The sequence below is a fragment of the Sus scrofa genome, chromosome 8 (assembly GCF_054392235.1).
Source record: "Sus scrofa isolate SSC_HxYL_T2T_F1_AM1 chromosome 8, Sscrofa_HxYL_maternal_Yorkshire_Landrace_v2.0, whole genome shotgun sequence".
In the NCBI taxonomy this organism is placed as follows: Eukaryota; Metazoa; Chordata; class Mammalia; order Artiodactyla; family Suidae; genus Sus; species Sus scrofa.
Window position 1 is genome coordinate 8,463,689 of NC_139390.1, and position 1,153,433 is coordinate 9,617,121.

General features: G+C 41.8%; 4 protein-coding genes and 1 long non-coding RNA gene across 76 annotated transcripts; 1 reads left to right on the plus strand and 4 right to left on the minus strand.

Moving 5' to 3' along the window:
- Positions 1-24,532: 24,532 nt before the first annotated feature.
- Positions 24,533-585,884, minus strand: RAB28 (RAB28, member RAS oncogene family). 50 transcript variants are annotated; one of them, XR_014811779.1, is made up of 12 exons: positions 585,598-585,884; positions 581,067-581,163; positions 575,587-575,675; positions 567,356-567,485; positions 510,289-510,392; positions 504,860-504,937; positions 413,977-414,101; positions 405,975-406,036; positions 239,358-239,397; positions 46,752-48,691; positions 46,327-46,401; positions 28,019-30,137 (listed from the first exon to the last, which is right to left on the minus strand). XR_014811779.1 is itself a non-coding variant. In XM_021100271.2 (8 exons), the coding sequence occupies exons 1-7, from the start codon at positions 585,670-585,672 to the stop codon at positions 495,988-495,990; spliced, it is 663 nt and encodes a 220-aa protein (XP_020955930.1). In that variant the 5' UTR covers positions 585,673-585,884; the 3' UTR covers positions 493,704-494,651; positions 495,983-495,987. The 50 variants fall into 50 exon arrangements, 10 of the variants coding, with proteins under 10 accessions (XP_084826755.1, XP_084826754.1, XP_084826756.1 ...); XR_014811776.1 differs by lacking the exons at positions 28,019-30,137; positions 46,327-46,401; positions 46,752-48,691; positions 405,975-406,036 and adding exons at positions 157,942-161,029; positions 164,682-164,879; positions 169,977-170,048; positions 238,946-239,065; XR_014811777.1 differs by lacking the exons at positions 28,019-30,137; positions 46,327-46,401; positions 46,752-48,691; positions 405,975-406,036 and adding exons at positions 157,942-161,029; positions 232,029-232,064; positions 238,946-239,065; positions 335,733-335,852.
- A 55,572-nt stretch (positions 585,885-641,456) lies between these two features.
- NKX3-2 (NK3 homeobox 2) lies at positions 641,457-645,720 on the minus strand. Its single transcript, XM_003356860.5, has 2 exons — positions 644,621-645,720; positions 641,457-643,173 (listed from the first exon to the last, which is right to left on the minus strand). The coding sequence occupies exons 1-2, from the start codon at positions 645,084-645,086 to the stop codon at positions 642,629-642,631; spliced, it is 1,011 nt and encodes a 336-aa protein (XP_003356908.2). The 5' UTR covers positions 645,087-645,720; the 3' UTR covers positions 641,457-642,628.
- A 14,283-nt stretch (positions 645,721-660,003) lies between these two features.
- BOD1L1 (biorientation of chromosomes in cell division 1 like 1) lies at positions 660,004-717,144 on the minus strand. Of its 7 annotated transcripts, none has more exons than XR_014813624.1 (27): positions 716,783-717,144; positions 710,783-710,907; positions 704,807-704,997; positions 703,722-704,336; positions 702,698-702,847; positions 700,223-700,389; positions 698,726-698,834; positions 697,949-698,087; positions 696,651-696,723; positions 688,014-693,990; positions 685,858-685,922; positions 684,615-684,699; positions 682,034-682,077; positions 680,508-680,565; positions 678,790-678,854; positions 678,034-678,106; positions 676,746-676,831; positions 674,884-674,968; positions 674,445-674,518; positions 673,030-673,105; positions 672,917-672,951; positions 671,175-671,220; positions 669,029-669,078; positions 668,847-668,931; positions 668,279-668,432; positions 664,771-665,138; positions 660,004-661,400 (listed from the first exon to the last, which is right to left on the minus strand). XR_014813624.1 is itself a non-coding variant. In XM_084973852.1 (26 exons), the coding sequence occupies exons 1-26, from the start codon at positions 717,017-717,019 to the stop codon at positions 661,283-661,285; spliced, it is 8,979 nt and encodes a 2,992-aa protein (XP_084829978.1). In that variant the 5' UTR covers positions 717,020-717,144; the 3' UTR covers positions 660,004-661,282. The 7 variants fall into 7 exon arrangements, 4 of the variants coding, with proteins under 4 accessions (XP_084829978.1, XP_003128904.3, XP_005656554.2 ...); XR_014813623.1 differs by having other exon boundaries at positions 672,917-672,948; positions 685,858-685,925; XR_298893.4 differs by having other exon boundaries at positions 685,858-685,925.
- On the plus strand, positions 716,671-1,050,529 carry LOC110262057 (uncharacterized). 17 transcript variants are annotated; one of them, XR_014813627.1, is made up of 12 exons: positions 717,230-717,583; positions 718,779-719,181; positions 750,830-751,387; positions 752,451-752,571; positions 768,578-768,715; positions 824,291-824,395; positions 935,977-936,080; positions 949,865-949,991; positions 952,708-952,832; positions 966,056-966,215; positions 1,036,773-1,036,927; positions 1,049,730-1,050,529. XR_014813627.1 is itself a non-coding variant. In XM_084973854.1 (9 exons), exons 1-5 carry the CDS (start codon positions 717,518-717,520, stop codon positions 945,511-945,513), a joined length of 393 nt encoding a protein of 130 aa, XP_084829980.1. In that variant the 5' UTR covers positions 717,230-717,517; the 3' UTR covers positions 945,514-945,601; positions 949,865-949,991; positions 952,708-952,832; positions 958,531-958,684; positions 966,056-967,046. The 17 variants fall into 17 exon arrangements, 3 of the variants coding, with proteins under 3 accessions (XP_084829980.1, XP_084829982.1, XP_084829981.1); XR_014813625.1 differs by lacking the exons at positions 717,230-717,583; positions 718,779-719,181; positions 952,708-952,832; ... (1 more) ...; positions 1,036,773-1,036,927; positions 1,049,730-1,050,529 and adding exons at positions 716,671-716,845; positions 945,477-945,601; positions 958,531-960,399; XR_014813630.1 differs by lacking the exons at positions 718,779-719,181; positions 750,830-751,387; positions 1,036,773-1,036,927; positions 1,049,730-1,050,529 and adding an exon at positions 976,629-979,212.
- Positions 1,035,429-1,050,828, minus strand: LOC146400305 (uncharacterized). The gene is made up of 2 exons (XR_014813638.1): positions 1,050,545-1,050,828; positions 1,035,429-1,037,080 (listed from the first exon to the last, which is right to left on the minus strand). It is a non-coding gene; the product is annotated as an uncharacterized LOC146400305 (long non-coding RNA).
- Positions 1,050,829-1,153,433: the final 102,605 nt, after the last annotated feature.

Genomic DNA, 1,153,433 nt, shown 5'->3' on the forward strand with positions numbered 1-1,153,433 from the left:
TTATCCAACCATGGGGAATTTGACCATCTTTACTTATGTCTGTTGATCATCTGGATTTGCTATTGACTTCTGAATTAATTGGTTTAAAAAAGTATTTAAGAATCTAGGCCCTGAGTTACACTACCTGTGTTTGAATCCTGTGAGATCATTTTTTTTCTTTTTTCTTTTTTTCTAAATTATGTTTGTTAGATTGTGTTATTAGGTCAGTGTCTTCATAAAATTATGCAGGGGCTTTTCCATGATTCTTACTACTTTAGATATTTAGGAAATATGGGAATTCAGTTGAAGTCTCCTAAAAATCATCAAAGATAAGAATAGAAGTATGAGTTCCCATTGTGGCTCAGTGGTTAACCAACCCAACTAGTAACCATGAGGTTGTGGGTACCATCTCTGATCTCACTCAACGGGTTAAGGATCTTGCGTTGCTGTGCTGTGGGGTAGGCTGGCAGCTACAGCTCTAACCTTAGAACCTCCATATGCTGCAGGTGTGGCCCTCAAAAAGATGAAAAAGACCAAAAAAAAAAAAGAAGAAGAAGAATAGAAGTAGAAAAAATAGAAGTAGCTCACCTTTGCTCTCTTTCCTCTTCATCTGCTACAAGTTTGAGATCTTTGTTCTAACTCTGTTATTTGGTCAGAATCCTTCCTTTAGTAATTTCTTCAGTGGTATGAGTGCCTCGGAATATTTCAAGAGCTGTGAAAATCTTGCCTTCATCTTATCTGGAAGTTATGGGTGTACGATTGAAGGTATCAGTTCTTTTCTCATCAGTATATACAAATGCTATCCCACCATCCACTATTTTCTACTCTTTCACGTAAGGTGTCTAACTATCAAACAGATGTGTTTTCCTTGGTAGCTAAATTGCTCTTTTGTTTCTGGAGAATCTTCTCATCTTTATCCATGAAATTCATAAATTTTATCAGGTTGTGTAGGTATTTTTTTTTAATCCAACCTCCCTTTTATTCTAAAGATTCGGTTTTTTTGTCACCTTGAGAAAACATCCTTATGTTGTGTATGGGATTATCGCCTATTGTCTGTATGTTTATTTGATGCTATGTGGAAATCCTGTTATCTGTATCTTAGTTTCTTCATACGTCTCATCATTTCCCTTATGACTTCCATCTCTTTGAGTTTTGCTATGTACTTTCAGGTGGTTCTTTCATCTGACTATGTAGGTCATGAGTTCAGAGTTTGACAGCACCTGTCCTTTTTTTTTCAACTTGCCTGTTAATTTGTTGTTGTTCAAAAGCAAGCCTCTTACTATGTGAAAATCCTGAAATGTTCTTACTAGTTCAAGTTGTTGGCTGTCTCCAGCAATTCTATTTTGCTCTGTTCCTGATATGGAGGATCAGTGCTTTCTCCTCTCTGGTCATTGGCCCTCCTTAAAAGTGTATTTGTGTGTGTCTGGTGTTTATTGGAATTTGCTACTGGTCCTAAGTAGCATCAAAGAAAGGTAAACTATCCCCCACCTCCATGGCTGGAGCAGGTAGCAGCATGCTTGTAGCCGGTCTCCAACTGGGATCCCAGGACAAAGTCGGCCTGATCCCTGGTCTTCCTGAATGAACACAGCCTCAGGGTCAGAAAGCTCAGCCTACCTAATGAGCTTCTTTTCCATGCCATAGTATGGGAAAGACTAAGTACACTAATCTGGGGACGATGTTTATTTTCTCTACTGCGTTCCTTGGATCTCTATGGTCTAGGTTCTCCCCAGGACTCTTCACATTTCAGTCCTTGCTCTAGGGCTTCCTACGGGTCCCCAGGTTTTATCTGATCTATGTGTAAAATGTTTTGTTCCAGCTCTTCCCCCTAGGTCATCAGCAAGTGGAAGAATTTTCTCATTCTCAGCTGTGCCCAGACTCTTTGACGTCAGGACAGGCGCATGGATCAGCTTGGGAGCAGAGAAAATGAAAATACACTCAGTTCATCGTCTTGCCAGAGTCCTCCAAAAGCTTGCATTACCAAGAAAGTGATGCCAGAGAGGAGCTGCTTCTTTCCCACCTTCCTCACATCAACCTGGGATCTTGAAACAAGCACATATTTGTGTGTATTCCCTGATTTCCCACTCAAGAATGTAAGCCCCAGGAAGACAGAGGCTTGGTTGATCAGGTGTACTGCTGTACCCCATTCACTCACCCCCAACCTGTTCTACTACAGCTCTCCTCGTTGTAGGTGATGGTCACACTAGACTTTTTTATTTTTATTTTTTTGGCTTGGGTATAAAAAATGGTTTTTATACATATATATGTATAGTACATATTTATTTTACAGTTTTGTTTTGGCTTATTTGTAAACAATTTTTAAAGGTTATACTCGATTTACAGATTTTAGAAAATAGTGGCTATATTCCTAGTGGTATTCACGATGTCCTTGTAGGCTATGGAAATGTATACAACATACAACATTTACTGTGGGGAGCTGAATTGCGCCTGAACAAGTTACCTCATAATAATCTGTTTCCTTTGTTTGAAAGTATTTCTGAAGGTTTTTTTTTTCCTAAGAAGTACCACTTAATTACAATAGTTTTGATATTTGAACCCCAAATTATTTGGGCTATGATTTGCACATTTTCTTCTATTTTTCTATACAGATAGATTTTATAAGTACTTTTCTTTTTTCTTTCTTTGTTATTTATTTTGTTTTTAATTTTATGGCTGCACCATAGCATATGGAAGTTCCCATGCCAGGGATTGAATCCGTGCCACAACTGGGACCTAAGCTGCTGAGGCGGCAATGCCAGAACCCACAATGCCAGGCCAGAGATTGAACCTACACCTCTTTAGTGACTTCAGCCACTGCAGCCAGATTCTTAACCCACTGTGCCACAGCAGGAACAATATGGAGTCATTTTCACCACTGTCTTTCTCCTTCATTCATCAGCCAAATCCATCAGAAAATCTGTAAGCTCTATCTTCAAAAGATATGGAGTTCCCATCGTGGTGCAGTGGTTAACGAATCTGACTAGGAACCATGAGGTTGCGGGTTTGATCCCTGGCCTTGCTCAGTGGGTTGAGCATCTGGCGTCGCCGTGAGCTGTGGTGTAGGTTGCAGACGCGGCTTGGATCCAGCACTGCTGAAGCTGTGGTGTAGGCCAGCAGCTGTAGCTCCAATTGGACCCCTAGCCAGGGAATCTCCATATGCCGCAGGAGCGGGCCTAGAAAGGGCAAAAAGACAAAAAAAAAAAAAAAAAAAAAAAAAAAGATATCCATGACCTGGCCACTTCCTCTCACATTCATGACACATTCTGGCTCTCTCCTCTGGCTCTATACTCCCTCCTAGATTATTAAAATACTCCTTTCTGGCCTCCAAGTTCAACTCTTGCCCCTCACACTGTATTTTCAGCACAGCAGCCAGAACTGTCCTTTTACAATGTACGCTGTCTGTTTAACAAGCAAGCACATGTACTGAAGATGTGCAGTGGACCCCATTCCATTCAGAATACAAGCTGACCTCGTTACAATGACCTCCCCCAAACTCTCCAGTATTTAAGCCCACGACTTTTCTGAACCCATGCTCTGCTCTTCGTTCTTGCTCACTTTGCACAACCACACTGATGCTTTCCTAGTCTTCAAGCTTGCCAGGTGCGTTCCTGACTTGGTGTTTTGCACGTACTGTCATCTCCGCCTAGAATGTTTCCTCCAAATAGCCACATAACTAATGCCTTCATTATGCCAAGATTTTGCTCAAATATCAGCTTCTCAATGACATATACCCTGACCAGTTTCTCTTCTTTTTTCTGACAGCTTCATTGGGGTATAGTTGACGTATTAAAAAAAAGCACATATTTAAAGTGTACAACTCTATAGGTTTTATGACTATTCCTGGGGAATCATAACCACACATAAGATTGTGACCATATTCATCAACACCCAAAGTTTTCTCATGCCCTGAATCTCTCCCTTCCACTCCCCTCTCTCCCTTCTGACCTTTCTTTCCATCCCCAAGGAAGTATTGTCTGCTTTCACTAACAATAGAGTAGTTTGCTTTTTCAAGATTTTTATATAAATGACATACAGCATGTAGTTTTCATTGTCTGAATGCTTCCACTAAACTTAAATTTTGAGATTCACCTATGTCATTTTGTGCATCAATCTCTTTATTTTGCCATGTAATATCCCATTGTGTTGATACGCTATTGACATCTGGACAAACATTTGAGCTCTTGCCAGTTTTTGGCTATTACCTAAAGAGGAAAAAAAACTGCTATAAATATTTGTGTTCAATTCTTTTTATTTTTTTCTTTTTAGGGCCACACCTGTGGCATATGGAAGTTCCAAGATTTTGGTACCATCTGTAAGAAATTTTTTACCTGCTTCAAAGTCACAACAGTCATCTCCTGTTTTGTTCTAGAAGTTTATAGTTTTTAGTTTTAGACTGAAGTATATGAACAAATTTGAATTTTTCTTAATGTGGTATTAGTATGGGTTAAATTTTACTTTTTGTACATAGATCATGAATTGTATTCAGCACAATTTCATGACAAATACATCTCTTTTCCATAAACTTCTTTTACATCTATGTCAAGAATCAGTGGTCCATTTGTGTCTGAGTCTATTTCTGGACTCCATTCCATGATGTGTTTTCTGTCTTTGTATCAAGTTACCTGATTATAAGAGCTTTATGTCTTGAAATCAGGTTGTGTGAGTTCAACGTATTCTTCATGACCACCCCTCTAAAATTAAAATCTGCCCTGCCCTCCCTCTTGCTTTATTTTTTCTCTTATACATGGAATATGTTACCTTTTAATGTATCATGTAATTTATCTTTTTAATCTAGTAAGCTCCCACTACAGTGTCAGATCAATGAAGGAGGGACTTCTTACATTTTATTTTAAATACTTATAGATCCCAAGTGCTTAGAACAGTGCTTAATATAGAATATGTTTTCAAGATCTATTTGTTGACTGAATGAATATAGAACTAGACCATTTTTTTAAGATTAAAGTATAGTTGATTTATGTGTTGTGCCAATTTCTACTGTAGAGCAAAGTGACTCGGTCAGAAATACATTCTTTTTCTCATATCATCCCCCATCATGTTCTATCCCAAGAGATTGGACAGAGTTCCACGTGCTGTAGAGTAGGATCCCGTTGCTTATCCATTCTAAGTATAATAGTTGGCATCTACAAACCCCAAACACCCAGTCCATCCTACTCCCTTCCCCCTTCACCTTGTCAACCACAAGTCTTAGAACCAGAACTTTGAAAGGCTGAAAAATACTTTAAGAGACAATTTTATCCAATCTCCATGTATTAACAAATGAAGAAACAGAGGTATAAAGTCAGTGCTATGTAACCAAGGGGTTCCTACTTAATCCCTGAGCTCACTTCCAAACCTACTGTCTCTCATCCAAGCAATACTGAGCCATTCATGACTTTGCCAATGTGTCCTCTATTTAACACTTTTGCATTTTCCCACAGTCTGGCATTTTTATCTGAGATGCACTTTCCTCTCCGCTTGTTTTGTCAGTTTGAGTATCACCTCCACCTGGAAACTTTCCCACATACTCAAATCTGATTTAGATTCTCCATCTCCCAGCCTCTGTACCTCCAAAGTATGGAATGTGACCCCTAAGTTTACTTATTTTTTTTAAAGAGAATATTCTCTCTGAAGAGGATCTTGTCTTATATAATTGAATATTCACACTGCCTGGCACAATTCTTAGCATGCAGTACACTCAGTTGAATAAATAAATGCCGACAGGTCTATCTTTCAGAGAATGGTTGAAATTTATCCCCATCCCATTCCATATTTATAAACTTGTCAGTTTTGTATTTCGCATGAATGCTTGTGTGTATTTGTCACTGTTATTACATTTTATCAAGTTTTGTCTTAACCAATAGATAGGTGTAGCAAATGTGAAACTTATTTCTCAAATATATGTTTTAATTGTTTTCCTTACCCAACAAAGAGCCAACAAAAGTAAATAATATCAAGCATGCTCATGAAGTTCACGCTTGTGGTCATAAAGGGCATATTTTTAATATTGGCCATGCTGTATGGTAGAAAAATGACAGAATGCTGTAAACCAGCTGTAATGGAAAAAATTACAAATAATTATACAAATTAAAAAAATAAAATATTTTAATTACAAATTAAAACACAAAATAGACAGATTCTATATCCAACTTTCTAAAATTATATTGCACAGGCTGACACGGGATACTTGAAAACACGTTAAGTTTTTTTCACTGAAACTGACATCTAAAATAAAACTGCATCTGAGCACGACCAGTGCACACACTCCAGGCAAAGCAATCTATCAATTCAGACTACCAGCCCCAGGCAGGTAGTTCATCATTCAACCAGAATAACAACATGAAGAGTCCTTGACAAATGCATTAAGAAATCTATAAAATATCTAGTATTGTATCTTGTCAACCTGACGTTGCATATGAGACCCCTTAGTCCAGAAATAATTTGTAATAAATTTGTCATTGAAAAGCTTCTCAGTTTAGCTATTAAGTGGAAAGGATATGGACTAATAATAAAGACCAGTTAAATCTCAGAACCACTACCTACCTGTGGGATTTTTTTCATTATTTTTTTATTCAAGTATAGTCGATTTACAATATTGTTTTAGTTTCAGATATATAGCAAGGTGGTTCAGTCATATAAACAATTCTTCCAGATTATTTTCCATTATAGGTTATTAGAAGATATTGAATATGCAGTAAATTCCTGCTATACAGTAATATAGTATACTTATCTATTTTATGTATAGCAGTTGGTATCTGTTAATCCCATACTCTGAATTTATCCGTCCCCCCTTTGTGTCCCCCTTTGGTTACCATGTTTGTTTTCTATGTCTGTGAGTCTGTTTCTGTTTTATATGTAGATTCATTTGTACTATTTTTTAGATTCCATATATAAGTGACATCACATAATATTTGTCTTTCTCTGTCTGACTTACTTCACTTAGTGTGATATTCTCTAGGCCCATCCATGTTGCTGCAAATGCAATATTTCATTCTTTTTTATGGCTGAGTAATAATACATTGTGTGTAAATACATACATATGTGATATATATGTGGTATATGATACACATGGATATAAGATGTGAGATATATATATCCATTCATATGGACGTTCCAGGCTAGGGGTTAAATTGGTGCTATAGCTGCAGGCCTGCACCACAGCCACAGCAACACCAGATCTGAGCCATGTCTGCAACCTATCACACAGCTCATGGCAACACCAGAACCTTAACTGACTGAGCAAGGCCAGGGATCGAACCCACATCCTCATGGATACTAGTTGGATTTGGGAACTCCCAAACCCTCGTCTAACCCTCGTCTAACACTAATATATCTATAGTGTTAAGCACTCTCTATGGAGTTTTCTCCCCAGCCAGCCCTCCCGACCCCGATGCCATATGCTCATCATGCTAGTTTTGACTCTACCAATGTCATGAGAAGGTCCCCTTAAAGAGAAAGTTCCCACAGGTTGGGCTCCCTTGGCATCAGGCTCTCTTCCACTGTGTATCTTGCCCACTAGACTTTAACTTCCACTTGTGCAAAGACTGTATAGAATTTTCCTTATTCCTGTACACCTTGCCTGCCACATCACCTGGCATTTTGTAGGGACTCAAATCTTTGCTTGCTAACTGCATGAATGAGTAAATGCCTGAGTGAACAAATGAATGCCTACATTTCTTTTTTCAAGGGTCATAAACTATAAGTTGTGTTAAACCCTTTGCTAAAGGAACACTTTCAGGAATTAGAAACACGGGTTCTAAGAAGAAGAGACTAGACTTTTTCTTGCTGGCATTCCCTTCATTTTTCTTTCCTGGTGGTCCCTTGGATCCCAGCCTTTGGAAGTCCTGGTGCCAATTTGTCTCACATTAAGAATTGATGTGCTCCATAAACTACCCGTAATGGACTCGAATGTGGCTCTCGGGCTTTCGTGTTCACTGTGAGAACCTCCTGCTCTGCTTACATAGCATCTTTATTATCCGTGTGGAGTCATGGAGTCCCCACATCAGGAAAAGCTAGATGTTTCCTCCTCAGAGACAGATATTTGACTCTATTGCTGCTCAAACATGACTTTTCTACTTGAAGTATCAGAGAGATTTGCCACTGCATTTCTTATCTCAAAACACCAGGAAAGAATTTCCCATACATCAATTTAGCAAATATGTCTTGAGGGCCTCATATAGTCTCAGACTTCAGTGGACCTGGAGAGACCGTCTAGTCAAACTTCCTTATTTCACCGAGAAAATCACAGAACCTCGAGAGGCTCCTGACCTCAAATCCATTAAATAATTTTCTATGCATGAATATAAAAATGTGTAGTACGCTCTCCCAATCTTCAACAAGAAAGAGGTCCAACGATAAATAGGCAGCAATAACATATTTTGACTAACTAACACAGTGCCTGGTATATAGTAAGCATATAATAATATCCTCTTAAATAAGTGAATGATTAGGTGAATAAATGAACATGTCAATCAGTTAAAGAATGCAATATAATATTGTACCTACAAGAGTTTATATTTATGTGACTATTCATTAAAACTGCTTCCCTTATCTAAATATTAGGTTGATGAGAAAAAGACAGTTTGTTATTTGCTAACTATTGGAGCTCCCATGTTTCTCAGAGTACATGGAACACAGAACAGTTGGTCCTAGTTATTTATAGATTCTATATTTGCAAATTTACCTATTCCATACAATTTATCTGTAATCCTCAAACCATTATTATTGTTATTCATGGAACTTTGGTCAGTCACCGACATGCATAAAGTGGCCACAAATTTTAGTTGCTTGGCACACAAGTTCCCAGTTGAGGTCAAACAAGGTGACCCTATGCCTTCTTGTCTCAGCTCTTACACTATAAACAAATATCCTTTTCACATTTAGGAAAAGCTATTGTGATGTCCCAGATTACACAATTTCAAAGGTTTTATTGGTGATTTCACTGTTTATATGCCCCCCAGTGTAGTGTTGAAATGTTGTCAAGGGTCCCTTAGTGCGAGAAGCCTGTGATGGGCTTTACAGACAGAACACTTGTCTTAGATAAGCTTCATTCAGGTGTGAATTACAGTAATGTTGGCTGTGAGTTCAATGGTGATGAAGCAATAATATATATATATACACACACACACACATATATATAAATATATATATACATATATATATACATATATATAATTAGATGCCCTTAAATGGAATAGCACATAAAACAAGATTATGTATTGATTGGTTGGTGAAAATGAAACCAGAGGCTTGCAGGAACCTAATGCTGTATTTCCTCTGGGAGCAATAGCAGAGGAATTCGGTGATTGCGTTACTTTTAAACAACATAACTACAAAGAATATTGAGTATCAACTGTATAGGTTCAATGAGTATAGAAGGGAGAGAGAGAGGAAGGAAGGAAGGAAAGAAGGAGGGAAGGAGGGAAGGGAAGAAAGAGGAAAGGAAGGAAGGAGGAAAGGAGGAAGAAAGCTCATGCTAGGTGGGAGAGAAAAATCTCTCCATTTAGTCGTTCTAGTTGCCTTTTAGGGAAGCAGATTCTACGTGCTTTGGACAGTAGAGAACTCATCCTGCGGCTTTTAAACAAAGCTTCTGAGGAATCCTAAAATACCAACCACCAGGGAGATGTTTATCTGAGAGCTTAGGTGGGGGCTGAGAAAACAAACACCTTGAATGTGTTTGGTGTTAGGGTGGAAGGCACCAGGTCCTCCTCGATCGACTTGTGGAGTCCCTGCCTCCACTCGCCGCCCCCCGTATCTAAGAAGACCTGAACTTAGACCCTGAGTGGAAGGGGAAAGTGTGTGCTGTTTGTACAGCTGAAAACAAGATGAAAAACCCCAGGCCCCCTCTCACACCCCATTAGGCCCTGAAGTCCATGGAGTGTTGCACTCAACACATAAACACTCTGCTTGGGGAAGCCGTGGTCCGGGTGTGAGAGGGCGCGACGGCATCTTGGGGAAGAACAATGGCATCTCTGTGAGAGGCAGGCATCCGCCTCCAGCAGCCCCTGCCCCAGGAGGCATTAATCACGACCCCCACCTGTGTGCTTCAGGAAACCCCCACGGCCTTTGGGGACTGATGACGGGACAACAGGTAAGAGGATAGCCAATCAGAAAATAAACACTCTTGGACCAAGGAGTGAACATCCCGCTTTCCCTCTCCAGGGTGGCAGAGGGAGAGAAAAAGAAAGTTAGGGCACATGATAACTGGGCTCCAATCTAAGCTCCCAGCAGAGCTGGTGTGGCACTGAGTAGCTGAGAAAGGTCTCTGGCCTTTCTGCGGCCCTACTCTCATAGTTCCTAGGAGGATGGTGGATGTGACTGTTTGGGTTCTGCAACACGGACAAGAACGTATGGAAAGCCACTTGTGAGCCATGATTGACCAAGAATTGACTACCGTGCCTGCTTACGTCAATCCCTGGCCTCAGCAGGGCGGTTACATTTATCCAGACGTGGACACGAGACATGGAGAGGAGATGTGTACTCCTTTGTCACATCCCTCCCCTGCACATTGTTCCCGCCCTTTATAAGCAGAAGGACTCCTGACAATCGCTGCTAATGCCACCCTGGGCTCAACCCTTTCATTCTGTATGCCATAAGGAATCTCTCTTGCTCTCCTGACTTGGCCTTGTGCATCCCTCCCTCAGCAAACCTAACATACTCCTCTGCCCATTGCTATCTGCCTGATATTTTCTCCTACCACATATGCTTTCTCCAGGGATATTCTTACCTTTCTAGGAAAAACCTCCCAGGTCCTGTTCTCAGAGAAGCCTTTTCATTTTCCCAGCCTACGCCTAGTGTTTCACACCCTTCTCGGTATCCCCTTTGCAGGCCATAATAACACTTTTATTAAAGGACTTTTTCATGGTATATTGGAATTTACATGCCTGCATTTACCCTCTGCTTCTCAGTAGATGGTCATGTCTTTCCACTTTCTAAGTTAATACAGATTATGAGAGTGGAACCTCTAGTTTATCACCTTAATCTCTGCAAACACAATTCTACAGGTACACTCATTGTGTTTGCAGCTATTATGGGTTAATTGTGTCCCTCTGAAAGATGCTGGAATCTTAACCCCTGGTCCCTACAAACCTGACTTGCCTGGTTGTTTTGTCTTTGCAGATGCAATCAGGTTGAGAGGAAGTGATACTAGGTTAAGATGGGGCCCTAAATCCAATGAATGGTATTGTTTTTTTCCCCCCTTTTTTTTTCTTTCCCTATTTTGGTCACACCCAAGGCATATGGAAGTTCCTGGGCCAGGGATTCAATCCAAGCCCCATCTGTGACCTATCCCACAGCTGTAGCAATGCCGAATCCTTTATCCACTGCAGCACAGTGGGAATTGCAGTGAATGGTATTCTTATAAGGAGAAGAAGATTTGGAGATTGCTGTGGACTGTGGAGATTTGCTCTGTCCTCTCCAAATTCAGATGTTCAAACCATAATTTCCCTACATGATGGCATTGGGATGGGACCTTTGGAATATAATCATGGTGCCTTCCTGATGAGATGAATTCCTTCTAAGAAAAGGCACCAGAGAGCTTTCTCTGTCTTTCTCTTTGTAAACACAAAGACATCATCTGTGCACATAACTAAATAATGACCACCTACAAGCCAAGAAGAGTCCTCAAAATGAAACCTTCCCCACTGGCACCTTGATCATGAAATTGGAACATTTTACATCAATTATACTTTGGTAAAAAATCCTTATCACTATCGTTTAATAATAAAGAAATCAACATGCTAAAAAAGAAAGAAATTCCCAGATGCTAGAACTATAATTTCTAGTGTTTAAGGTACCCAGGCTATGGTATTTTGTAATAGCAGCCTGAAATAAGAGGGAAACACAGGAAAATACACAGAAGGAAGAAATCCATGTGAAGATAGTGGTAGAAGACGGAGTGATGTCACTATAAACCAGGTATTTCCAAAGATTGTTAGCAACCACCAGCAGGTCGAAAGCGACGGGAGGAATGCTTTGCTAGATCCTTCAGCAGAGTGTGGTCTTGCCGACGCCTTGGTTTCTGACTCCTAGTCTCCAAAACCGTGAAGGGATCATGTTTTGTCGTTTTAAGCAACCCAGTTTATGACAACGATAGGAATTAGGGCAAAGGTATGTCCCTTTTCATTCTTCTTGATTTGACTGACCTTTGGCTCCTCCCTGTTTTCCTCTGGGATACAGGAATAGAACCTGATTGAACATTTCCCTCTCTACCAGCCCCTTCCCTGTAGCTGATGTAAATGTTCCAGTCTCCTACATTTAAAGCAACATTAGAAATGCTCTTCTGGGACTCGAAGTCCCTGTCTAGAAAAAAATAACCTCTCCTTTTCTCATAGCTAAATTTCTCAGTATGAGTCTGCTCTTGCTGCCTCCAGTCCTCAAATCCTATTCACTCTCCATCCTACATGGAAGTCACTTGGCAAAAATCATGAATTACCAAACTCCATCCTTTCTTTGCAACCTTTAGCCTACTCTGCTGCATGGGTTAAAATCTACCCATATCTCTTTTTGTCCTAATCTGTTTGGGTGGTTATCACAAAATACTACATACTGGGTAGTTTATAAACCACGGAAATTTGTTTCTCATAGTTTCAGAGGCTGGGGATTTGAGACAAGAGTAGCAGCATGGTCCATCAGGTGAGGACCCTGTTTCTAGACACAGACGTCTTGTGCACTCACACAGGGGAAGGGGCATGGGAGTTCTGTGGGGTCTCTTTTACAAGAGCACTGATACAATTCATGAGGGATCTATCCTCAGGACCTAGTTACCTCCCAAAGGCCCCACATACCAATACGATCATCACGGCAGGTTAGGATTTCAACATATGAATGTGGGGCGCCAGAAACATCCAAGCCATAGCACTTTCCCGTGGCTTCTGTGATAGAACTTTATTCAATTTGCCTCTAAGTTCATTTCTTTCTCAGTTTCCTGGCGAACCCTCTTTCCTCTAACTTACCCTTATTTGTTCATAGGACAGTGTTCTGACCTCAGTCCTCTTCACGTTTTCCTTCACATACTCTCCTTAATCAATTCCATCTACAGGACATCTTCAATGATCATCTGTTGAGTAGTCCTTAGAGGTCTTTCCTGAACAGGCTTTCTTGTTTGTTTCAATATGCATAAGCTGAGAATGTTCCAAATCTCTAGGTTCTAATTCCTCTTGACGAACGAGGTGAACGTTAGATTCACTCACCTCTTCCTGCGTTTTACTATAAGCAATCAGGAGGAACCAGGCTGTTTCCTCTGCGCTTTGCTTGGAGAGTTCCCCATCCGATATCCAGTTGCACTGACCGCAGTTTCAACCTTCAACACCAGCTCTTGGACAGAATTCATCCAAGTGCTGTGCCACTTGACAACAAGGATGGTCCTTCCTCCATGTCCAAATGTGTGTTCCTTACTTCTGTCTGAGACATCATCAGAAAGGTCTTTATTGTTCATATTTTGCAACAGTCTATGCAGGATTACTTAGGCATTTTTGCAAAAGATTGAGGCTTTCTCTACAGCTCCCCTCTTTCCTTTTTGGGCCTTTTCCAGAACCATCCTTAATGATGCACTGATAGAAATATATGCTTTCACAAGCTTGCACCCCAAGATTCTTCTAACTTCTATCCATTACTCCGTTCCAAAGCTTCTTCCATGTCTTTCGGTATTTGTTACAGCAGCACCTCATTTCTTCATATCAATTTCTATTTCAATATGTTTAGGCTTCCTTAACAGAATACCATTGGCTGAGTAGCTTAAACAACAGAGATTTATTTATCACAGTTCTGGAGGCTGGGAAGTCCAAGATCAAGGCATTAGCAGATGTGATGTCTGATGAGGGCCAGCTTGCTCATTTATGGATGGCAGTCTTTTCACTGTGTCTTCACATGGACAAAGGGGAAAGGAATCTCTCTGTGGTCTCTTTTATAAGGGCACTGATTTTGTTCTTGAGAACATGATCTAATCACCTTCAGAGGCCCCAACTCCCCAAATCATGATATTGACAGTTAGAATTCCAATATGTGAATTTGAGGTTTGGGCAGGGGAGACATTCAGCCTATAGTGCTATTTATTCAAAAAAAAAAAAAAAGCTTTGTTTTGGGCACTATTAAATTCCTAGAATATAAATACATTAAATACCATGTGACATTGTATGCTCTTCTGAAGAAAATGAGCTCATGAAGAAACATCAGTGCAGTGCAATAAATATTAGATAAAGTAGGAGCACAGAAAAGGGAGACATGAGAAGCAAAATATAAATAACTGCAAAGATGCATAAGTGTCTCTTATGGATAGAATATTTGATGCTTGCATTTGCATATGTTAGCTAATTAGTGAGAGAAAAGATCATAATGACATGTGATCTTTCAGCTGGCCATGACTTTGGTCATTGTTCATTCTAGCTTGCTCTTCTAGAAGTGAACAATTTCTTGGTCTGGAATAGGCTTGGATAAGTGTTATGGAAGAGCTGAAACTGACCAAAAACTTGACATCTTCCTCAGACCTGAATAGGCTTAAAAGTGGAAAAGGTTATTATGGAAGAATTCCATGCAGTAAGAGATTACATTCAATAAAACCTCTATCACTCTAAATTTAACCATCTTTTAAAAAAAAAAGTTCTTAAAAAAATAAAATCCTGTATTATTAACTAGCATTTTAAAACTTACCACTTGACCTTCCTGGCATTCTTAGAGGTCTCCTAGCTTTTTTTTTAAGCAGTCATTATATTATATTAATTATATTATATTATTACATTATAAAGCGTCAGTAATCTAAAACTATTCCTACATAATTAAAAATCTTACAAAATGGGAAATGATTAACTGTATCAGATTTTCCAAAATGTGCACTGATTCTTTTTAGTGAAAAAAGTTTGCATCAGGAATAAATTCAAACACTTGTGGTTAGATACTTCATTAGACTAGTAACAGTAACTTGGATTTCAATCATAGCAAAATTGGCACATATAGGAATTCTTCACAGAGAATGGAAAAAATTTAACCTTTTAAACAACCACCACTTGAGCTCAAGAGCACAGCCTTCTCTTTGATAACCCCAAAGGAAGATCTCATTCCTTATCATCTATAAATCACAACTAATACTTAGCATCCTTAACAAGCCAGCTCAGACCCTACAGTTGTTCTGCTTATCCACTGGTTTTTATCTTCAGTTCTTGCTCTCAACACAGTGATCAGCTGTGGTCAGACTAACACACCCAGTCTCTCTCAGCACAATGGACAAAATGCAAACCACCCTAAACCCAAACAAACTAGCCTGAGATGCCACAATACTAGGACAGAACTTCCACATGCTAAGTTCACTGGATGCACCAAGCCCTTAAATCCTACTTAAAGATTTTTGTAGAAATCAAGAATATCTTCCTGCATGAGATGTGAGAAAAGCACTGTGTTTCCTTTTAAATCTCTCACCAAAAAAAAAAAAATGTAATTTTCATAAAGAACAGCCTCAGAAGTTCATCCAAAACAACTTTTGCTTTAATCGACTCAAAATTAACTTGTATTTTGGAGACAGCCATTCCCAATGATTTACAAATAAAATCACTGCCAACCATATTATTTGCTTAACAAATGGCTCAAATGCAGAAAGGAAAATTTAATACAATTTGGTAAACTGTTTTTGAAACAGTACATTAAAAAATGCAAAACCCTAAGAAACAGTGTACCAAGTACACTATGTACGATATACCTCTTTGATTTGAAGTGGTGAGAATTTCCAAGAAACCCAATCCCTGTTTTTCAGAATGATTTGCATTTTAATCTTCCGCATATTTTGTGAATTATGAGGAAGGGGCTTTAGACTGTTCTCAGCTAGGATGGACAATAGCACTTTGCTATGGAAGAAGTCTTTCTAAAACCCAAAGTCTAGGAGTTAATGAAACTGACTAGGATCCATGAAGATGCAGGTTCGATCCCTGGACTTGCTCGGTGGGTTAAGGATCCGGGACTGCCATGAACTGTGGTGTAGGTCGCAGACATGGCTCAGATCCACAGAGTTGCTGTGGCTCTGGTGTAGGCTGGCACCTACAGCTCCAATTCGACCCCTAGCCCGGGAAACTCTGTATGCCGCAGGTGCGGCTCTAAAAGACAAAAAAACTAGAAGACCAAAGAAAAAAAAAAACCCAAAACCCTGAAGTCTATTTGCTGAATTCTGGTGTGCCTGTCTTAACCTCCCTCACATAAAAGTACTTGGCTCAGTGGAGTTCCCGCTGTGGCGCAATGGGGATCGGTGGCGTCTTGGGAGTGCTGGGACACAGGTCGGATCCCCGACGATGGCACAGTGGGTTATGGATCCGGCATTGCTGCAGCTGCAGCTTAGGTCACAACTGTGGCTCAGATCTGATCCATGGCCTGGGAACTCCATATGCCATGGGATGACCAAATAAGAAGAAAATATATATATACTTAAATGTATCAACAATTTGTGCAGCTGGATTGATTATCTAATGCACTCCATTGTACATTAAACTCGATGTTCTGGAGAAGCAGTTGAAAGCCAAAAGTGGACATTTTCCTGAGTCCTTATTTGGAAGGAAAATCTGCTTTTGAATATTGAAGCAACTAAATATCACATTGTCATTTACAGTATTTAATATATTTTCTCCTTTTTTATATCAAATAAAGTCAGATTTGCATTTTCTGAGGGAATTTTTTTCTGCAACCTATACAGTATTTTGAAAAAGACTTATTATATTCTTTTAAATCATCCTTGAATACACTCTTCCACTGGATACTTTGGTTAACAGAGATGATGATATATTTTCTCAAGTATATGATACACTTGAGCATTAGCCATCTGGGGTAGATGAACAGAGAGGCTTTCTTGGGCTTCTGAGAGAGAGGTCTTCTGACTTTTATGAACATAAGCCAGGTTTTCTCTCTCCTCCAAGTCATGAATGAGAATCCTGCACCCCAGGCTATTGACAGGCATATTATAATCATGGGAGAATTTGCCTTAGGACAGAATCAATGACAGATTTTGATGATACCATTAAATGCTGGACTGACCAGTCTTGAAGCCCACATACCTCTGAAGTCCTTCTCATATGAATTTATGTTTCCATAATGTTCAGAATAATTCAAGTTTAAATTTCTATTACTTGCTGCCAAGAGCACTCCAATAGACACTCTTACTTTTCCTGTCTATTTTTACATCAAACCCTAAAATGGGAAAAGCTGCAAGACTCCAGCCCTCTCAAAAATATGGAGTAGAATTCTATGTTGTTCTCATTTCCCACTGACTCCTCTGATAAGAGGAGCAGTGAATATCTAGGTGGAGATTTAGCCTGAGTGAATGTCAGATCTGACATTCACAGTCTCTTCTTCGCTGATGGGGAAAGGGAGGCCTCTGTTCACACTGTTAATGTAAGATACGGTATGAGCAGGTGTCTGCTCCCTCTTCAGGCAGCTTAGCTCCCATGTGCCCCACTGAAGAGCAGATAGAAGAAAGTAGAGAAGGCCCCACAGTGCCTAGTCAAGCTTGACCAGCAACAAAACAGGTGTTACACATTTTTTTGTGCCTTAGATACAAGAGTACAGTCACAATTAGTTCAGAATCAAGGAGGATTAATTAACACCTTCAATACCTGGCAAGAGTGGTTATATCTGAGTACTAGGGGTAGGGGTAGTTACCTGCTTTCCAAAATAATAATAATAATAATAATAATGAACTTTTATATAGCAGGACTGTCCTAAGTATTTTACGCCTGTTGTCTCTAATCTCCACAAAATTAGATAGGTAGATATATAGATAGATATAGATACGTATACATAGATGAGCTAAGATTCAAACATTGAGTAGTTTACTAATCATAAACAACACTTAGTTTAGAATCGAGGTCCATGTAATTCCAAGACGTTTTTCTTACTCTAATAGAAAAGGTTTGTAGGTTTGCCACGTATTTAGTTTGTGCCTCTGACTTGACATAGCCAAAAAAGAAAAAAAAAAATTCCTACCTTTCGTGGAAATACTGATTGGATCTTTCTTTGTTATGACTTATTCAAAGTCTACATATTAGATGGCATACTTTTCCTGAAACAGACTGTGCACCTGTTCTACATATGTTAGCCATTTCTTTCCAAGAATATTGCAATTTTCCAGAGAAATTGCCCTGGCAGAGGCACAGAATCTTGTCACAAAGGGTATGATAAAGGCCATGGGATACAGGCTCCAGAGAAAAGGTCTTCCATCACCCGGTAGCCAAGAGTAATCCACAGGAAGCAGCACAATTGCAATATGTTTCTAGGGGTTTGCACATTCTTCACCCAGTCCACAAATGTATCCTGATGAGGTTCAAGATTTGCAGTCAAAGTCTGATGATTAGAGCTCTAATCTACCATCCATCACAAGATATGACTGGCAGGAGCCACATATATTATTTTCTCCCTCTGGAAAACTGATTTTATGGCCTTTTGACCCTAATTTTAAGGGTATTGGTGAGGATTATTTAAAATAATAAATATATAAAATCAAGTGACATGGCATAATTAAAATTTACATTGATTGCCGTCTTTCGTGTCTTACAAAAGATTAATTTAAAGACCTTCTAATTCAACTTCATATTATTAATTTGAGAAGGTATAAGGAAATAGGAATAAGCAAAGTAGACAGGTAGATAAATAACAAATGTAATACACTAGAAATAAATAATTCATTAAAATCATAAAATGAGATATTTATCCCTTCTTTAGGTTGTTTATAATCCTATAACATTTAAAACAATAGGAAATATTAAAATGGAAAATAATATGATTATTTATATATGTAAATAATATGCACACAGAGAGAGAAAGAAAGAAAAGATATGTGAATTTAGATAAATAGCTAGATGATAAATAGATACATAGATACTACCCCATTAGGTAGACAGACTTATAGACAGACAGGTAACTAACTATAGGCTTAGCAGCTTTTCTTCTGCACTCTCTCATCTCCACACAATCTCCACTAGGCCACTTGGATTGCAACTGTTTATATACATCTCTCTAAATCCATCATGTTTCAGTTATCTTACACAAAGGGATGATGTGGTAAATAATTTGTAGTCAAAGAAAAATAATTTTTTAGTTGAATTTATTTTTTTATGGCCACATATGGAAGTTCCCAGGCCAGGGATTAAATCTAAGCTGCAGTAACAGCCTACACTGCAGCTGCGGCAATGCTGGAGACTTTATTATTCCACAGCACCAAGGTGGGGATTGAACCCAGGGCTCCACAGCAACCCAAGTCCTTGTAGTTGGATTCCTAACCCACTTCGCCACAGCAGAAACTCCCCAAACTAAATTTTTAAGGTGATGTTTAGTGTGGATTTTGTACAGATGATAAAAACAAAATATTGTGACATACCAATGCAGACTTCTAGAAAAATAGAGCTGAGAATAAAAAAAAAAGTATCAACAGATGGTAGAAAAATAGAATTTTTTTAAAATACAGAACTAGAAAGATTTTTCTGATTTGTATTTCATCAGCTCCTGGTACTCTTGATAAAATCCCATGATATCATATTCATAATTTGATGCAGATGTCATCCTTGTTTGCTGAAATATAAACAATATATAATACTTTCTCCATATTTTAGCTTCATACATTCCTAAAACTTCCTTTTGTAATTGCTTACATAAATTCCAAGTTAAAGAAATGGACTGGAAAGACATCTTGGACTGGCTAGCCCTTACGTAAAAATTTCAGACAAGAATTTGGAGCCAGATGTCAAGAATTACCTTATGTAGAATTCTTTCTTAGCCAGGCTTTCATCCATCCAGGTGTGGTATACAAGAAAATATTAATGTTACTTCAATATTGTTTGCATGCATTATAAAACTCTCTAGTGCAAGGAAAGGTTTAGTAAATTTATAGCCATTGCCATTCTGGGCTTGAATGTTACTGCTATATTCATATTCAGTTAAAAAAACATATTCCCTGTGTATGCACATTGCACAGGTTAAACGAGTTTCTGCCTCCACTACAATATTTGCCACACTCTCCATCTATACATCTCTATGCATCTATCAAATTGATTGGATTAAAATTAAACTCAACTAATCATTAAGAGATGCAGGGGATGCAATGGGATGCAACAGAATATACTGTTGCTTTTTGTTAAATAATGATTTTATCCATCTATTAATTCAGAAAACAGAGACCTATAAAGGCCATGAGACCAATGTTACTAAAATGCTACTAAGTGTCAGGCACTTGGGTGCTTTGTAGATAAATGATATGAAAGATAAATATTGGCCTAGCAAAACAATGTAGATTGATGCACTCTCTTTATAACAGATTCAAACTATTGCATTTGGAATGGATACGCAATGAGATCCTGCTGTATAGCACAGGGAACGGTATCTAATCACTTGTGATGGAACATGATGGAGGATAATATGAAAAAAAAGGAATGTGTATAAATGTATAGCTGGGTTACTCTTTGTACGGCAGAAATTGACAGAACATTGTAAATCAACAGTAAAATAAAAACTAAAAAAAAAACACATAGTAAAACATGATTTCTTAGGAGTATGTACAAAAAAAAAAAAAAAAGGAAGGACTTTTTTTTCCCCATGGCCTTGTCTTTTCTCCTTTGTTAGGCATCAGTTTCATTGAAGATGGGGAGTTTGTATTATTCAACTTTGTTTCTCAGCATAAAAAGTATTAAACTTTTTTGAAATGTGTTTTTCCTGTGTGTGCCTGGATGCACAATGGCAGGGTGATACAGGAAACAAAAAATTAAACCTTTGTATGTATTTCCTTATGTATGTGAGTGAATACAGAGGGGGATAGGAAGGTTGGCAGAGGGGTGGGGAGTAAGGAGACAGATGTGTCATAGATACAAGAAGTCAGTGTGACATCAAGTAAAAGGCCAGCCGAAGAGTAAGAAATCCAAGATTTGTCCCACAGACGGAGCAAAGCAAATTTTCTCTTTGCATCTCAACTTTATCACCTAAATCAATCACTTCCCTGCTTATATCCCCATAATAATTATTAGGAGAATTAAGTTAGGATATATATCCTTATATTACAACACATGCAAACACACATACATAGGTAGCTATATATCTGTAACTATATAAATACTTAAGAAACTGTGGCAAAAATTGTCATCAACTAGGGGAGTTGAACTTCCATATGAAAATAAATTTCAATCCATAAGCCAAGCTGTAATCGATGGCCTCAGAAGAGAACGTCTCAGACAAAACAACCAACAGATTTTTGCATTTTTAGTCACCTTTCAAGATATTATCAGGCAGTTCTTTTAGTGTTTACACAAAAAAATAAAAGGCTTATAAAACTGTCTTTTCCAAAGAAATAGTTTTTTATCTATTTTACAAAAAAAGATTCTTACCTTGTAAAACATGAGCTCCTACTCTATTTTTTCATCCCCGAATGTCTTGGAACACAAAGTATGGATTCAGGAATATAATAATTCTTGCTAGATCTCTAAGCTGTCAGAGTCTGGAATAGTTTCCATTCCAAACTCCTAGCACCATGTTTTCAAATGCTTACCAAAAAATGCTCCCAGTATGAAATTTTGCATCCTCAAATCATTTTGAAGTAATTTGGCATTAATTAATACATGTCAGCAATACACTCACTAAGCATCCACTCTGGGTAAAGCCTAGGATGAAGCCCTTTTAGAGATGTGGTTCAAAGAGTAAACTGGGAGTTCCTGTCATGGCGCACTGGTTAATGAATCTGACTAGGAACCATGAAGTTGCAGGTTTGATCCCTGGCCTTAATCAGTGGGTTAAGGATCCCGCGTTGCCATGAGCTGTGGTGTAGGTCTCGGATGCGGCTCAGATCCCACATTGCTGTGGCTCTGGTGTAGGCCGGTGGACAGCTCCAATTGGACCCCTAGCTTGGGAGCCTCCATATGCCGTGGGAGCGGCCCTAGAAAAAGGCAAAAAGACCAAAAAAAGAAAGAAAAAAAAAAAAGAGTAAACTGGCTTAGAACTAACAACTCTGTTGTCAATTTTTTCTATAACAAAAATGGAAATCATAGATACAAAATTTCTATGTTTCAGTTTTCTTTCTTTTTTTTTTTTGCTCTATTTTATTGGTATTGAGATATAATTCACATAACATGGAATTAATCCATGTAAAGCATATAATTCAATGCTCTTTAGTATATTTGCAGACTTGTACAAGCATCACTACAATCTAATTTTAGAACATTTCACCGCCCCCCAAAGAAACCCCATTCCTGTTGTTAGTAATCCCCCATTCTCTCTCCACTCTTCATCCACCTCGGGGAAAACACCAATCTATTTTCTGTCTTATGGGTTTGCCAATTCTGGACAATTCGTGTAAATGAAACCATTTTGCATGTGATCTTTTGTGACTGGTTGCTTTCACAGACATGTTTTCAAGGTTCACCCATATTGTACCATACAGTAAATACTTCATTCCTTTTTATAGCTAATTGTATTCCACTGTGTGAATATACCACATTCTGTTTATCTACCAAATCATTTAATGGACATTTGGGTTGTTTCCACTATTATGTAAATAGCTGCTATGAACAATTCATGTACAAAGTTTGGGGACATTTTCTATTATCTTGGGTATATACCTTGGAGTAGAATTGTTGGATCATAGGGTAATATTTTAAAGAACTGCCAAACTGTTTTGCAAAGATGTTACACCATTTTATATACTTATTAACAATGTGCGATTTAATCTAATGTTATGTTAAATAATAAAATGTTTTTTCCTTATTTCATAATAAAATAAATTTACTCACTGACCTCCCATTACTCTGACAAAGCTTCTATTATTCTGATATTTGTTTTTAAAATAACATCCTTTTTGTTACTTTTAATTTTTTCTATATTGTGTCTTTAATTACCCCTATTATCCAGCTTTCATTTTTGAGACAATTTTTTCATTGTTTGGGGTTTAAACATATTAATCAATAGTCAAAGCAACTTATAACACTTTGACCCTTTGGCTATATTGAGATTTTGTTGTGGTCAATTTTTGTAAACAATCCAATCTGTGTATTTTAGAAGTGAATGGTATTTTTTCTTAATGAGCTATAGACATTCTTAGAAAAGTGTTAACTCCCTATTAGTAACAGTGTAATTTCTTCTCCTGCTCTTAACCTCAGTACTAGCAACAGTATAAATTCTCCTCCCACTCTCTATTCATAAGTTTACTGGGAAGATGTATGCACTAACTCATATACGGTTTGGGGGGAAAAAGACTGGCATATTGAACAAAATTGAATATCATTAGCTCTTTTTATCCAGTCACATTAACGTTAAAATCTCCTTTTACAAGTCTATCTCTGTCAGAAAAGGGAACCCTCCTGAACTACTAGTGGGAATGTAAACTGGTGCAATTACTATGGAAAACAGTACGGAGGTTCCTCAAAAAACTGAAAATAGAGTTGCTCTATGACACAGAAATCCCACTCCTGGGCATCCATCCAGACAAAACTATAATTTGAAAAGATCCATGCACCCTCATGTTCACAGCAGCACTATATACAGTAGCCAAGACATGGAAACAACAACCTAAATGTCCACTGACAGATGAATGGATAAAGAAGTGAGTATATACATATATACTCCACACACACACTGGAATATTACTCAGCCATAAATGAAAGAAAATAATGCCACAATAATATCTGAAGTAACATGGATGGACTTAGAAATTGTCATACTAAGTAAAGTAAGTTAGACAGAGAAAGACAAGTACCACATGATACCACTTACCTATGGAGTCTAAAAGACGACATACGTGGAGTTCCCGTCATGGTGCAGTGGTTAACGAATCCGACTAGGAACCATGAGGTTGCGGGTTCGGTCCCTGGCCTTGCTCAGTGGGTTAACGATCCGGCGTTGCCGTGAGCTGTGGTGTAGGTCTCAGATGCGGCTCGGATCCTGCGTTGCTGTGGCTCTGGTGTAGACTGGCGGCAACAGCTCCGACTCGACCCCTAGCCTGGGAACCTCCACATGTCGTGGGAGCGGCCCAAGAAATAGCAAAAAAAGACCAAAAAAATAAAATAAAATAAAATAAAAAAGTAAAAGACGACATACGTGGACATATCTGTGAAATAAATAGACTCACAGACATAAGAGAACAGACTTGTGATTGCCAAGTGGGAAAGTGGTTGTGGAGGGAAATATTAAGAGTTCGAAATTAGCAGATGCAAGCTATTGTATATAGGATGGATAAACAACAAAATCCTACTGCATAACACAGGGAACAATATTCAATATCCTGTGATAAACCATAATGGAAATATATATATATATATATATGAAATAAATACATTACTATATATATATCTGAATCACTTTTCTGTGCAGTAGAAATTAACACTACATTGTATATCAGCTACACTTCACTAAAATAAAATTAGAAAAATTTCTATCCCTGTTGATTTCTTCTCAGGTCTCTAAAATAGTTCACTCATGTATTCTGATTATGTACTATTTAACTTATATTTACTCATGTCGAAACTTCATAGCTGAATACCTTTCATCTTAATTTAATAATGGTAGAATGATAGTAATACTGTTAATTTAATTCTAACTTGTCTGACTCTAATGTTAACACTTTTTACTTTCTTTTTGTTTCATGCTTGTGTGAAAATAGAACTTCTTTTGTTTTCAAAATATCTTTCTAAACCACTTTGATCATGTCAATATGTCTAAGCAAATACTGTTTGATTTTATTTTTAATCCATCCTAAAAATTAACGTCAGCTGACAGGATAACTTAGATTAATAATCTTTATTATTGTGACAATTTGCTATCTGTTACGTCATTTTATGTTATTCCATTTTTGCTTTTCTGATAATCATTTATACCATGCAATTTACTGAATGGATATTAAAATTTTCATATGACTTGAAATTGTATTTTTACTCTATTGTGTAAGTCAAAACAAATTTAGAAAAGGCAAATAAACAAAAAGGGATTTTTTTTACATTTATAATCTAAAATTTTACTGTCTGTGGAAACAGCTATTGAGGATATGCATCAAATATATTTATTGCAAGCTTCTAGCAGTTGGGAATGAAGGGTAAATTTAGAATTTCCCATGAAAATGCTGACAGACACTCTTAAAAGAGTCATTTTCATGGAAATTATATATCATGACCACCTCAATAATTTATTTTCAATTTGACTCTTTTATGATAGTTTTCACAGAGATCTGGGGTGGTCAGCTCACTGTCTCCCACTGGCACTTCAGTTCTTGGTTCACAACAAGGATTATATGTGAGTCTGGGCTTTCAGAACTCAATACCTTAACAGAAAATAAAATAGCATATATATAAATTAGATCACCTAACTGGAATTGAACAGTCAGTGTTTCCTAGTTCTTGAAACAATGATTGTTTCCTTTAGCATATAAGAAAAAGAATATTTTTCCAAACAGACCAGCTAAAAAACAATTTGGATTCATTACTGCTACATATGTATAAGCCTTATAAAAAGTATCTCTGAAGTAAAGACAATAAAAATAGTCGCCCAATATCCATCTCTATTCTTTCCATGGACACAAGACATTTGTAGCCTGGGGGCCAGAACAGAGAATGAAGATTATATTTCCAAGACACTTTGCAGCTGGACGTGGCTGTGTGAAAGATACATGTCAGCAGAGGTGTCACAAGGAAAATGTAAATCATTTTACAAGTAAAACTACTTACACAGATAGTCTTTTTCATTTCTTGTTCTGTACTGCTTCTGGAACATGGAGACCATGCTGCTTCATGAAAATAAGGGCCACTCTACCAAGAATCTGTGGAGTTTCATCTTCACCAGGCATGGTTGACCTCTGGGCATTGAGTGAGAATGAGAAGAAACATAGTCTCTGGAGCTGGATATGAGAAAGAATCTGTGGAGTTCCATCTTCACTGGGGATGGAACACCACATGTAGCCTATGTTCAAGTCCTGGCTCCTCTACTCACAGGCTGCAAAAGCTTGGGAATGTTAAATACTCTGTCTCAGTTTCTTCATTTATAAAACGAGAATAATAAGATCCCATAGAGTTCTGTAACAGGTAAATAAATCAACAAATGGAATGTACTCAGAATGGTGCCTGGAACATAGTGAATGCAAGAAATCATCAGACATTTTTGTCCCTTTGAGTGAAATAAAAGTTCTTTCATGTTAAAAAATGGCTATTTATTTATTTCTATTAGTCACAGTTAAACTTACTTTTAATTAAGACATCAAAGTGACATCCATTGCAATTTTGATAAAATGTAGGTTTAGCTTTTTTTTTTTTTTTAGGACTGCTCCCATAGCATACGGAGGTTCGCAACCTAGGGTGCGAATCAGAGCTGTAGCTGCCAGCCTGTTCCACAGCTCACTGCAGTGCTGGATCCTTAACACAATGAGAAAGGCCAGGGATCAAATTTGCATCGTCATGGATGCCAGTCAGATCCGTTAACCACTGAGCCATGACGTGAACAGTGTAGGTTTTTTCAATGTATTTCTAAACTAAGTCCATAAATTTTCCAACTTCTCCAAGGATACCACAAGGAAAATATTGAGAGGAAACGAAAAGAAAATTAGCAGGTTTAGTATTTGTATACTTTTATTGACATCAGATAAATGATAAACTTGTCATGATACTTTTTATTTTTCCATTCCTCCCAAGAGTCAAAAGTGGTCTTGGCCTTTTTCTAAGTCACTTTTCTTCTATAATATGCATTATGTACACACATATATGTGTCTACACACACATATACGAGAATGTACATGTATACTGTATACATATATATATCTGACCAGGTTGTAGATATTTCCAAGGTATTATTTGGCCTTCAACACATAGATTTTTTTTTTAAAGAGAGTGAAAAAGCATAAGTCATATATTGTGATGAAAATGTTGTCAAAAGTACTATGTTTAGCGAAAAAATTTTGGTTCTAGTCTCTTAGAATATGAAACATATTTAGAAATAAATTATTTAATTGAAACTTCTGTACCATATTGTTTTAAATTTATGGCAAATACATTTTTGTGACAAAAATAACACTGAGCACTTATTACATTTTTCTGTAATTTTTTACTTATTGGCTCCATCTCTATTTCCCAGACTGAGCACTCTTGCAAGGATTTTATTTTGTTTCCTTTTCCGTATCTCATTAAGTAGCATTCGATCTGATATATAGCTAGTGGACAACAACCTACTTTTGAGAGAATGAGAAATAAATGGGTTTCATAGGTTTCCAGAGCTGGTAGTTATCCCATTATACTGGGGAGAAAATCAAGGCTACAAGATGTAAGAAAAAGACTTGCCTGACAACCTAAGGGCACTTGAGGGTAGGAACAAGTCAAGAGTTCAAGTCCCCTGCTTCTCAACCCCATAGAACCTGTTTAATCCCCACCATATGTCTGAAATTTTAGGAGTTAGAGCTTTTATTTTTTTTCTCTTACTTTTTGTAAGTGGTGCTGAATGATGAAAAAAGGGGGGGGGGGGGAGAGGAATACAATTCAAACTGCCAGTGATGAAAATAAATTAGTAGGAGGCATCGTGAAGGTCTAGGAATGAATACCCATGCATGGCAGCAAGCATATGTTTTTCCTGGCACCCTCTGACTCTGAATGTAAGCAAGCACAGAAGTTGGTATTTCACTACTTTGAGCATTTGTATTACAGCGTTTGTATATGTCAGTGGTGTGTAGGGAGAAAGATTAAAAAGAAATTTCTTGTTATTACATATTTTGAAATGTTCTATATTCCTACTGCAAGGTTTATTTTTAGTTCCCTTTCTCAGCATGCAATTCTGACAATTTGGAGATAGAAAAATCTCTAACAGACACAGATTCTTAGGCATATATAATATGTGACATGGGCTGCCTACATTTGAATCCTGGCTTCATTCCATGGCTGTATGACTTTGAAAAGTAAAATAACATTTGGAGTCCTTGTTTCTTACTATGGAAATGTTAAAAATAATACAGTATCTATCTCACAAAAATGTTTTGGGTGTTAAACCAGATAATATATATAAAGCATTTGTCACAGTGCTTGAAACTTTTAAATATTCTATCACTTAAATATTTGTATGGAACGAGTGACCTCAAAACTTAGTGGGTTAAAACAATAGGCATTTATTATTACAATTTACAGGTCCATGGGATATCACAGCGTTGGCTGACCTGGGCTCATTGGGATGACTCTGATGATCTTTGTGGACAAATGCATCCCTCTGAAGGTTGGATGGGGCACTCTGCTCTAAGCTTAGACTTGGCTGGGCAATTTAATTGATGTAGCTTTACTCCTATGTCCTTCATTCTACCCCCAGTATTAACCCAGGCTAGAACATGCAGGCATGTTCTTCTCAAGAAACTGATGGAATCAAAGGAGCAAGCAAGCCTAACGTGCAAACACTTTTCACAACGTTGTTTGCTTCATTTCTGCAAACATCTACTTGGCCACATCAAGTCTCATGACAAGATCAGGAGTAGAAATTATCCCTCCAGGCCACTGCCCTTGGAATGGATGCACTGAAAATTTTAAATGCAAAGGACATGGATACAGGGCAAGAAGACAAGTTGGTGCCAATAACACAATCTTACAAACTCTTAATTGCACAACACTGGGTCATATTAACTCCACCATTGACTTCCCAAATCTTTGAACGTAAAATGCCTTATTTCTTCCTAAGCTATTGAATTGCCCAGAGCACTTGCTAAAAATTTCTGACTTAAGTAGTCTGAGTCTTGGTGCCTACCATAAAAAGTATCCAACAGCTTAGCGAAGGTAGACTCTTTGTCACCCGTCAGAAACTGGAAACTCAACAGCACATCTCCCATTATCACACTTTCAGGAGGCTTCTTTTCAGCTCATTCTCTTTTTGAAAACTTAGCATTCTTATCATAGCTATACTCTTAAGCACATTCAACCTTTTAGCCTTTTTTCTCTCTGTTCTTCGGATTGAGTAAATTCTATTGCTCTATCTTTTGAGGTCACTGAATCTTCTTTCAACTTTTCATTCTGTTTTTGCGCTTGTCTACTGGAAATTTCTATCCACTTATTTATATAGATTCAGCTTCTCTGTTCAAATTCTCTAATTTTTTCATTAGGATCATTTTTTTCTTTTAATTCCTTGATATTTTTTCTTTATTTTTGAAGGTATTCATAACATATACTTTTAAATCTTGGTCTGCCGTATATAACATGTGGGCATGTTTAGTCTCTGTTCCATTTGCTGTCATTTTTCCTGAGTATGGATCACGGTTTACTGTCACTATGTATGTCTTCAAATTTTCAGTGTAAAACTGAATAGTTCAGATACTATTGCAGAGCTATTTTGCAATCTGTGTGTTGTTCTGGTTATTCTGTTCATCTCTTCCATGATATGCAGCATTTCAAATCTTTACATACTTCTTACAGCTTCAGGTTGTTGCTATTACAACCCAATCTCTTTGTATTATCCCCTTATATTTATAATTTGGTAACCATTACAGATTTAAGTAGTGCTTCTACTCATATTTTGGAGTTTATCCTCTCTCAGGTTGTTTGATTCTGGAAATTCCTCTGCTAATTCTCTATCTGCCTCAGTCTCTGTTCTCTGATCCTTTAAGCCAATAAGGCTTTTTAGCTTTTTGCCATGTGAGCTACATATTTGGAAAATACACTTAATTAAAAAAAAAGAGCGTATTCATGGATATCACCCAGTACAGCTCTGTCTTTTAAGGATAGGTTCTATTATTTCTCTTCTTGCATTTTCTTTGAGTCCTCTCAGTATAACCACTAGCATGCACAATCAAACAAGGAATTGCACATAGTATATATTCATACATTGGACCCTGCTCTCTTCTAGAATTAGGTTCTTGGTTTTTTACACCCTGAGTAATGAGGCTGTGAGTTTCTGCTTCCAACTCATGATGAGCGTCCTGCAAAGACAAAGCCGCAAGCTTTCAACCGTTTCCATTTCCTGTTGAAGTTTTTTCTGAAGATGAACTATCTTCTGGCTTCTGTCTCATTTTGGACACTCTCCAGTGTCTTACTAGTTGTTTTTTTATGCTGTGTCTAGACTTTATATCAGTGATCCACAGAAGGATTCTTGAGAGCACTTCACTTTACTTCCATACCATTAGCTCTCTGCCTTGTCAGACAATGGCTACAATGCTGGCTCACTCCTCCAGGGTATTTTTAAAGATAAAAGCAGGACTCCAATTATTCACAGCAACATGGATGAACCTAGGGGGTATTAGGATAAATAAAATAAGTCAGAGAGAGAAAGACAAATACTGCATGATTTCATTTATATGTGGAATCTAAATACAAAACAAACCAAAAAAAAAATACAGAAAAGAAACAGAATAATAGATATAGAGAACAAACAGGTGGTTGCCAGAGGAGGTGAAACGAGGAGAGAAAGAGATGAGATACAAGCTTCCAGCTGCAAAATAAATGAGTCACGAGTATGAAATGCACACTAAAGAAAACGCAATTGATAATCATGTATAACATGTTGGTATGTTTGGTAACAGACGGCAATTAGGCTGATCGTGGTGATAATTTTTAATGCATAGGAGTATCAGATCACTGCATTGTGTACCAGGAGCTAACATGGTGTCGTAGGTCAATTATACTCCAAAAATAAACAAACAAAGTTATAGAAAAAGAGGTCAGATTTGTGGTTATAGGAGTCACAGGGCAGGGGGAGGGAGGATTGGATGAAGGTAGTCAGAAGGTACAAACTTCCAATGATAGGTAAGTACTAGGGAAGCAATGTGCATGATAAGTATCATTAACTTTGCTGTACGTTATATGTGAAAATTGTTAACAGAATAAGTCCAAAGAGTTCTCAACACAAGGAAATTTTTCTTATTTAAGTTTCTATCTATATGAGATGATGGGTGTTCACTAAACGTGTGGTAATCTTTTCATGATTATGTAAATCAAGTCATTATGCTTACGCCTTAAACTTATATATTGCTGAATGTTAATTATATCTCAATAAGACTGGAAGAGGAAAAAAAAACATAAATAACATGCCAAAGCTATTAGTCAACAAAGAGTGCTCAGAAGTTTGACAGATTAAAAAAAAAACATGCCGTTGAATGGCAAACCTCTAAGTTTTAAAAGAACACTGAGGAATGATGCTGACACACAGCTCTGGGAATCAGGAGGGACACAAAATCAACCTCGAAACATAAAGAAGAATCAACATTCTTAGAAGGCTGCAGCGGACATGATATTTCCCTAACCGAATTCAGTGAAACGTAGGAAGCGTAAGAAACACTCTAGGAAGAGAATGAGAAAATAGTAGGCTTCTTTACCATACAACTGTTGATAATAGTAGAACAGCACTTAGCAATAAAATCTGGCATCAGGGGAGTTCCCGTTGTGGTGCAGGGGAAATGAATCTAACTAGTACCCATGAGGATATGGGTTCTATCCCTGGCCTCAATCCGTGGGGCACAGGTCCGGTGTTGCCATGAGCTGTGGTATAGGTCGCAGATGTGGCTTGGATACCGCGTTACTGTGGCTGCGGCTGGCAGCTATAGCTCCTACATGAGCCCTAGCCTGGGAACCTCCATATACTGCAAGTACAGGCCTAAAAAGGAAAAAAAAAAAAATCTGGCATGGGAAACTCCCAATATCCAGATGCTGTCATATAATAGTTGTGTCATGATGAATAGGTATCAAACTTGTCGGTACTCCTTTGGAGCACACAGTATAAACCCAATAAACAGTTGCTACTATACTGTGGAGCAAGAATTCAGAATGCAGGGGGCAAGGTTTTGGGTGGAGAGGAGAAATAAGTGTGAACAGAAAGGAAGCACTGACTATAACCAGGATTCAGGAAATGGGAAAAATGGATAAACAGCAGTTATAAGGTAAGTAGAGCAAGACGACAGAGGTGAGAGGGAAGTTGGATTCAATCTTGAAACATATTTATGAAGAAATTATGTGAAAGTCGTGGAGGATCACCAGGTCTCATGGAAGAATAAGAACTGAATAAATCAATGGCCACACTCCTTCACCCTCACTCCTTTCTTCCCCCAGCTTCTCAGAGATGCTAAGCTAGTCATGTACCCCCCATTCATAGAGGACATAGGGAGGAAGACAATGACCAGAGAATATTCTTGGGGTCTCCCCCCTCATTCCTCCAACTTGACTGAAGGCCATCTTTATGGGGCCATCTGCCTAAGGGAACTAGGCAGGACCAGAGTGCCACCTGGAGAAACAAACAAAAAGGGAATTGCACATTAATGAGGCCTGACCAGAGTCCTGAATTCTGGGAGGGAAAATAATGGAGCCCTAGGAGTCCTACGCTGTCTATCCCAGACCTTTAATGGAAGAGAAAAGAAAGTATTTAGAGATTCAGCATCTAAGAAACAATCAACCAGGATTTCATTTTGGATTATTATGAGCATTTTGCTACATAAAATTAGTGTATTAGAGAATATTACGATTTCCTTGTGGCTTTAGTATTCCAGAACACAAAGACTATGAGCATAGAGATCAAAGGTATTCGTACTCTTTATGGAGAGCAGGGTATCTTTAAGCCTAAAATTGGCATCTAGTTGTTATGAAGACTATGTCGTGTGATGCCCGAAAGCCTCATTTAGGGAGCCAGACATCCTGGGTTGGAATCTCGAAGGTGCCATTTAATTGCTTTAACTTGTTTTTATCATTTAAACTTTTCATGCCTCAGTGATTTTTTTCAAAAAAATGTAGATAACGATGATAATGACACAAAACTTTTCCTAAGAACTAGATAAATTAATATGTATATATAAATGCATAGAATATTAAATGGTATATTATGACATATAGTAGTTATTAACTGATTTTATTTAAAAATAAGAAAAAGGTCATAAATAAATCGTAAAGTCTCATTAACTCTATGCAGAAGGGTAATCAGACTCAGCATCATAAAGGACTCGGTTTGAGTGTTAGCCTATCCACTTGCTAGATGCGTCATACAGGGCATACCACATAATCTCTGTGGATCTGCTTCTAGCCACAGGATGGATAACTTCCTGCCTCACCTATCTCGTTCATGCTAAGAAAGTTAAGACAGATAGTGGGTTTGAAAGATCTTTGCAAACTGCAAAGTGCTGAACAAAACATAGGTGCATTGAAAGGAAGTATCTTTAGCTTAAAAAAAAAAAAGAATCTTGGGACCTTTTGTGCACTGTCAATAGGTGTATAGTCAACAGTGTACCCACCAACAGTGGCTGCAGCTACTGGGAAAAACAGTATGTAGTTTTCTCAAAAAATTGAAATTAGAACTTCCATGTGATCTAGAAATTCCATTTTTGGATATTTTTCCAAAGAAATGAAAAGTCAAAAAGAAACATGCATTCCCACATTCACTTTAGCATTATTTAAAATAGTCAAGGATATATATATATATATATATATGTATATATATATATATATATATAATATTATATTATATTATACTAATAAAATAACTATAATATTATATAGTATATAACTATATTATCTTGTCATAAAAAGAAGTATATCTTGCCTTTTGCAACAACAAAGATAAAACTTGAGAGCATTATGCTAAGTGCAATAAAGTCAAACAGAGAAAGACAAATACTGAATGATCTCACGTATATGTGGGATCTAAAAAATAAAAACCAATCTCATAGATACAGAGAACAGAATGCCATAAGTGATTGTGGAGAGTGGGTAAAATGGGTGAAGATTGTCAAAAGTACAAACTTTGTTATAAAAAATAAATAAGTTCCAGGGACATAATGCGTAGTGTGGCAGGTATTATTAATAATACTGAATTGAATATTTTAGGATTCATGTGTTCACTTTTTCCGGATGAATTGCTCAATTATATGATAGTTCCATTTCTAGTGTTTTTTTTTTTTGAGGAATCTCCATGCTAATTTCCACTGTGGCTGCACCAATTTGCATTTCCACCAACAGTGTTCATGGCAGCACTATTCACAACAGCCAAGATACGGAAGCAACTCAAGTGTCCAACAGGCAAATGAATAAAGAAAATGTGGTTTTCACATACAGTATAATATTATTCAGCCATAACTAAGAATGAAATTATGTCACATGCAGCAAAATAGATGGATCTAGAGAATATTATGCTCAATGAAATGCAATAAGTCAGAGAAAGACAAATACTGTATGATAGCACCTATATGTGGAGTTTAAAAAAAACAAAAACACCAAAGTGTACATAGCTAAACAGAAACTGACTCTCAGATATAGAAAACAGACTAGTGGTTGCCAGTGGGGTGAGGGAAGGGGGCCACCAAGAAAGGAGTATGGGATTAAGAGATACAAACTGCTATGTTTTAAGTGGATAAGCAACAAGGATGTATTGTACCGCATAGGAAATTATAGCCATTATCTCGTAATAACTTTTAATGGAGTGTAATTGATAAAAAATACTGTATCACTATGCTGTACACTTGAAACTAATATAATATTGTAAATCAAATATGCATCAATAAAAATAAAACAAATTGGATATAATAATAATAACTTAAAGAATAAAACCCTACTTTGTATTTGAAAGTTCCTAAGAGAGTAAATCTTAAAGAGTTCTTATTATAAATAGTTGTAACCATATATGCGGATGGATGTTAAACAAACTTATTGTAGTGATCACTTTACTATATACACATATATTGAATCACTATGATGTATACCTGAAACAAATGTAATGTTATATGTCAATTATTTCTCAGTTAAAAAAAATGAAAACAAAACCTAGAGGGAACTTAGGTAATATTTTGAACTCAATAATAATACATATCGAGACTTGTGCAGGCAAAACAGTATCATAGGGATAGGAATAGCTTCTAAGGCACATACTTGCTTTAAAAAAAGGCAAAATAAAAAGAAAATAGAAGGAAATAATAAAGAAAAGAGGGAGTTCCTGCCGTGGCTGCGCAGTTAGCAAAACTGACTAGCATCCATGAGGACACGGGTTCAATCCCTGGCCTCGTTCAGTGGGTTAAGAATCTGGTGTTGCCGTGAGCTGTGGTATAGGTTGCAGACATGGCTTGGATCCTGCATTACTGTGGCTGTGGTGTAGGCCAGCAGCTGTAGCTTCAATTGGACCTCTAACCTGGGAACCTCCATATGCTGCAGGTGTGGCCCTAAAAGGACAAAAAGACAAGAGAGAGAGAGAAAGGAAGGAAGGAGGGAAGGAAGGAAGGAAGGAAGGAAGGAAGGAAGGAAGGAAGGAAGGAAGGAAGGAAGGAAGGAAGGAAGAAAGAATAATAACTGAGATAGAAAAAATGTGCAATAGGAACTATCACCAAAACTAAAATTGGTGCTCTGAAAATCAGTAACATTGATGAAACACTCTGGTGAGACTAATCAAGATAGAAGGCACACAAAAAGTGACATCAGGAGTGAAAGCAGAAGTTCCCACCATGACTCAGTGGAAATGAATCTAACTGGTAACCACGAAGACTCAGGTTTGATCCCCGGCCTTGCTTGGTGGTTTAAAGACCTGGTGTTGCCATGAGCTGTGATATAGGTGGCAGATGCAGCTCAGATCTGGCATTGCTGTGGCTGTGTCTGTGGCCAGTTCTACAGCTCCAGTTCGACCCCTAGCCTGGGAATCTCCATATGCCGCAGGTATGGCCCCCAAAAGACAAAAACAAAAACAAACAAACAAACAAACAAAAAACAGTGAAAGTAGAGGGAGTTCCCTTCACAGCTCAGTGGTTAACAAACCTGACAATGATCCATGAGAATGCGGGTTTGATCCCTGACCTTGATCAGTGGGTTAAGGATCTGACATTGCTGTGACTGTGGTGCAGGCTGGCAGTTGCAGCTCTGATTTGAACCCTAGCCTTAGAACTTCCATATGCCACTGGGAGTGACCCTAAAAAACAAAAAAAAAAAAGAGTGAAAGCAGAAACACATTACAGATCTTGAATACATTAAAAACCTAGAAAGATATTATGAGCAAGTAAATAGCATAGATAAAACAGACAAAACATCCTTTTCAAGCAATATAGAATATCTTTCTTCTGAGACTGAGAACAAGACAAGGACACATGGTAACACGACTTTTCAGTATTGTTCAGGACTACTAACTATGTAGCAGAAAAAGAAAAATCATATGAATTAGAAATGAAGGAACATAGCCCACTATCTGCCAGTGGTATGACTGGATGTATTGACAATCGCAATTAGTCTACAAGTAAATTATTACAAACAGGAAATTTTATAAATTGAAAAATCTCTGGATTTAAAAATTATTTTGGGAAAATCAGCTTGATTTCTATATATTCACAACAAAGAGAAAAAATACATAGAGATATATACTTGATATTCAGAAGTATCAAGTATTTATAAATAAATCCAATAAAAGATATGCAAAACTTCCTCAAATTAACAGATAATATTCTATTGAGACATTGCAGAATATCTAAATTAATTGAAATATATATCCTCTTTACGGATTAGAAGGCTCAACATTGTAAAGATGTCCATTCTCTCTCAGGCTCATGTACAATAGAATCAGTGTCAACCAAAATTCCCCCCAAAGTTTTTGTTGTTGTAGTAACAAAAAATGAATTTCATTTCCCCACAAGGATTTACCGGGCGGAGTCACACCACATTTTTGTCTCAACTGAAGAGTTCCTTATATATGCCCTCTCTTATTCAAAGCCCTTGCTCTATATTTTCATGCTAATTACAAGATGCCACACAGTAGCACCTGCCTTTCACTACTGGATTATGTGAATCCTTAAAATAAATAATGCCAGGTCTTATGTTTTAACTGGGTGTTTGAGAATATGGAACAGTTTAAGGTTACACAAAATTTACCAAAAAAATGAGAAGAGGGAAAATGAATTCACAAAAATTCAGTAAAAATATTTCTATCTTCACAGATGACCACATCCTGGTACAGAAATGAATTTCTAGAATTCAGGCATCAGGGATCCTTTTACAAAAACGATGGAATGTTTCCTGAAAATCTCTGCACATGATAGACGAGGTACAGACATAAAACTGAACTTGGCCTTGTGTGAGTGTTCTTAGTGGGTTCTTAAGATTCAGCATTTATAAATCCCTCGTAATGCCTACAATACCATAAAGCAAAGAGATATAAGTAGACAAAATGCCCTTCTGTTTTCTTAACAAGTCTAACCAATCCTTGTGGTATGAAACCACATATTAATAATCAAACCAATAATTTTCCATGGGAAATCCAACACAATGCTTATTTGGTACTATCTTAGGTTATGTTTTTCTAGAGTGATGGCTCACTTATTTCTACCAGCTCTTTTGTGGAAGTCATTTTTGTTGTTGCTATTGTTGTCTATATCTGTTAGGAACGCAGACAGCTGCAATTAATAACATCCGAGTAGAAATAGCCGGAACTCATTTATAGTGCTCCAATAACAAGAAATCTGGAGATAGGTAATGGCTATTGATGTTGCCTTAGAGGCAAATGATATTAGGGCTCGAGTTTAACATCTCTAAGATTAACTTGACCTCATGACTACCAGTGGCAGCAAGTGTACCAAGTATCACAAGTACATTCAGAGGCAGCATTGCGAATGGGTAGGCAGGATACAAGTAGATCATGGAACAGGGAATTTCTCTTTGTAGGGCTTCCTGTTTTCACGCAGGAAAATCTTTTCCCCGAGGGTTCCCAGTCATTCTTATATCTCATCATCCAGAACTGGGTCCCATATTAACTACTTCCTAGATTAAGTAGTTGAGCTTACCTTTTCTGATGTCTGAACAAAACCACGATTGAAGTTATCTTGGAGATAGGAAAGTACCAGCGTTGGCCATGTTTGCTTTTTTTTTTTAATTTACATGTTTTTTCCTAATTTTATTTATTTAATGAATAATTCAAAACAATAGAATAATTTCAACTAGAACACAAAAGATGCTTCAGATTCCCCAACTGTTAACATTTATCACATTTAATTTTCATTTTCCCTTTCATCTCACATGTACACATACTGATTTTTTATGAAACAGTTGATATTAATTTGTAGACATTATTCCCTATTATCCTGAATGCTCCAGTATATACTTCCTAAAAAACAAACAAAATCTCTTACATAACCTCATTACTGCCCTCAAAATCAGGAAGTTCAGGAATTCCTGTTATGGTTCCAAGGGTTAAGAACTCCAATGGTGTCCATGAGGATGCTGGTTCAATCCCTGGCCTTACTCAGTGAGTTAGGATCTGGCTGCTGCAAGGTGTGGTGTAGGTCACAGATGCAGCTTGGTTCCCACATTGCTATTGCTGTGGTGTAGGTTGGCAGCTGCAGCTCTGATTTAACACCTACCTATCCCAGGAACTTCCATATCCCATAGGTGTGGCCATTAAAAAGAAAAAAAAAATAAGGAAAAAAAATTATAAAAATCAATTCAAATCAATGCAATAATTCCTCATGATTACATTTAATTATGCATTTGGAGAAGCAATGTCACAGAACTGATTCTGTGCTCTCAGAATCCTGATGTGCAGTATACAGTATTGATTTGTCCCAGTATAGGTAAGATAAACTATGACCATATGGTTAAATTGGAGTCTGCTAGGTTTCTCTACTATACAATGATTATGTATTTCTTCATAAGTAGTAAGTATTTTATTAGGAAATTCTTTGAGACTATGAAAATATCCTATTTCTCTTTAAACTTCTCTTAAAGAGAAGTTTAGAAGATGATCTTACTTTAACCAGTTTAGAGATTGATGATCTTACTTTAACCAGTTAACATTATAATGGTTATCTTACAGTGATTTTAAAATTATATTAACTCCATCTGTGTTTATGATTTGTCATTCCACTATTAAGGAAGAATTTTCTCTTCTTTGCATTAATTCGTTATATCCAGAAACTAATGGATTCCTACTTAACTCAGTAGATTCAGATCCAATAGTATTATATTGATGCTTGGTGTGTCTAAATTTCCATCAGTGGAAGCCCATCCAAACTGACTTCTGTATGCCTTTGATATGCCATCATGATTCTTTGAATAGTTCTTTACCATCTGTCAAAATAAGTTGCTCCACGTTCAACATATATTTTTGTAGACCCATACTCAAAGCCATCCATTTTTCCATGGAATCCTCATTCCCTTCAGTGAGAATGATACTTGTAAACCAACATCTGGTCTCGGTATCAACATTTACACATTGCTTCTCAGGTCTCATTTTTTTTCAAGCCCTCTTAATAGACAGCTAATAAATATGTATGCATCTACCTAAATATTTGTCTCTGCACATTTACTTTTATATTCGTTTATATATCTATAACTATTATTGAAAACCATGTGTTTACTCTGGCACCTCCAATTCTAATCTAAACTTTAGGGTAATCTAGTTTCCCCCTTTTCCATATTTCTCTCTCTCTTCTCCAATAGTGAGAATCATGGCTCCCATGATCCTCATTATATTAATTTATTTGCTCGAGTCTTTTTTACATAACCAATCTCCAAGCAAGACTGGCTCTTGACCTTGGCTATAGCATCATCTTCTGTCTCAGTCACGACTACACTATAGGCTTCCTGCTGATCTCCCCCTGCCCTACTGGACTGGCCATCTTTTTGCTTGGCCTTTTCCTTGCTTCAGTTCTGGTTATACCAGCTACTCAGCCTCTGATTGATATTTTTTCTCTCATCATTTCACATACAAATGTTTTTATACTGTGTACCATAATCAGTTTTATAGAACTACTTTGGCACAAATCCACAGAAATAAACTGATGGACCCATCAGCTGGAACATCATCACAAGCCCATGTGAACAATGGCAGGCACATAGATTAATGGGTAGAAAAGCAAAAGCACAATAAAATAAAACAAAATGTTTGTTCAAATCTTAACATTTCTTTCACCAGTGAAACACTGTTAAACATTATACCAGAGACATTTTCCCAAGCCTTCCATATTTAATACCTGCCTCATTTTATATGCTATTATAACAGGTGCCTACTTTGTCCAGGTACCTGTCATCTTCTACCTAAATGTCTGTTTGTCAGTCTCTCCAATAAGCTTTGGAACTCTTTGAAGATGAGGACCGACATCCATTTCCATATCCCCAGAGTGTAGTCTAGGGCATCATACACTGGGATTTGGTAAATATTTGCAGAATCTCTGAGTTATTTAATGACTAACTAATAACCATTAGTCAAAATGAACGCATGCAACCCTCAACGGAATGTTCTAAAATTTTTTGCTTACCGTTTTTCTTTTAGAGAATGTGTATTGTTTTCCTCTTTATTACACATCCTCAATACATTTCAGGAAGCCTCTGTAGCACCTCTTCTCTGCATCAGGCCCTGTGCTTGTAGCTGCTATCTGAACACATTTTCCTATTGGCAATGACTCTTCAAATTCCCAGAGGCCAGACACTTGACTCAGAAACAGAGATTTTTATCCACCGCCAACATCCTGGTTTGAGTTGAACTCAGAAAGGTCAACTTTTACAAAGACTGTGCAAAACCACAACATTAACGACTTTTCCAGAGTTCTCCAAATTCTGCTTCACCTTCATATCCTGCTAATCCACATTTTTTTAACTTGTGGACACCAGAAAAAGCAGTTCTTGGTATTGATTTTGTTTCTCCCTCTTACAAACCAAGTTCTCAGATATCACTTTTAACTTGAAATCAAAGTTAGCGTTAAAATTTCACAGACTTCACATCTCTTAAAATTTGATTATCTGAGGCTTCCAAGTACCTATCTGAGAGGAAGAAAACACTATATTAAAGAAAGATGTTAAATCATAGGACAATTCTGAAGCAACTCTGTGAGACAGCATATTCCCATCTAGAAGATATTCTCAGTAAGAGAAGATTTCTGAGGGGGTCTCTGTTCTCCTCTTGGCCACCACAGCATTGGAACTGGGGCTCTGGGTCCCCCTATACCTGTGCTTCCTAAAAGGATAGCTGCTTGCCATACGGGAGTGCTTGAAATGTGGCTGTTCTGAATTGAGATGTGCTGTAAAATATACACCAGATTTTGAAGACTTGGTTCAATTAAAATAAATCTAAATTACCTTAGTATTAATTTTTAAGATCCATTGTGGGTGAAAATGAATTTTTGATATATTGGTTTTAATAAAATACATGATAAGTTGTCATTTCTTTTCTCTGTTCTGTTTTATAAGAAGAGTTTGAAAGCATAGTCTTCACCCACCTCACACTCTCTTCGCAAGAGGACAAAGACTTCAGTTACCAAGGTTTAAAAGGATCTCTATATTGCAAAATTCTGTGGTCACGACCTATTTTTAATGGATTTGATCTTAGCATTATTTGACACAGGTGATGACTCCCTTCTTTGAAAACCCTCTCTTCTCTTGGCTTCATTGACCCTATACGCTTATGGTTTTCCCTTTCGCCTCAGTGGGGCTTTTCTTGGCTGATTCCTTTCCTTCTCTTTGACCTCTAAATTTTTTTTTTTTTGTCCTTTTGTTATTTCTTGGGCCGCTCCCAGGGCATATGGAGATTCCCAGGCTAGGGGTCTAATCGGAGCCGTAACCACTAGCCTATGCCAGAGCCACAGCAACGCGTGATCTGAGCCGCGTCTGCAACCTGCACCACAGCTCACGGCAACGCCGGATCGTCAACCCACTGAGCAAGGGCAGGGACCGAACCCGCAACCTCATGGTTCCTAGTCGGATTCGCTAACCATTGCACCACGATGGGAACTCCTCTTTGACCTCTAAATATTGGAGTGACTCTAGGCTCAGTTCTGGGACTTCACCTCTCTTCAGCATTCACTCTCTCACTCACCCAGTGTTTTAGTTTTAAACACCACTGGCGTGTATCAAAGAATCCAAAATGTTTCCTCTAGCCTTGCAATATTTCCCAAATTCATGTAAACAACAATCATTTGGTATCTTTAGCTGGCTACCTAATACACACCTCCAACTTAACTCAGTTTTCTCTCATTCTCCCTTAGCTCATCCTTTCCGGACACCTACCAAAGTTCTCACTCTTGGTAGATGGCACCTCCTCTGCCACCTTGCTAAGCTCTGTGTTTAGAATCTCACCTCTCTTTCTCTTATATCCAATACATGAGTGTATTTGATTAACTCAACCTCTGAAGTACATCTTTATCTTCCCTGGCTACTTCCTGGTCCAAGGTATCATCTTCTATCACCTGAATTGTTTTAAAGGTTGACCAATTAGATTTCCTGTTTCCATTCTTACCTCAGTATAATCCACTCTAGATGCTGTGGGAAAGCCATCCCTTATCTTACAAATTAGATCATGGCAGATTCCTACTATAAAGTTTTTACCTTAAATGTTTCCTACTGCCTTAGGATAAAATCCAGACTCCTATCTCTGTCTATCCTCAGCTTATTTCCTCACAATCTATTTTCCAACTTTAAAAAAATTGTTTTATTAAAGCATAATTGATTTACAATGTTGTATTAGTTTCTTCTGTACAGAAGACTGATCAAATATATATGTTATATACACATATTCTTTTTCATATTCTTTTCCATTATTATTACAAGGCATTCAATATAGTTCCCTGTGCTATACAGTATGTCCTTGTTTATCCATTCTATAGATAATTGTGCATCTGCTAACCCTAAACTCCTGCTCCATCCCTCCCTCACCCTACTCCCTTCGTCTGTGAGTCTGTTTCTCTTTCTTAGATAAGTTCATTTGTGTCATATTTTATTTTATTATCTTTTTAAGGTTGCACCTGCAGCATATGGAGGTTCCCAGGCCAGAGGTCAAATCAGAGATGTAGCCACTACCCTACATGCAGCCATAGCAACACCAGATCCTAGCCATGTCTGCAGTCTATACCACAGCTCACAGCAATGCCAGATCCTTAACCCACCGTATGAGCACAGGGATCGAACCTGCATCCTCATGGATGCTAATCAGATTTGTTTCTGCTCTGCCATGATGGGAACTCCATTTGTGTCATATTTTAGATTCCACATATACATGATATCACATGGTATTTGTCTTTATCTGACTTACTTCACTTAGCATGATAATCTCTAGATCTCTCTATGTTGCTGTAAATGACATGATTTCATTCATTTTATGGCTGAGTAGTGTTCCATTGTGTGTGTGTGTGTGTGTGTGTGTGTGTGTGTGTGTGTGTGTGTATGGAGGTGGGCATATTATATGTTACATCTTCTTTATCCATCATTCAATGGACATTTAGGTTGTTTCCATGTCAACTGTTGTAACTAGTGTTGCTATGGACACGAGGTCTTTTCCAACTCTTAAACCATGCTCCAGATAATCTCGCCTTCTGAAAGTCCCTCAAACACACAAGAATGTTCTTCCTGCCTGTTCCCAGTGTTGATATTGCTTTTCCCTAATCTTTTCATAACTGGCTCCTTCGTCCCATTGCATTTCCGGTCCATTGTCATTTTTTCAGAGACATCCTCCTCATTGCCCTATCTCAGTCATACCTGGTCACTATTTTAAATAGCCGCATATTTTAATTTCCTATTTACCCCTAATAATTACTGCACAGTATTTTCTTATTCATCTTCCTAATCGTTTGACTCTCCTTGGTATTAGACAGAATCTTTTCTGCCCTACTCACCAGAAGATTCCCAGTGCCTAGAGCAGGGCACCTACTGAATATTCAAATATTTGTTGTTGGATAAATAATTGCATCATCTTATTCACTAGCACAGGGGGAAAAAAACTGAAAAATCAGTGCTATTGGGGAAAGATATCAGGTTTCATAATAAACTTAATGTTGTGTTTTCAAGTCTGTCTCCTTTAATAGATATTCACCTCTTTGAGCCCACCTACTTGTTTTCACTTTCAAACAATTTTGTCCCAACTAGCTTTCCGTGGTGTTCAGTATAACAGCTATCAATCACGTGTAGCTAATAAGAACCTGAAATGGGACTAGTGCACTTGAGTAGCTGAATACTTAATTTCATTCAACTTCAATTTAAAAAGCCACATGTGACTAGTGGCTATCATGCTGGATAGAGCAGCTCCAGAGTGAAAGCTCCTTCAAGGCCATTTCTCTGTTTCAGTTCACTTCCATATCCTGAGTACCAAGCAACACAGGTGCTCATTAAGGCTGGTTAAAATATTTGAATCAAAGGCAGAATATCAAGAATTGGGGGCCTTGCTAGAGAAGGGGCAGGGAACCTAGGTGTTGTCTCTGTGGCAGAGAAAGGCCCCATACTGTGTCTCTCTTTCCGTGTCATCATGGAAACAGAGTAGATTTTAGGAATTTCGAAATTCAAGATGTTCACCTGATTTATACAAGCTGTGTGACCTCAGGCAAGCCACATTACCATCTCTGGGCTTCTTTTTTCCTCACCTGTGAAATGATTATATAAAAGAATGTAGCCTCTAACTCACTGGATTTGTATAGGAATCAATCGATGCCAAGCATAGAAACACCTATCTGTAAATTGTGAAGTGGTCTGTAAGTACATAGTTCTGGTATTAGTCCTGCAGATTGGTCTTGTTGGCAGATAAATATTAGGAGTCAGTTATCAAACATCACATCATCTAGACAGCCCTGGCCCTAGAAATGTTGGCATCTGCTCATTTTACTCCATGATGGAAAAAAGAATAAATAAATCATAAATGATTAATTTAGACTTCCCTCCACACCTCCCGTTAACAGCTCAAAGTCCCCACCACACAGCAGGCTCAGTGATGAACTGGTGTGGTAGAACCTTCAAGACGGCGGCTAACCCTTCTCCAAGTACAACCAGCTGTGAAAACAAATTTAGCCCCACCAACACTGCAAAGGAGCAAAGCTTTTTCATAGGTTAGAGATATAAAGTTCACCCCATTCAGAGGAATCCAAACCAAATACCAGTGGCTTGTGGGGGTAAGAGGATATTAAGCATAATAGACAGACTATCTGCTAGTTTACTGAAGGTGGAGGAAGAGACATTTGTCATAGTTTTGCTAGAAAATGAGACTTTATCAAAGGGAGAGAGGGTGAAAGGTCACCGGTTCTATTGCTGCGATTATTATCTTTGCATAGCTGGAGTGGCAAAAGAAATGATCCCAAACAGAGCAAAACAAAACAGACCTCACCGAAGCACTTCAAGATGAGCCCCAAGAAGCCATCACACCAGACCCACTGGCTTCATCTTAATTTATCATCCTGGTCCTTGTTGACAAGAGTTGATTGGCTTCTCCATCTATCCATGCTGCAGCAGGTTTCATGGTGGCAAATCACTAGGTAGACACTGGGAATGCTTATTTTTTGGGAAGCACTCATTAGAATAAGAAAGATACTACCCACTGAGCAAGGCAAATTCAATCCTGTCTTTAGAGATTTAATTTATTTCCTTCCCTTACCTGAGCTGATAGGAATAGTGTTAAGAAGAGACATCAGAAAGCTCACTCTCTCCTTCTTTCTCCATCTGTACCAAAGAGGGGGTCATATAACCACACAGTGAGATGGCCTACAATCCAATAAGACTGGAGAAGATGGCTCAGAGAGAAACCTACCTTGTTATCACCTTGATATTGAAATCCAGAAATGTGAGAAAATAAATTCCTGCTGTTTTCAGCCACAGCTGAAACAGCTATATTTGTTATGCAGCCATAACAGACTAATACACTTCTTAAGACAGCTCACCTGGGACTAGTACACAGAATACCACACATAGTTATGTGTTCATTACTTGTTGAATGATTAATATGTCTAGTCATTTTGGATCTTTCTGAGCTAAAAAGGTACCCACCTTCTCTTTTAGGAATGAATCTGTCTTAACTGTCTCTGCTGAACCTGTCATAACACATTACCCCTCATGTTGTCAATGCCCACTGATTTGTCTGCCTACCACCAAGGATCCTGGGAGACAGGGATTAGATATTATCCACACATTGTCATAATTAACATAAAGCAAAGACCCTCCCACACTGAATTCTTTCAATTTCCAGTGGCACACACTCAATTAAAAAAAGGCTATGTTTCATGTCTTATAAAAACCTATAATGGAAAAGAAACTGAAAAAGGGATTTTATAGATATAAAGCTAAATCTCTTTGCTGTACACCTGAAACTAACACAACACTCTAAATCAACTATACTTCAAGAAAAAAATGGCATAGTATAAAATGTGACATTACTCCAAGTGCTTAGGACTTGGGTTTGCTAGTTCCAAGGGCTCTGAAATCGGTGTCCAAACCCCTTCTTCAAGTTGCCCAGTTCAGATCTTCTCTGAGAATTCACCCAGTTTGGTGACAATACCCTTATGTGAGTACACATGTTGGGGCACTGCTGGGCTGGGATCAAATGTTTCCTGTTGGACTGGGTCTCAACAGCCCTTGGAGGGCTCTCAGTGACCCCTAGAGCCGGTGTGAAAGTGGACCAGCAGCCAGATGGCTTCATGTTTCCACATTCCTTTAGCTTGTTTTCTTACTGCTGCAGATACCCAAGAGCATCCCAAATCCTCAAGAGATGAGATTTCATGAAAACCCTTGTTACCTTTGCAAAGCAGGAGAGATGAGCTCAATGAAGCAAGTGAAGATTTGAAACCTATACCAAAGGTTTTCAAGATATCTGCAATGATATAAAAGAAATACACAAATTAATGGTGGGTCTCTCTCTCTCTTTTTTTTTTTTTTTTTTTTTTTTTTTTTGGTCAATATTCGGTTCCACCTGGGGACAAAAGTGCCACACATATCCACCCCTGAAGATTAAGACAGGTCAGAGATCACACAGTTGTGGCCACATAAACAGATTATGCTGTTTCCTGAGACATCGTTTATGTTGCAGCTGCCTCTTTGGAGGATGATCGTGAATCACCTTGTTCTCTCTCCCATTTGATCCGACACCGTGTAAACAAGCAATGTTGAATGGGAACAAAAACGTTTCAGGCAAATGATTTCAATACAGTTGAAATGGCTTACCTTGTATAACCAATTTGCTTGCTCCGTATACTTATACTAATTCCTTATACTAGGAAGAAGCAGTTCTGGGGGTGAATAAGTCTGAATCAATAAATGATAAACAATTATTTAACACGAATTACATGACAGGCATTGTTTATTCTTCCCCGCGTACAATCTCGGTTCATCCAGCCACCCTGGGTGGAAGTGATAATAGTACTACTTTCCATAAAAATAAAACATACCCCAAAACCTTTACTAAAAGGGCAAAGTCAGCATTTGAATCCCTGTCTCTTTAAGTCTAAGTAATTAATTTACCAACTCAATGAACACATAATTGTAATTAGCTATGTTAATATCAATAACTTTGCATGAAAGAATGATTACCTAATTTTATCTTATTTTATCTGTTTTTGAACTAAAGAAACTGGAAATAAAGAAGTTGAAGAACTTATTTTCACAAGTCTCAAAAGATTAAGTTTAGATATTTTCTCTCATAAAGAAATCGAAGGATGAGAAAAATCAAGCTTAAGATATAAACTAGTATGATGAGGATGAAGTGTCAATAAAATATTACAGTGCACCACCATTTGAGATAAGTTGATTTGGGACCACAAAAAAATAATAATATTTCTTAGAGTACATACAAAAGACTCTACCAAGAAATCACAGATGACTCTGGTATCAGCAAAATTCTCACTGACAAAAAGATAAAAGTAAAGATCAAGATGCTGAGAAAGACACTGCTAAACAAATAGCCACCCAGATAAAAGAAGCATTTGGTTTGGTTTAAATAGTGGTGATAAAGTTGGCAAAACTGCAATAAGAGCATTGCTTTAAAGATGTGTGAAATCTTTCTTGGGAGTGCTTCCTGTAAAATTTATCAGTTTAGGGGAAATTTTTGGAAGTGTAACTCAGCAATAAAAACCCTGACATTTGCAGATTAGATCTGTCTGGAATAATATTCCAATCCTGGAAATACCATGTGTAGACCTTGAGAAATTCACCTATCTCTCTGAGCTCTAGGGGAGGGGGATACTCATTACACCTACTTTATTTAATATCATGACAACTGAATGAGATAATCATTCTAAAGCACACGGACAACACCGAATGTATAATATTCCTGGAATAAACAGAGAGAATAAAATTACTAAATGAAAACAAACTTTTATTATTTATACCATGGCATAAAATGTTATTTCATTTTACTTATACTATTACAATTGTATTTAGATGATTTTGGTGTTGAAATCAGGCTTCTACATCTTGCCTTTTTTGATCTAATTTCTCTATGAGTAGCCTAAACTTAATTTTGCTGGAACATCATTATTAATCAAAGTAACCAGCAAACCAATAAATATTCTGTCACAGATGTCAATCATAGTTACAAATCAGCACTATGACATTTGTTGAAGGAGATGGATTGATATCACCAGCAAGGGAGCAAGGAAGTTATTTACAGGGGGAAAAAAAAGCATCAAATTAAGAATTAGCATAATTTTGGTCAAATTTTCGCTCAAGTTCCATTGTCTCTCTGAGTCTTAGATTCCAGATCCAGGCACAGGTAACTTGGGTAAAATTATATGTATGATCACTTCCATTTCTCAAATGGCAGTTATTACCATTTTGAGGTTGCTTTAGTAATATCATACAAGTATTAGTAACAATTATTATAAATAATTTGGGGTCTACTCCTTCCTGAATCACTGCTTCAGTCATTAAACCCAATTACCTCATTATCTAAATTCACATGGCTTATAACCCTGGAAGGCATGTACAAGAATGGCTTTGAAGAAACCAACATGTCACTTCATGCTTTCATAAAATAATCAAAAGTGTAAGGCCATACGGTAAAAGGTCCAAGGTTTGCCGCCTCCTTTCTCCAACTGTGACTTCCAGTTCTGTTCCACGTCTTGGAGTATTTATTTACCTTGAGCTTAGAGGAGACAGTGCAGTCCCTGAAAGGGATGTGGAGAGATTCAGTTCTGAAGAGGGACTTGGGAGAAAACCATCATTCGTGCCCACTGGCATTTGGAAGACCGTCGAACTATGGGTTGGGCAGTTTCTTGCAAAAAAGCATAAACAGAGAGTGAGAGTGTGGCCGAGTATTTGACTTCCCCTCTGACTTGGAGCTCTCAGCACCTCCAGCTCACCATCTGCAAGATAGATCATCAGAATGCAACAGACCATTTATTCGGATGACCTTGTTTTACTGATGGAGAAATGGGGGCCCTGAACGTGAAGTAATGTGCCCAAGGTCACAGAATGAGTTAGCCTTGTTTCCAGTCAGAGACCACACTCTCAGCGAAATCTCCTTCCTTCGTTTAGGTCAAGCAGGAGTTTGTGACAAGGAAGAATTTGGATCATTGTAATAGGGCACTATTCACTCACCTTGCTGTGTTTCAGCCACGCAGTGAATTTCGATTAGGGGCTTTACTTGCAAGCATTTTTATTCAATAGCTGTGTGTTTTCATTTTTGCTTTTGTTTGGTTTTTGGTTTTCTAGCTTATGGGTTACCCTCTGTTCCCTTCTTTGTAAAAACAACAGTAATAAACTCTAGTTTATGGAATCATTGTTGCATCAAAAGAAAATGTGATAACATATCCTAAGGAGTAGAGCACAGTGCCTGAAAAATAGTGGAGAGTCTTTAAAAATCCTTTGCTTTTCTGTTGACTCCCCAGAGGTTGTGATAATCATACTTCACTCTTCAACTTTCAACCATTTTTCATAAAATGCCCAGAGGTATTTCATGAAAATGCTGTTTTTCAAATATTTATTTTTTTCAGTTACATGGTAGATAGGATTTCTGCTAAAAACACACTCTGCCAGGGAACAAAAAAGGAGTTCTAAAAATAATTATTTTGAGACCTCCAGCTAAAAATAGTAGAACACACACATACACCTATAAACACACACTATACCTATATTCTTACTTTCATCCCCTTTTCCCAACCCACTCATACCCTTCAAAAAACAAACAAACAAACAAAGAAAGCACTACAAAGATAGCCAAAATATTTTTAAAAGCATATATTCATAAGGACCAAGAGAATGGCATAACAATTTTGGGAGCTGGAAAGCAGATGCCTGAATTGTAGTAACTAACTTGGCAGACCCACAAAAATAGATTCTTAAGCTGGCAGTGAAGGAAGCCAAGAAGCAACTTGATTTATACCACAGAACTCCCAAAAGGCTCAGAAATTGACAGCTTTACATACCTCTGGTGATGGGAGAAAACCTGAGAAAAAATGCAAAAGAAACGACTGAAAGAAACACTGTTGAAAAGCCATCAGATGATTAGATCACCTTCCTTTGTTCAAACAGCTTTCCACTCATCCAGCTAGAAAAGAGGAGCTTATTCTCTAAATAAAGTAAAACAAAATCCTCTGAAAAGACAGACACCAGGCACCAATGGGCACAGAGATGGAGGAGCAATAGTGAAAATAGGGAAAACAAGGAAAAATTTACCTACTCAGTGTTGAGACATGGAAATTTCCCTGTCCTCTCTACTCTAAGCTTTCAGAGTGCTGGCAGCTAGACTTATGTGTTGGAGATTGAAAGAATCCTCTCTAGAGAATTGGACTAGTTTAAGAGGAAAGACCTAGTAGTATTGACTTCAGGGATTGAACAATGACAACAGCCAGGTAGGTCTCCCTATTGTAAAAGAGCCCACTGACAAGCACAAAACTTCTAATCAGATATCAGTGCCATCCTTATAAACTGGAAATCAGTCTAGGCATCTGTCATTGAAAAAGTATATAATACAAAAGTCAGACTAAAGAGAGAGAGAAAAAAAGAAATTAGAAGAAAGAGTAACCACACAGCAAGAAGAGAACTTAAAATACTATCATTGGTGTCTTCCAAGGTATAAAAGATTATATGAAATCTACAAAATAGGAACAGGAAGCTATGAAACAGTAACTCTCAAAGAGCAGCAAAAATGCTCTTACTATTATGAGAAATATGAAAGAATTAGAGAAATATGAGAAAATATGAGAGAAGGAATTAAGAAAAACAACAGAAGCCTTTAAACATAAAATCCATTGTCTCATAAAAAGTAGAACAAAATAATAGAAATAGAAAATAGATGAAACAAAAAGTGCCAAATTCAAGAGATTCAATATGCAAATATTAGGAATTCCAGTCATATAGTATAAAATTTGAAGATAAAGAATGAGCGATCCTGCCGTGGTACAGCAGAAACAAATCCGACCAGGAACCATGAGGTTGCGGATTCGATCCCTGGCCTCGCTCTTTGGGTTGTGGCTCCCTGAACTGTGGTGTACGTCACTGACACGGCTCAGATCTGGTGTTCCTGTGGCTCTGGTGTAGGCTGGTGGCTACAGCTAAAATTAGACCCCTAGCCTGGGAAACTCCATATGCCATGGGTGTGCCCCTAAAAAGACAATAGACAAAAATAATAATAATAAAAATAAATTTAAATAAAGATAAAAAATGAACCAAAGAAATAATTAAACAGTTTCCAAATGTGAAGCACATGAGTTTCTGTTTCAAAAGGCTTTGTATAGTTCATAGAAACAAACCTGCACCTAGACATATCACCAAGTGGGAATGTAAATTGGTACAACCACTATGGAAAACAGTATGGAGATACCTTAGAAAACTATACGTGTATGACCCAGCAATCCTACTCTTGGGCATATATCCAGAAAAAATTTTCCTTGAAAAAGACACATGCACCCATATGTTCATTGCAGAATTATTCACAATAGCCAAGAGATGGAAACAACCTAAATGTCCACTGACCAATGAATGGATTAAGAAGATGTGGTATATATACACAGTGGAATACTACTCAGCCATAAAAAAGAACAAAATAATGACATTGCAGCAACATGGATGGAAATAGAGACTCTCAGACCAAGTGAAGTAAGTCAGAAAGATAAAGACAAATACCATATGATTTCACTTATATCTAGAATGTAATAAATGGCATAAATGAACCTTTCCACAGAAAAGACATGGAGAACAGACTTGCAGTTGCCAGGGGGGGAGTGGGAGGGACTGGGAGTGACTGGGAATTTTGGGTTAATAGATGCAAACTATTGCCTTTGGAATGGATAAGCATTGGGATCCTGCTGTATAGCACTGGGAACTATGTCTCTTCACTTGTGATGGAACATGATAATATGAGAATAAAGAATGTATATATGTATACGTGACTGGCTGACCTCGCTGTGCAGTAGAAAATTGACAGAACACTGTAAATCAGCTATAATGGAAAAAATAAAAACCATTATTTAAAAAAAGAAAAAAAAAAAGACATACCACCAAGAAGTTTCAGAATATTGGAGAAAAAAAAAAAAAAGGTTCACAAGCTTCTGAATAAGGGGCCAGGTATTCCAGAGCAGGGGGCGAATTTTAGATACAGGATCAAGAATCAATACAAGGCTGTACTTCTCAACAGGACCACATGAAACAAGAAGAAAATGGAAAAACACATATAAAAATTCTAAGGGAATATGTTTTGTCCCCTAAGACTCATATGCATAGACAGTCTATTGATTTCATAGGAAGATACAACAAAAAGGTATGCTCAGCCAGGAAAGGTCTTAAAATCCCCAATTATGTATTCTTTCACCTAGCAGATTTGATTTGCTTTATCTGAAGGAGGGCATAAACCAAGAAGGAGGATACAGTGAGGTCTGGATCCAAATAGGTGACCCCAACACAAGAGAGAGGAAAAAAAAAAATCAATCTCCAGAGTGAAAGGAGATGATGGGGTTGTCTGTGTAACTCATCCATAGAAGAAGCAGGCCAGGGAGGGGCGTAGAGGAGCGGAATACTCTAAGAGAATAATTTTTTTCTTCTTTTTTAAATTTTTATTATGGTTGATTTATAATGTTGTGCAAATTTCTGCTGTACAGCAAAGTTAGCTCACATATACATATATAGGTGGATAGATAGATAGATGCACTCTCTCTTTTTTACGGTATTTTCCATCATAGTTCAGGAGATTAAACATAGTTCCCTGTTCTATACGGTAGGGACATGTTGTTTATCTACTAAATCCCAAATGTAATAATTTGCATCTACTAACCCCAAACTCCCAGTCCAACCCACTCCCTCCCTCCCCACCCTGGGCAACCACAAGTCTGTTCTATAGGTCTATGAGTCTGTTTCTGTTTTGCAGGTGGGTTCATTTGTGCCATATTTCAGATTCCACATATAAGTGATATCATGTACTTGTCTTTCTCTCTCTGACTTACTTCACTTAGTATAATAATCTCTAGTTGCAACCATGTTGCTGTGAATGGCATTATTTCAATCTTTTTTGTGACTGAGTAGTATTCCATTGTATATATGTACCACATAGAAGATAACATTTTTTTAAAATACCTAAGGTATTTGGGTGTATTCAAAGGAGATTTACACAACTGGCAGGACTTCAGGGTTGAATTAATCATGAGCACATGGAAGATAAGCAAATGAAACAAAAACGAAAAACAATTTCATGGGTAAATATTTGCAAGAAAATAGACAATCATATTGTGTTATATGGGTCAACCAGGAATAGCTTATGTATAGTAATAATAATGTAATTCTGTACATTGAATTAAACAAAATCATTCAAGTATGTGAGGAAAATAAAGCAATAGAAAATATGCAAAAGAGTAAAAAGAGAAAAAAAGAGGGAACTAGGAAGATCCTGTGTGGCACAGTAGATTAAAAATCTGGTGTTGCTGTAGCTGTGGTGCAGGTTGCAACGGCAGTGCAGGTTTGATCCCTGGGCCAGAAACTTCCACATGCCTTGGGTGTGGCCAAAAAAAAAAAAGGAACTGGTGATCAGGATGGTGGATAAAAGAAAACAAATTTCCATAAATTGTAAAGCCAATGTACAATGTATAAAACAAAGATCTAAAAAATAATTATGCATTTAAAAATATAGATACAAATAATTTAGCTTTAAAATATTACAAGCAGTTGCCTGTAGGAAAAAGAAGTCTAGGGTGGGGCAGGATCATACTTTTCCTAAAAAGTCATATATAACTACTTGATTCTTTCCAAACATACACATGTTTTCTTTTGATAAAAGTAAAATTATATTAAAAGCTAGTTTTCTAAACTTCCTCTCTAAGACTTTTGCCATATCTATTAACTGTAACATATTAGTTACCTTTTTCAATAGCCTCCTTTGTATTCAAGAACGAACCAAAACCTCCTCTAATCACTAAATTTGATGTGCTGTCTCATAAGTTTCTTCCAACACATATTAACTTTAAATCCTCAACCCTAGAATTAAGAAATGTTCGTTTATGTACCACCAGGAATCATCTTCCTTTAGTTTCCACCTGCACACCCCACAGAGAAAGCACTTTGAACTAATCGCTCATGAAAGGCACGTCACTGCTGTGCACTCACCACTAGAGGGAAATATTGGTCTTTTTACTAAATGCAGTCCATTGGAGAACAGCTTCAGGAAAAGGATAGGCATTACAAAGCCATGGCCTGTGTCATTTTTCCCTTCTCAGAGTGTAAAGTACCTGAGCCTGAGTGGACTTTGGCGTCCCTCTAGCTCAAGTCTCTCTTTCTCTACTAGAAAGAAACCAAGGCCCAGAGATGAATGGTGCTTTCCTAGGTCATGGGATAAGGATGTGAGAACCTCTGTGCTGAAGCCAGTTTCCTTATTTATCTAAACTGGGCAAATGGAGAATTAAACAAGAGAATAACTCGAAAGAGGTTACTGGAAATGTTCCCATCAAGGCTCCACGGAAATGAATCTGACTAGCATCCATGAGGACGCAGGTTTGATCCCTGGCCTTGTTCACTGGGTTAAGGATCCGGCATTGGTATGAACTGTGTCACAGATGCAGCTCGGATCTGGCATTGTTGTAGCTATGGTATAGAGTGGCAGCTACAGCTCTGATTGGACCCCTAGCCTGGGAACCTCCATATACCATGGGCGCGGCCCTAAAAAGCAAAAAAAAAAAGAAAAAAAAACCAGGTAGTTTTTTCATGTAAGATCGTTGACCTGGGGTGTGCTGATAAATATTAGCCCATGATGGAATGTTTGCCATATGCTGGGACTTGAATATCTTTATTCTTCATTCTTGTCATGTGGAGTAAGAATAATCATTCTCTCTCTTCTTTAGATGAGGAAACTAAGGCACAGAGAGGTTAAGTTATCTGCCCCAAATCACACAGGTATTAGCAAAGCAGTGAATTCATGTTGGTAGCCATCATTTTTATTGCTTACCCACGGAAGGCATGACATTTATTGGTTAACATGGAACCAGCTACTTCTTCTCTCTGGGGAAGTGATCTCACTTCGCTTTTTATTTTGAAGAGATGATTTGACCCACTGACCTCTGAGGCACTCCAAAATTCCAGCCTGCTAAGTAGAATTGTGTCAAGGGCTGATTTCTTTCTGATCCCAATGCCTGTCTCAGTGCCTAGTTCAGAGGACTGGTCCACTAAATGTTAAATGAGTCAATAAATACAATCTTAATTATGTCACAAACAAATCGGTTGCAGAGTAAATGTATTCATGTCACATCTCATAATTTATATAGTTTAAGAAAACCCCACCAAAGCTATCATTGTCTTCTTGGTCTCTCTTAAGACTGTGGAATTGATCCAACCAAACGCCTAATTCTTCCTGAATCTCTTCCCCCACACTCCTGCCAGTTTGTAGTGCAGTTTTTCAGTCCATAAAACACAATCATGTCACTGTGCACATGGGAAGGCTCCTAAGCCCACTGCATTGTATCATTTCATGAGCTGACATGTCACCGCTTTGCAGAACACCTGGAGTCTGTATCATTTATTGCTTTGGCTGGCCAAGTCCTCATCCTCCTCATTCACAGAACTTCGAGCTGGTTTAGTTTACCATTTCTCGGAACACTGGGGCTGAGGCGGGGGGGAGGCTCTCATGCAAACATGGAAATCATGTTCAAAGAGAAGGGTTTCCTAATGCAGTTTACAGCTGGGGAAATTTCCTCTCAAGGACTGGGCGTCTCTCTGCACAGAAGGAAAGCATGTTCAAAGAAGAATCCCTATAGATTTTCCACCTCCCTGCTGGAAGATTGTAAGTCATTCCACGCAATTCTAGGAGTTCGGAGGGTTGAAATGCCCCTGTCTCGCCGCCTTCTAATTCATCGTCCACATTCTTTTTAACACTGCCTTTATTTTGGTATACAATGCTGTGAATTTTAACACAAGTACAGCTTCTTGTCATAACCACCACAGTCAAGACAGAACAATTCCATCGCCTCCCCAAAAGTGGTATTTCTCATGGACATATCCCGTCCTTTTCTCTAATCTCTGGAAATCATTGATTTATTCTCCATCGCTATAATTTTTTTCTTGATTGAGACTGTTATATAAATGTGATCATAGAGCATATAAACTTTGAGACTGACTCCGATCACTCAGCATATGCGTTTGAGATTCATTCAAATTATTTTGAGTATCTATAGTTATTATTTTGTATTGCTGAAAACCATTCTGTTGCATGGATGTACCACAGTTTGCCTGACATTTACCCACTGAAAGATATTCGACTTGTTATCAGGCTGGGGCAATTATTAATAGACCTATAAACATTCATATGCAGCTTTTTTGTGTGATATAAGTTTTCATGACTCTAGGATAAATACCTAGGAATAGATTTGCTTTGCCCTATGCTAAGCGTATGTTTAATTTTTTTTTTTCAGCTACCCCCATATGGAAGTTCCTGGGCCCTGGGTCAGGGACCAAATCTGAACCAGACCTGCAATCTATGCCACAGCTGCAGCAATGCAGGATCCTTAACCCACTGCACCAGGGATCAAATCAGTGCCTCCACAGAGACAAGCCAGATCATTAACTCATTGCACCACAGCAGGAACTACCTATCTTTATGACAAACTGCCGAAATGTTTTCCAGAGTAGCTGTATCATATTGCATTCCCACCAGCAATATATGAGAATTCCACTTGCTCTGCATCCTCTCCATACCTTGGTATTATTGGTATATTTTTTGAAAGATTTTTATTTTTTCTATTATAGTTGATTTACAACATTCTGTCAATTTCTGCTTCACAGCAAAGTGACCCAGTCACACACTCACAGACATATATCTACATTCTTATTCTCACATTATCCTCCATCACGTCCCATTACAAGTGACTAGTTATAGTTCCCTGTGCTATACAACAGGATCTTATTGCTTATCCACTCCAAATGCAACTGTTTGCATCTGCTAACGCCAAACTCCCACTCCATTCCACTCCCTCCTGCTCCCCCTGGCAACCACAAGTCTATTCTCCAAGCCCATGAGTCTGTTTCTTTTCTGTAGAAAGGTTCATTTGTGCCATTTATTAGATTCCAGTTCTAAGTGATATCATATGGTATTTATCTATCTCTTTCTGATTTACTTCACTTAGTATGAGAGTCTCTGATGTCATCCATGTTGCTACAAATGGCATTATTTTGTTTTTTATGGCTGAGTAGTATTCCATTGTGTATATATACCACATCTTCTTAATCCATTCATCTGTCAATGGACATTTAGGTTGTTTCCATGCCTTGGCTATTGTGAATAGCGCAGCAATGAATATAACAGATGCCCGTATCTTTTTCAAGGAAAGTTTCGTCTGGATATATGCCCAAGAATGGGATTTCTGGGTCATATGGCAGCTCTATATTTAGCTCTCTGAGGTACCTCCACATTGTTTTCCATAGTGGTTGTACCAATTTATATTCCCACCAACAGTGAAGGAAGGTACCTTTTCTCCACACCCTCTCCAGCATTTGTTATTTGTGGACTTGTTAATGATGGCCATTCTGACAGGTGTGAAGTGGTACCTCATAGTAGTTTTGATTTGCATTTCTCTAATAATTAGTGATGCTGAGCAATTTTCCAGGTGCCTGTTTCTCATCTGTATATCTTCTTTGGAGAAATGTCTATTCAGGTCTTCTGCCCATTTTTCAATTTTTTTTCTATTGAGTTGTAAGTTGTTTCTATACTTTAGAGATTAAGCCCTTGTCAGTTGCATCATTTGAAACTATTTTCTCACATTGCATATGTTGTCTTTTTGGTTTTTTTATGGTGAAAGACTTATATGATGAGAACTATAAAACATTAATCAAGGAAATTAAAGAGGATTCAAAGAAATTGTAAGATATTCCATGTTCCTAGATTGGAAGAATCGATATTGTTAAAATGGCCGTATTACCCAAAGCAATCTACAGATTCAATGCAATCCCTATCAAATTACCAATGACATTTTTCACAGAACTAAAACAAGCAATCCAAAAATTTATATGGAACCATAAAAGACCCAGAATTGCCAAAGCAATCCTGAGGAACGAAAACCAAGTAGGCAGTATAAATCTCCCAGAATTCAGAAAATATTACAAAGCTACAATATCAGTAATTTTTAAAGCATTCTAATAGTTATGTACTGTTTTCTCATGGTGGTGTTAATTCACATTTCTTATGGCTTATGATATTGATTATCTTTTAATGAACTTGTCTTCTGTATACCTCCTTTGACTGTGTCTATGCAAATACAGCACCATAAATAAATAAATGTTTTTATTTTCTCATTATTGAGTTTGGAAAAATTGCATATGTGTTCTGTAGAAGTCATTTGTCAGATATGCAATTTTTAAACGTTTTCTCCTAGTCTATGATATGCCTTTTCATACTTTTAGCAATTTCCTTCAAAAAGTAATTTTAAAAACATTTTCGAGGAATTCCCATTGTGGCTTAGCAGGTCGAGGACCCAAAGTTGTTTCTGTGGATGCAGCTCTGATACCTGGTCTCACACAGTGGGTTAAGGATCCAGTGTTGCTGCAAGCTGTGGCATAGGTCACAGATGCTGCTCAGATCTGGTGTTGCTGTGTCTGCGGTGTAGGCTCCATCTGCAGCTCCAACTCAACCCCTAGCCTGGGAACTTCTATATATCATGGATGTGGCTGTAAAAAGGAAAAATAAAATTTTTATAAAGTTCAATTTATCATTTGAAAAAATTATGGATTGTGCTTTAATGGTAATATTTAATAACTTCTTGCTTAAAGCTTGGCCACAGAGATTATTTTAAAAATTTTATTATTTATTATTCTACATTTAGATCTCTGATCCATTTTGAGTTAATATTTGTATAAAGTGTGAGATTCGATTGAGGTTTATTATTTAGCATATGGATAATCTATGTTTTTCCAAAACAATTTATTGAAAGACTACACTTTCTCTACTGAATTGCCTTTGCATCTTGGTCAAAATTAATTGACTATGTGTGGCTCTACCTGTAGATTCTCTTCTGCTCCACTGATTTATATGTTAATCCCTCCAATACCACAAGGTCATGATTACTGTAGCTTTATGTAAGTCTTAAAATCAGGCAGTATGACTACTCCAACATTACTCTACCATTTTGATAATTCTAGTTCATTTATCTTTGTAATTTTAGAAACATTAAGTATGATGCTACCTATAGAATTTTTTGTAGATGTTCTTTATAGGCTTAAAGAAATTCCCTTCTATTCTTAATTGGCAGAGAATTTCTGTCATGACTAATGCTGTACTTTGCCAATTATTGTCCTGCATATATTGCTATGAGCATATTTTTTATTGATCTTTAAAAACCCCTGCTTTGGTTTTTTTTTTTTGGTTAGGTTTTTGTTTTTTTTTGGACACATCCACAGCACATGGAAGTTCCCAAGCCAGGGATCCAACCTGTGCCACTACAGTGACCCAAGCTGTTGCAGTGAAAACAACAATACTGGATCTTTAACATGCTGAGCCACAGCAGAACTCCAAAACTCTAGCTTTTTGTTTGATTTTTATCTATGATTTTTCTGTTTAAAATTTCATTGATATCATTCCGTATGTTTATGATGTCCTTTCTGTTCTTTGTTTGGGTGCATTTTTCTTTTCTTTTTCTAGTTTTTTAAGGTGGGAACTTAGATTATTGATTTGAGATCTTCCTTCTTTTCTAATTTTTAATTAGTTAATCCTATGAACTTTTCTTTATGAACTACTTTAACTATATCCCACACAGTTTTATATATTGTGTTTTCACTTTTATTCAGTTAAAAATGTTGAGACTTCTTTGATCATGTATTATTTAGAAGCACATTTTAAAGTGTTTAGACTTTCTCCTATAATCTTTAATATTAGTTTCTAGATTAAACTATCATGGAATAAACTTTGATTTCCAGCATTTTTAATATTTCCCTCTGTTTTGTAACCCAGGATATACACTATCTCAGTGACTCTTCTGCGTTCACTTGAAAATAATGTGTTCTTCTCTTATGGATGGAAGAGTATTATAAATGTAAAAAAAAAGAATCCAGTGATTGATGCTATTATTCAGTTCTTCTGTATTTTTGTTGATATTGTGCCCACTAATTCTATTAATTAATGAAAGCTGAGTTGAATTATGGAGAGAAGAGATTATATACCCTAATACAATTGTGGATTTGTATACTTCTCCTAGTTCCGTCCAATTTTTTTCCTAAAATTTGAAGAGCTATGGTGAGGATTTTTCTTTTACGCATTTGAGATTTGTATGTCTTCTTGGTGAATTGACTTTGTTTTTATTCTGTAATGTCTCATTTTATCCCTGTCAGTGTTCTTTGCTCTGAAGTCTGTTTTGTCTGATATTAATACAGTTTTATATTAACTCTAATTTTTGATTAATGTTAGCATAGCACATCTGTCCTCTCCTTCCATTTTTATCTTAGTGTTATCATATATTTGAAGTGAGTTTTTTAATTTTAATTTTTTTGTCTTTTTTTGGGGGGGTGCACTTGTGACTTATGGAAGCTCCCAGGCTACAGGTCAAATTCGTGCTGTACCTGCCAGCCTACACCACAGCCACAGCGACATGGGATCCAAGCCGCATCTGTGACCTATGCCACAGGTCATAGCAAAGCCAGATCCTTAACCCACTAAGTAAGGCCAAGAATCAAACCCAAGTCCTCATGGATACTAGTCATGTTCATTACCGCTGAGCCACAATAGGAACTCCAAACTGAGTTTTCATTTGAAGAGAATACTGTTAGTGTGGTTTGTCTGAAAAACTTCTTTACTGATTATTTTAGAGTAGGTCTGTTGGCAAAAAATTCTCTTAGTTCCCCTTCATCTGAACATGACTTTATTTCATCATCTTTTCTGCAGAAACTTTTCACTTGACAGAGAACTCTAGGTTAATTTTTCCTTTCTTTCAGCCCTTTAAAAGTGTTGTTCCACTTCCTTCTAGCATCTATACTTTCTTTTTTTTTTTTTTTAATTTTATTTTCCCACTGTACAGCAAGGGGGTCAGGTTATCCTTACATGTATACATTACAATTACAGTTTTTCTATACTTTCTGATGAAATATGTATAGCTATTGAAATAGTAATTTCCCTAGGTAACGCATCATTTTTCTCTGTCTCCAAGATTTTTTCTTCGTTTTTAATTTCTAGTACTTTATGATGTGTCTGTTGTGTATTCGGGTTTTTTAAAATTTTTCATTAATCTATTTCTTATTTTGTGTTTGCTTAACTTTTGAATCTGTACATTTACAGCTTTTGCCAAATTCAGGAAGTTTTTCTACCATTATTTCTTCAAATATTTCTTCTGCACACTACTTCTCATCTTTTGAGACTTTATTCCATAAAGATTAGGTACTTTTATATTTTACTATAGGTCCCTGAGAAACTGCTCATTTAAAAAAATGTTTCTTCTCTGAATTCTTCAGATTAAATAATTCCTATTGATCAACTTTAAGTTTATTGATTCTTTCCTTTATCATCTTTATTCTGCTTTTGAGCCCATTCTAATTCCATGGTTAACATGTTTTTCTGCTTTAAGTTTCTATTTGGTTCTTCTTTATATCTCCTAGTTCTTTGCTTAGACTTTCTATCTTCCCATTTGTTTCAAGATTGTTGACTTGACCTTGTTCAGGTATTTTCAAAATAGCTATCAGATAGTTCCAACATCTACTTTTGCATCTTTTGATCCCCTGTTCCCCTGGGAGTTGGTATTAGCTTGATTCTTCATATAATGATTAAATTTTGGACTGTATTCTGGATAGTTTCAATTTATGTCATGAGATACTGGGTCTTATTTAAATCATATGAAATATTTTTGTTTTAGCATATCTATGCATAGTGTGTGGTGTGCCCAGGAGTTCACAAACAAGTTTCATTGTCATTTTCTGGAACTGCTCCTCGCTGAAATCTTCTCAGAACTTCCCCATTTCCTAAAAATCCCCTTTTCAGTGTCTAAACTGAGAGCTGAAGTCTTAGTTACTCCAGTCTCCTGCAGTCCTATTGTGACAGCACGCGTGTCTGGGACGAAGATGTGGTAGACAGAGAGAGAGAATTGAAATGGGGGCATTTCCTCCCTCCTGGAAGCACAGCTTCTCTGATCAAAAAGGAAGATTCCACTTCTTCAGAATTTTAGGTGTTTGCAAAATATGAAAAATTGACTTTTTAATTAAAGTATAGTTGATTTACAATGTTGTGCCAATATCTACTGCAATTTCTACAGCAAAGTGACCCGGTCATATATATATATATATATATATATATTTTACATATATATTTTTTTTTTCTTTTTTGGCTGCCCCATGGCATATGGAGTTCCCAGGCCAGGGATCAGATCTGAGCCACAGCTGCAGCAATGCTGGATCCTTAATCCACTTGGCCAGACCAGGGATTGAACCCTCGTCCTGGCATACCCAAAATGCCATCAATCCTGTTGCATCACAGTGGGAACTCTTATTCATTCTTTTTCTCATATCATCCCCCATCATATTCTATCCCAAGAGACAGGACACAATTGACATTTTTAATAAGATTGTTTACTCCATTCTTTCCGGCCATTAAGAAGTTAAGTTTTCAGGACCCAAGCCAAAACTAGAGTGCTTCTCCTGGAATTCTCTATCTCTTCATCAGCCCTCATTTCCAAGTTCTGGGCTGTGTCACATCCAGGCTGGGGGACAGCAGAGTGAAAAGGAACCAAAAAACTCACTACTAGTTCGGTGGTAGTTTGAATTCTGGTCTTCTTCCTTCATCCTCCGGCAACACTTTATTTTACAGAGTCTGCAAAATAACGCTTCCCCATGCATTATAGTCAGGTTTTTTAGCTACATTCCATAGGATAGCAAGTGTAGATCTGCTTAGCCTGTATTACCCATATCTGAAACCCCTGCATTGTTTGTAATTCAAAAAATATTTCCTTTAAGTTTCCTCAGAAGGTCCTTCTATGTCCTGCCTTTGCATACTTTGCCAGTCCTTGTCCTTACCAAACTTCAATAAAATCATCGAATTGTTCTACATTATCGGTACATTGCACAAAACCAGAGACACTTGGAATGAAATGTTAATGGAACTTCCCCAAATTGTGAAACACAGAAGCCGTACAATTCCATCAGGGTTTTATACCTATCCTCCCTCCTCCAAATCTGTCCAGTTAACTCCTTAGATTTAAACATTGAAATGTTTAAGTGTTGGCTTGAGGTTGAATTCGGTTTTTATCTTCTATTTACACCTTCGATGTTCTGGACTGTTTAAGAATGCTTATCTGACGAGCTGTAACTTCTATTAAGGACCGTGTCTTTTTTTACCTGTGTATTTCCAGAATCTAGAAGAAAGTGGATTTTTCATAAATGTTTGTTGAATAAATAAAGAAAAAAGAAAGGAATGAAAATTAATTGAGTGCTCACTTTATAAATATTGTTCTTATGTAATCTGCACAATCTTAAAAGAACATAATTGTATTAGACATGTTTTGCAAGTGACTGTCCTTCATGTTTCCTGTCCATAAACCTTTTTAAAGGTGAATTGCCCTAACCCAAAGCCTCTGCTGTCACAGACAATTGGATCCGGATGGGCATTTGCTCAAGTTCAGCTTAACCAAAGGCTGAATAACATCCTATGGCTGGAAAGAAAAATATGAACTAAGCCAATCATCATAAGTTTTCGGGAATTTTGGAATTAGGAAACTGAGAAAAATGTAGCCAACTGAAGCCAAAAGGCCACATACAATTGAGACTAAGGTGACAAAATTGTTTTGTTCAACCTGATGCAAATAAAATAAATGAGTTTATAAGGACAAGTAGTCATACATATAGATAAACAAGATGCTTTGGGAATTTGGAGAGACACTGTGTTATTATCATTATTACCATTTAAATCCTCTGCCCAATTTTTAATTCCTCTCTGATGTCCTTTTTATTTGCTTCTACCCATACTAAGTCAATTGCTGTCCACGCTTTATAATTTAGTTCAGAAACCTAGTAAATACGGCATACATGAATTGTTAATTTACTCAACAAAATCCCCGCTAACACTACAAGTCCACCTAAACTTTATTGATATAACCCGGTTGTTTTCTCCTTTTATTACAGTCAACTTCTCCTCTGCAAAGCCACACCCTCTATCCTATTGCCCAAGCAAAGACTTTGTACTCGAAAATATCTTTTTTCTTTTCTGAAGACTTTTCTCTCTCTTTACTAAGCTTCATCAGTCAATATACGCAATCTATTACACTGTTCTAAAATGCGACTCTCCCTTGATGCCATAGTCCCCTACAGCTCTGACTACATTTGTCTATTCCCCACAAGAGCAGAAATCCAAAAGGTTGGCTGTCACTGCTGTTTTCAATGTCACCCCTACCTCTCCCCAGAAATGACTCTTCTGAGGAACTATAGTGATCCCCATTTCTGCTACCAAGTTCACCATGATTTCACATCTCTTTTTGTGGAAGTAATTGTTTCCCTTGCCTTTTACATTATCACATTGACTTGGCTCTTCTTCCTCCTAACTGGCCACACCTTCTCCCCTTTATTCCTCGCTAGCTCCTCGTCCTTATCAATTGTCCCTTAAAAGTGGGAGAAATGACATTCCTATTGTGGCTCAGTGGGTTTAGAACCCAACTAGTATACATGAGGATGCGGGTTCCATCCCTGGCCTCACTCTGTGGGTTAAGAATCCATTGTTGCCACGAGCTGTGGCATAGGCTGGCAGCTGCAGCTCTGATTCAACCCCTAGCCTGGGAACTTCCATATGCCATGGGTGCATCCCTAAAAAGACAAAAAAAAAAAAAATAGTGGGAGAGCTTTCAGGGTTGGATGCTGAGTCCCTGCCTTGTCTATATCCACTCAATCTTCCAAGACAATGGCAATTGGTCACATAGATTTAAATATCATCCAGAGACATCTCCCACTAAATGTTAGCCACTCCTTCCTGGAACCAGAAATGCTAACTAGGAGACTATTATTTATTATTTTAAAGGGAAAAAATCATAAGGTGTTGTATGTCAATTTCAAACCCACAACTTATTTTATAAAACACAATACAATGTTTACATACAAGTAATAAACTGTTATATAAGGTGTAAAATTGTTGAAATAGTGCCTCCTGATCAGCAAACCATTAAAATGATGTTAACAGGTGCTTGCTTTGTCTTCAGCAGCCTGACTTCTCTACTATCTAAATAACACTATCCAAGAAATGCACCCATTTGTTAACACTTAGAAACTTTTAACATATTTGCCTGTGTGTTTGTGTCTGCCGCTTAGAACTTCCCCTGTACCTCTGACATCTTCCTACACTCAACTTGACACACAATACTTATGCTCTTGTTCTCACTTTCTCTTTCTTTCCTATACATAACACACATGTGCACACACACGCTTGTTTCTCTTAATCTTCCCCTAATTAGCCAAAGTCATCACCATCCACCAAGATGTTTAAAGCAAAAATCTAGGCATAATCTCTGATCCCTCTTTTCCACTCAATGCCAATATTTAATCCATCAGAAAATCTTGTCAATTGTATACACAAAACATGTCCTGTGTTAATTCCTTCCCCCACCTCCAGTAGAGCGTCATAAAATCATGAGACCCAAACAATAATTTTAGCTTGTCAGAGTTATTGGAAAAGACTCCAAACTGGTCTCTCTGTGTTGATTTACTGCTCTGCCACCATGTTTTCCGTTGAGAAGCCAGATGATACACTCCACTAAATCATTTCAAAGACTTCCTAGTTTTCGTAAGATAAAACACACATTCCAAAGTCCAAGTTGTGTAGGGGAGTGGCTTGAGAGGAGGGGTCCTGAGGCCTGTTCCTTCAGCATCAGTATCAACCCCAACTCAAGGACCCCAGAGTTGCTGTGCCTTCCAAGATCCCCAAGACCCCACAGAATATACTGTGAAAATCTGGACTTTCAAAAAGTAAAGCGAAAATTATTAAAATGTTTTAAAATTATGGTAAAGAATAATATTAATAACAGTCACACCATCAAAATGTAAAGCAAACTGGAACAAATCTAACAAAATGTGCCTAAGATCTTTAGAGAATATTTGTTAAATATTTACAAATAAAAATAGTAAAACTTAAATGGAGAGAGAAAACAGGATCCCAAGTTAAAAGATTAAACATCATGAAAGTGTTATCTCTCCTTAAGTAAAGCTATTGTAAATGTAATTACATCAAAGTATCAACAGAAATTTCAACGAAACTTAAAAATTGATCCTAAAATTCATAGGAAAACTTGTAGTCAAGATAACCAGGATGGGAAGCTCCCTGGTGACCTAGACATTAATAATTTGGCATTATCACTGCTGTGGTTCAGGTTACAGCTGTGGCTTGGGTTCGATCCCTGGCCTGAGAACTTCTGCATGCCACAGGTATAGCCCTCTCCCCCCCAAAAAAAGATAACCAGTTGATTCTTTTTTTAAAAAAAAATAGGGGGTCTTAGCAACTAAATATCAATAATTTTATCAATTCATAGCTATTAAAATATGGAGTCAATGGTTAAATAGACCAATATTTCACAGCCCTGTAACAGGCATATATGTATGTTGTATATGTGTATATTTGTAATTTGACACATAACTGATAGCTGATTATTGATATTTAACAGAGCATTGAACAAACTCCTGCTTACTTTTCAATTGATTGACTAACTGAATAAATGAACAGAGGATAATCAGAGTTTTTTTCATTGTGGATCATCTAGCCCACACCACATAACTGGAGCTCAGGGGTGGCTATCCCCTGTTAACATCCCTTCTTTAAAAGAAAAGGAACAGGAGTTCCCATCGTGGTGCAGTGGTTAACGAATCCAACTAGGAACCATGAGGTTGCGGGTTCGGTCCCTGCCCTTGCTCAGTGGGTTAACGATCCGGCGTTGCCGTGAGCTGTGGTGTAGGTCGCAGACGTGGCTCGGATCCCGCGTTGCTGTGGCTCTGGTGTAGGCTGGTGGCTACAGCTCCGATTCGACCCCTAGCCTGGGAACCTCCATATGCCACAGGAGCGGCCCAAGAAATAGCAAAAAAAAAAAAAAAGAAAAAAGAAAAAGAAAGAAAAGGAACAAAATGTCTAAATGAGAGTAGAGCAGGTGGAAATTACAAAGGGCAAAGACTCTCTAAAAGAACTGCATATGTTTAAGCATGAGGAGAGTCAGACCTCCTTCCAAATCTACAAGGCAATTGTCAAGTGGCTCTACAGCAGAGCTGCATTCCATGTACACAACTGAATGGAGGTTGATTTTGTCTCAGTGGGTAATGACTGCACTTTGTCATAATGGGAGGACGTGTGGAGTTATGGAAATAGCAAGAGTTTGGAGTCAGTCAGGTTCAAATAACCACGGTGTGATCTGTGACCAGTCACTAAAGCTCTCTGGGACTTGATCATCTTGTCATTAAATTCGGGATGACCAGAGGCAGAAAAACATAGCAGTAAAAAGTACAGATTCTGGATCCCACTGCCTGTATTTAAATTCACCCTGTAGCTGTGTGAATTTGAACAAGCTGTTTAACCTCCCTGAACATAATAGCAGAAATAAAAGAGAACACTCAGAGTATTTGGAAAGATTATATCACTTCATATATCGAAAGTACGTAGAAGAATGCCTGGACCACAGTACACCTTGAGAGTGGTAGTAGTAATAGCAGTAGAACCTGCCTCCAAATATTATGATGTGGGGTATATAAAATGATGCATATCAAGGTTCAGGCACAGTGCCTAAAACATCTAAAGTGCCCTTTAAAAGTTATTTCCGTTCTTCTCCTTAAGCTGTCTACAAAAGGAACAAATGCCCTCCAAAGGTGGTGAGTTTCCCATCAGCAGGAGTATTCAAGCAGAATTTGGTTAACCACATCTCCAGAATATTACAGGGAAGTATTTGAAACTAGGTAGAAAGGCGATCCCTGAGCTCCCCTTCAAATTAAAAACTCCATGATTAAATTGGAAACTTTGGGAAGGTCTGTCAAAAGGGAATTGTGGGTAACCAAAACTTTCCCGAAATTTCCAGCTCATTTTCCAGGATAAATTCAGCTCCCATCTTCCTACACAGCACACCAAATATTAACGCACACACACATACACACACACATACACACACACACACCCCACACACATAAACACACGCATGTACACAGAGGCATCATTCATATGTCAGTAGCATAAATCTTTTCACCACAATGACTGCGGTTGTCAGTGAAAGAAATACTCTTGTTCAGTCCAATGCACTTGGGTAGCCCAAATAAACAATGGTATAATACCCAGCATTTATTCAGCACCCTTTGGGGCAAAAGCTCACACTTTATACATATTTCTCGTTTATCATGGCCACATTCCTGGGAGACAGGCTGCCCCTCAGAGAGGCAATGGGGTTGGGCTTTTGATTCCAAGCCGGGCCGACGGAGACTGTTGCTTTCTGCACATTAGAATGTGCAGTACTTAAATGTCCTTCAGCCTTCTTGGGCCTGGTTAAGTGGCCTTTCATGACAGACTTCTGATGCCCCACTGGGAATCACAGTGCCTCTGGTCTCCGCTGTTTCTCTTCACCACTGGGGCTTCTACCCTTGTAGGTTAAAATCAGACTCCAAGTAACAGCTTTGTGATGTCCTCCAGCAATAGCGCCCCCTTGAGGGTGCTACAGTATTTGCATACAGCTGGGGAGCAGCCTGCAGGAGCTTTGGAGGTCAATATGAATCCTAGGCTATACCACTTAGTACCTACGTGACCTTAGGGAAATTACTTAACATCTCTTAGCTACTTGACCTAAAAAAAAAAGGCCCTGAAGACATAATTTTCTAGGCTTCTAGCATGCTAACATAGAATAAGGCATGTAAATCCCCCAGCATGCGTGTGTTTATGTGTGTGGTGTGTGTGTGTGCGTGTTAATATTTGGTGTGCTGTGTAGGAAGATGGGAGCTGAATTTTTCCTGGAAACTGAATAAAAGCATCTCCTACTTTATATGCATCATCTTGCCTCCTGGTTACCAAGCTCACTGTTTCTGCACATCCAGTATTCCCCGCCCCACCACTCAGCCCCCATCAAACTCATGCGTTGAAGTGCTAACCCCCAGTACCTCAAAATGTGACTGTATTTAAATGGGACTCTTTAAAGAAGCAACTCAGTTAAAACAAGGTTATTAACAGGGGCCCTAATACAACATGACTGGTGTCCTCATAAGAGATTAGAGCTGATACCCACGGAGGGAAGCCCCTGTGAGGACATATGCAGAAGATGGCCATCCATAGCCAGGGAGAGAGCCCCCAGAAGAACCCAACCTCGCTAATATCTTGATCTCACACTGGAAGCCCCCAGAGCTGTGAGACAGTACATTTCTGTTGTTTAAACCACCCAGTCTACAGCAGCCTTAACAGACTCATACGTCTAGTTTGAGTTTACACCCGTAAAGAAGCCCCAGACCTCAGGTCATGAGACCCCCTTGAAAGACGGGGTGAATAATGTCCCAAGTTTCAGGAAGATATTAAGCGAACAGAAGTGTAATTGCACATGGGAAGTGAGTTGGATAAGCCCCTTGGTGAGAGAGCAAAATCAAACCATTTTCTCCATAGGTGGGATGAATCAGAAAAATCACCAGATTTGCACCAGAAGTCAGAGTGGGAATCCCACCTTTACTAAAGGTTTAGCTGTGGAACTTTGATAGCCGTTCATTTCTATGGGCTTCAGTTTTACTCAATGAATTCGCTTCTCTTTCATGCCAGACCATCCTTAACAACCTGAACCAAGTTAACAAACCTTATTCATTCATTTCAAGCTACTGGTTTCGTTCAGTCACTGGCTTATACAAATGATACGTCGTCCTCAGATGTGTAGAACTTAGAGATTCTATTTGGAGTTATTCTCAAGCCTTCACTTCAGAGTTAGATGAAAAGACAAATGCTTCTTTCAATAAATATCACCGTTATTACATAAAGAGAAGAGATGTCCTAGAATCATAGCAAAGGGATCTTTTGCTTGGTACTTTCTAACATGGGAGTAGACAATACGTAACATTTTCATGAACAGTCAGATTGATTCCTACATGCTTTACAGAGCTGATGTAAAATAAATGTTGAACTGAGTGATGTACGTAATTCTTGAGGTATATTTTCAGAAAAAAAATATTTTTGGAGACAAGAGAATTATCCTTCAACCTTCATAATCAGCACAAAAATCATTGCTACCCTGAAGTTACCCATCTGTGGCAAGTGACCCTAAAACTTCTCCAGCTTTGTTCCTGTTCAACTTAGTTTTCATAAGTATCCTTCCTTCCCACTCAAGGAATGTATGGGAGTTCTTATGTTTTTTTAAAGGCAAATCTCTGGCATTTTATGTGCTGCTATTTTCTCATTACAGCTAATTTTCTATCAAAATAATTTGCTACCTACCAAGTGAGTTTTGAGAACTAATTAATGTGTTTTAAGTGCTATGGGTTTCTGAGATGAAAGTCTCATAAAAATTTCATGTTGTTTTTATGTTCCGATTCAATAAAAATTGTTAGCAAAAAAAAAAGTGCTTTTAGAGGCACTTTTAAGCCTTTGAGACTTGATCACAAAGGCAAAGGAACTCCTATTCCACATTTTCCCCCAGTACGTTTAAGAATCCTACAGACCAGCCTCACACAGGGCTTGGAAAGCTCCTGTTTTTGGTGCTTAAAGGGCTGTCAGTCCACATCCCAGCTCAGTTACTTGCCAATTTTAGCAACTAAAGTGACTCTGAGGTGTTACTTTACATCTCTCAGCCTCAGTTTCCATGTTCTTAATTGGTAAGATGGAAACAGTAATAAAATCAACCTGACAGAACCACTGTGAAGATAAAACAATAGCTGGCAGGTCTGAGTGTGGGGTTTACACGGCAGATTGGCATGTGTGACTCCCTCTCCACTTAAAAGCACATTTTCTCTCCTCTAGACGCAAGAGTGGCGACTATTTGACTAAATTCCCAAATATATATTAAGCACTTATTATGTACTATAGATAGTATTTGCCCTCAGAATCTCCTAAATTAGCCAAGAAAGAAGCTTAGCTATAGGGCAGTGCCTTTAAGTTGGGTCAACTGTTTTAGGCAATGAGGTCCAAGCCGCAAACGCACACACGCACACACACCCAACACCCCACCCTTGCAAAACTCACAGTTCAGTGGGGAAGGCAGACGCAAAGAGGGTAAATGAATAAATACATATAGAATGTTAATAGTGATCAGAGCTAAGGCTATAAAGATAAGAAAGTGAACAGAGAATGCCCGGTATGGGGTATGGGTTGTAATTTTAGTTGGTCAGAGGTGTTTCACCAGAAGATGGCATTTATGTAAGTGTGTGAAGGAACTGACATCTTTCATCTTGGTCACCTTTTCAGTGGCAGGTTATGACAAGTGCCAAGTGGCATAAGATGCTGCCAAGAGTCTGAGGTAGGGATGGGTGTTCCCTTCACAGTGCCCAGGTTACACCTGCTCATTTGCACCTGGAAACCAGTCACGATCCTTTTAGAACCTATTCTCTGTGCTCGTCCAGTGGCCAGTATCACTGAGAGCTAATAGTGATAAAGATCTTTGAAGATCGTGGCCATGAATCTGTATCTGACATATTTAAAAACATACCATTTGGGCAATAATACTGAAAACATCAGGTCAATCTTTTACACCGTTGCAATCTTAGGATTTTTCAAATCCATCTGCATATAACTTGCTGAGATTGAGAGCCCAGAGGGTCTAATATAGACAATCTGTTCTGGTAAAAAAAAAAAAAAAAAAAAAAAAAAAAAAAAGCCCAGGGCACACGGCCAAAAAGACACAGAAAATAAGGGCTCAGAAGCCAAGCTCTAGTTCTCTCCAGTTTTTCTCTGGAAAAATCCATGTGGCTTAGACATCCCATCCTATCTATATGAGACGCAACCCTGGAGGAGAAAACACAAGATGTGATCAATTTCAGTTTCGCCATTCCCCCAGTAGAACCCAGCTCTGCCGTCTGCTTAGCTGTCTCACCTGGGCCTGGAGGAGTTGTGAGAAAGAACCGATTATAAAAAATTTCCCCTTAGGGTTGGGTGGCCTGTGCGAGCTGGGGTTTCTGTACAGCACGACTGTGGTTTGGGCTAGCTCTGAAGATTGCCAGAATGCTTGCAGGGATTAAAAACAGGAAATCCAATGATCCACATAAATGATATTTTCCTAATGGTAATATTCCACGCATTTAAAGAACACAAACCCTAGAATTGTTCAGGGAAATGGGACCCCTCCTGGTCTTCCTTTCATGTCAATAACTCCACTGTGTGAGTCCTCTGTCATCTTCGCACACCCACTCAACTTGGGACATGTCAACTTAGCAATTTGGGTGTTAAGAGTGTGGCCTTTACTGCTTGTCCCAAACTTGTGGGGTCATTCCACGTTTGACGGCCCACCAAAGCACTTTCAAAGATGTGGAGATAAATTTCAAATGTTACAATACCAGGTATCCCAGTCTCAGAATTTTGTGTTCAACTTTACATATGGATAGTTAACTGGGAGTCTATCTAGCAGACATCACACAGGGTACTCTGGGGGATGAACAAAGTGGCAAAGCTGTGCAGCCCACCTGTTTGTAGCATATTATCTAGCATGAAATTTGACTCAAAGTATCTAGTTCTCTGAGAGGAATAAAAGCTACCTGAAAATTTCTGAAAGGCAATCTGTACTCATGATCAAGAGCCTTGACAAATATTCTTATTCTTTAAATTAGCTAATCTTTTAGAAATCCATCCCATTGAAATTATTAGAGATATATGTATAAAGGTTAGTCTTTGAACCACTATTCACATTATAAGAAAAATGGGAAAAATAAAAATATTTCGTTATAGGGAACAATGAATAAATTTTGACACATCTATAAAATGGATGATTACGCAACCAATAAAATTATGTTTTTCAAGGATATACACCAAAGAGTTCCCATCATGGCTCAGTGGTAATGAACCCGACTAGTATCCATGAGGACTCAGGTTCGATTCCTGGCCTCACTAAGAGGGTTAAGGATCTAACTTTGCCGTGAGCTGTAGCATAAGCCAGTAGCTACAGCTCCAATTTGACCTCTAGCCTGGGAACTTCCATTTGTTGCAGGTGAGGCCCTAAAAAGACCAAAAAAAAAAAAAAAGAAGAAGAAGAATATACACCAAAAAAACTACTTATGCACTAAATAACATCATACGAAAAAAAATCAGGATACAAAATTATCCTGTAAGTAAGATTTCAAATTTTTGTCCTTGACAAGCAGTGTGCGTACACATTTGTGTCTATTCTTGTATTCAGAAGATGACAGCAGACATCACTAGGTGGTGCTATCAGTGGTGTTTCTTTTATTCTTAAAAGGAGATATTCTTTTCACGCAACACTAAGCTCTGGGTTATATGATATACCATTTTATTTCAGAGTGATATAAACCTGGTATGGACATAGCACAGCCCATGGTCCAAATCCAGCCCATGATCCGTTTTTGTAAATAAAGCTTTATTTGAGCCATGAATGACAGCCATGGACATTCATTTACATATTGTTCATAGTTGCTTTGGGACAATGAGAGTTGAGTCATGCTCACAGAGGCCATATCGCTCTCAAACCCTAAGAAAAAAGTGTGCAGTCTGATCCCTGATATAAATGTAAATCAATGATTCTCAACAGGGGGGTCTTCAAGCTGATAAGAGACTTTTGTCAATGTCTGGAAATATTTTCAGCTGTCATAATTGGGAATGACAGTGGTGCTCCCATTATCTAGTGGATAGAGATTAGCAATGCTGATAAATATCTTACAATAAGCAGGACACCTCCCTACAACAGAGGATTGTCCAGCCTGGAAGGTTAACATTATCAAGTCTTGGTTAATCTGATATAGACAAAGAAATAAACCATTCTAGTGTTCCCATCAGATTACGAGGTTTGGCCAAACCATACCTTCTGAAAACCCTTCACAAGATGAACTTTTCATCTTTGTGGATGAAAACTGAACTTAGTCCTTTGTCCTTTTGTGATTTTTAAGGGCTATTTTATTCATTCTTATTGCTACTAGTTAAAAAGTGTTATTCTTTCTGATCTGAGGAAATCGAGTTATCTTAAGAATAGGAAATCACCAGAAATAAAATGTTGCTATTAGAATACATAATTTTTTATACATTTTGAAAAGGTAGAGGAAAGAATTATTAAAAAGCTTAAATATCCATTTGCATATATTTTGGGCCCTATCTTGTTCTGGAGGAAGTAGAAATATATATTTTTAAAAGCAGAGAGACTGAAGTATAAAAGAGACTGGTGTATTATCTCGTTACCTTTAAAAAGAAAATATGCCCCAATATGTGATCAATTTTTGAGAATGTTCCATGCACACTTGAGAAGAATGTGTATTTTTATTTTTTTGGATGTAGTGTCCTGAAAGATGTCAATTAAGTCTAACTTTTCTATTGTTTCCTTTAGGATCTCTGTTGCTTTACTGGTTTTCTGTCTAGAGGATCTGTCCATTGATGTGAGTGGGGTGTTAAAGTCTCCTACTATGATTGTATTCCCATCAATTTCTCCCTTTATGTCTGTTAATATTTGTTGTATGTATCTGGGTGCTACTATATTTGGAGCATATATGCTGACGATAGTAATATCCTCTTCTTGAATGGATCCTTTAATCATTAAATAGTGTCCTTCTTGGTCTTTCTTTATGGCTTTGTTTTAAAGTCTATTTTGTCTGATGTGAGTATTGCAATTCATACTTTCCTGTCATGTCCACTTGCATGAAATATTTTTTCCCACCCCCTCACTTTCAATCTATATGTGTCCTTTGTCCTAAAGCCCAAAATACCCAGAATTGTCAAAGCAATCCTGAGAAACAAAAACCAAGCAGGAGGCATAACTCTTCCAGACTTCAAGCAATATTACAAAGCCACAGTCATCAAAACAGTGTGGTACTGGTACCAAAACAGACATACAGACCAATGGAGCAGAATAGAGAACCCAGAAATAAATCCTGACACCTATGGTCAATTAATCTTTGATAAAGGAGGCAAGAGCATAAAATGGGAAAAGAAAGTCTATTCAGCAAGAATTGCTGGGAAAACTGGACAGCTGGATGCAAAGCAATGAAACCAGAACACACCCTCATACTATGCACAAAAATAAACTCAAAATGGCTGAAAAATAAAACATGCAGTCTGTTAGACTCAGTGATCTTAATTTAAGGTGGAAAGATTGGTTAAGACGGTTCTAGGACTATGTGTGTTAAATCTGGAGAGAGTGATTATAAATTCTGTTGGTATCCAGCTATTTCTCTTAATGATTCAAAGGCTCTTCCATATTTCAATAACATGCATGTAACTTTCCCAGTGTCAATGAGTCAACCAATCTTCTGAGAAACTAAATGAATACCTATTTCTGAAACAGGTAAAACTGAAATAAGGAACAGTTTGTTCACCAATACCCATTACTCTATGGTTTAAGTAGATCTTGAGACACAGAGGTCTTAGGGCAGCACTGCAGCTACAAAGCTCCACCAAGTTCTGGGCCCAAGTTAAGCCCAAGTATAATATGAGCAATTTCCTCCTCTGTAGAATGAAGATCATAAAAACCATGTTCATAAATGTACATAAGGAGTAATGAGTTAAGTAGATGTAGATACAGATAAAAATCTAGATATAGATACAGATACAGATATAGCTAGATAATTGTTTGGGTCAGGACATAGTAAGTTGTGAGTGCTATATTAGTATTAACTATCTGTTGTTATTTTTCTACCTAATGCTCCAAATCATTCTGTGAGGACACGTACTAATAGACCTATATTTAAAATGTGGACAGAGGAGTTCTTGCTGTGGTACACTGGGTTAAGAATCTGACTGCAGCAGCTGGGGTTGCCGAGGAGGCTAGAGTTAGATGCCTGGCCCTGGGCCATGGGTTAAAGGATCTGGTGATGCTGTAGTTGTGGCATAGGTTGCAGCTGCAGCTCAGATTTAATTCCTGGTCCAGTAACTACCAAATGCCATGCATGTGGCCCTTAAAAAAGAATTACAACAACAACACAGTAAAACATGAACGTGGATATTAAGCAGGTTACCAGAGTTCACACAGCTAAAAAGTGATGAGGTCAACATAGGACTATTTTACTCCAAAAGACTGGGAAGGCAAACATACTGAGAGTAGTGTCAGAATAGCTTTATTGACCCAATTTGATGATGATCCTTGACAGCATGCTAAAGGAACCTTCAGGTACTTCCCTAACTCTTGTGTTTGACAGCCCAAGCCTGTCCACACACACCTCCTTCTGCCCCCGTCAGACCCAAATGTAGGCTGGGCCCATAGTGATCCCAATCTGCCATGGCGGTCCTTATGTTCTTAAAGTCTGCCCTGAGTTGAAATTATTTCACTCTATGTGCCTTGCCCTCATTTCAAAGGCTTCTAAGGTCCCCATTTTCAGGTTACAAAAACAGCCCTAAAAACCAACTTCTGCCAAATCGCAAGTAATTGAGCAAATTATGCTTCCTAATCACCCATCTTTCTTTGCATCTCAGCCATCAAACCCTCCTCCTGACATGTTTCTTGGGCCTCCAGCTTTCCAGCCTCTTCTCTGGTGTCATTCTAATTGGCATTAATAGCTTCAGTAAAATTCAGGCATCAAAAAGACCCCACCAATCAGTTTATCCTTTGACCCTGAGCACTGGCTTCTCCGTCAAGTTCAGGCACTACTAATCCACCTCCTGGTTAGTCTGGACAGCTTATTTTGTCTGCACCTTTTCTTCTTCCACTAAGAACTAAAATGATGACCATCTGCATTCATTAAAATGTCCCTTCCCCTTGCTGCCCCGTAAACCTGCCATGTGAGGCAATGTCTGTAACTCCTCCTGGACCTTTGCAAGCCGTCTTCCCTAGAGTGACCTGCAGAGTGTAGGGGCATTCTCTGTGGCCCCCTCCCCCATACCAGCCCTTTCTTCCTCACACCTGGGAGGTGAAAAGCCAGACTCCTTTGCTGAGCCCTCAATTTCATCACATTTTTTTCTGTCCCATGGTGAAAGATCAGACAGGTGGCCAGTCGAGGTCACTGCCATTGCTGTCAAAAAGTGAAAAACAGAGGTCCTTGGAGGGGATAAAGCTTAAGAGGATTTTTTTGTGCTCTGCCTGCCAAAAGTAATCCTCCCCAAACCATGCCATAAACAAAAACATCCTCTTTCCTGGAAGAAATGCATCAAATACTTGAAAGATATTATGACTCTACCATTTTCTTTCTTGGAGTAGTCAGCCTGCTTACATGTTGGCAAGTGTCCTCACTTTCTCCCTTCAAATTCAAAGAAGATTCAGTTCTTTTCCAGAAGCAGTGAGATATTTTCATCCATGTACAATATCATCATAAGCCCTAACAGCCTCCTGAAAAAAACATCATGTGGCAGAAGATATGCAAAGGTTATTTTTGTCCTGGGAATATCAACCCTTTGTAGTAACCCTTTGGGATAAATGGTGTTTTGACTTCTCACATAACAAGAAGAGTCACCATTGTAAGATTACCGACATCTCATAGACTAAGGGTCTGAGTTGGAGCACATATAGCTGCCTTACTAATTTAGCCCACATAATCATGGAAGAAATATTTCGGCTGGTCCTCCAAGAAGGAAAAATGTTTAGTCAGATGAAATAGGAAAAGGGGTGGAAGGAGATATTCAGGGAAAAGGAAGGTCATGAGCAATAATAGGGAAATCCCTACAGACCCTCCCTGCTCACCCCACCCCACTCCTGGACAGAGAGAATATTTGGAAAGTAGAAGATACTGGGACTTCAGACTCAGAAAGGACTGGATTTTCAACCTAATTTCAACATTAACTTGGACAAATTGCCAGACCATTCTGAATGGATTCTCTTCTCTGTCAAATGAGTATTGATATGCCTGAGATTTATTGCACTTATTTCTCACAAGATTTTATATTTCATGAAAACAAACATGCTTATAATCATACGTAAATGAAAATATTCTTATGATCACCCAACCATAAGATGGTTATCCTTGTAACCACCTTATGTATCATTGTTGCATTACCTGTGACAAAACGGAATCAGAATCTTACTCTGAAAATGTAGCTAGTGTGTGTTGGAGTAAGATGTGGACCTTGGCAGATAAATCTCAGCACTAAAATTCCTGCTGGCCCCCTCCCTATCTCCGAGCCTCCGATGATGTATCAGATGGGGGGGTATTAACGTAAGTAGAGCTGACCCTGGGGATTAGCATTCACTTTGCACTGTTTGCTTCTCATCCTTCTTCACCATATTTTCTGCTGTCTGTTTCAGCCCTACTACTGCCTGCAGGTCTTCCCTGCATAACTTTTTATAAAAGGCTTTTCTACTCTGAACTGGGGCTCAACTGACTTCTTGTAGACTGATCCTTGCTGTGGACTCAATTGTTGCCTTTCCCCCCTGAAGTAGTTATCCTTTAATAGATGGGAATGGAGATATAGAGACATTTATGTGAAGAGCTTGGCTAAAAATCAATCAAATAAGAATGAATTAATTTAATTAGATCCCCTGAGATTTCTTGAGAATGAACAAAATTCCAGGCATGACTCCTAATGGCAAGGAAGTTATGAGGCACATACAGGAAAAAAGACGACACACACCTACAGATCAAAGAGTTCATTTTCGAGAACAGAGAAGAGGCTGAAGCACAGAGACATATAAAAAGTGTTTGGAGGACTTCCCTTCGTGGCACAGTGGAAACAAATCCGACTAGGAACCATGAGGTTGTGGGTTCTATCCCTGGCCTTGCTCAGGGGGTTAAGGATCCGATGCTGTCGTGAGCTCTGGTGTAGGTTGCAGACGTGGCTCAGATCTGGTGTGGCTACGGCTGTGGTGTAGGCCAGCAGCTGCAGCTCCAATTATACCCCTAGCCTGGGAACCTCCATATGCCACAGGTGTGGCCCTAAAAAAGAAAAAAACACACACAAAAAAAGTTTTTTGGCTATAAACCTGGAAAGAGATTGATGTAGGAAGAGTGATGACGGAGTGAATGGAGGAACTTGAGAACTGAGAAATGTCTGGGGAAAATGATTTTTTTAAAAAGGAGAGTGAAAGGGGCATGATGTCTGCCACGAGGTTCTGGTTCAGGAAATTAAATGGATTTACTAAAATAAGGCATAGTTGGAACCATACTTGGGGCAGGGTTTCATGGACAGAAAATGATGAGTTCTCGTCTCACATCTTAAGTGTGACATCAGTCTGAGCCCTCATGATGGGAAAGTCCAACAGCAATTAGATGTCTTAGGCTGGAGATTCAGAAAGGGCTGAAGATGCAAACATGGGTCCTGACAACTAAGAGGAGGCTATTGGCTTGAGCCTTGTAAATCCAGTTCTTTGGCACTTTCTAGGAATTAGCTATCTGTTTCTGTGTACAGACTGGCTCCAAGGAATGGTTAACATGAGGGCTTGTCAAACAAAATGCTTTGCAAAATGAAAACCTTGTAGGAAAACCGGCAGATCATCCCACTGATGACAGGGACAGTTATATAAGCCTCTATGCTGGAAAGCCACTGTGCCAAGCCTGCTTTTTTTCTGCTTAAGTGTGAATCCTCTCTGGCCTTCCAGCCAAAAAACATCATCCTGCTTCCCATTTTACCAAAGGCTTTTAGCAAATAGAAAAGAAATTGCCAGATTGAGCTGCGACAGCCTCACTGAATTTGATAAATAGAGCTTGCCTTTCTGCCAACTGCTCTTTTCCATAAAAGGCTTAGCTTCATAAAATGGTAGAGATGGGACATTAATAATAGGGTGCTAATATCTGTGCTTACCATATTCTGGGGCATTGCTAAGCACTTGACATGAATTATCCAATTTAATCCTCACAGAAACCAAATGAGTTTGAAGTATCCGTTAGTTACTGCCACCATAATGCTATGTAACAAATCATCTCAAAATTCAGTGGCTTAAAACCATAGTCACTTATCATCCCAGGTCAGTGAGTTGGCTGGGCTGCCTCTGCTGCTCTAGCCTGAGCTTCTCTGGGTAGCTCCTCTTCTTACTGCACGTGTAGGGTCACTTCTGCTGCATATGTGTTCATGCTGCAGTCCAGGCTACACGAGCCATAGGGATAGGTGCCAGGGAGGACGCCAGGATTAGAACTGGCACCACCTCCCTTCTACCCACATACTATTGTACAAAGCAAGTAACATGAAAGAACAGGGGCTAATTGTTTAATCTACCTCTATCATTCCCATTTTACAGATATAAAATTCTGTATAGAGAGATGTTAAGATTTTTTCCTTTCATTCATGTACTTATTTTTTCTTTTACTAAAAAAAAAAAAAAGCGATAATATTCCATGGAGTTCCTGCTGTGGCACAACAGAATTGGTGGTGTCTCTGGAGCACTAGGACGCAGGTTTGATCCCCAGCATGGTATAGTGGGTTAAGGGCCCAGCACTGCTGCAGCTGTGGCATAGGTTTAAATGGGGCTTGGATCTGAGCCCTGGCCTGGGAAGTCCATTTGTTGCAGGGTGGCCAAAACAAAACAAAATGAAACAAACAAACAAAAAAACCCTGTAATGTTCTAGGTAATGTTGCCAACACTTCTAAGCCAGAAATTCATGACATTGTCCCTGTCTTAAAGGATCCGACGGTGTGTTCTGTGAGAGACAAACTTGGAGATTCATCATTGCAGCAGAGGACAGCAGTTTTACAACAGAAATCTTTACAAGATGTTAGAGACGAGGAGGAATAACTTATTCTGCCTGGCAGAGCTGGCAGGACTCCACACATGAAGGAGATGATGTCAGAACAGGGTCTTTCAGGAAAAAGAGGATTTTTTTTAATAAAAGAAGGGAGAAGAGTACATTGTAAAGAGAGTATGTGTTCTATGATAGGTTGTTCAGACAAATAAAAATCCATGAAAGTACTATAAGCAGAGGAATGACATTCTTGCCGGAGTACAGAGTTTTCAACTGCAGGAAGAAAAGTGTAAGAAGGGGAGATATCCAGAAAAGTCATAATGAAGTGAGGTTGGAATGAGGGCACCCACTTTAACACATGGGGAGGCACAAGTGTGGGCATGTCCATACACACATGTGAATATGTGCACAGAGAGATATGCATATACGCATACACACATACATGCACAGACATAGAGACACACATATATGCACAGACACATACATAGATACATACACACAAACACACACACACATAGAAGTATACAAATATATGCACATACACTTATACACATACACACACAGAGACCAATACTCTCAGCATATTTTTTAGAAGGAGAAGGGAAAAAAACATGGAAGCAATTTCATCTACTTTTTCTAATTGCTCATCTGATGGCCCTGTGGGATAGGATTTCAGCCAGGGTGTCACACACTGTGAACTTCACCCTGTAACCTTAGCCACTTCTCTCCCTTTCTCAGGTGTGTGTCACTCTCCCATGGAAGCCTCCCTTATCCTCGTTTCTGAATTGGCACCTCAGGGATCCACAGAGACATCTTCGTAGTGTCTGCATCATAGGATTTGCAGACAGGAGGCTGAAAGTCCACCGGGAGGTATCCCATCAGGACTCTGGGGCTCAGCCCTGGCAGATCAGAGGTCTCAGCCTCCTGAGCTGCACCACTGGACAGGAGCGAAACTAATAAAATCTAAGTGTCTCATGTGCCAGGCATGGTGCCAAGTACTTTATATACCTAATTTTATCTCACAGCCTTAGGAAATGGTCAGGGGAAAAAAAATCCAAAAAGAACAAAAAGTTTAAAATGCCTATTTTTTTGGTGAGAAATAGTTTCTGTTTATTAATTACCTAATTGTGTCTGATTCCAAAGCCCCCTGCATTTTAAATAGATCAGACCCATCCCCAAGGGCACGAGTGTCTTGAGCCTGAGTGTTTTGCTAAGCAGACGGGCAAGTCTAGTAGAAAGCAGAGGGCTGCAGAGAGCCTGGCTTTGAATCTCAGCCCTGCCTTGCATCTCTAGAGCAGCAGTGGGCACATCCCCCAACTTTTCTGAGCTCCAGTTTCCTGATACCCAAAGTAGAGATAATTAGAGTTATCTGTGGGTTTACTGTGAGAACTAAATGAAGTGACATAGAGAAACTGTCATCTGATCCTAGCAGCACAACTTGATTGGGATTGGTATACACGGAGTTCTCCTTGGAAGAACCTGGAGAGAAGGGCGAGCAGTAGAACAGGGAAGAAGATGGAGCTATGCAAGAATGTGGGACATATGAAGTCCAACTTCAGCCTGAATCCCAGGAGAGTTTTGGAATGTAAGTTGCACCACAGAGTCCTTCTTGCCTTAAAACAAGAGAGTGGGGCTTTTGGACCCCTGCTTCAGCAAATCAGTGTTCATCACAGGGTGGGCAAGAAGGGCTTCACCCCAGACTCCTCAGCTTAACATCCAAACTCCTCTGGACAAAGTAGCTTCAGTCACTGAAGGGCAGTCACCAGGAGAATGTTGCAGGTGTGAGCCACTGGTGGAGCACCTGCAACACCTTGAGGTGAGCACATTTACCAAACTGGCTCCAGGGATATCTGGTGGGGTACCAGCAATACTTGTTACAGTCCACACTTGCCTCCTCCAGGTTTGTGTCATTCTCACATTAAGTTCATTTCATCATGCTGCATGGACCTGCAGAATTTGATTGGCCCCCACATAGGGCGGTCTGCCCCCCATGTTGAAACACAGAGAGGAAAGAAACTATCGTATAAGGGAGTTATGTGATATTGTGGTCCTGAAGATCAGTAGTCCTGGTTTCTGATCCACAGCCTCAAGGGTTAATTTTTCACTCTTACCTCCTTTGTAACCTCTGTGACCTAAGTAGATTTTATTTTCTTATCTGTGGAAAGAAGTCATTAATTGTAATGAGTTCAATAGCGTACCCACCCACCCTCCAGATAGGTATCTACCTGGACCTAGAGAATGTAACCTTATTTGGAATTAACGTCCTTCAGATGTAAATAAAGGTCACCAAATAAGATTATTTTGGATTAGGGTGGCCCTAAATCCAAGGATGATTATTCTTTAAGACATCAAGAAAGAGAGAGAGACACACAGAGGGAAAAGCCGTGGAAAGACAGAGGCAGGAATGGCAGTGCAGCCACAAGTCAAGGAAGACCAAGGACTGCTGGCAGCCCTGCAAAGCTAGGAGAGAGGCAAGGAATGGATTCTCTCTTTGAGACTCCAGAAGGAACCAACATTGATGACACCTTGATGGTGGACTTCTAGCCTCTGCAAATGTGAAAGAATGCATTCCTTTTTTTAACGTTTATTTATTTTTTATTAAAGTGTAGTTGATTTACAAGGTTATGCCAATTTCTGCTGTATAGCAAAGTGACCCAGCTCTGTGTGCGTGTGTGTGTGTGTGTGTGTGTGTGTGTGTGTGTGTGTTCATTTTCTTATATTATCTTCCATTACGGTCTCTCCCAAGAGACGGGATATAGTTCCCTGTGCTATTCAATAGGACCTCATTGCTTATCCAGAACAAATGCATTTCTGTTGTTTTAAACGCCCCAGTTTGTGATCATTTAGGAAACTGACACAATAACCACGTGAGGTTATTGTGAGGAATAAGTTAGTTAACGCAAGTATATAGGACAGAGGCTGGAGCAGAGTAGAGACCTTTCAAGTGTTTGCTTTCATTGTGGTCATTAGAATTGTATAAACTCAAATGCACCCAATGGCTGTCAAATATTATTCATTGCTGACTGTGTAAGTATATTGTACAACCAGAGTAAAAGTATCACTTTGGAAGCCCACACTTAATTATAATTAGAAGACACATAGACTGGACTTTGCAGGAATAATTCCAATTTTATTAAGTCTCACAATAGATCATGCATAGTATTTCTCTCTTAGCAGCTGCTTACTACATTTGGAGTCATTCAAATGGAATTCCCTGCTTAAATTTGACTCTCTGAATACACATGCAAGGTTCTTGAGGGTCTGATCTGTCCCTACGGACATTACTTGAATTAGACTAGGTTTAAGTATCATGCCTTACCCTTTCCAAAACTGAAAGTCTGCATTTCATGTGCAGGCAATGCAAGTAAAAATACATGTTAATATGCCAACGTTTCCACGATTCCATATTCTACAATTTTCATGATGGATTTTTCTAAATTTGAAAGGATGAGTAGAGAAAGTTTTGTTTAAGTTCAGGGGAAGAAGGAGTTCCCATGTGGCTCAGTGGGTTAAGGATCTGGCTAGTTACTGTTGCTGTGGCAGGAGCTGGATCCCTGGGAATTTCTGCATGCCATGGGGGTGACCAAATAAATAAATAAATAAATAAATAAGTTCAAGGGAAGGAAAGGTTTCTCTAGGACACCATTCCTGCTCCTTTTTTATGCACCAAACAGTGGTGGCCTTACCCAATTTCCAAAGTGCTGGAGATTATTTAGGTAAACTCAGCTATTGGCAGTAATGAAGGTCTCAATTCAAAACCCTCTTTGGGGTAAAGTGATTCAGAGTGAGAAGTGTTATGTTTGATTACTTCTCACTGTGAAATCCAGATTTTGCACAGCTATAATGTTCCTTTTTCAGGAAGGCTGGCAGGGCCAACATTTGAGTCTAGTTCAGCCATGCCTAATGCTATATCCTGTCATGTTAATTCCCTCTTTCATTTCTTCCTTTACTCACCTTTCTTCCTTTTCACTTTGCCTTTTAAGATGATTTGAAGGCTCATTCTTAACCTAGGATTTAGAATCTCTTAATTCAGTTTTTGAATGTGTCCAAAGGCACTAGAGCATTTTTATTTTATTTTAATTTGTGTTTACCAAAACTGTATCATGCACTCCATCAGGCAGTGGGCTCCTCTGGGCTCTTTCCAGAAAATTAAAAACATAAATTAAGTATAAATGGCCAAAGCCACAGAACAAGCAAGCCTTCTTAGTGTCCACAGAGAGGAGTTCTATTACCACCCCTTGCTTTAGAGAAGAGGGAAGTTACCTGTAATTCTTGTTTTCTTGAACGTGTGTATTTTATGATAGGTCCCCATTCACCACCCTGCTTTCCCAGAGGAGTTCTTAGATGCTTGATTTTTTTGGCTGCAGAAGAACTGGCAGTGAGGGGTTAGCACATTCTTACGACCCCTGGGGTAGATACATTGCAGTTCTAGCAAGAGTTTATACTCTTTTTAACTGTTTTGGGTTTTAATTTTTGCCTTGAGCTGTATATTAAAAGAAGTCCTTTCTGATGAGAATAACTCTCACTTAGGGAGAAATGCTTCCCAAAAGATGCCATGTCTTTATTAACAGAACCCCCTCCTTTAAAATAATTACAGTAAGACATGTAGAGGGAATGCGAACATTTTTTAAGACCCCAGGATTCCTCAAGTTTCTTCTCTATTACCTTGAACTTGAACCATGCTGTCTAATGTATAAGGACAAATCTCAGCCTTTCTCCCTTCCCAAGACTAAAAACTTACTGAAGCAGGAGTGCTAATTCATCTCAACCCACATGGCATCTCTTATTGATGGATAGTAGCTGCCTGTTGAGGAGGAGTCGAGGCCAGGTGCAGACTCAGCAGGAAGGAGCATGGTGATTGATTAATGATGTCTGCCTAGGTGAAGGAGGAGGAAATGGCAGCACATGTGCCATGGACTTGCCATTTCTAGTAAGGACTGTATTTTATTCATCTTTGTATCCTTGTGCCTAGCATGGTGCCTGGCACAGAGGTGTGCTCCATAAATATTTGTTGTACTGAATTGAACTAAATTTTCCACCCAACTCCCTCTTTCTCTGAGTCAAAAGGAATGGTAGTGGTAAGAACATTATTGGTGGGAAGCAATGGTGGTGAGACACCCTTCGATGGGTCGAGTTCTTATGGAGCCAGTAAGCCCAGGTACACTATAATCTGTTCAAGTGCTCTTCCATGGACCCAAGGTCCCTCTACTATGAGAGATGTTCATTGCCTTCAAGTCTTTGCTGTCACTCTGTTACCTCCCCAAGAAATTAAATCATGGCCTCCATCTGCCCAGCTGCCAGGTGCTGTCTTGCTGGGACACATCTTTTAGTATCCCACCATGGCTCTGCCATGTAACAGTAACCACTGATAAGCAGGAATCTTTTGCTTGTGTGATCTAACCATTGGGTTAGACCCTAACACTCACTACTCCACCTCTGAGCTTGGCACATCCTTCAGACCTTGGGCTGAAAACCAACCACAATCACAAGTCTGACCTCTGTGTCTGTGAGTCTGTTTCTAAGGGGGAGTGGTGGGAATGGGATGGATGGGGAGTTTGGGCCTGGTAGATACAAACAATTACATTTAGAATGGATAAGCAATGAGGTTTTACCGTACAGCACAGGGAAATATATCTAATCTCCTGTGATAGAATATGATGGAAGATAGCATGAGAAAAAGAATATTCTTGCCTTACTATTGCCTGAAGTCTGGGAGAGTTATGCCTCCTGCTTGGTTTTTGTTCCCCAGAATGGCCATCATTAATATGTCCACAAATAACAAGTGCTGGAGAGGGTGTGGGGAAAAGGAAACCCTCCCGCACTGTTGGTGGGAACGGAAGCTGGTAAAACCACTATGGAAAACAGTATGGAGATACCTTAGAAAACTATATATAGAACTACCATATGATCTAGCCATCCCACTCTTGGGCATATATCCAGACAAAACTTTCCTTTAAAAAGACACATACGCCAGCATGTTCATTGCAGCACTATTCACAATAGCCAGAACATGGAAACAATCCAAATGTCCATAGACAGATGATTGGATTAGGAAGATGTGGTATATATATACAATGGAATACTACTCAGCCATAAAAAAGAACAGAATAATGCCATTTGCAGCAACATGGATGGAACTAGAGACTCTCATACTGAGTGAAGTAAGTCAAAACGAGAAAGACAAATACCGTATGATACCACATATCTAGAATCTAATACATGGCACAAATGAACCTTTCCACAGAAAAGGAAATAATGGACTTGGGGAATAGACTTGTGGTTGCCAAGGGAGGATAAGGGAGTGGGATGGACTGGGAACTGGGGGTTAATAGATGCAGACCATTGCCTTTGAAATGGATAAGCAATGAGATCCTGCTGTATAGCACTGGGAACTATGTCTAGTCACTTATGACGGAGCATGATAATGTGAAAAAATAATGTATATATTTATATGTAAATGAGTAACCATGCTTACAGTAGAAAAAAAATACTGTATTGGGGAAATTAAAGAAAAAAAATATATATGTGTGTATATATATATATGTATATATGAATGACTGGGTCACTATGCTATACAGTAGAAATTGGCAAAACACTGTAAATCAATTATACTTTAATTTAAAAACTGCATGACTTCATTGCAAAAGCATGCAATTTCTGAGCCCATTCAACAATACTTTGTTCTCCTACCTCCTCCCACGCCCATTGTTCATCATCATCATTCTTCCCTGACTTACTATTTTATGCATCCAATACCCCCACAGTGACACAATCTCCATCATATTTGATATAGCAGTGAAGTGAATTATATACTTGGAGTTGAGAAATCCTGGCTTAAGTTTTTTTCCCCCTTTCGTATTGAAAAATAATTGATATACATCATTGTATATGTTTAAGGTGTACAGCATGATGTTTGATTATATACATCATGAAATGATGACTCCAATGAGTTGTTAATATTCATCTGATATAGATACAATAAAAAGAAAAAGAAGCATTTCTCCTTGTGATGAGAAATCTTAGCATCTACTCTCTTAACAACTTTTCCTTATATCATGCAGCAGTGACAACTGTACCTTATATACCTAGTACCTTATAACTAGAAGCTTGGACCTTATCACCCTCCTCCACTTCCACTTCTCCCTCCTCCCCACTGACTTAAGTCTTATCTCTCTTAGTGTCTATATGACCAGTTACAGACATATTCTGTGGTTTGTTTATATTTTTTAATTAAAAAGTCAAGAGCAGATAATAATAGCACTTATCTCAAACGGTTTTCGGGAGGATGAGTAATAATATATGTATTATATCTAGACATTCAATTATTATTATCTCATCCTAACACCACCCTAGAATTAAGGGAGTAGATGAGCCCTCAAAATATATATAAAAGAACCTAGTGTCTGATCTGTAGGTTAGCATAACAAAAATGTCAGAAAGGCTTTGAGACCATATTTACGAAACGGCAAGACTCATCAAAAGACAATTGTGGAGTTCCCGTCATGGTGCAGTGGTTAACGAATCCGACTAGGAACCATGAGGTTGTGGGTTCGGTCCCTGCCCTTGCTCAGTGGGTTAACGATCCGGCGTTGCCGTGAGCTGTAGTGTAGGTTGCAGACGCGGCTCGGATCCTGCGTTGCTGTGGCTCTGGTGTAGGGCAGGTGGCTACAGCTCCGATTCGACCCCTAGCCTGGGAATCTCCATATGCTGCGGGAGTGGCTCAAAGAAATAGCAAAAAGACAAAAAAAAAAAAAAAAAAAAGACAATTGTAACCTCCAGCAGAAAATCAGTTTTCTGCATTATTGACTAAAGACGAAATCAGAGAAATTAAAGGGATCTTTGGAGAGTAGTACATAGTCTTAATTTATATCACCTTTCCTCTTTTCCATTATCTTACTGGATCCCCACCACAATGCCCCCATTTATAGGTGAGGCTTTTGAAGCTGAAAGGTGTTAATGAGCTTGTCCATAGTCAGATTCCCCCTAAATTATGGACCTCAATCCTATTTCCATGTCTTCTACGCAACCCTCACTCCATGTCACCAGGTTGTTTCCTTGGTCTTAAACACGGTCACCACCAAGTTGGTTGAGGAAAGCTTGGAAAGACAGAGCCTGCTGCCCTGCCTGAGGATTTGCTCTCCTGCTGTCCGAGGCTGGGTACATGAAGCAGGAGAAAGATGGGTCTCAGGCTGAGCAATGGTAATCTGTTCCCTGTGGACAGATAACTTCAAGATAAAAGCTGCATCCTACTGAATAAAAGGTAGAGATCACCTATTTCTCATTCTTGAGGTCCAGGCAACGGCCAGAACTACACATTCTAAGAAATGTTTCTCAGAGTCAGAGAAAGGAGGGGCACCAGACCAGAGGGCAGTATTTCCTGTCAATGTCCCAGAAACCTTGGAGCTGGAATCCAGCCTGGTTAAAAGATGAGCCTGCACACAGGGGAGGGCCCTGAGCCAGGCCAAAGCCAGACCAAGCAAGATGATTGGCCAGAGGAAGCCCGGGAGGACTGCCCCCATTTAGGTGATTCAAATGACCTCCACAGTGCATGTTGCTCTTTCTCTCTTGGTCTTTCTCTCTGTCTGTCTCTGTCTCTGTCTCTCTCTGCTCCTCTGGACCCTGAGTTGGTCTGTGCTTTTTCCACACCTATCTTCTCTCTCTCTCTCTCTCTCTTTTTTTTCTTTTTTGCTTTTTAGGGCTGCACCTGTGGCATATGGAAGTTTCCAGGCCATGGATTTAATCGGAGCTGTACCCACCAGCCTACACCACCGCCAGAGCAACACAGGATCCTTAACCCACTGAGCGAGGCCATGGATTGAATCCTCATCCTCAAGGATCCTAGTTGGGTTTGCTACCACTGAGCCTCAACAAGAACTCCCTCTTCTCTCTTAAAAAGCACTTATTTTCCTCACTGCCCTCAGTCTCTTTGCACAATTCTTTCTCCAAAGGGACAAGTTCTAGGGACCATCATCAAGTGGTTAGGGTTCAGCATTCTCACACCACAGCCACCCAAGAACACACAGACTTTCCACCAGGAGCTCATCCTCTCCACACAAAGATCCTGGTCTCAGACCTGTCTGAGTAGACCCTGACAATTGAAGGAGCTTGGTGTCATCACGTCATCAGGCCACAGCCAGGCTCAGCATGCCTGCCTCTGCAAAAACACACCTGAACAAGCATCAGGAGAAGGAGAACACGTCTCCCCACCCTGGTGTGAAGTGTTTGCTGGAAGAAAAATAACAAAATGTGTCTGCCTTGAGGAGGCAAACTTCAGCTGTACCTGTTAAAGCAACAGTGGCCTTTTTCAAATGCACCAAGAGTCCAGCACTTGGGTTTTTCAGCAGCTCATCAGAAATGTCTTTGAAGAGAGATGGTTTCTGAGAGGCAGCATCTGAAAGCAAGTCTTCAGCCTTCCCATAAAGGAAAAATTACTTACCAGAGTTGCCATGCAGAGAGCATGTATGATCTTTGTCTTGCCTCTTGTGATTGGAGGGCAGAGATGCAATGGTTGTCTGCTTAACAAAAACCCACTCAAAATAGCTTCATTTCACGGGGGTTGTGAGATTGTTGGGATTATTGGAAAAACAACAGTGAGTCTTGTGAAACATAAGGACAGAGGCTGTCACTGGGCCTCAGAATTTGCTGAGGTTCATAAAAGGAAAATTTTTAGGATCAAGACTCCTAATTTCTCAATCTCCCTCATCATGCCCCCATATACTTCATTATTGTTGTCATTTTATTTTTTGTTTTTTAAATCTCTGCTTCTTGATATTCATTTATCTTTGTATACAGGTTACATATGAAGCAGGCATCCTAGCCTACACACCTCACTAGTTAAGATATCCCATGGAGTTGGCAGAAGCCATTGGGATCCATGAAGTATTTCAGGATGAAAGAAACTAGTGGACTCAATGTTATTTCCCCTGAGTCAGGTATCCTCATCTGCAGAGAAAGGGAGTCCAAAAAAATGCAAAAAAAGATCACAGGAGTCACCTGTGTGAATGGGGTCTGGACTGCTCTCACAGCAGGGTCATGGGCTGGTAGACATCCTAAAGATATTCAGACAGAACCTCCTATATATTCACAGCAGAAAGGGGCTTTAGCAACACATCCACTGAGAAGTTCTCAAAACTCACAGTGAACTTGAGAAATGAGCTTCTTCTTCAGAGGATGAAAAACATCTCAAATAGGTTAACTGGCTCACAGTTACACTTCGTCCAGCAAAAACCATGAAAATCAACCCCCACCTCCTTTCTCCCAGGAGCCCTCATAGAGAATCTGCTACCTGGATGGATGTAGCAGTGTCCAGGCTCGAGCCCACCACCTGCAGGCCTATAATCCTGATAGGCAAACACAGGGAGAACAGATTCATCTCTTTGGGTAGGCACACACTTATGAGCTCACAGGAACTTGTGAAACACAAGATATCTCTCTATTCATCTACAAGATGTTCCACTGTCATCCATTCAGAATTCCCAAGTAACCCAGATGTATATAGTCTCCTGATGAAAAGCCTTCCATAGGAAAATAGATGATCAAGTACATGAAATCAGAATAGGATATTTCTTATAGAACTCAAATATCTCAGCCAATATGTCAGTGGTATTCTGATGTATAACATGCATCTATATGATTAGAATGGACCTGCTCTTGGGTCCTGGTGTATTGTGTCTTGGGATCTAAGCATCCTCTATTCAGTGCACCTCTTGGGATGGCTTCCTTAAGATTCATCTCCATGACTACCCTTTTCCTTATCTTTTGCACACATCTTTTTTTTTTGGATAGATTAACCTCTTTAATCACTGCTTTCACTCAGCTGGAATCTAATATATCTTCTCAAAAAAATTTTTTTGTGTGTCTCTCCTCTGACCCATTTTTCTATCCATTTTACAACTTGACTCTTGGAGGGAAGTCCAGATCTCTGCGTGTGCTTCAATCTTGCTGTGTGTACCCAGCACCACGGCCCAGATCTACATATTTAAAATGCAACTGAAAATTAAAGCCATTACAGAAGCTTTCCAAATGGGCAAATATTTGCCTCAATTATTCTATTTACAATTCCAAAAATATTTCTTCTGTTGAAGTCTGTGTACAAGAAGTGGCTCCAAAACCATTTTTAAGGGAGTTTTGACATCAATGAAACGTTATGCTGGCAAGGCAAGTAAAGTGCTTGATTAATAAAGAGTCTCAGTGTTTTCAAACACATATTCCAAGCAGCCTCATTTGAAGAAAACCACAAACGGAGAATGCTTTGCTGCTCACAGTCACAAGGGGGTTGTGTATTTCATTCCCGCTTACACAGTCCGCTTACTTTGGAGCTTGGGTAGGAAAGAAACATAGCCAGCAGAAATAAGGCTACATTCAGTGACCCTACCCTTCCACCCATTGGCCTGATGGGAGAACTTTTTTACCCCTCTTTGCTACTGTTTTCTTAGTTTTTAACCTTTTAATACTTAATAATTCTCTAAAAGACCATCTTGAGAGAAGAGGGTGCCTACCTTAAGACCTCATTGTGTTAGCGATTGAAGATTCTGAGATTCCTAATTTCAGAATTTCCAGGCAGTGGTGTTGGCATGCTATACAGAAACGTAATTGAGCATGTTCATGTTAATTACTTTGAAGTGCTTTCCTCTTTTCCAGTGCTTTACAAAAATACAGCAACTTAAATTGGGTCATTATTTCATGTGTCTAAGATTCTACTCAGCTACTTAAGGCAGCCATGGAAATGTAGTCTGAAGAATTAATTAAAAATGGGTTCCTCTACTTCCTAATATAGGGGGAAAACAACCAAGTAAAAAATAAAAAGCTTCAATGGAAGAATATATCAGCAATGTAATTACCAAAAGAGGGACACCAAATATTCAACTTTAAATTGGCATTTCATTCTACTAATATATTTTGGGTGCCAACAATATGCCAGGCATGTCAGTTTTATTTACCAATGCACTTTATTTAATTCTCTCAGCAGCCCCACAAAATAGAGAATCACCATGCCAGTGAGGCGCAGAGAGGTTAGGTCACTTATCCGAATTCACGTATCTGGTTAATGGAGAGCAAATCTAGTGACACAGAGCTAAATTGCCCAACAAATGTCCCAACTCTCCACCATGCTTTCCAGGAGCAAGATATAATTTGGGATAATAGCCCACAAATCTGGCTATGATATGTATATTTGCCTAGATTTTAATTTATTCCCACTAAAACATTCACAGGAAAAATAACTACTCTTAAAAAGCAAATGTAAGTGTAAGTGTATGTGTATTTAGATTTGCTTTTATGTCCTCCACTATTAAGGGAGGATGAAATGGACAGAGAAAGATGAAACAAGTTTTATTAACGAATTTGTTCAATGATACAGGCCACCTTCCAGACAAGATGATGTGCTGTTAGAAATCTAAGATGGCTAAAACAGTCTAGTTAAGGACTTACAATCAGAAGAGAAAAGAAGTAAGGCCATTTAGTTCATTCTTCCATGCCATTACCCAAGATCTGATCATCTTATATTGAGCTATTATAACAAAAATCTCTTTTCCTACCTTCACTCTCTCCTATCCTAATTAATCAGGTTGTTCAAGTTGTTTTTATTTCCATCATATGCCATTTATTTATTGCTCTATAACAAAAGTACCTCTAAATTTAAAGGCTTAAAACAAAAGCCATTTTATTTGTACATCATTCTGTATCCAGCATTCAAGTGGAGCTCAGCAAGAAGGCTCATCTCTGCCCCATGTTTACTGAGGCTTCAGCTGGGATAGCTCACATCCCTTGAGACTGCCTGGAAAATCTGGGTCTCTCTCTTTTCAAGGTGTCACCTCCAGTAACTTGACAGGGACTGGAAGATCCAAGACATTTGCCTTTACATCTGTGGTTTTGGTGCTGGTTGGTGGCAGAAATGCCTTTGTTCCTCCCTCCTAGTCTTTCTCACATGGCTTCTTTCTCCACAGAAGACCCTGGACCATTTTATACAGCATGTGGTTCTTCCTCCAGACAAAACTGAAACATATAACTCCTCTTAAGACCTATGCTTAGAAGTCCCAGAATTTCATTGCCACCACATTGTATTGATTAGAGCAAATCCCAAGGGCAGATAGATGGACATGGTGGGGACAGACTCCACCTGTTCTGGGGAGGAACCACGTGCACATACAGGAATGGGAGGATTTTCTGGCAGCCGTCTTTTCAGCCAACTGATTATACAACATATTCACCTATTCAAATATCTTCAATGGTTCTTTATTGCTTAAATAATAGTACCAAACACTTTTTCCAGGCAGTCAAGAAATTCTGTGATATAGGGCTTAAATTTCTAGTTGTAAATAACTCTTGAGTCACTTTTTACATTGAAACTCTTAACTAATCAATTCACTATTTATATATGAATCTATATGGAGTATATAGTAGTATATGGAGTATATAGTATATAGGAAGGGTATACTTATTTCCCATATCCTACTTTTTATTCCTGAAATTAGTCACTCCCCACTTCAGTAGTGGACATGTAAACCAGGCCTAGCCAATCAGAGAATACCCATCCCCGTGGCTACAGCATAGATTCAAGAATAGTAATATCCCTAAAGCAGAACCAATCAAAATATCTCCCTAAGAATTTTGTGCCACAATCTGGAAAAAAGCATGGTTGTTACTTCTAAGTTTACACAGACAAAGCACAAAGAAAGCTTGGAACTTACATAGTCATCTTGAATGTCACATGGAGATAGCCTTCCTGAGAAGGGTGTTAATGCAATGAAAAGCAGAAACAAGCAATAAAGAAAGAGGAGGAAGCTTTTTCTTCAGATAGTCTTAACTCATGGACAGCTTTGGGTCACATGAGCCAATCCATCTTCTTTGATTAATTTGTAAAGTTTGTGTTTTATTAAATCAATAGAATCATGACCAACACATCATTTCACGACATCCATCTTTCTATCTCACAGAACCACAGGACATTGAAATATTCCCCCAGAACCCTCTCAGCATCCAGGACCTTGGTTCTTGAGCACTGCCCTCTACCTATCACATCAAGAGTCAGTTCTGTTTTCCTGGTTGATGATCTCCTTGATTTCATTTAATGCTGACATTCAACTCCATATTTCTTGACCCTAAGAAATATGTTTCTCCTCGATGATCATGTTGACTCTTTGCCAGATTTTCTGGTGCCAAACAACCTATCAGGTCTAGAGCAGCAGACCAAAATACCGCAACTTCTAACTTCACCCTTCTCTTCATGCATTTTCATCCTTGATTTTCCCAGAATCAACCAAACTCTACAAATTTTACATGCCCCTCCAAATTCTACACATTTTAAATTCTCTCCTCAAAGGTTCTTCTCCTTTTATATCTCAAAGAGTAATAAAAAGAATGAGAGTTTGAGTTTATATTTTTCTTGGAGTGCTAATGGTTTTTGTACACCTGATGCAATGCATCTTTTCCCTGAGAAAAATATAAATGATCAAAATTTACACAAGAAGTCTTAGAAAGCCTAAAGTGCCCAATAGCCATGAAATAAGAGGGGAAAAAAACCCATAAAACAAATGACTTTCCAAAAGGCTCTGATTTCACTTAGTTCTATGTCCCCTTGATATCAATTTAAAGTAAAAGATTATTTATACAACATTTAAATTGGTTCAGAGACTACAAAGAGGAACTCTGCTAAACTTATTAAACTAAACTAGAATAAGCATGATATGAAAGTATAACAAAGTGAGTCTATAATTAAAGAGGAAAATAATGCAAGTATACATTTTACTTGTGAGCGTGGCATGAAATCCTTTATAAAATTCCAGCACAGTTAGCCCACAGCATGGTAAAAGGAGAAAACAATGTTTTCAGGTATATATTTGGCAATATGTCATTTTCATCCCAGAGAAAAACTTTTAGTAAACTAAGAATAAAAAGACATTTCCTTAATAGAAATTACCCCAATGAATAGAGACATTTCTCTTAAAATCAAAAGAGAGATAAGCCACAGTTCTGCAATTATTATGTTCATTTGCTTCTGAATATATGATCTACACAACGAGATCTTAATTGATTTTCACACATTTTAACTCTAAAGTCCGAGCCTTCTATGTCATGTTAAGCCTCATGACTGCACATCCTTGATTTTCAACTAGGCAGCATCCTTCCCTTCTTCGAAGAGCAACACTTCAAGAATTTTTCTGGGAAAATATCTCTCACATATTATGTATAATCTTAATGAGTCTATCAATCAGGCCATCCAGCCCTCTTCTAGGACACACAACCATCAATTGGACTTTCCTTTTCTTTCTCTCTCTACCCCCTTTCTCCAAATTCTGTGGAATTTGGATCTTTAATGGAATGACCAAGTGTGCTAAATGGTTCAAACAGATCCACCCTGAAGGGTGTGAGCTCCGTAGACCATGCTTTAATTCCTACAGGTTTCCTATTCCCATCCTTCCCGAGGCCTCATTTTACTGTGCCCTTTCAATCTATGAGTCATTTTCAAATCCTTCAAATGCTGTGAATAAATATATTTTTAAAAGGTATTTTGCAGAGTTCTCATTGTGGCTCAGCAGTAATAAACTCGACTGGTATCTATGAGGATGTGGGTTTGATCCCTGGCTGCACTCAGTGGGTTAAGGATCTGGCATTGCCTTGAGCTGCAGTGTAGGTCACAGATACAGCTTAGATCCCGCATTGTTGCGGGTGTGGTGTAGACTGGCAGCTGCAGCTCCGATTCCACCCCTAGCTTGGGAACTTCTACATGCCACATGAGTGGCCCTGAAAAGCAAAAAAAAAAAAAAAAAAAAAAAAAAAAAAGAGACATTTTGTTAAAGTGAATGGTTTATGTACGTCTGGTGGCTTGTGAAGAACCTTGCCGTGCATATCTGTATTTCCAATTAACTAAGCTAGAACTCTGGGTTCCTGTCTTCTCCTTAGCCCACATAGTCAATCAGTCGTCATATCCATTGATTTTTAGTTGTATGATATCTGGGTCTTCATTTCCTCACCTCTGCTGCCTATTTGAAGTCATCATCACCTCCTTCACCAACTGTTACAATAGCCTCCTAACATGTATGTAGTCTCTTCCCATCTAATCCATTCCATCAACAGTTTTCAGACTAATATTTTGCTAAGGATATCTTTGATGATACGACCATTCTGTCTCATATCCTTATATGACTGCATGTTTCAAACACAACAAAATCCAAAATCCAAAAGATAACCTGACAATACCAAACCTACCATGTCAACTCTCCCTTTTTTCCATTACATTTTCTCTAGTCAAATGAAATCATGTGTTATTCTCTTGAAGAGACCATGCAGTCTTGCCCTTCAACCTAGCCAAAGTGTCTTTTCCTTTTTCCATAAATTACAATTGCCATGTATCCAAGTCTTATATTTGGACACCCACCATAATCACCACTTACTTCTAACAGCTCCCCAGAGAACTGAAAATCTCATCTGCTGCTGCTGCATACCCCAGTTCTTCACTTCGACCTATCTTGGCACACTCGGTGCTTTCTATCTGTGTTTTATTTAAATATTAAATGTGTGCTATCTTTCCTTCTAGACATAAGCAAGCTCTGTGTCCTGTTTTTCAGGACAACTAGGATAGGAAAAGTGGACGGTTAAGCAAGAATGGAAGGCTCGGGCCAGACTAAGGTATTTCCTAAATTCAAGCCATTAAACTTGGGAAGATAGATAGGGTGTGGTCACTGAGAATATTTCTGAGAAGTCCCTGTATGCATGAAGACGTCTTTGAGCTCCTAAATCCATCCGTGAATAGTGTGGTCACAGCCCAATAACCAATGTGGTCAGCTGAAAGCACGCCCATGGCCACACATGTAAAAGGGACTGCCAAGGATGATGATAGCAATGCCACTGTTCAAAGGAGCTAAATACAAAATTCTCATCATTCTTTAGACTTAACACCTCTAAGCCGTCTTTGTTTCCTTAGTGGATGACATATCTCAAACCTCCAAAACGACCTAATATCAATGATCATAGAGGAGAGTAGATTAGGAAAAGGAGAGCTCAGACTTAGCATCAGACAGATACCAATGTCACTACTGGCTCAGCATGTATTAGTTATATGACTTACTGGTCTTTTTCTTTAACCGTGAAATGAGTATAAGGGTACAAAGATATGCCATTCTGAGAATCAAATGAGATCATGCATGTCCGATATCCACCACAGAGCAATTTTATGTGCTCTTGTTAATAGCTTCCTTGCTACTATATATGTATTTATCTCAGCTTCTTTCTTTAAAATAATACTGTGAGGTGAACACTGAAAAACTTGTATACACTAAAGACGGGTACCGTTGTAGAGCAGGCTAAATAATTGTCCCAAAGATAGCAAGTCCTAATCCCTGGAACCTTTAAATATTACCTTATATGGAAAAAAAAGCATCTTTGCTGATGCAATTAATTAAGGATCTCTGAGACGGGGAGATTATCCCAGATTATCTGGGTGGGCTCTGAAGGTGATCACGTGAATGTCTTTCTCAGATGAAGGCAGAGAAATGTGCCTGAAGAGGAAAAGGCAATGTGATCATAAAAGGAGAAACTGATGTGATGGAGCCACAAGCCAAGGAATGATGGAGCTGCCCAGGGGGAGGGGGAAGAGTGGGATGGATTTGGATTTTGGGGTCCATAGATGCAGACTATTGATTTTGGAATAGATTAGTAATGAGATCCTGCTGTGTAGCACTGAGAACTATGCCTAGTCACTTACGATGCAGCATGATAATGAGAGAAAAAAAGAATGTGTACATGAGTATGTAACTGGGTCACCATGCTGTACAGTAGAGAAAAAATGTTAAAAAAAAAAAAAGGGACAAGGAGCAGATGCTCCCATAGTGCATGTGGAGGGAATGCCACTCTTCTGGTACCTCGATTTTGGTTCAGTGACATGGTTTTCATACTTCTGAGCTCCAGAACTGGGAGAGAAAACATTTCTGTTGTTTTAAGCTATCAAGTTTGTGGTAATTTTTTATAGCCTCCACAAAAAACGAATACAGACTTTTTTGACCCCCCCCAAAAAAGTGTAGCATTACTATAACAAATACGCAAAAATGTGGCATTGGCTTTGGAATTAGAAATTAGTAGGTGTTATAAGAAGCTTGAGATATGTGACAGAAAAAACCTAGGTTGCCTTAAATATACTATTGATAGAAGCATGAAAATTAAAAGCATCAATGATGACGTCTCAAAAGACAATTGGAAACGTTAGTGGAAACTGAACAAAGGTGTTCCTTGTTACTAGGGGCAAAAAACATCGTGGTACTGTGTTCTACTGCTGTGTAGGAGGCAAAATTGTCAGTGATGAACTAAAAAACTTGGATATTTAGCTGGGGCTTCCAAGCAGCTTGTTGAAGGTGTGGTCTGGTTCCTTCTTGCTGCTTATAGTGAAATACAAGAGAAAAAAAGTTGAGGGTGAAACAGGTAAGCCCCCCCCCAAACAAACAAACAAACAAAAAAACAACCCAGGACTTAAAGATTTGGGAGGTTCTATTCATATTAAAGCCTATTCATATTACAAAAGATGCTAAAATTAGGAGATTCGCTATCAGAAAAGCACGCTCTGAAGAGAAAGATAGTTTGCAGCAGGATAATACATTGAAGATAGAAGCTAAAACAAAGCAAAGGAATGTCATAAAAAATGAAGCACTGAGATCGAAGGCAGCATCAAAATATTTAACTTTGGACATAATTTTTGGTTAAGAGATGCATATAAATTAATAAATTTGTCAGGGGTAAGGACAGCAAAGAGGATTATTTCACTTCTGATGATCTCGTGAAATGGAGAGGGGTGTGGGGAACATTATTTGCTAAAAGCAAAAATTGTAGGTGGCCATGTAGAAAGCTCCAGAAATGAAGGTTAAATTATCTTTATTGATAATGGTGATAATGAAGATGACAAAGATTAAAAGACCAATAAATGCCATTATCTACAGCTAATAATTGCTTACACAGTTACCATGCTAGACACAAAACTGAGAATTTTTCGAGTTATTACTACACATAACTATCACATTAGCCCTAGAAAATAGATCCCATTGTTCAGTTTAATGTGTGTTATATTTTGTTATAAATATATATAACAAAGTATGTCATATGTGTCATATATCATATATTATATGTAATATAATAAAAGTAAATATATAGAGATATTATATTATATATAATAAAATAAGATAATATTTATTTTTGTGATTCCTATTTTATAGATGTGCAAATGGGCTCTGAGGATTTAGGTAAATTGACAAAATGCACATACATATAGATGGCAGTCCATGGCATCAATTCATGGTCTGTTTATTCTATTTTCTTAACCATTATATGACATCTGCATCTTAAAACATTTTCTCAAAAAGCCCTCTCAGAAGTCTGCATAACTTTCTATCAGTGCTCCTTATCTTCTCCAATTGACACCATCTGTTCATATCCCTCTCTCTCCAGAAACTTGCTCTTCATACTGTGGAGTGACCTTCCATTGCTGACTCCAGCAGGCACTTATATGCCCTCACCTTCCTTGACATACAGTGCTATTCACCTCTCTTGTCTGTGCACTGCTTGTCTCCACGCCTGCCATGATGACACACTTCCTTTTGGTAGAGCCTGGCATGCCACTTCTTGATGAGTCCAGTATTTAGGTTCTACTGGGAGGAATACTGATGTGGCGGACTCCAGAGCTGGTCCTCCTGATTCTCACTATACCACAGAGTCACTGAGTGGCCTTGGCTACACTCCCCCTTTCCTCTGCACCTCCATTTGCTCCCTTCCAAATAAGGGAGATGACCAGAGAGTCTAAATCTGCTCCCACAGTCTATAATTCTAAGTTCATAAAAAGCACATTGAGAAGGAGAAATCTTGGCTGTCTGCCTCAGGGAAAAAATAATTAAGATATCACTTTGCAAAAGGAGTAAGTGAATTTCAACAGCATCATGCCTGCCTCTGCCTAGAGTTGGCTGCCTCTCAGTCCTGGGCTCCCTTTTGGACACTATAAATTATCCAAGGACAGCGGCTAATTGACACAGTTGAGAGGAGAGGGATGCAAACAGTCCCAAGCTTGGAGAGTGAGACCTCTGTGGGGAGGTTAATAGAACTGGAGCAGCTCAGGGTTGAAGAAGGGCCACTGAAGGGAGCTGTCATTCTGCCGACACATTCATAAAAGATATTGCGAGAAGGGCAGGGATCAATCTTCTTATTAATCAACAAGGGCAGAATGAAAATTAACAAGCTGTAAGCTGCAATGAGGAATATTGAAGCTAAATATCAAGGAAAATGTTAGACCACTGGGAACTATTACTCAACGAACCAGACCACTAAGCGAAGCCATGAAGTCACTCTAATTGGGGACATTCAAGGCAGAGATACACATACGTCACAGGGAAAGGAGTTCCAGGGGGAAAATGAGGGGATGGACTCTAACAACCTCAATGCCCTCAGTGTAACCAGACCTCAACTTTAACAGCTCATTGTAAGGTTCAGTGTCAAGGTGGAGTGGGCTGAGATTAGTAGTGGTAAAGTGGAGATGAACACAGAACCAGCATGGTTCTAATAGTTGAGACGATGGTTTCTGGAGTTTTAATGAACCGGGTTCATTCTTTGCAGAACAGATACAGATACTGACTCACAGACTTTGAAAAGCTTATGGTCTCCAAAGTTTGGGGGGGTGGAGGAATGCGCTGGGGTTGTGGGATGGAAATCCTATAAAATTGGATTGTGATGATCATTGTACAACTACAAATGTAATAAATTCATTAAAAATAAAATAAAATAAAATTCACCAAGACCACAAAAAAAAGAAATAAAATAAAAATAAAATTTAAAAAAAATTAACTAGGTTCAAACCTTAACTCTTCTACCTACTAACTTACACAGTTTCCTTTTGAGATGCAAATCCCTTGGCTATAAATTGGGGACCACACTGACCATTTTGTAAAGGCTGTTGTAAAGATTAAATAAATCCATATCCATGAATCACTTAGCATTGCCTCTGGAACATGGGAAGTCCTAAGCACATGATATTTATCATGAAAGCAGGAGCTCTCTGGGATGAAAAGTGAGGCAGAGGGAAGGCTCCCGTCCCTAGTTTACTTTAGTGGCTGGTTCTTGACTTTTGAGGAGTACAGGAGCTGAGTGTCCTGAGCTGATGCTAAACCTCTGATTGTATCTTCCCTGCTGAGAGCATCAGAATTGGAAGGAAGCCTTTTTGAGATTTAATGGGGCCGCAGATGCAGAAGGCAGAATACTTTCTCGAAGTGCTCATGAGCTGGGGAGTACCAAGAAGCCAGAACCTAAGAAAGGACTATGACAGCATCCAAAGTCCTTTGAGAGCATCCAATCCAATTGCAGCCGGAGTAGACGCTGGTGCTCTGCAGCCCACCACAGGCATGAACACTCACTGTACCAAAGCCAATCTTACCACTTTCTGCCTTAGGAAAGGACCTTTGCTGAAACTGTGGTATTAGTAAAATTGTGAAAAAAGTACAGCCCAAAAAAGCAGATTTGTTAATGCCCTGATGTCAACCCTCAAACAACACAGAATAAAAGTCAATGGATAGATCGCCCTAGTTTCCTGTCCTTTGGGCAGAAATTCTGGGATGCACGGACTCCTCAGAGGTCTTCATAGAACCAAGCCCCTATTGCCTGCAGCAGAAACATCCATCCTATCAACTTTTCATCTTGCTGTCAGTCTCTCCACATCCTCTTTCCAGCTCCCCGAGATTACTTACTTCCCAAATAAACTACCTGCACTCAAATCCCTGGACCAGGTTCTGCTTTTAGGGGATCCAAAGAGAGGCAGTGTTTGATGGAGCATGATAATGTGAGAAAAAAGAATGTATACATATATGTATAACTGGATCACCTTGCTATACAGTAGAAAATTCACAGAACAGTGTAAACCAGCTATAATGGAAAAAATAAAAAGCATTATAAAATTTAAAAAGTTTGAAAAAATGGACAAAAATTCTCAAGGTCAGAAATAGGTGGGGGCTTTCAACAGAGAAACTTTGTAGAATAGGACTTTCCGTGATTAATACTCTAGACGTATTGTCCTCAATCTTTAGTTTTGACCATATGTCTATTTGGGTTTTTTTAATTTATTTATTTTTTTTATATAATGACTTTTATTTTTTTCCGTTATAGCTGGTTTACAGTGTTATGTCAATTTTCTGCTGTACAGCAAGGTGACCCAGCTACACCTGCATGTATACATTCTTTTTCCTCATATTATCTTGCTCCATCATATAGATGCAACTATTGACTTGGAATGGATTAGCAATGAGATTCTGCTGTGTAGCACTGGGAACTATGTCTATTTGTTTTTTAATTAAGCATTGTCCATTCTGATATGCCTCCACCCTCCTTACTGAGGTGAAAGCAAAAATCTAACACTTTCGAATGCCTTCCACCTTTCTTTTGTCCCCCATTTCTCATGGTCCACATTCAATATTGGCCCTTTAATCAATATTTTTCTAGTTCAATCTACCCAAACTTTTGCATTCAAAGATTTAAAAATCATTTTGACCTCAGAATTAGTTCACATTTCTTTCAGCTGCATGTGTATATATGTATTATCTTCTTAAGGACTAGGAATAGAGTCACACCCAGAGGACTATCGCTTTTATTTTAATGGGTAGACTTGTGTGTTATGGCTACTCCTAGCTGCAAAAGAGGAATGAAATTTAGTATTTTCTTCTTCTAGAATGGAAACAAGCAAGCAAAAAGGAGTAAGTTATCACCACTTAGTGGAAAAGATGTCCTATAGTCTTTCTCATCAGTTGAAAATTTCAATCCCAGGATTCTGCAAAGAACTACAGACACTGCGTTTTATTCAAAGAAATTGTCACCTGCTAGAGATAATTTAAAACTCCCACAAATATATAGGGGAAGAAATACTAATGATCCTTTTTTCATAAAATATGCTGGTAGTGGGGTGCCTGCCCTAATGTATCTACCAATGTATGAGATAAATAAGGAGGTAGAATTTTATTAGGGATATACATAGACCTTTGAAGTACAGTGTGAAAAGTGAAGCAAGCGTGGTGTGCATACAACATTGTGGGAGCAGGGAATCGTGGAGAGGCACCTAACCCAGTTCTCTTGGTGGCATTCAGAGATGCCTTCCTGGGAGAGCTGCGTAGGAACTTAACAGATAAGTGGATTATAATTTTTTTTGTTTATTTTATTTTGGGTGAAAAGGAACCACTGGAATTCTAATCAAAGGAATCTGAATCACTGTTTTAAAAGAGCAGTCTGGGGGCACCGTTCAAGATGGTGGTATAGAGAGATTTCCATCTCACCTCCTCCCATGAACACACCAAATCTACCATCATAGATAGATCAATTCTATCTGAAAAAGATCTAAAACCAGCTGAACAACTCCTCCACAACAAAGGATAAAAGGACCACATGGAGCTGGGTAAGAAAGGCAGAGAAACAGCCTCACCAAAAAACACACACTCAGGGCAGCAACTCCAATTGAGAGAGATCTCACAAATAGAGAACTCACTAAGGAGCAAGGAGTTCATGGCTCATATCAGGCATCCCATCATTTGGAACCTGGACCAGATAGATGAAAACTCCAAATAACCAGTTTCAAAAGCCACCAGGGCTTATGGTTCAAGAGACCCAAAAGGCAGTGGAGGATGGAAAGTAAACTCTTAAAGAGCTTGCATACTGCATTCACTCAACCCAGGGCTCAGCTCAAAAGCAGCAGTTTAGAAAGTGCTTAAACCATTTGTGAAGAAGATTCATTAGATAATGAATGGATGACTCCCAAGGGTGCAGGGTCTGTTGGGACTTTCTCCATGGACATGTGCACTTTCTCATCCCACCTAACTAGTTCTGGTGCTGGCAGGCCCATTTTTTCATTCCTTCTATGTTGCTAGCATCAGTGGGCTTGCCCTGTGCCCGTGCTCTTCCGTGGCCCCATAATAGCCAGCATCCTTGTCCCAGGCCCAGGCCCCACTGCAATCCTGCTGAAGTTGGTGAGTTTTCCCCACCCAAGTGCCCTCCCATGACCCCACTGCTGTCGGTGGGTTTGCTCTGCCCACACACTCTCACATGGGGCTCTCCCTGTAGCCAGCAGACTTGACCATACCACAGGTATCCCTGCAGCAACCAGAGCACCCACCTCTTCTCAGGGCTCCTCTGTGGCCCTGATGAAACTGTGGGCCCACCTTGGCCCTGGGCTCCCCTGCAGCCCCACTAAAGCCAGCACCTACACTCAGTCCACACAGGGGATGCCCCTTGATTTCCTGGCATTGGTGGCCATGGGAGTCTCTGTTTCTGGGTCTCAAAGGACTAAAACAATCAGAGAGACAGTTCTTGGGCTCCTACCCCAGGATACACAACACAGACAGCAGACTGAAAACACCCCATTCTTCTTATGAAAAGGGCCTGTTTACTTGTCCTGGAGCTTCAGCCTGAGGTGCAGATTTCAGGTTTACCACACATCAAGAGGCCACAAAGGCGCTCTCAGGGAATGTAGGCCGATGTTACACTCTGCTTTGGCCTCACTAGAGCCCATCAGTACCTCCCAAGAAAGACACTTAAGCACTTGTCTAGAGTCCCAATTTTTGCAACTGTTTCCAGGAGGACATTTCCAAATGGCCTGGTTGGAGACCATAAAAGGTCCCAATAGTATCTCAGGGGATGTATAGATTTGCATAGTTTAAAGGTGGCTGCTTGAGGGTCTGGGTTCCAATCGGCCTGAAACTAGGTGCTGAGATCTTTCCCCTTGGAACACTGACAGGGCTTGGAATAACACTGGAAACTGGGACCTATCATGATTAAATCAGCTGCTTAGATACTCACAAAAGTTTGAGAGACAAGCAAGAGCTAGGGCAAGGTTGAGCAATAAGTTTCATCAGCTACACAAGACCACTCTTTCAAGACTGGGTAAGGTAGAGTTTCACTCAATACGTAGAAACAAACAGAGACAAGCTACATGAGGAAACAGAAGAGTATGTTCCAAATATAAGAACACAATAAAACCCCAGGGTGGGCCTTAAGGAAATGGAGATGAGTAATTACCTGATAAAGAGTTCAAAATAAAGTTGCTCACTGAACTCAGAAGAAGACTGGTTGAACACTCATCAAAAAACAAAAATAAATTATCAAACAGAGATCACAGAGCTGAAGAATACAATAATTGAACTGAAAACTGTCTAGAGGGGTTCAGAATCAGACTAGATGAAGCAGAAAAACAAGACAGATCACTGACCTGGAAGACAGAGCAATGGAATTCACCCAAACAGAACAGCAAGTAAATAAATAAGTAAATAAATAAATAATAAATAAATAAATAAAATTTTAAACTTAAAAAATTGAAAAAAAATTATTTTAAAAAATTGAGATAGATAGAGAGTTTAAGGAATTTAAGGGGTAACATTAACTATACTAAAATTATAGGGGTCCCAGAATAGGAAAAGAAAGTGAAATTGCAGAAAGCTTATTTGGAGGATATAATGTCTTAAAATGTCCTTAACTTAGGGAAGGAAACAGACATCCAGGTCCAAGAATCATGAAATTCCAAATAAGATGAACCCAAAGAGATCCATGCCAAGACAGATCATAATTAAAATGTCAAAATTAAAGAAATACATTATATATATATATATATGATAAAAATGAATTTAAAACATTTAAACAAAGAAATAGATAACCTAAATAGACTGCTTACTAGAACAGAGATTAAATCAGCAATCAAAAAACTCCCAACAAACAAAAGTCCAGGGTTAGATTGTTTCACTGGTGAATTATACCAAACATTCAAAGAAGATTTAATACCAACACTTTTCAAACTATTCCAAAAAATTGAAGAAAAGGGAACACTTCCAAACTCATTTTATGAAGTCAGTATTACCCTGATACCGAAACCAGACAAGGATACGAAAGAAAGAGAGAGAGAGAGAGAGAGAGAGAGAAAGGAAGGAAGGAAGGAAGGAAGGAGGGAAGGAAGGAAGGAAGGAAGGAAGGAAGGAAGGAAGGAAGGAAGGAAGGAAGGAAGGAAAGAAGGAGGGAGGGAGGGAGGGAGGGAGGAAAGAAAGAAAGAAAGAAAGAAAGAAAGAAAGAAAGAAAGAAAGAAAGAAAGAAAGAAAGAAAGAAAGAAAGAAAGAAAGAAAGAAAGAAAGAAAGAAAGAAAAAGAAGGAAAGAAAGAAGGAAAGAAAGAAGGAAAGAAAGAAGGAAGAAAAAGAAAAAGAAAGTTAAATATTCTTGATGAACATAGATGCAAAAATATTCAACAATATAATAGCAAACCAAATTCAATAATACATCGAAAAGATTATACACCATAATCAAGTGGGATTTATTCCATGGATACAAGGATGGTTCAACATCCACAAATTAAGCAGTAATGATACACCAAATTAACAACATAAATAATAAAAATCATATGGTCATGTCAACAGATGCAGAAAAAAATTGACAAATTTCGATACCCGTTCATTATAAAAACTCTCAACAAGGTGAGTATAGACGGAACATATGTCAACTTAATAAGTCTGTATATGACAAATTCATAGCCAACATCATACTTGACAGCAAAAGGCTAAAACCTCTTTTGCTTAAGTTCAAGCTTCCCATTCATTAGTGAAGTATAGATATTAAGTAGACAGTCTAGTATTCAGAGAAAAGTCTAAATCTCCTGGAGAAGTATGGGCTCCCTTTATGGGAACTTCCATGATGTCTTTACCACAAAAATCTGACTTTTAAATCCTCCTCATTGGCATCTTATAGGTATTTCAGCATAGCTCTTATCCAACTCCACCATAATTCTCTTTATCTGCCTTTATCACCTGCCTATAAACTTGTTGAACTCAGTGACTACATTTTTATTTTACCTTTGCATTACCATCACAAGATCTAGCATAGGATAAGAGTGTCACACATATTTTTTGGTGGTAAAAAATATTTTGTTTAAAAATAAATGGGCATCAGAGTTCCCTGGTGGCCTAGTAGTTAAGGATTCAACATTGTCACTTCTGTGGCTTGGGTTATTGCTATGGGATGGTCTGAGAACTTCTGCATGCTGCAGGTATGGCCAAAAAATAAAATATAAAAAATAAATGAGTATTCCTGTCAAGTAGGAAAAGAGTAATAATAAGTAATAATCATCCTTATCATTTATATTTTACAGATGTTGCATGTGGAATGTTAGGGACTCACAGTCCATCTACAAATTTTAAATATTTATTCTCACCACCGTATCTTGCAGAATCAGGTCCAAAAAAAATACAAAATTGACTAAATTGACTTGTTTCTATGGTGTCTAAAAAGAAATATCTCATTTGCTTAACAGATTTCTCAGACATGTTAGATACAGTAATAGAATGACCATTTCTGATTGTCAAAGCCAGCTGGTTACATATGTTATTAGGTAAGTTTTAATAATATTTAATTAGATTGGATTATGGAAGAAAACATGTCAGGACTGGGGAATATTACCAATGATAGTCCACACGTATCTCCATCTCAAATACCATTTTTATTCTCTTAATATTTTAAAATAAAAGAGCCAATCTTGGACTAGGTCTTTGTGCACCACTTAAAAATAAAGTTGGACTTTGGGCCACAAAATTTGATCGCTCATGTCCACATAACGTTTCTGAAATAGAGAATAAAAATCTCATGTTGAAAATCTTAGGAGATATATTGTTTAATTTAGGAAACTATTCAACATGCAGTAAGACGTCCAGATAACAGATTTTTAGCATAGAAATTGTTTATTTTGCTTTCCTTTTTTAAAGTCATATGTTCTCTTAAAGATTTAGTAATTATGACTGTATTATTATTACAACCAATACATTATGTTATTTGCTTGGGATTTTCAAAGTTGTGGCTTTATAGTCAACATCAATCTGTAGCCTGTTCCAGTTACACTCATTTGCAATGATTAATTAACCTTGCAGAAAAATTGACACCACCACTGGGAATATTTTTTTGTTGTTATTTTTTAATCATGCTTTCTTTTGTATTTAACTGCTTGTGTCTGTATCTCCCAAGGCCATATAATTTAATACTCAGTGATTTCAGATATATTTCATTGGTGGGAAACCTTATGTATTATTGCTAATGTAAGAGGAAGACTTAGAGAAAGCCAAATGGAATTTAGAAAGTATCATGCCATGGTGTCAAGCCACACCTACTAGAATACTCTGCATTTTTTCCTGATTATTTTTCCTTAAAATAAACTAAGTCACTTCCATGAAAGAAAGGCACTCAGGCTTGGTTTTCTCTGAAACCACTCTCTGAATTTCTATTTCGTCTTCTAGGTGCTTTCATTTTTCACGTTTTTCCCAAGCATGGAAGGACTCAAAATATATTCCTTTTCTCACAGGTAAGAAAACTTGGATTTACCTGATTTTTTTTTTTTTTTTTTTTTTTTTTTTGTCTTTTTAGAGCCACACACATGACATAGGGAAGTTCCCAGGCTAGGGATTGAGTATGAGCTGCAGTTGCTGGCCTACATCACAGCCACAGCAAAATAGGATTCTATCTGAGCCCTGTCTGTGATCTACACCACAGCTCATGGCACTGAGTGGGGCCAGGAATCAAACCCGCATCCTCATGGATACTCATTGGATTCATTACTGCTGAGCCACAGTGGGAATACCTGCCTGAAAATTGAAGCAGTATGAAATGGAAGGGAACAGACAAAAACGCCTGAATGCTGATTCCTGATCTGATGGAAGCCAGTTCATTCATCACAGACTCTGAAATCCCACCTCCTCACCCTTTCAAATTCTTAGGCCCTTTCCCATCATCTTCCTTTATTAATCTTCTTTGTTTAAATTTTAATCAAGCTTTTTATTTCTATACAAAACTGGTATAACTTTTGTTTGTTTTGGACTTGATACCACTACAATAGAATAATGATGGCTGGCATCTATTTTTATGAGAAACAATGGCTAACACCTATCCATCCTATTACAAGTAACATTGTTTCCTGCAACATCTATCACCTAACTAGAAGACCATGTAATTTTTAGTACAAATTAAGACATTTTAAAGAGGAAAAAGAGGACTATTTATAATTAGCTGGGATGACAGCCATAGGGCAGATTTCCCCAAGCATACCTGACATAGGTCACCCTAGATACAACTAAAAACTCAAAATACAGAGAGCGATTATATTTCTTCCCCTAGGACTCTATATTTTGCAATTAGTTTATTCAGGATACACCACCAGGACGGTGCAATGTGCAAAGTTTAAGTATTCTTTAGTAAGGTTAGTTATGTCTACCTTAAACTTTTTTTGTGCTAAAATCATTAGTGGTCTGTTCTGTACAGCTTTGAAATTTTTACTTTAGGTCTTCTGAATGTCATAGAATTTCAATGAGGTAGACAGAGACTAGAGTCCATATGTGCATTTAGTAGGCTCAGAGGTATCAGATTAAAAAAAAAATGAAGTAAAGTAGAAGGAACACTAATCCTGGAGTCACAAGACATGTATTCGAGCACTGGTCCATTATTGCTTTGTTTATAGCAGCGCTACCCAAAATGTGAGCCGCAAACACTTTAACCCACATGCCTTGGGAGTAGACTTATGGAAGATTTCATAGAAACTCAGTGAAATTTTTTTTAATCTATTGAAGTGAATTTTAAACATCATTTATATTTTATAACCTTTTAATATTTTTAAATTCTGTTTTTCCTAGTAATTTTTTAGCTTATAAAGCATTGGTCTGTGAAAACTTTCAAACTTTAAATATAAATCCTTCGCTATATCTCATTTGAGAAATATTGGGCTCCAAATTATCATTCAATGACTTAAGCACACTAGATTTTAGTTTCTTCACATTTAAAACTGAAAACAATACATCATTCCTTTCACAGTGCTTTCAAAAATAATAAAAAATGTATTGATTAACATTTGTATATATCCTAAGAGTAGTGATTTTCACCTAAGCTCAGTAGTTTCCCCGGGAACTGACAGAACTTCAGCTAGCAAAGATAGGACTTGGCAAGCAGTTTCAGCCCTAAACTCCTCACGCCCTCTTCATGCCAAGCAGGTTTGCTTTCACCTTTTTAAAGTATTGGTTTCTGCTTTAAGATTGCTATTAAGGAAAACTGTCCATTAAAAAATATTCCAGCTTTCCTCTAGAGCATATATATCTATTCTCTCACTTAATCCTCAAAATAGTTGTGTGATGTTGGGATTACTATTTTATAGGTAAAAGAAAAAGCTTGTGCAGTGGTCAGGATCTCAGCTGGCAAGCGACGGATCCTGACATCAGCCCAGCCCTTAGATTCCATGCCCAAGTCTCTTCCTGGCAGCCTGGCAAGTACAATAATGCCCTACAGTGGCCAGTGTATTTTCACTTTCTTTCCACTTCTATTTTTCCTTGCAAAGTCGTGTTTCATGAAGACAAAAATATGTTTAAAGATCACCAAATGTACATATTGTGCTCAGGAAAGTCAAATTTATATTTCCTAAGCAATAAGCACAGAAACATTTCCCTATTGAGTCCTAACCGTGTGTGTGTGTGTGTGTGTGTGTGTGTGTATGAGAGAGAGAGAGAGGTGGGGTGAATTATATCCTCCAAAAATGTGTATGTTCAAATTCTAGCCCTCAGGACCCCAGATTATGACCATATTTGGAAAGAGGGTCTTCAGTGAGATAATTAAAATGAGGTCTTTAGTGTGGGCCCTACTCCAATGTGACTGTATCTTTACAAGAAGAAACTGGGACACAGACACCAAAAGAGGGAAAATTACATAAAGACACAGAGAGAAGACAGCTGTCTAACACCAAGGAGAGGGTCCTGGAACAAATTCCTCCCTCAGATTCCTCAGAAGGAAACAACCCTGCCAACCACTTGATCTTAGACTTCCAGCCTCCAGCGACTGTGAGTCTATAAATTTCTGTTGCTATGCCCCCTAGTCTGCAATACCTGGTTGTGAAAGCCCTGTCAAGCTAAGGCAGCCAGTGTATGACATTTGCAATAGCAGCGTAGGGGGCCACTCCGGTTACATTTTATGTGTCTATTAACAGAAGCTCATCATGTTAGCGTCTGTCCCACATATTCAGGAATCACTCTGTTCACATTCCAAGGCAAGCAAGTCACAATTTTGAGCTGCTTCTTTTTTTTTTTTTTTCTTTTTCTTTTCAAATTCTTCCTTTGCAGAGGAGGGCTGGAGCCCATAAACAACTACCTTGTTAACAGGAACTGAGCTTCATTTCGAGGCTAGTGAGCCAGATGTCTCTGAAGGCAGTGTGCCTGGCACTTGGGAGACGATTCGAAAGGCATTTGCCTCTGCAGACCGTAATATTTTATCTCGAAAATGGAAGAGGAAGGAGATGATCTCTAAGGAAATGTGTCACAGTTATAAGACCAATGAACTTGGAGGACCAAAATTGAGTCCAAGTCCTGACTCCATCACTGTCTAGCTATGTGATACCAGACCAGTGCCTTAGCATCTCTGAGTTTTTATTTACCACTGAAATCACATTGAGGCTATGAGCACAAAGGAAGTCGATAAATGTGAATATATGTGGCACATCGATGTGTCCAAATAAAAGTTGTTTTTATTTTCATTTCAGCTCTGAAAGGATAGGCCTGTAATCATTTTGATTAGATCAAATAATATCTCAAAACACACTTTGAACTAACATCTAAAGGGCAAGCAATATTCCATACAGGTAGAAAAAAATCGCTTTAGTCACCCTGCATTTTTTTTCTTACCAAGATATTTTAAGCGGCAAGAATGATGTCTTCCGGACATCACCATGACATGCCAGGACATGATGTCAGTTGGTGTTAAAATCGCTTGTCATCTCCTCTAATATCCCCCTTGCTGGCTGAGTTGTCTTGGATATGTCAGAAGCGATTTTACTAGTAACAAGCATCTCCTAATTCTTGGCCGAGAGACAACCCACTCTTAAAGAGTTTAAAATGCTGCTTTGGTTGGTTATAATATAAACTAGAAAACTATCCCTCAATTTTCTGCCACTAGAAATAAATGCAGATGCCTTTAACTTAAGATGAGCCAGATTGATGGTATTAGATTCCCCCCCCCCAATAAATGGTGAGATCCAAATAGTTTTGTTTTGATTAGAGTATAATTGATTTACAGTGTTGTGTCAATTTCTGCTGTACAGCAAGGTGACCCAGGCATACAAATATGTACATTCTCTTTCTCATACTATCTTCCATCATGTTCTATCCCAAGAGAATGGATACAGCTTCTCTGTGCTGTACAGTAGGACCTCATTGCTTATCCATTCTAAATGGAATAGTTTGCATCTACCAGCTCTGGATGGATTCTTAATACTCATAGCCAAACCTTTGGGACAGACCAGACTCCTTATTAGATCTGTTTCTTTTACTTTAGCCTTTGTGCTCTGTGGCCTATCCTTGGTCACACTGGCTCTGTATCTTTTGTAAAAGAATGTTGCCTATAGACTGAAATATACAGGACAGCCTATTCTCAGGGCTCTGAACCGTAAGAGTCCATACATATAGGGATAAAAAGTTGCAGAACAGAGACTAGCACTGGTTTTGTAGGAGGTTTATTGGAGCATCACGACCTGACCTACGTGGACAGCTGTAAGAACAAAGGATACCTACACCAAAAAGTTTACAACAAACACCCACTCATCCACCTTTTATATATATATAAAAGGAGCCTGAATTCTGACTGGGGTAAGATGGTTCTTTGAGACATGAATCTGCCGTCTTCTCAGTCTACTGGCTTTCTGAATGCGGTCATCATTTTTTTCCCCCAACAGTTCATCTTCCTATGTACTGGCCTGTCGTGATGCAAGTAGGACAATCTGGACTCAGTACCACTACTTCACTTGGGCTGTTAGAATCCAACAGACTGGGTGGAGTATTAACAACAGGAATGTTTTTTCACAGTGCTGGAGGCTGGGAAGTCCGAGACGAAGGTGTGAGAAGACTCAGTGTTTGGTGAGGACAAGCTTCCTCATAGAAGACCATATTCTGACTACGACGTCATACGGAGGAAGGGGTGAGGGATCCTTCTGGGGTCTCTGTTGTAAGGATACTAATCTCACTCACGATGTCTCTGCGCGCATGACCCAATCACCTCCCCAAAGCCCCCACCTCTTAACACTCTTAACACGATCCCATTGGTGGGTAGAATTTCAATATGTGAAGGTATGGGCGCCATAAACTTCCAGTTCGTTGTACTCATTGTAACTGGAAAGCAGTGAAAAGGAAGAAGACTAGAAAAAATTCTAACTTCAGTTTTTGAACCAGTGGAGTGGATGAAGCACCCTCCCCCAGGCACTGTCCAGCCTTTCATTATCTTAATAATGGTCTGTGTGGGATGCTCGTAACAGGCAAGATTTGGGATGGAGTATCAGCACACTGTATATGTGACCCTAGAATCCGGGCCCAAAAGTCATCCAAAAAGAGGCAAATTTCACAAGTTTTTTTTCCCCCTCATTTCACAAGCCCCCTGGACACAGAATGTCCTCTGTGAACTAGCCAGGAGAAAGAAATCCAGCTTTACAGTGCATGTAATCTGGAAAGCAAGGAAAGAAACATTTAAGCTGTTATTCAAACAAGTTTCATTCCAATTACTACTTTCCTCTATGTCAAAATCAATTATTCTCACGTTTGACACGGCCAATACTTGCCAGGGTGATTGGGAGATCTGCCTCCATATTTTTCTCCTGATGTTTTCTTTCGGGGCCGCTTTTGCTTGTGGGTTGTTCTATAGTGTTGTTGTTGATTTTCCCACTGCAGCCAGCGCCATGGAGTTGCTTTTACATGGCCATAAAATAAAATGAACATACACAGGAAAGGGAGCCTTGCTCAAAGTCAAGTACTGGATGGCTTAGCTTAATATGTGCTCAGTTTCACAAGCAGAGACCTGTTTATTCTCATTGCTTAAAGACGCAATGACCACTTGCTTTGTGACATCCCCCATGCTAGCACTGGGCCCCAGCCAGACAAGGACTGACAGGCCAGGTCATTTTTGCCTTGTGACCCTCGTAGAAACGCTAGTCCCCAGACAACTTTGATGGGCTAATTGCAGCAGCACGCTGAGTTAATCACACCACGGTTGGGCGCCTGTCAGCACCTCCATGACGCTATCAGCTGGGGCTGTTGAGTCCTCATGACATAGAGAAAAGGGAAGTGAAAAGAAAGAGCTTAAGTATTTCCTAATCTGTGACGATTAAGTCGAATTTGACCAAAGCTCATGCAGTCAAGTCAGACTCCTTTGTGTTCTATAGTATTGAATTGCCTTGTGTTATTTTTTTTACCTTGTCTTCTGAAAGTCAGGCATGAATTTTAAAATCATGGTCAACAGGCATGTTTTCAATGGTTCATTTTTTTAAAAACTTATTCAGCTGCAACTTCTAAAGTGTTCTCAAATCATATATTATTTCCTTCCCTTACCCTAATGGACACCAAGAAACTGAATTTAAAACTCGGTGGGGTGGGAGTGGGAAAATGTGCAAAGGGTCAAGGAAATCTCTACTTTGTTTCTACGTTACAGGCAAATGACTTCATTTCTACCCTTTGTTTATTTTCTGCTTTTGTAATCATTCATATTCAAGCTTTCATTCATAGTGTTTCCGCACATTTGTCTTAGTTCTAGCTACTCTAACAAATTATTGTAGACTGGGTGTCTTAGGCAACATTTATTTTTTACAGTCCTGGAGATTGGGAAGTTTAGGATTGAGGTGCTGGCAAATTTGGTGTCTGATGAAATCCTGCTTCCTGGCTTGCAATGGGCTGTCTTCAACCATGGCCATATTCATAATCTAATAACCTCCCAAGGCCCCCCTACAAATACCTTCCCACTGAGAATTAGGACTTTAACACATGAATTTTGGAGGGACACAAACACTCAGTTGATAGCATGCTATTCTTGGCCCCTCAAAATATGTGTCCTTCTCATATGCAAAATATGGTCAATTCATCCACAAACATGCAAAGTCTTAATTCATTCTACCATGAACTCTAAAGTCCAAAGTCTTGGAGTTTCCATCATGGCTCAGTGGTAATGAATCCAATTAGCATCCATGAGGATGTGGGTTTGATCCCTGGCCTTGCTCAGTGGATTAAGTATCTGGTGTTGTTGTGAGCTGCAGTGTAGGTCACAGAAGCGGCTGGGATCCTGAATTGCTGTGTCTATGATGTAGGCCAGCAGCTGCATCTCTAATTCAACACCTAACCTGGGAACTTACATATGCCATAGGTGTGGCCCTAAAAAGCAAAAAAATAAAATTAAATTAAAAAATAAGTAAAGTCCAAAGTCTCATCTAAATTCTAAATATATGAACCAGATATGGGTGAGACTCAAGGTAGAATTTGTCCTGAGGCAAAATTTCTCTCCACCTGTGAATCCATGAAACCAAACAAGAAATGTGTTTCCAAAACACAATGATAAGATAGATCTAGCTTAGACATTCCCATTCCAAAAATGGTAGAGAAGGAAGGGATGATGTGTCCCAAGCAATTCCAAAACCTACTAAGGCAAATTCTACTAGATTTTAAGGCTCAAGAATAATCCTCTTTGGCTCAGTTCTCTTCCTATCAGACCCACTGGGGTGAAGGTCCTGCACCTGAAGCTCTGCCAAGTGCAGGTACTACCCTCAAGGCTCCAGGTGGCCCTGCCCCAGAGTTTAGGTAGAAGTGGTCTAGCCTGTTGAAACCAAGGTGATGTCCTAACTTTTGAAAATGAGGAGGAAAACTTGATGAACTCTGAGTCATTCTTCCCTAGTCCTGAAGAATAGTTCTGGGGTCTTTCCTATAAAATTCAGGAAGGTCAACCGCCTTCCTCTATTCCATCCTGTCACCATTCACTTCAGTTTAAATGGGCAGTGTTTCTGCTACAGTAGCTGATTAGGTCTCTATTTCACACCTACACTAGTCTCTTTATCAAATGGTTGGTCCACCACATGCTTAGTGTTCTCTTCCAAGCATGCTTTCTCATATTTTGTAATATGGACAGGAAGATAATTTTCTGAATCTTCAAGTTCTTGTTCCTTTTTGATGAAAAATTTCATCTTCAATTCATTTGTCTTTTCTCAAATTATGCCATTAGAAACCAGGAGAAACCAAGTCACTCCTTGAACTTTTTGTTTAGATAGCCCCTCAGTTAAAATCCATCACTTGCAAGTTTTACCTTGCATGAAACACTAGAACACAAACATAAATTCAGCCAAGATATTTGCCATTTTATCACAAGAATTACCTTTTCTCCATTGTCCAATAATATGTTCAGCATTTCCTTCTGAGGCTTCACCAGAATGTCCTTTACCTGCCACATTCTGTTCATGATAATTTACTCATTCTCTAAGAAGACAGAAGATTTCTCAACAGATTTCTTCTTTTCTTTCTGCATCCTCACCAGAATCACCTTCATGATAATCTTGGCTTTCTCTGGCACGAATCTCCAAACTTGCCCAGCCTTTACCTTTCATGCCATTCCAAAGCCACTTTCCCATTTTCAGGTATTTGTTACCACATTCTTCATAGCCAATTACTATCTTAGCTCAGGTTACTAAAACAAAGACCATAGATTGGATGGCCTAAACAACAGACAGTTATTTCTCATAGTTCTGAAGCCTGGAAAGTGCAAGATCAGGGTCCCAGCAGATTCCGTGTCTGATGAGAGTGGTCATCCTAGTTTGCAATGGACATTTTCTTTCTGAATTCTCAGATTCAGTGTCTGCTGAGAGAGAGACCATCTCTCTCGTGTCTCTTCTTATAAGGGCACTGATCCCATTCATGAGGGCTCCACACTTATGACCCAATTACCACCTAAAATTTCCACCTCCAAATACCATCACACCGGAGGTTAGTGCTTGAACATATGAATTTGGGGGCAACATATCCAGTCTCTGGCAGAATTGAAAAGGGTTGCCTGATGCCCACAGTTAGTTAAGATTTATTGCTCTCCAAAAGAGTTTTCTCCCTAAATACACACACACTCATATATGTATATGTACATATCTATGAATACATATGTATTCTTTTCTTTTTATTGATTGATTTTAATGAAATATTGTCATTAACATCATATGTTAACTTGAAGATTTATGGAAAATAAATCTTGAAAAACTTAAATATTTACGGAAAATTGAATATTTATCCCACATCAAGATCTTACTCTGTTAAAGAAGCTATTTTCTGAAACTCTTTACTTGCAAGATTTGTTTGTACGTCTATGACTTGGCTGTAATTGAAACAGACACCAGAAATATAATTGCCTTACCCCACATTTCATATTTTTTAATTTGTCCAAAAGAATGTCTGAGACTCACAGTAACTCAAGTAAGGAAGTACTTTTTCTTATCTGTTTTATAGACAAAGAAAGTCATTTAGAGACAGAGCGATTGGGGTCTTTTGAAGCAGGAGCATTGCCTGTCTTGTTCACCTCTCATCCCTCCAGTTAGTACCTAGTATACAATAACTGCTTAATGAATGATTACATTTCCACTAACCAGTTAATTTTAGAAAATACACCATCCTTTACTGTTAGTACTCCTATATTTTTGGTCTTCAAACTTACAACCCTGTGCTAAGTGTATATAAGCTCATAGGTTCAATAATGTGCTGCTTCAGATATAAATATTGTATAAATATCACCATTTAAAGATTTTGAAAGAAAATTGTAAAAAAAAAAAAAAACAGAATCATTACCATTAGAAAAATAAGAATTTCCTTTGAAGGTCTTGACATTATCATATGCCTTTAAGTTGTTTATAAGCTACATATGGGAGGAAGGGAAGAGGGACATATAATGTTTTGGTGACTGTGACCGTAGAAGTTCTTATTCTGACTCCCTGTCCATGCTCTTTCTTCATTAGCTCCTGCTTCTTTTGCCCTTTTGAATTGGAGTGTTTGGTTTCTTTTTGCTGTCAGGCACCTAATCTGGACTCTTGTGATGCTTGCTAAGAGCAACTTTCATAGCCTGGAAAAATTTTTGAGCAAGCACTACCCCTAACTACCTCGGAGATACCCACTGAGAAACCCAGAAGCTAGAGGTAGTCTGGTCCCAAGTAAGAGGCAGACCTCTACCCCAGAGGTGTTTATTTTTCTTTTAATCAATTAGTGAAGCAACACAGACATGCAGAAATGCCGAGGGCCCTCTCCCAAAGCACCAGTGGCGTGAACTTAGAGAAACCAGGAGGATCCCCTGGTGAGTCCTGGCAAAGCTTGAGACAGCCCTGGGCTTTCTCAGCTCTGAGCTCAACACTCCACAGCTCACCCCAAGCCCTTCCCAGTGAACTCTGTCCCATTGATATTGGACATTACAGGAAAAGATAATAATCACTCTTCCTGGCCCCCATGGCCTGAAAAGGGTGGATAAGCATGTGAGCTGCTGTCTACCCAAAGTTGCAAGGACATAGAACCCTTGCAATATGTAGACTAGGAATAGACTCGGAGAACAGAAGAGGTAGCATGGAATGACCCCTCTCCATGTTCCCTTTCACTGATGGTTTCCTATCCATTACTGAAGGACTCGTGTGATGGGATCGTACGCCTTTCCCAGGCTGCTGCATCATTTCTTCAATAATTTTTATTGCTAGATGCCTCTACTAAAATATAACCCAAAGTGACCTCCCATTGTCCATTGTTGTGCCCTGTGGAGGCAAAACAGAGGAGAATTTATCCTTCATTTTCCTAAGAGCTCTTCAAATTTTTGACAACAGGAGTCCCACAGCTGTACCCCTTCTTCTCTCGGGTTACTTCATTCCTCGTCCTGTTCCATCATGGTGTTCACTTTCACTGAAACAGCTCAGCATGACCACTAATGAACTTCAAATAATGAATGTATTTTTAATTTTTATTTTTATTGTAGTATAGTGGATTTACAGTGTTGTGTCGATTTCTGCTGTACAGCATAGTGACCCAGTCATACACACATACATTCTTTTTTTATGTTATATTTTAGTTCTTGTGCTACTAACCCCCAGGATGCATCCGAGGAACATGATCGGTCCCACCTTGGAATATCTCTCTTGACACAAGTTTTTCCCAGTTTCCTGCCCACCATAGCATAGACACCCTCCTGCACTGGTCTTCCCTGCTTTAATCTCCCAGTAAGTGTTAACATTCCTCTGGGTTCTAATGGGAACGCTCCTTCCCTCTCACCTCATGAGCCTGCCCACAATAAATTCATCCATGCCTGTGCCTCAACTCACATCTAAATATGGATGGTGCCCAAACATCATATGACCATATCCAGCATTACAAAAAAAACACCTCGCAGGAGTTTCAGATTCCATACGTGCCAAACAGAAATTGCCTTTCTCACAAAAATGATTTCCTCCTCTTCTGTGTTCTTGCTCTTCTCTTCCTGTGTTTCCCAACTTAATAAATGGCTCTACCATTTCTCTCAATGCCACAATGAAAAAAACCTAGCAGTTATCCCGACTTGTCATTTGTCCACAATTTTCCAGCAAATGAGGACAGAAAAGTAGCATTTTTCTTTTCCAAAGAAAATAGCTTTTCTTTGTATATTTATCTCTGTGTATTTACTTAGGTAAATATATGCAAATATGGCTGTGGGAGGATTGTCTGAGAAGACTTACTATTGTGTGTTGAGATTAATTTCAGTGACAGATAAAAGGTATATTTTTCATTCCATTCCATTTCATAGCATCTTCCTATAAATATAGAGCTTTGATACATGCAACAATTGGTTGTGAAGTCAATTTCTGTCAAGGAGAGGTGAGGCAACAAGGCAAAGTTCACAGCTGAGGCCAGGCACACTTTGCCAACAGTTAGCTTAAACAAGGAGAACTTTGACACTTGAAATAAGGGGAAACCTTTTCATGAATCGCTGCTTTATTGAAACCTTGCCCAGCAGATGCAGTTTAAGTGGAAAGGGAATTTCTGCTGCTGTTTATAGGACCACAGGGGTCAGATGTCAACCAGGGTCTTCTTAAGATGGACTGGAGGAGCTTGCTGCTTCGATGTCAGTCTCCATATTTTCACTTATGACAACTATTTAGGAATTAAATAACTCTGTTAAGGAAGGCATGATGCCTTTTACAGCCTGCAGACCTGAGCGGTTGCCATGGTTGTGAACTTCAGAGTTTCCACAGCATTTCTAAATATTTGCAGAGAACCATTTCCTGCTTTGAGAATGACAAAAGTCTAACTTGGAGACTGAACATTTTAGTGCTGGTCAATTATTTCAGAAGAGTTGTACTTTGTTGAAATCCACACTCAAATATGCTACAACAACATTTGGGGCTTGGCAAGCTTGCCCAATCTAGGAGGTTCAAAATAAGGACTAAATACTCCAACCTTAGAGCTCTTGGCAAGGGTGGGACAGCACAGTGGTGCTATTACATAGGAGACCATTCTCTGAAAGCAAGTGGTGAAAATTGGGCATGAAATCTTCTATTCAGGAGAGTACAACTTAGTATTATCCTAAAATGCACATGATTAGGTGGATACATTCAGATAGAATAACATTTCCTCCCCAATCTAGCCTCTTCACCTTCAGCTGCCTCTCCAATGATTACATTGTTCAAATTCATAAAATTTACCTTATTTGCCTCCTTTTGCTGCCAAACGTTTGCAAACCGTTGCTAGGACCTACTGGAAAATCCAAGAACGAAATGCCCAGTGTCTCACTTTCGCATGAGATATCAAATACAGTCACTCCACAGAAAGGAAGTAGTAGCTCTCATTTATTAAATATTTTTCCTGTGTCATATTCCATACGAAGTTCTTAGCAGACCTTATCTCTTTTATTTTCACAAGTACTCTGTGAAGTAGCATTTTTTTAAATAAGGCCTGTACTCTGCTAGAGTCCAAAAAAGAGTCAAGATAAAGATGTCCTTAAATTTATTCTCTGAAGAGGTAATTTAAAACTCAGAGTAGTTAGATAAACTTCTCAAGGGCATACAAATGAGGAGCAGAAGAACTGGGTATTTTATCACAATAGACCCAACTTTAAGGGTCATACTATTTCCACCACACTATCAATAGGAACTGGAATCATCAGCAAAGTGACCAGTGGCCAATAGTAGAATTGAGGGTGATGAGACAGAGCTTGAGCAAGGAGGAAGCAAGAAGCAGCTGCCAGATGGAAAATGCAGAGCCAGGAGTGAGAATAACCTCTTTTTTCATATATACCAAAATGGGAGTACAATTGGCATTTTGGATGGGATAGTTCCTCATTGGGCCGGACTGTCCTTACATCGCAGGATGTTGCCTAACACACTCCTGGGATACTTAACACCAGTAACATACTTTGATCTTGACACAAAAACACTATGCACTTCCAAAGGTGACCTAAGAGGGCAGCACTTCCCAGAGTTGAGAACTCTGCTGAGTGGAAGGGGAAATGTAATCTTCATAATTAGAGATATGATTATCCTCATTTTACAGGTGAGAAAAATCTAAGTTCAAGTTCATACTGTTGGAATGGAACCTATCAGTGAATGATAATAAATGTTTTTCTCTTAACCCAATGACACCATTGCCTGAATCAGTTTGGTGTTTATCTTCTCGCTAAGACCATAATTTACTTTACCTAAAGTGTTATTTTGTAAATACACATATAAATCATTTGCTTTCTAAAGTAGGATGAGAGTCTTCCACATTCTCTAGAGCATGATAGATACTCAAATAATCCGCCTAAGGCAATTTTCTATTTAATCGGCTAAAGACAAAATTCTAAGGAAAGCAGAACAACCCTTGATCCAGTTCTGTTTGAGAAATGGGAAAGGTTTCATGAAAAGGTGGTGACATGGTGAATATTAACCTTATATTTAATATCACTTTAACCCTATATTCAACTTTTTTGTCTTTTTAGGGCCGCATCCGTAACATATGGAGGTTCCCAGGTTAGGGGTAGAATTAGAGCTACAGCTGCCAGCCTATGCCACAGCCACAGCTATGCAGGATCAGAGGCACATCTGTGACCTATACCACAGCTCACAACAATGCCAGATCTTTAACCTACTGAGCTAGTCCAGGGATTGAATCTGTGTCCTCATGGATGCTAGTCAGATTCGTCTCCACTGAGCCACGATGGGAATTCCTATTCAATATTAATTTAAGATTTAAGATGCAACAGTGTGTTGATAGATTGGAGAGGGCATTGTGATGGAGAATAAAGCAAAATCTTTGCCATTGTACTCTAGAAGAGTACACACTTAGGTGGACCAAAGGGTTATTTCCAAGTGGAAGAGTACTTTAAGATTTCTGCAGAGCCCTTGGGTTATACCAAGCAATGATGTACATCACTTGTCAGTTGACTCGGCCCTGCTTTTATCCACTTTTGCCCTTGGACATGAGTGGCGCAAAATGATGATGCCCCAGCTCCAAAGCCTCCGCTAAAGCATATGTTTCCAGTGAGCACCCATGAAAGCATGAGCTCCCAGTGAACATAGGTGGGACAAAAACTCAAAACTTAGGGTCCAAAACGTGTACCAGATTTCAGTAAGGCAAGGAAGGTAATGCTCACGCCTTCCTTGGGATGTTAATACAACTACCCCAATCCTAGACTCCTCCATGCATCCTTTCTTGACAAAGTTCTTCTTTTTTCCCCCTCAACTGGCGTATTTCTCACCACCACCACCCTAAATACATGTTCTGCCCCTCTCTGCCCTACCCTTGCCCTGGAATGAAGCTCCTATGTATGGCAGCTCCCAGGCTTCTCTGCCCTCTAAATTTCTGTTGGGTACAGCCATTGGGAGAGCCAAGCCGGAAATCAAAGGATAGGTGGAAAGAGTGGTGGAGCATTTATTCCTTCCCGCTGCCTCCCTGAATTGCTAATGTGGTTCTGGCAGTGGTTCTAACCCTCCTGGACCATGGTTCCCATAGGCATTTATTCCTCCACAGTCTGGCTCTCCTTATCTCTTTAACGCTGCTTCCTCCCCTGGCTCCTTCAGATCAAGGGACAATAATGGTTGCCCACCATTCCTAGTCTCTGGGTGCCTAAACTTCACTTGTCGGTTCCCTTAAGCCTGCAGAAAACCCTACACCTTATGAGATGGTTCCTCTTCATTAAAGTTTGCAAAGTTGAACCATCTAAGAAGAATTCATTTTTTCATAAGGACTGGCCAACCTATCCTCCCTCTTCTCCATCCATCTGCCTTGGAACTGTCCATCTGTAATTAGAAAGTGCTGCTTAATCCCTGGCATCTTCACAGAATTTTCATGCCACCTTGCCTAGAAACCTAGCTGACTCTTTCCAAGTCCACTTTTCCTACAGCCTTTTCAAGTAGAGGATCTTTTATCTCACACTTCATATGGCTTAGAAGCAAGACTGTCATTACAACCTCCAAGCCACTATCCACCCACATACACAGTAATAGTGAAGGAATCTCTATAGCTTAAATAGTCGTGCCATCTTTTTTATCATCATCTTTACCAACTTTTTACTGTCATCAACTGACCTCCAAGTTACTTCCTCTCATTCATTTAAGTCTTTAGCTATTAATTCAATCTTCTTACACAGTTTTACACTTGTCCTCATTTTTAAGTGACATAAACATTCATCCACTTATCCAAAAAACATTCCTTGAGTAACTACTGACACCCATGTTCCAGTTGCTAGGGATGCGGTGTTTAGTAAGAGAGAGTAAATTTCCTTCTCTGATATACTAGTGTGAGTATGGAAGACAAAGTCAGTGTATATTAATTATTGAAACATTAGCCCAACCATTGTCACATGACTATGTGAATGGGGCTGTTAAAATTGTATAATGCAGTAGCCCTTAAGCCTCTCCATACCTCATTTGCCCAACTTATAGTGACTTTTTTTCCTCTTGACTTTACCTACTACACTAGATTCTGTCATCACCAGAATCTTCACTGCCTTCAATATCACAATTTTTTTTTTCGTTTTAGGGCTGCACCTGCAGCATATGGAGGTTCCCAGGCTAGGGGTAGTATCAGAGCTACAGCTGCCAGCCAACGCCACAGCCACAGCAACATGGGATCCAAGCTACGTCTGTGACCTACACCATAGCTCAGGGTAATGCCAGAACCTTAACCCACTGAGCAAGGCCAGGAATCGAATCCACAACCTCATGGTTTCCTAGTCAGATTCACTTCTGCTGCACCATGATGGGAACTCTAATATCAAAAATTCAAATATAGACTTCTCTGATCTCCATCTTCCATTCTGGGGATCACTTTCTCTAGTGACCTCCTAGAAGTTGTTCAGGTTAACTTGACCTCTGATCTATTGCTCTCACAGTTTTCTCACTATACCTTCACTTTTTTGTGTCTTCAGGACAAGTGTGAGGGCTGAACCTAAAATTCCACATTCAACCAGAGATTATTAAGAGGACTAAAGTGGTCTCAGGTGACTGGGGCTGATAACATGGTCTTTCCCCTTTGTCCAGCAATGTAAGGGTAACACTGCTTTGAGACATTGTTCATCTCTGGGTAACCCCTGTTCAATGCATGACAAGTCTATCACCTATGTAATCAAAGTCTTGCAACACTCTCTGTTTAAATTCTTCTTTTTTTTTTTTCTAGGGCCGCACCCACAGCATATGGAGGTTCCCAGCCTAGGGGTCTGATCGGAGCTGTAGCCTCCAGCCTATGCCACAGCCACAGCAACGCGGGATCCGAGCTGCATCTGCAACCTACACCATAGCTCATGGCAATGCCAGATCCTTAACCCACTGAGAGAGGCCAGGGATGGAACCCAAAACCTTGTGGTTCCTTGTCAGATTCATTAACCACTGAGCCATGACGGGAACTCCCCTCTCTGTTTAAATTCTTGAAGTTGCTTTTGTATTCTCTCTAGACCATGACTAACATACAAAGACCAACAAGTTTGAAAAGATGCCTGACTTCAATAATGTCAATAAGTGAAAATTAAAACCAAATTAACAAAAAATAGCACAGAGAGGTCTACTCATTGTTCTGTAATAACCCACATGGGAAAAAAAGAATGGATACATGTATACATATAACTGAGGTTTACATAGTTTTTGCTATAAACCTGAAGTTAATACAACATTGTAAATCAACTAAACTCCAATAATTTTTTTAATTTTCTAAACATTTTTTTGAAAAGTACTTGACCGTTTTTACAATAATAATTTTTCCAACCCAGGAGCATGGAATATCATTCCATTTCTTTAGATCCTCTTTAATTTCCTTGATTAATGTTTCATAGTTCTTAGCATATAAGTCTTTCACCTCCTTGGTCAGTTTATTCCAAGGTATTTAATTTTTTGGGTGCAATTTTTAAAGGTATTGCATTTTTGTATTCCTTTTCTAATATTTCATTGTTAGTATACAAAAATGCAACCAATTTCTGAACATTAATCTTGTATTCTGCTACTTTGATGAATTCAATGATCAGTTTGAACAGTTTTTGTGTTAAGTCCTTAGGGTTTTCTATAGGTAGTATCTTGTCATCTGCATACAGTGACAATTTTACCTCTTCTCTTCCAATTTGGATACCTTTTATTTCTGTTGTTTGTTTAATTGCTGTGGCTAGGACTTCCAATATTATGTTGAATAAAAGTGGTGAGAGTGGGCATCCTTGTCTTATTCCAGATTTTAGTGGGAAGGCTTTCAGCTTTTCTTCATTGAGCATTATATTGGCTGCGGGTTTGTCATAAATGACTTTTATTATGTTAAATTATGTTCCCTCTATATCCACTTTGGTAAGAGTTTTTATCATGAAGAGATGTTGGACTTTGTCAAAGGATTTTTCTACATCTATTGAGATGATCGTGTGGTTTTTGACTTTTCTTTTGTTAATGTGGTGTATGATGTTGATTGATTTGCATATGTTGAACCATCCTTGTGCACCTGGGATGAATCCCACTTGGTTGTGGTGTATGATCTTTTTTATATACTGTTGGATTTGGTTGGCTAAAATTTTGTTGAGAATTTTTGCATCTATATTCATCAAAGATATTGACCTACAATTTTCTTTTTTGGTGGTATCTTTGTCTGGTTTTGGTATTAGGGTGATTGTGGCTTCAAAGAATGTCTTTGGGAGGGTTCCTTCTTCTTCAGTGTTTTGAAAAAGTTTAAAGAGGATGGGTATAAGTTCCTCTTTGTATGTTTGGTAGAATTCACCCATAAAGCCATCTGGTCCTGGACTTTTGCTTGGAGGGAATGTTTTTACGACTTTCAATTTCATTTCTAGTGATTGGTTTGTTTGGTTGATCTATTTCTTCCTGATTCAGTTTTAGTGGGCTGGAGGTCTCTAGAAATTTGTACATTTCTTCTAGGTTGACAAATTTATTGGCATATAATTATTTATACTATTCTCTTACTTTTTTTGTATTTCTGCAGTATCATGATTTCTCCTTTTTCATTTCTTATTTTGCTTATTTGTATTTTCTCTCTCCTCTTCTTGGTAAGTCTAGGGTTTATAGATGTGAACTATTGCCTTTGGAATGGATAATCAATGAGATCCTTCTGTATAGCACAGGGAACTATATCTAGTCACTTATGATGGAGCATGATGGAGGATAATGTGAGAAAAAGAATGTATATATGTATGTCATTTTGCAGCACAGTAGAAAATTGACAGAACACTGTAGACCAGCTATAATGGAAAAAATCATTTTAAAAAATAAAGACAATGGTTAAATAGTAAAAAAAAAAAAAGTAGTCGATATGACAATAGAAATTAAAAAATACAATTTAACATTATCTTATATTTGTGCATACTCAGCACTTCTACACCAATAATTAGAGAAACTCTTGCCTTTGAGCAACAAATCCTTGTCCAAAAATTGCCATATTAAAAGAAAATTAATAACAGAAAGAAAGAAAGAAGAAAGAAAGAAGAAATAAAGAGAAGAAAAGAAAGACTGAAATAAAGGGAGAAGGGAAAAAAATAAAGGAGATAATTCTAAATTACCATTGATAATCATATGGATGATAAATTATTATATACATTATTTTTTCTCTAAGTGGAATACTATACAGCAAAGAAAAGGACTGGGGTACAACTTCCTATGGAAAGAAGAATATATATAGAATATAGTTCATTTATATAAAGCTTAAAAACAAAATTAAGCCACATATTGTTTTATAAATATATGTGTATATATATATATATATATACACATATATGTGTCATAAAATTATGTAAAAACAAAGATAAATACAGTGAAGAACACAGCATTAGGTTAGGACAAAGACCCACAGGTGAATGCATTGCCATTTCCAATGCACTAGACTTTTGAGTTTGATGGTGGATTAATGGATTTAATTACTATGCTTCATAATCATCCACACATATATGCATATTTCATATAATTCTTGTATATATCAGATCATTTTTCTTATTTTTATACTGCCAGTTCTTAGACTGGAAATCAGGAAACACTGACTCTCTAAAGTAGGTCTTTTCTCTCCCAGATAGCTCATCATCCTATAAAACTTGAATATTGTAAAGATGGATTATTTTTATCATCCTTTATCATTATTTCATTTTTTTTAACTCCATGCCACTGAATTTGAGATACTGTTAATCTCTCAGTGGTTAGTACGTAATTGTTCAATGCCTCAGTTTCCTCATCAGAAAACCGAGGAGCTGACACTGCATATCTCAGGAGGGCTTTTGTGAGGAAGAAATCGGATAATTTAAAAAAGTGTTTTGTGGTGTCTGGCATAGAGAATCATCCAAAACACAGTAGCTCTTTTATTATATTACCAATATATATAATTATATTCTCACACAAAAATTAATTCAGAGAAAGCACAGTGGACATGGCAGAATTTTTTTCTGAGAGGCCTCCTTATGTGAGAAAGAACACTGGCTTGTGTAGTCATGGAATCATCTCAGGTAAACTACCCAAAAGGCATTAGCAAGAATTTTTATTGTGTGGTCATGAACTTTGACAGAGAATATCTCAAGTTCAAGCAGAGAAGCTAGAAGGAGATGGTCTTGTGGTCAAAATCAAGTTTGAACAGAAAAAACTAGATGTCATTCATGCACCTCCATTGTTACCGCCACAAACCTGGGCATTACTTTCACCCCACTGTGTCTTCACTTTCAAGTCTGTATAACAGCTTAAGAGACAGGGCTCTGGAGTTCTCTGGTGGCTCAGTGGGTTAAGGATCCAGTGTTGTCACTGCTGTGCCCTGGGTTCAGTCTTTGGCCCAAGAGTTTCCACATGCCAAGGACGCAGCCAAAGGAAAAACAAAAGCAAATAAAAGAAAGAAAAATAAAGGAAAAAAACATGTGCTCTGCAAGCAACTGCTAAAGATCATGTCTTGGGTCCACTACCAACCAACTGTATGACTTGACTTAGTAGACTCCCTAAGTCTCAGTTTTCTTTTTTATAGTAAAGTATAGCCACACATAGACTGCTTGAGAAGATTATATGATACGATGTTTATGAAAGACTCCACCTACCCAACGGCAGGCATTCAAAGTGCTCAGCAAGTGTTTTGGCTGTCACCATTATCTATATCCATCATGGAAGCTATTTGAAACCTGAAGGCCGCTTCTCATTTGTCTTTATAACTTGAGGTCCTAACACATCCAATATACAGGGCATTTATTCTTGCATTCTTGTTGATCACAAACAACATGTTTAGGTGTTCAAATGAAACTTCATCAGAAGATCCTTGAGAGCTAATTGGTGCTGGGCTCTTAGTAAAATATGGCTTCCTTAGTAGTAAGAAGGAAAAAGTCTATATTTTTAAAGGTTTCATGGACTGCCAAGAACTGTTATAAAACAACATTTTGATGAGTTATACAGTAAATGAATCAGAAACATATGAGCTTAATTTCCCTGAAAATACATGTGGGTTTAAAAATGAAAGGAAAAGGATCTTGGCACACTTTTCTATGCCAAACCCAAAATGTTAGAAAAATATTTTAAGATATTAAGATGCACAAATCCTAAATGCAGTTCAATTTGCTCATCCTTCAATGGCCTACTCCCAATGTACCTGTTGAGTCTGATCTGCCACAGTTATGAGGAAAACCTTAAAAAAAATGTATTGGCATAGAACAGAGAGCCAGAAGTTCCAAGTCTAGACCTGGCTCTGCCGCTGACTAACTGTGGGACTCCAGATTAATCACTTAGCCTTCCTGGACCTTGGCTCAGGGAAACAGCCCATGATTTGCAGACCTCACGGAGTTGTTGGGAGCTGTTAGAATGGGAGTTCAAGAAACAATGTTAAATCCAGGATGATGGAGACCAGGCGAAAAAATGATATTGTGCCCTCAGGATGGAGCAAGTGTCCAGATAAGCTCAGATCTATGTGTCAGTGTGAAGCAGGCATGCATAACATGGCCAGCTACAGATAAATCTTCAGCACATATTAAGCCAGGACTCCATGGTATATTACCTGAACTACCTTTGCTTACTGGTATCTTCAATTCCCTTAACTCTCCAGCAACCTACCTCACCTGCAGAGTAAAACCCACCACCCAGGTGGCTGGACATTTCAGATGAATGGTTTCCAACCTCATCTGGACCCTCGGCTCTTCTGTTTCCCTGTTCTTTTCCATTGTGCAACTTCCAGACTCATCAATGAATTTGTATCCTTCTGTTAAAACCACCATCCTCTTATCTGCAGTAAATTGAGGGCCAACAGGTATTAGCTAACACCCCATGCCTATTTTTGTCTATACTCACCTGTATTAGTTAACTATTGCTATGCAACTAATTACCCCAAAACTTAGCAACTTAAAACAACATGTATTATATCACAGAGTTTCAGAGGTTCAGGAGTTCAGGAGCATCTTAGTTGGACGGTACTAGCTCAATAACCGTCACAATGTTGCAGTGGAGCTCTCAGCTGGGACTGCAGTTGGGTGCAGTCTACTGGGGGGGGTAGAAGGATTCACTTCTAGGCTCTCCACTTTCAGATTAGTTGGCAAGTCTCAGTTCTTGGGCCAGAAACCTCTGATTTGCACTGCACAGGCCTCTCCAAGGTTTCTCAATTGTTCTCAGGACATGGCAGCTTGTTCTCCCCCAAGTAAGTGACCATAGAGAGAGGGAGAATACCTAAGACCTGAGTTATTTTCCTTTATAAACCAATCATGGAAGTGACATACCATCATGTCTTCCATATCCCACACAGCTCAACCTTGGTGTAATATGGACAGAGACAACGCTAGGGTGACATATCCGGAGGCGGAGACCACTGGATGTGGCTTCCACAGCATCTGAATTCTCATCTAGATGTGCGCTTCAGCTACCCTGCTCTTTGAGATCTGGCTCCATGACTTTATGCCTCCCCTGGGCAGTTCTTCTCTCAGTCACCACCACCCCTCCGTCTTTTGAAAGTATCCTTTCCTTCTGTTGACTCTCCACCCTCAGCCTGAGAACATACTTTTGTGTGACCAGCCCCAGGAGGACTCTAGAGGACCTCAGGAGACTACACACCCAAAGTTCCTTTTTTTTTTTTTTTTTTTTTGAAGAGAAAGGCTTACCTCTTTTACAAGGATTAAGGCTTATGTCACTGGTTGAGAAAAACAACTCTGCCACCCTCTCCACAGGTGATTAAAGCATTAAGTGAACAAAACATAACTCGGTAGGACTGGACAGAACAGAAGTCAGCCCTATCTGAAATGGCTTGGTGACATTGTTCCCCCAATAATGGCTTCCTGATTGGGCAGTGGCAAACCTGCCCCATGAAATCATTTCTTTTGCAAAGAATAAGCCTTAAGTAAAAGAGAGAAGTCAGGTCATTTGGAGGCAGGATGTAAACTAAATGATGTGAATAAGCTATTTCAGTTCCTTGTGGCTCTCATGCATTTCAGCCTGTAAACATGGGACCCAGGGTATCAGAAGATTTAAAGAGATGCCATTGCTTGTTTCTACCATATTCTTACAATTTCTCGCAATTAATATTCCATTATCAATGGTAATCTAAGCAAACTTAAAATCCCTGGTTTTTCCATTCCAAGAATTTTTTTTTCTTTTTAGGGCCACAGCCACAGCATGTGGAAGTTCCCAGGCTAGGGCTCCAGTCAGAGCTGCAACTTCTGGCCTATGCCACAGCCACAGTAACACCAGATCTGAGCTGCATCTGTAACTTGCACCACAGCTCACAGCAATGTCAGATTCTTAATGCACTGAGCTAGTCTAGGAATCGAACCCACATCCTCATGGATACTAGTTGGGTTCATTTCCACTGAGCCACCATGGGAACACCCATTCCAAGCAATTTTTAAAGTTCTCTGATAGTTTTCCCTATCATAGAATTCCAACGTCTTCTCCACTATTTTCTTCTGTAGTCAAGACGAATCAGAGAAAATGATCTATATTTCTGCCTCTAGACCCATACTACTTTTTTTCAACCTTCTCTGTGTAGAAATATTCTACAGCCCATGAAAGTCCAAAGCTTCTATATTTCTTCATGCCATATTCCTTTTGTTTCTTTCTTATTTACAATTACGTGTCCATGAGCTATAAGGTAAGCAGTATGTTACTGAAAAACACAAACCACAGTGACTTAGCCAAATATAGGTCTAAATTTTTGCACAAAAAGGAAGAAAGGCCTCCCATGGACGATGGCCAACGCAGAGGCTCTACTCTTCCATCAGGATCACAGGTGCTCTGGCATTTCTGCTTAAACATCCTTGAGTGTGGCTTCTGTCCTTGTGCCTGTGGTTGCAAAAGGGCTGAAAATAGCCGTTTCACCTCCAACATTGCATCGGTATCCAGGTAGAAAGAAAAAAGGCAAAAGGCATGTGCCACCTGAGTCTTCTGAAAGCCCCCCAATAAAATCTGGAACAAGACAAGGGTTTTTTGTTTGTTTGTTTATTTTTTCTTTTGAGCTAGGAAGCTTATTTCTCTGAACAAAATCAAGATTTGGCTGATGTAAATAAAAGAGAAAATGGAGGTTGAGGAATTGTTCCACAGTTTCTGATTCAAGGAATGCAAAACAAAATGGACATTGTAGTGATATGTATCAGGCAGCAACCGTGTTTCTCTGAATCTGTTTACGAGCAAGGGTTTGGGTTAGCGCGAGCCATAACGGATATTTGGACTACATTGGAAGGTAAGAGCGAAGCAGCAGACATATTCCTTTTACACTTGGGTGGTCTGGGCAAGCTACCAGGTACAGTTATATTCACTTACTTGTCACTGATGTCTGCCATTGTTTCTGTGTTTGGCACTGGTACTGAATTTAGCAGGGCAGAGAGTCTCTCAACTTTCCAAAACAGAAACAATGACAGACATCAAGTGTTTGACCAACTTACAGAATCACATAAGCTCAAATCCCTAAGATAAAGATCATAATCTCTATTATTCTTAGCGATTCTGATTCTCTGATCAAATAATGACTGATTAAAAAACGAAAAGAATCCTCCACTTTGTAGACGAAGAAACTGAGTTGTCTGGTGATCCCTGACATTAAAGCAGAGAGAAAGTTTCCAGCTCAAAGTAGAAAAATATCTTCTGATAACTGCACAGCATGGAGAAGAGAAAAGAGGCATGGGTTCTGAAACTGGAAAGTGATTGATTTACACCCCAAATCTGAAACTTACCAGGAGCTTGACCTTGAGCAATGCAACCTTTCGAGGATCTGGTTTTCTTTTGTATGACAAAGCTAACTGTACACATACTTTTGGTGGTTTTGTGGGGATAACAAACAATATATGTAAGAAGCCTAGCATATATTTAGTAAAGAATAGGTGTACCAATATATGATGTCGGTTCATGCAGACTTTCCATTACACCAATAGATAACACATAAAAATATCCTTTTAGTGTTGTAACAGGGGACTCACATATCATAAATGTAGGAAACCAACAATGAGGTATATTAAATGATAAAAGCAGGAAATAGCCACATATTTGATGTAAGGCAAAAATGTCCTTTCCTCTGTCTCTCTCTGCCTCCCTCCCACTCTCACCACCACTTCAGCATGGGTGCTTAACAAGTAACTTTATCTTCTCCAGTGCCCTTTAATTGCCTTAACGATGCCAAAACAACTTTAAAATTAATTAATAAACAGATAAATACCTTGTAAAAATGAACAAAGAACATAAATGGGAAATTTTCAAGAGACTAAACGTTTTAATGCCAGAGTCATGTATTAAATTATGTTCCTCTGAGAAGGAAAAACACAAGATGAGCCTGGAGCACCTTGCAGTGCCATAAAGTAAAGAAAGAATCAAAAAGAAAAAGAAAAAAGGGAGAAAGAAGTGAAGGAGGAAGGGAGGGAGGGAGGAAGGAAGGAAGAAGGAAGGAAGGAAGGGGGAAGAAAAAGCAAACACACTGAAACGATCTGGATACATAAAAGTGACACAGGAGACAACCAAAAGAGCTCTCGACGGCCAAATCTGGAACAATCTGAGCAATAAAATAAAGTAGTTATTGAATTATAGCCTAAAGTATTCAATAAATACCCATGAGGTTATTTCCATATAAATGGATGAATGAATGAATGAATAAAGACAAATCTTCCATGTAGAAGAATTCCAAATAATTTATGTAAATAACTGCCTTCAAGGAGATGAAGGATAACTTCTTACTCCTTCAGGGGAGGCTGTGCACAGAGACTTCCTTTGAATGCATACAATATGGGAAGGGAGAACAAAAGAATAACTTTATAGTGGAAGAATCCGACAAGCACTTCAATCAAGTAATCACGGTCAACATCAGGATGTATGAATCATGTCGAGAGCATGTCCCTTGGACGTAAGCAGTGAAAATGTCACTCTACCTCTGTTACCGTCCACATAACCCTTGCATAATGATGAAACATCAGGCAAATCCCAGTAAAGATATATTCTACAAACACCTGAATAGGACTCCTTGAAACTATCAAGGTCATCAAAAGCAGAGAAAATATAAGGAACTGACACCAGCTTAGAGGACGCTATTGAGGCATCACTATTAAATGTAATGTAATATTCTGGATAGGGTCCTGGAGAGAATGACATTAGGTAAAAACTAAGAAAATCTGACTTAGCATGGACTTCAGTAATATCAATGTATAGAGAGTATTCACTAATTTTAACAAATGTACTATACCACAAGTTAATAATAGGGGAAAGGAGTGTTACTGGAATTCTCCACTAGCTCTGCAATTTTTCATACATTTGAAACTCTTTTTAAAATGTAAAAATATCGTAATGTTTATTCTTATTGTAAAAAGTATATAATTATTAAAACATATCATTTTTCACATATACTGGCAAAGTTTAAGTATAGAAATTTGGTAATTGATTATAAAATAAGCACTTACATACTGGAATAAATTCATGCAATTTTTCTAAAGGGTATTGTGAACACACTCTGATTTAGCAATCTCATTTCTAGAATTTATTCCTATATGCTTATCACATAACTGAGAAACATACAAGGATGTTTATTGTAGCTAAATGCTTATCAATATGGGACTAAATCAGTTCTGCATGCATACATCCAACATTCTACAGCCACCAAAATTATGCACATGTAAACATTATATTCATATCACATCATTTATATAAAAATTTTAATATAGTCCTACTTGTGTAAATATTGTATGAGCCTCTGTGTGTAAACATACACACACACACATCTATACGCATATATATATGGTAAACAACATATTAGCAGTAGTTAGTGGAAAATAGTGGGATAAAGAGTTATTATAATTTCTTTTAATTGATTATTATAAGGTATAATAAATCTATTTACTTTGTTAAAGCCATATAGTTTGGGGATTTTAATTTTAATTTTTGGACTCCTAGGAGTTATGTTACCTTCATAAATGAGTCAGTATCCATGAGCCTCTTTTATTTATTTATTTTTTAAATTTTATCATGAGCCTCTTTTAGCCCCAAGTTTAAAGCCCAAGGACAGTTCGCAAAACCCAGCTCCACTTTCTGAGTGCAGCGCTTTGCACCTTAAATAGCTGGTGGGCAAAAATAAAAAATAAAAATAAATAAAAAAATAAAAAAAAAACCACTTGCAATGGGAACAGAAGGAAGCTGAAATATTAAGTAGTTAAACAACTTGACCAAGGTGACACCCTTAGTAAGAAACCTCATCAGGACGCATATACTGATCTGTTTCTTCCAGAACTAGCATTTCAACCACCGACTGTAATTCTGGAAACAGAGATTGCTCGTATCTTAACTCTGCCACGTCCCAGCTATGTGGGGGTACAGCAACACAATAATCTCTCAGAGCTTCACTTTTATCATTTGTAAAAAGGAGGTAACTACACCTAGTTTGCAAAAATCATGTGAGAGAAAGAGTATGGCCCAGAATAGGTGCTTAATAAATATTTATTGGGTAAATGGATGAAGGGATGTAGAGACAATGAATGTTAGCTAAAGAGAGCATGATGAACAGTTTTGCTGGCATGCTAGTGGAGAAACAGCTTCCTAGTTATGAAACATCCTTTACAGGGATTATTCATCATAAGATATAGAACTGTATACATTTTACTCACCACTAAGTGGTCCTTTTCTCTGTCACTTTGACCTCTCTCGACAATGTTCATACTTTCTTTAATGCACAGTGTAAACTCTTTAAAAAGTTGTTTATTTTTTTTCTTGGAAAAAAAATACTACTTTCCCTGATTGGCAAAATAATGAATATATTATATGGGTAGTTAAAACTAACTTTAAAACTATATTAAAAGAATTGTGATGATTTAATAACTGAAATATAATTAACAATAAGGATGCTTTGACACTAAGAGCCTGTCAATATAATATCTAGAAAGATACTTAAACCTAATCTGAAATACCTGGCAAATCTAGAAAAATTTGAAAGCAAAACTGCCACTCAAACATTGAGGCCTTTCATCAGCTGATTGCAATTGAACATACTAAGGAAATAGCTAAGAATCAGAATTACTTTCCCATTTTTATGCCAGTATCTATCTATTACACAGAAGCATAAATTAATGTATAAAAGTTGATCTTCACCAATTTTTAAAAATGAGAAAATGTAATTTTTAATTTAATAATTGCCTCTAAAGAGTTATTTCTTCAAAATAAGTAAAATCTTCTTTTGAAAAGGAACACAAAGTTGAGAATCAAGAAAATGAATTAAAATTCCTTAGCATTTAAACTTTCCTACATGAAAAATTTCCACAGGCTGATAGGGATGAGCTGAAACTCCGTGGTGGGAATCGCTGCTGTGGGTTTATCTGCAACAACGATGGTTAAAATCCAGGACCTTTATGACCTGTTCAGTGGTAGGTTTACATTGAAACTGTTATAAATTATTACAGAGGTGAAGCCAAGCCAAACAGTCCAACATAAATATATCTGCAGACACACTGGCTACTATATACTCTAAACACTGTCGGTAAATGAATAAACAGAACTTTCTAAATCATGTTAGAAAATATATTTATTCATGAAATCAATAACTTTTATTTTTCAGTTTGAGCCCCTTCATAAAAAAAAAAAAAAAGACCTATTATATCTAATTTTTGGAATCTGTAAATCTCAAGGACTCCCAGGCAGTTCCTTTGCAATAATGGCCAGAAGTTCACACTTCTCTGAGTGGTGTGTGAATGTTTTTCAGTTTGGATACTTTACTAATCTCTACCTGTTGAAATTGTTCCACTGCATTACACACATTAAATATTTAAGCCCCACAATTTCTGCAGACCAGCTCTACATCTGTATGAAGGGACAAAAAAGTATAATTAGACAGTCTGATTTTCCTAGGGCTTAGGGGAGAGCAGTGAGACTGCTGGCTTGCCCATACGGGTAATCATAGCTCACCAGAGTAGACCAAATTTTGTGGTCTGGTTTTATTTGCCTAGTCATATAACTCAGGGCTTTAAGTCTGCACATTGTTGACCAAAACATTAATTGTGGCAAAATAGTTTGTGTCTGTCCCGAAGAGTAAAACCAGAATAACCCACATGTAGTGACCATGAATTAGTTAAACACGGAGAAAAAAAGCCCCAAACCTCTGAAGCTCAAGTCAATGGGAGGTCTGGTGTGGAAGACAGTTCAATAGAAATGAGGTCGTTGGGGAGTGGGGGCTGCCTGTTAAAGCAGGAGGAATGGGAAGTCAAAGCTTTCTGGTTAATATTTCTTTCTCTTTGTGCTCCAGTATTAATCAATGTAATTGTCTTTCTCTGTCATCTGAATTTTCTTATCTATTAAACAGAGCCAACTAGTGATAATCTGCAGCCCACTTTTCCTAAGAAGAATTTGCCTTCACTTTTCCCTCTAGTGACAAGGGAGTATCTATGAAATTTTGATACAATCAATGAATGCTGTACACGGGGGAGAAAACCAAACACAAAATATCACTCTGGCTACCCCAGGATAAGGAAGATTCCGAAGGGGAATTAAAAGAGAGATACTTTAAGTCAAACACATCTGATTCAGGATGCAGGACTCAGTGTAAGGATGAAGGTTAGTGTTAATCTTTTCCCCCTTTCTGTTTTAGGCGCTTTTTCAGAAGGTCCGCTTTGAAGCCAAGCTGGAGACAGAACATGCCCTTAATCCCACATTATCCAGGCAGGCATCAGGACATCAATATACTACTTTAAGTTTCTGTGAGCAAGAGAAGGCTTTGTCTTTTTAAAAATAGCCTCAGCACCCCAAAGGGTGAAAATGCTTACTGGAGACCTAGCGATGTGACATTTAATAGTGGTAGATTATGAAGAGCTCCTGAGTGATGGACATAAACCTTCAGATCTCTAAATGCCATCCACTGTAATGGGCCAAAGAAGTTTTTTTTTTTTTTTGGCGGGGGGGGAGTTCATTTTTGCCCTAGCAGAAAGTTTTTAAATTATAGGAAACCTATTTTTCTTGGGTTTACAATAGAAATTCATGTTTAATCTCATGAATGGCTTTTAGAACAAGCTAGATTTATTCATTTCCTAGGACTGTGGCAACGAAGTACCACTAACTCGATGGCTTAAAACAATAAAATCTGTTCCATGCCTCTCTCTCGGCTTCTGGTGGTGACCAGCAACCCTTGGCATTTGCAGGCCTTCAGCTAAAGCCCTCCAATTTCTGTCTCTGCTTCCCTTCTTGCATGGCCATCTTCTCCTTGTTTGGCTCTCCCTTGATTTTTTTTGGAAATGTCTGCATCCGTGATATATGGAAGTTCTTGGAACAGGGATCAAATCTAAGCTACAGCTGTGATGTGCACCACAGCTGCAGCAATGCCCAATTCTTAACCCACCACGCTGACTGGCAATAGAACCCACACCTCCACAGTGATCTGAGCTGCTGCAGTTGGATTCTTCACCCATTGCACCATGGCTGGAACTCTGGTCCTTTTCTTATAATAACAATGATATTGAATGCAAGTCTTTACTCCAAAATGATTATATCAGCAATGACGATTTCCAAGCAAGATTGCATTCTGTTAGCACTTCAAAGTGTCTTTCCCCCCCCCCCCCGAGGGGGCAGGATACACTTCAACACATAGCACTAATCTATGCACCATGCTTCCTTCAGTCTATAGAAAGTACTTCAACCTTCAGTGCTTGTAACCAGCAGTTCTCATACTGTGCACCCACTTTCTCTAAGACCCTTTCAAGAGACCCATGAATCAAAACTATTTTTATAATAATATTAAGTTATTTGCCTATTTTACTCCTATGTTTTTCATCACGGTGCAGTTGACACCTCTAGATTCTTTCTGATATGTGATGATGTCACCCATTATTCCAATGGCTCGGAGAATGTGTGTTTGTGTATTATCATGTTTTTCTGGATTTTTCCCTTTTTCCGTTGATTACCTTTTTTCTTAAAATGAATATAGAACTGTTTAACCAAAGCCTTTTGTCCAGGAGGTGATGTATATTTTTCTAACGTAGTTTTGGAGAATAAATGTGTGCGTTTTCAGAGGTTAACTTAAGCTTATTCTAGGAACTTTAACATGTTCTTATCAATTTTCTTTGGATATACCTGCTGTAATTTTCAAAACCCTTTTTTAACCAAAAATCATTTCCTTGAAATTTCTAAATGTCCCTTGTACTTACATAAAAACACAGCAAGAAATAAGTACGCTTTATTTTATTTACTTACCATTGTACTTTAGGATAGAGACTCCTCTTATAAAAGGAGATTAGAAGACTTTTTCTCTCAACCTACCTCTACACTATCCACATCTACCTCTGCTGAAAAAAAATGAAATTGACATTTCAGAGAGCTCTCCGACTCATGCAAGAGACAAGCATACCACAGAAAATCTGGGGGAGGATTAGGAAAATATGTAGAAAATTATAAATAAAAGAGTCTGTGACAAAAAGTATTTTACTTTATTATGTCTCAGCAACACAGAATTCACCCTTTAATAGTATCATCCAAGATGCCATTCTGAAATTAAACACCCAGACTCTGAGATGTCTTCTGAAATTGAGATGTTATTCCGAAGTTAAACACCCAGAGTTTGAGAAAAAGAAATTAAATGTTTTAAATGAAGGCACAATGAACCCTTTGAGTCAACAATGGTTTGCTACAGCTTTTCAAACTAAAATGAAAAAGTCATCCAAGCACCTTAGAAAGTAAGTTATCTGTTGCATTAGCTAAAGGGGGGCTCTCAATAGCTAAGAGCTTAATAAAACCTTGTAGAGCTGACATTGCTGAATGCCGGCTGAACAAGAGGTCAGTAAAAGAAATCACGGCACTGTACTTTCCAACAACACAGTAATTTGCCAAATCAAAGATGTGACTGCAAACATGAGGAGTGAATTAATATATCAACCGCAGAATTAGATTTAAGCTATTTTTCACCACTGTTCATTTGCAGGAAACTTATTCAAGTCAGGGGCGGGGGTTAAAGCCAGTTTTACTCAGAATGACCTTAATAAAGCACTAAAAGTTGGAGATTTTAATAAATCTCAACTCCTGAATACAAATCACGTTTTAACATTTTGTGTGGTAAAATGAGAAGTATTCTGAAATGACTTTTGATGATTGTCTCTAGGGTAAATAATAATACAATTTTTTGAATCACAAGTTGAACTACTGCTTTTTTTATGAAATACTGTTTATTCAAATTTGCTTATTTGACAAACATCTTCTTGAAAGTGAATGAAGTGAGGCTGTCTAGTCAAGTAAAACATAGAGCACTATGTGTTGCCAATGATAAAATTCGAGCTTGAAAGTGAAAATTCGAATTTCGGGAATGTCACATTCTCTACCGTGACATGAGAAGCTTCTCAATCCTTAGACTTTTCTGATAAGATTGGTGCTGATATTAACAAACGCAAATCTTAGTATTAATTTAGATCCGAATAATTCAATGACCTAATATTTTTTTAACTGACCATTACACAATGTTTCAAAATCATATATGGCTATAATTTATATTCAAAGATCAAGACAGACCAATGGATTTTAGTGTAATAGAAAACCAAAATTCATCAATATAGTTTCAGATTATACATTGCAACCGACCTTTTAGAAACTACTATTTGGCAATTTTACTGTGAGACCAAGAATAGCCATTTTAAAACCTGATTGCAATGCTCTTTTTTCTCAGCTAATATATTTGTGTGAGGCTGAATTTTCTGCATATACTTCAACCAAAATAATGTATTACAATGAATGAAAGAAGAAACAGCAGAGAAGCTCTCTTCTATTAAAACAAACACCAAAATGGTCTTCAAAACTATGAAAGTCTTCTCACTACATAGGTTTTGTTTTCAAATATGATTTTTTCATAAAAGTACGTATGTTAGCACTTTGCAATTTAGTATTGTTATTTTTAAGTGAATTAATATATATTTTATTTTTTCAGTTTTCAGTAAATAAATGCAAATAAATATGAATGGGTAACATCTCTTTGGGGTCCTTAATGTTTTTAATTCTAAAAAAGATGCTGAGATCAAAAAGTTAGGGCATCATTGATAATCTTTCTTTACTCCTGTCCTTGCTCTTGGAATCCAACTTTGTTTAAATGCTTTCTATCCTTTATTTCTAAAACATAACTCTAAGCTCCTACTACTATAGTCTATGTGGGAGATTACCCTCTCATTCACAGAATGCTTGATCAGAAGGAAAGGGACGATGAGGACAGGAAAGAGAAGGGGGAAGAGGAGAGAAGAGAGGAGAAGGAAGGGATATGGTTGGAAAGTAAGTACCCTACCTTCCCCCTGATTTTCCCCCACGATTCAGAAACAAAAGGGTTAATACCTAGGAAGCAAGGAGCCTCCAGGACCCAGACCCAGTACTAAAGCGACATCTGTTCTCACCTACTGATGCTGTGCTCTACTTGCTGTTAAATATTTTTAATCGTTCTGGCAAGCACGATGGTTGAGAGGATTAAGTAATACAGCATATGAAAAGGGCTAGCACAATGTCTGGTGTATAAATATGCCCAGTGAATGTCAGAAATTATTACAAACAAGATTTCCTCACCCTACTCCTCACAGTCACTGAATTTCTCGACCACCCTCTTGAGCAAGGACTATATTTTGCCTTATCTTTTTAAAATAAACTATCATCAGTTCTGAATCATGCAACAAGGGCTGTAAACAACCGGATGATATTCCAAAACAATGTTTGCTTTGAGATGCAGCACACCTTCCAAAAAATCCCCGACAAAGTGTTCAGGGCATATGCATACCTTCTAAGCATTGGCTTTGGTTGCCCTTTGCCAGTTGCAAAAGGAAAAAGAGCAAACTTGCAAAAATACCCCCGAGAGACTTCTCGGTATTTGAGCCTGGCTCAAGGCAGAAAATATGAAAAGCCCTGTGTGAAAACCTGTCTCTGGTTAGAGACCTCTGGCCAGCAAAGACTGACCCTGGTACTCTTCATAAAGCAAACAAGCTTCTGAAAACCTGGCCACTCATTCCCGAAACAACTCAAATTCCAACACTGGGAATTTGCTTTTTACTAATACAATTTCCTCTTAGGACACAGAGAATATCCCAACTAGGGCATTTTAGATCCCCAACTCTTCCTATTTTACTTAAGCTGTAGGTGTATTTACACAAAGGTTTGGGCAGCATTAAACCACAGCTCGTCAGAGAGGTCCTGGAAGCTCAGAACTAACTCATCCTTCCCCACTTGAAAGGCATCTTTTGGCCCAAGAATTAGCCAAAGGAGTTTCCGGTTCATTTGGAATCCAGGTCTCTAGTACAACATGGCTTTTTGCTTTTTTATTTTTCTTCCCTACCTGTTCAACCAACAAGCAAGCTAAGACATTAAGTATTTTTCCATGGCTCTCCACAAATGCAAAATGCTGCTTCTGCTCACATATAAATGAGGCCTTACAGTTTACAAAGTACTCTCTTACCTGTTTCCTCATTCATCTTCACAGAAGCCCTGAAAATGAGGTGGATAGAGTGCCAGTTGTTGTGGGGTAAAATAAAAACAACCATATTTGGAGTTAAAAGAACTGAGTGCTGGTAGCTAGCTGTGTGATTTTATATTACTTAAGATTTATGTCAACTCTGAGAGACAGAAAATATAAAATTGTAGAGACTCAGACAAGGCAGATGTCTATTCAGCGCTCATACAACCCAATGCAAAAGCAAGAAGTCCAAGTCTGGTAAGGTTATGCCTTATGTTTTATTATTCCACTATTCTCAACATGTGGCCTCTGCCTCATACCTTCAGAGAGTTGCTTGGACTTTATTCATCCTGTCAAAATCTCAACCCCATCAGAAAGGAAGAGAGGATAAAAGAAAAGGAGAAATGTCTATTTAGGTCTTTGCCCATTTTTCAATCATTTTGTTTGTTTTGTTGTTGTTGTTGAGTTGTATGAGTTGTTTTCAAGCCAGTAGACACATGAAAAAATGCTCAGCATCACTTACTATTAGAGAAATGCAAATCAAAACTACAATGAGGCACCACATCACACCCCCATCAGAAGAGCCATCATTAACAATTCAACAAATAACAAAGGCTGGAGAGGGTGTAGAGAAAAGAGAACCCTGCCTCACTGTCAGTGGAAATGTAAATTGATACAACCACTATGGAAAACAGTATAGAGTTATCTCAGAAAACTATAATATAGAACCCATATGATCTAGCAATCCCACTCCTGGGCATACATCCAGACAAAACTTTCAGTGAACAATATACATGCACCCCTATGTTTATTGCAGCACTGTTCACAATAGCCAAGACATGGAAACAACCTAAATGTCCATCGACAGATGAATGAATGAAGATGTTTTACATATGCACAATGGAATACTACTAAGCTATTAAAAAGGACAAAATAGTGCCATTCGCAGCAACATGCGTGCAACTAGAGATTCTCATATTAAGTGAGTCCAAAAGAGAAAGACCAATACCATATGACATAATTTATATGTGGACTCTAGAATATGGGACAAATGATCCTATCTACAAAACAGAAACGGATTTCGGACATGAAGAGCAGACTTGTGGTTGCCAGGGGGAGGGAAGAGGGAGTGGGATGGAGAGTTTGGGGTTAGATGTAAACTGTTACACTTGGAATGGATAAGCACAGGGAACTATGTCCAATCTCTTGAGTTAGAACATGATGGAAGATAGTATTAAAAAAAAAAAAAAAAAGGAATGTGTATATACGTAGGAATGGGTCACTTTGCCATACAACAGAAATTTAAGACTATAAATCAACTATAATTTAAAAATTAAAAAATAAGAAAAGAGAAAGAACATGTGGTTTAGAAGAGCTCTCCATGCTGCCATATCAGCATTCCACTTATATCCTATTGGATAGAACTTGAACCTCAGGCCAGAACTAACTGCAAGGGAGGCTGAGAAATATCATTAGAACAGCTAAAAGTCACAGGTTATATTGGTAAAGAATAATAAATAAAATACTGTATATCAACTATACTCTAATTTAAAAATAAAAAAAGGACAGGAGCATTCTAGGAAGAGATTTGACAGTAAATATTGATCACTTAAAAAATGAAAAATAAAGATTAATAGAAAAAAATGGACTTTGAGGAACAACCAGTAGGCTCTGCTACAACCTCAAGCAAAACACATGGACTCTCTGAGCCTGTTTCTTTATCTGAGAGGTACCTAAACCCCTACTTCATAGACAGGACCAAGAGCAGGGCTGAAGCATCTGACAGGTCACTGATCACCAGCTTTGGGGCAGATGATACCTAGGCCAGGGACTATTTTTGTAGTATGTGAGCTTCCAAGACACAAAGTATAGATTAAACAAGAATCTAGGCAGGAGAATGGAGGTCTCAGTGGCAAGCACCCAGTCAGGAAAAGGGGCATTTTTGGATGGGATGAAGATGGAAATAAAAGTGAGTACCGAGGAGGTAAAATTAAACCAAAGATACTGTGATGAAGTGGTGAGGAGAAGGGTGAGCTTAGATGACTGCTTGAAACTGCAGCTATTTAGTAGCATTAGATATTTATTTATCTTGGATGTTTGTTTATAGGGGGTGTGTTTCTAGAAGAATCAACCCCGTTTAAAAATCTAGGATCAGTGCAGGCATAAGAATTACATGAGAATGTTTGCAAAGAAATTTTTAAATGGTATAGTGCCACTCATATGTAAAAAACAATAGTAGTAATATGAGTAACTAATGCTATGTTATTACTTTTTGTGATTATAAGTGGAGATAGTACCTTAAAAATCTCAAGTGTTCAAAATCAGTGTTTCTGATGATAAGACTTAGAAGCTGCTAGAGACCAGTGGCCAAAGAAGCTTACCCATTTCACTGAGAACACAGTTCTCAGCTGCCCTTCTATCCTAAGCAAGAAGGTAGCTCTGCACTGGAATTGAGGAGACCTGGTTTCCTGAACAGCATCCACTGCTTATAAGCCTTGTGGCCAGTTAGCCAAACTGGCCTCAATGTACCTGACTGTAAAATGAAGTGATGTGTGCTTAACCAAGAGATAAAGTTCAGTTTAGATCCTGGATCTACATAAATATTCACAGAATAATTTATACATGTCACATGCTTTGCAAGAAGCCAACTGGCTATAATGTATGACCTAAATATAAAGTGGTATAAGGCTGTGATTAGTTAGAAGTGTAAGTAGGAAGGCAGACTGCCTGCAATCCTGGCTTTGGCTCTTGCTGGGTACATGATTCTGGCCAATTCACTTTTCCTTTCTGTGTTACAGTTTTTGTCATCTGCAAAAGGAAGATGATAGGACCACTGATGCATATGAAGTCCTTCTGGAATAGTTTCTGTATGTACCAAGTGTTCAATACATGTATCAGTTTTCCCAGCACCACTTATTGAACAAGCTGTCCTTTCTCCATTGTATATCCTTGCCTCCTTTGTCATAGATTAGTTGGCTGTAGGTGTGTGGGTTTAATTCTGGGATTTCTATCCTGTTCCACTGATCTATATTTCTGTCTTTGTGCCAGTACCATGCAGTTTTGATGATTGTTGCTTTGTAGTATAGTCAGTCTTAAGTTTGGAAGCCTGATTCCTCCAGCTCCATTTCTCTTTTTCAGGATGTCTTTGGCTATTCTGGGTCTTTTGTGCTTCCAAACAAACTTTAAAATATTTTGTTCAAGTTCTGTGAAAAATGTCCTTGGTAATTTGATAGGGATTACATTGAATCTGTAGATTGCTTTAGGTAGTATAAGCATTTTGATAATATTAACTCTTCCAGTCCACAAGCATGGTATATCTTTCCATGTCATCTATTTGTGTCATCTTTAATTTCTTTCATCAGTGGCTTATAGTTTTCAGAATATAGGTCTTTTGTCTCTTTAGGTAGGTTTACTCCTAGGTATTTTATTCTTTTGGATGTGATGGTAAACAGGATTGCTTCCCTAATTTCTTTTTCTGCTCTTTCATTGTTAGTCTATAGAAATGCCATCAATTTCTGTGTATTAATTTTGTATCCTGCGACTCTGCCAAATTCATGGATGAGCTCTAACAGTTTTCTGGTAGAGTCTTCAGGATTCTCTAGGTATAGTATCATGTCATCTGCAAATAGTGATAGTTTTACTTCTTCCTTTCCAATTTGGATTCCTTTTAGCTCTTTTACTTCTCTGGTTGCTGTGGCTAGGACTTCCAAAGCTATGTTGAAGAGTAGTGGCGAGAGCGGACATCCTTGTCTTGTTCCTGATCTCAGTGGGGATTCTTTCAGGTTTTCACCATTGAGAATGTGTTCACTGTGGGTTTTCCAGTCACATGGAAAAGAATGAAATTAGAACACTCCCTAACACCATACACAAAAATAAACTCCAAATGGATTAAAGACCTAGATATAAGACCAGACACTATAAAACTCTTAGAGGAAAACATAGGCCAAACACTCTCTGACATAAATGACAGCAACATCTTCTCAGATCCACCTCTTAGAGTATTGACAATAAAAAGAAAAATAAACAAATGGGACCTAATCAAACTGAAAAGTTTCTTCACAGCAAAGGAAACCCTAAACAACACGAAAAGACAACCCACAGAATGGGAGAAAATCTCTGCAAATGAATTGACTGACAAGTGATTAATCTCCAAAATTTATAAGCAATTTCTGCAGCTCCATACCAAAAAAACAAACAACCCCATCAAAAAATGGGCAGAAAATCTAAACATACAGTTCTCCAAAGAAGACATACAGATGGCTGAGAAACACATGAAAAGATGTTCAACATCACTCATTATTAGAGAAATGCAAATCAAAACCACGATGATGTACCACCTTACACCAGCCATAATGGCCATCATCAAAAAGTCTACAAACAATAAGTGCTGGAGAGGGTGTGGAGAAAAAGGAACCCTAGTACACTGTTGGTGGGATTGTAAATTGGTGCAACCACTGTGGAAAGCAGTATGGAGATTCCTCAGAAAACTAAACATAGAACTACCATTTGATCCAGCAATCCCACTCCTGGGCATCTATCCAGAGAAAACCACGACTCGCAAAGACACATGTACTCCAATGTTCACTGCAGCACTATTTACAATAGCCAAGACATGGAAACAACCTAAATGTCCCTCGACAGAGGAGTGGATCAAGAAGATGTGGTACCTATACACAATGGAATATTACTCAGCCATTAAAAAGAATGAAATACTGGCATTTTTAGCAACATGGATGGACCTAGAAACTATCATGCTAAGTGAAGTCAACCATACAATGAGACACCAACATCAAATGCTTTCACTGACATGTGGAATCTGAAAAAAGGACACAATGAACTTCTTTGCAGAACAGATGCTGACTCACAGACATTGAAAAACGTATGGTCTCCGGAGGAGACAGTTTGGGGGGTGGGGGCATGTGCTTGGGCTGTGGGATGGAAATCCTGTGAAATCATATTGTTATGATCATTATACAACTACAGATGTGATAAATTCATCTGAGTAATTTTTTTAAAAGCCAAAAAATTAAATAAATAAATAAATAAAAATTTAAAAATTTAAAAAAATACATGTATCAGCTAGTATTTTTCTTAATGTTGTTGCAGTTGTCCTAACAAAGCAATTGTCTGTTCTGCCCACATATAGTTCTTATCCTTGGCTTCACCATCCACATCCTTCGATGGATGCCACTCAGGGCAACCACTATAGGACAAGCAATAAACAAAGACTTGGGAATCCCCTATTTCTTACAAACAGCCCTGGAATTGCAACTGTTGTTAACAGAAGAAACAGATGCTTTGTCCAAAGTGACAATGTTGACAGGTAGTAGTCCTGGGATCTAAATTGAGGCCTCTCAGTCTCCAACATCATGTTTTGTCAGACTCGAACTATTTTATTTTTATAGCCCTATGTCATCTTTGTGGATTAGTTGGAAAATTCCATGCAGAGGAATTCTGGCTGTCTCACCACTAGATGCTACCTACAGGGTAAGGCCCAGGGTCTTTAGCATAACATTCAAGCCTTCCCACCTCTAAGCTTGTCTAAATTTCCAATCCTATCTCTTCTCCTTCTCCTTCACTGCTCTGTCATGTGTATAATCCCATCCCTCATTGAATTCTTCACTGCACTTCAAAAGGGGTCACCCCCCATTAACCACCTGCCTCTGACTTTGCCACCAATTCCACTTTCCAGGCCCCCTTCTCCTCTGCCCATGCTATGTGATAACTCAGGCTTCTCCTTTTAAGACTTACCTCTGAAAAGAAATATAACTTATAGAGGGATGGTAGAATAAGTGAAAGCTTCATTGAAACCCATTCCAGGGAGTTTCTGTGGTGGCTCAGTTGGTTACAAACCCAACTAGTATCCACGAGTATGCAGGTTTGATCCTTGGCCTCACTCAATGGGTTAAGTATCCTGCATTGCTGTGGCTGTGATATGGGCTGGCAGCTACAGCTCTGATTCCACCCCTAGCCTGGGAACTTCCATAGGCCACAAGTGTGGCCCTTAAAAAAAAGGAAAGAAACCCATTCCAAATGGATCTTTATTAAAATAGCATCTTTCTACTTTGATAGAATGGCAGTAGGGTATGTATTTGGTTCCTTTCCTATGAGGTATAAGTCTCCCCCCAGATTTCCAACTGAAGTCTCATTCTTCCAACATTCATCAACTTTGGACTGTGTGCCAAATTTACTTAGAGAGAGCTGACCCTCTGAAGGTGCAGGGTACACTGACTACATCTCTAAATATGTGCAATTATTCCTGCTCCCTAAATGTAGCCTGGGTATTTATAAAGATAATTTGAATTTCTAACAAGAGCTAGGATTGAATATAGCAATTTGAAATATCTGAGTAAATGCAGCTAAAGACCTTTTTGTGCATCCTAATTTCTAGTTTGAGCTCAGTTTTCTCCAACTGCTCTGTCAAGCATAAGTTCAGCTTTATCAAATCTCTTGGGGCTGAGTTGTATATGTGCGCACATAACTATTATATTTTAGTTTATGATGCATTCACTCCAAATAACCACACATACCTGACCTCATGCCTGCTTTGGGAAAATGGGACAAACAGGCTCAACATACTTGTATTACATGTCCTGGAAGTGAAATAGATGAGAGAAGGCAGTTTTGTAATTTCTTTGACAAAGGATGACCCTTTGAACTCTTAAAAAACAATTTTAAAGATCCCACATTAGAGCAATATCTTATCAAAGCTGTGGAAAGGATTTGGCGTAAGAGGGTTTATAGTTTAGTTTAAGGAGTATTTGACGTATAAATGGGCTCTCAGTAAAATATAAGACTCTTGGTGTTACAGAAAGAGCACAAGGGTGAAGTTAGGCCTGAAGATAAATTCCAGTTCTGCTACATGCTGTGTAACTTGGAGCAACTATCTTAAACTTCATGAAACCTCAGTTATTTCAGCTGTAAAATGAGAATAGTAATAATTTCAAATCCTTAAACGAGCTGTAATCATTAAAAGACATCCTCTATGCTACTTGCCTTGGAACCTAGAGCCTTAGCAAAGATATAAATATAAAGAACAGTAACAGAGAGAGGAAAGCCTGTCCTATGACTGGCAGACAGCTAAGGCTGAGTAAGACCTCAGCTCCTGAGTCCAGGTTCCTGTTCAGAAAGCCCTGTGGCCTAGTCATGACCCTCTCAGAGGTCATCGAATTCAGAGAAACGAACCAAAATTCACAGACTATAGAAGCAGATAACAGAATGCTACTGTAACTGGAAAGTTGAACTTGAACCTACCTTGAAACATGGTTGGGATAGCCATTTATCAAAAAATGTGAGGGGGGTCCTTACTGGTAGTTACTGAAGAAAGCTGAAAACTCTTCAAAAGAAAATGGAAAAGTGTGTGTGAGTGTGTGTGTGTGTCCAGGTGTAGATAGGTAGGTAGTAGTTCTGAAAGGGAAAGAAAGAATAGAGAATTGAGGGAGGGTAGAGAGAGAAATGACTAAAATGATGGAAAAACATAAAGATATCTAAGGTCCAACTTAAAGTTACTTGGCCTGAACTAAAGTGCCATTATCGCAAAACTGCAGGGAAAGTTTCCATGCCTAGCTGGTCTTATGTGTATTGTACATTTCTTATAATTTCGAAAGAAATTGAGTTTCCTGGTTCTATGGAAGATAGAGAAACAGCCACAAGACACAAAATGAGGAAAGATAGCGAAAGATAGCAAAAGATAGTCCTAAAAATGTAAGTCTACCCCCTTTCCCCCACCATGAAAACGTCTCAGATATATTAGGAAGAGTATTAGACCTTTCCACAAGCCATAGAATGGAGAGTAAGACAATCTTATCTAGAATTTATAGGGCAGATAAAGATACAGTTTTTTGTTTTGTTTTGTTTTGTTTTGTTTTGTGGCTGTACCTGTGGCATATGAAAATTCCTGGGCCAGAGATTGAACCTAAGCCACAGCTGCAACCTATGCCACAGCTTCAGCAATGCTGGCGCCTTTAACTCAGCCAGGCCAGGCAAGGATGAAACCCCCACTTCCTAGTGACCTGAGCTGTTGCAGCTGCAGTCAGATTCTTAACCAATTGTGCCACAGTGGAAACTCCAACAATGTAACATTTTAATGAGGAAAAATATGTACACCAGGAATGAGTTGCTTGAAATCTTCATAAGTGAATGCTTTCTCTGTCATTATCCTCCTAAGAAACCTGTGTCTTAATCATAAGTTTATTTTGATGAGTGGAAAGTCAAACAGCAATGTAATGATCTTAAGGAAAGTTCTCTAAGATAACTTCTAGATGTTCATAAAATAAGGATGACTTTGGCAAATTAACTTAGGTTGGCACTTTTCCCCCTTTTCATTTTTCTTTCTTTCTTTTTTTCTTTCCTTTTTTTTTTTTTTTTTCTTTTTTCCCGAGGCTGTGCTTGTGGCATATGGAAGTTCCCGGGCTAGGGGTCAGATTGGAGCCACACCTGCCGGCCACAGCAACATAGATCAGAGCTATGTCCTCAACCCACACAGTGGCTTATAGCAAGCCAGATCCTTTAACCCGCTGAGCAAAGCCAGGGATCCAAGTTGGGTTCATTACCACTGAGCCACAATGGGAACCACTTCTTTTCATTTTATTAATACCACTATCTATGATTTAATGTTATCATGCAGGTATAGCCCAGACTTTGCTAGAGATCTCAGTTTAAGGCAGCCCTTTCAATCCCAACCACCAGATTGGAATAACCTCTTGAGTCATTTCAACTCTGTTATTTTAGGCTGATTCTTTCAGGGCTGGCTAATTTCCTTCACCATGTGCTGACTTTGTAGTTTAGCCTTCAGAGGATAATCTTATTTCTTCTTGTTTCCAAATCTTGCTATAGCTCTGAATCTGGAAAACTAGTGTAATGAACTTGGCACCTTATTGATGGTCAATAAATATCAATCCTTTCTTTTTTCTTCGGGGGATAAAAATACTATTGCAATCTATTAATGAAGAAGGATTTAATAAGTGCTGGAAGAGAGTAGTGAGTTAATAACAAGAGCTCCCTTATAAAATATACTGGGAAAGTAAGTTAAGAACTGTTATGTGTTTTATGTAGAAGACTAATAATATGGATTGCAACTTGAGTCCAAAGGTATTGTTGACTAAATGAGAAGATTGTGAACTGTATTGCAATATATTAGGAGAAAAGTTTTTTTTTATTCTAAAGTTGCCTGAAAGTTAACATGAGTTAATAAGAACCCAAAGAAAAAAACTTCTCATGCCACTAATATATGTTCCCACCATATGTTTATATTTACACATCTTTCTCTTCTACTAATTTGTGAAAATTCTTTAAGTCAGGACCTATTTCTAATTAATCTTCTATCCCTAATATATACCAGTGCTTATTTCACAATGGTGCTCAATTGACGTTTATGGAATATATGTAGAATATACAACTGAAATTTCCATTTAAGAAATTACCTTGTCAGTGGAATAACTATATCCACTTTATTCTATTACTATGTAAACATTCAGCCCTCTTGCTGCATTTCTCTCCAGGGGCTAATATTTCTCTTCTTTAAGTTTGGACCTTTTGTAAAGGAATAAGGAAATGAGGTTTGGAAGTTGAGGTGGGATACGTAAATTTTTCTCTTAGGTTTGATTTTTTGTTTGTTTTATTTTGAGAAGACTACTCAGGATTTAAATACTGAAATAGTTGCTACCTATCAAAACAACTCCTCCAAAATGGAATAGAAAGAACAAAATAAGCAAAGACATTTGGCTGATACAGCACTCTAACAGACCCAGAGAGTATCCACTTCAGTTGCCATGTATAATGATGCTGCCTAAACCTCCATGTCACAGGAGAAAAATAACATGGCCTTCCCATGAATTATGGGATGGCTCTAAGCAGCTAGCACAGGAAGGAAAACAGAAAACAAACACAGGGTTCCTGGATGGGGAAGAATGGGAGAGAAATGAATATGAGTTGTGTGTCTACTTTGAACCAGGTGTTATGTACAGATGGTTTTCTATGGTTTGGTTCAATCCTATAAAAAAAAGACATCATGTTGATTTCCATTCTGGAGATATGGAGCCTGATGTACTCACAGTCATACAGCTAGTAAGTGGCTGAAAAGTTTATGTGTGTCTGGCTGGCTCAAAATGTCTATCTCTTTTTACTAAACCAGTATTTCCTATGTATTTTTGAGTCGCAGAACAGCCTTGGGCACTAGATTCAAATATACATTTCCAAGGCTCCACCTGGAGCTCTTCACTGAATAAAATTTGAGATAGGGCTTAAGCATTTGCACAATCACAGCCAGAGAGCTTTTATGACCAGGCAAAGTTTGAGTCTCCTGCTGAACCAGTATCCAAAGCCTCAAAATATCCCTGAGTGCCAAAATAGCTCAAGATAGATAAGGGGCAAAAAGATCTTAAATATTTCCACCACAATTTCCATTATCTCCATTTCCTTCCATTTTTTTATCCATATCCTTCATTTTATGAACACTAAAAACATGTTCATGTCATGTCAACTCAACTTAAAGCACCTCTTTCAACCCACTGGCCCTACCAAGACTTGCCTATCCAAAATTTTTCACATTGGAGAGTATTTAGGTTAGTCAATTGTATTCTAGAAACTCTAGGCAAAAAAAAAAAAATGAATGAATCAAATGATTATCCACATTAATGTGGTTTGAAGGGACCTGACCTTCTCTAACTTAACTCTTCATTTCTATCTATGGCTTTTTGTGTCTCTGTTTCAGTTTTCTCATCTCTATTTCTCTGAAATTTGTGTGGGTAAGTTGTGAATCTACCTCTTTCCACTAAGCTTTGAAATGCTTAGGAGTTCTCATTTATTAAAGAAAGCCTTCTAAGACCCTCTATATAAATAGACTACTCTGGAGGAGTCAACTTTTAAGTCAGGTTTGTGAAACATTCCTCTTGAAGTTCCCCTAATAACAGAGGAAATTTTCCTTGTGCCTCTGGTTGCTGTGGAAACAAAACCACAGGATCTATCAAGTAGGATTTATCCCAGGGATGCAAAGATTTTTCAATATCCACAAATCAATCAGTATAATACACCACATTAACAAGTTGTAGAATAAAAACCATATGATCATCTCAATAGATGTAGAAAAAGCTTTCAACAAAACCCAACACTTATTTATGATAAAAACCCTCCAGAAAGGGGGTATAGAGGGAACCTACTCCAACATAATAAAAGCTATACATGACAAGCACACAACTAACATCAATCTCAATGATAAAAAGCTGAAAGAATTCCCAATAAGATCATGAATGAGACAAGGATATCCACCCTTGTCACTTTTATTCATCATGGTTTTGGAAATCCTAGCCATGACAATCAGAGAAGAAAAAGAAATAAAAGGAATTCGAATTGGAAAAGAAATAAAACTGTCACAGTTTGCAGATGACATAATACTACAAATAGGAAATCCTACAGACACTACCAGAAAACTGTTAGAGCTCATCAATTAATTTGGTAAAGTTTCAGGATACAAAGTTAATATATATAAATCTATTGCTTTTCTACATATTAACGATGAAAATAAAAAGAGAAATTAGGGGGAAATTCCATTTCCCATCACACAGAAAAGAATGAAATACTGAGGAATACACTTACCTAAAGAGACAAACTAAAAGAGGTTGATGGAAGAAATCAAAGATGACACAAACAGATGGAAAGATATACCATGCTCTTGGATTGGAAGAATCAATATTGACAAAATGACTATACCACCCAAGGCAATCTACAGATTCAATACAATCTTTATCAAATTACAAGTGGCATCTTCCACACAACTAGAACAAAATTTTTTAAATTTGTATGGAAACACAAAATACTCCAAATAGCCAAAGCCATCCTAAGAAAGAAAAATGGAGCTGGAAGAATCAGGTCCAAGACATCAGACTATAATACAAAGCTACAGTCACAACTCAGTATGGCACTGGCACAAAAACAGAAATATAGATCAATGGAACAGGATAGAAAGCCCAGGAATAAACCCACACATCTGTGGTTAAAAAAGCTATGACAAAGGAGTCAAGAATATACAATGGAGAAAAGAAAGTCTATTCAATAACTGGTGCCAGGCAAACTGGACAGTTACAAGTAAAAGAATGAAATTATAACACTCTCTAGCACCATACACAAAAATAAACTCAAAAGGGATTACAGACCTAAATATAAGACCAGATATTATATATATATAAACCCTTAGACAAAAACATAGGCAGAACACTCTCTGACATAAACCACTGCAATATCTTTTCAGATCCACCTCCTAGTGAAAATGAAAACAAAAACAAAAATGGGACCTACTAAACTTAAAAGTTCTTGCACAGCAAAGGAAACCATAAACAAAATGAAAAGACAACCCACAGAATGGGAGAAAAGATTTGCAAATGAAGCGACTGACAAGGGATTAATCTCCAAACTATTCAAACCCCTGCAGCTGAGTATTGAAAAAAACAAACAACCCAAACTTTTGCATTTGGAATGGATAAGCAATGAGATCCTGCTGTATAGCCCTGGGAACAATACCTGGTCACTTGTGATGGATCAGGATGGAGGATAATGTGAGAAAAAGAATGTATATATGTATGTGTGACTGGGTCACTTGGCTGTACAGTAGAAAATTGACAGAACACTATAAACCAACTATAATGGAAAAAATAAAAATCATTTTTTAAAAAATGGGTAGAAGATCTAAATAGACATTTCTCCATCTCCCCATGGAAGATATATGGATGGCCAAAAAATACATGATAAGATAAGCAACATTGTTAATTATTAGAGAAATGCAAATCAAAACTACTCTGAGGTACCACCTTACACCAGCCAGAATAGCCATCATCAAAAAGTCTACAAACAATAAATTCTAGAGAGGGTGTGGAGAAAAGGGAACTTACACTGTTGGTGGGAATGTAAACTGGTACAACCATATGGAAAACTATGGCAGTTCCTCAAAAAACTAAAAATAGAACAACCTTATGATCTAACAATTCCACTCCTGGGGGTCTATCCAGAGAAAAATCATAATTTGAAAAGATGCATGCACCCCGATGTTCACTGCAGCATTACAGCTATTTACAACAGCCAAGACATGGAAGCAACCTAAGCGTCCATTGACAGAGGAATGGTTAAAGAAGATGTGATACATATATACAATGGAATATGACTTAGCCATAAAAAAGAATGAAATAATGCTGTTTGCAGCAATATAGATGGACCTAGAGTTTATCATACTAAGTGAAGTTAGTCAGACAGTGAAAGACAAACATTATATGATGTCACTTATATGTGGAATCTGAAAAAAAGGATACAAGTGAACTTATTGGGGAACAGAAACAGACTCACATACTTTGAAAACAAATTTATGGTTACCAAGGGTATAGAGTGGGGCAGGGGGATGTACTGGGAGTTTGGGTTTGGCATATGCACACTGCTGTAAATGGAATGATTGGACAGTCAGGACCCGCTGTATGGCACAGGCCCTCTACCCAATATTCTGTGATAATCTGTATGGGAAAAGAATCTGAAAAAAACAGAAGTATATATGTACATAACTGAATCACTTTGTTGTATAGCAGAAATTATCACAATATTTTAAATCAAGTATACCTCAATAAAATTTTAAAAATGGAAAAACCCACAGAATCCTACAAAAAGCAGGAAATTCATTTCGTTTTCTATTTTATTTTAAAACGTGGTAGACTTGGCTTTGATTTAATATCAATTAAATATATATCCATATTTGCTTCAAAGCAAAAATTCTATTTTCTGAGTATCTTTAAATAAAATCGAATCCCCATATATTAAATAAATATGTATCTATATACACCTCTACACATACCTTTCCTTATCTAAAGGTTTTTCCGGAGTTCCCATCGTGGCTCAGTGGTTAATGAATCCGACTAGGAACCATGAGGTTGCGGGTTCAAAACCTGGCCTTGCTCAATGCGTTAAGGATCTGGCGCTGCTGTGAGCTGTGGTGTAGGTTGCAGATTGTGGCTTGGATCCTGCGCTGCTGGCTCTGTTGTAGGCCAGCGGCCACAGCTCCGATTCGACCCCTAACCTGGAAACCTCCATATGCCACAGGAGTGGCCCAAGAAATGGCAAAAAGACAAAAAAAAAAAATAAAAATAAAGGTTTTTCCATCCTTGTGTACAGATTATGATAGATGACATTCATCTACCACCATGCAGTAACACAACGGCCTAAATAAATTTGCCAGATCAGTTAACTTTCTAAGACAATGTGACCAAGACAGGCATGCTTTAAATAGGAAATTCCCAAGCAAGGAAAAGTTCCAGAGGTTGCACAGACTCTGATGCTGAATGTTAAATCTGTTGACCCAATCTACTGACCAGTCCATTGGAGGAGAGGTACTACTTGGAGCCAGACTCTGCTTCCCAAGTCTCTTTCAACTTCAGACCGAGGAGTCAAGCCTAAATGATTTTCCAGATTACATGTTGCTTCCACAAAAACTGTCACATCTGATCTTCAGAACTGAAGTAACAAAACAATGTGTTACCCACAATGAACAGAGAAAAAAAGGAGGAACAGCAAGATTATAAGACCTGCCCAGAAACATAGATCATCCTAGTCTTTCTCCACCCTCCCATATTTCTTCTCGACCCAGCAGTATCTTAGATATTTTCTTAAGTATAAGTCGCATTTAGTAAATTATGGCTGAACTGATTCTATTATTCCAATGTAACAAGACCGTGAGTGCAAAACTAAGAATTACTACTCAATTCTTTTACCCTTCTGACTCTGATATCATTACAAAAATTCATGCTGTATTGCAAAAATGCTAATGATAACTTGGCTAATAATATTTGTGCACCTCCCCACAAACCAGCTTTCAGAGTACAGATATGGAACAGGGCACTGTCCAACTGAAACAGCTCCTCCAGAGTTATCACTGAAAAATCAAAAGACCATATTTTTAAGTTCCCAAGGGCTAGACTGAAGTCAATATTTGTAAATATTAACTACCATATTTTTTCTTTTAAGTAGTCCAATCTGATAACTAGGAAACCAAATTGGATTGATATCTGTGTTAAGAGAAACGCTCCATTTTCATGAAATGTGCTTTTTAGCCAGAATGGATGGGAATATAAAAAAGAGGCACAATCCAGCTCAAAGAGGCCTTGACTCTTTATCGCCCATCAGTCAAGGTGAAAAGCTCACTGAAACTCCAGTGAGATTGAATTTAACATAAACTTCCTGAGCGGAATTCCATTATTGCTAAAGTAACTAGAAGGAAACCATTTAAATATTTTCCAGAATGCCAATATTAGGGTTTATTCAGCTTTTAACTAATAGAATTTTGAGAAGCATTTATCCTCAAAGTGTCAAGAATTGCTTAAGCTTTACATCTAGAAAGAACATTAAAGAGTGTTATTTTCAAACTTCCTCCTAATGAAAGACTTCCTAATAGAATTGAACCACAGGCTTCTTCAAATGTCCAGTAATGATCACTACTTCCCAAGAAACTTCATTCCATTGTTGGACGTAAAATTATGTTGGTAGACACAAACCGAAGGAAATTGTGACGGCACACGACAGTCCTCAGCCAGAGAAAAGAAACGGTCGACATACTTCGCAGATACTTTTTGTAGTAAAGGCTTGATCTGGTCATGGCGAGATCAGTTAATAGTTCAAACATCTGCTAGAAATCTCATTCAGTTAAAAGAAAAACATGCAATAAGTTCTTAACTCACCCACTGATAATTTTCATTTTCAGAATATAGAGGAAAAGAAATACTGTGTGAACGTTTTTCTTAAGAAGTAATTGCTGGTTATGTGGAAATGATTTGAACTTGAAAAAAAGGTTTATTACATTATATTAAATTTCATGTAATTGAGAAAATCAACATGGTACAAAATTGGACATGAGGCAACTATCAAAAAGCCAAAGGGAAAAAAAAATTCTGTGTAACTTCAAGATACTTTCAAGGTATGCAATCACGTATCCTATTACCTTTTTACTATTTGCTATTTGTTGGACACCTACTGTGTGCTAGGCTCTGCAACATGCCAGGGAATGAAGATGATAATTTACTCTCTAAACAAAGGTGTTTTCAATCTAGCTGAGAAGACAAATAAATTAAGTTGTTCCCTCTTGATATAACACTGCTCCTGTACACATTACAGGATTTGGGCAAGGAGTTCTCTGGACTTCCTCATGGTTTTATGTCAATGATTCCAAAATAGTTACAGGCAACTCCATCATTTGTCTGAGGGTTTATTCCAGTCTTCATTTGAATTCAACATAAACAGTTTTAAAACACCTCTAATAAGCATTCTAGAGGTGAGTGAGAGTGGGAAGGAGAGAGGTAAGGAAACTAATATGTTTAAGTGCCTAATATTATTAGTCATAATTACACTGGTATTTTACATTCAATATCTAATTTCACCAAAAGAAAAAGCCCACTGAGCTAAGTATTATATCAATTTTATGGCTAGGGAAACTAAAGCTGAGTGGATTATACCACATGCCTGCAATCACATACTAGTAAGGACATGAGTAATGATTAGACCCTTTTAAATTCTTAGCAAAACATCACATTGTAAGGCTAAGAACAATCTATTTTCTGGGGCTGGAAAACTGCTTTCTGAGTTCTACTTTCTCTGGGTCCTTTATCTGATTTTATCCACACAGATACTGTCCGTTTGAGGTTAATTCAATAAAGTCTCCAACCCACACTCCAAAAACATGTACATCAAATTTGGAGATACAAAGATGAATGACACATCCTGGTTCCTCCCTTCAAGGAGTTTAACTCCAGTCTTTACAAAGTTAACTTTGCCTCCTTTGAAGCAACATGTTAACGCAGAAATGGAGAACAGTGCAAATGGGTTTGATGCGGCCGTTCACGGAGCCATGGCTAATGCCCTCTGTAATTGGACACCTCCACACTCTCCTCTCTCCCACCAACTCCCCACTCAGCCACAGGGACATTTTTCTCAGTCCCCAAACATATCATGCACCCTTTTTTCCCAGGTGATAACATACCTTGTCTTCTTTGGTTCCTCTGATCCCATCACTCTTCCCGGTACCACTGACACCCCTTACTTGATTAACTCCTACTCATGTTTCAGAACAGGTCTCAACCTGGAACTCTTCCAGTTGGCAATAGGTTCCCCTGCTTGTTTTAACCATATTACCTCGGGTAAGGCATGGTGAAGCCAGATGCAGATCAAGAGACAGAAAGCAGAAAGAGTTTTACAGGTTTGTTATTCATAGCTCCCTGGGGAAAACACAGCACACCATGCACAGCCACATGGGAACCACACAGGTCAACCATGAGGCAGAGAGAAAAAGGAGAACTGTGGGCAAATACCTTTATCATGGTATCTATAGGAAGGAATGAGTAAGGCGGGGTAAGCAGGCTCAGGACTGTCTAGTTTGAACAGCTTCAGCAAGCTCTGGACATTGGAGTTGTCCCTGATTGTCTGTACTTGCCCCTGGGGAGATTAGGGTGGGTTTATCATGACTCAAAATGTGAAAGGCCAGTAAGGAAGGTGAATGGAGGTATAGACTTCATCAACTGCTCAGGAGAGAAGCTGACTGGTCTCTTGCCCAGATCTCAAATTAGGTCAAGACAGCATTTTTAAAAACTTCTCTTCAGTGCTTCCTCTCAGACACCTTGGATGACTATCACAAAGCTTATAATTCCTTCTTGAGTTTTTTTGTCTTTCCTACTTGATTAAACTAGCTGTGAGGACAGAACCTTAGTATGAAGCATTTAGGAGATGCATGACAAATGTTTTGAATGAAAGGTAATGGCACTTAACTTGTGTTTTGAAGGATGAGTAGGAGTTCCACAGGAGTAGGTGAGTTGAGTGGGAACCCTAGGCAAAGGGAAGTGTAGGCAAAAACTTTGAAAATGAGCTGGAAAATGTTAGTTTTGGAATGACGAATGGTTTTAGGTTTTTTAGGCTAGCATTCACGAAGAAACAGCAAAGCATAATGCAGCTAGAAGAGATACCTTGAGGTTTGATTCAGAAAAGCTTTATGTTAGGCAAAGGAATTTGGATTTTATCATATAGACAATGGAGAGTCATTAGGTTCCAGCAAAGGAGATGGCCAGACCAGTGGGTTACTGCTCAACATGAGGGGGGATATAGGAAAGAACAAATGTCTCCTATTGTAAAGAATCTGTAATGCTCAGCTGGTGCAGTTCTAAGTACAAATGCTCTTACCTTTGCTATCAGCCCTCACTCTGAGTTCATTGCGGGGTCTATGATGAGACATGGGGCCATGTGTTGATGAACCCCAAATAAGTTACAAAAAACCTCTCAGCTCTTCTACTAATAGACTCCATCTTTTCCCAGTGTAACATGAGTAGATGAAAAGGAACCTGCAAAATTATAAATAGTGCATATTTCTAATTAAATATAATGCTTAAATATATAATTGCTGAAGTCACAAAAGACTTGGTCTCTAAGCAAGCTTTTAGTATCTAATGACTCTACAACTATCTTTAAATGACTGATGAATAACTATCCAGCTCTCTTAAGGAAAAACCGTACATGGTGTGATACTGTACCATAGTTTATTATTTTTCTTCAGACACAGACATGACACCATAACATTAAGAACTCATGTCTTTGGCCATATTCAAATAAATAAAATACACTAAAAGCCATAATCTGTGACAGATTGCAGGGTTTCCATAAGAAAATGAAAATGTAGATGCAGACATCTGATTTGCTCCGTTCCTTCAAGAACCCTTTGCAGCCTGCTCAGTGCGAGACACAAAAGGCTTTTGTGACGCACATGCTGTGCATCACAAATGGAGAGCCCGGGCCAAAGAAAATATACAGTTACCAGAAGAATAAACCCAGGATGAAAAGCACAGAGGTAGCATCAATAGAGGTCCAATACGCCATTGGCCCCATCTGGTTAGAATCACATCATCAAAATTAGAGCTGGAGTAGACCTTCCAGGTCATCCCATCCATCCCCTTGCCAACACAACAATCATCTTTTTGAGTACCAGGTCCAGTTCAATTTCATATGTCTCGAGAGACAAGAATTCCACAGATTTTGTGGGCAAGATATTTACCATATTTAAAAAGGCAAATGTAGTCACGGTTGAGATTTCAGTCAGTAAAATAATTGCATTCAGCCTTTGAAAACCTAAAGGATTGACTTTTTTTTTTTTATGTAGAAATTCTCTCAGTGGAAAACAAAGAGATTGGTGCCTGGAGAATCACAAGTGAGATGGAAATGAGAATTGCTGCCAGTCATACAAAGATTTAAGAGAGCCTCTGTGTCAGGGAACTTAATAGAATCATTCCAAGGAAATTCTAGTCAATGTTCAAACCCTTCTTCCATGGTATTTGGGGCTGGAACAGTTGTGATCAGGAACCAGCCAATGTGTTGGGAAAAGAGATGAGCTGGAAATTAAGAGTTATATTTTCTTATCAGAGAAAAGATGACAGGCTATTTTCTCTTCTTTGGGAGATGGTGGAAGAAATAAAGACAACTGCATATTAATAGAAATCCTATGTGTAGAGTCAGAACACATGTCCAACTTTCAAGGGTCTGAATGTAGGATCAAATATATAGCCAATGTATACATTTTTTTTCTCATATTATCATGCTCCATCATAATGACTAGACATAGATCCCTAACTAGGTCACCATGCTGTACAGTAGAAAATTGACAGAACACTGTGAACCAGGTATAATGGGAAAAAAATAAAAATCATTATATAAATATATAATATATATTTATAATTATATAAATTATTATATATATATATTTAGAGAGAGAGAGCCAATGGAGTCAAGAATTTGGAAGTAGAGAGATAAGATCTAGTATAAACAGTCTGAGGTCAAAAGGAATGAGAGGCTCCTAAACGATTACCTTTGAGTCATTTTAAAATTATTTTTATATAGTTAAAACTTTTGTTCCAAAGAACTGTTATATGGTATGTATGATGCGTATATAATTAGAAACACTAGGGTTTCTGAGTAAAGCATGAGATGGAACTAGATGAGTCAGGAACTCTGGAGCCATCATGTCCAAACCCACCTACCTCTATGGAGAACCTTGCCTTACTTCTGGGGAACCCTTGGAATTTATTTAAAATAGCAATTTTCAACTGTAGAACTAACAATTATGTTGAATATTTTGTGGTGGGGCTTGTCAAAAGGGAGGAGACACAGTTCTTAAACTCTGTCCATGGAACTGAGAGCTCATTTTATTTAAGTCAACATCTTACTTCTTTGCACAAAAAATGTAGCTGGTAAACTTCATAAGTCCTACAATTATACATGTCTCAGAAGGGCATGTGATGAGTTGCCTATGAATATTGTCTGTGTCTTGCCTTTAGGTATCAACAAAGCAGCCCAGCCCAGCCTAGCTGGCTCAAGGTGGGGAATATTGCTAGAAGATAGACTACTACATAGAGTTGAGAAAAGAGATGAGAAAATAGCCAAACTCAAAAACAATAGACAAATTAAAAAATGAAACTAGTCAATAACAGGATTTTGGGGGGTGAAACTTGGGTACTAATGATAGAGCCAATGTTATTGTTCTCCTAAATGAAAGGCACACATCATCCTTCTTGCTTGCTAACAAAGATATGACTTGTTGGATAATACACCTTCACCCACCCAGCCTTGTGCTTAACTAGACCAGTCATAGTAATTCTATTCCCCTTGCCAATAACTGACTTAAGACAGGGAGTATGATGCCATTGTGGGCAAAGGGGAGGTCTGATAGGAAGCCTCTGAAAGATGGCCCCTCTTTTCCTAGATATCTGAACAACTAGAACTACAGCAGTGATCTTAGGACCATGAGGGAACATACTGAGTAACGATGCTGACACAGACCGCTTGAGTCCTTGATGTCATGACTGAATCACTAAATTATCCAACCTTGGAACTGCCCTAACTTGGGATTTTTCTTTAGAGGAAATCTGAGCTTTTTTTCTCCTTGTTTTGGATAGTTGATTCAGGAGAGATTCTGTGAGTGGCAAGCTAAGCATCCCAGTGATAGTGGAAAAAGCAACTTTAGAACCCAACTCATAACCATTATCCCCTTAGGCATTTCTTGTATGGGTTATTTGGTATTTATCACTGAACTGAAAATTTTCTCAAAGCAGCAATATTCATTCCATAGAAAAGGACCAAGAAATGATGAAAGAGAAACATGGGCTGATTTTGCGAGATGAAATGAAACTTTCATCACAGAGTTTAAGAGATAGTTTAAATATTTATGCATTCTGTCTAGTCACTTATGATGGAGCATGATAATGTGAGAAAAAAGAATGTATACATGCATGTGTAACTGGGTCACCATGATGTACAGTAGAAAAAATAAATAAATAGCATATTGGGGAAATTTTAAAAAATTAAATAAATTCTAAGATGCAATTCAAGTAAAAAAAAATTTATGCATACTGGACTGACCTAGACCAAGTAGGAAAAATAAAAATCTTGGGGAGAAACTAAATAAAATAAATCAATACTGTCTGTGAGCACCTTGAGGGCAGGTACCATGTCTACTGTTAGGTATAAATTACCCAGCAATATGTCTGGCACATGATGGGTGCTCTATGAATAGAAAATAAAATAACAGAAGAAGATTGGGGATCTATAAATTAATACTTATTCTTAATTTCATCCAAGTTTCATTTCCCAGTTACTTATGGCATATTTGAGAAGATAAGCCTGTTTCAAGAACTAAGTCCAAACATTAGAACTAGTTAAGCATTAGCTGTTAATGTGTCATGATCATGAGAATTTTGGGGCAGAGATTATTGACTATTCATTAAAATTGAAATACATGTTCATATTACAGTAATGTGTATATGTCAGTCCCAAATCCCTAACTTATCCCTTCTGCCCCACAGTTCCCCTTTGGTAACCATGAATTTGGCTTCAAAATCTTTGGGTCTGTTTCCATTTTGTAAGTTCTTTTGTGTAATTTTTTGTTAGATTCCACATATTAGTGATCTCAGATCTCAGACAATATTTGTCTTTCTCTGTCTGACTTACTTCATTTAGTATGATAATTTCTAGGTCCATCCATATTGTTGTAAATAGCATTATTTTATTCTTTTTTATGGCTGAGTAATATTCCACTGTATACAGGGACCACATCTTCTTTATCCAATCCTCTGTTGATGGGCATAAAATAGGTAACAAGGACCTACTATACAGCACAGAGTAATCTACTTGATACTGTGTAGTAACCTATATGGGAAGAGCATTGAAAAAGAATGGATATATTCATATGCATAACTGATTTACTTTACTATACACCTGAAACTAACACTAATTTCTAAGTCAACTATATTCCAATAAAATTTATTGAAAAAATAAAAATCCATATTCAGCTTCCCAGGATGGCCCTAAGAATCACAACGAATAAGTCTAAAACCTATGGGCTATAAGCATCATGGCTCACAATGATCTGCCTCCAATGATCTTTCCTAGACTTGGACCCACACAAGGCCACAGTTTCCAGACTCTCATGCATGATATGGCCACATGACTAAATTCTAGCCAATATAATGTGAGTGGAATTGGAGGGTGCCATTGCTAGGCACAGCTTTCAAGAAGCAAGTATGTTGTTTCCATACTCTCCTTTCGCTGTCCTATCAGGTGGTAATGAGAGTGCCAGAGCCACAAGCTAGATGCTGCCTGGGTCTAGAAATTACTGTTGCCGATGAACAATTAACACTACCAAAAATAATCTGCTACTTAAATTAACCTCATATATTCTGCCATGTTTTGTTACCATAGTTTTACCTACTTTAAATAATGCAGCCAATCCATGCCTATTTGGGTTGTGAGCACAACACCAGCCTCATCAACATCTCTGAATGATAGGGAGAATCATGGTTTAAAAAATCTGCAAATAAAATGGATGTGTTTGCTGTTTACAATGCTTTGACATACCTTAGTTGGTATAGTCCTCCCAAGAACAACGTGAAGTAAGTAGGGAAGATATTGTTATCCTCATTTGAGGAGAGAAACCAATTTTAAAGGAGATTAGACAGATTGTCTAAATCCAATGAGAATTAGACTGAGAACTAAAGCAAAAATCTTTTGATTTCAAATTCTTTGCTATTCTCATAAGTATGCTGAATGTCTGCCTTTAAAATCTTTTCTTGATGGATAGTTTTGTTGCAGAATAATTCTCAAGGGATTAGGGATTATTTTAGAAGATTCCACTCTCTTGAATTCTAAATATGGAAACTAAATATAGAAAGCTTTAGCATTCCAGAGGATTTAGCCATAAAGTTGGCTCTACCATGGATTATTTTTCTTTGTAGAGTCTCTCGGCATCTCTGACTAGAGTGACCCCCCCGCCCCACGGAGGTCACTGAGCTCATTCTCCTTCCATAAAACAAAAACTTCTCTGACACATCACTGAGAATTGGTTGGTCAGCCTCTACTTGATCACCTCTAATGCTGGATCACTCACTACTTCAAAAGGTTCTCAATCTGTTTGTTGGTAGGGCAATCAACTCATTCCGGTTTTCCATAAGAGCTTTTTCAATTTTATAACTGAAATTCCCCAGGACTTGAAACCCACTCTGTCCTGACCAAATCACAAGGGTCAGTGACCCTACAATTGTTGAACAATGGAGTTAAAGCCCTCTTTTAATTGACATGAAACCTGCATTCCTATAACTTCTACCCGGTTCCCTTGCTTTGCTCTCTTCAGGGTCTGTTATTCAACCAAGTTTCACTTCTTTCTGACTGCTGGATAGTCTTTGGTTTTCTATAGTTGCCAAAGGCTACATAAAACCACTTTCCGGCATTGCTTTAGCATAAACCACAGGATCCACAGATCATAGTCTAAATTTTAATCTTTGGGTTTGACAGACAGGGCCTGATGACACACTAACAGCAACTCATATTCCCTAAATCAATTATTCTCCCTACAAGTCTCTAGTGTAAGCCTTTGAAAATTGTCTTCCTGGGTCCCCAAGCTGAGTATTATGATATGATTATTGACAATGGAAATGAATGTACCTCTATTATAATCTATAATTTTATTAATTAATACTAATTGATCCTTGAAAGTTCCCATGTGGCCCAGTAGTTTAGAGATCTGGCATTGTTTCTGCAGCTGTGCAGTTAAATCCTAGCACAGTTAAGTTAAGGATCCAGCATTGCCACAATTGTGGCATAGGTGGCAGCTGCAGCTCAGATTCAATTCCTGGCCTGGAAACTTACATACAGCACAGGTGCAGCCATAAATAAATAAATGAATAAATCTTTAACAGAAGATATTTATTTTCTCAATACATGCTCTTGAGAAAAAAAAATAATTTTCTTCAAAGTTTTCACCATTAAGCTTAATGTGTCTCTGAGATTTGAACTCCTTGTTTTCTTTTCTTCTCTCTCTCTCTCTCTCTCTCTCTCTCTCTATATATATATATATATATATATATACACATATATATACTCTCTCTCTCTATATATATATATATATATATATATACACACACACACACATATATATATACACATATACATGCACACATAGATAGATAGATAGATAGATAGATAGATAGATAGATAGATAGATAGAAACAGTTTCTGCATTATCGTGTACTAAGGGACCATCAAAGCCAGGAAATTCATGTTTTATGAGTTTTCCCCAAATCAAAGCAACAGGGTTATGGTCAATGTCATCCCTTCGCTTCCACTGTGTTCTCTCAGAGAGGTTCTTTGGGGATAAAATAAACTTTTTGCAGTGAAAAGCACATCTATCTCATTGCTTTCTTTCCTGATGAAAATTAAACTGGGATCCAAAGAGTTCATAAGTCTTCTGCTCCAAACCAGACAGGTCTCTTTATGCTATTTTGACTTTCTTACCACTTATAACATCTACCTGGTAGAATAGTTCATAAACCTGGTTCTTGGATGTATAATTTCTGTAAGTAGCATTTTTTTTTAAGATTAGTAAAATCTTACTCCATTAAAGTGAATTTTTTGAGAAGCAAATGTTTTAGTTTGATCGTGCTTTGGGAAGGTTAGTAATACAGTCTTATGAATGGAGTAAGATTTTTAATGCTAAATATTTTTTAATTATAAAAGGTTAGAATGGAATGGGACTTTGGAGCTCAGTTAGATCAATCACACCCATTTTACAGATGGGAAAGCTGAAGTCCAGGAAGGATAGATCATCACACTAATGGTCAATGGCAGAGTTCCTCTTTTTTTTTTTTTTTTTTTTTTTTTGGTCTTTTTCTTAGGGCTACACCCACAGCATGTGGAGGTTCCCAGGCTAGCGGTCACATTGGAGTTGTAGCCATTGGCCTACACCACAGCCACAGCAACGCCAGATCTGAGCTGCATCTGTGACTTACACCACAGCTCACAGCAATGCCAGATGTTGTTGTTTTATATCCATAATATCTATATCTGATTGTTACAAATCTGACTGTGATTCTAACTAAGCAAATTTAGAAAAAATAACAAACTTTTAATTTCAGTTTTCTCAATTTTAGCATTATCTGCATAACCTAACAATGTTGCATGTCTTTGATAAACAGTAATAAAGAAACTTATATTTGTAACTATGATTTATTGTGCTCTTACTCTGTACCAAGTGTCTGTTGATGAATTTATGTGCTATATCTCTTCATAACAGTATAAGTTGGTTTTTATTATATACACTTTTACAGTTAAAAGGAATTGAATCCCACAGAGGTTTAAACATTTCCCAAGGTCACAAGCTACTGCAAGGCTTCTCTATCCAGTATAATCACCCCCTTTTCCAGCCCATATGAAGCAAAGAGGTATTTGATGATGTCTGGAGGCATTTTTTAATCATAAAACTGAGATGTTCTTCACATCTAGTAGGCAAATGCCAGAGGTGCCACTAAACTTCTACAGTATACAGGATAGACCCTCTCTCTTTACACACACACACACACACACACACACACACACAAATAATTATTTGGGCCAAAATGTCAATAATGCGGGGGTGGAGAAACCTAAAACTAATAAGTGACACAGTGAGGATTCAAATCTAGAGAATGTGATTCCAGTATGCACGTGCAGTATTTGCTCTCAAAATACATGTGTAATATTAAATATTTCATCAAAATATTGATAATAATAGTCTATCATTTTGCAAAAGTTTGTGCTCACTTAACAGTTTGTTGGAGCTCCCTTTGTAGCTCAACAGTAATGAACCTGACTTGTATACATGAGGATGTGGGTTTGATCCCTGGTCTTGCTCTGTGGGTTAAGGATCTGGTGTTGCCATGAGCTGTGCTATAGGCTCAGATCCCATATTGCTGTGGCTGTGGCTGTCGCTGGGGCTGTGGCCAGTAGCTATAGCTACAATTCAACCCTTAGCCTGGGAACTTCCATATGCCATAGGTGCAGCCCTAAAAAGAAAAAAAAAAAAAAAAGACAGTTTGTTGAGTCTGAGATATAGGACTGACTAATTCTGGGTGAATATGGCAAAATCATTTGCATGTGCTACCACAAGTGCTGGAGCCTAAGAGAATCTTTGTGGTCAAGTCCATCCTAATAGGGCATCAATACTTAAATGAGTATTTTGAAAATCAAAGTTGGATCACATTTTATTGAGGGAGGTGCTTTGCAGAGACTGATAGAACTGAAATTATACAAGTAAACTTGTGTGTGCTTGATATTAAAATATTTTCCTCAAGCATCTCTTATACAATGAGAAGGGATTGGTATGATTATTAAAGTTGGAACCCAAGGTTTGCACCCAGAAAGATGTCATCCAGGCTGGCATAGGCTTTAGTGAAATAAAAGTTACTAGCTCCATGCTGCACCCCGGGCAGAGTGAAAGCTGCAGCACCCTATCCTGGTCCATTAGTTCCCTGGTAGGTGCCCAGCAAACTCTGAGAGACTGATGAAGAAATCATGGCTTAGTGAAGCCAGAGCAGACTAAGAACAGAACAATATTTTACTGTGGTGCCAATATGCAACCTTTAGACTAGAGCTAACGTCTATAGCTGCACAGTTTTTCACTGGTGAAGCCAAGAAGGCTACAAGACCATTATTACACTCTCGTAATTTTCATGCTAATTTGAAAAATAGCCAACAAGTCTGTTAAGAATAATGAACTATTTGTTTATTCATTAAACATTAATAAAACACCTACTATGTGCAAGAGTACTGTGCTAGATATAAAAGGAAAACATAGATTAGTCCTTTCCTCAAAAAAATTATAACATATTGCAAGAAGCAGGCAGATGGTATGGGAGAAGAGAAAAGAAAGAAAGGGAATTGAAAACAAAATGAACTCAGCTATAAACAAGTTCTAACTTTTCTTTGTTGGATTACCTTAGGAAAGTTACTAAATATTTTGGAGCTTGGTTTCCTCCTCGGTGAAACAGGCACAATCATATTGACTTTCTAAAAGAACAGAAAGTGTTTTTTTTTAAGTGCTATAATTGAGAAGTAAAATGATGAGTATTCATATTCTCTCAAGTTCAGATATACCCCAAAGAGATACCCCGGGTCTGTGTCAGCCCCAAAGAAGCTGATGCTAGGAAACTCCACCCATTCTCCCAGCCAGGGATGCTCCAACCCAGAAGAACCAAGGGAATCTGGACCTCAAAACTGGGGACTAATAGAAAGAGATTTGATCCAGCCACCAGGTTATCAAAAGGTAACATGGACAGGTGCAAAGTAAAAGGAAATAGAGTGCCCAGTGCGTTCCTTAGGTGACAGTCTTTGAAAACATGTCTTGGCTGATGGAATATGGACAGTGAACACGATCTTCATGTGTTTTCATCTTTAGACTTATCTGTGTATCATTATCACTCCTGGGGCTTGTCTATAAAAGCAGATGCCAAGCCCCCACCCCCACATCAATGAATCAGAATCTCTGAAGGCTGAGCCGATAACGATGATATTGGAAAAGCATTTCAGATGATGCTGAAGTAAAGCCTGGTGTAGAAATCTTGGTTGTAGGGCCATGGGATTAGGGTGAGGGATGAGAATAAAACCTTTCACTTCTGGTGTAGGCTTCTCAATACACAAAACAATAATCAACTCTAAGTTGATTTGAGGTCACACGTGGGAAGGCAGATCCTTCCGCTGACGATATGACTATTAGTCTGCTGATCTGCCTGGATAGTGAAATACCATACCCCTCCCTTCACGATGCCCCCACCTCTGGGAAGAGCACTGCATTTTCTTCTCTAACTCCTACATGCATTCACACATCAGATCCTGTCAATCCAACTTTTCTTCATATTTTTAAGCCCTTCTCATCCTCTTTTTTCCATTTCTAGTGCCTTAGTTCAGGTCTTCATCATCTCATTTTCTAATTTTGGAAGCTCATTTTACTTGTTTGAATAAATAGATGAATAAGGTTAAAAAAAAGAAAAGAGAAAATTGAGAGCCAGCATATAAAGCAACTACTACATGTAAATCTTGTGCTAAGATCTTCATACATTACAGTTTTAATCCTCCCGACAACTTCATGAATTCAGCTGTCACGTCAGGCTACTCTACAGAGAAGAAGGTGAGATGATCAATGATTATTTCCAATGTCACACGGCTGAAAAAAAATGGCAAGGCACTTTCTAACGTCCAGTGCCCTTTCTACAGCAAAAAGCATTTCAATGAATTTCCCAGTCATTGCCAGCTTGTCCTTCCTAAAGTCTGTTCTACATTCCAACAGCTTTACATAAATTTCTTTTCATTGGTTTCTTTCCCTGAATGGACACCGGGACCAACTGTTCCCTATCACTCATCTATTATATTTTCATACACTCAAAGCCTGAGAACCTCTTATAATTTTCTAATTAATCAATCATTCTTTCCTACAGTGAATTCAATTTTCATTGGTGCATCAGCCACAGAATGCTGGCACCATCCCTGGCATTGGGGGATAAGGGTCAGGAAGGCAGGAGATGACAAGTTCACTGCCTTTGGAGCACTTGAGTCCAATAGAAGCTTGACAAATGACAACCAGGCAAACCAGTTAAGTGCATTCTCCAAAATCAAGTCCTGAAATAAATAGGAAGGCTGTGTGTGAAATGAGGCAAGAGTCCAACAGCCCTCTTACCCAGCTGGGCAACCTCTTAGAGAAATAAACAGCATCCTTTTAACCATCCAGACAGGCTCATGGTTGAGCCGATTTATCTGTATCATCTACAAACAATATTTAACTTAATCTAAGGCAGAACAGGAGCACAAACATTGAGGTCCTGGGTCTGTAACCATTTTTCCAGCACTGCAATGTTTATGAGAACATTTGAGGCCAAAAATGAATTGTGAGTCGTCAGCAGACATTAGCCCTGCTTGCTGGACGCCAGGTCCTCACTTATTCATATGACATGCACCTCAGAAGACCTACACTATCCAGCTGTCCTTCAGGGGGTGTCAAGTCAAGAGCTGATGGCTCTGGGATGAGCTGCCCCTTTCACTCATGTTGTGATGTTACGAAAGCCACGTGGTCATTCAGTCTCATATTGGTCAAATGTCCAACAAGGGAGTTGGGCCAGATTTCTCTAAAAAGCTCTTTCAGCTTCCCAAATTGAGTGTTTCATTGGAATGAGTAGTTCTAAGAGAGAAAATACAATCTATCCTTACCTGAAAAGCTACAGACGTAGTCTGAGGGGAAAGAGGGTCTTCACCCTCCCTCAGTCTCTGAGTCACCTGTGTATGTGATTGCCATGTCCCTCAGTGCCAACTAGGAGTGCACTGGTGCTTGGCATTCTCTTACTCCTATGTGTCTGTCATGTGTTACCACTAACCCTTCTTCTAGGAATTTCCTTTACACTCAGCACACCAACATTCCCGGGTACCATACTGTGTGTTGGGGAGAATTATCAGGTAGTACTATGCCAAAACAGGAGCCATGGAGTCTACCTCTGAGATGCCAATGAGAAATCTGAAGATAGAGGCCATACAAGAAGCAACCTGAATGATGTCCCCAACTAAGTTTGCGTCTCCATGAGCAGGGAACATAACTGTTGTAGCTGTCTGCTCACCACTCATACCCCCTCCCTCCAGTAATACCAACCTGATCTCTTTTTCAGCAACAATCTCTCCCTCATGCTCAGCACATATAGTTTTGGAGAGGACATAAGAGTCAGACCTTAACCAATGACAGGGTCTATGCCCTGAATATAGTAACCAGCTCAGCAATGGGTTCACAAACTATCTAAAGCTGGTACACATAAGATAAAGGGTAGAAAGAGAATTCTTCTCCTAAGACTACTCACAAGGATGAAATAAGTCTGGCAATGCCAGGAGATATCACATGAAATATTTTTTAAAAAATAAAGGAAAACAGAGATCAGAGATGGAGAAAATGAATCCTGAGCATACTGGTGATATCTTTTGATACAGCTATGCCTGAAAATGCTTTTTCAGTTATGCTAAATGGTGAATCCCTTATCTGTTTAAGCCAGCCTCCATTGGGTTTTTATTACATGACTAGAGAATCCACAACAAACATTGAAGGTAAGCACTGGGACTCATATGCTTACTAGAAATTTTCAGTAAGTGCTTTTTGTTTTTGTTTCTGTTCTTTTGCCTTTTTAGGGCTGTACCCAGGGCATATGGAGGTTCCCAGGCTGAGGGTTGAATCAGAGCCACAGCTGCTTGCCTACACCATAGCAACAGCAACTTGGGATCCAAGCCACATCTGTAACATACACCACAGCTCACAGCAATGCCGGATCCTTAACCCACTGAGCAAGGCCAGGGATTGAACCTGCGTCCTCATGGATACTAGTTGGATTCGTTTCCACTGAGCCACAACGGGAATTCCACAGTAGGGGTTTTTGTTGTTGTTGTTTTTGTTTGTTTGTTTGTTTGTTTGACAGATTTGATGACCTCTAAGATAGCTTCCAGTCCTATCACTCAGTGGCATGCTTTAAACTAATCTATCTCCTAAAAAGCAGCAGAACAGGCAGAACAGGAACTATGAAATCAGACTGACCTGAATTTGAATCCCAGCTAACCCACCACCTCATTCCCACAACCTAGTTACTTAGCCTCAATGAGCTTGTGTGTTCCTATGAAATGGGGAGTAATCCTATGTAGTTTGAAGAATTTCTTTCCAGGATTAAATTAAAATACCGAGGACTGAACATGTGGCCTACCACACAACATGCAGTTGACAGATGACAGCTGTCACTACTTTGTTGGTCTATGGAACCAGAAGCCACATCTAGTAGTGTCTAATCTGAGAGTAATATTAAGTTCCTTCCAACTTCAAAGCTCAATGTAATTTACAATTTTTTTTTTACCTATTAGCTCATACCTCCCTATTCCCAATACTTAGAAGCAGTAAAATTGGGTATAATAACCCTCATTTTAGAAAAGAAGAAACCAAGGTCTTACAGCCAGTAAGAAGCTGGGTCAGGACCAAAGTCACAGCCTTCTGACCCCAAGCTCAGAGCTCTAACTTCCCAACCCTGCAGCCCACAGGCCTGATGCCCAGAACATGCGTCATCATTCAGAGGGTCCACCACACACACATAGAATGATAAAGCTAGAAATGTCATTGGCAATCCCAACCTCCAATCCCCCAAAACATCCACTAGTATTGCAGTTAAAAGTGTAGGATGAAGACTAAGAAAGCCTGGGGTTGGAATGCACCCATTTGGGGCTTTGTGGCCATAAGCCAATTAAAAAAAAAAAAAAAGTCTTTCTGAGCTGCAATTTTCTTATCAGTAATATGAGCCCTATGATTTCCTACTTCTTCTGCTTGAGAAGAAAATTAAATGCACATATTCTGGTAAAGAAATTAGTATAATGTTTATCACATGGAAACCTCTTTGTGAGAGGCATAAATATCAAAGCATTGTTTTAGTTATTGGTATAAGCCCGGATTTTCAATCACCAGTGCTTTGTCCACTCCTTACTATCTTCTCATGCTATAAACTTTAAAATACATTTATGCCACTGAGGCTAGAGACTGTCTCTCTTGTCTTTGTACCCTCCCAAAATCAATCCACATTTCTTGAATGCCACAATTAACGGCATTCACGGGAATTATTGCCTGACAAGGATAACGATCTCTGAGTTCCGTTTGTTTGTTTGTTTGTTTTGTCTTTTTAGGGCTGCACCCTCAGCATATGGAAGTTCCCAGGCTAGGGGTCAAATTGGAGCTGCAGCTGCCAGCCTGTGTCACAGCCACAGCAACACAGGATCCTTAACCCACTGAGCAAGGCCAGGGATTGAACCCTTGTTCTCATGGTTACTAGTTGGGTTCATTATTGTTGAGCCACAAAGGGAACTCTCTGACTTCTGAATTCTTATGTGGATTCCACTTCCCTCCACCAAAAGGGACTCCAGAAATTGAAGAAGGTGAGAGTCTGAATCATCCATTCCTATTCCTTCAAGGGTTGTTTCTTTTTGTGTGGTTTTTTTTTTTTTTTTCCCTTTCTGTTTACCCCTTATTCCTTCACACACCTGCTTCAGACCCAGCTGAGAGACAGGGATGGAGGTTCTGGGTGTGGGCCCCATTAGAGAAGATTTGAGCTTTATCCTTTGCTTGTATTCTCCACTTGCTATTTGTATTAAATTCATTTGGGGACACATGCTACAAAGCACAAGAGGTCTTTTTGATTGAACAGTGAAAGGAGCCTATTAGAAATGTGAAATCATAATTTCTGGAGGTTTGGGGACTTAAAAAAATGTGGACAGCTGTTGGCTAAAGAACTGAGAAATGTTTAAGTCAGGAAAATATCCTAGGTAATGGAGCTAGAGAGCCTAAATCAGTGGTAAATACTGCTAAGCCATCATTACACACTAAATAGTTATTAGTCATCTCTCTGTTTTTAACGGAAAGCTTAAGGGTCTAAAGTCCAAAGCTTAGACTCCATTCTCTAACAAATCAAAAATCCCATCCCCTCCAATAACAGAAACCTGCCAAGAGAACATTAAAGGTCAAGCTAAACCCACAAAAGCAAAGCGATGCCGATTTCAAAGACCCTGGGTGGAAAATACAATTAAAAGTCACCAGTTCATTCTGAGTAGGAGAGAAGATTGAGAGCTTGATTTAAGGTCAGGAGCCCAAGGGGGAATGGCAAAGGGAAACAGGAACCCCAAGCCAAACCATAAGCCGCGTGGCCTGGAAACTCTCAAACTTGGCGGGAGCCTTTCCCCTCCCGGCCCCCTCTTGGTGAGTGGGTCACAGTGTGGTTGGAATGCTGCGTCGCCCCCACGGGACCCATATTGGGAATCTAATGTGAGGACCTGGCCTCCGATGGATAGATGTGCCATGGACCTGGCTCTCTCCCAGGTCCGCAGTGATTTTCCTGTATTACCCTGTACGAGTCATTCACCCGGCCCTGCCCTAGTTTTACCTAATTACAAATTAATTTCTCCTAGTGAGGCCAAGCTTACAAAGAAGCTACATTTCATGGTTTTAAAGATGCCAAAAAGGCACCACGGGGACTTCAGGCCCAGCTCTCTAAGATTAAGATTTCCCATGATGCTTTTTTCACCCGTGCCTGAAATATCATCACGGAGGAATCTATTTAATCTAAAGACTTTTTTGAATACCTCCTTCATGCCAGACATTGTGCTAGGCACTCGGGATGTGGGAGTGAGCAAAACAGACATGCATCCTAAGCACAGCGTAATTGGAAGAAACAGACTGACTTAAACAGGCGAATACACACATACCTACCTGCACACGGAGGGCCTCTGCAAAGTTATCGAGCAAATCACTCTGGGAAAGATTAGAAGTCTGCATCGTAGGGATGGTCATTAGTGAAGCCCCTGAGAAGGTGATTTTTGAGCTGAGATTTGCTGTGTGCTGTGAAGACTGGGCCCATGCTCTTCTGGGTAGGAAACAATCTGGAGCGTGCTAACTTCTGGGGTGGGAAGGAGCTCGTGTGTCCCCAAACAAAGGGAAGGAGGCCTTCAGGGATGGAGCACAGTAAGGGAGATGGAAAGGAGCTGAGAGGAGAGCATGCAGTAGCCAGGGAGAGGTCAGACAGGGCACAGTGGGTCGCTGCGGGACAACTGCATATTGGACTGCCCATAATAGAAAGCCAGGAAAAGTCTAAGCAAGGGCTGACGTCCTCTTTCTCAGCAGAATGGATGTGAGAGTGGAGCGAGAAGGACAAAGATCAACGCCCACGTTTATGGCAAGTTATGTGACAAAGGCATTTTCTGGGATGGGTAAGCCTCTGAGCACATAGGCAGATTAGATTATTGCCCTACAGCCTGAATAAAAAGGAGCCCAGCCACCCCAGATCCGTGTATGTCATCATATTGTTACTAAGTCTGGTTTGTGATACACATCACTGTGGCCTTACCTGAGTGAGGAAGAAATCATAAGGTTCAAAGGAAATCATAAATTCAATTTTTTAAAATCTTTTTAGGACCACACCCACAGCATATGGAAGCTCCCAGACTGCAGGGTGGGGGGAATCCGAGCTGCAGCTGCAGGCCTAAACCACAGCCACAGACCTGGATCCAAGCCAGTGCTACAAACTTCACCACAACTCAGAGCAACGCTGGATCCCTAACCCACTGAGCAAAGCCAGGGATTGAACCTGAGTCCTCATGGATACCAGTCAGGTTTGTTACCCCTGAGCCATGACAGGAACTCCTGAATTCAAATCTGAAATGTCAAACTTGAGAGAGTCATGAAATATTTAAGTTGGTATCAGTCAGAAAATTGAATACATGATTCCTTGGAGGTGCAGCAGAGGTCTCAGATCAAGATAAACCTTTTGAGGTCACCAGCACTAGAATGATATTTAGGTCTAAGGGTGTGGGTGAAATTATCCAAAGGAAGTGCATAGAAAGAAAGGTAAAAATGTGCCCATTTCTCAACCACAGGGTCCTTCAACATTTATAGGTCATGAGGAGACTTTAAAGAAGAAAGAATTGAACCAAAGAACTGCTAGGAAAGCAGAAAGGCACAGCTTTCAAGAAAGGAGATTTTTAAAAATGGAGAATGGTCAACTCTAATTGTCCAATATTAGTATGAGACTTTATTTGTTTCCTATTGCTGTTATAACAAATTACCACAGTTAGTGGCTTAAAAATAACAAATTATTATTATCTTACAGTTTCAGAGATCAAAAATCTGGGTCTGACTGCACTAAAGTTAAAGTGTCAGCAAAAATGTATTCCTGGAGGCTGCAGGGTAGAATCGGTTTCCCAGTCTTTTTCAGCTTCCAGATACCACCCACATTCCTTGACTCATGACTTCTTCTCTAGCCAAATCTTTTGGACTCCGACACTGACTTTGTGCTTCCCTCTTTTATTCAGAAGGATCCTTGTGACTACGCTGAGCCCACCTGGATATTCCAAGATCATTTCCATATCTGATTAGCAACCTCAAATCCATCTGCAACCTTAATACACCCATTGCCCCATGCAGCGTAACATAGTCACAGGGGCCAGGAATCCACAGGCAGCTTTGGGAAACCATTCATCACCAAGCAGGATGAGCTTTGCTTCTTGAGAAAATGGATAGGTGTTTCTGGAAAAGTTGAAGCCTTATACTACGTTAGTTTCCCAGAATATTGAGAGAGTGTCTCCTTTCTACACAGAATTATATGAAACATTTGAGGAATCAGAAAAAAACATAGACCTAACTGTAACGGGAATCCCCTTCAGTTACTTATTTTAAACAATTAATGGTTTCCAACCATGTAAGGGATAAAAGAGCACAGAGTAGGAGAATCAAAATGGACAAAATGAATATTGGAACAAAGAGGCATGATCCAAGAATGTGAGAACTTTGAAAATAATTCTAACAAAAATTCCCAAAAATATTTGAGAAAAGATCATATCAATAAAATAAGCACAGGTTGATATAAGGGGATTAATCAGAGGAAAAGAAAGTATTTATGGAATTTTAAAATATGATGGCTGAATTATTTTTTAAAAAATTGAGTAGCATAGTCTGAGAAAAATACCTCAGAATACAAAACAGAAACAAAAAAGAAAAAAGGAGTTCCTATTGTGGCTCAGCTGTAATGAACCCAACCAGTATCCATGGGAATTCAGGTTTGATCCCTGGCCTCGCTCAGTGGATTGAGGATCTGGTGTTACTGTGGCCATGGTGTAGGCTGACAGCTGCAGCTCCAATTTGACCCCTAGCCCAGGAATTTCCATATGCCACGGGTGCTGCCCTAAAAAGACAGGAGAGAAAGAAAGAAAGAAAGAAAGAAAGAAAGAAAGAAAGAAAGAAAGAAAGAAAGAAAGAAAGAAAGAAAGAAAGAAAGAAAGAAAGAAAGAAAGAAAGAAGGAAAGAAGGAAAGAAGGAAAGAAGGAAAGAAGGAAAGAAAGAAAGAAAGAAAGAAAGAAAGAAAGAAAGAAAGAAAGAAAGAAAGAAAGAAAGAAAGATGAATAAAATAAAGACTTAAAGGATTAATCCAGAAGGGCCATCTTCCCTCCAAAAGTGTTCTAGAAGACAAGAAGAGAGAGTATGAAGGTCTGGAAAAATGGCTTTGCTCATTTTTTTATTTTTTTTTATTTTATTTATTTATTTATTTATTTATTTTTGCTCCAAGACATCAAGGCAATAGCTATCAAGCTCTAGGGGAAATTTTTAATTTGAACCTAGATTTCCATCGAAAGTCACAATATTAAGTGTGAAAATAAAATAAAAATAATTTCTAGACATTAAAGAAATCAGAACATTTGCCTTCATGCAGCCAACTGGTGGGAAAAAAATTCTTTATGATGTATTCTAGCAAAACAAAAGAAGATGCTATAAGAGGAGACTGTGTGATTAATTCAGGAATGATGATAGAAGTTGTATTCTCCATCTCTTCCTAGGAAAGTGGTGGACCAATTTCCTGGCTCCGCTTCATCTAGATAGGACATGTAACTGCTCCTGTCAATAATCAGTAGTCAAGTCACAGAAAGAGAGAAACAGATTTGTGGTTGCCAAGTAGGAGGGGGAGGGACTGGGAGTTTGGGGTTAGTAGATGCAAACTATTACATTTAGAATGGATAAGTAACAAGACCCTACTGTATAGCACAGGGAACTATATCCAATCTCCTAGGATAGACCATGGTGGAAAATAATATTTCAAAAAGAATGCATATATATATATATATATATATATATATATATATATGACACAGACATTATGCTGAAATTGGTAAAACATTGTAAACCAAATATAATTTAATTAAAAAACTTAAGGAAAAAGAAGAAGTCATGTGTGTCACTTTGGGCCCTTGGAGTTAGAAGAATATGTGTCTTCTCCATCACAAGCTTTGCCAACCCACTGGCTGATTGCAGAGGAGTTCAAGATCCAGAAGACAGCTGAGATACCTTATGGAAAGCTCTGTGTCCAGAACATCTGCAGGAAGCAGAGTGCTCCTTTATCCCCAACCGAATCAGGATGTGAAAAATAGACCTCTATAAAATTAAGCCTCTGAAATTTGGAGATATTACAACCTTAATCCTAGCCTGATTAACACAAGAATATAATGGGAAAAAATCTGGAAAAATGGCTTTGCTCATAAAGCACTAAGTCCCAGTTTGAACAGAATTTGGAGCATTTTAGTATTTTTATCATTTAAGAAAGTTGACTTTATTAAACAAAGAATGCAATTTAAAAAACAAGGAAATTCTATGTAAATGGTGAAGCAAGTGTATAGTTCCTCTGTCAGAAAATGAAAGAAAACAATTAGAAACACCAAGAAAAAGTAAAGGATATATAATAAATCACAGTTTAAGTATAAAATAAAATATGGCATGATATTGGGCAATTAAAATATAAAAGAATATTTAAACTTAACTTGGTATTATTCTCTGCTGATTCTCAACATAGAAGTATATTTCCTTCAGTCTGAGTCAAATACTACCATTGGGTTCCATGGGGGTTGCTGTTACTGTATTGACATTGTCATTATACTGTAAAGGCTAATTGTTTGCTTTCAAATTTTTAGAATCAATTTTAGAAAAAGCAAAAAACACTTTAATATCATAAAACAGGATGTGCACGTTAAAACTCTGCCATTGGGTAAGAATTACGCAGCTGACACAACTTGAGAGCCGTCAGGAAGAACGGAGGTCAAGAGTATGGTAGGCCTAAAATTCCTCTTTGTAAATGCCAGGGCATCAAGAAGTGCTTTCTAAATCTGGTGGAACAAGAAGCCCAGTTTTAATTATAACAGTTAACAAAACCGAGCATAGTGTATGTGATCCAAACTCCCAATGTTTCTCAGCAAAGAGTCAACAGAGATATATGTAATAATAAATTGTTTAATATTATTTTAGTAACCATTAGAAGAAATAAATAATTCTACTAAAGAGTGGGACTCTGGAAGGACTAGGGAATAGCACTAATTTTTTACTTACTACTGACATTCAGTTTCTCAAAGAATCTGCATATATTACTTTTATGGTTCCATCACCTAAGACTGTGAGAAGAGGAGACAGGTGTGTATGAAAAGGGAGAGGATAAAGATTTCAGTTTAGACTTGTTGAGTCATTTGTTTGAAATCTGTAGATCAAACACAAGCATTTACTATAAGCTCTCTTATATTGGGATTATAGAAACACACTTAATACACAATGGAGGGCTTTAGTGTACTCACTTTGAAATTTGCCCTTTTATTTTGGGAAAGGAATTTTGTGTTCAAAGTTTTTGTCTGTTCTCAAATGTATGCATTTCTTTGACGTAGAGTAATAATGTTTAAAAAAAAAAAAAACCAGCAATCCTTCCGTTGCTCATCATAAAAATCTCATTTTAATTCATGTCTTCTCAAGGGCTTACATTACTGAAATATTTTATAAAAAACAATGGAGCTCTTGGATTGGTACATTTCTTAGAGTTTCTTGAAGTCAAGTATCATGAACCCAGTTTGTCATTCAATTAATAGAAGCCCCTACCTTCACAAGCAACACAGCACACAGTAACTCGTTGGTCTTATCCAAGGAAAAAGGCACAATAGAAAGATGGGAACACAGGTCCAGACTTTGGCAGGGACAGAGAGGTCAGGATTAAAGAGTTGTCTTTGGTGGTTATTAAAGGGCTGATAGTACAAGCCATGAAAGAGACAGAGACCAGAGGGAAACCAGATGACAAATAATAACAAAAAGCTGGGAGACAGTCACCCATGAAGATGCAGAATTAAGAAAAACAAAGCACAGGAGTTTTCCTATGGTGCAGTTTGTTAAGGATCGGCATTGTCACCGTAGCAGCTCAGGTTGCTGCTATGTCACAGGTTTGATCCCTGGCCTGGGAACTTCCACATGCCCCAGGCACAGAAAAAAAAAATTATATACATACATATATATACGATGGTAAAATTTTTATATGTACACATATATATATATAACATATATATATACACACATAGATATACATATGATGGCAAAAATATGAGAATTTTTTTTAAAAAGAATAAAGCACAAAGACTAAGGTGATATTTGAAGAAATAAGATGCAAAGTCACTAAACTATGAGTTATTAGAAGGCAAGAGACTGTCATTATTGACTTTTAATTCCTAACCCTCCTCTCTCTAATCCCATTAGTCACTTGATCAATGATTATGAAATCAGATAAGAGAAAAATGCATAAGGGATGAAGATGGAGAGACAATTTCCACTAGACCTGGATAAAATAAGTACTGAATAAAATCCTCTATAAGGTAGGACTTTTTCCCCTCCCCACCCCAGCAGGCAATTAGAGCTCCTTCTATATAATAATCAACAGGAGTTCCCGTCGTGGCTCAGTGGTTAACGAATCCAACAAGGAACCATGAGGTTACGGGTTCGATCCCTGTCCTTGCTCAGTGGGTTAAGGATCTGGCTTTGCTGTGAGCTGTGGTGTAGGTTGCAGACACAGCTTGGATTCCCCGTTGCTGTGGCTCTGGCGTAGGCTGGCAGCTACAGCTCCGATTGGACCCCTAGCCTGGGAACCTCCATATGCCGCGGAAGCGGCCCTAGAAAAGGCAAAAAGACAATAAATTAATTAATTAATTAATAAAATAAATGTTCAAAAGAGGTGAGAGGGAATGAATAAATAAATGGGGACCAGGAAGAAGAGAGACAAGGGCTGACGGAGTGAATTGTGAACTAAGATTAATTTAGGAGCCCAGCATTTGTATTTCCATTGTTGGCCTCAAGTGCAAAAATCACAATTATTTGCAGTCTATAAAATACCACAAGCAACCAAGATGGCTCCAAAATGAGGACCCACTATGGGCCTCCTCAGGCATTCTTAGTTTCTAGTGTCACACTTTGTTTTAAAGTGCCCCAAGGCACGTAAGTGTCTGTATCAGACTGTCCAATCCCTAGACCAAAATTGCTAGAGGTTCATTTATGTCTTCAGAAAATGACCCTACATCATGATGTTGAGCAGAAACAAATAGGACTGTTCTTTAGTTTAAGTGAACAAATTTAGCAGAAACATGAAGTCATTGTTTACCTTAGGTCATTCAATTGGACGGGATGAATAATTAGCACAAATACAACCATTTCACCCCCTAGATGCTACAGCCAATTTAAGACTATGCAGGCAAAACTTGCTTTATTGCCCCTAATTCTCTAAAGTGACCCATGAGTGTGGATCAAACTGTACCAATATCCAAAAAGCAGCAGAAGAGCAGGATCTGTATGAAGTACAAACCTACTTGATGCATTTACTTCCTAGGACAAATGGACTGATTTCTGACCAGAGGTAGGGGCTGAGAGAAACCACTGCTGTTCTGAATTGATCAGACGGTCCCCCAAGACATGTATGATCTATTCCCAGGGAGAATTTTCAGAGTCTGCTTCCATCTGTGGGCTCCCATCAGTTTGGGGATTTAAATCTCTCTATATTTGGAGAGAGAGACAGAGAGGAGAGAGACAACTCTTACTTCCTCATCCTTGCAAACCCTAACCCCTCAATTCTTTTCTTGGGAAAACGGATATCAAAGTATAGTAGATGCTTATTATTTGTGGTCATTAGGTTTTATGAAGTCACCACAAAGACCGGTGTAGTGAATACTGAGCCATTACTCTTAGGGGAAATACAAAGTTAGGTTCCTATAAGCCTCTGGTCACAACATCTCCATCAACTGAGCCATATATAAACGTGTTTTATCAAGACACCTCATTGAATGTATATTGTTGGTTCATTAGCATTGAACTCACAGCCAACAGAGCATTGAACACCCACACCCGAATGAAGCTTATCTAACATATGACGTATTTTCTCTGCAAGGCACATCATTCTTTTTGCACTTAGGAACATTAGCCAGTGTTTCCATGCTAAGCTTGAGGGTCCATTTAAACAGCTAAAATTGCACCAAGAAGAAGCACAAAAATATGAAAAGTATAGCACTGAACAGACTGTGAGAAGGACACTTCTCTACAGAATGAGCTGAAACAAGAACACAGAGCGTTTCTTAGTTCGAACTCAGTTGGAAAAGTGCACGACAGGTGACTTAAAATTTGTTTCCATTCTGCGTTCCTTCACAAATGACGGTGGAAGCAGCATGAGTATTGATTTTGGTGTTATAGCACATTTTAGCAAGTATGGAGTCTATCATTAATGAGGACCTGTGGTAATTACAAAAAAAAAATCTAATATCCATCAATCACAGCTTGCCAGGCACTGTTCTACACTCTTCAGGTATTTACCTCAGGTAATCGTCACAAGAATCCACTCAGGCAGGAAGGATTCCCATCCCCAGATCACAGACAAGGAAACCATAGGTCAAAAACCCAAGGACCTTCTTGCTTAGAAGTGGCACCAGCATTCAGTCCCGGCTGTGTGACTCCGAATCTGTGCTCACGGGAGTTCCTGTCATGGCTCAGCCGAAACGAATCCGACCAGTGTCCATGAGGAAACGGGTTTAATCCCTGGCCTCACTCAGTGGGTTAAGGATCCAGCGTTGCTGTGAGCTGTGATGTAGATTGCAGACACGGCTCGGATCCCAAGTTGCTGTGGCTGTGGCATAGGCCAGTAGCTGTAGCTCCAATTCGACCCCTAGCCTGTGAACTTCCATATGCCTCCAATGCAGCCCTAAAAAGAAAAAAAAAAAATCTGTGCTCTCAGCCACATCCTCTGATGCAGAACAAGTCCAATCCCTGCTCTCAAGCACATCCCTTGATGTCTTTTTCTCAGCCTGGCCCACCCATCAATATGCTTTCCTAAGTAAAATAATCACACTCCTGAGCTCGAATTAATTGAATTAATTTGAACACTCCCTGAGGGGACAGAATGAGGCTAAAATCAGTTTTTGTTTTCAATGGCAATAATTTCTTTGTTCTTGCCAAATACAGACGACAGTTACTATGTGTGAGGCACTGCCACCCAGCGTGGGGGTTACCAGGCCTGTGAGGAACAAGCAGCTACAAAAGTGACGGAAACTGCTGACTCTGAGAACCCCCAGCCCTCGATACCCTACTGAGGAGACTCAGTTCACGTTTCATTATGTGCATTTGCCAGTTGTACATCCCTAACCCATGGGGATCTCTGTCCTTCAGTGGTCATGTTAGTCCAAAGATAGAGGGGGCAGGGGGCAGCATAGAGCCGAGTGGGGAGGGCGTGGAGCCCCTGCCCATGCTGACCAGTCCTCACCACCATCTTCCATCTGCCCCACTTTCCTTCCAACTCACACAGCTCCAGATGTGGGACAACTGTGATCCTTCCGCCTCTCAAGACAGGAACCAATTGTTCAGAGAAATTGTGGCCTAACAGGTAAAGAGCAAAAGGTAGATGAAAAGTAAGTCTGACCTCGTATCTATGAATGCGCAATTCGCCATTTAAAATGTGTTTTAAAAACCATTGAAAAATGCCAAGGTATATGGAATAATTGGCCAACAGGGACCTGCTATACAGCACAGAAAACTCTACTCAATAGTCTCTAATCATCTAAGTGGGAAAAGAACTGAAGGAGAATGGATGTGTGTACAGGTATAACTGAATCGCTTTGTGTACAGCAGAATTTATCACTACCTTGTAAACCAACTATACGTCCATGAAACTTGAAAAATGAAAAAAATTAAAAATTTTTTTAAATGCAAGGGGATTTTGCATTGCATCCTCACATCCCTGCAGGAAAAGCATTACTGTCTATTTTATCAAGACTTATACGGGATCAATGATTTCCCCCAGACACATGACTGGAATCACATATTCTTGCATCTTAGCCCAGCGCTCTTCTTACTGCCTTTAAACAGGTCTAATAAAGAAGCAGTGCATCCAAGGGCAGTGGCTCAGCACAAGCAAAGGCCCACAGTCCCAAGGCACTGTCACCACCCAGCTGCTGATCGCTCTTAATCCCCTTGGCAGATATTCGTGGACCCCTCTCAGGGTGCCTGGAATATAATACTACAGTGGACAAAAGAGCTCCTGGTACCCTAAGAAACAGCTTCTGGTGCCCTAAGAAGCACCCTGAGCAAGCCACTCAAGATGAGATAAGAGGGGCAAGGAGATATGCAGGTGTTAGGAGAGCAGGTAACTGGAGGCCCTCACCCTCCCAGAGAGTCTGGGGAATGCTCATGTGGCTGATCTTTAAAAGTGAGGCCAGGTGGCAGCTGCTAGGAAAAAGGTGCAAAAGCCCAAAGGTAGGAATGATTTTGGAAAATCTAAGAAGCTAAGAATTCAGACACGTGAAAGAAACAAAGGGGGGGGGGGGGGTCATGAGATGGGACCAGAAGGTTAGGGCCAGATGTTGTAGGGCCTTATACCACAAGGACCCAAAGGCCTCCATACACCGAACCAGCCAACGGGCCTCTCAGCTGTCAGGGGTCCCTAGTTGGGGGGAGGAAGGCAAGCCTATTAAGCTCTTTAATCTCTCCCCCCTAGGTCATTTCCTCCAGCTACAAATGAATCATACAGTTCCCTTCTCCCCGTCCACATGGCCTGGGTACCGAGGCTTGGAGCGAGGGCCTGTTTTCCAGGTGCAGTCTCACCAGTGCCATATAAAGGGGGATTATTCCCCTTCCTGCAGCTTGACTCCTAGCACAGGCCGGCCCCAGCAGGGTCAGCTTTCCTCACAGCCAGATCACATTACGAGCTAATATCTAATTTGTAAGTACTGTATCACACCTCGGTTTCACAGCAATGTGGCTTCCAAATGAACGTTCACTTCTTTCTCCTTCAAAATTAACTGCCTGCCCTACAGTGAGAGAAGGAGCATGGGATGTAGCACTGGTCAAATAAATTGGAGAGGCCCTGAACCGCTCTCCGGCCACTGGGGTGTAACTTCATCTCCTAGTTAACAATCTGTAAAATGGGGTCTTAATTCTTTCTGCCATTACAGAGCTGCACAGAGTCCAAAATAAAGTGGAAAGTTTAATTGAATGGAATTCACATTCTAATACCAGCTTTTCCACAAACCGTATCTCTTGTCTTTAGTCTCTCCATCTGTAACATAAACCAAAGGAAATCAATGGACACTAAGACCCCCTTTAAAAATAACATTCTTTGCTAGAAGATTATTCTGGGAATTCTCAAACTCGAAGAATTGGTATCACTGTAGTTATATTGCTAAATTTCTTAAGTGTCAAAATTCCTGAGATTTATGAAGAAGAGGCAGAGGATAGGTAAGAGTAAACACTATTTTGGTAGAGTAGCAGGATGGTCCCAGTTCTTCCCAGCCCCATATCCATGCCATAGAACCTTAGAGGACATCCACAATGGCCTCATTTTGGAAAACGTGATGGTGAGTATGATTCAAGCAGATTCCAAAAAAATACTTGAGTGATTGGGATTACTTCTCTTCCCTTCTTCTCTAGCCATGCAATAGACAGGCCCAGGCTAACCCGCTAGCCCCAAAAGAGGGTGAGGAGCGTGTGGAACAGAATCAACCTAGAGACACATGAGCAAGCCCAGCCAAACCACAAAGCCATGAGTGAGCCCAGCTGAGTCCTGCTAGGCCCATCCTAAATAATCTGATCCCTGCCAATGCGACACTGACTTTAGGGGCAATTTGTTACCAGGCATTATTTTAGCAGCTGATATATGTCTGGACCTAAGTACTTCACAATTTCTTCAGTCCACAGGAAAAAAAAAACTCATCTCCATCTTGTCTCTCCACTTCATATTTCAGAGCTTTCCTCTGTCTTCCAGATAAAGGCATGTCTATCCTCTGGACCAATCCTAACCCAACGTTCTCCACCCCAATTCTCTCCCTGACACCCCTCCATCCCTCAGAAGGGTTAATGCATCTTGACATCGCTAAGGGTGACTTTTCTTAGAGAGGTGGATTTAAAAGAAGACCTCGGTGTCTGAAAACAATTGGCTGTAACAACCCATTCTGCTTGGGGGGGTTAAAAGAAGTGTCCTTTCTCTGATAGTTACCAAAGGATTTTTTTAAAAGAAAAAAAAAAAGAGGGACGAACATCCTAGAACTAATCTTGACCAGTTTATGGGACTGTCACCTCCTACAGGATGTTTATATGTCTCCAATAAATTATTTTTTTTAATTTCCAGTTCCTTTAATGCAGAGGTGGTATAAGCATATTACATAGAATTTATAACAATAAGCATTCAGTGGATGAACATTAAAATGTGAATGCACTTAAGTAAAAATATTTTTAGAACTCCAGTATTAATATATTCCATCAGACAAAACACTCTCTCCATCATTTTACTTACAATTATATACTGAGGCATTTTCAGAATATGTTCAGATATTTGGGGAAAATATGGATAGATGGATGATGAGTGGATGAATCTATCATCTATCTATCTATCTATCTATCTATCCATCTATCCATCTACCTATCTATCTACGTATCCACCCCTCTATATGCCAGATATGCTCCTGGGGTAAAGGACCAGGACCACATTCTATTCTCAGTCCATGGAATGTTGCAAATGCTTAATAAATATTTATTTTTATAGAATGACCAGCTGGATTCATTAATGGGTCTCCCAAATTTATATTTTTATTAGAACAAGCCTCCCCTTTAAATTTTGATTTTTAAAATAAATGAAAATGAGGAGTTCCCATCATGGTTCAGCAGAAACAAATCTGATTAGCATCCATGAGAACACAGGTTTGATTCCTGGCCTCACTCAGTGGGTTAAGGATACCGTGTTGGCTTGAGTTGTGGTGTAGGTCGCAGATGCAGCTCAGATCCTGTGTCGCTGTGGCTGTGGTGTAAGCCAGCGGCTATAGCTCCGATTTGACCCTTAGCCTGGGAATCTCCATATGTCGCAGGTGCAGCCCTAAAAAGAAAAAAGATGAAAATGAAAGAAGAAGTTGTGATCACATGCCTGTGAGACAATTCTTTCCAAACTATGCACATCATATGATTCTGCAGAGTCGTGTGCCAGGAAAGGACACTATGGTGTAAACATGCAGAGACCAGAATAGCCAGGTCAAAAGACAAGAGGCAGGTCAAGGTCCTCCAGGGATCCTGACAAATAGTATGCATCTTTCTTACCCAAAGTTTGAAGCAACGATGGGCAAAATAAGGACGTTGGAAGATAGGAGATAAAACATCAACTGGATGACTAGTAAAGGTCGGATCTATGAGAAACTGAAATTTCGCACAATAAACTCTAGAGTTATATACAACGGTACACACCTCACTACAGGCTGTGCTGGACTACCACACAGGAGGCAAATCTTTACAAAAATTGTCTTGCTTGGGGCAGCAAAGAAAGCAAGTTCTTCCTGTAGGAATCTGGTTTCCAAGAGAGAAGTGGGGAGAGAACAGGCTATGTGCATCCAGTCTCTTGTTCATAACTCAGTCATCAGAAAACCCTTCAGGAAGAGCTGGAGGGGCCAGAAGCATTACTCTCATGACATCTCTCCACATTTCTACTAATCAAATCTCAGTCCTCAAGAGGAGTTGGGGATGGGCAGAGCTCTGATGAGAAAGGGTGAGCTTGAGACTACAGGTTGTTTGGTCACCTACTGATGGGTGGATCAAAAACTAATGATCTTGGATCAAAGCCCATCAACGAGTTGGTTAACAAGAAGGTTCGAAACACGTCCAGAAATTCAAGATCTCCCAGATACTTTCTCTTGCTGCAGGCACCTTTTCTACTTCCCATTCTTTCCCCTGAGCCCTGACAAATGTATTTCCTCTGTTCTTACCATCATAACACTGAATGACATCATTCTCCCTATTCTTTTTTATAATCAACATCATCTTTGCACAGTATAGACATGCCTTATTGTTTTATTAGTTATTTTATTTTATTTTTAGGGCTGCACCTGTGGCATATGAAATTTCCCGGGCTAGGGCTCAAATTGGAGCTGCAGCTTCCAGCCTACACCACAGCTACAGCAACGCGGGATATGAGCTGCTTCTGCAACCTATACTGCAGCTTACAACAACACCAGATCCTTAACCCACAGAGCGAGGCCAAGGATCGAACCCACATCCTCATGGATATTATGCCAGGTTCTTAACCCACTGAGCCACAAAGGGAACTCCACATTATTGTTTTCAATGACAGGATTCCATCCTCATTTTTTGGATACTCATGCATTAAGTATTAAATTTTCAAGAATCTCTTTAGTATTTACTATTCCATGGGGCAGACTATAAAGAAAGAAGTATATGTGTTCTCATAGAGTTAAATGCTGCCAGGGAAACTGAGGGATAAAAAGTATTGGGCATTTCCAAACTTTGCTTCTGAAAGTGCAGCAGTCTGACATTGATGACAATACCACACATTGTAAAATCCCGGAAAAAAGGTGAACTAGGCCACCCCTATTTTGGTCACTTAGGTGAGTAAAATCTTGCATGACGTGATTTTCATGTATTCTAGACCTATTTGGAATTTATCCTTGTTTGAACAAGGCATCATCTTTTCACACTGAAAACTGGGACTTTATTACATAGTTCATGTCAGAACTGCCCGGAATGGTAGTACTATAATACAGATCATTTTTTTCTTAACTACAGCTTTTGGTTCTCCAGGGTCATGTGTTTTAGGAAATCACTTGCTTAAACTGTTTTCTTCTTCGGTACTAACAAAATGAAACAAACATTGTTTAAATATATATTATATATATATATATATATATATATATGTATATATATACATAGTATTTATTAGAGTGTAAATATGTAACTCTTTATCTTTTGTCTTATCTTTATTGAGATATTATTCACATACTATAAAATTCACTTTTTCAAAGTGTGCCCTTCAGTGATTTTTAGTATATTCAGAGTTGTACAAGTATCACCACAGTGTAACTATAGAAATTTTTTCTTTCTTCTTTTGTTTTTATTAGAGTGTAGTTGATTTAGAGTATTGCGTCAATTTCTTCTGTACAACATAGTGATTCAGTCACACACACACACACACACACATATATATACATCCTATTATCTTCCATCATGTTCTATCCCAAGAAATTGGACATAATTCCCAGTGCTATACTGTAAGACCTCATTGCTTATCCATTCTAAATGTAATAGTTTGCATCTACTAACCCCAAACAACCCATCCATCCCACTCCCTCCCGCCTCCACCTTGACAACCATGAATCTGTTCTCTATGTCTGTGAGTCTGTCTCTGTTCAGTAGATAGGTTTATCTGTGCCATAGTTTAGATTCCACATGTAAGTGATATCTTGTGGTATGCATCTTTCTCTTCTGACTTACTTCATTTAGTATGAGAATCTCTAGTTTCATCTATTTTGCTGCATATGGCATTGTCTTGTTCTTTTTTATGGCTGAGTAACATTTCATCACTCCCCAAAAGAAACTTCATACCCATTAGCAATCACTCCCCACCTCCAACTCCCTATTTCCAGCCCCTGGGTACTATTACTAGGCTTTTTGTCTCTATAGATTTGCCTATTCTGGACATTTCATATAAATGGAAGCATGTAATTGTGGTCTAATATGATTGGCTTTCTTCACTTAGAGTAATATTTTCAAGATTCATTCTCCTATTCTAGGTACTTCATTCCTTTTTATCACTGAATAATATCTCATTATGAATTTATAACATGTTTTATCCATTCATCAATTGATGTACATTTAGCTTGTTTTCACATTTTTGCTTTTATAAATAATGCTATTATAAATACTTGGGTGCAAGTTTTTGTGTAAACATATATTTTTACGTCTTTTTCCCATATGCCTAGTAGGAGAATTGCTGGCTCATTCTCTTTTACCTTTGAGCAAGGGAAAAAAACTATGCAGGTTGGGGGAAAAAAGGAAAATCCATGCAGTGAGCACAAAATCCACTGAGTGCCATATGGGGGTAAATTATTTTCTTTTTCTAAGGTAACAAATTACCACAAATTTAGGAGCTAAAATAGTACATTTAAAAAAATATATTTTACAGTTCTGAAGTCCAAAATGGGTCGGAAGAACTGCATGACTTCTAGAGGCTCCAGAGAAGAATTTGTTTCCTTGCCTTTTCCAGCTACTTGCCTTTTTTTTTTTTTTCTCATAGCCTCTTCCTCTATCTTCAAAGCTAGCAGCGTAGTATCTTCAAATCTCTCTCTCACCTCTGCTTCTGTCCTCACATCTCCTCCTTTCACTCTCCTGCCTCCCCCTTATAATAACCCTGTGATTATACTGTAAACACCCAGATAATCCATAATAATCTCCTCATCTCAAGATTCTTAACTTAATCCCAACTTCAAAGTCCCCTTTTCCATGTAAAGAAACAGATCGTGGGAATGAGGATGTGGGCATCTTTGGAGAAGGGTTTCTTATTTTGTCTACAATAGGAAGACGATCATAAGTTGTGATTTTTTTTTCACTCCAGGTACGTTGGTCCATTGGTATTATAAATTTGAATTACCCAAGCATACAAGTTAAAATTAATTTTTATTTTATAAGATGAGAGAAACTTATTTGCTATTTTCATTTTAGATAACTATGAATCTTAGTGCTATGGAAATAGTTAATCAGAGTGGTTATATGAGTGAGTACTTGAGTCATATATCTGGAGATCAAATCCTAGCTTCCCACCTACCGCTAAGTGAATCTGGCATGTTATTTAAATCTTCTGTGCCTTGGTTCCTTTATCCATACAAAGGAGAATAAAAGAATATTATTTAATATACTGGCTTTAAGAATTAAATAATACATGCAAAGTACTTTCAAGAGTGCCCAGACTACAGTAAATGTTAATATATGCTTACTATTGTAAAATTACCAAGAAACAGTTTTACGATGAATCAGTAAGCCTAAACCACTTGAAGCAACGAAAATGCATTTCTATGGGAGAGCTTAAGTGATTTACTGGGAAATTTTTCAGCTTTGTTTCTTTATAGAAGACTATTTTTCAGGTTACCAGTTTCTAAGATTTTGAGTCAAACCAGCTGTCCTTGTGCTAAAATGTTTGGATATCACTAGAGATTCCAAGACTTATAATAGAGAATGAGGCTAGAGGTCTTCATCTAATGCCCTGTTATGACTTTAATCCCCCCAAACAGCACAACAGTCACAATTAACACACTAGTGGCTGACTGAATGGAGTACTTACTAAGTGCCAGAAACTGTGCTAAGCACTTGATAGGATTAATTCACTTTAATTCTCACTCCATCCCTATGAGGTAGATAGTAATTTACATTTTACAAAGGAGAAAACTGAAGCACGGTGTTTAAGCAGTTCTCTCTACACTGCACAGACTGGTAAGAAACAAACCCAAGAGTCTAAGCTCGATCACTTGTTCTTAGGTGTGTGGATCTTTCCGCTAAAAAGATCATGAACATGGTAGGTGAGAGCCATTTGTAGAGCCAACCTGCCTGTGTTCGAAGTGACAGGTGCAAGCTAGGCAACCATAGGTAAATTGCTTACCTTCTCTGTGTCTCATCTGTGCATTAGTGGTGGATGTAACGTCTACCTCAAGTGGTCACCATGGGGAGTAAATATGACCACATTTAGTACGTTGCATCACCCACAGCAAATGCTCAATAAGTGCCTCTATACTGGAACAGGTTTCTTTTGAAGTAAAGTTCTGACTTTTCAGTATCTCCAAAAGTAAAAGAAAGTGAATTCTAGCACCTATGCTCATATTGCCTCATATTTGCTTATGAACTCATGTTTAATCCTCAACAGACTTCCTCTGCATCTTCTTACCCGCTCATTCATTCATTTGTTCGTTGTCATATTGCTTCAACAAAATGTTTTGAGCCTCCAGGATGGGCCCAACCCTATATCATAGGTTCTCACATTTCATCATTATAAAAACCCCTATGCAAATGGTATTAATTGTCTCCTTTTTTTCTGAGGAAGTGGAGACTTAGGGACACTAGATGCCAGTAGCAGAGGGGAAGTCCTATAGAAAAGGCTTTCTTCCACCCAGCAAACATTCACACCATCCTTTTCCCCATCAGATTGTGGAACGAACACGGACCGAACACACACAGCTGACCACGAGGTCATCTTCAGCCAGTTGCTACTTATTGATCTTCAACAGTCTATTTAATATGTTTCACGTTCTATATCTGCAAAACAGAAATGATAATATCTACCCTTCAGGGTCGTTGTGTGAGCAACTTCGTATATTAGCATGCCTAGATGAGATGAGGTGTCCAATAAATGGTTACTTTTTATTGCTATCATTTATATCTATTTAATAATAGCTTGGTAAAACTTAGCCTGCTCTTTCTAATGAAACACTAATATGCTCTTTGTATAGAATGCATTAGGGAAAACTTTTCATCTAAGTTTTTTTATTTTAATATAAATGATTAAAATGTAGCCTGGAACATTTTACACATCTGTTATAAAACCTCTGGGAGTTATCTGGAAGAAAAGACTTGAATCCAAAGCAGGTGTCTGGACAGGACATATTGGTCTGTGTGAAGGGCTGGACTTCCCTCAAAAGCTCACACACTAAGGAAAAAGTCCAAGGGAACTGTGAGAAAACAGTAATTAACGACTACAAACACTGCTTCCAGTCCCCATGACAAAGTTTCTATACAGAGCCATAAAGAGTTCAATTCCACATTTTATATTCTCCCCCAAATGTAAAGCATCATTAACCAAAAGGAGTAAAATCCTGATAGCACAAAGCACCAACTATGAGTCAAACATACTAGGCATTTTACCTCATTCTTTATCCATACAACTGGCATGGATTGAATTACCCCGCCTCCTTCCAAATTTATCTTTTGGAGCCATAACCTTCAATGACTTTATCTGGGTATAGGGTCCTTGCAGATATAATTCCTTAAGATGATGTTATCATACTGGGCCTTAACCCAATATGACTTCTGTGTTCCAAAGACAGGAAATTTGGACGCAAACACAAACACAGGGGAAAATACCATGTGACGATAAAGGCAGAGATTGGGGTGATAATTCTACATGCCAAAAAATACCAAAGATTGCCAGCAAACCACCAGAAGCTAGAAGAAAGAAATGGAACAGATTTTTTCCTCACAGCTGTTAGAAAAAAAGCAAGCTAGCCAATACCTTGATCTTGGACCTCCAGCTTCCAGAACTATGAGACAATAAATTTCTGTTGTCTAACCCACCCAATTTACAGTGCTTTGTTATGGCAGCCCTAGCAGCGTCACAACAATCCACAGAGGGAAGTATTATTATTCCCATTTTTTGGAAATTTATGTTTAGAATATTTGTCTGTCTACCCCAAGGAATCAAGGCAAGTGATTGACAAAGTCGACAGTATAGCCTTATTCCAAAGTCCACACCTCTGGGCATTGTAGGTTTCACCCTCCACCTTCCTTCTATTCTTTATGAAGACAAAGGGTGTTCCTTGTTACAATGTCACGCTGGATAGTGAAGTTTTCTCAGAAACCAAGTATGTTTTGTAGAATAATTATTCACACCCGTAGGACAATTGACCTGTCCCGGTGGAAACTATCACAACCCATCAATAATCAAAACAAACATTTAAACAGTACTTTGTAGCACCTACTGGGGTTGGCTTAGGTTTTCACGGGTGTCCCAGTGAGGAGAGGTAAGCATCAAAGAGAAGGAACACAAAGAGGCTGTGGGATTTGCCAAAGCAAGTGAGGTAGTGGACGTGTGGACAAGCCAGCACAGGGACCAAAAGTTTCTAATCCACCATGTTGTCTTCCTACCATGAACACAAGCCTTACTTGCTGCTTCTGCATCCGATAGATTTACTGCTTACCAGTATGCATGAAGAGTACCGGGTTGTCAGCGTACCCTAACAGAAAAAGCATAGCCATTGGTGTTGGATGGATGTGAGTTCAATTCTCAGTTATATTCAGCAAGACCCTCATTTTCTTTAACTGTAAAGTCTATTGTGAGGATTAACAAGATAAATATAAAAAGTAGTCCACAGAGAATGCTGCTAAATAAATTGCATTGCACTCTTCTCTTCAAAAAAAATACCCAGCTTAATCCCAGCTTCACCATTTATTCTGGGTTCTATCTTGAGCTCATTTTGACTTCCTGTGCTCATCTGTTAATTTATATGTACCCAGGTTGTTGTGTTGCATAGATGCAACAACACTTTCTACATTTCTGGTTCTACACATATGCAAGCAATTAATTGTAAGATATCTGAAGAGATATTAAAAATGCCCAGAATATAGAAGACATTAAATAGATATTTGCTTAATCAATGAAAATTATTACAGCCCACCCAAGATTTAAAAGAACTGGTCATGATAAACATAAGAAAGATAGATTTCACCTATACAGTACCTACTTTGGTGAGAAAAAGGAAGAGAGCCCATTTACTCTGGAAAACAAAAAAACCATAACAAATGCTTTGATTAATAAGAGCATCTCACAACTTAGTTTCAATTTTAACTAAAATCCAACAGTTTCGTTTTAAAAAAACACCCTCAGGGCAGTTTCTTTTAAGTTAACTGTGATTTTAATTTGAAATCCTCTCATCCCCTGGTTTAATATTACTACAAATAAAACATGTTTTAAACCATGTTCCTATGCAAATATTTTTTTTTTAGAAACACATATAGATGTGTCTCGGAGGAATTCAAATAAATGTGTTGAAATTATGCCTAATCTGGGGTGATACCTGATAACTAGAGATGCTAGGAAGACATATCTCATTGTTTTCCTTTGAAAACTAACTTCAAATGATGACTGAGTGTTCAAAGTCATACCTATTAACGCTTGTACATATGGTATTAATTCTACATTAATTCTGTCAAAAGTGATATCATAGTTAGAAGGTCCAAATGATGACATCACTAAAACAACTTGGTTTTCATGAGTTTGGGACCAGTCAGTGCCAAAATCCAGTTCAATCTATTCATCCGTCTATTCTGACAAGTTCAGTTTAATTAGTTCATGGCCTCATAATGAACAAGAGACTGGCTTTCTGTCCAATTGCCAGAACCATTTCTATTCTCTTCAACTTAAGTGCCAAATGCTTACACTACTTTGCCCAATTTATACCTTTGCCTATAATTACTGGTCCCCAAGGTGTGATTGTCCTTTTTCATAAGAGTTTGTGCAGCTGCCAACATGAAGTTGTAAATAAATTGTAATACCGTTGCTATGAGGTGTAAAAATCCCACAGCTCATATCCAGAGCCTTGTATAATAAACGCAAGTAAACATTCCATTTCCTGCAAGTGATTGTGGTCTGTGACTAGATTTAGAAAACAGGGCAGTAAGTCATCTTTCTTTAATGAGTCGTTGAAAACAAAGTCGTATCCCATGAAACCAAAACCTGTCCTTGACAAAAACAAATAGTTTATTTGTAAAAGACCCTCCAAAGGGGGACAGATTTTTCTGTAGCTCATGATCTGGGTTCCATTTTCGCAGCCACAAAGTGCTTAAACAAGAGCAGCCGCACTCTTCCAACAGCACCGACTACTCATGAAGCTCAAAGATTGATTTTCTCATGAGAGACAATGTGCTATAGGAGGAAAGGATCAGAAAAATCAAATGTAGAGGGACCCAGTTTATGGCTTATTGTTCTACTTACTAACTGTGTGCTCTTGGTCTTCTGAAACCTCTGTGCCTCACTTTCTTGAGCTGTAACCTAGGGCGAATGATGGCTACTAGGCGGTGTTGGTGTAATCATCGAATGAGATAAACACAAAGCACCCAGCAACAGTCTTGTCCAACAGTGAGCAACACAGAGCCATTTCTTCCTCCTCTTTCTTTGGAGCAGACAAAATACTCTGCCTCTCTTGACTTCAACTCGACCAACTCATAGCCTACTGTGTGGAATGTGCTGCTGCCAAGGAACAAGCCATATTTTTTCCAGCATCACTGTCCTTAAAATCCCTAATGACGCTTTCTTTTACAATTGCCTCATTTGTGAAAAGTGATCAAGACTGCCAAAATGATCCCCTAAGTACAAATTCTAGTAATTTAAAATTCATTAAGACTGTTGGAATTTTTTTCATTTTATTTCTTAATCAAAAAAGTTTAGTTTATTGATTATTTTCCTGGCTTAATTGTAAGATAATGTAAGAAAATGAAATACTTTATATCAAAATCTTATCCTATGGCAATCAGAGAACCATGAATTCAACTTAAGTGTTAAAAGCATTTTACATCTGAACCAATTAGTTCAAGAAGTAATTGCTAATTAAGGTCATTGTGTGTCCAACGATAGCCTAGGTCTTACAATGGAAATTAAATTAATCAAAGTTAACAATTAATTCCATTGTGGCAAAGACCATTAACGCTCCCAAGTATACATGGTTTCTCCATCCATGTGTACTTCCCAGCTTCTCTTGTAGTTAAGTTTTAGTTTGGGATCATATGACTAGTTCTGGTCAATCGATCATAATTGGGAGTGATGTGTATTCCTTTCCGTTAAGTATATCTCCTCCATCTCTCTCTTTTCCAGTTACAGAGATCTTGGAAAACATGTACCAGATGACTTAGAGCAAGATGAAATACAACTCAATCATAGAATTGTGTACCAGCAGATTAGATATTCATATCAAGTATGTGGGGGTTGCTGTCTTTTGTGTTAATTATCTGTACCTTTCTACTAGATCACAGTTCATAGTTCACCTTGCTTTGTGTTCTAGAGAGGTTATCCTGGTTTACCAGCCTTTACCAGTCCCTGGGTACACTTGGGGTCACATTCAGTCTTCCCTTAAAAATTATACCTTCCCACTAAGCTGTGTTTGGGTTTCAAGGAGTGTTTCTTATTTACAGTTACCATGGGAAATTCACCAGACAAGGCATCATTGTGGTCACCACAGCCTCCTTGACTGGGCACCACTTTCACTCCTACTTGGTCCCACCATGTCTGCCAGGCACCATGTCCCAAGGCACCGGTGTCCCTATTGGTTTCCTGTAGCTGCTTTAACAGATTACCATGGACTTGGTGGCCTAAAAGAACAGAAATGGGAGTTCCCATCATGGCTCAGTGGTTAACAAATCTGACTAGGAACCTTGAGGTTGTGGGTTCAATCCTTGGCCTTGCTCAATAGGTTAAGGATCCAGCATTGCCATGAGCTGTGGTGTAGGTCACAGATGCAGCTTGGATCCTGCATTGCTATGGCTCTGTAGGCCAGTAGCTACAGCTCCATTAGACCCCTAGCCTAGGAATCTCCATATGCCATGGGTGTGGCCCTAGAAAAGACAAAAAGATAAAAAAGAAAAGAAAAAAAAAGAACAGAAACGTATCCTCTCACAGTTTTGGAGGGAAGAAGTTAGAATGAAGAGGCTCTGTGGTGCCTCTGGAGGTGAATCCTCCATTGCTTCTGGTGGTCCTGGCACTCCTTGGCTTCCTTGACTTGTACTCTGCTTCATCTTCCCATCACCTTCTCCTCTGTATGTGTCTTATTCTCTGCAAGGACACTTGCTATTGGATTGAGGGTCCATCCAGATAAACCAGAATTATCTCTTCATCTCAAGATCCTTAATTTAGCTATATACGCAAAAGTCCTTTTTTCCAAGTCAGGTAACAGTCACAGGTTCCAGGAACTAGAACTTGGACATTTCTTTTTGGAGGCCAAAAGGCTTACTAAAATGTCTTCTATGCTAACGTGAGCAACAGAGAACACCCCCTCCCCCATTTGAGTGCCTTCAAATAGCAGGTTCTAAAGCAGAGTTGCCTTGTTCCTCCACATCTTAAGAGTTCTCTTTTCGGACTTATAAAATGTTCTTTTAGCTTTTTTACTAGTATTTCCCATTTCCCTAAGATTCGAACATAGATCATAGGCAAACTGACCAACAGGAAGTCTTTAGACACTGATTGTCAAGGCTGCGTCCTCAAGCCAAAATTGTCTTTGGGAAGAACACTTCCTACCCTAAACACACCTAGGTACCTTCTGGCCACTTAGCAGTTCATTAGCCCTTCATCAGGATTTTGACTTCTAGGACCACTCAAAATACAGACTCAAACCTAGTCCTCATGTAGAGTTAGTTAGTTTGTATCTCTCATTCCCATGACACTCTGAAATGCTCGTCGCTATCATCCCTCATCCCTCTTTGCTTAGCTCTCAGTGTGGGTGCTTTATTAACTTTAATTAAAACTGCTCTGAACTGACAAGCTAATAATGCCACATTTCAAAATCAGGTATTGAATCACCAATATCCCCATCTTGAATAATTAGTAGTTTTATGACTGTAATTAAATGTATCAGAGCAGAAACGGACCTTCAATCATGTCATGAGCCTCTGTTTATAGACGGGAAAATTAAGATCCCAAAATGGTAAGTGACTCACTCAAGATCGCCCAGCTATTCAATGGTGAGTCACAATTACCAGTTTATGTGTGAAAGGTGTCCAAGAACATTAGTTCCAGGTTAGAAAACCTGGCTCTGAATCCAAACCCTGACACTTTCTAAATGTTGGAAACTGTTCCAAGGAAGTCCCACTGCTTTCCTCAACTTCAGCTTCTTCTGCAGCATGGAAGTGGGTACCATCCTTCTGATCATCTGTGCAGTTCAAGGTACACAGCACAGGTGCAAAATGCCTTGTAAACTATTCCCAACTAGAATGAGCTCCTCGATAACAAAGAGCATGTAGTGTCCTTGATTGCCACTCCAGCATATGGCTCTGTGACTAAAACTGGGATAGTGTTTGGGAAAAGCCGAGCAAATGATCAAATGAATGAAGCAGTTAATGAAAACTTCTGCTGTGAAGGTAGAAGGTAGTATCAGCCTCCAATAAAACAAGACTGTACAGAAACAGAGCTTAAGAGCATTGTCTCTGAAGCCTGACTGCCTGGGTTCAAATCCAAGCTCCAGCACTTACTAGCTGTGCCACCTAGGGAAAATCACTTAACCTCTCTGGACTTCAATTTCTTATTGGTAAAAGGGAAGAGCCTTGGCACTCACCATATGGAGTTAAGGTGAGAATCACTTTATACAAGCCTGGCACAGAGTGACTCCCGATAACAATTTTCATTATAAATTCATGTTGATATTTTTCCTGGAATGTATTCTAGTCCAGCTTCCCTTTGTTTGTGTTTTCAATCCAATTTTGGCACTCTGCCATTATCACACGTTTCCATATGTTTTATCCCCTTTTGACTTATTAAAAGAAAGTGAATATCATGGAAATCTTTGTATTAACATATGACTATTCACTATAACAAAAGGCACACAGATAGCCAAGGATAATACATCAAGATTACATCATGTTGCATCAAAGTAGCCCTGTGATACTGCAGGAAAGTGCAGCTTTGAAAGAGGACACTGGAGTATTAGGCACATTACAAATGAGATTTTCATAAGCTCTCCCAGGAGTGATGCAATTTAACCTGAGGTTCTCACTTGGTCTCCCAGTATTCTTTTAGAAATGCCATTGTCTATCTAATCTGTCCTGAGCATCAGTAATGCCATAATTTTACAGGCAACAAATGACTACATATTTATAACTGAGAGCTACTGCTATGACTAAAGAGAAGGATCCGTCCTCTCTAGATGTGCTTGATTGGCACTTTACCTCTGCATCCACATGTGCATCCATCTCACAGATTTATCCTCCAAAACTCAATTCAAGGGTCCCTTGTCACTTCAAAATAATTCTATACTTGCTATTCCTCTACATATTTGGTTACAAAATCCAGCAAGGAAGGACCCAAGTCTGATGTATATTTTTATCTACAGTAACATAGCACAGGGCTATGTCAGAAGGGGCTCTTTCAATGAAACAAAATTCCATGAAAAAGACTTTTAGTTAAACTTGATGGGTTAACAAGCAGAAGTACCAACTATTTTTAGGAAAACTATATGAGGTAAAAACGTGAAATTTAAAGAACATCAAAATTCCCTGGTGGTGGAGCAGGTTAGGGATCTGATATTGTCACTCTTGTGGCTCTGGCTGCTGCTGTGGCACAGGTTCAATCCCTGGCTGGCCATGGGTACAGAAGAAAGAAATTTGCTTTTCTTTTGGCCATGCCCGTGGCATACAGAAATTCCAGGACCAGGGATTGAATACAAATTACAGCTGTGAACTACACTTTAACCCATTGCACTAACCTGGAGATTGAGCCCATCCTCAATGACTAGAACCACTGCAGTCAGATTCTTAACCTACTGCACAGTGGGAACTTCATGCATGTGCTTTTTTTCTTAATGGATTTATTCAGTAACTAATGCATCAAGAATTTTTGAGCAGGTATTTTTGTAATCACTGGAAACATAGGGATAAATAAGAAATGATCCCAGCCTTCAGGAATGCTGCAGTCTGTTAAAGCAGACAGGCACAGAAATATAGAATGATAATATCATGTAATAGAATACTCATAGCAAGGCATTCCTCTGTATTTTTCCCCAGGCTGCCCTTATTACCTTTTAGCCCTCTGTTCTCCCATTCCCTACACTGAAGATCTCCGGGGAATCCCTAAAATACTGGAAAAGTAGATCCATCCCAAGGTTAGTTTCATATATTGTATTAACCTTTCACCATTAGAGTAAAATTTTATGTTATTATCTGTCATCCTCTTCCCCCTCCTCTTGGTAGTTGCCTTTTTTGAAAAGTCATATCACTCTCATAAAAGCTGCAAGATAGTCCATGGCCCTATCTAGACCTACTTCCTGCTACACTTATTTTTACCTAGTGTGGGCTTCTGACTGACAGAAACCAAGACAATGAGAAACTTCCCTAGGACTTTTGGTCTTGGGATCAGAAACATTAAGATTAGTTCTCTGATGGGCAAATGATTTAGGATGTGAATTTTAGGGGACCATTTTTGGAAGAGAGCCAGTCTACATCTAGAGTCCTCCATATCTAACTGCCCAATTACAGTCACCTCTTAGACATCTCAAAACTACTGCAACTCAATATATTCAAAGCCAGGCTCATATTCTTTGCCCTAAATCTGATCATTTGCCAGAGTTCATTGTTGCAATGAGCACACTAACCCACTTCATTATTCCAGTCAGAAACTTAGGATTTTTCTTAGGTCCTTTCTTTCCCATGGTCCCACAAAACCCTTGATTGCTTGCCCCTATTATAATCACTCCTAAATAGTTCTTTACTTTGTCTTCTTTCTTCTTTATTTGCCACCTTCAAGCTTAGGCTACGAAAGCTCCTGAATGATCTACCTGCATTCACTGTTGCTCTCCTATAGTCCATTCCTCAGGAAATGGTCAACTTTAATTATTCCCCTCTCATAACTAAAATCCTCTAATCTCTCCCCATAAAGCAAATGTCCAGCAGTGCTGTGGGCTTCATCTCATGTCACCGTCTTTTTTCATGCTCAAGAACACCTGCCTTTTCACAACAGGACTTCTCAGCTTAGTCATCTCTACATCAAGGGAAATACCTCTAACCTCCATGACCAAGTCAAGTCTCTCATCATCAGCTCTTGTATCACCTTGTACTGCTCAGAGACCCAAAGCAACCTGACAGCTGCAATGTCTGATTTACTTGTGTGATTATCTGAATAAGGTTAATCTTCTCCCCCAAAATCCATGAAGTAAGGACCAAGTGGGTGAGGGTCAGGCTTGCTCTCTCTCTCTCTCTCCATTGTGTCCCTAGACCCTATCACAGTGACTCATACAATGCATTTCAAAATATCTGCTGTGCAAATGAATGCAAATGTATTTCATCGTGACCCTTATTTTGTGTAATTTGTTCTGATGACAGTAGAAAATTGCAAACATTTCAGAAAGATTGAAACAAAAACAAATATTATAGAAGCAATTTCTCTCAACTTTCCTTAAAAAAACATCAGGCATTTTTAAATCATGGATGAGTTAAGTGCCAAATCCAAATCTCCATCCTTGAAATTCATAGACAAAATAAGCAGTTTGAATGACTCCTTTTAACCAGCTGGTTGACAAGGTTGTTTACCTTTACTATCAATTTAAACTGTCTATGAACTGACCCTAACACTACATCTGACTAATAGTCATCATTCAATATATCTTCATTGAATAAATACGTGGATGAATGAATGGGTAATTGCACGTAGATTTTATTAGAAGTAAGTGCCACATTTAGAGAAAGGGCATGAGGAAGAAGAGGGAAAGATGTGGCCTGCAGGGTGTTTTGGTGTGATGAGGAGAAGTCTGGATGATTTCAATATGGTCCTGGCTTTGCTACCAATGTGATGTGTGTGACCTTAGGAGAGCCATCAACTTCAGGCTTAAATTCCTCTTCTCAAAAGAAAGGAGTTCAACGTACATCTCTAAAACCCTAACCAGCACTTACCTTCCAAGACTTCCAAATCTCTTTGATATTGGCTACTTTCTGATTATTTCATTATGTACACAATGTATTATATATTTCATATGTATATATAATTATATATGTGTAATTTTTTTTTCTTTTTAGCACCATACCCACAGCATAAGTAGGTTCCCAGGCTAGGAATCTAACTGAAGCTATAGCTACCAGCCTACAGCACAGCCATGCAGGATCCGAGCCATGCCTATGACCTACCCCACAGATAACTGCAACGCCACATCCCTGACCCACTAAGCGAGGCCAGGGATCGAACCCACATACCCATGGATACTAGTCGTATTCATTTCTGCTGTGCCACAATGGGAACTCCCTATATGTGCACAATTTTAAATTTCAAGTTATCCAAAAGACATTCTAAACTATTTTTGAAGTAGTAGGACTTATAATACCACAAAAAAAAAATTATGAAGCAAAAAGCCAAAATTATGTCTCCACCAGAAAATGCTCATAATTACTACACACTCACCCCAATGTTGAAAATGAAAGTGGCCAGGGCAAAGTGTGCCAGAGGCTAGGGTACTTTGCCAGCACTTCCCTTTAATATCATTGAGAAGTTGGCCAGTAAACCATGGCAAAAATCACTGGTGACCTGCCCAAGAATAATAAGCACCACTACCTGATAGGAGTGAATAGCTTCTTCCAGTTGGCTTCAAGGGTTTCCTTTTCTAAATAGCTCAAGACTTAATACGATACACAGTTTGTAGATTTTGGGAGCAGTTTTTCAAGCCTAAGAGGATGTTGCCTCGGATAGTTGAAATGCACCAGAGGGAAAATATCCAGTCTCCTTTCCGCTAGCAAAGGGCGCACCTCATGCTATTTTGAATGCCTTGTTTTTTAGGAAATGGGCCTGTCATTCAGGTTGAAGGACACAGTTGCGTGACTAATTATGTTTTCCTTTGCAAACTACTCCACCATCCATTATGCAAAAGCCTTAATGAACTATTTCTAGAGAGGGCATACCACAGAGTCTTTTCTAGGAAAACAGTCAGTGAGTAAATTTAGAGCAAGAAGGCCAGCCCCAATGCCATCTTCTCCCGTGGCCTTCTCATTGGTAGAATCAACCTCTCTGGGTTTTGGGGGGTTTTTTTAGTGTTATCAGGATTCATTGATGATTCTTCTATTCATATGTTTAGGTTAAAAAATAGTTATTTTATTCATACATTTAGATAACTAAAAAAAAATTAAAAACACAGTTGATGAGAGACCACAGGTCACTTGACTATGGTGTGACAAGCCTTTATTCTTTATAGTACCAGCTAAAAATTGGTACTTGCCATCTGCCTCTACAAGGATTAAGCCATTAGCCACTGCAGCTGCTGACCTTCAATACACCCTGAAAGGAGGTCAGGGGAGAAAGCAGGAATAAGGCACTCTGTGCTTGGGTGAAAACTGGCAGAACAAGCCTTCAGTTAGTTAGATATTTTCAGGAGGTTATGAGCCCAAATTCTTGCATCTTCCCTTACCTAGAAAAGCACTAAAATCATTAATGGTGACATCTTCTCCTCACGACTAGCAGAAAGCTTCTGCCGAAACGTGTGCTTGACGGCAGGTACCCTCTCTTCACTAAAATGATATATATACATAAAATGGCCTTCCCCCTTGCCTCGCTGGAGCAGTTTCTCAGCACTCTCTGAGATACTGTTCCCCAGGCTATAGTCCTCATTTTGCCCCAATTAAAACTTAACTCACAATTCTCACATTTTGCTTATTTTTTCAGTCAACAATCTTAAGAGGAAATATGAATATTATCCCACCACAGACAAAACAGAAACATGATTCTTGATTCAGAGTTCTAAAGCCTATTTCAGGTACCACTGAGAGTTGCATGAATTGGCAGACTGTTCTGTAACTTTTTAAATTCTAGACTATCCATCACAGCTTTGAAGAACATTTTTGTTTTTTAAACAGCTTCTTGAGGTATATTTCGCATATAAAATCCACTCGCTTCATGTGCACAATTCAATGATTTTAGCTCATTTACTGAATGATATAACCACCACCATAAATCAGTTTTAGAAAATCATCTCCCAGTAAGATCCTGTGTGCCATTTATAGTAATTGCCACTCCTACCCCTTGCCCCAGACAACCACTGATCTACTTTATGCTTCTACAACTATTCCTTTTCTGGACACTTTATATAAATGGAATCATAATATGTGGCCTCTTGTGTCTGGCTCCATTGATTTATCATAACGTTTTTGAGGCTGATCCATAGCATAGCAAGCAGCTGCACTGTATTTCTTCTTATTCCATTGCATGAGTACACTGCATTGTGTATATCCATTTTCCAGCCAATGGGCATTAAATTGCTTCTACTTTGGAAGCTGTCTTGAATAAAAATGCTATAAACATTTGCATGCAAGTCTGTGTGTGGGCAGTTCTCTGGGGCAGATACTTAGAAGTGAAATTTCTGGTCTATTTAATGCTTTTATTCAATCCTTCCACACAAATTAATTCATTGGCTATATATCTATATAAGTAAACCATGCCCTATGGACGGATATTAAATAAATGAAATGTACTTTCTTGTGGGGGAAATAAGACAGGCAGACAGAAACATATAAAGTGATATCCTAGAGAGGTAGATTTTGGAGGTGGGAGAGATTAGGTTCAGTAGAAAAACAGGAAGATTTTCCAGATGAAGCAGCACTTATACAGAGACCTTGAAGAATAGAGAGGATTCCAATAGCTGGACATTTCCAATGCAGATACTTTTATGCTAAACCCCCAGGGGTGTGCTTATTTATACATAGTGTGAGGAAGGATAGTCATATTGATTTGAGGGTTAGGATTTATGTGCTGCTTGGCTCCTTGGCTTAGGATTTAGAGAGGCCCAACCCAATCTCTCTCTAAGAGTATTTCTAAATTCTCAGATCCCTGGTTTTCTCATTGGAAATAAGAACCATCTCTCTCCTCTTGAATCTCTACTTCCCTTCCCATCAACCTGCCATAGAGTTTAGGAAAGAAGTCCTTGAAGCCCAAGAAGTGGTTCTTGGAGGGACATCAATGCAGGCTGTAGGTTAACAACTCTAAGCATAAAACAGATAATGGCATGAGACCTCACCCATTGAAGGACACACTGCACTCACATGCATCCGGCTGACTTAGAAAGGTCTCCAAGGAGGCGTGCCACTATCACAATGAAGCAGCTGTCCTCTCAGTCAGTGAGATGAGCCAAATCAAACAGTACTCAGTAAGGACACACACCCCACCCCCACCCAGGCCACACACTCACACACTGCATCAAGTCAAGAACACATCTAAGTCTGTGAACACAGCCAAACATGAAACTAATCAAAAAGGATGGGGCCAAGGTGGGAAAGTTAACTGAAAGAAAAGTCAATCAAAATGTTTCTCAGTTGCCTTGTTTACTCGGCATTTTCTGGTTTACCCACTTTTTGATAAATGAAAGGTATTGTCTATATACAAACAGCCTGAGTTTGGTGCACCACCTAAAAGAATTTGATCTTTAATTCTTTGTATAGAATTCTGCTGTATAGAATCCAATTTTTAAAAAGATGAGAATTTCAATTTTGGATAAGCAATAAAATCGCTGAAGTTTAAAGGATTAGTTGCTCATGGTGAGATAAAAATAAATGTTAATGTGCGATATTTGACAAGTCCCAAGACAATTTGTGTTATAAGCCTACATCTTTGAAACACGTATAATAAGGGCTATTTAAAAGTTGAAGGAACTGGCAGGGAGATCAAGAGACTTGGTCAAAGTCCACAGAGCACTTTAGGCAGTGACATACAGGCTGAGTTGGGGACTCTGTTTTCCAGACTCCGAGTACAACACAATTTCTTACAGATTCTATTTCCTATGACTACATGAGGAAGCCTGGAGGAAAGGGAAGGTATACTTTTTTCAACATCAGTCTTTGTTACATCAAATATTTGCAGGTAAAGTCTCTTCTCAAGTCACCTGAGGGTGGAGTGGATAAACCTCATCTGATGTTCAGGACATATGACTACTACTCTACCAATTTGTGCATTGAACTTGACTTCCTTTGCAACTTTCTAAACTCATTATGAATGTATGTGTGTATGTGTGTATCTAGGTATTTCTGTGTGTCTGTGTGTGTGCTTTAAATATCAATCTACTACCATTAAAAAACAATGACCAAGGGAAAAACTAGTCAGGTAGAAGCCAAGAACAAGGAGAAAGTAATGAACCCAATGACATGTCAGGATCAACCTCTCAGTTAAAAATGTTAATGTGGGTTTTGAACTTGGACATCTTTGGCCCAGAAGATATAGAACATGTGAAAAATCCATATGGAGGATAGAGAAGCATTTTTCAGAAAATTAGGATCTGGGCTCAAGAGAGATGAAAATTTCTTCAGAGGCTCTTGCCAAAGGACCTCATTGAGGACACGTGGACAGAGACCAAAGCAGCTTGTCAGGCCGCCTCTGCCAAGGAACAGAGTATTGTAAAGTAAGTTTGTCATGCATCTTAGTAAGTACAATCCAAGACTCTAGGATATTATGAAGATTAGAAACCTGAAACTTTGGAGAGGAATAGAGATTATGTTTTTACTGTTTATAAAACTTAAAGCATTGAGCATCTTAATGTATAACTGTGCTGATATCAAAGGAGGTGAGCTTGGAAATGTAGCCTCCATCCCCAACTTGTTTGAGGCTGAAGCTTTGCTGCCATGGTGACACCTCAGTCTCTTATTTCTTTTCCTCTTCTCTGGTTCCACTTTTCTGGAATATGTGTCAGATAAGATCTGAGTATCATTAATAATAAGAAGGAGAAGGCATTACAAATCATTTGCCAACATTTGATCAAGAAAGTCGGTTCATTTTTCTGAATCTCAGGGTACTCAATTAAGCAATCTAATTAATGGAAAACCAGAATTACTAGGGTATAGGTCATTAGATTTAAGAGAGGTAAGGCATTCCAGAAGGTAACTTCAAATGGAAGAATATGCCTCCATCTACGGCGTTGGTCATTAGAGCTGGACCCCAAATCTTCACAATTGACAGGAGCCATGGAGAGTCTGCTCCAGCCAGGGGAAGGGTGCTGTGATTCCAGTCACATGGGCCCTATTGCCACCATTGTCCCAGAATTTCATGTCTTCTCCCTGCTTTGGAAACCTATCATCTTTGGATGTGAGACTCATACAGACGTCTTTATTTGAGGTCCACCCCAAATTTTTATATCTGGAAAAAAAATTAGAGTTCCTGCTATGGCTCAGTGGGTCAAGAACCCCAACATAATGTCCATGAGGATGCAGATTCAATCAGGTGTTGCCACAGGCTGCAGTGTATGTCACAGATGTGGCTCAGATCTGGCTTTGCTGTGGCTATGGCGTAGGCCTACAGCTGCAGCTCCAATTCAGTCCCCAGCCTGGGAACTTCCATATGCTGCAGGTGTGGCTGTAAAAAGAAAAAAGAAAAAAATATATATATATATATATATTTGGCTGAATATTGGCTTAAATTCAGATATAAACCAAGATTAAATCTCTAAATATGAAAAATCTAATCTGATTCACGATTTAGGGCATATAAGCCTATATCTACTCTAAGTCCAGATTTCGCAAGGTTAAAAATAAACAAGAAATTATGAAAAGCCTGACAAGTACCAGGGAGTATTCTTGGAGCAGCAATTACTGCACCAAGGGCAGGGGTGATTCTTTTGAGGAATTATCTCTATTGCCTAGACAAACAAAAACATTCTGCTACAGGAAAAAAAAAATCTTAAAATCATAGGGTCAGATTCACAGTAAAGTGGGTGTGAGGTGCAGTGAAAGAGAAAGTACTTAACTCTTGGGCCTGGGACCATGGGGCTCGGGTACAAATTTCTCTCTGTGCCTCAGTTTCCACAGAAATAAAATGTGAGCAACGAAGAGTACCTGGTGGTGAGACTGTTGTAAAGTGAGATTGTTGTAAATTTACAAACACACATTAAAGGACCTCCCTCAGCATGTATGATATTATTATAACAAAGATAAGAACTCTTTTTTTAGATTTTTAGTTTTTTAATTTTTATTCCATTTTAAAGGTTATTTTCCATTTTCAGTTATTACTAAACAGAGGCTATGTTTCCCATGTGGTACAATAATACATCCTTGAACTTGTCTTATACCCAGCACTTTTTACCCCCTCCCCCCATCATTCCTACGTTGCCCCTCCCCCCTTCTCATTGGTTGCAAGTTTGTTGTCTAAACCTGTGAGATGGAGACAGTAACTCTTCTTCATCACCTCAGCTCAGGTGTGATGTCATCCCCAGCGCCTTCCCCCAAATCATCCCTACTCATCCGTGACACTCTTCCTCTGTGCCCCCTTATAACACCCCAAGTCGGCTACCTGCCAGCACCTGCTTGACTTTGCAGATATCACCACCATTATATTGGGCTCACCACTTTCTGTGAGCCCATAAAAGATAGAACCTGAATTTTATTCATCCAAGTAACTCAGGACCCAAGAGCAGGGCCTGAAACAAAGTAGCCATTTAATTGTTGACTAAAATGACCCTCAGCAAACATTTATTGGAAAAATAAATATTTAACTGAAATGGTAATGAATCAAATCAGAGTCTACTAAGAAAGCCAGGATGACCCAAAAACACTGGTACTAGGCACTTTGGTTCTAGAAAACAGGAAAATGCCACAGCTGTGACTGTGTTCTCAGCAGATTCATGGCCCCCTTCTCTGCTGCAGCCTTACCTACAGAAACAGTCAAGATCAAGAGTGGCATGTTTTCTATTCCACATACAAGGCTTTGGTCACACAGTCTCCTCTTGGGCAGGAGAGTCTATGTCAGCATGGGATATCTGAAGCACAATTGGAGTGCAAGTCCCAGACGGAGGGGGGATAGATGTTGGGCGGCTGTAACAAGAGCTGACCATTACATTGGTTCTCCTCTCAGCAATCGCATGAAGTACCATGGAAGGAAAGAGTGAGACTCGGCAAGTTTAAGCAAGCAGTCCCAGGGATTTGAACAGAGAACTTGCCTGAGTTTACAGCCTATGAGCCTCACTATTACAATTTTCCCCATGGTGGCAAAATTTAGGCTCTTTCCACTACAAGCAAATTGAGCTGGACCCTGAAAGGTGGGTGGGATTCCAAATGGCACAAACATAAAGGAGAAAAAAGTGGGAAATGACTGAGCCATTTGCTGTGGCATGCATTTGCTATTTGCAGTACGCCCTTCAACTAGTCTCCTTTGTAAATGTTACAGCAAGAAAAAAGCATGCTTGGAGTTTCCTCTGAGACTCACAAACATTCTACTAAAGGGAAAGCAATCCAAGGCAACATTTGTTTAAATTAAAAATAACAATAAAAAGAAAAACTTGACATCTATTCCCGGCCAAAAGGTTGAGCATTAAATAACATTTAAATTTGGCTTTGATAAAAAATGTATGTTGTTTTGGATAGCTGTATTTAAGCAATTTTTGCAAGCCTCAGAGGGAACTAAAAATGCCTTAATTGCTTCCTCGTTTTTACATACTCTATTATATGGAATTTCAGCAGCATCTGTCACCAAATTACCAGTATTACAAAAACATTGTATATGTTATACATGGAAGAACCTCAAATACCTGAAAATACCTCCAAGCGTTTGAGGAGCCAGTTGAGCATTTTTTAAATGTATTTAATTTCTAGTTACGTCTGGGTATCTGGGACACACGTAAGGACTTTTTTTTTAATTAAAAATATGGAATTTTCCATTGAAATCCCCCCTAATCAACATATTCACAAGGAGGGTAGCTATCATCTAAAAAACAATAGTTTATTTCTTTGATGTTTTACAATATTAAACCTTACATCAGGGATTAAAAAGATAAAACAGCAGAGTTCCCATTGTGGGTTAAGAACCTGACTAGTATCCATGAAGATGCGGGTTCGATCCCTGGCTTCACTCAGTGGATTAAGGATATGACATAGGTCGCCGATGCGGCTCTGATATGGTGTTGCCGTGGCTGTGGGGTAGGCTGGCAACTGCAGCTCTGATTGGACCCCCAGCCTGGAAATTTCCATATGCCACAGGTGCAGCCATAAAAAGGGGAAAAAAATACAAATCAGGGAGTTCCCTTGTGGTGCAATGGGTTAAGGATCCAGTGTTGTCACTCCAGTAGCTTGGGTCCCTGCTGTGGTGCAGGTTTAACCCCTGTCCTGGGAACTTGCACATACAACCAAGGAGAAAAAGGAGGAGGAGGAGGAGAAAGAGAAGAAGAAGTAGGAGAAGGAGAATATGGAGAGGAAGAAGGAGGAGGAGGAGGAGAAGTCGGCAAAGCAAGCGAGTAAGTGGTGAATGAAAATTAATATTTTGGGAACACCTACCATATGCCAGGCAGGCAACCAGGCCCTTTCCACTTCCATATCTCCCATGTGGGTTAAGAACCTGACTAGTATCCAAGCCTCAGCTCTCAGAGAGCTTGACTATTGCTCATCTCATCCAAGAATATCCCCCTTTGGAGGTGAGGGAACAGGAGCTGAGAGGCAATTTGCTCAAAGCCATGTAATAAATAGCAAAGTAATGAAAGTGTATTTTAACCTCCACAAAGTAGACACAAAGCCTTTGCCCTTTCAAAACAGAATATGTATTTTTACAAGAGCCTATGACCTTGAGTCTCCATCCCTTCCCCACCCCCGCACCCCTGATAATCTATAAGATGAAAATCAAACAACTAGCCATTGGTATTCTGCCCCCTGGTGTGAGTTCCAGCCTTTACTTGGTGACTCAGTGACCAACACATGTGTCAGCCCCATAGTTTGCTCCTCTCTCTGATCTACTACATCTGTCATGGGATTGTCACATACTTCTACCACCCCATCCCATGGCAATCCTGAAGCTCTGAAGATGTATTCCTGATTCTCTCCTCCCCATGAACCCTGAACTTGTCACCACATTTTGACAGTTCCATCTGCAAACCCCTCAAAACAGCCCAGCCCTCTTTCCTCAGCACACGATGCCCTCGTTTCATTCCCCACTACCCTCCTCCTGCTTCCTCCACAATGCTCTGAGGGCTCATAGGGCCAGGCTGAGTCTTCCTGATCACGCTGTGCCCACGCCTAGCATGGAGCCTGATGTAAGACATGGGCTCAGCCAGTGTTGGCTAAATGAAAGAGTAAATGAAGGAATAAACATATTACATAGGCTAGCAGATGGGTAAACTCTCTGGAGTAATAACAAAGCGTGACAAACAATATTATCAACTCCAACCTTTCAAAGTCCTTTCCACTTATGCATCTTTTCTGTTTCTGGCTGTTCTCTTTGCTCCAATCAGAAACATTTGTTTATGGTCCCATGAGTTCACATTTTCCTGCTTCCCTGATAGGCTGGCTCTCTCCTTGGACCTAGAGTACATCCAAACTATATTTGGACGGATCCCATATGCACAAACCCTCACAGCCTGGCCTCAGCTTTCCTACATAAACGACTTATCCAATGAACCCAAAAGTCAAGGTAAAATACAGTTGCTATTATAAATACTTTTTTTTTCTCTTTGTGTAATCAATGCCTATAAGTTTCTCAAAGGCCAGCCAGTTCATAGTTACCTCCGCTATGAAGAACCGTCCAATCTGCCCCCCGCGCTGGTTTCTTCTATTAGAATTCCTAGTTCATTTATCTTTTTTTTTTTTTTTGTCTTTTTAGGGCCATACTCGTGGCATATGGAGGTTTCCAGGCTAGGGGTCTAATCAGAGCTGTAGTTACCAGCTTACACCAGAGCCACAGCAACACAGGATCCAAGCCACGTCTGCAAACTACACCACAGCTCACGGCAATGCCGGATCCTTAACCCACTGAGCGAGGCCAGGGATTGAACCCCCAACCTCATAGTTCCTAGTCGGATTCATTAACCACTGAGCCACAATGGGAACTCCAGAATTCCTATTTCATTTAGATGTTGTATCAATCTGGGTCCGGTCAGGAAAAAAAGCAAGCCATGCCAGGGAGCACAATGGGATGATGCAACATAAGGAACTAGTTAACACATTGTTGGAAGGGCTAAAATTGCAAATAGGGACACAGTGAGACCATGCAAAGGTTAGACATGGCAGGAAATCATTATTATTGCTGGGCCAGAGGGGTGACAGTTAGAGCTTGTGTCACCAGAACTCAGATTCTACAATCAACCCTGAAGTGGGCATCCACCTGCAGCTGTTGGAACCATGGTGAAGCCATGACGGCTGCCAGCAGAGAAGAGAGCAGACAGACTCTGCCATTCTCACATCCCTTGCCAACCCATCTCCTGCAAGTCCCTTAACTGACCAGTTGATGAGGGAGGCTGGCCATAGAGTTTGCAGAGGTCACTCCCTGTGATACAGAGCAAATAAGGGGAAAGGCATGGAATGATCTATAGACAATAAACCTGCTCCAGGCAGATATTGCCTTATGCATCTGTGTGTCCTCAACACCCAAAGCAGTGTTCTCACCTGGGTCTTTGTGAATGAGCAAAAGAAGAAGGAGGAAGAGGATGAGGAGAAGGAGGAGGGGGAGAAGACTGCAATGGTCATGAATGAGAAATGTGATAATACTTTTGAGCAATACAAAGAGTTTTTCAGTCTGTTGGAGGAAGTGCAATCTATTCCTATTAAATCTTTTGTTATTATTGTTGTTGTTGTTGTTGTTTTTGTTGTCTTTTTATGGCAGCACCCTTGGCATATGGAAGTTCCCAGGCTAGGGGTAGAATTGGAGCTGCTGCTGCCAGCCTATGCCACAGCCACAGTAATGCCAGATCCGAGCCACGTTTGGGACCTACACCACAGCTCACAGAAACATCAGATCCTTGACCCACTAAGTGAGGCAAGGGATCAAACCTTTGTCCTCATAGATACTAGTCGGGTTCGGAACCCACTGTGCTGCAACGGGAACTCCTATTCCTATTAAATCTTTAGAATCTCAATGATTACTAACTTATAGCTTACTAACTGCTCTCTCTCCCCCTGCCACTTCTATTTTACCATAATGGTTCCAGGTCCCTATTTCTTTTTTATTCATTATTATTTCCATACAAGCAAAACTGGCATTGTATATATTTTTAAATATTTATATATTCTTGTTTGATGACATGGTACTCATTTCAATGACATTTTATAACATTGTTATTTTTGCAATGGAAATCCTGAGCAGAACAGCTCAAATCACTAAGGGGACTCCATGGAAGAATGCCGGTGTCTAGCATATGGAATTCCTGGCCCAGGGATAAATCTGAGCTGCAGCTGCAGCCCACACCGCAGCTGTGGCAATCCCAGATCCTTTAGCCTCCTGCGCCAGGCCAGGGACAGAGCCTATGCCCAGGTGCTGCAGAGACACTACCAAGCCCTTTGCGCTACAGTGGGAATCCCAGAGCTGGGTTCCTGCAGTGGGAAGACAGCAGAGATGGAAACTGTTCCTGCCTCACTGCCCACTCCTCCTTGTGCATCTGCTTCGTCCTAGTCCCTCACTCCTCAGGCAGCGGCACCAATGGAGAGTTGCTTCTCTCCCTGATCTCAGTTCCAGGCACCCAGAGAGATACTAAGTGCAGTTTTCATTCTAAAGTTCCTGGAGAAGCATCCTGAAAGGCCCAAGTTTAGTCAGGCATTCACCCTTGGAACAACTGATGCTGCGAAGGTCCAGGACCATGTGACATGAACCTGGAATGTCTCATGGGCACCATGTGGAGGGATTAAGAGATGGGGTCAGTGCCTAGAAAGACGCATGGAGTCCTGGGCAGCTGTTCTCACTGCAAGCCTCAGTCAGGGACTCTAAGGCAATGTTATGTTTTGTGAGCATGTAGTCTCAGGAGATGGACAGAACGAGGCTAGAGTAAGACGCATTTGAGAACCTCTGCAGGCTGCACCTCCTTTTAGAGAGTCATGGTGCCGGTTAGCATATTAAAGGCTCTGAGAAGCCCTGCAAAGAACCCAGCATATGCCAAGTCTTGACCACAGGTACCTCAGAACACTGTCTCTCCCAACTCCTGGAGACCTGCTGTTACTTCAGGTTGACTCTAACAGTTATCACTCATAGCCCCCCTACTCTGGCCCCAATTTTCTCATACAGACTCCTTGAAATCAGCAAGTACAGTCAGTGCCTTCACCTGCCTTTCAGGTTCACACACCTACTTAAGTCATTTTTGTCCTATCTATTTCATTATGACATTGACATGCCAATGGGTTCGAGCTTCCCGGCAGTGGGGACAGGATCCATCAACCAGATGCTAGCCCTTTTGATCTGGTCACCGACTGTCCCTGAGCCACCATGTGTTCACCTCTAAGAGGATGTCATAATACTTACACCCAAAAACAGAAACTGAGTAAGTAAAAGTGGCACAAAATCCAGCAAAGGACCTGGCAAGCAGGAAATCTTCAAGAAGCAGGCGTTTCTTTTCAGTGACCATAGGCCCCAGACGTACACGTATCATTTAGAACTTCATTTTGCTGAATTCAAGGTCAGGGTCTTTATCCGTTTCTTTTCTTCTTTATCCCTCGTTCCTTGCTTTCTCTCGTGAGGACCTCTCTCTCTCTTTTCCATCGCTTCACCTGGTTTACTCTTTTCTTCTCGCTTGCTTTCATCTTCCTAAGGCAGCGTCCCTTTAAACTGCAAAGCATCTGTGACATGAGAAAAAATGCCCACGGGTGAAGGGTGGGTTCTGAGCACTCTCAGCAGACATAGGATGGAGAATTCAGGAAAGAGACCATGAGGCCAGTCGTGGACAGGACTTGAAGTCCTGAGCATTCTGAAGACTTCTGGAAGGATTCTCCAGATGTCAGAGAACTAGGAACATGGATCTCTGAATCCCTCTGTTTTCATATTCAGAGTCACTCAGATGCTCAGGACACGCTTGGAATCGCTAAGGCACCTCAGCTATCAGTTAATTACTGAAATTTTCCAACTTTTTCTATGCAATATTTTCCTTCTGTTTCCTCCTCCTCCTCCTCCTTTAGCTTCTTCTTTTTTTCATTTTTAAGAGGAATTCACTTCAGAGATGCTCATTGTGTCTTAGCTCCTCCGTCAAAAATTATTTCAGAATATACCACTAGAGTCATGACAAAAGATCCAACTTCTCTCTTTTACCCTTTAAAAATCATGTGAAAATTAGCTTATAGAAATCTATAAAAGACCTGCTATATGCAAGGCAGCATGATTATAATTTGGGGAGATTTTTCTCTGGGTACCTCAAGGTATTTAGATACTGACTTGACATGCAAAAATATATGTGAGAAAAGTCCCTGTTTCTGTAGTGCTTATGTGTTTCTAGTAAAAGAGAAATTATAGGAAGACAGTCCCACAGGAAACTGCTTCTAGTAGAGAGACTTAAAAGCACCTGTAAATATCATCTCCATTCCCTACAACCACAAGATGCTTACTTTGAAGCCATCTCCTAATTACAAACATTCCACCATACTGTTCACAACACCCATTTCTGAGGTGCCCACATTAATATTTGAGACAATGTTAAGAAACAAAATGAGTAGAAACAAAAAATTGTGGTGTATTTCACAGAAGGCCTGGATTCCTAGCATCCTGAAGAGAGGCCAATCCTACCTTCTCAAATGTTTACATTTGTCCTACAGGTGAGCAGGAGTCTAGCAGATAGCAAAGGGGCAGAAGTGATATAGGGCAGGCAGAGAACAAGGGGGCCAAACAGTTCCGTCACTTCTGCTCACCAATGTTCTGTTCCTCTGAGGTGGATTTTACTGTTGTTCCTAGACATGTCCCCACCATCCTTACGGGTGGATTGCACATATCCTCCACTCCACGGGTGCTGGGTTTGACCATGTCATTTGCAAGTCGACCTGATATGTGTCTCATCTACACAGAAGATTTTATTTATTTATTTATTTTTCCGCTGTACAGCATGGGGACCGAGTTACACACACATGTATACATACACATACATGTATACATACTTTTTCCTCCCATTGTTGTGTTGCGATATAAGTATCCAGACATAGTTCTCAGGGCTACACAGCAGGATCTCATTGTAAATCCATTCCAAGAGCAATAGTGTGCATTCGTTAACCCCAAGCTCTCGATCCCTCGCACTCCCTCCCTCTCCCCACGGGCAGCCACAAGTCTATTCTCCAAGTCTATGATTTTCTTTTCTGTGGAAACATTCTTTTGTGCTGTATATTAGATTCCAGTTATAAGTGATATCATATGGTATTTATCTTTCTCTTCCTGTCTTATTTCACTGAGTATGAGAGTCTCTAGTTCCATCCATGTACACAGAAGATTTTAAATCCATTGTATGCATTCCTGCAGGCTCTCTTCTGCTCACTTCTCTCTGCCATGAAGACAGCAAGTCCCTAAGAAGAGCTGCTACTTTATTCAACTTCCTGGAAGGCAGCAGACCCAACGTATGAGGAATACACATGTGTTGTTACAGCCTTTGAGATGGGGGGTGTTGTTTTTAATGCAGCAAAACTAAATCAGGGAGTTCCTGTTGTGGTTCAGTAGGTTAAGGACCCAACCTAGTCTCCATGAGGATGTGGGTTTGATCCCTGGCCTCACTCAGTGGGATCCGAGGTTGCCACAAGCTGCAGCATAGGTTGCAGATGTGGCTCGGATCTGGTGTTGCCATGGCTTTGGTGTAGGCCTCAGCTGCAGCTCTTATTCAGCCTCTAGCCCAGGAATTTCTATATGCCACAGGTGCAGCTATAAAAAGAAAAACAAAAATCTGATTCACATGAACTTTGCTTCCTTTATTCTCTCTACCTCACAAAAAAATATTCCATAGTTCTATATAGTATTATGCATTGAATGTAATACTAAGAGCTATCACTTCCATAATTAGTTTCTTTTTTTTTAATTTAAAGCTAAGCCAATGCTTCTATAGCATTGATTTTTCTCATTTCTAGAAGAAAAGTGGCCCAACAACTCTTCCCAAAAGAGGTCTGCTGTGTCATCTGTTCCATGACAGTCACATAGTTTTATAAGTGGTATTGTACAGTTAAAAGAGAGTAAGTGGAGAGCACGCAATGTGAAGGAAACACAATGAAAAAGAATTGAGTTCTGGATCTTGTCAGTTCTGACACTAAAAATAAGATACACTCTGACACGGGTTAAAGTCTCCTTATTATATGATGAAGGAGATGAAGAACAAATCTCCACAATCCTTCCTTTTATGAAATTATTTTAATAAAACAGAAACAGAATGAACTCTCAGATGCATAAAAACCTCTTGTATCTTGTTTATCATAGCTCCTCTGTATCCAGCCCAGAGCCAGCCATGGAATAGGTATTTTTTGAATGAATAAATGAATGAAAAGCACAATTATGAAACATATATTGAACATTACTCTGTTCCAGGCAAAGTGGTAGTCATTAATATGACAAAGATGAAGGAGATACAGTCCCCAACACATAGGAGGCAGAGATAAGCTTAAAACTACTTCAATAAATTACAGGGAACACGGTGACAGGCATGAGGCAATAGAAAGGACCACAGAATAGCCACCCAGCCCAGCCTGGCATCCAAAAAGGCTTTGGGGGAGTTCACACTGTGGTGCAAGGTTAAAAGATCTGGCATTGCTGTGGCATAGGTTGCAACTGCAGCTCAGATGTGATCCCTGGTCTGGGAACGTCCATATGCCACAGGGGTTGTGGAAACAAGAAACAAAAAGGCTTTTTGCTTTTCAAAATATGTGCCCTCTATTAAGAGTATTTTCAGAGTCATATTTGAGAAGTAGCTATTTAGGGATTACAAAATATCAGTCAGGTGAGATGTGTCCCCTTAAGTACCATATAAAAATGGTTCAAGAAACTTAAGAGGGGCAGGAGGATAATAAAACCCGTGCTTCCATAAATTGGAAATAATGGAGAAAACAGAACTCCTCAAACCACTGCCCAAAAGACATCCCAAGAGATGGAATTTAAGACAAGAAAAGATTTTTTTTAAGCTGGGTGTGAGGTTTGATCACGATACACTTAATAAGGAGTCAGTGATACTCTATTTATAAATTATGTATACGGTTTGTTAGAAGAGGACTGTGGAAGGGTCTCATTCCAGTTGAAAAATTTAGAATAAGAGATGAACTCCTAGTAGCCAGTGGTTTCAAGTACCATTATTTGACTATTTCTCTATTTAGAACTCCTCCAAACTTATATAGCATATTACCTCTAATTAATAGAGTGTTTATGCGTTAAAGTTATTTGCTTGTGACTATAGTGAAATTTCCAGGATTTATGACAGGAACATTTTAGAACAGCGACATGTGTTTCCCTCTGATTTGTATAGCTTCATTCATTATAATTTTTCCTGATGTTTTGCCTACCATATTATTAACTTCCCCAAAGCAATGAAACACCAGCTTGTCTTCTCACGGCCGAGAAATGAGAGGAATAATTATGAATGTGGAAATCCCAGTGAAAACATGCTTCTTTTGAAAAAGGCTAGTGGTCCAAGAAGGAGTTCCCGGGATTTATGGAGACCATTTAAAAAAAAAAAAAAAAAAAGGCAAACAGGCAAGAAAACAGATGCATTTTTTTTTCAACCAGCATCTTGGACACTCCATATGCAGGGAAAGGAAACTATATATAGAGAGAGAGACAATAATTTATATTTCACTGTTAAGTTATAAAGTCTGAATAAATCATCGCAGTTTCAAGTGTGTGCCATGCAAAAACACTGAATCGCTGTAAAGTGTTCTTTTCAAAATCTAAGCGTTTGTAAGCAAGGTGTTTGATTTGTGACTGACTCCGCGGGCCACACCAAGATGCGTTCCTTGCCACTCTAGGCTCCTTATCTTCCAGTGAGGCAGGGGACAACGGTGCCAGGTCGACTCCAGCGCCTGTCTGTGCAAAGCTGTGGGGCAGTCTGGGAAAATAGTTCCAGCCTGGGCTGCAGATCAGCGGTTATTTTACAAAGAGCTGGGGCTGACAGGACCACGCCGTCATTTGTGTTTATTGTTCGACCAGGTGTCGGGGGCCATCCAGGACCAACCAGGATCCTGAGAAGAAACTGGCAGGGAAGGGGGATGGGGTGCGGAGAGGACAGAGAGGATCCAGGGCCATGGGGGCGGGGCGGGGGGGCGCGGCTAGCTGGAAAGCGGGCCCCCTCCCTCCTCTCGGAGATGCTGTTTGCATTATGACATCCTGCCGCCTCCACTGTTATCTCTCACAACATCACAGCCTGCTTGGCACCCTTACCATCCGGGTGGCCTCTCATAAAAGGAAAAAAACAGAAACCCTTGATTTACACTCCTCCTTCAGAAAGGCTCCCTGCCTTTCCACCCCGTGTTGCCATGTTTTCCTTGCCTACCCTGCTATTTCGCTTTCGTTAACGTGACCCTTCCATTGGTCACTGGTTCCAAAGGGGCATATTCGCTAAGAGGAAGGTTCGGTTGGAAAATAATTCCCCATCTCTATTCCTCCTCCCTAAACCTGTGCCTCAAAACTGCTGCACAATTTGAAGTTATTTCTATCCGTGTCATCGTGGGAAAAGAAGGATAATTTCCAAAGTAAAGGTCGCTTGGGTGATGAGGTTGGTAGATTGTATTTTTTTTAGCAATTTGCTTGATAACACGACATTCACCATTAAACTTTTGTAGGTCTCAAAGTAAGATTTGGGGGTTTCCGGGACTCCTGAGTTTCAGTGGTTTATCTTTCAACCCCTAGGCTTTTGTGGTCATTTTCATTATAAATTAGAGTTCTGTAGCAATGACACAAATTCATCTTTTTACAAGTACCTAATAGCTGGAAGCAAGGCCAGCTGGGATGCTTAAGCCCACACAAGTTAATTATTGAAATTAACAATCCAGAGGAGAAGGAATGGAACAGCTGACCTCATTACAGTACTGGGACAAGAGATCTCAAAGAGGAATGGCAGTTTTCATCAAGAAAGAATCCACTTCTATTCTAAACTTGGTTATTCTCTGATTTTTGAGAAGTAGCTCCCAGTACAGCCCACACTGCAGGGTTTCCCAAAAGAACTTATGATTTTTAAGTTTTTAGATTAAGTAATCAACTGTGCATACTCCAAGGCAAAGGCCTAACTGTATGATACTCATTGCATTTTAGGGAAGGAAATAGGTTTTCTGAAGTCAAGTGTTATTATAAGGAGAAGGGCTGAATTGGGATAATTTACCTTGAAACTTCCATGCAAGGATCAGTCCAGGAATTATGCTGGAGATCACTCAATATCATGTCCTCATGTTTCAGAAAGCATGGATCTAGTACGTCCCTAACATTTAGAGTATAAACAAAATATCATTGTGGTAATTAGCCTACAAAATGGTCTCCAGTGATGTCTGCCTCCTGGTATTCAACCTCTTGTGTTAGATTTTGCTGATAGGCTTGCACCTTGCATCTACTGAATAGCATTTGGCAAAAGTGATGGGATGTCACTTCCTAGATGAGGATACAAAAAGACTGTAACTTGCTCTCTTCTCTTGTGACCCTCTCTGTCTCTCTATCCCCCCACCCGCCACACAGAGCCTTTACTCTGGGGTGTGTAAGCTGCCTCGTTGTAAGGGGCCATATGGATAGAGCCATGTGACAAAAACCAGTGTTGACATTAAACAGACGTTTGAGTGAGGCTGGAAAAAATCCTCCCATCTCCCAGTCCAGCCTTGAGGTGTCTGCAGCCTTAGCCAACCTCTAGACTGCAGCCTGTGAGAAACCCAAGGCCAGAGAACCAGATAAACCTCCCCCAAGTTCATTCACCACAAAAGCTCCAAGGTAATAAAGGTTTTTCAAAGCTTCTATTGTTGGGGATGATTTGTTATATAACAACACATAAATAATAAAATAACCCTCTTCCCAACTTTAAGATAGTGTCTCTTTAAGTCACTGCTAAGACCTACTCTAAAAACTCTAGCTGTCGAAATAAGACCATTGATTTAAAAAAACACAGATGAATGGATAAAGAAGATGTGGTATATAAACACAATGGAATATGACTCAGCCATTAAAAAGAAGGAAATAATGCCAGGTGCAGCAACGTGGATGGACTTGGAGATTATTTCTCTAAGTGAAGAAAGTCAGAGAAAGACAAATACTATATTACTTACATGTGAAACCTTAAAAATGCCACAAATGAACTTATTTACAAAGCAAAAACAGACTCACAGACATAGAAAACAAACCATAATTACCAAAGGGGGATGGGGTGGGGGAGAGGGATAAATTAGGAGTTTGGAATTAATAGATACACACTACTATATATAAAATAGATAACCAACAAGGACCTACTGTGTAGCACAGGGAACTCTATTCAATATCTTATAATAACCTATAATGGAAAAGAACCCACAAAGTGTATATATATACATATATATATATATATACACAAATTATATATATAATATATAATACCACTTTGCTACATACCTGAAACTAACACAACATTGTAAATCAACTATATTTCAATAAATATTTTTAAAGTTGAAAGCCTAAGATCACAAATGACCTTGCCATGACTTATCAAATCTTCCCCTAAATTATATGAAATCAATAAACCTCCATATTTTATATGCAGCTCTTATCCTCTCACACAGAACATATAAAATTGACTGACTTAGCATGTTTATTCTTCATCTTCTTTTTCTCTCATTAGACGGTAAACTCCACTAGGTCAGGGATTTCGTGTTTTTTTTTTTCACTCATATATCCCAAGGACTAAAACCAGCAGTAGGTTCATTTATTGGGAGTTGCCCCATAAATGTTTCATGAATGAACAAATCTGACATGGTTTAATATCAAATTCACAAATCTCCAGTCGCAAGCCATAAACCATGATGTTCCCCAATCTTACCTTCCACTTCCCAAGTTTGGAGTCTCTCCCCATCAGTTCCACCTGGGATGTTCTGTGTCTCAGGTTGCAGTTCCCAGAAACACACGGTGAGACCAGGACGAGTGCCCAAGAGAAACCAGTGGGGGAGCATGACAGTGAAGAAGGAGCCAGGCAAAGGTGTGATTCCAGGCACTGTCCCAGAGAGGGTAACCTCAGCTATTCCCATTGGGGAGCGCCTAAGTGTAAATTATGCCTCCAACTTTGTCACAATCCTAGGCCAGAGAGTTGAGTTTTCATACTCCCATGCTAATTAGCCAACAGGTAGTCACATGCCCCCAGGATATAAGCACTCAGGTACTTCTAGCTGTCTGCAAGTATAGGGAGAGCCAAGGGCAGGCCTCCAGTGAAGAGACATGGGTACAATCTTTGGAGCTCAGAAGCTGGGAGATGGGAGCAAAGAGCCAGGAATAGGATCCAGGGAAATCTGGGCAGAGCCCCACCGTGCCTCCTACACCCAGGTTTTCCCCAATTTATTTTACTGATATCCTACTCGACCCTCCAATAATTCTTTCTCTATGCATCTTAGCACCACGCTAGAACCACACATACTGCCTTATTATTTTTCATTAAGTTGCCTCCCTTTGATCATAAAATCCATAAAAACAGAGGTGGTATGTCATATGTATTTGCTCTTCCTACACCATGTTGTAAATAGTTTCCATGCTCCTGAATATCTCTAGACTATAAATGCAGTGAAAGTGAGGACCAAGAATTTTTATCCACATCTGTCCAGTAACTATCACAATGCCTGGTACATAGCAGGCACTGAGATAACATTTGCAGAATAAATATAAATAAGTGCATTACAGGAGTTCCCACTGTGGCTCAGCAATAATGAACCCAACTAGTATCCATGAGGGTAAGGGTTAGATCCCTGGCCTCCCTTGCAATTTAAGGATCCATCGTTGCTGTGAGCTGTGGTGTCGGCCGGCAGCTACAGCTCCGACTCAACCCCTAGCTAGGGAACTTCCATGTGCTGCAGGTGTGGCTCTAAAAAGCAATAAATAGATAAATAAATAAATAAGTTTAAAAAACTAAGTGCCTCATAAATTACAGAAAAATCTCCTAGCTCTTATGCCAGAATACAGATAGTTATAGGTAGGATTATTCCATTTTTCAGAAAGAAAGGCTTATTTGTACAGATTTTCCAACAACCTGCAGGCTAAATAGGCACTGAGCAATGCCTATCTCAAGACCAATTTGCTTTCCTCTAAGCGAGATTGATTGATGACGGATTAATAAGCAGGGTAGGAATCTATTTGGCGATCGAGATCAGCAGACAAACACAAGGTGCCTCATTTATTCAACAAAGTTACTGCGAGTTGATTTACTCAAGGAAAGTCCTAATTGGCACACTTATTGAGCATATAAAAGGTAATCAATAAATAATTAACTTTATTGAATTGAATTATATAAAATTAATGGAAATGTTTGGTTTGAATTGAAATAGATTGGGATCGTTTAAGTCAAAGTGAGTTTTATGGTGTTTTTTAGCCCCTGGGTCCCCATATTTTGTCTAAAATTGGTGCCGGGAGTACAAGTGGAAAGGAAGGTGGTAGTCAGGATGCTGACTATAAATTCCTGGCTTTAATTCATTAAATGTGTCGAGTAACCTATAAACAGGTCAAGATTCCCAGAACCCTGTGTTGTAAACTCATCTTAAAACACGAGTCTGCTAAATTCTGTACACTGTCCTTTTTACCCAAACTCCTTGTCATAATTCCACCCACCCCCAACAAATCTACCATTTTCCTCACCATTCTGTCTTTAGAAAGGACAAGATCCAGACAGTCTAGTTTGTGCAAAACTGGGAAGGACTGATAGAGAGCTGCTCAGCCCAGCTCTTGTCCGTGCCATCCTTATATCCCCTGTCCAGTATGTGCCCATGGGGACTTACAGCAAACACTGGTGACTCTGCCTTAAAGCCTGACCGACAAGATGGAAAAAAAGAATGAAATAATGCCATTTGCAGCAACATGGATGGGTCTAGAGATTCTCATACTAGATGAAGTCAGACTGTGAAAGACAAACACAATATGATATCACTTATATGTGGAATCTTAAAAAAGGATACAAATGAACTTATAGGCAGAACAGAAACAGACTCACAGACTGTGAAAACAAATTTACAGTTACCAAAGGGGGCATTTGGTGGGGAGAGGGATGGACTGGGGGATTGGGATTGGCATAGGCACAGCAAGGCATATGGAATGAATGGCCAATGAGGACCTGCTGTATAGCACAGGGAATTCTACCAAATATTCTGTGATAATCTATACGGGAAAATAATCTGAAAAAGAATGGATGCGTGTATAACTGCATCACTTTGTGGTACAGCAGAAATTGACACTGCGTGGTAGATCAACGATATGTCAATAAAACTTTTAAAAAAATGAAGCAAAAAAAAAAAAAAAGAATCTATGGTCCATGGAAGTAGCTGTCAACCGCTGACAGATGAAAGTGGTAAGATAAGTTCCCTAAGCACCTCACTCTTCTGATGGGACAGCTCTGGAAAAAATGTTGAGTAGGAGTCAGAATTTCCCAAAGGGCTTCAGCTTTGGTTGCCAATGGCGGTCACCTTTCCAACAGCAAACTTCTCTTGGTTTCCTTTTCCTTGAATCCTCCCCACTCCTACACCGGTGCTCCCCAGAATCATCTCCAAAATAAACTGCTTCTAGGAGGATGCAAACCTAAGTTGTGTTACTCCATTTGGGGGCAATTATAGTTTTAAAGCCAAAAAGCCAGACTGACAGCCCAAAGGGATACCAGTAATGAGAGCATTTTAATAAATAAGATAGTCCTGTAAGGAAATTAATTGCCACACAGAGCCTTCTCAGCAGCGTCTTTGGGGATTGGTCACATTGTCTGTTGACATAACAGGCAGGCTGGCGTGTTGGAAAGGGCACTGGCCCCGGTGTCAGGAACCTGGATTCTCATGTCACTGGCACCAACTCAGCCTTGTCCTTCTCTCTGATCCCTTTGATCTTCAGGTCTTCTCTTCTGGAAACTTACAAGATTGGGTTATTTGATCCCCAGGGCCCTTTTGGGCTCCCAGTTCCCATGAATCCATGGAAAGGGATGAAGTGCACGGCACCTCTTTAAAGGTATGTTCCACAAGTCATTAACAAACAAGCAAACTTTTCACACAGCACGGGCTCTAAGAGGGACTGTTTAATTAGGCACACGAGACATTCCAATCTGTCTAGACAGGCTTCTCTTTTTCCCCAGGATGCCTTCGGCCAGGCTTGCTCTGACACTGTGACAAGGTATCCTTTGGCTGCAGAGAGAGATTTTGTTGGGTGATAATTCTGATGCCATAGAGTCAGCTGTGGAACTTTCTTTAGTTTTAATGCTGTTTGTCTTTCCAAAGGGGAATCAACTGGGGGCAGTTACTCAAGAAATAGCCAAGAGGCAGTTTGTGCACAGGAGTCACCAAAACATAGCTGCTGGTGCAGCCCTCATGCCTGTCTGTTATCACAAGATACTGATACTTTTAGTTACTGCCCCTCTCTTCCACCTCTGACCTTGGGGGAAAAATGCCTCAATATTGAAAGGGAACTTCCACATCATTTAATTAGCACTCCCCCATTCCCACCAAACACAGCAATTCCTCCCAAGATCTTGGACGAAAGTCTTTGAGCAGAAAAAGTGACTCCTGGGAGTTCCTGTTGTGGCCCAGTGGTAACAAACCCAACTGGTATCCATGAGAACACAGGTTCAATCCCTGACCTCGCTCAGTGGGTTAAAGATCCAGCATTGCCATGAGCTCTGGTGTAGGTTGCAGAAGTAGCTTGGATCTGGTGTTGCTGTGGCTATGGTGTGGGCCAACAGCTATAGCTCCAGTTCAACCCCTAGCCTGGGAACTTCCATATGCTGCAGGTGTAGCCCTAAAAAGACACATACAAAGAGGAAAGGAAAGGAAAGGAAAGGAAAGGAAAGGAAAGGAAAGGAAAGGAAAGGAAAGGAAAGGAAAGGAAAGGAAAGGAAGGAAAGGAAAGGACAGGAAAGGAAAGGAAAGGAAAGGAAAGGACAGGAAAGGGACTTTGGGACACCCAGATTCTTTAACACTCCAATTTGAGTTTTATGACATACTGACATACAGACTGTAAATTCCTTGATCTTCCAAGTGAAATGGGCTTTAAAACTGCGTGGACAATATTGGTCAACCTCTAAAATAAATAAAATAAAATAAAAAGCAAAACAAATAAAGGAGTTCCCATTATGGCACAGCAGAAACAAATCTGACTAGGAACCATGAGGTTGCCAGTTCAATCCCTGACCTCACTCAGTGGGTTAAGGATCCTGCATTGCCATGAGCTATGGTGTAAGTCACAGACACAGCTCAGATCTGGCATTGCTGTAGGCTGGCAGCTGTAGCTCCAATTCAACCCCTAGCCTGGGGACCTCCATGTGCCACAAGTGTGGCCCTAAAAAGAAAAAAAAAGGAAATAAAAAATAAATTTAAAAAAGACAATATTGGCAGAACTCATCTGGTCTGAGGGTTGGAGGAATATAGGAAATCACTGTCAGTAGTTGAGAAGAATTTTCAAAGGGCATCCAGTTGATTAGATCAGCACAACTCAATGCATGTGACCAAAACCACTGGGGTTTTTTTGTTTGTTTTTTTTGTTTTGTTTTGTTTTGCCTCTTAAGACTTTCTTCAAATATTTTCAGAGTAGGAAAATGAAACAATGTCTGGAACAATGACCTTTCATTTCACTCGGAGTTCTACCTTATTAAGTCAGTAAACACAATCTCAATTCAGTGACTGTCTTCCCAAAGCACTATTTTCATGTCAGTCTTCATCCAAGGCTGGATTCCGTCTCCCATCCTCACCCCTGCTAAAGGCGAAGTGGGCAGCTGTCCTTGGTATATTTGGCTTTTATCCTCTTTATCTTGCCTTTTTTCTCCTACTCGCTACTGCTGCTCCACACCTCATAGAAGTCAAAGGGAATGGGCTGCAAAGGAGAAGAGGAGGAGGAGGGGAGTTCTGTGGGTGTGAATGTCGTCATGCTCTCTGCACCCGGCAAATGCATGGCAGCAACCTTCCCCGCGGGTGCTTTGAAAGTCGTTTGGGAGCTCCTCTGATGGACCCTCCAACGAAACTGCTGTGACATGGACAATTCCTCTTCTTCAACTGGCTGCCTCCTCCCGCCCTAGCTTTCTTGGGCATGAGCATCACACCTGTCGTGGTATTTGAGCCTAAAGGCGCTCCCAGGCAGCCCTCCTGGGCAAAATGTGAAAGGGCTCCCGGCTGGCCTTGTCGCTATCGGGTCCATGAAACATGCTCTTCTAGTTCTTCTTCCATTTGGTTACCTCCCAAGCCCCTCCCCCCAAAAAAGTAGTTCCTTTGTGCCTCAGCAGGTCAAGAATACCGCATTGTCACTGCAGCAGCTTAGGTTGCTGCTGTGGTGTGGGTTCAATGCTGGCTGGGAAAGTTCCACATGCTGCAGAGGTTTTTTTCTCACTGTTAAGGTTTTTTATTGTTTTAGCTGGTATAATGCTTGGATGGTTGGCTGCATTATTTATGTAGATTCTTCTTTTTGCATTACATGGCATTGTACACTATTCTGATACATATTCTGAATAGACATACACATATTTTATTCTGATACATAAAATAAAATTCTTTAGAACTGTTATGCCCAAGACACGCAATACTGGATTTATTCAGTTGCTATAGCTTTTCTGAGGTGTTAGCACATGTCAGTTCTTGGTGTTCCCCAACTTTGGGGAGCAGAGCTGAAATTTTATAAGTAGTCCCATTAAAGCCCTCCAAGCATGAGAAAGATGCAGCACCCTGAACCCTTCACTCTCAGCAGGGGAAAGGACTGGCATTCACACTGAGAAACTCACCGCAAAGACAACCACCCATCATTCTTTCTCTCCATTTCCATAAACCTTTTTTTTCTTTTTAGGGCCCCACCTGCTACATATGGAAGTTTCCAGGCTAGGGGTCCAATTGGAGCTGCAGCTGCCAGCCTACACCACAGCAACAGCAACACCAGACCCGAGCCACATCTGCCACCTACACTGCAGCTTGCAGCAACGCCTGATACTTAACCCTCTGAGCAAGGCCAGGGATCAGACCTGCATCTTCATGGACACTAGTTGTGTTCTTAACCTGCTGCATCACAATGGGAGCGCCTCTAAAACCTTTTATATTTTCAAAGTAGACAGAATACAAGGATTATGGGAGGGGCTTCTGATCATCTCCTTGAAAGATTCCCCCAGGGCAGTCTGCCTCATATTCACTTATCTAAAATCTACCAGATTTATTAAAATTGTGTGCCTAAAATTCTCTTCCCAAATAATATCAGTGCTAGATAATTTTTACCAATTGCCTTAGAGAATATGTAATATTTTTAGAACTGTGCCTGAAATTGTTAGTAGGCATTTAACAAATGTCTATGAAACAAATGTATTAATAAGGAATTTTGCATTTATGAATTTGCTTAAGAATTATTTGGGGCTCTCTTGTTTGAAGCTGTTTTCCACATTTTCAGAACAGAGCTTATCACATAGTAGGTACCGAGTAAATATTTGTTACATGAATAAGCTAATGAAGTAATTTTGAAATCTTGTAGAACAAAGTAAGGCATTCGTGATTTTTTTTCTTTTTTACGGCCGCACCTGTAGCATATGGAAATTCCCAGGCTACAGCTGCTGGTTTGTGCCACAGCCACAGCAACACCAGATCCAAGCTGCATCTGCGAACCACACTGCAGCTTGTAGCAACTACAGATCCTTAACCCACTGAGCAAGGTCAGGGATCGAACCCACATCCTCACAAAGACTCTGTAGGGTTCCTAACCCACTGAGCCACAATGGGAACTTCAGGCATTCATAATTTAGTTTAAAAAGCTTTCGTTAAACACTTGCTATGTACCAAGTCTTTGTGGTGAATACTTCTCTCCAGTGTCCCTACCACATCCTGTCCTACCTTCTCAAAACACTTATTAAACTGCATTACAACAGTAAGTTTACATCTCCGCACTCCCCACCTGAAAAGAAATGGTAAAGATAAAATTTGTTTGTTCTCGTTTCTTAGTTTACTTCAAAAAATAATTGACTCTTTTTGTTAATGTGCTGTTTAATAAGATAAAATTTAAAATCCCTTTGAGTCAAGCCTGAGTTATGCATGACCTGCTTTACCGCCTTACTAAAGGTCACTGTCACCAAGCTTAATGACCCAAGAGCATGCAGCACCTCAGGATGCACCCAAATAAACACCCATGCCTTCTCAGAGCTGCAAAAGCAATGGGACTGAGCTGAGTGTGTGGGAAACCAGGTCACACCATGGAGGAGAGGGTCATTAAAAAAACTCACACGCATACATAGTTACCATACAATCTAGCAATCTCACTCCTAGACACATGCCTGGAGAAAACCATAATCTGAAAAGATCATGCACCCCACTGTTCATGGCAGCACTATGCACAATAGTCAAAACATGGAAACAACCTAAATGTCCACCAGTAGATGAATGGATTAAGAAGATGTGGTGTATATATGCAATGGAATATTAGCCATAAAAAAGAACAAAATAATGTCCGCAGCAGCATGGATGGATCTAGAGATTATCATACCAAATGAAGCCAGACAAAGAAAAATATCATATGATATCACTTATATATGAAATCTTTTTTAAAAGGATGTAAATGAATTTATTTACAAAGCATAAATAGACCACAGACATAGAAAACAAACGTATGGTTACTAAAGCAGAAAGAGGTGGGTAGGATAAATTAGGAGGTTGGTATTAACATACACACACTACTGTATATAAACTATATAACCATAAGGACCTACTGTATAGCGCAGGTAATTATACCCAGTAGTTTGGAGCACAAACCCAAGTAACGGATGGTTCTTTTGGGCCCAGGAATTCCCTGGCACGGTTCAAGTTAGTGTGCATGAGAGGCAATATAGCTAATAGTCAAGGACTTGGAAACTGAAGCCAAACTCCCTGGCTTTATATTTTACCTCCACCACTGACTAGTTATTAAACTTCTAACAAGTTCCCTAGCATCTCTGTGCCTCATTTTTTTCTTATTTATAAAACAGAAAAAAAATATTACTTACCTCAAATGGTTATCATGAGAATAATATGCTTTAACACATAAAACCCTTAGACAATATCTGGTACATACATACACTCGCTAACCTGTCATCATGACTTACATTTTTTCTGAAGAAAGAGAATTCTGACCATGGATCCTAAGGGAAAGAATAGGAGATGAGAATAATGGAAGATGAAAAGTTGTCTATTTCCTAATCAACCCAATGAACTTAATCATAACACCTATGAAAAGGCAGCTGAAGCCAGAAAGCTGAGAGGATGTTTAAAGGGACTTGATGAAATCGCAAGGTACTACTCCAGGGTTCAGATGGCAAAGCTGGACTCAGAGTTGGAACAGGGTCATCTTTGTCACGGTATTACATAATTCACCTATGGTCACAAAACTAGCAAATGGTGAAGCTCAGTTACAACCAATATGATAAGAATACGGACGTGTGCCCAAGTCTGAGGATATGAACAGTATCTAGAACACATTAGGGTATAGTGAAGGCCACTTTGGATCATGTAAACAATATGCAGGACACATGGTATGCACTTAACACTGCAGTAAGATTATGACAGGATGCTTCTGTCTTGTGATCTAGCATTGCTTATGATTAGGCAGTATGTTTGGCAGTCTTGCTAAGCCTTGTCCGCCCATCTTGCTACTATCAATCAATTTTGACACTACTTGCCTTACTCTTGAATCATATTTCTCAACCCAGGTAGTGAAGACAGAGTGAGGGGTAGGGAAATATAGTATTCACCGCTCCTAGCCTGTCTCTTGAACCCCAGTACTTCACCCCCATTTTTGTTTTTCTGTCATCGGCTATGAGATTTTTTTCTGCACTGCATCCTCATTCCAAACTTCTCTAGATGTTTAGAGGCCAAAAGATGTCTTTGAGATAAAATGAAGGTAATTTCATTTGAAAGAAACTTGTTTGAAGTTAACATCTTGTTCTTCTGAGTCACTTCTTTCAAACTTTCTTACCCAATTAATTATAACATTCCTTCAGGAATCAGCTAAGCCAGGATTGCCCTTGCATAGCCTACCTTGGCCAACATACACACTTCATTCCAGAAAGAGAAAATTGTCCGTCACCATTAGTTTGGAAGCGCTGGTACCAAGATGATGATATTTAAAACACTCTATGCAAACCTGAGCAAGGCCATTTCTCATGAATGTTGCCACTGAGAGGCTCAAAAAATATTATTACACTGTGTCCTTCCCATCCCGAGAATACATCCAGTTCCTGGATTGGCAATCAAGACTTCAGCTCCCTCAGTGGCTGCTGATGTTTGATGTGTTTTCCAGTCTCATTCTTCTTGCAAAATTGAGTGAAATATCTTCATTACTGTCCCAATGGCCATTACAGCAAATAGGGTGGGTCAGACTGACATATATCATATATATATATATGATTTAGAAATAAAATTTAAAAATCAACATATACATATGAGCTGAATTTGGAAATAAACAAAAGAACTGCAATGCAACCAGAAGAATTCCATTTGTAGAAAAATTCAGATTGGGAAAATAAACTTTATCCCTATTCAACATGGTCTCTGGATCTACTTAATTTATTCATTCATTCATTCCACAATATTTACTCTGTGCCAGGAGAGTGTTTAGTACAAACAAAACTAAATCCTTTCTGCGAAAGGATTTGCAATCTCAAGACTAAAGTGAATGACTCTCCTTCATCAAAAGACTCTGTGCCCCTATCAGCCTAAGAAAGAGAAGATGATGGGTCAAAAATTATGGCTAATGTGTATTGAATCATTGTAGCGTCATAAAAGTGCATTATGAGAATCATCTTATTTATTCCACAATAACAACCTAGTGACATGGGGACTATTATTATCTCCATTTTACAGATGAGAAGACTAAGGTTTCCAGAGTCATGTGACTTACCCAGTAATTAGGTCATTCAACATTTAAACCCAAAGCCTTCTAATTTAGCTTAAGTCATTCCTACTTCGGTTTCAATTGGCCAAGAAACTAGGGTGGACAGAGACTACAAAAGGGAAACAGAGGATGCCTAGTTAACTCATTTACAGAGAACTGAAGGGGAAAAAAGGGGGGCAGAGGAAGGGGGTTACAGGCTGGTAAGAAACTAATAACAAAAAATGAAATTATTGAGATGCCAACAAAAATCCTTTTCAAATTCTCCCTTCACAAAGGCAATTCCACTTGTACTTTGATCTTTGACCTGGACCCATACAATTAATTCCACATCATATTTCTGCATATTGCTCTCCAAGGAGAATCGAGTTTACACTTCCCCCCGATCCAAACCATAACAGTACTTAATTAGGTGATAATTTATGTAGTACTTAGCATGAACTTTTGGCACTTGCTGGAGAAGGCTGTACAAGTGTACACATGTTATCACCTGACTACATCAAGTAACAGGGCCTGGGCATTGGTGAGGTGTCTTGGGCTTTACAAGGTATCAAATGACTTTTATAACCCTGTAGTACCTGGCTTTCTGGTAGGCAGAACTGTCTCTAGTGTGTATTAATATACTGAATATTATGCCCACGTGCACTTAAAACTCTGATTCTGAGCACTTCAAAACAACAAGGAGCCTAGAAAATCGGAGAAACAGATGTTAGATGAATAGTAGGCCTTCTCAGGGTCCATCATTCAACTTTAGGGAAGTGGTGCAACAGCAGAAGGGAATCATTCAAACCCACTCAGGGGAAAATAAACAGAACTTCCCCTGCTGGCAGACATGGTCTGTGGTGATAACAAGACTCCAAACACTTGGCTCCAACTCTCAGGTCCCAGCCTTGTTGATGAGCCTGATGCAGAAATGATTCTTTTCTAGGGCCCCCACGAGAGCTGAGAAGGTCATGACTGTCTGACCCCCAAATGTTGGGGATGCTCATTTAAATAATGCATGCTTGTCAGAGAGGGGAAATCCTAAAAGATGGCAGATGCCTGGACTTCAGTGAGTGTGCAAGCTTGAGTTCAAGCCCCTGGCAAGGTAGAACCAAGAAGACTATCTTCCAGTTGTCATTATGCTCATGAACAAAAGAAGAAAGCATCACCAAGAAACATTCAATTTTGGCTCCTGAATGCTGCATTGCATCTGTCCTCTTTATAAACTAGAATCAGTTCATAGAGAAAGTACATCACAGGCTCGGTCCTCTTTTGTTGACTCCAGGAAGAAACAAGGTGGAGAGAACACAGAATAAGAACTGCGTTCCATTACACGTACCACCATTTCGCTCTAGACCTGTGCTCCTCAGTGGACTAGACAAAGTAGCTCATATCAAAAAATCTAAGACAGAGGGAAATCCACAAAAAATGATTCATACCATAAGTCATGACCCCCATCCATTACTGACAGCTGTTCCCAACAACTGCAGATTGCTCCTCAAGTTTGTTCTTTTTCTGAGCCAGGTCCATCTGGCACATCATCCTTCAGCCCATCTAGGTTGGGCCTTGCTCCAGCGTCGTGGGTTGAGCCTTTGACTTGCTTCCTACAGCTCTGACTCTCTACAGGCCCTATGGACTGCAACTTGAGTGCTGTTCCTGGCTCCCCACACTCCTGCCTGCCTCTCTGAGAGCACCACATCCTTGTACTGATTCCTTAGCTCATCTGGCTCTCTGTTTGGGAACACCCTGCAGAAGCAGAGCTGTGGTCAAAAGGAAAGCAAGTAGAAACGTTGAAATATTCAACTATGAGATTAAAATTGAAAATGAACCCTTCTCCCCCCTTCCTGGTCTATTTCAGTCAAAAATAGAGGTAATATGTTGCTGGTACTCCCCCTACACAAATACCAGAAATCTAGGTCTGGAAGAGTGTTGAAGTCAAGTCTATAATAGTTTCACAACCCATATGTTTGTTCTTACTCCAATAATTATTTTAACATTGAAAATAACTGAAGCAGTGTTCTGGGTGCTGTGAGCAAAACAAAGATGAGTAATGTATACAGTCTTTATGGAGTTTACAACTCAGCTCAAGAATTAAGCTTCTAGTACTTTGGCTACAGCAAATCTAGAATCATAGGTGACTGAGATCTCTGGGGTAGGTGGAGGGTTTCTCAAAGATCACCCAGTCTCATTGCCTGATCTGTCTCTGCTTGAGCACCTTCAGGGCTAGAGGACTCATGACTTTTTTTATTTGAAATCATTTCATCTTTGAACAACTCTGAACATTTTTAACATAAAATTGAAATATATCCATTTGGGGCATTTGCCAATAGGTTTAATCTGGACTCCCTTAGGAAAATCTATGTATTTTCTATTAGTTATGCCAAACATTGGTTATTTAAAACTATTTGTCACCTCTACCCCTGCAAATTTGTTTTGTTTTTCAGACATGAGCTCTAATTCCTTGAATCATTTTTATGCTACATAGTTTTATGTCTCTTCATAGATTATTCTTCTCACTTTTCTGCTCATTCGTTTCAAATAGCCTCTCCTTTTGAGAACATGAAACAATGCCAATATGTGAGAAATGGTTTAATTACAGTAGAGGAGAATGGATTTTTATCTCTTTCCTCCTAAGGACTATGCTTTAGTGATCCAGCATTCAGTGTTTTGAGAACCACAATATACATATGGAGCTTATAGCAACTTAAAACCTTAAGAGTGTCTGTGTGATGACATGACCCATTTGTCTTCATGGTTGGTTTGGATAAGCCAAATATTTACCACAAAATAATGTATCATGAGCCCATTGCTCCAGTTTGTTTTATTAATCCTGGGTTTGCATTCTGGCATCTAACCTTCCAAACTCGACCATTTCCTCCAACCAGATCTTGTGAACTTACGTATCTAGCAGGTTTGCTACTGTATGTAAATGTTAGTGAAGACAGAGCTAAGGACAAAGCTCTAGGACACAATGCAAGAAAATTCCCTTTATTCTGGAAAAAAATCCTCCAGGAATCCACCTCCTTCATACCATCTGTACCTCTTCCACTCTCATCCAAGCTATCATCATATTTCAACAAAGCAAAGCATAATCCTTCTTCCTTCCTCTGCACTTGCCCCCCCCCACATAGTTTATATTCAATACTATAGCCAGAGAGATTCTATTGACACTGAGCCAGATCACCCACTCTCTGCCATCAACCTCCCTCCTCAATCTCGATAAGAGTGGAAGCCCTTTTGACAGCTGGCAAAGTGCACCATTCAGCCTCTCCCACTTCACCAACTGCCATGCTTATCTTCAGGCACTCAGCTCAGCCAAACTGAACTCAATGCTGATCCCCAGACACACCAGGAAAGCTCTGTCTTTGGAACATTTGCATTTTCTCTTTCTTCTGGTCCTTCCATTAGATCCCCCTTGGCTCACTCCCTCACCACATCACGTCATTTCAGTGCCAACTGCTCATTATGGACAACTCTGTCCAATCTAGGCAAAGCTATACTCTCCTAACAAACCTGTCCCTATCCCTCACTTCACTTCTCTCCACAGTCCATTTCAACATCACCTTCTAGTATACAATCATATTCACATAGTTTTCATGGTTATTGACTGTCTTGACTAGAATGTGGAATAATCAAGTGTGTTGTTTACTGATGCTCCTCAAGTGCCCTAGACACATGACCCAAGTTAAGTATTTGACACATATTTGTTGAATGAATGCACAACCCACTAGTGAGATGACTTAATAGCTTTTTGTATTGATAGGTTTCCTTATGCATTTGTTTAGGGAGCAGGAGAATTCCTGGGATGTGTGGGTTTAAGTGGGTATTAAAAAAGAATTTTTTAAATCTTGGGGCACTGGCTAATTCCTATACAAACTCTCTTTTTTGCTTTTAATTTTTCTTTTTCCTATTTCAATGAAGTTACCACTGGTTTTACATAGCCACAGAAGATGGAAGCACAACTTGCATTTAAATAGCTGATATTACATAATTTTCTCTTGCCCTGGTATGTTTCTGGTAAGTCAGTTTTTTCTTCTCTAAGATTTCAGAAGAGCTTCTCTCCTTCCTTCCACTCCCCTTGTCCCTCCTTCCCTTCTTCCCTTCCCCTTTCTTCTCCCTCTTCTCTCCCTCTCTCTCCCTCTCTCTCTCTCTCTCTCTCTCTCTCTCTCTCTCTCTCCCTCTCTCTCTCTCTCTCTCTCTCTCATATACACACACATCCCCCTCTTGACAAGTCAAGCAGCACTTCTGAATATGGTCACTCCATCAAAAATTTTCAAAAATTTTTCTGCATATCTGTATTAGCACCTGGTGCTTGACTGTATCTCCATCACAGATGAGAGGATAGCACAAAGGAGCCAAAGATGATGTTCCATTTCGGAATACCCATGATATTCCCTTCAAAACAGTCCCATGATCCCATTAAACAAGGAATTGAGATGAATTCAGTGTGATCTCTTTTGTAAAATAATTTTGTTTCCAGAGAGATAGTGAGGGTGCTTGATACCAAACATACTGCTTTCCACTGTATTTTAACATTTGCTAATTTTGTGAAGGCTGGACAGGACACTGCATCTCTCTAAGTCTTAGGTATCTCATCTGCAAAATGGGGTTAATATTAATTATTTGTGCCAGGCTCTGTGCTAGATGCTAGTGATAAAGAAAAAAATCCTAGTCCTTTCCTTCAGGATCCAATCCTGGAACAAAGAAGGCAGGACGGAGCATAGCTATACAGAGTGATAACAGTTCTTATTGGAATATAGAGAGGGAGTTAGGGAGAAGGAAGGAAGGGAGCACCCAGATCTGGTTGAGGATGGAATCAGGAGAGGGAGATACTAAGAGATACTTTGCAGGAAATGATGTGAGAAGAGTTATGATTGAGAGAGCCCATTCTAGCACTAAAGCAAAGGGTACATTTAAGGTTGGCATGGAAGATGGAGTCTCAAATCAGGCTCTCAAAGCTTTTTCTCAGGATTCAAGTTACACCTCTATCCCTAAGCCATGCAGGTAGCCCTCTTCTCATTAGCTCTCCTATCTTGACTGAAATGATCACCTTCCATCCTCTGCCCCAACCCATGAATGCTGCAGACACAGACATCCATTATGGGCTATTGCCTACACCCCCAAATCCCACCCACAGATTTAGAGGCTTACCTTCTCTAAATGGCCTCATTAACCAGGCAGCACCTTGGAGAAGGCAGAGGAAAGGCCTCAGGCTAAACGTGTCCTGTGCTCTCAATGAAATTTCATTTGTACATCAATTAAACCATAGACCTAGAACCCACAAGGAACAAAGATAGCCTTATTTTCCATGCTTTTGGAATGATTGTCAGTAAAAGTCTTTGTGCTATCTACTCAAAGATCTCTGAAACCTGGAGATGTCGCTTTAAGCTTTTAACCGCCTTTAAGAGCTAGGACAGGAGTTACAAGCAGGAAACTCACAATTAGGCATCTGAGGTTCAAGTCACAGATCCACCACTTTCTTGCTGGATGATACAAGACAGGTAGCTGGACCTTTCTGGACCTCATTATCTTCATAAAATTGTAGGGCAATGATGATACCTACCTCATAGATGGTTCCAATTGCCTGTCATGTTGCATAGCTCCTGTAACACAGAAAGCACTCAATGAATATCAGCTGGTATTATTTATTTCACTACTTACTATTACTATTAACTAGTTCTTTATCATTTATGTTAGTATTTTTATTTTATTTGGTGTTTTTTTTCTTTTTAGGGATGCACCCATGGCATATGGAAGTTCCAGGCTAGGAGGTCCAATTGGAGCTGTAGCCACCAGCCTATGCCAGAGCCACAGCAACACAGGATCTGAGCCGCATATGCGACCTACACCACAGCTCATGGGAATGCCAGATCCTTAACCCATGAGCAAGGCCAGGGATCTAACCTGCATCCTCATGGATGCTAGTCAGGTTCATTAACCACTGAGCCACAATGGGAACTCCTGTTAATAATTTTAAATTTTACATTTTAATAGCTTCTTTTTTAAAAAAATGACTATATCCCCTCTCCTGGACATTGTGTTGGGTTTGAGAGTTATAAAGAGAAATGAGTCACTGCCCTTCCCCCAAAGCAGTTCAGGATCCAGACGTGTAAAGTAGCAGACAGTATCAGGAGCAGGAATCAGACAATACGTCCAGTAAGGTTGTGGGTAGACTTTGAAAGAGACAATTCACAGAGGTATGGTCAGGGCTAAAGAAACTCCATGGAATGTTGAGGCACCCAGAGTCTAGCACCAGCAGGAAACTATAACCACACATAGGCTTGAAGTGGCAAGAGAGGAAACAGCAATACTGGAGGGAGCCTAGGTGAGACCAGAACCCTGAAATGGGGTCACCTGACACTGCCAGAAGCATCCTGAGTCTGGGAGGGAGGGAAAGAAATAAGCTTTCATCTTTTCTTTCTTTCCTTTCTTTCTGTACTTCCCACTGCTGGACTCAGTCGGAAGACAGAAAGCAAAGAAGCCTGAGCAGAGCAGCTCTCAGAGCCAACTTTCTGGGATAGAAAGGAGGAAAGAAGGGAAAGTGTATACAGGTAAAAGAGTTGGAGGATAACTGACACAAGGTACAAACCACAGTGATTTGACTGTACATAAGTGCTTGTGCTGATTGCTTTGCACAAATCATCTCTAATAGTCAAAACAAAACTGAGAATAAAGTGTGTATTTTCCCCCATACTTCACAGAAGAAGAAGCTAAGACTTCAAGAGATGAAGTGGCTTTTCTAAATCAACACTGTCTAATCTCAATTTGCTCTTTGGCACATGGCAGATACACTTCCATTGGGCTACAGTGCCCCCTTCACATTTTAAACAAATATTTATTAAGTTCTGTAGCATAAACAGTTATATTCACCAGTGAATCTTCTCACTCTGTTTTCCATTCTCCTTGCACAGCTGGGTATAGGCATGGGGCTGATTATACCCAATAAATGAGTGGAGGTTACATATATCAATTTCTAGCAGAGAACCGTGGAGACTTTGCATAAATTTTGGGTCTCTCTCTTTCTTCCACTGACATGGCAGAAAGAGGAGATTGCAAATAAGCAGATTATAAATGAGATTACAAATTCCAGATCACACAGCTAGGAGATACTCAAGCCTCCTTCAGCCTGGGTCCTAAGTGACTGTGTGGAAAATTGCCTACTGATGTCACTCATGGTATATTAGCAAAAATAGGAAATGAAATGGCATGTCAAGTCATTAAAAGTTAGATTGTTTGTTACTCGGCAGTCCTAGTCTCTCCTTACTAACACATGTGCTAACTTTATGCCAACCTTTGTTTGTACAGAGACTTCAATGATAAACAATGGTCCCACTATTTTTTGAGTTTCAGTCGATGTTATATAAAAATGCCCTACAACAAAAGAAGGATGAGTGAAGAATTATTCTGCAAGGAATGAAAGAAATAATGACAGGGCAGTTTAGCTTTCTTGAGTGACAAGTGGAAATTTGTTAGCCGACAGGAGCAGAGGTTACTCTTCTGAAAGAGAAAGAGCATTGCACTAAACAGCATCTAACTTGCAATGTTAGATCGTAAGAAGCTGAAACATCCCACCATTGAATGCAAATCCAAAAGTATACCAAGTTTCTTATCTGATTAGGTCTAGATTACCCAATTGAGTCCAGAGGGGAAAGGGATAAAATGACAGGAAAACCCATGATGAAATGCAGAAAGAAGCTATTAAAAAGCTGAATCAATTTTACTAGCACAGGAGAACCAAAGAGAATACCATATGTTATCACATGGAAACCCAGAAATTGAAAGTGGAACTTGAGTGTGTTGAATTACACAAGCTGGCTCCAGGGTTTGCCATTAGCAGTAATAGTAACAGTGGTGGCAGTGGTGGCTTTCCTCATAGAAGAAGTAACAGCAACTGAGCATTGACTGTGGGCCTGAATGTCATACATGACTCATGTGCATCATTATTGCTTATTTATTCAAAGAGCTACATGCCAAACTCCATTCTAATTACTTTAAAAGTTATGTGATTCAATTTTCATAAAAACCCTAAAAGGTAAGTACTATCATTATTTTTATTCCTCTTTTGCAGATAAAAGAATCTATGACACAGAGAGTTAAGCAACTTATCCAAGGTCTTACAGCTAAAAAGTAGCAGAGCTGGTCTCAGGCAATTTAACCTCAGACCTCATGCTGTCTTGAGAACACTGCTTTATGGTTTCACTAAATTCTCACCATCAACCTGAGATAGTCATATTACAGTGGTTATTATTATTCTCCCATTTTACAGATGAACAAATGGGTTTCAAAGAAAGGTGCCTTTGCTAGTATCCCATAGCTAGTTCATGTCAGAACCCAGCTATGAGACAGATCTAAAGATTTCAGGACCCATGCCCTTATATGGCCCTCTAAGTGGGTTATTAGCCTTGTGTGCCTAAATCTACTTCTAAAAAACTTTGCTTACTGAGGTGAGAATTTCAGTTCATGAAAATTCATGAATCAACACATAGCCATTGAACCTACTGTGCATAAAACATAAATGAGAAGAACATCAGGACATATAATAAACTGTCCCTCACCCAAGGATCTCACACTCAGCTGGAGTCAAGGCACACTCTCTACAATTGTAAAATAAACCTGGAGTACAGAGCAGTGGGGAATAAATCATGAAGAATTACAGAAACTTCCAAAAGGGGCTCCAGGAAGAGAACAAGAAGAATGTACAGGGGAGTGGTTAATGGGACAGATTTTAATGGATGGAAAAGAGACCATTGGGGCACTCAGGCTCTGACCAGGGCAGAAGAGGAAAACACCAGGCTTGGTTGAAGCAGTAGGACACAGGAGAAAGGGTGGATGAGGATGGGCCTGTGTGGACTGCCCAGGTTTCCAAGCTAAGGAACTCTGCTCTGTGATAACTGAGTCTGTTAAAAGAGAGAGAACTTTGACCCAATGGGCCTTGGTGTAAACACCCACTGTGAGGCCACCAGCCTGCTCTCCAGCTTCTTGGAAACACTTCCTCGATGGAGAATCTCTACAGCTTCAGTTATTCTGCCATCACAGTGGCTTATTTGTGAGTCAGCAATGCTTAGGCTTTAAGGAGGGAGAAACAGACATCAGAGGAAAGGCCTCGCATGGGGAGATGTGAGCAGGGAGAAATAGAGATCTTAGAAGCTGAGACAAAGCCCAGGTTATATCTGCTCATGATCAACCCAACCAGAATTTAACCTTAAAAGAAAGTTGCTCTCGAAATGCAAGTTAGTATTATTGAATCGCTCCATTACCATCAGGACTGTTTTCATTTTTAAGCACGTGTGTGGTCGTCTCCACATTGAAGAACTATTCACAGCCAGGGAAAACACCCCCAAAATCATTTTTCCAGGGCATCTGTGCCCTCGTGGAGGCTGCTGCGATGTTTTAATTGAGTTGGATTGAATTTCTATGGAAGGAGCAGAAGTAGCACATTTTCAAGGACTAATAATTCTGTAATTTGGTAGGCGGGGTGTACCTTTTTTGGCACAAATAAGCAGAAGGCATCTGCATTTCTCTGCAGCAGGCGCTCTCATTTGGAACAAGACCAGAACTATCAAAAGTGCATGCTGTTTCTTTCTGAATCTCTCAGAGGACCCTGGAGGAAATGTGTCTAGAGGGGGTCCTGCTGGATGGGAAACATCCAGGGAGATTTTCCAAATGAGGAGCCTAGGGCCTAGGGGAGAAGCCAGAAGATGCTGTTCCAGCCTCATTGAGCCCTTGGTTTCCCGGTCAGCTTTTCAACAGTATCTACATGTTTCACTCCTGGGTCACTTGTTTCTACTGAATTCACGCATGCTCCAGGAGTTGGACACATGGAAGGGTTGATGCAGGAAGAATCAAAGATCAAAGGGCTTTTGCCAGGCACACAAAGGCTCATGGAGACCTTAACCAAGAGATCCCAACACAGAATCTTACGGTAGAAAGAGAGCTGGGTTTTGTGAGGAGATAAGAATTCCATTTGGTTTCTGTGTACCTGGGCCCTAGGAACTGGAGTAAGTAATTTCACCTTTATGCACCTCAGTTTCTTCCTCTGTGTGATGCTGAAGGATCTTCTTGGCTCTGAACTCCCAGTGGGCCTTCAGTTCTCCCCACAGTAAGACTACAATTTACCTGCCCCTGATCTTCCCCTTCCTAATCCCATACCTTAGTTTCTTTCCCAGATTCCTTTTGCCACCAGTCCTTCTGGACTTTCTAACTTGTAAGCAAATTTCCTTGTCTTTCTAAAGCCAATTTTCTCCTCAAGTCTCCTGCTTACCTGGCATCAGCAACAGGGAGCCAGCAGGGAGGGGAAAATCCCACCAGCTCCAGAGTCCCTTAAGTGTTGTCTTGGACAGTACTGCATTTCCAGGGTCCAGAAACAAACTTGGCACATGAGCATTTATAGAGTCATGTGGAGATCTACTCTCAAAGGCAGTGTTTTTTAAACATATCAGATCCTGGACATGCTTGAGGACTTAATGAAAGCAATGTAAGAACCTCTTCTCACAAAGATACCCAGACAAAACTTGAGAGACCAGCAAGAGCAGGCCCAAACCATGATGGCCAAAGAGCATGGCAAACTACTCAGGATTCAGATCATTCTCACCACCAGAAATCCAAAGGCTTAAAACTTCAATTCAGTGCAGAAGCTAGATAAGACGCTGCCTGTGTTATGAATACCTGCTATTATTTTTGTCCTGCTTCCCTTTCTTTGGGGAATGGTCCTTCCCCTGCTCAGTGTGATCCTAAGGGGTCTGTCAGTCATGTGACTTCACCTTTCCAGCTATAGGAAGCATAGCCATGATAGGCCAAGACTGGCAATGATGATAAATCTGGAGGGACCCCCAAGTTGAGCCAATTAGAGTAATTTTAGGAGACTGATACAGATGAAAGAGAGAGCTGCATTCTGTTCTCTGGGATTGCTATTCATTGAAATGTTATAAGCTTAAAGCTATCAGGAAAGATCTTTGCTACCTTGGGGAGAAGAATAAGTCTAAACATGAGATTAAAATAGAAAAAAAAGCAGAGCCAATTAGATCAGTGTTTTCCTGATCTAATTTTTATCCCTCAGTGCAGCCACTATTTCTTTTATACTTGTTGATTTCTTTTATATCTTTAGTTTCCTACCATTATCATCATTATCACTATGATAATTATTTTTTTAAGCTAAATTGAGTGGTTTGGTCACTTGCAACCAAAAGAGCCCTGCCTAATGCAAATGCTAACCCACATTTGACAAAGAACCCTGATCTTGGATCCTAACAAGAAAACTGCAAGAAATTAAAGCTAAAAAAAAAAAAGAAAAGAAAGAAGAAAGAAGAAGAAGTTTAGTTTTACAAAATGACCCACATTTCTATGAGAAGGGTTGTGACTTAGAAGTGCCAGCTCTCAGACTCCTGCTCTGCCATAGATGGTGGGCTGGACAGAAGACTGGGCAGAGGGGAAGCCGGCAGCCATGGTGGAGACTGCAGGTCTAACCCAATGTAAAAGCAATTTGCCACTCACTGAAAGGCACTGGACTTAGGGCTTCATGTACCATCTCATTTAATCACTGCCATGAAATTTTAAAGTTATATATATATATATATACACATATATAAAATACATTTAGTGATGTGTGTATATATACCATGTATATATGCATAAATAGTATGTAGTGAGATACATACACATTACAATAAATAAATTTATATGCAATATATATATATATGGGATATCTATTGATTTATTGATGGATAGATATCCATCACAATGGAAGAAGGAGAGTCTTAAGGAGGCTAAAGTAGCAAAGTTGTGACGCCAGGGTTGAAGACCTGATGCTTTGACTGCAGAACCATTTCCTTTACTTCTCAAGGCCTTGAGGGGAAGGTAGCAAGTTGAAAGTAATCAGTAATCAGTGGAAGCTGAGGCCAAATGCATCTTCAGATAGACCCTGCAAGCAGACTCGGTTGTGCCCTGAACCCAAAAGTAGGGAGAAACAAGACTGGGCTGATAGTTACAAGCAGGACTGTCTCCCTCCAACCCTGAATCTGCCACCCTAAGCCTAGCATGGCCAGGTGCAACAGAAACATTCCTGCTGTCCTCAGAAAGCATATACCCTATACCATTTGGTCATCAGGCACAAACAATCTCTTCTTTTTCAAATTATTGTTTGAATAATTTCCTAATTTTTTACTGTGTGTCTGATATAGAAGGGGGCTTTGCCACTAACCCTATAATCCTACATACTTTTCAGCACTCCAACACATTATGAATACCTGGAGGGCTGGAGTCCTGTGTCAGCCCACCTTGGTGTTCTCCACAGGGCACTGCAATGCTTGGGAGGCATTTAATAAATATTCTTTTGAGAGTAAATACCACACAACAAGGTGCTAGCTTCCCCCCCACCCTTCTATTGTAAAAAATAAGGCAGGAGAAAAGCATTTATTGTACTAAATGATTTGTAGCAGGGAATTTTACTTTAAAGAAATCAGCAAACTCCTATTACTCTAGGCCTATAGCCAGGTCTTTAAAACATTTTGGTTATAGTAATATTTTAACCATATTTTCTATAATAAGATTTGACCTTAATTTGTTCTTTTGCCACCATTCGATTCAACCAATTATGGGGCTGGAAGGAACCAATTAAATGAATTTTAGAAACTGAGACCATATACTCCAAAACTGCAATCCTAGGAGATGTTAATAGATGCTACACAGAGACAAGGGTGGAGGTGGGTGAACTTGAAAGACAAATCCACTACCTATTCCCTTGGTGTTTCACAACATGCCTTAAATGTGAAGGCTCGGAGGAGTCCTAAAGAAAATGATCTAAATCTGATCCCTCAGCATTTATCAACTTATTTGAACCAAATATCAATGAGTTAAAATGAAGCTCATATGGGGAGATAGTTTTGAAACACCTCTTCTTTTGTTAGCTCTTAATAACAGTAAACAAACCAATTGAACAAAAAGTGATCATTTTTTTTTGTAAGGTTCCAGACTTTCCTGGTGCCATGGTATCTCTCTGGTTCACTGTCTTGTCTCCCAGACTTTTCCTCCCAAAAGCTGCAGATCACTGTACCAGGGCTCAGTTAATAAGGATAAAGGCTTATTATAGAAGGCTTATTATAGTTCTTAAGAGCCCAGAGGAGGACACACCAGTGGAGAAACCTGATGGAAAGAATGATCTTCAATGAGGAAGACTCTCAAGGTAGAGGTGTGAGGGGCAAAAGGAAACAGTTTGGAAAAGCAAATGTAATGGCAAGAAAGATGTAGAAATGGGTATGTGTATAGCTGAATCACTTTGTTGTACAGCAGAAATCGTCACAGCATTGTAAACCAACTATACATCAATAAAACTTTATGGGAAAACTAAAAGAAAAGAAAGATGTAGAAAATACTGATACTCTGCACACTGGTCTATTTCCCTGAACTCCAGTACTGAATTTTCAACTAACTCCTGAAGATCTCTACCTGAAGACTCAAAGATCCACTTTGACTCCCAGGTCTGAAGCCAGTTCTGTTGTCCACCACATTAATGAAAAAATACTTCAATAAAATCATTTGCTCCAGCAAACTCAGTCGTTGTGCACTCTTTCCCTTTTGCCCTTTGCTTGCACAAATAATAAGGCAATGGAGAATTAAAATCTGTGGTACGTGAGCCACTTTGGAAAATAGCCTGTTACTTCCTCAAAATGTTAAACACAGAATTAACATATATGGAAATAAGTGAAGACCAACCCAACGGGAAAAGAAAAGACTGTTTATTCAGAGCTTGGTATGGCAAGAGAGTCAGCCACCATTACTCACATTTTTGCGGACACCCAAGGGTAAGCAGAGGAGTTGAAAAGCTTAATAGTAGCAAAAGGGTGTGCCCTGATTGGACGTTGTGGTCATGGGGAAGCTGAAGGCAGGATAACTAGGAGCCTAGCCTCCTACATGATTAGTTGGGGGAGACATAATATGGCTCTTTCTGGTTGATCCTACATTGTAAACCAGGACAAAATTGGGAAAGTTGTTAGTTACTAATCAAATCCTGGGTGTTTGGAGTTAAGTATTACAGAAGTATTATTTAGCTTCCTGGATTGTTGCTAAAGATAGCCATCTTAGAGCAGATGAGTTTTCTGAGCTATTTATTATACAGTTAAGGAGATTGGTTTTCTGGGCATTGCAAGTTAAGGGTCCAAATTCTGTTTTTATATATGTTCTGGCCACTTTCTATTTGTATATTCAGTCTTTCACATCTGACTTAGCAATTCTTTTTTTTTCTTGAAAACTGTTTCTTAAAGTTTAACTGATTTACAGTGTTGTGTCAATTTCTGCTGTACAGTAGAGTGACCCAATCATACATATATATATACATTTCTTTTTCTCATACTACCTTCCATAATGTTTTATCCCAAGGGAATGGATATAGTTCTGGGTGCTATGCAGCAGGATCTCATTGCTTATCCATTATAAATGTACAAGTGTGCATCTACCAATCTCATACTGATTAAGCCATTCTATTCCTGGGTATTTAGTCAGGAGAAATTAAAATATAATTCCACAGGGAAAAAAAATGAATATAAACATTTATAGTATCATCATTCATAATAGCCAAAAAAAAAAAAAAACAATTTGAATGGCATCAATTGATGAATGTATAAACAAAATGTGGTATATCCATTCAGAAGAATATTATTCAGCAATGAAAGGAATTGAATTACTGATAACGTCTACAACATACTTGACCTTAGAAAACATGTTAAGTGAAAGAATCCAGACACAAAATCCTACATATTACATGATTTCATTTATATTAAATATCCAGAATAGGCAAGTTCAGAGAAATGGAAAATAGATTAATGGTTGCCAGGAGCTGGGAGAGACTGATCTGGGGATCGACAGCTAATGGACATGGGGTTTCTACTGGCTATGATGAAATTGCTCTAAAATTAGATAATGGTGATGGTTGAACAACTCTGTAGATAGAATGAAACCACTGAATTGTACACTTGAAAAGGGTGACTTTTATGGCATGTGATTATATCTCAATAAAACTAATTTTTAAAAAATCTGTGACATCTGTATATGCTCCATAGCTCCCAAAGGTCTTTTATTAATTTTGTCAAGCAGGTTTTAGGTAAAGTGCTTAAAATTCAATAAGCCCACTGCCTTCCCTACATTTTCCTTAAAAGCAGACTCGTTGGAAGAATTATTAGTTGGATTTCAGAAACTGATTTTTGCCCACAGTTCTAGAAATCACTCACATGTTTAGGTTAAAAAAAATAAAGGCACAGAAACTCTTCTTAAATTAAACAACAACATAGGAATTTGAGGAAAGAAAAGGTTCAGTTATAAAGTCTGACAATTTACCAAAAATTAGGATAAATCCTGAAATTTTTCTGAATAAAATAGGCCTATTAGTGATGCAGAGATAAAAGGATGAGGTCAGAGGCAATGCCAACAATCTCCCAATTTGAGATTAGTGTTAAAAGCACTTGTGTGCAAAATTGCTGTAAACTTCAAATTAATTCCACACCATTAATTTCCAAGTGCTCTGAGCCACGGTGGCTCTAAGAGACAGATTTTTGTTGGCAGCTGAGCCAGCTGGACTCAATTACCTGTTTCATTTTTAATTTTTCTAAGCCACCAATATTTTCTTTCAAAAAAAAGAAGGAGAGGGAGAATTTTGATCAGTTATCTTAAGAAGCTTTTTTCACCTAAGAAATTGACATTCTGGCTCTTCTCTCAATGGCAGTATTTGTCCGAGGGGTGGAGGAGTCGGGAATGGAGCCATCTTTCAAGAAACTCTGCCAATCAGAATCACGGGGAGAGACTGCAGAGGGGTGGGGGTGTCAGTGAAACTAAAGTACACAATCCCTCTGTTCCCAGAAGTTTATGGACAAAGACATGGAACACAAGAGTGAAAATACGCAAGAACAGAAACAAAATAGAATACATTCAGCATGCTAAATAACAGTAAGGGCACTATAGTAATGCATTTAACATATTATAATCATTATAGTTATTACTTATATAATTATAAGTAATGGTAATGATTATTACAACAACATTGCCATATATCAGCTGAGTCCTTACTATGTGCCAGACTTTCTAAGCACTTGCTGCACGTTAATTCATTTAGCCTGTGTAGTAGATAGTTTATTACTCTCTCTGTGCAGATAAGGAAATGAAAACATAATGTGATTATGTAACTGGCCAGAGTTGCAGAATTAAGAAATATTTGCCTAATATCTGCAGAAGTTGCCAAAACTCATTTCCAGCTACCTTACTTGACATATTAATTTATAGACATATTAATTACATTAGGCTTTTTGTTCAAAAGACAAGACTTTTGCAATTTAGAAATGGTTTCTCTAATTGGTAGTAGATTAATCAGAAATCTCTGAAGCTCTAGAAACTGCAAAAAAAACCTAATGAGACTGATTAGGCAAACTATATAGTAGGGTGTCTACACTCACTTATTTTTTCAGTACACAATTAATGAGCCCTTATAACATACTACCAACAGAGCTAGGCAGAAAATATGATGAAAATGACAGTCTACTGGGAGGGGTAAATCAGAATTTTAAATAGTCTCAAAACTGTTAATTTTTTTAAAAAATTAACTCAACATATATATTGCAAAGTATTTTAACATGTTATTATCTATTTATTGCTCATTAAGTAATTTAAAATGAGGGGAACCCCAAAGTTTCTCAACTATTTGCTTCCTATGATCCAGAACACATTGAAAATTCTAGCGTGAAGAGTAACTGGTTAAGAGTTGAAAGAACACTGTGCTAGAACCCATGCTAAGCACTTTTCATTTCATCCTCACAACAACCCAAGGAAAGAGGTCCTACAATCATCTCCATTTTACAAAGGAGAGCTTTCCCCAGGTCCACAGCTAGTAGCGACAGAGTTAGAACTCTGTTCAATTTGGTGTGATAAAATGAGTTACCACATAATGTCACACAGATTGGCACAAGATGCAGATAAGATGTGCCTCATCTCTCCTGAAAGCAGTCAGGGGAGGCTTCCAAGAGGAGGCAACATCTTGACAGAAAAACAATGTTTCAGATGCTTTCAACAGGTCCTTCAGAAGAAAAACGGATCAAACCAATTTGGACCATGATATTCACAAATTCAGGACTTAGAGCCAGCCAATCAAGTGTCTCTCCATAGTCTCATCTTAATTAGAGAAAATTTGGGGTGAAACTGTAATCTGTCATCTCACATGACATTTTTATCACCTGCTTAACATCTAGAAAACCATTTTATCGCATTTGATCTTAGTTAAACACTTAACATGTACTCTTTACGGTTACAATTCTTAACGTGTTCTGACCATATTAAGCAAATATTTAAGAAACGTTTGGGCTGTTTTTCCATTTTTAAGTATTTAATCTGTGATAAACATATAGCATGTTAAAAATACATTTCATGTATGGTATGTGTTAAGTGTTAAGAATATATTTTTGAACTGCCTTATTTAAGCCTGTCAGACTTTCCATTACAACCTCCTAATTTAAGGGGTTTTTAAACCAGCCATAAAAATCTCTTCATGCTAATATTTTGGGTAAAATATCTCTCCTTCCAGAAGCCTTTTTTGGTTGCTGGTGGTTTGTTTTTTAATATTAGTACATTTAAAGAAAAATTGAATTTGTAAAATCGGGCATAAAACAAAGACTTTTCTCATAGGATTTTAGTGTAGTCTTCTCTATGCTTTTTAAATAATCCACATATTAAAGGCATCTCTTTAAAAAGTCATAGACTCTACCCCAAAATTTAGGAGAGAAATAAAATATGGCTGAGATTGGTACTATCTATGTATTTGCAGACTGCATCAAAATTTAGAAACAAAGATATGAAATAAGGCTGTAGATACTTTCCCTTCCACTTCCAAAACACTTCATAAGCTTTAATAATAATGTATCTACCTTAATTAGCATATTACAGCTTATAGGTAGATTTCATATCCCTTCTCTTACCTGCCCTTCAGGATGCTGGGAGGTAAAAAGGCTTTTGTCATAATCCCCTATGCAAGCAAAGCTTTGGTAGAAGTTAAGTGATTTGCCCAAAATCACACAGCCAATCACTTATTTGTGAAGCTGGAATCTGAACTCAGGTTCCTTTGTTTACTCCACATTATTTTTGGACTCCAGCTCACAAGGGATGGAGCCCATGTGTGACTTGGTATTTCAATCTAATTATTTGCTTAGTCTGATAAAAATCTTAAATAAATAAAATTCAACTCACTGGTACAGTTAAATAACTGGGCCTTTTCCTACATTACTTTCCATTTTTGAAGTCAAGATCATACCAGGAGACAAATTCAGGAAAATTTTCTCCGCTTTGTTTAAGTCAGCTAGCCCATGACCTAAAGTCAGAGGCATCCTTCACATTGAAAGGTAACATCTCTTCTATCTACATCCACAGGCGATTTTAAGAGTTTACATATCCATATGAATGGCCAGTAGGCACATGAAAAGATGCTTAACATTGCTAACTATTAGAGAAATACAAATCAAAACTACGATGAGGTACCATCTCACACTGGTCAGAATGGCCGTCATTGATACTTCAACAAAGAATAAATGTTTCAAAGGGTATGGAGAAAAGGGAACCATCCTACACTGTTGGTGGGAACGTGAATTTGTACAACCACTATAGAAAACAGTATGGAAGTTCCTCAAAATACTAAAAATGGAACAACTGTATGTTCTAGCAATCCCACTCCTGGACATATATCCAGACAAAACTCTGGTTCAGAAAGATGTATGCACCTCAATGTTCATAGCAGCACTATTCACAATAGCCAAGACATGGAAACAACCTAAGTGTCTGTTGACAGATGAATGTATTAGGAAGGTGTGGCATATGTAATAGAATACCCACTCATAAAAAAGAATGGAATAATGTCATTTACAGCAACATGGATGCAACTAGAAAGTCTCATATTAAGTGAAGCAAGTCAGAAAGAGAAAGACAAATACCTTATGATATCACTTACATGTGGAATCTAAAATATGGCACAGATGAACCTACATACAAAACAGAAACAAACTTACAGAGGTGGAGAACAGACTTGTGGTTGCCAAAGAAGAGGGGGGTAGTGGGACGGACTGGGAATTTGGGGTTAGTAAATGCAAGCTGTTACATTTAGAATGAATAAATAATAAGGTCTTACTGTACAGCACAAGGAGCTATATCCAGTCTCCTGGGATTAAACTATGATGGAAAATAATATTTTTTTAAAATGTGTGTGTGTGTCTGTGTGTGTGTGTGTGTGTGTGTGTGTGTGTGTGTGCGCACGTCTATATATAACTGAGTCATTTTGCTGTATAGCAGGAACTGGCACAATATTATAAATCAACTATGTTTAATTTCAAAAAGTAATAAATAAAAAAAAGAGTTTGTGTATCCATCTCACCCACTTAGAGTAGAAATTCTTTGAAAGCCAGGGCTTGACTTATTTATCTTTTTGACTTCTTCTCTCCTATTCTTACCTGCCCAATGCCTAGCACAACGACTAGCGTGTTACAGGGGTTTGTTATATGTTTGCCAATGAAAACGTATATGTGCATGTGTAACTGGATCACCTTGCTGAACAGTAGCAAATTGATGGAACACTGTAAACCAGCTATAATGGAAAAAATAAAAATCCTTATAAAATTTAACAAATAAATTAATTAAATAAATTTTAAAAAATATTTGCCAATGAGTCAATGAAACTCCATAAAAATTGATGTCTGTGTTGTTTCATAAAACATTACAGATGGAGGCACCACACTTACCCACACCAGCACTTCTCAAAGTGCCTTCCCTGAGACCCTATATGATAAATATTCCATGAACAGATAAATTTTGGAAATGCTCCCTCCATAGGAAAGGAATGTCCCATGTCCCCAGAGCTCCCTGAGTGCAGCTCTGGTCATCCTTATTTTCCCACTGGACCAGGCTGACTGAGGGAAGCCAATGGCCTCAGCTGTCACCAGGGAGTCCCACCCCTGCTGCAGGTGGAGCCCAGTTCGGTCCACTGCAGTGGCAGTGTGGTCATATCTAGTTTGCCTGGGGGCAGGTCTCTTTGGCCCTCACGTTAGCCTATCCCCTCAATTTTTAACAGTAACAAAGGTGACATTTTAACCCAAGTATATCATATGCCTTATTTTTTAGTTCTCCATTTGGGTAGAACCTATGGGGGATGAAAAATGCTATTTATTTTTGGTACCCATCAGTTTCAACAGAGAAAAATACCTAAAGTCCCCTGCTGTCAATTACTTTTCCTGCAAACCCATCTTCCTTCCAAGTATACCAAAAATAGCCTCAGGCCTTCAGAGTAATTATATTTATGATCATTCATTTTTTCATTAGTCTAGAGCAAATATTGTGGGAACTCAAGAAAGACGATGTTCCAAAGTCAACCTCAGGGTTGGAATTGCAAGAAAGAACCACAGATGAAAATGGAACTGGAATTAACTGAACCCTGGATACTCTCCCTAATGAGAGCTCTGTACAGGAACCACATATTATACCGTCTCAATATACAGCCTTAAGAAGTTAGGTGGGCTGGACCTAAAATCACACCTTTAGCCGCAGAGGCAAGAAATGCTTCGGGACCCAAGAAGAGAAACCACAATTCAACAGAGACATTGACAACAGAATGAAATGTTTGAAGGTTAATTTCTAATTCAGACATAATGTCAAATAGTAAAAATGTCCTGACCTCATTCATTGACTCAAAAAATATTTACCGAATGCCCGTTATATGCCAAGCACGGTGGGAGAATTTAGAGATGTAACAGTGAGCTAAAGACCAAAGCCCCCTGCCTTCATGACGCTTCCAATCTAATGGGAAGAGAAGGACTACTAAAATAAAATAAGTAAGGTCCACAGAATATGAGAGAGTTTATATGCTATGAGAAAAATAAGGTATCAGCAAGAGCAAATACAGGGGTTTTCTGTAGGGATACTGCAAGTTTAAATCGATAACTAGGGAAAACCCAATTGAAAGCAAGGCATTTAAGCACACACTCGGGAGTTCCCGTCATGGCTCAGTGGAAACGAATCTGACTAGTATCCATGAAGATGCAGGTTCAATCCCTAGCTTCACTCAGTGGGTTAAGGACCTGGTGTTGCTGTGAGCTGTGGTGTAGGTCACAGATGTGGCTCAGATCCCATGTTGCTGTGGCTGTGGCATAAACCAGCAGCTGTAGCTCAGATTTGACCTCTAGCCTGGGAATCTCCATATGCTGTGGGTGTGGCCCTAAAAAGACCAAAAAAAAAAAAGCACACATTCAAAGGAGAAGCAGATCAGAATTAGAACCCATTCTTAGAAAAGGAGCAAGAAAATACAGATGTCATAAAAAGGAGTCCCCTTGATGTGTTGGGTTTATAGAAGAGGGCTACCATAACAAAATACTATATACTGAGCACCCTAAACAATAAGAATGGATTTTCTTACAGTTCTAGAGGCTGGAAGTCCAAGATCAAGGTTCCCACAGATTTGGTTTCTAATAAGAATTTTCCTGGCTTGCAGACAGCCTCTTCTCACTAAATCCACACATGGCAAGCTCTCTGGAGTCCCTTCATTTTATGGCACTAATCCCATCACAAGCGACACATTCTAATGACCCTCATCTAAACCTAATTACTGTCCAAAGGTCCCATCTCCAAATACCATCGCACTGAAGGGTTAGGGCTTCGACACATGCATTTCAGAGAACACAATTCAGTCTATAGCAGGGAACTAGTAAATTTGGAGCTGGAGAGGCCAGTCAGTCATTAAAATCACATCCTTGAAGTCACCGTCAAATTCTCTCCCATCACACTGTATTTTGTACCCATCTGGTAAAGCCTCAGTCCTGGTTCTCTCCAGCTCTCACCTTTCTCAGTGGCTATAGAAAACCACAGAATCACGTCCCCTGAACTCACTTTAACTCTTAGCTCCAATCTTCTCGGGATCACAGCACACTTTGCTACCATCCATTTCAACCACTTCATATTTCCTCCTTCCTCCTCAAAACACCAACGCCTTCTCCCTTCCTTACTCTGTGGCATCCATGTCATCAAGAAAATAAAAGCAGTCAGAAGGGAATTTCTGCATGCCCCCAACGCCCCACCACATCGACCCAATCCCAGCGTTTGTTGTTAGGGTTGAACCATCTCAGTTCAGCCTCTTCTCCTGAGATTGAACCTCACCCTGCTCATCTCCTTAAGGACATCACTCTAGCAAGCCTTCCCACATCGTCAATGTCCTGTCTGTAGTGGATTATTCCCATCAGGCTTCAAATTCCTCCACAGCCTTCCTTTATCTAACTGAAAGAAAATGACACTTTCTTTTCAAGCTTTGACTTCATTTCTCTGCTCTTCTTTACAGCAAAACTCCTTTAAAAAGGTGTCTGTGCTTGCTGTTTCTAGATCCTCTACTCGTATTATCTTCTTCCAACCATTCCCAGTATCTCTTATAGATAATTCACATACAGTAAATTCACTCTTTGGGGATACTTTCTGGTGAGTTTTGACATATGGACATAACCACCTGACTGCTACCACATGGAGACACACAACAGCTCCCTCACTCCCCTCAGCCCCTCATTTCCCTTTGTGCTTGATCTCTCCCCTTGCCCCCAGGGTGGTGACCAGTGATCTGTCCATCTAGATTTACCTTTTCAAGAATGCCCTATAAATAGAATCAAAGCATTTGTGGCCTTTTGGGTATTGCTTCATTGACTTTCTTCAATCCACTTTCACCCCCCACCCCCCATGTGCAAAACTTCTTGTTAAAGTGTCTCCCGATTGCGAGACTGGGTGTTTAAATCTCAGTCCTCATCTTACTTGACCCATCAATAGCAGCGGAAACCCCCATCTTCTGGACCCATCTTCCTTCCCTGTCTTCTAGGCTCTATGCACAAGAAGTTTCTCCCTCCCTCACCAGTTGCTGCTCCTTGGCCTCATTTGCTGTGCCTTCCTCATCTCCCCAACTTCTCATTTCAGAAACCATCAGAGCCCATCCATAGTTGCTTTTCTCTTCTTCACCTACATCCAGACCCATGGCTTTAAGCTACATTGGATGACACCAAAATTTACATCTCTAGCTTAGACCAGTTCCCTTAACCCTAGACTCCTATCCAACTGCCCACTCAGCATATATCTCTATCTACCTACCTACCTATGTCTGAGACCTAACGTTTCCATCACTGATGCCCTATGTTACCTCCCTGTCCTTGCTGCCCCTCTTCCGTTTACAGCCCTCTTCCTCTCACTTAAGTTCAGCTCCTTTCTCTCAGTGTCCAAGCCTTGAGTTCATCCTTCCTGCTCTCTTTCTCTCACACGCAAGCAAACATGAAGGACAGTTCTGACTAGCGAACATTGGGTTGAGTAAATGCTGAGCCTGCCTGAAATGTAATGTGGCAATATCACTACTTGTAATACATTTATTTAGTTTCTGTTTAAGTAAAAAAGTTATTACATTCTCTTTAAAAAATAAGTCTTGTAAAAAATGGGATTCTTTACCAGGAGCTTTTATAGTGAAAAGCTATAAAGTGGATAGTCATACTATAGGGTGAGACTGAGTATCCAGAATTCAACCCCTTCTCATCACCTCCTCCACTGACGCCATCCTCTCTCACCTGGATTGTTGCAATGGTCTATCAATCCATTTCTACCATCTCTTCCCAACATGGTAACTACATAGTGTCCATCTCTGCTCAGAACCTCCTGGGGGCCCCGGGTTCTCAGCACCTGCCAAAGTCCTAACAGTGAGCATTAAGTCCTACAAGACCTGGCTTCTATCATTTCTGTGACTTATTTTGACTGTCCTCCTGGCTCATGCCACCTGGACATATCGTCCTCCAGGCACACCAGGACACTTGCCAATGCTGTTCACTCTTGCTCATATGCTCATTGTCCAGAAGTTCAGTGACTCATCCCATCACCTTCTTCCAGTCTTTTTCTAAATGATACCCTCTTAGCAAGGACATCTGCTATGGTCTGAATGTTTGAGTACCCCCAGGATGTACAGGGTGAAACCCTAACCATGTGATGGTTTGGGAAGGGGGGGCCTTTGGGAGAAGCTTATGTCATGAGAGTGGAGCCTCATGAATGGGATCCAGCGCTACTGAAAAAGAAGTATAAGAAATCTTTGACCCATAAGACAGCTCTCGCCCAATCCTACGGACACCCTGATCTTGAATTTCTGGCCTCCAGAACTGCAAGAAATAAGTTCCTCCTGTTATAAGTGACCCAGTTTCTGGTATTTTGTTATAGCAGCTCTCATGGACTAGGACAATATCATGAACCCTCCCATGTACCATTCCGGTAGCGCCTCACCCCAATACTCTCTATTGTTCTTCTCTAATTTATTTTCCTCCATCACATTTCTTGTTTTCTAACATCCTATAGTATTTATTCATTTCACTTCCTAGAGTATTTATTAATTTCATTTCCAACCTCTCTTTCTTCCAATTAAGTTGTAAGTACCTTGGTGTTTCTACTTTATTCCCCGCTGTTGCATCAATATCAAACAGGGACCCACTCCGCCCATAGCCCTACAGCTCACCACACTAATGACAAATCCATTGTCTAGACTTTCTGGAAATTTGACTCTCGCCCCTAAATAAATCTGCTCAAAGCATAAGAGTGAGTGTGTCTCACTTAGCTCAGTCCTCTTCCTTGACACAGTCCACATTCCCAGCAGTTAGCATAAATGCTTCCACTTAAGCTTCCATTATTTTCTCTGTTTCATCTTCTTTTATGGTTTCTAGTGGGTTTTGAGGAAAAGAACAGAAAAGGAAATGCTCTTTTTATCTACCAAATTTAACTGGCAGCCATATCTCTGTTTTAAAAGTATGTAAATGAATTTTCTTTATGGCGCTTAAGGAAAAAAATAGATAAATTTCTGGGCACATGGCTGATTACAGATCCTACTGTCCATCACAAGGAACTACATCCAATCTCTTGGGCTAGAACATGATGGAAGATAGCATGAGAAAGAGAATGTACATTTATGCATGACTGGGTGACTATGTGTACAGCAGAAATTGCCACAACAATGTAAATCAACTATAATTTACAAACAAAAGAATATAATATCGTGAATTTTCAAACTTTGTTGTTCAGAATCACCTGGAAGTCTTGTTAGAACACAGACATAGAAGTTCTGATTGTGGCTCAGCAGGTTAAGAATCCAACATAGTGTCTATGAGGACACATATTCGATCCCTGGCCACACTCAGTGGGTTAAGGATCTGGCATTGCCACAAAGCTGTGGCATAGGTTACAGATGCAGCTTGGATCCCATGTTGTTGTGGCTGTGGCATAGGCCTAGGTCCAATTTGACCCCTATTCCAGGAACTTCCACATGCTGCAGGGATGGCCAGAAATAAAGGAAGGAAGGAAGGAAGGAAGGAAGGAAGGAAGGAAGGAAGGAAGAGAAAGAAAGAAAGAAAGAAAGAAAGAAAGAAAGAAAGAAAGAAAGAAAGAAAGAAAGAAAGAAAGAAAGAAAGAAAAAGGAAGGAAGGAAGGAAGGAAGAAAGAAAGAAAGAGAGAGAAAGAGAGAAAGAAAGAGGAAAAACAGACATCAGGGCCTGCCCCCCCAGTCAAGGTGTCTAACATAGCAGGTCTGGGATAAGGGCCTGAAAAGTTTAATTTCTTTTTTTTTTTTGTCTTTTGTCTTTTGTTGTTGTTGCTATTTCTTGGGCCGCTCCCGCGGCATATGGAGGTTCCCAGGCTAGGGGTTGAATCAGAGCTGTAGCCACCAGCCTATGCCAGAGCCACAGCAACTCGGGATCCGAGCCACGTCTGCAACCTACACCACAGCTCACGGCAACGCCGGATTGTTAACCCACTGAGCAAGGGCAGGGACCGAACCCGCAACCTCATGGTTCCTAGTCAGATTCGTTAACCACTGCGCCACGATGGGAACTCCAAATTTCTTCTTTTTTTTTAAGTTTAATTTATAACTCATGTCCAGGTAATCTGATGTGGTCTGGGGACCACACCTTGAGAAGCATTGTGATAATCAAAGGCTTTCATTTGAGTTCTGTTGAGTCCTCTGAGGAATGAAAATGGGGGTAGACATGATAACGCATTCTAAGAATTCATAAAATCTTTAAGAATGATAGCAGACCCTCCACAACCAAAATGAGCATGAACAATATTTCAGAGAGGCCAATGCCATGGAAAGGCTCCCTGTCCCTTCCTGACTTCCTCAGGATCTATGTCTCATCTTGACCTTGCCAAGAACTATGTGTAACCTGGAACACGTCATGCCTATAGTTTTCATGCCTGTAGAATGCTGCTATTGGACCATATGGCCTCAATGCAATTACGCACATAATGAATGTGTATTTTCACATGCTCTTTCAGACCCTTCTGTCTTGCACTAAATATAAGATTTTTTAAAAAAGCATTTATTCTCCAGTGATAGCCAACTAATGAACACAACAAGTATCCTGTAGGTAAACTTGAACTCTTCAGGGAAAATGCTGAGTTTTTAGTGCTACTCTCCCTGAGCTTATCTGCTTCCCATCTCTCCATAGAGATGGATGCCCAAGGAAATTTTGTAAAAATATGATAGCAGGAGAGGGGTGTCTGGGCTGCATGTTACCACTCTTTGACAGCTCCCACTAACCTCTGGTTTAAAGGGAGTTCATAGTTTCTGGTTCAAGGTTATTTTAAATTCTAACCCCTGGCTTCTGCCCTCATAGCTTCTGCAGAGGAAATACTTGCTGCTCCTCTTGAGTGACTGCCCTGGGAAGCTCAGCTGTCTTCCCCAATGGTGGGCTCCCCCTTGCTTGCATTGCTCTGACACCAATGCCTTATCCATCTGGCTGGGTTATTTGGGCTTGTCCATCCTGAAACTTCTCTACAGAGCCCTGAGCCCATGCCTCCAAGCACCCTCTAGTCTTCCTCACTTCTCCCGACCTTCCTCATCCCACACAGGGTCACCTTGGAACTTCTAGAGACCCTCCACGTGACCTGCAGTTGGAAGTACCATTGTAGGTCCTCTATCTGCCCTTGGCCAAACCCCACTATTGCTTGACTGCTATCAACTTTCATGCATATTGGACTCTGAAATATTCTCCTTCCAGAATTTCAAATGGAAACTGAAGCAAGCCCTCTCTGCTTTCAGCTTCTCCCTCAGTGATATGTCCAGCGCATTACCCAACATGGGTGGAAATTCAGCAGCGTGCAGGCTCTGGTTCGCTTTTAGCAAGCCCTAGGCAGCATCTTCATCCTCACCTCCTGGCTCTCTTCCCCCACATCAGCATGGTTTTCCCTTCCAGTCAAAACAAATTTACATATTCTTCCCTGTCTTCTCTACATGATGGCCAAGGGCAACTAGAGCTCAGGTACTCAGCCCTGTTTTTATATGTAAGTGGAAGTTTGAGGAATTTAAAGTAAAGAAAAAAAATCTCTTTCCATGAAAAGTAGGCTGTCGAGACTATTATCTCTCTGTGTACTTTAAAATGGTCCAGTATGAAACTCAAAATTGAGCAATGAATTCTTTGTTCTAGTTGGTAGCCACAATCTCCCCAAAGCAATGAATGGTGTTGATTCATTGAGCAGAGGGAATTGCTAGGCAACATAGTTTATGGGGAAGGAAAAATACCTTGTTTTAATATTTTTTGAAAATATTATCCCTGCTACAGGCATAGGAAAGTACACCTGAAAGGGAGGAACAGCAAAATCCCAGAGAGGCAGCAGCAGAAAATTTTAACTGTGGCTAATGCCAGTGGGGAGGCCACAGAAGATAAAGAAAACATAAAATCAGGAGGAGGCAAATGCAATGGATGAAAACTCTGTAAAGTGGAATTCAGAATGGAATTTTTCCTCTTCTTGCCAAAAAAAAAAAAAAAAAAAAAAAAAAGGAGAAACCAGAAATCTCAGAAAATCTCCTCCAATACAGTGTTGAGGGAATATGACACTTTGTGGAAGAAAAACGATAGAAGATATTAGTAGTATGAAAAGCATCTCCCCAAGGAAACTGGAATGTTTGAGCAATGAGTACAATTATAAGGAATCAATAAGAACCTCCAGAGTCAAGTAGAAGCTTAGCAAATTGGAAACCTCTGAGGCCTACTGCTGGCCTTTACCTCTTATTTGACTATGCAGCTTGTGCATGTTTGCACACATGCAATGGAAAAAGGAAGCTGAGGGCATTTCATCATCATATCTAGCCTATATAGTCAATGTTAATTCTGTGTTTTCTCAGCTGATGTTTAATCTTTTAACATGTGTGATTTCCAGTACCTTTGGGTCATAGGAGGCCAAAGAGAGGTGAGCCAGCAGGGGTGTTTCCTGGAACTCTATGGTATCCCTATAGATGTGGAAGTCACCTGATACATCTGAAAGCAGGATTTTTATCTTATCCGTCATTGGATCCCTGGTGTCCAACCTGGTGCTGATCAAATGGCAGATAATCAGAAAATGTTCCACAAAGAAATCACATGATTTGGAAAGTCTGTGCATGAATCTATCACATGTTAAAGAAACAAATTCATAGAATTTGAGCACTTAACGAGACTCTAGGATTCACCTAGAGGATCCAGCTACTTCATTTTAGAGACAAGAAAATTGAGGTCCAAGAAATTAGGAAACTCAGAGTTCCCATTGTGGCTCAGAGGGTTAAGAACCTGATATGGTATCCATGAGGATGCAGGTTTAATCCCTGGCCTCACTTAGTGGGTTAAGGATCCAGTCTTGCTGTAAACCACAGTGCAGGTAGCAGATGCAGCTCGGATCCTGCATTGCTGTGGCTGTGGCGTAGGCCCCAGCCGCAGCTCTGATTCAACCACTAGCCCAGGAACTTCCATATGCCACAGGTGCAGCCCTAAAATGAAAAAGAAAAGAAATTATGAGACTTGCTCAAGATGCACCAGGAAAGCAGTTGCAGAATCAGGACTGGAACTCAAGTCCTTGGTTTTTATTTTTATGCTAACATCACTGTTTTAAAATGTGGTAAAATGACTTAGGTATGGCCAGACCAACGAATACAGAAACAAATGCCATTGTGAAGATAGTTTGTTATAGTCACAGATCTGAAGAGAAGGGGTCAGGCCATGGCGTAGCAAGCCCCAAGGGGAGCGTCAGGGTTGGTCAGGAGACAGAGGCAGAGAAACACGTGAAAGAGCCTTTACTGTGGTATCCACAGAAAAGTTGAGGAGAGGCAGAGAAAGCAGGCTTAGGACTCGCTAGTTTGAATAATTTCACTGGGCCTGGGGTATATGTGTGTTGTCTCTAGTTGCCTGGTACCCAGCTTTGAAGTGATCAGGCAGGTGGATAGTGGTCCAGAGTGTGAGACCCTGGGGATACAGACTCTGGATTGGTCATTGTGCATATGAAAGATGCCCTCCCACGTGAATTATTCTTCAGATCTAGGAATTAGTTAACTCCAGGAAGGGCAGTTCCTCCAGGGTCATCATGGCTCCTGTGTCAAAGCCTCAAAATTCAGAAATAAAAAGACCTGCTTAATATACTCATCACTCTGAAATCATAAGTCTTTGCTGCATTAGAACTGGACTTGGTGGCTTCATCTACCATCTCTTCCGCTCTGCACAATAAAGTCATTAGCACAAGGGGCTTCCACATGAAGTTCTTAAGGATTCTGGGTCCTCGGACCTATGAAAAATGGCTTTTGGATCATAATCTAGACAATCTTTTCTGATTATTTATCTAAAACTAAAAGCAGGAAATGATTCATTTGATTGCTGCCAATCCTGGAGTGTTGCCACTTTCGGCTCAGGAAGAGCCGGCTTCCCTTGGCAGTCCTCACTTGCAGGATGATGAATGAAGTTCTATGTTTGGTGCTAGCTAAAATTTTATAGGGTCTAAAAAAGCAATTTATACATGCTTCAGGAGGTGGCTATATTTTTTTTCTTTTTTAGATAGCTCTTAGTCGCAGCAGGGCACTCAATATACATATATCACATCGAGAGGTCATTTTACAGGAGGAATGAAACTTTGCTCTGTGTGTTGATAAACACGTGCTCGGCTTCCACAAGGCTGATGTATGTTCCGAATGCAGCCAATAGGTATTAGCCGAATTCTGAATTTTCCCAGTTATTTTCACACTTCAGGAACCCATGACCCTCAATGGGATATTGTGAGAAAGAGAAATAGTCAACCTAATAAAAACATTTTCTTGGTTCCAAGAGTCAGTGTTGTCATTCACAAACAAGTGAAGCCAATTCTCTTTTCTTGGAAATCTCAGGCATGGGTTGAATGGTCCTGCATGCTGCCAATAAGTCATCTAAGTTGACAAGGGTCAATGCTCACTCAAAGAACAGTGGCCATGAGCCAAACCAACCAACTTACTGAGCCAAACCAACTTACTCTAAGTGATGAGCACTCCAAACGCTTGCAACCCACCAAGTCTCCTCACTACTGCATCTTTGCTAAGAGTTTTTGGTTTATTCTCTCCCTCTCTTTCCCTATCTATCTATTTGTCTAGGGCCTCAGGTAAGTTATTTCACCTCTCCCAGTCTTTATCTGTAACACTTAGGAGCATAATATTTATCCTCTTTGAGAAGGATTGTGTAATAAAATGAGAAAAGTCTTACGGTGACTGTTACTAAAAATATAATCTATAATATATGTACTTAGAAAAGTGTTTGAATTTGCTGGAGGGCTGCTAAAAGTTCATGAAATGCATGTCCTTTTGCTTCTGGTCTGTTGATCATGCTCAGCCTTTCTTGGAGTTAGTTGTGACCCTATTTTAACTTTTAGTGTAATACTAATTTATACTAAGTTATAATACTAAGATATAAAGCTAAGCTCTAGACAATGGACTATAAGAGAAAGTGTTGTGGCTATTTCCAGGTCTTCTGGTAAGAATTTCCCTTGAAGACCCTGCAGCTGTTTTTCACCAAGCAAACACTCTCGGAAGCCCTGAATCAAAGACGGCAGAGTCAGCAAATGGCAGGAAACTGGGCCTCTGAATTGTCACTGGGAGGGGAGACCCCCTCTCATTGGAAACACCCAATTGAGCTTTACATAAGGGAGAAGTAAAATTGTATTTTGCCCACCTATTAATACTTGGAGATTTCTCTGTTACTGACAGAGCTATATGCTGATTAACATACAACACATTTAAAATACATATATAAAAGTATTTTAAACTATAGACAGAAAAATATGTTTTCATTGTGTTTGCTTTTTTTTTTTTTTTTTTTTTTTTGGCTGTGCCTGTGGCATGCAAAACTTCCTTGCCAGAGATTGAACCAGGCCACAGTAGTAACCAGAGCTACAGCAGTGACAATGCTGGACCCGTAACACACTGAGCCACCAAGGAACGCCCAATTTTCATTTTCTTAATCCTCTATTTCATATTTCTCAAATTTTCTCTAAGGAACATACATTTATTTTATAATTTAAGAAATTACTTAAAGGAGGAAAAACTTTAAAAAAAGAAAAGCATGATGCCATAAGGAAAAAGAAAATAACCTTCCTAATCTGGTCATCACCGGGGCAGGTATGTTCCCATTTCACATTTAATCAACAAATGCAACTTGTACCTTTACCTGATGTCAAGCATTGTTGTTAACTGCTGAGATAGTAAGACTAATAAAATATAATCCCCAAAGAATCCACAGCGTGTCAAGAATCACAGCACAGAGTGATAAAGCTGGGGACCTTGGGAACACACAGAAAAGGGATTGAACCCACACCAAACCAGTGCAGTTTAGATAAGACTTTCTAGAGGGAGGGATACCTGCACAAAGCTGTAACTAGAATTCACAGGATGGACTTGAAGAACAGACTTGTGGCTGCCAAGGGGAAGGAGGAGGAGGAGAGAGTGGGATGGACTGGAAGTGTGGGGTTAATAGATGCAAACTATTGCATTTGGAGTGCATAAGCAATGAGAGCCTGCTGTATAGCACAGAGAACTATATCCAGTCACTTGTGATGGAACATATGGAGGATAATATGAGACAAAGAATGTATATATGTGTGTGACTGGGTCATTTTGCTGTACAGTAGAAACTGACAGAACACTGTAAACCAACTATAATGGAAAAAATTAAAATCATTTTTAAAAAGGCAAAGTAAACAATAAAAAAAAGGCACAGAAATTAACAACATGATGTGTGCTGAGCAGTTAGCTGTAGCTCCGGCCTAAAATTCCAGCCAAACATTTAAACCCACGAGTTTTATTTGGTTTTGTTTCTGCAGTGCTTAATACAATGCCTGGTATATAGTGAGTGTACAGTAAATATTTGTCAAATAAATAATTAAGAATGGACATTTCTGCCAAGTGGTCATCCAGGCTCTGCTTACACCTCCCTTATAATAATGGGCATTTGTGAGGCCTTCCACTCCATCTCTAGGCAGCTCTGGCCACAGAAAAGTCTTCCTTGTATTAAACCAACCAAAAACCCAGTTGTACTAGAGAGCAAATTTACATAAGGGAGCAGGGTCAGCAGCAGAGAGATGGTCTAAAAAGGTGAGGAATAAAGGGATTTGACATTAGCGGAAGAGGGCAAAACCAGAGGCTGTATTTCCACTTTGTTCTTTTAAAAATGATTAATATATTCTTTGCACTTTAACACATTGCTTTGCCAGGCAGGTTCGTAGACTGTTGAGCCATGTTTGCACTTAGTACCAGGCAAGCTACACACTCTACGGATACCCGCCTCCTGGATGTCCTTTGTTCCTTATCCCTCACTGCTCATTGAGCTTTTGCTCAAGTCAGAAAATCTTTTTCACAGATAAGGAAACCCAGATGAAGCCTAAGACGACTCCAGGGATACAAGCCAAGATGTGAAGCTATGTTTTCCCCCACTCTTTCATGTGCCGCCAAAGAGCCTTTGCCCCTCAGAACATCTTAGATTATTGTTCCATGGGAAACTCTGAACAGACATTGTTGCAGTACATAGACTCTTCCTGATCCAGAGCTGAAGTGAGCAAGCTGTGGACTCTGAGGCTGATGAAGCCTGTCTCCTCCTATCTTGCTTTTTTTTTAATTTTTAATTTTTTTATTCTAGTTGATTTACAATGTTTTGTCAATTTCTGCCATGCAGCAAAGTGACCCAGTTATATAGCGAGAGAGATCGTCTAAAAACATTCTTTTTCTCACATTATCCTCCATCATGTTCCCCTTCCATGCCTTAACTCAAGTGTGAGTGAGAGTAGAATTCAGGCACAGCAGCAAGACCAAGGGAGGGGTAATTTTGGAAAGGAGGGTGGTGAAAGAGCTCTGGGTGCTAGAGGCTGATTTCTGAGAGTTTGAAAAGTGCTTGTATTACAATAGCCCTGAGGCAGGGTTTATACCTGGCAAGGTCAGGAAGGCCAGCTTGATGTGGGCTCTTAAAGCACCTCCAATTTGACTGTCCTAGGGCCTGACACCTCCAAGGACCAAAACCAGAACAGGCTGGTCAAGTGGCTTGAGCTGTGAGAGCAGGAGCGAGTGGGGGCAGGGAGCCAGCAGGTTCTGGCTCTAGTTCTCCCTAAACTTCTCGAGCCCTAGTCCCTCTGCTCGCCTTCCCTACAGCTCCTCCAGCGTGTCCTCCCACATGACACAACGTCTCATCCCACTTAACAGTCGCTCAGAACCTGCTGGGTTGGAAACCCAAGTCAGAGTTAGGAAACGTGGGGCTGCCAGGACACTCTGGAAGAAGCCAAGTCCTGTGCAACACCTAAGCAACACCTTCCACAGAAAGAAAAGAGGAAGAAATAAAGGAAGGAAACAGGGACCCTCAAGGAGAAGAAGGCCATGTGAAGACAGACACTCTGATTAGAGTGACACCGCCACAGCCAGTGAATATCGGGCCCCCAGAAGCTGGAAGAGTCGAGGTGTGAAATTAGGCTAGAGGCTTCGGATGGTGCATGGACCTGTCAGCATCTTGACTGAAGACTTCTGGCCTCCAGAACTGAGGAGAAGGAGCCAGAAGCAAGCCAACCATGGGTCCCAAAGGGAGGCATTCTCGACTATGTCACATAGCATGTCTTTAGTTGGAGAAGGTAAAAGACTGAAAATCTGAACTTGCACTCACTGAATGATTAGGAGTTTGATGACGACCTTTGCCATAAAACTCACTCCACCACCTTGTGGAGTGAGACAAGAGTTTGCCTCATTGGAAGCACTGGGGACCATCAATAAATGTTGAGTCTTTTTTCAAGAAGTCTGCTTGAAGAGAGACTGCCAGTGATCGGATGGAAGATGGAGAGAAAGGGTGCAAAGACATTTAAACATGAGTGGGGGAGTTCCCATTGTGGCTCAGTGGGCCATGAACCTGACTAGCATCCATGAGGACACAGGTTCAACTCCTGGCCTCCCTCAGTGGGTTACGGATCCCGGGTTGCCATGAGCTATGGTCCTGTGTTGCTGTGCTTGTGGCTCCAATTCAACCCCTAGCCTGGGAAATTCCATAAGCTGCAGGAGCAGCCCCCCTCCCCGCAAAAAAAAAAAAGTAGTAAAACACAGGTTGGATTTGAATGTATATTCTAAGGGGGAAGAAAGTGGGAGGAGATGGAGTGAGATTCAGAAGGAGAAAGGATGGAACCCTCCTGGAGAACAAACTTGAGGGTGGTTTCCAGAAGAGAGTCAGGGTCAGGCTGGCTTTGTGAACATGTGAGCTGTGCAGTTCAGAAGGGCCCTGAGCTTTGTCTGAAGTTCTGAGGTTGCCCTCTTTAAATGCTTCATAGCTTTATCTTTGGTTTTCTGTTTTGCAAGTGGAGCATTTGCTGGGGGCATGGAGCCTTAGCAAACAAGTTGTCCCACGTCCCTGGGATGGATTCCTAGCTACCCGCTGGGGTCCTGGGTGCTTCCTAGAGTCCCCCTGCCCATCCCACAATCACTTCCATCCTTTGCACAAGGCAGGCACTGGGTCGTGTTGGTAGGGGAAAGACCTCTTTGCTGTTACCCTTTTGTCCCATCAGGGGCCTGTCCCACAGCATCTTGGGCAGGGTAAGGTGGTGGCTAGTTCTGACCCAGCTGGTAGCACCAGGGCTTTCTCTGTGGACAAGGCAATGAAGAACTCTGACCCACCCCCAGCTCATGTGCTGAGTGCATTCCATAGCGGAGGTTACAATCACACGGGCTGGCCTGTCCACAGTGGATTGAGACAATGGGCCAGGGGAGAGAGACTGACCTCCTCCCTGTCAGGGATTTTCATTTTGCCCTGAGCCCCGCAAAGTCCCTGGGGTCTTTATTTTAAACTGAAGTATAGTTGATATACACTATTGGAGGTATGCATGTGCAATATAGTGATTCGCAATTGTAAAGGTAATATTCCATTCACAGTTACTCCAAAATATTTGCTATATTCCCCATGTTGTACAATATGTCCTTTTAGCTTATTTTATTTTATTTTACTTTAAAATGATTTTTATTTTTTCATTATAACTGGTTTACAGTATTCTGTCAACTTTCTACTGTACAGCAAGGTGACCCAGTCACACATACATATATACATTCTTTTTTTCACATTATCATGCTTCATTATAAGTGACAAGATATAGTTCCCCTGTGCTATATAGCAGGATCTCATTGCTTATCCATTCCAAAGGCAAGAGTTTGCATCTATCAACTCCAAATTCCCAGTCTATCCCACTTCCTCCCTCTCCCCCTCCCCCTCCCCCTCCCCCTCGGCAACCACAGCCTGTTCTCCAAATCCATGATTTTCTTTTCTGTGGAAAGGTTCATTTGTGCCATATACTATAATCCAGATATGTGATATCATGTGGTATCTGTCTTCCTCTTTCTGACTTACTTTACTTTGTATGAGAGTCTCTAGTTCTATCCATGTTGCTGTAAATGGCACTATTTTGTTCTTTTAGCTTATTTTATACCTCATAATTTGTACCGATGAATCTCCTACTCCTACATTGCCCCTGCTTCCTTCTCCTCACTGGTAACCACTAGTTTGTTCTCTATGTCTGTGTCTGCTTCTTTTTTGTTATATCCACTAGTTTGTTGCATTTTTTAGATCCCGCATATAAATGATAATCATATAGTATTTCTTCCTCGGTCTGACTTATTTCACCTTAGTATATTTCCCTCCAAGTCCTTTCACGTTGCCACAAATAGCAAAATTTCATTCTTCTTTATGGCTTAGTATTCCATTGTGTATAAGTACTACATCTTTTTTATTTACTTATCTGTTGATGGACACTTATGTTGCTTCTATATCTTGGCTATTATAAATAGTGCTATATATATAAATAGAACATTAGGGTGCATGGATCTATTCAAATTAGTGTTTTTGGGGGAGTGGATATATACCCAGGAGTGGAATTCCTGCATCACATAGTGGTTCTATCTCTAGTTTTTTTAGAAATCTCCATACTGTTTTCCACAGTGTGGCTGCAGCAACCTAATTCCCACCAACATTGTGCGAGGGTTCCCCTTTCTCCACACCCTTGCCAACTCTTGTTATTTATGTTCTTTTCAAGGAGAGCCATTCTGACACAGGTAAGGTGACATCTCATTGTGCGTTTTTGTTTGTTTGTTTGTCTGTTTTTCTTTTTTGGCCATCTCGGGGCACATGGAGTTCCTGGGCCAGGGATCAGATCCAAACTGTAGTTGCAACCCATGCTGCAGCTTCGGCAAGGCCAGATCCTTAACCCACTGTGCTGAGCTAATCGAACCTATGTCCCAGTGCTCCCAAGACATTGCAGACCCCATCTTGCCACAGTGGGAACTCTCATTTCATTGTGGTTTTGATTTGCACTTGCGGGTAGGGTCTTGAGGTGAGAAGTCAAAGCAGGACAGATGAAGCTGCTAGTCTAACCCAGTTGTGACTCAGCATAAACACTTGAATGAATACACAAAAGGCCTCCTTCCCTGAAGCTGTCTCTTTACTCCACAACTCACAGCAGCTTTCTAGCCAGTTTTACATTCTCAATAATGTCAGAAACCTATTTCCAGTGTTTAAAGGGATCACATTTTTTTTTCTCTGAATGTTTCAAAGAATATTTTAAAATAATGAATCCTAATGTACACTGGGTTTTCCTTCCCCGTATATCAGATGTTCCATAAATACCCCGTAGGCTTTGCTGACAGATTGATTGATCCTGGATTTCCACGGGCTGAGCTCCCCTTCATATCTCCGATGTCATGCGCTGACCCGCAGCCCCAGGAGGTGGAGAGAGCACGCTATGCGCCTGCCTGCTCCGAGCAAGAAGAAAGCACGTGTAGTTCAGAATCAGTGTTCTGCCGCCAAGTCCTCCTAATCCCCTGCCCCCTGCTTTGCCCAGCGGACCCCCTCTATGAGATCACCAAACTGCCTTCTGTCCACACTCCTTGAGTTATTATTCCCTTCGCAGTAATTTGCGGGAGTGGAGGACGTTCGTGGACACAGGGGGATTCTCACTTCAAATAAAGCATATCTTCTCTCCATTAGAAATGGAAAGAAAGCAAGGGGAGCATACGTGTGAGGGGACGTGATGGCAGAGACTCAAGTCTTCAAGGGCCAGACCCAGCTCGGGGGATGAGTCATGCTGACTGAGCTCAGGAGCTGAACCGACTCCAGCACTTTCTCTGTGGGCTGCCCCTCCGTCTTAATTAAAGTCGCCTCTGTTCCAGCACTGATGGAGCGAGAGGGCCCCTCGCTAGAGATGGCCAGGGCGGTGTGGGCTGGGCAAGTGACAATCCGATCACAGGAACCCTGTGCTTGAATGGGAGCTGGACCTGGGCTCTGAAGCTGTGCGTCCTGCTGCTGGCACCTGCCTTTTCCCCTCTCCCTCTTCCCCTTGCTCCCTTGTGCTGGCAGAGCCAAAGAATTAAGTCTTTCCTGAGGCAGGCTTGGCAGAAGGGAGACTCTGACATGAAGTCACGTTCCACAACCTTCCCAGGGCACTCCTGGTGTGAGAGTTGACTCCTGAAGGAACCTTCCATGATAAGCTAATCCTGTTGACAGACAGCCAGGAAATAGGTCAGACCTACAACAGTCCTGAGACTCACTACGCTGGAAGTACTGGCTGTGGCTGTGTTCTCTCAGAAATGGAGAACTCTCAGAGACCAAAGGGACCTTTATTTCTTTAGAAAAATTAAAGCACAGAGAGGTAGTGTGAATTGCCATAGTCACAGAGCGAGCAACTAACAATCTAGATTTAATTTCAGGTACACGTGATTCCCAAAAGTGGGCTCTTTTCAATAGACTTAAGTCTCAGAGCTGCTTCCTTAAAGATGTTCCAGGGATTCCAAAAACAACAAAGTGTGTTTCACCAAAAAAATAAAACATTTGTTATTAAATTTTGTGATATACTTATTAATTTTTATTAGAGTATAGTTGATTTACAGCCTGTGTCAATTTCTGCTGTACAGCCTAGTGACCCAGTCATATGGGTCTTTTCCTCACACCATCTTGTAATATTTTTTAATTTAATTGCAAATAGTACATCTGCTGTATCTATACTTCCAATGAGATTCCTACCAGATTTCTTTTCAAAGTCTGAACGGCATCATGTTGAACACTAACATCCCGTGTGTTTGAGGAAAATGAAGAGAACCGTTATTTCAGAATCATTATATTGGCATAGGATTGGACAACAACACAGCAAAATGTAAGAGATGCACGACTGGTCAAGGTACAAAAACTGGGAATGTGCCCCCACCCCGAAGTGGAGGGGGAGGGTGTGCCCCCCCAGGTGTCCCCTCAACTCTGAGGTTTCACGGCTTCAGGTAGAAGAGAAGCCCAAGGTCACACTCCTTCCTCAGAAGCAGTTGCCAATCACTCACCTACACAAGAGCACAGTGGACTCAAGAGGACAACTCAGGAGTCATCCCAGGTCCAGAGTCCCTGTGGGACTCGCCCAGACATTTGCTGCAACTGCATCTCAGCCCCACCTCTCCTTCTGCTCAATTCCCTTCCCCCACTCCCTCGCCCTCCCTAGAAAACCACCTGCATGCAAACCATGAAGTCTCAGAGTATTTCCAGAGAACACCACCCGGAACAGGTGGGTGCAGCAGCATCACTTAGAACGATGAGATCTGTCTTTAAAGAATTGTTCTTAAGTGGAAAAAAAAAATTTAAATACAATGTCCAATGATATATACCAGGAAAGAATGTAGTCAAGTAGGTTACTTCATAAATACACATCTCTGTATACATGTGTATGTATTTATCACAGATGTTCGTTTTTCTTTAAATTATATATGTTGTATTCTTCAAGTATGTGTGCAAAGAGTGTTCTATTTTTTTTAAGCTGAAAAGATTTTTTTTTTAATTTTTTAATGGCCTAACCTGCAGCATATGGAAGTTCCCTGGGCCAGGGTTGAATCTGAGCCACAGCTGTAACCTGTTGCAGTTTGATTCTTAGCCCACTGTGCCACAGAAGGAATGCCCTGAAAAAGATATTTTTCATAGCCACAAACACCATCAATTAAATTGTCTTGTTATGATCAGTAATCACACCTGAGAAAATGTTGCTTTTTTTCCCTATATTAGCAGAGCTACCCTACTCACTACATGGCACCTACGTAAGGCCAAGAGTAAAAAAGCTCTATTCCAATGCAAATAGCCCACATCACTGGTAAAGATTCAACACTAAAAAAGGAAAAGAGATGAAGGAGATGGTAGTACTTCTGTTTCTTATAAGGACAAAAGGTATCTGAAGAAAATGTGACAAGATCTGTTAAAATTGATTGGTGGTTGATGGATATTAGACTTCTCTCTGGGTTTGAGATATTTTATGATTAAAATGCGTAATTTTTAAGAAAGTTCATTCACTTCCAAGCTCGATTCCAACACAGTATCCACAACCATAAAAGAGATACCTGATCTGATTGTTGATCCTTCCATTAGCACAATGTCCATCACCTGGGTCACTTGTCACCACCTCTTGTCATCCCAGTGTTTTCCAGATTATGAAATGTGTGGACTCACAAACTGGATATATATAAGTGTCCCTATGAAAGAGATTGCTTTCTCCATCCTGTATCTGTCCTACCTTGTTTTCTCTGTTCCGTGGAAATAGAAGCCCTGGCAACTACTGGATACAAGGCTGCCTGGAATAGATATATTTTCCACCACTTCTCAAAGCTTAAGTGTGGCCATATGACCAACTTTTAGCCACTGAGATGTGTGTAGCTTCCTGGAAGTGTGTGAAGGTGAAGTGGCAGCCCCTTCTTTGTCCTTCCTCTTTCCTGTTGGATGGAAATAGAAAATGGTGGCTGGAGCTGATGTTGCTATCCTGAACAATAATAGGCTTCCTAAGGAGTGTGAAGTGGCAAGACAGAGAATCCTGGCACCAGGTAATTATCGTACACGAGCCTGGACCCAATTATCTGTTTGCCTAAATTGGTCTAGCTTCCTAAAATCACCAAGTTTAGGAAATGTAAGGTCATTGTCACATGTAGATGAAGTTAGTCATAATAAAAATAGTCTCTAAAATATCATCATTTCCATATTGGACCAAACTTATCTTATACCATAAGTCTATATATGTAAATATATATATATACTTATGACTGGGTCACTTTGCTATAGGGCAGAAATTGACAGAACATTGTAAATCAACTACAATAAAAGTCTTTTAAATTACTCACTTGAATTAGGAGAAAGACAGTGACTCAATTCTAGCAACATTACACTACTTTATAATTTCTCCTCACCTCCTTGCCACTTTTGGCTAGAGAGTAATAAAAGCAAGATCTAGCTTTCAAGTGGAGATTGCCAAATGAACACACATTTAGCACCACATCATCTGAAAATATCACTAAAAGAATAATAAAGGAATGTTTTAAGGCATAGAAAACAAGGTCAAAGAGAATTAGAAAGGAAACAATAGCCACAGAATATGGGGAGCTGGGAAACAGAGGATGGAGTCATAATTGACCTAGAAGATGCCATAGAGATGAGAGTTAGCCACCCTGTACAATGATACCTCTACAACGGTCAGGAGTTAACATCCTCAGGACCCAAGAGAGATGAGAATAAATGTGGATGTGAAATGAGTAGATAGATGGGAGATTTTTTTTTTTGCAAAGCCATCAGATCTCCATATCCTCTCCATTACTTTCAGTCTGACAGTAAATGCAGATTTATTTTCTGGGAAAGGTAAAGTAGAAATCATCTGGTCCAGGAGACACCATGCAAAGTTTAGGTGTAGTGCTCTGAAAACAAGATCACATGAAAATTTACATTCTTATCATTTTCTTAGGCTTTCAGGTCTTTAGAAGCCAAGACTTTATCTCCCAGGTAGGATACTAAAAGACTACTCTCCAAGAAACCCAACCAGCCTAGGAAAACTATCTAAAGATACTCATGTCAGAGAGTCTCCCTATAAAAAGCCTACTTATGGCACCTGATAATAAGGGCCAAGGTCAAACACCTAGCCACAAAGCCTAAGACCAATTCAAAAATGAATCAGGTATCAGACTTCTCAAGCAGGGCTCTTGAGGCTGGAAGACAATGGGGAAATGCCTTCAAATTACTCAGGGAAAATGATTTCCAACTGTGATGGTAAATCTTATGTGTCAACTGCCCTGGATTATGGGGTGTCCAAAAAATTGGTCAAACATTTTTCTGACTGCTTCTCTGAGGGTGTTTTTAGATGAAATTAACATTTAAATTGGTAGACTAGAGCTCTGATTGTGGCTCAGCAGAAATGAATGCAACTAGTATCCATGAAGATGCAGGTCCAGTCCCTAGCCTCACTCAGGGGGTTAAGGATCCATCATTGCCATTAGCTGTGGTATAGGTCACAGACATGGCTTGGATCCCATGTTGGTGTGGCTATGGCATAGGCCAGCAGCTGAAGCTCCAGTTCAATCTCTAGCCCAGGAACTTCCATATGCTGCAAGTGCAGACCTAAAAAGCAAAAATAAATAAATAAATAAATAAAATAAAAATAATAAATTGGTGGACTGAGTAAAGCAGATTGCTCTTCCTGGTATGAGTAGGCCTCATCCAATCAGTTGAAGGCATGAATAGAACAAAAAGGCTGCCCTCTCCTTAGTAAGAGTGAATTCTTCCTGCTCGACTGCCTTTGAACTGGGACATTGGGTTTTTGGCTGCCTTTGAACTCAGAATGAAGCATAGATAGGTTCTTCCTGAGTTTTGAGCCTGCTGGCCTTCAGAGAGGAACTATATCACTGGATCTTCTGTTTCTCAGGCTTTTGGACTCAGACTGGAACTAAACCTTTGGTTTTCCTGGGTCTCCAGCTTGCATACTCACGCTGCAGATCTTGGAACCTGCCAACCTCCAAAACTGCATGAGGCAATTTTTTATAATAAAGCTGTCACTTATCTATATCTATCTATCTAATTAACATCCTATTGGTTCTCTTTTTCTAGAAAACTCTAAAACTTAGGCAGTTAAATATTAATTCAATATGAACGGAGAATAATGACCACCTCATATCCAGAAAACAGGTTACCTGCTTTTCTTCTTTCCTCAAAAACCTAGAAAAGCAGAGCCTCCACCAAGGAGAGTGGGCCAAAAATGTAGGAGTCATGAATATGGGGAACAGAGATACCCACACAAGACAAAAGGATACCCTCAAAAAAAAAAAAAAAAAAAAAAAAAGAGTTCCCATAGTGGCACAGCGGAAACGAATCTGACTAGGAACCATGACATTACAGGTTCAATCCCTGGCCTCACTCGGTGGGTTAAGGATCTGGTGTTGCCATTAGCTGTGGTGTAGGTCACACACACCATGGCTCAGATTTGGCATTGCTGTGTCTCTGGCATAGGTGAGCAGCAACAGCTCCAATTCAACCCCTAGCCTGGGAACCTCCATACGCCGCGTGTGTGGCCCTAAGACAAAAGACCAAAGAAAAGGGAGAGAGAGAGAAAAGGATATCCTTAGGACGATGGCTTAGGTGGGTCCCAATGGCAGTTCTAGAAAGTAGCTAGTCTACTAGGTACGGCAAAGATGTCTCCCAGCTGATGAAAATCGAATGTGACATTCATTCTATTATGTTGAGGGGAGATTTAACTTATTGGGAGAGAACGTGAGACAGACTTAGTAATAGGCAAATTTTTTAAATCAACCAAACAACCAAACAAACAGGTAAGACAAAAGTTCTGTGGCTGAAGGCAAGTATCAACAATACGCCAGGAGTTCCCGTCGTGGCGCAGTGGTTAACAAATCCAACTAGGAACCATGAGGTTGCAGGTTTGGTCCCTGCCCTTGCTCAGTGGGTTAACGATCTGGCGTTGCCGTGAGCTGTGGTGTAGGTTGCAGATACGGCTCAGATCCTGCATTGCTGTGGCTCTGGCATAGGCTGGTGGCTACGGCTCCGATTAGACCCCTAGCCTGGGAATCTCCATATGCCGCGGGAGCGGCCCAAGAAATAGCAAATAAATAAATAAATAAAATACGCCAAATGGCTCAACTACATATACACTGAATTCTGTTTTAACTAAAAGTGTGTTACAGCTATAGATTATGAAATTGCCAACATTCAGACGTGGTTGACCAAGAACAGTGAGAACTTCACAGACTTCAACCTAATGTGATGGAAAGTTACAGATGGGAGATGATGACAGCATACATGTTGACCAAAGGGAGGCATGAAAGAGAGCCATGTCCTGTCTTCTGTTGTAGGAAATCAATCAGTATGGCCTGAAACTGACAAATCCAGAAACAGTAGGGTAAGCATGTTATCGAGATATTTGGAGGCAAATACCCAAAGCAACAACAAAAATGGTGAGAGCTACTTCGGAAGTGAGGTACAGTAGTCATGGGGGGGGACTGTTGTTCTTGTCCTGTTGAACTATTTGCATCTTCAAACTACATTGTCCGTGTAACTGTAATGAAAATAAAATTAAAGCCAAAAAAAAATGAATACCACCTGGAATCAAGGGAAAATAAGACCCTTGCTTCCAATGCTGTAACAAAGCAGTCAGAGCTCCTATAATACTTGATAAGTCCAAAGGGAGTTAAAGTCAACAGACTTCAGATTAGCCAGAGAATCAACTAGATGAGTTCACATCATTTTCTTCTCATGACCCTTTGTCGTACGCTCAAAAAAAAATCTTGCTCAGAAAGGGGCACATGTTTATATATCCAAGCAGAACTTTCACCAAGAAGTATAAATAGTTTGTGATGGTTGAAGGAAACATTCATAGTTAATCATTAATTAAGTCAAAATGAAAACCTGAGCTAGACTAAACAATGATGGAGAATGCTAAAGGATCAGTGAAAACAAATAGTAATTCTACAAAAGCATGTTTTCTTATACATTTTGTTTTAAATCACGTGTCCTACTTACGTATAATGTTTGCATTAAGTTCCCTTAATAAGTTTTTTTCTTTAAATAAAAAGCACAGTTGAGTATGGAAGCCATCTTATTTACTTCCCCATTGACCAAGATTCTAATGTTCCCATAGTTCATATTATAGAATAATAACTAGAGACCCACCTAACACAAGAGAGTTTACCCAAATTATATGCAAAATATTCAGCAAAAAGCAAGTTTCATCCTGAATGGACTAGCACATACAAACCTATAAAGAATGGAAAGTGTTATTAATACAAACGTGTCTTGGTAATTGCAACATGATTGTTAACTTGCCTACAGGAGATAATTTTACTGCTTGCAGAGAATATTTTTAGTAGAATAGGAGAGGCTGGAGCCAGGATGCAGAAGGCTAATGATTATGTAGCATATAAGGAGTTATATGCTTGTATAGATCCCAGGTGTAGATAACTCTACGAAATTTCACATAGTTTTTGGGTCTCTGCTGTGGCAAGGGTTTGATCCCTGGCCTGGGGAACTTCCACATGCCATGGTTGTGGCCAAATAAATAAATAAATACTATATTTTACTATAATGGGATAAGCAAAATAAAATAGCAACAGGAAGATATGAGTTTGCTTTGCTTTCTGGTTTTTAAAATGAATTTTCTTTTGGATGCGTTTCAAACCTCATAAAAATGATCCAAAAGAAAAAGAGCGATTCAATACATATTGGAAGGGAAAAATGAAGAGAAATAAGGAAGGGAGAGAGAGAAAAAGAGAGGAAGGAGGGGTAAAAGTCTGAGCAGTTACACCAGTTGCTAGTAGCCATCTGTGTTTCAGATGAGGAAACTAAGGTCCAGAGGGAGCAGAGGGAGCAGAAACATGGTTCAGAACACAATCTGAGCTCAAGTGGACCGGGCTAATGAATCCCATGCCCTTTGTAACTCACGAGTAACAATTACCCAGATCTGGCACCCAGTTCTTTTGGGAGTAAAGAAAAATTTGAAAAATATTCCTGTACCATTTTATCCAACCAAACTGTTTCTAAGAAGCTGGATTTGGATAAGAAAGGAGTTAGGCCAAAACTGACGATATAAAAGGATATGAAAACAAGACAAGGAGTTCCCACTATGGCATGCCAGGATGCAGGTTCAATACCTGGCCTAGCACAGTGGGTTAAAGATCCGGCATTGCCACAGCTGCAGCATAAGTCGCAACTGCTACTCTGATCTGATCCCTGGCCCAGGAACTCCATGTTCCATGAGGGAGAAAAAAAAAAAGACAAGCATGTAGGGAAATGTTTCTGCCAGCTGGTCAAGCATCTCACATCCTCACAGTGAGAATACATACATTTACTTAATATAGAGAGCCCCTTGGTATTGGCTACATTCCTACAACAAAGGGGAAGTCACTACAGACAAAAACTATTAATGCATCCGGCGGACTCATTTACTTCTGCCTTTCTGAGCTGTGCCTTGGCTCCTGCTAAGGTGCCCCTGAGACATCTCAACCAACACAATGAAAGGTGAAACTATGCACAGCAGATGTGTTAAACCAGGCTAGCACACTCAGAAGGAAATATCACTCCCAAATAGCATGGCCATTAGCAAACAATATAATATTTATTAAGCACTCTGCTGCCTGCAATAGCCTCTTGTAACCAGTAAAGATTAGGAGTTAAAGGCCAGAGGAAACATGAATTTTCCTTTTGTCAGTGCAGACAGGGAGTTCTTTACAGTTTTGCATAAGCTGAAGTAGAGCATGCTCTCTTAGACAGCCATCATTTTCCACATCACCTCAACACCAAGTTATCCAAGTTCCCAGGGCCTTTGGGAGAAGTCATTCCAGCATTCCTACCCCTCAAGTGGTCCCCCAAGTCTAAGTACCACTCCCCTATCAGGGAGTGAAAACGGTTGGAAGTGAGAGAAGTCGAGATTCTTCACAGATGTACATGGAAAAGGTTCTAGTCCCAATTCCTTCAGAGACAGCAGTGAGCTCTGCGTGGCATATAGGAGGCCCCTAATAAATGCTTGCTGAAGTCATGAACAAGTGACTGAATGAACAAATGAAAGAAGAGTGTACCACTGAGAATGGAGTGATGATGCATGCAGAGGAAAGACAACTGAAATAGAAATCAGGAGATCCTGAAGTTCCTGTCATGGCTCAGCATGTTAAGAACCTGACATAGTCTCCATGAAGATCCAGGTTCGATCCCTGGCCTCTCTCAGTGGGTTAAGGATCCGAGTTGCCACAAGCTGCGGTATAGGTCGTAGATGCACCTCAGATCCTGCATGGCTGTGGCTATGGTGTAGGCCGGCAGCTGCAGCTCCAATTCAGTTCCTAGCCTAAGAACCTCCGTATGCCGAAGGCACGGCCATAAAAAGAAAAAAAAAAAATCAGGAAATCTGCGTTCCAACCACATCCATTCAGTATAATCAAGGCATTTAAAGTTAATTTCTTGTTGATATCTAGCTGTAAAGCAGGCCAGACATATGGAGCACAGATGGGTAGCAGTGTATGCAGCACACGTTATTCCCCAGAGACCTTCCACCAAAGACCAGCAACAGACGATGTTAAAAGGCTCTAGCTCCTCATCCCTCAGGTGGGATAAATCTGAGGTACCACTTCTACCTGTCTCTCACCAGCATCCAGCTGGATATCCAAGGTTCTCTCTTGAGCTTCCAATTTACATGCCTACCATGCTGTGGACACCTCCAGGTGGCTGTCTCCCAGGCACTTTAACCTTAATATCCAGAATTGAATTCATTATCTCCCTCTCTGTTAGGATCTCCTACCTTGATTATTAGATGCACCATTCGCTCGCCCACTCAAGTCAGAGAATCAGGATTCGTTGTTAACATTCTCTTTCACTTCCCTTGTGCTCATCCATTTCATCCTTTAAATGCTCCTGATTTTACCTCTTCTCTAAATGACTCCTTCTTTCTCCATTTTCACTACCAGCGACCTGAGCTTCTCTTGCCTGGACTACCATAGCACAGTCCTGATTTCTTTTCCTGCTTCTATGTTGTCCACTCCCACCACCTTCCATCCATCCTTTGCACTGTATCCCTGTTTCAATGCCTCCTCCCTCCATACATGGTAAAATTTCTGCCCTCTTTGCCTTTTTTCATACCTTCTATGAGTCTGCTTACTAGCCTCATTACCATCCACTTAACTTCACAATTTATGCTCTAATAAATACTAAATGCCTTGTTGTTTCCCTATCCTACTGGATTTTTTTGCCTAAATATTTCGTTTTCTTTACTGGAATTGTTTACTATCCTTCCTCACCTGACTATGTCTTCAGGATTCAGAGCATCCATTTTTCCCTTAGGTAAGTCCTTCTCAGCCAGACTCAAGGCGGACTGGGTTGTCTCCCCTCTGTGTGTTCATAGCATTCTAAGCATCAGATTGAAATTATCTGACCATGAACTTTTCAAGGCTAGAGACTAGGATGTGTTTACCGTAACATTCACAGCATCGACTCCATGCACCCAGCCCACAATATAAAGCCAACAAATATTTCTAAAATAATAATAAACTTTGTCTAGCCATGTCATAAAAATATTGCAGTTGTCCAGCTACAGGCTGTAAGCTTTATCCAGCAGAATATAGTCAAGAGCTTCATCCAAGCAGAGTTTCAATAAGTCATTTTGGCAGCAAGGTGGTGGATTTAAGGAAAGGAAACTGTCTTGGACATTGGCATTCTACGCTTTTGCGACTATGATCACAATGTACAATTTTGCATTTGTTTGTCTTCATTTCTCTGCCTCCTTAAGGCAAGTAAATTCCATGTCTATCCAATGCTCAGAGTCATGCCTGCTCTGATTACTGGGAGCGGAGGGGGCTGGCCTGGGAGTAAGGGAAAATGTTTCTAAAACAACTGACTTTTCTATCTTGAATGACAGTGAACGATAAAAGCATTTGCAATGCCCACATCATATTTTATATGCATCAAAATGCATATATGCACATTTTATATGCATATTTTTAAATGCTTCGAAAATAATAATATGGAAGAAATGATATCTACCAAGAAAGGAAGAAATAGATGAACAGAGACATAATAAAGCAAGCAGAGCAAATCGTTAATGATAGAATCAATCTTCCACCAATATATCAGTATTGACTGTAAAATTCTTTCAACACTTCAATATGTCTGCCAACTTTCAAAATAAATGTAGGGGATAGAAAAGCCTTCATGATCAATACTGGTGGTTCCCAAATAGAAAGGAATGGCGATGAGGAACAAGAGCAGGGAATGATCCGTTTTCTCTTCTAGCACTTGAAACAACGTCCACTCCTGCCTCACTCCACAACCCCGGCTGCCACTTCACTAGGGATGGCCAACGAACCATGCGTACCTACATGCCATCGGTGACCCCACCCTTCTCGGCTTCAGATCCAAATGCTCAGTGAACCAAAGCAGTCTATTTCCAATCACATCAGTAATCCAGAGTTTATTGAATGTGCAAAGCAGGGCAGAAAGATTGTCCCTGTTGAATCTTCTTGTTATTCTTGAAACAGGAAGTTGAACTTCCCCACCTGCAAATGAAACTGGAAACCTCGTCTCCCCACCCCCCAAAGGACTGAGGAGAAAAGAGCTTTCAACCGGAAGAACGCCTTCTCAAATATACAAAATACTTTCCTCCTTTCTTAGTACTCAGCAAAAGCATCATCTCTTGCTAAAGATGTTGAAAAGCTACCTAGGAAAACTTCACGATGGCCCCTTAAGAGGAAAATCACATCAATTGTCAAAAGAAGTTGTTATGTCCTGTTCTGCAATCTTCTTGATAGCTTGGATTTTTTTTTAAAGGTTTCTTCCAAAAACACAACCTAAGTCAATGTACCTATTCTCCAGCTTCTGAGATGTGGGGGCTTCTCGTGACTTTGCAAAGAGAAGGCAGTTGTTTGCCTAGCTCAAGGTGTACACTGAGTCTTTCATGCAAATACATCTTTCTACTCCTGTGGCCAAGTACCTTTCTGTTATTGCCGCGTGTTTGTTCAAGTGGTGGGGAAATATTAAATATCACACATTCTCAGCAGAGACCGGACAGTAATTATCAACAGATGGCAGCAGTAGGGGACTGAGAGAGCAAAAGAGTCCTCCCTGCAGGAGGGCTTGTGCCGACCCCCAGGCGACTCATTGGTCACAGACCTGAGTAGATAAAATGAAGTTAACCACCCATTCCTGTCCCCATTTCCTACATTATCTTAACCTTTCCTAGGCATCCATCTTAAGCGACTATTCGAGACGCCCTCAGAAGTGGCAGAAGATGTAAGTGTGTCCTGGGATCACTTAGCCATCCTCCAGAGAAGGGAAGCACCTTTGGGAGGATTTTGAGTGTTTCAGAAAATGCAGAAAATACTGCCTGAAAACATATGTCAGTTCAACAAATCCGTCTTGAAAGGCTGCTCTGTCCTCTAAGCCTGCCAGACAAGGAATTAGGAACTTAGAGATAAAAAGATATTAACCTGGTCCTTGAGGAATTACTATCTAATGAAGAAAACAGTTACTTACAATACAATATCATATAATATGATACAATACAATGCAATACTTACAGCACCCATTGAAACAGATGTACTAGGTACAGTGTTATTAAAAATATTTTTCATGGGAGTTCCCATTGTGACTCAGTGGGAACAAACCTGACTAGTATTCACGAGGATGAGGGTTCAATCCCTGGCCTCACTCATTAGGTTAAGAACCGGTGTTGCTGTGAGCTGTGCTGTATGTAGGTTGCAGACACAGCTCAGATCCTGGGTTGCTGTGGCTGTGGTGTAGGCCAGCAGCTATAGCTCTGATTCACCCACTAGCCCGAGAACTACTATATGCCATGGGTGCAACCCTCAAAAAAAATTTTTTTGAATAAATTTTTTCATGATCATAAATAAGAATATGTATTCTCATACATAAGAATATATTTATGCTACCAATGCATTAGATGACAGGCATTAAGCAGTGAAAAAGACAGGCAGGATCCCTGATGTAATTCTTCACAATCAGCTCTGTCTGGCGTAGAAGTTGATGGGCGTGGTCCAAGAGAGCTGTGTCCAGAAAGCCTTCACGGTGGGGGAGAGATGGATTGGGGGTTTGGGATTAGCGTATGCACACTATTGTACATTGAATGGATGGTCAACAGGGGCTTGCTGTATATAGCACAGGGAACTCTGTTCAATATTCTGTGATGGCCTATATGGGAAAGGAATCTGAAAAAGAATACATATGTGTATATGTATAATCACTTTGCTGTCCAGCAGAAATTAACACAATATTGTAAACCAACTATGCTTCAACCATTTTTTTTTAAAGAAAGAAAGCCTTCAAGGAGAGGTGACATCTGGGCTCAGAAATAAGAATATGTTCACTCTACAAATGCATTAGGTGGTAGGCACTCAGCAATGAAAAGGCCAGGCAGGATCTCTGCCCTAGTGAAGCTTCTCTCTGTAGGAAAGAGGAAAATTAGGAGAGGAATTTTCACAACAACCTAGGAGGCAAGGCCATTCTTTAAGGCGAAGAGGGTGGGGGAGGACTTGCACAAAGACATAGTGGAGCTATAGACTATCCGGCAAGTGGAGGAGTGGAGAAGCGGTTATTGGGTAAATCTAGCAGCCACTCCTTTACTGAGGCATTTATTAACCCAATCTGTATGCCAAGGCACAGACACTGGAAATGAACCCTTCCAGTGAAAGCTTGGACTTCATGAGTTTATTGACCATGAGAATGGTGGTCATTGAGGACAATAATAAATTCCATAGGAACTAAGGCCCCTTTAAGCAGCTGGTTGATTCAATCATGATAAGAACAATTTGATGTTTCTCTTTCAGGCAGTCATAACCTAGACAAATAGATGAGGGAGAGGGGTACAGATGAAGGATTCTATAGAAATCCCATGGTGGCTTAAAAATCACTGCCAGGGAGGAGTAAAAACAAGACAGTTCCCATCTGGTCCTCCCAACAAGATCTAAGAAATATTTAAATCAACAGAAAGATATAGAAAATAATGATACCTTTGTACCCATCACCCAGATTGAACGCACCTTAAAATATACTTTATTTACTATTGTAAAGAAGGAAAACATTACAGGTAGAATTGAAGCCACCTTTATACTCCTTTCTATTCTATTATTATCTATATTCCAGATATAATAATTTTCCCGATGTTGGTCTCAGTCCTTCCTTTCCTTTTTTAACAAATTTTACGCATATAGGATCTGAATTTCTCTGTATTAAAATAGCATTGTTTTGCACAGTTTGTAAATTTTTAAATAATATTTATAAATATTATACTCTATATTTCACTCTGAAACTGACTTTTTATATTTAAAATTAAACTTCCAGGGAGTTCCCTGGTGGTTCAGCAGGTTCAGGAGCTGGCACTGTCACTGCTGTGGCTTGGGTTTGCTCCCTGGCCTGGGATCTTCTGCATGCCATGAGTAAAAAATAAATAAATGAAAGAAGAAAGAAGGAAGGAAGGAAGGAAGGAAGGAAGGAAGGAAGGAAGGAGGAAGGAAGGAGGAAGGAAGGAAGGAAAGAAGGAAGGAAGGAAGGAGGGAGGGGGGAAGGAAGGAAGGAAGGAAAGAAAAGAAAGAAAAGAAAAGAAAATTAAACTTTCAGGATTCATACATGTTATTCAACATCTCCCATATTTTTTTATGTTTTCATTCATCATTTGTCCTAGGGTTCTCCAGAAAAACAGATTGAATAAGATACATTTAAGAGGGAATTTATTATAAAAACTGACTCACAGGATTATGGAGGTGAAGAGGTCTCATGATCTGCCGTCTGCGAGCTGGAGGCCCAAGTGTGCATGTTACTGTAATTCAGTCTGAGTCTGAAGCCCTGAGAAGTGAGGAGCTGATGGCAAAAGTCCAAATCTGAGTCTCGACACCCAAGAACGAGACATACCCATATCTGAGAACAAGGATACCTCAACTCGAGCAGACCAAGTGCATTTGCCCTTCCTCCACTTTTTGTTGTAGTCAAGCTCTCCATGGATTGACCATCCACACTGAGGGCCATCTGCTCCACTCAGTTTTGCCATCTCAGATGGTAACTGCTTCTGGAAACAGCCTCACAGACACACTCGGAAATGATGTTTTACCAGCTATCTGAGCGCCCCTTAGCCCAGTCAAGGTGATATATAAAATTAATCACACGCCATTCTATTGCTTTACATCTTTTGCTCTCATTTTTTGCATTCCCTGAGAAGTCTACATTCCTTTCTCTTTTCATTGGTGGCTTGCAATATATCAGTTGTGTTTATATTATGGTATTTAACATTAAACTTTTATAATTTTCTAACGAGTCTAAGACTACTCCCTATTTATATCCTCCTATAAACATGTCAAGGACTTTATCATATTTTAACTCTCCTTTTAAAGTATAATATCTATCTTCTTTTCTATGTTATCTGGACATTTAGTTTTATATTTTTTTTCATTTTAAGTTGTTAAGATTTTTGTTAATGTCTGTGCTATTTTTTTTCATCTTTTTTATTAGTATTCATTTATATTTTTTAATCATCTTTCTGGGTTTACTTCTCTTTATGTTAAGCACATTCTTTATTGGTTCTTTCAGAAAAAGCTGTGGATGGTTAATTCTCTTAATCTTTGTCTGAAATGTTATTTGAGCTTCCCTCTTAAATGATGGTTTTCTTGGGTCCAATATTATAAACTGACAGTTACTTTTGCTTATAACCTTGAAGATACTGTTCTAATGCCTCTAGCATTTATTCTGATAGGCAGAAATCACTGCCAGTGGATGTCATTATTTTGTTGTTAATTTACCTCTTCTGTTAGATTTAAGACTGGTCACACTGCAATATTTTTTACTGAAGAACAGTTGCTTTACCATATTATAATACCTTCAGGTGTACAATATAGTGACTCAATATTTCGATATATGATATTCCATTTAAAGTTATTACAAAAGAATGTCTACATTTCCCTGTGCTGTATAATACATCCTTGTAGCTTATCTACTTTATACACAGCAGTTTGTATCTCTTAATCCCCTGTCCCTATCCTTGCTTCTCTCCACACTGGTAGCCTCTAGTTTGTTCTGCGTATCTGTGAGTCTGTTTCTGTTTTGCAATACACATTTATTTGTATTATTTTTTAGATTCCCATATAAGTGATATCATATAGTATTCATCTTTGATTTATGTCACGAAGCATAATACCCTTCAGGTCCATCCACATTGTTGCAAATGGCAGAGTTTATCTCTTTTTATGACTAATATTCCATTATGAATATAACATATACATATATTCTTTATCTAGTCATCTGTTGATGGATACATAAGTTGCATATCTTAGCTATTGAAGATAATCCTGCTATGTACTTTGAAGCATTATCTCTCTGAGTTTGCTTTTCTTTATATGATTGGTATAACTTCCCTGTGAAGCCATCCAGTCCTAGACTTTTGTTTACTGGAAGTTTTTGTTTTTTTTTTTTAATTACAAATTCAATTTCACTACTAGTGATCAGTCTGTACAGATTGCCTATTTCTTCCTGATTCAGTCTTGGGACTGGTCTTTTTAAACTTAATATTGTACAATTTTACTGTGACTATTTCGGTTTAGATCTATTTTTATTTATCCTTGTCAGTTCTCCTATCTTTTCTTCAACTCCAGGAAATTCACAGCCATTAGATCTTCAAAAATCTGTTCTTGGGAGTTCCCATTGTGTTCAGTGGTTAGCAAACCTGATTAGCATCCATGAGGACATGGGTTCGATCCCTGGCCTTGCTCAGCAGGATAAGGATCTCACGTTGCCATGAGCTGTGGTGTAGGTAGCAGACATGGCTCAGATACAGCTTTGCTGTGGCTCCGGTGTAGGCTGGCAGCTACGGCTTCGACTGGACCCTTAGCCTGGGAACATCCATGTGCCACGGGTGAACTGGGTCACCTTGCTGTACAGTAGAAAACTGACAGAACACTGTAAACCAGCTATAAAGGAAAAAATAAAAATCATTATAAAATAAAAAATAAATAAAAATCTGTTCTCTACGATTTTCATAATTTTTATTTTTTTACATATCCTTCTAAACTTTAGATAATTTTCTTAATATTATTTTCCAATTTATTAATTGTTTTTCAGCCAGTCCAATCTGGAATTTATCCTTCCTATTGAGTGTTTTATTTCTATGATTTTATTTTTCATCTGTATTTTTTGAAATATTTAAACATACACATGTTCTTGGCTCACTAATAGCCTGGTTTTGTTCCTGATGTATTCCTTTATGTATCCCTGATCATCCTTCATGTGTTTTTTGCAAGTCTTTTTTAGACTGTTTTATTAATTCCATTTTATGTGCCATGACACATCCAATCATGGATTTTATTGACCACCTTTTAATATTTTCATATGTTTTCTAACTTTGGTTTGTGGGTGTATTTTGAATGGAAGTAATATTGTTTTCTCTCTGAAGTGGGGGTGAATATGTCTGTCTCTATGTACTCCTCCCTGTCTAACCTTTTCTGCCTTTGCCTGGCCCCTGAAACTCTTGGCCAGAACTTGGTCTTATGATAGAATCAAGGAGCTCTTGCCCTCAGAGGTGCTCACAGATACAGTCCCTGAGCCAGGAGATTCTTTTGGCTCGTAATTGAAAGGTACACAACATCATACAAACCAAAAAAGCAACAACTTTTCGCACCAGCAGGGAGAACCATATCCTAGCACTTTTGAGAAGCAGGGATCCTGGCACCATTGGGGCAATTTCGTCCTAAGTACACCATAGGGTCTATACTGCAAGCCTCTCCTGCCTCCTTGGGAATCCAGGGTCCATTAGGTTCCACCACAGCTCAGCCCATATGTCTTTTTTATTTTCTGAACCACAGGGATGTCTACCCTATTTTTGAACTATGGTGGAGGATCTTCCCTATTAGTATATTTTATTTATCATTTCTATATCTGGAAAGCAGTAGAGTTAAGTGGCCTCAAAACATAAACTTTAAAGTCTCATCCTGACAGTTATCCACCCTTCAAAAATCAGACGATTGCTCGGTCTCACCTCCTTGTCATGGTCCATGATTATTGCTCTGCTTGAAATACACAGCTCTGCTTCTGCCAAATTAATTCTTCAGGACTCCACTTATACTTTTTTCAATATTTTCTCTGTAATAAAATCCACCATTCCCCCAAGCCCTTTATTTGCCCTTCACTCTTTCCAGATTGTGAACATCTTGAGAGCAGAAGTTGAACTGGTTTTACCTCACATCCCCTTTTAAATTTCATTATGATTGCCTGATCAATACGTAGTGAATGAATTATTAGTGAATGCATATTTGTTTGAGTCTTAGAAAATCCACATGCACAGGGCCTTATTTTGACTTTCCTAAAATCTACCAGCTAGGTTAAAAATTCAAAGTGAAACTAAAACAAATTTTCTCTTCAAGACATCCCAAAATTCTAAACCCGTACTCAGATGTCCCGAAAACATGTTGAGATTCTGCCGTCTTCCAGTTCTGTGAAACCCAAAGCAGTTTGTTCTACTTCCCATTTCGAAAGATAAATAGGATTTGTGGAGAAATTGTGCAAACTTTCCCTGGAAAATAAAAAGATTTCTAAAAAACCCACAGGCAAACTTCTGAAAAGCCAAAATCAACTAGCTTTATTTTACATGCAGAACTTTCGACACCTCTCTATAAAATAATATGGATGATTAAATCTCATTAAAATTTAAGAAAATCAAAGTAGCACACTTCACCAAGGAATATCAGTATATACATATAAGCGTGTTCATATATTTACCTGTATAATATGTGTGTGCCTACACGTCTGAACAAGAGTAGCACTTTTGCAACTGAATGTATAACTGGATGAATGAGAGAATTTAAGCAATAATTGTTTTTTTAGATAACTGACGCACTATAACAGTAAAAACTATTTGTAGTTCTCCGCTACAACGCTTACCACCCAAGACCCTATGAATTTGTAGTACTATCCTTAGAATGGCCTTCCCTACTTTAATCAACTGGATAAACCCAAGCTTAAATGCTGCCTCCTCTGTGCAGCCTCTGACTCCCGGCCATTCCTTATTGTCCTTTCCACACCTTTATCAGGACAAGTATTGGGGTTATTTCTTCACACATCTTCCCTCCATCAAACGGCAGAACACCTAAGGGTAAGACCAAGTGTTTCCATTTCTGAATCCTAGTGTGTATGCTTGGCACTCACTAGGTATGTGATACATTTTTCATGAGTGGATGAATAAAAGCCATAGGTGGAGTTACTCTGCAATCTATTTCTATCAACGAATGAGGCAATAAACAGCTTCTGCTTTATCAAAAGAGTCCTCTGCAAAACACAATCTAAAAGAGCATCTGAAAAATAAATAAATAAAATAAAAGAGCTTCTGCAAAAGTATTGCTAACTTTCAGTGTGAACACCATGATCCTTCTAAAATTAAAAAAGGCACCCCTCCTCTTAAAAAAATCTCAGCCATTTTACACCAGCAAATAAACACTCAAATGATATGTTTTTCCATTAAAAACTCATGGGCTTTAAATTTCTTTTTAATCACAGGCTTTAGTATTATTACACGTGTTCCATTAACAGGCATATCCAATGAATTCCCTTTCATAAACACTAGTAAGTTCAGTGCAAACCAGCCAGGTGATTAATTTATAATTCTTGACACATTAGGGAGGTGGGTTGGAGGTAAGAAGTAGCCAGTAAGCCCTAGGATGGCCTGCCTTTTATGCCAACACCATGGACACACACAGAGAAGGGCCCATGCAAACACCTGAGCACACGTACACATACACACATGCATACACATGCCACCCAAGAACACTCACTGGACTGAACTGGCATTGAATCCAAATCTGACAACCAATGCCTAAAGGCAAATAGCTGAGCCTAAACTGCTGCAGGTTCCTTTTCACATAAAAATAATAATAATGAATAAAAATTGTTGGCATTTGGCCAGAGCCTAATGCAGCACAATTTCTAAATTCAGCATCCTCTCCCCCCACCTCACACACACACTCCCCACTTGCTCCACCACCTCCTTCTTGCCCTTCTAGGCAGATTACTCTAGCTCGAATAAAAAGTCATTCAGGCTCTGCTTCAATCCCTGGTGCCTAATGCATTAGGCTCGCTCCCTAAACTTCAGGGACAGAGATTCACTGTGCAAGAAAGAAAAGAACTTTAGAGTAGAATTCAGCAGCCACTAACTTGCTGTGTGATTTTAGGAGAGTTAATTCCCCTCTCTGAAATACATGAGTAAATTTCCATGTGGGTACATGAGAGCATTGGCTGTGATGATTCCTTTCTCCCCTAATTTTTCATGTAGTAGTTTAGAGTATGGAGTCTGGAACACAAGAGATGGGGTTCAAATCCCAACATTTTATTTGATGTTGAATAGTAATGACCATGATGATGATGATAGAAAGACAGATGATGAGAGATAGATAGGTAGTCACTGCCTCATAGGGATACAGTGAGAGTTAAATGACATATTCTATACAAAATATTTAAAAGAGGGCCTGGCCCATTGTAAGTCCTGTATAAAGGTTAGCTGCTATTACAATACAAATTTAAAAATGATTTCTAAAGGTCGTACGATTAACCCTTTCTGTCTCCTTTTTGTATTTCAGAATAAGCGTGTGATAAACAAAAGCCAAAAAAAATCAACATTTACTTCTGGTCATGCGAGGGAACACTCTGTTCCACCCAATCCCTAAAAACCTATGACTCTTAGAGCTCACAAATCAATTAGGCATGTTGAGAGTTGCTGGCCCTGAGGAAAGACGGGGCAGGAATGGGAGGAGAGAGGCCGTCAGGAGAGAAGGATGCTGGCAGAGCCGGGGGACTTGCACGGAGTCCTGGCCACACAGCTTTTGGCAGCATCCAGGCCTCTTCATCCCTCAATTTCATGGTCACCAAAAATCACACATAAAAAGCCCAATAACTAAATGAATATGGAAACTGAATGGCTTGAACAGCCCGGAGATGTGGTCAGCCCAGGTCACTTTCAAGTTGCTCTGTGACATCCCGCAGTGGTGAAAGTTCAGGGCGCTGCAACGTTCCCCGGGGGACGGAAAGGGGATGAAAACTGTATTTCAACCTCCTGAGCTATCAATGCGGAAACCTTCACAGAATCTAAGTCCAGAACAGAAAAACAAACAGTCTGAATAGTCAATCTTCCAATATCCCAGTTCCAGAGATTTCCTCCTAAATGAGTCACTGGAAACTGCTCTTTCAAAGGCAGGTATTTATTTTCCTTTTATAAAGATTTGAATATATTGCTTAGTAATAATAACAAGGGAAAAAATAACACTGATGTAAACCAAGGCGAGAGGATTGGGCAGCAGGATGATTATTCTTGATCTGTGCTCTTGGCTGGAGCCTAGCGATAGCATGCTCTCCCTTTCTTTATTCCCAGCCCTGACGGAACACTGTGCTGGGAGCCCAGAGCCTGAGGATCTCAGCCCCAGGACATCCACTCAAGAGCTGGGTGTCCCTGAGAAATCGCTTAGCTTCTCTGGGCCTGTTATGTGATCAGCAAGAACAATAGCTCCATTTCGGCCTTGTGTTCAAGGGTTTTAAGCTGCCATCCACCAGCTCCCACCTCCACGGGTCAAAGGTTTCCCTGGGAGATGCTTAACATCTTGCCCGTGCCTTCATCAGAATGGCCGAGGGTTCCAGCAGGTATCTCAGGAAGCAAGAAGAAGAGCTGCAACTCATTCGAGGTGGGAGAAAAAGGAGAGCTGAGAGGATGCCACGTGGAAGTAAGGGATGTCTGTTACACTGTCGTTTGTAAAACTGCAGCTCACTCATGGAGCTGTACAACCCAGTGAACCCTAACGTAAATTATGGACTTCTGTGAATAATAGTATATCAGTACCGGGTCAGCACATACACCACAGGAATGCAGGACGATAACAGAGGAAACTGTATACAGGGGAAGAAGTGTATCTGGGAATTTTCTGTACTTTCTGCTCATTGCACCTGCAAACCTAAAACTGCCCTAAAAATAATTAGTTTACAATGTTTTCAGCTTTCCCTGTCTCTAACACACCTAAAATATCTTACTGTCTTAGTTCTGGCTGAATTAACGAATTACCAGAGACCGTGTGGTTTAAACTGCATACATTGGAATAAAATAGTGGCATTTGTAGCAACATGGATGCAACTAGAGATTCTCACACTAAGTGAAGTGAGTCCGAAAGAGAAAGACAAATTCCATATGCTATCCTTTATACGTGGAATCTAAAATATGGCACAAATGAACCTATATACAAAACAGAAACAGATTCACAGACATAGAGAACAGACTTGTGGTTGCCAAGGCGGTGGGGGGGGGGAGAGGGATGGATGGGATTTGGGGTTAGTAGATCCGAATTATTTACATTCACAATGGATAGACAATGAGATCCTACTGTATACCACAGGGAACTGTATCCAGTCTCTTGGGATAGAACATGATGGAATATGAGAAAAGATGTATATATATGTATGACTGGCTTACTATGCTGTACAGCAGAAATTGGCACAACATTGTCAATGAACTATAATTTAAAAAAATAAAGAACTGTCGGTGTTCTCATTGTGGCTCAGCAGGTTAAGAACCCAACCAGTATCCACGAGGATACATCAATCCCTGGCCTCGCTCAGTGGGTTAAGGATCCGGCATTGCCACAGGCTGAAGCAAAGGTTGCAGATGTGGCTTGGATCTGGCGTTGCTGTCTGTGTGTCTACGGCTGTGGCGTAGGACTGCACTGCAGTTACAATTCTACCCCTAGCCTGGGACCTTCCATTTGCCACTGGAGCACCTCCCCCCTACCAAAAAAAAAAAAAAAAAAAAGCTGCTAAACAAAAATACAATAAAATAAAATAAAATAAAATATGTGGGGGGAAAAAAATCCTACAAATATTACCCACATCTCTGGAGGCTGAGAGGCCGAGATTAGGATGCAGCGCGGTCAGGGGGCCACTGCATAGTCTCTTCCAGGTTGCAGACTGCCAACTTGTCTGTTTTACTGGGCAGAAAAAGGGTGAGTAGCTCTCTGTTCCCTTCTTTTAAGGGCACTAACCCCATTCATGATGGTTCTACCTTGCTGACTTTATTACCTTCCAAAGGCTCCACTTCCTAACACCATCCCATTGGGAGTTGGATTTCGACATATGAATGTTGGAGGGCATGCAAACATTCAGCCCATAACACTTAACCTTGTCCAAAATGATTCCTTTTTTTTAATGATACTCACAGCTATCTGATTCAGCATTGCTGTATTCAGTCTATTTTTAACCTTGGTCCACACATCATTTCTGACACAGACACAATACTGGGATGCAAAATCCATGAGGAAAAAGATGTTTGTGCCTTTTGTTCATTGCTATATTCTCCAGCAATGCCCAGTGCATAATAGACACTGGATAAGTACTATTTGAATGAATGAGAAACATGAGTAGTCTAAAACTCTTTGACAGACCAATTGGAAAACAGAGAACGGCAGGGAAGGTGGGAAATGATCTCAGGCAAAGAAAGAGGTAGGGAAGCTTTCAACTGGTGACCACTCTTCCCCCGAAATTCATCAAGTCTTCCTCCCAACCTCCACACCCATGAAGTCAGCAAGAAATTAACCTGGAACTACCAATCAACTAAAGTCAACTGAGCAGCCTAAGTCAATGGCATGAATTACCCTGGCAAATGCAAACATTTTACAGAGCAGAAAACTGAGGCAGGGTTGCAGAGACCTGACCTAGTTGGTATTAGCTGGCATTTGAACTCAGGCAGTCAGTCTGAGCCCATGAGCCTTGTCCCCTGTGAGTGTGGGCTCTGGGGAGACCAAAGTCCCTTCATTCAGCCGCATCCTCTGATACCAGGGAAGCCACGAAGCCATCAGCAGGAAATGTCTCACACTTCCAAGAACTGTGAAGGCAGGCAGAGCAAACAGGTTTTACGGAATGAGGTCGCTCAGGAATTCTGTGTCTATACATAAGCCACACACTTAATTTTGATGCAAATGGTATATGGCATTTCTGTTCGTTAAATTCCTCAATATAACTTTAGGGTAAGAATGCCCGTCTTGTATTTCATACAGTCCCAGGAGTGCTACGAAAGGGGATTAAGCCACCCAGCAGCACTGCATGAAACTAATTAACTGGCAGAATTTACAAATTCGTACACCATTGTGGTGCTAAGCTCGGAGGACCAGAAGGCGGTGAGAATGGATGCGGACGAAGTCTACGGGAAGACAGAAGGACACGTCAGCTCACATCTGTGGCGAGCGTTTGGTAAGGCGTGTCCATAGGCTTCACTTCATTCCGCCAGCCTGACCACGCTGTGAAAGAGGCATTATTACCTCTGACATAGAGACGAGGACACTGAGGGTCAGGGAGGCAAGTAACTTTCTAAGACTCCTCAGCTCACATGGGGGAGACAAAAAATCAAAACCAGCTCAAGGGGGAAAGAGAAGGAAGAAGGAAACACTAGGAGGCTGGGATTAACAGATACATACCACTATATACAAAACAGATAAACAACAGGATGGGATTAACAGGTACATACCACTATACATAAAGCAGATAAACAACAGGATGGGATTAACAGGTACATACCACTATACATAAAGCAGGTAAACAAAAGGATCTACCTATAACAAAGGGAACTATATTTAAATCCTATAATAAACTATAATGGAAAAGAATCTGAAAAAGTATATCTATACATATACACATAAACACATATTTGTGTGTATATATATATATATAAATATATATGTCTGAATCACTTTGCTGTACACCTGAAACTAATGCAATATTGTAAACCAACTATAGTTCAATTTTTAAAAATCCAGCCCTGCCCAGTCCAAGCTTTTTCATTACATCTATGACCCCTCAACAAGATTATCGTTATTATTAATTTTTTTAGGCCCACACCTGCAGCATATGGATGTTCCCAGGCTAGCAGTTAACTCAGAGCTGCCGCTGAGGTCTAGACCACAGCCACAGCAATGCCAGACCCTAGGTGCATCTGCGACCTATACCACAGCTCATGACGACACCAGAGCCTTTAACCCACTGAGAGGGGCCTGCATCCTCATGGATACTAGTCATGTTCTTAAACTGCTGAGCCACAACGGAACCCTTTGACGAGATTATTTTTTACTGAACACATAATGGTAGAAAAAGAGAGAGAGAAATGAAACGGTCTGGGACATCTCCCTTTCTGTAATAGACAGGTTCCCATAACATCAATTCCAGAGTAAACCTCTACAAAGCAAACTTAAAATTCCTATTGACTCTCTGAGTTGGAAAAATGTGCTAAATTCTTTTAGGGAATAAGGACAGAAGGCAATAACTGTTTATCTCCACTGAAGGCTTACGAGGGGCTAAACACGTTTTGTGCATTATTTTTTCACATTCACAACAAACCTATGGAATATGCTATTATCCCCATGCTGAGAGGTAAGGAAACTGGTAGCATCAAAGGATAACTGACGTGCCAGTAGACACATAGCCAGCCTCAGCCAGAATTCAAACATCGGTTGTCTGATGGTAAGAAAACATCAATGATGATTATTTAAATCTTACTACAAGCCAAGGAGCATGCTAAGCATGTCTCATATATTAACTTCTTTTATCCTCAGAAAAACGCTATTACTATCCCGTTTTATGATGAGCAAACTGAAGCATGGAGAAATTAAGTAAATTGAAGTAACCTGTACAAGTCTACACAGCATGTGAGTGGCACAGCCTGAATTCAGTTGCAGGCAGTTAGATTCCAGTGTTTGTGCTTGTAACCACCACATTCTACTGTCTGATTCCAGGAGCTCTCACATTAATCTTAACTACAATCCTCTCTTAGCCAGAAGCCAGAGAGCTTGGAGTGCTCTCCCTCTCTGTCTCTCTGTCTCTCTGTCTCTCTCTCCCCCTCTTTCTCTCTCTCCTTCCACCACAGCCATGTGAGGACACAGCATGAGGGCAGACATCTGCAAGTCAGAAAGAATGCTCTCATCAAAAACTGAATCAGCCAGCACCATGCTCTTGGACTTCCCAGCCTCCAAAGCTGCAAGAAACAAACGGTTGTTGTTTGAGCCATTCTGTGCATGGTATTTTGTTATGGCAGACCCAGCTGACAACGATAGAATTTGTTTTTCTCGGGCATCTGACAGCTTCAGTTCCATCTGAATTGGTTTTCTCAGCATCATGGGACTTAGTTCCATTCTCCCTTCTACTGGACTATTTTCAGAGGCATGAAAATGAAACAGGTTTGGTGCATCACTGAGACCACCGCTAGTACTTCCCCAGCTGCCGTCTCTCTCCTGCAGAGGACCCTGAGCAGGAAAGTGATCCATGTCCGAGGACTCACAAGAGAAAAACGCAAGGCATTCCTTGCTTCTTCTTCGTATTAGCTATCTACTGCCACATAACAAATTAGCATGCAATTTAACTAATTAAACCAGTAACCTGTATCATCTCGTAGGTTCTATTGATCTAGAATCTGTCGGGTTCCCTGGCTCAGGGTGTCAGGTGTTGGCTAGGGCAGCCTGAGTCATTCTGGCTCAAGATGGGACGGAGGTGGTGAGAGGAATCAAGGAGGATCTGCTTCCAAATTCACTCACATCGTCTCCAAAGTCATCAGCTCCTTGTCCTGTGAGTTTATTCTCAACCTTAGGCTCATATTCCCCAGGGTAAGAGCAATGAAAGAGAGAGAGAAAAAGCAGGCATCAAAATGAAAGCTAGTGTCTCCTTGTAACCTGATCTTGGAGGTGATGTCCCATCAATTCTTCTGTGCCTTAGAGGGGAGTCACTGGGTCCAGCCCACCCTTAAGGGGAGGGGATTACACGAGAGTGTGAACACCATGAAGCTGGGCTCACTGGGAGCCATTGAGAAGCTGCCTAGCACACTCCCCACATTGAAATTCCCTTGAAAGTAGAGTTACTTGTATGTAGTCTTCTGACAGTTGACTCTAGCAGACAATGATTAGTTATCTATCAGATGAAAATTTTATCTCAAGTAACAGGCACCCAAATAGAAACAGGCCTAAACCATGTGGAAATGTATTCTCTCCAATCTCTGCCAAACTGCTGAACTGACAAACTCTCTGATAAGCTTTCAAACCTTGGGCAAGCTGCAGCGTGGGGTGATTTAGGGGCTCAGCCCAGTCGCGGAGCACTCAGAATCTTTCCCTCTCTCCTCTCTGCCATCCCACGCAGAGCCTTCCTCTCTCCTCTCTGCCTCCCACTGCATTCACTCTATGCACGGCTAGTTTCCCTCTTGGTCCTAAGGTAGCTGCCAGCAGCCCCTGGCACAACGTGTTTCCATGGAATATAAGCATGGGCTATAATTATAGTGGGCATTCAAAACACTGTTAGTGTGAAAAGGGCAGACTAATTAATAGTTAAAACAGTACACAAGGCGTAAAGCAGGACTTCCCCAAGAAAAATCAGGACAGCTGCTCACCCTAAATGTCAGTTTCCTCTTCAAAGTAATAGGATCAACTTAAGTCACTGACGTGCCTCTGCACCAATAACAATCTCCAGGGGGATGGTATGGGCTCATTCATTCATCCATTTATCCAGTGTTTTCTCTTTCCTCAAACTGTGAGCATTGAGGACAGAGCAGTGAACAAAACAGACAGACATTCCTGACATATAGAGCTTGTGTTCTAGTTATAAAACGAAATAAGCCAGCCAGAGGATGATGCGTGGCAATAAGAAAGCAAAGAATGGGATTAAGAGCACAGAAGGCAGTGCATCTTTTATTAAGAGGCCAGGGAATATCTCACTGAGAAGGAGCTATTTGAGCAAAGGTTTAAAAAAGGTCAGGAACTAGCTATGGATTGCTGGTGGCACCATATTCTAGGGCTGGGCTTGGGAAGTGGGAGTAGAGAGCAGTGGTGGTGAGGAATGCTATGATAGTAAATAAGGCATTCTGTAAATCCACAGCTTGTACGTTTGGCAGAAGCTCTGAGGGCAGAGAGGGCAAATCCACATCCAGAGTAAGTGTCTATTCCAGAAAGAATAAGATGCTGCCCATTCCATGATGGCCACCTCATAATGTAATCAATCTGCTACCCAGCCTGCTGATCCCCCAGGGGGTTAGTCCCATGTCAGCGACTCAGTGTTGGTCTCGGCTGCTGGCAGATGGGCACTCAGCAGTGGCCATAGCCAGGTCAGCCGTGGGAAGTGGATGTCTGTGTGGCTGAGCCTGTGTACAACCTCCATGTCTGTCACCACGGCCACTTTGCTCATAAGCCCATTGGGAGATGACAGACAGAGGTGGCTGGAGAAAGAGACTGACTATTATCCACCAGATGGATCATTCTATTCACTTAATAATTAAAATCTTCTGTATCGAGGTCACCCTTTGTGAGCCTTCACGTGGGACACAAACATTTGCAGGTTGTTTGCCCATTCAGAGAGATCTGTCCACATGCCTCTTCCCCAAACTGCCTCATCACCAATCTTCTAATCACATCCCATCCAGCCAAACCATTGACCACAGCCCATGAATCCATATACCATCCACGAAAGGGAATAACCAGGAGCACTGTTCAAAGTTCTGCCCACCGGGGGAATTTCCCTTCACCAGTGTCCTTCCGGGATGGCCCAGCGAGGGGCTGTTGTGCGGCAGCTGTCCCCTCTAGGGTGGTGCCTCCATATCAGGCAGAACCACCTGTAAATGAGGAAGAGAAGACTCTTCTGTCAGTTGATCCTAGGAAACTCCTCATGGGGCCACTACGCAGCCTGGGAGAGAAGAGGCAGTGGAGCAGGACTAGGGACCATGGGCATCTAGGTCCCTTCTTGAAACTGTGCCTGGAGAGAGACTGCTGAGATCCAGTTGACATACACAACTTCCATTTGATCCTGGAGTGTGAGCTGTGCAAGCACGACGTTATGGTTTGTGAGTCAGATAAGCCCCAGTTTATGATGGGCAGCTCAGGTCACTTGGTAACTGTGCCTGAGGTTGAGTATTCAGCCTCCACTAAGGCCCGGTGTCAGGCTCTTTATCAAAAGGAGGGTGGTTATCTGTAGCGGATTGCAGGGCTTTGCTTTAAAAGCTGAAGGGCCTGTGCTATGCTTCACCTACAGGGCCCGCCAACGGCTCCAAAGAGCATCCTATTCTGCCATCAACAGAACTGCTGGATCCTATGACCTAAACAGCAGCCTGGACCTGTTGCAGAATCTTCTCTTGTTCTAGGACCCACTCAAAACTACTAGCTGTTCAGGTTACTAGATACATGGGCCAGAATAACACACTCAAATAAAATATAAGCTGCCTCAAAATTCCACAGAGATTCATGAGGCATTGTGCCTCTTTTTTTGGTTGTCCAAGGCGGTAGATGCAATAACATTCCTGCACCTTAGAAGGGGTATCTTGACCCCATACCACCAGACCTGTAGAAATGTCACCGAGGTAGACGGCCCCTGAATTTTTGTTGGATTTATTTCCCACCCCCTGATATGCAAGTGTCTTACCAATAAGACTAGAGTGGTGGCTGCTTCCTGCTCACTAGATCCAATCAGCAATGTCATGGGCCACTGTGACCTCTTGTGGAAGGGCAAGGTGATCAAGAGCCCTGAAAACTAAGTGATGACACAGGACCTGTGAGTCAACAATGCCCTTGAGGTAGGACAAGGGTCATGTATCGCTGGACTTGCCAGCTGAAACCAAACAGCTTTTGGTGGCCAGGACTAACAGGTGTCCAAAAATAAAAAGGCATCTGCCAGATCAATAACTACACTCCAGACACCAAGGGATGTGTTCCTTTGCTCAAGCAAAGAAACCACATCTGGTATGGCAGCTGCAGTAGGAATCTCCACCTGGTTGAGCTTATCATAATCCACTGTCATTCTCTAAGATCACCTGTCTTCTGTGCAGGCCAAATAGATGAGTAGAATGGGGATTTGGTGGAAATTACCACGCCTGCATCTTGCTAATCTTTGATGGTAGCACTAATCTCCATAATACCTCCAGGAATTTAGTCTTGGTTTTGGTTTAGCATTTTCCTAGATACAGGCAATTGTAATGACTTTCACATCCTCCTGTAAGAGCTCTCATTCCATAAATCAGGAAATCAACTTGGGGATCCTGCCAGCTGCTGAGTACATCCACTCTGCTTCTTCGACCCCGTTGTTCATCACAGTAATGATGCCCACCTTGCCTTTGGTAGTTGAGTACTGCCATTTGGTCCCTGTCATCCCAGGATCCAATACAGTTTGGGCTTTGAACAACACAGGCTTGAACTATAGGGGTTAACTTATATGTGGCTTTCTTTCAATAAATACAATACGACATGATCCATGGTTGGTTGAATCCATAGGGAGGAGCTGCTGTAACAGGAGGCCTTAAACCACAACTATGAGCCTTGAGCGCAACTTGAGCACCAACTATGGACCTCGAGCACCCTCAAGGATTGTGGTGTCCTCAGTGGATCCTAGAACCGATCCCCTGGCTATCCAGAGACAGCTGTAGTTTTTTTTTGTTTTTTTTTTTTTTTGTCTTTTCTGGGGCCACACCCGTGGCATATGGAGGTTCCCAGGCTAGGGGTCTAATCAGAATTGTAGCCACCGTTCTACGCTGGAGCCATAGCAAGGCAGGATCCAAGCCGCATCTGCGAAATACACCACGGCTCATGGCAATGCTGGATCCTTAATTCATTGAGTGAGGCCAGGGATTGAACCTGCAACCTCATGGTTCCTAGTCGGATTCGTTAACCACTGAGCCATGACAGGAACTCCCAGAAACAGCTGTATTTCCACTGCATTTAGATTTCCTGATTCAGTGACTGCAAGGTCTGGCCTTCAGAGAAGAGCAATCACAGAACACTTCAGGGATATCGGGGCCCCCCACCTCACAAATTTATTTTTCAAAGTATTGGGCAAAAGTCTGTCTTCCAGACCCTCCCACTGGGTGAGTAGGTCATAAATGACAAAGTCACGCTAACATGCCCATCTCCCTAAGCCTTTGAATCCCTTCATCTACATTAAATCAAGGGAGGTCCAGCATTTCTAATCTTCCCACTTTTGGGGGGTGGGGGTGGGGCACCTTTTTCATGTCCATGTTTCAGTCAACCAACCAAACTAATTGGTCCAGCCCTTCCCAACTCCGTGAGCTACAACATTATGTGCAGAATCTCTGCTTAGTGAGCCCATATCAGTAAGTTCAGCCTGATCCAACTTTATGTTCCTTCCAGCATTATCCCACATCCTTAATATCCACTCCCACACAGGCTGCCCACATTTATGTCTGTATAAATTAGAAAATCCAAGTCGTTCTTTAGCTGTATAACATACCCCCTTATGGGTCACACTTTGTACCTCACCTTTAGGGGTCTTCTGGGAGGTGAATCGATTTAGAGATCTAAAAGCAAAGAGGAAGACTGGTGGTGGGTCTGGAGGAAGACCAGCATTGTCTCACGTGGCTGCCTCGGTGGCAGTGCAAGCTTAATCACCTCAGGTGAGCATGGAGTGGCCTCTTCCACACAGGACGGGAGGGGGGCACTTTCACTGGAGGTGGGGAGGACTCTTCCACTGTCGTAAAAGACGTACCGGCATTTGGGAGTTCAATGACCCCAGCTTATCAGGGTCTTCCCACACTTCCCCATTCTAGCTGACGGGATCTCACTCCTTCCCAAACTATGCTCTCAGTTTAAAAGGAGACATTTTGTAAGGCTGGGAATTCAACTTGTGTTTTAATTCTTCTTATTATGACATTTAATTTTTATAAATCTCAGCCTTGTGGCTTTAGGAGAAAAGGTGTCCCTCACAGCATACATAGAAATTTTGGAGTTACTTATGTTGCACTTGAGCTGGGAATTCAAATCCCTGAGCTCATCCTACTCTTTCACCACTCTGTCCAAAAATATTAGTTGCAACCAGCCAGCTTTATTGTAATTGTTAGCGTTACCAAAATGTTTGAAAGTATCATGTATACAGTCACCCAGATCCATTCTTCTTATAAGAAGTTGATTAAAAGTATCCACTGGTGACAATTTGTGTGTCTCTATTGCTGGATTATGCCATCAACTATTAGTTCTCTCTTTACAGCTGGAGACAGGGTCATGAGCCTCTTTAAATCTAATCAGATTAGAGCACCAACTCCAAAAACCCTAAAGCCAAATCAGAAAATGTGTCCATAGCATTCTGTCCCTTGAATCACTCTTGACATCCATATCTGTGTTAATCAGGGTTCTCCATAGATTTATTATAAAGGAATTGGCTCACACAACTATGGAGGCTGATAAGTCCAGATCCAGGAGAGACAATGGTATAATTCCAGCCCAAGTCCAAAGGTTTGAGAGGCAGGAGAGCCCATGGTGTAAGTTCTAGTCTAACTCTGAGTTTCAGGCCCAAGGGCAACTCAAAGACAGTCAGGCAGAGAGAATTTTTTTTCTCAGTCAACTTTTTATTCAATTCAGTCCTTCATTGGATGGGGAGAGGTCTGTCTACGTTGAGGAGGGTAATCTACTTCATTTAATCTACCAGTTCAAACATTAATCTCAACCAGACACACCATCACAGACACACCTAGAATAATGTTAACCAGTTTTCTAGACTCCCTGTGGCCCAGTTTCAAGGTGAGATATAAAATCAACCATCGCAATACTTGACACACTGTAGATTGTTTAAAAAAAAAAAAAAAAGGAGGAGAAGGAGAAGGAGAGGAAGAGGAAGGGGAAGGAGAAGGGGAAGGAGAAGAAATGAAATAAGAGCATCTGTACCCCCTACCACCCTCTGGTTCCCAATGTCACCTACCCAAATTTCCAGATTTCTTTCTAGAACACTTGAGTCTTCATCATACATGGTTGTAGCTGAACCAGAACAATGTAGCTATAACAAGAGCTACCAATTAATGATTGCTTTACACACCACATACTGTATTAAAAGGTTCACTAAGGCATTGTCCCATTTAGTGTCATGATTAGCTCTGTGGAGTGACACCCTGAGAATAAGGTCACCTTTGAAGTCAGACAGACCTGGGTTTACAGACTGACTTCTCCTTTGACCAGCCGTATAAACTAGACAGGTCACTTGTCAAGAGTCAGCATCCTCATCTATACCATGAGGCTGGTGATACCTCCCCTGTGGGACACCTGTGAGGACCAGCCATCTTGGGTTTAGTGTCAGGCACACAGCACTTCTCCTAAGCAGTAAATCTGATGACTGTCTACCTCACCTTTGGGGGCATCTTACTGCATTGGGCAGCTATAACAATATCCCATAGACCGAGGTGCTTGTGAACAACATGAATTTATTTCTCACAGTTCTGGAAGGTGGGTAACAAAGATCAAGCAGCCAGCAGAGTCAGTGTTTTGTAAGAACCCCCTTCTTTGTTGCAGACTGCCAACCTCTCTCTCTTTCATGAATCCGCATGTGGTAGAGAGCAGAACAAGGGAGCCAGCTCTCTAATGACTACTATAAGGGTGCTGATCCCATCATGGGGGCCCCCACCTTCAAGACCTCATCTAATGCTAATCTCCTCCCCAAAGCCGTACTTGCAATACCATTGCACTGGGGGTAGGGCTTCAATATATGAATTTGGGGGGACAAAACATTCAGTCCATCACAGTGGGGAAACTGGAGGGGTCAGACTTTCAGAAACAATATCCAGACCCTCATGTGCATTGCATGCATGCGTGCATGCATGTGTGTATACAAGCCCACACATGTCCACCTCCCCCATCTGACTGGCCCTCAAGAAGAAGAAGAGGGGCCAGGACAGAGGTCACTATCACAATATCAGGAAAGAGTGAATGGAGCCTAACTTAGGTGGGAGAAGCTGCCCAAAGTCTCCCAGATACAAGGTGATATTTTGGACATGGTGCCTGCCTCCCCTTTCCTCAGTGCAAAGTGGCAAGACGAATTGGCCTCAGTGTCCTAGCCTGCAAAGTGAGGAAGAAGGGAAAGAGTTGGAAATAAAGATAATTCAGCAAGTATTCTATCACATCTTTGCTGTTGTGCAGAGCACGATTCCAGGTTCCAAGAACACAGGGGTGAACAGGCAGCCCTGCTCTCCCGAACCTTACCCTCGAGTGGGAAATGCATGTAAAATGCTTGGGCTGTGAGGATACAATTAACTTCTAGTTCATGCTACCTATTGAGAGAAGGTCAAGTGGTCAACAAAAGCACAATTACTTGTTTCCTCTCATTAAGACCCTGCCTGGACCTTGATTTCTTCCTCCTATTGAAGAGTTAGAATCACTTTTGCAATGAGAGGAATATAAAGTAATGGCAGAGGCTGAAACAGTCAGCATATGAATATCTCTTTCAACTTTGTAGTTGAGCTTAGAACCCTCCAATCCTCCATTGCTCCACCTCCAACACACATCTTAATAACTAATTCCCACCCCTCCCCCCAAGAGAAATGCCTGTCTGTTAACTGGACCAAGGATGCTGCTGTAGCGGGCACCAACAAACTTTTCTGTAAAGGTCAGAAAGCAAATATTTCAGGCTTTGCCAGGCAAAAAGAAAAAATCAAAGATGTTATGTAAGTACTTATCACAAGGGAAAAAACAAATTTCCACAAGTTTTTTATTGATAAAATTCAAAAACTGGGAGTTCCCATCGTGGCTCAGCGTTTACGAACCTGACTAGCATCCATGAGGTCACGGGTTAGATCCCTGGCCTTGCTCAGTGGGTTAAGGATCTGGTGTTACCATGAGCTGTGGCATAGGTTGCAGACGCGTCTCCGATCCCGTGTTGCGATGGCTGTGGTGAAGGCCAGCAGCTGTAGCTCTGATTCAACGCCTAGCCTGGGAACTTCCCTGTGCCACAGGTGCAGCCCTAAAAAGCATTAAAAAAAATGCAAAAATCAAGCACTTTTCTGTGATGTTCTTATGAGAAAAAATATAATTCTGAGGGATAACATTTTGCTTAGCTGGAGTGCAAAGCTGGTGTTTCCTGTTATCAAAATTGATTGCAAATGTTCACCTGATAATTCAGCTCTGTAAGGACATTTGGTTTATTTCATCTTTGAAAATGTACTCTGCTTTGGGTTTTATTTTTTCAACCATTTAAAAATGTAAAAAATATTCTTAGCTCATGGACCATACAAAGACAGGCGGGGGGGGGGGGGGGTCCCCCATCCCCTCCTTGCATAGTTTGCCAGTTTTTGCAATAGAGTCACAGGGTCTATCTTGTCTTGGCCAGGCTGCTAGATGGTTATTTTCTGGATGGAATACTGGCACATTCACCATCAGCTCCAGGTTCTGTTTCCTTTCTAATTATTTAAGATTAATACTATTAATAACTAATAATATCCAGTAGGAAGGGAGGGAGGGAGAGAGGAAGGAAAGAAAAGGAAAAAATACATTTTTAAAGGACTGCTATGCTTAAGGTACTGAGCTAAATATTTTATACATGTCATCTAATTTAATTCTAACAACCCTGTAAAGTGTGTTATAGTCCCATTATACAGATGAGGAAAGTAAAGCTCACAGAAGTTAAGTGGTTGGCCTCAAGTCACAGAGCAAATGAGGGGCAGTGACCAGCTCCCCAGAAGCCCTGGGTCCTTTCCACCTTTGCCTGCTTTCTGAGAACCAGTCAAACCTACAACCCCAAATGCAAATCTCATTTTCATTGTATTCTCGTTGATTTGTTTGTTTTGGAACTTTACATAGATAAATTCATTTGTGCAGAGGCCACCCCTGGGCTCATCCAACATTTTCCTGGAAAACTAGGAGAAAAACTACATTTTCAAGTTCAAGCAGCGTCCTGGCACTGGGAAGTGTTTGAAAAGAAAGGGCTCTTTGTCGCTGGTGTTGCACCATGGACGTAATCTCATTTTCAGCTAATCAATTCATATACAGTAAAAAGCCTAATGTGATTCCTCATTAGCAGAGGGCCATAAAGAAGCCAGTTCCGAGGCTGCACTAAATCCCAAAATGACTGGCACCTCCCTCTTGGCGATTATCAAATTGGCTGGCATTAATCATTTTTAATGACCAATTTGTGTTTTTTTACTTTAAAAAAAATGGGTGGGGGGAAGCCTTGTCTGATTACTGGTGTAAAAGAAAACAAGCAGGTTTAGTAAAATCTCATTAAAAAAAAAAAAAAGTAAGAAAGAACTAAGCAGGGGGAAGGGATGGAAAAAAAGAGAAGCCTGAATCACCTTTGTCAGGTATTTAGCTGTGACCAGCAAAACAGACCTTCAAGAGGAGGTCTTTCAGCAGAAGCCTGCAGGGGGGGCCATCAATGGCCCCTTTATTTGTGAAAGACGGATTATTTTAAATAAATTACAGAGCACTTTCGCTGAATAAACAGCGTCTCAGAGGCTGTGGTGCGCTACACATGCCTAATTGCCCCACAGAAAATTCTAAATGACTCTTAAGCCTGGGGCCGGGCTTTGAGTTTGCTGATAGGAGCTGAGTCCTTGCGGGGGGTGGGGGGCAGAGGGTCTGGGGCTGAAAGGCAGTGCCCAGGGAGAAGAAAACTGTGAGCCTAATCGGGAGTATACCCTTATAATATTTAGGAAAACCACAAGGATGGAGGGTTCCCAAAACTGCACAAGGCGGCCTCAGAAGTGAGCCATCTGCATGTCATTTTTATTTGCGTTTGATATGTTAAACGCCCCCCGATGTTTATGGCATGGAAGACCACTCAAACATTACAAAGATTCCTTGGCCGAAGCAAGAGGACCTTCTCCCTCCTTAGCTTCCCTCCCCCAACACACCCTCCCCTCCTTCCTCCACAGACCCTGTTACTGTCCTTTCTAGGACCAAAAGGCCTACCGAGAGAACTGCGGCTAAATAGAGATTTTTTTTAGATCCTTTTTAAGAATTGCAGCACAATCTGACCTTGTTTTAGAAGCAGGTTAAAGTGATTTATTATGTGAGGACCCGAAGTGACTACAGGCAGGAGTTAGGCTAATGCTGGAAGCAGGAAAGGGCATTTGAGCCCTTCCCAAGGAACCCAGCCCTGGGCAGGGAGCCTGAATAAAAGAGATGATCCAGATCAGAGCACAAGCAAATCAAGTCAGGAGAACAGGTACCACTGTATTTGGTGGGCGGTGTGGGGTATTACTTTTGACAGACGGTATTACAGAAAGTAAAATGACTCTTATTTGTTAATATCCCCCAAAATGAATTGCAACATGCAAGCAGCTACCAGATGCCTTGATGAACAGCAATCAAGAAAAAAAAAAAGAGGGTGTTCCCATGGTGGAGCAGTGGAAATGAATCTGACTAGTATCCATGAGGATGCAGGTTCAATCCCTGGCCTCGCTCAATGGGTTAAGGATCTGGCATTGCCGTGAGCTGTGATGTAGGTCACAGATGTGACTTGGAGCCTACGTTGCTGTAGCCAAGGTGTAGGATTACACCCCTAGCCTGGGAACTTCCATTTGCCTTGGGTCAGCCCTAAAAAGCAAAAAAAGAAAAAAGAAAAAAATAAAGAAAAAAAAAAAAAAAGACAAAGAAGTCAAGCCTCACCAAAAGCATAGAATCTGGGCTTTCTCTTGAGAATTTCCACACATGCTACTTTAATAAGGGACTTACCACCCTCCCCCAAACGTAGCTGTGAAATTCTTCCCCAAAGGTGACACAATTAATTGCATTTGCAGTTAACACAATTATAGCGTAGCTGAAAGACTGGCCTGCACCTAATAAATCTCAAATGTTAAGAGGGATAATCAAGTTGATAAATCATCGGGTTGTACCACCTGAGAAAGTATAGAAAAGCCTAAAATTGAGGGAAAGGATGAGGCATTAATGAGGGATAACAGGGCAGCCCAGCAACCTTCACTTAGTATGTCACAATTATCTTGAGACCTCTCCTTATCATTTAATTTTGCATAGAATGGTACAGACTGCTTGAAAGGTGTTCATTTTGAATTTGCCATTCACTCACTGCCCCAGAAGATGGTTTGGCAGAGTTGTGAGCTCTTAATCTTTCTTCCATAAATCAGGGGGGTTGAGTTAGTTCATCATAATGCCTACACTCAAGGAATTTATAATACGGAGAAGTAGGACATATAAAAAAGAAAAACTGATGCTTCCCCCAAAAAGTACCCATCTGAAATGGTCAAATGTGTAAAATAGTTATAATCTTGGAAAAGTTGCTTAAATTTTCTGAGAATTAGGTTCCTTATATACATATGAGGAGATTACTAATCCTTGACTGTTGAAGAGTATTCATTCATTCATTCATGCATTTGACATTCATTGAATATTGAGTTCAACATTCAAAACGTTGTTTTGGGGATTAAGAACAAAACAAACCAAACCAAACCCAAAAGTGTGTTCAGGATCTGTCTTTATTCAGACAATTGAGGAAAACTAAGAGATGATATGGCAGCAACAGCTTGCTTCCAGATGATAGAAGATCTTGAAGGCTGAACTGTGTACATTGGTCAGAGAGCAGAAAAGAGCCATGGATGGATTTTGAATTCAGCAATGAGTGGTAATACCAGAGTTGGTATTATCACAGGAATCAGCCCTTACCAAAAGGAAGAAAAGGATGTGAAGTGGAAGCAGAGATATATATGTTTTATTGCAATTTTGTAGACATGAATGCAGAACTGGACAGGGCATTTTCAATAGGTTTAAAAGTGAGAGAACAAGAGCAACAGAAGGCAACAGACAGGAGAAAGTCAAATCTAAATTGGAAATGTGAGCTCTACAGCTTGGGAAAACTCATTCATCCACTCATTTAATGATTGATTCAAACTAAATTTCATGAGCAGTATTATAGCCAGATACTATGCTAGAGAATATTAACAAAGAATAGCTTGGCAGTCATGCAAATAAATACATACAGCATGTGTCTTATTTTCTGTATATACATAACAGCACACAAAGAGAATATGAACATGGCTGTGTTGAACTCTGAAAATTCAGGATGAGCCCTCCAGAGGTAAGGTGATATTGGAGCTGAATCTGAAAGATTTCCTAGATAGAAAGAAAGGAACAGCATCCAGGCAGAAGGAATAGCCTGTACAAAAACATAGAAACATGAGCTTGAATATTACATTTAGGACACTTGGAGACATTCAGTATCATTGGATTTTAAGTTGTATGGACAGAAAAATGAAGCTGGAGAGGTCTATGGAAGACAGACCCTGAAGGTTTGTATGTGCCATGACAAAGAGTTTAAATTTTACCCCATAGGTTACAAGAAGACCAATAAATGCTTTCAGTGTTCTAAGCAGGCCAGAGTCATTAATAGAAATAGGGACTTCAGATGGTTAAATTTTATCTGTCTCCTGTATTGATTTTATGAGAACTATAATCCAGCTGTATTTTTTTTTTGAAACAGGAAATTTGGCTTAACTTCAGAAATTATATAAATTTCACCTGTATCTGAATTCAGCAACTTTTTATATTCAAGTTCTTTATAATCTGGGTACCGGAAGGTAGGAGAATGGATGGGAAAGAAATTTCCCTTTATTTATACATTGAAATAAGCAGTTATATGTTGGATCTCAGGAAGGAAGAAAGGAAGGAAAGAAGGGGAGGGGAGGGGAAGGGACAGGAAAAGGAAGGGAGGAAAAGAAATAGAGCCTTCAGATGGAGAACTAACATCAAACTAAAGATGCTGATTTTGATTTCAAACTTGTTGAACTGGAGATACATTCAAATCACCCGTGGGAAAATGCTCAGTATGTAGTAGTTATGGAAATAACTCTAGTGTGTGGGGAAATGGCCAGGTTGAAAGATTAATCTTGAAGTTGCTGAATAAAGACGACTGGTGAAAGTTTCAGAATGGCTAAGACGTGTGGGGCAAGGAATAGAGAGAAAAGATGAGGATCCTGCACTGAATTGTGTATACCCCATACTCTGGAAGAAGGGAAGCAAGCCGGACACCAAAAAGTAAAAGAATGAACCAGCACTGGGGTGGAGGAGGAGAAATCAGCAGGTTCAAGATAATCAAAGGAGAGAGACAAGGACCAATACAAGAGCTGAAAGAACCTACCATTGGACAGAGTCTGCAGGATGCTGAGCTTGGCAAAGGGCCCAAGACTATAAAAACCACAGCGCACCATGGATGTACCTAGAGATTTATCATACTGAGTGAAGTAAGCCAGACAGAAAAAGAAAAACATCATATGATATCAGTTATATGTGGAATCTAATAAAAAACGATACATATGAACTTATTTTAAGAACAGAAAAAAAAAACTCATGGATTTCAAAACCAGTCTTAAGGTTACCACAGGTGAAACCACTGGGGGGAAGGAAGAGTTGGAAGAATGGGAATAACATATATGCTATAGTATAAAACAGGTGATTAATGAGAGCCTACTGTATAGCCCAGGAAAATCTACTCAATAATTGGAAATAGCCTATATTGGAAAAAAGAAAGGACATATTTACGTGTATGTCTGATTCACTCTGTTGTACACCTGAAGCTAACACATCATTGTAAATCACTATACCTCCAATAAAACTAAGTTAAAAAAAGAAAAAAGAAAAGAAACGCAGCACACCAAGTAAAGAAATACTCTCTCTTCCCTTAAGAAATTCAATATTTCACCTGGAAATGCAAGGTTAATCTTCTTTTTAGAATAGAAAATAATAAAAGACACGATATAATTCACTCCATAGTGTGTGGTACCTCCCTAACAGCTGCAGAAAACCTGAAAAGGACAGGTTTTAATATCTAGAAAGGTTCAGGATGAGGTTGACTTGCTTGGCCTTGAAGGACAGGAAAGAACTGGCTGGGGAAACAGGATTACAATAGGCCATTCTAGCAGGAGGAAATTCCTGAGCCAAGGCCAAGAGTCAGGAATGAGTGTGGTGTTTTGACAGGACAGCTCGGAGCCCAGACTGTTAGGGAGAGAATCTGAATCTGGAAAGAGTAGGAAATAAGATAGGAAAGGTTGGAATGGGCTAGAATATGAAGGGCCTTGAAAGTCAGGTGGAGAAACCTGTGTTTGTTAACCCAGCCTTGGGTGGGAGCAGACACATGGGCACACACCTATCTTTAGTTCCATCCAATTCTGAGCCAGCTCATAGGCGTCCATCCAGTCATCCATTCAGCATGTAAAGAGCTAGATGGCAGAGACAGGAATTCCAGGAAGCCTTGAGAGATCAGAATAGCTACCCCCCCCATAATTCGCTCCACCATAATTGGAATGCCAGCCCAGGTAAGACACTGTCTGAGAATTTAGGTCCACAAAGTCCAGGACCAGCCAGTAAGATCATCAACAGTAAGACCCTCTGTAGATGGGCTTCTGTGAAAAACCCATACACCTTCTGTTCTAACTAAAACCTGTCTTTACCCTGAGGGCACTGGCTTCTTATAACTTCCTCAATGGTAGCTATTTACCTACCAAACCCTCAAGAGGGAAGGGGAGTAGGTGTCCTATTTTTTTCCTTATTGGCACTTCCAAGGATTGATTCTTCCTCCCCCCTAAAATCCCACTGCTCCCTGGAAATGGTGATGTGTTCCATCAGCACACACCATTCACCTGCCCCTTTCTTGTACCTGACATTTGGAGGCCATGGGATTAGCCCCTACCCCATTTCTTCATAACCACAGCCTTTGATTTACTGTCCCTCTATCCAGCAATTCTCAGCAGTTACTCTTACAAATGATTCTTCTAATAACCTGGCCTCTCAGTGCCCTGGCCTCGTTCCTCCAATGATCTTGTCTTCCACCTACGCCGGTCATACTGGAGAACCCCTAATGACAAATTACTGTAGCCCCTTCCTAATCCCAACTTCAGGCCCCTGTGTCCCATTCCTCAGCTTTCTCTCATATCCTTCCTTCTCAGTTTCCTGCCTGACTCAGATTCCACAGGCTCTTGTCAAAGCCCTCAGTCCCTTTGTGTCTATCTTCTCTATTGTCCTCACCTAAAAAATGCCAAGCCCCAGTTAGACTGAATTCTGCTTCTGCACAGTTGAATATACTGGTGAAAAACACAAACTGTAGTGATGGACCTCACATTAAGTGTATGACAGCCACTTTCAAGGACGCCTTTAAGGCCACCTGGCAGAGGCACAAGACACTTGCCTTTGACATCTATTCTTCCACTCTCCTGAACAGCCTGCTATTCCTGACCCTCATTTTGGAAATCACCAAACACTCTCAAATGATAATTTTATCAGTCAGATACGGGTGAGACTCCAGGTAGGGAGCCATCCTGAGGCAAACTTCTTCTCCAGCTGTGAATCTGTGACACCCAATAAAATATTTGCTTCCAAATTATGATGACAGGAGTTCCCATAATGGCTCAGTGGTAACGAATCCGACTAGTATCCATGAGGATGCAGTTCCATCCCTGGTCTCGCTCAGTGGGTTAAGGATCCAGCGTTGCCATGAGCTGTGGTGTAGGTCACAGATGTGGCTCAGATCGGGCGTTGCTGTGGCTGTGGCTCAGGCCTGCAGCTGCAGCTCCAATTCAACCTCCATATGCCAGAGATGCAGACCTAAAAAGACAAAAAATAAATAAATAAATACAATGGTAGAACATGCATAAGATAGACATTCCTGTTCCGAAAGGGAGAAATGGGAAAGAAGGAAAGGGTAGTGGGTTCTAAGCAAATCCAAAATCTGGCAGGGCGTACCCCATTAGACCTGAAGGTCTGAGAAATCCTCTCTGGCCCAATGCTCTGCCTTCCAGACCCACAAGAGCAGCATCTCCACCTTTAGGACTTACTGGGTCAGGGGAGCTACCCCAGTGGCTCTGCTAGGCAGGGGTCCCACCCCCACAGCTCTGGGCAGCCACTGTCTGGCCTGCTGAAACTAAGGAGGCATCTCTGAAGGTCTCTGAACTGCCTTCAGTGTCACCCTTCCCTTACCTTGAAAAATAAGGCACATCTGCAGCTAAACGGCTCTGTGGCTCTGCCCTGTAAAATCAAAAAAGTCCAACAGCCTTCCTTTTTTATCCTCTTTTGTCTCTGCATTTCAAACTTTCAGTGTTTCTGCTGGGGTATCGGGGTGGCTAGGATTAGATCCCCAGTTCACACCTATACTAATCTCCTTATCAGATGGCTATTTGACCAGAGCCGTGCTTTTCTCTGCAATGGACAGATTATTCCAAATCTTTAAGCTCTGATTCCTTTTTTTTAAAGATTTTTATCTTTTTCCATTATAGTTGGCTTACAATGTTCTGTTAATTCTGCTGTACAGCAAAGTGACTCCGTCATACATCTATACATATTCTTTTTAAAAATGGACTTCCCATGTGGCTTGCGGCATACCTACCCCACGTGGCTTCTGATTCCTTTTTGATTAACAAGCCCTTCCATTTGTTTCTCTGGTCCCATGTTTTGCCTTAGGCAGTTAGGAGGAACCAAGCTGCTTCTCCAACACTTTACTTAGAAGCCCCTCAGCTAAACATCCAGTTTCAACTCTTGCCAAGTTCCACTTTGCACAAATCGCTAGAACATGAACACAATTCAGCCAGGTTATTTGCCACGTTATAACAAAGATCGTTTTTTCTTCACTGTCCAATAACATGTCCCTTATTCTCACCTAAGGTCTCACCACAACGGCCTTTACCATTCATATTTCTATCAGCATTCCGCTCATGAACATTCACCCATTCTCTAAAATGATGGGGGCTTTCTCTATATCTCTCCTCTTTCCTTTCTGAGGTCTCAACTGAATCCCCTCTGACAATCCCTTCATGGCAACCTTGTCTTTTTGTAGTATGCACCTCAAAACTCTTCCAGCCTCTATCCATTACCCACTTCCAAAGCCACATCCACACTTTTTGGTATTTGTTACAGCAGCGTCCACTTCTTGGCAGTTACTGTCTTAGTTCAGGCTGCTATAACAAATACTATAGACTGTGTAGCTTAAAAAAAAAAAAGTGATTCATTTCACACAGTTCTGAAGGCTGAGAAGTCCAAGGTCTACACACACGTGGTCAACTAATCTATGACGAACAAGGCAAGAATATGCAATGGAGAAAAGACAAACTCTTTAATAAGCAGTGCTGGGAAAACTAAACAGCTACATGTAAAAGAATGAAGTTAGAACATTCTCTAACACCATACACAGAAATAAAATCAAAATGGATTAAAGATCTAAATGTAATATTATACTGTTAAACTCATAGAGGGAAACAGGCAGAACACTCTTTGACATAAATTGCAGCAATATCTTTTCAGAGCTACCTCCTAGAGCAATGAAAATAAAAACAAAAAATAAACAAGTGGGACCTAATTAAATTCAAAAGGATTCACACAGCATAGGAAACCATAAACAAGACAAAAAGACAACCCACAAAATGGGAGAAAAAAAATCTTTGCAAACAAAGCATCTGACCAAAATATAAAAACAACTCATGCAGCTCAATATCAAAAAAACAAACAACCCAATCAAAAAATTGGCAGAAGATTTAAATAGACATTTCTCCAAAAAAGACATATGGATGGCCAAAAAATACATGAAAAGATGTTTAATTTTGCTGATTATTAGAGAAATGCAAATCAAAACTACAGTGAGGTATCACCTTATACCAGTCAGAATGGCCATCATAAAAAGTCTACAAAAAATAAATGCTGGAGAGAGTGTGGAGAAAAGGGAACTCTTACACTGTTGGTGGAAATGTAAATTGGTACAACCACTGTAGAAAACAGTATGGAGATTCCTCAAAAAACTAAAAATAGAACTACCATGTGACCCAGAAATCCCACTCCAGGGCATATATCTGGAGAAAACCATAATTCGAAAAGATGCATGCAGCCCAATGTTCACTGCAACACTATTTACAATATCTCAGACACGGAAGCAACCTAAATGTCCATCAACAGAGGATTAGATAAAGAGGATATGGTACAAATATGCAGTGGAATATTACTCAGCCATAAAAAAAACGAAATAATACCATTTGCAGCAACATGGATGGACTTAGAGATTACCATATTAAGTGAAGTAAGTGACAGAGAGAAAGATAAATATATGATACCACTTATATGTGGAATCTAAAAAAGTAATATAAATGAACTTACTTAGAAAACAGAAACAGACCAACAGACTTCAAAAGCAAACTACGGTTACCAAAGGGGAAAGACGGCAGGGAAGGATGAATCGGCGGTTTGAGATGGCATATGTACACTACCATATATGGAATAGATGTCAACGGGGACCTGGTGTCTAGCACGGGGTACTCTATTCGGTATTCTATGATAGGAGTTCCTGCCGTGGCACATCTAGCTTATCTCTATGGAAGTCCTGGTTTGATCCCCAGCCTGGTGCAGTGGGTACAGGATCAAGCATTGGCCACAGATGTGGCATAGGTCACTTCACAGCTCCAACTCGAGTCCTATCCCTGGCCTGGGAACTTCCATGTGCCATAGGTGCAGCCAAAAAAGAAAAAAATAATAATAATTCTGTGATGACCTATACAGGAAAAGAGTCTTAAAAAGAATGGAGATATATATCTATAGATATATCGATATATATATATAAGTGAATCGCTTTGTTGCATAGCAGAAGTTATCACAACATTGTATATTAGCTATACTTCAATAAAACTTTTAAAAACAAAAAAAAGAGAGAGAAGAAGACGTCCAAGATCAAGGTGCTGGCAGATTGAGTTTTTTTGGTTTTGGTTTTGTTTTATGTCTTTTAGGGCCACACCCATGGCATATGAGGTTTTCAGGCTAGGGGTCAAATCAGAGCTGTAGCTGCTGGCCTGCGCCACAGCCACAGCATTGCAGGATCCTGCGTCTTCGACCTGCACCACAGCTCACAGCAATGCTAGATCCTCAACCCACTAAGCAAGGCCAGGGATCAAACCCGCATCCTCATGGATACTAGCTGGGTTCTTAACCCTTATGAACCATAACAGGAAGTCCCATAATAGGCTCTTCTTTGTCTTGCATCTTCTACCATGTTTTGCAACTTAGCCAAAGAGCAGCGCTAATATCAGCCAGGTGGGGGTGGCAGGCTCTTGCTTTTGGCCCCTCCGAGAAAAACAAACTCCTCCATCTCTCCTTTAGGAGGGTCCCTGCTGTTTTCCCCTTGCTATCCTCCGTTCCTTCGCTGCCTTGTCTGAGCAGCATGCCTCGGGTGGGGGGCTTGCCTTCAGCTCCACTCTGAGCTCTAAGATTACTGTTTTCATTTCCCCGACTGCTTGGTGACCGCGATGTGGCCCTCAGGGTGAGGGAGCCGGGGAGAGGGTGTGACCAGCGGGGATCCCATTAAAATACAGGGCAGTCATGCAAGCCAGGCTGTTTGGCTCCGTCCCGCCTGCTCTTGCCACCCCGCCCCCAAATATGATCATAACAGCACAGAGCTATAAAGTTGCTTTTCATAGCATGCATTGCCCGGCTCCCTAACAAAGTTCTGACTGTCCAGAAGAAAAGGAGGACATTGTAAGGAGGGGATTAAAGGCAGAAGTGGTGAAGAGAGGCGGTGTGGCCTGGTGGAAAGATCCTTACCCACAAAGCAGGACCTGGCGATTCTGGCTGAATTCTGCAGCTAGCTCAGCCAGCTCATGCTCGGATTTGAGGCAAGCCCCTCCTTCTCAGGCCTCAGTTTCTCCATTTGTAAAATGAAGGTCTAGGGTGAGATTGTTTTAATGTCCTTTTCAGCCTCTGAATGCTGGAAAAGTTGCTGCTTGACACCAAGCAAGAGGATGTGATGCCTGCCTGAGTCTGGACCTGCTACTCAGAAGTACTTTAGCCTTTAACCAGCCCTGGGGTCTAGAATGGGGACCCCAAGCCATGGATTTTGAACCAGAGATATATGGGACATTTTAACCTGCCTTAGCGTTCACTGAAACACTCAGGTTGTTTGTGGACTTATACACAGCACAGCTTAAGCCCCTCAAAGATATTAGTAAGCATCTTCTAACATGGGCTAGGTGCTTAATGAATGACCACTGAACTAATGAATGAGCACAGGGAACAGGCTTGGAGTAGGTTCTCTCTCGTCCTTCATTTTTCATTCACTCACTATTTATCAAGTGATTATTCCTGGGCATACACACCAGAGGACGAACAAGACCAAGAGTCTGCCCTCATGGAGTCTGCATTCTAATAGGAAGACACTGAAAATATATGAATGAAAAAATAATTGCTTGCTGGATGGTGATAAGTCCTAGAAGAAAAATAAAGGAGGATAAGGGGAGAAGGAATTCAGAGAGCCAGGGTGTCATTTTACATACAGTATGATTAGGGGAGGACTCCTTAATCAGGTGACCTCTGAACAGAGACCTAGAAGAACTAAAGAGGCAGCCAAGGTGACATTTGAGGAAATTGCCTGCCAGGTAGAAATGATACCAAGTACAAAGTCCCTGGGGCAGGAGTAGGCGTGGTGCATTTAAGAAACAGCATGGAGGTCAGTGTGGTTGGAGCCCAGTGAGCAAGGCAGACATGCATATATGATGATGTCAGATGTTCCAGTAGGTACAGATCGTGTGAGGATTTGGCTTGAACTCTAACGAAGGCCGGTAGCCAGGGGGTGGGTTTGGAGCCAAGAAGAGACACGATGCAGTATGTTTTAAAAGGCAAGTGTTGGCTGTAAAAATTGGACAAAGTGAGGGAAGACTATCAGAGGGGAGACCAATCAGGAAGCCACTGAAATAATCCAGGAAAGAAATGATATTGACTTAGATTATCGCACTGAGGTAGAGGTGTAATAAGGATCGGATTTAGGGCATACTTCTAAGACTGGGCCAATTCAGTTGGCATCTGTCCTGTACCACCACCGCTTCAAGGATTGGTCACTTTTTTCTCCAATTAGATCATAAGTTTCTTGAAGGCAAGGGTTCTGTGTCATATTTCTGTGCATCTACCAAATTCTTGGCCTATTTGTTAAACACTCAATAAACCTCTGCTCATTCAACTCAGTTCAATCAACATTCATTAAGCATCCAGCTCCACTTGATCTCCCAGTGCCTCGAGCCAGCATCCCTTGGTCAATTCATAGCAAACTCCTTCCTTCCTTGTTCCTCAAGCCAAGGTTTTTCTGCTTCCATTCTTTTGGAAAGCAGGGACGGAGGTGGTCGGCAGGGTAAGACAGAATGACAGGAAAGAAAGAAAGAAGTTTAAACACTGATAGGAAATAGCTGTCAGAAGAGAAAAAGTTGAGGAAACCATCAGAGACAGCCAATGGAAAGAGGAAAGTCCTGAAAGAGCCAGAAGAGCTGAGAAGACTTGAAGGAGGTGGAAGGGCAAGGATGCATGCTGGCATAGATAGAAAATGATGATTGTTTTTTATGTGTGGAGCAAGAGCACACAGGTAGAGGTTGAGGTCTGAGAAGAGAGGAGATTGTTGGAACTATCTACTGGAGAAAAGGCAAGAAATTTGAAAATTGAATCAACGTACAGTAGCTAGGTGGCAGTAGGGCATCAATTGAGGTCCATGTGTGTTCATTTATAGTGGCCTTGATGTGTAGGATAATATTGATTTGACCTTGATGGAATGTCAGCAGCCAGGGTTAGAAGCACAGGCAGAGCAGATGATTGGAATCACCCAAGGTTAGCACGTGACAGATGTGTGCAAAACAAGAGTAGAGGCATGACATAGAATTACAAGAGCTGTTGGAGTGATGGAAAGTGGAATCTGTGTGTGTGTGTGGTTGAGAGTAAGGACAAGAGCAGCAGATCATACAGGACAAAGAGGATGGATGAAGTGAAGGACCCAGGTGAAGAACTGAGGAATGGAATGTAAGCAAGCAAAGGGATTGGAAGGAGAGGAGGGTTGTGGTCAGACAGTGGGAGGAGTGACTCTCATGCCTTCTGAGATATAACAGTTCCAGACAATGACCAGGTCCACGATGTAGCCATAAAAATGGGTGAAGGAAGCAGTTTGGAGAAAAAGGTGAGAAGGACAAGGAACCAAGGCACAAGGTGTTAAATGGCTCATGCATGTGAAACACAAAAGCCCTCCCAACAGTGCTTGGGAAGTGGAGGGATATGGAGAGAGGTCCCAACATGTGCCATGAGTGAAGGGGTGTGTCTAGGAAGTGACCCCACAGCTGTCAGGTGGGAAGGCCAAAGGGGGCACTAGTGACTCAGAAGGGGCAACAAGGGAGCAGGCATTGTGTTTACAGTTGCCTGGCTCAGCCTGCCCAGTAGAGAGGGAAGGATGTAACCCTGGACCCCATGAGGAGTTACCGTCTGGGAGAAGAGTCTGTGGAAACATAGGAAGATCTGATTCATATGTGGATACACGGGTATCACTTAAGCTAATCCAGATCAGGTAGGAAATGAAGCTTTTCTGAGTCACCTACATCACCACCGACATCTTTACAGGTCTCCAGGACACAAGGGTCTGGGGGGACAGGTTAAGTGCCAAATTTGGGTATCAACCAGCCACTTTATCATCTGAATACAACCTTGACAGTTGGACTAATTGGAAAACCTGTCAGATTTTGTGGCTCATGCATGAAACTGTCATGGACTGGTGAGGTGGTAACATCACTGTAGTCACTCTGCTGGGAATTCAAACCAGAACGGCATCAAGAGATAAGAAGGGGAACTAGAGGAGATGGGGAGGCTGCTGGGGGCAGGGGACAGGGCATGTCTGAGTCTCGAAGGACATGCAGGCTATGCAGAGATGAAGGGAAAGAAGGAGAGGTTCTTGGTGGAGTGAATACTATAGCCACGTGTGGCTGGGCAGGACCTACCACTGAAGAGCAGTACTTCTTAGAGGACTTGATGGAGTTCCCAGACACTCTGCTTGGTGTAGAGTCTCATATAGTCTCACAGATATCTCAAGGTTGAACTGAAAACTTTGAGGACTAATCTGAATAAGGAGTTTGGACAAAGGTTGTAAGGAATGGGAAGTCATGGGTGGTTTTTGAGCAGATGTGTGATAGGATGGGAGTTGTGTTTCTGGAAGACGTTGCCTGGTAGAAGGGGGTTGACACAGGGAAAGAACTGCAACAAGCAGACCATTTATAAGTCCACTGGGGTTGCCCCAGAGAGAGGCACAGAAGCCTAAGTGGGAAAGGGACTGCTGGGAATGAAGAGAAGACAGCAGAAACAAAAGATTTTTGCAGAGGTAGACACAACAGGTTTTGAAAGCCAAAATAAACATGAGCAATGACTGCAAAGCCTGCTTACTGCATTATCGGTCAAGTACCCTTGAGCATTACCTGGAGGCTCTAAGAGATTTGGGTCAACCCGGAGATTTCTGACTCCAACTAAACCAAGTCAACTGTTTACGCCTTTAAAAGAAGAAAATCAGACACCGAAAAGGGAAACTAACCTTTCTCTCACAGAAGCCATAAACAGCATCCAAATGTGGCAGAGAATGAAACCACCGGCCATGTGTTAAAAAGAAATATGATATCATTAGCTAACAGAGACAAGACCCAACCAGGAAACAGACCCCAGTATTAAAATTCTAGCACAGGGGCTTTTGGAAAATAAAAAATAGACACAGAGGGATAGAAAGACTCTATCTAAAAGGATGAAGTCTGGAGAGATAGGATCTATTGAGCCACAGCTGAGAAGGCGGCCTGGATAGAGGTGACCGAAACTGCGAAACAGCCGCCCAAGGAACAGTTATTGGCCACCAACGAGCCATGACACAAAAGAGACTCAAAACTGCTGCTTCAGAGAGAAACAGGGAAAACAAGAATATGACCAGTCAGGGAGTATCATTTCCTCGAAGTGAGGCCCGGCTCCTGGAGAGCCCCTGAGGACGCTGCTGCCTGCACCCTGCCTTAGCTCTGCCACCAAGGAGCCCCCCAGGTACACAGGGGGGCAAGTGACGGAAATGCCTTTAAACCTCTGACTCCTCATCTGTGTAATGAAAGCTGTCTCTCGATTTCATGGAACTGGAAATGAAGGCAGACAAGGCAGCTGGGGACTACAAGCCCTGTCCAAACCGACTTCGTCTTCGGATTGATTGAAAACAATCTGAATGAGAGTGATTACCATTTGATGTTTTGGACACCACAGCCGTCAAGCAACCCTTGGAACTGGCCTCTTTATCTGAGAAGGCCCACTGGGGTCCTATAAATGTAGAAGCAGAGGAACCTGAAGAAGGACGGTACAGGGTGGACTCCTGGTAGGGGTGTTCCTTCTGCCTCTACAAACTGCTTCTCCTCTTGGCAAGAGACAGGGTTCCTTGGGGCAAGACTGCATCTTCTGATTCTTTACATCTCAAACCACATCTAGAACAATGCCAGACACAAAATAGACACTAAGTGTTTGTTACATGGATGAGTGCCTATCCCAGTGTTTCAGTAAACTCCACTGAACAAGGAACACTTGCCCATCCTCAGCATCTAGGAGATGCTGGACCACTAATCTAGGGTGGAGATACTCAGTAAGCATTCCTTCAATACATAAATGAGCAGAACATGACATTAGTCAGGACTGCATGTGTTCACATCTGAAAGGTTTTTCTGACTTCTCTGGCATGGATAGAATAGACAACGCCCACCATAAAGCCCAAATTTAGGTATATATTTGCATATCTATCCAATATCTCAGCATATCCTATATGCACCTACACATGTGCACACTTACACAATAGCACTGTCCCCCAGGCATGAAGGTCAATGGCATCTTTATCCATTAGCTTTATTTTACTATCACTTGATTTGTAGAAATAGCAAAGTTCCAGAGAGCCAAACAGTAAACGAAAAGAACAATTGTTTTTCTACATAGCGGGCTCCATGCTAAGGGCCCTACAGGTAATCCAGCAGGGAATATTTACAACAATCTTGTGAAGTATACACAACTATTACAGATGAAGAACCTGAGACTCAGAGAGGTTAAGAAATTTGCCTAGAGTCACACAGCCCAACCACTGACCTCTATGCTGTAATACTTCTTTCTATGGATTAGAAAACTAATTTGGGGTGGGGTTTTTTTGTTTTGTTTTCTTTTTTGTTTTAAGTTTTACTGAAGTATAGTTGATTTGGAATGTAGTGACCATTTCTGCTGTACAACAAAGGGATTCAGTTAGACATGTACACACATCCATTCTTTTTCAGATTCCTTTCCCATATAGGTCACAGAATATTGGGTCAATTTCCCTGTGTTATACAGAAAACTACTTTAGAACAGCACTTTCCACACTCCTCTATCAGAGAGGGAAGCCACAACAGGCAACTTTCTTTGGCTCCAGCTTATGTTTTTTGCTGCCTTCAGGCTCTGCGTCACCCACCCACCAACCCCTGATGTGTAGTTGTCCTGGCAATTCTGTGCACAGAGACCTAGAAGCTTTTGAGACACAACAGACTATGTCTGGGCTGGCGTGTAGCCACTGGAGGGGAAGCTACAGGTAGGATCCTATTTCCACCATCAGCCATGCAAATAAGCTGATGCTGGCTGCAGATCACGAACCCGCTCACCAGTCGTTTCCTTAATGACTTGCTAAATTTCCTTGCATCCTCCCAGAAAGTCACACTCCTTCAAGGTCCTGTGGCTCTATCCTGCAGCCCACACTGATAGAACCAGGATTCCTGAGCCAAAGCCAAATCCCAGTGCTCAGCCCTTTGTGAGCAGACTTTTATGTCCAGGGTCACACAGAGGCCTTAGCCAGACCTAGATTTGGTGGCCAGGACCCCTCTGAAAGGGGCCTTGAGGGGCTGCAGTGACTGGAGCCCAGTGCCTCTCTTTTAAAATAGACATTGACTAGGGGGAAAAATGCAGACCCTTAAAGTTGAGAATTATGTTTTATTCGGCAGATAAAGGACTTAAGTCTGGAAGGCAGCCTCTCACATACCTCTGAGTGGCTGCTCCCAAGAGGTAAAGGAGGAGCCAGGATAAATAGGAGTCTGCAACATCAAAAATTTACTGTTAATTAAAAAAAACTAGACATCTCGGGTTAATGAATTTAGTGTTTCTCTGTGTCTAAGAAGATGCAAGAATCTGGGCTCACTGAAATCATTCCTTTGATGGAGTTCCCATTTTGGCTCAGTGGGAATTAACCCAACTAGTATCCATGAGGATTCAGGTTCGATCCCTGGCCGCACTCACTGGGTTAAGGATCCAGAGTTAACATGAGCTGCAGTGAAGGTGGCAGACACGGCTCAGTTATGGAGTGGATAGGGCTTCAGCATGAGCTGGCAGCTGCAGCTCTGATCCAACCTCTAGCCTGGGAACTTCCATATGCTGTAGATACGACCCTAAAAAGAAAAAAAAAATTCTTTTGATATGCATCTTGACTATCTCCTCATCCTGAGTCCCTTTGGGGCACACAGTTGGGGGCTATTTGGGGGCTGCTGCAGTGGCTGGTGGTTTGATGGCTGCAACATCCTTTGTTTACTGATATGGTGCACAGAGGAACCTGATTTCCAATGAAATGTCCAATGGAGAAGGCAAACAAGAGTAAAAATGCTGAGGGTGAAGCAGGAGTCGGGGGGTCCAGAAGGTCTTCGTTGCTCCCCAAAGCATTTGCCCCAAATCCCTATAGCTCCTCAGGATGTAGCCGAAATCCTCCTATCTGGTTCACCCATCCCATATCCTTTAGGGATAAGGTATAGGGAGGTCAGAGAACGTACAAAAATCCCAAAGCCAGCCAGGTGTAAAACTCAGAGCTCCCACACTCAACCCAGGCTCGGCCTGTCACACAACACTGCTTCGGCGTCAGAGGTGAAAAAATTCTCTTATGCTGGCTAGTTCTATTTGTCCCATTGCTAATCATCTTGGGCAACAGTGGTCTAAATGCATTCTACTCCCTTCTGAGGAGAACTTCATTTGCAGCCCGGGGAATAACATCATTCAGTATTGCAGAAAAGTGGGAGTGAGGAAGGATGTACTGGGTTTTCACTACGGCATTCTCTAAAAGTAGCAAACATGCAACTCCTTTGCTTGGAAATAAAACATACAAGGTTTACATGTGAGATGTTTCTTGGTCTGAAATGCTCTTCCTCCAGAACCCCCATGCATTGGTGAGGCTCTGGTTTCTGTTCTATTTGACCTCCTCGTCTGTGACGCCACCTGAGGGACATGTCCCAGTGGCAGCTCTCCTTGCAATCCCCTAATTGGGCAGTTGCTTACATTGGTCCCCTTCTATGTAGTGACCTCCCCAAGTGGAGGGATAGTTAGGGTTCAGTGTACCAAGGCAGCACATGAAAGAGCAAATTTTGCACAAATAATGGAACACATTTCTTTAAAAACACTCCAAGTTTCATACATATGCTGCCCACTCTGCAGTCGCATGCTCTTCTATCTCACGGAATACAATTCTAGAACTTTATCAGCCCTGATTCCTAGCTCTGCCACCTTCTGGCTATGTGACCTTAGCTGGGTCACTCACCCTCTATGAACCTGTTGCCTTCTTAATAACATAATTATAATAATCTGTGGAGTCATAGTGAAGACTAGAGATAATGCATATATACTACCTGATTCGTGGGAGGTACCCAGCAAATGGCAGGCAGCATTTTTTTCCACTAGGTGATAAGCTCTTGTTCACAATTTTGTCACCAGCAACCAGCACAGTGCTCAGTAAGTGTTTGCGACAGTAATGATGGCTTAGTGACTGGTTGACTGAACAAACTAATAACAAATGCTCACGTTGCAAGGGACCTTAACAGTTATCCAACATACCTGCCATCCACCTCAGATCAATATGAATTGATGCACTGATGAAAGGTGGCCATTAGGAGTTCAACAGCACATGCTCATTAGCTCACTACTGCCCATGGCTGGGGTAGAATATAATCAGAAAGACAGGCTTAGAAATCTTACCATGGTTTGCCACCCACCCACCTTTCCTTACTCTGGCCTCCCCTGCTGTGGAGCACATAGTAGGTACTCATTCTTTCATCTTTTTAACAAGCACTTCTTATTGGCTGATTTACTGGGTTAAATGAATGCCAGCTTCTCACTGTGTATAGAGGCAGCCCCGTCATTGCAGGGCTTACCTTTCAGCCAGAGACACACATTAAACAATTACTATGAATTATGGAACGGCAATTACAATAAGCACATCGAAAAAGAGGTACAGGGTAGCAGAGAGGGAGGATAACCAAGGAACATTACCACTCCAGTGGCCAGAGATTTGACGGAAGAAGCCTTGGGAGGTGGGATGGGAAGAAAGGAGGGACAAATGTGCTTTTTAAAACACTAGGAAAGTCACCTTTTTTCCTCCCTGAAAAAAAAAAATCACTCTAACACTCTTTGTCACTGATCAATGATTTATTCAAAGATTGGTGAAACATACGGCCAGGCTCAAGTCCTGAGCCTGCTATTTACCCCTTTAGCACAATGGCCCCACTGCCCAAGCTCAGATTCCTTCACCTGGAACACAAAGAGGGGAGAAGTGGCTACTGTTCAGAGTTGCTATGGAAAGCCAATGAGAGGATGCTTCCAAAGCACTTAGCCCAGTGTTATCACAGGGTGAACCATCAGTCAAAAGTGGTATCCTTGTCATTATCATAATTAATGTCCTGCTACTTCATATCCAGGTGAGGAAGTTGAAGTTCAGAGCAGGTAAACCCTTGATTCAGCCATTCAGCTGATTGAAGGCAGAGGTGACATTCAGCTACAAGTCTCCCCTAAGTCGATTCTCTCAACAAAAAGTAATGTTGTTTCACTTTCTTTAGTCTCATAATCAGAAATAAAATGCTAAATAAATCAACACTGATGCTTTTCCTAGTGTTCAGTGATGATCACGTGGAAAATGAGAATGTGAACTCCAGGTTAGAAGAAAAAAATTCGCTTTTTTTTTTAATATTAATGTACAGGTCTTTTGTGCATAACGTTGTGAGCCCAGGACTGCTCTGGAAGCTGGACAAGCATATAAAAAATAAGACAGGGCTCTTTCCTCAGAAGTTACACAGTCTAAGTTGGATTTCTCCACAAAAGGCCAGCAATGTGGAGTCTTTAAGGGTGGGGGAATTAAGAATTGAAGAGAATGTTTTCAAACATTCTCAGATATTTCTGGTCACTGCCTTACAGAAGGAAAAAAAAATTTTTCCTTTGACCAATTCTTCACCTTAGAATTTATCCATATCACGTATCAACAACAACAACAACAACAACAAATGCACAACCTGAAAGTTGAGAGTGAAGTTTTACTTGGGGCAAAATGAGGATTTAAGCCCCGGAGACAACATCTCAGGTAGCTCTGAGTAACTGCTCGGAGGATGCCGAGGGGTAGCTAGGATACATGGGAGTTTTTGCAGCAAAGGACAATAGCAGGAACAAAAGAGGTCTGGGCTCACTGAAATCATTCCTTTGATAAGCACCCCAGCTCTCTGGGCCAGTATCCAGAGGTTTCACAGCCCTTGGAGGTGGCTGCATTTGCAGCTGGCTGCGAAATCCCACCCCGAAGACGCAGGGGTAAATCATAACAGTGTATGTGATAAAGATGAGGGGAGGTGCATGCAGCCAGGCACACATTTTCCAAAAGTGTGTGACTGGTCTTGTGACGGTAACTACTAGTCACAAAGAACAGACATCACCATGAAGAATTTGGTGTTTTTTTCTAGATATGTGCCCAATAATAATTGGGCACATACAGTCTTCTCCTAAAAATATCTATCTGAAGACCTGTTCTTGTAGTTTCTCCAGAGCCCAGAGCACCTCACTCCTGATCTCCACCCTATGCTCCACTCAGGGGGTGCTGCGTATCAGCAGCTGCAGTGGCTTGTGATTTAATCCACGGAGAGGTTGATGGCAAGTGCCCAACCTCAGTGCACACACTAAAACCAACAAAATAATTTCCACTTGGGTGCTAGAAGCATCAGTAGCATTTAAACCTTTAGGATTTCAGGACATTGGCCATCACAGGAACATAATTCCTCTCAACTTAATAATAACCTAGTAATAGAAACTAATTACAGGTAGGTCAAGAAACAGGCATTCCGACCCAAATAAACACCTTCATGTTGGCCAGACTTCCCGAGACCATCACACATTAAGTCTATTCATTGGCCTTTCAAAAACAGTTCTTGAGCCCCTACTAATAATAGCCAGCCTTAATGAGGGCTTACTGTGGCCAGACTCTTATGTAAACTTCATAACATCTCTATGAGGCAGGAACTATTATTATCCCTACTTGACAGATGATAAAACCTGAATCACAGAGACCTCAAGTAATTTCCCCAAGTCTGCACAGCTAGCCTCAGGCTTCTCCTGGGGATTTTGGGGACAGAGTCCCTGCTCTTTGTCACCAGGCTGTATCACTTCTGAGAAGCAAGGGCACTCTGAATGCTGTGGTCACTGACCTTGAAGAATTTATGGTGTCCAGACAGAGTCCGACACATCAAGGATGACAATAAGGATGTGAGGAGCAGGACCCTATGGGACAGACCCCTCCCCCATATCCTCTGCCGTAGCTCCTTTCCGAAGTACACAGATAAAAGTATCTGATACACATTTTCTGAGTTGTTTTACAAATGTGAAACAACTCACCACTCTCAATGAAGACCTTAACTACTCAATGAACAGGAACACCTAGTCCCCAGGCTTCCTGGAGCCTAAGGATGGTAAATGCTAACCCCTACGGCACCACCACCCTGCGATCTCACAATCAGCCAATTATACTATTGTGCAGGAGCTGATCACAACACTCCACCCCACAACATGGCCTTTAAAGATGCTTTACCAGGAGTTCCCATTGTGGCTCAGCAGAAACGAATCCAACTAGTATCCATGAAGATGCAGGTTTGATCCCCGACCTTGCTCAGTGGTTCAGGGATCCATCCAGCATGGCGTGGCTACGGTGCAGGCCATCAGCTGTAGCTCCATTTCGACCCCTATCCTGGGAACTTCCATATGCTGAAGGTGCAGCCCTAAAAAGTGGGAAAAAAAAAATTTTACCAAAAAACGTCGGTTTTAGGGCGGCGCAAGCCACCCACCTCCTTGCATGGCTCTGCAATCAACCTTGCTCTGCTCCGAACTCTAACATTTCAGTTTGTTTGGCCTCACTGTGCATCAGGCACATGAAACAAGGGAGAAAATATTGAGCTCATGGGTAAATGTGCAGTCACAGGACCAGCTCCTCCCCTCACAACACCTCAGTTATCCCCTCAACAACTCAGAGAAATGCAACGGGTTTCCAATAAGGAAAGCAAGGAGAACGTGAAAAGGGCAGGAATGTAGGCATGTCAGATCACCAAACCAAGGTCAAGCTGTGTGTGAAGGTTGTGCGGGATGGAGCCAGAATTCATGCATCCCTCTTGGAATCACGCATGCTTTCCACTTCACCTAGACGTCTACTGTTTTATAGGCCACACGATGATCAGGGGCATCTCTAAGGTGCCCTGGACACAAGTAAGACAATTTTTTGCTCTACTGGGCGAAGATCAGAAAGACTTCAGAGAAAAAACAGGGTCAGGAAGGAGTATTGAGACGCGAGAGACTGAAGAGGAATGTCCCAGACTGGGACCATATCTGCATGTTCACAAAAGCACAGAGATGTGAAAAACTTGGTCACGCCAAGGAGCTGACATGCAAGAGCTGGTGCTGGATAGCTGGAGTGTGAGATAGACGGTGGTGGGGAGGGGCGGGAGATGAGGAGGGAACGGCTGGGGGCCATTTAATGAGGGGCTTTGCATGATTCCCCACTTGCAGTATATATGGGAGGCCTATGAGAGCTGACTCCCAGCTGCTCCTTGTGTTCAAACCTCTGGACCAGAGATATTCATGCATCTGTTTACTGTTTTGCTCTCTTTCATCTAGCTAAGTAACTGTACACAGAAAATATTTTGCTGACTCACTGAAGAGAGCCTCTGTTCAAGCATAATCTTCCAAGATCCTCAAGGACGTGGACTATGTCATTTTTACTTTTATAATCCCAATGCCTTCCATTCTGCCTGCACATGATACATGCTTGATGAAAGATTGCTTAAAAAGTGGTGGAATGGATGGATGGAAGGATGGTTGGATGGATGGATGGATGATGGATGGATGAATGGATGAATTATTGAATTAATTAGTGAGCAAATAAGCAAAGTGATAAATTTATGGTAGGGGTGGCCCTATATGTAGACAGAGTTACTGACAGTGTACATGTTCAATGTCAGTTCCAAATATGTGCCTCTCTCCAGGGTCCCCAGTCACTGGAATTCTGTCACATGAAGCAATGTATTTCATTCTATAGTAAAGAATAAAAGTGCAAATAATTTGAAGAATTCTCCAATGAATTTTGATTGATTGTTGAAAATAGGAACAAGTAGACATGAACTCACACTCAGATGTAAATGATTGGTCCTGGGTCATTTCTTGACAGGGCATTGGGATAGGAAGGGAAGGGAGAGGATGAAGTCTGCGTTTGTTAACTCCTTCCATCCCATCAGAAGCTTCCACTGAGCCTTACTTTACCATTCAAATATTCAATTTCTTTCAAAAACAGGTACCAGCAAAGACCACAGTGGGTCTTGTCTTTTTCATCTATTCCACAACTCACTAACAGAAACAGCCCTCTTTACGAATGAGGCCAGCCTCTGCCTCTCACCGTAATCTGCCCCATCTTTGTCTTCTCACCCCCTCCAGTGCTCTCCTCTCCCGTCTCCCCATCCTCCAAAATCCTGCCTCGTCTTCTCGGCTACCCTCCTAAAATACCCGCTGTTGGAGGAGCAGCACCAAAGCCCAATTTCTCATTCGTTCTTAACTCTTTGTCATAGTCTTGGCTCCTTGGTCTAGATTATAGGAGCCATATTTTTCCAATAGTAATAGTAATAATGATAATAATAATGAAAATGATATCTACATTGGTTGACCAAGTCCCTTTATTCCCAGATTCTGGATTTGGCACACATTATATCTCATTGTAAGAGGTAAAATTTTTCACGCCCATTTTGGAGACTAAGAATCCAAGGATTAGGAATGGTAAAATATCAACCAAAAACTTGCCCCCCACTTGAGTTCCACCTCTTCTATTTCTATTCATCTCTCCTTCCCCTGCTCAGTATAGCTAGTGGATGATAACCATATTTTGATTTATCATTAGACATTATATTTAAAATGGCAGCTCAGGAAGTTCCTGCTGTGGTGCAGTGGGTTAAGAATCCAACTGCAGTGGCTTGAGTCACTGCAGAGGCTCCCTGGCCCTGAGGGTACAATAGGTTAAAGGATACAGTGTTGCCATAGCTGAGGTATAGGTTGCAGCTGTGGATTGGAGTCCATCCCCGGCCCAGGAACTTCCATATGTCACAGGTGCAGCCATAAAAAAAAAAAAAAAAAAAAAAAGGTAGTTCAATTTGTATAAAACCTCCATAAATGCTATTTTATTTTATTTTACTTATTTTTGTCTTTTTGCCTTTTATAGGGCCACTCCCACAGCATATGGAGCTTCCCAGGCTAAGGGTCTAATCGGAGATGTAGCCACTGGCCTACGCCAGAGCCACAGCAATGTGGGATCCAAGCCTCATCTGCAGCCTACACCACAGCTCACGGCAATGCCGGATCCTTAACCCAATGAGTGAGGCCAAGGATGGAACCCAAAACCTATGGTTCCTAGTCGGATTCGTTTCTGCTGCACCACGACAGGAATTCCCATAAGCGCTATTTTATAATGGTTATAGAGTATTCCACAGAATACATATGTATCAGATTTTATTTAACCCTATTATTGGACATGGAGTTTGCAGCTTTGTTTTTAAAATTGTTAAGGAATGGAATTCCCTGGTGGCACAGCGGGTTAAGGATCCGGCATTGTCACTGCTGTGGCTTGGGTCACAGCTGTGGCACAGGTTTGATCCCTGGCCCAGGAACTTCCACATGCACTGGATGTAGTCTAAATAAATAAATAAATACTAAAAATTTTTTAAAATTACAAGGAGCAGTACCGTGAAAAAATTGTTTTTTCTTCCTTTTACATTATTTTTTTATAATAAATTCCTAGGATCAGGATTACTATGACAAAGCATATGAACATTTTATGACTAGAAATACACATTATCAACATGCGACGGCTCTCATCAATGTACACAACTGCCAGCAATACCTACATAATCCCACCAGCAGCAAAGGGCATGATGGTTTTGCCTACTCATAACTAGTGAGGCCAAACATTGTCTGCCAATCTATCTGCTGTGAATTATTTCATCTAGTCTTTTATACATGTACTTCTTGATGCTCTAATTGCATTGTTACTCATTTGCACTCCCTCTTCATAAGATAGTGTACGTTCTGTGCTGGGCATACTGTCTGTGCTGATCTAAATTCATTCAGCTAATTATACTTATTTTGGCAACAAATACTTTGTAATCGCCCATGATTCATCACCATGCTGGCACTGGGGACACCCAAATGAAAAAGACATGACTTCAAGAAACAGAGAGACTACAAAAAAAAGTCTGTGGGATAAACTCTGAATTCTAACTACAAGGTACTTCTTCCTAAAATGGGGAGTTAGAGCATGAAAAGGGGCATGCTTTGGGGGGGCAGCCAGGGAGTGCCCAAAGGCTTTAGAAAAGGCAGAGTTAGAGAGATTCTGGACATCTTCATGGAAGCTACAAGATTTGAGCTGAGCCTGAGGAAGAGTAGGATTTGGGGAAAAGCACAAAAGGGGGTTTCTGGCCAAGACTTGATGTCCAGAGCTGACATTGCACCTGCCAAAGCAGGCTCAGCAAGGAGACGGGTAGCAGGTGCATCTGGAAAAACTTTTCTCTGTGAGGACCCAAGAGACATTTGTTTGTTCACCCAGCAGTTTGGTCACTATCACGGGGGTCCACAAGAATAAGACCCCTAGGTCAAAGATGGACATCTCTTATCTAGGAGTTTCTCCTGGGAAGTCTGCTAAGCTGACAATATCTTTAACCAGCCAGTGAAGAGCATATTAAATTCTGACCCTTAATGCTCTTCCTGTGGCAAATGTATTCTTTCCCCAAAGCCTGGTTGCTTGGGCTCAGGAACAAAAAGGGATTTGTTTGCTAAATCAGAGATATGAGGATAAACTGCCACACCCTCAAAGGCCTTTGTGAAGTGGGGTAAGTCACTCGGAGCTCCTTAACTTACTTCCCTGTTTAATAAGCTCCAGTGAGCTATCCATGATCTGAAGCCAGCAGAGCTTCTCCACCAGATTGGATACATCCAGTTAAATGCTCTTGACTCCCATTTCTCATTAGATTTGTGTGTCTAAATGACAACTTGGGAGTTCTTTTAATCCAGCCTGAGAGTTCTCACTGTGTACCAGGAGGGAACACTTTTTTTTTCCATAATTCTTTATTAAGTAAGTTAATCAATTTTTACAAAGCTCCAAGGAATCCCAGTAGGCTTGTCCTTGAACCACACTTTGTAAGCTGCCAGCCTTAGTTCCTCAAAACAAATTTTACCCCTTTGAGTCCCTCAGGTCCATTTTATCACAACAAGTGTGTTCAGCTCCTTTCTTGCAGTCTCCCTCTGACATGCCTGGAGCCCCAGGGGAGAATGTAGCTACATTATGGGTCCCAGGAGAAGACAACACTCTCGTCTTATTCAAACATCTCAGAAAACTGAACATCAGAGTTTTGTGGTCGCCCAACGTCCCACAGGCAATACAGAAGCAGCGGCTGGGACAAAAGACCCAGGTTTCCTAACTCCCACTGCATTGCACCACCCCACACGCCGTCCTCTCTCCCTTAGCTGCAAATCTGACCCGGTGTAAGAAAGAAGGAATGAGTCCTGCTAATAGGAAGGAAAATTTTATTCAAACGGGGCCGACAAAATGAAGAGGAGGATCACAGGTGGAAAGGGGAAGAAATGCAAATCCTTGCCATCACAGTCAATTGTAGAATGGGTACCCCAGTAATGGAGAGATCCAGGTGGCCCCCATCTCTGCAACTCCTGGACGTCTGTCCAGGACCCTGCCAATCCCAGGGCGCCACAGGCAAACCACTGCAACTGTGGCCAGCACAACCAACCACATTCGACCCTGACATGGGTCTGAACACATGCACCAGAACGGAAAGAAAGAATGCCAAGGGGGCAGGCGAAGGAAAAAGAGAGGCCCCATTGCAGAGCGGGGGGAGGCCAGTTAGCAAATTAGCCAAGAGTGTGACGGACACAAGAAAACATAATAGACACGAAAACCTGGCAGAAAAAAAGAAATGGTAAAGAAAAGCAAGTTGGTGAAAAATAAACGTCATTCAAAAACACAACAAAACATTTTTTAAAAGTTTATTTTACCTAGAATTAATGACAGGAAAACCCCATAAACGTGGCGCAAAATGTTTAATGCCCCATTGAGTGCCAACATTATGCCATTCATCTGTCCTTGCAGGTGTATTATTTCTAGTCCCCAGGATGAAAAGAAAAGTTGCTTTCCACATCTTTTATAGTACTTAAAAATACATATTTCCAGAGCTTTATTGCCAAAGGTCCTGCTTTCTTCCAGAACCCACAATAACTAATCATGTTACTGCCACCAAGTCTAGGAATTGGAATTAACAGTTGGTGGGAGGGCTTGCTTCCATCCTATGAGTGATCTTTGCTTTAACGACCCTTAAAGTTAGTGATTTCTCCTAAATATTTATTTCTCCCTAAGGGAAAGATTTCTCTAAGAACTTTCTCTATGCCCTAAATATTCACAATTCTCAATTTGTTTTTCTTCTATTTGTCCACTTAGAGTTTTTGCTGGAATCAATTTTATTAATTTCCTTCTGAAAATTAGCAAGTCAGAGTAAATCACCAGGAGCTTTTTCCTCTCTACTATGTAAATCAGCCTGCCTCCAATTTCTGGATGTTTCTTTCAACCCCAAGTCACCAAGGCCTAGATTTACCTAGTTTTCCTCCAAGACTTCTCTTCAAATAAAAAAAAAAAAAAATGGAAAGATGAGAGAGATAGAGGCACAGAGAGAAGGATGATGGAAGGAATAAAGAAAAGGAGAGAGGGAGGGAGAAGGGAGGGAGGAAAGTTTTAAGGTTTTAAACTCAACTTTAAAAATAGAGCATTTTCATGAGGTCCTACTGTACAGCACAGGCAACTATATCCAGTCTCTTGGGATAGACCATGATGGAAGATACTATGAGAAAAAGATGCCATACATACATATGCCTGGGTCACTTTGCTGTACAGCAGAAATTGGCTCAACATTATAAATCAACTATACTTTAATAAAAAATAAAAAAGAATTCATAGAAAAAATTAAAATATTGCATTTTCAACATTGCCTTCAATGGCTATGCTTCTATCATTTTTCTAAAAAGATTCCCGTTTAGGTTCAGAAGACTTCTTTTATAATTAAAGACATTACGTGGGGGGATGAACTGAGGGGTTGGGATGGAAATGCTATAAAATTTGGTTGTGATGATTGTTGTACACATATAAATGTAATAAAATTCATTAAGTAATTTTAAAAATAATAATAATTAAAGACATTACCCAACATTCTCCGGGTCTGTCTTGTCTACTATCAAGTTGACTCTTAGGCAAAAATGTGTGTAGTGTTGTCAGCCTTCCTCAAGGATTCCTTCCTTTTAAAATGACTGGATTAATTAAACCACCATTAAAGTTAGATTTCAAACTCCTGCAGCAACTACTAGATCTATGGTTCCACAAGCATAAGTAGGTCATTTAAACTTTCTGCTTTGACCAAACTCCTGCTCTGCAAAAACGAAAGTGCTAGGCCAGATTATCTCTAAGATCCTTGTAAAGGGTCCTACACACACCTGTAGACTGTTTCTCAACTGAGGGAATTTCTTTTGACTTTATGAGAACACAATATTATTCATCAATTATCCAGGGACTCCACCTCACAATTTTAAAAGTAATAAAAATAAAATAAAATAGAATAATAAAGGCCTGACTAGTCTCCGAATCTGTTTCCAGAACCCCAAGCCTGGAGATGCACTTTAGGTGGCTTTAGGTGTTCTCATTGGCTGTTCTGGTGGCAGCCGGCTTGTTAACTGACTTTTATCGCTTGTTTTCACAACAACCTTGAGACTCTTTAGCGCAAATTGCAATGGCAAAGCATGTTATCCAACTGGCAGTTAGGAAGTCCAGATCTCTGGCCCCAGAGGGAAGGCCAACTCCTTAATTCCAGCCTGATGATGGGAAAAGAGTCATCAGGAGGTTAAGTGACTTATGCAATTGGACGGAGCCAGCCGGCCTCCGCGGCAGGATTCTGGACTCAGAGAACTTGCCTCTTCGGACAGCGTTCAATTCTCCCAGCCGCACTTCTTCCCTGAATGCTTTTTAATCTGGCAGGATCCACAAATGAAGGAAATTGTGGTTTTCACATCAGGATCGAGATGATTTTTCCACTGTGAATAATAAAAGCAGAGTAACCCATTCGTAGCTTCAAAATCTTCCCCTTCCAGCCCGCATTGTTTATTCCTAAGGCTTTCAACAGCTTCTACTTCAAGATGTCAGTTTTGTACGTGTTTGCATAATTCTGCATTTTATTTCGGGATTCTCTGTCATAACCATTCATTTCCCCCCCACCGACTAAGTTGTTGAAAAAGAAAACTGTGTTTCGAGGCCAGTTCAATCCTACAATTTAAAAGCTGGCAGGATCCGTCTTCCTTTTTTCCCCTGGGAGGATTAATTTGCTTCTTTTTTATTCTCGAAGTTTTATGATTCCAAATAAAGGATATAACGGTGCCATTGAGAGTTGGGGAAATGTGGAAGATAAATAGCCTATGTGGGAACTGCTTGAAATGAGAATCCAAGTTTTGGAGAAGGAGGTGGGGAGAGTGGAGACGTTTTTTATCATGTGAGTGTGGCCTGTTAATGATAAAGGAAATTTCCTCCTTCTAATGAGTCTTGCCTTTATAGACTGAAGTGCCGGCGAATGGTTCCATTTGTATCATAAATGTAAAGAAGCTGAAATTGTACTCCCAAGAATGCAATACATTTAATTCCGAAGTTGGGGGAGCAGCTGTTAAAAATGGACTCTTTTTTTTTTCTGGGACCTGCAACAGGCGTCTGGGCTTTTAATCTTGATTTCTTTGCCTGAATGCTGAAACTGTGTAAGAAACATGGTAAAGTCATCTGCAGGAAACTAATTGACCAAGGGAAGTAATTTGAATAAATCCTTTTGGTGGGTTCACCTTAATTAGCTCCCAACTTGGTGGGAGCCATCTGGGTGATGATCCATTAATCCCATTATTTCAAGAGCCCAATTCATCATCAAAGAACTTTTCTTAAGGGCCCTTTGGAATTTTACAAAATAAATTGGGCAAATGTTATTAACCTCCAGGAGCTTATAATGAAGGTCAATGCAATAGACATTTATTGACTAGGCACTGTGTGCAAAGCACTGTGAAGCAGCAGGGCCAGCTAGGGCATGATTCCTACCCTGATGGAGTGCAAGGCAGTGGGGGAGCAAGACTGTGTCCCTTCATTACTCTGCAGTCACACTGTGAGTCTAGAACTCCAGGAGGGAAATGTGCTTCAAACATTTCACAGCACAGGCTACATCTGAATTGGTCCTAAAACAATAAGCCACACAACCCTGATTTAATGCCATCTGTCACAAGACACCATTAAATACACACTCTTAGCATCCTCCCCCTTCACTGAATTAAATCTGCTACTGAGTCCAAGTTCATACTGCTCGCCACACGGCATGTCAATACAGGAGTTGTTAGGGCAAGGAACGGTGACTTATTCAGAAAGCCAGCAGACTGAGAAGGTGATGGACTAATGTCCCAAAGAACCAGCTTACCAGAGTTAGAATTCAGGCTTCTTTTATACTAAAAGGGGACTGGGTGTGGCTGGTTGTTGCACATTCATCAGTGTCAGAAAACTTTGTTCTTGCAGCTGTTTTTGGAGGACAGGTCACGATGTTCCTATAAACCTCCAACAAGACAAATGACTCTCTGTTCTGTAAATGTTTGTTTCTACGTGAATGGGAAAACATTATATCATTTAAGGTCAGGGCCTTGAGAATGGGCTATCCTATATATTTCAGGCTACAGGCAACATTCTTACCTTGTAGCAAAAACAATAAAAGGCAAAGGTTAAAGCAAAAGATAAAGACCCAAGGAGTTCCCACTGTAGCATGAAGGGATCGGTGGCATCTCTACAGTGCCAGGATGCAGGTTCATTTTCAGCCCAGTGTGTTAAAAGGATCCAGTGTTGTTGATGCAGCTGTGGCATAAGTTGTAACTGTGGCTTGGATCTGATCCTTGGCCCAGGAACTTCATAGGCCATGGGGCAACCAAAAAAAATTAAAAAAAAAAAAAAAGAAAGAAAAAATCCAATATGGAGTCAGATTTGTTTTCCCCTATTACAAATCCATTTCCTGACCCTTGACCTACAGAGCCCCAGGACCCTGGACCCTCCCTAGTTCTTTGACCAGATTTCCTATACATCTCCTTGGCTCATACCCTTCCTGCCTGCCAGGCCTCCTCGAGCTTCTCAACCAATCCAACATCTGTCACCTCTCCACATGGACCATTTGCTTCTAAACCACATGGGTGCCCCTCCCTGGTACCATCTCAGCTCAGGGCTCCCTTCCGTGCCACTCACCTTACGTCAGATCTCCTCTTCACCACCACTGTCGCTCTCTCCATAGCATTTATCGCACATTATCATCATTACAAATTGATTTATTATCTGTTTTTCTCCTTGCCCTACCCTACAGTGTCAGCTCCACAAAAAGAAGGAATTTTCTGAGGTGTTTACAGCAATATTTCCTGTACCAGGGCAGTGCCAGGCTTAATCTTTGGTGAATCAATCAATCAATCAATCAATGGAAATGAAAAGATTAAAGCTAGTCATCACCAGCATGGTGGGAGATGGGGAGCAGAAAGAGAGAGGTAAAGTTTAGGTGGGAGAGTGTAGGGGGGCTGGCAGGGAGCTAACAGAAATATGACTTAGTAGAGGCCACAAAAGCCACAATTTATGCTCCAAATGTTTAGTGACTTGGCTTCTAAGAATCAAAGTTCAAGATGGTAAGGAATTTGGGGTCTCTGTCTCCCCTCCACATCCCTCCAAATGTACACTGTTGATAAAGTCCATGCATCTCATTGTTATCTTCCTTACGTGACCAATAAATATTTGCTGAAATGTTTTTCCCTCCAGCAATGGATCCCCCTTCTCTATTGCTAGGTTTTACAATCTTCTCGCTGGGGAAAGACTTTCCACAGAAACGGAAAGCCCTGAAAAGAACCACTTGTTTCTTCCTAAGCATGAGCGAGAGAGGCTATAACTTTAAAATGTGTGGTTTCTGTCCTGTGCACTGTGGTGGACAAGCCCATCTTTAAATGTATCCAAAAATGTCATCTGTCACATTTAAGGGCAGACAGCGAGCCCAGGCCGCCCCACAAAGGTGGGCGCGTTATCAGAAGGCCATCGCAGAGCACTTAATGGACCTCCACTCCTAAATAAACACGGCGGGGGGATGCTGGGGGCCGCCTTACGTCCTGGTTGTTTGTGTGTTCCTGTCAGGCTAGTCAATTTCATTGCCCTGCGCTGTTACATGTACTCCTCGGAATATGAGATTGCACAGATCTGCCTTCCTGGGCACTGGTGGCTAAAATGGGAACAGCTTAATGAATCGCAAGTCAGATTCTGTATATAAAGTCCACATCACAAGGGCATGGTAGGGCCTCTGCTCAGCGCAGGAAGATTTATCTTTCCTGGGTTAGACCATGACCCCGTGGCCCCTCACCCGCCTTTCACACCAATAACAATGTTATCTCGCTCCCTAAAGGGTCCACAGGATCTTATTTGAGGGCCTTTAAAATCTGGAGCCAGATTATTCTTCAAGTGTCTAAATGATGTTTTAATTGCATGTGTCACAAGGAGGTGCCACTTTAACTCTTTCAGGGGAAAGTGAACAATTTCACAAAGACTGCTGAATTAGGAAGAATGCAGGGTCATTGTCTTTGACATCCAAGTCCAAATGCCTGGCTGGCCCAAGAGCACTATATTCATATCACCATTGTCCCTCAGCCAGGTGAGCTCAGACAGGTGTAAAAGTGAGTCTGCATTTAGGGCAGCCCTTCCCCCACAGGTTGCCTCCCAGCCACCCCGGGGTGCCTACCACTCCATCCTTATAGGTCTTTACTTTGGGGCAAATCTTTGTGCTCCTCTCCTGCCTAGAAAATAAAAGTACACCTGAAGGGAGTCATCTGTCATTACAACTTAATGTGAATAAACCTTCCAAGTTTTAGCTGTCAGAAGGTGTGAACCAGAATCTGAAACATCCTTCGAATCCAGGGAGCCTGAGTCCATGAGAACGTTTCAATGTCCCTTGTTCATCATCTTTCTGTCTGCAGCCAAGCCCCTCTCTATCCCCCTAGAACTGCCATAACAACTTCTTAATGGGTTTTGCCACAAGCATGTTAGACTTCCCAATCTTTCTACTTGGGTCCACACTATTCTGTCCAGCAGGAAAGAAGGCCTCCTCCCCATTTCCAGCTCCCTAACTTTCCACCCCAAAGATTCCTCACTTCCTGGGGGGCTTCCTATTTAGTGGAGATTCTCTTCAGAGTCTCTTAAATTAGGAAGTAGAAGAGTGGCCCACTTCTGGTGGGAATCCTGAATGCTAATATCCATAATTTTAAGCCTTGGAAGTTAGGGGGTCTTTTATTTCCCTTGATGAGATCTGCCTGGGAATTCCTTCCCCTTGTCCCTTCTCTCCATGGAAGGTGTGCAATTCCTAGTATAAAAGGGGATACTTCCCAGGTATAAGAGAATCAAGATGCCTGTGTTTCAAGCCTAATGTCTCTTTGTGTCCATTTCTTAGAGAGCAATATTTCTCTGCTTACGGCAAACACAAGAGTATAAGCACATAGTAAAAAGCATCTGACCCTCAGCTTCCATCAAGGAGTTAAAAGGCAATGGTGTGGACTGAGGTTTACTAGAGAGCCCTTTCCCTTTTAAACCGAGCAGACACCATTCAGTGCCAGCTAATTCATTCCAAATCGGAAAGGAAAAGTTGAAGAAGCTCCCAAACCAATCTTTAGGAGAAATATCCTGATTTACAGATGTCAATTTAAATCTAAAGAAAACAAAACAAAAACAATACAGGTCAACGTGAAGCTGTGCCTTAGACAAGCATTAGGATACAAATTAGTTATTTCCTAAAATATATTTTATGATGCTACCTATTTCTTAGACGTCTTGGGCTCCATGGTCCTATAAGTATAGGAAAGAGTGATGTAAATAATGCGAAAAAAAGGTCTCATCTCAATCTCTAATTTATACTAATGTGCACTGTGAGTTTCTGAGAGGAAGATGTAGGTAAGTTTTCCTAAATATCGATGAGCATGAGATCTTTTCTTCTGGGACCATCTCGAGGGAACTCAGAGCCACAGAACAAGCTCGTGGGGGAGCTGGCCCACGAAACGGGATCTCAGAGGCTGCCCAGGCTACTCAAAGAGCTGACCTCAGGCCAAGGACACAAAAGAAGTCTTTGTGGTCCACACAGTCCCAGTCCAGCACCCCGGGCGACAATACAGAACTGTGGGGATAAAGCCCTCGCTAGTAATAAAGTGTCTGTTTGCTAGGCCTTGCAATCTGTCTCCTTTGGAGGGCTCACATTTGACCCCAGTGGGTCTTTTCTTCTTATCACTACAAACTCTAGGTGCAGGGAAAACAGAGATACAAAGACACACACACACACACACACACACACACACACACATCTGCTAGCAACACTTCAAGTTTTGGAGGAAGGCAGAAGTGCAGACGGAAAATGCAGAAATAAGACAATTGCTTTAACCAAGGTTTGTGCCACAGGAAGGAAGGAGGAGACCCCAGGCTTGAGAATCAAGAAAGACTTCAAGAGCTTGCCAGATGGATGGTCCAGGGTAACGGAATTCCAGACAAAGAAATGCCAATATACACACCAGTGCTTCTCAACGAGGGTCAATCTTGCTCCCTCAAGGGGGACATATGTTTTACAAAGTCTATATACATTTGTAATTGTCACAGTGGGTAGAGGTGGGCTTGATAATGGCATCTAGTGGATAGAGGCCAGGGATGCTGCTATAAACAGAGAGCAGCCTCAACAGCAAAGATGTATCTGTCCCAAAAGTGTTGCGGAAGGTATATGTGTCTTTACATCTCTGTTTTCCCTGCACCTAATGTCCCAAATGTCATTCCTGCCAAGGATGAGAAGTCCTGCCATAGGCAAAGCACAGAGATGTGAGAACAGATTAACCTGGGGGTCTGTAAGCATCTGGTGGTACTCAGGGCTGGTAGACACTTAGCTCCCTCTCCCTCCACTCCCGGGTTAGAAACTCCTCAAAGACACTGGCTTGTCTTGTTGGTCTTTATATTTCCAGGATCTAGACTATGAAAAACATAAGATGAATGAATGAGGAGTTCCCATTGTGGCTCAGTGGGTTAAGAACCCAATGTTTTCTCTGTGAGGATGTGCGTTTGATCCCTGGCCTCACTCACTGGGTTAAGAAGCTGGTGTTGCCACATGCTGTGGTGTAGATCACAGATGCTGCTTAGATCTGGCGTTGCTATGGCTGTGGCACAGGCCCACAGGTGTAGCACTGATTTGATCCCTGGCCCAGAAACTTCCATATGCTGCTGGTGTGGCCATAAAAAGAAAAAATAATAATAAAATCAATGCATGAAATTGGTTTCCCAAGAAGCTATGGCGAGAACAATAATGGGAGAAAACAGGTGTATTAAGTTCCTAGAGCAGCCATAAGAAATTACCACAACTTGGTGGCTAAAAACAGAAGAAATGTATTTTCTCACAGTTCTGGGGGTCCGAAGTCTAAAATCAGGATGTTGGAAGAATTTGTTCCTTCTGGAGGTGCTGAGGAAGAATTCTTCCCTTTCTCTCTTCCAGTGTTCCTTGGCTTATGGGAGTATAACTCCAACCTCTATCTCCATCTTCCTAAGAGTCTTCTTTTGGCATCTCTTCTGTGTCTGTGCCTCCTCCTCTTCTTTCTCTTATAAGGACATGTGTCTCTTATAAAACACATGTCCTTATAAGAGAAAGGATTGAGGGTTCACTCAGTGAATCCAGGATGATCTCATTTTGAGATCCTTGAATTCACTACCTCTGCAAAGACCATTTTCCCAAATCAAGTCACATTCACAGATACTGGGAGTTAGGACTTGAATGTATTTTTGGGGGGTCCACTGTGTGTGGAAGGTAGGCTGGGAAGTAGGCACAGGAAAGAAAGAATGGATCCTTCACTGCAGCCAGCATTTCTCCAAGACTTTTGGCCACTTCAGGTTCTCAATAAGTAAGACAGCAAGATAAAATAGTAGGGATGTTTCATTTTGAAGTCTAAAATATGTATGTGCAGAAAACATGGGTACAAAATATTTTCAATGCTAAAAGAGCCTGTCAAGAAGAAAGATGGGGGGAGTCAACAAAACTCCACCAAATTCACATGATACCCCTAGATTTCGAGACTCTGAGATCTGCTCTGGGCAAAGATTTCCCCCCATGCTGTTGGTGGAAAGCCTCATTTTCCTGGGAGCAGAGAGGAAAACTTGAGAAGGTCTCTGCCAAGCTCCCGAAAACTTGAGAAGCTCTCTGCCAAGCTCCCGATGCCACAAGGAACACTGGGTCTCTGTTTCAAATTTGGCCCCGTCACCCTAAATTATCCCCACTTCTTGTCTTGACACAACCTCGAAAAAGCTGCTGCTCAGGCATGGACGCATCAAAGCTGCATGGAGGCGAGAGGGGCATATTTTAAAATGACAGATCTGAGAAGCAAGGCCTCGACCCTCTAAATGAATATATTATTTTAAAGATGGAAATGACTCCTGGAATACCCTGTAATCCAACATTTCTCAATAAATCTCATGTAATAAATTCTCCGCAGGTCTGAAGACCTGGTCCTGGGAAAAGCAAGTGCATCTTGGAGCCGTACTGAAGGGAGAATTAAAATAAGTGCCCGCCGAGGGCAAAAGACCAAGGATGCCTTTGAAGGTGACTCCAAGATCACGTCACCAGAGCAAGCATGATTTTAGAAGAGGGGAGATGAATGGCCGATTTAACTGAGCTGCCCTCAGACCTCTAGTTGGTAGAGATGGATTCTCTCATTTTACACAAATGTGCTGGTTCTTTGTCCCTCTGAAAGACAGGACGCTGGTTGGGAAGGTGTCCCACTGAACAGCTTTCAATGTAATAATACTTAATGCTCTTTTTTGAAACAGTTTCCTCTTTTTCTGAATATTTTCATGGGACTGTAACCCATTTGTACATAAAATTGGTTGAAAGTGACATGTTGAAAACTCCGACAAACACTGCAGCGCACTCGATTTTCAAGGAATATAAAATTGGGCTCTGTCTGACACCTTGAGTGCGCTTGTGAAAACAGAATGTCACATCTCAAAGGGTTATTCTTGATAGTTTAAAAAAATAAAATAAAATAAACAGAACTCTCTAGGCAAACAGCCCCTTTGTACTCCGGTTTCCATGGAAACGCTGGCAATTGTATTTTTCATGGCATGGTCTTTTTCACTTGGTTTTTCGAAGTCTGGCTTAGGCAGCTGACTTAGTGACCCTCAGAATTCAGGAAATAATCTTTATCAAGGCAGCATATGATGTTTAGACAGATCCTAAAGATGATACCCTTACTATAAACCTAGTCAAAATAAAGAAGATGTATAATGGCTAAGTTGGAGGAAGTATACCTCATTTTGTCCTGAGAAATGCTGTTATGATAATCCGTCTTATCCATTGTCCCTATTTGAAAATTCCTGGATTTAGGGAAGCAAATGTAATATTTGGAATCTTCCTTACAGAATTCCCAGTAAAATGTTTTGATAATCCTCTCTCCGGGATGTGGAGCTTAACACTGCTCCCCCCACACACACACCAACCTTGAGAGTTACTGGACTCAATGACTCACTTCTAGAGAATGGATTATAGAGAAGAACAATCACTTTATAATGAGGACAACTGGTGAACACCATCTTAACCAAGTGTCAGGGTTAACATCCTCAATGGTAGGTCAGTGGATCCCATGTCTTCCCTGACGTGACATGATTAGAAGGGCATTTTCTCTGTAGAATTCTTCTCCCAAACACAAAACCCTAATCTAATGATGGAATTAAAAAAAAAAAAAAAAAAACATGGGACAAATCCCAACTGAGGAACATTCTACAAAACACTTGACTAATAATCTTCAAACCTATAAAGAGCATAAAGAACAAGAGAAACAACAGATGGTCATAAATCAAAGGAGACTAAGCAGATTTGATGACTAAATAAAGTTGATTTCCTGGATTCCGTAATATGGAAAAAGACACCCTGGGAGAACTGGTAAACCCCAAATAAAATCTATAGGTTAGTGAGTAGCATTGTACCATAGTGAATTACTCAGTTTTGACAAATGTACCATGCTGACCTGTTAGAGAAATAGAAAAATGGGTGTGGGGCATATGGGAACTTTCTGTACTACCTTTGCAAACTTCTTGCAAAATTATTTTGTAATTAAAAGGTACATATTAAAAATAGAATACCTTAGCACATTTTCAATGTTAAAAATAAAATAACAAAATGAAAAATAAGAGAAAGTGCAATCCTTTTGTGTCCCAAGGTATACTCATTTCAAGATGACAATACTGAGATAGGATTAGAAAAGTGCAAAATCAAAATAAAGATAGAAACAATACAACTGGACACAAGGGTCTAAATCTTAAAGGGAAAAAAAATCAGAGTTAAAAAATAATCAAAAACCAATAGGCATATTGTTTCCCATTGCCCAGGATATGGGTCCTTAAACTGTGACTGGAATCATAATCTTTGAAGAAACTCTGTAAAAACTCAAATTCCTGAGTCCCACCTTCTTGACTATAAATCAGTAGATATAAGATCCAGTCACTCACTTTTCACAGATACATCATTGCCTCTCTGTGGCAAAGCACACAAACTCTGGAAGAAGTGGAATCTCTTTCCATTATTTTTGAATCTTGCCAGTAATGAGCTTTAACCAACAGAATGAAGCATCAGTTACTCTACATAAGTGCAATGATTAATTTGTTGTGTCAGTTTAACTGGGCTATCAAGCACCCAGACAATTAATTAAACATAACTCCATAAAGATGTTACTGGATGAGATTAACATTTGAATTTGTAAACTGAGCAAAGCAGACTGCCCTCCCTAACATGGGTGGGCCTTATCTAATCAGTTGAAGACATGAATAAAACAAAACTGCTGATCTTCCCATGAGTTTTTTTCTTCCCACCTCTATGTTTATCATCCTTTTGAATTTAATACAGAGGGAGTTTTTTAATTATCTTTTTGTATATTCTCTGTTAGTGTGGAAGGGAGCATATTAGAGAGCACACTAATCTGTTTTTAAATTGAGATATGATTGACATTGTGTAAGTTTAAGTTGTATGTGATGACATTTAACACATTTAAATATCACATTATGATGGAGTTCCTGTCATGGCTCAGTGGTTAATGAATCCGACTAGGAACCATGAGATGTGGGTTCAATCCCTAGTCTGCTCAGTGAGATAAGGATGAGGCATTACCTTGAGCTGTGGTGTAGGTCACAAATGCAGCTCGATCCTCATTGCTATGGCTGTGGCGTAGGCCAGCAAGTACAGCTCTGACTAGACCCCTAGCCTGGAAACTTCCACATGCCACAGGTGTGGCCCTAGAAAAGACAAAAATAAATAAATAAATAAATAAATAATACATAAATACATAAATATTACATTATGTTTAGCACCATAGCATTAGCTTACACTTCTATACATCACATAATTATCATTTCTTTTTTGTGGTTAAAAACAATTAACATTTATTTATTAAGGATTTCAAAACTTTATAAAAATTTTTGAAATCTTTTTCCACTACATTATTTTTATTTAAATTTATTTCCATGTAGAAATTTTAAATATGTTGTGAAATTAGTTTTCTTTTCTTTTCTTTTCTTTTTTTAGGTATGAAATGGATTTATTTAGAGAAATACGTATTCCATAGATAGAATATGGTCCATCTCAAAAAGCCTGAGAGGGTCAAATTAGTTTTCTTGTATGTTTGTAATTCTTATCATGTTCTATGGTCAGAAAAGTATTACACATCTGGAGATTAGAGAATTACCTACATTTCTTCCTAGTTTTTTTGAAGTTTCACAAATTTATGAACAGGTACTCTCTCTGGAGTTTACTCCTTAGAAGTCCCCTCTTTCATCCCAGAAAGCCAGTCCCCATGGTATTAAAGGCCTATTTTTTTAATCCAATATGTTGAAAAAAATTTAATTGAACTCTAAAGTACTGTTTAAAGATAAAAATTATATAACTCATCCTAACATCAAGTTTCCTTTCTTAAGAACAATTAAAAACTAAAACGACCTCATAAATGTTAGCAGGTAGCCCCTAAATAAAATATTTGAAATCCAAAAAAATACTTAAGGAAACTCAGATCTACTGCTCAGTATCTATGTGATCTTGGTTAGGTTCTTAACTTTCCTGTGCCTCAGCTTCCACCTCTACAAAAGGGTAATAATAATACCAATCCAGAAAGGTTGTTGAGAGCAGGAGACATAAAGCACATACAGAGGTCACTGAAGGATCTCAAATATCCCTACTGTAAACTTAAAGCATAAAATCTTTCCTCTTCCATCCTACTCTGAGAGGTATACATACTTAAATTTTGCATGTACTAATTGGGACTTGATGTATTTGCTTCTTTTCTTTTCTTTTTTCTTTCGCTCTCTCTCTCTCTCTCTCTTTTGTTTGTTTGTTTGTTTGTTTGTTTTGCATTTTAGGGCCACACCTGTGGCATATGGAAGTTTCCAGACTACAGGTCAAATTCAAGCTGCAGCTGCCAGCCTACACCACAGCCACAGCAACATCAGACCTGAGCCACATCTGCAACCTATGCCACAGCTCACAGCAACACCAGATCCTTAACCCACTGATCAAGTCCAGTGGTCAAACTCGCATCCTCATGGATACTAGTCAGGTTCGTTACCACTGAGCCACAATGGGAATTCCTCTTTTGTTTTTTTTAACCTTTCTTTTTTCCAGTTGTATTGAAATATAATATATATTATAATATATATATTATATTTATTATATAATAAAAATAATATATATATATATATCACTCTATAAGTTTAGGGTGTACGGAATAATGGTTTGATCTGCACATACAGAGAAATGATTACCACAAGTTTAGTTAGCATCCATCATCTCACACTGATACAATAAAAAGGAAAAGCAAAAAAAATTAAAAAATAAAAAAAGAAAGATTTTTTTCCTTGTGATGAGAACATTTAGAATCTGCTTATTTAACTTTCCTGTACTGTTGACCCCTGAACAACATATAAGCAGGTGTTTTTCAATAAATAAACAAAAATATATGTGTAGAATATCACCTGCAAGATTGATACTGAAGTGAACAGCCTGTCCTTATGTAGACATAAGGTGAGTGATATTTAATATAAAATGAATAATGTGTTAGTTTTCTCACTGTTTTGTAACTTTGCTTTCAGGCATACTGAACAGTATGCCTCTCACTTTTTTAAAAGTTTTACTGATGTTTAATTGATTTACAAGGTTGCAGTGATTTCTGCTCTAAAACAAAGTGATTTGATTATACAGATATACACATCCATTCTTTTTCAGATACTCTTCCCATGAGGTTATCACAGGATATTGAGTTGAGTTCTCTGCACTATACAGCAAGTCCCCATTGACCATCCATTCAGTATATAATAGTGTGCATAACAGATTGTCCTGGATTATCCAGGTGGGCCTGGATGATGACAAAGATCCTTATAAGAGAGACACGCAAAAGAGAAGACACATGCAGAGAAATGCAGCCATCAGCCAAGAAATACCAACAGTGCCAGAAGCTGGGAGAGGCAGGGAATGGACTAGGGCCTCCAGAGGGAATATGGACCAGTGCAGACCTTGACTTCAGATTTCTGGTCTCTAGAATTGTGAGAGAAGGAATACACTTCTGTTGTTTTGAATCACCAAGTTTGTGATCATGTGTTAGAGTCACCTTGGAGAGGAATACAAACCTGAGGAGAAAGATGGGCAAAGTAGAAGAAGGAAAAGGCAGAACACAGAGCCTTCCATTAAAGAAACCAAAGAAGTTGAATGGTACCTGGAAAGGCTGGATAAATGGATACATTTTGGGGATATATATATACACACACACAATAGAATATTACTCAGCAAAAAAAAAGAATAAAATAATGCCATTTGCAGCAACATGGATGGATATAGAGATTGTCATACTGTATAAAGTAAGTCAAACAAAGACCAATATCATATATCACTTATATGTAGAATCTAAAAAACTGACAGAAATGAATTTATTTATAAAACAGAAATAGACTCACAGACATAGACAATAAATTTATGGTTACCAAAGGGGATAGTAGGGGGTGGAGGAGAGGGAGAAAGATAAATTAGGAGTTTGGGATTAACATATACACACTATATATGTAAAACAGATAAGCAACAAGGACCTACGGCATAGCACAGAGAACTATAGTCAATATCTTATAATAATCTGTAATGGAAAAGATTCTGAAAAGAAAATATATAAATAAATCACTTTACTGTACACATGAAACTAACACAACATTATAGACTAACTATACTTTAAAAAAAAAAAAAACAGAAAACAAACCTAAATGTCCATTGACAAATAAATGGATTAAGAAGATTTGGTACATCTATACAATGGAATACTACTCAGCCATAAAAAAGAATGAAATAATGCCACTTGCAGCAAACATGGATACAACTAGAGATTCTGACTAATCTCTTACTAGATTCTCACTAAGTGAAGTAAGTCAGAAAAAGAAAGACAAATACCATATATCACTTATATGTGGAATCTAAAATATGACACAAATGAATCTATCTACAAAACAGAAACAGACTCACAGACATGGAGAACAGACTAGTGATTGCCAAGGAGGGGACAGAGAAAGAGGGATGGACAGGGAGTTTGGGGTTTGTTGATACAAACTCTTACATTTAGAATGGATCAGCAATGAGGTCCTACTGTACAGCTCAGGGAAATATATCCAATCTCTTGGGATAGAACATGATGGGAGATAATATAAGTGAGTGACTGAGTCACTTTGCTATACAGCAGAAATTGGCACAACATTGTAAATCAATTATAATTTTAAAAATTTAATAAAAGAAGAGGAATAATAAATGAAAACCAAGAGTATTCATACTCAGTCTGATCACTTAGTGATTTACCACTGAATCCCAACTGGTGTCATAGAATTGTTTGGTGGTATGGAGCCCCCCCGTCCTCTCCCCACCTTCCCCCCCCACCCCGCCCTCCCCTGCCCTACCACAACACACACACACACACACACACACACACTGGAAATGGGTGCAGAAACTTTAGGAAGGATTATGGAAGGACCACTGAACATCTACAGATGGACACTTTTTTTCTTTTCTTTTTTTTCTTTTTAGGGCGCACCTATAGCATACAGAAGTTCCCAGGCCAGGGGATGAATCCGAGCTGCAGCTGTGGGCCAGCACTACAGCCAGGTCAACCCTATCCAAGCCACGTCTGTGACCTACATGGCAGCTTGTGGCAATACCAGATACTTTGCCCACTGAGTGAGGCCGGAGATTGAACCCGCATCCTCATGGATACAAGTTGGGTTCTTAACCCACTGAGCCACAACAGGAACTCCCTAAAGATGGATACTTTGAAAACCAGGTTTCTATTTTTAAAATCATGCTGCTGTGTACTTCTAGTTAGCAAACCCCAATGGGATACCACTGTTATTAAACAGGACCATATTTTTCTATAAATTGGGAAGTTCAAGGTTTAAATTCACAGAGAAACCTTATTTTCCAACTCTCAAGTAGTAAGTGCCAGGTCTGCCACAATAACAATATTGAGAGTTTGGTCTCCGTTCAATGAATTTGACCCTGAAGACAAGTGAAAGGAGGAAAGTCTTCTGTATTGAAATAATCTGGCTCTGCCATCCTCATGATTTGAGATACCAGGTAATTTTCCATGTAGATTTGGCCTGAAACTACAAAGGAAAAGTTCAAACAGGGACACACGTCTCTTTGGCCTAATCCTGTGGGGATGTTTGCCTTGACCATACATTTTTTTATTGTCCAGTTAAGTTTTGGGTAATTCAGCTGATGGGATTTTCAGCCCTGCCCATGGGCTGTGACTCATTCCACCGTCAAATTAACAGCTCTTTTGGAAAATGTTTTTTCATGACTTGGCCAACATTTCCACAGCTTAATTTCATCCCTTTCTTCCCAGAGAAAGTCTTTAAACAAGCCCAATGATTGCACACTTCAGAAGAGCCTTTGTTTCTAGCCACAGCAGATGCCTGACCAACCTGTTGATTTCAACTTTCCTCAGCACCACCCCCTCATGCCTTCACCTTCCCCCCACAGCTGCTTATCAACTCTCTCTCCTCTGCTAACGCAGGTTCACGGCATCTTGAGACATTTAATTTACGGAATTAAAAGATTTTTGTCAAGAGGAAAAGATGCACCAGAAGGGCAAGTCAGGATGCCTGAATACTTTCTCTGTTCCTCTAAGAAAAATGAGATTTTAGCCAAAGGGCTTTTTCTTTCAATGTCTTCATCTGCAACGTGATGAGACTGAATGCAATGATCTTATGGTAACCTTCTATTTATAAAACTGAAGAGCTCAACCCATTCAGATCAATATGAAACTACAGAAAATTTTGTCTACAGAAGTCAAGCAACAGGCATGGCATGATATAGGGTTGACTGAGACCCCTGGGATGCAGAGTTACAGGGTTCTAGCCACTAGATAAGAGGATGCATGAAAAGTGTACTAGTCAGCAATTTCCTCGATAAGGCTGTGCAACAAGCCAGCCCAAAGGTAAGTGGCTATCATCAATAAGTACATACTCCCATGCTCCTGGATCCACAGTTCAGCTGAGGCAAATCTACTTTATACGGTGAATGAGCTGGACTTGACTACAGGCCACATGTAAGACTCAGGCATCCCTGACATGTCTCTCATACACATGGGGCATGCTCTTCTCATGATTACTAGAGCCAAAAGCCAAGCCCAACCACACAAGCACACTGAAGGTCTCTGTTGTGTTCCATCTTCTAGCATTCCATTAGCCAAATCATGCCAGATGGCCACGTTCAAAATCAAAGGGTCTAAGAAGTAGACTCTGCCCATATGGGAGGTGGAGGGGGGGAAGAATAGTCATCAGACCATCACATACAGTTCTTATTCCCTAATTATCTCTTTTGATATGATCCTTTAATATCTATATGCAAAAAATAGTTATGTGCATTTAGTTGACTTGGAGATTAAATAAGACCAGTTTTTAGAATGCACTTTTTAGGAGGAAAAAAAATCTTTAAGAAGTAATTCACCTAGCTTACAATTTTTAGACCCCTAGCCTGGGAACCTCTATATGCCACGGGAGGGGCTCAAGAAAAGGCAAAAAAAAAAAAAAATTTTTTTAGGAGGCCAAAAGCAAGCTATTCTGTAACCATGGCTAGGTGGGTAATAAAAATTAGAATCTGATAAGGACTGACTACATGCCAGGCACTATTTCAGGTTCTTTTCATTTATTTTATTTAATTGAACTCTCCTATAAACACCTCAGCTTGATGTTTTACCACATACAGGATACCCTGAGCAGAATTAATCCTGAAAACATATCTTTCCAAGGCACATTATTTTAAAATGTTGGTCTAAAAACATTTCTTCATCATTTAATCAATTTAATTAGTATTCACTAAATACTTCTAAGTCTTGGTTTTCCCAGCAAAGGCTAAAATAAAGTATTATTATCCACATGTTACAGATCAGGAAAGTGAAGATTAGAAATGACAAAATGGGAGTTCCTGTCATGGCTCAGTTGAAATAAATCTGACTAGCATCCACGAGGATGAGGTTCAAGCCCTGGCCTTGCTTAGTGGGTTAAGGACCCAGCATTCCCGTGAGCTGTGGTGTAGGTCACAGATGAGGCGTGGATCCCACATTGCTGTAGCTGTGGTGTAGGCCAGCAGGTACAGCTCCAATTCAAACCCTAGCCTGGGATCCTCCATTAGCCATGGTTATGACCCTAAAAAGACCAAAAAAAAAAAAAAAAGAAAGAAAGAAAAAGAAAAAAGAAGATTAAATGACAGCTCAAAAGCAAAGATGTGAAACCAGCTATGCCTGATGCCAAAGCCCATGGCTTTCAAACCATATCATGTGTCCTTAGGAAGCATTGAAACTGTTCATAATTCATGTTTGGCTAAAGTTTATAAAATAAAGGAAAGAAGAAGGGGAAATGTAGGAAAGGAAAGAAGGAAGGGAGGGAGGAAGGGGGGGGAAGCAAAGAGGGAAGGAGAGAGGGTGGGAAGAAGAGAGAGAGGTTAGAAAAGAACTGAAAACCTTCCAAAATAGGAAAATTAAACACATTTTAAACAAATCCAAGTCCACAACAATACAAGGCAGTTTCAAGCTATAAACTAAAGAAAAACAGACTGATTTTTTTCTTCCCAGTGTTGAATGTTCTATTGGTAGATTCATCCATTCGTTAAACAAAGAGTGCTACACATCTTGACACAAGTCCCCAGGTGGTAGGAGGGCAGATCCTGCCCGTGCCCTACCCTAGGAACACAACAGAGAGAGCACCAGGGATACGTAATACCCACGCTGGCTTTGAGGCTTAGCAGGTCACCATTTTGCACCAATGGCCCAAAGCCCCAAATCCCAAGCACAGCACTCATGTTCCTATAAAATGTGATCACAGCCTACTTTCTGTCTTCTTCCCCTTCCCGGCCTTACAGTCCGTCAGCACTCAGAGTCTCTCCAGTCCTAGAGTATGTGCCTCTTCCAAGCTCTGTGCCTTTGCACTGGCCCTTTCTTCTGCCTGGAATTCATCCCCTTTCTCCATCTCTGAATTTTCTCTAGACTTTTTCTTACCCTTCTAATTTCCAATCTAATACTCTTATCGGCTCCTCTGTGACACCATCCTGAGATGTCCCGTGGAGATTTAGTCCTTCCCTCCACTGTGACCCCAGGCATCTTGTAAATGTTTCTATTACAGCAGCTATCACAGGCCACAGGATTATGGATCTACAAGGCTGTGACTTATCAAATTCCCTCCACTGAATGTTGAGGTCCTCCCAAACAGGAAACATCACATCCACCTTTGTTATCACCTTGTTGGACTTGACCTAAATCCTAGCAGGTTGGACCATCTTACTTTCTTACAACTTCTATCAGTTTTTTCTTGGCAACTAGTTGAGAGAAGCTTTACTGGAAGAGAGATGAGATATGGTTTTGTTACACCCAAAGATGGAGCCAGGCAACAAGGAGGACTTTGCCGTGTTTCTGCTTATTCCTACCTTTCTTTCGAGAGTCACTTCCTCCAAAAAGCCTTCCCAAACCCAGGCAAACCCTGCCCATCAGGTCAGGACCAATGAGGGGCAGCCACCCACAGAACTATGTTCTTGGATGGGAGGTTAGGTTCAACCTGCTGCTACTCTGAGGCTACACTATCATTTCATCAGCTCAAGGGCTAAAACAGTAGCCAGAAAAGGAGCTCGCTTCTCAATCAAGGAAATGTAAGAGTGTGCATATAACCAAAGAGTCAATGAATCAATGACCATCTGTCAGGTTAAAAGCTAAAAGTCAAGAGAACAGAATGAGGATTTGGGTACAAGACAGGAATGCTCAGGCGATTCAAGAAAGGTTATCTCTTTTATGGGATTTCTTCAAGATGCCAGAGCTAAAACCTTCCTCCCCTCTGTTTCTATGGCAACTGGGTGGCCCTTTACTAGAGCACTTACCTCAATACCCTGTAAATGTTTGTGCCCCTCCCATTAGTGATTTACTTATGAGCCACAATTCTTGTCACCTTCTCCTCTGTATCACCAGCACCTGATATGGAGCTTAGGCCTTCAGAGAAGAGAAATAAGGAGAAAAAGAGAGAAAGATATGGGAAAGGAAGTGAGGAAGCAAGGGAGAGAAAGGAAGTGAATAAGCCTCCCATGCTTGACATGAGAAAAAATGTCTTGATTCTGCACCTGCTAGCCCCAAACCTGCTCTTCTTCTGGCGTTTTTGGTATTTGCCAAGTGCACCATCAATTACCTTGTTCCACTCACTCTTCCTCTTTCCCTCACCCCTCATATCCCCTCCATCAGCACCGTCATGGGCCCCCAAATCCTAAAGCAGATTCAACACCTCTCCACCATCATCGCCACTCCATCCTACTCCAAACCCCCAGTAACCTCCTACCTGGCCTTCCTGCTTCCCCTTTAGCCTTCCTACAAAAGCCAAAGTGATATTTTTTTTTCTTTTTAAGTCCACACCCATGGTACACAGAACTTCCCAGGCTAGGGGTAAAATCAGAGCTGCAGCTGCCGGCCTACACCACAGCCACAGCAATACCAGATCCCAGCAGTGTCTGCAACCTATACCAAAGCCCACAGCCATGCCAAATCTTCAACCCACTGAGTGGGGCCAGGAATCAAACCCGTGTCCTCATGGATAGAAGTCAGGTTTGTTACCACTGAGCCATGATGGGAACTCCTGATATTTTGTAAGTGTAAGTCAGAGGATATCATTTTGCTCACCAGACCCTTCCAATGGTGCCCCGTTAGCCTCCATCCAAAGTCAAAGTCCTTACAGAGGCCCCCAGGGTCCTTTGTGACCTGAGCTGCCTACCCCTCTGGCCTCACCTCCCTCCACCCCTATTGGAACAGCAGGTTCTAGCCACACGCTTTGTTCTATTCTTTGAACACATTACACTTTCCAACTCAGGGGCTTTGAGCCTGATCATCTCAGTCTTTGCCTGGCCCTCTCCTTCACAGTGTTGGCTTCTCAGTGAAGTTTTCCCTGATGTTGCTGGTGAAAGTAGACAGACAAACACACTCCCACACATCCACATACACACACTCACATGCATACAAAAATCACATGCAAGACAAACACACAGACTCACATACATACATACATACATACCTAACATGCATAGACCCTCTCACACACGGGCTTAAGCCAACATCAACATAAAATTGAAAGTCATCTGCACAATTCCAGCCTGGTTCCTACTAAAAATTTGATGTTTTGTTAGTTCTATTTTTCTTTTAAAAAAATGCATTTTTACTATAATTTTTCCAGGTCTATATGTTTTAGTTTAAAGCAAGGATAAACTTAGGAATACAAGACATGTTTCATGTTTTCAAAGTTGTTGGGGGAGTTGCGTTTTAAGCTTCATATCGAGGTTTTATTTAGTTCAGTGGTCTCCCCCAGAACTGAGAGTGTGATGTTCACTTTGACAGCCTGAACCTTAGTAGCAACTGAGAAAAGAAACCTTGAATTTGGGGCACCTGAGAGTTCCGCGAAACTGCGCCATTCTTGTAAACATTACAGGTCTTCTGGAGCCTATGAATTGACTCTATTTAAACTCAAAAGCCCCATGACATGGTTCCCGGAGCCTATAAACCCTGTGATAGCAGGCATAATAACTCCCCTGGCAAGAAATAAGCTTCACTTCCCGCGGCCTATAGAGGACCTTGCCTGACCTTTAATATCAATCAGAGGGAACGTGTGCCTGGGAAAGCCCAGGTCTGGGGCCTGAGACAGAGAGCCCCCAGAACCTCAGTCCCGCCTGGCAGCCTGGCAAATGCCATTAGCACACCTGCTCCTGCCGTGGGAACCCCCACAGTCTCTCCTTCCCATTTCTGGGGAGAAGATATGACTACCGCCCTGCCCCAGAATGAAGAGGCTTTAGTATAATCGATAGAAAGACCATCTTATGCAATTACTGAAAAGAGCTTGATATGGCCTCGACCTTGAGAAGTGCAGAGACCCACTGCACTTCTTTGGGAGAAGCAAAGCCAAGGCAGATAATTTTAATAATACATTTGATCTACACAATACGCAAGAGACCTGGCATACAGTGCTCAGTAAATGTAGCCTTTCCTTGATATTTATAAGCACATAGAACTTACTCAGCATTAGGGTGACCATATGACCGAAGGAGCCTGAGCAAATACCGCTTGGAACTACTGTCCTGGAATAATCATCCCTTCCACCATCAAAAGTGCATCAGAGAGGACAGCAGAGTATATGGTCGTCTCAACCACCATCCTCACATTTTCAGAAGAGGGAACTGCAGTGTCCAGGTGAGCAGTGACTTGCCACACCCACACCCTGATGCCCCTGGTCATTTTTAAAACCCTGGAGAAATTCTGGTATTCATACCTCCCTGTGCTCTCTGAGCACTTCACACCTGGCTTGGGCCCCTTCCTGGGCTCATGGTCTGTTTGGGATTCTTTTGTTTTTGTTTTTGTTTTTTATTATGGCCACAGCCATGGCATATGGAAGCTTCCAAGCCAGGTATTGAGTCAACACCAGATCTTTTAACCCACTGCACCAGGCCAGGGATCGAACCCAAGCATCCACAAGGACCCACGCCACCGCAGATTCCTAACCTACAGAACCACAGCAGGAACTCCTGTTTGGGATTCGGATGGTCAGAAACATCCCTTTATGTTTTCTGAAAAAACCAAATCCCTGAGCATGAGATATGTATGTGCAAGTGGCAATCTATATTCATGAACTGACCAGACTATAGTGATATTCATTATTTACTTAGATTTACAGTAACCTCTGGACACATACACACTGAATAATCAGGAATTATCTGAAGGCTAGTAAATAGCAAAACTGAACTTTTCAGCATAAATGTGAATCCCACTCTCTTGTTATCACATAAGGGCCAGCATCAGATATTTGCCAGAAACTCCACCAAAAGAAAAAAGAAAAAAAGCAAGAATTCAGTAAAGATGAGTAGGTTTTTCTTAGCAGCAAAGCTTGAGGTGAGGCAAGAAGAGATGGAAGAAGTGAATGAGGAAGGAACTTATTTCAATTATTTTTTGGCAATGCCACCAAATAGATATCATTATTTCCACTTTCACAGGTGAGAGGCACCATTGACCCCCTCGAGCTTACCCAGTGTGGTAGTATTCTGATGAGTCAAATTAGTGATCTATTCCCTTTTGCAGATGAGAAAACGAGAGGATTAAGTAACTGATTCAAAACTGTAAAGCCAAGAAGGGACTGGTCAGAATGGGGACCAGCATTATCTGGCTTCCACACTCTTCCCGCTATAATGCACTTCCGCATGCTGGTGTAGCATTCGTGCGGAATTAGGAAGGTGCTAAAGCCAGGCTAATGGGGGCAGATGAAGCTTTCAGCCCAAGATAAGGGGAAGTTCAGTGAAACAAGAGGGAGGAGAAAACTAGAGTGGTTCTGCACACTGTCTGACGTAAGAGAGTTCTGCTGATCTCCTCTGGAAAAAAAAAAAAAAGGAAGTTCAGAAAAAATAAGGTTGTTTTTTATGAAGTACAAGACTCTGAACTTCAGTGGACTCTGGAAGAGAAATGTTGAAAACTCAAAGGTAAAATTCCAGAGTTGAGAACCTGTGACTTCCTTGTCTAGGACATTTGGCAACTATCTGAAAGACATCCCCTGGATACAGAAAACCTGGGCATTTATCATGTCCCATCTCAGCTTATAGTGTCCCCTTGCAGCAAAGGTACACCTTCCTCTTACCTCACAATTAGACACCCTGGCCAAAACCTACCTCTCCTAGAAGTATCCCATTAACCTCGCAAAGCCCCCACATACCAGAAGCTACATCAACCTTTCAAAACCAAAAGGGCAGAGGAGGGAAAAGCTCACAAAAATCTTACAAGGATGTTGAGGTGTTACAGGCGTGTTCTTAGAGGAGATGCCTTTGATAAATCGAGCGTGAGTCTCTGAGAGAGAGAAAAGCCAAGACGTCAACCTCTTCCTCCCCTCAAATTCATGAATCTTCCAGCCCAAGGCAAAAGCATCACTCCATCAAGATCAAAGCTCAGGGAGGTGAGAAGAAACTGGAGGAGAACTGAGATTCCCTTGGGATGGAAGTATGTCTGTTTTATGTAACATACATGGTCTGTGTTCTAGAAAGCACATTGCATAGGAAACCCATTTAATAGTCCCCATAAAATAAATACTTCCTTTGCATTAAGAATACAAAAAGATGGATATGCTCCTTCCTTGGAATGTATAAAGCAGAGGTTAAAAGTTCCACCGTGTTTTTGGCTCATGGAAAATAACTTTGATTCCTCAGCTCAGAGTCCAGATATTTTCTTGGAAGAATCGAACACAGAGACTGAGTATTTGCAAAACTCAGCTGCCACAGACTGTTGTGTCAAGGCACTTGTTGTGTAAGGGCGTTACTTGTCGTGGAAGTCAAAGCAGGCTCCAAAGACTGACTTAAAAGATAATAACTGCACCAGGGAGATTTAATAGTTTGCAGAACTCTGTGATACAAGTTCTTAGAAGACTCTGCATAAATCCCTCATGATTCACAGACCTGTTGAAGTTCCCTCTTTACTATTTGTTATTTAGTGCAAATGGTCATTAACAGAAAGATATTAGGCAATGCTATGATTATGGACAAAGAACAAAGGCTGGAAGGAACTAACTTCTCAGTTCTAATTAAAGAAACAACGAAAAGGAAAATATCAAAGGGCCGTGTGCCCCAGGATACACGTTTCAGCCAAATGCAGAGGTGGGAAGGGCTACTCAGCCTTGTCTGAGTATCACTTCATTCCCAACATCTGCAAAATCTGCAGAGGCTGAATGAGGACAAAAAAAAAAAAAAAAAAAAAAAAAAACAGGCGCGTCAGGTTCCAGGAGACAAGCCCTGGATTAGAATGGGAATCACAGGGCATGGCGTCTGATCTGGGCCCTTCCCTTCTCCTACTTCTGTAAAATGGGACCAACATTATTCGGGTTGTTAAAATCACTTCTTTATTCAGCTGGTCAGCTGTTTCACTCAGTCCTGGAGAAGGAAGGTGAACGCATCGCATGTCCTGCCCACCGGGGGTTCCCAGTCACTGACATGCAAAATAACAACCTTGTTGACAGAGGTAAGGGTCGCATTACTTATCAACCAGAGCAAACAGTATCCTAGGCTGCAAAAATTTATTCTCAAACTTGTACCTTTCTCTCACACAAGCATAGGCTATTACAGCTTGTCTTTTCTGTTCCAACCCCAACCATAATGCCATCTTCCTTTTTTGCTTTTTGCTAATTTTCCACCTTCATTTTGAGTTTATTCTTCCTAGAAATATTGTCTAATCTTGTAAATCCTTTCTTTTTCATTTTTTATTTTTTTCAGTTTTTAAGGCCACACCTGCAGCATATGAAAGTTCCCAAGCTAGGGGTCGAATTGGATGTATAGCCGCCGTGCTACACCACAGCCTCAGCCATTAGGGATCCAAGCCGCATCTGCGACCTATACCACAGCTCCCAGCAACGCCGGATCCTTAACCTTCTGAGCAAGGCCAGGGATCGAATCCACGTCCTCATGGATCCTAGTCAGGTTCATTAACCACTGAGCCATGAAGGGAACGCCTGTAAATCCTTTCTTGAAAAAAGAGGACTGTACTACTCAGTCATAAAAAAGAATGAAATACGGCGATTTGCAGCAACATGGATGGACCTATAGATTATCTCACTAAGTGAAGGAAGAGAAAGACAAATACTGTAAAAGACAAACTCAGAAAAAGAAAGACAAACACTATAGGATTTAATATGTAATATTATAATGTATAATGTTATAATACTGCACATATATAATACACGTGGAATCCGAAATATGACACGGATGACCTTATTTATGTTAACAGACTCACAGACATAGAGAACACCTTTGCGGTCACCAAGAGGGAAAAGGGGGTGAGGGAGAGATTAGTTAGGAGTTTGGGTTAGCAGTTAGGATTAACAGATACAAACTACGGTACGTAAAGTAGATAAACAGTAAGGTCCTACTGAATAACACAGGGAACTATATTCAGTTTCCTGTAGTAAAGTACAACGGAAAAGGATCTGAAAAAGAATATATATGTGTGTGTATATACATATATATATATATGTATATACACACACGTAAAACTGAATCAATTTGCTGTACACCAGAAACAAACACAACATTGCAAATCAACTATACTTCAATAAAAAAATAAATTTAAAAAATGCAGATCGTAAATAAAGAGATCTGTGGGTGTCTCAGAGGAGCCTTCATGAGTCTAGGTCGACTGGAAGTGGCTGGTGTACACACGAGATATGCAAATTGTTAACTGCTGTACAAGAATATATGTTCTTGTGATGATGGTGATAAGGATGAGCATTACCTTAATGTAAAATGTTTTCTATTTGTATCAATATGGAATGCAGATGTATCTAAGCCTTTTCTCACAAAGTGTCTAAGCGACAATGACACAGTCTACACACAGCCAGGACTGGGTAATCAGGTACCAGCCCCTGGGTCTCTGGTTCAATCCTGGCAGCAGAGGAGCCTCACCTGGTAACCTGCTTCTCCAGTCCTATGTTCCCTTGGGACGGAAACCCAAACCCAGTCCCCAGGCCCTGACCTACCTGCTGTTCTGAGACGAGGACCTACCAAAAACTTCTCTCTGAGCAAGAGGCTGGAAATAAGGGAGCAGATAAACACACGCCACTCAGGGACAAGCCAACCTCATGCTGTTCCCTGAGCCCGAAATCCCATCCTGCTTACTCTGCGTCTCTATTACTCACCTTCAAAGTCCAGCCCAGATGCCGCTTCCTTCCCCAACCCCAGCAGCATTGTCCGCCACCATCTCCTTGCACCCAGCTTCCACCAAAGATGCACTGCCCTGTCCTTGTCATCAGCACACACTCTGACCAGCGTCTGGAGGCAGAGATTGTTCAGAACCATTTAACTCAGGCCGGGCACCCTCCCTCAGCAACTAATGTGGTGAATTTCTCAGTAAATAATTATGCCACCTCGTTTTTTCTCCAGTTCTCCTTTTCTTTCTTATAACTGCTTGGGTAACAAATAACAGCACAAAAACTTGTCAAAAGAGAAATCATCAAATGTTACGTGCCAGGGCAATAAGCAGGAATATGTGTTGCTTTTAGCTGAGAGTGAGAACAAAGGTTATCAGGAACACATTTCATTTTTCACCGTGATGAAGAGGAAAGAGCGCAGTATGGCACCAAATGGGTGTGAGTCAAAACCCTGACCCCATGATTTAGAATCTGCGTGACAGTCTGTAAGTTACTGCACCTCTTTGACTCTGTTTTATCGTCTGTAAAAGGAGGACTATGTAGGGGGATTCGCTGAAAGTGCATTAGAGCACTGTAGTCTCTCAATAGCGGTGGCTTCCTTCCTGCCCTCAAATAAGGAAACCAAGCTAATCCCATCTTCCTAGGAGAGAGGAAAATATATATATATGAAAAGAGAATTGAGCAATGTCAGAAAGAGCAAGCATATTTGTAAAAAAGACCCACCCCTGCTCCTGTGGGTATAACTGAATAATTCATGTTTGCACCCAACGCAATTAAATGGCCGAGCCCCACAGACAGCCATCTATGCTTTAGACCTGGGAATTTATATTAAATTTTTAGTGTGCATAGGATACATAATTCCAAAACCAAATACGATTGAGCTAACGATGAAAGGCATATCACTTTTTAAGGTCAAATTTTGAATGTTTTTCTTAACAGAGAATTAGTGTACCAGATACATGTATATATATAAAACTTGAACCATCTGCTCTATTAAAAAAAAAGACATAATGAAAAGAGGTCCAATCATAATTGGAAATAAGAAAAATTACATTCCTCCTGCCCTTTGCTCAGGCATATAGCCATCAAAGTGTTATGCTATAAAATTTAATTTTTGAGTTTTGAATGATTTACTGTGGAGCAGAACTTATAAATCAGAACAGTAACCATTGCTATGAATAGAGATGTATGTTTTTCCAATGTCTAAATGAAATACTTTGAAACTAAAAGACCTGCACAGTTCTCCAAAGGCAGCCATAATTGAAGTTAATCATTCTTGTTTGGATGGAAGGAAACTTACTGACACCTAGGCACCTCCCCCTCCTTAAAAAGAAGTGATCGAATAGTCAGTCATCAGCTCCTCTTAGGAAAGCAGTTAATCATGGTAACATATCATACTATTACAGGTCAGTTTCTAGCCACACTTAACATCTTTGAATGTGTCTTGAGTCAGGTGCAGCGCATCATACGTGAAAGTCTTGTCCACATGTGCTCACTGACCAAGAATCCCTTCCTTTCTTTCACATCCCAATATCCAGTCTAGCAGAAAGTTCTCTACACTCAGACACTCCTGTCCAGTTCCCTGTCCAGCACCTCTCCATCTCTTCCTGGACCACTAACACAGCCTCCTAATTTCCTGCCTGCCCCCTCTGTGAAGAGAGTGTAGGAGCAGGCTGCCCAAAGTGTGAATCGCGTAGTGGTGCTCCCGTTCTTAAAATCCCTCGGTGCCTTTCCATCACAGTTAGCATAAAGGTCAGCCTTATTATGGTGCCTAATAGGACTTACACAAACGTGGTCCTGACACACCCAGCCTTCATCCAGTCCCTCCTCATTGATTCTTCCTATTCTGAAAACATGCCACGTTGTATGTGATCTCAAATTTGTGAAAAATTCTAGATGGACATGGATAGAAATGGATGGGACTTATGTACTGCCATAATGAAAATACAGGCAGAAAAAAAAATGCCAAAGCATTAATAGCCTGTAAAGGCTATAAAGATAACTCTGATGGATAGGATTTTAGGTAATTTTATATTCTTCTCATACGTGGCTGTACATTACCAAATATTGGAAATGAACCTATTTTAGTTCAAAATGAGGGAAAGACATAAGGCATATTCTGCAAGATTCCAGAGAGCAGCACTCAGGCTCTTAGTTACAAACTCACGAAGGATGCAACGGTCTTTAATTTCCCACAAAACAGGAGTAACAGAAGTCTTCGTTACAACTTCTATCACCCTCAGAAGTCTCTCTCAGTGACTGACCAATCAGAGCATTTGTAGAACAGCTGTGCTCTGATCTCTCTGTCCACCACCCCACCCCCCATGCCCAAAATGCAGACAAAGGGCACTAGGAGCCAGCACTGACCACAGAGATAAAGGGCAGGTGCTGAAAACAGCAGTTAGAGTGAAAGATTTTTGCCATCATGTGGGTCATTAAGCATCTGCTGATATTAATAAATACTGAAAATGTTGCATCTCTCCAGATTGATTATAACCTTTGCAAAGGTGAGGATTATATCTCTTCATCTTGTGTGTTCAACAGTGTTTGCTGAGTGCCCCCCTCATGCAAGCATGGTTTGAAGAATTGAGAGCACAGCAGTGAAAGAGACTGGGTCAGGATTGAATTCTCATGGGCAGAGAAAGAAAATAAATCACAAATGATACTAGGGGTGACAAAGGATACCAGAATAGAGAAATGTGGTAGAGGAAGATGGGGTGGATTCTTTAGGTAGAAAACCAAGAAATTCTTCTAGCTAGAAAACCAAGAAACTAGGGCTGAGATAGGAGAATAGAAAGGAACCCAGCCCAGGCCATTACTGTACAGGCAAGAGGGTAGCTGGACCAAAGCCCTGAGGCAGGAATGAGGTATGGAAGAAAAGAAGCAAAACTAACTTGGCTGGAGCTCAGGGCAGGAGAAAATGAGTAGCAATGATAAGAGATGAGATCAGAGACCCACGGGGGCCAGATTATGAAAGGTCTTGTCCATTATGATAAGGAGTCTGTCTTTTTTTCTCAAGTACAGTGAAAATCCATTGGGAGAATTGAAGCAGAGGAGTGAGATGATCTGATCTTGCTTTAAGGGCCTAATCTCTAAAATATACAAACAACTTGTACAACTCAACAGCAAAAAAGCCAACAACCCAGTGGAAAAACGGGCAAAAGACCTGAATAGACATTTCTCCAAAGAAGATATACAGGTGGCCAACAAGCACATGAAAAAATGCTCAACATCACTGATTATTAGAGAAATGCAAATCCAAGCTACTATGAGGTACCACCTCACACCAGTCAGAATGGCCATCATTAATAAGTCCACAAATAACAAATGCTGGAGGGTGTGAGGAGAAAAGGGAACTCTCCTGCACTGTTGGTGGGACTGTAAGCTGGTACAACCACTATGGAGAACAGTATGGAGGTACCTTAGAAATCTATACATAGAACTACCATATGACCCAGCAATCCCACTCTTGGGCATATACCTGGAAAAAACATTCCTTGAAAAAGACACATGCACCCACATGTTCATTGCAGCATTATTCACAATAGCCAAGACATGGAATCAACCCAAATGTCCATCGACAGATGATTGGATTAGGAAGAAGTGTTATATATACACAATGGAATACTACTCAGACATAAAAAAGAACAAAATAATGCCATTTACAGCAATATGGATGGAACTAGAGACTTTCATACTGAATGAAGTAAGTCAGAAAGGGAAAGACAAATACCATATGATATCACTTATACCTGGAATCTAATATATGGCACAAAGGAATCTTTCTACAGAAAAGAAAATTGTGGACTTGGAGAATAGACTTGTGGTTGCCAAGGGGGAAGGGGAGGGAGTGGGAGGTATGGGGAGTTTGGGTTAAATAGATGCAGAATGTGCCCTTCGGGATGGATTAGCAATGGGATCCTGCTGTGTAGCACTGGGAACTCTGTCTAGTCACCTATGATGGAACATGTAATGTGAGAAAAAAGAATGTATACATGTAAGTGTAATTGAGTCACCATGCTGTACTGTAGAAAAATATATATATATAAATAAAAGGTTTTTTAAAAAAAGAAAGAAAAAACCCACCCCTGCTGCTGGGTAGGGAATGGACAGGACACAGAGGAAAAACAGGAGAGAAAATGAGGTCTTGGTCTGGGATGGAGCAACAGCGAGAAGAGAAAGGGATGTCTTCGGGGCTGCAGATGGTGTTGACAGGATCAGCAAGGGACTAAGATATGGAGACATGGAACATAAGGAAAGACAGAAGTCCAGGATGACTCCTAGGTTTACAGCTTATGCACGGGTGTGTCCCCAGTGCCCAGCTCAGATCCTGACACAATGAGCACTTGGTGATCCTTCCAGAGATGGATGGATGAATAAATGTAGAGGATGTTGGTGAGGAGAGCCCAGAGCATTCCACGGGGGTGGGGGAGGGAGGCAGCAGCTGTCTTCTTCAACACTGAGGCCCCATCAGGTGTTTTCCAAGGGTCTTGACAGGAATAGCAGTGAGGAGGACTGGTCCTCGCAGCAGATGGAGTTTAGTGAAGTCAAACAGGCTTGCATTTAAGACCCAGCTCCAACCTTTGCTTACTGTATATCCTTGTATGTTGTTAGCCTCTCTGAGCCTGAGTTTCTTTATCTATAAAATGGGGATAACTATCAAGCTTATAGTGCTGCCTCTCCTCTGCATAGCTTATGCAGCCATGGGTCACCACTTAAGCACTCTGAGCCCCAATTTCCTCATCTGTAAGATGGAACAAATCCTCACCATGACCTCTCTCACAAGACGGTTGGAAGGTTAAGTAAAAATAATAAAAAGCAGATGGGTACATGAATGCTTTGTCACCTTGGGGCCAATCCAGACTACGGTGCCGCTCCACCGTCAGCGTCCAAGTCAATGAAGCTGGGGAAGGGGAGACGGGGCCCCACACCAACCTCCAGACTTGCCTGGAAGCACAATCCCCTGGGACGTCCCAGGTGGCTGGCATCACAGAAGCACAGCCCCCTTTTCACTAAGTCCCACATGACCGACCTGGTTCCAACAGGAGCAGGGCCGTTCCCTCAGCCCCCCTCCAGACAACCATCAGAATGTGAAGAGAAAAGGTTTGTAAAGACCAGAAAGGGGAAGTTGGGGCGCGCTGTGTGGTCTGCGCTGCAGCCTGTAGGAAGAGCACCACATTGTGGGCGCTCCAGCACTAATTGAGGATGACGGGCTGGATAAATGTATTTATAGCTGCAAAACCCAGAGCTTTCTGGCTTGCACCCCATCCTGCTCTAAATGCCCCCACACCTGAGGCCCACTGGGCAGGCAGGCGGCAAGGATAGGAGGTACCAGGGAGCCCCAAGGACCAGATATAAATCCCATCCAGACTTCCTTTCCTAAACCCAGGAAATACCAGTCAATTTATATCTCATCATCTTAACCCTGCAGGTCTGGTTAATGGTTTGACCCGTGTATTCTCTCCTTTTCCAAAATCTTGTCCCATTCCCTCTTAACTTGATTTACTCTACTTATTGCAGCTGCTGACTTTGGCAAGTTTTCTAGCTCTCAACCGACCACTGCATACAGGCATCATCTTGAATGGTTTCCACGGCAGCAAGGGTGCAATTGCTCTGGCTACAAGCTCGAGAAAGTGCCCACTCTCATAACTTGGGCTGGAAAAACACCCTCCCCCCACCCCCGCCCAACCCCACCCCGTTTCACTTTCAACACCCAGGCACACTTTGGGGTGCAGCATGAAAAGCCAGGCTAAAAGGGGCTTATATTTTTACACCATATTTGAGTTAGCTGTTTTATCTGGACGTGAACCTGAGCAGAGAGATGAGGGGGAGAGAGAGGGGCTTTATGAACTCAAAACCAAAATAGACTGTTTAAGCAGGGCTGAGTGAAGTCACTGAATGTGCCGTGGAAAATACTTTCAAGGCATTTTATAAATTTTGCACCCAAAAAACTGCCTCGGCCAGGTCGGACTAGCGGCTTCCAGATATTCAAATCCTCCATTTTTCCGTGATTTTCCTTACAGCTTAGGGACTTAAGAAAACAATGAGAACGTGTCCCAAGAAGTTACATGAGCACGGCACGTAAGCTCACTTTCCCACCAATGAGCCACAAAAATGACGGGATCTGCAAAGAAAGCGACCTTCTCAGAAGGCTTGCTCTTTCTTCCTCCCCTTCTTTTCTTCCTTCTCTTCTTCCTCTTCTCACTATTACCATTAACGTTAATTGACCATATCACCAAGGGTTTCTGCCTCCTGGGCTCCTGGTTTGACTCGTGCTTCTAGGGAAGTGAGGGAGGGTGGAATTGTTAATCTAGAAACCAAACTCAGCATCTGAAGTGGTTTTCCTGAGAAATCCACCCAATCCAAAAATGTCATGAGTTTGACCAGTTTGCTGTGTCTGTGTATCCTGTCTCCTCTCTCACACCCCTCGAATGGAGGCACAGCCACCAGAGGACCCTGTGCCCCACCTATGTGTCTTCTCTCCAGGTCTTTGCTCCTTCTGGTAGAACTCCCAGCTTTTCTTTCAGCCCTTCATTCTCCGTTCTACCCACTCAAGACCTTCCCTCACACCAAGCCTGACTCAGTGCCGCCCCTGCCGCATGATTCTCCCGTCTCCAGCTCCACTGAACACTTACTCTGCTTCCCTTCCACCAGATTCACTCTATCTTGGCTAAGATAGTTGGATATTCCGAAATGAGCATCCTGGTTCTAACGCTTGCTAGTCATGTGATCTCAAAGAAATTAAACTTCCTGAGACTCTGTATCGAGACTCTGTATCCTCTACTGCAAAATACAAATAATGATATTTCTCTCATAGAGCTGCATGAGGATGGAATGTCAAAATATATGTGATTACTCAGCCATAAAAAAGAAGCAAATAATTCCATGTGCAGCAGTTTGGATGGAGCTAAAGATTACCATATTAAGTGAAGTAAGTCAGACAGGGAAAACCAAATATCCACATGATATCACTTATACGTGGAATCTAAAAAAATGACATAAATGAACTTATTTACAAAACAGACTCACAGACATAGAAAACAAACTTATGATTACCAAAGGGAAAGGGGCAGGGATAAATTAGGAGTTTGGGATTAACAGATACAGACTACTATATATAAAATAGAGACAAACCACAGGGACCCACTGTATAGCACAGAGAATTATATTCAATATCTTGTAATAACCTAAAATGGAAAAGATTATATATATGTATATAGCATATATATAAAACATATAAATATATAACATACATGTATATTATATATAATAAAATATATAATATATAATAGAATTATATTAATTATATATATAATAAAATATATAATAAAACTGAATCACTTTACTGTATACCTGAAACTAGCACAACTATACTTCTATCTATATCTATAGATACATATATGTAGATATACACACAGATAATATAGATAATACACACACATAGATAATACATAGATAATGCATACATATATCTGAATACACATAGATAATACATATATGAAGCTCTTAACACAGGGACCAGTACATTCTAATGGCTCAGTAAATGTAAGCTATTGATTTATTACCTTATAGTATAAATGCTTGAGTCCAACCATATTTTTTCTGCTATATCATAAGCTTCTGAATATCACGATTAATATATAGTCTTCCTTTGTATTTCTTACCGTCCTAACTAGGAAACACTAGGACATGTACATAGGCCAAATCATGTGCTTGGTACTTTACGTTTGTGATGGTAGTTTTACGTGTCCCCTTGGCTAGACTAGAGTAACCAAACCCCAAGCTGGGTGTTGCTTCGAAGGTACTTTGTACATGTGATTAACACTCACAATCAAATGCCTTTAAGTAAAGTTGATTATCTGATTCAGTCAGTTGAAAGATCTTCCGAGAAAAGTTGAGGTTTTCCAGAAGAAATCCCACCTTTGGAAGGCAGCATCAGCTTCTGCTTGAGAGGTCCAGTGTGTCCTCTCTGACAGCCATCCCTACAGATTTCAGATTTGGCCAGCCAGCTCTCACATTGTATAAGCCAATTTTCTGCAATCAGTCGATCAATCAATCAATATCAATGGATACATTTCTCTGGTGGAACCCTAATTAATGCAATATTAGTATATGTTAATTTTAGTATCCATACAAGTGTGTGATGGCTAATTTCATGGGTCAACTTGGCTGGGCCACAGTGCTCAGATATTTGGTCAAACATTATCCTGGATGCTACTGTGACAGTGTTTTAGATGAGATTAATATTTAAATTAGTGGACTTTGAGCAAAGCAGATTGCCCCTCATGGTGTCAGTGGGCCCCACCAATCAGTTGAAGGACTGACTGGAACTAAGACTGACCTCCCTTGAGAAAGAGGGAGCAGACAGCCTTCAGACTTGAAAGGAAGCACCAGTCCCTCCCTGAGGCTCCAGCCTGCCAGCCCAGCCTACAGATGCAGACTTGCCAATGTCCATAACTGTGTGAGCTAATTCCTTAAAATAATTTTCTCTGCATATACATTTCCTCTTGGTTCTGCTTCTCTGGAACCCTGACTACTACAGAGCATTAGACTGGGGATTGCTTTTGCAATTGCTATCACTATCAGGATCAGCATTAATATGAGCACAAGGGTTAGAACTGGTATTGGCTTGGTATTTGTATTAGCATTATTAGGATTAGAATTGGGATTGGGATTAGGTTTGACATCCTATTTGATACTGGAAGCTATCAAATAAGAGAGTCCCAAAGGGAAATGATTTTGCAACTTGAATCCTGTGAAATATAAATGCCATGCCTTTCCCACTACCCCCTTCTGTCTCCCAAGTCCAGGGTCTCACACCTGGAAGGTATTCAATAAATATTTATCCAGCCCAAGATGAGCAAACTGTAAGACCTGCAAAATCCAATTTCCTTGTAGTAAGGAGACAGACACTTTAGAGACTTTCCTTCAAACTCAGAGGATTTTCATGAGTCCAAAGAAAGTCTATAAAATCATTTCCACTGGAGCAAAAAAGTCCATGAAGCCAGAACACATAATAGATGAGTCATTGCACATGCATGCTGTAGGTCAAGTAATAAAAGGATAAATGCTCTATGCAGAAAACATCTGAAATATGTACATTATGGATGGTCTTCCTGGTAGCTGGACAACTGCAACCAAACTGAGAAATGGCCCTTTTCACCCATTAGCAATAAATAGTCCCAGGAGACTCTGCCTGTGACAACAGTGAGGGAGACATCTGTTCATCTTAAGTCACATTTTCTTGGTTTGGGGTCTTTTGAGTCAGAAACTTCCCCTTTGTGTCAACAAGGCTTACGTGAATGTTTAATTTATTATACTACATCTGACAGTCCAAGAGGGAAAAAAAAATCATTGGGATTTTTTCATTTCAAATCATTGGGATGATTTTTTTTTCATGAAATAACTATATCCCAACTATCAGATTAAATTGAAAATGCAGTATAAAGACAAATAAACCACCATGATTGATGTCAGCCCTGGTCATTGACAAATACATCTTTCTCCTACATGGAAGGAAGGTAAGAAAGAAGAAAGCCAATGGTTCTAAAGCCCATTTCGCACAGTTAATGCAATGCCCTCCTTCTCTTACAAAAATGGGCCAGGCTCTTCCAAGCCCTGCCATTATTCCTATATTGCTCTTCCACCAAAATCTCGACACTCCTCATTCCCCACTTCTCTGCCTAGAGGACACACATCTTTGCACAATCAGGCTGTGGTTTTAATCAAGGCTGTGTTCAAACATCATCTGAGATTAGAGTTGCAAGATTTAGCAAATAAATATGCAGGGCATCCAGTTAAATCTGCTTTTCAAAAAACAATGAATAATATATTTAGCATAAGTCCCGAGAAATATTTGCAACATACTCATATTTAAAAGCTTTTCCCTGAAACTAACAGAAGTCAACTATACTCCAATAAAATTTATTTTTTAATAAAAGGAAACATGTGAAACTCACTGATTTATAGCAAAATATACCTCTTTCTGTATTTAAACAAAGAAACAAACAAAAAAACTATTCATTGGAACTCCTTGGTGGCCTAGGGGTTAAGGGTTCAGCATTGTCACTGCCATGGCTTGGGTCACTGCTGCGGCATGAGTTTGAACCCTTGCCCAGTAACTTCTACATGCTGAGAGTGCAGCCAAAAACAAAAACAAAACAAAACAAAACAAAAAGCTATTCGTTTTTATCTGAAATGCAAATTTAACTGGACACTATACTTTATCTGCAACAATATTTGGAATGTTTTACCTTGGCTCCTGCCTGGCTCCAGAAAATTCTACCTTAATTGCTATAAGATGTCCCCTTCTCACTTATAAACACACACACACACACACACACGCTCAGTTCCACACTTTCTTCTTCCTGACCACTTCTCCTCACCTTTTCAAGTACCTGTCCTTACTCTGAGCACCTGCTGACTCAACGTCTCTGAGACAGGATATCTACTGAGATGACTAGTGCTTTGTTGCTCTGCTGTGGTATATTCATAAAGAATGAGCACCATTTGTATTTTGGCCTTGGCACATTTTTCTCTCCCTCCTAGATCAGTCCAGCCTTGGCGTCCCCTGTTTTCAGGGGCCAGCCCAATTCAGAAAGTGCTTACAGGTGTTGAGGGCCTCCTGTCTTCTTGGAAAACCTTCATCCCAAGTGCACGCAGCTAGCTTTCCCTGATCGAGGAGGCGGGTAGTGAAGAAGCACTTTGGAAGGGGGTAGAGTGATGCCTAAACAGGGGACAAAGGAGTGAGGCACCCCTCCCTCCTCGCTGGAAAGAAATAATTGAAAGAGCATTCTAAGTGATCTCCCTGCTTCAGTTCTTGCCCTCTACACTCTCCCCTCCTTTTAAAATGGAAATTAGATCACATCATTCCTCAGCCCAGATCCCTCCTGTAGCTTCCATCTTATTCCAAATCCAAGGCAGGGTGTGACCTGCCCCAACATGGTTCATCTCATCTCCATGCCAGGTTCCTGGCTGTCCCAGCTCACACCAGGCCTCTTAGCATTTCCATGTCCATTTCCCTCTACCAAAGATTCTCTTCTTCAACATATCCACCTGTTTGCTGTATCACTTATTTTGCCTTTGTGCTAAATGTGAGGCTTATTCTGACATCCTCCCAAAAGTTCCCATCCCTCTTCCCTACTTTTCTTTCTCTGTAGCACCAAACTCTCTAAGCTTTGATACAATTTGCTTATTTGTTTTATGTGTTGTCTTTCTCTCTATGACTCTCAACCACTGAACATCCCGAGGGCAGGAGTGTCTGTCTGTTTGTTTCACATATTTATCCCCAACACAAAGGCTAGTGCCTGGTTTAGAGAAGACAGTAAATACTGGGGAAGGAGAGAAAGAAGGAAGAAATGAAGGAATGGAGGGAGGGAGGAGGGAAGGAAGAAAGGGAGGGAGAGAAGAAGAGACAGAAGGGCAATCTGAAGATGCCCAGTACAATGAGGATATAAAGACCCTCCTTCCCAGTCTTAGGGGAGGTGTCAGGAGCTTTGAGGGATATAGGTCTGTAGACACAGGTGTACCCAGGATTGAGTTGATTCCTATGTCTCATTGTGCCACTGAATCAGTAAGCCCTCAAGGTGTACAGGGGCCATGCAGAGCATTAGGGGCAACCATGAGGTTGACCAGCTCTCCCAAAACTGTGTACTCCAGAGACAACACATGAGTTATTCTTTAAAGTCTAGGGAAGAAAAAGTAGAGATACAAAAATCCCCAATGAGACTCAATTTTCCACCAATATGTGAGATTGGGGCTTGGAGTCAGAACAAGATTGACTTAGAGAAATGAAAGATATGTATTTCTTGAAAAATCAACAAATACAATCAAGTTTGTACTGGCTAAATTATATATCTGTTTAAAATAGTGTAGGCGTTGAATAGTAAAAATAGTGTAGCAAAAAGAAGTAGACACCCAGATATAGAGAAAAAACTAGTGGTTACCAGTGGGGAGAGGAGAGGTTGGGGAAATATAGGGAATTGGGAGGTACAAATTATTAGGTATAAAAAATAATCTATAAGATTACAAAAATACAAAAAACCATGAGAGAATGCTATGAGCAATTGTATGCCAATAAATTTGACAACCTAGAAGAAATGGACAACTATTTAGAGACTTACAGCCTGCCAAAACTGAATCAAGAAGAAACAGATCAACTGGACAGACCGATCACTGGAAATGAAATTGAATATATCATAAAAACACTCCCTACAAATAAAAGTCCAGGACCAGATGGCTTCACAGCTGAATTCTTCCAAACATACAAAGAGGAACTTATACCCATCCTCTTTAAACTTTTTCAAAACACTGAAGAAGAAGGAACCCTCCCAAAGACATTCTATGACACCGCCTTCACCCTAACTCTGAAACCAGACAAAAATACCACCGAAAAAGAAAACTATAGGCCAATATCTTTGATGAATGTAGACACAAAACTTCTCAACAAAATTTTACCCAACCAAATCCAGCAAACATATAAAAAATATCATACACCAAGACCAGGTGGGATTCATCCCAGGTGCACAAGGATGGTTCAACATATGCAAATCAATCAACATCATACACCACATTAACAAAAGAAAAGTCAAAGACCACATGATCATCTCAACCAGATGCAGAAAAAGCATCTGACAAAGACCAACATCCATTCATGAAAAAAACTCTTACCAAAGTGGGTATAGAGGGAACATACCTTAACATAATCAAAGCCATTTATTACAAACCCACAGCAAATATAATACTCAATGGAGAAAAGCTGAAAGCCTTCCCACTAATATCTGGAACAAGACAAGGATGCCCCCTCTCACCACTGTTATTCAACATAGTATTGGAAGTCCTAGCTACAGCAATTAGACAAACAAAAGAAATAAAAGGCATCCAAATAGGAAGAGAAGAGATAAAATTGTCACTGTATGCAGATGACACATGATCGTTTATACAGAAAACCCCAAGGACTCAACCCCAAAAATTACTTTAACTGATCAACAAATTTAGCAAAGTAGCAGGACATAAGATTAACATTCAGAAATCAATCACATTTCTGTATACTAACAATTAAATATTAGAAAAGGAATACAAAAATACAATACCTTTTAAAATGGCACCCAAAAAAATCAAATACCTGGAAATAAACCTGACCAAGGAGGTGAAAGACTTATATGCTAAGAACTATAAAACATTAATCAAGGAAATCAAAGATACAAAGAAATGGAAAGATATCTAATGCTCCTGGATTGGAAAAATTAATATTTTAAAAATGGCCATACTACCCACAGCAATCTACAGATTCGATGCAATCCCTATCAAATAACCCATGAATTTTTCACAGAACTAGAACAAACAATCCAAACATTTTTATGGAACCACAAAAGACCCAGAATCGCCAAAGCAATCCTGAGAAACAAAAACCAAGCAGGAGGCATAACTCTCCCAGACTTCAAGAAATACTACAAAGCCACAGTCATCAAAACAGTGTGGTACTGGTACCAAAACAGACAGACAGACCAATGGAACAGAGTAGAGAATCCGGAAATAAACCCTGACACCTATGGTCAATTAATCTTGACAAAAGAGGCAAGAACATAAAATGGGAAAAAGACAGTCTTTTCAGCAAGTATTGCTGGGAAACCTGGACAGCTGCATGCAAATCAATGAAATTAGAACACACCCTCACAACATGCAGAAAATAAACTCTAAATGGCTGAAAGACTTAAATATAAGACAAGACACCATCAAACTCCAGGAAGAGAACATAAGAAAAACATTCTCTGACATCAACCTTATGAAAGTTTTCTCAGGTCAGTCTCCCAAACAACAGAAATAAAAGCAAAAATAAACCCATGGGACCTAATCAAACTGACAAGCTTTTGCACAGCAAAAGAAACCAAAAAGAAAACAAAAAGACAACTTACAGAATGGGAGAAAGTAGTGTCAAATGATGCAACCGACAAGAGCTTAATCTCTAAAATATACAAACAACTTAACAGCAAAAAAGCCAACAACCCAATGGAAAAACGGGCAAAAGACCTGAATAGACATTTCTCCAAAGAAGATATACAGGTGGCCAACAAACACATGAAAAAATGCTCAACATCCCTGATTATTAGAGAAATGCAAATCCAAGATACTATGAGGTACCACCTCACACCAGTCAGAATGGCCATTATTAATAAGTCCACAAATAGCAAATGCTGGAGGGGGTGTGGAGAAAAGGGAACCCTCCTGCACTGTTGGTGGGACTGTAAGCTGGTACAATCACTATGGAGAACAGTATGGAGGTACCTTAGAAATCTATACATAGAACTTCCATATGACCCTGCAATCCCACTCTTGGGCATCTATCCAGACAAAACTCTACTTAAAAGAGACACATGCACCCGCATTTTCATTGCAGCACTATTCACAATAGCCAGGACATGGAAACAACCTAAATGTCCATCGACAGAGGATTGGATTCGGAAGATGTGGTATATATACACAATGGAATACTACTCAGCCATAAAAAGAATAACATAATGCCATTTATAGCAACATGGATAGAACTAGAGACTCTCATACTAAGTGAAGTTAGTCAGAATGAGAAAGACAAATATCATATGACTTATATCTGTAATCTAATATATGGCACAAATGAACCTTTCCATAGAAAAGAAAATTGTGGACTTGGAGAAGATACTTGTGGTGGCCAAGGGGGAGGGGGAGGGAGTGGGATAGCTGGGAGTCTGGGGTTAATAGATGCAGACTATTGCATTTGGAATGGATAAGCAATGAGATCCTGCTATATAGCACTGGAAACTATGTCTAATCACTTGCAATGAATCTATAAATGTATTTGTAACTGGGCCACCATGCTTCCATAGAAAACTGACAGAACACTGTAAACCAGCTATAATGGAAAAAATAAAAACCACTATTAAAAAAACAAGCTATAAGGATACATTGTATAATACAAGGAATATAGCAAAATTCTATAATCCTATAAATGGAGTATAACCTTTAAAAATTGTGAATCACTATACTGTACACCTCTGACTTACATAATATTGTGCATCAATTATACTTCAATTTTTTAAAAAAGATCCTATCCAAGTTCTTACATTGCAAAAAAAAAAAAAAATTGTGTAGTGCCCCACCTGCTAGCTGAGTGACGCTGGGTGAGCCCCTCCCTGAGCATGAAGTGTTTCATCTATAAAGTGGTATTGTTGTACTTCATCTATCAGTCAGAATGTTTTGAGTTTTGCTGCAGTAACACATAATCCCCAACTCTGAAATAACAAAGGGATGTTTCTCCATCACACGATATATCCATCAGGGATCAGCTTTGCTCCTCAGGTCATTCTGGAACCCAGGCAGCCTCCCTCTCAAACATCTGGGGGTCATGCCAGAAATAACATGAACTTTGGAGACCCTCTCAATGGCAATCAAGGACCCTCACCCAGAAGTAGCACATATCATATTAGCTTGGAGGTTGTTCTTCAGCCAAAACTAATCACAAGGCCCCATCCAATGAAAAGGGGATCAGGAGTGTGATGACAACATGTGTGCAGAAGAAGATGAGCAGGAAATATTTAGAAAAGCACCCCATAGGAATACCAAAGGGCAAGTGCGAGGGTGAAAAGAAGTAACGTACACAGGTGCATATCACAGTACCTGGCACATAAAATATACACCATGAGTGAAGTTGTGATTGGATCCTTAGAGTCTTGGAGAAGGCAGATACAAAACTTATTTTTATGCCTAGTCCTTAGTTTATTGCCTAATAGGCATTCCTTTAATGAACACTGTTGATTGAGTCCATTGAGCTCTTTCTCTATTTCAGACAATAATCCCTCATGGGGAAAGGGCTATAAATCACACCTAACTTCGGCATAGCTCCATTCCCATGCCTACCCAAACCTGCAGCACGGTATTTACTTAGTGCCTTTTATGTTCCAGGAAGGCAGTATCCCAGCCCTCAGGGACACAGAGTGAAGCAGACAGAGTCCCTGCCCTCAGGGACCTTACATTCTAAGTGGGGATGAGGCCGCAGAGAGTAAACCTTTAATATGTAAGATATTTTCCTGCCTTAGTATTGACAAGCATGGTGCTGCAAAGAAGATAATGTGATATAATGCTGTAGGAAGCAAATCTCTAGGGATGGGGAAGGAGGCAGTGTTAGCTCAGGCCAACAGGGGGGGGATCCTGCGAGGTCCCCGAGCGATGAGAAGATTTGCCACCAGAAGATCCAGGAATTTAAGTAGAGGGACCAGCAAGTGCAGAGAGCAGAAAATGGAGAGAAATGGCTATGTTCAAGAATAAGAAGAAGCATCATTGACTGGGCCCCACTAGACAAGGGGGAAAGGTCGAGGATGAAGGAATCAGAGAGGGAGACATGGTCCTGTCAGCAGGGTAAGGGACTGAAAGTTCATTTGAATTATAGCAAAGAGCAAGTGCAGCGTAGATGGGGTACAGTCTAGGAAACAATCAACAGCGCTTTAACTAACCCACATTTGAAATGCCTAGATGATGGAGCATGATAATGTGAGAAAAAAGAATGTATACATGTATGTGTAACTGGGTCACTATGCTGTATAGTAGAAAAATAATAATGTATTGGGGAAATAAAATTAATTAATTAATTTAATTTAATTTAAAAAAGAAAACATTCAAGCAGAGTCGTCAAACAACAATTGGATATCAAATCTGCAGTTGAGGAAACAGATTCAGATCAGAGATACAAAACCAAGGATCATTACCACAATAAGTCAGAATACAGCGTCTTTTCAGAGAACGCTGACTGGTCTCTCAAGCAGGCACTGGCTGAAAAGTCAACCTTGCTTAAATGAAATAACGAAAGGAAAAGAATAGAAAAGAAAAGAAAGGACGAAAAAAAAAGAAGACTTCTCCAGGGCATGTCACTACCAAATCAGATGCTACTGTTTGAAATAGCAACTATAGAATTTTTAAGCAGAAACTTGAAAGATGATGAATACGGTATTATGACGAAGCCATAAGAATTTCTCGAAAGGGAAACTCAGGAATCTGAAGTGAATTTTATCAGTCAGGATAAGGTAGGCTCTGCTGTGACAACATCAAATCATCAACATATCAGTGGCTTAAAGCAGCAGAGATATATTTTTTGATCACTCAGCATATCCATCAAGAATCACAGTCTTTAAGGCCTGCCATGGTCTCCTTTGCCTACATATCACAGTACCACTTACTGCTCTATCTTCCCTTTAAGATTGCTAGGCATTTTCATATTAGATCCATCCTGTCCAAACCAAAAAAGGAGGAGAGGGAATGCCTAGCAGATTTAATTAGAGAAAAAGAATAAATGTAGCAATTGTTAGATTGGCTTAATTTTTTTTTTTTGGTTGTCTTTATCATCTGTGAGTGGATGAAGAACGGAAGGGGACTAGAGTACAGGGCAGATAAGAGCCCCCTGATATTCCTGAGGAAGCTTGTGCTTATTTTTAAAGATTCTTCAGGGATTCAGACATGTGTAGGCTAGCTCAGCCTGAAACTCATGTTTCATGAAGCTGACTCCTTATGAACCATAAAACAGTTTTCACTTGTCCCTGGTGTTATTTGTAGAAATAGGTATCAGAGAGATCAGAAAATGATTATATATTCTCTTTTCAAAAGGTCCCCCTAAGCACTCTGTTATATTTCTTGGTTAGAATGGCATATTCAATTATGTATGCTTCAAGTTCCTGCCAGTTGGGACTGCCTTCATGCAAAGCTTTCCACAGGTTTAACTTTCAGCTGGAACATAGAAGTATCCATGTTGTTTCAGGGACCTGACTTAAACTTTCTATAAATCCAATAAGTTTGCCATATTTATTTGTGAAATCTTTTCTGACACCTTGTTACAGTTAATCTGCACCCCCAATTACAACCTGAGTCCTAAGAGAGAAGTCTGAATCATTTGTCCTGAGCCACCTGTGACATATCCTGCTCTTTCATGTAGAAGCCCCATTTCTCAGAGTTGTGGCTCAGTAGGTTAAGGACTCAATATTTTCTCTGTGAGGACGTGGGTTTGATCCCTGATCTTGCTCAGTGGGTTAAGGATTCAGCATTGCCCTAAGCTGCAGTGTAGATCGTGGGTGCAGCTCTAATCCAGTGCTGCTATGGCCGCGGCAGAGGCCCCCAGCCCTGGGAACTTCCGTAGGTCATTAAAAAAAAAAGAAAAAAGAAAAAAAAGCCCCATTTCTCAAGGCTGAAAGATGCCAAATTCTAAAAGAAAGGCTCCCAGTTAGGGCACATCCTCAGCCACAAAAATTACAAAAGGTAGAAAAGAAACACTGGGTATAAAACTTTAGATCATAAACAGTTTAAACTTCTCTTTTTCATTCACCAGCCCTGCAAGCAGGTCTTTTTTTTTTTTTTTTTTTTTTTTTTTTTTTTTTTTAATCTCCAATTTACACACCAGTAAGGCAAGGCAAGAAAATCAATGAGCCTGGACTGGTCCCTTCACCAAAAGCCATCCCCATATTAGAAACAGGAAGGAATGTCAGATAATGTCTCACCTCAGCATCTTTGGTCACACTAGGTGAAACTGAGGCCCACCGAGTCAAAATGACTTACTCGAGCTACGCTGGCTCCCTAGCAACAGAGCCAGACCTGAATTCATGCCCTCCTTGAGGGGTCAAGTGAAGTGCTTTAGGCAAGAACTTCAGGTTGAGGGTTAATTTCTATTTGTGACTGATTGTTGACATAGCTTTGGGTAGTTCCCAGCTCCTCTAAGCCCAAGTTTCCTCCTCTGTGAAATGGGGAGAATGATAGTTACTACCATGGAATCGGTGGGGGCCATCATATATATTCCATAACATATCCTTCACATTTTGACATTCCACGTTGTAAGATGACATATACTTTCTTCTATGGGTCTCTTATGGATCTCTGCCCCCTGGTTCCTGCCACAACGCTCCAAAAACCCGTGTCATTTCCTAAGCCATAAGGGCACTAGGAGCATCTTTAGTTTTAATATTTGGTTTTTAACACTAATTCCTGACTCCAAAATTTCTAAATTCTCTTGGAATGTTCTGGGTGATGGGACTGTCTTCGGTTAGAATGACACAAGTCTTGGTGGGCTCCTGCACGGTTCCTGGCGGGGGAGAGAGGGAAGGTCACCAGAAAGACAAAGCCTTGATGAGAAGCTTGGAATTCTCAGTCCCACCCACCCCATTTTCCAGAGAGGGAGAGGGGCTGGAAGGGAAGTTAATGTTTGATCATGTCTACATGATGAAGCCTCCCTAAAAATCCCCAAAGTATAGGGTTCATGAGCTTCTGGGTTTGTGAACATACGGTGGTGCTGGGGGAACGGCATGCCCAGAGAGAGCGCAGAAGCTCAGTGCCCCTTCCCACATAACTTTGCCCTATGCATGTCTCCATCTGGATGCTCATCTGTATCTTTTACCCCTCTCCTTTTATAATAAACTGGTAAACAGTAAGTAAATCACGTTCCTGGACTCTGTGAACTGCTTTAACATACTAGTCAAACCCAAGGACGGGATCATGGGAACCTCTGATCTATAGCTGCCTGTCAGCGACACAGGTAACAACCGGGACTTGCAATTGGCATCTGAAGCCAGGTGGGGGCAGTCTTGTGGGACTGAGCCCTTAGCCAGTAGGATACGACCCTATCATCGGGGAGACAGTGTCAGAATTGACTTAAATGTACAAAACCCAGCTGGGATCACAGAAAAAATTATCTGGTTGGGGGGAAACCTCACGATCTGGTGTCAGAAGTGTTGAGAGCATGGTAATAGGGTTTGAGTAAAAGAGATGCAGAGGCTAATTACTGAGTTTTTCCCAACACACTTCAAATTACGTTGGTCTGCTTACGAGTCCCTTTGCCCCTCTAGACGAAAACAGTCTCAGAAAAAGACTATACCTTGTTCCTCTTTGTGTCCTTATAACTAGCACAGGAGCAGTCAAATATTTGTGAGAGTAGGTTTATATTTAGTCTAGAATTAAATAAGCATTGAATATAGACAAACCTAGCATCTTAATTTATTAGCACTCAAAATAGATCAATCTAACTTATGTTCTGAAGTCCTAGCAGTAAATAAGCATTGCCCTCCTTCCACTCATCCCCCACCAAAGACTCTTTCCTGCTACAGCTTTCTCTGCTCTGCCGCTCCTTCGATTCAACTCCAGCACCACCTTAAAGATTCCAGTTAAGCTGACCGCCTAGATTCTCCAGGTCAGATGGACTTTACTGAATTTCTATAGGAGTTGTCATTTATGCCCCACAATCTCCCAAATCTTTATACATTCATTAAGGGCTGCACCTGCATATGGAAGTTACCAGGCTGGGGGGTCCAATCAGAGCTGCACCTGCAGGCCTACACCACAGCCACAGCAACACGGGATCCCAGCCACAACTATGACTACACCACAGCTCGCGGCAATGCCAGGTCCTTCACCACCACAAGGATGGAACCCGTGTCCTCATGGATACTAGTCAGGTTCTTTACCGCTGAGCCACAACAGAAATTCCAAATTCTGCCTTCTTTTAGATCCTACTAAGTCAATTCACATAGGTCTCATCTATCAAGCCAGCTTCTAAGTTTCTCCAGGTCGAAGAAGTTTCTTCCTTCCCTTGTTTTTATTTTTTAAGAAGAGTATAGTTGATTTTTACTACTGTGTTAGTTTCAGGTATACAGCACAGTGATTCAGTTATTTATCTATAGATATAGATCCAGAGATATTTAAATATGTATGTGTATATACGTATACACATATACTTGTATACACACACACACACACACACACACACACACACACACACACACCTTCCCTTCTTTTAATCCCCTAGGCTCAGAATAGCAAATAAGTTCCAGTCTACGAAACAGCTCTGATCAATTGGTAGGAGCTATCTGGGATTCCACAAAGAAAAAAATCCTGGCTTAGCAGAAAGATGAAGTGAAATATCTATCCTGACTCTCCCTAAGTCATGTCTGGCCTAGAACTGAATACCCAGCTTGTGAATCAAATATTGTCTAGATTTACTATAGCCACCATGTCTAGGAGGCTGTTCTTACACCACACACACACACACACACACACACACACACACACACACACACACACACTGGCCTCAGAAAAGGACGGTTCATCTACAAAAGGATGATCCAAAAATTAAATCTCCTATTTTAAAGATTAAGAAACTCAGATAGAGAACCCTTAAATAGATGGCAAACACATCCGGATGGAACCAAAAGTCAAGAATGTAACTCCAGGTGATATCGCTTATATGTGGAACCTAAAAAATAGTACAAATGAACTTCTTTACATTTTTTATTTGTCCTGATTTTTATTTTTATTCAAGTACGGTTGATTTACAATGCAGTGCCAATTTCTGCTGTTACAGTAAAGTGACCCAGTCATACATACATATATACATTATTTTCCTCAAACTATCTTCCATCTTGTTCTATTCCAAGAGACTGAATATAGTTCCCTGTGCTCTACAGTAGGGTCTCATGTATTCATGCTAAATGTAATAGTTTGCATCTACTAACCCCAGATTCCCAGTTCATCCTACTCCCTCTTTGCACAAATCAGAAACAGACTCACAGATGTAGAAAAGAAATTTATAATTAGCAAAGGGGAAGTGGGGGGTAGGGATAAATTGGGAGTATGGGATTAACAGATATGCACTGCTGCATATAAAATAGATAAACAAGCAAGGATTTACTGTATATCACAGGGAACTATATTCAATACCATGTAATAAACTATAATGGAAAAGAATCCCCAAAAAAGAATGTAGACATATACAGATATATGTATAATTGAATCATTTTGCTGTACACCTGAAACTAACACAATAATTTGAATCAACCATACTTCAATGAATAAATAATTTTTAAAAGAGTATAACTCAATCACTGTTGTCATTCCTCTGCATATTGGAAGCAATAGTCCAAGGGAGGTGGGGAATGGAGGCTAGAAGAATCAGGAGTACCTGGACTTTATCTAGTTAACTGTGCAAAACTTGGGAGCTTAAAAAAAGACATGCAGCTTTTTTTTTTTTTTCTTTAGAGCAACATGGCAAGAATATCAATTGGGAGACTCCAGCCCCTCAGAACTTCTCAACTTACCACACCAGTATTCTAACAGATTCCCCTCTTCATCCTGACCGTGAATGCCCTGGTCAGCCTCCCACCAAAAAAAAAAAAAAAAGAAAAAAGCAAAAGAGCAGAAAGGCCCACGATCCTGCAAGTAGAAATTGAAGCTGCTCTGAGTGCGTGCTAAGTGAGTGAGCACAGTGACAGCATGAGAATATGATGCCTCCATCCCAGACCCTTGGACAGAGCAGAGCTTCACACGTCCCCCAAATCAGGGCTCCTCACTCTCAGGTGAGACATTCCATCTCCCCACAATGAAGTGCTTGCTCTCGGGGGAGCCCCCGGCTCTGCCCTGCACATAACTAGACATACTCCCATTCCAGTTCCCAGGTTCCCTGGTGCAACACTTTCTACTGTAACTGTAAGAAATCAAAATACATAAAAATAGATTTAAAATAAACTATTCCCTAAAAATAACTCGAAAGAGACAATATCCTAAATGAGGGCATTTCTAATTATTCCTCTATTATTTTATTTTTTTTCCTCCAAAGGACCAGAGGGATTAACCCTAGCTACCCTAAAAGGGAGTTACTCAAGATGCTCAATTAGTGGGTGAGTTAAAATTAAACACAGTACCATTTACTGATCTCAGCTCCAGGTACCATGTCAAGAAGTTTACAAATGTCCTTTTCTTTAATCTTCACCACAATCCCATGAGAATCTGTTTGTTTGTTTGTTTGGGTGTTTTTCATTTATTAAATTTTTATTGAAGTATAGTTGATTTACAATGTTGTGTTCATTTCTGCTCTACAGCAAAGTGATTCAGTTATCGTTATATACAAATCTATTCTTTTTCAGATTCTTTTCCCATATAGGCTATTAACCCATGAGCGTCTTTTCCTTTTTCTTTTTCAGCTGCTCCCGTGGCATATGGAAGTTCCCAGGTCAAAGATAGAATCCGAGCCAGAGCTGGAACCTAGTCCATAGCTGAAGCAACGCCAGATCCTTAACTCACTGTGGCAGGGCTGGGGATCAAAACAGTGCCTCCCAGAAATGAGGCAGATCATCAACCCACTGCAACACAAGGGGACCTCCAACACATGAGAGCCTTATTGTCCCCATTTTGCAGATAAGGGAACAGACTGAGAGAGAAGAGTGGTTGGCCGCTGGTCACACACCAAGATGAGATTGCAGTAGGGAAATAGACACACCCAAGTGCAAAATTTAAGGAGGCACTCACTCTCAGGGTTGTACGAGTGCAAGGACATCCCCTGAGTGTGAGCACCCCTTCGGATTTAGGTCCTAGGAGCCTTCCTTGCCTCACCCTAACCATGTCACATGTGAGCAACACAGCAGCAGTGCATCTGGGATTCACACTCACATCCATCTGGTTCCAAAGCCCTGGCTCACACCACCCATCCTGTGTAGAGACAAGCGACTTTACCTAAGATACTTTGTTCCAGGACACAAGCCTGCACAAGCATCCTCGGGAGCTAAGACCACGGGAGCCATGGGAGCCGGCACAGGGGTGTGGCAGGTTCACACCTACACCAACCCTCAATCATGTCATAATCACTGGGTAACCCAATAGCCCGAAAGGAAAAACCATTGTGTAAATAGCCTCAGCGTGAAATGCGAGAGTAGAAACAATCTGCTCTGTGTTGTTCAACCGAAATTAGCGATCCATTTGTTGTGGGACGGAGAGAGGAGCGCATATTTTTCATCAATGGAAAAACCATAACCAAACTTGTGTTTCAATCCCATGGCCAATTCCCAGCCCAGGTTCCACCCTGCTCATGGCTTAAGCCGTAAAACTTGCAATTGCTCACCCGGGGTGGAATAAAACCTGCTTCTTGAGAGCAGTCAGCTTGACGGTCGAGAAGCTCACCATCATTTCTACGGTCTGGAAAGAGGAGAAGGGCTCCGGCGTTTGCCTTGCAGAAATCGTTCTTCCCTGACCCCTGGTTGGTGGGAAGGATGTGTGGGAATTCTACAATGTCTGCATTTGTCAAAATTACCCTCAATTATGAGAGAGATTACCCCAAATGACTCTTTTCCCTTGCCAGCCACGATTTCCCATTGCAATTTTCATCTTCATCTGAAAAGCATTTTTACCAAAAATAAAATGATATATTTAGCTTGAAAATGAGTATCAGCCAGGTGTTAAACATGTGACCTACCAGCGCTGGGCTAACAGACATCTGTCAGAAGCCACGGAGCTGAGGATGGGAAGAAGCTGTGGGGAGACAGCGCAGAGCAGGCGTGTGGGGAAACAAACATTTTGATACACCACACAATGGAGAAGGGTTTCCAAGAGCAAAATGCCAAAGATTTAGCCCAGCAAAACCGACAGAAAATTGGCCCTTAAATTTCTAATGCTGTTTTTAGCTTAGTCTAAGAAAACAATGAAAACATGTTATTTCAATTGGGGTTTCCATCCCAAGTATCGTATTTTCATCTTCCTCAGCAAAGGAACAGAGTATGGTGGAACTGGCCCTGTATGTGAGATGATACTTTGTCACTTTATTTATTTTTGGCCACACCCACGGCTTGTGGAATTCCTGGGCCAGGGATCAAACCCGGGCCACAGCAGCGACCTGAGTCACTGAAGAGACAACTCCAGATCCTTAACCTCTGGAGTCACATAGAAACTCTGCTGTGGCACTTTAATTCTTAAAGACTTGTTAGAGCCGTGAAGCTTTTTGCATCTCCTAGGAGCTGGTTTGAAACACAGGCCCCTGCCTGGTCCCTTCTCCAGAACCCCTGAATCAGAGATTGCATTTTAACAAGATCCCCAGGTGATTTGTGGGCATATTAAAGTCATGCAAGCACTGTGTTAACTCCAACTAGGATTGAGGACGAAGAGCAATGAGATAATAAAAATACAATCATCTCCATGGAGTGATTACAACATTCTAAGCACGGTGTCCTGTCACTCTATCTCCACATGTGGTCATTAAGTTTCTACTGTAACCAGAAAGAAATGCACTACTGTGTCCATTTTACAGATGAGGACGTTGACGCTCTTAATAATTTCTCAAATGTCACTATTTAATACATGGCCGAGCCAAAATTCTTTCTCAGGTCTCTCTGGTACCAAAAGCAGTGTCTTGCCCACTGGGTCTTTGCGTGCGCTTCAGGATGTTCTTACAAAAAAAAAAAAAAAAAAAAAACCCATAACGTTTCTAGAATTCTGTGAGGATAAAATACCACGTATCTCCAGGTAGCTCTGAAATCTTTTCTACATGAATAAAATCCTCCTCCAATCGTTACTCGGAAGTTCCTATTGTGGCTCGGTGGGTTGACAACTGACATAGTGTCCATGAGGATGAAGGCTCTTCCTGGCCTCACTCAATGAATTAAGAATCCGGCATTACTTTGAGCTGCAGCGTGAGTCACAGATGTGGCTCGGATCCCACCTTGCTGTAGCTGTGGTGGAGGCCTGCAGCTGCAGCTCTGATTTGACCCCTAGCATGGGAACATCCATAAGCCACAGACATGGCTGTAAAAAGACAGGAAAAAAAAACAAAACAAAACAAAAAAACAAACAAACAAAAAAAAAACTTCGCTAGAATAATTAAATAACTAAGCAAGAAAAAAAAAATTGCTTGCATTCTGCCCCAAAATTACAGGCCATAAATGTAATCAAAAGCTTGTAAACTATTAGATGCAATTTCATGGAGATAAAAAAAAACGAAATTCTCCCATTTGCAGCAACATGGATGGACTTGGAGTACATTATACTCAGTGAAATAAGTCAGACAGAGAAAGACAAATACAGCATGATTTCACTTATATGTGGAATCAAAATACTTAGCAATAGAAATGCTTATAAATCCATAATACTTATATGTGGAATCTAAATAACACACCACTCATATGTGGTTAATTTAACAAAAAAAGATGCAGACTCACAGATGTAGAGGACAAACTAGGGGGAACCAGTTGGAGGGGGGACAATACGGGGGTGAGAGAGTGGGAGGCACGAACTGTTGGGTGTAAGACAGGCACAAGGCTATATTGCACAACATGAGGGATATAGCCAATATTTTATAATTACTGTAAATTCAGTGTAACTTTTAAAAATTGTATAAAACTATAAATAAAATTCACTAAAAAAAAGTTCATGGAGAAAGAGCACTTCAATGTAGCAGTCCACAGAATATTGTCTTTTGCAGCACCCCAGCAAATTATGATACCAGAATTCATATCATTGATAAGTTCTCTTATCATCGATACAAAGAACTGATAAGCTCTTGTCTTTACCCTCAGACCATGAACTCCTCAGAGGCAATGAAAATGTCTTGTCTTTTCTTTTTTTTTTTTTTTTTTTTAAGGTCCACACCCATGGTGTATGGAGGATCCCAGGTTAGGGGATGAATTGGAGCTGTAGCTGCCAGCCTGTGTCACAGCACAATAACACAGAACTGCATCTGCGACCTACACCACAGCTCACAGCAACACCGGATCCTTAACCCAACTGGCGAGGCCAGGGATGGAACCAGCGTCCTCACGGATATTAATCAGGTTCATTACTGCTTAGCCAAAACAAGAACTCCTTTTTTTTTAATCCTTTTTTTTCCGATCAATTTTAGATTTACAACAACATTGAGAGGAAGACAGAATTACCATAAAACTCTCTACACCCACACATGCACAACGTCTCTTTATCAACGCCCTCCACCAGAGTGGACATTTGTCACCAATGCTGAGCCTACTTCAGCACATCATCACCATCCCAAATCCACAGGGGATGAGGGCTCACGCCTGGTTTTGCACATTCTATGGGTTTGGACAAATGTATAAGGACATGTCTATTATACCACTAACATTCAGAGTAGTTTCACTGCCCTAAAAATCCCTGTGCTCTGTCTATTCATCCCAACCTCCCCCAGCCCCTGACAGCCACTGCTTTTGTTTTTTGGGTTTTTTTTTTTTTTTTTCACTTGTAGCCATCGTTTCCTTTTCCAGAATGTCATAGAGTTGGAATCATACCGTATGTAACCTTTTCATATTGGCTTCTTTCACTTAGTAATATACATTCAAGTTCCCTCCACATCTTTTGGTGGCTTGCTAGCTCCTTTCTTTTTAGCAGTAAATAACATTGCATTGTCTGGATGTTTTATAGTTAATTTATCCGTTTACCTCCTGAAGAACATGTAGGTTGCTTCCAGTTTCTGGCAATTATAAGTAAAACTGCTATAAAAGTCAGTGTGCCAGTTTTTGAGTGGATGTAAGTTTTCAACACTTTTGGGTAAATACCAAGAAGCATGATTGTTAAATTGTATGGTAGGAGTTTGGTTAGTTCTAAAAGAAATTTTCAAACTATGTTTCCAAATGGCTGTACCATTTTGCATTCCCATGAAGCTATCTTTTTTCATTTCACATCCTTAGTTCTTTATACCATAGCATAAAGTCAGCACCAAGCTCACAGCAGCTGCCCAATAGATGTTTGTGAATTAATAAAAGGATAAATGACTTGTATCCTTTTTTAATCATTAAGCATATTTATCCAACAATGATTAATGAAGCACCGATAAATTCATACTTTGAGTTAAGTACTAAAGAACAAAAACCAAAGACACTAAGCTTTAGTTTATTTGTTTTCTCTTTTTTTAATATTTTTAGGGCTGCACCCACGGCATATGGAAGTTCCTGGGCTAGGGGTCGAATCAGAGCTGTAGCTTCTCCCTACCGCCACAAATCTGAGCCCATGTGCACCCTACACCACAGCTCACAGAAACACCTGATACTTAACCCACTGAGTGAGACCAAGGATCAAACCTGAGTCCTCATGGATACTAGTTGGGTTCGTTGCCACTAGGCCACAATGGGAACTCCCAATTTGTATGTTTTCTAATACGTATAACAGAACAGGCTTTGGATCACACAATCACAGGATGCACCCTGCCTTTGTCTTCACGTGAGCCTCTACATGTCTATTCCATCACCTATAGTATGCGGAAAATTAGAGTTACTTTTTAGGGTGTTGGTTGGAGTGACGAAGATGGCATATACTAAATGGAAATCATATGCGTATCACACGTAAGTGCAGAAGTAGTAGCTCTAATCACTGATACTATGTGCTTATGATCAAAGATTTGCTATCTTTTAAACCTTAACAAAAATGGATCTAAGTCCATGTCCTTCACAAACCCACTCTCTTTTTAAGGTGAAGTCAGTTTCAGAGTGGTCCTCCTGAAAGAGAATAAAGGATTATTCTCCAATAAGAAGGGACAGGCATCACCAGTGTCACCCAGCGATCCAGCAGCAAGGAGGCTTGGGGAAACACAGGGCCCAAATAGGCGTGGATAGAGGCATTTCTCCCCTTTGCTGCTGGTGGAGCCTCTTCACAGCTGGTAGGCCTTCAGCAGCAGATCAAGTGGCACTTGGGCAGGCCTGCCACCCCCCAGAGAAATCAAACTCAATTTACTATGACATTATCACGGGGGGGCGGGGGGAAGCAGTCTTTTTATCAGATGTGACTCTGCCAGTGGACATGCTCCCAGACACATCTGAAACGGGAAACTAAGTCACTCGATGGCAGTTCTGATGTCTTCTTTCTATCGCTTTCTCAACAAAAACCAAGCAAGAAATCAAGAAAAGCAGCCTCCAAGAAAAAGCCTCAGCCCTTCCTTGGCATGATCTTCGGGTGCATGTGTGTAGATCCTGTGCGCTTCCCAGCACCCCACATGGCCGGGCCCTGCTCTAGAGAAGTCCTGGCTGCTCAAACAGATGGCTGCAAACTTCGTGGCTTAAAACACAAATGCATGATGGTTCCATAAGTCAGAACTCTGGCTTAGCTCTACTGGTTTTCTTTGAACCAGATTTCTCAAGGCCAAAGTCAAGATGCCAGCCAGCAGGGCTCCTGTAGGGAGGCTATGGGAAGACTCCACTTTCAAGCTCCCTTAGGTCACATGTTCGACTGAGATCTCTGTCCCCCTGCTGGTGGTCAGACGGAAGCCAGTCTTGCCCCCTGAAGCTGCACTCCTTCTCCTGCTTTCCATGTGTCTCCTCTAGCAACATAGATCAAATCCCTCTCCCCCCTCCAATATCTCTGACCCCCCACCTTTTGCTGCATCTTTTGGACTGACCACAGCTGGAGAAGGTTCTCTCCAAAGAGTAGCTTGTGCCCATGTGGATCGTCCAATAGAATCTCCCAATCTTAAATTCTATAACACCAATGACATCTGCAAAGTCCTCTTTACTGCATAACATGACACGTTCACAGGATACAAGGTCTAGGGCCCAGGCACCTTTGGGGAGACACTGGCCTGCCCACCACAGCAGGCTCGTTAGACAACGTTGAATGTGACCTCGAGAGACTGTGAATCCTCCTTTGCTTTATTCCCAAGCATGAGATTATTTTTCCTAACACTGCCCTATAGCTATTGTAAGGATTAAATATATGAACCCAGCTAAAGTGCTTAGAAGAGGGCGTGGTGCCAAGTAAGTGCTACGTCAGTGTACCATTAAACTTTCTGTGCCTCAGTTTCCTCACCTGTCAGATTTGAGTAGTAAATGTGTCTTCAGCATGAGGTGGTTGTGAAGATTTCAAAAGCTAACCCAGGAGTTTCCTTGCGGCTCCGCATGTTAAGGATCCGGTGTTGTCACTGCTTTGGCTCTGGTTACAGCTATGGCACAGGTTTGGTCCCTGGCCTGGGAAATTCCACATGCCATAGGGGTGACCAAAATAAATAATTTAATTTAAAAGCTAACCCATATTTAGAATTAAGCACCATATTCTACACGTAGCGAGGGCTCGGAATGCCCTTGGTGTTGGTTGACAAACAGTAGTCCTGCCTCCTGTGGGATGGAGGAAGAAAGAGCCAGCATCTCCCTCTCCAACCACCCCTTGGCACCTGCATTTCAGGTGCTAATGAACAAATGGCAAGCAAACCCTCAGAGGTCCAGTGAGGACCACGTGGGCTGAGCCACACCCTCACTTGATGAGCTGTCCGTCTCAAGTGAAACATCTCATGTTTCCTCCGTGGGGTTCAAAGAAAGCGGGAAAGTGCTGGCGTGTGAGCACGTGAGCGTGAGAGCACCAAGGGAATGGAAGCTAATGGAATGCCTTATAGGTTTCCTGCCATGGAGCCCAAAAGGCCGTTACATGCTGAAAGGTGTCCTCTCCGTAGCCTTTTATGGTTTAAAATGAATGTGAAAGAGCAGATTTTTATTGGCCTCTTGTTAAAAGCTGAACTCAAGATCCTTGGATCTTGATCTTGTCTTGTTTACAAAGCCCATCCTGACTCAAGGGGGAGTGTTTGCCCCTCCCTCTCTCATGTCCCTGCAGAACCCCCGGGACCTCCAGTGGCAGCAAATCTGTCATTTCATTGTCCTCATTTTTGTTGCAGGTACAAACCTCAAGACAGTCACGCACACATGGATGCAAGAAATGTGACTTTCTTTTCTGGATTTCAATAAAATTTCCACCCTGAGTCCCTGCTCCTACCATGAGACTCATGTTAGTCAAAATCGGGTTTCCCAGCCCTCTCTGCCAGGCATCTAATGCACAATGTGAGGTTGACACCGAACCAAGGCAATGACAGCTACAGAAGGCTGGGAGGATGGCAGGATGGCTGGTCTTCAACTGCCACCCAACCATACCTTCTCAGATGGCATGTCCAGCCTCCAGAATGACCCTCAGTGGCTGGTTCCTTACAGGACACTCCTGGGCCCATTACATGTTCCACCCAGAAAGTGACTTTCCTCTGGGTCTGTGCACACAGAAGCATCATATAATTGGTTAGCCAGACATGCCCCCTGTAGGACCCTTCAGAGCCATCTGCCCAGGTCTCCCAAGTAGCCATTTACACTCAACTCATAAAACTTTTCCTGGAAATAATCCCCAGCACAGGTTTACACACACACACACACACACACACACACACACACACAGACACACACACACACGGCCCTCAACCCCTCTGACTTCTTCTGCCATCCATGCAGCCAGCCCAGCCTGCTCCCACAGCCCAGAAAAGTGAGTGCACCCAGACGGGTCACATGGATAATCACTTAAAACTAATTATTCACTTGTGTCACAGAGATGGCCCCCAAACATCTGGTTCAGATAATCCTCCCCTCCTTTCCCCACCCCAGCCTGAAACGTTCTACCAAATGTTGCAGGAAAAAATACAACCTGCACAGCATCGCAGCTGGTGGATGACCCAACTCCACAGGCTGACACCCGGGAACAAATCTGCACCCGGCAGAGGAGATCTGATTTCAGTGTGGTCGTTTTCCATGACTCAGGGCTGAGCTCTCCCGCTTCCTCCCTCTCCATCACCCCAAGAGAAGAATTTCACCCTGAAATCAGACACTAAACCCTCAGGAACTGCCACGAGGGAAGCTGCGCCAGAGCTTCATGATGCAGGCAATTTACACTTTTCCTGTGATCCTCCAAGGCAGGCTGCCCCATTCATTCATTCCTTTGTTGATTCAATAAACCTTTACTGGGAGTCCTAAGGCATGCCAAGGGAAGCCCAGGGTGACAAACAGTAGGAATTTCAGAGCATGTCTAAAAGATCACCTAGTGCAAACCTCTTTTGCTATAGAATAGCCCTGGAGAGGGCAGGTAACACCTACAGCGACACAATTACTTCAGTAGGGTAGCCTGGACTAGACCCTGGTGTTGCTGACAACTGCCACCCCGGGGGAAACCAAAGCCTGAGGCTCACAAGCTCAGCCAGCTGAGGAGGTCGACTCAGACATACAGACCTTCTCCCTATATTCTCTTTGAAGTTACTCACCATCAGCCCCCAAGACCAAGGAGAAAGCATCAGCTTTATTTTGTGCTGTTGTTGCTCTAGCAACTCCATTCATACCAACAAGGCGGTGTTGTTTATCAATCTGATTGCTCTTCAAAGGAACTTAAAATTTTCTGAACCTCTGGAGCATTCGCCGTGCTAAGATGTGTCTATGATTTATCAGCAATTGTTTCTTTGCTTCTTCCAAGGAGATGGTACCTGCCCACCAAGAAAGGCTTGAAAAGCACCTCAGTATTAGGATGGCCATGCCTCTTGCCTTTGTTGTAATTCTATGGGGCCCCTACAGATGCTTTTACATCAACCGTGTGTGCATCTGCCTCCCCCTCTGGACCACAAGCGCTGTCCCTTATCCCTGTCCTGGTTCACACTCATCCCCTCTCTTCACACACAATCCCAACAATTTTCTAACTCATTTCTCAGCTTCCATCCACTAGTGTTGTTGGAATGATCTTTATAAAACACATGCTTCATCAGGACCTTTTCCCACCCACCCCACTAAACTCATCCTCTTCATGGCTTCCTACAGATAGAAATAAATTTGAAGAACTTCACTGACAAGAACCTCCGTGACCTTGCACTAAACGACCTTACCAGCATCATCTTCCAACAATCCCTATGTCCCTCCTCCCAGCTCTGTGTTCCCACTAAACTAAATGCCACACTGTTCTCCACAACCACTATCTTCTTTTGTGTTTCCACAGCATTCTGCATGCCCAGAACACCTTCCTTCCACACCTCCCCCTGGAAATCTCCAAGCCACCATCACCCTATTCAATGGTTACCATGGTGGTTAACTATTCACCATGGCCCTAAGAAAGGAAACTGGAACTTTCTCTATTTCTACATTACTTTACCCATTTATCTATCACAATGCGCATTGTTTGCTAAACTAAACTGAGAGTTCCTGGTGGAGCTCGGTGTTAGAAGCTAGGTGTTGTTCATCATTCGTGACTTAGGTTCTTGACACAATTATTTTAATGACTCAGTGACAAGACTAGCATCTTTAAGATTTCAATTTCTAATTCCTAACATAGAGACATAGCATATAGTAAACAAATTATATTGCGGGGATAAGGTGTGGAGGAAAGAAAGGAAGCAAAGAAAGAAAAAAAAAGAAAGGTGGAGATGCCAGGTGCCCAAGCTCACCCGTTCCACCCCCTCATGCCCTACCACTCCCAGCATCTGACAGCAACACTGCATACTCGTTGGGTCCCTTCTTAACTTTGGGGTCCTCTGAAGGGGCTAGAGTGATATTTGCAGCTCAAGGCAGAATATTTTCTTCCAATATATTCCCATTAAAGCCATCAATAAATTAGATTAGTGGTTTTGACATTTTCTGCCTACTTGCTGACCTAAGCCTCTAAAGAGAGCTGCTATAGTCCTTTCTTACAGCCCATCTCAGTGTTTATAAGGTGGTAGAAGTTGTGGGACTTACCTGTCGCTGGGCCAAGGTCAGAGGGAGCAAAGCACAGCTTTATTAGACTTTGGAAAGAGCCCAATAGGAGGCTCTTTCTCACATATATATGTCGTAGCTGGTAAAATACCTGCCAGCAGCTTCTAACCCTGCTGAAAGGGAGAGCTGTGGCCAGGAACCCAAACCTAATATATCAATGTAAATCTTATTCCTATCGCATTTTATTCCTTACTCTTTCTCTCCATGGCTGGGCTGTATGAGGTCACTAGGAAATTATTAGCGTTCCCTTCCCCCAGGACTAAGGAACACACTTTATGTTTCAGTTCTTGCTACTCAGATTCACTCTGGGAGGGGATTAGGGGTTTATGTCGTTTTACAGCAGAATCAGAGGCCCCCAGAAATAGGGGTACCTTAAAACACCATCTATCTGAGTTTCTCACTTTACACTGGAGGAAGCTGTGGCGTGAGCTCTCTGCTGTCATGAAGCAGAAGGAAACTGGGTTAAAACGCATCAGAAAGTTGCTCCCCACCTGGTTTTCTCCCCTAAGCAGCAGACTCTTGACCGAACTAGACAATTCTATTCACAGCATCCAGACAGGTCTACAGAAGAATACCTGTGGAGACTTGTAACTCAGGACCTTATGACAGCTGCATTAATTCAAAAGCCCTGACTCCAGGCTCTAACCCAGAGACCAGCTGCCCTTCTCTCAAGTGATAAGCTAAGCTTGTATTCGTTTAAAAATAATCAGCTTCTAGTTCTGGCTAAGAGATGGATGAAAATGCTGAGCTCCAAAGACCGACGAAAGACCCCCTGCTCTGGTCTGCCCTGGATCCTTCTTGCAGACGCTGGTAACTCTCCTCGGGCCCCCACACGGTTCTCCTCTCCTGCGACTGCCACTTCCTCTCCTGAGCCAAAGTCGTTTTTTCAGCTTCAGCTTGTGTTTTTTCTCTAAGCGTCTTTGCTATAGCAATAAAAGGCTAGTTTTACATCTGACAACTTTTTACGAAAACGCTAGATAGGGCGGAAGGTGGCGGGACGGGGGGAGGGGGTGTCCAACATACAAATGGATTTGCTCCATTGGCTGGAAGCAGGGTGACTTGATATTTCCTGTGTAATATTAATAAACACTCGCCCTAAGTGGAGCAGGCCAGGGTTTTTCCTGCTTAACCATTTCATGACTCTGTTCCATGGATGATGTTGGCAGGGAAGAGTGAGTCCTTGGGGAGCTGTTGGGATTTCTTTTTTAATATAGCTTGATCTGATGCAATAACTCTCCGGAAAATAATTTACCTAAATTAACAGAGTGATTTTCCCCTGGACAGTGCTCTAAACCCCAAGCCTAATGAGATTCGATTCCCTTGGAAAACATTCCCTCCACCCGGTGTTAGACTCACAAGGCACTGAGTGAAAGACTTACCGTTATTATTCCATTTGTCATGACAACCCTATGAGATGGATACTGTTATCATTCCTATCTTACGAATAAATATGCTAAGACTTAGGTTAAGCTGTGCGATATTATACGCATGCTAAGTGGCAGAATTAAGTCCACCTGGTGGGTGCTCTAGCCAAAGCAGAGTATTTAATCATAGTACCAAAGTCCTCAGGCACCCATAGTGATGGATACTGCTGTATTTTTTGTTTGTTTTTGCAAAGATAAGAGAACCTGTGCTTTAAATACAAGCCAGCTTTCTTAGAAAGCACGTTTCCCTTCCATGTTCAAGTACCACCCTCTTCAGAATTGACTTGTAACCTCGTGCATCCTTTCAGCTCTGCTGTCTCTAAACATTTTGTCTTCAGTTTTCCAAAGTCTCAACCATTTGGCAAGTTCATTTATTGGCAAAGCTGGAGGTGGCAGTAGTCTGTGTTAAACCCAAAATTTACCTGTGAAGGGGAAGGACTTGAGTGACTTCTGTGGATGAGGAGGGTTAGATCCTGAACAGAGATTCATGTCGGAAAACTCAACTGAAGAGTTCCCGTCATGGCGCAGTGGTTAACGAATCCGACTAGGAACCATGAGGTTGTGGGTTCAATCCCTGCCCTTGCTCCGTGGGTCGAGGATCTGGCGTTGCCCTGAGCTGTGGTGTAGGTTGCAGACGCAGCTCAGATCCTGCATTGCTGTGGCTCTGGTGTAGGCCGGCAGCTACAGCTCTGATTAGACCCCTAGCCTGGGAACCTCCATATGCCGTGGGAGCGGCCCAAGAAATGGCAAAAAGACAAAAAAAAAAAAAAAAAAAACCTCAACTGAACGTCTTGAAAGTCTGGGACACCAACACGTGAACCCACTTTGCCTCTTCCAAATACCCTTGAGTTTTAGCGCACCCTGGTTTTGTAGTTCTTACTCTCTATTCCCAATACCACCCCTTTATATATTTTCTACCTGATTCCACATTTCAAATTTATTTTATTCTGCTGCCTCTGGGTGATGTACTCTAGAGTTGTCTGTTAGAGTCAGTTGATTTACAGAGTTGTTCATTCTTCTCTTTCCTTGCTGTTCTTCTTTCTAAAGTTCTTTTCACTGTTCAAAGTGAAGCATTAATGTCTCCAACTATTACTGATGAATTGTTCATTTCTGTGGGGTTTTGCTTTATGTGCTTCGGGCTCTATTGTTAGGTTTACTTTACATGTACCCAATGGTCATTGCAGTGTTATTTACAATAGCCAAGATATGGAAGAAACCTAAGTGTCCATCAACAGATGAATAGATTTTTTTATGTGGGATATATATATTCATATATGTAATATTTCTATATATGTATGTATATTGTGTATATATATATATACATATGTAGGAATATTAGTCATAAAAAAGAATGAAATTCTGCCATTTGTGACAGTGTGGATGGATCTAGTAAGTATTATACATAGTGAAATAAGTCACCCAAGAAAGACTCTATGTTATCATCTATATGTGGAATCTAAAAAATAAAACAAACGAATGTATATAACAAAACAGAAACAGACTCACAGATATAGAGAACAAATTAGTGGTTACCAGTAGAGAGAGGGAAGTGGGGAGCTGTGAGATAGAGGGAGAAGACTAAGAGACACAAAATACTATGTACAAATGAGTAAACAAGGATGTATGTCACAGCATAGGGCAATATCGCCATTCTTCTATAATAATTTTAAGTGGAGCATAATCCATGAAAATATTGAATCACTATGTTTTACGCCTGAAACTAATGTGATATTGTAAATCGACTACATTTAAATTTTAATTATTATAAATTTAATTTTATGTTTATAACTGATACTTCTTGAGAAATTGTCCCTTTTATCTACGTATAGTACCTTTATTTGTCTCTTGTAATAATTTTTTTTACTTAAAGTCTATTTTATCTCATATTAGCATAGCCACTCGGCTTTGGGGGGGATTACTGTTTGCATGGTGTCACCCTTCCAACCCTTTTACCTTCAGCCTATTTTTGTCATTAAATCTTAGTGTGTCTGTAGAGAGCATATAGCTGGATTTTTTAAAAATCCCTTCTATCTATATCTGCCTTTTAATTGGATTATTTAATACATTTATGTTTAATTAATTACTGATAAGGTCTGATTTATGTCTGTTATTTTGCTATCTGTTTTCTGTATGGCTCATGTTTTTTTATTTCCCCATCCTTAAATCATCGCAGTCTCTTTTATTAAATAGGTATTCTTTAGTCTCATGTGTTAATTCCTTTGTTTCATTTTTTTTTCAATAATTTTCTTACTGGTTGCTCTGGGGATTACAATATATTTTTGAATTTATAACAATTTAGCTCAGATTAATGCCAATTTAGTTTCAATAGTATAAAAACTTTGTTTCTTTATAACACGGTTTCTTCACTCTTCCTTCGTGTTGTTATTTTCATTACAAATGATATCTTTGTAAAGTATGCCCATTAATACTGATTTACAATTATTGCTTGTATGCATTATGTTTTAAATCAAACAAAAGAAAATATAGTCAAGAGCAAAATATATAGTTAAACTGTTTTTACATTTACCTGTATAGTTACCTTTACTGATGTTCTGATTTCTTACACAGATTTGACTTACTGTCATGTGCCTTTTATTTCAGCCTGAAGGATTCCTTTAATATTCTTATAAGGTAGCTCTGCTAGTGAAAAATGCTCTGGTTTTTGTTTATCTTAGAATGTCTTAATTTTACCTTCATTTTTGAGACATAGCTGTGTAGGATAAAGTTGTCTTGTTTGATATTTTCTTTTAATACTTGGAGTATGCCACCCCACTGCCTTCTGGACTTTGTGGTTTCTGATGAGAAATCATTGGTTAATCTTACTGGGGGCCCCTTGTATGTGATTGATCATGTCTCTCTTGCTGCTTTCAAGATCCTGTCTTTGTCTTTGACTATAATGTGTAAAAGTAGGTACCTCTTTTGAGTTTAGCCTATTAAGCTTCTTAGATGTATACATTAAAGTTTTATATTATGTTCAGGAAGTTTTCAGTAATTACTTCTTCAAGTTATTCAAATATTATTTTTATCCTCCCTTCTCCCCCACCCTACACACCTTTTTCAGATTCTTATTATGTATATATGGTTATGTTTGATGGTGTCCCATGGGCCTCTAAAGGCTCTGTTCATTTTTCCTTTTTTTTTTTAATGTTCCTCAATTTGGATAATTTCAACTACCTATCTTTAAGTTTGCTGATTTTTTTCTTCCTGTCTACCCAAATCTGATCTTGATAACTTATAGTGAATTTTTCATTTAAGTTTTTGTACTTTTCAACACCAAAAGTCCTGTTTGGTTCCTTTTTTATAATTTTTATCTCTTTACAGATATTATTAATTTGGTGAGACATCATGCTCATGCTTTCTTGTAGTTCTTTAGACATGTTTTCTTTTAGTTCTTTGAATATATTGAAAATAGCTGACTTGAGTTCTTTGTCTCTTAAGCCTATCAAGGAGTCTTTCTTGGTTTCTAGTGACTCCTTTTTTTCTGTGTAAGGGCCATCCTTTCCTATTTCTTTGCATATCATAAATTTTTGTCAAAACTGAACATTTTAAATCATGTGGCACTCTGGAAATCAGATTCTTCCCCCACCCTCCAACCAGGGTTTGTTGTTATTGCTGTTTATTGTAGTTGCTATTGTTTGTTTAGTGATTTTACTGAATTATGTAAAGTCTGTATTCTTTGACGTATATCAACTCTTAAAGCTCTGCTTTGTAAGCTTAGTGATCAGCGAATTAGACAGAGATTTCCTCAAATTCTTAGAACCAATAAGTCTCTCAGTCTTTGTCAAAAGGGCCTGTGTGCCTGTTGACCATGCCCTCAACCCTCAGTGAGCAGTTAACCATGCTGCCTTAGCCTTTGGTTCTCCCTGGGAGGAGCCTCAAAGTCACCCACAGATGAGAGCTTAGATCCTTCTCAGGTCTTTCCTGAGCATTCACACAGCTCAAGGCAGGCACATGGGCTTCTAGCTTCTCAGGAATGTGTCAAAGCTCTTCAAAGCCCCATATGGAGATGTTATGCTCTAGATTTTTCCTTTGAGCTTTTTGGTTAGTCAATTATTTGCCCCAATTTTTATCTACTATCTCAGGTAGCCATAATATTAAACAACTGTCTTTCGCTGTTTTCAACACTAAAGAAAAGACTTTCCACACAAAGTGAGCTCTAACCCAGCTTAACAAGGACAGCCTTGAGAATGGAGTCTTCCAAGACACCAACAGACAAATAAATAAGGACAGTTCTCTGGAAATGAGGCTTTGAAAGGGTTCCAGCCCTGTTTTGCTCCCTCTAGTGGGTGCAGGATGCTCATTTTCACTGATATTAGAGATAGCTGGTTTTCAAGGTTACCATGGAGCTAGAAATGAGGGAGTGGACATAGGGGAAATTTAAACGCTACTGTTCATATCAACTTTTCATACCTATACTCAGCTGCTTTTCTTAAATAAATAAGAAAAAAGTCTGGGAGACGTATGGTTCCAGGAATTTAAGGAAATCTCTGTCTAATTGTTAGATGATTATTATCTAAGTGTTACCACTAAGCTCCTCGGATTGCTTCAAGACTTTAGTTAATTTCCGTAGTTTTGAAGGAGTTGATCCTGAAAATTTTTGCCAGTGTTTTCAACGCTTTTATGGGGAAAAGGATCTTCAGGGGTTCTCCTTCCATAATGTTCACTGAGGTCCAACTCACATCATTTTATATCAATGTGTCTTTGCTCTGTTTGACCCACTTAAGTGTTTTGCTGCCTTTGCTCTGTTTGACCCACTTAAGTGTTTTGCTGCTCTGTTTCCATTCCTTTCCATTCCCGTTTCCTCACTCTCCACTTTCAATCAAAACTTTTTTCCTACCTCAGATCTTTCAAATATGGCTTCACTTCCACTGTCACTGGCCTTACTTAGAGGTTCTATCATCTCTCACTCAGATTTCTTCAACCATGTCCAAATTTGTTCCTTTGCAGCATGTCGTCTTCCCTTCCGATCTATTCACTACCCTATAGCTAGATGGATCGTTTTAAAATATAAATTTGACTGTGTCTTCCCTTGCTTAAGCCCTTCCATAAATGCATATCACCTACAGGATAAAGTCCAGTCATTACTATAGCAGCGAATACAATGCCCTCTTGACTCGGCTCTGAACTTCCACTTTGACCTTACATTTCTTAACCTAGCCATACATAAATAAGCAATTCTATATAAATTCTGCACTCAGTTATTAACATTCCTGTCTCTTGTTCTCCCAGTGGCTTAATTCATCCAATACATATTTTTCTAAATACCTACTATGTGCCAGGCCCTAGGCAAGGCACATGAGAAAAGGAAGTCAGCAAGACAGGCAGAGTTCTTCTCCCTGTGGATGTCGCATCAGAGGGAGAAACTGACAATAATCAAGCCAGTTAACAAATAAAATGAATAACTTGCAGAATGCTTTAACTGCAATTAGGGAGGACAGCAAGAGGAGAAAACTTCATGAATTGGTTTCAGAAGGAAAGTTCTCTCTAAAAAGAAATATTTGAGCTGAGACCCAAAGGATGACACAGAGTCGATTAAGTCATGAGAGGAAAGCGGCTCTCACTGCAAAAGCCTTGAGACCAAAATGAAACTCAGATAGAAATTAAAATAGGGAAAAATTGTCCCAGAAACCTCCACACATTCCAATGAACACACACACATGCTCACACACGTCCATGCTCAGTTCCTCAAGTGAGTAACTGCTGACTAGACCAGCTGACAGATGGGAAATCCTTGCACGGAGCTATGACAAGGGGAAGTCTGTGGGAAAAGGTGCTGTTATTTAGCTGGCCCACCCCTGTGAGGGAGTCCAAAGTTTCCCTTGGACTCATTCCCACCTGAACTTCCACCCTTATGAGCTAAAAAGGCCTTTCACATTCATGTTTTATACAAAGAAAGAGATGAGGATTAAGTAGCAGCTGCTTAGGGTTAGGTACAGAGAAGAAACACATATATGCTTGGTGGTAAAATGATTGTATTTTTAAAAGAAACTTAAAACCTTCCACCCATGCTTCTCAGAGCTGTGATCCAGTTAAGGAGTGCTGGGTAAGCAAAGCCCTTCAAGGAAGATGGCAAGAGGAAGGAGAAAGTGTTCCACAAAGACGAGTGTCAACTGGAGGGTGGTAGACTCTTGCAACTGAGTATCCAGCTCACAAAGACAGACCCTCTGACAGTCAGGATTTCTTGTAGAAGGAGAACCACAGCCAGGTGATCCTGGAAAATTCCTCCTGATGCTGACACTCTGCATGTATTCATTTTATAAATAACTACCGAGTTCCCACAATGAGCCAATCCCTTCTCTAGGTCAAAAGACACAACAGTGAACAAATAAAGATCACTTGTAGAATTATATTCTAATGGAAAGAAAGATAGCAAGTAAAAAAAAATAAGTAACATTAAACAATGAGTCAGATGTTAGAGTGATGAAGAAAATGAAAGGAGAAAAGGGAATTAAGAAGTGCTTAGGAGTTCCCGTCATGGCGCAGTGGTTAACGAATCCGACTAGGAACCATGAGGTTGCGGGTTCGATCCCTGCCCTTGCTCAGTGGGTTAACAATCCGGCGTTGCCGTGAGCTGTGGTGTAGGTTGCAGACGCGGCTCGGATCTTGCGTTGCTGTGACCCTGGCGTAGGCCAGTGGCTACAGCTCCGATTCCACCCCTAGCCTGGGAACCTCCATATGCTGCTGGAGCGGCCCAAGAAATGGCATAAAGACAAAAAAAAAAAAAAAAAAAGTGCTTAGAATTCTCTGGTGGCTCAGTGGGTTAAGGACCCAGCATTGTCACTACTATGGTTCTGGTTACTACTGTGGCGTGGGTTCAACCCCTGGCCTGGGAATTTCCACATGCCATAGGAGCAGCCAAAAAATTAAAAAAAAAAAAAAAAAGTGCTGAGAAGTTCTGCTTCCAGCCAAGATGGAATAATGGGAGCAAGACCTGCCCTTCCACTTAACTAGAAAACCTGGGCAAAATATATAAAACAATGGTTTTCAAATCACTGGATATCAGGTGATGAAAGATGGGTGATAGACAAGAAACAAAGTGAAGTTACTACCTGGAGAGGATTTTCAGGCTGTAGTGCAAGGAGGAGGAACCAGACAGGAGCCCAGCATCCTCACTGATTTGAGAAGATGGAGCTGAGAGTCTGAGGAGATGAATGCAGTTAGAGTTCTCAGGATAGAGAACAGTCCAGAGAGAAAAGTCTGGAGATTTTCAAAGGGCCCATCTCAAGTATTTAGCAGAGTACGATCAGCCCAGGCACATGAGGGAACTACCAGGATTGGAAAAAGAGCAAGGAACATATGCCCGAAGTGTTCATGGTGTAGCAAGAAGCCTAATGTGATTGTGGTGACCCAGAAAAGAACAGGAAAAGGAGAAACCTTTAGGGTACAGGAGACAGCTCAGGCAGGAACTCATAAACCCTAGCAAAGATGTTGTGTTTGCTCCAATGAGACGGGAGCCATGGGAGGGTTTTGAATAAAGAAGCGTCATTATGTGTCTTGTGTTTAATTTTTAAAAAATCACTCTGACACTGAGTGGAGAAAAGGCTTTAGGAGCCAGGGCAAAAGCATTGGAGCACCTTAAAGGTTACTCTTATAATCCGAGCAAGAGTTCATGGTGGCCATGCCCATAGTATAGGATGGAAGTGGTGAGAATGTAGCAGATTCTGGATGTCTTTGGGGAAAAAAAATAACAGGATTTGTTAAAGGGTTTATTCCAGAAAGAAAGACTGTCTTAGTATGAGGAAATCTTTCAAGTAGACTTGACTTCTCACTTACTCCTTTCTATCCATTCATCAGGTGTGAGAAGCAAACGTAGGGCTTTATCAGAGTAAGACCTTCACCCTCTCTCTTTTTATATGTCTTCTTTTCATGGAACAAGAGTGTAAAGATCCGAGTCTTGGGTTGGGTTTGGGTTTAGTGAAATAGAAATAATTGCTCCCTTTGTAGACTTTAGTCTGAAGTCTAATTAGCTTAGGAAAAACTGGTGTTGTGTATGGCACAGCTTAGCCTTCCAGAGTTCTTTAAGTTGGAATAGGGTCCTGTTGGCAATTACTTCTTGCACAAATTTCCACTTTTGGAAGTTTGTTAGGAGAATGACAAGAACGTGAGATAGGATTCAGGTATTTCTGTTTCCTCTGACCAATTGCCATATGACCCTATCTCCACATGTTGTTTCTGACAAGATGTTATTAACATAATCTATCGCATAATGAGTTAAGAGAAGAAAATTATGTATTCATTTTAACAAAGTTTAAAATAGTATGTAATAAAATCCACATGCCATTACTGTTCATTTTCAATCTTAAAAAAAGTGAATCAGAGACATGACAAAAGATAATCTAAAAAAATTAATTGACCAAATTATTCCTAACTCTGGTATATCAGATGAATTCCTATGAAAATTAAGGGCAAGACAAGAACAATAAGTACCCTTACTTTGTTTTTTGGGTTTTTTTTTGTTGTTGTTGTTCATTTTTTTCCTCTTTTTAGAGCCCCATCTGCATCATATGGAAGTTCCTGGGCTAGGGGTTGAATCAGAGCTACAGCTGCAGGCCTACACCACACCTTGTGGCAATGCCAGATCCTTAACCCACTGAGTGAGGCCAGGGATCAAACTCATGTCTTCATGGGTACGAGTCAGGTTCTTAACCGGCTGAACCACAACGGGAACCCCTACTTTATTTACCAGACTTGTGTAACTTCTGGATAATATCAGAAGATAAAATAAGTAAATAAGATTTTTAAATATTTTATATGCCTTATAAAATATTTAAAAAGCTTTATTTGTTTGGGGAGTATACGTTGTGTACCTAGGAAACAAAAAAAACTTAAATGAAAAACTTTCAAACTAATAAGACAGTTCAATAACATGACAGCTAACAAACATGCATTTTTAAACAGTTTTTCCTATATGTCTAAAATCATAAATTATAAGCCATAATATAAGGAGATCCCTTTAACAATAGTGAAAATATTTTAAATTCCTATGAATAAACCTAAAAAAAATTCGCTGAATCCATATTAAGTACCTATGTGATATTCGTCAAATTTAGACTATAATACTACATATATATATATCCTATGATATATACTATAATACAATGTGCAAATTAACACCTTGATCCTGGGAGAATCAAAGGGAAAGGGGCAGTATTAAGGGCTGGCAATTCAGCTGCGAGGCCATTGGTACATTCCAGACAAGAGATGATAAGGCCATAAACTAGGAGAACTGTAACAGACATAGTAAAGAGAAGAAAATTTGGCTGATATTTAAGAGCTAGACTCTGACAGCGTTAGAAAAACTACAGGAGGTGTTCAATATTGAATGGAGTTTCTAAATAAATTTGTATTAACTCATAGCATAGAAAATGGTTTTGAACGAAAACCAAGGCTTGGGACGGCAGGATCAAAACTTGAAAGAGAAAATGTTTTAGTTCCAAAAGTTCAGGTTGGCATATCAAGAACCAGGCCCCAAAAGATTCTGTACATAATATTAATACTATAAACTGGTATTTTCAAACTGCAGGTTGAGCTCCATTAATGGATTGTGAAATCAATGTGTCGGTTACAACACGTGTGGATTCATTAAGCGAGAGATTAGAATAGAATAATACACCAGAGTGTATTACACATACAAGGGTAATTCGTATTTCCTGAATCTTTGTGTTTTGTATGCTCGTGTGCCTGTGTGTGCACACTCCAACCCCCCGCCGTGTGTGTGCATGTGTTGGGCCTCAACATAAAATGCATTTCTTAGTGTGAGTCATGTCAAAGACTTGAAAATCACTTCCATCAATAATAAATTAGGGGCCACATCGAGAAAGAGTTTAATTGCCCAGCTTCTCAATAGACTAGATGAATGAGGTCCAACTAGGAAAATGTATCTGCTCAGAGGTGACAAGTCATGAAAGAATTAAGAGAAGGTGAGAATTGCAGTGAAAATGCAGCCCCAGGCTGAGTCTTGCAGCCTGAGTTGGACATTTGGGAGAAGGGAGAGACTCCCCAGAAAGAGGAAGAGCAAATGCAAAGATTAGAAGGTGGGGAAATGTAACGGGCATTTAGAAGATAAAGAAGAGGTCCATCTAGCTGCAGCCAAGTTAGACTGATGGAGAGCCGAGGAGACCAAATTGTAAGTTTATCTCATAGGAGGGTTGTTTCTGACCGTCAGTGGGATGTCCTGAAATATTTTTGCTCTGGTGACTGATGTGAAGATAACAGGATGGCCTGGAGGAAAAAAAAAAAAAAAGGAACTAAGGGCAAGAGAATTTTTAGAACTCTCGTAAACAGCTAGGTCCAAGAGAATAGACAAGATTTGTGACCTAGGCCATAAAAATAACAAATTGTATGTATTCTAGAGTGACAACTTAAAAGCTCTTGGAAATGGGCTGTAAGGAAAGAACAATGGGAATGAGTTCTAAGAGAAAAGCCTCCGCCTCTACTTGTTAGCATTACCAGAATAATTAGTAGTATTAATATCACAAATAAGTATGGGAGTTCCCGACGTAGCTCAGTGGTAATGAACCCAACTAGTATCCATGAGGATGCAGGTTCAATCCCAGGCCTCGCTCAGTGGGTTAAGGATCCTGAGTTGCCATGAGCTGTGGTGTAGGCGGGCAGCTGCAGCTCCGATGTGACCCCTAGCCTGGAAACTTCTATATGCCACAGATGCTGCCCGAAAAAGGGAAAAAAAAAAAAAAAAGTATGTTACACTTCCATTACATTTCCTTACCTTAAAGTGTCCTCATATCCATTAATCAATGGATTTCCGTAATTACCTTAAGAGACAATGACAGAATATGTCACTCTCTCTATTTTAATGGTGGGAAAACCATAATCCCGAAGATGCTTTTCCGGACTCTTCTAAAATCACACGGTTAGTGACCGGATTGAATTCATCAGACCTTCTCATTGTGAGCCAGGCGTCTCCCACGAAACCACAAGCCACACCTTGAGCACAGCCATCCTCAAATAATGACCCATCAATGTGTTGATTAAAATTATTCCAAGCATTGAACGGGCTCAATATTTCAGAGAGAAAGCCCATTAGAAAGGTCACTGTGGCTTGGTGTAAGTTTATTTAATAAATATTTTTCTTATTTGGAGGTTTTAATTTTAAGTATGTGGTCTACTCTTTTTGTATGATTATTTGCTCAAAAAAATTTTTAGTCAGCAACACACCTCATAAAAATTTAATATGTTTCAGAGCTCTCTTTACTGTTCAAAAAAGCACAAATCAGGCATTCTTGCCTTTTGAAGGTGGCACCCCTATAACTGGGCTCTCCCTCTGAGGAAGGCGCTTCCCAGCCTCGTAGAGAAATTGCTTTTTTTAAAAGAAAATTACACTCGAATGGAGGGTTGTCTCAGATGGTTTCTCCACTCACAGAGAGTCTGCACATAAACCACCCGGAGGTGTCACAGCTTTCCCAGTCATTGGCACACTTCTTTCTTTAATCTTGAAAAAGCCCTCCTCTCTGATGTATCTTTGGCTTTCAGGGCAGTAGAGCAGGACAAAAGTGACCTGGCTGATGAAGAGCCCTGGGTTTGAGTCACAACTCTGACTCTCCCTGAATATATAAACTTGCATGACTTAAGTCACTTCTCTGAGCATCATTTTCTCATCTGTGCCATAAAGTGGTTAAGCTTTACTTCCCAGGGTTCTTGCATGGATGTGACAGAGCAAACCTGAGGACACTGAGCCTGAAGTGAGTCTCCACTGAATACTTATCACCTACGAGCCTCTGAAAGACATGGTTTGCCAAGAGAGCCATCACTGGGTTCATAGCTTTCCTTACTTGAACTAACACTTAGACTTCCCAGCCATTCTCCTTGACCTGGCCCAGAGATTTGCACCTGTGAGCTCTTACCTGGTCAGAGTCTACAACCAATTGCTTTGAACAATAAGCAAAATGTATTCGTAGTGGAAGAAAATTAGCCCTGACTTCCCCAGTTATGTTGTAGAAAAAAAAAAAAGATGCACAGCCTAAAAGTTGAGAATTATGATGTTTTGGAGGGCAGTTTTGACAGAATTGCTGAATACTTAAGCCCCAGAAGATAGCCAACGTCTCAGGTGGCTCTGAGGGACTGTTCTGAAGAGAAAAGGAAGGATCCAGGATATACAGGAGTTTTTGCAACAAAAACCAGGTAATGAGACATTAAAAGATCACTTTTAACTAAAGAAAACCAAACTTCTCAGGTTAATAAATCTAGCGCTTTTCTGTGTTTGGGAAGATGCAAGAGTCTGGACTCATTGAAATGATTCCCTTGATATTCACCTTAACTATGTAGGGCCTATTCTTCCCCATCCTGAATCCCCTCAGGGTGCACCGGGAAGGTGGTTGCAGTGGTTGACGGCCTGATGGCTGCAACATCCTTTGTTTACTGACAAAGCAGGCAGCATTCTCTGTCCACAGCTTCAATCAAAAAATACTTGTTAAGCACTTTCTATGTGGTCAGCCATTGTTCTGGGCATTGAGGATAAAAAAATAAAGACAAGATGCTTGTTCTACTAGGGCTTACCTTCTATTAAAGGATAGAGGCAATAGGTAGGCAAGCGAGTAAACAAGAAGTTTGTATCAGTTAGAGATTGATATAACATAGAAGATTGAAATACAGCATTGGGAAAGAATGCAGGGAGGTTGGTCAAAGAAGGCCTTCCTGAGGAAGTGACATTTAATCTGAGAATCAACTGATGAGAAGGGCCTGCCCACGTGAGAATTAAAAGAAAAAGCAAAGGTCCCAAAATGGAAATCAGCTTGGCGATCTCATGCAACAGAGCACCATGGTGGTTGGCGTGTTGGGGTGAGGATGGGTTGTTTAGAGATAAGTGTGAGAAAGGAAGAAAGATCACACAGTGCCTTACAGACCAGGGGGAAGAGGCAGAGTTTTGTTCCAAGAGGAAGTGAGCTCACTGAAGGATAGTAAACAAGGAACTGTGATGATATTTTTCAAAGTCCACTCGATCCACCCCTTGTAGGTCAAGGACAAGACAGAACATCTCTTTGATGATATTGTGGAGGTCCAGAAAGGGGAAGGGGGTATCAGGCTGTGAAGTTCATGGTGGAGATGGAGAGAATGGAACAGGTTCTGAATATATTTTGGAAGTTGGATTGACAAGGTGTAGGGGGTAAGTATGGTACAGAGAGAACCAAGAGTAACCCTATAAGGTTGGTTTGGCCAAGTGGGTGAATAGTGGTACGGCTCACTGAGAAGAGGAAAAATGGGGAGGAATGGATGAAGGGACGGAGAGAGGAATAAATGGTGTTATGAAGCAACTGGAGCTCAGGACAGGAGTCAGGACTAGAACTATGTAAACAGGAACTTCTTTCTACCCCCAGGGCTGAGCGTCATGCTATATACAGCCCTGGTACCTCGGCAACTCGAGTTCATGTGGTGGAGACAAAAGCACGCTGCCTTAAAATTTCAGGTCTGTTGCTTGATTCATGAGCCTCTTAATTTCTCTGAACTTCAATTTCCTGTCCTGTAAAATTGGAATAAGACTCTTTAGGAAGTTCCATCGTGGCACAGCAGAAACAAATCTAACTAGTATCCTGAGGACTCGGGTTCAATCTCTACCCTCACTAAGTGGGTTTAGGGTACAGCATTTCCATGAGTTGTGGTACAGGTCACAGATGTGGCTTGGATCCCGTGTTGTTGTGGCTGTGGTGTAGGCCAGCAGCTGTAGGTCTGATTGGACCCCTAGCCTGGGAATTTCCATATGCCACAGGTGCAGCCCTAAAAAGCAAAAAAAAAAAACCCTTATTTTGCCTATTCCACAGTGTTGTATCAAAATTAGATATGTACAGAAAAGTATTTTGAAACTGTAAGCCACTGGTCAAGCATGAGTTTTGTGAAAGGATTATGACCCCGTGTTAGAAGGTAAACTTTATGAGAATAAGGACTCAGTCTATCTTATAAGGGCATCTCCAGCACCTAAAATGGAAGTTCTCAATAAATTTATCTTAAATGGATGAGAGAATAATACCAGATTCTCACAGAATGGAGAACTCAGGGTCATAAATGCTGAAGATCCCATAACATAAAGATGTGATTAGTTTGATACACATCTGCCTGCTCCATAGCCCAGGAACCTATTTTATTCACCTTTGTAGGCCCACTAAAGTCCAGCACACAGTAGGTATGCAATGAATCCATTTCTCTGTGAACCACCAGCATCTACCTCTCAAGCTCTGTGCCTCACCAGATGATGCATTGGGCAACACCCTTCTGCTTCCAGGACCTGCAGACTCACTGTTCCTCTCTCAAACCCAGGTACAAAGTGTGCACCAAAGAGAAGAGGGAACGTGGGAAGCCTTGGGATCAACAGGCACCTCCTGTGAAGAGCTAATTGCCTGAGGCAAGTGGAGTGGGGATGTGAGGATAAAAATACCCACCTCCCAGGACTGACCTACTCATTAGCCTATTCATTAGCACAGCTCGTTCCCAAAAGGGAGTTGTTTTACGAATGAACAAATACATTCATGACTATATATTAAGACACACACTTCAAGATTACAAAGAAGAATTCTTTTTTTTTGTCTTTTTTTTTTTTTTTTTTTTGTCTTTTTGCCTTTTCTAGGGCCGTTCCTGCGGCATATGGAGCTTCCTGGGCTAGGGGTCTAATTGGAACTGCAGTTGCCGGCCTACACCAAAGCCACAGCAACTCGGGATCCAAGCCGTGTCTGTGACCCACACCAGAGCTCACGGCACCACTGGATCCTTAACCCACTGAATAAGGCCAGGGATCAAACCCCTCAACCTCATGGTTCTTAGTCGGATTCGCTAACCACTGAGCCACGACAGGAACTCCAAGAATTCATATATTTAAGAAGATGAACAGGGAGTTCCCAATGTGGCACAGGAACCATGAGGTTGCGGGTTCGATCTGTGGCCTCGCTCAGTAGGTTAAAGATCCGGCGTTGCCGTGAGCTATAGTATAGATCACAGACACGGCTAGGTTCCCCCGTTGCTGTGGCTGTGGTGTAGGCAGGCAGCCATATCTCTGATTGGACCCCTAGCCTGGGAACCTCCATATGCCACAAATGCAGTCCTAAAAAGCAAAAAATAAAAAGATGAACAGGATTATTAAGAAGAATTTCAAGCCTGACATAGACTGTGTCCAGCTATGCCCCTCCCACCACCAACTTCACTGGATACAAGGGCTTGCATAAGCTCTTCGCTTTGAGTGCGGTATATAAAAGACAATGGAAAATGGAAAATGGGAAGCTCCCAGTACAGGTGCTACCTGGAGGCTGCAGTCAGCTCCTAGTCTCTCCAAACATCATGTCCAGCCCCTCTTAGCTCAGCATTTGGGGATTCACTCTCCAAAATTTAAGCTCTTTAACTCAGCACGTAGCATGATGAGAAAAAGGTGGGTTATCTTCCAGGACCCCAAGGATAGTCTCCTTGTCTGGAGCTTGATAAATTCTGAACATGATTTTTGTCTTAATGTGGGGAACTTTCTCCCATGGGTCACAAAGTTATCATGATTATACTGGAACATTCCTTGCATCGTAAAAGTGCATATTGGACTACTTAGGAGTGAAACACCATGATGTCTATCCTCAAGATAGCTAAGCAGAGAAAAAAGAAAGTAGAAGTGGAAAATTGACAAAGACTGCTAATCTCAGTGATGGAAATATGGATGTGTATTATGTTATTCCTAGCTTTCTATCTCTTTGAACATTTTCATTATAAAAGTAGGAATAAATCAGAGTTCAGTGGTTAATGAACCCAACTAGGAACCATGAGGATGCAGGTTCAATTCCTGGCCTCCCTCAATGGGTTAAGGAGCCAGCATTGCCGTGAGCTGTGGTGCAGGTTGCAGACCTGACTTAGATCCAGCTTTGCCACGGTTGTGGTGTAGACCGGCAGCTACAGCTCTGATTTGCCCCCTAGCCTGGGAACTTCCATAGGCCGCTAGTGCAGCCCTAAAAAGAAAAAGAAAAAAAAAGTAGGAATAAATCAAAGCTTTATTAAAGAGGAATATCTATCTGGGAAGATTATTTGAGAGGATTAAGTGAGATGCTAACACAGATGCATAATAGATGCTTAGGAAATATTAAGTCCACTAATTCATGAGTTCACACATAGGCACACACTCTTAGCATCTTCTGCTTTGAAGATAGACTGAAATCTTCACTTTGGGTCAAGACGATAAATTCTATAACTTAATTCTGTTTCACAGCCTTGTATGGGAGTTCTGCATCCGAGATCTCTTAGGCAAAAAGACTATGACCTTTGTAATGGTGGCCGTCCTGGAGTTTCCCATCGACCATATCTTTTTAAAAAGAAGGATGAGGCAGAGATAAAAAGCTGCACCTTTGAAGTGAGACAGCTGTGGGTGTATCCCCATTCCTGCACATAATAAAAGCTTGAAGTTGGCAACTGACTGACTTGGTGGAGCTTCAGTTTTTGTGGCTTCATGGCAAGCTCATCGTGCTGCCCACAGTGATGCCCAGAGGATGAAATAAGCGCTCATGCACTAAGGGGCTTAGACCACAGCACAAGGCAGGTGGGAGCCATGGTAACTGCTACCTGCCCCCAAGAAGGCACCAGGACTAAGCAGAGGAGCTGACTGGGGTTTGGATTTAGGCAAAAGGTGATTATTATACACACAGACCTTTGGTTAGCATCAGTTATTTTGCTTTCTATTTATTTGGTCTTCTTTTCTTGCTTTAAGGAGAAAATGAAAAATGACAAGAAAAGATTATGTCAACAAACAAGCCACTTTTAGGACACATCCTGGAAGCAGGACTCATTCAAGACAAAAGCGACTTCTAGCCCAGTTGGCAAGACAGGACTTGGGGTCCTCATTTTACAGCTCAGGAAACTGAGTCACCAACTGGCCAGAAAGTGAGAGCGTCAAGCCTAGCCCTGGGCAGTGAGGGTGATCCGATTGTGGTGGCTGTTTTGTCTGAACCAAAGTTTCTTGATGCAGAGGTGGGAAGAACAGACAGGACAAGAAAGGAGTGCATGTCCTTCCCTCCTCCAGCCTGGAAGTGGCCAGGCCTCAGGCGAGGAGAACCTCCCAGCTGTGCAGAGTCAGGCAGGATCTCGTGTCCAGTGCCCAGAGTGGCTGATTCACTGAGACAGGAGTTCAAGTATCCACAGTCCTCTGAAGGCCCAGAGCAGAGCTACGAGGCCTCCCTGGGGTTTGTGAATGCTCTGAAACAGCAGACAGTAAATAAGACCCAGGACGAAGGCTCTGGAGCGCTGAGACACTGCTTCTCAGAGAGGCGGGCAGATCAGATTTTTTACTGCCCGCCTATGGGTAGGAGATGCCCATATATGGACCCAAGGCCATGGGGTAGGGATGAGGTCCTCCTGGGACACTCAGTTCACATGCCAGCTCTGCTTTCTGTAGAGGAAGGATGCTTCTGATGGGTGTGTGTTCCTGCAGCCCCGCTGTGTGTCCCGAGACCAGAGCAGCACCTAAGCCCATGAACCGTCAGGAATCATCCACAGGGACCCAAAGAAATGCCCTTGTCCAGAACCTGGAGGTGAGCCCAGGTCTTTGAGCATATAACCTCCAGCCCCCACTTCTGACCCTCCCAGAGGCACCTGCTCATTCATTTGCTCACTCGTCCTTGCCACAAACATCCACTGAACATGACTCCACTCCAGACACTATGCCAGGTCCCAGGGGCATCTGAACACTGCAGCTGATCTCCATGCAATCATTCCTTCACTCACTCACTCATTCATTCAACGGACCTTTCTGAGCATTGCTCCACATGGTAAGTTCTAGAACTGCGGCAGGAGGAAGCAGATCTCCTCCCTGACCGCCCTAAGAGTCTCAGGGTGAGAGGGCATTCGGGGAGCCAGGTGACCTCCATGTAAAGCCCTTGAGCTTGAGCCTCATTTCTTCCCTATGAAATGTGCATTATCCTCCTTCTCCCACAGAGTTACTGTGAGGTTCCGAAGTAAAAGACGCGAAAACTCCACTCCAGTTCCCATTGGTTGGTAAGTGTTCTTGGGGAGAGAGGAGGTTTTGTAAATTCTCCCTAAGCTATTTACCTACAGACAAAGAAGGCACGAAAAAGCCCTATCGAGTTACTTGCTCACAAATGGGGGGAGGAGGAGTTTCATAAAGAGACCACTGTGTCCGCGGTGACTTATTGAGTGTGGGAGGCTGTCAGGGCAGGGCAGAAATCACTTCCACTTACCTTCCGAGAGCGTTTTGTGGTTTACAAAGGCGTTTTTGTAATGTGTACAGCACCTCGGCAGGAGTCAGCCTCGCTCAGGTGGGGTTCCGTCAGGAGACAGAAGGTGCTCACCTGGTTTGCCCAGCCTGGAGGCGAGAAACGCAATTCCAATATTTGATTAAGATGTTGATACCTGAGAGAATACACTCAGAATAACTGAATTCGCACTTTGAGAAAAAGACCTATCTGCGGATCTCTCCCGACCTGATATCAACCAACGCGCACGCGCTGGACGCTGTCCTCCAACATTCCTAGACAAACCAAACGCAGGCCCATCGGTAAAGCGCCTTGGCAGGTGGTAATTTTCCGTTAGCTGAGATCAGGGGAGAATGGGATGGACGAGAGGATGTCACAAGGGAAGGTTTGCTAACCTCTGCCAGAAGAGCAGAAGTTGTGGAACAAAGCCTTTTCTTGTGTACACGCCCCCTACCCCTTCCCAAGGTAAGAATCTCGGCGGGATGGAGGAGGGTCAACAGCAGTCCTGCCCTCTGATTGGATCCTGCTCAGTGCCTCCCTGAAACCTCATTGGTCTCCGGTCCTCCCGTCATCCCGTGATCAAGGGTTTCACCCAACCTGCATCGAACAGACACTTCCTCACTCTGGGACCAAACTGTCTAGTTGATAGCAAGTCTGTCTCTTTGTCTGTAATTGCATCTTTTTTTGGCTGAATGTTTCTGGTTCGCACTGTTGTCTTCCTGATAGCCATAGATAGTACAGCTCTCGGTCATGTGGAAACATGGGGACACCTGTTGCCTTCCTCTAGACACCCTGCAAAGATGCCTGCTGCAGATGTCCCTAACTGCTGGCTGGCGACTTCTGTTTCTTCATCAGTGCAGTGTAGCGGTCACCTGATTATCTAGCAGGAAAGTCTGCCCCTTGTGAGTACGTCACCATGTTGTGTTATTTCCTGTATTCCAAAACCAAAACAAAACAAAAGGCGTGTTCTTCTCTATCTGGGGGAGCCTGTGGCTTTCTTGGTGACCATTTTCTGCTCACTCCTGTGGACTACCCCTCCACAGCCAACACCACATTTAACCTCAAGATAACACCAGGGCGTGGCCAGAACACAGAGCTGTTTAAATTTTTTTTCAAAGGAGGAGAGGAAGCTGGTCTTGACCTTCACCTCATCCTGTGCCAAATGGACTGAGACCCTACAGTCAATCGCTTGGCCTCTCTGACCCTCAGTCTCTTCATCTGTCTATAACCCGGATATTTGCTCTCTCTTCATCTGCACGGGCTGTTTCCACTTAGACTTTGGCCACAACTCCATGCAGCGATCAGCTCTGTGCCTGATGCCACAAGAAATCCAGTCGCCACAAGAAGTCCGCAACTTTCTAGTAATGGTATCTGAAGATGGGTGGAGCCCTGGGAAGAAGGTCAGCTCATGCAGTGCACCAAAGCCTTCCTCCAAGAGGCCCCTATGTTCTAAGGTTCCATCCAGCATCCTCTCTCTCACCATTTCCCCTCCCCCTGAACCCCACCAGCCTCTCCCTATACACAGGCCCCCCTTCAACACCTCCCCACCATAGAAGATGAGGACATGCTCCTTGCTTCTTGAGAACATCTCTGCTCCAGACATTCTTTCTAGGCCTCACTTAAAGGAGTCACCAGACAAAGATGGTCCCTTCTAGAAGGAAGAGGTGAGGATACAAGTCGCTCCTCCTCTCCAGGAGGAATGCGAAGAATAACAACCTGGCCCTCCCTCACCCCACGTTCTGCTGAGGACCAAATAAATGAGAGGGGGCACAAACGTTCTTGGGAAAATGGAAGAATTAATCAAATGTAAGGGGTGATGGTGGTGGTACTCGCAGCCCTGTGACATTAGAGGTGGAAGACTGACTTGTCCAGTGTTTTTCACACACTTTCAGCAACAGAACAAGAAGAAATATATGTATTTGTCATCTAGACAGTACATACACTCCCCCCCCCCACAAACACACAACTGAAACAAAGTTTTCACAAAGCCCACAAAGCCATGTCTGCCTAACTGCGAGCTCTCTACTCTACGTTTTTCCCTTCCGTTGCCTTTTTTTCTCTTTTTTTGTTTTCTTTTTAGGGCCGTACCCATGGCATATGGAAGTTCCCAGGCTGGGGGTCGAATCAGAGCTACAGTTGCCAGCCTATACCACAGTCACAGCAACGCAGGATCCAAGCCATGTCTGCTGCCTACACCACAGCTCACAGCAACACCGGATCCTTAACCCACTGAGCAAGGCCATGGATCGAATCCACATCTTCATGGATACGAGTTGGGTTCGTTACCACTGAGCCACGATGGGAACTACCCCTTCGGCTGCATTTTAAGATGCTACTTGTGGCCCACAAAATTTCTTTCAAAACCCACCAACGAGCCACCAGCCTGACTTAGAACTCTGGTGTGGTCCCACTCTCATTCCATAAACATGAAGAAAACAAGGCTCACGGACCGTTTTATTTTTTAACAAACATGTCCTGCCTACCTACACGCTCACACAGTATGCTAAACTTGGGGAATGACCAGTCCACTCTCTCTTTAAGGACTTTATGGCCCAGCAAAGGCCTGATAAAGAGGCGAGTCTGGGTGATGACTGGCCCAAGCTCACAGCACTCCAGGGCAAGGAGTAGAATTAATACTACCCATAGTTTTCTTTGCTTTTTTTTTTTTAATTGCTTGTTTAGTTTAATTTTGAAAAATAACAAAACTTTTATTCTTATTGTATTTTTAAATATTTCCATTTGCAACCCCAGATGATGAAAAATAAATCATTCCTATAAATGTTCATGACTTTTGCTCTGTGTATATAAATCTGCTAGAGCCTGAGGTCAAAGGAAAGCCGCAAAAGAGAGAATAGTACGCCTTCGAGAGCCAAAAAACACAAGTTTCTAGTTTTTTATAGCATTTCATAGCTTAAAGTATGCTTCTATATAACACTGTGTATTTTATTTTGATATTCACAATAATCCCATTGTTTTATTCCCATTTTATGGGTAGAAAGCTGAGGCATGGGCAGTGACTCATGCAAGGTCATTCAGTCAGCCAACAGCAGGCGTAATAAATCTTTGATAGGTTGTGAGAGGAAATAAAGAAGCAGCCTAGGCCAGGCCCAGATTCCAGGGGGCCTGGGTTTTTCTTGAGGTGCCAGTTACAAAATGCCACTATCCCACATAAATTCAATAAATTTCAGGTCATTATAAAAATCATCTATATATTTCAAAATATCATAAACATTCCTCACGACCTTTGCTTTATCATCCCTTTCCTGGCATGGACGTCTATTCCGGGGTAGATGCCAGAAAGCAGTGCTCCAAGGCCACTCCCAGCTTCAAGTCTCCATAGAAAAGACCCCCAGGGCATAAGCCGAAGTTTCACTGTCTCCCAGCCTCCTCCCAACATGGCACTGACTCATATTCTCTACTCCCAGAGTGGGTTTCCTTCTCCAAACTGTTTATTTATTCCTAGAAATTCTCACAAGGCTAATGACAAAAAAAACCTGGCATTTGTCTAAAAAAGCCCAGACTGCAAGAAAGCACAAAGCCCCTGAAGGGACAGTTGTGTGAACTTAAGCGAGGGGATTTCAAACCCCACTTGCAAATCAGAGCCAGAGGTCATTGTGAGAACTAGACGGGAGACAAGTTCAACTGCAGTTGATCTTTGCAAGACCTAGATCCTTGCAGAAAAAAATAATAAATAAATAGAACAAGTACTTCCATTTGTTGGGCTTACAGAAGAATTCTCTTTCTAACTTTCCTTTGTCTGTCATTAACATACACATATTCACACACAAGCAGTACGAGCCGAATTTGAGATGCATTTCATCAAGAAGAGTTAATAAGTTAATAAAGTTGTTTATAAAGGTCATCTCAAGCCCATGAACCTGCAAATTGTTTTCCATGTAGAGGTAGCTCCAAAAGTTATTATTAAAATATTAAATGCAATGTTATATTTATTTTTTAAATGTCAAATTTTCAGCATAGAATGGAAGAAAAGACTGAAAAGCCAGGCAGACGCCTAAACAAGAAGTGTTTTATGGGAGTCCCTTGGTGGCTCAGTGGGTTAAAGATATGACATTGTCACTGCTGTAGCTCCAGGTCACTACTGTGTCATGGGTTTGATCTCTGACCTGGAAACATCTGCATGCCATGGGCACAGCCAAAATATATATATATTTCATGTGTCACTCAAAGAAATTATCCTATAGGAACTAAGTACCAACTGACCAATGGTAGTTGCATGACCCTAGTTGCATGTTGAGAGATTACTCTTACAACAGAGGAAAAATGGGTTGGAAAAGAACAAAACCAGGTACAGCCTGGCCAAATATTGTAATATTCCAAAAGCAAATGATGATTGTCCAGAGGAGGTGAGAGGAGAAAATTTTCCACAAATCTTTTATGTTTCTGCATGTCTTGGGAGTGAGGCACTGAATGCCCTCTGTTCTGAACTTTCTCTTCAAGGACCTTTGCATGTCTAACTGTCTTGGAAGAGGGTCACTCCAGAAAAAGGGAAGGTCTGCTTGCTGCAAGATGATGATACAGATAGTGTCTCCCCACTCCTCCCAGAGGAAAGAGCAGGCATGCTTACTGCCCAGTATAAAGAATGTGGGTTCCCTAAGCTTGGGGTTCCTCCCTCTCCTGCCATGTACTCACTGTGTGGGCATGTGTCCTCTGGCTATCACTGAATATCCTAGGGGAATTGGGGATTAGGGAAGTGGCACAGTGGTACTAAGATTCTGGCTTCTGCTACTCCTGTGAGTGTAAGTTGTCCCTTGCCTACTACACTAAGATGGCACTTGTCTTTGACCCATGAGATTTATGTCTTCTACTAGCACCAATGAAACCATGGTGGGCTTAACTGCTCACTCACACTTAGGGGGAAATCAACAGGCTTTTCACAGTTTTTGACACTGGGATATACTTGTTATAGCAGGGATGGAGAGAAGAAAATGGGTGTGAAAAAATTTAACTGCTTTTTGGCAATGAGAGAAGAAAAACATTAAATTTTAAATAAATATATTCTCTCTCTTCAAAACCCTCTCTTATTTCCAAGGATTTGTCTGTGAATCTACTCAGTGTTTTGTGGTGCTGAAAGAGGTATAAATTAGGGGGAAATGTGAGGGGCACAGGCAATTATGAGACTGATTTGTATCATAAAGAATCCAGAGTAGATCATGAAACAAAAGGGGAGGGGGGAGTAAAAAGTCCTTGTGTTTGGAAATAGTAGCAAGGGTTGAAGAGTTTTAGAGCTTTTGGGGGGAAAAAAAAGAAAGGATTTGCTCAGGGATAGTTGATAGGTAGGTAAAGAGAGAGAGAGATAGACAGATGTAGATGGATGAATGGATGGAGAGATCAATAGATAGAGATGAATGGATGGAGGGATGAAAAGACAGCTAGTTGTCTAGACTGATTGATTGAAATGGATGGATGAAGAGATAGCTAGTTGGCTAGATTGATTGATTGAAATGGATGGATGGATGGAGAGATGATAGATAAATAGAGAGATATAAAGATTGAAAAAGAGAGAGAGAAAGAGACAAAAATGCAGAAAGCAAATTTCAAAGTTTGCTGTGTAATATGAATAGGACCTGTCTTTAGTTTTGTATGGAATTTAGTGAAGGTCAGGATTATTTAAAATTTTCATTTTTGTTTGCCAACCTGCTTATTTTTTCCCCTATGAATCCAAGCCAAGGTTAACTTCAAGGCAAGAGCTAGCAGGTCAAGATATATGTGGGTTACAGGTTAAGAATTACAAAACAGCAATTTATTAGATGTGCCAGTTTAAAAAAAAAAAAACAGAAATCTATGATAGCACTCAGGTTTCTGGCTTAAATATCTGGTTTTATGGGGTGCCATTTACCACACCACCAGGTAATACAGTAGAGGAGTAGGTTTGAGTGAAAGTTATAGGGTTTGAACTTGAACCTGTTGAGTTGGGAGGGCCTAATGGGTGTGCAGGTGGGGTGACCTGGGCTGGAGTCTGTGCAATGGAGTTGGATGAGAGGCTATTGCCAAGGGTGGATCCCCGGAGCTCCCCACAAAGAGAGTGAGATGGAGGGGGACCAGGAGAAGGGGTTTCATGAAAGTCAGGAGGTCACATGTCCAGAAATCAGATCAGATACTGGTACCAAGAAAGAAAAATTTCAGGCTCATTCCATCACTTTCCAGTCAAGCTAAAAAACAACCAATAAAAATAGCGATGAGATATAAAAGACTTTGAAAAAACATAACCCTATTCCAAAACAAGGTCTAAAGCCCTGCAGGCCACACATGGAAGAGAAACACGGAGCAGTAAGTGGGAAGGGAAGCAAGGCCCGCAGGCTCTGGGCCATCAGCCAGCAGGGGCAGGCGGACTTCACAACTGAGATGGAAAGAGGCCCGTGTCGTGTGATAGGGGCCAGTGTCAGGCTCACTGCAGGAAACCTGGAGCCAAGAGAGAATCTCCCACACATGAGAGGAGCCTGAGAAAGCTGTGAGCACTGCCCGGGGCTATGGCCAATATAGACCACCGCCTGGGTCAGCCGGCAGCAGGGGCCATCCCAAGGCCAGCGGGGGTCCTCTACATGCCTGCAGCACCCTCTGTGTGGTTCTCCCCTCTGCAACACAGACTATGTCCCCTTGGCCTTCCAGGACTCCCAGCTCTGTCATCTCGCCTCAGGGAGACCTCCAGACTCTGCCTGGGTCCCGCATCCCTGCACTGCATCCTGGAAGCTCCAGGCAGCAAGCTGGGAAACCACAGCCCACGTCACGAGCTTGCCTGCTCTCAGGGACCACAGCCCTGTGCTGCCGAATGTTTTGTGTCTGAAAACGTGTTTCTGATATTCTGTCCTGTTTTTTGTTCTATCAAGTGCAAGGTTAAGTATGGTTTCTGTTACTCCATTTTAACCAGAAGTGGAAACTCTTTCTATGACTTTAAGTGCCACCTGTCTGTGAGCTGTTGACCCTCAGTTCATACTTCCAGCCCTTGCCTCTACCCACACTCCAGCTGCCTCTTGATATCTCCACTTGGATGTCTAACAGGTATTCAAACAAGTAACACCTACAAGAGGCTTCCAGATGTATTGCCCAAAACATGTACCTGTTCCTTTCCTCCCTTGCTCTGATTTCCCTTCCCTTAATCTGTAGCATCCACGTCTTCTCGCTGACACCAAGGAGCCCCAATCCTTCCCATTGCCTCACCAACCACTCCTCACTCACACACACAGACACGCTTGCATCCAGATAATCAACAGCTTCAGCCCCTAGTTCACCAAAATACTAAATGCCTTGTTCTCTTCTGTCCCCAGCATTTGTGACCTGGACCTCTCTCTGTACACTCTTAGTATGCTTGCTTCTCATCTTTGTCTCATTTCACATGGTCTGAGATTTAACAAAGCATAAGAGACAATTACTTTTTATGTAACACACACCAGTATTTTCTAGATCCTGCTGGAAATACCGTGACTTCCCTGAGCTCTGTCTTCTAAACAAGACTGAGATGTGCGCCTCCTCCTCCCGTGTATTCCCATATCGTAAATTGAGAGGCCCAAGGTTACCACCAAAGTGGCAGTTCCCACTGCAGTCAGTGCTATTCCTGTTACAATCTGATCTTTTCCCTGTTAATGTTTTTGCCACCATATCAGTCAGGGTGGGCTGGGCTCTGCTGCAGTAACAACCAACCTCCACATCTCAGAGGTTTTAAACACAACAAACATGCAAATGTTTACCTCCAGGGCAGGTAAATGGTGGCAGGACAGGGTGAGGGGAAGGGCTCCATTGTCCTAATCACTCAGCAGTCCAGGCTGAGGGACACTTCAACTACATGCACGTGTCCAGAAGTGAGAAGGGAAAGAGGAAAATCACGTGCAGATTTTTCGTTTCAGCCCAGAAGGGCCACACGTCACTTCTGTCCAAATGTCATTAGCCAAAGCCAGTCACATGGCCATAGGTGATTTCAAAAAGGGCAGGGAAACACAGATCTACCATGTGGAGCAGGATTTGGTCAACAGCCGTAATGACTCTCACACTTTCCCATACAATTTGCAAGAGGAGGTAGGGCAGGAGAAGGAGAAGAAAGACCACAAGAAGAGGAGAAAGATTAAAAACTGATTGTGCTAAGGGATTCAAAGACTTCCATTTTCTTCACAAGAAGTGTGCTCCTGGGTAACTTACTTAATCCTGCGACATTTCCATTGCCTCGCCTATAAAGTAGAACTAAGAGTATCCGCCTCACAGAGTGATTGTGGAGCCTGAACTACGTCATCTCTGCACATGCTCCCCCATGCCTGGCACAAAGTCAAATGCTCAGTCAATAATGATGATCTGCCTCCTGCATTACCATTTTCAAAGCACTTTCAGGTCCATCAGCAGCTCTGACCCTCATAACAAGCCTAAGGTCAGCAAGGGGGGTGATTAGTATTGACGTTTTACAGATGTGGAAATGGAGGTTCTCTGAAATCCAGGAGCCCCGGCAGCTGCCCACAACTACTCACATGTGGCCCAGGGGGCAGGAAGGCTGGACCACAGGGCTGCAGACCCTCCCCCAGTGCTCTTTTTCTCATGGCCTCCTCTCTTCTCCCTCTATTTTCTGGGGTCTTCTTTTAAAAAACCACTTGTGGTGGGTGCTTATTTAGGCATATATCAAAGTGAATGAGTGAAAAATCAGAATATTAACTGGTGAACTCAGCCCAGGCCAGAAGACATAACACCTGTGTTATCAGAAGCCAGTAGAAAGGCCCTGGAGGTATTTCTGGAACATTTTGCACACATGTGAATGCAAGGCTCCCTCGGGCTGCACACAGAAGGCAGACGTGCCCAAGGACCTCAGGGGTTCCCGGGTGGGATCATAACCCTCCCAGAAAGGAGGTAGTTTCCTGCAGGGCTGAATGCATTGTTGCATTTGATAAACATTAAACCATCAGTGGTGTAAAAAGATGAGCTATGCTCAAAGGCAGCTGGAAACAGATGCCACGCAAATACCTTTGCACTTCCATCTGAGGCTGACTTCTTAAAAGTGAAAGTTAGAGCAGGTTCTCTCTGTATTTTTGTTTTTTGGCCACCCCCTCGGTATATGGAAATCCCAGGGCCAGGAATCAAATCAGAGCCAGAATGGTGACCTATGCCACAGCTGCAGCAATGCAAGATCCCTAATCCACTGCTCTGGGCTGGGGATCAAACTGGCGCCTCCATGGAGACAAGCTGGGTCATTAATTCACTGTGTCACAGCAGGAACTCCAAGTTCTGTCTTCTAACAAACTTAGAGAACCCAGACTCTCCAGAAAAACAAATGCAAGCTTGTCGCCTCATCCCACCAGCCCTAGACAACCGCCTCTGGAGGGAGGGTCTCCAGGCTCTTACCCTCCAGTGAGCGCCTATCAGATGCAAGGGAGACAAGTGGCTGGGCTGGTTGAGAGCAAATTCCACCTCCCTTCCCAAAGCTTTGGAGCTTTCCAGAAACCCATCTCTAGAGCCCTTGCTCCCAGCAATTCTGCCCTAAGAGCTCCCACCCACACTCCTCTTTTACTCCTGCCTCATGATGACCTCACAACTGCTCGTTGGTGTACTTCCGATTGTTCAGGGTATAACAGAATACGCAAAAATGCATTCCCCCCAAATTCAGGAGATCCCAGGAAACCTAGGTGGCAGGTGAGGCTGAGCCTCAAAGAAGGGACCTTGAGCTTTGTGCTGGAGGCAGGGGTGGGGGAGCATGCATAGTGGGGTGTAGACCTGGGGGGGGGTGCATGTTGGAAGACAGCAAAGCCCAAGGGGAGAAGCCTGCCGGGCGGGTAGAAGCTGGGTGCTAGGAGATAGAACTTCCGACCTTTACTCCCAAGTCTTCATCAGTGTCACTAACTTCACAACGGTTCCCCAGAGGCACAGATCTGTTTGGATAAATGCAAAGGCCAAGGGGCTATGGTCTGTTTCCCAGTCGGCCCAGAAAGCCAGGATAGTACACAGGGTTACAGTAGCAGAAAGAGAAAAGAGTAAGAGTTTGTGGAAATTCCGTGGAGGACTCTGGATTGTCACCACCAAAGCTCTGGGGGTTCAAATTCAGTCTCCCCAGAGCCCCAAGGGACTGCTGAGTGACTCGTGTGTGTTTCTGTAGCTCAGTCTTCCCTACTGGAGTGCAAACATCTTGAGGGTGGAAATCAAGTCTTGGTTGTCACTTTCACACACCCGCCCCCACTCAGTACCTCTGCACACAGTTGGAGCTTAATGATGGCTGAGGCACTGAGCTGTTTTCACATACCCCTCTACAGCCGGCACAGCGCACTAAAGACCAAATCAGGGACTGAAGGAGCCTGGGACAGCCACCAGGGCCTGAACTGGGAGTCTGGAGAGCGTGGGTTTGGATCGTGTCTCAGAGGTTTGCCAAATATGCCACCAGAACCAGGTGCTTAGGCCCCTGGGCCTCTGATTCCACGTAAGTAAAATAAGCATTACAATCTAATCAAAGGACCACAATATTAGCTACTCGACTGAGTACATTGATAGCAAAAATGAACACAGAAGAAAGTCATAAATTTCATCTTTTTATTTCTATTTTTTTCTTTTATTTAGGGCCACACCTGGGGCATATGGAAGTTCCCAGGCTAGAGGCTGAATTGCAGCTGCAGCTGCCAGCCTACACCACAGCCACGGCAAAGCAGAATCCTTAACCCACTGAGCGAGGCCAGGGAACGAACCCACATCCTCATGATACTAGGCAGGTTCTTAACCCATTAGCCACAGTGGGAACTCCCAAGAGTCATAAATTTTAAACTGTAATGCATATGATTGTTTAAAATTCCTTTTAGTAGTACTGACACTTTGGGAAGGTAACTAGGAAAGAAATGAGTTTCAGGACAGGCCACGCGTGTCTGAGAAAATGTTCTGGGCAAGCACCACCACTTGAACACGATGAACACAGTCCCCTGAGGTGCCTGCAGGAACGTGCCCTGTTCACCACCCTTGCATCCTTTGCCTCCCATGCCCGCCACCATCTCTGTCTCGGTCCCTGGGAGTCTCTGTATCACTTCTGTGTCTCTGTCTTGCTCCCTAACGCTGCCATCCTGCACCCTTGGCTGCAGTATCTGTCTCTGTGTCTGAATCTCTCTGTTTCCATTCCTGGTTTTTGCCCATCATCTCCTGTCCCTCTGCCTCTTTTGGTCCTTCTGTCTCTCTTGGTCTCTCTCTCTCTGTCTCTCACTGTCTTTCTCTTTTGTCCCCCCAAATCTTTGTGTCTCTGCCTCTCCTTGCTTCTCTCCTTCGTCTGTTCCTCTCTGTACCCTTGCCTTCTCTCTGCATCCTCCACAGCCAGGCCCCTGATTCTGTCTCTGTCTCCCTGGCCGTCTCTCCGTGGGGGTCTGTCTCTCTCCTCTTTCATGCTTTATTCCATGTGCTCGTGGAGACAGAGTTTCTGCCCGCGGTGTGACCTCTCACTTCAGCCTCTCCCTCGACTCCCCACACTCACATGACCATTTCTCATCAGAGCCCCTAGGTAGGTATAAATCTCCCTTGTTTTCTTTAGACGGAAGCCGGGGCTTGTGTGCAGCCATGACGCGCAGTCCCAGCCCAGATCCAACGGGCGGGCAGGCACGTGCCTGGCCCTGCCCTGCCCTGGGGGGCGGGTACCCTGGCTCCCCTTCCCTATGGGGAAATCTGCTCAGGGAGGGTCCCCCAAACAAGGCCACCCTGTGGTCCCATAAAACATCAAGACAGCATTTATCTTTCATCACCCTCAAGGCGGTTAGATTTTTGTAGTTTTTGGATTATCCAAACTTTTTTTTTAATTTTTTTTATTTGCTTTTGAGAGCCTCACCCACATCATATAGAAGTTCCCAGGCTAGGGGTCGAATCGGAGACGTAGCTGCCAGCCTACACCACAGCCACAGCAATGAGGGATCCAAGCTGCATCTGTGACCTACACCACAGCTCACCGCAATGCTGGATCCTTAACCCACTGAGCGCGGCCAGGGATTGAACCCACAATCTCATGGTTCCTAGTCAGATATGTTTCTGCTGTGCCATGTCAGGAATTCCAGATTATCCAAACTTTAAGTGCTGACAGTAGAAAGTTTAGACATATGAGAAATAGCAAAGATGCAGAAAGAAAAGTCCCTTGTTACCCTACACCCAGAAGCAGCCACTGCTGTCATTGTGGCATATTTTTGTACAGGATTTTTCGCATGCATTTTTTTAAATTTGTCTTTACGTAGATAAGATCGCATTAGACTCAAAACTGCACAAACTCTTTTGTGGGGCTTTTTTTCTTTTTCTTTATATTTGTTTGTTTGTTTCTTTCTTTCTTTTTACAGCCACACCCGTGACATATGGAATTTTCCTAGGGGTCAAATCGGAGCTGCAGCGGCTGGCCTATGCCACAACCACAGCAACACCAGATCTGAACTGCATTTGTGAGCTATGCCACAGCTTGTGGCAACACCAGATCCTTCACCCACTGAGCGAGGCCAGGGATCAAACCCATGTGCTCATGGATTCTAGTCAGGTTCATTACCACTGAGCCACAACAGTGGTTTTAATAGTTTTATCATTTTTATTTTCTTTTGTCCTAGAAGGCTTTTGGCAAACACAGTTTTCCCTCCTCCCAGGAAGAAAAAAAAAAATCTTCAGTGGCTCTCCATTTCTCACAGGAGAAGCTCAAACCTTTTAACACGACTTGCCACTGTAGCCCATCTCTTCCGACTCCAAAATGCTACACTGAACTACAGCCAGTCAGAGCTCTTCCAGTTTCCCAAATGCATCAGGTCACCTTCTCATCTGGCCTTGGCACACACTCTTCTCTAAGTGTGGAACACTTGCGCCTGAGTTTCCTCATGAATCAGCTTAGCTATCACCTTCCTCTGGAAATTTTCCCTGGTCCTGCAAGTTTTCCCCTCTGCTCCTGACATCCAGGAACAATATCCTTAAGAGTCCATGCTTTCCCTCATAAAGAACTCATCACTGATTGCTGGCTGGTCACTGACGGCTGTCATCCTCGTTGAACCACCAGATCCTAAAGGGACTAAACGACAGACACTGAGCAGGTCCTTAATAAAGATCAACATTAGCTAATTCATATATGAGAGATTCACCAAACCGTTTCCTTAGGGTTGGACCTTTCAGCTGCTTACAGTTTTCCCAGGTGATAAGTAACATGACTAAGTAGCTTATTCACAAAGCTTTGTCTGTGTTTCCACTCATTTGCATAGGCTGGACATTCCCAGGTTCTGTAAAATAACCCAATAGTTTATGCATCACCATTGGTTAATGCTATGTCTCTTTGACAACGTAGGAACCCTGCTATAGATTTCTTTTCCTAAAAGCTTCTGATGGGTGGAAGAGAGTAGGAGAAATTAAGTCCATGGAATTTAAGATTAGAGAGGTTTTACCAGATTTAAAACCATTGTAATTCAGAATGTTTGAGCCAAGAATCCTTATATATCATATGTTTCAATACCCCCAAAAAATGAAGAATTGAGTTATGAGACTTACTAGAAGTCACCCAGCTCTTTTTCTGCTGATGGTACCTTTAAAATCCTCCCCACCCCACCCGAGGTAGCTGTTTTACGTTCAGTCACCTCAAGAGATACAATAAGTTTGGCAAAGGATGGTGGTCAACAGAAGATACTAAGTGATACCGAATCAAAACCAAGATAACATCCCCTGTTTCCTAACTACCCTGCAACCCTAGATGAAATCCTAGACTCTAGAACTATTATTCAACCAGTATTTAGGTATCAGGTGCTGTGTTTTTTTGCTGGGAATGAGAAATTAGTAATAAAAAATCATGAGTGCCCATCCACAGGAGCTCCCAGTCCGTGGAAATGGCTCGCAGTGTGTATAAGAAAGTGACGGCAGGAAGAAGGGGTGCTATAAGACCACAGGGCAGGACACCTAACTCAGGATGCTCAGGGAGGAGGAAAAGGCTGGGGAAGCCGCCCGGTGACTTATCGTTCTCATGTGACAGAGCGAGGGACGATCTGGAATCTGCTAACATCTGCTGGGCCAGGCTCTGGGCTCGGAGTTTGACATGCACTTTGATCCTCTCAACAGCCCTAGGAGGAGGCAATTTTTACCCTCATTTTTCTGATGAGAAAACTGAGGTTTAGCAAAGTACCCAAAGATAACCCTGAGAGTGAATTTTCTTTCAAATCCAGCTATACAACCCAGAGACCGTGCTATTCTTAAATGCACCACAGTGAGCCCTTTCCACTTCCCATGGGGATGGACACACTAGTCAACAAATTTTTAAAACCCTATAGACGCTACAGCAGGCCATGGAATATTCTGGAGCACATAAACTGCCAGGGGGGCACAGAATAGAGACACTAACCCTGTCTGAGAGGAAAGGGGATTATAGGTTAAGGGGGCTTCCGAGAAGAGGTGACGTCTGTCTTAGGGCTTGGAAACATCTTTGCAGAGAAGAGAGAGCAAAGCATTCCAGGACAGGCAAGGAGCAAGCGGAAAGGACCAAAGGCTGTTTTGATGGACGCCAGGCCACTCAGATTGAGTAATGTGTAGGATGAGCAGAAGGGGAGAAAAGTGCCAACAGGGCTAGAGAAGGTCATTTGGCCCCATTTCAGTTATTCATTGGTGAATAACAAACCACCACGAACTTCGTGGCCTCAAGCAATAGAGTCTTTCCTCCCAGGAAAAAGAGTTGGGTAGCTACATTACAATTATAGTACAAAAAATATACAATTATATAATGCATTGTGCCATGTTTCATCATAATACATTAACATGGCTAATGGGCTATCACCAGCTGGTATCAAAAGCTAATTGGTGTGAAGTTCATCATTAATGATAGAGGATTTTATTCTATAGTTCCAGCAGTTCTTATATTAGCTTCCTGGGACCACATCAAAGTACCACAGACTGGGTGACTTAAATAGCAGAAACTCATTATCTCACAGCTCTGGAGGCTGGACGCCTAAGATCAGGCTGACAGCAGGGTTGGCACATTTGGTCTTCCCTCGCCGTGTCTCCCATGTCCAAATTTCCCCTTTTTAGGAGGACATCCGTCCCTACATGGTTACTGAGTTGTATCTCCCCCAGGTTCCTATGTTGAAGTCCCAACTCCCATATCTTAGAATGTCACCGTATTGGGAGATAAGGTCTTTAAAAAGTAATTAAGTTAAAATGAAGCCATCAGCATGGGGCTCTAATCCGATCTGACTGGTATCCTTATAAGAAGAGGAAACTTGAACATGGAGACACTAAGAATGTGCAGATGCAGAGAGGGACAACCAGGTGAAGATGCAGTGAGGGAGAACCGGTGAAGAGGCAGGAAGCAGGAGGGCAGCCGAGGAGAGAGGTCTCCAGAGAAACCGACCCTGCTCTTGATCTCCCAGGTCCAGAACTGTGAGAAAACTATTTTCTGTTGTTTCGGCCATGCAAGGAGTTCCCACTGTGATGCAGTGGGTTAAGAATCTGACTGCAGCATTATGATCATTATACAACTACAGATGTGATAAATTCATTTGAGTAATAAAAAAAATGAAAAAAAAAAAAAAAAAGAATCTGACTGCCGCGGCTTGGGTCACTGCAAAAGTATGGGTTTGATCCAGAGTCCAGCACATTGGGTTAAAGGATCCGGTGTTGCCACAGCTATGGTGGCATAGGATGCAGCTATGGCTCAGATTCAATCCCTGGCCCAGGAACTTGCAAATGCTGTGAGTGCAGCCATTAAAAAAAATATATTAAGCCACACAATCTGTGGTATTTTGTACGGCAGCGCTAGTAAACTAATATACGTAGTTTAAATTTTATATATTCATAAATATATATTATATATCGATTATATAGTATATATAGTATTATATATTAATCCTATATGTATTATTGTATAACATTATATTAATGTATATAATATGATTAAATGTTTATGTTAAATTATATATTATATGTTTTAATATATTAAAGATATATTAAAGTGCAGGCCCAAATGTTTCTACTTGTAGAATTGTGAGATCAGAATATCTCACTTCACTTGTTTGGCTAAATTTTGATTCTCGTGAGAGTCTGTCCTCTGTAGGTTTCTTAAAATAAAGCTCCTGTCACCAGAGTAGCCCAGATGGGTCTCTATCCCCTGCAGCTATTAAAACCTGGTTAAGATTCTCACCAGTTGCAGATCCTTTATCCCAGAGAGATGCAATGTCTGGGGCTTAAGCTGGATTCCTCCATCCTCCAAGGTTGGCCCAACTTAGTATCTTTTTTTAAGAGCAAGCACATCTCTGTGATACCATGTATATGCAGAATCTAAAATATGGCACAAATGAACTTATCTATAAAAGAGAAACAGATTTACAGACATAGAGGATAGACACGTGGTTGTCATGGGGGGGAGGAAGTGGGATGGACTGGGAGTTTGGGGTTGGTAGGTGGCAACTAACGATTATATTTAGAGCAGATAAGCAACAAGGTCCTGCTGTACAGCACAGGGAGCTCTATCCAGTCCTCTGGGATAGACCATGATGGAAAAAAATATAAAGAAAGAACGTGTGTGTGTGTGTGTGTGTGTGTGTGTGTGTATTCTTTGAGTCACTGAGTCACCAGAAATTAGCACAACCATACTTTAATAAAAAAATAAAATTAAAAAAAGAACAAGCACATCTCACGCAACACATAAACTAAGGTTCCCACCTCAGCTGGTCCATTTGACAGGAACCGGCCATTGTGTGGGAATGACCCATCTGACTCTCAACTTAAAATTAAACAATTACGTGTCTTACCAGTTGCCTAGCTTCCTTTTCCCTTTTTTCTTCTATAATGTGTGGCTCTCATATTCTGTAAAACTTTGAAAAGGCCTTATAATATCAACCTAGTCTAGTGCGAAACTATTGGTAAAATTCAGATGATGATTCTTCCAAATGAATTGGTGAAAATGAGGGAAAGAATTTTGAACAGATATAAGCTATATGCTGTTTTCATTACAGTAGCTACCATACATTAAGCCCTTTCTGTCCGCCAAGGACTGTGTTAAGTGTTTTACATTAACATGATTTTAAATAATCCTGATTCCAACACCATAAAGCAGGTAGTGTCATCACCCTCAATTTTCCAGTGAGGAAACCGAGGCCTAAGGTCACATGATCCCTACATGGAAGCGGCACAGCTGTAATAAGACCCTGAGTCTAAAGATGAGCTCTCGGAGTTCCCATTGTTGCTCAGCAGAAATAAACTCAACTAGTATCCAGGAGGATGCAGGTTCTGTTACTCAGTGGTTAAACGATCTGGCATTGCTGCGAGCTGCAGTGTGGGTGTAGATCGCAGACGAGGCTCAGATCCCACATTTCTGTGGCTGTGGTGTAGGCTGGCAGCTGTAGCTCTGATTTGACCCCTAGCCTGGGAACTTCCATACGCCACACCTGCAGCCCTAAAAAAAAAGCAAATAAATAAATAAAGCCAAGCTCTTAAATATATTGCTTTTCTAATACAACCACAAAATGCATGTTGACAGGGGACAGTGGTTCAAGACCAAGTTCAGTGGTTCTCAAACTTGTTCAGGCGTTGTTGGAACACCTGAAAGTCATGCATGATGCCAAGATGCAGTCAGATTCTTCTTTTCGCATTCATGATACAGTTAATTAGATTTTTGGAATAGGAGCAATTTTAGGAGCAAAAAAAAAACAAAAAATACATGTGTTCATGACATTAAGTGTCACTCAGAATAGGGACCCATGGAGGGAGCAGCTGTAACAGGGGGCATGGAAGACAGGAACTTCATCCTTGATTAATCCATCCTTCCTACCTTGTGCTTGGTTTTGTTCCCTATAAGGACCACGAGCAGGGAAGCCCAGAGTGTTTTAGGAATTATCGTAGGAGAAAGACTTAACACTGAGAAAGTTTCATCCAGCAGAGCCCGGGGACCAGAAGGAGACCTCCTAAACTCCAATCTTCCTTCTGCTACTTCCACCCTTACCCCATAGCTCTGTTTCTCCATCAGTGGAAGGGGGATAATATCAGTAAGTACCTCCCATGGTTGTGGTAAGGATTATATAACACATGCGATACACTACAACAGAAGAGTTCCTTTGAAAACATAGTCAATAAACAGTCACTTTCACCCTCATCATCAGAAAACTGCTTTTCCCACAAAATTGGAAAGGCCCTCCATTATTCAGTTTACATCTGAACACCCGTTTCCTGCAGGAGCGTACCTGAACATATGGCTCTAGTTTAAGGTGGATGAGCTACCACCAAGGGTTATGCTGACTCGACACTGATGACCTCAGGGCTGTGGGAGAGGAGGTGGAGGGATCAGAAAATTTTCTTTCAATTAATCTTATACTTTTGGTGTGTTGAAACAGTGTCTGTCACAGTTACAAATTGTTTTAGTCTAAAAAGGTCAAAATCAAACGACCAGGACCTCAAACCTCAAAAAATAAAAACGTAATTTCCTTTGCCACTCCATCCCATGTTCAATAAAGTCAGGGTGTGGGTCCATGGAGGTGGGAGAGACAATAGTCCTAAGAATTATGGTGAAAGAAGTTCCCACTGCTGCACAGCAGTAGGTAAGGAATCTGACTGCAGGAGCTCCCACTGTGGCTCAGAGGGCTAAGAACCCAACATGGAGTTCATGAGGATGCAGGCTGAATCTCTGGCCTCGCTCAGTGGGTTAAGGATCCAGTGTTGCCTCAAGCTGGGGCATAGGTCATAGATGTGGCTCGGATCCAGTGTTGTTATGGCTGTGGTTTAGGTCAGCAGCTGCAGCTCCAATGCAGCCCATAGTCCAAGAACTTCCAAATACCACGGGTGCAGCTCTAAAAAAAAAAGAAAGAAAGAAAATCTGACCGCAGCAACTCCAGTTGCTGCAGAGGTATGGGTTTGATCCCCGGCCTGGTGCAGTGGGTTGAAGGATGGAGTGTTGCCACACTTGTGGTGTAGGTTGCAGCTGAAGTGTAGTTGGGACTCACTCTCTGGCCCAGGAACTTCCATATTCTACAGGTGCAGCCATAAAATTAATTAACCATTATTAAAAAGAATAATTGTGAAAGTGCAGGGCAGTGTGCAAAATGCATAATAGAAAAGAGTTCAGAGACAGATCAAGGTAGAAACTGAATTGCTATTTCTGCAAAAATAAAAAAGTCATAACAATAAGACATCCCTGGAGTTCCCGTCATGGCAGAGCGGAAACGAATCCAACTAGGAACCATGGGGTTGCAGGCTTGATCCCTGGCCTTGCTCAGTGGGTTAAGGATCCAGCGTTGCCATGAGCTGTGGTCTAGGTCACAGATGCGGCTCGGATCCTAGGTTGCTGTGGCTGTGGCATAGGCCAGCAGCTGTAGCTCCGATTAGACCCCTAGCCTGGGAACCTCTATATGCCAAGAGCACAGCCCTAAAAAGACCAAAAAAAAGACAAAAGATTGAAAAAAAAAAAAAAAGGCAGTAAGACATCCCTGCCTTTCCAACACAGGGCTCTTGCTTCTGTGTTTTCTTTCTGATCAGTAGGCTTTGCCTTCTAGAGTCACCACCTCCCCGCACCCCCACTCCCTCTCCTCACACCCTCCCTCTCCCTTGCACAAGGGAGAGAAGGAGCACACAGCACATGGGAGGCGGAGGACAGAGTTCACCCTGTGAAAAATCATTAATCATCTTAAGGTCACCAGCCCTGAACACGTTTCCTTCTCAAGCCCGTCCTGGGGGCGATCTGTCTCCTAACAGGTTTTGTAACGCTGAGTTGTAAAGCGTTCCTGATGAATTATTCTTGGCACTCAGTCCAAAGGCTTGAAGGCTCGAGTCCACCAGAAGAAAAAGCAGACCCTCTCCCTTGTGCCTGTTGTCCGTGGGGCCAGCACAGGGCTCACGCTCTGCATGCTAGCAGAGGGTCTGTGGTCCCCTCTTCCCTGCAGCCCCCACTCCAGGCAGATTCAGGTGTGTCACTGCTCTTGGGAGCAGGGGTGTTGGAGGGCAGGTCACATCCTAGGCCTGCCCCTGTGGTAGCACTCCTCTGGTTAAGGGATGGATTTATATTCCCCTTTGACAGATAAGGAAACTGAGGCCAGAGCTATGATATAGAGTGGCCATGGTAACACAGGATTAGAACTCAGGTATCCAAACTGCCTCCTCTTTTCTTTGCTCCACTCTGCACTGGGCTGTGTGATTCTCCTGATGTGACCAGGTTCCCTGTAGAGCATCATACCACACCACCTTGACCTCATCTAAAGCCTCTGGTCCAGCCTTCTGTCTGCGTGGAGTCCTCCACTCCCAGGTCCCCTGTCCACTTCCTTCTGGTCATCCAGGGCCAGTGTCAGGTCACCTGCTCAGAGAGGCTGCCATGACCACTCAGTCTAAAACAGCCCCCACCCATCTTGATGACAACACCCTATTTTACCTCTTCATAACCCTTCAAACATCAATCTTGTTTATTCATTTGTTTATTTATTCTCTGTGCATCTCTTTGTTTTCCTTCTGGGTCCAGCCCACCCAGCAGGTAAGCTCCAGAAGGGCAGCCACCATGGTGATCTGGTTCTCCACTGTGTGCCCAGCACAGAGAATGGTAACTGGCACCTGGCAGGTGCTCAGTAAATGTTTAGTTCACTGATTAATTAACAAATACGGATTATTAATAATATCTTGCCTTCATATAAAGCCTTTCCAAATATAACTCTATGGATATATAGATGGATATTCATAAGCTTTCCAAAGCATTTTCATAACTACTATTTCACTGTCACTTGTCCCATATGAGGTTGGAAAAACAGGCTTGATTATAAACATTTTATAGATAGGGAAATTGAGAGATTTAGTGACTTTTCCTCCTGACCCTAAAATTAGGAAACCAGGGTTGCCCTGCGACTTGCTATGTAACATTGGGGAAGTCATCTCCCCCCTCCTTGGCCTCAGTCTCCCTACCTTAGACTCAAAGATCTCTAAGATTTCTTCCAGAAATAATAATCTAGCATGGTGGTCCTCCAAATGTGTGTTTGGAACCCTAGGATCTGAGGAGGTGTTCCATGGAACCTTTTGCAAACCACTGTTCTAGGGCTGGCTTGAGGTTTACCTTAAGGCAGGTATTGGATCCCAGTGCAGGTAAGATGCATCAAGGCCTGGTGCAGAGTCAGAAGTGCAAAGGAGACCCACCAACCTCTGCACGGTGCCAGGGATGTGTAGAACCCTCCCCCAAATCACCTCATTTAATCAGAAGCCCTAGGAAGCAGGTGTTCTTCTTACTTGCACTTCACAGCATGGAAACTAAATAAAACTGAGGAAACTCAGAAAGATGATGGGTCTGGCAGAGGATGGTTGCTCAATTGAATGATCTCAAAGGGTTCGTTCATAAACTTTAAAGGGCCATAGAAAACTTATTGTTGCTCTTTATTTGACTTGCCATTAACTATGGGGAGTTGTTTCTTCACTTTCAACTCCAAAAGGTCGAGCAAAGACATCTACTAGTTGAACCTAAATGGGATCTAGAACTCTAGCTGCAAGGGAGTCTGGGAAATGTAGTTCCCCTAGCTTTATGTCCTCTGCCATACAGGATAGCAGGCCAAGAGAGTGGTTATGACACTGTGTTCCAGGGAGCATATTCATCATTCATCCTATGGTGAACTCGGCTATCAGAATCTCTTCCTAGACTCTGAGAGGTCTGAGATGTGAGCTGGGGAATGAGGAAGGGGAGCGTGTATTGGTGCAGGGGTGGATTCCAGGTAGGAGTTGGGGGTGTGGCAATCAGGGTCCAGGATAAAAACACAAACTCTGCCCAGTATTGCAGCAAAAGCAAAAGAGAGATCAAAACTACAATTCAAAATGATACATGGACCCCTATGTGCATAGCAGCCCTATTCACAATAGCCAAGACATGGAAACAACCTAAATGTCCATTGACAGATGAATGGATTAAGATGATGTGGTACATATACACAATGGAATACTACTCAGCCATAAAAAGAATAACTAATGCCATTTGAGGCAACATGGATGCAACTCCAGATTCTCATATTAAGTGAAATAAGTCAAAAAGAGAACAACAAATACCACATGATATCACATACATGGAATCTAAAATATGGCACTAATGAACCTATCTACAAAACAGACTCACAGACACAGAGAACAGACTTGTGGTTGCCAAGGGGAAGCGGGGAGGGAGTGGGATGGATGGGGAGTTGGGGTTAATAGATGCAAACTATTACATTTAGAATGGATAAGCAATGAGGTCCTACTGTGTAGCACAGGGAACTCTGTTCAGTCTCTTGGGGTAGAACATAATGGCAGGTAATATGTGAAAAAAGAAATGTAGACATATGTATGACTGGGTCACAGTGCTGTACAGCAGCAATTGGCACAACACTGGAAATCAACTATACTCTAATTTTTAAAAATACCAAAAAAAAAGAGAGATTAAAAGACAAAAAAAGGAATGGCAGGTGCAATGAGTGAAGGGTTCACTTTCTCAGATTGAAGCCGCCTTGAGGGGTTCTACCCCAGCTTCTCCCACCCTCACCAGGCAACTTAGACACATCCTCTCCCTCTGAAAAGCACTCCTCATTCTCTTCCCTCCAGTTCAACGAGCATGTGGGCCACAATACATGGATGTGAATCATTTGCTCTTGAGGGATGCACTGTGAAAGAGACTGTGTTCATCCCCTGACAGCAACACCAAGCGGCTTCCCCCACTTGCCTTTTGAGCTGTGCTCATTCCACCTGGGAAGTTTGGTAAGGGGCAGAGGCATCTTTCGATATAATTCCAATTCAGAGGAGCACGACCTCATATAACTTTTATCGTATAGTGATTTCTTTCCTAAGGATGAGTATGTATTACTTTTGCAACAAAGAAAGAATAAGTCAAGAGACACTGTCTTGGCAGGGGCGGTGGGAGAGATGACGAGGCAGAGGACTGAGGATTTTCAGGGCAGTGAAAATACTCTGCCTGATTCCGTAAGGGTGGGTCCATGTCACTATACATTTGTCAGACCTGTGCAACATACCTCACCAAGAGAGAACTGTAATGTAACTTATGGACTTCAGGTGGACTTTTCATACATGGGTCAACAGAGGCTCACCAGTTTTAACAAGCCTGCTGTTCTGGTGCGGGGTGCTGATAAAGGGAGGGACTCTGCTTGTGTGGGGGCAGGGTATGTATGGAAAATCTTTTCCCTATGATGTTGCTATGAACCCTAAACTGTCTTAAATTTACATATACACAATGGAATATTACCAGCCATTAAAAGGAACAAAATATCAGCATTTTTAGCAACACGGATGGTCCTAGAAATTATGCTAAGTGAAGTCAGCCAGACAATGAGACATCAACATCAAATGCTTTCACTGACATGTGGAATCTGAAAAAAGGACAGACTGAAATTCTTTGCAGAACAGATACTGACTCACAGACTTTGAAAAATTTATGGTCTCCAAAGGAGACAGTTTGGGGGGTGGAGGGATGTGCTTGGGTTGTGAGATGGAAATCCTATAAAACTGGATTGTGATGATCATTGTACAACTACAAATGTAATAAATTCATTGAGTAATAAAAAAGAAAAAAGTACACTGCCTTGATCAAAATAAAGTTTTATAATGCCAAATTGTAAGATCTCTTTAAATACACATATTTTTGTAGTCACAACTGTCATTCAGAGTTACAGTTCTATCTGTGGGATCATAGAATATTTGAGCCCAAAAGGACCTGGAAAATCTCTTAGCCAAGTAGCATCAAAGCATGTTCTGAGGACTCGAGGCTTCAGGAGTCAGAGAGATGGGAATGAGCAAGGTCTCTCCTCCAGCCCAAACCAAGGGGCTAGGATTTCATCTCCTTTATATGTTGGATTTGCCTACAAGATTCTTTATCTTTTTTGTTTGTTTGTTTGTTTGTTTGTTTGTTTGTTTTGGTCTTTTTAGGGCTGCACCCGAGGCATATGGAAGTTCCCCAGGCTAGGGGTCGAATCGGAGCTGTTGCCACCAGCCTATGCCAGAGCCACAGCAATGCCAGATCTGAGCCGCACCTGCAACCTACACCGCAGCTCATGGCAATGCCAGATTCTTAACCCATTGCAAGGCCAGGGATGGAACCCGCATCCTCATGAATGCTAGTCGGGTTCAGAATGTGCTGAGCCACAACAAGAGCACCAAGATTCCATTTTAAAAAGAAATTTTCCTGTGACACACACACAAAGGTATGAAAACCAGAGAACACACCTCAAGGCTCTGTAGCTTCTGCCGTTTTTCAGGTGGGGAAGGCGAGTTCAAGAGAGCCCAACCACCCCCCTTAAGTCTCATGGAAGCAGAGAAGCAGGGTCTGGAACTGGAAATCTGATGCCTAATCCATTTCCCCCCAACACCCCACGGCAAGAATCCCAGGCTGAGTGGCCCAGACAGACGTGGCTCGGATCCAGGGGTCAGCTCATTGTGGGCGCTGTTTGTTTGCACAACGTAGAACACCGTTTAAGACCTGAAGCTCAGAAACATCCCCTGGCAAGACTCTCTGAGTCGGAGCCCAGAGGAGAGCGTTTCACGAGCTTGTGGTCTGGGACCAACGGAGCCACGGTGAAGACCGGGCGGCTCTTCCAGGGCGGTGTGCTCTGCCGTCCGCGTCACATCCCCCCGAAGAACTGTAAACACAAGTCCACTGTATGTTTTTAAAACGTGAGAAGAAGCAGGATATGCCTGCGTGTTTTGACATAAACTGCAGGGAGGGAGAATGGGACGAGCAGATCGCGCCTCTGCCGAACAAGACTGCTTCCTGCGCCGGATGGTTAATCTCAGGCCTTCGAGGCTGTCGGACAGTCCCTCCACCGAGCCGCCCACACCCACCCGCAGCACAGCGAAGAGCAGAGACCAGGGACCCACACTCGGCTCTGCCATTCATGCTTCGGGCTTTAGTCCTTGGTTTCCTCCGCCGAAAAGTGAGAGGCTTGGCCTAGATCACGGTTTTCAAGCTGTCAAAGAGACTCGGTTTGGATTCATTCTACAAAGTGGGTGTCCTGGTGAGATTTAGGTTGAAGTTTCTGCTACTAACGGGAAGTTGGAAATCCACTGGACTAGGTGTTTCTAATACCTCCTTCACCTCTGAGATATTGCAATTCAGATTTTACTTCTCTTGAAAGTGCTGGAAGAAGTTTCATTTCCAACCAAGAGTGGTGGAGAAAGGCATCTTCTGTCCTGTGCTTGGAAGTTTGGCTGAGCATCTCAGGGTCTGGAAGCTCAATCTTGTTATCCCCCTTCCCCCGATCTATGTCAGATCCTCCTGGCTTGTGCCCTGCCCCTGCCATAAATCATTGCATTGCTCCCTTCCATCCCCTCTGAGCTGCCTGAAGCCCCTGGCTGTACCTTATTCCTGGCTGAAACCCTGGTACTTGTAATCTGATCAATACATGGAAGGTGACTTGCATTCTGAACAACCGAACTTCCTTTCAAAGTCAGCAGTCTGAAGCAAAGCTTTAGGGAGCTCTCATCGTGGCTCAGCCGTAACTAATCCAACTAGCATCCATGAGGATTCAGGTTCGATCCCTGGACTCCATCAGTGGGTTAAAGATCCGGTGTTGTCACCAGCTGCATGTAGGTCAGATATGGCTCAGATTTGGCATTGCTGTGGCTGTGTGTAGGCTGGCAGTTGCAGCTCCACTTTGACTCCGAGGGTGGGAACTTCCATGTGCCACAGGTGCAAGCCCTAAAAGGCAAAAAAAAAAAAAAAAAAATCCTAAAGCTAAACTTTAAATGTGTGCAATGTCCAGAAAAATATGCTGGCCTGGTGTAGAGCCAGCATCCCTTCCATCAGGAAGCAGATGTTGAGCTTCCACGGTAAGCCACACAGGACTCCAGGGCCTGGAGATAAACGGGGAGAATAAAACGGACTCGTCTTCTGAAACTGTCTTGAGAGAAAGCACCCTGAGATGTTTAGCTAACTTTCCAAGCACAAGACAGAAGATGCTTTTCTTTCTCTCTCTCTTTTTTTTTTTTTTTTTTTTTTTTTTTTTGCTTTTTAGGGCCACACCCAAGGCATATGGAGATTTCCAGGCTAGGGGTCGAATCGGAGCTACGGTGCTGCCCTAGCTACCACTGCCAAAGCAATGCCAGATTGAGCCACATCTGTGACCTACACTACAGCTCACAACAACACCAGATCCTTAACCCACTGGGCAAGGCCAGGGATTGAACCCCCAACCTCATGGTTCCTAGTTGAATTCATTTCCTCTGTTCCACAATGGGAACTCTGAAGATGCCTTTCTCGACCGCTCTTGGTTGGAAATGAAACTTCTTCCAGCACTTTCAAGAGAAGTAAAATCTGAATTGCAATATCTCAGAGGTGAAGGAGGTATTAGAAACACCTAGTCCAGTGGATTTCCAACTTCCCGTTAGTAGCAGAAACTTCAACCTAAATCTCACCAGGACACCCACTTTGTAGAATGAATCCAAACCGAGTCTCTTTGACAGCTTGAAAACCGTGATCTAGGCCAAGCCTCTCACTTTTCGGCGGAGGAAACCAAGGACTAAAGCCCGAAGCATGAATGGCAGAGCCGAGTGTGGGTCCCTGGTCTCTGCTCTTCGCTGTGCTGCGGGTGGGTGTGGGCAGCTCAGTGGCGGGTGATGTACTGAGTTGGAAGTGACTTTGGGATTTCCAGTGGATGGGTCCAGGAGACACATGAACAAAGCCACCCCCAGATCTGGAGTTCTGGGGATGGCTTTGTGCTAGGGAGAGAGATTTTGGAGTTAATTTGCATTTGCATGTGTGTATTTTTCAAAGCCCATGATGTGCATGACAACACCCAGGAGAAGACAGAGAGAGAAGAATGGAGGGGTGAGGAGGAAGGAACCACAGGGAATACTCCTATTAGAGCAGCCCCGAAGCTAACACCCCTCTAATGGGTTTTCTCCTCCGTGTGTTTTCTAGGACTTTGCTCAGCAACCATTTTAGCTCCCAACAAACTGCCACAGAATCTTGGCTGTTTCCCCCCCACACTCCCTGACACATAAATAATTCTGTGAACACTCTGTTCATAGGGCCAACATTTAAACCATCTTTGCATCCTTCCCATCTAGCCTGATGTTTAACGGATGAGTAAATGAACAAATGAAATCTAGAAACCGCATCCTTCAAGGAACAATGAAGAGTCTTTAACGGTTGTCTTGGAACCCAAAAGAAGGCTAGCCTATGGTGAAAGGCAGAACACCCTTGTGTCAGAGTAGGAGGAAAATTACTTCTGTTCAAACCTAGAACTGCCCAGTGATGGAGGGGGCCATCCGGTGAGCAGTGAGGTCTACAGCACCGAGGACATGTAGGCAGCGAGGGAAGACCACCTCTCAGGACCGGGGCATTGGGTGGGAGCCCGGTCACAGCCTCTAAGGCAAGCAGCTCCGAGAGTCTGTGGTCTCGACATGGTGCCAGGCAGCCCCCTCACCTGCGCCGATGGCCATCAGAAGGGAGGTCTGCAGCCCATCTTGAAAAACAAAGTCAAGATCTCTGCAGGGGTGGGCCTCATGCTGTGGAATTTCTGGTAGGCCAGTTGACCCAACCTTTCCACCATCACTCTGAGCCCTCAGTACCCGGTCTTTTCCTGCTATATCTCTTCCTTCTCATCACCACTCCCAGCCCTAACCTTCGATAGGAAGTCCTTTGAAGGTAGGGACCAGGCCTTTTATTCATCAGGCAGCGGTGTTGCTGTGGTTAAGAGCATAGCTGTTGTAGCCAGACCACCTTCGTTCCCTAGTCTGTAAACCTGAGACATTCATAGGACTGTTTCTTTTCTTTTTAGGGCCACATCTGTGGCATATGGAAGTTCCCAGGCTAGAGATCGAATCAGAGCTGCAGCTGCTGGCCTACACCACAGCCACAGCAACACCAGATCCAAGTCGCATCTGCGACCTATACCACGGCTTGTGACAATGCCAGATCCTTGGCCCACGGAGCGAAGCCAGGGATCAAACTCACATCCTCATGGATACTACTTGTTTCACAACACTCTGAGCCACAGTGGAAACGCCCACAAGACTATTTTGAGAACTAAAGTGTTAATACACATAAAATGCTTGGAACAGTTCTAGCATGGAGTAGGTTCTCAAAAGTAGTTGGCCACTTTTATTATATGAGTTCCTCCTCTACCCAGCGTGGTACCTGTCAATAAAGGTCTGTTGATTTAAAGCAACTATGACCACAAATAAATTAACAACTAAATATTGATGTTGCAATCACCAATTCATCAACAAACATTGGTTAATTTCAAATAAGCACCCAGTACTGTGCTGGGTACTGAAAAAGAGAGAAGTGGAAAAAAAAAATATGGTTCTTATATTCAAGGATTTTGCAATCTGATAATAAAGACAAATATAATTATTTCTTAAGTTAATAAATATAAACAAAGTCTAGGAAGTTCCCATTGTGGCTCAGCGGTAACGAGCCCAACTAGTATCCAGGAGGATATGGGTTCGATCCCTGGTCTCACTCAGTGGGTCAAGGATCAACTGTTGCTATGAGCTGTGGCGTAGGTTGCAGACATGGCTCAGATCCCACGTTGCTGTGGCTGTGGCATAGGCCTGCAGCTGTAGCTCCAACTGGACCTCTAGCCTAGGAACTTCCCCATGCCGCAGCCTTAAAAAGTCAAAAAAAAAAAAAAAAACCAATTAAAAAATAAAACAGTCTCATGGCCTTACAAAGTAATACATAGGTCAAGCCCTGCTAGTTTTCGTAGGTTATTTGATCAAGCTGTAAATTGTGAGGGCCCTCCCGTGAATGCTGCAGCAGAGAAAGGGAAAATCATATGGGCCTCCCCAAGGGGAAATATTTTGACTTTGTTGAAAAAAGTGCCTTGTTTTCTTAATATTCTACAAGTCGCCTTAAAGTACTCCAATAAGGAGAGATAGGGAGGTGAGCAAAGGGGAAATAAGCCCTGGCCCTGTGAAGCCCACGGACCCTCAACCCTTCTTCAATGTCAGCTCTTTTACCCCAAACTTAAAGCTCGTAGGCAGATGTGGGCTTTCCCTGGGCCAGTCCTGGAGCTGGTCTTCCCTCTCCTCTCATTTTGAAGACCCACACAAATGCTTCCCTGGCATAGAAAGGGACTCTCAAGGGTCCCACCCTCTGACCTACCAAAGGCCAAAGACCAAAGTGGACCTTGGCAATCACACAGAATGGCTGTGGAACTAGGTGCAAATTCACCATCAGTGTCCTCCCACAAGAAAACATAAGCACCATTGATTACTTCTAATAACCACTTTATTACACATTTTATATTCATGAAAGGGCACTGCGAGACGGCTGTTATTATTGCTCTAATGCAAAGCAGATGGGCCTGACAGAGGTGAATGGGACTTTCTGGGTGTGGCCCAGAAAGTTTGTGTTTTCCGGGAAGGTTTTGAGCTGGGGCCAAACCAGACCCAGAAGTTCCCATCCACCCCTGTCTCCACACATGACTTTCATTAACAAAATTGCATTGCTCTTTTCGGGAGAAAGTGGTACCATTACTCTAATAAAAACATGTCCATTATGGATCAATTGCCACCTACGTGGTGGTGGTGAGAAGGACTCAGAAGGAAGAGGGCAGGAACTGGTGAGAACAAAGAAGGGCTGGTCTTGCAAAGGGAGGCCCCAGTCCCAGAGCCTCCTTCCCAAGCCAGGAGCTGCACAGGAATGAGAATCAAACTTGTCTCTCTAGCACCATCCCCCGTGGGCTAATCCCCTGCAGACAGATTCTGGCTCTCAGAGAGCTTCAGTTCCAATCATTAAACCAGCCCAGCCTGCTGCCCATGCCTTGTCAGGGAGGCCAATATGAGCCCATCAGCTGCCCTCCTTCCAGACCCACTTTCTGGGTTCATGTTAGGCTTCCTGACTTTGCTTCCTTCCTCCACCCCAATGATTGCTCCTCCAATCTCTCACCCCATGCTTACATTTTAAATTAAATCTGGGTTTCTTGACTTGGCCGTGGTTAGGTATGCTCCACTCACTGTCTCCACCCACTCCTGGTCTGCTCAGGTTGGCTCCTGCTTCACCAGTGTCCACCATGCTCCACTCAGGCTCTGAAATAGCTTAAGTTTTTGATAACCTAAGATGTGCCCATCTTTGTGGAGGTGTGTTTTTCCCCATACCCATGATGCTCAAGCATTGCGGTGCATGAGATTCACTGAAGAGAGGTAGAAAAAATGAACTCTTAAGTCTTATCTTCAGAAATTCTGATTCCATACATCTGTAATGGGCCGAGAAACTGTGTTTCTTATAGTGGGTGATTCAAATGGAGGAAGGACCTGGGATGCACTTTGCAAAGTGCCCGCATGTGCCTTCGCTGGTAAGTGACCATTTGAGAAACTACCAACATTTTGCATCCATGTGCTGCACAGATTTTCAAGCACTTTCATGGCCACTTATCCTTTCTATCCTCTTTGATTCATTTTCCCACTTTTACGTCCATTTTACAGATGAGGAAAGTAAGGCTCACAGCGGTGATTTCAGCCTCCCGGACACCAGTGCCCCAATCCGGGTCCAGATTCCTGTCTCCAGCCTGAACCTTCCCTCCGATTCCCAGCCTGCGGGACATCTCTGCTGCACATGGCCAACAGGTGCTCTAACCCAACATCCCCACAGGGGAGCGTGCATTCTTCCTCCCCAGGTACACACTTCCTGATGAAGGGTTTCTCCAGCCCCTTAATGTCAGCTCCATCCTCCACTCTATCGGCCCACATCTTCAGTCATCCATCTGCTCATTTGTCATCCACATAAATTCCATGCAAACCTATCTCCCCACCTCCCCCGCTACATTCTGTTCCACCATCATTTTCCTCCGACCACACCACCTTGGTCAGCTGGAGCTGCTGTAACAACTACCACAGACTGCAGGGCTTTAACAACAGACATTTCTTTCTCGCAGTTCTGGAGGCTGGAAATCCAGAATAAAGATGCTGGCCTATTTGATTCCTGGTAAGAGGCCTCTTCCTGGCTTGCAGCCAGCCAGCCACCTTCTTACATGGCAGAGAAAGCCCTAGTCTCTCTTCCTCTGCTTTTTTTTTTTTTTTTTTTGGTCTTTTTAGGTCAACGCCCATGGCATATGGAAGCTCCCAGTCTGGGCGTCAAATTGGACCTATAGCTGCCAGCCTATGCCATAGCCCATGGCAACGCCTGACCCCCGACCCACAGAGCGAGGCCAGGGATCAGGGATCAAACCCACATTCTCAAGAATGATCGTCAGATTCATTTACACTATGCCAAACAGGAACTCCTCTTTTTTTTTTTTTTTTTACAGCAACTGAGGCCTACACCACAGCCATAGCAACACCAGATCCGAGCCGCTTCTGTGACCTACTCTGCCTTACCCACCAATCCTTAACCCACTGAGCGAAGCCAGGGATCAAACCCACATCCTCAAGAACACTATGTCAGATTCCTAACCCGTTGAGCCACAACGGGGACTCCATCTCTTCCTCTTCCTATAAGAACACTAATTCCGCCACAGGGCCCCACCCTGATGAATTGTCTATACCTGACTATCTCTCAAAGGCCCCACATCCAAACACCATCGCATGGTGTGTTAGGGCTTCAATAGAGGAATTGGGGGAGGGCACAATTCATTCCATAGCATCCACTTAGGTTTATTCTCAACCCAGTGGCCACAGTACGTCTATTACAGCGTGAGTCACATCACGTCCTGCCTCCACCCAGACCCTCCCTCCAGTGACTCCCAGTCCCTCTGAGTGAACACCAGACTCCCTACAGGGGCTGCCAGGCTGAGCCATCGGCCTCCTCTCTGCTCTCGCCTCCCACTGCGCCTCCTCCCTCTCTCCAGGCCAGGCACACTTGCCTTCCTGCCATTGTTCCCTCCCTCCCTCCCAGGCATATTCCTGCCTCAGGCCCTTTGCACCATCTGTCTTCCCTCTGCCCTTGATGCTCTTTTCCTAGAGACACTTGTGGCCCAGTTTCTCACCTCCTTCAGCTCTTTACTCAAGCACTGTCCCACCGAAGCCTCCTGAACTCTCTTTAAAATTGGTAACACACACAAATACACCTACCTACACCTGCGTGTAAATACACACACACACACACACACACACACACACACACACTACGCACATCCCTTCCTTGCTTTAGTTTCACCTCTTAATCACTATCTGGCTTATCTAATCACTTATCACCTCCTAACACACGCTATGGTCTATCGAATTGTTTTGTTCACAGTTCCTCGAGACCATCAGCTCTATAAGGGTCTGCATGGTTCATCACCAACCCCTCAGTGCCAGGAACGATGCCAGGCAGACAGGGGGCACTCAACAAATCTCTCCTGGATGAATAAATTAAAGAATAACCCAGGCTTTGAACAGCGTCTTCTCTGCCTCCCCATCTCTCTGCCACTTTAACAGCGGCCGTGGCCTTCCCACTGCCCCTTACCTCAAAGCAGGTGTTCAGAAAAAGATCTGCCCAGAGCCTGTGACTGTGGGCCCTCTGGGGACAGAGACCATGGGTCAGTGACCTCTGTATCCTCCCCCTCATCGGAGCTGGAACCCAGTGCCCACCACATGCCTGGTAACTGTAGGTTGAAGCGTTGAATGGGATTTGGGGAGAGTCATGTGCACTGAAGTCCAGTTTCTTGCCCTAAATGAAAACCTGCTCCCTGTTGGAAGAACTGGCAGCAGAGAGCCAGTGGGAGAGGGCCCTGTGGTCATGTGACAGGCTACTCTTGTTGGGTCCCCCAGTGAGCTCAGAAATGTAAGGAGTAGCATGGCCCCAAGCAAAACAGCCTGGGGGACAGACAGGGCGTATGTCTTGGCTCTACCCACCCACTCTCTGGTCACATTTTCAGGCAACTTCCAAGCCTCAGTTTGCTTTTTAGGGCCACATCCGTGGCACATGGAGGTTCCCAGGCTAGGGGTCGAATGAGAGCTCTAGCCACTGGCCACAGCCACAGCTGCAGCAACACAGGATCTGAGCCACACCTGCAACCTACACCACAGCTCCCAGCAACGCCCGATCCTTAACCCACTGAGCAAGGCCAGGGATCAAACCTGCATCCTCGTGGATGCTAGTCAGATTCATCAGCCACTGAGCCACGACAGGAATGCCCAGAAGCAAATTTTTGATTAGACCTTGCACCTGATAGGCACTCAGTCAGTGGTAGTTTTATAAAATTTTGGTCCCTGAATTTTCAGACATCATCTACTGAGAAAGAGAAGACTAACACACAAGAACAATGTGAGTCAGGGCTGCAGACTAAACAATGCGGTGTTCACCAGGAGAGCTATGGAGGTTGGGAGGAAAGTTGCATAATCTGGAAGAGCCCTGGGAAGATGAGGCACCTCCCTGATCCTCCCAGGGTGAGAATTTAGAAAGCCAGGCAGTGGGAGGGCACTGGCCTGGGCTGCAGCAGGAGACACACCGATTCAGGGCACCATCTGGGGAAGGGAGTATTTTTTTATTATTATTATTTATACCTGCTTCGATGCAGAAAGGATTGGAAAAAGTCAAGACCAAGAAGATTTTATTTTTTCCACTGGACATCAAGACCAAGAATGGGAAGCGGAATCAAGATATTTAGGTCATGGAGGCTACATCCCAGCTATCTGGGAACCATAGACTGTTATACCGCGCATCCTGGCAGCCAAAGGAAAAAGGAAACCAGAGGCAGGTCTATAACTCCATCTGTCAGAAAGAAGGGAAAATTTCATTTGTGCCAGATATTAGATTCCAGGTGCCAGATATTAGATTCCAGATTCCAGATATAAGTGACATCATATGCTATCTGTCTTTCTCTTTCTGACTTACTTCATTTAGTATGAGAATCTCTAGTTCAGAAAAGAAACAAACTCATGGACTTGGAGAACAGACTTGTGGTTGCCAAGGGGGAGGGGGAGGGATGGACTGTGAGTCTGGGTTTAGTAGATGCAAACCATTGCATTTAGAGTGGATAAGCAATGAGATCCTGCTGTGTAGCACCGGGAGCTATATCTAGTCACTTGTGATGGAACATGATGGAGGATAATATGAGAAAAAGAATGTATAACTAGGTCACTTTGCTGTACAGCAGAAATTGACGGAACAGTGTAAATCAACTATAATTTAACTGGGTCACCATGCTGTACAGTGGAAAATTGACAGAACACTGTAAACCAGCTATAATGGAAAAATAAAAATCATTATATAAAAAAAATTAAATGAAGTGTCTAAGCCCAAAGAGGGAAAAAAGAATTTTTTAAAGAAGAAAGAAAGAAAAGACACATATTGTTCTTCCGAAGATGGAATATTTTTCCTAGTGTTGGACAGCGTAGGAAATTTCCTGGTATCATTTCAAACAATGCTGTATCTTTTTTAAAATTTTTGTATTAAGGTATAGTTGATTTACAATGTTTCTTCAATTTCTGTTGTACAGCAAAGTGACCCAATCACGCAGAGTTCCCTGTGCTGTTGCCCGAGTGGCCAAAGCAATATTGAAAAAGAAAAACAGAAATGGAGGAAGGCTTTATCTCTTGAACCAGGTTCATTATCTATAATGAGGTCTACAAGGCTATTACTCAGAGTCTGGCTGTAAAAGATGAAAGTAATACTTAAAATCGAGAAGGACAGAAAGCCCAGAATGACAGCCTCCATACCTCTTTCCAAGGCTTGGACTTGAGTCAGCCGGGCATGGGGCTACCTTGACCTTCTCCTCACCCATGGCCACCAGTGCTGAGCTTTTCAGTGGCTTCCCACTGCTGTTCCAAGATAGTCCCGCCTCCCCACCATAGTCTGAAAGACCTGCACCATCAGGCCCCTGCCTCCTTCCCACCCACTCAGCACCCTGGCGGTCCAGCCACTCTGGCCTCGGGAAGGGTGCCAGTCTTTCTGCCCCCTCCAACCCTTTGTGCTAGCTCACTCTGCCCAGAGGCGTCTGCACCCAGCTTCTCCTTATGTGGCAGGAGTGAGGGGGGAGCAGAAGGATAATAGGATTCTTTTATAGGGTTCTCAACCTGTAGTTCCTTCCTCCTGTGGGCCCGCCCTGCCTGCCCCTCTAAACCAGTCCTCACCAGTCCTCTCCAATTCATCCTCTAAGTCTCTCCTCCACCTGGCTGGTCACGATCTGTCTGTGATTTACTCCTGCCTTTCCTGGGGTATGGGTGTCTCCCCACCAGAATGAAAGAGGGGAGGGATCTTGCCTGCCTTTCCTCCATCACATCCCGACAGCCCTAGGTAGCATCTGACACATGGGAGTTGCTCAACACATAATCTGTTGAGCAAATGAAAAAAAAAAAAATGGTGAGAGCGTGGCATGCAGGCTTTTTTGTCTTAAACCCCAGCTTAAAAGATCTAACCTCCTACTGTACGGCACAGGGAATTATATCCACTCTTTTGTGACAGAACCTGGTGGAAGACAATATGAGATAAAGAATGTATACTCACCTGTGAGTCCTAGCACCTGGCACCATGCCCAGCGCAAGGTGGAGACTTTATTGGCTTGCCTACTTAGGTTCTAGAGTGGGGATATTTGCATATATATATACATACACATATATGTATGACTGGGTCACTTTACAGTAGAAATTGACACAACACTGTAAATCAACTACACTTTAATTTTTAAAATTAAAAAAAGAAAAAGATCCAACATTCAAGAAGATACCCATCCTCAGAAATCAAGGAACCCAAACAACATTCACAGAGCCAGCCAACGTCGGCACTCAGATAGCTCACCGATCTGCAGACAAGGTCAGATTTCTCTCAAGAGCCAGTTCTGGGAAAGCCAGGTTTGCTCTTTGCTGCATCCTGTGGCAGGAGTGAGGGGGGAGCAGAAGGATAATAGGATTCTTTTCTTCCCTGCCTTTCAATCCAATCCCCACAGAAAATTCTCCCAGTGGATGGGAACATACCTCCAGTCCAAAGCACCCGAGAGAGCCACGTGGTGTAACGAAATAAAAAAGAGACACTGTCTGGACGTGAATGAAAAAAATCTTTTACTTGGCCCTTTTCTGGCCCCGGGGTCCACTGGCATTGGTATGCAGCTAAGGGCAACAGCCTCTCTTGAAGGGAAGCTTCCACACCGCCCCCCGCAGAGAGGAGCAGTAACCAGGGCGAGGCCACCCACCGCTGTCGTCCGCAGCCCAGACAGAACTGAAGGCTTATTATCACATCCCGGGTCTCTCTGTTCCCTTTGGTTTCCTCCTTCTTCCCCACACTCTTCTACGGCTCCAAACAGGCCACCTGGTGCCCACACCCAAATTCCTAGTCTCCACTCTGTCCTCCTCTATGCCACATGGAGCTAGGGACGTGACCCAGAAATGTCTCCAGCTGGAGACCAAGGTGGTCAGACTTCATTCCTGCTCGGCTGCATTCAAGCGGTGGGACCTTAAGCCAAACGCTTCCTGCCTCGGTTCAGTCATCTGTAAAACAAGCAAACTCTCCTCATTCATGTACCACCTTCGTGATTTTTATCATTTCTTCATATGAGCTGTTCCAGTCTTTAAAACATGATTATTTAATGTTTGTCTTTTACACCTAGTTACGTGTTAAACAATGATATCATGGGTATCCCCATTGTATATTTTTCTATCATGCGTTCAAAGCATATAACTGTTAAAAAATTCATCCATCTACCACCAAAGGCCATCTTATATTCCATCAGTCCAACATATACACACTTTTGGACATAGTGGACTAACTAACTGATCTCTGAGATAAATTCCAACAACATATAAGTCAAAGTATAATTCTAGAACATAGAACAACTTTGAATCCCTGAAAGTACAAACATTGTGGCTTGGATTTCATCACAGCCATGGTGGTAAATCCTCTGCTTAGTATCCACAGAATCCCAAGTCCACTGTCAATGGTAATAAACCCCAAGAGTGAAGGTCTTAGTCTTAACATGGTAGATTTTTTTTTCAAGCATTTAAGTCCCTAACATGTGTCATGTCTGATGCTAGATACTTTCAGAACAGAAAGAGAAGACATAGATCTGTCTCCTTTAGGTCCAGCAGGGATTAGTCACGTAAACTAAATGTGCCACTGCAGTGTGATAGGACCAGGCTGCAAAATCCCTGAGAGCCAAGACTGAACAGTATTCGCCAATGAGTCATAGCACCTTGGCACTGCCCCCAGCACACCGTGGGGACTTTATTGACTTGCTGAGGTTCTAGAATGGGGATATTTATAAAGTACTCCAGGGGAATGGTGAAGACAGAGATTCATTCTGCCTAAGCAAAGACCTGGAGGAAGTAGAGACCTATGAATCATAAATAAGAGCTGGACAGTGGTTCTCTACAGGAGAGGGACAAGAGCTGAAGATGTCCAGGTAAGCTGGCCACACCAAGGCAAGCAGGTGAGCCAAGGGGATTGAAGTTCAACTGTGAGCAGGTAATAAGCCATGTCACAATGGAGAAAAGAAGCCAGATGGACCAGAGACCTCAGGCTCCAAGGGACAACATGGCAGTGAGGTCCCTGGATTTTCAGGTACTCCAGACTGGGTGCAGAGAAGCCAAGAACCCCAAACTCCAAGAGGTACAGACAAAACAACTGGACAAAGGACCAAAGAAGGTGTGGCCTAACAAGACAGGAAACTTTTAGATGCTAACTGCTCTAGTCCAGCCAAACAGAAAAACCTGCAACCCCCCCTCCTACCAGCAAGGCCACGTGGGGAGCCTGGATGTCCATCCTTGAGAGTCTGTCCCAAGACATCCACCTACTCCACTGGGATGGCATCAGAGAAAGCAAATTGGAGAAAAGGGATGTTCACTTCTGCTGGGCAGTAATGAACTTCAAGAGCCAGAAATGCCACCCCTACTGGCAGTGAAGAGGCACCTCCCTCCTTGGCCCTGCTGCTTGGAGTCAGACCTGAGACCTAGCAGAGAGCCAGGACCTCCACCACTGTCCCGCAATAACAAGGCCACTCTCTGCAGGGTCTGTGGTGAGCAGGAAACCTTAAGCACCCCTGGCTCTCTCAGTCAGGATGGGATCAGCAGAGACCGAGTGGAGAATCCAGACTTTCACCTCCACCTGGGAGCGACAGGGCAGAGCCCTTTTCTCCCAACAGAGTAGTGTCAGAAGAAGCTGATGACAATGACTGAAATAAGATCCAGGCACTCAAAACACAATGCCCATGTTGCCCAGGGTTTCAATCAAAAAAATCATTCATGATCCCAAGAACCAAGAAAATCTCAACTGAAAAGAGAAAGACAGTCCACAGAGGCCCCCACCAGCCTGACACAAATGATCAAATCATGTGCCCAAGATTTTAACGCTGCCATGATAAGGATGCTTCTACAAGCAATTACCGTATTGAAACGGAGTTCCCATCATGGCTCAGGGGTTAACGAACCCGACGAGTATCCATGAGGACACAGGCTCGATCCCTGGCCTTGCTCAGTATGTTAAGGATCCAGTGTTGCCATGAGCTGTGGTGGAGGTTTCGGATGAGGGTTAGATCCCGTGTTGCTGTGGCTGTGGCCTAGGCAGGCAGCTGTAGCTCTGACTGCACCCCTAGCATGGGAACCTCCATGTGCTGCGGGTGCAGCCCTAAAACAACAAAAGACAAAAAAAAAAAAAAAAGAAAGAAAGAAAAAACAGTCTTGAAAAAAATAGAGTCTCAGCACAGCAATAAGAAATGAATAGAAATTTTAGAACTGAAGAATACCATAGCAAAAATAAAAAGGAAGGAAGATTCAAAATGAAGGATCTAATCCAGAGGTCAGGGAACTGGCCTGCAAGCCAAATCCATTCTGTTGTCTATTTTTGCTAATGGTTTTATTGGAACGCAGCCATGCTTATTTGATGACATACTGCCTTATGACTGTTTTTACTACAATGGCAGTGTTGACTCATTGCAACAAAGAGTGTATGGCCTCCAAAACCTAAAACCTTTACCATCTAGCCCTTTAGAGAAAACATTTGCCAACTCCTAATCTAAGCTGCCACCTGTAGAAACTAAAAAAAGAACAAAACCCAGATAAAATAGAAAAAAAATGCAATAAAGAGTGATGATGAAAATTTCAAGAATGAAGGAAAATATTCTGTATGTTGACTCGGGTGATGCTTTCATGAATTCCACATTTTTCAAAACTTATCGAATGATACTCTTCACATCTGTACATTTTATGGTACATAAAATAGGTGTCCAAAAATTACATGGGTCAGATCATGTCACTCTTTGGGCCAGACTCTTCCAATGGCTCTTCTTTTCATTCAGAATAAAAGTTAAAGAACTTTGGCCTCAAAAAATCCCTGCATGATCTGCCCCTGACAGGTGGCATATCCATTCTATTATTTCTACTATTTCTTCAATTTCATCCTCAACTCCCCCTATTGTTGCTTCTCTCAAACGACATTGGCCTCTTTGCCACTGCTTGAAGATTCTAGGCGCTCTCCTACATCAGAGACTTTGCACTGGCTGTTCCCTCTGCTTGAAATGCTGTTCCCCCAGGTACTCCAGTCATTGCCCCCCCATCTCTTTTAAGTCTTTGCTCAATTGTCATCTCAATAAGTTCTACCCTGATGATTATATTTAAAATTACACTCCACTCACCTGGAGAAGCCCTGATCCCCTTAACCTACCCTCTTTTTTTCTTTCTCCACAGTATCACCTTTAACACACTGTATTAGTTAGTTAGTTAGTTAGTGTCTTTTTCGCCATTTCTAGGGCCACTCCCACGGCATATGGAGGCTTCCAGAATAGGGGTCGAATCGGAGCTGTGACCACCGGCCTACACCACAGCCACAGCAACGTGGGATCCGAGCCGCATCTGTGACCTACACCACAGCTCATGGCAACACTGGATCCCTAACCCACTGAGCAAGGCCAGGGATGGAACCCGTAACTTCATGGTTCCTAGTCAGATTCGCTAACCACTGCGCCACGACAGGAACTCCTATAAGTTATTTATTATTGTCTTCTCCCATTGTGCCAACAAAGGAGGGAAGAATCTTTTTGTTTTACTCCCTGATGTGACACAACTACTGGGCATAGTACATGATACATAGTAGATACTTCAAGAAATATTTGTTGAATAAGTAGGTGAACAATAGATAAAGCTTGTGAAGATGACTTAAGTGAAGAGAAGTAGATATAACCCTTCATGCAAATATTAAAAAGCAAAAAAAAACAAAAAAAAAAAACAAAAAAAAAACACTACTTCACTCCTGCCTATGTTCTCTGATTTTTAAAAAAATAATACATCCTTTACTCAATGAGTGGGAAATGTAGCATATTTTCGGTAGGATTTAGGGCATTGTCAAAATGGGAGAAGATTTCCCCCCAAAAAAATCATGGGGTCTCGGTGTATTTTAATGCTGGAGTGGCCTCCACTCTCACCAGACTTTGATTTGAATAGCTATATTTGTATTTACTACTATTGCTGTATCATTAATTTCCAGCACCTTTTAAAAAAATGGTCAAGAATGTGATTATCAACATGTGGAATTCATTTCTACACTTTTTTAAAAAAAATTTATTAAAGTATCGTTGATTTACAATGTTGTGCCAATTTCTTTCCATGTGCCAAATGACCCAGTCATACATGTGAATATACATTCCTTTTCTTATATTATCTTCCATCATGGTCCACCCCAAGTGATTGTCTATAGCTCCCTGTGCTGTACAGTAAGATCTCATTGCTCATCCCCTCTAAATCCAATAGTTTGCATCACCCAACCCCAAATTCCCAGTCCATTCCACTGCCTCCCAGCACCCCATCCACCCCTTGGCAAACACAAGTCTGTTCTCTAATGTCTGTGAGTTACACTTTTCAATTAGGTTGCAAAATAAGAACCAATCCGCTGAGGTCTTTCTACTTTGTACCTTTAGGTACCCTAAACTTTTTGGTGTAACCTACAGAATAAAAGGAGCAGCCTTTATCCTAAAAGGGGGGAACTGCTGTTAGGATAACAGCAGAAGGTGAGTCTAAGAGGAGCTAGTAAGTTCAGCAGGGAAGAACAATCAGCAACGTCGACCAGTCAGGGGCCCATTTACATTCTGTCAACTCTAATCATGATTTGAACTCCTGTGTTTATGTCAGGAATTAATGTGTGTTGGGTCTGCATATCTCAACAGGGACCCAAGCTCAGTCGCTCAGTCAGCATTTCCATATGCAAGTAACAAGAGTTAACTCTGACAACCACCCTTTATGCATCTGCCCAGCTCAGGTCACAGGGATCTTCTGTCTCTGGAAATTCCTCTCCCCACCTAGCTGCCCCTGGCCATCATGTTTGCCCTCTTGATTCTGCATCTCTGGCTATGGCCACCTGAATCAAAGAGGATGCCTGACCCAGACTCCCTGACTTTAGCTAGGATTCCGGGTCAGTCACTGAGTCTTTGCATGTGGTTGCATGCAAACGCTATGATTATTAATTATAGTATAATTAAAAATTATAATTAAAGCTAAGCTATTAAGGCTACCCTGTCCCAAATCATCAAAAATAGGACCCTAATTAGTTTACTGATTATTTTTTCCTGGTTTGTACAATAGTCCTAAAAATAATCCTCAAATTCCTCATAAGCTTCATAACTGGCTTCCCAGGCCCCCACCTGTCCACCCTCTCTTCCTTCCCGCCCTGTTTCTTCCCTAAGCACATGCCTTACCAGGTTATCTCCCAGATCCAGAATCTTGACCACTTTTTCAATGCCTTCAGAGTAAAGCTCAGTTCCTCTTGTGACATCCGTCAGCTGACAACCACCAGCTCTCTCTCTTCAACATTTTACCCTCCTTCACCGGGCCCACTCCCGCAGAGGAATGAAGGCGTCACGTTCCCTAGGATGCTCGTACTGTGACCATGATGCTGAAGATCCCGAGACCTACACCCACCAGTATGGCTGCCATTAGTCACCTGTGGCTACTTAAATTTAAGTCCTTTATAATTCAGTCCACGTAGAAGTTTATTTCCCCCAGTCATGCTAGCCACATTTCAAGTGTTCGAATGGCACACAGAGAACATTTCCAACGTTGAAGGGGATTTTATTACACAACACCTCTCTAAAGTTTTATGGGACAACACTTCTTTCTTCTAATCTCTGTTTCTCCAAGCCTATTCATCCCTTTGGATCATACTCTTAAGTGTCACAGACTTTCCATATGAGTGCCAGATGGCCACATGGTGAAATTACTGTCTTTCATTTATCCTTTTCTCGGTCATTGCTCTAAAGGGTTTACTGTTTGTGTCCCCCACGCCCACTCCAAAAGTCATGTGTTGAAATTCTAATCACGTGATGGTACTTGGAGGTGGGGCTTTGGGGAGGTGATTAGGTCATGAGGGTGGAGACCAGTGAACAGAATCAGTGCCTTATAAAGACACCTGGGAAAACTTCACGTCCCCTTCTGCCATGTGATCACACAGCAAGAAGATGGCCATGAGTGAGTCCAGGAAGTGGGCCCTCGCCAGACACTGAATCTCGCAGCACTTTAACATTAGACTCCCCAGCATTCAGAATGGTGAGAAATATGTTTTTTGATTAAGCACCTCAAATTTTGGTACTCTGTCGTAGCAGCCCAGACGGACTGCGACAGGGTTAAATGTCCAGGTTTGGCTCTTGACTGGATCTCTCTCCTGCTTACCAGCTGTGTGACAGTGAGCAATTTGCTTAACACTTCTGTGCTCAGTTTCTTTTTCTGTAAAATACAGATAAGAGCAGTACCTGCCTGGTTGCAGTATTACAAGCATTAAACAAGTTACTAATATGTATATTAATGGATAATGTTGATGTATGCAAAGCCTTCCACTAGACCCAAACACAGAGTAGCCTCTTGTTTAGTGCCAAGAGCAGCAGTGCTCATCTTGTATCAATATTTGGCTTCAAGTCTCATTTCCTCTCCAGTTCTAGACTCTCCCTTCCTTGAATGAAGGATGCAAGTCTAATTCATCTGTGTTTTTTTTTTTTCTTTTTATGGCCACACCTACAGCATATGGAAGTTCCCAGGCTAGGGGTTGAATCTCAGGTAGCTGCCAGCCTATGCTACAGCCATAGATCTAAGCCAGATCTGAGCTGCATCTGTAACCTATGCTGCAGCTTATGGCAATGCCAGATCCTTAACCCACTGAGCCAGACCAGGGATCGAACCCGCAACCTCATGGACACTATGAGGGGTTCTTAACCCACAGAGCCACAATAGGAACTCCCCTAATTCATCTTTGCACCTCCCACAGTGCCTACCATAACTCCTGCCCTTGGTGGCTATGCTTACCTATTTTTTAAATGAATGACTTAGAAAACAGAGTAACAAACTAACGCACAGATGAGGACTGAAAACCAAAGTAAAAGAATGAGTCTGGAGGAAGGATGTACAGAAATAATCAAGATAAATATCAAGAATCTAAAGATCATCAAAATTCAGGTCTAATGAGGACACAAGACTTGAGCAAGTTCTTTCTGAAGGGTCTTTGTTCCCATCATTTACAGCTGCATGGTAACTGCCAACAACGGATGAGACGGCGCCCTGATACCCACCAGCAGACACCTGGCTCTGGAGCAAAGTTGCCCTTGGGAGGTGGAGGGAGATGAAGAGGGAGGGAGGTCAAGGAGACTGGCTCTGGTGGCAGTGGCATGCCCTCACTTCTCCAAGCTGCTTCACGCTGCAGTGTGCAGGCAACTTCATTCTGACAGGCATTTAGCCGTGGCTCTTCACACCCAAGACTCAACTTGTCTCATGATCCGTCTTCAAAGGCATTCGCACCTAAAGAGGCCAGAACCCCTTTGGAATGCAGGTCCCCTGCCCAGAGGCACCACTGAGCCAGGAGGTGGGAGTGGGAAGGAGGAGAAGAAAGAGAACAGACACCACTGGGCTCCAGCCTACCCACGAGGGCCTTTGCATCTGCAGGAATTTTTTTCATCCACTTCCAACATGTTCCCTTTGATAATAAATCAATAAGTAAGTAAAATAAGACACAGACAGCACAGAAACACCCCTTTATTCTGTCTTGTCACTAGTCTGTCACTTTATTCCATCTTGCTACTAGTGAGGCGTGAGGCATAATCCCAAAGGATTTCCTAAATTATCTCTAAGATCTGGGGGTTACGAGTATGGGTTCTAGCAATGTGAAGAGCCTGGATTTCCACTTCATTCATTCATCCTCTTGACTGAAAAAAAAAATATGCATAACCTAAAAGTGGAGAATTATGTTTTATTTGGCAGGCTTACTGGGGACTTAATCCCAGGAGACAGCCTCTCAGGTGGCTCTGAGGAACTGCTCTGAAGACGTATGGGAGAAGCCAGTTTTGCAACAAAGACCAAATAGAACATCAAAAGATGACTGTTAATTAAAGAAAACCAAACATCTTAAGTCAATGCATTTAGCCTTTGCTATGTATGAGAAGATGCAGGAGGCTGGGCTCATCGAAATCATTCCTTTGATATGTACCTTCACTGGGCAGGGCCAGTACCCTGATTTTCCCCATCCCAAATCCCCTCAGGGTGCAACGGCTGCAGGGGCTGCTGGCATGATGGCTGCCACATCCTTTGTTCCCTGGGATGGCAGGCAACAACCTTTGCCCACAATTCATTCACAGCATGTTCACAGAATTGAACATAAGAGTTCTTTCTTCCCTTCTCTTTCTCTTCCTTCTTGCCTTTTGTCTTCCTTTCCAGAAATACTCGTTGAACATCTATTACAAGCCAGAAATTGTTCTAGGTGCTGGGAAAAGATCTATGAACAAAATAATCCATGGTGAAGCTTGTGTTCTAATGGGAGAGTCAGACGGTACAAAAGGAAAGTGAACGATATTAATAAAGAAGTAAATGATACACTATTAGAGAGTGACAAGTGCTGTGGGAAAAACAGCACAGAGTATGGAACTACTGGAGTGGCCGTGGTGGGTAGGGGCAGCGACCGTGACTCAATGAGATGGTCAGGACAGGTTTCACTGAGAAAGCAAGACCTGAAAGTGCCCAGGGAGTGAGTTGTCCTGGGATATCTGGGGGAAGAGCATAGCAGCTCAGAGAAAATCTGTGTGGAGCTGCTGATGGATGCAGATTTGAGATATTAGAACAGGTTCTCCAAGGGTGGCCTGAATGTTTTCTTACTTAGAATGCCTGCCTCCACATGTTGAGGTGGCTACTTTCCCACCTCGGACTGCGGCGTTGGGCACACCAGGAGGAGAATGTCCATCACGTGATTATTGAACTTCGTCTTTTTTTTCATCTCCAAATAAAAACACCCAAGACTTGCAAAGTAATGCTGAGGCTGAAAGAGATTGTGTCCATTCAGGACACCAGACCAGCCTGGGCACGTGGCAGGACACAACACCTGGCCTTTTTTTTAGTAATCTCTCCGTACAGAAAAGAAAAAAGATGTTGTTCATTGAAACTGGTAAAATTATACTTTGGTTACAGAAATCCTCATACTTCATTAGTTTTCTAGGTTTTTTGTTTTTTTTTTTATCCCATAAACCCCACTGTGGACTCAGAAGACTCCAGAGCAGATGGCCTCCTGTGGTGGCACAGAGATTCATCCTGCTTCAGTCTCGTGGAATCCCCACCCCTCGTGGTGCTGCCAGCATAGGCACAGTGGCGGAAATGAGAGCGGGAGTGTCTCACGCTGGCAGTTAAATGCTTTAGCCCAGAGGTGACACACCTCTACTGTGCTTACAGGCCATTCGCCAGGACTGGTCACGTGACCCCCCAGCAATATGTGGAATGGTGAGGAGTGGCCCTCCCATGGATGAGAACTGTATGTGGCTGACATCAAAGTCCCCCCTCCCCAGAGGTCCATTCAGAAATGACCCTTCCAAAATAGTGTCTAAGCTGGGCTACTGACAGGTTGGACACTGGCTCTGTCCAACTGCAAAGTCCATGCTCTCCCACCACGTTCCACTCTGCTACAGAGGGCTCCTTGGCAAGCAGAAAATTCCACTCAGATCCCAAACGGCTGTTGAGTCAAATCTGAGGCAGACACACTTCCGAGGGCACCACCCAGAATCTGTTCGGGGGAAGCTCAAAGGAGTGTGATCATACACAGGGTGTCAGAGGAAGGGTTCTCCCAGACCAAAGGCCAAGGTAACATGAGTGTGTCTTCCAAGCAAAGACATCACACGTGATGCTCTGGGGCTGCCTCTTCTCAACAGCATCCTCTGCTTATTGTCAGCAACCCACCCACCATTCCTGGTCTGTACTGCTGGGAAAACGGCACATGCTTTGTTCCCTAATCTCTAGTCAAACCAAATATCTGCCTTGTGTCTCTTTTATTGGACAGCTACACAAGGCACCATCTTTGCTCTGGCATTCCGACAGCTGAGCAAAGCCTGCACGTGACTGTCACCTGTGTGTGGAGAGAGTGGCTTCCGCTCACTTAGATCATCCAGAACAGGACTTGGCTGCTCTGGGTCCTGAGCCTGGAGAGTCTCTGTGAACAACAAAGGCTTCCTTTGTAGACCAAATCCCAGTGGGAACAAGCATCTTTTGGCAAATCTCTCCAAGACGGTAATACTGCTCAACAAGAAAACTCAGAAGGGAATTTCATTTGAGACATACACTCCTTAAGGTGGAAGCCAAAAGCCCAGGAGATGCATGCTTTGGAAGAATTACCTGAGTTCACATCTTGCTGCTTAAGAAGAACCCTTTGACTTCAGCACAAGTGAGTCAAGCTCCATTGCCTGCTCTTCATCAGGCTACTTCAAGCCCAGCTACAGAGACAGGATCTTTGAAAACCAGTGTCCTGAGTTCAAGGCCAAGTGCCCCCATTCTAGCTGTGAAACCTGCAAGGAGCGGCTCAGTTTACTCAAGTGTAAAACAAGGATGAAAATTCTGCTCATGCAAAGTTGAATGAGATCAAATGAGACACAGTAAACATCTAGCATGTCTCTGGCCTAAAATGACCATTCAATACCCTGTGCCGCTCTTTAAGTTATGTGAATACCATTGACCTTTGAAAGGAAAGTCACAGACAGTGTGGATGAGGTGACATCAGAGGGTACCCACCCAGTTGGTGGCCCTCAGTGGGGTACCCTTAGGAAATGCATCAGGTCCAGGGTCTCAACCTTAGTCTTTGAGCTTTAGAAACTGGTTTGGCACACACAGAGGATCAATCTCTTACTGATAGGTGGATGAGAGGTCTAATCCTTTCCCAGGAACCCTTCCCACATGTCAAGGGTTAGTCATCAAAGTCATCGCGGGATGAGCAAAATGAGAGCAAATGTAGAGAATGACTGAATCCAGAAGTCATCTAGACCACCATTCTCCAAAGATGAAATTTTCATTTAAATTTTGTGTTTTCCTTTAGATGACAGTCTAAAAGAGCATTTAAGCACATTCTGGACTTGAGCTGCCATATATGGCTACCAAAATTTTAAATTCAAATAAATAAAAATAAAATACATTTTAAAATTCAAGAAAGAACCCTCCTTCACTGTTGGTGGAAATGTAAATTGCTACAACCTCTGTGGAAAACAGTATGGAGGTTCCTCAGAAAACTAAATATAGAACTACCATGTGATCCAGCAATCCCACTCCTGGGCACTCCTAGATGACTTCTGGATTCAGTGAAATAAGTCAGAAAGAGAAAGACAAATACCATATGATATCACTTCATATAGCAGAAATGAACTTATGTACAAGGCAGAAACAGACTCACAGACATAGAGAACAGACTTGTGGTTGCCAGGGGTGTGGGGGGGAGGAACTGGGATGGACTGGGAGTTTGGGGTTGGTAAAAGCAAAATATTGCATTTAGAATAGATAAACAATGAGGTCTTACTGTACAGCACAGGGAACTATAACCAGTCTCTTGGGACAGAACATGATGGAAGATAATATGAGAAAAAGAATATATATATATACTGGGTCACTATGCTGTACTGCAGAAATTGACACAACACTGTAAATCAACAATACTGTAATGAAATTTTTTAAAAATAAATAAAATTCCGTTATTTGGTCACACCAGCTACGTTCCAAGTGCCTGTGGCCACATCTTGGACAGCACAGACGTCCTATTCGATATCGCTCTTCTAGATCACTATTCCATCCGTGGATGTTGCTAAAAGCTTTAAGATTATGAGTTGTCTTTACCATTGAATAAAAGCCAAACAATGTTTCTTTGACAAAGGTCGATGCTAAAAAAAAAAAAAAAAAAAAAAAAAGAAAAAAAAAAAAAACCCAAGACCTTATCTAGCATAATGCGTTCCCAGAAGTAGCAGTCACAGGACTAAAAGTTGTCCTATTGGCAGAGAGGAGAACAGGTGGGTGACAGCAGAAGGGGTCACTATGATGAACCTGTCATCATGAGAATTGAAGCAGCAGAGGCATTGTCTATGACTTAGTGTCCGCAATTACAGTGACAAAACAGAACCGTCGGGATCCTCAGGAACCCCTGCCTCTATTCCTCCCAACCCATTCTTTTTCACGGCCACACTGCAGCATATGGGAGTTCCCGGGCCAGGGGTCAAACTCACACCACAGCAGCAACCTGAGCAGCTGCAGTGACAACACTACCGGATCCTTAACCTGCTGTGTCACAAGAGAACTCCTCTCCCAGCCCATTCAGAAGGTCTCCACAGGGCAGCCCACTGTGCCTGTGAACACAGGGACTGGTGTTTGGGAATGCAGTTCTCTGGATGGTGTGACACAGCCAGCCATTCCTACCAGGCCTGGTGGGTCAGGTGACCCCTCTGCCACTTGCTGCTTTAGAAGCAGGAGATCCCTGTGGCCTCCTCCCAACCTGGGGAAGCTAAGGCAGAAGAAATAACTACCACCTACACGCTTTTGTCTTATTAAGCGGCATCTCCCAGGCATTGCAATGTGCAGCCTTTGCTATTTTCCTGTTGGTGCTTCTTCCTCTGTTCAGGCACCGGCCTGAGTCCCAAGTAGGAGGCAGGGCCAGAAGGCTAGTTAAGTGCTACATACCATAGCCCTACATACCACAGCCCTATGCTGCAGGTGCGGCCCTTAAAAAAAGAAAAAAAAAGAAGAAGAAGAAGAATCTAAGATCCTCTATGTAGAACTGTGTTAAATACATTTGTAAGGAAAAGGGCTTCCTGTGGTCATGTCCAGGTAGTGGGACCCCTTGTTCCACGGGTACCTTCTAGGTGCCAAACACAGTCCAGGCACTAAGGGTACAGCAGTGAACACAACAGACAAACATGTCCACCTTCATGGATTCAGTGCAAAGAGACAAACAGTGAAAGCAAATCAAGTGAGACATACAGTCGGTCAGATGGTGATGAGCGTCAGGAAGGAAAGTGAAGCCCAGGTGGGAGACGGGGAAGGCTTGGGAAGTGGAGCTAAGTGCCGTTTGAAACAATGTTCAGGAGTTCCCATCCAGGCTCAGTGGTAACAAACCCGACTAGGAACCATGAGGGTGTGGGTTCTATCCCTGGCCTCGCTCAGTGGGTTAAGAATCCGGGGTTGTCCTGAGCTGTGGTGTAGGTTGCAGATATGGCTCGGATCTGGCGTTGCTGTGGCTGTGATGCAGGGCAGCAGCTGCAGCTCCGATTAGACCCCTAGCCTGGGAACCTCCATGTGCTGCTGGAGCAGCCCTAAAAAAAAAGGAAGGAGGGAAGGAGGGAGGGAGGGAAGGAAGGAAGGAAGGAAGGAAGGAAGGAAGGAAGGAAGGAAGGAAGGAAGGAAGAAGGAAAGAAGGAAAGAAAGTTCATTCAGGAAGGGCTCCACTGGCAGGGTTACACTGAAGCATAGAAAAGGGGAAGGGAGTCACCAAGCCCAGTGGGGATTCTGAAATTCCTCCTTGTTGAGAGCTCGGCCCTCTCACCTTCAAATCTTTATGAATCCCTTCCGTCTTCCCACCCAGCTTTGTTGAATGTTATTTCTAGGAATCTTCAATGACAAAACAATATCCTGGATCGTTTGGGTTTTTTTTTTTTTAAACATTTCGAATCTAAAATTATATTCTAATATTAAATATGCTCTTTCAAATACAAGAGCCATGGCCTAGAAAGTCTGAGATGCACTGTCCCCAGGTTAGCCTCGCGGAAAACAATACTTACAGCAATAGTAGTCTTCCAAAACCCGCCTTAGGCTTTTGTCTTTTTGAAAAATCTGATTTTTCATATTCTCTCTTACTCAGAGACATTTTTGCAAACGGATTAGCGGCAGGTGAAGGTTTAGTCAAATATATATACTATAGGTATTTCAAACAGGAAAGGAAATACCTGCTAACAAAAGTGTAGGAGGAGCTGAAGAAGAAAGCTAGAGGGCGCTCTCACAGCCCCAGATTCACCGCTAGCGTTTAGAGAGAGGAACCCCAGCGGCAGAGGGAGGTAAGCAACTCAAAGGTAACCCCGAGGCCATTGCTAAGCCTCCCATTTGCCAAGACCCAAGAAGCTGCCTCCCGCTGCCAGAGAAACAAAGGCGATGTGGCTTCTGTTCACCTTGTAGATCATTCCTTAGTGCCTGTGGTCACCGATGAAATCTATTCAGGAACCTCACTGCGGGGAATTCTGGCTCTGGCTTCTGCGATTTGGGGGCGGGGGGTGGGGGGGCGTGAGCTCTTCACCCCAGTGGGTGAGAATGGTACCTACACAGACAGCAGACTCCCTGTGACTTTTGATTGAAGAATGTAGCATGTGCAGTAGCGCTATCCCTTCCCCACCTCCCAGGTTTCCTGAGTCTGCTGGCCTGAGCAAAAAGAGCAGAGAGAATTCTCCCAGTGGGAGAACATAGCTCCCTGTGGGAGTGGCCTTCTGGTGGCCTCCTGACCCAGCACTGGTCCCACTCAGGCAGGAGCGTGGACCAGCACAGGAACCAGGACACCTGCCATTCAGGGTCCCTCCCTCCTTTCCCCTCCTGCTGTAGCTCCATCATCCCATCCTACTTGATGTTCCTCAGAAAGCCCTCTGTTTAATGTCTCTCTCCATGGACCCCAATGGGCCATCAGAAAGCGGCTCAGAGGGGGTTCCCGTCACGGCACAGCAGAAACGAATCTGACTAGGAACCATGAGGTTGCAGGTTCAATCCCTGGCCTTCCTCAGTGAGTTAAGGATCTGGCGTTGCCATGAGCTATGCTGTAGATTACAGCCGAAGCTCGGATCCTGTGCCGCTGTGGCTGTGGCTGTGGCCAGCAGCTGTAGCTGCGATTGGACCCCTAGCCTGGGAATCTCCACATACTGTGGGTGCAGCCCTAAAAAGCAAAAAACAAGAAAAGGAGGCTCAGAGGAGCATCAAAACAGATCCCCAGTTGATAGTAATGAAAGCTTCTCCTCCAGGGCCCCATCGACATAAAACATGCCTAATTTCCATTTTTCTGGGGAGATGTTTTCCATCCATCCTTGGAAAGATTCCTTTCTCCCCTCTGTAGTATGGCCTAAAATATCACTTCTTTTAATTCTAAAGAGGAAGACAAAATAAGTTGAGTGTCCATGTAATTTTGTAAAGGTTTTGAGCCCCTGGTAGGTGCACTGCAGTAGGTTCCCAGGCACTGAGATAGAGGTGAGCGATTGTTGTGCCTTTGAGATTTCCCTGGATTAGGACTCTCCTGAATTCTGACTGATGGACGCTGTGGTGAACATTTACAGATGCATAGCCACAGACAGTCAGGCCGTGATAACATCATATGGTGTGAAAATTACACCATATGATTACACCACATCTTACAGAGCACAGAAGTGTTTTTATTGGTCCCAAGCAACCTGGAATGACTCTATGGGTAGACGGCGTGGATGCAGTAAATCCAAACATAATATGTCTCCTGAAAAGAAACTGAAATCACAAACACATTTATTTTGCAGGGTGAGTACTCAAAGCACACGTGTGTGGATGAAGCAAAAATGTGTTCCTGTGAACAAAACAACGGTTCCATCTTCTTGAGTCAGGCTGGGAGAGTGTTTACTGTGACCTAGTAGGAAGTTCATGCTCTGGCCTTTGGCCCTAAGAGCACCTAAGGTCCTTAACCTTTTTGATCACAGAGTCTTGGAAATCCTGGTGAGTGGTGATGATGTTTGCTACAGCTTTTTTTTTTTTTTTTTTTTTTTTTTGTCTTTTTTGCCATTTATTGGGCTGCTCTTGTGGCATATGGAGGTTCCCAGGCTAGGGGTCTAATCGGAGCTGTAGCCACCAGCCTATGCCAGAGCCACAGCAATGTGGGATCCGAGTCGCGTCTGCGACCTACACCACAGCTCACGGCAACGCCGGATCTTTAACCCACTGAGCAAGGCCAGGAATTGAACCCACAACCTCATGGTGCCTAGTCGGATTAGTTAACCACTGAGCCATGATGGGAACTCCTTGCTACAGTTTTTTACCTGCTCTGTGTGCTTTCCTCTCTCCCTTCTTCTGGCACCTGCGTGGAACTCCTCCTTAGCAACATGTGGTTCTGTAAGACTGTCCATATCAGTCGGCGGGGGGGGGGGGGGGCGGGGGGGCGGCACAGGGTGCTGAAGTGGCCCAGGAAGATCAGCCAGAGTGGCTCAGGGCCCCAGCCTCGGCTAAGGGTGAAGGTGTGACTGTGACCCATACGCAGGACTAAGTCACTCTCTCACTCCTCAGTGGTACTAAGCTGAGAGGTATGAGTGTAGGGTTGCTGGTGGCCTTTTTTTCCACCAAGTCCTAAGAACCTTAAATCAGAATGAAATGAGAGGCAAGCCGAGTTAAGAGGTGGAGAAAGCAAGAAATAGAACCACCATATTCAGCCATTCTGGAAGCTATTAGTGTCCTGGGTAGAAGCCCATGGAAAATAAGCCAGTAAATTACCTTTATGCTCCATGTTCCTCTCTTGTCCAACTAAGAGAGTCCAGGATAAACAGATCCTCTGCCTAAAGAAAACACACATACCTACTACCCGTGCATAAAATAACTCATGTAATATCAGAGGCCGCAGTCCCCCCGGGGACCCTCGGTAAAGAGGCCCAGCCCTCCAGTTTTCTAGATGGGCTTAGAGCAGAGTGGAATTTACAGTCAATAGAAAACATCTTCCTATGCATCGACGTCCCGCAACACGTTAAGACATTAGACCCTGGAAAGGTACATACCACGAGCCATTACTAGTCAGTAACAACCATTAGTAAACAGTCCAAGGGTATTAACTATGATGCAGAATGACCTGCATAGACCTATTTGGTCATAGATGATGGACAAGTGACATTTGGCTCTTAGGATTTGAGTTCAAGCAACTCATTTTCCCCATTTGTACACTTTCCCTATTTGTATAAATGAAAAGTTTGGACATGTTTCCCAAAGCCCTTTCACTAACGGATCTGTTAAATTAACCACAAGTGCTTCTTCCATTTTCGATTATAATATCATCCAAAGCCAAGTCAGAAAAGGAAATATTTCTTCAATGAGCACCACACTTTTCCTTCCCCCATCTGGGAGTCTCGGTGTTATAGAGACTAGCCTGGGTTTCCTCTCCACCAGAGTTGCCTGTTAGAATAGTAGGCAGAGGCGCCTACTGAATAATAAATGCATCCCCTTACCCCACTACTTTTTAATGGCTGTTCTTTAGTTATTCCAGGAAGCCTCCAATCTCAATTAAATTCTCTAGATTCTAGGAGGTTTGGGCTATAAATGTATTAATAAGTATATGTATTCATATGTATTCTAAAACAGGTATATACATATAATTTATAGGTATAATTATATACATATTATACATTAATATATAGTTGATACATATTTGACACATATATGTACTAATATAATCATATATATTAATATATTTTTAAATAAGTATATATATACCTGTGTGTATATGCATATACAGAGCAAAACATTTTAAAATATCCAAATACATGGGAATATTCTCATTTGAGGAATAAAACTTAGATCTTGCTTAGATTTGAAACATGGAAGTATCTTTGTGCTAGAATCATCTTCAGAGAAAAAAATGAGTAAATGAATAACTGTAGCTGAAATATAGCATTTTTCTCTTCAAAATAATGTAATGGCCCTTTCAGAGCCTCATCTATGCCCACCCTGAAGTTTATTCATGGCTGGCAAAAGTGGAGGCACAGTGGGGCCCCAATAAGGCCTATTTTCATGAGAGTACCTGGCAGGGGAAAGCTTATGAGTTCCTTTATACGAGTTTGACCAGAGAGCAATGTGTTTACATCTGGGGAGGGGTGGTCTGGGGGGGGTGGTCTGCTGTCAGTCAGACAGCCCTTAAATCCTGTTTACACAATCCGGGCCTGATTTATGCTAAGGGACTGCCATATAAAAGCAAATACAAGTTGTATATGTATATAATGAAAAACTACTCAGCCATAAGAAAGAATGAAATAATGCCATTTGCAGCTACATGGGTGGACCTCGAGATTATCATGCTAAGTAAGTCAGAGAAAGACAAATATCATACGACATCACTTATACGTGGAATCTAAAAAAGAGATACATGGAGTTCCCGTCATGGTGCAGCGGAAACAAATCCGACTAGGAACCATGACGTTTCGGGTTCGATCCCTGGCCTTGCTCAGTGGGTTAAGGATCTGGCGTTGCCGTGAGCTATGGTGTAGGTTGCAGATGCAGCTGGATCTGGTGTTGCTTGGCTCTGACGTAGGCCGGCAGCTGCAGCTCCGATTAGACCCCTAGCCTGGGAACCTCCATAAGCCCCAGGTGCAGCCCTAAAAAGACCAAAAAAAATAAATAAAAATAAAAATAAATAAAAAAATAAAAAAGAGATACAAATGAACTTATTTATAAAACAGAAACAGATTCGCAAACATAGAAAACAAATTTATGGTTACCAAAGGGGAAAGGGGGCAGGGGAGGGATAAATTAGTAATTTGGGATGAATGGATACAAACTACTATAGATAAAATAGGTAAGCAACAAAGACCTACCATATAGCACAGGGAAGTCTACTCAATATTTTGTAATAACCTATATGAAAAAAGATTCAGAAAGAATATATACACACACACACATATATATATGAATCACTTTTCTGTACACCTGAAGCTAACACAACATTGTAAATCAACTGTACTTCAATTAAATAAATAAACAAACAAACAAAGCAAATACAAGTTAGAAGAATGAGACAAGTTGAGGGCAAGCTGCCTGCCAGCAGCTTAGGCACCAGCTGGACAAGGTGTATTTGAGGCCAGTTTCAGCACCACTGAACAGACCCTGCTAAGTACCAGCAGCCCTGGGGAAATCTTTGACAAGCAACGCCCGGAAAACATATTGCTCTAGAAATCAAGACTGGGAGAGGAACAAAGCTAAAGCCACACAAGGAACTCCCAAAAACCAGGTCCCCAGAGTACATGCAAGATGGACCCCCTTCTTGGGAGTCTCAGTGCCATGTGGAAGGCTTTGGGGGACACTTGGTGGCTGGAGTTCCTCCCCTACTCCACTCCCACCCTCCCCCTGACCCTGCAATAAGGCAAAGCATCTTTTTTTTTTTTTTTATGCTAAGCCAGTGGCATATGGAAGTTCCCAGGCTCAGGGTCAATTCAGAGCTACAGCTGCCAGCCTACACCACAGCCACAGCAACACAGGATGCTAGCCACATCTGTGACCTACACCACAGCTCACGGCAACACCAGATGCCTGACCCACTGAGAAAGGCCAGGGATCGAACCTGCATCCTCATGGATACGAGTCAGATGTGTTTCCACTGAGCTACGATGGGAAATCCCAAACATCTTTATTTTTTATGTTCCATAGCATTTTATGCAGAGAGGCAGCCTATTTTTCCCTCAAGATGGTACAGCCTGGCAGCAGGAGTGCCAGTAAGGTGGGCCAAATGGAGCTCTGCCCAACAGTGGTCAGAAGATAATTAGGACATGGAAACCCTGGGTTGGGTCCTACCATTTCAGGCCCTCTGCCCAAGTCTACATTATAGATTCAAACTGAGACCAGCTGCCAGATTCCCAACTCTCCTTTTCTGGAATCCCTTGTTTCTAAAACAATGCTACACCATTTGCACGGACACTTTTGAAGGGAAATATCCAGTGATTGCCACGGTGACACAATGAGACTGGAATATTCCAGAAACAAATGTATATCAATGGCAATTTAAAATCTTGGGCCTGACATGAAGGAAGGGTCGGCAGGCCTGCTGGCTGGTGGCTGACGCTCCAAGTCACAGTTTTCACTGTCCCCTGGTCCATTATTCAAGAATCTGTCCCGAATACAACTCAACCACAAAATCCAAACAACGGGGTTTAAAGAGAAGCAAAGGACATGAATTGTTATTTCTCCAAAGAAAACACAAAAATGGCCAATAAGCACATGAAAAGATGCTCAACATCACTAGTCATTAGGGAAATGCAAATCAAATCCACAACGAGACTTTAAAACAGATGGATAGATAAGCACAATAGAGTATATCAATGGAACATCATCTGGCCAGAAGCAGGAATGAAATTCTGACACATACTATGAATCTTGAAGACATTACGCTGAGTGAAAGAAATCAGATACAGAAGGACACACATGGTACGATTCTACTTCTCTGAGGTACTTCGAGGAGTTAGATTCATAGAGACAGAAAGTAGAATGGTGGTTGCCAGGGGCTGGGGAGGCCAGGGAAAGGCAGAACTACTGTTCAATGGGAACCGAGTGTCCATTTGGGAAGCTGGGAAAATTCTGAAGAGGGATAGTCGAGGTGGTTGGACAACAGTACGAATATACTTAATGCCACCAAACTGTGCCCATAAAAATGATTAAAAGGGTCAACTTTATGTTATGTATGTTTTGCCACAATTTTTAAAAAAAGAATCTGTACCCTGACATATTTTTCGCATGTCTTTGAACAATAATCAGGTGTTGAGGTTGAGTCCTGGCTTTTGCTGGCCCCATCCATTTGCTGAGATGGATGCCCTGTCACCAGGAAGTGGCTTCAATCACCCCTATAAACAACGTTTATGCCCTGAAGGCTCCCATTTGCTGACGTGACTAAGTGGATTCATGAGATCCTGTGCAATCCAGGCTACCACCAAGTGGCAGAGAACAGGAAGGAACGAAGAAAAATTGGACATCAGTGTCAAAAAAATGTTAAGCCCCTGCCATCTCAAGCGGCTAAAGGAGCCATTAGATGCACGGAGCCTACTGCTCAGGGGTCGCGGGCCTCGGTCTGTTCAGCCCCGTAAATGCATGAGAGGCTAGCTGCATTTATGCAGCACATGTGGTTTACAAAAAGCAGAAGCAGGAGCACAAAAACCACACCACTCCGTATGCATATGAAGCCCTTGTTTAGAGAGGCTCAAAAGGGAAGTCCTTGGTCTATAATATCTCTTCCCTGAAAATTCCTTCTGGGCCCCCTCCGACCTCAGCACTATATAGAGATGTCAAGTGTTTATCCAAGTTGCCTCCTGCTTTCTGTGGCTCAGCCTCTCTTTTTAAATGTGGCTTCTCAGTTCCCTGCCCCTCTCTGCATGTTCTGGCTGCCTTTGGACTCTTTTAGCTGATGTTCTTGTTCATTCATTCTTCTGGTTTTCAAATTAATTTTTACTTCACCTATTTGCCCCAAAGACAGATGAAACACATAGGTACATAAAGGTTAGCAAAATAGATGCAATCAGTACTGAGGAAGAAAGAAAGATACTTAATCTGTAACAGTTAACATAGCTGCTAGAGCTAAACTTCAGAGAGATGCATTGTTACATCAGCTCCCTGTGCCAAAACAAAGACGCCTAGAAGTTTCCAAAGGAAACAAGGCTTTTGAAGATAGTAAATCCTGACATTTCTTACTTTATAAAAGGGACATTGACAGAGCGAGACACTATCAATACTTTTATGGGCTACGAAAAATGTTGTATAGGAGTTCCCATCATGACTCAGTGGTAACAAATCTGACTAGTATCCATGAGGACGCAGGTTCCATCTCTGGCCTCGCTCAGTGGGTTAAGGATCGGGCTTTGCCATAAGCGGTAGTGTAGGTTGTAGACGCAGCTCAGATCTGGTGTTGCTGTGGCTGTGGTGTAGGCCAGCAGCTGCAGCTCTGATTTGACCCCTAGCCTGGGAGCTTCCATATGCCACAGGTGTGGCCCTAAAAAGACAAAAATGTCGAATGGCTTCGTGGTGTTCCAGTTGTTACTGCTTCTGTTGGTAAGACCATTTTCTCTTGGGTTCTATTCCCTTTACAGTGGCCAAGTATTGATCAAGAGCTCTTACGGTTACAAATAATCTTCCACACCATAGTTCCTATTATGAGGGAAAACTCCGGTCCCATGGCAAAGCCAGTGGTGTCAGCCTGCACCATGGATTCCTTCCTCCCCTATAAGTAATGCTACTGTCCAGGTCAGTGGATCTGACCATCAGATGCCTGTGGCCACCTAACCTCTTACTCACTGCCCCCTCCCATTACAGCATCTAAACAATTGAGAAGTGGACAGAAGAGCTACGTGGGATCAATTTTCCAACATGGTTAATGGTGGATCAGCGAGAGGAACTGGTCACAGTGCGATATCCTCTTTCCTCCTCCTCGATGCGAAGGAAGCAGGGCTCGGCCTCTCACCCTCCCTGTGCAGGTACAAAAGCGAGCACCAGAATGCATCTCCTTTATCGACTACCTGTCAGAACACAGGCGGGGACACCTGAGATAAGGCCACAGAGGAAGAGAGAGAGGAGAGGAGAGGACAAGCCAGAAAGCATGCTTGGATGGTAACCTTTAATATGGCAAAACCACCAATTACTAATTTAGGATAGTCGTCTATTTTTTTTAATATTTTTATCACTTAAAAATTAAATAAATAAAATCATTCTATTGCGTGAAATAGCAGATTGAGTCAAACAGCAGATTCCGAGGTGTATCTCCATCTGGATAGACCTGGCTATTTGTTCATTGTTTTCCAGTGAGGCAGACACTGTTGCTTGGCAGTCATGTCTGAAGGGTCATTTCCAGGCCCTACTACCTTAGCTACATTTTCAGTATTGCTCTAAAAGCTAAAACTTGATCTCCTGGCCTGCCCTGAATTAGAGCTGGCCTTGTGACAGTCCAGGTGTGGCCAGCAGGAGACAGGAAATCACCCCTGGGGAAGGAGTCTGTGGTAGGCAGAATAATGCCCCCACAGTTCTCCATGTCTTAAGCACTGGAATTTGTGAATATGTTTCCGTCTCTAGAGAGAGGGACTCTGCAGAGGGGTTAAAGGCAAGGACCTTGAGATGGGGAGATCCTTCTGGATGATCCAGGTAGGTCCCATGTTCCCCCAAGGGTCCTTATAAGTGAAAGAGGAGCAGGAGACTCAGAGAAGGAGATGTGACCACAGCAGCATCAGGGCGATGGGATGAGAGACTCAACCAGCCACTGCTGGTTTTGAACCTTGGAAGGATTCACAAGCCAAGGCATGCGGGTGGCCTCTGAGGCTAGAAAAATCAAGGATATGGATTCTCCCCTCGAGTCTTCAGAAAAAAAGCCCACCCCACACCTCTCCTTTAGCCTCCTGGGAATCCTTTTGGACTTCTGACTCTACCCTTGGGTTGTTTTTAGCCACTGCTGTTTTTGTGTGAAGTCTGTGGCCGTTTGTTCCAGCCGCCATTAGGAACCACACAGTGTCTCTTCCCAAATAAACAGGCTTGCCCTCTCTCTCCTTCCCCCTTCTTGCTGCATGGACTGTGGACTCAAGATCCAGCAGGAGGGCAGCCTTCTTGCAGGTTTCCAGCAACCCCCAAGGATGAAAGATGCATGCTCAGGAGGGCAGAGCAGAGCCAGCATCTCTGGTGGCTTCACCGAGCCACCAGCCCTGGGCTGCCCACCTCTCAACTTCCTGTCACAGGAGACAAATACAATGTGGTATGTTTACGTCACTGTAGCAGGACTTTGAGCAGTGGTGTCCCGGAACTGACTCAACCAGCTCCTGCGAAGGAGGTAGTCAAAATTTTCGGAACTTCATGGGCCAGTTGTTAAACATGGACATTATTAAAAACCAAGTTATACAACCTTACAACCAAATAAATCACATTAAAAAGAAAGTTAATAGACACTCAGAACTCTTTGATTTCTAAGTCTTTTACGGGTTTTACTACTATCTGTGTTCTGGAGACTCTTGTATGTGAAGGGTGGAGACATCATATTTCTCCCAATTCTGTCTCATGTACACAGAATACACTATGCATCATCGCCACGCCACATTCAGTTCCATCTCACTGGAAGCTTACAACCAGCCATGGTGGGAGTAATTGAACGATGGAAATCAGCAAACACTACAAATCAGGGTTTTATTTTTCTCCAGAGAGTTAATTGTTAATAATTTACTGATCTGCCCCTGGATTTGTGTTTCTGCAGCCAAATGCCTTTCTAATTGATGCATCCCTAATGCTTTTTAATGATACTTGTCAGCTCAAATTGTATTTGCAGGGGACTGGATTCTCCTTGTTTCTCTTTTAAATAAAAGATCTGGGAGTTTCCCGTCGTGGCTCGGGCGGAAACAAAGCTGACTAGGATTCATGAGGATGAAGGTTCAATCCCTGGCCTCACTCAGTGGGTTAAGGATCCGGCATTGCTGTGAGCTGTGGCATGGGTTACAGATGCGGCTCGGATCTGATGTTGCTGTGGCTGTGGTGTAGGCCGGCAGCAGCAGCTCTGATTCAACACTTATTCTGGGAACCTCCATATGCTGCAGGGGCAGCCCTAAAAAGACCAAAAAAAAAAAAAATTTAGGTACCAGGCACCATGATAGACTCTTATTTACCTCACATAATCTTTCCTGAATCCCTGAAAGGGAGACATTATAACCCATTTCACACACAAGGAGACAAAAGCTCACAGGAAAGAGGGATTTGCCAAAGACTGGGGACCAGAGAGGGGCCAAGACAGGATCGGAACACACTTTCGACTGACCCCGAGTCTGTGCTCAACCTCCAGCAGTGCAGTGTGCTTGGAACGTAGCAGACACTGAACCGGTGTTTGTGGAGGTATTGAAACACACATTACCTCTTCCTTCTGGATAGTTGGGGACCCAAGATGCCGGAGTGGTGTGCAAGGCGGCGTTCACACCCTATGTGCAAAAAACATTGGTTGGCACCAGGCTACTTTTCCTGAACATCAAAGAGGGCCCTGAAACACTTATGGTTAGAAGATTGAGTTTCATGAAAGTATTAAATTTATGTTTTTTCGAACAGCATCACCAGGGGAGGCACCGTGGTTGCAACTCTCTCATCTTGAAATAGACACAGAGCAATTTCCTCCTTTGCTGGTTGTCAGCCTGGCTCCCAATCTCTCCCCCCAGAGCTGGCAGAATTTCAATGACTCTAAAATTAATCTGCGGGGCAGAGAGTTTGTCCAGTGCCTTGAAATTCTGGGAGCTTTGCTGCGGTCGCAAAGTCGGCGCCTAGGGTGGGAAGCCGGGACGTCAAAGGTCGAATCCCAACTCTTGGCCCAACTGGGAACTTCGGACAATCCTGGGGACACATTCTCCCCTGGTGTTATGGTGAGAAGACCCACAAATTATTCTGAACTAGAGCAATCAGTCACTAACATAAAATGGCTAGACACATTCATGGGGCTTTTAACTTAATTTTTTCAATTTATTTGAATTCTTAAGGAAGACAGACTTGTGAACAGATAAACAATGTGATGTGTGTCGTGAAAACGACATAAGGATTGCGCGGAACCCCAGGTGACCAAGACCAGGGAGGTGGAGAGGGAGGATCAAGAAAGGCTTTTTTGAGATGATGGTGCCTGAGGTTAGGTTTAAAGAAAAACATGGAACTAGATAAGTGAGAAATTAGGGTAGGGGATTACAAAGCAAATGGAGTCACCTACTAAGCAATTGAGATGGTTGAGCTACAAGCATCTCGGTGTTATAAAGCATAGAGTGTAAAACACAGAATGGCAGAGGAATCAGCCAGAGGGGTAAGCAAGGGTCTGAACACATAGGATACATGGATATCATGGTAGAGGACCTGCCGTTTATCCCATATGCAGTAAGAAGCCATCAGAAGCTTTAACCAGGGCGTGACACATAGCCCTGTTTTTTGTTTTTTGGTTTTGTCTTGCTTTGCTTTTGCTTTTTAGGACTGCACCTCCAGCATACGGATGTTCCCAGGCTAGGGCTCAAATCGGAGCTGTAGCCACCAGCCTACGCCAGTCACAGCAACACCAGATCCGAGCCACATCTGTGACCTACACCACAAGCTCACAGTAACTCCGAATCCCCAACCCACTGAGCAAGGCCAGGGATCGAATCCACACCGTCATGGATACCAGTCAGATACGTTTTCAATGCACCACAAAGGGAATTCCCCATATAGCCCTGTTTCCCAAAGGCCCTGAAATCCATGAAAAATTTCTTACAAAAGAAGAGGTAGGAGACGAGAGCCAAGGGTGGAGCTGTGGTGAGAAGAAAAGGGAAGAGAAGGGAGGGGAAGGGAAGGCAAGAGGGCCAAGAATGAGATTCTTGGAAACATCCACATGCAAAGCCTGGGCAAGACAGCCCAGTGCAAGCAGATGGAGACTAGGGGCACGGAGAGATTGGAGGAGGACAAAAACAGACGTCCCGTAGGCCAAAGAAGCCAGGTGGAGAGGGAACGTCTTAAACATGCACCCTGAGAAATTTCCATGGGAGCAAGAGCAATTCCAGTGGAATGGAGGAGTTAGAAGCCAGAATGCCCTGAGATGGAACACGGGATATCCGATTAAGTAATACAGCAGGACTCAAGGTCAAGTGGGTGATGTTTTAGGGCAGGAGAGCCCGACACATCCTGAAAGTGTGAAGGGGTTGAAAATATAAAAGAGATATGGGGTTATCTACTCTATAAGATGCCACAGGAGGTACCCAGGTAGGAGACTGGCAATACAGTAGAGAAAACAGGTGATGAGAAGGTTTCTGAGCCTAGAGAAGATGCAGGCTTGGCACAGAGAATCCTTTGTAAGTGCAGAGAATGCAAAATGCATCATTTACTACAGCTAAGATGCAGGGGAAACCCCCTGCCCAAAAATAGGGGTAGGTTGTATAATTACATCTACTCTATGAAATGTTTTACACTTACAAGTGATAATGGTTATGAAAGTATGCAGTCAAGAAAAAAGGATTTATAAAATCATCCCAGATGAGAAGAATGGAAGATTACCAATCCAAGAATAACAATTGGGTCTTCCCCACTGTGACTCAGTGGTAACAAAACCAACTAGCATCCATGAAGATGCGGGGTTGATCCCTGGCCTCGCTCAGTAGGTTAAAGCATCCCGCATTGCCTGAGCTGCAGTGTAGGTGGCTCAGATTCTGCCTGCTGTGGCTGTGGTGTAGGCCAGCAGCTACAGTTCCAATTTGACCCCTAGCCTGAGAACTTCCCTATGCTTCAAGTGCAGCCCTAAAAATGAAAAAAAAAAAAAAAAAAAAAGGATTACGATTATTTTTATTTTTTTGGCCATGGCCAAAGCATGCGGAAGTTCCCTGGCCAGGGAATGAACCTGCTCCATAGCAGTAACCCAAGCCACAACAGTGACAATGCTGGATCTTTAACCTGCTAAACCACCAGGGACCTCCTACAATCGTTTTTAAAAGAAACTTCAGAAAAACTTCTGGAATATTTAAGACCAACTGTGATCATGTTACAAATATTTTGTGGGTGCTTTTTGGTATTTGTGTTTGACTTTTTTTTTTTGTCTTTTGCCATTTGTTGGGCTGCTCCTGTGGCATATGGAGGTTCCCAGGCTAGGGGTCTAATCGGAGCTGTTGACACCAGCCTACGCCAGAGCCACAGCAACGCGGGATCCGAGCCGCGTCTGCAACCTACACCACAGCTCATGGCAACGCTGGATCCTTAACCCACTGAGCAAGGGCAGGGATCGAACCTGCAACCTCATGGTTCCTAGTTGGATTCGTTAACCACTGCGCCACGACGGGAACTCCTGTGTTTGACTTTTTAAAAGTTTATTGAATTTGTTTTGAAAATTAAAAATAATAAAATTGAAGTAAGCCTTACTTGATAATAGCCGAGTTTTTCCATTAGTATAATTCTCATTCTTCTGCGTTAATGCAAGAATCAGAGCTCCTGATGGCATTTACCTTTGCTAGAAATCTTTCTGCCATCACGCCTGTCATCATTGCTTCTTCACCGTTTCTGTCCCAGCCTTTCCCCTGGAGAATCTGAAGATCGCCCCTGGCTTGGGAACAAAGAACCGCCTCGGAGCCACAGGACAGCTTCTGTCCTCACCACAGTGCAGGTGGCCAAGGTGCCAGGCAACCCTGAAGTCGGCATATGTTTCACTTGACCCTCTCCCTAAGGTCTTGCCTAATTCTGAAAACATAGTTAAGACAGTGCTTTAGCGGGAGAACACAGGTGTTGGAAGGAGACAGACGTGGGTTCACATCTCCAAGCCTTCTTATTAGGGAAAGACAATTATGGAAATGGAACTTCAGTCTCTACGTTGATGTCTAAAACGGGGGTGACAAAACCTACTTTACAGATTTTTGAGAATCATGAAAACACATCACATGTGTATATATCTTATTATGTGCGAATATGACAATATCTACATATCTACATGTATCCTTTATTAACTTTAGAATTTTGCGCTTGGGTTTGGGCTTCAATGTCATCATGTACAAACTATGTGATACCTTGAGCAGGTTACTTACCTACCAATGAGTGGGGACAAGACAGGATCACAGGGGCTGAGGATGGCAGTAAAGACCAAACGGATCACCCTCTAAAGAGCTTCCAGGAGTTCCTGATATGACAAAATAGCATCTTGGGAGCACTGGGACAGAGGTTCAATCCCCAGCCTGGCACAGTGGGTTAAGGATCTGGCATTGCTGCAGCTGCAGCCTTAGGTGGCAACTACAACGTGGATCTGATCCCTGGCCCAAGAACTCCATATGCCCCAGGGCAGCCGTAAATTAATTTATTAATTAAAATAAAAAGCTTCTGGAATTTGTCCATGACCCCCAGAAAAGATGGGACAGACCACTCAAGTTTAAATGGGGCTTGAGACAAATATTAAATTCACTGTAGAAAAACAAAGGCGTATTTCTGGCCTTCCAGAGTTTATGCAGTGAACTTACCTGGTGATTTGGGGAAAAAGAGCAGAATTGTCTGCCACGTGTGGAAGGAAATGGCAAGACTAACCTTTTATTCCATTCCTAATCTAAGGATCTCATTTCACAAACCAGTCAGTAGAGGCCCAGAGAGAAGAAACCAATGGTTCATGGCAAAGCAAAAGTCAGGTCTTCTAGCTCTCAGATCTGCACCGTCTCCCCAAATCATTTTGTTAGGGTTTTACCAAAAACAATAGAATGGGAGGGCCATGCCCTGGGTTAGAATGAACCACAGCACTGAAGCCGTGTTCCCCAAAGCCACTTCCCCAAATACCGCTGATTGAGGGAAGAGTCATCAAGGGAAAGGCAAGGCCAAGTCTTTGCATTTCATCGGCTTCTGTAGTTACGTCAGGCGACACACACCCAGTGCTTCTTAACAGTTGGTCTGAGAGAGTCTCATCTACAGAGTACACTTCTATCAGGTTTGGCCCAAGTCATGATGGCCTAAGCCTATGACTGTCAACTAAGGGCTTCAGCTCTGTGGCCACTCCAAAATCTTTCAACAGGGTTCATTCTTTTTGTGTGTGTGGGAAGATGATAAATATTTATTATCGTTTGAAGCCACATCACTGGGAGCAATTTTTCTAATTGAACTATCATTGACTTATAATATTATACTAGTTTCAGGTGAATAACATAGTGATTTGATATTTCTATACATTACAAAATGATCACCACAAAAAGTCTAGTTACTATCTACCATCCAAATTTACTGCCATATTAGTAACTATATTCCCCATGCTGTATCCCTGTGACTTACTTAAGGCCTGGAAGAATGTACCTCTTAATCTCACTCACCTATTTCACTCATCCTCCTGCCCCATCCATTTCCAAGAAGGTTCCCTCCTTTTTCTCTCTCTCTCTCTCTTTTTTGGCCACCCCACAGCATAGGAAGTTCTCGGGCTAGAGATCAGATCTGAGCCAAAGTTGCAACCTACACTGCAGCTGCAGCATCGCTGGATCCTTTAACCCGCTGGATCTGGACAGGGATCGAACCTGGGTCCTGGGACCTCAGACATGCTGCTGATCCCACTGTACCAGAGCAGGAACTCCCAACGGGGTTCACTCTTAAGGCAGGATTGACTGTTTGAATCTCTGCCAATGAGCCTACCTTGAACATTTGATCCAAGTGACATCGGATCATTTTTTCATCTAAATTATTGTGCTGCTTAAGACTCCTTTGGCTGCAGGTAGTGGAGCCCACCTTGAACTAACTTAGGTGAGCGTGTGAGTTTCTTATAAGGATGCTCAATCTCACTCAAAGACATGTCACAAGTATTTGGACTCCAGGACATACTGTAGCCAAGAGTTTGAATATCATCATCATCCAAAAAAAAAAAAAAAAAATCTGTTTCCATCTTTCCTTCCTGAGCCACTGGGCTCTTCCTAAATTCAGGAATCCTAGAGAGGGAACTAACTGGTTTGTCTGGGTTAGCAACTCACCCCTGAGCTGACAACCTGGCTAGAAGAATGTGAATTGAGAGAGTGTTCCCGCTCAGCCATTTAGGAATGGGGTGGGGACGTACAGGCACCGAGTGTTAATCTTAGCACTTACTAAGTGTAGGGTCTATATGAGGTCCTGGGAGAGAAGAAGCAAGGGCAGCCAAAAGCTAGAGAAGAACCAGATTCCTCCCTAAGGAGCCTCCCATGCTGGAAGAGAAAATGATGTCCTATGGCCCAGGCAGTGTCACCGTCAGGCTGCATAGAGACATTGACATCCCACCCTACACAGGGCTCGGATTCTGAAGTGGGCGAGCAAGGCATTAGAGGTCCATGGTCAAATGCATGTGCCCTAAATACTTGAATCACACACAAGATGTCGGTGGCACGAGACACAAGCAGAACCAAAGCCGACTCAGACAACACACCACCACCCTTCACTCCAGGGGGCATGCTCCCTATTGACAGCTGTCTCCCTTCTCATGCTCTTTTACCAAGTTTGTGGCGTTAAATCCAGAGAAGTTAAACTTACATAGACTGTGGCTCACTAACTTACCAAGGCCACTTAGCACTGAGCTTGAGAACCAGGCTCCAAGCACAGAGTTGCCTGACTTTTTGGTCCATAATCACTCCCTTATACTGGGAACGTTCCTAGAATTAGTTCATCCCTCATTCTCTGAGCCTTTTAAAGACGAGGCCCCCCAAATCCCCCTCCTTGGAAATCCCCGGTCCCCAGCCCAGAGAAGCCCAAAGGACTGCTCAGGTGGGTCCACATGTAGGACTGAATTGGGCTGGACGAAGCTGAATTGGGAGGTCATCCGGGCAAGCACAGGGGGACAGCGATTCCAGGGCCGCTGGTGGGAAGTCATTCATTTTCCTAGGTTGTAAATGCTCTAAAGGGCTTATCAAGGAGAGGTTTACAAATGGGGAGCCTTGCTGTTTTAACAGATTAACCGTAACATATTGATTCATTGACCTGACAACCCCTTTCTATGAACTGCTGCTTTACGCTTGACTCTTTTCCTGGCTGGTAGGCAGATGAAGAGGCCACTGGGCTGACAAGGGGGAGGCTAGCCATCCCCAGAGCTTCCATTAAGCATTTAGGCACAGGCTCTGCAGGCTTTGATATACCCTAGAATCCAGCCAGAACGCACACCTCACTCTTTCCTACACGGTCACCAAAACCTTCCACCAACCCTGCCTAAGGCCCCGTTCTAACCAACCCTGCGCCAAGCCTCCTGTCTAAATAGCACAGAGGCGCACTGCTGTTGCTGCTTTGGTCAAGTATTCAGGTCACAGCCACACTGGACAGGCCAAAAGGGCTGCAAGCACGTTCAGTTATATTTTCTGATGTGGAATAGGAAAATCTGACCTCCGGGACATGAACTAGCGTGAACTCTTCTCACTTCCTTGCTCTCATTTAACCTCCAAACTACTCCAAGAGGTAGGGAGTGTTCTCTTTATTGATTGGATAAGAACACGGAGGCTCAGAGAGTTTCAGTTAACAAAATAGAGTTTACAGGGGGTAGAATCGGAATTCTTAGGTCTGTCAGATTTCAGCAGATTTGTTTCACAATTCCAAGTGGTCTAATCCAGATGCCCTAACGTACCTATGGTGGCAGATTGTTTTGGACACCTACCCAATAGCCACACCCCCCTTTCCAGAACGTCAATTGGCTCAGATATGCTATGGCCATGTGCTTCCCTGAAGACTAGGATGCTCCCCATCCAAGGGGGTGAAACTTGGAGAGTCTGAACCAGCGATTTTCAACCACAGATGTTCATTAGAGTCTTTGGAGTGCGTGCATGCACACACACACACACATACACACACACATATGCGTGTACACGCATGTGTGTGTACACAACAGGGCTCCAACTGAGCCCAACGAAGTCAATCTCTAAGGATAGAACCTAGACATCTGTATGTATTTTAAAGACTCCCCAGTTCAGTCTCAGCCAGAGTCGAGAGTCCTGACCTTAGTCATTTCCCTGGCCATTGGTCTAAGTTAAGCCTCTGATAAAATTCTGGCCAACAAAAGGGGTGAGAAATCTTCTAGAAGGTGGGGCTTTGGGGACATTTTTCTTCTTTATCAAAAGGAGGCATGAAGATGGGATGCGCTCCCTTTTCTCTTTCTGACTTTTGGATTTTGTGCTGTAAAGATGTGATTCCTGGTGTTATTGCAGCCATCTTGCGACCATGAGGGAGCCAGCCAGCCAATAGGCTGAGGATGGCAAAAAAGAAAGGTTAAGAATCTGGGACTTGGTGACATCTTTGTTAAACAACCCTGGAATCACTTTCCTTTAGAATACTTGTTGAGAGAGGGGATCAATGTTCTTAATTGTTTAAGACACTTTAAGTTGGATATTCTGTTGCAGCCAAAAGGATCTCAACAGATGATGCCCACTGAGGAGCTGCACCTGCTTACTGCCTGCGCTACTTCTAACAGGAGCAGAAGTACATCAGCAGCTGGGGCCCACCAGACAGGAAGGCCTGAATTTAGTCTCAGCCCAAAGGACTAATAAAGTGAGCTCTGGGCGTGCCATTAAACAACTAGTTACCATGAGGGCAATTCCAGTAATAACCATGACATTATTATGCACTTACTTCATGCCAGGAACTGTGTAAAGCAAAGGGCTATAAGTATGTCATCTCATTCCATCCTTAAAATTACCCAGTGAGATAAGCATTGTTATCTATGTTTTACACATTAGGAAACGGAGACCCAGAGAAGCTAAGGAATTTGACGGTGTTTGCATAGCTAGAGAGTGGCAGAGACAGGACGCTAACCCCAATCTGTCAGACTCCCAAGATTTTTCTTCTTTCTAGGAGACCACGTTGTTTCATTTCCCTGTGACTTATGATGTTCTGTGTGTTCACACATTCACTGAAGTGCTTAACGATGCGAATAAAAGGCATTCGTCATTGTAATCCCTAATGGAGATAACAGAAATATTAGCGAAAGCTGAAGTGAAAACAGTGCAAGTGAGGCCTAATTTTTTACAAGGCCAAGGAATAATTTACTTTATCACAGCAAAGAATTTTATTTGACAAACGCATACTTTATCATCTCTGGTCTGCTGAAAATGTAAGTTTACATTTTTCCTAGCCATAAAATTAAAATAATTTTGGCTCCAAAAACTGAGAAGAAATCCCATTCTTGGTTCAAGCATTTCCCTGGAAATTTAAATGCTAAATATGGACTGTGAACAAACACCATTCCCGACGGGCAGGGCAGACTCGGAGTCCGTCAGAGCAGGGTTCAACTTCCCAGTGACCGGGTGACACTGGATGAGACATTTCACTTCTCCAAGTCTCCGCTTCCCGATCTGGAAGGTGAGAACGCAACTCCCACGGCAGGCCTGGGGTGAGGGTTAAGCCAGAAGACCCAGGGACGCGGCACAGCCATGGAGATGTGCGGTAAGGCTTGGCTGTTGTGACGACTACGTACAAAGGGCCTGGGGTGGGACCGGAGCAGAGGCGCTCCTCAGGCAGTCCTTGATGCTTTCCCACCATCTTCCCTCTCTTGTTCCTCATCACCAACAGCCTTCAGGGCTGGGCCTCCAAGGAGAGCATGGAAAACACACCAGATGGGGTCCCCTGGGCCCCTGGTGGTGGGAGGAGTCATGAGCCAGCACCCACATCTTGGTTCACTCAGCCTCCTGTCAGCTTTACGGGATCAGCCCTACACCCTGACCCCAAACACAGGGCAGCCCGCCAGTCTGTGAGTGGGCCACCTGCCAACGGAGAAGACGAATCTGAGAAAGTGTCAGAGGATTGGGAGAAGGGACAGAACAGGGGGTGGCGGTGGGGTGAGAGGAAATGGTTAAGCTGGCTCAAGAGCCAAGGGTTTGGAGGAAGCTGGAAAGAGACAACCCCCCACCCTCAACTTTGAAACAAATGAGGGGGATTCGAATCTGGACGGCCAGTGGGAGAAGCAAAAGACGGGACCTCAGCAAGGCATCACCTCACACGGGGGGGGAGGGCTCTCTGGCTGCTTTATTGGGGGTGGTTAGCCAAAACTGGACCCCACGTCACACTGAGAAAAGCAGACAGAAAAGGCCGATAGCTCACATACACGTAGGGAACTGCTTTACGTTTTTGAGGTCCTCGCCCCCCGGGATTAGCGTCTCAGGGCCATCCCGTGATTATCATCCCCCTTTTTACGGATTTGCAGATGAGGCTTCAAAGCTGGCAGTAAGTTCTCGGTCATATAAGGGAAAAGCGGGTACAGAAGGAGACGAATTTGTCCAGGGGTGGCCCAGACAGAGTCCTGGGCCCTGCGTCTGGGCTGGAGCCCCAGAATCAGTAATTTTTTTTTTTTTAAGCTTTCCAGGTGATTCTGGTCACACCCAGGTTTGGAAAGTACTGACGGCATCTAACAAACTCACTGCAGATAAAGAAACAGTGCCTGACAGGGATGGGAGAATGTGCCCACAGTCACAGAGCGGTTCATGGCTGTCTCTCAGTAGACAGTCTCCAGACAGAACTCCTCCCAGCTCATGCCGTGGACTGCTTCTGATAACCTACAATATAGGTAGGTCTCATTCATTCGATAAACCTTCATTTAGTTTTTTGGCTGCACCCACACCATGCAAAGTTCCTAGGCCAGGGATCAAACTCGGGCCATGGCAGCTACCTGCACCATAGGAGTGAGAAAGCCAGATCCTTAACCCACTGTGCCACCAGGGAACTCCTGATAAACATTTATTGAGTGCTTCTTCAGTGCCAGATGCCAGGGAGATACAAACAACAGGGTTCTTGGCCTTAGAGGGTTCATGGTTGGAAGGGGAGCAGGACAAATAGCCTCAGGCTGCAGGGCAGCCTGGTGGTGCCTCCAGCTCAGCTGAGTGCTTAATTTAGCTCAGGGCCTCTGGTGGGGCCTCAGTCGGATGAAAAGCTAGAGGATTCACTTTCACGTACAAGCAAAGAGCACAAGAGTGCCTGGTAACTTCTGCCTGAAGCTGGGGTTGGAAGGCGTTGGGGGTAGGACTAAGGCTTCAGAGGAAGGGAGAGAAAAATAAGGAAAACAAAGGCTCCTTATATGGAAGGTGAGTTACTTTTGTTTTAATAAGCCACTTGTGTGCTGTGACTTTATACAATTCAAGTAAGAATAAACAATTCTGAACTAAAGACTTCTAAGGATATTTACTATGTGTATAAGAAACAATCTGGGGAGTTCCTTTTGTGGCTCAGCGGAAACGAACCCCAACTAGTATCCATGAGGGTTTGATCACTGGCCTCGCTCAGTGGGTTAAGGTTAAGCCATGAGCTGTGGTGTAGGTCATAGACGCAGCTCGGATCCCACATTGCTGTTGCTGTGGCATAGGCCAGAAGCTGTAGGTCAGATTTGACCCCTAGCCTGGGAACTTCTACATGCCATGGGTGTGGCCCTAAAAAGCAAAAAAAAGAAAGAAAAGAAAAGAAAAAAGAACAATCTGACATTACTGAAACACAGTCAGACCAAGATAGAGGCTCCAGGAGAACACCCCCGTAGGCCAGTCTTCCCGACCATTCGACGACCATACATACCTGCCTTTGTTGGTGGAAGTCAGTCAACGCCAGTGCCATGCAGAGGACTACACAGGTCAACGGACCCACGACATTTCCAAGGGGAATTTACCATCTCTCTGGTTGCCAAGGTCATCGGGAAGTGCACACTTTCACTTGCCAGTAGCAGGATAAGTTGCACGATATTTCTGAAGAGCTACTCGGCACATTTTATAAAAATAGCTTAGGAATACTATTTGAACCAGCAATTCTACTTCTAGGAGTTTATCTCAAGGATAAATATGTAAAGGAAGATACAGAAAGATATGCATAGGATATTCAACAAAACATACTTTTATAATAAGAGTGAAAACTTGAGGGGAAAAAACAAATGTCCCAAGGACAATGATTAAATTCTCTTGCTATCCACTTGAAAACCACGAAGCCATGAGAAATGATGATGTCTATTTATGTTTTATGGATTTGGGAAATGTCTATAATACCACTTACTGATGCAAGAAAATATCAAAATGAGTTATTTAATATAACGCAATTTATTTTAAGTGTAGCTTCTGGCCACATGCATTTACGCATATACGGGAGACCATTTTTCACCAAAACGTCAACAACAATGAACAGGGGAGGAGTGATTTTAAATTTTTTTTCCCTCTGTTCTAAGTATTTTACAAAACAAATGATAGAGTTATTTTCATTTGGAGATGAAAATTTTTGAAGAAATTAGGCTAATTCCAACCTGAGTTAATAGAGACTGCAAAAATTCTTTCACTCTTTGTGTTTATAGGCTCCCCTTTTAAATAGATATTCATGTAACCTGTTTACATATTGTCATGAAAATAATTTTTTCATTCATTTGAAACTATTTAATAAGCACCTACTATGAAGAAGGCACAGGGATAGTAACACGTAAGGAGTGTAATGTGATGGCTAAGAAGTCAGGCTTCTTCTTAGCCAGGCAGACCCGAGTTTGAATCCCTGTTCCCTGACTCCCCAGTTATACAACCTTGGACAGGTTATCAAACTGCCCTGAGCCTCAGTTTTCCCATCTCTCAGAGATAATACAAGTACCCATTGTATTAGTCACCTGTTACTATAAAGCAAACTACCCCAAGACTTAGTGGCTTAAAACAATAATAATTATCTCTCTGTTTCTGTGGATCAGGAATTTGGAGGGACCTCCCTGGGTGCTTCTACCTGAAGGTCTCTGGGGAGGGTGCAGTCAGATGAAAAGCCAGAGGGTTCACATTCCAAGCTGGCTGCACCCAAAGGGCTGGCAAGTCAATGGCAGGGATCCCAGGACCAACCTGAAGGCAACCAACACATGCATTAACTGAGATGTTTACAAAAAGCTCAGTATATCTGCGCTGCATCCATTACGAGCCGTGGTGACAATGAGGAGCGCACACAACTGTACCCCGCAAACGAGCCCCAGGAAACTGCCCAGAGACACTAGGTGGTTTGACTAGTCCATCATACAGCCCATTGATTTTTGCGCCGAGAGAAGGAGCACGTTTTCTAACTTGTCTCTTCAGGGTCCCTCTTTCCCTAGAGGAAATCCCAGTGGAGACAGAGGTGGGGACCACTTGCTAGAACAAAGTAGTTGCCAGAGTTGAAGATGAACAGATGTCTCAGAAGGAAGGATGGGGCAGCTGTTAGAGGATTCTGAATGTCAGGCTGAGGAAGTTATTTTCCTTTGATGGAAAAGGCCATGAGAAGCCAAGGGGGCGGGTGTTAGAAGAGTGACTTAATTCAAACTCGTGGGTCAAATTCATTCTCACAGCCGTTGCATGCAGCTGAGGTGGAGGTCTCTGAAGGAAGCAGGCTGTTGGAACAATCCAGGCATCAGGGGATGAGGGCAGCAGTGGTGGACAAGGAGAAGGGGCCTGAGAGACACAACGGCTAGGAGCCCTATCCACGTGCAACCCGTGGATTCGGGTTCGTTAAGGATTAGGGAGGCCACGTGACAAGGCGTAGGTACGAGTGGCTCAGCTGTACGTGCACAGGGCCAACGATATTTGCCCTCCTCAGCCCGAACTCCAGCCCTGAGTCCACTTCAAGGACATTCACTATAACTTGGAAGCAGGACTCTGAAACAAATAGTCTGCCTTTCCTCTCATTTCCAGCTCTCCAGTGTGGAAAAGTGATGACATGAAGGGCCAGACAGAATGGAATGTATGTGGGCCTGAGCTCAGCCCACGGGTCCTCCTCTACAGAAAGTCTCACTTCCTGGGGGTGAGGTGGTGGGAGGCTGCAGGCCAAGCCTTGCTTCCCCTGTCAATCTGTTCTGACCACTCCCTTAGCTCTGTCTAGGGGACCGAGCTGCTCTCAGCATTCCACCCACTGCTTACCAGGATAGACTCTCTCCTGACTCCGCTGATGCCAGGATGCCTTGCAGACTTGAGAGCTGAGACGGTATCACTAGGCACCTGAGCCCCTAAGGTCTAGCCTTGACACTATAATTCTGCTCTCCAAAAAAGTTTGACAAATCATTTTCTCTCCTGATTTCATTAACTTTACATCCAGACACCAGGGTTTACAGTCACAAGGGTTGTGATCTGGCTACCAAAAGGCAGAATTCACCCCATCGATAGGGCTGCTATTCACATCACAGGTCTTATACATTTAATCACCCATTTTCCAGGATAGTAAAGTGACCTGTTCTAACATAATAGTGTGACAGTTTTCTAAATGAGGGAAATAAAGTGACTTGAGAAAGGAACATTTTTTTCTTTCTAATTGGCACAATTTGATATGGGCTAGCAGTGGCCCTATCCATACACTGGCTTTATTTGGCCAATATAACTTTTTTTTTTTAATGATTTTTATTTTTTCCATTATAGTTGGCTTACAGTGTTCTGTCAATTTTCTACTGTATAGCAAAGTGACCTAGTCACACATACATACATACATTCTTTTTTCCTCACATTATCATGCTCCATCATAAGCAACTAGATATAGTTCCCAGTGCTACACAGCAGGATCTCATTGTTTATCCATTCCAAAGGCAATAATTTGCATCTATTCACTCCAGATTCCCAGTCCATCCCACTCCCTCCTCCTCTCCCTCCCACTCCCCCTTGGCAACCACAAGTCTGTTCTCAAAGTCCCTGAGTTTCTTTTCTGTGGAAAAGTTCATTTGTACTGTATATTAGACTCCAGATATAAGTGATATCATATGGTGTTTGTCTTTCTCTTTCTGACTTACTTCAATTAGTATGAGAATCTCTAGCTCCATCCATGTTGCTGCAAATGGCATTATTTTGTTCTTCTTTATGGCTTTATCCCATTTTTAAAGTTCCAATATAACTTTAAAAATGGGAATGGAACAGCTTTAGAAAGGCACAGGCTCTCCAAATGACCCCCCACTTGTTACTGTCTTATACTCTTACCTGCTTTTTATTCATTTATTTACCTAGATAGCCCCTGAGGCCATATGAGTTTACAACTCTGCCATGTGACATGACACTTCATAAAGCAGATGGCTACAAGGTTCTTTCTTAGGCTGGACTGAAATCTTCTTTCTACAGCTTCTTTCTACAGCTTCTGCCTATCCATCCTATTCCTGGAGTCCTATAGGTTTTATACTGGAAGTTGCATCTTTCCTAAAGCCTGGTCTTTCGCCTTTTTGGAGATGACAATCAGAGTCTCTCTAAGGCCTTTCCTTTTCCGTGTTCAGCGTACATCCTTCAACAGTCTAATGTGACACTGGATCCCTTCACCATAACCAGAATGTGCCCCTTCTCAGCAAGGGCTCTCATAAGAGGAAAGAGATCGCAGGCATGGCCTACGCCCTTGCAGTTCCATGTGTTATCCAAGGCCAGCACATTAGTATCCCCTGGCAGCATGCTGGCAACCCCACCCTAAACCTATGGAATCAGGATTCTCCAGGTGGTTCATGTTGCACAAATCAACTCACAGAACAGAGATTCTTTTTGCATTAACACAGTCTAAGACTTCGTTAATCAACCTTTGAAGAGGCAATTCTATTTTTGACCCTGATTCCCATTGTCTAAAATGTTTTTTTTCACTCGCCACTAAGCCACATCTTCCTAGATGATACTACAGTTTTATTGAAGCATTTTAATAGTCTGATTATAGTCTGATGAGTTATACATGTACCTAGACTAAGACCTTAAGGGCAGAACACAGAGCATGCTCATCTCTGTCTTTGGTGCCAAGCAAAGGCCCTGGTGCATAACAGTTGCTTATGTAAAAAAGTAAGAACGACAACAACAAAAACTAGACTAACACTGGCCAAATGATCGAGGAAGCTGAGTTATGCTGTTAAACAATTTGTGGCACTTGATCTGGGGCTCAGTGTCTGGGCCTGGGATTCTCCCACTCGCCACCTCTGCTCCCTCGGCATCAGCTCTGTACTTAGGCAGGTTCTCCCATTGTGTCCTCAAGACACTGCCACTGTTGCTCTGAGCTACAGCCTTTCTCATTCAAGTCCAGTGGAGAAAGCGTCTGTCTGGAAACTTCAGGGGATAGAACCATTCTTCCTTTCTTTTCTGTTTTTCAGAAACCTCAGCGAATGTCTCCTCCAGCTTCATTAGCTCTGCTGGAGTTAACAGCTCATTTTGGAGCCAATCACTGAGGCCAAGAGGAATTAATATCCTAATAGGCTTAAGCTAATAGGGATCCACCCTAGAGCTGTGAGTGGCTAAAAATGGAGGTGGGCTCCATCAGGAAATCAGGAAACTGTTGATGGAAGAAGTGGTGACAGGATGCTGGGGAGGCCACAGACAGATGTCTGCCACAACCTCACAGGTCTGCCTTTCCATATCCTTTGAACCTTGCGACTGTTTTTCAGGATGTCCAACGTTACAGCAATCACCAGCAAGGGTTACAGCCAGAAAACTTTTCTATTTTTAAACAACACACAAATTATTATGCCCCATCACATTGTCTCAGAGATCAACTTTAAAGGGGCCTGGCTTACCTCCTCCTGGAATAATAAAGCAGTCACAGGAGTTCTTTGCGCCACTCCAAAAACCACTCCAGAGCGGTTGGCCACACATAATAGAGGGTGCACTTGAAAGGCAGCATCCAATGACCAGTTCTGGCTGAAAACTTTTGTGTTTTCAAAAGTTCAATAAGCAGCAGAAGTGACCACAATGCGTTTGAAACTTTATAGCATGCGCCTTCAGGAGACAAAGTGCCTAAAACTAGATGGGAAGACTTGTAATTTTTTAAATTAAAAACTGTAGATAGGAGAGGTAACAGTCAAAGTAAAATAAGCATGAATCCTACATTTTTGCTTCAAAAATAAAACCCGAGGTATGGGGAAAACTGTAATATGGAATTCAGAAATTCGCTTTGGCCCTTTGCTCTACTACACGCTCACTGTGCCTGCTTCTTTGAGCCAAAGTCTCTCTCGAGGACTGGTCGAGCCTGCAAAGGAGAGACATAAAACCGACAAGACCGGGACTTCCTGTCGTGGCTCAGTGGAAATGAATCTGACTAGCATCCATGAGGACGCAGGTTCGATTCCTGGCCTTGCTCAGTGGGTTAAGGATCCGGTGTTGCCATGAGCTGTGGTGCAGGTCACAGACACAGCTTGGATTCTGAATTGCTATGGCTGTGGTGTAGGCCGGCAGCTACAGCTCTGATTTGACCCCTAGCCTGGGACTCTCCATACGCCACGGGTTCGGCCCGAAAACAAACAAACAAACATCAAAATAAAACAAACACACCAAAAAACTCAGAGACACAAGGCAGGGGAGGCACTTTACCGTCATCACCTCAGTGATCAGAAGGCAAATTCACCACCAGCAGCCTCTTTGGACACTCGCTGCTCGCTGGTCTAGAGGGTCAGCATGAAAGAGTGGGTGCGCCCACACGGGCCATCACCGCTCTTCAAAAGAACAACATAACACCAGGCCTGGTCAACTCTCAGGAAGGTCAGTTGTGTGATCTTTGCAAAGGAAGGCCACCTAATCCAGTAGCCAGCCTAGTCCACCCTAACTCAGAAATGGTTTGCGGGGATCGTGGCTCTGCCACTTCCTAGAGGACAGAGCTGGTGTAATCAATCGCCCACTCCCTGCTGCCATCAAGTCCTCATGTGCATCATAGGGACAATGACACCGTTCTCTTAGATCACTGTGAAAATAAAACAGCTCATGTGACAAGTGCCTAGAAATGCCCTGGACAAAGCAAGACTACAAAGGCCACTCTCTCTCCTGCCCTCTGCCCAGAGTCCCATTCAGTGCTCTGATTTTATAAATAAACACAAAAGTATTTTTAAATAAATAAAGTATTTTTAAATAAAAAGTCTGATCATAGACGTTTTGTAATTTCTCTCTGCCTCCTCCAGATGCCTATACAATCATTACCTATGTGTTAAGTCATACCTTTCACTACTGCAGTAATTAGGACTGGGGGGGGGGGAACCTTTTGCAAAAAACCTCAAATTTTCACACAGATGTATAAATAATATGAAACGATCAAAAAGGCATGGCCTCGCCCCTTCCTGAATGTAAAACCTGGGTGAGTTTAGTTTAATAGTGGACTTCAGTCAATTACAGCTTTAAAATGGGCAACAGCAAATATCTCTCCTACTAGATTGTTAAGGTCCTTGGGGGTTGAAATCTTTGGTGCTTTTTTCTTTTTTTCTTTAGGGCCGCACCTGCGGCATATGGAAGTTCCCGGGCCAGGGGTCAAATTGGAGCTGCAGCTGCCAGCCTATGCCACAGCCACAGCAATGTGCCACCTACACCACTGCTTGCCACAATGCCAGATCCTTAACCCACTGAGCAAAGCCAGGGATCAAAACCACATCTTCATGGACACTACGTCAGGTTCTTAACCTGCTGAGCCACAAGGGGAACTCTGGGGGTTGAAATTTTTTATTAAACTTTATATTCTCCTCAAGGCCCTCGCGGACTTAGCAGCATGTATTAGAAAGATGGTGAAAGGAAGGATAAACTGAACTATCTTGAAGGGCATGCCACCTTGAAAGGCTTACAAGGCTGCTTAGTTGCTATAAAATGAAAAACAGAAATCAAAATAGGGAAAAATTAGACTCACTGCCAAATAAGTACTGCACTCCCAATTTTAAAAATTTTCAAATCACTCTTGAAAAAGTGTTACCCTGCCCAAGAAACAGAAGATCTACCTAGGGATCTAGCTCTGTGATTCGATGACCTCTGACAAGTTCCTTTAAAAAATTTTTAAAAATTAAAAAAAACATGGTTTTACCTCGTGGCGCCCACCCACGCCCGCCGGTCCCCCCGGCCCCCACACGCTGAGACAGCAAGGAGCGCCAAACCACCAGGTCTTCCCCACCTCTAGCAGTTCCTCTTCCTCTCCAAACTTCAGTGCCCTCAGCCACACAAGATGTGAAATAACAAGTTTTCTAAAATCCCTTACAGCTGTAAAATTACATGTCCAAAATTTCTGCACACTTGAGGCAAGTCTCCTATGAGGAAGGCACCCTGCTAGGGACTCGTGAAAGACGAGAGAAAGAACAGAGCCAGGACTGTCCTTCAATGAGGTCTTGGTCCACGAACAATAAAACACAAGGGCATGAATATCTGCGACCCGCAGCAGGAAGCCTCGGAGAAGTACTCACGTGGAACTGGCAGCTGTGGAGACGAGGAGCGGTTTTGCGCAGGGGCAGTGTTCACCCTGTTTCACTGTGACAAATACAGAGTACCCATGTACCAGGCACTGTGCCTGAGCACAAAGACACAACACAACTGAGACCAGGACAGGGTCCTGCCCTCATGGTGCCTAAAGGCTGGCTGGGGGAAGGCAGGCTTTTGGGGAGGGGGCAGAATTCCAGGCAGAGGGACCAGCGCGACAAAGACAGGAAGGCAGAGCATCACAAAGCAGTGGGAGTGAGTCCGAGGAAGGCAGTACACAGAGAAGAGGCAGGGAGGCAGGATGAAGCTGATACAGAGCCCTGGAACACCAGGCTATGGAGTCTGGATGTGAATCAGCCCAACAAAACACCCTAACCCTAGGGGACTGAAGTTCATGGATCTCCACAAGATCACTGATTTGTACCCAAATACGCTGCATTTTTCTGTAACTAAAGGGAATACCGCTGAAAGACAATTTCCCCAAAGAAGTAATTTAAATAAATTTATTTGTAGGAGAAAAACATCTGAACATCAGGTACACTCCGCTCCACAATGATTCAACAATAGCCATAACTCCTTCTGGCAGTACTCTTACGAGGTCTGCAGGAGAAAGTCCACCTGGAGCATCAGCTGAACATTCATCCGAATTCACAAGGCCCCCTAACCTGAGTATTAAACAATACACAATGACCGCGATACAGTAATAAAAATACAATATCAAATACTCACTACTTTGTGAGCTACGGCTACAATATAAACAATTTAGGCCCTTTTTTAAAAAATGAAAAAAATATTTCTATTATAGCTTTATTTCAAGCATTTCAGTTAGATACAGCTTTATATATTTTCACTCACAAGAGACAGCAAAAGAATGCCTTCTTAAGTATTTGTAGATAAAATATATTACTTGTTTAAATGTTTGCGCTCCGAGGCATACTTTACCAGGTATGAGCTCTGATGAGAGAATGAAACTGTGCTGTGGCAAAATCCTGGCTGATGATCAAGATTTGGATAGGTTTTATATTTGTTTAAAAAAAACTGAGATTAGGGAAAAAAGAAGTGAGGACACAAAGAGAAGCAACATTATTCTTTTTCAATGAAGCAGTCTAATTCCAGAGAATGGGCTTTCCTTGTTGAATTCAAAGTGTGTGGTCCCGAAGTTGAATTCTTTCCAGTCCAAGGAGCTGCCTGTGGCTAAGGCAACACGTAATGATGAAGTGAGTTGAGAGGAAAGTGTTAACTGAACTACAGAGATGGTCACTGATAAAACAAGCTCCTAGAGGTCCTCAGGCCCACACAGAGGCGAAGGGCAGCCGGAACAATCAACACAAAAGAGAAACGCGCTCACTGAACTGCACACATAGAGCTTCTAGGAGGGTTAACAGTTCTTGACATAGGTTCCTGGTTGTAGTTTACAATATCTGCCTTCACCACCCTCTGTCATAAAAGAAAACAGAGTTATTATCAGGACATCGGAACATTTTAGAAAGAGCTCCTTAAAGTCTATTTTTATTCTGTGAACTCTGGTGAACTCCTGGTGACAGACATCATAAATGAAGCAGAGGCTGATATTAAAACAATCAACAAGAACCAATGAATACGGAGCTGGGATTTTTCTTTTATGGAGTCTTCTCTGGGTTTGTGACATGAACTTGAGGTTGTCACAAATCTAATAAAAAAAACTGGCAAATCAATAAGAAAACTGAAGCAGTGGTTGTAACTTAGAGCAAAGGAATTAAAATGAATCATTTACATACTTTAATTCATAGATAAGACCTCACCATTTCAAAATAAATGTCATTATTAATACCTCCATAGATCATTACACCCAGCCATTAATTTTTTTAGAATGTTTATCAACTTGAGTTAGTGACAAGAGATATAAATGTGAAAGAGGAGTCACATATAAAGAAAAAATGTTTTGAGCAACACAACTTTTTTTTTTTCAAATTTTTAAAACCTTTCTCCCAAATCCCTAACTTACTTATGAATAATGATCCTAACAAAATACAGAACAATGAGACATTTAGAAAATTATTTATGTTCACAGTTTTAAAATAATTTAAACCAAAAGACACTTAGACCTTCCTTCCTTCCTTCCCTCGAGCACACACTTCAAGGAATATCTTAAATAGTGAATTCAGCAAAAACCCTAACAGTCCTCTCTAGGTAATAACTTATTATCATTTTTTTGGCCACACCTGCAGCATGCAGCCGTTCCCGGACCGGGGACGGAACCCGCGTCACAGAAGTGACCTGAGCCACAGCAGTGACAAGGCTGGATCCTTAACTGCTAGACCACCAGGGAATTCCTCTAAGCAATAATTTAAATTAAAATAGATCCTTTACTGTTTTCGAATCTTTTACTAAGCCTGCACACACAAGCAGACAAAGAAGGGTAATTCAAGGCAAACTTTAAAAATACTCTTTCAATTACCAAGCTAGTTCAGGAAAAACGGTAATGAATGAATAATGAAATAACTGCCTCAATTCTCCACTTCACTGCACATGTAATAAACACAACCATAAAGACAAATACATTTGAAAGTAACTGAAATGTTATTTTGTTCCCAATTTCTTAAGTCATAAGTCTGCTGGCAAAGAATCAATTTTTCAAAGTTCTGAAACAAGATTTACACAATATTAATTCCCAATAAGGCACAAGAATCATTTGAATGTCTCTCTTCACAGAGAATAAAGAACAAGATAATATTCACTAGTTCTCTCCACCCTCCTCCCCCAAATTCCCATAGTTTACAGATTAATACCTGCACTACTGTACTGAACAGATCCTACTCTGAGCAGAGTTGGTATGTTGATAATCTTCTTCCGGGTACTTCACTATTTCTGCCCTGACAATATGCTGCCAATTCCGTACAACATAAACAAGATGAAGAAGAAAGGGGGAGAAAAAGAAAGAAAAAAATGGAAAGTACGTTCAATGACTGAAAATAGAAAGGAACATCAAAGTAGAAAAAGAAATACACATAAATTTAAACATGTCACAAAAGAAACAGCTGAATATGTGCATATAAAAGAAAGGAAAATGAACAAAGATCCAAGAAACATTATTCTCTACAACACTATTTAATTATTGAAATAGACACATCTACTGAACTCCCAGACAGGCTGTGAGGTCTATTTTTGATATCACAATTATACATAATATATGTAATACCTAGTATTTCAGAGAAAAACCAAGACTTACAGGGCTTTTCTATGCTAAAGTGCAACAAAAATATTAATTCAATTTCCTGGAGTTCCATCGTTCCTCAGCAGTAGGGTCCATAAGGTTGTGGGTTTGATCCCTGGCCTCGCTCAGTGGGTTAAAGATCTGGCGTTGCTGTGAGCTGTGGTGTAGGTCACAGACACGGCTCAGATCTGGTGTTGCTGTGCAGTAGGCCTGCAGCTGCAGCTCCAATTTGACCCTCTAGTCGGGGACCCTCCATATGTCTCAGGTGCAGTCCTAAAAAGCAAATTAAAAAAAAATTTCCTTCAACAAGCATTACTGAGGATCTACTCTGTGCCAGTTGTCTGTACTAGGAACATATGGGTGAATTACACAGGATCTGCTCCTAAGTTGCCGTGGACCTAATGGGAAGACAACACGTACACAGCTAAGTGATCACAGGATAAGTGCTTTACCGGTGGACTTACGGTATGTGTGGGAACAAAGGGGTGATTAATTTCCTTTGAAGGTGGGGAGAGGATCAGAGGAAGCTGTATGTCATTTATAGTTTTTACATTTAATAATATTTATTACTTGTCAAAGACTCTTGACGCTCACTCCCCCACCCCTCACAACACTAACCCCCATGTTTCCAAATTCCATACAGAAATAAACAAGTTCAAAACACAATTTTCTGTCATTAAAAAAAAACCCTGACACAATATTTGAGCACAACAGCTGCTGTTTTCCAGCATCTAAGGGTTTTGCTAAGAATCCAAACTAGTTAGGTTCTTTGACTGTATAACCCTTAAGATGAAAAGACCGCATATGACAAATGTCATAGAACAACATGCTGCCCCAAATTTTTAGCTTTGAAACTATCCTTGCTTTCAAGTATCTTATCTCAGAAATATCTCCATTCATAATAGCGCCTATTAATTGCACAGAGAGAAAAACATGTTAATCAGGCTGCTTCTCGTGATAATGTTTATAAAGACAGGATAAACAACTGAGAGTAAATGAACAGGAAACTATGGTATACTGCCTTGGCAGTATTAACTTCTGGACAAGACGCATGATTTACTAGGCACTCAGCCTGATGCTATCAACAGAAGCATTACCAACTGCCACATGAGGTATGAGGGGGTACATCACTGAAACACTGAACACCATCAGCCGGTCGCCCCAAACCTAATTGTCTCATGCCAAACTATGGGTTACAATAAAGAGACGGGATTTTCATAATCAGTAAGCAACTCATTAATCCTCTAAAATGATGGTTTAAACCCTATCCTATAAACACAACCAGGTTACTGACCTGTGGTCAAGACATTCAGGTCCAAGTCCTGACTAACATAAATGACTTGGGTTTTCACCACTAATTCTCATCAAATTAATGAAGAACTAACAAGGGAACATCTTTCCTGTGGGCCTTGGCTGTTTGACATAAAGCTCTGTACAAAGTTTCTGAAATGGAAGCCAGAACCAAAGTTCTACAGATTCAAAACTTTGCTTTCTGTGAGTATAAAAAGCATAATTCCCATGCTATAAACCTCATGGTAGGTGATTTCCCAGTAGCTGGCTTGCTTATAAGTCATTTGTTCATTGATGTTTTCAGAGAAAATGTTACCTAGAAAACACCAACTTTTATTTTTGGAGCCACAAAGTACACTCAATTAATCTCTGCTAGTAGTCAATCAAACGAAAATAATGAAGGGGCCCCCACAAGGAAGGGAGCTGTGTGGTTGAACACCAGCTTAACCCTTATTTTGTCAGAGTTGTGAGTGGGTAGTGTAAATGGAAGTGTTAGCTATGCATGAGGATAACTAAGAAAGCATCCTAGGAGTTGAGGCAGTAAGCTCAGAGTGGTAAGGTCAAAGAGATGGACCCTCAGGAAGACACTAAAGATAAATTTGGTCAATTCTGCAACCGTGTCTCAATCCAGGCAGTAGTAACATATTTACCATTTTTGCAAGAGTCATAGTTTGTCATGCCCAGGATATGGAGTAGACATACTCTGACAGCTAAAACTTGTCTCACTATCACTCATGCAAAGCAAACCACCCTTCTAGGTACTGGGAACATTCAGTTAAATAATACATGATCTCTGTTTTTGAGATGCCTAAGAGTCTAGCATGAAAAACAGATATGTAAACTATTAAAGAATATTATGATTGATATAAATTCAAAATGCAACAATATTATATATTACCATTTAAAGCATGAATGTAGCATTTTTAAAACCATGGTACTTTACACACAGCAGGAGCTTAAAGAAAGGCTACTTTTTCCTCTGTACAATATGCCATTATAGGCTGCAGTAACATTCCCAACTTTGTGTAAGTTACTTCACCTCTTTGGGTTTCACAATCTCCTAATCTATGAAATGCAAGGTTTATCTACATGGTCTCTAAGAGCCCATCTGATTTTAAAACTATATGAAAAAATAAATTTTAAAAAGAGAATAGAAAAAGAAAAAATGAAATATGATCTGACATGGGTCTCAGCAATATTTTTTTTAAAACTGTCTCCTCAGGCAAGGGAAGTAAAAGCAAAATAAAAAAAAAAGGGACCTAATCAAATTTAAAAGATAATGCGGAGATAAACCATCAACAAAATGAAAAGGCTGCCTACTGGATGGGAGAAGATATCTGCAAATAATATATCTGTTAACGGCTTAATATCCACAACTCAATATCAAAAAAATAAACAATGGGCAGAGGATCCGAACAGGCATTTTTCCACAAAAGACAGAGAGCCAACAGGCACATGAAAGATGCTCAACACTTCTAATCAAGAAAATGAAAATCAAAACCACAATGAGGTATCACCTCCACCTGTCAGAATAACTATTCTCAAAAAGACAAGAAATAACAAGTGTTGGCAAGGATGTGGAGAAAAGGGAGCCCTTGCTGGTGGGAATGTAACTCAGGGCACCCACCGTGGAGAACAGTATGGAGGTTCCCCAAAAAAACTAAAAACAGAACTACATGATCCATCAGTTCTACTTCTGGGTATATATCTGAAGAAAACAAAAAACACTAATTTGAAAAAATGTATGCACTGCAATGTTCGGAGCAGCATTATTTATAATAACCAAGATATGGAAGTCACATACGTGCCCATCAACAGATGAATGGGTGAAGAGGATGTGCCATTCTTCACTGTACACCTGAAGCTAACACAATACTGGAAGCCGACCATATGCCAGTGAAGTAAAACAGATGTTACACACACACATACACACACAGTGGAGTATTATTCAGACCTAAATGAATGAAATTTGGCCATTTGTAAAATTGCCGTGGATGGACCTGGAGGCTATTATGTTTAGTAAAATAAGTCAGACAGAGAAAATCAAATACTGTATGTTTTCTCTTATATACGGAATCTAAAAAATAAAACAAATGTAACAAAACAGAAACAAACTCACAGATATGAAGAACAAACTAGTGGTTACTAGTATGGAGATGGAAGAGGGAAGGAGTGAGATAAGGGAAGGGAATTAAGAGGTATAAAGTACTAGGTATAAAATAAGTAAAATACAGGCTGTCATATACAGCACAGGGAATACAGCCAATATTTTGGCTTCAATAAAAAAAAAAAAAGAAAGAAAAGAAACTAATGCTTAACTAGTTTAAACCAAACAAAGTCATGGCCAGTGAAAATGTCAAGGCTTAAAAAACTCTTCACACTAGGTTTGTATGGAAAAACCTCCTTGCAATTCAGACTGAGAGGGATAAAACAAAGAACTATGCCTTTTCTTCTCAGATTATTCAATCCATTATTGAAGAGCTAAATGCTGGACGTCCTTAGGGAATAGCAGTTCTAAATTTATTTTTTCTCCTAAAAGTTTGACTACTTTGTAAAAAAAAAAAATTTAAACAATCTGGGAAGCTCAGACATCTGTTAAAAACCAGCCCCAACTTTTACACTATCTTAGCGGAGCATAGGTGGGGGGAAAAAGAAGAGAAGAGATATATGATGCAAATAAAACTATAACTAATTGAGAACTGCAAAACATGCATCTAGAGCATACTTAACATATTTGTCTGCCCTCATGTATTCTGAGAGCTCCTTGAGGACATGGACTTTAACTTATTCATCTCTGTATCTCCAATTCTAGTAAACTGGCAAAAGCAGACCCTCAAAAATGTTTGATGTATTAATAAACAGCGTTCCCTTTCTTTTCTCCCTCTTCTCTTCCTTAAAATGCTTGTAAAATGTATTGATAACTCATTTTATACGACTTCCAAACAGGAACAACCTAGGTTAGAACTAAAATAGCAAAATCTCTTTAAATAATCAGTGAATGACACTAAGACTAAAACCCTATTAAAAATATTTGTCACATATAAAAAACTTTTTTTTAATTTGTCACAAATTACTATAGCATCAATTTCCATGTGACTGGTGAGTCTACAATCTAGCTTCTTCTGTATAAAATAATACAAAATACTTTGTTATTTTGTGATGCCAAATTCCCTCTGGAATCTTTCAAAAGACATAAAAACCACTGAAGATAGATGAGCAAGCTCTCTCTCCCTTTCCCTTTCTCCTTGCTGCTCCCATGCTTTCTATATATATATAAAATCTGAACTACTTTGCTTTTAAATGAATTTTCAGAAGACATCAAGTGGCCAACAGGTATGTGAAAGGATGCTCAACATCACCAACCATCAAATTAAAACTACAATTCGATAGCACTTCACAGCTCTTCTAATGGCTGTCAACAAGAATATAAGAGGAGTTCCGGAACCATCGTGGCTCAGCGGAAACAAATCTGACTAGCATCGGTGAGGACTCGGGTTCGATCTCTGGCCTTGCTCAGTGGGTTAAGGATCTGGCATTGCCGTGAGCTGTGGCGTAGGTCACAGATGCGGCTCAGATCAAGCATTGCTGTGGCGGTGATGTAAGCTAGCAGCTACAGCTCTGATTTGACCCCTAGCCTGGGAACCTCCATATGCTGCGGGACCTTTAAAAAAGCCAAAAAATAAAAAAAATTAAAAAAAAAAATAATATAAGAGGTAGGCACTGGTGAGGACGTGGAGAAAAGGAAACCCTTCTGCACTGCGAGTGGGAATGAAAACTGGTGCAAGCCATTGTGGAAAACAATAAGGAGTTTCCTCAAAAAGTTAAAAATAGAACTATCATATTATCCAGCAATCCCACCTCTAGGTATTTATCTGAAGAAAATAAAACAGTAATTCAAAAAGATATATGCAACCCCATGCTCAGTGTAGCATTATTCATAATAAACAAAATATGGAAACAACCTGAGTGTCCACTGATAGGTGAATAAAGAAAATGTGGTACATATATGGAGTGTGATACTATTCAGCCATGAGAAAGGAGGCCACCTGTGAAAAGATGGACGAACCAGGAGCACACTGTGCTAAATGAAACAAGTCAGACAGAGAAAGACAAGAACTGGGTCATAGTTCTTACCTGCAGAATTGTAAAAAGCCAAACTTGTAAAAATGGAGAATAAAACGGTGGTTCCCACCCACGATGAGGGGACAGGACAGATGTTGTTTAAAGGAATAAACTTAACAACAATTAGTAAATAAGCCCTAGAAATATTATGCACAGGACAGTGAGTAAAGAAAACTATATTGTTTCATAACCATCAAACTTGCTAAGACACTAAAACTTAACAATTCCAACTACTAAAAAAGATAAATATGTAACATGACAGAGGTGCTCATTACTGCTATAATGGCAATCATATTACAATATATAAAGACAACAAATTAACATGTCATACACCTTAAATTTACATAATGTTATGTGTCAAATACATTTCAATAAAAAACACTGTATTCAACACAGCTTGCAAGTACCTTTTTAGAAACATCTTTTTAAAATAATGAACTTTCAAAAATGTTTCCACTGAGAAATGTTGTGAAATAAATAATTTAACTAGCAAAGGCACCAAATTCCCTAGTTTCAGGAATGCAGAATGAGGTTTCCCTATGCAAAGGGTTCTGACAAAGATAATAAAAGAGGGCTCAGGTAGCTTGAATTCATCTTCAAATGAATGAATTCAAAGTAAACACCAACAAGCTGCAGAGACAATTAAATCTCATAGCATAACAAGCGAGATGAGGTGCACTAACAAATAAGATGGGCTATAGAGGGAGGGTAGAGAGCTACGTAGTTAACACATCTGACCTTTCTTCAGTTAAAACACTCCTAGAAGTTAAGCCCATCTCTACAGTCCAAACAGTAACTTTATGGCTCTTGTGACTAAGACTAAGCTAAAATTATTAATAAATCTTCCCTAAAATCCTGCCTTTCAGAAGTATCCAAGGAACTCCATTTCTCTGAAGCTGTCCCTTAACTTGAGCATGCCCCACCCCACCCCCCAGCTCAGACAATGTACAGACTCCCATCTCATTGCAGTTGCCTGCGCGGCACCGGCACAGCTTCTTCTCTAGGGGGCGCCCATTATTGCATTGCCCCTTTTTTCCATTCCTCTAGGGAGAAACCTCAAAGTGATCTTGGCCTTCTCCCTTTCATCCAGGCCTTCCACAAGTCCTACCGATTCTCCTTTGCAATGTCTCTTACATCCATTCTTTCCCTTCTGCCTGATTCTGGTCCTTATCACATGAGGGCAGTAAACCAGTCTCCTTGCTTCAATCTCTTTCCATACAGATACACAAAAAAAAAATCCCATTAGATTAATCCTATCTAAAAAGCGCTTTCACTTATTTCCCTGCTTAAAAAACTATTTTCCACTGTCAACATGTGAGATAAAATTTATCAACTTGGCATTGATAAATCTCCACAATCTTTCCTCAAATTCCTTTCACACTCCAACCAACGGTTATTTATTTTAATCAAACTGCTCTTCTGTTCCCAAAATAAAACTTAAGCTTTTCAACTTGTTCATGCCAGGTTCTTTTTCAACTCCCAGTAAATTCTCCCTCAATATAGTAGAATGGAAAGACTAGGGGCTCTGCTGTCAGGAGGCCTGAGTTCAAATCCTCAAGTTACTTAATCTCTCCACAGTCTCAGAGTCCTACCCATAAAATGATGAAGTGCCACCTGCCCCACAGAGGTCCAATGATGATTAAATGATGTAACACAGTGCCTGGCACATAATAAATTAATTTTTTTCACTGAAGGCAGGGACTGCATCTTAAACTTAAATCTCCCTCGGATCTACCACTAAACCACTTTTTATAGTATATGATCAATAAATCATTTATGATTGTGTGATAATCATTCATGGACTATCTAGTTAACCAGGGACAAACCTCATTTATAAAGTGAAGCTAAAAAAGCAGACCTCTGGGGTCTGCCAAGTTCCATGCAATCAAATAAACCATGGTGATTTCTCTTTCTTGTATCCGTCCTCCTAGGCCAAAACCAAGTAACTGCTTTTGTGTCTAGGAACAATTTATGTGGCACAAATATCTAAATGCTGTGCCTGGCCACAGTAAGTGCTGAAATAAATGTCTTTTGAGTAGTGAGAAATAAAAGTTGCGACTTCCAGAGTTCCAAATATTGCAATGAAGTTCTAGAAACAGCCACATCAGCATAACAATTTTCAACTCCTATCTGCTTAAATTGTTCAAAAACACACACGCACGCACATACGAAGAGTGACCATGCAAATAAGACACGGAACTAACTCTAAAACAGTTAAAGAAGAATTTAAGGATGGGGAAAGACTGCTAAACCGTTTCAGCTGGACAGAGCAGGGACAGAATGGAGAGGACTGAGGGAAAAGGTAATTTAGTTGTTGTTTCTAAGCAAATCACCTCTGAAGCTTTAAACTATAGGCTCTTCCTCTGCTTTTTTCATTCAATCAAATATGTGAACCGGCATACGATTGCAGTGATATCTTTAAATGCTTGACTATTAGTACTCACGTTAATTGCTCAGTCTAAGAGAAGTGTCTAGGAATAGTAAACAATTTCAGAAGTCCTCAATAATTAATACAATTAGTAAATTAACAACAAAATAACATCAAGAATTAATATCATTACAATGGAAGATGTTTTAGAGAACAGAGAGCAAAACTTAAGAAAAAAATAATGCTTTCTCAAGGCAAACACTGACAATACCAAATGGAGTAAACGCTTACTAATTAAAACTAAACTTTGATAAAGAGTTGAGATTTTGTATGAAATATAAAAAGGATACTGGACAGCCATCCTGGAAAAAAAATTTTAAAGTACAAAACCATACAGTCAGTACCTTAAGCCATTATTTAACCACTGATAAAATCTGTATTATATTAATCTCATTTTTCCATCAAAAAGGATAAAATGAGGTTTCAAGGGCATTGTAATGTGGCAAAGAGTTACCATCCTCCATCTTCTGCAAGGGATTCATGTGTACACCTTTTCCTGAGGCTTTTAGGGATATATACACGCAATACATAAATGTGAAAGGGTTCAAGAGTGAAAATTAATGTCTTTTAAGAAAGAAATTATTTTTTAAATATAAAGTTCAGTATAATCACCTGCGACTGTTCTATTTCTGCTTTGTTTAACTTGATTCCAAGGATTTCAGCAGCAACTTTCTGAAAACACAGGAAGACCTACATAACAAAAATAGGTTTAAATGATTTAAAACAGGCATGCTTAGGTTACCTTCAAATAAATTGAACTTTCAAAAAAAATGATAAACAGCAAGAACTGCAAAAATATGATGTACCAGGTTATTCCAAAAATAGCTTTATTTGTCAAATACGGCAACATTTTAAATGTAATAATTTTTTAAATGATTAAACCATAATTTGAAAAATTCATACACTTCACTGAACTGGTCTAAACATACACATTTACCCCTAAAAACTTAGGCTTTTAAAGATTTAACATAAGACTATTAACTACAATTACCACATTCAAAAAAAAAAACTAAACTAAAACTACTAGCATTATAAACTCCTCTAAGGTCCGAAAAAAATGAAAACAAATTAGTCTATACTTCACTACATGGGTAAAGTTTCTCTATGTTGGTCTTTAGATCTGGTTTTAGCCTGTCTTTAAAGGTCTTACTTCCCAACCCTTTACTAATCTTTGTGCTTCTCATCAATTGTAATAAGTTCCCTCTACCTCTTGAACAAAACACTTGGTAATCTTACTTTGTCAAACAGAAAAGGAGCAGTTATACTCACTCCATTGACACTAAACAAGTATCTACAAAGCCTTTTCTACAAACAGCCTTTTGTGCATAGGTAGCTTATGCTGGGCCCACTATGACTCCGAGAGCTCCAATCCAGTCACCGACTGTCTGAACTTATCTCACAAGCACTTACTGAGTATTTATCGCAACTTTACCAATTTAACTTTGATTTCCAATCAAAAAGAGACACGTACCCCCAAAAAGCTTATGTTATTTGTACCCTCAAAGAACATTATACATTATAGTTCACTGACGGTCAATGTGTAAGGAGAAATGGGAAAGCCAGTCTGGTAGAATGGAGAGAAAAAGGGGATTGTAAAGGAAAATCAGCAAAGAGATTAAAAGCATGCACATCACGTAAGATCCAGTAGGCCGCTGGAAGGACTCTGGCTTTCACTCTGAATGAAACAGAGAGGGGCTGATGTGACTTCTATCTTAACAATGTCAGTCTGGTTGTTGTATTGAGTATTCATTCCCTACAGAAGATCAAGGCTTAAAAAAGAGAAGCCAGCAAGGACAATAACATAAGAGATGATGGAGGCATGAAACAAAGTGGTAGCAGTGGAGATGCAGTCACCAGGTTATGCATATATTTTGAAAGTAGAACCAACAAGACTTGGTAATAGTTGTGGTATGTCAAAAAGAGAGGTGTCAAGGATGACTCCAAAATTTTCTTGGCTTTAGCAAATGGTAGACAATCTGCCATTTATTGACATGGGGAAGACTGAGATTTGAGGAGGGAATATCAAGAATCGAGTGCTGGATTTGAATTAAATTGAGACTGGTTATTAGACATCTAGGCAGGGGTGCTGGGGTGCATGAGTCTGGAGTTCAGGGAAGAGGTCTGGTCAAGCCATGAGACTAGGTGAGGTCACTAAGAGAGTAAGTTTTAAAAAAGAGATATCCAAGGACTGACCCCTAGAGCACTCCAACATTTAGAAGTTGGAGCAACAAGAAGGAATCAGCAAAGGGGACTGAGAGTACTTAGCAAGGGAAAGCAGGAGGTGTAGCATCTACGTAAAGAAAATACTCAGAGAAGAGAGAGTGATCTACTGTTTTATATGCTGCAGCTAAGTCAAGTAAGATGAGGACTAAGAACTGACCACCAAATTTAGCAAGAAGGAGGTCACACCGACCTTAATAAGAGCATTTAATTAAGTGAAATACCGAGGGCAAAGGGAGTTCCCATTGTGACTCAGTCGGTTACAAACCTGACTAGTATCCATGGGGATGCGGGTTTGATCCATGGCCTCACTCAGTGGGTTAAGGATCCGGCATTGCCGTGAGCTGCAACACAGGTCCAGATGTGGCTCAGATCTGGCATGGCTGTGGCTGTGGCATAGGCCGGCATGTGCAGCTCCAATTCAATTCCTAGCTTGGGAGCTCCCATATGCTGCAAGTGCGGCCCCTAAAAAATAATAATAATAATAAATAAATAAATAAATAAATTTGAGGGCAAAGGTCTGATTGGAACTGTTCAAGAGAAACTGGAAGGATATCTGGAGAAAACTCTTTAAAAACATTCCACTGTAAGTGAGAGAAAGTAAGCAAAAGCTAAAGATGTAGGATCAAGAGCTGTCTTGTATTTAAGATAAGTTATAATATTTTGTATGCTGATAGAATAATCCAGTAGACGGCGGGGGCGGGGGGGGGAACGGATTCAGGAAAGAGTGAGAATGGCTAAGCAATGTTTGTTACTAGGCAAAGAGAAATGGGACTGATGCAAAATGGAGGAGTTGATCCTATCCATGAGCATAGATAGTTCATCCCACAGCAGCCCCAGAGAAGGCAGAAGATACAGGAACAGATGCAGGGTGGAAAGGAGAGTTGGGTAGATTTAGTGGCAGGAGTATGTGAAAGTTGTCTCCTGTTTGTTCCAAATTTCTTATCAAAATCAGACACAAGGTCATCAGCAGAGAGAATAGATGAGGAGGTTTTGAAGATTTGAAGAGAGAAGCTATGAAACAATCACCTAGGAGAAGGGGAGAGAAAAAGGCCTAGGGACACGCATAATTACTAAGGGCCCACTTGAGCTTAGCACTGGTGAACTGTAACCGAAACCTCCAGCATGCCTCCATGCTCCTGTCTCTGATCATGTTCAAATACATACATGTAAGCATATAAAGCTGCAGGTCTAGTTAAGGTTTAGTCAAATGAGTCAGATAAAGTGAACGAGAGGAAAGGGAATTGACAGAATATGCATGTTAATGATTTTGATTGGCTATGAGATTGAAGTTAGGTAGAGAGGAAAATGAGGACATGAAAAGAGGTTAGAGACACTGAAAATGTGTTAGGATCAATGTCTGGTAGGTCCCGAGGGGGTTGCAGACTGACTGGGTTAAGGGCATTAAAGGCGTGAGTTGAAAAGACAGAATGGTGGTCCCCACGATTAGCCACTGCAGAAGGGCTACAGTGATTTATGATGACAATGCACGGGAGTGAGTGGCTGAGGTGGGGTAGAGAACAAAGACACTGAAATCAGAAGAATTACAATTATGACAATGGTAGTATTAGAGAAAGTACAACAGGCTAGGAACTCAACTCCTCAAGTAATGAAGGGAAGTAACCTTGGACTGGAGATGACTACAAGTCTTAAAGTGATTTCATAACAACAAACCATTTCCAAGTTGCATTTAAAAAGAGAATATTGAGGATTCTTAAAGGTGGTTCAACGTAAGTACACAAAAATTACGGAGTGGTTAAACACAAGCTAAAATACTACAATTTAAAATAATTCTAAAATGGCAAAAGATCCCCCAGGCAGATAAGTGAGTGATGGTAAAAAAGTCCAATCCCTGGATGGACTTATCAAGGAGTACTGATATATTACTAAATGATATGAGTGAGTATCTTTGTATTATCCTGGGGGAAAGGGTTCCAAAAGGCCATATTTTTAAATAAGTTTGACCCCCGCAAAAGATTAAATATCCTTTATATTATTTAATATTTACCCTAAGTATAAAAACTTCAGTGAAATCTTATGGGGAAAACATTAAACAGAATAAACCACAGAAAAAAATCCAAACATCCTTTGGTTGAAAATATCAAGAAAATGAGCAGTCAAAAATCTAGGCAGTGGAGAATACTTGCAAAAATTATGACAAATGGTCGTTATCCCTAACATAAAAGTTATGATAGAAAATTCTTTTAAAGTAATAGAAAATTAAAGAGATAATAAGCAGAAAATTAATAAGTAATGTTTTTTTTAATTTCAACCTTAATAAGCAGCTGAAGAAATTCAAATTTAAAAAGCAAAATATTTTTGGTTTACCAAATTGAAAAAGATTTTAAAATAAGTAAGTATATCCTGAATATTAAAAAGGAGTACAGTGATATGGCATTTATTCAATGCTGGCGGTAGTATAAATTAACTTATGCTTTCTGGTGGTAATTTGACAATAGGTTTCAATTCCCTCCAAAGGAAAGAGTCAAAATATCAAAGCCCATGGACAAAATTTTACATTAGAAATTTTGCCAAACTCTACAACATCCCAAATTTGTAAATAATCTAATGCCTAACAATAAGAACTTTGTTGAATAAAGTTTTGAACAATTTATTTAATGGATTATTAATTAAATCTATTCAGTAATATTAAGTGATACGACAAGATTTGCTAAATAAATATTTTTTTAAATAAAAAGTAAAATGAGGAGTTCCTCATTGTAGCTCAGCAGAAATGAACCCAACTAGTATCCGTGAGGATGCAGGTTCGATCCCTGGCCCTGCTCAGTGGGTTAAGGATCCAATGTTGCCACGAGCTATGGTGTAGGTTGCAAATGTGGCTGGGATCTGGAGTTGCTGTGGCTGTGGTGTAGGCCAGCTGCTACAGCTCTGATTTGACCCCTAGCCTGGGACTTACATATGCCACACCCGCGGCCCTTAAAAAAAATTAAAAATACAATGAAAATTTTTCCATGTTAAAAATCTTAAAATTTTTTTGTTTTTTTTTTTGGGGGGGGGTCTTTTTAGTGCCACACCCATGGCATGTGGAAGTTCCCAGGCTAATGGTCAAATCAGAGCTGTAGCTGCCAGTCTACACCACAGCCACAGCAACGTGGGATCTGAGCCATGTCTGTGACCTACACCACAGCTCACAGCAACACTGGATCCTTAGCCCACTGAGTGAAGCCCAGGGATCAAACCCACATCCTCATGGATACTAGCCAGGTTTGTGTCCACTGAGCCACAATTGGAACTCCTCTAATTTTAATTTTTTTATATAGATATTTAGCATGGTTAATATGGTGAGCCCTGGAAAGTCAATCCTTGGATTTACAAATCCTATCGCTACCACTTATTCTGTGTACCCTGGACCACCCCCACTACACAAGCTAAGACTATTCCATAAAATAGAGATAATTAGAGTAGTACAGTGCCCATCACAAAGCAGGCCCTCAGTAAATACAGTCCCCTAGCAGTAGAGGCAGTAGCACTCGTATTTGTGTACATCAGACTAGAAAATAGGGCTAGAAGGAATCATATGAAGTTATGAATGGTCGTCTCTGGATGGGGAAATTATGAGTGATTTACATTTTTTAACTTTTATATTTTTTAATTCCCTGAAATAACCATGAAATTATGTTAAATGAATTATAAGAGGAATATAAACATAATAAACATACACCTAACCTAAGATATTTTGTTTTCAGTAGGAATTAATGTGTCCCAAGAGTTAAGTAATGAAGTAAATATACTTCCTATGAATATTACTAAATAAGAGTAAAAAATCATTTATAATATTCAGTATTCATTGCTTTACTTACAGAGTCTCCTGTCTTTGCTGAGACAAAGTGGCTACTAAAACCATTTTCCTGGCAAAACCTTAAGTGTTTTTCAGGTTTTACTGTTCGCATATGCTCCAAATCAACTAGAAAGGTGAACAAAAATAGAGAACAAAATCCAACATTAGAGTCAATCGATACATTTTTAACATGTTTAAATTCGAGTTATTTTCCAATATGATATCTCAGCTTAGATACTGGCTGTGTAATTTGGGGTAATTTCTTTAATCTCATTATGCCTCAGTCTCTAAATCTAAAAACTGGGAATGTACCTATCATTTACAGAGCTCTTTGAGAATTAATCCATGTTTAGCCACAATGACCAGCACATGATAAGTACTCAAAAAAATGAAAGCTGGAGAAGGGATCAACATGGTGGAGTAGAAGGAATGGAGCTCACCTTCTCTCATAAAAGCAACAAAATTACAACCAACTGCTGAACGACCTTCAACCAAATAAGACTGCAAACTGTCAAAAAAAATATCCTGCTCCAGAAGACAAAGAGGAGGTCACATCAGGACAGTAAGAGAGGCAGTTTCATGATATAAGCAACCCATACCCACCGGGTGGGCAGCCCACAGACTAGAAAGTAACTGTATCAAAAAGACTCACCTGCACGAGTGAAAGTTCTGAGCCCCACGTCAGGTCCCCACGCCTGGGGATCTGGCATTGAGAGAAGACGCCCCCTGAGCATTTAGCATTCAAGGTCAGTGGGGTTTGTGCACAGGAGCTCCATGGGACTGGGGGAAATGGAGACCCCATTCTTGAAAGGCACATACAGGCTTTTATGTGCACTGGGTCCCAGGGCAAAGCAGAGACTCTGTAAGCAGATCTTGGAGGATCTCCTTGGAAAACAGGTGATGACTGTGGCTCAATGCGGGGGGAAGGACATTGGAGGCAAAGGTCTCAGGAATAATCATCAGCATGTGCTCCTCCAAAGGTGGCCATTTTGGAAAAATCTGGCCCCACCCATCAGGGCTGAGAAGCCCCAGGCCAAAAAATAACCAGAGAGGGATCAAAGCCCCACCCATGAGCACACAGGCTGCCTAAAGACCCTGCAGGCACAGAGCCTCCTCTAATCTCACCAAGAGACAAAGCCCCACCCACCAGAGGGGTAAGAATCAGATCCACCTACCAGTGGGAAGGCACCAATCCCTCCCAACAGAAAGCCTACAGCAAGTCCCTGTACCAACTTCAGCCACAGGGGGACGGACACGGGAAGCAAGAGAGGCTATGACTCTATTGTTTGCAAAAAGGAGAGCACACCAAAAATCTATACAAAATGAAAAGGCAGAGAGTTATGACTCAGATAAGGGAGCAAGGAAAAAAAATACAGAAGAGCAGCTAAGTGATCTGGAGATTATCAACCTCCATGAAAAAGACTTTAGACTGATGATAGTGAAGATGATTAAAGATCTTAGAAATAAACTGGAGGCAAAGATTGATAAATTCCAAGAAACACTGAGCAAAGAAATACAAGATTTAAGGATTAAGAAAGCAGAGATGCAAAATACAATAACAAATAAAAATTCTTTAGAAGCAACCAACAGAAGAATAGAGGAGGCAGAAGAACGAATAAGCAAGGTGGAGGACAGACTAGTGGAAATCACTGATGTGGAACAGAAAAGAGAAAAAAGATTGAAAAGAAATGAAGACAGTCTAAGTGAGTTCTGGGACAACATTAAATGCACCAACATCCGTATTTAGGGGTGCCAGAAGGAGAAGAGAGAGAGAAAAGGCCAGAAATATCTGAAGAGATAATAGCAGAAAACTTCCTGAACATGGGAAAGGAATCACTCACTCAAATCCAGGAAGCACAATGAGTACATTAAAACAAACCCAAGGAGGAACACCCCAAGACACATATTAATCAAACTGACCAAAATTAAAGACAAAGAGAAAAAATTGAAAGCAGTTAGGGAAAAGAAACAAATTACAAGGGAACCCCAATAAGGTTATTGGCAGATTTTTCAGCCAAAACTCTGCAGGCCAGAAGGGAGTGGCACAATATACTTAAAGTGATGAAAGGAAAAAACCTGCAACCAAGATTACTCTACCCAGCAAGGCTCTCATTCAGATTTGAAGAAGAAATCAAAAGCTTTACAGAAAAGCAAAGGTTATGAGAATTCAGCACCACTAAACCAGCAAATACTAAAGAAACTTCTCTAGGTGGAAAAGAAAAGGCCACAACTAGAAAGAAAAACATTACAAATGACAGCAGTCACCAGTAAAAGCATACATATAGTAAAGGTAGAAAATCATCCCCACAGAAATATGCACGAAAATCAGAGATTGTGAGAAGAGGAGGGTACAAATGAAAGACACTAGAGAAGCACTTGCAATTAAGAAACCAATGACTGAAAACAATCTTGTATATATATATAGACTGCTATATCAAAACTTCAGGGTAAATGCAAACCAAAAATCTACAATAGATACACACACAAATAAGAAAAAGCAATCCAAATAAAACACTATAAAGATAGTCATCAAACCACATGGGAAGAAAACAACGGGAGAAGAGAAGAAAAAAAGACCAACAAAAACAAACTGAAAACGGTTAATAAAATGGAAGTAAGAACATATGTATCAATAATTACCTTAAATGTAAATGGACTAAGTGCTGTAACCAAAAGACACAGACTGGCTGAATGGATATAAAAACAAGACCCATATATATTCTGTCTTCAAGAGACCGCTTCAGATCTAGGGACATGTACAAATTGAAAGTGACAGGATGGAAGCAAATATTCCATGCAAACAGGAGTCAAACAACACTAGAGTAGCAATACTCATATCAGACAAAATACACCTTAAAATAAAGAATATTATAAGAGACAAGGAAGGACATTATATAATGACCAAAGGATCAATCCAAGAAGATACAACACTTGTAAATATATATGCACCCAACATAGGATCACCTCAATATATAAGGCAACTGCTATCAACCTTAAAAAGAGAAATTGACAACAACACAAGAGGGGGGGTCTTTAACACCCCACTTACAGCAATAGACAGAAAATCAACAAGGAAACACAGGCCCTAAATGATGCATTAGACCAGACAGACTTAACAGATATTTATGGAACATTCCATCAAAAAGCAGCAGAATATACATTCTTCTCAAGTGCACACAGAACATTCTCAGAGACTGATCACATTCTGAGCCACAAATTAAGCCTTGGTAAATTTAGGAAAATTGAAATCATATCAAGCATCTTTTCTGACCATAATGCTATATGACTGGAAATCAACAACAAGAAAAAACTGCAAAGAACACAAACACGTGGAGACTAAACAACATGCTACTAAACAACCAATGGATCCCTGAAGAAATCAAAGAGGAAATTTAAAAACACTTTGAAGCAAATGAAAACAAAGACACAACAATTCAAAACCTATGGGATGAAGCAAAAGCAGTTCTGAGAGGGAATACAAGCATAGCTCAGGAAACAAGAAAAAGATCAAATAAACAACCTAACTTTACACCTAAAGCAACTAGAGAGAGAGCAGACAAGACTTAAAGTTATCAGAAGGAAAGAAATCATAAAGATCAGAATAGAAATCAATGAATAGAAATGAAGAAAACCGGGAGTTCCCGTCGTGGCGCAGTGGTTAACGAATCCCACTAGGAACCATGAGGTTGCGGGTTCGGTCCCTGCACTTGCTCGGTGGGTTGACGATCCGGCGTTGCCGTGAGCTGTGGTGTAGGTTGCAGACACGGCTCGGATCCTGTGTTGCTGTGGCTCTGGCGTAGGCCGGTGGCTACAGCTCCGATTGGACCCCTAGCCTAGGAACCTCTACATGCCGCGGGAGCGGCCCAAAGAAATAGCAAAGAGACAAAAAAAAAAAAAAAAAAAAAAAAACAAGAAATGAAGAAAACCACAGAAAAGATCAATGAAACTAAAAGCTACTTCTTTGGAAAGATCAGCAAAATTGATAAACCTTTAGCTAGACTCATCAAGAAAAAGAAAGGACTCAAATCAATAAAATTAGAAATGAAAAAGGAGAAGTTACAACAGATATTACAGAAATACAAAGGATCAAAAGAGATTACTACAAGCAACTATATGCCAATAAAATGGACAATCTAGAAGAAATGAACAAATTCTTAGAAAAGTACCATCTTGTAAGACTAAACCAAGATGAAACAGAAAAAATGAGTGGACAAATCACAAGTACTGAAACTGAAACTGTGATTAAAAAATTCTGAACAAAGGTCCAGGACCAGATGGCTTCACAGGCGAATTCTATCAAACATTTAAAGAAGAGCTACACCTATCCTTCTGAAATTATTCCAAATAAATGCAGAGGAAGGAACACTCCTAAACTCATTCTATGAGACCACCATCTCCCTGATACCAAAACCAGACAGAGATACCACAAAAACAGAAAATTACAGGCCAAAACCACTGATGAACACAGATGCAAAAATCTTCAACAAAATACCAGCAAACCAAATCTGACAATACATTAAAAGAACTGTACACCATGATCAACTTGGATTTATCCAAGAAATGCAAGAATACTTCAATATGTGCAAATCAATCAGTGTGATACACCACACTAACAATCTGAAGAATAAAAACCATATGATCCTCTCAGTAAATGCAGAAAAAGCCTTTGACAAAATCCAACACCCATTTCTGATAAAAACCCTCCAGAAAGCGGGCACAGAGGGAACCTACCTCAATATAGTAACGACAAACCCACACCCACAGCTAACATCATGTTCAATGGTGAAAAGCTAAAAGAATTCCTGCTGAGATCAGCAACAATACAAGGATGTCCGCTATCACCACTACTATTCAACATAGTTTTGGAAGTCCTAGCCAAGGCAATCAGAGAAGCAAAAGAGATAAAAGGAATCCAAAGTGGAAAGGAAGAAGTAAAACTATCACTATTTGAAGATGACATGATTCTATACCTAGAGAATCCTAAAGACTCTACCAGAAAAGTGTTAGAGCTAATCAATGAATTTGGTAAAGTTGCAGGATACAAAATTAATACACAGAAATTGATTGCATTTCTATATACTAACAATGAAAGATCAGAAAGAGAAGTTAGGGAAACAATCCCATTTACCATCACAACAAAATGAATAAAATACCCAGGAATAAACCTAACTAAAGAGACAAAAGACCTCTACTCTGAAAACTATAACAGGCTGATGAACAAAACCAAAGATGACACAAAGAGATGGAAAGACATACCATGCTCTTGGACTGGAAGAGTTAATATTATCAAAATGACTATACTACCCAAGGCAATCTACAGATTCAGTGCATTCCCTATCAAATTACCAAGGACATGTTTCACAGAACTCGAACAAAATATTTTAAAGTTTGTTTGGAAGCACAAAAGACCCAGAATAGCCAAAGACATCCTGAAAAAGAAAAATGGAGCTGGAGGAATCAGGCTCCTTGACTTCAGGCTATACTACAAAGCTACAGTCATCAAAACTGTATGGTACTGGCACAAAGACAGAAATATAGATCAGTGAAACAGGATAGAAAGCCCAGAATTAAACCCACACACCTACAGTCAACTAATCTATGACAAAGGAGGCCAGAATATACAATTGAGAAAAGACAGCCCCTTCAATAAGTGGTGCTGGGAAACTCGACAGCCACATGTAAAAGAATGAAATTAGAACGCTTCCTAACACCATACACAAAAATAAACTCAAAATGGATTAAAGATCTAAATGTAAGACCAGATACTATAAAACTCTTAGAAGACAACATAGGCCAAACACTCTCTGACATAAACGACAGCAACATCTTCTCAGATGCACCTTAGAGTGATGACAATAAAAACAAAAATAAACAAATAGGACTTAATTAAACTTAAAAGTTTATGCACAGCAAAGGAAACCCTTAACAAAGCAAAAAGACAACCCACAGAATGGGAGAAAAAATATATTTACAAATGAATCGACTGACAAGGGATTAAACTCCAAAATTTATAAATACCACCTATCACTCAATACCAAAAAACAAACAACCCCATTGAAAAAATGGGCAGAAGATCTAAGCAGACAATTCTCCAAAGAAGACATACAGAGACCGAGAAATACATGAAAAGATGTTCAACATCACTCATTAGTAGAGAAAGGCAAATCAAAACTACTCTGAGGTACCATCTTACACTGGCCAGAATGGTCATCATTAAAAAGTCTACAAACAAAAAGTGCTGGAGAGGGTGTGGAGAAAAAGGAACCCTAGTACACTGTTGGTGGCACTGTAAATTGGTGCAACCACTCTGGAAAACAGTATGGAGATTCCTCTGAAAACTAAAAATAGAACTACCATTTGATCCAGGAATCCCACTCCTGGGCATCTATCCAGATAAACCATGACTCAAAAAGACACATGTACTCCAATGTTCATTGCAGCACTATCTGCAATAGCCAATACATGGAAACAACCTAAATGTCCATCATCAGAGGAGTGGATAAAGAAGATGTGGTACATATATACAATGGAATATTACTCAGCCATTACAAGGAAAGAAATAATGGCATTTCAGCATGATAACAGAAATTATCATGCTAAGCAAAGTCAGTCAGACAATGAGACACCAACATCAAATGCTATCACTTACATGTGGTATCTGCAAAAAGGACAGAATGAACTTCTTTGCAGAATAGATACTGACTCACAGACTTTGAAAAACTTGTTTCCAAATGAGACAGATTGGGGTGTGTTGGGGAGTTGGGGTGGAGGTTTGGGATGGAAATGCTATAAAAGTGCTTTGTGATGATGGTTGTACAACTATAAATGTAATAAAATTCATTGAGTTAAAAAAAATTTAAATAAACAACTAATTTACCCGCAAGTCTAAAAAAAAAAAAAAAAAAAGAAAGCTATCATTCTTATTATCTATACAGCTTTAGGTACACTGATAATACTCTAAAAAGATCTACTTAGTGTGTTTAAACATAGTGATTAACTGAAACATGTACTTACCCAAGCATATTTGGTTTGAAAGTTTAATTACTTTAACAATTAGAATAGTTCTGTAATCGCTATAAACTTTAATGTTAGCAAAAACACATTATTAATTTTCTGCTAAAAGATATCTATATTTCATTGTGTTTATTTATAGACATCATTTAATTTCACAAAGATACAAAATTTAATTTTACAAAGCTCATTTGCTTTCCATACCTAAAAGTATTCATTCTGAAAGAGGTAATTGGCCAGGATATATTTCCTTGAATAGTTTGTAGGTGCTTTAAAGCAAAGCACAGTACTCATATCCAATACTGGTTTTATCCTCCAAAGTCTAATTTTTTCAAATGCGATCCTTTATTGAACAGTTTCTCTTTTTACAACACTACAGACCCTATAAGGGTGTTGACTCAATGCTGTCAAATTATAAGGCAAATATATTCACAGGATTTAAGGACAACTAGGCTCTTTGAGTCAATATAGGAAAAAAAAACTTAAACTGATTTCCTGAGGAAGGGACCCAACTGACTTGTAAAAACTTGTAAATTTGCAAATCTAGTAAGCCTACATAATAGTGGCAATTGATTATCAACTAAAAAATGTTCTCATGCTATGTAAAAGGCTTTATTTAAAATTAAATCGAAGGTCTTTAGTTTGTAAGCTCAAGAGATCTTCCTTGAGGAGATTTTTGATCTAATGGGGAATTCCTAAGCCACATTTATGTTGCTTAGCTTGGATAATATGCAGCTTTTTTCTTTTCTGGCCATAAGCTGCTGTTCCTTAAACATCACTGAGACCTTATTTACAAGAAGAGGCCAAAAAAACGTCCAGATACCACAGGCATCAATTTGTAGAAGACTAAAATACTAAGCTATTAGCACTGACATTTATACATCTAGTTTATCAAAATATTGAAGTTAAAATACTTTCCTAATTCAACAAGAGTAAGAACAAATCATGTCACTAGGAAAATTCCCCAAAGAAATCACCATCCAACTGAAAAAAAATAAAGTCTGTCATTCAACCATGTGTGTGCATTTGTCTTTTCTAATGGAATAGTCTATCATTGCTGTGTTTTTCCTTCTTTTTTCTTCTCTCCTCCCGTACCCGTGCTCCACAACTCTAACTACCACATAAGTTTATCTATATGGCATTGGGAGGTTTACTAACCATGCAAAATTTTTTTTCCTAACAAAGATAACCACAAGAGACTATCACTGATCAACTGATAAAAAAAAATTACTCAATAAACATTTATTGAGTACCTGTTATATACTAAGCACTGTGGCAGGCAGTGAAAACCCAAAGATAAAAAAGATACAATCCAGGTCCTAAAAACATCACGAACCATACTATGAACATAAAAGACCATTAAGAACAATAAAAGTTATTTTTAAAAAATTGAGATTCTGGTGAATGGGACAGAAGATACAGAAAAGGCTCTCACAGAACCTGATACAAAGTTTTCCTATTGTGTTAGAAATTTAGTGAGCAACATTTAGAACTCAGTTACTAGAATAATTCATTCTAAATAATCCAGAAATGTAAACTCAGAAGATGAAATTACAGTGAGATACTGAAAAATTCTTCCTCCTATTTTTTAGAAGTGTCTTTAAAATTATTATCCAGTATTTACCTAATATACATGCGATGATACTCTTACTGCTATGATTTAATTTCCCTTTTGTCCTTCAGTGAACCACACCATTTTGCTAGTTCCTGTATTTTATTTTTGAAAATGAAATTAAAATCTCCTAATTGCATTAATCCATCAACATTTCCCACATATTCAGAAAAACAATTATGAAAATGATATAAAAAATGCCAATTAGAGACAAATACAGTTAACATTTTGGTGTACATCCTTAGCTAAGCAACTGAAGGACAAAGGCATTAACACTGTAACATGCAGTTTCTTTTAGCTCAACCATACTGCACCCTGTTTACACATGTGCTTAACCATTTCAAAGGATAACCACTTTATTGATCATTCATTCACTCAACAAATGTATCTGAGTGCCTACTATGTCCAGGCACTGTCCTAGGTGCTACAGATATAATAATGAGCTTTCATTTTAATGAAGGGAAAGAGACCAACAAGTAAATTTTACACTACGGCAAATGCTGACATATTTTATGAAAAAAATTTTTAAAGGTACATTAGAGGAAGTGCTATTTTAAACAGGTATGTCAAAGACCTTAAGAAAGCTAAGGAGCAAGGAAACCTGGGGAAGAGCCTTCCAAGCAGAGGAAACTGCAGTGAGGAAAATAAGTTACCAAGATATTAAGTCTATCTGCTATGTTCTTAAAAATCACATGGTACATAAAAGAGAAGTCTTAAGAGAATGCAATTAATTTTGGCTAACAAGAAGAATTTTAATACAACTTGAGTAACATGTACAATTTTTAGTTTAATAACCTTTAAAAATACAAATTACAGTATTTTATATTTCATAATTCAGAGTTATAACAAGAAAGAGACACTAACAAAAGCACATTTCAGGGCTTCATGGCATACTAACAATCCAGTAAGAAATAACATTTTCTCAGAAATGTAACTAATAATTACATTTTACAGAATGTTAGACCACCTTAAAGGTCTTTTAAAAAATTTGACAGAAGCCTATAAAAACATATTCAATCTCACTGCGCAAAGGAAATGCAAGTGGGGAAAAAAAATGAAGTTTACCTTTTCAAAATGAAAAAGAGAGAAGACACCCAGTGCTGATGAGAGCTGGTACTACTGGCTTTCCTAAAAGCAATTCAAAAAGGTGTGCTGAGCCTTACAAACATCCCTACTTTATGACCAAGTAACACAATTTAAAAGAGTTTATCTTGAGGAACACATTAAGGATGTATAATAAGAATTATAAATCAAGATATTCACCTCAGAGTTATTCATAATATAAAAAAATACTGGAAGCAATATAGATGTCCCAAAATAAAAACAAGTTAATTATGATATAACCACATAATACAATACTCTCTGGACATTAAAAATCATGAACTTAAAGACCAGTAAGTGTGGTTTTGGTGATGCTTTTTTGGATTTGACACCAAATGCAAGGCAACTAAATCAAAAATAAACAGTGGGACCACATCGAATTTAAAAGCTTTCAAGAGAGTTGTGGCACAGCAGGTTAAGGATCCAGCATTGTCACTGCAGTGGCTCAAATCACTGCTATAGTATAGGTTTGATCCCTGACCCAGGAACTTCCACATGCTATGAACATGGCCAAAAATAATAATTAAAAAGCTTTCAGCAAAGGAAATCATCAACAAAGTGAAAAGGCAACCTACAGAATGGGAGAAAATATTTGCAAATCACGTATTTGATTCAAAAGGATTAGTATCCAAAATACATTAAGAAGTCATAAACTCAGTAGTTATATGAAATAAATAATTCAATTCAAAAATAAGCTTTTTTTGGAGTTCGCATCGTGGCACAGTGGAAACAAATCCGACTAGGAACCATGAGGTTGCAGGTTCGATCCCTGGCCTCGCTCAGTGGGCTAAGGATCCAGCACTGCCATGCGCTGTGGCGTAGGTCACAGACACGACTCGGATCTGGTGTTGCTGTGGCTCCAGCGTAGGCCGGCGGCTACAGCTCCAATTAGACCCCTAGCCTGGGAATCGCCATATGGCACGAGCGTGGCTCTAAAAGGACAAAAGACAAAAAAAAAAAAAAGGCATTTTTTGAAAGAAAACATAAAAAATGGCCTATAGATATATGAGAAGATGCTCAACATCACTGATCACCAGGGAAATGCAAATCAAAATCATAATGAGCTATCATCTCACACCTGTTAGAATGACTACCATGAAAAAGACAGGATACCAAAGGTTGGTAAGGGTATGGAGAAAAGAGAACTCTTTCTGCAGGTGGGGATGTAAACTGGTACAGTCACTATGGAAAACAATATGATGGTTCCTCAAAAAATTAAAACCGGAACTACTATATGATCTAGCACTCTAAGTATATAACCAAAGGAAATAAAAACAGAATCTTAATGAGGTATCTGCACTCCCATGTTTACTGCATCATTATTCACAACAGCCAAGACATGAAAACAACCTAAGTGTCCATCAACAGATGAGTGGATAAAGAAGATGTGATATACACACATATATACAATGGAGAGTTATTCAGCCTTGAGAAAGAAGGAAATCCTTCCATTTGTGACAACAGACATGAAACCTGAGGGCATTATGATAAGTGGAATAAGTCAGACAGAGAAAGACAAGTACTGTATGTTATCACTTATATGTGGAATCTAAAAAAGCCAAACTCACAGAAAGGAGAACGGTGTGAGGGTTAGAGAAAATGAGGGGATGTCAGTCAAAGGATACAAACTGCCAATTATAAAATAAATAAGTTCTGGGATTCTAAAGTACACACAGTGATTACAGTGAACAATACTATATTACATACCTGAAAGAAGCTAAATATTAAATATTCTCACCACAAAAAATATTATATGACGTGATGACGGTAGAAATCATTATGCAATATATAAGTGTATCAAATCAACACACTCTACACCTTAAACCCACCCCATGCTATATGTCAATTATATCTCAATAAAGCTGAGAAAAAGACTATCAAGTAAAATACACAAGAGTACGGGATTTTAAATTAAAGAGTACAAAATTACATACAAGAAAACTCCTATGCTGTAAACATACTATATATGTATATACACATAAATAAACGGCAAGAAAAAAAAAAAAAACTCATGGACACGAAGAACAGACTAGGGGTTGTCAAGCGGGAGATGGAGGGAGCAGGACAGGCTGGGAGTTTGGGGTTGGTAGACGCAAACTATTGCATTTGGAGTGGATAGGCAATGAGATCCTGCTGTGTAGCACAGGGAAATGTATCCAGTCACTTGCGATGGGACGTGATGGAGGATAGTGTGCAAAAAACAATGTATGTATATGTGTGACTGGGTAACTTTCTGTACAGCAGAAACTGGCAGAACATTATAGATGAAATAACAAAATTTAAAAAAAATAAATGGGGGTTCCCGTCGTGGCGCGGTGGTTGACGAGTCCGACTAGAAACCATGGGCTTGCGGGTTCGGTCCCTGCCCTTGCTCAGTGGGTTGACGATCCGGCGTTGCCGTGAGCTGTGGTGTGGGTTGCAGACGCGGCTCGGATCCCGCGTTGCTGTGGCTCTGGCATAGGCCGGTGGCTACAGCTCCAAGTCGACCCCTAGCCTGGGAGCCTCCATATGCCGTGGGAGTGGCCCAAGAAATAGAAAAAGACAAAAAAAAAAAAAAAATGGCAAGAGAAATACACCCAAATTTTTTAAAATTAAAGTTGAGAAGAATAAAGTTTTTAAATGACAGCTTTTGCTTTGGACTATTCTTTCAAGGATGTTTGTAAGACAACCCACATAGAGAAAGTATCTCCCTAGGGATAAAGTATAAGTTTATTCATCGTTTGGTATAATAAAGATAATATCTCCTTCCAGAGCAAAGTTCAGAGGTTTATTTGGAGTCCATTATAAAAGATTCAGGTTTCCTAAGTTCAGGATTCATCCGCTCTGATACAAACCACTGCATACAAATCATCTATGTGGGTTCCCTCACACTGTCCTAGTGGAACCAACACAAACACAGAGCTCATCCTTGAGCTATGCCGAGAGTAATAAACTCCTTCCTCTCTGACCCAGGAGCCTCATGCCTTCTGCCAATATGCAGGGTGACAGCAGGCTAACTTGTCAGCTTCTAAATAGGATGACATCTAAGATTCTTCACTGCTGTTGACAAAAAGGAGAGTAAAATAATATATAAGGATAAAATGAGCAGACTGGATAAGTAGTCATCAGCCTACACTACATTTTCCAGCTTGGCTTGAGCTTAGGTGTGGTCACAAGACTAACTTCTGACCAGTGTAATGAGGAAATGACACCCACCTCTAGAGCCGACCTATAAAAACCTTCCATGTGCGGTAGTCCTTACTGTCCTTTTCATGGAAACCCAGGAAGCTATTTGCTGAAAACAGCACTTCCAGAAAATGGGAGGAATTTGGATTCCTGAAAAGGAGACGACCCACTACTAATAAGTAGTACCTGGTTTTGGTCTCTACATAAACAAGAAATATATTTCTACTGTGCTAAAATATTGGAACTTTAGGGACTATCTGTTTATACCATCTAGCATTACCTTAACTAATATAGATTACCTCAATTAATATAAAATAATATAGATTTATATCAGTCTTATAAACAATAAACCTCTCCCTGAGTATATACTGGGTCTTGAGTTGTTAACTAATGGTATCTTGAAGTTATAATTAACAGGATAATAAAATCTAAGCATTACAATTATCTGATATTTTGGTTATTCAAAATAACCAAAATTATTAAAAAATAATGTAATTGGTCATATTCAATGAAATAATCAAAAATTACATTAAATTTAATTATAAATTGAGAGGCCTCCTTTGCATTTTTAGTTACAGAAACAGAAAGAAAAAAAAAAACACAAACTACTGGAGAAATGTTCTTTCTTCTGCCATTAAGTGGCTCAAGTAATACATGAAAAATAGTGTAAAAACAAACATGCATTCTTCTTTGTCAATACATTTTGTTGGAAGACATAAAGATGCCTAAACAATTATCAAGTCGTGACCAATCTTGTATTATCCACATCCCTACTCTTAGATTATTTTAAAGCAAATAAAAAATACTATGTATCTTTCTCCAAGGAAGATATACAGATGGCCAGCAAACACATGAAAAAATGCTCAACATTGTTGATTATAAGAGAAATGCAAATCAAAACTACCATGAGACACCACCTCACACCAGTCAGAATGGCCATCATTAATAAATCCACAAATAACAAGTGCTGGAGGAGCTGTGGAGAAAAGGGAACCCTCCTGCACTGTTGGTGGGAATGTAAACTGGTATAGCCACTATGGAGAACAGTTTGGAGATAGATACCTTAGAAATCTATACATAGAACTTCCATATGACCCTGCAATCCCACTCTTGGGCATCTATCCAGACAAAACTCTACTTAAAAGAGACACATGCACCCGCATGTTCATTGCAGCACTATTCACAATAGCCAGGACGTGGAAACAACCCAAATGTCCATCGACAGGTGACTGGATTCGGAAGATGTGGTATATATACACAATGGAATATTATTCAGCCATCAAAAAGAATGACACAATGCCATTTGCAGCAACATGGATGGAACTAGAGAATCTCATACTGAGTGAAATGAGCCAGAAAGACAAAGACAAATACCATATGATATCACTTATAACTGGAATCTAATATCCAGCACAAATGAACATCTCCTCAGAAAAGAAAATCATAGACTTGGAGAAAAGACTTGTGGCTGCCTGATGGGAGGGGGAGGGAGTGGGAGGGATCAGGAACTTGGGCTTATCAGACACAACTTAGAATAGATTTACAAGGAGATCCTGCTGAGTACCATTGAGAACTATGTCTAGATACTCATGTTGCAACAGAACAAAGGGTGGGGAAAAAAATGTAATTGTAATGTATACATGTAAGGATAACTTGATCCCCTTGCTGTACAGTGGGAAAATAAAAAAATAAAAATAAAAAAATACTATGTATCATTTCATTCACAAGTATTTTCATATGACATATTTTTAAAATACTTTGTTTTGGTTTCATGGAAGTACAAAGCTTTGATTTAGAAGCAACAAATTAGAATTCTGAATCTAAAGCTGTCATTTTCTTCCTTCATCCGGCCCTGCTGATACCAATGGAACACTAACTCCCTAAACTGATGGTTCAAAATTTATTTACTTTGATAACTTCCAGGCTAAAGTGGTCTGTATATTAGGACAGAGAAACAAATTCTGATGGGCAACAGAAAGTAAATGGTGTTAATGAACAACACACAATTCTGATAAAAATCACATTATGTTGAATATTATCATAAGGAAAGTGTCATTATAGCAATTTTTTTCATATCCCAATAGATGATCTTTGTTACTATTTTACCATCTAGAGTGGTAGATTATATGCAATCACTAGTCTCATACAAGAAATAACTTTTCTGAACTTCTCAACTGTTTGCATTATGGCAAATGTAGAAGAAATTATGGTTCTTCAACAATTCACCGATTTACTTTGAAAGGAAGTAGGACATGGTAGTAAAGAATGCAGTCTCCGGAGCCAAAACGCCTGGGTTTGATTCCTTGTTCTGTTACTGTTTGTGGAAGTTGGAGCAATCAATCTCTCTTTGTCTCAGTTTTCTCATCTACAAAATAGGGACAATAGCAGGACCTACCTCACAATATGATTGTAATAGATAAAGTAACTAAATACATATAAAGCACATAAAACAATGACTGTATACAGTAAGGTACACAGTGTGTGACTGCCACATACTCAACAAGTATTAGTTACTGTTACTGTCATTTGTCTACCCATTCCTTTATTGATAAACTTCTTGCCCAGCGCCTCCTGAGCGCTAACTGCTTAGCACTGCGAAGAATGAGAGGAACACATGAAGAAAGATACCACACCATGAAATTCTAAGACCAAGAGAACGACAGTGGTCTGTATAAGACAAATTACAAGAGTAGTAGAGAAAAGAAATTTCTAAACTTTGATAGGAGGACAGGAAAGATCTCACAGAGAAGATGGTGCTTCAGCTAACTCCTAAAGGATGAGGAAAAATTAACCTCGGAGGCAGAGAGGATGGACATTCTTTGCCAAAGCAATGTGTGCAAAAAGCATCTGAAAGAGCCTGGCTTCCAGGAGCTGGTGAAATCAGCAGGACTGGCACATGAGGGTCCTGTGTGGGATGTTAAGTTCACATGTGTGCAAGTAACACTTTTCACCCACCTTACTTCACATATTCACCTGAGCAAAAATGGAAGCACAAAAAGGAAATCCTTGTGGGTGACATATACTGGAAGACCTTCAATTTTCCCCTGCTGGCTTCAAAGCACCTTCAGTAACTACATAGTGACAACTTTTGTTTCTAAGTTTGAGATTACTCAAAAGAAAATTACAAATGACAAAAAAAGTTGCACTCCCAGATTTCAGAAATATGATGGTTTTTTTCTGTTCAGTCATCTTTTACACATAAATAGTTGCCATTATCTATATGATAACTCTAAAAACAGAAGATGGCCAGTTTTATACATGTGCAATTGATTATTCTTTCTCCAAAAGCCATTACAGTCACTGCACTGAATATGAGTCAACCTAAAGATGATGCAGATTAATTACGTAGTTGCAAAAATCGCAGGCTACAAAAAAAATAGTTCAGGTACTTTCTTTAAGGGAAGTAAAACAATACCTTAAAATTCATTGATTAAATAAATATAAACACCTATTATGTGTCAAGCACAAGCAACAAATCAGAGAAGAGAACAGACACTATCCCTCCTCTCACATTAATGAAGGAGAAAGACTGATAAACAAATAAACACATAACTAAACATGTCTGTATAACAATTATAGAAACTGCTGAGGGGGTGCTAATGGAGGGACAGGAAGGAAAATGGCAACTGGGACAACTTTATACGGCAGCTATGGAAGAATTCTTTTTACTGGCCATGCCCACAGCATGGGGCTAGGGATCAAACCCAAACCACAGCAGTATCAAAGCCAGATCCTTAACCAGCTGAGCCACTAGGGAACTCCTGAAAGCCCTCTTTGATCTGAGATCTGAAAGATGAGAATAAACCAACTAAGTTAAGAGGAGTTTGGAGGAGAAACAACCTCACTGGAAAAACAGGACAAGATCTAGAAAAGGAATATGTGTACAGCTGAGAAAAACAAACATAATGAGCAAAGGGGGACATGAGGCTATTACTCAAATACAGCAATGCAAAGCCACTGGAAGGCTGTAAGCAATGGCACAATGAGATAGCTGCACTTTGAAAAAACTACCCTGGCTACTCTGAAGAGAAAGGATCCAGGAGGGCGAAACAGATGCAAAGAAACCACTTGAGATTTCTAAAGCAACCTCAAGTCTGTTTCAAAATGTACAAAATACTTTGGAGCCTCATAATAACCTTGGCAAACAGGTTAAGCATTAATTTAATTTCATACACAAGAAACCTGAGGCTCAGAGTGACTGAACGAATGCCCCGCTGTTAATCATCTACGGAACCAGAATTAGAGATGAGCCATGTGGTTCCAAACCCAGTTAGTGTCTCACAAAGATGAAGGAACATCAGCTTTGGGGATGATCACTTTACAGTCTTTTATTTAGCTTTAATTAAAAGAATAAAGATATACACACTTTAAATGCCTACTATTATTTTAAAAAGTGAACCAGGGAGTTCCCTTCGTGGCTCAGCAGTTAACGATCCCGACTAGGATCCATGAGGATCTGGGTTCAATCCCTGGCCTCGCTCAGTGGGTCAAGGATCCAGTGTTGCTGTTGTGTAGGTCGCAGACGCAGCTCAGATTCTGCATTGCTGTGTCTGTGGCATAGTCTAGCAGCTGCAGCTACAAATTGACTCCTAGCCTGGGAACTCCCCATATACTGTGGGTGCGGCCCTAAAAAAAAAAAAGTGAACCATTATATACCTGGCTACTGCATATTGTACTTTAAAAGTATTCATTAATAACAGTAAATCATAAAACTGAAGTTCTCATTACAAAAGCATTATAAAATAAGATACTCTTTGCCTTACCACTTGATTATATAAAGTCCTTCACAAAGTTTGTTGCTGTACAAATTGTGAAATTACATATTTCAAAACGATACATCATGATTAGCCCACACATGACAAGTGAAATGCCCTTGATAATTTATTAAATTTGATTTACATGTGCTTAAAATTATGTGTATATTTTGACTTCTAAAATATACGCACTAGTGCTAATAAGTCAAGTATATGACAACTTCTCTTTTTAAGTCCTATTTGTTTACTGGCATTCAGGCATTCATATTTAGGATCTCCATTGCACCTACTTATAGGATTATTAATATAAGGAACAATACGGTTTTCAAAGGTATGGTACCAAATGTAATAAATAGCTTAAAAACTATATATCAAACATATAATAATCAGACCTACTGATCAAACGAATACAAAATTTTAAGTCAATGTTTTAATTTCTGAAAAACATTACAAAAGTTTCTATATTATTTTTATAATGACCTAAGAGTTTACAATATTCCTGTTTTCCTAAATATTCATTTTTCAACATGCTATAATATTCTATAATAAACGACTTTTTCATTTAAACCAAAATGAACTCACAGAACAGAAACAGACTCACGGATTTTGAAAACAAATTTATGGTTACCAATGGAGAAACATGATTGGGGGAGAGATAAATTAGAATATAGATATAGAATATAAATATATAGAATAGATAGGAAACAAAGACCTACTGTATAGCTCAGGGTAAATTCTTCAATACTGTGTGATAACTTACATGGGAAAAGAATCTGAAAAGGAATGGATATATGTATAACTGATTTACTTTGTTGTACACATGAAATTAATACAACTTTGTAAGCAACTATATTCCAATAAAATTTACTTCAAAAAAAGAGAAAATATATTACTTCATGTTCTTTTTAAAAATGATAAGTATTGTATAATACTAACCTTTTAATTACTATCTATTCCTTGTCAAAGGGAAGAAAGCATTACAAGAATAAACTATTTATGCTTCTTAGTATAATGATGGCAGAAACAGAATATTCTCTGAAATCATTGTAAAATACATCGTTGTCTAACTTAAGCAAAATACAAATATAGCACTTGTATGGATTTTCACAGTAATTTTTAGGTTATCAAGGAAACATCTAGAGTGTTGATCTGGTTATACTCAATTCAAACAAACTACTTGTCACATTAACTACCTCCAGGAAGTTACTCCAAACACAAAATAAACTGTTTATGCCCCTACTCAGATAGATAACATGACAGATTGTTATTAGTTGAAGACAGATGAAATACATTAATTTGATTGTGAGCATATGTTTAATTTTACCCTGCCATGTATACTCACTAATGCTGTCTTTCTATGATCACACAGTAAATCATACTGTATTAGAAGAATCGCTAATGCACAAAAATAAAAAATTACCAGAACTTGATTTCAACTTTGGAGATTCTTAAACCAAACTTCTTAGAAAATATAACTGCCTGAAAATCACTGGGTTCCACAAACACATAAAGAAAAAGGGAATTATCAAACAAATTTCTAATATAAATCTTAAAACCTCAGTGCAGTTTAACATTTTCCCTAGTTTTTGTATTTCTTTGTGAAATTTATCTTCCTTTTCCCACTTTCTACTGTTTTTAGCGTAACTGTTTGTAACTTTTATTGCTTATTGACTTTTCTCGTTTTGATTCACGTTTCAGGCAGTCTCCACAATAATTCTTACTAGAGAATTTCACACTGGCACAGCACTACATAGGTTTATTTGCAAAGTTCTGCATGAAAGATAAACAGATAGTATAATAAAGTCCAAGTTCACTTATGCCTTTTTCATACATACATTTATATGAAAAAAAGAACTTGCCTTCTCTAGACACTAGTATATAATGGGATCTTGCAAGGAACAGAAGCCGTAGCAAGAACTGCTTCAATTGGCAATTATACTATGGTTATGTAATTGTTTTTCATATTTTCCCCTATTTTCCAGTTGCCCTCAATGACCATATATTAGATCCACTGGGAGAGGAGGAATGATAAAACATGATTTAAAATAACAACAAAAAGTAAACAGTAATAACAAAATTTCCCAATAAATAACAGAATTCAGAGTAACAAGAGCTAACACATATATATCACCATGCTGACTTACAGGCATTTTACACATATTAAATCATTTAATCTTCACAACCACCACTATTTGACAGATGAAAAAACTAAAGCATAGAGTGGATGAATGACTTATATAAGGATTCACTCTAAAAGGAGTAGAGCCAGAACCCAAGCCCAGGGAGTCCAGCTCCAGAGAATGCATTCTTAACCCGCACACCACTGTCTCTGTCTGCACGCAGTCTTCCGAGACTTCTTTTTTTCAGATGACATTGTTTCATTCAGGTCATCCCAAATGGAATAGCTTACTTACTTTCACGGCCATATAATATAGCCTTTGTATGAGCACACCACAATTTATGTATCTTTTCTCCAACTGACTAACCAATACTCAAACTCTTCCCAGTTGTTAGCTATTACCAACAATGAAGCACCATGACCATTGTCAGTACCTGTCACCTGATATATAAGCACAGCAGTCTGTTTAAAATGGTCAGTGGAGTAAAACTGTTGAAAATCAGGGTCTATGAGTATTCAACTTTAAAGAATAATGCCAAATTATTTTCAAAGTAGTTACACCAACTTATAATCCATTCATACCCAGCAGTGGGTATGAATTCCTGTAGATTCACATTCTTTATCACTTCTTGACTTGTACCTTATTACCTACCTGTGGTCTTATTTTGCATGTCCTTGATTAGTGATGAGACTGCACTTATTTTCACACATCTTCGGCCTCTTTGTCCCTCTTCTGTGAAATCCCCTTTCATGTTTTATGTCCCTTTTTCTACTGAATTGTCTTTCTTGTAAATTTGTAAAAGTATAATAATCTTTTTTCAGTTATTGGTGTTACACATACCTTCTCCCAGTTTATCTTTTTGAATCATTTAATGTGTCACTTGATACAAACAAATGTGTTTATCTTACGTACTTGATACATTCAACATTTAAATTTAGCAATTACATCTTGTTTAAGAAATCCTTCCATATTCCAAGATAAGAAATATATCACTTCATTTTTTCCTTCTAAAAAGTTGTGCCAGGGAGTTCCCGTCATGGCATAGTGGTTAACAAATCCGACTAGGAACCATGAGGTTGCGGGTTCAATCCCTGCCCTTGCTCAGTGGGTTAAGGATCTGGCATTGCCGTGAGCTGTGGTGTAGGTTGCAGACGCGGCTCGGATCCCGCGTTGCTGTGGCTCTGGTGTAGGCTGGCAGCTACAGCTCCGATTCGACCCCTAGCCTGGGAACCTACATATGCCGCGGGAGCGGCCCAAGAAATGGCACAAAGACAAAAATAAATAAACAAATAAAATAAAATAAAAAGTTGTGCCATTAACATTTCAGCCTTTAACCCATTTGGAATTAATTTCTGTGTATGGGAGCAATACAGGCACCATTTTCTTTTCCTCCATAAAAATAAACAAATATCTCAGAATTACTTATTAAACATTTTCCTCTTTCTCAAAAATCTTCAGTGCCACTTCCATTACAACATCAAAATTCCCTTCATGTGCAGGCTTGTTTCCGCATCTCTATTCTGTTTCCTTGAATTCTACGTTGTCTCTACCACAGCTATGTATAGAAAGCTTTTATCAGTGGCATGTCAAATGCTCCTCGCCTATAATCCAGGAACATGCTGACTACCCTTGGCCCTTCATCCATCACATAGGCAGTAGACTCAGTTTGCTTAAATACAACACACAAACGGCACTGGGCTTTGTTTGAAATTATGCTGAATTAATAAATCAATTTAAGATAAACTGGTATCTCTATAATACTGAGTCTCTGCATCCTTGAACATGGGAGTTGCCTTCTTTTATTTGGGTCTTATATTTATTTATGCCTTATATTAAAATTGTATAATTTTCTCAACACAGGGATTTTTGATGTAGCTATTCATATCATCTAATAACTTGGTATTTCTTGTCTTATATATGTTTTTCCTTACTGTTTTACAGCATCTAAGACTTAAAGAATGATGTTGAAAAGAGGAGTGGTAAGAGTGGATGTCCTAAACTCGTACCTGATCTTAGGAGGAAAGCATTCACTCATTCACTGTCAAGTATGATGTTAACTGCAGGTTTTTCATAGATACCATTTATCAGGTTGAAGTTACCTCTCTTTCCTAGTCTGTGCAGAGGTTTGTTTTTTTAATACCATGAATGGATGTTAAATTTCATCAAATGCTTTTTATGCATTCATTGAGGTCATCAAATGGCTTTTCTTTTTTAGCCTATTGATATAGCAGATTATATTAATTGATTTTGAGTACTGAACCAGCCTTGCATTTCTAGAATAAATCCTACTCAGTCATGACATAGTATCCTTTTTATATATTGCTAAATTCAATTTGTTAATATCTCGTTAAGGATTTCTTGTGCGAGTCTATGTTCATAAGAGATATTAGTCTGCAGTGTTCTTATGGTGTCATTTTCTGGGTTCAGTATTAGACTAATGCTGTTGTTATAAAATGAGAAGTATTCTATCTTCTTTGGTGTTCTGGAAGGATTTAAATACAATTGCCATAATTTCTTCAATACATGTTTGGTAGAATTCACCACATGGGCCTGTACTTTTCTTTATGAAAACATTTAAAATTATATAGTCAGGGTTTGTTTATTTTTTCACAAATATAGCAATATTCAGGTTATCTATTTCTTCTTGAGGAAACTCAAATAGTTTGTATCTTTAAAGGAATTTGTTCCTTTAATCTAAACTGTCAAATTTATGGAAGCAAAACTTTTCACTGTATTTCCTACTCTCCTTTTAATATCCATAGGACTTAGAGTAAGTTCCCCTTTCATTCCTGATACTGTAATTTGTATCTTCTCTCTTTTTCATGCTCAGTTTTGCCAGAAGTTTATCAATTTTACTGAACTTTTCAAAGGGCCAGCTTTTGACTTCATTGATTTCTCTATTGTCTTTTATTCCCACTTTTAGCTTTACTTTTTCCTCTCTTCTGCTTGCTTTAGGTATAATGTGCCCTTCATCCTCTGCTATCTTGAGGTGAAAGCTTAGGTCACTGAGGTTGAGTATTTCTTTTCTTTCCAAATATAAGCATTTAACAACACTAAACATTTCTCCTCTAAACACTTTAGTGGCATCCCACAAATTTTGATATGCTGTGCTTTCATTTTTGTTCAATTCAAAATATTTTTTATGACTTCCTAATTGATCTATAGCTTATTTAGAAGTAAGCTGTTTTAATTTCCAAACAATTTGGGGTACAAATATCTTTTCCTTTTTTTTGTTGTCTTTTTTTTTTTTTTTTTTTTTTTTGTCTTTTTAGTGCCACACTCATGGCATATGGACATTCCCAGGTTAGGGGTTGAATAGGAGCTGCAGCTACTTGCCTACATCACAGCCACAGCAACATGGGACCTGAGCCACGTCTGTGACCTACACCACAGCTCACAGTTAACACTAGATCCTTAACCCACTGAGTGAGGCCAGGGATCGAACCCGGATCCTCATGGATTCCAACTGGGTTCTTTACCACTGAGCCATGACGGAAACTCCACAGATATCTTTATGGTACAGATTTCTAGTTTAATTCCATTATTGTAAGAGAACATATTCAATTCTTTCTGTTAAATCTTTTTTTATAGGCCAGAATATGGTCTCTCTTGTTCCATGTGCACCAAAAAGCAGTGTGTGTTCTGCTGTTGTCAGATTAAGTGTACTGTAAATGTCAGTTACGTGCAGCTGGTTGATGTCGTTCATGTCTCTACATCTTTACTCTCTATTTTCTACACGTCCTATCGGTATCGAGAGAAGTGCTGAAGTCTTAACGGCAAGAATGGATCTGTCTTTTTCTTCTGCGTTCTATCAGTTTTTACTTTAAGCATTTAGAAGTTCTGTTGGTGGTTTTATATGTATTTAGGATTATTTTGCCTTTTTTGTGAGTTGACTCTGTGATCATCATGTAATGTCCTTCTTTATTCCTGCTAAATTCCTTGTTTCTGGTATTAATACAGCTATTTCAACTTTCTTTTGATGACTGAATTACAGAATATACCTTTTCTATCCTTCTGCTTTTAAACGATCTATATCTTCATGTCTAAAGTAGATTTCCTTAGAAAATAATAAAGTGGATTTCTTATAGGCAGTATACAGGTGGTCTGGTGGGTCCTGATCTTCCATCCATTCTCTCTCTACACTTTACTTGGCGTATTTAGATCAGGTGTTGGCAAACGTTCTCTGTGAAGGGCCAGACAGTAAATATTGCAGGCTCTGCAGGTCATATGTTCTTCACAGCAGCTACTCAACTCCGCCGTTGTAGTGAAAAAGCAGTCATAGACAAGATGTAAACAGATGAATGTGGTTCTGTTCCAATAAAACTATTTATGGACACTAAAATTTAATTTTCATATAATTTTCAGGTGTCGGGAAATATTATCCTTCTTTTGATTTTCTTCCAACCATTTAAAGATGCAAAAACCATTCTTAGGTAGGTGGGCTATACAAAAAAGCAGCATGGGCTATATACAGTTTGCTGACAGTTGCCCTACACCACTGCTCAAATCTTCTGCTTAAAATCCCTTAGTGGCTTTCTATAGCTCATAGGAGAAAATCCAAACTCATTAAAATACTGACTCTTTCTCAACTTCTCCTGCCTTGCACCCTATGCTCCAGCTATGACAAAATGTTACAAATTCCCCTTGTATTTCAGACTATTTCCTAGCTTCTAAAGCTTTATTCATTCTTTTTCTTATTCCTGCACTATTATTTCTTGCCCTTCTCTGCATGGCACACTCCCGCACACCCCTTAAGATTCTGTTTAAGTTCCTGTCGTGACTCAGCAGAAACAAATCTGACTAGCATCCATGAGCACGCAGGTTTGATCCCTGGCCTCGCTCAGTGGGTTAAGGATCCAGTGTTGCCATGAGCTATAGTGTAGGTCTCAGACACGGATCAGATCCCATGTTGCTGTTACTATGGCTGTGGTGTAGGCCAGCAGCTGCAGCTCTTATTTGACGCCTAGCCTGAGAACCTCCATATGCCGCGGGTGCAGTCCTAAAAAGACAAAAAAAAAAAAAAAAAAAAAAAAATTCTGTTTAAGTATTCGCTTCTGCTGTAAAGTCCTCCTGGAAATCAAGTACATTATTCTAGGGAGTTCCCATCGTGGCGCAGCGGTTAATGAATCCAACTAGGAACCATGAGGTTACGGGTTCCATCCCTGGCCTTGCTCAGTGAGTGGGTTAAGGATCTGGTGTTGCCGTGAGCTGTGGTGTAGGTCCCAGACGCAGCTCAGATCCCCCATTGCTGTGGCTCAGGCGTAGGCCAGCGGCTACAGCTCTGATTAGACCCCTAGGCTGGGAACCTCCATATGCCGCGGGAGCAGCCCTAGAAAAAGCAAAAAGACAAGAAAAAAAAAAAGGTACATTATTCTAGGATAACACTGTCATACTGTCGCCCCTACCATCATGCTTGGTACCACAAAGGCACTCATAAATGAACACTTTAAAATATAAGAGGAAACTGAAGACAGTGCTAGCCCAGTATACTGACAAACCAATAAATAAATAAGAAAACCAACCAAAAGGAAAAATGCGTCCTCTAAAAAAAAAAAAAAAAAGGAACTACTTAAGGAAAAGGCACAAGTGCAGATAATTTGAAACAAAAAACTTCTTTTGAAAGAGGAAGACTTCATTCCTGAACCTAAGACTAAATGTAAAACTTAATCAATTTTCATGTATTCTTATTAAAACATCAAATAGCGATCAGTAATCTTTTTTTTTTTTTTTTTTTGGTCTCTTTGTCTTTTCTAGGGCCACACTTGCGGAATACGGAGATTCCCAGGCTAGGGGTCCAATTGGAGCTGTAGCTGCCGGCCTACACCACAGCCATAGCAACTCAAGATCCATGCTGCATCTGCGACCCACACCACAGCTCACAGCAACACCGGATCCTTGACCCACTGAGCGAGGCCAGGGATCAAACCCACAACCTCATGGTTCCTAGTAGGATTCATTTATCTCTGAGCCACAACGGGAACTCCACTCTTTAATGATTAAAAAAGAGATCCTAAGAAAAGAGTGAACTTAACTGCAAACAGAGAAAACAGTCATCTCCACTGACAAAGAATTCAGCTCATGGTTTCAATATATTAAATTATAATTATGAATATAAATGGCAGGGGTAGGGAAGAAGATGGAATAAAGAAAACAAAACTACACAACCATCTTTGGTATTCAGTTTTAAACCAATGCCTTACAATGTATTATACAAGTGATATATTTTAAATAATTCACTATGGTAATACTTCAATGTGAGATATAAATACATGTATAAATAAAAGTGATTTTTTAAACAACCATATCAATAGTAATCTTATACTTTAAAAAGTTATTTCACTAATAATATATTTTACTAAAATGTAATAGTATCTTTGGACCTCTCCATTTGGCATAATTCAGTCAACCATTATTATTACATTATCTTTTATATATGTGTCTCAAAAGGAAATAAAGCATTATAATAAAATCTCATTTCAGGCCAAAGGTGGCATCGATTCACCTGAATGGTTAAATAATTCTGCCTACTGCCAACAAAAAAAGTCAACTTCAAAAATCAAAAATATACCACCTCTGATAGTAAACAAACACGCTGAAAACAAAAGACACACAAACCAATTCCAATGAAGAATCACATGTCACTGAAGCAGGTGTTCAAACTTTAAAGTTGCCAAAAACAAGTTTACGACCCCACTTTAGAATTGATCATATCATATTACACTACACATCTAGAGCATAATGTGAAAATGCGTCTCAATGTTGGCTGTCAAACACTTCTCATATGCCTTTGTCATCATGCTCATTTAAAATGACACTTCTGGGAGTTCCCGTCGTGGCGCAGTGGTTAATGAATCCGACTAGGAACCATGAGGTTGCGGGTTCAGTCCCTGCCCTTGCTCAGTCGGTTAACGATCCGGCGTTGCCGTGAGCTGTGGTGTAGGTTGCAGACGTGGCTCGGATCCCAAGTTGCCGTGGCTCTGGCGTAGGTCGGTGGCTACAGCTCCGATTGGACCCCTAGCCTGGGAACCTCCATATGCCGTGGGAGCGGCCCAAAGAAATAGCAAAAAAATAAATTAATTAATTAAATAAAATGACACTTCTGGAGTTCCCGTTGCAGCGCAGCAGAAACGAATCCAACTGGGAACCATGGGGTTGAGGGTTCGACCCCGGGCTTCGCTCAGTGGGTTGAGGCTCTGGCGTTGCTGTGAAGCTGTGGTGTAGGTCGCAGATGCAGCTTGGATCTGATGTTGCTGTGGCCCTGGAGTAGGCCAGCAGCTAGAGCTCTGATTAGACCCCTAGCCTGGGAACCTCCATGAGGCGTAGGTGTGGCCCTAAAAAGATGAATAAATACATACATAAATAAATAAATAAAAATAAAATGACACTTCTGTCTCACTCTAGGCCAATTAATTATAAAAACTTCTTTGGGTTTTTTGTATACTCTCACCTCACTGTTTTGTTAAGTGAGTCTTTATGGCAAAAAGACTTGAACTGTTCTTAAAAGACTGTGACATCTGTTCAAATGTTTTGAAAACTAGTATTTAAGCACAATAAGTATTTTTTAATACAAACTACTAAAGGTTCAACAGACCATGATATGCCAATGAAGTATTAAAAAGGAAAATATATAGCAATACTAAACAATAAATAAATAAGGAAAAGGAGTCAAAAATATAGGAGAAACAGAAAAATTTCTGGGAAAAAAAAAATGATCTGGTAGAAATAACTCCTTAAATACAGAATCTAATGTAAAAAGTTTCTAATATGGAGTTCCCGTCGTGGCGCAGTGGTTAACAAATCCAACTGGGAACCATGAGGTTGCAGGTTCGGTCCCTGCCCTTGCTCAGTGGGTTAACGATCCGGCGTTGCCGTGAGCTGTAGTGTAGGTTGCAGACGCAGCTCGGATCCCGCGTTGCTGTGGCTCTGGCGTAGGCCGGTGGCTACAGCTCCAATTCGACCCCTAGCCTGGGAACCTCCATATGCCGCAGGAGCGGCCCAAAGAAATAGCAAAAAGAAAAAAAAAAAAAAGTTTCTAATATGAACCCTGGAATAGGTAGGGTGTGTCAATTTGGGTCCAACCAAAGAGTCAGAACCAGCATGGATGACACGAAGAAAGAAGCACTACAGTGGTCAGACCTTACATAACTGTGAGAGCTGTTGGAGCAGCAGGTGTAAGCTGCTGCCCTTGCATCTAGTCTTAAGCCTTAAGTCATTACAGGTCAGCCAGATAGCAGTCAGGGAGGGAACAGAATAAGAAGAACAGGACACACTGGAACCCATGCAGATAGATTGGAACTTATAAAGACAAATGAAATCTACAAGAACAAACCATGTGTGGGGATGACAGGAATGGACAATGACAAACCGGAACTCGCATCTGTTTCTGATCAACCCAAGCCCGATGCCAAGGGTGACCTATAGAAGCATCCCTCGACTAATGAGCTGTGCATGCAGGGCAAGTATTCAGAGATGCCAAAGAGGAGAATCTGACTGGGCTGAAGGAACTGCAGGGCCATGTTCCATCCCACACCTACAAGGTGAGTTAGCAAATCAGCCATAGAGTGTGAGAGCTGCCACAGAGCCTCATACTCAGCACTGACCCTCAGAGAGTCAAAAAGCATGCCCCCCCATTCCACCTCCCTCTTACAAATCCTCCACAACATGTCTTCTGTAACCAATGCTAACTGAACAATATAAGAAAGGAAATGGGGGGGAAGGAATTTCCAGTTTAGCCAAGCTTACCTAGTACAATGTCACCACAGAGAGAAACAGCAGTGCCCCCACGTAGCCTCAAGCTGTCACAAAGGTACAAAGAAAAAAAAAAGGATAGCTATATAGGGTGGTAAACTCCTCTAAATCAGTCCAAAGTAATTCCTTCCTAGCTTCTACAATGGACAAGGGACTCAGTTATTGCCTGTCTATATCCCCTGTTAGAAGCCTGAATGTCTATATGCTACTGATACTCTACGGTCAGGGTGAAGTACACTGCAAACCCTAAGTTTGCCCTCACATTCAAGGTAATAATTGTCAGGAAAATCCAATAACGACCTTCATCATAAATTTTAAAACCCAGATCAGCTACTAATACTACTCAATTCTATCTTTAAATAGGAATAAGAAAGAATCTACAAATCTTAAGAAATCAAAAACATGAATGTGAGGCCACAGAGCTGTTAAACCCTCAAGAAAACAGTCAATGAAAAAAATGAAGGACAATGAAAAAAAATACAAGCATCCTATTCTTGTCATCTCCGACCTCTTCTCACTCTGGCAGCGGAGGCTGAAGTCATGGTGAGAGCCACTGCTCTGTGGCTGCTGCAATGGCTACAGAAGAATCTGGAGGCCATGAGGAAGGCTGACACTCATCCAGGATGGTAATATTCAATATTCTGATAAGGATATAAGTTCAGTAGGTGCATGATTTGTCAAAATCAACAAGTGATACTTTCTCATTTTTACTCTAAGTAAGTCTTTCCACACCAAAAAAAAAAAAAAAAAAAAAAAAATTTGATCTTTAAGTACTGATGCGTAAAATGAAGTGTTTAGGTATAAAGTATACTGTTGAACTAATTTTGAAATGCATCAAAATACAAATGGAGGGAGTTCCCATTGTGGTTCAGCAGTAACGAACCCAACTAGTAACCATGAGGATGTGGGTTCAGTTCCTGGCCTCGCTCAGTAGGTTACGGATCCAGCCTTGCCGTGAACAGGCTGCAGGCGCGGCTCGGATCCTACGTTGTTGTGGCTGTGGCACAGGCCAGCAGCTGCAGCTCTGATTTGAACCCTAGCCTGGGAACCTCCCTATGCTACAGGTATGGCCCTAAAAAGCCAAAAAAAAAAAAAAAAAAAAAAAAAGACTGATGTAAGAATAACAGACAGGTGGACAGTTGTGTGATAAAGCAAACAAAGAAGAAAGTTTACTGTAAATTCTAGACAAGGGTCTAGACCAGTGGGCCAAATCTGCTCTTCTGTCTTTGCTTATGGACCATGAGCTGAGAGCAATTTTTACATTTTTAAGAAGTTGAAAATAAATGAAGTGAATAATTCATTATATATAAAATTCAAATTTCATTGTGTCTATAAATAAAGTTTTATTGAACACAGCTACACTCATGCATTTACATTTTATCCATGGCTGGACTGGTACTATAATGGGACAGTTAAACAGTTACAACAGATGTTATAAGTCTTGTAAAGCCTAAAAGATTTAGAATGTGGTTCTTTTCAGGAAAAGTTGCTGGAGTTCTGCTCTAGTCCGTGAATATATAGGTGTTTGTTGTAAAATTCTTTCAACTTTTCTGTACATTAAATTTTGTATAAGAATATTAAAAAATAACAGAGCAATAATCATAACCTCATTCTACAGTGGCCCATCAGGAAGGGAAAGAAGAGTGTAACAGTTCTCAGTGCTATAACCAGCTTTTCTAAATCCTACCAGCAAGAAGTCATGTGCTTGGAAGTGCAAAAAGGTGAGGAAACTAGAACCAAGATTCTAGTCTTAAAGAAATGTTCTGTCCATTAAAAATCAGCCTAAAAACATTCCTCCATAAACCAGCCAATGAAAGCGTCAAGAAGGTGGGATGTTACATGAAGTCTTAGGTCAAAGAAAGAAAAGTTTAAAAAACATCCATGAAAATGGCAAAACATCAAGCCTTCCCCCATTCTCACTCTCAGTTGAAGACTGGCATCAGTTTCCAAGAGCTACTGAAACAAACCACCACAAAACAGATGGGTTAGAACAAATGAAACTTATCTTCTCACAGTTCTGAAGGATAGAATCAGAAATCAGTGTTGGCAGGGCCATGCTCCCTCTCAACAGTCTTGGGAAGAATCCTTTCTTGCCTCTTCTTAGCTTCTTGCGGTTACCGGTAAACCCTGGCATTACTTGGCATGTAGCTCATCACTCCAATCTTTGCCTCCATCTTCACATGTGTCTGTGTCTCTGTCCAAATGTTTCTGTCCTTATAAGGATATCAGTCACTGGATTCACAGACAACCTCAATCAGGTACAACTCATCTTTACTACATCTGCAAAGACCCTATTTCCAAAGAAGGCCACCCTCACAGGTACCAGAGGTTAAGATTTCAATATATCTTTTAGGGGAAGACGATTTAACTTACAACAAAGCTGTGTTTCCCATTTCATTGAGAAACTAGAAATAATCAAGATACCTTCTACATGTCACCAGATCTACATGTTAAATATCGTATAGGTAGCTGTCTATACTCTTATTAGTATGAATCAATAAACGACCCATACTCCTACCTAAAGTCAAAGCATTTATTTGCACCCTAAATCCTACACCCTTCTCCATTACTTAAGGACATCACTCCAGCAATTCTAACATCTCCCCCCGTATTATCAATTTTACTCACCTCATTCATTTCTATCAGCATGCAAACAAACTTCTTCCATTCTAAAAAACAATTTTCAAACTCGACCCTACTTCGCTTCCATTTCTGTTTTCTGTACAGCAAACTCCTCAGAAGAGTCATCTATATTTAGTATTTCTAATCTCACTTTTGTCCTCACCACTTCGCCAAAACCGATCTTATAAACAATGAATTGATGCTAAAGCCAATAGTCAATTATTGATCCTCTTCTTACTTATCAGAAGCATTTGACATAATTGATTTCTCCCTCCTTGGAACAGTCTCTTCAACTAGCTTCCAGAATATCATACTCAATATCAAATCCAAACAAGTAACATTCTCTGAAATGTTCTATAGGTACACTGAGACATAATACTTTTAAGGCATTCTTTGAAATTACATCAGTTTCATCAAGAATATCATCAAGGTTTCAGGACACAAAATTAGTATATAAAAGACAATCACTTTCCTATATACCAGCAATGAACAAGTAAATTAAAAGCGTTATGCTATTTACATTAGTACCCACAAAAATGAAATATCTTGGTATAGCTCTAACAAAATATTATAAGATCTACATCTTGTAAAAGGTAACATGTATATATGTACATGTAAAGGAAACATACATGTAGAGAAAAACTAAAAAACTCTGATAAATAAAATCAAAGAAAAACTAAGTAAATGGAGAGAATTAAATAAACAGTGAGATATTCCATGTTCATGGATAGGAAGACTCAATGTTGTCAAGATGTCAATTATAACCAACTTGATCTACAGATTCAATGCAATCCCAATCAAAATCTCAACAAGTTTTGTGAATACTGACAAGCTCATTCTAAAATTTATATAGAGAGGCAAGAGACCCAGAGTAGCCAAAACAATTGAAAAAGAAAAAACAAAGTCTGACACTACCCAACTTCAAGACTTATTAAAAGCTCCAATAATCAAGACCATGTGGTACTGCAAAAGAACAGACAAATAAATCACTGGAACAGAACAGAGAAACCAGAAATAGACCCAAATAAACAGTCAGCTGATCTTTGACAAAGAGGCAAAGATAGTCTTTTGTCACAATAAAAATTAGATAGTCATAAAAAAATGAATCTAGATACACACCTTATACTTTTAACAAAAATTAACTCATGGAACTAAATGTAAGTAAAACGATAAAACCTCTAGAAGGTAACATAGAAGAAAACCTAGATGACCTTGGATATGGTGATACCTTTTCAGATATAACACCAAAGGCATAATCCATGAGAGAAAAAATTGCTAAGCTGGACTTTGTTAAAATTAGGAACTTCTGCTCTGGAAAAGACAATGACAAGAGAATGAAAAGACAAACTAGACCTCACCAAAGAAGATTTACAGATTGCACCAACACACAAAAAGATATTCTGCATCATACTGACAGTCAGGGAAATGGTAATGACAATGACACAGCACTATAACCTACTAGAATGGCCAAAATTCAGGGCACTGGCAATACCAAATGCTAGCAAGAATGCAGAGTACCAGGAACTCTCATACAATGATGGTGGAAATGCAAGCTGGTATTGCCCTTTCTGAAGACGGTTTGGCAGTTTCTTATTAAACTAAATATACTCTTACCATATGATCCAGCAATTGCACTCCTTAGTAATTACCTAAAATGTATGTCCACACAAAAACCTGCACACCAAGGTTTATCGCAGCTTTACTTATAATTGCCAAAACTTAGAAGCAACCAAGATGTTGTTCAGTAGGTGAATGGATAAACAAACTGCATTAAAAAGAAATGAGCTATCAAGCCACGAAAAGCCATGGAGGGGCTTTAAATGCATATACTAATTGAAAGAAGACAGTCTGAAAAGGCTACATACTACATGAATCAAACTATGTGATATGCTGGAAAAGGTAAACTGTAGAGATAGTAAAAAAGACCAATGATTGCCAGGAATTGGAGGAAGGGAATGGATAGGTAGGGAGCAGAGAGAACTTCCAGGGCAGTAAAATACTCTGCATGATATCATAATGATGGATACATGCCATTATATATCTGCCCAAGCATTTAGAATGTGAATCATGTAAACTATGGACTCTGGTTGTTTACAATCACCACTATAGGTTCATCAACTATAATAAACATACCACTCCCAGAGGATTGCTAATAATGCGGTGAGGGCTCTGCATATGTGGCGATGGGGGGTATGTAGGAAATCTCTGTACCTGCCCTTCAATTGTGTTGTGAATCTTAAACTGCTCTTTAAAAAGTCCTAATTAAAAAAAAAATTAAAGAATTTCAGCAAGCAAATACTACTCAACCACAAATAGAACAAAATAATGCCATTTGCACCAACATGGATGGACTAGAGACTCTCACACTAAGTGAAGTCAGAAAGACAAATACCATATGATATCACTTATATCTGGAATCTAATATACAGCACAAATAAACATTTCCACAGAAAAGAAACTCATGGACTTGGAGAACAGACTTGTGGTTGCCAAAGGGAAGGGGGAAGGATGGGATGGACTGGGAATCTGGGGTTAATAGATGCAAACTATTGCCTTTGGAATAGATTAGCAATGAGATCCTGCTGTATAGCACAGGGAAGTATATCTAGTCACTTATGATGGAACTTGGCAGAGGATAATGTGAGAAAAAGAATGTATGTATGTATGTGTGACTGGGTCACTTTGCTGTAGAGTAGAAAATTGACAGAACACCAAAAACCAACTATAATGGAAAAAATAAAAATCATTTAAAAAAAAAAAGAATTTCAGCAAGCAGGCAATTGGTTCTGGAGTTAAGCTCCCTTGGCTATTACTAAAATTAAGAACTGAATCCCATATAAAACTAAGTCAACAAATGCTGTTTTCCTCAAATCCTTCAATCCTTCACAGTAATTTAATACAGATTTTTCTATTTCAGAAACTCTAGTATTAGCAAATTCAATCTCTGGCATCATAAAAAGCACACTCAAGAGCCTACCTCAGACCTGTGTGTGTGTGTGTGTGTGTGTGTGCGCGTGTACGTGCACGCATGCAAATGAGCAGGAGGAATTCTTAGAGAAAGGTAAATTTGATCCATATACATTTTTTCAAGATCTTGATGAATCTGGCATAACAGAAGTAACAGAAACACATAACTTCTGACAAAGTCCTGGCAGCTTTGGGATTTGGGGAGGGGGGGTTGTTTTTTGGTGTGTGTGTGTCTTTTTTAACACGTACACAGAGTACTGAGGCAAAAAAAAAAAAAAAACTGGCCATTACAGTAGTCATACTCTGGAGCAGCATCAATTCCGAATCACACACAAGTGATTATCCTCATAGGATTATCACTTTGAGGTATTACTCTCCCCTTCCATTCCCTCTCAACATCTGCTTACACTGTAGCAGTGAAATATGAAAGAAAAATAAAGCTTAGGTTAATGGCAAGATTTGGTTTAAAATGTCACACTGACAACTTTAAGTTTTATGACAATCACATTATTTTTTAGTAGCATCTTTATTATTTTTTATTACTCAATGAATTTTACTACAGTTATAGTTGTACAATGATCATCACAATCCAGTTTTATAGGATTTCCATCCCACCCCCTAACCTCTCTCCTTTGGGAACCATAAGTTTTTCAAAGTCTGTGAGTCAGTATCTGTTCTGCAAAGAAGTTCATTCTGTCCTTTTTTCAGATCCCACATGTCAGTGAAAGCATTTGGTGTTGGTGTCTCGTTGTCTGGCTGACTTCACTTAGCGTGATAATTTCTAGGTCCATCCATGTTGCTAAAAATGCCGGTATTTCTTTCCTTTTAATGGCTGAGTAATATTCCATTGTGTATATGTACCACATCTTCTTGATCCACTCCCTCTGTCGATGGACATTTATGTTCCTCCCATGTCTTGGTTATTGCAAATAGTGCTGCAATGAACATTGGAATATGTGTGTCTTTGCGAGTCATGGTTTTTTTCTGAATAGATACCCAGGAGTGGGATTGCTGGATCAAATGGTAGTTCTATTTTTAGTTTTCAGAGGAATCTCCATACTGTTTTCCAGAGTGGTTGCACCAATTTACAATCCCACCAACACTGTGATAGGATGAGCAGTAATATTTTGAAAAGAACCTTTTTTTCTGAGCAGTAGGCCTCAGCAGTGGGCTTAAAGTATTTAGTAAACCATGTTATAAACAAATGTGTTATCATCTAGGCTTTGTTGTTCCATTTATGGAACACAGGCAGGGAAGATCTAGCATTATTTTTAAGGGCCCTAGAATTTTCAGTATGGTAAATGGGCATTGGTTTCACCTTAAAGTCAGCAGCTGCATTAGCCCCTAACTGGAGAGTCTGCTTGTCCTTGGAAGCCGGGCACTGACTTCTCCCCAGTTTGTGTAAGTCCTAGATGGCATCTTCTTGCAGTATAAGGCTGCTTTGTCTACACTGAAAATCTGCCGTTTAATTTAGCCACCTCTATCGATTAACTTAGCTGGATCGTCTGGATAACTCCTACAGCTTCTATATCAGTACTTGCTGCTTCACCTTGCACTTTGATGTTGTGGAGATGGCTTCTTTGCCTAGACCTCATGAATCAACTTGTGCCGGCTTCACATTTTTCTTCTTCAGCCTCCTCACCTCTCTAAGCCTTTGTAAATTGAAGAGCACTAGCACCTTTCTTTGACTTAAGGAAATGTTGTGGATGGATCATCTTCTATCTAGACCATTAAAACTTTCTCCATATCAGCAGTAAGGCTGATGTGCTTTCCTATGGTTTGTGTGTTCACTAGAATAGTGCTTTTAATCTCCTGTAAGAACATCTCCTAAAAAAAAAAGGTAGGGGGAAGTTCCTACCATGGTGCAGTGGGTTAAGAATCTGACTGCAATGACTGAGACCCTGGGGAGGCAAGGGTTCAATCCCCAGCCCAACACAGTGGGCTGAAGGATCCAGCATTGCCACAGCTGCTGGATGCAGCTATGGCTCGGATTCAGTCCCTGGTTCAAGAACTTCCCTATGCTGCAGATATGGCCATAAAATTAAACAAACAAACAGAAACCTTTTCCTTTGGATTCACAACTTGGCTGTCCGGCACAAGAAATCTAGCTTTTGGCCTGTCTTGGCTTTTGATATGCCTTCCTCACTAAGCTTAATTGTTCTAGCTTTTCATTTAAAGTGACAGATGTGGCTCTTGCCTTCATTTGAACACTCAGAAGTCACTGAAGAATTATTAGTTGGCCTAATTTCAATACTGTTGTGTCTCAAGTAATAGGGAGGCATGAAGAGAGGAAGAGAGACAGTGGAATGGCCAGTGGGTGGAGCAGTCCAAACACACACATTTATCGATTAAGTTCACTGTCTTGTATGGGCTCAGTTTGTGATGCCCCCAAACAATTACAATAATAACATCAAAGATCACTGATTGCAGATAATCATAATAAATAGAACAATAATGAAAAAGTTTGAAATTGTGAGAATTGCTAAAATATGATGCAAAAACAGAGAGAGCAAATGCTGTTGGAAAAATCGGCCAATACTTTACACAGCGTTGCCAACTTTCATTTTAAGAAAAAATGCGGTACCTCCGAAGCACAATAAAGTGAAGTGGAATGAAATGAGGTACGCTCATAACCAGCATTCAAGTGAACTCTCTTTGTGTACTGAGGATGCTGGCCTGAATTCCGAATGCTTGGTGATTTTTATCTTATTTTGAACTAATGTTTTTCTGTTGACCTTTTTCAAATTTAACAAATATGATGCATATGGAAGTGTAAATTTTTAAATTTTTGTAAGATGATAAAGTACAAATGAAGTAAAAAGTACAAATGAACTATCCAGGAATCCACTGGATACATAAAAGAGTAACTGTTTAATAAGAAGCTGTACTTAGTATTGTTAGGATCTATTGGTCTCTGTAATAGTCAAAATATCTGTTGTTAGCTTTTTTTTCAAGTGGATCATCCCAGAAAAAATTTTCAAGTGCAACAAGACAGTCATGACATTCTTGAAGTGATCATTTGTGCTCTGAATTAAAAATAAGGTAGATATGAATAATGTAAATATATAATAATGTTTTAGAGAATTGTCTGTTTAGATCTTCTGCCCATTTTTTGATGGGATTGTTTGTTTTTTTGGTATTGAGCTGCTGAAGGATTTTATAAATTTTGGAGATTAATCCCTTGTCAGTCGTTTCATTTGCAAATATTTTCTCCCATTCTGTGGATGTCTTTTCATTTTGTTTTGGGTTTCCTTTGCTGTGCAGAAACTTTTAAGCTTAATTAAGTCCCATTTGTTTATTTTTGTTTTTATTGTCATTTCTCTAGGAGGTGGATCTCAGAAGATGTTGCTGTGGTTTATGTTCAAGAATGTTTGGTCTATGTTTTCCTCTAAGAGTTTTTATAGTATCTGGTCTTATATTTAGGTCTTTAATCCATTTTGAGTTTATTTTTGTGTATGGTATTAGGAAGTGTTCTAATTGCATTCTTTTACATGTGGCTGTCCAGTATTCCCAGTACGGCTTATTGAAGGGGCTCTTTTTTCTCAATTGTATATTCTGGCCTCCTTTGTCATAGATTAGTTGACTGTAGGTGTGTGGGTTTAATTCTGGGCTTTCTGTCCTGTTCCGCTAATGTATATTTCTCCAAAGAAGACATACAGATGGCAAAAAAAAAAAAAAAAAAAAGAAAAGAAAAGATGTTCAACATCACTAATTAGTAGGGAAATGCAAATCAAAACCACTATGAGATACCACCTTATACCAGCCAGAATGGCCATCATCAAAAAGTCGTTGAACAGTTAAGTGTTGGAGAGGGTGTGGAGAAAAGGGAACCCTGCTACACTGTTGGGGGGAATGTGAATTGCTGCAACCACTCTGGAAAACAGTATGGAGATTCCTCTGAAAACTAAAAATAGAACTACCATTTGATCCAGCAATCCCACTCCTGGGTATCTATTCAGAAAAAAACCATGACTCGCAAAGACACACATATTCCAATGTTCATTGCAGCACTATTTGCAATAACCAAGACATGGAAGGAACATAAATGTCCATCGACAGAGGGAGTGGATCAAGAAGATGTGGTACATATACACAATGGAATATTACTCAGCCATTAAAAGGAAAGAAATACCGGCATTTTTAGCAACATGGATGGACCTAGAAATTATCACGCTAAGTGAAGTCAGCCAGACAACGAGACACCAACACCAAATGCTTTCACTGACATGTGGGATCTGAAAAAAGGACAGAATGAACTTTGCAGAACAGATACTGACTCACAGACTTTGAAAAACTTATGGTTCCCAAAGGAGAGAGGTTAGGGGGTGGGATGGAAATCCTATAAAACTGGATTGTGATGATCATTGTACAACTATAACTGTAGTAAAATTCATTGAGTAATAAAAAATTAAAAAATACATATATTACTGCTCAGGAGTGCCCTCTGTGGCTCAGTAGGTTAATAAATTGACATAGGATCTGTGAGGATGTGGGTTCAATCCCTGGCCTTGCTCAGTGGGTTAAGGATCCTGCAGTGTAGATCGCAAATGGGGCTCAGATCAAAGAGCAATTTTGACTTTCAAGTCTTATTTGTGAAATGTTTTGTAAGGCTACAGTTGCCATAGATTGTGATTCTTCTGATGGATTAGGGCTAAATAAATGGACAACATCCTGGAAATATTCACCGTTTGTGATTCATAGAAAGAGGTCAAAATATCAACATTAACAGGAGTTTGGAAGAAGTTGATGCCAACTCTCACAGTTGGCTTTCAAGGGTTCAAAACTTCAGTGGAGGAAGTTAACTGCAGATGTAGCAGAAACAGCAAGAGAGCTAGAATTAGAAGTGGAGCCTTGAAGATGTGATTGAATTACTGCAATCTTATGATAAACCTTTAATGAAAGAGGAGATGCCTTTTACAAGTAAGTTAAAAAAAGTGGTTGCATGAGATATAATCTGGTGAAGATGCTGTGAAGACTGTTGAAATAACAAAAAAGGATTTAGAATATTACATAAACTAAGTTGATAAAGCAGTCAGGGTTTAAAAGGATCAATTTCAATTTTTTTCTTTGTCAGGGGACTAACTTTATGTTTTGTTGTTGATTTTTTGTACTGAAATAGAGCTGATTTACAATATTGTGTTTGTCTCAGGTGTATAACACAGTAATTCAGTATTTTTCCAGATTATACTCCATTATAGGTTATTACAAGATAATGAGGGAGTTCCTGGTGCAGGTCAGCAGCTTAATAATCCAACTAGTATCCATAAGGACACGGGTTTGATCCCTGGCCTCACTCAGTGAGTTAAAGGATCCGGCACTGCAGCTCTGATTCAACCCCCTATCCTGAGAACTCGCATATGCCGCAGGTGCAGCCCTAAAAGAAAAAGACAAAAAAAAAAAAAAAAAAAAAGATAATGGATATAATTCCCTGTGCTATACAGTAAATCCTTACTGCTTATCTATTTTATACATGGTAGTCTGTATCTGTTAATCCCATACCCCAAATATGTCCCTCCCTCTCCCCTTTGGTAACCACAGGTTTATTTTCTGTATGTGATTGTTTCTTTTTTATATATACATTCATTTATATTATTGTTTACATTCCATATATAAATGACATCACATAATATCTATTCTTCTGTCAGACTTACGTCATTAAACATAACATTCTCTAGGTCCATCCATGTGGCTGAAAATTACAGTACTTCGTTTTTTTTTTAAGGAGGAAATAAGTTCTACTGTGGGCAAAATGCTATCAAATAGTATTGCACGCAACTAAGAAATCTTCTGTGAAAGGAATAACCAATCAATAAGGCAAACATCATCATCTTATTTGAAGAAACTGCCACATTCACCCCAACCCTCAGCAACCACACTGATTAGTCAGCAGCCATCAACAATGAGGCAAGGCCTTCCATCAGCAAATTGATTACAATTTGCTAAAGGCTCAGATGATGATTAGCAATTTTTATCAATAAAATATCTTTAATTGAGCTACGTATATTTTTAAGACATAATGCTATAAGACTACAGTACAATGTAAACATGACTTTTATACGTACTAGGAAACCAAAAAATTTGTGTGATTTGCTTGACTACAATATTCACTTTATCGCAGTGATCTGAAACAACCTACAGTATCTCAAACATATGCTATATGGTTCTAAAAGGCTTGTGTGACAGTCTATTTCTATAAATCAACTCACTTTCCCTTCCTTTGGCTTCCATTATAATTTTAGAAGCTGGAATAGGACAAAAAGGAAGAGGACACCATTTACTTTTAGAAGCATTCTTTCATAACTTGCATAACAAAAAATAACCAAAAAGTTACTCAAATAATCTGACTAATCACACACAATAATCCACATTTTTATATACTAAATATTTAAAGGTAGACTACAAGTTAAATTCCCACTGATTTTTATATTTTCAAAAGAACTCTTATTTTGGTTTCCTCATTAGTAAATAATAAAATCAAAAGATTTCTAGATTATTCTAGCTTCACTTCTATGATTCTTTGAGATTTACTTCTAACATTAAACCATAATGGCTCTGCTTTGGGCTGAACTGTGTCGGCCCTGCCCCCACTCAAATTTGTATCCTGAAGTTCTGACCTCCAGTCCCTCGGAATATGACTGTACTTGAAGACAGGGCCTTTAAAGAAGTAATTAAGGTAAAATCGAGGTCATATGGATGGGCCCTAATCCAGTATGACTGGTGTCCTTATAAGAGGAGATTCAAACACAGACATGCACGAAGGAAAGACCACGTGAAGACAAAGGGAGAAGACAGCTATCAACACACCAACCCTGCAGACACCTTGATCTCAGACTTCTAGCTTCTAGAATTGTGAGAAAATAAATTTCTGCTGTTTAAACAATCCAGTTTGAGGTATTCTGTTATAGCAGCCTTGGCTAACTAACACAGGCTCTAATATTTTTTCGTTATTTAGATCCTCATAGCATAGAAACAAACACAAAAATATGTAAGTAGAACTCATATATCAAGAACTCTAAAATAAGTTCTTAGATTTTTTTTAATCATAAAAAAGCCAACATTACATTCCAAATAGAGATACCGTTGAATTTTCTCAAGACCTACCTATAACAAGACGGAAAGAAGTGGAGGCTCTTTGGAGGGAAACAGCTGGGTGCAAATCTGACTCCATCTCCTACAAGCTATTTAACTGAGGATACTCAAGGACCTCAGTCTTACACAGGCAGATCATTCAGCATGATGCCCGCCACATAACAGACGCTTGAGAAAAGGGGGCATCATGTTACCATCGTATTTTAACAACTCAGCACTGGTCCAAAAGGAACAGCGCTATATACCTAAGCACTACTGGGAGGAAAAAAAAGCACCGAAGTGCCCAAGGGCCATTATCTAATTTTTACTTATAATTTAAATAATAAAGCCCATATAAAATCTAACTGAACACAACAGCTTATGTTGCTTTCAAAAATGGTTAAATACCTGGCATAGACCATAATGAATCAAACATTTAAGAAGGATTCCAGATTTCTGAAAACTTTTCTCAAATATACTTCATCTTAAATGCTACATTTTGCCTGAAATTCAGTCCCCCCATTCATGTATCTAAACCTTACTAGATAGTCTACTAGTCTACACCCTACGAGTCTTGTTTTGCAAAAAACTCAGTGTGAGTTCCACATTCTTCCTAGTCCTTTCCCTCCTGCTGACACGGCAGTGCTAAACTGCATATTGTTCTCCTGTGTACTTTGTGTCCCTTATGTTAATCTTACTTCCACAACGAGGTTCCTAAAGGCTGGATTAATGATATATATGCCTAGGAAGCAGCCATGTGCTCACAGAAAGAACATATTACTTCATGGCTGAACTGTGTTAACTAATTACATTAAAGCTTGCTGTTGTCTCTCTATGCTGCTTAACTTTAAGGTATTTCAAATTAGAGAGAACTCAGAATATGCTTTTAATTTAACATATATATATATCACACAGATTGGAAAGCATCCTAAAGGAATCACCTAATTTAGCCTAATTAATCACCTAATTAATTCTTTTAAAATATTAGAAAAATACAGACCATGATAATACTTACTCTTTTTTCCATTATTAGCAATTTATCTCTTTTACAGTATACAGTGGTTACATTCCCTGAATGATAATGAGATTGTATTTTCACAGTAGCAATTGGTGACATTTCAATAAATCAATGTGCTGCAGTGATACCTAAATAAAAGCTTATTTCACTATAATGATGCTTCCAGGCTTCCCTCAAGTCAGGTGGTTACTTGCAGTTAATGATCTGTGACATGCCACACAAGAAGTCTTAAAAAGACTTATTATCCACTGCATGTGCAACAATATTTGCTTTATGGATGGCTAAATGAATGAAGACATTCAATGTAACTATAAAAGTAAAATCAAAAGAAAACTTACAAGTAACATGTTTTCTTTAAGTAAAAGGGCTGTGACCATTTTCCATTAATACTTAACCTTTTGCTGGAGCAGTGCAACCACATGTAATGCTCAAATCCATAAAGCCCAAGAGCTGTTCTGGGTTAATGCTAATTAACTGCCCTCAATCAAGAGAGCAGTAACTTTCCAAAAATGTGAGATCATCAGCCTCTATTGTTGACATCCAAGTCATATCACAAAACTTAATGAACAAAAAAAAAGACAAATATGCTTATACATAAGTTCACAGTATGTCTTTCAAATTTACATAAATACAACATGAATGTGCCAAGCAAAGAGTTATTATTATGCTGCACACAGTTTTCTAATAATCTCAAACAAGACTTTATCTTTCATAGCTGCCAGACTTTATAAGCATTCACATGTTTACCATTTATACTTTTATTTCATTTACTAGACTCAGCTTTTGTCCACCATATGTCCACTGTGGATTAACTATTCCCTTAGGTACAATTAAGGCCTTTCCATTTGTTGTAAGAAGAGCTAAGTATGAAGGACACAGCCAGAAATAACATTTATACCTCTACCAAAAACAGAAGCACATTCAAACTCAAATGATGGTTTAGGCAGCATCTTTTTTTTTCTTAGACACATGTCTACATAGCAAAATAAACTTGAGATAAAAATTCACGGCAACTATACACCGGCTTTCACCATTCAGACTGAATATCAAAACTGTATCACCTCCATCAACTGAAAATTATATCATGACCTTCAACTGAAATATTTCTCCAGAAAGATATACTTCTAAACTACACCTTAAGTGAAGGGTGGTTTCCAAACAATAATTATAACCAAAAATTTTATTTTTACTTATGTATTTGAAAGACATTCCACAAAAATTTTAATGTTGATGATTTAAGTTAAAAAAATACACACACTGGAGTTCCCGTCATGGCTCAGTGGTTAACGAATCCGACTAGGAACCATGAGGTTGCGGGTTCGATCCCTGCCCTTGCTCAGTGGGTTAACAATCCGGCGTTGCCGTGAGCTGCGGTGTAGGTTGCAGACGCGGCTCGGATCCCATGTTGCTGTGGCTCTGGCGTAGGCCAGTGGCTACAGCTCCGACTCGACCCCTAGCCTGGGAACCTCCATATGCCGCGGGAGCAGCCCTAGAAATGGCAAAAAGACAAAAAAACTGTATCACCTCCATCAACTGAAAATTATATCATGACCTTCAACTGAAATATTTTTTCAGAAAAATATACTTCTAAACTACACCTAAGGTAGTTAAAGTGAAGAGTGGTTCACTTAAAGTGAAGGGTGGTTTCCAAACAATAATTATAACCAAAAATTTTATTGTTACTCATGTATTTCAAAGACATTCCACAAAATTTTTAATGTTGATGATTTTTTAAGTTAAAAAAATACACAGACTGGAGTTCCCGTCGTGGCTCAGTGGTTAACAAATTCAACTAGGCTCGAATCCGTCATGGCCCTGGCGTAGGCTGGTGGCTATAGGTCCAATTAGACCCCTAGCCTAGGAACCTCCATATTCCGCGGGAGCGGCCCAAGAAATAAAAAAAAAAAAAAAAAAAAAAAAAATACACAGACTTAGCAATACCTCTTCCCATTCATTACCTTTAACTAGAAGACAGAATTTGGAGAAATAGTGGGAAACGCAATAGTGACATATTAACACATATAACACTATTACACACCAGCTTTGTATGTATTTAATTCTTATAACAACTTCCTTATAACATAGGTGCTGTTATTATTCCCATTTTACAGATGACAAAACCGAGGTACAAAAAGAATGCATTCTCTACCAATGGTCTCACGTTTAAAGAAGTGAACCCATATCTGAATCTAAGTGGTCTTACTCAGAGGTCTGTGTCCTTGATCACTATGCTATACCACCATCCCTATAGCCAAGATATTAAAGTGCTGGAACACACCATAAAATAAATATCCATAAAGGAAAATACAACTTCTCATCTTTTTAAAATTAAAACTTCGGGAGTTCCCTTCGTGGCTCACTGGAAACGAATGTGACTAGCATCCATGAGGTTCCAGGTTCGATCCCTGGCCTCGCTCAGTGGGTTAGGGATCCAGCATTGCCATGAGCTGTGATGTAGGTCACAGACACAGCTCAGATCTGGCGTGGCTATGGCTGTGGCATAGGCTACAGCTCCAATTCAACCCCTAGCCTGGGAACCTCCATATGCCACAGGTGTAGTCCTAAAAAGACAAAAAAATAAATAAATAAATAAAATTTTAAATGAAAATTAAGCAATTAGGGGCTAAGAGTTTAGTTTTCAAAAGAATTGTGTGGGCAATGTAAAAGGCTTTATTTATGGTCTTATGTATGCTCATGGTAGTTAACTCATGAGCACCAAGTAAGGCTGTTATTAAATGCCTCTTCCAGATGAAAAACGTGGCCTCAGAGTTTAAAAACCTAGAGAAAAAAAAACAGTATTATTTTCACTTTATCATCTCAAAAGTTGCACAGTTCTATCTTTTGCTGAGGTAGAGAATAAATGATTTTCTAGTCATTCATGACAAGGATTTATTAAGCACTTTCTATGTGTCAAGGACTGAGCTTGACAGACAAGTGATGGCAGTAAATCGAGTGAGAAGCTATACAGTATTCTGTCCTAGTCCTTTTCTATTTGTTTGTTTCCCTCAACCCTCCAAAAGGCTTGGGAATTGGGGAAGTTCTCAGACCTTTCATGTTCTACCTTTTCACTTAATTAGAACCAATACAAGAAACTGAGGTGTAAAGAATGGAGGTGACATTCAAAACTATTATCTAAAAACAGAATAAGTTCAAAAATGCAATTTAGGGAGCTCCTGTTCATTGCTGCTCTGTTCACAATAGCCAAGAGCTGGAAACAACCCAAATATCCATCAACAGATGATTGGATTAGGAAGATGTGGTATATATACACAATGGAATACTACTCAGCCATAACAAAGAACAATATAATGCCATTTGCAGCAACATGGATGGAACTAGAGACTATCATACTGAGTGAAGTAAGTCAGAAAGAGAAAGACAAATACCATATGATATCACTTATAACTGAAATCCAATATACACCACAAGTGAATATTTCCACAGAAAAGAAAATCATAGACTTGTGGCTGCCCAGGGGAAAGAGGGAGGGAGTGGGAGGGATCGGCAGCTTGGGGTTAACAGATGCAAACTACTGCTCTTGGAATGGATTTACAATGAGATCCTGCTGTGTAGCATTGAGAACTATGTCTGGATACTTACAACGCAACACAACAATGGGAGGAAAAAGTATGTATACATGTATGTATGACTTGGTCCCCATGCTGTACAATGGGAAAAAAAAAAGAAAGAAAAATAGAGTTCCCATATGATCCAGCAATTCCACTTATGTGCGTATATCTAGAAAAGTTCAAAACTCTAAACTGAAAAGATACATGCACCCACAGTTTTTATGGCAGCACTATTTAAAATAAGCAAGACATGGAGGCCACCTAAATATCCACTGACAGATGAATGGATGAAGAAGATGGGATATACACACAAAATGGAATATTACTGAGCCATAAAAAAGAATGACATAATATCATTTGCAGCAACATTAGTGGATTTACAGATTATCAAATTTAGTTAAATAAGTCAAAGAAAGACAAATATATCACTTATATGTGGGATGTAAAAAATCATACAAATGAACTTGTTTACAAAACAGAAACAGGCATTAAAAACAAACTTATGGTTACCAAATGGGAACAAGAGAAGGGATAAATTAGAAGTTTGGGAAGATACACGCTACTATATATAAATAGAAAAACAACAAGGATTTGCTATATAGCTCAGGGAACTATATTCATATCTTATAATAACCTATAATGGGAAAAAATTTGAAAAAGAATTTACTGTACATCTGAAACTAACACAACATTGTAAATAAACTATACTTCAAAGAAAAAAAAAAAAAAAAAAAACACCACCACCAAACAAAACTCTGGTCCACGTTCCCTCCAACTGCAACCCCATTTACCGACTTCCTTGTTCAGGGGCATTAGGTACACGTTACCTCTGTTCACTGTCTACAATTGATTTGCTTCCCTTCTCTCTTGAACTCATTCTACTCAGCTTTCACCTCCCATCACTTCAATAAACCTGCTTGCCAAGGTCACTACCAACTGCCTCTGAAGTGCTTAATCTAACCATTCACTCCCTTCTCCTTAAAACACACATTTGGCTTCCAGGACACTTCACTCGCCTGATTTTTCTCCTACCTCCACCGGCCAGGTAAAATATGGACTATTTTAATTCCTTTGCTGATCTCTCCACACTTCCCTCAACTTTAAAACATGGCTATAACCCAAGGAATAATCTTTGGACCTCTTCTCGTCTTATACTCACTCCTATGTAAAGTCCTCCCAGTCTCAAGGATTTAAATATCACCAATACACTGGTGACTCCCAAACTTTTATCTCTAGACCTCGTCTTGCCCCTGAACTACAGACTCATATATCCAACTGCTACTAAGCATCTCTACCACTGAGGCTTAATAAGCACCTCAAACTTAACATGTCCAAACCCAAACTTTTGATACTTACCCAAAATCTGTTCCTCCCACACTCTTCCTCATGTCAGTAAGCTTAACTTGAGACTTCCAGATGCTTAAACCAAAAATCTTGGCATTACCTTGCCTCTCCTCCCTTCTACTCCACAACCAATCTATGAGAAAATCCATCCCTTCCTTCAAAATACATCTAGAACCCAACCACTTCTCACTACTTCCCTGTTATCACCCTGGACCATGGAACCATTAATTCTCACCTGGATTATCAAAAGCCTCCTGTCTACCTTGCTTCCACTTTTACTCACTATAGTATATTATCAAAACAGCAACCATAGTGATCCTTTCAAGGTATATAACTTCATTCTGCTCAAATCCCTCAGTGGCTTTCCATCTCACACAGAGTATAAGTCAAAGTCCTTACAACAACCTACACAAAGTCTTTCCTGACCTATCCTTTTCCTAAATCCTTTTCCTTATCTCTTACTTCAATTCTTACACTATTCTCCCTCGCGCGCTCGCGCTCGCGCTCTCTCTCTCTCTCTCACACACACACACACACACACACACACACACGTCTCCTTGTAGTTTCTGAGGGAAAAAACCAACCAAAATACTGCACAGAGGACTTTGCGCCTACTCTTTCCTTCTACCTTGATAACTCTTCTTCCAGATATCTATGTGCCACTTTCTCTCATCTCCCTTATGTTTTTGCTCAAATGTGATCTTTTCAGACTTTCCCTGACTACAATATTTAAAATCTTAACACTCTCCTATAATACTTCTTTTTCTTCTCCTGTTTTTATCTATCTATATAACACATCATCATTTAACATATTATATATTTTACTTATTTATTTATTGCCTATTTTCCTCTACTGGAACACCTAGACAGATATGTGCTCAATGACTATTTGTTGAATGAATGAAATAAATGATTAGAAGACTTAAGAAAGCAAATACCTGATGAACTGCTTAATTTATACTGCAAAAACTAGATTTTCATACAAAACTTTAGGAAAAATGAAAAGTAACCAAATTCTAAACTCAAGAACAAATTTACATTGAAAAGAAACACTATTTTTATCACTCTCCTTGACTTCAGATTATACGGCAAAGCTACGGTAATCAAAACCACATAGTACTGTCACATAGACAGCTCAGCAGAACAGAAGAGAGTATCCAGGAATGAACCCACATACCCATGATCAACTAATCAATGACAAAGGAGGGAAGAACATACAATGTAGAGAAAACAATCTCTTCAATAGGTAGTGCTGGAAAAACTGGACAGCTATATGTAAAAGCATGATGTTAGAACATTTTCTCACACCATATACAAAAATAACTCAAAATGGATTGAAGACCTAAATGTAAGACCTGAAGCCATAAAACTCCTAGAAGAAAACACAGGCAGAACACTGACATAAATCATAACAATATTTTTTTGGATTTGTCTCCTACAGCAAAGAAAAGAGTAAAAATAAACAAATAGGACCTATTTAAGTGTAAGTGTTTTTGCACAGCAAAGGAAACCACTGACAAAACAAAAAGACATCCCACTGAATGCAAGATAATATTTGCAAATGATATGACCAATAAAGAGTTAATATCCAAAATATATAAATATCTCACAGAACTCAACATCAAATAAGCAAAGACCTGACTTAAAAATGAGCAGAAAACCTAAATAGACATTTTTCCATTTGTTAGACAGATGGCCAACAGACACATAAAAAGATGCTCAACATCACTAATTATCAGAGCAATGAAAATCAAAATCACAATGAGGTATCACCTCACACCTGTCAGAAGGACTATCATCAAAACGACAACAAATAACAAGTGCTGGCGATGATGTGCAGAAAAGGTAACCCTTGTACACTGTTGGTGGGAATGTAAATTGGTACAGCCACTATGGAAAACAGTATGAAGATTCCTTAAATAATTAAAACAGAACTATCATATGATCCTGCAATTCCACTCCTGGGTATATAAGTGAAGAAAATGAAAACACTAATTTAAAAAGATACACACAATCCAATGTTCACAGCAGAATTATATATAATAGCCAAAATACAGAAGCAACCTAGTGTTCGTCAACAGATGAACGGATAAAGATGATGTGGGGTATGTATGTATGTGCAAACACAATGGGTATTAGCATGACATTTGCTATTTGCAATAACACAGATGGACCTAGAGAGTATTATGCATAGTGAAATAAGTCAGACAAAGACAAATACTGTATGTTATCACTTACATGCAGAATCTAAAAAATGAAATAAATGAATGAATATAACAAAAAGAAACAGATCACCAGATATAGAGATCAGGCTAGCAGTTACCAGTAGGAGAAAGGGAGGGGAGAGGGGCAAGGTAGGGCAGGGGATTAAGAGATACAAACAATGTATAAACTAAATAAGCTACAAGGATATACTGTACAGCACAAGGAATATAGCCAATATATTATAACTTTAAATGGAGCATAATCTACAAAAACATTCAATCACCATATTGCTTACCTGAAACGAGCATAATATTTTAAATAACTATACTTCAGAAAAAAAATGCTATTTCTAGAGCCCCAAAAAACACTTAAAAGTTGGTCCTCGTACCAGGGTGTGCCCAGCAAATACTAAGAATTCAATAAATCTTGGCTAGAATTACTGCTGTTGTTATTAGGTATAGGTACCTATTCATGAATATAGAAAATGAATTCTTAATAATCTAATAACTGAATGATAAAATGAACCTAAAAAACCATCTCTGCAAGACTAAGATGATAAGATTTCTTAAAATTTGATGACAATGAATAGGTTCAATCAAGCAGACTTACAACTAAACTCAGTTTGGATTATCATGTTTTAGGAACAGTAGGCGCTTATGATTGCCTAGTATAATCCCCTCATTTTACACATGAGGACCATCTTAAGTGATGAAATAAATTGCCAAGGTAATGTAGCTAGATAAAATGACAGTAGTAGGACAAAGTTTTCTGATGCCCACTCTAATGTGCTTTTAATCTACACTGGATTTATTCTACAATCACAGCAAACATAAATTAAAATAAATTACTAAAGGGACTTAAATTACTTTAACGAAAATCTCAAATCTTCTTTTCACAAAAAATGTTTTGTTAGCTATTATTTTATTTAAAATTAATTTATAATTTCTTCTAACACTTAAAATCAGAGATTCATCATAAAAGAAACAGAAGGCTGATTATGCTCCCCTTAGCATTTAATAAATGTTCTCTATCAGAACAATGAAAAGACAGATAATAATCATATAAACAGATTACTACGGCCAAAATGATTGCACAATTCCCCCAAAACAAACAAAACAAAACCACAAAACCCTTAACACTTCTCACTCTAAGTAAACTGTAATACTGTCAAAATGGCTTGTAGTAGACCATCTAAAAAAGATAACTATGAAACAATATAATAACATCACCGCAACAATTGTCAGGTGAAAAATGGTTTTTATTAACATTATGAAAAGGCACTGCTTTGACATTTTCTTCTCCAATATATCGGTCACAACACCAGTATGCATGGAAGCTTATGAAATTAATTAGAGGAAACTACTCAACCAATTAAACTTGAAATACTACCTAAATGTTTTTAAAGTACAGTAGGAGTATGATGTATCAGTAAGAGAACAGCTTTAAGCATACATATAAAAATACTCTCCCACTCAGTACACAAAATCTGATGCTATTAGTATCAGAATAAGATGCTATTAGCATCCCTCTAGTAAGTAAATAATCATTGCTCTATTTGACAAATTTACATGTAAAGAGAGGAAAAAGAAAAAAAGCAATAGTAATAGAGCTGTTAGATCCATCTGAAAAAGACACTTGGATCTGAGACTCTGGGATTACTATTCCCAGAACAAAAACAACCAAAGTATTAAAACAAATGGGGAAGGGGAAGAATGTTTTAATGCAGACTGTATAAACAGAAAGAACTTTTCAAATCCTCAGAACAGTTTTTGTTTATAAATTGTAAACTCCCTTAAGCAAACTGGCAATAGTAACTCACTCGTTCACATTGTCATAATACTGTAGATGATAAATTTTATAGAAGCTGAGATGAATCCTTAAAAACAGGAATCAAAGTAAATGCTACCTACTTCATAGTTTCACATTTCCACTCTCCAGATAAAATAAGAATTTTTGAACATCCAAAAGAGTCACAGCATAGGCAAGCACTTTCATGTAAATTCCAATGAAGTTCTTAAAGCTAGACATATAACCATCTCTTATACTCCTCTAGTACTAAGAATAAAGAATAGGGTTTTTTTAAAGCCTTGTGATAATTTTACTGAGAGCATCAGGAAAATTTTCAACTTAAAATTTACTTGTTTTACTAATACATTTCCACTGAGTTCAGGGAACACAACTTAGAGGGTACATTAAAATGTAACCTTTAAACCTCACAGTGTAAAACATCACTTCCTGGGCAGAGATAGTACTCCAAGAACAATCAATCACTGCTAAGAAGAATATACACTCAACATTGTTAATTAGTGTTGATGCACTCTTCTCTATGCCCTCATCTGTCATGAAGATTGTTTAAAAATCTGAGTTATTAGTCTTTATTTGGGAAAGGATCTGTTTAATATCTTTAAGAGTAGAAATCATTCATCCATCCACTCTGTACTGGAGCGTGATTATTCCTACTCCCAATACAAGTTACTGATAACTACCACCCCTCCACTAACTAAGAAGCTATAAATCAGGAAGGGGGCAGCTCCTATGCAACCCTGTTAATTTCTGTTTACAATCTATCCAACTGAGAATGTTAGCTAGTCAAGGGAGAAACTAGGTGATGGATCAGATAGTAGGAAAACATAACAGCTTAGAGATAGAAAATAACAAAATGACAAATTAAAATGCCACATGGTTATAAAACATGGATTGAACATAAAATTAAGCTTTAAAAAATTAATATTCCTGATTATTCAGTTCATTTTAATCTGAACCTTCCCTGAAATACTAAAAGAAAAATTTAAATTGTATTTGAGTACAGATCATGATTTTTCAATTAAGCACAAAAATTTTTTAATTTGCAAATAAAAAGTTGAAAGTGTAGGTTTCTACCATTAAGTAAAAGTCACAAAGTAGAAAAATGAAGCAAAATTCTTAATAGATTCCCTATATCTATGTATGTATTTTTCCTTATTAAGAAAACCATTTTTCCTGAATAACACATCCTAGGCCATAAACACTTCTAATTTTAACAGAGTCTTCATAAAAAGGCTTTTATTCATTCATTCAGGCACTATTCTAAGTGATGAAGTCCTTGGCTTTCACAGAGGTTAAGTTTTAGTGGATAAAGACAGACAAGAAACAAACAAGAAACAATATGAGATGACACTGAGACTATGCAGATAACTGAAACAGAGTGTCCTGAGAGAAAGTGACTTGATGACTCATTTTAGATTTGAGTGGTCAAGGAAGGCAACTCTGAGGAGATGACATTTAAGATTAGATCCAAATGACAAAATGGAGCCAGCCAAGCAGAGACCAGAATGAAAAGCATATCAAACGGAAGGAACCCTAACATACAAATTAACCTGGACTATTTTAGGAACAGAAAAAAAGACAAACGTGCCTTACACATATAGTGAACAAGAGAGTATTTAGTAGAAAATGAGGTCTGAGAGGCAGGTAGGAGCCAGATCGCCTAGTGCTCGATAAATTTGGATAAGGAGTTTGGATTTCATTCTAAGTGTGGTGAGAAAGCACTAGAGGGTTTTTTACAGAAAACACATGTATTATGATGTCCATTTGGGAACTGGATTATATGACAGCAAAGCCAGCAGCAGGAAAAACAGTCAGGAAGATAGCGCCATAGTTCACAAGAGAGAAGATGATGGTGTGTTAGGCCATGGTCAGGTCCACCTGCAATAAGCCCGTAATAGGTATACATATATTGAAAATTCTGAGGCTCTGCAGCACAGCCTCTGATCAAGTGAGAGTGCCTCAATGCTGAGAGAGCCAGAAAACCAGGTTTTAGGCTTGGTGGGTTTGGTTCCCTGAATTGCAGAAGCTGCCTTAGGTGGTAATACCATTGCTTCCAGGTGCTTATGTGGCTGTATCTGCAGCCTGTCAGACATCTCACTGCAGACATCCTCAAACTTCAATGAACTTCCATAAAACACACAGACTAAGGCAGATGACTCATCTTCTTTCCCATTTTGAAAGTTACTAGGAACAATTTTTTACCTCACTAGGGAAAAGTATGACCTTCTAATGAAAATCTGAACATAACTGTATTTATTAATCTCAACAATCAAACAATGCAAACAAAAGTCAGATTTTCACAAAACTTGAAGATGAAGAGAAAGAGAATAAAATTAAAACCAGTCATTTGGTATTTGCACTCTCTTTGGTTCAAATTTTGTGCAAGTTAACAATGGCTAGTTAAATACACGTATGGCACTCAAGAATGTTTGGTGAGGAGTTCCCATCATGGCTCAGCAGTTAACAAACCCAATTAGTATCCATGAGGACTCGGGTTCAATCCCTGGTCTTGCTAGTTGGGTTAAAGATCCATGAGCTGTGGTGTAGGTCAAAGATGCGGCTCAGATCCCACATTGCTGTGGCTGTGGCGAAGGCCAGCAGATGCAGCTCCAAGTCAATCCCTAGCCTGGGAACCTCTACATGCTGTGGGTACAACCCCAAAAAGACCAAAAAAAAAAGAATGTTTGCTGAATGAATGTCCAACCCAACACACAGAGAACTAGCACAGTAAAAAACAAGGAATTAAGTGGTACCAAAGAAATTCTCTAGGAACAATTTTCTTCAGGCTACTTTTATAAAATACCTACCCTCAGCTCTACTAATTTGAATCTGTTGATCTTTCTAACTGATCTTAACCACACTTGATTCTTCATTTAAAGTAAATAGTACAAAGAAAGAACACTAATATTTCATCGCCTTTTAGAATTGAATATACAATAATTTAAGTACAGTTGACCCTTGAGCAACATGAGTTTGAATGGCACAGATACACTTTACATAACAAAGAATGCAAACATGATCCAATGTTGGTTCAATCCATCAATTTAGACCCGTGGGTAAAGAGGAACCACATTTATAGAGAGAGGACTTTAAGTTACATGGGAATTTTTGGCTGCAGGAAAGAACCATGTCCCTAACCCTTGTGTTGTTCCAGGGTCAGATGCATTATTCACATTAGAGCATTATAAACTGAAACAATTACCTTACTCATTATCAATCTTATTTCATTAAAGCAAGTCTCTTCCTCTGCTCGCTGTATCAGTAACATACTTTAGTTACTCTTTATATTTAACCACAATAAAATGCAACTTTTACAAAAATAAACCCACAATTTGTCTTTACCTAAAACTATCCTCAATCCTCAGCCCAAATTTCTGAGTTTACTATATTTTAATAGAAAGCAAATGATTTTATAACTTGCTAATTATAAGCTCCTTCTATGGAACAAATTCACAGACAAACACACTGAATGGACATTTTCTCTCTATCCCATCCTTTTGCTAAACTTTGACTAAAAAGGTGGCTGTAAGAGACAGTATTTTCATAGCCTACACATACTCCTTTTCAATATACGCTTTCTACTCAAATTGAAAAGACTAGGACATAAAACTGAAGTTTTAAGAGCACATTTCGGTAGAAGATGACTCGGTAGATAGTGATCATAATAATCCAGTTTCAAATGTCTTCCCATCGTGTTTCTTTGGCTTCACCTTTAACCAAATATGTAAAGGCTGGGTTTTTTGGTTTGTTTGTTTTTGTCTTTTTAGGGCTGCGCCCGAGGCATATGGAGGTTCTCAGGCTAGAGGTCAAATCAGAGCTGTAGCCGACGTCCCAGGGCAGAGCCACAGCAACGCAGGATCAGAGCTGCATTCTCAACCTAGACCACAGCTCACAGCAACACCAGATCCATAACCCACTGAGCAAGGCCAGGGATCAAACCCGCAACCTCATGGTTCCTAGTCGGATTTGTTTGCACTGTGCCACAAGGGGAACTCCATAAAGGCTATTTTTTAATATGCTTATATCCCCCCAAAAGAAAATGCATGCATACCACTCTAACGCAACATTAACTTGGAAACACAAATTGTAAGATCATTCACTACATGATCAAAACGATCATATGAAACTAGGCCAGTGACAGATTACCGTAAATAATATCCAGGAAAATGTTCACCTATAATTGCTTAATTTTACATATAGAACATTCTGTGTGACTACATACTGTATTATATGATCTCATTCTGAAAGAAAGTATTACGAACACAGGAAAAGAATTAGAGCTAAGCCAAAAGTGAAAAAATTCTTTTGACTTCCATGCTACTAAGTCTCAAACATAACACAGTAATAATTTTTTGCATAAATTCATGTAACTTATATAAACATTTGTTTTTAAAACCTAGGAATGGCATCACCAGCACAGCCCAATGGTCCATCTAGTCTGACATCCTGTCTTGGACAGTAACCAATGACAGATGCCTCACAGGATAACATAAACACACACTGTATATAATTATGCACCACTACACCGTTACTCCATGTGGTAGATTATATCCTGAAAGAAATTAAAACAAATCCCAGCCCCTACCGTTCCCTACTCTAAAATTTCCCAAAAGGTAAAGGGAAACCTCCGATAAAGCACAAATTTAACTATAATACAACCAATGCTTTGGTGACATGACAAATGACTAAGAAATGATCTCCTAAAATGAAAAGTTGCACTAAGAAATAGAACTTAAGGTCATCAAATCTTCTGATTTGTAAAGGGAGAGTTCAATGAATTGAAAAGTATCTGATTCACTCAATTAGATCTATAAAACAGATGAGCCAAATTTAACTAAAGCTTAAAAAAAACCTGTATCATTTACCCATGCCATTCATTTTGTGATATATAATACCGTTTGCTAGAAAGTATTATAAAATTTATATTTTTAACTCTTCAGAGAAATGATATTCACACCTGTTTTGTAATGGTTTTAAAGTAAGGCTTGGATTTATTAAATGTTCATCTTAAGTATACAAAACCACATAATGAAGAAATCGTGGTTTGGTCCTTCAGGAAGTACTATTTCCTAAACAATTACAGACAAAAAGTACACTATATTTTTAAAGACTTTTGGAGAAGATAATTCTCTTGGTAGTATACTTGGGTATTGATTTAACAATGCCTATAGTCAGGAAACGGTTCCTGACCTGAACTCTCTGTGGTATAATTTAAATTCATTTTCTCTTCCTCTGACCTCAAATAAGTTGTAGAAGATTAGGTCATATCATCATATTTTACATATTTGAAGACCCTATTAAGGTTCTCTTTTCTAGGGTAACTGCACTGCAGGACTGTGAACCAAATAACAATCCTGCACTAAATTCGGTCTCACAATTTTTATATGCTGAATATTATGGCCCAAGAGACAGATCTCAAAAATTACTCACCCATCGTTTTTACTAGGCATGTTCCTCCCTAATACACTCTTTCTCCAAAAAACATATATATATACATACTTAAGAACCTCAAAAATTCAGAAAAGAGAGGAGAACAAGGAACAATGCACACAAAATTCCATGCAAACACTGCTTTCTTCCCTAGAACAGGGTACCGTTTAATGAAATGTATCTCTCAATATATCTCTGGGACAGAGCTGAAGCTGCAGTGCAATATCATAAAATCTGCAGCTGTGTTGCTGTTCTTAATGGTCCACACTGCTTCCTTCGACCACAGGAAGCCAAAACATACACTGTCAGAACAGAACTTACCTTAACAAGGAATTGGTCAAAGCAGCAGAGCAGTTACGACAGATCAAGCATCAAAACTGTTACTGAAAAGATTGTACACATCTTTAGGAATTTTGTCCTCAAGCAACCTGCACACTCCAAGAAAGCAGTATCTATTTATGTTTCCAAACACGAAAATTTTTTTAGGAATAAAAACTACAGGATAAGCAGATAAACTTTACTATACATAAGTAAACATTAATAACTTACTTTTATTGCCCACCAAGGCAACCAGTGGCTGAGTTTCCGACTCCTCACTCACTTTCTTCACCACAGAATACCAATCTTCTAAGTTCTCAAAGCTTTGATGATTTGTAATATCATATACCAAAAGGATTCCCTGTCACAAGAATTAGAGAATATTTCTAATATTCCACTTTAAAAAAATTACTAATACTGAATATTCTTAAGTAACAGATATGTCTAGTCCAGAGTAAAAATACAAACATGGACTGTATCTGATTTCAATTTGGTTATTAGCAGACAGATAATACTAAATGTCTTCATTCAAGATAAATCCAGCAATTAAGATACAAGGCAAGCTAAAGAATAATTTTAGCATACTGTAAGTGGTCCCCCAATAAGATATCTGAGATGTACTTGGTAAGTTACAATAAATAAAAGAAAATCCTATCACAGAGGTGGAAAAAGCTACAAGGTCTACTATTCTGCTTGTCACTTCCATGAAGTCAAACATTTAAACCTTTCTGTAAATAACCATCTGCTGCTCTCCTTTTTAAATACTTTCAAAAATGGAGATTCCATGACATCCCTTGATAGTCAATTTCAGTGTTTAACACAATTTTCTTTAAATAAGTCGATTTCCTCTTTTGGTTCTCTGTGCATCTGGAGAACAACGTGAGAGCGTATTACTTGTAATAACCCTTCATGTACTTGAAGATAGTTAAGTAACTCCTTTACCATCTCCTTTCCAGAATAAACAAACTCAATTCCTTAAACTTGCCTCAAAGGACCTATTTTCTATCCCTTTAATCATAGTTGTTGGTTCTTCCCAGGACATGCTACATACAGTTTTTTGACATCCTCTTTAAAATAAGCAATGTAAAACTGGACATGATACTGTAATAAGAGCCTGAACAAAGCCAAATATAACAGAGGGATTGCTTCCTGCTCTTATAGATCATATTCTTTTTAATATATCCTATTATTTTGTGTGGGAAGGAGAAGAAGTATGTACACACAGAAAAATAATAGTGCCACATTCTTGACTCTCATCCAATCTGTGGTCAAACACTTAATACAAAGCTCTGCATATAAGTCTGAACCCTAATGGTATTTTTATCTCCTTAAGTTTTAATCATAAATGCTGACTACTTTTTTACACCTACTATTTACCAAACAGATACCTGGATCTTTTCAATAATCCCCACAACAATCATCCAAGACTGGTATTATTATCCTCTTTTTACTAGTAAACATGAAGTCACATGGAGCCAGGATCTGAATCAAGGACTGAATGAATATAAAGTCCACTCATTCATTCTACAAACATTTGTCTACCAACTATATGCCAAGCATTGTGCTGGATACCAGGGATATGAACTCCAACCTCAAAGAACCCTCAGTCTTGCAACAAAGCCAGGCACATAGACAAGTGTATAACACAGAAGGCATGGCCAATGATAAACATTACTCAACCAGTTCCAGGCAGAGCAGCCTTGAGGAAAGGAAGAGAGAGTGTTATCTGTAGCATTTGCCAATTTCTGCAATGTACTTACCTGTGGCCATTTTCAAGCTACCAGTGTCACTTGACTGAACACACTTAGGTAGGACACCACTACACAGCATTTCCGCTATACAGATATACTCAACATAAATAACCACAACAGCATGAATCACAGAAATATATAGTAAAATAATTAATGACTGATGCATTTAGATCATACAAATCTTTTTTAATATAATTTATGAGTTTATACATAATTTTTAATCATGAATGTATTCGACAACCAGCTCACAAAAATTTCCAAAAAGTTAACAACTGACTCTCCCAAACCGGTATAAGCCTACTACTATTATGACCTTCCAGTACTATGCTCTTTTTTTCCAGTTTTATTGAGAAATAATTGACATACATCACTGAACAAGTTTCGGGCATACAGCATGATGGTTTAATTTATATAAATCACATGTTCTTTTATTAAACTACACTGGCCCCCAAGTCATTCAGCTTCTCTGGGTCTCAGGTAGTTTGCCTCTAAAATTAATCACAGAGTAAAACAGTTTCTAAGATTTCTTTCAGTTCAATTATTCTACAATTTTTATGCAAAATCACATCTCTGATTTATTTCAGGAACTTATAAATCTATTTTTGTCTGTCTCCCCAAATACTCTGAAATAATGCCCAGTGCAGAAGTATTTGAGAAATGAGCATATTCCCACTTTTCTTATTAAGAATAATGTCTCGGAATTGGCCTCTCAACAAAGCCAGTATTCAATCTATTAACTCCAACCGCAGTTGACATGAGCGATACAACATATTACGTTAAAAGAGCTCTGTCCTAGAAGAGCTCTGTCAGATTGCCTTTGGACTGCAGTCCTCACCCACCTATATGATACCTGCCAGGCCTGAGCGATTAAGCATAATAATAAAAATAAACTTACTTTAAAACTAACATCCTACATAATTGCTGGGAACTTTTCCTGCTATTATTCTGAACTAATATGAATCACATTTTGAAGACAACTTTGAGGTAGTTTATACTCTCATAAACTGAGTCTTGACCTATGAGCCTCTTAAACCTTAAAATCTTTAGAATTTAGAACCCTTCTAGTTAATATATTAAAATATTCATCTCAGGAGTTCTCACTGTGGCTCATCAGGTTAAGAATGCAACATAGGTGTTCACGTCGTGGCTCAGTGGTTAACAATCCGACTAGGAACCATGAGATTTTGGGTTCAATCCCTGGCCTCGCTCAGTGGGTTAAGGATCCCGTGTTGCTGTGCCTGTGGCGTAGGCCGGCGGCTACAGGTCCAATTAGACCCCTAGCCTGGGAACCTCCATATGCCGCAAGCGCAGCCCTAGAAAAGACAAAAACAAAAAAAACCAACATAGTGTCCGTGAGGATGCAGGTTCAATTCCTGCGTTAACGATCCTGCATTGCTGCAAGCTGTGATGTAGCTTGCAGATGTGCCTCAGATCTAGGGTTGCTGCGGCTATGGTGTAGGCCAACAGCTACAGCTCCAATTTGCCCCCTAGCCTGGGAACTTCCATATGTCACAGGTGCGGCTGTAAAAACGAATAAACAAATAATTTTAAAAATATTCATCTCAACATGGGTCAATATCTGAACAGAACAGAATATATACAAATAACATGGCCAGCATCTCTTGATAATCAGTACTAGACCAGAGATACAGGATAAAAATTAAATACCACCGATTTAGACCAGGAGTTAGTAAACTATGGCCCCCAGGTCAAATTCTGCTCAAAGCCTATATATGTAAATAAATTATTGAAACAGAGTTGCACTCACTTCAGTATTATTAATGGCTGTTTCTGCACTATGACTGCAGAGCTGAGTAGCTGCACCAGAGACAGTATGCCCTGCAAAACCCAAAATATTTTCTATTGCAAAAAGTTTGCCAATTTCTCATCTAAACCAATATGCCCCAGTATTCTTCAGTCAGCAATATCTATGAATTGTCCTGGACTTATAAAAAAGATAGAAGGATAAACAGCTTTTCATTAATCTAGCCACCTACCAAGCCAAACATCTATCAGTTCATATATCTCTTTCTCAATACTACTTAATGTAAAAATTATGATTTTATCTTTGCTCCTAACAAGACAATTTTGTACCAGTTTTGACATACACCAATGTGCTGAATATCTGACAAGGGAAAATGAGAAAACCAAAGACATTAACATACAAAAGAACTTCTAGGAGTTTCCTGATGGCTCAGGAACTTCAATTCCAAAACCGCAAGTATTTTTTCTCCCTGATTTATACAACAAATAATCTCCTTCAGTTTTTAATTACATAGAGAAATGAATGAAATCATATAGATTATACAACTGTCATAACAACGTATACTTTGCTATTTAAGTACAACCTGTAAGAAGGAACACTAGTGCAAGAGAGGTCTGTAAAGACAGTTGGTTATAAATTGGCAAAAATCCAACTAAAGAATTTGTAGTAAAAGACAGCAGAGATTCTCAGGGAGTCCAACTTTGAGATGTGCTCTCTCCCCAGATGTCATTCAGGCACCGTGTCCTTTTGTTAGTGGTCAACAGGGTGGCTCAGCTGTGGGGGGCACTGGCACACAATAGTAGTTGTGTTTTACCTCACAAATGACTACATTTCATTGAGTTTATGCTCAGTAGAGCAGTGTTTGCAAACCACTTAGATTCCAGAAGGGAAAAAGCTACAAAAACGAAACATCCAGTCCTTCTCTGAGGTTTGTTATTAGCCTCTGTTAGCCACAGGTTACAGAGCATTAAACACTACGTACTGTGTGTTTGCTCGTAACCACTATGCAAAATAGCCTATAACATCTTTCTGAAGACTCCTCGAAAATTTTAATTTAAAATCTAGGAATTTAACTGGGACAGAAGTCCTAAAACTACTTCTTGACAAAATGCCTAATTCTTTCTTGGATTTCAATTCAATTCCATTTCAACCAACACTATTCAACACACTATCACTAAAATTTAAGGCTACCAATAGGGAAAAAGTGAAGAGGATAAAATAATCAGTTTTATTTAGATCTAAATTAATATCCAGCCTAAAAATAAGCTTCTTCCTGTATGATAAGAAATGCTTTAAAAAAAATAGATTCGTAGCTTAATAGCCCAGATATGTGTAAGATAATTCCTTCTAGACACATAAGTTAGAGAACCTAAAACAAAGTTCTAAACAATACATTATACTGATGCCCTCAAAACAGCCTGTCAAAACATTTCTTAAAGATTTCTATCCTGTAGCACAAAAATTCAAGTATTTATGAGGTGGGCAATATACAGCATCTACAACGACTCTAGAAACAGTAGAGACGTACTTTGAAGAATACTTATATAATTATATAAAGTTATTAAATGCTATTAAAATGTTTATGAAAGCACTGTTTCTTAAAAGAATTGTCTCCCTCAATTTATGGTGGTGAACTGTAGTCAGAGCTTCTCTGACCTGGGTGAAAATTTTACATATATTTCAACAAAAGAAACCACTGGAAAATATACTTTATTGTATTTTACATAGCACTTAATTTAGAATCTCTGGAAAGCAGAGAACATTTATATTATCATTAATTTATGACAACTCATTTTATCACCTCGGAACTCCTACTTTCCTGGGACAATCTCATGAAAATGTTCGTGTACTTCCTAGAAATACTCTACTATATATATATATATTTTTTTTTTTTTGTCTTTTTGCCTTTTCTAGGGCCACTCCCACGGCACATGGAGATTCCCAGACTAAGGGTCTAATAGGAGCTGTAGCCACTGGCCTACAGAGCCACAGCAATGAGGGATCCAAGCCGCGTGCAACCTCATGGTTCCTAGTCAGATTCATTAACCACTGTGCCACGACAAGAACTCCAACTACTACCTTTTTTTTAATAAAACAGGGTATTTGCTTTACAGAGATTGTAAGGCATAAACAATGGAAGGCACTGTCAGAAGAGAAAAAAATCAACATGTACCTTCCAAAGAGAAATCTTATGTGACAGTCTTTCTCCCAAAATATGAGGTATGTTAGAAAAGAATTGAGATATTTTAATAAACTCAATTATTTCAAAAAAGATGGAGATTTTTTAAATTTCTACAAATTTGCCATTGATGTCTGCTGACTTTAAGCAGCTATGTAACAGCATAAAACACGCTGTAAAGAACAGATGTGATGAGTTCCCACTGTGACACAGTGGGTTAAGAATCCAACTGCAGAGGCTTGGGTCCCTGCAGAGGAACAAGTTCAATCCCCAGCCCAGCGCAATGAGTTAAAGAATCCTGCATCACTGCAACTGCATATAGGTCATGTTGTGGCTCAGATTCAATTCCTGGCCCAGGAATTTCCATATGCTGCAAACGCAGCCATAAAAAAGGGACTGATCTGAGGGGATGGTCACACAACATTGTGAAGGTACTAAACACCACTTGCCATATACATTAAAAATGGTTTTATATTACGTAAATCTCACGTCAACATTAATTTCATATATTAATTTTATAATATTAGTAAAATTTAAATTTGTATAAATCAAATCTTTGAATGATTTGAAGTTAAGGTAAAATTAAGAGAGCCCAATCCATAAGCATTATCTTTCCCTAATTTTTAGGTGAAGAAAAATTTATCAACTGTATGTTATATTACTATCTACTCTGATGCATAAACTCTTCCTGTTCTCCACTAACTCTAGACAAATGCATAAAACCATAAAAAGCTATTCTACTTGACATTCAGAGTCAAATATTAGAAGGCTGACTAATCTAGTTTTCATTTTTTTAACCCAATATGTGTCCTTGAAAATAGATTTTAATGGAGCAAAGAGGAAAAAGATTGCTATTTTCGAATCCCATCTTACAACTGGGCGAATGAAACAAAGACTGTGGCTTCCCACATGTCTCTGGCCAGCAATTTTTCTTTAGCTTAATATCTCCTTTAAACATAATCAGTTTAAAAGAGAAACAAACAACAATGAAAAATCCAGACACAAAAATCTAAGACATATTTTTTAAGAGAAACATTAACAGGTATAAAGTATCAAGTCATACGGTCACACATGAAAATGAACAGAAATATTTTCCAGGAGACAAAGAACAATGTAGAAGAAAAGGGAAAGAAGTGTTCTAAGAGCCAAGTCTATATAACAATAATGCAAAAAACAAACCTCTAGGCCCTTTATACATGATTAAAAACCATATAAGCCTCATCCTTCTCTGACCACTTTAGAAAATAATTTAGAATCTATCTTCCATCCAAAATGAAGGAAATGTTATTTGTTAAACATTAAACGTCAGGGAGTTCCCATTGTGGCTCAGCAGGTTAAGAACCTGACTGGCATCCATGAGGATGTAGGTTCAATCCCTGGCCTTACTCAGGAGGTTAAGGATCCGGCATTGCCTCAAGCTGCAGCATAGGTCAAAGATGCGGCTCAGAACTGGCATGGCTGTGGACAGGCTGGCAGCTGCAGCTGTGATTTGACCCCTAGCCTGGGAACTTCCTTATGCCACAGGTACAGCCATAAAAAAAAAACAATCAAAATTCCTATAGTAGAGTGCTTAAAATTCTCTGTCCTCATCCTCTAGATTCATTTCTTATGACCAAGACAGTTCATATAACCAGGTTATGATTCTCCACTTAAAACATCAAACTCTAATAAAGAAGTAAGTGAGGATTTTATAAATATTATCCCCCAAGACCTTATGATATGAAAGATACCCACTAATTAAAAGTAGAAGAAAAAGCAAAAACGGCATGTCAGTAATTAATTTTAAGTATGTTAATTACTAATATATTTGCTATTTGTATCATAATTTCAAAACTTATAAATTATGTCTATATAAGCTCATATTGCCAAAGAATTTTTATTTAATTATTCAAGTGGTTTTTCTTACTCTACACAGATTTCTTTCTGAAACGACACCATACAAGACTATCATGTTAGGGAGTTCCCATCATGGCGCAGCAGAAACATCCAACTAGGAACTATGAGGGTGTGGGTTCGATCCCTGGCCTCGCTCAGTGGGTTAAAGATCCGGCATTGCCATGACTGTGATGTAGGCTGTAGACGCGGCTCGGATCCCACATTGCCATGGCTCTGGTATAGGCCGATGGCTACAGCTCCAATTCGACCCCTAGCCTGGGAATCTCCATATGCCACGGGAGTGGCCCTAGAAAAGACAGAAAGACAAAAAAAAAAAAAAAAAAGACTATCATGTTAAAATATTGTGTGTGCTTCATATATACAGTCATAGTTTTCTGATACAGTATATTGATATACTTACTAAATCTGAACTATATATACATATTTAATAGACTAATACATAGTACAAAAATATATAGACATATAAATATGTTTTTGTCCTTATAACTTAAAATGAAATTAACTTTTTTCCCTACTATAATTTTCATTTAATTTATATATTCTATAAGTAGTCAATATGACCCAATCAGTTAGTAAAATCAAAATATCATTTATCACTGCATGTATTCAACTGCTGACAACAATAATAGTAATATAAATAACATATGAAAACTATTGGAGTCACCTGGTTCCCTGACCCAAATCATTCCAAACATGATTTGGGGGGATGATGAAATCAAAGGATCGGCATAAATATAAAATTAGTCTCTCTATATATCAGATAAAAATCAAGGTAGAAAAAGAATGCGTGTGTGTGTGTGTGAGTACCTCCTTGTGTGTGTCTGTGAGGGACATATTTTCAGTACTGGAATTCACAGAATTCATTTCATACCTGTGCTCCATAGATATATTTATCCAGCATTTTGCCTCCAATTGTCTGTCCTCCTATGTCCCAAACTTGAAGAGTAACATTCAAGTTTCCTGGAATATAAAAATAAGAATACAAAAAAAGTTAAGTAACAATATAACAACTGAATACAGTTTTACAAAACATTAGGTCACAATGATAAACTCTGGACCTAATTTGTCTTTTATTCTGCACGTTCACCTGGTCACATATCTGGAATTGTTAAATAATATTGTCAAAAGAGATCAAAGTGGGGAATTTAGGTTTAGACCTTACTCCATTTCCAAGAAACCACATTTATAATCACTTACACAACAAAAGAAAATAAAGAAAGCTTTAATTCATAAACTTCTAAACCTTAAATAAAATTTTTCCTTTTTTTTTTTTTTTTTTTTTGGCTTTTGTCTTTTTAGGGCTGCACCCATGGCATATGGAAGTTCCCAGGCTAGGGGTCTAATCGGAGCTACAGCTGCCAGTCTATGTCACCGCCACAGCAATGCCAGATCTGAGCCATGTCTGCAACCTACACCACAACTCATGGCAATGCCGGATCCTTAACCCACTGTTCAAGGCCAGGGATGAAACCCGCAACCCCATGGTTCCTAGTCGGATTCATTTCTGCTGCACCATGATGGAAACTCAACCTTAAATAAAATTTCTTAAATATAAAATAGAATGACAAAGCATTTGTATGTAGGGTAAGAAATATAATTTAAAAATAAAAAATGAACTTTATATACTAACCTATCCTATTGTATAAAGAGAATTTTGGTATAAGTTCTAAACACTACAGTTTCTAAAACTTACAGATTAACAATAGACTAAAAAAATGGTCCCAGACTTTCAAATGAATTTTTAAATTTGAATATCAGCTACTACACACAAATAGTAAACATAATTCAAAAGTTACATGTTTTCAAACTTAACCTATAAAATAAAACCATATTTGACAGCCCTCGTCAGAACTGATGCAGGATATACACCCAGTATATCACTAAATATTAGGATGCATTGAAGCCTGTGCAGAGCATTTCAATGAAACCAATTATATTTTCATAACATATAATATTATATAATAATATGCCTTCATAAAAGTGTAACAAATCTCTTCCCCATACAAGTATTATAAAAGCATTCTAAAATACTAAAAGACAATCTTTGAAATTTTTTGCCTATGTTGCAAAATATTTACTTGATTAAAAAATTATGAGAAGTTATTTTCTATTCTTAATGCAATTAGTGACTAAACTATAAAATTTAAAGACCACGTCTGATATGTTCTGCAAGTTTAATATTTCAAACTATTTCTCCTAATAAAAGTATGCGGTTTTCTCCAAAGGTAGACAAAATTTCAATTAGCACCTTCAAAACGAGCTCCACACCAAAAATGTATCTTTCTGAATGATTTGCAAATCAGGAAAACTCAAAACTAGTCTCACTTCAAAAACAAACAAAAAGATGATATTGACATGAATTTTTATACCAATGGAGAACACTAAAATCGGGGAACGTCAGTCACACCATTCAACTTTGCAACTGAAAAGGAAAGTAGGACACCAGATTAACCAGCCAAGTTCTACCCTTAACTCTAAATTTCGTTGGGTTTGCATCACAACCTCTCCATTATTTGGATGTAGGTCTGTTCCATCTGCCAACGTGCAGAGGATTTACACGAGGAACTCCCATTAGCATTAATAAGAGCTACTGAGGTTAATCACCCATCATCACTCCCACATACACATACTTTCAACGCTCACAGTAATGACTGAAAAGTTCTTAAAGCTCTATGAATACAAAAACCAAAATGTCACAGGCCAAGACTCAGCCAACAACTTGTGTAAACCCAATTTCTTAAAAATCTAAAATCCACATTCAAAGTTCATTCTCCTACAATGTTGTCTCAAGCAGGTGAGAAAGTGCTATTGTTACTTGAAGTGTATCAAAGAGTTTCAGAGATCCCAAGATAAACAGGCGATACTCTATCCATTTTACTCATAAAACTCCTTACAGTTACGTGTTTACTTCAAAAAACAGTACTTAACAATATTAAACTTTTTTGAGTAAAATTTTAGGCAACACTTAATAGAAAGCATTTAATCCCATTTTCTTCAAAGCCATTAAATTCTTATCACTTAACTTCATATCAAGAAATATAAAGTATTTTTCCTTTAAGTTTCGATATTTAGTTCTGATATTCAGATCCCATCTTATCTATAACTTTAAAAACATGATCTTCATCACATGTTTCAAACTCTAACTTCATCATTTCAAGACTCTAAATCGCTTATTCAACTGCCTCCCATCTAAGAGGTTTATATTCATGTCTTTGAGTATATTTTTAAATCCATACCTTTCCAAATAAACACTGTTTTTCTTGGTTGGTTTGTTTTTCTTTAACGTACATATTCAGTGCCTCAGATAAAAATAGGTATGCACTAATAACCCACTAATCACAATGCTAGCAAAAAAAAAAAAAAACCTACAAACTTTTGCTATCATTATAGCTTCAGCAAATGATATTAACTTCATAGTTACTTCATACATCTCAAAATAAATTTTTAACTTCCACATTTGAAACTTATTAAAAAATAAATAAGTGGCAGTTCCCTATTTGGCAAACAAAATAACACAGAATTCAAATCAATATTCCTTTTAGTTCTTACAAGCAAAAACGTATGAGGTGTTCCAGTATATATTCAGAATGACAGGTCTATAAAGCTACGTAAGAATTTTCAAATAATATTGAAAATTTTTAAAAATCAAGAATTCATTTAACATAAATTTCTAAATAATAAAGAATGTTAAGGAAATTGTCAGCAATCTAATCTCAAATGCAAAATGCTAGAATAGTCCTGCTCCTCTGTAAGAAATTACATTTAACTTGTGGAAAAAATAAATAAATAAATGAGGCGACAAAATACAGGTAAGTTGCTCTCGGTATGAATCAAAGCCACCAAGAGGATTCAACAGTGACCTTGTAAAAGTACACTTGGTGCCTTGGTTAACCTTACTTAAAGTGCTGCAGCGTCAGGATGGAACTAAAAACACAAGTCTGCCCACTTCTTGTACTAAAGACTTAAAAATCTTTTTCACAGTAGAACGCTGTTTACTGGACTGTACCCACAAGCTTCCTGAAAGTATTTTGACTAAGGTTCTTAAGAAGCTCTATCAGCAGAATCTCTGACTAACAGATACACTATTTTAAGCAGTAAAATCTGCACAGTGGTTGCATCCAGACTATACAGCATACCAGATCATGAAATACACTAAAACGGATGAGTATTTGCAAAGTAATGACCTTGAAAACTTGCATGAAGAGAATGTCAATAGATGGACAGGAGGTATTACACCTCTAACTATCTGAATGGACAGAAAACTTACTAGAAAACAAACAAATATTAGATTTGCCTTCTATGCTGCTGCACCATAAATTCAATAATGCTGCCTGTAATGTTTTAGCAAATGATACAATTAATCATTTGACACAAATTAAGGTTAAACTATATAAAGGGTATACTATAAGTCTTTCAAATTTATTCACCTCATTTCTTAATGTACCTATTAATAACATAAAATCAAGTTACATTAAAACAATTTTTTTCTACTAAAATTTCTACCATAATTTTAAGTCCATTAAGTCAAATAAAACCAAATGCCTTTAAAAACATTTTTTTTTTTCTGGAACTCTGCCCATAAAAATAAAAACTTAATCAGAAAAATTAAAACATACATTCATTAAGAGTATACATTTCCTAATGTCATTTTTTAACCTAAGTACTTTCTAACTCTAACTATAAAATCTATTATAAATTTGGATTTCAAAAATACCAAAATTTTTTTTTAAGTCATCAAATTTTAAAAATTGAGAGTGGTGTAAAAAAGATCAGAAATCATCATATATATCACATACATAAAACGTCCAAAATCAGTCCTAAAATGTTTTTAATGTTTGAATAGGTGCTTGCTCCCTTATTTAAGTCTTTGAACCGAAAATCAGAAAAATTAAATAATATTAATAACATGAAATTAGTGCTTTTGCTAATTAGCATCAAAACAAAATAGTCAATAAATACATATTGAGGTTCTCTGTGCAACAAGTGGCATCTCTAAAAAAAGCAATGCAAAAATAAGTTTTCGGTATATATATTATGTGTTTATACATGTACTCTACTAGTGACTGCTGCAAATATTTTGAAAGCAGCATTAACCTATACATGCCAGTGAGAATAATATAAATGAGATTTTCAGTTTTGAACACCTTAAGAGTTCTGAGTGAGATTTTCACTTAAAATACAAATGAAACAAAATATGCATATGTTTCTCATTAACCCTCCTTCTGAACAATAACTTAGTAATGCAAAACTGGAATTCTTTTCTCAAGCTATATCTTCTAACTTATTTTTCACTGATAGCCGAGTACCAACAACCATCACAAAACATAACAGAGTATATTACTAGTGAGATATGCAGAATATACCAACAGTTTTCATTAACTGCTCTAAAGCTTTCAGAGAGTTGGTTATCTGACAGATGGGAAAGGTTAACATATTTCAATAATATCAGAATTTATTAAACTCCTTCCCACTATATCACTCATGTTCCAGTATATGAATCTGACACTACACTTGCAACTGTTTTTATTCAAATGTGTTTCCTCAGAGAGGAGAGAGATGGACTGGTTTATGAAGACAATCAAGATAAACTAATTTTAATGAAATACTTTAAACATAATACAAGCAATCACAAGTAAATAGATGGAGCATTTTAAAGCCCCAATTGTTCAGAAACTAACTTAAAACAGAAACCACTCTTTTTTTGTTATTATTTCCCTGTATTTCCCACAAAATGTGCTGCAACTGGCATCTAAATAGTTTCTTTGCAGGGTGAACTGAAACATCTTGAATGCTCAAACTGTATTTTTATGAGTGCCTAGGGACCCTAAATTTTAGTGGTCTATTAAATGCCAGCAATTTCATGCTGCCTTGCATAAAACAGCATTCACATATTAGAGCACAGAAGTTCCATAGCTACATTATACTTACGTTCCAACTTTCTCCCAAACAAAAAAAGCTGAAGCAGAGGCTAATCAAAATACTATTTAAAAAAATAATCCCTTCCAGCCTTCTCACATTTAGTTTATACAATATCTGTTGATAATTATATGGCATTTGATTTTTTTTTAACTTTAGAATTTTATAAGCAGCTATTGTTTATCTTCAAAAAAAAATGTATAGTGGCCAAAAACAGTGAGAGAGTGGGAAATACACAAAAGTTTTCCTCACATCCATGGACAGTACGTCTTCATGGTAGATGCTGATGAGAGTTAACCTCCCTATGATAGACTTTCTGATTACATATATTTTCACATTACAAACGGTCCCCAAATTTATTTTACACATTTCTGCTTATGTCTTTTATTGTTAGATATGCACAATTTTCTATGTTAAGACACTTCAGTCTCTTACCTGGCAATGTTATCCTTCTCAAAAAGAAATCCAGTCCTATAGTTTGTTTGTACTGTTTCCCAAAAGTTTCTTGAGCAAAACACGTAGCTAAGGAGGTCTAAAAAATTGATGCACAAAATATCAAAATTAATGTCTTTGTTTTGAAAATGTAAACACAAAATCACTACTAAATCTTATTAAGTAATCTTAATATTTGCACTCCCATTAATCCAACAAGCAACTTTAAGCAGCTCTAATTAGTTACAAGGGGAAGAGGGACTTAATCATTCCACCAGGTAAACTTCACTTGCCAACCAGCTATCAGTGGCAACAACAGACTAATCGGCTAAATCTCTTTAAATCCCCTGTCAAGTTCCTTCCTCCTTGCTGGAACTTAGAATTCAAATAAATAAATATATATATTACAGATTTCAGAGAAGTTTCACTTCTGAGTTAAACATTATGAGTAGTTTGTGCCCTCAGCCCAGAAGAAAAAGTACTAATCAAGGAGAGGAAAGCCTGTTTATAGAATTTGCCTTCTCCCCCCCACCAACCCAAGAAAAGTATCTAATTCTTCTCTATATTAAAAATGCTAAATAAAAAAGAATCTGTAGAATGGCTGAGAGTATTCATCTCTTAAATTAAGAAGTGGATTTTTTAAATTAATATTAATCAGGCAAAAATAAACATACTTCATCTAAGAACCATAAAGCTTACAAGTTATAAGAACATTATAACCAGAACAGATAAAAACTCTGGAGTTTCTTTAGAGTACCAACTTTAACCAAAGCAAAAGAATAATCACTCTAGTAACAGCTGAAGTAACTCAATAACTCAAAAGCTTCTGAAACATTTTAAATATACAATTTATTTGTAAACTTCCCCAAAACGATGAGAAAGAGAACTTCATGAAGTTTTTATGCTCTACAAGAAAGACTCCTAAAGTTAAGGAAAAACAGCCCTTTTTCATTTTAAAAGTTAAAATTAGATGGCAACTCCAAAAACAATGAAAACCAAAATAAAATTTCCAAGATAGCTTATTATAATTAATTATGACATAAATACAGTAGTACAAAAGAAAACCTGGCCCAATTTCAATTCCTTTAAACAAAAAGACCTAAAATTCCTTTGACATAAGAATTGTTATTTTTCACATAAATAGCAATATGCACACCCTTTTAAATACTCAGCATTTGTAAGAAATGTCTAAAATATTTGGTTAAATATGTATTGAGTACCATAGGAAAAATGTTTTGGCTAGATTCTGAGAAATAAACTTGCCACACCAAAATGAAAATTTATTTAAATTCCTTGATAATATATAAACTGAGGGATGGCGGGGAAGGTAAGCATTCCTTTTGTTTTTCATTTGGCCTTGTTTACGCCATTGAGCTTCTTTAACTTAGAGCACAAAATCAACTGTAAAGAGGCTTAGAGTTTTTAAAAAAATAATTACCACTACTTATACTGTTAGAGATATTTGAAAATGTTTAATGTATGTATGGTTAAAACATTTTTATAAGTCAAAGAGAAACTCAGGCACATGTAACTTCAGCATAATGTCATGTAAGGTAACTTTTCACTTTCATTTAAGTTTCTCAAAATTCAATTCTTACATTAACAAATATTCAGAAAAATTTGGTTTCTTTTCCTTAAAATAAGACTTAGAGATTTTGAAACTCCACCCTCACACTTTTGAGGGAAACGTAAAACTAGAATTTTCAACTGGAATAGAATATAATCTGTCGAAAGTATAGGTAACTGGAAATAAAGAATATTAAAATGGGTTTTTACATCATCTCCAGACATCTTAGCATAAAAATTAAACAGAGGAGCAACTGAATAAGTGGGAGGCACTTCCTCTTTAATTATCTAGATATCGTGCTATCTTTCACATTCAATAATTTCTCACAAGTCATTGTATAAGTACTTTTCTTAAAACAATTATGAAGTGAACACCATCAACTATAAATGTAACTTTTTTATCTGATTCTTTATAGTTTTTGTTTGGTAAACTTTTACTAACAATTTTTAATCAGAGTACATGTATTAATACTGAAAAAACACCATGAAGGAATAATCTGCCTCAAAAAATCTTAAGAAATATGTAATAAAACACAAAGCATGAGTCAAAACAGGAAAGAAATAGAAACACGTGTTAATAGGAGGAGGAGCTAAATTTCTCTTGCAGGAACTCTTAGTGGTCATCTCAATACTCTCCTGCTTCTGTCAGGGTATATAAAAATGCCCTGAGTTAAAAGTAGCAAGAAAAACTGAGGCAAAAAGAAAATGGCCAGAAGTTAAATCAGGATACAAATAAGAACTAAAGAGAGGCTGAATTCATAAATGAAAAGGAGGGTAAAAGAAATAGAATGGAAATGTCGGTAGCTGCCAATAATACACCAATAATATGAAAGCTGAACAGTGTATGGGGGGAAAAAAAGCTTGATATACAAAAAACAAAAAAAGCTTAATTTCTGATGCTGGTATCCAGAAATTTCTGGCAGAAAAAGCCTTTACATTTTAAAATAGATAAGATGACAAAGACTAAATCAGAACACCATAAAGAGTATCACTGTTATCCTTTGAAGTGCGATAGCCCTAATTCGACAATACAAATTGGAAAAAAAATGCTTTGTCCTACACTAGATAGAATTTTAGACAGAGAGGAAAAACCCTAATTATCACACTAAATTAGCAACAAAGGGAAAAAGTGTGAAAGGCCAGATGAAAAACCTAGATAGGAAATTGTGAACAAATTTCAAAAGAGAAATGCATGAATGATAATGGATGAATATTGGGATAAAAAAAGAATTACGATAGAACGTAGGATAATGGACATTTCTGTGTCTTCATACAAGTGTATTAGTGTTATAGATAGTCACTATAATTTAAACAGGAAGTAACTTCAGTTATAGTTAACCATAAAAATATTTGGAAAATGAAAAACTAGAAGTCATTCAAAAGAAAGTACAAATGAGAAAACTATAAAAATATCACTTAAAATTTTTTCTTAATAAGGATGTTAGAAACAATGCTGATTTATTTAAAACAATTCATCCATTCAACATACTGTTATAAATGTACAAAAAATACTTCATTTAAAAAGCGACTTAAATTCCTTCCTTCCTCAAAATGTTTAAAAGTAATCAGAACATATTAAGTTGTTTTTCCTCAACAATAAAAATCAATAACAAATACCAAGAATGGCCAGAGTGAAATTAACAAGAGTTCTCCAAATTTTACATATGAATGACACGTTTCTCGGGGCCCTAGCAACGCAAATCTGAGGGAAGGACAGGAACAGCTGTGCAGTGACAACTGCCAAGGAAAACGCAGCAAGCAGTCCTCACCACAGACACCCGGGTCCAAACTACACCCGTAACACAGAAACATGAAGGTGAAAACGGAAACCCTGCCTTTCCGAAGATTCTTGTTGGGAAAAGGGATTGGGAGAAGAAAGAAGATAAACTTTAGCAATATTCCCAGGAACAGTGTTGACGCGACTAATACAAGCAACAGGTGTGAAGGTTCCCAGGGCAGAGGCTTTTCACCTTATTTGGAGAATGGATCATAAACCCCTTTAAGACCTTATGGACCCTCTCCAAAAAGCAAACGCAATGTTCATTCCATTTCAGGAGCTCCACAATCCTGGGTTAAAAACCTTGCCTATAATGTAAGGGGACTGCCTACCAGATATTCATACACTCAGTCTCATTCGCTCAACCAACTGTCACCAAAGGACAGACTTTAAGTCAAGGATCCCCTCCTCAGGCTGGCAGCTCCGCCCTCAGCATCCGGCCCAGAATAGGAGCTTAACAGACTTTTGCTGAATGAATGCTTGTGTTGACAGGTGCTGTGCTGGTAACAGAGATGAACAGGTATGATGCTCTAAAACAGGAACTCACGTTTACTGAGTGCACACCATGTGCGGAAAGCTTTATGTGGACTTTCGCATTTAATGGAGATCTGCACACTTCACCCTTCAAGGCGACCTTTATCAACACACCCATCTTACAGACGAAGCACAAATAGGATAGCAATTAGCCCTCCAAGGACCCGACCAGTGAGTGCTGGAACCCCAATTCTCTCAGCCAGGGAAGCAGATGCAGAGTCAGGCTCTTGGGACCTCCCAGTGCAGTGGAGGCATCAGAAACGGTAAATGGGGGGAAAGGAGCAGAGTGACGTGAACCAAAGAAAAAGAGGTAAGCCGCTTTGGCGGACCCCTGCCAGTCCTCAGAGGCGAGAGGCTGGAAAGCGTCCCAGGCAGACGATGCTGGCTCGTGTCTTGAAGAAACAGGAGTTCGGGATCCGGGCAGAGAGTTAGGAAGTGACCTTTGTGAAAATAATAATAGGAATAATAGAGAGAGCCGGATAGCTCTCGTCGGACTTCACCGAGCGCCTAATTCGCGTCTGGCCCCAGGCCACGACCTGGCGGATCCCAGCCCACGAGCCCCAGGGCTCGGGGATACAGGACGAGAGGCGGGGAGGAGGCTGGAGCCGCGCCGGGGTTCCCGCAGGCCTGGCACGGAGGGCCCACTCGAGGACTGACCTTCCCGGAGGTGCCGTCCCCCAGCACGACGATTTTCAGTTGCCGGTCCTGGCTCTCCTCCTCGGAGTCCGACATGGTGTCCCAGGAACCAGGCCCGCCTCCCCTCCCTCTCCCACTCCCGCCGAAGGAGTGCAGGAAGGGAGGGGGTCTCCGGGGGCGGGGGAGAGGAGGAAGGGCGGCTGCGGAGGGCAGGGTCCCCCCCGCCCCGGCGTCTCCGCGGGCGCTGGAGCTTTCCTGGGAGAGTCACTCGCCGGGCGCCATCTTGCCCGCCTCCCCTCCCCCTGCGCGCGGCCCCGCCCCCTGCGCGTTACGTCGGGCGCTCGCCCCCCGCCCCTGCGCTAACCCGCGCCCACTGTGAGCCTCCTAGGCGCGCCGGACCATCCGCCGGCCTGCGAGGAGGGGGCGTTCGAACGCCGCAGGCGGGACGGGGCGCCACCCTCGCAGGCTTAGTTGGCGGAATTTAAAAAAAGCATGTGTATCATTAAACTTGGGTAGAAAAATGGAAGCAGAGCAATGCACAGATGTTCTATGAATTTCTCTCGTTTACATCTCCCCACCCCCCCGTGAAGGTCCCTGATGCGAATGGTTTAGCCCGAAGGGGCGGGAGGGGGGTGTGACGCCCGGGCTGCGCGCCGCGGTTGCCAGGGAAGCCAGAGCCGGAGGAGAGGCGGAGGGGCGGGGCCCGGGGCCGGTCTCAGGCGCACAGGACGCCGGTTGCCCAGCGGAGCGCGCAGTGGTGGGGTCTCTGGAGCCGTGCGAGCGCTGGGGGTCACACCCCAGGAAGAGAGGTTGCGCGGCCGAAGAGAGGGCGGTTGCTGAGGACGTCGCTGCTGGGCGGCGGCGAAGCTGCCGTAGTTGCCGGGAGTGGAATATAGCTTTGATGCTGCCTTCTCTTCGCCTCTGAAACCCTAGGGTTCTTCGTACAAACCACGGAATCCGATGGTTCTTACACGAAAGTCATAAGCTAGAACAGCAGTTCTCAAAATGGGGTCTGGGGAACCCTGAATGTCTAATAAAGTCAAAACTATTCCCCTGATTAATTCAAACAACTTTTTTTTTTTTTTTGCTTTTGCTTTTTTCGCGTTCATGCTCTCACAAATATACATAGAAGTTTTCCAGAGGATTCAAGATGTATATGACATAACCACTCTGACAACTAAGGAAGCAAGCCTGTGCTTGTCTTTCTCATTCAAATCCTTCTCAGGATTCATTTCAATACAGTAATGATAGCTGTAATTTACGTAAGCGAAAGCTCTTTGGGATCCATAATAAGAGTGTAACAGGAGGTTGTGAGCCCCAAACGTTTGGAAACTGCTGTTTCAGACGGATGATTTCAGTCTTGTAGGGTAGGTCAAAGTCGTAAGTGAAAATTTCAGTATAGTGATATAAATTCTGCAATAATCCACCTACTACGTTCGTCTCCTCGTGAGTTACTTTACAGGGATTATCACGTTCGGTCCTCATGGAAACCCCATAAAATAGGTAAAATTATCTCACTTTACAGATGAGGACTCTTAAGTCACCAAAAGCTTGTCTCAAGGGCAGTAGTCCTGGAAAGGATAGGGGAATTCAAATGAGACAGCAGTACAGTGTAAAGAGGTACCCCTCCCTGGCAGCAGCACTGAAGTTCTAATCACAGACCTGCCCTTGCCAGATGTGTGACCTGGAGTCACAATTGCCTTATCTATAAAATAGAAGCACTACCTCCTTCATAGGGTTGTGAATAAATGAAGTAATCACTGCAGTGTAACATAACATAATACCTGCCATATAATAAGCACTCAGTACTAACCAGTATAATTATCACCCTCACCTTCCTCATTAGACCTGGTCCATATTGGAGCATCACTGCTTTCTACACATGCTACCTTAAACAGGATTCCTGTGTAGAACCTCCATCCCTTCATCTGTAGATAAGGCTATCCAAGTAGTCACTCCCCAGGTGCTGTCAGATCCAGTTCTTACCCTAGTCTCCACCACCAATACCAAGGACTTTCCACATCACTGGATATGTTAATGAGAATTAGAAGAAAAAGATATGTGAAAAACTTTGCAAAATTATTTGTTCATGTTAATCTGAGGAATCTGCTTCTAATGAAGACAGATTTAACCCCTTCTTGTCCAAGAAGGCAGTTAACCTGGCAGCAGTTGGCTTTTCCACTTTTCCTTCACAGAGACGGTAATGTGACCTAGTCTGACCAATGAGACAGAAGAGGATTCCTCCTTTGGGAGACATCTGGGAAAGATTTTCCCCTCTGATTTAAAGGGAGAAGAAAATAAAAAGGAGAGATGCAGAAAGAAAGATCTCTCCCTCCCTTCCTTTGCTGTCATTTGGGTGAGAACATGATGCTTGCACCTGCTACAGCCTTCTGCACCGCACTGTACTGGCTTCTGGTCATGGGAGATAGTCCTCAGGTACTTTAGCGATGTGTTCCATCACTTGGAGACAAAAACATCCCAACTGATACAAATACTTTGGCTAAAAGCTAGAGTTAGATAAGGCCCTAGGACTGATTTTCATGTGTCGTTTCATACGAAGGGAAATCCAGAAGAAAGCTTTGCATTTTCTAATCACCAATTTCCTAGACAACCCCTCTGATGGAGAGACAGATTCATCCATTTACGTGGATACAGATTCATCCCTGAGACAGTATTGCTACATGAAATTAAAATGCCAATTGCGTTGTTTTTGTTTTTGTTTTCATTTTTGTTTTTTATGGTTGCACCCGAAGCAGAAAGTTCCTGGGCAAGGGATCAAATCTGAGCCACAGCTATCACCTACACTTCAGCTGTGGCAATGCCAGATCTTTTAACCCACTGCATTGGGCCAAAGATGGAACCTGTGCCTCCACAGCAACCTGAGCTGCTGCAGTCAGATTCTTAATCCACTGTGCCACAGTGTGAACTCCCAGCTGCATTCTTTAAGTGAACATATTTTACACACTTAAGGCAAGATCTAGGTTGGAAATTTGATTTGAAAACTTGGAGCCATATATATAAATTAAATATATATACACACACATATATACATATATGTGTGTGTGTATGTATGTATGTATTCCTTTTGTGTAGAAGACAATCTGAAGCTTCACTGTGGTGCTTTACCATTCTAAAGAGAAATAGAGTTGATCCACAGAAAAGAAAAATGTCTCTGTGGAGCCTCTGTAAAATGCCCATGAAAGGGTCATAAACTAAGGGAATCTTTTTCAGTGGTCTTACAACAAATAAATTAACAAAATGCTCAGGGAAGAATTCTAGAAATTTTTTAAAAATTGAGCTCCTTTAGATAGAAGTAAAAGTGCTACACGAGATAAACCTCTCTCTACTATCTGTAAAACCATTTTCACACCTAAATTTTAAAATATATTTTCGAGTATCCCTAACAGGTGATAAAGCAAATGTTGTTGGACTACATCCTATTCAAGGAGTTCATCCTCTCATAAAGCAACTTGGACCATGGACATATAGGCCTGATTATTAGAATGTTCTTGCTGAGATGAGCTGAAGTCTCTCACTAAACTTTCCAACTAATGGTATTGGGTGTGACTTTTGGGATAAAACAACTTCCCCATTCTAAAAGAAGATCTTCAGGGAGTTCCACTGTGGCTCAGCGAGTTAAGAACCTGACATAGTCTCCATGAGGATGACGGTTCAATCCCTAGCCTGGCTCAGTGAGTTAAGGATCTGGTGTTGCCACAAGCTGCTACAGCATAGGTCACAGATGCAGCTTGGATCTAGTGTTGCTGTGGCTTGTGGCATTAGCCTGCAGCTGCAGCTCCAATTCGACTCCTAGCCTGGGAACGTCCATATGCCACAGGTGCAGCAGTAAAAAGAAAAAAAATTTAAATTAAAAAAAAATAAAGGAAGGAAGGGGGGCAGACACCAGAGGTAAGAAAGGCTACAGCTCTATTATCTATAAAAAGGTCACCACACCAAAAACTTATAAAAATGAAAAGACAGAGAACTATAACTCAGATGAGGGAGAAAGGAAAAACCCCAGAAAATCAGCTAAGCAATGAGGAGATTCTCAGCCTCCAGGAAAAAGACTTTAGACTGTCAATGCCGAAGATGATGCAAGACATTGGAAATAAACTGGAGGCAAAGATGGATAACTTACAGGAAACACTGAGCAAAGAGATACAAGATATAAAACTTAAACAAGAAGAGATGCAAAATACAATAACTGAAATAAAAAACTTACTAGAAGCAGCTAACAGCAGAATACAGGAGGCAGAATGAATAAGCGAGGTGGAGGACAGATTAGAAGAAATTATGGATGCAGAACAGAAAAGAGAAAAAAGATTGAAAAAAAATGAAGAGAGTCTCAGGGAACTCTGGGACAATGTTAAACGCACCAACATCCGTATTATAGGGGTGCCAGAAGGAGAAGAGAGAGAGAGGGGACAGAAAAAATATTCCAAGAGATAATAGCCAAAAATTTCCCTAACATGGGAAAGGAACCACTCACTCAAATCCAGGAGGCACAGCGAGTACCATATAAAATAAACCCAAGGAGGAACACACTGAGACACATAATAATCAAACTGACCAAAATTAAAGACAAAGAGAAAATCTTGAAAGCAGCTAGGGAAAAGAAACAAGTAACATACAAGGGAACCCCAATAAGGTTATCGGCAGATTTTTCAGCAGAAACTCTGCAGGCCAGAAGGGAGTGGCATGATATACTTAACGTGATGAAAGGAAAAAACTTCCAACCAAGAATACTCTACCCAGCAAGGCTCTCATTCAGATTTGAAGGAGAAATAAAAACCTTCTCAGATAAGCAAAAGCTGAGAGAATTCAGCAACACTAAACCAGCCTTACAACAAATACTAAAGGAACTTCTCTAGGCAGGAAAGAAAAGATCAGCAACAGGAAACAAAAATTCCACAAATGACGAGGCTCACCAGTAAAGGTATATATACAGTAAAGATACAAAATCATCCATGTGCAATTATACCACCAAAATCAGAAATCATGAGAAGAGGTGGGTACAAATACAGGACACTGGAGATGAACTTGCAATTAAGAGAACAACAACTTAAAACAATCTCATATACATATAGACTCTTACATCAAAACTTCAGAATAACTGCAAACCAAAAATCTACAATTGATACACAAACAAGGACTCTCTGGTGAAGAAATATATCTCATAGTAAATAAGTGCATAATCCACCATAAAGGAGGTCATTTGACATCATTCTTGGAATGCTGAACTCTTCTTATATCTGATTCTGATTTCCTCTCCATCAAAGAACTTATGATAATTATAATTAAATAATGCCACTGTACAATTAAATAATACAGTTCTACAATTGTATTATTAATAACCAGTTCTCTCCATGGTACAATGTAAAGTCTATAATGTCTTGTTTATCACATCACCTAGAATGGTGTAATGCCTTTACTGAAGAATCAATGAGATGGAACAAATTGTGAGGACATATTTATATAGTTACACTGTTTTTTAACCAATTTATGCATTTTATATTTTACTTATTTTCAGAGGGTGTATTATTTTTGTTATGCTTACCAGTTAAGTTATTCTTTTTACTATGCTATATAAAATATTTAATGGTATATAAGGCTTTCTTCTTTATAAATTTTAGTTGCATAATATAACAATTTAATATAATGCTAATTTTTAAAGTAAAATTGAAATGTAATAGATAAAACTAAGTTGTAAAGATGAAAGCCATAAAATTGGGATAAAGTATAGAATAAATTTCCTATTTGTCTCAGCATATTTTCCATTCCACTTCTCCAGTGGGAGTCACTTAATCTGTTTCTTAAGATCCATGTTATAATAATCTGTGTGAATGTAATTGTGTGTAAATGTATGTATTTTATTCTGTAAAAAATAAAATTAAAATAAATAAATAAATAAATAAATAAAGGAAGGTCTTCAAATTGATTCTCTATTATTAATGATTGATTTGACAGATATTAAGTGAATGCCTACTGTATGCCAGGCATTCTTGTTCACAGCTCTTTGAAGCAATGAAGACATACCTGCAAGGGTTCTGCTCCCATGGGACTTGCAGTTTGGTGGAGAGGTGTAATGGACTAAAGATATCAGGTCCCAGTCCCTGTTTTCTCTTTGATCCAGACAGAAAAAGAGAAGGCAGTGTGACCACAGAAACAGTGGAATGATGCAGCCACATGCCAAGGAATGTTGGCAACCACCAGCAGCTGGAAGAGGCCAGTGAATTCTCTTCCTTGAGCCTCCAGAGAATGGAGGCTTGGCAACCCCTTGGCTTCAGACCAGTGAACAATGATTTAGGGATTCCAGCCTCCAAAACTGTAAGAGAATACAATTTACGTTGTTTTAAGCACCACAGTTGCGGTAACATGTTACAATGACCACAGGAAACTAAGACAAGGAAGAAGATAGGAATTTAACAAATCAACAGGAAAATTTCAGATTCGGATAACAAAGATACTAAAACAGCTGATGGATGAGATAAAGAATAAAAATATCTGAAAGTTTTTTTTCATCAATAATGAATGTGAGAAAATAGTTAGTGGATCATCAAGTAAACTGATTTCAAAAACTGGATCTCTGCTAACATCTCAACAAATCCAACAGTCATGCATCATTTTTCTTTAAACTTTTCCCAACATTTCATAATTTTGAAGATGCAGAGCTAGGACTACAGTTACAAGTAAATATGGATTTGGAAAGATAAAAAATATGGTTAAGGTCACTAATTATTAGGGAAATGCAAATCAAAACCACAACAATTTGTCACCTCACACCTGTCAAAATATCTATTATTAAAGAGGAGAGAGGAGTTCCCTGGTGGCTCCATGAGTTAAGTAAGGATCTGGCATTGTCACTGCTGTGGTGCAACTTCAGTCCTTGGCCTGGGAACTTCTACATGCCTCAGGCAGGACCAAAAAGAAAAAATAAAAAAGCAAGAAATAGCAAGTGTTGGTAAAGATGTGGAAAAAAAGAAAGCACTCACACATCTTTGGTACAACCACTATGAAAAACAGTATGGAGGTTCCTCAAAATATTAAGACTAGACATACCTTAAAAGCCAACTATCCCACTTCTGGGTATTTATCCAAAGAAACCAGAAGCACTAATTAGAAAAGATGTATGCACCCTTATGTTCATCACAACATTAGTTACAATAGTCAAGATGTGGAAACAAACCAAGTGTCCATCACTGGATTGACCAATAAAATGTGAGATATGTATATATCATCACACATGGAATATTACTCAGTCATAAAAAAGCATGAAACCTCTCCATTTGTGACAACATGGATAGACCTTGAGGGTAAGTGAAACAAGTCAGATGAAGAAAAATACTGTATGATTTCACTCATATATGAAATAAAAGAAACAAATAAAAGTGAACAAACTAAATAAAAACAAACATGTAGATACAGAGAACAGAATGGCGATTGCTAGATGGGAAGGGTTGAGGTGGGGGAAGTGAAATGGGTAAAGGGGATCAACAGTATGGTGAGGGATGGAAACTAAATTTTTGGTGGTGAGCACAATACAGTGTGTACAGAAGAGGAAGAGGTCAGAGGCTGCCATGACATTAAAGCTTGAAGAGGAAGGCCTGAGGAGGTGAGATCCAGACTTTTGCTTCACTGCTACTGTTCTTCAGAAATACAGAGGAAGGATCTAAGAAACTAAGGGTCAAACAGACAGACACGGAGAACAGATTCGTAGCTGCCAAGGGGGAGGGAGAGGCAGTGGGAGGGACTGGGCGTTTGGGATTGGTAGATCCAAACTATGACATTTAGAATGGATGGGCAATGAGGTCCTACTGTGCAGCACAGGGAACTATATCCAATCACTTGGAATGGAACATGACAGTATGAGAAAAAGAAATAAGTGTGTGTGTGTGTGTGTGTGAGAGAGAGAGAGAGAGAGAGACTGGGTCACTGTGCTATATGGAAAAAACTGGTACAACATTGTAAACTAGCTATACTTTAATAAAAAAAAAAATACAAAACAAACACACAAAGAGTCAAAAGTCTGAGGAGGGAGATCCGCTAGCTGCTACTGGCTATGCTTTTGAAAATGAGTAGAGGTGTCCCGCAGAGCTGGAACTCATTTCTGAGGAGAGAAAACTATCCCACTGTTTCTGGTGCCTCTAAGTGAGCACAGTGAGGCTGGTTACGGGAGTGTGGAAGGAAGCTGGAAACTGGAAACCAGCTTCTGCTGCTGAGGTGACATGCCATTGTTGGAAGACCATTGATGGGATAGTATCACATGAACAAGAAAGAAAACCCCTTCTGCCCCTTCCTACCTTCCAAACTCCCTCTAAGGCTGCTTGCCATTGGCAGAAACTAAAAGGAAGCAAGCTAGAGAAAGAGCAATGTAGTTTGCAGAGTCCTCATAAGACAATACAGAAGGAGGATTTGGAGCTTAAAGACAAAACGTTTTCAAGCAACACAACACCAACTGTTGAGGAGGATGTGGATTGACGGGAACCCACACGTTTCTTATAGGTAGTGCCTGGAACCATTTTAGAAAACAATTTGTCATTATTTTGCACAGTTAAAGATCTACATCCCTTGTGAACCAGCAGTTCTATCCTGGATATATACTCTGAAAAATCCCATACATCAATACACCAGGAGTGACCGTCCTGGCTCAGTTGTTAACAAACCTGCCTGGTATCCATGAGGACGCAGGTTCGATGCCTGGACTTGCTCAGTGGGTTAAGGATCTGGCATTGCCTTGAGCTGTGGTGTAGGTCATAGACACGGCTGGGATCCTGTGTTGCTGTGGCTGTGGTGTAGGCCAGAGGCTATAGCGCCCATTCGAACTATAGCCTGGTAACTTCTTTTTTTTTTTTTTTTTTTGTCTTTTTGCCATTTCTTTGGGCCACTTCTGTGGCATATGGAGGTTCCCAGGCTAGGGGTCCAATCGGAGCTGTAGCCGCCGGCCTACGCCAGAGCCACAGCAACGCGCGATCCGAGCCGCGTCTGCAACCTACACCACAGTTCACGGCAACGCCGGATCGTTAACCCACTGAGCAAGGGCAGGGACCGAACCCGCAACCTCATGGTTCCTAGTCGGATTCGTCAACCACTGCGCCACGACGGGAACTCCAAGTCTGGTAACTTCTGTATGCCATGGGTGCAGTCCTAAAAAGACAAAAAAAAAGACCAAAAAAATTTATTTAAATAATAAATACACCAAGAGAAATGTGCAAGAATTTTTATAAGCTCATTTCATTTGAGAAATAATCCAGAGTTCTTTCAATAGAGAAATAAATAGATTTTGGCATATTTACATACGGAGATATTACATAGCAGGGGAAAATGAACTACAGCTATCTGGATTAAACTTAGAAACATAATATGGAGTAAAAAAAGCTAATCCCAAAAGATTACATACAACATAGTGCCATATTTATAAAGCTCTAAAACGAGAGCTCAAAACTAAACATATATACATCTGTTTATGAACATATAAGAGGAAAATCATCCAAAAAGATAATAATAAACATAAAATTCCAATTAGTAGTAACCTCAAAATGGGACTAAGAAGGTGGATGAGATAGGAGAGGAACAGTCACAGTAGGGATTAGATCGTCAGTATATGAATTGTGTCTCCCTCCCCCAAATTCATTTGTTGAAGAGCTTAGCCCCAACGTGAATATATTTAGAGATAGGCCTTTTAAGAGGCAGTTAGGAGTTCCCATCATGGCTCAGTGGTAACATACCTGACTAGTATCCATGAGGATGCAAGTTCGATCCCTGATCGCATTCAGTGGGTTAAGCATCTGGCATTGCCCTGAGCTATGGTGCCAGTCGCAGATACGGCTCAGATCCCATGTTGTTGTGGCTGTGGTGTAGGCTAGCAGCTGCCACTCTGATTCAGTCCCTAGCCTGGGAACTTCCATATGCCTCAGGGTGTGGCCTTAAAACGACAAAAAAAAAAAAAAAAAAAAAAAATCAAACTTTAAAATTTTAAAAAACTGAGAATGTCTTAATGAAAAAAAAAAAAAAAAAGAGGTGCTTAAGTTAAATGGAATCATAAGGGTGGAATCCTAATCCCACAGAATTGGTGGCCTTACAAGAAGAAGAGAGATCTCACATTATATCCACACGTACGGAGGAAAGGCCATGTGTAAGCACAGCAGGAAGGCAGCCATCTGCAAGCCAGGAAGAGAGCCCTCACCGGAAACTGACCCTGCTGAAACTTGATTTAGAACTTCTAGCCTCCAAAATGGTGAGAGATGGGAGTTTCCATCGTGGCACGGCAGAAATGAATCCAACTAGGAACCATGAGGTTGCGGGTTCGATCCCTGGCCTTGCTCAGTCAGTTGCAGCTCAGATCTGAGGTTGTTTTGGCTGTGGTGTAGGCCAGCAGCTACAGCTCTGATTTGATCCCTTGCCTGGGAGCCTCCATATGCCAGGGTGCAGCCCTAAAAAAAGACAAAATGGTGAGAGAATAAATTTCTATTATTTAAGCCATTCAGTCCACAATATTTTGTTATAGCAGCCAGCCCAAGCTGACTAAAATAGATTTGGGACACAATAACATCTACAGCAATATCCAAAAGGAAAACAAGTGGTAACTGCCTAACTTTTAGGTATTAGAAAGAGAGGAGAACTTCTAGATTTTTAAAATATCATTAAACTAGCATGATGAAAATTATGTGGAATAGGCACTGGAATAAATTCCTTCAACAGAGAAGTTTAGAAAGTTTCCAATACATCACAAGTTAAATGGATAGTAGGGGGTGGTATTTCCAACCAGTGCGGAAAACATGACATTACTCGTGGTATTAATTTCTAAAAGTGAGGAGCTCCCACTGTGGCGCGGCAGGTTAAGAACCCAACTAGTATCCATGAGGATGTGAGTTCAATCCTTGGTCTTGCTCAGTGGGTTAAAGATCCAGCATTGCCACAAGCTGCAGCATAGGTCGCAGATGCAGCTCATATCTGGTATTGCTGTAGCTGTGGTGTAGGATGGCAGCTGCAGCTGCGATTTGACCCCTAGCTTGGGAACTTCCATATGCCACAGGTGTGGCCCTAAAAAGAGAAAAAAAAAATTTTTCAAGTGAAAGTCTACCTTATTCCTTACTCTAAAGTGAATTCCAGAAAGACAAAGACAAATACCATATGATATCACTTATAACTGGAATCAAATATACAGCACAAATGAACATTTCCACAGAAAAGAAAATCATGGACTTGGAGAATAGACTTGCGGCTGCCCAGGGGGAGAGGGAGGGAGTGGGAGGGATTGGGAGCTTGGGGTTATCGGATACAACTTGGAATGGATTTACAATGAGATCCTGCTGAGTAGCATTGAGAAGAACTATGTCTTGATACTTATATTGCAACAGAACAAAGGGTGGAAAAAAAATGTATACATTTTTTTGTATACATTCGTCCCCATGCTGTATAGCGGGAAAAAAATAAATAAAAAATAAATAAATAAAAAATAAAGTGAATTCCATGTGAAATTAAAGCATATTTTTATGAAGCTATAACAGACTAGAAAAAAATAGTAAATATTTATAACCTGGCTTGGAAATATAAGCATGGCCTGAAATTCAGTCAAAAAATTAAATATTTATAATTTGCGTATATAAAATTTTAACCATTCATGTGGCAAAAAAGTGAATGAATTAGGATCCTATAAGTGTTCATAAAAGATAGATTAGATACTCACTGAGGAAAAAGACTAGAAAAGCTATACATAATAGTTAATCTCTTTGAAATTATCAGAGAATTGCCAAATTATGGCATGAATAATTATGAGAAAGGAAGCCCCAAGAGAATTGCCAAATTATGGCATGAATAATTATGAGAAAGGAAGCCCCAAGAGTAGAACTCCCCAGTGGAAGAAGGTATCTTCAATATACATAATTTCAAAGGGACTTGTATCTCAACATGAAAAAGTCCACCTAGTTCAATCAGAAGCAGACACGAAGAGCCCAATAGAATATTGGACATGACACTTGGATAGACAGTTCACAAAATAGCTAATAACATTAAAAATTTCTTAACTTCATTAATAATCAGGTAAGTGCAAAGGAAAACCACAATGAGCTACCACTACACCCTCACCAGAATGGCTATAAAATTGGGAAGACTAACACTTCCCAGTGTTAGAGATGTGGAGCCATTAAATGGTCTGTGCACTGCTGGTTGGAGGATAAATTTCGGTAGTCACTTCAGGAGCCTGATGATGTAGTCACATCATCTGCGAAAGCAGGATATACGTGCCCTAGAGTCCAATAATTTCATTTCTTAGTATCTATCCAACTAAGATGCATCCAAAGACAGGCACGAGAATGGTGATAGCAGCACCATTCATAATACCCCTCAACTGGCACATATCCAAGGGTCCATCAACAAGTGAACTGTGGTATATTCATGTAATGGGACATCATGCAGCAAAGAAAATGAATAAATTGCTACATGTTACAATATGGAAGAATCTCATCAATACAATATGGAATGAAAGAATCCAAACATCAATGACTACTTTCTCTATGATTCCATTTAAATAAAGTTGAAAAAAAAACCACAAACCTGTGGTGTGAGAAAGCAAAATAATGGTTACCTCTGGGGAAGAGGAAGTGGGTAATGATGATCAGGGCGCAAAACAAGTTTCGGAGTTCTAGTATTGCTCTATTTTTTTTAATTTGGTTGTGGTCACGTGGCTTTGTTCACTTTCTTATACTTCATTAAAGTATATTCTTAAAATTAGTGCAATGTTCTTCTGTATGTTATTCTTCAAATTATAAATATACATATATATGGTTGACGGTAAATGCATAGTAAAATTAAATCTAGCAGAATATAAGTCAAGTTACTTATAGCCATTAATAGTAGCAAGATTATAGAGAACTATCACTTTCCATGTTATATATTTCTGTATTTTATAAATTTTTTTACAATGAGCATGATGGGTGATAATAAAAAAAATGAAAAAAATATATCAATAACAATAAAGACGAAATAGTTACCTACGGTCCTTTGACAGCGGGCAGATGAGAACTTTATTGTGTGATAAAAGGATTCCACTAATAAAGAAAACCTTTTAGTTTCATCATCATCTAAGAATCTTTGTTTGAAAAGAAAAAAAAAAACTGTATTTGTAACAGAACCCTGGGCTGGTGTGTGCGCTGCAGTTTCCCAGCTGTCCACAGTTCTGCCTCATTGCTTGGGGATGTGCTTCACTGATTCCTAAAGCATAGCTCCAGACAAAACCAAAAATTTGTAAAGCAGGAGAATTCTCAAATCACCTCCACAGCTGTGAAAACCAGACCTATCACAACTTCCCAGGGAGTCTGGCGTGGTTAAATAAGATAATACATGTGGAAATGTTTTGAAAAATAGAAGTTATAGGATAAATGCAAAGTATTACTTGCAATTTGCTTGCGGGAGCTTCTGGACATGAATCTCCCTGACCATCACGAGCTAGCATAGAGAACTCAGTGATTCTAAGGAAACTCTGTATTTCCAGATTTCATGGACTGGCAGTGGTACAAATGTTCTCCAAAGCATAATATTCCTTTACTTTGATCCCTTTTGAACCCTTGTTTTACCTGTGTGTGTGTGTGTGTGTGTGTGTGTGTGTGTGTGTGTGTGTGTGTGTCTTTTCAGGGCCACACCAGAGGTATAGGGAGGTTCCCAGGCTAGGGGTCTAATCGGAGCTGTAGCCGCCGGCCTACACCACAGCAACGCAGGATCTGAGCCGGGTCTGTGACCTACACCACAGTTCACCACAAAGCCAGATCCTTAACCCACTGAGCAAGGCCAGGGATCAAACCTGCAACCTCATGGTTCCTGGTCGGATTCGTTTCCGCTGCACCATGAAGGGAACTCCTGAACCATTGTTTTAGACAGCTCTTCTCTATAGTGTCACTGCTTAACCTGTGATGGCTCTTAGCTGGATCATCTGGGTTTCCAGTTTATTAAATTTTTTTTTTTTTTGTCTTTTTAGGGCCGCACCTGTGGCATATGGGAATTCCCAGGCTAGGGATCTGATCAGAGCTGTAGCCACCGGCCTACACCACAGCCACAGCAACACCAGATTCAAGCTGCGTATGTGACCTACACCACAGCTCACGGTAACGCCAGATCCTTAACCTACTGAGCCAGGCCACGGATCGAACCTGCATCCTCAAGGATACTAGTCGGATTCTTTATTGCTGAGCCACGACTGGAATGTCTCCAGCTTATCTATGTTTTTTAAATTAGATTTAAGACATTCAAACAAGTAAGACAGTACTATAAAGTATTAGCTTAAACTTAAAAGCAAGTTCTTTGAGATACTAGTCCCATGAATTGCCATTCACATAAAGTTTGGAAACAGCTATAGCTACCCCACTTTTGGAAAATGACAATGCACTTAAAAGCATAACATCCTCTGGGAAATACTGTGATAAACTATCCCTTTGGAATTTTTAACTCCAAATTTCCTGCACTTATTTGACCAAAGTAATATTTTACTGATATCGTATAGAACTAATGTTGCATAAAACATTATTTCAGAATCCCTACCTTAAAACAGAAAAACTCCAGGAGAAAAAGAAATCTTAAAAGCAGTTAAGAAACTGATTTTCAATGCTTAAATCTTCATTATACCAAGTTCATATGGAAAAGACTTCAATTTCTCCTTATATATATGTGGGGAGTTCAACCTATTGATATACAAATGTTTTGATTCAAAATGTTTTTAAAGTTTTCTCAGTGTCTTTGTCATTGTAACTAGAATCAATTAGTATCATAAGAATATTAAGAGTGGAGTTCCCATTGTGGCGCAGCAGAAATGAATCCGACTAGGAACCATGAGGTTGTGGGTTCAATCCCTGGCCTCGCTCAGTGGGTTAAGGATCCAGTGTTGCCGTGAGCTGTGGTGTAGGTCGCAGACATGGCTCAGATCTGGCGTTGCTGTGGCTGTGGTGTAGGCCTGCAGCTGTAGCTCAGATTCGACCCCTAGCCTGGGAACCTTCCTATGCCAAGGGTGCGGCTCTAAAAGACAAAAAGCCAAAAAAAAAAAAAAAAAAAAAAAAGAATATTAAGAGCTACTCAAACATAGTGGTTAAAGCACTGGTCTAGATTCAAATAGATCTGATTTTCATTTGTAGTCATGTTTATGACCTTGAACAAGTAATTTAAATTCTATGAATTTCAGTTTCCTCATTCTAGATTACAGTAATATACTTTCTTTGTAGGCTTTTTATGAAGCTTATGTATGAATACAACGCTTAGTACAACACCAAATCTATATTAAAGCCTGTTATTAAAGTGTCTCATTTTGATATGCAATAAGCACATTAGCATATAAGTATTCAAATCAATTTTGCCTATAAAGCAAAGTTACCATGGCAAGCTACTCAGTTAAGCCAGTGAGGCCGTTTTTTTTTTTTTTTTTTCTTTTTTGGCTATCTCACGGCATATGCATTTTCTGGGCCAGGGATCAGATCTGAGCCACGGTTGTAAACTACACAGCAGTTGCTGCTGCAGCAACAGATCCTCTAACCCACTGTGCTTGGGTGGGGGCTGGGGGATCAAACCTGCATCCTTGTCACTGCAGAGATGCCGCTGATCCCATTATGCCACAGAAGGAACTCCCCAGTGATGCTATTTTTAAAATATCTTTTTTGGAAGGTGAATAAACAGAGAAAGTATTCTTTCTGACTATATATGGATAACTAAAGTTTGGTGTAATATGAGAGAAATTTTTCCTAAAAAATAACTGAATCAAATAGAAACATTTGATATAGGCCCTATATGTGCAAAGCCATGGATTAATACTGCATGCTGTGTGATGAGTAATGTTGAAAACTTGAGGTTTCCTGGAGAAGAATCGGTTCTACTTTAAGACTGCAATATAGAAATCCTGCCTAAGTCTAGCCTGCCTTAAAAATTTCAGACTTGGAGTTCCCGCCGTGGCGCAGTGGTTAACGAATCCGACTAGGAACCATGAGGTTGCGGGTTCGGTCCCTGCCCTTGCTCAGTGGGTTAACGATCTGGCGATGCCGTGAGCTGTGGTGTAGTTTGCAAACGCGGCTCGGATCCCGCGTTGCTGTGGCTCTGGCGTAGGCCAGTGGCTACAGCTCCAATTCGACCCCTAGCCTGGGAACCTCCATATGCCGCGGGAGCGGCCCAAAGAAATGGCAAAAAAGACAAAAAAAAAAAAAAAAAAATTTCAGGCTTGCCAATCTCCCAGTCACATGAACCATTTCTATAAAGTCAATCTCTGTCTCTCTCTCTCTACACATACACACACACACACACACTTTAGTGGTTCTGTTTCTATGCAGAATCCTCATTTATACACATTGCAAGGAATACAAAGTGGAGTTATGACTGCACTGGATTAGCATTTATGCTACTTTTTCATATAAAAGAACTCCTCTGGAGTTCCTGTCATGGCTCAGTGGTTAACAAATCCAACTAGGAACCATGAGGTTTCGGGTTCAATCCTGGCCTTGCTCAGTGGGTTGAGGATCTGGCGTTGCCGTGAGCTGCACCGTGACTTGGATCCTGCGTTGCTGTGGCTCTGGCATAGGCTAGAGGCTATGGCTCTGATTAGACCCCTAGCCTGGGAATCTCCATATGCCACGGGAGCAGCCCTAGAAAAGGCAAAAAGACAAAAAAATAAAAATTAAAAATTTTTAAAAATAAAAATAAACATATAAAAGGACGCCTCTTGGGGTTCCCTATTGCGGCTCAGTGGTAAAGAACCAACTAATATGCATGAGGGCATGGGTTCGACCCCTGACCTTGTTCAGTGGCTTAAGGATCTGGAGTTGCTGTGGCTGTGGTGTAGCCTGGTAGCTAAAGCTCAGATTCAACCCCTAGCCTGGGAACTTCCATATGCCATTGGTGCAGCCCTAAAAAGACAAAAAAAAAAAGAATTCCTCTTTTTTTCGAGCGCTCATTATGAATCAGACATTTTATGAGGAACTTGAATACACATTAACTAATTTCATCCTCATAAGGATCCAACAAACTAAAATGCAGTAGATTTTAAATTATTGTAAATTGTAGTTTATAACTTGCTTTATAGAAGGTACGACCCTAAAAAGTTGGGGGGGGGGGGTAGAAATATAGAAACAACAAAGCTGGAAGTAAGGAAATGTGGAAATGAAAAAAATTAATTTGGTAAAAAGTTACTCTGAAAATCCATTGTCATTTACTCAGGAAACATTCTGAGTTATTTGGGGCTGAGCCTAAGCTTTTTGCAAAGAAAGTTTGATTCCAGTATAGTGGAATAAAGCACACCTTTCCCTAATTACTCCACATTCTACTACCCCGTGGCATAAACATAAACATTATTTAAGGATATATACTGGGAAACATATGGAATAAAGTGAGTCACAAAACATGAGTTTAATTTCAGCTTTACTTATTACTAGCTTGGAAGCCTTAGGTGAGTCTCTCAGCCTCAGTTTTAATACCCATAAAATAGAAATAAGAGTTAATATCTCACAAGAGTACATTTAAGATGAAGATCAAATTAAATGCCAATAATTTGGGCATTCTTATCATGGCTCAGTGGTAACAAACCCAACTAGTATGCATGAGGATACAGGTTCAGTCCCTGGCCCTGTTCAGTGGGTTAAGGATGGGCGTTGCTGTGAGCTGTGGTGTAGGTCGCAGACGAGGCTCAGATCCCATGTTGCTGTGGTATAGGCTGGCAGCTATAGCTCGGATTTGACTCCTAGCCTGGGAACTTCCACATGACATGGGTGCGGCCCTAAAAAAAAAAAACAGAAAGAAAGGAAAATTGCCAATAATTTAAAGAACTCTGTAGACTGTACAAGGAGGTGCAACTACTTGTTTTTGTTAACTTTAGCTTCTAGCTATTATATCTTTATTTGTCCTACAATTCACTTAATACAGAAGAGATAGACTTGAAAAGAGGCTACATTTCTGCTTCCAGCAGTTTGGCAAACTAAAGTCTTGCCAACATAAAACTAAAGACTTTCAAAAAATTATACTGTTGCTTTTCAAAAGGAATTTTAAGAAATGAAAATTACAGTCACTAAAATGAAAAACTTAGTGAATGGATTAAATAGCACAATTGAAACAGCTTAGTAACTGGAAGAGTTTTATATATATATATATAATGAAATTACCCAGAATGTAATACAGATATATCAGGAGGTTTTTTTTTTTTAATGAAAGAGGGATTAAGAAACATGGAAAATAGGATAAGAGGTCGTGACCCAATCAGAGTTGGAGAAAGAGGAGAGAGAAAATGTAGAAGAAGCAATATTCTACAAGATCAAGCCTGAGGGTTTTCCAAAGTTAATAAAAGTCATTAGAATGCAGATATAGAAAACATAATACACTAAGTGGAATGCTCGAATGTGACACTTAGACATACGGTAATAATACTTCACAACCTGACAAAGACCAAAAAAGTTTTTCATGTGATATTTTATATACTAATCACAGGCTCAAATGAGTTTATTTTCTCGTAATCAGGAAAGTACACAGTAAAAATGTGTTACAATGGTACATGTATCTACTGCTTTTAAGGCGTTTGGACTTTTTCTTGTGTTTTGTTTCCTTCCTCTCTCCCTTTCCACATCAGTCCAATTCATTCCTTGCTGGAACTCAGACCCCAGAGCATTTTTGCCAACTATTTATGTTCTTTCCTGATTTAGGTAAAGTAAATCCCATACCTTCTCAGTGGGGTTAAGGTCAAGACTCAGAGGGGAGCCACTCCTTCCTAATTAGTTCCCCAGACTCCCTCTTTTTCCCCCCCCTTTTAAATGGCCACAACACTTGAGAACAATGTTTGGAGTCATAATGCTCCTGATAAATGAATCCCTGATCAAGCAGCTGGTTTCCAGAAGTGACTCCTTGCTGGGCTACAGTTATGTTGAAGCCGAACTCCAGTAGTTCAGGTCAAGCTGAAGTACTTGAAGGGACCATCCCTGGCTCCCAGTTCTATGATGTACTACACTGAGCAAAGGACTCCAGCTTCTCTCCAAAGCCCTCATCCAAAATATCAATTTTCTTAGTCAATGAGAAAAATACTGATGAGAGTTCATGTGCAGGTCCTCCACTGGTGACCCTAGGTGGAGGAAGATTCGTGCTCTCAGAGCGTAATGGCAACTTAATACCCTCCTAGAAGTCTTGAAAATCATTTTCTATTTATAAAGTGCTTTTAATGTCAGAGCTACTGAATAGTCATCCATTCATAGTGACACCATATTATTTGTCTGAGATTCTGCAGGTTTAAGTCATTCTAAAGGGAGATATTTGTAATAAAGTTTTATTTGTTTGTTTGTTTTGCCTTTTAAGGCCACTCATGTGACATAGGGAAGTTCCCAGGCTAAGGGTTAAATCACAGCTGCTGCTGCAATGCAGGACGGAAGCCATGTCTGTGACTTACACCACAGCTCATGGCAACGCCAGATCCTTAACCCACTGAGCAAGGCCAGGGATCGAACCTGCATCCTAATGGATACTAATCGGGTTTGATACTGCTAAGCCACGACGGGAGCTCCAGTTATGTTTTAGACTAAGAAAAATAACTTACAGGGAGTTCCCGTCGTGGCGCAGTGGTTAATGAATCTGACTAGGAACCATGAGGTTGCAGGTTCGATCCCTGCCCTTGCTCAGTGGGTTAACGATCCGGCGTTGCCGTGAGCTGTGGTGTAGGTTGCAGACGTGGCTCGGATCCCGCGTTGCTGTGGCTCTGGCGTAGGCCGGTGGCTACAGCTCCAATTCAACCCCTAGCCTGGGAACCTCCATATGCCACGAGAACGGCCCAAGAAATGGCAAAAAGACAAAAAAAATAAAATAAAATTATAAAAAAAAAATAACTTACAGAAAACTACAAGACTATTGCATCTTAAATACTGTAACCAGTGGCACTTTAAAACATACACACAGGGAGTTCCTGTCATGGCCCAAAGGTTTAGAACCTGACTACTATCCATGAAGATGTGGGTTCTATTTCTAGCCTCACTCAGTGGGTTAAAGGATATAGCATTGCCATGTAGGTTGCAGACACGGCTTGGACCTGACATTGCTGTGGCTGCAGTGTAGGCTGGCAGCTGCAGCTCTGGCCCCAAGGCGAGGAACTTCCATATGCTGCAGATGTGGCCCTAAAAATAAAATAAATAAAATAAAATAATTCACACAAGTGCATGTGGAATTTTAAAAAGGGTAAAAATAGAATTCATTAAGGTTGCTGCATACAAAATTATCATACAAAAAAATGACATTTCTGAACACCAGGTAAATCGGCTAGAAAGTATGAAGAAAAAAAGACACTACTCACAAACAAAAACTGTAAAGTAATGAGACACAAAAGTTGTTCAATATTTTTGTTGAGAAAACCATAATACACCATTGAAGAATTAAATAAAGGTATATATGTATATTATACTCATAGATGAAATACAGTATTTTAAAGCTATTATAGTAAAATAGCCCCAAATCTACATAAATACTACCCAATTTCAATTAATTTTCAAACAGGCTTTAATTTAGTACTTGATGAGATGATCCTAAATTTCCAAGTAATTTGAAAAAGAAGAACAAGGCATGCAGGTACTGAGGAGGTAAAAGCAGTACTGGAATAGAATGGAGAGTCCAGAAATGACTCACACATTCATGAAAACGTGGTTTTTCAGGTCAGCGAGGAAGGATGAACTATTCAGTAAATGGTACTTGGACTACTAGATATTCATTTGTTAAAAAAATAAATTTTCTGTCAATTATAAATAAAAATAGTCTACAGTTTATAAAAATCAGTATGTTTAATATTTTAGATGAAAATGTAGAACATACAACTTGGAATAGGAAAGGAGGCCTTAAAGAATGAAGACAAAGTTACAAAAAATGTAATACTCCCCTTAAGATTAAAAAAAAAAAAAAGGCTTTAGTTCAATTAAAAAAAAACTGTAAACAAAGTTAAAAGGCAACGTATGAAGGAAAACATGAAACTGATAAAAATTTAAACTACGAATTTAGCTTATATAACTGATAAAATCCAACCTATGAATTTAACTAAACAAGAAACTCCAATTTTAGTGTTCCTGGGCACATGGAAGAAATAAAAACAAATCATTCCTGGAGAAAGCCACTTTACCCTATGCTATAAAGCATCCCCACAATTAATTTTCCATGAAAAGTGGGCAGGTTACAAAAATACAAGGAAATAAGCCCCTGGAAATGACAATCAGCTGAATTATCAGTCAGCCCAAACAGACTTGAAAATGCTAATAAAATGGAATTATTAATACAGATTATGAAGAAAATATGCTTAATATATTTAAAGAAATAAAAGATGGGCCTTAAAACTTGAATATTTCATAGGGAAAAGAAATGTATTACAAATAACACAGCAGGCATAAAAAAATCAAGTAGTATTTTTAACATAAAAATTAAAATAATTGAGATTAAAAACACAAGTATATTTGACACAGGCAAGAAAAGAATTTGTGAATTAGAAAAATAGTCCAAGTGAGAGTATCCAGAATGCAATACAGCAAGAAAAAATATGAAGGAATTCCACTTGTGGCTCAGCAGGTTAAGAACTCGACTAGTATCCATGAGGATGCAGGTTTGATCCCTGGCCTCAGTCAGTTAAGGATTCAGCATTGCTGCAAGCTGTGTCATAGGTCAAAGACGCGGCTCAGATCCTGTGTTGTGACTGTGGTGTAGGCCTGCAGCCGCAGCTCAGATTCAACCCCTAGCCCAGAAACTTCCGTATGTCACAGGTGCAGCCCTAAAAACGAAAGAGATAAAAGAAAGAAAAAAAGGTGAAAAATGAAATAAACATCGAGAAATATATTGGATAAAGTGAAAAGGTTTATCAATTATCTAATTTGAGTTCCAGAACACAACGAAAGAGAAAATAATACAGGCACAATATTTGTGGTGATCAGGTGTAAGAGTTTTAAAAAAAAACTCATGAAAGACATTCATTCACTGATTGAAGAATTGCAACAAATTTCAAAGAAGTTAACTAAAAATAAATCCACACTCAGAGAACCCTTGTAGAAATGCAGAAATTCAAGGACAAAGAGAGTGTCTTAAAATTAGGTTTTCATTTAAAAAGTGGCATATTAACCCCTGACTTCTCAACAGCTATAGCTGAAGACAAAAAGACTAGTAAATGGGTTCTTCAATGTTCTACAAGCAAATAACTGCCAATGCTAGACTTCTGGACTTTTTTCCTTCTTTCTTTTTTTTTTTTTCCTACTAGATTTCTATATACAGAAAAAAATGTTTACAAGGAAGGAGATAAATTAAGCTAACAAAATGATTTATCACCACTAGACCCCCTGTAAAGAAAATTTTAATGGATGTACTTTAGATAGGAAAAATGTTTCCGTATGAACAAATATGTAAAAAGAGCAAAGAAGGTGATAAATATGTAGGTAAAGAAAGAACGCTGAGTATATAAACTAATAATAATACTACTATCCTATAATGCTTTTAAAAAATAGAATTAAAATACATGACAATAGAAAATAAGTCCAGGAAGGAAAGGCATAAATGGAGCAAAACTGTCTAAAATCATGGTGAAGTAGAGCTTATGTGAGGAATGCAAGGTTGGTTTGACACATAAAATTAAATAATGTAATATAATGCATTTAAAGATTAAGGGATAAAAATTACGACCATCTCAGTAGACAGAGGAAAAGATAATTCAATAGAATCCCACATCCTTTCATGATTTTTTAAAAATCATTGTAACAAACTAGAAATAGAAAGGAACTCCCTGATTTTGATAAAGAAAGATACAGAAAGCCAATAGCAAATATTATACTTTGTGTTAAATAATTCAAAGTTTCCATTTGAGCTTGGGAATAAATATCACTAATTTTATTTATTAATGTACTGGCAATCCTAGCTAGTACCATAACTTAAGAAAAAGAAGTAATTATAACGATCAGAAATGAGGAAACAACACTGTCATTATCTGGCATTGACGTAATTGTGTTAAAATGAAAACCCAAAAGAATCACAGAAAAGTTGTTTGTTCCAAGAGACCATCTGGATTCCTTCTTGTCTGGCTCCCTCCACTCCAAAGCCAGCAACCAAGAAGCTCCCTTGCATTGACTCTCTCTTGCCTTGAATTTCTTGCTTTAGGAAAAGCCCTTTTAAAGGTTTGCCTGATTAGGTCAGGTCTACCAGAATAATCTCCTGCTCTTTAAGTTACCTGTGCCACATGACCTAACACAGTCATGGGAGTGACACTCTCAACATAGCACACACAGGGTGTACCCATCAGGGCATAAGGACCTTGAGGGCCATCTTAGAATTCTTCCTACCATACTATCTTTCCTCAATTATTTGGAACGAAGCTAGACTATTGAGTTTTTGACTTCCTATTTATCTATTTGTGCTTGTTGATGGTCTAGACCCTTTGCTAGGTGATGCACATTAACTTATGTAATTTCTTAACAATGCTGTGAAGTAGGTACTATTATAATCTTCATTTTATAGACAACAATAACCTTCATTGTATAGACATGATGTGAATTTTAGAGTTATGATATAATTTTTCTAGTGTTACTTAGATATAAATAGTAGACCACAGATTCCAAACCCAATCCACCTTCAGAGCCCTTTTTTTTTTTTTTTTGTCTTTTAAGGACCACACCCATGGCATATGGAAGTTCCCAGGCTAGGGGTCGAATCGGAGCTGTAGCTACCAGCCTACACCACAGCCACAGCAACACGGGATCCAAGCCTCATCTGCAACCTACTGAATAGCTCATGGAAACTCTGGATCCCTGAACCACTGAGTGAGCCCAGGGATCGAACCCAAATCCTCATGGATACTAGTTGGTTCATTTCCACTGTGCCACAGTGGAAACTCCCAGAGTCCTTTTTAACAGTTTTGCTAAACTGTCTCTTTTTGCTAATGTTCATATTTGTAGCCTAGCAGGAAATCATTCCTCTTATCCTCTAACTGGCCATGCCAACTGGAGTTATGGGTTTTTTCCCATAACAGACACTTATTTTTCTTTCCCTTTCTTCCACTGTCAAAAGTTTTCTTTCATACATTTATCCTTGAGTTTGTGGACTTTCCCAAACATCTTTCCTGCTGGCTATTACATCTGAATAACTGTATCTTTTGAACACAAACTTCCAAACTTCAGTGACAAAATGCAATCACTTTTCACGGAAACTTTATGTTGTTTATATTTTTAGATAAGAATCTCAAGACATAAAATATAAAATTTTAATGTTTAGTTTACTTTTGAGTGTCCCACTAAATTCCTCTTACAACATATTAATGAGTTGGGACCATCCATCCCAATTACTGCCACAGTGTAACAAAGCACCACGAATGAGTGGCAGAAAACAACTATCGTTTTATTATGATTGGGATTCTGTTGGTCAGGAATTTGGCCAGAGCACAGCAGGAATGGCTTGTCTGTATTTTGCAATGTCTGGGGCTACAGCCGGGAAGACTCAGATGACTGGGAATGACACACAAGCCTTGGGTCTGAAGCATTCTTCATTTAATGTCTGGATCTTGTGCTAGGAGGACTTGAAAATTTGGCTCAGCTGGGACTGTCAATGGGAGTATCTACATGTGGCCTCTCAATGTATCTTGGGCTTCCAACAGGATAGTGGCTGTGTTCCCAGGGAAAGCATCCTGAGAAGGTGTGACCAGAAAGCATGCATTCCCAGGACCTAGGCAGAAGCTACAGATTTTTTTCTGAGAAAGCCTCAGAAGTCCTGTGATGACAGTTCTTACAGCAAGTCACCAGGACTAGCTGGATTCCAGGGGAGAGGGAGTACACGCCATCTCTCAATGGTAGAGGAGTAAAGAACACTGCAGTGGGGAACCTAGGATGGGAGATGTTGCTGCAGCCCTCTTTCTCAAGACATGACCTATAATAACCCCAATTTGAAAAACATGTGTCCACTGAATAAGTAAACCTGTATTTATCCACAATATGCCTTGGGTTGAATTGTCTCCTTCCAAAAAGATGTTTTGGAGTCCTAACCCCCTATGAATGTGATCTTCTTTGGAAATAGGATCTTTGCCGATGTGATTGGGGAAGATGAAGTCACTGTCCTGAGCCTTTAATCCCACAGAACTGGTGTCCATATAAGAAGAGGAAAGAACTACAGACAGGAACACATGTGGAGACCCAGAGACATGCAGAGGGAAGAAGGCCACGCAGAGATGGAGGTGGAGATTGCAGTGATGCAGCCGCAAGCCAAGGGATGCCTGGAGCCACCAAAAGCTGGAGGGGCGAGGAAGATTGTCCTTCGGAGACTTTAGAGGGAGTCATGACCCCGGGGACACTTTGATTTTGGATTTTTCACTTTCAGAGCCATGAGAGAACTTTCTGTTCTCTTAAATCACTCAATCTGTGGACCTTGTTCCTGCAGCCCTAGGAAACTAAGACACTATCCCTCCACTTTTTATACACACGTTATATATACCACGCTGCATTTTGCCTTTTTCATTTACAAGTGTTCATATTTGATCACATTTAAATGTAAAATTGGCTTTACTTCTTCCTAACATTTTCTTCATCTGAAGACATAAAGATTGTTGTCAATGCACTTCCTGAACAGTTTTACCTGAGAAACACTGGATATTCCTTTCCATTTCCAGTTCTTTTCTCTACTGATCGCTGCTGGGGATAAATACCTATTCATTAAATGGTTTTCCCTTGGCATTTTTATTCTTCTCACTTTAATTATGATTAGTCATATTTGTATGACTGAAAGTAACAAAACCAGAGTTCCTATCCTGGCGCAGTGGAAATGAATCCAACTAGGAACCATGAGGTTGTGGGCTCAATCCCTGGCCTCGCTCAGTGGGTTAAGGATCCAGCATTGCCGTGAGCTGTGGTGTAGGTCGCAGATGCAGCTCGGATCTGGCGTTGCTGTGGCAATGGTGTAGGCCGTCAGCAACAGCTCTGATTAGTCCCCTAGCCTGTGAACCTCCATGTGCTGCTGGTGTGGCCCTACAAAGACAAAAGACAAAAAAGAAAAAGAAAAAAAGAAAGTAACAAAACCAAGCTGCATTTCTGTCCTGCTGTGGAGAAGTCTTCATTATTCACCTACTTTCTATCACTTCAGCTGAGTGGATTCTCTATGTTCTCTTCTGCAAAGGGCTATTGTTCAAAATCCAACTTCTAACACCAATGTTCTTAGTTAAGACTTTTTCTTTTCTTTTCTCTCTCTCTCTTTTTTTTTAGGGCCACACCCATGGCAGATGGAGTTTGCCAGGCTAGGGGTCAACTTGGAGCTGCAGCTACCAGCGTAGGCCACAGCCACAGCAACTCCGGATCTGAGCTGCATCTGAGACGTACACCACAGCTCATGGCAATGCCAGGTCCTTAACCCACTGAGCAAGGCCAGGAATGGAACCCCAGTCCTCATGGATACTAGTCAGGTTTGTTAACCACTGAGCCATGACGGGGACTTTTAATTGAGATACAATTGACATATAACGTTATAATAGTTTCAGGTGTACAACACGGTGATTTGAAAATCGTATATATTATGAAACAGTCACCAAAATAAGTCTAGTTTACATCCATCACCATAAAGAGTTATAATTTTGGGGAGTTTCCATTGCGACACAGTGGAAACGAATCTGACTAGTATCCATGAGGATGCGGATTCCATCCCTGCCTTCGGCCACTGGGTCAGGGATCTGGCGTTGCCGTGAGCTGTGGCGTAGGTTGCAGACACGGCTTGGATCCTACGTCGCTGTAGCTGTGGCATAGGCTGGCAGCTACAGCTGTGATTTGACCCCTAGCCTGGGAACTTCCATAAGCCATGGGTGTGGCCCTAAAAAGCAAAAAAAAAAAAAAAAGTTACAATTTTTTTCTTGTGATGAGAACTTTTAAGATTTACTGTCTTAGCAACTTGCAAAAATATAGTACGGTATTAACCATAGTCACCATGCTGCAGATTTCATCACCAGGATTTACTTATCTTATCACTCTAAGTGTGTACCTTTGGGCCCCCTTTACCATTTCATCCACCTACCCACCAGCTTTGGCAACCACCATCTGTATGAGCACCCTTCTTTTGGATTTCTTTCTTTCTTTCTTTCTTTTTTTGGGATTCTACATTTAAGGGAGATCGTACAGTATTTGTCTCACTCAGCATAATTCCTTCAAGGTCCATCCATGGTGTCACAAGTGGCAAGATTTCCTTCTTTTTCATGACTGAATAATATTTCATTATATATCTATGGAATGGAATACTATTATATGTTATAATATCATGTATTAAATACGTATTTTATAATATTGTGATATTGTTTAATTATAATATAAAATAAGTATAAAGTATATAATTAATAAATGATACTATATATCTCACATTATATTTTTTATCCACTCATCCTTTTATAGATGCTTAGGTTGGGTCCATGTCTTGGCTGTGTTAAGTAATGCTGCGATGAACATGAGAGTGTATATCTCTTTACAATTTAGTGTTTTTGTTTTCTTTGGATAAATCCCCAGGGGTGGAAAACTCTTTTGATTAAAGTAGTAGACTGTAACTTGAACTAGGCTTAGTAATTTGTTACTGGGATACAGGAATGTCCTATAAGACCAAAGGACAAGATTGGAACTAAGCTGCACAGAGGGCTTTAAACAAGATCTCGAAATCCACAAGGGAGAGAGAAAATCTGACTCTTGTATTTATTTCTCTCTTTGCTTATGATTTATTCCACTCTATTTGGGCTGGTGTTCTCTGCTTTCTTGCCCCATCCTGGAAGACAGCCATGCCTCAGCCCTCAGGCTTGTACTTCTAATTGCATCCAAAGATGAATTCTCTGTCTCTGAATCCAGTTTTGCCTTACTGGAGAGAATCTGGTTCAGTTGGGTTGGGTTTGGTGGTCCATTCCAGATCTAACCAGCTGGAGCAGGGGGACAGGGCCACAGACAGGGTTGCATAAGTTCACAGGGAACAACATGACAGATCTCACTTTAGACTTTCTTGTCCTTCAGAAGTTATGTTTCAGTCTCCTTTCGACCTAGGTTTCCACTTTTGTCGCTTTCTCCTAGGCAGCATCCAGCTACCCTGGCTTCTTTTTCCTTCTTCCTGATTTCCCTTCGAACTCTATCCAGATTTCTCCTTCCTTACCCTCTATGCTCTTGGTGCCAGCCTACATCTGCATATTGGGCTTGAGTGTCTGGGAAAGTTGGGAATGGCAGCATTACAGGAATCATTGTATTTCTATCCCTAAAAACTCTAGGGAACAAAATTTCTCCATCCTAATTCATCTATTTATTGATATTTATCCTCTCTCATCTCAGAAATGATTGTAAGCAGCTCTTCTCATCTCGTCATCTTCCCCTCCTTTCCTTCTTCCATTTCAGCACCTTTCCTTCTAGTACTGATTGCATGCAATGAGCCTGTAAAAATCCGTGAGCCTGTTGACAATTCTGAATGAGATCATCTCAGAATTAAATCCCCATTGCTTTTTTTTTTTGCTTTTTAGGGCCGCACCTGTGGCATATGGAGGTCCCCAGGCTAGGGGTCGAATTGAAGCTGCTGGCCTACCACCACAGCCACAGCCACATTATATCTGAGCCGTGTCTGTGACCTACACCACAGCTCACCGCAACACCGGATCTTTAACCCACTGAGTGAGGCCAGGGATTGAACCTGCGTCCTCGTGGGTGCTAGTCAGATTCTTTTCCATTGAGCCATGACAAGAACTCCAGCCCTGATAGGAACTCCTGAATCCCCATTTCTGAATCATTTCTTGTTCTGCCTTTGAGCTTCCAAGTTCACATTTGGGGAAGATATAGATGAAGCCACATGGAAACAGATTTTGAACCAGAGAACTGCATGCAGAAGGTGCATTTGCGAGTGCCCTGGTGGGATACTTCTCTAATGAAGTCCAGATGGGACAGACTGAGAAGGCGACCTGAATGCAGTTGCACCTGAGGCCTCAGGCCTTTCTCCAAAGTGTTCTGGAGCTGGGTTGGCTCTTCAGAGCTGCCTCAAATTGAAACAAGGGAGCCGGAGTTCCCGTCGTGGCGCAGTGGTTAATGAATCCGACTAGGAACCATGAGGTTGCGGGTTCGATCCCTGCCTTTGCCCAGTGGGTTAACGAATCCGACTAGGAACCATGAGGTTGTGGGTTCAATCCCTGCCCTTGCTCAGTGGGTTAAGGATCCGGCGTTGCCGTGAGCTGTGGTGTAGGTCGCAGACGCGGCTCGGATCCCGCGTTGCTGTGGCTCTAGAGAAGGCTGGTGGCTACAGCTCCAATTCAACCCCTAGCCTGGGAACCTCCATATGCCACAGGTGCGGCCCTAAAAAGCAAAAAAAAAAAAAAAAAAGCAATGGGGATTTAATTGGGAGTGGCCCAAGAGATGGCAAAAAGACAAAAAAAAAAAAGAAAGAAAGAAAGAAACAAGGGAGCCAAGTCTTGATATTTCTGAATCAGCAAATCATCCACCATGAGACTCTCTGAGAGGGAGGCATAACTTTGGGCAAAGCAGTTTACTGCAGTCATGGGCAGTTCTTTGTGATGGATGCAGCTGTGAGCTGTCAGAGCTGAAGCCCCAGCCTCTGAAGAAGAGAGCATTTACCGTGAAGAGAGGATCTGAACGGGGCACCAGAATAGCCGCCAAATATGTTATCATAAAAAGATCAGTAGACTAATAATTAGGAGACCTGAGCTTTGGCCCTGGCTTTGCCAAAACTGTGTGTCCTTAAACAAACCACTTTATCTCACTGGACCCTGGGTATCTCAATTATAAAATAAGAAAATCAGGGAAAACAAATCTGACTAGCATTCATGAAGATGCAGGTTCACTACCTGGCCTTGCTCAGTGGGTTAAAGGATCCAGTGTTGCCCTGAGTTGTTGTCTTAGGTCACAGACATGGCTCAGATCTGGCATTTGCTGTGGCTGTGGCTGTGGCTCTGGTGTAGGCCAGCAGCTATAGATCCAATTCGACCCCTAACCTGGGAACTTCCAAATACCCCAGGTGCAGCCCTAAAAAGACCAAAAAAAAAAAAAGGGGAGAGAATTGCAGCACAGTTCATAGGTATTTACTCTAGAGCAATAATGCCCCATGTGGATAAAGACAGGCCGGGGACTTGATTATAATAACGAAATATTCAACATTTGGAGGGCGTTTCATAGCATGGATTTACAAGCCCCAATTTAAAAGCACAAGGTATACCTGCATGTACTAACATGGAAAGGTCCTTAAATAATATTAGAAGGTGAAAGAAAGCATATTGTATAAGAGGCATGGTGTGATTCCATTTATGGTTTGAAATAAATCACACAGAATAAAATTATGGACTAAAATACATTTGTGTTTGGAAGGAACAGACAAAAGTAATATTAATATTTACCACTGAGAAGGTTCTAGGATTGAGGGGGAGCAGGATAAGGGAAGAGAGAGAGAGTATATTCTTTTATTTTATATAATTTAGGTGTTTTAATAGTCACCTATTATGTATGTAATTTAAAAGAAAAAGAAAAAAAAAAACATGAAGTAGATTAAAATCAATTGACTAAATGTGAGCACCAAAATTCCAACCCTGAAATTCCATGATTTTAAGGCCACTCCTCTATTTTTATTACAACTTCCTTCTTTAGACAGCTATCTACCCACCAAAATGTTGCTAATTCTAGCAAGAGAGGGAGTTGACCTTGGCAGCAAATCCAACCACAAGTGAGAAAAGGTGAGGGAGTTCCCATCATGGCACAGCATAAACGAATCCAAGTAGGAACCATGAGGTTTCAGGTTTGATCCCTGGCCTCGCTCAGTGGGTTACGTATCCGGCGTTGCCATGAGCTGTGGTGTAGGTCGCAGACGTGGCTCAGATCTGGTGTTCCTGTGGCTGTGGTGTAGGCAGGCAGCTGCAGCTCTGATTCAACTCCTAGCCTGGAAATCTCCATATGCTGCAAGTGCAGTTCTAAAAAGCAAAAAAAGAAAAAAAGAAAAGAAAAGAAAGTGAGAAAACGTGAGAAACCACAAATAGAAATATTCTCAGAAATGACTGCCTCTCAAATTTAAACATATTAGCTAAGGAAATCTTAAGAACCATTTGACTGATATGCCCTCCATACTTTTTTTTTTTTTTCTGGTCTTTTTAGGGCTGCACCTGGGGCATAGAGAAGTTCCCAGGCTAGGGGTCAAATTGGAGCTGCAGCTGCCAGCCTACACAACAGCCACAGCAACGCCAGATCCAGCCGTGTCTGCAGCCTATACCAGAAGAGCTCACAGCAACGCCAGATCCTTAACCTACCGAGCGAGGCCAGGGATCGAACCTGCATCCTTATGGATACTAGTTGGGTTCTTAACCCATTAAGCCACAACAGGAACTCCATGTTCTCTATACTTAAGTCTAGTTTTGAATCAATAAATAAAGCAAAAGCAAGAGCTATTAAAATGAAAACAGCTTTAAAGACATGTTAGCTGATCCACATAGGTCTTTGAGAAAGGACTTTGACTTTTAATATGGAAGGGAAATTTAGCCCCCCAAAATGTGACTACTATCATGGTAATCATAATTTTTTAACATGCGTAAATTACGATGAAGCATTCTTGATGTCTACCATTTAAAAACTAAGCTGTTGAAACTCTGAAGTTACCATAACTGCTTTACACCATGCCTTAAACTACCCCCAAAGTAAAATCTTTTTAAAAAAAGCTTCTATGCGACAGCAAATAATATTTATACTTTATAAATGCTAAAACCCTCTAATGCTTATACACGCGCAGTGTTGAAATTCACCTTTAACTACTTGATAATGTACAGAACATTACAATACGCTTCAGAAATTCAGCCCAAGAAAGGATGATTGTCTCCTCTCTTTCTGCCAGAATAGAAATGTTAAGGGGAAAGTTTCTTAAAGTGAAGAAAAGGGTCAGACCCAATTAAAACTGCAAAGGAAACTTCGAAAGGACGTATGCCATTAGCCCAAACTGGAATGTGGCCAAAATGCAGGGTAATACTTCAGCTCTTACAAAAAGTGCCAGGGGGATATTTAACAACCACAGGTGGCCAAACGCTCTCTCCTTAGTCTCATCAGAAAAGTCATTTATAGCAACAATAGTTACCAAGGTGAAGTAGTATCACTTGCCAAACTGCATATTCAATTACTATGTTTAAACACTAATATTTAGCAGGTATCCACTGAGACGGCTTCTCTTTAGGACGATAAATAGAGAAATGAAATGCTCCTGATATTAAGTAAGATTAGAACACAGGGAACAATTGTTATTTAAATCTATCATTGGGCTTTTCTTAAATGAAACACCAGTTATCATTTTGTCCAATAAACTGAGCCTTGAAATATGCATTTTTTAAATTTTATGTCTTAGAAATCTTTAGGAAATCTTAACAAGGGTTCTATTCCCCATAATATGTTCTCACTATAGGCTTTTTTACATGACTTCAATCCAGTTTATAGTTTCCGTTATCTTCATGGGAATGAACTTGACCAGTTTTTAAAAAGCATCAATTCATATCACTTTCTTATTTCTCTTAATTTATGTTTCTTTTTATCTCTGTAATCTATTTCTTTTTTTGTTATTTTTTTTATTTAGTGATTTTTATTGTTTCCCATTATGTCTGGTTTATAGTGTTCTGTCAATTTTCTACTATACAGCAAGGTGACCCAGTCACACATATACGTTCCTTTTTCTCACATTATCATGCTCTATCATAAGTGACTAGATATAGTTCCCAGTGCATTTTTTTTTAAATAAATCTCTCTCTCCCTCCCCACCCCCCACCCCCCGCACCACCTCTTCCTCCTTGGGTTGTAAGAGAAACATTTTGTGCACTGTGAGATAAAGGCAATGGAAAATGCAGGCAGGCCTGTGAAGTGACATAACACATCCATTCTTGATTCCTGCAAAGGATATTATGTGAGCAAACGCACACAGTGAAACCTTAAAAAGGTTCCAGTTTAACATGTTGAATGCTTGAGAGCTCTGCTTTTACCTGCTGTGATTTAAAAGGCAAGAGGCCTCATTTTGAGCCACTAAAATTCAAAGTGACAGAAACCTACAAAATTTTATTGCTGTGCATTTAATAAAATTTACATTTACAAGCTGTCAGTCTGAAATGTTGAATACCTGGTGTTTTGCACTGAGACGAGCAGACTTGGTTGTGTTGGGGGTTCATTACTACCTACTTACACGTTTCTTAAATAGTCAGAATAATCCTTCAATCTATGACTTTTGATATCTCGTACTTCAACACTGCACAAAAACACCATTGAGTGAGCAGTAAGGTCAACAAAAGGAATTTATTGTGCTCCCATAAAGCAAGGTGTAATTAAGAGCCCCCTTTCTGCTTGTTTTAATGTGCTAATACGAGAACATTAGAACCAAGGAACAGCCAATTGCTAGGTGTCTGCAGCAGCTGCCTAGGTTTTTGGTAATTTACTTACTCAATTATGTCGACTCTCTTAAATCCACAACACTGGTGGGTGGTGAGGTAGAGGGATAATAAAAAAACATAGAGTAGGAAACGCCTTTAATGCATGTTTTATGTGCATCTTGGGTAACATTTTTTGTTTGTTTGTTTGCTCTTAAGAACAAAAATTAAAGATTGTAACTTTAGGAAACTCAGCACAGGAATAAATTTGCATGGGTTTAAAACACCTCTAAAAATTATGAGATGGTTAATAATCCTATGATTATGTGGTCTGTTCTGAAAAAAAAAAGAGAGAGAATATTAAACCAAATGTTTGAGTCAGTATTACAAAAACAGATTATCTAATGGCTTCCAAGGGAGAAATATGAGAAAGGCCATTCATAAAGTTCCTTAATAGTAATAAATTATACACACTTCCTTACTCTCCACGTAAAAAGGGAAACTCAGAGAGAGAAAGACAACACTTGAATAAAATCTCTTCAAATGTGCTTGCTGTCAATATTCTTTTCAAATGAGCACCAGAAAAATGCTCGTTACACTTGTAAAAATATCTTTTTCTTAATATTCAAAGAAGCTTTGAAAGCCAACTTCAGCATCTTAATTTTTAGAATGCATTTGTTCTGTAGCCAAGTCAAAATACAAACTGGGGGGGAAAGGCCCAAGGTGGGAAATTCATCATTATTCAAATATGAAAAATCATATTATCAAACAAAATGCAAATTACTGCCTAACTTTGAACATTAAATCACCTATTTCTCTTTCATTTAACTTATCTTTATAACTGTGACATTCATATAAAAGGGTACATTGTAACATGTGGATATAAAAGGAGACTTGGAGAAGAAAGAAGTTAGGTAATTTTCTTCAAATGACAAAATTTATGTAGCATTCATCATCCATTTTCTTTCCAATTTAAGTCCTACAAAATGTCTTTGATAAATCAAATGATCTCCATTTTACAGCTCAAAAATTGCAAAACTGCAAAAGAATTTATAAATATCAACCTACCAGTTTTGATTGCAAATGAGTTATCCTAAACCTTCCTCCTTGGAAACTGTCATTCTCTCTTAAACAAGGGCACATAATTGAAAAATAAGAGAGAACAAAAAATACTTTATTTTTGTAATTACCTTTTAGTCATTGTATTTGAAATCATTTTTATCTTTTGCCCCTAAGAGAAAATTTTTTCATTTTGGTCTCAAGGAAATTGAAGACATAAAATATTATACCCTATTAAGTCCTATGCAATATTATATTCAGTAATCTAGGTACCTTTCTAAGTTTTCAAAAGCAATTTATGGCTCAGTTTTCTTTTAAGTTGCCAGAAGTGAACTAAACACTTTGAAAGAGAGCCTATGAAATTTTGTCTTTAAAATGAAAAGTGAAACCTGAAAACGGCTGAGAGGCTACAAAGTGACTGAAGGATGTGTACAAGTCATCTTTTCTCCTTTTTATTCTCCTAATAATGAAGTCACTCTCCCATAGGGACCCTAATGCATTATCACAGTGCAAAGATCAGCCTGAATTCTGCATGTTCCTGACATCCAAATCAAGCTGATGCCGCACTAATCAGTCCATTGTGAAAGAGCACAGCATGCTCGGGAAATGCAGACAAAAATAATATTTAAAGCAGAGTAAAATAATTTCTTCTCTCGAAAACACTGACAATAAGATAATTTTGTGGTAAGCATAGAGGTGACATATCTAAGATAACACATGCCAATGACTCATCTACCACCATTCAGAATTTTAAAAGAGGATCTTTTGCCTTTATTCATCAGCTCAGAGGGAGCTCAGGCTGAACGTAAATACTGACCACTCACAATTTCTTAGACACTGAGTTTCAACGTCTGTTTAAATGAGAGGCTTATTAGTGTAACGGATGCATTGACTGTGTCAGGTCTGTATTAATTGACCAGTTGCCTTCAAATAACCAAACCCTAAGTAACTAAAATAAGACCAGTATTAATATAATTATATTGACTAACCTCTCGCTACACCCTCCTGCCTGGCATAAGTTTTGGAATTACAAGTCAGACAGGGCTGAGCAGCAATCTTCAAGAAAATTGCTTTAAATTGGCCTTCATTAGCACTCAGCACTGAAAAACAATTCCAAGTGCATGCCTTATGGAAGGGAAGCCAGTAGCAATAGCTCCCTATTAAAAAGGCAGCACATTAACCTGCTCAAGCAGCATTCACCACATCCTATAAATACTATTAAATAAAGAATCTTTGACCACAAAATAATTCTGCTATTTCTAAGTCTTGAGAAGACCCTATTAAGACCAAATTTAGAATTCCAAACTTCAGTGGCATACATGTTCATTCTAGTTCACTTTTTGTTCAATTTTAGAGACTTGGAGATTGTAAATGAACTTTTAATTTTCTTTCCATAATGTTGCTCCTGAGTGATAAAAAAAAAAAAAAATCAGTACTGCACAGTAACAAAGAATAAAGAAACTAAAACTTTCATAGAAAACTCAAGCTTATGTAGATACTGACACCAAGGAGAAAATATATTTCATAGTGAAGAAAAAAATTCTTCTGTTTCATAACTTTGCTTTGAAGAGCATGCTCTTTCTTGACATCTGCATAGTAAAAGGGAGTTTAATTTCCTTGGTCAACTATCCTTTCTGAAAATCCTGCATTGGCAGACTTGGAAATGGAAGGAATTTTTCCTGGGGATTAATTCGCAGCTCTTCTCAACACTCAAAACGCTGAATATCTTCAGTACACAAGCCAGGGAATTTGGCCCTTGGAGTTACACTTTTTAGCAGACAAATGTTAAAGAAAAATGTTTTCAACAGATAGAAGCCACATGAAATCTATCAGACATAGCAAAATTGCCTGATATGAAAATTGATATACATATTAACTTACCCCCCCCCCCATTCAGCTCCCTCTGGTTTATGGCTTGAAAAAGTTCCAGCATTTCATCCTTTATATTGGCATCTCTGTTTCTGAACCTTACCACTGGTTTTGTTCCAAAACATAACATTTCAAAACAGAACAGTAAAGTAAAACATTTTAGGCCTAGCAAATAAGACCACCTTCTTCTGGAAAGCCAGGTAATTTTTCTCAAAGTCTAAGTTCATAGCCAATTCTACCATTTCAACTTGAACCATTTAATTTAGTAAACATTTTTTTTAATGCAAGTTCCTGTGAATTCAAGACTGTTCAGTGAAACATGGTTATTCACGTCAATGGAGGGACGCAGCTCAGAGTAGTGACTAAAATTTGGATCCTACAGTCAATTGATCCCAGTTCCACCATTTATCATCTTTATGACTATAAAGAAGTTCCTTGTACTCTCTAAGGCTCAATCTTCTCATCTGCTAAGTGGGGATAATATAGGTTTTCATAAGGAGGAAATGGAATAATTTTACAAGACATTTCTCAGGGTGCCTAACACATGTGAAGCCCTCATATGGGTAGCTGTTATCGCCATGTTTAACTTGATCTTTAAAAAAAAAATTAAATGGAACAATTTTAGGCCAAAATGGAAAGTCACATGTTTTAAAACTTTATCTGCATCCAGTTCAGACTTCAAACATTCATCAAAAACTGTCCACCAGGAGATAGAATGGGAAAACCCAGAGCATTTATAAAACACTTTCTCATACACACACACACAAAAAAATGCCATATTTCCCCCTCCAGAATACCTGGCTCTCTGTTCCCATAAGTAGGACATAAAAATGATAAATGACATTTTTCACTTTTCTTCAAAGCCTTTTGCCCCTTAAAAACAACTGCGGTATTTTCCTTCTTGTGACAACAGCATGTAAACTGCATTTTAAATAATTTCAAGACATCTTGAAGCTGACTTTAAACTTCCTTTACACAGATGATGGTCAAGTAGAATTCTCTGTCGATTAGGATTCTAAAAGTCCTGCTCTTTATTCTAATTCCAGATTCAAACAAGCTACATTTTTGCTAGGTTCTTATTTTAAAAAGCAAAAAAGAAGAAGAAGAAAATATATATAAATGGAAGGTAGGGGTATTACTGTTTTTACCCCAGTTGTCTGGAATACATAGGCAATGGTTTTCAATAGAGATAATACAAATTAATTTCATTCATTACAACACTTATCAGAACCCAAGATTATTTCTATGCCAATCTACCTGTGCTTTACTGAGTAACCCATTTCTAGGAACATAATTATCCTAGCGACATTTTTTTCAAATTTACCATTGAGAATAAAGGACTATAGAAATCCAAGGTAAAAGCCACAAGCAGCTCCTTGTGTGGGCGGAAAGGGTGAGAATTATTTCAAACTCACTTGCACTAAGAAAGAAAACTGGATACTCTTATGGGAGGAAGGCAGCTTGAATTTAGCTTTCCTATTTATCAGGTAAAGTTGGAAGGACAGCCCAGGTAAACCAATGGCAGAAAGAACACCTCCGATGTAGTAATGGACTTGCCACGTGGTCTCTGAGAAGACAACTGGTGGAAGAAAGGCACCCAGATCCAGTTTCATTAGGAGTCAAGGGCTTCCTTCAGTCCTGGGGCAGGCCAACGGTGGGATGCAGTTAATGCAGGCACACAGATTTGGCCAGTTTACTAACGGCCATTTATGCCATTTTCTGCTTGTCTCCCTCCACCTTTGAAGGTGGGACTCTAGAAGTCAATGTGAGTTCAGGGTGTGTGAGCATGTGCAAAGCAAGCCCATACAGCCCAACCAGGCCCATAAAAGCCAGGAAATGAACAAGTTCAAGTTCTCATAGCGTGTTAATGTGCCCACAAATGTACCTACTTTATACATTTAACAGCTCGTGTAGTAATGAAAAACGCCATGTAGAACATATAGGTGCATGCGCAACGTGGGGTAATTAATATGCTTGTGTGTGTGCCTTAATTGTTTCATTCCCTGTATTTTTGGTTAATGTAACATTCTGCAAACTTTTATATAGTTTATATTTTATATGGAATGCCATGTAAAAGAAACCAAGGGGGAATGATGAAGAAGGGAAAATTCTAATGGTATTCTTGCTGAATTTGATTAACTCGATAGTCGTCCTTTTTTATATTCTATAAACTGCCAATATATTGACCCCAAACCTTCAGTTTTAGCATGGTCACTCAGCAAGCTGATAGCTGGCTTTCAAAGGAAAAAGGAGAGTTCCAAATCTGTCTGTCGGAATTAACATTTTACATTTTCAGTCATTTCTCAGCCAAAACCCATCTTTGTAAAGGAGCCAGATATCAAGTTTGACATTTGGAAGTCCAAACATGTTTGAGTTTGTCCGTTTGAAAACTGGGGAAGCCTGGGATAAAGGGCTGAATTTTTAAGTTTTCACTATTACTATTGAGGTCTGGGTTTGGGTTGTTTTTCTAGGAGAACCCAAAGGCCACTGAAGATGTTTTTCCATCAATTTTTCATAAGCATTTAAGCTTAAGGGGGGGGGACAAGTGGAAAGGTGGGAGGACATGGTTTTCTTTGGAGGAAGGAAATTAGAAGTCACCGCAAATAATTCACCTGGATAGGTAAAAGCGAGCAAACACTGTTTGCTTGTAAATCCCTGACAACTTCATTGCCTTCTACGCAAGGGAAGGGCAGAGCCTCTCGCTTCATTTCAGACAGGCAAGGAAAGGGCTTGGAGAAGGGAACTGGGGAGGGGTACGTTCCAGGTGTGGGCTCAACTCAACTCGCGCCCGCGGCCTCCGCAGGTGGCTCTCCTTGGCAACAAGGCCGGGCGCAAACCCGCCTGCTCGGAAAGCCTGACGTGACCCCCGCCGAGGCAGGCAGGAGGCGACGCCTCTCTTCTCCGCGAGTCGCTCCTGTTCCTCGGGGCAAACCGCCGCCAGACCCGAGTTAGGGAGAACCCGACCCCCGCTCCCCCGCGGCTTGACCGCCTCCCACCCACTCTCGGAGCTGACTGAGGCTTGGCCGCTGGATGGGGTCTGCAAAAGCGATCGCCGAGGACCTCAGAGCCCCAGCGAAGCCGCCGCGATGTCCCCCAGACCCGCACGGCGTGCGCCACGAGACTCGACCGCTCGAAGTCCGCCTGGAGGCGGAGAGGGATCTGGGAAACCCGCGCGCGCGAGAAGGCGCATCGGCGCTGGAGGAAGCGGCTCAAATACAGAGGTCTGGTCCCGGGCCTGACTCTCCACTGCTAAACTGTCACTTTCTCCAGGGCAGGTCTTTGACCGTCCCTGCGTCCCCAGTGCCCCTAGCACAGTGAGTGCCAGGACAAGTTGATCGAGTCAAGGCCAGACTCCTTTCCCCTCCCCTTCCCGGCCCCGCAGCACCCTGTGGCGTTTCCCTGTGAGGTCCCTGAACTACGCGCGCCAGTACCACCCGAGGGATAAAAATGCAGATCCTGGGCCCCAACCTCACTCCCTGAAACCAAGCACACGCTCCACTGAATTTTTAAGCATACTGAAGTTGGAAGCTGGCTGGGCCTTGACATCCACCGCAGCTTTTCAGTTTGGAAGCGCCTTTGTTCTTCCTCACCTTCCCAACGAGGGAGACATCGTCAGCCTTGTCTTCAAGCAGGACTTGCAGCACTAAGAGGGTTGCTGGTACCCAAAGCCCCACGCCGGGAGCGGCCCTGCGCGCCTGGGGCCCTTCCAGAATCAGCGCAGAATCAGGCAGGGCTCTGCGCGGCTAGGATTTGGGAGATTCACCTGTTTGACTCCTGCGTCCTTGAACCGACGCCCCCTCCACATCCGCCCTCCCCAACCCCCGGCCTTGACTGCAAGCCACAGCAATGGGAAGGAGCACCCAACTTAGAGGGCAGAGGCCAGAACAGCCAGCTTCACCTGCGGAGACTCTTACAGGGGGAGAAGGGGCACCAGCCAAGCTGGTGACCTCAAGGTCTGGGTCACCCCTCAACCCTACCCATCTGAATCATGTGGAACCTGCGGCTCCTACTCCATCCCATCCCACCTTAGCGGGGGCTTCGTCCCCTGCCCGGTTCTACTCCACTCATGCCTAGCCTGAGCCACTCATCCACCCACCGCTGTAATCCTTTCTGATCGCTGTGCTAGGTGAAGGGAGGGCACGATGGGACCCCTGCTGCTACTGGCTACTGGGCACCCCACCCACTTAAGCATGACAGGACCAGCTCAGGGTTTGGAGGCTCACGGCTGGGGAAACTGTGAGTTAGAGGTGAGTACTGGGGTAGCCTTCTGATGGCAGTGCTCATTAAATAAAACTAAATCAACATCTGTCCCCCAGGCCCAGAGATGTAATTCACAAACCCTCACACTCTCTTTGGGATGAAAGACCTGGTGTTGAAGGCAAGGTAGTGACCCTTTTACCATCCCAGAGTCCACCTGGAACGCAGAGGAGAAGACCATGCCAAAGCGACCTCTGCCCCCTTCCTGGCCAGAGTTGACCCTGCAACTCTGACCATTTGCACCATCATTGGTAACAAGATGGTAACAATGCCTCCTCTTTCCACAAATATTCAAAGAAATCTATCCGATGTCAGGCACCGGTCTGGCCCCCAGGAATGAAGCAAAAAGCATAGCGGTATGGTTAGGGACATGAGCTCTCAAGGTTTAAATTGGGGTACCATCGCTTGGTTAACTGACCACAGAGAAATTCAGTTCTGTGTGCCCCAGTCCTCCTCACTGTTCAGTGGGGATAACATCTCCCAAGAGCTATCCTCATAGAAGGGATGTGACAACGGTTTTAATGGGCAGAGATGGCTTGTCATGGTGGTCGGCCCATATGGAAAGCTCAGCAAACCTTGAGCCATCACTCTTACCATCCTGTTTCAGAGTGCAGCATGATGTCCACCCATCTTGCCAACAACCTTTCCGTAAGGATCAGAGAGAAGGGATGCAGACTAAAGAATGCATGAAGAAGCCCACAAGCTGGGCACTTGGCCAAATGCCAAGAATTGTGGCCCTTGCCTCCAGGACCAGAAAGCCAAAAGCACAGAGATCCTGCTTACTCTTCAGGCCTCAAGAGTCCTAGGCAATTCAGCAGCACCGAGGGCACTCCAGCACAGACAGAGAGCGCCTGAGAAAACTGCAGGTGCAACCACCACACTGGTGTCCCCAGCCTTCCCCAGCGACTGGCACTGGGCACTGGGGAGCCAGGGAGCAAGTGCCATGGGACTGAGGCCGCACCGCTTCCTTCCAAAGTGAACCCCAATGATAGCTTCCTATCTGAGGGAGATTCCAGTGGGAAAGCTCTCTCAGCCTCAAGATGTCCGTCAGTGAAATGGACAGAAGTAGCACCGTGAAAAGCCCACAGGCCCTTCAAAGCCTCTTTCAGGGAGGCTTAAAACTGCACTTGTGTGCCTTCCTGTGAATATATCCCAGAAGGTCTTGCTTAGGCCATTTTATTTCAGGCATTTATGATCTGACTTAATAATAGGGGTTCCCATTTTTCCAGTACTGCGTGCTAGGCACATTGCCAAGCATTTTACATGCTCTAATTCTGAATCTACAAAATAGGTGCTGAAGCCCGTGGGCCTTTTAGTACTTTGCAGGCATATTGTAAGTGGTTCATAAGATCTTGTAAGTTAATCAGGATTTCTGATCAAGAGTCTTTTCCAGACGAGTTTGTGAACTCCAGCCGAATTCTGCCCCTTTGCTGGCATTTTATGAAGGACTAAGCAACAAGTGCCCTGCTCGCTTAGACTTTAAGCTACCCTTTCTGCTCTACCCGCAGACCTGAGGAATCAACACCAGAGCATTAGGGTAGCATTTTGTTTTCTTTGAATGGGCTGAGCAGCAAAGGGCAGCAGAGGCAGCAGTTTCTCTTCCAATGGATGATTAGCACACATCCAGTCTATGTCAAAAGCCTGCTTATTCTGCCAGAACAACTTGAAGGCAATTTTCCAAAGCCCCCAGACCCCAGAATCCCTCCTGTTAAGAAATTCTGGAGTTGCTGCTGCTAAGTGGGGAAATTGTTATCCTTCGTGCAGAGGTGACAGCTGGCTCAAAAAGGGTGTGACAGGGGTAGGGCCATCCAACAATGAGTGGTCACGTCAGTCTTGAATTCAGATGATCCCTAAAGTCCTTGGCCCTGAGGGATCTCACCCAGTTACCAGAGCATTAACCAATTATGTCATCTCCCTGTATACTGTGTCTGTAAGGGGGGGTTATAAACCAATAGGGGAAAAGAGCTAACAATATGGAACACTTACTGAGCATCACACAATGAGGCAAATGTTTTACATCTACCTTTTAAAGCTCATTTTACAAAAAAGAAATCAAGGCACAAACAGATTAAGTATCTATTAGTTTTGGGTCACTGGCTGTTAAGTAGCAGAGCTGAAATTGACATGAGAGACCACCATCTAAACCACCATTCTAGGCAATGCTTAAAGCATCACTTTGCAAATCTCTTTAGGCTCCATAGTTCTGTGGTGGCTTCTATATTTGTTGGTTTAAACCAGGCAAAGACCTGAGATTCCTTCCCACATGATCCCTAGTGTCTTTGAACAGCTAACATGTATTGGTTGCTTACCATATGCCCGCCACCAGTAATCCAGCCCTTATTATATACCAGGCACTATTCTAAGCCATTTACAAGTTGTAACTTATTTAATGCTCAGCAAAACCCTACAAAGTAGGTTCTATTGTCACTCCCAGTTTACAGTTGAGCATACTGAGTCAATGCTGTACAGAGTAAAATTTTTGACTCTCGGGTACTCTGGCCTGTAACTGACTCTGCACTGGATTTGAAAATGGAAGATCCCTTTGCTCAGAGGCCTCTGCACTACTATCTACAATCTCTTTTCTCCCCAATTAGAAGGCTGTCCTCTCTGATGGGGTTTCTCTGCTGAGCTAAAGCTTCAAGCTTCTTGAGGAAGAGCCACTCCCTTCAGGCTTGAAGTCTCCATGCTGGTGAAGCGAGCAGGATAGGCAACTCTTGTGGGTTTGAGCCTTGTGTTTGAGCCTTGAGTCAGTTTGTGTCTAGAGCCTGAAAGACAGGGTGGGGGTGGGGTTCTCGACAGCCTCTGGAGAGCCCCCACTGGTAAACTAATCCTCCGGCTATTTGTATACACTTCTGATTACAAAGAACTCTCACCCTCCATTGAAGAAGGTGTCGGGGAATCCTTTGTTCTTTTAGGAAACCCTGAGTCTTAACGGATGTGACCCACTTTGGCTTCAAGCCAGCCAAGGACCTGAGTCAGGCTCCTAGTTTATCCGGATAGCTAATGTCTTCGGTCTCCCTCGTGGAAGCCTCCAAATTAATTGTATCTGAAAACCGTATTCTCGAGACATTGCTTTTTAATCAACGAAGATGGACTTTGAGGGCGGGGTGGGGTGGGTGTTACAAAGAAGCTAGCTGCTTCGTCATTCACACCCCACGCCCTCCATGGGGCATATCCGAAGACGCTGAGTTGGACACAGCAATTGAGGATGCGTCGTGAGATCACTGGGGACCGTGAGGCAGAAGCCCGGGACAGGCAGCGAGGAGCCTAGTGGCTCGGGAGGGCCGGCGCTTGGATGAGGATGGGACACGGTGGAGGCGGAGACTCCACAGCGGAGTCTCGCAGCTTTCAGACCTTGGCGTGTGATTTCTCTTCCCCAGCTCTCAGTTCTCAGGATGGAAGCCTGTTCCTCTTGACCCGGCCGGGTCATCGCTGCTTCTGCGCAGAGGAGCGCGCTTAGATACAAGCGGCGTCTACAAACGCACATGGTTCCTGGCAGAGGAGACTTCGCAGAGAGAGCCCTGGACTCTCCCGGGACCTTCCTCTCCGCACTCAGACCACCCTCACTCAGGCGCCCAGGCGAACAGCAGATAACCTTCAGGGATTCACTGCACCTTCTAGGGAAGTTCGCAGCTTCCTTTTGCACCGCAGCGCTCTCCTCCCACCCCGACCCCACCACCGTGGGATTGGCACTGGGGCTTCTCAGGATTGAGCAGGACGGAGCTCCAGAGAAGGTCCCAGTGCCTAGACACGAGGCCTCTACTAACCTCGAAACCATTTTCGGAGATGGGCATTTTCACCCTCGTGTTACAGAGGCTGAATCGGAGGTTCTGCGACATAGTCCCAAGACAGGATTAGCTAATTCTGAGCAGACGCTCCTCCCGCCCCAGGGACCTTTGTGTTTCCTGAGAACAAAGTGTGTTGGTCATTATTAGGCTCTCTCTTGAGCACTGGTCAAGAGAGACAATCCCTCAGCCAAGGTTTAACCTCTTCACTTTATCCTCAGAGCCTCGCTCAGATCTTGCGCAGGAGTGGGAGTTGTGGAAGGTGTGCAGAGGAAGTGACTCCTGAAGCAGACTGGAGAACGTTAGCCAAAAGCGGGGTTCACTGAGACTCCGGGTCTCTAAAGTGAGCCAGCCCTGGGCATGGACACGGGCATCTTGGTTTCCACTTTCTGCCCAGTGGCCTCGATTTCTTCATGCCTATGAACCGCATCACCCAGGAAAGAAGTTAAGAGCAGGGTCGCTAGGCCCGACCCCATCTCTACCAGCACCGTAATCTTGGGCAATTTACTAAAACTCTCCGTGCCTGAACTTTTCCCTATGCACGAGCTCTTAGCAATTCTCTCTAGAAAACACTGTCTCACTGGTGGTTTTGAGGCTTGATTGAATAAAGGAACAAGCCTGGTCTCCCTTGCCAGAGCTGAGGGACACTCACTGCTGGAGAATTCCAGGAACGGTTCTGAGAAAAAGTTACCCTCTCATGGCCAGCCCAGAGATCCTGGATGAGCTGCACTCCCCTCTCTGGCCCTCTGCGTCCGCACCTGTAAAGCGGGTCTCTGAAAATGCATCAGTCTCTGAAGCCCCTTCCAAGTGCCGATTTTTGTGGTGGTGGCTGGATCTGTCACGTTGGAGGGAGAGCCGGGAAGGCCGAGGAGCCGGCGAGGACCGGCCCATCCCTTGGGCCGCTCCAGCTCCACCCCTTTGGGTGCGGCTGAGGGGGCGGGTAGACGCACCGCAAAGGCAAGATCTCTGCCACGGCCGGGAGGGAGACCGGGAGGCCCAGGGTTCCCACTGCCACATATGGTCTGTGGATTTAGGTGTCAAAAACCGGAGAATTAGAAATGGTAATTTTCCGTCATTATGGCTGAAACGCGATCTGTCACAACAACTGGAACATGTCTCCGCGCTAGCGAAAATAATGTTCGTGATTAGGAATCATTACGCACGTCAAGCCGAGTCCATTAAGTTGTAGGGAGAAATTAGCCTTGACGGGCGGAATCAAACTACAAATATACAGGCCTCGCCTTCAGGAGGCCGAACAGCCGGCCCCCTGGAAGAAGCAGGCCGGTGCAGAGGTGTTTTCTTAATAGGAAACTGCCCAGAGAATTATTAGCCCTTTCCCCCTCCCCATGGGATTCCTCCTCCTCTCCCCACCGGCCAAGACCCCGCCCGGGAGTGGGAGTGGGGCGCAGAGGTGTGCAGGCAGTAGCTGGAAGCTTTGAAGTCCTATAGGCCCCCTGGGCGAGTTCCCTGCTCAACCCTTGCAAGCTGTGTGACCCTGCCCTAGTCACTTGACCCTCCTGAACTTTGCTCCCTCATCTGTAAAGGAGATATAATCCCACCCACTTTATGGGATTCCCCCGAGGAATAAATGAGATCAAATATGGTCAGAGGAGAGCAGTAGAGGCCCTTTGGACCTGCGACACCCCATTTCCCTTCCAGGAGCTCCCCTTCTCTGCTGCTGGGGACCCTGGTGATGGGGGATGCAGCCTGTATTGGGAGGGGTTGGAGATGGGGGTTGAGTAAACAGAGCTGAGAAGCTCTTGCCAATCCGGCCCTCAGAAAGGAAACCAGAATCTGAAAAATGGGGAGCGGTAAACCCACAGAAACTGATGTCAGTAGACCTGTTACATAATACAATACCTAGAAAAGGCATGCCGAGTCCTCCAGCTTGCCACCCCCGGTCTGCGCCAGCCACCAGCCCACAAGTATCCATGATGTCTCCAGGAACCACAGTGTTAGCAAGGAGAAGTACGTAGTAAATGAAACCTAGACTAAGAAGCCTTCCTCTGCAGGCTGAGTTTCAGAGCCCCCCCCCCCCCATGACAACGAGGCAATTTACCAACCCCTGATACTTCCATAATAAAGAGGAGTTTGGGGGAAATTCTCCTCCTTTGCACATGGAAAAGATGGGGGAAGTCCAGGGTGGGTCTAGGAAGGCTGCTTCCTGCTCAGCCTGGTACACTTATCACCGCTGAGAATCTGCTGTGTGCCAGCACCAACTCCAAGGGCATCGCCCACATTTTCTCCTCTATCTCCCAGCAAACTCATGTCTCTATTGTTCTGATGGGGAAACTGAGGGCTAGAGGTTAGGGAGCTCTTCCAAAGGCCATGAAGCTGGGAAGAAGCAGAAGCCCCTGAGCCAAGGCTAGCCCTGCCCCCACAGCCTTAACACTGCGCTGCCATTTGGACCTTCACAGTCAAGACCAACCAACCCGCCTCTCATCTGCTTCTCTTTCCTCCTTTGCTACCAGTGCTCCAATACCGCCTCTCCGATTCGTAGTGAAAATGAAATGAGCTAAGGAACGTCAGCCATTTAGCTCCGTGCCTGACAGAGCTTACTCTCTCCGGGCCTCATTTTCCTCCTCCATAAATGGGATCCTCATCGCCGCGGCTCTGCGGTGGGGAACAGAACGGAAATGTGGCCAGCGCTGAGTAGCTTGGAGCCAGACAGTCTAGTTCGAACCCCAGCTCCGCCAGCAAGAGCCGCAGCTTTGGGTCGATCCCCAATGTCGGTAACAGTAATCAAGCAGCCGGAAGGAATAAATAAAATAATTCACATAAAGCGCTCAAGGAAACAGATTAAGCTCTAATTAAAGCGCCGGTTACCAGGATGGTGATTGGCCCGCGCAGGCTTGGAAGTCTGCTGTTGAAGAAGAGGAAAAAGAAGTTGCCCCCGGCTTCTCCCGAAAATTCTCGGCGTTTCCAGCGGCTCTGGCTCTAGGGGTCCCGACCTCAAGCATCGATTCACGAGGGCGCCTAGATCCTGGAGCTGCGCCTCCCAGATCTTCCCGCAGGCCGCCGGGGGCTGGAGAGATAGTTTAAAAGAGCTGCCAGCCTGGTCTCCACCCCCACGCACTCTCAGAGCAGGAAGGTCCCGGAGAGGGACTGAAAAGAAGGGCCAGAGATTTGCCCCAATAGAGACCCTCTGATGGATTCAGAGAGGCAGCGCCTCGGCCGGCCGTGGAGATCGGGCGCGCGCACAGTAAGAGCTCCAGCGAATATTTGACATTCCACTGACCTTCATCGACTAACCTCTCAAATAATACCCTGCACTCGCCCGCGCGAACCCACAGCCTGTTTTATTTTCCTTTTGGTACTTCTACCCTGTCTCCCACTAGACGGTAAACTCCACCAGGGCTGGGGGGAGGAGGGGGCTTTCTCCTCTGTATTCCTGCACAGAGTAGGCACCTAACAAATACTGCTGAATATTTCAACAAATGAAAAAACGAAGGCAGAGAGAAGGAAAAAGTCAGACAGACGCTCCCCAACAAAGATTTTTCTCTTAACTAACCCCCACTAAACCTCTATTTAGGATAACCCTTGGAGCTTTCTTTTGACGTCCTCTGGCCGAGCACCTGTGTAAGGTAGGACCCCACCTTGGCCTTCCTATGAATCCAGTAACTGTCTTCCCTGGCTGCTTTGGGGATGCATTCTCTGTAGGACTGAACCCCGGAAGGTGGGAAGACAGGGCACCAGCCTTCCACCAATTTGAGTACCAGCATGACATGGAAAACAATTATTGGAAGTCAAATAAATAATGCACATCTTAGGAAATAACTATTTTAAAGACTTTTTTCTGCAGAAGGAATCCACTGGAAAGTAGATTAATGTATTTCTTTTCTAAACCTTAAAAGTCTATGTATTGCATTTATTTTAAAACCATTACGGCAGTTGCAAAGGATGCACAGAACTTGCTGCCTCAAAAGTTTCCAGTGGGAGTTGACCATTCTCAATCATTTGGTGGTTTTATAATCTCCCAACACTCCCTGTCCACCCCTTACCATATATATATATTAGTGTGTGTGTGTGTGTGTGTGTGTGTGTGTGTGTGTATAAAATGGTAAATGTCCTTGTTTAACTTTGCAAAGCTTATTACTATTTAGGTTATTAGCATTTCGTTGTCCTACTGCCCAGGAAGCGAGGAGTTCTTAGATGACACTATCTTTGTCTGGGATGGAGTCGGGTGTTATAATTATCCATAATTTCAGGTGTGCAGCTTGAGTTAGATCTTCATAAGGGCCTGGTTCCAAATCTGCCCTCTGTTCCTATAGGGTTTTTCAGGAGGAAGCTCTTACTGCCTTCCTTCCTGGAGAATCAAAAAGATCCGCAGGTTGGAATGCCTGGATTGGGCCTTTGCAGCTGAGTGCTCCTGGACTCACCACCTTCTCCCACTCCTGTGCCTTCTCTTGGAATCAGAACCATCTGCCTTGGGATTCAACAGAAGTGGTTCGGAGAATCGGTTCTTGAAACAGAAGGCGCAATACAGTAGGAATCTAAGAACTTTTGAGCACTTGCTATGTGCCAGGTCCTGAGCTGCGAGTGCCAAGAACTAGGGCGGTCGCTGGAAAGGCGCTATTCCAACTAGGGGCCGCTGCGCTCCAGGGCCTGAACCCGGACTCATCCATAAGCATCAGGTGAAGCCTCTATCGAGGGCCAAGGGCTCAGTCAGTCGGGCCACTGGATCTACTCCCCATACCTCTCCAAGGGTATCTCCACCTCCCCACTTCTTCCCCGCCCGGGGCCTCTGCGCCCTGCGGGTCAGCTGGGCTTCTCCGAGCACAGCGTCGGCCCAATTTCGAAACTGGACCGTTCCCCACAACCCAGAGAAACCAGAAACGCTTACTCGGGGGCTATGGTTTTTCACCTCTTAGCTGGTCAGGTTTTATGCGCATATTAATACCATCATATCTGAGGTTGGGACCCTTTGTGGAGTTTGCTCCCAGCTAAGTGGGCTGGCTCCCCGAAGGATCTTAGAGCCCGAGGCGGGATAACTTAAACCCAAGGCGCACGCACCTGGCTCTCGAGCTCGGCCTTGCCCCAGGGCCCGCGCCCAGCTGGCCTGGAGAAAAGAATTTGGCGGAGTTCGGGAAAGCTCCGCAGGCCCTCTTGTCTTCCGCTAGCTTCCAGCGCGCGCCCGTGGCCGCGCACTTAGAGCCCGAGGTGCGGGACGGGCGCAGCGGGAACAGACAAGGACATAGCTGAGGATCTTGGCCCTTATTCATCAGTATTGAACGTCAGACAGGCTCGGCGCTAGGCGCTTAGGGCCACCGCGGGCGCAAGCCCTCCCACCCCCACCCCGGCCCCCTCTTCCCAGGGTTCGCTAGGCCAGGCCAGAGGACCGCGGAGCGTCACACCGACCCCAGTATCACTTACCACTCCGGCAAGTCATACGGACGCAGAAAGGATTTTTAATCGAAACTTGGGGGGAGGGGTGCCTCGGGGAAGGCCTGCGGTGTGTAAGTTGGGACCTGAAATACACTGAGCGCTTCGCAGGGCGAGGTCATCCCTTGAGCCCGATTTTTCTCTCACCTGCCCTGTGTCCACGCGCATCTCTTCTCTACTGTTTCTCATCACATTGTCTGAGTGTGTCTCTAGCTTCGTTTCCCACAATCCCAGGGGTGGCCTCCTTAAGGAGGAGGGATTCCCGGAAGTCAGTCACCCAGGTGACTCCCCTACACCAAGTCCAGGCTGTGCAGGACCAAGACCGGATGCTGGCCAGCCCCAGGACACCTGCACAGGAAGGAATGTCAGTTCCGTCAGCACCCTTTACAAAAAGACAGCAAAAATGTGATAAAGCAGGACAAAGCTTCGGACTCTCCGGGCCTTCGCAGCTGTGGGGACAATTCGGGGTCGCATCTAGGATCACTTGACCTCCCTAGCGACCTCTGACCCCAGGCAGCCCTGTATCCTCTGATGGCCGCCGTCTTGCTAAGGGTGTGGACCAGCCGGGGGATGCCTAGGTCCAGAGTTGGCACTTTGGGCACGGCCTGGCCACCCCCACCTCTCCAGGCCCCCTGCGCGGGAGCCCGCGTGCAGGGTGTGCTTGCCCGTGCGCAAAAATCCCAGCCGCGCAACTCGGTCATGCCACCGAGGGAGGCCTCGGAGCCGCACAAGGGAAGCCATTCAAAAATGTTAATAAGCTTATTAAAACAAGCAGCTTTACTGGCTCTTGTTTTACAGCGTGCTGCCCACCCTTGCTTTCTCGTGGACTAAGGGAGAGAAAACACTTGTGGCATTAATTTTTTTTTTCTTTTCTTAACGCACTGCGTTTTCCTTCCAAGGATGGAGACTCTCTGGAGCTCTGCGGAGCCACAGAAGCAGAATAGCCTCAGGTCTCCTCCCTCCCAAGCTCGGTGGGTGGGGAGAAGTCCTCGAAGAGAAAAAACGGGACTTTTCAAATCAGCTGACCACCCAGGCCGGGAAAGCAGATAAAGGAGCCCAGAGATAATGACCTCAGGCAGGCCTCCTTTTAAAATACTCACGAAGGGCATGACATTATTTAAAGTAAAAAAAAAAAAAAGAGAGAGAAAAGTTTTGTCCTTCCCCTCTAAAAGGGATGTGCAGACCCCCCCCCCCACCCGCCCAACACTACCCAGAAGTCTTAAAAAGCATCTCACAACTTTTTTTTCCCTTTCTTTCTTCTGGTTTATTTGCTTTTTTAAAATAAAGATTCTGAGAAGTTAATTGCCTAAAATTCGAATGAGTAGCAGAGCTGTCTCTGGCCTGTGGCCTCCAAATCCCAAGCAGAATCACTTTATGAATCTATGGCGCCATTGAGCCCGATTCCACCACTTTCCCCCCTCGAGTGTGCAGGCTAGAGGGAGAAGCTCTCACCTTGTGCAGCCCAGATTTCCAGGACCGGGATTTCCCTAAGAGCCGGGTGCACGTCCGAGTCCCTGGAAGCGCTGCCTGGAGGCCTGATTCTGGCGCAGAGAGGGCACAGGCCGATATGGAAAGGACTGACCAAGAAGCTCCGAGGCCTGAGCAACCCCTATGCTGAATCCTCACGCCGGAAGCTAAAGTTGCTTTGCACAAACAGCACGGAGGGATGCAGGGGCTCGCTGGAGACCATGAGGCCTGAGCAGAGACCACTCGCTCTTGGCTAGTGGAGAACTAACCGCAGGGCTGCGGGCCGCACCCAGAATGGGCGGCGGGTGGGGGGCGGAGGACAGAGAAAACCTTTGCGCTCATAGGAGGCAGAGTGGAGGAGAGCGCGGGCCTTGCGCAGGGGAGTGTATCACGCACACTCACGCAAGCATAGAGGGACCGTGTGAGCCCAGGAGCGAGCTTACCTCGCCAGAGGCTCAGGGGTGAGGCCCACACTCCCCGCAGCTACGGAATATTCCCTTTGAACTTGACATTTCAACGGAACAGAGAGGTGCTGTTCGCCGGTGCCACGGTTCCGGGTCAGCTCCTGGTCCAGCCGAAGCTACGTTCCTGCTTTTCCCTCAAAGCAAAAAACTGCAACAGTTAACAACAGCGTTCGGGAGAGGTGCGGGGCTGCAGGGCCGTTTGCTTAGATTTCACATTCATGAACTGCCCTAAATTTGGACTTTTTGACGCTTCCTTCATAGGAGGCACAGCCTCAGATGCCCCAACAGGTTTGAAAGAAGTTCAAATGTTTAACTTAACCTGGACCCCACACCAGACCACCCCTGTTTGTAGGGCCTTGGAAAGCAATAATTTTTTTAAATTTAATAAGTGGTTTAATGATTTGAACAACCCAGTTTATCTTGAATAACGTCTATGTGTGGTTACAGAAAAAAAAACTTAATTTATTACATGATGTAACCATTTACAATATAACACACACTTTGCAACCCTGTTTTGGCATTTCTTCATTTAAAAAACATACTTATCAGGAGACTCGAAAACTGGAAGAGGCCCAGTGTCTCTGCCTCTCTGAGGGCCCCTTCACTGAACACACCACAGAGCACTTGGAAACCTCTGAAGGATGCAGGAGTTCAAGGAAGATTGTTTCAGATCAGGCGACTCAGAACTTCCCAGAAGGTCATCCTCATCAGAATAATAACAATAGCACCAATCCTAAGTCCATTCCGGCTGCACAGCGCTTAAAGGTTTTCGAAGCACACCCACTTATTTGTAATCCAACCACCTTAAAGCCAAACCTGAGGGATGCTAGCTCTGGAACTGAAGGACAATTCACCCTGACATTTCAAATTCTCAAATATGCTTCTGAGCTTTGAATGATTTTGACTTGGCCTCTTAATGGCCTGTGACTTTGGACAAGTCACCTCGCTTTTTTGAGTCTCTTTCCCCACCTGCAAACTGGAGGTCATGTCTACCTGGCTAGGGCTGGACAGGATGCAGAAAGCACTTTTTCACTCATGACGCCCCAGACAAAGGAATGAAGTTATAGTTATTATTATCATTGGTGGTGGTGGTTTGTATTGTTTGGCTGCTCCTCGGGCCTCTGTGTGTGCTTCCTTCGAGGCTCAAGGCGTGGACTTCACCTCTTCACCAGCAGCCTGGCTTCTAACAGCAGCACCCAACACTGCCATCCAGCCTGCCCTCAGGGCTTTCAAGCATTTGCTGTGTCCAGCAGGCCCCACACAGCTCGCTGTGGTTGTCCAGGAAGACTGTTAGCAAGGGGAGGTTGGTGGCCTGCAAGAGCTTGCAGCCCCCTCAAAAGTGCCCTGAGCCCCAGCACGGGTCTCCCTAGATCCCCTCCTCATCCTTTCAGCACAGGAGCTGCTCAACCAGTGTTGTGGTTTCAGGAAATATGTGATTCTCCCCACTGCTCAGGCTCCAAAGGCAGCTTTCTATGAGGCAGACATCTTTCTGTAAAGCGAATTTTGCTCCACGGATTGAGGGAGGCTGAATTCTGTCTTTTTCCTAGTGATGAAACATTAGCAGGGTATTGGCCTGGCTGGACCAAGCTGCGGTGGCTGGTTGGGGACCACACCCCCACCCCAGGGATGTCTGCAGGCATTGGATGAGGTCCTGCCTCTGTAGGATGCTCCCTGTGGCTCTGTCACGCTCTGCCAGTTTCAGGCTTCTTCCAATGCCACCCCTCCACCCACTCTCTTGGGGTCTTAGACAAGGCTACCACTAAACTGCCTCTTAAAGGCACAGAGATGTCACATTCAAGCTCACCTCTGACCTTCTTGAATGAAGTCAGATTCGCTGGCACCCTCTTTCTTTTGCTAGAGTGGAGGAGTGGGATTCGTTGTGGCCAGAAGTCATTTATTTTCTGAAATGGAATCTATCCCCAAACTCCTCCTGCTTGGCCCAGATCTTTCCAGATACTCTCCTAGATTCTGTAAGCCCCTCATATCAAGTCTCTTTGAGTGAGAGGCAACTTAGGATCACCATGGTCAACAGGTCCAGGAGTTTGAGTCACACACACACACACACACACACACACACACACACACCAACTGGTAGCCAAACATCCCAAATTTACCACTCAGAGCAAGATTTGTAGGCTGAGCTTGATTCCTTGGGACTGATTTCAGCACTGGTCACAGCGTGTTCTACCCCTTTCCCGGCCATTGCTCCCATCTAAGTGAGTAAGTTGGACTCAGTGATCTTTAAGGCCAGCTCTGAGGTTCACTAAGTCCTGAAAGGGGTTGAGAAGGATAAAGCCAAAAGTCTACCAGACTCAGGTGACAGTTGCTCCTGGTGACCAGGCCCTGAGAAGGTGGAGAGGGCTCAGTGTGGCCCAGGGTGGCAGGGAGTGGGTGAAGAAACATCCCTTTGGACAGGAAGAAGGGTCTGCAGAAAGCAGGACAGACTCTGATCTTTAAAGAAAGGGCCGGGTGGGAGTAGAGAAGGAAAAGGAAATGAAGAAATTAATAACGAAAATTTCCAACAGGAGCCAAGTCTGCCGCCTGAGGCCCAGGTAATGACATCTATGTTGGGTCGTGAAATGCGGTGGGAAATCCTCTGAGAACGGGCTGGACCCCGAGTCTGCTTCCAGCTCCTGAAATCAGATCTAAAGGCGTGCTCGCGCCAACCCCAGCTGCTGGGCAGCTCAGAGTGAAACTGCAACAATCCGGGTCAAACTGAATTCGTTTGAGTCATTTTTCCCTGGTGCCTTGAACCTGCCCAGCAGAACTGGTCCAGGCACGGAGCTGGGGAGGGGGTGAGGAAGGGAAGGGGCGCTGCCCGGCCTCCGGAAGAAACTCCCCAGTCCTCTAGATTCCAAATCCGCAAGGATGGAGAACAAACTACTGTCTCAGGACGCAGCCACAATCAATTGACATTTTCAGAAGGGGAAAAAACCCAACCCTTCCCCCCCCGAGAAAAACCCCTCATTAGTGGCGATCTCTGGAGAGAAGAGAGGAGATTCTAGCACTGTCGGAAATGTTCCAGTTTTCTATAAGGGAAATGCATTAGTGATTAATGATGAAATTAGGATGGAATTTTTAAACACGTCAAAAAAGAAACAAAAATGATTTCAGGAACCCTTTGGAAGGTAGTTGGACTGGGATGCGAGGGTGTGCGTAGCCTGAGGGCGTTTGCTTTCGCCTTAGCGTCTCACTTCACTGTTTCCAGAAGCGGGAATCTTTTTTTTTTTTTTTTTTTTTGGTAAAGCGTTTGTTGCTACTCTCCACTCCTCGCGGGGCCCGAGGGGTTGCAGGAGCCCGGCTAAAGCCTTGGAGGTGGCGAAGCCCCAGGGTATGAGTCTGGGAAAGATCGCCAGCGGGGGAGGAGGACGAAGCGGCCTATTCGCTACGGGTGAAATTGAAAGTAGCCGGGGCCTGGGTTTCAGTGTTTTCCCGGCTCAGGCCGAGGGCTGGAAGCCCCGGCTCCTGCAAAGTGGCATTAACTTCCTTGCTTGCCATGGACCCGGCGTTAGGGGCGTGTAGCGGCGAGCGCCTCGCTCCGGTGAATCCTTGGCATCTGAGAGTCATTCTGGGGAACGCCGGCGGGGCACGTTCCTCTCTAAAATGGGGTAATAAGTAACCATGGCCTTGCCCATCCTCTGCTCCCACCTTGGGCTTCCCCGCGGATCAAATGACGACATGCTTTGAGGGAGTGAATGAATGAATAGAAGCGCTTTGGGACAAGGCGGAGTGTCATCCCCCCCACCGCCCCAGGGATCAAAGTGCTGGTGACTCTCCCCAGGAGACACTGTATTAGCTCCTCATTTGCCCCTAATCGTTTCAGAATTCCAGCGAGAGTTTTTGCGAGCCTATTTTGGAAACGAAATAATGACAGGATCGCTCAGAGAAAACGCTCAGAAGATCGAAAGCAGAGGATGCGAGCAGGTGGAGGAGTGAACAGGTTAGGGTAAGCGATGGAACTGGCAGCGGGTTCAGCCATGTCTCCTTCCTTCCTGGACTCTGACGCCCGTGCCCACGGGGGAAAAAAAGGGGGGGGGCGATCCTAGATATTTGCTCTGGAATTCAGTGGGATTCCTCTGTGACTCCTGCAAAGTCCCGGAAATAGAGATTCCCCGAGCTGCACGGGTTTACATCCTTCCTGGGCGTGAGCAGCTGGGCTGCTTCCGGGAGGAGCCAGGCATCCTGCCGGAGACTGAAAAGAAGCTGAGGAAATGAACCCCAGATATTCCCACGTTACCGGTTCCCCCAAAGCCGGAGGGAGAGAGGCTGAGAGAAAACACGGCTTCCAGGAGGGCATGTTAAACTACACGTTTATAAATTAAAGGGAAAAAAAATACAACGAATAGAGCTTCCAAATTTCACAAATCTTTTTAAAGGTAATACTCTAGTTGAGTGCACAGTGCCTTTAAGGAGGCGAAAAGCGGGGACGCTGACACGAGGTTAACAGGATCACCTGTCTTAGGGGCAGGGACAGGGATGGGAGAATCCTGGGTCAGGACACAGGAGTCGCGCGGAGGGTGGACGGTAAAGACAGGATCCGGCGGCCAACTGCAGAGGACGCCGCCGAGGAAAGGCTGCTCAAGGATATTCACATTGAATACAAAAATAGCCGTCATTTGAATACAAACAACTGAAAAGTGCTACAAGTTTTAACCTCCTTAAAAAAAGTAAAAAGAAATAAAGGAAAGTTCTGCGAAGGGCTCCTGGGTGTGCTCTCTCCTGGTTTCGGGGGCTCCCAGGAGCTACCCGAGTTGGTCGCAGCCCTGGACCTCCGAGAGGGAAGATGCTGGGGGCCCTCGCCCTGCCCTGTGCTCAGAGGCTCCCTTCCATACATTCAGCGCCCAATCCGGAGCCCCCACCCGAGTCTGACACCGGGGGAGGGGTGGGGCGGAGGGTATGCAAACCTGCAAACCTAACCCTTCACGGTTCAATGAACCCCTGGCCTGGGGCTCCTAGGGACTGCCAGGGTTCCGCACCGCTTTGTAACAAATGCAACTTCCAAAAATAATAGATATGTAGATACACATAGATTGGTAGCATGGATACCATGAACTAGTGTGGCCTAGCGCACGAAGCTCCCGGCAGGCCTGAAATTCTGGGATTCAGGCTTTTGTGGTCTCCAGGAGTTCTCTCTGCTCTGGGGAAACGCCATCCCCGGGCAGACACAATCCAAATCCAGCATTGTGGTGGTAATAAATAACGTCCAAAGGCTTCCGGGAAGGTGAGGGGTGGGGGGAACAGGGCCCCTAGATGCCACTGCTCAAGTTAGAGAAAGGCGCCCCCCTCTGGGTAGACCCGGTCCCGAGGCCAGAGCGCGCATCCTGGAAAGCAGAATTAGAGCTGTATATTATCCTTCACCTGCCCCCTCGGCAGGACGTCCCTGCAGAGGGCACAATCTGCATAGCCATCAGCGCCGGTCCGGAGCTGGGGCCCAAGGATCCTTCGCCGCCTCACTCCAGGCCGGTTCACTGGGTGCCCGCGGCCGCCGCGCAAGTGGAGAGCGCCCAGCCCGGGAGGCAGTAATAAGGGTAATAGTAGGAGGGCTGCAGTGGCAGCAGCGAGGGTGGTCGCAGCACCTCCCCGGGCAAGTACTGTCTCTGGTCGTCGCGCACCAGCACCTTCACCGCCACCTTCTTGGCGGCAGGTGCCGAGGCCAGCAGATCGGCGGCCATCTGCCGGCGCTTGGTCTTGTAGCGACGGTTCTGGAACCAGATCTTCACCTGCGTCTCAGTGAGTTTCAGCGACGCGGCCAGGTCTGCACGCTCGGGCCCGGACAGGTAGCGCTGGTGGTTGAAACGGCGCTCCAGCTCGAAGACCTGCGCATGGGAGAAGGCGGCGCGGGAGCGCTTCTTGCGCGGCTTGGGAGCCGCGGGCTCCTCCTCCTCCTCCGCGCCGCCCGCCGGCCCGCCGCCGCCACCGCCACCGCCGCCGCCGCCGCCTCCGCACAAGGTGGGCACGCGTGCGCCACCGGTGCCAACACCGTCGTCCTCGGCCCTCGGGCTGCGGTCGCCTGCGGACCCGGTGGGAACAGAAACAAGAGACTGTCAGCGCTGCAGAGGAATGAGGTCCGTCCTCAACCGCGGAATGGGGGTGGGGGGCGGAAATACTCTTTGATCCCACCCGAGTGATAGGAAGAGCCTGGAAGCCGCGGGTCCGGGAGACGAGTCTTAGAGCCCTGTTCCACTCGTTTCTTGTATCTTGTCTTGTTATGAGTGGGCAAAGGACTCAGGCGCTCTATCAACGCTGTGCTGCCAAGATCCAGCTCCCTGCCCTCTCTGGGCTCAGGCTCCCTTCAGCAACGTGGGTTTTGGGGCCTGAGCATCCTTGCAAGCCTTCTCCGCTCTCAGCGCTGAGACCTGAGGTTCTAGATGGCCTTTCAGAATCCCTTCCTGGGTTCACCCACCTCCCCACACCCGCTCGCACACACTCGTCACCACAGCACACTCGCGTTAGCTGCTCCTAAAGGGAAAATGGGGAGACAGATCCTGGAGACAAGCAGTCAGAGGCTTACGGCCCCACCCACCTGAAACTGTGAGGAGGGGGCTGTGACAATAGGCTTCTCCCTCTCTCTTCGAAAAGCAATGAAAAGAGAGCTGGGAATTGGGGGTGAAGGGGGGTGTCTGCTTGGACCCTAATCTGACGCCAGCTCCTTGGCGTCTTTCCCGCTGTCCCCGCAGCGCCCTAGCAGAGAGGTCCAGCACTCTGGCCTGCAGCAGATACTAGTTGTTTGGGGCCAGCACGAGGCCTACAGCACTGTCCAACGGAGGGGCAGGCTCGACGGTCTGAGGTTTTTCTGACCAAGTGACTGTGCCTGCTCGTGGCTGAGGAGATGCCTCTCCCCGCTGAGTATGGGATGACCTAAATCAAGCCCCTCTACCAGCAGCTGGCTGCAAGGTTTACCTTCAGCTCTCGGGTCCTCAGCCCAGCGCAGCTCTCTCGGCCGTGGGGTCTGGGAAGCTAAATAAACCCTTCTCCCAAAGCTCTGGCTCGGTTGGCCTTGGGCCTGCTTAGATACCCTCCTACCTATCTCTGAGCAGTGGGGCCTGGCTCTGGGATTTCCAGCTGGGAACACCTCTGATCTCTGGGCCAGGGCCAGGGCACTGGCCACCCGAGATGTCTGGGCTCCCTGGCTCTTCCCTTTCATTGATTTTGGAGATCTGGGGACAGACTAAGCTGAAGGCACTAACAATGGACTCAAAGCCAGGGTGCAGTGCCCAGTTCTAAAACATCCTGTCTCAGTTCGCAGGACTCTGAGAAGTTGCTTGGTCCTCTCTCGGGCTCAGTTTCGGAAGCGGCGGGTTTTAAGGGCAGCCGGCGCCGGCATGCAGAACTTAGGTCTTGGACACTTTGGGGCCCCAGGGCGCAGGGTGCTTACGGCGGCCCACCCTACTCGGCGTGGCTGCCCTCCTTTCCCAAGCCCTCAGCCCAGCCCCCTTCCCGGTGAAGCCTCAGCCGACCTGAGACGCTAGCCGACATCTCGCTGTCGCTCCGGCCCGCGGCTTCCTCGTCCAGGTCCTTGGCGGCGGGCAGCTCGCAGACCGTCTGGCCGAGGCCCAGGGTCCCTCCTGCACGGCAGGCCCCGCTGGCCCCCGGCGCGTCCTTGCAGCGTCGCCCGCCCTCGTTCTCTTCGCTCAGCGCTGAGTCCGAGTCCCAGCCTCCCGGGCTCTCCGCGGTCCGCCCCGCAGCCGTTCTGGTCCTGGCAGGCGACGCCAGCAGAGAGTCCTCGGCGCCCCCCAGAGCGCCCGCGTCTGTTTCCCCAAAGAGCCGCCAGCAACAGACAGCGGGCGCCGAAGCCACTGCCACCGCTGTGCCCCCGGGTACGGGGCGCCCCTCCGGCGCGGGCAGAACGCCGCGCTCCTCTTTCTTGTTGAGGATCGCCTGGATGGAGAAGGGCGTCAAGGTGTTGGCGCCGCGCACAGCCATTTGCGCCGCGGGCCGGAGCGGCCAGCCAGGCAGGCGGCTGGGGCTCGCGGCAGCTCCGAGCTGGATGGAGCGCGCGGGCCGCCGCTGCGCGAGTGAGCCCCGCGCGCGAGGCCCCTGCAGCCCACTCCTGCGCTGCCCAGCAGCCTCCGCCCCCCTCTGGCCCGGCCGGGATCAGCGCCGACCCTCACCCCCACTTCCGAGGCCCACCCCACCCGGAGACCCCCCTCCCCCTCAATCCAGCTCCAGACGCTCTCCTTTCGTAGCTCAGCTGGATTATCTCATCGCCTCGCGCCCTTAGGGGCGGGCCGGGGTCTGCCCCTCGGAGGACGTGGGGGGAGGATCGGCGAGGCCCCTCTGCGGCTGCAATCCCCTCCTGAGCGCCTCTGGGGCGCACGGCCCGAGTCACTTTTTCTTTGCGCCTCTGCCTCTTCCCTGTCTGCACGATTTCACTCCTGGATCGTCGTCTCCTTTCCCTGTTGGGCTGGCTCTTCCGGAGCCCACCCCTGGTGGCTGTGGCTGCGGTGGGGGCGACGGCGGCCGTTGAATTCCAAGAGACACGGGGCACCTTTTTACCCCCTGTCCTGGTTTTATCTGTTTCTTCTCTCTTTCCTTCCCCAGAGTTCCACCGTACCCCACCCCCTCCCGCCCGGGTGTCATTCCTCACTGCTGAGTGACAGCCTCAGGCCACGCCCCTTCACTGGGCGGTACCGGACTCTCTCGGCCGCCCATTGGTTGGCTCCTGCTGGGCGACGTTGACTTGAACAGACAAAACTGGGCACGTTGCGCGGAGAAAGTCAGGGTCTGCCTTAACCCCTTTCCTCCCAAGCCTGGTGCTCGAAGCCTCCTCCAGCAATCGAGAGGCTCGTCCACCTAGATTCGCTGTCTGAGAAACCGCGTTTCTTACCTCTATAGACATACCCACCTGATCTAGCACTTTCGTGGAACAGGCTATTTAGTTGAGTCAGATCTGGGAGGGAAACCCAAGATAATGCTGTTCTATAAATCGCCCGCGTAGTTTCTGTTCTCTAGGAAAATTTATAGGTTTGAAGAACAAAATGTTTCTTTTCCCCTGACAGTTTCACTCTCTCCTCACTGCTAATTCTTTTTCTCTGAAATAATCAGTAAATTAAAACCACCTTAGAAATAGTTTCCTTTCCTCACCGAATTTTATTTGATTCAATTTCTATAGAGGAATTAAAAAGAAAAAATGGTACAAATACAACTAAAATCAGGCGAGACATTGGAAGGTATCTTTGGGAGAGTTTCTGGAAATTGCGCTGTCATTTCTCTGGGTAGTCAATATTGAATATACTTGGAGTTTGCTAAATTTTACACGAGGAAGAAAATCAAAACTTTTTATTTGTTGTTTAAATATTCGGTTACATGTGAATTGACTAAAATTAGAAAAAGGTATGTTTGTTTAAAAGATTATCTGGGAATTACTATAATAAAGGTCCTAAACTGCAATATTAATTAATGCCCTTTTTAAAAATGAGCAATGCATTGTTTTACAGAGCAGCAGCCAAGCAGAAAAACCCACAAATGTTGTGAGTATATCCAAATACTTGTTACTTTTTTATATTATTTATCTTTAAATTAGAATTTTTGCTCAAGTACCATAATTGACCGTCTCCCGTAAATTTTTACCAGAGGTTTAAGTTAAAGTCAAACACACAATTTGAATTATTAAATAAATTTAAAGAACTGTGATTTTAATTTAATAAATTCCTGGGATTGGTGTTTTTTGGCGCCACTAAAACAAATAATATTCACCCTTGTAGTTTTCTTTTTGGTGTCTCTTATTCTGCACTGAAGGATGAAATACACATGTAAGTCATAGGATCAGGATCAGTGGAGGCAGGTAGGGTTTGCAACATCTATACTTTCCAGCATTTCAGCCACGTGATGCTCTTTTGCATCTCAAATACACTACAGCACAGCTCCAGTAGAGTACGTAGGGAAAAAACCCACCCTTGCCCTCTTATAGCTCTTTACCACTACTTCAGTTTTCAGGAAAAGGTGTTTAAATTTTGTGTTAGTGAACTGCAGGTATAAGCAAAGACATGCTCTTCAGACCCAGAGGGAGAACAGAACAGAATGCTTAAGGAGGTTTCCAAGGAAAGCTGTCTTTCCGCCCTTCTGCCAGCCTTCAATTATTCTTTGTTACCTCCTCTCCCATCACCCAGGACAATTGGTTGTTACTTGCTGGGGGCGAGTTGAGAAGGACACGGATCCACACAGATCACCCAGCTGAGAAAGGGACAGGTGTGAAGTGTGTGTTCAAGACAGTCATCCTTTTGTAGGGTTAGGACTTGGTGTGGACAAGCATAGGATGAGTTCAGACACACAGACATGCAGAGAGATGTTTGAGGGTTGGATGACCCAATATTAGAGTAAGCTTGGGGGGCTATGCAAAGCTTCCTTAAAAGTACAACCACCACTTAGCCACCCCCCTCATTTTTTAAAGAACCCCAAATCAAAGTAGAATACACCCCTTGCCACAGGCTTGGGCAGAGAGTTTCAAAGCTTAGAAGGATGCGGTTCGGTGATTGCGAGTTGTCTGGTTTTGTGTGTTTGCCCGGGACGAGTAAGAAAGTGGCCGCATTCCGAGTCTTCAGGAGGCGCCCAGCGAGGGGGGTGCGTGTCATTTCGGGCAACTGCGGCGGAGGTCTGGGGAAGGACTGCAGGCAGGGCCGGGAGTTGGTTGTTGGCGGAGAGTAAACACACCGGTCTGGAACTACAACTACAAGCTGCATCTAGTAAGGGGTTGGGTGGGAACGAGAAGGCTTTGGGGGCCGGTGAGCCGAAGTGGTCTGATACACAAGATATTTTGCCCCGGTACCTGCAGAGTCGAGGCCGGCGAGTGGGGATGTTTGGCAAGGGCTCAGCAGGTCAGCGCGTGTCGCGGCGCTGGAGATCAGCAGGGACCCGGGCGCGTCCCCGCGGGCGCTCCGGGACCTCGCTTCCAGCCCATCGAGGGCGATTTGCTCCCGGCGTGACCGCGAGCTCCAGGAACCCGGGGAGGCTCGACCGCACCTAAGGTTCGGTAGGCGCCGAGGTCCAGCCAGGGCGGGCCCCGGGAATCTGCGGAGCCCGGGAGCACCCGCGACCTGCCAGGCTTCGAGGAGGCTCTCGGCTCTGTCTACTTGGTGCCTTCCTCCCCAGTCTCTCGCCCACTTCAGTCCTAGTCTTCTCCCTCTCCTTTCCATCTTCCACTCTCCACCTCCCCTTCCTCTTTTGCAGTTTAGTTCCTGCGCGCCCCCTACGTGCCGCACCCTCAAGCCCCGAGAACAGCCTGGAGTCGAACTGTGCTGCCCGGGTTGGCGAGGTTTCCGCTGGCGGCACCGCGTGGGATGAGGGTGCAAGAGCCGAGGGGACGGGAAGGGGGAACCCCAGCCCTCGGGAGCGCGCTACAAGCTGCTGCGCGCTCTCCCGCCCTCCCCCGGACCCGAGTCTGCGGAGTTTTTCCCGTGGGGCCACGGCGCGCCGCCCTCCACCTGCGCCCTGGGCAGGATTGAGGGAGACCGGGGAGGAGACAGCCTTCTGTGCTCAGAGCGGCGGGAGTGCGAGCTCCAGAGGCTCTTTGCAATGGGAGGCCGCGCCGGTCTCCCAGACGACAATGGCTTGGACCGAAATCACGTGCCGTCTGTGGGCCACGGTTTCCAGTCCTTTAAAACGAGGGTTTGTACCTGGCGCCCTCCGAGGCGTTGCTACATTGCTAACGGCCGGGGGGAGGGCGCCGATGGAGGCTCTCTTCGCCGAAGCCATATCCAAGCAGGCCGCACCTGAAACACCCTCCGACCCCATCCGTAGGTTCCCGAGGGCGCTCCAAGCATCCTGAGCATCAAGCGACCCGCCACTTTCCCGCCAAGAGTCACTGGCTCCTGGGTCCCTAAATCATTCGCTTCCGGACCCCGGCAGGATTTTTTTTAATGCACGTGGTCCTTTACTATCATACCATTACTATGGGCCAAGGTAGTTTTATATTTAAATAAATGTCCCTCATCAGCAATGTGCCAGGAACCACAGCTTATTGTTTTATTTAATCTACATAAGCCTGAGGGTAGAATGAGCAGAAAACATTATTATTTCTATTCTACAGATGAGAAAACTGAGATTCGAGGAGTTTAAATGACTGCACCATCAGTAAGCAGCTAAATCAGGATTCAAATCTGACTTCGTGTCATGCCAACCCAGTTGGGTTTTCTACTTTAACCGTTTATTTTTCTCATAAACCTTCAGGTTTATTCTCAATAAATCTTTCCCATCATCTTCCTTATTTATTTCTAGGGTATTCATTTATCAGAAAAGGAACTTCGTACTTAAGGAAATCAAAGAAAAAATTCAGGCAGGCAAAGCTAACGATTTTTGCTGTTTCATACTTTGGAAAATAAAGAAGGCTAAGGTCAGCGGCTCGGAACCTAAACCTTGTTATGTAGAAAGAAAGAAATACGCCATTATTATTATAATCAATAAACTAAACCTCGTGTAGAGGGAGACAGCCACGTGATGGAAGTTCGTTGAGTTCAGAAATATGGGGACCTAGGTTTTACTTGAGATTCTGAGATACTGCGATGCGTCCTCACCGAAGACATTTTTCCTTTGGAGCCTCGTCTTACCTGTAAAAAGCCAGAGTTGGAAATCACCTCTCAGATTGAAAAAGAAAGGTACGGACGCCAGAACCCGCCTGGGTACAGTGGAGGACGAGCGCCACCTAGCGGGCACCTGAGAGGGCTGTGTGGGTACCAATGTAGAGAAGCAGTGTGGTACTTAAAGCCAAAAAAAAAAAAAAAAGTTGGTTTCCTAAAACGGAATGTTTTTTCTCCTACTTATATGTTTCCACAGCCTCATGTTGTCAAGGATATAATAGAGGAGTGATTACATCTAGAGGAATTTTTTTTTAAAGTCACCCACAGTGCAGACTCCCACTGAAGACTCAATCACTATGGGGCAGGGGGTAAAATTGGACGGCTGCCCTGGAATCCCAAGACCCCCTGGCCTAACACTTCCTCGATTCCTCCCCGCTGGCTCATCTCTTTGAAATGGACGCGAGTGCCCACTGGATGGTGGTTAAGGGCACCTGAAAGCAGGTTCTTCAGTTTCTGCAGAAACTAATTTCTTTACGGAACGAATTGATACATTTCACCCAACACATCAACAAGTTCAGGCCTTGCAAAGAAATCTGTCTTGTCTCTCCGAATTTGTTTTTTTCATTCATGTTGTCAGTTGGAGAGTGTGTGGATGATGCTGCTCCAGGGCAGGGGGAGGGGGTTGGAGGGGAAGCAGGTTTGAGTGGATAACGAGGAAGATCCAGCAACATTCCAACAATATTGCTCAGGAAACACACACGAGGGTGCGCGTGTGCACACACACACAGCCCCAGCATAGAGTGGGTAGACAGTTGGGGCGTTTCTGAGCCATTAACAAAAATGGCCAAGGATTTAAGGCTGTTTGTGAGGGAGGGTTTAGAATCATGGAACCATGGAACCTAAGATGGGTTAGGGCAAAAATGACATGAGGGAAGTGATAGATTTAGGATCAATGGATTGAAAGTCCTGGAGGAGTGGAACCCTTGCTGGGGTCTGAGTATTAAGGGTATGAGTTGGAAAGAGGAGTGGGTCATAGATTTGGAGTCTAGCCAAGATTCAGAGATCCTCAGGTTGTCAGGGACACCAAGGTCAAGGGTGATGGTGAGGGGTGAGGCATCGCCCTACTCCACCTTCTCCCAGCACATCCGGATGACTCCCTGGGGTTCCTCTGAACCCCGTAAATCTTCCCTCCTGTTCTTCCCATTGATGTGCCTTCTGTCTTATTCCTCCTTGTGGAGACCCCACTGACCCACCAGGTCCAGCAAAGAACACGGAAACGGGAACACGGACTATTTTTATTTATTTATTTATTTATTTTGGTCTTTTTTTTGTCTTTTTGTCTTTTGTTGTTGTTGTTGTTGTTGTTGTTGCTGTTTCTTGGGCCGCTCCCGCGGCATATGGAGATTCCCAGGCTAGGGGTTGAATCGAAGCTGTAGCCACCGGCCTACGCCAGAGCCACAGCAACGCGGGATCCGAGCCGCGTCTGCGACCTACACCACAGCTCAGGGCAACGCCAGATCGTTAACCCACTGAGCAAGGGCAGGGACTGAACCCGCAACCTCTTGGTTCCTAGTCGGATTCGTTAACCACTGCGCCACGACGGGAACTCCTGGACTATTTTTAAAAGATGTTCTTTGGCACCTGCCAGGCTCAACTCACATATTACTTTAGGCCTACGTTCTTCTGGGAATTTCCTACCCCTACCAGTTTTAACCTTTTCCTTCTAGAAGCAAGGAAACTCACTACTTTAGAATGATTTGTCAGTGCCCCAACCCAAGCACTTGCCTTTATTTTTCATTTGTTTATTTTTTTTGTCTTTTTAAGGCCGCACCAGAGGCATATGGAGGTTCCCTGGCTAGGGGTGGAATTGGAGCTATAGCCGCTGGCCTACACCACAGCCACAGCAATGTGGGATCTGAGCCTTCTCTGCAACCTACACCACAGTTCATGGCAACACCAGATCCTTAACCCACTGAATGCGGCCAGGGATTGAACCCGAATCCTCATGGATACTAGTTGGGTTTGTTAACCACTGAACCACAAGGGCAACTCCAATTTTTTTTTCCCAAGCACTTGTCTTTAATTAAACCTATTCAAGTTCCCTGGTGGCCTAGCTGTTAAGGTTTTGGTGATGTCATGTCTGTGGCTTGGGTTCATTTTCTAGCCCGGGATTTCCACATGCCATGGGCGTAGCCAAAGAAAAAAAACCCAAACAAACAAATAACGGACTCATCTGTGCCCCCCAGTGATGATAAGCATAGATGTGCAGTTCAAAAGAGTGGCTTTTTAAGAGTAACATTTCCTAAATTACCACCCTTTGCACACACCTCTTTTCATGTTTTTTCCCTCTGTGTGTATCTATCTCTAATCTCTATTTATGTAATACCTTTATCTCTACCTATTTATGGATTTAGGCCTCACCCATGGCATGTAGGAGTTCCTGGGCCACCAGGGATCAAACTTGTGCCACAGCAGCGACCCTAACAGCTTCTGTGACAACACTGGATACTTAAAGCACTGGGCCTCCAGAGAACTCCATTAATACCTTTATTTAAATGCCTATGTTTTAAATTTGAAAAACAACCCTCCTTAAAAGTTTTTAATTACTTTTTTTTTCATTTTTTGCTTTATAGGGCCACACCTGTGGCATATGGAGGTTCCCAGGCTGAGTCGAATTGGAGCTATAGCTGCTGGCCTACACCACAGCCACAGCAACACAGTATCTGAGCCCCTGTCTGCCACCTACACCACAGCTCATGGCAATGCCGGATCCTTAACCCACTGAGCGAGGCCAGAGATTGAACCTGAGTCCTCAGGGGTACTAGTCAGATTTGTTAACCGCTGAGCCATGACGGGAACTCCTAAAAAATTTTTAAAGGAGTTCCTGTCATGGCGCAGTGGAAACATATCTGACTAGGAACCATGAGGTTGCAGGTTCGATCCTTGGCCTTGCTTAGTGGGTTAAGGATCCAGCGTTGCTGTGAGCTGTGGTGTAGGTGGCAGATGTGACTTGGATCTGATATTGCTGTGGCTGTGGTTTAGGCTTCCAGCTGTAGCTTCAATTGGACCCCTAGCCTGGGAACCTCCATATACCATGGGTGCGGCCCTAAAAAAAAAAAAAAAAGCAAAAAAAAAATTGAAGTACAGCTGATTTATGATGTTGTGACTATATCTTTTTTTCTTTTTTCTTTTTAGAGCTGCCACAGCCACAGCAGCACCAGCTCTGAGCTGCCTATGTGACCAATGCCACAGCTTCTGGCAATGCTGGATCCCTAACCCACTGAATGAGGCCAGGGATAGAACCTGCATCCTCACAGAGACATCAGGTCCTTAACCCCTTGAGCCACAACAGGAACTCCTGTCATGCCAATTTCTGCTGTACAGCAAAATGACTCAGTTATACATATACATTTTTTAAAACATTCTTTTCCATCATGGTCTATCTCAGGAGACTGGATATAGTTCCCTATGCTATACAGGGGGACCTTGTTGTTCATCCATTCGGAATGTAGTTGTTTGCATTTTGCATCTACTAACCCCAGCTCCCAGTCCATCCCACTCCCTTCCCAGTCCCCCTCCCACTCCCCCTTGGCAAGCATAAGTCTCTACATCTGTGAGACTATTTTTGTTCTGTAGATAGATTCATTTGTGCCATATTTTTGATTCTACATATGTGATATTGTTGGTATTTGTCTTTCTCTTTCTGACTTACTTGACTTAGTATGAGAATCTCTAGTTGCATCCATGTTGCTACAAATGGCATTATTTTGTTCCTTTTTGTGGCTGAGTAGTATTCCATTGTGTATATATACCACATCTTCTTAATCCATTCATCTGCCAATGGACATTTAGGTTGCTTCCATGCTTAGTGAACAGTGTTGCTATGAACATAGGGGTACTTATATCTTTTTGAATTAGTTTGGTCCAGGTATATCCCCAGGAGTGGGATTGCTGGATCATATGGTAGTTCTATTTTTAGTTTTCTGAGGATCTTTCAACTGTTTTCCAGAGTGGTTGTACAAATATACATTCCTACCAACAGTGTAGGAGGGTTCCCTTTTCTCCACACTCTCTTCAGCATTTGTTATTTGGAGACTTATTAATGATGACCATTCTGACTGGTGTAAGGTGGTACCTTATGATAGTTTTGATTCTCTAATAATCAGCAGTGTTGAGCATCTTTTCATGTGCCTACTGGCCATCCATATGTTTTCTTTGGAGAAATGTCTATTTAGGTCTTCTGCCTATTTTTCTTTCTTTATTTCTTATGGCCATGTCTACAGCATGTGGCAGTTCCTGGGCCAGGGACTGAACCTGCACCACAGCAGTGACCTAAGCCACTGCAGTGACAATGCTGGATCCTTAGCCTGCTGTGCACAAGAGAACTCCTGCCCATTTTTCAACTGGGTTGTTTGTTTGGAAAAAAAATTTTTTTTAAAAGAATTTCTGGGTGTTCCCATCGTGGCTCAGTGGAACCGAATCTGACTAGTACCTATAACGATGCAGGTTCGATCCCTGGCCTCGCTCAGTGGGTTAAGCATCAGGCATTGCTGTCATGTACATTGCAGACATGGCTCAAATCTGGTCTGGCTGTGGCTGTAGCATAGGCTGGCAGCTGAAACTCTGATTCGACCTCTAGCCTGGGAACTTCCTTATGCTGCAGGTGTGCCCCCCCCGCAAAAGGGAACTGACCCCACAAAAATATGTAGGAAGTTCCCCCAAAGACACATGCCAGAATGCCCAGAGCCTCATTTTTCCATTTGCATAAATCTGGAACCTACTCCAGTGCTCCTCAAGGGGAAGTCAATTGTGGTACCTTCACAGCAAAGGATGCCAGTCAGCCATGCGGAGGGACTGCTGGAGGCTGAAGGCAGCTGAATGGATGAACCTCATGAACTCTCACCCTAGCATCCCCAGGGCCTAGAGGGGGCCTGGCTCATAGTAGGATCGTAGCATATATTTATTGAATGAATGGTCTCCTTTTATCCTCACACAACCCGAGATCAGAGGGACGGGTATGGGAATTTCTATTTACAGATGAGGAATCGGAGAAGCAGGGGCCAAGCGCCCTCCCTGTTTGTGGTCACACACAGCACGGCCTCCGCATCAGGAGCCCCGCTAGGATGGAAAAGACTCCCCATCCACCCCAGTTACATGGCTCTTCTCTCAGCCTTTGAGCACAAATCACATATTTCAGTTTCTTTTGTTGTTGTTAAATCATCTTCTGAGGCCTAACTTGGAGATGTTTATTTCCATTATGGGATGTTTTGGACTGGGTTCGGAAAAGGAAAGGGCCAGAAGAGCGAGCTTTCAGAGAAAGGGGGTCAGGATCGGGGGAGAAAGCTTACTGGAGAGATTTATGTCAAGGAATTACAGCAAACTCTGTCATTCTGTCTGAGTAAGTGCGGCTAGAAACAGGAAGGGGAGAGCAGGATATCATGGCAGCACGCAGGCTTAATGGAACTTTGGATGAACAGATGGGCTCGAGCTGTCCTGGCAACTGTCAAAGGAAGAAGCTTGAGGAGCAATCCCTACACAAACGCAGGTGACCTGGGGCTGGGGACACAGGCTCCCTGAACACTCAAGATGGGCTCTTAGTGAAGCAGCAGAAACTCTCTTTAAAGTCCATCCAGATTTAGTTTAGAAGGAAGCAGAGGTCCTGGGGGTGGAATGTGGGCAAATTTATTGAGACTTGAGTTTCAATTAAAAGTTGGATTTTCTTTTTAATTTTAAGAATATGGAATGGAAATTCCCATCGTGGCTCAGCAGTAATGACCCAAACTAGTAACCATGAGGACATAGGTTTGATCCCTGGCCTCGATCAGTGGGTTAAGGATCTGGTGTTGCCGTGAGCTGTGGTGTAGTTTGCAGACGTGGCTTGGATTCCGAGTTGCTGTAGCTGTGGCTGTGGCGTAGGCTGGCGGCTACAGCTCTGATTCAATCCCTAGCCTGGAAACTTCCATATTCTGTGGGTATGGCCCTAAGAAAAAGAAAGAGAAAAAGACCAAAAAAAAAAAAAAAAAAAAAAAAGAGGGAAAAAAGAATATGAAATGACCAATTATCTATCCTTTTATTTTTTTTAATTTTTTATTAAATTTTTAAAAATTCTTTTGCTTTTTATGGCTGCTTCTATGCCATATGGAAGTTTCCAGGCTAGGGGTTGAATCAGAGCTGCAGCTGCCAGCCTACATACCACAGCCACAGCAATGTGGGACCTGAGCCACATCTGTGACTTACACCACAGCTCACAGCAACTCTGGATCCTTAACCCACTGAGTGAGGCCAGGATCGAATCTGCATTCTCATGGATACTAGTCAGGTTCATAACCCACTGAGCCATAATGGGAACTCATTATTTAAAAAAATTTTTTTTATGAGTTCCCATCGTGGCTCAGTGGAAATGAATCTGACTAGCATCCATGAGGATGCAGGTTTGATCCCTGGCCTTGCTCAGTGGGATAAGGATCCGGTGTTGCCGTGAGCTGTGGTGTAAGTTGCAGACAGGGGCTTGGGTCTGGCATGGCTGTGGCTGTGGTGTAGGCTGGTAGCTATAGCTCGATTCAACACCCATCCGAGGAACTTCCATATGCCACGAGTGCGGCCCTAAAACAACAGAAATAATTTTTTTTTTCTTTTAAAGCTATCCTTTTAAACTCCAAGAATGTGTATGGGGGAAGGAATCTTTCTGAAGGATCAGAGAACTCCAACATGACAGGGATGAAATGAACAACAGTGTTTGAAGGTAAACAGGGCTAAATTCTGGTTGAATACTTCTCTGGGGATGAAAAAAAAAAAAAAAAGGTGGGCTTGATTCTTTCAAGGAAGACTTGCTGAAGACTGACAAATTGGTTCTGCAGATAAAAACAACTTTGGCCTTTGATGATACACTTGCTTTGAAAAGATACATTTGAAAAAAAGTCATGGAACAGATTCTGCCAGTGGTTACAGGGGAGTACATTTATTCAAAGCTAATGGAGAGACTGACCCTTCAGAAGATCTAAACTGAGTGAATGAGGGCATGAATGATTTCTGCAGAGAATTTGGAAAAAGCGTATTTGGCGTTTAGAAAGCACGGCACATGACGGACGTGTTGGTTAAGGCCCCACTGTTGCAAAACACCCAGCTGCTAGACTAATTACGAACTTGAACTGCATCCTTAAAGTCCTTCCTGAGCTAGCTGGAGAATAAGGGAAAGCCACAAGCCGGCTGTTCTTGTTGAGAAATTTAAGTTCATGTAAAGGGGTGGGATGGAGGTGAGGCTTCAAGGGTGTGGCTTGTGCTGATGATTAGGGTTTTCTCTTTTTTTAACTTTAATTTTATTATAGTTGATTTACATTCTTGTATTAGATTCAGGCATACAGCAAAGTGAATCAGTTATACATATAAATATATCCATTTTTCCCCATATAGGTTATTATAAATTATTGAGATTTCCCTGAGCTATATAGTAGGTTACAGTTAATCATCTGTTTTACAGAGTGGTGTATATGTGTTATTCCCAAGTCTCTGAACTCCAAATCCACATTTTATGTTCCGTATTGTGGTGGCTGGGCTGGGGCTCTGCAAACCCCACTTCTCCTTAGTCAGCTGGCTCTCCAGATTCTTTGTTTTTTTTGGTTTTTAGGGCTGCACCTGCAGCATATGGAGGTTCCCAGGCTAGGGGTTGAATCAGAGCTACAGCTGGAGGCCTATACCACAGCCACAGCAACGCAGGACCCGAACTGCATCTGTGACCTACACCACAGCTCACGGCAATGCTGGATCCTTAACCCACTGAGTGAGGCCAGGGATGGAACCTGCGTCCTCATGGATGCTAGGCAGATTCATTTCCACTGCACTGCGACGGGAACTCCAACCCAAAGTGGTTATTTTAAAAGGTGCCTCACGGAGTTCCCGTCGTGGCGCAGTGGTTAACGAATCCGACTAGGAACCATGAGGTTGCGGGTTCGATCCCTGCCCTTGCTCAGTGGGTTAACGATCCGGCGTTGCCGTGAGCTGTGGTGTAGGTTGCAGACGCGGCTCGGATCCCGAGTTGCTGTGGCTCTGGCATAGGCTGGCAGCTACAGCTCTGATTAGACCCCTAGCCTGGGAAACTCCATATGCCGCGGGAGCGGCCCAAGAAATAGCAAAAAGACAAAAAAAAAAAAAAAAAAAAAAAAAGTGGGAATTTAGGCGGGATTCCTAAGCTTATGTTCTTATGTAAATGTCCAGATACTGCGTGTGAGCTGTTTGGTCAAATGAATGCTAAACTGGTGTGTGTGTGTGTGTGTGTGTGTGTGTGTGTGTGTGTGTGTGCGTGCGTGCGCGCGTGCGCCTACTCACACTGTGGGGAGGAAGCAAGGGTTCTAGATTGATAATCTTGGAAAATTCTGGATTAAATGAGGTTAACCAGATTTCTTGGAAATTCATGGGTGCTAATGTGCTCAGTTACTTTTCAAGGGCTGCAGCGTGAGGAAGCATCTCTTGGAGTGAATGTGTTTTGTGTGGTTACAGGTAAGTAGTTATTATCTGTGTGCTTCTCCTCCAGGACGTTTCTGGAAGGTTGAGTTGGTGGTGAGAATGGGATGCCAGCCTGCTCCTCAGCTTTCAAATTTCTCTCTTCTTTAGGTCCCAACCTTGCTGCCAACACCACTTTAAACAATTTATACTCAACTCTGCCAGGAGTTAGTCCTTCAGCCGGTTCTCTCAGGAGGGCCACTTTCTTCTCGGCCACTGCGTCCTGCAGCTGGATAGCAGCCCGGGTGCAGCACAGCTGCTTGCTGCACGTGTCGTTACCCCTGGGACTGGGGCTCACACAGGCCTGGGTCCCTGGTGTTGGGCCAGGACCTCAGCAAATTGCCTTTCTCAGCACAGCAGCTTCAGTGGGAAGATGCTGACTATACAACCACTTTCTTCCCCTGAGAAAAGTGTCTCTGTGTGTATCATGAAAAGCTTCTTGTTTTTGATTAATTACACAGAGGGAGCTGAGCACTAATTTTGGGAAAAGTAAGGTGCTTTCGCACGTAGGATGAACAATTAAAAAAACAAACGAAAGTCAACATGGAACATGGAGCTTGAGTCATCAACTCCCTTCCCCCAGTATTGTAACAGTTCAGTTTCATTGGTTACAAAGCTGTTGGGGGAACCTCCATTGTATTTATGGTCCTACCTGCAGTAAGGCTGCTGCTGAGGCAGGAGACCCACTTCTGCCCTCCCCTCCCCACTCCCGCCGGCCTTGGCAGAAAGGACCTGGCCCTGGGGTTCAGTCCCCACTGAGATCACCTGATGGCCATTCCTAACCAGGTGGCGTTGGCAGGCCAGGTTGTCAGGTGCTAGTCTCAAAGGCGTCTAAGTGATGGGGGTCCTACAGCATCACCCTGGGACGGAACCTGAAGCAGGGATGTAAGAGCCAGTGTCAGCTGCAGAGGAACAGACTGGCCGCATCGCTCTGCCCCTTCAGGACTGCCGGCTGGACCGGCCCAGCCCTCCTCAGCTCCCAGATGCGAGACGGTTCAGGTTGCTTCTGGGGGAGCAGTGAGGTGTGGCAGCAGTAACTAAGCCGAGACCAGGGAAAGGGCGAGCACGAGGTGGTGTGCAAGGGCTTTCAGGGGGTCCTGGGGGCAAGCCCCGGGCGCTGTGGCCCAGCACTGCCGTGGAGCCGGGCCTGTCCCGTGCACTGAGCTCGCTCAGCGTTGCCGACCTCCTCCCTCCTACTAAGTGCCGACCAGCAGCACCAAACCACAGTGGCAGCCAAGAACGGCTTGCACGTACTTTTGGTGCCCCACGGGGCGGCCGCGCCTCCCCACACGGGCTCCGGAACCACCGGAGCGCAAAGGACCTGGCTGAGGTCCCACAGGCTGCACGCAGCACCCACGTTTACTTCCTACTTGATGAAGAGGCAGCATTTCCTCACAGCCCAACCCCTCAGGCCCTGCAAGGTGACGCCCAGAGCAGCTGTCACTAAACGGAGTGGTACTGGTCTCATGCTGAGAATACATTTTCGGGTACAGATCCTGGTGAACCAATCTAAACTGCCAGTGCAAAGCGAACGGGTCCGGAGCCTTGACACCTCCTCTGGCTTCTTACCCTTCACTGACTTGGAAGACAAGCCACTTTAGATTTCTGAGCTTTGGTTGAACTCAACGGTATAAACGAAACAAGCTCTCACATTCTTGTCTCCCAACCTCCCTCCAGATGGACCACTCAATTCTACCGAGAAAGGCCAGCAGTGACTCAAATCTGAATGTGAAAATAGGACAATATATCTAAGACCAGTTATTTAGAGATAAGAAAGTTTTCACAGGGAGAAATTTTCAAACAGGGGAAAAAAAAAATTCTTACCACTCAAGTTTTGGGAAACATTTTATAATTTATATATAAAATCTCAGTAAGAAACAATGTAAAATGACAGAAATATCCACCTTACATTAAGAGCCAAAAAAAAAAAAAAAAAAAACCAAAAAAAAAAAAAAAACTTCACACACACTGGATGTAAATTTTAATTATAAAACAAGAATATGAACAAAACATTTTAAAATAATCTCAATTATTTGGCAACTCATCACATCACTGCTAGAGACATTTGATCTTAAGAAAAGTTGAATCTTATGAAAAACTCAAGTTGGACAGTTTGCTCATATGGGAGTTAAAACATGTTAAAAAAGAATCTGGCAATAAAGCCAGTTTCTATCTTGAAACACCTGTGTACAAAACAACATACAATCCTGAAGCGGGATAGACAGGAGTGACCTAAGCTTCAATGCACTTCTCTCCACCAGAAGAGACACTGTGGGAGGGACATGGGACAGCCTGAGGCATTGACACCAAGGGAGGCATTTCTGCTGCAGGTGAGGATGTGACTTGACTTGAACCAGCACCTCCTTCGCCTGGGGGGGGTGCTGGTAGTAAAGTCAGACGTGAGTATAATCTAAAAACAAGTTACATTCTTAAAAAAAGGAGCCATTACTGTGAACAGAAAAGCAACAGAGACCCTTTCTGGAGCTAAACTACTTTACCTGGATACATGCGAGAAGAGCCTGCATCTCCTGGAGGATCAGACGCAGGAGCTACCAGGCAGGCAGAATCCTACTATGTCTCTACTAATGACTGCATAGCATTTAAAACCCCCTTTTCATAAAAAAAAAATAATAAAATAAAATAAACAGATATATAGTAAAGTTCACAGATAAGTTTCCTCTGTAAAATAAATAAAGTGTTCATTGATTAGCATCATACACAGAGTAAAATACAACCTATCTGTACATGTTTCTATACTGTACACAGATTACCAGTAGGCAGCCTGGTGTCCGATGGGCTGAGGGGCCGCATGAGTGATGTGTCACATCGGGAAATCCCAATTTCGAATGTTAAAATATACAACTACTTTGTTTTAAGTTCAGATACAAAGTAAACTTATTTTCCTTTATCTGAAATAAATGTACATAATACCTTCTATGAACAGTCGTTTATAAAGCTGTTGAAAACAGAACAAGAGAAAGCTTGCACCCAGGACCTTGGAGCACATGCATGGCCTTTCCCTGGCTGGAAGCAGCAGCCTGGGCCCCTCGGGCCGACCCTCTCTTCTCCACTGCCGGCCCCAGTCGAGCAGCTGGGAGCTCGAGGGCACGATTACCGCTTGGCCTTCTTCGCCGGAGCCTCCTCCACCCTCTGCTGGCCTCTGGTGCGTGCTCCAGGAGGGCTGACTTCTCTCTTGCGCTTGGCAGAAGGGGAGAGCTGTGCCTTTGATCTGCAGTGAACAGAAGTCAAGACTTAACAACAGGAGCTGCTTCAAGTACTTTGGGAGTTCTTAAATAAAAAAAAAAATAAAAAAAAGGAAGGAAGATGTTTGAACTTGAGCTTCAGAGCCAAGAAGAGAAAACCGGCTAAGGTCTACGTAGGAAAAGGAGCCTCCAGGAGAGCCTGGGCCAACGGGTGGTTTGCAGCAGCCTCGCATACTGACGGGGCAGTGGTGGAGGAATTTGGAAGCCTGTGCTCTGCTTCCAGCTCTGTCCTGCTCACTCTAGGTGTGGACCTTGGCCAAACCCACCTTCTTCTCTAGGCCCCAGTTCTTCTACCTGTACGATAAAGAAGTCAACAGCCAGCAGCCTAGCCCTGCTCTCCATTCTGCCATTACAATGACTTGTTGGAGACTAAGTTCATCGAGTCAATGTCACCATCTCGTCTGTCTCTATCGCTTGGATCACTGATGCCATCGGGACAGATCACCAGGACACAGTATGCAGAGCCCTTCTCCACCTGCCCTGGACCTCTCCCCGTCCTGCACTACAGTCCTGCCGAGGCAGCCCCTTCCCCAAACGTGTTCTCCACACCATCACACCTCGGCAGGTAACTGTTTTTTGGAATCCCCACACCTCCCACTGGCAGACCTCATTCTGAAGCCCCAGTTCAAAAGCAACCCCTTCTGGAAGCCTTTCTCATTACGGAACAAGCTGCTCTTCAGAAATGCCACCGTACTTTGTGTCTTCACCACAGCCCTTCCCCTTGTTAATGTATCCACTGGTGTTTTTCAAACTGCAGGTTACAGCTACTATTTTCAAACAATGTATGAAGAGAACACAATAGAAAATACCACCGGTATCATATCTATTAAGTTTGGCTCATGAAAACTTTGTTTCCAAGACGGTGGCAGTATCACAAATGCATTCTTATTGGGGGTTGCTGTCCAAGTCTGAAAGGCAGGTACACATACGTCCCCTTAGCGGACAGGCTGCTTCTCCAGCGCAGCTGCTGAGTTGATTCATTTTCCTTTCTCCAGTGCCCAGTACAGCGCCCACCATGTGTAAGCAGGCAGTAAATGCTATCAATGACTGAAGACACTGGAAAACCAACATTGCAGGATAGGGAGAAATGGGACTTTACTGATGGGAGGACATGTTTTGCTTATTGTTCCTTTAACAGCAAGAAGTAAAGAAATCAAGTATTATTGTATATTTTGTAGTTTCGGCGTATCATCTATGTAAGTCTTGAGAATGGCTAAAAAGCGGCTGCTAATATTCCACTTGAAACCGTGTCCAGGCAGAGTCATAATAAACAAGCAGCTATGTGCTGAGGAGTAGGGGGTGTGCGGCGCTGTGCCAGATGCCACGCAGCAGAGAATAGCTTAGTGCAGGGTGCTTCTAGCTAGGTGAGCCTGCTAGGTCACCCAGGCAAGCTCTTTCTTTCCACCCAGAGGGTGGCCTGTGACCAGAGGCACAGACGCCACCTGGGGGCTTGTTAGAAATGCAGACTCTCCAGTTCACCCCGACCTACAGAAGCAGAGCCTGCGTCTTAGCAAGAGCCTCTGTGATTGGTCTGCACAATTAATTTTGACAAATAACGAACCAGGCCTTTCTGAGATTCTCCTCCTCACATATAAAGAGAAGCACTGCATTTTACTTAATGAGGATGAATGGAACGATCCCTATGAAAGGGGCCTGGCCCTTCAGGCTGCTTCCCTCATACAGCATGGGGATAAGAACGCATACATACAAGTGTGCTCTGAGGTCCAATGTGATAAGAGACACCAAAATAGCATCCATATACTGTGAAGAGGCTTTTTTTTTTTTTTTTTTTTTGCTGCTATAATGTGCAGAAGGTAAGAAAAGTCCCTGATGTCAAGGAAAGAAGGAAACTCAGAGAGGGAAACGAAACTAACACATCCAAAGCAATGGCGTAAGTCAACTGCACAGCCCTGACCGGAAGAGCAGCAGGATGGTGCTGAGGATGGACTGAGCGGGTGGGGCGGTGCTGAATGGGTGGGTGTGCAGGAGGGAAGGACCTGGCTGACTGGGAGTAGGTGGTGAGGGTGCTCCTTGACAAAGAACTAGCATGGAGCTCCCGTTGTGGTGCAATGGGATTGGCAGCATCTTGGGAACGCTGCGATGCGGGTTCAATCCCTGGCCCGGCACAGTGTGCTAAAGATCAGGTGTTGCCACAGCTGCAGCTTGGATAGGAACTGGGGCTTGGACCTGATCTCTGGCCCGGGAGCTCCATAAGTCGCCAGGCAGCCAAAAAAGTAAAAAAAAAAAAAAGGGAGTTTCTGTTGTGGTGCAGCAAAACGAATCCAACTAGTATCCATGAGGACGCAGGATCAATCCCTGGCCTCAGTCAGTGGGTCGGGGATCGGGGGTTGCTGTGAGCTGCAGACTCGACTTGGATCCCACGTTGCTGTGGCTGTGGCGATGACAAGGCCTGTAGCTGTACCTCTCTGATTCGACCCCTAGCCTGGGAACTTCCATGTGCCACAAGTGTGGCCCTGAAAAAACAGAAAAGGAAAAAAAAAAAAAAAAAAGAACTAGCACAAGCAAAGGCAAGGAGCAGGACTGGGTACAACCTGTGGAAGAAGAGGGAGAGGAACCAGGGGTGCTGAAGGGGCAAGCGGGCCAGTGGCCAGGCCTCCAGCGGGTGCTTTCCTGCTACCTCATCTTCTCTCCAACGCTCTGAGCAAACCACAAGCAATTCTGTGCTGTCACCTGCTTGACTGGGCTGCACTGAGTTAACTGAGCAGTCAGATCTGTGACCCCTCGGGGTGGAAGCAGGCCCCGCCTTTGGTCCTGGCAGGCAGATGCTGGCAGGTAAGGCTCACAAGTGTCAGGGTGAAGCCTGTGCAGGAGCACTGTGAGGCGGGGCAGACAGGCAAGGCCCCTTTCTCAGCTGTTCCCACTGTGTCTGGAGCAGGCTTCCCTCTGGGAAACCAAGCGATTCCCAAAGACCGTTATTTGGTAAGACAAAAATCTTAAAGAAACTTAGATTTAAGTAATGTTGCACCAAAAAGAGTCTCAGGGGTTAAAAGCAACGTCAAGTGGAGTTCCTGTCGTGGCAGAGTGGTTAATGAATCCGACTAGGAACCATGAGGTTGTGGGTTCGGTCCCTGGCCTTGCTCAGTGGGTTAACGATCCGGGGTTGCCGTGAGCTGTGGTGTAGGTCGCAGACGCGGCTCGGATCCCGTGTTGCTGTGGCTCTGGCGTAGACCAGCGGCTATAGCTCTGATTCGACCCCTAGCCTGGGAACCTCCATATGCTGCGGGAGCAGCTCAAGAAAAGGCAAAAAGGCAAAAAAAAAAAAAATAAAAAAAAAAAAAAAATAAAAAGCAACGTGAAGTGTAAGCAGAGACTTACCTTCTTAATGGGGGAGATTTTACTAACTTTCTCACAAGTAGATCACTTCTCTTCTGCTAATTTTTGGCAATTTCTAGGAGAAACTGTTTCTGGGCTGCCAAGTTTGAATGCTGCACATGTAGATGGCTTACGATGCTTTCCAAAACAGACAGTAGAAACACAGGGCACTCTAGTCCTGGGACTCTAGAAAGGCCGAGGCCCCTGGCAGCCAGGTCAGAGAATGGGGACTCAAAGTAGGAAGCTGCTTGCTTTTCTGGACCATTACTGGTAAGGAGATCTTCAGGTCACCCAGCCTAACTCGGCTTGCATGATTCTAGCTTTGCTTTCTCTGTGAGGGACGGTATCTTGTGACTTAGAGGAAGATGAATCTGTGATAAACAGAAAATATATTGGCTCACCAGAGCAGAATAAGGGGCCAAGACTGATGAAAGTACAATTTCCAAAGCTGAATGCCAAGGCTCCGTAACTGGTCCCAACAGTCAACTGCACAAGTATCAGGTGAGAGGAGACCTGACTCAGGAGGAAAAGGAGGTGCTGAGCTGGTGTGCGGGGCACAATCCCTCGAAAGCAAGGGGACAGTCCTCTTCGGGATTCGTGAGCGCACCTGCTTCCTAAAGAGAGTGTAGATACACTGAGCAGAGACAGGATGATGAGGGGGCTCAGCACAGGAAGAGAAGCCTCAGAACTGCCCTCCAGTGTTAAAGGGCAAGTCGCACGGAGGCTCGGAGGGTGGAAGCAGGGAGGCCAGCATTCACTGAACACAGAAGGGAGGCCAGGAGGGGCAGCCTTCCCCTCCCCGAGGCAGCAGCAGAAGCAGACAGAGCCGCTGGCGCTGTGACAGAAGCACTGATGGGACACAGTGGCACTGACCCACTGAGACCCCACCTGACCCTGAGAATCTGTGAGATTGTAGACACCCAGAGCCCTGCAACCAGTCGCCCAAGGCCAAGGAGTCTAAATGAAGGAAAAAGAACCCATTCGTAAATCACAAGCTCCTAAACTGTGTTAAGGAGCAGCACTGATAATCCAGGTAATTATGGAACCAAAAGTCAAATGTGATTTATTTTAGAAGAACGATCTTTTTTTTTTCTCTCTTACGGTTGCACCCGAGGCATGTGGAAGTTCCCAGGCTAGGGGTCGAATCGGAGCTACAGCTGCTGGCCTACACCACAGCCAGACTAACACAGGATCTGAGCTGCATCAGGGACCTACATGGCAGCTCATAGTAACACCAGGTCCTTAACCCACTGAGAGAGGCCAGGGATCAGACCTGCATCCTCATGAATACTAGTTGGTTTCTTAACCTGCTGAGCCACAACTGGAACTCCTGAAGAATGAATTTTAAAAGGCAAATCTGTCGGCTACTTTTAGACATTCACTTGGAGATGCCTAGAAAGCCTATGGAACTGAGTTGGGCTCCACTGTTCTGGGTGATCTGCCCACGACTTACAGAGGGAGGCGGTGGTGCTGGTGGGGTGTCCGTATCCAAATGCACTCCACCCTCCTCTATCAGCAGGAATCCTGATTCTGGGACTTCTATTTATCTGAGCTGCCCCACTTAACTTAACTGTGAGGCCACCACCTTACCTGTAGCCCTGTTGGCTCCTAAGGTCTTTTGGCTCTAAAATCTGATTCTTGGAGAAACTAAACCATGGCACAAATGGCTAATATTGTACAAGTTTAGAGGAGTTAGAAAGACTGAGTTTCTTTTTGGCTGGGCCTGCAGCATGTGGAAATCAATGGACCAGGTATCAAACCCAAGCCACAACAGTGACAACACAGTCCTTAACTGCTAGGCCACCAGCAAACTCTAGAGGAATTAGAAAAAGGCTAATTTTAAGTCTTTATGCAAATGTAACAATTATTATTATACTATAGTGGTATGTGTTAATAAGTGATATTCTTTTTCTTTCTTTTTTTTAACAGCTGAACCTGTGGCATATGGACATCCCCAGGCTAGGGGTCAAATTGGAGCTATAGCTGCTGGCCTACACCACAGCCGCAGCAACACCAGATCCGAGCTGTGTCTATGACCTACACCACAGCTCTCGGGAATGCTGAATCCTTAACCCACTGAGTGAGGCCAAGGATTGAACCTGCCTCTTCAAGGATACTAGTTGGGTTCTTAACCTGCTGAGCTATGATGGGAATTCCGGAAAGTGATACTCTTGCAATAAATATTCTTGGACATTTTGATTAATCTTGGATAATGGAATTATGGAAGATGATACCAAGATTAATACTCTGTGAATCACATTAAAAATGGAAAATAGGAGTTCCCATCATGGCGCAGTGGAAACGAATCCAACTGGGAACCATGAGGTTGTGGGTTTGATCCCTGGCCTTGCTCAGTGGGTTAAGGATTTGGCGTTGCCATGAGCTGTGGCAAAGGCCAGTGGCTACTGCTCCGATTAGACCCCCTAGCCTGGGAACCTCCATATGCTGCAAGTGTGGCCCTAAAAAGACAAAAAAAAAAAAAAAAGGAAAACATTCATGCTTCAGAAGTCATAAAACTGTAAAGGGATGCAACATTTCTCCAAATGTGCTGTGGGGAAAGGAACATTGATGTCAACAATCAGTGACATGATGACAAAGGCAGGGAGGTACAAAGTATTACGTGATAAAGTTAAATGGGTATCTTTCCTTTAGGACTATGACAAGCTTTTGATATTATAATGTACACTGTGGCCTAAGAAGGGCAGAGAACCCACCTGTGTCCCCCAAACTCATATGACCATGGCTCTCTTTTCTCTAGAGGCTTCTGGCTATACTAGGGTCTGGGAGAACACACTTTGGGAAACCTAAGAAATTATCAGCATGTCAGTCAAAGGTGGCGGCAGGCAGGCGATTTCCCGTGATGGACCATCTACAATAGAGGTGGGCCTGCTGCTTCCTCTCACCACAGCCAAGCACGCTGCATGCAGGGATTGTGCTGAGTGTATCTGCGTTTCCACCCTCGGTGCTCAGCACAGCATCCAAGACCTCTATTCATGTCTAATAAAAAAGGAACTGAACAGGTTCCACCAAACAGGTGTCTAAAACCTGGCAAAGATTCCAAAGTGGGAGTTTCCATTGTGGCTCAGGGGTAATGAACCTGACTAGGATCCACAGGGACACGGGTTCAATCCCTAGTCTAGCTTAATGGGTTAAAGATCGGCACTGTCACAAGGTGTGGTGTAGGTCACAGATGTGGCTTGGATCTGGTTACCATGGCTGTGGTGTAGGCCAGCAGCTATAGCTCCAATTGGACCCCTAGCCTGGGAACTTCCATATGCTGTGGGTGTGGCCCTCAAAAGACAAAGAAAGATTCCAAAGTGATCCTCGGAAACAGTTTAAGAAGGAAATTGGGCTCTCCAAGAGGAACTGAAATGTCAGGGGGCTGGGAGCATGTGCTCTCTGCTGAGGATAAAATGAAAGGGTGAGCAGAACTGGGGATCCCGTGAAACCGGAAGCTGTTTCCTGATGGAAGAGCTGGTGAGGGTTCTGGAACCCTTTGCTGCCCTGTTACCTCTGAGCCTCTGATCTGGTGCTGGACCTCGTGGTGGCTCCGGAGGGCTCATCCTCTTCCTCTTCATCCTCTTCCTCATCTGACTCCTGGTCTCTCTTGTCCTCAGTTGCTTCAGAAACCGATTTCTGGCGTTTTCTCTCTGGCTCTGAGGATTCTGCGCAGATAGGAGGGTAACACCTGGATTGTACAATTCCCAAAGACACTTCCAAAGGACAGCGCCACGGGGTTCAGAACAGAGGCTATCAGAGACTTGGAGGCAGCAGAAGCGGTTTTCCACTTCCTTTTAGTTTTAGCACTTACGATTCTCAACTGTTTAACTTAATCTCAAACACATTTGGGAGAGTTTACGTAGCAGTTCACAGCCAGCATTTGTGGAAAATTCGCATGTACTCAGAAAAGCATCTGGGACATACCATTTCTGACACAGGATTAGAGCCATTTCACAAGTATTTATGTAGTATCAATACTAGCTGCACCCCACTGGATTGTTCCTCGTCCAAAGGAAAACTCTTACGAAGTGATTCTGAAATGATAAGACTCCGTAATTAAGAATCTACCACAAGCGTACCGGCGTCCTCAGACAGAGTGAGCGACCGCTTTGGCTTTCTTCCTCTCCGACGCACACTTGCTATAGATTTTTCTTCACCGTCGTCCTAGACACAATAAAATGAAAGTCAAGAGGGTGGTCATTTGAGTATTTACTAAGTTTATTTCCAAAGGACACGTCTTGATAGGAAAATGAACACTTACATTGCTTCCAGTTCGCTCGTGTAGGCTGGGTGGTTCTCTACTGGACTCATCTTTAAGAAAAGGAAAACCTCTGTCTGCATCAGTACTTTCTTGGTGTCAAATTAAATTTCAACAGTCTGCATTGCAGACTGAGTTGCACTCTGACTGTACCAGTGCTAATCAAAGTAGAGTTACAGGACTTCCCGTCGTGGCTCAGAGGAGACGAATCTGACTAGCATCCATGAGGACACAGGTTCGATCCCTGGCCTTGCTCAGTGGGTTAAGGATCTGGCGTTGCTGTGAGCTGTGGTGTAGGTCACAGATGCGGCTCAGATCCCACGTTGCTGTGGCTGTGGTGTAGGCCAGTGGCTGCAGCTGATTCGACTCCTAGCCTGGGAACTTTCACACGCAGCGGGTGCAGCCTTAAAAAGACAAGAAGAAAAAAGCAGTGTTACACAATTTATCACTATTTTTTGCATCCGCCAAGCAGAGGTTGAGGTGGAATACCTCAGTAGAGAGCAATCAGAATGAAGATCAGGACACCCAAGTCTGCATTTCAGATTCGTCCGTCATGAATAAGCTATGGGACCTAGACAAATTACTTAAATTCCCTGGGCCCCCGTTTTCTCATCTGTGACCACCTTCAGAGTCTCTTGGCTCAGATGCTCTGAATTTGGAAAGGGTAGAGGGAGGTTATTCAGGAGCTTTCAGGAGCGCCCTAGGGCCCAGCAGAAACTGGAGGTCAGGACTCAGACCTCACTGAAATCACACTGAATTGAAAGGTAGGAAAAACGTCATCAGGTAACTTGATTTAGGCAATTTGTTCAGAGTCACATAACTAGCAGGTTGGGTGGGAGCTGGGATTCCTTCGACTCCACATACTTATACCATGGTATGTATTTGCTTCCTGTAGATGTTATCATTTTCTGGGAATGAATCTTGGTTAAAAAAAAAAATGAAGTGCAATTCAAGGCACTCTTTGAAGCTAAAATTATAAGGATGCTGATTAGATAGTCAACAAGCCCAAGGTGGACCTTTTAGTGACAAAATGACTGTGTAGCTGCCTTTCCTGAAAATTCACTACACTAACGTAGATGGAGGCACTAAAAACCAAATAAAAAAAGAAAAAAAAAGCCACTGAGGTGAATCCAACATTAAACTGGTCATAATTACACAGATTCAGAAAACGACTGCACAACAAAAACCTGGAAACATAATCATATAGCTTAAAATAGTCCTTAAAGAGCATTCAAGTAGATTTTCCATATGGATTTAAAATATTATATAATTATGAATAAAAAGTGGTTAAAACAAAAACCTAAGCAGAATCTCCTTTCATTAAAATAACAAAACCTTAATTTTCAAAGAGGCAAGAAAAAGTAAAATATGATCACAAAATCACACACAGAGTTAAATGCGGAAAAAATTTTAACTTACATATTTTCTTTACCTTGCTGATCAGAATATGTACTATTTAATCTGACCATGCTATTTATTTGATCAAAAATAGCTGTCTTGCTCATCTTTTTTTGCTTATGTTAACACTTTAAAACACACCAACAGTGGTTCCTTTTGCTTTTATGTAAAAAAATATAAACCACAAAATTAATATATACACTTTGTAAAAATTCTGAAAAATGCAAGCCACAGCAAAAACATGAAATGTTCCTATTGTCTCGCTGTTCAAAGGTAATCATTATCAACTTTTTGGAATATTTTTTTCTCCTTGGAGTGAGAACATAAATACTTCATTGAAACAATTTTATCTTTTTCATCCTAGCTCTGGAAGCTGTGCAGGCTGCTTTCAACAATAGACTCTTGGGCTGAATTGCTGTTTTCCTGGTCAGTGCCCAGTCCCCAGGCTGATCTATTTCTCCTTTTTCGTGTCCGGTACAGTGTGGTTTGGACACAGCACTGCCTTCCCTCTTCTTTTTGTTGCCTTCACCCTCCTCTTTGAAGGCTTCCCAGACTAACAAAACTGAGAGTGACTCAGATCAGGGGAAAAGCTGGTAGTTCTAAGTCTCTCCTGGCTACAAGAAGAGCTGCTTTTATCAAGGAAGCCACCCATTTTTGCTGAGAAAGAATAACATTCTAAAACCCTACCCCACAGCCAGGCTCCCCACCTCTTCCTTAGATCATATACAGAGCAATGCTTCTAGGTCTATACCTGATTGCATCACTTTCAGTTTGCTGCCAGGTGGAGACTGTTCTACCTAAATTTAAACAAACAGAAAATTCGAGTCAATATTTTGTCATCATCACGCAGAAGCTCAATCAGTAATGTAAAGGTTTAGGACCCCTGCCTATTATGTGGACAGAATATTTGAATCCTACTTTCCTTTCTGTAGCTGATTAAGTATACCAAGCCAATATGGATGCCTATGGTTCTTTCTACAAGGAGAACTGGGGCTGCCACAGCCTCTTCCAAGCCACCCTGCTGCCACACTGGGGAATGAGCACTGGGGGTGACACGGGGAGGCCCAATATTAGTATTCCCCCACTCTGGTGAACCATCTTACATGTTGACAACTGTAATCACACACTTACATGTGGCTCTTTGGTTTTGTTGTCTTACAAGAATTCCAGTGAGATAATTAATGCAGGCATTGTTACAGAACTTTATATCCAAGGGAATGGAGTCTCGAGGCGGCCACATGATTAGCCCAGTATCACAGATCTGAGAGTAAGTGGTAGAGCTTAGGCTTGAATCCCATTTGCTTTTGTTAGGTCTGCAGACATATGTTTGTTCTCTTTTTTTCTTTTTTGGCTGCCCCTTGGCATATAGAGTTCCTGGGCCAGCAATCAGATCTAAGCCACAGCTATGACCTACACTGCAGCCGCAGCAACGCGAGATCCTTAACCCACTGTGCCAGAGATCAAAACCGGCATCTCAATGCTCCAGAGATGCCGCTGATCCCCCTATGTCACAGTGGGAACTCCTGTTTGTCCTCTTAATAATGCTATCATTGAAACTCATGCAACAAAATCTTGATGCAATGATTCTGTTGGGTACGCCTTTCAGAATCGAAGATAAAAGGTGTTAAAATGATAAAGTAAGAATTTCCCTTGTGGTACCACAGGTTAAGGATCCAGCATTGCCACAGCTGTAGTACAGGTTGCAATTGCTACATTGCAATTGATCCCTGGCCACGTGTTGTGGGTGTGGCCAAAAAAACAAAACCAAAAACCAAAAAAAAAAAAACACACACAGAGAAATTTTACACTGATTTTCTTGCATTGAAATTAGGTATATTCTATGATAAAAGGAACTCCACAGAAAGGAGGGATTGGTGAGACACTCTGGAGGTTTCCATAAAACAGCTGCTATCTACAACTTATACAGGAGTTCCCGCTGTGGCTCAGTGGTAACAAACCCAACAAAGATCCATGAGGATGTGGTTTTCAACCCCTGGCTTTGCTCAGTGGGTCTGGGATCTGCCACTGCTATGAGATTGGTGTAGATCTCAGACGCAGCTCAGATCCTGTGTTGCTGTGGCTGTGGGGTAGGCCCGAAGCTATAGCTCTGATTTGACCCCTAGCCTGGGAACTTCCATATGCAGCAGGTGAGGCCCTAAAAAACAAAAATTAAAAAAAAAAAAATCATATAAAACATCTATTTTCTATATTTTAATCAAGAATGACAAGAATATAAGTGTTTAGATAATTTTTATACAATAAAACTCACAGGTGAGGATGGAATCAGGTGGAATTACAGCTGATATGTTTATATGAAACTAACAGTAATGAAAGTATTATTTGAAAGTATTATTTGAAAGTCGATGTTTGAAAGTCTTTTAAAGCTTTTCAAACACTTAAAAAAAATGACAGCTAAGAATACTAATATGGCAGAATACGCTTCTCAGGCCAAGAGCACACACGTGAAGAGTTCTCATTGTTGCAATTACTTACTGTGATAATGCCAGCATCTGTTCTGCAGTCATCTTCTAAAAAATAAAGATCTCACTTAGAAAATCGGTTTGAAAATTTCTTGCAAGGGATCTGAAAACACACCAAATACCTACTTGTTTTTAATGCTGTTTCTACCGGGTATTTACGAGGCCTTCCTCTTTTTCTTTTAATAATTATTGGCTGATCTTCCTAAGGGGGAAAGGAAAAAAAAAAAAAAAGCAACAGAAAAGTTTTATCCTCTTTACATAAATAGTTTGTTTTCTCAAAATGGGATTTAGAGGAGTTTCCATCGTGGCTCAGCGGTTAATGAAACCAACTAGCATCCATGAGGATGTGGGTTTGATCCCTGGCCTTGCTCAGTGGGTTAAGGGTCTGGGGTTGCCATGAGCTATGGTGTAGGTCACAGATAAGGCTGGGATCCCGAGTTGCTGTGGCTGTTGTGTAGGCCAGCGGCTGCAGCTCCGATTTGACCCCAAGCCTGGGAACCTTCATATGCAGCGGGTGCAGCCCCAAAAAGACAAAAAAAAAAAAAAAAAAAAAAAAAAAAAAAAATAGGATTTAGAGTTTTCCTAAGAGATCTCAAATCTCAGCTTTGTCTCTTAAAAATATGTGACCTTGGGCTTAGGGCTTCATTTCTGTCAGCACAGTTCCCTCACCTGATAAACAATGCTAACTCGGGTATGAATACACGGAGCCTGGAGAACATGAGATAACGGGTAACAGAAGTAACCGCTCAGTGTCTGCTTTTACTTCCGTAATAAATACGTATGCCCACTTAAATGTTGATTTAGTCTTAGTGACCAAATGCGATCCCTTATAAAAAAAAAATAAAGGAGGCTACTGAAAACAAACAGAGCTATTAAAAAGCTGTATCCAGACTGGATATAGTCATATCCAACTTGGCAACAGTTATCGAGAAGATCTGGCCAGTGCACAGATTGTTTCCCTTGATTTCTGAGCCTCCGTCTCAGGTCACTGCGATGCTGTGCCCTGCCGGGCTCTCTGTGAATCTCAAGGGGCCTGGAGGAGGCAGGCCTGGAGGGCTGCCTGCTTCCGCTTCTGCAGCCTCCCAGGAAGCCCTGACTTCGCCTTGCACACTGGGGCCCCCGTGGCACTTGCGGCAGGCCTTCTGCACACCCTGCTGCTGCTGTTGCTCCCATTTTGTACTGCTGGACTCCAGGGTTCAGCAGATCCCTGTTCTCTGACCTGAATTGGTGCCTGGCCTGGCCATGCTAAGCTGCTGGGTCAGGAATTGACAAGGACACCGAGGTACAGCTCTGGGCTGATCCCAGGTGGCCGACAGAAGTAGGTCTCATACAAATGTTTGTATAAAATAAAGATGCAGAGGACAAAATTAATCACAATGACAGTGATAAAGTGCACTGCACGAAATGCTGTCCCACTCTACTAAAAAAAGAGAGCTACTTCAAAAGCACTTAAGAACTTTGGGTAAGCGCTCTGAATGCATTTTATTTGTTTTTAGTCCCTAAATAAATCTGAGCAAATAAATACGAAATACATTCCTCACCTCTTGAGATCTTATGTTGTCGTCGTCGTTCTGCTCTGTCTTGTCACCGGCAGCTTCACTGCTGCTGTACTCATCTGTAGAAAGAGCAGAGCCCCATTCACTGCTGGGGACCACAGTTGCTTCTTCACCAGGACACCTACCAAGGCGACTTAGGTTGTCCCCATTACACAGGCACACTGACTCCATTCTCAGGTGGACACCAAAGTTACTAAGCTGGAGCGTGGTTAACCAGTAAGAAGCATGCTTTGGGTAGAACAGGATCCATATTCAAAGTGAGTCCCGAGCCCTATGGATAGTCAGCACGGCAGTCTGTGTTACAAGGCAAGGCAGATCAGCAAGCCGCAGTTTCAGCTGGCCAAGCCTGGCGAGAGAAATGCTGACTACTTTGAGGAATTAGTTGCCTCACGGAGCAATCCAGCTAAGCAGATGTATCACTCACCTTTTTCTTCCATGGCCCTTGAAGCAGTGTTGTCTGTCTCAGAACTTGTTTTAGATAATTCTTCTAAATCTCCAGGGTTCTCTTCCTATAGAGAAGTTGAACAAGACAAGAAGCTTCTTTTTCATACTCAACCCTGTTTTCCTTTATCCTCCCAACATTTTCCTTTCTATTTCAACAATTTCCTAGTCGTCTTTTAGATGATTGTTGGAAATTTTTTTTTTAAAAAGTTAACTATTTTGCTGTGCTGGAGACTATTCAAAAAGATACAAATTCTGAAGGCAGCAAAAGAAAAGCATGAGATTTGGTTCATCTATAAAGCAACAAGGTCATTATGTTTTTCCCTGGAACACAGAAACACTCCTCTCCCTCACCCTGGACTTTTCAGGAGAAGCTCCGAAGAAAGAACTGAAAGGAATTTACAGATTTTGCTTTCCTTGCTGGGTGGTGGAGGCTGAAAGACTGGGGAAAGGGATAATGCAGAAGGTGTCAAGAAGAATTCTGGGTATCCAGCTGGGCTGATTGATTGATTCTTATTTTTGGCTGCAGCCATGGCATGTGGAAGTTCCAGGACCCAGGATCGAACCTGGGCCACTGCAGGGACCTGAGCCGCAGCAATGACAATGCTGGATACTTAATGAGCCACCAGGGAACTCTAGCTGGTCTGATTTATAGCAATGATCTCTCAATGGTTAAGTTATTTGCCCTTGGTTTCATGCCCTTGAGCATGAAATACCAAATTGTTTATACTATAATATCAATATAATGTGTAAACAAAAATATACAAATTCAACTTGAAATCCAAGTACTATTTTACAATATGAAGAATATTACCTGTATATGTGACTTTTAAATGAAAACGGTTAAGGCAGCGTATATTTAAACTTAACATTAAAAACCTTATATGAAGTTGAAGGGAAAATAAAAGGGTACTCTCTAATCTGTTCCTCTCCAAATTTTGGAGTATTGTTTCAAGGTTTTTGTTGTGGATAGGGCAGAGGGAGTGACGGGCTTTTTAAAACCCAGTTTCTCTCCTTGGCCATGATCAAGTGAAATTCATGACAATATGTGACTTCACTCTTTGGTTGTTAAAATGCTCTTATTACTTTTTATTTAGTTTACCAGTTATGGGGGGAGAAACTATGAACTGGGTTTAGTGAGCTGGCCGTCGGCTGCATATACTTTTATATGCTGACGTAAATACTTTTGGAATAAGCTGGAAAAAAGTATATTAGGGAGAGAACATAGAGAGAGAATGAAAAGAGGGCGGGAGATTGGGGCAGACAATGAGAAGTACCGAGTATCAGAGATGGAAGTGTACTCGAGAAGAAGCATCTACTAGGAAATGGGGAAAATCTGGGCCTAGGACAGAGAGGGTAACAGCAGAAATAAAAATCTGTGAGCCATTTCCTATATCACAAGATGAAAATAAGATTGCAGGAAAAAATGGCAATGAGTGAGGGAGCCCAACCTTAGACTATCTATATTTTAGGGGTTGGAGGTATGGTAAATAGAAGGCCAAATACTAAAATTTTTAAAAAGTATGTATCACTGTATTTCACTGTTCTGCTGCAACGATACCTGTAACAATGCAAACTACTCTCTGGAAGAAAGCACCCAGAAACCTAAAGAAATCAATAATACGACTGAACAAAACCTCATGATTACATCTAAACTGTGATATTAGTACAATCTTGCAGTTTAAGATTATAAAGCGCAACTTTTTTTTTTGAGAGAGAGCCTAAAAAATATACACCTTTTATAATGGAGTGATTATTAGTAGTGGGATAGTAGAACTATATAAAGTACACACAATGATGTAATTAGGTTACCCTAAAACTTAAAATTAGCATGTGGGAAAATACCTTTGTATCTTGTGGCTCAGCTTCTGTTTCAGAACACTGCCTCTGTGCTGTTTCTATTTTGGAATCCGGGACATCAGGATTATCATCTGTAAATCAGTTTGGGCAGAATCACAAAGGAATAAAAGCCAAATGAAATGCACAGTTCTATTTTAAGACAGTTTGAGACTTCCTTCCTAGGCTTATGGTACCTCGAAGGCAAAGTTCTTCCAAACGTATTTATAACGTCATGTGATTTGAGCACTGAACAATGGCCTGGGCCCTAGCAAAGCTAAAAAATACAAAATGAAATAAAAAATCTACAAACGCTCAAATGACAACAACAAGGCAGGAAGTTCCAAGGAGAGAGTTTAGGACACAGAGTTTCCAGAGATGCTTTTAACTTCCCGAACAAGTTACCACCTGAGAGGTTCTGGGACTAAGACCATGATCTGGGAATCCGATTTTCTTGGTGGAGACGAAGTCACAACTCTTCAGAATCTTAACTTCGTTATTTATAAAACGGCAATAATACTGAACTCACAGTCATTGGTAATGTGTATAAAGTACCACAATAGTACCTAGCTATAGTATGAACGTGATAACTATAAAAAATAATGACATGTTCCTAAGGAAAAAAGGAAAACATTTAACTGTGCCTATTCCTCATATATTACTGAAAAGTATTTACTGAGTTTGCAAATTGTGTCAGGTACTAAAGTGTCAAAGTCTGCATGGTCCAATATGGTAGTTACTAGCCACAGGCGGCTGCTGCAATTTAGATTAACTCTGAATACAGTTTTAAAACTGTCTTTCATTTACACTGACCACACTCAAGTGCTCAACAGTCACGTGTGGCCAGCAGCTACCAGCAGACGAAACAAGTAGAGAACATTCCCATCAGTGCAGTGGGCTCCATCGGGGGGCACCGTTACCGATGAAGACGGAGTACGGCAGGGCCATTAATACGGCGTGTTACCACAGTGCTTCGCTGCTTCCGTGGGGCACCCGTTTATGATATAAGATACGGAGCGCAGTGGCACCTGGCCGAGTCCCAGACCCAGCTTACAGAGGGAACCTGGTTTTCTGTGATTTCCAGGGGCTGGGTCTTCCGCAGGAAACGATCCAGTTTCTAGATCAATTCCAGAAAAGACTCTGGAAGTATCAAGCTGGTTTGGAAACACTACACTCAAGAATTGTAAACAATTACTAAGCCTCAAGAATTTTCTATGTTATAGGCCCACTGTTTTGGATGTGAAAATAATATGATTTTCAAAGATGTCTAAAACAGAAACATACATATTGAAAATACCTAGTTCATCTTCTGAAGAGAGGTACTGCTTCTTTCTTTTTCTTTTAGGCATATGCCTTTCTTCCTCTTCAACCTGGAATTAAGAGTGACTATATTAAACAACAACAACAACAACAATAACAACAACAACAAAAGACAAAAAAAAAAAAAAAAAAAAAAAAGACTGACTATATTAAAAGACAGCAGAATTTGGATCCAAGTCTACTTCAAGGGGGGGGGGGCAGTGTATTAGTTTCTACCTTTGGAATAAATTTTTTAAAAATCTTAGAATGATACTTTTGGCATCTAGATTTGGATTTGACTCATTTTGTAAGCTTGGGTCTTTCTTAAAAGATTTTAATATAAATTCAAATAATAAATATCCAAATCTACTTCTGATTACATACTGTATTTGAATAATCCTAAAATACATTAAAAAATTCTCATTTTACCATCTCTGAAATCAAATTATGTCTTCGAATGGATGGCATGTCTAAATTAATTACAGCATTTTCAACCTCTTTTAGTGGCCCATGAAAGGGCTGCTATATTAAAGAGCGGTGTACGAAAAAACCATCTTGACTGTACAGTATGGAGCTGTCCACCCAACCCTGGGACCTGCCGATCACCTAAAAAGCATGAATAAGTGACACTGATACGGAGACTCTTACTATATGCGTTTAATTTTTAACATATACAAAGACGTATATCCTTTGTGTACAGAAGAAAACACAATGCATAAAACATGAAATACTTGAGTTTCTTGTGACAACCCACCTCTGTAGGACTTGCTTCAACACCGTGACCTTTTACTGCGTTGTCTTTCCCACCATTGGCTGTCCCTGAGAAGCAAATATGAAAAAAAAGAAAGAAACAAAACTCCCCCTTAAATATGTGTTCCAATATTTATTTTAGGGGTATGTCTGGAAGGGGGAAGGGAAGAATACTTTACAACTGATTATGGTGGGACCCTCACAGCTACGTCAGCTGGGTTCCATGACTTCCATTTCTAGACAGGAGTAAATGGGGCTCCGGGAGGGAAGAGGCTCCCTGGAACACACACAGAAGACTGCAAGGCCACTTCCTCCAGCTCGTGTAGCAGCACGGAATGAACAAGTGTCCAGAGAAAACTACAGACACTGCTTCAGCCTCATCAGGTTAGCAAGCATCCAATACCAAAGTCTAACAAATACCAACATGGGAGAAGGTGTGGGGTGACAAGTGGTGTACGCTTGGGGACAATGCACACACTCAGTGAGGCTGAAGAGGTGCCATCCAATCTGCAGTTCCATACCTAGAGTTACGGGGACGTCGCATGGGTGCTGGGGCAGTGGGACAGTATCCTGCGTGTCAGCTCTCTTGTAATTGGGACAAGCTGTAAAAACCTAAGTGTCTACTAACAAAAGAAGCAAAACAGTAACCGTGGTGTATTCACAGAATGGAACACTAAAGAGCAACTGAAGTAAAGTAACTAGAGTTACATGTGCCAATGTGACAAAGAGACTGGGATCGGGGAAGGGCCATAATATTGTTTCAACTGTATCTGTAACATTTTTAAAAATAGGTAATGATGCAAACATACTGCATTTTAGGCTATGACAAAACTAGGTGATGGGTACGTGGGTGGTTATAATTACCGCTGTTTCACCCTTGTTTGAAGCATATGGTATAATGCGTAGTAACTACAGGGGGTTTAAGACCGCCTTCCCCATTCTTGGAATAGAGAATCAACAAAAGCACTAGGAATCAACAAAACCCTCTATTTTGTTTTGAGAAAAGAATTATTCCTCTGGAGGTGGCGGTCTCTACAGGTAACGTGGAACGTGGTTGGACCCCTGAGTGATGAGCCACATAAAGGTGACAGCCCTGATCTGCCACCAAATCGAGACTGTCTGTCAGAAGTCAACACAGTCAAGTCTATGAAACAAACCACAGAGAACTACACATTTGGTACTTATGTACTGTAAGTCCATTGTGAGGTTACCGGCAAAGTTCTAGCAGCTACCTAAGGCAAGGCACCACTTATAAGCTATACCTTGAATGGGTCATTGAACCTCTCCAGGCCTCAGCTTACTCAACTACAGATGTAATGCTGTTAACACTCGCTTTACTGGATTGTAAAGCGAAAATTTGCTAAGTAACTGTAACTAGCACAGGGCCTGGTATCTAGAAGGCACTCAACAGATGATACTTATAATTAACATTAAAATTACTATTACTGGGAGTTCCTACTGTGGCTCAGTGGGTTATGAACCTAAGTAGCATCCATGAGGATGTGGGTTCAATCCCTACCCCTGCTCAGTGGATTAAGGATCTGGCATTGCTGTGAGCTGTGGCACAGGCTGCAGATGCGGCTCAGATCCTGCATTGCTGTGGCTGTGGTGTAGGCCGGCAGCTGCAGCTCTGATTTGACCCCTACCCTGTAACTTCCATATGCTGCTGTGAAAAACAAACAAACAAACAAACAAAAAAAACTACTAAATTCATTAACTTACCGTCTTTGTTATGAGATCTGCTATGAATTTCATTTGCTTTCGAGCCTGAATTTTCGACCTAAACATACAATAGAAAAGGTTATCTATGGATAATCTCACAAAAATCTTAGAGGCAGGAAAAAAAAAAAAAAAAAGAAAGAAAGAAAGGTAATTTACATAATCTGGCCATTTGCAGGTATATTAAAAAGGAATCGGGGTATGCATTCTTTTTAATTTCACCCAAAAGTTCAAGAGCATAGGACATCTTCCTTTTGAAGTTTCTATTTAATAAATAAGCATCCCACTGTGTTATTCTCCTTGTCTTTAAAATGGTTATGGCTAAGAGTAAAAATTGAGAGAAAAAAAATTTCAGAATTCTATGAATTCTCTTCCCATCCAATGATCCCTCATGATTCTTTTTTCTTTACTTAAAAATATTAAGGGATTCTGATATTCTGTCATAAAATTTCTCTTTGGTAAATCTTGTCAACTGCATTATTATTATTATTTTTAACCTGAGGGGAAGTCTCAGAATATTCTACAACATTCTAAACGCTAGATACAGAATTTCATATTTGGAAAGGACAGTCATGCTTAGATGGGAAAGAGGCAGCTGCTCTGGAGGTTTTGGCCATGTTTAGAATCCTTTTAACTTCTGGAGGGTAAGCCTGAAGGGAACCAAGCGGAGCTTTCCTCTTCCTTTTACTCAGTAGATGGTGTGTGTTTCTAGATGCAAACAGATGTTTCGGAGGGTGACGTAAGCCCTCTGAGCCTGCAGCTGCCTGGCGGTAAGCAAAGCCCTTCTGAGTCCAGGGCACTGAAAAGAAAACGGCTGTCTGCTGCTTGCAAGCACTGTACACAATGTTCGCGCCTCTAAGCATTAAGAAAGACAAAAAAATTCTCTCAAACACAAAAGGGATTATGAGAGCCACAGCTGGGAAAAAATATGCACATATGGCGATTATGGTTTATTATATTCACAAAAGCCTTCTAAAGACACAAAGTGAAGTTTGGTGCTTAAAGTCAGTTTGGTCTTCAGGATAATTTAAGACATCACAGTCCAATCGGCAATCTCATTCTAGTAATGAAAAACAGAAAGTGCCTAGTTCTCCGAAGGATTTCATTTGGATTACCAGGGGAGTTCTGGTTCTATACCAGAAGAAAAAAAATTTAGTGTCTTAAAAAAAAGCCTGGAGGGATCTATCTATCTATTTCTAGATAGATATTTCTATCTGGAAATAGAAATTTTCTATTTCCTTACCTCTGTTTCATGACACTGGCCTAAAGAGTCATTAGAACACAGTGCTGCTGAATTCAGAGTGACTCTTTCTGAGGCAAACAACTATATTTCATGACATCAGTGGATACAGTTGAACACGGAACTGAATGTGCCAGTAGGTTGAACTTGAATGGACAGCACATTACAAACGGCCTCCTGTCTCCTAAAGAAATGCACAGCAAGCCCCTCCCCTAAATGCAGTTGCTGTTAAAACCCCAAACCAAAAGAACCTGATGACGACAAAACCCAAACCATTACGGCGACTTACGTTCAGTGATTCTGTCACCAACAAAGGCTCCCCATGGAGTTCAGCTGTTCAAACACAAAAATGAGAAATAAGGAAACTAAATATTGCTTTTGAACCACAGAGAAACAAATTTAGAAATTTTTAGTTAAGTAGGACTAGGTTACTAAGTGGTCTAGCAGCTTTTGCGAATTATAAAATCTTAACCAGTTATCTTCCATAATCTGCATTTTGTCATATTACCAGAAAAACAACAAAAATAATGTTGCCTGCATTTTTACAATAATGGCAGGAATCCATGAAACCACTACAGTGATTTAACCATGCTGGTGATCTGAAGCTTAGAAGAAAGGTAGAAAGAAGCCCGTTGCTGTAACTGTTAAGCTGCACTAGTTCATCTGAAAATAATGCCATCAAATGAAAAGTCAGATCCCGTCCCCTCAAAGAGCAATGGTCTATTTATATTCTTTGGAAACCTGAAGTACAAGGTCTACTGTTTCTACTCAACCATGACAGAACACACATTTTTCTTTTAAACAACTTCCTTTTACGTAAGTAGATCTCTTACTGAAGCATACCTAAACACAATAAAGTAATCTGAAATATAGCTGTGGGAACAAAGGACTTCAGAATCCAAAAATGTTACCTTCTTGACAATTAACAAATGGGATGTTAATTATTTGTACTATAACACATACATACAACTTTTAGCTAATGCACTTGTCCAAATTTCACGCAGATTAGTCATCGTTAGGGTTTGAGCATGTCAGCATGAGTGGCCTACGAAGTCTTGGGGTGGTCTTCCAGGAACTGCCTGGTACTTCTGCTTATAAGGCTCTTGAGGGCACATGCTTTCAAGGCTGCCCTTTCAGATGGTTTTGCTGTGGAAGGTTTCCACCCTGACTATCCCAGATAGTCCTGGGTGGGGAATTAGACACGCTGCTCCTCGCACACTGCCTTTCTCTTTGCCTTGTCCACCAAATATATTCCTATTCGTCCTTCAATATTTGGCTCCAAATTAGGTGGGAGGGTAGCAAGTGTTGATGAAAATTCCAAACGTTATATATATACATGATTTGCTTTTTTTAGGGCCGCACCTGGGGCATATGGAAGTTCCCAGGATAGGGGTTGAACTGAGGTGCAGCTGCCGGCCTACGCCACAGCCACAGCAACACCAGATCTGAGCCACATCTGTGTCCTACACCACAGCTCATGGCAATGCTGGATCATTAACCCACTGAGCGAGGCCAGGGACTGAACTCGAATCCTCATGGATACTAGTCGAGTTCATAACCTGCTGGGCCACAATGGGAGCTCTGAAAACTCATGTATTTTCTGAACTTTCAAGTAACTTTTATGAAAATACTTGGGGAAATACATGGTTATATGCATATGGAAGCTCACTATAGCTTTACTTATAATAGTAAAAACAACAAAAAATGGAGATCACTAAAAGATATAATAACAAATGGGAAAATTTGTTACAGACTACTATTAAAACAAATGACGTTGATCTGTACACACTGACAATGGAGGATGCCCACAATATACAGCTCAGTTTAAAAAAATTATAGAGCAATAAAATTCAGGTATCCAAACTGCATCTGAGTAAGTCTCAGGATTTCCTAGAGGCCAAGAACGGGAAAGCAATTATTTCTGTTGGGGCTAAGGATAAGAAATTCAGCCTTTGCAAGATGTGTCCTTGTTCCTGGATCATGCTTTCCTGAACTTTTCAGTTTTTTGAGTGCTATGGACTGGATGTTTGTGTCCCTCTCAAACTGAATATATTGCTACCCACCCCATGGATTGAAACCCTAACCCTCAATGGAGTCAGGGTCTCTGCCAGGTGATCTGATTTACATGAAGGCATCTGTAAAGTCTAAGGTGGTCCTGAGACCAAAGTGTTTGAGAGCTGCTGTCCTAGTCCTGTCTGATACTAAGGCTCTTCCCTAGAAAAGCTTTAGTGGACACTGAAGACTACTATACAGAGAGACTGAGAAGAGGCTATGCAAGCTGGCAGTAGCGTTAGTGACCAGGCAGCCAGAGTCCAAGGGCCAAGAGTGTGAGGTTGAAAGAAGTGGGTACACGGGCTGGAGACTAGCTTTTCGGAAATGACCTGTGATAGGACCTGAAAGGACAGGGAGGGCCACGGAGACACGTCTGTGGGTTAGAGCAAGGGTGTGCTTCAAAGCAACTTGTTTTGGCCAGAATTATTTGGAGATACTGGATTTAAACAATTACCTTATGTAATATTGACTGACATAATACTGACTGCCACTTCATGAGAAAAAGGGTATGTAGTCCTGTACAGCACAGGAGACTATATCCAATCACTTGAGATAGAACATGATAGACAATAGTATGAGAAAAAGAATGTGTACACACACACACACACACACACGCACACACACATGACTGGGTCACTTTGCTATAGAGCAGAAACTGACAGCACACTGTAAATCAACTATAATTAAAAAAATGAGAAGTAAATTAATATACCTTGTCAGTGTTTTATTATGAATTAGCTATTAATTTTTAGCATCAATAAAAGGTAAAACCACATGCAAGGAAAAAATAATGTGAACAGCTGCTAAGAGGAACTTACCTCTTCCACTCAGCTTTCTCCCACTCGGACTTTCTGGTGGTGCTACAATTTCATGATTTTTCTCTTCCTCTGATGGCACTAACACCTAAAAAGTCCAAACCACCAAAATAAGTTAAATGAGATTTTTAAAATAAGAGAGTAAGACTAACCTCACATGAATTAAACAAAACACCCAGCATACTGTGACAATATAAAAGTCTACTTCCGAGTTTGTGAAATTTAAAATTCATGTACTCATGTCAACTTTTAGAAACAAAAAGATGAAATAAAATTAATCTTCCATTCCACCCATCAACGGCTCTCCTATTGTTGCTTTAAGGTGAAACTGTGAGTATAACATACACGGCCCTTCCTGACCTGGTCCCACTCCCTCACCAGGCCTCAGTCTCACCACAGCTCACCCTGAGCCACGCAGAGCCCAGAACTCAACCGAGGCTCTTTCCTTTCTGTGTAGAGCACACTCTTGCCTAGAAGATTCTTTCTTTTCTGTCTCCACCCTACTTGCAAACATCCACTCGAGTGTCCTACTTGCAAACATCCACTCGAGTGTCCTCCTTGCAAGCCCTTCCTCCTGCCACCCACTGCTCCTGCTGGTCAGTCTAGCCTCCTCTGCACTACGTCCACAGCCCCGAGTTGATCACTGTCTTGTCACATACACTTAAAAGGGCACCATGAGATCAGGCTGGAAAGGGGGCATAGACTAAACTGAAAAACACACAGGCTGTGATTTTAAGAAACAAAAACACCCCTCCCCCACTCAAACTAAGTATGGCGGGAAGCCACTGGAAACGTCGGGCAGAGCAATAACATGACCTAATTTATGTTTTTTGAGATAAGTCTCGGGGCTGTGTGAAGACTCGGGGAGGGGCTGGAAAGGAAGGAAGGCCAACGGGGATACCACTGCAATAGGGGCTGAGATTAAGGTGGCCGCTGTAGAAACAGAAAGACATGGACTCAAGCTGTGTTTCGGAAAGGGAAACTATGGGAATTGCCAGTGGATTAAATGCGGCGGGACTGAGGGTGACCTGGATTTCTGCTTTGAGTACAGGGACTCGATGGTGGCACTAGTAACTGAGATCATTACACGGGTCTTAGCCTCTTCCCTCACAGGATGTGACAAGAACAACACTCAAATGTCTTAGGTACAAGGAGAACAGGAGCGATACGCCGCTCGAGTGCCTACGTGTGGTGAAAAGGCCCCTGCAGCACTGACAGTGCAGCATAACTGAATCGTCAGCCATACCTCAGTTTTCAAGTTGGCTTTCGGTCTCAATCCTCCCAAATCGTTCGACGCAGACTCTTCACTGCCTACTGAAATTCAAGCCATTAAAAATCAGTTTAGGAATTTGCTGGCAAAATACATCCTGAATCAAAAAGTAACAGAATGTTGTTATCATGCCCAGTTCCTCTGCTGTTTTATTTTGCTGTCAATAGAAAACAATAAAAAGGAATCGATGTGAACATTCTACAGGAAAGGCAGGGGGTTGTTTACTTATCTTAGGGGGGTGGGTGGTGTGAAGATGTTTCTTGCTCTCGAGATTTCTACAGTGTTCTACATCAAGTCTGTCCCTCCATGAAAACATTCTAGGTTACTGAGGTATATTCCCACCAAGGAGGTGATCAGTGAATAGACTCGCTGTACTTGCTTCACAGCTGACACAGCAAAGCTGACCATAAAGTTAAAACACTGTGAAGCAGATAGAAAGAGATGGAATTTTTCTCCAGAATAGGCTCAAATCTGTCCTTGTCTCAGTCCTTTTGTTCCTGCTTTCCTCTGTCCTGTGACTTGGAGGCTTATGTTTCTCTCACCTGCCCACAGGTAAGCCTCCAAAGAGAAACTTTCCTTTCTTCAAGAGGCTGCCAGCTTTTCCTTACCAAAAGCCCTTCTATTTCTGCTCCCTCAGGAGGAAAAAAGGGAGGGGAGGGAGGAGGAATAGACTGTAGCATAGGCTGAGTCATAAAAACTTCCAGAACATTCAAGTACCTCAAGCTAAAGTCAACGGAAAACTTTCAAGTCACTTATTTTAACTCACAGAACATTTCTTGGTGTCTCCTACCTAAGTCCCTATAATGAACATCTATTGGCCTCAGCCTCCTGAGGCTGCATTTAGAAGATACCTAAGGTCTATCTCAGTTGAAAAGCCCAAGATGCTACAGTTCATACAGTCAGAGTAGAAAGGCAAGTCAACATCTGTGGTCCCTTCAAATCCAGCCCATGTGCTCCCTGAGTTCTCAGAGCATCCTGCGGCTAACCCTAGTCCAAGCACCTGGCACACTGCAGTGTCACTGCCTATGGACAATACATGGCTGGACTCATAAATGTCTTCCCATCCTGACCATTTAGCTTGGAATCCACGATCTGAAATGGGATGGTATGAACGACCAAGCTCAAAGCTTATACCTTTTTAAGTTGCTAACTATTTCTCTCTTTCTTTTCTTTCTTTTTTTTTCTTTCTTTTGCTTTTTAGGGCCACATCTGCAGCACATGGAAGTTCCCAGGCTAGGGGTCAAAGTGGAGCCACGGCAGCTGGCCTCTGCCACAGCCACAGCCACACCAGATCCAAGCCCCGAGTCTGTATCCTACACCACAGCTCATGGCAACACCAGATCCTTAATCCACTGAGCAAGGCCAGGGATCAAACCCACATCCTCAGAGATCCTAACTGGGTTTGCTAACTGCTGAGCCATGAAGGGGACTCCCAGTTACCAACTATTTCTAACAAGGCCAGCACTCCCTGAAATCTACCAGGAGGGAACACATTTCTTTTCTTTTTCAAATAAATTCTAAACCAGAAACTAACTCATGTACATGAACAATAAACTCTGTTAAAAAAATAATAATGCACTCCCTTGATTAGAAGTAGTCAGCCAGACTGAAATGACACATGGTTCGAATCTGTAAGTCAGATGGGGTTGGAACGTTGCTTGTTTTTGTACCATTATCTTCTTTTTACATAACAGAAAACAGACTCAGAAGTAATTTTTTTTTTTTTTCTAAGAGGCACTCGAGTACTATGCAAGTTACTTAAACTCTCTGAACCTTTTTTCTCATTTTTAAAATGAGGGTGCCAAAAACCCCCACTCATTTCATATGTGCCTGTAAATCTTCATTTTGACTGCTAAAAAATCTGAAGGTCAAAGAGATTTCGTAACTCAAAACAGTCCTGCGATGACACTTGTCCAGCAGAAGTCCTGGCTCTCAGCCTCCTGCCTCTGACCACACGTGAGGAGTAGGTCTGAGGCTCTAAGTTTGTGAACATAATTTTAGAGAAGCTTGACCTTTAAGGTGGATGAAGGCTGTTTTGTGACTTTCTAGAACCAAACCATCTTTTGGAAATTGCCTTAAATGTCCTCTACATCTCTGTAAAATGTGGAAAATTTGCAACTAGAGATTCTCACCTGAGTCATGCAAATATTTTTCAGAAGAAACAATGACCTCGAGGCCTCTTTCTTCCTGGGAAGACTTTATCACGATGTCACCATCTTCTGCTTTCTCAGTGGACACTGCAACAGTCCTCCTGCCACTGTGGTCACTCTTAACAGTCAGGTCCTGCTCACCTTTATGAGCCGAGAACGCTCCACTGCAGGTAGTGGGAAGGACTGCCGTGTGAGAAGGAGCGATTTCGGATTCTTGGCCATTAATACATTCAGCAGGGGTGGTTTGCAAGTTGCCCTCAGGAGGAAGAGAGGACAAGGCATCAGTTTTTTTAGCACCAGTATTTACTGCTGTCAAACAGCACAGGCTGCCAGAGGAGTCCTGGGCTGTCTGCTCTGGTTTTCTTGGGTTCACGGGGGAGTCCGAGGTCATCTCTGAGCTCCTCGTTGCTGAACAACTTGCTGGAGCACTGTCCCTGGATGTCGCGGCCTCAGGGCTTTTGTCTGCTCTCTGAGCACTGCCCAGACAGTCCTTGCCAGGCCTCCCTTCCTCTGGTGCACACACGGCACCTGGAGGGAGCATGCTGACTGCCACCCTGTCCTGCCCTTCCCCGCTTCCCAGTGCCACCATGGGGCCCGACCTTCCTCCTGCGCAGGGCCCAGGACACTGACGGTTGCTTTCAGCCCTCACGCCGGGCACAGGGAGCTCAGGCTTGCTCGCCTTTGCAGCTGAGGGGTCACCTTTTCCTCCTGCGTTGCCTGCAGTCAGCTGATTGTCCTCGTGCCTGTCGAGGCCACTGGCGGTCAGCACACACTCGGCCGTGCTGGTGGAGATGACGGCAGTGTCACCGAAGTCCTCTGCTCCCGCAAGGGCAGGCCGATCTTCATCCTGTGGGACAGCACCCGCCATGACCGCTTCACGCCCTTCCGAGGTGCTGGTGGAAATCATGGCGGTGTCGCCCGTCTCTTCTGCTGGCCTGGCCGAGGGCCGGACTTCCTCTCGAGGGACGGCGCTGGACACTGGGCCCTCGCAATCCTCTACGGAGCTCGTCGAGATGATGGCGTTCCCATCCTTCTCCTCCATGATGAGGACGGACCGCTCACGCTCCCTCTCCGCAGCCACACCACACACGGAGGCCTCGCATTCCTCCGCGATGCTGGTGGAAATGAGGGCGCACTCGTCTTTCTCCTCCTTGCTGGTCGAAGCCCGGGGGCTCTTGACTCCCGCGGGCGCGCTGGGCGTGGGGCCCTCGAAGTCCTCGGTGCTGACGGACATCAGTCTTTTAGCGTCGACTGCTGCGACCGCCTGCTGGCTCTCGGCGCGCTGGATGGTGGTGGCACTGGAAACGGGGACCTCGAACTCCTCCCCGAGGCTTGTCGAAATCATGGCGCACTCATCTTTCTCCTCGTTTCCAGCAGCGACGAGCTGGCTCTCGTCCCCTGACGCTGCGCTGGGCATGGGGGCCTCGAACTCTTCCACGTTCACTTGGGTGCCTTCCACGCTTCCTTCCGTCCTCAGGGCACTGGACCCACCTTCTTCCACGTCCACAGTCGCGCTTAACTGTGTGGTGAAGCCATCTGTTGTACTGGTGGAAATCATCAAGCCTTTGCCTTGACCTTTACCCCCCGCCGAACACGCCTGGGTGGTGACCTTGTCCCTGGCCGGAGCGGCCACGGGGCCCTCACAGTCTTCATTTTCCACGGAGGTGATGATGCCTTCGTCCTCCTTCTCGCTCGGTGATGGGGGGCAAGCCCCGCACCCTGGGACCACGCCAGACACCAGTGCCTCGTGACTGCCCCCCACCAGGCCGGCGGAAATAGCGGTCTCGTCCACAGTTTCTTCTTGGGTGAGGCCACCGTCACTTTGATCTGATGCTGCACTGGTCATGGGGGCCTCTCCACCTTCAGGCACTGGAGCCGCCTCGCCCTTTCCCTCAGCGGCGCTGGTCACGCTGCTTTCCACAACGCCTTTGGCGCTGGAGCAGATCTCTGTGTCTTTAACGTCCTTCTCGGCACCGCTCATGCTGTCCACGCTACTCTCGTGTGCGCTGGGGACCTCAGCTTCCACGTGCCTGGCCACCGTCCCAACCTGACCGTCCGCTTCCTCCGCACTTTCACAAATCGACAGCCCCTCACTCTCTTCTTCCGGCCCCGTGCACGTGGACGCGTGTCCGACCTCGTTGCCTCTGCCAGTACTGGTCACCACCCCCTCCCCTTCGTCATCCTCCTCCTTGGCGCCTGTGCTGGTCACGATGCCTTCGTCATCACATGGGCCAGCAGCAACAGATGGCGCGTTGGCAATGTCCTTGGCTACCGTGCTGTCCATCGCACTCTCTCCGTTTTCCTCGGACTCGGAAATCAGAGCAAAGCCTTCACCGCTCTCTTCCGAACCCGTGCAGCTCGCTGGGCCCTCCCCGTCTTCCTCCGTTATCCCTGTGCTGGTGACGGCGCTCTCCCCTTCCGGGCTGTCGCTTGCAGAACCTCCCGCCTCCTGGGTGGCGCTGGCTCCTCCTGGCGCGTCATTATCAACTGGGGCCCCCGGAGCACCCATGACTCTGCGCTCTTCCTGTGGCCCTGCACCTGTCACTAAGCACATGACGAAGCTGTCACTTCTCTGCTCTGCTCCTGTACATGTCACAGTCCCCTCGATTTCTTTCTTGGGGCCCATCCTTGTCACATTTCTCTGGAATCCATCTGTCTCCTCCCTGCTGAGGGACCCCGCTCTGATTTCGGTCCCAGCACTTGTGACGGCCCCATCGCTTTCCACCTCACTAATAAAGGCAACCGTTGCTTCCGCGAGTTCTGCGTCTCTGCTTGAAGAACCGTCACATTTCCCTTCGGAACCCGCGCTGGTTACAGCATCGTCCTTCTCTTCGGTGGCCACACTGTTGACCTCGCCTTCGGCTGTCCCCGAGTGAGCCGTCACCGGGTCTGCTGCCCTTTCTTCAGGCTCGGCCACTGCGCACTCTCCACTGTCTCCTTCCTTGGTGCTTGTAAGGAAAGTCTCACTTTCAGCAAATCCTTCGGTGACAACGTCCCCCCCTTCCTCGGCTGCGGCAAAGACGGTGCCTTCGTGGGCTTCGGCCCCGGCATGAAGCGGGTGGCTGCTGGGGTGCATGCCCGCGATGAAGCCTTCATCCGCCTCGATGCTCGTGCAGGGCACGGCCACTTCACCCTCTCCTGTCTCTGAACAAGTGGTGGTGGCATCCCCTGCCTTCACCGGGTTTGAGGGAACACCTCTGTCCTTCCCTTCAGTGCTGGTGGCCACAGAAGTCTTTTCAGCTCGACCAAACCCAGTGGGCACGGTCTCAGCTTTCCCATGCCTTTGCTGTTCCACAGAGGACACAGCGGTAATTCCAGCACTGGTGTCCACCTCACTGTTTTCATTCCTTCTGTTGGCATCAGCTGACACGTTTTCTACTTCACACAGGCCTCTAGGAGGCTTAAGTCCAGCAGTTTCAGCATCGTTTTCTAAACACATGCCTACCGCAGGACCGACAGCCATGCCATCCTTTCTGCCATTTTCTACAGAAGCTCTAACTGTCTGGCTTGATTTCAAGTCACGTTCTCTCCCGGCCATGTCCACCAAGCCGCTCTCTTTATTAACAGGCTCATTTTCCACAGTCGTGCCCATCAACTCACTACTGAGAGGCACGTTTACATTTCCTTGTTTAGTGTGCAGGACAGTGGCCTGGTAACCTTCTGGAATGTGTCCTCTGCTACTCACGCTTGCCATTGCTGGTGTGTCTACCGTGGAAAGCATGGCACCTTCTTTGCTGTCACTTATCCTAGGGACCTCTGATTCTGCAACGGTCAAACTTTGGTTAGGGGTCTCAGAGTGGTCCACAAATGAGGTGCTGGCTGGGCCACCTTCTGAAACAGTCCTTTTGTCAACTACAGGAACTACGCCGGAATCGTGAGACTGTTTCTGAGGAACAACGGTCCCGGAACTTAAGGACGGGGAGGGGTCCACATCTGTGGAATGTTCGAGAGCAGCATCTCCTGGAGCAACATCTTCTTCAGAGGGTCTGCTGGTATTTCTCAAATTCTTCTGTGCCCTGTCACTTTCTGATGCGACACGAGGTAACAATCGATGACCAGGGTCAGAGTCTACATTCATGCTGTGAGTCCCTGGTTGAGTGGGCTCCCTCTCCCCAGGGCTCGGTTTGGACACAGCACTTTGGAGATGCACCTTCTTGGGCAGGGTGCTTTTATGGTCAGCGTGCTTCTCAGATGTACCACCAACAGCTCCGGTTCCACGTCCGGATCTGCAGGCTGGGGCTGCTTTTTTTGAGTCTTCTATGCAAGTTCTTAACTCTTCCTTTAGAACTGCAGTAGTGGTTTTTTGTTTCAAAAGACAGTCTGAGTCAAGGTCTTGCTGAGAACTACTGCTGCTGCCATCTTGTGTTTTAGACACTTCTGGTGCGTTTTCCACGGCTGGCTCGGGATCAATTTCCATCGGCTCCTCTTCGGGTCCCGAGGTGGGATCATTGCTTTTCCTGGGTCTCTGAAGGGAGGAACTACTGGGAGGGCCTGAAGGGCTCGCTGCTGGTTTTTCTTCCCCTTTGGTCATTTCTTGGGATAAGCTTCCTCTTCGATTTTCACACAACCTTCTGCTTAATTTCTTTTCCACGACGGAACTATTTCCTCTGGCCTTTTCGTTACTACCATCGGCTTCCTTACCATCCTTGTCCTCCGACTTATTTTCTTCCCTCTTTCTCACATCCTTACCACTGTGCTTTAGGCCTCTGCTCCTGTGCCCCTCGGATAACTTTCTCTCAAGTCTGGCAGAGCTCGCATCTTTCTCACCCTTGTACTTCTCCTTGGCTGGCAGTAGCCTCGCTCTGTGACTAGACTCTTTCTGTGCACCGTGTGCCGAAGGGGCTGCACTCTCTGATGCAGGCTCCACCCCACTTTCCTCGGGAGATCGGTCTTCAATTTTAGACTTCCGCGGTCTGTCTGGGTCACTTTCTTCTGTGTTCTTTTCCTTATCTGCTTTTGGAGTGGGCGCCTGTTTTGTGACATTTTCTTGTAATTCTGTTTCCAGTGCTTTTGACTGCTTGCCTTGGCCTTTGGATTTAGATTTTAACACAAGTTTCTCTTCTAACAAGCTCTTGGTTCTTCGCTTCTCCTTGTGAACAACCTCATCGGGTTTGGGGTTACTATCTGTATTAGTTGAGTCTGTATCACCCTTATCCTCTGAGTAACTTTCGCTTCTTCTCTGTAAAGTGATTCCATGTTGCTTGGAACTCAAAGAATCTTTCTGAATTTTAGAATCACTTGATCTTCTTGATTTGTGCTCTCCCTTAGTTTTGTCAGCTGACATGTGCCTCTCTTTTTTGTTGTTTTCCTTACGAACATTCTCATCAGTTTTTATGATATATTCAGAAACCGGTTTACCATCTTTGCCCAAAATCGATAATTTCCTTTCATTCCTATGTCTACTTTTTCGTTCAGCTTTATCATCCGAGGAAAGCTTTGCTGGCTGACTTGACTTCTGAGTACTTTCATCAACGGTCAAGCCTTTCTCGGAAGAGTGAAGCTCAGCCTCGTCACCTGCTTTATGGGCACTGTCACCCTTATACTTGTGTTTTATGGACGGTTTGTCTTCTGACAGAGTTTTCTCTTTTTCAGGCTTGTCCTTGGTGGATTTTGCCTCTTTCTTAGGTAGGCTTTTCAAATGTGGTGTTTCAAAATCCTCTTTCTTTAGATGCTTCTCATTTTTAAGTATGCTTTTCTGTTTCTGGGGCTCTTCTGTGCCAGTTTCTGAGCGTTCCACTGGCCTTTTTCCATCTCTCGTGTCGGTCTCTTCCTGCGCCCCTTCCACCACAACAGGGGTCGATGTCCGCCTCTTATGTTCCCTTTCTGTTTTGGATTCGCTTTTGTTGTCATCAGTTGAATGCAAAGACTCCGAAAGTCTCCGAGCAGGTTTACTTGATTCACTCTTTGCGTGAATGTGTTTCAAATCCTTTGAAGAAGACGTTTTTTCCTTTTCACAATGCTGTAGGAAAATACAAGTTAAAAGATAAGAAATACTAAAATTAATTTTTTTTTGAATTTAACATTAGAGGGCATTTAAGTATGTTGAGTGCTGTCACGTTACACCTTATTTAATCTTTGCCAGCAGCCTGTAGGTATATTTAACTTCTTTTTATGCATCAGAAACCTGCAACTCTGCATGAAATCAATAACCTGACACCCAGCAATGATTTCATTCTAAGTCTAGTATTCGTCCCACTACACTGCATCTTTATGGAGAGTGGTTCTTTCTCCTGACATGTGTGCATGCACTTAGGAGGCTGCCTTAAACTTTCAATTGCTAAAGCCCACTAATGCCCAGTGGACATCAATTAAAAAAGAACTACAGTCCAAAGTTTTTTTTTTTTTTTTTTTGTCTTTTTGCCTTTTCTTGGGCCACTCCCGCGGCATATGGAGGTTCCCAGGCTAGGGGTCCAATCGGAGCTGTAGCCACCGGCCTATGCCAGAGCCATAGCAACATGGGATCCGAGCCACATCTGCGACCTACACCACAGCTCATGGCAACGCCAGATCCTTAACCCACTGAGCAAGGCCAGAGACTGAACCCACAACCTCATGGTTCCTGGTCGGATTCGCTAACCACTGTGCCATTATGGGAACTCCCCAAAGTTATTTATAGTCCAAAAGCTTAATACCCAATGAAGGCAATTTGAACATTTTATAATGAAATAAAGGTTTCTTATGTTTTCATTAAGAAATCCAAATTATTTCTGGAAACTTCCTGAATTTAGGTTACCCATAAGACAGTCTACTTAGGAAGCTTCAAATGCACACAGTAACTCACAGTAATAGCAATCATATCAGATATAACATACATATTTGTTTCTGCATCCAAAGGAAGGTACTGATAGACCAAAGCCTCCAAACCCCCTGCCTACTCCACAGTATGGCACTGAGTGGGTGAATGCTAATGACTAATCACACTTCTTAATAAAGACTCACAGACTAGCCAGACGTATTCAAATAATGGGCTCAATCCTCAGAAAGAGCTCTGCGTCTCGGGTCAGTTTATTACTGTAACTTTTTCTATAGTAACATGAAGATTAATACACTACTGATAGAGGGACCAGGACAAAGATCTTAAAAAAATACTTTAAATTCATGGAAGAAAGAACTACTAACATGGATTTCATCAACCTAGTAAGTGCTAACCAATTAATGTGAAAAGAGTTTTGAGATCATTTTCCACAAAAATTTCACATAAAATAAAATGAAATATTTAAAAATATTGCATTAGGATAGCTGGATATACTTCTAAATATGCATCTAATTTCTGGATAAAGACATCAAGAATATTTAGTGGCTATGAACAAATACTTACTAAATCACTAGTGCTTCCCTTATAAGTGTGAAGATAATCCAGGAGTTCCCGTCATGGCTCAGTGGTTAACAAACCAGACCAGCATCCATGAGGACGTGGGTTTGATCCCTGGCCTCACTCAGTGGGGTAAGGATCTGGCGTTGCCGTGAGCTGTGGTGTAGGGTGAAGACACAATTCGGATCCAGAGTTGCTGCAGCTGTGGCGTAGGCCAGTGGCTACAGCTCCAATTGGACCCCTAGCCTGGGAACCTCCATATGCCGTGGGTGTGGCTCTAAAAAGACAAAAATCAGCTACAGAATTATAAATATGGCAGTTTATATAAACATTTCAACCCAGTGAAAGCAAAAATGTATTTGCAAGAAAATAAGGCAAAAAGGTGAAGATTTATTGCACATTTTGGGGGTATTTTTATGTACACATTTTTACTATTTAAAAAGATCACATCTTGGGAGTTCCCGTTGTGGTGTAGTGGTTAACAAATCCGACTAGGAATCATGAGGTTGCAGGTTTGATCCCTGCCCTTGCTCAGTGGGTTAAGGATCTGGCGCTGCTGTGAGGTGTGGTGTAGGTCACAGACGCAGCACGGATCCTGAGTTGCTGTGGCTCTGGCATAGGCCGGCGGCTACAGCTCCGATTCGACCCCTAGCCTGGGAACCTTGATATGCTGTGGGAGTGGCCCTAGAAAAGGCAAAAAGACAAAAAGAAAAATAAATAAATAAATAAAAAGATCATATCTTGGAAACAATCCAAGTGCTCAATTATAAGAAAATGCTTAAATTATGATCTATCCATTCACTATTCATTATATATAACACTGGAATCATTAAACATAATTAGAAAGTTACCAAGTAACATGAAATGAGTCACAGGGAATGTTAAACTCTGCAAGATTACATCTACTCCACAAAGTTATGTACAGATGTGGACGAGAAGTGGAAGAGAATGAAAAAGAAACAATTTGTCAGGTAAAGAAATTTTAGCTTTCTCCCCCCTTTCTTTTTCATTTTTGTTACTGGAAATTCTGTTACCTCCAATGTAAGAAATGAGGAGTGGGGAGTTTAAGGAAGAGAGAGGAGTAGAAAAGGAGCTACTGCACAGATAAAAGAGCATACAAATCAACTCTCCAAAGTAAGGAACTGGGGCCATAATGGGATGGGGAGGCTAGAATGCTGAAGGTGATGGAATTTTTTTTTCAACTTAGAAAAAATTCAGACTGCATTCTAAGTTTTACAACAAAGGACTGAATGGCCTATATCTAACAAAAGAGCATTTTAAATGGGGTTTTACCAATTAAGACACACCTCACTTGTTTTGAGGGTTTCTTTGGAATCGTCTTCAGATTGTTGTTTCTTTTTAGAATTCTCATCAATGTTCCTGGGTGGGGGAAAAAGTGAAATATGAACTTTGAATCAAATTTAAGAATTTCTCAGGAAGGTTAAAAAGAAAAACTTATCTTTACTATAAACACTTAATCTGTAATAGAGACTTCTACATTTCAATTTAAACCTTAGTCTTGGTCAACTGTGAAGAACCCAACCCCAAATGTGACACGGACTACTCTTAGCTCTATAGGAAAGTATCCTCGAAACAAAAATTCCTGCTTTGTTGCTTGAAGATAAACATGATGTGGGCTGTAATTTGAGCTTGAAAATCTTATCTTTTGGGAGCTCCTGCTGTGGCTCAGTATCCATGAGGATGCAGGTTTGATCCCTGGCCCTGCTCAGTGGGTTAAGGATCCGGCATTGCCGTGAGCTGTGGTGCAGGGCACAGATGCAGTTCAGATTTGGCGTTGCTGTGGCTGTGGTGTAGGCTGGCAGTTGCAGCTCTGATTCCAACCCTAGCCTGAGAACTTCCATAGGCCATGAGTGTGGTCCTAACAAGACAAAAAATAAGAAAGTATTATCTTTTGAATAAACAGGGTAGTTTTATTTTTCAGCTTAATAGGGATGAGGAAAGGAGAAAGAGAAGAAAAAGGAGAGCTAACTCCTCCCACTGAGTTCTGCAAATTAGTGATTCAGCTCGCTTCAAATCCAAGATAAATTTACATAACTGCATCTCGATGGAACAGCAAAATTGTAGCCCATGCCTATACAGCCGCTCACAGATTCTCATCAGCTTTGTAATTCTTACAGAATTAATCATGATATTGTGGTGCTAAAAACATTTGGTTTGACCCTCTGGTTTATGGGGAGAAGCATGAGAACTGGTGAAGTGAACTGCCTGGAAAGACTGGAGAATGGATATAGTCACTGGCAGTAACAGAACAAGGACACTCCTCGAGTACTTCTAAAAAGTCTATAAACTCTCTGAAACTCCAGGAACAATTGTGTGTTCTGGGCAAAGAGTCTGAAGTTTCTATCAGATTATCAGAAAAGTCTGGGACCTCCCCCACAAAAAGACTAGTATACACTACTTTGAAACAGCATAGGTATCAATACAATGAATTATGACCCTCAAGAGGAAACCCTAGGTCCTTTCAGAAACATGGAATAACACCCACATTCAAGGTCTGGCTCTTTACTGTCATTTTCAGCGCCTCTCTTCTGAAAGCATGCTGAGAGAATGTTACAATGGGAGTACGGCCAGTTAACTTATGTACCTGGAATCCTTTTTTCTTTTTTTGCTTAAGGCTACCTTTTTCTCCAAAACTTTCCGTTCTTTAAGTACTTCTTTAATCCGGGGGACTTTGGGTTCCAAACTCTTTGTGGATGATTCTTCTAAGTCCATACTACCTTTGCCTGCGAAAAAAGCAATCAATAAACTGCATTTTAGAACATGGTTTTATAAATAGCATATTTATTTTTCATTAAGATTTCCTAATCATTGTAATGGCTTTAATATCTCTAAGCTGTGCTGGGATAAAAATAATACTTTAGATGAAGAAGTCTTATATTTATTTATTATTTCAAATGCTCGTATGTGTGGATTTGTATATCACACAAGATAAGTGTCTACAGGAAGTTCAATTTGTTCAATGATATAGTCCAGATAAATGTTTGACATTTCAGTTTACATAAGTATAGATGAATTCCATTAATATCACTGCAAGGCTTGATGACTCACAGGTTAACAATAAACTTTCCAGTGATAATTCATTCCACAATCACTGGAAAATAAATTGCTGACATGTGAGTTGTATAATCTGGTTCATGCTAGAATGATTAATTTAGATACAGCAATATGATCAAAAAAGTGACTGAACACATCAGACTAAAAAGTAAAGTAATAGTCCATATATGAAAATAGAAAAATTTTTTAGTCTGTTTTGACATACAACTTTGATCATTTTATTTTATATCTCATAAGTTATATTTTTATCTAGAAAATAATGGCATATAAGATAGTTTAAAATATTAAAAGTTAGCATATTCTATACCTTGACTCTTAGCTTTCGAAGACTTTGTCTTTTCTTTCTGTTTTCGTTTTTCTTCAAGTTTCTCTCTATTAATTTGCCTTCTTAAAAGCCTCTCTTCTTTTTCTTTAGCCTAAAACCATGAAATATTCATAATTACCTTGACAGATTATCAGGCAAAAGTAAAAGCACTCTGGGAAAAAAAAAGTTTGCCCTTCAGATGTCCTTACAAATTAACAGGCTCGGCCCACACACGCACACGCACACACACAAAGCGCACATACACCGCTATGCACATCAATGTGTGTGAGCATGTGTTTCAATTTGAGAGCTATCAGAAGAATAAAAGAGAGGGAAGTGAAATTTTTCCATTACTCTTTCAGAATGTCATGAATTTAAAGAAGGAGAAAGGTATCATTTTGGGAAATGGTGCTTTAATAAAATGCTCTTTCAACTAAAAGGATAGCTGTGAAAACACCTATGAGCATAGATACACAGGTAGGTCTCCATAATTTTTCGATTTTCTCAAAGAAGAAGGCTGAAATGCAGATTTAAGTGACAGGCTAGTCCTACAACAAATGTGACCTGCACTTATACTCTCAGGACCCAGGTTTTGGAGGAGGGACTTTCTGCACCGTATTTTAACGTCAGGGAGAATCCTGTTATTGTGTGTTACACCCACCATTTCTTCCCCACCTAGAACTCAAAGTCTCAAAGTGCCAGACATCCTAAGCATAAGCCTAACTCCTGACCGACCAAGCTTTTCAAAAGAGAAGCCACTATTAACAGTTTGATATACTTCCTTCAAATCATTTATTTAATGTAGTATTATTTCCTCATTCTATGATGACACCTTTTCATGTTTTAATGTTACTGAAATTGTATCTTACAACTGCTATATACATACAAAAAGGCAGCATTCTTTTTTCCTTTAAAAAGCTGTTAGTAATTCAATGGCATATCTTAGAAGTATTTTCTTTTTTTTAGCCATTTTAGGGCCGCACCTGTGGCATATGAAGTTCGTATGTCACAGCCACAGCAGCATGGAGTCCAAGTCATAGCTGACGGCTACCCCTGGTCCTTAACCCACTGAACAAAGCCAGGGATAGAACCTGCGTCCTCAGGGATACTAGTTGGGTTTATTACTGCTGAGCCACAATGGGAACTCCACAAGTATTTTCAAATGCAGAAAAAGTGGACTGACTGTGCTTCTATTCTAATTATTATGTTAATGGCTGATGCCATCTCTCTTTATGGCTGAACCCATACTTGAGCCAAACATTCCCAAACGATGAAACGCCTTGGTTGTGACCAGTTTTAACTACTATTAAGCACGATGATATGAACACCTCCGTCACGTGTTTATGTCTATTCTGTCTCATTAAATGAATGACAGGGTTTCTGAAGGCAGAACCTCTATGTCATTGTTTTGAATACTCACCAGTGCCCTGTAAACAGACTAGTCAAGTTTGCCAATCGGATCTAACAGGTTTCAATAAGAAGAGATCAAATCGGACTTACGATACACTGTCGGCGCTGTTCTACGGTAAGTTCGTCATCAGAATCACTGTAATACTTTGAGTAAAGATACGGTTTGTGAACATAAGCATGCCGTACACTTTTTGCTCTCCCTTCACTGGGGTCACCGGTTTGAGTTTTGGTTTTGTTCTGCTTGTTCTTTTCTTCATCTGGAAGAAAGTCAACGGAGAGAGGAGTGCTTCTGTCAATCAGCAATAAAATCAATATTATGCTTGATCAATATCAGGTGGCATAAGTCACCTCAGTGTAGTTCAAGTGTATCTGTGGGTCTGACAGGAGAAATACCACTACGTGAAAACCCAGAAACTGACATTTTTTAAAGCTATAATCTATATCTTAATTTATTTAATTTTCTCTTTCTTTCAGCTTCTTACACATCAAAAAAGCAAAGAAAAATCAGACCTTATAGTTATTTGTTTCCTCAACATAGAGTTAATCCTCATTTATATGACAGTAGCCTTGGTATAGACCCGTGAGCTCTCGTCTATGGAAGGGGAAAAAAATCAGTAACTGGTCCTACACCAAGTATACACTAACCCCCCCAACCTTGGGAAGAAGGATACATTCCCTGTGAAAAAGCAAGAAGTATCCTAAAAACAGAACCTTCTTACTTTTTTTGTCCAGGAAAAGCCTTGAAAAGATCCAATAAAGCACCTGGAATTTAAATTTCACTTCGGATAGAGAAAGCAGAGTGTTCAAAGGATGAAGAGCACTCTTCCTACTGTGGACTCAGGAATGACCTCCTGAGGATAATATGAAGACTGGGGAGTGCTGCTGTTGCATTTCTGGGCTGCTAATTTTTTAAATGGATACTAAGAAAAAAAAAAGGCAAAATCAGAGAGACTGAAAAATACATGTGGCATTAAAATCTACCTTTTCTCTTGTATAATTTTCTCTCTACATGTTTTATCCAGGAGCCAGCAGTAAATTTACAAGATGGTACCTTCAGGCAATTGCAAATAATGTTCACTATTTTTGACTTCTGAAAAGTCATGAACATTTAATCCTGTGGTAAAGAGCAGCATTAGGTTTCAGGTAGGAGCCCAGAATTGGCGCCTGTGCTAGCTAGCTACATGACCCTGCACAAGACACTTTCTCTGGGTGACTGTTTCCTTACCTGTCCTCCACACTAGTGTAATAGTGGAGCATCACACTTAGAACACAGGAAGTCCTTAATAAGGGTGGGCTGAAAAACAAACTCTCTAACAGAGAGGGCTGGGCTTTGCCCTTGGTTCTGGGAGGTATCTCCAAGGTTTGTTTGTTTGTTTATTTATTTATTGTCTTTTAGGGCCACACCAGCAGCCCTGAGGTTCCCAGGCTAGGGGTGGAATCAGAGCTGTAGCTGCCAGCCTACGCCACAGCCACAGCCACGTGGGATCTGAGCCGGGTCTGCGACCTACACCACAGTTCATGGCAACCGCCAGATCCTTAACCTACTGAGCGAGGGCAGGGATCGAACCTGCATCCTCATGGATGCCAGTCAGGTTCGTTAACCACTGAGCCACGATGGGAATTCCTCTCTAAGGTTTCTGCCTTATAGGAGTATTTCTGTTTACCTGGGATGTTGCGTCGAGCCAAACTGCCTAACCGTGTGATTTATGGTGAGGACTCTGGGTCGTGGGCTATCAGTTTGACCTCCAGAGGGGCTAGAGACTGAGGTCAGATACACAAACAGTCAACCAGGTCTACATGATGAAATCCCAATAAAAACTTTGACGTGAGGCTCCAGAGTGTCCCTGGTTGGCAGTAATCTGTATATATTGTCCCAAGAAAGTGATGCTGTCCACAGCTCCACAAGGAAAGGACAACTGGAAGCCCTGGGTTTGAACTTTCCTGGACTCTGGCCTATGTGCCTCCTCCCTTGGCTGATTTTAATTTATTTCCCTTTGGATTTCCCTGGTGGCTCACTGGGTTAAGGACCTGGTGTTGTCACTGCTGTGGCCAGGTTGCTGCTGTGGAACAGGCTCAATCCCTAGCCCGGGGAACTTTCGACCCCTCCCCTCCTCAAAATTTGTGTCCCGTGGCTGTAATAACCATAACCATGAGTTTAGCAGCTCTCAGTGACTTCTGTGAGCACTTCTAGTGAATAATCAAACCCAAGGGTGGCCTTGGGGACCCTGAATTTGCAACTGGAAGCGAGGGCAGCTGCACTCCTCAAACCCCACATACGAGGTATAGTCATACGTGATCTTGTCTAAATCTTACAAGAGCCCTAAGGAATGGAGTTAAGAGCTGCAGAACCAAGGCTTGTTGAGGTGTAGTGACTTCCCAAGCTTGCTCAGACAGACCACCTCAGAGCTGGGACTCAGAAACACATCTTCCAACTTCAGAGTCCCATGTTCCTGACACCAGGGCTAGTCGTTCAACCACACTGTCTTTCACAGCACAACTGTCTGAACAATCCAATCACGCTGGACGGGAAGCTTCAGAGAGGCATTATTAAATAAAGTACTTTACCGTCTGATGTGATCTCTCCTTCCTCCATGCTGTCAGACACTACAACTTCCTCCTCGGTGTCTTCTTCAAAAGATGAAAGGTCACTGGTGTGGACAGAGCTAACTGTGATGTCTGTGAGTCCATCCACATCAGAATCTATCAAAGAGAAATCTCCAAAAGAAAAATAAAACAGAAAATACATCATCTTGTTTTAAGAACATACTCCGCACCCAATTCCAAGATTGCATTTAAATGTTCCTACTTTAAAAACTGTCAAACGGAGTTCCCATCATGGCTCAGTGGTTAATGGGCCTGACTGGTTAACCATGGGGACTTGGGTTCAATCCCTGGCCTTGCTCAGTGGGTTGGGGATCCAGCATTGCTGTGAGCTGTGGTGTAGGTCAAAGAGGTGGCTTGGATCCTGTGTTGCTGTGGCTATAGCGTAGGCTAGCAGCTGTGGCTCTGATTTGAACCCTAGCCTGGGAACCTCCATATGCCTCAGGTGTGGCCCTAAAAAGACAAAAGGACAAAAAATAAAATAAATAAAAAAAACCAAAAACTGTCAAAGAACTTCAGCTTCAGAAATAATCTTTCATCATCAGTAACCAATATTAGATAAGGCAGAGTTGTTTCCAGAAAATACAAAAGAAAACCATTATCCTATAAAATTAATGAAACTGATAATTCATGATGTGATATAAAAAGGGAAATTTTAAGTAACTGGAATATTCACTAGCTAATATTTTAAAAACTAGGATATTCGATCATGAATTAAGTTGCTTCGAATAATGTATGTGGACAAATTATGAGTTAAATTATAAGGTTTAGAGCTTCTCTGTTCATTTACTTTGTGAACTGCTACATCTGTACAGAAAAGGAATATATATGTGTTCATGGCTCATATTTTAGCAAAGAGAATACGAATTTTCAGGCTCTTAAAACACAAGTATCAAACACACTTATTACAACTTCAAGGCAAATTGGATGTACCCCCAGTGGACACTCAGTGTTCTTCAAACTCCTGCAGATTTTTCTAAGTTTTTACCTTCTCTTGTCCCTTCACCAGTTTTAGCTTTACTATTGTTTTTTTCTGAAGGAAGTTTTGAACATTCTGCATCTTTATCTTTTGTTTGTCTTTCATCTTTCACTTTTTGTACATCTTCACTCCTTTTTGAGTGATCCAATTTCTTCTCAGTCTTCTCCTTCTTTTCTTTCTTTCTTTCTCCCTTTTCACTGCTGTCTGCTTTCTTTTCACCTTTGTCTGTTGATTTATTTTTTGGGTCACTGCTTTCTTGCTGAACATCTTTATTTAGCAGAACTGAACTATTGCTCTCTTTAGTGTGATTTTTACTTTCTTCAACTGGACCTGGGAGATCATTAAGTTCTTCTGACTTCAGGGCTGTCTCCTGTCCTTCCCCTGCAGAGTCAGGTGTAGGTTTTTCTTTTTCAGTCGCATCCTCTGAAGTTCTCTCCTTCTCGGCACCAGTGTCAGTGCTTGGCTGAGATGGGAGTTTTTTGGATGTTCTCTCACAGGCCTTGGCATTTGACGTTTCTGTTGAAGCCCTGGCAGCGCTAGCTTCTTGGTTAAGAGAGGTGATGGTCTCCAAGATTGACATGGCGTCACTGGCCACGTTTGCACTGGGCCCAGGGGCAGCGACACCTTCAAGGGAAAGACACAGTCTAAAATAAATTTATGCTGAAGGTAAACCCCTCTGCTGAATCAAGGCCACTAACCACTGGCATCCTTATATGACACATATGCCTTTAGACTTTCAGGTGCTGGTATTGGAACCTAACACATTCTCCATTCTCTACTTCTCTAATACAGTATCTTAGGAAAGGCACCATGCAAATGTGAGAATAATTCCCAGAAAAAGAGTGTTTTCTCTAATTATTTTAATTATCCCTTCTACTGAAACACACACACATGTACCCCTACTACATTGCTAAAATGCCTATTATTTAAAAAAAAGAAATATTATGTCTGCTCAGGAATTTGGGTGATAATTAAAGTAAATAAGATTTCACTAGAGTGACCAAGTAGATGATTTAAAGAACTAAACACCCCTAACTTGATACTCAGTTCAAGAAGAAAAGCAATGGAACTGACCAAGAGCAAAAGCAAAGCACCTTGTGTAATGACGGAAGAGTCTGGTTTCTCATCATCAGGTGCTGTGCTGCCACCTGTTTCCTCTTTGTGATTTAGCGTGGCCAGAAACTCATGCACTGCTTTCTCCACCTGAGGTCTGAAGGTGTGGTTGATCTTTGGATCCACAACCTGAGAAATAATTCGGTCAATACCAGACTCCAACATTCCTGATCTGAAACACAGGATAATTTACAGAAAGGTAAAAAAATTATTCTATACTACTTGTATTATTACTTTTAAGTAAAGCTGAATCTATTACACGGATGTTCAACATTAAGTTGCCTCCAATCCATTCATTTGGAAATCCACAAAGAACACCCAATGGAAAGTAAGTTTCAGGAATTCCTATTGTGGCTCAGTAAAACCAGACTAGTATCCTGAATGAGGATGCAGGTTTGATCCCTGGCCTTACTCAGAGAGTTAAGGATCTGGCGTTGCTGTGAGCTGTGTGGTGTAGGTCACAGATGCGGCTCGCATCTGGCACTGCTATGGCTGTGGAGTAGGCCAGCGGCTACAGCTCCAGTTTGATCCCTAGCCTGGAAACCTCTGTATGCCATAGGTGTGACCCTAAAAAGACAAAAAAAAAAAAAAAAAAAAAAAAAAAAAAAGTCATACTACAGTGGCATTTAATATACCACAGTGCCAAAAAAACATGTAAACTTCTCACCACTATGTCACTAGTGGAAATACTAAAGCAGACAAAACAAAAACAAAACAGCCTTAGAATTAGACATAGCACACTATCTAAAGGCCAGGCTTATACATGATGCTTACCTTACTTCAATTCTGCCCATGGTAGATGGGATTAAAGTCACTAAAGCTGAGTTCTGAGTATAAAACAAATCTATGGACTTCCCCCTCCCCACTTTCTTTAAGCAGAAAAATGTAAGCCTTTTATGAGTATTAGGGTCTCCAGGAAAACAGAATACAAAGCTTCCAAAAAAAGAAAAAAAAAAAAAAGAAAACTTTAGAGGAACAAAAATAAAACTTATGACTTCTGGTGTTCTTTTTATTACCTGCTTGCTATAAAAATAAATGACTTATTCCTCAGCAATTATGTTATGAGTGCCTTCTATACAGCAGGCACCATTCTAGCCTCAGCTGCTACAAAACAGACCTGGTCCCTGTTCTGGTGGGAAAGACACAATTAAAATGCAAGACGACAGGAACTAGGACACACCATACACTGTAGGAAAAGAGTAGAATGAGGAATTAAAAGCTATGTCTGAAGTAATTCGGAATTCTTCACAAAGGAGAAGACATTTAACTTGCATCTTGATTTCCAGAGAAAAGAAGAAGAAAGTGCCCAAGGAAATATATTTAAGAGGCAGATGACCAAGTATAAAACGCACAAGAAATCACAAAGGCGTCTGAACAAAATAAGAGGACATGAATTTAAGAAATGCACTTTAACCCTGTTTCTTTCTAGCAAAGAACTTGAGGAGCCACAGATCCCTGGGCAGTGCTGGGAGGGTTGGGTGCTGGTCCTTTTCAGCTTCAAGGCCTCCGGCTCCCTGGAGAATGAGGGAGGTGTCTCTCCTTACACCTCACAATGCTATTTCTGAGAGCAGCTCTGTCTGGAGTGGAGGATGGGTGTGGTTTTTGTTTCCTGAAGCATACTGCAGCCCTGGGATACTGTAATTCCACTTACGTTATGTGGGCCATAGAGAAAAATGAGTCAACACTGCACAAAGTAGGTAACCTCCTTTCTAAAGTTCTAAGATTAAAAAAAAAAAAAAAAAAAAAAAAAAAAAAAAAAAAGCAAATCCTGTAAGCATTGCTACATCTTAGAGGTACCTTTAAAAAGTAGCAGGTGGAAAAGAAGCAAGGACAAGCAATCTGAAAAATGTTCTGATTTAAGGCTTAATTAAGCACAAAGGCAAAAAATAAAAAAATAAACATCCACCTCCGAATCACTGCTTCAGTCTCTTTTCCTGATGTGTATGTTCTGGGCCCTTGTGTACTTCAGTCCACTCTTAACAGAGGTCAGCTCTGATCTTAAAAACGAAGGCTGTGGTGCAATGGGATCAGTGGCATTTCTGCAACGCCAGGACACAGGTCCCATCCCTGGCCCAGCACAGTGGGTTAAAGGACCTAGTGCTGACATAGCTGCAGCGTAGGTTGTAATTGCGGCTCGTATCTGATCCCTGGCTGGTTAGCTCCATGTGCTGTGGGGTGGCCAAAAAAGAAAGGAAAAAAAAAAAACAACCCTCAAAAAACAGAGGCTTGCAACTAGAGACTATCATACTAAGTGCAGAAAGTCAGAAAGACAAAAACAAGTACCGTACGATATCACATACGTGGGGACTAAAATATGGCACAAATGAACCTATGTACAAAACAGAAACAGACTCACAGACATAGACAACAGACTTATGGTTGCTGGGTGGGGGGGGCAGTGGGATGCACTGGGAATTTGGGGTTGGGAAGTACACTATAACATTTAGAATGGGTAAGCAATGAGGTCCTGCTGTACAGCACAGGGAACTATAATCCGATCTCCTGTGATAGACCATGATGGAAAAGAATGTAAAAAAAGAATATACATTTATATGTATAGATGAGTCACTTGCTATACAGCAGAAATTGGCACAACACTGTAAACCAACTATACCCAAATTTAAAAAAAAATTAAAAAAAATAAAAGTATGAACTTACAAACAAAAATGTATCAGAAGACCCCCCCCCCCCCAAAAAAAAACAGAGGCCAGTGCTAAAGACCACAATGGTCTTCGTGGGCTCACTTCAGTGAGGTGGGGCCAGAGCTTTCTCACCAGAGGGAAGAGAAGCCATAGTTCTAGGTTCGAGGAGAAAGTCAAAATGCTGGCAGCTGGCACTGTCCTGGTTAAAGCTACTTTCCTTGTCTTCCTTTTAAACCCTGTACAGTTAAGGTCATTATTTCTGAGCTTCCCAGCATTTTCATTTATTTATTTATTTAAAATTATTTTTTACTTTTTAGGGCCTTACCCAAAAAAGTAAAGTTTGCAGGGTAGGGATCGAATCAGAGCTGCAGCTGCTGGCCTACATCATAGCCACAGCAATTTGGGATCCGAGCTGTGTCTGCGACCTACGCCACAGCTCACAGCAACGCCAGACCCTCAAACCCACTGATGGAGGCTAGGGATCGAACCCGAATCCTCATGGATCCTAGTCGGGTTCGTTAACCACTGAGCTGTGGAGAGAACTCCCCTAGCATTTTTAGATTCTGTTGTACAAATGAATGCATAAATATAATAAAACTTTGTTCCACCTATTGATTTGGCAGATTGGCTATTAAACTGAACCATCCCAAATTGCTGATATTTGACTGTTTTGTCCTACAAAAATGGCAACTGTAGAAGGCTCAATCTAATAGAGTCAACTGAGTATTTCTCAAAGTTTACGTAAGAACAACTGTCTGAAATTGTATTGATAGGGGCTAGTCTATCCCTGTACTGTTAGACACAACCAGTCTTTATTTAAAGAAACTTTATAATGTTATTTAAGAGACATAAGCTTACTAATGGAATTTAAATAACAGAAAAGCTTAATTAAAAATTAACATAGCTAGAAGAAAATTTACAGATGTCCCAAGAAGAGCAATGCCTAAATTCCTCAGGAGCCTGCTGTTTGCCTTGTTTTCAAATGTCTCTAGGGGACAGCCCTCTTCAACCACAAGCAGACGGCTCCAGTGTTAACTGCTGACGGCCACATGAACCCCTTGCCAACGTGTCCAGCAACCCCTCACAGAATAAGATTATGCGAAAATGATGTCTTATATTGGCATAACTTTTTTTTTTTTTTTTGTCTTTTTGTCCTTTCTAGGGCCATACCCACGGCATATGGAGGTTCCCAGGCTAGAGGTCTAATCAGAGCTGCAGCCGCCAGCCTACGCCATAGACACAGCAACGCAGGATCTGAGCCATGTCTGTGACTTACACCACAGTTCATGGCAACACTGGATCCTTAACCCACTGAGGGAGGCTACAGATGGAACCCGAAGCCTCATGGTTTCTACTTGGATTTGTTAACCACTGCGCCACGACAGGAACTCCTTAACTTTTTTTTTTTTGTCTTTTAGGGCCACATCAGTGGCATGTGGAGGTTCCCAGGCTAGGGGTCCAATAGGAGCTGTAGTTGCCAGCCTACGTCAGAGCCACAGCAACTCAGGATCTGAGCCACACCTGCCACCTACACCACAACTCACGGTAACACCAGATCCTTAACCCACTGAGCAAAGCCAGGGATCAAATCTGCATCCTCATAGATGCCAGTCGGATTCGCTAACTGCTGAGCTATGATGGGAACTTCCTGACATAACATTTTAAGTGATTGATTTTACATGGGCAAGACTGAGTTTAGTTCCCTTTGCAGAATGAGATACATGACTGCTTCCCTCCTTTATAGGCTTTGTATGCTAAGGAGTAAATTCCGAGAAATTTGCCTTGAACTTGGTCTCTCAACATATGGGGAAAAAAAAAATCCCAGACTCTCCCTTTTCTCAACGCACTTTTAAAGCACTGTGATCCTCTGTGAAAAGGAAGGCAGCTACGCACTGCTGTGTGACAGCGTCCCGTAGTCCATGGAGCTCTGTGTAAGTGCAGGGGTGCACTAGGTGACAGTGTCAGTAAGCCTCGCTCTCCCAGTCCACCCCCCGCCCCCACTATTCTGGTTATTGTTCTACGGAAGGTCTGAAAAGTGAGTAACACCCCCCAGGCTGCCACCCAACAGGAAAGACTTTGCCTCTAGGTTTTCAGGAAAAACTTTGACTTTTCCAGAAAAGCTATTATGGCATAGCTCTCTAAGAGCATCTTTTGAGCTCACCTGGACTCTTTTAAAGGTTCTTTAAAATGTAGTCAACAGAGCTATTGTTAAGTTTCCCTCTTCTCTTATTCCCTAGGAGACACAGTCTGAGCCCCCGCCCCTGGCTCCTGGTTTCTAGTATTACCTGTGGCTAAATGGGTCTTTGAGTCAGAGTGTGAAGGTTTACTTGTGGGGCTTCCTGTGTGTGGAACTATCAACGGAGAAACACGTTAGGTAGGTTTGCAACCGTTCTGAGGGATAAGAGGAAATTAGGGAGTAACAGCTCCAAAATAGACTGTACCGTTTAAAAGCCACATTTCATCCCAACAGATGACCTTGACAGTAAATATTTGTTAAGGCAAGAAGATTAAGGCACTTCTTCGGCAATGCAGTCAACTTTTCTGGGGGTGAAGCAGGGATGGAAACCCCAAGTCTTCTTGTCTTGGCAAGTATTTATATTCAAGAATGAGATCATATTGTAAATCTGCTTTGGGCAAGATAAATCTGATTTTCTTGGGTCCCACTAAGCATCCCAGCTTTCCTCACTCTTATCAAAAAAAAAAAAAAAAAAAAAAAAAAAGGCCCTGACAGGTCTCAGTGCACCTTTCCCCACCCCTTTTAGTTATACTTTACGAAAAAGCACAGGTAAAATCACAGTAAGCTGAAAAAAAAAAAAAAAAAAAAAAAAAAAGTAAAGGGTTATATTCGAACACAGAAGACACAGCCCCACATCCTCAAATCAGGGGAAAATGTTTTGATTTCAGTGATCTTTAATTTAGTCTTTATTTGTAAAAAAGAAGTAGTAAAGCCCACTCTTTCAGGGTCAAGAAAATAACTGTGAATGTAACTGGACAGGATACACTCACCAATCAGGCATTTATCATCTATTCATAACCTATCTAGAGGGCTTCTTTTTTGAAGTCACACTGTCATTCCCTTCCTTCAATATTGCCAAAGGTCTACAGGAGAAATCAGTCTGTTAAATTTATGGGAGAGATATGAGGTGGTTAGAGCTTACTCTAGACTTATACTGTATCATAATACGAAGTAGCCAAATCAAACTTGACAAAATTATCATGGGGTGAACAAAGTTCTGCATGATGTCCCTGCTTTCAGGCAAAGGACCTTGTGACATCCTCAAGCCCTCTGAGGAACTCTGCAATCCTGAGACTTACTTGAGCACTTGCTGTCGAATACTGTTTCTTAGCTGATTTTTATTGAGGTGGGGACTCCAGGTATGAGTTGCTAAGTGGTTTGCAACAAAGTTGTCAACACGCTGTCTCAGGTTCTGATAGGCAGGCTAGAAAGAAAGAAAAAGACAAGACATGAATGTTAAACATCTCTAATGCTGGGAGTTCCTGCTGTGGCTCAGTGGTATTGAACCTGACTAGAGTCCATGAGGACTCTGGTTTGATCCCCAGCCTCACTCAGTGGGTTAAAGATCCCACATTGTGGTGGTTGTGGTGTAGGCCAACAGCTGTAACTGTGATTCTACTGCTAGCCTGGGAACTTCCATATGCTGCAGCTGCAGCCCTAAAAAGAGCAAAAAAAAAAAAACAAACCCAAACTCTAATGCCACACAATATCATTATGGATAGTCTCAGGAATTTGAGTGTTTTTAACAGTGTTTATATTTCTTAGATTATAGTATCAATGTGGCAACAAAGTTCACAGTTTATGACAATCCTGCTTCAGGATAATTGAAGAGAAATTCAAATACCATTTATTTTGTCTTAAGACATGGTGTTAGAGATGAGGAATACAAAGATATATTTATAGACAAGGGACTAGATTATCAGATAACAGTTAAGTGTCACGATTAGATGATTTGGAGCAAAGAAAGGGAGAGGAGCAGAGGAAGTAAACCTTCACTGAGAATGTGGCATCTGAATTGGATCTTCAAAGTTTCATGGTGCAGCTGGGACTAGGAAAGATGGCCTTGCAGCCACAGCAACAATGTAAGAGCAAGTAGATAAGAAAATGTGAGGTTACGACCATTAGGGAGCCCCCACATTAAGTCCAGTTTGGTTGGCAAAGAGGATACAAAATAGCAGGGAAGTGAGGCTGGAGACCTAGCTTGAAGCCAAAGTCTGGAAGGATGAGGTACCAGTGTAGGAGTCTGGAATTATGGGATAGAGAATGGGAACCACTGCACATATGAGCAGAGGGATAGGGGATAGCTGAGCTTTCTAATGACTAATGAAAGAGCAAACAGACAAAATAAACTCAGGAAAGCGTGCAAATCTGGAATAATGAAGGTCTGTACTGGCAAATATGAGCTGAAAGGCATGGATCCAAGAGAAATTGGATCCATGGATCCAGGGACAACTGCTGGAACTAGGCATTAAGTTAGATGCAAGGTGCTGGTTCTTAACAGAAAGCAATTTTGCCTCCCTCACCTGGCAATGTCTGGAGACATTCCTGATTATCACAGCTGAGGAGAGTTGCTACTGGCATCTAGCAGAGAAGATGCTGAATATCCTACAATGCACAGGGCAGTCCGCCCAACAAAGAACTATCCAGGCGAAAACGTCAGCTTTGCTAAAGCTGAGGACTGATATTAAGGGAGGCAGGAGTGAGGACACACACTATGCCATCTCTACTTAAAATGACACGGCCTAGAAGGAATGTTTGACCACTCAATCAGGACTGCATCCTTTGTTCCTAGAAGCTGTCCCCACCACTCACGGTCCTTATCTCTCTTTTATGGGCTTTTAATGTAGATGGGTTTGAGTGTTCCCCAATGATTTTAAGCAAAACTCCAAAATCTTCTTGCTATTTGCTCCCTTACCCTTCATAGCTTATTGCCCAGTGACAAGTTCTCACACCTTTAATCTTATACACCTTCTGGTTCATTTGCTAACTTCTCACCTTCAGAGCTCACCCTCATCCGTGAAGTCATCCTGAAACCCAAGGACATTTCCTTGGCCCTTCTCCAATGTTCCAACTGTCTCCTAGACAAACTATCATTCAAGTAATTCTTGTGTTTTTTTTTTGTTTTTTTTTTTTGCCTTTTTTCTTTTTCTTAGGGCTGCACCTGCAGCATATAGAGGTTCCCAGGCTAGGGGTGGAATTGGAACTTTAGCTACTGGCCTATAACTCAGGAACAACACCATCAGATGGGAGCTGCATGTTCGACCAACACCAGAACTCATGGCAACTCCAGATCCTTAACCCACTGAGCAAGGCCAGGGATAAAACCTGCAACCTCATGGTTCCTAGTCAGATTCATTTCCGCTGCGCCACAACGGGAACTCCTCTTGTGTTGTATTACATCTTGGGAAGGGGGGTATTTATCTCCTTATTGAAATGTAAGCCTGCTCCTCCCACTCTTTTAATCACACTGCTAGGCAGATAAGCAATTAAAAAGTAGTTGTCAGATGAGATGACTGGGTGACTATCTAGGTAAGACAAATGATAAAGGATTTAACCCTTTGTGACACCTCTTCTTCCCTTCCAATTTCCAGACTTTTGTTAATACCCATTCTCTATGCTATCAAAAAATGGTCTCTAGGAGGTTAATGAATCTGACTAGGGACCATGAGGCTACGGGTTCCACCCCTGGCCTTGCTCAGTGGGTTAAGGATCCAGTGTTGCTGTGAGCTGTGGTGTAGGTCAAAGAGGTGGCTTGGATCCTGTGTTGCTGTGGCTCTGGTGTAGGCCGGCAGCTACAGCTCTGATTGGACCCCTAGCCTGGGAACCTCCATATGCCGAGGGAGCGGCCCAAGAAAATGGCAATGACGACAAACAAACAAACAAAAAATCTCTAGATCATTTCTCATGTTCCTCCCCATTTATCTAAAATCAATGTGAACAAAAATTAATTTTTCCCCCAAATCCTAAAACATAATTCTTCTTCCCAGTATTTCACGATCTCAGAAACATTAGGTTCAAACACCACAATGCATTTAGCACTCTAGTTGCCCTAATTTGAACTCTAACAGGTAATTTTCTTGGTTTCTAAGTTCTCCTTTTGGTAAAAATCCTAGTGACTAGAGAGATATTTTGGATTTCATCATTCTTCTAGAAGCAGCTATCGCTCTCTTCTTCCTTTTCCAGCGCTCTAGTCCATCACCCGTGACTCCCCCCTTTCTCTTCCATCCTTCATCCAAACCATCAGTAAATCCTGTCAGCAGCAGCATCAAAATATAGCCAGAATCCAGACTGTATATATGCATGTCTGCCTGGGTCACTTTGCTGTACAGTAGAAAATTGACAGAACACTGTAAACCAACTATAATGGAAAAAATAAAAATCTGACCACTTCTCCCTCACTGCTCCCACCCTGGTCTAGAGCAGACTCATCTCCTGTCCAGTTATTAACTACTGGCCTCCCTGCTTCTAACCTTGTCCATCCAGGTCCATTTTCCACAGTGCTGCTAGTGCCAATCTTCTAAAATTAGGGTAACCATATAATTTATTGTCCAAACCTGACCATGACTGAGAGTGAAGGGGACAATGTTAATAATTACATACGGTCAAGCCACTTAAAATCGAAGTCGGGTCACGTCCTGCTCAACACTTGCCAAAGGCTTCACAGCTCCAGGAAGAGCCAAACTCTTACAAAGGTTTCCAAGGCCTGCCCTATCTCCTCCCTTGCCTCCTATCACTTTTTCCCTAGCAGGTTCTGCCCTAGGCCTCTGCCACCTGCTGCGGTCTCTACAGGGAATGCTCAGCCCTGAGAGCTGGACAGCTCCTTCCCTTCTCTCGGGATGGCTCAGCTGTCATCTCATTGAAATCTTACTCCAAACACATCAGCTATCCTTTCCACCCTCATCTTTCTCTCTTTCCTCCATAGAACCTGTCACAGACAATTTATTGGCTATTTTTCTCTGCTGGGATTCAAGCTCCATATCAGCAGGGACTTTCTGCTCACTGCTGTATCTCTGGCACCTAAAGTAATGCCTGACACATAATAAGTATTTGTTGGGTGAATAAACTCATGTATATTTCTGTCTAACATTCCTTTCAAATCTAAAAAGAAATAAGAGTTCCCACTGTGGCACAGTGGGTTAAGAATCTGACTACAGCATCTTGGGTCACTGCAGAGGCGTGGGTTCAACACCCAGCCTGGCACACAGTGGGTTAAAGGATCCAGCATTGCCACAGGAAACTTCCATATGCCGCAGGTGCAGCCTTAAAAAAATAATAATGAAAAAAAAAAAAAGGAAACAGACCATAATCATAGGGACCAGGAGCCATTATTTCTCAGTTACAAATATAACTGAGAAAGCATCCAAGAACTGGCCTTTATTACCTGGGGTGAAAGGTGCCAAATTTACTTTAGTCAGTGAGCTCCCTGCCTGGGTCTGAATGACGGGACTCTCTTGATTTTCCCTCCTCAGACTCAGTGCAAAGGGGTCAGAAGGGCTTTGTAACCTCTCAGCTTGCTCCAGGGATCTGGCGTCTGGCGGTCAATAGCAGAGGAGCCTCAGCATTAGCTGGATCTTCCGGCTACATCTCAATGTGAATATGGGCATTTTCCCTAATTTTCATTAGACAGTCAAAGCAACTGTGCTTCCCTCCCACCCCTAAGAAATGTTCTAAGACTCCACTCTCGGAGGATCTGGCAGGGATATTAGAGAGCAGTGACATTCAGCGGGTGTGCTGGATGAAGAAAGTCGAGCCTTTGATATTGCAGCCCCTCCCCCACCGCTGGTATATTTAAATTTTCAATTTACATACATGATGATAACACATATTTGTAGACTTCTGAGAACAGCAAAGTGAAACCTCTACTAGCTTTATTTAGTTGGACAGCATTTACTTGGCCATTTCCCATGGAAGGAAGGAAAGAAGAAAAGGCAGTAGGTATCACTTTCAAAAAGGTGGCTGTGCATATTTCCTAAAACAAAGTGAGAAAAACTATATACTTCCTATGTAGATAAACAGCCCCAAGTAAATTCTCTGTGGTGCAGAAACTCAGACGCCCCAAAAAGGCAACTGCTACTTCTGGTCTAAGTGATGGGCCAGAGTTCTTAAAAGGGAAGATGTCCCCAGATTGTCAGGAAGGTTTTCCCAGAGGAAATAACAGAACGGTGTGCAGTTCGTCCCAAAGCCCTTTTCTCTTTAGAACTGCCCAACATGCTATGAGAAAACTCTCCATCCCATCAAAACTCTAAACCAATGAGCCAAACCAGAACCAAGTTAAAAAACAAAACAAAACAAAATGATTTCCCAACTCTTTCCAATGGAAGCTCTCTGCTTCACTTGCTTCCAAGCTACTGGGTTTCCATCCATCTCATCCAGCTCCTTCCTGGTGTCCTCTACCCATCCTTTGCAGAACCAACTAGGTTTACCTGTTCCTGCTAACACCCCTTTCACGCTGACATGTAGTACAAAACTCCTTCCCCTTCCTAGCCCCGAACTCCTTTTGTACAGGAACTACTGTGCTGACCTCTCCCCTCTACCCCTCACTCTCCTGGACTCACTCTTTTGTCCGGTCCTTCTTCCACTAGAATATCTGCTGTCAACTCTCCTCAGTTCTCTCTACTCCTCACCCCTCACCCCACCTACCTCTCCCTTCTCTCTGACTTGGCCTAAGCTACCGAAATCAGACAGTGAGTGGTTGGTAGAAACAAAAGTCCTGATCGCCCACCCTAACTTTACACTGTCCAGCTACGTCTTATTCTTTATCTCTGCACCCCTCTCAAAGTTCAGAAATCCACGTTGCAAATAATTTGATCCATTACCACTTAGTAATTTCTCCAGAGGACAAAGACATGACCCCTATCAGAAATCTTCAAGGAAGGAAACAAAAATAACTTCGATACAAAGTAAACCAGGGGAAAAACAAAAAGGAGAGATGAAAGCGCCGTTAGCGGGAGTGTTTCCAAATAAGGCTCCGAAAGATCAAAGACTTCATCTTGCTCACTCCTATACTCCCAGCACCTAAGCAGTGCCTGGCACGGAGAAGGTGCTTAATTCTAGTCTGTTAAATGAACGGAAAGATAAGCGAATGAATGAACGCAGCATGCCCAGCACAGTGCCTCGCACAGAGCGCCAGCTGAGAGGAAGCAGATGCACAGGGAGCTCGCCCCTAGGCGCGCTCCAGAGGGGCCCCAGATGGGGAAGCCGGGGCACCGCCAGCCGCTGGGCGGGTGCGGGAGACACAGCGGGGGAAGGCGGCCGCGGGTCGTCCCCTACCCCGCCCGCAGCCCCCGCACGCCCCGAACCTTGGTGTCCACGTCGGCTAAGCAGTCTCTGCGGAACTGGTCGAAAAGCCCCTGGCTCTTGAGGTGATTCACGATCATGGCCACGAGCTGCGGGTCCCCGGCGCCGGCTCCCGCGCCGCCCGCCCCACCCGCGCCCGGGCCGGTCCCGGGGCCGGGCGGCGGCGGCGGCGGCTGCGGCTGCGGCGGGGGAGGTGGCGGCGCGGGAGGCGGCGGCTGCGGCTGCGGATTGGTGGCCATGGCAGCCCGGGCCTGGGAGGGCGCAAACCCAGGCGGGCAGCGCTCCTGGGAGGAAGCGGCTGCACGGGTCCCGCCGCCTGAGGGAAGCCAACGGGATGTTGTTACGGAACCAGCGGATCCAGAGTGACCCCGGAAGTGAAAGGGAACCGGGGGAAGGGAGGAAAAGGCGGTAACGATAGCAACGAAGTTCCGGCGACGGAGGCCGCGAGGGGCCAGTTCCGGCCGCCGCGGAGCGCGGGCGCCCTCGTGAGGCTGGGCTGCGTCGCCAGCGGCAGCGTGAAGCGGGCAGCCCGGTCTGCGCCGGGGCCTGGGCCTGGAGTCCGGTGTGGTCGGGCGTTCGACTCGCGCGACTCCCCGCCCGAGGGCCCACCGGGCTCCGGCTGGAAGCCGCCCAGGGTGCGGCAGCGAAACTTTGGCCCGGTTGCAACCACAGTGGCGTTTAGGCCGGACGCTCTTGCTCCCGTTTCACGGAGCGGCCGAAATCCGTAGACGTTTCTAATGCCTTCTACCGGTAGCCCAGCCCTCTTCGTCCTCAGCCTCTATTCGTGCTCACTTTTCTCCCAGGCAGGTAGCTCCAGGGGCCTCCTGTCTCTCTCCTCCCCACCCTATCCCGTTTTCCCTTGAGCATCCCCTGCTGCTTGCCAGGTGTGCCTTTAGTGAGAACCCGATCTTTCCAGCACTTTTTTTCCTGCTGGTGAAGACAAACCCACATGCTTTTAGTTTTCAGGGTTTTGTTATCGATCAGTTTCATCCATAGGTAGTGCTTACATAGCACGTGCTACGTGCCAGCCATGATGTTTAGTGGGTTTATGTGCATTAATTCACCCAGTCTTTGGAACAGCTCTAAACTTAATCTTATTATACTATCACTAATTTGCAAATCAGAAAACTGAGATCTGAGGCAAATTAAGTAAATTGACTAAAGTTATACAGACAACACACTGCCTGATCATGAACTGAATTATCTTTAAAATTATTATTGGTACATAATCAAAGCAAAGTATCACAAAGTTTCATAATTATTCAATAGAACGTAACACTTCTGGGGAAATGCATCTCGCTGAAATGGATATTGTTGCTTTTTAAAATTCATAAATCTGTGAATGATTATATCTTATTGCTGGGACGGGAAGGATTGAGCATCAATACCACTCTTAAGTTTTAGTTTTTATAACTGTATGGCCTTAGAAACGGTGTATAAACAAGTACTATACCTGGTAATCCTAATCCTACTGTAGCAACGTTGTAACTGAGCAGGGTCCTGTGAGGCTCCTGGGCACACAAGCCTTTCTGTGTCCTTCATTTCCCGTTTTTAAGGAATAAGCTTCAGGCTCCATGACCTTCCCTGAGCTCCAAAGGGCAGTTGATAATCAGGGCAGGAAAGGGATGCAGAGATCAGGGAGCAGCAGTCGAGAGACAATAATGCAGCCTTGGGGCAGGGCCCTGGTTCCTCCTCAAGGAATATACATAACAATGTCTTGGAGCCTTTTTGCAGAACTAAAATCCCCAACAAAGGGAAGAACTACTTGATGAAGGAGGACCTCCAGAACCAGTCCTGGGCTGCTAATTATTTCTCAGCTTTGATCCTTCTCTGCAGCCTTATTTTCCACTCCCCAAAGTATAAAACCACCCCCTAATCTCTCCCAAGGAGGGCACAGTCTTTAAGGCATTGGTCTGCTGTGCCCTCCTTTACCTGGCAAAGCAATAAAGCTCTCTTTTTCTCCTTCACCTAAAACTCTGTCTCCAAATTTCCATTCAGCAATGGCAGACAGAAGCTGAGTTTCGGCAGCAAAATTTGAGGGCTCATCCAGGATCTGCCTGTGGGCAGGCGGCCCCACAGTGCTCTTGGCTGGATCAGACACTTTGAGGTTTCTCTCCACACCAGTCCCCCTATAGGTTAGCAGAGGATTGGAGGAATCTTTTAGAGGCCAGACTGCTGAGAGTTTCCTGCCATGGGGCCGGCCCCGAGCAGAGCTGACTGGCCATCTTGGAAGTTGGAACTCCAGGGTGGAAGAGTGGTTGGTAGGCAGCTCTCACTGGCCTTGGGGGGACTCCTTCCTTTCCCTCTGCTCCTGCCGACCAGAACTTCCCACTTCAAGAAGACTTTTTGGGAAGAGGAAAAGTAGCATCTGTGATTTCGAGACACCTCTGCCAGCATCTGGGTAAGTCCCAGGGCCTGCACTCTGAGGCCCCCTTGACCTTGTCCATCTGGGGACCCTTTGGTTCCTGTTTGGGGATTTTCCTTTTGGGAGATCCCATTTGTAATTCTGTGTCTTCCTTTTCCCTGACGAGGATTTGGGTTTTGCTTTCAATTTTGTGCTGGAGTATTTAATTCCACCTGATGGTACTCTACAAAAGATTTTGACTGAGGGTCTAGCCTAGGCCTCAGTTTTGCAAGCTAAGGAAAAACGAAGCCAATATGGCAAACATCTTTGAAATTCCATCAGGCAGGGTCTGGGGATGATCTCAGGCAACTAGTCGACTTAGAGCTGTGAACCAATGTCTAAGATGGCTTAGCTGGAAGAGACTGAGGGGTTGGGCTGAGTGCTTAGGTAAGAGGCTGATCTGATACTTTTCCTCAAATTGGCTGCCTTAATGGAATTTGTCAGGATAAAGGTGAAGGTATTTCAGGAGAGCCTTTGCTCTGAAGAAAGGGACAAGACTTCTCTCTGCAGGTTATGGTTTTCTCAGGTGCCTGAGAAATTCAACAGGGGTGGTGGAGGCTGAGTCCTCCATGCAATGTCCCCTAGGGAAACCTACTCATTAATTGCAATGTCCCCGAGGGAAACCCACTCATTAATTAAAACCTGCTCAATTGGGGACAAGAATAAGAACTAGCCATTCGGCCATCTGAGTACCCGTGGTGTCCTAGATGCCACTGGGAGACCGGAGATAGTAAACTTTATCCGTGACAAGGTCAGCTGTAAAATGGGAAATGGAGGATACAGAACGGCTTGTGGGGCCCAGGAGCCTCACAGAGCCCTGCTCGGTTACTCTATCACTCCGTACTTGATCTCAAAACATTAGATTTGAGGATCTTTGAGATGACGTTTCAGTTAGGCCCTCCTCCAATGTTACTGAAAGTAGAGAATTGAAAACCACCTGAATTGCCAAAGGGTTTGTTTACCTAGTCCTTGTTCTTCTACTTTTTCAGTTTCTGAGAAATATACCAGACAGGTTTTATCAAGACATCAAATGACTATGATTTAGACTTTTTTTTTTTAATGAAGTGTATCTTGTTTAACCTGATATACTCAGATTTGGGGAAAAACCTAAACATAGTCCTTTTGCACAAATAACTTTCGGGTACATTTTTGTTGTTGTTACATGTAGTTCAGTTGTGTGTTTGTCAAAAGTTTGCGGCTAATGAAACACTTCCTAAAAGTTAAAACTTTCTGGAATAGGAATTGTTTGTTGTCTCACCTAATTAACAGCCCGTTTTCTTATCAAACTGGCCGAAATGGGTTTATGAGAAACAGTTTGACTTCATTGTTTCAATTCACATAAAGTGTAGTGCATTTTGAGGACTGGAGTGAAGACTGCAGAGAACAAAAGTCATGTAATGAATCTTAAAAGCTTTATTACAAGAGTTCCTCTCTTGGTGCAGCGGAAACAATCTGAGGTTGCAGGTTCCATCCCTGGCCTTGCTCATTGGGTTAAGGATCTGGCGTTGCCATTAGCTGTGGTGTAGACTGCAGAGGCAGCTCCGATCTGGTGTGGCTGTGGCTGTGGTGTAGGCCAGAGGCTGCAGCTCTCATTAGACCCCTAGCCTGGGAACCTTCATATGCCTTGGGTGCGGCCCTAAAAAGACAAAAAAAAAAAAAAAAAAAAAAAAAAATTATTACTAAAAGCAATCCAGATTTAAATGATATAAGGTGTGAACTGAAGTTTGGCACTTGCCATCAGCCTCTCCATGGGTTAAATTATGAACCACTGCAGCTACTGACTCTCAGTGCCCGAGAAGGAGCTCAGGTTGAACATGGGAGTGAGGCCCTCTGTGCTCTGGGAAAACTGGAAGAACAGGTCTTAAGAGAGTCATATATTTTTAGGAGATTTTATGTGCCCAATTCTTGCATCTCCTCATATCTAGAAAAACACTAAAATCCTTCGTGGTGATGTTTGCTTCTTATGATGGGTAGTAACCTTTGGGAGATCAGCAACAAACCTTTGTAAAATGTGTGTGTGCTGCATGCACCTCCCCCTCCCCTTTATCATATCCTGATATACCCCTTTTCCTCCTTGGGTGGTATTTCAGCTCGGTCTGTAGTTAAGGATAAAACCAAGAATGTCAGAGTCTGTGAGTGCAGTCACCTCCAAGGGTGAGAGCAGGTGAGTCCTGCAGACTGAAAACTCAGGATACTGGGACTGATAGTGGAGGTACATATCAAAGGAATGATTTCCGTGAGCCCAGGCGTCTTTTGTTCCTGCTCCCTGCCCTTTGTTGCAAAAACTTCTGTGTATCCTAGCTCCTTCAACACCCCTCACAGCCACGGGAAGTGGTTTTCAGTGGTTTTGTCGGGGCTATCTGAGATGCTGTCTCCCAGGCTTAAGTCCTAATTTTGCCCCAAATAAAACTTAGCTCTCGACATTCAGGTTGTGCATTTTTTTGAGTCGACGAAGGTATAATTGTTTTATTAGTTATGAAAACATGATTAGAATATGACATGTTATCCTTTACTTAATTACCAAAAATGCAATACAGCATGTTGCTAAATGTGTAAGGTATTTATTGTGTGTTGTATGAGAAAAGGCATGGCATTTGTTTTGTATATATGGATGTGTATATTAAATTTGCTCAGCTGTTTGGGAATAACTAAAGAATCATCCATAAGAAATCAGCAAAACTCCATAGAGCTATTTAGACAAATGATTATACTTTTAAAAAATGAAACAGTAAGGTATTTGCTACTAAAAGTGAATGGATTCAACAGCTAATAAATAATTTTACCTTTTGCAAACAGCATATAGAAAATCCTAAATATTTTCTAATATGTAATAAGGTGAGAATTAGCTATAATTTCAATAGATAATTCACAATTGAGTTTTAAAAATGTATGTTAACTGTCATTGAATAACGCACAGTGAATGTAAAAGAAAATATTTGTATCCATGGGTTCAAGTTACACTGGGCATACACATCGTACTGGATACAGAGTAGCTTGAACAATTTTTTAGCCTTGGAAAACATTCTAGTTACATTGAAAAGAATCAGGGTCACTAATCTGCACTGCTTTAGCTGTTCCAAGGTGCTTTTCTTTCTACTTAAAGACAGATCCTAGGGAGGAGTATGGTGAAAACTGGGAGGAAAATAACATACATTTAAATCTTAAAAGTTGTTTTAAGCAGTCATCATTTCTTACCAATGACTTTGTTGCTTTGTTCTCTCTTCTTAAAGTTTCCTTAGAAACAGTAGCAATAATGTTTGACAGCAGTGGGAGTATATGACCTCAAGGTGAGGTCTAAAAAAATTTGCCATTGCTCCCCTACCCCACTGAATATATGTCTGAATTCAGAACATCTTTCTGAATCAAATGCTTTCAAGAGTCAAATACTTTCTCCCTGAATATGACTGGACTCTCTTTTGGTTTCCTAAGTCTGATACTCAGGTGATAGGTTAACAAACATAACCAATAACTTTGGGAATGAGGGGAATCATGGTGGGTTATGACGGTGGCATTTGTATCTTTGGGCACCAGATGCCTGACAAGTATCTGGCTCCTGTGATTTCTCTCTTTTCTGCAGTCCAGCCTGCCTCACTACCCATCCCTACCCAGTCCTCCTAACCCTGTTTCTGAAGGCTAATCCTGTGGAAGTCAAGCATCAGTTTATTTAAAGTTAAATGTATACACGTATGTTAATTCTTTATAGAGTACATAACATTGTAAAAGACATTGCTCCCCAACCCCACTGAACTGTGCAGAACTGTAATAGTTAACTCACTAAAAATTGATTCTATAATCACACTAACAAATACAGATAACACTTAGGTGGCTCCATGCCCTGGTGGACAACAGAAAACTGAAATGAAACAAAAAAACTTCCTAAACAACTAAATTCCCATTGTGAACACTTAAAATATAAAATAATTACCATTGAATAATAGAAAGCATCAGTTTATAATGATAGTCTCTTAGCCCCAGGGAGTCAGTCTGCTTATTAGGCAGAGTGGTTTGTTCCCTTTCCCTCTTGTTCCCAGGGCATCACCACTCCTGAGCATCCCTGTTCCAAACCGGGCTCCAGACCTCATCTTTCACAGAAGGCTGATGAGTATCTTTTCCTCAGTGACTCTCCATCAACTCAAAGTTCAATTGAAACATTAAAAGTTCATCTTTTCAATGATAACAAAACACATTTTTAGGTGGGGTTCAAAACCCCTGTTAATGATTTTTGTGAGAGGATTGGGAGAGGATAGTGTTGGATTTCAAGGCCCTCCTTCAAGGAGATTGACCTCAAAGCCTCTAGATAAGACAAGAACTGCACGACCCTTACACCACCCCACCCATCTCATTGTAATGCCCCTCCCCCACCTCGAGCAACCTGACCTACTCTTTCCTGCCCCTACTAGGAAAGGTAGGTGGCCCACTCCTCACCCACCCCTACAGGGGCCTTGTGTGACCTGAACCAACCAGCAAGTGTATCATAAGACCCTTGTTTGCCCAGCCAAACAACAGGTCAGCAGGTGTAACACAAGACCTGTCCTCTCTCCCTGGGCTATAAAAACAAGGCAGAACCATGCACCCAGGGTAGGCTCTTCCTGTTCATCAGGAAATTGTCCTGCTGGGCTTGCAGTGTCTCTTGTCCTAAACTTCTCTCTCTCCAGGCTCGGCTCTCCCTGATTATCGGGAAGTCAGCCCACTGTGTTAACAGCACCTCTGGCCTCAATAATCTTGTCTTCACCTTTCTTTGAATCTGGAAAATTCTTCTTTCTGACCCACATGCACAGACTACATCAGATAGGATGTTATTGTTTGTCTTTCCAAAGTAAATTCTGGGGTCACAACTATAATATTTCTGTTGCAATTTATAAGAATTGATGAAGGTGGAGATGGTAGTTGGGCAGAGCATTAGACAATGTTAATGTGAGAAGGAGAATTGCTTTTTCTCCTGAAAGAATTGTCACTTGTTCTGGGGTCAGGATTGGGAGGTGAGGATGGTACAATGAGATCGGAAGTTGGAGAGGGAGAGGGTCAGTTCTGGGACATTATGTGGCAGAGACTGGAAATCTCATTCCTTGCTAGGCTAGGAGTGCCCAAGAGTAGGGGTGCTCTAGGAGTCATTGTGTAAGCTACCTAGAGGATCTGCAGAGTTAAAGAGGGCAGCTGAATTGGTGGGAATGTAAACTGATCAACAGTATGGAGATTCCTCAAAAAAAAAAAAACAACTAAAAATCAAACTACCATATGATCCAGCAGTCTCACTCCTGGGCATCTATCTGGGGAAAACCATAATTTGAAAAGATACATGCACCCCCATATTCATTGCAGCACTATTTACAGTAACCAAGATATGGAAGCAACCTAAATAGCCATCAGCAGATGAATGGAAAAGAATATGTAGGACATATATACAGTGGAATATTACTCAGCCATAAAAAAGAATGAAATAATGCCATTTGCAGAAATGTAAATGCACCTAGAGATTATCACACTAGGTGAAGTTAGTCAGACAGTGAAAGACAAATATCATATGATATCACGTCTATGTGGAATCTAAAAAAAAGGGATGCATATGAACTTATTTGCAGAATAGAGACTGACTCACAGACTTTGAAAAACTTAAGGTTACTAAAAGGGACAGATGGGGTAGGGGGAGAGATGGACTGAGGGTTTGGGACTGACATAATGCACACTGAGGTATATGGAATAATTGGCCAACAGGGACCTGCTGTATACCGCAGAGAACTCTACCCAAGATTCTGTGGTACTCTGTGTGGAAAAAGAATCTGAAATGTGTGTACACGTATAACTGAATCACTCTGTCGCACAGCAGAAATTACCACAACCTTGTAAATCAACTATATTTCAATAAAACTTTAAAAAATTGAAAAAGAAATAAAAGAGGGCAGCTGTGCTCCAGCACGTTGTAAGATGGGTCTGGGACCGAAGATAGGAATAATGACAATAGAGATCTAGGATTGGGTTACATAAGCCCCTAGGGAATTGGGGCAGGAACTCCAGAGGACGAGAAGAATTGTGATTTGAGAAGGAGGGTGTGAATGGAAGCAGGGGGAGAGAGGCATTCTGGTGACGCGGACAAATTAATTCATGCTTAATGTGGAGGAGTCGTGGGTGGGTTGTCAGGAAGGTTAGCAGTGGCTCTCATACTGTAGTGTGCGTTAGACTCTTGGAGGGCTTGTTAAAACACAGTGCCAGCAAGTTCCCTGGTGGCTCAGTGGGTTGAAGATCCAGCGGTGTCACTGCTGTGGTGTAGTTTTGATTCCTGGCCTGGGAGCTTCTGCATGCAGTGGGTGTGGGTGCAGCCAAAAAAAAAAAAAAGGGAAAAACAGAAAACAACACAGAATCTCAGTTTTTGTAGGTCTAGCGCAGGTCTTAAGACTGATGGATCACCATTTGAAAAATATAAGAGGAGACTAACTATGCCCCACAGGCCTAATCTGTTTTTTTATAAGTAAAGTTTTATTGGAACATAGCCAAACCCAGTGGATTTGTTTTGTTTCAATTGTCCATGGCTGCTTTTTGCTTCAAGGCCCGAGATGAGACAGAGACTGCTTGGCCTGCAGAACAGAGAAGACTTACCCTCTGGCCCTTCGGAGAAAAAGTTTGCCAACCCCTGGCCTGAAAAGAGGCAGCAAAGATGTGGTTGTGAGACTTCAGAGTTGGGAAGCCTGGTCTCGAGAATGTCTGTCTTTCACTAGATAACAAGTTGCTTCTCTGAACAGTGGAGATAATGCCTCATTCACAGCGTTGTTCCAATGACCATGTGACATACATCATTTTGTCACATGACAGTGTGTCATATGCTCCCCAGATGAAATGAAGTATTAGGAATGGGTAGAGTTTGGACAGAGAGAGGGGAAGCTTGCATGCTGAGGAAGAAGGAGGAGGAAGGAAAGGGGTCCAGTTGGCCTCTATTACCATCTCTAGTCACGTAGTGAATGAGAAGGGAATCAAAGCAGGACACCAGCTCTCTGGACTGGGTCCTGAGTGCAGACACCTTCACTGAACGCTCACTTAGTATCATAGATTTGTATCATATCTAGTAGAACTGTTCTGTGGTATAGCCCATCCATTAATTAAACTAACTGTCCATTACCACACATACAGATTTGCAACTTTGTAAAGAAATTGCTTTTGGCTTTGGAGGAGCATGTGTTGGGCTTCAAGTCCCCTTTAAGGAGATTGAACTCAAGGCCTCCAGCCAAGACAAGAATTACCAGACCCTTATCACCCCCCCCCACCTCATTCTAATGCCCCCTCTCCCACGGTGAGCAAACTGGCTTTCTTCTTCCTGCCCCCTACCAGGAAAGGTGTGTGGCCCACTCCTCCTCCCACCTCTATAGGGGCTTATACACCCCAACCAACCAGCAAGTGTATTATAAGACCCCTCTTTCCCCAGGTCAGCAGGTGTATCATGAGCGACCTCTCCTCTCCCTGGGTTATTAAAAGAGATGTGACCATGCCCTGGGAGTCACCTCTCCCTGATTGTCAGGAAGGAATCCTGATGTTCTTGCAGCATCTCTTATCTCAGTAAACTCTACTTTCTCTTCACCTCTCCATGCTGGAAATTCTTCTGACCCCAGTGTACAGACCACGACAGTGTGCGAGTATGCTGAGACAGAACTCTAAAAGATGAACTTTCTTATCAATAACTCTGGTGACCATTTGTACTTCCCTTAAATGATTGTTGGCTCTTTTGTCATATTTTTATTCCATGCTTTCTAGTTTCAATATTTTGTTTTGTTTTCAGAAGAGGATATTCCATTTATGCAGGTAACACTTTTTTTTTTTTCTATTTGTTTGCTTTTCAGATTTAAACTTCTGGTGGTGATAACAATGAGATTTACGTAAGTTAGATTTATTATGACATTAAACAGGCAGTGTCTAATGTTATCGATTTGCTGGCCGTTTAGGCAGTTGGGGTGGGAATATATCAGAAGGCTTGAAATAAAAGATAATCCTTTATGTGCTTAGAAAGGTGGAAGGGAATTTTGCATTTAGAAGATTTTTCAGGAAGATTGAACAGAAGATTATTTTAAAAATAGCCTTGGATGTGCAGCAGAAAGTGGCACAACATTGTGAATCAACTGTACTTCTAATTTAAAAAGAGGGGGTGGGATAGCCTTGGAGTTCCCTGGTGGCCTAGTGGTTAAGGATCCAGCATTATCACTGCTGCGGCTTGGATTCAGTTCCTGACCTGGGAACTTCTGCATGCCACAAGCACAGCAGATAATAATAGTAATAACAACAATCAGTGTGTGTGTGTGTGTGTGTGTGTGTGTGTGTGTGTGTGTGTAGTTTGTGTTTCTTGAATATTCTAGACATAGTGGTACCCTGAAAACTGAAAACTACAGCTCCAAGAATGAAATTAGGAAAAGTAGAAATGAAAGCAGGATCTGTAGAAATGATGTGCTATCATCTGAGGCACCCAAATCCAATCCAGCTCTTACGGGTAGAAATTCTTTTTTTTGTTGTTTGTTTGTTTTTTGTCTTTTCTAGGGCTGCTCCCACGGCATATGGAGGTTCCCAGGCTAGGAGTCTAATCAGACCTGAAGCTGCCGGCCTACACCACAGCCACAGCAACACCAGATCCGAGCTGCATCTGCGACCTATACCACAGCTCACGGCAATGCCAGATCCTTAACCGCTCACTGAGCGAAGCCAGGGATCAAATCTGCAACCTCATGGTTCCTAGTCGGATTCGTTAACCACTGAGCCACAACAGGAACTCCTGGGTAGAAATTCTGAGGGATGAGAAAATAGTGGTTGTAAACCAAGAAATCTTATACCTAAGTAATGCAAGCATCCTGCCTCTGAATAAAGACGCTTTCAAATGAGAGATGACTGGCATAGCACCTATGAAAGGGAGGGATCCATGGCCTCTAGAACGGGTATTGTCTCTACAGAAAGCACATGTTCGCTACTAGGTGTCAGCCATTAAGATCATCTAACTCACTCCTCTTCTCTCTGATCCTTAGACAACCTTTGGGTCAATATTTGGCTTCGCATTTGGTTTTGCCTCTAGGAAGAAAAAGTGCTATTCAGCAAATATAGGAAGCTTTCCACTTGGTAGTTATATCTCTCCCCAGGAATGAATTTTACACTTAAGGCTCTAAGAGCTTGGTTAGTGGTGAAACCACGTGGGACTCAGATCCATTCTTTGTGTACAGATCCATCCTTTCTGACCTTGCCAGATTGAAGGATGGGCCCTACACTGTGGTGAACAAATTGAACTACTGCTGTGGGACTATTCTGGATGTCTATCTCAGGTAACACCAAATTTTATTGGCCATGTTTTAAATTTAAATTCCACAAGTGCCTTTTAGAGAATGAAGAAAAATACAGAAGTTTATTGACAACAGCTAATCGTCTAGAGATAAGCCCCAGATACAAGCTGCACCAATTAGAACTATCCTGGGGGTTTTTGAAGGTAATTGGTGTCCCTCTCTGGTGGCCACAGGGTAAGGAGATGTCTGGAGTCGTCCACCACTGATAGTGCTGGAGTCTGATAGTTACCCGAGTGGTTGTAGAAGTCCCACTAGGGGATCATAGATAGAGAGGGAAACCAGGGAACTTTGGGAGATCACTGTAAGTTAATGATCACTAGGAAAGCCATCAGAACGTCGTGGAACAAAGTAGGCTTTCTTTCTTTTTTTTTTTTTTTTTTGTTGTTGTTGTTGTTGTTGCTATTTCTTGGGCCGCTCCCGCAGCATATGGAGGTTCCCAGGCTAGGGGTCGAATCGAAGCTGTAGCCACCAGCCTACGCCAGAGCCACAGCAACGCGGGATCCGAGCCGCGTCTGCAACCTACACCACAGCTCACGGCAACGCCGGATCGTTAACCCACTGAGCAAGGGCAGGGACCGAACCCGCAACCTCATGGTTCCTAGTCGGATTCGTTAACCACTGTGCCACCACGGGAACTCCAAAGTAGGCTTTCTTAACTATAAAACCATAAATGGAAGCATGAGATCTGCTGAAGGTCATTAAGTGAAAGATAAATTGAGGCCTGCGTTCAAGTTCGGCAAGCCTGTGATCTTTGGGACCAAGGACAGGAATTTAAGGGTAAGGTGTCATTTTGAGCGGGAGACCTTCATTATAAGGAAACTTGAGATGATGCAACATATTTTAGGATCTGTTACCACCCTTCTGCTAATTGGATTAAGAGCCACGATGATCCTAGTTTGACCCTACAAGGTCAAATAAATACTCTCTTAACCGCTATGAAAGAGGAACTAGTGATATAAGCCTGATGTCTACTCCAAGAACTAAAAAGAAGGCGGTCTTCCCCCCTCCCACTTTATTTGGATTATAAAAGTGTAGCCCACTTAATCCTTGGGGCAGAGCCTCCTTGACTGCTGGCTTGTATCCTTCACAAAAGTCCTATCTTAATAAATCTTTTTTTTTTTTTTTTTTCTTCCCTCTTTCTAGAGCCACACCTGTAGCACATGGAAGTTCCCAGGCTAGGGATTGAATCAGAGCTGCAGCTGCCAGCCTATGCCACAGCCGTAGCCACACTGGATCTAAGCTGCATCTGCAACCTACACCTCAACATGCGACAACACCAGATCCTTAATCCACTGAGTGAGGCCAGGGATGGAACCCTTATCCTCATGGATACTAGATGGGTTCCTTAACACTGGGAACTCCGGTAAATCTATGTCTTGCCTATCACTTTGTCTCTTGCTGAATTCCTTCTGTTCTGAGACTCAATAATATGTCCAGACACCAGGTGAATGATTCTAATTAAAAAAAATGTAGGTTGAAGTACCAGTCTGGGTTTAGGTTGGGTTTGAGTCAGAGGTGTTGCACTTTCACTGCCAGGTCCTCTGCCACATGGATAGAGCCAGACTGTGGAAGAAAAAAAAAGAAAGAAAAAACTGACAATCTGTAGAGAGAAGCACAGATAAGAGATGGAGGGCAAAGACCTGCCAGTTCTCCAGATGTTCCTGAGGCCCAGTTATACATGTTCTCACCCATCATTTGATTACGTGAAACAAATACTGGAAACATTCAAACCAGTGAGTCCTGTTGTTTAAAATAGAACATGCCTTGTTATGGGTCGTCGTGATGGATGGGACGACGCAGATGGGAAAGGACTGTGAGAAATCGTAGGTATACAAGAGCCTCACTAATTTGCCTCCTTAGTAAACAACTTGAGCCTTGGCTTGACACCTTCTACTAATCCATGTTGATTACAGGGAGTTCCTGTCATGGCTCAGTGGTTAATGAACCTCACTAGCATCCATGAGGACATGGGTTCGATCCCTGGCCCTGCTCAGTGGGTTAAGGATCCGGCATTGCTGTGAGCTATGGTGTAGGTCATAGATGCGGCTTGGATCTCAAGATGCTGTGGCTCTGGTCTAGGCCAGCAGCTACAGCTCTGATTTGACCCTTAGCCAGGGAACCTCCATATGCCATGGGTGCAGCCCTAAAAGGTAACCCCTCCCCCCAAAAAAAAAACAACAACAAAAAATACAAATCTGATCGTCTGCAAGCCAAATGACTTGATTTTTTTCATATTAGTGTCTCTGTTACTCTAGAGAGGCCATGGATTGGATGGGGACAACTCTTTAAAAGTGTTGCCGAACACAAATTCATGTGCCCAATACACAGTGAGGCCAGAAAAAACACTAACATCAGAATTTGGAGTTTATTGCAAGGGCCAAGCAAGGAGAACATGTGGCTTGTGCTCAAAAAGCCTGTTGGTGGTTTTCAGAGAGGAGATTTTTGTTTGTTTTGTTGTTTTTCTTTTTAGGGCCACACCGGTGACATACAGAGTTTACCAGGCTGGGGGTCAAATTGGAGCTACAGCTGCTGGCCTACATCACAGCTTATGGCAACACTGGATCCGAACCCAGTGAGTGAGGCCAGGGATCGAACCTGCCCCAGCACTCTTTGGCTATGAGACGCTTAAGAGACCACAATTAACAGGTGAGATTCAGGTCACCATTAAAAACATAATAAAAGGCTGAGTAGGTATTCCTTTTGTGGCTCAGTGGTTAACGAGTCTGACTAGGAACCATGAGGTTGCAGGTTTGATCCCTGGCCTTGCTCAGTGGGTTAAGGATCTGGCATTGCCGTGAGCTGTGGTGTAGGTCACAGATGCAGCTTGGATCTGGTGTTGCTGTGGCTCTGGCATAGGCCAGTGGCTACAGCTCCAATTAGACCCCTAGCCTGGGAACCTCCATATGCCGCAGGAACGGCCCTAGAAAAGGCAAAAAGACAAAAAAAAAAAAAAAAAAAAGAAGGCTGAGTAATAGCTAAGATACTTGTTTGAATTTCTCATATTTTAGATTCTTAGAAATAGACACCACAATATGTGGTAAATATATTGAACAAGTTACAACAGGGGTAAACTGTCAACAAGGAACAAAGAGGGAAGAAGTGCACTTCCATTTACATACCCATGTTTTCTGTTACTAGACAACTATGTGCAGGAAATGTTCTAGGCATGGAAGAGAAAGCAGTTGAGCTAGACAGACAAGCCCTGACCCTCCCACTGCCTCCATTCTTGTGGAATTAGCTGGTCAACAAGCAAAGGCATGAATAAAACACCCAGCAGAGGATTTCCCGACCAGTATCCATGAGGATGCGGGTTTGATTCCCTGGCCTCACTCAGTGGATTGGGGATCTGGTGTTGCCGTGAGCTGTGGTGTAGCTTGCAGATGCAGCTCAGATTCCGTGTTGCTGTGGCTGTGTGTAGGCTGGCAGCTGTAGCTCCCATTTGATCCCTAGCCTGGGAACTTTCATATGCCGTGGGTGCCGTCCTTAAGAGCAAAAGAAAAAAACCCAGTGGAGATAAGTACTGCCTTAAGGTGAAGGAGAGTGATGGAATGGAGTTTGCCTGGATAGCCGCTCCCAGGTTGGGAAAGGTCATTCCAGATCTGAATGTGGTGAAGCCAGCCATCATGAAATTAATAGCTGGTGCAGGGAAAACAGCCAGTTCTAAGGTCCAGGGGCAGAGACCAACCTGATGTGTTTGAGGAAGAGAAATGAGGTCATCGCATAGGAAAAGAACCTGAAAAAGAATGGATGCGTGTCGGGAGTTCCCATGATGACTCAGTGGTAATGAAACTGATTAGTACTAGGATTCCTGAGGATGCAGGTTCGATCCCTGGCCTCCCTCAGTGGGTTAAGGATCCGGCACTGAGGTGGGCTGTGGTGTAGATCAAAGAAGTGGCTTGGATCCCAAGTTCCCATGGGCTGTGGGATAGGCAGGCAGCTGCAACTCCCATTCAACCCCTAGCCTGGGAACTTCCATATGCCCCAGATATGTCTCTAAAAAGCAAAAAAAAAATTTTTTTAATTAAAAAAAAAGATGTGTGTTTGTGTATAACTGAATCACTTTGCTGTATACCTGCAATTATCACAACATTGTAAATCAACTATACTTGTTAAAAAATGGAAATAAAAAGTTCATTGCAACTGGAAGATATTGGGGTAGAGTGGAAGCAGATAGAATCAGATCACATGGGGCTTTGACAACAAGGATAGAAAATGTGTTTTGTCTTCAGGGCAATGAAAAGCCCCTGGAGAATTTTAAACTGGTGAGTGACATGATTTCATAATGGATGTAACGTGTTCGCCACTGGTCCTGGCAGAGGAGGAACACTCAGGGTGTGAGCTGCTGTTGCCATTTCATTTAGTCCTCACACCAGCCCTATGTGATGGTTACTGTGAAAGGAAATTATTCCAAACCTGATCCGGGGCAGAATATTGTGGGCTGATGCGATTTTCAGCCTCTCTGGGAAGGATCTAGCTTTCCTAATAAAGCTCCGGAGTGTTTTTCTGATGGACTTTAATGCAATTTAGATTCCTTTGGGGACGTTAGATTGACTCCACTCTGCTCTTGTTGTTTAGCTGTGCCCAGTAACCTTAACCAGATATTTAAGGGTACAACACTCTCTAAGCCGCATGCTTCCCTAATAATCGCCAAACCAGACATTCCTCTCTTAAAACTTTGTTGAGTGGTGTTTGTGTCACTTGTGCTTTTTTCCCCAAAGAACATTCTAGTTTTTTTTTTTTTTTTTTTGGAAGTCTTTTCCCTTGCCAACAAGTTTGAAATGAACCTTGGGTAAATGTTTATACGCAATTCATGCTAGAAACTGCTTTGACTGTATTGTTAATATCACCATTTTACAGACAAGGAGACTGAGCCTTAAAATGTTCTGTAACTTGGTCGATGCCACTGATTTCCAGCCAAAGATCATTCATTTAAGCGTACTCCCCCAGGAAGACCAAACTCAGCTTAAGCCAGTGTTCTAAGAAGCAAAGCAATTATGAACCTGAAGGATGGCCCCATCATTATCTGTTTTATTGTAAACAGCCATCTGCCACCTGTGCTGCAGATTATGGCAACATCAGATCCTTAATCCACTGAGTGAGGCCAGGGATCAAACCTACATCCTCACAGAGACAACGTCAGGTCCTTAACTTGCCGAGCCAAGAACTCCTAAGCCCAGAGACTTAAATCATTGGCGACTGACCCAAGCCAAACACACAACCAGATGTGTGAGTCTGCCAAGCTGATGTAAACAGTAGCTTTGAGAGAAAAATCCTGAATGAAATCATTGAAGGATGCTAAAACTCTGGATGATTTTGGACTGGAGCATGGGGCAAGTCCCTACCTCTAACTAACAAGCATCGATTTCTCAGAATGAACTCGATTCTATGGGTGTCCTAGAACTGTTTTAAATAAGCTCCTGTTGGAGCTCCTGTCATGGCTCAGCGGAAAAGAATCTGGCTGGTATCCCTGGCCTTGCTCAGTGGGTTAAGGATCCCTTATTGCCACGAGCTGTGGTGTAGGTCGCCGGCGTGGCTCGGATCTGGTGTTGCTGTGACTGTGCTGTAGGCCAGCAGCTATAATTCCAGTTTGACCCCTAGCCTGGGAAATTCCATATGCCGCAGGTGCAGCCATAAACACACACACACAGACACACATAGACACACACAGACAGACAGACCGACACACACACGCTATTACATTTTCAGGAAATTTGTGAAGTAGCTGATGCCAAGCTGGTAGCGTGAAACTGGCCACAGTGGGAGCACTGACACCACAGAAATCTGGCAAGTGCCACAAGTCAGGGCTTTCTTATCCCATAGAGTCCGTTTGTAAATACTCAGCAGGACATCACTGCAAGTGCCCTTCTGGCTCATGTTTTTTCCTGCATGGTTATAGAACAAGAGGATGTGGGGAAACAGTGGGACGGCTTCCAGGACAGGTATTTGGCTGGCATTTGGTTTCCTGCCTGCATTTTCCCCTGTCGTAACTGCCAAGAATTCTGTAGTCAAACAGGCACCACATTCCTAGCAGAAATGAAGTTCGCTATCATTCACCCTCACATTGACTCTCAGACCCATCAGATCCATCACTACTTGTTCTGTGACTTGGGCTGGTCAGTTATCCACACCTCTAGATCTGTGGACCGCCATCATTACAAATAGGATAATACTACAAACTTATAGTTTGCAAGTATCTATGGGATGGGGAGGGTACCCATGAAAGGCTTGCTGAGAACTTGGTGCAATAAGCGATAGCTCTAATTTTTTTTATCTTTTATTTATATATATATATTTTTTCTACTGCACAGCATGGTGACCACTTACACTTACATGTATATGATGGCTCTAATTAAAACGATGTTATTATTTGCTAGGTTTTCACAGACACTCAGAGGACTCCTGCCCTTGAGGCACTTGCCAAATGCTAGGGTCTAGAGGCCTCCCACCTCTGGTCCAAAGCTCTGAACCAGACTGGCTTGCACCATTTTCCCCACAAGGTGGCGTATTCTCTCTGTGCTGGATGAGACTGGGTGCCCTGGCACAGGTGTGTTTCCCTTGAAATCCAGACCCCACCAGTCACGCAATTTATCCCTTTCATTCAGTGCCTGCCTTCCAGTGATACCGCAGGTGCTTAGAGCTTGACAAGCTTTTTGGTTAGAAAGAAGTGTGAGAAAGAAACCTCTCTTGAAATATGTTGATTTAGCCTGGATGGATGGCTTTTCATCGAAAGAGGGTTTTGTGTCTTGGTGCAAAATCTTCCTTTAATTCAGTGCAAGGATTCTTTTTGGCTGGTAGGAAGCTGAAGTCTTGGCGGGGGCGTGGGGGGGAGGTCCCCTCTGCTCTCTTTTGTCTGTTTTGGTTACTCTTTCCTCATTCTTCAGAGTCTCAAGACAACATGATGGAGTGAAATCAGTATAGGGTCAGAAGTCAGGCAGACCTGGATTTGACATTGGATTCTGCTGCTTATTGGCTAAATGACCTTGGGCTACTTATTTGCATTTCTAACCCTCAGATTCCTAATCAGTAAAGTGTGTGTGAGTGTGTGTGTGTGTGTGTGTGTGTGTGTGTGTATGTGTGATATCTGTCTCTCATCTATCTATCTATCTATCTGTATCTGTCTATCTATCTCTGTCTGTCTATCTATCTATCTATCTATCTATCTATCTATCTATCTACCTATATCTAACTCTATCACCTGTTGATCGTCTATCTACCTATCTATCATTTTGGGTTAGTTCTTTGCTTCACAACCTCCTACACATAAGATTCACCCGTGGAACTTTTCTTTTTTGTTGTTTTTTTTGTCTTTTAGGGCCGCATCATATGGAGGCAGCACATGGAGGTTCCCAGGCTAGGGATCCAATCGGAGCTGTAGCTGCCAGCCTATACCACAGCCACAGCAATGTGGGATCTGAGCCATGTCTGCAACCTAAACCACAGCTCATGGCAACGCCGGATCCTTAACCCATTGAGTGAGGCCAGGGATTATGGATACTAGTCGGGTTTGTTAACCACTGAACCATGATGGGAACTCCTAACTTTTCAAAAATAGTTGATGCCTTGGCTCTACTCTCAAAAGACTGATTCATTTGGGCTGGGTTTTAGCCCAGCATTAGTCTGTTTTAGAACTTCCTGGGTAATTCTATGTGTGGCGAGGGTTAAGGACAGCTGAGATCCTATTATTAAGCATCTCTAAGCCTCAGTTGGCTCACATGCTCAGAACCTAGAAGTGCCTGGACCTCAGCAGCTCATACAGATTTGCTCACAGCCACTTGGGGACTTCAGTCCTTCACCTGTTGGGATCAGCAGGCAGTGCCATCTCCCCCCACATCCACCCCTTGTCTTCAGAGGCCTTTCCTGGGAAGCCTAAGAACCCCCGATGTTGCTCTGCAGGTGAGAAGAACAATACCTGGGATTCTTGTCTCCTGCTGAAACGGGGCAGTCCCTGTGGTCAGAGAAGTGTCTGTCCTTGCCATGGATCCACAAAGAACACAGGATGGTCCTTCTCCTGGGTTACACGTGGTCAAGGTCTCTTTTCTCCACTTGGCCTGGGTTGCCAGGGACAGGGCCCATCAGAAGTTAGCTTTTTCATCTCACACCAAGGCAACCACGTTTCGTAGGGGGACAGCCCATCACCCAGAGAGCAGCATAATGAGTTAAAAGCACTCACCGTCTGGAACAAACTGCTTCAACAGCCTTTGCCTGGGTTACCCAGTCCACATTCCTCCCTCTTGATGAATTTCCTCTTGGAGATCCTTTTTTTTCTCCCCACCACCTGGCCTCAAGTATTTCCACCCTTGTCAGATGTATTCTAATAAATACAATAAGAAGATAAATAAAAAACTCACTTCTCCCAGAAGGCTCCTTGGCTCACCACGTAGTTTCACATATGTAAACAGGATTCATTATCAGTTTACTTATCAGCCTCTTCTAAACCCAGGCCAAAAAAGGCCCTTTCCCCAAATCAGTGAGTAGGAATGCACTTACTTTGCACATGTGTAATTCAAAGGGACTGCTGAAATGATATTTCCAAGATAAAGGAACAACTTGCCCCCAAAATAAGTTCAAATTTTCACCTTGAGCACAGAAACCATGTAAGACAGACAAGATGGTAGCGTTCTGGGGTTCCCATCCTGGTGCAGCAGAAACGGATCTGACTCGGAACCATGAGGTTGCAGGTTCAATCCCTGGCCTCGCTCAGAGGGTTAAGGATCTGGCGTTGCTGTGAACTATGGTGTAGGTCACAGATGCAGCTTGGATCTCATGTTGCTGTGGCTGTGGTGTCGGCCAGCAGCTGTAGCTCTGATTTGACCCCTAGCCTGGGAACCTCCATATATGGCCCTAAAAAGACAAAAAAAAAAAAAGTAGTGTTCTTAGTGTCAACTAATTCTAGGGTTCAGTCTCCTCTGGACTGCCCATTAGGAGTAGATGGGGTTGACATGTAAGGCAGCTTCACAGGGTGGCTTGGAAAAATATGATAAGATGCAGAAGGAGCAATTTGTAGTGTCTTACTATTATCCCTGTTGCTAATTGTTGTGCTCATCAGCATCTAATCAGAGTTGCTCCTTCATTTATTTTTTGGCTGCCCTCCCAGGATATGGAATTTCCCAGGCCAGGGATCAAGCTGCAGCTGCCATTTAAGCCACAGTTGTGGCAGTGCTGAATCCTTAAACAGGGCATTGAACTCGCCTCGGCAGCAACCAGAACAACCACAGAGACAGTGCTGGGTCCTTAACCTGAAGTGCTGCAGTGGGAACTCCAGAGTTGCCCCTTTAGACAGTGCATACCCCAGGACCAGGTTATCTCCCTTCCTCTTCCTGCCCCCTTCGTCAATGTGTAAAGGTCTGGAACCCTGGTGATGCCACTCATGATCCCAGGTTCTCACCCCATCACCAGTAAGATTGTTGCACTCATTAGAGTGATGACGTCTTTCCATTGATATCGGAGCTGTGGGACCAAGTATTTGCTGTCTCTCCCTCCTGGCTCTGTTTATGAGGATAACGCAAGAGAGTGACTTTTGGTCAGATGGCCTTTGAGTTGGTTCTTGAGCTTTGGCTCTTCTCTGAATAGACCCCGATGTCTTCCAGGGGTTAGAATACTGGGGAAGGTCTCGCTCAAACCATGTTCTCCAACAAAGTAAACCCAAAGCCCTAGATTGGAGCTATTGAGTCCTTCCCTGGCCTTTTAGGAAAGTACTGAATCTTGACTCTCATGTGGTTGCTTGGGTCTGGTCTCTATTTTTTAAGACTCTGGAAGAGAGGAAGCTTGTAATTAGCACCCCTAAACCTACAACAGTTCTCCTGCTTGAAAGGCTAAACGCTGCCACCCTGGGGTTTTAGAGACCACTGATGTTTTAAGAAATGTGTGCACATCTCTCAAAGGAAGGTCAGTTTGGGGGCCCTGCAGTTGCTAACCACGGATGACATAGGTTTAATTACGCAAGGGGCTGGCTTGTCTCTTACGGGCGACCATGAGACATATTCGTGAGGTGATGCTGACTGGGCCCAGTGGTTGACTGGACGAAGCAGGGAGGGAGAGGGAGGTTTGCAGGTGGTCAAGTTTCCTCTAGATCAATTATTGGCCCACCAGAGCCAGCAGGTCAAATCTAGCCTGCTGGCAATTTATGTTTCACCTTATAATTTTGTAAAAAGTAGGACTCATTTGCCATATGTTTTGTAAAGAAAGTTGTTTTTTTGTTTTGTCTTGTTTTGTTTTGTCTTTTTAGGGCTGTACTTGCGGCATACGGAAGTTCCCAGGCTAGGGATCTAGTTGTAGATAATAGCTTCTGGCGTACTACTCCGCAGCCATAGCAACACCAGATCTGAGCCACCTCTGCAACCTATACCACAGCTCACAGCAATGCTGAATCCTTAACCCACTGAGGGAGATTAGGGATTGAACCCAGAACCTCATGGATATTAGTTGGGTTCGTTACCACTGAGCCACAGTGGGAACTCCTGTAAAGAAAGTTTTATTGGAATGTTACCACACTTATGTGTTTACAGATTGCTTATGGCTGCTTTCGTGATACAACAGCAAAACTGAGTAATTGTAGTGAACAACATATGACATGCAAAGTCAAAAATTTGTGCCATCTGGCTCTTTACAGAAAAAGTTTGATGATCTCTGTGCTAGGGTCAAAGACACTTCCCCAACTCCCTCTGATTTCCTCCTTGCTGCAACCCAAGGGCTGTTAAGAACCTCATTGAATCAGAGAACCCCAGGATTGGAAGGGGGTGTGAGTGGGCCTCCAGTGGAATTTTTCGTTTGGGACCAGCTTCTCCCAAGTATGCTTTCTCAAGACATCCCCTGGAGGTGAAGGCATAGCACTGCTTGAAGAGCCAACTCCCCTGCTTTGGGAAGTTCTGGCTTTTGGAAAAATGGTTCTTTATATTGAGCTAAAATTGGATGGAAAGAAAAATTGTTCGACTTTTGTTTATGACGCCATCCCCAACCTCTGGAGGAGGAAGACTCCAGCATCAGCAAGGCAGACTCTCCTGCCTGGAGTGAAGATCTGTGGAAGCTGGGGTGCTCTGCAAGGGAAGAGATGCTGGATGTCTCTAGAGAGAAAAAGCCAGAGAAAGGATGCTGGAGGGGCATGACTAGACAGGGGTGGGGTAGAAGAGGAGCTGCAGGTGAGAAAGGAGACAGAAGTGTGGAAGCTGTCTCAATTTATCCTTCAGTCGGTGTTTCTGGACTAGGATTCGAGTTTGTGATATGATTCTAGATGCTTCAACCAGTTGAAATGTCCTTCAAGGGAGAACAAGGCGGCCCAGTGGACCAGGTGTATTGGGTTCTGTCCATTTCCCATGCGTCAGTCTTAAATTCACTTTTTTTCCCTTGTAGGGCTGCACCCATGGCATATGGAAGTTCCCGGGCTAGAGATCAAATCAGAGCTACAGCTGCTGGCCTACCACACAGCCACAGAAACTCGGGATCCGAGCTACGTGTACAACCTACACCACAGCTCACAACTCTGGATCCCTGACCCACTGAGCCAGGCCAGCGATCAAACGCACATCCTCATGGATACTAGTTGGGTTCTTTTCCACTGCACCACAAAGGGAACTCCTCCATGCATCAGTCTTATATTCTCAGTCCAAAGAGCTTTCAGACCAAGCAGCACCAGAACCATAATGGTCCAAATCCCTGCACTGCCCTCCTTCCTGGCCACAGATTTCCTCTCCCTCACCTCAAAGTTTGTGTCAAGCCAGAAGGTGTGCAAGGAGAAAGAGGTGGAGGGAGGAAGTGTGATTTCACTTTGGGCCAGATTGGAGGTTTTTCAGGGCACAGAATAGTGCACAGATCTCCAGAGGTCCATCAGAGGTCCTGTGTTCAAGATCCGTTTCTGCAGTAATTTTTCATGCAATCTGTTGTCATCAATTCTTTTCTTTGTGCCTTAGTTGCTTCCTCTTTGCAACAAAAGGCTGTGGCTGGAGTAGTGCTCAAATCCTGCTGCTAAGCTCTGGGTGTTTCACAAGGGGACTTGGGGCAGGGTGAGTGGCAAGGAGTATGCCAAGGGCAGGGTTTCTTGGTATGTAACATATTTTGTTTATTCATTTCTTTATCCATTCATCCATCGAGGGACACTTAGGTTGTTTCTATGTCTTGGCTATGCTAAATAATGCTGCAGTAGACGTGGAGGTGCATATACCTTTATGAGTTAGTATTTTTTTGTTTCCTTTGGATAAGTACTCAGTTCCATTTTTTATTTTTTCAGGAACCTCCATACTGTTTTCTGTAGTGGCTGTACCAATTTACATTCCCACCAACAATGCATGAGATATCCTTTTTCCTACTTCCTCGCCAACACTTGTTATTTCTTCCCTTTTTTCTCCCAGTTTTATTGAGATATAATTGACATAAGCACTGTAGAAGTTTAAGGTGCACAGTGATTTGACTTACATGTCATGAAATGATTGCCACAATAGGTTTAGTGAACATTACCTCATTTAGATACAACATTAAATAGAAAAAAAAATTTTTCCTTCTGATGATAACTCTTAGGGTTTATTCTCTTAAAAATCTTCATTTATAACATATGGCAGTGATAATTATCTTTATCTTGTTGTGCACTATATCCCTGTTACTTATTTATCTTAAACTGGAAATTCGTTCTTTTTCACTAACTTCATCTAATTTCCGCTTCTCCTGACCCCTGCTTCTGGTCACCACAAACCTTATCTTTTTTGCTATGAGTTTGTTGGTTTGTTTTTGAAGTATACTTGACCTACTGTGTTAGTTCCTGGTATGCAACAAAGATATTCGATGTTTCTATACATTTCAAGATGATCATCATGATAGACCTAGTCGTCATTTGTTACCATTCAAAGACATGGTATAATTATTGGCTATATTCCCCACCCTGTACTTTTCATACTGGTGACTTGTGTATTTTGTAACTGAGGATTTATACTTCTTAATCAGTCTTACTTACATCTCTTCTCACTCTGCCCCCTTATCCTCTGACAGTCACCTGTTTCTTCTCTGTATCTATGAGGTTGTTTTTGTCTTATCATGTTTGTTCATTTTTGTTTTAGGTTCCACATGTAAAAACAGTATTTGCCTTTGTCTGACTTATTGTACTTAGCCTAATACCCTTTGGCTCCATCCATGGTGATGCAAATGGCAAGATTTCATTCTTTTGTTTGTTTTTTATAGCCGCATCTTCTGCATTTTCAGCATATGGAGGTTTTCAGGCTAGGGGTTGACTTGGAGCTACAGCTGGTGGCTTATGCCACAGCCACAGCAATAGCTGCAGCAACACAGGATCTGAGCTGCATCTGTGACCTACACCACAGCTCATAGGAATGCTGGATCCTTAACCCACTGAGTGAGGCCAGGGACCAAACCCACTACCTCGTGTTTCCTGGTCAGATTTGTTTCTGCTGTGCCATGATAGGAACTCCTATTCATTCATCTATTGATGGGCATTTAGGTTGTGTCCATATCATGTCTGTTGTAAATAATGCAGTGAACATAAGGGTGCATGTATCTTTTCGAATCAGTGTTTTCATTTTCTTTGGAGAACTACTGAGAGGTGGAATTGCTGGACTGTATGATAGCTGTATTTTTAATTTTTTGAGGAATCTCCACCCTGTTTTCCACAGTGGCTGCACCGTTTACATTGCTGCCAACAGTGCACAAAGGTTCCCTTGCTCCACGTCCTTGCCAGCACTTGTTATTTGTTCTCTTTTGGATAATAGACATCCTGACAGGTGTGAGGTAATATCTCATTGTGGTTTTGGATGAACGTTTAAAGTTTTCATAGTTACCATGTTTATTTTAATATTTATAAGGAAAATATAACCAGCACATTGAGTGTAAGATTTTTCTTTATTTGGCTGTGCCTGCAGCATTGTAAAACTTCCCAGGGATCAAACCCATGTCATAGCAGTGACCTGAGCCGCTGCAGTGACAATGCCGGATCCTTAACCTGATGCACCATAGCGGGAACTCCAAGTATAAGATTTTATTGATCTATAACATAGGATGAGGCTAAATGTAGTCAAATAAGTGGGTTTATTGAAAGGAATGGCATAAGTAAATAATACTACAGATCATACAGGAATATGGCAAACACGATTGACATTTGGGAAGACAGGTACAATGGCCTCTGCAGGCCCTTTTGGAAGTGACATTCTAGTATTTTCCCCCTCCCAGTCTTTTCTCCTATTCCCTCTGCCTCCCCGGGAGACAGACATTATCATGTGTATTTTCAGATTCAAAACAGTGGTCCTAACATGCCTGGGGTCTGTGCTCACCGGGGCCTCCTGTTGGTCCTGTACTGCAAAGAGTTCTGTTTTGTCGGGAGTCAGCTCTGGTTCCCTCCTCTGGTCTCTGATGAGGTAGGTGAAACTGGCTGGAAAGCAGACCAAATGGAGGGAGAAACAGGCAAGGCTGTGTGGAGGGTGCCTAGCCATACTCCACAGGGTTAGCCAAGGCGGTCTCTGCTCCGTTAGCAGAATACCTAATGGGCCTGTGCTTGAAAAAGAGAAGCCACAGAAATAGCAACCAATAAATTGTCTTGCAGACTGTTGATTCTGCCTTGATCCTTTTAAGCCATCAGACCTCACTTATTTTTATTTACTTCTTGGCATGAAATCATTTTCTCTATTCTCTTTTTAACTCACTCCTAATAGTGTAATGCATGTCTCTTTCCTTGTTCTGGATTCAGGATGATTCATCCACAATTGTCTATTTTCTTTCTTTCTTTTTTTTTTTTTTTGTCTTTTTATGGAGGTTACCAGGCTAGGGGTCCAGTTGGAACTGTACTGCCAGTGTGCACCATAGCCACAGCAATGATTGATCTGAGCTGCGTCTTCGACCTACACCACGGCTCATGGCAGCACTGTATCCTTAACCCACTGAGCAAGGCTAGAGATTGAACCTGCATCTTCATGGATACTAGTCAGGTTCGTTAACCACTGAACCATGATGGAAATGCCTCTATTTTCTTTTTGCAAACAAATTAATTAATTAATTTTATTTTTAGGGGCTCATCTGCGGAATATGGAAGTTCACAGACTACAGCTCAAACTGGAGCTGTGGCTGCCGGCCTACACCACAGCCACAGCAATGCTAGATCTGAGGCCTATCTGTGACCTACGCCAAAGCTTGTGACAATGCCAGATCCTTAACCCACTGAGCAAGGACAGGTATTGAACCCACATCCTCATGGGTATTAGTTGGGTTCTTAACTCACTGAACCACAGCAGGAGCCCCCACAATTATCTGTTTTCTAATGTTAGACATGCACTGTGTGTCCACAGTTGGATGGAGCTGACGTGCCTGGAGGACACACCTAGGACATTAGACAGACAGACCCGGATCTGAACCTATTGTAGCTGCCTGTGATTTGTGGACTGGTCATTCTTACTTAACTAGTTCTTACTTTCTTTGATTACTCAACAAGAATTATGCTTCATAGGATTTTTCTGACAGTTTAAGAGATACATTTAAAAAAAAAAAAAAAAAAAGAGGCGTTCCAGTTGAGGCTCAGCAGGTTAAGAACCCAACTAGTATTCATGAGGATGTGTGTTCGATCCCTGGCCTCACTCAGTGGGTTAAAGATCCAGCATTGCGGTAAGCTGTTGCATAGATGGCAGATACCCTTGGAACTGGTGTTGCTGTGGCTGTGGCGTAGGCTGGCTGCTGCAGCTCCAACTGAACCCCTAGCTCGGAAACTTCCATATGCCACAGATGCGGCCATACAAAGAAAAAAAAACATAAAATAAAAAGAAAGAAAAGAGAGTGAGAGAGAAAACACCTGGCTTGAGTGTGTTGAGTTTTAGATGCTAAAAATATATCAGTTCTTTTTCCATTTTTCCATACTTGACAAGTCTCTGCAATAGATGGCACTGACAAGGCAAAGATGAATGTGACATAGGTCAGGGTGGCAAGCAGGTTTTCTGTCGTGTGCCAGCTCTCACGGAGTGTGCCGCTTCAGGGAGAACTAAGTGGCGATGGATTTTAAGGGTCACTAGGAAGAGGGTCATAATTGATTAGCGGTGTCCTTGGGCTCAAGAGAGGGCACTGGGAACCCCAAGTTCCTTTGTTTGCCATCACTGACACAAGCCCTGCTTTGGGGAAGCCAGAGCTAATGAGGTGTGAAATTCCTAGAGAAGTGTAAGGACCGTGGTAGCACTTCTACATATGTTATGTCTGGAATCCTCTCAGCCAACCAGAGAGGCATGAATTATTATTCTCATTTTATACATGAGGAAATGGAGGCTCAGACAGTCTTAAGTCATTTTCTCAAGGTCTTACACAATAAAAAGGGGTGGAAATGAGATCACCCAAATCTGTCTGACCTCAGAGGTCTTTTATTTGCAGTTACTAACATTTTAAACTAGGGTGTTCAAATAGATTTTTTTTTTTTTTTTAAAGATGAGATAACATTTGAGTGTTTTAAGATTTGTCAAAATGCACTAATCTTTTTCCTTTTTCTGTCTACATTTTATGGACACACCAGAGGCATATGGAAGTTCCCAGACCAGGGATTGAATCCGAGCCGAAGCTGTGACCTACGCCATAGCTATGGTAATGCCAGATCATTTAACCCACTGCACTGGGCCGGGGAATTGAATCCACACCTCTGCAGAGACCTGTGCTGCTGTAGTCAGATTCTTAATCCACTGTGCCACGGCAGGAACTCAAAGTATACTAATCTTAAATGTCCAGCTCGATGAACTTCTGATTACACGTGGGTAATTTAAATACACCTGTACAACCATCAGTCAGAACTTTTTCATCTTTCTGGAAGGTTCCCTTGCATGCCTGCCTAGTCAATAACCTCTCCACCAAGAAATAAGTACTGTTCTGATATTTATCAAAATTGATTAATTTTGACTGTTTTCCAACTCCATAGAAGTGGAATTGGATAGTAATTTCACTTTTGTGTCTTGTTTCTTTTTTCAATAAAAATGTACGCAAGATTCATCTATGTTGTGGTAGTTATAGTTTATCTTTTTTTTTTTTAAATTGTTGTGTACTACTCCACTGTATGAATATGTCACAGTTTGTTTTTTCTGTTCTCCTCTTGGGCAACATTTGGGTTGTTTTCAGTTTTTGGTTGTTATGAATAAAAATGCTGTAAACGTTCTTGTAATGCCATGGGGTGGGCATATGCCCTTGATTCTCCTGTGTTTGTACCTAGTAGTGGAATTATTGGGCCGTAGGTTTAGGTGAATATTTAACTTGGGTAGACATGAGACTTTGCCTTCTCCAGTGAGAGCTTTGCCATGTCAGGGGCTCCGGTCTTTTTGATCTCTGCTGCCTCCCAGAACCCACAGCAATTTTTGGCTCAGAGACAGTGCTAGTGAGTTATTTTTGAGTAAATGAAAGTATATGCATGTTGTGTATCTTGGTTCCTAGCTTTGTACTGGGGGCTGCCGTGTTTCAGTAATCAGGGAGATCAGAACCTCTCGCCCTGGGCCCAGAGTGCCCCCTTCAAAACAAATATTTTATAAATGCCTCTTCAAATATCTCAAAGTGAAGCTCCCAGGTAGTAAACCAACCAGTCTACACATATATTTTCTTTTCTTTTTTTCTTTTTAGGGCCACACCTGCTGTGTATGGAAGTTCCCAGGCTAGGGGTCAAACTGGAGCACTAGCTGCTGGCCTACACCACAGCCACAACAATGCCAGACCCTGAGCGGCATCTGCAACCTATGCTGCATTGCAGCTTGTGACAACGCCGTATCATTAATCCATGGAGTGAGGCCAGGGATGGAACCCAAATCCTAATGGATACCAGTCAGGTTCTTAATCTGCTGAGCCACAGTGGGAGCTCCCTATCTTGTCTTTTTTTTTTTTTTTTTTTTTTTTTTTGTCCTTTTAGCACCACATCTGCAGTATATGGAGGTTCCCAAGCTAGGGGTCGAATTGGAGTTTCAGCTGCCAGCCTATGTCACAAGCACAGCAATGCAGGATCAGAGCCGCATTTGCAACCTACACCAAAGCTCCCAGCAGCGCTGGATCCTTAAGCCACTGAGCAAGGCCAGGGATCGAACCTGCATCCTCATGGATGCTAGTCAGATTTATTTCTGCTTCACCACAACGGGAATTCCCCTATATTGTCTTTTTAATCAATATGGTATCCTAACTTTTCTGTGGAGAAAAAATAAAAAGAGTAATTTACAGTAAGGTGATGAGTGTTATTTCAATATACAAATGGCCAGAGACTTCTGCATGGAAGACATAATGAAATACACAGATACTTGCAATAGATACTGTACATATGATCAGTACAAATGCAGAGGGAGAGAGGTGCCAAGTTCTGCTAACTCACATCATGAGTTGTGTTGTCAGTGAGACAGTTTTCCAAATGGCGATCAATGCTTGGTAAAAGCCCCCAAAATATAAAAAAAGTACAATCTTTCCCCAGTTGACTCTGAAATTCATTGTCTATCAAAATGGTATAAGAATACCTTTTTTGGGGAGTTCCTGTTGTGGCTCAGGGGGTTAAGTACCCAACTAGTATCTATGAGGGTGAGGATTCGATCCCTGGCCTTGCTCAGTGGGTTAAGACATAAGACCTTCTCTTGATGTGGCTTTCTGTCAAAAGCAGACCCTGAGATAATGATTTGGGTGCAAATCCCCAAAGGTGTTTGGAAGGTGTTTCCGTTATCAATTTACTGCCTCTCCGCTGGCTGCACCCTTCAGTAGATGGGCTGTGATAAAGGACTTTAATTATTCCTCCTTTAACATGATGCTAAGCTTCCTCAGTAAAGAATGCTGAAGGGATATTGCAGGAGGAGGGTCAGTGCCAGATGGAACTCAGTTGCCAGTGTGGGAACAGTCAATGGAACCTGCCCACGGGCCAAAACGTGGTCCTTCTGCAACTTTGCAGCCTCAGTGTGGAGATAACCTTCCCGCAGCCCCCTCAGCATGGAAACCAGAGCCAGCAGCACAGTTCACATGCTCTGAAGGACTCCTGTCCCCATGGGCTCCCAGATGCCACATCCCCACAATCAGGTGCTGGCTGACTGTTCCCCCACGTGCACCTAGGAGGGTGGCCTCTTGCTTCCATCCCCTGGAGACCAGCTCCAGCCTAACTACAGAAGCAATTCTCTATGATCCCGTGGACTGAGCCATACCTTCTCCAAAGATGTCTGGATCCCAAGGGTGTGCTTCTGTGGGTGCCCAGCCTAAGCCCTAGGGATGCCTTATCGAATCTTCTTATATCCTGGAGTTACTCTTTATCATAGTTAATAGTTCTTTGTATTACACTTCCCTGTTTTTAAGTTGCTGTGTGTTCTGTCTCCTGATAAGACCCAGAGGGTCATAGGAAGTGATCTCAGGAAGAAAGTGAGAGTAGGGAAGGGAGAAAAGCCATTAAGAACTGTGTGGAGTTTCCGTTGTGGCTCAGAGGGTGAAGAACCCAACTAATGTCCACAAAGATGTGAGTTTGATCCCTGGCCTCACTCAGTGGGTCGAGGCTCTGGCTTTGCTTAAGCTGTGGTGTAGGTTGCAGATACAGCTCAGATCCGGCATTGCTGTGGCTGTGGCGTAGGCTTCAGCTATAGCTCTGATTCAACCTCTAGCCTGGAAACTTCCATATGCAGCACATGTGGCCCTAAAAAGAAGAAAAAAAAAAAAAAGAAATGTGTTAATAAGTGGGTCATTACTATCAGTGCCCAGGACTTAATTGCACTGGTGTCTCTTTGAGAGAGCCACACACGTCAGTTTTGTCCCAGCAAGAGGCAAGAGGGCTGGATATTTTTCTACCAATTCCTGTCCTTCATTGATTGAGGGTTGCTTTGAGGACTTTAACTCCCTGGCACTTTCATCCCTCCTGGCATGCCCAGACTCTCCAAGACATACTTAAGTAGGCAGAAAAAGCCCTCAGGTAGAGAGGAACAGAGATAGTAAGATATCTACATGGGAACTTCCTATGACACTGCCAGTGACCTCTCGGGTGGGCCAAGTGGATGTTGGTTGGCATGACGTGTGGTGGGGAGTTGGGTGTCAGAAGAAAATGGGTCAGCTGGAGGCCAATGGATGGCTCTGTGAACTGGAGTTTGGCATTTGCCATCTCTTCTACATGGATTAAAATCATGTACCACTGCGGCTGCCAACCCATGGTACCCCCTGAGCAGAGCTCAGTGTGGAGACCAGGAATGAGGCACTCTGTGCTCTGGAAACAGATAGTTAGATGTTTCTAGGAGACTTTATGAGCCCAATTCCTGCATCTTCTCATATCTAGAAAAACACTAAAATCCTTCAATGACGACTGGTATCTGTGACTAGCAGTCACCTTCATGATACCGGCAGCAAACTTTAAAATGTGTATTTGGCTGCATGCCCGTCCCCCTTCACCTTCATGACTTATATCTTGGTATTCCCCCTTTCCTCTTTGGGGCAGTATTTCCTGGGCTGTGGTTAGTGGGCAAAACAAAAGATGTCACGTCACTGGTGGGAACAGCCACTCCCAAGGGTGGGCCAGTGAGCCCTGAGGGAACTCAGGAAAGCATATCAAAGAAGTGATTCTAGTAAGCACCCCCCCCCACCCCCGTCTTCCCATAGAAATGGTTTTCTGTAAATTTTTTGTAAATCTGGTTTTCTGTAAATCTTTTGTTTCTACTACCTTCCTTTGTTGCAAGAACTCATATATCCTAGCTCCTCCCTCCCCTCCTTGGAGTGGTTTCTCAGGGTTACCTGAGATGCTGTTTCCCGGGCTTAAGTCCCAATTTCGCCCCCAGTAAAACTTAACTCTCAGCTTTCAGGTTGTGCATTTTTAAAAAAAGCTCAGACTGGTTCAGGTTGAATTTTCTGGAAATGCCCAGGTACAGAAGATCAAATGTTTTCCTGACGGGTATAACTTCATCGTAGGGTCCATAGATGTGATTGACTGTGGATCATTGGGTTTTTCTTTGACCTTGACCATCTCACTGGCTTGCCGTCTGCACTGGAAGACACGATCTTCTAACTGTTTCAAATACAAGAAGCCAAACCTGGCTTCCATCAAGAGCTGGCAGCCCTGCCATTTTCAGAAAGTGCCGGTGGCTGTGGCACCCAACCAGCAAAAAGGCGATGGCGTTTGTCTTTTCCACTTTGCCCTTTACAAGGACGTTTCAGCTGAAGCAAAAAGGCTTTTTCCTTTGTCCTGGGTGTTTTAATAGAATTCTTGGTGACGTTAAGCCCTTTTAATTCTGAGCACCAGCTTCTAAAGTTCAGGGACGAAAAAGCTCTGTTCAGCCACAGAGCAAACACAGTGGGTACCAAGGCGAGACTCTCATCATCAGGCACAGCGGAATGAAAGTACAGCCGGGAGCCAGGTCGATGACAGAGCGCCATGGACAGTGTTTTTCTGTGGGGAGTGTGGGCTGAAGGAGGTTATATAATCGCATTTGCTTGTATTTATGTGACAATCTCATAAAAGTAACTAGGGACGGTTTAGGAGGGCCGACACAACAGTGAGTTTTTTTCTGTTTGTAACATTTACGTCATTTTGATTTAAAAATCACACCAACCTGGAGTTCCTACTGTGGCTCAGCAGATTAAAAACCTGTCATAGCATCCACGAGGATTCCATCCCTGGCCTTGCTCAGTAGGGTAAGGGTCCAGCATTGCTGCAAGCTGTGGCATAGGTCACGGATGCAGCTGGGATCTGCTGTAGCTGTGGGTGGCTGTGGCATAGGCTCCAGCTGCAGCTCTGAGTCAACCCCTGGCCTGGCAACTTCCATATACTGCAGGTGCGGCCCTTAAAAAAAAAAAATTTTTTTTTTTTAAATCACATCAACATATTTCCAATTCAGATCAAGAAAAAGAACCGCAGCCCAGAAAAGAACATAATCATTGGAGAACAAGCCTCTGTCCTATGCCCATGTTTACAATCTTAGAAAGTAGCTTCAGATGGGGAAATGCATTCCGCAAAATGCAAATATCTGCACTTCGTGATTCCTTTGCAAACACTGAGGGCGTGAGTGTTTTTATTTGATCGTGGAAATTTTTTACATCAGGGCTGTTATCTACCACACAGGCAGCAGGGGGAAGCGTTTCTCTGTTTTTCTTTGTGACTTCCCCATCGCCCCAACCTCTTTGGCAAAGCCAGCCAAGATTTCTCTAATTCCCATCTATGATCGAATGCACCGCATTTTCTAGATTAGTGTTGTTACGCCCTCATCCCCCCAAAATCTTTTGGGGACGTGAAGCTTCTAACAGGCTGCTTAATGATTATTCAAAAGGGGCTGATTATTGGGTTTGCTGGTGTGAAGGTTTTCTTCCCTCTTCTCTCTCTCCCCCTGTTGTCATTCCACTCAGCTCCCTGACATCAAGTCACAGAAAAAGACCCTGAAATTATGAAAATTCACAGCCCCCTCTCTCTCTCTTTTACTTTGCAGATGGGATTCAGAATTGGGAAGGCAAAGTAATCATACCGATAAAAAAAGGGAGGATTTTGGACCTCCATGAAGATACTGAAGTGGGGGGGGGGGCAGGGAGAGAGGGTGTTTATCTGCTTGCCTGGCTGGCACCGTTGCTGTCATCGTTTCCTTACATCTTCACCACGACAAGACTGTGTCATTCGAGCCATCTTGAGAAGGAGAAGATGAAAGCTGGGAGGCCGTGAACATCTCGCCCAGATTTATGTTGCTGCAAAAAGAATTGAAATTGGGAGGCAGATTGCATCCAAAGCTGGAATATTTCCATGTGCTCTTCCCTACACCATCCTAAAGACGTGGAAGGCAGGGCCTCCCCTCCCTTCCGTGCACCTTCTTGCCCCCGCCCCTGTGGTCTCTGTATCTGCACTAAGATGAATGTGCTCTGGCCTCTCCCACCTCACACAGAGCAAGGAGAAAAGGCAACAGCCTCAAATCTGCCCAATATTCCACGGAAGCTGGTCTTTCTTCTACATGGACAGTGATTCCCTTTGAAAAGGCAGCAACCTTGAACTGCCCCAGGTCAGAGATTCCTCGAGCTATGGACTTGGGGAAGTGCTAGGGAGGCACTGTACCTTTTCCAAATTGTTTTGGAGTATTTTGTGCTAGTGTGCATCTCTCTGGTGTGTGTGCATACACACGCCTGTGTGTTTCTGTTGCCGAAACTCGGCCTCTGTCCACTGCTGTGGAATAGAAATGGGGAGTTTGGGTGAAGGAGAAAAAGGTATTTATTGCTTTGCCAGGCAAAGAGGAGCACAGGAGGCTAATGTTTAAAGACTGCACCTCCCTAGGGAGAGATTAGGAGGTGGTTTTTAGTTTGGGGTGTGGAAAATAGGGCCCTAGATAAGGATCAGGGGAGAGACAAGCTTGTGTTGTCTTTCAAAGCTGGTGTTGGAGTTCCCGTCGTGGCGCAGTGGTTAACGAATCCGACTAGGAACCATGAGGTTGCGGGTTCGGTCCCTGCCCTTGCTCAGTGGGTTAACGATCCGGCGTTGCCGTGAGCTGTGGTGTAGGTTGCAGACGCGGCTCGGATCCCGCGTTGCTGTGGCTCTGGCATAGGCCGGTGGCTACAGCTCCGATTCAACCCCTAGCCTGGGAATCTCCATATGCCGTGGGAGCGGCCCAAGAAATAGCAACAACAACAACAACAACAACAACAACAACAAAAAAAAAAGACAAAAGACCAAAAAAAAAAAAAAAAAGCTGGTGTTTAGTGACCCCAGGACTGGTTCTGGTGGTCCTCCTCCTTCCTGGAATGAAGAAGCCTTCATCAAGTTGTTCTTCCACTTACGGGGGTTTTAGTTCTGTGGAAAGGCTCAAAAATGATGTTACGTATATTCCCTGAGGAAGAACCAGGACCCTGCCCCAAGGCTGCACTGTTGTCTCTTGACTGCTCCTCTCTGGTCTCTGCATCCCTTCCCTGCCCTGATGAGCAACTGCCCTTTGGAGCTCAGGGAAAGTCATGGAGACTGAAGCACATTCCCTAAAGACGAGAAGTGAAGGACGCAGAGAGTCTTGAGTGCCCAGGAGCCTCGCAGGGCCCTGCTTGGTTACATTTCTGAGTGCTCCTGTTTTCTCACCCCAGCTTCCTGGCTATGCCCACCGATGAAGGTGACAATCACGATGCAGAAATGGACAGTGGGGAGCGTTGGATGGAATAATTACAATAGTGAACAAAGAACAGCGGTGAAGACATTTTACCCAAAGTAAGTCCTTGGGGGTGATCTCCGGTGTTGTCTAGTCTCTGTATTAAATAACACCAACACCACTGGAGGGAGAGTTGTGGCCCTTGTCAATGCCCAGTAGGACAAGGACAAAGTCTCCTTGGGGGGCAGCATGCCCCTCCAATGTTTTTTTTTTTGTCTTTTTAGGGCCACACCCGCAGCATATGGAGGTTCCCAGGGGTCAAAGCAGAGCTATAGCTGCCGGCCTACAGCACAGCCACAGCAATGTGGGATCTGAGCTGAGTCTGCAACCTACACCACAGCTTATGGCAATGCCGGATCCTTGAACCACTGAGCAAGGCCAGGGATGGAACCTACGTCCTCATGGATACTAGTCGGGTTCATTAATTCCTGAGCCTCGATGAGAACTACCAACCCTCAAATGTTTTAACACTTACTGTGCTGCTGTTTCTACAGAGAGGGGCAAGCAGCATGCTGTGGTTCTTAGAAATTTTTTAAGGTGTTTTATTTTCCTTTAGTTGTAATTCTATTTAAGTTCCTGTCTTGGCTCAGCAGTTAGCAAACCCAACTAGCATCCATGAGGAAGCAGGTTTGATTCCTGGCCTCACTAGGTGGGTTAAGGATCTGGTGTTGCCATGAGCTGCAGTGTAGGCCACAGATGCGGCTCAGATCCAGCATTGCTGTGGCTCTGGCTTAGGCTGGTGGCTACAGTTCCGACTGGACCCCTAGCCTGGAAACCTCCATATGCCTCAGTTGTGGCCCCAAAAGCCAAAAAGGCCAAAAAAAAAAAAATTCTATTTAAGCAAATGATTATTTTTTTCTTTTCTCCTATGGTTTATCATAGGATATTGAATATAGTTAGTTCCCTGTGCTATACAGTAGGACATTGTTTATCCGTCCTATATATAATAGCTGACACCTGCTAACTGCAGCCTCTCACTGTACTCCTCCCCCAACACCCTCCCCCTTGGCAACCACAAATGTGTGGTTTTTTTTTTTTTTGTTTTTTTGTTTGTTTTTTTTTTTTTTGCTTTTTAGGGCCATACCTGCAGCATATGGAGGTTCCCAGGCTAAGGGTCTAATCAGAGCTACAGCTGCCGGCCTACATCACAGCCACAGCAATGGAGGAAGGATCCTTAACCCACTGAACAAGGCCAGGGATCAAACCCGAAACCTCATGGTTCCTAGTCAGATTTGTTTCTGCTGCGCCACGACGGGAACTCGCTACAAGCCTGTTCTTAATGTCTGTGACTCAGTTTCTGTTTTGTAGAGAGGTTCATCTGTGTATGACAAATGATATGACTTTCTATTCATGGTAGTGAAAGGCGGCGTTTTCAGTACATGCATTTTGGTAAAAAAAAAGTTAACCTAAACTTCGTTGAGCAAATATTAGGGTAGGTGGTCTGTAGATGTGGCAAGTGATGAAATGGCTCAGAATTGAAGCGTGGAGATGTTGTGTAGCCGATTATTTCGAGAGTGTCTTCCTTCTCAGACAACCTGGGACGTTGACTCCCGCCATTTGAGAATGATGGGAAAATTAGAATTGTTTAATTTCAGAACAGAAAGGGATGATCCAGCCTTACCTCCTTATTTTTATTTATTTAATCTTTTTAGGGCCACACCTGTGGCATATGGAGGTTCCCAGTCTAGGGGTCCAATCGGAGCTGTAGCTGCCGACCTACACCACAGCCACAGCAATGCGGGATTCTTAACCCACTGAGCAAGGCCAGGGATCAAACCCTTGTCCTCATGGATGCCAGTCAGATTCGTTTCCACTGAGCCACGATGGGAACTCTCCAACATCCTGATTTTGTAGTTGATGAAAAGGAGGCTTAGAGGAATAGACTTGCCCAAGGTAGTGGGTCCTGTTGACTGATGATCTGTGTGGGGCTGTGTACATCCTGGTTGGGGGGACCGAGTTAGGGACAGCAGGAGAGGGTAACAGCCTAGACAAGGGGCTCCTTTAAGTAATTCAGGTTGTCTTGGCACCATCAAGGGAAAGCAGGAAGAGGATGGGGGGGCAATCTTTGAACAAAACAAACACTTGTAGATAACAAGGGTTGGGGGGGAGCCTTAAAATCAAAGTTTCTTCTGCTTGCTGAGGCAGTAGCATCAAGAGCTGGCTGGTTTCCCCTTGTAAATGCAGCGGTAGCTTTTTGTTGCGGAATGTGGCGTTAAATACAATAGATCAGCACTAAGCTTGAACAAAATGTGATGACTGATCAGGAAATGAATAGCAAGTCATGGACGGCAAGTCCTGATTATTGAGATGCTTATCAACACTCCCTGCCTCCACAACCCCCACTGGACCCAACAAAGCTGCACTTGCAGGCTGATGAAAATGAACCCAGATGTCCTTGTCCTCCGGACATTTTAATTCTGCCTGTGACAGTCCTCTGTAAAGAAATCAGATGTGGCAGGGAGGAAAACTCAGTCTTGCTGTGGGCGCTTCAGAATCTGCTCTGGGGAGGTGGGGGGTCGTGGGGGGGGCCCTCCTCCCTGCCTTCTGCTCACTGTGAGGTGGGCCTTGGGTCTTGCTTTTATGGGAGTGTCTTGGGGTTATAGAAGTGGGATGTCGTCAGGGATTAGAAACAGCACTCCCTTGCGGATGGGGCTGGGGAACCCAGGGCATGGTCCAGAGCAGGACTTTCCAGGAGTACTCCCAGACTGAAGGACCAGAAGGCAGGATAAATCAATGGACAGGCTTTGCATGGTGCTAGACGTGCACTGCTCACCCTCATTCCTTTGCAGACAAGTCGCTCAGTTTTTCTCTGTCACTATTTCTTCATGTCTAGCATATATATAAGAAATTCTTATATAAGAAATCGTGTCCTACAAATATGTTGTTGGGATATGAAGGATGAGTGTAATGAGTGTGGTGATTGCATTTTCGCTCATTCACTTATTAAATCATTCATTCAGTCAGCTGGTTTTTTTTTTTTTTTTTAGTTTACCATTTTTAAAAAATTGAAGTATAGTTAATTTGCAACACTGTGTTAGTTTTGGATGTACAGCAAGGTGATTCAGTTATATATATATATATATTTATACACATTCATACACGTATGTGTTCTTTTTCAGATTGCTTTCTACTATAGGTTATGAGAAGATATTGAGTATAGTTCCCTGTGCTACACAGTAGGTCCTTGTTGTTTATTTATTTTATATATAGTAGTGTTTGTGTTAAGCCCAAACCCCTAATTTGTTCCCCCTCCGGTGATATTTATTAAGCACTTAGTGGGGAGATAACCTCGACCTCCCCCTTATAGATTAAGGTCTAGTGGGAAAGTCAGATAACAACTTTGTAAATGAGATTACCGGCATAATGCTTTCTAGAATATCAAACATGCCGGGATGAAATCTTGATTAGATTAAAAAGGTAACAGGAATAGTATTGGTAAAAGCCAACATACATGAAATACTTACTCTGTGTCTGTGTGTCTCCCCCCCCCCCCCCGTTGTAAACAAATGTGTGTGATATGTTTAGTCCTTATCACTGTTGTAAAAGGGGTATGATTATCATCTTTCGGTTTATAAAGGGAAGCTGAGACAAAGAGCCAGATAGTAATGAAGGCTAGTTGAGGATGTAGAGGATTCCAGCACAAACAGGAAGGACTTCTTTGGGAGGTGCTGTTTAAGCAGTGGCCAGAAGTGTATATTTCTTGTGTATCTTTAAAATCTACGATTCTCTGGAGTTCCCGTCATGGCTCAGTGCTTAACAAACCTGACTAGTATCCATGAGGATGCGGGTTCAATACCTGGGTTAAGGATCTGGCGTTGCCGTGAGCTGTGGCGTAGGCCAGCAGCTACAGCTCAGATTCGACCCCTACCCTGGGATCGTCCATATGCCTCAGGTGCAGCCCTAAAAAGACAAAAAGACAAAAAAAAAAATCCATATTCTCCTACTCACTCTACTCCCACCCCGTCATTGTTTGGTGAGGGCTACCAGGTCATTCACTGTTCTTGCACTGACCTTCTAACTAGGCTGGCCCTCCTTGCAACCAGAGTGTTGTGACTGCAACTGGAGGGGATAGACAGATGGGCTAAATGCATTTGACCTGCTCAGTGGTCTTGATCTGTCTAGAGTGTGGCTTATTGGTGTCCTTCAAATGTGAAGGGTACAAGGCTTAGGCTTTGGAGTGACCTGGCATGGAGCAACAGCTTGCCATTGTGCACTAGGGAGAGCGGGTGTATCTCTCCTCTCCACTTAAACATGAAGTCATGGCCATTTACTGTGGGAATCGGGGTAGAAAATAACCCAGTGGTGGTGGTGGGGTGCAATAATCAGAATACAAACATCCACGCGCATAGTTCTACAGTTTCCCTTTCAAGATTCCACCTGGCTCTCCCAACTCTGTGGAACAGAGATGGTCATGCATTCTTGGAAGATTAGAGAAAATGAAGGCCGAGATACTTGAAGTTTAGCCAAGGTCATACAGCTGGCAGGGGACAGAGCCAGTGCGTGAACTTTCAGCTATGTGAAAAGTCTGTTAATCCATCTGATTACAGGCTATGAGGATAATGTCTTGCTTAGCAACAACCACCATTTATTGTTATAAATCCTTACCTTGTGCTTAATTCTAAACCAAGAGCAGTGTGTACATTAATTCACTGATTCCTCTTGCATACTGCTTGGAGATTTGGTGCAGTGTCTGGTGCATGATTAAGAACTCAATGAGGAGTTCCTGTTGTGGTGCAGTGGAAATGAATCTGACTAGTAACCATGAGGACTGGGGTTTGATCCCTTGCCTTGCTCAGTGGGTTAAGGATCTGGTGGTGTTGTGAGCTGTGGTGTAGGTCACAGACTCAGCCCGGGTCTGGCATTGCTTTGGTGGTGGCATAGGCTGGCAGGTGCAGCAGCTCTAATTAGACCCCAGCCTGGGAACCTCCATGTGCTGCCTTTCGGCCCTAAAAAACCAAAATAAATAAATAAATTAATTAAATAACTCAATTAATGTCTGCTTCTTTGATCATAGTGCTGAATAAGGGGAAGTTGAGGTCCGGAAAGTTTAAGTGAGTTGTCCCAAAGCACCTGTCAGTAAACAATGGGGCTGAGATTTAAATGCAGACCGTGTGGTTACAGGGTTTATCTCTCATCAGATGAGGCAGGTTGCCTGCCTGCCTCACAGTCAGGTCCCCAGTGCCTCAAGGTCTGGTATGGGCAGTGCACTCTGAATTTCACACTTCTGCAACCTGTGTTGGACAACCCTTGCAGTTTATTCCATTTTTCATTTGAATTGCTGGTCAAAGCCATTTCAGCCTTGGGTCTGCAGCCCTGCAGAGAGGCATGAGTCTGGGGCCCCTCTGTGGTTCCCCTCGAGAACCCATTTACCCCTCTCTTCACTCAGGAGGGGCTGAGAGTCAGGGCTGCTGGAGGAGGCGGTGTTTTCCTCACTGTGCCTGAGGGATGATGTTTCTTGCAGCCGGTGATGGAATCCCATCCCTGTGAATGCAGTTGGATTTGGAACTCAAGTTGTAAGGGTTTCTGTTTTGTATTTTGCCAAATTTTCAGACATAAAGCTGTTTCCTAAGTAGACAACATCTCCGCACTCCCCAGTTTCCACTCTAGGCTGCAGCTCTATGTTCACTTTGCTTCATTCCAAAAAGAATTTGTCTGTGAGGCCCTGTGCTCAGCAACACAGAGAAGGCAAATTGAGGGGGATTCGAACTCTCTGAGGTCACTGAGATGTGGCAGAGAAGAAGGACAGATGATTCTCAGTGGAAGCTTCCATCAAGGAGGTAGAATTTTAGATTTTGATCAATGGGAGAGGAAGGTGAGCACAGCAGAGAGTTTATCTTTTTTTTTTTTGGTCTTTTTAGGGCCACACCCATGGCATATGGAAATTCACAGGCTTGGGGTCAAATTGGAACTGCAGCTGCCAGCCTACACCACAGCCACAACAAAGAGGGCTCCGAGCTGCATCTACAACCTGCACCACAGCTCACGGCAACATCAGATCCTTTACCCACTGAGCAAGGCCAGGGATCAAACTCAAGTCCTCATGGATACTAGTTGGGTTCATTACCGCTGAGCCTCAATGGGAACTCCAGCAAAGCATACATCTGAGAAGAGGTTAATATCCAAAATATAAAAAGAACTCAAAGACGCAAACACCCATTCAAAAATGCCTTCTCTCTGTGTTCTCACGGGTCTTTTCTCCGTGTACCCACATCCTTTGTGTGTCTCTGCGTTTCCATGTGTCCTCTGCTTAGAAGGACACCAGTCAGATTGGATGAGGGTCCCCCTGACTGTCTTGTTCTAATGTAATCACCGCTTTAAAGGCCCTCGGTCCAAACACAGCCACAGACAAAGGGTCTGGAGGGCGTGTTAGTGCTTCAATGCAGGAATTTTTGAAAGACAAGATTCAGTCTATCCCAGACATCAAGCTAAACATTTTACATAATGTTTTTTTTTTTTTTCCTCGTTATGGCCGCACCTGAGGCATGTGGAAGTTACCAGGCTAGGGGTCAAATCAGAATCACATCTGCAGCCTACACTGCAGCTTGCAGCAATGCTGGCTCCTTAAGCCACTGAGTGAGGCCAGAAATCAAACCCAATTCCTCAAAGAGACTATGTTGGGTTCTTAACCTACTGAGCCATAACCATTTGTAATATTTGTAATAATCCCATGACTAGTACTGTTAGAAATTTTGTTTTTCTGAGGCAAACAGAGGTAACATATCTTGTTTACAGTCACACAGATGGTAAGTGGCGAAGGCAGGATTTATCTGTGGCCAGGTCTATCTGGGAAGTGTCTTCCATCTTATCTCCCAGTCTGGCCCCAGGAAGCAGGGCCGTCCTCACGATGGGTATATTTGGGTGTGACCAAATGGCTGCTGCACCTTATCATCAGCTCCTCATAGTCATGTGTGGAAGAACAGGATCACCAGGGAAAAGTCCCCAGAAAGATGGAGAACTTAAGAGCACAAGCAAGGTTTCATTGCTTCCATTTTGATCCTGGAATGGAGCAGCAGATCTGGGGTGGGGGGCACGTTGACTCTATAGATTGGGTTGAATCCTGGGATTCTCATTCTGGGCTAAGGCGGAGATGCTGATGGCCTCTTAAATAACAGGTCATTTGTTCTCAAGTGCAGCTGACTGAGATGCAGGGGTATGGAGTGAACATGCATAGGGTTGAATTGTGTCTCCTTAAAAAGGTATGTTGACATCTTAATCCTGCTACCCATGAATGTGGCTTTATTTAGAAATAGGATGGCAGCACATGTAATGTAGAGGAGGCCGTGTTGAATTAGGGGAGCTCGAGAATGACTGCCATCCTTGTAAGAAGGCCATATGAGGACACAGAGAGGCACAGAAGGAAGAGATGGCTGAGTGCAGGCAGAGGCAGAGATGGGAGTGATGCTTCTGCAAGCCAGGAACACCAGGGATTGCCGGCAACAGAGGCGAGGAGAAGGGCAGTGGATAGGTGGTCCTTCAGAGCCTTTGGAAAGAACCAACATCACAGACATCCTGATTTTGTCCTTCTTGCCTCCAGAACTGTGAGACCATACATTTCTGTCCTTTAAAGCCATCGGGTTTGTGGCATTCCTTTAAGGCAGGCCCTAGGAAACTCATATTGATGGGAAGAGAGAAACATTCTTGAAAACAATTGTTTTGAATGATAATAATTATGAATCAGAGAGAAGGATGGAGGCACAGAGTGTGTCTGGGGACTCATACGGAAGAGTAATTTTAAAGGAGCTTGAGAATTATGCTCTCAGGGTCTCCATACAAATGGGCAGATTATGAGAAATAAAAGAAACTAATGACAAAGGTGGTAGATGTGATATTTTAGAGTCACCAAGACTTGGGATGGGATTCAATATGGGTACATGCTAAAATGAAGGGTATAACCTATTATGTCGGGACATAATTTGTGTTAAAAAAAAAGACAGGCGTTCTCTTGTGGAACAGTGGGTTAAGGATCTGGTGTCATCACTACAATGGTCTGAGTCGCTGCTATGGCACAGGTTCAGTCCCTGGCCTGGGAACTTAGGCAAAAAAAAAAATAAAAGACAGGAGTTCCCTTCATGGCTCAGTGGAAACAAGTCTGACTAGGATCCATGAGGACGCAGGTTTGATCCCTGGCCTTGCTCAGTGGGTTAAAGATCCAACATTGCCGAGAGCTTTGGTGTAGGTCGCAGATGTGGCTCAGATCTGGCGTTGCTGTGGCTGTGCTCTAGGCCAGCAGCTACAGCTCTGATTCGACCCCTGGCCTGGGAACTTCCATTCCCCCGGGGTGTGGCCCTAAAAAGACACACACAAAAGACAGACATACTCTTGAAAATCAGAAGACCTGAGCAGGGAAACAGGCCAGCAGCACATAAAGATAAGGATATAAATAAAGGAAGTTATGTCTTTAAAAGTGTAATCGAAGTTCCTTTTGTGGTGCATTGGAAATGAACCTGACTAGTATCTGTGAGGATGAGGTTTGAGGGTTTGATCCCTGGCTTTGCTCAGTGTGTCAGGGATCCAGCATTGCTGTGAGCTGTGGTGTAGGCAGGCAACTGTAGCTCAGATTCAACCCTTAGCCTGGGAACCCCCATGTGCCATAGGTGCAGACCTTAAAAAAAAAAAAAAAAAAAAAGTGTAATAAAAGCCATGTGAATCTTTTTTTTTTTTTGTCTTTTTAGGGCCGCACCCGTGGCATATGGGGGTTCCCAGGCTAGGGGTCTAATCGCAGCTGTAGCTGCCGGCCTACACCAGAGCCAAAGCAATGCCAGATCCGGGCCACATCTGTGACCTACACCACAGCTCACGGCAATGCAGAATCCTTAACCCACTGAGCGAGGCCAGGGATTGAACCCGCAACCTCATGGTTACTAGTAGAATTCATTTCTGTTGCGCCACGATGGGAACTCCCAGCCATGTGAATCTTGAATAAAGTGGCTGGATGTCTTTCTTGCAGGGTGGCAAAGTTGCTCATAGGTAGGATATTGTAGTAATAGGGATTCGTATCAGCTCCCCCAGAAATACCTGCTACAAGTTTTATTTGGCTGAAAATGGGAAAGCTTGACTCTTGCTTTACTGATAATTTCATCTCATTGGGGCAGTGACTGAAGCCTTTCCATTCTAGATTTAATAATGAATTGTTACTTGGTTAGTGAAGTAGAAGTGACAAAATCTTAAGATAAAGCCTGATGAAATTTCTCTTTTTGGGGTGACCATGACCTCATAGAGTTTATGAATGCCAGTGAGAAAAACAAAAAACAAACAAAAACCGCTTGATCAAAATGCACCCCAGACTTTAGGAGGAAAGCTTTTTAAGAAATTCAGAGAGGAGTTCCCATCATGGCTTAGTGGAAACGAATCTTTCTAGGAACCATGAGGTTGTGGGTTCGATCCCTGGCCTTGCTCAATGGGTTAAGGATCCGGCGTTGCTGTGAGCTGTGGTTGTTGGTTGCTCGGATCTGGCATTGCTGTGGCTGTGGCTGGCAGCTGTAGCTCTGATTTGACCCCTAGCCTGGGAACGTCCATGTGCCACAGCTGTGGCCCTAAAAAGACAAAAAGACAAACAAACAAACAAAAAAAGAAATTCGGAGAATAGGGAGTTTCCGTTGTGGCTCAGCAGGATGAACCACAGCTAGTATCCATGAGGGTGCAAGTTTGATCCCTTGCTTCATTCAGTGGGTTAAGGATCCGGCGTTACCTTGAGCTGCCGTGTAGGTCACAGATGTGGCTCAGATCCCGAGTTGCTGTGGCTGTGGTGTAGGCACGCAGCTAAAGCTCTGATTAGACTCCTAGCCTGGAAACTTCCATATGCTGTGGATGTGGCCCTAAAAAGAAAAAAAAAAGAAAATCAGAGAATACCTTTTCTTCAGTTCTTTTTGGTGGACAGTGCAAAATTCCCTAGGTTTTTCCTCCCTGTTCCCCTTTTTTTCTTTCCACAATTAATGCCACATTCTTTTATCTTTTTAAGTGAGTCCCTAGGGGTGTTACATTTTAGCCTTTAGAAGTTGAAACTAGACAGTACCAGAGTTTGTGGAAGGCTGGAACTGATGTTCAGCAAAAAGTCAGGCGACCTCATCACAAAGCTCCCACGCACGGCTGCATCCAGGCTGCCAGCACTCCCGCTGTATTCTGGAAGGACAATTAGTCATTATGTATCACCAGGGCAGTCTGTGGGTTGTGCTTTGCACATGCTGCTACTCGTACTTGTAAAAATAAATGGCACCGTGTATTAGTTCATCATTATTAATTTAGATTGTTGTACATTATTTGATGAACTTCATGGCGTTTTTGTTGGCCCTCTTGTGGGAAGTGAAAATATATGCATCACTTGTATTTTGAAGCTCCATTTCTCTAATAATGATATGTTCAGATGTATATTACTGTGGGTTTTAATGTGAAATAGCAATCTGTTATGGTTAAAGCACATCATCTTTAGCACCCCAAAATATACGCTATATGGTTTAGTGCTAACAGTAGAATCAGCCTGATTAGTTTGAATCATGCTCTCACCTAAGCTGTTTAAACTTTACTTGCTTAAAAATTTTTTTTCAACTTTTAGAGTTTTATTGAAGTATGGTGGATTCACAAGGTTGTGGTCATTTCTGCTGTACCACAAAGTGATTCAGTTATGCATGTACACACATCCATTCTTTTTCAGATTCTTTTCCCATAAAGATCACAGAATATTGGGTAGAGTTCCCTGTGCTATACATACAGCAGGTCCCCATTGGCCAGTCATTCCAAATACCTCAGTGTGCGTATGCCAATCCCAAACCCCTAGTCCTTCCCTCCCCGAAACCTTGCCCCTTTGGTAATCCTTCAAGCTTATTTTCAAAGTCTGTTTCTGTTCTACAAATAAGTTCATTTGTATTTTTTTTTTTAGATTCCACATGTATATTTGGTATCATATGATGTTTGCCTTTCACTGTCTTTTTTACTTCACTTAGTATGATATCTCCAGTTCTATCCATGTTGCTGCAAACGGCTAAGCTTTACCTTCTTTATCTGTAACATGGGAATAATGGATCTACCCTAGTGAGGATTAAGTGACATCATACATGTACATTATTTAGACAGTGCTCAGTAAAATGGAAACTAATGCTTACCAATATTTAACATGTGTGTCTCTCTCTCTTTTTTTTTTTTTTTTTTTTTGCTTTTTGGGCCACATCCATGGCATATGGAGGTTCCCAGGCTAGGGGTCAAATCGGAGCTGCAGCTGCCAGCCTATACCACAGCCACAGCAACACAGGATCTGAGCCATGTCTGTGACCTACACTCACAGCAGCGCTGGATCCTCAACCCACTGAGTGAGGCCAGGGATCGAACCTACAACCTCATGGTTATTAGTCAAATTTGTTTCTGCTGTGCCACAACAGGAACTCCAATGATTACCAATATTTAAAAAAGACTTACAATGTGCTAGACACCGTTTGAATGTTTTGTATGCATTGACTAGTTGACCCTCAGAATGAGGTGGGTAATTACTATTATCCTTGCTTTTCAGATAAGAAAACCCTGAGTCCCAGAGCATTTAGCTCATGTTCAGTGTCACTCAGTTAGTAAGTGGTAAAGTGGGGATTTGAACCCAGGAAGCCTAGATCTAGATTTATTCCTAGTAACTACCATACTATCTCTGATAATAACAAGGATAATCCGTTTATTTTCCAAATGGGTCCTACAGTGAGATCAATGCCAAGTGAATGGTCTCTATTTGCAAACCATTTCTCTTCTCACTTGCTATGGGGACCTGGAGGGGCAGTGTTTTACTTAACCCTCTAATCTCCAGAATCTAGCTCAGCCCTTGCCCTAAGAATGGCAGAGTAAAGGCCTTCCTTTCACTGGCCTTTTCAGTTATCCCAGTCTTTGCTGATGATGCTACAAAGTATTGTTCCACTTGGGAACACCACTTGGATAGTAGTCTTAATAGATTCCAATTGGAATCCAGTGCTGTTTGGTTAAAATTTGAAATTTCGGAGTTCCCGTCTTGGTGCAGTGGTTAACGAATCTGACTAGGACCCATGAGGTTGCGGGTTCGATCTCTGGTCTTGCTCAGCGGGTTAAGGATCCCGCTTTGCTGTGAGCTGTAGTGTAGGTTGCAGATGCGGCTCGGATCCCGCGTTGCTGTGGCTCTGGTGTAGGCTGGCAGCTGCAGTTCTGATTGGACCCCTAGCCTGGGAACCTCTATATGCCGCAGGAGCGGCCGTAGAAAAGGCAAAAAGACAAAAAAAAAAAAAAAAAAAAATATTGAAATTTCGCAAGCTTAGACCTCCTCCAAGATGGAAGCCACCCGGTAGAGCATCTGGAAAATGTCATTTCACACTAGTACTTCTTAAAATTCCTGGAGCTCACTGATGATGGCATTTTTGTCTTGAAAACACTTAGTGATAGCCTACAAGAGCGGAAGCAGGGGTCCAGAGATGTGGCGTTATTTTCTGGAGTTTACTAAGATAGTTGGGGAAAACCAGGACTCCTGACACTGTCCAGTGTACCTTTCAACTTTTGTATAGAAGGAGAATTTGCAATATTACAGATTTTACAATATGAGCTTTGCTTATATGTTCTATAAGATTCAGATTCAAGTTGAAGTATTCAAACAAATATTCAGACATCGCTTTTTTAACTAATAGAAACTAGCTTTCAAAGGCTTTTAAAATGATGAACATTTTAGGACTTACGTAAAGACATTTGTGGAATGCTCATGGACAGTAAAACTAGGGCCCTATTACTTAAAGTACTCCCTGAGATCTTAGTGAAAGTTTTGTACAATTAATGTTTTGTTTTGCATGCCATAAATCCAGTAAGTGTTCTACAACATAGTAAAGATATCTAAAACAGTCAGAAGTGTATCATATGTGGAATTTCTAAGCATCCATGAAACAAACTAGACAGGTTTTGGTTTGAGGAGTTCCTGTCATGGCGCAGCAGAAACGAACCCAGCTAGGAACCACGAGGTTTTGGGTTCGATCCTTGGCTTCACTCAGTGAGTTAAGGATCTGGTGTTGCCGTGGCTGTGACTTAGGCTGGTGGCTACAGCTCCAATTAGACCCCTAGCCTGGGAACCTCCATATGACATGGGTGCAGCCCTTGAAAAGACGCAAAGACAAAAAAAAAAGGGGGGGGGTTTGAATCAAGATTTGAATCAAGATCCATTAAAATATTACTTTAACAGAGAAACCATTTGTGAAATTGGATTTTCAAACAAATGACTGCTTGATATCTTGCAAGGAGTGGCTTACACTTTTGCTTGAAAAGGAAGAAATGCATGAATTCAGGGAAAAAGATATTTTCCTAATGGTAAATTAACCTATTAATAGTGGTCAGAGATAACAATGATTATCAATTAGTCAATGCCAGACAATTACTAGATATATGACTCAGATACAATCTGTCACTTCTTTCTCGGAGCCACTTCTGTCCTTTCCATACATTTCTAGTATAACAGTAATCTCACCCTTAAAGAGTAGGTAGCCTGTGAGCTACTCTGGGCAGGGACCCTGTCTCTCCCTCCCTCCCTCTATCCCTTCCTTCCTTCCCTCCTTTCTTTCTTCTTCTTCTTCTTCTTTTTTTTTTTTTTTTTTGGTCACACCCAAGGCATGTGGAAATTCTTGGGTCAGGGATCAAATTCATGCCACAGTAGTGACGGAGTCAGAGCAGTAACAATGCTGGATCCTTGAGCCACTAGGGAACTCCACCTTTCTTTCTTTATTTTCAATAAAGTGTTTTAAGTTATTCAATGTCATGTATGGAATGAGTGGCCAATTCAGGATTAGGACTCAGCTCTTTGGACTCCAAATTCTGTGGAAATAAGTAGCGATCAAACCAGTAAGAAAGCGAAGGCTATTTTTTTCTGAACTTAACTATAGCAAAGGAGTCAGCCACTGTCACTTGCATTTAGGTAGAAACTAAAAGGCAGGCAGAGGAATAGAACAACTTCATTGTGGAAAAAGGAGGGAAGGCTTGGTATGTACCCTGATTGGAGGTTGTCAGCATAAGGAATCTGTCAGCTGGGTAACTAGACATAGGACAGCCTATGTGATTGGTTAGGATACATATTTAACTTTCTCTGGTTGGTCCTAAGTTGGAAATGGGGGTAAAAGTTAGGAAAGCTGTCAGTTATTGATCAACACCTGGCTGTTTGGGGTTGATTGTTATAGGAGTTATGGTTTGGCTTCCTGGACCATTTGCTGGAGATAGTGGAGATAGGGACAGTGATACTTGCAGGTAGGAAGTTGGCTTCCTGAGTTGTTTCTGATTGGTAATGGATTGTTTTGCGGGGCTGGTTGCTCTAGACTGTGGGTCAGAATTCATACGGGTTGTGTGGTCATTTTTATATGCGATTAAGCCAGTGTTTATTTGTATACTCTGTTAGTTCAGTTCTCTACCTCCTAAATCAGGGGTGGCAAACTTTCTACAAAGGGCCAGATAGAAAGTATATTCAGTTCTGTGAGCCTTGCTGTCTCTGTTGCAATTACTCAGCTCTGACATTTTCACACAAAAGCAGCCACAGACAATCTGTAAACAAATGGATTTGGCTCTGTTCCAACAAAACTTTATTTACAAAAACAGGCAGCATGCTTGATTTGGCTCTAGGGCTGTAGTTTGTCAATCACTGTTCTACAGTGAAGAGTTTGCACGAAATCAACAAATGTGCAAATAACAGCTGTCGTGACTCATTTCCTATAGCCCCGTTTTTGTACTATTGAAATTATGATCATTGAGGTCTAGTTTCTGAGTGGTGTCATATTCAGGAAGCATAGTTCAACAGCCCCATTTTTTTTTTTTTTTTTTTTTTTTTGCTTTTAAGGGCCACACCCACGACATATGGATGTTCCCAGGCTAGGGTTTCGAATCAGAGCTACAGCTGCCAGCCTACGCAATAGACACAGATGGGAGCTGTGTCTTTGACCTACACCACAGGTCACGGCAACGCCAGATTCTTAACCCACTGAGCGAGGCCAGGGATCAAACCTGCAACCTCATGGTTCCTAGTTGGATTTGTTTCCACTGCACCACAATGGAAACACCAAAAAAAAAATTTTTTTTTTTCAATTCCATTATTTTTTCTTTCTTGACAAAGGAAATTTTATAGTACCCATTTAATAACCAAAATGATCCTTCTTACAATGTTGTTTTCCTTCTGTCCTTTTCTTCCATGGGCCGTACTCCATTTTCAGAACTTATTTGTCAAAACTCCCAAAGAAACTGTCATGCGCAGTGAATCAGGATAGTGAACCATCTTCTTCTGTATATGTCACATGGCAGACAAGAGTAGGTGAAAGGAACATTGTTAAATTGACAAAGATCGCCTGTCCTTAACCTGGTCCCCTCATGTTTGCAATACGGCTGTCACAGTTCCAGGCATCACAGACAAAAAAAAAAAAAAAAAAAAAAAAAAAAATCCAGAGGAAGCAGAGGCTATTTCTTTCTCATCCCCTTGTGAATAAAAACTCTCTCCCAAAAGCTTCCTAGCAAACTCATCCTCATGTCTCATTTACCCAGTCTGCCACTTCTTTGTTTGTTTGTTTTTGGTTTTTAGGGCCATACCTGGGGCATATGGAAATTCTCAGACTAGGGGGTGAATCGGAGCTGCAGCTGCCGGCCTACACCACAGCCACAGCAACTTGGGATCTGAGCTGTGTCTGTGACCTACACCACAGCTCAGGGCAGTGATGGATATGTAGCCCACTGAGCTACAGGGATTGAACTGAGACCACAGATCGAACTTGCCTCTTCAGGGTACTAGTCTCATTCATAACACACAGAGGCACCATGGAAACTCTGCTGTGCCACTTCTTATTCTGTGATCTCAGGTGAGTTACAGAGGAATATCAGTTACACTGCCTGTAAGGTAGTAAGATGTCCTCCTTCCTAACTCATGCAGGCGTTGTGAGGAATAAATGAAATTATTTTCAGTGCCTACAGCATGCAGGGGCTAAATAAATGTTTTGCCTTTTCTTTTGCTCATTGTTCCCTAAAGCCACATATTTGTTTTATGATTTTCCACCTTCACATGCCATTTCTTCTTATTCTCCCCAGATGCCTCATTGCTATGTCTCTCCCTTTTTTCTCCAGCATCTTACTTGCTGTTGGAAGTCTGGCTTGACCCAATGTGAGGCCCTCTTCTCCATTCCAGATCCAGGACACCATTCCCTGAAGGAGCCATCAGGGGCCTGTGGGATAGAGGCCATTGCCGGGGATGCCCTGATAGAGGTAAGTGAAGCCCCAGAAGATCAGCTTTGTCCAGGGGGCCAGGGGTCCTCAGGATTATAACAGCAGTGGACCCAGGATGCTTCCCGTCTGGGATCAGGGACTATGGAAAACAATGGAGTAGGACTCCAGGGACCAACAGAAAGAAACATTCTACTGGGAAACATGAGCGGCAGTCCTGGGCCTTTCACATGTCATTTTTTTTTTCCACGGATGAGTCACATATGTTATTGAAGCATCAGTTTTCTCATCTTCAAAATGGAGTCCGTACTTACCTTTTTGTCTCTCTTACCCTCCACAACACCACAGACTCCAACAGGCAGGGGCTATATTTTATTTTCAGCGTCCCAATTACATCCAGCTCATGGTATATTACCTGGCACCTTGTAGCCACGATAACTACTTGTTGAAAACTAAAGTGAGTGTAGGAGTTCCTGTCATGGCTCAGTGGTTAATGAACCTTACTAGTATCTATGAGGAGGTGGGCTCGATCTCTGACCTTGTTCAGTGGGTTAAGGATCTGGTGTTGCTGTGAGCTGTGGGGTAGGTCGTAAATGCAACTCAGATCCCCCGTTGTTGTGGCTGTGGTGTAGGCTGGCATGTAGCTGTTTCGACCCCTAGCCTGGAAACCTCTATATGATGTGGGTGCAGCCCCAAAAAGACCAAAACAAATTAAAGTGAGTGTAACATAAGAAAGCATAGATATAAATGTTTGTAAACTTCAGGTATAACAACAATGTTCTCACCACCTCCAAGATTAGCATCCGTTTCTATGCTTAGCAGGCATACAGTTTGTGTTGGCTGATAGCCTCCACATCCTCTGTGCAATGTAGAGCATATTGTGAGGTTGTTTTCATCAAAAATACGGAATATTTTCAAGCAGGAGAGCACCTGTCCTGTGTCAGACCGTACCTATAAATCTCCAGGTTGTCTAAGGTCTGATGGCAGGTAGGTAACATGCAGGTCTCTACCTGCTCCCTCTGTACTCAGAGAACATATTGCTTAAGACGCTTTCCTGCTGAGCCTGAACGTGGCTTCCACATTCTTCTCTCCTGCTGTAAAAATAGGGCTGTCCTTATCCTTCAACCCAAACAAATATCTCAAAGAATTATGATTTGGTTTTGCTGCTAGGAAAAAAGAGAAATAGCAAAGAGGGAATGAATCAATCCATCCAAGGGAGATTACTGTTAAATTGATTAGAAACAAGCCCCACCCCCACCCCTGCATAGAAAGGCCACACCCAGAACACCGGATTCAACTGCTCTGTCTCGGTGATGGGCTGCATTTTTTTTTTTAATAATATTTTAAAGCACTTTACAAACATTTCTAAATTGATATAATGCCTTGGAACCAGTTTAGAACACAGCAACAAGAGTGATTAAAAGGCCAGAAGAACTGATTTATAATGAAAGATAAAGAATGGAATATGACCTGAAGTTTCCATCTTGGCTCAATGGTTAATGAACCCGATTAGTATCCATGAGGACGCCGGTTTGATCCTTGGCCTTGGTCAGTGGGTTAAGGATCTGGCATTGCCATGAGCTGTGGTGTAAGTCACAGATGCCTCTTGGATCCCACGTTGCTGTGGCTGTGGTGTAGGCCGGTGGCTGTAGCTCTGATTTGACCCCTAGCCTGGAAACCTCTGTATGCTGTGGGCGTGGCCCTAAAAAGCAAGAAAAAAAAAAAAAAAAGAATAGAATATGACCTGAAATTTGACCAAAGATGCATTGGCAGTTATCTCAGCCACCTGTAATTACCTGGCAGTGTGTGAACTCCAAAGTGAGAGATGGATTATTGCATTCTGCCATTAGGGGTTTTAAAAGAGAAAGCTCATTTCTTTTTTTTTTTTTTTTTTTAAGGAGAAAAGTTTAGCCAGGCAGATCGATTCTCTAAGGGCTCAGAAAGCTGTAGACTCAAGGTTGCTGTAGGACCAAGAGAATGACTCTCTTTTACCATCAGGCGTAAAACCAAAGCCTTCTTCCATCCACCCGCCTTCCCATCCTCCCCTCTCTCACGGTCCATTGGCAATAGTTTATGATTTGGAGAGACTTTACTGTCTTTGTATCTCTGGGAATAAACTGAGGATCTGCAGAATCAACTTAAGGAAAATTAAAGGCATGAATTCCTGTCTACAAGGAGCTAATTTGGAGACTAAACAGGGACGGAGTTCCATACTCTTCCTGTGTACCTACTAAAGGACTGAATTCTTCTCATTGGTACCTGGGGCCTGGGACCCTGGCCACAGGGAAGTTTCGGGAGTTGGGTTGTGTGGGGAATGGTGGTGCCTATTTTGATCGGCTGTGGCCCAGTGGAAATCAATGATACTGACCCATGCAAAGCTGAACTTAAGAACTACTGGAAAAATGAACACTTTCAAATCCCAAAGCATAGGGTCTGCAAAAGAGGTTAATTTGGTGGAATAAATAGGTTCACAAGAATAGGTGGATCCAGAAGACAAGCTGATGACTTATAGGCAGAGGAGTGAGTCTTTGAAAAAGAGCTGTGGTCATAGTGACAAGTGGATGTTTGCTATGGGGCTGTAAGGAGAGTGGGAGACACACACACCAGTAGAACCAGTAGACGATTGATTGAGCAGCTAAGGCTCAGTGCCGCTATCATGCACAATGGCAGCAAGTCCCTTCTTATAGTGTTTGGTGTGTGATCGGTGTCCCTGGACTTAGGAGAGGCAGAAACACCTAAGGGGCTCTGACAGAGGGTTACGGGGGTGCAGAGGAGGAGCCATGATCTATTCAGAAGCATTTGGGAAGAGTTTCAGAGGACATGACATTTATGCTAATTCATGATGATGCAGAATTTACTAGGAAAAGAGAGAGGGAAACGAATTCCAGACAGAGGACAAAACTACAAATGTAAGGGGGTCTGGGGGAGCTGAGTTGCCCTGAGCACTGTCTGCAAGATGGCAGGGGGAGGCAGGGGGGAGATCTTGGAACAGCATGTTGCTGGGAGGGCACCATTCCCTGGGCACGGGGAAGTCATGGAAGAGTTACGCAGGAAGCTATTTGACGAGAGAAAGGTTAGGAAAGATAGAGAGGGTGGAGGTGAGGTGAGGCTGGTGGCAGGGCACCAACTGGGAGGCTGCTGAAATAGCCCAGGCAAGAAGGGTCTGACCAATGTCACTGGGGTGGGAGGAAGGATCGGCAGGGACGACCTCATGGGTCTTTCCCTCACACCTTTGCCCACGTCTGCTTCCCTTCTGATGAATCAGGCCGGACGGCTCTTACATTTATGCGGTCGAGGTCACTGCTGGCTAGGGCATGGAAATACCTGGAAATGTTTTATTTTTAACTTGCTTGGGCATAGAGACTGACAAATATCTCGAACAACGGAACTTGGCATGTCCTTCATCATCTGGCAAAATGACTCTGCCTTATTAATAGCGGGAGCCGGCTCATAACTCTTAGCCGCATTTCTAACAAACCCTTTCCCTTTCTCTGGGGTTGATAAATTTGATAAAAATTTGGAGTGGTGCGGAAAGGTTATGTGGAGCACATTCCATGTCCCGCAGGTTGAGAACCAGATGGATTTTCAGTCATGGACTCTAATAATGTGTGATATTATAGGGAGCAGAGTACACAAAATATTACAGCAAGTCCCAAGCACTATACTTACCACAATCTCCTGAGTTTACAGCCCTCCCACCAGATACCTAATATATAAGATTGTGGTCCAGTGCTATAAACGGGCTTAACACAGTCTATTCTGAAAAACTGGTACTTCAATAAATAAGATAAGTGGAGGAACCAGGATATAAGAAAACATATAAAAAACCTTTTGAAGGTCACCCAAGCCTGGGGAGATAAAACTCAATAGTTCAGGGACAGAAGCGAAATGGAGTTTTCTTTGTTTTAGATAGAAAATTACAAGGCGCTGTTTGAGGTTATAGCTGGAGCTGGAGTAGTCCCTTGCAAGAGTGCAATTTAACAAGCCAGCTAGGAATCTGACCCCATGTGCCTAAAGGAAACAGATAACTTTTGGTTGGCTCCTTACCGTGATGAGAAATGCCCCACTAGGAAGGGAAACTTCAGAGGGCATGAAAAATGGCCTGTGCCTTGTTTCGAGTGGTAAATACATCGGCAGAGTCCAACTGACAAAACTCATCAAATTGAACACCAAAGATGGGGGCATTTTACTGATACCAACCCATCGAGAAACATAAACAATTAAAAAAAAAAAAGCAAAAGAGGAGGAAGGAAAAGCACTCTGCTATCGTCCCATTGGCAAATTAACAGGAACCAGGTAGTGGAGTAGATCACACTTGGGGTGGTCAGGATGTCGGGATCCCAAACCTACCCCCACCAGACTTATGGCTTGGAGGAAAGGACAAGTTTATTTAATATATTTGGGGGGCCCAGACTGCCTCTGATAACTTGACTGGAGAAGAGGATCCATCTCTGCCTTTGGCTTTTCTGTCCAAGTACAAAACTAATTAAGTCTCTCTGTGAACTTAGAACCCAGTGTAGGGATAACAAATAGATTTCATTTCCTCTCATTCATGAATCACACATGGAGGACTCAGCTAAAAAAGGTTTCAAGACCTCATCGATGCCAGAAGAGGAAAATCAGCATTGATTAGTGATGTCTGTTGAGGGTGTAGTAGGGTGGTCTGGAGTGAGTACGCTGAATATCTGCTCACTGCGGCTGCCCTAATTTTTTGAAGGAAGATGGAGGATGGGATCTGGCTTCTCAAGGCCACCAGGAAGTTCCCCTAGTGGTGGAAGCAGTGACTGTGGTGCTGCTGGGAATGTTAAGGCACATTGGGTCTGGAGATAAGTTCTGTTTCTTCCCGAAATTTTCAGAGGTGAGGCTGGCTTAAGAGAGCCAAGCAAAGAGTGTGACCAAAGGAGCTGGGCAGAGGTAGAAACCAGGTCCATGAAAAGGTGACCAAAGCCAGAGAGAAAGAAGGCAGAGAAAGTGAGTATTGACTGGTTTAGGAAGGGTTTTGGATTCTCTGATTGGATGGGGTGTAGCCCCAGTGGCTTGGAGAATGGGGTGCTGTTGTCAGGTTGCACTGCTGAATTCTGGCTCCTTTAACCACCTCTCCTTGAGGACAGACGTAATACCAGGGTCTGGGGGAAGGGGATCAGATGTGAGGGAAGGCAGAAAAGGGAGCAGATGAAGGAATCCATAGGGAGCCTCGGAGGGAAATACCCGATGTAGGATGCTGTCTCATGCACTGCTGGCCATCTCCCTTCTTTGGCTGCTCACCCTTTCTAGTCCAGATCTTTTTTTTTTTTTTTTTTAAATGACAGAGAATGTATGTGTACTGTAAAGCATATCAAGTGCTTTTTTAAAGACTTTAGTTTTTATTTTTCTTCCTTTTTATAGCTGCACCTGTGTCGTATGGAAGTTCCTGGGCCAGGGGTATATTTGGAGCTGCAGCTGCAGGCCTTAGACCACAGATCAGAGCCACCTCTTTGACCTACGCTGCAGCTTGTGGCAATGCTGGATGTTTAAGCCACGGAGCAAGGTGAGGAATCAAACGTGCATCTTCATGGACACCCTGTCGGGTTCTTCACCTGCCGAACCACAGTGGGATTTCCTCAGGTGCTTTCATCTTTGGTGCTGGGTGTGATGATTTCCACATGCACACATGGAACTTCCTCTCTAATCAAGGTTTCCATTTCCAGTCTCCCAGAAGTGGCCCTGCGATGTGTCCTAGTCTGTTACCTCCTATTCTGGGGTGATCACCAGAGTGACCAATTGTCCCCCTTTGCCTGGAACTGAGGGGTTTCCTGGAATGTGGAACTTTCAGGGTCAGAACTGGGGACGTCTTGGGAAAACCAGGATGGTTGGTCACCCTGGTTCCCAGGATTCTGCCATTGGTCTTCACTGATTAATTTTTCCTGGTTTCAAACTCCATTCAGCAGAGTCATAGGTACTTGTTTGCATCTGGCTTCCTTCATGAAACACTGTATCTGCGTGAGATCACTCTGATTATTGCATATAGCAGTTCCTTTTAAAAATTTGATTGCTGGGAAGCTCTCCCCCGGCACAGTGGGTTAAGAATCTGACTGCAGGAGTTCCCGTCATGGCTCAGTGGAAATGAATCCAACTAGGAACCGTGAGGTTTCGGGTTTGCTCCCTAGCCTCGCTCAGTGGGTTAAGGATCTGGTGAGGCCGTAAGCTGTGGTGTTGGTCACACACACAGCTTGGATCTGGCGCTGCTGTGGCTGTGGTGTAGGCCAGCAGCTGTAGCTCTAATTCGACCCCTAGCCTGGGAACCTCCATATGCCGAAGGTGTGGCCCTAAAAAAAAAAAAAAAAAAGAATCTGACTGCAGTGGCTTGGGTTGCTGTGGAGGTGTAGGTTTGATCCCCGGCCCCAGTGCCGTAGGTTAATGGATCTGGTGTTGTGCAACTGTGGCCTGAATTCAATCCCTGGCTGAGGAACTTCCAGATGAGGCAGGATATGGCCATAAAATTTAAAAAAAGAGTTTTATTCCTTGTTAGTGTCCATGGTATGACTACACCACAGTTTGTCCATTTTCCTGTTGAAGGGCGTTTGGGTTCAGGTACTTTCCGATGTTGATAATAAATGCACTGACTAGCCTGCAAGATGAATCTGTTTTTTATTGTGAGTTTCCTCAAATGTGTAGGAATTAAGAGGAGGGATAAATTGTAAGGACATCAATAATCAAAATAGGGGTTGGTGATTACTCTGTTTCCTTAAAACAATTCCAGGGACTGGGTAAAGAGAGTAATTATGTGATTTTCATGATGACCCTATCTGGTACCATAATTGCCCCCCCTCCCCCATTTAACATTTGTGAAAACTGATGTACAAAGCAGTTAAATGCCTTGTGCCCAAGTTAGAATTTGAACCCGAGCCACCTGGCCCCTGCACCTGCTTTCTCAACCACTCAATGCCCCTTGCAAAAATGAGACAAATCTTAATTAAGAGGGTATTCTCCCTGAGTATAATACTGAAATCTGCACGGCCTCTGTAAATTTGGAAAATTGATGCTTTCCTGCCTACTCCAGGGTTGTGAATGATTGTAGTCTCCAAGGTGCTGAGAAATTTCTTCCAAGTACAATGGTCCAGCCATTCCATGACTTCTAATTAAAGATCTGCCACACCTTTTCTGTTTTCATGGCTCTGTGAATTGAAGTTTGGTGCTTGTCATCAGCCTGTACATGGAGTAAAACATGAGCCATTGCATTTGCCAACCTGCAGCACCCCCTGAGTGGAGCTCAGGTGCCCTGTGCTCTGGAAACAATGGAAGAACAGGCCTTCAGAGAGTCAGATATTTTTAGAAGACTTTATGAGCCCAGTTCTCGCATCTCCTCAGATCTAGAAAGCACTAAAATCCTTCAACGGTGACTGATGTCTGTGACTAGTCGTCACTTTTATTAAACCAGCAGCGAACTTCTATAAAATGTGTGCTTGGCTGCGTGCCCGTCCCCCTTCACCTTCCTGACTTGTATCTTGATATTCCCCCTTTCCTCTTTGGGGCAGTATTACCTGGGCTGTGGCTAGTGGGCAAAACAAAAGATGTCCGGAGGACAGCCACTCCCAAGGGTTGGCCAGTGAGCCCTGAGGGAACCAGGGAAGAAATGGGGACTGGCCCGCAGTTGAAGTGCACCTCAAAGGAGTGACTCCAGTGAGCCCAGACCTTTAGTTCTTCCCTTGAAATAGGTTTTCTGTAAATCTTCTGCTGTAAATACGGTTTTCTGTAAATCTTTTCTTCCTACTACCTTCCCTTTGTTGCAAAACTCATATATCCTAACCGCCCCCCCACCACCTCAGAGCCATTGCTCTAGGCTACCTGAGATGCTGTCTCCTGGGCTTGAGTCCTAATTTCACCACGAATAAAACAACTCTCAACTTTCAGGTTGTATTTTTTGTCTTTTGTCTTTTTAGGGCCGCACCTGGGGCATCTGGAGGTTCCCAGGCTAGGGGTCAAATCAGAGCTATAGCCACCGGCCTACACCACAGCCACAGCAATGCCAGATCCTTAACCCACTGAGCAAGGCCAGGGATCGAGCCTGCAACCTCATGGTTCCTAGTCGGATCCGTTAACCACTGAGCCATGACGGGAACTCCCAGGTAGTATTTTTTTTTTTTTTTTTTTTTTTTTTTAGTCAACAGCTCTCTGATGGTCCATGAAGTTCTCTGCACTTGGAACATTATGATTGTCCTAGAGGTAAGGCATTTATAGAGTGTGTTCTGTGTTTCAAGGAGCTGGACGCTCTGAAGTGCATGTCAGAGATGGAAAGCGTAGATTCCAATTTTATTAGCAGAGTGAAATTGACTGTCCCCCCTATTGTGCTCCTGAGAATACCAAGGATCTGGTAAGCCTTCAGATGGGAGGAAATTTTTTCCCCAGGTCAGTAGTGCCTGGGGGTCTGGAGAGAAAGGACATGTGAGTGTTTTGGTGGAATGGAGTTAATCAGTACCATCTTTAACTGAATTGTTTTTGCAGAAGCCAAGGGTGAAGTGGGCAGATAGATAACGGAAATAATTGCTTTGTTTCCAGGGTGAGTCATTTCTAGCCTGAGGCACTAGAGTCCGATTTCAGTTGATTGCATCACATTCTGCTTTAGCATAGAGATTAATTTATATCTTGGTGGGCTTGTGTGATGAAATTGTTCTCTGAAATGTTTCGAGGTTTAATAAAGCAGATGAAGATCTGTGAGTAGGCAAAGTTTCAAAGGCCTGTGACTTTTAAACAAAGACCTAATGAACAAACAGTAGGTTGTGACTTTAAATCATCACTCATGGAGTTCCCATCGTGGCTCAGCAATAGCAAACCTGACTAGAATCCTCCATGAGGACTCGAGTTCCATCTCTGGCCTTGCTCAGTGGGTTAAGGCTCCAGCGTTGCTGTGAGCTGTGGTGTGGGCCTGGGAACTTCAATATGCCATGGGTGCGGCCCTAAAAAGATGAACAAATAAAATAAAATAAAAAATAAAATCATCACTCATTTCAAAAATCTGAGTTCACACCTGCTTTTGCTGTTTCCCTCTTAGCTTTCTCTTTCTTCTCGGACTCCTCTGTATCTCTGATTCCCTTCACTTTCATCCATACTTCTCCGGCTCCTCCCGGCCTTTACAAATTGGCCACAATGTCTAATGGAAACATGGATCCCAGGATATTGAAGGCAACCTCTGAGTTTTATTTTAAGGATACTGGGGCTTAGGACTGGGGAAGGGATTAGAAGTAGAGGCAGAATGGAAACTTGGCTTCAGTGATCCACTGTTGCTGAAATTTGGCCTCTGCCTGCCAATGCTGAATTGAAACACAGAGACAGAGTTTTGGGTAAAGGAGAAAAAGATAGCTTTGTTGCTTTGCCAGGCAGAGGGGGGCACAGCAGGCTAACGCCTTAAAGACTGTGCCCACCTTGGAGGGGGTTAGGCGGTTGTTTTATGGTTTGAGGGGTGTAATAAGGATCATGGCCATAGATAAGAAACAGGGGAGAGGCAAGCTTGCATTGTCTTTCAGAACTGGTGTTTAGTGGCACCAGGACTGGTTCTGGTGGTCCTCCTTCTTCCCAGAATGAAGAGGGCTTCATCAAGTAGTTCTTCCATTTGTTGGCATTTTAGTTCTGCAGAAAAGCTCAAAGATTTGTTATCTGTATTCCTGGGGGAGGAACCAGGACCCTGCCCCAAGGCTGCACTATTGTCCTGGTTCCTCTCCAAGACTGCTCCTCCTTGGTCTCTGCATCCCCTCCCTGCCCTGATGAGCAGCTGCCCTTTGGAGCTCAGGGAAGGTCTTGGAGGCTGAGGCTTAGTCCCTAAAAACAAGAAATGAAGGACACAGAGAGTCTTGTTTGCCCGCGATCTTCACAGGGCACTAGCTCGGTTACATGCTTAATATTGTTATTTAGTGTTTGTCAAAATATTTAAAGTATTGATTATCCTGTTATAAGATAGTATATGGCTCCTGTAAAATGTGTTTTAATTATTTTCACAGAAAACTGAAGAAAAAAATTAAAAATCAATTACTATGCCTTCACCCAGAGATAACGACCAGTAACAACTGGGGTTTATTTCCTTCCAGTCTTTTTTCTTTTCTTTTTTTTTTTTTTTTTTTTTTTTTGTCTTTTTGCTATTTTTTTGGGCCACTTCCATGGCATATGGAGGTTCCCAGGCTAGGCGTCTAATCGGAGCTGTAGCCGCAGGCCTCCACCACAGCCACAGCAACGCAAGATCCGAGCCGAGTCTGCGACCTACACCACAGCTCACAGCAACGCCGGAACTTTAACCCACTGCGTAAGGCCAAGGATCGAACCCGCAACCTCATGGTTCCTGGTCGGATTCGTCAACCCCTGCGCCACGACGGGAACTCCATTTTCCAGTCTTTTTTCCACTCAAGTCAACAGGAATGACATGTATTTTAAAGAGACAGGATTCTATCATAGAAGCACATCGGAATCCTGACTTTTATGCTTAATATTCTCTTTGTTAGCATTTCTCATGGCACTCAATAGTCTTTAAGATACAATAAGTTCATTTTTATCACATTTTAAACTCCACATATAAGTGATATCATGACATTTGTCTTTATCTGACTTATTTCACTTACTAGGATGATCTCTAAGTCCTTCCATGTTGCTGCAAATAGCATTATCTTTTTATGGCTAATATCCCATTTTTTGTGTGTGTATGTATATATACATACATATATCTTACGTTCTTATTCATTCATATGTTGATGGACATTTAGGTTGCTTCCATGTTTTGATGATTGTAAATAATGTTGCAATGAACGTAGGGGTCCATGTATCTTTTTGAATTAGAGCGTTCTCTGGATATATGCCCAGGAGTGGGATTGCTGGATCATAAGGTAGCTTTATTTTTAGTTTATTAAGGGACTTCCATACTGGTCTCCACAGTGGCTACATCAATTTACATTTACGCCAACAGTGTAAGAGGGTTCCTTTTCTCCACACCTTTCCAGCATTTATTATTTGTAGACTTTTTGATAATGGCCATTCTGACTGGTGTGAGGTAAAAACTTCATTATAATTTTGATTTTGAAGTTTAAATATGACTTTTAATGAGTGCATGGTGCTCTAGTCTGTGCTGTATCATAGTTTGTTTAACCACTTGTGGAACTTACTGCATGAAATTCCCTGTTTTTGATTTAAAAGCAGATGAGTGAGACATTTTATACCTCCCAAAGGGGAGGGGGGAAATCAACAATTCTAAATGAGTTGCTTTTGTTCAAAGCTCTCAATTGCTTTCTCCTTCTGTGGGTCAGAGACTCTCACAAGGGAGAAAAGCATGTCTCTGTACCCTGATCATGTTGATTTAATTACCGTCTTTGTCTAGAGATTTCCTTTGTTCTCCTGTATCCACACCAGTGGAGAATCCACTTCATTCTGTGCCTTTCCCCCCTGCCACCAATGTCGTCTTAAAATCCAATTGCTTGCTCCTGTTGCCTGCCTTGTGGGGACCCAACCCCCACCCCTCCCTGCACTGGTTTTGCTCAAAATCCTCCCGAAGCAGAAAAAGTACCTGCTGGGCACTTGCTCAGCATTGCCAGAGAGGACAAAGAAAACCTTGTTCATTGTTTGAAGCTGGCACTTTACAGTTTACCAATCCTTATCTGCCCTGGGAAAGGTAGAGAGAAAATGTTTCTGAGTTCCTAGGTGACTGACTCACAGTGTTGGAATCGCAAATCAGACCTGGTGCTGGGAATTGTTTTCAGTTGCAAGGATGAGATGGTACATGTACCACAGACTTTGATGGCAAAGACCTCTGCCGGAATCTCACCTTTGCCCTAACTTGTGGAATGCTAGGTAGATAATTCATGGAAACCACCTGTGCCTCAATTTCCTCATCTGTATCTCAGGAATAATCCTAGGTCCTGACTCATAGGCTTGGGCAAGGATTTAAAAAGACATAATGCAGAGTTCCTGTTGTGGCTCAGGGGAAACGAATCCAACTAGTAAGCATGAGGTGGTGGGTTTGATGCCTGGCCTCGCTCAGTGGGTTAAGGATCTGGCGTTGCCATGAGCTGTGGTGTAGGTGGAAGATGTGGCTTGCATCCTGTGTTGCTGTGGCTGTGGTGTAGGCCTGTAGGTACAGCTCTGATTTGACCTCTAGCCTGGGAACCTCCATGTGCCTCGGGTGCAGCCCTAAAAAGCAAAAAAAAAAAAAAAAAAAAAGCATAATGCTGCTGAAGAGTTGAGCACAGTGTCTGGAAGATTAAGGGGGTAACAAACGGTGGCAAAGACCATCACTTACCCTACCCACCAGGCTCTGTTGTTTCCACGTTCAAGGTCAACATTTATCTTCTCCGTGAATAATAGAAGATGAAAATTAACGTGATAGCCCTGAGATGATCTCTTGCATATATACATAAAATAAAGCATACTTGGGTTTAAATTGAGGAATGAGCCTTCGTTGTTCAGAACGTGATGAGAAGCTGGAGGTCAATTTTGCGAGCATCTTACTAACTGTATCGAGGGCAAGGCACTTAAGTTTTCCTTTCCTAGATGCTTATACGTCTACAAAGCTCTACGGTTCCTGACCTTGAGTCCTGCGTCCTGCAGACTCAACAACCTGGACCAAGGCCCATTTCTGGGAAGCTGCATGACCGAGCTTCCTGGTCCCAGGTGGGCAGATCAGCTGCCCTTTGGCTTTGAAACCCGTTGGAGCTGTCCTGTCCACTTCGGAGGAGCGACGTGACCTTCACACCACAGATGTGGGTGTTCTCTGTGAGCCAAGTATGGATGTACCCAGGGCGGAAAAGATGTTCTGTGCCGCGGAGAACAATTTAGTGTAATATCTGCTCGTAAACACAGCCGTTTCCTCCGAAAGTGATGCATTAGCCTGCCGGCTGGCCGCCCTGCTGCTCCTTCAGGCTGAACAGTAGCAACGTCTGAATCACCTTCCGGAAGCACCTTGTGGCAATTTGCTAATTATTTTTATGATGACAGGTCAGCAGTAAAGGTGGCCTTCCTGCTCTGCTCTTTCTCTTCAGACGTATGACAGGAGAGCCCATTTTTCAAAGGGGTTTAAGGACTCAGGCGGCCAGGCACTGGAGGCCCTGAGCACTGGCTGAGTTTCTCCTTGTTTCTTTCTCTTTGCATTTTCTTGTCCAGGGCCAGGTTTTTTTTCCTCCTTGGCATTAGAAGGTGTTTTCGAGGTTTCTGTGGCTGTCGTAACAAAGCACCACAAACTAGGTGACTTAAAACAGCAGAAATTTATTCCCTCATAGTTCTGGAGGCAAGAAGTTCAAGATCAGGGTGTCAGCAGGGCTGTTCCAGGCCTGCCTCTTCCTTTTTGAGGTTGTCGGCAATCCTTGATGTTTGACGGTTTGTGAATGCATGAGCCCATTCTCTGCCTCCACTGTCACAGGGCGTTTTCCCTGTGTGTGTCTGTGTGTGTCTCTTCTTGTTAGGACACTATTTCCAAATGAGGTTACATTAGGAAGTACTGGGGGAAGAATTCGAACACACAATTTTTTTGGCCGTGCCCAGGGCATGCCGAAGTTCCCAGGCCAGGGATCAAACCTGAGCCACATCAGTGACCCAAACCACTTCAGTAACAACTCAGGATCCTTAACCCACTGAGCCACTAGGGAACTCCAACCACTCTTTTTTTTTTTTTTTTTTTTTTTCTTTTTTCTTTTTGCCATTTCTTGGGCTGCTCCTGTGGCATATGGAGGTTTCCAGGCTAGGGGTCGAATCGGACCTGCAGCCGCCAGCCTCCACCAGAGCCACAGCAACGCAGGCTCCGAGCCTTGTCTGCAACCTACAACACAGCTCACGGCAATGCCAGATACTTAACCCACTGAGCAAGGGCAGGGACCGAACCCTCAACCTCATGGTTCCTAGTCGGATTCGTTAACCACTGAGCCACGACAGGAACTCCATTTTTTCTTTTTTTTTTTTTAATGGCAGCACCTGTGGCATATTGGCAGTTCCTAGGCCAGGGGTCAAATCAGAGTTGCAGGAGTTCCTGTCATGGCTCAGCGGTTAGCAAACCCAACCAGCATCCGTGAGGACGTGGGTTTGATACTTGTCCTCGATCAGTGGGTTAAGTATCTGGTGTTGCTGTGAGCTGTGTGGTATAGGTCAAAGACATGGCTGAGATCCAGCGTTGCTATGGTTCTGGTGTAGGCCAGCGGTTCTGATTGAACCCCTAGCCTGGCAAACTCCATATGCTGGAAAAAGATAGCAAAGGGTACTTCATTTATGAAAACTTGGGGCCTTATTTCTAACAATTCACCAGACTGGTGAGGAGGTGCTTTAATTGCTTGCTTTGTAGGTAGGAAGAAGGGGCTCAGCTCCAGGCTTATATTTGTTGTGGTTACACATGTGTTAAAGGCCATATGCCCTCTTTGAAATGCCTTTGTTTGTTTGGGTGAATACAACCTTCTTTGAATTCTAACAGGATTACAGCATTCCAAGTAATAAAGAAATAGTGACTTTCCACCTTCCTTCGGAGTCACAAGACCCATAGCCCAGGGGCTCCCTTGTTCTGGTGGCACCTCTTCTATGATAAATCCCCGTTTCCAGCCTAAAGGGAAACATTTATAGGGTCGTATTAAAATGACCACAGAAAAGTTAAAATTCTGAAGTTAGTCATCGCAGCAAAGCCCAAAGTCTTTTAACTAAACAGGGCAGCTTTGAAATGTAATGGAAAACCTTGCAAGGCTATAATATAATGTGAAATGCTTTATTCCTTTTAGTAATTTCATGAAAAGTTGGGCAATTCTGTGGTGACTTTCATCCGAAGTGCCTCAGATGCGAGGCTAATTTTATAAATTAGGCTGTCTGTGGGGCTTCCATATCCTGCCTGTGTTTCTTCTGGATTTCCAAAACCTGTGGGGGGGTCACCCACCTCCCCCGGGATCCAGGCTAAAGGGCTCTGTGTGATGATGACTCCACTTCAGTGAGGTGTTTGGGGATCTTGAGAATTTCTTTTTCCTAATTTATATCCCAAGGAAATACTTGGCACAGTGGAAAGAAATACAGATTTGAAACGAGCTGTGTGAATCGGGGCCTCAGTTTCCTCCACTGGAAAATGAACCATTTGGACTTAAGACTTCGGAGGTTGTCTTCTGAGTCGTAGCTTCCTGGAGTCATTGGTTTGTGATGACTTTTTCTAAATTGCTCTGAAAGGTTGATCAGGAAGTTAACTATACTTTCAGGGAACCGTCTGTGACTCGGCAGTCTGCTCAGCTCTGCTGACAAAAATCTTCTGTTGCATGAAGGATTTGCCTAGTATTCGACCCCCGTTTTCTTCAGGCTTGTCAATGCCTGCAGCACAGCAGTGACCTTGCAAAAGGAAACAGCCACTCTGCATTCTTTCTGCCAGCATTTGTGCTCCCTAAAGGCTGTCCTGGAGATTATTGATGAGGGCTATGGCCAGAAGTGAGCCCTAATATTTGGATAGGTCTTTATATTTTTCACAATGAATTCATGAGCATTCATTTATTTAATCCCTCAAATAGTCTGGAGGTAAGCTAGAATGGCATTATTCTTCTCATTTGAGGACTGAGGAAACCAAAGAGCATTGAACCTGTATCACCTTAACAAGGTCACAGAGGAAAGGAATGGCAGAGGGAAGGCTGGAATACAGATTTTCTGGCTTCTAGTTCAGGTGTTCTTCCACTCTGATACATTTGTACTGAACTGTCCAGATGGGGAAGAGAAAGACCTTAACATCTACACCTACTATATGCTGGAAACTATATTAGAAAATATTTCAAGTCACCATCTGTGATTTCAAAGACTGAATTCTTTCCATCACCTACTATTTCTTCCTTGGTGACTAGAAACCAAATTTAAGTACCAAGGGCCTTTGTATGAAGCAGATCGAATTAGTTCGGTTTTGCAGGCAGCTCTAACTCTCCAGATTGTGATGGGCTAGTGTGCCCTGGGCTGGGTTCAGTCTCCTTGGTTTCCTCCAGGGAGATTTCTGTGGGGGGGTGAGTGGGGAGCAAGGGAAGCTGCCTAGGGAATGTGTCGTTTCTACCTGGGGGAGAGCACTGGAAGATGCGAGAACCTGGGAATGTCACTGCCCTCTCCTGAATGGCTGGCATGATGTTCAGAGGTACAGTTGTCCTTCCTTATTTGGGGGGGTGGGGGTTAGGTTTCAGGACCCCTGTGGATATCAAAATCTGCCCACATTTAAGTCCCTTACAAAAAATTGCATAGCATTTGCATATAACCTACATACATCCTCCTGTATACTTGAAATCATCTCTTGATTATTTATAATACCTAATACCATGCAAATGCTATGTAAATAGTTGTAGTTACAATATGAATAGTGCCTGTCACGTGGCAAATTCAAATTTTGCTTTTTTGGATTTCTCTGGAATTTTTTTCCCTGCTGTTTTCCAACCTCAGGGGGTAGGAATGTGCAGATGTGGAGGGCCAGTTGTACCAGGAATTTTTCATGGATGCTGTTAAGTCCTCCTCCCCTGATGCATGGACCTGCAATTTTATCTCTAGGGAATGACCTCAAGGAGGTATTACCAGATACTTATTTTCCTCACCAGGTGCTGTGAAGATGAAATGAGATGATATATGTAATCGTGTGGCAGAAATACAGCCAGCTGGTCACAATTAGAAAACAACATAGTGTTTTCATGAGAGGATGGACTCCGGGTGCAAGGGCTGGTCTGCCACCTGCTAGTTTCAAGTTCTGCGCCAGGTGCCTTGTAATTGGGCCCTAGTTCTCTCATCTCGCCTGATGGTGGTTCTGAGGCTTCAGTGATGTGGTCTTTCTGAATCACCAGACCTAGGGCTTTGGTCTTTTCTGCAGTCAGTCCTCAGCAAGAAGCTCCCCTTTCTTCTCACCTCTCTTTTGCGTTAATGGCTTGATTCTTGTTAAAGTATTATTAAAAAGAAATTTTTTTTTCTTTGAAAAAGATTTTTTTTTTTCTGAAGTGCTTATACTCTTCAAGAACACAGGATCTGCAAACACAGTAGCTTGCATGAGGATATGGGTTCGATCCCTGGCCTTGCTTAGTGGGTTGGCGATCCATTGTTGCCGTGAGCTGTGGTGTAGGTTGAAGACACAGCTCATATCCTGCCTTGCTGTTGCTGTGGTGTAGGATGGCAGCTGTAGTTCTGATTTGACCCCTAGCCTGGGAACTTCCATATGCTGCTGGTGCGGCCCTAAAGGGCAAAAAAAAAAAAAAAAAAAAAAAAGTTTCATGCACCCTTATGTTCATCACAGCACTATTCACAATAGCCAAGACATGGAGAAGGCCTAAGTGTCCATTGACAGATGAATGGATTAAGAAGATGTGGTGCATATATATATAATGGAATACTACACAGACATAAAAAAGAATGAAATAGAGCCATTTGCAGCAACATGAATGCAACTAGAGATTCTCATACCAAAGGAAGTCAGAAAGAGAAAGACAAATACCACATGATATCACACATGTAGAATCTAAACTATGGCGCTAAAGAACCTATTTATAGAACAGATTTACAGACATGGAGAAAAGACTTGTGTTGCCAAAGGGGAGAAGGAGGGGGAATGGACTGAGAATTTGGGGTTAGTAGATGCAAACTATTGCATTTAGAATGGTTCAGCAATGAAGTCCTACTATATAGCACTGGGAGCTACATCCGTCCAATCTCTCTCTCTCTCTTTTTTTTTTTTTTTTTTTTTTGTCTTTTTGCCATTTCTTGGGCTGCTCCCTTGGCACATGGAGGTTCCCAGGCTAGGGGTCGAATTGGAGCTGTAGCCACCAGCCTACGCCAGAGCCACAGCAACTTGGGATCCAAGCTGTGTCTGCAACCTACACCACAGCTCATGGCAACGCCAGATCCTTAACCCACTGAGCAAGGCCAGGGATCAAACCCGCAACCTTATGGTTCCTAGTCGGATTCGTTAACCACTGAGCCACGACAGGAACTCCCCATCCAATCTCTTGTGACAGAACATAATGGAAGATAATATGAGAAAAAGAATTCTTTTATGAGCCAGCTTTTCTTTTTCACCTCTTCATTGTTGCAGTGAGTGAATAAAGGCTTGATTGTTACTTTCGGTTTGGCTCATCGTGCTAATTGACCACCTGGACACCTGGAAGCCTAGCAGCTTTAAATTCATTTCTCTGGATTCTTTTAAACATGATGATGCATAATTACACAGATTGGCCAGGAACATAGAAGCATGATAAGAGTAGATCTCAAACTTCAATGCAGAATTTTCATCCCCAGCTGTCCATTTTAAAATAGTGATGCTCTGGTCTGATCCCAAACTAGTCATATCAGAATGTTTGTGGATGGAGCCCAAGCATGGTATTTTTAAAGCTCCAAATGATTCTACTATTAGCCGAGGTTGTAAACACTACTTTGATGGGCATCCAAATCACTAATCTGGGAAATTAATAGCACAGGCTCCTGAGCTCTCCTTAACCTACCATGAGAGAATCATATAAGGGTGCATTCTGGGAATCTGAGTCCAGGTGATTCTGATGCAGGTGTTTACTAATTTGAGGATTGTTGAAAAATATGGGTCCAGCCTATGAGTGTGTGTGAATGTGTGTGTGTGCATGTATCTGTGTGTATGTGGATATGGTACTTGTGGAGAGAGAGTGACCAGGAAAAAAGAAAATAAAGAACCATAAATCCAAAGAATAATGTAAAAAAAAAATGGTATATTCATTCACCCATCCATCTGTCCAGGTTGGGTGGCAACATAATGCCACAGGCAAGAGCATAAACTCCTATCAAAAACATCTGAATGCTGGCTGTGCTAATCATTAGTTCAGTTTCCTTGGGCAAAGTATGGAAACTCTCACAGCCTCGTTTTCTTCATCTGAGAAATGGGCACACATATAATACCTTCTTTCGGAGTTTCTGTTGTGGCTTACCAGGTTAAGAACATGACATAGTGTTATGAGGATGCAGGTTCCATCCCTGGTCTCGCTCAGTGAGATAAGGATCTGGCATTGCCAAGAGCTGTGTTGTAGGTCACATATGTGCTGCTATGGCTTTGTGTAGGTCAGCAGCTGCAGCTCCAATGTGACTCCTAGCCTGGGAACTTCCATATGCCACAGGTGCAGCCCTGAAAAGAAAAAGAAAATCTTCTTTCTTTTTTATTTTCTGTCATGACATTTGTATAAATAATGTTTGTAAAGTATTTAGCACAGTGCCTAGAACTTCCCTGTCTGATACGGTAGCCACCACCCCACGATTGGCTACTGAGCTTTTAAATGTGGCTAGTTGGAATTGAGATCGAAAGCACACCCTGGATTTTGAGGACTGAGAATGAAAAAAAGGGGAGAGAATGTAAAATGTTTCATTAAGAATTTTAAAATGTTACAGTGTTTTGGTTATGTTGGGTTGCAACAATAATATTTTAGACATGCTGGTTTCAGTAAAGTGTACTTTTGAAATTAGTTTTACCTGTTTCTTTTAACTTTCGCTCATGGCAGGTGTTAGTTCCTGGGCCGGCGATCAAATCCGAGCAACAGCAGTGACTTGAGTCACAGCAGTGACAATGCCAGATCCTTGATCCAACCACCGGGGAACTCCTCTTTTTACTTCGTAGAATTTAGCTACGAAAATGTTTAAAAATAACATGTGTGGCTTACATTATATTTCTGTTGAACAGTGTTGGCCTAGAATGCAGTAAACTCTCAGTGAATGTTAAGCGTATTATTATTATTGTTGTTTTATGTATTTAATTCAAAAGAAGCTAGTGAACCCTTGCTTGCTGTGAGAGATATAACCATCAATTATTGATCAGAAGGAGCGCTTGGTATCTAGTTAAGGCAGACAAAGGAATCAAGAAAGTGTGGGACTTGATTCATCCTGGAATTCTGGGGTGTGTGAGAAGTAGTCCAAACAAATTCGACATGGGATTCAGAATCATTCCTAGGACCTTTCAGATGGTGATCTTTGCCTCAGGTATTCCAAAGCATAAGCAGTCATGACAAGAAGATACATTATCACTTGCAGCAAGTAAGGGGAACACTGGGGACACTTCCCAGAGCAGTGTCTCCTGGAACAGCAAAATTGGGGAATTGTTTTTTTTTCTTTTTGTCTTTTTAAGGCCACACCTGTGGCATATGGAGGTTCCCAGGCTAGGGGTCGAATTGGAGCTGTAGCTGCTGGTCTATGCCATGACAGCAGTGCAGGATCTGAGTAGCATCTGCGACCTACACCACAGCTCACAGCATCCTTAACCCCCCGAGCAAGGTCGGGGATCAAACCTGCATCCTCTTTAATACTAGTCAGATTGGTTTGCCCTGAGCCATGACGGGAATTCCAAAATTGGGGAAGTTTTAAGTTTAGGGGTCATGCATATTCATAAAGAGACTTAAGCAGAGGTGAATTCAGCATAGACTTGGGGCAAAGATGGACAGAGCCCAGGCTTTATTTGACTGACGTCTGAGGGTCAGTATCACTGTGTCCTCCACCTTGGTGTGGCCTTAGTTCCTGCAGAACTCAGAGATGTTTTGTTACATACATCCCAGGGGAAGAAGTAGGACTCTGCTTTATCACTGCTCCATTGTTGACTGCCTTTGCTCTGTTCCTGTATTCCTGTGTTCTCTTAACGTCATTGCCACTGAGACCTGTACAAGGGCAAGCACTGTGGCCAGGCTTAGATCACAAAGTGGCTTAGGCTAGAATGAGTTCTCTAATGTCAAGAAAACCACACCTTGTTCTCTTTCTCTGGGGACCCTCAACCTATCTGTTTATATACCAAGTCTTCACAGTATAAGCCCACATCTAACATTTGTTAACTCTTTTGTAATAGCCAACTCTGAAAAAAAAAGTGAGCCTTTTTTTTTTTTTTTGCAGGAATTTTAAACTGCTTTGCCACATGCTTTTACAAATAAAAGTGAAAAGCATATATAGGGAGACTATATATATATGTATATTTAAATATATATATTGACTGCACCCATGACACATGGAAGTTCCTGGGCCAGGGATTGGGACTGAATCCAAGTTGTGGCTGCAAACTATGCCACAGCTGCAACAACACCAGATCCTTAAGCCACTATGCCATGCTGGCGATTGAACCTGCACCTCTGTAGAGACAAGCTGGATCAGTAACCCCCTGCACCACAGCAGGAGGGGTAGGGAGGTACACAGAGTAAGGAATGCTTGAAGATTCTCAAACTTGCTAATCTCTCACTGGGCACATTAAACCAAGTACTAATCCACAACTTTTACCTTTATCTGCACAAGTCTTTCCAAGGAAGATATACTTGGTGTTGAAATGACCTGAAAGTACAACCGACTGTCTTTTGTTGAGTCCTCCGGTTGCAAGTCAGTGTCTGTCTAAATATTTTTCTGCTACAAACCCATGTTCATATTTGTCTTCTTTTAGTTAATTATGTGAAGATGTGTGCAATTTTAACTTTGGACCTTCAAGGGGAGATGGCATTTTTTTTTCAGTCTATTTCCTGTGCAGAACTGGAGCTACTGCTTGTTCTTGATATAATATTGAGAAAGGGAAGACATCTGTGGTGGAACCTAAGAATCATCCTAGACTCTTTCCTCTTCGTCCTAACATCCATCAACTACCAGGTCCTGAAATCTACTCCTGCAGACCTCAAATTCATCCACTTCTCTTCAAGCTAAGAGTGGAGTCTGGAGTTCCCGTCGTGGTGCAGCAGAAACGAATCCAACTAGGAACCATGAGGTTGTGGGTTCAGTCCCTGGCCTTGCTCAGTGGATTAAGAATCCAGCCTTGCTGTGAGCTGTGGTGTAGGTCGCAGATGCAGCTTGGATCTGGCGTTGCTGTGACTGTGGCATAGGCTGGCAGCTGTAGCTAGGATTAGACCCATAGACTGGGAACCTCCATATGCTGCAGGTGTGGCCCTAAAAAGACAAAAAAAAAAAAAAAAAAGTGGAGTCTAATCCTTATGGGACTAGGAGAAGGGATGGGGAGAAGATTCTGGAATTAACACATAGGTGAAAATTAGCTATAATGAAAGTGATCTTGGGGAGTTCCCATTGTGGCTCAGCATGTTAAGAACCTGACTGGTATCATGGGGATGTGGGTTCAGTCGCTGGCCTCGCTCAGTAGGTTAAGGATCCGGTGTTGCCGCAAGCTGTGGCATGCGTCGCATGTGACTCGGACTTGGCGTTGCTGTGGCTGTGGTGTAGCCCTCAGCTGCATTTCTGATTTGACCCCTAGCCTGGGAACTTCATATGCTGCAGGTGTGGCCTAAAAAGAAAATAAAAAGTAACCTTGGGAGAAAAACCATGGGGGAGAAATGCCTGAAATTTTGCTTAACTCATCTCACCCAGGTCCATTATAACACAAAACCATAGAATAAAACTGTTATTTCTCTTCCTTTTCCAACTGAGGCCATTCTTCATCTGGACCAAAGTCTGTTTTTGACATAAGGAAAGGATGATAAGGTAAATAAGGAAATCTCTCTTTTTAAAGTTTCATTTTCTTTCTGCTGAACACGATTGTGAATCAAAGGAGGAGATGGCCCTCCCTTATGTTGGCAGACCTCTCATCAGTTTTTCTGGAAGCCGGTGCTAACCCAGTCCACCTAGATAAGGGCATTAACCAAATAGGATTATACTGGCTGACTTTAGTTATGCCATAAAGCGTTATTTAGGCTTGAGATGTAAGAAAAGCCAGTGTGAGACTCAGCTGGCCAGAATCCCAACAAACGAGAATGGGGTTTTTTTTTTTGGGAGGTGTTGAAGGGGATTATTGATAAAGGACATTTTGGCCTTCTCTGCTGGCTTCAAGGACTAAGTCTGGATTTTCCCTTACAAAGTGGCCAACTGTGGGAAGTTTTTCTACTGACCTCATTTCTACTGCCTGGTGGGTGGTCCTCACCTTCCAGACAGGTCTTCTGAACAGAACCCATTAAGGTATGGAAAGAGTTCAAAGTGCCGTGGCTAGAGCATCCTTTGGGGTGGACAGACCTGAGTTCACATCCTGGTCTTGCACGGAGCTGGACATCTGTGGGATGGTTACCGAACGCGTCAGCTCCTTCTTCTTCTTGTCTGTTAAGGCTGGGGGTCCCTGCCAACCTCATAATGTTGCTGGGAGGACTACATATGCAGTTCCCAGAAAGTTTTAAAATGGAGCTTCTTCCTTTTCTTTGACCAGTTACTGTGGAGGCAGGATCCAGAATAAATCCATTACCAACACACCCTGTGTATTGCACCCATAGAAGTCACATGAGGGCAGAAAGGACTTTGAAAGTGGCTTTATGTGAGCACGCTTTGGAGTTCCTGATGTGGCTCAGCAGTAACGAACCTGACTAGCATCCGTGAGAACCTGGGTTCAATCCCTGGCCTCACTCTGGGTTAAGGATCCGGCGTTGCTGTGAGCTGTGGTGTAGGTCACAGCAGCGGCTTGGATGTGCCATTGCTGTGGCTGTGGTGTAGGCTGGCAGCTGCAGCTCCAATTCAACCCCCTAGCCTGGGAACCTCCATATGCCATGGGTGCAGCCCTAAAAAAGACAAAAACAAAACAAAAAACCCAAAAAACTTGTGAGCACTCCTTCATCAAAAGATCATTTTTCCTGTCTTCTCACACACACAACCACCTTCAGATGACTGCAGCTTTATAAGCTGTTAGGTCTTGGGCTCAATTCATGGTGGAAGGTCACTGTCAGTGGCCACAATGTTATTATACACTGACAGTGCCTGGCTGTCCTGCCTGGGCCAGAGAAAAGACATTTGTTTTTTCTAACTCCTGATTGAAATAGCATTTTCAAGTACTTTCTAATTCAGGGTCATCTTTAATAATACCAGGATAATCTGAAGAGTGGAAACGTGGCTTCTTTCTCCTTCAATTATATCCACTTTTACTGTAACCATTCATCCCACACACCAAGTTCTAGCCTTCTTGGGGGGACAAAGAGTTTCAACGTGGAAGCTAAGCTGATTCCTTGGAAATGGGTAGCCATGATGCTTTGAGGAGGTGCCGAGCTCACCTTTGCACTCTGCAGAAATAGCCATGATTCATTGATGCTGTGTTCTGTGGGCATGGATACAGCTTGCTTCCCGTATCTTATACATCCTTCAACTGTTACCATGGCATCTGGTTCCTCTCTCCACTTCTTACCTTCTTGTGGGATATTGGCAGAAACACGGGAAAGGAAGTATCCCTCAATATGGATATTTAAGTGAACTCTCAAATGTTGAAAGAGCACACGTTTTTTTTTCTTTAGATTCCTTGGGTCGGCTTCTTTAGGATCTTCTTTCTTTCGCAGTTGGATTCAAAAGAGAAGCAACTTATTCAAGTGTTGTTAACTATGTGGTTGGATTCTTGGGATTTGTGTGCAAATATCTGATGGCTTCTGGGAAATTAACCAGCTTTCAGATATTTATCTGTCCAAGTGATGTGAAAAGAAATGGGCTTTTTAGCTAGACATAAATTGGGTTCAAATCCAAGCTCTACCTTTATTAGCCAGGTAGATAGGAAAGACATTTGTGAAAAGTTACGGGTAATCCTTGAAAAATAGAAATTGCCAAGGAACTCTACTCAGTATACTGTGATAACATATATGGGAGAGAAGAATCTGAAAAAAAAAATACATGTGTGTATAAGTGTAATTGTGCATATGTATATGTATAAGTTGTTGTACCACAGAAATTAACACAACATGGTAGATCAACTGTACTTCAATAAAACTTTTCTTTTCTTTTCTTTTTTTTTTTTTTGTTTTGGGGGGCGCTGTACCGGTGGCATATGGAGGTCCCCAGGCTAGGGGTTGAATCGGAACTGTAGCTGCCATCTTACACCACAGCCATAACCACATCAGATCCAAGCCTCATCTGCCACCTACATCACAGCTCACGGCAATGCCAGATCCTTAACACACTGAATGAGGCCAGGGATCGAACCCAAGTCCTCATGGATGCTAGTCGGGTTTGCTAACTGCTGAGCCACAACAGGAACTTCAAGAGCTTTCTTACCATAGTTATAAATATACATATTTGGTTAGGTGTTAAGTGCAAAAACAAAACAACCCCCCCCAAGCAATAAAAACTGCCTCGTCAATTTAGCACCACATAAAGAAAATTTTCTTTCACCTATGAAATTCTCCCAGGAGTTTTTACTCTGTCTGTATTGTTCTTGTCTGTTCTAATCTGAATGTGACTGATAAGAATGTAGGCATCGGATTGCTTTAAAATTTCTGTCCCCTCTGAGTGCTCTGTGGCCAGGGAATGGCCTGAATTTTCTCTTAGTTGATTTCTTGGTCTATACTTGGCCTTCCTACCATGCAGCTACTTGGACTTCCTCTTAATGTATAGACATATAGTGTTTCATTTTACTGTACAAATATCTGTTATTTAATTGATACTTTGAAAAGTTCCAAAACTTTCATCTCCTCAGTTACATGTAGCATCCTGTAAGTTCAGCTCCACCGTGGGTCCTGAGATTTTGTCTTTTTTTTTTTTTTTTTTTTTTGGCCATTTCTTGGGCCGCTCCCACGGCATATGAAGGTTCCCAGGCTAGGGGTCCAGTCGGAGCTGTAGCCGCCAGCCTACACCACAGCCACAGCAACTAAGGATCTGAGCCACATCTGCAACCTACACCACAGCTCACGGCAATGCTGGATCCCCAACCCACTGAGCAAGGCCAGGGACCGAACCTGCAACCTCATGATTCCTAGTCGGATTCATTAACCACTGAGCCACAATGGGAACTCTGAGATTTTTGTCTTAATTCTGGCGATATTCCAATATTGCAGAGAAGGTGACCATACCAACAAAATCCCCTTTATCTGCCTTTCTTTGTTTCACTTACACCCTTTGTGATCCAGTACCTCTGATCTAGTCCCTCACATACTCACCCAGAAGCTGCTGGTATATGTTGACCAGGTCCTGCAGCCCTTTCCTCCCTTAGCAGATCAAGCATTTCTCTGGCTGGGTGATATTGTGATTTGACCCTAATTACTGGTCTGGTAACGGGTGAGGTTGAATAGACTTTGGATTGGGGAATGGGTGCATATTATCCTGCAAGGGAAAGGCCTCTACACCATACTTAAGAAACTGGAGGAGAACTAAGCTTTCATCTGGAGGAACGGGCTTCGTCTCCAAGTCCACAGGGGCTGGGAGAACCTGCAATTTAAAGATTTCTAAGGGTACTGATATCAAGGTCTCCATCCTGCATGTTGGATCCCACTCCTTTCTAATCAGATCTCTGTCCAAAGCAAAGCAGATTTGATAGGGTTGAGAATTCAATCTTTTCTGAGCTCCATTTCCCCAGTACTTACATCCTGGGTCTGATCCTTAGTTTTTTCCTGTCCTCTGACCGTGGAAGACAAGGAGACCCTCTGGGTTTTGTGCTTTACCTTAAATTTGTGATTGAGCATCTTTAGTCCATCACTGTGTTTCTCTAATGCATCTAATGCACCAGCAAACATCATTCACTTCCATTGTCCTTGTAATGATTGCTTCTCCTAAACAATTAAGATGCTTAAGATGTTGCCCCTGCTAGTTCTTTTCCATCTGCCAACATTCTGGCTCTGTTCTCCATGAGTGAAAATTTTAAAGACCGCCTGGGGCTGTGAGTACATCACCTACCATGTGTGATGGAGTCCTTGTTGTCAAGCAGCCTGCAGTGATTCAGCTCCAAAGTCCTACTTTAAAATGTGCCTTTTAGACCACTCCTAGCACTGTCTCAGTTCATGTTCCCTGAGAAACCCTCTGAGATTTAGGTAGAAGGAGTTTATTGAGGGAGTTTATTGAGGAGTACTTTTACAACAGCAATGGAGAGGGATAGAGGTCAGCGGGAAAAAGTAGTACATTTGCAATGGAGATCTCAGATGATTTCACGAGGAATTTTGGAGCTGGCATGACCCTTCAGAATTGTTCCAAATCTAGGAAGCAGGTGGGTTTTGTATCCCCATATCTCCTAGACATTGGATATGGGCTGTCCCAGAGGAAGTAATATAACATGGGGTGAAAAAACTCTCCTCTGCCAAAGGTCACGGGGAAGAACTCAGCTGTGAATCATCAGCAGCTAGTGCTCCCAGCAGCTGGAGAGTGGTGAGTATCAGATGAGATACTGCATAGGAAAGTGTTTATGAACAGTGTCATTTCACAGAAGCCAAATTGCTAGTAGCAAGATATTTCATAGATAGAAAGGTTTTTTTTTCCTTCTTCTTCTTCTTTTTCTGTTTTTGAGTTTTTGGGCCACACCTGCAGCATATGGAGGTTCCCAGACTAGGGGTCTAATCGTAGCTGTAGCTGCTGGCCTATGCCATAGCCACAGCAATGCCAGATCCAAACTGCATCTGCAAACTACACTGCAGCTTCCGGCAATGCCAGATCCTTAACCCACTGACTGAGGCCAGGGACTGAACCCACAACCTCATCGTTCCTATTGGATTCGTTTCCGCTGCACCACGACGGGAACTCCAGAAAAGGTTTTAACATTAGACCCACTCTGTTATCTTCAGTTTGTTCCTGATTCTTTCTGAGCTTTGGTTTAGCCTTCTGTAAAATGAGAATACATACAATATTTCTTGAAAGAGTGCTTTCAAATAAATTGAGTCAGTGTTAATGACAGGGTTTTATATATTGGGCAGCCCTGTTCCAAGGTAAGGAACTGTACTCTTATTCAGTCCAGATTTGCTCACTTAGTTCTTGGCTTCATTGAATTTGGGTGTAACTACGTAGATGACTTATAATAACAGTGGTGAGCTTGAGGGGAGTTCCCCTTGTGGCACTGCAGAAGTAAATCTGATTAGGAACCATGAAGTTGTGGGTTCAATCTCTGGGCTCGCTCAGTGGGTTAAGGATCTGGCGTTGCTGTGAGCTGTGGTGTAAGTCATAGATACGGCTTGGATCCTGCGTTGCTGTGGTTGTGGTGTAGGCCAGCAGCTGTAGCTCAGATTCGACCCCTGGCCTGGGAATCTCCATATACTGCAGGTATGGCCCTAAAAAGCAAAGCAAAACAAAACAAAACAAAACAAAACAAAAAAACAATCATGAGCTTGAAAAGGACACAGATTTTATTTGACTTGAAAGGTTATGTAGTTTAATATTCCTTTGCATTTTGGAAGTGACATGAAAGCCCATCCAAAAAGACGGCGAGAGTTGGCTCTGCTGGTGTAAACATTTCCGCTCACTGGGCTGGTCACGCTTGAATACTGAGTCTTGATTGTCCCCAAAGCATCCATGGTCAGGATCTGTCTCTCTAAGTAAAAGTCAGTGACAGTCTCCTGCAAGGGGAAGATTCGATTGCATCTCCAGAATGAAGATCGATACAATCACTGCAAGTAAACTGGCTCTGACCTTATCCTTTGTACGAAGGAAAAAAAAAATCAACAGGGCATGAAAAGTGTCAGCATTTTTGGTTTTGAGAGGTGAGAAGGGGGAACAGCTCATGCTGAACCAATCTTACTGAACTCCATCATTGGAGTTCAGCAAGATCATGAAGTTTCAAATTAGAGATAAATAGGTGGCAATGTGTTTAGGTCTGCTGTTGGAAATCCTAGCACCAATTCAGCTCAGTTCAATTGGAATCAGTTCAGTAAGCATTAAGTATCAACATTGTGTATGACTTTATGCTAGCTTTAAAAAATATAGCTGCTCACTTTGTTATTTTATGCCAGAATCTTCTAGGTGCTGGGAATAGGTATGTAGAGAGAGAAAGCTGTGAATATATAGTAAGTCTATTCTCATAGATGCTAAAGGATATGAATAAAAAACTGTAGAGGAAGAGACAAGCTATGTGTTCATAGCAAAAGTAGGTGCTTTTTGAGTTGGAAATTGCAGGACAGGGGAAAGTGTTTGGTTCATTTTGATAAGTATTTGTTGATGCCTATACTATATGCTGGCTCCTAGCATGGGCTCTGGTACTGGGGAGACAAGTAAAGAATCCTAGCTGCTCTCAGGGAACTCACAAGCATGATACAGCAAATGCAGGGAACAGTCTGAAAGAGCTGGTAACGTGGTAGAAGAGACAAGTGAGTTTATGAGGGAAGGTCTCATTTGTATACTTGTTCAACCTGTTTTCCAAGACAATCTTTGGTCTGGCTCCACTCATCATGTTTGCCCTCATAATGGCAGCGACACCCTCAGAAAAATGCCAGGGAACTGGAATTAAATAAGAACATGTGCAAAGATAGGGTGACGAATTTTCCAGCACATTTATGGATGAGGGTGCATGTATACAGTGGAATACAACACAATTGTTTAAAATGGTGCAAAGAAATACAACATGGGAAGTTCTTTATGACACACAGTTGAGTTAAAAATGTAGGTAATAGGCAGTTTCCCCTGAGATGCAGAAGGTTAAGTATCCAGCATTATCCTTGCAGTGGCCCAGGTCACAGCTGCAGCTGGAATTCGATCCCAGGCCGGGGAACTTCCACATGCTGCAGGCGTGGCCATAAAAAAGGAAAGTAAGGAATATTATAGTATTACAATGAGATCTCACTTCTGTAAATTTTTATTGTACATTCACAGGAAAGAATTTAAGAAGATGCTCTAAAAGGTTAACAATTGTTCTCTTTGAATGAAGTAATTATGAAGGGGTCTATGAATGGTTCCCTTCTCTTCTCTCCTCTCCTGCCCCTTCTCTTTTCTCTCTATCTCCATCCCTCTTTCCCTTTCCCCTCCCCTCCCCCTTTTATTGTCTTCCCACTCCCGCTCCTCTTCCTCCTTCTCCTTCTTCTTCGTCTTCTTCTGTTTTCCTCATGTGCATTCTTGTTCTTTTTCTGCAACTCATCTAAGTTACTTCCAGAGTTAAAAAAAAAAAAAGCCAAGACAAAGTTAATTTTAAAAAGCCCCTCCAAGCCAAGTAAACCCTTCTATAGTTCTGACAATCCTCCTTTTTATGGTATTTGTTCCTCGGGAGAAGCCAGTACTGTTGGAAGGATAGGTATTGTTGTTCTTGTTAATTTCCTCGGCCTGGTAATATTTTGAGGTTTTAACTGTTGCGCTTTCTTTACTCCCAGATCATAAGACACAAATGCTCTGCATAACTAGAGACGAAGGGTATAAATGCTTGCTGCAGAAAGATCTGGAGGTGTATTTTGCAGAACAAATTTTCCTATTGGCAGACATTGTGGGGGAGGGGGAAAGTGGTCACAGGCTGGGAAAGAGACAGGAAGGCACAAGAGAGAGAAATGGAGGGTGTCAGACCCCTGGGGCTACAAGGAGGGACCACCAGGTGACAGCCATTTGGTTTCATTCATCGATCTTCTAGTTTGGAGTGATGCTCGTCTAAGCCTGGGAGTCTGCTCAACTTCCCTGCCTCTGGATGGACACTGCCCGCCTTTTATCCTGAGCAACCCACTGTCAAATTCCCATTTTATAGATGGAGGAGCAAAAAGATTTTATGAGGCTGAGCACTGTTTACAAGTCACCAGCAGGGCTGAAGCTAGAAATTAAGTCTTATGATTCCCTGTTGAGAACTCCTTCCACTACCCCATAATACTGCCTACAATTTGATTTGTGGATTTCAGGTATTAAAAACCAACAGTTCTGCCCCTCATTGCTCCTTGGGCAATTACTCCTTCTTGTGATGAGAAATAAACAAGAGGGTGACAAGCTCCTAAAGTAGTTGTGTCGTTTCTAACCTGATCCTCCACTCCTGCAGCTAGAGACAGGGTTATTTCTGGTGAAATCCTTGTTGTAAAGTACACCAATCACTTTTACTTACAAATGATCTCTAATAGGTAATTATGTAATCAAGCCCTCTCATAAACAAGCCAGGCCTTGACATAGAGTGATGGGGTGCAGAAATATTTTAAATAAAAGAATAGCACACAGCCATTTATTTTGTAACCCAATTTTCAGGGTTGGGAACTGTATATTAATGGCAGTTTCAAGATTAGCAGCAAGCTAAATGTGAAACTCTCTGAGCCAATGCCTTTGACATAAACAAATGTGCAAAAATAGCATCTTGCAGTGGTTTGCAAAGTCTGACGGAGTTTCAGGGCTTTCTGCAAAGCAGAGGGTGCAAAGAGGACCAGATTCATCAAATTCTGACAGGGATCTGTTCAAAAGTAATGGTTTTGTCTACAAATGGAAACTACTAACAGCTTTCTCTGTCCATGGCGATCGTCTTTCCATCTGTTTGGGTTTCATAATCAGGTCGCCTTTGGAAAATTACAACACAGAGCATATTCTCCCGGCGCTCTGTTGTTGAGCGGAATATTCTGGGCCATGAAATGGTGACAACAGTGGAGAGTTTTTCTGCAAAAGCGTTACAACCCTTGAATCCCAAAAAGCTGCCCTGGTGCTGCAAGGCTCTGGTAGGAGGGGGGCAACACATTACATTGAGAAGAGTGCAATTTAGAAAACTGTCACATACACTTGAATGGGCACAGTCTAACACTTGCCGTGGCTTTGGAAGAACAGCTGCTGCTTTCTCTCTTCTTCCTTCGTTTTTCCTCATTGTTCTTTATTTCTCCCATCTCCCTACCAAAAAATATTATTATCTAATATATGCCAAGTCATAAGGGATCTGGAGAGCTCCTCAAGTCTGAACATTATTCCTTTGTATCCTTTGCCCAGAGCCCTGCTCATGGTGGGTGTTCAGTACCTAACTGATGAATAAATGAATGAAAGGTGGTCTGTTTTTTGTATGATGCTTCGTACCTTATAAAACCTTACATGCTTTGTAAAACATTTTCACTGATACTGTCCTCACATCCACAAATAAGCATGTCATTGTCTCAATGTGTTATCTCAAGAGGCAGGTGCTAAGGTGGCATTAAATATACTAGAGAGAGGAATTATGGTGATTGGCTTGGAGGAAAATGGTGAAGGCACAGTGGAAAATGGGTGAATCGTCAGACCATGGTGCAGGTTTTATTCCCATGGAGGAGAGCGGAAGGGATTTTGTAGCAAAAGTTTTTGTCTGATGTGAAAGAAAGAACGTTTCGAGAAGGCTGATGGAGGGCCTTTAGGCCAAAGCCACTGGTTGGAGGAGTCCCACATCTCCCAGCAGTGTACCTGCCTCTCCCAGAAGTGACTGTGCAACATTCAGACTTTGGCTGGTTGCACCAGTATGGTGATGGATTTCGGACAGCATGGCTGGGGCCCTCGGCCAATGACATTCCATGCAGTGGGAGATCTGAGAGGTCCATTTTTATGGCCACCACCTTCTATTTTAGAGATAAGGAAACTGAGATGCAGAGAAATTCTCAAAGTCCCATGAGAGGCAGAGTAGGGATTAATGTCAGGCTCCTGAACACTTACCCTTTTTTTTTTTTCTCACAGACATAACTGGCTTCCTTTTTACCACTGACTCATCTGATTGGGAGTGTTTGGTGGGGAAGGAAGAGAACATGGCAGTTGAAACACTGGGTGGGCCACACAACTAGCAGGGACGTGAGAAGAGGTGGGGTGGGGTTTCGTTTACTCGTGGTTGAAAGCAGAGCATAAAGCTGGAAGGTGACGACTAGATGTCTCATCCTAGAGTGGAAGTATGTGAGACATTTATTCTGCCTTAATTAAAATATGCCACGCATAAAATCAAAAGTTTTGATAATTAAATAGCAGGTTAGGCTCTAGAGAATCACTTAAGCTTCCTGAAGGTAGAGATGTTCTTGGCTCCTTTTTTCCAAGACTGTTTTTTGAGCACCTTGGCAGTGCTTGGCACAGATGCCTGATGCAATTACCTGTCTTTGTTGAATGAGTAAGTGTAATTCTAGCCTTGGGAGGACCTTAGGGAACATCCAGTGTACTTGCGAAGATAATGAGCCACTGAGTAATTGGTAGGTCAATTCTCAGAGGGAAGGAGACCCTGAAACTCCTGACTCCCTGCACAGGGGTCTGTCCCCCTCCCATCTGGGGCCACTCTGAGATGAGGGCTCTGCTTTGCTTACCCAGCAGAAAGTAGATACGTATTGGAGCCTCTCAGCATCTTTGACCAAAAGGAACACTTAGTTCATCCATTTTTTGAATTTAAACATCACTGTGGTGAGTAGATTAGAACCAAATTCTCAAACAAGACTGGATGGGTAGAACAATGAATCATTTAGAGAAAAGCAATGCATGAAACCTAATAGGATGAGACCAATCTTTTGGGACAATCATGAAAAACCCCAGATGCCAGGTCGTAGACAGCAGAGACTTGGAGGGGAACCGACAAACATGTTAATTGCCATTTGGTAGTTTTTGGAAAATACCAGCCTTGAGGGGTTACACTGCAGAACGCAATGTTGATTCACTTCTCCACTTGGTGAATATTTACTGAGCACCAACTCTGCACCAGGCAGTAGGCTAGGCTCTGAAGGATATCAGCAAATAAGACTCTAGTCTTTCCTTTAGACAGTAGAGCATCTAGTGAGAGACAGGCAGTAAATGCACTAACACAATAACTTCAGATAGTTGGAAATGTTATCGGAGAAATACCCAGGGTATGGGAAGTGGGACAGATATGTGGTGATGGGGGGACTATGAGGCAGTGAAATTAACCTGAGACCTGAATGAGAAGAAGGAATTATCTCTGTGAAGATTGGAAGCCAAGAGGTCCAGGGAGGAAGAAGTGCAGATGCAGATGTGCACCCAACACGACCCTGAGTGTTTGAGAAGAAAGGCTAGTGTGGTTGGAGCATGGTCTGGGGGACATAACCAGATGTGGGATGAGAAGTAGGGAGGTTCCAGATTCTTTGGGACTTGGCAGACAGAGCAAGGAGTTTCGGTCTTATTTGAGTGCCAGGAAGCCATTGGAGGCTTTTAAGTGGGAAGGTTTCAACCTGGTTGATAGTAACAAAAAAAATTGATCATCAGGAAGGCTGGTGTGGAAGCAGGGAGACTAGTTTAGTCTGTTGCCAGAGTCCAGGTGAAAGCTAGAGGGGACTTGGGCTGAGTCAGATGGACAAGCTGGAAAGAGCCAGGTGGACCCTATGGCAAGAGGGATTTCTAGCTGAGGCTGGTAGCATGCACAAGGCAGAGAGGAGACGATGTGGGTTTTTGGGGCTTATACGTGTTTGGCAGAGGCTGCAATATTGGGTAGCAGGCAGGAAAAGATAGAAAACAGGGAGGGTGACCTCTACTTCCCAGAGCTATTGAGACTACAAGACACTTCTGTGCCCTTGGTTTTCTCCTTGGTTTTCAGTAACATGGAAAGTGGTGTCACAATGCAATCGCTACAGTATCTTCCACTCTGTGGTTCCCACGCAACCTGGGATGTGAAACCTGATTGAAATGTCTTGTGCCTGTGGCACGGGCAAAGCTGGGGCTTTACCACATGGATGTTCATGGCCCTGGGTGCTGGGAGTATGCTTTTCAAAGGCAGAATTATAAGTGAATAATGGAAAGAGGTATTGGGTAGCGCCAAGTGTTGAAAACTCTTTTCCTGAGCAACAGACAACAGGTTACAAGAGACCCCTGTCTCAGGCTGTTTACTTCTATTTTCTTTTTTTTTTTAAATTATAGTTTATTCACAATTACATATATATACACAAACACACACATTCTTTTTCTCATATTATCTTCTATCATGTTCCATCACTAGTGATTGAATATACTTCCCTGGGTTGCACAGTAGGACCTCATTGCTTATCCATTCTAAATGGAGTGGTATACATCTACTAAACCCCAAATGCCAGTCCATCCCATTCCTTCCCAATCCCACTTGGCAACCACAAGTCTGTTTTCTATGTCTGTGAGACTGTTTCTGTTCTGTAGATAGGTTCCTCTGTGCCATATTTTAGATTCCCCATAGAAGTGATATCATATGGCATTTGTCTTTCTCTTTCTGACTTACTTCACTGAGTATAAGAATCTCTAGTTGCCTCCCTGGTGCTGCAAATGACATTAATTTGTTCTTTTTTTATGGTTGAGTAGTATTCTGTTGTGCGTATGCATCACATCTTCTTAATCCATTCATCTGTCAATGGACATTTGGGTTGTTTCCATGTCTTGGCTATTGTGAATAGTGCCGCAGTGAACACAGGGGTGCATGTATCTTTTTGAATTGTAGTTTTGTCCAGATGTATGCCCAGGAGTGGGATTGCTAGATCATATGGTAGTTCTGTATTTAGTTTTCTGAGGAATTGCCTCCCTACTGTTTTCCATAATGGTTGTACCCAGGCTGTTTACTTGTTTCCCTGTCCTTGTCAGAGCTGCATCTCACTGTCCTGAACACAGAAAGCCCTCCTACAGAAAACAGCAGAGGCCAAGACATAATGATTACCAATTTTTTTTTAAAGAGGCTCCTTGATAAGAACAATGGCTACTACATGCCAGATGTGGGTCCCAGAAGTTCATTTGTAGCTACTGATGTAATTGCGCCAGTCTATTAGGTTGATGACATTATCCTCCTCATTTTAGAGACAGGAGAAGGGAAGACACAAATGGCAAGTCATTGCTTGAAGCCTCATAGCCTTCCCACAGCTGCTATCACCTGTGAAGTTGTAGAAAGCACCCTAGACTCAGCCTTTAAGAGCTGGGTTCTGCCATTGGGCATGGTACGACCTTGGCTTTCAAACCACCTCACAGTCATTCTTGCTTGATTTCCTCAGGGAGCTGTTGTGAGCATTGAGATAAATTGTGTAAAGAACCTGGTGCAATTTAAATGTTAGTCTTCTTCACACATCAAGATGCTTTGAAAAGCACAGTTTTAAGAAAAAATTAATATCACCCCCTGAGTATTTTTAGGCAATTGATTTGGTTTTGTACAAAAATAGCATGTGATGTGAAAATATTTGTAGCATGAAAGAATTCTTAGGGTTTTGGTTTTCTGTACATATGTGGAGGGAGGTGTTGAAGTAAATGTTTTCTCTGGAGCTTAGAAAACAGTGAGTCAGGAATATGAACATGTTGACATTAATTTTGGGCAATATTTCCTTCACTTTATGACGTCAACACTGAAGATGGAAACCAAATATTTATTAAATGCTTGGCCATGTTCGAGGCACTTTGGCAGAAAGCGAAGGGAATGGGGATGCACCACGTGATTGATTCTTTCTAGGAGCTTGCTGTCCACCATCCAGTGCATTGACAGAACAGGTGATCGCCTGCTGGAAAAAAGAGGAGATCTTGCAATCTGGTGTGTGTGTGTGTGGGGGGGGAGAAATTATTTTCATGTTAGATTAAAAATGTCAAGATGGAGTTCCCGTCGTGGTGCAGTGGTTAACGAATCCGACTAGGAACCATGAGGTCGCGGGTTCGGTCCCTGCCCTTGCTCAGTGGGTTAAGGATCCAGTGTTGCTGTGAGCTGTGGTGTAGGTTGCAGACGCGGCTCAGATCCCGCGTTGCTGTGGCTCTGGCGTAGGCCGGTGGCTACAGCTCTGATTCGACCCCTAGCCTGGGAACCTCCATATGCCGCAGGAGCGGCCCAAAGAAATAACAAAAAAAAAAGACAAAAAAAAAAAAAAATGTCAAGAAACCCTGGTCTAGGGTCTCATGGAAAGATCCATGAACGAAAAAAATTAATCAGAAGTTTGTGGGAATTATAACTTTTATAGATAAAGAACGTGTAACCAAACACAAGTCAAGGGGCTCCTGGGTCTGTGTTAAGCCGCCCAGGCAGTGATTTACTATTTTATGCCTCCTTTTTTATAACAAATATTTATTAACACATTTTTCATTTTATCGAAAAGATAATATAACCCACCTACAATATAATTTGAAAAGCAAATCAATATACTCCTCCAATACAGCAAAAGGAGAAATTAAAGGAAAGCAATGTAAGATAAAGTAGACTTGATGCTTGGACAATGTGGGAGTTGGGCACTGACCCTCTACATGGTGGAAAATCCATGTATGACTTTACAGTTGGCCTTCCGTACCTGGAATTCCACACCTGTGGATCCATCTCAACCTCTGATCGTGTAGTACCACGGTATTCATTTAGCGAAAAAAATCTGTGCATAAGTGGACCCCTGCAGTTTAAACCCATGTTATTCAAGGGTCTACTATAGTATGCATAACATTTTAGTATGTAAATACTCAGACTATTCTAGAGAAATGGTGGACTCATCAAATGCTTGTGCCTAAGATGACCTCATCGACACACTGGGTGACTTGGTGCTGGCTGTTTGTGGGGTTACCTCAGGTTTCCTCTGTGTGGCTTTGCTCTGCAGGTGGCATTTCACTGGTCAGTAGTTTAGCCCAGCCTCCTTCACAAAGCAGCTGGCTTCCAAGAGAGTGAAAAAGAAGCCCAAGGCTTTCAAGCTGTAGGGTTTGAAGTCACACAGCATCGCCTTTTGCTGCATTCTAGCCATCACAGAATGTCACAGGGCTATCCCCGGAATATTCCAGGATGGGAATAGGTGGGAAATAGGCTCCACCTCTTTCTGGAAGGAGTGATAAAGTCATATTGCAAATAAGCATGTTGGATGAAAGGTCATTGTTGTCATTTGTGGAAACACCCATTATAGAATAAGAGCCCTGAAAAGTAAAAATGAAAAGGAGTAATTAATTAATTTGTTTAATTAATTTATTTATTTTTGCCTTTTCTAGGGCTGCTCCCTTGGCATATGGAGGTTCCCAGGCGAGGAGTCTAATCAGAACTGTAGCTGCCGGCCTACGCCACAGCCACAGCAACGCGGGATCTGAGCCACGTCTGCGACCTACACCACAGCTCACGGCAATGCCAGATCCTTAACCCACTGAGCAAGGGCAGGGATCGAACCCGCAACCTCATGGTTCCTAGTCAGATTTGTTAATCACTGAGCTACGGGAACTCCATCAATTTATTGAATTATTTCTGTGTACCTGGAAGGAACAAGTGGAAGCTATCTCCTGATGTCTGTCCTGTCTCAGTTAAATAAGATGCCAGATGGTTAGCTAAGAGCAAGGAAGTGGAGGTAGATGACAGAACTTTAGGCGAGAAACAGCCCAGGAAGTGGGCGAGATGGTTGACTGGGAAGATGCAGTCTAGTTCATGATCAGCAGTGGGGACTCTGGGAGTTAGTGCTCTTGAATTCAACATGGAACCGCCCATGTCTTTTCATGTTTTCCTTCAGCCATTTTTCAAGCAGAGAACAAGTGGAAAATGAATTATCTTTAAACATTGTTTAGGGTGTGTTCGTTTCTTTTTTTCCAAGAGTGAGAGAAAGAAAAGTTGAGTGTATAAGTAGGGTAGTGTTTATAAAGATGGGCTATGGATTTTAATTTTGAATAAGAGCGAAGGAATAAGGGATGGTGAAAATGTGGAATCAATTTTAATCTGAGTGGGTTTGAGGGATGGTTGGAATGAGCATCGCAGGAAAAAGTTGAATATGGAGCTGGTAGTACATGTGGGATTTTTAAACACGGTATTTTAGAGGAATAGCAGTAGAATGTCATGGTCTGGGAAGTGACAGTGCAGTGAGTGACTCAAGCATGATGAAAGACATAATTGTAGGAGAAGAAGTCAAAGAATTGAGAAGCTAGGGTGTTGGATGGATCGTCTATATTGGTAATGAAATCACCAACCTGAAATTCTTTCTATTGCTATTTACCAGGAACTTCTTAGTTCCTGGAACACTGAATTCTCAGGGGATATTTGTTGAATGAAGACTTGTTCCATAGTAACAATCAAGTTACAATCTGAAGCTAGTTTCACATGTGCACAGGTGAGGCAGAAAAAGAAATGGATCCTATTCCACAGCAAGCCAAAATGTGGATATTGACCTCTAAAAATAGAGTGTAGCAAATTAGCTCTTTGGGGGAATTTCTTGGTAAATTCTCTCTCCCTGGACCCTGCAAGCACTGAGCTGTCCAAAGCCCCAACAATATGAATTTGAATGTCATTGATAATCACTTTTCTCTTAAAATTTTTTTTTCTATTTTTATCTAATTAGGTCTTTGGAAAGAAGACAAACATAAGAAAAGGGTATTTTGTACAGAGGTGTTGAAAGGGAAAGGAGTTAGTGGAATTTGGATTTTTCCTCATTGTTATTATGGTCCCTGGAGCTTATTTTTTTTTTTTCCCAATTAAAAATGAGAGCTGACCCTCTCTTAAGAAATAGTGAGTACTGTGAGACTACAGGGCTAAATTTGTACTTATAAATGAATTGAGTCCTCAACCTTTGGGACTTGGTTTGTTTGGAAGGTGGCATAAATTTTCCCACAGAAACAATGTTATATCTGAAAGTTAAGTTCCTAGGCAAGCCAATTTAATCATAAAGTCTCCAAAGTAAAGGGTATTATTTTGGGAGTTCCCTGGTGGCTCAGTGAGTTAAGGACCTGGTATTGTCATTGCTGTGGCTGGGGTGGCTGATGTGGCATGAGTTTTATCCCTGGCCTGGAAATTCCACGTGCTGTGGGTATGGCCAAAAGAGAGTATTGTTGTGTTGTATCTTAATAAATAGGACTGTAACATCTTATAATATTGTATTAATATAATTGGGGGGGATAGTCTCTCCTTTCCTTTGAAGAACATTTACCTTGTATAATAGGCTATTTTACCAAGATTCCTTCCATTTTAAGGAGGAAGTAGGGTCTGGGTTGAAGTGTTGGAAGTGAGTCTTTTGTTTGGCCCTCATCTTATATTTCTCTAGCAATAGAATGTCTGGGAGAGTGCTGGGAGGGAGAATAGGAGGTCAGTCATTCCAGAAGCTCATTTGGCCATGAGTCCAAGTATCATTCCACAAACCAGCTTTATCAACAGTAATGCAGATGCTGTATTTTAATTCCTGTCTATCTAGGTCTGCTTACCTACTGGACCAGAATCCTTAGGTGAAAGGGACCTGACATATTGTTATCCTCAAACCTCAACAATATTATACAGCATTCCACCAAGATGCACTTGGGTGATGTACTTCATGGATGGAAGGGAAGGTAGATTTTCCCACTAAACTCATCTGATGCTTCCGCCTCTCCTCACTGTTTGAGTTTTTCCCTGCAGGTGACACTGTGGCCCCTCTCCTATGTCCTTCTTCTGCCACGACTGTCATGTCCTTGGAGGAGAGATATGGGGTAGTTTTTCTTTTTTAAAAAAACACCTTTTATTATAGTTGATTTAAAATGTTCTGTCATTTTTTGCTATACAGCAAAGTGACCCAGTCATACATTTGTGTATCTGTTTTCTCATATTCTATCATGTTCTTTCACTAGTGATTGAATACACTTCCCTGTGCTGTACAATAGGACCTCATTGCTTATCCATTCTAAATGGAGTACTTTGCATCTATTAACCCCCAAATCCCAGTCCATCCCATTCCCTCTCCCTTGGCAACCACAAGTCTGTGCTCTATATCTGTGAGACTGTTTCTGTTCTGTGGATAGGTTCATCTGTGCCATATTTTAGATTCCACATGTAAGCGATATCATATGGTATTTGTCTTTACTCTTCACTGAGTATGAGAATCTCTGGTTGCCTCCCTGTTGCTGCAAATGGCATTAGTTTGTTCTTTTTTATGGCTGAGTAGTATTCTGTTATGTATATGTACCACATCTTCTTAATCCATTCCATGGATGTAGATCTTCTTAATCTACTTGTCAGTGGACATTTGGGTTGTTTCTATATCCTGGATATTATGAATAGTGCTGCAGTGAGACATGGTATAATTTAATAAGTTCTGGAAAAAAGCTTCCCCTCTTGTCACCATTCAGCCTATCTGCTATTCATCCATCCATTCTTTGTTGGGAGGCAGTGTGGTTTGTGGAAAAAAGAATAACTTTGGGGCAGACAGTTTGATTAGGCTTGGGTTGACTACTGGTTTGGGAGCCTTGGGAACTTAACTGGCTACCTGAAACTCAGTTTCCTTATATGGAAAATAAAAGATGCCAGCTTGAAGAACTCCTATATGGATTAAGTGTGCTCACCATGCATATATGGCACTATTAGGTATATTAGCATGGATATTGCCGCTCTCTTACTAACTTTAGGGGATAGCAGTGATCTACATTTTGTAAAATGAGATAGCCAAGGCTCTGAGAAGTTGCGTAAATTGCAGAGCTAGGATTGACACCCAGGCTGGTCTGACTCCCATCACACTGTTCTCATGGAGGGCCCGTCTTGTCATTCGCAACAATGGGCTTGTTAATTGAGGTTGCCACTGGTGCCATGAACAAAGCCTTGTCTGACAGAAAGAAGGTGCTTATTAAAGGTATGTTGAGCCTTTTCCAGGCTCTACCCAAGAATAATTTTGACTTAGGGTGGTAAAGTTTTGCACAAGAAACAATGTCATTTTCTTCCTTTCTGAGATACCAGTAAGCCCCATTTAAAATGACTATTTTTCAGAAGTTCCATTGTGGATCAGCAGTTTAAGAACCATACGTAGTGTCAGGGAGGATGAGGGTTTGACCCCTGGTCTCTCTTGGTGGGTTAAGGATCCAGAGTCGCCATAAGCTGCGGCTAGGTCACAGATGCAGCTTGGATCCCGAGTTGTTGTGGCTGTGGTGTAGGCTGGTGGCTGTAGCTCTGATTTGACTCCTGGCCCAGGAAATTCCATGTGCTGCATGTGTGGCCATAAAAAGAAAAAAAAAATCTCTACTTTTAAGACCATGATTGGAAAAAGATATAATGGGTGGAATGCTAAATCTGGGAATCTCAACCAGATTAGAAATGGATGTCAAAACCAAAATAATGTAGTATAATAGTAAGCAAGTAGAGAGAGACGTGCAAGACATCATTTTGGTTTTTTAATAATTGGAAATGAGATAGAATTTTGTTCAAGATAAAAATATGGCTGATTGTGGTTTCTTGTACCACACGGTGACTCTCCTGAGGTCCACTGATCTGAGCAAAAGTGACTTTATCATCACACAGCACACAACTTTCAATCACTGAACAAAACAAATAGGAGGAGTTAACTAGGGCTTTAGAGGGTTTTAGGTTACAGGTAACTTCTTGATGAGAAAGTCAGTAATGGGAATATTTTTCTGTGTAAAGTTCAAAAAGTTGACCCAATCTCTCCCTCAAAGGATTCAACTGTCTTTCAGGAATTTATTTTACTTATAGAAGGGAGAGATGGGGAGGCAAAATCATAAAAAAGGGAGAATGAAACCTGCTGAAGGAGATTGTGAAATGGAAAGATGCACAAAAGGAGAAGAGGAATTGACAGCCATAGAACAAATAGGTGCTACCTATGATAGAGAAAAAATAAAAAAAAAAAACACAAAAATGTTATGGCTTGGGGTGGCTTCCAGCCAACTTGATGAACTGTATTTGCTTTTTTCATTAGAAGCTCCTGGGAAAGATGAAATCATTTCTCGATTGGAATTTGATTCCTTGTTAGCTGTGTAGGTGGGAAATAACTTTGGATGGCACTGCTGGTCATAAGTGCTCCAGGTACGTTCGTGTCTCGCTCCTATATTGCAGCCATCTGTTGGTAATAAATCTCTGTGTGATTGGCGTCTGTGGGCGGGGAGGGACAACAGCTCATTGGATTCAGGGAACTGTGCATACATTTTTTTTTGTTCAAAAAAGATCCCTGGTACTAGGGATGCCAATTCCCTCTAGGAACTGTGAGTCTCAGAGAAATAGTTATTTTTACACAGGATGGCGGTGGAGTTAGAAGCTTCTAGCACCACCAGTCAAGCTTGTGTGAGTTTAGACAAAAACTTAATAACTCCGTGTCTCAATTTTGCAAAACAAAAGGAAAAAAAAAAAAAAAAAGAGGACAATATCCCCCCCCTAAGGTTTTGGTAAAGGGCAAATACAATTACATTAAAACAAGGCTTAGTATAGTATCTGGTACTACATGGTAAGTTGAATCCATCAGAGTTCATTCAGGAAAGCAGGAATTTTAACTAGTAATTTTAACAGAGATAATTTAATATGGAAAACTGATTAAATAGGAATAGGAAGATGAAATAGGAGGGGAAAAAACCTCCCAAACCCACTGAGACACCAAGGATACGTAACTGGAGAAATAAAGGAAAGAGGTTATCAGAACTTGAAGGAGAGGATTGGGACCAAGGCGTCTGGGGTGGGGACCCTGGTCAGCCTGCACCAGTGTTTCTGATGGAGCACAAGGAGGCTAATCCTGAGAGTATGGAAGAACTCTACATCCATCCATCCACCCATCTACCCATCAATCCATTCATCATCCACCCATCCGCACATCCATGCACCCATCCGCACATCCATCCATTTCATTCATTCTCCCTTTACTCTTTCCGTTCCTGCCATCTGTCCAGCCCACAGATATCTAGAGCGATGTGCCTCCCTACAATACAGCAGACCCAGTACTCAGGGCTGGAACTATTACAGATGTTTTCTGTATAGTTCCTGCACTCAAGGTGCTCACAGTCTAATAGAGGAGACAGGTAGATTAAAAACCAAACTAAAAACAGTAATGTTTTTATAGAAGTATAAACCAAGTACCAGTTTTTTGGTCTGATGGATATTATTAAATATAAACCTAAAGCCGCAGAAAAAGCAGTTCCTGGGATGTTCAGTGTAGCACCTTAACTAGGTAGTGAAGAGCAGGTTTCAGAGCCTGGATCTTGCCATTACTGAATGTAATTTAGCAAGTTCCTTAAACTTCTTCTGTGCTTTTATTTCTTTAAATTTGAAAATGTGACTACTGCAGCTCCCATTGTGGCTCAGCAGAAATGAATCCGACTAGCATCCATGAGGACGCAGGGTTGATCCCTTGCCTTGCTCGGTAGGCTCTGATCCCACGTTGCTGGGAGCTGTGGTGTAGGCCAGCAGCTATAGCTCCAATTCAGCCCCTAGCCTGGCATCCTCCAAGTGCTTCAGGTACAGTCCTAAAAGGCAGGAAAAAAAATGTGACTATGGTACTTAGCTCATAAGATTACCAGTAGGATTAAATAAGTCAATGTCTATAAAGAGAATCATGTTTAGCATCAATATCTAGCATTTAAAAATGTTGGCTAATATCAATATTTGTATAGTACCTTAGAGTTTAAATTTAGCATTGCATTTAATTATTAAAATCTCTTCCTGCCCTGGGGCAATAGACAGGGTAGTTGTTGCTTTCCAAATGGGACAGTAAGGTCCAGGGAGGTTATTTTGGGGGGGGGGGGGCGAATTGCAGAGCATTGGAGCTAGAAATCTATCTTAGTGCTTTTTCTATAATGTTCTTTCTCTTATGCTATGAAGCATCATATAATGACTTGGAAAAGCAACTGTTCCCAAGAGTCATAGCTACTGACTGGCTGCAGTTGTGCTGACTGCAAACATAGCTGAGTGACACAGGCTGCAGACTAACCAAGTCACCGCTGCTTTGCCCACATCTGCCACTCAACACAAGGTCCCTGGTGATCAGGGGACAAAAGGCGTGGGTCAAGGAGCTGCCAAACACCAAATATACATCTTAATTGGTTGCAGGCAGTTACCTCCAACCAAGTCCTTGAAGGGAAAATGGCTCCACAGGGGTCCATAGAATTAGGAATCCAATGTCCTTTAAAATCAAAACTAGCTTTAGAATTTGAAATCACTCAGGAGTGAGGTATTTTTGATTGATATTCCATTCAAAATGTGGTTAGCTTTCCTTGATCATTTCATTTGTCTTTGGGGTCTGTTCCTGTGGAAATGCATCAGAACTCTGAATGCTGAGACGTGCAAAGTTGGGAGAGAAGCAGGCAAGGGTGTCAGAGCAGAGTGGTTCCCAGGAAGGGAAGCACAGATCACATTTCTAGACGTACATCATTATTCAATTAGCCCTAGATAAATTAACAAGTCTTCATGGAACTTCATGTAGTGCACATTAGCATCTTTGCATATAATTTGATGAGCATTACCTGGAAAATGATACAGAGCCTTTTGACAACAATGTCCCTGCTCCCACCACTTGGAGGGATGAAGAAAACAGCCAAATAGTGAAGGGATTTTGGGGACCTGGGATTTTAGCCCACAAGCAATTAGAAGCTATCAAATACCTTTCAGCAGGGGAATGACATACTTTGATTTACCTTTTAATATGGTTCTATAGCTGTTGGATAACAGGTAGGTTGTGAGAGGGCAAACTTGAATGGCAGATTCCAGTTAGTTAGCTCATACGGTGCTCCAGATGTAAGGCAGTGTCACCTGGACCTCAGAGATTTCAGTGGAGAAAGGGACACATCAAAAAGGACATTTAGATTGAGTAGCTGAGTGGTGGTGCCTGTTGATATAGGGGAGCCTAGATTATAACCAGGGGAGTCAGGGAAACAGATCACATTGGCAATTCCTATGAAACATGCAAACAGATGTTGGCAGGCACTTGGATACACGCATTTGGAGCTGGAGTGGAGCGGTGGTCTGGTCTGCAGATAAGCACTTGGACTGATTTCCGACTTCCACTGGAAGATCTCCACAGGGGTGGTGTTATAAGGACTCCTGATTTTATAGAGTTAAAAAAGCAAATGCAAAGTGGTGCTGGAGACAGGAAGTGTAGACACATTTTCAAGGAGCTCAGTCAACTCTGAAGGAAATAAGATCAAAGATAGAAGATATAGACGAGGGAGTTCCCGTCGTGGCACAGTGGTTAACGAATCCGACTAGGAACCATGAGGTTGTGGGTTCAATCCCTGGCCTGGCTCAGTGGGTTAAGGATCCGGCATTGCTGTGAGCTGTGGTGTAGGTTGCAGACGCAGCTCGAATCCCGTGTTGCTGTGGCTCTGGCCTAGGCTGGCAGCTACAGCTCCCATTAGACCCCTAGCCTGGGAACCTCCCATATTCCTCGGGAGCGGCCCAAGAAATGCAAAAAGACAAAAAAAAAAAAAAAAAAAAAAAAAAAAGAAAAAGAAGAAGAAGATACAGACGAATCCAGAGGTAGATGGAGGGTTGAACAACTTTTTTTTTTTTCTAAATGGGAGAGATCCATACTTAGTGGAAAGAATTAATAGAGAAGTAGTGGTAGAAAACATAGGAAAGAGGAGGGAAAACTAAAACAAACAAACAAACAAAAAAACCAGATCTAAAGGAGCAGGTGGGGAGGATGAGGACCAGGGGTGCACGGCGTGCTCTTTGCTGGGATGGTGGAGAAGCCATATGCCACTTCCTGAGTGACGGAAGAAGGGGACACTGTAATGCGCCAGGCTTCAGAGTCAGGTCCGAGTTTGCCTTAGGTGCGGCTGTTTACAGGTGATGGAATCCTTTCCATCTTGGTTTCTTCACTGATCCCATGAGAACGGTGATACCAGGACCCAGGTACAGGAGTGCTATAAGGGCCAGATGGTATACAGAGAACACGCATCACAGAGCTCAATAAACATGAGGCCAGATTGTATTAATACATATAGACCTGCCTCTATGGGTGGGAAGTCAAAGATAAGCGCCTTGAGTTCCTCAGTTTTCTTTGGTGTGGTGATGTGGGGATGGGTTATGAAGACACTCGGTTTGAAAAAGCTATTCTGGATAATGGGGGATGGAAATGATCACCAGAACTTCCTTCCTTTAAAAAAATGTTTTTAATTAAAATATAGTCAATTTACAATTTACGGTGTTGTTTTAGTTTCAGCAGAGTGATTCAATTATACATACATATTCTTTTTCATTATAGGTTATTACAAGATATTGAGCATAATTCCCTGTGCTTTACAGATGGTCCTCATTGGTTTTCCCTTTTACATAGGTGGTGTGTATATGTTAACCTCACACTCCTAATTTATCCCCACCCCTCTTTCGCCTTTGGTAACCATAAGTTTTTTATGTCTGTGAGTTTATTTCTGTTTTGTAAATAAGTTTATCTGTATCACTTGTTAAGATTTACCTCCTTCTACTGCCATTAATATAGCAGATGAAATAGGTTTAAAGTGAGAGTGAAGGGTAAATAGTTCAAACTGTTCTTTTTCTGGTTAATACAAATGAGTGCGGCACTAGGATTCTTGGAACTGACCACAAAACATTACAGAGGCTTTTACTAAACTAGAAACCAGAGCACATTTTCCCTGCTGCCAGATCTGTGCACAGAGCCTCTCATTTGGCAGATTGCTTTTTTTGCAACATGGTGCACTGTGTGTTGTTTTACACAGAACTTGTTTTCAGTTCAACTGGCTTTTTATTTTTATTTTTTTTTCAGGCTGGCTGCAGTTGTGGAAGGGCATATTTCCGCTTCTCAAGATTATGTAGACATTTAGTCAAATGTAGGTCTTTTTAAAAAATTCATTGAAAATCTTTATTTTACTTTTAGTAGGGTATAGTTGATTTACAATGTTGAGCCAATTTCTGCTATGCAGCACAGTGATCCAGTCATACATATATACACCTTCTTTTTCTCATACTGTCTTCCATCATGTTCTGTCTCAAGAGATTGGACATAGTTCCCTGTGTGTAGCATAGGACTGCATTGCTTATTCATTCTACCTGAAATAGTTTGCGTTTACCAACTCCAAGCTTCCCGTCCTTCCCGCTTTCTTCCTCTTTCCCTTGGCAACCACAAGTCTCAAGTGTAGTTCTAAAGACATATCACAAAAGGAGTTCCAGTGGGAATTGGAGTATCTGGGATTGATCCTGGCTCCTTTACCAACTATGTGATTTTTTTTTTTTTCAGCATCTAGAGAAGGAGGGGTTTGAATTATGTAGATAATGGTTCCCATCTCATGCTTCACCACTTGCAACACACAAATCTGTCTAAGGAACTCTTGCCTGAGAGATGATTCTTTCTTGTGTCTTGAAGGTGTATGGAAGGAGATTTTCTCTGCAGGAGAATATCTTCCAATACATTAAAGTAACCACAGATATACTATGTTAATTACTCACCATTCTTTCCAATATTCCAACAGATTTGCTCCAGAAAGCATCTGTTGCAGTTCCTCTCTGCCAGGTGTTGAAACTGTGATAACCCCCAGAAGAGTATGTTTTGAGACTATACTTAATATTTTGATCTCACCTGAATTCCGTTCATCAAATATCATACACTTCGAAGATTATTTTTTGGTCACACTTTTATGTCTGCTGTCCAGCATAATTTTGGGCATGTACAAGGTGTACAGTAATACCTGAAAGAAACAATTGTTGGTAATTTGAGAAGGTGTGGCCCTTTTTGATAGGTCATAATTACAATAATGTAATTTCTGTTTGGGCGCATTATGGAGAAAAGAGCATAAGTGTTAAGAAATTAACATTTGTTTAGCATTTATCATGCAGCATTGTGGGGTACTTTAAATACACATGTTAATATGGTGCTTGTCGATTGCTTGTTTTTTGATTTCTTTTTTTTTTTTTTTTTTTGTCTTTTTGCTATTTTTGGGGGCCACTCCCGTGGCATATGGAGGTTCCCAGGCTAGGGGTCTAATCGGAGCTCTAGCCACTGGCCTACGCCAGAGCCACAGCAACGCAGGATCCGAGCCGCGTCTGCAACCTACACCACAGCTCATGGCAACGCTGGATCGTTAACCCAGTGAGCAGGGGCAGGGATTGAACCCGCAACCTCATGGTTCCTAGTCGGATTCGTTAACCGCTGCGCCACGATAGGAACTCCTGATTTCATTTTAATGAAGTGTAGGTGATTTACAATGTCGTATTAATTTAGGCTGTACAGCAAGTGATTGAGTGATTCACGTGCACAAATCCATTTCCTAGAGGTTATCGCAAAACACTGAGTGGATTTCTCTGTGCTGTGCCGCAGGTCCCCATTGACCATCCATTCCATAGACAGTAGTGTGTTCAATTGCCTGGTTTTTTTTTTGGTCTTTTTAGGGCTGCACCTGCAGCATATGGAGGTTCCCAGGCTATGGGTCAAATCTGAGCTATAGCTGCTGGCCTACACCACAGCCACAGCCACACAGGATCCTTAACCCCCTGAGTAAGGCCAGGGATTGAACCTGCGTCCTCATGGGTGCTAGTCAGATTCGTTTTCCGCTGAGCCACGACCGGAACTCCAATTGCCTGTTTTTTATTTTAAGATGAGAAAACTGAGGTCCAGAAAGTATATGTAACCAGCCATATTACTTGGCTATTATGTAGCAGAGACATACTTTATGTTTTTATTTTTATTTTGTATTTTTTGTCTTTTGTCTTTTTAGGGCCTGCCGCATATGGAGGTTCCCACTGATCACAGCAATGCCAGATCCAAGCCCCATCTGTGACCTACACCACAGCTCAAGGCAATGCCGGATCCTTAACCCACTGAGCGAGGCCAGGGATCAAACCTGCAACCTCATGGTTCCTAGTTGGATTCATTTCCGCTGTGCCACAATGGGAACTCCAAGGGACATACTTTAAATTATGATTTGACTCCAAAGATTACGCTCCTTCTATTTCCTTGTGTTTTTCTATTGTAGGAAGGGTTGTCATCAGATAGAAAAGCCCCAGCCTGTGCTATTACATAAGTTAAAGTCTTCATGATAATTTGGACACCTCCGGGTCCTGTCTGCCTGTGTCAGACTTTCTCTGGTTTCATTGTCACTGACCTCAGAGGTATCAGAGGCTGCAGGCCATGACAGACTCCAGCCATATGATGGCACAAAATTTCAAAATAGAGATAAAATAAGTGCTGCTTCTTCCAAACCATGGTGATAATAATGGCTTACAATGATATGATGGTTTATGGATTATAAAACACTTGTCCCTGTGTCCACACTCCTAGGAAGTAGCCAGGGTAGGGATCAGCAAGCTTACACCCCTCACCCGAGTGTGTTCTGCTGGTTTGCAGCTTGGCTGAACCTGGTCTTTCTGCTTCTTGTCCAGTAATAGGCAGAATGATGAAAGATGCTCCCATTTTAGATTGGCTATGTGTATGCCCAGCTCTAAGCTAACCCAGGAGATACACAGATTTATAGCTAGGCTTAAAATAGTAACAACATTACTTCATAATGGCACACCATTTATTTTCACTTTTGGAAAGAAAAGATATTCCTTCTTTCTTCCTTCTTACTTTGTAAGAAAACCCAGTTGTAGGCTGCCGTCGGGAGTGGAGAATGGGGTCCTCTTATTTTGTTCAATTTTCAGACCATCACAAAGGAAGGAAAAGCCTTTTAGTCATTTGTAAATGGTAATCAACAAGACTCTAGGTCAGGTAATTTGCAAGAGACCTGAGCAGTTGGGATACGTTTTCCTATTCTTAAAGCAGCTCCCCACCTGAGATCTTCTTTGTCGGCCTCCTAATGTATCCCGTCTGAAGCTGCAGGCAGCAGGGCCACTGGGAAGCACCTTTTGCTTTTCTTATCCAAAGGGGCTAAGAGACAGCTTACTTCTGAGCTGGCTCTTCCCCAAGAATCACATGCTGGTGCTTCTGTGGTTTCCAGTGGTGGTGTTCGCTTTTCTGTCCCTTTTACTTCTCTGAGTTATGCTCTATACTCAGAGCATCTCAGTTCCTCTGGAGACAGGCGATTTTGTTTTCAAGATGCGCCCTGTGGTGTTAGGATATGTAGCTCCTGGGGTTCGCTGCCAGCTCCACCATTTAGAGGGGGGAAGAATCATTTCATAAGCCTCACTTTGTTCATCTGTGAAAAGGGACTAAGGCCTGTCTCACAGAGTTGTTGAGTGAATGACATGCAAAACTTGTATGTGAAAAATACTTTACGCACAAAATTGTCTCTACTGTCTTAATTATTAGGTCTTTTCACATTTCCGTCTCTCTCTTATTTTTTGAAACTTACCCTCCCTTTCCAACAAGATGTTTGTTCCCCAAACTCATTTCAACTTGTTTTTTCTCATTTGTTTTTGACAGGCCTGGGGCTGTTGGATGGTTAATTTTATATGTCAACTTGTTTGGGCCATGGTGCCCAGGTATTTGGTCACATATTATACTGGATGTTTCTATAAAGGTGTTTTGGGATGAGATTACTATTTTAATCTGTGGACATTGAGGAAAGCAGATTGCCCTTCATATGGGGGTGAGTCGCCCCTAAGCACCTGAAGTTCTGAATAGAGCAAAAGATTACCTTCCCTGAGCACTAGGGAATTCCACAGCAGAGGCCCTCAGACTTGAGCTTCAGCCTTGTCTCTTTCCTGGGTCTCTAGCCTCCTGGACCACACTGCAAATTTTGGACCTACCAGCCCCATAATCACGTGAGCTGATTCCTTAGAAAAGATCTCTCTCTCTTCCTCTACACACAAGGTATTGGTTCTGTTTCTCTAGAGAATCCTGACTAATAGGATGTGGTTTTGTTGACAGCGTCCTTCTGAGGTTGCCACTGAAATGAGGAGTAATGGTCCCTGGTCAGAGCCTTTTTGCTGGGCTGGGAAGCTGGTCCTTGCTGTCAACATAGGCCAGCATGGAAACTAGACCAGTATAGTACAGATCTCTCCTGCAGGAAGCTCTGGGGGCTCACTCCTTTTCCATGAACTTCCTTCCCCAGCCATCATAGGCAAGGCTCAAATCTATTGAAGGTGTATTCTTCCTCTGGGTATAGGGAGAGTTTTGGACTTTGTGTTCATTGGCCTTGCTTATACGTCCATCACACTAAGTCACTCCCCTCCTCAGACACCCCCAGGAGCTCCCTATTCCCACCACATCCGGTGCAAATGCCCTTGCCTGGCTCCAAGCACATCCTATCCATCCTCTTCCTGTCCCTTGAACATGATGTGCTCATTCCTGCCTCCACATTTTTTACTCAATCTCATTCTCTTTTTACATGGTTTCCTGCGTTCCACTTAGGGATGTACCATCTTCAAGACTCCTCTCAAGTCCCACCTCCTTCATCAAGCCCTCTCTGATGGCTCCTGTCCCATGCTGGCTCCTCTACCCTGAACTTCAACACCCCTGACAAGTCTGCACCACAGGGTTCAGCAATGCCGGCGTGTGGTCTTTGGTAAAAAGTTTCTAACTCAGTTGAGGGATTTCAAACTCAATCCTGTGAAACATGGTTAATTGAGCAACTACGATTTACTCTATTGATTCCCTGAGATAAATGTGTACGGCATAGCTTGCATTCTTAAATGGCCCATATCTAATGGGACAGAGAGACCAGAACCCAGAAAATTAGGATGTAGTGTTATATGTGTGTTACAACAGAGATGTTGTCCGAAGGCTTATGGGGAGAGGGAAGGCGAATGTGGGAAGGTGACTGTGGAGGAGGGATCTATTTTTGAAGACCTACCATGTTCCAAACCGTGTGCTAGGGATCTCTGTGCATCATCTTATTTAGGAGTGAAAAAGCCCTGCAAAGAAGGTGTGGAACAAGGTCCCAACCTCCCCAGTGAGGTTACGAAAGAAGTGACTTGCCAACATCAGAGAATTTGGTGGAGTTCATGGGTCTGCTGGCCCCAAAGTCCATGCACTTTTCCATTGTCCTGTCTACTAGGAGGGTTGCTTGGTAACGGCTAGCAAGTCCTGTTCTACCACGGACCTCTCAGATGTTTGCCTTCTGTTAGTAATGTTTAGGCTATTGGCACCATTTCTTTTTTCTTTATACATATATATATATATTTTAACTGCCACACTTGTAGCATATGGAAGTTCACAGGCCAGGGATAGAAATGGAGCCACAGCTGTAGCCAACACCACAGTTGCAGCAACACTGGATCCTTAATCCACTGCACTGGGCTGGGGATTGAACCTGTGCCTCAGCTGTGACCTGAGGTGACACAGAGGCAATACTGGATGCTTAATCTACTGAGCCACAGTAGGAGCTCCTGCACCCTTTCTTCATGAGAACTTCCATTCTACAATAGAACTTCCATTTTGCTGGAAATTACCAAAGCAAGACAACAAATAATAAAAGTAAGCATAAATGAACCCAAAAGCTCTTCCTTTTGTAATATGAAGAAGTCTCATTAATTTGCCGTTAAAACCTGAGTTTGAAGGAACGCATTTTAACTTCTAAATTAATTTGTTTGTTTAGTAGCCAGACAATCATCAAAAATCCAACATCTGTTAAGATAGCCCATCAAATTTAGTTCTGAAACAATTTTTTTTTTCCTAAGGTAGTTATAAAAATCTCTATTATTCAGCTGGATTTGTTTTTCTTAAACAATAGGCTTAAATATGCTTTTGAAGGGAGGGAGGGAAAAGGAACAGAGGAAAGAAAGAAGGACGGAAGGAAGGAAAGAAGAAGAGAAAGGGGATTGGGCTGAGATGCTGGACCACTGCAAGGCATTCTGGAAGTGAAAGTCTGCCAGTAGCTCTGGGTCTGCTGATATAAAAGAACACACTCTCTCTCCTTGGACATGTTTAAGATTCTGTGTTCACCCCTTTCAGGTCAGAGACTGCCTCTCATTATAGGGCTGTTTAGTCCACTGAGGCTGCTGTGAAAAATGGCCATAGCCTGGGTGACTGAAAGAACAGACATTTATGTTTTGCAGTTCTGGAGGTGAAGCAGCGATGGATGCCTTCTTGCTCCATTCTTAATGTGGCAGAAAGAGGGAGCAGGTGGAGCAAGAGAATGCTCTGGTGCCTTCTAAGAGCACCAATCCCATCACAGGAGCTCTACATCCATGATCTCATTCAAATCCAGTTATTTTCCAAAGTCACACCTGCAAATACCATCACCTTGAGGATCAGGGCTTCACCATATGGATCTTGGCTGGACACGCATATTCAGTGCACAGCCAGGGCTTCTTTGCCCAGACATTGTGTCTTCTCCGATGGCACTTAAAATGTCCAATGCCACGTGCACTTAATGATCCTGCTGGTGGGAAGCAGGGAGCAGTGAGGTAGCTCTCACTTGACTGATGGGTCTTTCCATTTATAACCTTTCTTTCCAACCTTATCTTCCAGAACACTTCCTCCTAGTCCCTACATCACAACATTCCAGCCCCTCAATGCTGCCTTTGCCTCATTTGTGCCCTGATTCTGGGTCTACCTCCTTTCATTTCTGCCCTATTTTTCAAAACCCACATCATCAAAGCCCTTTCTGTTCTCTTCACTTGGAATCTCTCCCTCTTCTGTTATTAGCTTTTACAGGTGGAAGGAACTAAGATCCAGATCCAGAATTCTACTTCTGTCACTCACCAGCTGTGTGCTTTTGGGCCCGTTCCATAACCTCCCCCAGCTTCACCTCGGCTTCCTCTCTTATTGAACGAGGATCACAAACCCCCACTTTGCCTTTGGGACTTTGCACATGTTATTTTCTCTGCCAAGAACATGCTCTTCCTCTAACTTGCTTGGCTGACTCATCTTCAGGACTCCGCTCAGATGTCACTTCTTCCTGGAAGCCTTCTTTGATTCTCCAAGTTGGTATTAGGTGGCCTCTACTTCCCCTGTCACCACTTCCTGGTACATTGTGATGATGTCTTCTCTCGTTTGTGTCCCTCTACCATATCACCAGAGCTGGAGTCTAGGGCAACAATCAGTAAATATTGTAAAAGACACTTTACTAATTATGTGAGTAAAGCACAAGGCACATAGTAAATAGTGCTCAGTAAGTTTTAGTTCTCTCTCCTCCACCTCTGTACCTGACTGTGCCTTGCACTCTAGTTAGTATTGTTTCTGTCTCTCCACTTGACTTTATACATTTTAAGACTTGGATTCACTTGGTTCTCTACCTCTAAGGGCCTGGATCCATGACTTAATTATCTCTGTATTCCTGATAAGGTCTAACATTCAGCATAAAATAGGTATTGAACCAACGCCAAGGTCAACCATGCTACACAGCAGTCTGATATCCTTTTTTTTTTTTTTGGTCTTTTTAGGGCCGCAGCCACAGCATATGGAGTGGCCTATGCCAGAGCCACAGCAATGTCAGATCCAGACTGCATCTGCAGCCTACACCACAGCTCATGGTAACACCAGTTCCTTAACCCACTGAGCAAGACTAGGAATCAAACCTGCATCTTCATGGATACTAGTCAGATTCATATCTACTGAGCCACAATGGGAACTCCCTAAAATTCTTTATGTTCATATTAGGAAAGCACTTTGCCTGCCTACACTGATATCATACTTGAGAGTCCAATTTACTTAAAAAAAAGTTTATCTTTTTCATAAGAGGAGCTCAGTAAGTGTCGATGGAATGAATGGAGGATGAACACATCAATTCTTTTTTTTTTTTTTTTCTTCTTTTTTTTTAGGGCTGTACCCTCGGCATATGGAAGTTGCCAGGCTAAGGGTCAAATCAGAACTGTAGCTGCTGGCCTGTGCCACAATCGCAGCAATGCCAGATGCAAGCCTTGTCTGTGACCTACACCACAGCTCACAGCAATGCCAGATCCTTAACCAACTAACCAAGGCCAGGGGATGCACCCGAGTCCTCATGGATACTAGTCAGTTTTGTCACTGCCGAGCTACAAGGGGAACTCCAATACATCGATTCTTGTTTGTGCTTGTGCTGAATTGAATGGGGAGCTTGAGCTCACCATTCTTCTTTTTGTTTTTTTGGCCTTGCCTCTGGCATGAAGAAATTCCCAGGCCAGGAATTGAAGCCAAGCCAAAGCAATGACAATGCTGGATCCTTAACCCACTGAGCCACCAGGGAACTCCCTATCCATTCTTCATCTTTTATCTCATTATGCCTTACACATGACGTTGGTGCTTGAGAAATCTTACTGAGTTGAACTAGGGAATAAGCCTGGTGATTCTACTTTTGCCTGGCTTTTTGGAATCTTCTTAGAGAACTGCCCAAAATGTTACTCTGCCTCTCATAATGGCAGACTGCATCTGGGCAAATGAAGGGAAAGGAGCAAAGAGAAGAGGCATGGGGGAATTTTTAAAAGAAAGAAGATCATGTTGGAAGCCAGGTGTGGAAACCCACTCACTCTCATTCTCTCTCTCTCTTTTTAATTTTTTTTTTTTAAATGTTTTGCCTTCTTAGGGCTGCACCCATGGCATACAGAGGTTCCCAGGCTAGGGGTCGAATCTGAGCTGTAGCCACCAGCCTACACCACAGCTCTCAGCAAAGCTGGATCCTTAACCCACTGAGCGAGGCCAGGGATAGAACCCACGTCCTCATGGATGCTATTTGGGTTCATTAACCACTGAACCATGACGGGACCTCCCTCTCTCTCTTTTTTTCAAGGTCCTTCAACAAATAACAAGTAAGAGGCTGCAGTTTCTGCAACGAGAGATGATGGGGCTGAAATGTCAGCAGGACAGACCAGGATGGAAGATCAATCACGGAGCGGTAGGCTTTCCCCCTCTGTCTTCAGCCCTGCCAGATAGGCCTTGGCTTGCCCTGGAGTTCCCTGGCTGTGGGCTTCTCCCTTCTCCTCCTGGCCCAGCGGAACTGCCAGGACTGCTGAGAGACAAGCTTGAGCAGGACAGACAGGCAAGGCAGATGCAGGGGGCAGGCGCTGCAGCAGTGGTGCCAGGGGCGCTCATGTATGTCACACTTAGATTTACAAGTATAATGAGGCTTCATCTGTTGATTGCCAGCCCACCATCCATCAACACTGTTCCACCAGAGGCAGAGCCCAGGTCCTGTTGGGCCTCTGGAACACTGCTTTTTTCTCTTCTCCTGCCTTGTGGGGCTGGTAAACAAAGGGGATGGGGCTACAGATGGAAGTTGTTTGCTGCATGTGTGTGTCTGGGGGCAGGCAAGGCTGTGGCTGGAGTCCCTGCCAGGAAACACACCAGCTGGTGATGTTTTTACGTCTGCTGTTCCCAACTCCAACTCCAACCCGGAGCAAGTAGGAGAACTGATATGCTAAGCCTGACTTCCTTCTCCTTCCAGCTTCCATTTTGGATTTACACACTTTTGGCCAGAGGGCAGCCCAGCTGTAGGCCCTCCTTCCCAGTCCTCTTGGCAGCGAGGCTGTGATGATTGGCCCTCTGGGATGCTGGCAGGAGGTGGATGACTTCCTGCACCTGCTCTGGCTCGCTTTAGGGATTTTTCCCCTCTCACCCATTAGGTTGAGACAACTTGGTGCAAATGGGCTGTTTCTAGCTCATTGCAGGGAGAGTTGGACTGCATTTTCTCTTCAGAAGGGAAGCCTTATGGATACTGTTTGTGCTGTATCTTGCGAGGAGGCACCCTTGGTCTTGTCACACTGGATTCCTCAAAGCTAGAGGCTTTACAAAGTCTTTGGAATACATGATTCTTTTTTTATTTTTTGTCTTTTCGGGGCTGCACCTGTGGCATACGGAGGTTCCCAGGCTAGGGGTTGAATTGGAGCTACAGCTGCTGGCCTATGCCAGACTCACAGTAACGCGGGATCCGAGCTGTGTCTGTGACCTACACCACAGCTCATGGCAACGCCAGATCCTTAACCCACTGAGCAAGGCCAGGGATTGAACTCGAAACCTTGTGGTTCCTAGTCGGATTCGTTCCCACTGCAGTAGTAGCTCCAGAATACATGATTCTGAATTCATAGATTTCCTAGACGAGTGACTTTGAGAAGTTACTTATTTAACCTCCCTGACTCTTAGTGTCCTCATTTAGTAAATGAAGAATGAATGAATAAATGTCTATCATCTATATATTGAGAATGTTAATTCCAGTTTCCTTATGGTCTTCTACCCTATGAGTGGGGCTGAATTGTGTAAAAATCTCACAGGCTTCTAAATTCTATCTCATAAGGAGATGTTTGTAACTTGGGTTTGCTAGTGTTCCTCTCTCCAAGGTCATCTGTGTATGTGAAATTGTGTGTGAATAGTTGCGTGTTTGTGTGCTGGTCCTTAATACTCAGTCTTGAGAGGTGTGTGGCATCGTCATGGTACTCTCAGGTCCAAATGCCCAGGTTGGATCTTGGCTTTGCTACTCACTTCTGATTTCACCTTGGACAGGGGTCTAACCTTTCTGTACGTCCGTTTTCTCTTTTATAAGATGATAATAACGGCGATGCCTACCTCTTGATGTTGTTGTGAGATTCAGCAGGTTTTTTTGTTTGTTTGTTTGTCTTTTTGCCTTTTCTAGGGCCGCTCCCATGGCATATGGAGGTTCCCAGGCTTGGGGTTGAATCGGAGCTACAGCTGCTGGCCTATGCCAGAGCCAACGCAGGAGCTGAGCCGTGTCTGCGACCTACACCACAGCTCACAGCAGCACTGGATCCTTAACCCACTGAGCAAGGCCAGGGATTGAACCTGCAACCTCACGGTTCCTAGTCGCATTTGTTAACCACTGAGCCACGACGGGAACTCCCGAGATTCAGTAATTTTCTGTAGTGATTACTTAGAACAATGCTTACCACGTGGAGTGTTCACTAAGTTTTGGAAACATCACAAGGAGTGATGGCTGCAATATATTGAAATACATTAAATATATTAGAAATCTGTGAGCTCATAATGATGCTTATTTATTTATTTTTTCCTTTTTTTTGGTTAAAGTGTAGTTGATTTACACTGTTGTGCCAATTTCTGTTGTATAGTATAGGGACCCAGTCATACATATTTATGTGTGTGTGTGTGTGTGTGTGTGTACACACACATAAGTGTATATACACACACGCATTCTTTTTCTTGTACTATCTTCCATTTTGTTCTATCCCAAGAGATTGGATGTAGTTCCCTCTGCTGAGCAGCAGGACCTCATTGCTTATCCATTCTAAATGTAACAGTTCAATATCTACCAACCCCAAACTCCCAGTCCATCCCACTCCCTTTCTCTCTCCCTTGGCAACCACAGGTCTATTTTCTGTGTCTTTGAGTATATTTCAGCTTTGTAGATAGGCTTGTTTTTGCCGTGGACCTCTCAGACGCTTGCCTCCTTTTAGTAACGTTTAGGCTATTTGCACCTTTTCTTAGTGATTTCTTAGAACAATGCTTAATACCTGGAATGCTCTGTAAGTTTGGTGTAATTGTGGCAGGGGGTCAAGGGATGTGATTTCACAGTCAGTGTCTTACTCTTAAGGAGCTGTCCGCTGTTGTATAAACATCTTTGCCTTAGGCATAGGACCTTGCAATTTTGTCTTCAGGGAATATTCTCTATAAGGGCTCCCTCATTCCTTAATGCTCTTTCTTTCCTCCATCTTTCTTTGTCCTCTTCCAAGCAGCTCAACTTTAAGTGTGTCGCCTGCTGGGATTCCAGTGCCCTCCCTCTGTCATGAGAATGGAGACCCTATTCAGGTCCCTTCTTTGTCATATAAAGATTTAGACACACACACACATACACATTGTAATTCCAATATCATTAGGAATTAAAAGTCTCCTCACTAAGAGAGAAAAGATACAAGGAAAATGTATCCTGATATTTTCTCTAAGGTCACTTTGTTGTACAGCAGAACTTGATAGAACCTTGTAAATCAACTGTAATGAAAACAAAGTTTTAAAAAATAAAAAATAAAAAAAATTTTAGATGTGAGCACTGAAAAAGCCTAGAAAGAATAATCAGCCTGGTAGCAGTGAGGACCCTTGACATGGGCTTGTGATCTCCCAATAACATTTCTTGCTAAAGGATGGGGATTCCTTGGAGAAATGGATGATTACAGGTTTAAGACAGCAAATGCATCAGATGAATCTGGAGCATCTTGTCTTGCTGGGAAGCAAGGACACTATCAAAGGCCCTTAGGGCCATGTTAAAATAGTTTTGGAGAAATGTGAAGTCACTCCTAAGTTGTTTGAATGGCTAAAGATGGAAAGTTTAAACATCACAAGGAGTAATAACTACAATAGATGAGCTAAATTAACATACTTAAATACATAAAATATGTTAGAAATCTGTCAGCTCATAGTGATATTTAATTTCTTTTATTTATTTATTTATTTTCAATATAAAATAAATATATAGTTGATTTACGGTGTTGTGTCAATTTCTGTTGCATAGTATAATGACCAAGTCATATATATACACACATTCTTTTTCTTGTACTGTCTTATATCATGTTCTATCCCAAGAGATTGGGTATAGTTCCCCTGTGCTGTACAGTAGGGCATGATTGCTTATCCATTCTATTTTGTGTGTGTGTGTCTTTTTGTCTTTTCTTGAGCTGCTCCCGTGGCATATGGAGGTTCCCAGGCTAGGGGTCTAATTGGAGCTGTAGCCACCAGCCTACACCACAGCCACAGCAACACGGGATCCAAGCTGCGTCTGAACCACACCACAGCTCACGGCAACGCCGGATCCTCAACCCACTGAGCAAGGCCGGGGATTGAACCCGCAACCTCATGGTTCCTAGTCAGATTTGTTAACCACTGCGCTACAACGGGAACTCCCTGCTTATCCATTCTAAATGTAATAATTTGCATCTATCAACCCCAAACTCCCAGTCCATCCAACTCCCTCTCCTCTGCCCCTTGGCAACTACAGGTCTGTTCTCCATGTCTATGAGTCTGTTTCTGCTTTGTAGATAGGCTCGTTTGTGCCATATTTTAGATGCCACATGTAAGTGATATCATATGGTATTTTGTCTTTTTCTGACTTAACTTCGCATTGGATGAGAATCTCTAGTTGTATCCATGTTGCTGCAAATACCCTTCTTTTTATGGCTGAGTAATATTCCACTGTATTTATGTACCGCATCTTCTTAATTCATCATAATGATATTTTAAACAAAGAAAAAACAGCCACTAGTTACTTTTGCAGGATTCTAAGGACCCAAGTAATTATTGAGAAAATTAGTAAATAAAGGAAAATATTTAGAATAAATTCTGTATTTCCTTTACCTTAATGTAACTAAATAGTTGGTGTGGAAGAGATTATTCTTTATAAAAGTTAATAATATTCTTGTTAATAATTTAGGAAGGAAGATTATAATTAGAACATCACTATTTTGCAACCTCTAATCATATAATAAATACAGATAATGATTATTAATGGCTGCTAAAGACATTAGGTGATATGCTAATGGGAAACATTATAGAAGATGGATCAGCAAGATGACATTGAAACACACTGACCAATATTAGCATCACATGAACAGAGGTAAGCAGATGGCAGACACCTCCTGATGGAGCCTCCAAATGCCATAAAAAGTGACAAAAATTGAACCTGAATGTGATTTAAAAAAAAAACAAACTTTAAACCTAACTAATAGTTTTCAGGAAAATCAGGGGATAGAGAAACATAGTAAACACCACCACAGGCATGCACTTGGCAAATTCTAGACTGTGAGACACTCTATTGGCATAATTATACATTAATTCAACATATAAATTATAAGGAAAACCAAAGGAGATAGAGAGAGCCTGTAGATAAGAAGAAATTAAAAGAAACATTAACTCATGTAATAAGGAAATGGAGGAACTGTGAGCCAACTGGATATTCGATGCTACTATGGCATCAGTGTTAATTTTTCAGATGTGATAATGGGATTGCAAATATGCCTTGAAAAAGAGGTCTTGTTTTTTATTTGAGAGATCTATACTAAAATATTTATAGATGAAATAACACAATATCTGAAAAATGCTTTGAAATAATCAGGTGTTAAAGAGTGGGGAATATATACATGAAATAAGGTTTACCATGAATTGAAAATTGTTGAAAGCTAGAAATGGGTAGATGAAGTTTCATTATTTTCTTCTCTCTACTCTTGTATACTTTGGTAATTTTTTTTTTTTTTTTTTTAAGGCCGCACCCATGGCATATGGAGGTTCCCAGGCTAGGGGTCAAATGAGAGCTATAGCCGCCGGCCTACACCACAGCCACAGCAATGCCAGATCCGAGCTGCGATCTGCGACCTACACCACAGCTCACGGCAATGCTGGATCCTTAATCCACTGAGTGAGGCCACAGAGTGAGTTCCCACTGCACTGCAATGGGAACTTCTGTTTGTAATTTTTTTCTTAAAAAATATTTTAAAACCAGACAACAAGCAGTGGTGGCTACACTCTCTTTCTATGGAAGTTTTCCACAGTCTGCTTCCCAAGCTCCTCAAATCCTTTGACTCTTTCCTCCCAATCTTGGCTCCACTTGCTGGTCATGTCCTCTCCATTCATGCCCTTCAGGGTGATGACTTAGTTGGACTTAATTTCCTTTTTGTCACTGAAAGCTGTCTCTGTCTTTTTTGGGAAGCCAGACTCCACCCTCATCCCAGGTCTTTCCCTGCCTCAAAATACATTCACACGCATAGATCACAAGCCAGATGTCCACTCAACTGTGTCCAGAAATGATTCATCCCCTTTCCTTCCTTCCATGTGGCCAGTGAAATGGAGCTGTGCAGGTATGACATGCTTGGGTAGGCAAGTAAGACTTTTAAGAACAGTGATGAGCATGAGGTGCTAGAAACGAAACATACGGGTGAATAAACTGAGTCTCCACCTTGCCCCATCCCCAACTCTCTGTCCCCTCTTCTATCAAAAGAGAAATATGGGGGTTGGGAAAGAGGTATTCTGGAATGATGTCATGTTTTCTAGAAGGGTTGGCCAGAACCATTTTCAGCGGATAAAGAGGGCTTAACAAAGAAAGCCAACCCAGTGAAAAGGTGAATGAATCCTTTGTCTGCTAGGGTGACCGGCTGTTCCAGTTTGCTCAAGACTTGAGGGGTCACCCAGGACACTGAATTTCTAGTTAAAACTGGAAAATATCAGACAAATCAAGGCACATTGGTAACCTGACAGTAAGATCAAGTTTATAGTTCTTAAAAGAAGTACAGGCCATTGAGAACTATGTCTAGATACTCATGTTGCAACAGAAGAAAGGGTGGGGGAAAAATGTAATTGTAATGTATACATGTAAGGATAACCTGACCCCCTTGCTGTACAGTGGGAAAATAAAAAAAATATATTAAAAAAAAAAAAAAAAAAGAAGTACAGGCCAAGTCATGTGGGTGATTTTTTTTTTTTAATCATTGGAGATGTCTCGATTTTCTTTGGGAGAAAATTAATAATTGTTGTAATACCATATGTTTGCCAGAACCAGAGATGGTGGGAAGATTGGCCTTGGTTCCGAATACCCACTGTCTTTCTGCAACTCATGAGAACACCTGTCATGATTTTCTACTTTAAAGCTAGTAGAAACCCAGGCAAAGAAAATCTCCAATAACTTGGCTTAGGTCTAATGGTTTCAAAACAACAATATCAATATCACCAGTTACAGTATAATTACTGAAAAGAGTTTAATATTTCTTTATAGTTGTTTTTGTTTTTAGATGGATATACAGTCAAATTACTATATTCTAAAAGTCAGTTAAATTTTTTGAGTGGTTAAGCCACTAATTCCAAACACAATTAGCTTTACCTGCTTTTTACTTTTTAGTATTTCTCATTTTTTAAATTTAGAAACTTTTAGTTATGCTAACAATGGTTGGGAAAACTGTTAGGTTGGCCAGAAGGGAACTTTGACTTCTTTGCCCTTACATCTGAACGCTCCACCATTTAGTGGGAATCAGAAATTGGTGCACCTACTATGGAAAAGAGTATGGAGGTACCTCAAAAAATTGAAAAAAGAACTAGTACATGATCCAGAAATTCCACTTCCGGAGGTATTTATATATCTGTATCTATATCTTAGGATCTATATATCTAGATGTATATATTTCAATTCTCTAAAAGAATGGAAGTCAGAATTTTTAAGAGATAACTACACTGCATGTTCATTGCAGCATTATTTGCAGTAGCCAAGATACGGAAACAACACTATCAATGGATAAATAGATAAAGAAAATGTGGTATATATGTACAATATAACATTATCAGCCTTCAAAAAGACAGAAATCCTGCCATTTGTGACAATGTGGATGAAACTTCAGGGTATAGTGAGCAGTGAAATGTCCAAAAGAGAAATACTGTCTGATTCCACTTCAATGAAGTCGATAAAATAGTCAAAGTACATGGCGAACAGTCAGTGGTTTCCAAGGGGGAGAGGGAGGGAGTGGGATGGACTTGGAGTTTGGGGTTAGTAGCTGCAAACTAGAATGGATGGTCAATGAGACCCTACAGTATAGCACAGGGAGCTGTGTCCAGTCTCTTGGGATAGACCATGCTAGGGGCTGATATGAGAAAAAGAATGTATGTATAAATGTAAGACGGGGTCACTTTGCTGTACAGCAGAAATTGACACAACATTGTAATCAACTATACTTTAATAAAAAATACAAAAAAATGTACAATAAAATAGTCGAGCTAATAGAAGCAAAGAACAGAATAGTGGTTAGTAGGGACTAGGGCGAGAGGGAAATGAAGAGTTGCTAACTAACAGGGATAACTATTTAGTTATGCTGGATGAATAAGCGTACAATATTGTGTTTATAGATAATAATACCATATTGCACACTTAAAGTTTATTAAGAGGGCAGATCTCATGGTAAATATTCTCATCACAAAAACAAAAACAGAATTCGTTTAGTGGCTCAGAGGTTAACAAACCCGACTAGAATACCTGAGGATATGGGTTTAATCCCTAGCCTCGCTCAGTGGGTAAAAGATCTGGTGTTGCTATGAGCTGTGGTGTAGGTTGCAGACGCAGCTTGGATCCTGCGTTGCTGTGGCTCTGGTGTAGGCCGGCAGCTGTATCTCCGATTTGACCCCTAGCCTGGGAACCTTTATATGCCGCAGGCATAGCCCTAGTAAGCAAAAAAAAAAACAAAAACAAAAACAAAAACCCCAAAAGGACATGAATAAACTTTTGAAGGTGATGGATGGATGATGGTTTCATGAATATTTGCATATTATCTACATGCATCAAATTATATACATTAATTATGTTGTGTTTTTTGTGTATTGGTTATGCCTCACTAAACCTTCCTTTGGCTCAGAGGCTAATTCTGTGTTAGCAAGAATGGATAGCAGATCCCTTGTTCCTTTCCATAGGGATATTTGAGCTCCATTTGGGATTAGTAGATGTAAACCATTACATTTAGAATGCATGAGCAATGAGGTCCCACTGTATAGTACAGGGAACTATATCCAGCCTCTTGGCATAGACCATGATGGAAGATAATACAAGAAAGGGAATATATATATATATATATATATATATATATGACTGGGTCACCATGCTATACAGCAGAAATTGGCACAACATTGTAAATTAATTATATTTAAATATAAAAAAATAAAAATGTAGAGAATAAAGGAAATAGTTGAGCTCCAGAAATGCGAGTTATTATTAACATATAATGTAGAGTAAAACATATGGTTTCCATAGAATGACTTCAGGGGACCATCAAACTGTATCCCAAAGTGTGCTAGTGCATATGAACATTATTGGAACTAGAATTTCTGTAACTTCCCAGAAAGGAGTTTTTAATCTGAAAAAAAAAATGTATTAGAACTTGGTATCTTAGAAGGTATAGTGCTGAGGGACAAAAGGAAAAATCAATAGACCTGTCTACTACCAAAATTCAGAAAAACAAACATTTCTCTTGAGAATTGATTCTGAGGTCCAGAATTTTTAACATCTCAAATTCGGATGCATCTGGCAACTGAAGGCATCATCTTGAATGAGAAACAATAGTCCTTTGTGATTTGTTTTTTGGTTTTATTTGCTATTTCTGCATTTCTAAGAAAGTCTAGTTGTCATAAATAAAGCATCAAAATATTCAAACAAAATTCAAAAGAGCTTTAAATTCAGAGCCAGGAGACCCAGAGTTCCTGGTTCTGCCACTTTCGAGGTGAGTGAGCTTTAGCAAATCATTTCCTCTTTCTGAGTCTCTATTCCACAAATTCAGAACATCAATGTGGGACCAGCTGACTCCTCAGAATTCCTTTAAGACCACCTAGAGTGGGTGGGGAAGGGGTGACATGTGGGTGTGTCTCGTGAGATCTTCTCACTTCCTCTAGTCTAGAACAGTTCTGTGTTTTATCTTCTATGAAACAGACTTTTTTTTTTTTAATTGAAATAGAGTCAATTTACAATATTTTGTTAGTTTCAGGTGTACAGCATAGTGATTCAGTAGTTTTGCAGATTGTATTCCGTTACAGGTTATTACAAGATAATTGGTATATTTCCCTGTGCTATACAGTATATCCTTGTTGCTTATCTACTTTATACAGATTAGCTTGTGTCTGTTAGTCCCATGCTTCTAATTTGTCCCTTCCCCCTTCCCTCTCCCCTTTGATAACCACACATTGGTTTCCTGCATCCGGGAATCAAAGTGGGCTTGTTTCTGTTTTCTTTTGAAGAATGGTTTCTGCTGTTAGGGAAACAAAAAGATTGAAAAACCATTTATAATGACCGTTGCTGGTCAAAACATTTACAAATTTGTCCCCAGAGTTTTGCACTCTCCTTTGGATGATGTCAATGGCATTACTGTTTGAGCTTCAGTAAACAGAGCGATGAGAAGTGCAAACACTGGGTCAGCCAGACCTACCTGGGAGTCACCTTACCGTGTGATATTGGTCAAGTAATTATAAATAGGAATAGTTTTGACATCCTTTTCATGAGAACTATTAGGAAGACAGTTCACAGAAGAGGCTCATACAGTGACCACAAGCAATGACTACTATTTCTGTCCCTTGGATGTGAAGGGGGGGAGCGTCTTTATTCAACCTCATTCTCCCTTGTCTACATGGGAGCTCTCCCCTCTTTACAGCCAATTACATCTCATAGAAAGTCTTGCAAACCCCTGGACCCATGGTCAGCTCCCAAGAGACAGTCTCCACTGGAGATGACCTTAGTGTGTTGTAGGGGTCATCATTCACACAGCAAAATAGTGAGTGATAAGCACTCTCAGGCCAGTCAGGGGCATGAGAAATGCCAACGACTGTGATGAAGGCAGATTGCGGTTCAATTTAAAGATTTACTGTAGCCCTAGCCAGGGCGCAGAGGGTGGCAGGATGAGTTCCCTGCCATTTAGGAACTGGCAGACCAGGAGGTAATCAGCGTGGAGAGAGGAGTAAATGACATGCCAGGGAGCTCAGAGCAAGGACTGATTGATCCCTAGTGCAGGTCTGAGAAGTTTTCGGAGAGGAGACAGTGTCTGAACTCAACTTTGAGGAGGAACAAGAGTATTCACAGGTGGGATCACGGAAGCATGAAAGGCTTCTCACCTGGTGGCATGGCAAAAACATAGTGTCCTCAAGAATACCAATAAGTATGCAGTTCCCATCATGGCTCAGCAGAAACACATCTGAGTAGTATCCATAAGGGCACAGGTTCAATCCCTGGCCTCCCTCAGTGGGTTAAGGATCCGGTGTTGCTGTGAACTGTGGTGTAGGTTGCATACGCAGCCCAAATCTGACATCGTCGTGGCTGTGGCTGTGGAGCAGGGTGGCGGCCTCAGCTCTGATTCAACCCCTACCCTGGAACCTTCATATGCCCCAGGTGCAGCCCTAAAAAAAAAGAGATGGGAAAAAAAAAAAAAAGGAAGTAGTAAATAAACATCATAGTTAACACTGCTTCTCTCTTTCTCTCTCTTTTTTCTTTTTACAATAGCATGTGTGGCACATGGAAATTCCCAGGCTAGGGGTCAAATCAAAGCTGCAGCTGAAGTCTACACTGCAGCCATAGCAATGCCAGATCTGGGCCGAATCTGCAACCCACATCATAGCTTGTGGCCAGTACAGTATCCTTAACCCATTGAGTGAGGCCAGGGATCAAACCCACATACCTGACCCAGGGACAACGTCGAGTCCTTAACCTGCTGAGCTATGACAGGAATTCCAACACTGCTTCTTAAGTGTTAGGTACTTAATGAAGCACTTTACATGAATTATTTCATGTAGTTTACATGTAGTCTTTAAACAACCCTGTGAGGCAGATTTTATATAAATCCCTATTATATAGGCAAGGAAACAGAAGCACCAAGAGTGAAGTATCTTACTCAAGCTGATACCTAGGATAGCATGAGTTCGAAGTCAAATGTTTATGCTGCTCTTAACCAATGGCCATCACCAATAGTGAGGCTGTTAAAGTAGACTGGAGTCTGATTATGGCATAGTGCTCTGCGAACACCCTGGAAATAAACCCTGGCCTTCCCTTATAGGACAGGGTTTCCCACCTGGGAGGCACTATTGCTATTTCAGCCTGGATAATTCTTCATCGTTAAGGATACTCTGTGCACTGGGGGAGGTTCGGCAGCAGCCCTGGCCTCTGCGGTGCTAGATGCTAGTAATATTCTCTTCCCCCAGTTGTGACAACAAAGATGCCTCCTGACATTTCTAAATGTTCCAGGAGGCAATGTCTCCTCTAGCTGGAGACCACTGTCATTGGCAAGCTCACCCAAAGCACTAGTTTGCTGATCAGAAACAAGCAGGGCTGGAATTCCCATCGTGGCTCAGTGGTTAATGAATTTGACTAGAAACCATGAGGTTGTGGGTTCGATCCCTGGCCTTGCTCAGTGGGTTAAGGATCTGGCATTGCTGTGAGCTGTGGTGTAGGTTGCAGATGTGGCTTGGATCCCGCGTTGCTGTGGCTATGGCATAGACCGGCGGCTGCAGCTCCAATTGGACCCCTCGCCTGGGACTCTCCATGTGCCACAAGTGTGGCCATAGAAAAGACAAAAAAAAAAAAAAAGAAGAAAGAAAAAAGAAGCAGGGCAGAAGCTAGCAGAAATTCTGCTGTGCACAGATTTATCTCCAGCAAACTCTCAGCTTTGAATTTGCTCATCTCTGCGGCTGGGGGCTTGATTTTCCAGAGGTGACTCACCCATCCTCCTGTCTGCAGGAGTGGGCTGGTTATCTTTTCTGACAGATAACCAGCCCTTCGTGTGTTTGAAGGAGGCGTGGCACCTCGCTCATCAAAGCCTGCAGGATGCCCACTTACATCTTTGCATTGTGCTTGCCAAAGCATGACAATTGGGACACTTTGATCCAAGGCCTGTTTTGCTCTGACCAGCACCACATGTTCCGAACCTTAGATTGAGTGGTGAAATTGATTACACATTCCATTTGCTGCAAGCCTGCCAGCATACACACCTATTCATCTTTTCATTGCCCGGGACCACCTCCGCAGACATTATGCAACCTTCTGGAAGGCATTTTCCATGGTGATGAGGGCTTTCCTGAGCAGATTTGGGTGGTTTATCTACTCTATCATTATCTTTCTCTTAGAAGTTTTGAAGCAGGACCCTGGCTCTGCCCAGTGGGAGGAGTTTCGAGGTTGGATCCAGGCTGTAGGAGAAGGCAGAACATCAGGAGGAGAAAGCAGAGAGGAATACAGTGGAAGACCAAAAGTCAACATTGAAAGAGCAGGCCAGGGAGTTCCCGTTATTGCTCAGCAGTAATGAACCTAACTTAGTATCCATGAGCACTCTGGTTTGATCCCTGTCCCGGCTCAGAGGGTTAAGGATCTGGCATTGCTGTGAGCTACGGTGTAGGTCGTAGGTACAACTCAGATCCTGGGTTGCTGTGGCTGTGGTGTAGCCTGGCAGCTGCAGCTCCTAATCCCTAGCCTGGGAACCTCCGTGTGTCACTGATACAGCCCTGAAAAAGACAAAGGCAGGAATTCTCATTGTGGCTCAGCATGTTAAGAACCTGATGTGATGCTCATGGAGATGTGGATTTGATCCCTGGCCTTGCCCAGTGGGTTAGAGATCCAGCATTGCCACAAGCTGTGGCATAGGTCACAGATGCAGCTCGGACCTGGTGTGACTGTGGCTGTGGCTGCGGCTGTGGCTGGCAACTGCAGTTCTGATTCCACCCCTCACCTGGGAACGTCCACATGTTGCAGGTACAGCTGTTTAAAAAAAAAAAGGAAGAACAGGGCAAAGGTTTTTTCAAAAACTGAGATTTTGAGCCACACTCTTGGATGGGAGAGGAATGTGGGGTGATGGTGTGTAACAGTGGCTGTCCTCTAAGGCATTTGTTAAGTAGACATTTAATGGGCACTAGCTGTATACCAGACACTCGACTTGTGTGCTTCTCAGAACAACCCCATGTGGCAGTCCAAAGGGCTGGATTCCAGGGTCCTGGGGGAGGAGGGACTGGGGGCTGGATTCCTGGGTCCTGGAAATGGAGGCAGAGAGTGGTTGGGGTACTTGTTCAACGTGACACAGCTGGAATGTGCAAGGGCAAGGGTGGGAACTCAGGCTCTTGGACCCCAGAGCTCAGATGTGAACTGCTGAGGTTGGTACAACTCTTGGAGCAGAACATACTTCTGGCCTGGGATCTGGAAGGGCTGGCCTAACTTAAATGACCAGGACAAGGTGAATCCGAAAATTACTTTACTCCTTCTTCCAGGGGTGAAGCCGAGAAGGCGAGAGGGAGGCCTCTGTTTACAAAGGTTGAAGCTGAGCAAGAGGGTTTTGCTCCTGAGGAAGACATGGAGAGGTCCTTGTCCCATTGCCTATGGGAGGGAACGTATTAGTTTGCTAGGGCTGCTGTAAAAAAAGTTCCATACACTGGGTGGCAGCAGAAATATATTGTTTCATAGTTCTAGAGACTGGAAGTTCAAGATCAACGTGTCAGCAGCGTTGGTTCCTTCTGAGGCTGCAAGAGAGAGTCTGTTCCTGCTTCCTCCCAGAACTCCTGGGGCTTGGCTGGCAGTCCTGGGTGTTCTTTGGCTTTGGGCTTACGCAGGGCCCTAATTTCTGCCTTCGTTTTCACATGGTGGTCTCCCTTTGGGCGGCTCTGTTCAAGTCCCTCCGCCCCTTTTTGTCTTTTAGGGCTGCACCCTCGGCATATGGAGGTTCCCAGGCTAGGGTTTGAATTGGAGCTACAGCTGCTGGCCTACACCACAGCCACGGCAACTCCAGATCTTTGTCCTACTGAGCAAGGCCAGGGATTGAACCTGCATCCTCAAGGATGCTAGTCAGAGTCATTTCCACTAAGCCACGATAGGAACTACTTTTTTTTTTTTTTTCTTTAAATAAGGCCACCAGGTACATTGGATTAGGGCCCAAACTAATGACCTCATTTTTAACTTTATCATCCTTAAAAACCCTATTTCCAATTAAGATCAGTTCTCAAGGGGCATTCCAGCAAAAGACACAATGCTTATTAGCTGGGGCTTTGGTCCCAAACTCCTCTGTATGTTGGGCTGGATTGCCTGAGATCAGTGAGGCAGCCATACCCCTTGAATGTAAGACTTTGGAGGCTAGCTCCAAGTTCTCTTTGTCCCTTCCTGCCCCTACCTTCCCATGACCTTTTGGGTATTAGTGAGCGGAGAAAACGTAAGACCATTAGGGTCAGGCAGTATTGGGAGAAAACGCAGCAAAGAGATCAGTGACAGTTTTATGAATAATTCCTCTATCTTCCTATCTTTTATTCCTCATATTAGTAATTCGAATCTCCTTCCTTTCTCTCTTTGTCGATCCAACTGAAGCTTTGTCATTTTTGTGGGTCTTTTTAAAAAACAATTTTTGCATTTGTTGAATTTCTCTGTTGTTTTCCTATACTCTATTTCCTTTATTTTCTCTATAGTTTTTATTATTTCCTTCCCCTGCTTGCTTTGGTTTCAGCTTACTCTTGTTTTTTTGTTTCTTAACAATTTCCTTCTTTCCTGGTATACTTATTTGAAATATTTACATATAAATATAGGCATTTACAGCTATCTTTCTCTAAGCATTGCTTCAGAAAAATTAATTTTGGTATGTTGTATTTTGGTTTACTGTCATCTCAAAGTATTTTCTAATATCCTTTGTTATTTCTTCTTTGACTCATTTGTTATTTGGAATCTGATGACAAATTTCCACATATTAGTGAGTTTGTGAGGTTCGTATTTATGAATGATTTCTAGTTTCATTCCATTGTGGTCAGGGATCATATTTTGTATAATTTCAATCATTTTAAGTTTATTGAGGCTTGGTTTATAGATGGGCTCATGGTCTGTTCTGGAGGTCGTATGCTGGATTCGAGCGTATATTCTGATGTTGCAGTGTGGAGCAATCTACAGATGTCTGTTAGATGTAGTTAGTGTTGTTCAGGTTTTCTGTTTCCCTGTTGATCTTCTGCATATTTGTTCTATCCATTCTTGAAAGTGAAGTTTTAGGAGTTCCTGTCGTGGTGCAGCAGAAACGAATCCAACTAGGAACCATGAGATTGCAGGTTCAATCCCTGGCCTCGCCCAGTGGGTTAAAGATCCGGTGCTGCCCTGAGCTGTGGTGTAGGTTGCAGACATGGCTCGGATCTGGCTGTGGTTGTGGCCAGCAGCTGTAGCTCTGATTAGACCCCTAGCCTGGGAATCTCCATATGCCATGGGTGCTGCCCTAAAAAGAAAAAAAAGCAAGTGAAGTGTTAAAGCCCTGACCTGTTATTTTTTTCTCTGTAAATTGAAATGTTCCTCTTTATCACTGGTAACAGTCTTAGTCCTAGAGTCTGCTTTTTCTGATAGTATAATCACCTAGCTTTCTTATTATCAGTGTCTGCGTTATATCCTTTAATTTTACAATGTAAGGCTCTTACAGAGTCTACTTCTGTTCTTCCCAGGCACTACGCTTTTGTTATTAATTTACTTGTATGTGTTTTAAATTCTATGATGCATTGTTTTTACTTTTTTCTTTAAACAATTTCCTTTTAAATAATTAAAACATAAGGAAACTTTTTTTTTCCTTTATACAGATAGTTATTATTTAAACTGTTTTGAGTTCTTTTGACTAGATTCAAGTTTCTATATGGTATGCTTTTCTTTTTTTCCCAAAAATTTCTTTAACATCACTTGTGCTGGAGATATCCTCACTAAATTCTTCTAGTTTTTGCTTATCCAAAAATATTTAAAGTCACTCTTCACTTTTGAAAGATGTTTCACTGGATTTAGAATGACATTTTTTCCCTTTCAGCACTTTTAAAGATGTTTTATTGTTTTTTTGTCTTGCATTGTTTGTGATATGAAATCTGCAGTCTTTCTTATCTTTCTCTGAATATAATGTGTCATTTTTACTTATGGCTTCTTTGAAGAGTTTTCTTTTTATCATAGATGTGTAGGAATTTGATTATGACTAGCCTTGGTGTGGATTTCTTTGTTTCTATTTTGCTTAGAGTTTGTTGAATGTTTTGATTGTGTGTGTTTATAGTTTTAATCAAATTCGAATAAAATTCTAGCCATTATTTCTGTAAATATTCTTTTCTGCCTTCATCCTTTTTTTCAGACTATAGGTGCGTTTATATTAGACTTATATATATTGTCCCTAATCATTATTAGGGCTTGTTAATTTTTAGTTTTTTTTTCTTTTTATGCTTAAGTTTGAATCGTTCCTATTGTTATGTTTTCAGACCATATTGACCTTTTTCCCCCCCTTTGTTGATGTCTAATCTGTTATTAATACCATGTAGTGAGTTTTTCATTTCAGATGTTGTATATTTCAGGCCTAAAAGGACCCGTTGGTTCTTTTTTATTTCTCTGATTTCTCACCCCATGGTTTTCATATATATGAAATATACATATATATGTATACTTTAAAGTGCTTTAATTATCTATGTCATTTCTGGATCTAATTACATTAGCAAAGAGATTTTTATGCATGGAAATATCTCTGCAATTTGCTCTCTGTATCAGTTGGTAATGCAGCTTAGCTTCAAGTAACTGAATAATGTACTAAAGGTAACTTAAATAAATAGAGGTTTATTTATCTCATAAAATATCTGGTACTCACCCAACAGCTGAATAATGTATGGATTATTGTTATTTTTAGTCACTTTTCTCATGTTGACAACCTTGTTGTTTCAAGAAAACTGAAAACATCCAAGTATCACAGTTGTATTCCAAGTAGGAAACATCATGTCTCAAATCTAAATTTTTTTTCCCCCTGAAAGTGGTGGTTTTCACATCATTTTGGCCATTTTTGTTCTGCTTGACATCCTCTAGACCAACCACTCACGAAATCAAGCAAAATTACCACAACTGGTTTAGACCAATGGTAAATCTTCACCTGGGCTCCCAAGCTAACTGAGGCTCTGGTGGCAGGGAGATGAATGGCAGGGAGGAGACTGGCAGTGTTGCCCATGTTCTCTAGTGGCAAATGTCAAGTTCATTATCAGAATGGCATTTGATCTCAGCTGGTAGGACATTTGGTAGGAGAAAAGAGAGGCCAGAGCAATGTGTGTAATCTCTAATGTTATCCAGATTCAAACAAGTGCAAATTCAGAAGCAAATTATGACTTTTTGGAACTGTTTAAGTTCTGTGGCCTTTTATGGACATAGAGGCAATTGAATTGCAGGATTTTGTGCCAGCTGAAGTGTCTGATGGCACACAGGTAGGGAGAGTTACAGTAAACTGAAAAAAAAAAAATGAGATTGGTGAAGTCCTGTTTCTTGAAAGTTTTTATTGTGAGCCCTATGAACTTGAATGGCTTAACCTCTCTAAGCTTCAACTTCTTCATCAAAAAACTAGAAATAACAATACAGCTTTTGTGAGAGATTAGGAGGGCTATTGTATCTAGCTAAAAGCAACGGTTTTCAAAGATTTAGGTGTCAGGGCCATTTTACACCCTTAATAACTATTGAGGACTCCAGAGAGCTTTTGCTTATGTTATAGCTATTGATATTTACCATATTAAAAATTAAAACAATTTAAATTAAAAATTTTATTTATTAATTCATTAAACTTAATAATAAATGCATTGATGTTAAAATAAATAGTATTTTAAATTTAAAACCCCTGTATTTTCCAAAACCCTCCAAAAAGTGAGAAGGCTGGCATTGTGTTCCATTTTTGCAATTCTCTTCTGGTTTAGTAGAAGACAACAGGAGTTTCCTTTTTGTTTCTTTATTCAATTTGTTGTGATAACACATGACATGTAAGATCTGGAAGATGCCATTGCACACTTGTGAGAGAAAGAGAGTGAAAAGGTCAAATATCGTGTTAGTATTATTAGGAAAATAGTTTTGATCTCACAGACTCCCTGGAAAATGTCTCTAGGGGTCCTTGGACCAATATAGAACATTGTTGGTCAAGAAAATAGGCTCTGGGAGTTCCCATTGTGGTGCAGCGGAAACGAATCCCACTTGGAACCACGAGGTTGCAGATTTGATTCCTGACCTTGCTCAGTGGGTTAAGGATCCGGCATTGCCGTGAGCTGTGGTGTAGGTCGCAGACGCAGCTTGGATCTGGCATTGCTGTGGCTGTGGCTGTGGCTGGCAGCTGTCCCTCTGATTAGACCCCTAGCCTGGGAACTTCCATATGCCACGGGTGCAGCCCTAAAAAGCGAAAGGAAAAAAAAAAAGAAAGAAAGAAAATAGGTTCTTCCTTTCCTAAGTAAACATGGGCAAAATATTAAATGTGTTTATGTGTCTCAGTTATATCATCTGTAAAATGGAGCTGATAACATTGCAGATTTCGTAGGACTGCTCTGAGTTTATACATGTTCTCTTAGTGTATCGTGTGGAATTTAGTTAAGTGCTGAGCACCAGTTAACATCACTCCTAGTGAATATACAACAAAAAGTTTTCCTTCCCCTTTTTCTTTGGTGTAGAAGAGATCTTTGAACATTTTGTTTGAGAAGTGAGAGGCAAATCTTTAGCTTTATTCAGAGATGCCCAAGATTTGGATAAAATGACCCCTTTGAGAAGTGATGATGAATGCATACATACCATCAACACATCATTTCCATAGTCATCATCTCATTTATTTCTTGCAAGAAACTGTGATATGGGTGAGGCATATATATATTATCCCTATTTTTACATACCAGGCAACCGAGACTCTGAGGTTAAATGACTTGCCCAAAGTCAGAAATCTCTAGAGAACCCTTATCTTCCTGCTCCACATCCCATGCCTTTGAAGTCTCCGCCCTGCCTCCCAGTTCTGATTTGTGCACATTAATATGCATGAAGTGCACCTGCTCCCTGGGAGGTGGGTTCGCCTGCATCAGTGTTTGAAGTCGGTGCCTGAAACTTGTTTTTATTAAGATGGAAAATTCACTGAATAGCAGATGGACTTGAAGCCCTTTACATCTCTTTGGAGATAAAAATGCTGGGTGAGTGTTATTATCCATGTGGTAGTAATTGGATCAAAAAAGCAATAACTATGCAGAACTGACCCTAAGAAAAGGAGATCTGAAAAGAGGGCAGTGGCCATCAACTTTGGGCCAGAAAACCTCAGTCTTATTCAAATTTTGATTCAGGAAGTTGCAGTGGTTTGAGGAACTTCTGCCTGAGACATTAATGGATTCTTCAACTGACCACAGTGTGGTAGGAGGCTGGGAAGGATGTGTAAATTCAGTATCATTAGCAGAGATGATGATGCACACACAGTGATTCCTGGGAGAATCCTGCAGGAATCTGCAAGAAACTGGGAGAGAAAGGTAAAGCTGCTAATTAAACATTAAAGGCTCTGCAGAAAATCTGCTGCCTGGCACTATTAATAGTTATAGATGCAATATTGCTAATAATGATCCTACCTGATCGACTGAATGTTTGTTCAGACTCAGTACCAAGGATTTTACATGCTCCAAATCTTTCAATTCTCACAAGAACCTTTGAAGGATATTTTTTCTTTTTTATTATCTCTATTTTATAGATTAGAAAACCTAGTCTCAGGGACATCGAATAATTTTCACATGGTCACAGAGTAGTGCCTGATGGAGGAAAGATTCAAACCAGCTCTAATACTTGAGTCCAGACCACTTGACTTACTGCCTCTCTAGGACTTTGTCATCTCAGTGGGAGATAAAACAGTGACTCTTAGGACAAAAATTGATTGCTGGAGATATGACCATTTGGGAACTAAAGCAACTCTGAGTTTCCTTAGGCTAAGTTTAATATTCTGGGTATTTACTCATTAGGATTCCAAACATGAATGTTTTCCTATCATTTCTGATGCCTACTTTTGCTCCTGGAATAATATTCAAGGCCCTTACATAAAGTCTAAATTCAGTGTTCTCTCAGGGAAGGCCCTGGAAGCCAACAGAGGGAGGCAGCCCTTGGACCCTTACTGTTGTTCAGGTTCATTAACAAAAACCTATTATGTGCAAAGCATGTGGGCAATGCAGGTAGTTCCCACATGGGCCCCCCTCAGGGAGCTCATAGTCCAGGATAGAAGCTAACCTGTATTCATAAATAACACATTAGAAAGTGGTTGATGTCTTAAACAGACTAGCTTAAGTGTGACAAGTTCAGAGGCAGAGGAGAGGCAAACATCACTGAGAAATGCTGTCCTGTGAAGGTCAACCAGTGAAGTCCAGGAGGGCTAGCTGGAGGAAAGAGAGACTAGAAGAGGGGCCAAGTCCAGCCCACCATCTGTTTTTGTAAATAAAATGTTACTGGAACACAGTCATGACCTTTTTCTTACTTATTGTCCCTGCTACTTTCGCACTAGGATGGCGGAATTAAATAGTTGACTCCAAGACCATATAGCCCATAAAGCCTAAAATATTTACCATCTGGCACTCTCCAGAAAAGACTGTCTAAGTCCTAGACTGAAACCTTGGACCCCAGGACTGCTGGACCATTAGCATTCCTTTACCTAAAGGGGAAATGGAGAAATGAGAGGTTACATGACTTACCCAAGGTGGTCCATCTAGGCCTAATATTATTAATAGGTCCTGTGTGTGCTTTTTGGATGCTGGGCACTACAGTAAACATTCTCCTATGTGTATTGTCTCATTTAATACAACACCTGGTAAGGGAGGTGCCTAGAAGTTTGTTTGTTTGTTTGTTTTGGTCTTTTTGCCATTTCTTGGGCCACTCCTATGGCATATGGAGGTTCCCAGGCTAGGGGTCGAATCGGAGCTGCAGCTGCCAGCCTACGCCAGAGCCACAGCAACGAGGGATCTGAGCCGCATCTGCAACCTACACCACAGCTCACAGCAACACTGGATCCTTAACCCACTGAGAAAGGCCAGGGATCGAACCCGCAACCTCATGGTTCCTAGTCGGATTCGTTAACCACTGAGCCACGACGGGAACCCCGAGTTGTTTTTACTTTACAGATAAGGTGACTGTAGTGGGCTGAATAAGCACCCCCCCCCCATTCATGTCCTTCCAGAACCTCAGAATGTGACATTATTTGGAAATAAGTGTTGCAGATGTATTTAGTCAAGGGTATGGGAATGAAATCATACTGGATTTCAGGAACTCCCTAAGCCAATAACTTGTATCCTTATGAAAAGAAGAGGGGACTTAGAGAAACACGCAGGGCTGTGTGACAGTATGGAGGTAAAGATTCCAGTTACACAGTCAGAAGCTGGAAGAGGCATGTGTGGATTCATTACTGTCTATGGAGGGAAGGCTGACACCTTGATTTCAAACCTCTAGCTTCCAGAACTCTGAGTGAATACATTTTTTGTTTGCTTAAGTCACCCAGTTTATGTTCATTTGTGGGGGCCCTAGGAACTGATACAGGGACAGAAGCACAAGGAACGTAAAACACATTGCCTAGACTCAAGTTGAGATCATGGCAGAGTATTTCTCCAGAGCCCATGCCCATCACCAGGTCCTGCCTTTCAGGTTTGGCGGCTCCAGCCATCCAAGCATTCAGCTGGGGAGCCTATGCAGACCACACTCCTGCAGAGCACAAGCCACTTGGAATTGGGCAGAGGGTACTGGACCAACCTCATGTGCAGGTGTGGGAATCACAGCATCGTGTTCTTTTATAAGTGGCCAAGTGTGTCTAGCGCAGGGAGGTGAACTTACTACCTGATGTACATGCTAGAAAGGATGCCTGCTCTATTTATTGATTCAGACAGTTCATGGGGCTTGGAGATTGCTAGGATGGGTGTGGTGTTGCTTGGAGAGCAGCGTTTCCTAGTCCCATGTCTCATCTGAAAATTGGGGAAAGACCTCTAGGATCTGAAAAAATAAAGCTCCCAGCCATTATATCTTCCTGACTGACCTCAGATCCGGGAAAGATTGGGCAGCTTGCTGGCTTTGCCTTGAATATGCTATATTGACATAGCATGCCTTCAATCACCAAGAAGAACCACATGCATCATTAACCCCCTACAAAAACCCTATGGTTTTTACAGATTAGGAAACTGAGGCTTACAGAATTGGTTAAGGACTCTTGTCCAAGGTCACATGGCTACTAAGTGTCAGGTCCAGAATTTAGAGTTACATTTTCTGAACCTAAGGACAGCTCTCTTCCCCCTACCACAGGGCTGCCTTTTGTGGCAGTTTTCTCCTTCTTTGGGGTTTTTGTCCCTTATGTGGGGGACTCCATTCCTAAGACTTCTAAAGTATCCTCATCATAGTAACTCCTCTAGACTTTTTTGTCTCCTCCTTGTCCTTCCTCGGCAGAAATCCAGCCAAGGCAAGGCCCCCAGCTGAGACCCAGGGCTGGAGGTCCGCCTAGTTGTATGGGCACAACTCCTGCCACACTGCCACTCTGAGCCTAGAATAGGGATCATCCTTCACATGGAAGTAGTCTGGATTCCTGCCCTTTTCCTCTTTCATTTTGGTCTACGAGCCCGACCCCATTTCCTGTTAGCCCAGCTCGTCCCTTGTCTTGGGCCCAGTATGGATTGAGGTGGGTCCGCTCATCTCTCTAAGATGGGGTTGGAAATGCCCTAAGTCTTATGGTCTCTTTGTGACTGTTGAGTGCTTGCACTGTGTTTTTCACAGAAATATTCTTTAGTTTGATTGAAGAGGGTATGTTCTGTGGGAATTTTTAGCACCTCAGCAAGCTCAATAAAGGAGGTATTTTTAGGTGGAAGAAAACATGATTTTGGCTCCCTTTGGGCTCATACCTAATATGCACTTAATCTTCCAATAGAGCTTCTTGGAACTTCAGAAAGGGGTTCAAGTGAGCTCTGGACAGGAGTGAGGAATTGGTTATGATCTCTGTCCCAGGGGATCTGCAGAAGATCCTCTGCCCCCCCACAGCTTTTAGCAACATCCAATGACATTAGTTTACATGACAGATACTTATTGGATGTCTGTATACCACTTAGAGTGCTGATGGCTCTAATAACAGAAACTCCAACTCAACATGGCTTAAATGACAACAAAATGTCTCATTTGTGTAGGAAGGTCCCAGGGTGGGTAAGAGTGGGTCCTGGGCATGGAATGGGAGGCATCTGTCTCTTCTCTGTGATTCCCCTAGGTTTTCCCTCCTCGTGTGTGACGTTTTTTATTTGTTTGTTTTTTTCATAGCTGGTTCCCTTTAAGGTTGTCACATCCTGTATGATCAAGTCCAGTGAAATAGACACAGAGAGGGAAAGAGAAGGAGGGGAGGGAAAGGAGGAGGAGGAGAAGGAGAGAGGTAGAGAAGAAGAAAAGAGAAGCAAAGACGGAAAGGCAGAGAGGAAACAGAGTTGCCTTCAGCAGACTGATGGGACTTAAGTTACACACCCACCCCTGGATTGTCAGCAGTCAAGAGAACATCGTGTACTATTTGACTTAGACTCATTAGGACATGAGGTTGGTACTGGGGTGGGTACCTTAATACAACCAGAACTCTGTGTGTGTAGGTATTGGGTAAGCAACACCCAGTGTCTGCCATAGTCTACTTTATGCCTGGTGCTGTACAAGGAATCTGTAGGTCCTTGGGGACTGCTGGGGGTCCATTGTCTAGCACCAGTGTGGTGGACGGTTGGTGGGAGTGGTGGAGTGGGTGGATCTGGGCGAATAGCGTAAACTTTCTTTGGAGTCTTAGATTTTTATATTCAGCATTCACACAAGCTTTATTGTCTAGTCCACTCCTTAGTAAATTCCTGTATGGTTTCATACACAACTAAGATTTTCCCACAAACTGTGAGTAAAACAGATAGTTCAGGAAGACACACTCTGCTTATACTGTGTGGTTTAATAGTGCCCCAGCACATAGAAGAGTTCCCTTGGAAGAGTCCTCATATTTGTGTCCTTCTAGAACCAACACCACTGGTTTTTCCATGGATGTGAAACCCTTGTAATTTTCATTTTTACTCAATATCTCTAGAATCGACAATTTTAAACCTGGACACATCTTTTAGCCTCATTCTAAGCCCTAATATTTATAAAATGATGAGTTCCAATCCATGTTTTCTGTGTTCATTAAAATTAGTACAGATCCTTGAAGCTGGAGGCTCACACGGGGACCTGTGTTCTTTTGTAGAAAACACTGCATTGCCTAATTTGAGAAGCACAGACTCCATGTGGTGATTCTCAAACTCTATTAGACATAGGAATTACTGAGGGAGCTTATATAAATGCATAATTCTGGGCCTTGACCTCAGAGAGTCTGATTCAGTAGCCTTAATTAGGCTCAGAAATCTGCTTTTTTAAATTAATTAACTGATTAATTTTTTTGTCTTTTTGCCTTTTTTCTTGGGCCACTCCTGCGGCATATGGAGGTTTCCAGGCTAGGGGTCCAATCGGAGCTGTAGCCACTGGCCTACGCCAGAGCTACAGCAACCAGGGTCCGAGCCGTGTCTGCAACCTACACCACAGCTCATGGCAACACCGTAACCCACTGAGCAAGGCCAGGGACCGAACCCGCAACCTCATGGTTCCTAGTCGGATTTGTTAACCACTGTGCCACGATGGGAACTCCAGAAATTTGCATTTTTTTAAACAGCTCTTCCAGACGATTCTGATCAAGTAAATTCTGGGTAAAATATGAAGTACACTGAACTGGGGGCGGGAGGGTGGGAAGTGATGGACAGCTTTTCTTTTAAATGACCTCCTGTAAACTCCTCTTTTTTTCAGCCAGGTTTTCAATAGGAGCTAAATAGTAGACACCTTAACAAAAACAAAAAAAATCAGGAGTTCCCATCGTGGCTCAGCAGAAACGAATCCGACTAGGAACCATGAGGTTGAGGGTTTGATCCCTGGCCTTGCTCAGTGGGTTAAGGATCCAGTGTTGCTGTGAGCTGTGGTGTAGGTTGCAGACTCGGCTCGGATCTGGCATTGCTGTGGCTCTGGCGTAGGATGGCAGCTGTAGCCCTGATTTGACCCCTAACCTTGGAACCTCCATATGCCATGAGTGAGGCCCTAAAATGCAAACAAACAAAAAAACCCCCAAAATCATAATTAACATTTCTCAAACAAATGCCATCCTAATGTGGTCAGGTTACTTCGTATTCTACCTCTTTTCCTCATCACAGTGGCCTTCATGGTAAATACTATTATTTTACCTGTTGCACAGATGAGAAAACAGGTTCAGAAAGGTACCCAATGTCACAGAGATAATGAACAGCGATGTGGAACTCAAGCCCAGATACCTTCACCTGTGAAGCTAGGTTCTTAGGATGGCTTTCCATTTCATGGTTGAGAAAGACTATACACTTCAGCGATCTGATGGTCTGGTAACAAAGTTTACATGCGATCGTTGAAACTGTGGATCTAGAGCAGAAGTGAGCCAACTTTTCTTTTTTGTAAAGGGTCAGATCGTAGGCATTTTCAGCTTTGCTGGCCATCCAGGCTCTGTTGGAACTGCCACAGACAATCCAGAAATGGATGGACATGGCTCTGTCAACAAAACTTCTTTTACAGAAACAGTTTTCCAGTCCCGAATCTAAACAAAGCAGGGCTCTCCAGGCATTCGGGATTCTGGGAAAAGGGAAGCCTGTGGCAAACGCTCCATCCCTGAGTCCTTCGCCTCTCTGAGTTCACGACCATGGTCATCCTCTGGCTGCCGTCCTTCTGGGACATTCTGTGTGAACTCCCCACTCTGCCTTTGGTGGCGTTCTCTCAGTCACCTTCATCAGTCCATATGTCCGCCTCTCACAGCTTAGTACCTATCTCACTTACTCCCCAGTGGGCGTCTCTGCTGTAAGAAGCCACCCTCCATACACAGCAACCTAAGACCGGTTCCAAGCAAGTCCGACATGGCTTTCCCTGATTGACACCCCTCAACAGCTTCCCATTATCTGCAAGGTAACATCTGAGCCCCTCATCTAGCAGGGAAATGCCTGCAGTCTCTGACTGCCCTCTTTAATTCTCCCCAAATTGGACCTGCTGTTCCAGTAACACCAGTGGGCTTTTGGCATACACCACATTCATGCTGCAGGTTCTAATTCACCTGAATGAGTCTAAAGGGGTTGATTTCAACTTGTACCACTCAAATGGACTAGGATGCAACTCTCCTCCTTTCTCTATGTTCTTATTTTATTTTATTTTACTTTATTTTCTTTCGTCTTTTTAGGGCCACACCCAGGCTAGAGGTCGAATCAGAGCTACAGCTGCCAGCCTTCACCACAGCCACACAGGTCTGAGCCACATATGTGATCTATACCACAGCTCACAACAATGCTGGATCCTTAACCCACTGAGTGAGGCCAGGGATCAAACCCGTGTCATCATGGATCCTCCTCAGGTTTGCCATAACGGGAACTCCCTCTATTTCTGTTCATGGTGCAACTTTCCCAGCCACTTTATAGCCACTCAGTCACTGCTGGATATCAACTCAAAATGTCAATGTGGTCCATTTAAGATTCTCCTTCCTACTCTGTCCTTCAGGATGGATGAAGTTGCCAGGGAGATGATGTATTGAGGGAGGCTTCTGCTGGACCCTGTGCCTCATTTCTTTTTAATGGGCTGCTTCCTTCTTTTGCGGCTGCATCTACTGCTATCTGGGATCCTCCTCTTGAGTCCAGGGTCTCCTCTCCCCCAGTTGGTTGGACTTTGATCTTCTTTGAGGTGGGAAAGCCGTTCTGTCATCATTCATGCTTTCCTACTCTCTGGACGATGGTATAAAATCTGCTTTGCCTCATTCAGTTTTTCTCTAGAAATGAAAGAGCACTTTTTTTTTTCTTGGTCTTTTTTGCCATTTCTTGGGCCACTGCTGCGGCATATGGAAGTTCCCAAGCTAGGGGTCCAATCGCCAGCCTATGCCAGAGCCCCAGCAACTCGGGATCTGAGCCTCGTCTGCAGTCTACACCACAGCTCACGGCAATGCTAGATCCTTAAGCCACTAAGCAAGGCCAGGGATCAAACCCGCAACCTCATCGTTCTTAGTCGGATTCGTTAACCTCTGAGCCATGATGGGAACTCTGAAAAGGCATATTTTTGATCCCTGCAAACACAATCAGCCAACCCACTCCATTTTCTCCTTGCAAGTGTGGCTTTTCAAATCTATAAATGTGTCTCTGTGTTTTCAATGCTGTGTCTTCCCCAGGAAGCTCATGCCTATAGAAAGGCTCAACTTTATTTTTCTTTTAGTCTCCTACAATACCCCATACAGAACTAGTTAGACATAAATAGCGGTTTTGTGGTTTATTGAAATGATTATCCCCCCACCCTTTTTTTTAGAAGGAAACAAGTACATGCAAGTTACAGTAACTTTCTAATTTGATTCTTCAGGTAGGTCGTGTTGACTTTGTCCTATATCCTCATTGGTATTTCAGTGATAAGGTATTTCTCAGATTTCCCAGACCTAAGTCTCTGTATTTTAAGCCCCTCTCTTCAGCAACGCCAGCCATGGCTCTTGCTAGAGGGAAATTTAATAAGCATTGACTGATCATCACACATTGCCTGTTTTCCATCAAAGGAGCTTTCTAACCATTCCCTGTCTGTCCCGGAGAACTTGCTGAAATTGAAGAGAACTTGTTATGCATTCCTCATGTCCCCCTCACCGTGGATTTGGTTGGGGACATAGAGTGTTAAGAAATGATGCTAATTAGTTGAGGGACATTGAGCTCGTTACTTCCTTAGTGAGAGACTAGTTTGCTCATCTGTGAAGAAAGGAGGGAAGATGATGTGACCTCTGAGGTCTCTCCATGCTGTGTAAGACTCTTCCTGTAGATGTAGGTGCTTGGAGAAGGGAATGGGGAACCCTCAAAGGGTTGGCGATGGGCCAGCTGCTTCCCTCTGAAAGCCAGTTAGGAGTCCAGCATTGATGGAGCAGCAACATAGAGGTGCAGAGAATCTAAGTGTTTCAGAAAATTACAACTAGGGTTTTCTGGGGGCCGAACACCATGCTGGCCACTTTCACGTAAGTAATGCTTACAACAAACAGAAGAGAGAGTTTTAAATTATTTTTACCATCCTTATTTATAAAACAAGGAAACAGGAATCCCCTGAGGTCAGATCATATGCACAGAAATCACACGGCTAGAATATGGCAGATCCAGGATTGGAACCTGCATCTAACTCTAACTTCCTGCACGCCCTTTCCATCCTGGAGGGTGACCCCCAGCACTGGTAATAGCCCTCTATCTTTATTTAAAAAACAGTGTGATTTTAATGCATGTCATTAGAGGCAGCTGGAAGCATCATTAACACTTTGGGCCACAAGAGTACCATTTAGTGCAGTGAAGCAGATATCTTTTCATAGAAATAATTTATTTGTACCTAAGTTTTCCACTTGAGCCCCCGAAGTGAAATGGGCTAATGTATTATTTTATACTAATGAGGTGGTTGGAACTCAGTGCGTTTAGGGTTTATGAAATTTCAGACTAGCTTCCAGACGTTTTATTTATTTTCGGGCGGGCTTCAAGGAAAATATAACCCATACAATTCTTATTCATTTACACATTTGCTCTCATGAAAGCTATCTGGATGAATTATTTAATGTCCACTGCTTATGTTCTTTTTTAAAAGCCCTTTGAAGTGCCTTTTAAAAGAAACAGAATGTGTTGATTTCGATGCCAAGTGTAAATGAATTTGAACCATAAACAAGTTTGGAATTTAGGATGAAGCATTGAACTCCGGAGGCTTCAGCCTCCCCTAACTGTTCTGTGTTGCTCCTCTGATCATAGGCAGCCTTGGCAAATGCATTCTTTAACCTCTAAAGCAGTTATATTGGAGCAATCCTGAGGGATAACAGGGCTCTAATGAAAGTTGTCAAGAAAAAGAGAATGTATTTTAAAAATTCCAGCACTTGAGAGGTCCCTAACTCTGAACATTGAGGCATAGAGCTCAAGAAGGCTTCAAACAGCTTTAACTGCTGGTGAATCTGTCCTTTGATAGCATGTAAAGTCCAGGCTGAGAAGAGTGCGCCTACGTGTATCAGTACACTGATTCCAAGAGTAATTTTGCTAAAGGAATGGACCTTTAGCAAAAGAAGGATAGTAAGGCAAGAGAGAGAATGAAAGTGGAGGGGGGAGAGGAGGAGGGATGAGAAGAGGGAGGGGGGAGAGAGAAAGTCAGAAGGACAGAAATAGAGGTACAAAGAAGGAATGGAGGGAGAGAAGGGAAGAGGGAGAGAGAGAGATGGAGGGAGAAAAGGAAGGGAGATGGGGAGGGGGAGGGGGAGCTGTGTTCAAAGATTAAAGACTTGGATTGGAATTTTGGTTCTGCCAATAACAAGATTTCAAGGAGTTCCCTGGTGGCTCAACAGGTTAAGGGTCTGGTGTTGTCACTGCAATGACTTGGGTCACTGCTGTGGCGTTGGATGGATTCCTGGCCTGCTAACATTCATATGGTGTGGGCGTGGCCAAAGGGGGAAAAAAAAAGATTTTAAGCGGATCACTTGAACCAGTCTGAACCTCAGTTTCCTCATATGTATAATGAGAATAAAGATTCCAGACCTCGCACTGTAGGATTCATTGAGTGGTGAATGTGAACAATTCCGAAGATGTACATGTAGAGATGAGGCAGATGTGGACTGGGAACACTTACTCCCTTACGGTCAACCCGCAGTCCTCGTCTCCCTGAGATCCCTCCCTCCTTTAATTCTTCGGTGTTGCTCCTCTGATCCTGGGCAAGTCTTTCCATCTTTCCAGGAAATCCCGCCTGGATTTCCTCTCCTTCTGCTGGTCTTCCCTCGATAGTATATTTCTGCCTTTCTCTCGTCCATGAACTGGTTGTCCTTTTTTTTTTTTTTTCCTGAGATCCTTCAAATAGCCCTTGACCTTCTCTGGGCGCCATTCCCTATTCAAGATTCTCAAATGTGCATAGGCTGCCTTCACCACACAGTCACCTTTAAATCTCTTCTCAACTCATTCTAGCGGTAGAAGTGGCTTCTACCATTTCCCACTTCCCGGAAAATCGCCTTTCCAAATTCGTCAAATGTTCTCCATGGGTCAGAGTCCAACAGAGTGTTTGGTCTCAGCTAATGTGACTTTTTTGCCTTCCACACTACTGGTCACGCCTTCCTTCTTGAAATACTCTTGTTGGGACTTTTTTGACTTCACACTCTCCAGGTATTCTTACTATCTCTCTAGAAGCCCACCCCTCCCCCCTTTTTGATGGTTTGTTCTCGTCTTCCTAATCTTTGTATGTTGGAATACTTTAGGTAACAATCCTGGGATTTTTTCTCCTTATCTACACTCCCCTCCAGGCATCAGAAACCTTCTATATACCAAACACTCCCCAATTCTTCCCTCGTTCGGCCTCTTTCTTGTCTAGGCTCACATTTCAATGCCGTCTCAGCCACTCTACCTGAATATCCCCCAGACATCTTAAACTGAACGTGTCCAAATGGAAGCTGTAGTTTTCCTCCAGATATGCTTCTCTCTTAGGCTTCGCCAGCTCAATGAATGACGAGTTGATCATGTCTGAGACCTGGAGGGTCTTCTGGGCCCTCTTCTCCTTCGTGACTCATCCAACTTGATACCTAGACCCTTTAATTCACTCGAGTTAGCCTCCTTCTGTTTTGACCCATGATGTCACTCTAGTTCAAATCACCGTCATTCCTCACCCCCATTTAAGGTGCTGATGTCCATGCTCATTTTCCCACTTCTCCCCGTGTCTTTGATTCTGTTTGTCACACAGCATTGAGAGGAGATATTCCACAAAAGGAAAGTGTTTATGCCATTCCACAGTGAAAATCCTTTAATTGGGCTTCCAATAGTGTTTCCTATAATATCCAATATCCCTTCCTTTCTTCCTTCCTTCCCTTCCTTTCTTTTCCAACTTTCCTCCCTCCCTCCTTTCTTGCTTGCTTGCTCCCTTGCTTGCTTTTTTTCTTTCTTTCTGTCACACTCTAGGCATGTGGAAGTTCCTGGGCCAGGGATCCAACCCAAGCCACAGCAGTGACAATGCCAGATCCTTTACCTGCTGAGCCACCAGGAAACTCCTAACATTTCTGTGACAATCTGCAGGATCTTACATGATCTGATCTTTGCCTGCCTCTGTCTAATCTCATCTCATCACTGATCATCTCATTCACTGACAATCATTTTTGCCTCAGAAGTCTGGAGTTTAATATTCCTGAATTTCAAAGACCAAAACAGTATAAAAAATTCAGAGTTGTGATGCCAGAAAGTCAGAAATACTTTTGCTTATAACTTTTGTAGAAAGTATTTGTATATATGGATCCAGAGGGAATTTGGGGAGAAAGTATTACATTTAACAAATATTGGCAAATAAGATTTTCAAGGGCTTCTTTTCATTTGTGATAAAATAGTAGGGCTGAGAGGGAACCTAGCAATCATTGAATTCAACTTCCTGCTTTGAAAGATGAAGAGGCAGAATGACTTTATGAGATCCCAGAGTTTGTTAATTTTTGTGTAATATAAACAGCTTTTGTTTAGTTGTAACCGTGAGTGGATGAAATTGTCCTTTCCTATGGTAAAGTCATCTTTTGGTCCTTGAATGCTTCATTGCTCTTATCATGGGAAAACCCCTGTCATTTGTGTGTTCCTATGAATGAGTTTCAGTAAGGGTATTGTAAAAACACCACTTACAGTTTAATCCCCGTTCTTCAGGGAAAAGAAAGGAACCTTTCTTCAAGAAGATTTAGGTGTAGTTTAGGCATACATTTTCCAGGTAGAGGTATCCAGAAGCCTTTTCCTCTTACACCTAAAATTCTATCATTCAGAGGACAGCTAAGTGTCCTGCTGGTGGTGAATGCGGAAAAATCAGGATGACTTTTCCCAAAGCCTTGGTTTCCCCATAGGTGGAAGAGAGATGATGGTTATCTTTTAAATGTGTTTATGTTGCAAATCTTGGCTCCAAAACACGTCGAACATTGCATTTTGCCTGTTTTGCTTTCTTCTTTCCTTGGTCAGATTACACAGCCAGTGACTTCTCTTCCCTGTAACTGAGAGACCTGAGGAATAGGTACGCATGTGTGTATAGACACACACATGCACACACACAGACATGGAAACACATGCCTTATCTTAATCTCTTTGGGCTCCTATAACAAGTACCAGAGACTGAGTGGTTTATCAACAACACAAGTTTATCGCTAACAGTTCTGGAGGCTGGTTAGGCCAAGATCAAGGCACCATCAGATTCAATGTCTGGGGAGTCCCACTTCCTCGTGGATGGCCATCTTCTCACAGTAACCTCACATGGCAGAAAGGTGACGGAGCTCTCTGAAATCTTTCCTAAGGGCACTAATTCTATTCCTGAGGGCTCCACCTTCATGTCCTAATCACCCCCCAAAGGCCTCCACCTCCTAATAAACTTAGGGTTTTTTTTTTTTTTTTTTTGGCTACGTCCACATGTGGAAGTTCTTGGGCCAGGGATCGAATCTGCATCACAGCAGCAACCTGAGCCACTGCAGTGGCTGGATTTTTAACCTGCTGCACCACCAGGAGACTCTGGGGGTTAGGTTTTGACCTTTGAGTTTGAGGGGAAAACAGATGTTCAGTCTATAGCATACATGTTCTTAGATGCTCACCTTTGAGACACTGAATCACAATTGTCATGATAATAATTTATTTAAATACATCTCATGTCTGACTTTCTATTTGAACTCTAAGCTTTATATAAGAGCCATTCTTGCTCTGTTCTCTGTTGTATGTGGTCACCTACAAATATGTGTCTGTTCATGTTATAAGTACTTTGAGAGTGTCAATTTAAGTGCTGGACACTTTTCTAAGCTGTGTCGGGTCATGTAACTTTTTTTTTTTGGTCTTTTTAGGCCACACCTCCAGCATATGGAAGATCCCAGGCTAGGGGTCGAATTGGAGCTGCAACTGCCAACCTAAACCACAGCCATAGCAACGCAGGATTTGAGCTGAATCTGTGACCTACACCGCAGCTCATGGCAACAATGGATCCTTAACCCACCAAGCCAGGCTAGGGATCAAACCTGCATCCTCCTGGGTCCTAGTCAGGTTTGTTACCACTGAGCCATAATGGGAATTCCTCCTCAACTGTTAACATAGAGTCATAGCCCTGTCACACACAATTTTGAGAATTAAATTGTATGATGTATAAGCCAGAAAAAAGAAGGAAATATTGCCATTTGCAGCAACATGGATGGACCTAGAGATTCTCTAAGTGAAGTAAGTTAGACAGAAGGACAGCCCCACTTCCTCTGGCCTGAATTTCTTTAAGTCCCGCAGTGCTCTGTGCTGCACCTTCTCCCTGTCTTCTTTGGCATGAGCTCTTTTCTCAGCTGTGAGTATTTTCTCCAACCTTGCATTCACCTGGCTTATATTTGGTCCTCTTGTAACATTCATTTTGGGTGCTGACTCCTCTTCAAGGTCCTTTCTGAGCCCCGAAAGGGCTGGAGTCTCCTTTTGTTCCTTCACTGTGTTTCATACCCAGCTAATGTTTAGCTGACTTCATCATTCACTCATTTTGTGGTAAAATCCTTGTGGACAAGATCACGTCATTTATCTCTGCATCTCCAGAACACAGCATGGTTCCTGGCATAAAGGGATGCCAGATAAACATACATGGGCCAAGTGAGGGCTCTTGAATGGGGGTCCCGAAATGGTACATAAGCTTTCTAAGCATCACCCAAGGGGGGTTCCCCTCATCCCTCCTCCTGCCTGAGAACCACCTCAGAGAGTTTCAAGAATATAGTGCTTGGGTCTCAGACCCAGAAAGTCTGTTGAAGCTAATCTGCTGTGAACCCAGCATGCTGGCACTTTTTAGACTCTCTTTAGACAGGTTTGCTCTGCTGCCTGGGCTGAGAAACACAACCTTAGGGATGATGTCACAGAGTTTTGAGTTTATTTGCTCCTTATCTGGCTAGAGGTACAGGGCTGCCCTTTCCCCTCTAATCTGAAAGCAGCTTGCTCCCTTGGGCAGCTCTGTACCTGGAATTCTCTCTCCTGTCTGAGCGCTACTCGGAGTTAATGATGCACCTGTGTTTATGGCCTTGAGAAGCCCAGCCGAGAAAGAATTTACATTTTTACTGCATTTCACCTTTTATTGAAAAGGATGTATTATGTGATCATGGGCAGATGCTTCCAAGGTAATAAACATGATCCAGAATTTGTCATTTGAGCTCTCACTGTTCTTCAGGAGTGGGAAGGAGGGCGTAGGTTGTGGTGGGCCGGGAAGGGTTTGAGTGAGATCAGCTTATCAGGGCACTGAGTTTCTTCCTTTTTAACTACCTTTACCACCACATGGTGGTAAACAGAGAAGGCTCTGTGGTCAAACACCCAAGTTTAAGCCCCAGCTGAGGCATTTACTAACTTAGCAACCTCGGAACATCTTTGTGATACACTTTCCTCAACTGTTCACACAGCGCTATTGTCCTTCACACACAATTTGGAGAATTAAAGTATGTGATGTATAAGTCAGAAAAAAAGAAAGAAATGTTGCCATTTGCAGCCACATGGTTGGACCCAGAGATGATCAGACTAAGTGAAGTAAGACAGAGAGAGACAAATATTATATAACATTTATATGTGGAATCTAAAAAGTAATACAAATGAAGTTATTTGTATTACAAAACAGAAACAGAGACATAGAAAACGAATATGTGGTTAGCACAGTGGAAAGAGTCGGGAGGGATAAATTAGGAGTTTGGGGTTAACAGAGACACACTACTGTATACAAAAAAGATAAGCAACAAGGATTTGCAGTACAGCACAGGGAAGAATAGTCAATATGTTGTAATAGCCTATAATGGAAAACAATCTGAAAAAATATGTACATAACAATCATTTTGCTATACATCTGAAACTAAACGCAATGCTGTAAATCAACTATACTTTAGTTAGAAATACTTGAAATAAAAGCTACAAAAGTTTTTCCCTGTTCGATTTTATTGAAGCATAGTTGATTTACAAAGGTGTGATCATTTCTGCTCTACAGCAAAGTGATTCAGTTATACATATACACATGTCCATTCTCTTTCAGATTCTTTTCCCACATAGATCATCACAGAATACTGGTTAGAGTTCTCTCTGCTCTACAGCAGGTCCCTGTTGGCCAGTCATTCGTTCCACATGGCTCAGTGTACATATGCCAATCCCAAAGCCCTAGTGAGAAGTTCCCACTGTGGCTCAGCGGGCTAAGAACCTGACACCCGTGAGGATGTGGGTTTGATACCTGGCCTCGCTCAGTAAGTAGGTTAAGGATCCAGCTTTGCTGCAAGCTCCGGTGTAGGTTGCAGATGTGGCTTGGTTCCCACATTGCTGTGGCTGTGGTGTAGGCTGGCAGCTGTAGCTCCAATTCGATCTTTAGCCTGGGAATTCCCTTATGCTGCAGGTTTGGCCACTAAAAAAAAAACCCAAACCCCAAAATGAAAAAAAAACAAAAACAAAACAAAAAAAAAAACTTAAGCCCTGGTGAAAGTTTTCTTATCTTAACAAATTGTGGGATGTATATGAATCACCTGGCACAAAGCAGGTGCCCCCAAAACAAAAGCTGTTATCACCGTCACCTCCCTGTGCCTTTCTCTTCATTCCTGCACCTCTGCCTCAGGTAAAGCCCGCACTGTCGCTCACCTCAACTGCTGTAATAGCCTCTTTGCCAGGTTCTTTGCCCCAAATGCATCTGGCCCAGGGCCTGTCCTGTGTCCTCTGGGCGCACTGCTTTTATCAAGTTGTTCACTTATCCAGTCATCTTTAATGACCCTCTTGGTCTGTTGCACTAGCCCCATCTTCTCTGCCCTCTTTCCCAACCTCCTAAGACTTAGAGCTGCCCAGACCTTAGCTGGCTGTGGATGCTTCTCACTATTCACTCCCATCCACTCCACCTTCACCATCTCCACACCGGCTCCATTTGATGGAACCATTCCCTGCCCGGCCCCCTGTGTGCTTTAAGCTTTCCAGTCCCATCAGCCCTGAGCGCAGGATCCTGTCTTCTCCCGTGTGATTATGCCTATCCAGCTCCACGTGCTGCTCTCACGGCAGCTCTAGTTAATGTCATCCTTTGACTTCAGCTGATACTGTTGACTCTTGTATGAACTGATCACCTGTTTAGGGTAGAGGCTCATTTGTTTAGCCCTCATCGGTTCTTACCTCACTGCTGTCATAACCCAGTGTAGGTTTCTTATCTATGAGTGTGGGGTCCCTGGACCCCAGCAGTTCCTGAGGGCCCAGCTTCTTCCTTAGAGTACATCCACCATTTCCCGGAGCCTCCTGTCCTCTGCTGAATTCTCTGTGCTCATTCGAGAAGGAAAGAACATAGAAGACTACCTGGGGACCAGGCTTGCATGAAGCCTACATTCACATCCACCCATATTCCTTTGTCCAAAGTCAGCGTCGTAGACTCACCTAAGTGTGATGGAGTTCGGGGAAGTGTTGCCTGCCTTTATGTGCAGGTGGCAAAGGACATGGAGATGGCAAATATGATTGACTTCTGATGGCAAACATGTAACCTGCCCTCTGCAGCAAAGGCATGACTACGCTATGGTCACTACAGTACCGTTTCCCATTGATGTTTTCAGTTGCTCTGCAAATGGACTTTTGTTCCCCTATGTTGTGGTTACCTGGGCTGCTTCTCTGGTCTAGAAGGTGTCCCCTCAAAATTCATAGGTTGGAATTTGAATCCCCAAAGTGATCGAATTAGGAGGTGGGGCCTTTGGAATGGGCTTGGAATGTGAGGGTGGAGCCTGCATGGTTGGTGTTAGTATTCTCTAAAACGAGATCCCCCGGAGCTTTTATTATTTATTTACTTTTGTTAGAGTTGATTTACAATGTTCCGTTGATTTCTGCTGTACAGCAAAGTGTCCCAGTCATTCAGTTTTCTTTTGCCTTGGATTCCACAGTGACCTTGGTTGGCATTCTCTGAGGCCAGAGTGCTGGTCACAACAAAATGTACATCTGAGGTAAGAGAGGCTGTAAGAGGGAAGTAAGAAGATAGATAGAATTAATTAAGAACTTCACATTTTATCAAGATACAAGTGTTGGAATTTTTCAAAATATCTCCCTTGCAAAATATCCCAGGCCATTTCTGGATACTTCTTTCTCTTCTGTAGTTGGTGAATGCCTCGTGGAGAGTGTTATGGGTTAAATTATGCCCCCCTCCCCACAACCCCTAGTACCTGTGAATGTAACCCTATTTGGAAAAGGGATCTTGGTAGATGTCATTGAGTTGAAATGAGGTCATATTGGAGTAGGGTGGGCGGTATATACCCACATACATAAGGACTGGTGTCCTTAGGAAAAGAGAGAAATTTGGATACAGACAGAGAGTCGAACTCAGTGTGAAGACAGAGACACAGACACAGAGGGAATATGGCCATGTGAAGATGGGGACTGAGACTGGAGTGAGCCACAAGCCCAGGAATGCCAAGGTTGGTCAGCAACAGCCGAGGGAGGAAGAAGCAAGAAGGCTCCTTCTCCAGAGACTTCAGAGGAAGTGTGGCTATCAGTCTCTGTCCACTGATGCTGAATAGAAATGTGGAGACAAGGGTTTTGGGTGAAGGAGAAAAAAAAAAAGCTTTATTGTTTTGCCAGGCAAAGGAGGCCATGGCAGACTAATGCCCTAAAGACTGTGCCCGCTTTTGGGAGAGATTAGGAAGTGGTTTTACAGTTTTAGAGTAGAAAATAGGGCCACAGATAAGGATCAGGATAGATTCAAACTTCTTTTCTTCTTCAAGGTTGGGTGTTTAGTGGCCTCAGGACTATCAAGTCCTCCTCTCTGGTTTTCATTTGTTGGGGGTTTTAGTCCTGCTGAAGAGCTCAAAGATACTGTTATGTGTATTCCTTGAAGAGGAACCGGGACCCCACCCCAAGGCTGCAGTATTGTTGCTTGACTGTTCCTCCCTGGTCTCAGCATCCCCTCCCTTCCCCAATTAGCAACTGTTTGAACCTGGCCTCTGGAGCTCAGGGAAGGCCATGATGGCTGAAACTTATTCCCTAAAAGTAAGAAATGGGGGACACAAAAAGGCTTGTGTGCCCAGGAGTCCCACAGGGTCCTGCTCCGTTTCAGAAGCATGTCCCTACCAACACCTTGATTTCAGATGTCTAGCCTCCAGTACTGAGAGGATAAACTTCTGTAAAGGCCCCCAATTTGTGCTGCTTTATTATGGTAGCCCTAAGAAACTAACACAGAAAGTCTGTGTCCACTTCGCTGTATTTATCCCCCTAGCCTTGCATAGCCCCTGGTTCATGGTCCTCTGGAGATATGGAACAAACAGCGAAGGGACTGTCCCTAGGGGCAGGGATTTATCTTTCTCTCTCCCAGATCCCACTTGCAAAGCACCAGGGAGCTGGTTCAGTGAACTGGTTCAATGAACTGGTTCAATCGTCAGAAGTTTTCCTTGGCTGCAGATTGAGATGAGCTGGGAATTGGAGAGACAAGTTCCCCAGCACTTAGGGATGCCCCACAATCAGCTTCCTCCCTCAGGGTGCCCGCACACCTGAGACCAGCCCTTCCAGGATGCCTGAGAGTGTGGGGTGTATGAGTCATGTCTTTTTGCTCTGTATTTTTTCCAACTTGATGGAAAAGTAATTGACAGATGCAATTGTATAGATTTATTTTATTTATTATTTTGATGTTTTGACATTCCCAGGGTTCCGCCGACCCTGGAGGGACTGCCCCTTCCAGAGACAGCTAATTCCTGTCTAGATAACTAGCCTGTGAGTGTGCCTTCCATATGCAAACCAACCAATCCATAGCCCAGACGCCCAACTGCTCCCTTTATTGGGGCTTTAACATTCGGGGCATTTTCCCTGACCTAATCACACCAGGTCAGGGGCCGATGACTAGGGACAGCTCTCAAGCTCCAGAACCTACTGAAATTATTCAAACTAGCCAATCCTAAACCTGCCTACTCTGCCTCACTGGCTCCTTCTTGAGGAAACCACACTAAAGGCGCTAGCCCGCAGTCTTCCTCTCCCCTCTGCCTGCGCACTGGCTGTGGTACTTCTCTCTGTGGTCCTGTGGGGGTGCAGGAGGACGGTGAGTAAATGTCCACCTTTAACCATTATTTCTACGCCGTGTGTTTTACCATATCTGAGCAAAACAAATCCTGGGTACCCATTAAGAAAGAGGGGTTCAGGGATGCTTGGAATTCAGAAAGGATGTGATCTGAGGACACAGGGGATTTGATGAGAGGGGACCCTGCAGGGATGATCAGGGGTGAGGTCCCCAGGACAGGACAGGGATGAGAGATGATAACCAGAGGCCACTGAGCCATCAGACAGCTCCTAAGACAGAGGCTGGTGTGATGAGCCAAGGAGTGAGGCTGTGAGTCAGCCCCGTGGAGCCTCCAGTGCTGTATGTAGATGTCTGGGTTTCTCCACAGGAAGCATGGAGGGACCTTGTGCACATCTTTTATGACAGCAATAAGGGGTTGGTGGGTTGGGCCTGAGGAGTCAGAGTCCCTCCCCACAATCAGGTTTTTAGGGCAAAAACTCAGAGTGGATGTTGAGGCTGACAGTGTGATTCTGGAGAGGAAAGCAGGCCAAGTCTCTGAAGAAAAAGAGGAAGCCAGTTCGGACCTCCTAAGAAGCTCGGGCTGTTTTATGTCAAAAGAAGACTTCTTCAGGGGACCCTTTGCAACTTTCCTTCCCCGGGGCTCTGAGACCCTCCGGGCTCTGATAAAAGGACAGGCCTGACACCTGCAATCAATTTCCCTTTATCTCTTCTCTTCCTGAGGGAAGATAATCCTCTGTTTTGCAGTCTCTCCTCATCCAGGTGCAGCATCCATTGATTTTTGGAGTTGTTTATGCCAGTCTGAAGTCCTGAATTTGAGAGAGGAGTTCAGACTCCTGAGGGTGACAACTTTTCTTGTCAGTTTTTAAAGGGACAGGATTGATAGGATACAGTGCACAGGTGTTCTTCGAAGGGTGGATAGTTATTCTATGTTAATTCTTCTGTGCCTTTTATATCACCCCTCAAAGCCCTCTTCCTGATTATTTATTTGTCAGACTACATGGTGGCACAATAGTCCATCAGACACCATGGCTTATTTATGGGCTATTATGAGAAGAAAGTCCTGGACATATCAGCAACTAAAGGTCAAATCATAGCATTTCAGGTTTGGAATAACCATTATATAGGTCTTTGTGGCTTATAAAACAATTTCTCCTTTATTATCTAGTTCAGTTTTTATAGTGAATCAGAGTTTTATGCATGAGAAACTTGAGCCTCAGAGAGGATATTATTCAGGCAGTATCCACTGAAAATCCCCTCTGGGACCAGTGCTAGTCTAGGTGCCAGGGATTCAGTGTAACTGAAAGAGATGAGCTGTCAACCTTCCTGGCACTTATTCACAGTTAAAAATGGACTAAAATCCAAGCCTACAGCAAGAGGAGGTTCCAAGGCTGTGTGGAGTGGAACTTTGCAACTTGTAAGTTGTGTGATTCTGGGCAAATTCCTGAACTTCTTTGAGGCTCCCTGTATTCATTTGTAAAATAAAGTTAATTGTACCTGCCTCAGGGATTGCTGAGAAGTTTAGAGATTATGGAGGTTAAATATCTGGCCCCATAAAGGTTCCATACAGGACTGTTATCATGACTGTTTGCTAACAGCTATGATGGCCTGGAACTGGCACATTCACTTTCCACTTGGGGATGGAAGCAGAGAAAAGTTCCTAGAAGGGGTTGCCTTGGTCTGGGCATTGAAAGAGAAGTTCCTATTCTTGAAAAACTATTTTTCCTATCAGCTGAAACATACTTGATGAATTAAGCCTGATAAATCTTACATAATGAACTTGCTTCCTCACTAGAATTTCTTCCAAATCTTGTGAGTTTAAGTTAACATGTTGAAAGTCTCAGCTCTGGCGCTGGGCATAGGCTAGTCCATTGCCATGCTGGGTTTCCATTTTCTCCTCTGCAATGCAAATGTTGGCACCAAGCCTGGGTTCTTGGACTTTTCCTGTAGCCCAGAGGTGATCCTGGAAGCTGCTTCAGGTATTTTTAACACTCCAGGAAGCCTGCTGGATACCTTCTAGGTAGGCTACATAGAAGTACTGAGACGAGGGGAAATGGTAGTTTTCCTATCATATTGCTACTTGGTTTGAAACTCTCCAAAGCTCTCTACTTCTGGGAGTGAAAGCATTGTCTTTCCAATGTTGGATACAGCTCTTCATCACCTCTTCCTTAGTCATCACTCTGGACCATCTACAACTCTGTCCTTAGATTCTGTCCAGCTGTACAGGTCTAGCTGTGCCCTTGACACTAGGCATGTCTTGGTGTTCCTGACTTTTCTTAGAATACTCACCCACCAAATGTAAACTGGTACAGCCACTATGGAGAACAGTTTGGAGATACCTTAGAAATCTATACATAGAACTTCCACATGACCCCGCAATCCCACTCTTGGGCATCTATCCGGACAAAACTCTACTTAAAAGAGACACATGCACCCGCATGTTTATTGCAGCACTATTCACAATAGCCAGGACATGGAAACAACCCAAATGTCCATCGACAGATGATTGGATTCGGAAGAGGTGGTACATATACACAATGGAATACTACTCAGCCATCAAAAAGAATGACATCATGCCATTTGCAGCAACATGGATGGAACTAGAGAATCTCATCCTGAGTGAAATGAGCCAGAAAGACAAAGACAAATACCATATGATATCACTTATAACTGGAATCTAACATCCAGCACAAATGAACATCTCCTCAGAAAAGGAAATCATGGACTTGGAGAAAAGACTTGTGGCTGCCTGATGGGAGGGGGAGGGAGTGGAAGGGATCGGGAGCTTGGACTTATCAGACACAACTTAGAATAGATTTACAAGGAGATCCTGCTGAATAGCATTGAGAACTTTGTCTAGATACTCATGTTGCAACAGCAGAAAGGATGGGGAAAAAAATGTAATTGTAATGTATACATGTAAGGATAACTTGATCCCCTTGCTGTACAGTGGGAAAATAAAAAAAAAAAAAATACTCACCCACCGATATACGTTTGGCTCACTTTTACCTCCTTTAGCTGGTACTTTCTGTATGACTCCAGTGCTGACCACTCTATTCTACTCTGACTAGATGAGTGAGTCAAGTTGGGTGTTTCTCTTTTGCAATATCACTGATTTTTTTTTTTTTTCTTTTCGGCCATGCCTATGGCATGCAGAAGTTATTGGGCCAGGGATCAAACTTGAGCCATAGCAGTGACAATGCCAGATACTTAACCTGTTGTGTCTCCCAGTAACTCACTCTGTTTTAAATTACAGCCTTACTGACCCCATATTCCCTATGCCCCCTTCCACATAGCTCCATGGATATGCCTCTTACTTTCCTTTTTCAAATAACACTTATGATCTTATAGTACACAATATAATTTATTACTTATTATTTTTATTACTTTTATTACATTTTTATTATTATTACATTCCACCAGAATTTATGCCACTCTAGGACCTAGGATTTTTTTTTTTTATTTTTTTGGAGGCAATAACTTGATAAGCGTGTAAAGTATGAAATGAGTTAATTTATGAAAACCGTGCCCTTTATTTTGAAAAAAATTCCACAGCCATCTCATGTTTTAAGAAGCACATCGCAGATACAGATTTAGTTTTATATCATTGAATACAAGCATTAAGGCATTTTTTTTTTTTTTTGGCCACTCCCTTGGCATGTGGAAGTTCCCAGATCAGGGGTTGAACCCCTGCCACAGCAGTGAGAACACTGGATCTTTAACAAGCTGACCACGGTGGAACTCCCGGAATTTTTTTTTTAACATTTTATTCACTGTCTTATTCCAAGTACCCCAAATAATATCTGGCACATAGCAGGCCCTCATTCTATATATGAGGTTGAATGAATGTTTACATTTTGGCTGGGATTCCATCATTAGATTTCAAGTAGGTCCCTTGGAAAAAAAAAACCCCAAAAACCTCTTATTGGAACATTTGAATACAAAATAGGGAATCCGGAGTTCCCATTGTGGCGCAGCGGAAACAAACCCGACTAGTTTCCGTGAGGACATGGGTTCGATCCCTGGCCTTGCTTGGGGGAGTCAGTGATCTGGCTTTGCAGTGAGCTGTGGTGTAGGTTGCAGATGTGGCTCAGATCCCGCATTGCAGTGGCTGTGGAGTAGGCTGGCAGCTGCAGCTGCCGATTGGACCCCTAGCCTGGAAACTTCCATATGCCGAGAGCGGCCCTGAAAAAAAAAAAAAAAAGCAAAATAGAGAAACAAACTAATTACTACTAAATAAATATATTTTGTTTGATAGACACAATATTTCAAAAAGAACATGGGTGAGTATCAGTGAAATCATAGACTTCTGGGGTAAATTTTGTAAATGAATGCTGAAATGGTGCAAAATGAAATTTGAGATCTAAAAATTTCATAAATGCGGTTGAAAGCGTGTTATGAGACGTATCTGGGGGAGTCAGGACTGGTGCTTTCTGGGGGGATCCTCACACTGAGATCCTATCATATCGAAGCCCCAGCCTTGAACTCAGTGTCATTGGAGTTGGCTAAGTCAATCTCTGTGGATTTATTGGGGGGTCAAGTATAAAATAAAAAAAACATTGTCTCAAAAACTTGTTTTAACCAGAACTGAGTAGTGAAGGGGAAATATTTTTATTATTTCACTAGGTAAGAGAAGCCACGGAGGCATAGTATTTATGCCCTGATTATCTCTACCCACCAACTTGCTGTTTATCTCCACGGGGAAACTGGAGGCAGTGATTAGAGAATTAAACCTCCTTTACTCACTCATGCAGTGCATACGATCACTTGCCATTTGGTATTTATTTTCCAGATGAGGGAGTTTAATTTATTTTCCTTTCTTCCCCTGGGACCCCAACTGCCTGACCTAGTGCAGCCTCCAGGTTTGGCTGAAAGAAGCCTCCATTTTCATTCTCTTGTGGGCTTCGTTCACTTTGGGGCAGGTAAAGAAATGTGTCCAAGCCTTTAATGAAATTGAATCCTCCTCCACCTTGGACAACAATGGATGGAGAAGCTCCCCTTAGAAGGGGAGGGCGCCTTCTCATTCCACAGGCACATCCATCCTTTGGACTCATTGCTGCTGCCAACAAAGCTATTTTCAGAGACTGTGGATCTTACTTGGATGTATCCAAGGTGGATCTAAGTCCATTCCTTCATTTTCCATGATGCCATGGAGTCAGACAACAGTGGCTAGCAAGGGTCTGAGATCACAGAAGAGAATTAACTTCAGAAAGCAGGGCACCATTGATAATTTGGTTCATAAAGTACTTGATACCTAGGGTCAGCCTTGGCTCCCCACCTGCTGACTCCCAGCTTTGCCCTCATTCTCACACTTTTTTGAGGCAAGTGCCAATTTCTCCTGCCTTCCTTCAAGCAGGTTTAGATCCATCAAAAATCTTAGTTGAAGAGAGTGAGCTCAGAAGAAAATGAGCATCCTGTTTCTTGGCCATCTACACCTTACCTAAGAAGGCTTGGTTTTCTGGACCAGAACCTGTCCCTTCATTGAGATCTAAAACTGAGAAAGATTGACCACTTTAGTGGTGATGGTGTTTTTCTTTCCTCGTGGATATGAACTCATTATCTAGCTTCCACTAGCAAACTCTCCTAAACACAGTATGACAAGCCCAACTTTCATACACCCGCTACCTTTCTGTGCCTCAATTTCTCATAAGTACAATGTAAAAGAAAAGTGTCAGGCACATAGTTCATGCCTCTTTTTTTTTTTTTTTTTTTTTTTTGGTGGTGCGTGGCGCACCAGTGGCATATGGAGGTTCCCAGGCTAGGGGGTTGAATTAGAGCTACAGCTGCTGGCCTACACCACAGCCACAGCCACAGCAACATGGGATCCAAGCTGCCAAGCTGTGTCTGTGACCTATACCGCAGCTCACAGCAACACCAGATCCTTACCCCACTGAGCGAGGCCAGGGATTGAACCTGTGTCCTCATGGATTCTAGTAGGGTTTGTTAACTGCTGAGCCATGATGGGAACTCCTCAATAATACTTTCTTTAGACTTCTAAAACACATGCTAACTATGTGCTCCCTCTTTCTGGTTCCGACTCCTGCACAGAGGTAGCCTGACTCTCACATTTTCCTCCTTGCTTTTGTCTTATGAATCTAGGAGTCAGAAGTTGCCTTTGTTGCTCAAACGCAACCTTTCTTGGAGCTGCTCTTCCTCTCCATCCCAGCTGATGCCCTTCTCGGCTTTGGCAGGTGTCTGAGCCTCTCGTTCTCCCTGTGCGGGGATGCTGAGCATTGCTCTCTAAATTATGCACCAGCCCCATGATGTTTGGGGAGCCTGTAGACCTATTGCGTCTGTGCGGAGGTAAATTATTCAGCGAAGGCAGTGTAAATGATTCAGAGGTGGTGGTGTGAAGCCTGGCTTTGGAACAGCCTGTCTTGGGAAGTATGATCGACTCTGGCCTGTGGTGAGCCCCGCTCCCAGGCAGAGCTGCACACATTTTCCCTGTTCCTTCGATTCTGTGGATGCCACACACTGGCTCATCTTCAGATAGCGTCCCGAATTCATAATCACAATAGTTGAAAATCTGTCACCTCGTTTGTTGCTCACCTCGCCTCTGCAGCTGGGAGGTTTAAAATAATCTAGTATAATAGGTCTGGACAGATTTGGGTGTGAGTCCTGCTTTGTAAGTTGTTCTGGACCTCAGTTTTCTTTTAGAAATTAGGGGTAAGTGAAACAATTTTGATTGGTTAATATCTCCATTCGAATATATATATTTTTAGTCTTTTTAGGGCCACACCCGTGGCATAAGGAGGTTCCCAGGCTAGGTGTCGAATCAGAGCTGCAGGCCTACACCACAGCCACAGCAACACTGGATCCAGGCTGCGTCTGCAACCTACACCATAGCTCGTGGCAACACCGGATCCTTAACCCACTGAGTGAGGCCAGGGATCGAACCTGCGTCCTTATGGATGCTAGTTAGGTTTGTTTCTGCTGAGCCACAGTGGGAACTCCCCCATTTGAATATTTAATAGAAGGCACTTGGCCAATGCAGACTCCTTAATGTCCTTCCCTACCCCACCCACCAGAGTCTTGGGAAATGAGAGCCCCTTTGCTCACTGCTTGGGACTAAGTCCTAGAAGTCATACTTGATCCTCTTCTTCCCTGCATCCCCCATTGCTAATCTATTTACTGGTCCCTTCTGTTCTTCCTCCAGAATGGATGCCCCACGGGATCATCTTCACCGGCAACTCTGGTATTCCCCAGTCAAAACCTCCATCAGTTCAGCTGCGTTAGCGAAAGGCCTCCTCATTCTTTCTCTGGCTGCTGCTTTTACCCCTCTAGCTCTATATCATCCCCACCCAGCAGTCAGCAAGTACTTTTAAAACTGAAAGGAGGGGAGTTTCCATCGTGGCTCAGTGGAGGTGAATCTGACCAGCATCCATGAGGACGCAGGTTTGATCCCTGGCCTCGCTCAGTGGGTTAAGCATCCTACCTTGCCAGAAGCTGTGGTGTAGGTTGCAGACGCAGCTCAGACCCCACGTTGCTGTGGCTGTGGCGAAGGCTGGCAGCTGTAGCTCCAATTCGGTTCCTAGCCTGGGAAGTTCCATATACCATGGGCATGGCCCTAAATAGACAGGGAAAAAAAAAAAAAAAAAAAAAAAAAAAGCAGAACTGAAAGGAGGACATCTTGGCATTTGTGACAACATGGATAAAGCAACAATCCAGTCACAGAAGGTCAAACACTGCATGTTTCCACTTTTAGGAGGTATTTAAAAAAACAAACTCATAGAGGTAAAGAGTAGAAAGGGGGAGGGTGGCTTCCAAGGACAGGGAAGGTGTAAAGTTTCACTTGTGAAAAAGGAACGAGCCCTAGAGATCTGCTGTACATTCTGCCTTTCGATAGCAGTACTGTACTGTACGCTTAAAAATCTATTCAGAAGGCAGGTCTTATGTTAAATGTTCTTACCACAATTAAAAAAAAAACTCTGTAAAAATAAATAAATTGGATCTTATCATTTCTCTGCTAATAACCCCCTAATGACTGTGAATGAATTACTCTTAAAATCCATCACCTTTCTATCACCTACAGACTCGACATGACTTGATTGGGGTCTATCTTTTCCTCTTTGAGACTGACCACACTGGCCTTGGGGTTCAGAACATTCCAAAATGTCCCACCTGAGAGCTTTTGCTTTTCCTGGCTCCTCTGCCTGGACTTGGTCTCCTCTGGCTTGGTTGGATCCATGTCAACATGCAGATATTTGGAAGATCAGCCTCTCCTATTTCCTGTAGCTGCTTTATTTCTTCATATTGCTCATCCCTGCCTTCAGTGATGATGCTGAGCTGCCTGAGGATTTCCTCCCTGTCCCCTCCACTAGAAGGGAGCTCTTTTAAGACCAAATCTTTCCTTTTATTTTTATTTTTATTTTTTGCTTTCTAGGACCGCACCTGCGGCATATGGAAGTTCCCAGGCTAGGGGTTGAATCAGAGCTATAGCTGCCAGCCTATGCCACCACCACAGCAATGCGGGATCCAAGACGTCTATGCCACAGCTCATGGCAACACCAGATCCTTAACCCCTTGAGTGAGGCCAGGTATCAAACCTGCATCCTCATGGATAATAGTTGGGTCGATAACCCGCTGAACCACAACGGGAACTCCTCATATCTTTTCTTTTTAAATAAATTTTATTGGAGTATAGTTGACTTAAAAATTGTGTTACTTTCAGGTATACAGCAAAGTGAATCAGTTATACATATGCATCTATCCATTCCTTTTCAGGTTTTTTTCCGATATAGGTTATTACAGAGTATTCAGTAGATTTCCCTGTGCTGTACAATAGGTCCTTGTTACCTATTTTATGTTTAGTAGTGTGTATATGTTAATCCCAACACCCTAATTTATCCCCCCCCCCACTTTTCCCCTTTGGCAACCATAAGTTTGGTTGCAAAATCTTTGAGTCTATTTCTGTTTTATAAGTTCTTTCGTATCATTTTTAGTTAGATTCAACATACTGGTGCTCTCATATGATATTTGTCTTTCTCTGCCTGATTTATGAATACCAAATCTTTAGTCTTAGTCACCATGGTAGCCCAAGGGAGGGCTGTCAGATAAAATTACAAGGTGATTTGAATTTCAATTTGAATTTCAGATAAACAACACATACCCTTTTATTATAAAAATAATTGCACGGGGCATACTTACACAGGAAATTATTTGTTGTCTTTGTATTTTTATTTGCTGTCCTAGTCCCAGGGCTTGTCCCAGGGCTGGTACCTCTGCTGATACTCAATAAGTTTTTGCTGAAAGAAAGAAGGAGTGAAAGAGAGAAAGGAAGAAAGAGCGAGAGAAAGATGTGAAGAATGGTCATAAAACAAAACACAGACTGAATTCTTTGTATCCTTAACATTGTATCACCCAACATCTTGTAGTGCTTGAGCAAGACAGGTGCTGAGTGAAAGTGTGCAGAGTGAATAGGAAGAGTGGAGTATCCAGTGGTTTTTTTTTTTTTTCCCCGTCTGTATCACATTGTTAGTCTCATTTTGCAGCTGGATGGAGAGACAGGATCAGAGAGTAAGAGCTTTTTCCAAAGTCAAGCAGGTTAATGGAGGCTCATTTGCTTCTCTCATAAAAGAAACCGGTGTCTAGAGGTAGTCTAGGCCTGGTATGGTGGCTGTGAGACCAGGCTTTAATTTTTCTCCTCCGCAATCCTCCAGACCTTGCTTCTGCTTTCAAGTTTACTGCATGATCCCAAGACAGCTGCTGGAGAAGCCAGTGGATGGACAGCCAGTTACCACATTCACATTCCAGGAAAGCAATAGGCCTCAGGAGGTGAGGACAAAAGATCACTCACCCCCATCCCTTTAAGAAACCTTCCTGGAGTTCCCGTCGTGGCGCAGTGGTTAACGAATCCGACTAGGAACCATGAGGTTTCGGGTTCGATCCCTGGCCTTGCTCAGTGGGTTAAGGATCTGGCATTGCCGTGAGCTGTGGTGTAGGTCACAGACGGATCCTGCATTGCTGTGGCTCTGGCGTAGGCTGGCAGCTACAGCTCCAATTGGACCCCTGGCCTGGGAACCTCCATATGCTGAGAGTGGAGTGGGTCAGATCGTGGGGTTAATCTGAGACTTTTTCTGTGTTGAAGAAGTTGCAGCATATTCACAGTCTAGAGGACATTACAGAGACCCAGATGCGGTTTATGCCTCTGGAACTAAAATAGAGACAAAGGTGAGGACAGAATTGTGCTAGGGATTTAGACTGAAGTGAAAGAAAGAGAGGTACCATGTGTCTGATCCATGGTCCCAGGATCCCAGTAGATCTCAACAGGTTGAGGCAACAGCCTGACCACAATGAGACAGAAATGAACAAGAATCAAGTAGCCTGCACTTGAGTCCAAAAGGAAACCCACAAGACAGAATGAAGTGACTACTACCAGCAGAATGTAAAATCATGGAGGTCTTTGAGGTACTTTCATTGGCAGCAACTTGAGCCACGATGGACTAGGGAGATATTTTGTTCTTTGCCATGGTCAAAGAATTGGCACAGCATTGGTGATGTGGGTGAGGGTGATGCTGAGGTGTGCACAAGATTAGACCACTCCTGTAATGCTGCTTTTAGTTCCGGGCTCTATACTTCAAGGGAAAAGGATAGACTAGTCTTTAAAAGTAGAGTAACCAGGGAGTTCCCGTCGAGGTGCAGTGGTTAACGAATCCGACTAGGAACCATGAGGTTGCGGGTTCGGTCCCTGCCCTTGCTCAGTGGGTTAACGATCCGGCGTTGCCATGAGCTGTGGTGTAGGTTGCAGACGCGGCTCGGATCCCACGTTGCTGTGGCTCTGGAGTAGGCTGGTGGCTACAGCTCCAATTCCACCCCTAGCCTGGGAACCTCCATATGCGCGGGAGCAGCCCAAGAAATGGCAAAAAGACAAAAAAAATAAAAATAAAAAAAGTAGAGTAACCAGCATGGGATTGAAGAGTTCCTCTGCCTGTCTGTTTAGCATTTTAATCAATCACTTGGGTCACGCCTGCTTATTAAATTTGTGGATTAGTCTGACAGAGGCAGCAGATACTGTGACTGAATCAGTCAAGAAGAGCATTGAACCAAAGTCAGCCTTAGAACTTGAAAACAGACTAAGGTGAAGTCCTGGATTTTGGTCAAGCCATCAACTGGGCATGAGAGGATAGGGGAGACAGTGGTATGGAGGTACCATTGTGTCTGTGTGTGTGTGTTTCCAGGGGCCACTGAGTGGTGGCTGCCAAAAGTGACCAGTATTGATGGTTGTGACTTCTCCCCAGCCAAGGAGTTTGACGTTGGCTTTGGGGAATCACATATTCCAAGGGTTCCAGAGCCTATAGTTTTCGGGAGATGGATCCACACTAACCATATTTTCAGAAGACTGAGGAATAATAATAACTGATGCCAAATGTATTGATTTTCGACGTGAAGTATTCTTGTCTGCTACTCTGTATCTGAGATATATATATATAATTTTCCCCTTTTGCAGGAAAACAATATGGGAGGCAAATAATACTCCTAAGTTTTTTTTGAGGGAGGTGGAATCCAAAAGAGGAATGTGAGTGGTGTGATTTGAATACCTGCTGACATTGCATTTAAAGAACTTGATGAATTCTTCTTTCTAAGGTAGATGTTCCCACACTAGAAACATCTTACAGAGAGCCTCTGGATATGCCAGGTTGCAGGCAACTTTTATAGGCTTTGGAAATCATTTCGTGTCATTCAGATGAGTTGGCAGACTTGTGTTTTGTCCTCTGACTGTTGATATATACTGCAGTTCTTAGGACACAACCTTATCTCCCTTTTCCTCTAGACCATGAGGTGCATCAACTTGGCCTTTCCTTTGCTCTGAGGTCCCAGAATGACCTGGGAAGAAGGATTGACCTTGAAAAGTCAAGTTCATTAATTCATCATTGCTGTCTAAATTTTTCTGCCCTCCAAATCTGCTTCCCTTTAGTGGTAGAGTCACAGATACCCTCAATCAGTGCCCTGTGCTGTTTCAGCCTCCTGGGCTCAAATGCAAACAAGGCCAAGGCATTGGCTTTGACTTTTCACTATTGCCTCCTTCCCCAGTGGGTGGCCATCCATATTCATTTCTTTGTCCAAAGAGATTCCTCCTTCCATCTTCTGTTTATTGATATTCTTGTCACATCTCCCTAAGGAAAGCCCAGTGAGAAACAGAGAACACGCCCATAATAGGGTAATCTGGAAAGAATTTAATAAAGGGGTATTTACAAAGCTGGGAGTACGGTTTATGGAAACCGTGAAAAACAGTTCAAACTACAGGGCTGTGGAATCTAGTTGCCATCCTAGGTCTGAAGGAGTGGAGAGAGGAGAACGAGAATCAGGAGACAGAGGGGGCTGTGAGAAATGGACCTTTCCGAAGGATCCCTGGCCTTGGACAAAACCAGCCATGGCAATTCCACAACAATGGTAATAAATGACACACTTTGCTTTTGTTTTTGTTTTTAACGGCCAGATCTGCTGCATATGGAAGTTCCCAGGCTAAAAGCCAAATCCAAGCCACATCTGTGATCTACGCCATGACCATAGCAACATTGGATCCTTAACCCATGGAATGAGGCCAGGAATCCAACCTGTATCCTCACGGAGGCTACATTGGGTCCTTAACCCGCTGAACCACAGTGGGAACTCCAATGCCACCCTCTTGATTGCTTCTCTCTTTTCCTTTTCCTGCTGGTGAGCAACATTGGCCAAACCCAGCTGTAAGTTAGTGGGCCAGGGAACTCCTGGGTGTATTCCGAGGACTCAGCCTCCCAGGGTATAGTGGAGCGGATAAAAGTGGAGAGCGGACATAGAGGGGCAAATGAAATAATCCAGCAAACTACCGAAGGCCAGGCTTTGTTATCAGCATCCTTATGGGTTTTTTTTTCTTTTTATTTATTTATTTTTTTCTGCTGTACAGCATGGGGACCAAGTTACACATACATGTACACATACTTTTTCCTCCCATTGTTGTGTTGAGATGTCAGTATCTAGACATAGTGCACATAGTAGGTTTACTGTCGTTTACTTGACTATGAGTTTCTCTTGGGTGAGAGCCTGAATTTTAACTCCTATATTCTGGGGTTCAATCACAGCCCTAAAGATGCTCCATAAGTGTTTGTGGGATGACTGGTCAGTGAGCGAATGAATGAGTGAATGAATGATATGAGCTCAGTGGGGACTTGCCCTTATTTTTAGCTCACTACCATGGGCACTGGAGGCAGGGTCTCCCCTTCCTTATTTGTAGGTTCCTTGGACCAATTCCTATTGCCAAATTTCTGTATCAATCTTTACCTGGGGCTGGTCCTTTAATGTGGTTTGAGGATTCTTTGCTTCATCACTGGAGTGCCAACAGGCAGCTCTTGCCTTGGACACATACTCTGCTCTCTCTCTTTACAGGAGACAGGTTTCTGTGACAGAGGCTTAGCTCCTGTCCTCTTATCAGGAAAGTGCTTTGAGGAAACTTTCTTTACTCACTCCAGGTAGATGAAACTGCACTCTCCCTGACACACTCCCATTTATACAAACAGTTAAGCAAACATCGGTTTCCTCCTCTGTCATATTCTAGGCACTGTCATGGTTGTTCATAAGGGACAAAGAGCTGCCTCCTAGAGGGGGAGAAGAGAAGAAATATGTCTCTGTTATGCAGTGTGATGGATAATGTTGCAGGGAAACAGAGCACAGATGAGAAGCATCTCATCCAACCTGGCCATTCCAGGAAGTCTTCCTGGAGAAGTTGGCACCTGATCTTGGAGGATGGGAAAGAGTTGGGCAATGGAAAGTGAGAAATGTGTTACAAGCTAAGAGAAGAGTGTGATCAAATGCCAGATGCCTGACACAGCATGGTGCATGCAGGAAACTTGAACAAATCTGGGTTATTGGTGATAAGGCTGGAGCAGGGTGAACTGAGATGCCGATGGTTAGAAGGGCAGGTAGGCGTGAGCATGTGGAAGACTTGGTGCGCTAAGCTTAGGTGTTATGAGGACAGCGACTAGGGTCAGGTGAGGGAGACATGTGCTTCAAATGCCACATTGAAGGAGGCTCCAGAACCTTAGCAATCAAGACCAAAATATCAAAATCTTAAATAAAGATGAGTCAGTATCACTGATTTCTGTCTTTTGCCTCAGGATCCAGTATGGCTCAGCATGACACTATTAACTGATCTCATCTTTATTGCATTAAAATGTATTTATCTCTTCAACAAATGTTACCTTCTATATCCACATGCAAAAGAATGAGGTCAGACTCTCACCCCGTATCATACACAAAAATTAACTGAAAGTACATCAGGGTCCTTAAAGTAAGACCTAAAACTATAAAACTCCCAGAAGCAAACACCAGGCATAAACCTTCATAATCTTGGGTTAAGCAATCATTTCTTAGATGTGACACCAAAACCACAAGTCATAAAATGAAAGACCGATAAGCTGGACTTCGTCACACTTAAAAACTTTTGTGCTCCTAAGGATACATCAAGAAAGTGAAAAGACAGCTCCAAAGCAGGGACAAAACATGTGCAAATCATGTATTTGTTAAAGGACTTGTTTACCCAGAATATGTAAGGAACACTTAAAACTCAATAATAAAAGGACGTGAGTTCCCTTGTGGCACAGTGGGTTAAGGATCTGGCATTGTCACTCAGGTTGCTGCTGTGGCATGGGTTCGATCCCTAGCCTAAGAACTTTCACATGCCACCAGAGTGGCTAAAAAAATTAATAATAAAAGGACAGATACCCATTTAAAAACTGGGCAAAGGAGGAGTTCCCATTGTGGCACAGTGGAAACAAATCCGACTAGTATCCATGAGGATGTGGGTTTGATCTCAGGCCTTACTCAGTGGGTCAGTGACTCAGTGCTGCGGTGAGCTGTGGTGTAGGCCAGCAGCTATAGCTCAGATTTGACCCCTAGCCTTAGAACATCCATACGCTGTGGGTGCAGCCCTAAAAAGCAAATAAATAAATAAATAAATAAAAATAAAAACTGGACAAAGGATTTGAAAAGACATTTTTGAATGGTTGATAAGCACAGGAAAAGATGCTCAACATCCTTAATTAGGAAAATGGGGATCAAAGCCATATCAAAGTGAGGTAGTGTTCCACATTCAGCAGAATGACTGTAACAGGATTTCCTATCATGGCGCAGCAGAACCAAATCTGACTAGGAACCATGAGGTTGCAGGTTCGATCTGTGTACTTGTTCAGTGGGTTAAGGATCGGGCATTGCTGTGAGCTGTGGTGTAGGTCACAGACATGGCTTGGATCTGGTGTTACTGAGACTCTGGTGTAGGCTGGCAGCTACAGCTCTGATTCAATGCCTGGGAACCTCCATATTCCACAGTCGCGGCCCTAAAAGGACAAAATAAAAAAAAAGAATGACTATAATAAAAAAAGATAGAGCATGATAAGTATTGATAGGGATATGGAAAACTTGGAACTCTCCTACATGGCTCATGGTAATGTAAAAAAAATAGTGTGCAGCTTTGGAAAATAGTTTAGTGGTTCCTCAAAGAGTCAGAGAGTGATGTCCTTTGACCTAGCAATTCCATTTCTAGGTATTCTCCCAATAGAAATGAAAATATGTGTCCACACAAAACTTGTACATGAATGTTGATAGCAGCATTATTTATAGTAGCCAAAAACAGAAACAACCCAAATATCCATCCAGTTTGTTGAATGGATCAACAAGTGTGGCATATCTATACAATGGAATAATATTTGGCCATGAAAAATGAATGAAGTACTGATACAAGTTGAAACATAAATAACTCTTGAATGCATATGCTAAGTGGAAGAAGCCAGTCACAGCAGACTACAGATGATATGATTCCATTCCTATGAAATGTCCAAGCAGGGAGATATAGAGAGATAGCGTGTACTAATTGAAGGGCTAGAGGGAGTGGCAAGAGGGCCAGATAAAGAGAAAGCATGTACTAAGATAGAGATATAATATAGACAGATTATATTATAGGTATGTTATAATATAGAGAGATATACTATAATATAGAGAGAGAGCAGGTAGATTACTAATTGCTTAGGACTAGAGGGAGTGGCAAGAGGGCCAGAGAGTAATGGTTAATAGGTACAAGGCTATTTTCAGGGTGATAAAACTGTTATAAAATTAGAATATGGTAATGGTTGCATAATTTTGTAAATATCCCAAACCGTTGAATTATATATTATATTTGAAACAGACGAATGCTTTGGTATGTAAATTATATTGCAATAAAGGTTTTATTCATCCTGATCACTGGTTGGGCATCACCTTAAATTTTGACCCTGGGGGAATTGCCTCACTTGTCTCACCCTAGTTCAGGCCCTGGGAGTTAGACTTCATTGGTTTTTTTTTTTGCAGGAAACTCTTGAAGGGTTTAAAGCAGAAGAAGGTCAGGCTTGCCGTTTGGACATTGCAGGTTTGCTGCAGCATGGAGGATGGTTAGAGATGGGCAATGCTGGAGGCAGGGACCCAGCTGGGAGGCTGTTGTGAGAGCTTCTGTCCTGATGCATGAATATGGCCCAGGGAATGTGTATGAAGGAGAAATTGATGCCCTTGGATTGGGAGGGAGAGGATGCCTGGTAGGCTTCTTCGTTGGGTGAATTGGTCAATCTCAGGACTAATGGCTAGTTTTGAACTTGATTGAGTCTGGGCTGCTTGTGAAGAACCCAGGAGATTATAAACCACCAGCTCATTATTATATTGTAGCATCTCCTGGCTTAATCCATTATGGTAGTCTACTGTGCTTAGCGTAAACTCCAGCCCCTGCTGTGGCCCCCCGGCCCCTGGATGGGACCTGTGCCCACCTCTCCAGCTCCATCACATTCCTCACCCCCCCTGCACCCCTCCCCCACCTCTTTTCTGTTCCTGAAAGATGTCAAGGTGTGTCCTTCTGGGACGCGGCATTTGGTTCTTCTGTCTGGAATCTTCCCCAAACTCTTTTTTTATGGCTGATTCTTATTTTTTAGTGATTCCCTGGATGGTCATATTTCCATAAGGCCTCTCAAAGGGCTTCTCTACTTACCTTTTATATTGTTACTCAGTGTATTAATTTCCTATGGCTGCTGTCACAAATCTTTACAAACTTGCTGAAAACAGCAGGCTCTTATGGTCTTGCAGTTCTGTCACGAATCCAGCGTGGGTCTCCTCGGGGACAGGCAAGGATTGGTGGGGCTATAATCCTTTTTCTAAGGAAAAATCCATTTCCTTGCCGTTTCCTCCAGCTGCTTTTGGAGCCCATGCTTGACTCCTTTCTTCCATCTTCAAAGCCAGCAAGCTCGCATCTCTGGCTTTCGTGCGTAATCACACTATTCTCAGACTCTCCTCGTCTGCCTCCCTCCTCCATTGGCCCCTCAGACACCTCAGGTTAATCTGTCTTAAGGTCTGCTGATTAGCAACCTTAATTCCATCTTCAACCTTATTTCTCCTTTGCCATGTGGTCTGTCATCCTCGCAGGCTTCGAGATTAGCGTGTGGACATAAGCCCACGGGCATCTTTAGTCTGTGACATAGGTAAAATCTCGAGTGTGGATGGGAGTGTGCAAAAGAATTGTTCTCAAGTTCATGTGTCCATCAGAAGTTGTTCATTTGTTCACATACTCAGCAATGTTTATTGAATTACCTCCTTAGTACCAGACGCTGTTCCTTTGGAACAGATTGGTTCCTTTGGGACATATTAGGCAGATTAAAGATGTTACCCTCCCAGTGATGTGGCAGCTGCGTATCAGTTCTAGCGACAGCCCTGTGGCTGTGGCGTACCAGCTCCAGCAGCTCTGTGGCTGCAGTGGATCAGGTCTTTTACCCGGTGAGAAACCAAGGGAGCACTCGGAGAATTGGAGAACTCAGGTTTATTACGCCGGTGGGCTCAGTGGAGATCCATCTCCAGAGTCTGAGCCCCGACGAAGGGTTTCACAAGGCCTTTATGGGCTACCTCTTCCAGGCCCGTGCTTGGCTGGTTGGACTAGAGTGAGGTCAGGCAAGGTAGCAGATGCGGAAACAAATTTACAGAAGCAGATGTGTGGAGAGGGGTGGTTAGGGGCCCGTTGGCTGGACTTTGCTTAGTCGTCATGGCCGGGGTCTCTCCTTTCTATCTTTTTATCCAGACATTTTCTCCCACACCAGATCATAGAGCTTTTTTTTTTTTTCTCCTCTTTTTGCCTTTCCTAAGGGCCGCTTCCTCGGCATATGGAGGTTCCCAGGCTAGGGGTCGAGTCGGAGCTGTAGCCACTGGCCTACACCAGAGCCACAGCAATGAGGGATCCGAGCTGCGTCTGCAACCTACACCACAGCTCATGGAAACACCGGATCCTTAACCCACTGAGCAAGACCGGGGATTGAACACACAACCTCATGGTTCCTAGTCGGATTCGTTAACCACTGCGCCACGACAGGAACTCCCTTAGAACTTTTATTCAATATAGAAAACTGGGCCCCATCAGCCACTCTGGAAGCCTGACCACTTTGATGATGACTAATCATTAAATGGCAAGTTAGAATTATTTTAATCTATTTTTTTCCCCTACATTTTGACCATCGTGCCAGAGGAAAAGTTTTTTAGGAACTGTTTTTCTAAAACCATCTGTGGTGAAGGACAAATTGTTTTTACATTTCCAACCCATTTGTAGTACTTTGGGAAAATGCAAGTAAAAATAAATTGCTAGTGAAATGAAAGTTTGCTTGTTTATCATGGTGGTGTCAAGTGCCTGTAAAATTTCCTAAACACTCTCAATTTCTTTTTTTTTTTTTTTTTTTTCTTTTTTTCAGAGCTGCACCTGTGGCATATGGAGGTTCCCAGGCTAGAGGTCCAATTGGAGCTACAGCTGCTGGCCTGCGCCACAGCCACAGCAACGTAGGATCTGAGCCGTGTCTGCTACCTATACCACAGCTCAGGGTAATGCCAGATCCTTAACCCACTGAGCGAGGCCAGGGATCGAACCTACAACCTCATGGTTCCTAGTCAGATTCGTTTCTGCTGCACCGTGACGGGAACTCCTCTTTCTTTCTTTTTGTTTTTAAATTAATAATACAACATAATCAACCATGATTTCAGGAATGCTAGATCAGCTCAATAGGAAAAATTAATTAATATAATTTTTTATTAATTATTTTATTTTTAATTTTATTGGAGTATAGTTGATTTACAGTGTTGTATTATTTGCAGGTGTACAGCAAAGTGACTCTGTTGTACTTATAAATATACCCCTTCTTTGTTTCCCTATATAGGTTATTACAAACTACTGAGTAGATTTTCCTCTACAGTATATGCTCATTAATCATCGATTTTATACAATAGTGTGTGTGTGTTATTCCTACCCTCCCAGTTCTTCACTTCCTGAAATGCTTTTACCTCTAAACACTCTCAACCTCAATTTCTTTCTTTTTTTTTTTTTTTTTTTTTTTGTCTTTTTAGGGCCGTACCTGCCGCATATGGCTAGGGGTCAAATTGGAGCTGCAGCCACTGGCCTACAACACAGCCACAGCAATAGCAGATCCAAGCCACGTCTGCAGTCTACACCACAGCTTATACAATGACAGATCCTTAACCCACTGAGTGAGGCCAGGGATCAAACCTGCATCCTTGTGGATGCTGGTCAGATTCGTTTCTGCTGAGCCACAACGAGAACTGCTAAACACCCTCAGCTTCTATGCTAACATTGTCATAGGCAGATGACAAACATTTCTCAGGGCAGCCCCAGTCCTGCATCTCAGGCTTAAGCTCAGCTTTTCATCTGTAAAATTGGAAATAATTTTACATATGGAGAGCTATTATGAGGATATGACTGGATATGGTAAATCACCAAGGTCATTGTCTGTTTTCATAAGTGATGGTTATCAATGTCATAGCTATTATGCTTTAATATTAATAATATTATAATATTCCATTTTGGGTGTCCTAAAAATCAAATTGGGTGCCTTCACTTCTCCAGAAGAAAGCAGCATCTTGCTAGCTCATCATAAAAACAACATAGAATCTGCGTATCTGTGCTTGGGATTGTTTTTCTCTACAAACAACAACACAGGGCAAACATGCCTTTGGATACTGTTGATGAATAATAATCATCGAGAAACCACATTTGCTTTTCAAACACCAGGCAGATGTTAACTTCCCTCTCTGCAAACTGTGCCCACCCTCGGGCCCATTAGATGAAATGCTGGCTGTCACCAGCTGACAAGGTCTGGGGATTGACTCTTTTTAAAGAGCCACAAGGTCACGGGGATTAAACGTTCTCCAGGGAGTTACAGGAAAGTAGAATGTCAGCATCACCTTTTCCCCTCCAAGATGGCTTGCTGACATTTTCATAAAGGAGGGACCGTGGCTACCTGTCAGCCCTGAATGGGGAACACAAGGTTAGATGCAAAGTGAGACGGTCCCTCACCACCTGGAGAGGCAGCTGTAATTTCATTCTGAGAACTATCGATAAACGTGAGAGCATGGAGAACTCTTTTGAGGGCTGGAAAATGAACATAAAGCCTGAAAGCCCGAGGCAACTTGGTAGAAGAGAGAGAACAGGAACTTTTGGCAGTAGAGGGTCCTGAGTTTGAAGCCCGGCCCCAGTGTTTGCTGAGTCTGTGACCTCGGGCACATTCCACAGCCTCTTCGACAATGATGACTCCCTTCTGGGATTTCGTGAGCGTTAGGGATGTGATATATATAGTGAGTGATCTGTGGAGTCTAGCCATTGCTGATCTTCTCTCAGTTACCAAACAACAAGGTGCACCGAAAGTTCCTATAGCCTCTTTTTTTCTGTTTCTCACATCTTTTAAAATTTTTGTGCATGGGTGACTCTAGCTAGTGCTTGTGCATTACTGGCCAGCTGTTTCCTCAATCACACACACTGGTTTGTCACTATGTCTGTCTAGATGCTAAACTTATGTCCTTAACAAGAAATTCAACTATGCCAAGCATCGTGTGTGTGTGTGTGTGTGTGTGTGTGTGTGTGTGTGTGTGTGTGTGTGTGTTTTCTGTGTTTGGTTGTTTTTCTAAAAATCCCAACTTCATTGAGGAAGTGTCATGGTGCAGGGCTCCTCCTTCTGTTAAAGACATTGCACTGGGCTTTTGGGCTCCAGACTGCATTCGGATGAGATAGATTTAAAAAACTTAAGTCACTTCTTTGAGAAGAAAAATGTGGGATACAAATCATGTATATTTCCTTCACTGAATGGGAAGAATGGCCCATGAGTCTTGCAGAGAGAGGACATAGCCTAATTGGACTTAAAAATATTTGTTTATGTGGGTGCAGTGCTCTGAATTGCCTTTCTCTGTCGTGATAAGAAAGTGGAAGGATTCAAGATGTTTAATGACACAGTGAGTTAATCAAAGCCTGCGTTAGCTGGCCAATCAGCTTAGGGCAAAGGTTTCAGGTAAAATTAAATTTGCCTCTGCTCTCTGCTCTAGCTCATGTTAGAGCTTGGATAAGAACGTTGAACTCTTAGGGATGTCAGTGAAAAAGTAAAAAATTGAAAGAACTTGTTTTTAAGGGCCTGGAATCTAACCCTGTAACCCTACGGTCCGTGATAATGTCAGTGTTTGTTAAACATGGAGAATGGGAATTATGGTCACCGATTGAAGCAACTACCATATTTCAGAAAATCTGGGGAATTCCTGTCGTGGCGCAGTGGTTAACAAATCTGACTAAGAACCATGAGTTTGTGGGTTCGATCCCTGGCTTTGCTCAGTGGGTTAAGGATCCAGCGTTGCTGTGAGCTGTGGTGTAGTTTGCAGACACGACTCGGATCCCGTGTTGCTGTGGCTCTGGTGTAGGCCAGCGGCTGTAGCTCCGATTCGACCCCTAGCCTGGGAACCTCCATATGCCATGGGAGCAGCCCTAGAAATGGCAAAAAGACCAAAAAAAAAAAAAAAAAACCTGAGATGCCACTAATTGTAAGACCTGCCATTCTTCTTACCTCTAAGAAATAGCAAAATATTGCCAATTAATATGAACACATCATCAATTATAAGATGAATCTTGACTGCTGAGATTAAAATATGAAAAAATATGTGTTATCTTATTTATTGGTTTTGCACAGCTGCACCTGTGGCATATGGAAGTTCCCAGGCTACGGGTCAAATTGGAGCTGCAGCTGCCAGCCTACACCACAGCCACAGAAATGCAGGATCCAAGCTGCATCTGCCACCCATGCTGTAGCTCATGGCAACACTGGATCCTTAGCAAACTGGGCAAGGCCAGGGATCAAACCTGCATCCACATGGATACTGTGTTGGGTTCTGAGCCACAATGGGAACTCTGAAATATATATGTCTTAGAACAGATGAACAACTAGAACTCCAAATTCTTTATCTCTTCATATAAATCAAGCAGAGAAGGTCCATCCTTGCCAGGTCATGTCCCTAGATTTATAGAGCAAAGACAACTAGGAGTTTAACAACATGAACTTCTCTTAGCCAGAAAAATCACTTTTCTTTAGAAAGCAGCAGAATAAGCAGCTATTTTTGGTTATGCATGTCTCTTGGGGCCTCTCCCCTCAGCTGAAATATCTTGTCTAGTATTTATTCTCAAATAAAAATTCAGGGTCTTTCACCAAGGAGATTCTTGTAATAGCTGCTAATCTTGCTCCAATGTCATTGTCTCTGCGTATATACTATGTGTGTCTGCGTATAAGACTATGATTAATGAGAGGCAGTCAGTCTCTCATCCTCTCGGGGGCTAGTGAAGCAGGGTCACTTTCCTGTGTGTGGTGGGGACAGCTCTGGAGAGTAATGAGGTTGCTTGTTTCAGTCTCCTCTCCTAAACCAAATAAGTGAGGTTTGCCTGAAAGACAAATGACATGACAGAAGGAGGGATTTTGGTTAGGCAGTAGATACGAATTTGGGTAATTAAATTTTTTTTAAATTTATTGTTTATTATTTTTTTTACTTTTTAAGGCTGCACCTATGGCATATGGAAGTTCCCAGGCTGGGGGTTGAATCAGAGCTGCAGCTGCCAATGTATACCACAGCTACAGCAACACAGGTTCTGAGCAGTGTCTACGAGCTCACGGCAATGCCCGATCCTTAACCCACTGAGCAAGGCAAGGGATTGAACTCATGTCCTCATGGATACTAGTCAGGTTCATTTCCACTAAGCCACAACGGGAACTCAGAATTTTGGGTAATTTTGGACTAGACCTACTACTGTGATTCATACTGCTAGTGGCAAATAGGACGTGAACCCTTTCTGTGTGTGAAGCCCTGTGTGATAGAGGAAGAAGCTAGTTTAACTTACGTGTTACACACCAGAAAATGGAGGCTCAAGGTTAGAAGTAATTTGTTCAAGGGCACAAAGCATTTTGAAGAAAAATAATAATGATGATGATGGCGGTGGTGATAATTTTGATCTTTGAAGACAGTTCTCTCATAGTAGAGTTTGAGTAACAAAGAAGACCTGAGATTCCTGGCAATAGTCGTGAAACTCATTTTGAACCTGTCCTGGAATCACAAACTGTTCCAGGAGACATGGGTCACAAATGGAAGCCTGGTTGCAGTGACTGCAGAATGAAATGGTCCAGGCTTTCTCCTTGGTCAAGGACCTCTTGTCTGGAGAGCAGTGGACTCTGAGTGACACTGACTTTCTCATGAACTTTTTTTTAACACTTTACATTTCACTTTCAGCTGCATAGCCTAGCATGGAACAGGCATAAATCCTTTTCTTTCACAACTGTATAGCATATCTCATAATTTAGTAACAGTAAAAATGAATAAGTACAATTAACAATGCAGAGCGAAAGACAGTGAGTTTCTAACTGGTTATAAGTCAATTGAATCTCATTATTAAGGAATATAATGACCCTAATTAATATCCTGATTTTTTTCTGGTCTCTCCATAAATCAGGAGGCCATCGCCAGCTCCTTCGCATTTCCAGTTTCAGTGTCAGGGATGGTTCAGGGCTATTCAGACCCCACTTTGTTCCTTTTCGAGTTCCTGCTGAGGTTAGCCAAGGGATTCCGTGGTTCAGGAGACCGAGAGCAATGGGGCTTGAGTCAGGGCCCCTCCATCCTGGCTGATCCCAGCTCCAAACATCCATGTGGACTTGGGGTCAGCGTGGGAACAGACCAGACCTGCAGCCAGGTGGACATTGGGAGTAAGAACAAGGAGGAGTGGAAGTCGACTTTGATTTGGGAATGTGTATGTATGGTCAGGCTACTCAAGATGGCTGTTCTCTTGCTCTCTATCCATCCCCTGCCTGCTTCACTTAAACCCCACGCTCACAACTGATCTTGCCCCAGTCCCCAGCTAGGGATAGCTTATCAAAGGGGCAGCGAGGGGCATTTCTCTGGTAACTAATGAGCCAAGCTGACATAATTCCCCCTATAACTGGCAATCTGCCCCCCAGCAGTCTCTCCTTTCCCTGGGAACAAAGACAGCCACCATATCCTACCCACTGTCCACTGCACACAATGGGATGTCGCTCCAGGACCTTGCTTCAGACGTGTAAGCTCCCCCACCCATTAAACCGTTGATGTCTCTGCTGCTGATTCCAGGCTCTTTCTTGGGTCTTTAACCTGGGAAAGCCCAGCTTTGTAGGTGTTTTTTGTTTTTTGTTTTTTTGTCTTTTTAGGGCCATACCCTTGGCATATGGAAATTCCCACGGGTCAAGTCAGAGCTGTAGCTTCTGGCCTCGCGGCCACAGCCACAGCAACATGGGATCTGAGCCGTGTCCGTGACCTACACCACAGCTCAAAGCAATGCCAGATGCTTAACTCACTGAGCGAGGCCAGGGATCAAACCCGAGTCCTCATGGATCCTAGTCGAGCTTGTTGCCGCTGAGCCACAAAGTGGGGTGGGTTTTAATGGGCCTTTTTGGGGAGGGGGGAGTTAAGGAGAAGGAGCAGTTTTGGGGACCAAAAAATCGTGATTTGGGACGTTCAGAATTGGAGACAGCTCAGTTCTTTATAAGATTTCTATGCAGTGGATAATGAGCACTGGTCCTTGGGAGAGAGGTTTGGTAGGGATCTTGGGGCAGATGAGGGAGAAAAGATGAATGGAAGGTAACTGGAGAACTCCGTGGAGACTCCCACGTGAGGGTTCTCAGCATCTCATACTGAAGCCAAGTACATCCTTTAAAAGGCTGAACAGGGTCACCTCGTCCCCGCACCTTCGTCTGCCGGAAATCAGGAACTACACATTCAGCGTCCTAGCCCGTCTTGTCCTCCAGGAAGGATGTTTTGTATCACCACCTTTTCTTCTGTCAGGACAGAGAGCCCACTTGCTTCATGTGGAAATCGGTACCATTCTCTCCTTTGCCCACAGACATTAAGCTTTAGGTAAGAGGTCGGTTCTTCTTTGCTTTCTAAATCTGCCCAGCTGTTGGAATGTGTGTGCCTGTTGGGAAAATATGTAAGCTGAGATGCAGGAGGGTTATAAAAGTCTATAGCTTCGAGTCCAAAATTAGTAAGAAAAGCTGAGGCGGTTGATTTAGGATCTGTCTGAGTTGTGTGTTAGGGGACTTTACAAAAAAGAGCTTCAGATGGTTTAAAGGTGAAAATGCTTTAGAAAAGGGCAAGGTCAGATTTCTCTCCTCCAGTGCTGCTCACAAATGTCTCTGACTGTCTTCCCTTTAGTAGGTAGACTTTATCATTGTTGGTTTTTGTTTTTTTGTTTTGTTTTGTTTTGTTTTGTCTTTTCGAGGGCCACAGCCACAGCATATGGAGGTTCCCAGGCTAGGGGTCTAATTGGAACTGTAGCCACCGGCCGATGCCACAGCCACAGCAATGAGGGATCCGAGCCATGTCTGCAACCTACACCACAGCTCACGGCAACGCCGGATTCTTAACCCACTGAGAAGGCCAAGGATCGAACCCGCAACCTCATGGTTCCTAGTCAGATTCATTAACTCCTGAGCCACGACAAGAACTCCCTTTGTTATTGTTGTTAATGTTAATAATGCCTTGTACTTGTTGAGCACTTTAGGTGATTTTATTACATATCCCATGATAATCCTGGGAAGGGGACCTAACAGGTAATTATTAATCTTCCTTTTCAGGGGAGGAAACCCAGACCCAGAGAGGTTAACTCCTTTGGCCAAGGACATGCATAACGTATATGGAAAAGCTGAGAATGGAGTTGTCAAAACTCCCTCCTCTCCACATCCTCTGCTATTGTCCTGGTTCAGCCCCATTCTTTCTCATTTGCACCATTATAATAAGCAGTAAGTTGATGTCCCCACCTCTGGTCTTTTGCCTCTTTGATTTTTGCTTTATGCTGCAGTAGGGTCCTCTTCCCATAACAGGGCTTAAATCATGTCTGTTTTCATCCTTAAAAATCTTTCGCGTCTCCTCACAGCCTACCAACAAAGGGCCAATGTCATTGCAAGGTGCTCAAGGCCTTTGCTGATTCAGTCCCTGATGATGTGCTCTATAAATTCTAGCAAATCGAACTTACTCCTTATTAGCCAAATAGGCCTTCTACCTTCATACCCCCCTAAGAATTTACTTGTACTGTCCCTTCAGCAGGGAACATGTCTCTTTCTTTCACCTGTAATTTAAATTCTGCTCCTCTTTTAAGGTTCAGTTCAAACGCCACCTCTTTGATGGAGTATACTCTGATCAGCTCAGTCAAAATCAATAAACCCTTTCTTCTCTGCTGTTGCCCTTCCTTCTGGCACTTGTTTCACTCTGCTTTGTGTTTGGCTTCATAGCACCCACACCTGAACTTCTCTACATCTTGAATTCTTTGAAGGAGGTCTCAAAGGAATTGCCTAATTCTTCATTCGTGCCATGGTAGATATGCAATAAACACTCATTTAGTGGATAAATTTAATAGGACATGCCAATATCCCAGGAAAGTCAACAAATAAGGAGACATATTTGGTGTTGGACTTGTAGAGCAACGGCATTCAGGGCTCTTCAAAATAGTGGCTCCACAAATTGCTTTTGTCCTACACTTATCTTCTTGTCTAGCTGCAGAAAAATGATCTGTACTACTCATTGAAAATACTGATTCCTGGCTCTTATTCCAGAGCTTTCTGTCTGGGAATATGTGCCCTTAACAGGTTGTCCAGGCGATTGTATGCTAAACCGTGCTTGGAACCACTGATGCAGAATGCCACGGATCTTAGGGAATGTCTTTTTTCTTTTTTTTAGGGCCAGACCTGTGGCATATGAAGTTCCTGGGCTAGATGATGAATTGGAGCTGCAGCTGCCAGCCTATACCACAGCTGCAGCAACGCCAGATCCAAGCCACATCTGTGACCTACGCCGCAGCTTTTGGCAATGTGGGATTCGTACCTTACTGAGTGAGGCTTGGGATCAAACCTGCATCCTCACAGATGCAGTGTCGCTTTTTGTGTGTGTGTGTTTTAGAGCCAAACTTTTGGCATATGGAAGTTCACAGGCTACGGGTGGAATCAGAGCTGTAGCTGCCGGCCATAGCCACAGCCACAGCCACAGCAACACCAGATACCAGCTGCATCTGCGACCTACACCACAACTCACAGCAACACTGGATCCTTAACCCACTGAGCAAAGCCAAGGATTGAACCTGCGTCTCATGGAACCCCATCAGGTTTGTTGCTGCTGAGCCACGACTCGAACTCCCTGCGTCAGTGCTTAACCCACTGAGCCACAACAGGAACTCCGTTTGGGAATGTCTTGATCCATAAAATGAGTCAGTTTGGCCAAAGATATGCTAAATTCACTCTTGAGACTTGGACTAATGTTTTTGAATACTTCCCTTACTCATAAACCCCTGAGGCTTACAGAAGGATTCCAGAGTGCTCTGCCTCCCAGCAGGAAGAGCGGAGTGGGTTTCTGATGGGGGCAGGAGGATTTTTGATTTCAGCGTTTACTGAGAATTTGCCTTTCTGTATTTTCTATGCCTCATCCTCTTCATTTCCTGTTTCTTGTTGAATTTTTACCGCCTGTCATGTTTGCACATCTCTCTTTTTTTAATCCTCAAAATGCCACCAAACTGCTTGTTTGATGAACACATCTCCTTTCTTCTATACAAAGAATCTTTTATTTATTTTCTCACTCTGGTGTCATATTTCTCTCTTCTCTTTTGATCCACTGTTATCCAGGTCTTGGCATTTTCTCTGACATCCAAACATAGTGTAGCTGACTCTATGCAACCTCATCTGAATGTATTCAGAATAAGATCTGCTGAGAGTGTTGCTTCGTAATATTAGATATTTTGCCTCAAAGGTAGATAAAGCAATTCATCAGGTATGAGTGTTTTGCACACTCATCAAGTACCAGAATTATAAATTGGTATTGAAGAAAGAATACATCCCTTGCTTTTACGTACATAGTATGATTGACCAGGAAGGATCATTCGCACTACAAACAGTCCAATACTAATTTTATGAATCACAATTTCTTTTATTATTAGTATTGTCATCAGGGTTCGTATTACCACTCCTACTGTTCTAGTATTCCTGTCACCACCAACTTTCTTGCTTGGTTATTAAAAAATCACTTATATTTGTGGAAGCCGTAGCTCAGAGATTTTGAACATTTTTGCCTAGGGTCACACATATGGTAAGCAGTGGGGCTGAGACGCAAGCTCTATCCAACTCCGGAATCCATACACTGCGCTTTTTCTGTCTATTCTCTTTACAAACATAGACTTTTGTTTCCAGAGGTGGTTGAATTATAAGATTGTATCAGTCAATTCTGTGTTAAAAACAGAATTCAGCTCAGATGATTCAGTTGAAGGTATTTTAATGAACGAATGACCTACAGAAGTCTGGGCAGGATTAAGAAAATGACAAGGAGTACTGACGCATTTGGGGACCTTTTTACTGTCTCCAGGACTGCAGGAACATAAATCCATAACATTCAAATTAGCATACTTGTAAGATGCTATCTTCTTGAATGCAGATGTGTTCATGACTTTTTTAGTTTCTTTTTTCTTTTTTTTTGGTCTTTTTGCCTTTTCTAGGGCTGCTCTCACGGCATATGGAGGTTCCCAGGCTAGGGGTCAAATTGGAGCTGTAGTCACTGGCCTACACCAGAGCCACAGCAACGCAGGATCCGAGCCACGTCTGCAGCCTACACCACAGCTCACGGCAACGCTGGATCCTTAACCCACTGAGCGAGCCAAGGATCGAACCCACAACCTCATGGTTCCTAGTCGGATTCGTTAACCACTGCGCCATGACGGGAACTCCGAGTTTTCTTTTTTAATGGGAGCCAGACTGCCTGCGTTTGAAGTCCAGCCCTGCCAGTGCCCAGCTGTGTAATCTTGGGCAGAGAACTTAACCTTTCTCTGCTTCCTCTTTGTCATACGTAAAAATTGGGGTAATGGAGCAGTGGTGAGGATTGAATAGACTGATACTTGCAGACATAGTACCACGTCTCACGCACATAGTGTTGGGTAAGACTTTGCTGTTATTACTAGTCATTTTATTCCTCAACTATTGTGTTATTCTCCCCTGTGAACTGATAGGTCTCTGGTTCTGTTAGCACTGAAGGCTAACTGGCAGATCTTGGCTGGAGCTTCTCTTGGTGAGTTTAGAGGAAGGGAAAGGAGCATTGCTTCTCGAAGCAGAGAAACTTTACACTTGCAAACACTACTTCTTCCCTGGCGTTGATTCTCTTTAAGATTTTTTTCTCCTTCCATTGAAAATACCGGCTTTGGGGTACAAAGATGTGGGAAGAAGCAGGGTCTAGTTGGGGTGCATGTGTTTTAGCTGCTCCCACCTCAGCTGGCCTATGTGCTATTCTGATACTCTTGGCTTGCAGTGGTCTGCCCCGCACATCTTCTCCTCTGTCTTTCTTCCTCACTGCACCCCACCTTCAGGGCACACAACCTCCTTCTCTTGCTTCAGGATCCAAACAGCGTCTGTGACCTACATCTCAGCTCATGGCAGTGCCAGATCCCTGACTCACTGAGTGAAGCCAGGGATTGGACCCACGTCGTCATAATACGAGTTGGATTTATTTCTGCTGTGCCACAATGGGAACCTCTTTATTGTAGTTTTATAGATCTTTCAACCTCTCTTTCTCTATTTTGGGAGTTTCCAGTGTTACATTGTGTGAAGGGAGCCAGCAATCTTTGGTACTTTTCTAGCTTGATTTGCCCTCCAGTTTTATAAAGGAAGAAATGAAGCTCTCGGTGAGAGGAGGACTGAAGCTTCTTGTGTTCCTGCAGCATGTGGGGGGAGGGTTGAACCCCACAATGATGATGATGATAATGGTGCATCCCTTCCCCTCACCTGGCATGAAACACTTGATTCCAAATCCTCTTAGCAATTCCTTCAAGGAAAGTAACACTGTCTTTTTTTTTTTCCAAGAGGATGCTGAAACTCTGAGAGGTTAGGTAACCGGCTCAGGTTCACAGAGCAAATCAGTGGCAGTGTGATCCTCTGCTGTAAAAACCAAGTCATACTGAAACCGAAAACAACTCTGACTTGAACCTAGCCAGAATCCAGATTGTGACTTGAACCTATGTGCTGGGCCTCAACCCCAGCCAAAAGTCAGATTGGGACTTGAACCTGTGTTTTTAAGTTGGAATCACTCACTTGGTATCTGGACTTATTAAGGTTCAGTTCTTTGTGTCTCAGTGCAAAAGGAATTCAGTGAGAGACAAAGTTACAGGCAAGATTTATTAAGACAGGACACGAGTGAGGGATACAAGTGAGCGGGCGAGAAGGCTCTGCCCTGAGGATTAAGTGGGCTATGTTTTTATAATCCAAGGAAAACGGGGAGGGAGAAACGTCCCCCTCCCTCATCCTTCAAGTAGACGTCAGTCTTACATCACTAGCTCCTCCGTCATACTGGCTAAGAGAGTATTTGACCCTATGAGGTCCAACTAGGACTGTCATGGTGCTTATTCAAATCAGCAGAAGGGTGGTAACATGTGCTGAAATAGTTGAATCACCTCAGGTTTCCATATAATGAGGGTCTCCTACTTTGGAATGTCATATTTTCCTTAAATTCCTGTTCTTGGCTCCAGGGATCATTATCCTGCTGAACTTGGATGCCGGCCTCATTTTATCTTTCACTTACTGACCGCAGGCATGTCTTGTGGTTTTATTTATGGTTTTATAGTTCAGCAAGTCTGCTTCATTCCTGGACATTCTGATGGCTTTCTTGGGAGATCATTAGCTTAGAGTGGTCTCCCAAACTTCGCTAGGTTTCTCTCTCTATCTGTGATTCCTACAAATACCTGTGTAACTAGCCTACTCTGTCCCTATCAATACTCTCTCCTCCGTCTCGTTTAGAGCCCTTTGGGTGTGAAAGGCCATGCCCAGGGCACCCAGGGAGCCAGTGCGCCAGCCCTGCACCAGGCCCCAGTCCCATGACTCCTGACCCTCAGAGCTCACTGCCACCTGCTTCACCTCCCTCCCTCTTCTCTTCCTTTTGTGCGTCCAAAAATGGGAACCTGTCTTTGGAGTATGGTCTGCCATCTATTGAGTGGAAAAATACCATCAGAGAAGCAGGGAAGGGAAAAAAAAGTGAAGAGGAGAGGCAAATACCTTATTTATCACTCTTGACTTCATTACAAAAGAGCTGCAAAGCTCACCAAAAAAAAAAAAAATCAACCTGCAAATCATGTTATGGTTAATAAAACAGTCATTTAAGCTCCCCCCTGGCTCTACCTGGAGTGTCCGGAAGTCCTCACAATGCCCTTTCTGTGTTTTATTTTAGGGCCCAGTACAAAAGGTTTTCACCTTCACGTAATTAACTTTTTATCATTAAGATTCTGAAAAATTGAATAGTGTTGGACACAGGTCGCTGTAATGAGAATTTAATGGCTACGTATTACAATGCAAGCTAAGCTTTGAATATGTGCTAGAGGCGTCACATTGCTACTGACCTATGCAAATTTCCATCTCAGTGGCCCTTCTTCCCACTGTGGCATCCAGGCCCCCTCCCCGCTTTCCTCTCATCTCCTTAAACAATGATTCCCTCATTTTCATATTAATTGCATCACTTAACTGAGATAATGCTCCCTCTGAAATGAGCAAAGGGATGAATCACTGAAACGGGCCATTATTCTTTTTGCTTTACCAATTTCACAGGCCCCGCACAAAGGGCTGCCTTCATTTGGCTCCCTATAATTGCTTATCATTAGGCCCAGCCGCCCCACGAAGTACCTTTTTATTTATTTAAGTCTCATCTCTGATGGATGGAAAATGAGTCACTTGCATATCTGAGGAGCCCAGGCGGTTCCAGGGAAAAGGGTTGTGGGGGAACTGGGGCTGGGGGGGATGGGGGGCGGGGGAAGGGACTCTAAAGGCAGAAATCCAGGAGAAGCATCCTTGGGAATGGTCCCACCCATTCCCCTTTCCCACAGCGATTCCAGGAGCAGCCTCACCTCTCAAGTGACCTAGGAGCATCTAGCCGCAGGCCCATGGGCTCCCGGTGTGGAGAGCAGAGAGGGCTTGACCACGTGATGATGGCAGCGTGGTACCTACAGGGGTGTGTATGCGGCCCCCTATGTGCCCACTTTGCCAGGGAGCACAATCCCGCCTCTGTGACTGAGGCAGGCCAGAGGCTGGACCCTGGCCTTGACTTTCACATTCTGGACTCATCAGCATGAGATGGCTCGAGGAACATTGTGTTAGGTTCTTATTCATTCTCTCTCTCTCCACGTCTCTCCCCTTTTCTTTGTCTCCCCACTCTCTCTCCTTTAGGAGGCGTAGACTGGTCAAGGCAGAGAAGGGAAGGACATTTTCCAAGGGAAATGTGTCTGTTATCAGCCACAGACATGCTCGAAAGGTGTCGGGAGAGAAGAGCTCCCTGGCCAGGAAAAGGAAAAAACCTCAGCTTGACCTGTCGGGAGGCCTGGGCTGAAGCATTGCCTGGAGGTTTACCAGGAGCACACTGTGTACTTTCGATAAGGGGGCCTGTCTCCCAGCTCGCTGTCCATGGCCTTGGGATCCGTTCCGTCATAATACTGTTTCTCCGATATCGGTGCCATGACTCATGTCCCCTGCTTGTTTGGTGGCTGCTGTAATTCTTCCTGTAAGTCTCATCCACTTCTGTGCTCAGTCTTCACCGGGGCTTCTCAGCTTGGTGCTCTCACCCTCACATTAACCTGTTCAACATGTGGCTGGCAACAAACAGCTTCTCTGAGAAAGGAAGGACGGTTGGTTTCCTGACTCATTCCTTATGTTTCTTCGTTTGTGATGTTCCTGGGATGGCTGGCAGGGGGTGGGAATCTAGCCAACAATGTCCTCCTTGGCACGGAAGGGAGGGGAATGACCTTGCGTGTCTACCTGGGGCATTAGCCTAGGGCAGGGCCTCGCAGAGGGCAGTGAGTCTCCAAATGCCATCCTCTAATCATCAGCAGCTCCACCTGGGGACTTGTTAGAAAGGTTTATTCTCAGGCCCCACCCCGGACCACTGAGTTGGAAAATCTGAGGGTGGGCTCAGTTCATAAATGATTATATTATTATTAGCAATTAACATAAGAGGGGTATAAAGATGCGTACACAGCTCCACGCTTAACTCTTCAGAAGGCGGAGATCGGCAGACTTTTACTGAGCTCCTCTTGCCTGTCCCGGTTTGCACTGTAGGGTCCTCTCACAGGTGTGGGACAGGTGATGGACAAAACCTATAAGGGTTGAAAGGGCTGGGGCTGGGGGAGGAGCATTTTATGGGGTGACCGGGGTAGCAGAGCTGGAGGGAGACTGAACTGTATTGGGGAAGAGGCATTAGCCTGGAGTTAAGAACAAAGAACCCAGGGAGTTCCCATTGTGGCTCAGTGGCAGCAAACCTGACTAGTATCCATGAGGACATGGGTTCCATCCCTGCCTTGCTCAGTGGGTTAAGGATCTGGTGTAGGCCACCAGCTGAAGCTCAATTCAACCCCTAGCCTGGGAAATTTCATATGCCATGGGTGTGGCCATAAAAAGACAAACAAACAAACAAAAGAACCTGGGAGATGGGGTGGGTGTGGGTAAGGCCATATCTTGAATGAAAGCAGAATCGGGCAAATGGGGATATAGTTTGTAGAAGAGTTTCTGTAAGTCATTTGGGGCCAGACCAGAGAGCCACAGGTGGTAAGGGAGCTCCAGTTATATGAGGGACTGACCTTCTGGCATGGGGATGGGTCTGATGGTTTAAAGAGCTCAGGAAGTCTCTCTGCTGTGCTAGGTGCTACAACAGGTTAAATCTTTCTTAAAAAAAAAATTTGGCCATGCCCACGGCATGTGGAAGTTCCCAGGCCAGAGACTGAACTCACACCAAGGCAGTAACCAGAGCCACAGCAGTGACAATGCCAGATCCTTAAGCTGCTAAGCCACTAGGGAACTCCTAGGTTAAATTCTTTTTTTTTTTTTTTTTTTAAGGTCCGCACCCATGGCATATGGAAGTTCCCAGGCTAGGGGTAGAATCAGAGCTGTAGCCGCTGGCCTATGCCACAGCCACAAGAATGAGAGGTCTGATCTGTGTCTGCAACCTACATCACAGCTCACGGCAACTCCAGATCCTTAATCTTCTGAACAAGGCCACGGATCGAACCTGCATCCTCACAGATCTAGTTAGGTTTGTTTCCATTGAGCCACAATGGGAACTCCCCAGGCTACATCTTAATATTGCATCTTTGAAAACATACTGAGAACTATTGCAAGTGAACTCTTTTCCTGACTCCTGTGATCGTTGAGAAGCAGGAACACAGGAATATTTTTAGCACTTTTCTCTCTTCCCTAGGAGAGAAGGTGTGGTCACTGGATTGGGGGCACCTCCTACCCGCCATGCTTGAGCATCCTCTTCGTGGAAAGATCTCTATCTCTCTGGTAGGAGATAAAGTTGTGGGCAAAGTCGGGCCAGATTCTGGAGGAGAATCTTGAGAGCCAAGGTGAAGAATAATTAGGGAGTTATTCTAAGTTCTTGAGTTTGGGACCAAAAGAATAAAGCAGTGCCTTACAAAATATAATTGAAAGTGATATTTGGATGGATCAAGTAGGAGAAACTAGAAACACTTATTAGACCATCAACAGTCCAAATTACCATTACAATTTTTTTTTTCTTTTTTTTTTTTTGTCTTTCTAGGGCTGCACCTGTGGCATATGGAGGTTCCCAGGCTAGGGGTCGAATTAGAGCTGTAGCTACTGGCCTAAGGCCATGGCCACAGCCACAGCCATGCCAGATCCAAGCTGCATCTGCGATCTACACCACAGCTCATGGCAATGCTGGATCCTTAACCCACTGAGAGAGGCCAGAGAATGAACCTGCATCTTCCTGGATACTAGTCAGATTTGTTTCTGCTGAGCCACGACAGGAACTCCCATTACAATTTTTTTTAGTAGTGCCCCTTTCTCCAGCAATGCTCCGTAAATGGTAGACAGGCTAAAAGGGAAGGACCTCCCCGCTGATCTTAAATCACTCAGTATTATTTAGCTCTCTGGGTCTCAGTTTCCTCGGTTGTAAGTGAGAGTTACCTATTCCTTAAACTACCTCTTTCACAGGATGTGACTAGTTTGTTTCTTGCATTAGATCATTCCGAGCTTGGATAACTTGTGATGGGAGCCACTGAATTTTCCTGACTTAAAATTGCCATGATAAAAACTACAGTTTAAGAGAAATTGAAGAGCGGCAGCACAGAGATATTTTCATCATCGTGAACACACTATTAAAATGAACAGGCTGGCATATGTCATAAAAATGAAATGAGTAGAGAGCTGAGCTTAGAATAATAACACCGAAGAAAAAGAATCCTTTCCGGTTGCAGAGTACATTATGATTTGTATGAGTTGATGTGGGCCAAGAAAAAAGCTAAAAATGCAGCAGCTCGAACAAAATGAAGGCTTGTTTTCTTCTCACGTTAGAGTCGAGCAGGCGTGTCCCAGGTCAGCAGAGGTGGTTGGTGGTGGGGAGACAATTTCTGTTTCATACAGTCTTTCACGGACTCAGGTTGACAGTGGCTCTGCCATCTCAACGCATGGCTCCCAAGGCTATCCCAATGATTGATTTGGGTCTTTATCCACACAAAGAGAAGAACAGAGGAGTCTGGAAGTTTCTGTGGCCCAGAACGTGACAAGGCACTTATCCTTTCCATTCACATCCTGTTGGATCAGACCCAGTCATGTGACTAAATGGCAATTTAGTTTTGCACTAAGGGAGAAAGGAAGAACAGGTTTTAGTGGACAGTTGGGATTCTTTTCATAGTAAGTCTTGCAGGTACTCTAATCTCTCATAGTTTTTTTTTTTGGTCTTTTTAGGGCTGAACCCACAGCATATGGAAGTTCCCAGGCTAGGGGTCAAATTGGAGCTGCAGCTGCAGGCCTACAGCACAGCCACAGCAGTGCCAGATTCGAGCAGTGTCTGCGACCTACACTTTAACTTACAGCAATGCCAGATCCTTAACCCAGTGAGAGAGGCCAGGGGCTGAACCCTTGACCTCATGTATACTAGACAGATTTGTTATCAATGAGCCACGGCAGGAATTCCACTCTAATTTCTACTTTACTAAAAGACTCAGTGAAACCCTGGTTAAATAAATTCCATGGGAAATTTTTGGCTATCAGTGCATGCATCTGGGAAATATTCAAGATCATTTCATGCCCTCTCTATTTATACTCTAGCCCCAAAGTTATCTATTCATCAAACTAAGAATACTTCTCCAATGTGCCTAGCTCAGTATCTGTATATACTTGGAAGGAATCCAGAGCTGGTTATAGTTCTCTTGGTTTTCTGATGGACGAGTGATTTCTGCATATGCTGAATGGACAATAAATCTCTCTTTACCTTTGACCTCTGAATCCTGTTTGAAAGCATAGTCACGTAACTTATTTCCAAGACGGGTTCCATTTTCTATGCAGCATATGTCACATATTATATAACCCAACATGTTCATAATGCTATAGATTTCTCAAGAGGAGAGGAAGTAAAATTTCTTGCTGTTTTCTTTTTTGCTCATGCCCACAGCATGTGGAATTTCCTGGGCCAGGGATCGAACCTGCGCCACTGTAACCAGAGCCACACCAATGACAATGCCAGATCCTTAACCCACTGAGCCATAAGGAAACTTTTTTTTTTTCCAATTTCTTGCTGTTTTATAAAATCTTTGTAGCAGCTAGCATAGTTTTATTTTATTTTACCTTGCTTTGCTTTTTAGGGCTGCACCCATAGCACATGGAAGTTCCCAGGCTAGGGGTCGAATTGGGGCTACAGCTGTCACCATCCACCACAGCCATGGCAATGGGGGATCCGAGCTTCATCTGCAATCTACACCTTAGCTCATGGCAGTGCTGGATCCCTGACCCACTGAGCAAGACCAGGGATCAAACCTGCATTCGCATGGATACTAGTCAGATTCATTTCTGCTGTGTCACAGCAGGAACTCTCTGGCATAGAGCTTCAGAGTCAGACAGGAAGAGGATTTACTCTCAGTTCTGCAAGCTTAGCTAGTCCATTTAACCTCTGACGTCATGGTTTCCTTCTTGTCAGGAAAAAGAAAATACCTATTCTGATCATCTTGCAGGATGGCTGGGACAAGTAAGTGATAATGAATGTGAAAGGGATATGATACTACAAAATTTCATGGAGGCGAAGAATCATTATTATGATATTCCACTGGTGCTCTGAATTTTATCAGATTACTGAATGCACATTTGCTATCACAAAGCATTCACAATGTTGAATGTGAGGTAGGGCTTATTATTGTTGCCATTTTGCAGAAGAGAGAATGGAGATTCAGAGAGGTTAGCGGTTATTTCTTCATCCACGTTGGTAAGAATGGGCTAGGCATTGCGTGTAACACGAAGGACAGGGCAATGGGCAGTTTCTTTGTGGCACAGCAGGTTAAGGATCTGGTGTTGTCACTGAGCAGCTCGGGTCCCTGCTGTGGCATGGACTTGATTTCTGGCCTGGGAACGTCCATATGCCAAAGGCGAGGTCAAAACAAACAAACAAAAAAAAGAAGAAGAAAGAAATGGAAAGGGTATTGGCTCTGGAGGCCAAAATTGTTGGATTTGGAGCCCACCTCTGATAAATACTGGCTGTGTGAGTTTGGAAAAATCACTTTCCTTTGTCTATTTCCTAACCAGAGGGAATAATATCTTTTCCTTCTTATAATCTCGCAAGGTCATTATGAAGACCATAGAATCAATATATCAAAATGATCTCAAGATTTTTTTTTTCTTTTTTCTTTAAGGGCCACACCTTTGTCATATGGAAGTTCCCAGGCTAGGAGTTGAATCAGGGCTGCAGCTGCAGGCCTACACCACAGCCAAGCAATGCCAGATCTAAGCCACATCTGCAACCTACACCACACATTGTGGCAACACCAGACCTGAAGCCACTGAGTGAGGCCAGAGATTGAACTGTGTCAGATTCTTAACCCACTGAGCCACAATGGGAATTCCTCAAGGTTTTTTTGGTTTTTTTTGTTTTTTGTTTTTTTTTAAGGGGTTTGATAAGTGCCAGTAATCCTTGGATCTGTCTCTCAAGCCACTCTGTGACAGCAGGAGCCATATAAACTGAACTCTATGCTCTTGCAGGTTGCTTATTATTTCACTGAGGTCTGGGTGGAGACTTGAGGGCACGAGGCCCAAGCATTCAATAATGGGTCATTATATTATGGAACATTAACATTGGAGGCCTTTAAAGTTTAATCTAGTACATGCTGTCATCAAACCTAGAACCCAACTAGGTGTAGCTTTGAAAGATTCTTTCAGCTTCCCTTGTAATAATTCTAGTGATGAGAACCAACTTACAATAAGGCACATTCAATCTGGATATTTGGCTTAACCAACATTTATTGAGGCAATTGGTGTTAGCTAATACGGAAGACTAGATTGTCATGTCTGACTTAGGTGAATCAAAGATCTCACCCAATACCCAGATTTACTAATAATTTCAGGGATACAAGCAGGCACATGGTCAGATATTCTGTGTGACACCCTCGGTCTTTACTTCCTGCGTCAGATATGAAATCTCTGGCCAAGGATATGAGGTCAAGTCTCTAAGTGAAGTTTGCCCGTGACGGTACAGAGAGGAGCGTGTTTGGGTTAAGAAACATCTCCATTTTACACTCCAGGTAATTGTACAACTTAGGTCGTGTTCCCTGGGAAATCATAGATTCTGGATTTGTTCAGCACTCGTGATTCTAAACCAGGGACTTCCTGCTAAGGACATTTCATCCATAATTACCCTCTTTTAGGAAATTTCATACCTTTATTTGCCAGGAAGTCCAGTTATCAGCATGTTTATAAGAGATTAGGTTGGGGTAGCTTCCTCCCCCCACCCCTAAGGCTGTTCTCTGATAAGAGAGACGTGAATCACATGCCAGTTAGTTTAATTCCCTCCTCTCCAGCTAAGTGGGGAAGTATAATGGTGAACACAACATTCAAGGTCATTCAAGGCCTTTGAGCAATTTACTTATAGAAAAGCATACTGTCAATTTCATAGGCATAGTTACTCTACTGAGCGCTGATCAAGAACAGTTCTAACTAGGGTTAAAAGTTCTGCCTGTGGAAAGGAACCTAATTTCAAAGCACATTTGCAGTGTCTTTCCTTGTGAGTGTTAATTTGGGATTCATATTTGAAGCTATTTGTGCCTTTCTCCATCCACGGCTAGACAGACATGGTCTTCGTATGGCAGGCCTGCCTCAGTTGGCCTTCTAATTGTCTTTCCTTGCATCTCAACTTCGGCTGCTCTGGAAGATGATGACTGTCTCTTTCTGGGACTGCCACCAAGCACCCTCAAGATCCCCAGTGGGAATTTTGTGTTTGCAGTCAAGTTTGCCTTTTACATAGACCATTCCATAAAGAGCCCAAATGAGATGAAAATCTATCTAGCAATTTTCAACCACTCCAGTAACAGATACACTCACACAAATGTACATGTATGTATGTGCATGAAGATGTGTATAGAATGTTGTGAGAGCAGGTAAAAGGGGCGTGCATAGGCTCAGTCTTTTTTTTTTTTTTTTTTTTTTTTTTTTTTTGTCTTTTTGCCATTTCTAGGGCCGCTCCGGCAGCACAAGGGGTCTAATCGGAGCTGTAGCTGCCAGCCTACGCTAGAGCCACAGCAACTCAGAATCTGAGCCGAGTCTGCGAAGTACACCATAGGTCACAGCAACGTCAGGTCTTTAACCCGCTGAGCAAGGCCAGGGATCCATCTGGCAAACTTATGGTTCCTAGTCGGATTCGTCAACCACTGAGCCATGACGGGAACTCCTAGGCTCAGTCTTAAGGCATAAGCAGATTATAGCCAAATTAAGTAGCCAGAAATTGGGAGGATAAACAACTAGGCACATGCCGAAACTGCAGGCAAAATTTGGTCTTTGTTAAACATTAAATGCAGAAGTGGAAGATGTTGGAACTGGTGCCGCAGGCAGGGACCGGACAAGGTCCTGAGAATGCTGTAGCAGCCATGCAAGGACTTGGACTTGATTCTGTTGATGTGAAATTGGGTTTTGATATATCACTCCAATGCCAGTCAGCTGTGACAGCTAGAAAGCTTTTTCTCTTTTTTAAAATTGAAGTATAGTTGATTTACAATGCGTTAGCATCAACTGTACAGAAAATGTCAATTATACACATACACATATATATTCTTTTTCAGATTCTTTTCTATTATAGGTTATTGTAAGATATTGGGTATAGTTCATTGTGCTATAGAGTAGGTCCTTGTTATACATCCAGTTTATATTATAGGAGTATGTATTTAGGTTTTTTTTTTTTTTTCTTTTTGAGACTATATCTGCCCACCTGTTCTGTCAACTTGTTTTTATTCCTGCCCTTAGAGCTATGGAGGAAGCATCTAATTTCTGTCTAAACTCATGGCCCTTGGACCTTTGAAGAAAGATCTCATGCTCCCTGTGGGCTTCTCCAAGAGTGGTATCTTCCTATTATATGACATCCAGACTCCTCACCACTGTGGTGTTCCCATGGTTTAAGCCTCGCCCAAGGATGGGGATTCAGTGACTGGCTGAGGGATTGGGTGCTTTTAGGGAAGGGAAGCACTTCAGTCCTGGGTACTGGGAAGGAAATCGGATGCTTTATCCCAACTAAGCTTCTATTAAATTCCCATTTTCCATATGAAATTCAGTTCCTCGCTCCTTTCATATCCAGATATGATTGGTGCTTCACTGATTCCAAGGAAGTGTTCAAAATCCCCAAAATCCCCCATAAAGTCTCTGGAACTTGCTTTTTTCATGGATCTTGTCTGTCTCTTTTTTCTGCAAGTGTTGCCTTTTTTTTTTTTTAGGGGCAACACCCACAGCACATGGAGGTTCCCAGGCTAGGAGGGTCTAATTGGAGTTGCAGCTGTGGGCCTATGCCACAGCAACAGCAACTTGGGATCTGAGCCGAATCTTTGACCTACACCACAGCTCATGGCAATGCCAGATCCTTAACCTACTGAGTGAGGTCAGGGATTGAACCCACAACCTCATGGTTCCTAGTTGGATTTATTTCCGCTGTGCCACGATGGGAACTCTCCAAGTGTTGCCTTGAATGGCTATGTCAACTTAATGCCAAGAACAGTGCTTGGCACTTTGCTCACTAAATGTTTGTTGAATGAATCTATAGACCCATATTCAGGCAAAACTCAGTATCCTCACTGGTTGCTCCTTTGCTTCAAGCATCTTTTAAGTTGAGAAGGATTTACTAAAGAGCGATGCTCACAACCCTGCAAGCCTGCAACTTTCTGGTTTTTGTTCCTTTTCTCTGTCCATGTTCTGAAGTAACTTTTCTCTAGGAGCTGCCGATTCTTTTCTCTCCATTATGTGTGATAATTCAGATGTCTAGCTCTTATTTAAAATGTATTTAGTCACATCCACTAAGAGCAATGGTGTACTGGTGAATGTTTAACAACTGTCTCTCCAAAAATTCCCACTACAGCTGATTTCAAAGCTCCAAGGCCAGATACCTGAACATGGAGTTGGGAAGTAGTGGTCATGGTTAGCTCTTGAGGTGTAAGCTGGCCCATCAGGTCTCAGCAGGGGCTCACAAAACAAAGGCCCACCCTCCTTAGAGGAGGGTTGAGATCCTAACTAGACTTCACAGACTGTAAAACTAGTACCCAATCTTTTAAACTAGTGGTACTAAACTGTGAGAAGTGCTGCCCCCTAGAGGGCATTTGGGAATTTGCGGGACTATTTTCGCCTGGCAGTAATTGGGAAGCTATAGGTATGTAATGGACAGAGGTCGCAAATGTTGAGTATTCTGCTCTGGGAAAGTCCTGCCCAACAAAGCATTGTCCAGTCCCCAAATTCTATGGCACTATCCTTGGGAAAGTCGATTTTCCACTGCCTCTAAGTTGGCTTTCTGCCAGATGGTAGCTCTTTATAGTCCGCTCAACTTTTGAGGCGAACCCATACGCCGCTGTTTAGAAGGAAAAGCAAGTCCTATGCTTAGTGACAGATGCTTATTTTATTCCTAAAGGATTGAAATAAAATGCATTGGAATGAAACTTTTTTTCCCCTATTAACATTTAGCAGCATTTATAATGACCATGTTAAATCAAACCTCATTACAATGTAATGGGGCCTGACTGAAATACTGCAGGTATGATGCTGAGTAATTTCATAAATTATTAAATGGTAATTGAAAGTAATATGGCAGAATACATTCTACTCCTGGGGGGGGGGGGGGGATACGGAAGACTTTGGAAGGAAATAAAGTTGGTGAAAATATAGCTTATGGAAAAATGTTGGAAGCAAGGTGGAGAAGGGAGATAGAGGACCTGAAAAATTACCCTTTAATTTTTGACGTTGGGTTAAAATATGTAATTGCGACACCAGGTTATGACCACTGCTTGAAACACTGCAGACATCTGGTCTCCTTGCTCACTTCCTGTGTTCAGGCATTCTTCAGGGCAAACGAAGAAAATTCAAATTATTTTTTATGCTAAATCTCTCTTTTTTTTGGTCTTTTTTTTTGTCATTTCTAGGGCCACTCCTACGGCATATGGAGGTTCTCAGGCCGCCGGCCTATGCCACAGCGACAGCAACGCAGGATCTGAACCACGTCTGCAACATACACCATAGTTCACAGCAACACCAGATCCTTGACCCACTGAGCAAGGCCAAGGATCAAACGGGCAACCTCATGGTTCCTAGTCGGATTCATTAACCACTGAGCCACGACGGGAACTCCTATGCCAAATTTCTCTTGATGACATGCCTTTATTTCAATTACAGTTTGCTTCAGTATAGCTTTTTAGAAGCTTAAAAAATCTCTGACAGGAAAGTAATTGTACCTATTATGAAAAAATTAAAATAGTAAAGAATGTAGATTTGCATGGAAGTCTTATTATCATACATAGCTTTCACTGTAGGTAGAGTATTTTTTCGGATCTGCACACACTCTGCTTTGTGAGTTTACTTTTCCAACATAGACTCATGCTCTAGGAACTGTTCTACAAGTTGCCCTTTTTACTTAATATTATCACTTGGGCATCATTCTAGGTCTATACATGCCAACCATTTATTAATTTAATAATAAATAAATAATAAATACATAATAAATGTTTAACTTTAAATATTTATTAATTTAAATTTTAATTGAATTACAGTTGATTTATAATATTATATTAGTTTCAGATGTGCAACATAGTGATTTAATATTTTAATAGACTATACTTCACTTAAGGTTCCTATAAAGTAGTGGCTATATTTGCCTATGCCGTATAATATACCTTTGTAGCTTGTTTATTTTACACATGGTAGTTTGTACTTTTTTTAAAATTTAAGGAGTTCCCGTCGTGGCACAGTGGTTAACAAATCCGACTAGGAACCATGAGGCTGCTGGTTCGATCCCTGGCATTGCTCAGTGGGTTAAGGATCTGGTGTTGCCGTGAGCTGTGGTGTAGGTTGCAGACGCGGCTCATACCTGGCATTGCTGTGGCTGTGGCGTAGGCTGGCGGCTACAGTGATTGGACCCCTAGCCTGGGAACCTCCATATGCCAAGAGAGTGGTCCTAGAAAAAGGCAAAAAGACAAAAAAAGAAAAAAAAAGAAAAGAAAATTAAAAAAATTTTTTTTTGTCTTTTTAGGGCCACACCCATGGCATATGGATGTTCCCAGGCTAGGGGTCTAATCGTAGCTACAGTTGCTGGCCTACACGAGAGCCACAGCAAGGCAGGATCCGAGCCACGTCTGCAACCTACACCACAGCTCACGGCAACGGTGGATCCTTAACCCACTGAGCAAGGCCAGGGATCAAACCCACAATCTGGTGGTTGCTAGTTGGATTTGTTTCCTCTGCGCCAGGACGGGAACTCGTGTATGGTCTTTTCTTTAAAATTTAAGTTTCAGACAACTTTATGGCTTCTTAGAGGTAATTTATTATATCTATTTTTCCTTTTCCTTATGGCTAACACTCAATTGGTCAATTTCTTTTAAGTGGTTGGACAAGTCTTTGGCCTTCAGTTTATTGGGTTGTTTTCCTCTTTTTTGCAGACTTATAGTTGTTCCTTATAAATTCTGAATATCAGTTGGATGCCTACATTGCAAATATCTCCTCCCACTCTCTGGTTTTCCTTTTTACTCTTTAAGGCATCTTTTAACAAAGTCCATTTATTTATATTTCCTTTTATTATTGTTAGTGCTTCCTCTGTCCTATTTAGGAAGTTTTTGCCTATCCCAAGTGAAGCTGCTGTCTTGTATTATCTCCTGTTACCATTTCATCTGTCACAATTAGATCTGATTCATCTATAACATTTGTATATGATGTGAAGAAAGGGGTAAAACTTTGATTAAGCATCATTTTTTGAAAGGACCATGATTCTTCTGCTGAGCAAATTTTCTGATAAATCAGAAGCCTTTGTATGGATGGATGGGTCGGTTTCTGGAGTCTCTCTCTCTTTATTTTATTGTCTGTCTTGTCACTAGTGTCACACTTAGAATTGTGGTTTTATAAGAGTTGGTATCTGGTTCTGAAAGTCATTCAACTTTGGTCTTCTTTGGAATTGTATTCACTTTTTTTGTTTTTTTGTTTTTCTTTTTCAGGCTGCACTCACAGCATATGGAGGTTCCTAGGCTAGGGAGAGGCTGAATTGGAGCTGCAGCCCCTGCCCTACTCCAGAGCCACAGCAAGTCGGGATCTGAGCCGCGTCTGTGACCTACACCACAGCGGGATCCTTAACCCACCGGTTCTTCATGGATACTAGTCAGGTTTCTTAACTGCTGAGCCAGAACGGGAACTCCCATATTTACTATTCTTAATCCTTTCATTTCCGTACTTATTTTATACTTATCTTATCAATTTCCATATTTTTTTTGTTGGAAGTAAATTAATTTGGGAAGTTAATTAACCACTGAGCCATGATAGGAACTCCTCATTTCTTTCTTTGATTTAAAAAAATTTTGGAGTTCTCATTGTGGTGCAGCGGGAACGAATCTGACTTGGAGCCATGAGACTGTGGGTTCGATCCCTAACCTCGCTCAGTGGGTTAAGGATCCCCCGTTGCCATGAGCTGTGGTGTAGGTCGTAGATGTGGCTCGGATCCGGCATTGCTGTGGCTCTGGCATAGGCTGGTAGCAATAGCTCTGATTTGACCCCTAGCCTGGGAACCTCCATATGTCGCTGGTGGGTTCCTAAAAAGACAAAAAACAAAAAAAAAAAAAAAAAATTGTTTCTCTTTTACACTCGTTAAACCTCCGATAGTAATAATGAATAGAAGAGGTGATAGAGGCATTTTTTTGTTTTTGTTTGTTTGTTTGTGTTTGCTTTTTAGGGCCGCACCCATGGCTTATGGAAGTTCCCAGGCTAGGGGTCGAATCGGAGCTACAGCCACTCTCCTACACCACAGCTATGGCAATGTGGGATCCAAGTTGCATCTGTGACTGACACCACAGCTTGTGGCAATGCCGGATCCCTAACCCACTGAGTGAGGCCAGGGATCGAACCCAGATCCTCTTGGGTCCTAGTAGCATTTGTTAACCATTGAGCCACAAAGGGAACTCCTGATAGCAGTGTTAATGAAAAAAATTATTCATGATTTTTGTTGAAATAACGAGGCAGGCTTTATTCAAGACAATCACGATAAATGTAGGGACTACTGCCATAGGATTTTAAAATATAGGAAAAAGTTTGGGCTTGACTAAGAATACAACAAAGAAAAGTCAGGATTTAGAGACAGGGATCAAGGGGAGGTAGTGTTGATGGAGGAGAGATTGCTATGAGGGCAAGGCGGTATTTTTGCTAAACTGATGAGATAGAATTCTTGCTGAAGGCAGGCCAGGATGATCAGAAATTACCTGGGGGCTGGTGGGAGATGAGGAATTTGATCAAATATGAGAGTAATCCTATTTCGAGAGTGGGATTCTGGTTAAACTGACAGCAGGATTCTTGCTAAACTTCAATTCTATAAGGATGGAGGTGGGAGCCCAGAGTCAGGGCTAATTGAGCAGAGGGCTCAGAGGAGCTTGACTGAAGGTTTGGCCAAGGAGAGAATCTCAGTCAGCAGGCCATTTTGTTTCATTCTGGATACTGGGGGGTGTGTGTGGTTTTAATATTCCATCACTAATACCGTGCTTACTGTAGCTTTCTTTCCTTTTTAAAAAATGATACGCTCTTTATCAGATGCTCTTTTTCAAGGGAGCGTAGCCATAGACCACAGACTCTTGATCAGATTAGAAAAATTTCCATTACTTTTTCTTGTCCAGAGTACTTTTTTTAAAAATCATGAATGTATGGTGGGAATTTTATCAAATGCTTCCTCTGTACTAATTTAGGTGTTCATGTGGTGTTCTTATTCATTCTGTTCATGTGGTGAACTACTTTGATTAATTTAAAAAATATTAAATCAACTTTGTATTGCTGGAATAAGCACTACATCCCTCTAGTGAATTATATATCACTACATTTGAATTGTTCTTACTTTTTTCAGACTTTTGTGTGTGCGTTCACTAGAGGGATTGTCTACAATATTTGGTTTTGTAATTTCATTGACAGATTTGGGACTTGCAGTTATGTCAATATCATAACAAGAGATACCCCTTTTTTTTTTCTTTTTCTATTCTTGAGAAGAGTTGATATAAGTTTGGCATGATTTCTTATTTCAATATTCAAAAGAATTCCCTGGTTAAGCTATTTTAGATTGAACTTTTCTTTGTGGAAGGACTTCTACTTATGGATTAAATGACTAACAGATGCTGGAATATTCAGATCTTTATTCTATGTCAGTTTTGGTAAGCTGTGGTTTTAAGGAACTTGTCTATTCTAAGCTTTCAAACTTATTGGCAAAATTTGTAATATTATCTTCCTATTATCTCTTTAATTACTGTAGAAAATGATAATGTTCTTTTTTCTTCCTGACGTTATTGGTACCCTTTTGTTTTAATTTTTCTTATAATTGAGAGGTTTTTATAAATTTTATTAATCTTTAAAAATAGTCAAATTTTGAAGTTTCCACTATGATGCAGTGGGTTAAGAACTGACTGCAGCAGCTGGGGTGTCTGTAGAAGTGTGAGTTCGGTCCCTAGCCCAGTACAGTGGAATAAAAAATCTGGTGTTACTGAAGCTGCAGCGTAGGTTGCAGCCCGGCTGAAATTCAATTCCTGGTCCAGGAACTTCTGTATGCTGTGGGTGCGGCCATAAAAAAAATAAAAATAAAAATGGCCAAATTTTTACTTTGCTGATTTTTTCACATCGTTTTTATTTTACTGGTTTTTCTTTTATATTTATGATTTTCCTTTTTTCTATTGCCTTTGAGTTTTATTTACTGTTCTTTTTTATGGTACTTCAAATAAATGCTTGGATGATGACTCTTTAGACTTTGTCATTATTTTTTATTATTTATTTATTTATTTATTTATTTTTTTTTTGTCTTTTTTTTTTTTTTGCTATTTCTTGGGCTGCTCCCACGGCATATGGAGGTTCCCAGGCTAGGGGTCTAATCGGAGCTGTAGTCTCAGGCCTACGCCAGAGCCACAGCAACTCGGGATCTGAGCCGTGTCTGCAACCTACACCACAGCTCATGGCAACGCCAGATCGTTAACCCACTGAGCAAGGGCAGGGACCGAACCCCCAACCTCATGGTTCCCAGTCGGATTCGTTAACCACTGCGCCACGACGGGAACTCCGTCATTATTTTTTAAATGTATGCAGTTGTGGTAACTGAAGAACAAAGGAAATTCACATAAGGAAGTTAGTTGTGCAAAGACCACATTTTGGAAGGTGTGGAGGAGCAGGTAAAGTTCCTTAGCTGGGTTAATGAAACACTGATGTTTTTTTAAGCTCTAGAGAGTGGTTTGTAGGTGGGGGCAGGCAGCAAAGTGAAAAGGAGGTGACTACTTGGAAGGTGGTTGAGGGAGCCTGGTGAGAGGGGATATCACTGGACTGGAGTTTGTCAGTGAGATTAGAAAGAGGAATGAATTTGCAAGGAATTTAATATTGAGAAATATGCAGCAGTGATGAATTAGGGGTGGGAGCACTTTGCCTTTCATTCCAGCAGACATATTCCACTAGACATATTCCTGCTGCCTCATGTCCTCAGCTGTGTCCCATGCTGACTCAGTCCTGGGTCTTGACAAATAATAGCACCCTTCCTCTCCCTATCTAACTAAATACCTAACTAATGACTCCTCCACATACCAGTTCAGAAGTCATTTATTTCATCCAGGAAGATTTCCTTGAATCCCAGACTGGGTCAGCACCTCTGCTACGTGCTCTTACGGCAGCCTGAACTTCTATCCTCAGGGCAATTAACACACTTGATTGTTTACTGCTCAAAATTTACACTAATAGGGAGTTTCCTGGTGGCCTAGTGGTTAGGATTCAGTGCTTTCACTGCTGTGCCCCTGGTCTGGGAACTGCTGCATACAGCATCCATCACGCTGTTGCATTCGGTGGCCAATAAATAAATAAACAAAATTGACACTAATAAATCTTGAGGTTAATGAGACCAGGGAAAAAAATAGGCATTTACAGCTATGCATTTTTCTCTAAACACTGATTTATCTACCTGTAACAAACTTTGATATAATACGGTTTTATTATAATTCTTTTCTTTTCTTTTCTTTTTTTTTTCTTTTAGGGCTGTACTGGCGGCGTATGGAAGTTCCATGCTAGGGGTCGAATCTGATCTGTAGCTGCTGGCTTACAGCCGCAGCAATTCGGGATCTGAGCCGCATCTGCAACCCTACACCACAGCTCTCATGGCAACGCCGGAACCTTAACCCACTGAGCAAGGTCAGGGATCAAACCCGCATCCTCATGGATACTAGTTGAATTTGTTTCTACTGCACTACAACGGGAACTCCTATAATTCCTTTTTTAATTGTATATATTTTTTAAAATTTTCATTATGCTTTTTTCTTTTATCTTGTTTACAAGTTGACAGTTATTGCCTAATTCCCAAATACTTGTGGGTACTTCTAGTTTTGTTTTTGTTCTTGATTTCTAGCTTAACAGCATAGTCATAGAACATACTTCATGATGAGTCGTCTCAGAGATTTGCTGATATAATTCATAGATCAGCTTAAGATCAGTTTGTAACTGTTCCATGTATATTTGAAAAAAATATTATTCTGCAGTTGTTGGGGGCTGTACTATATACAGAATCATTCAATTAAATTGACTAATCATGATATTAAAACCTTTCACATCCTTACTGACTTTGGGAGGGCTGTTTATCCTACCACTCACTGAGAAGGCTATATGCATTTATAGATTTTTCTTTTTGTGAGTCTTTGGCATAAATATATTTAGGAATTTTATAGAGTTTCATTATAGAAACTCTATTTTTAGTAATACTTCTTACCTTAAAGATAGATATCAGGTTAAAATAGATATATTAGTTTTCTTTCAATTTTTTTTTTTTGCCTGGTGTATTTCTCAATTCTTTTAACTTTTCAGTCATTTTTGTATATATATTTAAGATGTGTTTCTTGACTATCCTAGTGTGACAATTTTTGTTTTTAATGGAAATGTTTAGTCTATTTACATTTAATATAATTTGCTGATATATTTTCATTTTTATTTTTCTGAAAGTGTATTTGCCTTCATATTAGTTGTTTACTCTATTGCTCTTACCTGTTCTATTTTTTTGTCTCTTATCTTGCTTCTTTTAAAATTAAATGTCTTTCATAAATTGTATTTTCCTCAGTTCACTTTTCATATATATACACAACACACTTATATAAATATATAATACAGTAACATTTTATTATTCTTTGTCTGTTTACTATAGAGATTGCAACATATATCCTTGACTTATTAAAGTCTAATTCAAGTTAGTATTCTTACCATTTTACAGATAATACCAGGACCTGAGAATATTTTGTTGTTGTTGTTGTTGTTGTTGTTGCTATTTCTTGGGCCGCTCCCGTGGCATATGGAGGTTCCCAGGCTAGGAGTCGAATTGGAGCTGTAGCCGCCGGCCTTCGCCAGAGCCACAGCAACGCGGGATCCGAGCCGCGTCCGCAACCTACACCACAGCTCACGGCAACGCCGGATCCTTAACCCACTGAGCAAGGGCAGGGACCGAACCCGCAACCTCATGGTTCCTAGTCGGATTCGTTAACCACTGCGCCACAACAGGAACTCCCACCTGAGAATATTTTAATTTATTTTACTTCTTTACCAACTTCACATTCTACTGCTGTTGTGTATTTTTCTTTTCTCCATATTTTAAACATCCAAATAATTTATCGTTTTATGTAAACAATATTCATTTATCATTCCACACATTTTCCTTTACTGTGTATTTCATTTTTTTATGTTAATATGCTTCTATGTAGGATTACTTTTCTTCTGTCTAAAGAATTCCCTTTAGTATTTACTTTCTTACAGGTCTGCTGATCACAAATTTCATTTTTATTTTCCTGAAAGTGTATTTGGCCTTCATTTTGAAAGACATTTTTATTTTACTAAGAAAAGCATTCTAGTTTGGTAAGTTTTCTCTCTCTCTGCTTTTAAGATTTTGACTTTGTCTCTGTTTTTCAACAGTTTTTTCTACAATGTTCATTTTATGATCTATTTCCTTGTATTCAGGTTTTTTGTGTTCTGAGATACTCTTGAATCTTTGGTGTGTTGTTTCACCAGTTTTAGAAAATTCTTAGCCAGCCTGTCTTTAGAATATTTTTCTAACCAATTTTCTTTTTTCTTCTCTTTTCTTTTCTCTTCTTATGCGTAAACTAGGCATTTCCTCCATGTTATGTCCACCTTTTTCACTTTTTTCTCTATATTCAGCTTTTTACTCTCTGTGATGTTTCAGCTCACTAATTCTTTTGTTATCTTTAATCTGACTTTGTATGCTAATTTTAGTTATCATAGTTTTCAATTTTAGAATTTATATTTGGTTATTTTATTTATTTATTTTTTTGTCTTTTTTTGCCATTTCTTGGGCCGCTCCCGTGGCATATGGAGGTTCCCAGGCTAGGGGTCAAATCGGAGCTGTAGCCCCCGGCCTCCACCAGAGCCACAGCAACAAGGGATCCAAGCCGCGTCTGCAACCTACACCACAGCTCATGGCAGTGCTGGATCGTTAACCCACTTGAGCAAGGGCAGGGATCGAACCTGCAACGTCATGGTTCGTAGTCGGATTCGTTAACCACTGCGCCACGACGGCAACTCCCTATATTTGGTTATTTTTTAGACAGTAATTTATAGAAGGTAAAATTCTCCACCTTATATTTTATTGAATTAATCATAATTTCTTTTAAAATCTGTCTGAAAATTTCAACGGTGTGATCACCTTTGGGTAAGGTTCTATTGTCTATTTTTTTTCCTTTTGTTTTTAGTCATTTATTATTTTGTCCTGGCATGACTTTTTTTTTTTTTAAATTAAATATATAACATTGTGTATGGATAATTTTAGCGGCTCTGGATGATATTGATTTCCTGAAGAGAGGATTTACTTTTCTTTTGGCAGTTATATAAAGTATGAGAATTGATCCAAATAAGCCTGAGGTTCTGGCTTTATCAGGACTTATCTTTTTATGTGTTCTCTTAATTTGGGGCATATCTTGTCATGTTTTCAGCTGAGAGCCTGAGTTTCTATAGGACTATTTTCCATGATGGACTCTGTACTCCAGTATATTGTTCCCCATTAACATGAGATTGCCCGAATTTCTGCTTAGACTTTTAACCTCTTAGCAACTGCGTTCTATTATCGCTGCCTTTATCTATCCCCAAGAACACACAGTTTAAAAAATGAGGGAGTAATTTGGAGGGCACTGCGGGAGTAACTTTAGTCTCACTTTTCTGTGCTGCTGTTTTCTCTGTAGTCTGGGTTTCTCCAGTCTTGGCTGGCTTAATCACCCTTAATTCTAATTTTTGTCTTCCTCTTTCAGAGAAACTGCTGCAAACTCTATGCCACTGCTTTCTATTTACCCTCTATACTCCTTGCTGCAGATTGGCAAAGCCCCAAAGGAACAAAAGCAGCAGCAATGGAGTAGTTCTCATCTTAGTATTTTATCTTTCTCTTTGTGATTCTAACTCCTTGATTCTCATTGTATGATTAGCATTAGTATGACACAAGCTACTCATAATAATTGGGGCTATTTTATGCATTTTGGAGACTACATACAGTTCCAAGTTTTGGATATGCCAATTAATTATTTAGTACCCTGTGGAACTTCTGGTTTCATTCTAAGTTTTCACAATTATGAATAATGCTGCATGAACATTCCTGTAATACACTTTCATACAACCATAAGCATTTCTTTAGGATAAATTGCTAATAGTGAATGGCTGGACATGGATTGTATCACTTTTGCTCCTCTTTCTTTGGCCAGAACTCAGTTTCATGGCTTTGGCCAAATTGCAAGGTAGACTGGAACATTAAGTTCTTTTGTATGTACAAGAAGAGGAAATATGGTGGCAAACGCAGAGTTGTCTTTACTACTGACTGCTTCCTAACTTGTCTCTCTAAATCTAGATTCTTCCCCTATAATCTATGTACTACATTATCACTTGTCTTAATATCCTTAAAAACCACTTGGCAATATTCACCAATAAAGTCAAGTCTTTTAGGGTCTTCCTTTTGCCTGAAGAATGAATGTGTGACTTCTTACCAATGTATTGAGTAATAGAAACTCAATGGAGGACAGGTTTGCTTTGTATTTCTGAAACCAGTTTTCTTATCATTTTATGCTGCTACTTTTTTCTCTCTATGGATGATGGAAACGGTTCAGAGGGTCTCTGGTTCACAGCTGGGTGGGAATCACACTTACTGAGGGTCTCTGGTTCACAGCTGGATGGAAGGGAATCACACTTACTGAGCCAAGCCTGAAACCGAGGGCCGTCATTAGATTCTTTAAATTACAACTTGCTTAATAAAGAATACTCTCTCACCTGCCTTTGCCGCTCAAGCTTGCCTCAACTAGTCCTGCAAACTGCACACCCTCCAAGATTCATAGAGCTTAGACAATGTATCACAAGACTCATTAACTGCCCTCTATAGATAGCTCATCTGAAACTATAATAAAGTTAAAAAGTAACTATAATAAAGGTAGCTTGCATTGTTTCAGGAACATGGAGCTAGTCTTGCCCAGTTCAAACTGGTAGAGGTCATTTGACCTGTCAACTGGGCCTGCACAAGTGTCTGATAGGTGACTTTTTCTTTTGCAAGTGTTGCCAGAATTGTGTGTGTGTGTGTGTATTTGCTGCTCCCAGGCCATGTATCAAACTCAAGCCATAGTAGTGACAACAATGAATCTTTAACCCATAGACCACCAGGGAACTCCTGATGGGTGACTTTTTGACATCAAAGGGCCCAAAACTACACCCTCAAATCATACTAATGCTAACATGCTTCCCATGAAAAAGCACTCATGCATGACACTGATCATGCAGATACACCTGTGCATAACAATGATCACTTCATCTTTTTATTACCTCTGATCACACTTCCTCACACCTCAGATCACCCCTCTTTTTATCCCATAAATATCGCAAGACGCTCACCTTCCTTGCTTGTCTGCCTTGTAAATAAACCCTTTCTCGGTTGCAAACCTCAGTGTCTCAGTATTTGGCTTGCTGTGTGTGGAGCAAATAAACCTGATTCTGTAACAAGCTCTTCCCAAACACTGTTGTGGCTGCAAGGGCAGAGACAAAAGACACAGGAAAAAATGGGTGGGCGTTTTTCCTACGACATCCCGCAGTATGACCTTGGGTGAGCTAGTCAGTCTTTCTGTGCTTCTGTGTTCCCAGCTATGTTATTCAGTTCTGATGATTGGATGAAACTGAAGCTCTGTTATTGGGATCCACTAGTCTCCATTTAAAAAATCAAAGAGGACAAGGTTTGCCTTTGGGAAAGACAGGAGTCTTCACCATAAGGCAGTTATAGATGGATGACTCTGTGTGTGTGTGTGTGTGTGTGTGTGTGTGTGTGTGGTGCTCACCCTCAATGTCTCAAATTCTGGAAGCTGAGGACACCTGCATCTACAGCTCATTGTTATTTATTTGGAGCCATTTAGATCAATCGTCCTAGAAGCAACAAACTCTTCAGGGACATGACTTCAAGTGTTAAGTGCCTGCTTCACTTCCTTGCCAGAAGATCTAGTTTAAGGCCTCCCAAGTGGGCCCCTTGAGAGTTATTTGTTTTAATCTGCAGTGAGAGGAACAGCCTGGGTGGGAGCCCTGCAGCAAGGTGTTTCAGCTTTCCTCTTCGGGAGCCGGGAGTCCTCAAAGTCCATTATCTGGTTCTATTCCAGCGATTAGGTTGTTCTTTCTCAGGCAGGGTGTTAATGAGCCCAGTGGTAGAACCCTAGTGTAGTCGTAATTCATGAGTAGCATCTCTGAAATAACACAACATCAGCCACAGTAAGAAAATCTCCTCTGTTGTCGGCAGTAAGACTATTCTTGATTTGGAAGTAGATGTCAAGAAGCAAATTGCCCAGCTAGGACTCCACTTCTGCTATTTATTAGCTCTGTGACCTGAGGAACATTGTTTAAGCTCTTCATTGCTTTTATATAAACCGAGAAGAGTAATAGTACTATGCCTATAGGTTTCTGGGAGGATTAAATGAAATAATTTATGAAAAGTAGTTTGAATAGTGCCTGGCATATAGTAAACCCTATACAAATATTAGGAAACATTATAAATAATTATTAATTAGCCCATCATTGAGTTTATTACAACGTCTCTCTAAGGTGGATATTTTAATTTGTTCCCCTTTTACAGATGAGGAAAGTTGAGACAGAATTATCAGGTACCTCATCCATCCTCACCACATTTAACAAGTGCTAGCATTGGAATTCAAAACCAAGCCATCTGGATAAATAGGACCAGATAATAAGGGGGGTATGACGTTCTTCTCCAAGGAGAGTTCTATTATATCATAGCAGATGGGCCCTCCAATGTCATGTGAGTGTGGTTTCTGCCTGCCTTCTTAGCTTCATCAAAGTATCAGGGATTGATGAGGGTTCTGTAATTTTGGGATAAGAACTTAGACTCTTGAGTCAGATGCTTTGGGGTTGAAACAAATTTTGCTTCTCAGTAGTCTTAGAACCTCCAGCACGTTACTTAAGTTGGGTAAGCCCACACATTCCTAATAACACTATTGTATTTTAATGCATGTAAACTACTTGGCAAATATCCAGTATGGTCTGTATCCTCACAAAGCATTGGTTATTGTGGTAGATTCCAAAATGGCCCCAGTTCTTCTTCCTTCCTACACTGACATCCTTTCTCATGTCATTTTTAAGTGCTTTCACTCTGCATCCAGATTCAGTCCTATGACTTCTTTGACCAATAGAATGGGGTGTGTGCCAGTTCCAAAACTCTTCCATCTCGAGCATCATGATGCTTGCTGGAGAGGTGAGGGACCCAGGGAAATGTTGTAAAAGACACATAGACTGGGATGTAAAACTGGGATTTGTTTTTTTTTTTTTTTTTTTTTTCTTCTTTTTGCTATTTCGTGGGCCGCTTTCGCGGCATATGGAGGTTCCCAGGCTAGGGGTCGAATCAGAGCTATAGCCACCAGCCTATGCCAGAGCCACAGCAACGCAGGATCTGAGCCGCTTCTGTGACCTACACCTCAGCTCACGGCAACACCAGATCCTTAACCCACTGAGCAAGGGCAGGGATCGAACCCGCAACCTCATCATTCCTAGTCGGATTCGTTAACCACTGCGCCACGACGGGAACTCCTAAAACTGGGATTTGAATCCAGATCTCCCTGACTCGATAACTACAGCGCATGTCTTCATTGTAATCACATTGCTACAGGGGAACCTTGGGGCAGATATAAGGCAGATTTTTTTTTTTTTTTTTTTGCATTAGACTGAATTACCAGGAAAGATTGCAGAATCAACTTATATTTAATCAAAATGTAACTACACCAATGAGTAACAATGAGAAAGGAAATAAGGAAACTTAAGAGAGCAAAATAAGTTTTCTAATGTGTACACAGAAAATGCAGGACAGCCCCTCTGTAGTCGTGTCTAAGGTCTGACTTTCTTTGGTCACATACAAGCCCAGATTTAGTAGGGTAAGTCTCCTTGGTATGATTGACACTTCATAGATCCACCAGTATGAAATGTTTAGGTGCAGCTGTGCTTGGCATCAGAGGACTAGAACTGTACAATAAAGACTGTGACTGGCCTTTGTCCTGGCTTCTGGGAAGAGACTCTAAATCCTTGGAATTTCCTTCGTATTAGGACTGTCTTTGTTATGCTCTTCAGACTTGACCTGAGTTTATGCTAATGAAGTGATTCAGGATGGAGCCCGGTCATTTTGGAAAGACAAGCCATGTTACTAGAGGGTTGGGGCTTTGAGCCATGGGACATCGGCTGGATCTTTCCACCTCTAGGTAGGAAAGGGAGGCTGGAGGTTGAATTCAACTATGTGGTCAATGATTTAAGCAGTTATGCTCTGTCAAGAATCCCTAACAAATCTCTGGACATTGAAGCTTAGTGGTGCCTCCTGGTTGGAGAAAACTTTGATGCGTCGGGTGTGGGGCACTGGGGGGGTGGGAGGAGCTGTAGCACATCCTGATTCCACAGGGAGAGAGCAGAGAAACCCTGCATTCAGGTTACTTCATCTTCATTCCAAGCTCTTTGGAGAATAGCACCCTCTTCCATAACATGTGCACATGAGGGAAAGGTGTTGGGGTCCAGGTGCCATGTATTTGCTGCCCTGCACAGTTATTTTCTTCCTCTTCTTCTTGCCCCTTTGGTCACATATCCTCTCTTCCATTGGCGTATTTATTCATCCTAGTTCTCTTATCTCTCCTTTCTTTCTTCCTACGCCAGTTTCACAGTATCACCACTCAGGAATCAGGGTAACATCAGTGACAATCATTTATCCTAATAACAGTGCCAAATGACCCCTTAGTTACAAAGCCTGCATGTTTGCATTTAATTCTCACACTAATCCTAAGAGGTGGGCCCTAATCTATCCTCATTCTATAACTGAGAAAACTGAGGCTCAATTTTAAGTTTCCCAAAACCTCACAGCTAGGAAGTGGCAAGGCAGGTTTGCACCCAGGCGGCTGACTCCACTCTTTCAGTTACTACCCTGGTCTGCATGAACTGGGAATTTCGTCCAATACTACATCCAATATTAATTAATTATCATAACAATATTTCAAAATTGGGATGATAAAGCTCTCTTTCAGATGACATCACTGGCCTCAGCAAAGTCATTTTGCCCAAGATCATCAAGTGGAGAAACCAGCAGAAACTTTCCTTCTTCATCAAACCACCTCAATTTAATTCCTCCTTGTGTTGAGTTGAAATTAGTCTTAAGGTTTTCTGTCCCAAGCCAGAAAATGAACTGTGATATTCAGAATATGTCTGTTTCATTGATTTTTTTCTTGCTCTTTTCTTTTTTCCCCCTCATTTTTTAAATTATAGTTGATTCAATGTTGAGCTAATTTCTGCTCTTTTCTCATTTTCGTGACCTTGCAGGTCCTGTTACCATCACCCCTTCATAGAATGTAGTTCAACACTGCTCCCTGGTCACCCCATCCTCAGCTTTTTCCCTCAAGCTACAGCCAGATCCATCTACATTTGAAAGTTGTCTCAAGTTACATTCCAATCTCCAGAGTCCTTGCAGTTTAAGAAGCCCTGAATCTAATTTTAAAATGATTTATCTGTGCAGTTTGTGCTAATATCATTATAAATCATCAATTTACATAGGCTGAAGATCTGATTAATTCAAATGTATTCATTTATTTAAGATTAATATGCACCCACCGACTAACCTCTGTATTCATTTACACACAAGATTAAAAACAGATTATTACAACCAAACAAGTACCTTCACCAAGTGTCTGGAGTAGAATTGCCCATTTCTCGGACTGGCAGTGTAGCTCAAGGATTGCTTGTGCATCACAGTTGGTGTGTCGTCACAGCAACAGAACTTCAGTTTGTGTCCTATTGCCTGCACAGCCTCTGGGCATTTTGACACTTTGTCAGCCTTGACTTTCCAATCTATAGAGACATAATGAATATTCAAAAATGCTTATTGTATGCTCATTCATGCCATAGGGCTTTATGATGCTGACCCATTTAATCTTTACATTAGCCCTATGAAATATGTACCAATATTATTCCATTTTACAGAGGGGAGAACTGAGGTTTAGGAGAGATTTATTGCCTTGCCCAAAGTCAAGGTAGAAAGTGCTATAGCTAATAATTATCATAGACAAAATCTGAACCCCCCAAATATGGGTTCAGAATCATGTAAGAATTGAAAGGATCCTTAGAGATTTCTTCCAAACATTTCTAAAGCTAATTGTTGATATAGACACTCTGAGGGGTTTGAATCATATCAACCAGTTTCTATGAAACCCCAGGATAGTCTAGTTTTTGACAAAAGGCATTCGATCAATAGATATGTTTCAATTAGCTATTGGTTATTTGCCTATCATAGTGGAATTATATGTTTAAGGTGAAGGTATTTGATTAATACTCTAGAATTTTCAAGTTGTAAGATGTGAGTTTGGTCTCCACTTCTGTCACTCCTTAGTCCAGTCACTGTGCACCCAGCCCCTGGGGAACCTTAGTTTCCTGCTCTGTCATCTGGTCACCTTGTTTCCCCAGTGGGCTTCTGCAGTCAGATCCGTGAGCTCCCGTGACACATCCGCCTATTCCACAATGAAGTTTCATGGCAGTCCAGGCCTCCCTTAGCCTGGACCTGAGTGGCTAAGCCACTGCAGTTTTTCCCAAGTGCTTCAATACCGAAGGAGAGTCTGAGAAGCCAGTCACCTGTTTCCAATCTGTTAGAAGTTTACAGGCAAAGGCATTGGGTTGACTTGAAGCACAAAATATGATTAATGATTTGACATACTAATGGAATGTTGGCCCTGCAAACACGCCTATCATAGTTCCAAAAAGGCCTTTCTTGCTGAAGACCTTGACTTTTAAATTATATCCCTAGGTCCACTTTTTATAGCCTAAACATGTCTATTGGCCACCTATTGAGTGAAAAAACATTTTGCCTGGTGGGAGAGGCATGATGTTAAAGATAATAAATATATCATAAACTTGCAGAGCAGATTTTTTCCAAGTACTTCCATGTACTGCATTGTATCATTGAAAGAGCAGTGAAATGAGACCAAGATTTGAGTTCAGGCTTTGTCATCATGACATGAACTTAGATATGTCACTGTCCCTCCTTGGGGCCTGATTTCCCTATCTGATCTGGGACCTGGATAAGTTGATTTGAACTCTGCTTTTCTAGGATGCTTAATACTTTGCTTATTTAAAGTGGAAGTGTGTATTTTCACACATTGAAAAGCTCAATAAAGGCTTGATGGACTGAACTAAAAATATACTAAATGCTTTAAATCACAGGGTCTGGCATCAGACTGCTGGTGCTCAAATTCCGACTTAACTACTTTGTTTTGATTTTTATAGTGATTTTTATTTTTTTCCATTATAGCTGGTTTATAGCATACCATCAATTTCCCACTGTACAGCATGGTGACCCAATTACACATACATGTATACATTTTTTTTCTCACATTATCATGCTCCATCACAAGTGACCAGACATAGCTCCCAGTGTTACACAGGCAACTTAACTATTTACCACTTTGCAAGTTGCTTGATCATTTCCCCAGCCCCATCTGGGGGCGATAAGGGCACCTATCTTACAGGGTCAGGCAAGGAGTGAATTTAACAAATGTTAAATGCTAGGGTAGTGCCTGGATCATAGTAGGGGCTCAGTAAATGCCAGCTGCTTCTGGTTGGCTAAGAAGTTCAGATCATGCTTACACACAGAAGACAGAACTCTGGTCTGTACCTATGGTTTCAATAAATCCAAAATCAGACACTGAGGTCTGTCTGATGTAGAACCGAGCAGAAGACTGGACTAGATTTGAGGGACAAAAAAGAGGTCTCTGGAACAGTAGAAGAGCTTGCAGATTTACTTGGGAGAAGAGCATATTTTTAAGGACAGAGGGAAAACTAACAGGTGAAAAATCGCTCAAGACTTTGGAGCTTGGGAACCAGGTTTCAGGGAAGAATGTTCTCCACACTACTCGTTCTGATGATGCCAGTGGTAAAATTTATTTTCTTGACACTGATGGTCTTCTTAAAAAAATGTAGAGACAATTTTTTTTAGAGCTCTTTTAGATTTACAACAAAATTGAGAGGGAGGTACAGAGATTTCCCGTGTTGTCAATGTCACTTACCAGAGTGGTACTTTTTTTTTTTTTTTTTTTTTGAATCAAAGATGAGCCTACGTTGACACATCATAATCACCCAAAGTCTACCTTAAGGTTCACTTTTGGTGCCATACATCCAATGGGTTTGGACAAATGTATAATGACATATATCCATCATTATAATATCACACAGAGTGTTTTCACTTCCTTAAAATTTCTCTTTGCTCTACCCATTCGTTTTCCCTTCCCACTTTCCCTGCCCCTCTAACACCCTGTGGCCGCTTATCTTTTTATTTTCTCTATGGTTTTGCCTTTTTCAGAATATCATATTTGTTGGAATCATACATGTAGCCTTTTCAGTAATATACGTTGAAGGTTCACTTAGTAATATGCATCTTTCTTATGGCTTGATAGCTTATTTCTTGTTAACACTGAATAATATTCCTTTGTATGAATGTATCACAGTTTATTGACACATTCACCTATTAGAGGGTGTCTTGGTTGCCTCCAAGTTTTGCCAATTATGAATTAAGCCTCTATAAAGCGCTATGTGTAGGTGACAATAAAATTTCAATTCCTTTGGGTAAATGCCAAAGCGAGTGGTTGCTGGATCTTATGGTAAGAATATGTTTAGTTTTGTATCCTTTTTTTAAAAAGCATTTGAGTCCTCTTGTCCAGTGGCTTGATTTTCCAGCATTTTGCAGATGTGCAAGACCATTATTGCTACCCCTCAGTGGACAGTGGCTTTGCTATTTACCTACCATTCCCACCCTAAGGGAAAATTTCCACCTATCCATCCAATCAAGCCCTAAGTTCTGTGACTCCTTTTTGTTCCCAAAGTATTTGCATCCGATTCTCCATTTCTCCACTTTCAGGTCAAGGTCACTTTGTCTTTTTCTGGGACTGTTAACTCTGTAACAACCTCTTACCAGCCTCTCTGTCTTTGGGATGGGTGTCCCTCTTTCCCAGCTTCAGAACTTGTGTTCCTACCATCTCTACCTTACAATGAGGAAGAGCAGTGCCTTTGAACAATCTGGTTTGCCTGGATTAATTTCCAGACTCACCTATATATTACTTGGGGAAGTTTTGTGTTGTGTTTTGTTTTGTTTTGTTTTTGCCCACTGCATGCAGAAGTTCCCAGGCCAGGGATTGAACTTGTGCCACAACGGTGACCCACACCACTGCAATGACAACACCAGATCATTAACCTCTAGGCCTCTAGGGAATTCCAGCTATGTTAACCTTGTCTTCCTTCATTTTCTTATTTGTAGATGCCTCCTCATGTAGTTTTTTGTGAAGATTACATCCAATTATCTATTTTATTTTATTTTATTTTACTTTATTTTATTTTACTTTATTTTTGTCTTTTTTGCTATTTCTTGGGCCACTCCTGCGGCATATGGAGGTTCCCAGGCTAGGGGTCTAATGGGAGCTGTAGCCACCAGCCTACGCCAGAGCCACAGCAACGCGGGATCCGAGCCGCGTCTGCAACCTATACCACAGCCCATGGCAACGCCGGATCGTTAACCCACTGAGCAAGGGCAGGGATGGAACCCGCAACCTCATGGTTCCTAGTCGGATTCGTTAACCACTGCGCCACGACGGGAACTCCCCAATTATCTATTTTATATATCTAAATATTTTGCATAGTGCCCGACTCATTTTCATCCTCAAAACTTGGTATTACCACTGTTTACTTGTAATATGACCACCAGCACCACCACTGCTCCCTTTATCATCATCACCACCATGGAAGTGAGTTGGGGGATGGATAAGCTCTAGACGTCGCTCATGATGCTGCTCCTGGTGTCAGCCAGTGTCTGGCACATCCTTTCATGCCTCTTGAATTATTAGAGCCAGGAGACACTTGAAATTCTTTTTTTTTTTTTTTTTTTTTTTACTTTTTTTTTTTGTCTTTTTGCTATTTCTTTGGGCCGCTCCCACGGCATATGGAGGTTCCCAGGCTAGGGGTCAAATCGGAGCTGTAGCCACCGGCCTACACCAGAGCCACAGCAACACGGGATCCGAGCCGCGTCTGCAACCTACACCACAGCTCATGGCAATGCCGGATCATTAACCCACTGAGCAGGGACAGGGACCAAACCCGCAACCTCACGGTTCCTAGTCGGATTCGTTAACCACTGCGCTACGACGGGAACTGAAATTCTAACATATGAGAAATATCAAAGGAAATAAAGTAGCTGGTGAAGGGAGAGAGCACATATCCATCTACTTTCAAGTCTGTGGAAGAGGAATTAGGAATATTAGTAATTTCATAAAAGTAGTTATACAATTACTTTTATTACTGCAGCTATCACACCTGTAAGGAGAGGCCGTATGAATAGTTAAGGCTTCAGTTTACTTTTACAGCTGAAGAAGAGAGCCAGTGGAAGGAAATGGAATGGAACAAACCACAAAGCATATCTCTAGAGCTTAGTCTTCCCCAAAATGCTACACTACTCTTTTATTTTCCCCTTTTTTTCTGTTTGGAGATTCTGATGCTTAGAGACTCAAAAATGGCAGAGGTAAAAACACTTTCAAGGCATGATATTCTTTCTCTGTTTGTTCACTGCAGAAACCTCTTTAGAAAGAGCTAACTATAATCCTGGACATACATCCAGAGAAAACCGTAATTCGAAAAGGTACCTGCATGCCTATGTTCATTGCAGCACTGTTTACAGTAGCCAAGACATGGAAGCAACTTAAATGTCCATTGACAGAGGAACGGATAAAGAAGATGTGGTACAGGAGTTCCCGTCGTGGCTCAGTGGCTAACAAATCCAGTTAGGAACCATGAGGTTGTGGGTTTGATCCTTGGCCTTGCTCAGTGGGTTAAGGATCTGGCATTGCCATGAGCTGTGGTGTAGGTTGCAGACGTGGCTCGGATTCTGAGTTGCTGTGGCTCTGGTGTAGGCTGGCAGCAACAGCTCTGATTGGACCCCTAGCCTGGGAACCTCCCTCCATATACTGTGGGAGTGGCCCCAGAAAAGGCAAAAAGACAAAAAAAAAAAAAAAAAAAAGTGGTACATATATACAATGAAATACTACTCAGCCTTAAAAAAGAATGAAATAATGCTATTTGCAGCAACATGGATGTGCCTAAAATTATCATATTAAGTGAAGCAAGTCAGACAGAGAAAGACAAACATCATATGGTATCAGTTATATGTAGAATCTAAAACAAATATAAGTGAACAGAAATAGACTCACAGACTTTGAACACAAACTTAGAGTTACCAAAGGGGACAGGTTGGGAGGAAGGATAGATGTGGGGCTTGGGATTGGCATCTTGTTCATGGAATGGATAGTCAGTGGAGAACAGCTTTATAGCACAGGGAACTCTACTCAATATTCTGTGGTAACTTATACAGGAAAAGAATCTGAGAAAGAATGGGGCATGTGTATATGTATAACTGAATCTCTTTGTTGTACAGCAGAAATTATCACAACATTGTAAATCACCTATATTCAATAAAAACCTTTTTTTTTTTTTTAGCAAGTTCTCCTTTGCTCTTTGAGAGCGCAGTTCCACATCTCAAATAGAACCTCCAGTTTGTGGAAGCATGTTTAAAAATGCGCTTGTGTAGTTAGTAACCTTTATCTATAAATCCCTTCAGTGAAATTCCAGAGCATTAATCGGCCATGAAATTCCACAGAGGGGCATTTTCTTTAGCTAAAGTCAGCATTTTCTAGCTTCCTGTAAATATTCAGTCACATGAAGCAGTTAATAGATCTCCTCAGGCAGAACATTCTTGGCCACCAATGGAAAAATTCGCTGAAAGATGGATTGACTTTCCATGGCCATAGGACAACTGCTGGTCAGAATCTTTAGGCTGCCTGACACCCCCAGTTAATGTCAAGCCTGGAAGTAAGATTCCAGGGCCAAATGAAGACAGATCCATGAGGGGTCCTACTTTATTGTCTCACCAAGCCTTGCTTCCATACTGGGCACCGGGCTTGGGGCTTGCCATGCATTATAACATGCGATCCACAGAGCAACCTTGCTTAGAATAGATTTTATAGATGCTATTCTATAGATGCAGGAGTTGGGGCTCAAACAGCATAGATCTGAATTGTGGCTATTTAGATTTACATTTTCATTAATTAAAATTAAGTAAGCTTAAAAATTCAGTTTCCCAGTCACATCAGCCACATTTTAAGCACTCATCAGCCACATAGGGCTGGTGGCTACCATATTGGATAGGGGATATTAGAATATTCCCATCATCTCAGGAAGTTCTTTTGGACAGTACTGGCCTGGAGTGTCCTTTACATGGTAGAGCTGGGACTGGAAAACCAGGCTTTTGATGTCCTTTGTGCAATGTTGCACCTCAGAGAAAGTAGAATGTGATCTCTAGCAAATGCTCTCAAACTCCTTAAGCTGGATGAATGAAAGGACCAGGAGCATCACGGTGGATATGTGAGGGTTGTGGGATGGTGGGGGGCGGGTAAAGCCCTTAAAATAGGCTTTCTGGATGTCTCCAGATATTAACCACATTCACACAGTTAAACGATGTCAGGGTTCAGACCTGGGTCTAACTCCACAGCCTTCCTTTCAAAATTCTACTCTGCTTCTCTATGAGACTGAAGAACCCAATGTATTTCAAAGTCATTTCAGCCCAGTCATTACAGATAAGTGTCCATTGACTGATGGACTTTAAGTTGCATCCTTGGATGTTGTAGCCTGATCAGTGATCACGTGAAGCCTCAATGGGGACATTTTCTGGGGTCAGTTCATAGAATCTCAGACCCTTTCCTCCCACGGCAGCTGGAATCTTCTGTGCTACACTTCCGAAGTTCAGAGCTGTCTCTAAACCGCGTAAGAAAAGCAGACGGAATATTTAGTGCAGTTGCTGGAGCCATAAAAGAAAAAAATTAACCAAGCTTATTAGGCTCCCTGTTTCTTCTCTCCCATAAAGGGAGCAATTGGCAATAAATGCCATTCTGCTTTTTAACAGATGAATGGCCCAGTTGTGATAAATTCACTAGTATTTTCAGGGGGAAATATATTTTACTCTCGACAGTTTTAGTAGTGGGATCATATTTTTTAGAGGAGTGGTGAGGGCACTTGAGTGAGGGTTAAACTTTTCAAACCAATGCGAGGCTGGGTCGTGAGTGACCCACCACCCTTGGGGTTGGATTCCAAAATCAGGGAGCGGTCCATTTGTTAGTTCTTCCCATTCCTTGTCAGCTTGCTGGCAGAACCTTCATCTCTCAACACCTCTAGGTTTTTATTTGATTTACGTTTCTTCCTGGAATTAGGGAGTATACATGTATTCCCTTTGTTTTTTAGGTAAGGGAAGTAAGGCTCAGAGAGATTAACTGGTTTACCAAAGTCATACACTTAATGAGTCAGGAACCTAGGATCTGGACAGTAGTAGTTCATTTTCCTATTAATTTAATTCAGTGTAGCTCTTGTCTGGCCGAGGATAATTAGGAAGTCTGGATTCAAGCCATGGTTTTGCAACCAACTGGTGAGATGACCCTGGGCAAATCACCTTCCTCTTCTGTTAACCTTTTTTTTTCTTTTTTTTTCCCCTGCTGAGTGGGTTTTAACTTGCCTGGGATTGGAGATTTTCTATGATGTGGGACTTTTAGTTCTAAAGCCCAGAAAATCCCAAACGAACTGGGATGAGTTGGCCATCCCTGTCCTGGTGTTAATCCCTTTTTATTCTCCGCCATCTCTCCTTGGGAAGTCTCATGTAGTTATTCCACTGACTTAAAACACCAGCAAGTGCTTAGTCACGCATTCTGTGTGTTCTTTCTAACAACTTCCCTTAGTTTCAGTCCATCTGCTAATGAACGTACTCACTGAGATATACCCACTTATCTCCATATCAGCTTGTCCCAGACTTCTCATCCCTTTCCTCTGTCATCCATCCCCACCTCCCCAGCTGCATCCCTATGCTGTCAGTGACATTGCCATCAACCTCATTACCCTAGTAGCAATGAGGGCCTGGTCTTAGGATTCCCTTCTCTCATACCTGCATCTTAGTAGTCTGCAGGTATTATCAAGGTCCTTCCAATTCTTTCCTGATTCTGTCCCTTCTTTCTCCCTCAGTAGTACCTGCCCTAGTTCAGACCCTCATCATCTCTTGCTTGGACTATCACACCGGTCCCCCAGGCTTCTGGAATTGCTCCTTTTCCCATGAGTTCCACCCTGCACCCTATTTGATCAGGTAACTCCAGGTTTCCTTAAGTCTTATTTTTGGGGGATAGTTTTTGGATATGTGGTTCTAAGCCTGGTTATCCAGTGCTCCCTACAATACTGTGAGCTCTCAATATCCTTTCCTGCATCCCCTTTCTGTCTAAAGTGGCCAGTGTCTCTTTCTGAGAACTCTGATGAATACATTACACAGCGGTGAGTGGTAAGGTCAGCTCAAAGACAGTTCAGAGAAGGATAAAGCTTGGTGTGGGAGACTAATGTGGGAGTTTGTCATCTGAATGAACACATCGGAACCAGGATGAGGCATTTACCCGGCACAGCAATTTCTCCAAAATGCTGAGAGCACTTTGCTGAGTTGGGAAATGTCCTTTAGGCATTTTTAGGCACACACGCAGCTGAAGTGGTGCTGATTCCTCAGACCTGGGTTCTTTTTTTTTTTTTTTTTTTTAATTCTTAAAAATTTTATTTATTTTTTTTCAAGGTTAAACACTCGGTTAAGTTTATTTATTTATTTATTTATTTTTATTTTCCCACTGTACAGCAAAGGGGTCAGGTTATCCTTACATGTATACATTACAATTACATTTTTTCCCCCCACCCTTTGTTCTGTTGCAACATGAGTATCTAGACAAAGTTCTCAATGCTATTCAGCAGGATCTCCTTGTAAATCTATTCTAAGTTGTGTCTGATAAGCCCAAGCTCCCGATCCCTCCCACTCCCTCCCCCTCCCATCAGGCAGCCACAAGTCTCTTCTCCAAGTCCATGATTTTCTTTTCTGAGAAGATGTTCATTTGTGCCGGATATTAGATTCCAGTTATAAGTGATATCATATGGTATTTGTCTTTGTCTTTCTGGCTCATTTCACTCAGTATGAGATTCTCCAGTTCCATCCATGTTGCTGCAAATGGCATTATGTCATTCTTTTTTATGGCTGAGTAGTATTCCATTGTGTATATATACCACATCTTCCTAATCCAATCATCTGTCAATGGACATTTGGGTTGTTTCCATGTCCTGGCTATTGTGAATAGTGCTGCAATGAACATGCGGGTGCATGTGTCTCTTTTAAGTAGAGTTTTGTCTGGATAGTTGCCCAAGAGTGGGATTGTGGGGTCATATGGAAGTTCTATGTATAGGTTTCTAAGGTATCTCCATACTGTTCTCCATAGTGGCTGTACCAGTTTACATTCCCACCAACAGTGCAGGAGGGTTCCCTTTTCTCCACAGCCCCTCCAGCACTTGTTATCTGTGGATTTATTAATGATGGCCATTCTGACTGGTGTGAGGTAGACCTGGGTTCTGATCTGGGTGAGCCACTCACCTGAGCTTTGCTCTAGGCAGGTTTTTTTTCTTTCTTTTTTTTTTTTTTTTAATTTTTTAGGGCTGTGCCTGTGGCATTTGGAAATTCCCAGGCTAGGGGTCAAATCGGAGCCACATATGTTGGCCTATGCCACAGCCACAGCAACACCAGATCTGAGCCACTTCTGAGACCTACACCACAACTCACAGCAACAGGGGATCCTTAACCCACTGAGTGAGGCCAGGGATCAAACCCGCATCTTTGTGGATGCTAGTCAGGTTCTTAACCCGCTGAGCCACGGCAGGAACTCTGCTCTAGTTGGTTGATAATTCATGCTTGTTCGACTGGATGGCTCTTCGGCAAATCAACCAACCTCTCTAGCCTTAGTATCCCAATCTGTAAATAAGAAACTGATATGTATTAAGAACTTGGTCTTTGTATTGTGAAGGAAGAATTTCTGTATAAAATTAGGCTGCAGTCATTTCTACATTCTGGGAGTCTAGGAGACAGTGGAAAAATTCAAAGTTTTTATTATTTAGTGAGTTTTTGGGCTATAAAAGATAAGGCTCCTAAGCCCACTTTAGAACAGAGAGCTAGATCCAAGTGGTTTAAAATTGCCCTATTTAGCACAGTGATAGGATTTTTCAGATTCTTCCTGGAGATGGTCGAGACTTAGCGGGTGGGAGTCAGTGAACTGGGTGAGGATGCTGGTTGTCACCTGGTTATTGAGTTGGGGGCAGGTGACTGGAAAGAGGGTCTTTTGGGAGAGTTCAGGTGCCAGCAACTGGGCAGGAGGTAAACACACAGGAGAAAGACGGTGTGTCGTCTCCTGAAGCAGGAATATCACTTGTCTTGTTTTCTCTCATTTCTCCAGCGCCTAGGACTGCATGCTTCCAGAGTGGGAGCTTTCTAAGTGTGGGCTGACGAGCCGCCAAGAGAGTGGCTACAGAGTGAGGTCTGCTGTTCTGTAGAACTCAGCGGAAAAGTACCCCGTCTCTGAATGGAAAACAACCCTCGGGGCGGTAGTTCTGAGGAGGTGGCAGGGGAGTGGAAACTTGGAGCATTAGCAAGACTTATCTTGACCAGGTGTCGATGGTGGTCATTCCTGGAAGATCGAGGGGCCCTGGAAAAAAGAAGAAGGGATGGGGGTGGGAGGTCGGCACAATATTGATGGTGAGGCTGAGGAGCGGGAGCTAGAATAAGCAGCTAAGAGAGGCTGCGGGGGAAGAATTGTAAGGACCTGGGCTGAGGCAGTGGCAAAGGGGTCCAAGTTCTACTTTAAGATGTCTGAGCAGAGGGTCACACCGAAATCATTCACAGGCCTCATTATTCCTCGGATGTGTGCTCCTTGCTGATAAATTAGGCTTCATGAAATGCTGTTCCCCTTTATAGCTCATATTTCTTTTTATTTCTACTCAGCAACTATCATTTCTGATCATTTTTACATTAATTGTACATAACACTGCTGTGCTTTAAACATATTGTTTTAAAACATTTTGTTTTACAGTTCACTTCACAGCTTGAAATTCTGTAGACAGTGGTCATAAATCTCTCTTGAAGGAAAATGGAAGTTGTCTGTTTTAATTTCATATCAATTCCTGACCGCCTGGGAAGAGCGTTGGGAGACACACACACAAAACTTTCCCAGCACTTCGCATTGTCCACATTTTACTGGGGAGCTTGCTGTTGCTATGTGGAATAGATTACTTTCAAAATGTATGTGTTTAATTTAGGATTTGAAGGCATGTTTTGGGGTAAGGCACGTGATTTTGAACAGAAATTGCCACTTCTTTTGGGGATGGGGCCAAAAAGGCAGAAGCAAGGACACTGAAGGAGCAGAACAGATTCTGGGCCAGAGAGATTTTGCTTGCATTTTGACTCCTGTGCCCACAAGCTCGGTGATCCTGGGCAAATTATATCAGTCCCTGTCAGTCTTTATCAGTTCACCTATACAGTGGAGGGGGAGTGTCAAGTCACCCCCCCACTTTAGTGCTGTAAAATAAAAGATCAAGCACAATCAGTTATTTTGCTCCATCAGTTATTTTTTCTTTGGGGCAGGGCTCTGTGAGGATGGCTTGTTTCTGTTTCTCACGGCTGCAGCTGCAGGGACCAGACTGGGGTTAGAGGATGCATTTTCAAGGTGGCCCACTCATGTGGCTGAGAAGTTGTCAGTGACTTTGGCTGGAGCTCTGACACCTAGAGTGCTGGTAGACTGCCTTCCCAGGATGGTGGTCTCAGAAGACCTGGATCATTCACAGGGTCAGACTTCTCCCAGAATGAGTGTCCCAAAGGATCTAAGCAGAGCTGTGTGGCTTTTTTATGTCTTAATTTCAGAAAGCAAATGCGTCACTTCTGACATATTCTTTTGGTTGAAGCAGTTGTAAACCTGCCCAGATTCAAGGTGGGGACGGAGACACCACTGCTTGATGGGAGCGGGGGTGAGGTGACACAGTAGAAGAGAATGATGAGATGTTTCTGTGGTGCTCTTGGACAAATGGAGTCTGTTGCAGGGATGCATGTAAACGAGAGTGCATTGCATAGATTCCGTCATGTAATAAAGGTTTAGTAAATGGTAACTCTTGCTATTTCTGTTGGTTATAATTGAGTGCTATCTAAATCAATCTGAAGTTACGTATTAATTCTATCTTTGCTTATGGTTTAATATCTTTCTCCCCAAGTCTGGTTTTTCTTTCAGTGAACTTTACTATAAAAGCTCATCAGACATCCTGTCACATCCGGACACTTAGAAATCATCCCGGACACCTCCCTCTTCTTCCATGACCCAGCCCCAAGTTCCATTGATACTGCCTGTCAAAACCTCGAAAATCTACTCTCTATCTCCACAGCCACTGCCCTAGTCGAAGTTACCATCATCTTGTACTTAAAATACTCATTTCTCTGCCTCCATTTTGACTTTCCTCCAATCAGCTCTCCACCTCGTAGTGTCTGTTGGAAATCAAACCTGATCACCTCCTCGTGATGTTATAAAACAGTGGCTTCTGATGTAGGACTAAGACCTAAGTCTTTTTATTTTTGTTTGTTTTTTAGGGCCACATGTGTGGCAAGACCTAAGTCTTGTAGGACCTGCATATAGGATCTGGCTCCCCCCCATCTCTCAACCTCATCTTGTGACATAGTTTACTCCACGGCTTCCTACCCCCTGCCCCACCAAACCCCACCAAGCTCGAGCTTATGCCTGATTAGATTTCTTTCCCTTCTGGATAGGAACTCCATTTCCTTTGCCACAAGGCCTTGCATATGCTCCTGTCTCAACCTGAATGCTACGTGTCCTGAATTCTACAGCTCACATGATTATGTCTGTTCATTGCTTCTCTGGTATTATTATTACTTCAGATAGGGTGACTTGGTCTGAACTATCAGAAAGACAACTTAAAATGCCTTATATAATAAGCACATGCATTGTCTCATATAACAGTAAGTCCAGAGGTAGGAAAGTGTACAGAGTTGGTTGTTTTGGTGGCTCAGCAATGTCAATGACTACTCCGTGACCAAATTCTTTGAGTTTTTCCATGATTTGTTCCCTGAATTACCTTCAGCCTAAAACATGTTCCCCTCATGTTCACAAAAAGGCTGTCAGCCACAATGGAGCCAGCCATTGCTTCCTTGTTTCCATCTTCTCCAATTATGGAACATACATGCTTTACTTCAATGTGATTGGACCAACAAATTTCATGTTCCACTCCTTAAACCAATGATGGTGGACAGAGTGGTATCATGATGTGATTGGCTTGGAATAATCAAGATCCACTGGTAAAGTCAGAAAAGATGTTAGTATCTCCTGAGTCACATGGCTATGAGGGGGTGAAATTAACCCCTAAACAAATATGGGTTATATTAGGAAGGAGAGAATGGGGGACAGATACTGGAAGGCAGCTATTCATGTCACTTAAACAGTGGTGTAGCTCTCCTTTGTGGCCTTTACTTTAGATTGTAATTTTTAAAAAAATTCTATTTGTGGCAAAACACATGTAACATAAAATTTACATCTTAACTGTTTGTAAATGTATGTGTCAGTGGTATTGGGTACATTCATATTATTGTGCTACCATCACCACCAGCATATATCCAAAAAATCTTTGCATCTTGCAGAACTGAAGCTCTGTAGGTATTAGGCAATAAGTCCCCAAGCAGACTCACCCAGTAGTTGTCCTTTAGTGACTGGCCATTTCATTTAGCGTAATATCCTCAAGTTTCATCCATGTTGTATCATATGCCAGAATGTCCCTCTCCTTCCTTTTTAAGGTTGAATAATATTCCATTGCATGGGTTTATCACATTTTGTTTATACATGTCTCTGTTAGACATTGGGAATGCTTCCACCTCAGCAGCTGAGGATAATGCTGCTACAAGCTTGGGTCATCATCTACAGGTACTCATGGTTGTCTTTGGTGTGTGCTTGGTTTCCCCAGGTTCCCCATGCTGTGAGCTCCCCCAGGCAAAGGCTGTACCTTTTGTTTTCCTCAGCACCTCTCTTAGAACCCAGAACAATGTCCAGAGGAGAACAGGCATTCAGGTAATAGCCAACGAAGTGAACCAACACCTTTCATTTGGAATATCATGAAAATTTTCTTACTTCTCTATGGTCATATTTCATTTTCTTTAAAACCTCAAAATTGTGTGAAAATATATGTGAATGTGTAATTTGGAACGTAACTGGGGAGAGAAAAAAAGAAACTTCGCTAAATCAAATACTCTATGAAGGGACTATTTATGGGCTTTCGATTATTTGGGGCAAGTATATATCGATTATTGCGTAAAGTGAGATCATATGGTGTAGGTATTTTTTTTTTTTTTTTTTTTTTTGTCTTTTTGCCATTTCTTGGACCGCTCTTGTGGCATGTGGAGGTTCCCAGGCTAGGGGTCTAATCAGAGCTGTAGCCACCAGCCTACGCCAGAGACACAGCAATGCGGGATCTGAACAGCATCTGCAACCTACACCGCAGCTCACGGCAATGCCGGATCCTTAACCCACTGAGCAAGGCCAGGGATTGAACCCACAACCTCATGGTTCCTAGTCGGATTCGTTAACCACTGTGCCATGACGGGAACTCCCAGTGTAGGTATTTATAATACAATCTGAAGAGATCTTGAAACTCAGAACTTAAGATTATATGTGGAACAGTATGGAGGTTCCTTAAACAGCTAAAAATAAAATTACCATATGAAGCTGCAATCCCACTCCTGGGCCTATATCTGGAAAAAACTAATTTGAAAAGATACATGCACCCCAATGTTCACTACAGTACTATTTACAGTAGCCAAGACATGGAAGCAACCTAAATATCCATTGATGATGAATAAATAAAGAAGACATGGTTTATATAAATACTGTATATATATGTGTGTGTGTATATACATATATAATGGAATATTATATTGTAGATAATGGACTACTAGTCACAAAAAAGAATGAAATAATGCTTTTTTGCAGAAACATGGATGGACCTAGAGTTTATCATACTAAGTGAAGTAAGAAAGAGTAAGACAAATACCACAGGATATAATATATATGTAGAACCTAAAATGTGACACAAATGAACCTACCTACAAAACAGAAACAGACTCATAGAGAACTGACTTGTGGTTGCCAAGGAGGAGGGAGTGTGGGGGAGTGAAGGACTGAGAGTTTAAGATTAGCGGATGCAAGCTAGTAAATGTTGGGTGGGTAAACAGCAAGGTCCTACTGAATAGCAGAGGGAATTATATTCAATATCTTGTCACAAACCATAATGGAAAAGACTATGAAGAAGGACATATATGTATAACTGAGACATTCTGCTGTACAGCAGAAATTAACACAGCATTGTAATTCAACTATATTTCAATAAAATTAAAAAAGACACACATATATATTTATGGACTATTTCTCAGCCATAAAAAGAATGAAATAATGCCATTTACAGTGACATGGATGAACCTAGAGATTATCATACTAAGTGAAGTAACACAGAAATACAAATAACAGGAGTTCCCATCAGTGGTTAAGGAATCCGACTAGGAACCATGAGGTTGCGGGTTTGATCCCTGGCCTTGCTCAGTGGGTCGAGGATCTGGTGTTGCCGTGAGCTGTGGTGTAGGTTGCAGACGCGGCTCGGATCCAGTGTGGCTGTGGCTCTGGCGTAGGCTGGTGGCTCTGGCTCCGATTAGACCCCTAGCCTGGGAATCTCCACATGACGTGGGAGCGGCCCTAGAAAAGGCAAAAAGACAAAAAAAAAAAAAAAAAAAAAAAAAAAAGAAATACAAATAATAGAATAACACAGAAATATGATATGGCTTATATGTGAAATCTAAAACAGAGGTACAAAAGAACTTATTTACAAAACAGAGATAGATCCACAGACATAGAAAACAAACTTACGGCTACCAAAGGGGAAAGGAAGAGGAGGGATAGTTAGGAGGTTGGGGTGAACACATACACGCTACTGTGTAAAATAGGTAAGCAGCAAGACCTGCGTAGAGCACAGAGAACTATACTCAAAATTTTGTAATAACCTATACGGGAAAAGAATTTGAAAAGTAATATATATAATATTATATTATATACATTATATATTTTATATTAAATATATTATTTTTCCAATATATATAATAATATATAATTCAATTACTGTGTTGAACACCTGAAACTAACATGACATTGTAAATGAACTATTCTTCAAAAATTATAAAAAATATAATTACATAAAAAGATCATTTAAAGAAATGGTACAAGAAATTTCTTGCATAGGAATCATCTATTGTTATACTCTTACTTTCTTCATGAAGAATCTCTGATTCTGCTGTCAACTTCAGGCTCTCCCCACAAGGGTAATGGGAAGAAATCCTAGCCAGTTCCATCAAGGAAGAGGTTTACTTAGAATAGCTTCTTCTTCACTTTAGGTAAAGTCCAATGGTACTTTTATCTAATGCTATTCATTCTGAGGTTGATTAATATTTTAAAAAATTATGGATGGAATTCCCATTGTGGCTTAGCAGAAACAATTCTGACTGGCATCCACGAGGACTCAGGTTTGATCCCCAGCCTTGCTCAGTGGGTTAAGGATCCATTGTTGCCATGAGCTGTGGTGTAGGTCGCAGACGCGGCTCAGATTCCATGTTGCTGTGGCTCTAGCATAGGCTGGCAGCTACAGCTCCAATTCAGCCCCTAGTCTGGCGAAACTTCATATGCTGCAGGTACAGCCCTAAAAAAAAAAAAAAAAAAAAAAAGGAGAGACCAAAAAATTAAGGAAAATTTCAAACACATAAAAGAGTAGAGAGCATAGTATAATAAATTACTTCCATGTACCCATGATGCAATTTCAGCAATTATCAATTCATGGCCAATATTATTTTGTCTGTGCCTCCATCTACTTCCCCCTTACTGATGAATTATTTTGGAGCAAATCCCAGATATTATATAATTTAACATATACAGATTTTAACATGTATTCAATATGTAAGTACTCTTTAAGGAAATGTAGTGACAATACTATTTTTACTCTAATTAATTAAAAATAATTACATATGATAATGAAATATTTGAGTCAGTGTTCACATTTTCCCCATTATTTTATATTCTTTTTTTAAATAGTTTTTCTACCAGTAGTCAAATCAGTTTCATACATTTCCATTTTTGAATATACCTTGAGTCCTTTAAAATCTCTTTATTATCCTGTAGTTTTTTATATTCCCCTGTAATTTATTTGTTGAAAAACTACCTGTTTGGTCTGTAACATTTTTTGTGTTCTGGGTTTTGCGGATTGAATCCCTGTAGCATCATTTCCCATGTTCCTCTGCCCTTCTATTTCCTGTAAATTGGGAGTTAGATCTTGAAGCTTGATAGATTCAGGTTGAAGTTTTTGGAAAGAATATCTCTATCTTTAGATGATGGTGTATTTTTCCATCTCGTCTAATGGACTCTTTTTGTGAAGTTAGCATCCATTTATTCCATTATTTAGGTAGTTAGCAGCCATTTAAATCTATTATTTCTTTACAGTTCACAAGATGTGAGTTTCTAATTTTACTGTTCTTTAGTTTTCTTTTTAAGCTGGAAAACTGCTCTAAAGAGAAATCCCTCATTAAGACTTCAAATACTCTCAGATATGCTTCGTACAGAAAAGGCTTGATTACTTTTTTTTTTTTTTTTTTTTTGTCTTTTTGCCTTTTCTTGAGCCGCTCGCATGGCATATGGAGGTTCCCAGGCTAGGGGTCTAATTGGAGCTGTAGCCACCAGCCTACACCAGAGCCACAGCAACACTGGATCTAAGCCGCGTCTGCGAGCCACACCACAGCTCATGGCAACGCCGGATCCTTAACCCACTGAGGGCCAGGGGTCGAACCTGCAACCTCATAACAAATTAGTCGGATTCGTTAATCACTGCGCCACGAGGGGAACATCGAGGCTTGATTACTTTTAATTCTACTTAACGAGTCTTCAAAACAAGTGATCATGAGATTTTCCACTTCCCTTTTCCCCTTCATCCCTTCTTCACCCTCCCTTTCCTTCCTTTCTTCCTCGTTATTAACTCATGTTAATGTATTGTTAACTATGTTTACAACTAAAACATCTTAACTCACTTTAACACATTTGATGGGTTTCAGTAGAATTTGTTACTTTTGATATGAATCTTTACTTTAAAAGAAGAAAATCTTTATATTTATATACTTGATTTATATACTTTCTTTAATGTCAACTCTTTGTCAATTGATTATTATCCATAGTCTTCCTACAATATGCTAGTGAAGATACATAAGCAGAAATATACTGAGGCTTCCAAATAAGCTAAAATCTCCTGATAATAATAGATTTAGTTAGTGCATAATTTCTGCCCTTCTCTCTTTCTTTTTCTTCCTACCTGGGATATGGATGCAATGGCTGGACTGGTAGCAGTGATTTTGCTACAAAGAAAGTGAACACTTACATGCACACTCAGATCAGAGCAGAAACCGAATGGGAACCCTGTTTCTGGATGATTTCCTTAAGGAATTTGTCAATTCTGAGATTATTATATCTGACTTCTTTGTATATGAAAAAAACACCCCCAGTTTTTAAAGCACTATTTATTGGCATTTTTGATATTTGCAGCTACATGTCTTCCATGATGCATTTGTCTAAGTCATGTGCATAATACATAGGAGAGCTGGGTTTCAAATCCAGGTTCGTTAATATCTCAAGCTGGTGTTCTCTTATGAAAGCATGTGTAGAACTATGGGCAAGGAATATAGCTGAATACTTCAATGAAAACACCCTCCTTAGCTCTCTGATTGCTCTCAGATATTCTTTGTATGAAAAGGCAGGTTATATGCTTGACTTGTAAATCAGCTTCCTTCTGTCTAAGTCCAGGCAGTTCTCTGAAAAGGAGCCCAGGATTAACACATTTTTCAGCATCTTCTAAGGCAGCGAATGAGATGCTTCTGGCCCCATGTAATGAGCTGGTGAAATATAAAAGCTTCTTGCTTCTTGTCAAATGATTTCCAACCTTTCTATACCAAAGAGGCCTCTTTTCTTAAGTCCCTGCAAAATGTAACTTGTTTTGAAAGATTTTTGTCAAGTAAACTGCCCTTAATGATAAATATTTATTTCATTTCCCCATTCAAATTTAATCAAATGCACATATGAGCTCTAATCACAGTTTCTGATCTACATGACTAGTGTTAGCATGCTGAATTGGTTCTAATTTCCCTGAAAAACAAGGATACTTGGGTTAATCTGTACAGCCTTAAATTCTGTTAGGATTTTAAGGATAATAGAAACACTCTGTGAATCCCCTGGTCACCTTGGAAGACTTCTGTGGGTTGGGGGAGACTCTGCTGGGGACCTGGGTTGGGGGTTCCTGCTCTAGAGTCTGGTAGTCCATATTCCAGTAAGCTGATTGGTTCCCATCACCAAAGATGTAGAAAAGGCTTCAGTCAGAAGATGAGTTTGCTTCTGTTTCAAGTTCTTTATGGTGCCATACACGGCTTCTGAGCTAGAGTGACCCAAGTTAGCCCTGGTGGTCTTGAGTCCATTAAGCTCCTAATGCTGATCACTTCCCACTCATAGTTTTAGCCAAGCTGAAAACCAAGTTCTGGAGTATTTTAGGAGCCCCATCCAAACAGGTAAGTGGAATCTAGAATTGGTCTTTCTCAGTATCCAGCCTGCCTGCATGGTGCTCTGTAGATTGTTCTGTAGCTTTTCTCTTGAGCTTTATCATGCTGATTATGTTCATCAGAGATGAGTTCTGTCTGAAAAACATTTACTAAGCACCTGACATGAGCTAGCATAGTATTAGATACCAGCTTATATAGATGAATAAGATCCTGTGCTTAAGATTAGGATTCTGCCTTGATTTCTGCTTGATAATCAGTATTTTTCCTCATCAGAAAACTTAAACTGAACTTCAGCAGAGTTTGTGAGGCCCTCTGTAGCTAATGCTAATTGTCCTCAATATTCTACTGGGGTTGGACCCCTATGATGGGCTTCACTGATGGGGTCCACCAATGAGGTCCACTGATGGGTTTCTGCTATAGCCTAGCTGGGTTTCCCATCATCTCAACACTGTAGGTCCTGCCTTTCTGCAGAGAGGGGCTCTGTTGCTGCATCCTTCCTACTAGATTGAGTTCCTGTGTATACTTCTCCTATGTGATTCTTTCCCTATGGGCTCCTTGGAGGCAGGGACTGCGTTTACTTTGGTATCCTTAGCACCATGTCCAGTGAACAGTGAGTGGTAGATGCTGGTTACTATTTGTGGAATGATGAATGGAAGAGAGTGCTGGATGGAGAGGGGAAGAAAGACTTTGAGATGAGGGAGCCATGGACCTGAGAGTGTGGAAGTCACCCGGGATAATGCGGAATGAAGGGGAATCTGTGGGATGGATACTACCGTCACCATCAGACCATTATTTAGACCCCTGGCAGAATGAATAATGTCCAAGCAGTGTTTAGGGACTGCATGGTGGGGGCAGAGGCTGGGGTACCTGGAGTACAAGAACTTCAAGCGGAGGGAGACCGGCATAGGAGCATATGCAGCCGGGGGTAGCACTGGGGGGCAGATGCTGACTATGACTAGGAGGGATGTGGAAGGACATGTTGCGAATGGGCAGATTCCATCTGCGATGACTGCAAGGACATCAGTGTTACCAAGGGCAAGCCTGTTCTCAGTTAAGCCGAGGCAGTGATGGGGGTACTTGCGGAAGAGGTTGTGGGTGCCTGGTGCTTGGTTACTACATTGCAGAGACTGCAGAGAGCAGCATCTGAGCTGGACCTCTCCTGGGATAGCTGCCTGCCTCATTTCATCCTCTCTCCTCCCTCCACCACCACCATCCCCGCATGCCTCATGGGATGGCTTTGGCTTTGCCCCAAATTCCTGCTTCTTTTCAGATTGTCTTCTGGCCATTTTAGCCCTGAGCTTTGTCCTTGACAATTGCCTCAACTCTCTGGTCTCAGCCTCTCGCCTGTCCTCTCTCCCCCCAGGGAAACCAGATCTGAAAAAACAGCTCCTGTGGCTCTTCACCTCGAGTTATCTTCTCAGCCAGAACTTTTGCTTAATTTGCTTACTGACATTTCACACTGATATGTGGGGAATTGTCAGTCGAGTTCCCAGTGTACGCATGACTCACATGTTTTTGAAGAATATGTGGAGGAGGGAGAAAAAAAAATAAATTAGGGAAAATGAGAGGGAGAGGATTTTTAGTCATGTAAGTCATGAAAGAGCCTATGAGGCCTGCTTTGGTTTTGTTTGTTTTAGAAAATGACTTGAGGCCATAATGTTTGAACTTTTCCATTGTCAAGTCTGCTGAGAATTCAAGCAGGGCCAACCCCTGGAGACTCCTCTTCCTTCAGTTCTGAGATGGAAAAAATGAAAATCTGAATCTCATTAAGCAGATCCACAGGACTTAGATTGAAAGAAGTATGAAAACACAATTTTGCATTCAAGCCTGTGAAGGAAAAATAGCTTTAGAGTGAGGCGGATATACTCTGTGACTCCTTCAGTGACTATTGTGGGTGTGTCTGCGTTTGTGCGTGTGCGTGTGTGTGTGTTTATGTTGGGGGGGTTGTCACCTTCTGGCTGACAAACTGGTTCTAAAATTTTCAATTTGCTATCAAATTGGCCTGAAAAAATGTATCAAGTGACATTTTCAGATGGAAGTTACTTTTTATGAAGTGGGCACTGTGACACATTTGCTCACACAGGAATCTTCCAGGAAAGCTCTCTTGGCCTCCTGGGCCCCAATCTCACATATTTCAGAGTGCAGACAGGATATCTTCCCTGACTCTCCATCACACAGCATTCTCACCCTTTCCAGAACCTGCATAGCCCTTATTGCCTGTGCCATTTAATCAAATACAAACTTCCCTGCCTTTCTGGGGTTTTGAGTATTTTCTGGCTGCTTCTGGCTTACTCAAGTCTGCCTTTCCTTGGAGCTGTGATTCCCTCAGTATTGTTTTTCGGTAAACACAAGCTAGGTCTGTCTTTTCATTCTCCAGAGTGCAGTTTCTAAAACATTAGTTGAAAGCTTGTGAAAGGAGATGGGAATTACAGTGCAGGTGACTATTATGAGGTAGGGCCTTAGCCCAGTTCTTCCACAGAGGGGCCTTACACCAAGCAAAGTGCCCTCCTGAGTCCTGGGAGGGAGCACCCTGAACAGGTGGGTTTCTCCCAACCCAGGTCCAGCCCTCAACCCTCTGGGGGCCTTGAGGGAGAAGCACCAAGTCTCCCTCTAAACCCTTGACCTGGAAACATGTCTCACAGATAGAACTTTTCTCGTTTTGAGTCTCTCCATTACAGAAGAGGATCTAACTTTACCTTTGTCTAATTAAAATGCCCTGTGTTTTTGCCTTATCAAAGGTGTTGTCTTCTCTCATGGAGGAATTTGAGCCAACACTTCCAAAGAAGCAGACAATTTACTGACAGCTTTCAAATGTCAGAGGCATGCTTCTAACTGTCAAGATGTGTGTATGCAGTTTCAACTAGAACATCCCAGAGCACATTAAATATCTTCTCCCTTTCCTGCCTCTATGCAGTTTCCCCTGTGATTAACATCTTGCCTTAGTGTGGTACATTTGTCAAAATGAAGGAACCAATATTGACAACTTGTTATTAGCTAAAGTTCAAATTTATGTTAGGGTTTACTCTTGGTGTAGTACATTTTGTGGGTTTTGAAAAATATATATTGTCATAGATCCAATATTACAGTGTCATATAGAATAGTTTCACTGCTCAAAAATTCTCATTGAAGAAGGACAAAGATGGCTGTTTTGGGTCTTTTGCCTTTCCACCTTTAGTTTAGAATCAGTTTGTCAATGCTTGTAAGATAACATGCTGGGGTTTTGATTGGACGATGTTGAATCTATAGATCAAGTTGGGAAGAACTGACATATTGACAATATTGAGTCTTTCTATCCATGAACATGGAATAACTATCTATTTAGATCTTTGAGTTCTTTCATCAGAGTTTTGTAGTTTTCTTTACATAAATCTCACACATACTTTGTTAGATGTGTACTTAAGGATTCAATAGAATTTTGATGTTTATGTATATAGTGTTCTGTTTTTGGTTTCAAATTCAAATTGTCCATTGTCGGTATATAGGTTTATTTATTTATTTAATCAGGAAAAAAAAAAAAACAAAAAACCTCCAGACAAGCTCAGACCAAATCTCCAGATCATCTCAGTGCAAAGAATATCTCACAGATGATACTGAATGTAATTTCTTATTCAAAGTCTGGCTACTATGGTCCCATCAGGAGTTCATTTATCTTATGCTTCAATATTGTCTGTGATGGGCAGTCACTATCTCTCAAAGCAACTCATTGTTTTTCAGAGTTTGTTTTTAGATAGTTTTTCCTTATACTGGATTCCTTGTGGGTGAGTTTCAGCTCAATTCTAACATAACGAAGGTATTTGTGATCCAGGTCAATGATTTTGTCTACACTCTTTCATCTCCACAGGGTAAATGTTGAGTCAGTGTTGTCCCAGCCTTGGTGAAGCAGGGGCATCTAGCATGCTGTGAGATGCTGTGTGCTGAGGAGTTATATTCCAGGGTACTAACTGGCAGCCAGACCCATCACTGCAGGTTTGGATTTGTCACTTATTAGCTGAGTACCTTTTGGCAAACTCCATTATTTTCAAATGTCTTGATTTTTAAAAATGGGAAAATTAGTACTTTCACAGGGTTGTCATAAGAAAGAATCAGGATAGTGAACACGAAAGCAATTTTAAACCAAACTGCTCAGTGGAAGTATAATTTTAGCTTATTATCCTTCTCATCACTGTCACCACCCAGATGCATGAATCAACAAATGGACCCGGGAAGAAAGGCAGAAGGAGAAGCAGAGATGAAATGCTCACAGTAAACCTAGGGAGACATAATTTCCAGGATTTGAACATTCTGGCTAAAGAGAGTTTGAACATAACCTAGTTTAACCCTCTTATTTCATAGAATGAGGAAACGTCCCTGAAGAAGGAAGTGACTTGCCCAAGTTCATGAGCCAGCCAATGTAGCTGCTGAACTAAGAAAGGATCCAGTCTGTCTAAGACGATTGAACATTCTCCTAACTTTCTTGACAAAAGAAGCGTCTGAATCTTTCCTTCCAAATTCTGTCCTCTCCATGCTCTCCTGCCTCTTCCCTGATCAGAGGACACATGGCTTTCCGGTTACACACTCAGTGTAAGGAATTAGGGGGATGAATTACACAGCAGTCATCCCTTCTCCAAGTTCCCCAAGAATAACAAATGGCTGCCCATTCTGAGTCAAGAGCCTTTTTTTTTTTTTTTTTTTTTTTTGCTCAAACAAGCCAAGAGGTGCAAAGGACCTCATCCTAAAGGTTAATTTCCACTACAAAAGGATAGAGTTCCATTTAGGTGAACAAATACAAGTTTCTTAGTCATGTTGGTGGACCTGATGAAAGAGAAATAAAGGCTTTGCAGAAATGAAAACTCAAATGTCCTCTTAAAAATTGAGCAAGGATTTTCTGGGGGCAGGAAGAAGAGCCAGATTTTCATGTAGCAAACATTCCCCTTTTTTTCTGTATCAGCCATGGTACTGGGTGATGGGTTTACAAAAATGAGTTGGATTTTTGACTTTGAGTTTCACACAGAATGCTACATTTCATAAATATCTACTGTCAAGGGCTGTGTATCCTTAGGCTTGATGACTCAGTTTATCATCTCTAAAACAGGAATAATAGGGAGTTCTCTGGTGGCTTAGTGCTTAAGGATTTGGGGTTGTCATTGCTGTGGCTTGGGTTCAGTTCCTGGCCTGGGAACTTCCACATGCCGTGGGCATGGCCAAAAAATAAATCAATTAAAAGAGTAGGGATAATAATGGTGTGTACCTCACTGGATTGTGATTTGGGTTAAAGGAGAAGATACCTACAAATTCCACAGCACAGAGTCTTGCAGAATATAAGGAATGGTGCTAGAGCAGGTATTCAAATGGAGGTTTGAAAGCTCATAGAACTTAGACCCTGGAATCGAATATTCATGACAGACCATAGGCAAGGTTAGCCCACATCGTTGGTTGTTTTTCCTAGAGACATCAATTTCAATAATTTTCACGCATTTCTTCCTTAATGAAGTTCAGGTACCTAGCCTCCTTTTCTAGCCACTTACTGCTCTGGGGGAGATTGGTCTCTTTCCCGTGCTCCAGGCCGTTGATTGGTCTATGCTGATCACAGTGGCTCCACTCCCCTCGGGCAGTCATTGGCTTAGACTTGGGCACAGGATGCAATTCTGAGCCATGAGAAATAAGGGACTGACTAATGGCTTTCAGGAAAGGTTTTCTAGCTTTGAAAATTAGACACTGCTGTGGGTTTGATTTCATCCTTCTAACCCCTATACTTGTGAATGTTGCCTTATTTGGAAACAGGGTCTTAGCAGATGTGATCAAGTTAAGATGAGGTCATACTGAAGCAGCAGATAGACAGGTCCCAGGTTGAGCAGCTCTAATCTGTTTCCTGTGGACAGATAACTTCAAGATAAAAGCTGCATTCTGCTTGGATAAAAGATAGAGATCATCTATTTCTCATTCTGGAGGTCAAGGAGACCTCCAGAACTATACACTTGCAGAACGGTTCCTCGGGGTCAGAGAAAGCAGGGGCACAGTCCATAGCAACCTCTTGTCAACTTCCCAGAGACCCCTGTGCTAAAAACCACCCTGAGGGCAGGGCCCTGAGTCAGGCCAGATCCAGACAAGCGAGATGATTGGCCAGAGGAAGCCCAGAAGGACCGCCCCCAAGTGAGTGATTTAAATAACCTCCACAGTGCATGTTGTTCTCTTCCTCTCTCTTCCTCTCTTGCTTTTTCTCTCTCTGTCTCTTCCTCTATGCCTTTCCTCCTCTACCGCCTGCCCCAGCCTGCCTATGCCTATATTCTCTCCACGTTTGTCTTCTCTTTAAATAAACAGTTGCCTCATTACCCTCAGTCTCTTTGCTGAACTCTTTTTCCAAAGAGATGACGTTCTGGGGACCTACCTCAAGTGGTTAGGGTTTCAGCTTTCTCACCGACAGCCACCTGAGAACAGTGCTAAGCGGGGTGGACCCTAAAGGCAACATGATGAATGTCCTTGTAAGAAGAGGAAAAGGGACAGAGGAACACACACACAGGGAAAACAATCTCTCAGGGGAAGGGACTAGAGTGGTGAGTCTACAAGCCAAAGAATGGCTAGGATTACTGGCAACCACCAGAAGTCAGGAAGAGGCAAGGAAATAGCATTTTTAAAGAGACTTTAGAGATAGCCGACACCTTGATTTTCAATTTTGGCTTCTAGAACAGAGAGAATGTATATATTCTGTTGTTTTAAATCCCCTGTGGTACTTAGTTACAGCAGCCCTAAGGAACTAACACAGACACTAAGAAAAGATGTGCTATTTGTCTCATCATTGGGTTACTGTGTCTGAGTGAATCCCTGAAATTGCTGTAACTTTGTTGCAGCTAGGAAGGGACCCTACCTGAGAAATAAGGTGCTCATTAAAGGCTGCAAATAACCCAGGTATGAAGTTATTGAACTCACCAGTTCTGGAGCTGCCACATTGTTTTTCCTGTCATTACATAATATTTTCCTCTCATTGTTTACACTGCACTGCGTTGATTTTTCTGTTACTTGCAGATGAAATTATCCTAAACTGATTCATCAAGTCATTCATTCTTTCTGTTCCTTATTTTCTCATTTCTGGAGTGGCAGTACTAATAGTCCTGAACCTATAGGAGTTTTATGAGTGTTAAATGAGATAATGATACAGATTTTGTTTTGTTTTATCTAATTTCTGTTATAGTGCAAAATAACATTATTATTTAGAAATATTTCTTCAGCTGTGCCCATGGCATATGGAAGTTCTGGGCAGGGATTGAACCCAGGCCATGGCAGAGACCTGAGCCACAGCAATAACAACACTGGATCCTTAACCCATCATGCTGCAAAGGAACTACTTGTCTAATTAAAAAATTATTATTATTATTATTCTGTGTCTCTTCAGCCTTAACACATAGTAAACATTCAATAAACATTTACTTTCAAATGAATGAATGAGGTTGCTCTAATGTAAGAGGGAACAAAGGAATGATTAATAAAGGACAAAGAAAATTACTGTAGGAGATGGAGAGATTCAATTTGGACCTTGGCTGCAAATCAAGACCTGGGGTCCACATATGGCCTGGGTCAGATTGGCAAGGACTTGCATCCTAGAAGTCTGATGTATTTATGCAGAGAGCTTTGAATTAAAGACTATGTATAGGGGTTTGCCGATAAGCTGGGGTGCGGGAGCAGGAGAAGGAAATGAAGCTCAAAGCCTGCTTTTGAAAGTCCCCAAGGGTGCAGCCTTACCCCAAGTGCACAAGGATTAAGGAAGAAGTTGGGAGCTTTGTTAGGTCTCAGAGTAAAGGAAAAGGGCTTTCATTTTGCCTGAGGGAGAACAGCCGACTGTTTTTCCCAAAGACCTTGTTTGAAATTAAGGTCTTGGAACACTGGATTCAATTAACTACCATTTTAGGAACCTTGGGGAGTCTAACTTGCCATGTGCTTCATTTTCCTTTACAAATCACCTCCTGTTTTCTTGCCTTCATATTTCCCCCTTCTCCAGAGAATTCCATTCTTGGGACTGGGTCAAGAAATTCTGTTCTTTACCCTGGGTTAAAAGTGGAAAACGTTGGGCAGGTTTTGCGGTCAAAGTCGATTTGCTGTCAGTTCGGGCTAGAGTCCTGATTGCATGTGCGTTTTTGTGTTTACCCATATGTGTACACACGTATTTACGCATGCCTGTATGTATGCATCTATCTAAACAGCAGTTGACAGCATTAATTTTTCAATTTAATATAAGACTTTTTTTTTTTTTTTAAACAGACCCTATTTCCATCTCTATTCTGGGACCATGTGGAATCAGAGATAAATTAGACCACATCTTTGTCCTAGGAGTTCACAGTCAAGCTGAGGCGGACAGACTGACAAATTGATAAATGCTTCAACATTGGTAGGTGCTATAAATAATTGTGGTCCTGAAGTCTACATGAAATTTGGAGAACACTGGAGGGAGCCTAGAGGGTGGTTAAGGATGGATTGAGTCAGGCCAGGCTTCCTAGAGAGTCGTTGCTTCCTTCAGCTAAATCTTGTAGTGCGCAGGGGCTGGCCAGGCACAGATCTGTACAAAGATGCAGGGCGGCTAAGCAAGGCACAACGTATCTCTAGAATAAATCGGAATAAGATGCCAATTGACTTAAGTTTCTACATGTGGTTCCTTTTGTGTTTGGAGGGTCTCCCTTTTATTTGATACAAGCAGTAAAACCTTGGTTTTTAATTTAATATATTACGAAAAAATTAGAGTTCCTCTTTAGTGGTAAGAAACACAGGTTTCTTCTTTAATATAGTATGGGTAAGCACAGGGGGGAAATAGAAAGTGGACAGGGTTCATTGCTCTGCATTAGAAAGAGAGAGAGGGCCCCAAAAGCTGTTGTAGTGGGAATGAGGACAGAAGGAAGAGCTGGGAAAAGGACCGGCCCTGCTCTGGCCAAGAGAAGATGCCTCTAAGCCAAGACTTGTTGAATAGGGCTGCTCCCCATCACACACTATGTTCCATGTGATATGAATGCTCTCCCCATCTTCTCTCTGAAATGTTGAGTAGATTCTCCCTTATAGGAGTGGCATTTTCTTTTAGGAGAGTTTGAAGAAGAAGGTGAAGGGGTAAATAATACATTATTAACTGGCCTAAAGAAGAAGGCACTTAACACCTTGATTAATAGGAAAGCATTTTCTCTCCACTGAGGCCAATAAATACTGAAAAATGTTTGGAGTTCCCATCATGGCTCAGTGGTTAACGAATACAACTAGGAACCATGAGGTTGTGGGTTCGATCCCTGGCCTTGCTCAGTGGGTTAAGGATCCAGCATTGCCGTGAGCTGTGGTGTAGGTTGCATATGCGGCTGGGATCTCATGTTGCTGTGGCTCTGGCGTGGGCTGGCGGCTACAGCTCCGATTCAACCCCTAGCCTGGGAACCTCCATATGCCACAGGAATGCCCAAGAAATGGCAAAAAGAAAAATGTTTAAGAATATCAGCTTGCAGGAAGGACAACCACCCAGTTTTATCCAAGGGGAGGGAGTAAGACGTCCAATGCCTGAGAGCTGTGGCCCTGCATTTGGAGACAAGCGAGTGGTTGGGTAGAGCTGGGAGAGAAAGCCCGTGCTTAGAGTGGGTGGCAGTGAAGAGGAGAGATGGGGAGGAGCTGCATCCTGAAGGTGCTGGAATCCTTGTAGAGAAGATTCTTTGTATCCCACTAGAGTCTAATGGATGTGGAGAGCTACTCAAGAAGTCTCTATCCAGGAGGGTAATGTGTATAGATCCTGGAGAACTGCTGGGAAGGTAGATCCCTCTTCATTAGCATCTTACAGATTATGAAGAACTCCTACAAGAAACATGTACATGGTTCATGTGCACTGCTCTGTTTTTTGGAATGGGAATCTGAGATCTAGAGAGTGGACATGTTCTTGCCCAAAGGCATTCAGTTAAATGTGACAGAATGACTTACGTTGAGCTAAAATTTGTCTCTCTGTAGTTCCTCTCAGTTTACTCTCTATTGTAATGAACAGAAAAGGGTCTTTTTTTTTTTTTTTTGTCTTTTCTAGGGCTGCACCCGTGGCATATGGAGGTTCCCAGGCTAGGGGTCTAATCAGAGCTGTAGCTACTGGCCTACACCACAGCCATGGCAATGCCAGATCTGAGCCGCGGCCGGACCTACACCACAGCTCATGGCAACACCAGATCCTTAACCTACTGAGTGAGGCCAGGGATCAAACCTGAAACCTCATGGTTCTTAGTTGGATTCGTTAACCACTGAGCCACGACGGGAAAGGGTCTTTAAGCGTGTTGTAGTCAGGGTACAACATGGGGAGCTGGGAGACAGGATTAGGTTGATATGTGCTTGAGCTACAACTTCATCACCTGCTATCTGTAGGACCTCAAGTGAGTTTTCCAATCTTTCTGAGCTCCCTGAGTATTGTAGATTTTTAGCTGAAAAAAAAAAAAAAAAAAGCGAATATTGGAGTTGGAGTTTCCATCATGGTGCAGCAGAAATGAATCCGACTAGGAACTATGACGTTGCGGGTTCGATCCTGCGGCCTTGCTCAGTGGGCTAAGGATCCAGCATTGCCATGAGCTGTGGCGTAGGTCGCAGACGTGGCTGGAATCTGGCATTGCTGTGGCCCTGGCGTAGGCTGGCGGCTACAGCTGTGATTGAACCCTTAGCCTGGGAAGCTCCATATGCCACAGGTGTGGTCCTAAAAAGACAAAAAAAAAAAAAAAAGAGAGAGAGAGAACATTAATACCTGTAGTAGTGTAAAAGTTTTGTAAGAATTAGATAAGATTGCATATGTAATTATTTATCAATGCCTAGTATACAATCCATAAAAATTTCAGTCGAACTATTAAAGTTCTGTGCTATAGCATCAGATAGGGTCCTTCTTTACTTATGATCTAATCTTACCTCTTGCTCCCTCCCCCCTCTAGTCTTCTCTTATTCAGGCCAAACGTCATTAGCTGATCCTCAGATTCCCTCCCTGAACAGGAAAGCACAGATCGGATAGCACGGTGCCAGGCGGGGACCGACCCATGCTGAACAAGCTCGAAGGTCATTTCTCTCATGTATGTTTATAAGTAAAACACTGATCTCTGAGTATGTTTCCCTTGTTCACACAGAGGCTCCAAGAAGGTCAAATAAGTCTCAGATGATGCTTAACGAGTACAGAGCCCGAACGAAGTGGCTGGATGTGCATTAGGAACAGCATTGTTTCCCTTTTCTGCTCTGGGAAGGAATCCAACAGGTACTTCCCCTGGGTCAAGCCCTAATGGCAAATTTTTCAGCAAAAGAGGAGGTTTTTTTCAAATTTCTTGTCCAGATTGCTGAGCTCTTATCATATCGACAGGTTCCCAAATGGACAGAAAGACTTAGAAATTCCAGAGTAATTATCTTGCTTGAGTGTAGCTAATATTGAAAATGGAAACTTTTCTCTTGGATTTTTAAAAATAATATCTTATCATTCACCCTTCATTAGGTGTGAATAACTACTGGCAGGATGTATTTTAGCAGAATGAATGTTATCTGGTAAGGTATCCAGAAAAAGCTGATGTCACATGCACACTTGCCTTAACCTCCCACTCTTTCCCCCAGTATCACCTATCACAGGCATTGAGGCTCCAACCAAACTGCTGATGCTCTTCCCTTAGCTTAGAGTACTTTTCCCAGTGTTGCTTGTTCAAATCTACTTTTCCATCAAGAGTAACCTCAAATTCCACTATTTCTAAGGAGACTTCTCTCTTTCTCCAGTGAAGAAGGGATAATTTCTTCTTTCTTCACATGTCCTTAATTGTTCTTCCTAAGCCTCTCTTAAAACACTTAGATGTCTCAGCTGTCCTAAAAATCTGAGTTTCTTGAGGCCAGGACTTGCATCTTAACGTCTTGGTATCTTTCATCCTTGGAAGGCAATATAGCATACGGTCATGGGATCAGGATCCTGGGTACAAACTGGGTGCTACTACTAACCAGCTGTGTGATTGTAGGCAATTCCTGGCATATTGTAATCACTCAACAAATGTCCCCATTTACTATTTATATTCTTCATAACACACAGGACAATACATAGTATCCATTCTCAGCTCAGTCAATGTTTACTGAATGAATAAATGAGAAAGCAAATGAAAAGTAGTTTGTTGTTGAGTGTTTGTTAAGGGAATGAATAATTTAATAGATTTGGAAGAAAATTTGTCAAACATACTGCTTTTCACTGAACCAAAACATATTTCTACAAATGTTATGCTTAACCTTCTCCTGGGTCTCTCCTCAATTCATTATTCCTTGAAGCACCCTTCCCTTAGAACCATCTACCCATAAACTTATATAATATTTTATTTTTGTTTCTTTTAAGAGTGACTACTTTATGCTAAAGAGCTGCATTAAGCTTTTGCAGATTGAAAGAAGAGGATTTCTTTACTTGTCTGTGGATCAGGCTTGTTTTCTATGATCAGGCAGAGGGATCTTTGCTACATTTATAATCATATATTTTCTGAGTAGACAAGATCCAGACGAAATTCAGGAAGGTTCCTAGGTATCATGGCTCTTTTAACTATATGATTCAGCAATCCCACTCCTGCACATCTATTTGAAGAAAACCATAATTTGAAAAGATACATACACCCTAATGTTCATTGCAGCACTATTTACAATAGCCAAGATATGGGAGCAACCTAAATGTCCATTGACAGAGGAATGGATAAAGAAGGTGTGGTACACATATACAATGGAATATCAGCCATGAAAAAGAATGAAACAATGCCATTTGCAGCAACATGGAAGGGCATAGAGATTTTCATACTAAATGAAGTCAATCAGACCGTGAAAGACAAACATCATATGATATCACTTATATGTAGAATCTAAGAGAAATATACAAATGAACTTATCTGCAGAACAGAAACAGGTCACAGACTTTGAAAACAAACTTATGGTTACCAAAGGAGATGGGTAGGGGGGAGGGATGGACTGGGGTTTGGGACTGGTGTATGCCCACTGTTGTATGTGGAATGACTGGCCAATGGGGACCTGCTGAATAGCACAGAGAACTCTACCCAATATTCTGTGATAATCTATATGAGAAAAGAATCTGAAAGAGAATGGATGTATGTATATTTATAACTCAATCACTTTGTTGTACAGCAGAGATTATCACAACATTGTAAATCAAATATACTTCAATGAAACCTAAAAAAAAAAGAAAATCAAAAGAAATTTGAGGCTGTTGACCCTGCATGCTGTAGGATACTGGACACTCTATTCCCTCTCCTGTTCTCAACAAACAACAGAAGTTACACAAGCTTGAGGGGCAGCTGGATCACAGTTTATGCTGCCCCTAGGATACATCTTTCATCTTCATTGTGCTTATTCAGCTGTGCAGATGCCCTGGTATCTAGCTGATTCTTGAGAAAGAGCAAAAGTCTATTTAAAAACACAACCAAATCCCCCTTTTGAGATAGGGGAGGGAGAGGATGAGGAAAATTTCCATCTTATATTCTGATGTTCTTCACTTTGTATGAGAAGACTCCCAATGATGCCTGCATGTGGTTTCCCAAAGCCTCTTTCTGATCAGAGTTGACAAAGCTTTTCTCCTATGTAGGAATCAAGGTCTCTCTTTTCGACTAGCTTCTTAATTTGTGCTTTTGTATGGAGACAGGTTATCTAAAAAAATCATACAGCCACAGGTCCTTATCTGCCAAGACTTCTATCATAAATAGTAACTGTTAGTCCAATAGCTGTGAATTAAGCGATTTCTATGTTCCAGACACTGAGCTAGCTCTGAGCTGGGGATAGGATTCAAAGAAAACCAAACAAAAATAATAATAGCTGGTATATGCATATTTTTTTGTGTGTCTACTATGTGTCAGGCACTTGGCATAGATACTCTTGTGTATATTAATGAGAAAAAACAAGGTAGAAATGATCATTTCTGTCTTGTAGAAACGTGGAAACTGAAACCCAGAGAAGTGACATAACTTGCTTTAGATCACTCCTGAAAGTAAGATGTTTGGGCTGCACTGTTTGGTATTGGCTGCCAGAGATAGATGGTGGAAAGAAGGAGAAACACAGTGGAAAGAGGAATTAGTCCAACAAAAGCAAGGAGATAGGACTGCTGGGTCAGGTTCTGCAGGGTTGTGTGCCATTGTCTTTTGGGCCATAACAGGAGACATTTGGATTTGGAGATAGATTTGATAAGATGAAGTGCGGCTTAGAATACCACACTATGCCAGTGAGGTTCATTCTTAAACACTTGGGTTATTGCTGTCAGCTACTCTAATATGGATTAATGATAGGTAGAACTGAGTTAATAAGAATAATCAATCAAATATTACATCAGGGATTTTTATTGTTTTTCTCCCTCATAAGAGCGCTATGTGCTCTTTATAAACATTTTGGAAAATGCCTAAAAAAAAGAAATAAAAGGAATTGACCTTTGAGTCACTTCCCAAAGCAAATACTGTCCATAGTTGGGTGTCTTTCCTTTCAGTCTTTTTTCCTTCAAAAAATTGGATGGTTTGCTATAATTATGATTATAGAGTATACAGAATTTGGTACCCTTTTTCATATCTTAACATCATAATTTTTTTTAACATAGCTTTAAAGACATACACATTAATGGCTATAGTTCACCGATTGTTTATAGCACATTTTACATAAACAGATCCTTGAAGTTCAATAGGTAGGCATTTTGTGGTTTTGATGCTGATAAGTAACATTTTGATGAGCATCTCTGTGCTTAGAGTGTTTCTGACAGTTTAAATGCCAAATTAAAGGTTACATGTGCTTTCAGTCTTCCATCATAAAGACAACTCCAGAGCTTTTTGGGTACCCTTGCCCATTTATACACCTGTTGTGTTTTCTTCTCCTGTCTCTTTCACACATCTAGCATCTCTCATAAATGTCAAGTAAACACAGCTGAGATAGAAATTTCTGGGCTCTAAGGAAGAACTAAACTGCTTGGAATACCTGTCTTGCTGGAAAGGAACTCTGTTGGGAGCAGGGGAGGAAATCCTATGCTTTGTGCTGAACGACTCCTCACAATGCCATTGACTGAAAAGTTTCCATCTCTTAAGAATGCACAGCCTCTGCAGAGTCTGTCTGCAACCATCCTGTGCCCTGGGGGGTCTGAAAAGCTGGTGCTTATTTAAGGATTCTATAGGTGACTTGAGGGTCTACCTAGAGGCTTAGGAAGGCGTGATCTATAATACTTACTGAATGACTAAGCCACCAGCCTCACAAGGCTCACGGATGAGTAATCATTATTCTCATTCTGCAGTGAGAAAGTAAGCAAGGTCTCTGCCCTTTTGTGTTGTGATTCACTCCCTGGAGATACTCGGTAGGAAGGCCGAGAGAGTCTCAGGATCCTTATCAGTCCTCCTTGCTCCTCCTTCCTGCTTCCTTTACCCACTCATCTCTCCCACAGCATCCCAGCTTCATCAGGGCTGCACCTCCACATCAAAGACTTGAGCAGAGTTGTGATGTGCACCAGTTAAGAATCACACTTTGGATTTTAACAGGGCATCTTCATATCCAGCCTCCATCACTCCCCAGCTGTGTGACAACCTCAGGCAAACCACTTGGTTTCTCTAAGCTCTAGTGATTTCTCTTCTCTTAGATTTAGAGAAAGAAATATGTTATAGAGTTGTTATGGGAACCAGTGGATAGAAAATGCTTGGTGCAATGCCTTGGTACAGAATGAGAGCTCAAGAAATGATAATTATTACCATGAGCCACACATATTCCGCCATCTCCCACGAGTGAAATAGCTGTATGATTTGGGGACTTTTTCTCTGATCTTTTGTTTTTTTTTCTTCTTAAAAAACAATTATAATAATTTCTACGTTGCAGTTTTGGAGGGGAAATAGAACAGGATATAGCCAGTTTTGGAGGGGAAATAGAACAGGACAGCTGCTCAACACATATTTTTTCCCTTTGTCTATTCATGGTTGACTTAAGAGAGTCCCTTGGTGTGTCCAACCTCCTGAAATGGCCCTTAGGGATCCCCAAAGTGGAAGGCTAGTAGTTCTTAGGCACTAACCCCAGAAGGTTAATTCCAAATGCTAGCACTGGGTATTTCTCCTACTTAGAGAGGAAAAGGAGTTTGGGGCTTTTGGAAATGGCAGAGGCTTGGGCACTGTTTGATGTATCATTCTGGATGGGTTGTGGCCAGTTACAGATATAGGGAGGCTTAACTCTGGATGGCACAGGTTAGGAATGACATAGACCGAGGGAAGACTGGAGGGCTCATCCCCAAATGTTCTAGAGCAGGAAGTAGGATGGGGCACAGGCACAGCACAAGGGAAGAGGAGGGATCCCCAGTAATAAATGCTGTTCTCCTTCCTGCCACTCTGTCCCCTGGGGACTCCCAGGGGGACTTGATTTAGACAAATAAAATGGTGGGGGCATTTCTTGTATGCTAGTGTGATATAAAAAATATTGCACTCATCTCTAAGCACCAAGGAAGGTGGGGCATAGTCAGCAGGGCTTAATGAACCATACTCAACACTGTTTTTACTGTTTGACAGTGAGATGGGGTTGAGAGTGTGGGTTCTGGAGTCAGGACAAGAGCAGGATCCATCACTGCTGGGGATTCCTGGGAAGCCGTGTGCTGACAGACCATCATTCACGGCCCATTAGTGGGAACACTGGGCCACTAGGAATTGATTCTTTTCTCCTTTATCAGTCGGGGTTCAGAGAAGGAGCATCACTGCGAGTGACACAGCATAAGGGGTTATACCTTACCCTATCGTGGGAACTGGTAGAGTCGTGCACGACTGGGTCTCTGTGTCTGATGTTGATCCTGATGACACTGTAGGTCAGCTTGGCCAGCTGTTGGGAGGAGGAATGGGCAGGAAGTAGTGAAAGGAAGGAAATTGGAAGCCATGGGGGTGCAAGTAATTCCACAGAATAAACTGGAACCTTTGCATGTCTCTTACCACTTCCCGCCTCAGTGATGTGGTGACATACAGGGTCAGTAGGTGCCTGAACTTCACCATGGAGCTGTGAGTGCTCTTGACTCAGGACTTGAAGAAGCTTAAGGAGGAAATCCAGCAGAGGCTAGATACTTCGTACCAGCAGGCCCTGGTTCTGCTCTACCCCAGCAAGGTAAGCTGGGGGATCAGTGACAACATACACAAACTGCCACAGTCCCCTGTCCCCAAACTTCAAGGTGCAAAAATGGTCCATGCTTCCCTGAAGCATTTTATAGCTCATGAACATTTCTCTTCTATCCTCTCCAACTTCAGAGATATGGAGCTGGCATCTAAATTGACACATAACAAAGCCGCTGTACCCTCCAATCTCTTGAGACAGTCTTAAACAGCAGTTAGAGGGTGAGGGTGAGTGGGCTCAGGGTACCAAGCCTGAGTGAAGAAAGTGATGCAACCTCTTTGTCCTTCCTCATTCCAAATTTCCCAGCCTGAGGCAAGTGTGAGCTGTGGGGAGGAGAAAACCTTTCAATCAGAGGGGAGATTGAGGCTAGAATGAATCTTGTTATATGTAAACTTGAATAGAGAAATGATGAAAATGGCCTGAGGTTTCACACAGGTGCTGAGAAGGGAGGGTGACAAGATCAGGGAGAAAAGGTAGCGGGTGTGAAAACAATAAAGCTGCTTTTGGTTGTGTTTTACTTTGTCCAGATTATATATAATGGTGTGTATATGTGTTAATGTATGCATGTAGGTCTGATCAAGATTTAGGTTTATGGAAGCAGAGCAATGTTGCTGCGTTACAAACATCAAAGGATGTTCCCTCCAGCTGCTGTGCCCCTAATCACTGTTCCCAGTGCTATGTGTTAACTCTCTTACCCAAAGGGTAGCAGATTCCATGATTTCTTATTTCCTTTGGTTACAACAAGTTCTAGCTTAAAAAACCTTCCTCATCATCTTTGCTTCTCCCTTCAGGGCTATCCATGCTTGAGACTTGGGGCATTGTGAGTGGGCAGTACCTAGCCTGCTCTTCTTTTTTTAATTAATTAATTTTTAAACTGAAGTAGAGCTGACTCACAATATTATATTAGATCCAGGTTTACCACAGAGTGACTCAATATTTTTTATAGATTCCATTTAAAGTTATTTCATTTAAAGTTGTTATAAAATATTGACTATATTCCCTGTGTTGTATAATATATTCCTGAAGCTTATTTATTTTATTCATAGTCATTTGCACCTCTTCATTCTCTGCCTCTATCTTGACCCTCCTCTCGTCTCTCTCCCCCCTGGCAACCACTAGTTTTTTCTTTACATCTGTGAGTCTGTTTGTTTCGTTATATTCATTCATTTGTTTTTTTTTTTTCATTCCACATATAACATAATATGGTAACATCTAGTATTTGTCTTTCTCTATCTGACTTATTTTACTCAGCTAATTCCCTCAAGGTCCATTCATATCTTCATAAATGGCAAGATTTTGTTCTTTTTTATGGCTGAGTAGTGTTCCATTACATTGAGAAATAAAAGATTGCCTGTCATCTCCTTAAACAAAAGATATCGCAGTCACTAACAGTTGCAGCCACTCCTGAGCAGGTGAACCCAGAGGAAACTCAGAGAAGAAAAAAAGAATACCTGGGAGTTCCCGTAGTGGCTCAGTAGTTAATGAATCTGACTGGGAACCATGAGGTTGTGGGTTTGATCCCTGGCCTCACTCAGTGGGTTAAGGATCCAGCATTGCTGTGAGCTGTGGTGTAGGTCGAAGACGCGGCTCGGATCCCACGTTGTTGTGGCCCTGGCATTGGCCGGCAGCTACAGCTCCGATTAGACCCCTAGCCTGGGAACCTCCATATGCCTCGGGTGCAGCCCTAGAAAAGACAAAAAATAAATAAAGAATACCTGCCATTGAGCAGCTCTGAGACTGAAGCCCTCAGGATGTGAAAAGCATAGGATATAGGCCACAGAGAGCTGTGGTGCTTATCAAAGGAGTTATTTCAGTGAGTCCAGACACTTGCATCTTCCCATGTAAAGTGCTAAATTCTTTAACTTGAGGTATTTGGTTTTCTTTTATTAACAGTAATCTTTTTTTCCTATTATCTACCCTTTGCTGCAAAACTCCTACATATCTTAGCTCCCCCAACCTTGCCTTCTCAGAGTGGTTTCTCAGAACTATTTGAAATTCTGCCTCCCAGGCTATAGTCCTCATTTTGCCCCAAATAAATCTCATAATTCTCATAACTCTCATAGTGTGCTTCCCCCCCTCCCCCCGTGGTGTGCAGTGGCTTGATGTGGGATCTAAATTCCAAGACCAGGGATTGAACCTGAGCTACAGCAGTGAAAGCACTGACTTCTAAGCACTAGACCACCAGAGAACTCCCTATTGTGCATTTTTTTTCAAGGGGACAATATATATATACCTCATCTTTTTTGTCTATTCAACAATTGATAGATGCTTAGATTGTTTTCATATATTGGCTATTGTAAATGATGCTACAATGAACATAGGGTGCATATATCTTTTGAATTAGTGTTTTGTTCCCTTCAGGTAAATACTCCAAGCTGAAATTTCTGGATCATATGGTAGTTCTATTTTCAACTTTTTTAGGAACCACCATACTGTTTTCCACAGTGCCTGCATCAAGTGACAATCCCACCAATAGGGCACAAGCGTTCCCTTTTCTCCATATCATCACCAACACTTTTATTTCTTATCTTTTTGGTGATAGCCATTCTGATGGGTGTGAGATGATATCTCACTGCAGTTTTGATTTGCATTTCCCTGATTAGTGATGTTGAGCATTTTTTCATATGCCTATTGGCTCTCTGCATTTCCTCTTTGGAAAAATGTCTATTCAGTTCTTTTGCCCATTGTTGAATCAGGTTGCTTGCTTTTTTTTTTTTTTTTTTTTTTTTTTTTTTTTTGCCTTTTTGTCTTTTTGTTGTTGTTGTTGTTGTTGTTGCTATTTCTTGGGCCGCTCCCGCAGCATATGGAGGTTCCCAGGCTAGGGGTTGAATCGGAGCTGTAGCCACCGGCCTATGCCAGAGCCACAGCAACACGGGATCTGAGCCGCGTCTGCAACCTACACCACAGCTCATGGCAACGCCGGATCGTTAACCCACTGAGCAAGGGCAGGGACCGAACCCGCAACCTCATGGTTCCTAGTCGGATTCGTTAACCACTGCGCCACGACGGGAACTCCCAGGTTGCTTGCTTTTTGATGTTGAGCTGTACGAGTTTTTTTATGTTGGATATTAACTCCTTATCAGTCATATCATTTGCAAATATCTTCTCTCATTCAGTAGGTTATCTTTTCATTTTGTTGATGAAGGTTTCCTTTGTTGTGCAAAAGCTTTTAAACTTAATTAGGTCTCTTTGTTTCTTTTTGCTTTTTGTTTGCTTTGCTTTAGGAGACAGATCAACAGTACTGCTGTGATTTATGTCAACAGTGTATAAATTCAATCTATTTCAGGTATTAATGCCTTATTAGATGTATCATTTGTGCACACTTTCTCCCACCTCAGTAAACTGCCTTTTCATGTTGGTTGGTTTCCTTCACTGTTCAAAAGGTTTTTAGTTTGATGTAGTCCCATTTGTTTATTTTTGCTTTTGTTGTCCTTGCGCTGAAAGATAGATTTTAAAAAAATATTGCTAAGACCAATATCTAAAACCACACTGCCTATAGTTTCTTTCAGAAGTTTATGGTTTTAGGTTCTACATTTAATCTTTAACCCATTTTGAGTTTATTTATGTGTATGGTGTGAAAAACTGGTCCAGTTTCATTCTTTTGCATGTAGCTATCCAGTTTTCTCCATACCACTTATTGAAGAGATTATTTTTTTCCCCATTGTATATTCTTGCCTCTTTTGTTATAGATTAATTGGCTGTATAAATGTGGTTTATATGGTCTGGGCTTTCTATTTCGTTCCACTGATATATATGTCTCTTTTTATGCCAAAACTGTACTGTTTGATTATTGCAGCTTTGTTGTATACTTTGAAATCAGGAAGCATGATACCTCCAGCTTTGCTCTTTCTCAAGATTGTTTTGGCTACTTTGGCTCTTTTGTGGCTTCATACAAGTTTTAGGATTAATTGTTCCAGTTTTGTGAAGGATGCCATTTGTATTTTAATAGAAATTCCATTGATTTTGTCGATTGCCTTGGCTAGTATGGACATTTTAATAATATTAATTCTTTCAATCCATGAGGACAGTATGTCTTTCCATCTCTCTGTATCATTTTCAATTTTTTTCATTGATGTCATAGTTTTCAGAGTACAGATATTTCACATTCTTGATTAGATTTATTCTTGGATATTTTATTTTTTGATACAATTGCTAAAGGGACTGTGTTTTAAATTTCTTTTTTTCTGATAGTTATTAGTGTATGGAAATGCAACAGATTAATTTTGTATCCGGCAGCTTCCCTTCATTCACTTATTAGTTCTAATAGTTTTTTGGTAGAGTCTTTAGGTTTACTATATATAGTACCATGTCATCTGCAATCAGTGATGGTTTCCCTTCTTCCTTTCCAATTTAGATTCTTTTTTTTTCTGACTGCTTTCAGCCTGTTCCTTTCTCTTCCTCCTCCACTCTGCAAAGTCCTCTTTGATCCCTCATCTAGGCAACAGGTTGGCTTGTGTGAAGGGGAGGAGAGGAGAAAGAGGGCAAGGATGAGCATTGTATACTGAGCTGGCTACTATTGCTTTTCACTCTGTCTTTTGTCACGATTTTTTGGTTTACACTGATGGAACCCCTTCTGGACCCACCTCTGCCCCACATATCACAGCTGTCTTCTCACAGTCCCTGCTGTTTTTTTGACTAGTCCTCAAAGCCTCCCTTTATTCAGCTTCACTTAGAGAAGGCATGCTGATGTCCACTTCTTTATATTATAGGACCTTTCCAAAGATTGCCTGACTTCTGTCCATCTCCCCACGGAGGGGCAGTATGCCCCTCTCCCCTAACCTCTTCCCAATTGCTCACTCACTCTATCCTGGGGGAAGGGGAATGGCTACACCCATGAGAGAATACAGAGGCATCATCAGAGGAGCAGATGCCAAACGGTTCTTAGAAAGAGGCATGAGCTGAGTTGTGGGCTAAGTGGGAGGCAGGGAACTGGACAAAGCAGGGAGGAGACCACCAGGGAGGACAAAAAATGAGGTCGTGGGCCTTCATGCTGGACATGGCCTCCTTCCCTTGCAGATGGATGGCTTCACTTCCCCAGAGAGCTCAGGCTAGGGTGGAATGGATGGTGTCCAAGGGAGGCTCAATGACCTCCTCCTTTTGGTTTCTTTGTTCTATAAAACCATGTGCAATGGCATCAGTGTGCTCAGGAAAGGGCCTCCTTTTGTTGTGGCAGGTGCTGTTGGAATTCAGAGCAGCTGATGTTTTATCAAATCATGACCCTGCAGTGAGCCTTGGAAAGTCAGAAAGCCCAGCCCCTGCCCCTCACCTCTGGTTCATTAGTTGAATGATGCTGCAGCTCAGAAATATTAAAAAAAAATCATGTTTATTGTACTTCATCTTATTTCAAGAGTGATATAAATGATGGCCATTCTGAAATCAAAACTACCATGAGATACCACCTCACACCAGTCAGAATGGCCATCATTAATAAATCCACAGATAACAAGTGCTGGAGGGGCTGTGGAGAAAAGGGAACCCTCCTGCACTGTTGGTGGGAATGTAAACTGGTACAGCCACTATGGAGAACAGTTTGGAGATACCTTAGAAATCTATACATAGAACTTCCATATGACCCCGCAATCCCACTCTTGGGCATCTATCCAGACAAAACTCTACTTAAAAGAGACACATGCACCCGCATGTTCATTGCAGCACTATTCACAATAGCCAGGACGTGGAAACAACCCAAATGTCCATCGACAGATGATTGGATTCGGAAGATGTGGTATTATATACACAATGGAATACTACTCAGCCATAAAAAAGAATGACATAATGCCATTTGCAGCAACATGAATGGAACTGGAGAATCTCATACTGAGCGAAATGAGCCAGAAAGACAAAGACAAATACCATATGATATCACTTATAACTGGAATCTAATATCCAGCACAAATGAACATCTCCTCAGAAAAGAAAATCATGGACTTGGAGAAAAGTCTTGTGGCTGCCTGATGGGAGGGGGAGGGAGTGGAAGGGATCGGGAGCTTGGGCTTATCAGACACAACTTAGAATAGATTTACAAGGAGATCCTGCTGAATAGCATTGAGAACTTTGTCTAGATCCTCATGTTGCAACAGAACAAAGGGTGGGGGAAAAACTGTAATTGTAATGTATACATGTAAGGATAACTTAATCCCCTTGCTGTACAGTGGGAAAATTAAAAAAAAAAAAAGAAAAGTAAATATGAAAAAAAAGAGTGATATAATTTTCATGGGAGAAAATGGGGAGCAGTAAAGCACAGAGGAAAAAACAATAATAATCTCTAAAATTACCAATACCCAGAGGGGAGCTACTGTGAACATTTCAGTGGAGAGCCTACTGCTCTCTCACTTGCACCTTCTTGATCTCTCACCTGTGGGATACAGGTGTTGGTGTATGTCTGTCTGCGTGTGTGTTGTAAATACATAAAAGGTAAGTGGGACTTTTCTTATTACTCCAGAATTAGCAAATAAAAAATGTGAACAAAGAAACAGTAAGTGCCACACAGTCTAAACAGAGCCAAACACCTCTCTTCAAGCCTTAGGAAGAGGTGGTTAAACTGGTACTGCTACCATTGACCATCACCCAGCACCATCCTCACCTCGGGTGGGGGGAAGCCTAAGGAGAGGAGAATGGGGTAATATGACTGTTGAGTAGAAATGGTGGGCTCCAGCATATTCAAGAGCTAGATAGGGAGTCTTTGAGATCTGGAAGGGGCTTTCCAAGGAAATAACTTGTAAATATTGAGAACACTTGTAGAAGGGCTAACCACATTCTCTGGCTGGCCATCTCATGAGACAACAGCTTTGTTGATTTGCTGTGTTTTCGCCTAAGTTAAAAAAAAAAGGGGCATTAGTGAGAGAGCAGGATGGAGAAAGGACATCCATGGAACAGCCTGTTCCTCTAGTTGTCATGGCAAAGATGCACCAACTTTCTGAAGGTCAAGTGGACACTATAAAAGATAGCTTTGACTCCTTTTTCTAGCCCCCACACAAAAAAGAGTGGGTTGCCAAGAAAGAGGACGACTTAAGACACAGGAAGCTGAGGGTGAATCTCCAAGGGGGCATCTGAGGGAGACCTACACGTTATCAGCTGGAGTTGATCCTCTGCAGGTGGGAGGCCCCTGTGCCTTAAAGACAGGGTGTCAACCTCTACTCTTCCTTGTGTTTGGACATAGTATGCCCTCTTCCCGATTTTCTCTAATTGGTAAGCACACTCCTATTGAGGATTATTGTTCCTCCCCAAAGCAAGCTGCGCCCACTGAATTAGCTCCTTAGAGCAGTGGCGTGAGGCAGGTCTGTCATTCTCCCCTACACAGTTGTCTGGATAAATGCACCAAAAGTCTGATTATTAACCAGTTATATGTCTCTTTTTCTTCTCCAGAATCACTGGCATCCTCTCAGGGCTTCAAACCTAAGACATGATCTTGATTTCAGCTTTCACTAGGGTTCTGCCCTGAAACCATCACAAACCTGGGAACCTATGGCTCCGGTGGTACATTTCCATTTATCCACTGCCCTTTGGGTTTGAATGTCAGACAGAGGTAAGAAGGGATGCTGGACACACCCTGTGGAGGGTAGGGATTGATCAGACACTCTTCTTTAGGAAGCACAGAGCCCTTCCACAGCTCGACTTTGGAATGAGCTGCCATTCGTTCCCCTAATCATGCTCTGCCGTTGGTCCCCGGCAAGGTACTTGTGTAGGAGCTCAGTACTTTTGCACTAAGGTGGATGGGATTCTCGTACCTTCTCTCTGGTTCAGAACAAGACTTCTTTCTGACCTACTGCAGGGAATTACCCAAAGGCTTATTAGTGCCTGCCTGAGCTGGCAAATTACAGTACACATTATGTTGAATTCAAAGAGGAATGGAATCTATGGTCTCATGAACAGTCACTCTAACAAAGCCTGGGAATTCTGGTGGGAGGTGGTGGAAATTGTACAAGATGGAAAGTGCAACAACCTGTCCCCACAGCCCCAAACTCCTTGTCCCCAGAGGAAAGTAACCCAAGATGTTGTATAAACTTGGACCTTTCCTTTCCAGTGTTTGATTAGCCGTCACAGGACAGAAGGTCATGGTCTTTTCACTTTAAGAAAGTGGTCATTTTTATATCATATCACTTATATATGGAATCTAAAATATGGCACAAATGAACCTATCTATAAAACAGAGATAGACCCACAGATATAAAAAAACAGATGTGCTTGTCAAGAGGGAGAGGGGCAGGGGAAGGAGTGGGATGGACTGAGAGTTTGGGGTTAGTAGATGCAAACTATTCCATTTAGAATGGATAAGCAATGAGGTCCTGCTGTACAGCACAGGGAACTCTATCCGAACTCTTGGGATAGAACATGATGGAAAATAATGTAAGAAAAAGAATGTATGTATATGTATGACTGGGCCACTATGCAGAAATTGTCACAATACTGTAAATCAACTGTACTTTAATAAAAAAAAAAAAATTAGGAGTTCCCGTCGTGGCTCAGTGGTTAACGAATCTGAATAGGAGCCATGAGCTTGTGGGTTCTATCGCTGGCCTTGCTCAGTGGGTTAAGGATCCAGTGTTGCCGTGAGCTGTGGTGTAGGTCACAGACGCGGCTCGGATCCCGCATTGCTGTGGCTCTGGTGTAGGCTGGCAGCTACAGCTTGGATTAGACCCCTAGCCTGGGAACCTCCATATGCCACGGGAGTGGCCCTAGAAGAGTCAAAAAGAGAAAAACAAAAACAAAACAAACAAAAACCCAAGAAAACAAACAAACAAACAAAAAATTAAAGAAAGTATAATTCTTTGCCAAGGTGAGTCTTATGGTTTAGTGAAGAAGACTCTTTGGAATCAAGGAATGGTACATTTAACGGTTAGAAATGTAGTCTCTGATTCAAATGAACTAGATTTGAAATCTGACTTGATTATATACTAGTTGTTAAAATATGGACAGTGACTTAATCTCTTAGTATTTTTCTATTTTTAATGGTAAAATGAGGGATAATTATCACTAATTCATAGAGCCTTTGTAACAATTCAATGAGATAATGTGTGCAAAATTCTTTAGCACAGGACCTGGGACTTGTAAGTCTTCATACATTGCAGCTGAAATTCTGTCTCGTTGTTTTACTATAAGCACACCTTGTCTCCTCTGGTGATGGGTTAAAAAGGGAGCAGAAAGAACAAGAGGGGATCAGAGGCAGGTGCCAACCCCAGGTGGTATCCAGGTGAAGCAGTCAGTGACAAAGTTAAGGGGACACTCAGGACACACTGGAGTGTTTTCAGACACACCCATACTTTCTTCCTAAACTTACCAAGGAGACTTGTTCAGGGCCTGAGTCTGAATGCCCTTGGGCATCACTGGAAAGGACAGTAGACTTTTCTCAGGAGGTTAGTTCCAGGCATAGCTTTGTACTAATTTGCTGAGTGCCTCTGGCCAATTGCAATTGTGGCTTCAGTTCTTCACCCCTTTAGCCTTGTTTTTTACTAGGTGATTTTGCTGATATCCTCTTATTAAAGATGGAATCTTTTACACCTTGAATTTGTGCTGGGCCTGTGACTTGTTTTTGCCAATAGAATCCATTAGATGTAATGGTTCCTTAATTCCAAGCCTAGACCTCAAGAGGCCAGTGGGTTTCTCCCTGCCATGACCATAAGGTCACGCTGTGGATTACTGGATAGAGAGACCCTGGAGCAGAGCTGAAGTGCCATGTTTGTCCCAGAGGAGGTTGACCTGCTTAGCGGCCCACCAGCCATCTCTAAGCTCTTTGAGTGAGCCAAGCAAAGATGAACAGAGCTAGCCAGACTAACATCCTAGAGACAGGAGCAATAAAGACTTATGGGTACATGAGGTTTTGCATAGTTTTTCTCATGGAACTAACAAGTGACCTTGCAACATGGAGTCATCTTATTCTTCACCTTGGATTCACTCACTCATTCAACAGATGGAGTAGCTGACATGTGTGCTAAGCATTACTAGGGAGAGAGAGGTGGTGGTAGCATCATTTCACCAGGATCACATTGGCAGGAACATGTTAAATGTTATATAAAAGCAGAGATTCTGTTTAAATTCACCCATGTGTCTCTATCACCTAAGAGGAAGCTGGCACTTAGTAAATGATTGAGAAACATTTTTTGCCTCATGCAGGTGTGTGAGTGTGTGTGTGTGTGTGTGTGTGTGTGTGTATAGGTTTGCCAGATAACTGACTGAATTTTTATAATAGTACATAGGTGCATTTCTCTAGCTCTCCTTAGACTGGCAGATTGACTTTTCTCAATTCTTTTCCTTCCCTTTCTCTTTCCCCCTTCTTCCTGAGATGTCAGCGGCAGAAACCGCTGCGTGCTCTAACTCACCTTCATAATAGAATGTGGATGCATAAATCAAAACAGCTTCTAACGGGTTGTCTGCAGTAATAAATGCTGCGGAGGCAGCCCGGCTGGCGGTGTAAGAGAGATTATACAAACCACTGCCTGGAGAAAACACAGCATCATGAATAAACTCAGCCTTGAATTATTTATACCTTTTAGGCGTTATTTTCCCTCTCCTACTCTGCAAGGCCTGCAAATGATTTTCACAGAGGGCTGAGAGGGTCTGCATTTGGCTATAATAGGAAAACAGTTGCAGTTTTTTGTCTTAGGCCAAGTTTCAGGGTGACGATTACACTCCGTTGCATGGAGCTGAAGCGCGGCCGGCAGTGTGGTGTGGTGGGAAGTCACTGTTTAGAATTCAGGGCTCGATGCTTCTCATGCCAGCTAGTTGTGTCCCTAGGGACTTGCTGGCTTTGGGAACCACCTTGGAGCCAAGTGGCTGGAGGGAGACCCTCAGGGCCTGCCCCCCCCAGCTCCTCCAGGGACACTCTGCTTCATTCGCTTTCATGCAGCAGGTTTCATTTTTCTTTTCTTTTCTTTTCTTTTCTTTTCTTTTCTTTTCTTTTCTTTTCTTTTCTTTTCTTTTCTTTTCTTTTCTTTTCTTTTCTTTTCTCTCCCTTCCCTTCCCTTCCCTCCCCTCCCCTCCCCTCCCCTCCCCTCCCCTCCCCTCCCCTCCCCTCCCCTCCCCTCCCCTCCCCTCTTTTTTTAGGGCTGTACCCATAGCATATGGAGGATCCCGGCCTAGGTGCCAAATCAGAGCTGCAGCTGCTGGCCTACACGGCAGCCACAGCAAGGCCAGATCCAAGCCACGTCTTCCACCTACATTGCAGCTCACAGCAACACTGGATCCTTAACGGACTGAGTGAGGTCAGGGATCCTCATAGATACCAACTGGGTTCTTAGCCTGCTGATCCACAGCAGGAACTCCTCATGAAGCAGGTTTCAACCTAAGAACTGGTTGTGAAAAAAAAAATATTTTTACTGTTAAATAAAATAAAAAACTTGGAAGCCACCGGCCTGGCTGATGTTTGAGACTCTGAAGTGGCCTCGACCCAAGCTGCCCAGGAAAATCCATGGGGGCTTTTTTAAAAGTGGTTCATGTCAAGACCTCAATCTGGATCAACTGAATCAGAATTTCTGGATATGGGGCGGAAGTCAAGATTTCTACAGCTACCCAGGTGACTATGAAGGGCAGCTGGGGTTGAAAACCACTGCCTCAAACCGTTCCGTCATCCAAGAGGATGCGTACCAAGTACTGTTGAAAGCCAAGCACTCAGCAAAGAACTGGGAGCGGAGTGGTGAAGGAGACAGGCCCAGACCTTGCCTTCATGGAGTTCTTCTTAGTGGGACATTCTGACAAGTAAATACACAAGAAATTCACAAGTAAATACCATCTGTCAGTAGCCTGATAGAATGTGTATTGATGTGGGAGTATGGAACACTATAAGAGTCTTTAAATTTTTTTAAAAATTGCCATTGATTTACAGTGTTCTGTCAATTTCTGCTGTACAGCTAAGTGACCCAGTCATACATATATATATATATATATATATATATATATATATATATACACATTATTTTTTTTCACATTATCCTTCAACATGTTCCATCACAAGTCATCAGACATAGTTCCTTCGGCTATACAGCAGACTCTTATTGCTTATCCATTCCAAATGAAATAGTTTGCATCTACTAACCCTGTATAAGAATCTTTTTTTTTTTTTTTTTTGTCTTTTGTTGTTGTTGTTGTTGCTATTTCTTGGGCCGCTCCCGCGGCATATGGAGGTTCCCAGGCTAGGGGTTGAATCGGAGCTGTAGCCACCGGCCTACGCCAGAGCCACAGCAACACGGGATCCGAGCTGTGTCTGCAACCTACACCACAGCTCACGGCAACGCCGGATCCTTAACCCACTGAGCAAGGGCAGGGACCGAACCCGCAACCTCATGGTTCCTAGTCGGATTCGTTAACCACTGCACCACGACGGGAACTCCAAGAATCTTAATAACAATGATAATAATAGTGATACAGGGATCACTATTAATGCAGGGATAACATTGTTTTCACCCTTTTTAAAATTCAGGCATTGTACTAAATGATTTACACGAAGTATCTGATTGAATTCTCAACCCACTCTTGGAGCTATGTGCAGTTACCACCTTGTTTTACAGGAAACTGAGGCCCAGAGAGGGTAGGTAACTTAGCCAAGGTTACACAGCCCACCTTAATAGAGTAAGGGTGGGAGGGGTGCCCTCGCCAGACTTGTGAATCAGGATGATGTCTCCGTATGTCACATTCCTTTGGGTGAACCTCAGAGCTGCAGAGACTGGGATGCTGAGCCAAGGTCAGACTATATGTTGGGGAAGGAAAGTTAATCTTTTCCAAGTCATTGCCTTGGCATAAGGCAGGACATTTGTGCACGCACATGCACACACAGACACACACAGACCCTCTAAGGATTAGTTGCCTTTGCTGAGGAATCTGACTGCAAAAGTTTTCTGGAGAAAATCAAGTTGGGGTCTAAAGGTATATCAAGTTGTCCCATCTTGTGTACTTGAGTCCATAATAAGCCCAATTCATGATAGGCTTATTTTTGAACTAGTAAAGACTCAAACCTAAATGGTTTCTTTCTTCTTTTCTTTTTTTTTTTGCTTTTTAGGGCTGCACTTGCTGGATATGGAGTTTCCCAGGCTAGGCGACCAATCGGAGCTACAGCTTCTGGCCTACAACACAGCCACAACAACATCAGATCATGGCAAGGCCGGATCCTTAACTCACTGAGCAAGGCCCGAAACCGAATCTGCAACCTCATGGTTCCTAGTTGAATTCGTTTCCAGTGTGCCATGACGGGAACTCCCTAAATGGTTTCTTAATTAACGACTGCATCTTCATGACTTTCTGTCCAGGTGACCCTTCCCCCAACATACATCTTCCAGGGAGAGAACAGGACCACTGCTCAAACTCCCAGCGTTGGCATCTCACTAACATTTGCAGTTAGTGGAAGCTCAGTGGGGGCCCACACTTTTCCCTCAATCCAGAACCCTGGAATTCAAGTGTACCTTCTCTTCTGGTTGGTCAGAGAATGCACAGCTGAGATGCCAGTGGGCCTGCAGAAGGTCAGAGGAATAATCACTCAATGGGTGTTCCATGAATACAGGAGCGCTAGCATGAAGGCATGCTCCGAGTCCCCTGTGATGTAGAGTTCCTCTTCCTTCGGCGTGAGCCTGCTCTTGTAAGCTCAATAAAGAAGACAACACACTAAGATTTTTATGAAAATGTGTTGCTGTTGGGAAAGAGTAAAGCAAAATCCAGGGTTCAGCACAAGCTGGGCCCTGCTTTTCCCATAAGCATTGCAACACATGCCCACATGCACACATAAAATTCCACAAGGGTATGAGAACAAGAAGTGATGCTTTTATTTTTTTAATTTTTTAAAATTTCATCTTTGGCCTCCCCGTGGCATATGGAGCTCCCGGGCCAGGGATCAGATCCAAGCTGCAATCTTGACCTAAGCTGCAGGTGCAGCAAGGTCAGATCTGGATCCTTAACCCACTGTGCCGGGCTGGGGATTGAACCTGTGCCCCAGCTCTTCCAAGACACCGCCAATCCCATTGTGCCACAGAAGGAGCTTAGACATTTTTATATCATAAGGGAGCAAGTAGGCACAATGACAGTCCACACAGGCCCATGCTTTGCCACACCTGGTGTGCCAATCTAGTCCTGACTCCCCATCAATTGTCCTTCACCTGACCCCACTGTGACTGAGCTTTTGCTGTGTGTTCTTCTTGCTCACATTTCTGTGATTTGGAGGAAATTCTACCTGCCATCATCAAGTACAATGTCACCTGAACTTGTACAATCAGGTCATCTGATTGTGAGGTGACTCATTCTGCAAGCTCTTTGGTTAACCCCACCCACACCTAAAATTTGAAAAGCCCCATTTCCTCCCAGAAGTAAGCTTTATAGTAGGTGGTGGTGGTGGTGGGGTTGTCATGAGAATTTTCTAACCCTTTCTACTTGCTTGGGATTGGTACTTTCTGAAGCTTCTTAACAACCGTTGTTTTATGTAATCTTACCAAATCCCTCTCCATAGATGGAAAAGCTGTCATTATCAGCTCATTTCAGAAGCGTATTGCACGGGGTTTGGAGATGGTCTCCTCCCAGATACTCCTGGGATTTTGATGTCATTGTTGTGGTAATGGGATGATGCACGTTGTTGGTGAATTCTAGCGACCCTTTCATCGGCCCTCACAAACCGTCTGTCATTTTTAATCTGCATTTGCTCCAGCTCTTTTCCTACCACTAACCTCAGGTCTACCTCATTTCCAGGTCATTAGGCTGAACCTCATCTTCTAGAACCCAGAGATCCAAATGGTCTGGATGCTTAAGCTAGGACATATGCGTGTGCATGTGTGTGTGTGAGTGAGCGTGTGTGTGTATTTATATGTGTGTAGATCTTTTGTAGGGTTTCCATGAGAGCACTTCAGGATGTTTGGACTTGCTACCACCTGCCCTTCCCCCTACTGGAGTCTGAACTTCCTTCTCCCCAACAGATAAAAAGTGCAATTCCTAGCTCTTTCCCCAGCTCTTTTCTCCAGGAAAAGCAGCTATTCCTACCTTCTCTCCCATTTCCCTTCTTTTTTTTTCTCTCTCTTTTTTTTTCATTCTGATTATCTTCTTCTAATCATCACCAAGTTTAGCCAAGCATATAAAGCATTTCTCTAGAGTCTGGCCCAGGCAGTTTTCTTAAAGGCTCAGAGTCCCCTGAAAATCTAAATGATGTGATAAGAGAAAACCATGTCTGGTTTCACTGCTTGCATGGTTGGTCAAAGGCTCCATCCAAGGAGGACCCTTGGAGAACCCAGAGGGTAAAGAGAACTGCTCTCTTGGGATTACTCCCTTCCTGAGTCAAAGCGGAGACTTCTGTATCGAATTGGGATGGGGTGGAGCCGCCATCCCACTCTGCAGATGTCATAGTTAGCAGGATGAATGCTGAGAGACCTGAGCAGAGAAAATGCTGGGGCTTGGGCTATGTGGGGGTTTTCCAGGAACACTATTGGGAAGAAAACAGGTCAGGCAAACTAGAGAGTCAGCAAATACAGAGACCCAAGGTCAATGCCGACGGAAGAGATTGAGAAGAGCCAGGCTGACTAGCAGCAATTTATCTGGAGGGAGGGAAGGAGGTTTGAACAATGCTGTGTTCGCCTGACCTTGTTCCCTTAAGCAAAAGGAATTTTTCAAACATGTGGTCTTGGGCTGTACAGCTGGCTTGATGGAAGCCCAGGCATTGTATGAATGGGGTTTTATAGAGAATTTAACCCTGAGGTGATGTTAGCGGATACAGGCAATTCAGAGGAAAGATTCTCCTCGTGTCTTTACAGACTTTGGTAGGAGGAGCATAGAACAGGAGACTCTTGAGGTTTCAGATCCTGCCACTTAGGAGCACCTTTCCACCACCCCCCCCCGCCGCCTTGTCCCCAGAGGTTCTAAGAGAACCTGCCGGAGGCCCCTCCTGGTGCTGGATATCATGGGTCTAAGGACAAAAAGGGACTGTTCCTCTCTCCACAAGCTCCTTTGTAGGGAAGTCCCTGAGAATAATCCCTGTAGGGGGCGTTGAGACCTTCTATCACTTCCACGTGATAATTTTCCCCTCTCCTGGGCAGCAGATGAGATTAACAGACCATGAGGATGGTTTATTGTCCTTAAGCAAAGATAAGCTATTTCTGCAACTAGGCAAGAGAGCGTGTAATGTCTAAAGTGACCCGGATTGTGGGGAAATATGCCCGCCTTTTCAAAATATACTTTTACAAAAAGGTTAGGCAAGGGGAGGGAGTGGGATGGACTGAAAGTTTGGGGTTAGTAGATGCAAACTATTGCATTTAGAGTGGATAAGCAATGAGATCATGCTGTATAGTGCAGGGAACTATATCTAGTCACTTGTGATGGAACATGATGGAGGATATTGTGAGAAAACGAATATGTATGACTGGGTCACTTTGCTGTACTACAGAAATTGACAGAACATTGTAAATCTATAATAACAACAATTTATAAAAAAGTTTAGGGAGATCACTGCTGTTCTACATGAGGGCATTGAAGTGTGTCCATTAGATCTGCTTTCTCTCCTCTCACCTCATCCTTAGAACAGCAGCCCTGTGGGGCCTGCAGAGCTTAGCTCAAGTGACCAGCCACTCCTCCCTCCAAGGTGCGCAAATTCAGAGGCCCAGAACCATTGGGTGATTGAAAAGTCTTATCTTCAGGCAGAAAGCTGGGAGCAGAGCAAATAATAACTGGGTGTTGTTTGACTCGTTGGGGGGAAAAATAAGGAGTATAAAGTCTTTTCTGTGAGTGCCCTGACATTTTTGTTTCACCAGGCTGAAAAAAGACTGAAGTATGAGTTTGCTAGAGCAGCCATATCAAGTTACCATACACTGAATGACTTAAAGTAACAGAAAATTTATTCTCTCACAGCAGTGGAGGCTAGAAGTCTGCAGTCAAGTCATCTTTAGAGGGGTTTCCATTGTGGCTCAGTGGGTTAAAGACCCAATGTTGCCTCTGTGAGCATGCAGGTTCAATCCCTGACCTCGCTGAGGGGGTTAAGGATCTGGTGTTGCCATAAGCTTTGGTGTAGGTCACAGATGTGGCTCAGATCTGGTGTTGCTAAGGCTGTGGCTGTGGCCTCAGCTGCAGCTCTGGTTCAACCCCTAGCCTGGGAACTTCCACATGCTGCAGGTGCAGCCCTGAAAAGAAAATAAGAAAAAAAGAAGGTGCCTGCAGAGCCATGTTCCCTCCACGGAAGTATCCTTCTTTGCCTTTCTTCCATCTTCTGGCGGCTGCCAGAAATTCTCTCTCTTTCTTTCTTTTTTTTCTTTTTTCTTTCTTTTTTTTTTTTTTTTGGTCTTTTTAGGGCTGCACCTGTGGCACAAGGAGGTTCCCAGGCTAGGGGTCAAATCAGAGCTACAGCTGCCAGCCTACAACAGCCCCAGAAACGCCGGATCCGAGTCGCATCTGTGACCTACACCACAGCTCATGGCAACACTGCATCCTTAACCCACTGGGCAAGGCCAGGGATTGAACCCACATCCTCATGGATACTAGTTGGGTTCATTACCACTGAGCCACAGCGGGAACTCCATTTTTTATTTTTTCATTTTTTTTGTGGCTGCCATAAATTCCTGGTGTCCTTTGGCTTTAGAGACACCAGTCTTTGCCTCTAGTCACACGGTGTTCTCTCATGTGTCTTCATGGCCTGTGGTCATCCAGGATGACCGCCTCTTGACTTGGTTACAACTACAAAGACCCTGGTCCTGAATGAGGTCCCATTCATAGGCACTAAGAGTTCAGAATAGATTCTGTCTCTTGGGGGATACGATTCTACCCACAACAAGTACGCTTTATTCTAGGTAATGAAAGCACCTCCTGGTTTGGCCAACCTTAGGCAGCTGTTAGGTGTGTACTCATTCACCACTTTTCCAAAATGAATTTACCAAAAAGCACCAAAAATTTCTTAGGCATGGGCTGGGCACATGGGCGGGAAATAGAGCCAGTGATTTTCCAGACATCAACTTGCTTTATTCTAGCACTGTTTTTGTTTGTTTATCTGAGGCAGGAAGCCACTGTCCCCATCCAGGGCTGGGCACCAGGCAGGCTATCACCTTGGGTACAGGTATGTTTCACTGGTTGATGTTTGGTGCCAGGAGGAAGCATCTCTCTCCCCTTTCCCATCTCTGGAGGCTGGTGGGGGCTCGGAGCTCAGGCCTGGAGGCTGGCTGGCTCATCTGCTGCTTCCTGTCTTTCTGTGCTCTGCTGCTTTGTTCTGCTGTGGTGCTGGAGGCTCCATGGGGCTGAAGTCACCTGTCCTCTCATTGAAGAGAGCAATCATCTCTGTGTCTGTCACTTGGAGGGGGTGGTTGGGATTGCCCTTTGGCCCTGGTTCATTTTCTCAGGGGAAGCATATGCTGGTTTGAATCCACTCCTTCAGCGATATGAATGGAACATTGCCCCTGGCCATTTCCCTTGCTGGATCTTGTGTACTGGTTGCATTGAAACCTCTAGAGGGAGCTCCAGGCCTGTTTCCATCTTCCACGACTCCTGCCCAGGGAAAAGACTCATTGATGGATTAAGGATTGAATGATAAACACAAAAACCACTGTGCTAGGTGGGGAATATTTAGTGGGAGGAAAAAAGGAAGGGTTAGTTTTTGTTGAAGGGGGATGTGCTAGTGGGTCTCTCTGTCTATGAGTCTAGTGGGGACAAGATAGGGCCTGGGGGTCTTTTCTGCTTGGCAGACACTTTAGTCCCTGGAAGCCTAAGGCAGGGTGCTGTCTATGGCAAAAGGGATGTGGAGAAGACAACTGAGGCCGGTTCTCTTCTAGGTTGATGGTGATGACATGGGGGGATTTTCTGCTCTGTTCTTCTTCCTCCACTGGAGTAGGAAGACCTGAGCACCAATGCTCTTGAGCTGCAGTGATGAAAAGGGGCTACTGAATCTCAAAAGTAGGGCCAGTGTAGGAGAAAGGTGAGGCTAAAACCTGAATTAATGAGTAGCATTAATGAGAATTCATTGGGCCAGCCTGTCTCTGCATCACAAATCCCTCTAGAATTTGTGAGATGTGGATGGGATTCAGGGGCCTGACCACATCTCACTCCTTTTAGGATAGAAAACAGAGGCACGGGACAATGGGAAAGGGGGCACATTATTTTGCTAAAAAGACTACCTCAACAGTGGGGTGAGATTAAATCACTTAGCCTTCTAGAAATCTAGTTTCTTCAACTATAAAATAAGGATAATATCTGCTTAAAGGGCTGTTATAAAATTTATAAGTAAAAAATAACTAATATAACCAATATAAAAACCATTAGCATAGTATTTAGCACACAGTAAGTGTTCACCAATTGGTAGCTATTATGACAGAAGGGCTTCTGGCTGCTTAAGGATAGTGGTTGCCATTAATAAGCACCAAGGAACAGGCAGTGCTACATACTTTGTGTTATCTCATTCAAACACATCAGCAACTTCACTCAGTCAGTTATTATAACCCTCTTTCTCCAAATGATAAAACCAAGGCTTAGCAAGGCTACTAGTAACTGTTAGAGCTGGATTTGAATGCAGGTTGGTCTGACTACACCATACCAATCTTTTAACTGTCTCTCTAAAGGTGATCTTGAGTCAATCAATGATAAATTCTAGGCCTTTGTGACTCTGCTCCATTGATGTGTCAGTGCATCAGAAGTGCTGTATGAGCAGACCTGGATAGGGCAGCACCAGCCTCAGCTGCTCCTGGAGTTTCGTGCTTCTGAAGGAGGCACTAGCTGTGAAATAACCCTCTCCTCCTTGAATCTGAGGAGGCTCATGTTTCTGAGTGCCCCTTTTTAATCAAGGAGATGATCCATCTCCTGTTGTCACTTGATCTTTCTTGAAACAACAGCCGCAAATCTCCAGGCAGCAGCGAGTTGACGCAGACAAAATGAAAACGGAGGAAGTCGCATCTTTCTCTCATTAATAGGAGAAGAGAAAACACACAGCTTCTGCCTTGAGTGTTTTGGGGACAATGTTATTTTTAGAAAAGAACATTGTGTGATTTTAGTTTGATTTCTGAAGAGGCTTTCTTTTAACATTTTTTTCACTAAGTTGCTGCATCAAGAAGGAATAGATTGAGCAATAACAATCCATTAGCAAAAGTATATCAAGCTCTTCTATGTGCAAGGCATGGAGGTAGAGACAAAGAGACCAAGGCTTTGCCCTGCTCTTTAGATGCTGAGAATCTACTATAAAAGATCATATGGCTATTCTTGTCCAAAGCTCAGAAAATAGAGCAATCTGATCTATTGTATTTCATGGGAGACAGAATAACTGGAGGTAACAACTGTAGAGCCCTGAAGAATGCACAGAAGCTTTCACTGTCCATTCTTTCTTTGTTCAGTGAATATGTATTGAACATCTTCTTTATATGTGGCAGGCCTTGGGAAAAGAAAGCTGAATCAGACCTTGTCACTACCCTTGAAAAGTTTGTAGTACAGTGCAGACAAGAAATGTCATGAGATAAGTAATAGATAGTTATGTGAATAACATGAGGTCATGGTTGGAAAGGGAGTCAAACCTACCCAATGGAGAGAGAGACCTGAAAGGCTTCACAGAAGAAAGAATACTCAAGATGGGTGTTGGAGGATGGGTGTTGGTGTTTGATTGACAAGAAGGAAAGTGAGGAAATTGGCCAGGCAAAAGAAGAAATGGATGCAAAGATGTGTGAGCTAGTTCTGCATGGGTGAAGCTCTGTTTATAACTGGGAATGGTGAGAGCTATGGGGAGCACTAAGAGATGAGGCTTGAGGGGCAGCTGGGCATGCCCACATCTGGAGGCAATGAAGTGACCTTTCAAGGATTTGATGAAACAGGATGACTCAGTCAACTATTTTGGTTTAGAAACAAGGGTCACTTAGCTTAGTTGGGGCAGAGTTTTAAACAAGCCCATGTAATAAGAACTATTATGAACTGAATCTTTGCATCCTCTCCCAAATTAATATGTTGAAATCCTAACTCCTATGTGATAGTATTAGGAAGCGGGGCCTTCGGGAGGTAATTAGGTCATGTGGGTGGAGCTCTCATGAATGGGATTAGTGTCCTTTTGAAAGAGATCCCAGAGAACTCTCTTTCTCCCTCTGCCCCATGAAGACACAAGAGAAGACATCATCTATGAACCAGGAAGAGGACCCTCCCCAGACACCGAATCTGCCTGCACCTTGACCTTGGACTTTCCAATCCCTAGATCTATAAGAAGTAAATATTTTTTTTAAGTCATCCAGTTTATGCCATTTTTGCTATAGCAGCCTAGTTTGACTAAGACAAGTACCATGATGGAAAAATTGGATTCTTACAGGCATTTAAAGGAAAACTGCCTTATCTAACTAATCTGAAGTCTTCTTGGAAGAAGTGACATTGGTGAAATTAACATAATGAAGGTGGGGGTGCATTAGAAGAAGACAGTTCTCCAAGAAAGAGGCAGATAAGTTTGGGGCACGGAAAACTGCTCTGCGTGGCTGGGAGATAGGGTGGGATGTGTATAGAGTGAGGCAAGGATGAGCGAACCTGTGCAGCAGGCCCCTTTGCAAATTGAAAGGCTGTAAGCAAGGTGTGTCTTGGTCAGATTGCCTTTTGGGAAGACCATTCTTCCTTTTGGATAGGGATGCAAATGTGGAGGAAGAGGAAACTGTTAAGGCAGTGTTTGTGTTGGTCAAGGGAAGAGATGATGGCGGCCTACACCCAGGCAGTTGCAGTAGGAATAGAGGGAAGCTCACTACATAAGAAATTACTTAGGAGGCGAAAGGATCAGATCTAGTGGTTGTTTGGGTAGCCTGAGATGCTGGGGGGAGGCAGAAGGCCAGCAATGCAGAAGGAGGATTTGTGGAAGCCTGGGGGAATGGCAGGGACATTTACAGAGATATAAGGCAGAGTAGGAAGAGATGCTTGGGGTAAAGACTGCATTAGGGAAGACACATAGGGATTCAGCATGTGCGGCCTGGGGTGTGTGGGGAGTATTGGGTAAGAGGGAGTAGATGAGGCAGGAGGAAGTGTTAAATCAATGCAGCCAACATCGACTGAGCTGCTACTGTGCCTTAAGCTCCAGGATATCTTCTGGGAACAGACCCCAATCATAGAATATTCTCAGGGAATTCTACAGTCTAGTGAGAGATGAAAGTGGGCACACAGCTAACTTCAATATAATGTGTTAATGTGTTGATAGACCTATATATAAAGTTAGACAAATTTTGAACAGCACATTTTTTTTTTTTTTTTGCCAGGATGGTGCTGTTGCTGTAGACATTTATTGAATGAGTCCAATAAGAGCTGTTCTTTCAAGGAGACAGTGTTTCATTGCAGAAACTCAATAGGGAAAGAAAGGAAGGAAGGAAGGAAAGGAGAAAGAAAGAGTAAGAAAGAAAGGGAGAGAAAAAGAAAGACAGGGGGAGGGAGGAAGGAAGGAAGGATGGAAATAAGGAAGGAAAGAAGAAAGGTTGGCTGGGTAGGGAAAGTTTCAGACTTCCATGGAGTCTAGTAAAATTTCAGCAAACTAATGGGAGTTCCCAGTCCAAAGTCACTGGTCAGGAGTCCCATGTCTTCCCAGAACAGGCTGCCTTAGTTTCCCTTCCCTGCTCAGCCACTGGCTGGGAGTAGGCTATGGGAAGTGTGGCCTCAGAGCATGTGTATGGGTGGATTTCAGGAAGCAACAGCAGAGGCCCTTAGGTGATTATACTCCAGTATCTGGAGGTCTGCGAGGTGACTCTTATAGCTGCTGCAACTTGAATCAAGTAATCCAGATACTGAGAGAGAATAACCTGGGAAAGTGAGCATTTTGATGATCAGAGATGGATGATCTCTGTAGTGAGATGACTTTAGCCTAAGGCTAGAAGCATGAGAAAGATCCAGCTATGTGAAAATCCCGGGGACAGCATTTAAGTAGAGAAAACAGCAGTGCAAAGGCCCTGTGGCGGTATTCAAGAGTCTCTTGAAAGCTAGCGTGATTGGAAGGTAACCAGAAACAGAGAAGCGTGGCTGAAGTTGTATAGACAGGATGATAATCCAGGATTTTGCAAATCATTTTAAGTTTTAGATTTTATTCTAACTGCAAAGGAAATCCTATAAAGAATTAATATGATCTGACTTATATTTTAAGAAGACTGCTTTGGCTGCTTCATTGAGCATGCTGTATCGTTTTTTAAGAATGGAAATGAATTATATGGTGACAGATGGTGGTGATTTATATAGTCTAGGTGTACTGACCCAATCTGCAGGGTGGTGCTGGTGTGGTGAGAAAATCATCTGAGCTGAGTCTCAAAGGGGTGGGTTTTTGGAGTAAGTTGCAGAAGGAAGGTGACATTTAAGGTGAACTTCACTGGCTTTCTGAAGGGAGGAGCAATCTTACAGCAGTTTTCAAAAATGACTTCCCTAAAACATAGAGCCAAAGCAGTCTTTAATTTAGTGCCTTTTTATAGGACAGACTACAGTTTAGAAGTAACCAAGGACATTCACAGGTGAAAAGTACTTAAATCAGAGAGACAGAGTAGTTAGGGAAAGGAGACCAACCATTTCTTTTTTTATGGCAGAGAACATTAACTGAATACCTCAGAGGCTGAAGCAAAGAAACAGAACACTTGTCTTCCTTCTCAGTTTGGCTCTGAATCCAAAGTGGAGCTGCCCTGTGCCATTTTGAACTTGGAGGTCAGGGGAAATTGATTTTGGATGGTATTGGAGGCTCGTTTTTCATAACCCATTCTTTGCTACTCCTTTCTATGTTACCATCAACAAGAGCAGCAACAGAGTAAACTCTGTGTCTGTAACCACAACAATGACACCAAGGACTTAAATCACAGACCAGAGTCCAAACAACTGGTCAGAGTGCTTCATCTACCACCTGGTAGCCTTCTTCTGCGTTCTATATTCTGACAGTCAGCCATCCTCTTTCGTTTCATTCCTCACTGGCCTTGCCTTCAGTTTATACTTTAGAAATAGATTTCTAACCATTCTCCTATTCCGTACACAGGTCAAAGGACAAAATGATGGCTTGCTGGGTAAAATGCATTTCATTTTTCTTTTTTGTCTAAAACATTTTTTGGAAGAAGATGTCAAAATTGAAAAATCAGATGATTTTACATAAATATCCACATTTCCAATTTCTCTTGAAAACTCGAAATATCTTACCTCACTGGGTCTACATGGAGCAGCAGCTTTTAGCTCAAGTATAAAATTTATCTCCAGTTTGTCATAATCTTTGACTTTACTTTTTTTTTTTTGCTTTTTAGAGCTACACCTGTGGCATATGGAAGTTCCCAGGCTAGGGGCTGAATCAGAACTACAGCTGCTGGCCTATGCCACAGCCACAGCAATGCAGCATCGGAGCCACATTTGTGACCTATAGCACAGCTCATGGCGACGCCGCCGTATCGTTAGTGCACTGAGCAAGGCCAGGGATCTAACCTGAAACCTCAGGGTTACTATTCAGATTCATTTCCACTGCGCCACAGTGGGAACTCCTACTTCACTATTGTTTTATACTGTTCTTTCTTTGTTAGCTGCCTTAACCTGAGATGGTATGTGAGGGGGTAGTATTTGAATTTGAAGGCATTACTTTACAGACATTTTTTTTTCTTTTTTTGCTTCTGACTTCCTTCCTTCTCTCCTTTTTTTTTCATTCTCTTCCTGTTATATTATTTTAAATTATGGTCTGTCCCAGGAGATTGAGTACAGTTCCCTGTGTTAAACAGCAGGACCCCATTGTCCATACATTCTAAATGTGATAGTATGCATCTATTAACCTCAGATTCCCAGTCTTTCCCCCTCCCCCTTGGCAACCATAAGTCTGTTCTCCATAAGACTTATTTTTCTAAAACAAGTTCTTTTTCCTTCAGTTAAAAAAATTGATCATTTTTTTACCAGTACCATATTTGGTTATTGCTTTTCATTAACATAATAGTGCTCATAGGAGTTCCCGTCGTGGCTCAGTGGTTAACGAATCTGACTAGGAACCATGAGGTTTCGGGTTCGATCCCTGGCCTTGCTCAGTGGGTTAAGGATCTGGCGTTGCTGTGAGCTGTGGTGTAGGTCGCAGACGTGGCTCGGATCCTGCATTGCTGTGGCTCTGGTGTAGGCTGGTGGCTACAGCTCCGATTAGACCCCTAGCCTGGGAACTTCCATATACCGTGGGTGTGGCCCTAGAAAAGGCAAACAAACAAACAAGCAAACATAATAGTGCTCATAGATGCCAAAAAATTAGAAGATCATGTGAGAGCATTACACAACAAACAAAAGCAACAATTAAAATTTGAGGGGAGAATACCACATGGATTAAATACTGATTGCCATAACTTTAAGGATAATATCTTTTTGCCATTTTTTTTTTCTTTTTTGGGAACCCTGTGGCATATAGAGTTCCCAGGCCAAGGATCAGATCCGAGCTGCCATTGTGCCCTATGCCACAGTTGCAGCAATGCCAGCTCCTTTAACCCAGGGTGCTGGGGACAGGGATCAAACCTGTATCCTGGCACTGCAGAGACACTGCTGATCCCATTGCGCCACAGCAGAACTCCTGGATAATATCTTTTACAAAATTTTATTGGACTTACAATGTTGTGTTAGTTTCAGGTGTACAGCAAAATGAATCAGTTATGCATGGATATCTATCCATTCTATTTTCCTATATAGGTTATTACAGAATATTGAGTAGATTTCCCTGTACTATACAGCAGGTCTTTGCCAGTTATCTGTGCTGTACATAGCAGTGTGGGTCTGTCAATCCCATTCCCTCCAATTTATCCCACCCTTCTGATCACGTCACCTTCTTGTTTTAAAAACCTTCGCCATCCTGCTTATCTGGCATATTAAGTTCAAACATTTCACCGTAGCATAGAAAGCACTTCCTAACCTGATGTGAATGTTTCTGCAGCTGTCTTTCGTTCTTCCCATGAGCCATCCAAACGGCTGCACTCTGTAGTGTATCCAGGGCTCTTGCCCACTGCAATCCCCTCCCTCCAGCTGGAATGCTATTTCTTCTCTTACCCACATGGTAAGAACATCTTACTCCTTAGTCTCAGTTGAAATGCAAATCCTCTGATCTATAGACTAGAACAGTGATACACTTCTTATATCAGAGGATGTTGGTGGGAATCAAATGACACAGAGTGCTTCGTAAAAGCACTTGGAAATCACAAAGCAGTATAGGAATGACTGGAATTAGTATAGAAAATGATATACTCTTAACTTGCTTTAAATGATTTCATTGTATTATTTCCGTGGGGAACAGTAACCTGGAAGGCAGGAGGCCTGACTTATGGTTCCAACGTCACTACCAATTAGCTAGGGGACTTAGGGCAAGTCCTTTGGCCAGTCCAGACCTCAGTTTCTAGAGCTGAGTTTTGGAAAGCGTAAGGTACTTGTTCTTTCACCTTTTTTTTTTTCAGTCTTTCTCACAGTCAAATATTTTTCCTGTTCTTAAAGACATCTGTTCTTCCACATTTGGTATGGTATATTAATCATAATAAAATAATGAATATACAGGACTTAGTTTTTTTCATGAAATATACAAATCAATGACAATAGCAATTGTGCAGAGCTGATTGCTAACATCTTCCTAACTTGGATTTGTTTTCGTTATTTAATCAACATTAACCCAGGAGAGCTTCAGAGCTCAGAATTTAAAGATCTCAGCAGCTGTATGGCAATGTCTCACTCAGTCTCATCTAGTCTTTGGCTCTATGCTCACATGGCAATTACTCTATCCCTCTTCCCCTGTTACTCTAAGGCCACCCATGTGACCGATGCATTTGGGAGAGGAACTGGGAGGGATAGGAATGTAGAGGAAGCGAGGGCTGCACTTGAGGGGGGAACTTCATTCTTTCCTTAGTCTCTAAAAAGCAGCTTATAAAGTCGATTTGCCGACTTGAGCGCTGTTTTTTTTGTTTGTTTGTTTGTTTGTTTTTTGGTTTTTGGTTTTTTTTTTTTTTTTTTTTTGTCTTTTTAGGGCCACACTCATGCCAGAGGGAAGTTCCCAGGCTAAGGGTGGAATCAGAGCTGTAGCCGCTGGCCTACTCCACAGCCACAGCAATGCTGGATCCTTTAGCCCACTAAGCAAGGCCAGGGATCGAACCCTCATCCTCATGGATATTAGTCAGATTCAATACCGCTGAGCCACGATGCAAACTCCCTGACTGCTGGTTTAAAACGTTTTTGCCAATAGCTCCTGGTGCAGCTTCTCTGTAATGTGCAATAAAATACCCATGTAGGTTTAGAAGATGTCAACTCAAAACACAGCCATAAACTTGGTCTGACAATCAACTAAAGGATGAATCCAGGAATCCAGGAGGATGGTTTGTTTATTTATTTATTTATTTTTGGCCCTCTTTATGGCCCATGGATTTGGAGAGAAGAACACATCCCATGGGTTCAGGGGTGCTTCTGGGGGATTCTTTTATAGAAAAAAAGGTGGATGGGACCATTACCCTTCTTTTGTTGTGTGTCCCTCATTCTGGGTATCCCTGAATGGATCCCCTGGCGGATGTTCCTGGAAACTCAGAATGTGGCCCTTTTTTGAAAGAGGGTCTCTTCAGGTGTCATTAGGATAAGAATCCAGATGAATTCAGCCAGATTCAGGTAGGTTGTAAATCTGAGAGGGCTCTTAGAAGGGACAGAGAAGGACACACAGAGACACAGAGAGAGAAGCTGGCCATGTGAAGGCTGAGGCAGAGATTGAGATGACAAAGCCAGAAGCTGGCATTGCTAGAAGATGCAAAGAAGCTTTCTCCTCCAAGGCCCCCAGAGGCAGCATGGCCCTGCTTGACATCGTGGCTTGGATTTCTGACTTCTACAACTGTGAGGGGAAAAACGTCTGTTGTTGCAGGCCTCCAAATTTGTGGTACTTTATTATGGCAGCCTGAGGAAACGAATACATACTGGAAAACTCACTTTATATCAGGAACTGAAAATGCAAACCTCTCAGGTAACAAAAATGAATGACCGAGGAGAAGACTGAGGCAAACTGGAGAAGCTATGCTTTATGTAAAGATAACCAGGTGTTGCCTGGCAAGGACACAGAAACACATTTGCCGGATCTTTCAGAGTTCAAGAGAAGCTGAAAATCCTGGAATTCCTGTCGCGGTGCAGTGGTTAACGAATTCGACTAGGAACCATGAGGTTGTGGGTTTGATCCCTGGCCTTGCTCAGTGGGTTAAGGATCTGGCCTTGTCGTGAGCTGTGGTGTGGGTCGCAGATGCAGCTCAGATCTCGCGTTGCTGTGGCTCTGGCGTTGGCCTGGGAACCTCCATATATGCCATGGGAAGCAGCCCTAGAAAAGGCAAAAAGACAGAAAAAAAAAAAAAAAAAAGAGAGAGAAGCTGGAAATCTAGATGTTATTGGTATGTTCTTATTTATTTATTTTTAGTATTGTACCAAAATTTATTTTTAAAATGGCGCTAACCATCTCAAATACATCTGAGGGTCAGATTCCTCCCAGGGGCTGCCCACTTTGCTGCCTGCTCTCTGTTCTCTGTAGCCATCCTTATCCTTGGTGTTTCTTCTATTTCATGAAGCAAGGGCTGGGTCTCTCCTCCGCCGTTCCTTATCTTACAACTTCAGAGATGGTCATTCTTCAAAGTCAAGCAAAAAGGAGGACAGTGATGGCAGGGATGCATAGCCACCTGAGGTGGAAAAGTAATTCCTGCAACTTTGGCGGGGAGGAGGAATAAGAAAGGTGCTAGTAGCAGTACCTCGGGAGGGGGTGCTGATGATTATTTCCAGGTTCAATAACCATTTGTGTCACCAGGAATCCAGAAAGAATGTGGACAGAATTCCATTTCAGTCCCCTAGAGCCACAGTGAACAAAGCCTGTTAGAATGTGAAACTTACCTTGAAGCTGTGACCATTTGACTTGTGGGTAATTTTACTTTGGAAAAGAAGAATTGAGGTCCAGAAGCTGTCATCCCTGAACTCTCTGGGCTTCAATACATCTTCTTTTATTTAAACATGAAAAAAACCTACAAAACATAAAGACTACGAGCCCCAACGAGGACGGCAATCATCGCGTAGGAACTTTGAACAGTGATTATCAAAGATTATCATGAAAACTCAAAAGATAAACAAATCCTTGACAAAGATCTGCCACAGGAAATGGATTTTCTTTTTTCTTTCTAGGAGATTATTTGGCATTCTTAGATGAGATGCAAGACATGATAACCTCTTAAAAATAGGATGGATGTCATAAAGAGAATAATAAAGTGGCATGAAAAAGGAGCTGGATGAGATGAGGAAAGATTTCTAGGAAACTAAAAGTTCAACTAAAGAATCACAGTAAACATTTATGAAGCAGTTAAGAGCATACCTGAGATTACAGAAAATTAAATTGTATTGTGAGAAACAAATCTTAGAACTGGAGTATCACATACCAAAGCATCTTTTAATAGAATTGCATCTGTACATTTTTAAGTGGAAAAAGATATTGTGCAAAACTCTAACCATTAAGCAATGATTTCCCATTCCTCCTTTCCCCCAGTGCTTGGTAACTACTATTCTATTTTTTCTTTCTGTGTATTTGCCTATTAGATATTTCATATTGAGTGGGATTCTATATTTGTCCTTTTGTAACTGGCTTATTTCATTTAGTAAAAATAAAGTGTTTTCAAAGAGTATCCATTGTGGTGCAGCTGAAACAAATCTGACTAGTAACCATGAGGTTGCAGGTTCGATCCCTGGCCTTGCTCAGTGGGTTAAGGATCTGGTGTTGCGTGAGCTGTGGTGTAGGTTGCAGACCCGGCTCAGATCTAGCGTTGCTGTGGTTGTGGCTTAGGTCGGCGGCTGCAGCTCTGATTTGACCCCTAGCCTGGGAACCTCCATATGCCATGGGCATGGCCCTAAAAAGAAAAACTAAAAAGTATTTTCAAGAGTCATCCAGGTTGTAGCGTGTTTCAGAACATCATTTCTTTTTGTGGCTCAGTTCTATTACATTATTATTACACACACACACACACACACACACACTCACACTCACACCTACGTTATGTATAGATGTACCACATTTTGTCCATTTATGTGTTGATGAATGGTTTGTGGTTCCCCCCCCCCACACACACTTTTGGCTATTGTGAGTAATGCCCCTTTAAACATATGTGTACAAGTAAAAAAAAAAATTAAAAAAAAGGGAAAAAGATACTGTGCACAATAATAGGGTGCTCCAGAGAAACAGAACCCATAGGATATATGTAGAGATATAATGAGTCATATACATAATTTCTTATATAATTTAATATATGATTTATTATAAGGTTTAACACATGATTATAGAGGCTGAGAAATCTCAACATATGTTGTCTGCAAGCTGGAGACCCAGGGAGGCCTGAGACCTGGAGGTCTAATGGTTTATGTCCCAATCAAAGACAGGACAAGACCCAGGTCCCAGTTCAAATAATCAGCCAGAGAGGGCTAATTCCCCTTCCTCTTTTTTTTTTCCCTATTCACAGTGTCAGAGAGGACACCGTGCTTTACTCAGTTTACTCATTCAAATACAACCTCAAGTGGAAAGACCATCACTGATAAACCCAGAGATAATGTTTAACCCGGGCACTTCATGGCCCAGTCAAGTTGACACGTAAGGTTAACCGTCACAAATCCATCCCTCTGGAACCTGGCATCCATAGGCATCTCCTTAAACCACATTTAATGTCTAAATAAAGACCATAACAAGGTCATAATTCTGCCTAGCATGAAACAACTCTCCTGAGTTTGGTCCCTGGCCTCGCCCAGTGGGTTAATGATCTGGCGTTGCTGTGTGGTGTATGCCAACAGCTGCAGCTCCGTTTCGACTGCTAGCCTGGGGACTTCCATATGCCGTGGGTGTGGCCCTGAAAAAAAAAAAAAGACTTTGTAAGAAAAAAAAATGTCAATACATCTTATGTTACAGGATAAAGGAATAAGGGAGAAAAGAAAACAAAGTGAACAAAGGAAATAACTTTATATATTTGGTTTAAATATATATAAAAATATATAAAGCAAGTATATATATATATATATATATATATATACATATGCATAACAAAATAAGGAAGAAATATTTATTTCCTAGTCTCTATATTTGATCATATAGTCATAGTATTTATAATTATCTTCTTCCACTATCCATTCTGTGTTCCCTTTGCCTTCATCAAGCACCTCAACCAGTCATGGTCTATACCTGGTGGGATGAGCCAAACCTTCATTGCAGAAGACTTTGTGCCATTATTCTTTCCACCTGATTTGGGTTGTTATAGTTTTCCATTGACCTTAATCAAATCAGAGGACATGGTAACCCTAAGAGACCCCCTGAGGGATTTCCTGTATCCAGACACACTCTCTCTTACCTTCATTGTGGAGGAGTAATTTAATTTCCTCTTGGTAGTCAGGACCAGTCAGCACAGCCAGCACAGTATTTCTCTTTTACTGTTAGCCTGTTGATTCAGTGTTAAGAGGAGCCCAAAAGAACCTGGTGGGAATCTTAACTTCTGTTTCAATGGAATCACCTCCGAGTTGCTTGGTGGAAGCGTTCCTCTCTCTGGAACTAAAATATCTACACCAACAGAACTAAGGTCTCAGAAACAGAAAACAAAACTTTGCTAGGGGTTCACTTTGCTAGAGTAGTTTGCCACTCCCATTTCCACCCCTTGATTCCTGGACCCCTTGATTTCTGGGGTATGAGAGGGAGGAACAGCACCCTATGCTGGACACCACATCAGAGCATACACAGATTCCTGTTGCCACCTCGCTGGCTTTGCCACTGAGGCTTCAAAAGGCTATTCCACTGTTCTCAAAAGCCAACTACTTAAGAATGGTCTGGGGGGAAAAAAAAAAGAGTTCCTGTAGTGGCTCAGTGGTTAACAAACCTGACTTATCCATGAGGACCCAGGTTCAATCCCAGGCCTTGCTTAGTGGGTTAAGGATCCGGCATTGCCATGAGCTGTGGTGTAGGTTGCAGACTCGGCTCTAATCCTGCGTTGCTGTGGGTGTGGCGTAGGCTGGTGGCTTCAGCTCTGATTGGACCCCTAGCCCGGGAACCTCCACATGCTGCAGGTGCAGCCTTATATAGAAAGGTCTGGAACATGGGAAGACCATTGAATTCCATGAGCATGATTCTGGGTTCATGACTGATGCCCATTTAAAATAATAATTCCTAGTTTTCTGTTCAAGCACTTGGTAATTATTGCTAAAATACTGGACTGCTTAAAGCACCTCTGAGAGAATTAATAAAAAGCAAAAAAAAAAAAATCCATTTCCTCTCTTCAAAAGTGGAGCTGCAGAGAGCGACATATGGCCATTTTCAATACTATAGAAACTGAGTAATGATTTTCTGCATCTTTAAAATTTATATGAAGTGTCTAAGTTTTTGGAAAGAAATATGCCACCCACTGGCAGATATTATCTGTCATTAAGCTACTCTTTATTTTACTTTTCATCTAGCAATTATAAACACGTCTGAGTTCTTTATGCTTAAAAGCAGTATGTGTGCCATTATTTCAAACACATTAAAATACATAGAAAAAGTCAAGGCTATAAACAAAAGTAGCAATCTATGGTTATAATTAGTTATATACTTTATCATTACTTTTTAAAAGTCACATTATATATTTTATCTTCTCTTTGTAGTCTTTGAGATTGCAAATACTCTAAAAGAAAAAAATTTGCTCTCTTAAAATGAAAAGAAGATTGACAGTGTGTTTAATTTTAATATACCTTAACATCATAATTAAAAACATGTACATCAGTCAAACTAGAAAAAAAATTCTAAATTAGTAACAGTAGTTATATCTGGATAGTAAAAAGAAGGGTGCTTTTGTTTTTTTTTTTTCTCCCAAGACTTTTTTTTGTTGTTGTTGTTGTTCTTTTTAGGGTCACACTGTTGGTATATGGAAGTTCCTAGGCTAGGGGCAAATTGGAACTGCAGCTGCCAGCCTACGCCACAGCCGCAGCAACACCAGATCCTTAACCCACTGAGCGAGGCCAGGGATCAAACCCAGTCTAACAGACCCTATATTTCTCACAAAATTTCTCAGGTATGAGGAGCATATCAGGAGGTCTCAGGGGATCCGATGAGCTCAGTATGATATAAATTGTGCTCCCAAGAGGGATGACCAGCAGACTCAATCTGAGTCTTTGTATACAGCAGGAAGGCTGAGATTGATGACTAAGGGTCAGCTGGGAGGTGGTGGAGGGGGACAGGAAAGAGTAGCTTGCCTTCCAGAAAAGTAGGGGAAGGGACCTCACATTTGTGGAATGCCTTCTTGTGCTCGGGCTGTATTGAGAGATGTTCTTGGGGTACCCTAATTCATCCTCACAATCCCCTGGAGATCTGAATAATACTCCCATTAACAATGAGGAAACAAAGACCTAGAGGGGTGACTTGTTCAGGATGATCCTATGGGAGATGAAAAGGGCAAGGCTTGCACTGCAGGGGGTCTGACTTCACCTCATGTTTCACCCCTTCCTAGATGTGGAAAGGCGTCTTTGGTCCCTTTGGGATTGAGGCTGTCAAATAATTACATTTATAGGATTAGGGTTTGGTTTCCGGAGAGAACTTGACACAGCTAAGTGGGATTTTAGGACTTGAGCTGGGATGGGGCTTCTGTTCATGGTGACGAATGTCAAACTGTACAAACTGAGCATATACACAAAGGGGTCATAGACTCTTCAGCCTGGGGGCTTCCAGCAACTCAGCTCAGCCACATGAGTCACTGCATTCATGGTTGCCGGACAAAGCTGAGGGTCTACCTGCTGGGAAGACAGCCATCCAAGATCCAGAGATGCTTCGGAACATAGATATGAGAAGCACGGATAAAATACAACTTTGAAGGGCTTCAATTAAGCTAGGGAGAGCAATAGATGTTTCCATTTCATCGAGGAGGAAATTGGGGACCCACAAAGGCTCTGGAGACCCAACTTGAGAGGCAAAGCTGAGCAGATCTGAGCTTTCTCTGAATTTTTGTACCTATTGTTTTTTCCCCCTTCACTTTTCCATGTTTTTGCTGTTGATTAAAACTGATAGGCAAAATAAATGCAGAGGCTATTTCATCCAACAGATAAGTAGTGAACTTCTTGCCAGGTATTTTTCTAGGCTCTGGGAATTCCACAGTAAATATAGCTGACAAAAATCTCACCTTCATGGAACTTACATTCTAAAAGAGGAAGGCAAAATAAATAAGCTATATTATAGTGTTATGGTATATGTCTAAAGCATTATGTATATGAAGTGGTAATGTGTGTGAAGAAATATAAAGAGGCAGAGGGATAGGGAGGGGTTTTACTAAGGAGGTGACATTGAGGAAAGACCTGACAGAGGTAAAGGAACCAGCTGTGTGGGTTTCTTTGGGGGTGGGGAGGGCTGTCCCAGGTCTGGGAAACAGCCAGTTGCAAAGCCCTGAGATGGGGGTGTGCTGGAGGTACAGCAGAATTTCAGGAACAGCAGGAGGCCACTGTGGTTGAAACAGTGTGAGAGCAGGATGGAAATGTAGCAATGTGCCGGTCATGTATGTCCTTGAGGTACATGACAAAAGTTCCCTGGCTAGGGGTTGAATCAGAGCTGCAGCTGCCAGCCTATACCACAGCCACAGCAATGCAGGATCCGAGCCAAATCTGCGACCTACATGCAGCTCATGGCAACACCAGATCCTTAACCCTTAATCCTTAACTGAGCGAGGCCAGGGATTGTTCCCATGGATCCTAGTCGGGTTCATGAACCACTCAGCCACGAAGGGAACTCCCAAGACTTTAGTTTTATTCTGGGTAGGATGGAGAGCCACAAGAGGGTGTTGAGCGAGAAAGAATGGTAAGATCAGACTCACCTCTTAAGAGGATGAGTCTGGCAGTTGCTCAAGTAGGACTGGGTGGTGCAATCTCTATTGCACACGTAGATATAGACAGTCACTTTGGCTTCAGCATAGGTCTGATGACACTGGACTTTGGACTCCATATGTCCATAAACTAGACGTGCAGAGCAGTTCAGGGGAGAAATGGCCTCAGAAATCGGGCCACTCAGAACACCTTTTGCCTACAGGGGAAGTCCGTCATGGGAAAATATATGAGATGTACTAGTATTTCCAGATGGCAGTCTCCATGTCATCTTGGCTGTCTTCCATGAGGCACACCTGGCTGCTGTTGACAAGAATACATCAGCTACAAGCGGTGTCTGGTAGTTTTGAATGGATCCTCTTAATGGAGAATCAGTCAAAGTAGTGCCAGCCTTGCCAGGCTTCTTGACATGAATCTTCAGAAGTACCTGCTTTTCCATGCGGCAGGACCAGGATGCCTTTATCAATGCTCCATTTTGATCTTGAAGGATCTTTCTAGGAAAAGTCTCTCAATGGTCCCTGGATTCTTTTCAAAAGGAGCCTGAGATTTTTCTGAAATTATTTATTTTTAAAAAACAAATCACAGACACATGTACTCCAATGTTCATTGTAGCACTATTTACAATAGCCAAAACATGGAAACAACCTAAATGTCCATCGACAGAGGACTGGATCAAGAAGATATGGTACATATACACAATGGAATATTACTCAGCCATTAAAAAGAATGCAATACCAGCATTTTTAGTAACATGGATGGACCTAGAAACTATCATGCTAAGTGAAGTCAGCCATACAATGAGACACCAACATCCAGTGCTTTCACTGAAATGTGGAATCTGAAAAAAGGACAGACTGAACTTCTTTGCAGAACAGATGCTGACTCACAGACATTGAAAAACTTGGGGTCTCCGGAGGAGACAGTTTGGGGGGTGGGGGGATGTGCCTGGGCTGTGGGATGGAAATCCTGTGAAATCAGATTGTTATGATCATTATACAACTACAGATGTGATAAATTCATTTGAGTAATAAAAAGAAATAAAATTTAAAAAAAAAATCACAGGTCTTACTAGTTATTTTAACATGGTTTTCATTTAATCATATATTAACTAAATATTTAAACCTTGTTGACTGCTTCTGATGTTCCAGGCACCATGGGACAGGGAAATAATAAGGAACATTAACTCTCTGTCACTAATGAACACGTGATCAGCTAGGAAACCTGGGTGACTAAATAATAATAGCAGGATTATAATAGGTGCTTTTACAGCTGTATGCCCACAATGCTGCAGAAGCTGAGGAGAAGAAACATTTAACTCCATCAAGAGGTGTTAGGAAAGGATTTCCAGAGGCATTTAGTACAGAGCTTTTTGCTTTAGGGAGAATACAAGTCTGTTATCCTTAAAGGTGTTTTTCTCACCCTCCCTCCCCTCTCTCCCTTTATCTCTTTCATTCTTTCCTTCCCTGTTTTCCTTCCTTTAGCAAATACTTATTGAGTGTCCATATCAATAATACGCCAAGGATTGAGTGCAAGGTCCTATTCTCACAAAACTTAGAGTTGAGTGAGATAGAAGGATACACTAAAAAAAAAAAGCAAATGTATTTCAGTTTGGCCAATGTTGGTATCTGTGTGCCTGAGGTTGCCAGGTGAAATGCAGACCAACTCAATAAATTTTAATTTCTGGTAAACAAAGAATAATTTTCTCGTATAAGTGAAATCTAATATTGCTTCAGACATACATATGCAAGTATTCTTTTTTTTTTTTTTCTTTTTTGCCAAGTCTGGCCACCTTATATGTAAGGAACACCAGGAAATGAAGTTTGAAATATAGGCAGAGATAATACAATTTTATCAATCATTTTAAGGAATTTTAACAGTGAATCATTAAAGTATGTTATGCAAAGAAACAGTATTGGGTTTGAAATTTGTTAAGCTAATTCTGGCCGCAGTGAGAAGACTGTATGAGAACAGGGACAGCAGGACCAGACAGGCACCTGGTTTTGACAGCAGTAGTTAGTTGGAGCGATGGCATTAATATAACCACTCGGCAAAGATTGAGAAGAGATGGAATGAAGGAGGTGAGAGAGAAGAGGGACTTCAAAATTCTCCCTCCTGGCCCCACTTCTGATTTGAATGAGCAGGTCAATGATTCTGCCATTCTCCAAGCTGAAGTTTCCAGGAGGAGGAGATACTGTAACACACGTAATTTGGGCATCCATTTTTTAGACTAAAACTCTTCCCCAAGCATTCCACCTTGGACCTCACCCTTAAACAAGAAATCTCTCATCCTAGATTGCCCCTAATCTTATTCAACTGTAATGTGAAAAGAAAAAGCTAAGCTAAATTTTTCTTTTTTTCTGCACAGATAAACTTTTTTTTTTTTTCTTTTCTAGGGCTGCACCCGAGGCATATGGAGGTTCCCAGGCAAGGGGTCTAATTGGAACTGTAGCTGCCGGCCTTCACCAGAGCAATGCGGGATCCAAGCCGCATCTGCGACCCACACCACAGCCCACGGTAATGCCAGATCCTCAACCCACTAAGCGAGGCCAGGGATCGAACCCCAAACCTCGTTGTTCCCAGTCAGATTCGTTAACCACTGAGCCACGACAGGAACTCCAAGGTAAACATTGTGTTGAGGTCTGCTCATGTCCAATTTCTTTTGGTCATGCATGGGATAGCTACCATTTCTGAGAATTCAGTGATCTCTCGAATACACTCCAGATATTTTTGTCCACCTGTGTGAGTACCTAAATGTTCAAAATTGAATTTTCAGTCAACTAATCTCGGATCTCAGCTGAGAGAGTCTCTTTGACATATCAGACATCTAGCCCAGTGGGTTCAAATTTATGCCTGTATGTGATGTCACCCTTGAAGGTGAAATCCTTAGATATTAAGCTTTTATTGTATGCTGTAAATGAAGTAGGAAAGTCAGAATGTGCTAAAACCCAGTCTTATTTGATCTGCTTTAATGAATAGATAAGAAGCAGAATTTAAACCATCAAGAGAATGCAGATGGATATAGCTGAAGCATGCTTTTAATCATGGCTTAAAAGTTGGCAATTTCTAAAGATATTAATGCATTAGCCTCAGATCTCATTTGCTAATAACTTATTTGCCAAAATGGAGACTTAAAAGAGTAGAAAAATATATATATAAGTGTATTACATATGTATAAAAATGATATATGTGTGTATACACACCTGTTACACTGGGGCTTGTATATGGATGTCTGCAACTCTATCAGGAAAAGGAACAATTATAAGCAGATAACTGGATGATTTAAGAACTGCACAGTATGATGAAGTGAAGGCAATTGAGATGTTTCTTGAGAATGCTATTATTAGAACAATAATATTTGAAAATAATTGACCCATGACTCTGCAGTAAGTGGGGAGGGGCATAGGAGGGACAGAGTACTGGGTGACAGTTCAAGATGAAAGGGTGCATTAGCAAAGGGATTAAGGTACAGTAGGCATGATACCAATGGTAATTCCACATCTGGGAAAGAGTGATAAAACTCATTCATTAGTAGGAAACATGGATGGTCTGGCTGGGAGCAGAGGAAAGATATTCTTTTACATGTTGTTGAGGAAAGGAGCTGGGAAAGCAAAGAAATGAACTCTTTTTTTTGCCTTTTGGGCCTCATTCATGGGAAATGGAGGTTCCCAGGCTAGGGGTTGAATTGGAGCTGCAGCTAGCTGCTGGCCTACACCGCAGTCACAGCAGTTTGGGATCTGAGCCGCATCTGCGACCTATACCACAGCTCACGGCAATGCAAGATCCTTAACCCCCTGAGACGGGTCAGGGACTGAACTCATGTCCTCATGGGTACTAGTCAAGTTTGTTACCACTGAGCTGCAATGGGAACTCCGACATGAAAGTTTATGGAGCTCATGCTGTGCTTCATTAGCTGTGTGGAGAACATATATTCGCTCCTACGTTCAGCTCATTGAAACCTCTCAACCAGCCATGCCCTTAAAGGACAGACTTTATCATCTGTACTTTGCAGACGCAGAAACTGAGCCTTAAAGAGATTAAAGAACTTTGTCCTCATCCCAAGTTAAGTGACAAAAATAAGATTTGAAACTTGTGTTCAAATCCACCCTTTTTTCTATTCCTCCGAATAAGATAAATAGTGGTGTCTTACATTGGAAAACCACTTCACTGCAGGGAAATTAAGATAGTTGCTTTTTCTGTTGACAAAGCACTTTCTACTGTGGCTCTCTGAAGGCCAAGAGAAACACTTTTTGTTCAATCACTGTTATCATCCTTGGGGCAATGGATTAATGACGTTACCAAGGTCTCCAGGAGACAGGGCTTTGCCTGTTGTGATTCTGTCTCTCCTTACCAGTAGACAACAGACCCACACACTGAAGCCCATTTTGGATTAGGGCTACAAATCTGTGTAGAAACAGCATGGCACCCTCACACTAGACCCTGCTGAAGTCAATGAAAAACGTTCCAGGATCAAGTCTGTTTAAAAAAGGATGGATGAATACCATGTCTTCAAGATGAAAAATGCAGTTGTCGATGTGAGAGATAACCTATCATGTTGTACAATCTGTATTTTATATTTTGCATTTTTAAGTTTAAATTAATTTAATCTGCTGTCTTTATTTAAAAAATACAAAGAGCAATTTAAATATGTCTAATACAATTGCAAGGACATAAGATTTGCATAATCAATATAGAGGTCTCTGCAGTCTGTAGCATTTAGGGTCAAATCCCAATCACCACCCATTTTGGTAAATAAAGTTTTATTGGAACACAGCTACATATACCCATTCCTTTAGTATTCCCTCTGGTTGTTTTCGCAATACATGGCAGTGTTGAGTAGCTACAGCAAAGATGGTATTGCCGAGCAAAGCTAAAAATATTTACTATCTGACCCTTTTCAGTAAAGGTTTGCAGACTCCTGTCTGTGACAACAGGAGATATTTCAGTTTTGCCTTTCTAATTAGGTTCTATATGTGTCATGTCTTCCTATCTTTCTCAAGAGAAACTGTAAAACATTTGTCTTCTCCAATAGTATCTAAATTTGCTTAGGCATTTCTTCATCACAAAATACTGATTTATTTCTACAGGGAAATTATTTTTTTAAGAAGGGGAATATTTCTTTAAAGTGGTCACCGGGAGTTCCTGTCATGGCTCAGTGGTTAACGAATCCGACTAGGAACCATGAGGTTGCAGGTTCGATCCTTGGCTTTGCTCAGTGGGTTAAGGATCCAGCGTTGCCGTGAGCTGTGGTGTAGGTTGCAGATGCGGCTCGGATCCCACGTTGCTGTGGCTCTGGCATAGGCTGGCAGCTGCAGCTCGGATTCGACCCCTAGCCTGGGAACCTCCATATGCCAAGGGTGCGGCCCTAAAAAGACAAAAAGACAAAAAATAAATAAAGAAAAATAAAGTGATCACCAGAACACTTTGATGTAGTCGTTATCACCATTCTAGAGGGAAAAAAAGTATTTAAACAGAGACAGCATTCATTTTTCAAAAATAAATGTCTGAGTGCCTATTATGGTGTCAGTCCTCAAGTGTTAGAGAGGGAAGGGGAGCAGGGGAAGCAGAGTCCCGAAAGTAATCAAAGCAACATGGTACCGGCACAAATGGTTACAGGGACCAATGGAAAAGAATTAAGAGCCCAGAAATAAACACTTGCATGTACAGTCAACTGATATTTGATAAGGTAGCCAAAAATACTCATTGGCAAAGAACAATCTCTTCGATAAATGGGGCTGAGAAAACCGGGTAACTACATGCTGAAGAATGAAACTGGATCTCTCTCTTACACCATTCACAAAAGTTAGCCTGAAATGGATTAAAGACTTAAATGTAAGACCCCAAACAGTAAAATTCCCAGAAGAAAACATAAAGGGAAAATCTCCTTGATATTAATCTTGGCAATACCTTTTTTCCAATATGACCCTCAAAGCAGAAGCAGCAGAAAGAAAACATTAATCAGTGGGACTGCATCAAACTAAAATGCTTTTGTAAAGCAAAACACAATCAACAAAACGAAAAGGCAATCTATAGAATGGGGGAAAATATTTACAAATTGTATATATAAAAGGGGTACAACTCAATAGCAAAAAAACAATTTGATTTAAAAATGGGCAAACTGAATAGACATTCTTCCAAAGAAGATAGACAAACAGTTGGAGTTACCGTCGAGGCACAGCGGAAACGAATCCGACTAGGATCCATGATCTTGTGGGTTCGATCCCTGGCCTCGCTTAGTGGGTTAAGAATCTGGTGATGCCGTGAGCTTTGGTGTAGATCACAGACATGGCTTGGATCCTGTGTTGCTGTGGCTGTGGCGTAGCCTGGGAAAGTCTGTATGCTGCGGGTGCAGCCCTAAAAAGCAGAAAAAAAACAAAGATAGACAAATGGTTAATAGGGTCATGAAAAGATGCATAACATCACTAATCGTCAGGGAAATACAAATCAAAACCAAAATGAGATATCACCTCACACTTGTCAGAATGGTGATCATCAAAAACAAAAACCAACCAACCAAACCAAAAACAAGAAATAACCAGTGTTGGTAAAGATGTGGAGAAAAGGGAATGCTTGTACATTGTTGGTGGGAATGTAAACTGTTACAGCCACTATGGAAACTAGTATGGAGGTTCCTCAAAAAGTTAAAAGTAGAATTATGATGTGATCTAGCAATCCCACTTCTGAGTATATATACAAAGGAAATGAAATCCGGATCTCAGAGATCTCTGCACTCCCATATTCATTGTGGTTTTATTCAGAATAGCCAAGATATAGAAATAACCAGATTGTCTGCCAGCTGAAGAATGGGTAAAGAAGATATAATGTATCTATACATCTGTCTCATCTCTATCTCTGTCTCTCTATCTATATGATGTAATGTCACTCAGCCATAAGAAAGATATGTCGCTATGCATTTTGTGACATGGTAGATAAAACTCAAAGGCATTTTAAATAAGTTACATAGAAAAGAAAGATAAATACTGTACTATCTCACTTATATGTGGAATCTGAAAAAGCTGAACTCATAGAAGCAGAGTCAAATGATGTTTACCAGGGACTGAAGTTCGGGTGTGATGAGGAGAGGTTGATCAAAGGGTATAAACTTCTACTTAGAAGATGCATAAGTAGTGGGAACTGCATGTCAGCATGGTGATTATGGTAAAGAATACTGTATTACGTACTTGAGAATTTCTAAGAGAGTTGATCTTATATTGACCTGATACAAACATTAACTAGACACAGTGGTAATTGTGTTACAATATATAGGTGTATCAATTCAACGCATTGTACATTTTTCTCTGACCCCTGAGGAACCCTTCTGTGAGTATGAAGTTCCAGAGGTCTCCTTGACCTCTCCTTTCTTAAATGAGAAATAGGTGGTCTCCATCTTTTATCCAAACAGGACACAGCTCTTCCTTTGCTCTGCAATATTCTTGAAGTATCTGTTCACAGTTGCTCAGCCTGGGACCCATCTATTTCCTGCTTCAAAAATGAGTGATATGCAGCCTCATTTATACCACTCTCCCTGTAGCATAAGCATGAGGCAAGAATATACAAAAATGCAGAATTACATGCTTCAATTTTACTAGACAGTATATGATTTTAAGCAAACCTTTATATTAAAATAAGCCTGAATGTTTTAAGAAAGAGAGAAAGAGAATGCAAATTTCCTATGAATATTTAAGATAAAACAAAAGACTTCAAATAAATTAAGGCTTGCAGTGCCCTTGCCCCTGGAGGTGGAATATTCTCTCTGGAATATTCTTACTCACAGTAAGAAGAAATGAGAAACATAATCAATTCTTTGGGAAAAAAAAAAAAGCACACAAAGGGAAACCTCATCATAGTTAAGATTTAAACAGAAAGAAGAAAAAGAGAAAAAGTTTGAAGGAGAAGAGAGCCCTCAGATGCAAACTTGAAAATGACTTTCATAGAGTGTCATTGGTCACCACGCCACTGAGAAGCCTAATTAAGACATCTGCTAAGAGTTACCAATTGATGGTGGTCTCACTGTCACACCATTTTAATTGACATGCTGTGATTTTGTTCCAGATTAACTTCATAAGTGGTCCTCCTAATAGAAAGATCACTTAAATTAAAAGTGGGCTGTAAATGGGGATTTGTGATGTTAATAGGCCAGTATAACCTCTGTGTCATTTACATACATTTCCATTTTTTCCCAATGCATATTTGCATATATCCAAGGATGTCACTGAACACTTTGCAGGGGCAACATTAGTATGATAATGAGCATGCAACTGGCACAGTGTCCAAAGAGTCATTTCTTTGATGTACCCTCAGCACTAAATTTGGAGCTGCCTTTGAGCCTCCAATATTAGTAACATAAAACTCATGTTCCAGAAAAATAGAAGTTTGGCTTATTTATGCAGGTGTAATGTTTGGAAGACTGAATCAGGTTGACGCATAGAGCATTTATAACCTTAGATGTCTTGCTTAATCCTTAACTCAGCAACTCAAAGTCCATGTTGCTCAAAACTTCCAAAAATATCGACTTACTGTGGTGACCCATTGGTATTCCTCAATGTGGTAGCCTACTGCAGCATGTTTGCCAATCTAGGGGAGGCTAGGGCAGAGATCAGTTCAAATTGGGCTCAGATTAGAGGTTTCAGGGAAAGGGCACCAATTGGAGTTTATCAGACCAGAGTCTAGTTGTGACTCTGTCACCAAAGGATCTTCACCTGCTGAGGCTCTCCGTTCTCCATCTATACATTCCAGATAAAAACACACACTTTACGTTTGTGATGATGATTGACATGATGAATGTAAAAACACCTGTTTGTAAGGTTTAAATAATTGAGGGCAAAATTTTCCCTCCGGGTGGCCAAAGCAAAGAAGGAGCTGTGACGTGGAGGTTTGAACTTGCCATCTGCCTCTGCATGGATGGAACCATGAGCCACTGCAGCTGCCGACCCTCCACACCCACTGAAAAGAGCTCAGGGTGGGGACCAGGAGGGAGGCACACTGTGCTCTGGGAAAACTGGCAGAAGAGGTCTTCAGATTGTTAGGTATTTTCAGAAGAAGATTTTACAAGCCCAATTCTTGCATCTCCTCATCCCTAGAAAAACACTGAAATCCTTCATGTTGATGTCTGCTCCTCATGATGAGGAGTAACCTTCAGGAGATCAGCAGCAAACTTCTGCAGAAATGTGTGCTTGGTTGCATGTCCCTCCCCTTTTGCCAAAATCACGTATATGTTGACATCCCTTCTACCTCTTTGGAGCAGTTTTTCAGCACTATCTGACATGATGCCTCCCAGGCAATAGTCCCCATTTTGCCCCAAATAAAACTTAACTCTCATCTTTTGGGTTGTGCATATTTTTAAGTCGACAGAGACAATGAACAATTCAGTTTTCCTTGACTGGTTCTGGGACTCTCTTTAGTATCAGGACCGTCTATGGAGGAATGACACTTTTGATCGGACTTCCAATATGTATTTTGAAGAATGAAGTTGAGTAGATCAAGTTTAATAATGTAACTGAACCCGTATTTCATGTTATCTTCTATGTTACCTGGGCATCATGTGTTAGAATAGCAGATTTCAAGTACCTGAGAAGCTTGTATTGAAATGCTGCTTGATTACAATAGCAGTGGGCTGGATACTTCTTTTGTACAGTTTCGTTAATCATCACTGCTTTCTTGGAATAATAGGACTAACTCTTCCCTCTGTACTCTCCACAATAATAGGACTTTCTTTATCATCTCCTTTCAGTTCTCACATCCTGCTCATCATGACTCATACGAAAATAATTCTCACTAGTGTATTGTCACCAGAATCAACCGTAAAGGTGTGAGTTTTATACAGCAGTGCCCCTCTGATTTCTGCAGTTCATCAGTTGGCTTCAATTCAACTTGTTTTGGGCCAAAGACCGCAGATACACATTTTGTGATTATTTTAAACCAGAAAATGAAATAGGGGTATAGCCAAAAATGCTTTGTTGTGTTTTGCCATGCAAAAAGTCTTCAATACAAGTTCCAAGAGAAGTTCTCTTGTGGTTCAGCAGGTTAAGGCTCTGGCATTGTCACTGTAGCAGCTCAGATCACTGCTATGGCTTGGGTTCAATCCCTGGCCTGGGAACTTCCACATGTGGAAGGTGTAGCCAAAATAAATAAAAATTTTTTTAAAATGTTAAAAAAGAAGCTTCATGAGTGAGCAGTGGCATCCTATAAAATCCATATGCTGTAGACTGACATTGGGCTATAGGATGGAGCTATAGGATGGAGCAGACACACTAGGGACTGATACCTCACAGCACCTTGCTCATGGGACTGTGGGAATTAGGAACTGGACTATTCCCAGTCTTCCAAAATGTTCATAGACAAATGGGAGGTTGCAGAGGCAGAAAGGACTGCTAGGGGGCTGAGTATCTACAGAGTATCATTGGGACAACAAGGAAAAAATTCTGTGTCTAACAGGTGACAGTATTTTGAGAGTTTTAGAGGGCTTAGATTAGTTGTAAAGATCTTAACATTGTTCTGCTTTATTATTGTATCAGACAATGGTAGTCCCATTTTGGGGGGTTTGTTTCCAGCCTCTTTCCAATTCCTTTCCTTCTGATTCCTTTGGGGAAACCCTTTCCTCAATCTATGTAATCTCATTAGGGTATAGAAATCATTATGCCTTTATGCCCAGCTAAAGATGGGATGTTTGCCTCTCACTGGGAAGAATGACTACCTACAGCTCTGACCCAAGCAAGGTGGGCCAGCATCTTCCCCAGAATTAATGTGTGGGATTTGGGAGTTGACTACTTTTTCCACTGGCATTGCCAGACTAAGAAGATGTGGGTTTAGAGATGGGGTAGGCATATGAGAAATTTTCAGCAGATAAAGCCAAGCGGGGTAGAGACACGGAGTGAAAGACAGATCTCATAGCCTATCCAAGGATTTCCTAGTCATGTGAGCCAAGAAACTCCCTTTTCTCTTGAACTAGTGTGAGTTAGATATCTGCATTTGCAAATTAAAGCCCATTAAGTCTCAGAGGGGAAGGAGAAGAGAGGTGTACAACCAAAGAATGAAGTAGGAAATCAAGTGCTGTCAAAAGATGTGAGACCAATGGAACTGGAAGAGGTTAGGTTGTGTTTTGATGAGAGAATAAAACTCATTTGCCTTTTCGTTAACATTTTCTAGTTTTCCCTTTGTGAAATTTGTGCCTACAATGTCTTAAAAACCAAACCAAACCAACCAACCAACCAAACAAAAAACCTTTAGTTATTTTCAGGCAAGTGTCCCAATACCTAACATCAAATTCACCATCCAGTATGTGACAAAATTCAGACTCTGGAACCATACAAGCCTCTCCACTTTCAAGCCCTGTTAAATCAGTGTTAAAGAGATGTGAGAGAAACAAGATTGAGAGGCAATGTGATAGCACAGAACGAATAGTGAATTAAATTAGAGGTGGGATGGGAACACACATTTTGACATCCCTTTGGGGGTGCTTACTTTGTTGCTCCAAGCCTTTATTTTTTCAGTATGGAAATTGGGATGAGAATAATAATCCTTAGCTCACATGATTTTCACCTGGATTAAACAATGTACTGTGGAGGATGTATGCGGCTGACACTGAGAGTGACAGGGTCTCAGTCAATGGTTTATTTCTGGCTTTCAGATAAGTTCAAAGCAATGTTGATGGTATTCAGAGGAGAGAGAAACTACCTCTCCTCCCGCCCCCAAATCAGAGGCAGAACTCTTGCCCAGAGCCAGAAGCTGTGGAGTTGTGGATTGTTTGTTGCTTTGTTTGTGGATGTGTGACCCATTTTGAAAGGTAGTGTAAACTGGAGCTTGGCACTTGCCATCTGCCTCTACATGAGCCACTGCAGCTGCTGACGCTCCACGCCTGCTGGAAGGAGCGCAGGGTGGAGATCAAGAGTGAGGGGCTTTGTGCTCTGGAAGACCTGGCAGAACAGGTCTTCAGATTGTCCGGTATTTTTAGGAGATTTTTATGAACCCAATTCTTGCATCTAGAAAAGCACTAAGATCCCTCATGGTGACATCTCCTCCTCATGACTAGCAGTAACCTTCTCGAGACCAGCTGAGACCTTCTGTAAAATGGGTGCTTGATTGCATGTACCTCCTGTTCACCAAAATCACGTATTATACTGACCTCCCCCTGCTGCCTCTTTGGAGCAGTTCTTCAGAGCCATCTGAAATGCTGCTCCTGGGCTATAGTCCTTAAGTTGCCCCAAATAAAACAACTCTCAGCTTTTAAGTTGTACATATTTTTAAAGTCAGCGGTAGTCTCAGGGTCATTGTGGCAGATTTTGGGTTAAATCTCTGGGTGTTGTTTGGAGTACTTTCTTCTTGGGAACTTCCTGTAATTTTATAGAGTTTTCTCAGGCAAGAGGAAGCAGGGAATCAAGTGCTCAAGGATGAGTCAAAAAGAATATTCTAATCTCAAAAGGGGAGATCAATAATTTTACATAGAGGCCGACCTAGATCTCCAGGGTCAGAAAAGATCTAGAGATTTAGGGAAGATTCTCTGTCTAAGAAGGGAAGAATCTCATGCACGTGATTATTTCCATTGTTATTTACTTATTTATTTTGTCTTTTTGGGGTCACACTTGCAGCATACGGAAGTTCCCAGGCTAAGGGTCCAATCAGAGCTGTAGTTGCCAGCCTATGCCACAGTCACACAGCAACACCAGATCCTTAATCTGAGCTGGGATCCAAGCTGCATCTGCTACCTACACCACAGCTCATGGCAACACCAGATCCTTAACCCACTGAGCAAGGCCACAGGTCAAACCTGCGTCCTTGTGGATATTAATTGGGTTCGTTACTGCTGAGCCACAGTGGGAACTCCTATTTCCATTGTTATTTTAATACCAGTCCCAGCATCTCCTCTCCCAGCAGCTATCAATCAGTCCATGAGCTTCTAGACACTCCACACATGTTAACTTATTTAATCTTTTCAATCATGCACACAAAACCCAGTTTTTCTTCCTATTTCAACATATAGAAGAAAAAGAAATGTCTTGAGACGTTAAGACTTTTGCTGACGCCACCCAGCAAACTGATCTGTGTGACTGCAAAGTTCAGTCTCCCTTTCCATTACTGCGAGCTGTAAGAACAGGTGTATGATAGAGGCTGACAGGTGAAAAATAGCCTGCCTTAATAAATTCTGAGCAGGAGTCCTATCCACAGTCACACCTTGAGCAAGCTAAGGGATGAAATGCAACCTTTCCTGCCTTGTCTTCTAGAAGAGGCAATGGGTAGATAAAGAAGGGGACTGGGCTTAGTGAGTGGTGGAAATGGTAGCTCGTAGCCCTGGAACCAGAGTACAGGGACATTCATTTTCAGGCTCTGTTGGAGCTTGGCCACCAGCTTTGCCAGGCCAGAGAGATGTATCAATGGGCTGTTTACATGACCCTAGGCAAAGTTAAGCCTATCATTTGGCCCTTCATGCTGGCTTTCTAAAAAGCCCTTGACAGACTCAGCAGGAATGAAATAATGAATGCCTACATAATGGGTGACTTCAAAATGAAAAGTTGAAATCTGAGACACTTCAGTCAAAAAGTAGTGGATTTGGCCCCGAGGAATGCTGACTATTAAAGGAAAGTGGCCTGTGTTCAAGTGCCTCACTCTCATGAGGTTCTGCTGAGAATGCGATGGAGTTTCCCCCCACCAACTCTGGATAGGAGGGCCAGTTGCCATGGCAGGCTGGCCGGGGCAGGGAGATGGTCCCTTCCACGGGAGCCGTGGCCCCTTTAGCTGAGAACTGTGGGGTTCCGGGATGCCAGGAGGCCAGCCTCCTGAGGAAGAGGCTGAGAAGGACAATCACTCAAAAGGCAGTGCATGCTGAGATGGGGCTGCTGTGTCATCAGTCTGAAGCCAAACATAGTCCTGCAGTGAGGGCCAATGCCCAGTCCAGGGAGTAGACTGGGCCTACAGATCTGAGCCTGGAGAGATTTTATGTTTCCTAGGGGCATTTTGGAAATTTTCGAAGATGTTTTGATCATTATGATGGGGAGGGGGTGGATGTGCTATGGCACCTATCTGATAAGTAGAAGCCAGGGAGGCTGCAAAATATGCCACAGTGTGTAGGACAGCCCCTGTGATAAACGACAATCTAGTTCCAAATGTCAGTGATCCAGGGGTACCAAGTACGAAGTTGGAAAGTCAAATTGGATTTGGAATCACTGATAAGAGGGGATGTAGGGGTGGCCAGTGTCCGAATGCATAGAGGACAGTCCATCTTAAAACACAGACTGTGCCCTGCTGGCTGGGTCTGCTGCTGTTGGCCCCCTGTACTTGGATCTTTGCCACACTGGGCTCCTTGTTGTAAATCACACCTGCTCATTTGTGGGCTTGCAAGACTTGTTTTTGCCATTCTTTACAGAAATTGCCTTGAGAGCAGTAGTTGAGGAATGAGAGCCTGATGGAGATGATTTCTTAGGTAGTGGGTCCTTGGCTTGAGTTTTCATCCTAAAGTGGTCACATTCCACTTCTACCACTTACTAAGTGTGTCTTTTATCTTCCAGCTGTATTGAGATGGAAGTGACAGACAACATCATGTAAGTTTAAGGTGTATGAGGTGTTGATACAATTATATCCTGCAAAATTCTTATCACCATAGCATTAACTACTAACTATATCTTGTCACATAATCACCCTGTCTTTTTTTGGGGGGTGGGTAGAGACATTTAAGGAGTTCCCATCATGGTGCAGCAGTTAATGAACTATGAGGTTGTGGGTTTGATCCCCGGCCTACCTCAGTGTGTTAAGGATCCGGGGTTGCTGTGAGCTGTGGTGTAGGCCGAAGATGCGGCTCAGATCTGGCATTGCTGTGGCTGTGGTATAGGCCAGCAGCTGTAGGTCCGATTCAACCCCTAGCCTGGGAACGGTATGCCATGGGTGCGGCTCTAAAAAAAAAAGCAAAAAAAAAAAAAAAAAAAAAAAAGAGATATTTAAGATCTGCTGTCTTAGTAACTTTCACACATATAATTCAGTACTATTTACTATAATCACTATATTGTACATTAGACTCCCCAGAACTTAGCTTACCCTGTAAATGGATGTTTGTTCTCTTTGACCAATGTGTCCCCTTTTTCCCCATCCCCCGCTCCTGGTAACCAACAGTCTAGCCTCTGTTTCTAGGAGTTTTCCTTTCTCTCTCTGATTTACTTCACTCAGCATAATGCCTGCAAGATTCATTCATGTTGTCACAAATGGCAGGATGTCCTTTTTTTCTGTATGGCTGAGTGATAGTCCATTGTCTGTATATGTCTTCTTTATGTATTCATCAGTTGAGAGACACTTGGGTTGTTTCTATGTCTTGGCTACTGTGGGTGATGCCTCAATGAACATGGGAGTGCAGAGATCTCTTCAAGATCTTGTTTTCATCTTCTTTGGATATATGCCCAGAAGTTGGATTGCTGAATCATACGGCAGTTCTGTTTCAGAGTTTTGGGGGGAACCGCCATGCTGTTTTCTCTGGTGGCTACATCAGCTTTCACTTCCACCAGCAATGCCCAAAGTTCCCTTTTCTCCACATCCTCCCTAGCACGTGCCATCTCTTCTCTTTTGATGATAGCCATTCTAACAAGTGTGAGCTAATATCTCATCGTGGTTGTGATTTGCATTTCCCTGCTAAGTAGTGATGCTGAGCATCTTTTCATGTGCCTGTTGACCATTTGTATGTCTTTTTGGAATAAATATTTATTCAGTTCCTCTGCCCTTTAAAATCAGGTTATTTGGCTTTTTGCTGTTGAATGTCCTTTTTTTTTTCTCTATCTTTTGGCTGCCTTGTGGCACGTGGAATTCCCAGGCCAGGGATCAGATCTGAGCCACAGTTGAGACCTGTGCCACAGTTGTGGCAGGCCAGGGATTGAACCTGCATCCTGACGGTGCAGAGATGTCACTGATCCTGTTGTGCCACAGCAGGAACTCGGATATTGAATGTCTTAAAGCATGGTAAATTAACCTCTCTTTTCCTAACCTTATTCTAGGGATCATAGTACCTACATAATGAATTTGTTTTGAGAATTAAATAAGATAATATAAAGAATCTAGCAAGGCTTATAATTAGTTTAAAAATAATAACTTTTATTATTGTTGTGATTTGTATTTAAACAAGATAGAAACTTTTGGGGTAAGGAATGGGGGAGGGTGCACTAGGCTCCCCAGTAAGAGGCCCTGTGGAACCCAAGAGTAGCATGGGGTGGTGGAATATGAAGAGGGTGAGCCCCCATCCTAGTGCTTTGTGAGGTTCAGTAGTAAGAAACCAAGATCATCAAACAACAACACAAAACAAAGTTGAATTTATTTACTTGCCTGGCAAGGGAGAGACATATGCCCTTAGATGGAAGTTATTACAGCTCTCCCAGAGTAGAAATGAAAAGCGTTGCTTAGATCGCAAAAAAATGGAGCAAGTACACTAAACAAGACCCTTTATTGAGTTCAGGTCTCTGGTTGGCTCAGGATTGTGAGCTCTTCGCTGTAGTCACTTTCACGTTTCACAGCATCTCTGATGCCAGGAAGCTTGGTGTCAAGCATGTCCAGAATGGACTGTGCAAACTTCCAGCTGCAAATGCAGCTGACAACTTCATGTGCAAATGCTTGAAGCTTCAGGAGGTTATTCATGAACAATGTCAACAGTAGTGTATTGTATTACCTTCATATTACCCCGTGTAGCAGTTTAGTTTCCCTGGGAAGCAGATTATGAAACGGAGTCTTGTGTGTAGGATATTTATGCAGGTGCATCCTTGGACCCCAGGTCTGTAGAGGAGGCAGAATAAAGCAGGAATAGGCAGAGGGAGATGAATTGAAATGCTAATCCAATAACAACTTTGGCCAGACTTAAGGGACACCCTGAAGCTAGCTAGAGTGGCATTTCAGGGTTGTTCTCTGTTGGGCTGAAATGAACAAGACTTTAGAGTGCCTCACTGATCACTGGATATGGGCAACCTGAGGCCACCCCCGAAGGAACTGACAGATGAAGGCTGTCCCCTCCCAGTGACAAGGTGTACACAGAAGGAGGATCTGGATGGATCAGCACCATGTTCACCAACCCCTGGTCTCTACTCCAGCCTTGGTTTCACTTTATGCTTAATACAATCCTGTGCGGTTGGTGTGTGGATGAGAACAGGCTCGTGGAGGGTCAGAGGCTTCCTGAAGGCACAATACCCGCTAACTGATCTGGGTGCTCAAACCCAGACCACAGCTCTCCTGACTCGCTCGGGAAGGGGAGGGGCTGCAACGGTGGGAGTCGGGTGGACGCAATAGAGAACACAGGACTATGAACAGACTGTGGTTAGATCTGCAGACAGGTCATGATGTCTTAATGCAATTACATGAAGCATGCATTCTCAATGGAGGCAATTTGCAAAAATGGATCCTTGGGGGTAGTGGTGAAGAAATCATACTCTCTCTATAAAGCACAGGAAGCACATAAACATACACAGTATATCTGTGGTATTAAAGTTTAATGGGAAGTGTGATTAGGGAGAAAAATGTCTAAAATGGCTTCTGGAGCAATAATGAAGACAGGTATGAGAGAATATAAAGAAAGGGAGGGATCTCTAAGCTCCAAATTTCAATCATGTCTTCCATGTTCCAAGAATTGAGTCTGTCCAAAGTCTTAGAGAATAAGAGTCAACAACTGGTGGCCCATAGTACTACCAGGGTACCCAAAGCTTTCTGTTTTTGTTTGATTTTTTTTTTTTTTTGCCTAAAAAACATTAAGATGGAGGTGAAAACAGTGCCAGTGGGTCACTTTTAAAGTTTGGAGATTTCGCTTGTGTGTACATATGCATGTATGCACTCTTCCTCTCTCTCTCTCACTTGAATAATGGAATATTTGGCAGCCCTGGACTTCCAGCCCCATCCTCATCTCTAGCTCCTCCATGGAAATAGTGATCTGGCCACTGGCATCTACTATCTCACATGGCATCTACCTGTCAGCTCCGCCCCATCACCCTCATTTATGGCAGGTGTGCCTGACTGACTTTATGCACTTACATTACCTACTTCATCTCTGTAGACATTTGAGTTTGCAAGCTCTGTCTTGGATGTCAGAGCTGAAGGAGGAGCCCAAAGGTTCTCATTCCTGGCTTCACATCTTGGGAGTTAAAAAAAAAAAAAAAAAATCTCTCCAGGAGTTCCCATCATGGCTCAGTGGAAACGAACCTGACTAGTACCCTTGCTCAGTGGGTTAAGGATCCAGCATTGCTGTGAGTTGTGTTGTAGGTCACAAACGTGGCTTGGAACCTGTGTTGCTGTGGCTCTGGTGTAGGCTGGCTGCTGCAGCTCCGATTTGATCCCCAGCCTGGGAACTTCCATATGCCACAGGTGCAGCCCTAGAAAAAAGAAAAAAAAAATCCCTCCGGAGGTTCTAGTTTAATTTTCTGGGCATAGGACATGGCAAAATCTCCACAGGGGCTTCTGATTTGCGGCCCAGATGGAGAACATTGATCCCGTGCGGCCCCTCATTTTGCAACTCAGGCTGTGGAGACTTGGAGAGGGAAAGTGAGTTGTCCAAAGACACAAGGCTATCATTGAAGAAGCTAGAATTAAAACCAGGTGTCTTAACCTGTCCTGGAGTACTTCCCTCTGCCTCACGCTGTCTTCTCTAAGTTTGTGCAAGGAAGGGTGAAGTAGCAAGTAGTCTGGTCAAAACACCAGACTTGGATTTATTTCTGAGTTTGTCCAGTGATGATCATTTAGTGCTTCTGATTAACCTACCTCCTAATAGTGCCTTTTCTTCCTTTGGTTTTATAACTGAGATTGCATGGGTTCCTGGGAATAAACGGGAGAAGGGAAAGGAGACCAAGTGTGCATTCAGGAGCTTCTACAAGCCAAAATTGTCCTAGGGGCTTTGCCATGGTTGTTTAATTGATTTTCTCAAGAACCCTAGAAGGTTAGTATTGCATTTCAGGTTAGTAGAAAGAGGATTAGTAGTTGCATTTCAAAATGATGAGACACACTCAGGTGGGTTTGATCAGGTGTCCAGGGTCGCACAGCAGATACGTCATTTGTGCTCAGTTCATAGCTTTCCAAAGCTGACATTCAAAGTCTACAAGAATGTACGTTCCTTGGGCAGAAGTTTAAAAAAACCTGTTTTCTCCTTGATTTCTTTCTATATGCCTACAACACAGATGACACATAGCAGGCACTCGATAAAAATTGGTAGGATCTGTGAGTTAATACTGTTGAACTCTGTGGACCTTAAGCCTTGAGGGCTAGAGATGTTTTGAATTCAATAAAATGTAAAACATCAAAGAAAAATCTGCTTCTTTTGAATCTTGGAACCCAGCAGCTTTCAGAACATCTGCAAAGGAGCAGCGGGTATTTAAAACACCTCCTCTGAGTTCCCTAATGCCAGGTGTTGCAGAAAACTGACAGCTGTGTCTTAAGCGTATCAGAAAGAGGGTGTGTATGCACTGCTGTTACATTATTTGGGGTATTTTTTTAAAGGTTGTAGTTAAGGAGAGAAAAGACCATTAGTTTCTCATAGATTGTTCGGGCACACTGAGCCCACACTAAGATGTGCTGGTGAGAAGAGATGACCAGGAGTTTGGGAAGTTCAGGGAGGCACGTTGGGTCTCATTGCCCTGGACCTGAGCTAATCTGCTTGCTAACCAGCACCTCTCCTTTCCTTGTGTTCCACAGCACAGCAGCTTGCTTAGAAATGCAGCCTCCTCAACCCTGCCTCTGCAGAACTTGGCCCATAGCTTCTGCAGAAATGCCTGTTGTGTGAAATGACGATTGTGTTCCTATAGACATGGTATCAAGGTCTAAATCCCACGTATTGCCATCTCTATGGTCCTCCTCCAAGAATTACCTCTGGTTCCTTTTGGATGGAGGCAGGGTGTAATTAATTTTCATTGCTTTCGTAGTTTACAATATTCTGGTCACACTTACCTCCTATTAGCCTCTCAGTGGTCATCTGAGATGTTACCGTCATGTTGTAGGGAATCAAAAAACTCAGAGAGGTTGAGGAATCTTCCCGAAGATACACAGCCAGGGAGTGGTAGCAGGAAGTTGCAAATCCTCCGTATGGAGCTCCAAGAGGGGGACTCGTTAACCAAAGGGTTAACCTTTGACCCTTGACTATTCCTGGGAAGTAGCCTCTAAGTCCTTGGAATGTCCTCTGTTTACTTGAGGTCTTGAGCCACACCAGGTGGTCTATGCTATCAGTGTGATTTATGCTAGGATTCAGGCCATGGGGGATGCCGGTGTGACCTGTCGGAGAGGCTGAAGACTAAGGTCAGCCACGTGGGCAGCCAACATGTCTATGTGGCCAACTCCTAGTAAAATTCTTAAGACACCAAGCCTTGAATGAGCTTCCTGGGTAGGCTGTGTGTGTATTCCACGTATTGGTTCTGGGAGAAAGTTCTGTCCATGGTTCCCCTGGGAGGGACAACCAGAGGCCTGTGCCTGGAACTCTCCTGGACCCCACCCTATGGGCTTCTTCCTGTTCCTGATTTTAATCTGTGTCCTTTTGCTGTCATCAACCATAACCTGAGTGTAAGAGCTTTGTTGAGTTCCGTCAATCCTTCCAGTGAACTCCCAAGTGCTCCCAGGTCCTCTCTGCATCACTGGGGCGTGGGTCAACCAGAAGGACTAATGGTGGGTCATCGTCAGTGGAAGCTCTGGGTTCAATTTCCCTGGCCTTGGCCCTCATCTCCTCCTCCTTCTCGCTTTGGGCCTCTCACTAGGTAGGGCCAGGACCAGGGGAGGCAAGTGAGGCATTTTGGTCCCAGATCAGTCTTTGTTTCAAATGCCTTGTATAATAAGAATTAGTGTTCTGTTTTCCCTCATGCTCAGCCTCTTCCAACAGAACATAAACACTTATCAGAGCTAGCTGTTTCTTTGAATGGCTCCTACCCACAAAGTGTTCTCCATCTTTTTAGGAGAGGGTAAGTAATGGACTAAAGACACAGGAAAGATATTTATGTTTTAGGTCTAAGGGGTGTGGCTCTGATAGAAGAAGGGTAGTTTCACAGGACTGGCATAGATCATCCATCCTTTCTAAGGAAACTTGACTCTGCCTATAACTGAGATACCTGGATTTCCTCCAGGAAGTGAATTCCTTGGCCACCTGTCAGCTACCTCCTGTCCAGTGATATTATAGTCTGTAACCTTACATGGGATATCTAAAATCTAGAGATGCTGGAGACAGGACTATCTAGTATTCCCATGGCCTGGAGGATGGGATGACATTTGGAATCCTTGGTCAGAACCAGGACAGTGGTTTCTAACCCTGGCTGCATGTTAGCATCCCTGGGAAGTTGTTATTGTTTTTGTCCATGCTCTCAGCATGCAGAACTTTCCAAGCCAGGGATGGAAGTGGGTCATAGCAGCTACCCAAGTTGCTACAGTGACAATGCTGGATCCTTAACCTGCTGTGCCACAGAGAACTCCCCCTAGGAGATTTTGAAAAGGCCTGTTGCTCAGATCCACCCTTGGAAGTTCTGATTTAATACTCTCAGTTGGTACTGGCATGATAGTTCCCGTAAGCTTCCTTCCTGGGGTTCTAATTGCACCAGCATTTTTAACAACATCCTACAGCTTTGGTGCCCTCCCCCAGACGTTGCACCTTTTCCTGTCTGCAAAGCATTTGCCTCTGTTGTTCCCACCAACCAGGTATGTTCTTCCTTCCTTGTTAGCCTGCTGAGTACCAGTTCACTCTTTATAGCCTGACTCAAGTGTGACCTTTCTGTATATCTCTAGGCAGCCTGACGCCAGACAGAGGTGATTGCTGCCTTATTTGTGTTCTTATAACATTTTATGGACATTACCTATTATGATACCTACAGAAAATTACAGGCTTTCTGTTTATCAGTTTGTTCATTTAAGGGTGGAGACATTGTTTTCCTCACCTTTGTTTTCCCAACCTGATAGTCAGCACTGGATACAGGAGAAGCATTTACTGAATATTTAGTTGTATTAAATTGAGGTACTCAAAACAGCTATCATGTCATTGAGGCTGAAACATCCATTCTTTATGATGCTGGTCTCTTTGTTTTGCTGTTACAGTTGCTGCTCTGCATTTCAACGTGCCTCATTTGTGCAACCACTGTTCTCCCACTTGAATGTTGAAGTAGTTTGCTAATTGCAGGATTGCTCTTGGTCACAGTGTGCTGTTTCTTGATGTGCCAGTCACAATTTAAAACCAAGACTGCAAGGGCTGTATTTAGTGAGCTGGAGCAAGTCTGAGTTTACGTGAATGTTGAAATGTGTCTGGGGACTCCATAGGTATAAATGAAAACCCAGAAGAGATATTCTGTCTTGTAGTCCATTCTAAGGTCACATGTCTTTCAATTTTTAATTAAGGATGACATCCATCTTCTAATTGTAATGTCTTTATCTTTTTTTTTTTTTTTCTTGTTTGTAGCAAGTCTCTATGACAGTGTTGTACCACGGAGATGGATGGATGCTAATGAACCGAGTAGGCCAGAAGGTGGGAGAGGCCATCTGTAGGAATCAGCAGGCACACACTTAATGGTCATGCTGCTGCTCAAGTCATGGCCTAAGTGGTGTAGGTGGTGTTCATTCTGATTGCTCATGGCCTGGAAATTTTTGGTTGCAAGCATTTTCACTCTTAGTTTTGTCAATAGCATTTTGGGGGATCCATGAGACACATGAGATTAGGAGTGAATTGTTAATCAACGAAGTTCCTAAGCTCCTCCCTCTGGGACTCCTAAGAAAGGTTTACTGACAAATTTAGGTCCGTTAGAGTCTAGATCAGGCAGGCAACAGTCAATGGGTGGCCCATGGCTTCTTGGAGGGCATGAAGATAAGTGATTATAATGTAAAGAATGGAGGTAAGGCCAATGCTGGTCATATCTGAAAGATGATTATTGTATGAGCAGGTCTTTTAGTTAACATTCTCTTTTTCTGCTATAATGCAGTCAAGCCAAATGAAAGCTCTTTCTCTCTTAGGTACCTCTGAATATAAGCAGATAACCATGTCAAGTTAAGCTGATGTGGACTTTCTTATTACTCTGTCATCCTCAAAAGTTAACTTCTACCTCATGGTGTAATATGGCTGCTCTAGCTCCACCATCACATCTACATTCCAGCCAATGGAAAATAGACAAGAGAAAGGCAGACTATGCTTACTGTATGTTAAGGGACTTACTCAGAAGTTACCACTCAGCACTTAAACGCACATACTGTTGACCAGAATATAGTCAATGGCTATACCTAGCTTCAAGGAAAACTGGGAAATGAACTCTTTATCTAGATGGCCATGTGCCCAGCTAAAATCTTTTTCAAGTGAAGAGCAGAATAGATACTGGAAAAATAGCAAGCCATGTTTGTCTCATAGGAGACATTTTTTCCCCATCTACTGTTCAAAGTTTGCAAAATACAGTGAAATTTCAAAAGTTTTGGGAGGATGAATTTTGAGGATGTATCTCAATGTTTTAAGTGCCGTCTCGAAGCAAGGACTCATGGTTGTGGTTAAACATATTAGCATTTGCAGGTTGCCTAGAAAATATCAGTCCCTAAAAACATATCCTGTTTAATGGATGTGTCAAACATTGTTTAATGCTAATTTAACTTCTTAATATAATACCTTAGTGAGATTGTTTGCCCAATATTCCCAAGAGTCCTAGGATATCAGTGTGTGTGTGTGTGTGTGTGTGTGTGTGTGTGTGGAGGGTGCAAGCTTAGAAATTTCCATAAAATTATTTACTTGGAAGAAGACTTAAAATTTGCACGAATGGAGGTGCTTTCTGTATCATTAAGTTTCTATTTTGAAAAGAGGCATCATGATTTCATGTGTGTATATAAATTGTGGGTGTGCGTGTGCATGTGCATATCCTTAATATGATCCTTAGTATAGTCGTGTGATATAGTTGGAGAAAGTACCATTTTATAGAGATGTGGTGATTAGATCCTGGGCCTGGAGCTTGAGCCTGATGCAACAATCAGTAAAACTGCTTGGAGTAAGGAGCTGTCTCAGGAGAGGATGAAGCTACTTTTTCTGAGGGAGGAATGTAAACATGTTCAGTTAGGGACAGGACTGTTTTCACAACAGTCTGCACATTCTTTGGCAACCTTTTCCTCGTTGAGGTGGATCCTGATTCCCTTCTTGGATATAGGCTGGCCTTAGGGACTCCACTCCTGTGACGACAATGTGCGAGCAGTGACCCTCCATGTCTTCCAATGTTAGGTCATAGAAGGCTATGTAGTTTCCCACTGGCTGTCTCTGGGGACTCTTGCTCCCAGGCCAAGCTGCCGTCTTGTGAGGAAGTCCAGGCCCCATGGTGAGACTTGAGTGTGTGTTTTGATCACATCCATCCTTTGTACTCATGCTTCTCTTTTTACTTTAGAAGAGGACTCACTCCTAAATTCTTAGAAAATGATGGAGCTATTAGGCAAGAGTTTTTAATCTTCCCATTTCAAAAACAAGATATATTGGGGCTCTTTTTTGAAAGACACAGCACAGTAGATGTTCCAGCTAACAGCAAAACTAGCTGTGCCCAAGTCACCCTCTCGCCCTGGTCTAAGAGACTTCTCTTCTGAAAGCCACTGATAATTGCTAGAAACTTTCTCTTCTTTTCAAGAGGAGGGCTTTGCCTCAACCAGAATAGCATGTAATTTAAGGTGTGTAATTCTGTGAATTCAGGCCAGATAATCCCATCTTTTAAGCATTTCACATATGTCATAGTTTTCAGATCCATTCATCATTTTGTTTCTATTCTAGGGTACCGTGTGCCGGATCTCTTGTAAAATCTGTGCCGTTACACTGAGGATTTGACACATAGCATGTTCTTAACTAAACGTTGTACAAAGACGAAGTAAAGTCTGATGAGCACAGGGAAAAGCAGGACTGACACTTTCCTCATTTTTTAGTTACTTTCATTAATGGTCTTCCAAATTTCATAAATAATTTAAATTTGACATCTTTTTAACACCTTGACCTTACATTAGTAGGTGAAAAGAATCCAATTACTTCACATCCTCTACTGTCCAGTTACCCAGAAAATGGATTTGAATATTATTTTTCTCATTATTTATTTCTCCAGCATGTATTTCCTATGTGTCAGAGAATTGTGCTGTGTCTTCATATGCATGATCTCATTCTATTCCCTTAAGCAGAAGAGTAGACAGGAATCCCACCCCGCTTCCTTTCTTTTGGTGAAACCACAATTCTTTTGGTTTGGATCATACATTTCCCTATTGTTTGTGAAATATTCCTGGTGGAGCCATTTACAAAACCTCCTTCTTTCTTTTCCTCTCAACACCGGCTAAGAAGGTGGGTACCAGACCTAGCTAGGTTATTCAGACTCTTTATTTTTACTTTTTTGTCTTTTGTCTTTTTAGGGCCTTACCCACAGCATATGAAGGTTCCTAGGCTAGGGGTCTAATTGGAGCTGTAGCCGCAGGCCTATGCTAGAGCCACAGCAATGCCAGATCTGAACTGTGTCTGCAACCTACACCACAGTTCAGATCCTGAACCCACTGAGCGAGGCCAGGGATTGAACCCGCAACCTCATGGTTCCTAGTCGAATTCATTTCCACTGCACCATGACGGGAACTACTATTCAGACTCTTTCATGGGAATGGGAACCTGACCAGGACCTCAATGGAAGGCAGACAGTGGATTTGAGTATCTAACATTTGTGTCCTGAAAATGTGTCCATTAGAAGGTATAGATTTGCTTATATTTACTATTTGTTATAGTCTTTGTACCACTTCTTCATATCATGTTTATCTTTATTTGTCTGTCTCTGTTGAATTTTCCATAATTGTACCTCATCACACATGAATGGGATGTACTAAATCATTCTCAGGATATCAAAGTCAACATAAAAAAATTTAAAAAAAAAGGAGTTACCTCTGTGGCACACTGGATTTAGAATCTGACTACAGTGGTTTGGAATACTGTGGAGGTGAGGGTTCAATTTCCCAGCCCAGCACAGCGGGTTAAAGGATCTAGTGTTGCCAAAGAAACAGCTTGGATTTGATCCATGGCCCTAGAATGTTCATGTGCTGTGGGTGTGGCTATTAAAAAAATAAAAATAAAAAAAAAAAACTGAAAAGGAAAGGTAGCTGTCCTTGACATTTTTCAATGGAGATCATAAGAATCTGCCAACATTGGCGTTTGGGGCTGCCCCTCCTACCCTAGTGGTAGAGATGGAAACCAAACCAAACCGGAGTGCTGGTATTCCGCGAGAGGGTCTCATTCACCATTTAAGGAATAATCCGTTACTTATCCTAAGTGTTCAACCTGCATTGGAGCTCAGTCTGGAGCAAGTGGAGAAAACTGGAAGCAACAGAATGATTGAAATGATCACAAGGAGGGCTTTAGAGGCAGGAGCAGTGTGTTATTTAAGGAGGAAATCTTTAGCAATCATCTGTCCCCTTGGTCTTCAGCAGATTTGACCTCATACTATATTAGAAATTCTGGTAATGGTCAGCCCACTTTCAAACATCCTTCTAGCCAGACTGGACGCCTCACTATCTCCAAAGATATATATATAAATAATTTATTTATGTGGTGAATTCCTTCTGAAATGCTTTCTTCATACTCTCTCCCTCTCTTGGTCTTTCAGAGTCCAGCAAAAGCAAAAAACAAAAAGCAAAAAACTGTACATATGTATAGATTTCAGGGCTCCCCTATTCTCTGATTTCTGAGAAGACCTCTTACACTGTGCAGGGCCATGGGCAAAAGTTTTGGGTTCAGGCACATGTGGTTGTGAGCCCATGGTCTGATGCTTTGCCAGTTGTGGACACACTACTTAATCTCCCTGAGCCTCACATATCCTTTCCATAAACCAGGCTAATGTTGGTGATAATCATCAGAGCTTGCAGGCTGGTGGTCAGGATTAGAAAGAAGATATGTCTAGCAGCTGCCACATCCTAGAGCACTGACAGTTGGTAGCTCTTTTATATCAGTACTGCAGTCCAGTGTAATCTCCTTCCTTGGGATGTCTTTAGTGGCATCGTATCAGCTGCAGTCATCAACATCTAGCCTTTGCTAGACTGACCTCACTTTTCCATTTCCGTTCTCTACCTAAAGTCATAGCAGTAGCTGTATCTGTATATATCCTAACTTTCCAAGTTCCGGGAAGGCAGAGAATGAGCTTTACAGGCTTTGTGCAGATGAACCCAGTGAAGGAATGCCAATCAAAAGAAGAAATCCAGAGGGCCACTTGAAAACGCTTTTAGCTCTACTGTGTTTGTGTTTTTAAGGCCTTGGAAGATACATTGGGACCTATTTTTGCGATTATTAATTTTGCTTCTAAGGAAGACATCTAATAGGTGCTTTTGTGTGATATAATTAAAAGAAACAGATGCTATGCGCAAAATCTCACCTCATTTGATCTCCTTGGTTCCCCTACAAGGCGGATAGTATTGGCATTTCCTAATTAGAGTAGGTTAATTGAGGCGCTGAGAGGCGTTGTGACTTACCCAAGCTTGGACAGTGGGACACAGGCACTCGAATCTGTGTCTAAGCCTCTCTTGTGCTGGGCTCACTCCACTGAGAATGTCCTAGTCAGTAATGGATGTGAAAATCCTTCACAGACTCCAGAGTGGAATATGAATGTAGGGGATTATTGCTATTATTTCTAGGGCAGGCGAGCTATAACCTCTTGTGAAATCATATATCAGCCAGGAAATCCTGTTGCTGTTCACTGAATTGTACCCTGGTGACCCCAAAGATAATGTATTTCCCAGTGTACTTAACTTAATACTATGAGCTGACCTGTACCTTGAACTGAGCCGGGTAAGTAATATTTAAATGCAGAGTCTGACAGCTTATAACCCAAGGCAGCTCTATTCCCCTGCGGCAAGCTGCCAAGTCAGAGAAGGAACAGTGGAATGCGGGGATGAATAAGATTAGGGTCAGATGGTGTTCCTCCAAAAACAACCCATGGTTTAGATTTATTTTTGATACCTTGATGAAAGGAATATTTTTGTTCATTTTGATTATCAATAGTGGTCCCCAGGACACCTCCCACAGCCACCCTTGGATGGTCGATTTCAGCTGTCCTCATGCTGGGTCAGAATCATTCCATGCTGATTTCAAAACCCAGTGGGGGATCATCTGACTGGAGCTTGATATTGTGGTTGAACAGTCTGCTGGATCCTCCAGTGCTTGTAAAAGAAAAAAAAAAAAATGCTTGCTGGACTCTTTTGCAGGCCAGTCAGTCGGAAGGCGAAGGGTGGAGTGTTTCTGCCTTAATCTGTTAATATTGGGCTAAAACTACAATTGAACCATAGAGTTAAAAGCATGTTTGCAGTAGCAGAGAGCTGAGACAGCAATGTAAAACCTAATTTTATAGACAGGGGGATGCAGACCCCAAAGGGCAAAAGCAATTTCCCAAGTGATTTGTTGCCTCAATTCATCAAATTCAGGTGTATGTTTCATCTAAATCATTAAGATGAGACATTCTTTATCCTCAGTCACCTATTCTTTTTGCCTCATCATGCTGCCGACTACTGAGAATCATATCCATCCAGGTCAAGGATGACCCAAATGGGCAGTGTTTGGAGAATCATTTCTCTTTTGTGTTGTAACAACCCTGAGCCAATAAGCAAATAGGCCTGAGCCCCACTCAGCACTTGACACAGAGTTCAGAGCTGTGAAGGGGACCTGCAAATATCCTCAGTAAGGTACCAATTTCGAATGATGCTAAGACACTGAGCAACCACCTACAGAATTATTGAATAAGCGCCTTATATCGTAGAATATGTGATGTAGTTCGGGGGTCAAGTTAGGACCACTGCTTTTCATGTTATTCAAGGTTGACACGAAACAAACAAAATGTCGAGGAATCTCTGGACCTTTGGATTAAGTTTGAGGGCACTAATTAACCACACCCCCTACTTTGTGAACTCTGAGCCAATGCAAAAATAGCCCCAGCAGCCAGATAGTGGTTAAAAAATAGGTTTTATGGCAGGTAAAACTTGAACTGGACAGTGGAGCTTAACCCCAGTGGCTGAAATGAGCTAAGCTACCCAATTCAGGACCTGGAAAAATCATATCCCATGGGGAAGTGTGTAGGAAATAGGGCAAATGTGACCCCCAGTGAAGGTGGAGATAGAGAGAGTTAGGGATCATAAAAGAGAGAGGGAGAAGAGGAGGAGAGACCCACTGCCTTAACCTTCCAGTAGATAAATCTTGGCTCCTGGCGAGAAGAGGATAGAAAGATATGGAGGGAATGGACCCTCCTGAAGGATCGTGCAGAGAGGAAATGGAACCCATGCTGCAGAGATGGGGAGGGGGCATTGGCCCTTTAGAGGGTTTTTTTTTTCTTGTTATTATTTGTTTATTTATTTATTTTTAATGGCTGCACCTATGGCATATGGAAGTTCCTGGGCTAGAGATTGAACCTGAGGTGCATCTGTGACTTACTCTCCAGCTGTGCTGCAGCAGTGCTGGATCCTTTAACCCATTGTGCCAGGCTGGGGATCAAACCAGTGCCTCCACAGCCACCCAAGCCACCGCAGTTGGAGTTTTAACCCATGGCACCATGGTGGAAGCTCCTGCTTGCTATGTTTACTTGTGGCAAAATACACAAACATGTGCAGTTTACCATCGTAAATATATATTTTTTAATGTAGAATTCACTAAAGTCAAGTGTGTTCCCTCTGTTGGGCAGCCAATCTCTAGAACTTTTTTATCTTGCAGAACTGAAATTCTATTCTCATTACATTCTAACTCCCCATTCCTCCTGGTGCTCCAACCCTGACAAGCAACATTCTACTTTCTCTCTCTATGAATTTGATTACCCCAGGCACCTCATATAAGCAGAATCATCCTCTATATCTATATCCCTGTCTATAACTCTACCTATATACCTATATCTCTGTCTATATGTAACTGGCTTATTTTGCTGAGCATGATGTCTTCAGAGCTTATCCACGTTGTAGCATGTGTCAGCATTCTTTTCCTTCTTAAGGCTGAATTCCATTGTTTATCTGTTAACCTGTCAGTGGGTACTTGGGTTGCTTCCATCTTTTGGCCGCTGTGAATAATGCTGCTATGAACATGAGTGTGCAAATGTCTCTTTGAGACCTTTCTTTCAATTCCTTTGGGTATATACCCAGATGTGGAAATGCTGGGTAGGACCTCTAAGTTTTGACAAAAGAAAGCCTGATGTGATTAAGATTAAACAGAAGCCAGAGACAAGAAATTCACAGGTCTGATGCGTAAGGATGTCTTCTGGGGATGGTAGGATTGCAGAGCCACCTTCCCAGGGGGAGAGACGCAGGGCTGAGGTTTTGAACAGTGACAAGGAAAGTTACAAGGGAGGGAGTGAGGTTCTCATCATTGGAGAGTTGCCAGAGGCCAGGGGAAGAGCCTGGAGCTTTGCGTGGGGGAGGGAGCAGGAGGGAGAAGATTCCTGCCTGTCCTCAGATAGAAAGGGACTCAAAGGTGGTGAGGACCCAATTGGTACCCAGGAGTATGTTTTGCCCTTAATTCTTATTCTAAATGGAGCGTCCATGTGCTTGTACATGAAAGGTAAGGATGAGGATGTATAAGATCTTTTGCTTAATACGAAGAGGAAAAGAGCCAAGATGTATACGGTTCACTGAAGACTAGAGTCTATCATACGTGTATTAGAAGTAAGGGATCCTGTCTAAACCCCACCTGTAATGGAGTGGATGGCCTAAAGAGAAGACGGTCCAAGCTAGAATTTCACCTATTTCCACACTGTCAGTCACACACCACTTATTCCAATTCTATTCTGGAAAAATAGAAGAATTTTATTATTCGCATCCACCGTTTGTCATCCCCTCTCTGGGACATTTAGCAATGTCTAGGGACACTTTTGGTTGTCACACCTGGGAGGGGGGTGCTCCTGGTATCTAGTGGGTAGAGATCGGAGATGCTGTTAAACACCCTGCAATGCACAGGTCAGTCCCTCCAACAAAGGATGTTTTAGCCCAAAATGTCAATAGTGCTGAGGTTGATAAATGTAATTTTTTATATCTCCTTCTCAAGGTTTTGTCCAATTTCTTCTCACAAATACATGTTGCGATACCTAGTCTGTGATTAGGGATGTGAGATGAGGCAGTTCTGAGTAATCTGACTGCCCGGAGATTCAGAACGAAGGTCAAGTGTTCCGACTCCTAAGACTGTTTCTCTTTGTTCACACCGTGAGGGGTCAGGTAAGAAGCAGTCACTGAGGGCTGAAGTTACCAATAAAGAATCTGAAAAAAGGGAATGAGACTCTCCCCAGGGCCCATGGTGCCACAGGAGCACGGGCTGTGGGGTTTAGCCACATTCATATTCCTCAGCACATTACCAGCCCTTTACTGCAGCTTGCTGTGCTACAGTTCAGAAAACTAAATAGCTTGTAAAAGGTCCCATTCAAACCCAGGTCTGTGCTAAACTTGGCTCTTGCCTTTAAAACTCTGCTCCTTTGTTAGAATATGTGTTATTAAAATTAATTTGTTTTAAAACGTCTATAATAAGTCACTAATGTCTAGACATTCCATATTCTATTCTATTCCTTCATTCATTCAAAAATGTTTTTGTATGACTACTATGTGCCATGCACTGTGCTAGGGGCTGGAGAGACACTGGCTGGAGACACACAGTCAACTTATTGGCCAGAGCGGGCAGATGGCTAAAATGCCATTTCCTTGAGCTCCAGACATCCCACAGTGTGTGTGTGTGTGTGTGTGTGTGTGTGTAGACAGATTCATCAATTTTTTTGTTTATTTTGTTTTTGTTGTCTTTTTAGGGCCGCACCTGCAGCATATGGAGGTTCCCAGGCTAGGGGTCTAACTGGAGCTACAGCTGCCAGCTGACACCTCAGCCACAGCCTACACCACAACTCACAGCAATGCCAGATCTCTAACCCACTGAGCGAGGCCAGGGATCGAACCTGCAAACTCACGGTTCCTAGTCAGATTCATTTCTTCTGCGCCATGACGGGAACTCCAGATTTATCATGTTTTGATGCCCAAGGATTTTTTTAATCTTCTACCTTTTTATCCCAGGCATTTTTACCTGAGTTGATGAGGATGGGTAAGGGACACCTCTGAGTGATGGCACCTCTGAGTGATGGCAGAAGTGCAGTTGCTACACAAAGCTTGTGCAACTGCATCTGTTCTCTGAGGCTGAGTGCTTTCTCTTAGGGGAGAAGGAGAGAACAGAGGTCAGTACCCCCTCTATCACTGACTACATGTGGAACAAATGGCTCAGTGTTGCCGTATCTTGGCTTCCGCACCTGTAACAGAAAGATAGAGTAGGACACACCAGATCATGGCTAGAAGGCCTCGTTGAAGTTATGTGTATGGAGGAGCAGAATCCAGTTCACCTCAGGGTAACTTGCACTGATTCTCTGGGATCTGAGGTGGGCATGGAGGGGAGGTTCCGATAGTGCCAATAGAGGTGGCAGTGCCTTGTGTTTCAGCGGCCACATTCTCTGGACCAGCATGGGAAGGGGCAGATGGAGCTAGCTTTGGGGTATGAGAAGCAAGGATAAAGTGGCCATGGGATCTTTAAGTGAGCCAGAAAAACAGTGGTGTTTATTTTCACCCTCGAAGCAGAAACACCACAGGAAACATGAGCAACGTAAGTTATGGCTAAATAAAAGCCAACAGTAGCAAATTGAATGGACCCAATGTCATAAATTGACCCGAGACTATTTCAGAAGCCTTGGAATATCAGTGTAGAGAATATACTCAAAGACCATTGGGTGACAGCTTTGCATCTCAGCTTCATCACTTACAGATGGCATATTTATAGAGCCATTTCTCTGAGCCTCAGTTTCCTCATTTCTAAATTAGAAAAAAACACTATTTCGCATGGTGGCTGTGGTTCCTAAACCTAATCAAGTTCTACAAAAGCACTTCCCAAACTATCAAGCCCTGTACAGATGTGAGAGGCTGATATGTTATTTCCAACTAGTTGGAGCTCCTGTGAATTTTAGTTGGCGGAAAGAAATTCTTCTAGTATCTGTTCTACATGGTAACATCTTTGAACCTCATGTTCTCACTCATCAAACACCTTAAAATATGGAGGCATCTAGAGTGGCAGGAACAGAAAAATCTATCACCTAATTCAAAGCATCCGCCTCTCTGTAGCTCATTGGGAAGGAGGTGGAGAGCTTTTTTTTTTTTTTTTTGGTCTTGCTTCAAGAGGGAGAAAGAGAGTTGCAAATGAGAAATGCAAATCTAAGAAGATATCCTGCTATGTGCCTGGCTTGAATAATTGCTCAAATAAGAGAATCTGGTCTCTAACACCTCCCCTCCACACATTCACTGTATTTTGAGGATCCAGGTTTCGATTAAATGTCACCCGAAAGATCCATCTCAGACCTGTCCTTTTCCTGTCACATCTTGCTGTTTATTTTCTTTATCACATGCCTCACTATTTGAAATTTTCTTACTTGATTTATGTTTGATTGATTACTATATTTTTACCCAGGGGATAAACTCTGAAAGGACAGATGTTATTCACCTCAATATCTCTAGTGCCTAGCTCAGTGTCTGGATCATAGAGGGAACTAAGTCATTATTTCTTGAAATAATGAATGAATGACATCACCAAATCCCAGGGGTGTTGGGAGACAGAGGCGATGGCAGAAAGTGGCAGCTGGGACAGAGACGAAGCAGCAGCAACAGGAAGTAGCAGAGTAGCAGGGTGAAGAGTATGACTTTCTGGGACAGGAGTTTGTGTTGATGGGGGCCTTGGCAGCTGGCCCCTGTATGGTGTGCTATAGACAGTCCAGCCTAGAGACCCCAAGGACACTGCCACAGGCCTTCAGGGTCAGCATGCACAGAGGCCAAACATTGTGAGAGCTCTTGATGCCCAAGGTTGTGTGGAGGGTTGCTGAGGGAAGGGAAAGGGAAGCAGAGATACTGAAGGATGCTCAATGGACAACTGAAAAAAAATATGACAAAGATTTTCCAGTGGTCTTTTCCTAAACTGGTAGCCTGGAAACAACTCTTATTCAGAGAACTTAAAAAAAAAAAATCTGAAAATGCAAACACATGAAAATCTTTTCCCCCAAGTCCCTTTAAACTTCTAACATTGAAGATATATGTATGTATTTATGAATTAGGCACAAGAATAAACACTTTACTCCTGTTATCTTGTTTAGTCTTCTCATCAGGTGCTTCCTCTTCTATTTCCATTTTGCTTATGGGAAAGCAGAGGTTCAGAGAGTCAAAATGACTCACCCAGGCAAGTAAGATGGATCTGGGATTGGAGACCAGGAACGCTGACTCCAGATTTGGTGCTTTTAAGTTATCGTTTACGCTTGCATATAAATTGTATAACCTGGCCAACAACCTTTTAGAACCATCTAAAACTGGAACTCTCCAGGTACTGTCTGGAGCCCACTTTTATTATTCTCACCCAACATAGTTGCCAGGGTGAGAATAACAATGATCTCAATTATTTTCTTTGCGTTGACCCCACATCTGTGATTCTAAACTCTCTGTATACAGTTACCTGCCAACGTTTTAGTCTGGCTGTCCTATGGAAACTTCAGTCCAACACGTTTGTAACTAAATTTGCCATGTCTTGCCCAAACCTATTTTTTTTCTCAGTTCTTCCCTGTCCTGGTTAAACACTCATTCAGCCAGCTACCCCAGTGAGAAATCTGGAAATTATTTCTAAGGCCCCCCTCGCCATGTCTGGAAATGTCTTTCTTCGATATATTGAATTTACCCCAACCAACACTTCCTCAGTTTATTATTGTGATTATTCCAGCGGTTTTTCAACTGGTCTCCCTATCTCTGGTATTGCCTCTCACAAATCGAACTTTCTTAATGTTCTAGAGTAATTTTAAATTAATACTAAAATGCGAACATGATCCTATTACTACTCTGTCATTTCTTTCTATTCTAAATTCCTATAGCCTATTAGCCCTTGGCAGATATTTCCCCATTTTAAAGTTTTATAAAATGCCATCTGTGTCTTATCTCTTTCCTCTCTCCGCTTCTCCCCTGCATCTTGCCTTCATCCCTTTCCTGAATTTTCCTTAGCCTTTTCTTTATGTCAGGCTCTGAAACTAACATTATAAGAAATCTGACAATCTAAAAAATATTTTTGCGTGTTTTATATTCTTTATTTCTCACAATACTGTTGACAGGCAGGTAAACTTCTCTCCATCTTACAAGTGGAAACAGAAGCCTGAATGGGTGAAATGCATTGTCCAAGTTCACAGAACCAGAGAGAACCAGGGAGAGTACTGTGTCCTTGATTTCAAGTCCTGACCTTGCCCTGCTCTGCAATGTCTAACTTCACAGAACCAGGGAGAACCAGGGAGAATACTGTGTCCTTGATTTCAAGTCCTGTCCTTCCCTGCTCTGCAACATTGCTCTTTGAAGGCAGGTGCCTCTGCTACTTTGTACCTGTTTTTATTCCAGCTCATCATAGTACATTGTCCCTACATAAAGATCTTTGATTCAATGCAGACAGGACAAGGAGTGTTCAATCAAAAGCTGGTGGAAGCAGAACCACACAGTGTAATAGAGAGGAGTCTATTGGTTACAGATATTCAGCATGTTCTGGGAATGAGTCAGTATATTTGACCCAGTGAAGGAACCTCTTCCATTGTCCCAGCTACTTGGCTAAGTGGAGGGCAGTGGCCAGAGATTCTCCTACAGCCACTTGGAGCTTTGTCAGACCTACTAGACTGCGAATACCACAAAAGCAAACACTGCCCCTCATTTTTCTTTGTGTTTCTATTACCCAATGCAGATATGTTCACTAATAAAGTTATCTATTATATGGTCAACTCTTGGGCATCCAGAGAGGCAGGGGAATTCAGCAAGCATCTTCCCAGAGTCCGATTTCCCAAACTCCAGTCACCTGGGTCTGTGTCATTGATGGCACACATTTTGTGACATTTGAGTTTTGCCTGTGTTCTCATTTATTATTTATTTACTCTTTATTATTCATTTCCTTTATTACAAGCTTCAATTTTACAGGTAAAGAAATTGAAGCGTAACGTGATCAGGATACGTGCCCTGGTTTAGGAATGAGTGTCAGAGCTGAATCTGAACATAATTACTCAGATCCCAGACTCTAGGTTATACAGCAAGCCCTTCCTGCCTCCGTATCTCAGGATTTTTTTCTGCTTCTTGAGCAAAAAAGCTATGCTGTAAGGAGACTGCGGATGGGGAGATAACCAGGTGCCTGCAGCCAGTCGTGAGGTGAATGCAAGAAGCCTTGTGAGGGAGACTTCAGCAGTGCCTCCAGGAGAGAAGGGAGCTCGGGAGAGGGAGAAATTAGAAGAATCTCCTCGGAGCTGAGCTGGGGAGGATGGCAGTGCCTAGGACAGGGGAGCAAGCCAGACAGATGTCCCTCTGAACTGAGGTGACAACAGTTACCATATATTTCAAGCCTGTTTGGAAGGAAAAAATCTAATGCCTTCTTAAAACACTTCTCCCTTCCTTTCCAAAGTGAAGGTCAGCGGGGGAGAGGAGAAGCATCTGCGATGGTAATGAAGGGAAACCCAGATGACTGCAGGAGCAATTTAAAGATTTGCTCGGATTTGCTTCGGCCCCCATGGCTGTGCCTTCGACTCACAATTCCTCCTCAACAGTCTGGATGAGGAGATAAATACATTTTTTAAAAGTCCAACATTCTGGCACTTTGGAAACCAGGGAAAGTGGGACCTGGGAGGCTTAAAATATTAATCACGGAGCCAAGCTTGCCTGAGAAAAGAGGATAGCATTCTGCAGGTGTAAGGCAGAGAGAAAATCCCCTCCAGGAACGAGTGATACGGAGGTGGATTTCACTCATGTGTGCGCCAGACACAGACAGAAAGCTTGATTCATACTTAATGCAGACCTCGATTCAAAGGCCCCTCCTTAAAGGGAAAGCTGCAGGCCTGGAGTATTCCTTTAGGACACTCGGAGACCTCATTAGACTATCATTAAACAGCCAATGAGGCTCTGCTATGGCAATAGGCTGAGTCTAGAAATCCAGAAGAAAAGGCTGAAAAATGTTGGAGTGGAGAAGAAAACAGGAACACTCAGAGATAGGAGCTGAATGGCAGGATTCCCAAGTCCCTGGTCCTGAGCCTAGCAGAGAGCATCATCAGATCTCATGGGTAGTGATTTCACTTCTAGCATCTCTTTGGAACTCCAGAGTGGCCCTAGAAGTTAGACTTAGTGGGATTGGTTTTTGTTATTCAGGAGTCCCTGGGATTAATCCACTTTTCATCCCCAGGGCTTCCTTGAGAAGCCAGATCTACCTCCTGTGGTCATGTTGGTTTCTTATAACAGGCCCCAGAGTCTCACTTTCTCTCTGATCTTCTTCAGAATAGGCGCGTCCATGCACCAGTTTGCTCTCTAAACCAGTTTTAAAAAAAAATCTGTTCAGCTCCCCAACTTTGTGCTGCTGAGGATGAGCCCACAGGATCTCTTTTGACGTAAGGGTTTTAATTTCACTTCCTACAAGGAAAGTGGTGGAAATAATGAGACTCCTAACATTATGGAAACAACTGAAGTTTGAAAATTTTATACTTCGTAGAGTTTCGATTGTTGACTTTAGATCCCGTTCTCATTCTGGGATCGTCCTAGAAATCCCAAGGACTCACATTCCACTTTTATTCCTGAAGTTTTATACCATCTCCTCCTACATCTTGCTTCTGGAACTTGCCTCTTCTTCTTTTTTTCCTTATAAAACTCTTCCACCGGAGTTAAACATGGACTGCATTCTTATCATCTTCCATTCAATGGTGCATTCCTTCTACTTACATGAATTCATTTTAAAGCAGGAGTCTTTTATTTTTATTTCTACAAAATTACTGAAATATCCTTGCGTATAATATATGCTCAATAAATACAGGCTGGAAGAATGAAGGGCAGAGTCCTGATCCTGAAGAAATGAAAACGATTCAACCGGGAGTTCCTTTTGTGGCGCAGTAGAAACAAATCTGACTAGTATCCATGAGGATGTGGGTTCAATCCCTGGCCTTGCCCAGTGGGTCTGGAATCTGGTGTTGCTGTGAGCTGTGGTGTAGGTTGCAGACGTGGCTTGGATCCCGCATTGCTCTGACTGTGGCATAGGCTGGCAGCTGTAGCTCTGATTCGACCCCTAGCCTGGGAACCTCCATGCGCCATGGGTGGGGACCTAAAAAGCAAAAAAAAAAAAAGATTCAACCATTATAATCCACACAGCTCCCTGTGCTTTTTAGCCTGGGAAAGCAGTACTATTTGACATTCAATGTGCAAAGGCACAACCCTGATTTGCCTGCCAGCTGAGTGAGGGCAGATAAAGGTGCCCTCAAGATGCCAGTTCATTTCTAAGGGGTATAAAGATCTTTAGATTTTCAGACGCTTTCATCACAGTTCATTTCTGACTTTCAAATGACTAGAATTGGCTCAAGCTACACCCACTGGATGTTTTGCTTGTCCAGTTTCTTGTTCAGACTCTCAGTGTCCTTTAGAGGAGGATGGCTTTATTCCCCCTGCAGGAGGCTTGACCACACGTGCTCTAGACTTTGGATCCAGAAGCCTGATTCTCAGGGCCATTCCTCTACAAACCCACTTCCTCAGAAGAACCATACTGAATATGTACTGGAATATGTACTTCTCTGAATTTAATGGGATCCACCAGAATTCCAACCACATTTTCCTCCCATCTCTGGTTTCCCAAGGAAAAGTCTGGAACATTAACACACACACACACACCCTGCATTCTCTGTTTCCCCAGATGGTCCTCATAGAACTAGGCGGTAATTAGGAAGAGCCCAACAGCCCTTGTTTCCCCCTCTCCTTCTGTTTCCCTGATGTAAAAGCCCACAGACCTAGTCCTTCCCATCCACATCAGAGTGCTCAAGAGAGCTCCTTGCCACAGTACTAAAGACACAGACAAACAACTGCAGAATCACAGGTTAACTACTCAGTAAGACAATCGTGATATATATTGATTCACAGTGAGGATTACAACTGTAGACAGGTTCATTGGTGCCATATTTTAGATCCCATCTACACAACAGAAACAGACTCACAGACATAGAGAACAGATCTGTGATGGTCAAGAGGGAGGGGGAGGGAGGGGGAGGGAGGGGGAGGGATGGGGGAGGGACGGGGAGTTTGGAGTTAGTAGATGCAAACTATTACATTTAGAATGAAGAAGCAATAAGTCCTACTGTACAGCACAGGGAACGATATCAATCTCCTGAGGTAGACCATGATGGAAGATAATATAAGAAAAAGAGTGCATAAGGTGTTCCTGTGTGGCTTAGTGGCTTACGAACCCAGCCAATATCCATCCATAAGGATGCTGGTTTGACCCCTGCCCCGGGTTGGTGGGTTAAGGATTTGGTGTTGCCATGAGCTGTGGTATAGATCAAAGACATGGCTCAGATCCTGCATTGCTATGGCTGTGGCATAGGCCAGCAGCTGCAGCAGCTCCGTTTTGACCCCTAGCCTGGGAACTTCCATTTGCCTAAAAAAGCAAAAAAAAAAAAAAAAAAAAAAGAATGTGTGTATATGTACAGGTATGTATATATAGTATACATATGTGTGTGTGTATGATGGGATCATTTTACCATACAGAAGAAATTGGCACAATATTATAAATAGACTATACTTCAAAAGAAAATTTTTAAAAATTTAAAAAATGTATAGAGAGGGAAAAAAAGAAATGCAATTGACGTAGAAAGACAAAAAGTTCAGGTCCGCATTTCTAGTTCTTTCTCTCCCTAGTAGACCTATGGGAAAAGCCAGGTCCTAATCAGAAACTTGCTCCATGAGATGCAGTCAGAACAAAGGGCACTTACTGGATTTGAGAACCATAAAATAGTCTGATTATCTCCATCTTCTATTGGGGATGCTTTTGCCAAACTGGAATGAAACTGAGTTATCATTTTCTCTTTTTTAAAGACCCATGGTTTCACAAACCTCAACTGGTAAGACTAAAGTCTCAGAAAATGAGGGGTTGGGGAAAAATAATTCAAAAACCTGACTAAATATATTTATAAGACAGAGGGTATAAGTATTCTAGAAGATATTCACTTGCTTTAGCGAGCCAGATTCATGACTATGAAACTTCCTCCAATAAATAAGCTTCTTCTGGATGACTTTTTCTCTTGTTCAGGAAATATTGCTGCAGCTTCACAATCTGCGAGACTGAATATTTCAGCAGCTTTATGTTGTGCAGAATGAACCTCTCTTTCAATGCTGTAAACCAGCTCTTCCTGGCATGATTTTTGCTGGCTTTTGCCCTTGAGGTTTTTGTTGTTGCATTGCTTTCAAAGTTCCCAGGATCAGGTCCTGCCGTTTTACAAGTTACAAACACATTGTGGGGCCCTGGCTCTTTGTTGGATGGATTTTAGATAAGATGCTCATGCAAGACCTCCCTTTGGAATTAAAACTGAGCCATGAAGTGAGTGAGGAGGGAGCCATGCAAAGTTTGGGAAATAAGAATCCCGGGGCAAGGGAACAGACATTGAATAAAACAGCAAGAAGGCTGGGGAGAGAGGGGGCTGAGTCAAGAGACGTGAGATGGAGGAGAAGTGCTAGGGCTGAATGATGCAGGGTCTCATGAGCCATGCGAGGAACTAGGGGGTTTGTCTTCAAGGTGATTGGCATCCACGAAATTCCAGTGCATTGGGTAAGTGGCATGACCTTGGACAGGGCTTGGATCACACTGCCCCCGTTGCTTCTGTGGTTCTCTTTTTCTATGTTTCCACACTGTTCAGTTTCCTTTTGACCAAAATAATTGTTCTGTAGTTGCCTTAATGTCTTCATTGAGGTTAGTCCCCATCCTGCTGGCTTATCTTTGGAAGGTGACTTTGTGCATCTTGTTTTACCTGTACTGACCTTTTGCTTGAACTCCTGGGAGGACAGCCTCTGCCACAGCTCATTGTTCTTGGGAAGTATATCGCTATTACTTTCCTACCCACGTACCAGGAGCATAATCATGCACACAGGTGCCTTAGGGATCCTGGCCAACAACAACAGCAACAAAAGATTTGGAAAGAAATGCTATTTGGAATCAAGGTGTGTTGGGAGATCTAAATGCGGAAGCCAGACTGAAAACACTCAGCATTCTCAGAGAGGGAGAGTTAGAAATAAACACTTACGTCATCCCTTTCCTCCCCTGCATTGACGTGGTCCAGACAGATGATGGCCCAGCATTTTGGATTTGTCTGGTTTCCTCATTAATTCTCCTCTCATCTCTGCTTTTATTATCTACAATGACAACTGCACACTATCCCCAGGCAGGTTCTAAAGTCATCTAACTCTCATTAGAGCAATAAAGACTCTCATCTTTTTGTGCAGTAAACAAACTGCTCCTTGGTGTCTAAACTTCTTGATTAAAGCATTATTGTCTTGTGATTACTGCTATCCTTTGGAAGCCTACTGTGTGCTGAGGCTAGTTAGTTGCTTTGCACACACTATTTCATTTCATCTTTGCGATGACATTTTCACGCTAAGAATCTTTGACCCCATACCCCAAACAGTAAATGATACTCAAGTAGTGCAATACTTGCCCCTAAGGAGTCCATAAGCAGCCAATCTATGGCCAGCTCTGCACACCTGTACACCCCATGCTCTATCCACAGTTCCCTTTGCTTCCCTGCTCTTCTAGACTGTTCTAGACATCTTCCCTCTCAGTGACTCCCGCTCACTGAGGAACACACATCCTCACCTTTGCTCTCTCTTCAGAGCACATCTTCAAACTCTTGAGGGGATCCACCTTCTCCTTGCTCTCCTTCTAACCCCTAGAGTCATAAGCTGTCATTGCTGGAAGGGGCCTTGGAGATTATATTCTCTGGAGGTGTCCCGTCTTTAGCCCCCAGATGTTAGACTTCAGGCTTGTTTCAGGATTCAGAAAGCTCCAGTTAAATCACAATACTACTGTTGGGTTTGTACTACTGAAACATCAAGTTAAATAACTGATAAATACAATCTGTCTAATAGAAAGCTTCTTACGATGGAGTCCATATTTGGGAAGTAGGGAAGAATGAATTCATAAGAAAAAGTTCCGGGTGAAAACTCTCAGAAATACCATCAATTTTGTCTGTTTTCTTTTTATAAACAATTCAATGGGTGTATGCTGGGAGGAAAAATGGAGACAAATTAAGCTTTACTGGTTTGGAATAGACGTTTTTCTATGACTTGTAACTTGAGTTTATTAATGCTACGCTGTTCAAAATTAACTTTACAAACATAACATTTATTTCTGAAGCAAAAAGTAATTAATTAGAACATGGCAAATATAGCAACAGACGGATTTTAAAGTTTATGTTGACCAACGATGACACATTTCAAGCAAGCTATAGACCTGTCATTGATGGAGAACTTATTGCTCTGCTGGGTTTCCTCTTCCAATATAATATCATTAATTGCTTAACATTGCTTAACATTAATTGCTTAACTTTTCTATAGTTTCTGTCCTTCAGTTACAGCCCTTTGAAACATCACACAATAGGTCTTATCACTCTTCTAAACGATGTCCTTCCTGATTAGGCATGTGGCAGTTCTGGACTCACTGTTGGAAACTGCGACACCAGCGAAAAGTGATTATGGTCCCTCTTAGCTCCACATGTGGACTGTGATTCGTAGGTCAATTATTTTCCTTAACAAGGCCCATAAAACATTTTGTCATTCGACTCTTTGTACTCTGATAGAGCAGCATGCCCTAAAACTGCAGATTTATTGAACTTCCTGAATTTTTTCTTATTCTTGGTATTCCTTATTTCTAGAATATTCTCTTTATCATGCTCTTCCTGAGATTGACCTCCTCTGGGAAGCTTTCCATGCCCCCTAAGGACTGGATAAAGCCCTGTAACACCTGTTTCTATTACATTTGAATGTTTCCTCACCTGTAACACTCATTTGTAATGAACCATTTATTTCTCTCTCTTCATTAGGACTGTAGGATCCTAGTGGCCAGGGAGTATGGCTTAGTCTCATAGTCCCAAGCCTAGCACCTGTATGAGACATGCAGTGGGTCCTCAGCAAAGTGAATGGAAGAATGAGCCATGTCATTATATGGGTCCTTCTGGTGTCTTGTCACCAAGTTGTCTTGTCAACTTATATTCTCTCTTCATTGTGGCAGTGGGAACGTGGGGAGTTGAGAAGGAAAGGAGATGGGATGAGGGAGGCAGTGACAGGGAACAGTAACCAGGAGAGAGAAACACATCAGAGTCAAAAACGACTTTATGGAGGAGGACACTGAGACACAGAGAGGAGCACGATGTACTGAGTTGCACAGTGAGGACTGGAATCCTGTGTCCTGGCCTCGGGCCCTGGGCCTTTCCTCTATATGGTGAATATTGTAGCATGAACATCTTTAACACACAGACAAAAACATACCAGATCATTTCCAAAGACCACAGCCTCATTGTCAGGGTGAAGAGGTCATGGGTTGAAGTTTTAAAAAATAGTCCTGATTTCAACACAGCCTCCTCTCTCTTGGAGCAATGACTCAGGCTAATTCTGCAGGTGGCGTGTTTTCCTTTGAGAATTCTTATGGATCAGTTCTCTGTTCTCCTAGATTATATAAGGGTAATGATGAATTCCGAGATGGGATCCCAAATTCCAGAGACCCAAAATAATCACAGTTCCATTTTCCATGGGGAGTGAAGATAGATATTAGGATTGTGGCATTCTTTGAACATCCGCTTTAAAAACAGGAGACGTCCACAGCAGGTGAGGCTTTCAAATGATATTCCTAATCAGATATTCATCCAGAAAGTCATTAATTTTAGGAAAGTGTCTTCCTTGTAAGGCCCAAAGCTTCTAAAAAAACTTCCTTACTCTCAACTCTCTCCTAATATGCTCTGTCTGCCTCCCGCTGTGTTCCTGAGATCAAAAGAAAGAGCCAAGTTAAGCTGATAAGGATGCTGTCTCAGGGCTGTGGGGTAAGAAGTCTTCCTTCTGCCTCTCCACCCACCACCTCAGCCCCAATACCCTCAAGACTGTGTTTTCTCCTGTTTGATAAATTGCTTGGAGCTCTGCCGGGGTCTTCAGAGTCATCTGGCCCATGGCCTTGGCTTCCCTGTCCCTTCTTTGAGGACATTCAAGGAAGGAATTTGAAATTGCACAGACACGCGTTCCAACTGTGGGTCTGCCAACTTCCTAGCCATGGACTTGTGGATGAGGTGATGCCTCTTTCTGAGTCTCGGTTTCCCACCTATACCTGGATTGTTACAGGATTGTTGACATGGTTCAGGGCAAAAGTCCCAAGAAAGCATTCAGTTTGGTGCCTGCTTTCTAGAAGTTTCTTAGCCGATTGTCGATATTGTGATCTATCTTCATTTTAACTCTTTTAGTTAAAACAAAGTTTGTATATATTCAGGCTAGTATATTAGCTTCCTAGGTTTGCTGTACCCAAGGACCACAAGACGGATGTATTAACAGAAACTGATTATAGTTCTAGAGGCCAGAAATCCTAAATCAAGGTGTCAGCAGGGCCATGTTCCCTTTGGAACCAGTAGGGGAGTCCTTTCTTGCCTCTTAGCTTCTGGTGGTTTGCTGGCAATCTCTGGCTTACCTTGGGGTGCAGCTGCATAATTCCAGCATCTGCTTTTGTCATCACATGACATCCTCCCTGTGTCTCTCTGTCCTCAGATAATAGTCTTCTTATTAGGACCTCGTCATCTTGGATTAGGGTCCACTCTATGCCTATATGACCGCATCTTTAACTAATTATATATGCAATGAATCTACCCTCGTTCCAAATAAGGTCATATTCTGGGGCACTTGAGGTTAGGACTTCAACATGGACTTTTATTGGAAGAGATGGTAGAGAACACAATTCCACCGATAACAGGAAAGTACCGCACTATATGCTGAAGCATTCTAGTCCATTTAGTCAGCATAGTATACAGACTTCTGTCTTGATGAGATTAGATTTCCTCATTTTAGAAGTCTAATCATAGAACTACAGTTCTTAAGCTAAAGGGAACATGTCATTTATTTCATTTCTTTCCTCTTTACAGCCCTTTCCCTGTCTTTACTCTAAGCCCCACCTGTCTCACCATCTCAAATTCATTTTCACCCAGAAGTCAGCGTTCTCGGTCTCCCTCCCCTCTTAAAGCAGTTATGTCATCTTGTTCTTTACAGGACAAAAGTCAAACTCCTCAACTTGACACAAATTGTGCTTTAGTCCTTGGCCCCTCACCTCTGGGGTGGTTGATTGTCCTGGTTTATCTCAGGTGACTCCAGTTTTAGCACTGAAAATTGTGCATCCTGAGAAACCCCTTAGTCCTGGACAAACCAGGGCCATTGTTCAATCTACCACTTCTCTACAGCTCTAGATAGTCCCTAGCCATTACAGCTTTAATTCTACCTTGCTAAATGTGTATTGCTCTGGCACTAGCTGTTTACTCATCAGGTTCTTCTGCTGAATCATGTCTCTTAAGGATTTTTAGACCCAGATGAATCTAGGCTTACATTTCAACTCTGCTGACCGTAGTCAGTGCATGTCTTACTCAACATGAATTTCCTCAAAAGTAAAAGGGATACAAAATCCTATATCCTTTGGTTATGAGGTGAATTAGATGTTATAGGTAAACCACCCAGCAGAGTCTGAGATACACTAGGGCTTGCATAGGTGATAGATGGTTTTCACTTGTGGACATAGCTGTATACTCCAGAGTACCTATGTTCAGTAAAGGCTTTTGAAAGGAAGCTCGAGCCTGCAGAGCTCAAATCTCTTGAGCTGTGATCTTTCTGTCCTGCTGTTTTCTCTCTCTGACTTAAAAACAAATGCATTCTTTCAGAGGTTAGCCTTACTAAGAACTGGGCTCAAAGCCTTGTCAAGTAATGTGGACTATGACAGATATATTTCCTATGGCCTTTTACCACTGGAATTTTCTGTGTGTCAATAATTTTCTGTTCTCTGGGATTTTCATCTGGTTGGATCCGGCCACTGGTCCTTGAAAGAAAACAGACAACTGAAAAGACCTTGAATACTTTTGTATGCTCCAGTTCTCATGAACTCAAAACAAAACATAAACATTTAAAGCTGGTATGGCATCATCAACCGAATAGAGGGTCAGTTAAAGCCTTTTCCTCCAGGTCAGCCCCCAGAGGAGTCAGTTGGGCTCTGTTTAACCTGATGGCACTCAAGTTACGTGTGTGAGAGGATAGATGGTGGTGTCCTCCACGCCAGAGTGGAGCAGAAAGAATCCTGATGTGGTCAAGAGGATATCACTGACTCTTGGTTTTCCCTGAGATTCTCATTGAGGAGGCCACTGATTCCTTTTATCTCGTGGGTATTTGATGTCATGATGAGATTAATAATTCACAGAGTCTGGGCAGTACTTTTCCACTGAGGGCTATGTGCAGAGAAGAGCAGAAATGCTGGCAAAGGCCTGAGGGCTCCTGACAAGGTCAGGTGCCTTCTGCTTCAGCAAGTGCTCCGAATGCCCAGTAACCCCTTACTTGCTGTTGCTGATACAGAGAAAGGCGGGGATTCTTGACGCTTCCTTGGAGGAGGAGAAAGTGAGTTCAATCCAAACAGATTGGGTTGCTCTAAGAGATGGCAAGCGAATCACAACAACAGCAACCAATGTACATAAAATTTTAATTATGAGTTCCAAACTGAAGTTCAAGAGATGTTATCAAATCCTATGTGATGAGTTGCCTTATGTGAGGAGAGGGTTAGTAGTAACCACGGGAAGATAAAGCTTCATCTATTGTTATTACTATTACTAATGCATATTTTGATTATTATCATCCACCACTTTTTTGAGTCCCAGGCACTCAGCATCACATAGGGTATTCCTTTAGATCTTTACATTAATTCTGTGAAATAGTCAATCTTATCCTTATCCTCTACATGAGGAAACTAAGGCTTGGAAAGTGAACTAGGCTTTTCCAAGGCCACCAAGGTGGTCAGAGATGGAGCCAGAGTTTGACCCTGGGGTGACTGTCTCTGGAAACTTCTTTTTACATGTGCTATATCACCTTCTAGTAATAATTAAAATTTAAGGATCATGAGGAAGAGTCTTAGCGTCTTGTAAGGACTTAAGAGTTTTCAAGACCATTTTTATCTCCCTTCCCATTTACTTCACACCGCAGCTCTGTACCTGAACAAGTTGGGGATTATTATTGCCATCTGAAAAATGCAGCATTTGGATTGGAGGGAGACATATGATTCCCAAGGTCACCAGAATTTAGGATTTCAAGGTGCCCCGGGAACTTAGGATTTCTGATTCCACAGCTAGAGCTTTGTGACCTTTCCTTTTGAAGATTAAAGAAGTCACACCAGTGGAAGCTCTCATTTTTGGTTCCAACCTGTGCCAAAGGGGATGAGGCTGGAGAATGGTCTGAACTTGATATTTTACTTTTGCTGATCTTTAAATCTCTCTTGCCAAGCCCGCATGGCTTCCTGGGCAGCAAGATTCTCACTCACCAGACTTCCCATGGAAGTGATGGAACCCTCCATCTTTTTGTTCTAGTCCATTTTTAAACTCTGGTTGTCCAGATTCCTGGCAAGTCTATGGTCTTCCCAATGACTTTTCAATAAGTTCATCTTCTATTTTAATTGACCAGAGTCTGGTTCTGCTCTTTGTAGCTGAGAATGCTGATCAATACAGCCTTACACCAGTGTTGTGAGCAAAGTAGCTGCACAGTGCTGCTATAACCTGGTTTCAAGTAACCCTAGCTCTCACCCATTCTCCTCTTATTTATTTATTTATGGCTTCCCCAAAGCACATGGTGTTCCCAGGCCAGGGATCAGATCCAAGCTGCAGCTGTGACCCACACCACAGCTGTGGCAATGCCTGGCTGGGGATCGAACCTGTGTTCTAGCGCTGCAGAGATACCACTGATCTTGTCGTGCCACAGCAGGAACTTCCCCTATATTGTCAAATATAACTCTTGCTTTCCATACTTTTGCTAAACCGTGATCTCAACCATGCTTAAATTAACTACGTCATGCAATTAGTAAAGAAGGCTCTTGGAACTCCCTGGGTTTTAGATTCACCCCAGAGAGAAGAGAGTGTAATGATATGAAGAAGGAGACAGGTGTGGGGAGATCTTCTGCTGACTGGGGGGTTCCTTGGTTAACGCAATCACTTTTTTCCTCATTATTTTCCCTACTCTATCCTCTTCTTCCTCTGTAGTTTTCTCTTCCCACCCTTATCTGTTTTCCAGGATGAAGGTAAATGAGGACCATGTGGTTCTGCTGGAATCTAAACATCAACATGAGCCGCTTTTGCCCTAAACTTTCCTTGTGCTCTTTATCATGTTCATGTTTATATCACCTCATTTAGACTCCTAGATCCTTTTAGAAGGAAAGATTATGTCCCTCTTCTGAGAAAGAAGAGGGGAGAGAAACAGGTTTGGAGCATGACAGAACTTGCTCATGGAAAGATGGCTTCTGAGCTTCCCTCACCTCTTTCTCATGAGGTTGCAAGCATCAACTAAAAGGCAGCACAATTTTGATAGTAGAACAACAGACAAGGACATAGAAGTCTTCTTGGAGCCCTTGTTCTGCTACTTATCAACTGGGTGTATCCTGGGCAAGCTATTCAAACTCTTTATGTCTTAGATGACACTGCAGGAGTGCGGGAGTGTAAAGTTGAAACTCACTGGAAGATAAATAGAATCCAGGCATTTCACTTGCAGTGTTTCTCTTGCCTCACACTCAGTTTGCTTTCCCACAGCATTCCTCCTGTGATATCCTTGGGAGGCATGGGATCTAGCTTTCTTTCCCAGCATGTGGAGATGCCTGAGCCCCAGAGGGTTTGTGCCACCAGCCAGATGGTCACTTCATGTAGGGAAGAGGTACCAGTGCAGCATGAGTCCTCTTTTTCTGAACACTCCAAGTACCCATGGCTGCTCCCAGCTGATCACATTTCCTCATGCAGGAACTTAGAGTACTCATAATAAAAATTGGACAGGGACTAAAGTATGGTACATTTATAAAATAGTCACCCAAAACACTGCCTATAATTAGTGAGGTCTGGGGAATCCGGGGTCACGCCTCTGCCCCAGAATAATCATCTAGTAAGTTGTGCAGCCTTCAGATAGATAGCATGAGGTTCTGTGTTGTCAGATACAATTCAGGCACATTCTTGGTTCTGATACTTACTTATTGGCGTTCTTGGACAGCTTACTTAACTATTTTTTTGCTTCAGCTTCTTCTTCCAAACTGAGGACAATAATTCTAGAACCTTCCTCTTGGAGTGGTTGTGAAGATTAAACAAGAAGCTTCCTGTGAAGAAGTTAGCTCTGACACAGGATGAGCATTCAATGAATGTCTACTGAATATGTCCAGTGCTTAAGACACAGGAGCTGATGATTAATAGCCATCCCATTTCCCACTGCTTATTTGTTCAGTCATTGCTTAGGGTGGCCTAGCAGATGAGTAAGGTGCCCTGGCAGATTTTTTCAGAGTAAACTTAACAAATCAATTCACTTGAATCAGGCTCTTATGTTAAGAAACTTGATTGGCAAAATTAAGAGTTTTATACACTATCTTCACTAAAAAATATAAAGTATACCATTATGTTTTCTTTTCTTTTTCTTGCCTTTTGTCTTTTTAGGGGCCACACCCATGGTATATGGAGGTTCCCAGGCTAGGGGTCTAATCGGAGCTGTAGCTGCCAGCCTACACCACAGCTACAGCAATGCCAGATCTGAGCCATGTTTGCGACCTACACCACAGCTCATGGCAATGCTGGATCCTTCACCCACTGAGCGAGGCCAGTGTTCGAACCTGCAACCTCATGGTTTCTAGTTGGATTCATTTCCGCTGTGCCACGATGGGAACTCCAGGTTTCCAACCTAATAAATACTGAGCAATAGACAGTTTTTTCTCTTCCTTTTCAAATTCAATTGACAAGTGTTATAAAGATAGAAAAGAGAAGGTAAGATAGCTGAGAGGCATTGTACAGGGTATCAAAAGATGAGTTTTTTTACTACTCATTTTAAAACCTACCAACTTCCTGGGTGGAGGCCGGGTCTCCCTGGAGAGATTGCAGGTTCTATAAAGGTACCAATTGGGATTGAACGCTCTCTGTTTTTTACATGCACATAGACACCTTATGAACTCCCTTAACTCTATCAATACCTGTCAATGTGCTGTTCTTCTCAGTTATACCTTTGTACCTCTGTGCATGTTGTTTTCTCTGCTTGGAACTCAGTTCCACACTTTTCAGGCTGTAGAACTCATTTCACAAGGTTAAGCTTAAGTGTCACCTCCTCTGGGAGGTATTGATGGAAGGCTGGTCAAGTTTGCCTTCTTGATGCCTTTAAAATTTCTTGGGCAGGAAAAAGAGCTTGTCCCTGGGACATCAGCTATAGGATAACACGTGCTCAGATAATTCTCACACGGCTAGTACACACAGCATCATCAAAACTCTCCGACAAAAAACCTCTGTATATTTATTTGTAAGGCATTTATTTAGCTAAATCGTCTTGATCCTATCTCTAAAGATAATAGATTTTTTCTTTTCTTGACTTTTTTTTTTCTTTTTCTTTTTATGGCTGCACCTGCAGCATATGGAAATTCTCAGACTAGGGGTTGAATCGGAGCTGCAGCTGCCAGCCTACTGCACTACAGCCACAGCAACCCCAGATCTGAACTACATCTGGAAGCTATGCCACAGCTTGTAGCAACATTAGATCCTTAAGCCACTGAGTGAGGCCAGGGATTGAACCTTCATCCTCGCAGGCACAACGTCGGGTTCTTATCCTGCTGAACCACAATGTGAACTCCTAAGGATGATAGACTTTTGATGTCTTGGGGTTCCTGTTACGAGGAAGAGACTTGTATGGTTTGGAGGCAGAGGGATCAGGATTTGGTTCTTGGTTCCCACTATCTATTATTTGTGTGAAAACTGAACCATAATTTTCTCATTTTTAAAATGCTTATAATGATAGCTATCTTAAAGGTCCAACATGAAATTAACTATGATAATATAGGTCAAGTATCAAGCATGTCCTTGGGATCTAGAAGTCACTCAGTGAACCACAGTTAGTGTAGGTTTGTGTCCTGGTAGGACATTCTTGGGCCTTTTTCTAAGAAATAGCAGTTCAGTTACCATTATGCACACTTAAAACTTCTTTATGCAACACAATCCTAAATATAGCTTATTGTAGAAACAGCCAATTTGCACCTGCTACTCCATCCTTCTGGAAATAACTCTTGCCAACCATAAGGATTACATTCCTGGAAAATGTTATTGTTGCTAATGAAATCAGGATATAACAAAAATTATGGGTTTATGGGATAAACAACAAAGTAACATTATGTGTATTTTAAAAGCAAATAAATGTTATAGAGGACATCTAATTCCAAAACACAACTGATTTACTAAGAGTAAATTCTTGCTCTTCCCTTTGTAGACATTTCTTTAATCACAATCATAAGATGAGGAAACCAAGGTTTAGAGAGGCAAAGTATATGTTCCATTTCTTGTATCATCCTCCTTCATGGCATCTATAAATAGCAACAATTAGATCAAAATTTCCTATTAATTATGAACTCTTCAAGCAACCAGTGTTAGGATTGGTTATTATTAGCACCATGACCAGGGACAGTCATACTTCTGGAAGACACGTAAGGTACAGGAGCAGAATGGAAATTAAGGTAGCATCCTCTTTTAGCATGCTCTCTTTTTAAAAACATTTTATTTTGAAATAATTTTAGATTTAGAGAAAAGTTGTAAAAAAAATACTACAAAGAGTCCCCTTATATACCTGACCAGTCTCCCCCGACACCTTTTTTTTTTTTTTTTTTTTTTTTTTTGTCTTTTTATGGCTGCACGCATGGCATATGGAGGTTCCTATTCTAGGGGTCAAATAGGAGCTGTAGCCGCTGGCATACACCATAGTCACAGCAATGTGGGATCTGAGCCACATCTGCGCCCTATACCACAGCTCACGGCAACACCAGATCCTTAACCCACTGAGCGAGGCCAGGGATCGAACCTGCGTCCTCATGGTTGCTAGTCAGTTTCATTTCCACTGCGCCACGATGGGAACTCCCCCCAAATGTTAATGTTAACATCTTACATAACTATAGGACAATTATCAAAACTGGGGAGTTAATATATGTGTAATATTGTCAACTAAATGACAAGAGTTTTTTTTTTTCCCCAAGTTCACCATATTTTCCAATATCACTCCTCTTTAAGAGTCCATTCAAAATCTACTTTACACTTAATTGTTACCTCTCCTTAGCTGTCTCCAATCTGTAACACTTCTGCCTTTTCTGTTGCCTTTCATGACCTTGGCACTTCTAAAAAGTACTGATGAGTTATTTTGTAGAATGTGACTCAATGTGGATTTGTGCAATGTTTTCTTCGCATTGGAGTGGTTATGTATTTGCCAAGAATGCCATAAAAATGATGTGGCGTCCTCCATGCACCCTATCGAGGGGCTCATGACGTCACCACATTTCATAATGGGTGATGATTACCTTGATCGCTTGGTTAACTGGGCATCTGCCAAGTTTCCCATCGTAACATCATTATCTTTCCTTTTGTTGAAAATACCTTGGGCGAGATATCTTGAGATGATGCAAATCCAGTTTCTCCTCACACTCTTCCCCTCTAACTAGTGAATCTTGTCAGTAAGAGTTTTACTGTGATGTTTGCCTACTGGTGATTCTAGATGTCCTTCTGCCCTTCCATATTTATTGATTGGAATTCCACTGTGAGAAATCGTTACCCCCCTTTTTAGGTATGTATGTATGTATGTATGTTTGTGTATATGTATGTATGTATATGTATTTAAGATTCGATGTCATTACTTCAGGAGACTTCATGGATACTCGTACAATTCTATGGCTTAAAATCCAATAATACCATCATTTATCTGTTTAAGCAGCACTCTCTTCACAACCACCCTGCTGCATTAGACAGAGAATGGAGATTGGAGATGCAGTTTAAGCTCAAGGTCTAAGCTGAGCCTTGTCCCCCACTAGGCATCGAAGTATTTATACCAGCATATTCAGTTCTGCTTGTGGATTTTGAGATAAAAGCACAGATGCTAAGATTATGAAGGAGGGAGGGAGAGAGGGAGTGAGGAAGGGGAGAGACAGAAACAGAAAGACAGAGAGAGAGAGAAAGAGAGAATGAGGCCACATGGAACCAGGAAGGAAAGGGAATGGCGTCAGCTCTGCCTTAGAACTTCCTGCTCAGTAGAAGCAGGCATCAGAGACCATCTATGCTATCCTGTAATAGGGAGGACAAGGGGTTACCTATTCGTATTGAGAAAGTGTGCTTAGACCTTCAACAAAACTAGTAACACACTGGAGTTCCAATCATGGCTCAGTGGTTAATGAACCCAACTAGTATCCATGAGGATGCAGGTTTGATCCCTGGCCTTGCTTGGTGGGTTAAGGATCTGGCGTTGCTGTGAGCTGTGGTATAGGTTGCAGATCCCTTGTGGTTGTGGCTGTGGCATAGGCTGGCAGCTACAGAGCCATTGGACCCCTAGCCTGGGAACCTCCATATACCACGGGTGTGGCCCTAAAAAAAAAAAGACAAAACAAACAAACAAACAAAAAACTAGTATCTGACCTAAAATGAGCAAGAATTGAGGGTTCCTCTGTGATGAAATCTATCTTTGACCAAAGAGCCCTCTTGTAGGTTTTGACTTGTTTCAAAATAGATGGAACCTATGGCTGGCCAGCAACCTTGACTAAATGTTGACTGAGAGCCCGTAGAGTAACGAATGATTAAAGAAAAATGAGACATGCATGCAATGCTCTGGAAAGACTTATATATCATGTGGAATAATAAGAAGGGGGGGGGGAATCTTAACCTGAAATGCTGGGATAGAGACCAGAAATTCAAGTTTCTGGCCTTTTGACTTTTTATCCTTGAGGCTTTGTTTCCTCATCTGAGAAATGAAAGTTACATTTAATGGTATCTGAAATCTCTCCCTGTCAGCACTCATATCCTGCTCTATTCTCTCTCGTGTTTGTTTAATGTTGGTAAAGCCGGTGGGTTGCATTAATTTATGAGGAATTCCTAGAGAGTTTAAAGCATTAATAGCCCCAGGGTCTATGAACTGAGTAGTATCCCAAAGAGGACCAAGGCAAGCTGGCAGGATTTATGTTGCTCATAAAGGCTCTGGGAATTCCTGAAGACAAATGCATAAAGCTCTTCTGTGCTTGATGTTTCAGTGTAATTGTTCGCATTCAGTTGCTGTTGGGCACATATGCTCGAGAGTTTGGTTTCAAACCTAGCATATGGTAGCTTTGGAATAAAGTGTGGATTCTTGTTAAGATCCTTGGCTCGTGTGTCTTCTCAGTTCTAGCAAAAAAAAAAAAAAAAAAAAAAAAAAACAGAAGAGAGAGTAGAATTAGGTTACTATTCTAGTTGGGGTATTACATAAGTGGAGACTGATTTTCACCACCCACTGAGGGGGCTGACAGTTAGCATTCAGAATCTTGCATCATGTTGTTTGTCTGTCTTTGTATCTGCCTGTCATTGTATCTTTCTTGTGCCTTATTTCTTTGTGTCCTTCCTTCCTTCCTTGCTTCCTTTCCTTTTTGCTAATCTGTGATCCCAAATGAAAAGAAGAGAGGCCACTGGCAATGTGGTTTTCTCTGCCGCCAGCTCAGGGTCTGCTCTCTGTCCCTCCTGGGAAATACCATCCAGGTAAAGGGAACAAATCCATTTTGCTCAGCAGCACCCAAGTCCTCTGACCTTTGTATTTGTGAGTTCCTTCATATGGAAATAAGGAGTCAGACGAGCCTTTATAGTCTGATTAGTTCAGTAATTGTCCAAACAGCGCTCTAAGGCTAACTAGATTGTTGGGGGTACCTCGCTGTTACTGAGGCTGCTGGGTGGGCCTCTTAGTCTCTCAATCCCACTTTAGCTAATGTAGTCTGTTAGTTAAGAGGGTGGGTAGTGGGAGTTCCCTTCATGGCTCAGTGGTTAACGAACCCGACTAGGATCCATGAGGATGTAGTTCGATCCCTGGCCTTGCTCAGTGGGTTAAGGATCCGGTGTTGCCATGAGCTGTGGAGTAGGTCACAGATGCAGCTTGGATCCCACGTTGCTGTGGCTGTGGTGTAGGCCAGTGGCTGTAGCTCTGGTTCGACCCCTAGCCTGGGAACTTCCATATGCCACAGGTACGGCCCTTTTAAAAAAAAAAAAAAGAGGGTGGGAAATGGAGCTGGGGTGCCAGGTGTAATCCTGGGCAAGTTACTTAACCTCTGTATGCCCCAGTGACTCATCTCTAAACAGGAATAATAATAAAAAATAATAATGCTTACATCACAGGGTGGTGTGAGAATTAAATGAGTGAGTGCATGCAAAGTGCTTATGGTGGAAGGCATATGGCGAGTGCTGTGAAGTCTTTTCTGTTATTATTAATAGCGCATACATCATCACCTTCCTTGAACTTCTATACATTACTTCATCTGGTGAGAGGTTGAGCTGTTAAGAAAATACTTTGCACACATACACACAGACTCTGGTATTTTTCTAATTTTATCCAGAGCCAAGCAACCACGTTATGTAGTCAGCTAAACTCTGCTTGAACATGCCTGGTGATAAAGAGCTATTTCATCAACTTGTAAGGCTGCCTGCTTTGTTGGTAATAAGCTCTTGCTAATGAGCGAAAATCTATTTCCTCATAGCTTCAACCGACTAGCCCTTTTCCTCTGCTCTCAAATCATGCCGAACGGGTCTCTTTTATTTCCATATGACAACTACTCTTAGCTCTGAGATTTAGCTCTACTTTGTTGGTGGGATTTGTCTCCTTGCTTACATACTCCCAGTAGGAGTGAGCTCACTACCTCCCAAGGCAGCTTTTCTGACTGTTGGTCAACTCTGATGATTAGAAATATTTTTTCTGGAGTTCCCATTCGTGGCTCAGTGGTTAATGAATCCAACTAGGAACCATGAGGTTGCAGGTTTGATCCCTGGCCTCCCTGAGTGGGTTAAGGCTCTGGTTTTGCCGTGAGCTGTGGTATAGGTTGCAAACTAGGCTTGGATCCCATGTTGCTGTGGCTGTGGTGTAGGCTGGCAGCTACGGCTCCAATTAGACCCCTGGCCTGGGAACCTCCATATGCTGAGGGCGTGGCCGTAGAAAAGACAACAAACAAACAAATAAATAAACAAAATAGTAAAAAAAAAAAAAAAAGATTTTTTTTTTTTTTCTTTTTAAGGCCGCATCTGAGCAGATGGAAATTCCCATGCCAGGGGTAGAACTGGAGCTGCAGCTGCCAGCCAGCACCACAGCCACAGCAATGCCAGATCTGAGCTATGCCTGTGACTTACACCACAGCTCATGGCAATGCTGGATGCTTTAACCTACTGAGCAAGGCCAGAGATAGAGCTCGAATCCTCATGGATGCTAGTCGGGCTCTTAACCCACTGAGCCACAGCAGGAACTCCTAGAAATTCTTCCTACAGCCGGACTGACTGGTCTTTCCTTGCACCACTGGCTCCCTAAAGTGGCTTAAAATTTCAACTCCCTTTTTGCAAATAGGCTTTAAGATAATAAAATAATAAAACCCCCTTCTTTTCTTCAGGTCAGTGCTTTTTGCTGTTGTTCCTTAGGGGAAGAATTTCTCCAGGATTCATCATTTGGCGTGTCTAAATAAAGGCAGCATAATAGTAATGGGAGTTTCTTTGGATTATTCCCACATCTGCATTCTTGGAGTTTAAGAATTTTTGATGCAATTTAGATGAAAATTCTAATTAGGAAAGATTCATGCACTCCAGTATTCATAGCACCACTTTTACAATAGCCAAGACAGAGAGGCAACAAAAGTGTGGACTGACAGATGAATAGATAAAGATGTGGTATATATATATATAGTGGAGTACTACTCAGTCATAAAATATAATGAACTAATGCCATTCGCAGCAACGCAGTTGGATCTAAAGATTATCATACTAAATGACATTGTCAGACAAAGACAGATGTCACATGATGACTTACTTGCGGAATTTTAAAAAAGACACAAATGAACTTATTTATGAAACAGAAATAGACTTACTGACATAGAAAACAGTCACATGGTTACCAAAGGGGAAGGGGTGGAGAGGGATAAATTAGGAATTTGGAATTAACAGATACATGCCATATATAGAATGAACAAGAAGCATTTACGGTAGAGCACAGGGAACTATATTAAAAAACTTGTAATAACCTATAATGGAAAAAATCTAACAGATTTTTATTAATCTAAAAATCTAATATACACACACATACATATATGTATATATGTATATATATATATCTATCATATGAGCCATTTTGTTGTATACCTGAAACTAACTTAACATTGTAAAACAACTATACTTCAATAAAAAATATTATAAAAAAGAATTTTTGTGTCACCTGAGACCTCCAGCTCTTCCTTTTGTTCTTCATCTGCTCTGGTTCCCCCTTGTCTGTGCCCCCTGCGGAGAAAGCACTGGTGGCCGGCCCTTCTTCTGTCACAGCTGGTACAGAACACTAAAGGTTCTGCAAAGGCTGCTGCTTCTCCAGCAGCTGTCAGCATTGCGAGGTGAAGGGGGCATTAGCTCCCACTTCCGAACATCAAAGCTCTTTGAGCGCCTTGTGGAGGTCTCCCTCGCCAGCATTGTCTCCCCAGGCATTAAGCAGTGAAGCTGTGTCCCTACGTCTCAGGGCTAAGTGGAAGCAGCCTCTCTCTGCAAGGCTGGCACAGGTCCATGGACCTGGAGGTAAGTAACTGCAAAGGATGTTCCTTCCTGCCTCTGCCTCTCCCGTGCATGTGCAAAAATATTTTCCTAGTTTTGTGCATGAGGGTTGCTTCTTTTTTCGTTGCCCCAGCCTTCTGCCGTTCTGCACACACACGTATATATATGCACATGTATATATGTACACGAATATGCATACGTTTATACACACATACATACACATATATGTATGAACTTATTATTTTTTGTGTGTGTCTTTTTGCTATTTCTTGGGCCGCTCCTGCGGCATATGGAGGTTCCCAGGCTAGGGGTCGAATCGGAGCTGTAGCCACCAGCCTACACCAGAGCCACAGCAACTCGGGATCGAGCCGCGTCTGCAACCTACGCCATAGCTCACGGCAACGCCGGATCGTTAACCCACTGAGCAAGGTCAGGGACTGAACCCGCAACCTCATGGTTCCTAGTTGGATTCGTTAACCACTGCGCCACGTCGGGAACTCCCTGTATGAACTTATTTATATACCTACATGAATGTACCCATGTGTGTTTATATATACATATATGCAGTCCGAGCTCAAGCTGGGGATCCCTCAATGTGTAGAGCAAGCTTTCCAGGCCAATCACTATCACATGTCCTTACCTTTATGTGAACCAGGAATTAGTTCGCAAGAATCAAATGATGCAAATACAGATATGGGGTCTGACCTGTGACAGTGACAGGAAGTGTTCTCCAGGAGAACTTGAGTGAGGATGGACAGGGAGATTTTAACAAGGGGGTGGGGTTTGACTTGAGGAAGGTTTATATAATCCAGGAAATGAGCTGTGAACTGTCTGGATTCGAGTGTATGTATGTGTCATGTACCTATACTCTCCTGGAATATATGGATAGGCTATAATGTGATTGCTCCAGGGAATACTTAAATAATTAGGTTTAAATTAGAACAATCGACTGGGAAAGCTATTTTCTAATAGTGATTTACTCTTATACAAACACTAAAAAAAAAATCAATGCTATTTACATAGTGCAATCCCATTCAAATTGCTATATTTAGTTAGCATTTACACTTTACTAAGGCTGACAGCAATTGTTTATTTGTCCTTAATGGTCAAGTTGCAACCAATCTGAGAACCAAATTAAATCCCTTGTTTTATCGTTTATCATTTTCAATTGCATTCATTCTTCTATAATTGGATTAAGTGCAGGGTCTAGACCTTAGCTCTTTTAAATTGTTTTGAAATTGCTTATGACCTAAAATTTTTCATTCCAAACACAACAACTTATTATATGTGAGATCACTCTTCAAACTCATTTATTTATCTATTCATAGAGAAATATTTGTTTAACATCTAGTATGTGTGTGGCAATAGTGCTAACTGCAATAGAGATTGTCAAAAATGAGTAAGATATCATCCTTGCTCTCAGAGAATAAATGGACAAGTAAGGGAGAAACTTGGCTTGCACTTTAATCTCAGACACAATATAATTATTATTAGGATGGTGGCACAAAATGAGCTATAATGGGAATAAATAAGAGGGAGTCATAACCTTTTAACTTGGGGTATCAGAAAGAAAAATTCTGAAGGAAGAATCTTTAGAAAATAAAGGAAAACTTTCACTAAGACCTGAAAAATTGGAAGTCTAGCAGACGCTGAGAAACTAGCAGGTATTCTGATGCTGATGAAGGATGTCGTATTTGAGAAGAACTTGGGCTGACCATGCGTCTTGTCTAGATTGCAGAAGGCATTAGAAGGCAGACTTTAAAGAGTTTGTCCTCTGCCCCTATCTGATACGGGAACTCTGGGGAGTTTGAAACAGAGGAGTGATGTGATCAGAGCTCAGGTTTGCATTCCTCTGTTGCATCTCTTATTTGTGATTAGTTTTGTTTTCTCCAGATCAGATTCATCCAGAACCACCCAATGCTCTAGGTTGGTCCTCTAGAACCCTCACTATTCAGATGAACAAAGAGGTACAGAGCACAAATAGTCAAACTAGCGCTTTTCCCTAGAGATGGATACTTTGGTGAGAGCCTCACCTTCTCCTGAGCATCATGTAAGTTTCCTCTTTGTATAAGTCCCAAGTCTCCTGGGAAAGGGAAAAGGAAAGAAGAGTAATAAACATTTGTAAGACCTTTGTAACGTAAAGAATATTTCCATAGAGCTGTCAGAAAAAAAGATCCTTTGAGGCTTATAGTGTCCAATAATAAATTTAGTAACATATGCTACTTGCTCAGAAGCACATTTAAAATCTATATTTAAATATTTATTATATCTATTTAAAATATCTATTTAATGACATCTGCCATTATGAATAGCATACACATTAGTTATCTATTGCTGTACAACAAACCACCCTAAAGCTTAGCAGTTTAAGCATTAAGACAAAGATACATCTTATGTCTTTACAAACCTGGTGGGTCTGCAGTTTTGTTTGGGCTCACGTGAGTGGTCCTTCTGCTGGTCTCATCTGGATGCTTGCTTTGTGTGGGATTAAATAAGATGGCCTCAGATATCTGGCAGTTGGTGTTGACTCCTGCTTAGGTCAACAGATGGGCAGAAGAGTGAGATGTGGAGAAGAGGGTGAGGACAATATAGAATCCATCAATCATTTCTGTGTCTGTTTGTCACTCTGTCTGGTCCCAAAGAATTTAAAAAGCAATGGCCTTCCAAATTTCAGACAAACTCTTCTTTCAGCCAATCATAACATGGTACCACACAGGGAAGGTGACTTGAGGAAACATAGTCCCCAGGTTAGCTGATGGAGGAGAATGTAGCAGAGTCCACCCCTTGTCACCTGGCATCCATACAACTCTTTCTTTTTTAAAAAAATCATATTGAACTTTAAAATTAAGTAATAAAAAATCATTTCAATTTTGCATAATACATCTATCCTTTTTATACTAAAATTATGTTGTCTACCCCCCAAAAAGAATGCACAAAATATTATATGTCACTTTATTCTTCTTTTGGTGGTGCTCATTCTTCTCCCAGCTCACTCACACTCTCCTTTTGGTATATAATAACTGAAATAATGAAATATAAGATTAACTGCTATGAAAACACTTTGTATCTGATGGTAGGGTAACAGGACAGGGACAAAGAAAAAGAACAAAGTAATGACTTAAAATTATTATAGTTACTTAAAATGATTATGAAAATAAGCATATCAAAGCAAGGAAGAAATTGCACTGTCCTCACATCTGCAAATGTTGGCATTTATAACTTTCCATTACTCATTTCACATTCCTTTTGTCCTCAGTAAGCACCTCAAGTGATCATGACTCCTTGTCTTCCTTCTTCAAACCTTCATTCCTGTGAGTCTGTACTATTTGCTCTTCTGTCTACATTGGGTTGTTATAGTTTTCCATTCATGTTCACCACAACCCATAGGAGTACAGAAAGTACCCCATTAGAGCTCTTGAATTCCAGACATACTCCTCCCTGACCCCTGGCTTACTGCCAACCAACATCTTTTTGATAGAATCAGTCACTTCAGTCTGTTCCTCTTTTTGCCTATAGTTTCTGTGGTATGGGGAACTCCAACTGGCCAGGCAGTAGTTTCTGCTTCCTGTCTAATGGTGCTACACTTATATTCCCTGTTAGAGGCATTATGTGTAGAGAACTAAGACCAGCTGATCTCAAGGTGGTGGTACAGGAGGACACAAATTTTACTGGCTCATTAGGCACTGCCCTGAGAGAAGCCACTCTTATTCTCATTCATTGAAAATGATGGAGGCAAGAATTGAAAAGAAATGGCCTAGGGAATCACTCTCAGCTTGCGAAGCTGATTTTGATTTTCTTTTTTCTTTCTTTAAATTTTTTATTTTTATTTTTAAAATTTTATTGGAGTATAGTTGACTTACAATGTCATAGTAGTTTCAGGGGTACAGCAAAGTGAATCAGACATGTACAAAAGCCACTCCTTTTCATAAAGCGGATTTTCTAATTGAAGAAAATTCTCTGGCCCTAGAGAAGGGAGCCTGACATGTTCCCAGCTGGATTTCAGAACTGCTATGGACCAGCAACTGCTATGACTTTCCTGTTTTTCCCTTTTTAATGTCTATTGCTATCATTTTGTTCTTACTTGCTGTAGTGTGAATATTTGTATCTCCCCCAAATTCATATGGTGTAACCTAATCCCCAATGTGAGGGTTATTTGAAAGTGGAAATTTTGGGAGGTGATTAGGTCTTGTGGGAAGAGGCCTCATACGTGGGATTAGTGCCTTTATTTAAGAGACCCTGGAGCAATTCTTTTTCCATTGCACAGTGACATGTTACAGCAAAAAGACAAACATGTAGAAAGTGGGCTGTCACCAGACACTGACTCTTCTAGTGCCTTGATCTTGAACTTTACCATCTCCAGAACTGGAGACAAATAAACTGATGTTGTTACTAAGCTACCTAGTTTATGATGTTTTTGTTACACAGAAGCCCACATGAACTAAAACACTTTCTCACTTTTGCATGCTGAGTGTTTGGGGAATAGACTAAGTTTCCATTTTAGTTTACAGATCTCTGGTTCAAGAGGACTTTCATGCAAGGATCTGGCCCTGAGTATTCTCACCTACATCTAAACATGTAGACAGAGACAGAGCATGCGATCATGGACTGATAGGATTTGGGGTGGTTCTTAAGAAAGGAGAGGTATAGTTTCTATGTCAAGAGGTGTGAATCACTGGGGCAAAAAAGCAAATTCTGCCTTTCTCCATATTTCTCTGTGTATCAGGAGGCTGAGATCTGCAGGTGGCAGCACCAGGTCTTCCTTGTCCTCTGGCTTTCCTTGAGTTTGGCCAGTGGGAAGCACCACTATGAGACAAAAGAGTGGGAGGAGAACAAGACGAAGGTTTAATTCTTTATGCTCACTCCTTGCTTAAGAATGGTGTTGGATTTGGCCCTATTCTTCCATAGCTATAGCTCTACAAGTGGACATTGTATTCTATACTCCCTACTCCCTTCCTTTTTAGGACAAGAGGCTATCAAGAACTTCCAGCCAATGTGGCTCACCATTCATTTTGGGGCTCCTTTATCTGACTGGCACTTTCATAACTAGTTATATCCTTACAAAATCTCTTCAAAAATCCCTGCTGAAGGTTTGGTTTCCTGCCAGTACCTTGAATGACATATTGTTTTAAATGCTGCTTTTTGTCACCTACTAGGTGTATGACCAAGGACTAGTCATACAACTATTCTGAACTAAATATCTTTACCTATAAAATAGAGTTGTAGGGGAATAGCACATTTAAAAAGCAGCTGTCCTATGGTAGGCACTTCATGTTGGTTAGTTAATTTACTCCTTTTTAAAATTTTTATGAGTGTACCCTTTCATCATTGCATCCCCAAACCTGTTCAGTTACTGGAATATGGTAGACATTCAGTAAGTGCCTACTGAGTGAAGGATGTAGGTATGAGATTGGTATCATTATCTTAACCATAAAGAAATTGATGCTGGGATACAGCAAGCCTCCAGGTGAAGATCACAGAGATAATGAATGATACTGTTGGCATTGGAGGCTAGGTTGTCTAATTTTGTAACTTTTGCTCTTTCCAGGAAAAAAATCTTGTTTATCTGCATAGCCAATCCTTACAGGGCTGTTGTGAGACTTAAAGGAAGTGAAAACATGAAAGCATGTTATAAATTCTGAAATTTACTCAAACTTACTGCATCATCATTATCTTTATGGATATATTTTAGAATCTCTTTCCTACTCTCCTGCTCTTTGCAGTCGCTAAATTCAGGCTCATCTTCCTGTAAGCATTAGACAAAAATAAATATGATGATTAGTTGCTAGGGATGAAGAAAAAGGAAATTGTTTTAGAATTTTCTGCTCTTTTATATTACTTTTTAAATTGTATCCTTATAGTAACATGGATAATTAGGAAACTATTTTTCAAGCTTGAAATTCAACATTAGAAGGAAAAGGTTATTTTAAAGAAATATTTGGGGCTTTGGATCTGGATGTGTCAGGAAAATATTCTGAGAGTATGAGTTTAGAAAGAGCTTGAACTTGGTTCTCTGATTCCCAAGTCACAAGTAAATGGAAGTCAAGGGAGTCACAAGAAATTGTTCCTGGGACCTTGGGTAGAAATTGAGGTTCTGAACTTTGGGACACATTACTGACTCTTTTCATGATGAAACTTAGGTCTCCTGGGGGGTCTGCAAGATTGGATAGACCCAAAATGTAATGGACTATTTGATGAGGATATGGTTGAAAGAGCTCTATAGAAGTTATATACAGCATGGTATCCATGCTTTTTTTTCCTCCTCAGTGTTGCTTACACATCCCTTTAGAAAGTCCAAAGTGTAGAGCAGCACAAGAAAAATGGTGATATACTATAGCTCTATCACTTAAGGCTATATCCCTGGCTGTGGGAAAAGAAGTCTCTTCCTTTTCTTATCAGAATTCAACCCGAGTGACCCATCGTTTTATAATTTTGGAAATCTCAGAGTTTATTCACTATGTATATAGTAGTTGAAACAAAACAACCTCACAGAGAAGAAAATGTCTATGCAACAAAACTGGTTTTAGCAAACATAAACATTGGGATCATTGTAGTTCTTCCAAGTGATTGTCTGAGAAACAGGGTCTTACATCAGTGAGGATAAATTTGGTGAGCTGCATTCAAATCTGAAATACATGAAGTCATAAAAACATCCTGAAGATTATCAAAGTCCTTTCCACAGCTGTTAAAATAAAGAATTTTAGAAACTCTAGTCTAGATCCAAAATTTCATAATGTTTAAAGATCTCAGGCTTACTAACTTTTTGTACACTCAATAAATATTTATTCTGCACTTACTAATGTTTCAGGCATTAATCCTAATACTGTGGCTTGAAGAGAGAAGTCACAGCCCAGGCTTGAGGAGCTCACAGCTTAGGGGCACAGGCAAGTAGACATTAATAACAAAGGGAAAAAAATGTGCAGAGAAGAAGCCCAAGGTATTCTGGGAAACAGAGAAGGGATATGGCAGCATTTTGGAGGATTGGGTGAGTATAACTAGAAAACTCTCAGGTTGAATTTTGAAGGAGACTCAGGAGTAATCCAGGTAGAGACATTGAAAAATCAAGAGCAGCATAAGCAAAGGAGCCCAGGAGAGAGAGAATGGTTTATTCATCACAGAAGTTCCCTTTGCCCAGAGCCTAAGTCCGGTGCTGGAGTGCCAGGGGAAGAGGCAAGAAATACAGGTTGAGAGCATCACCATGCAAGGGACGACTTGGAGTTGATCTCCTTAGAGAAGAATCAGCCTACACAGGGATTAGAGCCAGTATTGCTTTTCTACTACCTACAGTGACAGCTTTTGAAAGACCCCTTACATTTTAACTGTGAAAAGCTTATTATGGGAATTAAAGACAACTTTTTTTTTTTTCTAACTCCTTGACCTCCTTGGAATCTGTGTTTTCTACTTGCATCAACCCTTAATGTTTGGCCAGTTTACTGACCCATGCATGGTGTCTGGTTCTTCATCCTCATCTTGATGTTGAGAGCTAGTATGAAAAGTAATTCCTTTTCACCCCCATCCTCAATTCCATAAAATTCCCCTAAGATGCCATCCCTGGTTCAGATGAGAATTGAAGTTGCTTTACCTCTCTAGGACTTGGTATTTCTTTACTTTAAATTTTTATTGAAGTATAGTTGATTTACAAGGCTGTGTTAATTTCTGCTATATGGTAAAGTGGTTCATTAATATTCCTTTCCATTATGGTTTATCATAGGGCATTAAATATAATTCACTGTGCTATACAGTAGGACTTGTTATTTATCATCTCCATGTATAATCTACTAACCCCACCCTTCCACTCCATTCCTTTCTTAATCCCCTCCCCCTTGGCAACCACAAGTATGTTCTCCTTTTAGGACTTGATGGTTTGAAAGGTTGACTTTCCTATCACCCAGATTCTCTCATCCTGGACTCCATATTATTCCCAATTCTTGACTAGAGCTCCCAGCATGCCCCGCAGGGCAGGTTATATAGTTTAGGTCCCTAAGAATAGAGTCTTGCCTTTAGGGGGTCTTTGTTAATGGTTGATTTTTGTTTCCATGTTAACAATCAGCAAAGTGAGGGTAACACAGATTGGGGGTCAAGTGGCCAATAACAGATGGAGTTGTGATCTATTTTACCAGTATTGATGATTGACAAGTGCCCACCAAAAGCCCCTTGGGCTGTTTGAAACCTGGGAATGAAGGAAGCCTGATGTAGCCTGTTTTAGGTCACGACAGGATTTCTTTTCAAAGGAAGAAGAGTGGAAGGTGGTCATTTCCTCTCCAGTTCAAGGATCTCCTTTTCTTAAAATAACCATCTGCCAAACAGCCCACCAGATCTGCGCAGTCCGTTTAACCACCTGCTCAAATTTTCCTGGGTCCATCTCCTGTTAAATCAAGTGGTTGCTGCTGATCTGGGGGTTCCCCTTGTGAAATTCGGGAGGACTGGGGAAGAGGCTGCAGTGTTTATGATATGCAATCTCAGGTGCCTCCCTGAAGCTCCCTCAGTGTCAAACCAACATAGCAATACATTAAGAAACTTCTTCATGTCTCTCAAAAATCTCCCTGCCATTACAACAGGTTCAGGGATCTTGCTGTGGCTGGCAAGTGGCTTCTGCTCCTTACCAAGGAAGCTGAGACAACCACAATGATAGACTTCCTATTTTGCTTTCTACGTTAGGTTGAACAGGCAGCTAATGCTATATCTTTATGCTCAATTTTCTGTTCTGTTGGCTTTCAGGTTCCTTGAGGGCAAAGACTAGCTATGGTTTCATTCAAAAATTATTCATTGAGCATCTAATTTTGCCTTGAATCTGTCTTTTTTTCACTTCACACAGAGTATGGCCCCAATGTGATGTTCAAAAGTATTGTTAACTATTATATTTTAAAATTTGTATGGAAACACAAGAGACCCTGAATAGCCAGAGCAATATTGAAAAAGAAAAATGAAAATGAAGGAATCAAGCTTCCTGATTTTAGACAATACTACAAAGCTACAGTCATCAAAACAATATGGCACTGGCACAAAAACAGAAATATAGACCAATGGAACAGAATAGAAAGCCCAGATATAAACCCAAGTACCTATGGACAACTAATCTATGACAAAAGAGGACAGAACATACAGTGGAAGAAAGATATCCTCTTCAATAAGTGGTACTGGGAAAACTGAAAAGCTACATGTAAAAGAATGAAAGTAGAACACTACCTAACATCGAATACAAAAATAAACTCAAAATGGATTAAAGACCTAAATATAAGGCCAGACACTATAAAACTCCTAGAAGAAAACATAGGCAGAACACTCTTTGACATAAATCATAGCAACATCTTGTACAATACACCTCCTGGAATAATGATAATAAAAACACAAATAGACCATTGGGGCCTAATCAAACACAAAACCTTTTGCACACCAAAGGAAACCACTAAAAAATGAAATGACAACCCACAGAATGGGAGAAAATATTTACCAATGATGCTACAGACAAGGGTCTAATCTCCAAAATATATAAACAACTCATGCAACTCAACAACAAAATAACAACCACCCAATTGAAAAATGGGAAGAAGACCTAAATAGACATTTCTGCAAAGAAGACATACGGATGGCCAATAGGCATATGAAAAAATGCTGAATGTCACTAATTATTAGAGAAATGCAAATCGAAACTACAATGAGGTACCACCTCACACCAGTCAAAGTGGCTGTCATTAATAAGTCAACAAATAACAAATGCTGGAGAAGGTGTGGAGAAAAAGGTACCCTTCTCTACTGTTAGTGGGAATGTAAATTGGTACAACCACTATGGAAAACCATATGGAGACACCTCAGGAAACTAAATATAGAGCTGCCATATGATCCAGCAATTCCACTCCTGGGTTATATCCAGACAAAACTTTCATTGAAAAACATACATGCACCCCTGTGTTCACAGCAGCACTATTCACAATAGCCAAGACATGGAAACAACCTAAGTGTCCATTGACAGATGAATAGATTAAGATGATGTGGTACATATATACAGTGGAATATTACTCAGCCATAAAAAAGACAAACTAATGCCATTTACGGTAACATGGATGTATCTAGAGACTCTCATACCAAGTGAAATAAGCTAGAAAGAAAAAGACAAATACCATATAATATCAGTTATTTGTAGAATCTAAAATATGGAACAGACAATCCTTCTAAAAATAACAAAGAAACAAACAAGCAAACAAAAACAGAAACATATTATGCCCAAGAAGAGCAGACTTGGGGTTCCCGGGGTGGGGAAGGGGGAAGGGAAGGGGATAAGATCGATGGGTATTTTGGGGATTTGGGGGATGCAAACTGTTATATCTGGAATGGATGGGCAATGGGATCCTACTGTATAACACAGGGAAATGTGTGTGATTGTACAACAAAACTTGACAAAACATCGTAAATCAACTATACTTTAATAATAAAATAATAACAATAAAAACATTGTCAACAGCATGCACAGAGGTCCTGCCCTACTTAGGTGTCCTTACTCTTCCAACTTGTTGTTATTGGCACCGTAGTCACTTGACCCAACATAGCTACAGGGTCTGACCTCAGATTCCATGGTGATTATTATGCTTAGGCATTGCTTCTCATACAAATTTAGGAATAATCTTTAGCTTTAAGGCAAAAAATGGCAAATAATCCTTGGCTCTTCAAAAGGAAGCCAGAGGAGTTCCTGTTGTGACTCAATGGTAATACACCTGACTGGTATTCATGAGGATTCATATTTCATCCCTGGCCTTGCTCATTGGGTTAAGGATCCAGTATTGCTGTGAACTATGATCTAAGTCATAGACGCAGCTTGGATCCCACATTGCTGTGGCTTTAGCTTTGGCAGGCAGCTGCAGCTCCATTTCGACCCATAGCCTAGGAACTTCCATATGCCACTGGTGCAGCCTTAAATTTTTTTTTTTTAAAGGAGAGAAATGTGCTAATGTAGGAAACCGACCTGGATTTTTATCTGAATCCTAGGTCCTGTGGCATATCGGTTTATCATTCCTTTTAGAATTAACTATGGTTCTTTATTACCATTTCTACTTCTTTTTCTCATTTCCACTTAAGGTTTTAAAAGCTTCTCTGTTCTGGAACAGTCACTGAGCCCTGACCCCATGCTGGTTTATTTTTGTCCCTGTAGTCTGTCTTATATTTCCCACATCAGTCCAGATCTGATAACCTAGCCTCCCGCACATGGTTTGTTTTTTTAGATGGAGTGTTAAGTGAGCTCCTAGTCCAAGCCTCCTATGTGCAGGTTCTACAAACCTGGATTTGTGTTGTGCACTCTTATGTCCTGTGCTTGCTGCCTTGACTCATCTCTCCCTGGCCCCCTCAGCCTGGAACTGAGCCCTTTAAGATTTAGAATCTGAATACCCGAGGATCCCTTGCTCCTGTATCACCTGAATCTCTGAGTAATGACATTTCTTTCAATTGCCTCAATATCAAGGGATGGGAACTAGGCAGGCAGGTTTTTGGACAGACCCTAGAATTCTTGCTCCCATCGTCATGTCTGATGTTCATTTTACAGCACAAGAATTGGACTTGTGTAATAATAAATTGGGACCCTTGGGTATTAGTATTAGAAGGACTACCTTTCCCACATATTCTTGTCCACTACTCCATTTTGTCCATCTTCACAGGGTGTTAAAATGCATTAATTTGATAATTAGGCCTAAAATCTTTAACTATACAAGAAGACTCAAAGTGAGGTCACTGATGAGGATTCTTTAGGCATATTTTCTGCAGACCAGATGTTTTGTTAACTATAGTGTTCTATTTCAAACCATTGGTTTGGGGGAAGGCTAGTAAAGCCTCAGTCTGCTCATCGTTCCTCTGAAATGCGTCACTGCAATGCCCTGGCTGCTTGAATGAACCTTTGTGCATCACTGCTCTGAAGTTTATCTGTATCACACTGATAACAAGAGTAAAAAATACCACAATGTAGGGAATGTTCTGAATTTGCTACTTCAAGGGTGTTTTTTTTATAAGGATAATGAAAATGTTGACTATGAATATTTAACTCCCACCACATCTAATTTCTAACCTTATTTTAACATCTCTTTCAGGGCTGTAGAAGAAATAGCTACCCTCAGCACATGGGCAAGGGGACAGTCCCCTGAAGGCATTTAAGGACCAACATTTCATGACATGGATCATATACATACTATAGATCTATATTTCACTTAAAAATAATACCTTTGAAGTGCTTTCTTGTCCTTCTATGTTTAAAATATGAGTTTCTTTTTCTTAATTTCAATAGCAAAGCTTTTATCAAGACAACAATAAATACAAACAGTCATGAAAACACAGTTAAATGAATCGTCATTTTCTGAGTTTCAAGATGGTAGAAGGAAGGAAAGAAGGTCCATAAAGATATCTTGATAATGTTCTGTCTTGACATCCACATTTGTTGACATGTCTCAGCCACTGAGATCCAGAAATAGAAGATAGCATCTTTACCCTCTGTGACAATCTTTAGTGATTGTCAAACATTTCTAGTTGTCCTCCTTCCAGGCACTTCCTGGCTGCTCTGTGGTTCACGAATAAGTTGTGAACAAAAATGCTTGTACCATCCCAGCCTAGAACATTCCATTATTAGGACAAAGCTTTATTTCCTTTGCGACAGTGGCTGGCTGTGCTGGAGAGAGACTGCTCCCCTGGAGTGGGAATAATACCTCTGAATACAACCTGACTACATTACTCATCAGTCAACTTTTAGTGAATTAAAAGGGAGCCTATCCTGGGTGGGCCTGGCCTTATCAGGTAACTCTCCCCTGCCCCTAAGAAGGTGAAGCACCAAAGAGACACTCTACTCTTTGCATGAAAGAAAGCAACCAAGCTAATGGGGACATTTATCACTTAACCACAAGGAGATGAATTCTACTACCAGACTTGAAAGAGCTGGAAGAGAAACCATACAGCTTGGATGGAATTGCAATCATGGTTGACACCTTGAGATTCTGAGCAAACTATCCAGATGACTCATGTGCATAAGTGACGCATATATGTTGACTTATGCATTTAAGCTACTAAGTGTGCAGTAGTTTGTTACAGAGCATGCGAACTCTAATGGGGTCATGAGCAGCTTCCTGGAACTAATACTTTCTGGCTATGTAATGAATTCTGAAAGAATGACAAGATTAATACAGGGGAAGGATGATGGCAGGGAGGTCATATCAAGATGAAGGAATAGCAAACCCTGAGATTTAGAAGCAAGACTATGAAATGCCTTAGGAGCTGAAATCTTCGTTTACATTCACAGAACTGGTAGTAAAAAATATTCAAAACCCCATCTACATGGTGGTAGATCAGGCTCTCTGGAAGCAGAGACCAAGCCAGAATGAGGTGTGCCATGTGTTCCTTACATGTTGACTGGGGCAGAAAGATGGAGGATGCAAGGCTGGGGAGACTGCACCAAGAACCAGGTCAACAAAACTGTGACCAATCCCGAAGGGAGGTCTAGAGAAAATATTGGCTCTTAGAAATGTCCCCACTGGGAGTTCTCACTGTAGTTGTAGTGGTAACCCAACTAGCATTCATGAAGATGCAGGTTCAATCCCTGGCCTCACTCAGTGGGTTAAGGATCCAGTGTTGCCATAAGCTGTGGTGTAGGTCACAGACAAGGCTTGGATCTGGCATTGCTGTGGCTGTGGTCAGCAGCTATAGCTCTGATTCAACCCCTAGCCTGGGGAATGTCCATATGCCACAGGTACAGCCCTAAAAATACACATACACACAAAAAAGCAACCCCACTGAGATGAAATGGCCAAGCCCTTAAAGCACATCTTTCTTTACCTGATACAGAAGCTCAGTCCCTAAAGTCCACAACATCAAAGCCACCGTGTCCCTTGCATGCCCTCATTTACAATGTTCATCCCAAGGCTCATCCATTTTCCATGACAAGGTTTGTCGTTAATAGACTCATAGTGCTCACTGCTCTTGAGTCCGTTGTCTGAAGACTATTGAAGTGCCCTTAAGCTCCTCTGGTGGCTGAATTACAGCTTGTTCATCAGTTACTGTTGGCATCATTTGGCTGTTCTGCCCATTTTCCAAGAAGCATCTGAAGCTTTCCTTTCCTTTCCTCCCAGGTAGAGTGGGGACACTCAGCAACCCTGGAAAATCTCACATCTATAGAGCAAGAGGGAAGGTGGAAGAGAAGATGACATTAGGGAAGGTGAACAGGAGCACAGGGGTGCCACCCACAATTCTTCAACCAGAAGGGAGTGAGTTGGTGATATTCTAAAATTATTACATAAAGAAAAGAATCGAAAAAGACCATTTGGCCCAAACATTCCCATTTATAGATGAGGAGGCCCAGGAAGTTACATGGCTTATCCTAGATCACCCAGCATACTTGCGACATCTGACCAGGTAGTTTTGTCCACTTTGCAATCTGAGGGGCCATGTGGGGTAGAAGAGGCTGGCCACCCACAGAATGTAAAGTTGGGGAAAACAGGAAGCAGAGGGGAAAAGAATGGAGGACAGAAAAATAAGAAAGAACAGAGAAAGAGAAAGCAACCATGAGGAAAAACAAAAAGAAATGAACGAAATTAAATTGTATTGTAGATCTGCAAGAATTTGTTAAGATTCATGTTCTTTACCTCTTGACTGTAAAGTACGTAGAGGTGAGGAAAGACAAAGAATTCTTACTTATTTAGAATTTCAGACATGGGATTAAGATGGCAGAGTAGAAGGACTGGAGCTCAACTTCTCTCCTAAAAACAACCAAATTTACAACCAAATGCTGAGGAATCTTCAACCAAATGGACCAGAAACTTTCAAAAAGATATTATACTGCAGAAGAAAAAGAGGAGGCCACATCAAGAGGTAGGAGGGGTGATTACATGATATAATCAACCACATACCTCCTTGGTGGGAAGCCCCATGGACTGGAAAGTAACTGGTTCACAGAGACTCACCTACAGGAGTGAGAGTTCTGAGCCACACATCAAACTCCCACGTGTGGGGATCTGGCACTGGAAGAAAGAGTCCCCAGAGCATCTGGCATTGAAGGCAAGTGGGGCTTGTGCTCAGGAGCTCCATGGGACTGGGGGAAGTGGAAACCTCATTCTTAAAAGGTGCATACAGGTTTTCACGTGCACTGGGTCCCAGGGCAAAGCAAAGTCTCCATAGGAATCTGGGTCAAACCTGACTGCAGTTCTTGGAGGACCTCCTGGGAAAATAGGAGTGAATAAGGCTTGTTGTGGGGGATGGACATTGGAAGCAAAGCTCTTGGGAATATTCAGCAGCGTGCCTTTCTCTTGAGGTGGACATTTTGGGAAAATCTGGCCCCACCCATCAGCAAACAGGCTGCCTAAAGACCCCCCAAGCACACAGCCACCTCAAATTTCACCCAGAGACAAAGCCCCACCCACCAGAGGGATAGGAATTAGCTCCACCTACCAGTGAGCAGGCATCTGTCCCTCCCATCAGGAAGCCTACAGCAAGCCCCCATACCAACTTCAGCCACAAAGGGGACATACACTAGAAATAAGAGAGGCCACAACTCTATTATCTGTAAAAAGGTCACCACACCAAAAACCTATAAAAATGAAAAGACAGAGAACTATAACTCAGATGAGAGAGAAAGAAAAAAACCCAGAAAAACAGCTAAGTGATCAGATATTCTCAACCTCCAGGAAAAAGACTGTTGATGCTGAAGATGATGCAAGACATTGGAAATAAACTGGAGGCAAAGATGTATAACTTACAGGAAACACTGAGCAAAGAGTTATGAGATATAGAACTTAAACAAGAAGAGATGCAAAATACAATAACTGAAATGAAAAATTCATTAGAAGCAGCCAACAGCAGAATACAGGAGACAGAAGAATGAATAAGTGAGGTGAAGGACAGATTAGTGGAAATTATGGATGCAGAACAGAAAAGAGAAAAAAGATTGAAAACAAATGAAGAGAGTCTCAGAGAACTCTGGGACATTAAATGCACCAACATCCATATTATAGGGGTGCCGGAAGGAGAAGAGAAAGAGAAGGGGACAGAAAAAATATTCGAAGAGATAATAGTTGAAAACTTCTCTAACATGGGAAAGGAACCACTTACTCAAATCCAGGAAGTGCAATGAGTACCATATAAACCCAAGGAGAAATACCCTGAGACACATATTAATCAAACTGACCAAAATTAAAGACAAGAGAAAATACTGAAAGCAGCTAGGGAAAAGAAACAAATAACATACAAGGGAACCCCAATAAGGTTTTCAGCAGATTTTTCAGCAGAAACTCTGAAGTCCAGAAGGGAGTGGCATGATATACTTAACGTGATGAAAGGAAAAAACCTCCAACCAAGATTACCTAGCAAGGCTCTCATTTAGATTTGAAGGAGAAATCAAAAGCTTCACAGATAAGCAAAAGCTGAGAGAATTCAGCAAAACTAAATCAGCTTTACAACAAATACTGAAGGAACTTCTCTAGACAGAAAAGAAACGGCCACAACCAGAAACAGAATTTCAGTGCTGGAAGAAAACTAAGGAGTTGGGGGACCCAAAATGATAGAGACTGGCCAAGTTTGGCAGAAAGTTCAGTACACTGGGCTTGCTGGGAATGGTGGGGCCATGCCCCAGGACTGGTAGTTTTGAAAATGCCTTGACATAATTGTCCCTTGTTCCAACTAGTATAGATACCTGGTGTAGCAATCAATAGCACAAGCTAAATTGAAGCGACTTGGGGCAGTTCCCATGTCTATACCTTCCCACCTTAGTGTTTTCTAATAAGTGCCTCTACTCCATTTTCTGAATCACTCTTGTTTCTGGATTCAGCATCAGCAGATCTAAAGGTGCTGTCATTTAAAGGTGCAAATTCAAGTCAATGAACACAAAAAGCAGAATACTGGGACTCTATCTAAAAAGAAAGAAGAAGACGGAGTTCCTGATGTTGTGCAATAGAAATGAATCTGACTAGCATCCATGAGGGCTCTGGTTAGATCCCTGGCCTCTCTCAGTGGTTGGGGGATCGGGTGTTGCCATGAGCAGTGGTGTAGGTCACAGACATAGCTCAGATCCCACGTTGCTGTGGCTGTGGTGTAGGCTGGCAGTTGCAGCCCCCATTTGACCCCTGGCCTGGGAACTTCCATATGCTGTGGGTGTGGCCCTAAAAAGACTAAATAAATAAATAAATAAATAAATAAATAAAAATAAAAACATAAAATGATATTGGAGTTCCTGCTGTGGCTCAGTGGGTTTAGAACCCAACACAGTATCTGTGAGGACTCGGGTTCGATCCCTGGTCTTGCTCAGTAGGTTAAAGATCTGGCATTTCCTCAAGCTGCAGTGTAGTTCACAGATGCAGCTTGGATTCAGTGTTGCTGTGGCTGTGGTATAGGCCTGCAGCTGCAGCTCTGACTCACCCCTGGACTAGGAACTTCCACATGCCTCAGGTGTGGCTGTTAAAAAAAAATTAAAATGGTACATATTTGCATATAACCTACATATAGCCTCTGTGTACTTTAAATCATCTCTAAATTACAGAGTACAATGAAAATGCTTTACAAATGTGTGGCAAATTCAAGTTTTCCTCTTGAGAACTTTCCAGAATTTTTATTTGGAGTACTTTCTTTCCATGGATGGTTGAATCTGCAAAAGTGGAACCCAGGCATGTGGAGAGGCAAAGGTACTTATGTCTCCATAGTGATTCCATTTGAACTTTCCCTCTTCATTGCAGCCATATCCAAATGATGGACATGAAATCCTAAATGGTATGTCTGTTTTTCTTGATTATGACTTTAGAGAGTAATTATTTTCTTGGAAACATTGAGATGGCTTGCAGCCAAAGTCAGGGCTGTCAGTCTCTGACAATTGAAAGAGCTGGTGGCTCAGCAGAAACAAATCTGACAGTGGGTCAAGAAACTGGTGCTGCCATGAGCGGTGGTATAGGTTGCAGACACAGTTCAGATCTGGCATTGCTGTGGCTGTGGTGTAGGCCAGCAGCTATGGCTCTGATCTGACCCCTAGCCTGGGAACCTCCATATAATAAGGTGGGGCCTTAAAAAAAATAAAGAACCCACACTCAGAGCTGTAGGTACCTGTATCCCTGTGGAGGATGTCACAGGGGAAGGCAGGGTTCAGACCTGAGTTTTATTGCAGCGGCCATGGTGCTGGGTGGAGCCCAGGTTTCAGGAGGATGGGCAGCTGGGTGAGGAGACTGCTTGGAGGTACAGTTGACAGAGATTCCCCTGCTCTGCTGGCCATGCAGCACAAGGCCTGCTCCTCCTCCTTCACCAGGGCATGCTGGGGCTGCAATGAGAGGTGTGGGCTTGTACACACATCCAGGATTTTCCTGCAATTCTCCTCTCCTATAGACATTGATAAATGCCCCTTGGTGAAGTGTGAGTGCTCTACACCCACGGGTACCTTGATTAGAATCCTTCAATGTTGAGAGAGAGGCCCAGGTCACTTTTTTGTAGAAATATTAGAAGGTTGCAAAAATTCTGTCTTATTTCCGTGTTTACATGGACATATTTAAGTCTGTTTTTTTTTTTTTTTTCAGTTAAACTTTTTGTAAGTGCAAAGGTACGAAAGGAGAGAATATCTTGCTACATTACTAAAAACCAAATCCCTAGTGTAATACACGGGGCGTATGCAAGTTTAAGATAAAATGACAAATGTTTTCCTTTGGCCCTAATGGTCTCTCCCTGGTGTGAGTAACCTGAACGGCCCCTTTGGAACAGAGGAAGGGCTTGGAGAAGTTGAGGCTCAGACTTGGACTAAGGGACTCATCTTGCTTCCCATCCCAGACTCACCCTCTCTCCCTTCACCCATCACGGGTGATAGATCTTGATCACGGTGTCCAGAAGGGACTGCCTTTAACCAGCCAGCTGACTTCTCACCTGGGGCTGGCTCACAGGACAAGCAGTAGAGCAAGGAACTGGTTCATTAGACAAGGCTATACTTTAGTACCTCGGATTTTTTTTTTCATTTAAAAAAATTTTATCCAAGTAGAGTTGATTTACAATGTTGTGTTAATTTCTTCTGTTACGACAAAGTGATTCAGTTTTATATACACACATATCCACTCTTTTTCAGATTCTTTTCCTATATAGGTTATCATTGAATATTGAGTAGATATGTGCTATCCCGCAGGTCCCCATTGACTATCCATTCCATATACAGAAGTGTACATGTGCCCATCCCAAACTCCAAGGGTATCCCTCCCTTCCGCCTTTCCCCTTTGGTAACCATAAGTTTGTTTTTGAAGTCTGCGTGTCTGTTTCTGTTTTGTAAGTATGTTCTTTTGTATCATTTTCTTAAATTCCACATATAAGTGGGATCATGTGATATTTGTCTTTCTCTGACTTACTTCACTTAGTAACATAATCTCTAGGTTCATCCATGTTGCTCTAAATGGCATTATTTCCTTCTTTTTTTATGGCTGAGTATTAGTCCATTGTATATATATGTGCCACATCTTTATCCATTCGTCTCTCAGTAGGCATGTAGGTTGTTTCCCTGTCTTGGCTATTGTCAGTAGTGCTGCCATAAACACTGGGTGTAGGTATCTTTTGAAATTATGAGATGAGCTCATGCTTCAAAAGTCTCCTACCTGCTAAATGTCAACCTAATGAAAAATGACAGTAACCGGATCCTGACTAACTGCACAGCACATTCTTCCTGCTCTCCAGAATTGTCTCATGACTCATCTATAACATAGGTGTAATTTGTATTGTACCTATGTAAAACAGAGATATGGACAAATGACCTCTTAGAATCCCTTCTAGCTGCAAGGTCGATGCACCTTAGGAAGAGGTGGTATGTTGGAGAGCAGTGCTTTTCAAAGTGGGTCCCCTGACCAGCAGCAGCAGCATCACCTGAGAAGTTGTTGGGAATGAACACATTTCAGCCCCACCCCAGAAATACTGAATCATATGGGGTTGGGGCTCAGAAATCTGTGTTTTAACAAGCCCTTCCAGGGATTCTGTTACAATGCCCAAGTGTGAGAAGCTCTAGGGTAGAGACTGAACAATACCTCTTCCTGAGGAGATGGCTTAGTCATTTAAACTCCCTGAGCCCCCGTTTCTTCATCCACCAAAATGGAAGAATTCTCTTTCAACTGGGTGTCACAAGTTTTAAATCCTGCATGAGCTGAAGTCGAGGACCACAAAACTTGAAGAGAAGATGAAAAAAAAAAAAAAAAAGAAGTGAGAACCCAGCCTTCATTTTTTTCCTTATATAACATTCTCTAACATTATATAATTTGTAATTTGCATGCAAAACGCCCCACCTCAGGGCATCATAGAAGCCTTGAAAAATCCAATATTATGCAGACAGCCCGAGATTCTGGCTGCTAAACCAGGCTTAAAAACTAATTTTCCCTCTTTAAGGAAGTGACATTTGTGCATTCAACACAGCAGCAATAAATTTAGGCTTTCTTAACACCCCCTGCTGTACACGAGGTTATTATTTTTATCAATAGCAAAGCTATTTCTTTTTGAGTATTTGGAACTGTTTTTGAATCTCCCTGTTCATCCACACTGTAGTTATCAGCAGAGTAAACAGCTCATTAGAAAAAAAAAAAAAAAGCCAACAAAAACCTAAAGCCATTAATGGTAGAAATGTGATTAGAGCATTTAATTAGACTCCAGAAAGTACACTTTCCATTAATAACTGGGGAGACATTCCATGTCAATTAAAAAAGGATTAGCAGTGAAGGCTTGAAAATTCGGACTTAGACGTAGCCTGAATTTTGAGGCTGTTTTTATTAGCAAGCTATGCCAAGGGAAGTACTCAGAGAGCACAAAAGCGGTGCTGCTTCCCCTTAAGAATTTTTCCCATATTTAGAAAGCCTCTTCTTCCTCACAGATAAGACTTTGCTGGTCTCCTTGGAGAGTGTAGGAAACTGACCTCTGAGACCCAGGTGTGGCTTTAAAAGGAGTAGGCGGGGCACTATTAGGCGGAATGGGTGATGGGTCAAGTGACTTCAACTCAACCCCTTCTTTTTGGATCCAGACCTCTAAATCCTTTCCCCCTCATTTCTCTAAAACCCCAAATGCAGAGTGTTCCCCTTTAAATCTCTGGTATCAGTGTGGTTTAGAAATTCCTTCCTCTCTCATGGCCTGTTTCACACAGACAGATTATTTTTATTGGCTATTGATTTGATATGAAATGTGAGTTGTTGTTTTTTTTTTTTTCCCTTTTTCAGCTGCACCTGTAGTATATGGAAGTTCCCGGGCCAGGGATCGAATCCAAGCTGCAGCTGCAGCCTACGTCACAGCTGCAGCAAGGCCGAATCCTTAACCCACTGCACCAGGGCTGGAGATCGAACCTGTGCCACCACAGAGACAATGCTGGATCCTTAAACCTACTGTGCCACAGTGGGAACTCCTGAAATGTGAGTTTGAAGTGAGGAAGATATTGTGGTCAAAATCCCCCAGAGAACTTCAGTTCTAGAGAGATGTTGATGAAATCAGAGGGTAAATACTGTCCCTGTCCAATGGAACACTGAAGGTCATGAGAAGCAGGAAACTCTTTGATCTTCTAGTTAAAGGACACAAGGGTTGGGGCTGAAAAAGAAGACAAAGCTGTACATCCCAAAGTCAGGTAGGAATTAGAATGGGCAGAGTAAAAGAGAAAAGAGAGAGGGGACCAAAAACATTCCCCTATTCTGTAAATATTGATTAAGTGCCTGCTATGTAGCCAGGCACTGTTCCCCATGGAACTTAAAATGAACTCATTTTTATTGGCCTTGAGTTAATGACCCTGTAGAAACCCCAAAATAAGGGTAGTAGATTACACTTACAAAACCTTTCCACTTACAAAAACCTTTCCATGTTTTAACGCATTTGACCCCCATGAGAGATAAGCAAGGTATATTTTGTTACTCATATTTTAGAAATAATGAAATCGAGATCCCTCACATAACAAATGTGTAGATCCTGGAAGCTACCCCGACTGTCCAAGTTCCAGTGCCCATGGTCTTTTCATTGTACCCTGGTTGGTCCCAGGATGATTCAACTCCTCTTTGGCACACCCCAAAAGTCACAAGGGACCCTTCCACTTCCTATAAGAAGTCCACTGAAGCCCTGAGTGTGAACATCTTACTCATTGGCCATATGTTGTGGTGAGGAAGGGTAATAAAGTGAAGGTCAAAGCTCATTCCTTTATCTAAAATATCTGTGGAGCACCTTCCAGTGGCAGGCACCATGCTAGGTACTTTCACTAAAGAGAAGTGATGAGCACAACATAAGGTGCACCATTCAGCGCAGTACGACTTAGGTAGAAACGGGACAGCTCCTGCAGAATAGTGCCACCTGTGTTCATGGAGGCACATGCATAAGAGTCAATGCATGGAGGGTAGTTTGTGTTGTTGTTGTTGTTTGGTTTTTGGTTTTTCCTAATTGCCACTAATCAAGAGAGTGGATCTTGAGGAGGAGGAAAGGCTGGGAAATAGAATAGGACTAAAAAGGCAGAAGGAAAGCAGGGTCAGGTGTGGACTGCTGTGGATGCTGAACACAATCTGAGGCAAATCATTGAAATTACCGCTCAGGTTGGGAGCCCCTAACGTTCAGAAAGAGATAACACAAGAATTCATAGGCTCCTTAAAGGGAATGCAGAAATCAACAGGTACCGGCAGTTAGTGGACTTCTCACCCGGTTTCCATCTTCTTATTTTAAGTGAGTGCTTTCTTAGGAGCTCAGCCTGGAGGTTGGGGCTGATGCTGGGCCAGGAAGGAATTTGTTTGGTGTTGGCACTGTTGGACCTATTACCCTGAAGTTGCAAACTCATGAAGTTGAAAGCGTGAACATGCTCCTGCTCTGGGCAGTGCCCTGGTTTCAGGAGGATGGCTGGAGGGTCCCTGCTATTCTTGGATGCGAGGACTTTGTCCTGCACGAAACCTCCTGAGGAACATCATGTTCTGGCACATTGTAAATGAAGGCAAGAGAGCATCTAACAGAACCCAGGGCTCAAATAACTTTGTCTTTTGTGCATAAACAGAGCATGGGAAGAGGAGAGAGACCAGAGGGAGCCAAGGCTCCCACCCTCTCCCAGGGTACCTCTGAGGGAAAAATCTCCATCATTTGAAAAGGTTGTGCAATGCCTTTTTCCCCTTTCTTCCCTGGAAATCTCTCAGTGGCCATCAGCAGCAGCTCCTGAGCTTTCTCTCTGTCACTTTCTCTTATTCCTTCTGTGACTCCTTCTTTGCTTCTCTTTCTGAGTCTGTCTTTTGGTCTCTCCTTTTTTTCTTCCCTGCCTGTTTCTGTATGTGTCTTTGTCTCTATCTGTCTTTATCTCACCAATTCTCTGATTCTCTCTCTCCCTCCATTTCTCTCTCTGTTTCTTTCTCTCTTCTTCTCTCTGGGTCTCTCTCTGCCTCTGTCTCCCCCATGCTCTCTCTCTTTTCTTCCTTTCTCATTCATCCCTGTCCTCCCACCTTGTTCTCTCCTGGTTGCTTCAGGATTCCTGGGAAAGATTGAGCAGCTGTCACTCAGGTCCCAAGAAATTGAGAAGAAGCAATATTGCCCTACTAAACAATTACAGTTCAAAACTATGGACATTTCATGGGCTTTCTTTCCTTGTCTGCTACCCCATTCTCTTAAATGTTTAGCTTACATCATACCTATGCTTTTGTGCCACAGCCTCCTAGAACAGCAGAGCTGAAAGGACCTTCCAGTATGTCAAGCACTGATCTTCATCTCTTACGTGGAGAGACTGAGGACCCCAGAAGTAACTTATTCAAGAGCACACAACCTGTCTCAGAGTCAAGACTGAAATAAATATTTCTGAATGCCTATTTGAAATTCAGAAAAATATTTGATTCATTAAACCATCTGTCAATTATCCAAATGGATTTATTGAAACATACTCTCTGCAATATATTATATTGGGTTCCAAGACAGTGGATGGAACATAACTTATGGTATGTACCCTTGAAAGCCTATAACCTTTGTAAGTATGTGTTAGAGGGATAGGGAACATACAGAGAACTCCTCTTTTTCCCCTCCTGAATTTAGAACCTAATAGAGCAATAAGGCAATAGGACATGGGAAAGATTGGAGGTCAAATGATTAGTTTTCCCACAGGTGAATTGGAGAATGTGGCTTTAGAACTGTGGTCAAAGTAGGCATGCTTATCTACTCTGCCTCAAGTCTAGACTTGGGGATGGTACCTTGAAGGAAATCTTAGGTCCACCAGGCAGACACAGCCATGTAGGACAATCACCTCACGCCAGAGGTTAGAAAGGAAATGAGAAATTAAATCCTCAAGACTTGTAGGTTCTTAATAGATTAGCTACATCAAAAAAAAAAAAAAAAAAAAAAAAGAAAGAAAAGAAAAGAAATGTGAAACAGTGACCACTGAACCCTCTTGAACTCCTCTACCTGTTGGGGAGCTAAGCCAGGGAAACTTCTACATGAAACCACACAATTGGGAGAAAAGAGGGGACAGTGAAGGCCCCCATCTCTTAAAACCACCCTGAAATTTTAGTTCTCTTAACTGTGGAGCTCAACCAGTAAGTCTATAACCAACCAAGGGTTCCTCGGCCAGCTCTCAGGTACTTTCTCTCTCGACGGGGACAATATCACTCCTACGGGTGAGTCTTGGGGTGAGGAGGGTGAAAAAATTTAGGTGACACAACCGTTTGTTGCCCTTCAAAGCTGAACTCTACCTGATGATATAAATAGATATGTAGTATATCTATGGTATTAAAATTTTATGGGGGGTGGGGAGCATTAAGTAGAACCAAAAAATGTCTACAAAGCTCCTGGGTGGAAGCTGTATTGCCCTCATTGAGAGTACATGCACTAAGGAGCTGGCCAAGAAGATAATGGTGATCATTTTAAAAGGCTGATAGGAGTTCCCGTTGTGGCGCAGTGGTTAACGAATCCGACTAGGAACCATGAGGTTGCAGGTTCGGTCCCTGCCCTTTCTCAGTGGGTTAACGATCCGGCGTTGCTGTGAGCTGTGGTGTAGGTTGCAGATGCGGCTCGGATCCCGCGTTGCTGTGGCTCTGGCGTAGGCCGGTGGCTACAGCTCCGATTCAACCCCTAGCCTGGGAACCTCCATATGCCGCGGGAGCGGCCCAAGAAATAGCAAAAAGACAAAAAATAAATAAATAAATAAATAAATAAAAGGCTGATAAACACTGTTCTAGGACTAATCTTGACCAAGTTGTGTATTTTTCAAAAAGTGTGCGGTTTGGTTCTTGTCCCAGAAAGCTGTGGGATCAGCAGCAAAAAGAAAGGAAGGTGCTTGTATCCAGCAAACAGAGTCTCTCCAGAGAAGAAAGAGGACCTGCCTAATACGTGAGTCAAAATGCTGGAAGCTTAGCCAAACCTTTTGGGAGAGGAGGAGAGACACTGTAGAGAGAAATGGTGTGCAAGGGGCATGTGGCACCAAAGCACTAGGGGATGTCGCAGTAAGTAGTATGATTCAAGTCCTCGAACTTTCAAAACCGGGAGAAAGACCAGGACTGAGACAAGAGTAAGGTAATTGAGGTACCTGGGATATAAAATGTGAGGACCTGGCAGGTGCATGACCCGAGAGTAGACATCTGTTTACATGTCACCACCAAGGTACCTCTCTTGCTTCACCCTAGTCCCGGTGCTGAGAAAGATGGGAGCTTGAGTTACCCATGGCAGAGTTCGCGGTCTTCATCAACCCCTAGGGGCTCAGGATCTGGGAGCTTTGCCAGAGGCTTTGGTTCAGGAACGTGTAGGGGCTATATGTCCAGCTGAACAAATGTGCAGACAAAAAGTAAATTTTCCCCAGAGGGAAGGTGTTTTAGCCTGGGTGATTCTGCAGCAAGGAGATCTGGTGTCATTTATATCAGAAAATCTGCATCCTTTAGGTAAAATAAAATGTTGCCTCTTTTCCTATTATTGCTGCAAATGTATAGAGAGGGAATAGAAGACCAAGGTAAGCCCACAGAGTTCCTTTTTATGTACTTGGGGCTGAAATCCATGTCTGCTTTCTAATTCATCAGGAGCGGTTTAACAAGCACCATTGTTATCGTGAGCTAAGAATGAATGGCTTCCTAATAAAGGAAATGGTGAAGCCAGAAAACAGTGGTGAGTGTGAAATGAAAAAAAAAGGTGTGATTCTTTCTATGTAAAACTGTTCATTTGTGTGACAGTGCTCTTCTGGTGTGAGCGGCTGTGAATATAGACATAGAAAAGGCTGTGTGTGTGTGTGTGTGTTTCTGTGTGTGTATTTGTGCTCACATACGTGCTCAGCATACATTTAAGTGGGTGAAGGTGATGTGACTTAATTATATGCCTCATTCACTCAGATAGAGGAAAATAGAAATTAACTTCTGTTATTTCACTAATTCTACCCCTCTGCCTGAATTTTCACAATGATGCCTTTGAATATAGACTCTTCGTCTACAGAGGCTCCTCCTCTGATGATCCTGTTTAGAGCAATGTTCACAAAATACTCCTTTGCCAATTATCATGGTTCGGAAAACAACAATTCCTCAGACTGCTGCCATCAAATTTCCTTCCCACGAGTGTGGACATACCTTCCCTACAAGGTGAAGGTATGCACTTCCTTGGAAATTAGTTTCAAGTTGACCTGTCTTCCTCCTTATCCATTTTATCAATAGGTTTCTCTTTTCAAATACTTTAAAAATCAGAGGAGTCGAAAAGCATTTTCAGGACCTGGAAACGTGGATCTCTTTGAAGGAGCTTTAAAAATGTGGGGTTTGAATCTCATTATTGATGATACGACTGGGCGCTGTGCACCAAGTCCATGTGAGATGCTGTGAGGGATACACAGCCAGAGGAGGTGAGGTCCAGAGCATTTAGGGTCTCCCTACCCTCCTCTGAACCCTGCTTCTATTTCCCTCTCCTTGCCTCTCCTCTGCCGGCCATGCCCTCCTCATTTCTGTCTGGGTCTCCCAAACCTAGCTGTCCTTTACATCTTTAGGATTCCTTCTGGGGCAGAGTTGTTTGGTTGATCTAGTTGGAGCTTCTTAACCTCTCTCTCAGCATTATAGGCTCTAAAAGTGGGATAATATTCATCCTGGCCTCTTTGACTTGGGCCAGGATTAAATGAGTTAATGCGTATCGAGTTTCTAGAACAGTATCTGGGATACATGTTTTATAACTATAAGCAGCTGTTGTTTTTGTTATACTGTTTATTTGATGGAGGAAGAAATGGAAAGAACAGAAAAGAGAGGCAACAGAATACTTCTAAGAAAGAGTCAGCAGCTATGGACTGAATTGTGACACTGCCCCCCCCCCCGCAAATTTATACTTTGAAAGGCTAGTCCCCCCATTGTGGTATGTTTGGAGGTTGGATCATTAGGAGATATTCGGGTTTAGATAAGGTCATGAGGATGGGGTCCACATAATGGGATTAGTGTCCTATAAGAAGAGACCAAAGTGCTTACTCCCCCCAACCCTTAGTCATGCGAAGATTAAGCAAGAAATTTTTCAAAGTCTGTGAGTCTTTTTCTATTCTGCAAATAAGTTCATTTGCATCCTTCCCCCCCCCCCCCAAATTCCACATATTAGTGATATCATATGAAATTTGTCTTACTTCACTTAGTATGATAATTTCTAGGTCCATCCATGTTGCTGCAAATGTCATTATTTCATTCTTTTTTATGGCTGAGTAATATTCCATTGTATATATGTGCCTCATCTTCTTTATCTATTCCTCTGTCGGTGGACATTTAGGTTGCTTCCATGTCTAGGCTATGGTAAATAGTGCTTCGGTGAACATTGGGGTGCATATATCTTTTTGGATCAACTATACTTCAATAAAACTTTTAAAAATGAAATAATTTAAAAAAAGATTAAGTAAGAAGGCAGCTGTCAGCAAGCCAAAAAAAGAGCTGTCACCAGGACCTGACCATGCTAGTACCCTGATCTCAGACTTTCCCACCTCCAAAACTTTGAGAAATAAATATCTGTGATTTAAACCTCCCAGTCTGTGGTCTTTTGTTATAGAAATTCCAGGTAAAATAGCAGGGTAGGGACCAAGTTATTGGCATTTCAGACTCTTCCCAGGGGCTTCTTATTGTTAAGAATGTGGGTTATTTCTGTTCTCCGTTTCACCCCAATCTGTCCCTTATTTTAGTATTAGCCTGCAGGGGTAAGAACATAGGAAAAACATATTCAGTCCTTTTATGCACAGTTTCTCTCCCCACACAGTTCATAAGCTGCGCCTGAGCAGGGTGAGATGCAAGGCCTTTCAAAGTCCACGGTCAAGCCTTTATCCTCTTTTCCCATGGGGTCTAAAGTAGTAGGTATAAAATTTAATCCTCTTGGGGCTTCTGGGCTTTCTTATCCCAGAGGCAGTTTGGATGAGTGGACCAATGCAGATGCCCTTGATTAATCTGGAAGAAGGGAGCCTGTTGAAACCTTAGGATCTGCTACCACTTTCCTGCAAAACCTGGTCAAGAGGAAAGTCAGGTTGGCGTTGGGTGTTTGTAGAGCAATGAGTGCATCGTTTCTTTTTTGACAACTGATGCTTGTGAGGATGTGGCATCCTTGGTTGAGATCCCCAAATTCCTGCTTCTTAAATAAGATGACCAGGAGCTCCTCTACCTGTCAATGCAGGGTTCTGGGTGAAGCCACTAGGCTCTAAAGACTAGAGCAAACCATTCCTGAATGAGATTCTCTTTTCCTTGAACCCTGTAGCCGGGACACTTTGTTTACCACTTCTCTAGCTGCCTCCTGTTCATCTTTCAGCTTAAATGTTACCTCCCCTGGAATTTTTTTCCCCTCTGATTCTGCAAGCCTTGGCTCTGCAATCCCAACTCCCCTGCCATAGCTCTTTTCTCAGCACCCCCTGCACATATCACCGTGAATTGCCCCTGCCTGTTTACCACAAGAGCATTCCACGAGGTCCTGATCTCCCTGAGTGCTGGGTCTGGCCCTTAAGCGCTGACCCCTAGCAATGGATATGGAAACTGATACATTGTAAGTGTCCAACAGTTCAGTGAGTACAGATAGGAAATCTGAGAGATGAAAAGTATCCAGTTTGGAGACAATTTTGGGAGGAAAAGTGTTGGAGACAATGGAAGAGCAAGTGCAAAGACCCTGGGGTAGGTTCATTTTGAGAAAGAAGAATGAGGACCCGTGTGGCTGGAATATGGGGAACCCATGGACAGATGGGAATGGGAAATCCAAAGAGAGAGATGGGGCCAGTCAGGGAGGGCACCACGGGCCCTAGTCAGGAGTCAGATTATTCTGTAAGTGCAATGGGAGGCCTGTGGCAATGTTTATCAGGCGAGTAACACACTCTGATTTTAAAAAGGTCACTCCAGTAGCTGAGTAGAATTGATTGGAGGGGGGCGGGCATGGAAGCTGGGAGGCTGTTGTCATTCTCAGTTTCTATTTGGAGTCTCAGAATTGGTGTGCTTCTATTAACTGGAAAAAATAACAGCAACAAAATGTTTTTTTAATATAAAGGGTTTACTTTGAACAATCTGTTTATCAGGCATTTTTGGAAAAGTGAGAGCCCTTCGGTGGTTCTCTTTCAAACTGGAAATGATGGCATTTCATTACAAATTTCTTCTCAGAGTAGAGCGTAATTTTCTTTTATAACAGAACCAATATTAAAGAAACAAAAAGGAAACAGAAGAAAGGAAGAAAACAATTCACTTCTTGTCTTAGAAAATCAAGGATTTATTTTAAGTTCTTTTATAGTCCCCGACCATGAGCATAGAGTTTGGTTAAAGTTATAATGATGAGGGCTATATATTGTAATGAATTCTGTTTTGTTTTTTTTTTTTTTCACATAATGCATGCCATCCACAGGCTTTCCCCCATGTTCTGCACATGTGCTTAGCTCCATGTTTGACATATAATCAGTAATAAATGTTAAAACGTTAGCTTTCCTTCCTCTCCTCTCTCTGCTTATATTTCTATGATTGTGTTTGAATGTAGTCTTCATGGTGATTATTTTTTAGCATTGCAAGGCGTTTCATCAAGTGAACACTCATTTAAAAATGTACACACTGGGAGTTCCTATTGTGGCACAGGGGAAACTAATCTGACTAGTATCCATGAGGATGTGAGTTCGATCCCTGGCCCCACTCGGTGGGTTAAAGATCCAGTGTTACCATGAGCTATGGTGTAGGTCACAGACACAGCTCGTATCCTGAGTAGCTGTGGTTGTGGTGCCGGTCGGCTGCTGTAGCTCCCATTAGACTCCTAACCTGGGAACTTCCATTAGCCACAGGTGCAGCCCTAAAAACAAAAAAAAAGTATACTCTGTTGGATATTTAGTCAACTTATTTTTTTTAATCACATAAATTATTGCTTAATTAAAATTTATTGTATTTATAGCCTTTTTTCTTATTGGTTTATTGCATTTGAACAACTGTTTCCAAAAGAGAAATCTCACTTTTTTAAAAAAAATGCCGGTTCCTTAATGTACTGAGCAAGGCCAGGGATCGAACCTGCTTCCTCATGGATACCAGTCAGGATCGTTTTCGCTGAGCCACGACGGGAACTCCTTTTTTTTGTCTTTTTTTTAATAAAACTATCTTTTCCCTCCCCAAATATTGCAGACTTGCAATATATATAATGGTCAGAAATAAAGCTTTCTTGCCTCCCTACCTCTGAGAGGTAGCCCTGGATTTCTTCAGGAATGCTGAAAATCCCTGCTTTAGGATAAATAACCAGAGATAGCATTTTGGATGAAAGACTGTTATTTCTTGAAATTTGTATATGACTCTCACCTGTGTATTTTTTAAAGGATTGAAACCGTTTGCCTTGCTCCCAGAAAAGTACAAACAGACCAGTTTCCCAACTAAGCTGCTGGTGTTGTCACTTTAATAAAATTTGGTTAATATAGTAGGTATAAATGGCATCTCATGAGTATTTGACTTTACCTGTCTTTGAATATGAAGGAAATGTATCATTTCTATGACAAACAAAAGCTACAATTAATTGGGCGCTTCCTACATCGGAGGCAATCGATCATGGCTCTAGTACACAATTTCCATTTAATCTTCACCCTACCTTTCTTGCGAAGATGTGGGTGTTAAGTCTCTCATGAATAGGGAAACTGAAGCTGGGAGAAATTCAATAACTTTCTGTAAGTCAGAGTGTGTGACCACGGAGCTGAATTTGGAACACTCTTCTGTTGGACCCCCCTGCTGATTGCTTGCCTCTAGCAGGTATGCATATGCACTGCCTATTTTATTTGTTGTGAGCTTGATGTTTGTCTCACTAATTTGAATTTGCTCTTGTTCAGCTGTAGGTATGTATTCATTTGCTTGGCATTTTTCATGCAAATATTTTTTTTCCCAAGGCCTTTTGAAAGATCCATTTAGCAGGAAATATGTAAGCTGAGGGAATCATAAGTTGAGCCAAAAAGGAGGTCTAATTTTATTAGTGCACGAGGTGTGGGATTGTGAGAAGCAGAAGACATTTTTACAATGTTTACTTACAAAACTTCCTTGGGGTTTCAAAAAGTGAATGAAACAGAAAAACCTAATAGCTCCAAGGGTTGAGAGAGGCCCTGCTGATTGCTTCAGGCGCTAATAAAAGTCCCCATGACTCAAACATTCCCCATGCCCTTTTGCTCTTATATTCAAGGTGGGTATAATAAATAATGTTTCTACAGAGGAGGAAAATGAGGTAAAAAAAAATGTGAAATGACTTTCCGAACATCAGAGAGTGTTTGAGTAGCAGAGAGGGATTAAACAGATGTCTGGAGGAGGCTGAAACACACGCTTTTTCTGCAATATCACATCAAAAGTTGTCTACGGAGGTGATTGTTTAGAGCAAATTGTAGGCTTGAGAAAACTTCCAGTGGAGAGGCACCAGTAAGCAAGATGTACTTCACTTCAATAAGCAGAGACTGGCTGGGAACCCAGATCTGTCCACTCTGGTGGTAGGTGGTGGGAAGGAGGGGAGAGCTGAGATTTATCCTTCCTTCTTCCCTCTTTTTTGTTCCTCCCGCCCGTTCTCCCTGCCTTCCATTCATCTCTTCATCTACCCATTAAGAATACATGGGATGCTAGAGTTTCTGTTGTGGTTCAGCGGTAACAAACCCAACTTTTATCCATGAGGAGGTGGGTTTGATCCCTGGACTAGCTCAGTGGGTTAAGGATCTGGTGTTGCCCTGAGTTGTGGTGTAGGTTGCAGACATGGCTCAAATCCGGAGTTTCTGTGGCTGTGGTATAGGCTGGCAGCTGTAGCTCTGATTCGACCCATAGCCTGAGAACGTCCATGTGCTGTGGGTGTGGCCCTAAAATATATGCAATGCAGTATACCACCACACAAAGATGTTACTTACGGCCCATATTCCACACACTGTTCATTTCATTACCTGTAACTCATTTCTTGGGCAACTAGAAGTGTGTACCCCTTAATCCCCCTCACCTCTTTCTTTCCCTCTACCCTCCTCTCCTCTGTAACACCTGTTTGTTCTCTGTGTTATAGCTCTGTTTCTGGTTTTTGTTTTTGGGGTTTTTCTTTAATGTATTTTCATTTATTTTGTTTTGTTTTAGATTCCACATCTAAGTGAAATACAGTGTTTGTCATCCAGCATAGTACCCTCCATGTCCACCCATACTGTCACAAATGGCAAGATTTCATTTTTTGATGTCTGAGCACTATTCATTATATATATATACATATTACATCTTCTTTATCCATTCATCTACAGATGGACACTTGGGTGGCTTCCATATACTGGTTCTTGGAAGGAATGCTGCAGGGCACGCAGGGGTGCATATATCATTTCTAAGTAGTGGTTTTGTTTTCTTTGGAAATTATGTCCTTGTGTGGTGATGTATTGTAGCTAGACTTATCATGGTGATCATTTTGAAATGCATAGAAAAAATTCATTATGTTAGTATTTGATGGACTAGCATTGTGTATTAGATTGATTATACTTCAAAAGCAAGCAAACATACATACAAACAAACTCGCAGAAAAAGAGATCAGATTTGTGGTTACCAGAGGTAGATGTGTGTGTGCGTGTATGTTTTGGGGGGCAGGAGGGGGCTGGATGAAGGCAGTGAAAAAGATACAAACTATCAGCTATAAGATAAAAGAATACTAGGGCTGTCACGTACAACATGACAAACATAATTAACTGGGCTCTACGTTACCTATGAACGTTGTTAAGAGTAAACACTAAGAAGTTTCATCACAAATTCTTTTCTATTTCTTTAATTTTGTGTCTATATGAGATGATAAATGTTCAGTAAATTGCAATAATCATTTCATGATGGATGCAAGTCAAATCATGATGCTGTACACCTTCAACTTATACAGAGCTGTGTGTCAGTTAAATCCCAACGCAACTTGAAAGAAAGCTTATGTATATGGAACACATTATATTAGGCATTGAAGAAACTGAGATGGATGGAGCTGGGTGCCTGTCATTAAAGAATATTCCTTCAAGTGCGAAAAGCAGGGGAATAAATGATTATAAAGCAAGGTGATATAGTTTGACGGGGTTAACGTGGACAGGATACCATGAGAATGTAGGGCTTCTCAAGTGATAGGTGATGAAGCTGGGGGCGTGGGTGCATCAGAATCTGAGTGGGAAGGGAGCGGCCAAGAAAATTTGGAGGCAAGGTGAATCTTGAGCTGAGTGTTTGGGGAAGGGTGCACAAAGCTTAATGAGCTGAAGAGGGTGGGAAGTGTTCCATGCCAAGGGTTCCTGCAAATATTCAGAGAGGTGAAATAGAAGTAAATATATGAGGACCTGGAAGTCGTTTGAAAAGGTTAATGTGAAAGGGAGAGATGGGGATGGGGTCAGGAAGATGATAAGGTTTAGTCCAAGACTAGTCTAAGTTTGCTGCTACTGGGAGGAATTTCCATCCTGAAAGGGAGACCTGGATTCTGGAGTCTTGATTTTTTTGGTTTTGTTTTTTTAACTCACTTCCTGCATCATGTTTAAGAATTTCCCTCTGGGCCAGTGCTGCCTGCTGTGTCAAAGGTCATCTGACATGACCCTCCACCAAATGGAATCATAACTTATTACCATGTCCTGGTTTGAAGAGAGAAAAGCAGCCCCCAGGCTCCTAAACCTAAAGTCATCCAGGCTGAAGTGGAGGAGATGATTTCCAGCTCTGAAGGAGTGTGCCCTGAGAATGAGCCTTCCTTTTACACCCTGCTGGGCTCCTACAGCCACACTAACCTTTCACCTGGAAAGCCCAGGGATCTGCCTCTTCCCCAGGACAGTTCTTCCACGTCAGCTGTGGTCCTAAGGACCAATGGAGAGGTCGTGAGGCGCAGTGAAGAAGCTTGTCTGGTACGTATTCTGTGATGACTATAAAGTCCTTGTGATAGTTATAACTGAGGGAGCATTTCCCATGTGCGAGCATCTGTGCCGCATTGTAAACACCCCCAAGCACATTAATTTTCACACTATCCTTGTAAGGTAGAGGTTGTTATCCTATTACTGTTTTCTTCGCACTGTGATTTCTGGGTTTACCCACTGAGCTGTGAGACCCTTAAAGGCATCTCTTCTTTGCATCTCCAATGCTGTTCCAGAACTTCAATAAGTACTTTGTTAACAGCTGAATGAGAGTCAGTGAGGAGTACCCACTGTGGCTCAGCAGGTTAAGAATCTGACATAGCGTTTGTGAGGATGTGGGTTTGATCGCTGGCCTCGCGCAGTGGGTTAAGAACTCGGCTTTGCTGCAAGCTGAGGCGTAGGTTGCAAATGTGGCTCAGATCCGGTGTTGCTGTGGCTGTGGTGTAGGCTGGCAGCTGCAGCTCTGATTGGACCCCTACCGTGGGAACTTCCATAGGCCAGAGGTACAGCTGTAAAAGAAAAAAAAAAAAAAAAAAAAAAAAAAGAGTCATTTTGGATGATTCAACTGACAAAGTTACTTTAGCTATTCATAACAGCTCTCAGATCCGCAAACTTTAGTGTTTTTTTAAAAATTTTTGTTTTTTAAAGATATTTTCAAGTGCATAGCTCAGCAATATAGGATACACTCAGATTGTGCAACCATCATCATCATTCACAGCCAGAGCTCTTTTCATCTTGTGAAACGGCAGCTATGCCCATTAAATAATAAACCCCTTTTTTTCTCTCTCTCAGCCCTTGGTAACCACTTTTCTAATTTCTTTCTCTATAATTTTTTTTTTTTTTTGTCTTTTTGCCATTTCTTGGGCCACTCCCGTGGCATATGGAAGTTCCCAGGCTAGGGGTCTAATCAGAGCTGCAGCCACCGGCCCACGTCAGAGCCACAACAACACAGGATCCGAGACGCGTCTGCAACCTACACCACAGCTCACGGCAACGCCGGATGGTTAACCCACTGAGCAAGGGCAGGGACCGAACCCGCAACCTCATGGTTCCTAGTCGGATTCGTTAACCACTGCGCCACGACGGGAACTCCTCTTTCTCTATAATTTTGACTACTCTAAGGACCTTATAAAAGTAGAATCCTGCAGTATTAGATTTTTGGTGACTTGTTTCACTTAGCATAATGTCCTCAAGTTTCATCCATGTTGCAGCATGTGGCAGAATTTCCTTCCTTTAAAGACTAAATAATATTCTGTTGTGTGTGAATATATACATATATATGTGTGTGTATATATGAACTATTTTGTTTATTCATTTGTCTGTCAATGGGTACTTGGGTTGCTTCCACATTTTAGTTATGAAAAATGCTGCTATGACTGTGGGTATACAAATATCTCTTACACTGAATCTGTAGACCACTATGGACAGTATGGATATCTTAACGTATTAAGCATTCCAATCCATGTTCATGCTATGTCCTTCCATTTACTTGTCTTCAATTTCTTCATCAGTGGTTTGTACCATTCGGTATACAAGCTCTTCACCTCCTTGGTTAATTGCTAAGTATCTCATTCTTTCTCATGTTACTGCAAATGAAATTGTGTTCTTAATTTCCTTTTCAGATTTTTCATTTTTAGTATGTAGAAATGTGACTGATTTTTGTGTGTTGACTTGGTAAGTTGCTAATTATTGAATTTATTAGTTCTAATAGGTTTTGTGTGTGTGTGGAAACTTTAGGACTTCAGGAGCTCCTGTGGTGGCGCAGGAACGAATCCAACTAGGAACCATGAGGTTGCGGGTTCGATCCCAGGCCTTGCTCAGTGGGTTAACGATCCTGCGTTGCCCTGAGCTGTGGTATAGGTTGCAGACGCGGCTCACATCCCGCGTTGCTGTGGCTCTGGCGTAGGCTAGCAGCTACAGCTCCGATTCGACCCCTAGCCTGGGAATCTCCATATGCCGAGGGAGCAGCCCAAGAAATAGCAAAAAGACAAAAAAATAAATAAATAAATAAATAAAAAAATAAATAAATAAGAAACTTTAGGACTTCATATATATGTAAAATGACATCATCTGTGAACAGAAATTATTTTATTTTATTCTTATACAATTCTATTGAATTATTTTATTTCCTTTCTAATTTTAATGTTTTTAATTTTTTTCTTATATAATTACTCTCTGGTCAGGACTTTCTTTCTTTTTTTTTTTTTTGTCTTTTTTCTTTTTGTCTTTTGTTGTTGTTGTTGTTGTTGTTGCTATTTCTTGGGCCGCTCCCGCGGCATATGGAGGTTCCCAGGCTAGGGGGTGAATCGGAGCTGTAGCCACTGGCCTACGCCAGAGCCACAGCAACGCAGGATCCGAGCCGCGTCTGCAACCTACACCACAGCTCACGGCAACGCCGGATCGTTAACCCACTGAGCAAGGGCAGGGACCGAACCCGCAACCTCATGGTTCCTAGTTGGATTCGTTAACCACTGCGCCACGACGGGAACTCCTGGTCAGGACTTTCAGTGCTATGTTGAATAAAAGTGGTAAAAGTGGCCATTCTTACCTTGTGGTATTTTGCCATTGAATATGATGTTTGCTGTGGGTTTTTATATATAGCTTTTAATATATAGAGGCAGTTTCCTTCTAGTTATACTTTGTTGAATTTTTTTTTTATCATGAAAGTGTGTTGAATTTTGTCAAGTACTTTTACTACAATTTTTTGAGTGTTATTTAGCTTCCCACACACTAAGTCTACAAAGAAAGAAAGTGCTGATAAGCACATATGAGTTTCTTATACCTGAAATTTATATTTTTCCTCATAAACTAACAAATGATTAGGAGGTTTACACACTGTCTCCAGTAGCTTAGTTAATGTGAAAACAAACTTATGATTACCAAGAAGGAAGCGGGGGATTGAGGGTTTTAGGATTGGCAAGTGCACATTTTTGTATATTGAATGGATGATCAACAGAGACCTGCTGTAGAGCACAGGGAACTCTACTCAGTGTTCTGTGATAACCTCTATGGGACTGGATATGTGTCTAAGTATGGCTGAACCACTTTGCTGCACAGCAGAAATTAACACAACATTGTAAATTAACTATGCATCAATAAAATTAAAAAAAATAAAATAAAGTATAAGCCATTGAAATTCAATTGATTTCTGATTAGAGATGCTTTTTAAATTTCTAGCCTCTTAACCATCCCTAATGGAGACAATGGAGAGAGTGTAGGCAAGAGTATGAAAAGGAAAGGAAAACTGATGTTACTATCAATCTCAATGGGGAGAAGTTACATAAAACTAGAGAATAGTCTTAGGACCTATTCTGTCCTTAGGAGGTACAGAGAGCTTGCCATCATGTAATCCTTCCAAATGGACTGTGGCAGGCAGACTTCTACGATGGCATAGAATGACCCCTACTTCCTGTTATTTTTAGGTCTTTGTGTAATCTCCCTCTCTTGAGTGAGGGCTCGGCCTAGTGACTTATTTATAGCAAAACACATTTGAACAGGACTGTGACTTCCATCCTGATAGAAATATCTAGGCTTCTCGCTCTGAAGAAGCCAGATACCATGTTGTGAGGCACATCATAAGGAACAGAGGTGGCCTTTGTCCATAGCCAGGGAGAACTGAAGTCCTCAGTCTTAGAACCTGCAAAGAACTGACTCCTGTGGACAGCTGTGTGAATGAGCTTGGAAACGTATCCCTTCCCAGTCAAGTTGGGATGAATGTTGCACTAGCTATTCCCTTGACTGAAGTCTGTGAGTGACTCTGAATCAGAGGACCCAGCTAAGCTTCACTTGGATTCCTGATCACAGAACTCTAAGGTCATAAATGTTCTTTTTAAATCACAACAATTTCAAGTAATTCAGTAAGTATACACACCAATAAATTTACTACTAGAAAATCTCATAACTATAAAACCCACATACAAAACCCCCATTATGTTTAGAAGGGTACAAACTTTGACCAGAAATCACTCTTTTATATATAAAGAGTATTTCTTCCAGGAGTTCCCGTCTTGGCTCAGTGGTAACGAATATGACTAGGATCCATGAGGATGCAGGTTCGATCCCTGGCCTTGCTCATTAGGTTAATGATCTAGCATTGTCATGAGATGTGGTGTAGCTCACAGATGCGGCTTGGATCCTGCGTTGCTGTGGCTGTGGCTTAGGCCAGCAGCTGCAGCTCCAATTCGAACCCTAGCCTGGGAACTTCCATATACCAGCAGTGCAGCACAACAAACAAACAAACAAACAAACAAACAAAAGAATGCTCCTTACTTCCCTTACCTTGTAGGTTTCAATTGTCATATAAAAAAAGCAGCTCTTCCCTGTTTATCACACCTTACTCTTGATTACTGACTTTCTCATAAGCTTTTCAGCTTTTAAGAAAGTTATCGTCCAGGGCGCAGATCATTTCAAACCCCAATATTATCCTACATAATACTTGGTATGTGGTTGATACTGAGTAAATAATTATTGAGGGAAAGAATGAAGAAAAGGTATATGGGAACTGATAGTGCTATAGAAAGAGGTTTAATAAACAGGAAAAAAAAATGTAAACTTGCAATCCAGTGTATACATCAATTGGTGTCATTAAGGGAGTTCCCTGGTGGTCTAGTGGTTAGAATTTGGTGCAAGTTAACTTCTATAAAGAACTTTATGAATCACAGTAGACTTCTGTTGCATTGTTATAATATTGTAATATTTCTTTCTTCTCCCCCTTTTTATTCTTGAAGGGCTGCCAATCCTTAGAAGAATATGAATGGCTGCCAATTCCTTGGAAGAGTGAAATCTCTTAAGACCAATTTCAATAAATATTTTCATGGTCAGATCACAGTACTTGTTTGCTTGATCCTACTTCTTGCCTTCACACTGAGTGGTTCAATTTCCTGACACTCTTTTAGATAATAGGAAGGAAAGGTTAGATCCAAACTTCTGGTCTAACTTTACTCTCAAGGATAAGTACATCCAGTTTCCTGGACCATAGTTTTTTGAGGAGATTAGAGAGTATCAAGGAAGGGAAAATCCCATTCACTGAAGAGCAACTTTCAGCATCTAAAAGAAGAAAATTAAGGGAGTGAAAGGTAAGCAATAGAATTGATATTTGGGAAAAAAAATTAGATATAATTTTTTTTTTCAAATTACGTTGTCTTTTCTTGTTCATAAGTAAGGCTACTTCTGATCATAGATACGTCTATTCATATAACTTCTCTTGTATGAAAAGAAAGCTTCTGTTTTGTCTTCTGTTTTCCTTCAGTAAGTCTGGCCTTGGAAATATCATTTTGCAAATTTATGCACCCACTTAAGCTTGAGGAGATAGTTGAAATTGAGTGAGATGGCAATATCACTACAAGCTTCTTCAAAGGAAAAAAAAATACAAACCCACAAACATAGTCTGAGTGATGCTGGTGAATGCAGAGAAGGGAGAAAACAAGCTCCGGAGTGTTTCAGGTGGACGGTCTTATCAAGAGAATTGCAGAGGAGAAAGAAAAGTGATTCTCTTTCAAATAGTCCATCAAAACCGGATGAAAAAGCAAACTTCACTTCTCAATAGAGTAAGAAGTTGGAAGGTACATTTCAATGGATTTATGATTTCTTTTCTTCCTTAACCCCTTTTATCTCAGCAAATGACATCATACTCATACAGTAGCTCCAGCCAAAAACCTGGGAGAAATTCTCCATTCTTCTTTTTCCTTCATTATTCCCCACAAATCTTCCTCCAATCCAACACTGAAATGGCTGAGAAAGTCTGATTGTCCTAATGAGAAGCATCCAACCATTCCTGGTTGCCCTCAGGCTGTAGAAGGCTACTTTCCAGAGAGGATTAACCTGGCAGAATAAGGCTTGTTCAGCCTTCATAGTGAAAAGGCATCTCCAAGTTTCTGTGACATATGTCGTCATCAATTCTGTTGCATATTTTAAATGAAGCCCTGTTTGAAGGAGGGGTGGACTCTGGGTTTGGGATGGAAATGTTCTAAAATTAGGTTGTGATGATGGTTGTGCCACTATGAACATAATCAAATTCATCAAGTTATTAAAATAATAAATGAAGCCCTATTTAATATTGGTAACAATCAATATGGTTGAATCCATATAGATTTCAGGGTGCAATTATTGTTGAAGTCTCAATTCTCTTCACTCTAAGGCAGTCTTGGTATTTGAAATTCAGCAAATAGCTGTGATGATGAGAATTAGCCTCTTTATCTCCCTACTGAAACACAGTAATCTTAATTTTGTCACTTGTACTCTGTAGTGATGAATCATGTGTTTGGACCTGGACAGAAACCTCCTTAAGCTCATTCAAAGATAGCATTAAATCTCATGTATAAAAATCTGTTTGATTTCTTTCAATTATGTCATCACCATGTACTTTGTAATGGCTGAGACCTATTTGTCCCTTCTCTGCAAAAACATAAAAATTCATTTCAGGCAATGAAATTCAATTTGTCTTGAAAGCGATTCTGTGAAAAATAATAATCTATGAGCCTTCTAATCTCCTTCTGCAATGTTATATTGAGCCTGAGCGGCGTTTCTGGCTTTGTCCTAGTATTATAAGAGGACAAATGGGAAATTAATGCTTCTGGTAAGGCAACTATTAATGATAATAGGAAGTGATTAAAAGCCCAAAGTAGAACCTGGAGGAAATTTGCTTGAATCCAGAGCAAGTCAAAATTATTTTTTGGTTTAACATGCTGTGAGAGATAGTGTTATGAGTCCACAATTATTCATTCTTTCCCTGCCCTTGCTCTGAGCTTTTGGTCCTGGTTGTTCTATTTTATCCAATTGTAATAAAACTGGGGATGGGGGTACCAGTAGATCGGCTAATGTTTTTGTTCCTTTTTGTTCTATGTGTTAAAAACACTATTTATTTAAGATGATGAAGGTACATTACATCTGCCGGAATGGAAATTCCTTTCTTTGCTTGCTATGTACAGACATGAGAAGCCCAAGGTAACAAGAAGCTTTAAGGTGGGTAGGATATTAACTGTGTGACCCATGAAAGTCTTCCCCATTCTGGGACAAGAAACTCTACACTCATAGAGCCAATATTTATGAGAGGAAGCATAAATTTCCAAGCCGGGTCACTGGGAATCCTGATAAGTAAGACCACTTCTTCTATGCCTAGTTTGTTGAACCTGTATGTTATACCTATTGGAAAACACAACACTTTGTGCTATTGACCTAAGGTATATAACACATCTTCAGGGTACCATCTCTAAGCTGGTGCATTAGCTCCATCTTTAAGAAGCTATCCCATCATTCTGTCAGTCTAGTAGCTTCTGTGAAACGACCTTGTGTCCACAGCTACATCTCATTTAAAGGGGGTTTTGTGGTGCAAAAAAGATCACATATTTGTATACCAGTTACTCTGTGAATCTCCAGTTAACTATGTGGGATTTAAGTTTAAAACATTAAATATTATCCCACCATGTCTAATACTACTTGCAGTAAACTTAACTCTCTCCTTAACACGTGGTTAGATTTAAAGGACAACCAGATATAACCTGTCTCCCTTCTCCTGATCCTATCCAGTTACAAAATAACACCTGCCTTCCAAGGCAGGGCACTTGCTGGTGAAATGAAGTGTTTGGATGTGAATACTGTTAGAGACAACTAATTTGTTCTACTCTCCAGTGGAGATGGGAGTATTTGCTGCTGCTTCTCCTGCCAGCAACTTGGTTTTCCAGTCAGTAGCATCAGTGGGGGAACATGGGAAATTATAGGCTACGTGTTCCTTTAATACCTTCAGGTTGTAGCCACTGAACAGCACAGATGTAGAGCACGTAGAAAGCAGTTTGACTCCCTTGCTACAGTAGCTTTGTCATTTGTTTCATGGTGTAAATATTTACCTTATTTATTTTATTTTTTGATATTTTCTTTTTGCTTGTTTGTTTTGCAATACACCTTTTTTTTTTTTTCCTTTCCCAGCAATGGCCTCAAAAAGTAAAAGTGCATGTTTGATGAGAAGTTAAGCACTAGTTTTAAATTTCTTTAGAAAGCTAATAATAATTGTGGAACTTTCTCAAAATATTTGTTGATATATAGCCATCTACCAAGGACATACTGATATTATTGACTGCAGACTTTGCACATACTTGACAAATTAACATTTCCAACTGCTGATGATGTAAAACATGGCTTTTTATTTAGATCAATTGACTATTGTTCTATATTTATTTTCCTGTTTTTTTTTTTAATTTTAATTTTTCTTGTATATATACCAAAGGGGAAAAAAGAGAAAGTATAGCTGTTAATATGTTGGCTCTATTAGAAAAAAAAAAAAAGGTTTGCCAACAGTTAAATGATCATCTGATCTTTCAAGTAAAACAAAAATATGTTAAGATTATCCCAATATTTGGTCTTTTATATTTATTCAGTAAAGCAGGGTAAAGCTTTGGGAATTTCATTCTCTCAAAGACGACAGACCTGACATTATTATAAATGCTGCTGAGAAGACAATTAAAAGAAAAAATATGTTTTTGGTGATAATATGAATACAAATATTGATGGACCACATCATCATGCATATGTGATGTTCTTGGTGGATTAAAAATCTATGGAGTAATCATAAAAAAGAATGAAATCTTGCCGTTTGCAACAACATGGATGGACCCAGAGGACATTATGCTTAGTGAAATAAGTCAGATAAAGACAAATACTCTATGATTTCACTTATACGCAGAATCTATAAAGAAAATAAAATGAACAAATAGAACAGAACAGAAACAAAGTCATAGATACAGAAAACAAACAAATAGTTGTTAGAGGAAAGGAGGGCAGGGGGATAAGAGAAATAGGTGGGAGATGAAGCGGTCTCAAACTTCCAACTGCAAATGAGTCGTAGTATGTATGTAGTGTGGGATATGTAGTCAATAACCAAGTAATATCTTTGTATGGGACATATCATAACTAGACTTACCATGGTGCTAATTTTGTAGTGTATAGAAATATCAAATCATTAGGTTGTATAAAAGGGACTACCATAGTGTGGCAGGTCGATTATACATCAAAAACCAACAAAAATAATAGAAAAATAGATCAGATTTGTGGTTATCAGAGGTGACAGTAGGGGGATGGGGAATTGGATGAAGGCAAACAAAATTCAAAACAGTTAAAAGATAAAAAAAATACTAGTGATGTAATGTACAATATAATAAATATAATTAACACTGCAGTATGTTGTATATGAAAGTTTTCAACAGAATAAATCCTGAGTTCTCGTCACAAAGGAAAATATTTTTCCTATTTCTTTAATTTTACTCCTATATGAAGATGTTCACTAAGTGACAATCATGACACTCATTTCATGAGGTATGTAAGTCAAATCACTATGCCATACACCTTAAACTTATTCAGGGCTATATATCAGTCATATCTCAATTAAACTGAAAGAAGAAAAAAAAAGAAATTGGAGTTCTCATAGTGGCTCAGTGGTTTAAGAAGCTGATGGAGTTTTTGTGATGATGCAGGGTGGATCCCTGGTCTTGCTCAGTGGGTTAAGGATCTGGCATTGCTGCAAGCTGTGGCATAGGTTGCAGATATGGCTCAGATCCAATGTTGCTGTGTCTGTGGCATAGGCCTGCAGCTGCAACTTCAATTGGACCCCTAGTCTGGGACCTTCCATATGCCACAGTGTGGCCATAAAAAGAAAAAAAAAAAAAGAAATCCAAGGGGTGACTATAACTATAGGACTGTCATTGGGCACATACAATAATAATTGTATCCAAACAATTATTGGATTGACTCTTCTACTGCAATAGATCTAATGTGTCCTTCTAAAAGGCACATGTTGAAACACCCCAAATGTGATGTTTTTAGGAGATGGGATTTTGAGAGGTGATTAGGTCATGATGGTCAAGACATCATAAATGGGATTAGAGCCTTTATAAAAGGGAACCCAAGGAATTCCCAAAGTGGCTCAGTGGTAACAAACCTGACTAGTGTCTATGAGGACCCAGGTTTGATCCCTGGGCTAGGCCAGTAGGTTAAGGATCTGGTGTTGCCGTGAACTGTGGTGTAGGTCACAGACACAGCTCTCATCCAGTGCTGCTGTGGCTGTGGTGTAGGCCAGCAACTGTAGCTCTGATTCAACCCCTAGCCTTCTGCACACCACGGATGCGGCCCTTGAAAAAAGGAGGGGTGAACCCAGAGTGCTCTCTCCACTTTTTTCCACCATGTGGAGATACAGTGAGAAAATAGTCATATGTAACCTAGAAGAGGCCCTCACCAGAACCTGACTGTGCTGACACTTGGATCTGGAACTTCCAGCCTCCAGAACTGGGAGGGGTACATTTGTTGTTTCTAAGGTTCACAGTTTATGGTACTTTGATGTTACAGCCGGAACTGACTAGGACATCTATAAATCAAAATAGAAGCTCTGATTGTTAAAATTCATAATAAAAAGAAATAGTACATTTAGAGTAAAGAGACTGCAACTTCATTTTGTGGACAAAATGGATGTTAGTACAAAAGAGACTTTAGCATCAAAGTGCAAAGGGTTTTGCTCTCTGATGCTCGAGCAAAGTTTAGAAATGTTCGGGCTTTTGAAGAACAATTGAAAACCCACCTAAGTGCCCTAAGTGAATTTGTTCAACCTTCAGTCAGTAGTTTTCTTCATTCCTCTTACAATGTGACTAAACCACTATAATAAATATAATTCTAAGATGTAGTAATAATTATTATAATTATATATTATTATTATTGATATTTTGTAAGACATATCCCCTAAAGTTAGCCAACTACCTTACCTTGTGGTTGAGGACTTGTGCAGGGTCCTTGGGACCATCTTTGATTTTCATTTTACCCAGTGATTTTGGCACATAATCCTTATAAAAATACAAGTGTTATATGGTAAGTTAATAACTTCACAAGTGGGTAAGTTGTGAAGTAGACAAGCTTCATTCTATTGAGTGAAAGCCTTATTGAAGGAAAATGCAACGTGAATAATCAGGTTTGTTGGATGTTTGTGAGAATACTTGTCTGGATTTGTGAATGATTCCGTGAGAAAATGGGAGCATTGCTGAAGATGCAACAGGGCAGCAGTGGGATTTTCATGTTAAGATCAAAGGTAAGACCATCCATCCAATGGGAAGATGCCTGTATTGGACAGTGGTGCTTGCCCAGGGTGTGGTGATAAATCTTGCACTGAGGCAATAAGAACAACAGATGAGGTTCTTTGCCAGAAAAGCATGACTCATATAAGAGGCTGGGGCGGTGCTTCTTTGAAATGAAGATCTTGGGTTTGTCCCTTAGGAGATTTGATTTTTTTGGCAATTAAAAACAAACAACTTTAAGATATAGCAACAATTGTAGGAAACAATGTGTTGGAGGAAAGGACATGATGATGAGTTATCCACGAAGCGTTTACCAGCTGAGTGGTTTGGAAATGGAAGCCAGATATATCTACTCTTTCATATGGTGGAACAAGCCCAGATTTTGGTGGGAGGGCCTTGGTGGGCTGAGTCTGGTTTGCCATTTACTGGCCCTCTCTCTCTTTTTATAGTTTGCTGCAATAGTTTTTCAACAAACACACACAGGGTCACATACACATGATAGTTATACTCTTCATTCACACTTGTGAGCCTTATCTAATAAATATTTCCACATCAGTCCATATAAAACTTATCCCTTCTGAGAACAGTGTAGAATTCACTGTCTGAGTAAACTTTCATCAGTCTTCAGTGGACGGAATTATTTCCAGCTTCCTGCTGAAGTCAGTATTTCAGCTGGTACATTTCATCCCATGTTTGCATGCGTATATGTAGAGTAAATCCCTACAAAGAGAATGATGGCGCAAACAGGAAAAATCCGTTTTATTTTCAGAAGATCTGGCACAATTATCCTCCAAGTGCTAGCAGGAGTGTGGACTAATTAGACATTATCATACACTGATCTTGGAAATATAAATTAGTGTGGAGTTGCACGACAGTCACTTTATTTTTTATTTATTTTTTTGGTCTTTTTTTTTTTTTAGGGCCCCACCCATGGCACGTGCAGGTTCCCAGGCTAGGGGTAGAATCAGAGCCACAGCTGGTGCCCTATGCCACAGCCGCCGCCCTATGCCACAGCCACAGCAATGCCAGATCTGAGCTGCGTCTGCAACCCACACCACAGCTCATGGCAACGCCAGATCCCCAACTCACTGAGCGAGGCCAGGGACCAAACCTGCAACCTCATGTTCCTAGTCGGATTTGCCACCAGGAGATCTCTCAGGATAGTCATTTTAAATCGCTTATATATCACAATCCCCTTCAATAAATTGCCTTATGGAATTACCTGTTTGTGTATCTTCTAAACAGTTTGTTTGGGACAGTCCTTTAGAAACTAGAATAGGGAGTTCCTACTGTGGCTCAGAGGGTTAAGAACCAGACTAGTATCCATGAGGATGAGGGCTTGATCTCTGGCCTTGCTCAGTGTGTTAAGGATCTGGCATTGCCACAAGCTGTGGTGAAGGAATAATATTTTCTAGAGATGCACTCAATCTTCTTTGGAATAAGTATTAACCTAAATTTCCCACTCATATTTTCTAAAGATTCTAAAGGACTGCCATTTCCTGTGTTTGGAGATGTGTGATGACTAAATTTCATATAATTTCGTGTCCTTTAAGGATGAGACAATTTTCAAGTCAAAAGATGCACAATTAAAATAGGTACAGTTTTGAAGAGAATCACTTAAGTGTGTCTGGCTCCATTTGGGGTGTAATGTATTGACAGGGAAAGAAAATAGCATCACTGTGATGTTCATATGAAACATGAAAATAATAAGTGTTTGATTTTGATCCAAGAGTTTGATTTTTATCCCCGATGGTAAGAAATTCTCGGCCAGGTTGAAAGCAGACATATAAACTGGTAAGAGTCAATAGGATTTATTTACTTTTGATCTGGAAAATGAATTTGGCATTGATGAACATGAAACAAAGGTAAAGAAAAACCCTGGTCCTCCTGCAAATTATGAAATCTTTATTTGTGGTGATGCCATTCAGAGTAGCTTTGCAGGTAGACTTGGATGTTTATGACCAATTGTCATTTGCTGCACTTGAAGTTTTTGGTGATAGGAAGCCTCTACTAAGTGAAAAAAAAAAAAAAAAAAAGAGTCAAATAACCAACACCTGCTGGTCCCATTGATCACAGATCACCCAATGACAGAAATTCCTTTGCGGCATGGCAGACTGTAAGCTGAAAGAGGTAGCTAGTAAAGTGATCAAGTTTCACAGGGTAGAAATAGGAAAAGACAAAACAGAGTGACCCAGAGAGCAAACCAATGCCTCCACCACAATGAATGCTTTCTTCAAACACCCAGGAGAATGGATCACTTCAGTCTTTGCTCACATGGTGTAGGAAATGTTTTCATTCAGCATATCCCAAGCTCATGATTATTCCTCTCTGATCGTGTCTGTCTAGACCGTGAGTTCCTTGATGGCGCCAGAGGACCTTGTTGCTGCTCTGCCCAGATTTGCTCACTCTTTTTCCTTTCTCCATTTCTCTGCCCCAGCTTCTGTGTGCCTTTGCTGCTAAGGACCTACAGTGAAATGGTAGGGTATTGGAGCTGGATTTTATGCAGCACAGAGAGCCTGAAGTCTCTGGGAGTGTACAACTCCTTGTCAATGACTGACTTGTGGGGAGAGTATCTTTGCTCTGAATTTGGACCAGCTCTGGAACTTAGCATATACTCCAGGGCTCTGCAGGATCAGGGTATAGAAATCTTCTGTGGGACTCTGCCTGAAATCACATCCTTGCTGGACTTCATCCCTTCCCTTCTGTTTCTTCTACCCACAACTGATTTTTTTCCTAGGAACATTTCCTTAAAAATCACATGCACAGGAATCCTGTCTCAAGGTCTCATCCCAGAGGATGTGACAATGATCAACACACTTATGCACCTTGATTTTTCCAGGCGCAGTAGGGGCTTAGCAAATACTTGTGGAATTAATGAACGAGAAACTCAGAACATATTTAGAGGTAGACACCTGGCATGTATACACGTGTTTGCCTTGGTGAGGGGGTAGATTTGATAAGTTTACACCGAATTCTGAGCTGGATTCACCATATGCTGTCTAAGAGGAGCTTTGTGCTTGTTCTGTTCAGGTGATTGGGCCTGACTGATGTGCTATAGGTGTAAAAGCACGCTCCAGACAGCATCTTTGTTGTCATGTGACACAGTTGCTTGTTCATTCAGAGGGAACCTCCTCTCTGTCTTTGCTGAGGGAGGTAAGCAGACAATGACACAGAGGGGGTACTGAGGACATGATTTCCGTAAAGCTCTGTTCCTGAAAATAAGTCTACGCACATGTAGTAAGGGAAATGAAGGGCAAAGGTTTTTATCTACGTCCCTCTTTGTCTGGGTCAGTCTTCTGCTTAATCCTCTGCAGTCCCTATGGAAACTAAGTCCAGCATCCTTATGGCACCAAAGGTTCCTGTTGGCCCACCTAACGTCCATAGCCTCATTTCCATCGCTCCTTCCTTCATGTTTGTCTTCCACACTATCTAAGTGTGTGGGATATCCTCTACATCCTTTTATTATCTTTATGTCCACCCTCTTCCTTCTTTCTGGAATGGACCTGACCAAGCTGCCTTTAAGATCGTTTAAGGCCAGTGTTGACAGAGTGTCAGGGGGAAAGAGTGGGCAGGTGGAGAGGAAGGTGAGGGGACAAAACCTCATCGGTTTTGTGGGCCATGAGAAGGAGTGGAAATTGCATTCCAGAAAGCAAAAGGAGAATGGAGGTATTTTTAGATTTGAAATCATTTTGGGGGCCCAAACTCCAAAATGAAGGGAAGCAGATAGACGCGTCTCCTAAATCCCTAAGAAATATGACGCAGTGAAATGAAGGACCAATGGGCTGTACCCATCAAGATGGTTGATTTTGTGTGTTCTTGACTGGGATATGGAGCACCTAGACATGGGGTTTAATGTTATTCTGGGTGAATCTGTGAGGGTGTTTCTAGATAAGTTTAACATTTGAATCAGTAAACTATGTAAGCAGATTTCTCTCCCGAATGTGTGTGTCTGACCCAATTCACTGCTGTGGGACTTCAAGGCCTGTCCAAACTTTTTGAATGTTATCTTTTTGGGATAAAACTCAAAAAGCCTCTGGCTGGGATAAGAATTACCAGACCCTTATCATCCCATCTGTATCACTGTAATTTTTAAAAGTTCCTGAGCACGCCCCTTGAGCAACCTGTCCTATCCCTTCCTGCCTCCTACTAGGAAAGGTATTTTGCCCACTCCTCACCTTCCCCACCCCCCACATAAGGGCCTTTACACCTGCAACCAACCTGCAATGTATTGTAAGACCCTTCTTTCCCCAACCAATCAGCAGGACAGTAGGTGTATCCTAAGACCTCTCCTCTCTCCCTTTGTCCCTAGGCTATAAAAAGAGACTTGACCATGCACTTTGGGTTGGCTCTCCCTAATCAGCAGAAATTTGGCTTGCTATGTTAGCAGTGTTTCTTGCCTCAATAAAATTGTCTTTTCTTCACCTTTCTCTGCATCTGGAAATTCTTTCCCAACTCACACACAGATCACAACAATTGAAGGCCTGAATAGAAAAAAAATGAAGAGAGAAGTCACCTCTCTGCCTGATTGTTGATAGATAGATAGATAGATGATAATCGTGGCCTATTGGTTCTATTTCTTTGGAGAATCTTGACTAATACATTCACTCATTTGTTCTTTGGCCTCTGTCCATTGGTGCCAAATAGAAACATGGAGACAGGAGTTCCCATCGTGGGTTGGCAGCTAATGAATCCAGTATCCATGAGGACATGGGTTTGATCCCTGGCCTCACTTAGTGGATTAAGGATCTGGCATTGCCATGAGCTGCAGTGTAGGTTGCAGATGCGACTTGGATCTGATGTTGCTGTGGCTCTGGCATAGGCTGGTGGCTACAACTCCAATTGGACCCCTTGCCTTGGAACCTCCATATGCAGGGGTTTGGCCCTAAAATGACAAAAAGACCAAAAAAAAAAAAAAAAGTAATGTGGAGACAGAGTTTTGGGCGAAGGAGAAATGACTAGCTTTTATTGCTTTGCCAGGCAAAGGAGGCCATAGCAGGCTAATGCCCTAAAAATTGTCCCCTCCTTTGGGAGAGAAAAGGAGGGGGTCTTACAATATGGGAGTGGAAAATAGGGCCACAGATAAGGATCAGGTTAGATGAAAGTTTACATTCTACTTTGCAGTCTCAAATTCCTGGTTCTGGTGGTCCTTGAGGCCATTGGTCCTTCTTTCTGGAATGAATAATGCTTCATCGATTAGTTAAGATCTTCCATTTGTTGGAAGTTTTAGTTCTGCAGAAGATCTCAAAGATATTGTTGTGTATATCCCTTGAGGCAGAACCAGGACCTGCCCCAAGGTGACATTATTGTTTCTTGACTGTTTCTTCCTGGTCTCTGCATCCCCTCCATTCTCTGGTTAGCAGCTGTTTGAACCTGTCCTTTGGAACTCAGGGAAGGTCGTGGAGCCTGAAGCTTATTCCCTACAGACAAGAAACACAGGAAAACTTCCATACCCAAGAGCCCCACCGGGTCCTGCTTGGTTACAATATGTCTCAGAGTCTACAAGTTATCACCCAACTCCAACAGTGTGATTTTGGGTTTTTTTGGCCATGCCCACAGCATATGAAAATTCCTGGGCCAGGGATTAAACCCATGCTACTGCAGCAACCTGAGCCACTGAAGGGACAATGCCGGCTCCTTAACCTGCTGAGCCACCAGGGAACTCCACAATGTGATGACGTTGTTGCTGCTGCTGACGTTAATTTCCAGCAATTCAGTTACCCATGTTTCAGTTTCTTCTCTCTCAAGCTGTGTCTAACTTTATTTGCCCTTCCTTCTCCTCTTACCTGGCTTGATTTTTCAGTCACATCTTCCTCTGCTATTTTGCCAAGTTGTCCCTAGTCTGGCTTCTGATGTCTGGAGTTAACAGCAGGTATGCCAGGTTTGGGTTAGCCTAGAGTCACCTTCACTTTTCTAGTAAATAACTTTATAATTCATATATGAATTTGGGAAGTGATTTGTGTGCACATTTTGTACTTTAAAAACTTTCATTAGTCCTAGTTTTGTCTGATGGATGTGGAAGAATTAGAGGTTTTTTGCTCCTTGCATTTTCCCTTTTGATTAGGATAGAACAAAACGTCCTATGCTTTAAGAATTGTTTCCCAAATGAAATATTCTCTTGTCTATTGCCTTTGACATTTGTTGCTATCAGATCTCCTTTTTTCATGTGCATAAACTACTTATTTGATTTGACCTGGTTCTGAATCAAGAAATTGATTCAGAAGGGCCTCCGCCTTTAGAAATGGTATTGAATGAAATCATTATGCTAACATATGCTGAAACTTAAAACTGCAAATGCAGGGGGAGAAAATGGTCTTGCAGCTACTTCTCTCATTTAGAGAATTGGAGACATGAGACTGTATTTTAATAAAATGTGGTGTGTTTGCAGCTGGGGCTGGGGCAAAATCAAGATACATTAGGAGAAATTGACATTAATAGTGCAATATAACAGATGGATGGAAAAATGAATTTTTATCAAGATGATCCATTAGCGTTTGGCAACCAAGCAGAGGAGAACAATGACCCGGAACAAATCAAGAATGATGCTTGACTTGTGTTTGCTTGTTCTAAAGGGTGACCCATATTTATAATCTTTAATTAGAAATGCACTTGTTTCTGGTTGATTGGATGCAATTTTCAACTACTGTTGTTTTTCTTTTTTTGTGGGGTTGGGAAAGTGGGTGATGGAGGTGGTTTGGTGCAAAGGATTTGGTTCATCAGAGTAGATTAAATGAAAGAGCAAAAACAAACCCAATGGAGTGAAGCCCCAACTAAATGGAGGAGTTCTTTGCAAAGGAGAATTCATCTCCACATCATGGGGAGCCAAGTAGCTCCATCATCAACTATTAACCTCGAATAATCTCCGGTAACTTTGACACCAATACTTAAAAGCAGCTCTACTGCAGACATTTTCTTTATTTTCTCACATTTCCTGTATTTCTGACTACCAAGCTTCCTGTCTACTCTTTAGTTGACCTCTGGAATTAACAAGTACATTTTATTGCTGCACCTCTGGCATATGGAAGTTCCAGGGCCAGAGCTTGAATCCAAGCTGCAGCTGCAACCTATGGCACAGCTGCAGCAATACCAGATCCTTTAACCCACTGCACCAGGCTGGGGATTGAACCTGTTCCTCTGCAGTGACCACAGTCGCTGCTTCTTAACATGCTGCATCACAGCAGGAACTCCAATAAGTACTTATTTTTTTAATAAGAAGAAAGAAGAAAGGAGAAAAAAAAATATGAACAGAATGTCCTTAATTTTTCTTTACAAACTAGGCTGAAAATACAAACCAGTGGGAGCACTGTGCCAACTCACTCGGAAGACTTGGAATTTTATTACAGACAAATTGCTAGGTTGCTTGCCTCACTGCCAAGGAATAAGTAGCTTGAGATAATTCATTTGCCATGTCTGTTGCTCATATCTATCATTTCCTTGCCTCTGGCTGATGTTAATAATATTAGCCTGTGAGGTGGAGGTGGAGGAGGAGAAAGAAGTTCTCTCTGATGTCACTTAGATGTATCTAGAATCAGCACAATTGTAGCCCACATCCGTGGGCTTGGATTAAAACCCCAGCCTATCAGTCTTAATCAAATTCCCCCCAAATTCATCTGTGAACAAAACATAATCATGTAGCTAAAAGAAGGAAGGGGATAAGAAATGGCTAAGGACTTTTTAATAAAATTTTAAACTTGGCCAGAAACTTTTATAGATGATGTAATACAAACCTAGCTGAATATGGACTTAAGACAAGTGAAAAGAGTTGAACTCAGCTGGGCCTCTACCCAGGTAATGTGTTCAACATCCGTTCTACCTTACGCCTTGTGTTAGCATTTCAAGGGAGGATTATAGCTATGTCCCCACCTCCCAGTTTTTTCTAGATATGGGAAGTGAGTCTCAAGTGGTATAAGGGAGGGCCCAGTTTTTCTCAGCTAATCAGGAATGGGGTCCAGACTGGAATCCACGAATGCTGGATTCCTATGCTCCTGCACAAACTCCTATGTACAAGGTCAAATATCAACAGTGGTAATAGCAACATGAGATAATATTCTCAAAAATATACCTCTCCCACAGAGCTCTAAATTGCAAAATACTATTACACCATGAATTCTTCATATAGGGGAAAGACCGTGAATTCTGGAGTTACAATAACTGAATTTGGAGTTCCCATTGTGGCTCATTGGAAATGAATCTGACTAGTATCCATGAGGATGCAGGTTCATCCCTGGCCTTGCTCAGTGAGTTAAGGATCTGGCATTGCCATGAACTGTGGTGTGGGTTGCAGACATGGCTTGGATCTTGTGTTGCTGTGGCTGTGGTGTAGGGCAGTGGCTACGGCTCTGATTCGACCCCTAGCCTGGGAACCTCTATGCTGTGAGTGGTGGCCCTAAAAAGACAATACAATACTATACAATACAATAACTGAATTTATTTCAACTATTGGCAATGAGTATGCATCCAGGTAAAGTCATATATTTTTTGAGCCTCAGTTTTCTTACCTGTAAAATGGAAACAATATTTTTACATGTGTGTTATAGAAGGAAGACTAGAATTCTTTTTTTTTTTTTTTAAGGCCACACTTGTGGCTTATGGACATTCCCAGGCCAGGGGTGAATCAGAACTTGTAGCTGCTGGCCTACACCACAGCCACAGCAATGTCAGATCCCAGGTGCATCTGCTGTCTATACCACAGCTCACAGCAACACAAGATCCTTAACCTACTGAGTGATGCCAGGGATTGAACCTGCTGCCTTAGGGATATTAGTTGGGTTCGTTACTACTGGGCCGCAATGGGAACTCCTACATGCTTGATCTGACAGTGTTAGCAAACACACTTGCTGGCAGAGGTGGTGGGTGGGGGTCGTGAAGCGAAAGAGCACAAAGAAATGTTGGCATGTGGAGAGGAAGGAACCAGCTGCACCAGAAAACGGATGCCTCTGGGTGACAAGATGCACCATGTGACAGTGGTTCAAGGGTGTGGCTGGGAGGAGAGAGACCTTGTTTTCCACAACCTGTGTTCCAGGCAGAATCACTCCAGGCTAGAATGCACATAAGCTGCCAAATCAACGTGCTCTGCTTGAAGGGAAGTGCTGACTCTTACCCACCTGAGATCACTGTGTCCTTTTAGATTAGGGTACAGTCAAATGCAAGGTGGAGACTTTCATGGATGGTGGATATATGCTGTCTTCTCTGCATGAAGATGCTGTAGTTTTTACTGGTATCAGCGGGCAGGGGCAAAGGCAACCCAGAAGGTCAGAAACCCAGAGGAAGCAGAAGGGTTGAGAGAGCTCTCTTGGGTGCACTTGGCTCCTTTTGAGCAAGTCCTTTTACAAGAGCTGCTTGGAGTCTGTTTATGGTAAAGACTAGAAATTTATCATATTTCCTGAGCAGACTTCAACCCAGCCTTGCTCACAACAATGAAAATATTTCCATTGACAGAACAGTCCTTATTTTTATGCAGAAATGTTAGTAATTGAACTCTGAGACCTCAAAAGAATGCTTATAATCCTCTTATTTGAGAAAGTAGGATTCTTAATATTTGTAACTAAGCCTCACTCAGAATACAGAAGAAGATATTATATACAGATGTGTGAACTGGTTGCTTGAAAATGTGTCAAGCAAAACCTCTAGGAGAGCTCTGGTCACGAGGCCACTTGGATTTAGATGGGAAAAGTTTTCTGTCTCTCTGGGTTGTGAACTGTGTGGAGGACCAGTCTGGATGTGCCAGGTCCTAAGTAACTTGAAGCCAGAACCCTGCCTCATCCATCTTGGAGTGCCCCCACAGAATCTTCGAGGCACTCCATAAATGACTGTCACAGAAAGATGCTGCCACAGACATCATGATATTTCCATGTTGGTTTTGGAGAAAGGCAGTGTCTCCACACAGGGGCTTGGGGTGGCAAGAAATAATTATTAAAGGCTTTGTAGTAGTACTGTCTCCCAAATGTTTTCCTTTATGAACTAAATTCTCTCATGATTCTTGTTACTGAAGAGTTTTAAAATAATTTTTCTTCTCACATGCATTTCAGACCTTTTGTTCCTTTCCACGTTTCCAGCTCTGTTAGATACAAATGCTGAGCTTCTGAAGAGAGGGAGGACTTGCCTCAGAACTGATGGAGCACAGGCTGCAATTAAACGCAAACATTTCCACTTCAGTCACAGCCTGTGGGTGTTTTAAGAAGGAAAAAAAATCTATTAAAAATATAAATGTCAAACTTCCTTGGGGGTTTTGATCTATCCATTTCATGTAGAGTGTGTTCCTGGCAGAGCTTAGATCTTGAGGAGTTGATAAGGATGCTTTGCTCCTAAATTGTGAAGCAGATCGAGAATATCCTGCTGGGTAATGAGCAAGAGAAGCCAGACTCTGGCAGGTGCTGAGGCTGGGAAGCCAAGGTGGAGGCAGGAAGAGAATGTAGATGGTGTTAGGCCATGTGGGTCGTGGCCAGGAACCAAAGAGCAGAGCAAGAAGGCAATTCCTACCCTGCTTCCCACATTAATTGAGCCACAGAACCCAGTAGAGAAGTCTTGTAGTTAAGTTTCTTCCTTTTCCTCCAGCCCATCTTTATCCCCCAACTCTTCCTTCCCAGGGGGAGTTATTCACCAGATAGGTCAGAACTTGAGATGTATCCAACTTCTCTTTATATATGGGCAGGGTGTGATGCTTTAAAAGGACGTGGTCTTCCTTTGTTTCCTATTTCACTCTTTGGGCATATTTGCATTGGGAAAGATTTTAGCTTCTAGCCTCCAGGTCAGGCGTGACTTGTGCTGTGGGCAGAAGTAAGCTTCCATCTTTCTCACTTCCAGCTCCTGGTCCATTGGCTGTTACATGTGTAAGAGGAATTAGAGTTCAAGCCAAATATTGAGATGCAGGGATGGAGCTTGCCGAAGACCCACTTTGATGCCCACGTCCAAGTCTGGTGTTATGGGCTAAATTATGGTCTGTGCAAGTTTCTATGTTGAGGTCTTGACCCCCAGTGCTTCAGAATGTAATCATGTATAGGTCTAGGACTATTAGAGCAGTAATTAAGATAAAATGAGGTCAGTAGGGTGGGTCCTAATTCAATCTGACTAGTGTTCTTATAAGAAGAGGAGATCAGGATATAGACATGAAGGGAGTAAAGATTATGTGAAGATAAAGAATGAAAGGAGCCATCTACACACCAAGGATAGGGGGCCTCAGAAGAAGCCCTGGCCAGCACCTCGATCTGGGACTTCCAGATTCCAGAACTGTGAGGAAGTAGATTTCTGTTGTTTTTGCACCACCCAGTCTGTACTAACCAGCGGCCCTAGCAAAGCTTGATCTTCAGTTTCTACCTACTCTAGGAGCCCTGCTATAAGGGGTAATTATTTAATAATTGCCCTTTTCTGAGGAAAAGTGTATATTGTTTACCACTATGAGCTTGAGCTTATACCTCCTATTTCAGGGAAAACTGCAAGCAGGGAAAATTGATAGGACTGGGGATCTGGATCCAAACCCTGCCTGTCACCAACATTGCAAATGACACAAGACCCTGCAGACATACCAGTCCTGGAAATTGATACCTGCAGAAGAAGATACTTTGAAAGAAAGTGCTTCTCTTTAGGAGGGGGCAAGCTACCCAGGTAGTGGGTAGTGAACAATTTAGGACAAAGGCACACATCTTTCCTCCACCTTGATGCCTCTGCCTCGTGTCTTCACTCTTCTGGATTCTGAACTCATGATTTCCCAGAGGAGATGTGCCTTGATGGTGCACTCCTGCAGTGGCCTGCCCTGTCTCTCACATGACCCTCAGCTGATTATAATCATAAATTTAAATATTTTTTCCCACCCATTATAATAAGAAAGAATCCTAGGCTACAACTGTGAATTACTTCATTTTGATATTTTCTAGCAGTTCAGGACTCAATTGGTATTTGTCATATTAAACTGATAAGTAGGAAAATAATGATGGACAGAGAACAGATGCACATCAGTGAAAAGAAGTACCTGGAGAGCAACAATCCATTAGACCTTCCTTGGATCTACAGGCTTCTTTGGAAGCAGTTAGGCGGTGGCATGTACAACAGCTGGTCCTGAGGAGCATCCATGGGAACCTTCTCCGAAGTATTCTTACCAGTAAGAAACCCTGTGTTGCTTGATAATCCGAGATTTAAAACAGTGGCTCAATCTGAAGTGTTCTGTCCCCACAAAGAGTAAGATATGGACAAACCTGGGTTAAAGTTGTTTCTCAGGAACTTGCCAAGTGAGTCATTATAGATAAGATTTTGACATCTTCTGAGGTCTGGTTTACTTTTGCATAAAATGAGAAGATACTTTCTAATCACAGAATGGATGCAAGAATGAAATGAGAAGAAAATATATGTTGTGGAATAACCTGGTAGTTGTCATTGCTGTGGCTCTGGTAACTGCTGTGGCATGGCTTCCATCCCTGGTCCAGGAATGTTTGCATGCCATGGGCAAAGCCCCCCCTACCACACACAAAAAAGAAAAAATATATATTGAGAGTTTGCATGTACAAATGGATAATGAGTGGCCAGGCAATATAAAATTGCACTCAGACACATAATCTGCAGTAACCAGCCCAGAAAACCAATCCCTTATCCAATAACTAGCCCGGGAAGCCAGCTTGCTAGAAGTCAGATTTCCAGAAAGTCAGGCTGCTATTGCTAGAAAAATCCGGGAAGCCAAACAATTACCCTTGTAACAATTGACCCAAAACACACAGGGCTTGATTAATAACTAACAGTTTCCCTAGTTTTTTTTCCCTACCTTCAACTTAAGACCAACCAGAGGAAGATGCGGAAGGACCTCAACCAATCACAGCATGTCTCTCTTCTAGTTACCCCACCTACAGCTCCCCAATGCTTACAGCCTCCAATTCAAGCATATTTGAAGACTTTCTTTTTTCTACTATAAATCTTGCTCACTTCTCTGCCTGCTTTTGAATCTCTGCCAAAATGCCAGTGACAGAGGCTAGCTCCTTTGCTATAGCTAGCCCTCGGTACATTGCTTTTTTGTTCTCATTTGGATGGTGTTCATTTATTTCCACAAAGTAAACACCTCCATAATAGTGTCTGGTACATGTTAGATGCTCAAGTTATGAGACTTTCCATGATTTTTTTTTTGGTCACTCTAATTTTAGCTTTCTCACATACAAAGTTGTGCAACTTTATCTGTTTTTCATCTTTTCCCCATCCTTTTTTTTTTTCTAAAAGATTAGAGAGATTTACTTTCCCTTCTGGCCTTTGCTGAGGGGATGCTAGAGGTGGGAGAATGGATTAAGTATAGACTTGGAACAATTCTTCGGGGGATCTTTGACACTTACCAGAAAATTGGTTCAGAAAGCTATACCTGCTCATGGACCATGTAGCTACTGGAAAATAATTTATCTTTCCTTCTCATTAGATAAAATTTAAAATTTATATTCCTAAATCCTATAGGAAGAGCCATTCTGGAACTCAGCTACTCTGGTTAGAATCTATTTTTCACTTGGCTTATAAGGGAATGGAATCAATTACAATCTGGTAAAATTTCTTGTTTGCAATATTTGTTGTCTGCAAAATTTCTTCAATTCTCTTTCAGCCCAGTCATGGGGAAAAAAAGGAGTTGCTTTCACATTAAAACTTTGAAGTAGACTTTTTAAAAAGACAGTGATGACATTGTCTTTTTTTTAATAAAGTTTATTTTTATGCATGATGTAACATTTTCTTGGAAGTTTAAGAAGTGTTTATTTGTGAAAATTTCCTGGAAAATCCACTGGAATGGACAACTAATAGATTGCCTATTTGTTCTCTGAGTGTTGAAGTACTACAGCATTCCTTATTGGATTATTCTGGATATTGTTTTTCAAAGAGGATTCTTTTAAAATGTGGTTGACCACTAATGGTAATAATGTAAATCCTATACCTGAAGAATGGGAAGCCTTCTTTGGATTGTTACCTTAGAACTTCCACTGTGAGGTGAGTATGTCCTTGGGGCATAGTTAGAGCAACATCATTTTATATCTCTCCTCTCCTATTTCTTCTTTTCCAAAGTTGGCCGTGAGTGGGGGATGAAGGGAATGATGTTATTATATGCCTCTCCCTGGCAACTGAACTTCATTTACAAAGTTGAGAGAAGAAAGAAACTAGGAAACTATGTATTTGACTCTATCAAAAAAAAAAAAAAAAAGGATGGAAGTATCTAAAGGGCTTCACTTTGCATTTCATAGAACAAGTCTAATGACACCTCCCCCAAACCCCCTTAAAATCACACACATGTGAAAATTGGGAGCAACAGAGCCCCAATAACTCACCATTCAGAGGCAAGTCCCCTGTCTCATAAAAATCAAAGGGAGCCCAAACTCAAGCAGGACCCGTGAGCTCAACTGGATTCAGTTAAGAGCTTAATGATACCAACACAGCCTGTGCAGCAGAGAGATATTGGCTCAGAGGACTCTTGTTTATGGTACACAATAACCCCTATACAGCACTGCCCCTCATGGCACAAGAATATACATTTTAGCCCTTCTGGTCTCAATTCTTATGCTCCAGTCCAAATTTTTTTTTTTTTTTTTTTATAAACAGGAACTTGAACCAAGGCCATCTCTATTCCACCTTGCTTTGGTTAGCTATCAAGTTTAGTCATCTCAGACATCATTAACTTTTGCTGCCTAGAAACAAATAATTCTGGGAAGAGGGCTCTCTCCTGGAAGCTGACTGGGCTAAAATAAGTGAAAGTTAGTGACAACTAAAATATTTGACCCATGAGGGTGACAAAACATGGGTCACTAAATAATGCCTAACAGCAAAGTTCACTTCATATTTAGCATTTAGATTTTTCTAGCTCTTCTAGCACAAGCATAACTAGAATAGGAAACTGAAAAAAAAAAGTGTGGGTAAAAATAAATTGGAATGTCCCCACAGCCTGATAGTTCTAAATCAAAAATAATCTGTTTAGGAAACTGAAATAATCTGTTAAATAATCTTCTGGCCTGAGAGTTATCTAAGGTCATGGACTCTGTCTTATCATTATTTTCCCAATGGCCAGTGATGATATGATATGAAATATCATATTAGGTCACACAGAATAATTGTCCTTTTGGTACAAACCCATCTTTCACTTTATTTGGGCCATTTATGATTTAAATGATTGGTTACATGTTCTACGTCTGTAGTATTCTCATAAGTAGGAGCCTAAAAATATGTATATTCTGTAGCTCAGATGTATGCATCATTATTAGTGTGACTTATATAAATTCTGAGTTTTAACTCTTTCAGCAAGTTTTTAAATGTACAATACCATGTTATTAGCCATAGGTCAACGTTGTACAGATCTCTAGAATTTACTTGTTTGGCTAAACTGAAACTTTATGACCACTGATTAGTAATTCTCCATTTTTCCCTCTCCCCAGCTCCTGGATCATTCTAGGCTTTGGTTTCATGCAGGGGGTCCTCTTTATCCAAGAGAAAGCTTATAATAGGGAGGTTAGTGGGATGAACTGCAGACCTTTTTGCTGCAGGTGGTTGAGAAACCGGAGCTGGGGTTCGTTATCTCTTTTTTCCACGACTGAGTCTAAATCCCTCACCTCAGCATTACCTCTACTGGTCTTAGTGCCTCACCTGCATACAACCCAGACCTTCATCCTTCAGGACACTCAGATTCTCATTCCCTCCTTAGGCCAGGATTGCTCCACCTGTCCAATCACTGTCACCATTTAGCAAGAGAGTACAAGATGTGCCCACATGGATTACCCAAGATAGAGACATGTCCTCCTTGTCTCCATCCTGTAACAGCTGTACTTCCACCTCCTGCTGATTGGGGTCAACTCCCTGTGATAAGATGGTGACTCATCTTTGCCTGATGAGCCCTGGACGCAGAAAACCCAAATGCATGAGAGCCAGTGGTAGTTTGGAGCCCACTGTCATCCTTGCACCTCTTTGGAGGTCAGGACTTCTAACCCTACAGACCCCAGAGCTGGGGATCAAGGAGGTACGACTTCCCCCACCATGGGTCACTAGGGATGGTAATAAAAAGAACCACCGCTGCTTCCACCTTTTGTTTTCTGGATTCATGAATTCCTCCTGATAGGGACACAGAGCCATATTAAAGGTCTTGGATTCAATGCATGTACTGAAAACAGGAGGACATCAACCTATCATCACAATGTGTTGTCTCTAAGTTGGTGCATCAGGAGTTCCCCTCTGGTGCAGTGGAATTGGTGGGGACTCTGCAGCACCAAGACGCAGGTTGGATCCCTGCTCGGCGCAGTTGGGTTAAAGGATCCAGTGTTGCTGCAGCTGCTGCAGGACACAATTGTGCCTCAGATCTGATCCCTGGCCAGGGAACCCCATGTGCCACAGGGTGGCCAAAAAAAAAAAAAAAAAAAGAAAGGAATAAGTTAGTGCATTAGCCCTGCTTTTAGCACACTATTACAATGCTCCACCAGGCCATCAATTACCAGGTGATAAAACCAGTAGATCCTGTGGTCCTGGACTACTCCCATGCCTTTTTCATCATAAAGAGGTAAAACGTCCCAGTTAGATGCTATATAGTGTGGGATTATATGTCTATGACTCAGGCAATCCATATTTTAAATAGTGCTGAAAAATAATGATAATGTAATGATCCTACTTTCTCATTTTCATCATTTTAATATTAGATGTAATTTATTGAATGCATGGCATGCTATAAACCACATCCTGGGAACAGAACATAATTTCTCATCCTTACCATGGAGGGAGGTATTATAACGAAGATATTAAAAACAAGGATATTAGGATTAGAAAGATTATTACCTGCCATAAATCTTTCTCTTAATCACAGTTTGACTTTGGGCAATTTACCTAACAATTATGAGCCTCAGTTTCTTTCTTTTTCTTTTTTTTTTTTTTTGTCTTTTTAGGGCCACATGTGCCCAGGCTAGGGGTCAAATCGGAGCTGCAGCTGCCAGCCTACGCCACAACTACAGCAATGTGGGATCCCAGCCACATGGATACTAGTCGAGTTTGTTACTGCTGAGCCACGGTGGGAACTCCTCCTTATTTTTCTTATCTTAGCCTAGGTGGGGAAGTTGGAGACTTGGGCCTCACTCCCAGCTTTGACCCTCATTAGCTTTGTGATCTTGGAAAAAAAAAAAAACACCTTAATCTTACCACACCAACATTGAGCTCATTGATTTCTAAGGTCCTCTTCAGCTTCAAGATTCTGTGACTTTCTGGAGTTCCCGTCGTGGCGCAATGGTTAATGAATCCGACTAGGAACCATGAGGTTGCGAGTTCGGTCCCTGCCCTTGCTCAGTGGGTTAATGATCCTGCGTTGCCGTGAGCTGTGTTGTAGGTTGCAGACGCGGCTCGGGTCCCAAGTTGCTGTGGCTCTGGCGTAGGCCAGTGGCTATAGCTCCGACTCGACCCCTAGCCTGGGAACCTCCATATGCCGCGGGAGCGGCCCAAGAAATAGCAAAAAAGACAAAAAAAAAAAAAAAAATTCTATGACTTTCTTTGACAGACAATTTTTAAAATCTTTCCCTTAGGATGAAAGATTTCATTATTAAAATTGTGTATTTTGTTTGTCAGAATCACCTTCCTGATTTCCAACTTGTATCCACACTATGTCAGAACCACATCTCTGGTCCGAATGACTTCTGAAATGCCAGTTTCCTAGCTGATAACCAGAAAGCTTGCTTTTTTTTTTTTAATACCAGTTATAAATTCCTCCTACATGCCAGGAAACAGATTGTTTAGAACTCTGATTTCCGTAAGACAAGGTCAAATTATACAGTAACACCTGAGGTTGGAATCGTCAGCCGGGAGATGGACTTTCCCCTAAAATCAAGGAGACTCTAATTCAGACTAATGGCATGCCTGACTTATCCATCTCATAGGCTTGCTTGATTCCCTGCAGATGTTTCTCGTTTCAGTTTCCAGAAACAGTGCTGGTGATTTATTTGCTGAAATGCATGATCACTCGCTTGTTTTTCTGCTGATGAATGATTTATTACCATCCATTATGCACGGGAAGACGGGATTGTTTTACTCTCATATTATTTTTGTTTTCATTTACTGTTCCCAGGTACACAGTAGACAGGTTAGGGAACCATCTCAATGGTGACAGATGCATGGTTGTATGTCTGAGTTGTGCAAAGTTAAAGGGCCCCTAATATTTCTCCACTCTCGATGTTGTAGCTTGTTGAGCCTCGTCCTAAGTCTTCTTGAAGGTGCTGGGCATAGAGATTGAAGGTGGAGATCACATGTCCTACCTGCTGTATTCATTTTTTAGTTGTGGATGTATAGTAGCAAATATTTACATGGGGCTCACTTTGTGCCAGCTCTGTATCTAAGCACTTAGATTAGCTCATTGAATGTACTTGTCAACCTTATGTGGTAGGTACTAACCTACCTGCTTTCACCAAGCAGAAGGCCATTTCCCTACTGGGTTGCCTACATAGGAAAGCAAATGATACTCAGATTGTTACTTGGTGATTAATCCTGGATTCCAAAGAATGGGAGTGGGCTGATGCTAGTAGCCAATGTCTTCAGGCTATGAAGGGCAAAGCGCTCCTCTTCACATGCCTGTCATGGACACCTTCTCGCCAAGTTCTCTCATCCAGATGTCCCTTCCTATGAACCCATAGGATAGGTGACTTATTGGTATCAATTCTCACTCCTCTATTCCTCATCTTTGTACTGTACATCCCTTCTTTGTTGGCTCATTTGTTCATTCAAAAGCAGAATTTATACAATGGAATATTACTCAGCCATAAAAAGAACAAAAGAGTGGCATTTGCAGCAACATGGATGGACCTAGATATTATCATATGAAGTGAATTTAATCAGGTAGTGAGACAAACATTGTATACTATCACTTATATATGGAATCTAAAAAACAGATGAAAATGGACTTATTTGCAAAACAGAAACAGACTCACAGACTTAAAAAATCCTATGGTTACCAAAGGGGACAGTTAAGGGGGAGGGATGGACTGGGGGTTTGGGATGGAAATGTTCTCAAATTAGGTTGTGATGATGGTTGTACAACTACAAATATAATAAAATTCACTGAATTAAAAAATAAGAAAATAAATTTGGAAAACAAAGAAAAAGAAATTTCAGAACAATTGTAAATAGCAGTGCGAACAGCAGTCAGCCTTATTTTGTTCTTGGCATTGATGAGGTGGCCTCTTGAGTTTCACTGTTAAGGATGACTTGGCTTTCCGCGTGAGATATTATTCCTGTTGAGGTATTATCTTTTTTTTTTTTCCTTTTTGTCTTTTGAGGGCCATACCCATGGCATATGGAGGTTCCCAGGCTAGAGGTTGAATTGGAGCTGTAGCTGTCAGCCTACGTCACAGCCACAGCAACGAGGAATCTGAGCTGCGTCTGCAACCCACGGCACAGCTCACGGCAATGCTAGATCCTTAATCCACTGATCAAGGCCAGGGATCGAACCCACAACCTCATGGTTACTGGTCCAGTTCATTAACCACTGAGCCACGACAGGAACTCCTGAGGTATTATCTTTTTAATCTGAGTTTATTAGGGGTTAATATCATGAATAAATGAATTTTATAAACTAAAACACACAAACAAACAAAATCCAGAATTTTTCACATGGTGAGGTTCAAGTTTTACCCTGGACAACCACATTCTATTCATTTCTTTTTTCTTCCTTTTTTTTAGGGCTGTACCCCAGGGTTATGGAAGTTCCCAGGGTAGGGGTTGAATTAGAGCTTCAACTGCCTGCCGATGCCACAGCCACAACAATGTAGGATCCGAGCCACGTCTGTGACCTACTCCACCACTCACAGCAATGCTGGATCCCCAACCCACTGAGCAAGGCCAAGGATTGAACTCAAATCCTCATGGATACTATCAGGTTCGACACCCGCTGAGCCACAACGGGAACTCTCTAGTCATGTTTCTTTAAGTCTCTGAGATGTCCTGAAATCTTTGGGAATCTGGCTATCCATATTGTCTTACTTCTAGAGATGGTCTCATCAGTTACAGCTTCCCAAATTTAATCCTCAAAGAGTGACCTAAACATTTTGAAGGTGTGACTGTTCCCCCTTGCACAGGGTAAACTAGTTCTAGTTGTCTGCGTATTTATGTGCCTAATGCACTTTGCAAAGTACACTTTGCTGCTCTTCTCTTCATGCATTCCTGAGAAGGTAGGCTGAAAGAAAGGTGCTCCTTCTGTGCTTCTCCCTCCTGGAGTGACTTAATTATTTTTTGCATTGGTTCTTTCACAGTAAGAAACTTCTCTTACTTAATACCTAGGATCACAACACTTGCAGAATTACTCTGGGGACAGTCTATATTTGAAGTTTCCAGAGATCATGGGAAATTTCCTGCACTTTCTTTTTCTTAGTCAAAGGCTTCTGTCAGAAGAGAGGGTGCAATTCCAGAGGGTCTGAGGCTAAAACATCATTGTGTATGAAGCATTTTCAGTTCATCCCTGAGTGTTTTTTTTTTTTTTTTTTTTTTTTTTTGTCTTTTTGTCTTTTAGGGCCACACTGGCAGTATGTGTAAATTCCCAGGCTAGAGGTCCATTCGGAGCTGTAGCCACTGCCCTACACCAGAGCCACAGCAACATGCTGTCTGAGCCACATCTCTGACCTACACCATAGTCCCAGCAACGCTAGATCCTTAGCCTCCTGACTGAGGCCAGGGATCGAACCTGTGTCCTCATGGATGCTAGTCGGGTTTGTTAACCACTGAGCCATGACAGGAACTCCATCCCTGAGTTATTTTTATTGCAACAGATCTAAACAAAAAGGGCTGTGCAGATCCTGAAACCAGGCTTGGGGCCCTTTAGAAATGGAATTTTGGGTCCCCAGAACCCAGAATGTGGTCTAGAAGGGGGCAGGCAGGCAGGAACCCACATGCCTAGGATAGGAACATTGACTTCCTTGAGGTCATTTACTTGCAATGTTTATTTTTCTGATATTTTTCTTTCTGAGGTTTATAGTTGACCCAGGGCAGGGGCCCAGGCAACTTCCCAGCATTGCTCTGCTGACCCAAGACTCCCGAGTTAAGGCAGGGTTCCCCCTGACTGTCCTTTCTTTGGGTGGAAGACTCTGCTTCCCTAGAGCTCCACCCCCTACCATCTGAATGAAATATTTATTGCCCCTCCTTGGTTTGCGCAGTAGGAAAACACAATTTTTTTGGCCATTCCCACAGCCTGAGGAAGTTCTAGGGCTGGGGATTAAACTTGCACCGTAGCAGCAGCAGTGACAACACCAGATCCTTAACCTACTGAACCACCAGGGAACTCCTGGTTTGTGCATCAAGCATCTTGTGTCTAGAATATCTTATTGTAACCAACCGACCCCTGATTCAATTAATGTTTCACTGTTCCAGCCTCTGTCTTATATTAAACGGATATAATCCAGAAGCTGGTATAATTTTCACAGAGTTTGAAACAGCATCAAATAATGATTATTCTTATGGATAATTGTTTCAGGGAGTGACATTTTCCAACTCAAGAAGAATCCGTTCTTTTGAGCACTATTTGAGTTGGACTTTTTCTATTTAAAACAAAACAAAAGTTTGTATTTCTTAATTACCTTTTATGTTCTCCAGGGCTTCCCTAAACCCTTCTCTAAACTGTAAAACCATCTTCTCTTCTAGAGTCAGATTTTTTTTTTCTCCAAGAAATGTTTAAAATAACCCTTTTTCATGGCACATTCATCAAGTTGTGTCCTCCCTAAAGGTTAAAATTGACTGCATAATTCATTCCTGAGAAGTCCATTTTAGGTTCTTTTAGATTGGTCAACGCTGCATTAATAGACTTAAAATGGATATAAACAGCCCCTTCTCTCACATCTACTCTCAGTCCATCTGGTTATTTCTTCCCTAAGGCCCTGTGCTCTCTAAACACTAAACATACACTGCTCCTTGTCTTAAATAGCCTCGTTCTAATCCATCCTACTTCCATCACTCGGTTAACTCCCTGCATTGCTGGTCCTGGTTTACACTCTATCATCCATCACTTCCCCCACCAGCCCTCGGAATGAATCCAATACTCCACCCACCCATCTCGTGGGTTCCAGCAGTTGCTGTACTTAGTGAAACAGGAAAGCTGACAGCACTGCCCTGTGATGGTTTGGCCTCTTGCCTTGTTTTTCAAACAGACTGTGAACACCTTCAGGCAGAGCTTGTGGCTTATTCATCATGTTACCTCCTTGCTCTCAACAGAATTGTATTAAATGAGTGGATGCATCCCTATCATAGAGACAAGGACACTGAGAGTCAGAAAATTTAAGTGAGCTCCTCATCTTTACATGGTTGCAAGAAGTAAAAACAAAACAAAAGTTTTGCCATATTAAAGGCACTAGAGTTAGATTTTTGACTGTAACGTGCCATTCATGGCTTGTTTATTTATTTGCTATGGACTGATGTTTGTGTCTCCCTCAAATTCAGAGGTTGAAGCTTAATGTGATGGTATTTGGAGGCGGGACGTTGGGGAGGTGATGAGTGCCCTTGTAAATGAGGCCCCAGAAATCTCTTTCGTCCCTTCTTCCATGTGAGTAACAGCAAGAAGACAGCTATCTGTGAATCAGGAGAAAGTGGCCATGGATGAACCAAATCTGCCAGCACCTTGATCTTGGACCTCTAACCTCCAGAACTGAGGGAAATAAATTCCTGTTTCTTTGAGTGTGTGTGTCAACATTTTATTTTATTTTATTTTAAATTTTATTGGGATATAGTTGATTTACAAAGTTGTGTTAATTTCAGGCATACAGCAAAGTAAATCATTTATACATATACATCCATCCATTCCTTTTCAGATTCTTTTCCCATATAGGGTATTACACTGTATCGAATAGTTTACCCTGTGTCAGACAGTAGTTCCTTGTTACACATCTATTTTATATATAATGGTGTGTCTATATCATTCCCAATCCCATATCTTATCCCTCCCCCCTCCTTTCATATTTTCCCTTTGGTAACCATAAGTTTGGTTTCGAAATCTCTGAGTCTGTTTCTGTTTTATAAGTTCTATCGTATCATTTTTATTAGATTCCACATATTAGTGTTCTCATATGATATTTGTCTCTGTCTGACTTCCTTCACTTAGTATGATAATGAAGCAGCTGACAAGGGCTTAATCTCCAAAATATACAACCGTCTCACAAAGCTTTACATCAAAAATTTCTGTTTCTTCTCCGCCACTTTATGCTATATTTTATTTTAGCAGCCTGAATGAACTAAAACTTAGTGACTTAAAATGAGCATTTTAATTTTGCGCCTCAGGTTGTTGGGGAGGACTGGGCTGTGGCTCATCTCTGCCCCCGTGGCACCAGCCGAGGAGTTAAGGCTGGAGAATCCACTTCCAAAAGGGCATCTCACTCTCAGCCCAGTGCCTGGGTGCCTCTCTCTCCACATGTCATCTCATGGCCCAGGGATTCACCACATGATTTGGGATTAATGTTATGGGTGCCTATCAAGAGTTAGCGCCAGGCCAAGTAAAGGTTATGCTCATAGCTGGCACAACGTCACTTCTGTTGTATTTTATTGGTCAAAGCAGTCAAGGGCTCATTCAGATCGAAGGAGTTGGAGGAATGAATTATACCTTTTGATGTGGGGAAGGCAAAGTCACTTTGTGGAAGAACATGTGGCACGGGAATCACTGCCGTAACCAATTTGGAAAATTTAACCTGCCATATACCATATAAGGTCAGCTGAATGTAGGAAGAGACATATTCCTACCCGCCTTGATTTAATAAATTTTCTCCACACAGTTTTATTATAATGTGCACATTATATAAGTGACCAAGTCATGTTTCCTGCATTCAAGAGGCAACACTCTGCCAGGAGAGGCAAGTGGTTTATCAGTCAGGTTGCGCTGTGTTACAAAAAAACGCCTCAAAATTTGGTAACTTAAAAACAACCAGTGTTTCTCTGACCCATGATTTTGTGCGTTGGTGATTTAGGCTGGGCTCTGCTGAGATGTTCGTCTAGTCTAAGTCATGCTCACTTGTGAGTCAGTGGTCAGCATTGATCAGGTGGTGGCTTGGTGACCTTGGCTGGGCTTTCTCACTTGTCTTGGCATAAGATAGCTGTAGGTGAGTCTAGAATAACCTCGTCTGGGGCATCACAGCTCTTTGTGTGATCTCTCATTCCACCAGCAGGATATCTTTCACTTGTTTTCACAGCAGAAATTGAAGTCCAAGAGAACAAGAGTGGCTGTGGAAGGCTGTGGGCACAGACTCAGAAAAGGCACAGTGTTACTTCTGCTGCATTCTTGTGTGCAAAAAATCGCACAAGGCCATCCAAGATTCAAGAGGTTGGGAATTAGACTTAAAGTTGTGTTGGGAGAAGGTACGAAGTCATACTACACAAAGGGGGGGGGAAGTTAAAAAATGACCATTATTTTCGACCCTGAGGCAATCCATTTATGTCAATGCAGTGTGGGAAGTGTGGTGGGTTATAGGATGCAGGCGAAGGATATTTTATGAAGCTAGGCCATCAAGAGGGTATGAGCTATGGGGAGTAGCATAAGCAGGAATCAGGAAAAACTTCACTTAAATGTGAATCCTGAAGATAGTGGGCTTCTGACCCTTCCTGGAGAGCAGGCGAAAATAACCACTCCTTTACACAAATGGCCCTGCCAGGAAGTATACAAAATATTCAAAATCTTTGTCTGTTATTCCTGGTTAGGTGTCAGGGGACAATCAAGCAAGCTGCATGGCCAAGTCCGAGCAAGCATGGATCCTGGAGATCAAGTCCCTCAGTTTTCCTATTCCATAGATTTGAAGACTTGGAATGAGGTAGCCGTGCCTCTGTTATTAGTCAGTTAGGGCTGCCACAACAAAATACTATAGACCGGGAGCTTAACAGAAATGTGTGTTTTCGCAGTTCTGGAGGCTGGAAGTCCAAGATCAAAGTCTCAGCAGGTTTGGATTCTTCTGAGGTCCCTCTCCTGGGCTTGTAGAAGGCTGCCTTCTTGCTGTGTTCCGACAGGGTCTTCCCTCTGTGTTTGCCCACGCCCTAATCTTCTCCCTTTGTGAGGACACCAGTCAGATTGGATTAGAGCTAGCTGGATACTCAATTTTAAATGAAATGCGCCCCTTTCCAAAGCCCCTACCTCCAAAGACAATCACTTCTGAGATAATGAAGGATTAAGTGTTCATCATATATATATATATATTTTTTTTTTTTTTGTGGGATATCACAATTCAACCCACAACACCATGGTCACAAAAAAAGTTGATTGTCTTTGAACTTAAAATTGCTTCTCTCCTGCTTCCCAAATGACTGTCTGTCCTAAAAAGAATTCTTTCATCTAATCATGTCCCTCACCATATATTCTGCCATGTCTTACCTTGAGGATGCCACCAAAGTTGATAAAAAGACAGAGGAAGCTCAGAGCCCAGAGGTAACAGAAAATCTGGTGCACAAACAAACTTGTTAGCCATTGGCACATGTGAGGGATATTATCTTTAAATTAGTTGGGAAAATTAATATTGCTTGCTTGCTATTGCTCGCCCTTATTGTCTGCTCAGAGAATCAGTAGGACCAGAGCTGCTGTAGATAATATTTTTTAATTAAAAGGAAAATAACTTCTTGTGATTAATCTGCTTCTTTGGGGACCTGATCCAGAATCTCATAAATCTAAAACGGAGGCAACTGCTGGTTCCCTGCCAGACTCTCACCATCACCCCCACCCCCAGCCAGTTCAGGAGCAGGGTAGGAAAGAATGCTGTGAAAACAACACAAACCCCCGTCTGGGCAGATGTAAGCTTTGAGATGAGAGGTCAGGCTCTAAGAAGACCCTGGGGTCTCAGTTGAGGCAGGCTTCCTGGCAAGGATGTCTTCTTCATTAATGTTTAATCAAGGGAGCAAGTGTTGGGAGCAGAAGGTCTTAGGTGAAAGTCATGGGTCTGCCATTTATTTGATACCCTAGGAGCATGTCTGAGACTCAGCTTTCTCATCTTTAAAATGGGGCTAGATAAACATCTATCTCAAAAAGGAGCATTTATGTGAAAGATTCTCTGAGTTCCAGAGCCAGATTGTCTGGATTTGAATCTGGAAAACTTTTACTTTCTTGGGACCTGAAGCCAGTCACTTAACGTCTCTGTGCTTGTTTCCTTTTGTGAAATAGGGATGATAAGAGGGCCTGTCTCATACAGCTGTTGTGAGGATTCAATGAGTTTAAATACATCAAGTGCTGGGGCCTGGTGTAGTAAACACCAAATAAACACCTGCTCTTACAAGGCCAGTGTTAGGACACCCAATGTCTTCCGTGGTTGTTACAAGTAAAAGGGATCTTGGTGCTGCAATGGTTCAATCTCCACTTTAAAGATGGAGAAATGGAGGTTTAGGAAGAAGATGAGCCTTTCCCACATGATGGAGCGTGTTAAGGGCAAAGCTGGGTTCGGGATGCCAGCTTCGAATCTAGAAGCAGGAGTTTGTACACAAGTGTGTGGTTTTGGAATTGCTGTCTGGTTTTATTCTCCTAACAACCTGTAAAGAAGTCTACTTAGACAGCATGGTTAGCCTCAGGCAGCAATGCAAGAGGTTCGAGTTGATACCAGGTCTAAACATCCTTTTAAGAGACTAGGAAAGGCAGTGGTTAATGGGGATAGCAATAGTGTCACCCACAATCAGTTGTGATTTTCTCAGGACTCAGGAGCTAGCTTTATCTTCTAAGTGTACCTGACTTTGACCCACAAAGAACTTTTTCATATGCTATATTCCTATGACTGGGGAAATCTGTAAATCCCTAAAGTGTTGCTCATCTTTCAAGTTCTGACCTAAACTGCCTGTATCCCTGAGAGCAATGAGAAACTTCTTCTTCTTTTTATTGTTTTTCTTTTTATTTATTTATTTAGTCTTTTTTTGGGGGGGGGGCACATCTGCAGCATATGGAGGTTCCCAGGCTAGGGGTCGAATCAGAGCTGTAGTCGGTTGCCTATGTCACAGCCACAGCAGCGTGGGATCCGAGCTGCTTCTGTGACCTACACCACAGCTCATGACAATGCCAGATCCTTAATCCTTAATCCACTGAGCAAGGCTATGGATTAAACCTGTATCCTCAGGGATGCTAATCAGATTCGTTTCCACTGAGCCATGACGGTAACTCCAAGAGAAACAAGAGCATGCTATGCCCTTTGCTCAAAATCCTCCAAACACTTGTGTTTTCATTTGGGATATTTTCAAAGCGGATTCTAAGACAAAGTGTTAAATTCAAATTGTTTATTAGGATGAAAGTGAGGCAGAGTTATTTGAGAAATGCAAATCAAAACCACAATGAGGTACCACCTTACACCAGCCAGAATGGCCATCATCAAAGTCTGCAAACAATGAATGCTGGAGAGAGTGTGGAGAAAAGGAAACCCTCTTACACTGTGGGTGGGATTGTAAATTGATACAATTTACTTTGGAAAACAGTAAGAAGGTTTCTCAGAAAACAAAAAATAGATCTACTACGTGATACAGCAATCCTACTCCTGGGCACATACCTGGAGGAAACCATAATTCCAAAAGATACATGCACCTCAATGTTTGTTGCAGGACTATTCACAATGGCTAAGTCATGGAAGCTACCTAAATGTCCACCGACAGAGGAATGGATAAATATGATGTGATACATAGGTACAATGTAACATTTCTCAGCCATAAAAGGAAGGAAATAATGCCATTTGCTGCAACATGGATGGACCTAGAGATTATCACAATAGGTCAGACAGAGAAAGATGATCTTTATCACATCACTTATGTGAATTTCATAAGTGATAAGATATGTGTCTCTTAAGAGATATATATGTCATCTCTTGTGGTTACCAAAGGGGAAAGTGACGGGGAGGGATGGATTGGGACTGGCATATGCCCACTATTATATATGGAATGGATGGTCAACAGGGACCTGCTGTACAGCATGGGGAACTCAACGCGATATTCTGTGATAACCTTTATGGGGACGAATATGTATATATGTATGAATCCCTTTGTTTTACATTCGAAATTAACACAACATTGTAAATCAACTACACTTCAATAAAATTTTTAAAAGTGATTAAAAAAAAAAAAAAGAAAGTGAGACTGGGATGTGGGGGAAGCCAGGGAAGGGAGAAAGCCCGGAAAGAGTGTCCTGATGAATAGATTATCACCGTGGGCAACTGAGGCTTAAGCATGCTCTTGGAGAACCTTGTATGCCATGCCTAAGAATTGTTCCACCTAGGGACGGTGAGTCTGGGCGTTTGTTGACTCATGTCCACTCTTTGTTGGTTGAGGGTTGCCCCTGGTGCATAAAGCCTCTGCCCATGAAAGCTGCCTTGGGTGTGGATTAAGAATGTCCCATGGTGCAAAACGAGGCCCTTACGAAGCAGGCTTTTTAGGATGAGGTGGAACCAGCGTGGATGGTAACTGTACTTGCACTTACAGGTGAACACACAGTTGGGACAAAGACATGTGAGGTGGGAGTAGCTCTAGTGTCCTCCTGGCCTAGGAGGACCTCCACGCAGCCCTCACCTCCTTCTACGCCTTCCTCTCCAACCCCTATTCACTCTGCTCTGGGAGCACACTCTTCATCAAAAAGGTCAATGCACTCCCATATCGGGCCTGTCTTTGTTTACTGGATCTGCCATTACGAAGTGCCACGGATGGGGAAGTGGTGCAGGAAGGGGTTAAACATAGCAAGTGCCTCCTTGCACAGTTCTGGAGGCTACGAGCCTGAGATCAAGGTGTCAGCAGAGTCGCTTTCCCTGAGCCTCTCACGGGCTTGTAGATGGGGTCTGCTCCCTGCATCTTCCCTTTGTGTGTGTCTGTGTGCCAACCTCTTCTTATTAGGACGCCAGTCCTGCTGGATTAGGGCCCGTCTTAATGACTTTGTTTTTACTCCGTTCTCTCTTTCTCTCCAAAGGCAGTCACAATGTCACATCCTGAGAATTGGGAAGTGTGAAATAAGGGGTGGCAGGCGGAGCGGGGGGGAAACAACTCGGCCCACAGCAGGGTCTTTGGAGTTTCTGATTCTTTTGCCTGGAACATTTGTTCCTCAGATAGTTACAGGCCTTGCCCCTCTTTCATTCTTACTTCTGGTGAAATAGGTCTCCTTGGCGGGAACAGGCTAATCATAGTTAAAATAGCAATTCTTGTCTCTTTTTCTTTCTTTCTCTCTCCCTCTTGCTTTGCTTTTTCTTTCTTTCTTTCTTTTTTTTTTAATTTTCAAAATCATCTTTACTTTAAAACTTAAAGGAATATAATTAAAAAAGGCAAAGCATAAAAACAGCTAGTCTTGGTGTTCCCATTGTGGCACTGCGGTTCACGAATCTGACTAGGAACCATGAGGTTGCAAGTTCAATCCCTGGCCTTGCTCAGTGGGTTAGGGATCCAGCATTGCTGTGAGCTGTGGTGTAGGTTGCAGATGTGGCTGGGAATCCCTCATTGCTGTGGTTCTGGTGTAGGCCGGCGGCTACAGCTCTGATTCAATCCCTAGCCTGGGAACCTCCATATGCCGTGGGAGCGGCTCTAGAAAAGCAAAAAAAAAAAAAAAAAAAAAAAAAAAAAAAAAAAAACTGACAGGAAAACCCCCCCAAAAAACAAACAGCTAGTCTTAGATTGTTTTCAGCATTGATACCCATTCGACATCACACACACACACACACACACACACACACACACACACACACGCACGCACACACGCACGCACACATAGAGGTTAACTGTTTTATTCCTGTCTCCCTTACCGTAAAGTAGCTCCCAGGGGTGAGGGTCTTGTCCATCCTGTTTACTGACATATCCTAAGGGCTTTGAGCAACGCTTGGCTCATCCTGGGAGGTCAGCATCTATTCAGTGAATGCGTGAATGAACCAATGACGTGCACCATCTTATCTGGGATCTTCCTCAGCTTCGGTCCTTTGCACCTACTGTTCTGGAATCAGTCAGTTTACACAGAGTCTCCTTCATGAATCCCACAGAAGTTGAAAACTCCTCTTTTTCACTTTGAATCCCTAGGAACTGGCAGCTTGCCAGGCACTCAACACATACCCAGGAAACCTGTGTGCATATCATTATTACTATTCCAACAATACTGCTTATTATATTAAACTGTTATTTTCATAAGGGCTCACGTGAGGAATCTCTTTCAGAATTTCGTAGCAGGATAAAAGAAAATGTCATTTTGTCCCAAGAAGAATTTGTCTGTTTCTATTTTTTCCTATGAAGAGGACTACGTCAGATTTTCTTTTGTGTCTTGGCTACAGGGACTTGCACAACCAAATCTGACACGTCATGAAGGCCATCTTATTAACACTTGTGGTTGAACTGTTCCCCTTCTCTATCTGTCTTTAGTCTTGGGTTTGTTTTTCAATGTTTAGAATATATTTAGGCTTTTCTGAAGCTTCTAAGTCACTCCCAATATATTTCAGAAAGAAGTAAGAAAGAAATAAAATGTGTACATTGAAAAGTGAGATTATATCTGCTTAGCAGACAGAGCGTAGTGATGGTGACGGGGAGAAGGGAGGATGGATATGGGTGATGTCTGGAGAGCTTTCAGGATGAGGTGGGGATAGGTCTGTCTGGTCCTCCCCCTGTGTATTATAACATCCAGAGCTGGAGAATATGCAGAAATCACAATGAGCAAGGGAGAAGGACAGGTAGACTTTGGGGAGATTTCTATCCATCAAATCACTCAGCATTTATATTCTGAAACAGACTGTGAAGTTGAATGCAAATTAAGGCCAATCATCCTGCTCAGAAATCAGAATCTTTTTGAAAAATAGGATTGTATTTCAAGCTTCCTAGGGTTTTGCTGTTTTTATTATTGCCTAATACTGCAATCCTCCTGCCAACTTAAAGTCATAGAATTTTACTTTCAGATGGGGCTCTATCCCAGAAATTCTGTACCTGGATTCTGTGGGTAGCCCTGGGACTGATATATGGGCTTTATGAAACCTGTTCCCCCATGATATCGCATGCACAACACACACTTTTCTTGAGTCCACCATCTCCTCTGGATTCTCAAACCGATCTGTGATACAGTACTTCTCCCCACCCCAACCTTCCTTGGATAAAAGGATTGACGGGCACCGAGTATATTCCTTTGTGTTTAGAGCAAGATGCAGCCTGAAGGGAGACAGGGACTTTTCCAAGGCCACTCCCCAATTGATGCCAGAGCTGTGCCCCCAAAGCAGACCCATCTCCTGGTTCCAACCAGGATTGTTGCTATTAACGTGCAGCATTGTTGAGGGTCAGAGAGCGCGTGTCTTCTGGGATGAGGTGATTTTGCCCCCTCCACACACGCAGACATCTGAGATAATCAGGTATTTCCCTCAGCCTCCAGATGGCTCAGAAGACCTCTGGCACCCAGTGAAATCTTAGACACCTTGGGCTGCTAGGACAAAAATACCTAGACTGGAGGAGTTCCTACAGTGGTTCAGTGGTAGCGAACCCGATTAGTGTCCATGAGGATGCAGGCTCAATCCCTGGCCTTGCTCGGTGGGTTAAGTATCTGGCATTGCCATGAGCTGTGGCGTAGTTTGCAGACTTGGCTTGGATCCTACGTTGCTGTGACTGTGGCCTAGGCTGGCAACTGCAGCTCCAATTTGATGCCTAGTCTGGGAACCTCCATGTGCCGCAGGAGCAGCCCTAAATAAATAAATAAATATAAAAAAGAAGGCAATAAAGGTAGAGCGAGGCACGGGGGCTTCCTGGAAATGCTAATAAACTGTCAATGGAGGCAAAATACGGGCAGAGAGATATAGTTGTATGTCATCTTCTATCTGTTAAATATAATTCCATGGTTGGCAAAATCCAGAGTTTTTATTTAATTTATATGCTTACCTTGGGGAATGATAAACTACCCTGTGTTGGTCTTGAGATTTGATTTGTATCTGTGGCCCTGAACCAACATTTATGACAGATGAAGAAGGGTTTAGGACTATTGTCAAGTTCCTTGTGAATCTTTTTTTTTTTTGTCATTATTTATTTTATTTTATTTTATTTGCTTTTTAGGGCTGCACTGGTGGCATATGGAAGTTCCCAGGCTAGGGGTCGAATCGGAGCTACAACTGCCGGCCTACACCACAGCTCACGGCAACACCAGATCCTTAACCCACTGAGCGAGGCCAGGGGTCAAATCTGCGTCCTCATGGATACTAGTCAGATTTGTTTCCGGTGAGCCACAATGAGAACTCCAAGTTCTTTGTCAATCTCGAAGCCATTATTCCCTGTGTTTTGGGTTGGGGGTGTTGGGGTATGGACTTGGGCCACACCTGAGGTCAGTTCAGCATTGGCAGAGGTTCTGCTTTGTTTGAAGGAGTCTTCTGTGCATGGCGGCTTTAAGGAGAGACTTAAAGCTATCCCTCCTACAGCTTCTGTTCTAGAGAAGCTCATGGTCTCGTGTGGAGAATGGATACGAAATACGTGCAATCTAGTGACCACCATGTAGGGAATGATGGCCACAGAGGGACCTAACCCAGTGTGGGAGGGATCAGGGAAGTCTTCCTTGAGAAATGATGCAAGGGGAGTTCCGGTTGTGGCACAGTGGAAACAAATATAACTAGTATCCATGAGGACACAGGTTCTACCCCAGGCTTCGTTCAATGGGTTAAGGATCAGGTGTTGCCGTGAGCTGTGGTGTAGGTCACAGATGCGGCTCCAATCAAGTATTGCTGTGGCCGTGGCATAGGCCGGCAGCTGTAGCTCCAACTTGACCACTAGCCCGGGAACCTTCATATGATGCAGGTGTGGCCCTAAAAATTACAAAAAAATAAAAAAAAATAAAAAAAAAGAAACAATGCCAAACTGAGTCAAATGATGCCAAGAAGGTGTTGCAAAAGCCATAGAGGCAGAGGGAAAAGGGAAGCACAGATGCAGAGGTGAGAAACTATAGGGTGGGGGCAATGACTCTGAGGAGACTCATGCTCTGGGAGGGCAGGGCTGTGAGGCAGGAGAGGGAGGAGTGGAGGACGTGGTGAAAAGTAGTAATCCTTGTCTCCTCCAGGAACGTGGGGAAGTGAGCACCCTTTAGCTTGGGAATGATATGGAGAGATTTGAGTGGCAAGAAGATTTTTCTTTTATCTTTTTTTTAGGGCCACACCTGAGGCATATGGGAGTTCCCAGGCTAGTGGTCAAGTCAGAGCTACAGCTGCCAGCCTACACCACAAGCACAGCAACGCAGGATCTGAGCCAGGTCTGCAGCATACACCACAGCTCACGGCAATGCTGGATCCTTAACCCATTGAGTGAGGCCAGGGATGGGACCCGTGTCCTCATGTGTACTAGTCAGCTTTGTTAATGCCGAGCCATGATGGGAACTCCAGCAAGCATATTTTTCTGTTTGAGGGATTGGAAGGGGAGAGACTGTAGTCAGGGAGATCAGTTTAAAATCACCGAAAGCTGAAGGTTGTCTTTTTTTTTTTTTTGTCTTTTTGCCATTTCTTGGGCCGCTCCCGCAGCATATGGAGGTTCCCAGGCTAGGGGTCTAATCAGAGCTGTAGCTGCCAGCCTACGCCAGAGCCACAGCAACGCAGGATCCGAGCCTTGTCTGCAACCTACACCATAGCTCACGGCAACACCGGATCATCAACCCACTGAGCAAGGGCAGGGACCGAACCCGCAACCTCATGGTTTCCTAGTCAGATTCGTTAACCACTGCACCACGACGGGAACTCCCTTTATTTATTTATTTATTTTTTAATGGCTGCACCCATAGCATATGGAAGTTCCTCAGGCCAGGGATTGAATCCGAGCTGTGACCTAAACCATAGCTGTGGCAATGCCGGATCCTCAACACACTGCTCTGGGCCAGGGATCAAACCTGTGTCGCCATAGAGTCAGTGCTGGGTGCATAACCCATTGCTCAGGGCCTAGGTTGTAACCCACCCCGCTACAGAAACAATGCAGGATCCTTAGCCCACTGCATCACAGAAGGAACTCTGGTGAAGTTTACATCTGACTCACAGATCAAGGTGGGTTCTTTGGCCAGTGGGTAACTTCCTATGTAGTGACTGGAAACACATTTATAGCTTATGGAGTGGATCAAAGGAAGAGACACATATAACCTTCATCTTTTTAATTTGACTTGGCCTTAAAATGAGAAACAAGAGAGCAGAGACCTTTTTTTTTCCCCTAGTGCTACTTGCTGCTGTTAAGAACTGGTCCTCCTGGTGTCCCTCATGTGCCAAACCTGAGCTAAGACCATACCTCCTCAGCTGTCCTTCCTGGGTCTCTGATCTGTGCATTTGCAATCAGCTGCTCAAAGCAATTCCCTTTTTCCAACCTCCTGTCCCTCCCCTAGACTCTATTAAGCTTCTAGAAGCATGAAAGCAGCTAAGCCATTACCTCACTGAACTTGAACTCTAAAACTCAAGAGATTCACCCATCACTGAGCTGCAAGGCTCCCTGGGCTTCCAGCTGCTGCAATTTTGTGAAGTCAGCACTCTGTACCCATGGGGGGCACCATATTTTATTTTTCAATCAAGCGTGGTACTGTCAAGGATTGCTTGAGTGGCTCAATATCAGCACTTTTTCCCCCCAAATAACTTATGAACTATATGTGCATGAACTTTCCCTGTGTGAAAATTTATCAGTTATCAGGATTTTCCAAAGTCCTGGTTTTCTTGTTCTGAATAATGTCAGGAGTTTCCTCTAATTGTGGTCCCTTGGGACCTCTTCTGCTGGCGGATTTTGAGCTTCTATCTCTTTTAGCCATAAATTCACTTTTTTTTTTTAAAGACATTCCTTCTGCAAGCAGCTTCTGTTTATTTTATTATTATTATTAATTTTATTTTTTGTCTTTTTGAGGCTGCACCTGTGGCATATTGAGGTTCCCAGGCTAGGGGTCGAATCAGAGCTACAGCTGCTGACCTGAACCACAGCCACAGCAACTCAGGATCCGAGCCGCATCTGTGACCTACAGCACAGATCACAGCAAGGCCAGATCCTTAACCCACCTAGCAAGGCCAGGGATTGAACCTGCGTCCTCATGGATACCAGTCAGATACTCACTGAGCTGTGACAGGAACTCCAGTACATACACTCTTATGACTCAGGATTGAAGCAGCCAGAGTCAACCCTGGGGACACAGGACACAGGTCGGGGGTAGGAGATGGTCTCAGGTGTTTGGTGGTAGTATTCAGGGCTCCTGACTTGCAGGTGGGTGGTGCAAGTCTGTGCTCCTTTCAGACCAAGCAGTCTGTGGGATGCTTCTGGTCAGGTGTTATTTCCCTCTGTCTGGCTTTTCAAAAGGATGCTGCTTCTGGCAGAAAGTTTCTTATTTTCACTGAAAGCCCTCGAGCTGTAAAGGAATCTGACTTTGACTATGAGGATTTCTCATCTTCCAGGATCCTGACGTCCTGGCAGCATCAGAGACTGGACTTGGACAGTTCACCTCCCTGGAGTGAAGCTGTTTCAGAACGGGCTTCTGAGTCCTACCATCTGCAGAAGCCTGATGACCATCATCATGCCTCACAGCTGATAGGTCCTGAACTTTGAGGGGCTTCCCCACACATCCTGGGAACTTGATTTTTGGTGGGGTAAGTGTGATACATAACACCCTCAAAGGCATAGCCTAGGAGGGAGAGAGGAGACTTCGTGTGGCCATGGGTGTCATCTATCTTTCAAAAGTGTGTAACTAGGACATGGCAGCTTTTTAAACTATTAATTCGACAGTGGAAACAGCACAATCCTACCAATGCTCTGTATTTGAAGTCAGAGGAACTCAGGGTTTTGGCTTCAACCAGATCTTGGCTCTTGGCAAACCAATATTTCACATGCATGTGTGTAAGTGGGTCATAAATATAAGGGACTGCATGCATTTGAGACATTATTATTTAGATTATGTCTAAGTTATTTTTACTTAGATGATTATAATATTATTATGTAGGTAGCATAATCAACTAATAGGAATTTGTAAGATAAACAGAAAATGGGCTATTTAAGTGTAAGAATTAATATTAATTTTTCTTCCTTTTTAGGGCCACACCAGAGACATATGAAAGTTCCAGGGGTAGGAGTTGAATCAGAGCTGCAGCTGTTGGCCTACGCCACAGCCACAGCAGTGGGGGATTGGAGCTGTGTCTGTGACCTACACTGCAGCTTGCGGTGGTGACACTGGATCCTTAACCCACTGAGTGGGACCAGGGATCAAACCCACCTCCTTATGGATACTAGTTGGGCTTATAACACCCTGAGCTACAACAGAAACTCCTAATCTCATTTTTTTTTTTCTGTTCCCCTAAAGGCAGAGTGAACAAGTTCCACAGTTTTAATTTACAATATTTATTTAGCATCCTCAGTATAAGCCACTGTTGTAATTTTACCCTTGTTCAGTATCTCTCATCCTTCAGATTAAGCTCCATGAGGGGAGGAATGGTATCTGATTTGTTCATCTCTCTAGCAGAGAATAGGTGTTTAATCTATATCTTTAGAATGAATAGACGAGATGAAAAATGATGGTGTACATTTGCAATAGAATCAACTTCTCTGAAGGTTGGTAAAGAAAGACTGAGTATCAACTACTGTCATCCAAAACATGACAGTTTTAGTTTCCTTCAAAATGCCTTTAAATCTTAACAGTCAGTAAATGAGTCCTTTCTGCGATGTATTGAACAGCTAAATGTTCAAGGTTCACAGTACCTAGTACCACATGAGGTAGTTTCATCTCACCCAACCTTGGGAAGTAGTGTTTTAAAATATATTTTATTATTATTCAGAGGCATCGAGGCCAACAGATCAGAAGAAAAACACCATTGAAAAGGTAGTTCACTACTCATCGTTCCCAAGAGAAGGGGCACATCATACTTAAGGGGCCACACGGGGCAGCATCAGGGTCAGTCAAGAGGCAGAGGGACAGAGGAGAAAATGTCGACAAGAACCTTTCTTGTGGTTTCTGTGGGAAAGATCAGGCAAGGCAGGGCAAGCGGGATTAGAATAGCTCATCTGAACAATTTCAGGGCACTCTGGGGCACAAGGCCACCCCTTGGTGCCGGGGTTTTGCAGGCAGGGGAATAGTGGCCTGGAGTGTAAGATCCTGATCCAGGAGGTGGTCCAGAGTAGGCACTGTGGATGGATCGGTTTGCATAAGAAAGGAATTCTCCCATATAAGTCCTTTACTATCTTTAGTAATTGACTATCCTGGGAGGGTCAACAAGACCTCAAGATGTCAAAGCATCAAAAATACAGACAATAGAAAGAACTGATTCATGTGGGAAGGAGTTTATTCATATTTTCCTATCGAGGAAAATGTGGTTCCTAGAAGTTAATGGGCTTGATGCGGTTCAGATAGAGAGAAAGAGCAAAAAGAAAGTGAAATTCAGACCGGCTGACTCTGTCAGCGACAGTTGTCCTCTGTTTGTATCAAGAAATGTCATGGTCTGTGCACGTGGGATGGAAGAAGAATTTGTTGGAAGAATTTATCAAGATAGGAGACTCTGCAAGTGGGACAACTTCCTGATAATCAGGGAGAGTGGAGTCCAGCACGTGATTGTGTCTGTTTTTATAACCCAGGGAGAGAGGAGAGGTCTCAGGATACACCTGCTGACCTGCTGATTGGTTGGGAAAAGAGGGGTCTTATATTTGCTGGTTGGTTGGGGGCATATAAGGCCCTAGAGGGGCAGGTGAGGAGTGGGCCACATACCTTTCCTAGTAGGGGGTAGGAAGGAGTAGGACAGGTTGCTCAGGTGTGGGAGGGGGCATTAGGATGAGGTGTGTGGTGCCATGATTAAAGGTCTTGTCTAGGCCAGAGGCTTTGTGTTCTGTCTCCTTGAAGAGACCTTGAAGTCCGACTAAGAAAACTTCTTGCCCATGAACTATTCTACTCAAGACACACATTTGTAGCAAGAGAAGAACCCAGACTTGAATTGCTTGAAACAAATGGGCCATTTTTATTGACTTCTGCAGTGGGAAGGGCAGGGTTGTGGGTTCAGAAAGCTGTAATAAGAGCTCATTCTCTTTCTCACCTTTGCTTCTCTTTGCATCAGGTTCCATCTTTCCTCTTGAAGACTGCCTTCATCCATAAAGCTGGACTTACAACTTCTAGAAGTTTCTTACATCTTCTGCTCTTGAGAGGAAAGAACTCTTTTCCTACCATGGAAGGACCATAATTGGCTTGACTTGTGGCTACTCCGTGAACTAATACTTGTTACCCAGATATAAGGTATCATCATGGATCCTGTGCTCATTTGGACGTGGAAGGGGGAAGGGAAGGAAGATCAGTCATGAGAAGAAGTAAGCAAGGGGGTGGTGGTCAGACCGTATATTAAACATCCACCACAGGAAGATTTGGTACAGTTCAAAGTGTGAATCTACGCTTCTCACTGTCATCAAAATCTTGGATGATTTATTGCTTAATCTGGGGCAAATTGACCAGAGACAATCCTGGGAACATTCCAGCAGTCATAAAATGGATGAGAAAGAAAAAAATTAATCTCTTTCATCACACAATAAAAAAGTAAAGTTTAAAAAAGATGAATTGCGATTATGAATGCAGCCTGAATTCCATTTCAAATAAACATGAAAGGGAAAAGAGAGTATGAGAAGTCTGCAGCTCTAAGGAACATATTTCTTTTTTCAATTTTATTGGAGTTGACTTACAATGTTGTATTAATTTCAAGTATACGGAAAAGTGAATCAGTTATATATATATATATATATATATATATATATATATATATATATATATGTATGTATATCTCCAATCTTTTTTTCCTATACAGGCTATTACAAACTACTCTGTAGATTTCCCTGTGCTATACAGTAAGTTCTTGTTAATTATCTATTTTATACTGTAGGATTAAGGGACACATTAGTCCCTGACAGTCTGGATTTGGGGAAACCAAACTATATCTCACAGAGTTATAAAGGGCCTTGCACTAGGAGAATCAGGCTTTTGCGACTGTCTCCAGAAGCTGGTCAATACAGGACAGGACCCTCTGCCAATTGCAGACTCCTCGGTCTTGGTGTTTCCTGGGAGTTAAATCAAATTCCTGTGTTTTCGGGCAATCAGGACAAAAGTAGTCTTTGCCTGATTTGGCATCTGAGGCACTGTGATATAATGAAAATGTGTGGATTTTGGAATCAGTCAAAATGCATTTCAAGTTTTCACTCAAATACATACAAGTATTCTTCAGAGATATACTGTGTGTCCAGATCAAGAACAGTACAATAAAATGAATAGTTTAATAAAGCAAGTCACAGTTTTTCTTTCCCAGTGCATGTGAATGTCACCGTAGTCTGTTGAGTCTACAATAGCATTATGTCTAAAAAACACAACGTACATACCTTCATTAAAAAGACTTTTTTGGAATTCCTGTCGTAGCACAGCAGAAATGAATCTGACTAGGAACCATGAGGTTGCAGGTTCGATCCCTGGCCTCTCTCAGTGGGTTAAGGATCCAGCATTGCTGTGAGCTGTGGTATAGGTTGCAGATGTGGCTCCGATGTCACAATGCTATGGCTGTGGCATAGGCTGGAAGCTCTGATTCAACCCCTAGCCTGGGAATCTCCATATGCCACAGGTGCGGCCCTAAAAAGAAACAAAACAAAACAAAAAATCCACAAAATGTTGTTGCTTAAAAAAGCCAAAACAATGATAATAATAACACCAAAATCACTAATCACAGATCACTGTAGCAAATATGATAATAATGAAACAGTTTGAAATATTGCAAAAATTACCAAAATGGATACAAAGTCAAGAAGTGGGCAAATGTTACTGGAAAAATGGTACTGATGGATGTCCTTGATGCAAGATTGCCATGGACCTTTAATTTGTGAAAAAAAAAGCAATATCTGCAAAAAAACAAAACTCAATAGAACAAAGTGCTTATAGTAGCTCAGTGACCCAAGTAAAAGAGCTTAACTTTATCAAGCCTCCACCTTTTCATCTGAGTGATGGAGTAATAAGACATGTCTCAGAGGGAACTTTGAGGATCTAACAAGATGGTACGTAACGGTCCCACCTCAAAACCAGACCTCTGGGGTTAGGGTCATTTTGCCACCTGCCATTGTTGAACAGCTTTGGTTCTTATTAAAAACACTTTTTTTTGGGTCCTATTGAGTAGTACATGTGTACTTCTACCAACAGATCCTAGTTACTACCCTTTTATTTCTTTCCCACCATGTGCGAGAGCTGCCATTTCTGCCTCAAGCTCCCACATAGATCCTGTATGTCTGTGGAATGTAACAACTATTATTTGATGATGCCCCCAAATGATCAGTGAAGGCTTTTTACTTTGTATTTCTAGTGGTGACAGATACTTAATAAATACAAAGGAGCCTTATGTTCTATCACAGAGATGAATACCGGTCCATGGTACAAATGAATATCTTCTACATTGCATTTCTCCAGTTTGAGGATGGCAATGGGATGCATTATAAAAAGATCAATCATTTTGTCATTATGGTCTTCTTTGGCTCCAAACCAGTTTATTGGATTCCTTTCGTGTCAAGTAACAATAAAATAAATTGCCTCTTATATCGAAAGGGAAAATATCATGTTTGAGACAGGATTGAGATTTTACGGCTGAAATAAAAATGAGCCCATTGAAAATACAGGTTTCTTATCAACAGGCCAGGGAATTACATGCGGATAAGGTCTCTATTCATCCTCCTTGTGTTGAGGCCTGATAAGTGCAATTCGGGAGTTGATTTTTAAGAAGGAAGGCTCAACATTTTATTCTTTTAAATTTAAAAGAAAAAAATATTTGCTTTTTAGGGCCGCACCTGCAGCATATAGAAGTTCCAAAGCTAGAGGTTGAATTGGAGCTGTAGTTTCCAGCCTACACCACAGCCAAGGCAACACAGGAGCCGAGCTGCATCTGTGACCTACACCACAGCTCACAGTAACCCTGGATCCTTAACCCACTGAGTGAGGCCAGGAATTGAACCTACATTCTCATGGGTTCTAGTCAGATTCATAACCCACTGAGCCAAAACGGGAACTCTCTCAACATTTTAATTCACGTGTTTCTTGCATTTTAGAGTGAGATGGAATAGAAAACATCATTATTCTCATATCCCTGATTTATAGTTAGAGAAACTTGGGTCTGAATTTACCCTTTGAAACAATATGCCACAGGTGTGGCCATAAAAAAAGGACCAAAAATAAAATAAAATAAAAAGGAACAACTTCTGCATACAAGTCATCAGGCCCTGGAGTTTCTTCATTTCTGTAACTGGATCCAACAGTTACAGTTATAGACTCATGAAGTTTTAAAGCTAGTCTGCAGCTTGGTGATTATCTGGTCATGCTTTTTTTTAATATCTGAAGGATCAGAAAGTTCATTTGTTTTTTAAGGTCACATGAAAATTTACCTGCCACTTTTGGGGGCAAGAGTCTGCTCGTCTCAGACTTTTCTGGATGATCCCAGTTCCTCCCACTGTTGGCTAAGCTCTGTGTTACGGGATATGGACAAATGCAACAGAGAAATAAAATATTGCCCTTCTCTGGGCAGAAGTTCCCATCTTAAGAGACTCAGTATTGGGAGGTTCCATCATGGCTCAGTGGTAACAAACCCAACTAGTAGCTGTAAGGAAATGGGTTCGATCCCTGGCCTCACTCAGTGGGTTAAGGATCTGGCATTGCTGTGAGCTGTGGTGTAGGTCTCAGACATGGCTCAGATCCTGTGTTGCTGTGGCTGTGGGGTAGGCTGGCAGCTGTAGCTCCAATTTGACCCCTAGCCTGGGAACTTCCATGTGCCGCAGGTGCGGCCCTAAAACAAAACAAAACAAAACAAAGAAATGTGATGTCTTAGGAGACAAGATTGCCTCCAATCACAGGAAAACCAAGAGGGACCATAAAGTCCTGTCCCCCATTAGGATTTCATCATCATCTCTGAGACCTCTCCTCCTAGTCGGCTCCAGCCTTTATCTCACAGAATTGCTGTTGTTCACTCAACATTTTGTTTATCATTTGCTTTCATATCCTTACCACTTGGCTAGTCAGTGCTTCCCTCATAAACGTTAGGATTTTTCAACCCACAGACTTCAGGATTTGAAGGCGCTAAAAATACAGAAATATCAGAAATTCTTGGAGGGTAAAGAAATGAAGAAACAGCTTATGCAACTTGTTATGTTCACACACACCTCTCTCCCTGGCCTAGCTCCTGTCCTTTCCTTTTCTCTTATGTTTGTGATGACATTTTAATTAAAGAGGCTATAAAAATCAAACATACATAACAAGCCCAGAAACCTTTACAATTTGTAGACTGGAGGCTTCAGTTTTACTTAGATGAAAGCTCCCACTTGTGTGATTCATTTGTGGGAGTTATACGCAAGAGTTGCTTGAGAAGAGAATCTTAGAAGCAAAAAAGTGAGTGGAAGTCATCCTTTCCAGAGAATAAGTGGAGATGTGGCTGAGATGGGGTAGGGTCTGCCTTCTCTCCTCCCCTATGAGTGACTGCAGAGGGGCAAGGCCATGGCCAGTGACATTGGTGGGAATTGTACCTTCCCTGGGGGTAGCAGGAGCCTTAAGGTCAGATCCCAGCACCCCCTTGACTTTGTCTGGATCAAGCACCAGCATTGGTCTTGAGCACTTGTTAGCAAGACCTGACTAGGTGAGCAGTACCCAAGGCTGCAGGAATAGAAACAGCAGGAAAATACTGCCAGCTGGAACCATCAGGAGGAGATAGCCCTTGGCACTCACAGCTGCAGCAGGAAATTATTAAGACACATCAAGAAGCGCATCCAGGATCTAATACAGAAAAGCAGAGAATAGGTGGGAAGGGGCTGAAGCACCAGACCCAGTGATTTTGGTGTAGGGGTTGTGGAGGGATGCAGAGTGGAATGCATGTTTATCACCCTTGATTGTCATCCACTCCCTTGACCACCTCCCCAAGCTTATGTGTCTAGGATCCTCAAGAGTTATGGAGGTGAGGAACAGAGCCAGGAAAGAAGATGAGAACAGAAGCAAGGGCAGATCATAATGTGGAATTTTTTTTTCTAATGGTTGCACCCGTGGCATATAGAAGTTCCCAGGCTAGGGGTTCAAATGGGAGCTGCAGCTGCCGGTCTGCACCACCGCCACAGCAATGCCACATCTGAGCCACATCTGTGACCTATGCTGCAGCTTGTGGAAATCCTGGATCCTTAACCCACTGGGCCAGGTCTGGGATCAAACCTGCATCCTTACTCAGACTATGTCAGGCCCTTAACCCCCCGGGAATTCCTTGTGGAACTTCTAACCTACAGAGCACTATGAGTGGCTCAAAAAGAACAGCAACAACAAATTGTGTCGTGTACCGCTCTGTTCCAGGCACTAGGCTGAACACCAAGGGACACAGACATAATGGCACAAGGACACGTGAATCAGTGAGTGCCTTTTTTTTTAAGCTTGTTCTGTCATATTATAATGGTCTATTTGCCCATCTTTCAAAAAAGACCCGTTCCTCTGAGGCGTGACCCTGCCTTTTGCACCTTTGTGTTTGTAATGCCTAGTTCAGTCCTGTTGTCATAGAATGACTACACCATTACTGTGCAAGTGGAGATTCTTCAGACAGAAATGGGTACTATTAATAACTACATCTGGGCGATGTGCCTAAACCAGGACTGCAAATTGAAGAAGTGTGAATCAGTCAACGTATTTTCAAAGGGTTAATACAACTTGGGCCAATTCTTTGAGCTCAAGGCAGACCTTAAAACAGTCACTGAGCTAGCTGGCTAGCAGTTGATAACTGAGGACATGTTGAGTCTTTAATTTCATGCCAGCAGGGACCCATTATCACTGTGCATTATTGGGTTATGACAGCAAAAACCCAAAGAAAGACAGATGTGTGTGAGTCTAGCAGTTCCAGAGCCATCTAGAGAATGACAGAAGCCCCTCTCTCTATCTCAGGAGGAGCACGGTAAAAAGTCTGTTGGCATCCTGGGGCCTTCAGGGGTGGGTGTGTATATTGAACTCACATCTGAATAACTTCAGGGAAGAAAAAAAAAAAAAGGAGAAGGAGAAGAAGAAAAGGAAGCCACACAGAAAAGAGAGGGAGAATGAATATCCCTGCTGGAGACAATGACTAATTTAAGCAGGATAGAAGAAAAAGTATTTTTTTTTTTTGCCAGTTCCTTTTGCACAACTTCAGAACATTCTATGACAGCTCAGCATGCAACTTGGCACTGTCAAAAAAGACCTGGGAGAGAAAGGGAGTGTAGTAAGACATGGAACCAAAATACCACTGCTGAGGGCCTGGAGGTACATTCTGGAAATTTCTACCCTGGAGGTAAATAGAGAGCTAAGAAGATTTAAAAGAGGGTAATTTTCTCCTCCATCTTTACTCATTTTCACTGGAGGCAAAAAAGAAAGGAGTGAATTATTCACATCTGGCCAGGATTCTTCCTCTGTAAAAGAATGGGTCAGGAAAACCAAAACCAGTTTTTCAGAGTCTGGTTATGGTGGGGTCCTCTCTGTGTGAAACAAGAGTCCCCGGAACACGAAAACCTCACTCTTTCTAGCACAGCTTTGGCCCTTTCTCCAAGCCTCTCTTTCCTGTCGAGAGAACTGAGAGCCTGTACAGTCACTGTGATCACCTGTCTGGACCATCAGCACTTCAAACAGCAACGGTGAGGCAGACCCATGAGCGTTTCAAAGAGAGAGGTCTCCCATTCATCACCAGTCAAAAGAAGAGGATGCCCCGAGGTTTCTGCCCTTGAAAGCAGCTGTGCCCAGCTCTGACTCAGCGGCTGGACATCCAAGGGTGAGGTCGGAGGATTATACAGTTTCCTCGCCAACAGGAACACAGTGCTTTGCACCTACCAAGCGTCTTGTTCTCAAGCCCTTTCTCCTTGGTAGCCTTCCCCTCTCCTCTCTACGTGGTTAAATATTTGATTTTGAAGCCCTTTGAGGACCAGCACATGTGCTTGAGTTTCCTCCCTTCCTCACTGGGTGGCTGGTGTGCACAACCTTAGTTTGCTAGGCAACCCCAGTATGGGGTGTGGGCATATGTTATGTGAATGTGGGGTTTGTGTGCATGCTTGCATCTATATGTGTTGCATGCATATGCATTTGGTGTGTAGATGTACACACTTATGTGTGTACACATGGTGTTTATGTGTGTTGTGCATACGTGTCTTGTGTTCCTTCAGTATGTTGTGTGTATGATATGTGTGATATGCATGTGTTGCATTTTTATATGTGCTTTATGCGTGTTTTGATATGTATGTGCTTTGTGTATGCACATGTGTGGTATGTGCCTACACACATGTGTATTGTGTGTGTTGTCTGTAGTGTGCTTCTAGGGTTAGGTACCTATCGTATGCTTTATGTAAGTCATGTTTATGCCTGTTGTGCGTATGATGTACATATGATGTATTTTGTACATGTGGTGTGAGTTATATATGTGTTGTACGTGTTGCATGAGTTTTATGTGTGTTATAGTTCGTGTTGTGTGTCCACGTGCACCATCAAGATTGTGGAATCCCTTTCTTATATTAATCTCCTGTGCAGAGTGTACTCTAGTTTATCTGTTTCTCTTCAACTTTGGGGGCCTGATGGGACCACTTTTCTCCAGATACCCCTGAGCGATGCAGAAGGTGGCAGACCTCCCGAGTTACGGAATGAATCACTGCTACTCAGTAAATAACAGCTCGCTTTCTGTTCGTTTATCAGCTTCTCCACATGCCTGAACCTCTCCCTGGAGCCATCATCCTCTCCCAATAGTCACTGCCAGTCTTTACTTTCACACGGAGTTGTCGTCTCTCACTCTCTCTGCATCCTCCTCACTCCCCAGCCATCCCTTAAATCAGGGACATAGCCTCCCCTCTCCATCATGACACCGTGAGAATGGGCTCCCAGTGGTTAACAAAGAATTAAGTGCCAAATTAATTGGACACATCAATCCTTGTATTGCAAAAGTCAGACAATCGCAAGCATTGTCAACTAACCACTTTCTCCTATTTGAAACTCTCTCCTCTTTTTTAAAAAATTAAAAAAAAATTTTATATTTTTGTTTTTAGGGCTCCACCTGTGACATATGGATGATCTCAGGCTAGAGGGTCGAATCAAAGCTGTAGCTGCTGGCCTACACCACGGCCATAGCAACGTCAGATCTAAGCTGTGTCTTCGACCTACACCACAGCTCATGGCAATGCCCAATCCTTAATCCACTGAGCGAGGCCAGGAATGGAACCTTGGTCCTTATGGATGCTAGTCAGATTCGTTCCTGAGGACAGGAACTCTCCCCACTTTATTTTCCCCCCCTTTTTTTGGCTGCCCGCAGCATATGGAGTTCCCAGTCCAGGGATCAGATTGCAACCGTTGCAGCCTAAGCTGTAGCTGCAGCAATGCCAGATCCTTAGCCCACTGTGCCTGCTGGCCCAGGGTTTTAACCTGTATCCCAGCACTCCCAAGACACCTTCGATCCCATTGCACCACAGCGGGAACTGAAACTCTCTTCCTCTGAATTCTGCAACAGCATGTTATCATGGCACCCCATCTCCTTCCCCAGCCACTCCTTAATCTTCTCCATCTTGCCCTCTTTTTCAGTACATTTCCAGTGTTCCATCATGATTCCTATATGTCAGTCCATTCATCTTCCCTGGCTGATCCCACCTACACATTCCAACTCAGTTTCCTCCTCATGAATGAGCCACAAGTAACCCGACTCACCTAAGACCCCCTCTGGGTGGAGACCTCCCTCCTAGGTGGTGCCACCCAGTGGTGTCAGCAAGATCCTCCAACAGGATCTGAGCCCACCTCTCTTCTTTCTTGTGAGTCTGTCACCAGCACCACTGTACATCCCACCAGCTGGCCAGAGACACAAAATAATCCTTTACCTTCTCTGAAGGGAGAGTTATATTTTCCTTGGAGGGTTATTGTAAGAATAAGATGGGATAAGCAATACAAATACATTTAATGCATCACTCTGCTTTCATTAGGTATCCAGAAAATACTTCTTTCTCCCATTTGTCTTACAGAAGTGCCATGAAAGTTCATGGAGTCAGAGATTATTTTTGTTTATTATTATTATTATCATTATTTTTTGTCCTTTTTAGGGCTGCACCCAGAGTATATGGAAGTTCCCAGGCTAGGGAACTAAGCCACAGACACAGCAATGCAGGATCTGAGCCACATCTGCGTTCTACACCACAGCTCACAGCAATGCTGGATCCTTAACCCACTGGGTGAGGCCAGGGATTGAACCTGCAACCTCATGGTTCCTAGTCAGATTTGTTAACCACTGAACCACGACGGGAACTCCCCAGAGATTATTTTTAGATGGGAGTTTTCAGCTATGACATTTAAAAAAGTTAAGTAAAATTACAACATTTAAATACAAAAGATCAAGGGCTATCTGACCAACATGTTATGGGTAATAAAACACTTTTATAAGTTCTGTCTTGATGTTCAGAAATCTGTGGGGGGCAGGGATTTTTTTTTTTTTAACATTGCAGACAAGGAAACTTTGATTCTAGTGGATGGGACTTCCTCCAAATCACCCAGCTTATTAGTGGCAGAGATTGGACTTCAACTAAATCCTCTCAATACTGTACTTTTTGCCACTTGTGACCTGACAGGGACAAGGTAGTTGGTGTTACATTGTCTAACTGGCCACACTAACAGGGGACCAGACAGATATGAGTCAAGAGCAGGGGTCAGTGGCTAATCACTATAAGGGTCCATGGTGAGGTTGAAGTTTATGACAGCTTTCAAGAAATGGGTATATATTTGGAGAGTTCCCACTGTGGGAAGAAGGTTAAGAACCCAAGATAGTGTCCGTGAGGATGCGGGTGCAATCCCTGGCTTCACTCAGTGGGTTAAGGATCTGGCATTGCTGCAAGCTGCAGCATAGATTGCAGATGTGGCTCAGATCCGGTGTTGCTGCAGCTGTGGCATAGGATGGCAGCTGCAGCTCTGATTTGACCCCTGGTCTGGGAACTTCCATAAGCCACAGGTGTGGCCCTAAAAAGAAAAAAAAAAAAAAGAAAAAAATGGACATACATTTAGGAAGAAGAGTGAAGGACATGTGATCCAATGGTGTGACACTCAGAAATGGACAAAGAAATAACCTCAGGAGTGTGTATCTGCCAGACAGATGATGTTGATTATTTTGCCCATTTCTGAGTGACTTGCATGAAAGAGTGGCCAGAATGTGGTCCAGGTGCCAGGACAATTCAACACAACCTGCTAAGCACACATTTTAGGGTTTGGAAAATGCCTGATTTGACGTGGGCCTGGCAAGGCCCCCTCTGACACCTGAATCACTCTCATTATTCCCCTTTCACAGCTCAAGAAACAAGGTTCAAAGTGGAGAATATTTTTAAACTTTTAAATCATAGTTGGTTTACAATGTTGTGTCCATTTCTGCTGTACAGCAAAGTGATCTAGCTACACACACACACACACACACATGTATATATTCTTTTTCTCACATTATCCTCCATCATGTTCCATCACAAGTGATTGGATAGAGTTCCCTGTACTATACAGCAGGACCTCACTGCTTATCCACTCCAAATGCAATGGTTTGCATCTACTAATCCCAAACTCCCAGTCCATCCTAATCCCTCCCTCTCCCCCTTGGCAACCACAAGTCTGTTCTCCAAGTCCATGAGTTCGTTTCTTTTCCATAGATAGGTTATTTGTGCCATATAGTAGATTACAGATATAAGTGATATCATAAGATATTTGTCTTTCTCTTTCTGACTTACTTCACTTAGTATGAGAGTTTCTAGTTCCATCCATGTTGCTGCAAATGGCATTGTTTTATTCCTTCTTATGGCTGAGTAGTATTCTATTGTGTAACACATCTTCTTACTGGCTATGTTCCAAAGTCAAGTAGCAGAAAGACCACAGACGTAAATCTAGAACTGAAGACCTGAAATCTTTTCAAGTTTTAAATTTATTTTTTTTTTTTTGGCTGAGGCCACATCATGTGAAGGTTCCAAAGCCACTGCAGTGACAATGCCAGATCCTTATCCCGATGCACCGCAGGAAAACCCCTTTACTACTGCTTCTTTCATCTTGGGGAAACCCAGAACTTAAGTCTCTTTCACAAGTGTAGAAAATTATAGAGCTCATGCTATGGGGCATGGATCAGTGACATCTCTGCAGCACCAGGATGTAGGTCTGATCCTCCACTGGCACAGGAGTTTAAAGGATCCAGCATTGTCACAACTGTAATTTTGGTCACAACTGTGGCTCAGGTGTGATCCCTGGCCCAGGAACTCTATATGCCACAGGGTGGCCAAAAAAGAAGAAAAAATGAGAAAGAAAGAAAATTGCCATGACAATTAAATTCGTATTAACAATATACATGGAAGTCCATTGAAAAATCCAAGATATAGGAACTAGCGAGAATTGGCATGAGTTTTCATTTCTGTTGCCTTTCTGCTCATTGACTTTCAGCCTTATGTCATAGAGACACCATTTTCCTCTGCTGGTCAAATGAATGAGCTGGGCCTGCTTCTGCCGTCAGTACAATGTGCCCTTAATTCTTGCATGGGAGCCTCTGGATAATTGCTGTGCTGTTGTCAGATCAGAAACCTTGGAATGTCAGTGTGGGAAGTCAGATCCCAAGGGTCCAGCTCTTCTTTTTCTCAGCTGGGGGCACACAGGTTTGCAGTGGTGAAATGCAACAGGCCCAAGGTCATGCAGAAGGTTAATGGAAAAGCCATTTCTAATAAACCATCTGTGTTTTTCTTTTCTAGACCTTTAGCTTTTCTTTTGGACTTTTCTGTCCACATTACTGTATTCAAACAAAGAGGAAAAAAAACCACTCAGACCCCTTGTTTTAAACTCTCAACTTTCTGTCCTGTGGTCCAGGTCCAGGTCCAGGTCCAGGTAGGGGTGACAGGGAGGGAACACTAATTATTCATATCATCTCTGGAGAGAGTATGTTAGCTAAGTGTTTTCTTTCTTTTTTGATTTTGTTATTATTCTAAGTTTGGCTGATATAACAGGCTTTTGGCTGCTTCTATAAAAAGAGAAAAATAGAAGGAGGAAAAAGAGAAAAGGGGTGTGAGATAAGATGCTGATGGCACAAAGGAATAGGTGGAATTGATAATGACAAAAATAACTAATATTTGTTGAACATGTAGTGAGTGCCTGGGTGTGTGCTTTACAACACCCTGGTTAATCCTTGTGAAAATTATATGAGGCTGTTATTATTATCTTTCAAAAAAGACTTAGCTTGAGTAAAGTTAAGTGACTTTGAGTAGCATGACAGTCAGTAAAAGGGAATGGTGGGATTCGAACCTGGGCCATCAGCGCCAGAGCTTTGATGCCCATGCATTATTCTATAGTGAGGGCAAGAAATAGAAGCATTCCTGTTGAGATGCCAGGATTTTCAGATAATCAAACATCAAAGATGTTAGAGCCTAGTAGTAGCCACGTAGAAGGCTATCCAGGGTCCTCAGTGATTCAATCCTTTTTCATTCAACAAGCGTTATCCTATGGGTTAGAGATTTCAAGCAAGTGAGATACAGCTCCCACCTGCAGTTGACTTTTCTGGATCTCTGGCTCTTTGTCAGCTGTGGCAGGAGAATTCTAAGATGACCCCAATGGTCTTCATTTTTTTTTTTTTTTAAACTTACATATATATTTTTTTATTATTATTTTCCCACTGTACAGCAAGGGGGTCAGGTCATCCTTAGATGTATACATTGCAGTTACAGTTTTTTCCCCCACCCTTTCTTCTGTTGCGACATGAGTATCTAGACATAGTTCTCAATGCTATTCAGCAGGATCTCCTTATAAATCTATTCTAGGTTGTGTCTGATAAGCCCAAGCTCCTGATCCCTCCCACTCCCTCCCCCTCCCATCAGGCAGCCACAAGTCTCTTCTCCAAGTCCATGATTTTCTTTTCTGAGGAGATGTTCATTTGTGCTGGATATTAGATTCCAGTTATAAGTGATATCATATGGTATTTGTCTTTGTCTTTCTGGCTCATTTCACTCAGTATGAGATTCTCTAGTTCCATCCATGTTGCTGCAAATGGCATTATGTCATCCTTTTTTATGGCTGAGTAGTATTCCATTGTGTATATATACCACATCTTCCGAATCCAATCATCTGTCGATGGACATTTGGATTGTTTCCATGTCCTGGCTATTGTGAATAGGGCTGCAATGAACATGCGGGTGCATGTGTCTCTTTTAAGTAGAGTTTTGTCCGGATAGTTGCCCAAGAGTGGGATTGCAGGGTCATATGGAAGTTCTATGTATAGATTTCGAAGGTATCTCCAAACTGTTCTCCATAGTGGCTGTACCAGTTTACATTCCCACCAGCAGTGCAGGAGGGTTCCCTTTTCTCCACACCCCCTCCAGCACTTGTTATTTGTGGATTTATTAATGATGGCCATTCTGACTGGTGTGAGGTGGTATCTCATGGTAGTTTTGATTTGCATTTCTCTTATAATCAGCGATGTTGAGCATTTTTTCATGTGTTTGTTGGCCATCTGTATATCTTCCAATGGTCTTCATTTTTAAGTCTCTTCTCTTTTGAGTATGTGTGGCACCTCTAAATATGATGAATGTGAGGTGGGAGAGTTGACAGTGACTGTTAAGATTCTTGGCTAGTGGGGGGAATGCCCGATACAGAAAGTGTCTAGAGATACAGAGGGCAGAAAAAAGTTGATGTCACAAAATCTCTGATCAGGATGGGAGATGAGGCTGAGAACGTGGGCTGAGAGTAAAGAAGAGATTGTCCATGAACCAAATTTTACTACTTTGCCTGCATTCTCCCCACTGAGTAGGATGACTCTGGGGAGAAAGGAACTTTGAAAACCACTTAGCCTTGTGCAACTTGCAGGCTTAATGTTGATGTGTGTATTTACATACTTCCTGCTCAAAAGCTTCTAACATAACCCTAACTTAAAACTCCTCGGTACTGTAGTCTTCTTCCTCCTCAGCATATGCTAGGATTACACTCTTCTCTCCCCCTGTGATTAGGTGTGGTTCAGTGACTTGCTCTGGCCAATGAAATGTCAGTGTAGACTTCTGGGAAAACACTTTTGAGCCAGCCCTCAACTGCTCTGTTGCCTCTCTCTCTTTGCTGTCATAATCTGCAATGGTAAGAGAGGCCTGCTCTGACACCCCGAACTTTGGAGTGAGAACAACTCAGAGCAGCCTCCACCTAATCCGAGGTAAGCATTCAGTGTGAACCAGAAATGTATTTCTGGTTGTTTTAGTCTATTGGAATTTGGGGATTGTTTGTTACTGCAGCATAAACTAGATCATCCTGACAAATACAACACCGTAGGTGAATGGCATCAGCCTCCCCATTGTTGAGACAGCCCAAGATGGTTGAAGGACACTTACCAAATGCAGGGGGCTGTTAAAAGAACAGGAATGAAAACAGTAACAACAAGAATACCAGCCGTAGCTACAGTGGGAGAAAAAACAATGGTAGCTCTGATCCCTGCTCTCTGGGTATCCATGGCAATTAGAGTTGTTGTGAGTGTTGCACTGGCTTTTCCAAGAACTCATACATTGTTCTGTATATCCACATTTACCATATCACGTCTCTACAGCTTGTCCTTAGGGGGGAAGAACATTCCATTGGCTGGGTTTATGATGTTCTGCTTCACTCCCTCTGGCCTGAAGTGAAGTTGAATTATAAAATAGGGCTGGCCTTATCTTGAGCAGCCATGCAACAATGGTATCTGGAGGTGAGTGTTGAAATATGTCTTGGGGCTTTGGGAAATGTTTTCAATTCAACATTCTGTGATCATCATCCAAAGATTCTTGATAGTGTCCTTTAGGAGTCATGGAATACAAACAGGAAAAAAAAAAAAAAAGAGAGAGAGAGAAAGAAACAACCTTGCATTCAGATGCTTCAAACTAATATGTAATAAGCAAATATCAGAAAATTATTTGTGGATTTGGTAAGGATAGTGACTACATTTTTATGTATGTATCATATATAACATTCAATCATCTGAGCTCCTGGTATTTACAGCCCTGTGTATTCTCCTCCCCTTGAAGATATGCTAGACCCAGTGACTTTCCTCTAGAGGACAGAAAACAGCAAAAGTCAGGGGATACAATTTCTGGGATTAGGTTATAGGAGACTTTCCTTCTCTGTCTCCCTGTCTCTCTCTCTCCCTCTCATTTCATCACCGTGATGATGCCAGTTGCCATGTTGTGAACTGCCCTACTGAGATGTCCATATGGCAAGGAAGGCCCAGCAAGGACCTACAGCCCCCAGTCATACCACCCACAAGGAAAAGAACCCTGCTACTACCTGTGTGAGTGACCTTGGAAGTACATCCTTTCTCCAATTGAGTCTTGACATGATTGAAACCCTACTTGACCCATGATTGTGAGACACCAGATGACCCAGAGAAACTCTACCTGGAGCCCGGTCCCACAGGAACAACGAGATCATAAGGGTTTGCTATTGGTGTAATCACTTTTTTTTTCTGTCTTTTAGGGCCATGTTCATAGCATGTGGACGTTCCCAGACTGGGGGCTGAATCAGAGCTACAGCTGCCAGCCTACACCACAGCCATAGCATGCCAGATCTGAGCCGCATCTTGGACCTATACCACAGCTCAAGGCAACACCAGATCTTTAACCCACTGAGGCCAGATATTGAACCTACATCCTTATGGATTCATTTCCACCAAGTCACAATGGGAACTCCTTGGTATAATTTCTTATAAAGGAGTATCTCAAGCATCATGCTCTCGGAAGCCTGTTCAATGGCCCTTCTCTCCCAGACTGCATTTCTTACCAATTTTCTATATTCCTCTTCACCTGTGATTATTACTCCATATAGCTTAGTATGACACCCAGAGCAGGTGCCATCAGCTACAAACATCTCAACAAAAACCACACAGTGATGAGCTTTTAGGATGTCACTCATTTTTCATTTTGATTTATTTTTCTTTTTATGGCTTCATCTGTGGCATACGGAAGTTCTCAGGCCAGGGGTTGAATAGGAGCCACAGCTGCAACAACAGTGGATCTGAGCTGCATCTGTGACTTATGCTACACCTTGCAGCAATGCTGGATCCTTAACTCACTGGGCAAGGCTAGGGATCCTCACAGAGACAACACTGGGTCCTTAACCTGCTGAACCACAAGGGGAACTCCAGGGTATTACTTATTGAGTTATTATGACACCTCAAACTCAACACTAGGTATAATATACATTATCATGTTTTTTGCACAATCATTTTAAGAGTTCAGTATATATGAGCTTTAAGAGGAGAGTGATGTTCAGAGCAGTTAAGCTACACCAGGGAGTTCCCATTGTGGCTCAGTATTAATAAACCCGACTAGTATCCATAAGGATGCAAATTCGATCCCTGGCCTTGCTCAGTGGCTTAAGGATCTGGTGTTGCCATGAGCTGTGGTGTAGATGGAAGATGTGGCTTGGATCTGGCCTTGCTGTGGCTGTGGCCTAGGCCGGTAGCTCTGATTTGACCCCTAGCCTGGGAACCTCCATATGCTATGGGTGAGGCCCATAAAGACCAAAAAGAAAAAAAAAGATAAAGCAGTCCTTGCAGCTAGTCCAAGGCAGAGTTGGCCTTCTGGTACAGGTCTGGCTCGTGTTCTCAACCATAATGAATGTCTGAGCTTTAGGATGTTGAGGCAAATTATCCCATAAAACCGAATCAGCACGACCTTTAGGACATCGTCTCTGCAGTGCTTTTGTGAATACCCTTGCGATTGATCAAATTTATGCTACATTTGCTAAAAACCAGCAACCTTCACTTTTCCTAATTCAATTTGAGGATTCATTTGAAATGGCTCCAGGAGGATGGCTCCAGGCAACGTGACACCACACAGAGCTCTTCTCTGCTGGTCTCTATAGAGTCTTTTTTTTTTTTTTTCGCAGTTTTCATTTTTTTACTTTTATTTTTTTGTGCTTTATTATGATTATTTTTTTAATAGTTACTTCCCCAATACAATTTTTTTTTCTACCGTACAGCATGGTGACCCGGTTACACATACATGTACACATTCTATGTTCATGCTCCATCATAAGCGACAGAAAAAGAAAGACAAATACCATATGAAATCACTTATACATGGAATCTAATATAAGGCCCAAAGGAACCTTTCCACAGAAAAGAAAACCACGGACTTGGAGAATAGACTTGTGGTTGCCAAGGGGGAGGGGGAGGGAGTGGGGTGGTTGGGCAGCTTGGGGTTAATAGATACAAACTATCGCCTTTGGAATGGATTAGCAATGAGATCCTGCTGTGTGGCACTGGGAACTATGTCTGGTCACTTATGATGGAGCATGATAATGTGCGAAAATAGAATGTATAGAGTCTTTATAATCACCTTTGAAACCCTCAGTGATCTGGTCTCTACGTCTGGATTTGGGGTATCAGCTCTTGGCAGCAGTGGGTCTCAAACATTAGCTCCTTAGAATACAGGTGGCCAAGCCTCAAGGTTTCTAATTCAGTAGTCTGAGGTGGGGTCAGAGGATGCACACATCTAACACATTCCCAGGTGATGCTGCTGCTGCTTCTAATGGTTCAGGGGCCATGGATTATCTATTGAAAACCACTGATTTACAGAAATTGCCCAGAAGTGCTAGAGGAAGAAAGTCCAGGGTCCCACGGCTCAGGAGTTAGCTTGGGCACTGCTCCCTGCACTTGGAGAAGGAAGCGACCCCTCTCTATTGCCTCATCCCTGTGGACCTGTTTTCCTAGCAACTAACTAAGAGTGAGATTTTAGGGTTGTTTTTCAAGTAATTTTATTATTACCTAAATATGTACTTTTTTTCTTGATTGTTTAATTCAGATTTTCTTGGGACATCTGTTAAAGCATCTTAAGTGCTAGAGACCTGTGCCTGAGTCTCTGAAAAGTCTCATTCCTCGCCCCCCCTTCATCCCTACCCACTGTAGCAGTAACTGTGCTTTTCTTCTTTCCTCCTATGCAATGAGAAAGAAGTCTCCCTCTCTATCTAAGATGGGTGTTTTGGATCCCTTCTCTCCAGCCTTGTTGAAGTTCTTATTCCAACCATTAACCACTTTGCCTTCCATTCAATCAACCTCTTTGCCTTGCCTTCTTCAGAAAACAAACATGTTCAAGTCTCTCCTGTCCTTAAAATAATGGTCTGAGGATGCTCTTATTTACCACTTCAACTTCAAGACCGAAGACAGATTTTGGCAACCAGATTCTCCAGAGCCCAGAAACAGTTGACATTTCTGAGGCTATGCACAGTTATCAGGAGACGCCTTCATGCTTTCACACACAGTAATAGTGGCCTCTTTCTCCTGGAAAGAAACAGAAAAAGTGCCAGATTGGCAAATGGTGGGGAACATAGAAATAAACATACCATTTTCTGTTTACATGACCTCCAGTTTTATACAGAACATGCTTAAAGAGATCGACAGGGACTTCAAGAAGAGGCTAAGACTTATATACATTCACTTTCCCTTTGTAGAATGCATTCAAGAAAAAGTTTCTCTTGTTTAAATTTAAAATGTCTTCAGTCTTCACAACAAAGAAAAATGTATCTGCAGCTTTGCCTGAAGCCAGACATTACTCTGCAATTCACCTGCATGGAAAGGTAAGGTATTTCTTGAAACAAAAGTGAGAGACTGTGAGTTAAATCTCAGATAAAACAATTCAGCCATATCAATTATTATTCCCCATCCCACTTCCCTCTCATTTAGGCTTTCAGAAAGAGGTGAGAGCAAACTCCTTCCAGTTCTTGATCCTCAATTTTAAATTGGCTGCAGTATGTTCTCTACTTATAAAGGCAGCACTGACAGCCTAGGGACGGTTCAGAAAGGACCTCTTAATTTTGAAATTCAGTGAATTTGCATCACCTCCTCATTTTACCTAATTGACCTACTCCATAAGACACCGTTGACTATTCTTTTCTTTAGAAAACAGTCTTTCCCTCTTTTCCTTTGACCTTGGTCCCTGTCTTCCATCTGCCTGTTCCCAGGCTTTGCAGGTTGCTTCTCACCCTTTCTTGTCCAACAAATGTTTATATTTCACTGAATTTTGTTCCTGGTCTCTCATTACTCTACATGAACTCCTTGGGAAAATGTCGTGGCTTTCACTCTATCAATAAACATCTTGTCCTGGTCTTGGACATTCTCTAGGTCAATAGTTTACCTTACGAGGCATTTTGAAAAGGTGTAGAAATATTTTTGTTTATGATGAATGGGTGGAAGAGCACTATTAGTATTTAGAAGGCAAGGCCAGGGAAGCTAACATCCTGTGATGCCCTGCATGGTCCCTCCCACACCATAAAAAATTATTCTGTGATCTCTATGACTTTGAACGGCTGTTCTACCATTCATGTGCATATAAAACCTGATTGTAAAAAAAAAAATTGACCCAGAAAATATGTCAGCTATTCATAAAATCCCAGTGAACTTTTTTTCATTGGTATTGTACCTTGGATTTGCAGGAATGGAATGAATGTGCAAAGCAATAAGCAATTGTGGTTTTCTTTCTTTTTTTTTTTTTTTTGTAGGACTTTCTTCTCAGTAATATAACTGATCACCATTTTGAAAAATCACATTAATGAT

Bases quoted from the DNA above. Each gene is read 5' to 3' on its own strand.
- BOD1L1 (XM_005656496.4), bottom strand. From the start codon at position 717,019: ATGGCCACCAATCCGCAGCCGCAGCCGCCGCCTCCCGCGCCGCCACCT. The intron at 698,088-698,725 runs GTATAGAATATG...CTTTTTTCGCAG, and splicing joins TTCGAAAGCTAAGAGTCAAG to GCAAAGGTAGTATGGACTTA. The intron at 668,932-669,028 runs GTAAGTGTTCAT...TATTGTGTCTAG, and splicing joins ACGAGCGAACTGGAAGCAAT to GACGACGGTGAAGAAAAATC.
- RAB28 (NM_001123175.1), bottom strand. From the start codon at position 585,672: ATGTCGGACTCCGAGGAGGAGAGCCAGGACCGGCAACTGAAAATCGTC. The intron at 575,676-581,066 runs GTAAGAGACTGA...TTTATATTCCAG, and splicing joins GAGAAGGATAACATTGCCAG to GAAACTTGAATGTTACTCTT. The intron at 494,652-504,859 runs GTGATTATACTG...CTTTTATGACAG, and splicing joins CAGAAATAGAACAGTCGCAG to AGGGTGGTGAAGGCAGATAT.
- LOC110262057 (XM_084973854.1), top strand. From the start codon at position 717,518: ATGCCTTCTACCGGTAGCCCAGCCCTCTTCGTCCTCAGCCTCTATTCG. The intron at 768,716-824,290 runs GTAAGTGAAGCC...CTTTTTTTCAAG, and splicing joins CCGGGGATGCCCTGATAGAG to GTCCTTCAACAAATAACAAG. The intron at 936,081-945,476 runs GTAATAGCCAAC...TCATCTCCACAG, and splicing joins AGAGGAGAACAGGCATTCAG to GGTAAATGTTGAGTCAGTGT.
- NKX3-2 (XM_003356860.5), bottom strand. From the start codon at position 645,086: ATGGCTGTGCGCGGCGCCAACACCTTGACGCCCTTCTCCATCCAGGCG. The intron at 643,174-644,620 runs GTCGGCTGAGGC...CCGGGTCCGCAG, and splicing joins GATGTCGGCTAGCGTCTCAG to GCGACCGCAGCCCGAGGGCC.